At 46.8% G+C, this 1,015,623-nt stretch overlaps 1 protein-coding gene across 3 annotated transcripts; it reads left to right on the forward strand.

Moving 5' to 3' along the window:
* The first annotated feature begins 181,586 nt into the window (after window positions 1-181,586).
* On the forward strand, window positions 181,587-829,246 carry LOC144823224 (neurabin-1-like). Of its 3 annotated transcripts, XM_078681559.1 has the most exons (19): window positions 181,587-182,983; window positions 358,642-358,774; window positions 373,071-373,191; window positions 447,601-447,705; window positions 487,653-487,782; window positions 521,133-521,270; window positions 528,882-528,935; window positions 535,109-535,338; window positions 541,144-541,240; window positions 541,316-541,496; window positions 583,806-583,957; window positions 614,186-614,510; window positions 631,335-631,413; window positions 712,289-712,360; window positions 735,538-735,730; window positions 771,486-771,530; window positions 791,498-791,614; window positions 804,426-804,614; window positions 827,929-829,246. In XM_078681559.1, exons 1-19 carry the CDS (start codon window positions 181,781-181,783, stop codon window positions 828,088-828,090), a joined length of 3,726 nt encoding a protein of 1,241 aa, XP_078537685.1. In that variant the 5' UTR covers window positions 181,587-181,780; the 3' UTR covers window positions 828,091-829,246. The 3 variants fall into 3 exon arrangements, with proteins under 3 accessions (XP_078537685.1, XP_078537686.1, XP_078537687.1); XM_078681560.1 differs by lacking the exon at window positions 771,486-771,530 and having other exon boundaries at window positions 827,929-828,225; XM_078681561.1 differs by lacking the exons at window positions 771,486-771,530; window positions 791,498-791,614.
* The last annotated feature ends 186,377 nt before the right edge of the window (window positions 829,247-1,015,623 follow it).

A 1,015,623-nucleotide genomic window follows, 5' to 3' on the forward strand; every position in this document is an offset into this window, starting at 1 on the left:
GTCGGACCACTCTCCGGTCCTCCTGGACATTCAAACACCAGGCAAACGTATACCGCCCTTTACTTGGAGATTCCCACCAAACTCACTGCTTGATCCGGTATTTAAGGGAGAACTAGCCGAGGCCATAGATCTGTTTTTTGAAAAGAATATAGGTTCAGTTGATAGCTTCCAGGTTGTGTGGGACGCCTTTAAGGTGTATATTCGGGGAGTTGCAATGTCGAAACATTCGGGCATTCTTAAATCTATTAGACGGAGACTAGCGGTCCTGGAGGGGAGGCTCGAAGTGTTGGAGCGCAGGCAGTGCCTTGCTGCTGATGACGCAGTGATCCAGCGGGCATTAGGAAATATGTCATAAGCAACGCTACCCAACTCCACTATATACACCATCAATCAATAAACTCTCATAAGGCCCATAAATCTAACAAGACATATTATAACCAACTGGATCATGTGACCTAATTAACCTATTCACAAATTATATACATTTATATACAACCATGGTAAATGAATTCATCATACTATACAAACCTACAAGCTAATTAAGCCACTGTGGCGATAAGATCTAACTATGAATAACCTATACATATGAAAATAACAAGACCAGCTTGATTTCCAAAGTAAGATTTTTATTAGCTACTCATTTGGAAAATGTATTAGAGATTTTATTAAAGCATTTTTATTTGAATCATTGCAAATAGTTATGACAATTTTATTATGAATCAAAATTATTATTGTAAATGAGAATTATCAGTTTGGCATTTTTCAAAACCTAAGTCCCTAACTAAAACTAGCTATGAGGAAAATTTAAAGTAAAGTCTTTAAGGGCTCTTACGTGCTCCAAGAGAAGTCCAACAGCATAACGCCCTCATCAAAAGGTCTGCAAGGAGAAGCATAACTCTTCCACGGGGCAAGAGTTTTTATACCTTTCTACGCTAAGCTAATCTAAAATTGTATATTTTTCTCTGCTGAAATGGAGTCCCATTGGCTCAAAAGTGACAAGCGACATGTCACCAGATTTCAGAATTACAGTTCCGTCATCATTCTTAGAGACCATTGTCTCCGGCTTTCGAAAAACGCAGTTTCCTCCAGTTCGATACATTGGCAACAATTTAATGTTTTCAGCTTCCTCGGATGCATGAAAATTATAATCCTTTCGCCGGTTCCTGGCCTTGGCCTTGCTCGGCAAAGAGAATGTCATTTCATTGAAACAAACTTTTCAGACGGAAAGAACTGAAGTCATCACAGACTTATTCTGGCTCCAAGCAGATTTTTGCAAGCACGGAAAATTTTCACTAGGCCCAAAGCCTCTTTATTAACTAATGTATAAACAAACACAAGAAAATAATTAATGCGAGAAAAATAGTTTGTTCTGTTGCCATCCTTTATTGCTAATAACCAACCCATTAGTTTGAATTAACTAGCAGAAGCAAACAAATAAAGCAGCATTTTATATCTACCATTCTTCTCATTATTCAGCAATGTTCTTTAATGCACCTATAGAGAATAGAGTGACACCACATAGACAGGGAAGCAAAATAAGCACATGCCATTTATTCTAAACAGCTGCAGTTAATTTTTGACATGACAAATAAACACGATTAATTTATTATTTTCACAAACAAGGAAATGCAACATGATGCACGTTTATGAGCACAGATGTTAATATCCCACGTTTGTCAAGTGTAGATGCGACTTAAACTAGATTAAATTAATACATATACAATACAACTGTTAATTTTATTATTTTATTATGGAAGTATGACTTCACGAGTCGAAATGAAAAACATTTCTGAATCTCGCTCCATCAACTCCCTCATCTGGTGATTAACCAATCACCACCCCACACCCAAAAATTTGGTAAAATTTTTATCTCAAAAGAAAATGGTTCGATTTCATTCTGTTAGTATTTTCTAAAGACTAGTTTCAGCAAAATCTTTACAGCTCTCATATTGAGCTCTGCGCAACTCCTCAAGCTCTATTTCCTTTTCTTGCTCCTTTTTCATTTTGTAAATCCTTCTCTTTTCCCTCATGTGTTTCTTTCTCTTGTGTAACATACAACTGATCTTTGTCAAAACTATCAAGAAAATTATTACAAACAAAGGTGTTAGAATCTTGCCAAGAACTGATCCACCAATCTCTTGAAACCAGGTTTTGATTGCTTGGAATCTTTTTGAAAGTCGTTCTGAAAAATCATCTTCTTCTAAGGGGACTATTTCTGAATGCAACTCTGTGATGTTTCTAATGTACATTTCAATATTCTTACTCTCATCTGGAATGTAGGTACAGCAATGCTGTACATGTAAAATACCACAGACTCCTCCCTCTTTTGCCAGGAGTATGTCTAAAGCAAGACGATTTTGCATCGCCATTGATCTGACAGCAATGACCTCCACATCCACTAACTGAAAACCACCTGCTGTGTCAGTGGACAGTCTGTCAACAATTGTGGACAATTTTCTGATTCTTCCTGCATTCAGGGTTATACCTACTAAGGGTATCACCGCCTCAAAGATGTCTCCCAAAATTTCTGAGAAACTTTCTCTTCTATATCTGTTTGCATGGCCACTGATTTCAAAAGAACCTTCTGTCAACATGAAAAATCTTGGGGAACACAAGACCAACAAAACATGTCCCATACCAATGGTCCGGAAGATTATAATAAGCCTTATCTCCACAGACAAAATAAATCCCAGGAAAAATTGGATCTCTGCCACCTTTGAATCCCCAACCCCCCATGATTTGGTAAGTGTCCTCACAGTTGCTAGCTCCTACAAAATAATTATCAAACAGTGTATTGTCTCTCCTAATGCAAAGCTTGCCACTAATTGGTTTGTCTATGTGAATTGCAACATTATCAAAAGATTTGCCAATAAGCTTAGCATCCTCCTTCTGCCAAAACTTCGATTTGGTCTGTTTGACCATCTCATTTCTTTTATAAATTGCCCTTCTCTCCTCAACAAGGTTCAGGAAAGTCTTTTCCTCAGCTCTCAATTTGCAAGTTAAATTGTTTCTATAAGCATACTCGTAAGTCAACTCATTAGTTACTAAAAAGAAATCCCTCATCTGTTTAGCTTGTTTATGTTTATTTAAAGCATTCTCTATTTTCAGGTTAGCAAAAATCTCATCATAATTGGAATAATAATACTCCAACCGACCAGTCTGGTAAAATAAGCTAGCTATCACACTGCATGTTATGCCATAAGTAAGAGGAAGCATATTGTATGTCACTCCCTCAGAAACAGAAGCAGGCAACTTCACACAAATATAACAATCCTTGACACTCATGACCTTAACGTACTCTCCCAAAAGCCTTGAAAAAGTATTGCTAGAAAAATCACCAACAGACCTGTCCTGATGAATATCTGGTCTGTGATCAATAGCCTTGTTAGCTTTGTGTGTTGCACTATGTTTGTTTTGACTAACTGAAGCTTTGCTTGTCATATTGACCTTGTACCTCTCCTTATCGATCCCGAAAGGAAAGATGACAGCTAAAACTAACCAGAGCAGAATTAATATGAGCACACACACCAGAGTCATCTTACAACATTTCTTAAAAATGGAACATTTTAAAGTACTACGCGACAAGGCATCTCTTTTTTTTTTTTTTAAACTTATTTATAAAAGAGAAAACAAAAAATTTCAAAATTTTTCGCAACCTCACACCCCCCTTTTAATTTTTTTTTTTAAAACCCTCTAACAATTTTTCTTCGACCTTGCGTCACAAGTTGTTTTCCAACTAAATACAATTTCTTCGACCTTGTGTCACCTAACACAATTTCTTCAGCCTTATGCCAAAAACAGAAACCTAAACTTAATCCTAAATTTTAACACGTTAGTACTTCAATCATTGTCACTAATTTCCTCCACTTCTTCTTCCTGACTACTGCTATTTATTTCAATCACAGGTGGTATTATTATATAAGCCCATTCAGGAGACTTATACTTCTGATTCGGTTTCAAAATTCTCTTTGTCTTTCTAGAGATTACTTCTATTTTCTTTCCTTTTTCAGCTTTCCTTTCAGGATCTCCTTGACTACTTATCTCGTTCACCTGCTCCTTTGATCTTTTCACTAACCTGACTCGCAACCCTCCGTTTTCAGATGGCCAGGTCTCTCCTTTCCTCAGGATTTTTCTTTTTGGTTCAGACTCATTAGATTCTGTTTTCCATGATCTTTTCTTCACTCCTCCTTTTTGACATTCTACATCACTTTCTCCAGAGTCACTGTCAGAAATTTCAATCATTGTCCCAGAATCTTCTCTAATCGGCAACCTTACTCTGTTAGGAACAGCACTCCTTCTCCCATCACTGGTACTCGGTAATTCGTCTTCGTCCAATTCTTCAATCACCTTTAACTTCCCAGATTCGGAAATCTTGTTCCTGCTTTCAGAGCTCGTTATGTGCCTTTCGATACTCTTCTGGTCTTTCTTCTGAATTTGTTCAGACTCTTCTGGTCTCTCTTTTTCTTTTCTTGATTCTTTATCAAGCTCTCGCCCTTCACCTGCTTCTTTTTCTGTCACTTCTGCTGATTCATTATCTAATAGATTATTTTCATCTCCAGAATCCATTTCGATAATCTTTAATTCTTTTCCAATAAAATCTCCATTCACAGATGGTTTATCCAGATGTCGACCACTCTGTCGATCTTCAATATCTGGATTTCTTTCTACTTCTTCCTCAGAGTCTGAATCATCTGTCGTATCACTCTCTTCATCAGAGTTTTCAGGTGTAGGTACTGGAATAGTGTGACTTGGATGTATCCACCTCTTCAATCCTCTACACTTTACTGCATTTGTTGTAACAAGGATCACCTGTCTTGGTTTCTGCCACCTCGGGATCAAACAGTTCCTTCTTCGGTGAACTTTTGTTCTGACCCAATCTCCAGGTCTCAGATCATGTGTCTGCACTTTTTCTTTTGATTGTGCTTCAGTTCCCACCTGATTAGACACAGAAGTCACTACGTCAGATAGACGTTTGCAATACTCCAAAATAGCACTGTCATTAATGCTTAACAGTTTCCCTACAGGTACATAAGCTTGCCTCATCACTCTCCCCATAAGGATTTCGTGCGGACTCAGACCTGTCTTTTTATCTGGGGTACTTCTCAAAGTCATCATAACAAGTGGAAGAGCATCTGTCCACTTTACACCTGTATCAAGACACATTTTTCCAATTCTATTTTTTATTGTTCCATTAATCTGCTCTACTACTCCAGATGCCTCTGGTCTGTATGCACAATGTATTTTCTGCTCAATGTGTAATGCTTCACAGATCAATTTCATCAGTTTGTTATCAAAATGTCCCCCTCCATCACTCTCAAGAGTGACTGGGAAACCGTACCTTGGTATTATCTCTCTAAGAAGCAACTTTGCCACTGTAATCAAATCACAATGACGTGTTGGAAATGCTTCCACCCATCTTGAAAACAAGCACACAATCACCAAAACATATTTCAAACAGTTGTGTATTGGCATCTCAATGAAATCCATTTGTAATCTGGTAAAGGGACCACCCTCCCGACCAATGACTCCCGTTCCTACAACTGATTTCCTGTTTGGGTTCATTTGTTGGCAAGTCAAACACCTCTGACAAAGAGACTCTGCAATTGTCCTAAACTTGGTGTTAAACCATGTCTCTTTGAAAAGCCTGATCATAGAGTCTCTTCCAATATGGCCAGGACCATGATACATTCTGGCCATGTCAGCAATCATGCAATTTGGTAAGACTACTCTGCCATCTTTGTAGGTCCAAACACCATCCTCATCTCGTGGCCTACATTCTGCCGTCAACCATGAGTTTTTCTCTTCATCATCAGCTTCATCTTGTAAGTCCCTAATTTCTTCCCATGTCTCAACAACAGATGTTAGCATTACTGAAATTGAACCAAAATCTTTGTTTTTTCCCCTATTAAGTCCAAATTCTCTCTTTGCGCAGAATTTAGCCATTTCATCCGCATAATTATTGCCTCTGGTGATAAAATCTTCACCTTTTTGATGTGCTGCACATTTTACTACAGCAATTTCCTTCGGCAATTGAATGCCATCAATCAATCTCTTTATGAATACTGCATTTTTGATTGGCGAACCTGCTGATGTCATGTAGCCTCTCTGGGACCAAAGTTGTCCATAATCATGCACAACTCCGAACCCATACTGACTATCTGTTATTATTGTCACTCTCAAGTCTTTCGCTATTTCACAAGCACGAATTAAAGCAATTAATTCAGCCACCTGTGCTGAACGAATTCCTTCTAGACATGATGCTTCTTCAACATCTGCAACTGAGCAGACCGAGTATGCTGCTTTTAAAACACCTCCTTCTGATCTTAGACAGGAGCCATCCACAAAGAGGACAAGATCTGACTCAGGCAATGGTACATCTTTAATGTCCTGCCTTGGCTTGGTACAGTATTCCATGACATCTAAGCATTCATGCTCCACGTCGTTTTCATCAATATTCTCAGTGTCAGGTAACAGTGTGGAAGGATTTAAATTCACACACCTTGCAATTGACACATTATCAGATCCCAAAATGATTTTCTCATATTTGGTCAGTCTGCTGCTTGTCATGTAGAAACCACCGCAATGGAGCGCACACCGCTAGCCCCTCCTCTGGATCGCCCCTCGGGATTCTGGTACTTGTAGTTCAATAGTGGATCACCCAGGTGGGTGCAAGTCGGTACTTGTTGGACTGATGAATCTCTAGACCCGATACATGTCCCGGGTTTTTGGGTATCGCCCGAGACATGGCTCGGGTTTCGGGATAACTTCCCTCATCAGTAGAGAAATGGTTAGGGGTGGAGGAGAAGGCCGCCAAACAACCGTCAATGGCCTCGATGCCCGAACCGGCACGCAGGGCAGCATCCAGGAGCCCGTCGGCTCAAAGCTCAAGGGAGCCAATTAATAGAAACCACCGCAATGGAGCGCACACCGCTAGCCCCTCCTCTGGATCGCCCCTCGGGATGCTGGTACTTGTAGTTCAATAGTGGATCACCCAGGTGGGTGCAAGTCGGTACTTGTTGGACTGATGAATCTCTAGACCCGATACATGTCCCGGGTTTTTGGGTATCGCCCGAGACATGGCTCGGGTTTCGGGATAACTTCCCTCATCAGTAGAGAAATGGTTAGGGGTGGAGGAGAAGGCCGCCAAACAACCGTCAATGGCCTCGATGCCCGAACCGGCACGCAGGGCAGCATCCAGGAGCCCGTCGGCTCAAAGCTCCAGGGAGCCAATTAATAGAAACCACCGCAATGGAGCGCACACCGCTAGCCCCTCCTCTGGATCGCCCCTCGGGATTCTGGTACTTGTAGTTCAATAGTGGATCACCCAGGTGGGTGCAAGTCGGTACTTGTTGGACTGATGAATCTCTAGACCCGATACATGTCCCGGGTTTTTGGGTATCGCCCGAGACATGGCTCGGGTTTCGGGATAACTTCCCTCATCAGTAGAGAAATGGTTAGGGGTGGAGGAGAAGGCCGCCAAACAACCGTCAATGGCCTCGATGCCCGAACCGGCACGCAGGGCAGCATCCAGGAGCCCGTCGGCTCAAAGCTCAAGGGAGCCAATTAATAGAAACCACCGCAATGGAGCGCACACCGCTAGCCCCTCCTCTGGATCGCCCCTCGGGATTCTGGTAATTGTAGTTCAATAGTGGATCACCCAGGTGGGTGCAAGTCGGTACTTGTTGGACTGATGAATCTCTAGACCCGATACATGTCCCGGGTTTTTAGGTATCGCCCGAGACATGGCTCGGGTTTCGGGATAACTTCCCTCATCAGTAGAGAAATGGTTAGGGGTGGAGGAGAAGGCCGCCAAACAACCGTCAATGGCCTCGATGCCCGAACCGGCACGCAGGGCAGCATCCAGGAGCCCGTCGGCTCAAAGCTCAAGGGAGCCAATTAATAGAAACCACCGCAATGGAGCGCACACCGCTAGCCCCTCCTCTGGATCGCCCCTCGGGATTCTGGTACTTGTAGTTCAATAGTGGATCACCCAGGTGGGTGCAAGTCGGTACTTGTTGGACTGATGAATCTCTAGACCCGATACATGTCCCGGGTTTTTGGGTATCGCCCGAGACATGGCTCGGGTTTCGGGATAACTTCCCTCATCAGTAGAGAAATGGTTAGGGGTGGAGGAGAAGGCCGCCAAACAACCGTCAATGGCCTCGATGCCCGAACCGGCACGCAGGGCAGCATCCAGGAGCCCGTCGGCTCAAAGCTCAAGGGAGCCAATTAATAGAAACCACCGCAATGGAGCGCACACCGCTAGCCCCTCCTCTGGATCGCCCCTCGGGATTCTGGTACTTGTAGTTCAATAGTGGATCACCCAGGTGGGTGCAAGTCGGTACTTGTTGGACTGATGAATCTCTAGACCCGATACATGTCCCGGGTTTTTGGGTATCGCCCGAGACATGGCTCGGGTTTCGGGATAACTTCCCTCATCAGTAGAGAAATGGTTAGGGGTGGAGGAGAAGGCCGCCAAACAACCGTCAATGGCCTCGATGCCCGAACCGGCACGCAGGGCAGCATCCAGGAGCCCGTCGGCTCAAAGCTCAAGGGAGCCAATTAATAGAAACCACCGCAATGGAGCGCACACCGCTAGCCCCTCCTCTGGATCGCCCCTCGGGATGCTGGTACTTGTAGTTCAATAGTGGATCACCCAGGTGGGTGCAAGTCGGTACTTGTTGGACTGATGAATCTCTAGACCCGATACATGTCCCGGGTTTTTGGGTATCGCCCGAGACATGGCTCGGGTTTCGGGATAACTTCCCTCATCAGTAGAGAAATGGTTAGGGGTGGAGGAGAAGGCCGCCAAACAACCGTCAATGGCCTCGATGCCCGAACCGGCACGCAGGGCAGCATCCAGGAGCCCGTCGGCTCAAAGCTCAAGGGAGCCAATTAATAGAAACCACCGCAATGGAGCGCACACCGCTAGCCCCTCCTCTGGATCGCCCCTCGGGATTCTGGTACTTGTAGTTCAATAGTGGATCACCCAGGTGGGTGCAAGTCGGTACTTGTTGGACTGATGAATCTCTAGACCCGATACATGTCCCGGGTTTTTGGGTATCCCCCGAGACATGGCTCGGGTTTCGGGATAACTTCCCTCATCAGTAGAGAAATGGTTAGGGGTGGAGGAGAAGGCCGCCAAACAACCGTCAATGGCCTCGATGCCCGAACCGGCACGCAGGGCAGCATCCAGGAGCCCGTCGGCTCAAAGCTCAAGGGAGCCAATTAATAGAAACCACCGCAATGGAGCGCACACCGCTAGCCCCTCCTCTGGATCGCCCCTCGGGATTCTGGTAATTGTAGTTCAATAGTGGATCACCCAGGTGGGTGCAAGTCGGTACTTGTTGGACTGATGAATCTCTAGACCCGATACATGTCCCGGGTTTTTAGGTATCGCCCGAGACATGGCTCGGGTTTCGGGATAACTTCCCTCATCAGTAGAGAAATGGTTAGGGGTGGAGGAGAAGGCCGCCAAACAACCGTCAATGGCCTCGATGCCCGAACCGGCACGCAGGGCAGCATCCAGGAGCCCGTCGGCTCAAAGCTCAAGGGAGCCAATTAATAGAAACCACCGCAATGGAGCGCACACCGCTAGCCCCTCCTCTGGATCGCCCCTCGGGATTCTGGTACTTGTAGTTCAATAGTGGATCACCCAGGTGGGTGCAAGTCGGTACTTGTTGGACTGATGAATCTCTAGACCCGATACATGTCCCGGGTTTTTGGGTATCGCCCGAGACATGGCTCGGGTTTCGGGATAACTTCCCTCATCAGTAGAGAAATGGTTAGGGGTGGAGGAGAAGGCCGCCAAACAACCGTCAATGGCCTCGATGCCCGAACCGGCACGCAGGGCAGCATCCAGGAGCCCGTCGGCTCAAAGCTCAAGGGAGCCAATTAATAGAAACCACCGCAATGGAGAGCACACCGCTAGCCCCTCCTCTGGATCGCCCCTCGGGATTCTGGTACTTGTAGTTCAATAGTGGATCACCCAGGTGGGTGCAAGTCGGTACTTGTTGGACTGATGAATCTCTAGACCCGATACATGTCCCGGGTTTTTGGGTATCGCCCGAGACATGGCTCGGGTTTCGGGATAACTTCCCTCATCAGTAGAGAAATGGTTAGGGGTGGAGGAGAAGGCCGCCAAACAACCGTCAATGGCCTCGATGCCCGAACCGGCACGCAGGGCAGCATCCAGGAGCCCGTCGGCTCAAAGCTCAAGGGAGCCAATTAATAGAAACCACCGCAATGGAGCGCACACCGCTAGCCCCTCCTCTGGATCGCCCCTCGGGATTCTGGTACTTGTAGTTCAATAGTGGATCACCCAGGTGGGTGCAAGTCGGTACTTGTTGGACTGATGAATCTCTAGACCCGATACATGTCCCGGATTTTTGGGTATCGCCCGAGACATGGCTCGGGTTTCGGGATAACTTCCCTCATCAGTAGAGAAATGGTTAGGGGTGGAGGAGAAGGCCGCCAAACAACCGTCAATGGCCTTGATGCCCGAACCGGCACGCAGGGCAGCATCCAGGAGCCCGTCGGCTCAAAGCTCAAGGGAGCCAATTAATAGAAACCACCGCAATGGAGCGCACACCGCTAGCCCCTCCTCTGGATCGCCCCTCGGGATTCTGGTACTTGTAGTTCAATAGTGGATCACCCAGGTGGGTGCAAGTCGGTACTTGTTGGACTGATGAATCTCTAGACCCGATACATGTCCCGGGTTTTTGGGTATCGCCCGAGACATGGCTCGGGTTTCGGGATAACTTCCCTCATCAGTAGAGAAATGGTTAGGGGTGGAGGAGAAGGAGGGGCAAGCGGTGTGCGCTCCATTGCGGTGGTTTCTGTTAATTGCTGCTTGTCATGTGCTGCGTTTTACTTCTTGTAAGAAGAATTTCAACTGAATGAGGAACATAAACTTTTACAGGAAATCCCATTATTATTCCCTCACTTTGTTCCAGGCTAACACTTGTTGCTGCAACTGCTTTTAAACAACCTGGTAATGCCTTCGCAACCGGATCAAGAACTGCTGAGAAGTAAGCAATAGGCTTTCTCCTGTTACCATGTCTCTGAATTAACACAGACAAAGCACATCTTTCTCTTTCACTGCAGTATAGTTCAAAACCCTTCTCATAATCTGGCATACCCAGGGCTGGAGCTTCACATAAGCTTCTTTTTAGTTTCTCAAAAGCTTCCAACTCAATATCAGTAAGAACAATTGGATCTTTCACATCTGATTTTGTTAATCTCTGTAGTGGCTTTGCAATTACTGAAAATCCACTAATCCATTGCCGACAGTAACCAACCATTCCCAGGAACATTCTCACCTGTCTTTGTGTTTTTGGAGGTTGCATTCCCTGAATCATTTTTATTCTCTCGATTGTTACCTGCCTTATTCCTTTTGCAATTCTATGACCAAGATATTTTACTTCTTGTTTACAAACCTGCAACTTCGCAGGAGACACTTTGTGTCCTTCATCTGCCAAATGATTCAAAATTGTAATCGTGTCTGTCACACAATTATCTCTTGTCTTTGCAGCGATCAACAGATCGTCAATATACTGCACTAATGTAGATCTTCCTGGCAAACTCAAATCTTCCAAAGATCTCTTTAACAGTTCATTAAAGATAGAAGGACTTTCTGTATACCCCTGAGGAATTCTGCACCATGCGAGGGTCCTACTCTGGAACCGAAAAGCGAAGATTTCCTGGCTTTCTGGATGCAATGGGACAGTAAAGAACGCACTGCAAAGATCAATAACAGTATACCATTCTGCATCATGCGGAATCTGGTAAAGAATGACAGCAGGGTTTGGAACAACTGGGCAACAAGGAACGACAATCTGATTAATTTTCCTCAAATCCTGAACTATTCTGTACGTTCCATTTGGCTTTTTGATCCCCATAATCGGTGAGTTAGAAGGACTGCTCTCAATCTCTTTCAAAACACCTTGTTTGATGAATTTTTCAATTACAGGAATAACACCCTCAATTCTTTCTGCCTTCATTTTATATTGAGGAATGTTTGGGAAATCTACTCCCTGCTTCACTGTTATTTTGACTGGATCGACATGCTTCATTAGACCCATCTCATTTCCAGTCAAATCCCAAATCTCAGAATTAACTGTCTCTTTTAATTCCTCTGGTAAATTTTCTTTATCAAAGGTAGGAAACAATTTTTCTTTTTCTGCTTCAATCATCATCATAGTTAGTCTGTACAACCCATCTTCCTCCATTGTTTGTAACTCAATTCCACCAGGTGAACAATATATCCTGCAATTCATTTTGCACAATATATCTCTGCCTAATAAATTCACTGGACTGCTATTACAAACTACGAATCTGTGTTTATCTTTAAAATTGCCAATTTCCACATTCACAGGATCAGTAAGATCAGTCTTCATCTGTTGATTACTGACTCCGACTACTTGGATGGTATCCCCAGAGAGAGGTAGGTTTTCAATTTCCACTGATCTAACAGTAGAACGAGTCGCACCAGTGTCCACCAGGAAAGTGATCTCTACATCATTCACTTTTCCATTTACAAATGGACCAGACTGGTCAACCTCAAGAGTGGCTCCAATTACACACTCTTCCCCCTCTCTCGGGCACCGTCAGAAGCAATCTTCAGAATCACTTCCTTTGTTTCCTGTTAACAAAAATTGTCCTGATGCACTTTGCAAATTTGGTCTTTGATTTCTTATTACCTGATCACATCCGCTGAAACCAAGTTCTGGGTTGAATTTTTGACTCCCCCCGCAATTTGGGAAAGGGGGCAACGGAATTTGACTCTGCTGTTGGGTCAACTGCTGTTGTAGCTGTTGCTGAAGACTCAGTTCATTCATTTGACGCTGCAGCTGCAACTGTTGCTGCAGATCAACATCATTCTGCATCTGTGGGTTAAATGATGCATTTTTAAACTTTCTCGTGGGTTTTTACACTCGTTTCTCCAGTGTCCAATCTCCCCGCAGTTAAAGCAAGGCATCGTTTGTTTTAATTTTTCAATTTCTGGATTAAACTTTGGCTTATTTTGATTATTAAAATTACTTTTAAACTTTCCTTGACCCTGAATCTGGTTTTGCACGAAATTTCCATGTAGCACAAAATTTCCATTTTTATTTTCCAGGTTTGCTATTTGTTGTTCAGCTACTTTTACTTGTGCCCACATTGCCTTTTCCTTCAGCTTCTTCTGTTTTGCCTCTAACTCATCACTGCAGTATTTTGCTTTTCTCAAAATCTCATCAACTGAATTTGATTGCCATCCGACAATATTATTCCTGATCATTTCTCCTATTTCTGGTCTAAGACCATATACGAACCTGTAAATAAAATGGCTCATATCTTTTTCATCTAATTTTTCATAACCACTGTATTGTTTAAAAACCAATAATAATCTTTCATAGAACGAATGAACTGATTCTTTCGACTCCTGGTTTGTTCTGTCAATTTTAACCCAATCTACTTCTTGTGGGGCGATTTTTTGTTTTAACCAGTAAATCACTTTTTCATAGAATTCCATGACCTCAGGTGCTGGAGCACCTGTCTCCTTAACTCTTTCTGGTTCAGCTTTTGGCCAACTTATAGCAATTTTGCATTCTGTCCATAGATCTGATGGGACAACTATGTCAAAAAAGCCATCCAGATCAATCCACAGAACTTTTGGAACTTTAATGAACCTGTCTACCTGTCGGTACCATTCCACAGGTTTTCCCCTCAGCCGAGGAAAGTCATTAGTGAAAAGCAAAATGTCCTGTCTTGACCAGGGAACATGTACGTACCCTCCGCCTGCGATTTCTCTCATTGGAAATTGTTTAGACAGGTTATCCAACCTATCCAACCTTTCGTCTTCCTTCTTTTTAGTCAATTTCACTCTCCATTTACTCAAGTCATCTAATTTTTTGATGTAAACAATCAATTCTTTTATGTGCAAAATTCTTCCTCCTGTATTGAAATTTTCAATATCTTTTTCTGTAAAATTTAATCTGTAATGTTTTCCCAAGTTTTTCTGTTTGTTCAAATCAATTTCTAACTCATCTGCCAGTTCTTCCAGCTGATCATATTTATTCTTTATTTTCCAATGCATGCTTTTGCTGATGAACAGGAGTTCATCATCTCTGTAAAATTTTAAACTGTCAGGACCAATTGTGCCAATTATTAATTCCTCTAAATCTGCTTTTAATTTTGCAACATCAAGTTTTGAAGTCGTTTCTCTCTTCTCAGGTGACTCAGCATCTGACTCTGCACCCATTGGTGTCTGGTTAAAAGAACCTTGATTAAAAGTCAAATCAGGCATCCTTGATTTTTCGCGATTAATTTCAGATAAATCTGAATAAAATTTTTCAGCTACCTTTTGAATTTCTGCATTTAATGGAATTGTTAAACCTGGCTGTTTAATTTCCTTTTGATCGAAAACAGGCTGAACAGGACCAATTGTTACTGGAACTGTCACTGCTTCCATAGTCTTTGTTATCTGTTGAATTATTTTTCTTTTGATCGCAGGTATTCTGAAGAGTCTGTAACTTCCTCAATCCTGCCAGTTCTCATCACATTTCTAGGTGTTTCCCTTTCTACTGGAAAACTTCTGCTTTCATCATAGGCACTAGAATTAGTTCTTGTCTCAAACTGTTTTGGAGTTCCAAAAGATTCACTATTATTTGGGTACAATTTTGGAGAGTCATTTACTGGGGGTGCACTAGGAGTGGTTCCAGCAGAAACCGTTGGAGTGGACCAAGAACGAGGCTGTCTCAAAGGGGCATTTTTATTATTCGTTGTATAAATTTCTTCTAAAACTGGATCCTCTGTTTCATTATCCATGACTATATTATTTTTCTTTTCAGTTCTTTTTTCACCTGGAGACCCTAGAACCATTTCCCTAATTAAATAGAGACCATCACACATATCTCCCTGTCTCCACATACGCATTCTATCTTCATGCGTTTCTCGTCTGAAACTAGGTGTTTTTGGAGGTCTCTTAATCCCATTCGCTTCTCTCTGAAGTTGAAACATCTCATCCTCCCATTCAACTAAAGCTTCAAATTGCGTCGGTCTAGGCCGTGGAACTAGAGCTGACATTTTCTCTCTCAGATTTCTCAAAACCTTAACATTAAATGAACCATCATCCGGCCAAGCCAATATGCCGTCGTCCTTTGTGTAATTTTTCCAAACATCAAACCACAGGACAGTATGGTAACCATATTCACCTTCCATATACGCTGCAGGTGTCTTGTATTTATGAAGTAATTTACCACCTCGCGTTTCAATTTTCTTGTCAGGTGAAAATAAATTCTTACATTTTTGAAGTATCGAAGTCTTTTTCTCAACATGTTTAAAGTAATAAGTCATTTTTAAATCAAATCCGCTTAATCAGAAATGATCGTAAATGTTTTCCTGGTTGTTCCGTAACACCAGCCAATCCGTGCGCGAAACACACCAACGAGCCAATCAGGTTCGAGCTACGTCACCACCTTGCTCGACCAGTAAAAACAGAGCTTTCCACCAAAGCCAATCAGCGTTCAGCTCGACAAAATCACATGAGCCAATCAGAGCACAGCCTGTGACGTACCGTACCCAATCCCTGCGCGGACCCTGTGACGTACACAACCGCTGCGGTTTCTCGCGTCTCACTCTCAGCGCTCACCCCTCCTTCACAAAAACTTTTCACAGCGCCATTTTAAAGACGCTTTTCTTAATGAAATTCGATTAATCAACAACAAAAAGAACAAACCATTTGTCTGTTTCTCTAAATAAGATGACAGTTTTTCATACACACGAGAGATTCTTTGCGTGGAATAGACAACGCTATTCTCACAGAATATGCATTTGCCGATAAAGTAAACCTTTACTCTACCCTTCACGCACGTAATAACGAACTCGCTTCCCTCTGAATGCACATAAAGTAGCAATTCAAAGTTTGACTCGAACAGAATTACAAGATCATTTACGCACTTTCAAACGGAAAGTATCCCTAACCACACACACATGAAATCTTGGCGGGACTCTAACCCCCTCTGATAACATGAATCGTCAGTAAAATAAGCGACGTTATCCTACCCTTCATTCAAGTGGAATTAATTCTATTACTTTCTCCACAGAGAGGTTTACAATGGACACAATGTCCTTATACTGTAAGTTTCGATTTCTTAGAAAATCCTCACTAATCATACATTCTATCTTACACACCTATATCCCTAACACGTGCTGCGCGACGACAACACTTGTGATACACGACGATATCACAACAAACAGATCAAATGCACTGTGTGACTTGTGACTTTACACGCTGGTCACACTACTCTGTACCGGTACAACCAGGATTTTCCACGTCGGAAAAACCCTTTCGACTACACATAACACAATTGAACAAACTCAACATATGTTAATCATCGATCCTATGCAACTACCATGTAACATCTTGGTTACCATAGTAACCATCCAAATCTGCTACCAGAAAAATTGATCCAGCGGGCATTAGGAAATATGTCATAAGCAACGCTACCCAACTCCACTATATACACCATCAATCAATAAACTCTCATAAGGCCCATAAATCTAACATGACATATTATAACCAACTGGATCATGTGACCTAATTAACCTATTCACAAATTATATACATTTATATACAACCATGGTAAATGAATTCATCATACTATACAAACCTACAAGCTAATTAAGCCACTGTGGCGATAAGATCTAACTATGAATAACCTATACATATGAAAATAACAAGACCAGCTTGATTTCCAAAGTAAGATTTGTATTAGCTACTCATTTGGAAAATGTATTAGAGATTTTATTAAAGCATTTTTATTTGAATCATTGCAAATAGTTATGACAATTTTATTATGAATCAAAATTATTATTGTAAATGAGAATTATCAGTTTGGCATTTTTCAAAACCTAAGTCCCTAACTAAAACTAGCTATAAGGAAAATTTAAAGTAAAGTCTTTAAGGGCTCTTACGTGCTCCAAGAGAAGTCCAACAGCATAACGCCCTCATCAAAAGGTCTGCAAGGAGAAGCATAACTCTTCCACGGGGCAAGAGTTTTTATACCTTTCTACGCTAAGCTAATCTAAAATTGTATCTTTTTCTCTGCTGAAATGGAGTCCCATTGGCTCAAAAGTGACAAGCGACATGTCACCAGATTTCAGAATTACAGTTCCGTCATCATTCTTAGAGACCATTGTCTCCGGCTTTCGAAAAACGCAGTTTCCTCCAGTTCGATACATTGGCAACAATTTAATGTTTTCAGCTTCCTCGGATGCATGAAAATTATAATCCTTTCGCCGGTTCCTGGCCTTGGCCTTGCTCGGCAAAGAGAATGTCATTTCATTGAAACAAACTTTTCAGACGGAAAGAACTGAAGTCATCACAGACTTATTCTGGCTCCAAGCAGATTTTTGCAAGCACGGAAAATTTTCACTAGGCCCAAAGCCTCTTTATTAACTAATGTATAAACAAACACAAGAAAATAATTAATGCGAGAAAAATAGTTTGTTCTGTTGCCACCCTTTATTGCTAATAACCAACCCATTAGTTTGAATTAACTAGCAGAAGCAAACAAATAAAGCAGCATTTTATATCTACCATTCTTCTCATTATTCAGCAATGTTCTTTAATGCACCTATAGAGAATAGAGTGACACCACATAGACAGGGAAGCAAAATAAGCACATGCCATTTATTCTAAACAGCTGCAGTTAATTTTTGACATGACAAATAAACACGATTAATTTATTATTTTCACAAACAAGGAAATGCAACATGATGCACGTTTATGAGCACAGATGTTAATATCCCACGTTTGTCAAGTGTAGATGCGACTTAAACTAGATTAAATTAATACATATACAATACAACTGTTAATTTTATTATTTTATTATGGAAGTATGACTTCACGAGTCGAAATGAAAAACATTTCTGAATCTCGCTCCATCAGCAGTAGGCGCTGAAATAAAGACACTATTAGCGGAGTACCACGAGGAGGCGGACAGGGAGATCTGCCACATGAGCAAATATTCCACTGCTCGAGTATACGGGGAGGGAGAGCGCCCAAGCGCGGTATTGGCCAACCTTGTGAAAGGGACTCGGCGGCACCAACACATATCAATGGTCCACACTGCGGCGGGAACTCCTACCACAGATGAGAGAGAAATAGCTGAGACGTTCCAATCTTACTATTCAGACTTGTACTCCTCTAAAGTGGGGGACATGGACGAGGAAATCGATGACTATCTCGGTCATATAGATAGCCCCTCCCTGGCCAATCATGACAGGGAATTCCTTATGCAACCGATTGATAAAGACGAGATATTGGATGCACTAGCCAGCATGAAATCGGGCAGCGCACCAGGAGCTGACGGCCTAACGGCGGGCTTCTATAAAACCTTCAAAGATCAGCTATTGCCACAGCTATCGGCTCTCTTTGACGACATATGCGTTGAGGGTAGCATGCCACATTCAATGAGGGAGGCGCTTCTGGTCACCATCCTGAATCCAGGTAAACCCCAGGAAGAGTGCAGCTCGTATAGGCCCCTGTCGCTGCTTAATGTCGATGCTAAGCTGTTCGCGAAGGTGCTGGCCACTCGCTTGGCCCTACTCGTGGACGGCCTAGTCACCCCCGAACAGGCGGGGTTTGTCCCAGGTAGAAACTTGGTCTATAACATACGCACCATCTTTGGAGTGATCCAACATGTCAGGCCAGATGTGAAAGCGCTTGCTGTCTTCCTGGATATGGAGAAGGCCTTCGACTCTGTGGAGTGGCCCTTCATGCGTAAGGTGCTGCAGCGTATGGGTCTGGGACAGCCCTTTTTGCAAACGCTGGGAGCACTGTATCACGGTCTGAAAGCGCGGCTGCGCATGGGGGATCTGGTCATGGATCCATTTGTCATTAGCAGAGGCACCAGACAGGGATGCCCTCTCTCACCCCTCCTGTATGCGCTGGTGGCAGAGCCGCTGGCCTGCGCATTGCGGGAATACCACGGAAATGAAGGTATAGGCTTTCCAGGCTACAGGATCATAATATCAATGTACGCCGATGATACCTTGCTATATATTCGTGACCCAGACAACAACCTGTCATCTGTGCTCTGAGAGGTGGTGCGATTCGGAGCGCTTTCGGGGCTTCGGGTCAACTGGACCAAGTCGCTCGCTTTTCCGCTCACTCCGCTTACGCAACGCACGCAAATGGAATACCCTCTCCATTGGACCACGGATACGATTCGATATCTGGGGATACATTTATACACTGATTCGGAAATTCTCTTTAGAGCTAACTATGGTACGGCGGTGAGTAGATTGGAGGATGATGTGGTGAAGTGGAGCAAACTTCCACTATCTCTGATGGGGCGCATCTCCTTAATGAAAATGGTCGTACTCCCGAGGTTCTTGTTCCTTACCCTACCAATAGTCCTCCCCAAATCCTTCTTCGCACGCCTACAACAACAAATGACGAAACTGGCATGGGCAGGCGGCCAATCACGCGTCAAATGGACGACACTCATTATGCCATACGATATGGGCGGACTGGGAGCCCCAGACATGGGAGCGTACTATAGAGCAGCACAGGCGTCACACTTACACACATGGTTACACGGCGACAGAAACATACCTCATGTGCGGATGGAGGCCATTTTTGCAAGACCAGAGAGACTCCCTCATACTGTCTTCAGGGTTACGGATCGTAGAACTGGCATTCTTGATTCCCTGACGGCTACTAACCATGCTTGGCACAGCTTATTGCGGATGCAGGGCGGGGTATTATTGTACTCACCGATTATGCCGGTAGATTGGGCCAGGTGGCTTCCACCGCTCTTGGAGAGGGGAGTGATCGAAGCGCTGCGCTCGCTGAACATACACACAACGGGGGATTTATTTGTAGACGGGGTGGTTAAGACTTGGGAACAGGTATTGGGCTCTGGTGCACCTCCGCCGCTGCTGACGCGCATCCAGTTTCACAGGGTGCGCAGCGCTTTGGGCGACCTATGAGGCGGGGACATGGCTGAGCCCCCAGAGGTACTTGAGCTTACACATGTGCTCAAAACAGCGTCTCCTAGAGGGCTGCTGTCCAGTTTATACAAACTCACACAAACACCTACACGGTACCCATACACCAAGGCGCGGCTGGCGTGGAAAACCGACCTGGGCCTAGCTTTAGACGATGACACATGGCGCTACTGCTGCACAGTTACTAAGAAGATCTCCTTGAATGGCAGGCACAGATTAATACACTTTAAATTTCTAAACAGGGTATATTACACCCCGGTGCGGCTTTGCAAATATGGCCTGCGGGAATCAGCAAGTTGTGAAAGGTGCAGGGCCCCTGAGGCGGATTTCCTCCACCTCGCTTGGCAATGCCCGGGAGTCTGGGGCTACTGGGAGAAAATCTTTGCTGAAATAAATTCACTAACGGAGGTCGTGATTACACCTGATCCCCTGATGGCTGTATTGGGTTACACTAAAAAATTACCTAGAGCGATTAGGCGACTGGTTGATATGGGCCTCTTGATGGCCCGCAGAGTGCTGGCTTGCTGCTGGATGAGAGGCCCTTTACCGACACCCAAGCGCTGGGCTCACGACATGCTGTATTGTTGCACCCAATCCGAAAACTATAGGGAACTGCAGCCCCCCACCAGTAGGCCAAAGAATTTTTGGAGTCTCTACCACACATACCTGACGAGCAAGCGAGACGGGGATGCGCCCGCACCACCGCAGGGAGTGGGGTGATGTGATGTTTGGAGGGGCTGGGATGGCTACAGCAGTTGCATTTATGTTATAATTGTTTGCATGCTACGATCTCTCTTACCAACTGACCGAAACATAACCGTGAAAAAGCGCCGCCTGCCCTTGTTCAGGGTTGTTGGCTGTTTGGCTGTGTCTGTGGGCAACCTATCTAACGTAATAGCGATCAAAGTACAAAGGTTGAAGGCTATAGTCAGATGGGGGGGAGGAGGGTCTTTGTTGGGGATTGAAATTGCGCATTGCTGTAATCTTGTCGGAAAATGCAATAAAGAAATTTAAAAAAGAAAGAAAAAAAAAGAAATTGGCCAGACCCAGGAAACTTTGGATTTCCTTTATGCTCCGGGGTGCTGGCCATGAAAGAACCTAAGAACAAATAGGGTCGGCTCTTAATCAGCAAGGCTGAGCCCCAGTTCTATAACAACGAAGAAAAATTGCCTATACTGATGTTTGGTTAACAAAGGATTCGCCACCAGAGCAAAGAAAATTTATCAAAGCTGGGATGTGCTTATAAGTAGCCTTTTATTCGAATATCTGAGTCAAAAAAACAAGGGTATATTTGTATCAATCATATACAGTTTGAACAAAAGCAACATATTTTGAATACACTAAAGAAATTGTGGACAGAAAAACTCAATAGAATATTAACCACATCAATGCTGTGCATTTTCCCGCTGTGTGCTGGAAAATGCAAAAACACATGTACCATGACGAGCTGGGCTCGTCATCAGCGTAGCAGGAGGCTACCTCATGACGAGCCCAGCTCGTCATGAGCGTGGAAGGGGTTAAAATTCAACATACATTCTGAATCCAGTCATATCACAATCATACCTTATCAATCATACACAAAACACGTACAAAAACAAATACACCCACGGCTAGATAGAAATAAATAGTCGTGTGATGTATTAGGTCTGCTGCAGTCTATACAGTTATATATACACAATTATATTTACAGATGTAACTCAAAAAATAAATCAACAGAGTTAAATGTCAAATCAGAAACACTATATACATCAATTTTTTGTAAGCCAATAATGTGTCACTCTATTCACACTACAGGACAACACAAATGTGAAAGAAGCAGACACTGAACATGAGACGGCCATGAAAGAACGGCATCTACCTTAGCTGGATCCATGCTGAGGCCCCAAGGAGAGACAACATAACCCAAAAAAGGGACCTCCTGAGTATGAAAAGTGCACTTCTCCAACTTACAATACAAGCGATTATCCAGTAAACGCTCCAAAACGTTTCGGACGTGTCGCACATGTTTTGTCATATTAGGGGAAAAAATCAGGAGGTCATCGATGTACGCAATTACATACACATCGAGCATGTCCTTGAGCACCTCATTTATAAAAAAAATGAAACGCCGCAGTGGCATTACATAGCCCAAAGGGCATTACAAGATACTCAAAAAGACCGAATTTAGTACAAAAGGCAGTTTTCCATTCGTCCCCCTCCTTGACCCGCACAAGATGATAGGCACCACGCAGGTCTAACTTAGTGAAAAACTGAGCATTGCGCACTTTGTCAAGGAGGGAGGCGATGAGAGGCAAAGGATAACGATTCTTTATAGTGACCTCATTCAACTTCCTGTAGTCAATACAACAGCGGAGGCCCCCTTCTCGTTTAGGGATAAAAAATAAAGACGAAGAAGCAGGGGATCGAGAAGGCCGAATGAACCCTTTCTCAAGCATGACGTCCAAATAGTCTCTTAGATAGACATTCTCTTTTTCTGTGAGAGCATACACTCTACTACAGGGGATACTTGCCCCTGTCTCAAGATCAATCCGGCAATCGTAGACCCTATGTGGAGGAAGAAACTCAGCTTCCTTAGCGTCAAAGACGGTATGTAAATCCTGATAACAGTATGGTAAACTTGAGAGGATATCATTCTTCTCTATTATGTTAGGAACCTTTTCAACAGCCACCCCTAGGAGAAGTGGACAAGTAACCTGAGGAAACGTTACTGTAGATGTTTCCCAATCTATGTCAGGGTTATGAGACCGCAACCACGGGATGCCTAGGAGCACTGGAAACTGTGGAGAACAGATTAAGTCAAACTGTATGTCTTCTTGATGATCAGGTTCTATCCTCATATGCAACTGAACTGTCCGGTGTGTTACAGGTCCAGAGACCAGAGAACTGCCATCAATTGTGGTAACATTAGTGATCGTCTCCTTCCTAGTACAGGGTATCATGTTTTCCTTTGCCCACTCCGTGTCCATATAGTTCCCTGATGCACCGGAATATATCATCACTAAAACATGCAGTCCATTCTGTTCATGAGTAAGGTACGCTGACACATATAAATGATTAAGAGGTTTTATGGTGAAATCAGAGGAAGAGACTGTAAGACCGGAACTACCCGGGATCCTCGTCTCACAGGATCCCAGGCTTTCTAGTTTCCCGAGTGCTTTGATTGTGTGGGCTTAATGGGACATGTCTTAAGGAAATGGCCTGCTTTGCCACAATATAAGCAAAGTCTGAGTGTTCTTCTTCTCTGTCTCTCTTCGGGTGTGAGTGGACCTCTTACGATGTCTATCTGCATGGGCTCACTGTCTTTGTTTGTTTTTTCAGGAGTGCTCTTTTTCTCCTTAATAGTGACATACCTGGATTCAAACTTCCCTCTCTCTTTTTTCCTTTCCTGTATTCGGTGTTCTATTTTAACAACCAAATCAATAAGATCTGTACAGGATTCAGGCAGGTCGACTATTTGTGATAAGGCATCTTTCAGGTCGTCTCTCAAACCCCTGTAAAACAACGTACTGCGTTTCTCTTCAGGCCAGTTGGACTCAACCACCAACCTGCGGAATGATGTTATGTACGCAACAAGATCTTGATTCCCCTGTTTAAGGCCCAACAACTCAGTATCAGAGGAATGAGTATACATATGTCGATCAAACAATTTACGAAATTCCCTCTTAAATGCTGAAAAACTGTGCAACAGTGGATCGTCCCTGTCTACCAAAGGAATGGCCCAATCAGCCGCAGAACCACTCAGGTATGATATAACGAAAGCAACTCTGGCCTGGTCAGATGGAAAACATTGAGCTTTACAAGAAAAATGCATCTGGCATTGACTAAGAAAAGCTGCACACTGGGCCGCTTCTCCGGAAAACCTTTCAGGGGGTGCTAAAGGGATGGAGGGAGGAGTGATGGCTTGTACCACTGGGGGTCCTACACTCAATCCACCTCCCGAGGCTCCTGAAGTTTGCTGGCGCTGTAGAGTATCCACTCTAGTGGCTAAGGCTTGAGTTTCAGCTTGTAAATTCCCTATCATACTGGCGATATCCACCAGTGACACTGCTCCCAATTCCATGACGCTCAGGCAGAACACACCACTTGCGCTTTGCGTTCTGCAATGGTTTCCAGTCTGGTTCCGCAGGAGCATCAGGAATCCGGAGAATAATCCTCAGCTTTCCCCTGCGGCCCTTCGACTCTATCAGACTCTAGAGTACCGAATGGCTCGCCAGGGGAAAACAGGGAAACAAAACAAGGAAAGGTTGGGGAAGACAGTAGGTCTTGACTGTGGACTTCAGAGTGGACGCTTGGTGAAACACAGGCTGTAAAGGAAGGAGGATATTACCATCTACACTTGATAACGGTACAATGTAGTTGCACAAAGTATAATACATAATTAAGAACATCACCTACCACATCTAAACATCTGTACTGTTGGATATGATGGAAGGGTAGTAGAAGGTGTTCGTGTTTCTCTGCACAATAAGACAAAGATAATCAAAACTCTTTCCCACCTACTTATCGTGTGAAAAAGGAAATAGTGTAGAAATCTCACTTTGTTAGTTTCTAGATAAATCTGGAAGAACATTCAATTCTCCTCTCAGGGCTGGATACGTGAATATGAATCTTTACCTTCCAGTATGCACAAGGTTATCTGCCACATAAGAATCACAATCAGTTATCCAATCTTGTAACTCCCCCTTATATAGTGTAAAGAAAGCAGCGCCAGGCGCTGTTAATGTGTTTCTTGTAGACAAGTCCTGAAATCACACCACACTCTGGTCCACGCAAGTTCCCCAAAAGGATACCAAAAAGAGGGGTTAACGGTGTGTGGAAATACACGATGGGAGTCAGCTGGATCAGGGAATTTGAACACTATCGTTCGGCAGTGCCCGGCCGGATGGCGGAGATAGACCCGGCCACCGGGCGGAGCATCAGCAAAGGGGGCGAGAATGAGGTTGCTGTGCCCGGCCGGATGGCGGAGGCAAACCCGGCCACCGGGCGGAGCACCAGGAAAGGGGGAGAGGAAGGAGCGACTGTGCTCGGCCGGATGGCGGTGAATAGACCCGGACGCCGGGCCGAGCACGTAATACGAGAACTAATTGGAAAACAACAAACACGGATTGAAATAATCCGAGACAAGAGACAAAGACAAATAACACAACATAAAACTGACTGTGAAACGAGAAGGGACAGGGCGGTAAGGATTACAGAGGAAAAGCTGCAGTAAGCCGCCAAACGTAACCACCCTCACGGAGGAGGTGGCTGGGAACAAACAGGAACGAAGTAACAACGAGAAACCGGAAGTCAGGCAATCTGAATCGGGACAGAAGTCAGGCTAGACGCAAGAACGCAAAGCGGCGTTCCGATGATCTAGGCTTCTCATGCTTAAGGTTACAGTACAAGTGGGACATCGGGGCATGACACATAGACTGGATATCAAAATCATAGTTTTAAACGTATACGTATTAATGCTTGCTTATGTAGTGTTTATTACTAATGATGGTGTGGTTAACACTGATTGTTATTGCGCCTGGTTTAAAGGTGACTAATCACAAGAATAATACTAATGATGAGGGAAGTGAGACAATGGATTTTGTTACTAAAGAAAATTCAAACACTAATATAGAACAGATAGAAGATGATAGTATTTATCATCATGATAAATCAATTAATGATTTTTCGTTAAATGTTTTTCCTAAATTGTTCTATGAATATGTTAACACAATGAATGCAAGAGATTGTTATGTTTGTATGCAATTACCATTGTCTGTCTCAGAGGGGGTGACATATCATCCCCTACCTTTAACTTATTGTGTGTCTTGTAGTGATTTAACCAGTTTTTTTTACCAGAGGGAAGGATTAGAGTATTATTACTCTAATTTTGATTTAATATTTTCAGAAATTCCTATTAGGAGAGATTTAGAAATTGTTTATGGTCCTGTTTATGCAGCATACATGGGAGATTTTTTCATTAGTAACAAACCAATAGATACAATAGATGCACATAAAAATAATCTAACCTGTAAACTACGACATGAAAAAATAGAATGTATGACTATGGTAGAAGATAGAAGACGAGATTTCAAAGAGAAAGCTGCTGAGCAAAACGACTCATGTACCTCCACGGGCTTTCAGAGAGGGTGATTACAAAAAGGGTGATACTTACGCTGCCATGACTCTAGATTTTCAACATAGAGGAAAGCTTTGTGTGTTTAGAGTAAAGACTGAACTTAATAATTACTTCATTGGTTTTAGTGAATGTGAGCATACTTTCTTGATAAAAGGAAACTGGGGATTGAATGGAGGAACCGGGAATTTATTATATGTGTGGTAAGAATGTTTTTTATAGGTTACCTGCAGGTTGGTATGGATGTTGTTATTTAGGCATGGTGTTTCCTAAAGTATATCATATAGACAAGAATAATAGAATTAATGAAATGAAACAAGGACTAATTCATAATAATAGAGGAGCAAGTTATTCTGAAATAATGGGGGATATTTTTGGAGCACTGATGCGTTCAGTTGGAGTTATTCTGATTTCAAATAAAATTAGAAAATTATCCACAGTGGTTGATCGTTTATCAACAGATACTGCTGGTGGGTTCTTGATGATTGATATTGAAATGGTCGCGATTAGATCAATGGTTTTGCAAAATCGACTTGCCCTTGATATATTATGGTAAAAGAGGGTGGAGTCTGTAGCATGTTGAAAATACAACAATGAAGTACTTATAGCCCTGATAAGAGTAAAAATCTTGAGGGGTATATTAAAAATATTACAGAACTTCATGAAGATTTAACTGTATTGAAGGTTGATGGTGCATGGCAGAAACTTGGAAAGAGTTTTTCCTCAGAGGGAAATTGGTTTTCTACTTTAGGGAGTAGCCTATTAGGAAAAATATTAATACCTATTACTTCAATAGTTGCAGTAATATTAACGATTATCATGATTTATAAATGTTGCAAATGCAAATGAAGAAAGAAAGAGACATCTTAAACATAGAGCTAGAAAAAGAAAGAGAGAAGAGATAGAATTAGAGAAGATGAGAGGAAATTATAATGAGATTATGAAGCACTTAGATGGAAGAATGATAAAACGTGAAAAAAGTACAATATTTTAAATAAGTGGCAACTTGTATTTGTTTGGTATTTTTATGATGGCACAAAAACGCCATCAAAGGGGAGATTGATGGAGCAGGGTTTTGCGAAAATAAAACCTGCTCGGATTGAACCCTCAGTAACATTCAACATGTGCTGTGAAAAGAAAACTAAAATAAAGGGAAATAAATGGAAATGCTTTTACGCATGTGTGAACTAATGCATGAAACTAGGCCACAAATGCTAAAGCTCTTGGCTGTAAGAAAAATAAAAGACTAATGCTGCTTTTGTACACATTAATAATGATTGCTTGGAAAATAACATAGGTTGTGCATGGGTTGGTGCAATGCTGGGATGGTGTGCAATGAAATTACATTTAATGAAAATAATAATGTTATGTTTTTGTTCTCTGTAGATAAAACAGGCATGGGCCTACTTTTCTACATGCCAGTTTGGGGTTAACATTTGGTAGAGAAATTAAAATGACTAAAAGAGGGTTTCAAAATGAGAAGAGAACAGCAAAGGCATGAATATGACCTTCGTGGTGTGCTGTATGACTGCCAAGCTACGGAAAAGAAAATATGATATCAGTGGAAGCGAACAACTTCCTCACGAGATGGCAGAGGCAAACAAAGGAAGCACAGAGACTTGATACATAAAATGTGTTGAAGGAAATATGCACTACGATTGTGTTCAGAGTTATTTCCTGAGAAGAAGCTGTCGTAATGCAGAAAGTTTAAGACAAAAGGGCATTGAATACAATAGTCATGCTGAGAGTGGTGTGACAGTACCCCCCCATCTTTAGCCAATGAGAGATGGAGTTTATTCTCATATTGAAACAAATGTGGGTTGGACATTTAGGTTTTAGGGTATAATTGAAAGTCCCTGGTGGGTGTGGTTAGGTTCGGCTGGTGTTTAGGTAGCGGGAGATCGTCGCTCTTATTGGTTTGCTGTTTCCAGATAGAGGCCTACCTGTACCTGATTCCTGACCTAATCTTTGCTACTCAACTCTTCTTAAGGGGCCTTAGTGCCCTTTGTTCAGAGGGCAGATTTCCCTGATTCCTATTTGGGTTAGTATAGATAATATCCTGAATTTGCATAATCATTTGCAAATGTAGTTTGTCTCTGAAACTTTTCTCTCTTCACCTATACACTCCTTCAGTGCATTGTATATTTGAAATGAGTTTGTTTCTATACATTGCTAATACTTTTTGTCCGTGATAATCTATGATTTGCATCGTATGACTGTATTGGATGAGCATTTATTTCACATTATTTTCTCGATAAAATTTGCAAATTACATACTGAGTCTGTTAATATTTAGTAGTATTGATAAGTACATATTATTGCTATCAACTTCTCAACACTAAAAAGAATTGTCCCCAAAATGATATACATAGTGTAAGAAGATATGCAGGTTCTATTGTGTATTTGGTAAATTGGGTATAAACCTGCATTCACATTGACACCCAGTGTGAAGGGATTACTTGGGTAAAATAAATGGGCCTTTGTTTGTGTAAGAATTAGTGATTTCTGATCACTGGATCACCCTCAAGAGATGGAATAATAGCTCTTCAATTGAAGTGAAATGATTAGTGTGCTGCCTGAAAGATGTTATGCCTGCCCACTGAGCCTTTACCATGGCTACATTGGGTTTCTTCACAAAAACACCAAAATCTGACAGGGATCACAAGTTTAAGGCTGTAAGCCTCTTGAAGAGAAATTCTTCCAGTGTTTTGAATCGAATGCTCTAGTTGCAGGACTGCTATTCTCTTGAAAATCTGCAGCCACCCCTCCTAAACCTACCAGATTAACTAATACTAAACATTACATTTCTGTGTCTTTAGACTAAGCTGCATTAACACCTGATTAAGAAGGAATTGGTACTTCAAAATGCTGTGGCTTTCTGTTGAAAGATGTGTCAGTAGTCGAAACCAATGTCTCATTTGCCAGAAGAGAGCAATTAGAAGACCCTGAGCCCTCTCACTCTGACTCTTCCTGAGCACACTGGGAAGAAGGGAACTGAACAGAGTGCATAAAACCGGCCTTTCTGTAACTGGATACGCAATGCATCGAGTGCCCAAGATTGTACATATGAGGTCCTTGGACAAAAAACTGGAACCAACACATTGTCTTCTGATACAAAGAGGTCTATCCAAAACATACCCAATGCCCTTGTTATGCTTCTGGAAAGATGGGGATGGACTTGCAGATCCACTGGTGAAGGAAACTGATGACTTAGCTGATCTACCACTACATTCTCATCCCTTGGAAGTTAAGACACCTTCAGGGATAACAGTTTAATCTGTGTCCACTCACCAATCTCCTTTGTTTTTTAAGCTAGACCTCTACCTCTTATCCTGCCTTGCCGATTAATATAGGCTTAGCTACCTAATTAAAAACCAAAGGTGATGATGGACGGAGCGTTGACAATACAAACACTCACCCCCAGTCAACTGATCTGGGTTTAATCCATCACCGTTCTTTAGCTCACTCCGCCACCCCAGTTCAGACATGGCTATATGCAAATCAGTCTGACCCTGTGCCTTCTGGGAACAGTCCAGCCCGAACTGCCAAGCCATGTCTTCCCTGGACCGGAATCAAGCTTCCCAGGACCGGTTTCTGGCATTACAGCCGTCTTCAGCCGGGCTTGCTTGACTCCAGTGGCAAAGTGAGCAAGGGACTCACGTCTGAGCATACCCTGCCAACTTAGGGCGAACAAAGAAAAACCAAAGGTGATGATGGACGGAGCGTTGACAATACAAACACTCACCCCCAGTCAACTGATCTGGGTTTAATCCATCACCGTTCTTTAGCTCACTCCGCCACCCCAGTTCAGACATGGCTATATGCAAATCAGTCTGACCCTGTGCCTTCTGGGAACAGTCCAGCCCGAACTGCCAAGCCATGTCTTCCCTGGACCGGAATCAAGCTTCCCAGGACCGGTTTCTGGCATTACAGCCGTCTTCAGCCGGGCTTGCTTGACTCCAGTGGCAAAGTGAGCAAGGGACTCACGTCTGAGCATACCCTGCCAACTTAGGGCGAACAAAGAAAAACCAAAGGTGATGATGGACGGAGCGTTGACAATACAAACACTCACCCCCAGTCAACTGATCTGGGTTTAATCCATCACCGTTCTTTAGCTCACTCCGCCACCCCAGTTCAGACATGGCTATATGCAAATCAGTCTGACCCTGTGCCTTCTGGGAACAGTCCAGCCCGAACTGCCAAGCCATGTCTTCCCTGGACCGGAATCAAGCTTCCCAGGACCGGTTTCTGGCATTACAGCCGTCTTCAGCCGGGCTTGCTTGACTCCAGTGGCAAAGTGAGCAAGGGACTCACGTCTGAGCATACCCTGCCAACTTAGGGCGAACAAAGAAAAACCAAAGGTGATGATGGACGGAGCGTTGACAATACAAACACTCACCCCCAGTCAACTGATCTGGGTTTAATCCATCACCGTTCTTTAGCTCACTCCGCCACCCCAGTTCAGACATGGCTATATGCAAATCAGTCTGACCCTGTGCCTTCTGGGAACAGTCCAGCCCGAACTGCCAAGCCATGTCTTCCCTGGACCGGAATCAAGCTTCCCAGGACCGGTTTCTGGCATTACAGCCGTCTTCAGCCGGGCTTGCTTGACTCCAGTGGCAAAGTGAGCAAGGGACTCACGTCTGAGCATACCCTGCCAACTTAGGGCGAACAAAGAAAAACCAAAGGTGATGATGGACGGAGCGTTGACAATACAAACACTCACCCCCAGTCAACTGATCTGGGTTTAATCCATCACCGTTCTTTAGCTCACTCCGCCACCCCAGTTCAGACATGGCTATATGCAAATCAGTCTGACCCTGTGCCTTCTGGGAACAGTCCCAGTAGTCGAAACCAATGTCTCATTTGCCAGAAGAGAGCAATTAGAAGACCCTGAGCCCTCTCACTCTGACTCTTCCTGAGCACACTGGGAAGAAGGGAACTGAACAGAGTGCATAAAACCGGCCTTTCTGTAACTGGATACGCAATGCATCGAGTGCCCAAGATTGTACATATGAGGTCCTTGGACAAAAAACTGGAACCAACACATTGTCTTCTGATACAAAGAGGTCTATCCAAAACATACCCAATGCCCTTGTTATGCTTCTGGAAAGATGGGGATGGACTTGCAGATCCACTGGTGAAGGAAACTGATGACTTAGCTGATCTACCACTACATTCTCATCCCTTGGAAGTTAAGACACCTTCAGGGATAACAGTTTAATCTGTGTCCACTCACCAATCTCCTTTGTTTTTTAAGCTAGACCTCTACCTCTTATCCTGCCTTGCCGATTAATATAGGCTTAGCTACCTGATTGTCTACATATGCTAGCTGCACATGTTGGTCTGAATAATAAAGACACATTTCCTTAATGCTAGAAATATGGCTGACATGTCCCTTCATTTCAAAGGTTGCCTCCGTTTCTCTGGGGACCACTTGCGCTGAACTGTCTTGTTCTCAAAACCACACCCCAGTCTGTCACACTGGCATCTGTAGTTATTGAAGTAGGATCTGGAGAAACTGGAGGTGTGCCCCTGCTCAAATGATTCTTGATGAACCACCAAGCCATCTTTCTCTGTTCGTCCTATGACAGAGGGATGATAGATGTCATGTGTTGGATGGCTAGATTACCCAAACCTAACATATGCTGAACCAGTGACTTTAGATACAGTCTGGCCCAGATGTTTATTGGTGTTGCTGCTGACATGTATCCCTGAACTCAGGAGCTGTTCTGCTGTAGCAATGTCTTTGTTTAACAATGTGTGGAGTTAACCTTGAAGGGTCATCACCCTTTCCTCTGGAATGAAGACTATCAGTAGATCTGTTCGAAAACAGGCTGCTATAAACTCTGGTTCCTGTGCTGACTGTAACCGCAGATTCTTTTGTTTGAGTAGGAATTCAAACTCCAAAAGACTTCTGCCTATCCTGTTTATTTGATAAACTTCTAAATTTCGGAATATTTGTATGTGCGGCATCTCCAGAAAAGCTACAATTTGTGCAATACCTTTGTGAAGACGTTTGGCACTGCTGACAAGACAAATGATATAACTGTAAACTGAAAGTGTCCTTCCCTGGTGGTGACCAAATATATTTCTGGCATGAAGGATGAATAGGTACATAGAAATAAGAGTCTTGTAAGACACAAGTTGTTAAGTGTCCTAGGGACATCAAAAGGATTGTAGTTATTAGCAACACCTTCTCGAAGGTTATTGACACAAGGTACCAATTTACTTCCTTAAAGTCTGGAATTAGTCTTGCTTCCCTTGAAGGCTCCTCGCCTCTTCCTCCTTGTTTTTGAGGAATCGTCATTAGAGCATTCTTTTTTTGAGCATCTGTCTGCTCTTGGGTGTAATTTTTGGCAGAGAAGTAGCAGGCAGAGAAGTAGAAGGAAACCACAAACCTGGAGGTGTCTGCCTGAACTTCATTATGTACCCCTCAAAGACTACACGTGATGCCCATTGGTCCTCTAGTTCCTCCTTCCAATATTCTGAGAACCAGAATAGGTGACCTCCTGGGGAAGAGGAGAGTCTCAGGCATAGTCATGCGTTGGGTGGTTAAGGAGACAAGCTCTTTGTAGAGGGTCGGATTTTTGTATGCTGGGGAGCCCCGCCCTTGATTACGGCCGCCTATGAAAGTGAGTCCTCTGGAATTGCTGACTATTTGTTTTTTGCACCTGTTGCTTAAAAGGTCGTACCAGCTTTTTTTCCTCTGTGGATGTTTTGACTAACTCTGCCAGTTCTGTGCCAAAAAGCTCTTTCCCATTAAATGACTTTTGGAGAATGAGGACCTTTTGTGTTGCTTCAAATGTTCATGGTCTTAGCCAAATGTTTCTTCGTCCATCAGAAATCATGTTGTCCATTCCATGGATGCTAAAATGTCTGTACAATCTTCTAAATTTTTTAGCCCTTCATATATTACTGGGAGGGACTGGGAAGTCTTTTTTTTAATTGTTATGTATAGGCTTTTCAATGTAGGCATTACAGACGCATAGTATTGCAACCTTCGTATCATGCCATTAACAATAACAAAAGAGAAGCAACTTAATTTCCGCCACCTCCCAAGAACTCGTTATTTTTCAATAGCGCCTTCTGTTAATGCACAAAATAAACAAAAACATTCCACTACATTTTGCCAGTGTCAACTGCTTCCTATCAAATTTGATGTAGCCCAGCATTCAGATCACAGTGTTCCATGGATACAGGCAACATGGTCTCACTTCAGCCAAAAAAAAGTTTAAAAAAAGTAAATGTCATCTAACATTAATTATTATAAGGAATACACTGGAGAATACAAGTGGTACTATCCTCTTTGTTGTGTCGTTCCAACTTTATTATCAGATTTTGCCTCCACTGCCTGTCAAAACATTTCTGTGGGTACCAATCTGCCATCCCTTCTGCACAGGTGAGTATGTGTGAACAGCTCAGCTCGAGTCCATTTCGTGATATCGTGCAACCATTTCACCATACCTGGTTCCCTGCATGAATTCTACTCTTTGGCAATTATCAATAACATATCAATAAATCTGCATTCTTGTTTGGAAGTTTCTTTCTTTTTATTTCGTCCAATAGACATTGTAAGGGAACTAAGGCTTTTGATTGATTGATTGATTGATTTGTTTGCTATATATTTTATTGTGTCAAGAACTTACGTCCAATAATGTTGTTACCATAACATATGATAGAAATATGCACATCTGTAGGCATCTCAGGTAGGCAGCTGTTGCCCAGGGTACATCTTGGTTATCTTGTGTGGGGCTAGGTTTGATGTCAATAATTAAGCTGTTTAAATTTAAATCGGGGTTTGTGTTACCTTTTTTGTGTACTCCAAAATTCTCCCCTAATGTCTATCATTCATCTTGCCTAAATTTAGCTCCCATGTATCTTCTGTTTGCAGAGTTTTTATATAGCGCGAACTAGACCCGAACCGAATCAGGTATGAGAGCGCTTTACATAGCACCAGTTACGTTACACGAGGACACACTTTCATTTTAGGCACGGGGAGATTAAGTGATTTGCCCAGAATCAGGAGGTTTCTTGGCGTCGTTACCGAGACTCGAACCCAGATCCCCAGGTCCGAGGTCGAGCGCCTTAGCCCTCTCCCCTTAGGCCAACCCCTCTCCTGTTTGTGATATGTTAGTGTAGAAAGAATTGTGCTAATTGTGCGCATACTGCAGTGATTGCATGTCTGCAGTTCCCTAAAAGTGAGAATGTTTCAGAGTATGTCCGATTTCCTGGCTTCATTGTCCTCTTCCGTCCAAGCCACAGCCACTCTAGCTGCTCTGTCCAGCGGGCTGTGAACAATACATTATCTGGCTACAGTACTATCTCATAATCATCACTCATGGATTCAAAAGTGGGGCACATTAAACCAAAAAAAAAAAAAAAAGAAAACAATAAAAGAAATTTAAACCAAAAAAAGTGGGGCACACCCCTCTCGAATATAGGTCACCCACCATCAGGATCACAGCATTTATCCAGGGTCTTTTATCCTAAATGTTCACCCGTTCCCCGAATTTCGGGAGGCACCGCAGACGTATTTCTGGGGTATTTGCAGCCTTATTACCCAAGTTTCTAGTGTATCTTCGCCAGCATTTACCAGCAGTATATTGCAGCGTGAAGTGCACTAGAGTATACTTTTATTAGTCTCTGATTTTCTAGGGGTACTTCAATAATAAAGTCGCTACCAATAAGGCTTTTATTTCCTGACACTCCTCATCAGTTGGGATTCCTATCCAGCACATGAACCACACTCGGCGGCTAAGTGATACATTACACACCCCTCCTCTTACAGGCCCATCACGCTCCTCAATGCGGATTGTAAGATCTTGGGGAAAATACTAGCTGACCGCTACAGCCCACTCAGACCCACGATAATCGATCCCGATCAGTGCGGATTCGTGCCCAGGCGCAACACCTCCCATAATTTACGGAGACTTTTCCACATCCAAGACAGTGTGCGTGACAGGTACCCCAGGGCAGCGTACCTAATATTCGACATAGAAAAAGCGTTCGATACGCTGCTGTGGAAGCACTTGTTCGCGGTTCTTCAGACACTACAATATGGTCAGACTCTGTTAGCTTACACGCGGCTATTATACAAGGAGCTCACCGCTCGGGTGAGACTCGGAAAATTTATTTCGGACCCCTTCCCAATAGACCGAGGCACCAGGCAGGGTTGCCCACTCTCTCCCCTTCTATTTGCACTAGCGGTTGAACCATTGGCCATACGGCTACGTGGGGAGGGTGCAACCTGGGGGATACCAATCGCTGAGACGACGCACTGCGTCTCCCAGTATGCAGACGACCTGCTGATCTACGTCCGTGATGTCACGGAAGATCTTACCCCAATTTGGGACACCCTACAAGCCTTTGGCGCCATCTCTGGGCTCCAAGTCAATTGGGAAAAGTCGACAGTATACCCGCTACACCCCAATCTGGTGCCACATGAGGTAACGCTAGGCACACAGTCGCTCCACTGGAATAGAGCAGCCCCACGATACCTGGGAGTACGACTGTACCACTCCCCGATGGACCTATACGAGGGCAACCACCAGAAGGTACTAGCCAGTTTACGATCAGCAGTGGCCTTCTGGGGAACTTTACCCCTAGCGCCTGTTAAAGATCAATTCAAAATGGTCAGGCGATTTCAGTAGATGTTTCCTAAGTTAATTTTGCCCGGCGTAAAACGCCTCTAATACCATACAAAGTTATTCAATAAAGAGGCAGGCGCTGGAGACAGGAAGACAGGAAACAAGTTTTATTCCGACGGAGTAGAACACATCAGATCGGACAACAAGGTATCGTCTCGAGGTGCTCTCTCAACCTCTCTGAGACCTGGTCTTTTATACACTGGTTTAAGACATGTGAACGTTCTTTATTACAACAAGGGCATTGTGAAGTATGAGAACGACATCCCCGGCACCCCCCCAGTTCCGGCCCATTCCAACACATGACAACAGTAGAAGCCCTTTCCTCTCATATGATTGGGAGGGGGTTATCACGCAGCTGAGTGTTCTGCCGATTCCTTTGGAATGTGTGCGCCTGATCGAATCTCAGGGGGTGGGGAGGTCGTGATCAATAGTGGTCTCTTTCAGGAGAGGCGAGTGCATACAGTAGTGGGCAATAAACTGTATCCTCGGGCTAAGGGATGACCAGCGGTTCGTACAGGCAGTCGGGCTCAGAGGAAGGGGTCATCAAAGGAGGGGTATTCATGGACGGAAAGGAGGTGTTGGTCAGGCGCGGGGTGTGATTCCCTGAGACAGAGTCATGGGGGGGGGGGGTTTCATGACTTGTGCATGTGAGCGCGGGGGCAGCCAGGAGGCGCGGGGAAGGCTTGCAAGGTTCAGGGAAGTGTGCTGACGGGCGATCGTGAACAGGGAGACCATGGTACCTAAAATGGCTGTCGTGTATGCTCATACGTGAGTCTGCAAGATGGCGTAGATAATGTTTAGTACACGAACTAAAATTCCACAGTCCTCCCTTTAACATGTCTCGCCAGCTTGTCAGTTCGGATCGATCCCCATGAGACCTCGCACCTCTATCTCGTATAGGGGACTCATGTGCTCACTTTTAAAGTCCAAAGTCTTAGGGCACATACAGTTGGAAACGAGTGAACATAAAGATGGTAAACATTGAATACCTAAGCAACACCCACATAGCATCATGATTGGTATTAATATAAACGTAAACAATCTCCATCCCCAGTTCTTCAAAGTGTCCCAGAACCAGCCTCCAAGCGACCATCCTTCCTGCTCCTGGTGAACCTCTGAAGACAGTCTGTGGAGGTGTTCGATTGCTTTGTAGACTGAAGGTGAGTTATCTGGCACGTAGGTGCAACAGCTGGAGCCGATGATGCGGCATGCTCCTCCGCGGTCGGCCAGAACCACATCCAGAACAAGACGGTTTTGAAGAGCCACCAGGCGGACAGCCTGAAGCTCAGCCGTGTTGTTGGCGAGGATGCCAGCGGTGATGTTAATGGTTGTTTCTAATGCCTGAGTCAGGTGTCGGATAGCGCGGCTATTTGCCATTGGTCCCCACAGAGGAACAAGTCCCTTTGCTGCATCCAGGAACTGTGCTCCGGTGGAGTCGGCTTGTTCAACATCTCCGGCGCGCTTTTGCCGGTGGTGGTTGGCTGGAGCCACGTACGTGGGAGGAAGAATGAAGGCGATGTAGCACGTACCCCTCCAGCCTCTTGGGAGCCAAGTGTAAGCTTTGGTGCCACAAACAAAGTACATATTCGGGGAAGCAACAAAGGAGGGGGGGGGGTCAGCTGAGACCAATGTTTTGGTGATGCGACAAGAACTGTGACCCACCAGCTGCGTTCCTTGTCCTTCGAGGCATACGAGTCCTGTGACATTGATGACAGACAGGGCCACGGTCAGGGTGGCAGCCGTTTGTTTCCGCAGGTGGGAGAAGGTGGGTCTGGCTGGTTTGTGGAGCACTTGCATTTCGACCCTTTCTTTGGCAGGGATGTTCGTGAGGAAGGTTGAACCTGAAATTGCAGGACAAAAGGGCTTTCCTGTTTTGTTCAGCCAGAACCCATAGTAGAAGTGTGACACCGTTTGACCAGAAGTGGCGTTGTCCTTGTGGCTTTCCTGCATGAGGATCAACCAGGCGAGGCAGGAGCCGTGAACTGAGAAAGGAGAAGGGATGAAGGGGATGGAGTGTCCGGTAGCATGTGGGAGCAACCCACAGATCCAGCAGTTCGTGGCATTTGCAGCAAGGTTGTGCTGGTGCAACAGTTGTACGAAGGAATTGTTCCAGAACTCCCTACGCCTTTCTCGGAGCTGAGGTGAAAGGGTGATCAGGTGGTGTTCTTTCATGGTGATTGGCTGGACAGTGGTTGGCAACATCTGGTGAGCGGGTGTGCTTTCCTCCAAGATCCAGAAGGAAGTCATGAGGAGGAGGCAAAAGAGGAAGACAATGAAGAAAGCGATTGTCTTTGATTTGTGCAAATTGTCAGTCTTTGGATTCCTGTAGTGGGTATTTCCTGTTGCTTCCGACGTCTTCTTATCTGGCGCTTCCATCATCTTCTTATCTGGCGCTTCCATCGTCTTCATCTTCAAGGTGCTCGGTAGTGGGCAGAACCACAGACTTTGTTTAGCTTCTCTCCGGGTAACCCTTGGTTGCTTTGGGTCACCGTTCTGAGATTTTTAACTTAGTCAGTGGCCTACTTAGCCGAAGCTCCCTCCTTTCGACGCAGGAAATACCCTTCTCGAGATGGCACAGTGGGATCAGGGTGTTTAGCAAGTTCAAGTGCCTCGGTATCAGGATAGCAGTTCAGTGATGGTCGGTCTTTGTTCAGGAGCTCTTCTTGGGTGCTGACGTTGTTTGTCGTGGCCAGGGTCGAGGAAACCTTCTTGCAGTGGTGTGCATGCAGCCAGTTCTTCTTCCCCTCCACTCGAAGAGCCGTCCGAGTAGTGATCAGTACTTGCCAGGGGCCCGTCCACCGGGGTTCCAGACTCTTCGCTCGTTGACAGTTCCGGATTAGGATGTAGTCCCCCGGTTGGATATCGTGACCGGGACCCCTGGAAGCATCGGGGATGGCCTGCTGCACCTGTTGATGAATGACAGACAACGTTTTAGTTAATTTGCATAAATAATCTGACAGCAGGACGTCGGGGACGTCGTGAATGGAGGTCGGTTTGGGGGCAGTCCAGAGGTTCATAGGCCGCCCAAACACAACTTCGTAGGGGGTCAAGTGGTGCTTAGTGGGAGTGGAGCGCATCGATAGTAATGCCAGTGGAAGGGCATCTGGCCACTTAAGTCCTGTGGTGGCCACTATTTTTGACAGTTTCAGTTTCAGTGTAGCGTTGTGTCGTTCAACCAGGCCAGCAGATTGGGGGTGGAAGACTGCGTGGAATCTTTGTTTTACCCCCAACCCCTTCAGGATTAGTTGGATAACTTCAGCTACGAAGTGGGGGCCATTGTCGCTCCATAAAATTCGACAAAGGCCGTAGCGAGGGAAAAACTCTTTCAGTAGTACTTTGGCAGTAGTCATGGCAGTGTTATCACGGGTCGGATAGGCTTCCACCCATTTGCTGAAGGCACATACAATGACCAATACGTACTTCAAGCCTTGGCACCTCTCTAATTGGATGTAATCCATCTGGAGGACCTCAAAGGGGTGGTCGGGGATCCCAAACCCTCCCCGGGGCACCACAGTTCCTTTCCCGGGGTTGTGTTGTAGGCAGATAAGGCACTGCTGGACTAGGCGTTTGGCTGAGTCGGGGATCTTGTTGTTGTGCCAGACTTTAGAAATGAGTTCAATCATAGGGGCAGAGCCTATGTGTGCAGGGGAGTGTGCCATTGTCAGTATGGGGATCAAGTATGCATCAGGCAGCAACCATTTGTTCGTGTCTTTTGTCCGCCAGCAGTCCTCATCGCCCCTTAGACCCACCCGTGCCCACTCAGTCAGTTCGTGTGGTGTGCTGGCCGATTGGATGTCCCTGATTGTTTCCCTAGCGTCGGTCCATTTTTCTGCTTGTGACCTGGTCACATACATGCGTGTCGTTGCTCTATTCTCAGCGGAGGTTCGGGCAGTGATGTCGGCTAGTGCGTTTCCCTGTCCAACTAAATCTGTCACCTTCTTGTGTGCCTGGCATTTGATCACTGCTAATCGTTTGGGGAGAAGAACTGCTTCAATCAGGGCGGAGACTAAATCTCCGTGAAGGATGGGCGTACCGTGGGACGTCAGGAATCCCCTTTCCCTCCACAGGAGCCCAAAATGATGAACCACCCCGAAGGCGTACTGGCTGTCCGTGTAAATGTTTGCCGTGGTTCCTGCTGCTATGATACATGCTCGTGTGAGGGTAATCAGTTCTGCTGCCTGTGCGGATCGTTGTGTGATGCGAGCTGTTTCAACTACTGTTCGAGCTGTCGTCACCGCATAGGCAGCAGAAGTGGTGCCGTCTGGGAGTTTGATACAAGAGCCATCTACCCATAGTTCTCCATCAGGATCTGTAAAAGCAATGTCTCGGAGGTCAATTCTACTCCTAGTCTGTTCGTCCGTGAGGGTCACACAGTCGTGTATAGGGGGCACATCGGGGTCATTTTCGGGCAAGGGTAACAGTGTAGCAGGATTCAATGTTGTGCATCTCTTCAGGGTGATGTGGGGTGCAAGTAGAGTCAATTCGTACCCTGTCAGTCGTGCACTAGTCAGGTGTTGAGTCTTGGTCTGGCTCAAAAGGGTGTCAACTGCATGGGGCACTAATACCGTGAGAGAGTTCGAAAGCACAATTCCCTCACTCTGGCGGATAGAGACAGCAGCAGCGGCTACTGCTCGAAGGCAGGCAGGTAGAGCTCTGGCGACTGGATCAAGAGTGGCAGAGAAGTAGGCACAAGGGTGTTGTTTGGCGCCGATGGGCTGAGTTAGAACAGATAATGCGCATCCCTCCCTTTCGTGAGTGAAGAGGGAGAAGGGCTTGGAGTAATCTGGTGTTCCTAGAACGGGTGCCGAGCAGAGGGCATCCCGCAACTCCTTAAAGGATGCTTGGCATTCGGGAGTCCACGGGAGTGGGAACGGAACATCTTTGGCCAACAGGGAAAGTAGGGGTTTTATAATGAGACTAAAATTTGGTAACCATTGTCGGCAGAAAGAAGTAAGGCCCACTAATGAACGGACTTGCTTCTGCGTTTTTGGAATGGGGGTGTCTAGGATGGTTTGGATTCGGTCGGGCGTAAGTTTCCTCCCTTCTTTGGACAGGAGGTGGCCTAGGTATGTTACTTGGGGCTGACAGAACTGCAGTTTCTTTTTGGAGACTTTGTGGCCATTCTCCGCAAGAAAGTGCAAGAGTTGGATAGTGGCTGTGATTGCAAGTGGAGTGGTGTCGGCCGCCAAAAGGATATCGTCAACATATTGGATCAATACCACTCCATCTGGTAGCTGGACGGCGTCCAGCTGTCTTTTGAGGGCCTGGCTGTAAATGCTGGGACTTTCAGTGTAGCCCTGGGGAGCTCTACAAAATCGCTATGAACGGTTTTTTAAAGTGAAGCCGAAGAGATAACGGCTGTCTGGATGGATGGGGATAGAGAAAAATGCATTTTTAAGATCAATAACGGTGAAGGTGGTGGCAGTGGACGGGATGAGAGTCAGGATGGTGGCGATGTCTGAGACTACGGGGTACTGTGGTACCACCACTTTGTTGACTTCTCGCAGGTCGATGATGAAGCGGTACGCTTTCTCATCTCCCTCACCTTGCTTCTTAACAATGGGTAGGATAGGGCTATTTCAGACATTACTAACCACTTCCTCTACCACTCCTGCATCTACCAAGGACTGAATAATCGCTACCAATGCCTTCTCGCCTTCGGGCGATATCCGGTACTGTGGGAGTTTCGGGAGTATTGCATCTGGTCGAACAGTTATGTGTACAGGATCGATCATCATTCGTCCTACATCCGAGTCGTTTCTGGCCCATAGGTACAGGGGTAGGGTATCGAGCAAGGATAGGTCAGCATCTGCTATGGTGTACATATGTCGTGCGGGGTAGGGTCTGGACATGCTCGGGTTGTCGTACAGGATGACTCGGACTCCATCCGGGGAACACCTAATAGTAGCACGGAAATGTTTCAGTAAATCAATACCCATAATGGCGTCAGGGGAGTTGGAGGAGAGCAGAAACGTGGTGTCAGTGGGATTGTTTCCTAGGTCAAAGGAGATAGGTACAGACAGGGGATTAGTGGAGGGCGTTCCATCGAAACCTATCGAGGTAATGTGTGAGCCAGACAAGGGTGCCCTTGGAATCAGTCGTTTTGATAATACACTACGTGTCGCTCCAGTGTCTACCAAAAATGGAGACTTTGTACCCAGGACCTTAGCAGTGACGTAAGGACCTTGCTGGTCAACACAGAGCTCGACTGGATCCCTCCCTTGCCCCTGGCAGTCCTATGCAGAGTCGTGAGCATTGTTGCAGTCGGACTGTTGGCACTGATTCTGTCGGGGCGGTCAAATGTGTTTGGTCTGCCAGATCGGTCATTGGTGGTGTCGCGGGTCTGCCCTCGTCCCTGCCCTCCAGTTTTGGAGCCATTTGTCATGTCCCTTGTCTCTTTATTTTTAATCATTTCCCGAAGGGCCAGGCATTGAGACTTCCAATGCCCAAATTCTTTGCAAAATGCACACTGGTTCTCATCGAGGTCGGTTCGTGGAGCGCCAGGTGTGGAGTTGCGGTCTCTAGGGGCCGAATTTCTAGGGGCATTTGACTGGTAGTTTCCCCTATATCGTTCCCTTCCTGTAGTCACTTCATGCAATTGAGCAATCATCACTCGTTCCTTTAAGTCCTTTTTCTTTTTCTCATTCGCCCTCTCGTTCTCGTTCTTCTGGTGTTCATAATACTGAGCCATCTGAAGGATAGCTGCAGGTTTGGAGGCTCCCCAACTACTCTCACTCGTCTGTAACTTTTGGGAGACCTCTTGCGATAGCCCTTTTACGTAGTTTTGCACGAATAGGTGTTGTCCGGTTGCGGTGGTCATGTCTTGACCACTGTAGTCGGAGAACACTGTTTCAAATCGGGAGAAATATTCTGATACATCTTCCTGAGGTTTCTGACGACAAGCCGTGACTACCGACCAGTCTACCTTCTTTTCTGGGATCAACGTCTTTAGCTTCTGTACTATTTTGTCGGGGAGTTCCAGTATGTCTTTTACAGGTTTCTTTCCGGGCTCTCGCTGCCTATCTAGGTCATCGAGTTGTTTCCAGGTGTGTCCGAACAGGTCCGTGTGGTCGGCTTTCCGGATTTGCTTCCACACATCAGCCGGTAGACACAACCCGAAAAACAAATCAATGTCCGATAGAGTCATTATGGTTGAGCCCAAGGCTGTGCCTAGTTCTGTATAAAATGCTGTAGGGTTCTTTCGTAAATCGGGCAGGGTTTGTCTAAAAGTTAAAATATCTTGCCGATCCCATGGTTGGTAAACCCAGTTGTACACAACCCTCCCTTTTGCATCTGCGTGGTTGATATCATCGTTTGTTCCCTGACCTCTTGGGGGAACCCAATAGGGGGCGGCTTCTCTGATAGGCATCATAGTGTTGGCTGCTTCTAATGAGGGCTCAATCGTCTCAGGGACTGTGATCTTGACCTCTGGTTTCTGTTCCGCGAGGTGGCGGAAGACCTCAAGCGTTTGCATGAAGAGGTCCGTCACATCGCTCTCAGTTCCATCTCCAACATCGACCCTTCTATATAGAGCCGTCAATTTAGCAGGACCCTTATTCTGGTACCTATCCTCATATGCGTTCAGGGTGTGGTAGCTGAACCGTAAAATGAAATGCCGTCTGTGACTACCGGCATGTGAATTGTGCATATTCATCGTATATTCTTCGCTCTCCTTCCGTTCTACCAATGTTTTTGCTATCTTGTCGATTCCATCCCGCTCATCTTTGCTCAACCTATTTGGTCTGGCTGTTAGGTGCCTGCTAGTCTCATGTTCATCTGCTGTTGTTACCAATGCGGCTGGTGCGAAGGCCGTAAGAGCCGGGGCACTAGCGCTAGGGTCACCCACACCTGCACTTTGAACTGGTGAGTGTTGTGCTAGAGGCTGGCTGGGAGCATAAGGAGGAGGCATGTAGATAATTGGAGGACCGAGCAGTAACTCGTCATTTGCCCGCTGTTTGGAGGGCATCTCCGGGTAGAGCGCAGAGGTGGTCCTGACAGGGCATTGGCCTGCCAGTCCTGATTCTTGCGTTTGTTTAACTTCCTCTCTTCTTCTTATTTCTTCATCTAGTTCTTTTGCGGCCAGATGGGCGGCTTTTCGTAACTCTTTCACTATTTTCGCTTCCTCTCTTTTCCTGCGATGTTCTGCTTCTTTGCGCCACATGCCAATACTATCAAGCATAGTGGGCGTTGCCTTGTTTATTTTTACAGCTGCTTCTAGTGTTTTTATTTTATTTTCATCAAAAGAACCTATCAGTGGCCACTGACTTTCAGGATCCTTTTTTGTATATTTATGCCATAACTTACTATAAGCTATGGCGACTAGTCCTTGCTTAGTAAACATGTCCTTATTAGGGGTGCCTTCCAGTGGAGCTGGATGGTTCATCTCTAATAAGCGGTCCGGGTTGACCCAACTATTAACCAATGGGGAGAAGATAGGCATGACGGATTACAATGGGGGGCAAAAGCCTGCACTACCTGTCTTTTCACTACTTGCAAAGACTGGACAGAATATTCTATTCTACGCTATTTGCAAACAGAGAATACCTCCAGAAAGAACCAAGTCCAAACAGTCAATGTTTGGACAAACAATCAATCAATGAGGAATGAAATAGGCACGACGTGTTAAAGGCTTGCGTTGCCTACCCTTCACTATCTGCAAAGGGGGAGAGAATATTCCTATTCTTCCCCGTTTGTAGGCAGAGAAGATCCTTAAGAGAACCAACTTCGAACAATTCAATGCTCGATTCAATCAATCAATCAATGAGGAGAAAAGTAGGCACGACGTGTTAAAGGCTTGCGTTGCCTACCCTTCACTATCTGCAAAGACTAAACAGAGTATGGCGATTCTGTGCTTGTTTGCAAATAGAGAATTTCTCAGAAACAGTCAATAAGTAATACTAGTATTTTCAAACAATCAATCAATCAATTTCGCAATTTGTCGTATGTCACGACCTTACCCGGACCGCATGGACAGTTTCTCGTCTTCCGCTTCCAGCGCCCGATTGTCCTCTATTCTCTTGTTGCTATCGCGGCACTCCTGGTGGTTCCCAGTCAGGACCGTAGATCACTCGGGAGAGGTCTGCTCGGAATCAGTGAAGTTCAGATGATCGGCTGTCAGACGAGGGTCTATCGGACAGGAGCTCTCCCGATCGTTGCAGTTGTTCACTCTGTCGTCGGGACCTCTCCCACTGGATCCACGTGTCGCTGATGGGCCCCGCGTTTGGGACGCCAATTGTTAAAGATCAATTCAAAATGGTCAGGCGATTTCAGTAGATGTTTCCTAAGTTAATTTTGCCCGGCGTAAAACGCCTCTAATACCATACGAAGTTATTCAATAAAGAGGCAGGCGCTGGAGACAGGAAGACAGGAAACAAGTTTTATTCCGACGGAGTAGAACACATCAGATCGGACAACAAGGTATCGTCTCGAGGTGCTCTCTCAACCTCTCTGAGACCTGGTCTTTTATACACTGGTTTAAGACATGTGAACGTTCTTTATTACAACAAGGGCATTGTGAAGTATGAGAACGACATCCCCGGCACCCCCCCAGTTCCGGCCCATTCCAACACATGACAACAGTAGAAGCCCTTTCCTCTCATATGATTGGGAGGGGGTTATCACGCAGCTGAGTGTTCTGCCGATTCCTTTGGAATGTGTGCGCCTGATCGAATCTCAGGGGGTGGGGAGGTCGTGATCAATAGTGGTCTCTTTCAGGAGAGGCGAGTGCATACAGTAGTGGGCAATAAACTGTATCCTCGGGCTAAGGGATGACCAGCGGTTCGTACAGGCAGTCGGGCTCAGAGGAAGGGGTCATCAAAGGAGGGGTATTCATGGACGGAAAGGAGGTGTTGGTCAGGCGCGGGGTGTGATTCCCTGAGACAAAGTCATGGGGGGGGGGTTTCATGACTTGTGCATGTGAGCGCGGGGGCAGCCAGGAGGCGCGGGGAAGGCTTGCAACGTTCAGGGAAGTGTGCTGACGGGCGATCGTGAACAGGGAGACCATGGTACCTAAAATGGCTGTCGTGTATGCTCATACGTGAGTCTGCAAGATGGCGTAGATAATGTTTAGTACACGAACTAAAATTCCACACGCCTATAGGCCGATTGGCGTTAGCGAAAATGATAATGGTACCCAGACTGCTTTATCATTTTTCCAATCTCCCGGTGCTTCCTCCCAGATCCTTCTTCCGTGAACTGGACACACTGCTCACGAAACTCATATGGGGCAATGGCCGACATAGAGTGGCACTCAAAAAACTGCAGCTACCCACTACGGAGGGGGGCCTGGGCGCCCCGTCCTTCGAGTCATACTTTCTAGCGGCGCAACTACAATGGTTGTCCCACTGGTCGGCGGAGCGCCATATAGTGGAAACCACGACAGTCGCCGGAAAGATACCCCTACCGGTCATCAGATGTATGCTCTTACCGGGCACTAGACCGTCCCGTTCCCTCCCGCTCCAGGTGTCCGTGGCACGCAAATGTATGATGCGGATTCACCGCCTCTCCAAAGACGCACCGCTCTACTCCCCACAGTTGCCACTGGTGGGTCTCCTTCGCGGGGAACACCACTTCACTACCAGGAGCTTACAAACCTGGACCGATCATGACGTAACGGAGGTAGCGGAGCTGATCCAAGATGGACAACTGAGCACCTTTGAGCAAATGGTCGAATGGTATGACCTACCACGGGGCCAATTCCTCACATATAGATAATTCTTAGAGAATACTCGACAATGGTGGGATCTGAGAAATAGAGAGCCACGACACACCCGGTACTCCATACAATTCTTCAGATGGGGTCTGGACGACATCTGGTGACATGGCACTATAAAGCCATCAGGGAGCTGACCAACGTCTCATTAGACAGCCTGAGACAGACTTGGGAGGACGATATAGGCAGGGCATTCCATGACTCGGAATGGAAATGCGCCCTAGAATATACCAAAAAAGTCTCCAGAAATGCGAGATTTAAGAATATTCAGTTCAATATCCTAAACCGTGCTTATCTCACGCCAGATAAACTTCAACGCTCCTACACAGACACTCCGTTCCAGTGCCCACGATGCAGTTTGTTTGCAGCGCCCTTTAAACACATATTTTGAGATTGCCTCTCCCTCCGGCAATACTGGGCCACAATATATCAGACACTTTGCACGCTGGTCAAACTCCCACAAGTCAAATCCTGGGAGGTAACGGCGTTGGGCACCTATCACAGGAAAAAGACAGAGAAAGTGCAGTGGAAATTTGCATCCATTGCCCTTTTGCTAGCGAAAAGAGCCATTGCAATGCACTGGAGGGCCCCCCGCGGGGCCCCGGAGGCGGCCTGGATCGGAGCGGTGCAGAAATGAGGGGCGGCCGAGGAGGAACTACTGCGGGACGAGGAGGTCAGAGGAATGCGCAAGAACCCCATCTCACTAGAATGGGCACACCTACTCATACAGTTCCGGCACAAAACTACCCCGGAGGTTGTCCCTGATCCCTCTCCACCACACACTCTGGCCTCCCCGCGTCACCCCGGCCCAGTGCCTGACACCTGAGTACCCCGCACACACGAGACACACTGACTGTAGACCCCCCCTAGAGGACAGGCTGCACTGTCCCCGGCGACTCGCATCTCCCCATTTGCACGATGCCCATTGACCCCGACTAAGGTACCACAGGCGTTCCGCACAGTATACTACACTAGGAAAAGTTTCCCCCACAAATTGTTGTTTTCCTCATATTGCAAGCCGGCGGTTCCCGGACCGGCGTACATTTCCCTCACCAGTATTTATCACGGGACTGCAAACGGCACACTACAACGACACACACAGAGACAATACTCACACACACCCCCACCGGCACAGGAGGTCATAGGCACGGGGTCGTGGACCCTAGCGCAGGGCTACTAGGCCCCCGACGCATAGACTGTTGGCCCAGACATGTACGGAGAGCTGGAGAAGTTGTGACTATGTGGCACTAGTGGGCTACAACATGTATTACTGCTTATTGAAATGTAATTTTCTACTGTGTGCGATAATGTGTAATTCATTTTTCATTGTGCCTTACCCCCCCTTCTCCGGGCGTCGTGATATGTGAACATTTAATAAACACATTTAAACAATACTCATAAGAGATTAAATTACCTAATTGTTGTTACAACTTTCCTCAAGTTGCCTATAACTAAACTGATCATCACTTTGATAGATACAGACAACTAGAAATCTAAATGTGTCCTGGTTCCACTCCAGTAGCGTATCATGAAAATGCATGTGTGTCCAATACATGGTGTATTGGATACAGACACAATGTCCCCCAATTGGCCTGAATTCCTCATATGTCTTCAAAAGTCTTCAGGACATTAAGTATCTCCGGCGGATTTGTCTTTGGGTCTCTTAAGAACAGGAGTGCTTCTTCCCCATATAATGAGATAATGTGTGGATCCTATGCTAATGGGTGGGCCTCAATCATACGATCTACTGTGAAAAATACAGATTAGTGGCCAGCAACAGTAACGGTGAGAGGAGACGTCCTTGACATGTACCCTATAAATGTGCCATTCCTCAGAAAATACCTGTCCTGTCCTGACCCTGGGTTCTGGTTTCATGTACAGCAGTTTAATGCACTTTAAGTACACCTCTTTCCTCACTCTTTGCCAAACCATGAACAGGAACGTTCACAGTAGTGTACTGAAAGTGTTTTTGATATCCAAGGAAACCGCTGGAGGTACATTAAGCAGCCCTGGCGCCCTGTCCAGCACACAAACAAAAGAGGCATCTAAGATTTATCTGCATATTGATTCCAAGGATAAACCCATTCTGATCCGGATAGATCAGATCCTGAATAATGGTATCTATCTATTTGCAAGTAATTTCCCTAAATTCTTTTATTCAGTATGCAATGGGGATAGTAGTCTATCTGGCGTCAGATCTAATGGATCACATCCCATTTTAGGCAATACCATATTTGTGGCTACCCTGGTCGTAATTGAGAGCATTCGTTTTGTAAAAGCGTCATCATACATAAATAATAGTTTTGGGTCAGATTACTCTTATAACGTGTGTAAAATTAAATAGGTAAAATGCATTTTGCCTTTGGCAGTTGGTCTATCTCCATGTTAATTTCTTCTGTAGTTAACAGGGCCTTAAGAGTATCCTATTGACCAACATTTAGACCGGGCATGGGAATATTCTACAGGTATTGCTCAATATCATTTATTTCCGGTCCTTGCGGTGTTGAGTACAATGTTTCATAGAATGATTTAAAGGCCAAAACAATTTCTTGTTGCATGTGTACAAGTTCACAGAATGAGTCTTGATGGTACATATCTCTGTCTGTACCAGTCAGTCAGCTAGAAGACAAAACACATTATCCCCTTTACTAGGTTATCTGGCAAAATTTTCTCTATAGCGCACCCCCTTAATCTGTCAATCAGAGTTGCATGATATTTTATAATTTCTAGTTTTTTTAAGGCAATCTGAGTAAATTAAAGCTTTTACTTCCAGGATGTCTAATTCATTCTCTTTTGCATGTATCTGGTTGGTGATGGTCTATTTAATGCCTTTATTGATCTTCAAGCACAGGCCCCTTTAGTACCACCTCAAATGCAACCAATTCTATTGCTATATCAATTACCATTCCCGTATCCTCTCTGAAATAGTGATTACTGTGGTCCCCCACGTTTGAGCGAAATGCAACATCTACGGATTCTGTCTGTAATCGCCACATGGATATTGAGGGATGAAATCCTCCCCAAGTTAACCGTATCATTAGTAGGTTATGGTTGGATTCCATGAAGATTAAATATTCAGTGGACTGGATTTCCAGTTTGCTATCCAACTGCACAAGAACATGTCAAGCCTCAGTTAAAAAAAAATATATTTTGATTGAGTTTAAAACACCTCACTGTAATTAAAGTGGTTACAAACGAAAAGGAAAGAAGAAAACAATGGCCCAGCTAGAGGAAGCAAATGGTATACTGACATGGCAAATACATTACTTCTTGGTGGCGTCTGGCACAACTGAAAACAGTCACAGATTGCACTGTGTTACAGGCAAAACCCTCCATGATTTTAATCAGCTTTGTCAGAATAATGGGGTTTGGTTGGGCCCTGGTTTGGCTAATGGTGTGATTTGTCATTTGTGGGCCAACTTGTGGGAAAGTTCTAGGAATATGGCGGCCCAGTTGACAATGTCCTTTCCATTTGTGTCCTATATTTCAAGCGTCGACTCACAGCACCCTCTGTCTATACCCACTTGTGTATTTCTGCCTTCCATGGCACTATGTATGGAGCCTGTGGGGAATTCTATTTAAGTGGCATTGCCCTTTCATCTAACAATAAGGCCAGATCTACAAATTTACAATTAGATTTGCCTGACTTGGGTATGGCCATTAGGCTTAACAGGTATGTTTTAGGGTTGCTCAAGTTACTTTTCTGGGTCCATTTGCTAATATACTAAGTAATCAACACCCATTACATATGTAGCACTGAACAATGTCATGTGGTTGAAGGTGCATCTGTGACACGTGTATTGTGTTTGGGGGAACATGCTGTTTAAATATACTGGGATCAGGTATGTGCGATGTATATTTTTGAATAGGGTCCCTAGCGGCCCTTGCGGGGCAGCACCTGCAGCATGTGCTGCACTTATTCAAGCAGGGCATTTCACAGTCTGTTGCGAGTGTGCCACCTAAATTGCACCATGTTTTCTGCCAATGATGTATTTGGGTATAGTGACAAGAGGACATTATTTTTCCTTTCTAGGTGTATCTAGACACGTCTAACTGTTGCTGCTCGCTTTGTTCTGGTAAATAGCACCTTTTGCAGGTTTGCTGCTGAGATGCTCGCAATTGAGATCACTGCTTGTTCTCTCACCCACTGGGTTATTTAACACGATTGTGTGCAAGAAAAAATAAGATATCTGGGAATTACATTTTAGCTTGCATTTCACAACTCTACTCTATGGCACTATGACATAGGAAACCATTGTCAATTTTTTATTTTTTTAACCAGGGCCACTTTTTCAATGTAAGAAAACACACCAAGAGGGTTGAGGCAAAAAATCTCGCACCTAATACTATATGTGGCTAAGTAGTTTAGTGATGGTGCTTGACAGCCAGAAAGTGCACCCCTCTACACTTCCTATTGGGAAAAGTCCCAAAAACACATAAAAGAGAAAGGAATCAGCACCCATCAAATTAAAATATTTTTCATAATTCAAATAAGATCAGATTGTCCATAACGACTTGAAAAAGAATAGCTGGTCCAGATTGTTCTTTGTGATAAGAATTGTTGTATTTATTGAAAAATAGATGAAATCATTAGAATCCAATATTCACAAAATCCATGGCACCATTTAGCCAACGTGTTTCGTCTCCGAAGAGACTTCTTCAGGGCTCTCGATACTAACGATGTTTCGTATCTGAAAATCCAGTGGCAAGCGGATTTATAAAAGCATGTTTGTGGCTTAGAAATGTTAATCTCTAGGTAATAATGACGTATCATATCTGAAAATCCAGTGGTAAGTGAACTTATAAAAGCAAGTATGGTCCTTTGCGGCTTAGAAGTATTAATCTTAAAATGATGATAGTTAAGGTAGCAACATCAATAATCGGCAAGGTAGCCAGCGATAGTCGTCTACGCTCGTGTAGCAAGGAAAGTGCATTGTGGAGCTTGTAGTTTTGCTTTTACTTGTTTCATTATGGGCTCAAAATCCTAGCAAACAAAAGTGCTGTTGGCTAAAATGCCAGAATTGGCCACCAATCAGGTATATTTTTTAATTTAAGCTGCTTTAAAATTTTACAACGTCGTCTTGACAGCGGTTTTAAATTTGAAAAGTCGACTACTCCTTTAAAAAAAAAAATGTTTAGCGCATAAATCCAAAAGTAAAAGATTTATACAGAGCTTCACAACACAATAAAGGTACCACCGTTATCAGCAGCACAACCTTTTCGAACGCAAATAAGGTAAGGACAGGTGGTAGTAGCAGAAGGAACATAACATGCAATGGCGGCTGGCATGTACCGAGAGGGATTGGTGGGTGGGACAAAAATAAATAAGCAAAATAAATTAAATACACTTAGCTTCCTGGCGCGATGCCCTCCTCGCTCAGCGTCTTCTCGAAGTCGACTCCATCGCAGGATCCAGAAAATTGCACTAACAAATACTGGAGCATATCATGCTGCATGTGAAACACATCAAAATTGGAGGCAGCAGCCTCTCTCAGCACTCTTAAGAGCACTAGACCCCTGTGTTTTCTCTAACCCAGCTGTCTTAGACAGCTCTGTTGGAGAGGTTTAAAATGTGCATGTCTGGCTGGCCGTCTCAAGACTGCCGGCAAAAGCCACATATGCTTTTTGAACTTAAACTCACAGCTTCTTGCTGCCACTCAGCAGCAATGTCCCCACCACGTCCTGACACACAGTTCAGGATGGGTTGCTGAAAGATAAAATAGTAATAAATACATTTTATTCCCATTTTATTTTTCAGCTGTTTTTATTTTGTGGTGTGACGCTACTCCGCTCAAATGGAGGAGCTGCCCCTGATAACATGATCTCTACACAGACAAGACGGGTACAGCGCAGGTAGCTAACACACTAATGAGAGAAAGATGTTAAGCAACTGTTGTACAATTTCCATAAAAATTCAAGAAGGACAAAACTCCTTGAAGAAACAGCCAAACATCTTATGCAATGAAAATAAATTCATGTACTCATAGGATGATGAATAGTAATTTACCTAATTTGGTATGTTTCATCAGGGAGGTCCATAGCTTGGACTGGGAACCATTCAAGAACAGTACTGTTCACTGGCTGTACAGTATCCTAATTATGGGCTCCCTAGTTTGGATGCTGTTATGTCACCTATTTCGACTTTTATGTTCTCCCTTACTTAAACTTTCAGACCTATATTAAAATGGTATGTAGGTAAGGTAAACATTTTATTTACCGGTGACTCCCCACCACAAAATAAAAAACTGGGGGCTGAGCAACAGACCCTATTTCATTTTTCCATCAGCATGTTTCGGTGCTTGAATATTGCCCCTTGAAGGTCAGGCGTCAACCTCTGGAATATACGTATCGCAAATCAAATATTTAGAAATAGTCCTTGCTACTTAGTACATGTTCAGCACCCTCAGGAGGGAGGTTGGGTAAAAGTGGGGCGGGTGTTAATGGGCAGATTTCCTCAGACCTCACTGCTTGAAGAGGCTTGCTATTGGCTAGGTGACCCACACGTGCAGCATGTTTCACAGAGCAAGTCACTCTAATCGTAGCCTGTTCTATGCCCATGCTGCCAAGCTGCACTCACAGCTGACGGGGCATGGGAAGTGGGAGTGAGTAGGCCTTGAGATTGCAAATTATGCTGCCAACACCAAAGCATCTCCTGCTTCTCTACCAGTGGCAATATGGCAGTGGTAATAAGGTAGTGAGGGCTGTGACCCATAATTCTTCGCAGACTCGTCTTTGTTTCATCCTACCTGGAAAAGCAGAACCTTGGAGGCTGAGGAGAGCAGCTATTTGGTCATCCTGGTCCTCAGACCATGCTAACAGCGTCACTGACTGCCACTTATCGCTGAGCTTCAACCGTTTGCACAATAAAGTGATTTTTTGGGGATTGTTTCACTTTAGCACCTTTGGCTGCACTGAATGTCCTCTATTAGAATTAGTGAGTCATACCCTTTTCACTATTACAGTGTTTACTCAAGAGGCAAGTCAGTTGTCTTGCTTCTCCTATATAAGCCTTTATTTTTAGAGCTAGAGCAACATCATTGTCTATTAAACCATGCACAAAAGGGATTGTTGTACAGTGTGCAATTTGAACTGAATTATTAGAAGGTGCTCTTAAATATGATGACCATGGAAAAGTATGCAAACGGAAAAAAGTAATTGCCTAGGGTCACATTGTTTGGTCACATTTGGAAGCAAGAATTGAAATCAGGTTTCCTGTTTAGACATTACCCAATTCCAAACCTGGATAGGTATCACATAGGTTCTCCCTTCCACAGTACTGATAATTTTATTAGTGACCCCAGATGCAAATCAGTTATCCTGTGCCACCTATTCAAGGCCTTTATTGTTGTTACAGATGAAGCAATATTATGGTCTATTAAACCATTTGAGAGAGAGGTTTATATACAGTGCACATTGTGAATTGAATTATGTCACGTTGCCCTCAATTGTGATGATCAAATAAAAGGAAGCAGAGGGAAAAAAGTTAGTTGCCCAGAGTCAGAGCTGAGAGGCTCTAACTGAATTATACACACAAAGGGGTATACTGAAGATTTATGGGGCCGACAAATGCTTCATACCCCAAATACTATACAAAACACAAAGATGCACAGGGTCCATCAGATCAAAGAGAATTATTGAGTATGTGAGTATCTAGTCGCTGTAACTAACATAAAAATGTATCCTTTTTAGGACGAAGACCCTGACCCACCCTTAGGTGGCATGCTTCATCATTGTGTCCCTCCTCAAACCATGAATATAAGTACTATAATGTAAACTACAACTGCCTTTTCACAGTAAAAAAGAACAAGGGAGGAGCTCTTAGGAGTGTTTTTGGCAGAGGTAGTGTCCCTTTGAGGGCTATGTATGGGTAAGGTGTTCAAAGTGCAGATAGAATGTGCAAAGGAGATAAAACTACCTCCTGGTGGACTAATAAAAAAAACCTCTATTCACGGCCCCTAATAGGCAGATTAAAACTCAGAGAGCAGTGAATACCTTCAACCCAATCAACAATGACCTCGCCCTGTTGTTTTGCAACATTGGGGATCCTGGGAAAATATGGGCATTCCTGTGCCACTGTGAAAGCCATGCAAACGTATTAATTACTACAGCACTGTGAAAAATAGGACAAAAATCATTATTTTAGTAGCCTTGTGCAAAGGAGACAAAATGGACATTACTGTTGACTTGTACAAACAAGGCAAATATATGCATTCCTTCAGCAATGCAGAAACTGTCTTCAATTGTGCATAACTGTAGCAGTGGGGACACTGGACTCAACAGCTGCTTTACTGTGTCCAATAAGGACCCTTAGGTCAGCATTATGGGTTCAAGGAAAATGTCTCCATTGCCAGAGCAGTTTTGAGAATCAGGCAAATATGTCTGTTTCTGCAGCATTACTGAGGGAAATGTATTTACTGCCGCAGAGCAATGGGAAGTAGGCCAACAAGTGCATTACTGAGGGGTAGCATAGCATTGCAGAAACTGGGCAAATTGGTGCATTACCTGGCACTGAGCAAAAGGGTTTTGCATGTTTGCTGGTGCATTGTGGAAACATTGTAAATATGTGCAGTATAGCTACAGCTTCATGACGTTCTTGTGTAGGCTAAGTAATATATGGGCGGGCACAGGGGCATTATATTTTGGCAATTGGTCTAGTGTGTTACATTTTTTTGCAGACTGGAGTGTTATGCTAAAATAGCATTGAGGATAAGGCCCCAATCATAAAGGTACATTTGGCCATAAACATGATGCACCAGGCCCTGATACACTGTAGTGCACCAAACCACAGGATCTGTGTTAGCTATGCAAGGGCAATGTGAACGGGGTGGCACTACAGCACAGTGCCTCTGTCTTGGTGCAGAGCAAACCCTGCAACTCGTAGCCAAAAAGGAAGTGCACCTGTGCATGAAAATATGCTATGCCCCAGGTCCTTGCTGGCTCAGAGGATAGATCTGCTGTGTGTTTTCTTTTGACTGACATATGTCGCACTTTGCTGCTACTCAATCACTTCTCAGCCTGAGTGCCAAAGACAAGCACTTATGCAGAGACTGCCTGAGAGACTGTGAATGGTGCACGGCAGGGGGTGGGGAATATTCTGATAACCCAGAAAACAGGGGCCCATTAGCAGTTGTTCTCATATAAACATTAAATCATTAACATGTAATTTGAAAACACCTTAGTACAATTCGTATTGGTAAAACATTACTAAATAAAATGTAATTATAAAACCTCAAACCTGGTTCCCTATTACCAAAGTTGGCAGCTCTGGCTGTAACATCACATCCCTCTCCCCCCCCCAAATTCCATGATTAGGGGGAGAAAATTGGGGGTTGTCCCTTCGAGCCCCACCCCCTCCCCCACACCATCATGAAATGTGCACTTGCAGATTTCTCCACCATAAGTGTAGAGAATTTTTTAATTTTTTTAATCATTTTTTGGGGTTTTTATATGTGAAGAAAGCAGACATTCATAGTACAATTTTCCAACTGTTTCGGTTACACCCATTTTTGTTACATATACATTCAGGTCTACATGAATTCAAATTGTACATAATGTTTACATTGTTCATATCGAACACTATTTCATTGCGGTTCAGCCTGTGTGGCTCTGTGAGTCCCCATCTTTGTCGGGTGAGAATCGCTGGGGGGGTGCCTCATCAGTAGTTTGTTAGTGCGTGTGCTACGGGGAGGTGGGCAGTAACGTTCAGGACAACTTACTAGGACAATAATACATTTTCTGAACTGGTGCAGTTGTTCCCTTTCCCGGAGGTCTAGCCTGGGACCAGGGTTCAATTCCCCGCCTCGGCGGGTCTTGAGCTCAAAAATTCAACGGACCTGATAATTCTCGCCTCGGTGCCTATTCCAATCATGGAGTCGCACTCTGCAACTCTGGGCAATAGCTTGCTTAATCTCCACAACGGCCCCCACAACGCTAAGGATGCCTGGCCTCCACCTTGGGGGTGCCCAGGAGTGGACACCTCACAGGGAAATCCAGGATGGGTTCCACAGCGGTATTCGTACAAGCGCCTTGAGACCCTTGCGGGTGAGTAGTGCGCTATACAAGTATCAATTTACATTTTACATATATTTCAATGGGTGCATATTCCCCTCCCTATTGCAGTCTTGAAGCCACTAAAGAGATAGAAGAGATTACTACAAGTCTGCAAGTGAACAGTGCCAGGTCCATGTCTGGTGTTACCTGGCTGTGGGTCTCAACTTTTTGCCTCAGACATGGGTTTGTGTCATCTGGTTCTTGTTATGTGTTGGTTGGAGTGCTAGCATTTTATTTATTTATTTACTTTATTTGTAGAGCACACTGTCACCTAACAGGCATCCTGGCGCTAGCAGACTAAAAGTACGGTACAACGTGTGCCCGAAGCAGACAACCAACTAAATCTTGGGAAACAACCAGGTTTTTAATCTCCTTCTATCCTTCCATCTATGTCAGCAAATTGTCGTTGTAAGTCACATAAAATTGCGTCCCAGTGTGTTACAATTGGAGATTTACGTAGGCCTAGTATGTTCAACCCTGCGTAGTGCAACACTTTCCTCCTTGTCCCATACCTATAGGGAGCACTTCCAGGCCAGAGCCTTTGGTAGGTTCAGAGGACTTCCACCTTTTTGTGATCAGCCGTTTCGCCACTATTAGCCCTGGTGCGAGAGGTCACCTTTTGACTTTTGTTCCTATGATAGGTGTGTAGAATGCACTTTTCCCAATCTCGGGGAACCACGCGTTCCGTGCAACGGGTCAAGGTGTCACTTACTGCTATCCAGTATTCACCAAGTCGTGCACAGCTCCACAGCATGTGTAGTAAGTCTACGCCTATGGTGTGGCATCGCGGGCATCTTGCATCTGTGCGGGTGAAGTATTTATTCGTTTTGGCCGGAGTAAGATACGCTTTTTGCATTATGTAGTATTGTATCAATCGGAAGCGCATGTTTTGTGGTACGCTAATAAGACCTTCTAATGCAGTGGCTCATTCATTGTCTGTGAAGGAACGCTGAAGATCCCCCTCCCAACTCTGTCGCAAAGACGACAGTGCTGTCGCTGTGTGATATCTAAGGGATGTGGCAAACCATTTAGTGAGGTGTCGGCCTTGTCCCATAACATGCAGGTTATAAGTGTGGAGAAATCTGTACTAGTAAATCCTGTTCAAGGGGTGGGAAGTGAAATTTCCAAGGTATAATTTGCCTTGGATGTTTTTGACAAATGTCAATAAGGAAAAGAAGAAAAGTAATGGCCTGCAGGCAGCTCTACGGTACGTAGAGAAGCCCGAAGGTCATTACTTTTCTTCTTTTCCTATAGGACCAAGACTAATATAATTTACGATATATGTCTTGAGAAAGCCGTTGGCGGGATAGCCATATTGGTGAAACACGTGTCGGCTGTTCATTTCCTGCGCCATCCCAATCACTTGTTTAAAAAATACAAATATAAAATAAAATGATACATCTTTGTGCATCATTTCTGAAATCTTGAGAATTTATTCCAAGAACCTATATATAACCAGCAGGAGCTGTCTACTTATTGACATTTGTCTTCCAATTTTGGTGGACCTTGGGGCGTGACCACCAGACAGAATATCTTGCATTTGCATAGCGATTTAGGCTCTTGTCTAGTAGCATGTGAACCTTATCAGCTGTACACTAGGGCAAAACATTATTTGGATGTTTTTGCGCATCAACAAACATGTACATTATTGGGCACCCACAATGGAACAGTACACTCAGGTGGAGTCATACATCTCTGCCCATTATTTTCTGTTTCTTTTCATAAACAAGGATGTAAATGCTCATATTTGCATCTGCTATATGCTGAAGATGTAGGGCAATAACGCAAAAACACTGGGCCTATTATGTGCTGGTTTGGCCAATGTGAACATGTTTGACTTACATGTCTGCCATTGAGGGAAACTGGCACTGATATTAAAGCAATTACTGGATGACTGATGCTGATTGTCTGGCATGAGGTGCTGGTAATTAAATAACCAAGTTCTTGTGATCACTGGCTATGATTCTTAGATTCAATGTGTGGAACGGTCCTTGTGTGTACCAGCTACAAACATTATTTGCGTAGGTAGCTCAAGGTCTCCCGTGGCTACGACTTGAATCTCATCCAATTGTTAATTATGCTTTGGGCCAGATGCTCTTTTAATGCCACCTATGCTATTTCTTGAGGAAGGCTCCCTACCCAGAGGAGAGCGGGTAGCAGTGTGTGTTGCCCAATGATATTACCTGAATGTGGGCACTAATATCTACAATATTTACATAGATCTGCCTATTAAATTGTCTTTAACCCCAACCCAGTTCAGAACAATATTACTGGGCCTGTATTTTTATAAATGCACCATGTGTTGCAAATGTTCCCAAAACACACTTAGAATTTGTATCGTCCCCATCGATTCTGGAAAATTCTTTTTAAATCGTATGCAGTTTTAACCATTGTAAGTGATTTAAAGTGCACCATTTGTTTCAACATTTTAATCCAAATTCTTTTGGTGGGCTTAGAACATCGTCTGTCTCCCTTTTAAAAAAAAATATGTTTAAAGCCTGAAACGTTTTGCTCAGTTACTTATTCAGTGTGCTTTTATATATGCCATCTCCCGTACATGTTCCTAAAATGCCTTGGGAGAGTAACGCTTGTGGCTTAATGCATGGGTTTCAAATAACATTTGGCAGCAAAAGTACACAAAATGCGTCAATGGGGTTCCACCTAAAAAAAAAGGCATGGCGTGAAAAACTGGCAAAATGTATACATGCCAATAGACCCGATTCCGACGGGAGACTTCCGAATTTTTAAGACAAAAATGGCTTTATTTTGGCTGGGTGCCGCCTGAAATTGCTTCTCCTTCAGCTTCAGTAGAAGTCAATTGGAGAAATACATTTTCCCGATTACTTTTCTTAAACCTCCCACTTTCCTCTTCTAAAATGTTGTCATGGACACCTTTTTTATCTGCACTATTGTATGTTTGTGCCCAGTATGACCCACTTAGTCAAATATGCCTCTCACTTTGTACTTAACATAACGCAGTGACTTGTTATTCAACAAACCTATGGTCCAACGTGGTTGGTGATTGTTCATCAGCTGTTGTAAATACTGTTTGAGAGATTGACTTGAGTCACAGAGCACAGCTGCCTTTCACAGTATAACATTAGTCTGTCCCAGAGCCTCTCCTTGAAATAAAGATATATTGTAAGCACCTGTGCTGAGTTTTCACTTCTTCCTCGGGGCTCTGAAAGCACCCCTTGTGTAATTCATTTCTAGCTGACAGTCCGTAAAGCAAACAGCTTTTTTTTGTTGCGTTCATTTTCGCGTATTTTGTGAAAGTCTGTAGTTTGTCATGCACATCTTAACAAAATGGTTTTTGCCTCCATATGGATGACAGTGGGGACGGGAATGTCCCGTGTATGGTGTACAGTGGTGTTTCCCTGACCCGAGTGCCCAAAGTTAATCTCGTGTGTGTGAAGGCCTAGGCCTGTCCCTTGACAGGAGTGAAGTCTTGGACCTGGAAGGGCACACAGAGCAAGCCCTCATTTGTTTGATATTGGACTACCGTTCATGCCATTGATTTAGCATGTAGAGTGGTAGCGGCAGCGTGCCGTGTTTTGTGAATCAGTAGTCATGACTAGTCTGTTTCACTGGAGTGGAGACTTACTGGCCCGCTCATGTAAAGTTCGGCTGCATACATGCCAACATTTTAGAAGAGGAAATTGGGAAATTTCAAAAGAATAATCGGGACAATGTATTTCTCCCATTGACTTCTATTGAGGCCTGAATCGGCTTTATTGGTATGTATGGGCTCTGCAAGTGTGCTGCTGCAGGATCCGATATGAGAAATTCAAAATAAATGTTTTCCTTACCTGTCAGGAGCACGTTAAAAGCGCTATGGCACAGATAGCGTGAAAAACGTGTTGTGCACTTGCCTGCAGGAGTAGGTTACTGGCAGTGCATATTCCAAGTCTCACAGAACAAGTCACTGTTGGCTGAAGCAAGCAGAGGAATCAGGATTTTGCATGCAAGAATCAGGAGGCGGGAGATTGGCCTTGAAATCTGTAGTCTTCCGTCTCAATCAGGAGGGTTGGCATGTATGCCGCTGGTAACTGCTAACTCAGGTCCTAGCACTAACATCTCAGTGGAAGTTTGCCTGTATGTATGTGTGTGGCCTGCGTGGTGCACACATTGTGTGTATGAGTGAGCAAGAGTAATGGAGGCCTATGGGTCCCATTTTGGAAGGCCAGGGCCCATTCATGTGCACAAGATGAGGGTGATATTGTTTTCCCAGTGTATAGAGTATTATATTGCTGACATTCCTGAAGCTGCAGGGAAGATACCTAGGCAATCATTTCTTTTTTTTTAAATATTTTTATTTGGCAACACTTAAAAAATTGTACAATAAAGACTGACATATTATAAAAAAGATTATCACATAGGAAAACATATACATTTCATTTAAATACTTCAAGAGAATTAATGGATAAGCGATTCGTACTGAGAGGAGATACAAAAGATATAATACATCCAACGAGATTTTTTTTCTTTTTTTTTAAACAGTGCATGTAATTTTTAAAATCTTTAAAAATAGATTTCATAAATATTTAAAAAAAAGAAAAAACATACAAGTATTTATTTAGCAATCCCCAATATGCTATCTCATTATCAAGATCTATTACTATTATTCCAGATTTCGACCAGCTCCCAGATTTGGATTCCTTGAGCTCTAGCCTTCCTCCCTCTACATGCATAAATGGCCTTCTCTTGGTTAAAAATACCTAAAAACCGGGCCAACCAAATTTGGAAATTAGGGGGGTCTGCGTCCTTCCAACGAGCTGCGAGGATTATTCTATATACCGCAGTTCCCAAGAAAAGGCATGTTTCCTCTTCCTTAGTATGCATTAAAGTATTGTCATATCCCAAAATATATAAAGTAGGAGATTCCGCTACTGTATGCCCAAACACTTCTTGCCAGAAACCTGCTAACATTTGTCTAAAAGATGTTAATTTATCACACTCATAGAGCATATGGATCAAATGTGCAGGACTTATTCCACATCTTGGACAGTCTGCATTCGCACTTTTCCCCCAAGAATGTAGTTTGGCAGGTGTGTAATATAGGTTATAAACCGTTTTATATAACTGAGCTTTCAAGCTGGTGGAGACAAAAAGCTCAGTTAAAAGCCGTAATGACATATCGATATCGACGTTAGGATTATTAAATTTCCTTCCCCAGCCTGCTTCCGTAATCCCCGTGTCATCTTGCTGACTTTCTATTAATATATCATGAATGGTACCTATTCTGGTTGTCGGTTTTCCTATGCAATCCAGTAAGGGAATATTGACTAAAGGGATATCTGGAATTTTCAAATTGAGAATAGTATTAATTTCGATGAATTTAAAAGTATCTGTTCTCGGGACTGAGAAGTTGCTTTGCAAATATAGGAACCTAAACGCATAAGCAGGATGTAAAAAATCCCAAATAGTCATTAATCCCAGGTTTTCCAACCTCCTGGAGATATCGTCCTTAGCTTGTTCGGGTATCAAGGAAGAGTGCCATAATGATATATATTTATTAAATTTGGGAATATTAAGATGCCTCGCAGTTTTCTTCCAAATTCTCCAGGCGCTGGTTATTATCTTAAATTTAACTTTTTTTAAATATGATGGTTGTACTTGTTTTACTAAGAGGCCATTAGCCTTATTTCCTATTGCTAACTCAAAAATTGATGGTATATAATTGTCTACCGTAGTTGGATCTGTTGTTTTCATTCGAAATAACGGTGACATTTGTTGGAGCAGGGTAGCCCAGAGATAAAACGCTATATTAGGGATTGCTAGCCCCCCTCTAAGGAAAGGAAGGGATAAATAGCGCAAAGATCTCCTTACTTTCCCATAGTTCCATATGAATTTACTCATTTGGGTCTCGAGTGCCTTAATGATCTTATCTTCCACCATTAATGGAATGGTGCGAATCAAATACAGCACCCTAGGGAGAATATTCATTTTAAGAAAATTACCTCTCCCAATAATCGAAAGGTGAATACTATCGATCCTTTTTAAATCTTTCTTTATATTTTTAAGAAGGGGCTCGCAGTTTAACTCTATAATCTTACCAACCTTGGGGGATATGCACACTCCCAAGTACACTGCACTGTCTACCTTTTTAGGATCTTTGAAAAGAATATTCTCAGTACAGATACCAATCGTTTTATCGCGATTCAGGGAATACCCGGAGATCTGACCAAAAGCTTGGGTGATTTGTTCTATTTCTGGTATTGCCTCTGCAGGGTTAGGTGTTGTCACCGCCACATCATCGGCATATGCCAATATCTTGGTGTCATAGGGACCCACCGTAACAGGTTTAATCACATCACTAGCAAGTAATTTCAGAATCAGGGGGTTTATGTACAGGGCAAATAAAATCGGAGAGCAGGGGCATCCCTGCCTTGTGCCTCTCAATATGGATTCCTGGCCCATCACCAGTACCCTAGCTTTAGGAGAGTGGTACATTGCCCTAATTGACTTCCTGAGACAAGGTCCCAGATTGTTTTGGTCTAAAACTGCCCATAAAAATTCCCACGAAACTCGGTCGAAGGCCTTCTCGGCATCCAGGAGGATAAACGACATCTGGCCCCCCACCGCACCCATGACATCAAATAGCGTTACAACCCGACGGGTATGGTCCGTGGTAGATTTACCAGGGATAAAGCCATGTTGCCACGGGGAGGCCAAATGCTCGACGACCCTCCTGAGCCGATTAGCAAGAATCTTGGAATAGAGCTTCCAATCCAAGTTTATTAATGAGATTGGGCGATATGAAGAGGTTAATCTAGGGGGCTTATCTTTTTTCAGAAATATAACTATATTAGTTTCTCTCCATGAATCTGGGGGACTGCCACTCCGTTGAATCCCTACAAATAGACCTAAAATATAAGGTGTTATAATATTACCCAAAATGTTGTACAATTCAAGAGGCAATTTGCAGGCCCTGCGGCTTTGCCTGAAGCCAATTCTGCTAGGGCCAATTGTACTTCGATGTGAGTTATATTCTTTTCGAGGTCCTCCCGAGTGATGTCATCTATACATACATTTGATTCAAGCTCCGTGAGCCAATTAGTCAGGGCCTCTTTGATTGCTTCACAATCAAGCGTATCTTCATTTTGGTATAACTCTTGATAGTATCTTCTGAAAGTATCTAATATGTCCGCGGGTGTGGTGTATTCCTGGCCCTGCGCTTCAATAATAGATATTGAATTAAAAGACTGTTTCTGGCACGTGCGAAGAGCTAGCTGCTTCCCTACTTTCTCCCCGTCTTCATAAATCTTATTGCGGTTTGACTGATAGGTCTCAGCCGCCTTCTGGGAGAGTCTGCTATTCATCTTGGTTTTTAGAATAAGCATTTCTCTCAAGGTTGATCCCGCATCTTCCCCCTGCATTATTAGAATAGTATGTTTTTCCTCTATTCTGGCCAACTCTTGGAGCTGTAACTTGTTAGCCTTATCCGCATCCTTCCTCCGTTTGGCTACAAAACTAATTGTCTCACCGCGAATAGCAGCTTTAAAGCAATCCCAACCTATGCCCCTGAAAGCACTATAGCGGTTGCAGTCGAAAAAGCCCTGAGTCCATTTCTTAATATATTCGGTGTAATCCTTATTGACAAGTAGCTTTCTGTCAAAAGTCCATACTGATCCGGGTCTGTTCAAGTTAGCAGTATCTAATGTAAGAAATAGAAGATTGTGGTCAGAAATAATCTTTGGAAATTTACGGATTATTGCCTTATCAGAGCAATCTCTTGTTGCCCAAATGTAGTCAATCCGAACATATTTACCATGTGGATGCGAAAAATAGGTATAACCGGGGTCAGGATGTTTTTTAATATCCCAAATGTCAACTAGGCCTAAACTCTGTTTAAGCTGAGAGATGGCTCTATATACCTTTGGTTTACGACCGACATATGTATATTTATCCTGATATTGTCTTACCCCATTTTGCGTCAGTGAAATGTTAAAATCCCCACAGAAAATCAGTGTCTGGGACCAGGAGGCTGGTTCCATTTCAAGTTCAGTAAGTATAGAGGGGTCATCCTGGTTAGAGGCATAAATTGAACAGATTGTGATGCCAATCTTAAGCTCAGCGATGACCCACCTTCCCATAGGATCGGCGGCCTTACGTATAGCCGGTCTTAGAAAAGGTCTAGCGAATATAGCAACCCCTCTGGTTCTCGTGGTGTGTGTTGTGTTTACCAATAAATTAAATCCGGGGATCCTCATTACATCTCTTTCTGCCCAGGGGATATGGGTCTCTTGGAGACATATGATATCGAAAAGATTTTGGCTGAATATCCCACATAGCCGAGCCCTTTTCTCCCTGTCATTGAGCCCCGCCACATTCCAAGAACATATTTTCAACTTATCCATATTGCTTTTTTATTTTTTTTTTACTTGCTTTTAACACTAGTTCTACTATGTGAAAGTGCTTCATACCAACTCTGCAGTCTTTTTTAGTACAATTATGGTTGCCTTTTTTTTGTATTTTCTCCACCCTTATCCAGTCTCTTCCCTCCCCCTCCCCGACCTCTCCCTCCCCTCCCCCCTCCCTTTTCCCAAAAGTGAGGCATGCAGACTCCATTAGAGTCTGTTATGATGAAAGTGCAACCCCTGACCAGTGTTTTTTTTAACTAATTAAAGTTTTTCATCGTGCAGATCATATATATTTTTGAAACCTAATAGCCCCCTAATTTCTGTCCTCATTCTCAACAAATTATACTTTCTGATTACTACATAGCATTACTTTATTTTAACCAAAGAGAAATAGCTGAAAAGTGTATCATCTTGTCTCATTTAAGAGCATCCAAGTATTCTTTCGCTTTGATTTCAGACGTAAAGAATTTCGTTTGCCCCCCATTAATAACTTTTAGCCGAGCCGCATTATTCAGATACGCCTGTTCCTTCTTGTCTTGGAATGGTTTTATGAGTTGACGGAGACGCCACCTCCTTTCAACAGTTGTCGGACAAAGTATGTTATTGGTCCCCTGGTTCTTTTTGCCTCCGGCCTGGCTTTTTCCGTGATTGCCTGCCTTAAAAGAAAATTGCCGAAGTACACCAATAGCGCCCTCGGATGTCCCCCAGGCTTAGGTGGGTGTCTTAGAGTAAGGGGGGCACGGTGCGCTCGCTGCACTTCTATGTCCCAATTCCAGCTGGACAGTTCAGGGAGAGAGTCACGAAACAGCTGGATCACAAAAGCGCGAGCGTCTCCCCCTTCCACTTCCTCGGGAAGGCCCAAAACGCGTAGGTTATTCCTACATAGCCTATTTTCCATATCTTCGAGCTTCCATCTCACGTCTGAAAGTTCAGCCTCATGTGCGTTAATCTGTTCCTGATTCGCAACTGTCTCAGACTCATTCAATACCACTCTAGACTCTGTCTCAGTCATACGATCACTAAAGGACCCCACTTTTCTTGTTAGTTGACGCACCACTCCTTGAACTTTACGAAGCTCTGCTTGTGCTTTACGACCATCATGAGACGTCTCTTCCCTATGGGCCGCTATAGCTTGGAGTACAGTTTCAATCGTGGGTGGGGCTAAGTTTTGGTATGCGAGAGAGTCAGAGTGCTGAGATGCCTCAAGGGCGCTTGTCGAGGCTGTTGATACTAGGAGGTGGCTTGCAGGTGTATAATCCCAAGTTAGCTCTGCTGAGTCACGGTGGCTCTTTCTCTGCCTTAAACCGTTTTTTGGGCTGTTCTATTATCTTTGGCGCTCGTCTCATCATCACTCGAGTAGCTCACAGGGAAACCTGTATCATCAGACCACCCTAGTTCATCGGAGAATGAGTAAAAGTCACTAGGATCCTTATCCCTGTCTTTATCTCTTTCAGGGTCGCCCTCATAAGCTTTTTCATTGCTTTGGGCAATCGTGGCGCTTGTTTCCCCTATCTGGAGGAGATCGATTTGATTTATACTTCCTGGATCTTTACAAGGGTCATTTAGTGTCTGATCAACTATTGGAGTATTATCTGCAAAGAGCACACATGGGGCAGTGGTGGATTTTCCAGGCACATCCATGGAGATAGCATCGCTTTGTGTTTCCACCACCCCAGCCCCGTTACTACTTGCTTCAACCCCACCAGTACTGTCGCTCCGTACACTGCTTACTGTTTTTGTTTCAACAATTGTCCCGGTCATCCTAGGGGCATCTGCATCGTTGCTCGTCTGTAAGCCGCCCTCTCCTGTACCCTCTGCGGGTGCTGGTGTGTGTTGCACTGCCGGCTGACTCCTCCCGCCATGACCTGGAAGGAGTCCCGCCGGCGTCCTGCGCAGGAGGTCAACAACGGAAGGCGCAGTCTGGCTTGCTTTCCGTGTGGCGGGAGTCCCCTGTCTCGCCGCCTTAGCCGGTGTGTTCTCGGCCGCTCCTGCTCTGATCCCTGGGGGAGGCTCAGGACCCCCGCTCGACTGCTTAGACGACTCCGCAGCATCTCGGACTGCAAGTCTAGCCGCCCTTGCCTTTGCAGCCGCTACAGCCGCCGCCGCGTTCTTCGGCGCCATGTCGCCCTCACCGATGACCACAGCTCCAGCTAGGTACGTCTGATGACTACCTCCCTGCCATTTGCGACTGACGCTGCAGAAGTATCGAATTAGTGCAAAGCCGATTAAGATCCAAACGTTGCCGCTTGACTTCTTATTGGCGACTTATAGTTTTCGACAGCTCCGCTCCCTAGTGTCTCCATTAATCCATCTAGGTTTTCAAGAATTTCTTATGTATTTTCAGCTAGTAGATCCGCATAATCTTATCCCAGCACTGGTCAGTGTGCACCGCGGTCTTACACGACTGCCATCTTGTCTCCTGTTTTTTTTCAATTTTTCGATACCTAGGCAATCAAATGAGGAAAGAGGACATAGTATTCCTGTTAACAATCCGATTAGGTCATTTTGCTGCAAGGAGCTGCTGATATTTCTTCCTGGCCACTGCCATTTGGCAGATGGTACGGGTGAAGGGTGGAACTGTAGTCTCTGTTGTTCAATGTGTGATGGTTCCTTTACAGAAGGCCAGGCTTTTTTTCTCTTTTCCTGATTACTGGTCAGAGTGGCTATTGATAGACTGCTTCAGAAAGCTCACACCTCTTTGTGCCTTTGTTGTGGGAGCACCAAACTGGAGACACCCATCCTGGGAGAAGCTTCACTCTACTCAAAGGCTTTGTCTGGATTACAGCCTGGAAAGGACACATGAAAGAAGAACAAGCATTACCTGTACTGAGAGTGCAGGAAATTAATCCATATCCCCTGTCTGATCTATCTGTATAAACATGAGAGCTGCTGACTAACTTGTTCCAGTTCCAAATTCTCTTAGAACAAGGAAGGGGATCCTCCACAGAGTACCAAGAGGACTGCCATGCAACCGGAGCTGATGTCTCCCTGACAGCCAGCTTCCCAGAGGTGAAGGGACATCACCTGGAGTCTGACCTCCTGGAGGCTTACCATTCTGGGAAAAAGAGGGAAGGAGAGTGCGAACCCTGTGAGCAGATGCCGCTGACCCCAGAACTAATGGTCCTTTAATCCACGGAAGCTCATTAGAGTGACAGGCATGCTTCAAGACCAGAGAGTCAACTTGCCTGAAGTGACTGCATCCTGGCATTATTGAAGTGTGCCCGAACGACTGTGCATCTGTGACCCTGAAAGCAGCCTGCACTATGGCATTGTATTGAAGTGTGGCCAAAGTGAACTACACCAATGGGGCCCAGCAAGTGGTGTGTACAAGGGCTCTGTCGTCAAGTGTGCCTGAACAGACTGTGCTGCTGTGACCATGAATATTTGTACCCCAAAGTAGACCGTGTTGCTGCAAGTTAGGAAGTGTGGCCAAGCAGACTGCCCCTTCATGAAAACTGACCAGATGCAGGCAGACCAAGTCACAGTCCCATCGCTGTGAGTAATGTCAGAGCTGCACTGCAGCCTGAGAAATGCCTTTAGTGGCCTTGTGACCTCTAACCCTGCCCGACTTGTAATAGCATATCTTTTTCTGAGGTAGGGGAAAGTGGGGGGAAGTGGGCCATGAACCCTGGTTACAGTGGTCATACACAATTGGATCAATTAATATATCAATCAATCAAAGTGAATTTGTAGACCCCAACAGCTACCTCGAAGGAGGTGTCCCGGCTCTAGTGCAGACTGACAGCAACGATCAGCTTGGAGGTACTACATCTGTGAGAAGAGCAGAGGCATTAAGGTCTTCCTAAACTCTAGTTCTGACGTGATCAGGTGCATGTGGGGGGGCAAGGCTTTCCAGAGTTTGGCTACCCTGACCAAGAATGAAATCCGCCTTGACGTTCTTTGGCATATCATGGCACCCAAAGCAGACAAGAGTGTCTAGATCTCAAGACGCGATCCTGGTGCTACAGGCTAAGCCTCGGTTTAAGATAGCAGAGCCCATGCCCCTAATGGCTCTAAAGGTCAGCTTCAAAGCCTTGAATTCGATCCTCTTGCTCACCGGGAGCCAATGTAACCGTCTCAGGTGAGGGGAAATAGAATTTCAGAAAGGCACCCTGCAGATCAGCTTCGCTGCTTCATTCTGCACAATCTATAGTCTGTGAACCAGGTACGCCAGGAGCCCAATATACAGACTGTTTGCATAGTCCAGCTGGGAAGTAACCAGGGCATGTATGATGATCTTCCAGCTTTCCGCAGGCAGATATTGTATAACTTTTGTCAAGGACAGTAACTTCTAGAAGCATGTGGCCGAGACTTATCGGATGTGCGTCGTAAAAGAAAAAAGAAAAATCAGTATCAAACCTGATACGCACATTTCTCGCAGGCTCCTTAGGCATAGGAGGGGGGTTTAGTTCCTCCAGCCACCAGAGATTGGATGGTGGTGGTGAGCTCTGATTGAAGAACTAGTCCTCAGTCTTACCAGCATTCAATTTCAAGCAGTTATCAAACACCTACGTGGAAATCTGCTTCATGCAGTCTTTGAATTTATTAAAAGTCGCTGGGGAGTGCTCTTTGAAGGAAAAAACAGCTGTGTGTCTGTGTAGGAGATTACTTTCATGCCCCAGCATGAAATAATGGTGGCTAAGGGGGCCAGGTAAAGATGAAAAAGCAGTGGACTCAAACCCGAGCCCTGCGGTACTCCACTTGGATGTTTGTACCTGCATACTGCAGTGTGTTGTATTTAATTTGTGAGTGCATTAACGATCTTTCTTTTTATAAAAGACAAGCAGTGGGTTGGACAATAAATTATTGGGCTGCTGCATGATTGCTGAGTTCTGAGTTTGAAGCATCCCAACACTACCTCCATGAGAGGCCTTTGATTGCTCACCATCGCTACTACTGAGTGTCGTGCTGAAGTGGCTGCACTTGCCCAGTTTGTATATGCATAGTACACAGACAACAGGACACCAGAACCAAACAACCCCAGTCTCCACGTATGAGGCCCAGTAACCGGTTTGTCATACCCCATTGAGGGGACCACAGGACAAAGACAATAAAGACATGTAGGGGAAACACAAAAGTGATGGGTGGAGTGCTTGGAAAAGTCTCAGCCAATGGCGATCACTCTAGGCCACATTCCAGTCCATCTTGTTTTGCCTGCTTTGCTGCTTCAGACAGACACCAGCCATGTGAAAATTAACCTTGGCCTGCAGCAATTGGTACAGTCCAGACTGAATCTAGGCCAATCACCTTCTGAATGGAAATACAAGCATTGCCAGACAGATTTCAGTCTAGTTAGGCCTCAGCTTTAAAGTACAGCTTGAGTCCTGTGGATCAGAGAGCACAGGGTCCACATCTGGGCATACCAGTCAAAGTCAGGATGTTGAACTGAGGAACTCACAAAGGTTATGGTTGGAATTCTTGCAAAAGGCTCAGCCTCTGGCCATCCCTTGGGCTGCATTCCAACTCATTGGTTTTTCACTGACTATGCCACTCTAGGCAGAAACCTGGCATATGCAAAATCAGCCTTGATTCTGCTCCTGTGATAGCGGTCCACCCTGTACTGCCAAACAAGGTACACTCTGAAAATGTACCCACAAGAAACTAGATACTAGTTTCAGTCTAGGCCTCGTCAATGAGATATCGTTTTGAGTCCCATGGCACAGCAATCGTGGCCCTCATATTTTGCCATACCAGTCACAAGTAGGGCGTTAGACTGAGGAAAACCCAAAGATGATGGATGAGATGCTTGCAAAAGTCTCAGGCTCCGACAATGATTGGGCTTCACTCCAGCTCATTGTTTTTCACTCACTATGCCACTTCAGACTGAGACTAGCCATATGCAAGTGAACACTGGTCCTGCTCCAATCAAAGCAGTCAGTCCCAAAATGTCAGATCAGGTCCCCTCATAAGAGGAACACAAGCTACTCCACACTGGTTATGCCCTGATGTATGTCCCATGCCACTGTGCCAGATGAATCAAGTGCCATCCCACAGATGAGGCCCACATAGGGGCAACATAATTCACTTGCACATTGGATTAAGAAAGCGAGCCTCGGGTTATTATCATGCCAGACCCCTTTGGCTGGTGTGGAAGAGTGGACTGGGAAGCTCTGCTCCATGTGAAGGACCCTGAAGTTGAGAATATTATCATTCTGTGCCTTTTTTTAAACCTAATGAATCACTGTTGTATTTTGATATATAGAGTGATAATACATGTTGATGTGATTCAGGGCACGTGTCACACGTCTTAAAAAGAGCTTTCTGACATTTTGAAGTGTACACTTGCTGACGCTGTATTGTTCAGTGATTGTTACATATAATTTGCAATAGTCATCCTAGAATAAGAGGCACAAATGGAAATGTTAAAATAAAAGACAGTAAAATAACATTACAGCTGCGTCTTGTATGGTGCATGTATGCAACACTTAACATACAAGCACCCATGCTCATGCACTGCATATTTCTCTGCTAACATTGAGATGCACAGTAAAACATATTTGATCGTCCACAAATACAAAGAAATCCAAGTACAAGCAGCCACAAATACACACATAACAACAGATGTCCAGGAACTCATGCACGCACAAAGCACACCTTTAGCCCTCATTCGCACATTCAGGGACTGACAAAATATGAACACATCTCCTTCATTCTGATGGATCTCCACAGGGTCACCTTGCTGGGCTGCACCATCTTCAAAACCAGCAGCATCATGTAGAGAGCTATCACAGGCAGTCTGCTTTTCTTCCATAACAACCTCTCCATCTTCGGTGATCCTCAGAATACCCGTAAGAATAGAAAAGCAAAGAACAGGCACATCCCGTCTCCATCTATATACCCAGGATCTAGAATAACATCCATATTTCCACCAGGACCACCCTAAACATGCTCCAATACACTAAAGATCTGAAGATACATCTCTTGAAAGAACACTACGTCACGATGCAGCAAGTCGACTTCTGCTACTTCTCCAATCATTTGTTGACTGAATCTTTGCCTTTGACCCTGTACAGCACTCGGCTTCCTTTTGGTTATGTTTGTGCTATACATGTACCACATATATACATACATAATGACAAATATAGACACCTGAGCACACACAGCACATTTCCATATTCACATGCAGAGCTAAACGCACACCCACACACATCAACATACATGAAGGCACCATGGAGAAGTGTGGCTTAGGGGTTAGAGTGGAGAAGTGTGGCTCAGGGGTTAGAGGCAGCAGACCCGGAAGCTGAGATCGGTCCTGGACCAGGGTTCAATTCCCTGCCTCGGCGGGGTCTTGGGCTAAAAATTCCACGGACTCGATAATTCTCGCCCCGGTGCCTCCTCGACTCACGGGTTCACACTCTGCGACTCTGGGCAATAGCTTGCTTAATCTCCACAACGGCCCCTCGCGGTGGGATGCCTGACTTTCACCTTGTGGATACCCTGCTATTTCACAAGGGAATACCAGGAAGGGTTCCCTAAGCAAGCGCCGGGAAACCCACTGCGGGTAGCTGTGCGCTATATAAGCTCAACTACACATTTACACATGCACACAGAACAACGCATATCAAGGGGCATATGCACATGGAAGTACCAGTGGACACACCTACAAGCACTCAGATACACACAAACGTGTGAAAACATAATCTTGTATTCCTATTGTTTTAACACCAACGTTCCCTTGAACCCTTATATCACAATGTGCACTCATGCATTTTATACTCAAATATGGATGTTGGGTTTCATTTGAAGTGCCTTTTAGCCTCAATATACTTGTAAAGTTTTCTGACTCTAGTAGGCCTAGAAGCCCTTTTATTTGAGGTAGTGCATTTGCACATTTCCTACATATCATCATCAATCGCACTCTTGCTTTTGATATTGGCAACCAGAAGCGCAAATTTAAGAGATGAATTAAGCTAGGAGTGTGTTTGAGAATTCTTTCTTGGTTTCAAGGACATCGTATATTTTCTCCATGGAAAGATCATGTCAACTGTTCATTGGGTAAGTTTTGCTGAAAGTAAGACGTTTCAGTCATGTGTTTGCCCTCCAAAGACTTGTATTGAGGTAAAAAGTATACAAACTTCATATTTACATGCATGTTCGCTTTGCATTCTCCAAATCGCTGTTTTGGGTGCGAGCTCCGGTTCATTGAAATTACAATTGTCTCTTGATAATTTGCTGTGCTGTTCCCTACTTTGCATTAAAAGCATGTTAGATTTATGGCTTCCAGACGTATTGTATTTTATTTGAACAACAACAGGTATTGGATCCTGCACTCTGTGACAGTTGCAATAAAGTTCCAATGAGAATATTTGCAATGTATAAATATACTTGGGAACGTACACCGAGGTATCATCCCTTAGACCTGGGCGTATTGAAATCAATTCAGTTGCACTTCCCCATCAGGAAGTGTCCCTCTGAGTGCACTGCCAAATATCAGCCAGTCAGTCAGAATACTTTATTTTGATAAATCAATATCATAAAAAGACAATGGTACTATACAAAACATACATTATATACATTATTTACACACGGTAAAAGAAGAATATTAAACCATTTAAAATTTTCCAAAAAATGTCATAAGATTTTATAAAATCACAATAAGAAGAATAAAAGCATCAACCAATTTAATTGCCCTCACTATCATTTTTACAGTGCAAACATCGTTCTGATTTACATCCAAATTCATTTAGGTACAATTAATCACTTTCCTGTTCCTAATCCGGACAGCGCCCACTAGAAAACTAGCGACATGAAAGATGATCCGGGGGCTCTTTAATCAATCCACACGAATTTGATCAATGAAATCCAAATTTCAAATAAAGTTATTCAAGCACATCGTTTATTCTAAACGGTATGGATGTGATCTCATTTAATTCATGAGTAGTTCAACTGCTTCATTAAAGTATAAATCCATGATCAATAAGACAAACGTTGTTTGGGCTTGTGCTCCAACTGCTCAGCCTCCTTCCTAATTATTCCCCCAGAACACAGAATCACAGGTGAATGAGAAAGAGAACGATGACCCAAGGGAGGAGGATTTGATGAATATGTTACCCATGCCAGCCAAAGGGGCTGGGGTGGAGCTCCTGAGGCACCCACAAAGGAAGCAGCACCTGCAGGACCACCGACAACCGGAGAACAGGGAGGTAGCATAAGCGAGACCCGTGATACAACTTACTGGTGGTGATGTGCCCAATAGAGGGGTGTGAGCAGGCAGACAGGAGGCCGTTTGTACAACTGTGAATCAGTCCAGAGCCCTAATATGGTGCATCCTTGGGCATAGAGAATGGAGCCGTACTACTACCTTCAAAGGATTGAAGCAGACTGTCGCGGTGCGTCCATTGGGGCGTAGGGGCGTAGCCCCACTAAGCCCCATGGACCTACCGCGTTGTCACAAAGCAAAATACAGATATTTAAAAAAATCGCGCTATCTGCCGGCCGGGAAACCGGGAGACACCCGACTTTCCCGGAGTGCGGGGGGGGGGGGGGGGGCGGAGGGGGGGGGAGGATGGGCCTGCTGCAGCTGCGCAAGTGGCATTTTGGGCACACACATGCCCGCGCATGCGCAGATTGTTTTCCTGTGAATTTCCCCTTAGAGAGAGGACCAGGGGGCGGGCCGCAGCCCCCGGGGTTACACAGGGCGACTGGGCGAGGAGTCATGGTGCCCCCCCAGCCTATCCTGGCGCTGGATTGTCTGGTCAGTCAACTCCTGTCACTTCAACCACTCTGCTGCCAATGGCGTAGGGCACACGTGCCGTGTTTTATGTGGAAATGTGTTTGTGGCAAATATACTGAAAAGGTGGTTCAAAAAAGGCATTGAGTTATTACCACGGCGAGGTGGGGTGAGAGCGGAACACAAGTCCGGGAGCTCCGGACGCGCTCCTGAGCACTGTCTCTAGCAGACACATTGCGCTCACAAGTAACACTAGGTTGCACGGAGCTGTTTTCGATGCACTAACAAGTAATGTGACAGAAAAAAAAGTCGGCAAAGGAGCTGAGGTATAAATTAAATGTCTGTGTGACTGCAACACGATATATAGGTTTAATAAATTGCTAATGTGCATGCTAAATTTGAGTTCCTTGAATGAGTCATTTATATAGGTGTATGAAATTTGAAATTCCCCAGGTAAATACAATACTCATTTTTCATTCAGTGATATTTACTTAGGGAAGTGTTGTGTTTCACAGAAAATGTCTGCATCTACTGCTTTAGCATTGAAAATATACTTAACCCCTTGGGCACGGCCGCGATTCTTCGATGGGTGGATGGATGGATGGGGGTGGATGCATGTATGAATGATGGATGCAGGATGGATGCAGGATGGATGGGTGGATGGATGGATGGATGGATGGATGGGTGCATGAATGAATGATGGATGCAGGATGGATGGGTGGGTGGATGGATGGATGGGTGGGTGGATGGATGGGTGGATGAATGAATGAAGGATGCAGGATGGATGCAGGATGGATGGGTGGATGCATGAATGAATGATGGATGCAGGATGGATGGGTGGGTGGATGGATGGATGGGTGGGTGGATGGATGGGTGGATGAATGAATGATGGATGCAGGATGGATGCAGAATTGGTGGATGGATGGGTGGATGGATGGATGCATGAATGAATGAATGATGGATGCAGGATGGATGCAGGATGGATGCAGGATGGATGCATGAATGAATGATGGATGCAGGATGGATGGGTGGATGGATGGGTGGATGGATGCATGAATGAATGATGGATGCAGGATGGATGCAGGGTGGATGGATGGGTGCATGAATGAATGATGGATGCAGGATGGATGGGTGGATGGATGGGTGGGTGGATGGATGGGTGGGTGGGTGGATGGATGGGTGGATGCATGAATGAATGATGGATGCATAAATGAATGAATGATGGATGGATGGGTGGATGGATGGGTGGATGCATGAATGAAGGAATGAATGATGGATGCAGGATGGATGCAGAATTGATGGGTGGATGGATGCATGAATGAATGATGGATGCAGGATGGGTGGATGCATGATTGAATGATGGATGCAGGATGGGTGGGTGGATGCATGAATGAATGATGGATGCAGGATGGATGGGTGGGTGGATGGATGGGTTGATGCATGAATGGATGATGGATGCAGGATGGATGGATGGGTGGATGGGTGGATGCATGAATGGATGCAGGATGGATGGTGGATGGGTGGATGGGTGGATGGATGGGTGGATGGATGAATGATGTATGGATGCATGAATGAATGATGTATGGATGCAGGATGGGTGGGTGGGTGGATGGATGGGTGGATGCATGAATGATGTATGGATGGAAGGTGGTTCGGGCTCGCTCGCTGCGTTCGCTCGCTGCGGTGCAATATGCAAATTAGTTTACGCCCCGCCACTTTCAAATGTCACCAGCCGCCCCTGTGTCTAGGTAACATTTCCCTTCTCCCTACTCAGGTGACACTACTAACAAAGGCCCTTCCTCATCCACCCTTTTTCCCTAGAGGGGCTGCCCAGTTGCCAAGGGTAGATTTATGGTACAGGTCTCTTGTACCCCTTTTCATTTATTGAGTATTAAAAAACAGATCCCTAACATCAGAGAACAGGAGAGAAACTGCATAGTGTGTTTTAAGTATACAGATCTAATTGGGTGGCTGGGAATCAGTTACTGTAATTGGTGGAGCCGAGCACAGTAGAAGAATGATTAGTGGAGACGACGAAGTGGCTGAATGTTGACCCTGGTAACAGAGGAGAATAACATTGTTGATGTGATGTGTGTCTGGTGAAAACAATTGGACTAAGACCTCAAACTGTAAGCAAAATTAGGGTGAAGAACCGGTTGATTACTTAGAAAGACTTAAGGATGTATTTGAAAGATAGTCCAAATTATGGTGACGGTTTAGGATTGCTAAGGATGCTTTTGTGCAGGGATTGTTACGGAATGTTAGGAGTCAGTTAATGACCATTTGCATCTGTTGGCTGACTAAGAAGTTGGCTGAGTTAGTGACGGGTGCCAACCATTGAGTAAAATATGAAAAGAGAAAGAAAATTAATGTAGAATAGAAACTAATGTCACTGAAATTGCAGAATATGGAGAGAACAATCAAGGTTGCAGAACAGGGAGCCATTCAAAAGAAGGAATAATGTTGTGAGGGAAGTGAAGGAGTGGGAGCTGTATGAGGTAATGAAAGAATCCGGGAAGAGGCTCTGGGAGCTGAGGACCATGTTTTAATTGTGGACCATTAAATGGTGGCGTCCGGCACAGGTAAAAGCGGTGAGGCAGGGTTCAGGGAAGTCGACATACAACAGGATAAGTTGAATAAAATTTAAAGAAAAATAAACCAACTTACCTTGCGATCGTGATGCATCGAGTGCAAGGTAAGTGTTTTTTTTTTACGATTTAATGTAATTTATCCCGTCGTATGTCGACTTACCCGACCCCCACCACACCACACCCCGCCCCGCCTCCGCCCTGCCCCACAGTCCCACCGCTCTTACCTGTGCCGGCCGCAACTGCCGTTAAGGCAATGGAAACTGAACTGTCCCAACATTATGAATAGAGCACCAGCCCTCATGGATCAATCCCGATTTCGTCAGATTTCTTAAAATACCTATCCGAAATTTTAGGACAGCAAGAGAAGTTCTAACTGTGTCATGGATACCTTAATGCCAATAGATCAAAAGGGCCCCTATGTAGATTGTGTCATTAACGGTAAGCATACTGCTTGACTCATTAACACGGGCACTAGTCGCACAGCACTAAAACCCTCATAATTACCCATTTTGCCTCTCTCATATCTGTCCACAGACGCAGTCAGCATTTCTAATCACTGTATTGCTGACACGTGCCAATTTCCCTGGGACCTATTAGCAATAAGCATTCCTTTTTGCTAAGGCCAACTTCGCCAGACATTCTCTGCAAGCTAAACTGCACTTTACTTTGCACTCCGGGAGGTGTGTTCCTAAATATACTCCGCCAAGAAAAAAACAAAGTACTCTCTTTATTGTGTGAGCACACAAAACGTCCAAGTAATGCAAATGAAACTGCCAGGTCTCCCAATTTAACTGAATCCCTTTCGCAGGTACCACCATTTTGCAGAAATGTAGAAGAGACCATGATGGGGTGTGTAGAGATAGCAATGAGTGTGTGGTCGCACTGAAATTTCTACTATCCAACTTCACCAGGTAACATCATGGAGCAGCACATTTTGGTAGGTACAGCAAGGCATGTGCCACAGCAACCCATTGGTACTGGCCCTTCTTTGCTTCAATAGCCGAAAGTTACTGCCAGTTCTGTGCCATTTGCATGTCACACAATGCAGGAAAGTGTATTACGACAACCCCACCTTTCTACGTACAACTTGGGATCCCTTTGTGCACCTTCAGATGGACTTTATCCAGATGGCAAGATGTGCTAACTACTCCTTTGTCTTGATTACTGTGTGTGTATTTTCAGGATGGGTGGAGGAGTGTTCCGGGTGCCTGTATATATGTCATCACACTAGCTAAATGTTTACCCAGAGATTTTATCCCTCCGTTCAGAGTACTGTACCGGAGCGCAAGCGACCATAGAACACACTTTGTGTGAACAGTATTATAGGCAGTTTGAAAGGCATTAGGAAAAGACCAGCATTTCCATTGTTCTTATCATCCAGAGTCAGCAAGCAAGGCAGAGAGGAGCAACAGTACACTTAAGAACAAGATAGCTAATATATGTCCAAACACTCAACTAAAATGGCCTGATGTCATGCCGCTAGCATATGGTCCCTCAGAGCAGTTTTCAAAACTAACCCATATGACATAGTGATAAGACATTCCACAATCCTGCCCCCAAATCCCCCAGTCTCAGCTGCTAAATTAGACTTACAGGTCAATGATAACACAGTCTGCAGTATTGCCAAATGCTTACACAATGACCCTGGAGTTTAGTTTCCATTCTGAGGTTCACACAACTTTACCCAAGTATCTGATCAAAGCTTGCCACACCCTCCAGCCCAGTGACTGTGTATACACCAGAGGAATATCACACTGCATCCTCGCTGTTGTGAACCCTATCAGGTCCTGATCATCACTAAAACAGCTGTAAAATGTTGTGGTCTGGTGATGTTGATACACTCATCTCACTACAACTGAGATGCTCCTCCTAGAGATAACAGCATTCCTGCTGCTGGACCTCTACCTGGCCCAGAACCAAAATCCCCTGCCAGAACTGCCTCTGCTGCTATTTCTCACCTGTTGGTGAGACAAGTCCTCTGTGTTCACCAGCTTTGCCTGCTCCTTCACCACCACACAATTCTATCTCTCCAGCCTCTGTCCGAGGTAAGTGGAATGTTGTCTTCTTCATGGACTATTTTTTCACAAGCAACATCGCAGAGGGTTATGCATACTTCATTTGTGGATCCCTAAACTATCCATGGCTGACCTATATTGGACTAGGATCTGTTATCCGGGTTATATTATTATTGCTGTTGCTATAAGACACTTTGGTGGTCACCCTTTGCAGTGGAGGTGGGGAAGGCAGGCTGTCTCCACTACTTCTAGATCTGATTGCCTAAATCACAACGCTTAAAATAACAGTTGTCTTAGATGTACTAGAAGAAATGAAGAGATTATGCAAGGGATTGCTTACTGCACTGTGTTAGACACTCATGCTAATATGCTGATCCTGAATAGGAAGGTATTGGATTACATAATAGCAGCAAAGGGGAGGGTGTGTGGTACTGTAGGTTGTGATTGTGGAGCCAATCTTCCCAACACCTTAGCATACATGAGCAAATAGACCACACCAAGGATATTGCACAAGTTTCATATTAGGCTAGATTTTATTCTCAGTGGGATCTGCATCTGGTTAGGTGTAATTTTTGGACACTGGGAAATAAAAAGATTTAAAACAATCTTTGCAATTTTGGTTGGTCTGTATGTATTCACCCGTTGGCCGCAGGGGTAATTCCCCCGCTGTGCTGGGGGGCGCGCGAAGCGCCCCGGTGCTCGTGATGAGCTCAGCTCGTCATGAGCCAAGGTGGCCGTGTGCTCATGACGAGCTGAGCTCGTCACGGCCACACCCGTTTCTTAAGAACGTTCAGCACAGCAGGGGAATTAGCCCCGCGTGCGAGCGTTAGGACCGTTATGGAGAGCTCAGCTCGTCATGAGCACACGAGCACCGTGGCTCATGACGAGCTGAGCGCATCATGAGCGTCCAACGGGTTAATACAATTGATATTGTGAATCATCCATGCACTTTCACACAAAAAAGGCACTGGCAACACAAATTCTATTTCCTACAGTTGAGGATGATGATGATGATAGTGATAATGAAGTTGTGAAAGCAGATGTCTTTAACCTATCTGCAATTGAAATGTTGTAAAGAAATGTTGGTCCTGGCAAGAAAGGAGGGGAAGGGGTGCAAAACCCTAAGTTTGTATTCCTATTGCTTTAACACTAATGTCCCTTGCATCTGTACATTAATACATGCACTGGTATGGCTGTCATTTTTAATTTGAAGTGCCCTTGGTTGTAAATTTACACATTTCTTGCATCTCGTAGTAAAGTGTAGCCTCACTTTTGAAGAAATTAATGAAGTCAGGAGTGTGTTCATTAATTGTGTCTCGGTTTCAAGGACGTCTTGCATTTTTTCAGAGAGAAGATCCTGCCATCTGCTCAATAAATATGTTTCGCTGAAAGTAACAAGCTTCTGTCACGTTTGTCTTTCATAGTCTTGTACTGTGGAAAAATATATATAAACCGTTCAAACGTGCATGCATTTTAGCACTACGTGATGCAGCTGGTCGTTATGGGTGAGAGCTCTGGTCAGATGAAATGAAAAGTGTCTCTTGATTATTTGCTCCGCTGCTCGCTATTTTTGCATCAAACACGTTAGACTTTTGGCTTTTCAGCCCCCAAGAAAGGTGCAGCCAGCAGCCATCTATCCATGTGTCAGTGGCCCTTATCACATCACACATCACACAAAGGGGTTTGCCACAAGATACTAGGCCACCCTAAAGATCTTTCCATGTTTGTCTCTGCCAGGTGAATTCACAAACATTTCAGTCTGAGGTATCACCGGGGGCTGCACTGATGACTGTGGCGGTGTGTGGGTGGGGACTGGTTGATTTGGGACGGAGCTAAGATGGGCGGAATATGTTATGGTGGGGAGTTTGGTGGACAAAATCTACCCAGCCCCCCACCGTTCCAGCCTTCCAGGGAAACTCTGGATGCCCAGTACAGCCTGTTCGGCCTTGTAAGTATGACATATGTCACAACTCATCCCATACATGCAGGGGCATGTGATGGGTTCCAATCATGGGGATTGAGTGGAGTTTACATTGAGATGGTTGTAGAATTGTCTTCCAAAGATACATGTAAAAGGTCAATGTCCCTCACTGTAGTTGCATCAATGTACCTGTGGTGGTGATGGGGCAGGAGATAGCCTTTGTACCGGTTCGGGAAAGGAGTCAGATGCTTGTGCTCTGCTGGTGGAAAACATGGAGCTCCCTCAGGGGACTATATGATTGTTAATACACTGAGGGAAGATATTGGCCCGTAAAATGCAAAAGGAAGCATGTGAGATTTTAAGGAGACAAGAAAACGGCAGAACCATTTTCAGCGCCAGCTACAAATTGTGACAAAATGTTGAAATTGTACATCACAAGGCAGTTATAGCAAATGCAGAAACTCTATGAGTACAATTAGACCGTGAACTATGTGCAACTTCGCTTATGCAATAACAACATTGCACATTCCTTAATTTGACCTGGTGATTAGGAGCAAGGCTATCAATAGTGCAGCAAGTGCAGTGGCATCGAGCGTAGGGCACTAGGTATCCACTTCAACCAGGTTATGGATTATCCTACTATCTAATCCATGAACGGGCTCATCTTCATTGCTTGACGCAGGGCCAGTGTCCCCTTTGCTATTCCACTACAGCTGGTGTAGGGAGATATGTTTCCCTCTCATCTCGCCCTAGTTCAGTGAGAGATAATGCTCATGCTGCGTGTGATGATCCCAGCTCATGTTTACTTTCGAATAAAATGCCTACAATCTCACCAGAATCATTGTTCAACCTTTTCTGGGATTGTGACAAACAGTAGCATCACTTCCCATCAATGGAAAGCAGGGCAGCTGTGCTGGAAACAAGGCTCCTCTGAAGAAGTGTGCTGAAAATGTTTGACGGAGAAATATTTTCGGGGAGAATTGGGTAAGAGTCTACCTCCCACACCAACCTGTGCCATACAAGCCCGTCTAGCAACCAGATATGGTTTATTCTCACTTTGAGAAGTTTTATTTATTTATTTTTATTTAAAATTATTTTATTTTATTTTATTTATTTAAAACACTTGTAAAGCGCGACTGTCGCCTGGCAGGCATCCTGGTGCTGGGAGGCTTACTCCTGAATTAGAAGCAGTGGGAGTATATTAGGGGGGGTGGTAGTGGAAGGGGATCTAGGGGAAAAGCCAAGTCTTTATTAGTTTACGAAAAGGCAGGAGCTGTGAAGTATGACGAATGTCAGCGGGCAGGCCGTTCCAGAGCTTTGCAGCGGCCACTCGGAACGATCTTCCCCCGATCCTGGCTCTTTTGAATCTGGGTACTATTACAAGTCGGGCGGTCGCGGATCGCAGAGCTCTGGTTGGTGTGTACCAGGTAAACATCCGTTGTAGAGGTCTAGGTCCTAACCCGTGTAATGCCTTAAAGACCAGGCAGAGAGACTTAAAGGCAATACGTTGCTTCAAGGGAAGCCAGTGTAGCTCGGCCAAAGCAGCCGTGGTTGAGGATCTCCTGGTCCAACCAAGGGCCAGTTTGGCTGCTGCTGACTCGACACGTTGGAGTCTGTCCAGCAGTACCAGGGGAGAGTCAAGCAGGAGGGCATTGCAGTAGTCAAGGCGACTAAGAATAGTACACCTGACTATCTGTGCTCTTGCGGGTAGTGGAAGTAGTGGCAGGATTTTCCGTAGTGAGCGCATAAGGGCCGAGCAGGTGGCGACTGTTCTTGATACCTGTGTTTCCATGCTCAGTTTGTTATTCAGCATGACGCCCAAATTGCGAACACTGGCTACAGGTGGCGGATTGTCTGGATTTTCCGGAGGCCAGAAATCAGCAGGCAGAAGGCGAGGTATGCGGCTTGCTGGGCAGAACAGAACCTCGGTTTTGGAGGAATTGAGTTGGAGGGAGTTGTGGTGTAACCAGCCAGCGGTATCTCTCAGGCAGTCGTGGAAGGCTTCTAAAGTAATAGAGTCTTCACCCTCCCAGGAAAAAATTAGCTGGGTGTCGTCTGCGTAGTTTACTGTGGTCATGTTGTGGGATTTAATAAGAGTGACCAGTGGTAATAAGTAAACATTAAAGAGAATCGGACTGATAGAAGAACCCTGGGGTACACCGTGAGGGACTGGGGAGAAAGCAGATTGAAAAGGGGGGAGGGATACAGCCTGTTTCCTGCCTCTGAGAAAGGAGTGGAACCAGAGCAGGGCTGATCCATCAACCCCAGCCTCTCTCAACCTCTCTAGCAGGATCACGTGATTGACAGTATCGAATGCGGCAGACAGGTCCAAAAGGATCAAGGCCACCGCCTGGCCCCTGTCTGCACGCATTCGGAGTTCTTCCATGGCCATAAGTACAGCTGTTTCGGTGCCATGGACTGGACGAAATCCAAATTGGAAGTCGTCCAGAACGTGATTCTGTTCGAGGTGGGTTGACAGGCAGGCACCGACTCATCGCTCCACCACTTTCGCCGGAAAGGGCAGGAGCGATATGGGTCGGAAATTGGAGAGGCATTCTGGATTCAGGGATGTTTTTTTCAGAAGCGGGGTGATTAGAGCCCGCTTCCAAGGGTTGAGAACCACTCCACTGCGGAGAGATTGGTTGCAGATCCTCCGAAGGGTATGGAATAGCTCGTGACCGTGTGCTTTCCAGATTTTTGGAGGCAGTGGGTCAAGAGGGGACCCAGAGGTGATGCCCATTGCCAGTCTTTCAAATTCTGCTTCGGAAATCTGGGGGAAAGCCAGGAGACTTTCCCTGGGCGAACCGACTAGGCTGGGAGGACAGTTTGTGGGGCAGGTTGCCAGGGAGGTAGGCGGGTATTGGGATGATGAGATTGCCAGGTTATTGATGATAGTCATGATTTTATCCAGAAAGAACTGTGCGAGATTATCACAGAGGGTCTGGGATGGGGGGATAGTTTTCTTAGCACAGTCAGGGTGTATAAGATTCTCTAAGATCTGAAATATGCTTTTAGAGCTGTTAACTGCATTGACTATTGTGGAGCAGTAGTAGGCCGATTTGCTCACTCTGATAGCCGCTTTGTATTCAAGAAGTATATTTTTCCAAAGGGTTTTATTGATGTCACAGTAGTCGTGTCTCCACTTCCTCTCGGCCTGCTTACAAGCTGACTTGAGGGTTTTCAGAGAGTCAGTAAACCAGGGAGCAGACCCTCTCCCTTTAGGATTACCGTGTTTTAAAGGGGCAATGGAATCCGTGATGGATGTTATCCTGCTACTGAAGGCTCTGTAGTTGTTTTCCACTGAGCTTGTGGGGGAAACACTGTCCTTTATATCGAAGACTGGGGTGGCAGAGCTGAGCTTTTCTAGAGCTTTCCAGTTCCGGTACGTATACTCAACTGGACGACAGTTTTTGGGCTTGTTAGCAGTGGTGCTAATAATATACAGTTTGATGAGTGAATGGTCAGTCCAGCTCATAGGCAGGATGTCGCCCACTTGTGTTAGGTCTGAGCTCGAAAAAATAAGATCGAGTCGATTGCCTGCAGAGTGGGTGGGTTGCCTAACCAGTTGGTGAAGCCCCACACTGTCACAAGAAAGCAGGAGATTATCCAGTGCTGTGTCGAGGCTGCCATTTGGCCAAAGATTAAAATCTCCCACAATGATTAATTTATTATGGGAGGTTGCCATATTTGTGAAAGTGGTGAGGAGTGCTTGTTGTTGCGGAAAGGAGAAAACTCCTGGGGGCCGGTAGCAAATAATCACTGTAAGGATATCACCCAGGTGGCAATTTATGGCCAGACCGAGGAGCTCGACCCCAGGCACTGAGTCTATGTCTATAGTGTTTACAGTCCAGGAGGCACGGAAAATAATACCAACTCCGCCACCGCGACCTTTTGGTCTGGGGAGGTGCAGGATATTGAAGTTGGGTGGACATGCGGAAGCAAGATCAATATCACAGTCGGCCTGTGTCCAGGTCTCGGTTAGAAACAGGACATCAAGATAGTGTGTTTCTATAAGGAGGTTGATTTCAGTGGCGTGTTTAGGTAATGATCTAACATTCAATAGGCCTCCTGAAATCAGGCCTCTATGGGAGAAGTCAGCTAGGGGGAACGCAGTGTCCTCAAAGGTAAGCTTACCTTCGGGAGCGGATCCTTGTAAATAAAGCAATGCGTCTCGGGTATAGCGTGAGGCAAGCGAGTCGAAGTGACCAGAGGTGGCGGCGCTGGTCGCGTCCTCGTCGTTGACGAGCGCAGACGAGCTTGCCTTTAGCGCGCCTTCGGCGCGCAACCGGCGCGCCCGCTGCGCTCGTCCGCTGCGCTTCCGATATTGACACATGGTTTATGGTGGCGACTGATGACGTAGTAGGGGGCGTGGCCAGCAAATGTGGTCGTGGCTGAAGTTTCCCTCGGCGGGCCAATGGCGCCCAGAAAGCAGCGTTGTGGGGGACAGGCAGTGTCAGCTAGTGGTCAGCTGCACGGCGCGATCAGGGTAAGTGCCAGCAAGAATAAAGTGCAATTTACAGTTTTAAAATCACCAATACACAGTTTTTTAAAAATAAGCTCAAGACAGACTCCCGGCTTCCGCCTCAGGAGTAGCACAACAATGAAGCGACGCTGGTTCTCAGCGCGCTTTTAAAGATTCGGTGGAGGGGGCGTGGCCAGCAAATGTGGTCGTGGCTGAAGTCTCTCTCGGCGTGCCAATGGCGCCCAGAAAGCAGCGTTGTGGGGGACAGGCAGTGTCAGCTAGTGGTCAGCTGCACGGCGCGATCAGGGTAAGTGCCAGCAAGAATAAAGTGCAATTTACAGTTTTAAAATCACCAATACACAGTTTTTTAAAAATAAGCTCAAGACAGACTCCCGGCTTCCGCCTCAGGAGTAGCACAACAATGAAGCGACGCTGGTTCTCAGCGCGCTTTTAAAGATTCGGTGGAGGGGGCGTGGCCAGCAAATGTGGTCGTGGCTGAAGTCTCCCTCGGCGTGCCAATGGCGCCCAGAAAGCAGCGTTGTGGGGGACAGGCAGTGTCAGCTAGTGGTCAGCTGCACGGCGCGATCGGGATAAGTGCCAGCAAGAATAAAGTGCAATTTACAGTTTTAAAATCACCAATACACAGTTTTTTAAAAATAAGCTCAAGACAGACTCCCGGCTTCCGCCTCAGGAGTAGCACCTCCTGAAGTGGCTTTTATCTTTAACCAGGGGAACGGTGCAGCAAGAGCACCTAGTTTAATGTGCATTATTAATACTCATGGACAAGAGAAGGGCACGAGGACTGAAAGATATGCACTGACTGTACAGCACCACACCTCTGGCTGCCTCTGGCTGCCTCCCATCTCCTGCCAAGCGAGTGAAGTCACTGAGACGAAGGGGGACGGGGACACAGGTGAGCAGATAAGACACTGATGCTCCTTTGATCCTTTTTTATTTTTTTTACTGTGAAAGCGGTACCAGAGTAATGAACACCAGTAAGAATAAAGGCTGCTGACTGTGTCTGCTGTTGTTTTCCATGCAGGGCCGCATGAAAAAGGTCTGGCGGGCCCCAAGTGGCCCGCTGGCTGTACTTTGAGTACCTACAGTCAAGGTTACCAGCAAGCTGGTAGCAAGTGAAGGGAGAGTTGGTGCTTAGGGTGTAGAGAAGTCGCAAAGTGGTCCAGGATATACTGTCAAACTTGGTCTAATCCATGCGGTGGGAGTCTGGCAGCGGTTTGTGGAGAAGGTCTTGCGGCGGGCCCCCTTTCATAGGGAGCTGCCGGTGTGGATCTTGGCCCCAGTCTGCTCATGGAGGAGAATGTGTCCTTCCAGGAATGGCGGGACGGCGGGTGTGAGACTCTGGCAGACCTTTATCCGGATGACTCCTTCGTGTCTTTCGAGCGAGCCACGGACGCCTTTGACCTGAGCAGGGGACAGTACCTGCACTACAGGGGACTCCAGGAGATGGCAAGAGCAACCTGGCCCCAGTTCCCGGAGGCGCCTCCGCTGACACACACCCTCAACATCCTCCTCTCCTGCGGTAGAGGAAAGCGGCTGATCTCTCTATTGTGCTCAGCCATGCGACGGGATTCAGCCCCGCCGGTCGCGCCGTCCTGGGCGGCCTGGGAGGCGGACCTGGGGATGGCCATGGAGCCGGGACAGCACAAACGTATTGGGCTCCTTATCCGGAAAGTCTCGTGTAATGCACGGTTCAAGTTGATCCACTTTAATTTTGTGCATCGCACCTATATGACCCCGGTCTCCCTGAATCGCATCTCGGCAGATAGGCGGGACGACTGCCCTAGGTGTGGGGCGGAGAGAGCTGGATTCTTCCATTTGGCTTGGGAGTGCCCGCAGGTCGGTAGCTTTTGGAGGGAGGTGGTGGAGCATATTGGCCGTGTTACGGGCCTCCGGATTGCCCTGGCTCCGCTTCATTCAGCAAAACTGAGAGGTAAGCTCCTGAGGCGGAAAGCCGGGAGCGAGGTGCTATCGTTTTTATACCTAATATCACAGATTACTTGTGTGTGTAATTCTTACGGTGTCATTGCTTGTGTTTTTAAACTCTGCGCACAGATTACTTGTGTGTTAGAATTTTTACTGTTCTGTAAGGACCTGGTGTGACCAGGTCTGGCTGGGAGCTCAAACTGAGTCCAATTAAAGGTTTCAAGAGTTGTGTTAACCTAATTTATAAACACTTGTCCTATTCAACAACATTTGACATTCAAAAGTTCTGGTTCAAAAACAACGTAGTTTTTACTATATGTAATACATCTTATACATGTAGTTTCAGCAAATACAAAAATTTGGATGAGTCATACAATTTGACTAATACAATGTTAAATCACATCTGTATCTTTCATTCATTACATCTATTCAAAAAGTCCAATGATAAACACTCAAATGAAAAAATCAAAACATATCCCAATGCATTTCGGGTCAATATTGGACCCTTCTTCAGGGGTGGTCCTTTGTTCAAACGATTTAAATCCTTGGTATTCAGTGAATGTTCTGTGTATAGGCACTTCAAAGTAGTATTTCCAACACTGTAACGATAGTAATCGCCATGAAAATAATGTCAGTATTTACAAGTGGAAGTCTGCATGGTGTCTACAGTCGTGCAAATAAAGAATAAGTGAGTCATAAAGTTAGCAGCAGTGAAACTAAAAAATGGGAGGGAACTCGTCGGGGGAGTGAGTTGTGAGTGCTGAAGTGCAACCTTATTCAAAACACCCTATTATCGTGTGTGTGCCTGACACCAAACACCGCGTGGTCAAAAGTACGTGCAACTCAAATGCACTCAGTATCGAGATTCTCAACTTACCCGCCCAAAAATCACAATAGTGGACGGTTGCAAGGATTCAACTAGCGTATCCGACTCTGTGAATTAAATGAGTACTTCTGTCAATTAAAACGGTAAAAAACGTTATGCGAACACAGCCATCTCTCTAGCTCAGTGTTTGACTCACCAGCTTACCAAAAGAAAAGAATCACGAAGGTCGAACTCATGTCTCACGCGCTCTGTGGTACTTCATAAACCAGTTAGCCAAAGACTCCCTGTAAATACAAAGTGCGAGTGCATCAGTCTCTCGCCCGCGTTTTCCCATGTGATGTTATGTCATCAGCGCGGCAAGCGCTTCCATCATGCCTACCTTCTATGCCGTGGCGTCCTCTGACCCTCGACCTGGTAATTACTTCCGGAAACAACATCCGGTGCATCATAACGTGCTTTAAATAGTCGTGCGCCCTAACCTCAGCCTAGCGTCCGGTTCGTGATGCGTGTGCTCTCTTAAAGCGATAGGTGCTACTAATAACAAACACCTGGAAGATAGTGGGGTCTGCCATAATATAGACTACACAGTTTGTTGAAAAACGGTATCGCAATGTCTGGCCAAAGCCGTAAATAACATGAAAGCTCTAAAAAATGTCCATGTATCTAAGTACCATGAAGAGGTGTTTGATTGTGTTTATGACGTTCTGCGCTCGATGTGTTGTTATATGGGCTCAAAACAAAGTGCTAAGGGTGAAAAGAGTTTAAATGTACTATACAAAATTAGGATGTGCAGTCATGCAGTCGAAAACATGGAAAATTCTTGAAAATACTTTGTGCGCTCAGCTACGTCAGAACCTAAGTCTGACTATACAGATAATGTTCACATTTTTGCTTTATAACACTGGTATTGACAATTATCAAAGATATAGGCGATAAACACTATTCGTAACAATGTACATGCAAATACTGCATAGTATAAAAACAGCACATGATAAATCAATCAGTTAAACGCTAACTAGTGCATGATTCATCGCAAAAAGGCTTTGTGGTCTGAACACTTCTTGCCACGGATACAATGTAAGCCTAACGTAACATATATACATAGAATCCTAAACCAATGTGGATTGATCATGTAGCGAATCCTGTCAAAGGATAATCCAATGGTGATACCATCTGATTGTTGGACATAATTGACATCAGCCAGTTAAATCTATTCATAAGAAACATAACATCTCATATTGATCATTAAGCCCCCCCGGTGTGAGGGTGCCCAATTTTTTGATCCAAAATGTCTCTCTGCGAGACATGGCTACAGTATGGTCGATGCCTGAATGTTTTTCTACCACTTCTAATACTGTGTATCTCAATTGTGGTATGGTGTGTGATGCACTGGTCCAATGTGTCGCTAGACTGGAGGTGGTAGATTTGTTGCGTATTGTACTCTTATGCTCGATGATTCGGGTCTTAATTTTTCTTGATGTGCGTCCCACGTAGGTGAGACCACATGGGCATTGTATTGCGTAAATGACTCCTGCAGTGTTGCAATCAGCACTCAATTTCAAAATAATGTTTTTACCCGTTTGCGGATGTGAAAAAGTTTTGCTCACTATTGTATTGTTACACTGTCCGCAGTTGTGACACTTTCTCATCCCTTTAAAAATCACTGTCTGGTTTCTCTGGGGTTTTTTAAGTAACTCTCTTATGTTCTTAGCACGAGTGTATGCTATTATGGGGAAATTTTTGAATATGTGAGTGAAATCAGGTTCATTCGCTATCATTTCCCATCGCTTCCTCAGTATTTGTCTAATCCTGTGTGATTGAGTGGAATGTTTCATGACGAAAACGATGCGTTCATTTGGTGACTTCTCAGTTTTTCTCAACAAACTCTCACGGTCAATTGATCGGACACGTAGCTCTGAGTCTTCTAAGACCTGTTGAGGATACCCTCTGTCAGTATATCGCTTCAGTTGTTTTTTGATTGCTTCTTCACACTCCTCTCCATCCGATGAAATTCTTTTGATACGCATCAATTGGGATGTGGGCAAGTGGTTCTTCAGATCTCTTGGGTGTGCACTAGAATAGTGCAACGCATTATTGACATCCGTAGCTTTGCGGTAAACAGTAGTTGAAATCCCCTGTGATGATTTTTGTATTTCTATATCCAAGAAATGTATCTTTGAATCTTGTACATCATAGGTAAATTGGATACGTGGGTTGCGTACATTAAGTTCTTGAATCCTTTCAACCAATTCTTGTTTGGTACCCCGCCAGAGGACCAAAATGTCATCAATATACCTAAGAAAGAGTATCAGGTTATCCATCCATCTGTGATCTGAAAGTATGTACTGTTGTTCAAAATGTGCCAGAACATTCACTGAATACCAAGGATTTAAATCGTTTGAACAAAGGACCACCCCTGAAGAAGGGTCCAATATTGACCCGAAATGCATTGGGATATGTTTTGATTTTTTCATTTGAGTGTTTATCATTGGACTTTTTGAATAGATGTAATGAATGAAAGATACAGATGTGATTTAACATTGTATTAGTCAAATTGTATGACTCATCCAAATTTTTGTATTTGCTGAAACTACATGTATAAGATGTATTACATATAGTAAAAACTACGTTGTTTTTGAACCAGAACTTTTGAATGTCAAATGTTGTTGAATAGGACAAGTGTTTATAAATTAGGTTAACACAACTCTTGAAACCTTTAATTGGACTCAGTTTGAGCTCCCAGCCAGACCTGGTCACACCAGGTCCTTACAGAGCTGTTTGATTAAGAATTGTGGGCACAATTCCCACTGGGTTAGCTCCTAAAACAAGTATAATTCGTAGTTACACCAGATTAATTGGTTGAAACTTAGTAGGTGTGCAGGTTAGACCCATTACATTGCAGAATTTTTACTGTGTCATTGCTTGTGTTTTAAACTTTGCTCAATCACAGATCTACTTGTGCGGGTCATAACTCACCTTCCTAGACACAGGTGGTGGACACAGCGGAGCCAGCGCTGACGCTGCCCGCTGATCGAGTACTCCCCCTCGCGCCCTCCCGCCACGAGCAGAGACCACGCCCCTTTCTGGCCAAGCCCCTTTCTGGCCACGCCCCCAGCCTCTTTGCTTAAAGCCCACACTTCTCGGCTGACCTAGCAAAACTGAAAGGTAAGCTCCTGAGGCGGAAAGCCGGGAGCGAGGTGCTATAGTTTTTATACCTAATATCACAGATTACTTGTGTGTGTAATTCTTACGGTGTCATTGCTTGTGTTTTTAAACTCTGCGCACAGATTACTTGTGTGTTAGAATTTTTACTGTGTCATTGCTTGTGTTTTAAACTTTGCTCAATCACAGATCTACTTGTGCTGGTCATAACTCACCTTCCTAGACACAGGTGGTGGACACAGCGGAGCCAGCGCTGACGCTGCCCGCTGATCGAGTACTCCCCCTCGCGCCCTCGCGCCACGAGCGGAGGCCACGCCCCTTTCTGGCCAAGCCCCTTTCTGGCCACGCCCCCAGCCTCTTTGCTTAAAGCCCACACTTCTCGGCTGACCTAGCAAAACTGAGAGGTAAGCTCCTGAGGCGGAAAGCCGGGAGCGAGGATCTATCGTTTTTATACCTAATATCACAGATTACTTGTGTGTGTAATTCTTACGGTGTCATTGCTTGTGTTTTTAAACTCTGCGCACAGATTACTTGTGTGTTAGAATTTTTACTGTGTCATTGCTTGTGTTTTAAACTTTGCTCAATCACAGATCTACTTGTGCTGGTCATAACTCACCTTCCTAGACACAGGTGGTGGACACAGCGGAGCCAGCGCTTTCGCTGCCCGCTGATCGAGTACTCCCCCTCGCGCCCTCCCGCCACGAGCGGAGGCCACGCCCCTTTCTGGCCACGCCCCCAGTCTCTTTGCTTAAAGCCCACACTTCTCGGCTGACCTAGCAAAACTGAGAGGTAAGCTCCTGAGGCGGAAAGCCGGGAGCGAGGTGCTATCGTTTTTATACCTAATATCACAGATTACTTGTGTGTGTAATTCTTACGGTGTCATTGCTTGTGTTTTTAAACTCTGCGCACAGATTACTTGTGTGTTAGAATTCTACCGTGTCATTGCTTGTGTTTTAAACTTTGCTCAATCACAGATCTACTTGTGCTGGTCATAACTCACCTTCCTAGACACAGGTGGTGGACACAGCGGAGCCAGCGCTGACGCTGCCCGCTGATCGAGTACTCCCCCTCGCGCCCTCCCGCCACGAGCGGAGGCCACGCCCCTTTCTGGCCACGCCCCCAGCCTCTTTGCTTAAAGCCCACACTTCTCGGCTGACCTAGCAAAACTGAGAGGTAAGCTCCTGAGGCGGAAAGCCGGGAGCGAGGTGCTATCGTTTTTATACCTAATATCACATATTACTTGTGTGTGTAATTCTTACGGTGTCATTGCTTGTGTTTTTAAACTCTGCGCACAGATTACTTGTGTGTTAGAATTTTTACTGTGTCATTGCTTGTGTTTTAAACTTTGCTCAATCACAGATCTACTTGTGCTGGTCATAACTCACCTTCCTAGACACAGGTGGTGGACACAGCGGAGCCAGCGCTGATGCTGCCCGCTGATCGAGTACTCCCCCTCGCGCCCTCCCGCCATGAGCGGAGGCCACGCCCCTTTCTGGCCACACCCCCTTAGCCCACAGCCCGGATTAACATAAATTATGTGCTTCCATCGGTCGCGCAGCGGACGAGCGCAGCGGGCGCGCCGTTTGCGCACCGAAGGCGCGCCTAAGGCAAGCCCGTCTGCGCCCGTCCGCGGCCTGCCGCGGTCCAGGGCCCCAACCCCTGCCCTTTCTCCTATTGATCTGATAACATATACTGGGCAGGACCTCTGGAACCTAAGGCCACCGATTATTGAGTGCTGCAGGCACAAAATGGAGGCTGTAGCCTCTACCAAATGCCCCCATTGGCCGTTTAAAACCACTAAACAGACAGACTCTAAAGAACGGTCAAGGAACCTCAAAGGTGGCTTGTTAAATTGTCGATCCTTACCTAGACATGCCTTGCAAATTTGGGACCTGCTCTCTGATGAGAGGCTCGATTTGCTCTTTCTGACGGAGACTTGGCCGGGCGCTGCTTCTGACCCTGAGATCATCGAATCCCTTCTACCCAGCTATAACGTAGCCAGGGTGGATCGACTAGTAGGCCGTGGAGGTGGGATTGCAGTGATCAGCAAGGCCCCGTTGGTTTGCTCCCTTGAATCTCTTGCAATAGAGAACTGTGAAGCTGGAAAATTCGCACTGAAACTGGGCCCTCAGGACCACATCTCGGGTGTCCTTCTTTATCGACCTCCTGGGACCCTGGGAAACTTTAGGCAGAGCTTACAAGAACACCTGGCTCACCTTGCACTCAGACACAGGAAGGTTCTCCTTCTAGGTGATTTAAATATTCACTTTGACGATGTCCAGCAAAGGGAAGCCACGGAGTTGAGACAGGACTTACAACACTCGAATCTGTCCCTTATAAATTTAACCCCCACCCATACTCATGGCCACTTACTGGACCCGGTGTTTGCTAACTGGGAGGGCATAAAGACGGAATGTCCGAACCCTCTTCCCTGGACAGACCATTTTCTAGTCCCTTTTGAAATCTGCACTCTAGGTAAGCAGACACCCCTGCTGGATGGCAATAATAGCTACCCATACCGCAAATGGAAAAAAAATTCACAACATACTTTCAACGAGTTGCTAAGCGTAGGAGGGATGCCAGGAGGCACGGATAGCGAAAGCGCTAACCTAAACCTAGAAACCCGAATCCTTGAGGCCCTGAATAAGGTAGCCCCTATGTCCAGCCCCAAACAGGGAAACAGAGCTAGGAGATCAGCCCTATGGTATAATACAGATCTGCAGACTATAAGATCAGCATGTAAAAAACTAGAAAGTCTCTGGCGCAAGGATATGAATGAGTCCACTAAAAGTCAATATAGAACAGCAATGAGAAGCTACCAAAAGTAGGTCAGGGCTGCTAAAACCACCTTTTATAGGAACAGAATCTGTGAGGTGGACTGTTCATCTAGAGAACTCTTTAAAATATATAAAGAAATCTCTGTCGTCTCTAACTCCAATGTCCCGGAAGCAGACTCCATCATTGAATGCAATAAGGTGGCAGACTATTTTGCCAATAAAGTAAAAAATATTTACAGCTCCTTCTCCATTTGTCCTGCTAATGGAGAAACCTTCATAGAACTGAAGACAGAGGAACTGCTGAATTCAGAACAGAGGTTAGAGTGTTTTACTGTACCTTCCAGTAAAACACTTGAAACCATCTGTACTAGTATAAAATCAGGCTCTCCTAGAGACCCAGCTCCTCCTAGAGTGCTGGGTGCTAGCATAGCTGTTCTAGAACCTTATATCCGCCATGTCCTCACTACATCCTTTGACTCCCAGACCCTGCCGATAAATTGGAAAAAGGCGATTGTGCTACCTATTAGGAAAAAACCAAACGTAAGCCATGATGTTCTGGAAAATCTACGACCTATCTCTCTGCTACCATATACTGCGAAGATTGCAGAGAAAATTGCTAATATGCAACTGATGGCATTTGCGGAAAAGAATAATCTCCTGCACCCCTCTCAATCGGGGTTCCGAAGAGGTCTCTCTACTGAGACAGCCTTATTAAGAGCCACCGAAACTTTACGGTTAGGAGCTGACGCAGGCCTCACCATGGCACTTGTAATGCTTGACCTTAGCGCAGCGTTCAACACTGTAGCACATATCACCTTGCTACAGTGTCTGAACAGAGGTGGTGTGACTGGCAGAGCACTCGGATGGCTTAAATCGTTTCTGACATGCAGAAGCTTTCAGGTCCAACGGGGCTCTTTTCAGTCGGAGGAGAAGATCTTAGAACAGGGGGTGCCACAGGGCTCTGCTCTAAGTCCTACCCTTTTTAATCTATATATGACCCCCCTGGCTGAGCTAGTTCATTCGTTCGGCATAGAGATTGTTTCCTACGCCGACGATACGCAGCTCTTACTCACCCTCACCCAAACCTCGGCAGCGGGAGCAAATAATTTCCGAGCTTGTATGCAAGCATTGGCCACCGGGATGGGTAGTCACTGCCTTAAACTCAACAGCCCCAAGACTGAAGTCTTGGTAGTAGGTGGTGATCGGCGGCTCTGGACTTGTGATTGGTGGCCTAGTTGTCTAGGCGCTATGCCTATACCTTGTCCTGAAGCAAAGAACTTAGGGATATGGATGGATCCGACTCTCTCTTATGAGACTCACATCAATCGTCTAGTAGGCAAGTGCTATGGGGTCTTAAAGACTCCCAACAAAACCCTGGACCTCCTTCCTTTGGAGGCTCGGCGCACTATGACCCACGCATTGATCACTTCACGCCTGGACTATGGGAATGTCCTCTTCCTGGGAGCATCTAGTAAAAGCATTGGCCGACTCCAGATACTGCAAAATGCTGCAGCCCGCCTTGTGCTGAGACTCCCTAAAAGAGCCAACTCCGCATCCGCCTTGAAGACCCTCCACTAGCTCCCAGTGAAAAAAAGAATAATGTATAAAGCCCTCTTTACATGCCATCGAATCTTATGGCATAAAGCTCCTAGTTATCTGACAGGTCTGGCTACCTGGTACGAACCACGCAGATCGCTTAGATCGGGAGGCAAGGGCACACTTGTGACCCACCGATATAGGAGAGAAAAAATGGGAGGCCGTTCTTTCAAGGTTGTGGTGGCCATAGGTTGGAACAAACTCCCTATCAGCCTCCGCTTGGAGCAGGCAGAACCTATCTTCCGTCGAATGCTGAAAACCCATCTGTTCTCCTCATAGGTTTCTCTGTCTTTCCCTCGCTTTTTCCGACCACCCTCGGATGAGTCTTCTTTCCTCTCCTGTTTTAGCGCGGGGACACGCCGGGATGGCGTAATCCATGCGCTCTACAAATGTCCTTATTATTATTATTATTATTGTCTCTTGGCTCTGGTACCCAAGCCCAAAAAGAGGAATTTGTCCTACAAGTTTCTACAGTTGCTACTGGTGTTGGCAAGGCGGCGCGTGGCTATCACTTGGATGGGGCAGAGGGCCCCCGAGTTATCCCTGTAGCTTAGGGATGTTAGAGAGTGGTCCTTGGCTGAGGAAACACACATGCAGCGCACGCGCCGCGATGAAAGGCTTCAGGAGGACTTACTAGCTTGGAGGATGATGTGTGCTGAGGGGTTGCCTGATGATGACTCGGATGCCACTAGTGCCGAATTGTTCACCCCTGAGGGGTCTGGGTCCGAGGAGGATGGGGCGGGAGGCGAGGTGGAGGGACCTGTTTCAGAGTAATGCCCTGCTGGGCGCGCACTAATGTTCCCTATTGTATAACCCTGTGATTTGTCTTGACTCCCAGAGGATTGCTTATAACTGTGATGTCTGCACCCTATCGGGCCATGAGAAGGTAACCTGACTTTTGCACGTACTCTATTACTGATGCCACGTACGGGGTGGGGGGTTTGTTCTGTTGATATATGTTAGACTGTGTTTCTATTGGAAAACGTATCTATACAGACGGATGGGAGACGGGCTCCATGGAGGACATAGGAGGGGGAATAATTGAAAAACGGCGGATACTAGAAATGCACGTGTACTGTATGCAAACGATTATGATTATCTTTGTGGCACCTTCCAACTTTACGCCGCCCGGCCCCCGGGATGTGGGCCACGTGGCTGTGTACTATCCTGAATGTGGCCTTTGGTTAATTTTACCTCTCAGTGCCTACGAGTGGTTCTATTTGATTATGTCTTTTATGTTTTCCGCAATAAACATATTTTTCAACAAAAAAAAAACTTGGTCTAATGAAAGTCTTGCTACAGAGCTCTGGAAGAGGTATGTCTAGATATTTGGAAACCCTGAGTAGGAAAAGCCAGCTTGTGAACACAGTTGGATTTCTATATAATACTATCCAGTAGACTGGGTTTGTTTTCCCAGTACTTATCATCTTTGGCTGGAAATGAAAATTAAAGATTGGCAAATACTATTGCAATGTAAAGGAAGAAGAAGACTTCTGCCTGCAGTTTCCCAACATTGGTATGCTGAAAATTAATCGTTGTAGAACTGCTGACCTAGCACATCGCAGGAACAAGCAAAGAAGGCAAGAATGTGGAAGAGGGTCAGAATGGAGAGCTCATACATATGCAGTTTCAGTTAACTGCCAAACATGTCCATCCCCAAAACAACAAACACTGAACTTAAGTAAAAAAAGTGGACTTAACCAGTAGGTATAACGTCATTGTGAACATGAATGAACATATAATAAATCATTATATAGAACTACAACCATATCGCTAGTTGTAGGGGCTGAAGGATAACCATTAATAAACCATGCAGATGCCTATGCTTCAGAGTAATGAGGGAAGATACCCACTTTTGGTACAATCAGTCTTACGTGAACAATAAGGGATAGGTTCCTTCTCACACAAGGTTGAGTTTCTAAAATACAGTTTCAGAGGTTGCCTGGGTAAACGCAAACATAAAAATGTCTATTTCAAAAGGATAGTTTGCACATCATTGCAATTGTGAGTTGGAACTATTCCTTCTGTTCAAGGGACATGGAATCATCTGTGTGGGCATATCCATCTAAGAGTGTGAAACCAACTTCTGTGAACTGCAAACGTTGTATTGCAATCGTAAATGATACATTTATGTATGTAAGACAAACGTATCTCAGCGAATATATTTGTGAAAGAGACCCTGATTGTTAGTTAGAGCCTATAAAAAGAGAACTTTAGAAGCCATTTCCTACAGTTATTCATTTGTGCACAATGAATGGGTGAAACAATGATTACCTAGGGAGTTAGAGAACTTCCGTTTTATATTTCTATTCTCTATATTCGGGTAAATTATTACACCGTCAAATGTAAGCTGCATGTTACACTGTGATGAGCCATTCCTAGTAGGCAAAGAATGGTTGAATCCTGGCTTACACATTCCTGCTCCTGTTTAGCGAAGCGGCTTCTGCTAGCAGACTTTGCACTTCTTTAGCACACGTCCAGTAATGTCCATTGGATTAAAACACTTCTTTGTCATTTCTCCACTGTCAGTATGCTGAAGGCTTTACCAATTATTAAGTCTCAAAAGCTATTTTCATGGAGCTGTGTTATTTGGAGAGCAGATTTACCAACTACTTGGGTACGATTTTGATAGTAATGGGTACATGGTCAGTGTTAAATTGGTACAGGTGGAGGGCACTGGCCCTTATTTTTATGCACCAAGGCTTCTTTTTTATCATTAGACTTTGAGTGAAAGCAAGACAGAAAGGGCAGAAGAGGGAAAAGGAAGGCGGGAGAGAAATATAACTAAACGGTCGCAAAGGAAGAGGGCAGGAATGAAAAAGTACCTGCATGACAGACATAAAGAGACAGGAAGCGCAGGATGCGCAGGATGCTGGCGAAGACAGATATGGTAGTTGTGCAACCCCGACAGTAGGTAGAAAAATTGGTGGGTTCCTAAAAAACTACTCGTATTTATTTTGTTCGAATTGAGCTCTCTTGACAATTTATTTTAAAAAAAATCCCCATAAGTTCACTCCTCTAGGCTTCCCCAACGAGTAGACTGTGAGTTACTGGTAGCTCTCCAGCTACTTGGAAGTAGGTCTCATTTGTGTACCCCAGCCTACTAAACTGAAACCTTTTGTTCGGCTGAATATATATATCCGGTGATAATTCAATTATATGACAGTAGAACTGTAGGCAGTTTTGGATTTATCCAATGAGAATTATATGAAAATCAGTGTTTATTTTTTATATATCAATACTATGACATTTATGCACTTTACACGTTTTATAATTTTAATAACATGTGTATATATAAAGAGTGTATCATATGCTGCTATCCTGCCTACTGAGTATGGAACTACAAAACTATTTTTGTGGTACAGAAAGTCTGTTGTCTATACATATTACCATGTGACCTATGATGTCAGACAAGAGGAGTGGTTGTTTTTACTTTAAATGGTAGATGGTGTTTTCTCCATTTTTTACACGTGAACAAGGGCTTGCGGGCTTGAAACGCGTTGTGTGTTTGGGTCTCTCTAATAAACAAGATTTCTGCCCAGAAGAAACTACAGAGGTCTGTGTCTCTGTCCTCGCCTAAAACCGCCGTGTGTGGTATTGGGAAATGGCTCGAGTTTCCAGGATATATATATATATCTCTATAAGCGCATACTCCAGCACATGAGGGCTGTTAACAACAAGGATGAAACATACCCTGTGGCGAGACATGTTAACTCTTGCCACAAGGGGGATCTGGGGTGCCTCAGTTATTATGCTGTTGATATGGTGCCGCCACTCCGCAGAGGAGGAGACAGGGAAGCACGCCTGAGGTTACTAGAGACTCATTACATTCTTGAACTCAACACCAAGACACCGAATGGCCTCAATGCGACAGAGGACTTGTATACTTGCTTGTAGATTGAAACAGAAAATGAACTATACATGCACCAGTACAAGATAGTCCTTAGAGGAATACCTGCGAGATATGTCATCTAAACTGAACAAAACTGCTTTTTAAAGAATCAATTTATTTTATCTATCACTAGGGACAGTAATATTATTTACACGTATAGATGCACATGGTGTAACATGACCTTATGGGCAGTATAGATGCAGCTATCCACAAACAAATCCAGCCCACTTGGGCTTTTATTGAAAATCCTCCCCTTTGCACCTTGAACCCAGTAAAGTGAGACATCTGAACTGCATATCTTTGCACATTTAAAGCGGATTTTGCACATACTTTTATCAATCGATATTAATGAATTCAATGAAATTATTATTGGGATTTGTTTTTTGATAACAGTGTATATATGTAATGAAATATTTAGCCCTGATTTTATATTTGATATAGTGTTAAATGAAAAAGGCTTTATTTAATATTTATAATTATATATATTGATATTTATCTATTTATTGCGAAGTTTGCACAATATTCAATCTGGGTAATTACATTGGGGAGTATTATAAGCGAAAACAATGCAATGTATACATTTTAGCAAAGTTGCTGAATATACTCTTTGTCGCTTTGTACGTTATTCTATTGTGTAGTTTGTGGAGTAGGCAGTAGCCTGTTGTTCATATCTACAGGCCCAGGGTCAGGTGACCCATGTATGCACTTTAAAATCACGAGGTGTAATTGACCATGTCATGTGATCAAGGGCTTGAGGGCCCGAAACGCGTCATGGCGGACGAGAGGTTGCACGAATAAAAACTAGCAAATTCACCTGTTTGGGTCCGGTTCGTTCTTTATATCCAGTAAAATGATATGCGGACGAAGTTCCTGGCATATATATATATATATATATCTATACTACTATTATAAAGAGAGAACTTGCACCTTTAGGCAAGGTAAACTCGGGAACCACAGCGCCAATCTACACACCCGATACATCTATGAAAATGTCAGGGTGTGTAGATGGACATAGGCTATATAAATAAAAATAAAAAAAGTAAATTAAAAAAATTAATTTTGAAAACAAAGTAGTCCCCTGAAAGTAGCGCCGGCCGGGACCTAGCGCTGGCCGTGACGCGACGTGCGTGATGACCGGGACGGGACGTGCGTGATGACGAGGAAGGAGGAGAGGCGGTGCAGTGACCAGCGGTGGCACAGGTAAGGAAAGGGAAAGTTTACACGGAGCGCGGAAGTGAGTCGGGCGGGAGGGGGGCCTGGTCCGTGTCCGTGCATGGGCATGCACGGACAATGTCGGGGCGGACGGGGGCCTGGGCGGGCGGTTGGCCCTGAAGCCTCATTGCCCCCAGGCAACGCTGGGGCGGCTGCTAGTATATATATATATATATATATATATATATATATAGATTTCCACCTCGCACAGCGGATTGCTGTGCAAATGCACTCCCAAATCAGCCTCTCACAAAGATCATCGAAGAGAGCGTGCCTGCTTCAAGATTATTTATTTCATATTCGGTTCCAGCATAGTAACAACACGAATCATCAAAACAAAACCCAACGCGTTTCGGCGAACCACCGTCGCCTTGGTCACGGGTAACTTTTGAAACGAAATCGAACAATTTAAATAAAGTTACAATTCAAAGTGCTCATGTGACTTCCTCAGTGAAATAATAAACATAAACAAAGGACGTGGAACCTTTGGTAATGGCGGCCATATTGCAGTGGTGTTACTACAAAAAAACCAATGTTTTAACATTTCACTCTGTTACACTTTCCAAATTCATACAAAAACGCCTGTAACAAATATAATCCATAATTTATATTCTTCCAAGTGGAAAATCCTCCTCTCTACACGTTGGATATGTCGGCGGATTATACTAATAATTAATTCATTATTGTGATAGGCTTTCACATGTATAGTACATAATACATATTGAGTAATTATTATTTTAACTATTGAATAAATCCTCTTCTCAAGGTATTTATAGCGAAGATGAAAGTGTCCCTATTATATACATTAATTGTACGCCAGTGCGTTATTATTGCTGTATAGTTCATAATATTGAGTTGGGGCACTTAATCAGCTGGGATAATTTCACAACCTCCAAAAGACATCCTCTTAACTATCAGAGAATTGTCAGAGGAATTAGTCCTGTGTGTCCCCAGTGGGAAAATAAACACAAACTCATAAAATAACATGTGGTGCCGTCTCGTTGTGAGAATTTTTCTTGAAAATCCACCGGATTCCTGTATATATGTGAGAGAGAAAAGAGAAAGTGCAACCTGTCAGAGTTAGGCTTAAGTAACACTTACTTTAGTCAAACAAAACCAGTTCCTAAAAAAATGCTCCCACCCTAAAAAATATCAAAACCTTGTGAATTAATGTTCCAATTAAAAGAAACGATACTACGTATGTCTCGCATTTGCTCAGCTTATCTATTAATAATATCATGCTACAGACAGAATCACCTACTTAAAAAACACAATCATGATTGTTACAAAACCTACATTCAAAATGCAGGAAACGTCCAATTTATTATTCTCCCAGATGCCATACCATTTCTTCCTCCGAGTTAAGACCCCCCGGGATCAGTGTATCGAGATTGATAATGTATCTATTCTCTAACTGTCGCAGCTTACGAATCTTGTCACCCCCTCTTTTCATCACGGGTAGTTTGTCAATTACAAAGAATTTGAGGAGGTTGCGATTGCTTCCATGGTGTTCCTCAAAATGTCGGGCCACAGGGGAGTTTTGTTCTTTGTTTTGGATTGCCCTCATATGTTGTAAAATCCGGGTCTTTGCAGGGAACATTGTGCTCCCCACATATTTCTTCGGACATGGGCAAACCAAAACATATACACAATATTCCGATAGGCAGGTCAGGTGTTTTTCAATATTTCTATCCCTGTTTTCTATCGGATAGTGTACTTTCTTCACATTGGTGCTGAATTTACAGGCTTTGCATTTCATGCATGTGAAGAAGCCAAAGATGTTATTGGTACTCGGTCTCGGTTTGTTACAGACGTTTTTGTATGAATTTGGAAAGTGTAACAGAGTGAAATGTTAAAACATTGTTTTTTTTGTAGTAACACCACTGCAATATGGCCGCCATTACCAAAGGTTCCACGTCCTTTGTTTATGTTTATTATTTCACTGAGGAAGTCACATGAGCACTTTGAATTGTAACTTTATTTAAATTGTTCGATTTCGTTTCAAAAGTTACCCGTGACCAAGGCGACGGTGGTTCGCCGAAACGCGTTGGGTTTTGTTTTCATGATTCGTGTTGTTACTATGCTGGAACCGAATATGAAATAAATAATCTTGAAGCACACGCGCTCTCTTCGATGATCTTTGTGAGAGGCTGATTTGGGAGTGCATTTGCACAGCAATCTGCTGTGCGAGGTGGAAATCTATACAGGTTCCAGGGTAACCTCTATCCCTGGTGTTGCACCGCAGTTCTGTGGGTCCCGGTGGAATGGAGGAAGTGGACGTGAAGAATATATATATATATACCATATATATATACCACCTGTTACGAGAGATCAAATAGGATGACATACAAACGGGCAAAAGATGGCGTAAAAAAGTTGCTAATGTCATACAAAAGGAACAATTTGATTTCACAAGTTGAATTTGATTTCTTACATGTTGAACATCCGGTTATACCTATTTTATATCTGATTCCAAAAATACATAAGCAGAAAGTCCCTACGCCTGGTCGACCAATCATTGCAGCCATCAAAAGTGTAGGAGAAAACATTTCAAGTTATATTGACTTTTTCCTACAAGATAGTGTGCAAAGTTTGCCGAGTTTCATTAAGGACACTGGCGATTTTTTGAAAAAATTGTCTACTATTACGTGGCAAGAGAATTGGTGTTTAATTACTCTAGATATAGAGTCTTTATATACATCTATAGATCACACTAAGGGTTTAGAGGCTGTCAAGCATTACTTGGATCTACGAACCTGTGAATACTATGCTCACAACAAAATGTTATGTGAATTAATACATTGGTGTTTGCATAACAATTATTTTATGTTTGCTAAGAACATATGGAGACAAGTCCGTGGTGTGGCGATGGGATCATGCTTCTCCCCCAGCTACGCGTGTCTCCACGTGGGCTGGTGGGAGGAGCGTGGTCTAGTGGCCACACCAGGATTTAGGCATGTGAGATACTGGAAGCGGTTTATAGATGATGTCTTTTGTATTTGGGAGGGTGATGAGGCAAGTGCGCAGATATTTGTTGATGCACTTAATAACAATAATGAGAATCTTTTTTTCACCTCTCAAATCAGTAAAGTACATGCGGACTTTCTTGATGTACATATAAATATTGAAGACAACAGTATAAGCACATCGCTTTTTCGTAAACCGACTGCTGGTAACAGCATACTCCATGCTGGTAGTAGCCATCCACAACATGTCATCAATAATGTTCCATATGGAGAACTGGTGCGGGTGAAACGAATAAGTAGTACCCCTGAATTATTCGAACAAGAGGCTAAAAATACAATTGGTAGACTCAAAGCCAGAGGGTACAACGATAAGATTCTGAACAGTGCACTGAGACGCTGCCGTGAAAAACCCAGGGAGTCACTGTTCAGGTCTGAAACATCGTCAGTGACATCAGAGAACAATACTCCCCGCCTGATCCTGACTTATAGCAAGCAGGAAAAACAGATCAGGTCAATTGTAAGAAAACATTGGCCTGTTTTGATGACAGATGGCTTCTACAGTGAGATACTGCAGGGTTCTCCTACTATTACATACAAGAAATCGTTCAGCATGCATAACAGTTTGGTCAAAACTAGTCCTGAGTCAAGCAGTGGCAGTACTTGGCTCAAATACAAAGGTTTCTATAAGTGTTCCTCTTGCAGGGCGTGCAAGTTTGGTGTAAACACCACCCACTATAGCACGCCTTTTTGCCCCACCAGAAAGACTATCCGTGGCAATTACAACTGCCACAGTGAGTTTGCAATATATGTTCTGACTTGCACCTGCGGGCTGAGGTATGTCGGCAGCACCAAGTTGCAGGTGCATGTCAGAATACTGCAACACTTACGGGCAATAGTTAATAACGACAACACCTACCCGGTAGCACGCCACTTTAAATCAACCCACAACAATGATTTATCTCTGTTGACGTATTTTGTCATAGATGTGGTGGCTCCTTTAGTACGGGGAGGTGATAGAGAGGGACTCCTCAGAAAAAGAGAAACTGAATTTATAGTAGAACTGGACAGTAAATATCCAAATGGATTGAACACGACTGAAGACCTACACCATATGTTATAATTTTTCACATTAGCTTATTAAGGGCAGAGGTTCAAGTAATAACTTGAGGTAACATGAATTCAAGTACTAACTCGAGGTAACAGGAATTATATCCTTATGTGAATTTTTGTATATTTTTTTTATGTCTCAGTCTCTTGGGGTTCTCAGAATATATACACCGCGTATGATAAATATGAATACTATTTTGCATCAAAAGGCACCATGGGGGCAATGGGTGTGACATTACATCTACTATGAAAATGAATCTGATAACGAGCTAAGTGATTGTCGAAACTCTCTCCCAACAATCATGTAAAACAAAAAATTGTTGTATATAGTATATTCACTTTTTTAGTTACTTGCAATCACAAAGGGTGCCTATAGGCACTTTGTTGGTTTATTCAATTATTTAATATCACATAGTATTTTGTTGTCACTAAGGGTATGAAGATGGGCATTGGGGGATATGTAAATGTATTGAAATCTTGAATTTTTGATCTTATGTGCATACACGCTCATGACTTGTTCCATTTACGGTTGTGAACATCTAGGCATTCATGTCAGGAATGGTGGATTGTCCAAATTATAATGATATTATATATAGTTGTACAGTGATGTAATTATGTGTATATAGGAGAACACGTATATATTTTTATATAGATATATATACATTTTTTTATGTGTATATACATTGTTTGAGTAAGCACTATTATGATTAATTTTGAGATATAATTAAAATAGGACATCCTCAAATTTCAGCGTATATTAGCTTCAGTGAGGAATGCTTTAAAAGATCAATGGGGGTTTTTGCATTCATGCAGATATATTGTTTTCCCAGCCTTTTTAAATTAAGTGCAGTGATGGTGGGTGCCGAATTTAATAGCATAGAGAAATGTTTTTTCCATGTCTATGCACCATGTGATTGACTTAAGGGGTGGAGCACTGCAAAGTAAAAAAACGTATTTAAATGAATGCTGACCAGGTGCATGGTGTGTGATCAAGAGCACGAGTTGCTCGAAACGCGTCGCCTGAGAGGTGAATAAAATCTCCCTTACTGCAGCCTGGGGTCCGTGTCTTCTTTATGTAAAGGATTGAAGATTTGGTGTTTATATATATATATATATATATATATATATATATATATATATATATATATATATATATATATATATAATTATTTTATTTATTTATTTATATATATATATATATATTATACACCAAAGTCCCTCCACCAGGAAAATAACTGGAGCACTTTCACAGGTTCAGTGTTCATTTTATTTGCACTGGGCATGACACGTTTCGGCATCAAGCCTTTCTCAAATGCCCCTTATGAAAAAATTCATTTATGTGCAGGTGGTTAAATACTCTGATCGGGTTCCCTGCAGTGGAAAGAAAGAAAGGACCACCATTACACAATCGTCCTTCCAGATTGTATCGCCGCCATCATAGCATGTCATTGATCCAAGTATATTATAGTCATCGTACCGTTTTTACATCTCAGTGATGACAGGAAAAAGTTCCTCACTGTTCTTTAATCATGCGCTGATAGCATATCATCCCACTGTTCCTTTTTCTGGGAAGCATTAGAATAGCACAATAACCCATTCATCTTGTACAAAGACTGTAATTTACTTGGATCAATGACATGCTATAATGGTACACAATGAAGGAACAAACATTATGACAACTGACATTTAGGGTTGACCTATACCATGAATGTTGTGTGCATCAGTGAGTATCTTTACAAATTCACACCCATTTGTGTAAGGGCTTAAGGATGGAAACCGTACCATTCATGCCTCTGGAGAGCTAGTGCCCCTGTTCCTATATTCCCCATTGCAACTTCTATATTTTTTTTTTAACCTTTTAAACTCAGTACACACGACAAGCAGGTGTGTACTCTGCAGGTTTTATGTGAAGTGGAATGTGATCCAGAGTGGGGGTCTGTGATCTGGAGGCGCACACCATATATAACTCCTTCTACTTGAACCAGATTCCGATCTGGCTTGGAAAGCATGTCGACTGAATCAGTTCAGGAATGCTTTCTGTACGACTCGGATCGGGGGAGTCTGACCAAACGCGTACGAAGCATCCGTATACGATTCGGTCAGACTCCCATTGACTTCAATGGGAGCCTGTGTTCCGGACGAGAACACAGGCTCCCAATGAAAAGAGGGGTGGCTGCGCAAAACCTTGCTCCCTGTGAGTAAACTAGGGAAATGCATTTCTCATTGTTATGTTGTTTTGGAAGTCCATGTTTGGACAAATTGCTCCACCCCAAATTGGAGGATGTAGGTGAAATTTGGGGTGAATCTTTGGAATAGGGTTTTTTTGGTATAAAATATACAAAGGACAAAGAAGTTTTCAGTGGCTGCTGGACGGCTCCTTAGATTTAACCCCTTGCCTGCGGGGCTAATTCCCCCGCTGTGCTGGGGGGCAGGGGCACGCACAGCGCCCCGGGGCTCATGACGAGCTGAGCTCGTCACGGCCACACCCGTTTCTGTGGAACGTTCAGCACAGCGGGGGAATTAGCCCCACGTGCGAGCGTTGTGGCCGTTATGACGAGCTCAGCTCATCATGAGCACACGGCCACCGTGGCTCATGACGAGCTGAGCTTGTTCCCCGACGACTGGAAACACGCCGAGGTGAACCCCCTCCTAAAGAAACCCTCAGCGGACCCCACCGACCTCAAAAACTACAGACCCATCTCCCTGCTCCCGTTCCCAGCGAAAGTCATCGAGAAAGCCATCATGAGCACACGGCCACCGTGGCTCATGACGAGCTGAGCTCGTTCCCCGACGACTGGAAACACGCCGAGGTGAACCCCCTCCTAAAGAAACCCTCAGCGGACCCCACCGACCTCAAAAACTACAGACCCATCTCCCTGCTCCCGTTCCCAGCGAAAGTCATTGAGAAAGCCATCAACAGCCAACTCGCCACATTTATTGAAGAACACAACATCCTCGACTCCTCCCAATCCGGCTTCAGAAAAAACCACAGTACGGAAACCGCCCTCCTCGCCGCAACAGACGACATCCGCACCCTACTGGACAAAGGAGAAACAGTAGCCCTCATCCTCCTCGACCTATCAGCGGCGTTCGACACAGTCTGCCACCGCACCCTAATACGCAGACTCTATGACGCAGGAATCCAGGACAAGGCCCTCGACTGGATCTGCTCCTTCCTCTCCGGCAGGACGCAGCGGGTCAGACTCCCCCTTTCCTCTCGGACACCACATCTACCACCTGCGGAGTCCCCCAGGGCTCCTCCCTCAGCCCGACGCTCTTCAACGTCTACATGGCTCCACTTGCCCCCATCGTCAGAACCTACGGACTCAACATCGTGTCATACGCAGACGACACCCAGCTCATCCTCTCCCTATCCAACGAGCCCAACACCGCCAGACGCAACTTTCGAGAAGGCATGGAAGCCGTCGCCAAATGGATGAAAAACAGCTGCCTACAACTAAACACCAACAAAACAGAAGTACTCATCATGGGCCCAAACCTCGACGCCTGGAGCGACACCTGGTGGCCCACCGCCCTCGGAAACCCGCCAACCCCCACAGACCACGTACGCAACCTGGGAATCATCCTGGACTCCGAGCTCAAAATGGACCGCCAGATCAACTCTGTCTCATCTTCCTGCTTCCACACCCTCCGCCTCCTTTGTAAGACCTTCAAATGGATCCCCCTCGAACACCGAAAGACAGTCACTCACGCCCTGGTCACCAGCAGACTCGACTACGGCAACGCACTCTACGCCGGAATAAACAAAAACCTCATCCGCAAGCTACAGAACATCCAGAACGCCGCCGCAAGACTGGTCCTCAACCTGCCAAAACACTGCCACATCTCCCAGCACCTGCACACACTCCACTGGCTCCCCGTCGAGGCGAGGATCACCTTTAAGATGCTCACCCACGCACACAAGGCCCTCCACGGCACCAGACCAGCATACCTGAACAGCCGACTCAAATTCCACGCACCCCAAAGGACCCTACGATCAGCCCAGCTCTCCTACGCCGTGGTCCCCTGCACCAGAAAGACCAGATCGGGAGGCCGCTCCTTCTCCTTCCTCGCTGCCAAAGCATGGAACGCCCTTCCGCTCCACCTCAGACAGACAACATCGCTCCCCATCTTCGCAAGAAACCTCAAAACCTGGCTCTTCGACTGACCCCCTCCTTGATGGAATGGAACCTGCAACCCCCCACCCCTAGCGCCTTGAGACCCTTACGGGTGAGTAGTCGCGCTTTAACAAACCCCTGATTGATTGATTGATTGAGAGCTCGTCATGAGCATGGTAGGGGTTAAACAGAAATACAGTATTTATGTTTTTTAAGGAAAAAAAGAAGGTAGATAAATGAAAAAAAGGGTGAGACAGGCATTATGGGAAAGCTTTCGAAAAATGGGAAGAACATGCACCACATTAGCAGAGCTTGAAAAAAAGTGCACTCACAATGTCGAGCAAGATTTAATATGGGCGATCTATTTTAGGGATTACCGTAGCGAGTTGACAACGGGTGTTCTGCTCAATCAGCAAACTGAATAAGAAATAACAATGCTTTTAACCCCTTCGACGCTCATGACGAGCCCAGCTCGTCATGGAGTTTCCATTGGTTTCAATGGAAAGTCAATGGACCTACTCGCACACCCCTTAGCATCCAAGTGGTTAAATATTCTTATCTTGCAACGTTTGCTCAGCTTTCAGAAACAGAGGTCAAAAGGCAGGTTGTTTTTTGTGACTGAAGTTAAAGGATTTTGTAAAGTGAACTGGGTGACAATTGCACTGTGCAAAGCATGTGAAATGAAAGGCTGTAACATGCCAGGTTTCTTTCTTTTTCTCCAAAACAGCACTGAAATAGCTAATAAGTGAACGGTTCAAACATTTCAAATATGCTTCACCAATTATGAAGGCATACTTTTGTAAATTTGTGGTGAGAGAAAAGAATATTTTTATAGGATCAGAACAAATTAGAATGGTTTGGTTGGTGATGTGCAAATTTTAGGTATTTTTGCTGAATGCCGATTTCCAAACATTGTCTGTGCACTGTGTATCTTTATCAATAAGACTACACGTTAGCGGGAAACTTTTAGTGACCATTTCAATGGAGAATATGCTATCTGTAATGACAGTGTGCTCCTATATTATGCTTTGTTTTTCTAATATATTTGTGATAGGAGAGTTTTAGACATAAATTGGGAATTATTACTATTCTGCCCAGATGACAATGCTATTACCAAGTCAACCACCACAAGGTCCAGCCTGACGCACCCCTTGCTCAGGATGCACAAAACATTGTGCTCTAACAGGGATATGTGCAAATGCTAGCCCATTCAATTGGGCCCTTTGTTTCAGTGAAGGTGCATTCTGCCCCAAGTTCACAGTCTGTTCAAACAAGCTTTCTGGGGACCAGGGCACTCAGGGGTCACTATGCTCCAATTGCATCAACTGGAGTGTGCCCTACTCGTTTTGACTCTTAGGATAGCAAGACAGGGCAGTCCAAGGCTTACTCAAAGAGGTGAGGTGCGGTTAGACATTCAGAATACACCGCACACTGTACTGCCAGTTGATAAACTCAATGTCCAGTCAGTGCTTTACTTTTTATAAAGAAAAGCACTTTATTACATCAAAGAGAATTACATTGCACATAAAATTAGAATAAACAGTGAAAACGAGATGTCTCTACAACCCTCTAGGCCAGAGTTCTGACATCAGACAGTATTATAGTGCCTGGATGCTAAGAACTATAAAAACACAGTTAACATGAAAAAGTACAATTAGCATTGCCTTTTACAGACCATGTTTCACAGGGTTGTTCTCATTAGACATATTCTTATTATGAAAGCTATTTAAAAATTGAACAAAGAAAATTCTGATGAAGTGTTATTGCAACAGGTTTTTGTAGGGGAGACAGAAATGAATGGGAAATATGACAAAGAGGAGGAGGACAATGGAACAGGGGCTGGTCAACCTTTGCTGGATTTGACGCAGCAACGTAGTGGAGGATTAGGCCAAAATGAGTGTGCCTACTGCTTACAGGAAGGGTCATTGAAAGGTTGAATGCCCTAATTTACAGGGCCACACAACGGTGGCGAGAGGAAGGGGTAATTCATTCACAAGGAGCACAAGCAGAAGTGGTGCAAGTACACTTCTCAGACTAAGGCTTCGATGAAGAAATGAAGGAAGCAGAGTAGAGAACAGATGCAGTAGAGGAAAGGGCAGATTTTTATGAAATAGCAGAACACATTAAGAGGAAGCTGACAAAGGGAGGTAGATCTAGCTAGGACGAGGACAGATTAGATGTAGGCTAGGTGTTACATTTTTATTGAAAACACTAAGCTCTATGTATTGACAAACAGCTTTTGCCAAGGCGTATTTGCTTGGCCTTGGATTCAATGACAGAATCTAAAAAAAAAAAATCATTGATGTAGCTCTATGCTAATATCACTCTTTCTTTATTTATATTTACACGCTTTATAAGTTCTGATTGACATCATTTTTGCCGTATTTATTAGGATAGGTAATCTTTTCTTTATGGAGCGTACTTTGTGCAAATTATGCTGTTTTTTGCACTAACTTTCTTTTTCTATTATCAATTTCTGAGACCTGATTGATATCTGACTAATGAATAACTCCTTAACAAAAATACTCACAAACTCATTAGTAACTACAATATATATTTGCATTTGATTACTTGCCTGTGTTTATGAAGGAGCTTTTATGGTCAAAATATGGTAGCAAAGATTTCCGCACTATAAGCATACACACAGACAGAAGCTTCTACAATGATGACTACTGACATTTGATTATAATACCTTTGAATACCCACTATAGGGCAGTCTAGGAAGGACAGAAGAAGGTTCATGATATCAGTTAATAAAGCTGACCCCTATGTTACTGTACCACAAGGGGAGGGGCAGGGCATGAGTTCCTGGTGCATACCGGTGCTACTTGTACCTCTAGTTCATAAGCCCTTTCCTAGGTCTCCCCTCTCAGGTAAATGTAATACATCTGTGGGGTTTTCTGGCATCCCTGTTCAAAATACTATTTTATATGTCTATCTAAAAGAAATAATGTGTATGTATACTAATGTTTTTATTTCTAGATTCTTCAGAGTTTAAGAGAATAGTATTGAAACAAATTACATTGTAAGGTGGAATGTGCTAAAATGCATTCTAACTGCAGTGCATTTACCAGGGACTACTAAGGATGGATAATATTTAGTAGGATTAAATCTATGTATTGAGGTTTAGTAATGAGAATATGAGTATATGTAAATACAGAAGGACAGTGTGCATTGAATAACTGTGCTTCATATTATACTGTTTTGGGATACAGTGAGCATAGATCTAAAATGTCTCAGTATACAGGTGCAGTCTTTAAAGGTGTTTGCAATTGGATTTCAAGGTATAAAGGATTGGCACAGTTTGACAACTACAAGTATTTTGATTCCCAGAGGTGTTACTATGACAGAGATTTTCAACCTTTATACTGTTGGGGCGAGCTATAGTACAATGTTTTAATTCTTCTTTTGCTTTTGGAGATAATGGATTTCTTTTTAAACCAACAAATACAGCATGCATTAATAATAGCACAACTATTGCAAGGCCTGTTGCTACCAACGTTCCAATTTTAGAATGTGCTGCACACACCTCCTCCGAGGACTATGTTTCATGGTTGTGAGTACACAATGATTCAGGTTGCTTCTAATACACATGATATCATGATATAAATATAAAGGATGATGATATGTACTATGGCCCTAAGTATATTATTGAAAGGGCTGGGAGGAAGAAAGGGAAAAAGGGAACAGGGGAGGATGTAGGCAAACAGAAAAGGAATATGGATAGGCCCAAATGAAAAGATATGTTTACCAACGATAATGCTTGCTCCCATGGCCCTACTTTTTCATGGTTCATCACTTGTAAGATGTGATGGAATGATCAGACTGTTTTCCTAAATGTTGGTACAAAGTTTAAATTGGAAAGGGTACTTCCACTGTACCAGGCCACTTCTCTTCCCCACATTAAATGGACTTCCTCAACATGCCCCCTACTCAAACTACAAGTGCGTGTTGGTTATTGTGTGCATGTTCAGCACATGGACTGAGGCATACCGAGTCAAGAACTGCAATGTACGAACGATTGCCAAAGGTCTCCTGAAAGAATTCATACTGCGCTTTAAAGTACCGATGCTATTGGGTTCTGATAATGGACTGGCGTTCATCTCACATGTGATTGAGGGGTTTCGCAAGGGGCTAGGAGCTACACAGAAACTACATGTGTTCCACAGAAACTACCAAGTGAGAATGGTATCCCAAGCTCATCCTGAAGGGTTGCATGTGCTCCACACAGCAGAGAAAGGAAGAGTGTGTGTAAGCAGACCTCAAGCATACATCAACTAAGAACGTCTGGAAACATCAAAGCCCCAACCTCTCAGTCTACAAGTTGTGACAATGAGACATCTTTACCTTCTTCATCACTTTTGTTTTCTTCAAATTGAAAGTGCCTAAGTAATAGAAGTGTTAGTAACCTCTCAAATTACTTGAAGACAGGCACCAAAGGTTACTTTTTCTGTTTAAGGTTATGACCACTGAGGCTCTGCATTATTCCTCAGGAAACTTTTGAAAAGAGTAAAAGTACAGCAGAAGATAAGGCAGTCTTCCAACTAGTCACACTAGCCACACGTACCAACGATTGGAACAATGCCTCAAGACTCTCAGCTTCGCTCCTGTCAACAGGAGGGACTGTGGAAAATGTATTCTTTATCTTGACACTCAGCCATTTTGTACTCTGTGGAAAAGTATGTCTGTTATCTTGCCATTCGCTCCGCCATTTTGTGGATTCACCCTTCATCACTGACCTTCTCTCTGTATCATGAACGCTCTGGGGATTCATTCTTGACTTGCCTCATTCCTGCACAGACGCCCACACCTTGTTTGCTCCCCGGCCTGACCACAAACTGACCAACACATACTCAACCAGTCAGACAGGGAGTTTCCGAGATGCTTATCGTCTTCACCCTGCACACTACGCCCTGCAGGGACCCAACAGCTACCATCTGCGGACTTATCTGATTGACCTCTACTTGTTGTGTAATCATGCTTTTTGCCTACGCCCTGCAGGGGCCCCGCAGCTACCATCAGCAGACTTATCAGAATGACCTCTGATTGTTGTATAATAATGGTTTTCGCCTATGCCCTGCAGGGGCCCAACAGCTATCACCTGCTGATTTATCAGATTGTCCACTGCTTGTTGTGTAAATTATTGTTTTTTGTTTGCTCTCCTTGCACGCACTGGGTGGGGATGAAGGGTATATAAGATGCGGGTCCAAAGTACTCTGCAGATTGCCTCCTCAGACATCTATGGTGTATATTGCCGATGCTCTCTCTCTCATGAAATTGCAATAAATATCTTTTCTCTCCATGCTGCAGTGTTGGTTTCATTTTGTATTCCGGACCCGTGGACGATAGGGTGACCCTGCACCTTTGGGTGGTCTTCCAAGGAGACCCCAAATCCACACTACTTTCCAGAAGAGAACTTTGTTGGATGGAGAAATGCAAAATGATTACCTTGGGTCTCAATACCCTAGAGGATTGGAGACAATCAACCTTCATATGAACACTAGGATGTGATCATAGAGGAGATGAAGTCTGTCTTCTTTAAATGCAATTATTGTCTTAATTTTCCTATCATCCATTGCATGAGTAACTGTTCTGCAGTTTTCCAGTGAGTATTCCTCTGATCCTGGAGGGCGAGCGTTGTAATATATAATTCATGCTTTTACCTTTTCTAAATCTCCCTGTTACACATTTAGACCCACCTCCATCCATGACATAATGGAATGTACATCACACTGACTCTTACATAAAGAAAGGGCTTATTACAATTTTTGACCACAATATTTATTACATGTCCTTTTTGGCTTTTTCAATATTACCCAAATGAGAATTTCCTATGAATCAAACATTTCACTTGTTAGCATTTAAGGCTATATTTGAGCCAAGCGTTCGGTTTTTCAATATGCCGGCTCTTGCAATCACTGGTTGTATGCAGTCATGTGCACGTTATGATTTGCACATTGACTACAAAGGGGTTCCGTATTTCCCTGCTGCACGCTACACAGGAGACTGATGCTGCCAGCGCATCCCTGTTTAGAGTAAGTTTCTTTTGAGGTGCCAACAGAGACTGGAGAGTGCTGCCGGCACACTCTGCATAATGATGAACTGTTTCCCTCAGTATTTCGCCTTAGTGACTTTCCGTCAAGTGTTCCCGTCAACCAGGGTGAGTCTGCTGCTTAGGAGTCTTCAATTATATTTATTGTTTATACACCTAATTTAATGCAGTCCTCTCTTCATTACAGGGCTGCTGACACACTGCTCATAACGATTAACTGTTATTGTGCACATTTCGCCAGAGTGAACCTCCGTCAAGCGGTGTCTTTAATCGGGGTGAGTCCACTCTCTAGGAGTCTTTAATAACACTGGTTTCTAGATACCTATTTTAATGCAGTCTTGTCTGCATCACAGGACACCGGGTGCGAAAAGCAAGAATAATTGTTCTATAACCTGCAATCTTAGAAATAGTGGGTATTTATATCTTCTGGCTAATGTTGTAGTCGTAATCACTGGCACCCAAACGCAGTGTCTGCATTAATTTACCACCTTGCTTTCTTTGATAGTTTTTAACTATATCAAGTTTGACTCCTTTGCAAACGGAGAGAGTATCAAGATTTGTAGTCTGCTGCCAGTTATTTATGCCCTAAGAGAGCGCAGACCTTTTCAGTTTTATTGAGTTAGTAAACCACAATTGGGCTAATTTATTATGTGTTGCCCTTCATTCACACAGGACCTTAATAGTACCATCTCTGTTTCTTCTCATACAGCTATGGTTTCAAAATTTAGCAGTGCCATTTTTTTGCCCTGAGAGAGAATATATCTCTTTCTATTGCGTAAGTAAACCACATTTGTCGAAACACGGGGTTTGTTTACATCAAACTCGGTCGCATACTCTCATTCTCTTTTGCAAGCACAACGAGAGTTCAATTCCCCTCACCCCAAAGGGTTTGAGTACCGTACAAACCATTTTTGAGGTTGGTGGTTTCTCTGCTTGATATACATTACTGTATTTAGTTGAAGATACCTATTCCTCTTTAGCCCTCCTACTAAACACTAGAGGAAACCGTGAGGAAAGGATACTTAACACAGTCTAATGGTAGGCTATTAGCTGAAACATTTAGTATGTTTGTAGATACGATTAGGTCACAGCTGTTTCTAAATAAAGGGCAAAGAAAGAAGTTTATGCCTCACACACCTCTTTTTGACAAGTTTATCTGAATTCATTCTTTTATGGAGCAATCCACTGTTTTCAGTTCATATCATCAATTCTTATTGTTCCTTTGTTTGATTGTTCAAAACAAGTTGATTTCAATTTTCAAGTGCATGTATAATGCCCAATCGCCTTTAATACAGCATGTTAAAATCCCTTGTTTCAAAAAATGGATACGAGTATTTGACCCAGTGGTTCCCAAAGTGTGCGCCGCGGCGCCCCGGTGCGCCGTGATGAGAAGCCAGGGGCGCCGGGGCGCCGAGCAGGATGTTGGGGACTTGAAAGAAATGCACCGAAATATATTCTGTGGTACTGGGGAAAGGGGCTTCCGGGTCCGGAGAAGCAGCTATGACTAAACCCGTCTGTAAATTACCCTGGAAATTTAACGTCGATCCTGTCAGGGTGGCCGGCGGGAGGGAGGGGCAAGATGCATTTACGTTAAGGAGTACTCAATGCAGGAACTCGAGGTGTCAGACAACAGCCGTAATCCTGGCCTGAGATTTCCTTTGTAGCCCTCCACATGTGTGGGGGGTGGGGGTGATCATCATTAGCCCTCGGAAATGGAAGAACACAATCCCAGTGCAGGGCGCACATCGTTCCTGGGGCCTGGATGGCATGTGAGCAAGCCAGCCAGGCGGGTGCCTAGCGAGCACTTCCGATTCAGACAATCCAACAATTTACCAAAATAAAATAAAAAACAATTAAGAAGGTTTCTTGGAACTCGCAATTTTGCCATTCACTGTACTTCTTCCTCCCTTGCAGCTTTTGAGTTTGCTCCCCATGTGCCATGGGCATTTATTTTTTATGACTGGGTGAATCTTGGAGGCCTGGAGGAAAAAAAAAGTCACGGAATGTCTTATCTGAAAAAATCACGTTTGTTTGCTGGAGGCATGGCAACTAATAAAGACTAATGAATATGGCCTGGGATCACTAGATCACCAGGACTCTAGCGCGCACTTACTAAATGAAATTTTTCAAATTTTTCAAATTGACACATTTTAATACATATTCTTTGTTTTTTGATTCATTTCATGATCAACAAATAAAATATATCTCAATTCAATTTATACATGAATAGTACACAATTATTGTATTGTCATCATACACTTTTCACAAATCAATTGGTACAAAACACAGTTATATTTACAACCCAATGCATTTCGGGGTTTGAACCCCTTCGTCAGGGGCCTATGAAAGAAAAGAAAAGAAAGGGACATCTAATCAATTTGAAAAATTTGAAAAATTTCATTTAGTAAGTGCGCGCTAGAGTCCTGGTGATCTAGTGATCCCAGGCCATATTCATTGTTCTATTGGGGTTCAGCAGGCACCAATCTAGTGCAGCACACGTATCGTGCAAGTGGTTTAGTTTGATAGCAGAGTGCAATACCTCCAACCATTTATTCATTAACTAATAAAGACTGCCATTATTTCATAAGCACACTATTCCACCACTTCACATTCACTGGCATGTTTCACTATACTTATTCATCACTAATCCTCTATGGGTCTCGAAATAGCGCCTTGTGAGAGGTAGTAAGCGCTATACAAATGCAATTACAATTCCTTTTCATGCTCTGGCCAATTTAGGATAACAGTAAGTATTTCCACCATTTATTTTTGTTTCTGCAAGGGAACATTTGTAATGACATTTCAGATTATCAGTGGATTGATTAGTTTGTTATGACTATCTCAGCAGCCAGCAGAGAAAGACTTTTTGGCCTCAAATAGGAGACATTTACACCCTGACACTGAAAGACTACTTTGTGTGCGGGTGTGTTCCTTGTGAAGGAACAGAATGCTGTCACTCACAGTGGAATGAGCCAATAGCTGACGTGGACTATCACAGTGGTTCCCAAAGTGTGCGCCGCGGCACCCCGGTGCGCCATGATGAGAAGCCTGGGGTGCCGCGGCGCAGTGCGCTGCCTGACCCACCGGCAAAAAACATGGTGGGGAGCCACGACCAACCGCCAACCCAGTCAAGGGAGCCACGGGTCAAAAAAGTTTGGGAACCACTGATTTGACCCAATGCATTTCAAGCCGTTGCGGCTCTTCGTCAGGGGTTTGTATTCTTTCTTTTGGTCTGTTAATGCAATACTTCAATTTTATGCTTGGTTTTGTGCTTAGTTGACGTTTAAACGTAATTATCATTCTCCAATGATCCATGTTCTTTTCGGGTGCTGAGTCGGGTAGGATGAATATTCGACAATGAAAGAAGTTTATGCCTCGCACACCTCTTTTTGACAAGTTTATCTGAATTCGTTCTTTTATGGAGCAATCCTGGTGTACGCTTCATCCTTAAAGCGTCGGTAATATACGTTGAAGGAAAACAGTGATATACACAGTACTATCAGTCCCAGGATGCATCACACCATGTTGGATGATGAACTTCATCGTAAACCAAATTTAATCCACATTAATCCACTGTTTTCAGTTCATATCATCAATTTTTATTTTTCCTTTGTTTGATTGTTCAAAACAAGTTGATTTCAATTTTCTACTGCATGTATAATGCCCAATCGCCTTTAATACAGCATGTTAAAATCCCTCGTTTCAAAAAATGGATAAGAGTATTTGACCCAATGCATTTCAAGCCGTTGCGGCTCTTCGTCAGGGGTTCGTATTCTTTCTTTTGGTCTGTTAATGCAATACTTCAATTTTATGCTTGGTTTTGTGCTTAATTGACGTTTAAACGTAATTATCATTCTCCAATGATCCATGTTCTTTTCGGGTGCTGAGTCGGGTAGGATGAATATTCGACAATGAAAGAAGTTTATGCCTCGCACACCTCTTTTTGACAAGTTTATCTGAATTAATTCTTTTATGGAGCAATCCTGGTGTACGCTTCATCCTTAAAGCGTTGGTAATATACGTTGAAGGAAAACACTGATATACACAGTACTATCAGTCCCACAATGCATCACATCATGTTGGATGATGAACTTCATCGTAAACCAAATTCTATGTGAATTGCTTTGTAATGTGATGTGTGACACTCGTACTACAATCGCACTATTTAGTCACTTAACTCATTTTCACTGCACTGATAATCTACAAGAGCACCTTATTATTTATTCTTTAAAAAATGCAAAAAAGAAAAATATGAATGTTGTGCCATTTTGGCCTATAGTTTAAATAAACTGATGCACTTATTGCATAGTTGAAATAAAATCTGTTTAAACTTTTTTACATCACGATTGCCGTGGAAGTCCAAGGCTACACTTCCCCCATGGGGACCACTGTCCTGCACAAACAGAGGCACCCTCCAACAAGGAGAGGAGGATAGTGCCTTAAAGAGCATTTCTCTGGGCCATCTTTTAGTAAACCATGGTTCATGCATGATAATAGTTAAGCCAGGAAGCCATTCCTGAACCTAGCAAACTTTTATTAATTCTATTGTTCTATTATCGCATGAGCAGACACACATGCTTATATCTGCTCATGTGAAAATCTGCTCAGCAACTGCCAATTCATGTTCCCCACACCCCATCTTATTTCCTATCCTGCTAAAGGTTTTACTCCTGCCCTTAACACAAGAAAATGTTGAAACCTTCCAGTTTGGAAACAGATTGGAGAGGAATTGGCGAATACAGTAAAACATTTAAGTTTTGGGTGTGCACATGTTTACTTAGCATTCCAATCCGGGAATTACTCCTTTTGGCATTCTTCCAGCCACTGTATGTAGACTTGTAGAATGATGGCAAAATCAGAACCTTGCTAACATCCAAACCCTGATACAGGAGCCCTGGCATTAACTTAGAGGCTATTATCAGAGCTGTGATATAATGAAAACTCTTCCATAATTTGTCACGAAATGCGTGTTACCAGAAGATACAAGTGGATATTTTACAAGACAAGTACATTTGAGAAGCATCCAGTTCCTTGGACAGATAGATGGTTCTTAAAATTCAAATCAAATTCTACACCTGTGATGCACAATCTAGAAGATCCCATTGATATACTTGTTTATAGATTAGTGAAGCACATAATTGTGAATTGTGCTGCTTAACTGGAGATGCTTGCTTGACACTGTGCACTCACATTTATAATGCTTTGTGTGGGAAAATGTATAATCACCGATGCGTCTTAACGTAGCTCGTGTCAGCTTACTATAAATTCAATTTATTTATGCAGACACATCTATCATGCCTTCGTTTGTGAAATTTGCTTTTAAATATACAGGTATTTGGAAAAAAATGTTGGTCCACCATAATATATGATCACTGCTTTAAATTAGCCATAATCTGAAAATGGAGTTGGCATTAGACGAACACTGCTGCAGGTCACGACTGCATGCAAAATGAAGATTTGTGTGCTTGTACAGTGTTTTACACACAATTAACCTTGAATGATAATCTCTCTCAAAATTATCAGTTTCAGGCACCCAAGTTCTGTTACTTCATGTTGATTGCATCTGCATTCATTTTGTATTGATTCATTCATACACCATCCTCCTGTGCACAATATAAACGTAAATTCTCTTTGGTATCCAAATGCCCAAAGTCTATCTGTGAATATGAATGTGCCTAGGTAACTTCTCTATAACTCTGCCATCTCTTCATACTGGTGAAATGTGACGCTGTCACTCACAGTACTACAGCAGCTGCTACACCACTGGCAAAAACATATTGTTTACATATTCCACTGCGCTCTTAACAGGCCACTCGGGTGCATTTGTTCTGGATAAACTTGCCTTATAAGAAACAAAGGAATACCAATTTTCTATGTATAATTCCAATATAAACATACCACTTAAGGTCATTGATAAATACAGTCAGTCAGTATACATGTAATGATTTTAACTCACAGAACTCTAAAGTGCAGTTTTTATAATTTCCCCGATAGTGATATTTTTTTCTTTTCAAATTTGGATATTGTGCCAATTATTTGTGGCTCAAGAAAATACAAGCAATAAATAAAGGTGACTCTGAATTCTGTATTCATCGTGTCACATTTGCTGCACTTCAAGGACAGAGGTCAAACGTCAGGCTATGTCTTCTGACGAATTGTTTTTAACATTTGGATTAGTGTTTACAAACACCTCTCACTTTGTAGTCGGAGTAAGAAAAGTAAAGTGAATTATGTGACAATCTTGATGGGGTACAGTCGGAAATACCTACAAAAGTGTACAGATGCATCAGTTAGGAAAGCAAAAATTAAACAACGATTTAATAGGATCAAAACAATTCAAGGCACTTTGCTTGGTGATGCACAAATGATAAATAAGTACTGAACCCCGTTTTCGGCACATTATCATTTGTGTGCATTATAGTTTTATAAGAAAAACTGTTTGTCTGTGCCAATTTAATGGCAACATTGTCCAACATCATGTCAATTAAAGCTAGGTGAGTCACACAAATGTGTTGTTCTAAAAACTGGGTGGTAGTTCTAAAACGTTTTGGAACCACTGTTATAGGCCCACAACCTAAATAAATTGCATTTAAAGTGAACACTTGTGTTTCCCTTTTGGTCATATGAAGTAACATTTATATATCTGATTATTTATGGCTTTATTACTTTTCACATGCTTCTATTTAATGATTTTCACTGGCTGCTCAACTGAAAATGGCAGAAATCAATATGGATAGGCGTTTCCACGTTTTGATAGAGATCCTCACAATTTAGCGATTCCAAGTCCAGGATACGCCTGCGGATGTCCGCACAAGCAAAAGTCCCACTACGTCAAAATGGCGGAGTCATGCTGAGATAGGCTTCTACTGTTCTCAGTGGTCATTAGCAGTCCCCTGTTGTACAGCAGCTGCACTCAGCTGGTCACTGCTCAGCTTTCACTGTGGCCTCTGTAAAGGAGTGCATCAATTCAGGGGCAGCATTCCTTAACCCTTGCAAACAGTGATACTGAATTTGGATAAGCCACACCGCTGTAGAAGAACATACCTAAGCCTAGCTCTTGAAATGAAAATATAGAAGTGCAGATACTCAGTAACCCAGAGTACCAGTTTACTACTGAGACGTGCTGATACTCATTCATTAAAGGTATTGCACAATTCCTGAGATGCAGTGGCTCTAACCTGGTGGTCCAGGGCCCCTGTAAGACCCCAATGCCTACACAGGGGGTCCCCTACAGCTTAGAAAATAATATATTAATAAAGCAGCAAAACGAAACATTTTTACTTTAAAATGTTCTGTAAATGTGATGGAACTTGCATTGAAGGCTTAAAATGAAGTTGGCATCATCAGATTCGAGGGAGAAGTACAAATGCATCAAACAGAATATATTATGCACAATGGGTGGGCTCAATTGCATTTAGAAAAGCTCCAACCTTCCATTCAAATTTACTTTATTTCTCTTTGTTTATGAATTTAATAAACTATTTAATCATTTGTGAATTTGTTTAAGGAATAGTTGTTTCCATAATTCTGTGCATTGTTTTGCAGTTCATATCTTCGAAATTACATAAACAGGGGACCCTAGATTATAAGAAAGACTCTGTAGGGGTCCTAGCAATTACAATAATGATTCAGAGGAGCTCATAGACTTGACAAATGATTAAGTGGGGGTCCACAGAAATGAAAAGGTTAAGAACCACTGATTCAGAAGATGTGTTATCTAACCCTTGCAAGTACACGGTAGAAATTAGTATACAGTGCTCATTTGTACTTTACACAATGCCCCAGTATGATATATACTCACAATGCCAACTTAAGATGTCCTAATTCATTCGTTCATATTGTGACTGATACTACTGAAAAGGAAAGAGGTGTATTTATTGAGGTGCCATTACTTAGCTGTTGCAAGTACCAATTGGGACTATATAACAAACACAATTAAATATAACCATGGTGGTAGCCATGGGTTAACCTGATTACTTAAATGAAACTATCACTGTTGTACATGGGATGGGCGTGTCACGTTCGACCGCGGAACACACAAGCGACCATGATGTTTGTCTTCGTACTACGGATGCTTTGATTTACACCGAAGGGCAGGCTGAATACGCCACTCCCTGTGACCAAACACTACGGAACGAATCGGTTCAACGTCGCGTATATTAGGAGTTATATTTTTCCTCCATCAGCGAACACACTATTGGTGTGCAGCTCTACTGTGGTGTGGCCGCTACTAAGGCGTTGGTTACCACTTGACACACCTCTGATATTCAAGGATTTGACGCTCTATAGACCAGTGTTGTTCGCCACCAATTTTGCGGATACACGTGGGTACAGGATATCTGTTTTCATTTTATCTTGAAGAGTGGATTTGCACTAGTGGAATTACTGACCGATAATTTTTGTTTTTGGAATACTGATCGCACATAACCTCTTCTATGCAAATTTAAAGAAATTCCTTACCTTTCTGATTAAGACACCGTGAAATCACTCTAAGCCCTGACGAAGTTCCCGTGGCACTGGGGAACGAAACGTGGCGGCTGTGTGCCAGTTCTTTTCTGAAAAGAAATTCAATAAAAGAAGAATCTCGAAAAATATTATTTTGTCTGGACTTTAATGTTGTGCACCTTCCTTTTGGGTTCTCTCTAATTGTAAAAAGGCATCTTTCAGCAGCTGTAGTCGGAAGTTGTTGCACACCTCATCGAATTTTGAAACCAAAGGGGTGTAGGTGCTTGACCGTGGTCTGCTGCTGTGTTCTTATAACTAGTCAACTGTCAGCAACCAATCAGCTCAAGAAAATTAGGAGAAATAATTGAGGGGAGGGATCGGGGGAAAAAGGAATAAGAGGGAAGGGAAACAGAGGGGGTCACAGCTTCTCCCAACAGTCCTAATTCGCCCTTGGTTTATCTCCATCATTATAGATAATATCAGTCAGCACATAGTACACATCTCAATACATACAGCAAAAGAGCACAGGTCGCAATATTATTAGGTCGTGTGGACAGGCCTTGTCAGCTGTGATCAGTAAAGTAAAAGTAAAGTCCACATTTGTAAAGCGCACAATCACCCGTAAGGGTCTCTAGGCGCTGGGGGCCGTCGGGAAGATTAAGCGAGCTATTGCCCAGAGTCACATGGTGCTGGGCTAACCTGCCGCCGGAGCCGGGGATCGAACAGTGGTCCCCAGATTCCAGCGTCAGTCGCCCTGGCCGCGGCGCCACACCTCTCCCTTGGACTCAGTGGGTCAACGGAGTCACCAGACCCCGCCTCAGGACACAATGCAATTTGGAGGTCTGTCAGAATAGTATTCCAATTAGATGAGAAGGGGTTTCTATGAAGGCCCAGGGAGTCTTCCATGCAGGGAGGAACTTTCTCCGCCCTAGTCCAAGTGAGGATTAAGTGCAACTAGGTCTCCACTGACAGCGGCTTGCGGGATTTCCAATGCCTCGTGATCAGGCTCTTGACTACCATGACGCCATGGTCTAAAAAGCATGTATTGGCCCTATGTTTCTTATCTCTTGGAAATAAGCCTAGCAGGCAGACATCCCATGTGCCTGAGTTGCCTGGCAGTTCAGGTGAACAGATGGTGTGTAACCTAATCCCAGTAATGCTGCAGTGAGGGGCATGACCATAATATGTGTAGTATATCAGCGTTTAGCTGGTCACAGCGGGGACAAGCTGTGTCCGATATAAAATAACAATTAATTTTCTCAGGAGTGAGATATGCCCTTTGCATAATAAAGAACTGTATTAATTGGAACCTGGCGTTGCGGAGGATGTGAATGTGGCTTGCTAAAATGATGCTCCACTCTTTGGTGGTGCACAGGTGAGCCAAATCTACCTCCCAGTGCTGTCGTAGTGATGTCTATGCCGTGGCAACCTGCAGCCAAAGCGCTTCCGCAAACCATCAGGTGAGATGCAGCCTGCACTCCTAACATGAAGATATTGGATTGCAAAGGGAATTTGTGGTTCTTCTGAGATGTCGCCTCAGTGACATCGCAGGGTGTCTACCCATGAGGTATGGCTAATAAAGTATCCCAAGTCAGTCCTTCCTGTTGCGTTAGTGTCTCATATGGTAGGATACGCCACCTCTGTATAGGTCCCCGAGTGTATGCGTGCCACGCTGAAAGCTCAACCATCGCGGTCACCCTGTGACCCCTGAACATGCCTCGCAGTGGATTACGGTGTAATATGTTTAGCACGATACAGACTGTGGCTGAAGCAACGGTATGCCACCTGTAGTAGCATAGGACTAGGTCAAGGCGTCATGGAGCAGGGATTAAACAAATGAAGGAGAGTTTCCAAACTCCAAGCGGGGCTGCCCACTGCTTTATCCGTGAGGTGTAGCCCTGCGAGCCAGCGAGCAACCCATTCTAGTTGAGATGCCAAATAGTAATGTTCAAGATTAGGCACCGCTAGTCCTCCCTGGTCACATGGTAAGTATAATTTTGAAAGTGCCACTCTGCAGCGGGATCTGTAGCGGCAAATTAGTGAAATAATAAAGGAAACATGGGAGCACAACCATTTTCGAGAGAACAATTCCCCCGGCAGGCGTCTTCTAAAAAGATATCTGGGACGTCAAGAAAGTGACTTCTCATGTAAGGTTACCATCAATCAGGTCTTGATCTGCATGATGAACCCATTTAAAGAGTGTTGCCATACAGTATACGTTTTTCTGAATTAACCTTTGCCGCTGTGTCACATTTACTTGTTACCTCTTGTGTAATTTAGAGGACTTTTAACTCATCAAGCATGCAGTGATTTCAAAAGGTTTTTGTTTCATCTTTACCTCTACCCACCCCTAAACACTAAAGTCACCCTTGCCTCCCTTTAACTCTACCCACCACCAAGCCTTAAAACCACCTGTCCTTCCCTTTACTCACCCTGAAACTTAAATTCAGCCTTACTTCCTTTTACCTCTACCCTCCCCAATCCCTAAAATCACCTTACCTCTCTTTAACTCATCCACTCATGACCCCCAAAGTCAACCTTACCTCCGTTTACCTGTACACACCGCTGAACCCTCAAGTCACCCTCACCTCCCTTTACCTCTACACACTCCTGAAGCCTCAAATCCCCCTCACCCCCCTTCATCTCTACCCATCCCTGAACCCTAAAATCCCCCTGCCTCACGTTACCTGTACCCACCCTGAACCCTCAAGTGACCCTCACCTTCCTTTACCTCTATCCACTTTGAACTCTAAAGTCCCCCTCACTTCCCTTTAACTCTACCCAGCCCGAACCCTCAAGTTCCCCTCACCTCCCTTTACTTCAACCCTTTCCTTAACCCCTCAAGTTACCCTCACCAGTCACCCCTTCTTTCTTTACCTTTACCCACACCTGAACCTTCGAGTCACCCTCGCCTAAAGTTACCATCACCGTCCTGTACCCACCCTCACCCTCGTCGCTGTTGCCTACTATCTCTACCTACCCCTGAACTCTCGTCACACTCACCTTCATTTACCTCTACCTACCCATAAACCCCAAAGTCACCCTCACCTCCCTGAACCTCTACCACTCGGATCCCTCAAGTCACCCTCACCTCTCTTTACCTCTACCCACCCCATAACCTTAACGTCATGCTCCCCTCCCTTTATCTCTACCCACCCCATAACTCTCAAGTCACCGCCACCTCTCTTCCCTCTACTCACCCGAGCCCTCAAGTCACCCTCACCTCGCTGTACCTCAACCCATAACCCTCAAATCACCCTCATTCCCCATTACTTCTCCCAAACCCTGAGCCCTCAAGTCATCCTCACCTCCTTTTATCTCTACGCGCCCCGAACACTTGTCACCCTCATCTCCCTTAATCCACCCAAGCCCTCATGTCCCCCTACCCTCCCTTTACCTCTCCCTACCAGAGCCCTCAAGTCACCCTAACCTGCCTTTATCTGTACAAATCCCTAAAACATATAATCCCTTTTTAAAAATAATAAAAAAAGTATGTTATTTTAAAAAGAAATACTGGCATGTTACTTAACTGCTTGGTAACCGCTGCTTCCTCTCAGGGTAGGACATACCCTAGCCCCTTCCTTAAACACTCTCCTGCCATCTTATCTGTAGGGTGTTACTACCCCTTGTGAACTTTATTACTTAGTGTTCAAATTAATTGTGCGTGACTGTATTTTGTGCAAAACTCGTAGTCCCGATGATGGCCCAGTTCAACTTTACCGCTGGACTGAAACGTCGACCGTTTTCCAATTGAGATGTACTGCCATAATCTTACTATAAAACTGTCTATTTTAGATGTTTTGAGTTCTTGGATTCAACTATTTGTTCAGTACCGTTGTTGAATCATAGGCAGCCATCTGCTATGCATATGTTTTTATATCGGTACAAAAGGGGGTGGTGATGGACGGAGCATCTGAACCAATCAAACACTCACACCCAGTCAAAAGATCTGGGTTTGATTCATCACCGTTCTTTAGCCCACTCTGCCACCCCAGTTCAGACATGGCTATATGCAAAGTCAAAAGATCTGGGTTTGATTCATCACCGTTCTTTAGCCCACTCTGCCACCCCAGTTCAGACATGGCTATATGCAAATCAGTCTGACCCTGTGCCTCATGGGAACAGTCCAGCCCGAACTGCCAAGCCATGCCTTTTCTGGACCGGAAACAAGCTTCCGAGGACCGGTTTTTGTCATTACAGCCGTCTTCAGCCCTGCTTGCTAGAATCCAGTGGCAAAGTGAGCAAGGGACTCACGTCTGAGCATACCCTGCCACACTTATGGCGGCCAAAAGCGGTACAAAAGGGGGTGGTGATGGACGGAGCATCTGAACAAATATGTTTTTATATCAGCATCATATGTGTTGCTTTGCATTCTCTGTCTGTTGTGATTAAATTCACATATGTCAGATTTACTCAAGAGTTTGAGTTTGAAAAAATTGTGTGACCAAAATACAGAATTGGCCAGGACAAATTAATAAGAACAGTAAGCCACATGGATCCGTATGATTGTTGCTTAATGTGTATTTGCCCTGAGATAGGCTTTGAGAACTTTTTATTCTTGATGTACATGTTGGAATTTTTTGATATAGCGTGAATCAATTGGATCAGTGCTTTCCCAAGCGAACCATTGTCAATTACTAAAACATGTATTTACCCTGGTTCTTAGGGTTACTGGGTTGACTCTGTAGATTGTTACTAGCCTAAATGTTTTGGGGGCACTCTTGGTTGTCTTCTGCCCTTCAGTATGTTTGGTGGGCACCTTTGACAGTTTTCCCCCTCCATTCCCACCCCACCAAAACCGTATACTTTATGTCTTGCCTGAGACAGCACAAGCACTGTCACTTGCAAATCATTTTGTTTAGTTGCAGGGGCACTGTGTACCATTGGATGGCTTCATCGTTACTTTCATTTACTTGCTTTTCTTTGATCATCAAGTGCCGATCACTGCTTTTCATGTGTTTGTCCCTAACCTGGGCATGGTCCAAAAACTGCTTCACTTGCCCAGTGTCCTTCCACTGGTACTTTTATTCCTTTTACTTGTACCTGATCACACTCCACTCCCGCATGGTTGCTTGCCATGCATTCCCACCCTCTACCTGTATTGTTTCTTTTCTGATCCACACTCTCCATTGTTGCTTGTCCGGTCCACACCCATGGCCCAAAGTCTCCTTTGTTGCCTGCCTCCTGTCCCGCTAGAAATAAAATGCACCCAAAAGTCACGTCAACAAGTTTCAAGATGCTACAAAGATGAAGACAGAGCTGTGCTCCCTGCTCTGCATAGCCTTTTAGGTCTCGTCTATCCCATTCCGCAAGGAATGGATAGGGGAGAATTATAGGGTTGGATCAGCAAAGCTAAACCAGGCGGCGGATTTCGACGAGTGCATGTGTCCGTGCACGCGCTTCCATCTGCCTGCCTCGCATCATTGCCACCAGCAGCTTTACTTCGATCCGCTCCGCCCCCTGCTGAATTTCTATCTCCTGGCCCCTGCCCTACTTGCTAGCTTTGCCAGCAGGCAGACACAGCACACCTCCCCCACTTGTGATCCGGTTACTGCCTCGGGCGTGCTTCTTTTTTTACAACATTGCATGTTTTTTTCCCCCCAGCGTAGTAGTAGTAGCAAAGGTTGCCGTGCATGATATTTTCCAAGGGCGCCGCTTGCACCTTTTGCTTTATAAAACATTTTTGTTGGGCAGCGTGCCACGCTTTCAAAAATAGTGGCCGTGCTCTTTCCTTTTCCAAGTGCCCGCCTCCCCAACTTCAAATCAAATCAAATCAAATAAGCTTTATTCGGTTTTTAGTTTAAAACCATAAAAGCAACAAGAAAGAAAAATACATACATACAAAGGTAACTCATCAAATCATTAGCAGGATTAAAAAAAGTCAATGATAAAAATGAACAAGAAACAATTTAACTAATCAGATCAAAATACGTGAATAGTCAAGGATTAAAACAAAAAAGTAAAGAAGTAAGAAAAAAGTAAAAAATTAATGGCACAAGGTACCCGGAATCCCCTTTCACCAAGAATTATTGTTCAGTGACATTAGTCTTGGTAACGATTTGTACCGGGGGCTGGGATAAAAATCATGCAGATCCCAAATACAAATGGGACCATCCCCTTCTTTCGGGTGGGAGGAACGGAGGTAGGGGACAATGTTCCTATCCTTAAATTTAATTAAAATCAAGTCCCCCGAAATGTCTTTGGGCAGCGTACCTAGCCACCCCACCCTCCTGACACTCAGGATTCCACCGTCTAATGCAGGTGGCAACGGTCTGTTTTCTTTTAACCAAAAAATCGCTTTGTTAAGCAAATCCTGATGAGTTTCAATTTTGCCGTGACTCAATGCAGGGGCCCCAGAGAGAACAGTCACGAATGGAGCGGCTTCGGGGGGTAGATTGATGCAGTGCCTTCTGTCAGGTGTAGTCCTTGGTGCTCTATATGGTACGGGTACGGGGTTAAGGGTAACATTCTGGCCTCTTGGAATGAGTGTAACGAAGGGGGGTTCCAGAGTTTGATTTTTTCTGCATGCAGTGGGATTGGACTTTTCATAATTGATAGAGGGAGTAGGGCAAATAGGTGCATCAATTTTATCGGTTGATGAATAGTTCTTTTTTATTGTTTTTTCAATAAAAGTCAACCTGTCCCCTAGATCGTTGATTTTTATGATCAAAGGTGATAAAGCCGAGATTAACAGTTGCTCAATCTGAGCCAGTAAGTTCTTAGCCGGTGTTAGTGAAATTGAGTCAGAGGGGCACGATGGGGGGGCTAATGCACATTTTGTCCACCTCAACATTTGGTAGATTATCCTCGTTGACCTTATTTTTGACCTCAGCATGCTCCCTTTTGCTGGTTGATTCCCGGGACGTGGTGTTGGTTTGGGCATGAGTTTTATTGGGGGAGAAAGGTACATCAAATAGCGTGCAATTAAGTTGGTCAGCGTCTGTACCCAATTTAGGAGGGGTCAAAACTTCCGGTACATACTTTGTGCCACACAGGGCATTCAGCTCCTCCCAGATGGACATGACTAGTGGAAAACACTACTACATATGAGTCAATGAACAAATGGAATGGCAGAATTATAAGAAAATTAAAAAAAACATAGGTACCTCCTCGTCCAAAGAATCCAAGTGGGGTGGGCCGTCCCGTCCTCTGCTGGCCTCTGAGGGCCACAGAGGGCCCGCCCTTTGCCCGGGCTTAGCCCGGCGTCCGCGCGCGTCCGCGACGCGGAGGGAGCTTCCTCAATTTGAGCGCCTCCGGGCGCGCTGATCCGGTGGATGTGTGGGCGGGACCGGCACTTCACCCAAGGCTTGCTGGGAGCTGTAGTTCCCCCCAACTGCGTCCGTGGAGCTGGAAACTACGGCGGCAGGGGGAACGAGCAGCGTCAGGGCCCCAGCAGCAGGTGAGGGAAAGTGCGTGTGCCTGCTCCCCTCCTCAGCCCAACTTTGGAAAGAAAGACCCCCGCTCCTCCGTTGGAGCTTCCTCAATTTGAGCGCCTCCGGGCGCGCTGATCCGGTGGATGTGTGGGCGGGACCGGAACTTCACCCAAGGCTTGCTGGGAGCTGTAGTTCCCCCCAACTGCGTCCGTGGAGCTGGAAACTACGGCGGCAGGGGGAACGAGCAGCGTCAGGGCCCCAGCAGCAGGTGAGGGAAAGTGCGTGTGCCTGCTCCCCTCCTCAGCCCAATTTTGGAAAGAAAGACCCCCGCTCCTCCGTGGGAGCTTCCTCAATTTGAGCGCCTCCGGGCGCGCTGATCCGGTGGATGTGTGGGCGGGACCGGAACTTCACCCAAGGCTTGCTGGGAGCTGTAGTTCCCCCCAACTGCGTCCGTGGAGCTGGAAACTACGGCGGCAGGGGGAACGAGCAGCGTCAGGGCCCCAGCAGCAGGTGAGGGAAAGTGCGTGTGCCTGCTCCCCTCCTCAGCCCAATTTTGGAAAGAAAGACCCCCGCTCCTCCGTGGGAGCTTCCTCAATTTGAGCGCCTCCGGGCGCGCTGATCCGGTGGATGTGTGGGCGGGACCGGAACTTCACCCAAGGCTTGCTGGGAGCTGTAGTTCCCCCCAACTGCGTCCGTGGAGCTGGAAACTACGGCGGCAGGGGGAACGAGCAGCGTCAGGGCCCCAGCAGCAGGTGAGGGAAAGTGCGTGTGCCTGCTCCCCTCCTCAGCCCAATTTTGGAAAGAAAGACCCCCGCTCCTCCGTGGGAGCTTCCTCAATTTGAGCGCCTCCGGGCGCGCTGATCCGGTGGATGTGTGGGCGGGACCGGAACTTCACCCAAGGCTTGCTGGGAGCTGTAGTTCCCCCCAACTGCGTCCGTGGAGCTGGAAACTACGGCGGCAGGGGGAACGAGCAGCGTCAGGGCCCCAGCAGCAGGTGAGGGAAAGTGCGTGTGCCTGCTCCCCTCCTCAGCCCAATTTTGGAAAGAAAGACCCCCCAACTTGCAACTATGCTCATTCAAGGATGAAGCACGTGACGGGCTTGCTCTAACTATCCTGCCCGCGGTGTGATCGCACTGGCACTGTGACACCAATCCGTGCTATGGCGTCACTGGCACAGTCCACAGAACCTACTTAGCCTCCAATGTGCGGCCCCTCAGTGCTGTTTTGTGTTTTTGATGTCCTTCAGTACTGGATGAATTCAGTTATATACGACGCTCTCTTACATGGCTTTCTTTGGTTTTGTGTAAGTAATATTGATCGCCTCGAGTCCCTTCGACGGCCTCTCCAGTTCCGTATTTCTACATTCGGCAATTAAAGCACAACAACTTTATAAAACGTTTTTGTTGTGCAGCGTGGCACGCTTTCAAAAATAGTGGCCGTGCGCCTTTCTTTTCCAAGTGCCCGCCTCCACCCCTACCCCCACTCACATATCTTCCCCGTACCCCTTTCTCCCGCTGTGCTGCAGTCGCTGTTTTAGTACCCTATCGCCCCTTTACCTTCTGTTCCCACCCATCTATCTCTAACCCGATGTGGACACACATCAACACCCCCTGCCTAACCCAGTGAACTGGGGAAGTAGCGTGTTTAGAGACAAGTTACTGATCTGATGTAATCAGCTGGAGTCTGACCGGTGAAAAGCATCTGTTGTCACATTTTATTCACCAGCAGTAGCTAGGGAGGGGGGCAAATACCTTTCTGCCCTGGATGCTACTGGACCGAGGGCCTGCTGCTAGGACGACAGCGTGTTTGTTTATATCACAGCACGACTGCCTCGAGCTTTATGGAACTGTTTGCTGTCATAACTAGTTTTTTTGTTGCTTTTGCGATTGCTTGTTCTTGCCTTCTGCTCCCCTGATTGCACTCGTTTTTTTCTTGCCTTCTGCTCCCCTGATTGCCCTCGTTTTCTTGCCTTCTGCTTCCCTGATTGATTTTTTTTATTGTCTTGCTTTCTGCTCCCCTGATTGCCCTCGTTTTCTTGCCTTCTGCTTCCCTGATTGTACTCGTTTTTTCTTGCCTTCGGCTCCCCCACTCCATCCATCCATCCACCCCCCCCTCCATCCATCCATCCACCCCCCCACTCCATCCATCCCCCCACTCCATCCACCCCCCACTCCATCCATCCATCCCCCCACTCCATCCATCCTTCCCCCCACTCCATCCATCCATCCATCCCACTCCATCCATCCCCCCACTCCATCCATCCACCCCCCCACTTCATCCATCCCCCCACTCCATCCATCCCCCCACTCCATCCATCGATCCATCCCCCCACTCCATCCATCCTTCCCCCACTCCATCCATCCATCCATCCCACTCCATCCATCCATCCCACCACTCCATCCATCCCCCCCACTCCATCCATCCACCCCCCACTCCATCCATCCCCCCACTCCATCCATCCATCCCCTCACTCCATCCATCCATCCCCTCACTCCATCCATCCATCCCCCCCACTCCATCCATTCATCCCCCCACTCCATCTATCCTTCCCCCACTCCATCCATCCATCCATCCCACTCCATCCATCCCACTCAATCCATCCATCCATCCCCCCACTCCATCCATCCCCCCCACTCCATCCATCCGTCCCCCACTCCATCCATCCCCCCACTCCATCCATCCATACATCCCCCCACTCCATCCATCCATCCATCCCCCCACTCCATCCATCCCCCCCACTCCATCCATCCCCCCACTCCATCCATCCATCCCCCCACTCCATCCATCCATCCCCCCACTCCATCCATCCTTCCGCCCACTTCATCCATCCATCCATCCCACTCCATCCATCCATCCATCCCACTCCATCCATCCATCCACCCCCCACTCCATCCATCCATCCATAACCCCCACTCCATCCATCCATCTCACTCCATCCACCCATCCATCCATCCCCCACTCCATCCATCCATCCCCCCACTCCATCCATCCATCCCCCGCACTCCATCCATCCCCCCCACTCCATCCATCCATCCCCCCACTCCATCCAACCATCCCCCCCACTCCATCCATCCCTCCACTCCATCCATCCATCCCCCCACTCATCCATCCATCCCCCCCACTCCATCCATCCATCCCCCGCCCCACACTCCATCCCTCGCCCACACTCCATCCCTCACCCACACTCCATCCCTCGCCCTCTTGCCCTGCCTCTATCTCTCTCCCTGCTTCTATCTATCTTTCGCCCTCCCTCTATCTATCTATCGCCCTCACTATCCATCGCATCACCACAACATCACTCAGGGGCACCACAACATCACTATGCGTTACCACAGCATCACTGAACGCCACAGCATCACTCGTCGCCGCCACATCATTCAGAGCCACCACAGCATCAATCTGTGCAACCATTCAACAACAACTGATTCAAATATGTTCTCTCAATGTTTCAAACTTTATTACAAATGTCACAAAAAAAGTTAATATTTCACTTCTGTTCTTGTATTTTCATCACAATAAAATACACTAAACATAATCTTCCACAAAGTTATTTGCAAAAGTTTAAGCTATTGCCATTATAAATTACAATAACTTTTATTTAAGTATTAATTATTGAAAAAAATACAAGCCATTGTTATTTTTAATATTAATACATCTAAGTCATGTAAACACAACACATATTGCATTACAAATGCTATAGGTGTCACGTTTGCAAAAGTTAACACTATTGGCATTGTAAATCACAAAGTTATTAATTTCGCTATTTTCAACACAAAAACATAAATAATAAATTTGTCATTTACAATACTAATACCTCTAACTTTACTAATGCGAGACCTATTGCATTGCAAATGCTTGTGTCATTATCTTCATGTGGGGCCAACACAGTGACTTCAGTTTGCTCCTAAGATAAGTAAACGGATCTTTTGTGTCAAAGTGACCATTTGCCGCACTATTGTGCTTTATTTCATGACTAGAAGAAATTGCCAAAGCCAATAGCTCTCCTATGTGAGATTTATTGACTTTGCCAATGCTTGGTATAAGAGCTGTACTCTCATTCCTAAGCTAAGTTAAGGATGGTCATTATAGGTGCATGATACACTTTGAAGTGTCTCTTCTTTTTAACAACAATGATGGTAACTTTCTTCAATGGTTTCCACCTTCTTTTTTTCAGAACTTGTGACTCACAGTTGCAGATTAAGAAAGCAGAGGCTGTCTTTTCCCGAGCAGCAAGTGATGTTCTATAGGTTGCCTGGCAACATAATGGGCTTGCGATGAAAATCTATCCAACTAAAGTTATTGGCAGAACTACAGGCATACATGGTGTTAGATCATGCACCCACTGGCATTATTATGCCGTTAGTTTTTCTCTGCTTAATTATTATCTGACCGTATGAAGGTGATTGGTCCTTTAAAAGAAGCATGGGTATTTGTAGTGAAGAAGTACACAAATATGGTCCAGAATTTAATTTATTTCCTCGAGTGCACAAGCAGGAGTAACACGATCCTTCAAGTGAGGCTCCAATCAGCAACTGCTTATAGAAAACTCCCCGACATTCAGGAACACAGAACACATACAAATAATAACACTCCCGAGCCCATAACGCGAGCGTGTGTTAAAGAACACAAATCAAAACACGAGCCCACAACACTTCCCCTTCTCTTAAAAACAAAACTGGAAAAAAAGTAAATACAATGCTAATAAAACAATAGCGCACAACCCTCTTCTTAACACAGAAATAAAAACGAAAACATGAAAATTCCTGTTTACATCCTTCAACAATAAAATCCTTTAACCAGGAGGGTGGTGTCTTAACTCTCTTACTTGTCCTACCCTCATCCACATTAGAATGAGACACGTCCATATGCTGAAGTTCGTCAACACACTCTTGTGAGTCCTCCATGGCATCAGCATTGCAAAAAATCCATAGAACTGTTTTCAACTCCAAAAGAAGAACTGAAACCATTGATACCAGAACTCCTAGTAACTCAACGAAGGAGGAATAGATTTGATCCCAATCGCTGCATCCTCATGAATTTGAACGGCTTCCAAAATGTCATCCATACCATCATCCAAATTTCTAACATTAGCCATTCCATCACAGCTTGCATCCTTGTTGTACAACTCCACACAGCTGAGATTCCATACCTTGCCACTGCTTAAGCAAACAGCATTGTGCAAACCTTCAACCACCTCTTCAGGTTTATAGAATGTACTTTCTCCTTTTGATATAAACCCGGGTTTCAGTATGTGTACCCAATCACCAATCTTGACATTAACTTGTTTAATACTGTTCTTGATATCGTAATAGTTCTCGCTTTTTTGGTGCATACTGGTCATGGTATATCTAAATGTTTCCAAAGACCAGGGTTCTCTACACAGGAGTTAAATAACTAACCAGGGATGTTCTTTGTTCTTGGATTTAGGCCCCTCATAATCATAAATGCAGATAATCCAGTAGCTTTATTCCTGGTAACTCTGTATGCCCATACAGCCTTAACCAAATGAATTTCCCAATCTTTGTTAGTGGCACAAGCAGACTGGATTACCCCCTTAAAGACACGGTTGAATCTCTCAACCATGCCATTGCCACTTGGGTTATAAAGAGATGCGATTATAATGCAACTTCAATCCTGCTACAATATTGCTTAAATGCACAGGACTGAAACTCAAAATTGTCACTCGAAATTGAGGCGGGAATCCCTTCCAGACTAAATACCTTGTCCAAAAACAACAAAAGAGCCTTGATGTCTGCTTTCTGCACCACTTTGACTACTGGCTGTCTTGAAAAAAGATCAATTAACACAATGATGTACATCTGTAATGGGCCAATTGGTCCCATAATATCAATAGCAATGGATTATAATGGATTCTTTGGGAAAGTGCCCTCACTCATTGGAGGTCTTAAATTCTGTAGGGACTTGTCTGCTTTGGAACAATCTAAATACTCTCTCACTATGCGCTCACGGCCGAATCAAATCCCGGCCACCAAAACAACTTCTTGACCACAGATTTGGTATGTTCAATGCCAAAATGACCCTCACGACATAATTGCAAAATGTTATTGTGTAAGCCCAAAGGAGGAATAATTCTTTCTCCTTTTAACATCCTGCTTCCAACAACAGAAAGCTCTGACCAAATTTCCAGAATAGTCTGATACTAACAGGTAAGTTCCTTTTATTAGGCCATTGGCTACCAACAAATGAGGCAACCTCTTGAAAAAGGGCATCCTCTTTACACTCCTCTGTGTCCTCCTTCTTCACAGCAAGATAACCCACATCATGAACCAAAGCGATCTGGCAATCATTTCACTTCTCATATTCACTTTCCTCTAATGGCGTAGGCATATGGGATGAACAGTCAGCTACTACATTGACTTTTCCAGGCCTATACATGATCTTATATCTAAAATCCGGCATCTGCATGGAAATAAGAGCTATTCTGGCTGATGCATTTATGGTCACTTCTGTGGTTAGCAATTTGATCAACGGTTTATGATCACATTGTATCAAAACAGTTCTCCCACCGAATAAATGTCCAAAAATGTTCTAGTGCCCAAGCGCACTCTAAAGTCTCTTTTACAATTGGGTGATACTTTTCTTTTGTTCGGAGACAAGGGTCAAGAAGCAAAAGCTATTACGTGTTACACACCTTGTTTATCCATTTGGGACAGCATTGCACCAAAACTCTTACTGCTTGCATCAGTAGCAATAAGGGTCACAAGTCTGTAACCTGGAAGCTTTAGAAATGGCATCCTTAATGATTTTAAAGTTATTGTCACTCTGTTGTGACGATACAAATTTACACCCTTGTTTCTACAACTGTCGGATATAACTCCTTAACTGCGCCGAACTCCAAAGGTAGTGCACGCGACGGCCGTTGGCCGTCGGCAGCAGCGATGAGGATAATAACATTTCTTTGCAAATTTGGCACAATATTCAGCTAACCCAAGAAAAGATCATACATCATTCTTGGAATTAGGAGTAGCAGCATTCATACTGGCTTGAACCAATGATGGTTTGGGTTTAACTCCTGACTCATCAATTATATGATCTAAATACATCTATCAATATATCTCTTTTTTGCAAATTTGCATTTGTCAAACTCTACAGTAAGCCCCTTATTGGCAAGAATAGATAGAGCTTTCATTAACTTGGCATCATGTTCTTCTTTACTCCTTCCAAAGAACAAAATGTAGTCTTGGTAAAACATCATTTTTTTTTCCTTTCAGAGCAGATTAAACATCAAATGCTGGAACACAGCTGCAGCAGAAGCGAGCCCAAAAGGCATCTGCTTATATTGAAAACATCCATCTGGAGTAATGAAAGCAGTGTATTTCCTAGAATCAGGAGTCAAAGAAACCTGAGGCAAGCGGAGGATAACTCAATAGTAGAAAACCATAGAGCATCCTTGAGTAAAGTCACCATCTCGTTAATTTTTGGAAGTGGAAACTTATCAACAATAATATTGTTATTCAAATAGCGTAAATCCACAGATAATCTAATCTTTCCATTGTTACGCCTAGCAATAACAACCAGAGAAATCCACTCTGTTACTTCTACCAGTTCAATCACTCCAGTTTCGACCAACCTTTCTAACTCTCTTCATAGCTCCTCTTGTACTGCAATGGGTACGCTTCTAACTTTGTGGACAGGCAACTTCCTTCGCACGGATTCTATGTTCAAAATCCACTAATTTCCCCAAGGTTTTGCTAAATACCGCTGGGAATTCCTTCCGTACGTCATCACCCACAGACGTGCCATCATCAAAAATTAGGACTTGTTCTGTGTTATCAAAAATCTGGGAGTGGGGGCACTAGCGAGCCCAAGGCAAGATGGCCACACGGTCTTGAGGCTCTGCCGGTCAGTTGAATTAATCTGTCTTTAATCCTTCCATATACAACCATAAAGATACCGAAAGGGCAACGGAGTCTTGGGAAAACAATATACGGTCACTGGGACTCGTATTTTCCACAGTGGAATGCGACATCGCTGCTGAAATGGTCCAAGCACTATAAGCGTGTGGCCTGGGCTGGGAACACTCAGTATGCGGTGGTGGAGGGACCAGAGTGGGGGATTGAGGCAGCGGGACGCGGCGAGAGCTAAACACCAGACCTGAGGGCAGAAGCTGCGACTCAGCAGCTCCGTTCCTGAGGGCACGAATAGCACTGAGAGCATACGGAAAGACCGAGCTGCGCTGGCGAAGAAAGAGAGCATAAACGAGGCCGGTCGCGGCTAAGGGTAGCAGGCGGTGAGAGGCGGCCGAAGGGCGCTGTGGATCTGTGGCGCACATTGGGGTCCGGACGGCCAATGTGGAGGGGCTGCCCCCGGACAAGGCCGGCCTTGGAGGTGAGACAGCTACATGTAGCAGCGGAGCGAAGAGCAGGGCCAGAAGCTGCAAGTGAATGCAGAGATTCGCCTGGCGGGCTTGGGAACGACTGCAGCAGAGCACGAGTGGAGAATGGTGGATAAATAGTAAAGCAGCCCTCCAGAATTAAGGAAATCAAAGGGACATGGGTGAACGTGGAGAATACACACAGCCTGCCACGGCGCATGGGAGAGGCCAGCAAGGAGCAGCTATAGTGTGCTGAGGCCCCATGTGCACATTGGGAGCTGCTAAGACATCGAAGGACAGCTGCCCCTGGGATTAGGCTGGCCTGTGGAGGGAGGAGGACTGCAAAGATCTGCGCCGTGACACACGGGGCAGGAGGCTGCAGGTGGTTGCAGGAATGGGTCCCGACTGGATTGTAATACCCATAGTGGAACTCATGAGGCGAATGGCGGGAAGAGAGTAAACCTGACCACCAACTTGAAAGAATTCAGGTGAACAGTTCCGACCTCAAAGCAGAAGCGGGGGAAGAACAGTGAAATATCTCTGGCGCTGCTGGTGTAGCCCACCATCAGCACTGGAAAAAGCACAAGGCAACACCCATCGCTGAGCTAAAACGAGAGGGAAAGGCCAACACACTTGCTGCTATTGGAAAGGCAGACAGTGAACTAACAGTGAATAACTGGGCAAAAGTGACATAAGCATAAAGCAAGGATTACGGTGCATTACAACACAGGGACGCGAGATCGGGTACACCGCAGAGCACTACAGCAGTGGGGGTCCTACAATACAGCTGCCGTAATAAGCACGCCAAGCTGCGAGAGGTCTGCAGCGAGAGACCTATAAAGGCAGAAAGGGATAGCAGGTGGAAAAAGATTACTGAGGTGAAACAGGGAAGGCAGAGAAAAACCAGCCACGCCTTACATTTGAGACCAAACATAAAATGCAGATCAACCTTGACCACGACGCTGAACCGGGCGGAGCAACAGCGCTCGAGACCACGTTGCTAGCGATGCAGCATAGACTGCAATCTATTGATGGCAAGAACGATTCTCTGAACTTGAACATTTTCTATATGGCAGCTAAATTAATAAACAAACATCGAGATCTACAGAGGCTGAGCAAAGAAGCGCTACAATTGAAGATATGCTGCACACTGTAAATGAGAAATGCTCAGGCATGGAGAAAGTCTTACAGGTAATACAAGCAAAGAACGAAGACTAGGAGGCACGCTTGAAGCACTACAACCTGTGCATCACTGGTGTCCCAAAATTGGCCAAAACAGGGCTTCTGGAGCTATACATGGAACAAATGGTCTCTGATGGTAAGAGTCCCGCCGCAAGTAGCTTCGTGCCCTATAATCGCCAAATTACTCCTCTACCAAGATAGGGATGCTGTGCTATGATTGGCACATGAGAAGAAAGAGCTGAACTATCAGTGGTTCAAAGTATCCTTTCTTCCAGATTTTACTGTCACGGTGCAAGCAGCAAGAAGGGAGTTTCTACCTATAAAGAGCCAACTTCAAAAGGCTTGTATAGCATATGCCATGCTCAATCAGGCAAGGTTACGCATCGACCACGAAGGACAGCCAAGTATCTGCACAACTCCATCAGCAGCTAAGGATTACCTGAAAGCAATTACAAAAGAACAACATGCTCCCCAGACTGCGAACTACAACGATGAGAACATGGAATAACGTCCAGGGACTATACTTAGATCTATAAAAGAACCTTACACACTGAAGCATTCAACCATGCCGGTAGGCTGAGAGACAGTGCTCCCTGGACTCAAATGCGAACACTATCATCGGTTGCAAATGGACTATATTGCTGGCCTGACTACCTCCGTACAATTGGAGGGACACTGGGCCTCTGGCAGCCCCCGAAAGGATGCACCCGATTTATGCGCCATAAGTATGCAAAAAAATGTATTAATTTTGTCTGGTCGCGATTGCTATTGGTTGGAAAAGTTCAAGGGGCACTATATCTTTGGAATAATTGGGATGCTGAAGTGGGAGGAGGGAGGTATCTGTTTTATGTGGTTACAGCCACAGCATGTTCCTTGGGAACACAGAAAACCCACACAGCAGAAGCATCCGGACAGGTAGCGGTTCCGTACCCCACCACTACCAATAGGACAGGATCCCAGATAGCCAGTAAACTCTCTCCTTGACATGGAATGTAAGATGACTTAATAACCCCAGCAAAACACGACAGGTTATGGCTTACTTGGGCAGACATCATGTTCAGATCACGCTCCTTCAGGAGTCACACTTAACGAAGCGGTCCGATGTCAATGTGGGAAGACGTTGGGCAGGGGTACGACTATTTATCATATTCCTGGGTGGTACTGACTTTAATCAAAAAAAGGTGTCCCATTTACCATTGCACACTCAGCTACAGACGAACAGGGAAGATATGCCATCCTACAAGGTACTCTGTGTGGCACTTTAGTCACTATTGTGAGCATTTATGGGACAAACACAGACGACCCTGAATTTTACACATGTATCTGGAACTTACTGCGCACCTTACCGGCCTCTGAGATAATATGGGTGGCGATATAACATTTAGATCCGGTAAAAACAGATCGGTGCAAACAGGGGGTCAATGTAGGCTTGTGTCATATGGGAAGGGATGGAGGAGTTCAATATGGTAGACCTATGGAGAGTGAGAAACGCAGATAGATATGAAGGCACATACACATTAACAGAACTTACCTCCTGGTCTCGGTTAGACTATTGGCTGACTACCAATGGGGTGCACGTGTGGACGGTTGGGGTGAAACATATGGCGAGAACACTATCGGATCACAAGCCAATAATATTGGATATAACGGTGCTCAGACACATACAACAAGACAGTTCACATGGCGCTTAAGAGCAGAGGCCCTATTGGACCCAGTATATAAGAATACCATATACTGGATTACTCTGAGTTAAATGCAGGATCGGTCAGTGAGGCGGGCACCCCATGGGAAGGTTACAATGAGAGGCATATGTATAAGCACAAGTGCGGGAATACTGAAAGACATATGTATGCAATTAGATAACATAGACACGCCCATTGCAAAAACTAGAGAGGGACTATGAGTCCCGGCATGTGTATCCACACTAGCTGAGATACGGGCACAGGCCATGGAATGGAATTAGTTACTTACCTGTACACTATAGTTCTCCAGTATTATCTTTCATAGATTCACATGCTTGTATCTTCCCCGTCGTCATGGTGGGAGTCTCACGGTAACAGAATGACCATAGCAGTATCATAGAGAAGAAAAAACTGCATAGAAAAGCCCATAGGGACTGTAATATTTGGTAACCAGACCTCATTCTTGTTTGGTCCAAAAGTCAGCCAATCAGCATTGCTGCCCTGCCCTCACACTCCCCAGCAGAAGCTTCCTGCCTCAGATTTCCGGCCCCAAGTGAGAGACCTGGATAATACCGAGACAATAAGTTCTGCCTGAGAAACGGGGAGGCGGGCGGGCGCATGTGAATCTATGAAAGATAATACTGGAGAACTATAGTGTACAGGTAAGTAACTAATTCCTTCTCCAGTATTACATCTTTTATAGATTCACATGCTTGTATCAGAGTAGTAAGTAGTACCCACAAAGCTTGCAGCGTTTCCAGGATAGAACCCAGAAGGAAGTTCTGCAGCTGAAATATCGTTATAACATGATCTGAAAATAACTATGGTAAATAAGAATATAAAACCATGTATAAACAAATCAGATTCTTCTTCAAGATATAAAAATATATATATATACACATATACCTCTACACATTGTATAGAATATTAAATGAGCAACATAGAATACCTTATTGAAACAGACGTTTCAGAACTGCTTGGCCCACTGCCGTGTCCTCCTTCCACACAGTTTCGAGACAGTAGTGCTTGGTAAAAGAATGCACACTTTTCCAAGTTGCTGCTCTGCAGATGTCAGGTAGAGACACTCCTGAAAACAGGGCTATCGATGTAGCCATCTTTCTTGTGGAATGAGCAGACACTCTGGAGACAAGTGGTTTTCCGGCTTTCTCATGGCACTTAGTGATAGCCGATGATATCCATCTGGCGATACTCAGTCTTGACAGAGGTAGCCCTTTTCTCTGTCCTTCAAATGCAATGAATAATTGTTTTGATTTGCGGAAAGTCTTCGTTTGTTCGATGTAGAATTTCAAACATCTAGCAATGTCTAGAGAGTGCAGCGCTCTCTCTGCCTCAGATGAAGGATTGTTGAAGAAGGTAGGCAAAATAATAGGCTCATTCAAGTGAAAAGAAGTAGGGACCTTGGGTATGAACCTAGGATTTGTTCGTAGTATTACCCTGTCTTGTCGAAATTGCAGAAAAGGCTCTTCCACCGAAAAGGCTTGAATTTCGCTAACTCTCCTCGCCGAGGTTAGAGCCAGCAGCAGTGCTGTCTTCCAAGATAAGAATTGTAAGTCTGTCTTGTGTATAGGCTCAAATGGTGGTGCCCTAAGCTGCGTCAAGACTGTATTGAGATGCCAGGGTACTGGCGGACGTAAAATGGGTGGAAAGGCTCTAAAGAGACCTTTAACAAACTCCTTAATCAGTCTGTGAGACCCGAGGGACGGCTGACCAGGAATTCTTCTAAATCGTGAAATAGCTGCCAAATGCACCTTCAGAGAAGCATGAGATAGACCTGCTTTTGACAATAGGTAAGGAAGAATACCTTCTGGGGGTGCCGTCAACGGATGTAGGCTTTGACTGGTACACCAGTGACAGAAGCGTGTCCATTTGGCTGTGTATGTCTTGTTGGTTGACATAGCTCTGGATTGCGAAATATTTGTCTGCAGTCTTGTGGAATACTCAAGGCTTGAAATTCCCGCTCATGAGGTTCCATGCGGATAATTTTAGCGATGCTAGGTCCGGATGCAGGATTTGTCCGTTGCTCATTGTTATGAGACTCTGGAACGTTGGGAATTGCACCCTGTTGCCTTTCGACATCTGCAGTAGGTCTGAAAACCATGCCTGCCTCGGCCAAGCCGGTGCTATCAGGATGACGTGACATGGCTCTGATCTCATTTTGCGAATCACTCGTGGTATTAAAGGAAATGGCGGGAACGCGTAAGCGAACATTCCCGTCCAGTCCATGTGAAACGCGTCTCCCTTGGAATCGCGCTGAGGGTACCTGGACGCAAACTGAGCGAATTTCGAATTGTCCCGGGTTGCGAACAAATCGAACGTTGGTGTGCCCCATCTTTGTAATACTCTGCGCAGCTGAATGTCGTTCAACTCCCACTCGTGCAAGACACTCGTCGTGCGACTGAGACCATCTGCTCGTGTGTTGAGGATGCCCTGGATATGCTGCACATGAATAGAAATGTTGTGTTTTATCAGCCATTTCCAAATTCTTTGCGCCAGCGCAGAAAGGGGTTTGGATCTTGTTCCTCCTTGCTTCAGAAGATAAAACATAGTCATGGTGCTGTCTGTCTGAATGAGCACCGACGAGTTCTGGATTCTGGGTAGGAAAGCTTGAAGTCCCAAGAACACCGCTTTGAGTTCCAACATATTTATGTGAAGCTGTGCTTCCCACTCTGACCAGTGGCCCTGGATCTCCAGCGAAAAGTATTGCAAAGTCCCTACGTTAGAAAATAATCAAAGGACGGGGTACCTGCTGCGTAGGCCACCCACTAGGCAAATTCCTTTACTGGACACAACCACTAGAGTTCAGTTATCAGTGGGGGAGTACTCATAACACCAGGTTTTTATTTTAATCATGGACATGGACATATTAGCATATCACTGTATAAGGCATTTCATGTGACAAGAAGCAAAGTGAATCAAAAATTTGGTATGTATAAAATAGACATAAGTTTATTACACATTTATCTCAATTTGTTTAAAAAAGCAAATATATTGTACACAACAAATACAACAAATATATAAAAATATACACAAAAAATTGTTTAAAAATGTTCAAAGGAACACAGGTCCTGTGTTCCTTTGAACATTTTTAACCAATTTTTTGTTTATTTTGATTGCCTGCGTTGTATTGCTTATATCCCTGCTGGTTATAAGGCTGATATCTATTGGATGGAAATGAAGATCTCTGAGGAACCTGGCCCCTTCCACCTCGCTTACGAAAGGACTGGAACCTTCCTTGCTGAAGTGATCCTAGCGCCCTGGCGGTGTCCGTATCGGACTTGATGCCCTGCAGCGCCTCATCAACATGTTTGCCGAATAGATTTTCGCCATCGAAAGCCATGTCGATAATCTTCGCCTGTACCTCCGGACGGAATGATGTAGCCTTCAGCAACCCTGTCTTCGGAGAGAAACTGCTCCTGCCATCTGTCTGAAGGCCATAGAAGAAACATCCATGGCAACATCAATGGATTCCGTGGCCGATTTTGCCCCATCACGGAAAATAGCAGCCGCTTCCTCTTTTTTATCCTCTGGGAGTGCAGCCATAAGCGGTGCCAAATCCGACCACATTTGTCTGTTAAAACGGCTAATCAAGGACATCGCATTAGCTGCTTTAATAGTGGAGGCTGCCATGACTGCAAACCTCTTCCCGGCTCCATCCATTCTCCTTCCCTCTTTGTCTGGCGGCACCATAGAAGTAGCCACTGGGTTTTTGGAATTTCTTTGAGCCGCTTGTGTCACCACCGACTCCGGTCTCGGGTGACCTATCAGGCAGGCCGGAGAAGACTCTGGAGCTCTATACTTCTTTTCGATTCTAGGAACCGAAACTGCGATGGAAGCCGGCGTCTTCAAAATCTTTAGTCCTTCATCCCACAGGTGAGGAATGATCGGGATTGAGCGAGCAGACTTTCTGGCGTCATCCTTAAAATCATATAAGAAATATTCAGTTTCTTTGACCTCCATGTCCAGGTCAAACCTCTTAGCCGCTTTGTCCATAATGTCATGAAAACCTCCGATATCCTGAGGAGGAGAAGTGGTTGGCTGAGGAGTAGGTGAAGGATGAGACGGCAAAACGTATTCATGCCATTCCTGCCCTACTATAGGCTCTTGAAGGATTTCACCTTCCTCGGGTTGCTCATCCTCGTCAGTGTCCGTAAGGTCATCCCTGATCGTGACCACTGGAGGTGACCTCACAGGCTGAATGTGAGGAGTAGAATGGGCTCTTGGAGGCTGTGAAGCAGGCGCCTGTGTAGATGGTATAGGCTTATTCGCCTCTGGGAAACGACGATAATAGTCGTCAATCATGAACTTTAGGTCAGAAACCAAAGCCGTAGGAATAGAGATTGACTCTTCTCGCGACTCCTCTCGCGACTCCTCCTGCTGCTGCTCGTCCTCAGTATAGTCGCAAGTCTCCTGAAAGGATTCATATCTTGTAGATTGAGACTGAGCCCTCTCCTTAAAGGAAAACACCTCTTCATCATCTGTGTCCTGGCTCTTTATTTTAAGTTGCGAAGGACTGTAGGCCACTCCAGACGACTCCTCTCCTTCCGAATCCTGCTCCAGCAAGGAAGATGGAAGCAGAGGCGAAATCTGCGTCCACGACCTGAATTCTGCAGATTTGCTGATGGTTGCTGAACCTTTTGAAGACTGAAATGAGCAAAACGATATCAAAGTCTTCGATTGAGGTGATTTGAACGCATTTGCCGTTGAAAGTGCACTCGTCGTCGACGGAGACGTCGTCGACGGAGTCATCGTCGTCACTAAAACCATCGTCGGCGGGACCGTCGTCGACGGGATCCCCGATTTTGTCGTCGACGGTGTCATCGACAGATTCTTCGTCGTCAACGGATTCTTCGTCGTCGACGGATTCCTCGTCGCCGACGGATTCTTCGTCGTCGACGGATTCTTCGTCGACGGTAAGATCAAGCTCGTCGACGTAGTCGTCGTCGATACGGTCTTAGCTCCCGTCGTCGACGCAGCTGTCGTCGTCGAAATAGTCGTCGCCGTGAAGTTGTCGACGGAGCAGAAGTCTTTGCCACAGATTTTACAGCAGAAACCAGGGAACTGGTCGCAGGAGCAGACCCTGCCCCCTTCTGACCTGACAACTTCTTGATAGGAGTAGGGGGAAGAAAAGAGGTTTCCTTCACCTTAGCTTTAGCCTTTTTAGACTCCACCATTCCCTCAGAATGTGAGGCCTTTCTCTTTTTAGGTGTCAAAGGAGCAGAGTCCTCACCAGAGTCCGAATCTGATGCGGCCTTCTTCTTCTGAAGTCACAACAGTAGCCGAGCCTCTCTGTCCCTCAGAGTTTTAGCAGAAAAGGTTCTACAATATTTACAATCCTTAGCCACATGCTTTGGATGTAGGCAGTATAAGCAGTCCTTGTGAGGATCTTCAGAGAAAAGCCTGGCCTTTCCACAGGATCTGCAATGCCTGAAAAGCCTCTTTTTAGAGCTCTCAGCCATCACAAAGGTAATAGGTACACACAATACCTTAATCCAGAAGGTTAAACAGTTGAAAAACCAAAGGTCAATAGTTCACACTGGAACAGTAAACTGAGCAGAGCTCAGGGAGACTCCTTTCTCACACGAAGGCGGTTGAAAATCTGAGGCAGGAAGCTTCTGCTGGGGAGTGTGAGGGCAGGGCAGCAATGCTGATTGGCTGACTTTTGGACCAAACAAGAATGAGGTCTGGTTACCAAATATTACAGTCCCTATGGGCTTTTCTATGCAGTTTTTTCTTCTCTATGATACTGCTCTGGTCATTCTGTTACCGTGAGACTCCCACCATGACGACGGGGAAGATACAAGCATGTGAATCTATGAAAGATGTAATACTGGAGAAACAACGATACGGCACAGAGTGTAGTACATTAACTATCATGTAGACACACAGCCAGAGCGTACGGAACAGGCAGGAGACCAGGTTATACACTAGCCTCCAAGCTGGCCCCATACTGAGAGCAAACCTTAGTGCTAAAGATGACGGAGGAAGAGGGGACAGAGCACTACGAGCCGTAGGAGATACTAAAGTCCATCACATATTTTTATACAGAGTTATATGAATCTCGCGACCTATCAACGGAACAGGAGATAGACACACATCTCTTCAACATAGCGGTGCCATGGAGGGGTAGAGAGAATACGTTACACAACCCAAGGAGGAGGAGGAGCTAAAGGAGGCTATACAATCCCTGCGTAACGGTAAGGCATCCGTACAGGATGAAGTAAAGGGGACTTTTACAAGGAATACGTAGACAAACTGACGCCCCATCCCTGACATGCTGCGTGAAACCCTCATTATTGCCTTACTGAAACCTGATAAACAACATCAATTCTGTGGGTCATACCGCCTCCCTGTCCCTTATTAACATGGACGCTAAGATATTAGGGAGGATCTTGGCCACACGGCTGCAGACCCTGCTGCCAATCATGATACTATCAGATCAGTAGGGAGTCATACCGACTAGATCCACTACGAATAATCTATGCACAATATTTGCGTTTTGCGGAGTTGAGCTTAGATCTAAACGTGACAGCAGTCCTGCTGGATGCTACTAAAGCATTTGAGTAAATAGAGTAGCAGTACATGTTTAGCACATTGCGCCGGATGGGGTTTCCTGCACACTTTCTGAAGTGGATAAGCCTACTATACACAGAACCAAGAGCGAGAATATGCACAAATGAGAACACATTGGAGCCAATCTCCATACATAGAGGAACAAGGCAGGGGTCCCCTCTCCCAGATCTTATTTACTCTGACACTAGAACCGCTGGCCTGCATTGTTAAATGCAAAAAAACAATTGATGGACGGAATTCAGAACAATGTCATAAATTCACCCCAGTACAGAGGTCTGGGCCTAAATATATCGTTTTTTTGCTCACCAAGCCATTCCAGTTTGGACCCAGCCATATGCAAATCAGTCTTGAGCCTGCGCCCAATGGGAACAGTCCAGCCCGAACTGCCAGGCCAGGTCCTCTCTAGATTCTGGTGCAGCTTGCCTCCACATATTTAATAACTACCTTTAGAGTGTACTTGAGTGGAGAACAATTTACTAAATATTTTAGAAATATTTTAGGGAAGAACGCCAAGAGATAATAATTTTCCTTTAGGAATAATCCCATTGAAGACATGCAATATCGTGACTAATCAAGAACAAGACTGTTACGAAATTTGAAGTGACATTCTTGATTTGAAAATATTAACATCTCGTTTGCAGGTACTTGTCGCTGGCAGTGCACACGTGTAGGCATGGCTTCAGAACGTACTCACTACTTATGTGACAGTATTAAGTAGTATTAAAGACAACCTCTACCATTGCAGCGTCAAACAAATGTGATGTTAACTTAGACACTAAAGGTCTCTTTCTCAATGGGCATATTGGAGCACATACTAAAAAGTGTCACCCCTGGGCATCCTGTGCTTGACTATAATGGATTGGTTGCTTGCCCATTAGTACATTTATTTAAAGTTTTGTATAGCACGAACATGACCCAGGTGGGTATCAGAGCGCTTTACATAAGGTTTAGGTAGACAAAGGAAAATAGCTAGGGGAGAGAAATCAGGGAAACGGTGGGACAATATACAGCAGGTGCAAGATGAAATTGAGGTGGGTATAGGAAGCAGGTTGGGTAAGAATGACAAGTAGGGCAATATACATCACAGTGGGACAATATACAGCAGGTGCAAGATGAAATTGAGGTGCACATAGGAAGCAGGTTGTATGAGAACGACAAGTAGGGGAATATACATCAAGAGCAAACAAGACAGTATCCAGTAACGTAGAGGCAATAGGAGCATAGCATCTAGATCATGGGTACTCACAAACTTTCTCTCTAGGGCCAAATTTACACTGTGGTTTTTGTCCGAGGGCCACACCTGTGGGGGTGGAGTCAGTGGGGGATGGGGCGGGGCTAGAGCAAAAAAAAAAACTGACCATGAGGTTGATCACTGGTCCCTGCAGCGGACACCTTCGTCCACTGAGCCACCAGACCCGGCATACACACATCTCTCTCTCTCGCTCTCTTTCTCTGTCTCCCTCCCTCTCTCACTCTCCCTTACTCTGTCCCCTCCCTCTGTCTCCCTCATTCTGTCTCCTTTTCCCTCTCTCACTCTGTCACTCCCTTTCCCTCCCTTCCTTTCTCTCCCTCCCTTTCCCTCTCTCACTCCCTCACTCTGTCTTCCTTTCCCTCTCTCACTCCCTCAGTCTGACTCCCTTTCCCTCCCTCACTCTGTCACTATCTTTCTCTCCCTCCCTTTCCCACCATCCCTTACCCTCCCTCTCTTTCCCTGAATCCATTTCCCTCTCACTCCCTCACTCTGTCTCCCTTTCCCTCCCTAGCTGTCTCCCTTTCCCTCCCTTACTCCCTCACTCTGTCACTCCGTTTCCCTCCCTTCCTTTCCCTCCTTCCCTTTCCCTCTCTCACTCTGTCACTCTCTTTCCCTCCCTTCCTTTCTCTCCCTCCCTTTCCCTCTCTCACTCCCTAACTCTGTCTCCCTTTCCCTCTCTCACTCCCTCACTGTCTCCCTTTCCCTCTCTCACTCCCTCACTCTGTCTCCTTTTCCCTCTCTCACTCCCTCACTCTGACTCCCTTTCCCTCCCTCACTCCCTGACTCTGTCACTCCCTTTCTCTCCCTCCCTTTCCCTCCATCCCTTACCCTCCCACCCTTTCCCTGCATCCATTTCCCTCACTCTGTCTCCCATTCCCTCCCTCGCTCTGTCTCCCTTTCCCTCCCTTACTCTGTCACTCCCTTTCCCTCCCTCACTCTGTCTCCCTTTCCTCCCTCACTCTGTCTCCCTTTCCCTCCCTCACTCTGTCCCCCTTTCCCTCTCTCACTCCCTCACCCGGTCTCCCTTTCCCTCCCTCACTGTCACTCCCTTTCCCTCCCTCCCTACCCCCTCCCGTTCCCTTCCTCCCTCCCTTTCCCTCCTACCCTTTCCCTCTCTCACTCCTTCACCCGATCTCCCTTTCCCTCCATCACTGTCACTCCCTTTCCCTCCCTCAACCTCCCATTCTCTTCCTCCCTCCCTCCCTTTTCCTCCTTCCCTCTCTTACTCCCTCACCCAGTCTCCCTTTCCCTTCCTCACTTTGTCTCCCTTTCTTTCCCTCTCCCTCTGTCATCTCACCCTGCCTCTGTGTCAGCCCGGGCTGAGACAGCTTCGGAGCACACACACACACATATCTGCACCGAGCGCATTAACAGGTCTTTAAAAGACCATTAGAATGTTAATGAGGCTGAGTTGTTCACCTCTTAGCGCCCCTGCAGCTCCACTCTAACTATGGCAGAAATCGCCGGGCCGGCCCCCACAGAGCAGCAGAGTCTCGGAGTCGCGCTGCTGTAACTTAGTTGGCAGACAAAAAATTAAAACACTGGTATGATGTGTGCAAGGTCCGCGGACCGCCGGGTAAGGCTTGCCCGCCACTGGCCCGCGGGCCGTACTATGAGTACCCCTGATCTAGATCAACGCACTGTTCATTAGTAGGGATGATTTGACTTCCTTTTTGAAGGCAAGTATAGCGGGAATCAGTCTTGTTTCCACTTGAAGGGAGTTCCAGATTCTCTGGGCGATGCCAGAGAATGTACGATTGTAGGTTTTAAGCTTATTCAATTTCTTGGGCTTGAGAAGCACTGTGCCGGTGTTCCTTGTGGACCTGGAGCCACCCAAGAGTTTCAACTTGTTTGTCAGGTAGAGTGGGGTGTTGAAGTGTAGTGCTCTATGGGTCATACAAGCGATCTTTAGTTGTATCCTTGCTTCAAAGGGAAGCCAATTGAGTGATTTCAGGTCCGGTGAAATGTGGTTGGTCTTCTTGGAACCTGTGATGAGTCTAGTAGCAGCATTTAGAGATGCTTTGATAGGTGCTAAACTGAGTTTCTGCAGACCACAAAGAGTCGCACTGCAGTATTCTAGTCTGGAGATGACAAGTGCTTGAACCTCCAATTTATAGTCATCTTGGCGAAGGAAGGGTTTGAGTTTTCTTAGGATGCTAAGTTGTGACTCCTTTGGTCGATGATCTGATGTGGTCTTGCATGTTTAGGTTTTTGTTTAGCACAACTCCCAGTGATTTAGTGGAGTCCACGATGTGAGGTGTACAGTTGAGGGCGGTGAGGTTACAGAGAAATTTCACCACAGTGGGGAGTTGCCTAGCGGGTGTAATGAGGAGAAATTCCGTCTTGAGGTCGTTTAATTTGAGATGATTGGAGGTCTGCTAGTTGAGGGTTTTGAGAAGGGTTCCGTTGAGAGATTTGATGTCTTTGGGTGAGGAGATTTTCGTGTAGAGTTGGGTGTTGTCCACATACATGTGATATTGGATGTTGGAGGCTTTAAGAATTACAGTCAGTGGTTCCAAGAAAAGGTTGAAAAGTGTGGAGGAGAGTGAGGATCCTTGGGGGACACCAAGTGTGCAGGGACTCGGGTTGGAGAGAGACTGTTTGGATTTGACTCTTTGTGTTCTGTTGCTGAGGGAAGAGGAAAACCATTTAAGGACCGTGCCTGAGAGCTCCTTCCTGTGTTCCAAGAGGATGAGTAGATTGTCATGCTTGTTAGTGTCAAATGCCGATGAGAGATCGAGCAGAATTAAGAGGCAGGCTTCATTTTGGTTGAGTAAAGTGAGAGCGTTGTCCACAATGTGAGTGATGGACATTTCAGTGCTGTGTCCAGTGCGGAAGCCCGATTGAAATAGGTCGAGAAGCTGGAATTGCTCAATATGTTTGCGAAGTTGTTCATGAACACGTTTCTCCAGAAGTTTTGCCAGGGTGGGTATATTTGTGATTGGGCGGTTGTTGTTCAGGTCAACAGGGTCAGTCGAGGGTTTTTTGAGAATATGAAGTACTAGACTCGCCTTCAAGCAGTCTGGGATCTCACCTTGGAGAAGTGAGGCATTGATGATCTTAGACCAGAGTGGTGCTAGTGAACCTATCATTTTTTTAAAGAAGTTGGGAGGAGGAGGTTATTGAAGTGATTTGAGGTTTTAAGGGTCAAGAGAGTATTGAGGATGGTAATGTCATTAAGGGGAGTGAATTGACTCCATGAATCATTGTTTTTGAGTGAGAGACCAAGTGGCGAAGGCAGGGGTGTGGAGACCGAGGAGTCAGGAGAGGGTGAGAGAGTGAGTGCAGCAGACCTTAGATCTGATTCGATTTTTTTCGTCATTTCGAAGAATTCAGCAACCGCATCGCAGTTTGGTTGTGGGCGAGTCCGTGCTGAGATTGGGTAGAAGTGTTGTTGGATTGTGATTTAACAAGCTCAAAAAGTCATTTCGGGTGATTTTTGGCTTTGTCAAGTCGGTATTTGAAGAAGTAGGCTTTCGCCGTTCTATTGCGTTTGTTGTATCTACTTCTTTTGAATCTTAGAGTTTTTAGAAGATCCGTGGAGGGAGTGGATCTCTACTTGGGTTCAGCTAGTCTAAGGCTGCGTCTGTCATTATTTAGACTGTCATTGAAACACGGTTTGGAGTCTTTTATGGTAATTCTTTTTAGTTGAAGGGGAGCCTTATCATTCAAGGCAGAAAGTATGGTGTTGTTATAGTGGTCGGTGAGGTCCTGAACGTCAGACATGTGAGAGGGGGGTGAAAGGGAGAGATTGCATTGCTCTATGAGCTCATTAACGCTTGTGTTATGGAGCGGTCTTTTCCAGTGTTTTAGTTTCAGTGGTTTAGGAATTTTGTGGTTCCAACTTTCAAGTATCAGAAAGTTGATAAAGTGATGGACAGACCAGTCACAGGGTAGAATGGATTTGAGATGAATGGAGTTGGGGTTGGCGATGATGAGATACAGTGTCGAGCATATGTTGTGAGTGGGTCTGTTGCAGAATTGGGTCAGAGATAGGTTAGTTAAGTCGTTTTTGAGGGTTGTAACCGCCTGATCGTGCGGGTCATTCCAGTGGAGATTGAAGTCGCCGAGGAAAATCTGGGTGGAGTGTCCGCCTAGGTTGGAGGAGATGGTTTCCATAATCGATTAGATGGAGGTTATCACCTGGAGGGTGGTAGAAGATGTGAAGGGTGCTAGTGATATCCATCAATAGGTATTCACAGGAGGAGAGATTAGCTGAAGGGGACTGTTTTGCTGTGAGAGAATTGCGGATGATACAGGCTATGCCACCTCCCAATTCTTTAACTCGGTTGAGTCTGATAATGTTGTGACTAGGAGGGACTAATAGGTCAAGGATAGGGCCAGAGGAGTCGTTGAGCCAAGTTTCTGTGATGAGGAGGTCTAGATCTTGGGCAAAGATGAGATCAGCAAGGTCTGGGGCATGTTTCACCGCAGATCTACAGTTAAGTAACATGCTTTTCAGGTGTGATTTGTGCAGGGTGTCTTATTGATGTTTGTGGAATTGGCGTAGAGTCTGGGCACTTTATGGGGGTTGGGCGTGATGGTTTGGATGGGTTCCGCATTACCATGTTTAGGGAGTGTCGAGTTAGGTGCAATTAGTGGGGGTGTTTGTGAGGATTTAGCATGGACTGAGATGGCCGAAGGAGGAGTGGAGTACTCAAGGAGGAGGGAGAGGATATCAGCTTTTAAATATGGTTTTATGGATCTGGCAGGTCTAGACAGGGCTTTAGGGTAGGGAGTGGAGTTCAAAATTTGGGCAGGGGGTTTCGGAAGGCTCATATGTGGGATCTCATGGGTTGTCGTGGTGGAAGAGAGATGGGGGATATCAAATGTGGCCATGTTGGGAGAGAGATCAAGGGCTAGCTCTTCGGTGGCCTTAATGAGTTTAAGGATGATAGTTTTGAGAGTTAGCAGTTCACGGTTTATTTTCTTGAGCTTAGAAGCAGGATCAGAGTGTGAATTATGGGTCACATGGAGGGGGGGTTGGTCAATGGGGAGGGTGGAGGGGAGATCATTGCAGGTGAGCGGGAGGGGTGGGGGAAGTCCACTAATGGAGAGTTCCCTCTCTGATGTACGAGTGCGCAAGGCGAGTGGGCGATGTAAGGGAGGTTAGGGAAAGGATATTTGAATGAGTTCCTTTTGGAAAGTGGGCAAGTCGGCTGTCTAATGAGGGAGTTATGTAGGCATGGGCTAGTGGGAGCGGGGGTGGGGGACGGGTCGGAGAGGTGGTTGGAGCGAGGGATAACAAATGCACCGTGATTATTGGCCAAAGTCTGGTCATTTCGTGGCACTGTGAGTGAGTTAAGGGAGCCTGGGGTTGGAGAAGCTATGGTCCAGTGTGTGTTAATCGGGGTAGGTGAGGCAGTCCTCAGGCTGTGGTCCGTTAAAGAGAGAACAGGAACCTCAAGAGATGGGGTATGGGTAAGTTCGTACCTAGATTGAGTAGGGGAGTCGCTGGGGACCAGCGATCATTTAAAGAGTGCAAACCTGTCTTCAAAGATGTCCAGGCTGCGATCGGTGGCCTGAATGAGTATAGTCCAATTGTTGTAGATGGATATAATGACATTTGCTCTAAAAGTGGGAGATTTTATGACCAAAAGTTGCAGACCGTGAGGGAATTTTTTGTTTGAGGTGATTCCGAGTAGGGGGTGGAACGTAGATCTCCACTGAGCTGTTCTTTTAGTGTAGAAGATCAAGTCGCTCATAATAGTACCTTTTTTGGGCAGACGTAGGGGTCAGAGATAAAGGTTTCTGGATTGGCCTTGAGGAGTCTATGTTTCAGAGTTTTAGTCGCATTTTTGGAGAGGATGACTGGATAGTTAATTGTGTAGCTGTTAGATCCAGACTTTTCAAGTTTGGAGTCCATTCTGCACTGTGTAAGAGTGGATGTGTAGGAAAGAGCTTAGTATAAGTGGTTAGGCAGTGAGGTAGGAGTGTACAGGAGTTAATGCCTCCCACTTCACGACCCAGGGACATTTGGGAACCATTCATCACGTGGACCCGTGAAAGGCAGGGCTTAGAGGACACCTTGAGGGTTACAGGGTTGCATGAAGGGACGGTGTGAAATGCTGCCTCTAACTATATTTATAGTTACTCACCTGCAATGCCTGAGATGTGGGAGGATGTCCCGGATATGTGTCTAAAGTTTCCCATATGTTTATTTTTAATAGGTATTGCAATGTGGTGATAATTTTCATATCTTCGGTCTATTATCAATGGGACTGGCAAATGTTGTAAAATGCTTGGATTGTTTTGTTTGTGCAGCTCTACTCCTTGAATATGCAATTCTGGCATGCTAGCTAGTTGATTAGGATGTCTATTTTGTATTTGTTTTTTGAAAATGCAAATAAAAAAGAATCAAAACAAACAACAACAAAAAAGTGAAATCTTTACGAACGCCCCTCTAACATCCCCGAAGGAGAGTAGGGGGAAAGCAGAATGTTTTGGAAGCACATGACTCAGATTACATGAGGCTTCAAACTCCACAGCACCTGCATTCAAATGTATTTTTAGGTCTGGTTAGAGAAAGTGTTTGCTATCAGCCAGATATTTTGCTACAAACCAGAACAAATACAGAAGAGCAGCTTGGGATCAGAAGTGTGAGTGGCACTAAATTTACTAGGCATGAGTGTGTGGGGGAAAGTGTGTGGACAAACAATGGTGTTATGAGGTTAGTACTTACTCAACCAAAATTCCTATTGGCATTAGTATTTCAACCAGCAAATGCCTTCAAACATCAAAAATGCATAATCATTATTTAAAATAGCCGAAAATGGGCAAAACAATAGAAAAATCGTGGTAGCTTGCAAGGCACTCGTGGGGAAATCCATTACTACATGGATTCTAACATCTGTGATGGCATTGGTGAACAAAGCTTAGATTACGTGGATGCTAAGAGCAGTGGCACAATGTTTCTGGTAAGCTCAGATCCCACAACACTAAGAAGACATTATTAAATGCAGGTCACACTTCAGAGTTCTTACAACACTAGGAAGCAACTACTGTGGATCAATGGCAGGTCCTGGATCCTAAAACACAGAAAACATATTGGTAAAAGAAAGTGACAGTGCTTGCGCTCTACTTCTGGAAACAGCACACACTTCTGAAGCTAATCAGACACTAGGAATGCACTGACTGAGGATGCTGAAATACAGCAGAGAGGAGTCACTGGCGATACACAAGCCAGAACATCGCCAGAGCTATCACTTAGAAGACATTGCCTCATGAAGATGGCTAAATATGGGAGAACTGCTGTGGAAATTCATAATGCTGGATCCCTTTAGCACTGAGAAAGTACTGTTGGAGCTCTCCAACACTGAGAATATTGAGAAGATACTGTTGAGGCAAGCTGAAATTAGCCAGGGTCCAATCATTGCGAAGGCACTGAAAGATGAACTTTCGTCTGTTGGAGTCCTACAACACTTTGAAGGGACTGCTGGAAGAAGGCTATCTTGACGGGTTTCTCTAGATTTAGGAATGCACTGCTGGACTCCTTTCTCCCAAATAAGGCACTAGTGAAGCTTTATAGCACAAAGAAATTACTATTAAAGCAAATTGGCATTCGCTGAAATCCCGCAGCACAGAGAATTATCAAATTAAGCTGAAACTGCTGAACGCTGTAATATCAAGAGGGTACTGCTGGAGGAGAACTGTATTAGAGCCCTTTAGAACTGCAAGGTAATGCACTGCTATAACCCTCTACTACTGAGAAGCTCCTTTTGAGACAAGTTAGCACCCGCCAGACTACCAAAGCACTGAAAATAGAGAGGAAGACCACACTTCTGAGGTCCTCTAGTGCTGGGAAGATACTGCAAGACATTCACAGTACTGGAGTCCTCTATCAATTACACTCTTGTTTTCTATCTTTAAGATGCCTTACATGGCTGAGAACTTTGTGGGTTTACATGTATGCTTGTGGCACACTGATTCAGGCTAGTGATGCTTCCGCAACCTCCCATCCTCGAACTGCTGCGGTAATAGTGTGCCTTGCAAACAGGGGACCTGAAGCTGATAAATGTTCTCAATTGTACTCCTGGGCAAGAGTTATTTAGTGCAAGCTGATATCTTTGGAGCAGTTACCCATGCCTAGACTATCCACCAGCACTGCTGACAAAAGGCGGGCTGTTCACGTGCTATATCAAATCTTTTGGACATTCAAAACATAAAATACGAGGGGTCCCTCTTCCGTTAGCAGTCTCTCAATTATGCCAAGTAATACCACTTGCCAGCCTCATAACATCTATGAAGCCTTTCCATTTGTTCCAGGTAATGGGTTGTGCCACAGCTCCAATAGCTCTTTTCTTAAGCTGCGCCTTCGTTATGTGACAAAAAAAACAACCATTTTTGTCATGTACTTTTCACTTAAGTCCTTTCACATGTTATTCCAACTGGTAGTGGAAGACTGTTTCCTTGCCCACTCTCCTGGTCACAGGGCCATGACTCAACAGTATGTCCCTCTGGTTCCAGAAAATCCATTAGGGGAGCGGGAGGTGCCATGCTTTTGGTTTACCAATAATTCCCTGGTTGCAGGAACAGCAGAGGCTTCACCAATATATTGTGCGGGTGTTCCAGTCATTTGTAGGTATCCACTAGAGACAGCTTCAGCGGTCTGGCGAAACCTTGTATCATCATACACCACACCTCACACACATACAAACAGATCCATTTGGGGGGTTTGGCCGGGCCCCTTAAGCCATTGGCTACTATGGTTCAGCTGGCTTTAAGCAGTGGCATAGCAGTTTCATTAAGCATTATTACCAGTCCACTGAATTTCATGAATGTGAACCACTTACCCCATGCTTGCACCATGACCCTAATCCCACTCTCTCATGCTTGTCCACCCACACATTCAATAATCCTGTCATCAGGTGGCTCTTCTACGCTTAGTCGCCCAGCAAACAAATTTCTGTCCCCATGCATAGACACATTTTCTGATGCTGCTGACTCAGAGGGACACAACAAGCAAATTTTTTGACCCCCCTCACACCTTCCATTTGCCTCAAATGCTAACGTTGAGCTGCGCCTATACTCTCAGGCACCTGGCAGGGAACTTTCAGCCCAACACCTGATGCTACCGCTGGGTTTCTCCTATACTATCAAAATGCCCAGCAAGTCATTTTAAACCCCCGGACCACCCATCTTGATGCTGCCACTGGACCTTGCCCACTCCTCGTCCTCCCATGCATTCTCAAATGCTGCCACTATGCTGCTCCAGTATACTTAAAGGACCTGCTGAGCATATTTCTACCTCCATGCACCCACCCCTATGCTGGGTCGCTCCAATACTCCCAGGGCACACACAAGCAATTATCATCCCCTCTCTACATTCCCTAATGCTGCTGTCTGGCCACTCCTGCACTCTCAGAGTGGCCTGTGAGCAATTATCAGCCCCCTTGCACATTCCTGATGATGTCACGTTTAGGGATTCCTTGTGGGTTGCTAGTCGATCTACCTCATGAATAGTAAAGAGGTAGGTTGCAGTTTGCGACCCATTAGGAATAACAGCCATCACAGGGTCAGACCACCATGCCAGTGAATGCTTTTTAATAAAGCAATATTTTTTTTTAATGCAGCTCGTTTTGCTTAAAGGAAAATGGGGTGTGTATAAAGAAGATAGGAATGAAACCTTGAAGTTTCATTTTTTTAAATTAGGCAGTGGTCCATGGGACCACTTCCTACTCTTAAAAAAACATTATTTACATTATCAAAGGGACAGAGGTTCTTAGGGTGCCAGTTACCCTTTGCAAATGTGTTACCAACAGTTTTAAACCAGTGGTAAACTATTACTGTTTTGCGACTGGAATTCGGTTGCAAAACAGTAATACATACCATACCGAATCAGTTTCGGAAAGGTTTCTCTAAAAACGCCGCTTTCAAATACTGAATTGAAAATGCAAAATGCAATTCCGTAACAAGTTACCGAATTGCATTTTGCACATTTGAGAAAGTATTTTTCTGTTCGCAAACTACCTGATTCTGCAAATCTGGTTGTTTGCGACCAGAAAAATGCTTTGTACATCTGGCCCTTATAGGTCATATGTACCCTATATGCTGGATAAATTGTATTTAACATAGAGCAGTTGTTTAGTCTATTAAATCAAACATGAGTTTATTTTGTGCAGCAGACATGCTGAACTCACATATTTTAAGGTGCTCTAGTATGTCATAATGAAGAAAAGGAGACTTGATAAAATAAAAGAATTGCTTAGGATCACGCAGTTTGAGACGAGTTAATGGATCGAGAGCATTACAGTTAGGCCAAGTAGAGAATTCAAGTGGCTAGACCTGTACATCTGGTTAAACTTTTGTTATTTTTCGATGTGTGAATACATTGGCACTAGCCTGTTAAAGGTGACAACTATTGGCTTTACCAATTTATTTTTCTTGTGTCACTGTTCAACGTTGTGCCAGTTTGCAGGTGTAAGGTGTTGCCATATGATATAGCATTAAGGGCCAAATGTACGACCATTTACAGCGGTCGTAAACGGACTGCTAAAAGAGCTTACAGCATGTACCAACCCTAGTTTGCGAGTCGATAACCTATTACTGACTCACAAAGTTTGGTTTGCGAGTCAGTATTAGGAAAGGGTGAGCCGAAAGTGTCCCTTCCTACTAGTGAGTTGCAGGAGCATGTATGAATGTTGTGCGACTTAAATGCGGTTGCAAAACATTAATATTTTACTGACTCCGTGAAGGAGGTTCTAACACATTTGCAAACAGGAAGGGGCCCTTCCCCTTTGTGAACGTGGGCGCCAACATTCGTTACGAGCAGGCAGTGGTCCCACGGACGACTGCAAATCCAACACCTTCTGCCCCCTCCGCAAGTCGTTGTTCCGACTTGAGGAGTAATGGTATGCGTTGTTACAACGCGGTCATTGTAACAACTGCGTTGTAATTCCCTGTGGGGAAAAGGATTTGTGGTAAACGGTGTTTAGCATCTAGTAAAGTGTATTTCGTGAAAGGCTCTGCCTGCAGCACCCTTTTCACATTGGAAAGAGAAGAGTGAGACATGCTGCCATCCTTATAGTTAGGAAGAATTTGAAGTTCAGAGCTATCAATTGGCAATTGGCAGGCATTAGTAGATCATTCATTCAATTTTTTTGCATTTAAGTACCTTTAGGCCTACATTCATAATGGTGAAAAACAAAACTACTACCAGCAGAAATAAAAACAAGCATTGGCATAGCAAATAGGTCTCGCCTTTGGGTCTTTATAAGTGTTTAGTTATCTAGCACTCTGTTCTTGGTGCAACAACATCAACTACTGCATGGATAAACACTTATAACGTCCCAAAGGCGAGACCTATTGGCTATGCCAATGGTTGTTTTCTGGTTTAAAGTTTGGTCATGCTTGGAACTCCAGACTCCAGATTCCACAGTTGGAAAATTAGCAAACTGACTTGAATCATTTATTGTTGGCCGGGCGAACCACGTGATCATGTTAGAAAGGCCATTAACAAAATTGGACAATGTCTGGGGGGAATAGAATACCTGAGAAGAAGGGTCGATACCACTGGACAGTTTCACATTTGCTTCCGATGTGATGCCCACTACATGCTAGAGTATTTCAGACGTGCCTTGGAACAAGTAAGCTACTCCTGTTTTTTATCTCTCAAGATGTTCATCACATGGGTGGGAAGACCGGAAACCTTTTAGGCTATCCACGGTGATGGCTTCTGCGGGTCCAGAATCCAAACAAAGGGGTTTTCTGAACACAATAAACCCGTCATGTGACTTGTAGATTACGGATTAGAATAGACTCATGACTGCCTCTGCACTTCACTCTACCGCAAAAGCTTCAAAACCAGCAGCATGTAAAGACACAATTCTGCTCTTTTACAATTAAAGAATTTATAAAAAATTTAAATAAAACAGCAGCAAGGCTTACTTACGGGCGCTCGCCAGGCACTGAGAAGGTACGTGGCATCCAAGTGAATGCACTTTTATTATCGTCAATAGTGTCGGCTGTGACTCACTTCATAGCGTGCACGTGCAGCCAGCACGGTTTACCATTCCTGTAATTTATGGGCATCTGCATAATTGCAACCTTGGTTTATTAAGCCCAATTCAAAGTCTATCTTTTGGTCTCTGCTTGCACTTTCAGAGGATCCGTTCTCGATGGAGGAAATCCATGAGGTGGGTGCGAAGTAGACAAAAGAATAGCCTTTAAGAAATACCACTGACCCAAACATGAATGCTTAAACGGGAGTGGGGTGGGCCAGCGGGCAGAACCCTTCAGTAATGCTCCGCCTAGTGAAAGAGGACGCCTCACTGGGGCTGCAAATACAATGTGGTGAGACATGGGGGTTTTATAGGTAACCGGAAGTTAAGTTAGACACACAAATGGAGACGTACATGTGAACAGCAAATGAAGGTCCTACTGTCTGCCCATACCTCAGCCGGCTGGATAGGATTTGTTCTTACAGTGTTCTTCAAAAAGACAATACAATGTTTTCATACTCCTGAGGCACGAAATGGAGTCCACGAAATCCTGGTTTAAAAACACTCAAGTATGCGGGTCTTGATCAGAGAGCTACAAGTGCACACTTGCCCATGCGGATAACCAGAATGTGACTGGCATGTGCCACGAGAGTGAAATAAAGGGCCTGAGACGCAAGACCTAGATTTAGCAGGCTACGTGAACTCCGAGCTTTTAACGCTGAGTCCTTACAATCTGCAAGAGTATGGGGCATTACAAACAAGCACTCGTGCTTGTGTTGCCATGGACCTTGTGGCCGCAAAAGAACATATGGCTCCTGCGCGCCAGCGATGCTTGGTAAACAAGTGGGAGGGGTGTCGGGAGTGCAGGAGCAAGCGTTTCCCTTGCAGGAGCGAGCAGCGCCAGGAGCGATAATTGCTAACACATGGCGCCAAAGCTCGCTCCCGCAAGGGAATCGCCAAACGTGCACGCGTTGCCATTGAAAGCAATGCAGCGCGTGCACGTTTTTGCCTGCAAAGCTGTGTCGATTACAAAAGGTATTTTTTCTATGCCTATGCAGCACATGCGCGCTGCGTAGGCGAGACCTAAAAATGGGACAGGGTGAAATAGTTATACCTGGAATGAGGACATGGGAGATTAGCATTGCCTCCGTGTAAATGTATACATTTTCTTGTACAGTGCATGCTGCAAACTGATTTCCTTCTAGACACGATCTCCATTATGAACTCTGTGCACTCAGATGCACCCAAGGACCCCTGTCCCAACAACATCTTCACCCTCAGGAGCAAGACGATTGGCAACGAGCTCAAGAAAGTCCTGAACACCTCTATCACCTCGGCCTCCTTCCCCGAGGACTGGAATCACGCTGAAGTGATGCCCTTCCTGAAGAAACCTTCCGCCGACCCAGCAGAACCAAATAACTACTGACCCATCTCCCTGCTCCCCTTTCCAGCAAAGGTTATTGTGAAAGCAATCAACCAGCAACTCACTGAACACCTTGAATACAACATCCTCCAGGACCCCTCTCAATTCGGATTCTGAGCCAACCACAACCGAGACAGCCGTGATTGCAGGCACCTGATGACATCAGGGCCCTCCTGGGCCACGGCGAAATGGCAGCCCTCAACCTCTTGGACCTGTCAGCCTCCTTTGACACCGTCTCCCATCACATGTTGATCAACAGACTCTACCACATTGATAAATGGGGGGCACCCTCAAATGGATCACATCATACCTAAACGGAAGAATCCAGAAAATCAGTTTTCCACCATTCACCTCGGAACCCAAGAAGATCATCTGTGGCATTCCCCCCAAGGATCATCCCTCAGCCTAATCCTCTTCAACATATATAAAAAAAACCTAGACCAGCACAGTCATATCACACGGACTCAACATCCTCTCCTAAGCCGACGATACAAGCTCACCATCTTGCTGTCTGAAAACCCCTCCAACACCAGAGCTAACTTCCCCAGATGAATGATAAATGTTGCCAACAGGATGAAGGACAACTGTCTCAAGCTCATTACGGACAAGACGGAAGTCCTCATCTTTGGGAATAACACCTCTCTATGGAATGCCTCATTGTTGCCTGCTGAACTCAGCCCATTCCCCGCCATGACAGACCACGCCCACAACCTTGGCATCATCCTGGACAGCAATCTTTCCATGAAGAAACCGGTAATTGGGAAACAACCTTTACAACGCAGTCATTAAATTGCACTACACTTACAACGCAGTCATTACATCACAACATCCTTTACAGCCCATGTCACTACAACGCAGACATTACAACGCATACCATTACAGCGCATGACACTACGTCGCATGTCACTACAACGCAGGCATTACAATGCATACCATTACAACGCATAGTATCCCAACACTATCCAACACTTACCCTACTGTTGCACCCCCTGGAGTTATAATAGTAATTTTAACCCATACACTATCCAACACTTACCCTACTGTTGCACCCCCTGGAGTTAGAATAGTAATTTTTACCCCTACACTATCCAACACTTACCCTACTGCTGCACCCCCTCGAGTTAGAATAGTAGTTTTTACCCCATACTATCCAATACTTACCTTAAATGCAATGTAATTGTATGCGTTGTAAAGGTAGTATGCGAAGTAGTGGAATGCGTTGTAAAGGTAGTTTTTAGGTCTCGTGGCGATTACAGCGCGAACGCTGTCTCGCCAGAGATCTATTGTTACTGACTCTGCTTCCCAGGAGACAGCACCTGGCCGCGCGCATTTCCTCTCCGAGAAGGCGATCGGAGCGGGCCACGCGCAAGCGAACGCGCGCGCTGTGGCCAGCTGCTGTCTCCTGGACACACAGACACACACACGAGCGCCCATGCACGCAAGCACCTACATACAGAGACACACCCCCCGCACACATACACACACGCGCGCACACACACACACAAGTGCACCGAGCCCCCCCTGCCGTCGCACACATACATACACACACGAGCATACACACACACACACACACACACACACACAAGTGCACCGAGACCCCCCCAGCCCTTTTGAACTTACCGGGCCAATCTCGGTGGACTCCGCTCTTAGCATGCGGCAGGGGCAGGCACCGGGCATGTGCCTCGTGCCCCCTCCGCAAAGTTCACGCTGCGGCTTTTGCCAGCTCCTTTCCCGGGGCTCCCTCTTGGTCAAGGGAGCCCCGCAACACTTGCGCAACCTCCTGCTGGCGGCCCCGGGGCTCTCCACCGCTCACAGGAGCCCCGGGCCGCGAGACGCATTTACTCCGCCTGTCTCCTCTTCCGGTCCGGATGCGGCCCCGCCCCCGTCACAGGCGACCTTGCCTGACTTCCGGTGCGGCCGCGGCGGGATTCCGGGGGCATTTTCTGCCACACAAACCTTGCCAGAAAGCATAGCTGCCAAGGTTTGAGATTGCCATTTGTGACATTTTCATAATTTTACAGTAATTATGAGTGACATTTCAACGAATATGAGGGACACTGTCTAGCGAGCAAAATCAAGGAATGAAGACGAGGGAAACATAAATATCAGAAATTACCCCTATATGAGCAACGAAAAATCAAGTTAAACTGCTGCAAAGCGTAAGAAAAGTGAACGACTTCCATTCATCAGACTCTAGCCAAGATTGCACACAATAGTTAAGACAGATTACAAAGACCTTCATAATTTAATTATAATCATCTGAGTGACTCGTAGACTCACAACTGCTGCCAGAGACATGGGCTGTAAGCGCGGTTGCATTGGAAAGCTGAAAGTGGGAGACACGCTTTCAGGTGTGACCAATTAAATGGCACAGCTGTAATTTAGGGGGAAGGCACAGTGATTGATATGATCCACACGTTACATATACTAGTAGGTGAGAAGTCCAATTATGTTCATCACTGCACGTTTCCATTAGTTTAAATGGTCGAAATTCCCTGCATTTTAGGAAGCCACCCTAATAAATTGAAATTAATCTGTGCCATTTAATTGGACGCCGTGAATAAAACGGATACAGCCTACGCTATTGAACAAGACCCTCTAATAAATATGTGTTCCCTATGGGAGGGGGTTTACTGTGCTAGCTGATCTGACTGAGGGTTTCTGTATTGAGTACGTGAAGGATCAACATTCATGTGCTGCTTCTGATTTTTAATTTCCTCTGCTTTTGAGGAAGAGACGCCTGCCATTGTGGAGAAACAGGGTGAACTCCTTTAGCAAGAAATAAAACAGGCAACAAGCCGCTAGAGGCCCGCTCTCCCAAGGCTCCACCTAGGAGAGACACCCAAGACGCAGGACGCAGGGGTGACAACAATCTGAAAAAAACACTGACCTGACTCATAACACGAACGGCGGTAATTGGCGGGCCCAGTTGGCGGGCGGACACATGTAACAACTGTGCTGAGTTATTATTAAACTTGGCGCTATATAAAAATGCATAAATAAATAATAAATAAATTGGGCTGGCAATTAGTTGACAGAGAGAGTTTGAGTCTCCGCTCCTGCCTGCACTTCAGATTCCCCAGCCCACTTCCTCCAAGTCAGGACGTGACGCCAGTGTTCTAACAATCTGATCTTCCCCGTCGGTTTGGTCTCCCCCTAAGTCAGAGCCAGGGGAGATTACAAATACAGCATGAAGCTAACTAGCTCAGCTCCCCTGTGGGTTTGGTCTCCCCTAGCCATGAGTGCTTTGTTATTTTGCGCTCCCCCTTCAGGGCTCACAAATTCACCTATAACCTGCTTTGTTCGTGCCTGGGAGTATGTCTATGCCTCCCCTCACGGCTGGTGATTGACAGCAGTATCTCGTCTGCTGAAAGAGTGCAGTCCCTCCCTCCCCCTGCAGTGTGTGAGTAAACCCCGAGCCACCCGCGCCAAATTAAATTTCCAGGGCAGCACAGCAGGCAGCTGAGCCTGGGCAGAGTGCAGATACTTTGTAGCGCTCTCAGCCACTCCACAGAGGCTGAGAGCAATTAACTATTTACAAACTCGGGCTCAGACAGCAGCAAGTCTCGAGCAGCAGTCAGAACCCGGGCACAGGCGCCGCTGGTGGCGCGCCTGGCACTGGTGGCACAATGCGTGACAATGCATTTCAGTGCGGTGATGCGGATCACCGCACTGAAATGCGTGGGTGTCACACCTGTTGCGTGATGCTCGGTAGGACTGAGAAAGGGAGTGTTACACCACACACACAACCACACACACACAACCACACAACACACACACAACCACACACACACCCACACACCACCACACCACCACACACCACCACACCATCAGTGCACACTTTCACCAGACACAAACACCACCAGTCGTCAGTGTACGCTTTCACCGGGCACAAACACCACCAGCCATCAGTGCATGCTTCCACCAGGCACACACCACCAGACGTCAGTGCACACTTTCACCAGTCATCCACACACCACCAGCCGTCAGTGCACGCTTTCACCAAGCACACATACACCACCAGCCGTCAGTGCATGCTTTCACCAAGCACACACACACCACCAGCTGTCAGTGCACACTTTCACGAATCACACACACCACCAGCTGTCAGTGCACGCTCGCACCAGGCACACACACCACCAGCCACGCAGTGCACACTTCCACCAGGCACACACCACCAGCCATCAGTGCACAATTTCTACAGGCACACACACCACTAGCCATCACTGCACACATCAATTGTTAATGCATCCACAATTAACTATTGCAGCAATCGCAGTATGGCACACTTTACTTTTAAACATATTCATCTAAAGTGCAGCATGCCACCATTGCTACAAAAATAAATACACTTTAACTTTTGTTGCAATTAGTGTTGCAATATTTAGCAATGGCAAAAGCTCAAACTTAATTACTGCGAGACCTATTGCATTGCAAATGCTTGTTTAATATGTGATGTAGTGTCATGCGGTGTAATGAAATGAGTTGTAGTGGATGTTGCGATGCAAAACCTGCGTTGTAAGTGCATGCGTTGTAACGTCATACATTCCAGGAAAATACAGTCTCATCCTTCTTCTTCCACACACTACGCATGCCCTGCAAAATCTTAGGGTGGCTCCCAGTCAACACCAGAAGGACCATCACGCAGGCCCTCGTCACCAGCAGATTGGACTAAGGGAACGTACTATACGTAGTAATCACTGCATGCCTCTTGAAGAGACTAAAGGCATTACAAAACTCAGTAGCCAGACTCATCCTCGACCTCCCCAGATGATCCCACATCACACCCATCTCAAGAAGCTACACTGGCTCTCAATCCAGAAGAATTGCCAGTTCAAGATGTTGAGCCACACAAACTAAGTCCTGCACAATGAAGGACCAGCTTACATCAACAACCGCTTGACCTCCCACACCTGTGCTCCACTCCCCTCTTCCTTTGCAGACACCTCCCGGATCTGCTGATGCATCAGTGAGGGACGCTCCTTCTCAGACCTGAAGGCCAAAGCTTGGAGCAACCTTCCCTTTCACCCCAGGACTACCCAATCGCTCCAGCAATTTAGGAAAAGACTCAAACCCTGGCTTGAGACCTTCAGGGGTGATTTGCTGCACTTCACAAATCCTTGATTGATTTGACTTCACAGTACAGCAGACCAACTCCCTCCCTTTTAACCTGAGGCGCCTGGCACCTCAAAGTCAGCATTAACCTTTCAGGAACAGTTGTTTTTTTTAACAGAAATTAGAAATGAAATGGCATTTATAGAGTGCAAAACATTCACCCGAGGGTGTCAAGGCGCTTGCTCATTGAGAACAGGATTTAGACTAGGGAGTTCGCAGGCACTTTAAAGACTGAACAGCCAAGTGAATCTCTGACAGAATATCGAGGCTGAAAATATCGACAGACAAAATATCGACGCTGGAATATCGAAGGCAAGTATATCGACACTCTATCTACAACATGGTAAGTACAAAAATATCGAAACTAAAATATCGATGTTAAAAATATCGTAATTAAAAATATCGTTTTTTTCTGTTAAAAAAAAGGTAAAATTAAGTAAATAATACTTATATATAATTTAAACTTATGTTAAAATTTGTTATAATGTTTAAAATTAATAAATAATACATATTTACTATTAAACATTTAATTAAAATTAAAAATACAATATATAATATATACTTAATTAATTATAATATATACATAATTTTTTATAATTAAAAAATATTAACAAATACTACAAATTAAAAATACATCAACACTCAAAATAATAACATAAATAATAATAAATAATTATATTTAATAAATAACAACAATTAAATATACTTTCAATATTTTTAAAATTAATTAAATACAACATTATGTAACATCTTAAATACATAAATAAATATAAATAATATTGAATAGCATAAGGGTAAAAATTACTATTCAAACTCCAGAGGGTGCAACAGTAGATAAAGCGTTGGATAGCGTAAGGGTAAAAATTACTATTCCAAGTCCAGTGACTGCAACAGTAGAGAAAGCGTTGGATCGCGGGTATGTAAAAATGACTATTCCCACGCCAATGAGTACAACATTAGGGAAAGCGTTGGATAGCGTAAGAGTAAAAATTACTATTCCCACTCCAGAGAGTGCAACAGTAGGGAAAGCGTTGGATAGCGGGTGGGTAAAAATTACTATTCCAACTCCAGTGAGTGGAACAGTAGGGAATGCGTTGGATAGCGGGTATGTAAAAATGACTATTCCCACTCCAATGAGTGCAACATTAGGGAAAGCGTTGGATAGCGTAAGAGTCAAAATTACTATTCCCACTCCAGAGAGTGCAACAGTAGGGAAAACGTTGGATAGCGGGTGGGTAAAAATTACTATTCCAACTCCAGTGAGTGGAACAGTAGGGAAAGCGTTGGATAGCGGGTATGTAAAAATGACTATTCCCACTCCAATGAGTGCAACATTAGGGAAAGCGTTGGATTGCTAAGAGTAAAAATTACTATTCCAACTCCAGAGAGTGCAACAGTAGGGAAAACGTTGGATAGCGGGTGGGTAAAAATTACTATTCCCACTCCAGTGAGTGGAACAGTAGGGAAAGCGTTGGATAGCGTATGGGTAAAAATTACTATGCCAACTCCAAAGGGTGCAACAGTAAGAAAAGCGTTGGATAGCGTAAAAATAATAATGAATATTCCAACTCCAAAGGGTAAAGTAAAGTAAAGTCCACATTTGTAAAGCGCACAATCACCCATAAGGGTCTCTAGGCGCTGGGGGCCGTCGGGAAGATTAAGCGAGCTATTGCCCAGAGTCACATGGTGCTGGGCTAATCTGCCGCCGGAGCCGGGGATCGAACCGTGATCCCCAGATTCCAGCGTCAGTCGCCCTGGCCGCGGCGCCACACCTCTCCCTAAAGGGTGCAACAGTATGGAAAGCGTTGGATAGCGTAGGTTGGCAAATTACTATTCCAACTCCAGAGGGTGCAACAGTAGGGAAAACGTTGGATAGCGTAGGGGGGGGAAATTACTATTCCCACTCCAGAGAGTGCAACAGTAGGGAAAGCGTTGAATAGCGTAGGGAGAAAAATTACTATTCCCACTCCAATGAGTGCAACATTAGGGAAAGTGTTGGATAGCGTAAGGGTAAAAATTACTATTCCAACTCCAAAGGGTGCAACAGTAGGGAAAGCGTTGGATAGCGTAGGGGGAAAAATTACTATTCCCACTCCAGAGACTTCAACAGTAGGGAAAGCGTTGGATAGCGTAGGGGGAAAAATTACTATTCCCACTTCAGTGAGTGCTACAGTAGGGAAAGCGTTGGCTAGCGTACGGGTATAAATTACTATTCCAACTCCAGAGGGTGCAACAGTAATGAAAGCATTGGATAGCGTACGGTTGAAAATTACTATTCCAACTCCAGAGGGTGCAACAGTAGGGAAATCGTTGGATAGCCTAGAGGGAAAAATTACTATTCCAACTCCAAAAGAAGCAACAGTATGGATAGCGTTGGATAGCGTAGAGGGAAAAATGACTATTCCTACTCCAGAGAGTGCAATAGTAGGGAAAGCGTTGGATAGCGTAGAGTAAAAAATTACTATTCCCACTCCAGTGAGGGCAACAGTAGGGAAAGCGTTGGATCGCGGGTATGTAAAAATGACTATTCCCACTCCAATGACTGCAACATTAGGGAAAGCGTTGGATAGCGTAAGAGTAAAAATTACTATTCCCACTCCAGAGAGTGCAACAGTATGGAAAGCGTTGGATAGCGGGTGGGTAAAAATGACTATTCCCACTCCAGTGAGTGGAACAGTAGGGAAAGCGTTGGATAGCGTATGGGTAAAAATTACTATTCCAACTCCAAAGGGTGAAACAGTATTGAAAGCGTTGGATAGCGTAGGTGGGAAAATTACTATTCCAACTCCAGAGGGTGCAACAGTAGGGAAAACTTTGGATAGCGTTGGGGGAAAACTTACTATTCCCACTCCAGAGAGTGCAACAGTAGGGAAAGCGTTGGATAGCGTAGGAAGAAAAATTACTATTCCAACTCCAAAGGGTGCAACAGTAGGGAAAGCTTTTAATAGCGTAGGATTTTATTTTAACATGCTTATAAATATTGTTTTAATTTGAAATAATGTATAATTAATTTTTTTAATACATCAACATCTATAATAAAACATTAATAATTAATAAAACCAATTACATTTGAATAATTAATTGACAATAAATTAACAACAAACACAAATAAGTAATAATTATTAAATATTAGTCACCAAATAATAACTATAAAAAATAAACAATTCATCATAAAAACAATTTTTTTTGTAAATTTAAATCACAATTAAAATTTAAGAAACAATATACTAAATATTAAAAAAAATGTTAATTAATTAATGAATTTTTCGAGTTAATAAAAAATAACCGAATTAAAAATATTAATTGCCAATTAAAAAATGAATTATGTTTTAAATAAATTATTTGCAAATTAATAATTAATTAATACATTAATTATCCCTAACAAAAAATGTATAAATAATTAAATATTTACAATTAAATTACTTCCCACCCAATACCCCTATAAACCCACAACACGCTCCGGTACTAAAACATAACATTTAATAAAAATTAACATTAATTACCAATTAAATAATTAATTTATCAATTAAAATATTTAATTGCCAATTAATAAATATTTACTAAATATATTATACATAAAATGTTTTAATTATTTACAATTAAATTACTTCCCACCCTATTCCCCTATAAACCCACAACCCGCTCTGGTACTAAAACATAACATTTAATAAAGATTAACATTAATTACCAATTAAATAATTAATTTATCAATTAAAATAATTAATTGCCAATTAATAATTAAATAAAAAATTATTTAATTACAATTAAATTACTTCCCACCCTATTCCCCTATAAACCCACAACCCGCTCCGGTACTAAAACATATAATTTACTTAAAAATAAATGTATTAATATATAAAAATAATACACATTTAATATAAATTAATATAAATACTTAACAAAAACATATAACACATACATAATAAAAATCAAAAAAATAATACAAATATCGATATTAGTAACATCGAAATTAGTTACATCGATATATATGCTATCGATATTACTAACTTCGATATTACTTACATCGATATAAATGAATTCGATATTACTTACCTTACAGTCGATATTCTGTCCTACGATATTCTTGACATCGATATTCTGTACCTTCGAAATTTTAAACACGATATTTTGGTAGGTCGAAATTTTCAACTCGATATTTTGACTGTGTACCCAGCCAAGTATTTAGCGCTTTTCTAAAAGCTAACAGATATGTTTCCTGTTTCAATCTTATTGGAAGAGAATTCCACAACCTAGTTGCGACCACCCGAAAGCTTCTCCCCCCCGACCCCCCAGGAAATTTTTTTCACCCTGGGAATAATAAGATCATGGGCAGAGGATGAGAGGAGACAGCGGGCTGGAATGTAGGGTAGCAAATTCTGCTTAAGAAAGCCAGGTCCTATGTCCTGTGTGGTCTTAAAAACAATACATAGAGCCTTAAGCTCAATTTGTCTTTTTATTGGCAGCCAATGTAAATCCTTGAGCACCTTTGACACAGAATTGTGTCTTGGGATGTTCAACAAGAGCCGAGCCGCTGCATTCTGCACAACCTGCAATTTAGACAGGCACTTTTTCTAAAGGTTGATAACTATTTTGGTCAAAATAAAAAACACTACCCCCAAGAGATCCCTCCTACTGCAAGCAGTGAAGTGCTTTGATTTGTAGCTTGGAGACGGTTAACATCAGAACTCTAGATCTATCGGTAGGATGGATCCAACACCATCATCCACAGGGAGAGCTAACCTGAGGGGGTCTCAGCCTTCTTGCTGTCAGAGCTGTAGGTGGCCACTTTGGGCAGCAGTACTGTTGGAATTAGTCTCCACCTTGTAAAAGTATTGTTTCAGTACAGCAGGGTGATTTGTACTTCATTTAGCCTATGTATTCTGGTTCCTGGATATATTTTGTATGGCCCTTTCTGTCCCCTCTCCTGATTTGCTTGCTCTTGTAGCGACAGATTGTTTTGCCAGGGAAGTTTGTCGTATCTTGGTAATGGTACAGAAAGTGGGTGAGGGGTCACCTTGCACTATACTCAGAGGCTGCAGATAAATACTGCGAGGGGGTACACGGTTTATTACCAATTATATTAAGGGTGCAAGTACTACTGCCCTAGAGAAGACCATAGTGCAAATACTGAGTTAAAAGCTAGGTAATAGCCAGCCATGCATGAAGTATGCTGGGATAGCAAACTGCAAAGTCAAGTACAATTCTACAATTATTGAGCACATTGAAATAGGACAGGTATAGGAAGAGCAGGTAGATAACACATGGTCACATGCAATGTCAAAGAGTTTAACTTCCATCTTTTCTCTCTTCCTCATTTTAATCGCCTGCATTTTTCCCTTTTCCTCTTTAATCACAGAGAGTAGCAGACCCTCCCTTGATTCACCAAGTATTTACTAAGCCAGTGTGGCATGAATTCTCTGAACGCCCTCAGGAACCCTAGTTTAGCCTCTTTGAACCCTGGTACAATTAGAGGTGGTGACCACTTGGTGTTCAGAGAAGAAAACTAGTAATGAAATATCAATAATGTAGGATGGCACAGGCGGGTGGCGTGCATCTGACGTCTCCCACGATCCTAAGGGACAACCCAGTTTGTTACAACAAAAAGAAAAATGTGAATTCATGAGTCCCACAGAATGTCAGAAGATGTTTAAAAGTGTTGTCCTCAATTTCTACCAATTCTGGGCCAAGCAGTCACCCAAGGCAGCCATATACTATGATATAGGAGCATTTATGCTAAGAAAATATAGCGATAAGACGTACATTAAACCAGGTAGTAATGTAAACAAATCACTTGAGGGTCCGTGCCTTGAATACAATGTCTCAAAAGAGGGAATGTGCAAGCAGCGCTCATTGAACGAAGGGTCTAGTAATAGGAAGAGTAGTGACCCAGAAAAACCCTGTGTATGTTGGCCTATGACACTGCCTTCAAGTCTCATATAATGTGTGAGGGCATGTAATGAGAATCTAATTAAATATTCAGAAACTGTACATAATTCACCCATCTACTGGCTGGGCTCGGAGTAGTATCTTGTTTTTAATTAAAATTAAATAAAAGTGGATGTTGCCTATAAGCAGGCCTCTATTGGCTCACTGTGGCGTCAGGATGAAAGTAGCAATTTTCTACAACTTAGACACCATGTTCACCATGTTGTTTTATTTTAACCTACAGAGTGGTGTCAGAGGAAACCACCATGCATGAAAGAATGCTCTAGCATTGAAGCCACCAATGTGCAATTTTGGAGATTAGGGCTCTGCTAATCGCGTTATATGAGAATGCCAGTGCATATAACGTTTGCGTGTTTTTTCCACCTTTATAAGAATGGATGTCAACCAAAGACCCTGAAGTTTCAGCAGTGGTTCACATGTTTCATACCTCAGGGCCAAGACAACTTGTGAGGCTTTAAAAACTCTGGAGTTCTATTTGGGGCGACAGAAGATTTGTAGTGGCAACGGCTAAACTTTGGAACCTGCTCTCCTAACACTATTATCTTTTAGGAAACAAGTGCAAACTTGGCTATTCGAGCAATAAAAAGCCTTCCTGCTATCCTTACAGTCCATAGCGCCGAGACACCCTTGGGTATTTGCGCGCTCTATAAATTGTTAAAATAAATAAATGTATCCTTCCTTTCAGGTTGAAATTACAGGACCACACACACTCAAAGCATACAGTGTAGTTTTGTGTACCATTGTAATGGATAATTTAGAGGAAAATGTAAGTGGAATATGGAAAAGGATCACGGAGAACAGTTATACAAATCTCTCTTTTCCAGATAGCAGCGGTGAAAGTAGGAGAAACTTCACCACTTCTTTGTTGCTGTCCTACTACAACTGACTTTTTACATAATGTGCACCATGAATTGAAATGTCTCTTGGTTTTAAAATAATGGGTCTTTTCACTATCAAGTGAATTAGAACCCAATGTTTTGAAAGGCTGAGTTGGCCCTGTCAAGAGCCAGTCCCCTACCTGTAATTTGCACATAAGCATTTACATGGCTCAGATTTTGAGACTAGTTTAACAGTTATGCAGACTGCACTGGGCCACCAGTTTTACTCATGGGGGAAAGTTTTGCAGTCTGAAGTAAAGTATACCTGTTTGCATGTATTGTTTTTGCGTAGCATTCTGCATACTCCATGTGCCCTGAGAATCGCTTCATATTGTGCAATCGATCTAAAGAAGAGTTGGTTGGGAAGATGGCCTTCAAAGTCATAGTCATATGCCTGTCTCAGTGTTCGACTGACTTGGGTCTTTGTTTTTAAATCCATCCTTCTCTAGGCAGCCATGCAGAAGGGAGCTAGATAATCTCATAGCCCCCGTGAGTGAAAGGGTGAGATCTTGTAGAATTACTACATTTGTGGATGATCAGAAATGATCCTCATTCAATAAGGTCATGTGTGAGTCAAGAACATAAAGTTGAGAAAAGGTAAACCTGGAGACTGTAGTAGCGCGGTCTAGTGTATGCACGTCACATAAGCACGTGACGTGCCGGCGGCCATGTTAGGCTGCGCGCGCATCGCGTCTCAGGGGCGCGAAGAGCTGGTACGAGCAGGACAGGCTCGGCGCTCTTTAGGGAAGCTAATTACTGAAATAAATAGTTAACTGGCACAGTGGCTGCAGCGTTTTCATTGGGGGCACAGAGAACATTACAATGGCGACGAGGGTGGGATAGCAAGCCCCCCAACCCCCCACAGAGAGAAAACCACGCCGAGGGACACAGCAACACACCGGTGGGCAGGAGAAATCAATGCCAAGCAGCACCACAGAGAACCAGAGAGCCAAGAAGACCGACGGCTACCACACAGGTACCCTAAAGAGCGCGGCAGAGCCCAAGAGCACCCAAAGGGACAGGGCGGCCACCACAGGAAGGGACAGACCCCGGGAAAGCACAAGAAGCGCGCCAAATCTAGCCACCACCCCATAAACCAGGGGAACCGAGCTGGATATCTTACAAGAGAGCGAGGGGGCTGACGTTGGTAGTCCCCAGAGCCACGCAAGCAAGGAAGAACAAGACAGCACGCCGGGGAGCCCCAGGGGCCAAGCAAGCGCACAGCCCAAGGTCAAGAGCGAGAAGATGAGTGCGCAGGCTGGATATGCGATGGCGCCGGTGCAATTCCTACCCAGGCCCGGTGAACCACTGATGAAGTGGGAGGACTGGAGAGAGTACATAGACAATTTCATAGGAGTCTTAGAAGACGAAAATGAAGAGGTGTTCAAACCTTCGAGAAAGAAACGCATCTTGTTACTGAACTTAGGCCCCGAAGGGCTGAGAGTGTACAAAAGCTTAGTACCAAAGCAGAGAACAAGCACGGACGACGACGTATACGCCCATGCCATCGATGACCTCAACGAACATTTCAGGCCGGCGGTGTGCGTGTCAGTGGATAGATTCAACTTCCAACAAAGGAAGCAGCGCCCGGGAGAGACGGTAGAAGAATATGTGGCAGCACTGAAACGACTCGCGGCCACCTGCAAATACGACAACTGGGAGGAAGAGTTCATCAAGGACCAGGTGGTAATGCACACCACGTGCACATCAGAACAAGACAAGCTATGGGCCAGTGGAGACACCACCCTAAAAGACGTGATGGTCACCGTCAAAAGGGCAGAATTGGCAAGGAGGTGCGCAGATGCGACGAAGAGAGAGACTGCGTCCAGCACCATGGTAAATAAAGTGGACGACGAAGAGCCCTGTAAGGATCACCTGAACAAGAAGACTGCAGATAAGGGACATACCAGGTGGCAAAGCTACGGGGGTCCCCCGGGGAAACAGGCGGGAAGCAACAGGAAGCCATGTTACAGGTGCGGAAGCTGGTCGCATGAGGCCCACGATAGAAAATGCCCGGCGTTTTGCGCCAAATGCATGTACTGTGGAATAACAGGACATTATGAGAAGGTGTGCAGGAAAAAGGCCTCCAAGGGCACAGTAAGATACGTAGGCCAAGACAACGACGACCAAGAAGAAGCGACGGAGGAGGACGTGGTTACGGTACTGTGTATTTACGACCAGGTACTGGGCGTAGAGGGGCAAGTCCTAAGCATCGATGGCAAAAGAACAATGAAGCCCATCCTGGAAATGACAATAGGCGGCATCACGATCAGTGTGGTGGCCGACACAGGCTCACCATACACCATCGTCCAGAGAGCAGTATGGGAGGAGAAATTTGCACCACACCTAGGCCCGGAACTGGAAAAGCTAGACATCCGCCCGGTCACATACAACGGGGACCGAATACCAATGGCGGGGTTCAGACCGCTAAACTTTTGAGTTCCGTGGCCGATCAGCCTACTGCAAACTCTACGTGTCGGAGAAAGGCCCCTCGGTCCTGGGATGGTTGGACCAGGGCGACCTAGGTATCAAGCTAGACCCAGGAGGAAAAGAGCAGATACTACTGACGGAACCTGGAAACTGGCCAGACCTGGACAGGTGGAAAAGCGAATTCCCCAAGGTATTTGGAGGAACGGTGGGGAAGTTAGAAAAATTCCCACACAAGATAATTCTAAAAGACAATGCGGTGCCAGTAGCCCACAAGGCCAGGAACATCCCTTTGGCGGTTCGGGAAGCAGTCCGGGAAGATCTCCAGGACCTGGAGAGGAAAGGGATCATCGAGCCCATCACGTGCGCCGAGTGGCTGGCGCCCTTGGTAGTCGTCAAGAAACCCAGCGGCAAGGTCAGGCTGTGCGTCGACTTACGCGAACTGAACAAGAACATCGTGGTGGAAAAGTTTCCCCTACCCAGAATAGAGGAGATGCTGGCCAACACCAGGGGGATTAAATGGTATTCCACCATCGATTTGACCTCCGCCTACCACCAAATTGCCCTACACCCAGAAAGCCGCCACCTCACATCGTTTATCACCCCATTCGGATGCTATCAGTTCCGCCGCATGCCGTTTGGGCTGGCCTCGGCGGCAGCTGTCTTTCAGAAGTTGATGCACCAGCTCTTCCAGAAGGCCACCGGAGTCCAATACTTCCAGGACGACATCCTAGTGATGGGCCGAGATAAGCCGGACCACAACGCGAAACTGGGAGAGGTATTGAAGATCTTAGAAAGGAAAGGCCTCACGGCTGAATGGTCCAAATGCCGGATAGGAATGGAGTCGGTGACATACCTGGGGCACGAGATTGGAGTACGAGGAGTGACCCCAAAAGCAGAGAATGTGAAAGCAATATGTGAGGCACCCCCACCAGCCAACAAAGATGAAGTCAGATCTTTTATCGGCATGGCAGAGTACTACAGCAAATTTGTGCAGCACTTCGCCTCTAAGACACACTATATGAGGCAACTGACACGTGGTCAGAGGAGGCACAAGGAGAATTTGAGGTGGTCAAGAAAGAAATAGCAGAGGCCATCCCACTCCAAGGTTACGACCCCCAAGGGAGGACAGTGCTGACCACGGATGCTAGCGACAAAGGTCTAGGTGCCGTCCTCATGCAGGACCGGGGGCATGGACAGATGGATACGATAAGCTTCGCATCCCGCACGCTGAGCGACACGGAGAAGAAGTACAGCGTGATTGAAAAGGAGATGTTGGCGGTGGTATGGGCCACAACCAGATTCAGGCAGTTCTTGTGGGGCACACGGTTCCAATTAAGAACGGATCACAAGCCCTTGCTGAAAGTACTAACGTCGAGTGGGCATGCCGACGCAACGCCCCGGATCTCCAAGATGTCGCTGAAACTACTAGAGTTCAGGTACGACGTAGAGCACATCCCAGGAAGCAGGAACAGAGTGGCAGACTATCTGAGCAGGGCGGCTGCCATGGAACCGAGTGAGGAAGACAATGCAGGAACAGAAGAATGGGTGGCGCTTACAGAAGACCTAGAGACCACCATCAGCCTCCAGGAGTGGAGACAGGCGTATGAGGAGGACCAGACCCTAATGGCAGTGAAAGGGCATGTCACCCAAGGATGGCCGGAAAAGAGACTGACCAGCGGAGAACTCAAACCATATTTCGAGGTCAGGGAAGAGCTATCGATGGACGACCGGGGAATATTTGTGCACAGGGGGGAGAAGGTGATTCCTCTGACAAACCTCATCAACAAGCTGTTGGACATGCTCCACGAGGGGCACCTCGGAATATGCAAACTGAGATTGAGGGCCAGACAGGACTACTGGTGGCCAGGAATGGACATAAGAGCTGAAAGACATGTTAGAAACTGCACTCGATGCCAGGGAGCCGACAAAGCCCTCAAGCCCCTACGTCCAGCACTGGGACAATTTGACCACCCGAAGAACCCATGGGAGGAGTTGTCCGTGGACATCCTGGGTCCGATTCTGGACACACGGGGAATCCAAAAGTATGTTTGTGTCATGGTGGACAGGTACTCGAAGTGGCCAGAACTTAAGATAGAAGAAACCATGGACACGGAAACTATCGTAAAATTTCTGGCTGATACGTTTGTGAGGGAAGGAATTCCAAAAGCGATCCTCAGCGATAATGGGCCCCAATTCAGATCGGAGAAATGGAACAACTTCATGCATCGGAACGGCATCCTATCCAGACACACCTCCATATACCACCCCGCTGGGAACGGTCTAGTGGAGCGTTTTAATCGAGTAGTGATGGGGTCGATCCAAGCGGCCATATCCGACAACAAGGACTGGGAAGTAGAGATATGGCACATGGTGTGGGCATACAGGATTACCCCTACAAGCACGGGATATAGCCCATTCCAGATACTGAGGGGACGTGAGCCATTCACCCAAGACAACAGAGTGTGGAAGGAAAAAACGGTAATGAGTGAGTGGTCCCCAGCAGTAGTGCGAGCCAATCTGGAAAAGGCCCAAGCAGTTTACACCAAACACTACGACAACAGGAGGAATGTGAAGGACACTGGACTAGAGAAGGGTGAATGGGTACGAGTAAAGTTGGCCACGATGCAGAGGAAAGGAGAAAGTAAATATAGCAAGCCCATGCAGGTGAAAGAAGTTCTGGGCAGAGCGGCCTTGCTGAGCGACGGGAACGTATGGTCGCAGGACCGCATGGCGAGGTGCAACAAGATTCTAAGTTGGGACTAAAGTGTAACAGAATTAAATGACGAGGAAAACGAAACAGTCAAGGAGGAACATCCAGAGACAATACCTGATGAGAACGGAGAAGACCGACAAGGACAAAGGACTGAAACGAGTGACCGGGAGTAGAGGGCTGGAGAAGGTATGAATGAAGGAGATGGAGGTGCGGCCGCACCAGTAAGTAGAGGAAGAAGCGAAGGAGAGGACCCCAACACCCCGGTAAGACTGACCCGCAGGGGTAGAGTGGTAGTCAAGCCAGCCAGGTTCAGAGACTATGAGATGAACAGTGGACTATAAGTTATATTGTTTCTGTGTTGGGAAAAAAGGGAGATATGTAGTAGCGCGGTCTAGTGTATGCACGTCACGTAAGCACGTGACGTGCCGGCGGCCATGTTAGGCTGCGCGCGCATCGCGTCTCAGGGGCGCGAAGAGCTGGTACGAGCAGGACAGGCTCGGCGCTCTTTAGGGAAGCTAATTACTGAAATAAATAGTTAACTGGCACAGTGGCTGCAGCGTTTTCATTGGGGGCACAGAGAACATTACAGAGACCATGAATAAAAACTAAAAAATGAATTTTTGACCAACAGAGTGATTGATTACCAGTGGCCGAGAGTAATTCAAGCATTTCCTCCATCAATTGTAGTACACTTTACTGAAAAGAGTGAAGCATTGTAAATGGAGACAATTACTGCAAATACTATTTACCGGTAACAAAAGCGCGACGGTTGGAATTTCCATCACGTTATACAGCACTCTGACCTAGTTGCAGGTGCTGCTGCATAAGAAGCCTCGCTGATCAGTTACACAAAAAAACAACAGAGCAGCGTTGTAATTTTGTCCCGTCACTACCATTGCCCGTGTTGTGCCATGGAGCTGTAATAAACCTACACAAACTGATAGTCTCTGATTCGCTGAAAACTCAAGCCTGCGACAGGTCATTCAAAAGTCACTTTTGTAAATGTAGGAAAAGTGCGCCGATTCCAGGACCGGTAGCACACTCCCTGCGCAACAAGTGCAGACGAGAACACCTCGAAGAAACTCAACAAAATGGCGATCACGTCCGCGCAGGCGCAGTGACGTGACGCTGCCCCCAGACGCCGACGCGCTCCCGACTCCAGCGCCTGGCCGGGAGCGGCGCAACCTCGGGAAGCGTCTGTCTGCCACCTCGGGTGGACTCAAAGAGTTGTGGCTGGGGCGCGAGAGACCGCCAGACGCTGCCTGAAAAGTTGTTTTTAGAGATGCTGAAGGCCGAGGTGAAGGGGGAGCGCACCCTGAGGAGCGCCTCCCCGCACCGGAGCGCTTATAAGTCGGACTTTCACGCTATCAAATGTTCCTTCGACGGGATGAAAGCGGACAAAGTGCCCCGGCCAACGGGGCCGCCTCCCCGGCTGAGCGCAAACGGGGGTTCGGGCGAGCTCCCCCGGGGCCGGGCGAGCTATGGCAACCGGGTGCACAAGATCAAGAACCTGTTCATGCAGCTGAGCTCGCTGCCGGCGGAGGGTGCCGAGACGAAGTTAGCACGGGCTGAGGTCCCCCCGTCGCCCACCACCCCCGAGCCCCCGGCCGGCCCGGAGGAGCCCGAGCTGGACAAGGCGGCGCTGGCCGAGAAGTTCACGGAGACGCGTCGGCTCTTTGAGCGGACCAGTAGCCGGCATCAGAGCCTTTCCGAAAGCAAGTCCCCCTCCCCGGGCCGGGAGCCCGACTTGAGCCCGGGCAGCGCCTTCCCCCGGCTAGCGGGCTCTGAGCCAGCCGCCGCCCCCGAGGAGCCCCGGGCGCGGACAGCTCCCAATGCAGGCCCCATCTCCCGCAGGCTGGAGAGCTTCATGGGGGACAGCGATGGCGAGGAGGGTCGGACCCCGGCCGCTCGGACCAGCTCTAGCCAGCCCCCCGAGGGGCCCGCTCCAGCCAGCAGCCTCCCCGACAAGAAGCCGAGCACTGAACAAGCACCGGCCAGTGCCCAGCGCAGCCCCCCTCCGCCCCCGGCCGGCCCCCCGCAGCCACAGGTGGCCGTGGTCCGGGCCGAGATGGTGGTGCTGCTCAACGAGACCTCGGACAGCGAGGAGGAGCTGGACAACGATGTGTTCGAGCAGCAGGAGCGGGCCCTGTTAACCGAGAAGCCGTCGGTCGATACCACCGCAACTGCCACGGAGGGGCCCGCGGAGAAGGCGCCCCCCATGGCCGAGGCGGAGGAGAGCGACGAGGACAGCGATGCCGACGAGCCGCGCAGCTACTCCCCGTACTCTGCCGCCGTCGCCTGCGGGATCGAGAATGCGGCTTTCGAGGACTCCGAAAACCAAGGAGTTTACAGGAAAGGGCCCCCCGAGGGCGAGGATGACAGATACGCCAGTGATTGTTACGAGGAAGTGCAGGGATTGTCAGAGGAGGAGGATGATGAACTGGACCCCAAAAGGAAAGTCAAGTTCTCCACCGGTCCCATCAAGGTGAGTTTTTTGTTGTTGTCGACTTGGTTTCCTTTTTGTTAAGTTTATTTTTTTCTTTTCTTTTGTTTTATTTTTTACAGCTGATCCTAAACCGGTTTTATGTGCTACGTGCAATGATGCTTTGATCGTTTTCTTGTAGTGCGTTACTTTAACAACATGTAACCAACGGGGTGATTTGCATAAAACGTGATCTAAACAGCTACAAACACACTGACCTGATTTTCTGCATTCCGCACTAACGAGTAGACACGCTGCACCCAGGTTGAATCCGCGGTAATGGGTATTTTAGAGTTTTGCATGCCAGTCAATAAGTAATGTGCGGGTAACGTAATTCGTAAAAGTGTTTGAATCGTCAGCGTAGTTCTCAGGGGCCAACGCATGTTTGTCTTTGAGGTACCCCCAGTTACTGCCACACCTCCGTTACTTTGACGGACGCGTTAAACTGGCATCCAATTAATGAAATCACTCGGATCTGCTAAAATCATGTTTTTTTTAAAACAAGTTTTGAAACCTGTTACTGTTACTGATTGAATTTAGGTCAATGAAAACATTGTCTGAAGCATTATGCTAAGATGGTTATTTCTGTATAATATGTCTCTTTGTGAAGTTAGATGTTTTAGTGTTTTTTAAACAGGTAGTGTAATGTGGTTAATACTAAACTAATTAGCTTTCTTACAGAACAGACTTGTCTGCGTTTTGAGCAGCTTGTTCCTTATAAACTTGTTACATATTAATACGTTCTGGCGTTTTTTTTTCTAAACCAAATGCCCTTAGTGCTTTTACAGTTAAGTCCATAGGTCTGAGGGCAGCCAATTGGAGGCCACCTACGGTAGGCATCCTTTCGCCTCTTCCTCCTCCCCAAACCCAGTGCAAAACGCGGGATAATCCAGTGCATTAACTTGCCAATATAGGGAGAAAACTCCGCATGTCTCTTTAGCACTTTATGTAGAATTATTCGGTATTCGTATTTGCATGTATGTGGTATTTCCATAGACGCTATGTTATAACCAGGTCAGGAAAGGCAGGTCATCCAATCACATGAAGAAGAAACATGGAGGCAAAACCACCAAGGTGTTCTGAACCCAGACTATGAATCTGCACACTCTGTGGCCTTCATGATGGCCTGGAAAACTTTAAAAGGTTTGTGTTCTCCACAGGCCCCACAGCATTGTGAGAACTGGACTGTTTGACTCTCTCTTACCGATGTCGAGATACATTCTGGCAATGACCATGCGTCTCAGTGGCATCAGCTTGACTGTATGTTACTGAATGTGTATATTACTCGTTCTTTATTATTTCAACTCTTAAACTCCGTAGCGAGGTGAAAGCAGAAAAAGATGTTCACGCTAATCTACTTAGTTTCTCTCCTTATCTGTTATCTAGCTTTATAACCCTTGTTTGTCTCTAGCCTTCTTTAATTTTCATTATCATACACTTTTCATTGACATTTCCCGCAATTTAACATCTTGTGTATCTCCTATTCCTAGTCGTAGGGCAAAGTTTTTGGCAGGTGTCCTTCTGACCTATCAACACAGCTTACAAATACGGGCAAGTTCTCTTGGAAACGAGTATTGGTCTGGAAAAACAGCTAACTTGGTTCCTCTCTGACCAGCCCAGCATACTTGTCTCTCCTTCAGGTCATCAGTGTGTAAAATAAAACACTTAAAAAAGCGAAATACAAGCCATCTGGCACAGAAGTTGCTGACTTGTAATTGTGAGTAAGATTCTCAACTGCAGTCTCTGGTGGTAATGCATTATAGTGCACGAGGCCGCACTAGGCTTCATTATTCAATTGAAGAATAATAATTAAGAAATCCGTCCTTGCAACATGACCTATGTGGCTATGTTGGCTTTTTTCATTTAGTTGTGTTCTCTCTAGAAAACAAGATCGCCCCAACTTCACAGCTGTACAATAGCATGGCACTGGAGCATCTATAAGTACCTGTTGGCTGGGGCAGACGTTGATAACATTAACAGTTGATTAAAGCATGGAAGCCCTGGTGTAGGGGCTCACAACTCAAAGTAGACCTGTTGCCACCCAGGAATAACGGGTTTTGATATTTGCTTCAAAAGGTGTAGTTGTAGTCCCGTGGATGAATCGTGACTTTGGTGCATACTAAATAACTACCTGGAATGGGGCAGTTGGCTATGCTCATTGAGATATTGATGTTGTAATGGTATTGATTCATTTGGGAGGTGATACTTGGGGCGTTACTGCTTAGGGGAGCTCTTGTACTGTGTGATGGGTGCGAGAGCAGTAACTGTTATCAGTACGAGACTGAAAGCGTTGCACAGCCCCTTTCTCAATGGATTTTTTTCTCAATTGGACTGTGTACTCCTTGCAACAAGCAATGTTTTATGCAATCATGCTAACTGCATCAGAAGTCTAGAATTCAGTGTTTGTTAAATGTCATCAGCTTTTCCTTATGTTTCTTTTTATTGGTGTAAATGCACGAGGCAGCACAATCCAATCGGGTGTTAGGAGTGTATGTGAATCATTTCCAGGTACATTGTCCTCCAAGGCCGATCATTTGAACATATGTGCGCCTCAATTGCTCAAGTGAATTGACTTTAATTTAACATAAGGAATTCACGTTGGCATTTAACCATTGTGAGGAATGCAAACACTCATGTTGCACTCGGACTGTTACCTTTTCAAAGTGAGTGGTGTGTTTGAATGGTCATAAGGCAGCCATAGCTAGGCATTTTGCTTGAAGTCTATGGAATATCTTAGTATTTCAGACATTACTTTGTGTGTTCAGTGGAATTTGATTACTTTTGGAGATTATTCTCTCCCTCTCCTAAGGAGGCAGTTTTAGGGCTGGTTGGCCAGTCCTTTAGTTTTCAATTTTCTCCACTTATAGTTTTGCTTCAATTTTTATCCCTTTTCCTCTTTGTATTTTTCCTTAAGAGTATCCTTAAGAGTATACAACAGCTGTCAATGCTCGTCTAACTGGTCACTTGCTTCTCAATTCTTCAGCATCCTACATGGCAACTTCTCTAACCCAGGAAACTATTATGGAATGTTGTTGTCCAAAGTGTATCTTTGTTTTACCATTCTAAATTGGGCAGTCGTGATAAACTATGCACCATACCTCTGCAAAATGGACACTTGGTGCTGTATTTAGTTTATCATTACAAGAATATATCCACCATGTTTTTTTGGCAGCATGGTTTTCTTCTACTTCTATTCGTTTCATTTATTTTTCGTATGTTGCAGAGTGTGTGTTATATTGCAGTGTGTCAGAGGGCGAATGCAAGAATGAGTCAGTGGTTGGGTAAATACATGCATGAGTGCACAGATGAGTGACCGAGTGCACGTTAGATGACTTATTGAGCGACTAAACCCATCATCGACACACAAGACACTTTCAGTCATAAGCCAGACCTGTTGGCATCACCGCTGCTTGTTTGATACTTTCCCAGCTTTGGCAAAACCAGCAGCACTGGCTTCAAAGTGATTAAAACCATTTGGGCAGCAGCACATTTAAACAGCATTTGTTAATGCCTAGTTTTTACACATTTTGGCACGAAAAAGCCAAAACTATTGGCTTGTTAGTATATCTAGTTTAGAATGTACTTAGTTTCTGTGTCACATGGTCATTATGTGGCTCGATTTATGTTGTGCATTCTGTTTAATGTGGTCTATCAGCCACGTGTAACATTCTATTTCCGCTGTGAGAAAAACTGTTGGTTAAGTGTATTTAATTAAATGCAGATTCATTTTTTATGAATGGAAATTTGTCATTCAAAGTAAAAAGAATCTGCATATCAATAAATGAAAGTTGAAGCAATATCAATCTCCATTCCAGGTGTTTTTGATATTTTTGTTTTTTGTTTCTTTATTTATAATCCATTGCAAATATATTCACTAAAATTGTAATAGAAAAAGTGACTTCCAAGTTTCCGAAAACGAGTGCACCGAGCTTTTAAATTAAGCAAGACTGATTTGTTTGGGGAGGGGACTTTTGCATTTTTATTTCCTAGCTCCATTTGGGCTTTTGAATGGGTACTTCTTCTCTTTCCTTGCATGTGAGCTTGTCTCAATTGCATCTCACCACCAACATGCTACAGACATTCCTGGCATTCCCAACGAAGGTATTTAACTCATAACTGTCAAAAAACAAGCGCTCAAGTTCTTTTCAGTGCATCCACTGTAACTAAAGTTTTTTCGTGCATGGCTATTCTTTTTTGGCATAAAAAGTAAAGTGCAAACTTTAGGAGTGCCATTTATTTTTAGGCATGGACGGTAAACTCTGATCTGCCGGCAGAGTTCGCAGAGGTTTGTCCGCTCCACCTGCGACGCAGAGTTCTGGAAAAAATCCACCAAACACAACGTAGCTGAGTTTTTCTCAAGCATTGCTTGCCAGTGTTAAGTTGGAGAGCGAGAACATTGAGCACTAGGGCGAGTCCTGGAACAATTTCTCAATGCGGATGGTCACTACCGCTTGCATTGAAAAAGCTTCAGCCAAAGTAGAAAATCTACTCCAGCGGCAGGAAGAAGCAGCGTTCTCTTTTTAGAATAGCTTGCATATTCTATTTCCAAATTTAACTGTGGCGATATCTGCAATTTTATGATTTGTGACAAGCCTATAATAAGGATAAAGATATGATTTTCCTTGTGAAATATTATCTGTAAGTAAGAGCTATGGTGTTGGTCACACCCTCTGACGCATCCTGGGATAGAGGATTTTCACTTAGATAATCTGTGCTACCGTTTTAGGAGGGGATGTATATTGTTTTACCCAGCACCGTTTTTCCATTTTTCCAATATTGTGACTCTTTAATTGATGGGAGCATTGTGAGAAATGTTATGCTCAATATATCATATCCAATTTGGTTATTATTAAAGGCTGTGGGCCTGAAAGGTTCATTTGGGAAAAGTAAAGCAAGATGGTACATGTTTTCTCTTTTTATTGTGAAAACCTACAGCAAAGACAGTAGGATTAATTTATTAAAATCATAAATTAAAACCAATAGGCCTTTAAGGGTGAATTGTGTATTTACTGTGTTAATGCCTGTAGAAGGGTCTTGTGTTGCATGGAAGCTCACAGGTAACTTTAGTAGCCAAGGGTTTTGGTTATTCAGTTTGACAAACCTTATGATGGAAAATGTTCACAGTGGTAATGTTAGGAGGGACTGACTGGTTTAGTTGTCTGTCAGGCTCTTAAAAACAAATACCTGAAAAATATTTACACATACCAAGAAGACCCTCAGAGCAGTCCTATTCTACTGTTTGTCTATTAAAATGTGGTTCACTTTCGGCTTCTGCCTGTGGGAGCAAATGGCATGGGGCAATGGGTCAGAATATTTCAACTGTTGGCTCTGTTGCCCTGTGATAGTTGGCATTTTGCCTGACCGCATGCACATCCATCTGAAAATGAGTGTGCACAGTACCAAGTTTGGCAGGCCAATCCTTTAATTTTAAGTTTTGTTCTTTAATAGACCCCTTTTCATTTCTTTCTCTCTCCCATATTCAGTTTTGTTTTTTGGGTATCTTTTATGTTTGACTGCCCCACAGCTCCCAAGACAGTGCTCCCAGGCCGCTTGCTGTTCATTGCATCTGCAGTGTGCCATATCAAGTAGCTACTGCTTCTCATCTGGACACCCAGCTTCGAATGACTTGTCCATAGTGAATCATTGTTCTATGTTTCTAGGATGTCCATCAAGAAGCGTTATGTTGGCCCTCTTATATTGATACAACAACGATGCACTGTGCACAGTACCATTCCAAGATGGTTCGGTGTTTACTCAGGTCCATCTTGGAATGGTATTCAGCACACTGAATCATTGTTTTACCAACCCAAGATGAGTAACGTTTTGCTTCTGTACACCGCAGCTATAATGGAAATTTTAAACGGTGATACATAATGTACAGTGCCATTGGAAGTTGGTGGTCCGCTGCGATGTGTAATTAGGTCGAGCCTACGGTCAGCGTGCATGCGCTGCTCTCGGAGAGGACCTTTATAAATCGGTCTGCCCTTTTCAAGCACTCGTGCTTGTGCTGGCGTCCACCTTGCGGGAGCAAGCAGCGGTGCGCAGGGCCATCTGTTTGTAAATTAGCGTGGCAACGCGCGCTTGTTTTCTTTACCCGTCTTCTGCGTCTTTGATGTTCCCCTTCTGGGTTACTGTCGTATGAGTTTGATTGTGAGTTGGATTCCAAAGTTGTGTGCGACTTGAAATCTGCAATGTATTTGTGTGCATGGTTTTCTGCCCTTGTTCTGTACCCGGCTGTGTGTATTCAGTGCGCACTGCACGGTCCGTTTCCTCCCGCTCTGTGTCCAGCCCGCAGCACTTCTTGTGTCAAACATCTCTCCTCCTGGTCTCTGCATGCTTGTCGAGGAGAAGTGGATTTTACTGGTGAGGGTATGATATATTTCAGGATATTGTGACCTCCTGACCAACCTGCCTGCCCCAGTCCCTGCTCTCGGCCGCACTCCCCCCGCCCCTCCCACTTGTTTGTTTCGCAGGCCTGCACTCGCCTGCCACCATCACGGACATCGGGTCGGCGGTGTAGGGCACGCATGCTTCCTGCTCCCACTTTCTGCCCTGCCCGTTCTGATTTCTTCTTCCCCCGCACAGCGCCGCCGCCCACGGGTGCCCAGTCCCTGTCTCATGCTGCTCCAGCGCCTGCCGTTGCACAGTCCCCCCTCCGCCATGCACACGCTGCAGAAGGATACCACCATGACCAAGATCTTTGTTGGCGGCCTCCCCTACCACACTACCTAAGCGTCACTCAGGAATTACTTCGAGGTGTGCGAGGACATCTAGGAGGCCGTAGTCATCACCGACCGTCAGACCGGCAAGCCCCGGGGCTACAGCTTTGTAAGTGTTACTCGGATAGAGCGCTCTCTGCGTGGGTGCACTGACCAGTGGTTTTATTTAGGCACTGCTGAGCGTGTACTAGTGCAGGGACTTTGTCCTGGACTTTACGTTTATGTTCTTATGTGAGGGGGCCTGGATATAGCTCTCTTTGCACAAAAGTGGTCATATGTATATTGCAGATGGTAAGGTGACCTGTTCCTTTTATAGTTCATTTTAGAGTTTTTGGGTTATTTCCTTACCCTGGGTCTGGATCAAGCGCTCCGTTAGCCTCACTGTCTTACATGTAGGGAGTTGTTACAGATTTTCTTTTGGGTTTTTCCAAATATTCACACCTCGTATGCTCCGGTTTCCCCCAAATGCCTAATTGTCTTTCCCTCTCTGAGATGAGGCACCTGCCTGGCCTCCTTTGCAGCTGCCTCGCAGTCGACTTCCTGTCTAGTGTGGATCATCAACATCCCTCGCTGTACCCCAGCCCGGGTTTGTGACTGTAAATGTATAGTAATTGGATAAAGTGACAGGTGTGGGTGAAATACTAATCAGCAACGCTCCTGGTCCGCGCCCGACCTGCGCCTGCCTGCTTGAGGCGCTGTTTTCACTGCTTTGTGCCGCTTATGCCCTCCCCGTTCTCACCTTCTGTTGTCATTTTACTTTATTTGATGAGGAGCTAAGCACAGAAATGATAAGCTGGAGCAGGGCTGAACTGAATCTCATTTCATTGACAAGTGGCGCTATATGACCAGCATTGGCATAGCCAATAAGTCTCGCCTTTGGGACCTTTATAAGTATTTAATTATGCAGCACAATATCCTTGGTGCAACATCAACTGTTGCATGGCTAAACACTTATAATGTCCCAAAGGCGAGGCCTATGGGCTATGCCAATGCTTGTTTTTGTATTGCAAGCCTATGTCTGCCGCTCTTAGGCAGTGACATCGTTCCTTTTTTTGCTCTTTTATTCTTTCAGTTAATGTTGCGTATGCTTGTTGACTTGTATTTTTTTGTGGCTGGGTAAGTGGGTGAATGCAAGAATGAATAAGTGGATGGGTGAATACATAGATGGTTGACAGTGCATTTGTAATGACTTATTGGGTGCTTAAATTCACATGTGAATGAAGAGACACTCATTAATAAGTTAGACTATTTTGTGTGGCCAAGTCTTGTTTGCAGAAATCTTCTCCACTATTTGTGGGTTTAAAGTTCATGAAGTTGCCATGCCTGGCAAACTTTAAAAAATGAAATTTTGCAAAGATGCATTGGAAAATCATTCTTCTTTGCCTGCCCTCCCTATATATTATGGTGAACAGTTCTGCACTCTCTATTGCTAGATGTTTTGACTATTATTACCTTGTTGTTTGTCTCTGCAGTGGGGCTCCGTGTCCAGTCATCAGATTTAACCATCTTCTACATTTTCCTGTGATTGTATTTAATATATTGTGATTTGAGTTAATCAAAAGAATACGGAGTAGTTTTCTCAATCAATTTGACGATCTCACGCAGCACGTGCAATGTAATGATCAAGGTAGGCCCTCCCCTTGGGGACTAGGTCAGAAATCTGGTAAGCAAACATATCTCAATCAGGGTGCTGTCACATTATATGCCAAAGCACCATATGATTTAATTATCTATAAAAGCACATAGTCATTGAAAAATATGCTAAATTTTGTACCTACTTAAAGCCAAAACGTACTCTGTATTAGATGTTTGTCTATCATAGATTGTGATCGTGTGCTTGTAGAAAAAGCTGTCTGTTACTAGTAAGTCACTATGCAGAGTCAGTGACAAAACAGAAATGCAAAACAAAAAAACACACTTCAGTCTCCCACCAACCATGTGGGAACAAATAATATTGTCAGCGTGTTAGTATTTACAGTGGTGTATACAAAATTTCATATGTTTTATACAGAGTGTGGGGATCAGTTGATGGTGATTTCAAGAGGGGTTGAATGGGATAGAAAAATATGCTAGTCACCATAAGTAGGGCACCCCATAGTCCTTGATCTTTGTTAGGTACTCAAAACAACATTGCGAAAAATAATTGCTTCCATTGTTTAGCCACCCATAGGGCAGTAAAATCAACATGTCCACCGCAAGCCTGTGTGGTCTGTGCATTGATCCTGAAGTATTTGAGAAACGTGATCTAGAGGTAAGGCGAGCTGGATGTGTTGAATGCACAAAAGAAACAAAGAGGCAAAACAACCCACCTCCAAATATCTGTTTAAGGGAAAGTGGTGTACACCGAGAACAATAAGTAACTTAGCCACCTGAATCATACAGTATTTTGTACTGTGCCTCATGGAGACTTAGTGAATGGTTGTGTTTGTATATATCCCTCGAGTGCTTGCCAGTCCCTCTCTGAGATGCCATGGCCCAGGACTTGTTCCCAAAAAGCCATATGATGAGGTGGTTGTTGTGCGTAATTACATAGCATATGAGAAAGAGATAATGCCCTTAGTGCCTTAAGTCTTCTTCACAAAACTTTCTAGTTGGGTGAGTTCTCTCATGATTGCTCCTTTAGTCTCTGGTTGTAGTGCCCAGTGTCGTAATTGTTGGTAGTGGAAAGCTTCCTCTTTTGCCAGGTTGAAATCTCGTTGGCAGTTTTCAAAGGTAAGTATATCTGTGTTATGGAATAGGCGTGATAAAGTCAAACTCCCTCCCTTTCATCCAGGCGTCAAGTAGTCCTGCTTGCATTCTTGAGGGAACGCTGGGTTGTAGTGAATCGGTCGTAAAAGGAGAGGGGGAGGTTGTCCATATTGACTTCTTAAGAACCTCGTCCCAAACCTTCAGAACCATTCTAGTTGGAGTAGTAATATGAGCATTGGTAGGGCGAGCTATCTTTGGTTTCCATAGCAAGTCCCATATGACCTTGCCTGCTATTGCCCTGTCCATTTGTAGCCAGTGCTTGTCTGGCTCCCTTTGTGACCACTCTACTACTACCCTAAGCTGTACCACCTTTTAGTATAGGGTAAAGCATGGGAGACTCAATCCTCCCTCCGTTCTAAGTCGTCGGAGAAACTTGAAGGGGCGTCGAGCCCGCTTATTTTGCCAAATAAATTTGTTGAGGATGATAAGTTTTTCCAGATAACCGGATTCAAGTTCAATGGGCAGGCTTTGAAACAGATGGAGGAATCTGGGCAGCACTACCATTTTGATCACATGGATTCTGCCTAGCCAGGATAGGTATAATGGGGCCCATCGCTTTATATCTGACTTCAGAGTTTGCAGTAATGGTGGGTAGTTAGCCTGGAATAGTTGTGAGAGCTTTGGTGTCAACTTCATACCTAAGTAGGTAAGGTTTTTCTTGGCCCATTGGAAGGGTGTGGTGTGAGTGAGTCTCCATATCACCCTCAGGGATGGTTGGATTTAAAAGGAAGGATTTCGAGAGATTAATATGGAGGCCTGCCACTCCTTCAAAAAGTCTCAGTTCGTTTTGTAGGGCCGTCAGTAAATTGTGTGGGTCTGTCAGGGAGTGCAATATATAATATGCAAATATGGAAATTTAATGGTCTTCCACCCCAAAGGTAATCCATTTGACTGCTCGGTTTGCCCTTGTCGTTACTGCTAGGGGTTCGATGCTCAAGACAAAGAGAAGGTGAAAGTGGGCACCCCTGTCCCGTTCTTCTTTCCAAGCGTAATGGGTTCGCGCTCCTGCCATTTACTAGGACTCTTGAGCTTGGCGAAGCATAGTTTGCTCAAACCATGGTGATAAAGGCTTCGCTAAAACCAAAGCGTCCGAGGGTCGCCAATAGAAATGCCTAGTCTATCCGGTCAAATGCTTTCTTAGTGTCCAGACCAAGCTGAACCGCAGGGATTCCCTTTCGAGTTGCTTTTTCTATGAGTTGGAGTATGCATCTGACATAATCATGTGTTTGTTGCCCCTTAATGAACCCCAATTGGTCTCGATGGATTGACTCTGGCATTGGGCCTTCCAGTATTGTGGGTAATACTTTTCACTAAAGCTTGCCATCTAGGTTGAGGAGGGTAATGGGGTAGTAGGAGCTGCATAGATTTGGGTCCTTTCCGACTTTAGCGATATAGTTAAATAACACTGTCAGGTGGGGTGTTAGCACGCTGTTATAAAGCATATTGCACTGTACTGTCAGCCCGTCCGGTCCTGGGGATTTGAAGAGTCTTAGGGAGCTGATTGGTAGCCATACCTCCTCCTTGCTTATGGGTTCTATTAGCCTCTCGTTTTGTGTCCCCGCTTTGTTACCCTGTGTATATAATATTTGTTTCAACCTTAACAGTGTCAGTTCGGCCCTGTTTGCTTAGATTGTGTTTAAATTGTCCTTAGCTGTGGTGACTTTGGTTTGGAGGCTTGGATTGGGAGCTGTCTTGTGCGCCTGTTTGAGAGTGTGAAGCTCTGGCTCGAAGGTTTGACGTTCCAGTGCCCTTTGCCTATTTAGTTCCATCTTTGCTGCAATACCGTGGCCCCTCAGGACTGCTTTATAGGCATCCCAATTATTAGAGGGTGTTGTGTCTTGGAGATTGTTTAGTTGAAAGTATTTATTTATGGTTTTGCGGAAATCGTCCATCGTAAGTCTGTCACATAGTAAAGCCTGGGGAAAGAACAAGCGGACACATTTTGGTGTACGGTCTCGCCACTCGATGGAGCTAATTACCAGTGCTTGGTCTGAGATGATAATAGATTGAATGTCGGCAGAGCGTACTTTGCTCTTTAGTGTCTGACTCATAAAAATGTAGTTGAGCCTCGAGTATGTGTGGTGAAAAGAATGTGTAGTCCCTATCTGTCGGGTGGAGCTCTCTCCATATGTCAGAGTCCCAGCTCTTATATTGCATTTTTGCCCGCTTTCGAGAAACTATCTGTCTGGGTTCTGTGAGGGTGTGTGCTGTGTGACCCCGAGTGCCAAGTGAGATTGAAGTCCCCCATGAGAAGTATCTCCCCTTCTGCAAAACCTCTCATCATGGTCAGTGTCTTCGTTATGAAAGGCAGTTGATTAGTATTTGGGGCATAGATCGATGCCACTGTTCCCATTATCCCTCTTATGTGCCCCTTCACCAACGTTACTCTGCCCTCTTTGTCGGTATTGTAACCTTCCGGTTGGAATTTCAATGTCGAGTGGAATAGTAGTGGCACCCCGTTGTGCTTGGTGGGACTGGATGATTGATATATTACGGGATAACTTTTATGTCATAGCCTATGATCATCCGACCTTTTGACGTGCGTTTCTTGTAGGGCCCCTATATGGTAACGTTCATCTAATAGATACTTCCAAATTATGTGGCGTTTAGCCGGAGCATTTAACCCTCTCGCATTCCACGGAGACAGCTGATAGGGTTTGTAGTGATTACAGATATACAGGCGCTCTACCTAGAATTAACGTTACACTTCGTAAGGTCCGTCTTTGGAACACGGCGACCGGGAACACACAGAGGAGGGATTCCAAACCATAGTGCACTACTTGCATAAGGATAACGGTAACGAAATCCAGCCCTTAATTTTCATATTGGATCCCCTCCCGGTATTGTCAGACACTCACACGTGTCTAGTCTCTCTCTCTTTTTTGTACTAATGCGCCTCAGTGAGCGCCCACGTCAGAAGATTAGTCGTACATATAACTTTTAACCAGGGTTCTTTGGATCTTAAAGATATTGATTACCTGTTAATTTATATACAGGATTCTCCGCTCAACCACACCTACGTTTCGCATCGACCCATAGATGCCTGGGTCTATTTACCAGCCCTGAAGAGTCGTGTCGACTCCACTTTTTGAACACGACGAAACACGTGTCGGCTGAATGTGGATCCAATAAACATCTTTGAAAAGTTTAAAGAACATAAGATCTGCTGTTGTTTTCTACCTTATTGTTATTACTGTTTTGTATGTTTTTACACTGCTTTGTGGTTGCGAGAGCATTGCTCCTGTTCCTCTCGCATTCCACGTTAGAGCTTGGACTACCATTTCCCTGACTGAGGCTGTGTTTCTCTGTTCTATCCCAATGGTTAATTGTCATTGCATGTGTCCGTTGATAGTTGTCTTTCTGCCTGTTGAGTACCTAAAGGGGAAAAAATGAAAATAATCCGCCCCTCTCACCCAATCCCCCATGTTCTATGGTCTTCATGCGCTTTGTTAGTTATGGATGTTTGCGCCTCACAGATTATCGGTTTGCACGAGTTACAGGGCACCATTTCAAAGTTCTTAAACTGTGTCTCTCTTTGAGATTGGGTTTGAAAGATGAATCCTGTATTTTTTTTGTTTGAAAAATATTTCTATCAATTTCAAACTTTGTCACACTCATTAAGAAATATACAGTACAGCCATTTATAGAGTATTGTCCTAATATCAAGGAATGTACAGTTTTCAGTCACTGAGTTCCAAAGCGTGCGCCCTATAAAAGCTGTATTTCCATTTCCACAGTTGGGGAAATACACGACCCCTTCCTCCCCCTACACATTCCATTTACCCCATTTGTTGTCCCATTTCTTAGGGCAACCCCTCGATTAAAAAAAACTTCTTTCTCTGCAATCATGCACTCGTCTACTTCCATTGCCCATATCCTGTGTGATGGTCACTCTGCCACTTCTCACTTTTGAGCTATTTTACGTTTTACTAAGGTGAATCCCAACGTAGACATTTGTTGTTCCACCTCCGTGAGTTCAGTCACCTCCCATATGTTGAGGAGCCCGAGACGTGGTGTAAGGGTTAGTTCCTTCCCTAGTGCATCCTGTATATGTTTCATCGCCCGTCCCATATGGGTCGTACAATGGGACAGTCCCAGATAGTATGGAAATAGTTGCGTCCTGGCAGCAGCCCCGCAAGCACAGCGAGTCTGATCTCAAACCTATTTTCGCTAATGTGATCCCTGTTAGATACGTTCGGTGTAGGATTTTGAGTTGTATCAAACGGAAACGGAGAGCGATAGCCGCCTCCCTTGGGAACATCAGCGCCGCCTGCCAGTACTCCTCCTCGATGGGACCTAGATCGGTTGCCATTTTTCTCGGAGCGCCTGAAACGGGTCTAGCAGGTTATTACACAGTTTTTGGTATGTTAATGAGGTTGCTTTACTTAATATTGGCTCTGACAGCAGCCGATCTTCAAAAGGGGACGACTCTGGCAACATGCTCATGTCCGGGACTGCGGCAGCTAATGCATGCCGGTTCTGTAAGTATATCAAAACCTCCCGCTGAGCCAGGTCCTATTTCTCCCGTAGTTCCCTGAATTTAAGGATTTTTCCTGTATTTCATCAGATGCCCTACATTAGAAATTCGATAGTATCCCACTTGTCGAACCCAGGTTGATTGCATAGCAGTCCCAGTTTTTGGGAAGCCCATAGTGGTGTGGCCCGAGTCAGTACATTTGACCATCCAAGGCGTCAAGTTGCCTGGTGCCAAATCTCCACTGTATGGGCCGTTGGTCCGATATATCGTCCTTTCCGGATTTTCGTATAGAGAGCCCCAATGCATCCCTCACGACCCATCTGGTATCTGTCGAGCATGTAGGCCGGGTCCTCCGGGGACCGATATATCCAGGGGTGTACTGCCACTAATTGCGAGGCCCAGTAGTAAAGTCTCACGTCTGGGAGGGCGATTTCCCCTGTCATACCACCCCTTGGTCAATTTCCTCAACGCTATGCGGGGAAAACTGCCATTCCACAGTAACAGTTTAATGTTGCCCTCCACACTTGTAAAATAAGCGTCAGGAACCTTACTTGGACAGTTTTGAAGAATGTATAAAAAGTATGGAAGAGCTAGCATTTTGAATAGGGCTGCTCGGCCCAACAGAGAAAAGGACAGGTATCTCCAGTGCTTAACGTCATTACGCATTCTATCTAGGGGTGCCAGTATGTTCCGCTCATAAAAGAGTTCGGGATCTGGGGTTATGAAAACCCAGAGGTAACGAAACTCGTCTAGGGCAACCTCTACTTTGCAGCCCAGGGGGAGTTTGGGAACAGAACCCCGAAGGACCTGTATTACCGATTTTGCTCCAGTGAATCACATAGCCGGAATACGTCCCAAAGTTTGTAAAGATATTTAGTATTATATGTATTGATTTGTACGGGGACGCGAGACAGAGCAGGATATCACCAGCATAGAGCGATATCCTGTCCTCCCGCCCATTTCAACCCTCTAAGCATTACATCTCCTTATATCCAGGAAGCTAGTGGTTCCAGCATTTGAGCAAAAATTAAGGGGGACAGGGGGCAGCCCTGCCTGGTTCCTCTTCTCAGTTGGAATTTTCTGGACGTATGGTTATTAACCCGTACCTGGCCCCACAAATCCGTATACAGCAATTTTACCCAACCCAAATTTTTTGGGCCAAATCCCAGGTGTCTCAACACTTCAAAGAGATAGGGCCACTCTATATAGAATCGAACGCCATTGAGGCGTCTAGGGACAATATCACTGCATCTTCTATATATTTCTATCGCCCAAGAACATTGTGAAGGAGACGCATGTTCAACGCATATTCCTCCCTGGCATAAAGCCAGATAGGTCGGGGTGGACCAAAGAGGGGATCACCGAGACCAGGCGCGAGGCGAGAAGTTTAGCGAATATTTTTGCTTCAGCGCTGATTAAGGCAATCAGCCTGTAGGAGCCGCAATTCTCTGCGGGTTTCCCCGGCTTACGGATAACTGCTATAGAGGCCAACCGTTGGTCCGCTGGCAGGACTCCTTTCTCGTAGCTTTCCTTCATACATTTATTTTATTTATATTGTTTGTAGAGCGCATGAATCACCCCAACCGGGGTATATCCACACTGTAACATCCTTAGACAACCAAAAAGGGAAAAATCAGAACAGTGAAGTTTTTAACTGTTTCCTGAAGGTTAGGTAGGTGGATGGGCAGTGGGTTCCACACTGTTGGTGCCAAATGAGAGAAGGATTTGCCCCCCAACCTTGCCTGTTTTATTCGGGGTATGTGTAGGAGATCTTTGGACCCTGAGCGGAGAGTCCTGGAGAGAGTGTACCACAACCAGCTTGTGTATCAAATGCTTAGGCCCCATGTTGTTTAGTGCTTTAAATATCATACAGCAAATCTTGAATTTGATCCTCTTACGAATGTGTAGCCAGTGCAGTTTATGTAGATGGGGAAGTGAAGCAGATCTGGATGGGGCATTGGTTACTGGTTGGACTGCTGTATTCTGTACCACTTGTAGTCTGTTTAAGGACGATTCCTTGGCTGAGATCAACAGAGCATTACAGCAGTCCAGTCTGCTTAAGATTAAGGTTTGTATCAGGGTTTTTCTTGTGGATAATGGGAGTAGGGGGAAGACTCTCTGCGAAGAAGGCTTAATGTGTGGTAGCAGGTCCTAGTGGTTGAGGCAGCATGCTCCTCCAAGCTTAACGTCTGGTCGATTTGGACCCCTAGGTTCTTTACCACTTGTTTTGGGGACGGGCCCAGTTCTTCTGGCCACTAGTTTGGTGACCACCCTGTTACTGCATCTTTGAATAACATAATTTCATTTTTCCCAGCATTCAACTGAAGGAAGGTGTTGCTCATCCAATCAGTGATGGCTTTCATGCCCTCCGAGAAGATAATCTGAGTGCTTGTGTCTTTCTTGTCGAAGGAAAGAATCAGTTGTGTCGTCGGCATAGGAAATTGGCATGAACCCTAGGTTTCTTAGTAGGTGCGCAAGCGGTGTGACATAAATGTTAAATAAGGTAGGGCTCAAGCATGAGCCCCGGGGCACACCCTTAGTAACATTAGTGGTCTGTGATCTAAAAGGACCAAGGTTGATGGTTTGAGTTCTCTCCTCTAGAAAGTCAGTCAACCATTTAAGTGCATTTCTCTGAATGCCTATATCTCAAAGTCTCTCCAGCAAGATCTGGTGGGAGATGGTATTGAATGCTGTAGACAGGTCGAGCATTATAAGAATCACTGCCCGACTCTTGTCTGCTAGCATTCTGATGTTGTCTGTGACTGTCACCAGTGCTGATTCCGTACTGTGTTTAGGTCGGAATCCTGATTGTGAGTGGTCGAGACAGTTAGAGTTTTCTGTAAATCCGGACAGGTGTTTGTTTATGTGCTTCTCTAGTAGTTTGCTGTGCAGAGGAAGTAGTGAAACGGGGCGGTAGTTGATGACATCAGGGGGAAGCTTAGCATTTTTCCTAAGGGGCAAGATCTGAGCTGCTTTCCATTCCTTGGGGAGCCTGCCTTCCTTTAGTGAGCTATTTAATATGGAACAGATAGGGGCGGCGAGCTGTTGGCCGAGCGAGCCGTAGGTCTTTGCTGGGATTAAGTCTGAAGGAGAACCAGATTTGATCATTTTTCATAAAGATTCAATTTCCACAGGGGAGAGCAAGGGATATTCCTCAAGTTTATACTTGTTGGCCGAGGTAATGGAAGGTTCGTTTGTGCGGTTTAATCGGGAGCCATTGGCCGCAGTGATCTTGTTGTAGATGTTGTCTATTTTTAGTGTGAGATATTCTGCAATATTGTCACACAGAGTCTGGGATGACGCCTCTTCCGTGTTGCACGCTTTAGGGTTGGTGAATGATTTGAGGACCTGGAATAAAGCTTTGGGAGTTATCTGCCTGATCTAGTAGATTTGTAATGTATATTTTTCGGGCGGTTTTCAAACTGTTATGGTATTTGGTCTGAGCGAATTTGAATGTTTCTCAGTCGTGGGGATCATGTGTGTCTCGCCACTGTCTCTCTAATTTCTTGCACTGGCTTTTTAGGTTTCGCCTGGGGCACGGAGCGTTAGCTCCGCCCCCAGAGAAATCTCTAGTCTTCAGTAAGGGACTCTTGGAATACGCCCTCTGTTTCATTGGCTAGCTCCATAAATGGAGGCTAGCCATTGTAACAGAGATCTGTCCGTCAAGGCCGGACCAGATTCGGGGGCGTTCCCGAGATTTTTTCCCTCTCCACCCACTTCTGTTCGTCATCACGGTGGTGGGTGTGTGTTACGCAGGAAGCGCTTTATCTATACCCCCCTAGCGCTTGGAAGCGCTTTATATTCCTCACAGCGCCTGGCAGCACTTTTATTCCTGTAGCGCTGAGGAGCGCTTCATCTGTTACCGCCGGTGCCCACCCGGCATTGCCCGAGATTGTCCCCGTCGCCGCCCGGCCGAACCGGAAGTCAGGCAGGCCGGGAGCTGGACAGGAGGAAGTGCCAGGAAGTAGGAGGGTGGGAGCCTACCCCGCCTCCCACGAAGCGGCGCGGCTTTCTGGAGCACCGGAGCAGGCAGGAGCCTTCCCTGCGCCCCGGTGCCCTCGCCCCAGAAAGAGTGAGGAGGAGCCTTGGAGGCTTACGAGAAGACCGCCGTCGCCGCCTCTGTCCCTGCCGCCAGCCACCAGCCGGAGGAGAGAGAAGCTGGTAAGTGCTGGGGCGGGAGGAGAGTCTGGCGAGCAGTTTCCGAAGGCGAAACAGTTGCATTGTAAATGCAATACAATACAATTAACGTAACGAGAGATGGACACAATGCTGCATACTGTTTTAATTACACAACTGCTGAAGTTAAAGTTTGCAGAAGTGACGGGAAAGGCCCAGGTGCTGCCAGTAAAATATTCAACTGGGAAATACCCTGGCACGCAGCCATGTCGCCGCATTGCTCCGGTAGTGCAACCCCAGAAGAAAAATTGGAGTCCCACTTTGTTTTGTATTAATCAAGCGATTCCAAGAAGTGTTTTTCATGCTTGGAATATCAGTAACAAAAATAGTTCTGTTTTGTAAGCATAAAGAAAAATAAAATATAGGAAATGAAGTGCAACGAGCAAGTGATCTTGATTTGAACTTCACGCGGGCGTTTCATTCTGGTTCGACGAGGCAGTCCACTGCCACAACTCGTAACGGAGAGAGAACCGCAGGAGACTGTTAGCAAACCGGAGGTTACTAGGGCACCCATGTTTTCAAGGCACTCCGAGGGTTTTAGCTGAAAGGACGCTCTCTCTGTGGTCGCACTTTCATTTCTTTTCACCTATTGAACTTGTATAGTACTTTTGTCAAAGCGCGAACCCAATATTAATAACACCCGTATAAAACCAATGCAACATAAAGTTACAACTACTGAACAGAAAATATTGGCAAGAAGTGCATGACAGAGGAAATAAAAACAAGCATTTACAATGCAACGGTTTCGCCTTCGGAAACTGCTCGCCGGACTCTCCTCCCGCCCCAGCACTTACCAGCTTCTCTCTCCTCCGGCTGGTGGCTGGCGGCAGGGACAGAGGCGGCGACGGCGGTCTTCTCGGAGGAGAGAGAAGCTGGTAAGTGCTGGGGCGGGAGGAGAGTCCGGCGAGCAGTTTCCGAAGGCGAAACCGTTGCATTGTAAATGCTTGTTTCGGTCTGGAGATTAGGGGTGTTCCAAGAAGTCTGTGGGTGTTTAGAGGCCGCAGGGGATCTTTTCAGGGATACCAGCGTATCTAATGTGGTCTTTATGCTTGCTTCAAAGGCTATTAGACGTTTTTCTACCGTGTCACAATTGGAGTGCTTTGGTGGAACAAAGGTGTCTTGAAAGAGAGTGGGCGTCAGTTTGTGCCATTGTCTGTAGCTCCTAATACTTTGTATTTTGGGGGCTTTGTGCTCTGTAGGTCCCACAATACAGAATTTGATTTTAGAGTGGTCTGACCATATGAGGGGGCAGGTTGTTCCGCAAACAATGTTGGGCGAGTTTGAGAGGACTAAATCTAGCGTGTGCCCTGCTACATGAGAAGGTTCATTATTGATTTTAGTCAACTCAAGTGCGGATAGTTCTGTCAAAAGTAGGAAGCTATGATTCCAAAAAGGACAATGGGGCCAGTTTAAAGAGGTCCAACATATGTGCCCCAACTCATATGGTGCGCAGGAAGGGTACGAAGTGCCTCTAAGTGAAGAGAGGAGGAGCAGAGAGATACAGCAGAGAGTGTGGGTCACGCAACCTACACTGTAGATGAAGGGGGATTACCTTAGTTGGAACTAGGGCTCTCACACACCTAGCAAGCTAGGTGTCATGCTTCATCTTATGAGCCTGCCCCTCGTCAGGTCGGCGCTGCAATCTCTGACGGGCACCCAGTACGGGGCTGTTTGGCGGGGATCTTTTGTTCCTGCCGATGGGTGCAGTTGGGGGTAAGAGGCCTAGTGTGTGTGTATAGATGTGTTGGTAGATGTGTGGGGGGAAGCAGGTGAGTTAAAACAGGTCAGTCAGTCCTACAATATTTTAGTCAGAAGGTAGACTGCCTGAATAAAAATGTTTAGAGAGTGGCAGTGGGCTAGAGGCAATGTATCTAGCGGTCTGTAACCTACTCTCAGTGGATCAACATGTTTCGTGACCTGTGTGTCAGGATGATCGAGGCACTTTTTCAGGATCAACAACAAATGCTATCTACACAACGTAGTAGAGTACAACTTGCATACCACGTGTTCAGGTCAATAACCTGGGGGGAACAAAAATGATAAATATGTACAGTGATGCAATATATGCATAATGGGCGTATCTCATGGTCTTGATCTCAAAATGCCCGTGTGCAATATGTGCTTGGTGAACAAGTAAACTCGCACTTGCATACATGCCATATGGTGCCTTGTGAAGCTATAGTAGAGAGACTGTTTGCATGCTTATGCAGAGGGAGTCTAATCAAAAGGGTATTGTTAAAATTAACAGATTAAAATGGCTTGTGCACCATACCAACGGCCAAAGACCGAACCCCGACTCACCTAACTGTTGTTTAACGAATACTTGCAACAGTGTCCGGCGGTCATGAAAGGACACCAATTAGGGTCCCATGGAGTTGGATGAGAATAAAATATATACAAGACAATGAGTCAAGCAGTCGACCTCAATGTCACTGGCTACAGAAACAACTACCTGGCAAGACCCCTATTTGGGGGGGGGGAGTAGAGATGGGAGCACAGGTTCCGTAATACTATCCCCAACTTGGGGGCGCAACCAGGGCCCGTGTCTCCCGAGTGCACACCGGTGTCACTATCGGGTAGAGGTCACCGGGGGCTGGCTAGAAAATGAGTCCAGTACCCACCACGTGGTGCCCCAAATGACAGCGCCAGCCGGCGCGCTGCAGAGGAAACCCCAGGGATTGCTAGACGCCAGGGATGGGGAACACCGTTGTAACCAGTAGCCCAAAGCGCCCCAAAATAGCGACCCACTCCATAGAAGGTACAAACAGCTTGAGTGTCCAAACGGGATTAGTGAAGATCTACTCACCAGCGTTACTGTATGCTAATTCTACGACCTACGACCTACCCTGCCGCCGGTAATGGTACATGGCAGTGCAATGCTTCCTCTAAAGTAGCTGGGTCAGGCGGCTAAAGTAGGCAGGGTCACGTGAGGGCGTGAGTTATCATGAGTATTCAATAGCTAGGTTGTGGTTAGTTACTAGAGACCACTAAAGTCGCGGCCATCTTAGAATGCCTACTAATGCAGGCATTCTTAGTCAGATATATATAATAGTCTAAGCTTTAGATGTCAGTCTAAGTTGTATGGGGAACACTATGTGAGATAAATTTCTAGGTAACTTGTGTTCGAGTTTATTGTGAGAAAGGAGCTAATAGTATGGCGGCCATGTACTAGTGACTAAATGTAAAGGAATACAATGTCTATACTCGATGTCAATTCGAGTGGCAGCAATTGTCCCGGTTAGGCCTGATGCATTTTTAAAACCTCCATTATGGGGCCATCAATGTGCATCTAGGCTGTATTCGAAGGCGCGTCTGCGCAGAGGAGCTGTTAAGTGAGCCTCCATTTTAGAAGAGCTAGGCGGTAGGGGAATACTTTATATAGGTACCACAGGGAAAAAAAGCAGTAACTTCATGACTGGTGACTATTGGACAGATATCTGTTGGACAGGTATCTGGGAGTTGAAGGAATGCTTGTGACATAAGGAGCCCCGGTACAGTCCAGAATGGTACTAATGGAGTGGTACTAATAGAGTGGTTCAGTTTAAATTAATGAACTCCACGGAATTTCGTCATTAAGGCCATCAATATGGGTCACAAGTCTATGGACCCATCTCTGTTCGATTCTGAATAACGATAACTTGGATATCTGTGAGTGTGCCTCCAACACAGTCCAGTGTAGTGAGTCAGGGGGGTGTTGTGCCTCCCTGAAGTGTGTGTAGAGCCTAGTGGTTACTCTCTGCCATTGTATGTTGCTCTTGTGTTCGGTTATCCTAGTCTTGACCAATTCCATTGTCATCCCTATGTATTTTAAGCCGCATGGGCAAGTGATCCTGTATATGCAGTGGCTGGTGTTACAATCCGTGTGCTTCTTTAAAGTCCACTTAAAGTTAGCCGATAGGGATATCTCTTTGGTTGCGGTAGTTAGTTTACATACTGTGCAGGAACCACATGGGTAGTGTCCTGTCACTGCTGGTAGTCTCCACAGAGTCCTCTGTGTGTTCGGTGTATTCTGTATAGGCCTTGTGTGTATGAGGATATCTTTCAGGTTACGTGTCCTCTTGTATGCAAACCTGGGTTTAGGGATGCATAAGTCACCTGTGCCCAAAATACCCCAATGTTTTAGGATAATATTTTTGATTCTTGCTGAATCCGGGTTGAATTATGTTACACAGGTCAAAGTGTCGGTAGCAGGTTTTTGGTGTACTTCGAGAAGACTTTCTCTTGGGTTATTTCTTTTTTTTTGAAATTATTTTTATTGCAAAGTCATATATCAGTATCATCACAGCACAAAGAAGCACCTACAACCCTGAGGCTGGTTTACAGTATGAAAGAAGGATAAGCAAAACAGAGACCAAGTAGCCTTGTCGGGTTGCAGAGACGGCTTCTATCAACATAATGATCGATCACTCGAACCGAATGTGCTTTACAGGGAAAATATAATTTGCTTTTTATATTTTCTGCGATTGTTTCCATTTTGAACTTAAACCAATAAAAATTAAACAAAACAAAACTGCACACATGAATCAGTACGGTAATTGGTTAATCTTGGCCTGTCATCGAGTAGCAAAGGCGCCCTGCATGGGGCCAATCGTGCGAACCTTTCAAAGTCACATCCCGCCCGCGCCTCCCTCCTCCATCAAGTCCCACCGCTTTGTGATCAGCCCCTCCCTGCGCGTGTGTACTGTCCCCCACTGAACTCGACCCCTAATCAGTATCGTCCTCGTCATCAGAACCGTCAAGGTCCTCACCTTCCAATGGCTCACAAATATCTCCCCTGTACGAGTTCCAAGGCTGCCAAACTCCATTCCATTTGCGCGGGTTTTTTCTCATTTTATAGACTGCCCTTTCTGTCAACATAAGCATATCCATATTCTTGATCCACTGTGCCAGCGTGGGGAGTTCCGCCGTCCCCCATTTCTGTGCGATATCCCTTTTGGCGGTGATAAGTCCAATTGTGGTCCACACCCTCCCATAGAAAGTAAGATCTGTAGGCCCCCATATATTCAGTAAACATAACCTTGGGTCTAGTGTAAGTGAGGTGTGGAGCGTTTGTGCGATAGTGCGTAGTATTCGCTGCCAAAAACAAACAATGCGCGGGCAGGCCCAAAGCGTGTGTAGGAACGTGCCCTCTTCCCCGCAGCCCCTAAGACAATACGGATGGTCTGCTCTCAGCAGTTTGTGTAGTGTAGTGCGGGTGTAATAAATCCTATGTAAAATTTTAAGTTGCACTAGGCGGAATTTAGATGATATACCCGCCTCACGTGGAGACGCTATGGCTGCATTCCAGTCGGATTCATCAAGGTCTCCGACGTCGGTTTGCCATTTGTCTTTTAGCTTCTGCAGCGGGTCAGGTATATTATTGAGTATTTTACGGTATGTTAATGATGTTGCCCCTTCCTGCATGAAATCTGTGAGTAGACGGTCCTCTAGTGGGGAGGATTCAGGTAGAGATGTATCAGGTGGGATCGCCGCCTGCAGGGCATGCCTTATCTGTATGTATCTATATAATTCGCTGTCCCTCATGTCGTACTGTTCCTGAAGGGTCGCGAATGAGATCACTCCCTCTCCAGTCCACATATCTCCCACGGTCGATATCCCAATGTTGTCCCACTGAGTGAAGCCCCTAGTGCGTCGTAAGTGACCCAGCGCTTTGGTGTCCCACAGAGGCGTGAGCCTCGTGATGATCCCTCCCCATTGTAACTTCGCTTGTGCCTTGTACCACAGTTGAACGGTATGTTTAGTGGGCCCTATGAGTTTCGCCGCAATGCCTCGGTGATACAGAGGTGCCAGTAAGCTATTTGTACCCAGTTGTACCCTGTCTGCTTTGAATGCCGGGTCTTCCTGTGGGGCGTGCAGCCATTGGTTTAAGATCTTGAGTTGGGCCGCCCAATAATAGAATTGGATATTGGGCAGTGCAATGCCCCCATCGTACCAGCCCCTATTCAACTTCGCATGGGAAATTCGAGCTGGTCGGTTCCCCCATAACAAACTTGAGATCTGCGCTGTCACTTTCTGTAGGAAACCGGCAGGTATCAAATGGGGGGCATTTTCAAGGACGTATAAAAAACGCGGCAGGGCCATCATTTTAAATAACGCTGCCCTGCCCAGCAACGTCAATGGGAGTTCCTTCCAGTGTTGCACATCGCTTCCGATCCATCTCGAGTGATGTGGATGCCCAGATATTTAAAGGATGAGGGAGCTATTCTCAGTGGACAGGAGTCCGGCAGCGGCGGGAGTGGCCCCTTGAGCTCAAAAAGTATCGACTTCGCCCAATTGATGGTATAGCCTGACACTCGCCCATGGGAGTTGCAAATTGCTAGGAGATTGGGCAGACTGCGTTCTAGGTCTGTGAGGTATATTAGCATATCGTCCACGTAAAGGGACACCCTGTCTTCCCACTGCGAATCCCATCGTATCCCCCTCAGAAGTTGCGTAGTACGGATAGTGACTGCCAATGGTTCTAAGACCAGAGCAAAAAGGAGAGGTGAGAGTGGGCATCCCTGCCGCGTACCACGACCTAGACATATGGTCCGAGAAATGTGGCCATTCACCACTATCCTGGCCATAGGATCCTTATAAAGCATCCTTATCCATGAAATAAAGACGGGGCCAAAGCCCATCCGCGTCAGCACCGCGAAGAGGTAGCTCCACTCCACTAAGTCGAACGCCATTTTGGCGTCTAGCGACAGTATCGCTGCCGGTTCTTGCAACAGTGAGAGTCGTGCCACAACTCCGTGTACCCTGCAGAGGTTGAGAGCCGTGCTTCTATGCGGCATGAAGCCGGACTGATCTGGGTGGATCAGTTGACTTAAGCATGGCATAAGTCTGTTTGCCAGTACTTTCGCTATTATTTTGGCTTCCGGGTTCAAGAGGGAAATAGGCCTGTATGATTTACAGTCGTTGGGCGGCTTTCCCGGTTTCGGGATAGCGACGATAGTCGCCATCCGTTGGTCTGCAGGCAAGATTCCCTTCATCCTACTCTCTTCATACATTTGCAGAAGGGGCGTACTCAGGGATTCAGACATGGTTTTAAACCACTCAATAGGTACCCCATTGGGACCCAGAGCCTTACCCGAGTGGAGGGAGTCAATGGCCAATTTAAGTTCATCAGTCGTTAAGGGGGCATCGATATCCTTGGCCGCCTCAGCCGTCAAGGATGGAAGAGGCACATGCTCGAGGATGTCTCGGGCCTCGTCTTCTGTCACCACTATCGGTGGAGTGTACACTTCATGGAAGTGGTCAGCTAGGGCATCTACTATATCATCCGGTCGGGTGTGTACATTGCCACAAGAGTCCGTAATTTGCAATATGTTTCTACCCCCTCCTTGTGTCCTGTCCAGCCATGCCAGAAGTTTACTAGCTTTATCCCCTAAATCATAAACCCTGTGTTTCGTTGCGGCAATGTCTGCCATCGTCACTCGCCTCAGGTGGTCGCTGAGGCGGCGCTGGTGTATCTGCAAGTCATGAAGTGTGTCTTCCGATGGGTCTGCCATATGGGCAGCATTGGCCCTCTCGAGGCCCAACTCCAGTTCCAATGCCTCTTTCCTGTGTGCTTTCCTGTGGTTCGTTATCGCTGAAATAGCCTGACCCCTGAACACCGTTTTGTAGGCTTCCCATAATATTGAGGGGGAGTCCACCGAGGACTTGTTCTCCTCAAAGTAAAGTCGGGTCGCCGTCTTCAGGTCCTTAAGGACCAGTGGAGCTTTGAGATAACCCGGATAGATCGGAAATACTCTCTTGCGTTTGGCACTTGCACAAGTGACGGTCAGAGTGACTGGTGAGTGATCTGAGATACCTCTCGGCTGAATCGTCGCCTCGCTAATGCTGAGGAGACCGTTACTCAACGTGAAAAAGTAGTCTATCCTTGAAAGACTATTGTGGGTCGCTGAGTAGTAGGAGTATTGTTGCTGATCTGGGTGTGATGCACGCCATACATCCACCAAACCCTGTGCTTCAAGAAAGTTCTGCAGCCTGTTGGGGCCAGCTGCCTGCGGACGTGTGGGGAAACGATCGAGGGTGTCTGTGTCATGTTAAAGTCTCCGCCCACAAGCAAGTCCCCTTCAGGAAGTTCCAGCAGGAATTTGCCGAGGTCCGGCAGGGCCAGTGAATGTAACGCCGGCGGAATATAAACTGAGACCACATTTAGCGGTCTCCCCTCCCATTGACCATGTACTGCCGCAAAGCGGCCCTGATTATCTATTTTTGTGGATTTCACTATGTATTGGGAGGAGTTCCTCAGCAATATGCCTGTGCCCCGTGACCCTGAGGTAAAACCAGCGTGCATTATCATACGGTACCCTCTCCTATCCAATGCCCGTGTGGCCGCCCCCAGCAAGTGTGTCTCCTGTAGGAGAATCAAGGTGGGTCCCCGCCTCTTAATGCATTGCAGTACCAGGCCCCGCTTGATCTTGTCGCCCAATCCCCTAACATTCCAGGACATGATTTGCAGCGGGGTTGGTGTGGTGTGAGTATCAGTCCTGGCCATGGGAAGAGTCGGTGGTTGGGCCCGGGGGAGCCCGTTGGATAACCTCCCCTACCAATGCAACGGAGGGAGCACTGTAGACCGCAGGGCCTTCGCTCCGTGAGGGAGGTGTTATGTGGAGACGAGTGAGAGGCAGAAGTGACCCCTCCCAACCTCCCGCCATGTGACTGCCCAAGTGCCGCGTGACGCCTCCCATATGTTGAGTCCTACCAATGAATATGTGTGCGTACATAACTAAAACATACAGGACCAAGTGGTCCCAAACTTTAACCATTCTTACACCTCCACCCACCCCCCCTCCCTGCCCCCCTGCTACACGGACTCCAAACTGCCCGCCCCCCCAACTGAGCAGAGTGCATATCCCAACCCCAGAACAGTGTACTTGCGCGTTGGGGTGAGGGACTCTCCGCTGCCAGCGGCCTCTCAATCATACCCCCGGAGGTCCATCACCCAGTGTCCAATGGCGGGAAGAGCGTATTCAGCATCATAAGTCCAATAAAAGTTAGAAGCCAAGAGATTATTGGTCCTCATTTTCTTCTAGTCCGCCCTCTGCTCCCAGAGACACGCTACTTTCTGTGTCCCCTTCCGTCCTCTGGGATTCCGGATGGTTTCCCCCATTGCGGCCCTTTGGTGGTTGATTGGTCCGTCGAGGGTGGCGTCCCGGTCTCCACCCCTCCAGCCATTCCTGTACCGCCTCTGGACTGTCAAAGAACCAGGTTTTGTTTTCTGCTACTATCCGAAGCCTCGCAGGGAAGAGCATGGAGTACGGTAGTTCTCGTGACCTCAATTCCTTTTTCACCTCGAAGAAGGTGCGTCGCCTGCGTGCGACATCTGCCGTATAGTCAGGAAAAAAGGCAACGGTAGAGTTCTGAAGTTTGATAGGAGGGGATGTTCTTGCCGCCTGTAGGACGGCGTCCCGGTCACGGAAATTGAACAGGCGGGCTACAATGGGCCGTGGGGGCGCCCCAGGCTTTGGCTGGCCACCCGGCACGCGGTGGGCCCTTTCCACGGAGAAAAAGGTTGACAGTCCTTTCGGTTGAAGTTCTCCCGTGATTAAGCTCTCCACGAACAGGTCCATTGCTCTTACGCCCTCCGATTCCGGCACTCCAATAATACGGACGTTGTTCCGCCTGGAACGCCCTTCCTGTTCATCAAGCTTCCCACGAAGCAGTTTGTTGTCCTGCGCCAGCTTCCCCATTGCCTGTTGTAGTTCACAGACATCTTCCACTAGGGATTTTGTGACTACCTCCATGTCCTTGACCTTCTCCGACATTTTGTGGAGGTCGGCTCTGAGCAAATTGACATCCGTCGAGATTGACCCCACCGTCGTTTGTAGCATGGCCAGCGCCTGCATCACGTCTTCCAACGTCGCCCTCTTACCTCCCGGGACGTCTGCCGGTTTGCTCCCCGCGTCTCTCCCCGTCACTGGGGAGGGGGACGACTTTTCGGAGGTGTACCGCTCCATGCGGGTCTGTGTGGCACTGCCCTTAGAGCCTTTCCCCGCCATGCCTGTAGGTTTCTTGCTTTTCGGGCCTCTCAACTCCAGATTGTCCGGAGTGGTGCACCCACGGGGCCACAGAATGATGGTGGAGTCGTCCACGCGGGATCCCGGCCAAGGCGTCACCCAAGCGTCCACCGACAATAACTGGCTGTCTCTCCCCGTGTACCCAGGAGAACGTAGTGGGGCCCTGAACCAGGTGGGGACCTCCGCCGGGCACAGGCTCTCGACTCAGGCACCTGTGGGGTGTTTGCAGGGTGAAGCGTGCGGCGACGTCTCTGGCCCAAAAGATGGCGGCCGTCTCTCACCGTCCTAGGCTCCCCCTCAGCTGAGGCCGCCGGTCGGCCCACGCGCCGGAAGCACCGGCCAGTCTCTTCACTCCGGACTGCAAGCGGCGCTCAGTCCGGCCGCGTCACTCTCAGGTCGGTGGTCGACTTACTCGGCCCGCGGGCACTTCCGGTCCCGGGCCCCCGGATCAGCTGCACTTCCTGTCGGACCACTCGCCCAGGGAAGGTCCCGGCTCAAGCAAGCGATACAGGCCAAGCCGCAGCTGCGACGAGACTCGGTCTCCGGGCGTCGGATTTGAGCGCCGCTTCACGCTACTTGCTCCGCCCGGTCCTGGGTTCCGATATCCTCCTGCAGGGCTCGATAATTGTGGCGGATTAGTGGTCGGATAGTCGAAGAGGCCGCTTCAGCTGCGGAGCTCGTCCCTTATGCTGCTGCCATGATCGGCTGCTAGCCACGCCCCCCCTCTTGGGTTATTTCTGGCACTTTTCATGGAGTGCCTAACTTGTCTCCCTGGGTACCCTCTAGCCTTAAGGTTGGATGCCAAGGTGTCAGCTTCTTTATTGTAGTTTGTCACCAGTTTGCAATTGCGTCTAATACTCAAAAACTGACCAAAGGGTAAGTTGTCTTTCAATGCCCGAGGGTGGTGACTATTATATAGGAGCAAGCTGTTGCGGTCAGTGGGGTTCTTTATAAAGCGGTGTTGTGGGAACCATCGGTCAGTGAGATGTTCAAATCAAGGAATGGTACGGCAGTCTCTGAGCTAGTGTGGGAATATCTTAGGTAATCATTCTGATTGTTAAACTACTCCACAAATTGCTCATAAGTGGATCGTGTACTTTGCCAGAAGATGAGGATGTCGTCTACAAAACGCTTCCATAATTTCAAGTTGTTGTAGTATGGGTAGTTGTTTCAAAGGCTGCCATGTAGAGGCAGGCAATCTTGGGGCTAAAGTGCTCCCCATGGAAGTACCCTGGCTTTGATGAAACAGCTGTTGCTTGAATTCAAAGAAGTTCTCAGTCAAAGGCAGGGTAGCGCACTCCATGATGAACGATACAGGAGTAGGTGAGGACCACTCTAGGTCATTCAGTGCAGACTCCACGACTAACAAGGTGGCTCTCTGGGGAATATTGGTATAAAGAGCCTCCCCGTCAAGGGTGACGAGGAGGTCTTTGGTGTCCGTATTCGGCGTCTTCAATTATTCTGAGAATGTCAGTGGTGTCTCTCACGAACGAAGGAGTTTCTCTCACTATTAGTTGTAAAAAGTAATCACAAAATTTGGAGAGTGGTTCGAGAAGCGACCCAATCCCAGAGACTATCGGGCGGCCAGGAACCGGGGTAGTACCCTTGTGTATTTTTGGTAGAGTATAGAAGTACGGTATCCTCGGTTCCTTGGTGATCATGAAATCAGCTTCCTTACGGCTAATCCACCCATTAGACTCTGCTTCATACACCAGCGTAGAGATTGTGGTAGTTAGGCGTGCGGTAGGGTTGATTGTGATAGGGGTGTAGTATCTGTTGTCTGCAAGTTGACGCTGGCATTCTGCATTGTAATCTGCAGTGGAGTGGGCTACAGTTGCCCAACCCTTGTCAGCTTGTTTGATCGTTATGGTTGTGTCTTCTGAGAGTTCAGTCGCTATCCGCAATTCTGCATTAGTGAGGTTGTGGAAAGGAGCCGGACTGTGTGGTAGGGACAATTCTTTGAGGACTGCTTTCTCAAAGGTTAGTACCTCTACAGGGACCATGTAAATATTAGGTGTGAAAGAGGAGGGGTTTCTTAACCCATAGTCAGAATGCTCGTGCTGAGGTCTGTCGTGGAAGTAGGATTTAAGTCGTACCTTGCTGAACAGGTTCTGAACCTCACAATGGTCTCTGAATTTGTCCACTCTCGGAGTGGGAACAAAGCCTAAGCCCATCTGTAGTAGTGCTTTCTCTGAGTCTGTGAGGATGCGGTTAGAAAGGTTGACCACTAATTCCTCTTGCCCTGTGTTTTGCTCCGGGTGTCCATGACCATGGTCGGTTGATCTTGCCATTGGACCTGTTTCTGCATCCCTCTTCTGTTGCGCCCTCTTTTTCTGCCCCAACCTCTGCCTAAAAAAGGAGGGTTGCTGTTGTTGAAGCATTGTGGAGGACCGTGCTGGGATGGTGGAAACTGCCAGAAAGGAGGCGAGGGGCCCTGATAAACGGGAGGGCCCTGCAACAGTGGTATGTTGTAGTACTGATTAGGGCGAATTATGACTCTTTCCCCCCCCCCCCCCCCCCCCCCCACCCCTCAACTACCAGTACTGGAATTAATATCAGAAGAATTTCTCCTGTCCGAGTTGTCATCTGATGAATAGCCGGTTTTAGCTGATGTGAATTCAGCTTTGAGGTAGGGGTATACCTTTTTCTTTTTCGAATTTCTGAATGTCTTTTTGAAGCTTTGTTATTTTCTGCTTCATCAGGTAGTCCTTATTCTCAGAAATCTCTGAGTTGATTTCCGCGAGTTTGGTTTTGTAGGCTGTAATTTGTATAGTTGTCTTAAGGGCACCCTCAGCAATTTGAATCCTGATTAAGAGGGCATCTGCCAACCTTTTGGCTGTGTTAATAATGAACACGAGCCAGTCCCTAGTGCATTTCCACGCTACTAGGGACCATTCCTTTTTAAAGGTGGCATCCTCCAGAAACAGTCTTGGGAAGTTATTAAAAATCAGGCCAGAGGGGGCAATATTGGCCCGTAGATATTCCGTCATGTGCGCCGTGGAGGGTTATTTTAAGCCACTCCCTTTTTAATGTCAATGAATTCCAATATATATCCTATTATGAGCCAGAGGCAGAGCACCCATCAGTGCTCAACAGGGAAGGGGTTCTGTCTAAGATGTCCGAAACAGCCTCGTCGCCGAAGCTTAAGCCGTGGTGGTTATCCATGGGGACTGGATAATGTTCAAGAGAAAGTAAGAAGGGCCAGGCAAGATCCAATAGTGATCCGCTGGTAACCTATGCAATTGTCCCACGGGTGTGACCCGTGCAAACTATGATTCCAAAAAGGACAATGGGGCCAGTTTAAAGAGGTCCAACATACGTGCCCCAACTCATATGGTGCGCAGGAAGGGTATGAAGTGCCTCTAAGTGAAGAGAGGAGGAGCAGAGAGATACAGCAGAGAGTGTGGGTCACGCATAGACCTACACTGTAGATGAAGGGGGATTCCCTTAGTTGGAACTAGGGCTCTCACACACCTAGCAAGCTAATTGTCATGCTTCATCTTATGAGCCTGCCCCTCGTCAGGTCGGCGCTGCCCCTCGTCAGGTCGGCGCTGCAATCTCTGACGGGCACCCAGTCGGTGCTCTTTGGCGGGGATCTTTTGTTCTTGCCGATGGGTGCAGTGGGGGGTAAGAGGCCTAGTGTGTGTGTAGATGTGTTAAAACAGGTCAGTCAGTCCTAACAATATTTTATTCAGAAGGTAGACTGCCTGAATAAAATTTTGTAGAGAGTGGCAGTGGGCTAGAGGCAATCTATCTAGCTGTCTGCAACCTACTGTCAGTGGATCAACCGGTTTCATGCATGTGTGTCAGGAGGCACGAAACATGTTGGATCTCGGCACTTCTTTAGATTCAACAACTAATGCGATCTACACAACGTAGTAGAGCACAACTTACATACCAGGTGTTCAGGTCGATAACCTGGGACGAACAAAAATCACTAATCCCGTTTGGACACTTGAGCTGTTTGTACCTACTATGGAGGTGAGTTGCTATTGCGGGGCGCTTTGGGCTACTGGTTACAACTGTGTTCCCTATTCCTGGCGGCTAGAAATCCCTGAGGTTTCCTCTGCAGCGCGCCGGCTGGCTCTGTCTGAAAAAAGTTGCCACCGTTTTGAAAATCCTCCGTCTACATTGATATTGGGTTTGTGGTTGATATTTACTATTTTGTCTTTAGCTAGGTGCTGAGCAGTAGTAAATTGAGTGCCTGCTTGAAGGTTGTAGATTACCACTGAAGTAGTGCATTGCGGACTGCTGAAGGCTTTAAGTTTTACTTGACCATTATGCCCGGAACACCTTGTTCTCTTGAAACTGAGCATGTGCCCAGCTGGGCTAGACGCAGGCTCATGACTACTTTGTACTGCCCTCCCCTCTGGGTATCTCAAATGTTGTGATGGTTAGTCCCAAAGTATAGGTCTTTTGTTCATTCGATAAAGGGAACTTTGATCAGTGGAAATTAAGATTTTCTATTATTTAAAACATAGTTGTATCTGAAACGGCGGATGCAAGTTTTAAATTTCATTGGTTTTTTGTTTTATTTTCGACTATCTTGTTACGAGCATGAAAAAATAATACCTATTTAAAAAATATATTCGGATATTCCATATGAGGTAATTAAGTGGCTTCTTAAGAATACGTCTTAAGTATAATTTGCTTTATTCCATGGGCCAGCCCAGCCAGTGTAAAGGACAAACTGTGATTCCAAAGTGTGAGCCAAAGTTAAGTCAAATTATCAACTGGATGTTACCAATAAAGATTGAAATAGAAGCACTGCATGTTTTTCTATAATCTGTCAAGTATCTAAATCGGTGACTCGCACAGTTCTTAATGTTAATTTCTGTTTCGCCACTTTACACTGGTGGCACACAACTTGAGTAATAGCAAACAAATATAGGCATTTTCCATGGGAAAGCAAACTAGACTGCTGATTCAGGCCTTTTCCAACTACCTACTGTGGTCCTGCATTTCAAAAGTAAAATCCACTAGTCTTGAGGTACAACAAAAAAGTAGTTGTAATCCCTCCACCAACCAGCCTTTGCACCTTCACCAGCTTCTGAGAAGAATCCCTCCACCAGTATTTTCAGAATGACCACTTGCTGACTAAACAGCACGTACAACTGGCAATCTGACTCCCTCAGGCTTGGGGATTTGAGAGATTCACCCGAATTCATCAGATGTGCTGCCTCCTTACTTTTCTGGTCATTTATTGGTGACATTTGGACATGTGCAGGGATGTATGGCTGACACCTGAGGGGAGGAGATCTCCCTTTAAATGTATTTTGTGACTGTAGTCCCCGCCATTGCTGCAGACTGGTGCCAGTGATCAGAAAAGCCACTAACGTGTTACTGTGGGAGGCAACTGATGCTTGTTATTGGCCAGGGCGGTCGACTCTTGATGTATAAGTGATCGCTCACCTTATACTCTTTGTGGAATTATCTTTTCTGTGATTCGGATAGAGGGCATACTGAACATGCACATTATCATTCACATGCTGCATATCTTATGGTCTCCTCTTTTGAACATACAAGATTCAGAAGAGAGGGACTGATGCAAATGAGCATATGTTACATGTTCACGCTAGTGTACATGGTTCGCAAGACCTCTCTCTGAACACCAGGATGATTTGGTCTGTGCCAATGCCTGGGTTTTAAAGGGAGGGCCTGGTAAGATCAAAACAATTGTATTTGTAAGTGCTTGTTTATATTCTTCCTTCAGTGGGCAGATTAGTCAAAAACGTTCTTATTCTTTCCTTGTCACACCTCAGATATCACCCCAGTTAGTCCTATATTTACAGCCTTTTTTGTAAAGCAGGAAACATATTGTACTCTACAATAAATGAACTTTACTGTGCAATGCATTGCAGATTCGTTTTGCGTTCTAAATGTGTGTGGCTTTTTCTAGGGCAAATAGACCATGTGGGCATAACACTGCCTCAAGGAAAAAGTTTGACTAAGACTGTGCTGCTATTCATCATAGACCCACAAATCTAGCCTTTTCGTTGGAGGCAAATGTTGTTATCGAGTCTTGTGATTGAATGACTGTGTCACTGGTAAGTTTTATTTGGGAAATATGGTGTCCTGCTGAGGCAGCAGGGCGCAAGTGCGTCTACGTAGCTGCTGGATTGGATGATAGAACCACGGAATGGCGTGTGTCAAGGCGATGTGAGCCAAAAATAATTCATCTTTTCTTGGCCAAAACCTATGCATGTCTCCGGACACGCTACGGTGGATTCGAGTAGCGCCAATGCTGGAGAGTGGGAGAGAGGTTTCCTGGTGTGTTTCCTGCCGGGGCAGAGAGGGCAGAGTCAGTACAGTCTGCAGATGCGGAAGGGCTCTGACTAGAGTGGACACATACCCGGGGATTAAGCAGCCTGTTTGGATTTTGGGCCTGATTGCTCCCTGTCTTTTTTAGCCAAGGAGAGTGAAGAAGCATGAATAAAAACAGTGGGTATCAGTCAGATGGGGCAGTAGTAATAAAAAAATGTAATAATGAATGGCAAAAAAGCTAACATGCGGCCGCGTTCGGCACCGCAGATAAACTAAAGGCTAGGCCGCCACGTTCTATGGGAAAAAAATAGTGTTGAGCGAGTGCGTCCTGTTATTTTACAAAATAGTATTCAGAGGCTGTAATTAAAGCCTACAGTGTAACACATGTAACTGGGGGTGTTGCTATGGGAGGTTACAAAATGAGACCAGGCGGTACTAAGGAGGGACTACTATGCATATTGACAAATGAAAAGCCACAGTTACCAAAGGACAGTGACACAAGCCAATGAAAAATATGGGCGGAGCTTCAAGTCCATAAGCGAATACAGCATGCCTCACAGAGCATCGCATGCGCTTCCCAGGCTCGACCTGTAAAGGAGAGAGGATACACTAAGATTGGAGAAGGAAATTGAGCGACTTCAGAACCACCTGAATGTAGTAGACCTGGAAGAGATAGAGAAACGGCAATTCGCGCAAGATCTCCGTGTCATGCGAGAGGCTTTCATAACCTCTGAAGAAGCCTAAATCTAGAAGAGATGGGAGGTCAGTAAGGTACAAAGCATGAACCCACTGCCAGCTAGTCTTAGTCTTTTAAAAAAAAATTGATGAAAAAACCCCCACTTTTTTTTTGTGTAAAAGGACTAAGCAACGGAAAACATCTAGTGTTGAGTTGGTCGTGTTAGTTCTTTGTGTTTTGAAATAATGAGTACAGGGAAGACGGTAGACCTTTCCCCATCTATCTCTCTTGTTTGTTTCACAGGTCAGTAAGGTAGCCAATTTTGAATATGATGAAGTACATAAACTGTTGGCCTGTAAAGCAAGCTCTGAAAGGAGCAGGAACTATATAAAGGAGGTTAAAGGTGGTAACACTAACATTAATATTAATACCAGTCGCAAGTTAAAACAAGCATTTACAATGCAATGGTCTCGGCAATATTATAGGTAGAGCTATTGGAATTGCTCATTATTTTTTTATCTTTTTTGTATCCCTAAATAAATGGCATTGTCATTTATATTGGCATTAGCTTTGTATTTTGCATATGTGATACCTACTGCATTAGCAGAGAGAAAGTGAGGTAGTGAGAGAGAGTGAGGTAGTAAAGAGTGAGGTAGAGGGATGTTGTGAGGTAGTGAGATATAAGCATAGAGTGATGTTGTGATGTAGTGAGATAGAGAAAGAGGTAGTGAAAGAGAGTGAAAGTAAGTTAGTGAGATAGATTAGTGAGGTAGTGAGAGAGAGTGATTGAGGTAGTGAGTTAGAGAAAGAGCGTGACGTTGTGAGCTAGAGAGTGAGTGAGGTAGTGATGTTTTCAGAGAGAAGTTGTGAGATAGTGAGATAGAGTGGAATAGTGAGGTAGAGAGTTATGTAGTGAGAGATAGGTAGATAGAGAGTGAGGTAGTGAGAGACAGAGAAAGTGAGGTAGGGAAAGATTGAGGTAGAGGGATGTTCTGAGGTAGTGAGATAGAAACAGTGAGTGAGTTTGTGAGGTAGTGAGATAGAGAGTGAGGTAGTGAAAGAGAGTGAAAGTGACTTAGTGAGAGAAAGAGAGAGAGTGAGGTAGTGAGAGAGTGAGGAAGATAGAGTGAGGTAGTGAGACAGAGAGAGTGAGGTAGTGAAAGAGTGAGTTAGTGATGGAGAGTGATTTTTGGTGGTAGGGAGATAGAAACAATGAGTGATGTTGTGACGTAGTGAGAGAGCAGGATTGAGGTAGTGTAAGAGAGTGAAAGTGACTTAGTGAGATAGAAAGAGAGTTAGTGAGATAGAGAGTGACGTAGTGAGTTGGAGAGAGAGAGTGAACTTGTGAGCTAATGAGATAGAGAGTGAGTCAGCGAGAGAGTGTTGTAGTTATTTTTTGAGTGAGTGACTTGTGTTATAGTTAGGTAGTGAGAGTGATCGAAATAGAGTGATGTTATGGAGAGAGTTAGTGAGAGAGAGAGTGAGATAGTTTTATAGATATAATTTGAGTAGTGATGTAGTTATTTTTGTTTTGTGGGAGAGTGAAGTAGATATAGAGTGAGGTAGTGAGAGATAGAGAGAGTAAGGTAGTGAAAGAATGAGGTAGTGAGGGTGAGAGTTGTGCTGTATTGAGATAGAAACATGTTGTGAAGTAGTGAGCTAGAGAGAGAGTGAGGTAGTGTATGAGAGAGTGAAAGTGAGTTAGTGTATTTGAGAGAGAGAGAGAGAGTGCGGTAGTGAGATAGAGAGAGTGAAGTAGTGAGTTAGAGAGAGTGAAGTTGTGGGGTAGTGAGTGAGTGATGTAGTGAACTTTAGAGAGTGTGTTGTGATATAGTGAGAGAGATAGTGAGATAGAAATAGAGTGAGGTAGTATATAGAGAGAGTGAGGTAGTGAGAGAGAGAGTGAAGCAGTGAGTTAGAGAGAGTGAAGTTGTGAGGTAGTGAGAGTGTTGTAGTGAATTTGAGAGAGCGTGTCGTGATATAGTGAGGCAGTGAGAGTGAGATAGTGAGATAGTAATAGAGTGAGGTAGTGATGTAGGGAGTGAGGTAGTGAGATAGAGAGAGTGAAGTTGTGAAGTAGTGTGTTAGAGAGATAGTTACTGTGGTAGTGATATTGTGATGCTGTGAGAAAGAGAGTTGAGTAGTGAGGTAGAGATTGAGGTAGAGAGAGAGTGAATGAGAGATAGTGTAGTAGTGTGTGAGGTAGTGAGAGAGATAGTGAGTTAGTGAAAGAGAGTGAGGTAGTGAGAGAGAGAGAGAGGTAGTGAGAGAGAGAGTTCGAAGGGACGGTATAGTGGAGCCGAGGAGAGTGAAGGGATGGTGCAGTGAGATGCTGAGGAGAGTGCATCAGTGAAGGGACGGTACCGTAAGAGGCTGAGTAGAGAGTGCAGCAGTGAGTGATGGTGCAGTGGAGGAGTGAGGGCTGCAGCCTGGATGGGGGGCGGGGCTGAGCAGAGAGTGCAGCAATGAAGGGACAATGCAATGGGGGGCTGGGCAGAGAGTGCATCAGTGAAGGGATGGTGCAGGGAGAGGCTGAGGAGAGTGCAGCAGTGAAGGGACGATGCAATGGGGGGCTGAGCAGAGAGTGCAGCAGTGAAGGGACAGTGCAGTGGGACTGAGGAGAGAGTGTAGCAGTGAAGGGATAATGCAGTGAGAGGCTGAGGAGAGTGCAGCAGTGAGTGGCTGAGGAGAGTCCATCAGTGAAGGGACGGTACCGTAAGAGGCTGAGGAGAGAGTGCAGCAGTGAGTGATGGTGCAGTGGAGGAGTGAGGGCTGCAGCCTGGATGGGGGGGGCTGAGCAGAGAGTGCAGCAATGAAGGGACGATGCAATGGGGGGCTGAGCAGAGAGTGCGTCAGTAAAGGAATGGTGCAGGGAGAGGCTGAGGAGAGTGCAGCAGTGAAGGGACGATGCAATGGGGGGCTGAGCAGAGTGTGCATCAGTGAAGGGACAGTGCAGGGAGAGGCTGAGGAGAGAGTGCAGCAGTGAAGGGACAGTGCAGGGAGAGGCTGAGCAGAGTGCAGCAGTGAAGGGACGGTGCAGGGAGAGGCTGAGGAGAGTGCACCAATGAAGGGACGATGCAATGGGGGGCTGAGCAGAGATGTGAGATAGTAATAGATAGAGTGAGGTAGTGATGTAGAGAGAGTGAGGTAGTGATGTAGAGAGAGAGTGAAGTTGTGAAGTTGTGTGTTAGAGAGATAGTTACTGTGGTAGTGATATTGTGATGCTGTGAGAAAGAGTTGAGTAGTGAGGTAGAGATTGAGGTAGAGATTGAGGTAGAGATTGAGGTAGAGAGTGAATGAGAGATAGTGTAGTAGTGTGAGAGATAGTGAGGTAGTGAGAGAGATAGGGAGTTAGTGAGAGAAAGAGAGAGTGAGGTAGTGAGAGAGAGTGAGGTAGTGAGAGAGAGTGAGGTAGTGAGAGAGAGAGTGAGGTAGTGAGAGAGAGAGTTCGAAGGGACGGTTAGTGGAGCGGAGGAGAGAGTGAAGGGATGGTGCAGTGAGAGGCTGAGGAGAGTGCATCAGTGAAGGGACGGTACCGTAAGAGGCTGAGGAGAGAGTGCAGCAGTGAGTGATGGTGCAGTGGAGGAGTGAGGGCTGCAGCCTGGATGGGGGCGGGGCTGAGCAGAGAGTGCAGCAATGAAGGGACGATGCAATGGGGGGCTGAGCAGAGAGTGCGTCAGTGAAGAGATGGTGCAGGGAGAGGCTGTGGAGAGTGTAGCAGTGAAGGGATAATGCAGTGAGAGGCTGAAGAGAGTGCAGCAGTGAAGGGACGGTGCAGTGGGGATGAGGAGTGAGTGCAGCAGTGAAGTGACTGTGCAGTGAGAGGCTGAGGAGAGTGCAGCAGTGAAGGGACGGTGCAGGGAGAGGCTGAGGAGAGAGTGCATCAGTGAAGGGCCGGTGCAGGGAGAGGCTGACGAGAGAGTGCTGCAGTGAAGGGATGGTGCAGTGAGAGACTGAGGAGAGTGCACCAGTGAAGGAACGGTGCAGGGAGAGGCTGAGGAGAGTGCAGCAGTGAAGGGACGATGCAATGGTGGGCTGAGCAGAGAGTGCATGAGTGAAGGGACAGTGCAGGGAGAGGCTGAGGAGAGTGCAGCAGTGAAGGGACAGTGCAGGAAGAGGCTGAGGAGAGAGTGCATCAGTGAAGGGACAGTGCAGGGAGAGGCTGAGCAGAGAGTGCATCAGTGAAGGGACGGTGCAGGGAGAGGCTGAGGAGAGAGTGCATCAGTGAAGGGACAGTGCAGGGAGAGGCTGAGCAGAGAGTGCATCAGTGAAGGGACCGTGCAGGGAGAGGCTGAGCAGAGAGTGCATCAGTGAAGGGACGGTGCAGGGAGAGGCTGAGCATAGTGCATCAGTGAAGGGACGGTGCAGGGAGAGGCTGAGAAGAGTGCAGCAGTGAAGGGACGATGCAATGGTGGGCTGAGCAGAGAGTGCATGAGTGAAGGGACAGTGCAGGGAGAGGCTGAGGAGAGTGCAGCAGTGAAGGGACGATGCAATGGGAGGCTGAGCAGAGAGTGTATCAGTGAATGGACGGTGCAGGGAGAGGCTGAGCAGAGAGTGCAGCAGTGAAGGGAGGGTGCAGAGTGCAACAGTGAAGGGACGGTATAGTGGAGCTGAGGAGAGAGTGAAGGGATGGTGCAGTGAGTGGCTGAGGAGAGTGCATCAGTGAAGGGACGGTACCGTAAGAGGCTGAGGAGAGAGTGCAGCAGTGAGTGATGGTGCAGTGGAGGAGTGAGGGCTGCAGCCTGGATGGGGGGGCTGAGCAGAGAGTGCAGCAATGAAGGGACGATGCAATGGGGGGCTGAGCAGAGAGTGCGTCAGTAAAGGGATGGTGCAGGGAGAGGCTGAGCAGAGAGTGCATCAGTGAAGGGACAGTGCAGGGAGAGGCTAAGCAGAGTGCAGCAGTGAAGGGACAGTGCAGGGAGAGGCTGAGGAGAGTGCAGCAGTAAAAGGACGGTGCAGTGGGGGGCTGAGCAGAGTGCAGCAGTAAAAGGACGGTGCAGTGGGGGGCTGAGCAGAGAGTGAAGGGACGGTGCAGTGGGACTGAGGAGAGAGTGTAGCAGTGAAGGGATAATGCAGTGAGAGGCTGAAGAGAGTGCAGCAGTGAAGGGACGGTGCAGTGGGGATGAGGAGTGAGTGCAGCAGTGAAGTGACGGTGCAGTGAGAGGCTGAGGAGAGTGCAGCAGTGAAGGGACGGTGCAAGGAGAGGCTAAGGAGAGAGTGCAGCAATAAAGGGACGGTGCAGGGAGAGGCTGAGGAGAGAGTGCATCAGTGAAGGGATGGTGCCGGGAGAGGCTGAGGAGAGAGTGCAGCAATGAAGGGATGGTGCAGTGAGAGACTGAGGAGAGTGCACCAGTGAAGGGACGGTGCAGGGAGAGGCTGAGGAGAGTGCAGCAGTGAAGGGATGATGCAATGGGAGGCTGAGCAGAGAGTGCATCAGTGAATGAACGGTGCAGGGAGAGGCTGAGCAGAAAGTGCAGCAGTGAAGGGACGGTGCAGGGAGAGGCTGTGGAGAGAGTGCATCAGTGAAGAGACGGTGCAGGGAGAGGCTGAGGAGAGAGTGCAGCAGTGAAGGGATGGTGCAGTGAGACTGAGGAAAGTGCAGCAGTGAAGGGATAGTACCGTGAGAGGCTGAGAGAGAGTGCAGCAGTGAGTGATGGTGCAGTGGAGGAGTGAGGGCTACAGCCTGGATGGGGGGGCTGAGTAGAGAGTGCAGCAGTGAAGCGATGGCGCAGGGAGAGGCTGAGGAGAGAGTGCTGCAGTGAAGGGATGGTGCAGTGAGAGGCTGAGCAGAGTGCGTCAGTGAAGGGATGGTGCAGGGAGAGGCTGAGGAGAGTGCAGCAGTGAAGGGACGATGCAATGGGGGGCTGAGCAGAGAGTGCATCAGGTAAGGGACGGTGCAAGGAGAGGGTGAGTAGAGTGCATCAGTGAAGGGACAGTGCAGGGACAGTGCAGGGAGAGGCTGAGGAGAGAGTGCATCAGTGAAGGGACAGTGCAGGGAGAGGCTGAGCAGAGAGTGCAGCAGGAAGGGACGGTGCAGGGAGAGGCTGAGGGGAGTGCATCAGTGAAGGGACAGTGCAGGGAGAGGCTGAGCAGAGAGTGCATCAGTGAAGGGACAGTGCAGGGAGAGGCTGAGCAGAGAGTGAATCAGTGAAGGGACGGTGCAGGGAGAGGCTGAGCAGAGTGCAGCAGTGAAGGGACGGTGCAGGGAGAGGAGAGAGAGTGCATCAGTGAAAGGATGGTGCAGGGAGAGGCTGAGGAGAGAGTGCAGCAGTAAAAGGATGGTGCAGTGAGAGACTGAGGAGAGTGCAACAGTGAAGAGACGTATAGTGGAGCTGAGGAGAGAGTGAAGGGATGGTGCAGTAAGAGGCTGAGGAGAGTGCATCAGTGAAGCGATGGTACCGTGAGAGGCTGAGGAGAGAGTGCAGCAGTGAGTGATGGTGCAGTGGAGGAGTGAGGGATGCAGCCTGGATGGCAGGGGGGGCTGAGCAGAGAGTGCAGCAGTGAAGCGATGGCGCAGGGAGAAGCTAAGGAGAGAGTGCAGCAGTAAAAGGACAGTGCAGTGTAAAAATAAAAATATGCCTTACCTCTAACATAAACTAAAATCAACATACATACCTGCCTGAACAACTCCGTGCACAGCGGTGCACATCGCTGAAGGGAATCGCCACGGGCCATGTTGAACCTAGAAAAGAGAGAATAAAGATCTGAGAGTAGCCCCCCACTTACCTCCTCCATCACCAGCTTAGGAGAAGCCACACGGATAGCAATCCCCATGTCTGCAAGCTTGTCCAGCACATCCTGGAAGTCTAGGTTACGCCGGGACTTGGCTCGGGACAATTTTGGTACCCTCCATATGCCGACTTTGCATACCATACAGATTAAAGGGTCGGAAAAATCCATTTCAGTCATAACTGATAACCATCGGCTAAAGAAAAAAGTTAGACAGCATTTCACGTCACTACATAGAGGACGGGAACAGACAAATACTTTCAAATATTAACCAATAACGACCCTCAAAGAACAAAAAATCTGACAGCATTTCAACACCGCATACATAATAGAAGGTATATCGAGCAAATACACGTTCACGTGTTTTGGTGAATGTGGTTGCACCGGATGTAAAATTTGAACCTGTTGCAAGAAATGTTTTTTTAAAAATCGATGTGTTTGGAGAAGTAGATTTCGCGAGCAACATAAAGTGCGTTGATCAAATGTATGCCACTGATAATAGCAGGAGGCCTTTTTCCGGACGACAATGGCAGAAATGTGTACGGCGCGCCTTCTTCTGTTGGTTCAGTAGCTGCCCGGGAGGTCGCACAGCCCAACGGGGCTAAGGAAGCAAATCATCTCCTTGAAGGTTTTCCTCAGTTCTTGACTGCGGAGCGCGTAGATCAGGGGGTCGATGACCGAACTGCACATGATGAGGATGAGGTACACGTTGAAGTGCGACATGAAGCAGACGCAGTAAGGATTCTGTGGGCAGGAGATGTAGAAAATGAGATGGGGGAAGAAGGGTGCCCAGCACACCACGAACACCCCGAGCAGGATGGTCAACGTGTCGGCGCCCTTCATGTTGGCGTCCTGGCGGATGGTGCCGCTGCATAGCAAGATGGCAATGCGTTTCATGTGCAGCCGGGCCAGCATGAACATGTGCACGTAGAGGGACGTCATGAGCGTGAGCATGGTGAAGAACATGCCGATGAGACATATGATGACCACTGTGCTGTCCGAGTAGATGATGAACAAGATGCCTGAGACGGTGCACGCGGCCCAGATGCAAGAGATGAGGATGACCGCCCGGGTCCTTGTGTGGCAGCAGGAACCTTTCTACGGCTGCATAAGACCATGAGCATGCTGCACGCCTTCTGCATCCTAAAGTTCTGTCAAGCAGCACTCCTCTCCCCTTTACCAAAGCCAGAAGCCACAGTGTAGGAGTTCTTGCTACAGGGAACAAAAAGTATGTAGCTCATTGGGTAGTGGGTGTTGTATTAAAATTATCGAAATTTGACAGATGACAGCACCTAAATTATTAGGCCACTGAGACACTTAGTTGTGGGTATTGGCCGCTGCCATTCATTCACATTCTTGGCCTAGCCCTGCTTACTCATGACCCACCTAGATCAAAAACCATTTAGCCGGCCTGCCTATTGCGCCTCTACCTCAATACTGTCTGATACTTACACTAGCCCTGTATCTACTCACATCTTGTACTTAAAAGGTATGATTACTGTATTTTTGTACTCAATTAATCTCTGCAAAGCTCTCTACCACCCCTGGGTGCAGTATAGTCTACACTACACCAAGCTGCATAAATAAATCGTGCAACACAGCTTCGTCTGAACCCGTCATTATTAGATTGTATGTACTTTTGTAGCTTCAACATTGAAAGGTCCCTACCCTATACCAGGAGCCATTACAACAAAATACTCCTCATTTCTAACGGGTAATTATATCCGGCAGGAAAGAACATTGAGGAGCATACAACCTGCCCTGGTCAGAACGGGCTTAAATCATCAAAAGGTTTCAATCAGTACCGAAGGCCGGTCGGTGCAGTGCTGTACGTCAGTCATACCTTCAGGAGTGGGCGTAGTCCGTGTACTGAGCCACAGTGCGCGGGGGTGGAGGGGAGGAAATAAATCAATGAAGCCTTAGATGCACTCTAGTTGTTATCGGAAACGGATGATACTAAAATCTCGTTTGAGGGCGGAGTCGAGCTATGGTGATGGAGAGACAGCGTCGGTGCAGAGCTTTCAATTACCTCTCGGCGCTCCTATGGAAGACTGGGAAGTGCTACAGGCAATTTCCTGACCAGTGCACAACAGTGTCTAAAACCATCACCCAATGAACGCCTATTATTGGTTTTCTCAGCCAATTGCAAAGCAACACTTTGACTCACCCAATGAACAACAAACAATTATTCTGTCCCTAGCTGTAGTTTCTCAGCCAATCCAAAGCGACCTCGCTTTGCCACAACCAATAGAATGTGTATCCTCAGACCTGACTGTTTTGTGAACACCTGGGTGTGCAAATCTCCGATGTTGCTCCTCGTATATAGTACGGGGCAGAAGACGTCAGGTGAAGTATAAACGGACACCGTCAGGTAGTGATCAAACGTAGTAAGAAAGTTTTATATATTGTTCCCTGGTTTTACCTGTTTGTGTGGGTGAGGAACGAAAATTAGTTTTAAATCAGTTTGGCAACTATGCCCCTTCCGTTTCGCTTTTTGTCATGTTGCTTACTACTGTGCAGGTTAGGGCTAAACAAGTTTCATTCAGATTTTGCTATATTAGCTCTGAAGACTTCAGTTTGGATGCACCACTCTTCCCGGTGTGGGGCTGACGGAGGTCTCCTGCGCAGCCCGGTAAGCTGCAGGCAGGGAGCGGGGCTCTTATTACACAGGAGAGCCCCCGCTGGTGCTGATCTCTGGCCTGGTCCGCTCCTGAGACCGGAGCTGCGCAGCCTGACCGCAAGCTGGAGAAGAGCTTCCTACCGCCTGGGGAAGCGGAAATGGAGCCCACGAGGCTCTTCTTTGTCCCAGCCAGCCCCGCCCACCGTCAGGCACGGGCGCCGGCTCCTCTCTCCCTCTCTTCTTGCGCTGCAAGGCGGGTTTGGCACGACAATTGGCACAAGTGCGGCGTGTGCAGCCGCGATGAATGGAAGCTCTAGAGCAAACGAAAAATGACGATCCTCACCGGCAGACGACGAAAAAAAAATGGCTGCCCATAGCTCCAAAAAAATTTCGGATTCGGGGGCGTGTTTTGCTGTCCTGAGTGACAGACGACGTCACGAGCTAAAGAACAGCAAAACGTACGCCCCCGAATCCGAAAAAGACGGGGCTTGTTTGGAGTGACTCCCTTCTCTTCCAATGGCTGGCTTCCTTTTAGGAAGCCAGCCAATGGAAGCGAACGGAGCTGAGAGGCGTGTTTAAAGTGCCCTACTCAACAACATAAGATCTCCGGACTTCCGGTTCTGCCTTCGGCAGACCGGATGGTCCCTCGACCCAAAAAACATTTTGGGAGAACTTTTATAGAGATGAATCTGCCCCTGACATTCCTAAATTAAGGTCCAGGTTAAGGAAGAATAACATAAATAAGTTAGACAGAACAGCAAGAGGTGCTTTGCCTAGGAAATTAGTGAGCTGCTTGTTAGGGAGACCATTAACAAGACTAAGATTGGGAAGGCTCCAGGCCCCAATGGCATCCTTACGGAGCTTTATGCTAAACTAGTGGAAAATATAGTTCCTGTTTGGAAGATGTTGTTTAACAAGATCTTGGTAGGTGTCACTGAATGTCCACTTTCATGGTAGGAAGCGGTCATTTCTTTAATCCTGAAACTAGGTAAATCCCATGACTAATGTGATTCATACAGGCCAGTATTCCTATCAAACTTCAACTATAACATCTTTGCAGCAATTAGAGCTAAGTGTTTAGCCGACTATGTAAATTGTTAATTCATGACAATCAGAAGGGGTTTGAGCCGGGGCACTGTTTGCATGATTTGACATACACTCTGACCAGGTATTGAAAGGCATGGGATTAGGGACTGTCTTTTGTTATGTGATCAAGGAAATCTACATTAGCCGAAAGGATTCTGGTAAATCACAACCTGACTGAATGATGAGCAAGACCAGACAAGGGTGCCCCTCTCCCCCTCTATTTAATTTGTTTATTGATCCTTTTGCAAAAAGTCTAAGGTTGAATCAAATGAAAGTTCCTTTTGAGTTGAAGGGCTTTAGTAAGAAGTTGGCCCAGTTTGCAGATGATCTCATTATCTACACTGTAAATGTGAATGGCACTCTGTCCCAGCTGCATCAGGATTTTGCAACATTTGGGCAACTCTCTGGCAATCAAGTTAACTACGCTAAAACAGAAATAATGCCCTGGAATCAGGATTGGGAACTGGTGGAGAGAAAATATTTAAGGACATTGGTGGGAAGGACTTTGAGAAAATTCCAGAGGTAAACCTAAAAAGGGCAACAAGAGAAATTAAAGCAATATTTATGAAGTGGACTAACTTGCCCCTGAAGTTGTATAGTCAGGCTAACTTGGTCAAAGTGGTAATTCTGCCAAAGCTAACATTATTGGACAATGTCTCCATGAGCTTCGATGAGACTACATTATGGAAGCTACATGGAAACATTAGTAGCTTCATTTCGACCTCTGGAAGAGTTAGTGTCAATGAAGAAGTTAAGGAGAAAAGTAGGTAAGGGAAGTTTGGGTCTACCAGATGTACAGCTATATTGCTGGGCTGTCCAATAAAAAAACTGTAGGATGCTATTGGGAACTCCGGACTTGATTGGCAAAGTCTAAAAAAGTATGGTGGAAGATATTGCTAGTATGGGCTTTATGTACAAGTTTGGGTCACCTAAGTTCTTTTAAGAAAGTCAAATTGAAAATGTTGCAGGTAGCCACTAGGATGCAAATTCCACCCTACCATCCCCTTCGTAGCAATGGCATTTAGAGACAAAATAGCCAACTGTCTGGACAGGGCACAGTCTTCATGTTACTGAAGAGTTTGCTTGCTCACAAATTGTACATCGCCCAAATTCGACAAGAGTCTGAGTTAGCCTCGCAGCACTGAATACTAAAAGCAAAGTTTGTCGCCTTCTGCCTTCGAGCAGCTGAGAGCAGTAAATAGAGTTCAAGCGCTGTAGAATTCAATGATTGTCTGATCCCTTGTATGTGAGTTCTTCTTTGGGCACCACGAAAATGCAGGTAATGCATGTGGCGGCATGCTATTTGGAGAAACTCCTCTTTCAATCTGAGGAGGATTGATACTGTATTCTATGGTGTTGGTGCCACTTTCAGAGCTATGGGGACCAAACAAAAACTAGTAAGTTTTGCTTATCACCCATGTCTGTGTCTGGCCTGGTAGCCCCCGTAAAGAATTTAGGGGAAAATCACATGGGTATGAGGAGGGTTGTGTCGAGCGTTCTTAAAGGTTTGCTAGGTGTCAGTCTAATTCAGCTTTATGGGTGAGGCCAGCAACTCACAAACTTTGAGTAGCTTTCTGTGAATTTCAAAAGCAAACCAATCGAACCATTTTTCAACTTCTAAAACCCGCAAATCTTGTTGCATTTAGCCCAGAGTCATGTTTGTTAACACAGTTAACCGCAATGAGGCAAACATTTAAAAAACACTGTGATTTTCTGTAAATACATATTGCAGAGACGTTTTGTTCCATTGTGTAATTCCATCTTCTGTCTTAACAATTTAAAGTAGACCATTTAAAAAGGCTTGTGGGCAGTACAGTTGTGAATGATTTGTGTTTGTCCTCTTAAGTATACAGCAAAATTCTTCTTGTAGTCCTAAAATGCTAATTCTTTCCTGATTTACACGCTTACTTCTTTTAGTGTTATTTTTGTTCGAAATTAATTGCGTGTGTTTAGATCAATGGCACATGCTCATGATACACCCTGGCTATTGGTTTGGCACAAAGATAGTCTTCTGTTTTTAGTTAATCTCTTTTTAGGTCTCGGCCTAGCGTACACTGTGCAGCAGTGTCGTGCACCCAGAGTCCTTTTCTCGGGGGTTTTAAAAATAGACCTAGAAATTCCAAGCAGCTCGTGCGTGTTATTTCCTAGGTTCATTTTCATTGGCCTTTGTGTGCATGTATTTTTAAAACGGAACACGCAATAGGCCATGGGCGGTCGCGTAGCTCCGCCCATGGCCTATTGGTGTCTGTTACGTGCACCAAAGGCCATATGTCTTCAATTATCGCGGCCAGACGCGGCCGCCATAATTGAAGACATATGCTCGCAGTGGTGCGCCCGCCCGCAGTCTCCGACATGTCCGCTCCGCTCGCTGCCGTGCCCGACCCGCTGCAGCCTTTGTCTGCTGCTGTGGGCTGCTCCGGTGCTCGGTCTGCTAAAAAGCAACATACAGGCGAAAGCAGCAAGCAGCAGTACACACCTCATCAGCACGAAGATAGCTCGGCGCGAGGGACCATCACACTCACTGTGAAGGGAGCACTGGATGAAAAATAAAAATTCCAATAAACCCCAGACTTTTCGTGCTTGGATTATATAACCCTCTTTAACGTCGCGTTTTTGAGGCATTGAAGGGCAGGCAGGGAACAGACTACGACGGACGGTAATTCAGCCTTAAGAAATACATTGCAGAAGTTATTGTTTTATTATAATTTGACCTGCTCGCACAGTTATCCGCCATGGGCGAGGGGGGATGGTTTTCTGATGTCTTCAGTATATATCAGTTTGTTTTAATTTACAATGTTTTTTTTGAGATTTCGAATTCATTTCACCCCGCCAGAGGGCTGGAAAGGCACGCCTGACTGTAACCTTGCGATATTTCACCTACCTTCCCACCGCCTGTCTGAGAAGCGCAAACACCGATTACAAACCGCTCATTTGATTTTATCCTCTTCGATTTAAAACCTGCAGATTATTTCAAGCGTCTCCTCTACAGAACATTATATTGTAACTAAAACCAGGATTGCATACCTCGGGTGCAGGGGAGTGCGGAAACATCTTTATAAAAGCTGGAAACGTTTGTGAATACCATAGTATATTTTATTGGACAAATACATTTGTAAACAAAAAGATATATCCCTCGAAATGTTTGCATCGGCATTAATCCGAGTTTACGATTCATAATAACTTTTTAAAAAACAATCTAGGGGAGAGGGGTTGGCCTAACGGCTAAGGTGCTCGACCTCGGACCTGGGGAACTTGGTTCGAGTCTCGGTAACGACGCCAAAAACCCCCTGTGATTCTGGGCAAATCACTTAATCTCCCCGTGCCTAAAAAAAAAAATGAAAGTGTGTCCTCATGTAACGTAGCTGGTGCTATGTAAAGCGCTCTGATAACTGATTCGGTTCGGTTCAAGTTCGCGCTATATAAAACTAAAAAAAAAAAAAAAAAAATCTAGAAAGTTGAACGCAGAACGTTTCGGGTGAAAAAAAATGCGGGAAAGCAAAGCTTGATCATTATTTTTACGATAAACACCCGAAAAGCAACAGAAAAAAATATGCTTCAAACCTACTTACCGGGCACCAAACTGACAATAGGAGCACATCTTTGTTTTATAGGACAGGAGAATTTCGAAAAACTAAAAATATATATAATAAGCCTTTATTAACCGGCGAAAGACAACTCAAATATGTAAAAACACAATTTTAAAACAAACTGAATTCATAGACACAAGCAAACCCAGGAAAAATGCGCTAGGTGGCTATCCTCGTAGTACCATGGCATTCTAGGAGAGCTTTTATAAATTATTTTCAATCTAGTGCTTAAAGCCAGGAGCTGGAACAAGAACTATAAAATAGTATGCCAACGCTTGGATGAGTGAACCTTCTCACTGACCTGGTACATATTACTGAACTCTTGAGGCTACATTTAGGCTGTACCTGTATCCATATCGGACTATAATTCGCACATCAAATGCAATACGTATGATCTCACTATATTTATACAATTAAATAACAACACGAAGAACAAAATGTAATTAAACAACAAGACATAATTACACTATTAAATAATAGAACAAACCCACTTATCCCTCTAAAAGTGGTAAGGGCAATGCGATATGAAAACTCATCTATCTATACGTTGATTTATAACATTGCAGTTGCATTTGTTTTTATTAAGGATGAGGTGATGACCGTTGCATTTGGAGTGCAAGCCATGGTTTGCAAGGCTGTTGTGTGATTATGGATTGCGGTCATAACCATAACATGTGAATTTCAGTGGGTTTTTGGTTTTAATACTTAAATCGTACCTGCACTAGTACCATTTTTCAGGTGACTATTTGTATATGCTATGGCAGTGAAAATAAATGTGGCACAATAAGCCATGGTATTCTGAACAATAGTACTAGGAAACTCATATTCACACGGTTGATGCTATATAGTAAAAAGGCCAAATTCAAGTTCATTATCACAGTACAGCAAAATTGACTTCAGACAAACAGTTTTTGTTGCCTCCCCAAATGCATGCAACAATTACTCTAGAGATGTTAATAACTCTTGAGGATATCTCTTTAGTGTAGTGTTAACTAGATGCACAAATGTAAGCACTGACATCCAGGCTCTGGTTAAATACAGTGTGGAGTAGGGGTTTGGGCGTACCGGAAGAACAGGCGGGGAGGCCGGATGTAGTGCGCTATGATCAGCGAGATTTATTGACTTTGCAGGGTATGGAAGGAAAGTCTCAGGGAGAACAAATAATGTTCAGTAGGTCCCGGATGTCCTCCGCTGGGTGGGCGTCGTCTGGAGGGGGTTCTCTGCTGGGCTGGGGTCGTCGGGTGAGGGTCTCTGCTGGGCTGGGGTCGTCTTGTCCTGGGATGTGCACCGGTGTCCTTCGGAGGTATATACTAAGGAGAGAAAGTACAGGGCCGTTAGTCCTTTAGCGTAGGACCGTTTGAGTACTGTCACCGACACCGTGTTGTGAAGGTTCGGAAAACGAAATGTGGGGGGCGGGACGGTAAGGAGGGCTAAGAAGGGGAGGACAAGAAAGAGGAGGGGAAGAGGGTGATATCGTGAAGGGAAGGTGCAATGGCCTCTATAGAATATACAGTGCGAGTGGTAGGGTTATCTATAATATACAGTGGCTCAGTGGTCTATCAGGTGAGGTTCTAGTTACATTACTTTACAACTATCTACAATGGGAACACGGAGAATAGATCACAGCGTACTCACATGCCCCGCCGCAACTCTCCAGCGAGTTGCGGCCGCTCTCCAGCCACCTCCTGAGGACTCCACCAGTCTTCGGACCAGACGTCTTCTTCCTCGTCCTTGCCTCGGCTCTTCAACTCGCCTCCGCTCTCCGTCACTTGTTCTTTGCTTGCTGGCTCCTGCCACGGGTCTGCTGCTCGGAGCGCTCTCCCTTCCGGGTTGTCAGCTTTTCTGTGTTCCGGGGATGTACTTCCGGGGTCAGGGCGGACCGCTTCCGGTTCTCCGTGCGTCGCCACTGGTTCCTGTAGGGGGAGAGAGAGGGGAGGAGTCATGGTTGACAGGGACGCGTTATGGCCGGGCTCGGAGATCAGGGACCTCAGGCTCGGACGCCAGCCCGCAGAGGTAAGGGCGCTTCCTTTCCACATACAGTTTCTTAAAACAAATTCCCATGAAAAAACCTAAGTGCGTCTGGTAAGCCCAGACGTGGGTCCCAGGCTTACTGTGTCACTAGATTAAAGCTAGCCTGGCCGGTCCTTGGATGCTTGTTTCCGGTCAAGGGAGGAGCTAGCTTGGCAGTTCGGACTGGACTGTTCCCATGAGGATCATGAGTAAGACTGATTTGCCTATGTCTGGGTCTGAGATGTCAACTTGAGTGATGCTGTAGGCGTTGCGAGTTGAGTGGTGCTGTAGGCGTTGCGGGTTGAGTGGTGCTGTAGGCGTTGCGGGTTGAGTGGTGCTGTAGGCGTTGCGGGTTGAGTGGTGCTGTAGGCGTTGCGGGTTGAGTGGTGCTGTAGGCGTTGCGGGTTGAGTGGTGCTGTAGGCGTTGCGGGTTGAGTGGTGCTGTAGGCGGTGGGGATTGAGTGGTGTTGTAGGCGGTGCACGTTTTCAGCAGGCACACTCCTCCAGCCAAAAAACAAAAGGAGCTTAGAGGGTAAAGCTAGTCAATAGGTCGCCCTCCACTCAATATGCAACTACTACACAACAAGACCTAGACTATTGAAGCACTTGAAAAAATTCCCCCTTCTTTAGAATATTTCGTTTGTTGCTTTCTATTTGCAGACCTTGCTCCCCTTCCTAAGTATTAAATGGGGTAGCCGAAATACCTGAGGGTAGTGCTATATTTAAACAGTTGCCCGATTCTCATACACTAGTAAAATACAGTTGTGAGACCAATCATGCCACACTTAATCTCGTGTCCAACATATATAGTGCTAAACCGAAAAAAAGTGTGAAAGAGCGAGATGGCACCTCACGGGCGCACCACCAAACGGGGACCTGACTGGTACTCGCCAGGACAGCCCTGTTGTCATCATCGGTACCATCAAGCTCGAAACAGAGAATAGTGTCCAAATACACAAAAGATTTGTGAAAAAAAGTGCAGTGAACATAAAGCAAAAAAGTGAACAATACAGTGTCAGTCAAAACATTAAAACACTCATACCACAACGCAGACAGTACAATTTTATTCAGTTTCTTGTGTTGTGTATGGAAGAATAAAAAGAAAAAAGTAGATGTGGTTATCACCTATTTAACCACTCATACTTTTACTTGCCGACATGTTTCATTGCCTTTTGGGTTTTAGGCAATTTCATCAGGGCGTCATATGTATTAAAGCCACTGCAAATGGACCCACACGTCTTCACAACTGTAAAAACATAAAATCCACACCAATGTAGTTAACCCCAGCACTTAGCCCTTGTCCACTCAGTATACCACACAATTGACCTCCTGATAATTACCCTCATTTGGCCATTGGTGCTCCTACCAGCCGGATGGAACACGGTTGTTATTTAAAAAGGCCGGAAAATCGCCAAAAGTCGATTATTCACTCCTCCCCTTCGAACTACTAGAAACGATAAGGAAAGTGCACTCATTAGGCAATTGCAAAGATGCATACCTATACATGTTGCAACAATGTAAATGCGGGGCCCTACAAGTCAATAGAACGGACACTCAATACACACACCACCCGGTTTAACTACAATTAATGATTCCCAAAACTTGAGGGCGATTTTCTATATTTATTAACATGCTTAGTGTGTCTCTCACACCAAACTCGCGCTACGGACACCGCCTTCTGTCCCCTGCCACTTAGATAACCATATGCCTTACCGGACGGTAGAGAAGCGGCCGCCGTATCTCAGCCCATGTATTCTTGCCGTTTGGACCAAGGGAAGTAATTGTAGTCCCTTGCGTGGTCTCGCGTAAACACGCATCCGCCATCTTGGATTGGGCAGATTCCTATTTCCCTCAGTGTAGAGTGCTCGATGAGATCTAGATCACGCGAGAATTTCGCTCGTGATCTCGATCTCTCTTTTTCTGGGATCAAAACACTCAAAACTTTATGCACGTTTATGTGTGAAAACCAATCTCGTTTTTAGTTTTCAGAGGACAAATGTGCATGTAGGAATCACCTGTTAATTAAATAGTTATCCACACCTCGTAATCCCAACAATTTTTTCTCATTGATTTTTAAAAAAAAGGCTCAAAAGAAACCCTATTTTAGACCACATAAAATTAATATCTAGTGGATAGAATGAGGTTTTTGCCCGCTTTTAAGAATGAGTGAAACTCCATATATATATATATATATATATATATAAACACCACATTGAGGATGCTCCCCATGCATTTGAGGATCTCATGTTTGTATATATACTGGTTTAAACCTGTATACAGAAACCCACCGGGATTATAACATATCATATTTAGAGTATAGGTGTACCCTCATACGAATGCCAATGCAGACTCATTTCTGATGGAAGGTTCAATGTATCTTGTTCCACTCCAATAAATCGTTCAGCCCCACCATATCTGATTTCTCTTGAAAAATCCATTTTGCTTCTTTCCTAGCTAACAGACGTTCCACCGAATGTGTGTCTCCTGTCACTTTCTCCAGCACCAACCACTTGAATGCATGTTTATTCGTGTGACAATGTTGCACTAGTTTCGTTGTCAGCCTTCCAGATTTTATAGTGCTAAGGTGTTCTTGAATGCGTGTTTTTATTTTACGCGTCGTGAGGCCTATATACTGTAGACCGCATTCACAGTTAAGTTTGTACACCACATTTGTGGTGTTACAATTGCTGAATTGTCTTAGCTCCCATTCTCTGCCTGACTGTAAGGTGACATGCGTTGTTTTTTCTGTAAGGTGACACACAGAGCAAGTGCCACAGGGATGGTGACCTGTGAGGTGTGGTTTGCTGTTTGCTTTTGCTGTTTGTACCCGAGTATGTACCAATTTGTCTTTTAAATTGCTGGTACGTTTAAAAGCAAATGTAGGCTGTGGCATTTTGAAGTCTTTGTTGGAAAGAATCGCCCAGTGTTTCCGTATTGACTGTCTAATTTTGGAAGCCAATGGGTTGAAAGTCATGACTACCGGAAGGCAGTCCTTTCTTTCTTTTCTGTTGACTTCTAGCAGAGCACTACGAGGTGTATTTAGAGCTCTCTTTTTAGCAGTTTTAATTGTTCTTGTAGGGTATTGTCTTTGTAGAAGTTTCTCTCCCAGTATCTGCGACTGTTCCATAAAATTCTCTGTGGTAGAACAATTTCTCCTATATCGGAGGAACTGGCCCACCGGGAGATTATCCCTGAGGGCCCGTGGGTGGTAAGACTGGTAAGATAGTAGTGAATTCTTATCCGTGGGTTTTTGGTGAACGCTCGTGGTCAAAGTTTTGTCTTTCACTGTGATATCCAGATCTAAATACACAGCAGAATCCCTACTGTAGGACCAAGTGAATCTTAGGCTTTGATCTTGGCAATTAAGCCAATTCAGAAACTCCAACAGGGTAGTCTCCTCTCCAGTCCAAATACAGAGCACATCATCTATATATCTCCTCCAGAGACGCACATGGTCTCTGAAGGGATTGCTGGTGGGGTAGATGATGTGCTCTTCGAACTGGCCTACATATATGCAAGCCAGACTCGGTGCCATTGTAGCCCCCATGGAGGTCCCCGTGGTTTGTAGGTACATCTTGTCTTTATAACAAAAGAAATTGCGGGTGAGTGCTATTTCAATACATTGAAGCACAAATGTTTGTGGAGCATCGTAAAACCACTCCTGGTCCCTCAGGGCCCTTGCTGCTGCCACCAGCGTGGCGTCCTGAGGGATACAAGAGTAGAGGGATTCGATGTCGATGGTAACCAATATTTCGCGGGTGGGATCGAAGGTAATTTCCCCAATCACATTCAAGATGTCCATGGTGTCCTTCACAAATGACTTTTGAGTGATTACGGATTCACGTAAGAAGTAGTCTGCAAATTGAGACAAAGGCTCGAGGATAGATTGGATCCCGGACACAATAGGCCTGCCAGGCGGTGGCCGGGCAGGCTTATGAATTTTCGGCAGAATATAAAATGCAGGCATCCTGGGATTCGTGTTCACCAGGAATTCTGCCTCTTTGCTCGAAATCCATTTTTTCTCCTTGGCGTCTGCCACCAGTTTTTTAATTTGTTTCTGAAGATCTTGGGTGGGATCATGTACTAGCGGTTGGTAATTTGCCCTGACATTCAATAGTCGTAAAACTTCAGCCTCATAGTCCTGGGTATTCAGTATCACCACTGCTCCCCCCTTGTCAGCGCTTTTTATTGTTATAGTTGTGTTGTTTTGTAAGGACTTGATTGCTTCCCAATCAATTCTAGACATGTTCTTATATCCAGTGTATTGAATGTCAGGGCAAATTACCAACCGCTAGTACATGATCCCACCCAAGATCTTCAGAAACAAATAAAAAAACTGGTGGCAGACGCTAAGGAGAAAAAATGGATTTCGAGCAAAGAGGCAGAATTCCTGGTGAACACGAATCCCAGGATGCCTGCATTTTATATTCTGCCGAAAATTCATAAGCCTGCCCGGCCACCGTCTGGCAGGCCTATTGTGTCCGGGATCCAATCTATCCTCGAGCCTTTGTCTCAATTTGCAGACTACTTCTTACGAGAATCCGTAATCACTCAAAAGTCATTTGTGAAGGACACCATGGACATCTTGAATGTGATTGGGGAAATTACCTTCGATCCCACCCGCGAAATATTGGTTACCATCGACATCGAATCCCTCTACTCTTGTATCCCTCAGGACGCCACGCTGGTGGCAGCAGCAAGGGCCCTGAGGGACCAGGAGTGGTTTTACGATGCTCCACAAACATTTGTGCTTCAATGTATTGAAATAGCACTCACCCGCAATTTCTTTTGTTATAAAGACAAGATGTACCTACAAACCACGGGGACCTCCATGGGGGCTACAATGGCACCGAGTCTGGCTTGCATATATGTAGGCCAGTTCGAAGAGCACATCATCTACCCCACCAGCAATCCCTTCAGAGACCATGTGCGTCTCTGGAGGAGATATATAGATGATGTGCTCTGTATTTGGACTGGAGAGGAGACTACCCTGTTGGAGTTTCTGAATTGGCTTAATTGCCAAGATCAAAGCCTAAGATTCACTTGGTCCTACAGTAGGGATTCTGCTGTGTATTTAGATCTGGATATCACAGTGAAAGACAAAACTTTGACCACGAGCGTTCACCAAAAACCCACGGATAAGAATTCACTACTATCTTACCAGTCTTACCACCCACGGGCCCTCAGGGATAATCTCCCGGTGGGCCAGTTCCTCCGATATAGCAGAAATTGTTCTACCACAGAGAATTTTATGGAACAGTCGCAGGTACTGGGAGAGAAACTTCTACAAAGACAATACCCTACAAGAACAATTAAAACTGCTAAAAAGAGAGCTCTAAATACACCACGTAGTGCTCTGCTAGAAGTCAACAGAAAAGAAAGAAAGGACTGCCTTCCGGTAGTCATGACTTTCAACCCATTGGCTTCCAAAATTAGACAGTCAATACGGAAACACTGGGCGATTCTTTCCAACAAAGACTTCAAAATGCCACAGCCTACATTTGCTTTTAAACGTACCAGCAATTTAAAAGACAAATTGGTACATACTCGGGTACAAACAGCAAGAGCAAACAGCAAACCACACCTCACAGGTCACCATCCCTGTGGCACTTGCTCTGTGTGTCACCTTACAGAAAAAACAACGCATGTCACCTTACAGTCAGGCAGAGAATGGGAGCTAAGACAATTCAGCAATTGTAACACCACAAATGTGGTGTACAAACTTAACTGTGAATGCGGTCTACAGTATATAGGCCTCACGACGCGTAAAATAAAAACACGCATTCAAGAACACCTTAGCACTATAAAATCTGGAAGGCTGACAACGAAACTAGTGCAACATTGTCACACGAATAAACATGCATTCAAGTGGTTGGTGCTGGAGAAAGTGACAGGAGACACACATTCGGTGGAACGTCTGTTAGCTAGGAAAGAAGCAAAATGGATTTTTCAAGAGAAATCAGATAAGGTGGGGCTGAACGATTTATTGGAGTGGAACAAGATACATTGAACCTTCCATTAGAAATGAGTCTGCATTGGCATTTGTATGAGGGTACACCTATACTCTAAATATGATATGTTATAATCCCGGTGGGTTTCTGTATACAGGTTTAAACCAGTATATATACAAACATGAGATCCTCAAATGCATGGGGAGCATCCTCAATGTGGTGTTTATATATATATATGGAGTTTCACTCATTCTTAAAAGCGGGCAAAAACCTCATTCTATCCACTAGATATTAATTTTATGTGGTCTAAAATAGGGTTTCTTTTGAGCCTTTTTTTAAAAAATCAATGAGAAAAAATTGTTGGGATTACGAGGTGTGGATAACTATTTAATTAACAGGTGATTCCTACATGCACATTTGTCCTCTGAAAACTAAAAACGAGATTGGTTTTCACACATAAACGTGCATAAAGTTTTGAGTGTTTTGATCCCAGAAAAAGAGAGATCGAGATCACGAGCGAAATTCTCGCGTGATCTAGATCTCATCGAGCACTCTACACTGAGGGAAATAGGAATCTGCCCAATCCAAGATGGCGGATGCGTGCTTACGCGAGACCACGCAAGGGACTACAATTACTTCCCTTGGTCCAAACGGCAAGAATACATGGGCTGAGATACGGCGGCCGCTTCTCTACCGTCCGGTAAGGCATATGGTTATCTAAGTGGCAGGGGACAGAAGGCGGTGTCCGTAGCGCGAGTTTGGTGTGAGAGACACACTAAGCATGTTAATAAATATAGAAAATCGCCCTCAAGTTTTGGGAATCCTTAATTGTAGTTAAACCGGGTGGTGTGTGTATTGAGTGTCCGTTCTATTGACTTGTAGGGCCCCGCATTTACATTGTTGCAACATGTATAGGTATGCATCTTTGCAATTGCCTAATGAGTGCACTTTCCTTATCGTTTCTAGTAGTTCGAAGGGGAGGAGTGAATAATCGACTTTTGGCGATTTTCCGGCCTTTTTAAATAACAACCGTGTTCCATCCGGCTGGTAGGAGCACCAATGGCCAAATGAGGGTAATTATCAGGAGGTCAATTGTGTGGTATACTGAGTGGACAAGGGCTAAGTGCTGGGGTTAACTACATTGGTGTGGATTTTATGTTTTTACAGTTGTGAAGACGTGTGGGTCCATTTGCAGTGGCTTTAGTACATATGACGCCCTGATGAAATTGCCTAAAACCCAAAAGGCAATGAAACATGTCGGCAAGTAAAAGTATGAGTGGTTAAATAGGTGATAACCACATCTACTTTTTTCTCTTTATTCTTCCATACACAACACAAGAAACTGAATAAAATTGTACTGTCTGTGTTGTGGTATGAGTGTTTTAATGTTTTGACTGACACTGTATTGGTCACTTTTTTGCTTTATGTTCACTGCACTTTTTTTCACAAATCTTTTGTGTATTTGGACACTATTCTCTGTTTCGAGCTTGATGGTACCGATGATGACAACAGGGCCGTCCTGGCGAGTACCAGTCCGGTCCCCGTTTGGTGGTGCGCCCGTGAGGTGCCATCTCGCTCTTTCACACGTTTTTTCGGTTTAGCACTATATATGTTGGACACGAGATTAAGTGTGGCATGATTGGTCTCACAACTGTATTTTACTAGTGTATGAGAATCGGGCAACTGTTTAAATATAGCACTACCCTCAGGTATTTCGGCTACCCCATTTAATACTTAGGAAGGGGAGCAAGGTCTGCAAATAGAAAGCAACAAACGAAATATCCTAAAGAAGGGGGAATTTTTTCAAGTGCTTCAATAGTCTAGGTCTTGTCGTGTAGTAGTTACACTCCTCCAGCCGTCAGTGCACACTTTCACCAGGCACACACCACTATCCGTCACTGCACGCTTTAACCAGACATACACACCACCAGTTGTCAGTGCACGCTTTCACCGGGCACAAACATCACCAGCCGTCAGTGCACGCTTTCACCGGGCACACACACCACCACACGTCAGTGCAAGCTTCCACCGGGCACACACACACTACCAGCCGTCCGTGCACGCTTTCACCAGGCACACACATCACCAGCCGTAAGTGCACGCTTCCAACAGGCACACACACCCCCAGCCGGCAGTTCACAATTTCTACAGGCACACACACCACCAGCAATCAGTGCACACATCATTTGTTAACGCATCCACAATTAACTATTGTAGCACTATGGCGCACTTTACTTTTACAAATAAGATAAATGTGACTGCACACCTAATTATTGTCAATGTTAAACAAAATATAATACAAATTCTAAATGGTTTTGGGCTTGTGCGCGTGCTACCGTTATGATGAGAGAGATCAGACCCCTGTCACTCCCTATGTACTAATAAACAATTGAAAGAAGGCTGTGGTTCCCCACTGCCTGTAAGCGGAGCACAGCATAAGACAACGCTAGTCGTCTCAGTTAATTGTTCTTAAGAAATTAATATTCTTCACTCAAAAAAGCTCAAAAGGCTCTTACATTTAATGACACCATTGTTCATGTCATATTAATAACATCTTCATTTGAAACGTGATTCATGATTTATATTTCAAAACAAGATATTACACTGCACTATGTATTTCAGTGTCAAAATGTTTTCATAAATTAAACATGGTAATCAATGTTACATGATTATCTGATATACAATTCCAAAAAGAATTAAAAAAGATCCCGATGCATTTCGGGTTCCAACAAACGAACCCTTCTTCAGGGGATGTATCAGTTGATTGTCAAATGCAGGCGATATCCAAATTTTTTGTCCACAGGAATCTACAACACAATTTCATTCAATTGGTAACATGTTGATACAAAATATTGGATTTGTCAAAAAAGCTATACATGCGTTAACATAAAAGTCAATGCTAGTTTAGAATTTGCACTCTTAAAAGTTGGTCAGAAAAAAACGTGATTGTGAGACATGAAAACAATCGTGAATGTTTCGAGTCCAAAGCTCCCAACTATTCTTAACTATTACCACTGGGTGAAAAAAGAAGAAACCTCAGCTCCTTGTGTCGCAAAAAGTGATTAAGATGCTTGTTCTTTACTTTTAAACATTTCTAAAGCGCAGCATGCCACCATTGCTACAAAAATAAATACACATTTTTTTGGCCTACAATTTATAGACTTTTGTTGCAGTTGTTGTTGCTGCAATAATTAGAAATGCCAATAGCTCAAATGTAATTATCCCGAGACCCATTGCATTGTAAATGCTTGTTAACTGTTGCTTGAGATAGACATTGCATACAACAAGGAGCTTGCAATCCGCCTATTGCTTAGCATGTGTTTGCTTCATTTTCACTCTTATTTGTTGCCGACTAATTGGTGAGCGTGTGTTAGCTTTACTACTACTGTTTCTTTCAGCTGGTGCATGAACCATGTACTGATTGCTTTAGCTTGATTGCTGTCCATCCATTGATCACGCTGTGATTGAGGCACTAGTTTATCTTTTCTGTCGTCCTTGTTGAACCTCTTGCTATTTGTAACTATGTTTTACTGTGCCACATGCTCTTCAAAGAAGCCCTCTTTTCCTTTGAAATTGATTTTTTGGGGAAGTAGTAGATGTGTGCTTTTACTGTGCAACCGATGTTATCTGCTTCCTAATGTGTTCACTAAGACCTGGACACATACGCAATTGCTTTCTTTGTGATGGGATTTTTTTGCCTTATGTTGTGTATTTTCTTTCGTTTTTCACACGTTTGCTCAGAATGACAGGAGTTTTCTGCCAAGATCTAGTAAGCATTGGCAAAGCCAATAGGTCTCCCCTTTAAGACTATTGGCTCTGCCATTGCCTTTTGTTCATGGTGTGCAGCATGGGCATTGCAGAATTTGGCAATGATTTGTAGCCATGCTGTATAGAAGCATGGCTGCTGTGCAACATGGCCAAAAGTAATAAAAAATGGACTGTGATGCTCCCCGGGCCTATGCGTGTAAAAACAAAAGTGGATTAGCCCTGGCTGTGTCAGTGCTTTTTAAAACTACTTTTAGCCTCACTGCAAAGCATCCGCGCTTGTGCACAGCGTTACAAAACATTGCCAAAGGCAATAGCTCTCATAGGCAAGACCTATGACTTTGATGCTTGAACAAATAGCTTTTGAATTGATGCTGATATACAGACACTGCAAGGTGATGAGGCTGATAGACAAAACAATTACAATTCAAGTTCCAATATCCTGCTTAACATCCAAAATTAGGTTTACTTGTAACCTGGGTGTTCAAGATAAAGTTATGCCCTGGATCGCAGGCGGTTGGAATTCTCCCTCACCCATTTCTAAATTCTGTATTCTCTAAGATACAAAACTTTGTGGGCATATAAATCAGTTTATAATAAAAGTTGATTAGAAGGGATTTGTAATTGCTTCCTTTTCTACTTGTACAACTTAATAAAAATGTCCAATATGTTCAAACTCATGAACATGATTAAACGTCACATCACTAAAAAACAAAATATTCATGCTTTCCCTAAAACTTGATGAGGGCATATAAATATCCCCATAATATTTACAGAGAGGACAATCTGCTGTTTTAATTTAAGTAATCAAGTATTTGAGGAAAGAGTGTTTGAGAAGTGTCATCGTAGTAGGTGCGCATGCATGAAACACTCTTGCATTGCGCTCCAAAGACTGAGGGGCATAGGCAAATGAAGAGCTTAAACAGAAGGAACACCAGTATTATTCACAATAATTAGAATCCCTTAAAATAACCGAAATGTGTTAGGCATATTAGAATGTATTCATAGAAATAACTTTACTATCTTTGGTAAGTAAGAATCACCTGAGCTTAAAAAAAATTAGAAGCGGGGGAAGCGTTAGCGGCCTTAAACAGGAGTATATTTGTTGTATTGAGGCAGAGATTCCCGACCCGCCCCACTCTGCTCTTGGAATCTATTATTGAGTAATGCCTGACCGCCACCCACGCAACACGGACACCGGAGCTCTCTCATGGGCAGCTCACATCTCTCTATGGTATCTGCTTCCACCACCTCTTTCCATGCAACCAGTGAGTTGAATGGTGCCACTGAATTGCCTGGTATTTAATGTTGCTTGCATGTGACATACTGCGTCAGATACTCTTGTAGTTTTTAACTTCTCAATGAAGTTGGATGAAGAATGGAATTGTCGTTCAAGGGTAAACTTGAATTTTCTTCCTATTGCATCATGTATCGGTGTCTTTCATCAACCACTTCTCATGTATTGATTCTGTTCCAGTTTGCAATTATCCTAAATCATACCAATAATTAAAAAGACTACCAGTATTTTTTCATATCTAAACATCTCCATAAAAGACAGGTAGGATTTCAACTTTCATAAAATGTTGCGCTTGTCCAACCAGTGCTACTTCAACTCACTGGAATCCAGCAGCAGTGTATGAAGCTTTTAAAAAAAATATTTTCGAGTACCTATTATATTGGTCATCTTCAAATTGAGCATGTAGGGTAACATTAGGTTTGTTTATTACTGAGGATGCGTTAATATCATAATGGTACCTTGCCATCAGCATTTCATACCTTAAACGTTTACAAACGTTTTGGACTCTGTAAGCTTCTGGTTGTCAGTTTTATGGTCTGGCTGTGAGCATCACTACAGAGGGGCATTGCCCAACTCACATGTTGGGAGCCAGGAGTACATGTTTTGATTGGGCAGAAGTAGTGTGCTATCACAAAAAAAGTGTTTGCCCTCCACACAACTGATAATTGTATTTATTTTTCCAGCTGCTTTAACTTTCAGGGTCGCACACTTGGCCTAGTAATGCTTTTAAAGTGTATTAGATAACCTTATAATTTATGGTATTTTTCTTTGGTAGCACACAGATGGGAGGGGGGCAGTCATTAACCTACATGGAGTTAGAGGTTTGGCTTGAGAGTGCAGCTGTCACCTGACCTTTTAACGTAGACCAATATTTTCTTCAGTACTTTGCTTCCACACAAATACTTATCCTTTCTCATGCTGTCTACTAGTAATGCTTCACATGATCATAAAACCTTCTATTAAAGCCAGACCTATTGACATTGCCAATCCTTGTTGTGGTTGTCTGCTCCTGGATTCATTTATAAACTTCTGTCAAATATTATAGAGGGGCCATTCGTTCCTTATTTAGGTTGCTTCATAGATTGCATTTATCCTTTTTAATTTGGGACCCTGGGACCAGATTGCCCCTCGCATTTCAACTTTAAAGCCAGCTATGAAAATATTTGCTGATTTTGGTGCAGATTGCCACGTCTTGAGTAAAGTGGGGGAATGGGAGTTGGTCAGAGTGTGCCCTAGAATGGCCATTCAAGGACTAGAATTGTTTTTGTCTTTCAAAGCAAAATCGCGGCTGAATGAAAACCAAATTAGGCAGGGACCTTGAGCTTTCGTCCGTTCGGAGGCAGGTGGAAAACGATCACCCCACTATTGTGTAGTGTGGCTGTCTAGTGCACATGCGCCAATTAATATTTATCTTTAATAATGCACAAAGTAATATACCATTGACAGTAAATTGTTTGGACTTTTGTATAATGAACAGGTGTTTATATAATTGCAGTAGCGCATAGCACAGGCACAGCATGGGAAGCAGCAGTGCATGCTTAACTAACAAAGAAGTTTAACAGGACAGATGGCAGCAGTGTATGATGTATGTATGTATATGCAAGTATAGTGCCACTATCGTGTTGGGTATAATCGACTCAGTAGAGCCCTTGCATGCCTATGAGGGGCCAGTGAGTTGTGTTGGTTGGTTGGGGGAGAGGGGCAGCACATAAACAGATTGGAATCTATGTGCGCCTGAGAGAGACTGGACGAATAGATGGTGAATACATTGGCTAATTAGTGGTGATCCTTTGTCCACAAACTTACCAGGAAGCTCCTTCTAGTTCTTCATGAAATGTATTCTGCATCTTTGCCCCTGTGATCTTCAGCCTCTTGAAATCATGACCAAGTGTGATATTGCTTTTTATAGTTGGCCAAGATACATATCTTTTGTAATGTTTATTTTTAGTTTGCATCTACCAGACAATTGTCTGGATGTAAAAGACCTATTGTGGGCTTGCAGCCACCCATTGCTTCCCTTTTTTTGGCTTTATTGTCACACATTTTCTTGCTTCTTAATAGTTGTCCTTGTCCCAACTTGTCCATCTTGTTGTCCCTCCCCAGGACTGCCTCCTCTTTACAATCTGTCTCATTGGCTGTCTTCTATCCTTCCACTGCTCACTTAAAGGGAAATACTTTTTTTAAAGTTTTTGCTTGAGCACTTCATGTGTGCATGTGTTTTCTATCTCTCACTCGTCTGCTTCTCCCCTCTTAAAAAAGGACTTGGGTGCTATTTTTCTTCGTGTTTGACATTTTTAAAATTTTACTTTACCGATCCATCATGGATTACCAAATAAAAAAAAAGTGCATCAATTTGTAGGTCAGTGGTGTGGAATTTTATAAAGTATCTGCTTGTCTATCGGACTTGTCCCTTTGGTACCATGCGGTGTGGTGGCAGATTATGTCAGCGTTCTCATTATATCAGAAGTTAGATTATAGGCTGTCTAATTATGCAAGGGGTAGTATTATATCAGGGGTTGGACTCTGATTTTGCCACATTTATGTGAATATTCATACTGTGGCTAGTAGTTTCAGGGGTGGAATGCTCTTTGAGTCTGCGCGCACCTACAATTTGTTTTTCTCAGGGTTTTCGATACGTATTGGAGATGTATATAATGTATATATTATTTATATAACGCCACATTTTTGTCCGTTTTCAATGAAAATAATGCTCAAGCCCAATTCCATTCACGCAGTGTTTTATTTAAGCATGTGGCAAGCCAAACGCCCGTTTTGGTGCAGCCGCACCTTGGTCACGGGTCAAAGGACAGTTTGCGATAGTCAATTACATATAGTGCACTTCCACCAAAAATAAATGTAGGACTACATATCCCAAATGCTCCAATAGAGACAAAACCTGGTATCCATTTTGTTATGGTGAGTTTCAATACAATTTCACCTGTTAATCAAGGGTTACTTTGAAACACAGTAAACAAATACAATTCTTTTGTATGATAAATTCATAATACTGTGTTGTCAAATCACTTACAGCTCTATAGCCGATCAGTGCATCCACACAATAGAATGTTCACAATTCCGCTCTAGTGGGAAAACGCCTGATATCATAGCGCTATTTTTTGACTGATCTATCAACAATATTCACAATTATATACATATTTATATCCATATCTATAGCTCCCCACCACTCTATCCCTACCCAGCCCGTGACATTAAAAAAAAGGGGGAGCCCCTATTCCGAGCCTCTGACACACCATGGACCCTATACCATTGAGCTAAATCAAGAACCCCCGTCCCTGAGGGACCCATCCCCCGGGCCGAATTCTTTATTTAAAAAAAAAAAACTCATGCAACGCCCCCCCCGGCAGATTAAAGGCCCTGGGGACCCCAATCTCCGGGGCTACATTTCTTTAAAAAGGGGAGGGGTAAATGCTAATCCGCCCTTGGGACTCCGTCCCCACAGGCACAATACTTAAGTGTTGTGGGAAGCACAACCCCAGGACACTGTGATCCCCTGAGTTTGGGCATACCATGCCCTCTGTCTTCCGGGCGGGGGAACTCAACTTTGCTCCTGCCCGACGGATCAGTTACAAAATAATGTTCTCACCTGGGCGGGAGCAAAGAGAAATGCCAGGTTCCGCCAGCACCTAGTATGGTGCTGGCTGGTGAGCCGGCTGGGGCCGTTATGGCATTGGGGCTCCATCTGCAGCCCTCAACGACCCCTACATTGTGGGTGCCCTGGGTGGGCACCCACCAACTTACAATTTAGAAAATGGCTGGCTCCATTAAGGGGATGCGGCTGGGGCTGCGGGGACCTTGGGGCTACCCCACCAGTTGCTCCCAACAACCCCTGCAGTGTGGATGCCCTAGTTAGGTTTGGAGCCTAATCGAAGAAATATGTAGGTCCGGACCGCAGCGGAACACACCGGAGAAGTAAAGGATTCCTTAAGAGAGAATCCAGAATTATCGAAGCTAACGTATGCTTCCACGAAAGCTTATGGATATAAAAAACCTGAGAGCACACTCCAGCGATTACATCAGGTGGAGCTGCTCTTAACAGGAGAGTGGAATTTGTCCCTCGTGCTTGGAAAAGCCTCATTGGTCCCGAATCAGTTGGGACCAGATACATAGCAGGATGCAGCACTTCTACTGTATTAGTTTGGATTAAGAGCACCCCCATCCACCTCAGAGATTTCTTCGCAAATTATAAGGTCCTGATGAAGGTGGTAGCAATATTAACTCGCCAAAATGTGCGTTGACCGACCACAAGGGAAGCCCACATTTAACACACCTGTGGGTAATCCTTTGATTAAATCTTACCACTTAATCTTTGAGTGCTTGTCATCTTAAATAATAGGAGTCCCTTTCAATAATGCACTATGTCATGTGTAAGAATATGTTGCGTGTATGAGATGGTTATGGCTGTTTAGTATGCATGTTGGATGGGTGTGAATGGGGTCAATGGTAATGCATTTTATGTATTGTAATATGTATTGTAAAGTAATTGTTATATTGGTTTTGTTTGTCTGTTAACTTTGACACTTTGTTTTCTGAATGTTAATAGTATAGAACTATTGTATAATGTTTGTCTACATTATTTTTGATATGAATCTACAAAAAAAAGTTTTCACACATATAAAAACTACCTTAAATAATGTGGATACCTAAGAAACTAAAAATATATGAACATCTTTTGAATAAACCAGTTGTTCTTAGTGTTTTGTGGTGCACCTGCCTCTAGTATGAGCCTTAGGGTAAAGGAATATAGGTCAGACAAGAGTGTTTCTCATTGCTAATTGTTAATTGTCATTTCCCCCTTACTCTTGGACCTTAAATTTAACCCATCGGGTACCTTTTCCTATAGAGTGCCCTAGTTGGACACCCACCCAAAAGCTAAACCAAAAAAGAGCACCTTCGGCAAGGAGAGCCGGCGGGGGCCCATGGAACCAATCCCCTCCCCCCCCAAGCACCCAACTAAAAGTGTGAGTGCCCTAAAGTGGGATGGGACTTGGGGTTCATCCACATCCCCCAACTAGTATTAAACACGGGATACACAGAACAATTATGTTTTTAAAAAAGTTAATAATGAATGAGCTGCGAGGCCGCTCATTTTTTATTCACTGCTCTTTGAGGGAGCGCCCAATTGCTCTGAGTGGGGCTGATTTGTTTTTGTTTTTTTTAGCTTATGATGTCCCTAGAAGGGACAAGGGAACCAGACTGGATTTTTGTTTTAATGTTGTGAGGAGCTGCTGGGAGTGGAGCAGCCCCCAGGTAACCATTAAAAAAATAACAGTAAATCTCCATGACCCCAGGAGAGCTTACCGTATTTTTTTAAAGCACTCCTGCGCTTTATGCTCATTGGCTGGAGTGCATGGCCCTCTTGTGGTTGTTTTTGAGATTGCATTCTTTGGGCTGAAAAATGTTGAGAGACCCGGAGACAGATTGGTTTTATGCAAAAAAAATGTGTAGGAGTTTTGTTTTAAAAAAAAAAAGATTTTTATTCATTATCATTCCAACTAAGCAAGAAACCGTTCTCGTACAAAATAAAGCAGTGTAGCACAATACTTCATCACCATAATTACCAATTATTATTACAAAGTCACTAATTTGCCTTTCCTCAGTATCTGAAACCTGGCCCTGTAAAGCCACCCACAAATCATCACGTCTCATCCGAGTCTGTCTCATCTTCTTCTCTGTCCGGAGGTGGTTCACAAATATTACCCCAATATTTATTCCACGCCCCCCAGATTTTACTCCACTTTTTAGGACATCCTCTATTTCTGAACACCTCCCTCTAGGCAAACATGGCTGCATCCATGTCCCTTCCCCACGCTGCAAGAGACTGGATCTCCGCCCCTCTCCACTTTTGTGCAATGTTCCGTTTGGCAACTATAATTCCTAGTGTTACCCAGCTCTGCCCCAATTACGTGAGGTCATTCGGCTCCCATATATTTAGTAAACAGCGTCTTGGTTCTGGTACAAGCGATACCTCCTCCGATTGTGATATGGTTCTCATTACCTGCGCCCAGTATTCGGTTATTTTAGGACAATCCCATATGGTATGGAAGAAGGTTCCCTCTTCCCTGCAACCACGCATACAGTAGGGGTGTTCTGCCCTGCCCACCTTGTGTAGGGTGTGTCTAGTGTAGTACGACCTATGTAAGATGCGGAGCTGCACTAGTCTGAGGCGCGAGGGTATGCCCTCCTCTCTTGGGGATGCTAATGCTTCCTGCCACTCTGAATCATCCATATCACCAATATCTTGAGACCATTTTTCTCTCACAGGTCTCGTCTGGTCGGGCATATTATTCACTAATTTACGGTACGTAAGAGAGGTAGCCCTCTTTGGCATGTAACCAGTTAATAACCTATCCTCCATAGGGGATGCTTCCGGAACTTCTGTGCCGTGAGGCAGTATTGTCTTGAGGGCGTGTCGTATCTCCGTGTATCGGAACAATTCCGAGGGGAGCCAATTCGTATTACTGCTGAAGGCGCTCAAAGGAGACTCTCTCTCCTCCCTGCCACATATCCCCCACCGTGGATATCCCTATATCATCTCATCTATCGAATCCCTTACTGCTCCTAAGTTTTCCAAGCCGTTTCGTGTCCCATAGTGGAGATAGCTGGGTCAGTACCCCCGCCATCCTAGTTTTGCCTGTGCCGTATCCCATAACCCCAGCGTGTGACGCAGAGGACCCAACTTTGCTGAGGTCACTTTTTTGTCATATGGGGAGTAAGCATTTCTCTCATGCCCAGTTGCGCCCTGTCTGCCTTAAATGTCGGATCCTCCTGCGAGACATGCACCCATTTATAAATCACTTTCAGTTGCGTTGCCCAGTAATAAAGTTGTATGTTGGGGAGCGCTATCTCCCCATCGTACCATCTGCGCATTAACTTAGATTGCGCAATACGTGCAGGTTTATTACTCCATAAAAGATTAGAAACCTGTGTCGAAATCGCCCTGAAGTAGGCTGGCAGAACTGGGTATTGCGGATTCTCTAGAACGTATAAAAAACAGGGTATGGCCATCATTTAAAAAAGCACTGCCTTCCCCAACAAGATCAGTGGCAGCGTCCGCCAGTGACGCAGGTCCGGCTTGAGATGTTCCAGCGGTGGTTGCAAATTCTTACGAAAAAATTCCCCCGAGTCAGCAGTGACATAGATATTTATTTGTCCTCAATCTGAAGCGGGCAATTTTCAGGGAGATGTGGCGGTGGGCCATGCAACAGATACAGTAGGGATTTAGACCAATTTATGGTATAACCGGACGCCTTGCCATAAGCCGCACAAATATATTAAAGTGGCGCGCCAGCGTGCTTACTATTGTGTGTGGGTCAGTTGCTGCCTGTCCTCCCTCCGTGCAAAGCTGTGCAATCCACTTATCACTTTTTTTCCCGCCTATCTAGCCATGCCAGTAACTTCCCGGCCTTATCACCGATGTCATACACTTTATGGCGAGTGGCCTCCAGTTGCGGTCTTGTTAATTCTGTGAGGCGTCCCCTATGTTGTTGCTGTTTAAGGCGCAAGGCGCAAGATGTAGGATGTAATAGGAGTTGGGTCATTAGCATGTTGGATCTCTACAGTTTGTAGTTCGGACTCTAGATTCCTCAGTTCCCGTTGCCCCTCCCATTTATGTGCTGTGATGGAAGCAATTGCCTGTCCCCTAATGACTGTTTTGAATGCCTCCCAAAGGGTGGTCGCTGAGGCAACTGACCCTGCATTGCCCTGAAAGTAGTAGCTCGTTACCTTTTTGAGCGCCTTCCTGATCTTGGGATCTTGCAGATAGCCAGGGCGTATTGGGTAAATACGTCGTAGTTTCAGTTGATAATGAGTGTGTCGGAGCATCAGTGGGGAATGATCAGATATACCCCGGGGCCTAATTTCTATACTATCTATATTTTTAAGGCTACCCAGCGAACCTAGGAAATAATCTATTCTTGTTAAACTATTATGGATATGGATATGTGTAATAGCGTTCTGTTGGGTTGTGTCTCCTCCAGATATCTGTAAGACCCATTGCATCTATAAAGCTCCCTAGTCGCGATACTCCGGGGGTTCCCCCTCTCACAGGAAATCTAGCTAGGGATTCATTCAAGATAGCGTTGAAGTCCCCGCCAATAAGTAGCTCCCCCCCCCCCGGCAATCCAAGTAGGAACACATTGAGCTCCGGGAGGGTCACTGCATGCAACGCTGGTGGGATGTAAACCGACACTATATTTAGGGGCCAGCCCTCCCACTGTGTAACAATGGCGGCGAATCTCCCTGACCTATCCGTTTTAACATCTGAAATTAGCAATGGAAATTGCTTCTTAGCCAATATACCAACCACCCTGGATCCAGACATGAATTCGGAATGTACCACCATTTTATATCCCCATCTGTCTATCGCTTTACTGGAAGTACCTGTAAGATGTGTCTCTTGCAATACTACCACTGCCGGGCCACCCCTTTTGATGCATTGCAGCACGAGGCCACGTTTTATTTTATCTCCAAGGCCACGCACATTCCACGTGAGGAGGGAAAGAGTTGGTATCGTGTGGATGGGGCCTCCTGTTGACTGAACCTGTGTTGCTTCACCCTTTTCCATACTCAACGGACCCAGTTAAGCTAGTGACTTTTCCCGGCATTGAACTTGTGTGCCTCATCGTGTGCGCCATTACTGCAAAACTAACTGTGTACATAAATGTGAAAGAACCAGAATACCAAATATCTAGAAACAGTCCTGAGCCCCCTCCCTCCCTGCCATGCGGACCCAAAACTGCCCGCCACCCAAACTCAGCAGAGTGCTTGGAACCCCATCCCTGAAACTTTACTTGCATGTATGGGAGCGGGAAGTCCGGGGACGTCCGCATGTTCTCCTTGCCCCAGAGTCCTTAACCATCAGTTTATTCGTCGTTGTCATAGTGGGCCATAAAATATACCAGTTTGCACCCTCCTTACGTGGAGGTGGTTAGCCCCAGAAGAACTCCTTCTCCCGCATCCTTCTGTAATTGTTCCGCCTCTCCCCCACCTTGTTCAATGTCCTCATGATCTCCTTCTCTCCCAAGACGCCGTTGTCTCCTTTGCGTTCTGCGGGACCTCTCCGCCGTTCGCCACCCTTCAAGCCAGTCATGGGCCTCCTCCGGCATGTCGAAAAAACAGGTTTTCCCGTCAGCTACTACACGGAGTTTTGCCGGGAAGAGCATAGAATATGGTAGCTCACGGGCCCTTAGTGCCTTCTTGACCTCGAGGAAACTTCTGCGGCGTGCCGATACCGCCGCCGTATAGTCCGGGAAGAAACCGATTACAGAATTCTGCACTCAGATGGGCGGTGCCACTCAGGCCGTTTGAAGAATGGCATCCCTGTCTCGAAAGTTGAAGATATGGGCTCCAGGTTTCGGACTGCCACCCGGCACCCTATGTTCCCGTTCCACTGAAAAGAAGGCCAAGAGCCCTTTAGGCTGTAGACGTGATTTTATGAGGTCTTCAATGTAGAGCCCCATAGCGGGGCCCCCTTCCGTCTCCGTAAGCCCCGTAATTCGAACATTGTTATAGCGGGAGCGCCCTTCCTGGTCGTCCAGCTTTGCCGCCATACGCTTGTTATCCGCCTCTAATTGCGTCACCTTCTTGGTCAGGAGCGTAGAGTCTTTGGAGAGAGCCGTCGTTACCTGTTCCACCTCTGCAACTCTGGCAGACATTTTCGGAAAGTCCGCTCATAGGAACGTGACCTCCGTTGAGATGGAAATCATTGTGGTTTGCACATTGTGGAGGGCCGCCATGATATCTTCTAGTGTCACTTTGGGGCCACCATCCTCTTCTCAAATTTATCCAGCTTACCCTGCTGGTTCGCGCGGACCCCTTGCCACTCATTGTCCGTTTCGCCGTAGCACCTTTCCACCTGCTCAGAGTATGTGTCTATTGTGTTGGGGGCCATCAATCGGTATTACCTGGGATATCCCACACCTGACAAAGTGGGTTGCTATTGTGTATTTCACTGTCCTTCGTCACATCAGCACTGCCTTGGGGGTGGGGGGGGGGGGGCGGGAGGGGTGGGGTAGAATCACAAGATAGCTGTAGTAGTGCTCTGGCGCTGTTTTTTCCTCCACCAGTTGGATCTACTCCTCTGGTATGCCTAGCCGGGCTTCAGCTCGCGGTCATCCTGCATCTACGTGCCCTCCAAACACTGTTCACTCAACTTGGGGGCTAGCTTTATGTGACCTTAATTCCACCGCCGACTGCAGTGCCTTCCATTTCTTCGCCCCTGACTGCACCAGGACAGAGCCTGCTAGCCCCCCGACAGGAATCTTCAATACTAGGGCCTTCCGCCCAGCCAGGTCAAGTAAAGCGGTGTTCTTTAGCACCTTACCGGGTGTCCCACGTGTGTGCCAGCACTTGCGACGCTACCGGTGTTCAGGCCCCCACCGTCGTGTCTGCTCGGCTTTGTGGTGGCGACGCCTCCTTTTCAATTCCGCCCGTCCTCCACTCCTGATACGGGCCTCAATCCCTGACGACTCAGGGGGGATTCCGACGCCTGTCCGCCACAGGTACGTAGGCAGCAGGCAACGCCTCCACTACCTCAGTCTGCCGACAGTCTGTCCGCAGGTACTTGCCGTCACCACTCCGGCCCTCGCAGCCGGTCACGAGGCTATCGCGTGGGCCGGTCTCCAAAATGTTGTCCCCGGCTTCCACCCAGCAGGTAGGCCGCAATACGCCACTCCCTGTAACTCGTGCTGCCGCTCTTGGACCGTCACCAGCGCTGGATCGTTTTATTCCGCTCCGTCGTAGCCACCCGAATGTAGACTCTGGGTACAAATCAGATGACGGATAAATAGGCGGATTGCAGGGGAGACTATCTCACTCTCGGAGCCCCTTTAGGCTGCGGCCATCTTGCTCGGCTGCTCGCCATGCTCCCCGGATTATATTTTTTTAAAGATTTTTCAGCCCACAAAATTCATTTGCAAGCATTGGCAATGCCAATATGTCTGGCAGGGGCGTGGATTCCTATAGCTTGATTCCCTTAGCCCGATTCCCAGACATATTTTTGGGGGGTTCAAGGACAACAAGTTTTCATGTTTATTTTGTCCTTGGGACACGTATGTCCAACCCCCTGCAGCACAACCCCTTTGGCTACTAGTCTACAGTACCACTTTATGGATCAGGGAAGGGCATTGTCTGCAGGCCAGGTAATATTTGTGTCCATGTGATAATGCTGTTCAAACTGTTATTTATGGTTCATTAGTGCAAAGCCTTTATTAGCAGGAAGAGCGCTGTAAGGAAATGGAAGGTTGGATTGCCTTGCCGGCCATGGTCCCAGTATAAAAATGTTTACACATGTTTGCAAAGTTTAGCAAAATGAGGCGATGTATAATGCTCCCAGAATGTGTTTTGATTAGATGCACATATTTGCAGAAGCTTGAAAGCAAGATTGTTTTCAAATTAAATGTTAACAAAAAATGAACTAGGAATTTTATTTTTTACTAAACTATAGTGAAATTTTAGGTACCATTTCTTTGTGGCTTCATCTAGTAAAATGTGTTGCTGTGTGCTAGTATTCCCCAAGAATATTCATAATGGAAAATTAGTGCAACCAGTTTCAGTAAGATTTATGAAGCTTTCTTGTTGCGAGAGCTGCCAGGCCCTCACTGCTATAACAAACATTGGTAAAAAGCAATTATATTTTTTGGTTTCAGAAAGCACACATTGCCACAAGTTACTGGCACTGACGCTGAACTACATGGTGTGCCGATATGCTTCTTGTGAATGAGCAGAATGCTGTCATTCACAGGGAAGCCAGTTTGTAGATAAATAGAGACATAGAGACCGTATTTTAATAAAAACAATAAGTCTTGGTTAACACAATGCCAAATTACAGACCCAATTCCCAAAGTCACAAAAGCGCAACCATGGTATATGCCCTTATTTTAGTGCAGATATACAGCTTTCATGAATTCACAATGATTTCCAGAAGTAGACCAGGTAATAATACTTCTAGAAAATACTTATGAACTGCATTTTAGCACGAGCTAACTGCATGTGTAGATTTGCTCATTTGAAAATCTGTTGAGCGTTTAAAAGTTCACTCCCCCCTCCAGCCCCCCCCCCCCCCACTTTATTTTCCCAACCGTGGAAGAGGTTTTCCTTCTGCCCATGTAAAGAGTACATTTCAAACCTTTCTCAGTATGGGAAAAGATTAGAGAAGAGCTGATGGAAACCCCTAAAACATTCAAGTTAATAGGTTTGCACAGACTCAAATGTGCATTCCAAACCTGGAACTATTGCATACTGCTACCACCAGCATGTAGATCTGTCGAAAGGTGTCAAAATGCTGGAATTGCAAGAATTCAAACCCTACAATAGTGTGAGCCCTGACATAATCAGAGAGGCTATTATTAGAGTTCCTATATAATGAAGATTCCTACCATAGACTATGTGGCACCAATTGGTACAAGTTGGTTTTTTTACAGGACAACTAGATTTAAGAAGCAACTTGTCCCATGGACAAGTAGAAATTTTCTTAAATTCCACACCTCTGGTCTGGCTTCAAAGGAATGCTATATGGTAATATGAAGTATTACAAGTAAATAGCATGGGAATAGATATGTATTTGTGTGGAAGAAAAGAACTGTAGAGTAATATTGGTGTGTAGGTTAAAAGGTCAGGTAACATTTGCACTGCCAGACCTAAAATCAATGTAGTATGACTGCCCTCCTCTTATCTGTTCTGCTGCCGGAGGAAAAATATACATTATCTGAAAGAGACACGTTCGTGATAGATTCCTTACCTTAGAATATCCCCAGGCATCAGATTGGATCCGGAAAGTTTTGCTTAGCAGTACCCCTGCGCGTCAGTAGGTGGCGTCCTGCGGCTCCGCGTCCGTCACTTGCGTCGTCAGCGCCGAGATGACGTCACGGAGAGTACTTAGGCACCACCCATGCGTGCTGGCGTCAGTTATTTCTTTTTCTGCGCCAGTAAGCGAAGATCCGGATTGAGCACGTACTGTGGTCACGTTTTGAACGCTATTTTTGGACTTTTGTCTCCTCACTTTTTTTCTCCTGGTGCACGTGGGGCCTGTTGCCGAAATGTTGGTGGCGGACCCCCACGATGTTTGCCTCTACTGCCTGGAGACCGATCACAACACCCAGGACTGCTGTGACTGTCGTGCCATGGCCCCCAAGGCCTTGCGGGAGCGGCGCAGGAAGTTGCTGGAGGCCCAGCATTCGTCACGTCGCAGCTCCGGGTCTAGGGGCTGTTCCCGGGACTGCTCGCAGGTCCCGAGCCGTCGCTCCTCGGACTCAAAGTCTTAACATTCGGATTCCGGTAAGCGCCGCCATAAAAAGAAGTCGAAGAAGAGTGTTTGCTCTCTGACTCCCACCCTCCCCCTGTTGCTCCTCGGAGGTGGGCGAGGGGGACAGGGGCCTCACCCCTGCTGCCTTCGACCGTCTTTACAGGCCTCTGGCTCCCGCCGGCGCGCCTTCGGGCCCCGCTCTCCTGTGTCCAGATCCTGTTGGTCCGGAGGCTCCATCACCAGCTCCGGCGCCACAGGATCCTGCGCCGCTGGCTCCGGCCCCGGCCCCACAGGATCCTGCGTCACGAGGTTCGACGTTGCCGGCTCCGGCGCCACCCTCTGCTCCACCTCCGGCACCGCACTGGGTGCTGCTTATCCCACATTTGCCCCGGTTCCCGGACCCTTAAAACACACCTGTTTTCCTCCGCTTTCCCATCCTAATTGCTCCCAGGTCTCTTGCTTTGTTGGTACTGTCTCAATCTCCTAGCGCCAGGAAGCCATTTGGCCACAGAGCGCTATATAAATATTTTAAACTTCAAACTTCATTTTGTTCCGACCTGGGATCCAGATTGGGAGCCGGCGCCGGTCCCGCGCCGGTCCTGCCCCGGCCGACGCCGTTCCCGAATCCGTTCGTCCCCTCTCCGGCTCCGGCTCTACTGCCGCGACCGGCCTCCTCTACGCCAGAGGCGGACGACGACTGGGAAGGGTCCGAGGACCCGCTTGCTTGGCAATGTGACTCCGAGCAAGATTGGGTGGAGACTTGGAGGAGGCAGTCGACCTCGATGTCTCCTCTGACCTGGGGTCGCCTCTCTCCCGCCTTCGATGGAGGAGGTTGCCTCCTACACAATGGTGCTCCGTCGGGCTGCTGAGGCCCTCAACCTTGACCTCCCCACGGTGGCCCTCAAGACCAACCTCCTCACCGAGGTGCTCCAGTCAGTGTCTACTTCGTCAGAGCAGCTGCTTCCCTTTAATGACGCCCTTACATAGGTCCTCTTGGGCACTTGGTCGAGGCCATCCACGGGGGCCCTGGTGGATAAGAATGTCGCCAGACGCCAATGACCGGTGCCCGGTAACCCCGCTTTCTTGACCACTCACCCTACGTCTGAGAGCCTGGTCATTTAGGCCTCGACGTCTCAGGCTGCTTTTTCCCACGGCCCTGCCGGATAAGGACTCTAAAAGGCTGGACCAGTTGGGGAAGCGGTTGTTCTCTTCGGCCAGCCTCGGGCTGCGGTCGGTGAACACCCCCTGCTTGTTGGGCCGCTACTCCCACGCAGTGTGGGATGCCGTTGCTCAGGTGCTACCTCAGTGTCCTGAGGAGTTGCAGGCTGCCCTTTCTCGGGCGATTGCTGAGGGTAAGGATGTGGCTAAGTTCGCCATTCGGTGTGGGTTGAACACCGCCGACTCATTGGGCAGGGTGTTTTCTACGCCTGGTTGTGTTCGACTGGGTTCTCACCCGATGTCCAGAGCTCACTCATGGACTTGCCTTTTGATGGCACCCGCCTGTTTCGCGACAAGGCTGACAGTGCACTGGAGCGCTTTAAGGACTTGTGGGCTACAGCCAAGTCCTTGGGTCTTTCTACTAAGAACCTGGCCACTCCTGGTTTTCGTTCCTTTCATGGCCAGGGGAAAGGCACCCAGGCACGCCCTTCCACCAGGCCTGTGCAGAACCAGCCTCCGCGCCATCGCGGTTTCCGCAGGGGTGGGGAACCAACGTGCGGGCCCATCCATCTCCACCCCCGCTGCTTCCACCTCCAAAACTTCCTAATCTGAGATTCGGGGAGCACCCCACGCCGGTGGGTGGCAGGATCCACCACCACCACCACCTCCCCCAAGGTTACTCCCTTCCCTTTCATTCCTCCCCTCCAGCCATGCCACCTCAGTGCCACCGCATGTCGGGAGATCATTTGGTTCTTCCCCGACAGGAAGTCACGACCCTCCTGGCCAAGGGGGGCCATCGAGTGCGTTCCTGGGCCAGAAGTAGGGAGTGGTTGTTGTTCCTACTACTTTCTGGTCCCCAAGAAGCAAAAAGGGAGTCTGCGTCCTATCTTGGACCAACGGGACGTCAATCGCTTCCTCCGGAAAGAGAAGTTCAGGATGCTGATTCTGGCTCAGGTCTTGGCTGCCCTCGACCCTGAGACTGGATGGAGCGTTGGACTTGCAGGACGCATATTTTCACATCCCCGTCCTGCCGGCCCACTGGCGTTACATGCGGTTCATGGTAGGCCAGGAGCATATTCAGTTTACTGTGCTCCCCTTCGGCCTTCCCAGCGCCCCTCAGGTGTTCACGAAAGTGATGGAGGTGGTCGCAGCTCATTTGCGCAGGTCAGGGGTATCAGTCTTCCCCTACCTATACGACTGGTTGTGGAAGGCGGGCTCACCCCAGGCAGTCATCACCCACCTTCAGACTACAGCCGACCTCCTGCACTTGCTGGGGTTCTCAGTCAACGTGCCAAAGTCGCACCTGAGTCCCTCTCAGAAGCTCCCCTTCATCAGAGACGTTCTGGATTTGACTCAGTTTTGGGACTATCCTCCTCGGCAGCGAGTCCGGGATATTCAGGCTATGATTCCGATTTTTCAGCCTCTATCCCGAGTTTATCAGGATGGCCCTCCGGATGCAGGAGGCCATCATACCCAAGAGCCGGTTAGTGCAACATGCCAGATGGTATATGCGGGCTCTGCAGTGGGACCTGAAGTTCCAGTGGGCACAGCATCAGGGCAACCTGTCCGATCATGTCCAGATCTTGGAGGGCACTGCACAACACTTGCAGTGGTGGCTCACGAATCGCGATTGGGTCAATGACAGATCCCTCTCCCTTCCCCAACCGGAGCACACAGTAGTGACGGATGCGTCCCTCCTGGGATAGGGAGGCCACTTGGGAGAGGCGGAGATCAGAGGCCTCTGGTCTCCGGCGGAGTCCCGGCTCCATATCAATCAAGGCATTCTTTCCCCCTGTCCGGGGGAGTGTAGTGTAGGTGTTCACGAACAACACCACCGCCATGTGATATTGCAACAAACAGGGCGGGTGGGGTCCTGGATCCTTTGTCAGGAGGCTCTGCGCCTCTGGACATGGCTGGAACATCAAGGCATTACCTTGGTGGTTCAGCACCTGGCAAGTTCTCTGAACGCCAGGGCGGACAAACCCAGCCGCCAGTGCTTGATGGATCACGAATGGCGTCTGAATTCGAACGTGGCGCAAGGTCTCTTTCAGCAGTGTGGAGAACCTTGGTGTGATCTATTCGCCACCGAAGAGAATGCGCAATGTCATCAGTTCTGCGAGTTGGAATTTCCAAGGCGACACTCGCTCGACGATGCTTTTCATCTTGAGTGGAGTTACGGTCTGTTATACGCCTTTCCGCCTATACCACTTCTGCCCAGAGTGCTGAAGAAGATCAGGCTCGACCAGGCCCAAGTTATTCTTGTGGCTCCGGACTGGGCTCGAAGAGTTTGGTATCCCAAGCTACTCAGTATGAACATCGATCCCCCGATCCGTCTTCCTCTTTGGGAGGATCTTCTGTCGCAGCAGCAGGGGACGGTCTGCCACCCGAACCTGTCCAGCCTCCACCTCCATGCGTGGAGATTGAGCGGCGACAGTTGATGGCTTTCGACCTTCCTCTTGAAGTCTGAAGTATCATTCTGGCAGCCAGGCATCCCTCTACTAAAACAGTATACGCCTGCAGGTGGAACAAATTTGTGTCATGGTGCACAGCAAAGGCTGTGGACCCCCTTTCGGCCCCTCTTTCTGAGGTCCTTCTGTTCCTACTATCTTTGGCCCAGCAGGGCTCTGATCTGGGCACTATCAAAGGCTATCTTTCGTCCATCTCCGCCTTTCTGAGACTTCCTTTTTAAGTCTCCAGTTGTTAACCGTTTCCTCAAAGGCATTACACACGTTTCCTCCCGTGCCTTTCATAATGCCTCAGTGGGACTTGAATATTGCCTCAACTTACCTGCTGTGCGCTCCCTTTGAGCCCCTTCATAACTGTCCCTTACGACTTCTCACCGTAAAGACAGCTTTCCTGGTAGCTATCCCTTCTGCCCGAAGAGTGAGTTAACTCCAGGCTCTTTCTTCTAAACCTCCTTTCCTCTCTGTTCATCGTGTCAAGGTGGTTTTAAGGACCCATCCTTCTTTCTTGCCAAAGGTTGTCACGCCCTTCCACCATGGGTAGACCATCACTTTGCCCACCTTCTTTCCGCCTCCGCATCCTTCCAGGGAAGAGGAGAGGCTCCACCGTCTGGACCCAAAACGTGCGCTTGCTTTCTATCTGCAGCGTACACAACAGTTCTGGGTGGATGATCAACTCTTCGCTGGCTACGTGGGCGCCAAAAAAGGTCGGGCTGTGCTCAAACGGACCGTTTCACTGTGAATCTTTCTGTGCATTAAAGCATGCTACTCCTTGGCCAAGAAGGAGCCTCCTGTGGGGCTGCCTGCCCATTTGACCAGGGCAACTGTAGCCACTACTGCCTTGGGACGCGGCGTTCCCTTGCAGGACATTCGTCAGGCAGCCATGTTGGCCTCGCTGCACATGTTTACAAATCACTGCTGCCTTGACTGTCAGGTCCGGAGAGACTGCTTCTTTGGCCGTTCTGTGCTCCGTGACTTCCTGGTGTAATTTTGTTCGCAGACCCACCACCGGGGTTGGTATTGTTGGGGTATCTATTCTAAGGTAAGGAATCTATCACTAACGTGTCTCTTTCAGATGTTCAAGTTACTACTTGTGTAACGATATATCTGTAAGAGACATTAGTTAGTGATAGATTCCTTACCGCCCTACCCATCCTCCCCGTTCTGCAAACTGATTACTAGGGTTAAGGTCATCCCTTTTTAGGGCCCTAGTTTTATGCACCAATGGTCAGTATCTTGCAGGGCTCTGCGTTTTTGGCACGGAAAGGCGAGTACAGAACTGATGTCAGCACACATGGGTGGTGCCTAAGTACTCTCCGTGACGCCATCTCGGCCCTGACGACGCCACCTAATGACGTGCAGGGGTACTGCTAAGCAAAACTTTCCGGATCCAGTCAGACGCCTGGGGATATTCTAAGGTAAGGAATCTATCACTAACTAATGTCTCTTACAGATATATCGTTACACAAGTAGTAACTTGTGCATCTAGTTATCTAAGATACTTAAAAAATAAAATGTCATGCCTGTGCTCTTGAAAGTTCAAGTTTAGACCGCTGATAAACAAAATAATCACAGCTGTGTATCGCAATCACTTTTTTGTGGAAGCACGCAACTTCTGCCCAGTCAAAATATGACTCGTACTCCTGGCTCACAACATGTGGGCGGAGCCAAAGCCCCCTCTCTTGTGATGCTCACATAGTTGTCTGGCAAGAGCTGCGCTGTCAAAACAGACCATAATAATAACTATGTTAAAAGAAAGTTTCAGACATGTTGATTTTTCTTTTTTTTAAATGAATAATCATTAATAAATGGAATTCAACACATCACGGAAAGAGTGTTTAGATTGGTTCACACTGTTTTGACAAAATGTATGGGACAATTTGTTTCTTTGTCACACTGCTGGGGATCAGGTGGAAGGCTGCTATGATCAGAAAGGACATGGATACATGGATACACAGCTTAAGCATGAATTTGCAAATAAAGGGTATTTATCAAGAAGTCACAGAACATGTGTTGACTCTGGGTTGAGTTGTTTGATGCTGTTACTTTATGGACCATCTTGACTGGAGCCAGAGAACAAGACCTGCACTCTAAGCACTGTGAGAAGCTGTTGTAGGCCTTGGGTCAAGACTCCCAGATTATGACTTGCTACAAGATGCTGTGGTACTGCAACCAGAGGGGCTCTGCATTAGTCATTGTTTCTCGCCATGCCTTACAATTGTTGCAGGTAATGAATGAGTTCTTAGCATGTAAAACAGCTAGAGGTCACAGCCACTGCAGGGCCTTGCAGAGCCTGTTCGTGTTAACATCATGGGGGCAGGTACTACGCACAGAGTAAGACTAAAAGCCATATCACAAGCTCCTATCTCATTTCTGCTTTCCTTGTTCAGTGTGTTCTGTAGGCATGCCTACTGGAAATCAAACTATACCCACTATTGACTGCATAGAGTATGTTGTCGGAGAACCCATTATATTCGCTTACAAAACTAACTCAATGTAGACTTACAGAGCATAATGATACGTAACCACACAAAGCATGTGCCTTGTGAGGACTACAAACAGTGGCATAAATCCCTTGCCCTGTACTTTAACAGGTACTGTGTCCATGTTAGAACAGGAATGTCCCCTGCTTAGTGTACAGGCATGTTCTTATACCCTGGGTGTCCGACTGATTGTATATATGACAGACTGACTTTTGTTTTGGTCCTGATATCGCGCTTGTCTGATCCTGTGCACAGAAGCATATGCCTGTCCTGGACTCAGTGTCTGGGCGTGCCCTGTGACAGCATAAGTGCCCTCATTATTGACAGTGGCATACTGTCCCTGTTGTGGTTTCAGTGCATAGAGCTGTGGGGGCAACATAACATGGTTAAACGAACCAATTGTGCATCCAGTGTTTTTTATCTGGGTTTCTCGAGCTGAGACCTTGTGGACCACCTGTGTAAAGTTATGCTTCTACGTACTTGCTGAGACCCCTCCTCTAACATCCGAGTGTGTGTAAAGAGTGGATGTGTGTGTATCCAGTGTAGTACATGTATGATGTGTAAATGAGCCAGAGTATGAAGAACAGTGAGATCCATTATGTATACCCTGGCCTGGTCTAGCGCTAGAGGGAAGTTGAGGTCTGTACTGCCAAACGGTGGTAGTGCATTGCTTGCATTTCTTTTGCTGAAGGGAGGAGGCCCAGTGAGGGAAGTTAAAACAGGACTCGTTTTGTTCTGCGAGGCCTTTTGGTTAGCACAGATCTGCTGAGTATTCTTTTCTGAGCACTCCCACTAAGTGAATGAGAACAGATGAAGGGTGGGACTGCATACTATGGTGTGTATTGTGAAGAAGTCTCAAGGTGAGACCTGGTCAAAGGTCTGCTAAATAAGTGATTTTGCAGTGTTTTTAATCTTTTTCTAATCCTAAGTAATAGACCTTCAAAATAATAAAATAAATATGCCACAGTATAAAGAAAGTGCCTATATTGACCCTAATCTATCCTACGAGGGCCACATTCGTCGCCTAGTGGGGAAGTGTTTTGGGGTGTTAAAAACACTCAATCATACCTTAGATCTACTTCCTCTTGAAGCCAGACACACCTTGACACAGGCACTCGTGACGTCCCATATGGATTACGGGAACGTCCTGTTTTTAGGTGCCACAGAAAAAAGCTTGGGACGCTTACAAGTCCTTCAAAACTCGGCGGTTCGTCTAGTTCTGAGACTCCCGAAAAGAGCAGCGTCTAAACCTGCCCTTGCGGCTCTTCACTGGTTGCCAGTCAAAAAGAGAGTGATGTACAAATCTCTCCTTATATGTCATCGGATATTATGGCAGAATGCCCCCACCTAGCTCCTTGACCTGATACAAAGATACGAGCCAAGAAGAGCCTTACGCTCTGTAGGCACGGGCCAGCTGACGGTTCCCCGGGTAAATAGAGCCAAACTTGGGGGTAAATCCTTTAGAGTCTCAGCAGCACAAAATTGGAACAAACTTCCGATATGCCTCAGACTGGAAAGATCTGAGGTCAAGTTCAGAAGTCTCTTAAAAACTCACCTATTCAACTTATAAAGCTCTATGACGAGTGTGCTGGGTGCGTTTGCTGCTTGCCTTTCTCTCTCCACAGCGTGGGGACACGCCGAGATGGCACCACCAGGCGCTTTATAAACTACTTTATTATTATTATTATTATTATTATTATTATTAGCACAAAAAAGTTAGAAAAATTACATATTGCAAAACTAAATTAATAAAAAAACATGAAATTAATGTAGAGATTGGCTGATGAGCCTTAAAACTGAAATGAGCTTCTTTGCGCAAACACAATGCAATTCGTATTCAAGGGCCACTGGTTGTGTACGCTGACCCTTTACCCTATGCTTTAAGCTGTGGTGGGTGGAAGCAAGTTGTGAATGATGGTTAAATGGACCAGTGGATGGAGAGGTCTAATTGAAAGAAAGCCCTTTGTTGTATGTGAGACTGGTGCGAAAGCTAACGCTTTCTCATCACTAAAAATAAAAGGAAAGTGAAAAAACATGGAATCTTAAAAGAAAAAAACCTTCTGATTTAATATGTAAATTAATGACACGTACTCCAGAAAGGAAATGTGATTTGGATTGACTGCTTACTTCCTGTAGATCTCATGCATTGTTGCTCTTATTGGATTTATTTGTATACAGGTGACATTAGCAGTGAATTTAAAATTAATATCTGCTAATCAAGCAAGATCACTATCATTTTCTCTCTATAAGACATTACTGAATTTGTATATTTTTGAAAAGGCCCAAATAGAAAATATATTGTGTTTACAACAAAATAACACTCTGTTGTCAGAAAGTCACATCATACAGTTTAGAGTAAAAATTGCCTCTTTTGCTTTCCGTTCTTGATTCGATTCCTGAATTTACAGTTGAACAGTTCCTTAATTAAAGGAAAGGTTCTAATTTGGGTTCATTTGTGACAATCGCGGAATTTTTAAATAATATTGATGTGTATTTTCATAGGATTTGCAAAACGATCCGTGGGGGTCTAGTGTGGAAAGTATCACTGGTAAATTTATATTCCGATAGTTTCTGTAAACAGCCAGAAGTAGCAGCCATGGTAGGATACCACACTCTTTCAGGCTTTCTGATACCCCGACATGCTTTTAGAGAATACCAAAACCCCGTAAGTAAACAGTAACACCACAGACTATTGTACTAATCCATGCTTGCTTCTCAAAGAACACAGGAGTAGGCAAACAGCTTTCCTTTTATCAGTGGAAGGGTGGAGAATTGCATGATCCAAGGCAGCCATTTGTTAAATAATCTCAATAATATGTAAACTCCTAAAGGGGAACATAATGTATTTTCTTAAATTATTCTCTTGACACTCTTACATGACAAAAAAACAATGAAAAGCGTTGATTGATTTTGCAAAGGAAGACTTCTAATGCATTAACTAATAACTGAATAAATTGAGTACTTTTTTTCCCCTCCAATTTCTAAGAAGGGTGCCAAGTAATTTTGATTGCACAACCCTTAAGTAGGCAGTGGTTGTCTCAGGATGATGTCCTGTCAGGATTCTTCTTTTTTTTTTTTTTAAATCAAATATTATACTTTCTTTAAAGTTTTATTTTTTGGAACAAAACTACTACTACACTGGAGTAATTCCTTCCTTGATACCTTCCAGCAACTGTGTTGCTCTGACAACTGTATTTGCAAAATCCTGGTGAATTCTTTTCTAGTTTCAGAGTACTTCTGTGCCAGAGATGGGTCGCCTTTGCACTTACCATTCAACTGTATAACTGGCGAGGCTAGAATCTGTCAGATCAATGAGGGAGTAGGATCCTTGTAGGCAGAACCTGAACAATCACTTTTGGAGACGCATGGTAGGTGCATTTACCATAGCAAAAAGGGCAGTAAAACTTCACTGGGCCTTTAAATATTAGAAGAGGAGGCCACCCAGTATTAAATTTATTTAGATAATTTGTTAGTCATGTTCGATGTTTTTCTTTACTTGGCTGATTCCCCTTTACTTTTTAATTTAGCTTTCACTTCAGTCATGTGTAGGGTTACCATGAGCTCACCTTTCTTAAGCCTTTATTGTTGGCTTGCATTTTTTCCCTCTTGTTTGTTTTCTGCACTCTTACTGTATTCTAATGCTGTCTGGTTCGCTTTAGTCTAGTCAGTTTCTTTTTTTGCTCTGCAACCCTGCAGCTTGTTGCGGTTTAAAGGTAACCTTGTAGATGACTGGAAATGGTTGAAATGCTTCAAAGATTGAGTTGTTTGGTGATGACCCTCTCTAGCGGTTTCATAATCTGTGCCCATTGTCTGATCCAGCCACTTTACCATAAGATCACCCACAGATGTAGAGTATATTATCAAGTTGGACCTGTTCACTAAGTAAGTTCAGAGTTAGGCCTACATTTTTACACGCAGTTGTATTCTGATTGAAGAAGTGAACAGCATTGATCAGTTAAACATCCTTTATTTTGGCCTATTTTGTAAACAACTTGGTGGGCTCAAACTCGTTTTAACATATCGGCCAGAATTTAAATTTAGGTTGCATGCTGGGAAACGTATGCCTCTGGCCTTGCGTACTATAGGCTGGTCATAGTTAATGATCAGCAGATGAAGGCATTCCTAGGTGGACCAAATCTCAACATCTTTGATAGCTTTGTCTGTTGCTTGAGCTTAATAATGGATCAGTTGGGCCGGCCGCGTGACAAATTATTTATACGAAGGTCCAGGTATACACAGCGTTAAGCGGACAACCCTATTCAGGGCCGTGTAATGTATGAGGGTCTCCAAGATTTTGGAGAAGCATTGGCAAAGTATTTTAAACACAGCATGTCGCCTACAACCCTTGTTGGGCCGGCCGCGTGACAAATTATTTATAGCCGTACTGATCTATTGTGGGAAGTCTCAGGGTCTCTGATTTCTTCCAAAATAAAGCTGTAAGTTGTTTGGATAGCACTTCACATGCTCGAAGCTGCTAATCACTGCGGGTGAGTGCTTTTAGGTTGTCAGGCTTGAGGCTTGAAAGGACCGTGGCTGAGGACTCAGGCAGGGGGAACCTAATACCTCCTTAATATGACTTCTATCCAGAGCAGTCAGAAGTGGGCAAGCCCACCAAATATGAATGAAGTCTCCAGATGCAGTCGAGCACCTCCAGCACAGGGGGGACGTGGCAGGAAACATTTTGTGCAGTCGAGTGAGCGTGTAATACCATTGCGTCATGATCTTGTATGCATTTTCCCGCTGCGAGATACTACGATAGACCTTTGGAATGACACGCCATAGGCGATTCCACTGTGCGGGTATGATTTCCGTGGGGGATGTCAGTTGTCATTGGCGTTCATATGGATGGGTAGTTATTAACTGGGGATGTTGCAGGATCGGGTATGTCTGAGAGATAAGGCACTTCGATTCGTCAGCTGTTGCTCACAAGCAGATTCAGACACGCCGAGACAGCGAGGATGTGCCGGCTGATTTTTTTTCCAGCACACGCAGTGCATTTTTTGATCTTGAGGACTTTGGCATTCGCGTTTATTATATGGCATGAAGGAACACGAGTAGCGGGGGTATGAACCGATTGAGCGAGATATACTGCACCCAGGTCATTGTGATATCTTCCAGCTTAAGAGAGATCCTCACATCTGATTGATCTGCTGATTATAGTTTTAAACCCTGTCCTGAAGAGGCCGAAGAATACAAGGCTGAAACGTGGTTGCATCGACACTTCTTTGGAGGAGTTTGGGAATAACAGTGATTTGTTTTTAAATGCGTTGTGCCAAACTAGAGTTACGCTAACCAGGGGAATAGCCTGTTAATGTTACACCTTAGTGGTTCACCCAGAAGTATAGGGGGGACACTTGTGTTAATATTGTTTGTAGGGTTCATGTTATGTGTTCCATTATTTGTTTTATATTTTATGTTAAAACACATTGTGATTGATGTCAATTTTTTCACCTTGGTTGGGCGCCATTGCCCTGTGTGTGTGATATACTCATTTTGATATATTCGCTATGATTAATGCTCATTGCTGAGAGGGTGATTAAATGTGATGTACTCGAAAAAGTGTTTAATATAGTTTCCTTTTGTACCAACTTTTGATTGTATAAAACTCGATTCGTCAAAGGAACGGACCAATCGCTCAAAGGGAGTGAATGGCCGGACGGCTGCCTGTTGCATCTCCGGTGAGGACACCCAGTGTCGTAGCTGTGCGTACTGGATTTCTGCTCCCAGTGGAAGATTAAATTCCTCTCTGCACTGAGCAAACGTCTTAAGCGTTCCCCCTTCGTACAGATCACCGATCACTCTGCATCTCCCTTGTGACCATTTGGCGAACGTTTGCGGGCTAAGGGCCGGAGGGAATAGCGGATTGCCTGCAATGGGAGTAAGGGGGGAGGGAAAGGTCGTGAGTCCATTACGCAGGTTCTCCTTGTCCCATAATATCTAGAACCGTCTTTGTAGACACTGCAATATATGCTCTACGAGAGCGTGCAGTACGGTGGAGCCACGCGAGGTCCCAGATGATACGCCCTGTTACCATACGATACGCCCTGTTACCATACTGTCCATATGGAGCCAGATCTTTTCACTTTCGGTTGTTGTCCACTCCGAGACAATGCGAAGATGGGAGGCCCAATAGTATTCCAGGAGGTTGGGGCATGCTAGCACTCATCTATCCCGCTGGAGCTTGAGGATCTTGTGGGAGAAGCGTGGTCAATGCCCACCCCATATGAAGCTGATGAGGTAACTCTGAAGGCCCTGATTCTGGTGCTGTGGGATAGGGGTGGGAAGGCATTGTGGAGAAGTGTGGCTCAATGGTTAGAGCGGCAGACCCTAATGCAGAGGTCTAGCCCGGGACCAGGGTTCAATTCCCCGCCTCGGCGGGTCTTGAGCTAAAAAAATTCCACAGACCTGATAATTCTCGCCTCAGTGCCTATTCCAATCATGGAGTCCCACTCTGCAACTCTGGGCAATAGCTTGCTTAATCTCCACAACGGCCCCCACAACGTAAGGATGCCTGGCCTCTACCTTGGGGGTGCCCAGGAGTGGACACCTCACAGGGAAAGCCAGGATGGGTTCCACAGCGGTATTCGTACAAGCGCCTTGAGACCCTTTCGGATGAGTAGTGCGCTATACAAGTATCAATTTACATTGAAATAGATACAGGATTTTAGGGAGTATTGACATTTTAATAGCGTTAAGTCTGCCCAGCCAGGACAGGGTCCGAGATTTCCATCCTCTCAGATCCTCCAAAACAGTTCTGCATTCTCGCCAGTTTACTTGGGTACACGTGTCAAGGGAGGGAGTCAGTTGAAGCACTAAATATCGGAAGTGATTGGTGGCCCATTGATAAGGAGTGAGCTTTTTTAAGACTGGTATCTCCTCCTCAGGGATGGTATGGTTCAGAGTCCAGGATTTGCCATGATTAATTTTAAGGCCTGAGGCCCACTCAAATGACTGTAGCAGGGAGTGGAGCGCCCAGAGGGATGTGTGGACGCGATAATGTGAGGATAAGATCTGCGAAGAGCACTACCTTATTCTGCCGACCTCTGAGGGAGAGACCGTACATATCCGCAGCCTGCCTAATCATCTCTGCTAGAGGCTCTACCACGAGGGCAAAAAGCAGGGGTCCGTAAGCTGCCCATTGACCTGTACTCTAGCTTGTGGGGAGAGGTAGGGGACTATGATCATACAGATCATGTTCCGGCCCAGTCCGATTTTCTGCAACACCGCCCGGAGGAAAGCCCAGTCCACCTGGTCAAACGCCTTCTCCGCGTCAAGCGAGAGAAGGCAGGCCGGTATGCTCCATTGTCGTGCTTTCCCCACCAGGTGTGCGATTCTCCGCACATTATCCGCCCCTTGTTGGTGTCTAATGAAGCCAACCTGGTCCTGCTCCACAAGGTCAGGCATGTGTGGGTCTAGGCGTTTAGCGGGCATTTTAGTGTAGACTTTGAGGTCCATGTTCAACAAAGCTATGGGGCGATTAGGATGCACATAACGTGGGGTCTTTTCCCGGCTTGGGGATAAGGGCTTTTTCTGCCATATGCATGGAGGGCATCTGCCCTTCCGTGGCCGAACAAATTATATAGTCGCAAGAGGTGGGACTGGAGTTGCACCAGAAACATGCGGTAAAAGGTCAGCGGTAGGCCGTCTGGGCCCGGTGTCTTCCCAAGAGGGAGGTCTTTTAGCACTCCTGTCAGCTTCTCCACAGTTCCCTCCAGTTGTTTGGCATGTTTATACCACAAGGTTTGGGTGATCCCAGAGATGTCACTCTCTCAAGAACAGATGGGGGTAGGTAGGTCGTCTGCCGCTCTCGGGTTCATCTGGATGGGAGCTCTGGCGCCACCTACACTGCAGGCGGGGAGCTGGGGTGTTGTCCAGGTCATTTGAGCAACCATTGATCTCGGCAGGAGCGTGTTCCCAAGGCAACTCCTGTAGTCCACTGCAGGTACGAGTTCTATCTATCAGGGGGTTGGAGATCGCGAACCTCCCTCCGATTTGTCCCTTTCCAAGGATCTGATGTGTTCGATGATGTCCTGCTAAGCCTGTGAAGACGATTGTTCATCAAGGGGTGGCGAGCGTCTGCGATGGTGCACAGTAGACCAGGACGGTCTGGCAGGCACCCGTGTAGGAGGCGAGTGGGGCTGGCAGGTGGTGAAGAGGGAAGCCGAAGTAGTTGAGCCGCTTCTTTGTAGGACCGCATCACTTAACGTTTGGATTCCCACTGAAAGATGAGGCGAATGGGTGGCCTCACTGTTAGTAAATATCCATAGCCTCTTTTTCTGTGAAGAAGTGGACCCTAGTTAAAATGTCTGGGAGAAGGCCCGGTCTGCCCGATGTGCCCGGTCCAGGGAAGCATCCCCCGAGACCACGATTGAGGAGTTGTGCCACGTAGGTCATAATGTCCTTCCCTTCCGCCCCGAGGGGGACCCCCTGGATGCGAAGGTTATTCTGGCGGCTCCGATTCTCCAGGTCCTCCTGCTTCAGTTGCAATTCTATGTGTTGTTCTTCCAGAGTGGCCAGGTGTTGCCAGAGTTGATCCTGTTCCTCCGAGCGGGCGTCGACCGTCTTTTCCAGCCCATCTACTCTTTCGCCCAGGTCTGTAACCTCCTTCTTGAGTTCCCGAACACAGGAATTCCCTTCAGTGCGCAGGGAGCCTATTTCGGTCTTGAGTTCGGACATGAATGAGGCCATAAAAGCTTGCATTACCAGTGGCGAGTCCCCTCCAGTTTGCGGAGCTACCTCAGCGGGGGCTGACGAGCCCGCCTTGCCCCACATTGCCGCTACAGGGTTGTCCTTGGAGGTCGCCACCGAGGTGTTCGTGCCCCCTTTGGAACCTGTCATTCCTAATCTGTAGACGTCCTGCTGAGCGCCAGTCGTTAAGATCAGGGTGGGTCCATAGAATTGCCCGCAGGAACGTATGGTTGTCAAGGAAACTCGTTGCGAGTCAGATGGAGGGGGCCCAGGGAAGGCAACAGCGGCAAGGATGTTAGTCGTTGGCCCCCCTAACAGCCTGTCAAGCCCGTTCACGATGTGGCCATCAAGGTCCCGAACACCTTTTTCGAGACAGCATGAGCCGGGCCCAGTGTCAAAGGAGGTGGGGGCAGGTGAAGAAATCAGCAGTAGGGTTTGTCACAGTCTGCCCCTCCCCGTGTTTCCATGTGGTTGGCGTCCTCGCAGCAGGCTCCCCAAGGAAGGCACCAGAACCACTTCAGCAGGTCACCTGTGGGTACAGGCCCCGCACCAACTCCAAGGGGGTAGGGAGGCCCAAGGCAACAGGCCCAAGTGTGCAGGCGGCCGAGGCTGGACACAAGACTGCAACAATGCCTGTTCTCAGTGCCTCCCGCTAAGCCCACAGTGTTCCCTCAGGGCCCACGACACTCCCGCTGAGTCACGCGTTCAGCCCTCACAGGCTCAGGATGGTGATCGAGTCAGGCCCACCATCTGCCTCACTCTAGCTCCAAGGGGGCAGGTGAGACCCAAGACAATCGTCTGTCATGCGGGGACCAAGGCTCCACACAGGGGGTACTGCCGCTCAGGGCACACAGCGCTGTCCCTAGGCTGTGTGCTCACCAGTCACTGTCTCAAAGATGGCGGCCACAGCACCGAAGCGCTACCCGGGGTTGCAGAGATGTCCTCTTCAGGGACCCCCAAAAGCCCAGAGTATTCTTTCCAGGCAGCGGTGGTTGGCGTCCTCGCAGCAGGCTCCCCAAGGAAGGCACCAGAACCACTTCAGCAGGTCACCTGTGGGTACAGGCCCCGCACCAACTCCAAGGGGGTAGGGAGGCCCAAGGCAACAGGCCCAAGTGTGCAGGCGGCCGAGGCTGGACACAAGACTGCAACAATGCCTGTTCTCAGTGCCTCCCGCTAAGCCCACAGTGTTCCCTCAGGGCCCACGACACTCCCGCTGAGTCACGCGTTCAGCCCTCACAGGCTCAGGATGGTGATCGAGTCAGGCCCACCATCTGCCTCACTCTAGCTCCAAGGGGGCAGGTGAGACCCAAGACAATCGTCTGTCATGCGGGGACCAAGGCTCCACACAGGGGGTACTGCCGCTCAGGGCCCACAGCGCTGTCCCTAGGCTGTGTGCTCACCAGTCACTGTCTCAAAGATGGCGGCCACAGCACCGAAGCGCTACCCGGGGTTGCAGAGATGTCCTCTTCAGGGACCCCCAAAAGCCCAGAGTATTCTTTCCAGGCAGCGCGCTCACCAGGCTTAAGATGGCGGCCATCTGTACAGCAGGCTTTCCACGGTCAGAGGCTCGCACTCACCTGCAGGGTCTCCCCCGCCGTCCCCTACCGTGCTCAAAGCGCTGCCTCCTCCACTGGTCAGCTCCGGCGCGGTCAGGAGGGGTAACCTTGTCCTCCCGCAGGCAGTGACATTGCCCCCGCTCCACCTGTAGGACCGTTCGTGTGGCCCCGGTCTGCTGCTTCTGTCGTGGCTGTTGGGATCAGCGCCCCCGCCGCTCCACTGTCCAGGTCGGCGCCAAACGCAGCCATCGGGCTCTCCGGTGCACAGGGCCAAATGTCACCACACCTCGGGGGCGTCCACGCCTGGATATCTCAAGACGGCGGGCCCTCTATGCTGTATTTTACAGCCTACCGTTACCTTCAAGCTTTCTCCCGCTCCGCCGGGGTGGCCCTCAACAGTTGTCGATTCCGGTTGTTCTGCCCCACCGGGGTCTGTGCCTCAGTCGCCCGGTGGGGAGCAGCAGGAGGGGCTCCGTCAGGCCAAGGGGAAGCTGTCCGATTCCTCTCGCCCTGGGGGACACTCCTGACGCGGCCTGCAAGATGCCACCCGGAGCCCGCCCTCGATCCGGTCTGGGCCAGCCACTCACTTCCGTCTCCCTGGTATCTCCACCGCTGCGTTGCCTGACTGTACCGGAAAGATCCAGAGAGGATACCGGGGCACAGAGGACAGTCCCCGCCGCATCGCTGAAGGGCTCCACTGTAGCTGCCACAAAATGGCGGGCAGCTCTGCTCGCCGGCCTATTTACACGTGGCAGCTGCACCACTTCTTTCACCTCCAGGTAGCTCTCCGCTCTACAAGTTGTGCCCCACACCGACAGCTGTCCAACAGGATGGAACCATCCGAGTCAAGTGCCCATGGAAGTCCCTTGTATCTGCAGATTGTGTTTACCATTGAAGGTAAAATTGTTGAGTTTAAGGATATCTCTTGCAAAGTTGGTAATCACTTTGGTTAATGGCTTTTTCACACTTCTTTTATCTAGAGCGTTGGGTAATGCCATATGACTATCTTCGTGGGGTATATTGGTGTATAATGATGCAACATCAAATGTAGCCAAGAGAGTGTCTTCATCAAATGTGTAGATGTGGTTGAATTTTTCCGATTTCAATAAAATGGCATTCTGTCACGGGGTTAGCCAAAAGTAGTCTGTATGCAATGGTTACATCATGTACTTTATCGTAAGATATCTGTTTTAGCTAATCCCCGCTTACATTGACTTACTGGGAAATTTGTCAGAGGCTGATAGAAAGAGAGAGATGGAAAAGAAAGAGTTAAGAGGGAGATATGAGAGAGGTTCTGTAACCCTCAATAATTTGAAGGAAGTGACTGGTATCCTTAACACATAATGGAAGTTTCTGAACCATGGGCTGGTGGTGCAAGTCAACAAATAAAGATACTCTCTCGGTGATTGTATCATTGCCAGAGTTGGACAGCCAGGCTTGCTCATTTTGTGAAGTTTGGAAGTATAACATTTTTTCCATCTCTTGTTTAGGGTGAACTGGTAAAGTTACTGTTTTATCAATGGAATTTCAGTTCCTGTACTTTACAGCCATATTCTTAGTTTGTTTGTTTCGGTACACACCTTTTAGAATTACAGCAATAAATCCACCTTTAATAAAATGTATGTATCAATAACAGTATTTCTACCACTTTGGGGAATCAATGATTGGGAATGGCGGAACCTCTTAAATGGATCTGGAAGGTGGATTATCAGATCAACATCAGAATGATTCAGATATTCTGCAGGTATGCATCTTCTCTGAAAGGTGTTTAGATCTCACCATGTTGGCTGTATTATGGTTCTTAGATACAGCACAGAAATAGAGGCCTTTGCTCAAGAGGTTTATTTCACCTGGTGATAGGAGTCCTCCAGTTAAGTCAATAAATACTGTCTCTGATATCTGGGATGGTTATAGCTATGTAGTCTCTTCTGTCTTATAAATCCTCTGTTCTTTTATGCTGTTTACTCACTCACAACACTTAAAATGACTAGCAAATCTTCAAAATTAGAGTGAGTTATCAAGTGGTGAGGTGGAAGATGAGGTGTATGAAATCTTAACATGTTTCTTTAGTTTTGCAGATAATTTTTTAAGAATTCTCAACTGTCATCTTTTTGCTTCTGCAATCCTTTAGTATGTATGGTATTTCTAAGTCACTTTTTGTGTTCTTTAAAAGCTCCCGCTCTTTTTGTAGATTGGTTTTAAGCATTCAGGGATATGGTATTTCTATAGCTCAACACCCAGGACATATTGTTTGGGGTCAAGGGCAACAGGTTTTCATGTATTTTGTCCTTGGGACAAGTAGGCCCAACCCCCTGCAGCACAAACCCTTTGGCTGCCAGTTTGCACTACCACATGATGGATCATGGAAGGGCACTGTCTGCAGTTAAGGTAATATTTTTGTCCATATGTTAATGCTGTTCAAACTTGAGACCTATAGTCGTGAGTCTGCTTTCAAGGAGACAGGAGAAGGGCACGCGCATGCTGCAGGCCGGACTGGGGCACGCACGCATTCACCATGTGACACGCTGTGCACATCTCCTGTCTCCCTACAGGCTATGCAGCAAACGCATTTTCATGGTAATTGCATTTATATAGCGCTTAGAACCCCTGATGGGGCGTTGTAATGCGCTAGCCCTTACCCCACTAAATTTGTTGTTGTTGCCCAGGCATGTAAAGAAAACGGTTCCAACAATTAGACTAATTATGGGCATATATTTTGATGTAAATTCTGGGGCAAATACATCACGAAGGAAAGTGTGAAAAAAAAAATGCCATATCCTAAAATAGCTCCTGCAGGATTTAGACTTGAGTCCTTTGCATGCCTTCAACATGTGTATTGATGCAGCGGGCTTGTACCAGTTCATACACTTACTAAACTGAACCTTCTTTAAAAGCCTTTTGCTTGTTCGTGGGCGAATCCGTAAAGGTCATGTTTGTGACAATTCACTCATACCACTCCCATCAAATTCTGATTAGTGACCCGCCCTTTGATTATACACTCCGCTATTAGGGTCTGAAATAATTGAAAGACTGAACGTGTTTTAAACATAAATCCGCTCATGAAAAACAATTCCTTTAGCCTCAAACATTTTGGAGAATTGTCCTACAGGAAGTGGTTCAGGGCTATGTTTTGTAGCAGCTATCTGAGATGGTCTCTAAAGCAGACAAGCGCATTTAATAAATTGAAGAAGATAAATTGCTGCTTTCTTACCTTTCGCCGTATGTTTTTAGGTCGAGCTGACGTTAGCATTCATGCGAAGCATGAATGCTGTCAGCTCGACAACTAATGTGATCCGTTTTTAGGAGAGTGGACACCAAAGTGTTACGAGCGTTTTCAGTGCCGGATTTCACCTCGGGAGCGCGCAGCATTGTCTGCAGTGGCAGTGTCAGTTTCGCTTTTTTATTACTTTCGTTTTTCCCGAGGCTGGCTGAGGCTGGCTTGGAATGAACAGGCTTGCCCCCGCGCATGCGCAGAGTAACTCACAGCCCTTGTTTATATTTGTTTTAGTTCCGTGATGCTCCGATCTTTGCCCCTTCCGAGTGGAGCTTCCGAGTGGAGCTTCCGAGTGGAGCTTCCGAGTGGAGCTTCCGAGTGGAGCTTCCGAGTGGAGCTTCAGAGTGGAGCTTCAGAGTGGAGCTTCAGAGTGCAGAGTGGAGCTTCAGAGTGGAGCTTCAGAGTGCAGAGTGGAGCTTCAGAGTGGAGCTTCAGAGTGGAGCTTCAGAGTGGAGCTTCAGAGTGCAGAGTGGAGCTTCAGAGTGGAGCTTCAGAGTGGAGCTTCAGAGTGGAGCTTCAGAGTGGAGCTTCAGAGTGGAGCTTCAGAGTGCAGAGTGGAGCTTCAGAGTGGAGCTTCAGAGTGGAGCTTCAGAGTGGAGCTTCAGAGTGGAGCTTCAGAGTGGAGCTTCAGAGTGCAGAGTGGAGCTTCAGAGTGCAGAGTGGAGCTTCAGAGTGGAGCTTCAGAGTGGAGCTTCAGAGTGGAGCTTCAGAGTGGAGCTTCAGAGTGGAGCTTCAGAGTGGAGCTTCAGAGTGGAGCTTCAGAGTGGAGCTTCAGAGTGGAGCTTCAGAGTGCAGAGTGGAGCTTCAGAGTGGAGCTTCAGAGTGGAGCTTCAGAGTGGAGCTTCAGAGTGGAGCTTCAGAGTGGAGCTTCAGAGTGGAGCTTCAGAGTGCAGAGTGGAGCTTCAGAGTGCAGAGTGGAGCTTCAGAGTGCAGAGTGGAGCTTCAGAGTGCAGAGTGGAGCTTCAGAGTGGAGCTTCAGAGTGGAGCTTCAGAGTGGAGCTTCAGAGTGGAGCTTCAGAGTGGAGCTTCAGAGTGGAGCTTCAGAGTGGAGCTTCAGAGTGGAGCTTCAGAGTGGAGCTTCGGAGTGCAGATTCAGAGTGCAGATTCAGAGTGCAGATTCGGAGTGGAGCTTCGGAGTGGAGCTGAGCTTCAGAGTGGAGCTTCAGAGTGGAGAGTGGAGATTCAGAGTGGAGATTCAGAGTGGAGAGTGGAGCTTCAGAGTGGAGCTTCAGAGTGGAGCTTCAGAGTGGAGAGTGGAGCTTCAGAGTGGAGCTTCAGAGTGGAGCTTCAGAGTGGAGCTTCAGAGTGGAGAGTGGAGCTTCAGAGTGGAGCTTCAGAGTGGAGCTTCAGAGTGGAGCTTCAGAGTGGAGCTTCAGAGTGGAGCTTCAGAGTGCAGATTCAGAGTGCAGATTCAGAGTGCAGATTCGGAGTGGAGCTTCGGAGTGGAGCTGAGCTTCAGAGTGGAGCTTCAGAGTGCAGAGTGGAGCACTCTACAGCACCCCGCACTCTACAGCGCCCCGCGCTCTACAGCGCCCCACGCACTACAGCGCCCCGCAGCGCCCTGCACTCTACAGCGCCCCGGGCTCGACAGCGCCCCGCGCTCTACAACGCCCCGTGCTCTACAGCGCCCCACACTCTACAGCGCCCCGCACTCTACAGCGCCCCGCACTCTACAGCGCCCCGCACTCTACAGCGCCCCGCATTCTACAGCGCCCCGCATTCTACAGCGCCCCGCACTCGACAGCGCTCTACAGCGCCCCGCACTCTACAGCGCCCCGCACTCTACAGCGCCCCGCACTCTACAGCGCCCCGCACTCTACAGCGCTCCGCACTCTACACCGCGCTCTACAGCGCACTGCACTCTACAGCGCCCGCACCGCAGCCTACAGCGCACCACAGCGCCCCATACTCTACAGCGCCCCGCACTCTACAGGGCAACGCGCTCTACAGCGCAACACACTCTACAGCGCAACGCACTCTACAGCACTCTACAGCGCCCCGCACTCTACATCGCCCTGCACTCTACAGCGCCCTGCAGCGCCCCGCACTCTACAGCGCCCCGCACTCTACAGCGCCCCGCACTCTACAGCGCCCCGCACTCTACAGCGCCCCGCACTCTACAGCGCACCGCACTCTACAGCGCCCCGCACTCTACAGCGCCCCGCACTCTACAGCGCCCCGCAGCGCCCTGCACTCTACAGCGCCCCGGGCTCGACAGCGCCCCGCACTCTACAGCGCCCCGCAGCGCCCCGCAGCGCCCCGCACTCTACAGCGCCCCGCACTCTACAGCGCCCCGCACTCTACAGCGCCCCGCACTCTACAGCGCCCCGCACTCTACAGCGCCCCGCACTCTACAGCGCCCCGCACTCTACAGCGCCCCGCACTCTACAGCGCCCCGCACTCTACAGCGCCTCGCACTCGACAGCGCCCCGCATTCTACAGCGCCCCGCACTCGACAGCGCTCTACAGCGCCCCGCACTCTACAGCGCCCCGCACTCTACAGCGCCCCGCACTCTACAGCGCCCCGCACTCTACAGCGCCCCGCACTCTACAGCGCCCCGCACTCTACAGCGCTCCACACTCTACAGCGCTCCGCACTCTACACCGTGCTCTACAGCGCACTGCACTCTACAGCGCCCGCAGCGCACCGCAGCGCACTCTACAGCGCACCGCAGCGCCCCATACTCTACAGCGCCCCGCACTCTACAGCGCAACGCGCTCTACAGCGCAATGCACTCTACAGCACTCTACAGCGCCCCGCACTCTACAGCGCCCCACGCTCTGCAGCGCCCTGCACTCTACAGCGCCCCACAGCGCCCGCACTCTACAGCGCCCCGCACTCTACAGCGCACCGCACTCTACAGCGCACCGCACTCTACAGCGCACTCTACAGCGCACCGCACTCTACAGCGCACTCTACAGCGCCCCGCACTCTACAGCGCCCCGCACTCTACAGCGCCCCACACTCTACAGCGCCCCACACTCTACAGCGCCCCACACTCTACAGCGCCCCGCACTCTACAGCGCCCCGCACTCTACAGCGCCCCGCACTCTACAGCGCCCCGCACTCTACAGCGCCCCGCACTCTACAGCGCCCCGCACTCTACAGCGCCCGCACTCTACAGCGCCACGCACTCTACAGCGCCCCGCACTCTACAGCGCCCCGCACTCTACAGCGCCACGCACTGCGCCCCGCACTCTACAGCGCCCCGCACTCTACAGCGCCCCGCACTCTACAGCGCCCGCACTCTACAGCGCCCCGCATTCTACAGCGCCACGCACTCCACAGCGCCACGCAGCGCCCTGCACTCTACAGCGCCCCGCAGCGCCCTGCACTCTACAGCGCCCCGCAGCGCCCTGCACTCTACAGCGCCCCGCACTCTACAGCGCCCCGCACTCTACAGCGCCCCGCACTCTACAGCGCCCCGCACTCTACAGCGCCCCGCAGCTCACCGCACTCTACAGCGCACCGCAGCGCCCCATACTCTACAGCGCCCCGCACTCTACAGCGCCCTGCGCTCTACAGCGCACACACTCTACAGCGCACCACGCTCTCAGCGCCCCGCAGCGCCATGCACTCTACAGCGCCCCGCGCTCTACAGCGCCCCGCTGCGCCCCGCACTCTACAGCGCCACGCACTCTACAGCGCCCCGCACTCTACAGCGCCCCGCACTCTACAGCGCCCCGCACTCTACAGCGCACTCTACAGCGCCCTGCACTCTACAGCGCCCCGCACTCTACAGCGCCCCGCAGTGCCCCGCACTCTACAGCGCCCCGCACTCTACAGCGCACCGCAGCGTCCCGCACTCTACAGTGCAACGCAGCGCCCCGCACTCTACAGCGCCCCGCACTCTACAGCGCCCCGCGCGCAGAAACTTTTACAAATAATAGAAATCCCACCATCGACAGTAGTCAATTTATCCACGAAAGTATTGACAAGGGATGAGGAATCTGTCCTCAATCTAGGTTTAAAATGTGTTCCCAGTCAGCAAACATACAAGGCAGCTCCAATAATATCCTATTGGCGAGCTAGTCCTGACAATAGTGAAGAACGAAATTAGCAGTATTTCACTATCATGACATGTAATACATACCTACACATGTCCCACCTTTAACATACACTGCACCCTGCCCCTGGGAGTGTCTTGGGCCTACCTTAGGGGTGTCCAACATGTAGTAAAAGGGAGGCTTAGGGCCTGGCAAGAGACTGCACTTGCCAGGTCGACTTGGCAGTTTAAAACTGTACTCAAAGGCACTGCAATGGTAGGCTGGAGACACGTTTACAGGGGTGCTTATATGGTTGGCACAATCACTGCTGCAGGCGCACTAGATGCATTTGATTTACAGGCCTTGGGCACACACAGTGCACTTTACTAGGGACTTACCAGTAAATCAAATATGCAAATTATGGAGAACCCAGCAGAATTAAAAATGACAGAGGTAGCATTTGCACTTGAGCACTGATTAGCAGTGGTAAAGTGTACGGAGTACATAAAACAGCAAAAAAGAAGTCCAGCATAACATCAAAAATACAGGTGGTAGAGCAAAAAGACAGAGGAAAACACGTCAAGGATGCCAGGTCTTGCAACTGCTTAGAGATCTTTGAGTGATGACAGGTCACATTGCCTCTCTCTCATCGTCTCATGACCCCAAAAGACAGAGGTCAGTCGCAGGTGTCTAGGGATAATTGGTGCACCTGAGCCCACTACAAGAGAGCGCTTCGATCCACGAGAATCCACTGCAATAATCAATCTAAATTACACCGCGCTGTGTTTGTTTACACTTCCTCTCTCGGGTGGGTTCTTTTCAGATGTGATCCCATTTGTAGCTCAGCAGACAGCAGCTTACCCTGACAGAGCAAGAGAAGGATGATCCGCACTCTGCTGCTTTTGGTCCAGCTCTCTCATTTATGTGTATTTTGTTGCCTGCGAGTGTTGTTTTTGTTATCACAGGAGAGGGGCTTGGCCTGATTCTACTCCCCACTACGAGCAAGGAGCCACGTGAATATCACCTGTGTATGTCCATTACGAAGTGATGCTAGAACACGTTTTATTTTAAAAATGGATTAGGCCCCAGAAGGTGTTCAAACAATTTCGAGGCATGGTGCTCATCTTCTCAGCATGAGAAGGATGAAATGCTGAGCCGAACTTGCTTTGATTCCAAACTAGTGGCCATTAGGTTGCAGTTGCATCATTGTAACAGGTGCATCAACCAACTGAGCTAGCTTGAAAAATTCCGGAGTGCAAACATACTAGATTAATAATGTAAGGTTCCTTTTGTAACACCTGCTTAGGACAGCTGCTAATCACCAAACATCTGATGCAGAGACACGCATTTTTTCCTTGACTGAAGCAACTATAACGATGATGCATATGTCATAAGTACATAGAAAGCTCACGAAAGTAAGCATGTGATGCTGAACATTTAAAAACATGATGGAATAACAATCTAGTATTTTAGCTATTCATCTTAACAAGACCAATGCATTGAACACCGTTACGTTGGCTGATAAAAGCGCATTTTATTTACAGTACTCTAAAAGAGCAAAACTGCAGGAAAATGACAATAGCACTACTCTGCGCGCCGCCACTCCCGTGCACCATTTTAATTATGAAGACCCGGCCCGGCTCCAGTGCGTACCACTACCAACTATTTAATTAATTTTAAAAAGGCTCAGGCCAGGCCGGTAGGGCGTGCGCACCACGGCACCATAATTAATGTTTATAGGCCGGGGCCCGTTACCATCCGTCCCTGGCGTGCGTTGCGCACTGTAACTATTATAATATAGGCTTGCCTGCTTGCTTGCTTCAGCAGCAGCCGAGGGCAAATGGAGCAGGTGAGGAAGCAACAGGGGTTGGGGGGCTGGTTGAGTGCAAGGGCGAACCCAATATGGAGGGAAGCGGCACACAGGCAAGAACAGAGAGCAACACTGAGTGCGGCCCCGGGAGCAAAGAAGTACAGAAGCGAGAAAGCATGTTCTATAGGAGGGACAAACACGAGTGACAAGTTGGGACATAAATAAGAAGCAGGCAAATGCGCGACAGGAAAGCAACTAATTAGTGCACGCAGCAGGCCTGGAGGCAGGCAGCCAGCAGCAGCCCTGCCCCGCCAGTCGGTGGCGGAGACGGAGTGACAGACTCTGAGTGACTTACTTTGGTCTTCGGACTCGGATTCGGAAATCGGACAGGGCAGCTGAGCGTGGGCGGGCCTGGCCGCCTGGCTGCTTTGTCTTGGACTTGGAAGGCAGTTAAGTTCGTAGTTTTCGTTGTTCTTCTCTTGTCTTCTTCTTTGGCTATGCGCGCCGCCTGCCGCGCCCCATATGCCACGCACAGGGGCTTACTGCTTATTGGCCCGCATGATGTTGTGCGTGCCCTGGGGCTGCCTGGCATTGCTCACCACCACTCAGCAGCAGCCAGCCCTGCTGCCCACGCCCCCACGCACGCGGCACGCGCATACGCGGCGGCGGAAGTGCGGAACGGAAAGTGAAAGAAAAGGATAAAGGCCTGTCCCGCGTCCCGCCGCCATTTCATAGAATCAGGCGGGCTTAGACTAAGATAACAAAAAGTGCCTTACACACTGTGTAAGGCACGGTTTGTTATCATTGTCACTTTTGCCTCATGTAATGTAACGTTTGCCTTTGTATTTTGTTCACTAGTAATGTTCTCATGTACCAGTTCTGTTTCTATTGTGAATTCGCTCTGACACCTTCGGGTGAAGTCCGCACATCCCTTCTTACTCGGCTTGCGTAGCTGGCAGAATGGTGTTGCAGCGTTGGCTAGGAGTTTATTATAGTTGAGCTTTTTTCTTTCAGTCAAACAATAAAGTAACATTCATACAACCTAAATTCAGGATGCTGCCTCCCTGCCAATGTTTTAGTCATCTCTCTTTTTAAAGTCGGGAACATTCTGTTAAAACAGCTGCTTAGGATGCAAGGTATTACTTCTCACGAAACACACTGATTTTTGATAATGTCCTGAATGCAGCAAGGACCGTCTGAATCAATGTAAAGAATTGCAGTGTTCCTAATGTTCTATATGCGATTTGCCTTCAACTAGTAATTACCATTGGATCATTGTGTGCTGTCTCACTCTTAATGCCTGTTTAAAAAGAGTGCTCTTTATGCTGGACCCAAGTATGTTGCTATTTAAACAACACCAGCGATCAATGCACGCTTCCACCACACGCACACAGAACCAGACGTCGGTGCACGCTTTCACCAGGCGCACACACACACCACCAACCGTCAGTGCACACTTTCACCAGGCACACCCCATCAGCCGTCAATGCACGCTTTCACCGGGCACACACGCCACTAGCTGGCAGTGCACACTTCCACCAGGCACACACACCATTAGCCATCAGTGCACATTTTCTACAAGCACACACACACCACCAGCCATCAGTGCACGCATCAATGGTTAGCACATCCACAATTAACTATTGTAGCAATCGCAGTATGGCGCACTTTACTTCTAAACATGTCAGTGCACGCTTTTCCACCATGCACACACACCATCAGCCATCAGTGCACACTTTCAACAGGCACACACACACCACTAGCCATCAGTACATGGTTTCATCAGGCATACCCACCACCGGCCGTCAGTACACACTTTCAACAGGCACAGACACCATAAGTCATCAGTGCACGCTTTCACCAGGCACAAACACCACCAGCCGTCAGTGCACGCTTTCACCGGGCACAAACACCAACAGCCGCCAGTGCACCCTTTCACCAGGCACAAACACCAACAGCCGTCAGTGCACGCTTTCACCGGGCACAAACACCACCAGCCACCAGTGCACCCTTTCACCAGGCACAAACACCACCAGCCGTCAGTGCACACTTTCACCAGGCACAGACGCCATAAGTTGTTCGTGCACGCTTTCACCGGGCACAAACACCACCATCCGTCAGTGCACGCTTTCACCGGGCACAAACACCACCAGCCAATACAGAGTTTGGAAAAGAATTCATGCAACACATTGTCATATACAATGCCAATAACTCAAACTTGAATGCTGCGAGACCTATTGCATTGCAAATGCTTGTTTGACACGTGTACTCCGACATTTTTCCAAAGTTGGATTTTGTTAATTAAGTAAACAATTCCACCCTAAACTCACAAACAAAATGGTGCGGTTACTTGAGACAGACTATCCTCAGTAGCCAGATACTCCTAAAACAATATATACTCGTATCCTACTGGGCTTCAGGCACTCCCAAAGCCTACATGAACGATTGCACCATTCTAGCCATCGACGTGATGCCTCGATGAGGACTCACACAGGTCGTCGCAACTAGAGCATTGTGCCAACCGTCGCAAACATTGGGTTGCAGTGGAATGATGACCGCACTACTGACAGTTGTTCCAGTATAAAAACGTGTTCACATGTTTTTAAAGTTTGGCAATATGAGGCTATGTATAATGCTCCCAGAATGCCCTCTGATTTGTTGCAAATATTTGCAGAAGCTTGAAAGCAAGATTGATGATTATTTGCTTTCAAAATAAAATGTTCATTAAAAAAATGAAAGGAGTAAAAAAAAAACATTTAGCTAAAATACTGTAAACTTTCAGGTTCCATTTCTTTGCAACATCATTTAGTAACATGTTGCTGCATGCTAGTATTTCCCAAAGATATTAATTATGGAGAATCGGTGTAACCCGTTTCAATAAGATTATGGGGAACAAAAATAAATAAGCACTGTCAAAGCCAGTATGTCTGAAATTAGTGGTCAGTTTTGTCAAACATTGGCAAAAGCATAAATGCTTTTTGGTCTCAAAAAGCACACGCTGCCACAGTAGCTACTGGCACTGAACAAAACTACTTTGTGTGCTAAGATGCTCCTTGTGAAAGAGCGTAAAACTGTCACTCACAGTGAAGCCAGCCGATACACAGAGAGAGAGAGACAGTATTTTAATAAACCCAAATTGTCTCGGTCAATGCCAGACAAAATTAGGGGCCCAATTATTAAAGAAAGTCTAAAAAGTGCACCCATGGTATATGTCCCTGCATTAAGTGCAGCTATACAGCTTCCGTGAATTCCCAAGAATTTACAGAAGTAGGTCACAAAGTAGTACTCCTAGAAAATATTTGTGAACTGCATTTTAGCATGTGTAGATTTGCTCACACAAAAATCTTGAGTGTTCGCAAGTTCACTTTCCCTACAACCACTCTGGAACAAGGTTTACGTCTGCCATTGTCAGGAGCTAATTTTCAAAATTTCTCAGTATGGGAAAAGATTAAAGAAGAGTTGTTGAAAACTCTTAAAACATGCACGCTAGTAGGTTTGCACAGACTCAAATGGGAATTCTAACCCTGGAACTATTGCTCACTACTAACTTCAGCCCCAGTATTTAGATCTGTGGAAACATGGCCATCTAAGGGGACTGCAAGTATTCAAACACTATTATGGTATGAGCCCTGGCATAATTAGAGACGCATATCAGGGCTCTTATATAAGGAAATTGCGGCCATAATTTGTTGCTGCACTAAATGGCATAAAAGGGACAAGTGTATTTTGTTACAGGACAAGTAGATTTATGAAGCAACCTGCCCTATGGACATGTAGAAATTTTATTTAATTCCGAACCCCTGGCATTTTTTGAATGCTTACTTTAACAGATGCTCTTAGTAGTACCATTGATAAGTTATGCAAAAAAAATTCCACAAAGCAGACCATTTACAGTTCAAATGGTGGTTTAGATTTAATCTTTTTAGATGTGTAAGTTAACTGATGTGCTCCTGGATGAACAGTGCATGTCTGTATGTAGATTTGTTTTTGACCTGGTAGTTGATTTTGGATTGAGTGTCTGATCCAAAGAGGATACAGTTTGTAATCCCAAAAACAGTACACTTGAAATGGAAGGATCACAAGAAAACAGCCAGCCAGGGCAAAAATCTGTATCCCAAAAAATACGACCCACAAAGATATGTAAAATCCAAGAAACAAGTGACTCAAACAGATGAACTCACCAAAGAACAAAACCATAATTCCACTACAACGTTTAAGCTTCTGCCTTCCTTCGACGTAGAGTACAAGATTGTTCGCGCAGTGGCTGCACAGCATATTTCTTTATTTAGTTCTTGGAACCACGTACCTACTGGCCAGTTGATGTCTGTTTCTTGACTCGTCTCCCAGTAACTTTCTACTGGCTCTGTCGTTCTCTGCTTCATGCATTACTTGAAACTTGTTGCTGAGGGTGACAGAGTATTTAATCTGTTTCTGTGCATTTATAAGGAGGGTGGTGTTATATCGCTAGTGTCGGTTTATCGACTGTCCATACTTTTATTCAGCTTTAGCTTCAGCCTGGCCACGATAGGATTCTGATGCCATGTTCGCTCCTCTCTCTCACATCTTGCCGGGACCACTCAACCATCTTGGCAATGCAGACGTGGTCAATCTGATTCTCTGTTGAATGGTCTGGTGAACCCCACATTGCCTTGTGTATTTTTCTGTGTGGGAATACACTGCCGCCTATCACCAGACTGTTCTGGGTGTAGATATCTGCGGCCCCTTCCCCCAAGTTTTGGTGTTTGCTGCCGGATCACGGAATGGGGAGTTTGCGCCTTCTATCTCTGCACGACCAGCTGCATATCTTGGTCCCCACGACTGCTGCGCCGATATTGCTGACATTTTGTCCTTCCTCCTCGTCCACCTCAAAATGGCGATACCTGACCATTTCAACTCCAGCTCGGCGAGCAGCTAACCGAACCGACCTCGGGATCTGGTAACCCGATCCCCACATTAACGCAGCCTTTTACTATCCTGCCCCTGTGATCTCCTCGCTGCATCAGCCGCATTCCTCCGCCTTATTCACATCAAAATGGTGAAGACCCGATCATCTCTGTTAAGATCTCCAACGACTTAGAACTACCACTGTTCGAGCGGCTGGTGATCAGATCCACACAGTAACACTGCCTACATCCTAACATAGTGTAGAGCCTGCCGATCATATCTAACCCCTTTTCCCCATGCTCTGGCAATTAACGGATGCGGTCTGCCACAAGTTTCAGCCTAATCATCAACACAGATTTCCGTACCCTGCCTCCATGCTGCCAGTTGCCCTTTCCAGGTACTATTTTTTTTCTTTCAGCCCCTGTCGAATATACTTTGCCCGTGGCTCCACAAAATTGGCGGGTTCCTCATCCTCCCTGCTCTGTCTCAAATTAATTTATGCTCTCAGTTGCGGTCTAATCAATTTACTATGGAGTGTGCGACCTGCCTCTATTCCATCTATTAAATATCCTGGTCCAAACCTACCGCTCTGCCGCCACCGAGTATTCATCTCCACTTAATGGCAGTGCTCGCATCCCTTCAGCCTTGCCTCTAACTAAGCTTCAGCCTAATCACTGACACTGAGGTCCGCGCCCGGCCTCCAAGCCGCCCGTTGTTGATCCAGGTACTAGACTGCCTCCCAGCACCTTTCGAAGACACTCCACCCGTGGCTCCTCAAAATTTGCTTTACCTCTAATTATCGTGATCTCTTAGCTACTGCCTATTCATTGTCACTGTGGTTTGCTACCTGACTCTATTCCGCCTGCTGCACATCCTGGTCCTTGCCTGCCTCTCTGCTGCTACCGAGTACTCTCCTCATGATGCCCCACGAAATTACGGTGCTTGCATCCCCCAGCTTTGCCTCTAACTAACATTTGTCTGCCCAGCTAGGACCCTTGCAATACTAACCGCCACACTGTCTTTGACCTGGTGAACCATTCCTTACCTCAACACTGCTCGCATCCAAACCCTGCATCCTTGACCCCCACTTCACCCTGCTGTGGAAGACCCTTTGTAAAGGGTCCCCCCCCCCGGACTGAAACCTTAATCCTTGTACACACAACGGAGCCGGATCAACAGGGCCCATCCCCGGTTGAACTTTGATGGAACTTTAGATGGACCTTAAGCGATGCCCCTTGGGCTGATACCAATATAGTTTGCACTTACCTCGGTGCACAAGCAGCCTTGGCCGATGCCCGGTGAAGCTTTCATATGAAGCTATAGAGGAGTCTGGCCCAGGTTTTCACCCCTTTGGCCGTCACCATTTCCCCGTTGTGTTTCCTTCCTTCCCTCCCCCTCTCTCCTTGATTCTTTGATTTAATTGATGTAACTATGTAACCTGTAACTCGCTGATCCTATTGAAAAGCGCTCTGGTACCTCCCGGGTCTAGCCAGCTCTATATAAAACTTTTCAAATATTATTGTCTCGGATTTTGGCATTGAGTTCCCCCAGCTGTATTGTGATGTCTCTCTCAGAGCATTTCCAGGGTGGATTGGAGTCTGCTGTAAAACTGTTATTTTTCATCTTCTTTGCTGTAATTTGTAGCTGCATAGCACTGGAAGCATTCATGTCAATCCTGTGTTCCTTTTTTTATGGAAGCTCACTGTGGTGATTCTGAGACCATATGCTTCCCTTCCAATCAGAGCTCTGTTGGCTGCTGTTGATAGAATCAGTACTACTACCTTAGAGTGTGGAGTTTTCTCTTCCTCAGCTCCAAAATACATTTGCATCCCTCCAGGAGCCAATCTTTCTGTCTGTACTGTGTCCATCTGGTCTTGCTGATTCAAAGCAGGGTAATGTTGTCGTTCTTCATCTCTGCTGCCACCTAGGCTGTCTTGCCTTTCTTGTGCATGGTCCTCACGGTCCATGTCCTGTTGGTGATGGTCTTGGTTGAAAGCAGGTGGTTGACTTTATGGCTTCCCGGGATCTCTGGCTTTCACCACAAGGTGTCATAAATCTCTGACATTTACTAAAAGGGACCGTTTTCTGATGGATACATCTGCCTTTGGATTCCTCACGTTTTTAATTCTCCCCTGCGCCAGCATTCCACTGAATCTTTTTTTCTAGCTTTCCCACGTCGACGAGGACGTCATAATGCCACGGCTCTGCTCGCAACTCCATATGACGTCACCGGAGCTACAAGTAGACCTCGTCGGCGTGCTGACGTTGGTTCCCTTTTTTACGCACCGTAGACGTGTAACGATTTTCTGTGACTCTCCATTTTCTTTACAGCTACTTTATCTGCTGTTTCTCTTTGTGTTGCGGTGCGATGAGGACATCAATGATGCCTGGTTTCAAGCCCTGCAGTGTGGGGGTCACATGTCGATCACTGACCCTCATGAAGACTATTTGTGGTGTCTTTCTTCGGACCACGACCTGTTGTCGTTAGATGAATCCGAAGGCTATGATGGAGCATGAAGCAAAGCTCTTTATGGCGAGGGTGAGAATGGAGAAGAGCGGCCGAAAGAGGTCGAAGTCTAAATCTAAGTCATCGACTTTGCATACTACGAAGTCGAGATAGCATAAGAAAAAGAGATGGCACGGTTCCCTGCTTCGTTCATCGAAGGATAGAGCTTCGAGATCGCCTTCTCCGGCTTCACAATGTCGTTCTAAGGACTTCATCTCGGCGTTGCCTTCATCTTTAGTGACTCCGGCACACACACTGTCGCCGAGGGGTTCTCCGGTACAGTCGGTGACGCAGAGTGGTTCTCCGGCGCCGAGATACACCTAGGAGCCTAGGTCGTCTTCGACTGGCCTACGACCTCACCTGTTTTGGATCCGACTCAGCCTCGCTTGATTTCTGACTTGGTCTCTTATCCACCATTTCCTAGTCCTGGGTCTGATCCTTTGCAGTTTCTGAATGCGATGTATGTCATGTTTGCCAGAGCAGTCTACCCCACCGGTGCGCCGTCGGGCCCCGTGGGTCCGCTTGCTTTCAATTTGGGTGTCCCACAACAATATGCCCAGGCACACTTTGTGCCTTTTATGACGTTGGTGCCGGCTTGGCAGTTTCTGGCTTCGAGGTTCTCAACGCCGCTTTCTCAGTCTCCGGCGCCATCTGGTGGGCCTTCTTCCTCTTGGCTTCGATCGGAGCCGATGCCTTCATCGGAGGCTATTCCATAGACGCCGGTGTCTTCCCGGGCACGCTTGGCACCGCTGATACTGGTCCCGAATATGTGGTCTAGAAGAGAGGCTCAGAGCTTTTGGTAGAGGAGGAATTTCAGTGGGAGGAAGCTGAAGAAGGTGAAATTGATGACTGGATGAATTTTAGGGCCTTCAAGAGGCTAGTGGTCTGTACACCTCCCTAAAGTGGGAGCTTCCTTCTCCAAAGGCCTCTTTGGCGCCTTATCGCGCTGTGATCAGAAAGTCTGCTTAACTTTTAGACCTTCAGTTGCCCATGTCTGAGTTCAGGCCTAATATTCTTAGGGAAGTTTTGCATTCCCCATCCTCTGTGATTGAGCCTCTTTTGCCTTTTAATGAGGCTTTGACTGAGCCAATTCTTGAAGTGTGGCATAAGTATTTCTGCTCCTGCCATTGCAAGGTCGGTGGCAAGGAGGTACAGGCCTGCTCCTGGTGATCCTGCTTTTCTTTCTGCACATCTTACTCCGGAAAGTTTAGTTGTGCAAACTTCCTGTTCTAAACATTAAACTGGATCATTTCCTCAGGCTCCTGCAGACAGACTCTAAACAATTGGAACAGTCTGCCAAGAAGGTCTTCTCTTCCTCCAGTTTGGTGTGGATATCCACCAGTGCATGGCGAGATATATCCATGCCTTAATGGATTAGGCCACGCAGTTGGCTCCCAAATTGCCGAATGAATGAAATGAAAATTGCACTTATATAGCGCGTAACTACCCGGAGGCCTCGCAGCGCTTGGTTGTTGTGGTTCAGTTTTGGAGGTGCTGGCGGACATAGCCTAACTTGCTTTCCCCTACTGAATCTTCCCACCCTTGAATCACTAGCTCTTAGCATCAAATCAGGCTCGCCGGATGACCCTGCCCCTCCTGACATCCTAATGGCAGCATCCCGGATCACCCTGCCCGTCATTAGGGAGGTACTAAACGCATCTATCTCCTCCAGCACTGTGCCAACTGTCTGGAAGCAAGCCATGGTCAGGTCACTAATTAAGAAGCCCAATTTGTACCTGTCTGACCTAGCCAACTATCGTCCCATCTCCCTGCTCCCATGGGGTGAGCAAGGTACTTGAAAAATATATCAACCTACAGCTGGTGAACTTCTTGGAAGATCAACACATACTAGATCCCACTCAGACGGGGTTCAGACCAAGACACGGGACTGAGACCGCCCTCCTCATGGTCACCGAGGAAACTAGAAAAATCCTGGATCAAGGAGGATCCGTGGCAGTGATCCTCCTTGACCTAAGTGCGGCATTTGATACGGTCAGTCATGACACCTTACTGAACCGGCTGTCCTGTGCGGGGATCAAGGATAAGGCCTGGGCATGGTTTAAATCGTTCTTGGACAACAGATCCTTTAGGGTTTTTGATGGCGATTCCGTATCCTCCAGCAGACCCCTAAAATGTGGTGTCCCTCAGGGCTCCTCTCTAAGCCCCGCGCTTTTCAATCTGTATATGAGACCGCTGGCTGATGTCGTCCGCCCATTTGGAGTTAAGATCATCTCCTATGCGGACGACACCCAGCTAGTGGTCTCACTGGCGCAGGAGGCTAATCGAACTGCGCCAGGCGGACTTAGAGAGTGCCTGGAGGAGGTGAGGAACTGGATGTCATCATCATCCCTGAAGCTGAATGGGGACAAAACGGAGCTGATGCTCTTAGGCCCATCAGATCTGGCCCTCCCTCTCTGTGGCCCCCCTGTCTAGGCCCTCCCCCAACCCCCAAAAACACTATTAAAAGCCTCGGAGTGTGGCTGGACAGTTCACTATCTTTTAATGTCCAGGCCACTAAACTTTCAGCCACCTGTTTCGGCATCATGAGGGTGCTACATAAAATATTTCCCCTCTTGCCCATGGAAGCAAAACAGGTAGCCATTCAAGGTCTTATTCAATCACGCCTTGATTTCAACAATGTACTTTACCTTGGTGCCCCCAAATACACCCTACGCAGGCTGCAGATTGTACAGAATTGCGCAGCGCGCCTACTGCTCAAAATTCCCCGCAGACACTCAGTGAGGGCCGGACTGATTAGCCTTCACTGGCTTCCGATCCGGCAGAGAGGTCTGTTCAAAACATTATGCATAGCTCATCAAGCCTTCTGGGACATAGGACCCAGCATCACACGCGATCTGGTTACCCATTACACCCCAAACCGAAGTCTGCGCTCCAGCCAGACCTTCTTGGCTGTAGTACCAAGAATAAAAAGATCCAGATCTGGAGGAAGGACATTCACATATAACGCATCCAAGACCTGGAACACCCTCCCATTTCACCTCAGAGCGAACTCTAACCTAACGGAGTTCCGCAAGCAACTAAAGACCTTTTTGTTTGCATCCTCTTACTAACTGTCTGTCTCCCCTCCTTTTCCTTAGTAGGCTCTGGCTATCCTAGCGTTTGGACGCCTCCGGGCAACAATTCGCGCTTTATAAATTCACAAGTTTACAAGTTTACAAGTTTACGCAGGCTGTAGCTCGTCGTGTCATCCAATCTCGTTTGGATACTGCTGATTCGGTGGCCAGGGTGATGGGTTCCTCTATTGCAACCAGGAGACATTCTTGGCTCAGGTCTTTGGGATTTTCACCAGATGTACAGGCTACTCTCCCCGATCTGCCGTTTGATGGGTCCAAGCTGTTTGGAGAGAAAGCCGATTCTGCGCTGCAGAGGTTTAAAGACAGAAGAGCCACTGCACAATCTTTGGGTCTTCAGTCTCAAACCAGGGGTTTTAGATATAAAAGATACCGTGGTTTTGGTAAGGCGGCTTCCTTTCGTGACCGGCAGCAGCCTCGACAGCAACAGCATTTTCTGTACAGAGGAAAGGGCGGAGGTCGTCTGCAAGGAGCATCCCGTCAATTCTCCTCCTCCTCATATTACTCTCCTGCCCCCACCACTGGTACCACAGGAAAGCAGCTCTAGATCCCCTGTCTTGGCGTATGCTGGTCATGTAGGGGGTCGGGTGTCCCATTTTCTTCAAGATTGGAAATCTATCACTTTAGCCGCCTTTGTGTAAATATCCAGTTGTTATGAGGTTCATTAAGGGCCTCTCCAGTAGGTTTCCTCCTATTCCCTTCTTTATGCCTCATTGGGATTTAAATCTTGTACTCACTTTCATCTTTCATTATAGGTTTTCCGTTTGAGCCTCTTCATAGTTGTCAGTTGAGGCTTCTGTCTTTCAAAACAGTCTTTCTGGTCACTATTACCTCGCCAGGAGGATAAGTGAGCTTCAGGCCCTTAGTTCCAAACCTCCGTTTTTGACCATTCATGCAGAAAAGATGGTTCTCAGCACCAGGGCTGCTTTCCTGCCTAAGGTGGTTACTCCTTTCCATCTTGCCCAGTCCATACCTTACCTACCATCTAGCCTCACCCTTCCATGGAGGAGGAGAGACTTCATCACCTGGATCCTAAGAGAGCTGTCTGTTTCTATCTGGACAGAACCAAGGATCTGAGGCTGGACGATCAGCTCTTCGTGGGCTATGTTGGATGTATGATGGGCAGCGCTGTTCACAAGTGGACTCTCTCCAGGTGGATCGGCTTCTGCATCAGATCTGCTACGCCTTGGCCAAGAAGGAACCGCCTGAAGGTATTAGAGCTCATTCCACCAGAGCGAAGTCTTCTGCTTTGGCTAGAGGTGTTCCTGATATTTGTAAGGCAGCAACTTGGGCCTCCCTCAACACCTTTGTGAAGTATTACTACTTGGATTAGGAGGTTAGGAGGGATGGCTGTTTTGCACGCTCTGTGCTTCAGGATTTTTTGGTGTAGGTTGGTGGACACCCTCCTCCCGGAGTGGGACTGCTGTGGGGATTCAAATCAAAAGGTGAGGAATCCATAGGCATATGTATCCATCAGAAGAACAAGTTACTTAACTTTGTTAACACTTTTTCCGGCGGATACAGTAGCTGCCTTTGGATTCTCACTGACCCACCCACCTCCACCTTCGTATACCAAAGGAGTTCTTGTTGATTGCCTTGCTATTGGTTTATAGGAAATACTTTGTTTCTTTACCTTTTCCTATTTTTCTTTATACTGTCTATTTGTGTTTATATTGTATAGTGTGTATACTCCAATTATCGGTCCACCCCTTCGCCTCGGAGGCATGGAAAAAATGGGTGGAACTGACGTCAGCACGCCGACGAGGTCTACTTGAGGCTCTGGTGACGTCATACGGAGTCGCGAGCGGAGCCGTGCCATTATGATGTCCTCGTCGACGTGGGAGAACTAGAAAAAAGTTTCCGTGAGATGCTGGCGCAGGGGAGAATTCAAAAGGTGAGGAATCCACAGGCAGATACTGTATTCACCAGAAAAAGCGTTACCAAAGGTAAGTAACTTGTTCTTTAAATATGAACTTAAAACTACCCCCCAACATGGCTACAATGCCATTAGGGTATTAAGAGGCAAGTTATTAGCCACCCTATAATATATGTGGTGCAGATTCTTACATGGAGCAATATTATAGTCTATTTAAATCCAAATGAAGGGAGGTGTTGTATAGCACACCTTGAGCTCTGGTATTTCAACGTGCTCTCAAATGTAATATTTAACGACAAAGGAAGCACTGTGAAACAAAAAAGTTGCATCGGATCACTCAATTTGGTCAAGCGGGGAAGTCGAGAAATCCCAGGTTTTCTGGTTTCACATTGGGCCATTTAGTCACTGCCTGAATATCTCTTTCTGTCTCCATATGTACGGAGGATAGTGATTTTTGTTTAGTTCTTCGAACTTTAGGTTAGAGTGTAGGAGACCGGCAGAATCCATATGAGTGCTCGCCTCTTTTTGGGTCCCAGGCTCTAAGAGGATTTCGAGCTTTGAAAGAGCCAGGCATCTCGTTTGACCATTCAGTGGCTTTTCCACCACCTACCTAACGTTTAATTTATTGTTAATCTTTCGACTGCTCAGCAGCTAGTATTACTCCAAGCTGGAATTCTGTTTCGACTCTGCCCAAGAGTTAGGTGCTTGCCCTAATTTAGTGTTAAACTGTGGGCTCCTACATAACATTGATACACATTATGAAGCATCATAGTAGTTCTGTGCTGGTTGTAATGCCTTTAGTAGTTAGCTCTGTTTTTTTGTTTGTTTTTTAATGCCAACAGGGATTTGCATGCCCAGAATTTTAATTTTGTGCTTGCAGCAAGACAAAACAAGTCCCAGAACGCAAGCTGCTGTTCCCTAAATTTCCAGAACTGGCTGAAAGTGTCATACATGGCACTTCTTGGCAGTTCTATGGGGTGTAGGTTTAGTTTTGTATGCAAAATGAGTAGACCATTTTGCCTGGATTACTTTGTAACATTTAGGTTGAAATCTTTTTATTTGAAATCTGCACTTGGAAGACAAGTCAATCAGCGCAAACATTGCATCGTCAACAGCAATCCGAAACGTGTGGAAGGTAAGGAGTAGTCTTAGGAAAGTGAGCATAACAATCCAATACCTTCCTAACCCATAGCAGCGTTGATATACAAGGGATGTTACACAGTGCCAACCAGGTGGAAACCATCCTTCCCACCCCCCAAACTTCCCCTGCCCTTCCCTCCCCTCCCCTCGCCCCCAGTCCAGTGCTCGAGCCAGTCTCTCCCGGCTTCGTCTCGCCAGGTCTTGACGCTAAGTGCCCCTGTCCCTCCCTCATGAGGCCTCCCCCTCTGGTCCAGTGAGTCTCAACAAGCGGAGATACCGTGGGCATGTAAGTTCTCTGAATTCAGTAACCAGTAATGAGCGGAACGGCTGCCAAAGCTCATCATATTGATCCTTGTCCCCGGCTAAAGTAAGTGACATCTTCTCCATCCCCAACACACCCCACAATCGATGAAGCCAACCTGTAGTGGAGGGGACCGTAGTAGTGCGCCAGTGTATTAAGATATTTTGTATTGCAGAGCCTAGGGCAATAGCCATCTGGCGTCCCCTGCGTGAGCGTAGAGGATATGTCAGGGGGTTACGAAGCCCTAGTATGATGTAGGCAGGGAAGCGAGGCAGTTCGGTGTAAAAATGTGTGTCAATGTCGTCGATCACCTGTATCCAGGACTGTTGTATCAGGGGACAGTTCCACAAGATGTGTAGTAGTGTGCCTATGTGTCCACATCCCCTCCAGCAGTTTTTATCTTTACTGTGGTCCATCTCATTTATCCGTTCTGGTGTATAGTACCAGTATGTGGTTACCTTAGTTAGTGTCTCAGTAAGTCCGGAGTGGTATGCTGAGTGTCGTGCTCTGTAGGAGATTTGGTCCCATGCTTTGTGGCTCAGGGTCCTGCCTAGCTCCCTCTCCCAACGTTCTCTGCCTGGATTATGAAGCTGAGCTGGTTGTGGTTGAAGGAATTTGTAAAGATCAGATATTAATTTGGTGTCTGAGGTGCGAGTCAAGAGCCATCTCTCGTATGGCTGAAAGTGCCGATCGGCCGTCTCCCTCACCTGCGGCTGGAGTGCCCAGTGGCGGACTTGCAGGTAGCGCATCCGCTCCGGGGAAGTTGAATTCCTGTCGGAAGAGCGGGAAGGGGAGCACACCATCTGGGCCATAGATGTGACAAAGACAGCGACATCCCGCCGATCGCCAGTGGGCGTAAGTCCCCTTGGCCATGCCCGGAGTGAAGTCCGGGTTATCGACTAGGGGCGTAAGCGGCGAGGGAAAGGTAGCGAGGTCATGTACGGTATTAGTGGCATACCACACTTGTAGTGGAACCCGCGTGACGAATAAAGCGTAAAGATTAGCCGGTTGAGCGGCTTTGCTGAGGAAGGGGATTTCCTGAAGTGGGCGTCCCGCCACTGCCTGATCCTGGAATAGCCAGTGTTTTTCCGACTACCATTTGCTCCATTCCACCAGGTAGCGTAGCTGTGCGGCCTGGAAGTACTTGTGCAAGTCTGGTATTCCCAATCCCCCCGCTTCAGGAGCTAAAGTGGTCAGTGCCCTCCTCATTCTCGGCTTCCGACCTTGCCAAATAAAGCGAGCGAGGTCAGTCTGCGTTTGCCGGATCCATCCTGTGGGTGGCCGGAGCAGTAGTGCACGGAAGAGGTACAGAATTTGGGGTAAAATGGTCATTTTGACCGCTGCTATTCTGCCCAGCCAAGAGAGGGGGAGGCTTTTCCATCGGCCCAATTCATCGCGTATTTTCTTCTGGAGTGTATTATAACTGGCCGCTATCATGGTGGGTAGCATGCGGGTCAGCTGGATCCCCAGATAAGGCACTGCGTTTGCCGCCCATTGGAGGGGAAAGATGGTCCGAAGATATGCCCTGGTAGGGGGTCTTAGGGATAGGTCGAGGGCCAACGACTTGTCAGTATTCATTTTGAATCCGGCCACCGCTGTAAAGGCGTCTATTTCTGCCATGCATGCAGGCAGGGTCGTCTGTGGGTTGTCAAGTGTCCGCAAGACGTCGTCTGCGTAGAGGCTAATGGTGTGTGTATAGCCACCAAATTTTATCCCTGTCGCCGTTTTGTTTTGACGTATCCTCTGAGCGAACGGCTCCCTATATAAAGCAAAGAGCAGAGGCGACAGCGGGCATCCCTGCCTTGTGCCTCTGTCAATGTTAAAGATCCGTGAACTATAGCCGTTTACTCGGACCACTGCTGTAGGGAATTTGTAACAATTAAAGATGAGGGTGCAAAATTTCTCCCCGATGACTATTTTCTTCAGGACCATCTCTAGGTACGGCCAGTGAACTCGATCGAATGCCTTCTCGGCGTCAACCGCCAGCATCATACATTCTCCGGGGATTCGAGAAGTCTTTTCTATGAGGTGTGTAACTCTCTTGGTATGATCTACTGTTTGGCGGTCCAGTATGAATCCCGCCTGATCGGGGTCTATAAGGCCCGGTAGGTAGGGGCCCAGTCGGGCCGCTAGAATGCTCGTGTACAGTTTGAGGTCCACATTTAGTAACGAGATGGGCCTGTATTGTTTTGTCTTTCCCAGGTTTGGGGATGACTGAGAGGGATGCACGTGAAAAGTCCTGGGGGATGGCACCAGGTTCCGAGAAGGTATTAAAAAGACGGGTGAGAATCGGAGCTAATATTGTGCAGAATGTCTTGTAAAAAAGGGCAGTGAAGCCATCTGGCCCCGAGGCCTTTCCGGTCTTAAGTTTAGCTATGGCAGAGATCACTTCCTCTATGCGAATATCCCTGTCGAGGCACTCCGCCTGTGAGGGGGCCAGAGAGGGAAGCGCGACCAAGTCATGATAATTGGCCGCTGCCTGGCTGTCTAGATGGTCACTGGTATAGAGAGTTGCATAGAAGTCCTGAAACGTTTCCGCAATCTCTGCGTCTTCTGTGACCGTAGACCCGTCTGGTCAGGAGAGTTCTTTCACCATCTGTTGTTGGCGCATGACTCGGAGCCTGCTTGCCAACAGCCGGCCACATCTGTCTCCTCCCGTGTAATAGGCATGTCGCAGCCGTAGGGCTGCGTATTCCGCCCGATCCATATCTAGGGCTGACGAGAGGTGTCTGGCCACTTAAAGTTGTTTCCATATTCTAGGAGCCCCTGTTCGCTGATGGATTCGCTCCAATTACCGTACCTTCTGTGTAAGCTCGTCCCGTTTGCGTTGTCGGTCTTTATTCTCTGCCGAAGAGAGGGCTATAAATTCTCCTCGGATCACCGCTTTCATGGCTGCCCACTGCGTTGCCTGTGTCATGTCACAATTAGCGTTGTGTAATTGGTAGTCGTGACTAGTGTCCTGAATGTGTGTTACCACTTCTTTTCTATGTAGAAGAGTGTCCCGAAGACACCAGACCCTGGGGGGATTTGAGGTAGGTGGCAAAATGAGGGTGGTGGTGACCGGTGCATGGTATGAGAGCGAGAGTACCCCTATCTCCGTTGTGGTGGATAGAGCGCAGACCGGGCCAGAGACCAAGAGATGGTCTAGCCTAGTGTAGGTTTTATGTGCATTAGAATAATAAGAGTATTCTCTGTAGTTTGGGTGCGTGCGGCGCCAAAGATCGTGGAGGTCAAGCTCCGCCAATCGGTTTGTGCAGCTGGCAGAGAATGCTCCGGTTTGGGGAACACGTTGTGCTGACCTATCAATGACTGTGTCAAACACCATGTTGAGATCCCCCCCCCTAGTATGATGTGTCTATCCGGTGTGTGTTAGACGGGGACCCTGAGGGTCGGCCGGATACCGAGGGAGAGATCCCCGAGGGGGACCGTCTCCGGCGATCGTACAGACAAGTACCCTCCCTCCCCACAAACAGGCACCACACCAAGTCGAGTTCAAGGCTTTATATAAGGTTCTTAAGGCAAGGATATCAGCGATACAGGATAACTTGGACCCGGGGGTCCTCTCACTTCTAGTCTCTGTAGGGAAAGGGGGTAGCGGGACAGTCTTGGTACCGGATCGGTACAGGTAGTGGTAAAAGGCGAGCTCACAATCCTCGAGCTGGAGGGTCTGTGGATCGGGCCGCGGCAGCGCCAGCAGGCCAAGGTGATAGTCTCATAAAGCAGAGGGCCGCGGCAGCGCCAGCAGGCCAAGTCGATGGTTTCACGAGGCAGAGGGCCGCGGCAGCGCCAGCAGGCCAAGACGATGGTTTCACGAGGCAGAGGGCCGCGGCAGCGCCAGCAGGCCAAGACGATGGTTTCACGAGGCAGAGGGCCGCGGCAGCGCCAGCAGGCCAAGACGATGGTTTCACGAGGCAGAGGGCCGCGGCAGCGCCAGCAGGCCAAGACAATGGTTTCACGAGGCAGAGGGCCGCGGCAGCGCCAGCAGGCCAAGACGATGGTTTCACGAGGCAGAGGGCCGCGGCAGCGCCAGCAGGCCAAGTCACGGATGAGTTCTTCTCGGGTCTCTCGACTCCAGGATACAACTGCCTTCCTGGTCTGGCCCTGCCCCAGTTATAGGTCTGGTCCCCTTTGATGTCCGGACCCTCGCGCCTGGGGGCCGGGAGGTCCGGGATGAGGGAGTCCAGACACCCAGCAGGGGGGTGGAGCCAGCGCCCAGGCGGCCTGGGGTGATCGACACCTGGCGGAGGAGAGCCGTTGACGATTCCTTCTCCCATTGACTCGCCAAGTGGTCACTCTGCCTCCTGGGAGGATAGTGGGGCCTCGATGTCGGGGCCGGCCGGGCCCGGGGTTAGGGTCGAGTTGAGGCCACGCGGCCTCGTGCTGCAGTGCCCCAAGATGGCGGCTGGGTCGATGTCGTGGGGTAGATGGTGACCCGGGCCAGCTGGGTCCGGAGCTGGTGTCTTGTAGTGGAGGGATTGCAGGGTACTTCGGGTGGTCGTTTGTGGACTCTGGCTGGGGATGCAGGGAGAGCCAGGGTCCTGGTCCCATTGCGGGGAGGGGGGACAGCTCGAACATGCGGCCTGTCCAACATGCGTCCCCCCCAGCTGAAGGCGGGGAGAGTCAGCCATCTTCCTGGGGACTCTCCTCGCTGAGGCGGAAAAAGCGTGACAGGCCGTCGGCGTTGGCGTGGTCCTGGCCTGGACGATGTTCCACCGTGAAGTCCATCCCCTGCAGGGAGATGGACCAGCGCAACAGCTTCGGGTTCTCCCCCCGCATTTGCATCAGCCATTGCAGGGGTCGGTGGTCTGTTTGCACCCGGAAGTGGGTGCCGAAGAGGTATGGCCGGAGCTTCTTGAGTGCCCAGACTACGGCGAAGGCCTCCCTCTCAATGGTGCTCCAGCGCTGTTCTCGGGGCAAGAGGCGTCTGCTGATGAAGACCACCGGATGGTCGACCCCTTCGGTGTTGAGTTGGGAGAGGACGGCCCCCACACCATGATCGGAGGCGTCCGTCTGCACAATGAATTCCCGGCTGTAGTCGGGAGCTTGGAGCACGGGGGCCGTGCACATGGCGGTCTTTAGCTTCTCGAAGGCTGATTGGCAGTCCGGGGTCCAGTTGACGGTTTTGGGGCTCTTTTTGGAGGTGAGCTCTGTGAGGGGCCCCACGATGCTGCCATAGTCCTTCACGAACCGCCGGTAGTATCCGGTGAGCCCCAGGAAAGCCCGGACCTCCGTTTGGCTCGTAGGGGGTTGCCAGGCCTGGATGGCAGCAATCTTGAGTTGGAGAGGGGCCACCAGCCCGCTTCCCACTTGGTGTCCCAGGTAGGTCACGGACCCTTGGCCAACTTGGCACTTGCTGGCCTTGATGGTGAGCCCGGCTTGCTGGAGGGCGTGTAGAACCTCCCGCAGGTGGCGGAGGTGGTCGGTCCACTGGTGGCTGTACACAGCAATGTCGTCCAGGTAGGCGGCGCTGAAGTCTTCCAGGCCCGCCAGTACCTGGTTTACCAGCCGTTGGAACGTTGCCGGGGCGTTTTTCATGCCGAAGGGCATGACTTTAAAGTGGTAGTGCCCGTCTGGGGTAGAGAAGGCGGATCGTTCTTGGGCCCTAGGGGTGAGGCCGATCTGCCAGTAACCCGCTGTTAGGTCGAAGATGCTCAGGTAGCGGGCGGCCCCCATCCGGTCAATTAGCTCGTCTGCCCGGGGGATGGGATGAGCGTCGGTCCGGGTAACTGCATTCAGCCCTCGATAGTCCACGCAGAACCGGAGCTCAGGGGCAACGCCCGGGGCAGCTGCCTTGGGAACCAGGACGACCGGGCTCGCCCAGGGACTGTCTGAGGGTTCGATCACTCCTAGGGTCAGCATCTTGGACACCTCGGTCTGGATGCAGGCTCGTACCCGGTCTGGTACGCGGTATGCTCGGTGTCGAATAGGAGGGCTGTCCCCGGTGTCCACATCGTGGAGGCACCAGGGGGTGACTCCGGGGGTGAGGGAGAACAGGGAGGCGAACTGCCTCAGGAGCGTTTGGCAGTCTTGGCGTTGCTCCGGGGACAGGGCCTCGGAGAGCTGGACCCCTTCCACTGAGCCATCCTGCTCGAGGGCCCTCAGTAAGTCCGGAAGGGGTTCGGAGTCTTCTTCTGTCCCAGTATCGGTAGCCATCAGGAGGCTGAGTTCGGATCGCACAAAATGGGGTTTGAGCCTGTTGGCATGGAGGACCCGTAGGGGGTTCCGGGCAGTCTCCATGTCGATTAAATAGGTGACGGGCCCCTTGCGTTCGATTACCTTGAAGGGCCCGGACCATCTGTCTTGGAGGGCACAGGGCTCAACCGGGGACATCACCCAGACCTGTTGTCCAGGTTCGAACTCAATGGAGGACGTGTGCTGATCGTACCACCTCTTCATGTCCTCCTGACTGGCCTCGAGGTTGGCTTTGGCGGTGTCTCGGAACCGCCGGGTCTGGTTGCGGAGAGCCAGGAGATACCGGTAGATGTCCGGGGGAGTTTTCTGGGGAGGCTGCTCCCAACCTTCCTTGACTAGGCTGAGGGGGCCCCGGACGGGGTGCCCGTACAGTAGTTCAAAGGGGCTGAAGCCGAGGGACTTCTGCGGGACCTCCCGATAGGCAAACAGGAGGCATGGAAGCAGTACGTCCCACTGGCGTCGAAGGGGTTCTTCTAGACCCATAATCATCCCCTTGAGGGTGCGGTTGAATCTCTCGACCAGTCCGTTTCCTTGCGGGTGATAGGGGGTCGTGAATTTGTAGGTGACCCCGCATTGCTGCCAGAGGGACTTCATATATCTGGAGATAAAGTTCGTGCCCCTGTCACTGACGACCTCCCGGGGGAACCCCACCCGGGAGAAGATCCCCATCAGGGCCCGGCCCACCACGGGGGCCGTCACAGTCCGAAGAGGGATGGCCTCGGGATAGCGGGTGGCGTGGTCTACAAGGACCAGGATGAACCGGTGTCCTTGGGCTGTTCGAGGGTCGAGGGGCCCCACAATGTCTATTCCCACTCGTTCAAACGGGGTGGTGACGACAGGAAAGGGTTGTAATGGTGCTTTGATTTTTCGGCCACTTTTTCCGCTGGCCTGGCAGGCCTTGCAGTGGTTGGTGACATCCTTCCGCATGTGGGGCCAGAAAAAATGGGTCACCAGGTGGTCGTAGGTTTTATCCTGCCCCAGGTGTCCGGCAAGGGGGACATCGTGGGCTAAGTTCAGGAGGAAGTCTCGGAAGCGAAGGGGCACCACCAGCACCCGACTGGCCCCTAGTTCTGCAATTTTCTGCTCGCTGTAGAGCAGGTCTTGGTCCCAGTAGATCCAGTGGGCCCCCGAGGTATCCCCGGTGCTCTGGGCCAGGGCTTGCTGCCGGAGTCCTTCGAGAGAAGGACAGGTTTTTTGCTCGGCCCGGAATTGTTCCTGCGTGGGGCCTCCCTCCTGCCGCCATTGTGCCAGGTCAGGGACGTCCTGAAGCTGGTCGGGTCCTTCTTCGGTTTGGGTCAAGGGAATGGCTTCTGGGGCGGCCTCCTCTGGGATGAGCGCGGGAGGAGGTTCTGGCCACTCGGGCTCTTCTGGGCTGGGGACCGCGCGGGCGGTCATGGACCGGGTCGTGACGCAGACCCATTCGGGGAGGCCAAGCATCCCCAGGTGCTCCCTCCGTTCGACAGCTGCCCAGGGAGAGCTTTCAAGGTCGTTTCCTAGGAGGCAGTCCACGGGGGCATCATCGCGGACAGTTACTTTTAACATCCCTGTTACTCCTCCCCACTCGAAGGGGACGCAGGCCATGTGGCATAGGCTTTCGGAGTTGTCGGCTGATCGAACAGGGCAAAGAATGTTCGGCAAGATTTGGTCTGGAGTGACGAGGTGGCGTCGGACCGCCGTTACACTGGCCCCGGTGTCGCGGAGGGCTTCCGCCCGGCGACCATTGATGTTAACCCATTGACCGTACTTCTGTGTGTTGGCGGGAAGGGGGGCCCGCGGAATCATGTCTCTCTCCCCTAAGCAGACCAGTGCCATGGCGGCGGGTGCCCATTCCGCGGGATCGGTCTCGTACTCCTCTTGGTCTTCCGGGATTATTTCTTCCCCTAGGGCCGCCGCTGCAACTTGGCGGGGAGTCGTGTTCGGATTCTTTGGGCAGTTGGGATCACTGGCGTAGTGGCCGGGTCGCTGGCACCTGTGGCACGTAATGTTGGCCCGGAAACCGGCCCGGACGGCAGGGCTTCCCCGGCCAACCGGGGTCGAGGGGTTTCTGGGGGGTGACGAGGGGCCGGGGTCTCTCCCCCGACCCTGACTTCCTCCTCCCCCTCGGGGGCGATACGATCTGGATACTTCGCTGGGTGCGCTCCGGCCAACTCGGGTGCTTTCCCACCGGTCGGCTTCGGCGGCGAGTTGTCGAGGGTCGGTTAGCTTGCTGTCCAGGAGGTGTTGCCGGAGCTCCACGAAGCAGTTGTTCGACAGGTGTTCCCATACGATAAGGTCAAAGAGTTGTTCGTAGGTGGTTACTTTGTTGCCCCTGATCCACCCCTCGAAGGCTCGGCTAAAAAAGTTCACGTACTCCACCCAAGTTGTACCCGGAATCCGTTTGCAGTCGTGGAACCGTTGGCGGTACATCTCAGGTGTGAGCCCGTATCGAGTGAGGAGGGCGGCCTTCATGTGGTCGTAGGAGGTCATTAGCTGGTCCGGGAGTTGCAGCAGGGCGTCCCGCCCTTCGTTGACAAACCTCCCCCATAATCCGGCTCCCCAATCGCTTCGGGGAATCCGGTGGGAGGTCATTGCCACCTCATAGGCTTTAAACCACTGCTGGATATCATCGTTCTTGTGGTATTCCCGGATGACATCTTTGGGGATGTGAACCTTGGGCTCGGTCGAGGCAGACGGGGTCGGTCGTTCGGGGAGCCCGAGGTCTTTATTCTGTTTCTGAATCTCCAGTGCTTTGAGATTGCGCTCATGTTCGTACTCTAGTCTCTTTTCCTCTAGCTCCCTCTGTCTTTGCTTGTCTTCCCGCTCTTCCCTGAGCCGTAAGTGTTCCAGGGTTATTTTTTGTTCTGCCAGCTTGAGTTCCCCATCCAAGCGAAGTCGGGCAAGTTCTAATTCGTGGAGTCTGGTTTTTTCTCTTTCTCGGATCTCTTCCAGGGAGAGATCCGCTCTTTCTTTAGTTGGTGCGGGGCTCGTTTCGGTTGTTTGTGTTCGGGGTACGGCCGTACCCGTTTCTGCCCAAGCTTCTAGGGCTCGTTTGAAGTCTTCCTTTGTGCTAAGACCTGTGGTTGGAAGTCCAAGTTCTATGCAATATTGCTTCAGTTCCCGGTGGTTGTAGTCTTCCAATTTTTCCATCTGAAATTTTTCCGTTGTTCCGCTCTCTATTGACATGGTTGTTGTGTGTGGTGGGGCGAGTGACTTTCTGTACGATTATGCGTAGGTTCGGATCCCGTCGCTGGCCACCAATGTTAGACGGGGACCCTGAGGGTCGGCCGGATACCGAGGGAGAGATCCCCGAGGGGGACCGTCTCCGGCGATCGTACAGACAAGTACCCTCCCTCCCCACAAACAGGCACCACACCAAGTCGAGTTCAAGGCTTTATATAAGGTTCTTAAGGCAAGGATATCAGCGATACAGGATAACTTGGACCCGGGGGTCCTCTCACTTCTAGTCTCTGTAGGGAAAGGGGGTAGCGGGACAGTCTTGGTACCGGATCGGTACAGGTAGTGGTAAAAGGCGAGCTCACAATCCTCGAGCTGGAGGGTCTGTGGATCGGGCCGCGGCAGCGCCAGCAGGCCAAGGTGATAGTCTCATAAAGCAGAGGGCCGCGGCAGCGCCAGCAGGCCAAGTCGATGGTTTCACGAGGCAGAGGGCCGCGGCAGCGCCAGCAGGCCAAGACGATGGTTTCACGAGGCAGAGGGCCGCGGCAGCGCCAGCAGGCCAAGACGATGGTTTCACGAGGCAGAGGGCCGCGGCAGCGCCAGCAGGCCAAGACGATGGTTTCACGAGGCAGAGGGCCGCGGCAGCGCCAGCAGGCCAAGTCACGGATGAGTTCTTCTCGGGTCTCTCGACTCCAGGATACAACTGCCTTCCTGGTCTGGCCCTGCCCCAGTTATAGGTCTGGTCCCCTTTGATGTCCGGACCCTCGCGCCTGGGGGCCGGGAGGTCTGGGATGAGGGAGTCCAGACACCCAGCAGGGGGGTGGAGCCAGCGCCCAGGCGGCCTGGGGTGATCGACACCTGGCGGAGGAGAGCCGTTGACGATTCCTTCTCCCATTGACTCGCCAAGTGGTCACTCTGCCTCCTGGGAGGATGGTGGGGCCTCGATGTCGGGGCCGGCCGGGCCCGGGGTTAGGGTCGAGTTGAGGCCACGCGGCCTCGTGCTGCAGTGCCCCAAGATGGCGGCTGGGTCGATGTCGTGGGGTAGATGGTGACCCGGGCCAGCTGGGTCCGGAGCTGGTGTCTTGTAGTGGAGGGATTGCAGGGTACTTCGGGTGGTCGTTTGTGGACTCTGGCTGGGGATGCAGGGAGAGCCAGGGTCCTGGTCCCATTGCGGGGAGGGGGGACAGCTCGAACATGCGGCCTGTCCAACAGTGTGACTGTGACGTCAGTAAGAGCTGAGTGCAGAAAGCGTTCCTGGCCGTCGTTAGGACTGTAGATGGACCCGACTGTGAACAACAGGCCTCCCAGGGCAAAGCGGTACGCTAACAGCCTCCCCCTTTGTTCTGCACACTTATGTAGAACTTCCCTTTTAAATGTCTGTCCTACTAAGCTCGCTACCCCCCCGGTCTTGTTTGGGCCCGAAGAAAAGAGCTGAGTTGGGAACTTTCGAGAGCGGAGTCTGTGACAGTCGCGGGCCACTAGGTGGGTTTCTTGTAGTAGACACATGTCTGCTCGGGTGTTCTCTAGTAGGGACAAAATGGCACGCCGCTTAACAGGATTATTGAGACCTCGCACATTCAAGGTTAAGATCTTAAGGGTTGTTGGTGGCATGATGTCCATTGGAAACAGACTTGCTAGTCCGCACACCCGAAGGGATGCGGGACGCAGGGACGGGACCAAGACTATTGTGAATAGAACTGAGCACTGGACTACCCACCCACTCTCCCACCCTTTCCCCGACCAGCCCCCCCAACCCAACTTTTCCCACTCCCCTACCCCAACATCAACCAACTTCCCCCCAACCCCCACACCCTCCCACCAGTCCCCCCCCATAGCAACCCCGTAGAAAAATACTACTCATAGTCTCGGGCCTACTGGAACAAAGTTCAGGTCCGTAGAATGTCAATGTGAAGGGTAACGTGGCAGCGGCTGACTCAGCGGCCCCCCTGCCCTGCCCCCCAGACAAGGCTATAGCATGAAGGTATACCCCTTGATAACAACATCTTACAGTTTGGTCGCTGTGTTGTCGGCCACCTCCTGTACCGCCGCCTCCCGTTCGTGAGCGGCCGTGATGGGGTCAGGCCTGGGGGATTGTCGTCGTCGTCGTACAGTCTGCCACCCATCCCCGGGTCGTCGTATGGGCCCGTTCTGCGATCTACTCGGGGAGGCCTCCCGAGATCCTGCCTCCTCCGGCATGTCAATGCCCAGCAGCGCACATGTGTCTCGGAGTGATCGGAGTTGGTGTAGGGACCCCATCCACTTGAAAATGAGGCGAAACGGGTGACCCCAGGAGTATGGCACTCCGTTGTCTCACAAAAAGTTCATGGCGACCCTGAAGGCTTTTCGTTTCTGCAAGGTAATGGCAGAGAGGTCCTGGAAGAGGGCCACAGGATCCCCCCGGAAATGGATTGGTTGCTTCAATCGGGCCTCTCTCAAAATGCGTTCCTTCAGTGAAAAATCGGGGAGGAAAGCCAGTATGTCCGGAGGGGGTGGGGCGGGGGGGCAGCGGGGGGGGGGGGGCGGTGCTCTTCGTGCCAATCCGACTCTGTGCGCGGTCAATACGAATGTCAAACTCCCCGGACTCCCCAAGGATCTCCCGGAATAGCTCCTGCAGGTAGTTGACAACGCTGTTCCCCTCGGATTTCAACGGGACACCCCGGACCCGTATGTTCCTCCGAGAGCGGTTCTCGAGATCCTCAGAGTGTGCTTGTAGGTCCACCTGTTGGTCCTGAAGATGGAGGATCTCCTGTTGTAGCCGTTCCACCTCCATGCTGCGAGTCTGGTCTGTGTCCACCGCCGCCACGCGCTCCCCCAGGCCATCCACATCCCGGCGGAGCTCCCGCTGTTCCCCCGCTGTTATGCCTGAGCCACTGGGACTTTCGAGTATTCCTGTCCGTTGGTGAGGGCTGAGAACTGGTCCGCTCCGGTCCGGGACCGCTATGCTCCCACGTTCAAGGAGTGGAGGCAATGTCGGGGACAAGTCTCGTTAGCTCCGTGTATCCGTGTCGGAGTCCAAAAACTTGTTATGCCTGGGCCCCCGGGCCCTCTAGTAGTCCCTCCTGTTGCCTGGGCCCCCGGGCCCTCTAGTAGTCCCTCCTGTTCGTGAAGGCTGAGAGCTGGCCCGCCCCGGTCTAGGTCAGTTATGCCCCTTCGATCAAGGAGCAAATGCCCCGGCGTCCGCACCGAGGTCCAGGGTGCGGGATGTGGGAGCCCTCCGCTCGGGTCCGCAACCCCCGTGGCCGGCCCACCGAGGCGGATGCCGGGCCCGGAGGGGCCGCCGCTGCCGGGCCCGGAGGGGCCGCCGCTGCCGCGTCGAGTCCTCAAGGGAGTTCCGAATTTCCCCGGGGGCCCCCAGTGTGAATAGTAGCCGCTGGATGTCTCTCAGAGCGGGCCGTTGGTGTCCGGGCGGTGATCACTCCGGCTGGAATATGGCGCTGTATCGGCGGCCGCCGGGGTTCACGCCGATACCGAGACGCTTGAGTAAACTTAAAGATACCTGAACATCCGGGTGGGACAGATTGTCCACATTCACAATATGGAGACCTAACTAAAAATTGAGGCTTCCAGACATGGGCTGATAAAATATCAAGAACATTTTTGCAGAGTTCAACGCTGATATTAGAACTAACAATTGGGACAGATGGTACACATTTTTGGATGGTGTATACAGAGTGCGGAGGACACCTACCAGAATTGTAAAACAGGAGTCTACATTAAAAAAGTGGCCCGAGTCTGGAACAGTGGTCCCTTCAGATTATACAGAACCTCGTTTTTGAAGATTGAGCCCTGATTGAATCAAGTGGCTCTCGGTGTTTCTTGCTATTGCTCGCCATTCCACGTCTACTATCAACTCCGTGAGGAGTAACGTATTGGATTGAAACATCCCTGGGTATGTGGGAATAAGCACCACCCCCATCGTTGTGGAAGGGGTCATCCATGATCCCAAGTTACCCTTTTTATCTCTTTCGTCCTGAAGAAGACTCTCATGGCTCAGGCTCAAATAACCGTCAGGCCTTAAAGACGAGTCGAAACGTTGACGTATCTTATTATAAAAAACCTGGACCCCCCCCCTTTTTGTGTCCCCATATATTGATGTGCGGATAATTTTGACACTGAAGAGTCATGAATATTTGTTAAGATTTGAAAAGAAATGGTGTTTTTTGTGGCCAGGTTGAACAGCATGGTCAATTGATTTGTCGCCTGCTGTATAGTCAATAATTAATGAATATATTTTGTCACAAATTTTTTCTGTGAATTCCTTTCTCTCTTAAATTGCTCACACTTTCTCTACTTCTTTTTCTATTTTGCACACTCCATTGGGGTAACTTTTTAATGTATAATTCAAATTAATGTACGAAATGATGAATTTGTGGACCTTGGTTTATTAAATAATTGTCAAGGTTATTAAATATTTCTCAAGGTTAGATATTTTGTGTTGCTGCTGCCTTGCTTCTACTATTTGTTGTTATGAAAAATGAGAAACATTTATTTGAATAGAGCGGATCCTGAATGACGTGCTCCTAACTCTGTTGATTCCTAAAACCAACCGATTAATTGAGTCATTATAAAATATAGAGTTCTTGGACCATTTTTCTATATCGGGGCTCCCTCACAGTAGGCCTGAAGCCCGGGCCTCGAGTTTCAACACTCCGCCGGAGAGGACGAACAAGCTGGGGGCACGGGTGTCACCCCCTCCCTCTCGGGAGTAGTCACCAAGGCGGTAGTGCGTAGGGCCGGGCAATCACTGATGCGCTGCAACCCCGTCTGGCCCAGACCCCCGGACGGTTGTATCGGCCTCCTCGGGACTGGGGCTTGGTTCTGTGGCTCCGCCGCAGTCTATTCTGCTCACCTCTGCACGGGCCTAGTCTCTAGGCGACGGGACCAGCCGCTGTCCACTAGGCCGGGGGGTCCGATGTCCCCCTGGAGGGCCTGCACTTACTCCGGGTGTAGAAGCCGCTGCTCCGCGTCGCCTTCCTCGGAGGCCAGGCCCCAAGCTGGGGGCTCGGGTGGCTCAGCAGTCCGCTCAGCCGTCAACCAGCGCCACCACCGTCCGCTCCGGCTGTGTCGGCCTCGCGGAGCCCAGGCCGGCTGTCCGCCGCTCCGAGGGTGACGGCAGCCGCGTGTAGTCCTCCGAGCGCGCCGCACCGAACCCCGGGGCGCAGGAGTCACTCCAGGCAGCGAGCGCCCACGGCTGCCATTTCGGAGCGCCCGCCGTACGCCTCACAGCTCCGGTTGGCGACTTCAGGTAAAGAACACCGGGGCAAAGCACTGCACCTCCGGCCGTGAAATACGTGATTTTAAGGGGCAGATCACTCTATTAAAAGGGCGATTTGGGGTTCAGGGCCGGGGAGCCTCGCAAGACACGTCTGGTCAGGCCGCCGTCTTGGCCACGCCCCCCCACTTTGTAACATTTAAAAAACATTTTTTATCTGTTTGCTTTTTTAGATCTGGTATCAGCCAAGACATTTTATTTTTCAAAAAAAGTCTTTCATAATACTATGTGTGTGTGTATATTCGCCATTAGGTAGTTATAGTTGGGACCTTTTTCCATAGACAGTTTTTTTTTGTTTTTGCTAATAACTTTAAAACCAATTGACTAACCTTCACAACATTTTAAAACCGATTTTGCCACTCTCTTCAGCTGCTGTCTGGAAAGTAGTAAGTGATTCGTCAAGCGGGAGCAGAGAAACGTGGTGGGGGGGTCCCAAAACTTGTTTCTCCAAGGCAATTTCTAGTAGTGATTTTGAACAAGACTATAGCCGGACCCACCTGAAGGAATTTCACCAAATTAGGCAGAATGCTAGTTCTTGGTCCAGATAGGGCCATTTTTAGGTTTCACCTAGGGAACTCAGCGCATGCGTTGCTTCGCCTTGGCGAGACTATTTTTGTCGGTTTGGTGCGCGAAGGGGGACAAACCATGTGCATGCACGGACAGGCGATGTGCACGCTCATGGCGTCTCCTCTCTGGCTCACACGTGCCCACCGGCGGCTTGTTTAAGAGACATGCACACGTCTGGCGCACGGCCTGCTCACTTTTGTATTTGTTTATAACTAGGCACTTTTCTTTTTCAGGCTTGAGCATTGCTGGCGAGGGTCCTCTTTCACAACGGTTGATGGGTGTGGCTTTGACCGACAAAGGTACAAAGTCATCTTCAGGCATTAAGTTACTGATAAGTACAATATTTCTCCCAAGGTGACCCCCAATGTTGGCATCTATGATTAACTGATGTACCAAAATAAGGTGACACTCACCAAAAGAACCTAAATGGATCCAAATGTTTAAAACGGGACGAGGTACTCTTCTACCCTTTTCACTCCGCAATTTTCAAATTATCTTATAAAAGTATATATCACGTTTTCACGCATAGTTGACTGCTGCCTACAAAACGTAATGCAAGTGGGCTAAAAGGAAGGTTCTGTGGCGGAAATACAATAAAATGTAGGGGTTAGTATTACGAAATGAAGGCAACCCTGGGAAATAACCCCCAAGTTTGGAGCCTTAATTTCCTGTACTGTGTCAGGACGGAACCCCCGGACTCTGGTGTTTATACCTTCCACTTTGTACTGGGTAACTAAGTTACCGTATAAGCAAAGGCCCTGGTGTGTTCCTGCGCGAGCAGTCTCCGGACACTTGTAGTAGTCAGACCCGCAGAGGCGGCTCCACAGACTGCCAGGTAGAGCACCAGGAGCGCAGTGCCCACCCCGAGAGCCGCGACCTCCGCATCATGGTCCTCGGCGGGTCCTTCCTATCTTCTGCCCGGCACAGGTAGATAGAAGTGCTGCTGAATGGACCAAGTATCCCTTCAGAGAGTCACTAAGGAAAACCTCCAACGTCTGTTGTAACCTGCGAATGACTGGCCCCAGTGGGTGCCTCCTTCCAAACCCTAGGCCGACTCCGCCTTCCTCTTCCGGGCCTCAGGTAGCCTCCACCCGCCGCATACTCCAAAGTTTCAACAAACAGGTAGCTAGAAATCGTGCTGAGTGGCCGAAGTCTCCCTTCAGAGGGTCACTAAGGAAAACCTCCAGAGTCTGTTGTGGCCTGCGAATGACTGACCCCAGTGGGTGCCTCCTTCCCAAACCCAGGCTGACTCCGCCTCCCTCTTCCAGGCCTCAGGTAGCCTCCGCCCGCCGCATACTCCAAAGCTTCAACAGAAACCCTGAAGGTCCACCGCCGAAGCCCTGCCCTCTGACTGCAGGTGGGGCCCCAGGGCTTACGTCATGGGCGAGGCAGGCATTTGCACCACTTCACTGCTGCGAAGGGCCGTTCACAGAGGATCAGGTAACAATTGGAGGGTCATTAGCTTTTCCAATGACTCAAGCTGCGTTTCGGGGTAGCCATTTTACGCCAAAGGCCAGGCATTTGAGCCTAGGTAAGAGCGGGTTGAAACCATGTCGAGCCCAGGCTTGCCTGACTCTAGTTTGGTTTCGCAACTTGTGGATTTGTGAGGAGGAATTTGGGAAGGGGTCATGGTAATCGGATTGTCACCTATATGGTATTTTACTGGCCTGCATGTATGTATTGTATTAAGTCCTTGCAAACATTTTGCGAAATGCAGTAACATCCGGCAATTTTTATCTTTTGAAACCTCAACTAAAACAGCAAGCACATAAAGAAATAAGGAACGTTTTTTAGAACTGACTCGTTCCGGAATGGTTATGATCAAGGTTCCAGCCGAGGGCAGATGCGGGTGTATGGCTCCTCCACTATTTCTAAAAAGGTGATTGTCAACTTTAGCCCAACGCTGAGAGGTGTTGCTTAAGGAAGTTTCAATGTGAGAACTTGTATTTACATTTATACATACCTGCCATCTTACAAAATCAATGTGAGGAGGTGGCGTGGCCTGGGGCATAGAACTACCTAAGAGGCACTCTGCCCCTCACCAAGCCCCCACCCCTCCCCCACCCAAAAACCCCCAAAGAACTGGTTGCAGAGGCTGTCGCCGATGTCCTGGGGTGTTTTCACATCCTTCAGTAGACAGCGCTTGGTTACAGCCTCAGACAACCATTTTGCAATGCAATAGCTCTCGCATTTACCCGAGTTTAAGCTATTAGCATTGTAAATGACATTGCATTTTATTTAAGTTTTAAAAAACAAAACCTAAATAAAAGGCATTCTCATTTACAATGCCAATAGCTCAAATCTGCGTAAATGCAAGACCTATTGCATTGCAAATGCTTGTTGTAATTTTGTATAAATCCATTCAGGAGCTTTGGAATCATTAAAGAAAAAAGATTTTTAGATATCTGGGGACGTGAATCCTCAGCAAATCCGACAGATCTCGTAATGAGATCTGATTTGTTGCCAGCAAGTAGGAAGTGCTGGCAGCCATCCTGTGAATAAAAATATTTAAAAAAAGGCATGAGGGCAGGGTAGAAATACCCTGACCCTCTAGGCCTGGTGGTTGGGTCCCACCAGGATCCTGCCCGGAGCCAAAACATGAGCTCCCAAGCTTTTTTATATCCCCCCTGCCCCAATAGGTGGGTCAGGTCTCGGGGTGGGATGGAATTATTTATATATTTGCGAGAGGGTGTGTGGCCTCCTCCCCTGAGTCCTGGCCAAATACAAGAAAAGGGAGGGGGTCGCGTGCTCTCCCTCCCCCTGGCCGATCTCAGCTCCAGGGTCCGCCACCCCGATGCCCAGCTTTAAAGAAATAGGGGATTGGGGGGCCACAAATCGACGTATCTTCCCTCCCCTAAAATATGTGTGGGCCCTGAGGGATGGGGTGCCTGGGGGGCTCAATCGTCCACAAGCCCCACCTCTTTCCGGATTGGCTGCCCATAGGCCATGCGAGGCATGGAGTTGGCTGCATGTGTGGAGATGTCTGCAGGGCCTAGCCAACCTTAGAAATTCACTAAAAGAAATAAAGGTTACAGGGATCTTATAGTGCTGTTCACAATTTACACACAACCATAGAAATTTAGCAGTTATAGTAAGTTAGTTTCATGAAACTATAACTGGTGCCCTAAGGTAACTATAACTTGCGCCCTCTCCATTCACTGCTAATTGACCCACATATTACATCACTTATGGCCTCTTCTATGACATCATTGATGGTATCACGGTAACATTTGCTGTAAAATTATTGATGAGTAAACCGTGCATAACGGGGTCATGAGTTGTAGTCACCCTGGGGCACGGGTTATAGTCCCCCTGGGGCACAGGTTATCGTTTCTTGAGATAACTGTTACTGCTGAATTTCTATGGTTTTGTGTGCCTAAATTGAGAAACTAACTATAACGTCCCTAAAACCTTTAGTGTTTTGTTAGTGTGAATTTCCATGTTTTAAATGTTTCCATGTTTTTTTTAAATTCTATTTCTTAACTATAACGTCCCTGTTCATTTGTTAGTGTTGTGGTATATTTACATCATTTTGGTTCCACCTGACACAATATTAATCTATTGTAAATGGTATTTGTTGCGCTTACTACCCCATGCGAGGCATTGAAGCGTTTTGCGGTGAATATCACGCTACTCTGGGAACCAAGATTAAAGATTATTAATAGATTAGTAAAAACATTTTTGTACATTAGTTGTGTCCGGATTGTGCTCTTGGTTGCTTATGTGTTTAGTAGAGTTTAGAGTAGGGATAGGATGATGGGAATGGATTTGAGATGGAAGTTGTAAGTTGATTTTGTAAGTAGTGGTTGTCTGTATCTATTAGTTGGACGACATGACTTAAAAGAAGGGGGAAGTTAGAGAAGGATAGTTAGAGGTTAAAATCATTCAGAAAGTTTGGGATGATTTAGATAGGAGGGATGTGCGTAGAGATTGTAGTTCCTTCTGCTGTACTTCCAGTAGGGGGTCGCCTTTCTGAGGGCATGGAAGGCGAATCTAAGAGTAATCAAATGAAGCTGCATAGAGAAATGTAAGGGCGTGCAGTGAAAGCCAGGTACAGGTTGCATGCCAAATCAGAGAATGGATTTTCAAAAATGAGGACTCTACCAGGAGAGCAATGTCTACTGCTGTTGGGAAAATCGCCTGTGGTGAATGGAGAGGGAATAGCTGGGCTAGTGCGGGTGCAATATACATGGGTGAAGCAAGCTGACTTTCTATATATGGCACCAAAATGAGGTACACTGTGCAGAGGCTCCAGACAACCCTTATTGGTTTACAGTGGCCAAGTAACAATCCCAAATGCTCACTTTTGTGGTAGCGTGGGCAAGCAGTTTAGGCTTATCAAAGGATAGTGCTATGCATTTGTTTTACTCGCTGAGGCAATTAATGACACACGCTCAAGAATAAATCTGAGACCAATTTAGAAAAATAACTTATTTTTATATACATTTCAACACCAAGAACTTTGAGATTGATTTTCACAGATAAGTAAAATGTACACATAATTGTGTCTTTACTGTAATGTAATGCTTTCCTGTGGGGAAAAAGATTTCCAGGCGTCCCCTTCAGGACCTAGTGGCAGGGGGCCAAGGTCCCAAGAACCACCAGCAGTTAGCCTTTATTTGCCCTGGAGCATACGGGTGTAGAGGTGCTGATTGGTGTAGTATGCAAAGCTACCAACCCAAAGGAGAGATGGGGCCACCTAGAAACAGACTGCAGAGGGGGACTTGGGGACAAGTCCTGGAGCTCCCAACAAGGGGCTCTGTTTCTGAGGACTCCAGTAGCAAGGAAGCACATTGTTCTCGGGTGCTCTGGTGCAGTGGTTAGTTTGGCTGGGCTTGTGCATCATGGGAACTCACAGTTGTCGGGTTTGCTGGTTGAGGGGACAGAAACTAGGCAGCTGGGTCACTCTTAAAGTGGGTCTCTGCGTTGTTGAAGTCCTTCGATGGCTGCTAGGGGGGCAGTACCCCGGATATTGGTGCTTTGCTGCTCTTGTTGGTTGTGGCGTTTTCTCACTTGGTGGGGAGGTGAATCTGAGCTCCTGGAGCACAGTGGCTTCTTCCTGGGCGGCTGGTGCATCTGTGAGACTGCGAAGCGGCCGAACGGTGGACCAGACTTAGTTGTTTAGTTGCCTGCAAGATGCAGGGGAGTAGCTCCACTACTCTAAAGGAGATTGTTAGAAATGTGCGAAGTGCCGTCAGCCCACAGGGTTCTTAGCAAGATGCACAGCAGCAGGACAAGTTGGTTTGTCGAAGTTGTCTGGGCAGGTGCAGGCAGGGTTTGGCACCAAAAAATCAGCAGCTGGTCTTCAGTTCTTCCTTTCTTCCGTCTTCTTTGTATTCTTCCTGTCTGTCAAATAGAATTTCTTGGTGTCAGGGGTGCCACCTAAATGCTCAATTTAGGGGTGTTAAGGAAAGTGTAAGGTAGTAGCCAATGATCTACTTAGATGTCTATACCCCCTATATGACCACTTCCAGGCATAACTTTGACCCAGTGTTTATAGTTTAACCAAAAAACAAAATGGTGAAGTTCCTATTTTGTGTTCACTTAAGGTAGCACACCTTAGGGGTGTACCTAGCCTGATAGTGAATACGCTTCCTGACTAGCTCAATATCCCCCGCTTGTCCTGGTGCCAAATGAGCCCTGGGGGAGGGGTTTGGAGGGAGCGGCATTTACGCTGTCGGGGGGAAGCGGGGTTGCATATCAAAGACCGCAGAGGTCTCAGAAGCTTCTTACCTTGATATACTGATTACTAGCATCCTGCTTGGAGGAGACGACAACACCGCTGTTTGAAGCAGGCATTGTTTTTGTTGCCAGAGAGCATGGGCTCACACCTGCAGAGTGTCAGGAGCCGGTCTGTGATGGCAGGCTGGTCTACACCAGTCTGCTAGTACACTAGAGGTGGATAGGTTTCCGAGGGGTACCTCTAAGGTGCCCTCCCGGTGCATGTTTTAATAAATCCACTCTTTCTTGTTGCACCACTAGGTTGCCCATATAAGTGAGATTTCTTTCTAAGCAGATGTGTGGCAACACAGGGCGGTAAGAAATGTGTGGATCTCCACATATTCTGGACATCTCCCCAACAGTAAAATTAGAAAAACAAGTGTTTTAGTCAAAGCATGATGTCTTGAAAGGCTGTGGAGTAAGAAAACATCTAGATTTGGTAGGTTCCCCTGGGTGGTAGAGAAGCCCAGGCCTAAAATCCACAGCTGCCTGCATTGTAAAAGGGTATTGATTTTGCTGGGTATTATGTGATGTCTTCAGGTCACGCGTTGTTTTGTAGATGCTAGCACCAGGCACCCAAGTAGGATACAGATTTTTTCAAGAGATGTGTGAGAACACAGAATAGTAAAACCACTGTGCCTTCTACGAGGCCGGGTCACCCCTCCTGCTGCCAAGCGCCTTCCTTCCTGTCTGCCAGCCTACCTACGCGACCCAGCCGCCGCTGAGCCGCACGTCGCCTCCGCCGATTCCCGCCGCTGCCTCCCTGCGGCCCCGCCCACCTCCAGCCCATTGGACAACCTGCTACCCGCCTCCCAGCTGACCCGCCCTCCCGGCTACGGACTTAAGGAGAGCGCTGCTGACATCGCTGGAGTGACCACTGTGCCTTCTACGAGGCTGGGTCACCCCTCCTGCTGCCAAGCGCCTTCCTTCCTGTCTGCCAGCCTACCTACGCGACCCAGCCGCCGCTGAGCCGCACGTCGCCTCCGCCGATTCCCGCCGCTGCCTCCCTGCGGCCCCGCCCACCTCCAGCCCATTGGACAACCCGCTACCCGCCTCCCAGCTGACCCGCCCTCCCGGCTACGGACTTATGACGCCCCCCCAGCGACCGCGCAGCGGACGCGCGCAGCGGGAGCACCGAATGAGCGCCGAAGGTGCGCCAAAGGTAAGCCCGTCTGCGCCCGGACCGCGCCCAGTGCCAGGTCCCCTGGCCCCCGCAGACCCCAGCCCACCCGCCGGACGTACGACGCTGCCGCCCTCAACGCACTCAATGCCGGCCTAGCCCCGGGCTGCTACCGAGCCACCCCGAGGCGCACCCACGGACCCTTCTGCTGCAACGCCTGCAAGGTCACCTGCACCCCGACCCGCACCACTCCAGCAGTGCCCAAGACCTCGACGAACAACAGCAGCAGCCACCTGAGAGGCATCCTGCTCAACACCCGCTCCGTCCACAGGCACGCCGTCGAGCTCTGGAACCTGCTCGACACCACAGCCCCAGACGTCGCCTTCCTCACGGAAACCTGGATGTACGCCTCTTCAGCGCCCGACATCGCCATCCCAGACGGATACAAGATCATCCGAAGGGACCGCATCAACAACACCGGAGGAGGCATCGCCATCGTCCACAAGAACACCATCCGCATCACGACCAACACCGATGACACCCTCGCTACCGCCGAGCACCTGCACTTCCAAGTCCACATCAACCCCAAGACCACCCTCAGAGGCACCCTCATCTACAGACCCCCTGGACTACGCACACAATTCAGCGAAGACATCGCCGACTACATCAGCCCGCACGCCCTCTGCTCCGCTGACTACATCCTCCTCGGGGACCTCAACTTCCACCTGGAGAACAACAACGACCGCAACACCACCACCCTGCTGGACAACCTCGCCAACCTCGGACTCAAGCAACTGGTGACCACCCCCACCCACTACGCCGGACACACACTCGACCCCGTCTTCTCATCCAGCAAGGACATCGCCTTCAGCCACGCCACCGGACTCCACTGGACGGACCACAGTTGCGTCCACTTCAGCTTCGCAAGGACCACGATCCACCACCACCAGCAACAGGCTGCACGCAGAAGCTGGAACAAGATCACAGCCGACCAGCTCGCGTCCTCCCTGAGCACGAACCCCCCCACCAGCACAACGAACCCTAGCCAGGCGGCCACCAACCTCACGACGTGGATCAGCAACTGCGCAAACGAGCTCGCCCCCCTGAGGACCCAGCCCAGCAGACCCGGCAGCAAGAAAGCCCCATGGTTCACCGACGAACTCAAGAGCTCCAAGAAGAATTGCCGAGCCCTCGAGAGAACCTGGCGCAGAGACCCAACACCGGACAACATGACTGCCCTCAAGCTCGCCACCCGGAAACACCACCAACTCATCCGCGCCACCAAGAAAACTGCTTTCAAGGAACGACTGGACAACAACGCACACAACAGCAAAGAACTTTTCAACATCGTCAAAGAGCTCTCCAACCCCAACGCCGGAAACAACGACATCACCCCTTCGCAAGACCTCTGCAACTCCCTCGCCTCCTACTTCCACAACAAGATCGCGGACATACACAACAGCTTCAGCACTCAACCGATGAGCACCACGACCGAACCACCGCCCCCCACCACCACCCTCCGCGCCTGGACTCCGATCAGCACCGAAGACACCATCCGCACGATGAACTCCATCCACTCCGGATCTCCGACCGACCCCTGCCCTCACCACGTCTTCAACAAGGCCGACGCTATCATCGCACCCCACCTACGGGACATCATCAACACCTCCTTCGACACCGCCACCTTCCCGGAGAGCTGGAAGCACGCCGAACTCAGCGCTCTACTCAAGAAGCCATCGGCTGACCCCACCGACCTCAAGAACTACCGCCCCATCTCGCTGCTCCCGTTTCCTGCAAAAGTCATCGAGAAGAACGTCAACAAGCAACTGGCCGCCTTCCACGAGACGAACGGATCCCTCGACCCCTCGCAGTCCGGCTTCCGGGCCAACCACAGCACCGAGACCGCCCTGATCGCAGCCACCGATGACATCCGAGCGCTGTTCGACAACGGAAAAACAGCGGCCCTCATCCTCCTCGACCTCTCCGCGGCCTTCCACACTGTCTGCCATCGTACCCTAGTACAACGCCTCAGCAACGTCGGAGTCCAGGAGAAGGCACTGGAGTGGATCATCTCCTTCCTCGCTGGAAGAACACAGAGTCCGCCTCCCCCCGTTCAGATCTGAAGCCACCGAAGTCCTCTGTGGCGTCCCTCAAGGCTCCTCGCTCAGTCCGACCCTCTTCAACAACTACATGAGCCCCCTCGCAGACATCGCACGCCAGCACAACCTCAACATCATCTCCTACGCCGACCCAGCTGATCCTCTCCCTTACCAACGACCCCGCCACCGCCAGAGCCAACCTTCACGAAGGGATGAAAGAGGTAGCCGATTGGATGAAGAACAGCCGCCTGAAACTGAACTCGGACAAGACAGACGTCCTCATCCTGGGATCCTCACCCTCCGCCTGGGACGACTCCTGGTGGCCCCCCGCCCTAGGCAGCGCACCCAAACCAACAGACCACGCACGCAACCTGGGCTTCATCCTGGACTCCTCCCTCTCCATGACGAGACAAGTCAACGCCGTCTCCTCGTCATGCTTCAATATCCTGCGCATGCTACGTAAGATCTTCCGGTGGATCCCCACCGAGACCAGGAAGACGGTCACCCAGGCCCTCGTCACCAGCCGTCTGGACTACGGCAACACCCTCTACGCCGGAACCACCGCCAAACTCCAGAAGAGACTCCAGCGGATCCAGAACGCCTCAGCACGACTCATCCTGGACATCCCCCGTCGCAGCCACATCTCCGGACACCTGAGAGATCTACATTGGCTCCCGGTCAACAAGAGAATCACCTTCCGTCTCCTCACCCACGCACACAAAGCCCTACACAGCCAAGGACCAGGATACCTCAACAGCCGCCTCAACTTCTACGCTCCCAAACGCCAGCTCCGTTCGACCAGCCATGCCCTCGCCGCTGTCCCCCGCATCCGCAGAGCCACCACGGGGGGACGATCCTTCTCCTACCTCGCCGCCAAGACTTGGAACTCCCTCCCCACCCACCTCCGCCTGACCCAGGACCACCTCGCCTTCAGGAAGCAACTCAAGACCTGGTTGTTCGAGCAGTAGCAGATTTCCCCCCCCCCCCCCGCCCTCCCCCAGCGCCTTGAGACCCTCTGGGTGTGTAGTGCGCTATATAAATACGATGATTGATTGATTGACTTGTTGTTTCCAATTTGATTTCACAGCATTTGTTTTTTCCAAATGTAAGCTAGTGCGTAAGAAAGAAGGCATGTTGAAAAAAGCCCTTTGAATCAATCACACTATGGCCTGGTTAATCACAAATTCAGACGTATGCAAATAAACACCTTTCCTAAACTGTGTATATTATGTACATTTGAGAAATACATTGTGTTCCTTCATACACATTTTGCATTCATTGCGCTATACCATATGAATTGCTGTATAGCAGGTACACAAATGTAAAATTCATTCTAAAGTGCCCCTCAGTTGTTGGCTCCGGGCTTCAAATTTTTTTGGAGAACCTTCAAACCCTATATAGAAACAAGAAGGGTCTGTCTGATGTAACAGTATATTGCTTTGACAAATCTGCCATTGTGACTTAAAAATACAAATGAAAACCTGACAAATGGCTGTTTATTTTCTCTCATTATTTTGTATTTCAACTATTAATTTCTTTGGGAAAACCTTGAGGGGTCTACACAAATGACTCCTTACTGAATTCTAAAAGACTACTTTTAAGAAATGTATAGCTTTCCGTTATCACCTACAAATTGCAAGTAGGTTGAAACCACAAAAAATGGCAAAATTGGGTTACCTCTCCGGAAAAAAAGAAAAACCATGGCAACATGTTTTTGATACAGTTCTGCTTGTTCCTGAAAGCTGGGAAGATGATGAGAACAGCACAGAAACCCTTTTGTTGATACCATTTAAATAATAAAAACCTACACTTTCTTGCACTGCTCTATTTTCCCTTAAAAAAGAAGCTATATATTGGTTATGTTCTTTGTTCCTTCCAGGCGGAACTACAAACACAGGGTGGGGTTCGGTTGTAGATTTGGTTTATCCTTTTGTGGAAAATTAAGGTTTAAGCACAAACTACCTCAAGTATCCCAAAAAGATGGAGGTGTTTGGGATTGAATTCGCAGTCAGGCGGCTAATGCACCTGCCATTGGACTTTGTGGTCATGTTGGAGAATGGCCTTCTGAACATGGGGGCAAACTACGTTCCAAGATGGCTACTATGTTTACCTTCAGCCGTCAGTCCCTCTTCTCTTTGAAAGTTTGCACTAAGTGTGTCTGATGTCCACTGTGCGTGAGCAGACTCTGAAAGCATCTTTAACCCCCTTTGCTGCGGGGCATTTTCCCCTGCGGTGCGGGGGCCGTTTCCCCCCGCTGTGCGGGGGCAGGGGGGGCGCTCGTGACGAGCTCAGCTCGTCATGAGGCCCAGCGCAGCTGCACTCATGACGAGCAGAGCTCGTCACAACCACACCCGTTTTTCGAACGTTCAGCACAGCGGGGTAATTATCCCCGCGTGCAACGTTCCAACGGCCGTGATGAGCTCAGTTCGTCATGAGTGCAGCTGCACTGTGCCTCATGACAAGCTGAGCTCGTCATGAGCATAGAAGAGGTCAAGAACTTTCAATCTGTGTCTTTTGATTATAGAGGCTTTCTGACCAATGACATTCTGCCCTCTGTCATTCACATACAGCGAGGCTCGTAGTTCGTGTTAATGCCCTGCTTTTGTACACTTGGTGACCAGGCTTGCAGCAGTCTCCTGCGCCAAAGGCTCTTGCGTTGGTGCTGGAAAAATAGGATGCAGTGTGTCAGTTCACGTGTTTATCTCCCGGCAAGTCACTGGTTTCTCTGAAAAATTCTATGACTACTGTCCAATGAGCAGAATGATGAGCCAAATTTTAAGGTGGGAAAGCGCAAACAAAAGTTATGTGCAAGGGTAGGAGGTGATGGAATAATTTCTGAGGCTAAAAGTTTGCTTGACCAATAAAGGTCATCAAACAATCTCCTCCCGGAACATGATGCATGATTTTTTAAAAACTTTATTTATCCTTTTGTCATAAAGGTAAATTGTGCAAGTGTGTTCAATCACCTTCAGCAGATAAAAATAAGCATGTACAGACATATAGATAGATGTAATGGATACAGTCCTCAAGAAGGCCCAGTTTAGTGTCAAGGCAATAGCTCTCAAGGTACAATTCATATTGCCGTGTATGCGTATCCCCTCCTCGCTATATGGCGATCGTCTCAGCCGGTAACTCAGTATACACCAGCCGTAAATATGCAAATAATACCTTCAGTGAGATCTGGGTAACAAACATTGCTGAGGTTAGAATACATACTGGAACCAAGCTACCTAACCCCTGTGGGAACTATGCCGTGCTCCAGCTGCGAAGCTGAGTCTCTGCTCGGATGCGCGGTATGCTCTGAGAGGGCCCCAGATGTCTTTGGGGCAGGATAAAGAGGACACTGTGGTGGGGTCCACCTCACTTTTGGTGTTGCATGAAGCCAAGCTTCCCATCCAACTCTGTATTGTGGGAACTGTTCTGCGGCCCCAGTGGATAGCCACCTCCCTCTTGGCCAACAGGAAACTAAGCGCCACAACCTTCCGAATTTTTTGGGGAAAGTTCACCACATAGCCCAGCAGCACAGTTTCAGGTATAGGATCTAGGGGTAAATTGATCATATCGCTCAGTGTCTTATGTACCGCCTCCCAATATGGCTGCAAGTGTGGACAGGACCATGCGAGGTGAGCTAATTCGGCCTGGGGGGCCGCACAGTTGCGACAGGAGTGGGGTCTGGACTGATCAAGCCTGTGAACCCTGGCAGGTGTGATGTACATTCTGCGCAAAAACGTAAAGTGTAGCAGCATATGCCGGCTGTTGAGGGAGACCTCTTTTGTGACTATGCAGCATTGAGCCCATTGGTAGTCTGATATCGAGCTACCCATGTTGCCCTTCCAATCTCTACGTATCTTGTCATCATTGACACGGATGTTCCCTGAGCATGCTTTGTACAGCTGGGAGATAAGGTGTACTCCCTATTTGCTCTCAATCACCAGTGACAAAGGGGCAAACAAATCTGGCTCAAGGGGGAAACCGGGCAGTGTGGCGCGCATAGCCGAGTGAATCCGACTCAGCACAAAACTGTCCAGGAATGTGGCATTAGGGAAGCGAGTGTCATCTCCCAACGTGAAGGCATTGCCGTTTGGGTACAGGTCTCCTATTTTTGCGATATCCAATTTGGGCAAGGTGCGTTGCACCAGCTGCTCACCCGTAATTGCTAGCCAGCGGGCGTTGGGGAGTGGAAGGGCTGTTGAGTACAGGGTGGTCGTGTTGGAGACCCACCTAAGCTTCTCCCAGGCCCAACTAGTTGTGGAGACCGTATGGATGTCGTTTGGGTAAGCCCTTGGGCAATACCATGGACAATGGCTCTGGAAGTTTTAGGTCAGATTGTGGGCGAAGGAATGGGATGCTGGCATCAGGGTGATACCAAGCATGGGCGTAGCTGCATTGAACTACTAAATAATACAAACGTAGGTCTGGAACCCCGTATCCGCCCTATCGTAAGGATGTGTGAGCACCTGCCAGCGAACCCGGGCCCGTTTGCCACACCATACCAATCGAATCAAATGTGACCTGAGTGTCAAGAAGAAACTGTTAGGAAGGGATATTGGAATGTTGTTGAAAAGATATAAAAATTTGGGGAGGACGATCATCCTAATGATGGCCACCCGACCTGCAATGGACAGTGGTAACCTCAGCCATCTGTCAATTTGTGCCTCGAGGGTGCTTATTGCTTGCCCGTAATTGAGACGGACAATCTGATCTGTATCTAAATGGATGTGAATGCCTAAATAATTGACAGTCCGCACACCACTCCAGGGGGAATTCACACTCCCAGGGGGTTGTGCTGTATGTTAAAGGGAAAATCACGGACTTGTGCCAGTTAATGCCCAGCCCCGAAAGCTGTCCATAGCGGATTATCTCTCTTATGAGAGGCTCATGGTTAAACTGTGGCTCTCTAACTTATAGGATGGTGTTGTCCGCATAAAGCTAGACAAGAAGGGGGCCTGTGTTAAATTGCAGGCCTTGATGTAAATGCTTTTCTTGAAAATGTCTAATTAAATGGTCCATATCGAGAATGAACAAAAGGGGTGATAACGGGCAACCCTGTCTTGTGCCGCGATGAAGAGAGAAGGGCCGGGAGAGCGCACCATTCATTCGGAGTAGTGCCGTTGGGCAACAGTAGAGTAGCGCAGTAGTGGCCATAAAACCCATAGGCAGAAGGGCCACTCTAATGAGTCGAATGCCTTTTCCGTGTCAAACAGAATTGCGGCCGCAGGTACTTGCGGATTTACTCTGAAGGCCGGACAATGCAGGTCCTGAGATTTTTTTGTTTTGTTATTCTTTTTATAAACAGTAGGAATCAATGTCGCAAGGCATATCTCAGTAAATTCACATTTCTTATCATGACATAGTTCTATCCCAGATAATAGTGCACAAGTTTATAACAATCGGTAACGTGGATCTTATCTACAGTGATTCATCGAGAGCTGGCAGTAGTGGTGGAATACGGATGTTCCTTCTATACTCATTCCAGTCAGTCCAAATGCGGGATTATTTTTTGGGATATCCCCTGGCTACATATACATCCTTTTCCCTGAACATGCACCAATCCATATCCCTCTTCCATGCGGATACCGCAGGTGCTTGTGCTGCCCCCCATTTCTGAGCTATGTTATGTTTCGCTTTCGTCCACCCCAACGTAACCCAGGTGATTCGTGGATGGGTTAGATCCGTGCGTTGCCACACATTTAGGAGACATCTCTTAGCCTCAAGAGGGACTGCATGTATTAACACCTCACCCATCACTTCGTATATCTTTTTCCAATACCGCTGCACAAATGCGCATTCCCACAGTATGTGGAGGAACGTGCCTTCACTTCCACACCCCCTTCTACATTTACCATCCGCTGCTCTTCCATTTGCACCATACAGGGCCCTGTGATGTAGATTCGGTGCAAAATTTTAAGTTGCACTAGCCTCAGCCTTGCTGCAATGGCTACCACCCATGGTGAAGCTACCGCTATTACCAAGTCTTCATCGTCGAGTATTATACCATCCCTTTCCCACTTTTCCCGCAGTTTCAAGAGGGGATCTCCGGTGTGATTCACCAACTTTTTGTAGGTAAGTGATATGGCCTTCGTTGGTAGGTATCCATCAAGGAGTCTGTCCTCAAGGGGTGAGGAGTCTGGGGGGGGGGGAGGGATGTCTCCCCTCTGGAGACAAGATTGCAATGCGTGATGGACCTGCAAGTATCTGAAATATTCTGTCGGAGCAAGATCATATTCCTGTTGTAGGGCTGAAAATGACGACCTCACCCTTTATCCATAAGTCGCCTATTTTTGATATACCTATGAAGTCCCACTTGTCAAAAACTTTAGATGACCATAAATTCCCAGGCCGCTCCGAGTCCCATAATGGAGTAGCCAGAGTCACCTTACGGTCCCACCCATAATTTTGTTAGCCGCCTGCCAAACTTGCACCGAATGCTTGGTTGATCCGGCCAGGTGGTCCTTTCCGGCGCTTGAATAGAGTGCACGTTGGTAGTTCCCTCTGGGTCACTGTTACTCAAAGTACGGCCCGCGGGCCATTTGCGGCCCGCCAGACCTTTCCATGCGGCCCCCGGGAGGAAAACAAGCAGGCTCAACAGCCATTAGTTTGCTTCTTTTCGTTCCTCGGGGCTACATTCAAAGTCGAAAAAAAGTTGACAGCGCATGCAGCATGCGCAGAAATCAAATTAGTGTCTGTCTGCTAACCTGCCCTCCCCACCCTCATTCCTACGCAGTAATGTCACTTGCTTGCACCCGGCAGTGGAAGAGACATAAAATGGTATTCAGGTTTCTGGCTTTCCTTTCCAGCCCAGCCCAGCACACACGTCGCGTCTTACGTGTCCTCTGCCTTTCCTCGTCACCTTCATTTATCTTCATGGCTGTGTGTTTCTCGACACCAGCGCTGCCTCTCACCGGATCAACCCTGGGCTCCTCTGAAGCTAAGCTGCCTGCAGAGCACCGCATTGAGAAAGTACAATTTCCGCACCTCACCACGGATCTGCAGCCAGAGTTTCGTTTTTTAAAGTCAATCAGCTTGCCAGGAGATGGGAAGCACAGGAGAACAGTGAGGTGGGGGCAGGATGTGTTTGCTGATATAAGGGAGGGAGCTCCAAGAGGGTAGAGAAAGTGATTGTAAGGAGCCAGGTGCATGACTTCTAATATTAGTAATATAACATTCATATATTTGTAAAATTAGTAAAGGAATACATGTATTTACTTAACCCGTTTTCAATTGTACTTTTTGTAGCCACCCAATTCATTTTGGTTTTTGGTTGGGCTTTTTTCCAAAAGAGGTTCTACGTGTTGTAGGGACAGGGTTCATCCTGTGCTGTGGCTCTGCTGAAGCATGCAGCATTGAGATACTGATGTTTTTCTATTTGACCTCATGGATCATGGAAGTAGTTTACTTGTAAAAAGTGGCAAATGTATCTGTATTAGGCAGACCGATTTCTGATCTGGGACAGAAAGCAACAGAATCGCAGAAAGTTTTTGATACTTTAGAAATGGCTGTTTTGTTAATTTTAACATAGGAAAGGTTTCTTGAGAGAAATGCCTTTTTTATTTACTGTGTATTTTGTTGTGGAATGCATTAGTGGTATGAGTTTTAACATTGTATATTAAGACAATGTATTTCTTAATCTTGCTATGCCTGTGTATAGCTTACAGTAGAGCTGCAGCATCAACACAGCCTGTGTTGTCCTGCAATTTAGGAGCATTCCTGGCCTGTGGCTCAGTGATAGATTGGAGATGATCTTGACAGCACAGGGAAGGAATGAAGGATTTCTAATTCAGCAAAGCTGTTTCCTTAACCTGGTGCTTAACTATGGGCAGGGCAACTGGTACTATGCGATTGTGGGGTTGCGGTGATTTTGAGATAATTATAGATTTGCCAAAGTTGCCACATAATCATCTGCCACCTAAGCTGAAGATTTTAGCAGAAAAAAAATTGTTTCTAGCTCAAATGGTTCAAAAGTTACTAAAGATGCAGCAACATCTATTACAGTGCAATCAAAGGTCCTTTGCAAAGCTGGACTTGTCACCTTTTTTCATCCTTATTCCTAATGGTTACATTTCAAACCTATCCATCCACATGTTTATTTTAAAATGTGCATCCTCTCGATCTTTTGAACAGTTTATTTAAAGAAGTACTTTGTGAATGCCATGCATGGTTTTACTCCACGTGATAGAATATGTCTACCAGATTCCCCACAATGCTATGCCATGCCCTGCCCAAATTAGCCCCGCCCCCAAATCACCCAAGCCACACCCCTAACCCAGACACACCCCCATTCATCTGTGCGGCCCCCGGTCATACCCCAGACTATGCGTTTCGGCCCCCGAGGGAATGTTTGTGAGTACCCATGCTCTAGGTAGTACCCAACGATCCATCACATAGCCCGGATCACCCCCCTTTCTGTATGTGCCATGATTAATGGCTGTCAAATGGGCTGTCCAGTAATATTTTTTAAGATCAGGGAGGGCGATACCCCCATTGTACCAGGTGAGATTCAGTTTAGGAAGCGCTGTTCGCGGCTTCCCATTCCAGAGTAAGCGGCATTGTAGACTCTCGATTTCTTTAAAGTAGCTTGCGGGGACCAAATCCAGTGAGTTATGCAGGGCGTATAGGACCCGGGGTAAGGACATCATTTTGATTAAGGATGTTCTGCCCAGCATCGTGAGTGGAAGCATCATCCAACGCTCCGATTCCTTCTTCAATCTCTGTAAGGGAGGGAGTAGGTTCTTAGCAATTCTATCTGTGGGATCAGAAGTGATATAGATGCCAAGGTATTTGAAACCCTGTGTGGAGGTCTGTATCGGGCAATTTCTGGGAACGCCGGTGAGGGGCCCCTTGAGGATGTACAACACCGATTTGACCCAATTAATAGAGTACCCTGAGAATCTGCCAAAGATGGCGAAGATGTCGAGTACTGCTGTAAGAGAGGCCTTTGGGGATGTTAAAAACAATAGAATGTCGTCCGCATACAAGGAGATGCGGTCCTCCCACACGTCAGCCCATTTAAAGCCTCGAATCACTGGGTCCCTCCGCACCCAGGATGCCAGGGGTTCCAGGGCCAAGGCAAAAAAAGAGGGGAGAGAGTGGGCATCCCTGCCTGGTCCCTCTATGAAGTCCGAACATCTCAGAATTCTTGTTGTTTACAACTATCTGGGCTAGAGGTTTCGAGTAGAGGAGACTCACCCACTGGATGAATTGGGGTCCAAAACCCATTTTCTCAAGAACTGTGAATAAATACGACCATTCGAGCATATCGAATGCCATGGAGGTGTCCAGAGATACCAATACCGCCTCCTCCTGTATGGTTGCCGCCCTTCCCATCACCCCGTGTACCCTGCGAAGATTTAACGCAGTGTTGCGCTGAGGCATGAAGCCAGATTGATCCGGGTGTTCCAAATTATTAATGACTTTGACCAGTCTATTGGCAAGGAGTTTAGCTGTGATCTTAGGTTCGGCATTTAATAGGGAGATTGGCTTGTAGGAGGAACAGGCTGTCCTGATCTTATCTTCCTTGTGGATCATAACTAGGCGAGCTGCCCCGAGACCAAAGGATAGCCTCCTTTGGTCTCGGGGCAGCTCCCCGAGTTCTTTACTCTCGGAAAACATTTTACACAGGTACGGGGCAAGAATATCCGTCCCATTGGGCCCTGATGCCTACCCCGACCTGAGCCCCCAAAGAGCCTGTGCTACCTCATCTGCCGTGAGAGCTCCTTCTAGATACTCCAGCTCTGACGCTGAGAGTTTTGGTAGAGCAATGTCCCGTAGGAGATCGAGAGCGTCATGTGTTGTGTAGGGGTTCTGTGAGGAATAGATCTGTTCGAAGTGGGCGGCAATTGCGTTTGTGTCGTCCTGGGGGTCAGTGATCGTGTGTCCGGTTTAATCGATTCGTTCTGGCACTAGTCTTCTCACCAGCTTTTGTTTGTCTAACCATGGAATCGATTTCCCAGCCTTGTCCCCTTGATCATATATCCTACCTAGGGTTTCTCTTCCCATTTCCTTGGCTCTTTTCATCACTCAGGCCCTGTAAAACTATCCCTTTTCAACTGTAATACGTGTAAGGTGTCTAGGTTGGGTCCCTCCACCAGTTCCTCTTCCAATCGAAGTATCTCTGACTCTAATGCTTCCTGTTCCCTAACCTTTCCCTTCTTCACCCCTGCTATGTGGGAAAGGGCCTGGCCCCTGGCTACCGTCTTGAATGCTTCCCACAGTGTCTGATGAGAACTCGCCAATCCCACATTTTCTAGAAAGTATTGTTCAATTGCGGTGTGTAGGGCTTTACGAACTATCAGGTTACGGAGGTGCCAGGGGTTGATGGGAGCTACCCTTCCCACTCTCTGATGACCCACTACAAGGTGTACCCACAAGGAGGAATTATCAGATATACCCCTCGCCATGTGTCTAACCTCCCTTATGTGTGTCAAGTGGTCTGAGGGAGCTAAAAAGTAATCTATTCTTGACTGGCTATTATGGGCGCCCGAGTGGTAGGTATATTAGGTGGTGGCAGGGTGAAATGACCGCCATAAATCCTGCAACCCAATAGCCCCCAGAAAATCCGGTAGCCAGCTGTTGAGGGGGCGAAATTCTCTTGAAGGGCTTCTGTCTTGGGTGCCATTAACCACCGCTTTCAGGTCCCCTCCCACTATCAGGAGTCCCTCTGGCACCGTCAACAAGATGGCACCCAGTTCTTTAAAGGCTAGTTCCTGGAGGCCAAGTGGCACATAAACCGACATGAGGGTCAGTACCTTTCCTTCCCATCATCCAGTGATGCCCACGTATCTCCCTATAGTGTCTACCCAGGTGGACTTGACCTTCAGGGGAATGGAGTTCCTAAGTAATATTCCCGTTCCCCTTGACCCCGAAGTAAAGCCTGAATGTGCCACAAGGTGTATCCCCACCTGTTGAGGGCTTTGCACGTATTACCCATCAGATGTGTCTCCTTCAGTAGCACTACCTCGGGGCATGCCTCTTAATGTACTGTAGTACCACGGTTCCCTTCACTTTGTCCCCCAAACCATTTACACTCCAGCTCATCACTTTAAACTCTTTGTCCCATTGAGTACTTATGGGCATTCATGTGTTATCATTGTGCCTACGTTGCTGGAATGCGATGCCTTGAAGACTCCCGAAGACCATGCAACTGTGCTTGAACCCCTCCCAACTCCCCCCTCCCTACTCTCCTGCACTCTGGGCTCCGAACTGCCCATGATTACAACAATACTGAGTGCCTGTCGCTCTGAAGTTAAACTAAGTGAAGAAAATGGGGCTACACCCCCCTTTCCCCTCCCAATGTGCAATATAAATTGTTCTTTCTGAGTCAGTCGGCCTCATTTTTGTACGTATTGTCGCACACCCTACATAGTTTATTACAGAGAGTCTGTGTACGCCGGGGGCATCGCCAGTGCCCGAACACACAAATCAAATGGGGCCAGGGCCCCAGTACCTCCATCCGTCCAGCCAATCGCAGCATTCTCCAGAGCCTCAAAGAATCTGGTTTTCCCCTGGCCTCCACCCGAAGACGCGCCGGGAACAACATGGCATATTTAAGGCCTCTTATCTCTGTCGTTTTTTATCCCCCAAGAATGATCTGCGCTGCCTCTGAACTGCCTGGGTGAAGTCCGGAAAGAAGCTGACCTCCGAGTTTTCCAGTAGTATGGGTGGTGCAACTCTGGCCGTCTGCAATATAATGTCTCTGTCCTGATAGTTCAAGAGTCTGGCCAGTATAGGACGAGGAGGGACGCACCCCCGGCACCCGGTGGGCCCTCTCGACGAAGAAGATATTGGACAGTCCTTTAGGTTGGTGGTGGTTGGTGATTAGGCTTTCCACAAATAGGCCTGTCGCTTGCCCCTCTGCTTTTTCAGGTACACCAAGGATGCGTACATTGTTGCGTCTGCTGCTGCCTTCGTGGTCGTTCAGTTTTCCTTCAGCAAATTTTCTGAATGCCTGTAGCTCCCGCACCTAGATCTGCAACTGGTTAGTATCTTCTACAATACTTGTTGTGGTTACCTCGAGTTGTTTAACTTTCTCCCTGTTCGTGGCCAGGTCTGCCTTGATTAACATGAACTCCGAGGAAATCTTGCCCATTCTCTGCTCCAGAGATGTGCGGATCACACTGATTGTGTCCACATCTTTCAGGGTGTGTTCTGGGGCATCCACAGCCGGTCCTTCCATAGACTTTTCTTTGGGTGGCTGCTGTTCGACCAAGGCTGCCTTCGGGCATTTTTACCTGTCCAGTTTGTTGTTTTGGGTAGTCTTAGGGCCCCTCACATTCGACATATCAGCAGGGTTATTGTGGGCCAGCGTATTGCGTGTCTGGGAGCTGTCTCCCGGCGTCTGTAAGGCGATCACGGATTCCCAGGCACTGGTAGGCCTTGTCAGCCCGTATCCTCTATCCCTATGTATTATGGTTATTTACTGCGGGGTATTGTGCGAAGCAAGGAATTTCCAAGTGGCCTCCCTGAAACAGACGACTGATGTTGGGGCCAAGGAGGTGGTTTGATTGTGTCCTTGATCTAGCGCATCCCCTCGCTGTTAATGGGCCTCAGCCACCGGCCCCGCCGCAGGTCCACATGGGGCGCTGACGCCGTGGGGTCCTTTCTTGTGTCTGCAGTACGATTTCCCCCCTCCCTCCCCCATTAGCTATTGTGCTCTTCACTCGCCCAGTTTACTTTCGCTCCACCTTAAGCATATGGCAATTCATGGCTTTGAATGGAGTGGGTGATAATGCTCCTTTCATTGGGCCCCTCTGGGATCTGCAGGTCTGAAAATTACCCAAGTGGCGTAGTTCGTGCGCCCCCGCTGGTTGCAGCTCTCTGCACTAGAGGGGCCCGCAGTGACCCCAGTGCTATCCTCGCAGTGTCCGGGAGCTCCGTCTATTCCTCAAGCCCCCTCGGCCACACCAATGCCCATGGGGGTAATGTGCATGCAGGGCTCACCTCTTTGCACAGGGCCAAGGATCGAACTGCCTGGCGGTCCTCTCCGCTTGCTGACCCTGCCGGCCTCTGGGATATTTACTGGCCGCAGACTTAACGGCCGATCACGCTGTTGTACGCCGGTGGGTGGGGGGAGAGGGGGGTGCACAGCGCCACCAGCACTCGCAGCAGGGATTGCCTTCCCCTGCACTTGTCTGGGCGGCCGCTGATTCTCCTCCGAGATTCAGCCGATCTGGGTCCCCGGGCACCCCTCTGGGTGAATTGCCGGCCGCAGGCCGCTAGTCTGGCCTTGGTCCGGGGCACCCGATCACTCTGGGTCCTAGCTCACCGCAGGCCAATAATAGATGCAGTCGAATCTATGGCTTTACGGATCCGATTGCCCCGATCTTTAGGCATAGTGAGTTCCACCAGTCTTCCCACAGCCGATTCTGACCTCGGACCACGGATGTATAGGTCGGATATACGTGGGAGGGAAGGGTTGGCGTGGAGAGTCCTTAGCTTGTGGCCATCTTGCTTCGCCGCTAGGCCATGCCCCCCGCATGCCCTGAGATTCAACGATAAGGAACGGTGGAGAACAAAACCAGATTTTGCAGGCGAGATAATGAATTCCATCAATTGGTACAGGCGCTCAGCAATAATTTTTGCGAGGATTTTATAATCTGAGTTTAATAGCGACAGGGGCCCTTTATGATCAACATAATTGCGGATCTTTGCCGGGTTTAGGGAGAAGAATAATGACAGCCTTGCGGAGTGTGGGAGGTAAGATTTGTTTCTCAAGGGCCTCTGCATACACGTCGATAAGTTGCGGCACCAAATCTTTATAAGCCTTGTAGAAGTCGCCTGTGAAGCTGGCCAACCCAGGGGCCGAGGACGTCCGAAGGGTGTCGATAGACCTGAGGACATCCTTTTCAGAAATGGGTTCCGCTATGAAATCTTGCATGTTCTTTTCAGATATACTAACGCAGTCTCGGACAGATCTGATTCTAGGCCAGTGTGATAACCCCCCCATTTTGCATCTGTTTTGCTTGTGCGAGCGGCAGAATTCCTGGACCTCTGTGGGGCTGTCAAAAATGCGGGGGAAACACCAGTTACAACGGATATATCGCATCGCGCTGCCATTGCACCGCGGCTATTACATCGCGGTCGTCATCACATCGCATGTCATCAGGACGCATGCAAGTGCATCGCAATAACATATACATCGTGAACTATTACATCGTATTCAAGCACAATTGAATGGTATTCAAGCACAAGTGCATATTCAAGCAAAGCAGCGCGCATGATTACAGCAAAATTGAAAAGCAGAATTGTGTTTAAGCACCGCGTTAACGATTGCAATATGCGAGCAGAATTGTGTTTATAAAATGGGAAGCAGAAATGTTAGGCACACAATCATAACGCCCCGAATGAACTTTCATGGCCTCCATCCATGTTCAGAAAGACTATGGGTGAGATTAGTGCAGTATTGAAACGAAAGATTTGGACTTCATATTAGACACAACGTAGATCTGACAAAAAGATTGAAGAGACAAGAGGACTTATCATGTATAAGATGTAAGTGGTAGAAAATGTAACCTAATCATAGAATAAAGTATGGTTGGGTAAGTTTGTTTTATGCGTAATTTTAGGTAACAATTTACATGTGTGAATTAATAATTTTAGTGATGCATTTGGTACGTTACGCTTGCTTAATTCATCGGGAGGCGTTAGTGCTTCATTATTTTGAAAACAAAGTGGGCCGGTTTTAAAGTTGCACCAGCACCTATGAGGGCATTGTGAATTGTATGTGTGTACTCAAAGTTTCTTGGCTGGATTCCCGGTTTCGTAGAATTAGCGGCCACCTTGTTTTGATTATGTCTGATTACGTCTGATTCAGACCGCACAAACTACATCAATTGGCTGCTCCCAAAAAAGTTTTCTCTTCCTGATGATGACCTTATAAGTTATAAACTGAAAAGGTGGAAATGCTGTCAATGCTTTTCCTTGGCGCATATTAAAGAAGAAGCATTTATTGCAATTTCTGTTCCTGTTATCTATTGGGCCTGTTTTGTTTTATTTCTTTTCTCTGCCATTGTTTTCCTGCTTACACTGTAAGCTGAGTCAGAAGTGATGTTTATTGTGTAACCCTGTGAGCACCCTTTGTGTACAGTATATTTGTATTGGGGAAACACCAGTTACAACGGATATATCGCATCGCGCTGCCATTGCACCGCGGCTATTACATCGCGGTCGTCATCACATCGCATGTCATCAGGACGCATGCAAGTGCATCGCAATAACATATACATCGTGAACTATTACATCATGGATGGTGAGTGGATGGTTGTATGGATGCATGGATGTGTGGTGTATGGGTGTGTGGATGGATGCTGTGTGGTGGATGGATGGCTGATGGCTGGATGCATTGATGGGTGTATGGGTGGATGGATGATGGGTGAATGGATGGGTGGATGAAAGGATGGCTGCATGTGGATGAATGGATGGCGGATGGATGAAAGTGTATGGGTGGATGGACATCAAGGGCAGAAGGGCCACGAAAAACAAGGAGGGCAGAAGGGCACGAAAAACAAGGGGAAAACGAGTGAAACAGGGCAGAAGGCCACAAAAAACGAGGGAAACCGAGGGCTAAAGGGCACGAAAGAAGAGGGAAACAGAGGGCAGAAGGGCACGAAAAACAAGTGGGAAACAAGTGAAACACGATGATTTTATTAAAGCAGGACGTGTGGTCTGACGGCTAGCTCTGCCGACTTTGGGGGCCAATTATTTTTAAAAGGATGCGTAATCGTTAGCGATGCCAAAGTTTGGTGTGCAAGATTTAATAAACAGTAGCTATATAGCTTTTAAAACGATGCGTAATCGTGAACGTGATGTAAATATTCTTTAATTAATATTAACCAAATATTATTTAATTAATATTAATCTAATCAGAGGTGCCAAATCATATGTAAATATTAAGAAGAAACAGGTCCCGAGAAGCACGTGACAATATTTAAGAAACGACGATTCCATAAATCAGGACCTGTGGTCTGACGGCTAGCTCTGCCGACTTTGGTGCTGTCAACTAAGGTTCGAGCCTCCTATCAAGTCGCCACACTTACCATTATAACTTATCTTGTAATATCACTGTAAATACATAAAAAGTAAATATAGCGCTGAACTTCAGCGCTATATTTACCTTTTATGTATTTACAGTGATATTACAAGATAAGTTATAATGGCGCAGATGTAAATATTAATAAGAGACAGGTGAATATTAATTAATATTAATGAGAAGTGTCGACATGAGATGTGTCGACAAGAAATTGCTCAGCCTCGCAGATCGAAATATGTAAGAAGCAGGTGCCAAATCATATGTAAATATTAATAAGAAACCGGTGCCAAGAAGCAGGTGACAATATTTAATGATGATTTCATGAAAGCAGATGTAAACGCTGGCATATCTTCACCTACATAGGACAATGATTTCCTTTGAACAGAAAAATGATTATGCCTTGGCTGTCTTTTAATGACCCGAAGTCCTAAGTTGATGTGACCTGTGGTTCAACATTAAATGAACAAGTGTAGCAAGAAGTGTCAACTATGTTTAGCACAACAGGACTGGATCAAGGCTGCCCAGTCAACTGAAGGCCCTGTTAGGCCAATCTACACAGACGGTGAAGACTCGGGCTTTTAAATAGAGTATCACCCAAATATTATTGCAGCAGTTCTCTCATTGGCCTCAAGCCTCGTTGGACTGAAGGTAACAGTAGGAGTGCAACCAGAAAATATTCAGAGAACAATAGCGATAGACCTGCTGGCATGGCTGCAATATTGTATTGCTGCAGGTGCACTGGACCTTCACAGACCCATATCTCATAAAGCACTGGTTGCAGCCTTGCAGATGTAAATATGTAAGAAGCAGGTGACAATATTTAATCATGTCAACAATTAAGAAACAGATGGCAATATTAATAAGAAATAGGCCACAAAAAAACGAGAGAAACACGGGGCAAAAGGGCAAGGAAAACAAGGGGAAAACGAGTGAAATAGAGGGCAGCATCGCGTTGTCATGTCGCGCGATGTAAAGTCGCCGATGTGACACGCGATCCAATTACATTACCACATTTGCGGCGCAACTACTTGCGATGAGATAAAGGCCGGTGTGACGGCCAATGCGATGTAATGGCCGCGATTTAAAGTGCCGCGATGAGATTGAGCTCGACGGATCGTCATACAACCAAAATGCGGTTCCTGCCGTTGACTTACACACGCAGTCTGGCAGGATACAGCTTGCCGTATTTTAAGCTGAGGTTCCTTAGAGTGGCTTTAACTCCATTGTACTTGCGGCGGGCCTCCTGGACCATGATAGTGAAGTACGGGTAGAGCGATAACTTCGAGCCCTGCCACGTGGTCTTGCCTTGTTCTCTAGCGCGGCGCAGAGCAGTGTCCCGGACCTTAAAGTTCACAAGTGCATTGATGGGTCTTGGCAGGCAGCCAGGGTTGGGCTGTGAGCCCAGCTTGCGGTGGGCCCGCTCTATCACGAAGCCAGGAGTGAAGAAGTCCCTCCCAAACATGTCAGCCAGCAGTGTCTATCCAAAGATGTACTGGCGGCCCGTGGCGGTGAATTCCAGCACGCCAGAATGCGAATGCTGTTCCTCCGACTGCGCACCTCCAAGTCTTCATTCTTGACAGCCACGTCTTTGAGCATGTGTTCTACGCGCTCAAGTCTTTTAAGGGGTTGCGCTGCGCCATCTTCGATGTCGGAAATGCGGGCTTCTGCGACATTAAGGCGTCGGTCATGCACCTGGATTTTGGCACCAGATCTGCGAGGCTCCAGTCCAGAGCGCCAAATCGACTGTCGTGGGCTCTGAATGCCACTCCTCTCCTGCAGCAGCGAACCAGCCTGACCCGTGGGGTCGTTTAGCCTCTCCTTTTCTTGTCCCCCCCCTCCGCCATGCCCAAATCGCTCCCCGCGCTGGTTCGACGAGCTTCTCAAAGGGCAGGGTTCTCTGTTTAGGGTCCTTGCAGCCCATGCCGCACGCCAGTGCAAGAGATAAGCGCAGTAGGACAGCACAGGGCGAAACTGCAATCAGAGGGCAGGGACCAGAGAGCCACACCTCACAAAATGAACCAACACAGGAGGGAGAGACGCACCGGGTCCCCACCAAGTGAGCAAATGATGCAAGCTGTCTGTAGAAAATCCACTAGATGCCAGAGGAGGCCGGGGCGCCAAAGAGCGAGAGTGTACAATAGCAGTCCAGCAGGAGTAGTAGTGATGGGCCCCAATGGCGGTTGAAGCAACTGTGTGGGGCTAACAATAGTGATCCTTGTGGCTGCCGGTTAGAGACAGCGGGCGCGTGTGGCGTGACGCACCCACATTTGTGGGCACGCGGATTGCACAGACAGTAAGGAAAGGATATTGCGGCTGTAGCAGGAGTAAGTCCGTGTGTGAGATTCTCGGATGCTCAGGAGGCAGTGCAGTAATGGCCGTTGGTTCAGCCTTAGGCGCTGTAGTGACCGTGGGAGGGGGAGGCAACCGGGCACGGGCCGCAAGGCCACCCCAGCCAATCTCCTGCCGTGAGCCCGCGAGCGGCCCAAAGGCCGTCACACGGGGACGCCCACGGGCTCTGTCACCGTAGTGTCCAGGAAATGCAAAGGGGCTCCCAGCCAGACACGCGAGCAGGCAAACGGGCCACCACTCAGTCAGGGCAAAGATCTTGCAAAGAGAGGGCAGCGCAATGACAAGCCCCGCTTTCGTAACCATAGTAAGGGAAATATCAGTTTTGACACAGCTCCACTTCTGCAGTATTACAGAGGAATAGGAATAACCTGTTTGATGGCATGTCAGATATTTGTGCCTTCTAAGGTGTAGTGATCTTTACCCCTACACTGCAAGAGCATAATATTGTTTTATGCAAGGCATTGCAAAAACTTTAGTATGATTTAACACTTGACTGTCTTGAATGCATTTGAAGCTAAGTATGATTTGGAACAAACCTTTGTCTGTTCTATTGTTAAGTCACCATCACCAAGGAAGGAGAGTTCATGACTTTCCTTGAAATTAGTGAGTTTTGCTATATATTTATTAGGAATTAGACCAAAAAAATAAAAGCAATGAGGGTATGGGTAAAACCATGTGTGGACTTTGTTTAAGAATGAGTGTGATAATAGCCTGCTGGAAAACGAGAGAGAATTTCAGACAGACTGCTGTTTGCATTTTTCACTTTTGATACAAACCAAATTGGGCCAGGAGCCAAATTGGGGAGGTGGTGGGCATTAGACAGTTGCCGATGAAGAAAGTCTATAATTGAGAACTGTTGTATTTGCTAGTGCTCTATGTCTTCTTATTAGAACTTACCAAGTTACCATGGTGCCTTTGCCAAGGTTCCAATTCTGCTGGGTGTCAGTTGATGCCTCTCTGTGCCAGTGTATGGTGCGGTGGCTCGTTGCTCTGAAAATTAAACTCTCAAACCTAACACCTTGTTGTTACTGCGTTTCCTTGACATCCTACAACCCACAACATAATTTTGGCGACGAGGACCAGTGATTAACGAAGAAGAAAGCGAGCCACTGCTTCGAGTAAAATTTTAATGAAAGATATTTGAAAATCTTTTCAAAGAAAAGTAAAGAAGCAACTACGTTTCGAGTTTTTCACCCTGCTCCCTCCTCCAGCGGCTGTTATCCTCGATGGGAAATAATTTTCCCCAGCGGCAGCTTTATTCTACTCTATCTCAAGGTGAGGAGGTCGAGGTGTGGGTCAGTGCCCCAGTCACTGTGATTTATAACTCTTAACTGTACTCATTTGAGTCGTTTAACCTTCGTTGACTGTGTGCCCCGCCGTAACGATGCCGTTTACAGTAATTTTTACTGCGTGAAGTGTTTTCACTCCATATCCGGCAATCTACCAGCTTACCTCGGCAGGAGTGGCAGTTGCTCCGATTTCATTCCGGCGTGATCGTCTCCTCTCGACTCTTTCCTACAAGTGATGACGCATTGGAACGCACGGCAGGTATTGGTGATCTGACGGCGCGTCACTGAGGCTGTCAGCGAGTTCACGTTGCTTGATTCGACGCGTCTTCTGACTGACGTTTCAGGAAGCTCCCGACTCTTTGTTGTGAAGCGTCATTCCAGTCTCTTCATGATTTATGTATGACAGTTGTCATCACGCACCGCGACCCTTGTCCCTCGCTTAAGCGTTATCTGAGAGGCTGATACCACGAACAATTCTTCTATTATTTCCAGTGTCTGCAACATCGCCTGCGAGGAAGTGAGAGGATCTCCTCATTTCCTATTCTCTTCTAGTGTGTTTTCGCTTAAGTCACGTTTATTTCTGTAATAACGTTTTTAATTTTCAGAATAATATCGCATGGACAAATTTATCAATATGCAGCAGTAAGAGTCTGACATTTATAGCAATCGTAAACAGTTTTAGGCTCTGATTTGGTTGTTGTGAGTAAACGGATTTTTGTGTTTTCTTCCCTCCTTTGCATATTTGGGTAAAAAAATGCAAACTGTCAATCAACCTCCCCCTTTTCTAGAAAGTCCAGGTACCCCTCAAATTCAGTGGAGACAATGGTTTGATGGGTTTGAGACTTACATTGGTGCCATTGGCGCTTCCAGATACAGAGCTGAGAGGAAAAAGTTTTTACTTTTAAATTGTTTGGGATTTGAGGGTAGGGAGGTCTACAAACATTTGCCTGATTTGATTCTTACTGAGGGTGAGGTTATTGATGAATATCAAGAAACCATTAAGAAACTAGTCATCAAGTTCGATGTCCAACCAAGCTTAGTTGTACTAAGGCACAAGTTTTTTAAGAGAGCGCAATTACTGAGTGACGATGTTGATTCTTATCTGAGTGCTTTACGTAAGCTCTGTGCCGAATGCCAGTTTGGTGATTTTAAGGATCAATTAGTGAGGGATCAATTCATTGCTCACTGTAGCGACAAACACATCCAACAAAAACTACTCACCATGGACAATCCCTCGTTAGAGGAAATCATCAAAGTAGCAAAGAGTCTTGAGCTAGCTCAAACGTCAATTAAGGAGCTTGGGAAAACTGATATGCACAAGGAGAATGTGAATGCTGTTGTGTCTCCTTCCTCTAGGCCTAGTTTTCAAAAAAAAGAAAAATTTAATGAGCGAAATGTTTCCAAAAAGAACATGTGTTACAGGTGCGGTTATCCTATGCACTCTAAAGAAAATGGGTATTGTCCTGGAAAAAACGCTAAGTGTTACAAATGTGGGAAGTTTGGTCATTTGGCCAAAATTTGTCAAGCCAACCGTAGTAAACCTGAAAAGGTCAGTTGTGTGTTGGAGAATGAGCGTGATTCAGAAAGTGACTTGGTGAATGAATTTAAAGACATGATCGTTACTGTTACTGACGATGGCATAGTCACTGGAAATCCAGAGGAGTGTGTAGATCCTTATGTAGATATTTTTGTAGGTGAAGTTTGTTTAAAACTTCTTGTAGATTCTGGTGCCAGGATAACTATGATTTCTCTGGAATTGTTGTCTTGGGCTGACAGAGAGTTGTTTCCTCCAGACAGGGCACCTGTCTCCTATGAGGGTCGCAAGATAGTTTTAGAGGGTTTCATTGAAGACATCTTGCAGTTCAAAGACAGGAGGATACAGGGTAAGATTTATGTGGCTGTGCGTGGTTTAAACATTTTGGGGTGGTACCATCAGGGCCTCTTTGGTATGTTACTACGACCTGGAGCAAAAGAACAGGTACTTGTGGTGTTAGATATGCCTGATTCTTCATCTCTTGAGAAGGAGTTTCCCAGGGTGTTTTCAGATTCCCTTGGTGAAATTGTGGGATTCAAACATTGGATCAAGGTTAAGAGTGATGCCATTCCTGTGAAGCATAAGGTTAGGTCGGTGCCGTTTAGTTTGAGGGCCGATCTTAAAACTGAACTAGAGAGATTAGAGAAAAATGGCATTATAGAACCTATTGAGTCTAGTTTATGGCTTAGTCCCTTGGTGGTTGCACGCAAAAAAAATAATGAGATTCGTCTGTGTTGTGATCTCAGGAGCCTTAATAAGGAAATTTGGGTTGACGCCCATCCCCTTCCAAAAATTGGCGACTTGTTGGAGGAGTTGAGAGGTGCGCAGTGGTTTTCCAAAATTGATTTAGCGTCTGCGTACCATCAAATTGTTCTGGAGGAAGATTCAAGACATTACACAGCGTTCAATTCTCCCTTCGGTACTTTTCAGTTTTGCAGAATGCCTTTTGGGTTGGCCTCTGCAGCTTCGGTTTTTCAGAGGATCATGCAGAGTATTTTGAAAAATGTCGAAGGAGTTGTGATTTTTCAAGACGACGTTTTGATTTTTGACAAATTTTTAGATCAACATGATGTCATTCTTAAATCTGTGCTCAAGAAGTTTGACAGTAAGGGCATTGTGGTGAAGAAGAGCAAATGTGAATTCTGGAAGAGAGAGGTTGAATTTTTGGGCCATTTGGTGTCTGGTTTGGGTGTTTCCCCTAGGCCGGGGTTAGTAAAAGCTGTGGTGGATTGCCCGGTGCCTAAGAGTAAAGATGAGTTGAGGTCCTTTTTGGGTCTGTGTGAATTTTATTCACGTTTCATTCCTGACTATGCCAGTAAGGTGAAGTCTTTGTCAAGTATGCTCAGGTCTAGTATTCCTTTTGTCTGGGATGAAGTATGTCAGTCAACTTTTGACTTGGTTAAGTCTGAACTGTTGAATGCCAAGGTCTTGAAAGCGTATGACCCCAGTGTTAGTTGTACTATTACTGTTGATGCTAGCAGTTACGGATTAGGTGCTGTGCTCACCCAAGTCATTGATGGGAAGGAGGTAACTGTTAGCTATGCCTCGAGGGTGTTAAGAGATCCTGAAATAAATTATTCAGTGATCGAAAAGGAGTTACTTGCTTGCTATTGGGCATGTGAGAAGTTTCGCACTTATATTTGGGGAAGGAAGTTCATGATTCAGACTGATCATAAGCCTCTGGTCTTCATTCTGTCTGGAGATCGCCTAAAATATGCTACACCCCGCATAGCTCGTCTCACTACGAAATTGCTGCAATATCAATTTTCTGTTAGGCACATTCCTGGGAAGGAAAATTGTAAAGCTGACTTGCTTTCAAGGTTGCCTTTGAAGGAGTCTGATTTTGTAGATTTGGATGAAGACAAAGAAGAGTGTTTTATTGCCACTGTGGATGCTGTGGAGTGTGTTGGATGTTCTGAAAGGGAATGGCATGATGCCATGTCCTCTGATGCAACTTTGATAAGTGTCAAGGATTACATTGTGGCAGGTTGGCCTAGAGAAAGAAGTTATCCCATACACGTCCAACCTTTCTGGAAGGTTTCTGAAGAGCTCTCTATTGAGGATGGTGTTATCATGAGGGAGGACAGGTGTGTTCCGCCTCTGAATTTACGCGTGAAATTGATTGACAGTGCTCATGAGGGACACCTTGGGATCACAATGACCAAGAGACGTTTAAGACTGCACTATTGGTGGCCTTCTATGGACAGCGAAGTGGATGAGAGAGTGAGGCATTGTAGAGTATGTAGTACTGCTGAGAAAGGTTTGAAGGTTTCTGTTCCACCTTTGCAACCTATTCCTTTTCCTCCCAAACCTTGGTTAAAACTAGGCATTGATTTAGTGGGTCCCTTCAATTTCCTTCCTTCTCACCTTAGATTTGCCTTTGTGCTTATGGATTTTCACAGTAAATGGCCAGAAGTGAAGTTCTGCTCCAATCCCTCTGCCAGTTCTACCATTCTTTTCCTTAGGGAAATCTTTATGAGAGAAGGTCTCCCTGAGTCGCTCGTTTCAGACAATGGTGTCCAGTTTGTCAATGCTGAAATGCGCGACTTTTTATCTGAATCTGGGATTAAGCATCTGAGGAGTTCAGTGGGACATCCTCAAACCAATGGTCAAGTTGAGAGGATGAATCGTGTGCTTGTAGAATGCATCAAATGGGCCAAGGGGAACAATTTCGATGTAGAGAGTTCTGTGAGGTCCTTGATTTGGTTCTACCGCACCACCCCTCACTCTGTGACCAAAGTCGCTCCATTTGTTTCTCTTAGGGGTAGAATGCCCACGTCAGCTCTTTATCCTGCGTGGCTTTTGAAAACTGTTGCTCATAAGGTTCCTGCACAACCTGCTGCCGATGATGAGTTGCAGTTGCGTGTTAAAATGGCTCAAGACAAAATGGTCTCCAGGTTCAATGACAGGAAATCCACTAAAGTCACCAATATTTGCCCGGGGGATATGGTGCGTGTGAAAAATTATAGAACTGTCAAGAAAGGTTCAGACTCTTTTGGTGAACCTGTTCGTGTCGAAAAGGTGTGTGGTAATGCTGTCATGGTGGAGGGAGGTCATTGGTGGAATCTGTGTAAAGTGGTTAAGTTGGATAGGTGTGATGATGTCCAGGCGATTCAACCGGAGGCTACCTGTTCTCAGTGGAGACCTGCTCCGCCTCCTTTGAGTCTCAATGCTTATGTTCCCAATATGGGGGGTTCGTCTGTGAGGAGGTCTACTCGTGCAACCCGTCTTCCCTGGAAGCTTCGTTAGCTTATTGTAGTTCATTTGATTCAATTGCTCATTTTGTAATGTTGCTAACTGTAAAAGTTCTATTGATTCTATTTGTTCACCTTGTTTCCTTTTCTACCTTTTTTCTCCCTTTTTCTCTTTTTCTTTCTTTCTACTTTCCACCATGTGTTTTATTTTTCTTTCTTTATTTGGAAAAAAAAAGATAATGTTGTATTTGCTAGTGCTCTATGTCTTCTTATTAGAACTTACCAAGTTACCATGGTGCCTTTGCCAAGGTTCCAATTCTGCTGGGTGTCAGTTGATGCCTCTCTGTGCCAGTGTGTGGTGCGGTGGCTCGTTGCTCTGAGAATTAAACTCTCAAACCTAACACCTTGTTGTTACTGCGTTTCCTTGACATCCTACAACCCACAATAAGAACTAATTGATGGCTTGCGTTTGGGATGTAAACATGTAATTGTGGTGCTGGCCGTCCATGATTTATGTTGATCATAAGCCTGTCAGGTGGGGGGGGGGGGGGGTCGACAGGTAAGGTTTGGAAAAGGTGTTTACTGTAGAGCTCATTTTAGCAGGATTAAATGTGTCCGCTAGGACCAACACACAATACATTCGCAGACTAAAAGACCACACATGAATTCTAGGGATCATCCTAGACAAGCTCAACATGACGGCGCAAGCCAGCGCAGTCTGCACCTCCTGCTTCCACATCATATGCATGCTGCGAAAGATCTTCAAATGGTTGCCTCAGAACACCATGGACCGTCATGCAAGCACTCATCACCAGGAGCCTGGACTATGGCAACACTCTCCATTCCAGAACTCCTACACAGACTCCAGCTGATCCAGAATACTGCTGCAAGTCTTGTATTCTACCTCCTGTGCCTTAGTGATTAACCAGGAGCGTGGACGACGGTAAAACTCTCTACGCTGTAACACCTATACTGACTCCAGACCATCCTTAACACTGCTGCAATGCTCATTCTCGAGCTCCCATGCTGTACCCACATCACACCGCACCTCAGAAGCTTCACTGACTCTCTATTCCTAACTGCAGCCTATTCAAGCTTCTCACACACACACACACATATAAAGCCCTATACCACACAGGACCAGAATACCTAAAAAGCCCCATACACTTTCTCCAACTCACCTGACGCCTACCCTCTACCTCACTCACTCACATAAGCAAAAGCAAAACCGGAGGTCGATCATTCACCTACATCGCACCCAAGTCATTGAACAACCTCCATGACTTGGGTGTGAGAGCGGAGGAGGGACGACTTTAACCTAGTCTGGCACCTCGAACTTGACTGGACTACAGTGTCAACTTTCAGAACCTAGGTAGGGGAGGGAGACTTACTTAGTACGCCAGATGGCAGATATGTAAAGTAAAGCTCGAAAAATCCTAGAAATGGTACTAGACCTGCAGGTCTAGTACCTTGAGAAATCTCCTCGACCTAACGGCAACCTACTTGATATGTGTCTCTGAAAGCAGAGCAAATATGACAATATGATCAATAAAGGCAATGTTATTGCTCATTCACTTTGTGAGCAATAAAAATGCCTTTAAATCTTGTTATCTTGTCACATATGCTCTGCTTTCAGAGACTGAGGTCAGAAGGCATTTTATATTCCTATACGCCAGAAAGGGCGAGTAGGACCTAAAAATAACTCGTCCTCATTAAATTGGACTCGCAAATGCGAGCGGCCGAGTGGATTTTTCGAGCCCTGTAAAGGTGATTACAAATGGGTGAAAGAACATTTTTTTTCAGGCAGAGGCTCAAGGGAAGGGATTGCATTAGCAAAACCCTATGCTCAATGACATTTTACATTGAAGACGGTGTTAGCTGCAGAGCCATAGCTTCTCATTGTTAAAAGTAGGCATGATCGTTTTCTGTTAACCAGGTTTCGATTGGATTTATTGCCATTTTTGCTAGCTTATATTAGGGGCAGGAACAGGGGTCTCAAACTCTGCGACGGTAGGTCTCCACAGGGTACCCTGCATTTTACTGTGTTCTATGACATTTATGCAACGCCCTGGAAGGCGTATATTGTTCTCATTTTGAAAAGGGTAATTTCTCTCAAGTTAGATAAGCTCTTATGTTTTAACAGATGCTCTTGGGGGGGGGGGGGGCATAATTTTTTATGTACTCAGTTTCTTGAAAGTTGCTTTAAGGCTGGGGAACTGTAGTGATTAGGTATCCTAAACAATTTGAGGTGATAAGCACCTGTTAAAATTTATTGTATTAGCTGTGTTTGCACATCCAGAAGTGTTTTTATGTCTGCTTGCTTCTTTATGTATCTTTTTATCTCTATTTATGAATGTTGAATTTTATCTGATGTATTGTTTTATCATACATGCTTTTGTTTTTTTTTCTTCTTAAAACTGAATAAAGCTAACTTTAATTTGACAGCTCTACATCACAATATCAGGACATTAGGGTTATTTCTGGACAACTTCGTCTGGAGCTTACAGACGTGGGCTTGGTTGATGCATGACGCTATTTGCACCCGGATGTCCGATACTACACCTTTTATTCTCACGTTCACTGGACCTGCTCTCGCATTGATCACATATTTCTTACGCACTACTTCCTAAGGGGCTTTGATTGGCACAGAGCTCCGATATTTGTATCTTGTATCTTACCCATGTCTAACTCTTACTGACTTGGTGCGAGGCTTCGAGAATGGGCAAACATCTCTCACAGCGCTTACAAGGCTCGAAAAATCATAAAAAATGCACTGGACATGCAGGTCTAGTAATCTACAAAATCTCCTCGACCTAACTGAAATGCACTTGACCTCTGACTCTGAAAGCTGAGCAAATATGTAGAGTAACAAGATTTAAAATCATTTTTATTTCTCATTTACTTTGTGAGCAATAAAGATGCCTTTAAATCTTGCTATCTTGTCACATTCCCTCTGCTTTCAGAGGCAGAGGTCAAGTGTTGGTTTGTCTTCCTACTCGCCAGAAATGGCGAGTAGGACCTAAAAATAGCTCGTCCTGAATTAATCTGGCTAGCAAATGCGAGTGGTCGAGTGAATTTTTCGAGCCCTGGCTTATACCCTCAACTCCTGCGCGGACCAGTAGATATTGCTTCTGTAAAGGAGTCCATCACTGAATATCTTGGACTGAATGCCCTATCTTATATGCTCCCCCAACCCCACATTCTTTGGGACAGCTTCAAAGAAACCGGTGGGGGTGCATGTCCTGTATATCTATAACCAGGAACCGGGAGGCTCGCCTGTTTAAAGCCAACCTAACTGCAGAATTCCGCTCTCTGGAGCACTCAGATAAGCAGCATCCTACAGCCCATGTTGAACAGCAACTGGCAATACTTAGAGGCCAACTGAAAGCTCAGAGTCAATAAGGCAGAGAGGTCCTTATTAGCATTTTAACAAAAAAACTACGAGCGGGGTGACAAGGTGGACCCTCTCTTGGTCCACAGGCTCCGACTGCAACACACCTGCTGCCATACCTCTAAATTGCAGACCGGGAACTCCACATGGACTATTAAAGAGCCAAATAAACAATAAACATTTCAGGCCTTTAATTCAAGCCCCTGCACCAGTAAAGGGTACGGTCTGGTGGCCATTGTTTCTTACCGTCACAATTGCCCCTGGCCCCCCTTAGACCCGCGGATTGCTTGGGAACGTGAAACCCCATTCACAGCTGAGTTGTGCCCTTAACGGACTACATGTGGGAAAGACCCATGGCCAGGACGGTCTACCGGTCTCGTTTTACAAACTGTTCCTCCCCTCACTTAAAACAGCACCTGCTCGAGCTAAAACTTCTTTACAGGCAGCACCAACCTTACACCAGTGATGTCTGCAGTTAATATTACACTTCTCCCTAATCTGGGTAAGGTCCCCACTCTGCGCCTCTTATTGGCTGATTGATCTTATGAATGTGGATGCTAAGATTAACACCAAAATGCTGACCAACTGCCTGGAATCTGTTAGCGGGGCTTCTAAATCCTGTCCGGTCTGCTTTATGAAACAGACTGGACACAAACCTCACCAGGCTCCTTTACCCACCTGGTGTAGAAAGTTTGGGTTCATAACATCCCAGCCTTCTTTGTCTCAATTCAGGGAAGGTCTTTGACCAAATCAGCTAGGCCTTCCTATATCCAGTACTTCAGAAGATCGGTTTGGGCCCCACTATGATTGGGGAAATGATGGCCTCCTATATTGCACTCTCGGCTACCATCCGTGTGAATAGTGAGGCCACTCAGCCCTTCGCTATTCACAGGGGTATTCGCCAGGGGTGTCCCATCTTCCCCCTGCTTTTTGCCCTTGTAGTGGAACCTTAGGCACAATCAGATTATAACTGGTATACCCTTTGGAGGACAGCAACATATGGCCCTATTTTTAGGTCTCGCCTAAGCCGTCCCATTAGGGATGCTTGCGAGATTAAAGTAGGGGCTCTGAAAAAAGGACCCAAAGGCGGATTGCCTACAGTGCATGTGAGCCGGGCGCGTGCACATTACACATATTTGGCAGACTGTGAGCCTAGGCATCAGACTTCAAAGGAATCCGCTCCCCCGCAGGAGGTGGGGGAAACTGTGGAGAGCCTTTGACGCCACACAATGGGTTGTCCCTAGAGAACTCGTATGTTATCGCTTTTTATGTTCTAACCACAAGACTGCACAACAACCTCTTGTTTTTGTGTATGGGTGGCGCTGCTATAGATGGTACTGTAAATGCGACTTAGCTCCAAGATCTCTCTCCTCAAGCCCTTTTATTCTGTTTCGGCCTCTGCAAAAAGCCTTTTATGAAGGCACCAATCTAGATGTGATATGCTAACAAAGAAATTCGGTGGGCGAGTACCCGGCCAAAGCACTATATAATTCATATTCAAACCTGGCGTGTATGATTTAGCCATTCATCCTTTTGAGGTCGATAAAGAGTTCAACAGACAAGTAAAAATACCAACTGTTAATGATAAGCCCTGCAACCAGTACCTGTTTGTGGCCATTCACTATGTATCAAGCATTACCCTCTCCCTCTTGGAAGTTCTCTTCTGATGTGAGGGATCACCTAATGGATTATAGTCCGTTCCACCCTGTTCTCCTTATCTGAAACATTCCTTCTTTTGGCCGGCCACATCCTCCCCTCACCCTTCCTCCCCCCATTAACCATGTAACCAGACCTGTCGCTGCCTCTTCCTTAGCTGCATAAATTAGTGCCCCCCACTCCCACCCGCTCCCCCTGGCGCGCTTTTGTCTTCGTCTAACCTTAATCAGCATCTTATATCGGCCCGCTCCCTTACCTAATATTATATTTAACTCGATATATACATGCATTGGATATTTTCAAATATGTTCCTTTACAAGTAACACATTAAACACCATCAGCTGTCCTCTCCTCCCCCCCTTTCATTCATGAACCCCACTACCCCCCAAATGATCTCTTCCCCTGTAGATTTTCTGCTTGATCACTGCTGCGTAAAAGGAGGACCCCCATACCTTTTTGTCTTGGTTCCTAATTTCTCCCCTCCCAGTTGGCCTGTTGGCCCTCCAAACCCCACTGTCTGGGCATAGCTAAGTAAGACCCGCAACGCTTTCTTTAAGGCAAGCCCTAACTGCTAACCGTCGATGGTGTTTTGGGGTGGTGCAACACTATCTCATGGCCTGACTTTGGCATTTGCATCCTAGCCAACACACACACACACACACACACACATTTGTAGACTTCACAAAGTTTTCTGCCTTTTTCTCCAACTATGTTCATCCCTTCCCTCCCCCATTTGGCCCCTTGGCTGATGCTGGCTAAGACTATTACATATAGGTTGGAGGAGGGGGGTAGTCAGTTGTTAATGTGATTAAAATATTTAATCAGAGCTTGTTTATGCAGTGACGCCATTGTTGTACATATTTTTGCCAAGTTAACGAAAATGTACTGTTTGTCGAAAACCTAATTAACGGATTCTGAGTAGATTTCCAATTTTAGAATTCAATGGTGTCCTGTTTACTTTTCTTGCATGTTACCCAGTGATAGGTTTTGGCATTTGAGGTTTTCAGAAACCCCTCTAGAATTTATAAATGTAACGATTTTTCACGCTTTTTTAGGTCTCGGCTTAGAGATGCGTGAAGCGCGTTCTCGGCAGAGAACTATAGCAATCGTTTCAGCCGACAAAGGGAGACAAGAGCTGGGCACGCGCCCAGCATTCTGAATGGGAGAGGGAGCGACAAGAGCAGGCCACGCGCGGATTTAGTCGCATGCACGCTCACGGCGCCAGCGTCTCTGCCGCGTGCCGATGACTGCTCTCTTACTGGCCGGCTTCACGGAAGGCAGCATGCTTGTCTCTTGTTTGGCTTCGGCAGCCCCCGAGGATGTCTCCATGATGCCTGAGGTGTGGTCCCTCCCGCAGTGCACGAACGCCATGAGCCTCGGTGTCCTCCAGCACCTCCCGTGTTCCGCTCTCCCCTCCAGCGCCCCCGTCCATGCCGCTGAGCCCAGCCGGCGCAGCCGACATGGACAGCAGCACCATCAGCAAAGCCCAGCCCAGGGCCGGCTCGACCGGGCCCGCGGGGGAAACTAAACCCAAGAGCGGTGATTAGATACTTGGGCGTGTGTGTGTGGCTGGGTTGGGTGCTGGAGAATTCCTCTGGGCTGTGGGATTAGTGCATAAACATTGACGTGGGACACTCGCAGGACCTGGGTACTGGTGGGTGTGTTTGGATCGCAGGTAATATGGGTTGTGGGTCAGTGGATTGCAGATAATAGGTCTGTGGGTCAGTGGATCGCAGATAATAGGTCTGTGGGTCAGTGGATCGCAGATAATAGGTCTGTGGGTCAGTGGATCGCAGATAATAGCGGGTGTGGACCGCAGAGTATAGGGTATGAAGCCCCGCAGTGGTCGGGTGTAGTTTAGGCTGCTGAACGCTATCAAGAAGGGTACATGAGGCTTGTAGGGTTTGGGATGCACAGTAACTTTTTAGCTACAAGTTATACATACAATTATCTGAGCACTGATCATACCAAACACCCTGAAACACAAGCCTTTGCAATGCAGTAGGTCTCGCAATTGCAAGATTTTGAGCTATTGGCATGCTAAATGACAATGCCTTTTATTTATGTGTTTAAAAAAACCTGCAATAATAGAAGGTATTGTCATTTACAATACCAATAGGTCAAAGTTTCTAAAATGCAAGACCTATTGCATTGCAAATGCTTGTTTAAATTGTATTTACCATCCCGTTTCCAAACCGCAAACGCACACCCCCCTCCCCACACACCTCCACCCCCCACACACCTCCACCCCCCACACCTCCACCCCCATCATGCCAGCCACAACTGGTTGTTACTAATTCTAAGTATTACTTGCAAGGTGGAGTTGGTGTAGAAATAGTTGCCACTTGATTGGATCATAAACTTTATGATTGATGCCGATTATCACTGCTTGGGGTGGTGATGACGTATCGTAAACAGATTTCGCTGGAAAGTAAGAATCACATTGCATGCTGGGATATTGAGTACGGAACATCCACTGGGGATGAAAATGCTTAATTTAAATACACGATGCACTTTGTTTTACTGTGGGGCACGAGGAGGGCGTTGGTGCACGTTTTCGAGCCAGTCACATTGGGTGGCTTGGATTTATTTCTGACATTGCGCTTCAGGAAGGATGGGTACATGTCTACATTTTAATCACTTACACAGCTGTATTAATCTTTCCTTACATTGGCCTTTTGGGAGTGTCACTACTGTTTAACTGATTCGTCATCATGCTGAAAAAAAAAGTCTGAGAGAAGCGGCAGCCCGATTAGTTAGGTTCGAAAGGAAATAGGTTTCCTCGGATCTCGGCTGGGGTCTGCAGCCTCAGAGCAAGGTAGAAGTGCTGCTTGGCAATGCATCGTTGGTAAGCAGGAGGCGCAGGCAAGTAGCCGTCGGGGTGCCCACGAGCTCTATCCACAGGGCACTGCTTTGCGGGGGTTTCGGTGTATAGTACCGTGCCTACAATGGCTGGGCAGGGGTCTGTGGTTCTGCAACAGAAATCTTAGCGTATCAACTGTTTCCCTTCTCCCACAAGCACTCTCCCAGCTGGCCACTTGAAGTACAAACAAAGAGAGGGAGAAGCGACACTTAGAACTGAAGCACACTGCTCTCCAGTATACACACGAACTGTAAACAAACAAAATCCATAAACAGAATACCCCCATACAGTGGAAAACACACGCACACAAAATGCTCACAGCGTCTGCAGACAAAAAACGCATTGACACAGAAACTGAAGTTTTAACAAACTGTCACAAACAGTATGCACATAAATAAATTTGTGAACAAATATACACAGAATCGGTAACACTAACAGAAAGGAACAGCCACAAGGGCCATGAGGTACCAGAAGCCGAAGGCCAAGTTCTACAAAAAAACAAAGCGCTTGGCACACGGCGTGAAACTTCAGCAGGCAGACTGCAAGGAAGTGATCGAGTCGGTGAAGGTTTGGAGGGCGGGACCAGGCAGGATGGGAAATGCTACGATTGTTAAGAGTAAAATCGCACTGTAATGAGCTGAAACTAAAAAAAAACAAGCACTGTAAAAACAAACCAGCTTTGCTCATTTAACACTATAGTCCGGAAGCAACATGGAAGCTTTGAAGGGCGGGACTGGGTGGTATGGAGACGGCCGCTATTGTTAAAAGTGAAAGCGTTTAAAATGTTATCTGCTTATATTCACTGCTTATGTACTGACAAGAGGAAATAATAGCAGCTTTATGTGATTTCCCTCGTTTTGTACCGGCCAGGATATATACTGGTCATGCTGATTAAAAAAAAACAAGCAATGTCCTGAGCAAATGGTTGGGGCCTGAAGCAGTGGAGTGGGAGAGGTGAGGGGGGAGTCACGGGGAGATTAAGGGATAGAAGGCAAGCAGATTTGCAGACCTGATGAGCGAGGAGGGGGTGCGAGGGATGAGTGAGGATGGGGTAGCAGGGGAGGGAACACGGCCTGGGGGAAGCTGGCTGGGGAGGGGGAGGAGAAATCCAAGTAAGGCTGTGTGCGCGGAGAGAGAGGGGAGGTGCTGGAGCTGGGGAACAGATGGCCGTGAAAGTTTATGGCCCAAAAGTGCGTGCCTGTGGCCACGTGAACTCGAAGAAAACCGCACCACAAAACCCTTGGTTTGACGAGTATTTTGACCACTAGAATTCTCTCCATTTTCCATTCCTGCGGAATGGAAAAGGCGAGACCTAAAAAATGTCTGCTGAAGTTGTAAACTTTTTTTTGGGATAAGGTTCACCCGCTTCCCTGTATGTAAGGCGGTGGGAGTATGGGGGCGCTTGCCTTTCAACTTCTCGATTATGTAACACAGCCGTTGTTCCTTGAGCATTTGTTTTCATTTAACTTGAAAATGTATATTTGTAGGCTACTCGGACGATACTATGGAAGTGTTGTGGGAAATCCAATTTTGCATATATATTGACAATTACGTTTTTAAAATACGATTTGGTGAGATGTTATGAAGTTATTGCTGTTTTAGCACTTAAATGCATTATTGTATATTTATTTGTTAAATCGAAAATAAACATTTTATAATAAAAATAATTTGCAGTATTCCGACATATCTGAGGCTGACTTTACTTTACACCTATCTCCACTCACCAATTGCCAACACCACTTGAGCACACAACCTTCACACTTCACATTCCACAGCATTATCCTCTCATACACTTTAACACACGGCAGTTGAATTTAACATGTTTCATTCAATTTGAAACCAGCATCTGCAATGTAATCGGTCTTGCATTTACGTGAGTTTGAGCTATTGGCATTGTAAATGACAATGACTTTTATTTATATTCTGGTTTTTAAAAAATAAATAAGACAGCCATTTACAATGCCAATAGCTTAAACTAAAGGTAAACTAAAGGTTAGACTTTGACCCTTCTATGACGTTTACCAATCCCTTCAGAGATCAGTCCTCACTGCACTTTTAATCACATGAAATAATTTACAAAGTGTCTCTAAACCAAAACGCCAGTACTCCCCTGTAGAAGTAAAACTTAAACTAAGAACACAGGAAAGTGTCACACCCACCTTCTAGTTCTTTCAGTGTCCTATGACTTAAACACACTATTTAAAACGCTCTGCTGTTTTGATACAGAATACCGAGAAAACAATCGTGATTATTGCATACAAGCTCATGCATGAGTCTAAACAATTCAGTGTGGAACAACGCACTTGCATAGTAGGGCTGCTCTTTACACTGACACCCAACTGAATACAAAGAAACTATGTACCGTTAAACTGAAACAAACTGTATAGTAGCAGAGTTGTAACGTACTTGACGCTGCAATGCCCTCCTTTACCATTGTAAAATTCCGCATTAATGGATTCCCAGCCGGGACACTTTTAGTATCCCTCAGAGTCCTAAACGTAACTGCTCGTAGTCCTATGCTTTAGCTAGGCCTTTCTTTCTTACCAAGGACAGTTGTCCTTCACAGGGCGCACCAAAGTTCATATAGGCATTCACCAGTCCCACCACAGCACACCCGTCTCAGCAAGTGCTGGCTGCAGTGCATTCTCGGCTTCAGCTATCCACTGCCAGCATCGGCCTGGCACATAACCTCAAACTCCACTGTATCACTTTTTACACGGACAGCTCCCTAAACCTACGACGTAAACACTGTAACATGATCCCATCTGTCACTAAACCGTACACACCAGGAGGATCAGCCCAGGCATAACCTAGCCCTCTCCACACACTCAACACACACACTAGGCACGTGTACACAAAGGGCCCATTTAGGAAACCAGTCTTCCTTGTTTCCCTTTGGAAAGATCTCAATTTATATTCACTGAAACTACGACCCTCCCCCCCAGCCCCTTACTTGCAGGATTCTTAAAGGTAACACCCCATCATCCGTGCTATTTAACCCCGTGCATGACATCTGAGCTTTCACCTCACTGTCACCTCTCAGTGTTGTAGTTCACTATTTGTGTGGATTACACCCATCTGTTATTGATTGCCACTTTGCAGTCCTGCCTCACAAGAATGCGCCAGTGGATTCCTTCTGCTTTTCAGAAACTAGAATTCCCTCACTTAAACCATGGCTCATTCGTTCTTCTTCACTAGGCAGTGCACCACTTGCAAGCGCCCAAGCCACTCTAAATGTCAGCCTCCGTGTCCAGAGCGACATAATAAAGGTGCATTAAATATGCTTTTTGGAAAAAACAAGAAAGATTAATGTACTCATACCACAGAATAGGGTTTGTTTGCCATGTCATGCATGCATTAGTACTTTCAGACATTAGTGGGGACAGTACTACCATCTAATTATTTCACCTCTTATTTTGCTAAAAGGGCGTCGCACTTCATTATCATTAGGGAAAAGGAAATCTGACAGCGTTACCCTTTGGCTGGCCACATGCTTATCCCATGCCTACCAACGATGATCATATAATGTACTACCTATGCTGCACCACATTCAAACGACTCATATGCATATAAGAACATCTTAAAATAGCCCCTGGGTCCGCATTTAACTAAAGCAAATATGCTACCAGTAAAAATGAAATGAAAAAAAAGCAAGACCAATTTTTCACTCGATGCCTAGAACTTTTACTTACATTTAAGTGTGGGGTGGGGCACTCTTTACGGAGATGTATTGGCTAGGTTAAAACAGCGCATGTCTCTTCCCTCCCCTCACACTCACCCCGTCACCCTAACACCCCCTTACCCTAACACACGCTCACTCGCCCTTACACCCTCACACCCCTCACACCCCTCACACCCCTCACACCCCTCACACCCCTCACACCCCTCACACCCCTCACACCCCTCACACCCCTCACACCCCTCACACCCTCACAACCCTCTCACACCACATCACTCAGGCACACCACCACATCACTCAGGAACACCACCACATCACTCAGAGACACCACTCAGGGGGTACCACCACGTCACTCGGGGACACCACCACATCACTTGGGGACACCACCACGTCACTTGGGGACACCACCACGTCACTCGGGGACACCACCACGTCACTCGGGGACACCACCACGTCACTCGGGGACACCACCACGTCACTCGGGGACACCACCACGTCACTCGGGGACACCACCACGTCACTCGGGGACACCACCACTCATCACTCGGGGACACCACCACTCATCACTCGGGGACACCACCAATCGGGGACACCACCACTCATCACTCTGGGACACCACCACTCATCACTCTGGGACACCACCACTCATCACTCTGGGACACCACCACTCATCACTCTGGGACACCACCACTCATCACTCGGGGACACCACCACCACCACCCACCACATCACTCGGGGACACCACCACATCAGTTAACCATTCACAAACAATGTTTATATACCAATTGCAAATAAAAAAAATTAATGCAAAGCATTGTCATTTACAATGCCAGTAACTCAAACTTTAATGCTGCGAGACCTATTGCATTGTAAATGCTTGTATTTCATTGAAAAGGTATGTGGCAAATGGGAAAACACTAAATGTTAATTCTTTGTATTTAAAATTGTTTTTACGCCCTTTCTTAAAGGTGTTCACTACTTACTCAAATGAAGACTACGACAGACGTAATGATGAGGTCGATCCTGTGGCAGCCTCTGCGGAGTATGAGCTGGAGAAAAGAGTGGAAAAAATGGATGTCTTTACTGTGGAGATTGAGAAAGGTAAAAAAGCTGTATCTGTCAGTTAACATATTGATATTGAGAAGCTACCAAAATAAGATTAGCAAAAGTGTTCTTTTGACAACAATAATCCTGCTCTTGTTGCAAAAGTATAGCAGTTTTAACAAAAACTGGATGTAACTACTGATGACTGCAGACATGGACTGCCACCGGTCTTTATCTTTTTTATTGTTTTTAATGCTTTAAAGATCTGGTTCATGATTCTGTAGCTGATATTTGTTGCATTTGTTTTTTAACGGTCTAAAATACGGTCAGTTGACTCTGTATTTGCGGCGTGTGGCGATTTTGTTGGCGTTTAAAAAAAAATGTTAAAAAAAATGTTTTCTCATGCTTTGCTGCTATTGGCGAGTGCTTTGGCACGCTCTCCTCTTCCATACCCACTTTAACTCCAGGGGCACCATAATACTTATAGTTGGGGGAACTATGGTTTTCACATGAATCTGAAATAATTTACATTTTACGAGAGAGGAGCACCATTTGTACTCCGTCTCTCGTGCCTTGTAGATACGCTATATTGAGTCAGCGCTCTAGTGGTTGGGCTTTCTAGGTCCCTTTCAATTTAAGAGAGACTATTTTGCGGAAGCATCCTGCAGACGGGCCAACGGCAAGCCCGTCTGCACCAGAACGTGGCCAGTGCTATCCATGTTGTTCAATTTTCCGCCCCTCAAGTCAGTTAGTTTTCTAGAGATTTTCTTCTTGTCTTAAATGTCAATCCTGGTCACCCTCAGAATGCACTCTTTGTGTTGTGAGGTTCAGAGAATTTACTCTTGCGAGGTCTGCAGCATAAGTTTAAGAATTCATGGAATTGTTGAGACAGAGCAGAATTCCCATGAGGATTATGACCCCTCCCCACCTTTGCGTAGGGTTATTGACTAATCACAATACCCAGTGGGTTTGAAGGTATGTTTCATTAACTGTATGTAGATCGCTACCCCAACATAAGTCTGACATTTTCTTTCCTCCTTTTGGCTGACGACACTTAGGATTTTGTTTTTGTATTCCTAAATGAAACCTGGTTGAAGGATAGTTCCAGCCAGGACTTAGTTGTGGTGATTCCCCCAGGTTATTGTATTCTGTCTGCCAACTGATGTGGGGGACAAGGTGGGTGTTGGGGTGGCGGTTATTTTTAGAGATTCATTTGAAGCGTTCTCCTCACCTTTAGGCATGTGGAACTATATAAAGTCTTATAAAGTTTTATCTTCAGTATTAAACTGTCCCGCTCCTTCTCTTTATCTGGCCTCTTGGTATAAAGGCCTACAGTGTGCCTCAGCAGCTGTTATGCTGCACTGTTTGATATCATTGCACAGCTTTCCCTGCAGTACACCCATTTTTCAGTTTGGGAGATTTTGATGTTCATGCAGATGACCCTTATTGTGCCTATGCCACCCACCTTATTCAAACGCTGGCTGGTTTGAATCTTCTCCAACATTTCCGAGCCAGACACATGCTGGATTTGTATTTTTCCAATATTACCAGTATGCAGGTTAATCCCCTGAAGCATCTGGTCTGATCACTATGGCCTCTCCTTCACATTTCAGGGAGCAAGCCCTTCAAATAGCCCCATCCCACCCCAGGAAAATGGCAATCTTTCAGAAGAATCCTTTGCTCAGTACGTCAGCTCCTCTTCCTCAGATTCTTCCAGGACTCTGATATCACTTTGTTTAATGATTGGATCGGTAACTCTTTAAAACTCTTAGCCCCTTTAAAATAGCATGTGGCGAAAATATCTAGACCTTCAATCCCTGTCCTAAGGGCTGAGTAAAGCCTCTGCAAGAAACTGGAGCGTAAAGAAGGAAACTGTATGACCCCAATGTTAGGATCCTTTATAAAGCAGCAGTTTACGCAAGAATGGGAGCAACTCAATGAGCGAGTACTTTGCACTTCATATTGAGATGGCTTCAATTCTTCTAGGTAAATGTCCAAAATTGTGAAGTCTTGTGTCTCCCCTGAAGCAGCTAGAACTGCCATTATTCCTTCAGTCAAACTCTGATAAACTCTCTGTCTTCTTTAGTAAAAAAAAATCTGAATCTTTACATCACGTTTCCGTCAATATCTAAAGGGTACAGGGCTCCCATCATACAATGGAGTTATACTGTGATAGCAAGAATATTAGACGTGGGTTAAGGTACCTGAGAAGGACCAGTTGCACTCAGCCTAGTAGCTATGGACATCTGGGAAAGGTACCCAGATGCTCTGAAACTCATTCATCCTCACAGAATGGGATTTCTGCAGGAAGTTGGTATCAATGGGATGAAAGTTCCTGCCCTGATTGATACTGGTACCTTTTAGCACTATGGTTGAGAGAAAGTACCTTGAGTCTGAAAATATACAGCTTGGAACTAAAAATACAAGATTGGTAGCTCATGGATTGTGTATGCAGGATCCACTGGGCAGGTTTGAGAGTGAACTCAGTGCCAATACAGCTATTTTTGAAGTTTGGTAAGGAAAAAGCAAGTAACTAGATGTCTTTTGGGCAGTGATTTTATTTATTTATAGAGCTCAACATTCATCCATGAAAGATATCCCGGCTATAAGGAAAGCCCATCGTAGTGAGGAGTTCAGAGGGGGGAGAGGTTCCTAGATAACAGGTCAAGCCTTAGGGAAGAGATGCGTTTTTAATTTTTTTGTAAATGCCATGTGGTTGTCGATGAGCCGAAGTTCAAGTGGAAGTTCATTCCAAAGTGTTGCCGAAAGATTAGAGAAGGAACGATCCCCCCCAATTCCGGACATCCTGATACGTTTGGTTATCGCCCGTGACTGGAGGCGCAACCTCAGGTTCCCATTGGGTACATAGAATTTGACTCTGACTTGAAGGATTCTGGGCCCTGGTGATGTAGGACCTTATGTGCATGACTCAGCAATTTGAATTTGGCCCTTTGTCTCACTGGGATCCAGTAGAGTGTCCTCATACACTCAGATGCTGAGCTGTACTTGCTCTTGTTGCATACCAATTTGGCGTCCGGATTCTGGACCAGTGGTAGTCGAGAGAAGAGATAGTCCGCCATGCCTACAAAAAGAGCATTACCATAATCCAGCCTACTAATAAGTAGGGCTTGGAGAAGGGTTCTTCTTCACTCTGTAGGGATCCATTGAAATTGTCTTTTTAACAAATTTAGGTTCGCAATAGCTTTTCCCACAGAGTGCACATACGTGATCCTGCATGGTGAGTGCACTTTCAACAAGAATACCCAGATTTTTTGCAACTTGTTTAGGGGCAGGGGCCTTACCCAGTGAAGAGGGCCACCGAGTTGCATTCTAGACAAGATGTGCTAACCCAAACAGCAGAATCTCCGACTTGCTTCCATTTAACTTCAGACAGTGGTTGTACCATTTCTGAAAGTGCTGCCATTTCTGAAAGACAGCTAGTAAGTCTGATCCTAGTGTCTTCGTGTCCATCAAGAGCAAATATCAGTTGGGTTTTGTCTGCGTATGAGCTGAGACCTCATTTTTCACTGATTTTAGCTAGTGAGGACACGTAAACATTAAAGAGGGTAGGGCTCAATGAGGCTCCCTGTGGCACGCCATGCTTAATTGGTACTGGGGTTGAAGAAAAGGCACCTAACTGTATGGTTTGTGTTCGATTGTTCAAAAAGGAGTGGAGTCACTGAAGGGCTTTAGAGTGTTTGCCTTTATTCTACAGAGTTTAGAGCAGAAGGTTGTGTGAGACTGTATAGAAACCCGCCAACAAGTCTAATAGGATCAGGGCGGTGGCTCTGCCCTGTTAGACCACACACCTGATGTTGTCTAGCACTGCCAAAAGACTTGTTTTGGTGCTATTAGCTGGGAAGTCAGTTTGAGAGATGTCCAGGAGTTCATTTCACTCAAGGCAGTTAGTTAATTGCCTATTTACCTGTTGCCCCAGACTTGGTGCCAGGACAAGAAGGCGTTCTGGTGGGGACAACGTCAGATGTGTTAACCAGAGCACAGGCTGCACATCAGTCTTCAAGTAAGGCTGGGATCCTCTCTGATTTTCAGGGACCAGGACAAGGTAATTTGCGTGAAAGGGCAGACTTTGGGAATGCAGGAGCTGTGGAGGTCAAGCTCCCGGAGGGATCATATGCGGGAGTCTGGGTCGCTTCCAGAGCTGCAGGGTTTGTTAGCTGCTGGAGGCCCGTCCAGGAAGTTTCTGCAAGACACATGAGGAGTGATCTATGCTTCTGGGACTTAAGAAGGAAGGCCAGGAACAGGTCAACAAAGGAGTTATCGGAAACTGCTCGGGGGATGGTCTACTTTATAGTGAACCAGTAAATTCTGATCCAGGAACTAGCAAGAGGCTAGCTGTTCCATTAGTGCACAGGAACATCCTGTTGTCACTAGCCCAAAATTTACCCTTAATAGGGCACTTTGATTAGAAAACCAAGAATAGATTGGACTCTCGGTTCTACTGGCCGAGGATGCGCAGTAACACAGGTTCTGTAGAACATGTTCCACTTGCTAGTTGTGTTATAAGACAGGAGTGAGGACTAAAGCACCATTAGTGCCTCAACCAGTTGTAGGTCGTCCATTTGTGTGGGTAGCAGTAGACCTAGTTGGTCGATTTTACCCCCGTCGCGGTCGGGCAACAACCATATCTTTTGGTTGATCACTCCGCCAGGTACTCTGACGCTGTACCTTTGAGAAGCATCATTGTAAAGCTAGGCAGCTGGGGCTCTCCTTAGGGACTTTTTCCAGGGTTAGATTTCCAAAGAAAATATGATTATATAACCAGGCAAAAACCAACTAGGTGGGAGCGCAACTCTAGTCTCGGGCTATGTGAAGGTACAACAATAGTAGCAGTTGGTGCTCCAAAGGGAGAAAAGATTGGTTACCAATTCAATCCTATAATTCCTCTCATCCGAAGGGAAACAGTACACAATGAAGGTCTACACTTAAAGTAATCTTAATACTTTTATGCAGTTTGTGAAAGTCCAAAACACTTGACCCAGGTTCTGAATATTTATTCAGGTATCCAGTTTTCAAGGCGTAGCCAGATAATGCTTCAAAGACACAGCTTGATGTAAAATTATAATCACAGCAGAAGGGCAGAAAAATAGCCAACACGTGTTTCGTTGTGCGTTGTAACACACAATTGACTTCTTCATGGCTGCAATCCCAAGAAACACACAATTACTCAACCGTATTAAACAAAGAAGGTTACTATAAGTTAATCCAATATCCATGAACACTCAAGCGCATATCCATCCCCAGATTGTGAGAAAAATTATACAAAAGAAAGCAAGATTAACAATAACCAAATTCGTGAATAGAGGAGAGCAGAGAAGTGTCTCTTCAATTTAAATCACCTTTAAAAAGTTTTCCCAATTCTAAAAGTTTCAATCACTAGTCAATCATTTGTCACCTGAAAAAAGTATTTTGCCTGCTCAATACGATATGCTGTACAAAATGGCAAAGTCTTCAAAATCTGAATCCTGTAAGTACAAATGAAACCATAATTCGGATTCATCCCAATATAAATACATTTTGGGATGAATCCGAAACTGCATAGAATTATTAAGATTACTTTGTGTGCTCAGATTTCCAAGGACTGTAATTTCCAAAAGGGGAACAAATTTAATCTCTTCTAACATAAGAGATGTGGGAACAAGCTGGTTTAACATACCACTAATCCACGGTGCACCACCAATGGTTTGGTGGAGTGGTTTAAGAAAACACTGAGGAGCATGATGGGAACTCTGTCAGATAATCTCAGGAGAAAGTGGGATCTTCTACTGCCTTGTCTCTTGTTTATCTACAGAGAGATTCCGCAGAAGAGAAGAGGGTTTAGTCCATTTGAACGTCTGTTTGGACATCCAGTGTCTACTTAACTTAATAAGAGAAGGGTAGGAAGGAACCTTAGTCTCCACAGAAAGATGTTGTTGTGGACTATGTGAATGACCTCAGGAAGTTGACGGAGCACTACATCAGTCGGGCAAAGGAAAACCTTGAGGCCAGCCAAGCGCTGATGAAGGAATGGTGCGACCAGAAAGCTATGCTGACAGGGTATCAGGAAGGAACGGAGGTGTTTATGCTAAAGCCTATTTGTGCAAGGCATTTGAAAGATAAATGGTGTGGGTCTTGCAAAGTAGTTTAAAAGAAGTCTGAGGTAAACTACTTGGGGTGGGGGAACAGGTGCCACAGGGGAACCCAAGAGGATGTTCAATGTGAACAAGCTGAAGCCTTCCCTCCGAAGTAAATGTCATGGTTGTGGTAGAGGAAGTTGAGGAAGACGGTGAGCCTCTTCCTGACCTGATGCATACTGTCATGAAGGATGGCACAGTGGAAGGGTACAGTTAGCCCCCGAGTTAATGCCTGAGCAGCAGAGAGAGCAGAGACGTTTTGGTATGGCTTGCCAACCACTTGGGTAGACTCCTGTCTGTGTGCATGACAGCTATGGGTTACAGTCTTCCAGTGAAGGGCAGAATGTACAGAATGCCTGGCCAGAATCAGGGAAGAACCATGTTCTCACAAGACTGGAAGAGTTGTGTGGCCTTCTTGGATGTGTTCAGCAGTTCATTGGAGGAGCATGTGAGGCACTTTAGGCAGGGTTTGGCAAGAATATAAGAGGCTTCTTAGCTCATATTTGGAAACTTTAGGTGTGTGTGGTATTCGCCTCGGACCTGCACCACCGGCCTTCAGGATGCTCGCAACAAAACCACACTAAGGATTAGTATTGAGGATTGTCGAACACCCAAGTGTTACTTTGCCTGGGCTAGGAAGCCCCAACATCCAGTGAACTCTGAGCCGGGTCTTGCAGTGTTACCGTGAGTAGTATGGAATTCAATACAAAGCAGCAAGTGCTCTTCGTCAAATGACAGCAGCTTGGGAGAAGGTATGAAGCAAGCGCAGAGAAATGGGAGGCAGAGATTAGACATTAGTCTTGAATTGAACACACATCACGCAACTTTGAATTTATTTTCGTCATAATGAGACTGCCTGCCAAGATCGTAATGAATTATACAAATACATTTTCAAAATGTATTCTGCAAGTATGCTGTAAGAATGTGTATTTAAACATTTTAAAACAAAGACTGCTGCTTCAAGGTGCAATATCTTATTGTCCACGAATGTTGGCTGAGGAAACAAAATGACTGAGCCTTTAAATCAAGCTGAACAAGCATTGTCATAGCCAATAGGTCCCGCCTTTGGGACCTTACAAGTATTTAGTTATTCAGCACAATATCCTTACTGCCACAACGTTAACTGTTGCACGGCTAAACACTTATAAGGTCCCAAAGGCGAGACCTATTGGCTATGCCAATGGTTGTTTTATATATCTTTAACTTTTGTCAAAGATAAATTATTGATTTTTTTTTTTAAACAGATTTTATTGACAGAGTGCACATATGTTGCAGCACTCCGCACTCCGAAGTTAACTGCACATCAAATATAGAGCATCAAGAAATCGGCAATCCATACAGCATTTTGGGTGCAAATGATTCATCAAACTGAACAACTTCCCCCCCACCCCCCATCCCCCAACCCCCCTCCACCCCCCAACTTCCCCCGCCCGGATCCCACCCATCCAGGTCGCACAACATCATCTCTCAGGTCCTCCAACGCAAACTGCGGTCCAGCATAGCATGTATACCTTCCATGTGACCCTTCTATCCCATTTCCTGATCCATCTCTCGGTCCACTGGAGGCTCCAGCCAAAGGCCTCTATACTCTGCCCATCTCTTCCATATCTTGTAGTGCTTTCGTGGGCACCCGTGAGCTACAAATATTGGCTGTTCCAGCCCCATACAGAAATCTAGTCCCTTCTTCCACACCAAGACTGAGGGAGGCCGGGGGCTTTCCATGCCTTGGCCACATCCCTCTTGGCCAAGGTGAGACCCAGCAACAGGAGATGCCTTTTATATATGTTGCCCCCCCCCCCCCACCCCTTCCAGAACATGTAGCAAGCCTAATTGCGGTGTGGGATCACAGGGATCACACACAGGTTGCTCGGCCATCCTCGACGCAGGATTCTTCCTAGGAGGCTGCGGGGGCGCAGATGCTCACCCGGTCATCCCAGCCACCCTCCTCATAGGCCACAACCAGGCCTGCACCACAACAGGCCGCACAATGGCATCAAGCCAAGGCCAAGCACAAGGCACAGTCAGCGGTGTGCCGTAGAGCCACAAGTGATACCGGCCAGCCCCCTTGCCCAGAAGGTTCAAGGGCCAGGGCCAATCTTCAGCACCAGGCACCCGCCGGTCCCCAGTCCGAGAGGCAGCCAAAACGTCACTCCCCATCCCCGGACCAAGGCAAGGTGACCAGGGTGCCAGGCTCCAGTACTCCGCCGCCGATCACCACAGCTCTTCACTGATCAGCGCGGGAGGTTCCAAACCACCTGGCAGCAGGATCGTGTATATATCCCTGTAGTGGCAGGAATACACCGGGATGTTGATGGATTGTGGTCACACACATCACCATTTCAACAATGCCGGAGTAAGCCCCGTGACTCTGCTAGTCAGTCCAAATTTCAGAGTCCCTCTCTCATATTATCTCCTAATACCCAAGGCACCATCATTTTTAGGTCTAGCCTAGCACTGCTGGAGAGTGCACGGAAAACACGAGTGAAAGCCTACACAAACAGGCTGGCTGCTCAAAAAGTTGTGGCACAGAGACTCGTGAGGTCCCCTCGGAGCCTTCATCCGTGCAGGGGAAATGCCGTTGATTGCCCCCATCATGGGAGCCAGGGACATTCAGCAGCCACTCGTCCGCCCGCTACTTGTTCCCACGGAGACTGGTGTAATCCACTTTCTCTCCCCTCTTTTGATTGGAGACGCCATATACTCCTGGTGGGTCGAGGAATTTGCGGAGGGGCACAGCAGCTGCCATCAAAGGAGAATTAATCACCAGGTAAGTGGCCTATAGTCTATTGATCCCCCCCTTCTCATTACACTCTATTTAGAATTTGGACCCGCGGCGGTGAGAGAAATGCACTTGTTTTATTTAGAACCGACTGCGGGGACACCACACTCGGTTTGGCAGCCTCCCTGGGTGTATATATAGCAGACCTGTTCCGCAAGAGGCCTGCGAATAGTAGGGATGGCGCTCAGGAGGTCGGCACAGTGAGTACAGGCGAGAGGGGAGGACCTCGGTAGGCTGAGGGAGGGGTCGATGTTACCACCGTGCACTGGGGGTGGGGCTAGTGTCATAGGCCCTCTGGAGGCTCACAGTGAGTACAGGCGTGGGGGGGGGGTGGCTAGTTTCACAAGTGCTCATGACATCGACAGCGCAGCAGTACAATGGGTAAAGATGGGGGTACTTACAAGGGTGGGGGGTTGCGGATGTTACGACCGGGCAGTGGGGGGGGGGGGGTATAGTTTTAATAGGGCCAAGAAATCGCAGCGCCCATCAAACCGGCAGAGATATCTTGGAAGAGAACATTTCTATTTCGCCAGACGCCCAGTGTGCACAGCTCTACCATCTGTTACTTTTGGGGACCAAGAACAGCTGATCCTGCAACAGCTCAAAGAGTTGCTCAATGCCATGACGAAAAGCACATCAGGCTCCACCCACAAACTGGCAGGATCTTGATTCAGCCATCTCCAGAGCCTCAAAACCCAGTGGCTCTAAAAACAAAGTTTATTTTTGAGACAGCCCTCGATTTGACATGTGAACCACAAGCTAAAGTCAAGAGGCAACATGACCAAGGCATCAGTCCCCTGCCTCTTCAACATCTGCATCACTGCCTAACCTTTTGCCCCCCTCCCTTGCCTTCCTCTCCAACTCCTTCTCACCCATGCTACCTGCTGCTTCTTTGTTAGGGTCACCACAGGGCTCCCCACATTCTAGACTTGTAGGAGATAGTCCAGGCTCTCATCAAGACCCACAGGATCATCAATGAAATAATTTGAATAGATTCTTAACCCCACCCTTCATCCGGGGGCATGTTCCCAACCTGCCATCCCCGCCAGATTACACTACCTTCTTTCAAAAGGTTTTGCAGATGGCAGCCATTTGCCATAAGATGGAAATGCACAAAAGACAGGAGAATGAAAAGGGATGCTGTCCTCTACCCATGGCTCTATGCAATTTCTCCCAGTGTAACAGGAGATGTTAAAGACTGCTCCTAGAGTCTTCGAGAAGATGGTTAAAGCCAGGCTGACCACCCCAATGGTGGTCAAGAAATAAAAAGCTTCACCCTCATACCCTGCCTTCATTAGGGGAAACTTCCACCAGATTCACTGGTAGTATTTACAGTCTGTAAGCGCGCTCATACTCAAGGCACTGGAGATACACCACCTCCTGGCAAAGAGATCAGAAAGATAGATGCAACTGGTAAGCACGTCTCCGCTTATTCCGCATCACTCTGGTGCATTTTATAACTGTCAGCTTGCAAAAGAAAGGAACTGGTGCACTGGGACAAAATGGAGGAACTCATCCAGCATATCCTAGAGCAGTACTGGAAAAGAGGCCAAGGCATTGTACAAAGTGCAAAATAACATAGAGCACGGCTATTGGGGGCTCCCTCATTGCTGCAGACACTGCAGTGCGAGCCATACATTGAAGTGTCCTGCTCTGCTGTCAAGACTGGCTGTATATTCGTGCTTTAAGCCTGAAGTACAGCAGCATCTGCTTAACCTACAGTTTGTGGGATGAGTTCTACTTCAGTCAAACAACCTTGTGGTGGACTGCCTGCTGTACCTGGCTGCAAGACACAGAATTGGGTCAGACTGGCCAAGAGCCTCCACCGACATCCAGTAACTGTGTGCATCTAAGATTATGTCAGGTGCGTCCCTTGCTGCTGAATAGACATGTGCTGCAGGTACCTACTGGCTGCTGAAAGAAAACAAACTCTTCCTTTTGACTATACGAAGACTACCTTCTAGAAGGGGCAGGGCTTGCATACACATCTCCTGCAGTTCATATTGAAACCGATATCTCTGTTAGTGTGGAGGGCACATCATAAGAACCTCTCCACAAGCATACATTGGGCTCCCCAGTAGGAAACGCTCAGAACTCGGAGCAGGTCACACTAGTTCTGAAAGCCTTCCTACCGGGAATTAAGAAATCTGGTCAGAAAAGAAAGCATAAACATATTATTTTACATTTGGTAACAGGATAGGGAAGCAGGTTGGAAAAAATCACAGAAGCTTTGGCACTTGACGATATAACCCAACACCATTACAGTGAGCCACCTGCTAGGATCACACAACCACTGGACAGATGCCTGGAGCATGCAGGCACATTGTGTGGTATCCAGGAACACAGTTGAAGGGCACTTTTGATTTCTTGGTTTGAAATATTCGTTGAAGTCTTTCTTCTCAGTCCCTGGACCCTCTGAGTCCTCGCAAAACTAACAAGAAATCATGCAAGATAATGCTTGTAGCTTCTGCATTGGCTGGACAGCTGGTTCATGGATGTTTTTGATATATCAGACAAACCTAATTTAGTTCAAATCTAATGCCCATCTCCAAGCCTTAAAGTATAGGTGAGTGCTAGATAACCTGGCCTTTGTTCACCTAAAAGCTTGGTTACAAGTTACATTTTTGGACATACAGAAAGTCTGTGAGAAGGCTGTGAATGATAAAGTACACTCTCTGCACTCTTTAGATCTCAACTGTTGCTTCAATTGGTTTATCATGAGAGCCTCAGTCTAGCTTTGATTGCTTCAGCAATTCCAATAAAGGGCAACGCAGGCTGTATTACTCTGTCAAGCCAAGGTTGACAGGCTGCTGCGAAGTGAAGCACTCACTTATCCTCAGGGATGGTTGTGACAGCAGCTATTTTTACAGGCCTACCGCTTAGATATTTGTAAACCATCTACATAGTCCTCAACTTTTTTTTCAGAGAAGAAAGCAGTTACTTTCCTGTATTTACAGATCTCCAGCTTTGTCATCTTATATAGATATATTGCAACAGCCCCTGCCCCATTCTACAAGGCTAAAACACACAACCACTTGTTACAAGAGGTAGACTATCTAATAAAGAGGATAAGCTTGGCTTATCAATCAATCAGGATTTATAAAGCACGGCTGATCACCCGTTTTGGTATCCAGGCGCGTGCATGCCCCGGAGGTTTCTTTGAACATTCAGGTCTTGAGGGCCATTCGGATTTCCGGAAGTGAGGTGATGGTCTGGAGGTGCATGGGGAGGCTGTCCGAAGTCTTTGCTGTGATGTGGGAGAAAGAGCGTCCTCCACTTCTGCTTCAGTAGACGCGGGAGTATGGGAAAGTGAAAGGGAGGCAGAGCATAGTCTTACTGATGGTTAGTGCAGGCAGTGGTTTCTTGGTTGTGTAGAGCCTTGTGTGCGTGGGTCAGCAGATTGAATTAACATCTCTTAAGTACGGGAAGCCAGTGCCGTTTCCTGAGGTGGGCTGTGATGTGGGTTCTTCTGGGAAGAATGAGTCTGGCTGCAGCGTTCTGTATGGTCTGAAGTCTCTGTAGGAGGTGTGCGGCGATTCTTACGTAGGGAGCATTGCCGTAGTCCTGTCTGCTGGTGAGTGAGGGCTTGTGTCACGGGCCGTCTCGAGTAGCCGTAGCCACTTGGAGATCTTGCAGAGCATGTGCAGAGTGAGGAAGCAGGCGGTGTTGACGGCGTTGATCTGTGATTTCATGGTGAGTTTGTTGTCAAGATGATTCCGAGGTTCTGCTGTGGTTGGATGAAGTGGGTGCGGGTGCTAGGTCTGATGGCCACCAGAAGTCATTCCATGTGGTGCCAAAGCCCAGCACTTCCGTTGTGTCTGTGTTTAGCTGCAGGCAGTTATTTTTCCTCCAGTCGGTGACGCTTATCATGCATCTGTGGAAGTTGGAAGTTGCTTCTGTTGGGGTTGTTGATGAGGGAGAGGATGAGTTGGTTGTCTGCATAGTAAATTAAGTTGAGACCTTGGGATCTAATAATGTTGGCCAGTAGGTTCATATATGCGTTCAAGAGTGTGGGGCTGAGGGATGAGTCCGGGAGGACACCGCAGGTAACCTCCTTAGGTGCAGAGATGAAAGGTGGCAGGTGGATCCTCTGGTTTATTCCAGTGAGGAAGTGGGCGATCCATTGGGGCATGTCCCCTTGGAAGCCGATGTGGTGGAGTCTTTCAATCAGTGTGTGGTGGGATACGGTGTCAAAGGCTGCCGATAAATCGAGGAGGATCAAAGCTGCTGTTTCTCCTCGGTTGAGGAGGGTTTGGTTGTTGTCTGTGGCTGCATTCATGGCGGCTTTGGTGCTGTGATTGCTGTGGAAGTTGGATTGGGAAGCGTTTAAGAGCGGGTGCTGCTCCAGGTGTGTCACGAGTTGATTGTCAAAGATCTTTTCCAGTACCTTCACTGGGAATAGGAGTAGGGAGATTGGTTGATAGTTTTTGAGTTCGCTGGGGTCGACATAGGTTTTTTTTGAGTAGTGATCTGACTTAGGCTTGTTTTCAGGCATCAGGAAATGTTAAGATGGTGATAGAGGCTTATGAAATATTAAATGAATGTATTTTAACTCTGCTGTTTAAAAAATTTACTTTTGAGGATTTCTATATTGACAATAGGAATAATTCAAGCTTATGAATATATCAATGGTACCAAAGCTGGAGATCTGTAATTTGCGATAACTAACATTTTTCCTCTGATAAGTAACTCACTTGAGGAACAAAACTAAAGCTGATTCACCAGCGAAGCTGAATATGCTCAGTCGTTTGACATCATGCTGGAATTCCCCATCAATGGTCAGGATTTACAATTTACTGTTGACTCACTGCATATTGATAGGCAAGTGTGCATTTATATTCTCTGTTCCACAATATGATTTTCAATTTAGAGTCCTGTGGTAAGAACATATTTGGTGTTGAATACCAGTCGAATCTGAAACTTTTAAATACCCTAGAATAAAACTGAAGAAACTGAATGGAGCCAGTGGTTAATGGCTGAAGGACGTAATGAAGGAACGGCTAACACTGTCGCTCCCATTTAACCCAACTTTGAGCAGACCTCCCCAATTAAAATTATTGAACCATGCTACTGCCACACAAGAAACGTAAGGCTGAATAATAGAAACCTTTAGCAACATGCATATGCCTTGGTGTATGCACTATTAATGACTTAAAACTATGAACCTAACGATCTCTCCATCACCACCTGTAAATTATTTTTTTTAAATATAAATTAAATTGGAAAGGAGAAAAGTAAAGAAAATTTGCTCACGGAGGATAGGACAGGGAAAAAGAAGTATTAGGAGATGAGGAGATGGTGATGGACATTAAAAATGTAATGAAATGTACAAATAAAGCATTGTAAGCCCTGGGGTAAAAAAGATGTCTGTGTTTAAAACTGAGATTTATGTTATTTGCTAACACCACTTGTACAATAACTCACATCATTTTGTTTTCTCTAGGAGACTGTGGCCTTGGAATAAGTATCATTGGAATGGGTGTTGGTGCAGATCAAGGATTGGAGAAGCTGGGGATATTTGTGAAAACTATAACTGATGGTGGAGCAGCTCAAAGAGATGGACGGTAATGTCAGTCAAATGCCTGCCCTTGTTTGTGTTCACCACAATGTAGTGGTTCAAAAACATCCAGTCACTTTGATCTTCGAAGCAAAATGTGTCTGCTCAAACAAGTTAGTAACATAATAGTGTGTGAAAGGTGTTTTTGTAAGCTTCTTCAGAAGTCCCATATTTTAGAATTTTACATAGTACGATTTGGTTGTTTGGTATTATTTCTTTTAAATGCTGTATTTCCTGGAGGAAGGGCAGGAGGTTCTCAGGAACCTGAGATAAAAGTGGCTACTTTTGATTACTTTTTTTACCTGCGTTTATTTGCTTTAGATATGCAAAGCAAATTTGTGAGGGTTTGGCTTTATAGTATACATTGGTCACAGCTTAATTACTGAAGGTTTTTTAAATTGGGATCAGTTCAGTCTTAATACAGCCCATCCAGCGCGAATTGGTGTGAACATTAGTTAAGGATTTGTAATCCTTCCTAACATTTCATGCAATTAAATGGAAAGAAATTTCACTCAGTTGTATAGGGATGAAACGGAATTGCAGTGTTTAGCAGGTTGCAATGCCATAATTGTATTCCCCTGATCTGAAAGAAACAGGTTAGTGTTAGATTTCTTACCTTGGAATATCCCCAGGCGTCAGACTGGATCCGGAAAGATTTACGTAGCAGTACCCTTGCGCATCCGCGTCCGTCGTCGGTGTCGTGATCGGCGGGATGACGTTGTCAGAGCACCTAGACTCCGCCCTCGCAATCAAGCGCAGATCCGGGAAGAGCAGTACTCTTAGTCATTTTTTGACTAACTTTTTTATCTATTTTGGATCACTTCTCGAGTCGATCTTCAACTCGCGGTGCCGGTAGGGATGCCTGGTTTTAAACCTTGCGAGGATTGTCACCGCTTGATGTCGGTGACCGACTCCCACCGTCGGTGCCTTACTGTCTCGGGGCCGACCACGATGACAAGTCGTGCCCAGACTGCTGGGCCTTGACCTTGAAGGCTAGGCGGGAGCAGTCCCGTAAGCGAATTGAGCTCCGGCAGTCGACCCTGCGCCGCTCGAGGTCCAGGAGGAGGTCGAGAGACCGGTCGTGGGGCCGCAGTCATCGCCGCACCCCTCGTCAGGCTCCAAATCCTAAGGTAAGTCGAGGCAAACAAAAAAGAAGTTAAAGAAGCGTCATCGCTCTTCCGACTCCCCCTGACGCTCGGACGACCATGCCGGGGGTTCGGGCGGCACCGCCCACGTGGCTCCGCCGGAGCCGCAAGCGCCGCGTCCAGCTCCATACCAGTCGGTCCCAGCTCCATACCCGCCGGTCCCTGGGCTGCACGCGACACCAGAGGAGATTAGTGCTTTCCTCACGGCCATGAGGTCGCACTTCCCTCCGTCTGACCCTGCTGAGGCGCCTTCGGACCCCCCGGGTCAGTCTGGGAGCCCTAGCCGGCTGGCGGCTCCTGCGCCGTCGACGACTCTGGTCCCGACGCCGCAGGGCTCCTCAGGATACAGGCCTGGATCAGTGACGTCGCAAGTCGACCTTACGACCCCTCTGATGGCGCCGTCCCTAAGGGTGTCGCCCCCGATGACGTTGTCCCCGGTTCTAGCCCGGGTCCGGCGGCGGACTGGCGCCGTCTTCGCTGATCGGTGAGCCCTTCACTTTTTCCCCTGACTATCAGGAGATGGATGCGAGGAGGACTGGGAGAGGTCTGAGGACCTTCTGGCACTGCAGTGACAATTGAGCCAGGACTGGGCAGACGAGCTGGGGGAGGCCAGTGGTCTGGACACTTCGCCCAAAACTGGATTTGTCTCCCCGCCAATCGTGGCTACGCAGGAGGGGGCTGCTTACAGCGTGGTGTTGACTAGGGCAGCCAAGGCCTTGGCTCTCGAGCTCCGTGTCGCGGCCGTGAGGACTAACCTCCTCACTGAGATGCTCAAACCGCAGGCAAGCTCCTCTGAGCCTCTCCTGCCGTTTAACGAAGCCCTCACCGACGTTCTGGTGGGCACCCGGTCCAAGCCCTCTACAGGCCTCCCTGTAGATCAGATCGTGGCCTGACGCCACCGCATGGCTCCGGGCGACCCCAGCTTCCTGTCCGTTCACCCCACCCCGAGAGCCTGGTGATCCAGGCCTCTACATCCCAGACCGCATTCCCGACAGCTCCTCCGGATCGGGAATCCAAAAGTCCCCGAGTTTGGGGTTACGGTCTGTCAACCCCGCCTGCCTTTTGGGCCGTTACACCCACTCTCTGTGGGATACGGTTGCGAAAGTGCTGCCGCAGTGCCAGGTGGAGGTCCAGGCAAAGCTTAGCCAAAGCTTAGCCAAGCCCTAGCGGAGGGACGGGATGTAGCACGCTATTCGATACGGTGTGGACTTGATACCACAGACTCGCTGGGTAGGGCGATTGCAACGACAGTGGCGGTTCGCCGCCACTCCCGGCTGAGGTCCGCATAGATTTTTGGGGGTTGTCCAGGCCACCCTTATGGACATGCCTTTTGATGGCCGTCACCTCTTTGGCGACAAGGTGGACAGTGCGCTGGAGCGTTTGAAGGTTTCCGGGGCTACGGCCAAGTCCTTGGGCCTCTGCCAACGCCAGCAAACTTACGCTTTTCGCCCTTTTTGTGGCCAAGGAAGGGGCGCGCCCACACATCCAGCTAGCCACAGGCCGCAGAACCAACCATCAACGTGGACGTGGTAACCGCCGTGATTGTACCGGGTGACAACGGCAAGGTCAGTCCACATCCGCCCATGCAGCATCCGCCTCAAAGTCCTCCTAGTCCGAGCTTTCAGGCCCATTTGACACCAGTGGGGGGCAGGGTTCGCGATCACCTCCTCCACTGGCGCTCCATCACATCGGACAGGTGGGTGCTGCAAATCGTCTGAAGGGGCTACTCCCTCCCCTTCGAGGCGACCCCTCCAGCCATGCCACCGCAGGTCGGGGGATCACTTGCAACTTCTACAGGAGGAAGTTATGGCCCTCTTGGCCAAGGGGGCCGTCAAGTGCGTTCCTGGGTCAGAAGTAGGATGTGGTTGCTAGTCCCACTACTTTCTGGTACCCAAGAAGGGCAAAGGAGGCCTACGCCCTATCTTGGACCTCCGGAGCGTCAACGGCTTCCTCCGGAAGGAGAAGTTCAAGATGCTGACTTTAGCTCAGGTCCTAGCTGCCCTGGACCCTGGAGACCGGATGGTGGCGTTGGACTTGCAGGATGTACATTTCCATATTCCCGTGCTGCCGGCCAACCGTTGTTACCTGCGGTTCACAGTAGGTCACGGGCACTTTCAGTTTACCGTGCTCCCCTTTTTCGTCTTACAAGCGCCCCTCGGGTGTTCACGAATGTAATGGCGGTGGTCGCAGCTCATCTGCGCAGATTAGGGGTCTCAGTCTTCCCCTATCTCGACGACTGGTTGTTGAAGGAGGACTCGCCCCAGACAGTCGTCAGCCACCTCCAGACTACGGCCGACCTCCTGCACCTGCTGGGGTTCTCCATCAATGTGCCGAAGTCACACCTGTGCCCCTCTCAGAAGCTCCTCTTCATCGGAGCGGTTCTGGACTCGGCGCAGTTTCGGGTTAACCAATCGAACAGCGGGTTCGGGATATTCAGGCTCTGATTCCGACCTTTCATCCTTTATCCCGAGTCTGTCAGGTTGACGCTGCGGCTTCTGGGGCTGATGGCCTCCTGCATCCTTCTGGTGCATCACGCCAGGTGGTGGATGCGGGCTCTGCAGTGGGACCAGAAGTTTCAGTGGGCCCAGCACCAGGGCAACCTGGACACAGGATTTAATCGCCTTGAAGATTGGGCATCCCTCCTGTGATCAAATGAATCCTTGAACAATTTTATCGTAATCCTTACTTCCTTCAGGCCTACACAAATGTTTCTTGATTTTATTTTGTGTATCTTTGTAAATACGTAACCATGTAAATATTTTGCACAATATAAATGTCACTTAAACTCACCACTTACCCACACCAAAATGTCCCCCACACTGTCCGAAACCCACGCCAATATGGCCGCCGTGCTGACCATGCTGAGTCCCTTGTCTATTTCCAAACACCACTTTATCTTCACTTCACCCACGAGCACTCCAGCGATCCCCGCCCATCTGAGCCCAGAATTGCCATCGAGCAACCCAACCAGGAAGTAAGTACTCGCCAAAGCGTAGCTCTCTCGCCTCTTCCTGAAACTTTAAAACCCTTCAGTAGCTGTAACTGTAATATAAATTAATTTCAACTATTTTCCCTAGTGAGACACGATCGGTCCGGTCTCCTATGAAGAGGCTATCTTGCCCTGGCTTGGTAATTATATTGCATGTACTTATTATGCGACTCAAATTTCAGTTTAACCCTCGTACTTACCCCTCTCTACCCGCTTTTTGGCAGGAAAATGCTCAGATAATTGAGTACCCGACCATATTTCCCTTGATATTGGGCACCGCCCCCTGGAAATAAACAATGTTTGGACCTAAATCTGGTAATTAGTACGATAAGCATGTCATTTAACCGTCTGTTCACTACTGCGCAGCATGTTTATCTCACTCGAGACCTCACCGCGGAATCTTAACTAAGCTTGCCCGGGTGCCCGCCCCATCCGTGCACAGTGTCCAGAAAACAATGGCCCCAAATCCACCTGCACGTCACCTTTCATTTCAATGCAGTGAGACGTATTTGCGCATTACAGACCCGCCCGGCACTGACGGCATGAAACGCCGTGATCCTAAACCGCGTCATTTCACTTCACGTGCTTCTCTTGTATGTACTTAGGCACAGTAACTGTAAAATATTTTGTTCATTTTATTTCATGCAACGCCCCCACCAGTCTCCCCACTGCGCCGGAAATCGCATGGGACTTCACTTGATTTTAATTGCCATCTGTTGCACATGGAAAACACACTTTTGTTTTAGATGGTCAGATATGTTACATGCTAATGCTAGTACTTACCCTTGTTTTCATTTTTCCTCCCCCTTTTTTCCAAAAATTTGTATGAATATATATGTGTAGGTAAAAAATTGCCTAAAGATTTTCAAGACAAACCTTTTTATTCTCTGTCCTGAAGATGATGCCACTCATTTCACAATAGGCATCGAAACGTCGTCGACATTTTAGCGTCATATGTAAAATGAAAAGTATAAATTGTATACAATGATGCTTCTAAAATGTATTTTTGTCTGTTCACTGAACTACTAGTATACAGACTGACTTGTTCGTTCTAACCCCATCCCCTTGTTTTGTCTTGTCCCCTGTGGGCTGCTGGCTGCACCCACTGTGTAAAAAAATCCTCTTTATTCTTGCTTATCACTTTAATTAAAATTCCTGTCCGGCTGGACAAAGGTCATACATACTATTGAGCGTATGTCTATCATTTTTGCGAAAGATCCCTGAACTACTAGGGACCACTGTTTTTTGTAACCTGTCCGACCATGTCTGGATCTCGGAGGGCACTGTGAGACAGTTGCAGGTGTGGCTCACGGACCGCGATTGGGTCAGTGGCAGATCCCTCTCCCAACCGGAGCATGTAGTTGTGACGGATGCGTCTCTCCGGGGCTGGGGGGGGAGGCCACATTGGAGAGGCGGAGATCAGAGGCCTCTGGTCTCCAGCAGACTTTCGGCTCCACATCAAGCTTCTGGAGCTGCGGGCGATCCGACTTGCACTAAAAGCATTCCTTCCCTCTGTCCGGGGAAGTGTAGTGTAGGATGGCATGGACAACATCACCGCCATGTGGTACTGCGACAAACAGGGCGGGGTGGGGTCGTGGACCCTTTGTCAGGAGGCTCTGCGCCTCTGGCAATGGCTGGAACACCAGTGCGTCACCCTGGTGGTTTAACACCTGGCAGGTTCCCTGGATACCAGGGCGGACGAACTCAGCCCCCGGTGCATGATGGATCACGAATGGCTTCTGATCTCTGACGTGGCGCAAGGTCTCTTTCAGCAGTGGGGAGAGCCTTGGTTAGATCTATTCGCCACAGAAGAGAACGCGCAATGTCATCAGTTCAGCGCATTGGAATTTCCTCGGAGACGCTTTTCGACGCGAGTGGAGCTGCGGTCTTTTTTACGCCTTTCCACCTATACCACTTGCGACCGGGCCCAAGTCATTCTTGTGGCTCCGGACTGGGCACGAAGATATTGGTATCCCGAGCTACTCAGCATGTCAGTCGATCCCCCGATTCGTCTGCCTCTTCAGGAGGACCCTCTGTCACAGCAGCAGGCGACGGTCCTCCACCCGAACCTGTCCAGTCTCCAGCTACGTGCGTGGAGATTGAGCGGCGACAGTTGAGGCCATTTGACTTGCCTCCTGAAGTCTGTGATGTGGTTCTGGCAGCCAGGCGCTCCATAAAATTGGTATACGCCTGCAGGTGGAACAAATTTGTGGCATGGTGCACAGCAAAGGCTGTGGATCCACTCTCTACCCCCTTTCAGAGGTTCTCCTCTTTCTTCTTAGTCTTGCCCAGCAGGGCTCTGCTTTGGGCACTATCAAAGGCTACCTTTCTGCCATTTCAGCCATCTTGAGGCTTCCTGATCAGCCTTCTCTTTTCAAGTCCCCTATTGTAAATAGATTCTTGAAAGGCATCACGCACATGTTTCCTCCTGTTCCTTTTGTGATGTCTCAGTGGGACTTGATCCTTGTTCTAACCTATTTGATGTGCGCTCCTTTTGAGCCACTTCACAATTGCCCTCTTTGCCTTCTGACTCTTAAAACTGCATTCCTGGTTGCCATCACCTCTGCCAGGAGAGTGAGTGAGCTCCAGGCTCTATCTTCTAAACCTCCTTTCCTCTCTCTCCATCCGGACAAAGTTGTCTTGAGAACTCGTCCTTCTTTCCTGCCCAAGGTGGTTACAGCCTTTCATATCCGGCAGCCCATCACCTTGCCCACCTTCTTTTCACCTCCGCATCCCTCGAAAGAGGAAGAGAGGCTCCACCATCTGGACCCAAAACGTGCGCTCTCCTTTTATCTAGACCGCACACGCCAGCTCTTTGTTGATTACATAGGCGGTAAGAAGGGATGGGCGATGGACAAGCGGACCATCTCTCAGTGGGTCATTTTGTGCATCAAGGTCTGTTACTCTTTGGCCAAAAAGGAGCCTCCACTCGGGCCATGGCGACTACTACTGCCCTGGGTCGGAAAGTCCTCTTGCAGGACATCTGTCAGGCAGCTACGTTGGCCTCGCTACACACGCTTGCTAGACACTACTGCCTAGACATCCAAGACTGGAGAGATGGCTTTTTCGTCCGTTGCGTTCTGCAGGACTTTCTGGTGTTATCTTGGTTTGCAGACCCACCACCAGGGTTGGTATTGCTGGGGTATCTATTCTAAGGTAAGGAATCTAACACTAACCTGTTTGTTTCATATGCACAAGTTACTTACCTTCGGGAACGTTCCATCTGTAAAACTGTAGTTAGTGTTAGATTCCTTACTGCCCCACCCATCCTTCCGAGTCTGCGAACCGATATCTAGGGTTAAGATATCTCCCGTAGAGGGCCCTGGTTTCAATGCACCAGTGTCGGGCTCTGGCATGGCTCTGCGTTCCTGGCGCGGAAAGCTATGTACAAGAACTGACGTCAGCGCGTGAGGGCGGTGTCTAAGTGCTCCGACGTCATCCCGGCGATCACGACGACCGATGTGGAGCCGCAGACGATGCCTACCGACGCGCAAGGGTACTGCTACGCAAAATTTTCCAGATCCAGTCTTATGCCTGGGGATATTCTAAGGTACGGAATCTAACACTAACTACTGTTTCTTACAGATATATCGTTACCGTTACATCAAGCAGTAGTTTCAAGAAAGGCTGGAAAGATTGTTAGCAAGTGTTAAAAATGCATTTGTAAGTTTGCTTGCTTTAGTGTCCAGCTCCTCTCTATGCTTTGCAAATGATCGTTATTGACAGAGGCCCAGTTATTTATGAGTTTGCCACCACACTTGTTTTGTCGTTTATAAACCATCCACTCATTTCGATTTTCCAGCTCCCAAAGTGTAGTAAGTTTGATTTGTCATAGTTTATGGTAAAGTGGTTCATGGCACAGCAGTACATTTCAAAGCATGTCAATGTATGTTGAAGACCAACACTTGTTTGATCGAAAATGATGGTGTTGTCTGCACATATTAATAACTGAATTATACTACCCCTGATTATTTTGGGGAAGAGGGCCAGGCTCTTTAATTATGCGAGTTAGTTGTGATGTTGGTAACAAAGGGTAAACGCATTGGTGATAAAACGCAGCCTTGTTTGAGGCCCCTGGTATTCAAGAGGTACTTTTTGACCAGGGATTTGCCATCACCCAATTTCACTATGACCCCAGTGTTCATGTATAAGGCCTGAAAGGCCTGTAACACATTGGGGTCTAATCCCCGCCCATTTAATTTGCTCCAAAGTATATTTCATTAACAAAGAACAAGGGGGCCCTTATGGTCAAAAAGGGACCGAGGGGAATAGTGTTATTAGAATCAATGGTCCCTTGAAAGAGTGAATACAAAAGTATAGCCACAATGCTGAAATCAGAATTGAGTCTAGATACGTTCAATGCAAAAAATAGTACAATTTATTAACAAAAGTAAAACGTGACAGAGTAACTGGAAATCATCCGATTTCCTTACCTCAAGCATAAGGTGAACAGTGACTTAGTGATAAAAGTAAACAGTCAAATTAGTCACAACAACACAAAAAATACCTTATGCTCAGCTTAATATTATACTGTAGTCAGGAGTCAAGCTGTGGGTGTCGACGACGTTTCGATCCCCAACAAAGATTATGGGATCTTCCTCAGGACGGATCGAATGGGGAATGCCTGAGAAGTTGCCAGTGTCAGCTGGCTGGAAAGAATGGTCCATTGTGTAGTGGTTCCGGCAGTAAATATAGGGGCGAGATCACGGAGGCACCTTACCAGTGGCAGAGCGCTTACCGGTGGGCCGTCAAGGGGATCTGCAAGGTGATGGAAAGACACAATGGTCTGGTCAGTTGCCAGTGGTTCCAACCACATGCGAGTACATAGAACCAAAGGCAGTCAAGGTGATAAACTATCTTCAAAGGGATGATCTGGCACAATGGACAGGAGCCGATGGAACCACTTTCGAGGGAAGCTTTTACTCTTGTTAATAAATTGTACTATTTTTTGCATTGAACGTATCTAGACCCAATTCAGCGTTGAGGCTATACTTTTGTATTCGCTCTTTCAAGGGACCATTGTTTCTAATATCCCAAAGTATATTCCAGTCAAATGCATCGAACACCATGTTCAGGTCAATCAAACAGGCACAGAGAACGGACAATAGCATTGGGCGTTTCCTTGCAAGTGTTGAAGATGTCATTACCTCTGCCTCTCTGTTATGTTATGTTAAGACTATATTTCTTGAGCGCACGGCTACCCGGAGCGGGTGTCCCGGCGCTCTCTGAAGCCTGTTCGATGCCATGGAATCAGTACATATTTGTCCGTGCTTATCTTTAAATCTTTCAAAAGTAGTCTAGCAAATTGTTTGTCCTCCACATCCAGCTGTGGCTCCTTCTTGTGGCGAGGACAGAGGATGGCACCCCACCAAGATGGCCGATCCTGCCCTGTGAAATAGATGGCATCATATAGTAGATATGGCCATGATAGCCAGGTAAGTAGTGTATGATTTTAACAGGTTTGCCCGAAGGCCGTTTAGGCCAGGAGTTCAATCAGCTCTACTATCTTTGATAGTAACAAACACAACGTTTTAGGACACCATCTCTGGGTTGCACAAATGTCCTTCGTAGAACTATTAATACTATTTTCATCTGCCACCTTGTCCTTTGACTCACAATATGATATAATGTGCTCCTCCATTCTGCTACATGGAATGCCGTTTACTATCTTATTTGTGCTTGTGGGGTCTATTAAGTTTATAAATGCCGAAAACTCTCAACTACCCCCCCCCCCCCCCCCCCCAATGTCGAAGTTGTGTACTGATTAGTATTAGTTGGACGTGAGTTTAAACTCCCTTTGGCAATGTTTGAATGTGAGGATGTCCCAGTTGTGAAACAGATCAGAAATCGTGCGGCATCCTCCTTTTCATGCATCGAAAGGTCCTGGTGCGTATGTGGGCGGGAATGCTGGGTTATAGGGTGATGGGAATCTGGTCAAGGCATTTACCCTGTGTATATCATCCCACACCTTTAAGGGTGGTTTTGGTAGGTGTACTCAAGTAAACCTTAGGCAGACGCTCCACTTTGGATTTCCACAGTAGGTCCCATTTACTCCTGGCTGCCACGTCCCTGTCCATATGTAACTAATGTTTATCGGATATCCAGGATGACCATTCTGTAATCACTCTTTAGTTGGGCTACTTTGTAGTAGAGATTCATGTCTGGTAATGCTAGACACCCCCCCCTGTATTTGTGAAGCCGGAGTTGACGAAATGCCAATCTGTTCCCTCCACAGATAAAGCGGATGATCAACGATTTGAATGTAGCGAAGAACCCTTGTTCTATCTCAATCGGGAGGCCTTGGAAAAAATAAAAAGACTCTAGACAGTATCATCATCTTGATCGCCTGAATGCGACTCAACCATGAGAGATACAATGGAGCCCATTTACAGAGGTCTGCTTTCACTTTTTGAAGAAGTGGGGGGTAATTTGCCTTATAAAGGTCTTGTATCTTAGGAGTTATTTTAATTCCCAAGTATGTGATTTCTTTTTTTCCCATTGGAAGGGCGTAGCATCGACCAAAGCCATCATCTACTCCGTAGCATTGTGAGGTTCAGCAGGTAAGATTTAGTAAGGTTAATCCGTACCCAGCTACCAGTTCAAAACGCCTCAACTCTTCCATTACCCCTACTAATGAGGTTTCTCGAGCTGTGAGTGATGAGAGCATGTCGTCCACGAACAGAGAAATCTTATGTTCGTCTCCCTCAAATGGAATAACCTGTATCACAGGCGGCTTTTAGCAGCTAGGGGTTCTATGCTTAGGGCAAAAAGAAGTGGGGATAGAGGACATCCCTGGCAAGTTCCCCTCGTCAGTGGAAACACAGCTGATCTCATTGCATTGACCAGAACCCTGGCGCTGGGGCATGCATAGTTCGCTCTTATCATTGCAGTAAACCGGTCACAGAACCCGTAGTTTCTCAAGGCTCGAAAAAGTAAGGACCAGTCCACACGTTCAGAGGCTTTCTCGGCGTCTAGCGCCAGAAGAACTGCTGGAACTGATTTTTGTTCGCCTTTTCCACAAGATGGAAAACCCTTAGTAGATTGTCATGAGTTTGCCTGCCCTGAATGAACCCAGACTGGTCCAGGTGGATCAGTTCTGGCATTAGTGATTCTAGCCTACTTGCCAGTATCTTTTTGTATATTTTGGTGTCCAGATTGAGGAGCGCTATTGGGTGGTAGGAGCTACATAGTTGAGGATCCTTCCTGGGCTTAGGCAGCACCGAGATAAGGACCTCCCCATAGATGTCGTCCCACACACACCCCACACCCCGACTCCAGGGAGGAGTTATATAGATTTACCAATTGCAGGATTACCTCTTACCCAAATGTGTGGTTTTAAGTTAGCTATGGCACTGCTCACTTCCTCCGGGGTTATAGGTGCTCACAGTTCATCGTTCTGTGAAGCTGACACCTACGGTAGCTCCACCTCCCCCAGGTATCTTTCCTGGTCATTCAGCTCATAACTCTCTGCCTGATATAGATTGAAGATGTAGAATTGGCCAAAAGCAAAGGCCTTGTCTTGCGCTGCAGTCGCATTGACCTCTAAGTAGTGCCTTGAAGGCATCCCAATTAGTAGCTTGCTAGAATATGGAACTCGTTTTCTCCATTCATCAGAAAAATCTCTTCTACGCCTCTCTTCAAAAAGGAAGCAAAATAATTCCCAATGAGCGTCTTTTTATACCTTAAATCTGCACAACCGCGACACCAGTTGCTCAACCCCTCAACTACCTCTACTCTCGGGTTGCCGGACGCAAAATGAAGACCTACTCGAGCTTGATTTCTTTTACTGCTCAGAACATTTCTTCTCATTACGGCCACGAGAAGTGAAGACCTACACAAACTTGAATGGTCTTTTACTGCGCAGAACAATTATGCTCAATGCTGCTACTTTTTGCTATGTTCAGATTGTTTCTGTGTATGTAATGTTCCCCCCGTTGATTAAGATTACGGTCCGCCTTATGTAAAGCGCTCTGATACCCTAGCGTGGGTCTGGTTCGTGCTCTATAAAACTTTAAAAATAAATAAAAAGTTCTTGGGGTCATTTCTAAGGAAATATTCCTTGATGGTCTCCTGTAATTCGTTGCACAGTAATCAATACTTTGTGAGGGCCACCTGAAAAAAACACTTCTCGTATTTTGGAGAGGGCCATCGCAGGCCATTGGTGTGCATGGGGCATGGTCCAACACGGGGATAGGGTGTGTGGAAGTGGCCTGCAGTGCTGGGATTAACGTCTTACTTGCGAAGATGTAGTCAATCCTAGAGTAGGACCTGTGTGTATGGAAAAAGAAAGAGTAATCCCAATCTTGTGGGTTCATTATGCCCCATGTATCTACTAAGCCCAACAAATAGACATCTTCTTTTAAGGCTTTGGTAAAGAGGTTAGAGACTGCCCTTTGGGATTGCGTGCTGTCTGGGCCTACGTCTGTTAAATTGAAATCCCCTAATCGGAAAATGCCACCCTCAGCAATCCCCCCAGCCATAATAGGACCTTGGATATGAATGCAGTTTGATTGGTGTTAGGCGCATAAATAGAGGCATATGTGCAAAGTCGACCCTGCAGTTTCCCCCTTAACCATCACTATCCTGCCCTTCTTATCCATGTTGCTTCCTTCCGGCTGGAACTTCAGGGCTCTATGAAAGAGGAGCTCAACCCCGTTGTGCTTGGTCGTGGTTGAAGAACGGTAGATAATGGTATATGTCCTGTGTCTTTATCAATGTTACACAATTTCTGGGGTTTGCCAGGGGAGTTGAGCCCCTTCACATTCCATGTTAACAAGGTAAGTATCATTTATAGTAAATATTTGTGATACAGCGCCATCCTATATTATTGGGCTCTCCCTCCCTCTCTGCCATACCACTAGTGTTCTCCACAGCTGGTCCATGGTCCCCATCCCACCTGATTCTTATGAATGAAAAACCCTCTGTGCACCACTCACCATAATAACAAAAGAATTCTAAGTCCAAACTTTTGGGGTCAACTTAACGTAGTGTCGCGTCAGGAGAGATGGTAAACAGTATATTCCCCTTTCTATTTCTCTTCCAACCCATGAGCCATCACAACCCCACCCTCATTTATCAGTATATAAAGGAGACATCTAGTCTCCTTCAAGACCCAAGTCCATGGGGCTCCACAAGTGGTCTCCCGGAAATGGTCTGGTCCCTCATCAATATAGCAAGGCCAGGAGAAGGTATAGCCCCTTACCCTACGTCTGAGAGCTATTTCATCTCTCACCCCTGTCCATTAAAGTCAGAGTTGATTATCCGTGATCTCGCCCAAACCTCCAGGTTGTACCTGTAGCGTTGGCCTTTGTCCTTATACATTGCACTTGACAAAGTGTTCAGAAGTCAATCCATTCCACCTTTGTCAATCTCTACTCCCCCTTCGTAGTTATTTTCCTTTTAGGGATTTCGCCCTGCCATGGTCCATCTCTATTTTACTCCACCGCCTTTTTCTCTGTGTCGCTTTCCGAGGATCCTAGTCCCCGATCTTCAGGACTTACCAGGCCCAACAGTTTTGCCACTTCAACGTAGGAGGTATAGTGGTGTTGCTTCTTTAGTGAAAAAGCAATTCCAAAGATGTAGGCTCATCTATATTTTATTATCTATTTTATTATCTCGCCTTAGCCAGTCCGTGACTGGTCTAATTTGTTGCTGGTGCGCCGGTGTCGCTGGAGCCACATCCTGGTATAATTCACGCTCGAATCTTTGGAGGGATATGTCCTCTTTCGATCTTGCTGCCTGAAGAATCGCCTCTAATCTTGTGAGAGTGTAGTTCAGCCAGGATGTCTCGTGGTCTCTTATTCCCTCCAGAGAGTGGGGGGTCCACCCTATCAATGTTTATCTTTGAGCCTCCTGGTCCGAGAACTTCTTCAAATACTCCTTAAGACAAAGGCTATCAGGTCTGTCCCTTCCGCCCCCTCCTCCAGGTTCTTTAGGCAAACATTCTCTTTGAGCTCTGTCCTCGAGGTCCTCTCATTTTAGAATTGTGACTAGTAGCTGTTCCTGGAGCCCTTTCGTCATGTTTTCTATCTCCTCCATTTTATGCTCCATTTCTTGCACTTTAGATTCTACTTCCAACGTGCGACTGCGGACTGAGTTAACATCTTTCTGCAGCGATGGGAGCTTGCCCTGGATGTCAGAACGTAGGGCCTCAGGTGAGCCCTCTTGATCCGCCCTAAGTTCCACTCTGAATTCTTTCTTGGAGTCTCTTAGGGGGGCTAGCAGGTCGTCTTTAGTGAGCGCTATATCTCTCTCCTGCCTGGCTCCTGTTAGTTGCCCTCTCGTCTCCGTAGGAGTAAAATAGCTATTGGACTTGTGTCTTTGTGGGTGGCATAGAGCCCGTAGTATCTACTGGTCAGCCCCTCTGGACTGAGTAGTGTAGCTCCGTAGGCCGTTGCATCCTTGTTTGGGCAGTACCTCCTGGGACGGGGTTTCTGTGTCAGGCAGAGACCTTTATCAGATCACAAGCCTGTGTGAGCGATGGGGACTCATCACCCTCATGTGCCAGCTTGATTGATCACCTTAGATTCATCTTGTGTAGATAGCCCCATATCTTCTGAAGATAGTCTGATTAGAAGGGATTCCTTCCGCAGCTAGGGTTATGGAGGGTTGCACCAGGTCGCTCTCCTTTTGCTGGCCCACTAGCCTGGGTGGCCCCTGTAAGCTGAGACTCCTTCTTCAAGACCTCTCCTCCCTTGGATCTATCCTTGTGGGGGAACTCGTTGTCCTTCAGCTCCGTGTGGGGAATTACGTCATGTAGGCTCCCTAATTATGTAGCTTAATTTCCCCCCAAGGGTGCCACGACTGTAGATAGGTTTCAGTGTGCCTGGGATTGTTTCATGCCCTGGGTGCCGTGGCCATGTTGAAGTCCGGCACCCAGATACACTGATGTCCCACCTGCAGTGCCCCCAGATGTCTCCCATCGTCCAGGGTGAGCTGCTCACTAAGCCTCCTGCAGACACCACCAGCCCCACTGTACTTGCTCTAAAGGGGATCGTTTGTGGTTCGAACATCGCCATGTTGAAATTGGGTATTGGCCCCCACGTGTTTCCCCACAGCTTCTCCCTGCACCGGTGGGGATCCTCCACACTTCCTGCGATGATGCAGTCGGCCGTTTGGTAATCTATCGGACCAATTTTCAATCCCGGGCCAGCTGGACCCGCGAGGCCTTGAACAACACAGCCCAACGCTCCTATCTTACGGAGGCAGCACTTTTGTCGTCCCTTCCAGGAAAGGAAGGAAGCCCAATCTGTGGCAACTCACCCGATATATTGCATCGCGGCATTCCTCTCGTTTATCCCCTCCTCAAGGCCTTCCACTGCACCGCGGGCTTCTGCTGCCCCAACGATTCCGGTTCCTTTCCTGCAGCTATCCATTGAGTTTTCAGCACCACCTTACTCTCCGACTTCTTTGGGCTTTTTCCATGTCAGAGAGTCACCTTTGTTCACACTGTAAGGTGACTCTTCTCCTTTGCTCGCCACAGATCCTCAGCTCGCCACGCCCCTTGTTTTGTGTTTTTTTAAATTTGAGAATACATACTCCGATATGCCAACTATTGAGTCTTGAGCCTCAAGTTCATCATTACATGGACTGTCATCTAGTAGATTCGTATTAAAATTCCCAGTTATGGAGCGTTATAAACCGGAGTAGAATCAATAATATGTTTTTCCAGCTGGACTTCGAGTTCAGATTTTGCTTGCTGCTTAAGTTCTAGACGTGGATTGACAAAAATATTTATCATGACCACTGATGCATGCTCTGAAACGTTTTTCATGTACCTAATAAAGGACGTGTAAATATGGGTGGTCTGTTAAAATTGGTCTTACATTGAGATCAAATGAGATCCTTTCGATAGTGGCCAGACCACTAGTCGAGCTTCCTATTTATTCTTCTTTTAAAACTGGAGTGTGTATCAACTGGAAGCCATCAATTAGTATGACAGCAAAAACAATTGTTTTAATTTTTAGGGTTACAGGGATCTTTCTTTTACCCTAGGACGACCAGCCACATTCCAAGCTTTAGACTGAATCTTGTTTTGCCTGGTGCATTGATTTAAGATTTTTTTTTATTTTTTTACTAGGGACAGATCTTGGTAATAATGGTCAGTCGAGCTCATTTTATTGCTAACCGCACTGGTTCCTATTACTGAAGCTGTTAATTGTCAAGATGTGATTTATCCTACTTTCCAGTGGACTTGTATTCCAGATAGTGCTGGCGCCATGTAGTCCATTGTACCTTTTGCAGACTTCAGAAAAGAGGCCGGACTGCTCCCCAAATTTGGCTGCACATGAACACTGGATGTTGGGGGCAGAGGGTTGCTTCTCAACACTTCTACCTCAATTTGCAAAGGCACTTGTATGTGTATGAAACAGATTGGCATTCTCATGGCTGTGACAGGTGTGGTAAAACCAACTTTGTCAACGTCTTCTGAGTTTAAGAAGCATAATGCTGGGAGAACTTTGAAGACTTGTTATAAGTTCCCTCTGTTAAGGATATTGAAATGTCCTTTACATCTAAATGCGGGGGGAGGGGAGTGGGAATAAAACAGTAAGCTAGTTATGACTTTATTACTAGCATTATATTTTTGTACTCCTATGGTGTCATCAGGCAATTTTTCCTGTAACCAAAGACAAAAGGCACCCTAGGTGAGGGTTCCGTAGTCCTACTACGTACATCTTGGGATCCTGTTAGACTTCGAGTTGGTATCTTGGCCTAAGGCAGCACATCCTCCACACAAATTCCAAGCTTTGTTCCTGTGTTGAGTATAGTGGAAGTATAGTGGTAGCAATGTCCTTTTTAAGCCATTAATTTTTCCCTTGATAAGTTATCCTTTCCTCGATTTGTATTTTGCCTGGTGTTATGTGCAGTGCCGCTCTGTTATTGCCTCATTTTTATTACTATTTTGCACATTGTGTTGTGCTTTGCATATTATTTGTGTAATATTTTCCTGTGGTGATGTATCATACATTTCTTTTGCTTCCACACTATTTTCAGATTCCCAAAGTTCTTGGATATCCTTTCGTTTGATAACAGCTATACTGTATCCCATTAATTATTTGTTTAATTAATCTGTGTTGACAAACTAATTCCTCTTAGGGCAAAGCCAGGGGAAGATGGTGGGTTAAACTCACCGCTGAGAGCGCCTCCTCGTTTATCTGTTGCTTCCACCTGATGTTGGCTGCACCGTTCTGCAGTGCTCAGCTGAATTGAACTCCTCCTGTGATTACCAGACAGTCTACTGATCTGAGCTGGAGGCTCCTGCGTCATATGTGGCAACTCTAAGTGGGGGCAGCGCTGTTTTCTGGTATTTGTGCTAATAAGAAATGTTGCTGTTCTCTATCCTGTTTTTAGAGGGGGCCGGCCCATGAGACCTATTGAAATGGTGCCGCCACAAACAAGCACCTACCACGGCGGGTGGGGGGACAACTCTGCCAAAGCTCCGGCTAAGCAGAACAATGACTTCTCAGAAGGGGCGTCTCAGCAGTGCAGTGATATCGAAAAACTTTTTTTGGGCACCATACCTTAAAACTGCTAAAGTCTAGCTCTGCAACCTCCATTTTGCAGGCATCTGTCCTGGGGGATGAGTCTTTGCTTGTGATATATTAATGGCTGCTGCCCCATTAGGGACCATGGACTCGTTAAGGATTCCCATAGAGGGCAATACTGTTGCAGGAGCCCAGGAGGCAGTAACATCACTGATGCTACCATTCTTCTCCTCCTGTATAGGCTGCAGACGCTTCAACACATCACAGCCCATTGAGAGAGTTGCGAGTACAGAGGGGGATAATTGTTCAGCTGATGTAATGTTTTGAGCAGATGTAACTAGCTGTAATATGGGGGAAATCTGCGAAGGGCAGGGAAGTAGTTGCGCAACAGCTCCCTCACCAGAATTATCCTCAACTCAGATGGAAAGGTTCTTTCAGTCCTAGCCTCTGCCACAATTGCCTGATGTAAGCAGAATCATGCCTCGATACTCCGTATGCAGGTAGTAATGCTGATTAAATTTTGAGCACAACAGAAGAGACGGTGGCTTATTATTGTGCAGCTACGTCCGTAAAGCAATGCAAGCTGCCTTCTAAAAATGCATGAGGTTGTACTCAAGATGTTTCTAAAAACGTACAGGGTGGTAAATTAACTCTCCCTGTGGCAAAGGAGCCAGATATTGAGTAATACGGCCAAAGGCAACCCACTACAAGAATGGGTCATGTCAAAGGGAGAGGTGAAAGTATTAATTTCACATCTGTCTACTGCTCTGTTGGGATCTCAAAACCCTTCCAAGATGGGCAAGCAAAGGTCTGCTCAGCCATTTTCTTCACTCTCGAACAGCCTAGAAAGCTCCTCTCCCTCAGAGTCTAGCCTTTACTCACTAGGTGACACCATTCACAGCTGTTCTTCATCAGCAGCTTTATTTGACCTGTTCTCTGGGCACAATGAGCATGAACCATCACTGCTGGCTATACTGCAATTTTTGCAGGCTCTGGGCAGAAGCACAACATTATGTCCAAGTTGGAGCGGATAATGCAACTATTCAGCTCTCTGGCCAAAGTTACCAAGAAAGTGTCATCTCTTTCTACAGATGTTTCTGAACTTTCAGCAGCCTTTCTCGGACGTTGAAGACAGCTAAAAAGTTTTTTTTCAGGGTCATGAACGACACTTGGATTTAATACAATTTAAAATTGAGGGTTTGGAAAAACGACAGACTGAGCAACCTCCGTGTATTTGGAATACCTGAAGGGAAAGCAGGTGAGGATCCACACCAGTTTATGGTGCAGCTGTTTGGGAAAGCATTTCCAGAACTGTCTGACTGGAACTTGGACTCAAATCCGGAGGGCGCATGGGCTTCCTATTAACCACTCCAGCAAACTGAATGCTTCTAGTACCAGAGATAGGGCAGAGAATCATTTTCCTATCTTGATTGTTATTGGCAATTTTCTGCCAAGGCCGGCTATCTCTATTAAAAATTGCCCTTCAGTTCCGGTAATGATTGACTTCATGTCGGTATCAGTCTGTTCAGATCTTTGTCAATTTGCGATGGATAAACGTTGGAAAAGTTTGTCAATTTATTGATCCACTAAAGGCTGCCGGGGATCAAGTTGTCTTGCAAGAACCTGCAAGGCTCAAGGTCATCAAAGATGTTCAAATGTGATTATGCTTTACAGAACAGGATGAAGCACAGACCCTTTGTACTATGAAGTGGAGAATCTTGTAGCGCACTGGTTTTACTGTTCTCTTGTCTTTCTATACTGATATGTATACTTATTGTTCTCCTATATGGGTGGGTGTGGGGGGGGTTAGAGCTGACTTTATTGGTTCTTGATTTATTTTCTTTCAGTTCTTGATCTCCTCTTCCTCCACTCATCTTTTTCTCTTTCATTTTCTTGCTATGGGGGTGTGGTCCATGATGGGTGGCTGCAAAATGCACAGGGGAAATAGGGTAGGTTCTTTTGGGCTGTCATGTACATCGAGTGCTTCGGGTTAGGAATGATTCAGCCAGAGTCGGAAGGGGGGGGGGTGTGTCTGGTGGGTTGGTAGTTTGCTGTGTGGGTAGTGTGGTGGACTCTAATGGAGGATAAAATAAGTCCAATGCTATTATACTATTTGGTATTTTCTTCTTTCAAACTATGAGGTGAGGGGTCTCTTTGGCACCAGGATTGCTTTTTTAAATGGATGAAATTGTTGGGTCTTTTTAATGGGTACATTTAAATGTCTGTGTTGGAATGTTTCTGGCTTAAATGTATCCAGTAAATGCCAATTAGTCTGTGAGTAAATTAAAAAGTATAAGCCTCATTTAGTATCGCTAATAGAGACACACTTACCATACAAGGACAAATCACTACTTAAGCATCTTGGATACAATATTAGGGTTGTACACCCTGTGTGTATCCATTTTGGCTGATAAAACATTAGAATACAATGTATTAAAAACTGCCGTGGATCTCAGGGATCGATGAGTGATTGTACCGCTTACATTATATTGTACAAAATATGGGTTTTGCACAGTTTATGGGCCTACCGTGGATGAGCCGTAAATGGTAGATGGGCTGTCTCTTGAATTACTGACATGGTCTCGTGAACATTTAATCATGGGTGACTTTAATTGCGTTTTGGAGCAGAGTACTGACTCCACCAATCATTGGGCCTCTCCCCGAATGGTGAAAACTAGGACCTCTATTTTGTAACTGGCTTGCTTACATTGTTGAGTGCTGTATGGAGGGCACTGAACCCATCAGTGCCAGGATGCAAGTATTCGATCCTGCATAAACACTATTCCAGGATTCAAATGTTTTTTGTCAGTGGTATCTTATTGCCAGCCGCAAACATCGAAGCATGTACCAGAGTTAACTCTGATCATAATCCTTTATTATTACTTTGCCACTAACAGGCGGCAAGAAACCAGAGGCGCCTGTTTTCTTCCCTCACCATTTACTTTCAGATACAGAATATGTCCTATCCACTACAAAAAACTTGTCTTATTTTGTTCAAATTAATACTGGTACGGCATCTCCACCGGTTGTCCGGGATGCAATGAAGACTTTTATTAGGTGTATTACACAGCAGTACATTCTCCTCTAAAACAGATCAAAACTCATCAAGGTGCAGGCACTTTTTCCAGTCAGTTACACAATAAGAACATTCACATGCTAGTGAAATTGTAAAGGGGGGTCCAGGTAAACAGAAATTATATTCTTTGATTGAAAATCGATCAAAATTGAGGAAGGTATTGAAAGAGAAGATTGCTGCCAGTTAAGGTAGGCATCTGTCCCTTCAGTATGAGTATGGCAAGCAGGTTGGGCGTATGCTGGCACACCAAAATGCAGATAGGAAATCCAAGACCCTCATCCATTCCATCAAAGGCGATGATGGTCTGCTACACTCACATCCACAAGCAATTGTGGAGTAATTCTCAGTTTTTTCCCCATTGTATTTATATTCTGACTGATACATTTGATGAGACGGGTTTTGGGGGATATCTTCAGGGCTGCAGTTTGCCTTTTCTTGGTGAGAGACATATCTCTGCTCACCAGGCAGATATCACCCTTTTTGAAAATATGGCTTAATCTGTGTTATCCTCTGGTAAAGCATCAGGCGATGATGCGATACCGCTAGAATTTTATAAAAAACCTTCAAGTATATTATCGCTCCTCTTCTGATTAAAGTTATTCAATATGTTCGGACAAGTGGAGCGGTGCCCTGCTCTTGGAATATGACTAATATCGTGTTGGACCCGGCCTCATGGCGTGGTCCTACCCCTCCCGCATGGCGGGCCCAGGACGACATCAGCCCTCCTCCGGACCTAGGGCGGCCCCTTCGGCCCGACCCTGCACGCCCCAACACCACAGATCCGGCTACCATCCCGGATCCCCATCACCGGCCTGGCTCCAGCGTAGGCCCATCACGACCTACGCACGAGGCCGTGCCCGACTCCATCTTGGGTCCCCCACGTCACGACCACGTGGCCTCGGCCCAGGCCCCAGCGAAGCCCCGACATCGCGGCACCAAGATCCACCCAGGTGGTCGAGTGGCCACTCGCCAGATCCTGGAGGGAGAGGAGTTTCGATGGCCCTCCAGCCGTCCCCGGACGCCTGGTATCGATCGGCCTCCCTGGGCGCTGGCTCCACCCCCCTGCTGGGTGTCTGGACACCATCACCCCGGCCCCTCTGACCCCCAGGCGAAAGGGTCCGGACATCAAAGGACCTCCGTCCTATATCTGGGCCAGCCCCGGAGTAGGACGCCAGTTGTATCCTGGACTGGAAGCCCTGCTGACGCTGTCACGGCCGACACCAGACGAACTCATCTCCGGTAACCTGAACCATCTGAGAGCCTGCTGGCGCTGCCGCGGCCTACCTTGCTGAAACCATCTGAGAGCCTGCTGGCGCTGCCGCGGCCTACCTTGCTGAAACCATCGGAGAGCCTGCTGGCGCAGCCGCGGCCTACCTTGCTGAACCATCCTGAGAGCCTGCTGGCGCTGCCGCGGCCTACCTTGCTGAAACCATCTGAGAGCCTGCTGGCGCTGCCGCGGCCTACCTTGCTGAACCATCCTGAGAGCCTGCTGGCGCTGCCGCGGCTCGAACCTCTCGGAACCCCCCAGCTCGAGGATTGAGAGCTGTGCGCCGGGTATCCCCTCCTCCGCCCAGAAGCTAGACTGTCCCGCTACCTTACCCCCCTTTTCGAGACTTTACGGATCCCCTCGATCCGCCTGTATATGCTACCAAGAACCCGCAACCTTTATTACTTATAAAAGCTTGAGAACTTGACCTCCTGTGTGGTGTCCGTTTGTAGTGTGGTGATTACTCTGCTGTACGATCCTAGGAGAGGGCCCTCAGCCAGGAGGCCTCTCGGTAACGCTCGGCTACTTCTCAACGGAGAGGTGGACCTAGGGGTGGTCAGTCAGACATCTCCTGCCTCCCCCGGGGTCGCCTTTCTAACATTGGTGGCAAGCGCCGGGATCCGAGCCCACGCAGATCGTACAGAGAGTGATTCACTTGCTACCAAGAAAAACCCACTGCGACCATGAGCACAGACTTCCAGAAAGAGAAAATGGAAGACTACAGTCACAAGGAGCTAAAGCAATTCTGCAAAGAACTGGGCATCGCTACCACTGGCTTAAGCACCAAAGAAGACTTTAAATCTGCCCTACAGGCCTGGGTGGACGCCGGCGAGGCGCCACCTCCGAGTGAAGATAACCCAGGCCCGAACAGAGGCCCGGAGGCTGAGGTGAACCCAGCGGGAGGGAGACCCGCAACCCCAAACACGGGCCTCTCCCCCGAAGACGCCCGAGAACGAGAGAGGACCCGGCTCCACAAGTTGGATCTGGCTCGACTCCGACAAGAAGGAGAAATCCAACTGGCAGAAAGGAAGCTAGATCTCGAGGAGAAAAAACTCATGCTCGAGCGCGTCCTCAAAGAAATGGAACTTAAAGCCAAGGCAAACGAGTCTGCCGTCGCCGGGGGTAGGACCTCGCCCCCGCCGGTGGATACGAAGGTGCACATACCCAAGGATGTCGTCAAAGAGTACTATAAGAACGACGACATCCAACAATGGTTCAAAGCCTATGAAGTAGCCATGACCGCTCATCGAGTACCCCTCAAGGACTGGGGCGCCGGCCTGTAGGGGAAGTTTATCAACGAAGGGAGAGACGCCCTGCTGGAACTCCCTGATACCGAGATGACCTCGTACGAGCACATGAAGACCGCCCTCCTCACTCGCTACGGACTCACCCCCGAGATGTACCGGCAGCGATTCCGAGACTGCAAAAAAATCCCCGGTACCACTTGGGTGGAGTACGTGAACTTTTACAGCAGAGCCTTCGAGGGGTGGATCAGAGGCTGCCAGGTCACCACCTACCAGCAGTTGGTCGACCTCATTCTATGGGAACATATGTCCAATAACTGTTTCATCGAACTCCGGCAGCACCTCCTCGACAGCAAATTGACTGAGCCACAAACTCGCTGTCGAGGCGGATCGGTGGGCGAGCACCCGAGTTCCCCGGAGCACGATGGGAGACTACGGCCGGGGAACCACCGACCACGAGGCGGCAGAGTAGGCCAGAGCCGGGGACGGGACGCCCCCCAGGGGTCCTCCCCTACTTCCACGTCGCCATCCCTGGGCCGGAAAGGGGGCCCCCAGCCAGACCGGGGCCCCGCCCAAACATTACGTGTCATAGGTGCCAGCGACAAGGTCATTATGCGAATGACCCCCTCTGCCCGATGAACCAGCGACCCGGCACCACCGGGCCCCCAGCCCGCCAGATCGCGGCAGCTGCCCTGGGTGAAGAAAGAAGTGAGGAAGAGGACGACGACCACGAACAGGCCGAGTGGGAGCCCGCCGCCATGACCTTAGCATGCCTGGGTACCCACGACCTGATCCCTCGAGGTCCGATCCCCGGCAACACCCAGAAATACCGCCAGTGGGTCACCATCAATGGTCGCCGGACCGAAGCCCTCCGTGACACCGGAGCCAGCGTGACAGCGGTCCGCTGCCATCTGGTGACCCCCGAACAGATCCTTCCTAACGTCCTGTGCCCAGTCCGGTCCGCAGATAACTCAGAGACTTTGTGCCAGATGGCCCGCATCCCCTTCGAGTGGGGAGGAGTGTCTGGCATGCTGAAAGTGACTGTCCGCGACGATCCCCCGTGGACTGCCTCCTTGGGAACGACCTGGAAAGTTCCCCATGGGCTGGCGTCGAACGAAGAGAGCACCTGGGGATGCTAGGCCTGCCCGAATGGGTCTGTGCGACCACCCGCTCCATGTCCGCCCGAGCCTCCACCCCAGCGGGGGGAGCTCCGACCGAGGAACCAGAGTGGCCCGCACCTCCGCCACCCGTCGTCCCCGAGGACGCCGACCCCGAACACGGCCCCCAAGGGCCCGACCCAGAAGATCTCACTGAGCTCAACCACCTCCCAGAACTCGCTCAATGGCGCCAAGAAGGTGGCCCCACCCGCGAACAGTTCCGGCAGGAACAGAAAACCTGCCCCTCCCTCGATGGGATTCGACAGCAAGCCGCTACTCAAGCCGCTGGAGACCCCGCGGGGTCCCACTGGGTCTATTGAGACAACGACCTCCTCTACAGTGAGCAGAAGATTGCTGAGCTAGGGGCCGGCCGGGTACTGGTCGTACCCCTCCGATTCAGAGACTTCCTCCTGAACTTAGCACATGATGTGCCCCTCGCCGGGCACCTGGGGCAGGACAAAACTTACAGCCGCCTCGTGACCCATTTCTACTGGCCAAGAATGCGCACCGATGTGCATAACCACTGCCGAACCTGCCCGACCTGTCAAGCCAGCGGGAAGAGCGGGGGGAAAGTCAAAGCCCCGCTCCAGCCGTTCCCCGTGGTGACCACCCCCTTCGAGCGAGTAGGAATAGACATCGTAGGGCCCCTGGACCCTCGCACCTCGCAGGGACACCGCTTCATCCTAGTCCTGGTGGACCATGCCACCCGCTATCCGGAGGCCATCCCCCTCCGAACCATCACGGCCCCCGTGGTGGGCCGAGCCCTCATGAGCATCTTCTCCCGAGTTGGCTTCCCCCGAGAAGTCGTGAGTGATCGGGGCTCCAACTTTATCTCGAAGCATATGCGGTCCCTATGGCAACAGTGCGGGGTCGCCTATAAGTTCACCACCCCGTATCATCCCCAAGGAAATGGACTAGTGGAACGATTTAACAGGACACTGAAGGGGATGATCAAGGGCCTAGAAGAGCCCCTCCGGCGCAAATGGGATGTCCTGCTGCCCTGCCTCCTGTTCGCCTACCGAGAGGTACCCCAGAAATCCCTGGGGTTCAGCCCTTTTGAACTCTTGTACGGACACCCGGTTCGAGGCCCCCTCAGCCTGGTCAAGGAAGGCTGGGAGACAGCCGTTCGAGATGCCCCCCGGATGTCTACCGGTACCTCCTGACACTCCGCAATCAGACTCGGAAGTTCCGGGAACTTGCCAAGGCCAACCTGGAGGCTAGTCAAGAGGAGATGAAACGCTGGTATGACCAGAACGCCTCGTCCATCGAGTTCGAGCCGGGCCAGCAAGTCTGGGTCATGTCCCCGGTTGAACCGTGTGCCCTCCAGGACAAATGGACGGGGCCCTTCAAAGTGGTGGAGCGCAAGAGCCCCGTCACCTACCTGGTAGACATGGAGTCCCCCAGGAACCCCCTCCGGGTTCTACACGCTAACCGGCTCAAGCCGCACTTTGCACGCACCGAACTGAGTCTGCTGCTGGCGACCGATGATGGAGCTGAAGACGACTCCGAGCCACTACCAGATCTCCTCAGCACCACCGAGAAAGACGGCTCCTTCGAAGGGGTCCGGCTCTCCCCTACCCTGACCCCAGAGCAGCAACAAGACTGCCGGAAGCTGCTGGGGCAATTTGCGGATCTGTTTTCCCTCACGCCGGGGGTCACCCGGTGGTGTGTCCACGATGTGGACACCGGAGACAGCCCCCCTGTAAAACACCGAGCTTTTCGAGTGCCCGACCGGGTTCGGGCCTGCATCCAATCGGAAGTGGCCAAGATGTTAGCTCTGGGGGTAGTCAAACCCTCCAACAGTCCCTGGGCCAGTCCCGTTGTCCTGGTCCCTAAAGCCGCCTCCCCCGGAACCGCTCCCGAGCTCCGGTTCTGTGTTGACTACAGGGGACTGAATGCAGTCACCAGGACCGACGCCCATCCCATCCCCAGGGCGGATGAACTGATCGATCGCCTAGGGGCCGCCAAATACCTCAGCACCTTCGATCTCACGGCGGGGTATTGGCAGATCGGCCTTACCCCTGGGGCACAAGAGCGATCGGCCTTCTTGACTCCTGATGGCCACTATCACTTCAAAGTGATGCCCTTCGGCATGAAAAATGCGCCGGCCACCTTCCAGAGACTAGTGAACCAGGTGCTGGCCGGACTAGAGGAATACAGCGCCGCCTATCTAGATGACATTGCGGTGTACAGCCTTCAGTGGGATGCGCACCTGACCCACCTCTGGAAGGTCCTGACGGCCCTCCGGCAGGCCGGACTAACCATCAAAGCCAGCAAATGCCAGATAGGCCAAGGGTCAGTGACCTATCTGGGACACCAAGTGGGGAGCGGCCAAGTAGCTCCCCTCCAACCAAAGATAGACGCCATCCGGGCCTGGGAGCCCCCGGTCACCCAGACCGCCGTCCGAGCCTTCCGGGGGCTCACCGGATACTATCGGCGATTTATAAAAGACTACGGGAGCATTGTGGGGCCCCTCACAGAACTGACCTCAAAGAAATTACCCCAGAAGGTGCACTGGACCCCTGCGTGCCAAACAGCCTTTGAGACTTTAAAGACTGCCATGTGCACCGCCCCTGTGCTCCAGGCCCCCGACTACAGCAGGGAGTTTGTAGTCCAAACCGATGCCTCGGAGCACGGCATCGGGGCGGTCCTGTCCCAAGTTAACCCCGAAGGAATCGACCGGCCTGTGGCCTTCCTCAGCCGACGCCTCCTGGCCAGAGAACAGCGGTGGAGCACCATCGAGAGGGAAGCCTTTGCCGTGGTGTGGGCACTCAAGAAGCTCCGGCCCTACCTCTTCGGCACCCACTTCCGAGTCCAGACCGACCACCGGCCCCTGCGTTGGCTGATGCAGATGCGGGGAGAAAACCCGAAACTGCTGCGCTGGTCCATTTCTCTGCAGGGGATGGACTTCACTGTGGAGCATCGCCCCGGCAACGACCACGCCAATGCTGACGGCCTGTCCAGATTCTTCCGCCTCGGCGAGGAGAACCCCCAAGAAGATGGGTGACTCTCCCCTGCCTTCAGCTGGGGGGGACGCGTGTTGGACCCGGCCTCATGGCGTGGTCCTACCCCTCCCGCATGGCGGGCCCAGGACGACATCAGCCCTCCTCCGGACCTCGGGCGGCCCCTTCGGCCCGACCCTGCACGCCCCAACACCACAGATCCGGCTACCATCCCGGATCCCCATCACCGGCCTGGCTCCAGCGTAGGCCCATCACGACCTACGCACGAGGCCGTGCCCGACTCCATCTTGGGTCCCCCACGTCACGACCACGTGGCCTCGGCCCAGGCCCAGGCCCCAGCGAAGCCCCGACATCGCGGCACCAAGATCCACCCAGGTGGTCGAGTGGCCACTCGCCAGATCCCGGAGGGAGAGGAGTTTCGATGGCCCTCCAGCCGTCCCCGGACGCCTGGTATCGATCGGCCTCCCTGGGCGCTGGCTCCACCCCCCTGCTGGGTGTCTGGACACCATCACCCCGGCCCCTCTGACCCCCAGGCGAGAGGGTCCGGACATCAAAGGACCTCCGTCCTATATCTGGGCCAGCCCCGGAGTAGGACGCCAGTTGTATCCTGGACTGGAAGCCCTGCTGACGCTGTCACGGCCGACACCAGACGAACTCATCTCCGGTAACCTGAACCATCTGAGAGCCTGCTGGCGCTGCCGCGGCCTACCTTGCTGAAACCATCTGAGAGCCTGCTGGCGCTGCCGCGGCCTACCTTGCTGAAACCATCGGAGAGCCTGCTGGCGCTGCCGCGGCCTACCTTGCTGAAACCATCTGAGAGCCTGCTGGCGCAGCCGCGGCCTACCTTGCTGAACCATCCTGAGAGCCTGCTGGCGCTGCCGCGGCCTACCTTGCTGAAACCATCTGAGAGCCTGCTGGCGCTGCCGCGGCCTACCATGCTGAACCATCCTGAGAGCCTGCTGGTGCTGCCGCGGCTCGAACCTCTCGGAACCCCCCAGCTCGAGGATTGAGAGCTGTGCGCCGGGTATCCCCTCCTCCGCCCAGAAGCTAGACTGTCCCGCTACCTTACCCCCCTTTTCGAGACTTTACGGATCCCCTCGATCCGCCTGTATATGCTACCAAGAACCCGCAACCTTTATTACTTATAAAAGCTTGAGAACTTGACCTCCTGTGTGGTGTCCGTTTGTAGTGTGGTGATTACTCTGCTGTACGATCCTAGGAGAGGGCCCTCAGCCAGGAGGCCTCTCGGTAACGCTCGGCTACTTCTCAACGGAGAGGTGGACCTAGGGGTGGTCAGTCAGACATCTCCTGCCTCCCCCGGGGTCGCCTTTCTAACATATAGTCATTTTCATAAAGAAAGGCAAGCTTCCAGAGGAGCGTGGTTTGTACCGCCCTATATCTCATCAATGCCAATGCTAAAATATTTGCAAAGATTTTAGCAGCCCGTCTTACACCCCTCGTGTCTGGGCTAGTCTCGCACCAGCAGCATGGCTTTATTCCGGGGGGACACTACCTGTCATGTCAACACCACGGATGCTGCTTTCGATGTGGCAGAGAAATCCTGTTTTAACATGGGAATTATAGTAGGCAGAACAAAAATGTAAGTTAAATTATGAGCCTCTTATAATCGGTCATAAACAATATAAAATGTTGGAATAAGTTACCTATAAGCATTATTGGTCTGTAATATTATTAAAATGAATGTTTATATATATATATATATATATATATATATATATATATATATATATATATATATATATATATATATATATATATATATATATATTTTCCAGATATTCTCTACCACTGATGCATGGATATGGCTTTAGGGGATAACCCAATGCTCGCAGCTATATTTTGACTCTACCAGTAGAGCTTGGTTGAGCAATTAGAACATTAATATGACCTAAATGGGTTTCACATATTTGAAGGGTTGCAAACTTCCTATGATCTTCCTTATAATTTTTTCTTTAAGTATTTACAGATTAGGGATTATATGTGGGTAGACTGTAGGATTATGACTACCCGCAAGTCCTGGCCTACTTAACTGCCTTTACAGGGCATCTAAGAAGTCAGGAATTGGCACCACCTATCATAAGGAATGTTATATTGGGCGAATGATGGTCTTAAACTTGTTCCCTCTGAAATTATCGCTGCATTAGAGAGGATAGATGGTTCAGTACATTCTATTAATTTTAAAATTGCAACAATTTAAAACTATTTGTATGCTATATTATACAACTGAGGGAACAAAAATGAGGATAAGACCAAGTGTCCCAAATATGCTATTGGGCTGCAAATATTTTACATATCTTTTTACATATGTTTGCTATCTGCTCCGAATTTTGGGGATTTCTGGGGAAATGCGAATCAGCTCTCTCTATTATGCATTAGTTATGACACCGTTTACATGTAAAGAGATCGTTATATTAAAAGAGTGGAAGCAGACCTGGGATTAAAACAAATAATTCGAGGCATATGAGCTGCAGATAGTACACTTTGCTTTAGATCGCCATCTGGTCTTGGGCTTGGATGGTTGCACCTTGACAAATATTATCTATCGTTATTGTCAGCCTGGCTCTGCATTGCCAGAGCATGGATTTTCCTCATTGCCTCTTAGGGTAGCTGAGTGGTGGGCAATTATGAAGATCTATGAGCTGGAACTTGCATTGGCTAAATCAAGGAGGCCTCACTCAATTAAAACATTTGATCACATCTGGGCTAGCTTTAGCTGGGATCCACACCGTAATATAAATTCTGTTACTTCAGTTAATCTGCATGAACCATTGGTGTAACAGCATGTGATTGTTTGCGATTATTGTAAGGCTCTTGATTTGCCTTCCTTGGATAGCCGTTATATTGCTATTTTTGAATAATGTACTGTTTTGTGGCCAGGTGATTTTTTTGTAATCGTGTGTTTGGCTTTTTTTTTCTTTACTCGCTGCCCTGAACAATGAAAATGTCATTGTAAGGTGCTTTTAAAGTTACACTCTTCCTAAAGTACGGAATTAATTTATTAATTGGATTACGATTATTCATAATCATAATAGAGAAAAAGGGTGGCAGGGTGTTTATATAGGACGCGCTGAGTTGTGTAGAGTCACAGCAAACAAATCAGAATGCTCATAGGGTATATGTAACGGCCACCCGTTTTCACCAATTGTGTAGACAAAAGCCCACACGTATTGTCACAAAAAAGGGTTAATATCCTGAGCAATAAGTGTCCAAAGTAATTTGAACAGTCCACAATGGTAGTTGCCACAGAATTCTTCTTCTGTTCTTTATTTTCATTTGACACAGTCCAACATAGATGTAGATTCTAGCCAACACGTGTTTCCTCTATATGAAGTAAACCATAGACTTCTTGAGGGCTAGAAACATTAAATATGAAAAAAGGCCCAAGTTAATAATTGCTAAGTAACTTAAATCACAAAAAAATAAAAGGACAGTTAGTTTAGTGTAAGGGCCAGTGAGCAGAGACCCATAGTAATAAACACCCCCATGGTGTTGAGAAAAAGAAATAAAATGTCAAACGAGGTCACGTAATAATAAAGGCAAGCAATCTTCATGCTTGACCTAAAAAAGGGTTGTGAATGCTTTTACAGCCGCAACTGAATCGTGCAGAGATTGAGAAAAGGCTGAAGAAGTTAAACTACTTGAGAGTAAGTGATTAGTGAAGTTCAGTGAAAACACAAACCATGTGTTCCCCAGATAGTGTGGAAACGGTTTACAGCCACTAACCAAACTCCAATCAAGCTTGGTCTTAGTAGTAGGTTAAAAATCTCCAAGGTGCAGTATCCAAGTAGATAACTTCATTAACGTCGTAAAGCTCAATAATTCAGAGATCTATATCTGAAGGGTAAGATGAGAAATTAGTCATAGTAAATTACTAATCTGAACAAATTACTTAAATACTTACTACTTCAAAGTAGTTGTTTGTAGTAATGTTCTAAAACTAAGAATCATAGTCGCATCAGGAAAGTGAAAACTCTCCACTAGCAAGGTGCTAAGTTCTCAAGTTTCATTCATAAGTGAATGAACAATATCCATGAGTCTCCTAATGGTAATAAGAAGTGAACATTCGTGTCTAAAAACCTTCGTCCAGCATATAATACCGATAATAGTAATAGTCCAATAGACAAGCCCTACTCATATTTAAATAACTTACCAATGAGTTTGTATCCACCATAACTTATCTCCCAATACGACGTAAGTTAGCATATAGACAAATTGTAGCGAAAAAGTGTATAAACCCCAAGATTATAATAGTGCGGCATGACTGGCAAAAGTTTTAATGTGAAAACAGAAGGCACATGCGCATGGTCACACTGTAATTACAGGTGGCAATAAAGTTATCAACAACATTTTGTGAGGGAAATGGCCAAACCAAATGGTAAGAACAATTGCAATCCGACAATATAAATAGAGATTATTGCAAATGGTATACTCTTATTGCCCATATAATGGAAAACAACTAGTGAATACAAGAGTTAAAAATTACCACAGCCCAGTAAGTATCAGCCACTACTAACCTTATAGAACCTCAATGTAATTATGGAAATACATAAACATGCCATAATGATATGTGCGCGTTAAACCGGAAGAACAAGCATCAAATTATGCAAAGTCTACAATGTAACAAATGATCTGTACAACGAAAATTATCATAGTACATGTACGGGAGAGGACGTACTATTAAAGCAGTCTGCTCGTACTGAGCCACGCAAGTCGTACAACAGAAGAAAACAAGTATTAGCAATGCAATAGGTCTCGCATTAATTAAGTTTGAGCTATTGGCATTGCTAAATATTGCAACACCAATTTCAACGAAAGTCTATCAATTGTAGGCCAAATAAATATGAATTAAGCAATGGTGACATGCTGCGCTTTAGATGAATATGTTTAAAAGTAAAGTGCGCCAAACTGCGATTGCTACAATAGTTAATTGTGGATGCGTTAACAATTGAAAGCGTGCACTGGCGGCTGGTGGTGTGTGTGTGCCTGGTGAAAGCGTGCACTGACGTCTGGTGGTGTGTGCCTGGTGGAAGTGTGCACTGGTGGCCGGTGGTGTTAGTGCCCGGTGAAAGCGTGCACTGGCGGCCGGTGGTGTTTGTGCCTGGTGAAAGCGTGCACTGACGACTGGTGGTGTTTGTGCCCTGTGAAAGCATGCACTGACTGATGGTGTCTGTGCCTGGTGAAAGTGTGCACTGACGGTGTGGTTGTGTGGTTGGTTGTGTGGTTGGTTGTGTGTGTGGGGTTGGTTGGTTGTGTGTTTGTGTGGTTGGTTGTGTGTGTGTGTGTGGTTGGTTGTGTTGTTGGTTGTGTGTGTGGTTGGTTGTGTGTGTGGTTGGTTGTGTGTGTGGTTGGCTGTGTGTGTGGTTGGCTCTGTGTGGTTGGTTGTGTGTGTGGTTGGTTGTGTGTGTGTGGGGTTGGTTGTGTGTGTGTGGGGTTGGTTGTGTGTGTGTGGGGTTGGTTGTGTGTGGGGTTGGTTGTGTGTGGGGTTGGTTGTGTGTGTGGTTGGTTGTGTGTGTGGTTGGTTGTGTGTGTGTGGTTGGTTGTGTGTGTGTGGTTGGTTGTGTGTGTGTGGTTGGTTGTGCGTGTGTGTGATTGGTTGTGCGTGTGTGTGGTTGGTTGTGCGTGTGTGTGGTTGGTTGTGTGTGTGGTTGGTTGCGTGTGTGTGGTTGGTTGTGTGTGTGTGGTTGGTTGTGCGTGTGTGGTTGGTTGTGTGTGTGGTTGGTTGTGTGTGTGTGGTGTGTGTGTGTGGTGTGTGGTTGGTTGGTTGGTTGTGTGTGTGTGTGGTTGGTTGTGTGTGTGTGTGTGTGTGTGTGTGGTTGGTTGTGTGTGTGTGTGGTTGGATGTGTGTGTGGTTGGTTGTGTGTGTGTGTGGTTGGTGGTGTGTGTGGTTGGTGGTGTGTGTGTGGTTGGTGGTGTGTGTGTGTGGTTGGTGGTGTGTGTGTGTGGTTGGTGGTGTGTGTGTGTGGTTGGTTGTGTGTGTGTGTGGTTGGTTGTGTGTGTGTGTGGTTGGTTGTGTGTGTGTGTGGTTGGTTGTGTGTGTGTGTGGTTGGTTGTGTGTGTGTGTGTGGTTGGTGGTGTGTGTGTGTGGTTGGTTGTGTGTGTGTGTGGTTGGTTGTGTGTGTGTGTGGTTGGTTGTGTGTGTGGTTGGTTGTGTGTGTGGTTGGTTGTGTGTGTGGTTGGTTGTGTGTGTGGTTGTGTGTGTGTGTGGTTGTGTGTGTGTGTGGTTGGTTGTGTGTGTGTGGTTGGTTGTGTGTGTGTGGTTGGTTGGTTGTGTGGTTGGTTGTGTGGTTGGTTGTGTGGTTGGTTGTGTGGTTGGTTGTGTGGTTGGTTGTGTGGTTGGTTGTTTGGGTGGTTGTGTGTGTGGTTGGTTGTGTGTGTGGTTGGTTGTGTGTGTGGTTGGTTGTGTGTGTGGTTGGTTGTGTGTGTGTGGTTGGTTGTGTGTGTGTGGTTGGTTGCGTGTGTGGTTGGTTGTGTGGGTGGTTGTGTGGGTGGTTGTGTGGTTGTGTGGGTGGTTGTGTGGTTGTGTGGTTGTGTGGGTGGTTGTGTGGTTGTGTGGGTGGTTGTGTGGGTGGTTGTGGGTGTGTGGTTGGTTGTGTGTGTGTGGTTGGTTGTGTGTGGTTGGTTGTGTGTGTGCGTGTGGTTGGTTGTGTGTGTGTGTGGTTGGTTGTGTGTGTGTGGTTGGTTGTGTGTGTGTGGTTGGTTGTGTGTGTGTGGTTGGTTGCGTGTGTGGTTGGTTGTGTGGGTGGTTGTGTGGGTGGTTGTGTGGTTGTGTGGGTGGTTGTGTGGTTGTGTGGTTGTGTGGGTGGTTGTGTGGTTGTGTGGGTGGTTGTGTGGGTGGTTGTGGGTGTGTGGTTGGTTGTGTGTGTGTGGTTGGTTGTGTGTGGTTGGTTGTGTGTGTGTGTGTGGTTGGTTGTGTGTGTGTGCGGATGGTTGTGTGTGTGTGCGGATGGTTGTGTGTGTGTGCGGATGGTTGTGTGTGTGTGCGGATGGTTGTGTGTGTGTGCGGATGGTTGTGTGTGTGCGGATGGTTGTGTGTGTGTGCGGATGGTTGTGTGTGTGCGGATGGTTGTGTGTGTGTGGTTGGTTGTGTGTGTGTGGTTGTGTGTGTGCGGGTGGTTGTGTGTGTGTGTGTGTGGTTGTGTGTGTGGATGGTTGTGTGTGTGTGGATGGTTGGGTGTGTGTGTGGTTGGTTGGGTGTGTGTGTGGTTGGTTGGGTGTGTGGTTGGTTGTGTGTGTGTGTGTGGTTGGTTGTGTGTGTGTGTGTGGTTGGTTGTGTGTGTGTGTGTGTGTGGTTGGTTGTGTGTGTGTGTGGTTGGTTGTGTGTGTGTGTGGTTGGTTGTGTGTGTGTGTGGTTGGGGGTGGGTGTGTGGTTGGGGGTGGGTGTGTGGTTGGGGGTGGGTGTGTGGTTGTGGGTGGGTGTGTGGTTGGTTGTGTGTGGTTGGTTGTGTGTGGATGGTTGGGTGTGTGTGGATGGTTGGGTGTGTGTGGATGGTTGGGTGTGTGTGGATGTTTGGGTGTGTGTGGATGGTTGGGTGTGGTTGGTTGTGTGTGGATGGTTGGGTGTGTGTGGATGGTTGGGTGTGGATGGTTGGGTGTGTGTGGATGGTTGGGTGTGTGTGGATGGTTGGGTGTGTGTGGATGGTTGGGTGTGTGGCTGGTTGGGTGTGTGGCTGGTTGGGTGTGTGGCTGGTTGGGTGTGTGGCTGGTTGGGTGTGTGTGGCTGGTTGGGTGTGTGTGGCTGGTTGGGTGTGTGTGGCTGGTTGGGTGTGTGTGGCTGGTTGGGTGTGTGTGGCTGGTTGGGTGTGTGGTTGGGTGTGTGTGTGGTTGGTTGGGTGTGTGTGTGGTTGGTTGGGTGGGTGTGTGGTTGGTTGGGTGGGTGTGTGGTTGGGTGGGTGTGTGTGGTTGGGTGTGTGTGTGTGGTTGGGTGGGTGTGTGTGTGTGTGTGTGGTTGGGTGTGTGTGTGTGGTTGGGTGTGTGTGTGGTTGGGTGTGTGTGTGGTTGGGTGTGTGTGTGGTTGGGTGTGTGTGTGGTTGGGTGTGTGTGTGGTTGGGTGTGTGTGTGGTTGGGTGTGTGTGTGGTTGGGTGTGTGTGTGGATGGTTGGGTGTGGTTGGTTGTGTGTGGATGGTTGGGTGTGTGTGGATGGTTGGGTGTGGATGGTTGGGTGTGTGTGGATGGTTGGGTGTGTGGCTGGTTGGGTGTGTGTGGCTGGTTGGGTGTGTGGCTGGTTGGGTGTGTGGCTGGTTGGGTGTGTGGCTGGTTGGGTGTGTGTGGCTGGTTGGGTGTGTGTGGCTGGTTGGGTGTGTGTGGCTGGTTGGGTGTGTGTGGCTGGTTGTGTGTGTGGTTGGTTGGGTGTGTGTGTGGTTGGTTGGGTGGGTGTGTGGTTGGTTGGGTGGGTGTGTGGTTGGGTGGGTGTGTGTGGTTGGGTGTGTGTGTGTGGTTGGGTGGGTGTGTGTGTGTGTGTGTGGTTGGGTGTGTGTGTGTGGTTGGGTGTGTGTGTGTGGTTGGGTGTGTGTGTGGTTGGGTGTGTGTGTGGTTGGGTGTGTGTGTGGTTGGGTGTGTGTGTGGTTGGGTGTGTGTGTGGTTGGGTGTGTGTGTGGTTGGGTGTGTGTGTGGATGGTTGGGTGTGGTTGGTTGTGTGTGGATGGTTGGGTGTGTGTGGATGGTTGGGTGTGGATGGTTGGGTGTGTGTGGATGGTTGGGTGTGTGTGGATGGTTGGGTGTGTGTGGTTGGTTGTGTGTGGTTGGTTGTGTGTGGGTATGGTTGGTTGTGTGGTTGGTTGTGTGGTTGGTTGTGTGTGCGTGTGGTTGGTTGTGTGTGCGTGTGGTTGGTTGTGTGTGTGTGTGGTTGGTTGGGTGGGTGTGTGGTTGGTTGGGTGGGTGTGTGGTTGGTTGGGTGGGTGTGTGTGGTTGGGTGGGTGTGTGTGGTTGGGTGGGTGTGTGTGGTTGGGTGTGTGTGTGTGGTTGGGTGTGTGTGTGTGGTTGGGTGTGTGTGTGTGGTTGGGTGTGTGTGTGTGTGTGGTTGGGTGTGTGTGTGGTTGGGTGTGTGTGTGGTTGGGTGTGTGTGTGGTTGGGTGTGTGTGTGGTTGGGTGTGTGTGTGGTTGGGTGTGTGTGTGGTTGGGTGTGTGTGTGGTTGGGTGTGTGTGTGGTTGGGTGTGTGTGTGTGTGGTTGGGTGTGTGTGTGGTTGGTTGGTTGGGTGTGGTTGGTTGGTTGGTTGGGTGTGTGTGGTTGGTTGGTTGGGTGTGTGTGGTTGGTTGGTTGGGTGTGTGTGGTTGGTTGGTTGGTTGGGTGTGTGTGGTTGGTTGGTTGGTTGGGTGTGTGTGGTTGGTTGGGTGTGTGTGGTTGGTTGGGTGTGTGTGGTTGGTTGGGTGTGTGTGGTTGGTTGGGTGTGTGTGGTTGGTTGGGTGTGTGTGGTTGGTTGGGTGTGTGTGGTTGGTTGGGTGTGTGTGGTTGGATGGGTGTGTGTGGTCGGTTGGGTGTGTGTGGTCGGTTGGGTGTGTGTGGTCGGTTGGGTGTGTGTGGTCGGTTGGGTGTGTGTGGTCGGTTGGGTGTGTGTGGTCGGTTGGGTGTGTGTGTGGTTGGTTGTGTGTGTGTGCGGATGGTTGTGTGTGTGTGCGGATGGTTGTGTGTGTGTGCGGATGGTTGTGTGTGTGTGCGGATGGTTGTGTGTGTGTGCGGTTGGTTGTGTGTGTGTGTGGTTGGTTGTGTGTGTGTGTGGATGGTTGTGTGTGTGTGTGGATGGTTGTGTGTGTGTGTGGATGGTTGTGTGTGTGTGTGGATGGTTGTGTGTGTGTGTGGATGGTTGTGTGTGTGTGTGGATGGTTGTGTGTGTGTATGGTTGTGTGTGTGTGTGTGTGTGTGTGTGTGTGGATGGTTGGGTGTGTGTGTGGCTGGTTGGGTGTGTGTGTGGCTGGTTGGGTGTGTGGGGTTGGTTGGGTGGATGTGTGTGGTTGGGTGGGTGTGTGTGGTTGGGTGGGTGTGTGTGGTTGGGTGGGTGTGTGTGGTTGGTTGAGTGTGTGTGGTTGGGTGTGTGTGTGGTTGGGTGTGTGTGTGGTTGGGTGTGTGTGTGGTTGGGTGTGTGTGTGGTTGGTTGGGTGTGTGTGTGGTTGATTGGGTGTGTGTGTGGTTGATTGGGTGTGTGTGTGGTTGGTTGGGTGTGTGTAGATGGTTGTGTGTGTGTGTGGAGATGGATGGGTGTGTGTGGAGATGGATGGGTGTGTGTGGAGATGGATGGTTGTGTGTGTGTGGATGGTTGTGTGTGTGTGGATGGTTGTGTGTGTGTGGATGGTTGTGTGTGTGTGGATGGTTGTGTGTGTGTGGATGGTTGTGTGTGTGTGGATGGTTGTGTGTGTGTGGATGTTGTGTGGATGGTTGTGTGTGGATGGTGTGTGGTTGGGTGTGTGTGGTTGGTTGTGTGGTTGGGTGTGTGTGGTTGGGTGTGTGTGGTTGGGTGGGTGTGTGGGTTGTGTGTGTGGTTGGTTGTGTGTGTGGTTGGTTGGGTGTGTGGTTGGTTGGGTGTGTGGTTGGTTGGGTGTGTGGTTGGTTGGGTGTGTGGTTTGTTGGGTGTGTGTGGTTGGTTGGGTGTGTGTGTGGTTGGTTGGGTGTGTGGTTGGGTGTGTGGTTGGTTGTGTGTGTGTGGTTGGGTGTGTGTGTGTGGTGGTTGTGTGTGTGTGGTTGGTTGGTTGGTTGGTTGTGTGGTTGTGTGTGTGGGGTGTGTGGTTGGTTGTGTGGTTGTGGGTGGTTGGTTGGTTGGTTGGTTGTGTGTGGTTGGTTGGTTGTGTGTGGTTGGTTGGTTGTGTGTGGTTGGTTGGTTGGTTGTGTGTGGTTGGTTGGTTGTGTGTGGTTGGTTGGTTGTGTGTGGTTGGTTGGGTGTGTGTGGTTGGTTGGTTGTGTGTGGTTGGTTGGTTGTGTGTGGTTGGTTGGTTGTGTGTGTGGTTGGTTGGTTGTGGTTGTGTGGTTGGTTGTGTGTGTGGTTGGTTGGTTGGTTGGGTGTGTGTGGTTGTGTGGTTGGTTGTGTGGGTGTGGTTGGTTGTGGGGGTGTGGGTGGTTGGTTGTGGGGGTGTGGGTGTGGTTGGTTGTGGGGGTGTGGGTGTGGTTGGTTGTGGGGGTGTGGGTGTGGTTGGTTGTGGGGGTGTGGGTGTGGTTGGTTGTGGGGGTGTGGGTGTGGTTGGTTGTGGGGGTGTGGGTGTGGTTGGTTGTGGGGGTGTGGGTGTGGGTGTGGTTGGTTGTGTGTGGGTGTGGTTGGTTGTGTGGTTGGTTGTGTGTGGGTGTGGTTGGTTGTGTGGTTGGTTGTGTGTGGGTGTGGTTGGTTGTGTGGTTGGTTGTGTGTGCGTGTGGTTGGTTGTGTGTGCGTGTGGTTGGTTGTGTGTGTGTGTGTGGTTGGTTGTGTGTGCGTGTGGTTGGTTGTGGGTGTGGTTGGTTGTGTGTATGGGTGGTTGGTGTGGGTGTGGTTGGTTGTGGGTGGGTGTGGTTGGTTGTGGGTGTGTTGGTGTGGTTGGTTGTGGGTGTGTTGGTGTGGTTGGTTGTGGGTGTGTGTGGGTGTGTGTGTGCGTGTGGTTGGTTGTGTGTGCGTGTGGTTGGTTGTGTGTGCGTGTGGTTGGTTGTGTGTGTGTGGTTGGTTGTGTGTGTGTGTGTGGTTGGTTGTGGGTGTGGTTGGTTGTGTGTATGGGTGGTTGGTGTGGGTGGGTGGTTGGTGTGGGTGGGTGTGGTTGGTTGTGGGTGGGTGTGGTTGGTTGTGGGTGTGTTGGTGTGGTTGGTTGTGGGTGTGTTGGTGTGGTTGGTTGTGGGTGTGTTGGTGTGGGTGTGTGTGGGTGTGGGTGTGTGTGTGGGTGTGGTTGGTTGTGGGTGTGTGTGTGTGTGTGTGTGGTTGGTTGTGGGTGTGTGTGGTTGGTTGTGTGTGGTTGGTTGTGTGTGGGTATGGTTGGTTGTGTGGTTGGTTGTGTGTGCGTGTGGTTGGTTGTGTGTGCGTGTGGTTGGTTGTGTGTGCGTGTGGTTGGTTGTGTGTGTGTGTGGTTGGTTGTGTGTGTGTGGTTGGTTGTGTGTGTGTGGTTGGTTGTGTGTGTGTGGTTGGTTGTGTGTGTGGTTGGTTGTGTGTGTGTGGTTGGTTGTGGGGGTGGTTGGTTGTGTGTATGGGTGGTTGGTTGTGCATATGGGTGGGTGTGGTTGGTTGTGGGTGGGTGTGGTTGGTTGTGGGTGTGTTGGTGTGGTTGGTTGTGGGTGTGTGGGTGTGGTTGGTTGTGGGTGTGTGTGTGGTTGGTTGTGGGTGTGTGTGTGGGTGTGGTTGGTTGTGGGTGTGTGTGTGGTTGGTTGTGGGTGTGTGTGTGGGTGTGGTTGGTTGTGGGTGTGTGTGTGGGTGTGGTTGGTTGTGGGTGTGTGTGTGGGTGTGGTTGGTTGTGGGTGTGTGGGTGTGGTTGGTTGTGGGTGTGTGTGGTTGCTTGTGTGTGGTTGGTTGTGTGTGGTTGGTTGTGTGTGGTTGGTTGTGTGTGGTTGGTTGTGTGTGGTTGGTTGTGGTTGGTTGGTTGTGGTTGGTTGTGTGTGGTTGGTTGTGTGTGGTTGCTTGTGTGGTTGGTTGTGTGTGGTTGGTTGTGGTTGGTTATGTGGTTGTGTGTGGTTGGGTGTGTGGGTGGTTGGTTGTGTGCGTGCCTTGGTTGTGGGTGTGTGGTTGGTTGTGGGTGTGTGGTTGGTTGTGTGTATGGGTGGGTGTGGTTGGTTGTGGGTGTGGTTGATTGTGGGTGTGGTTGGTTGTGGGTGTGGTTGTGTGTGTGCTTGGTTGTGGGTGTGTGCTTGGTTGTGGGTGTGTGCTTGGTTGTGGGTGTGTGGTGGGTGTGGGTGTGGTTGGTTGGGTGTGGTTGGTTGTGTGTGGTTGTGTGTGGTTGTGTGTGGTTGGTTATGGGGGTGTGTGTGGTTGGTTGTGGGGGTGTGTGTGGTTGGTTGTGGGGGTGTGTGTGGTTGGTTGTGGGGGTGTGGGTGTGGTTGGTTGTGGGGGTGTGGGTGTGGTTGGTTGTGGGGGTGTGGGTGTGGTTGGTTGTGGGGGTGTGGGTGTGGTTGGTTGTGTGGGTGTGGTTGGTTGTGTGGGTGTGGTTGGTTGTGTGTGGGTGTGGTTGGTTGTGTGTGGGTGTGGTTGGTTGTGGGTGTGGTTGGTTATGTGTGGGTATGTGGTTGGTTATGTGTGGGTGTGTGGTTGGTTATGTGTGGGTGTGTGCTTGGTGGTGTGTGGTTGGTTGTGTGGGTGTGTGGTTGGTTGTGTGGGTGTGTGGTTGGTTGTGGGGGTGTGGTTGGTTGTGTGGGTGTGTGGGTGTGGTTGGTTGTGTGTATGGGTGGGTGTGGTTGGTTGTGTGTATGGGTGGGTGTGGTTGGTTGTGTGGGTGTGTGGTTGGTTGTGGGTGTGTGGTTGGTTGTGTGTATGGGTGTGGTTGGTTGTGTGGGTGTGGTTGGTTGTGTGGGTGTGGTTGGTTGTGTGGGTGTGGTTGGTTGTGTGTGTGTGGTTGGTTGTGTGTGTGTGGGTGGTTTCGTGGGTGGTTGTGTGGGTGGTTGTGTGGGTGTGGTTGGTTGGTTGTGGGTTTGGTTGTGGGTGTGTGGTTGGTTGTGGGTGTGTGGTTGGTTGTGTGTGGTTGTGTGGTTGGTTGTGTGTGGTTGTGTGGTTGGTTGTGTGTGGTTGTGTGGTTGGTTGTGTGTGGTTGGTTGTGTGGTTGGTTGTGTGTGGTTGTGTGGTTAGTTGTGTGTGGTTGGGTGTGTGGGTGGTTGGTTGTGTGCGTGCTTGGTTGTGGGTGTGTGGTTGGTTGTGGGTGTGTGGTTGGTTGTGGGTGTGGTTGGTTGTGGGTGTGGTTGGTTGTGGGTGTGGTTGGTTGTGGGTGTGGTTGGTTGTGGGTGTGTGCTTGGTTGTGGGTGTGTGCTTGGTTGTGGGTGTGTGGTGGGTGTGGGTGTGGTTGGTTGTGTGTGGTTGGTTGTGTGTGTGGTTGTGGGGGGTGTGTGGTTGGTTGTGGGGGGTGTGTGTGGTTGGTTGTGTGGGTGTGTGGGGGTGTGTGGTTGGTTGTGTGTATGGGTGGGTGTGGTTGGTTGTGTGGTTGGTTGTGGGTGGTTGTGTGGGTGGTTGTGTGGGCGGTTGTGTGGGCGGTTGTGTGGGCGGTTGTGTGGGTGGTTGTGTGGGTGAGGTTGGTTGTGTGGGTGTGGTTGGTTGTGTGGGTGTGGTTGGTTGTGTGGGTGTGGTTGGTTGTGTGGGTGTGGTTGGTTGTGTGGGTGTGGTTGGTTGTGTGGGTGTGGTTGGTTGTGTGGGTGTGGTTGGTTGTGGGTTTGGTTGTGGGTGTGTGGTTGGTTGTGGGTGTGTGGTTGGTTGTGTGGTTGGTTGTGTGGTTGGTTGTGTGGTTGGTTGTGTGGGTGGTTGTGTGGTTGGTTGTGTGGGTGGTTGGTTGGTTGTGTGGGTGGTTGGTTGCGTGCTTGGTTGTGGGTGTGTGGTTGGTTGTGTGGTTGGTTGTGTGGTTGGTTGTGTGGTTGGTTGTGTGGTTGGTTGTGTGGTTGGTTGTGTGGTTGGTTGTGTGTGGTTGTGTGGTTGGTTGTGTGTGGGTGTGGTTGGTTGTGGGGGTGTGCTTGGTTGTGGGTGTGGTTGGTTGTGTGTGGTTGGTTGTGTGTGTGTGGGTGTGGTTGGTTGTGGGGGTGTGTGTGTGTGGTTGGTTGTGGGGGTGTGTGTGTGGTTGGTTGTGGGGGTGTGTGTGTGGTTGGTTGTGGGGGTGTGTGTGTGGTTGGTTGTGTGTGGGTGTGGTTGGTTGTGTGTGGGTGTGGTTGGTTGTGTGTGGGTGTGTGGTTGGTGGTGGGTGTGGTTGGTGGTGGGTGTGGTTGGTGGTGGGTGTGGTTGGTGGTGGGTGTGGTTGGTGGTGTGGTTGGTGGTGTGTGGGTGTGGTTGGTGGTGTGTGGGGGTGTGGTTGGTTGTGGGTGTGTGGTTGGTTGTGGGGCTGTGGGTGTGGTTGGTTGTGGGGTTGTGGGGGGGTGGTTGGTTGTGGGGTTGTGGGGGTGGTTGGTTGTGGGGGTGTGGGTGTGGTTGGTTGTGTGGGTGTGGTTGGTTGTGGTTGGTTGTGGGTGTGGTTGGTTGTGGGGGTGTGGGTGTGGTTGGTTGTGGGGGTGTGGGTGTGGTTGGTTGTGGGGGTGTGGGTGTGGTTGGTTGTGGGGGTGTGGGTGTGGTTGGTTGTGTGGGGGTGTGGTTGGTTGTGTGGGGGTGTGGTTGGGTGTGTGGGGGTGTGGTTGGTGGTGTGGGGGTGTGGTTGGTGGTGTGGGGGTGTGGTTGGTGGTGTGTGGGTGTGGTTGGTTGTGGGTGGGTGTGGTTGGTTGTGGGTGGGTGTGGTTGGTTGTGTGGGTATATGGTTGGTTATGTGTGGGTGTGTGGTTGGTTATGTGTGGGTGTGTGGTTGGTTATGTGTGTGGGTGTGTGGTTGGTTATGTGTGTGGGTGTGTGGCTGGTTGTGTGTATGGGTGGGTGTGGTTGGTTGTGTGTGTGGGTGTGGGTGTGGGTGGTTGTGTGGGTGTGGGTGGTTGTGTGGGTGTGGGTGGTTGTGTGGGTGTGGGTGGTTGTGTGGGTGTGGTTGGTTGTGTGGGTGTGGTTGGTTGTGGGTGTGGTTGGTTGTGGGTGTGTGTGTGGTTGGTTATGTGTGGTTGGTTGTGTGTGTGTGTGGTTGGTTGTGTGTGGTTGGTTGTGTGTGTGTGTGGTTGGTGGTGTGTGTGTGGTTGGTGGTGTGTGTGTGGTTGGTGGTGTGTGTGTGGTTGGTGGTGTGGGTGTGGTTGGTGGTGTGGGTGTGTGGTTGGTTGTGTGGGTGTGTGGTTGGTTGTGTGTATGCGTGGGTGTGGTTGGTTGTGTGTATGGGTGTGTGTGGTTGGTTGTGGGTGTGGTTGGTTGTGGGTGTGGTTGGTTGTGTGGGTGTGGTTGGTTGTGGGTGTGGTTGGTTGTGTGGGTGTGGTTGGTTGTGTGGGTGTGGTTGGTTGTGGGTGTGGTTGGTTGTGTGGGTGTGGTTGGTTGTGTGGGTGTGGGTGTGGTTGGTTGTGTGTGTGTGGTTGGTTGTGTGTGGTTGGTTGGGTGTGTGGTTGGTTGTGTGTGTGGTTGGTTGTGTGGGTGTGTGGTTGGTGGTGTGGGTGTGTGGTTGGTGGTGTGGGTGTGTGGTTGGTGGTGTGGGTGTGTGGTTGGTGGTGTGGGTGTGGTTGGTGGTGTGGGTGTGTGGTTGGTGGTGTGGGTGTGTGGTTGGTGGTGTGGGTGTGTGGTTGGTGGTGTGGGTGTGTGGTTGGTGGTGTGGGTGTGTGGTTGGTGGTGTGGGTGTGTGGTTGGTTGTGGGTGTGTGGTTGGTTGTGGGTGTGTGGTTGGTTGTGGGTGTGGTTGGTTGTGTGGGTGTGGTTGGTTGTGTGTGTGTGGTTGGTTGTGTGTGTGTGGTTGGTTGTGTGTGTGTGTGTGGGTGTGGTTGGGTGTGTGGGTGTGGTTGGGTGTCTGGGTGTGGTTGGGTGTGTGGTTGGTTGTGTGGGTGTGTGGTTGGTTGTGTGGGTGTGTGGTTGGTTGTGTGGGTGTGGTTGGTTGGTTGTGTGGGTGTGGTTGGTTGTGTGGGTGTGGTTGGTTGTGTGGGTGTGGTTGGTTGTGTGTGGTTGTGGTTGGTTGTGTGTGGTTGTGGGTGTGTGTGGTTGGTTGTGTGGGTGTGGTTGGTTGTGTGGGTGTGGTTGGTTGTGTGTGGTTGTGGGTGTGGTGGTGTCTGTGGTTGGTTGTGTGTGGTTGTGTGTGTGGTGGTGTGTGTGTGTGGGTGTGGTTGGTTGTGTGTATGGGTGGGTGTGGTTGGTTGTGTGTATGGGTGGGTGTGGTTGGTTGTGTGTATGGGTGGGTGTGGTTGGTTGTGTGTATGGGTGGGTGTGGTTGGTTGTGGTTGGTTTTGTGTGTGTGGTTGGTTGTGGTTGGTTTTGTGTGTGTGGTTGGTTGTGGTTGGTTTTGTGTGTGGTTGGTTGTGGTTGGTTTTGTGTGTATGGGTGGGTGCGGTTGGTTTTGTGTGTGTGTGTGTGTGTGTGGTTGGTTGGTTGGTTGGTTGGTTGGGTGCGGTTGGTTGGTTGGTTGGTTGGTTGTGTGTGGTTGGTTGGTTGGTTATGTGTGGTTGGTTGGGTGTGGTTGGTTGGTTGTGTGGGTGTGGTTGGTTGGTTGGTTGGTTGGTTGGTTGTGTGGGTGGGTGTGGTTGGTTGTGTGGGTGGGTGTGGTTGGTTGTGTGGGTGGGTGTGGTTGGTTGTGTCTTGGTGGTTGTGTGTGGGTGTGGGTGGTGGGTGGTGGGTGGTGGGTGGTGGGTGGTGGGTGGGTGGTGGGTGGTGGGTGGTGGGTGGGTGGTGGGTGGTGGGTGGGTGGTGGGTGGTGGGTGGTTGGTTGTGGGTGGGGTGTGGGTGGGTGGTTGTGGGTGGGGGGTGGGCGGGTGGTTGTGGGTGGGGGGTGGGCGGGTGGTTGTGGGTGGGGGGTGGGCGGGTGGTTGGTTGGTTTTGTGTGTGGCTGTGGTTGTGTGTGGCTGTGGTTGTGTGTGGTTGTGTGGGTGGTTGTGGGTGGGTGGGTGGTTGTTTAAAGACTGTGATTCGCCCTTAGGGAGCCAAAGTCAAACATCAGAGCCCGTACAGTCAAAGCATGGCTGCCCTGTGCTAGTCAAGCAACAACGTTTTTAAAGCATTGTCATACTCATTAAAGTTTAGTTTAGGTTTTGAACACACAAACGGATGGCTACAATTACTCATACAGAGAATTTGCACACACAAAAAAACAGTAGGTCTCGCCTTTGGGACCTTATAAGTGTTTAGCCATGCAACAGTTGATGTTGTTGCATGAAGGATATTGTGCTGGATAACTAAACACTTATAAGGTCCCAAAGGCGAGACCTATTGGCTATGCCAATGCTTGTTATTTAAAGTACGGATGCCGGCATCTGAACGCTTACGAAGCTAATTAAGGAATGTATTTGCTACGTGTTGTATGTACTGGCAGGCGCGTCTTACAGAGCACGTTCCCAGCACCAGTGAGGATGGCAGCTGAAGCGGGTGTGCAGTTTGTGCCAAGAGGTACTCTGCTCCACCCCCCCCCCCTTCCCACACAGTGCCACCCCGCATTCTGAAAGGGAAACAAGTTTTTGGAGCCAGCCGGGGGGAGGGGGGGGGAGTTGTTAATTAGTGGCTGGATATTGCACGGTGCGAAGTCGGGCTGTTTCTCCATGTGTGTTGTCTTCAAGCTTTGATCAGTTAGGTGGCAAATTGACATGCAATGTAACTATGGCAACCAGAAGCTCTCCCGGCCTGTGCTTTAAGCCCAGGACAAGAAAGGGCAGTTGTTGAAAGAGGTTTTACCCTGAGTGTTCGTGTTAAGATACCACTTTATATTGGTGGTGCATTCTCATTAAAAGTACAATTTTACCAACATGCACGTGTCTGCTTTAACGCTGTCCAGACGTACACAAGTCCAAATATAAATTTATAAAGGTACCGGAAATGAAGGGAAAAAAAAGCATGTCCGTGCACTGTACCAAGGACTATGAAAAATGCGTCTGTACTTGTCCTCCACCTCCCAAAGAATGCGATTGAGTAGGCCCTAAAGAATACGTTTGCTAAGTCATAGATAGATACATTGATACTCCCATAAGAGAAACTTATTCTGCTTCCTGCCTGTAGGTGTCAGTGTTTGGCTGTGTATAATATCAGAGGATCTCACGAAGCTTGGGAAATTCAGCTCTTGGTAGGTAAATCACACCCCCTCGCTAATAGGTGCCGACTTGACCAGAGCTGGACTGTAAAATATTAAACTGCACGTGAAGCAGTCTGGACCGCATGTGTTCGTGTTTCTGAAATGGCATTGGCATGTGAATGTGCACCCTTGTTTCTGCGCGAGTCTTGGTGTTTAGTTTGACAATGTTTCTAACTTGTGTTTAAGACTGTGGTCAGTTCATACCTAGTCTGTTATACTGGAGTTACAAAGTTCTTCCAATGTGGAACACTATCCAGACAGCCAAGCTCCGAAAAGCGAAACAGCCTGTGACGCTGTGAACGCACTTATATTTACTGTGTCAGAGAGTCCACTGCAGCTTAGCTAGTATGAGCGCCACACACAAACAAGCTGGTTAGCCTTGAAGGAGAAAACAAAATTAAAACAGTGTAGAAAAAAGGAGCAAAAGAAAGAGGTAAAACACAAAAGGGAGTAAAAAAACGAAATGTCAAATGATGAAAATGGAAAAGGCATGGGGTTTGGTAAAAAAGTAATTATGAAGTAAGTGCAGGGAAAAGTGGGAGAAATGAAGGATGGCCTTCGGATGGCAAATGGTGATCATTTTCGCGGCCGCTTTGATGTTCTCACTGAGAACATATAAGCAGCCGCGAAAGTGATCACGCAGGCTGACAAATGGTGCGCGCACCCGGCGCACATGCACTGTACCTGATCCGCCTGCAGACTTTGGGAGCACTTTCAAAAGCCTCTTTACTAAATATCTTGCATATCATCGCTTATGCGATAGCTAGGCGAGACCTAAAAACAAGTTCAACAGAGTCAAGATACCAGAGAGAAATTACAGTCCATGTGGAGAGTGTTCCGGAGTACGGCGTCTTGCAGCGGCGACATCTTGGTCTGTCCATTTATAGTCGAAAAATAGTAAAAACGGAAGAGGGACAAAGCGTCCACCGTAAAAGCAGCATAGGAAAATGGCGGTAATGTTGAAGTATATTGTTAGTTAACCGAAGATGTGTGGCTGCAAAGACTGTATTGCCCACAGAAATAAAAGCCCACTTTCAATAGAATATGTAAGTGCCAATTTCTGTATAACATTTTCAGTAAATATCGCTCAAACAAAACCTAATCGCCGAACAAAAGAAAATTGGAAACCAATATAATTATGGTTACGCAATAATCAGAAACAGCAGCCCAAAGTGACTTAATATTAATTTAGGGTTTCCCCACCTATATACTTAACAGTAAAGGTCGCGCAGACCAAAAACAAACCAGAGAGCAAAACAAGTTCTAAACCTAAGTATCAGGAAGCAAGACAAGTACAAATAAACGACTAACATGAAAGTAAGGTTGTTATCAAATGACAGCATAGCCAAACATATTAAATGACTCAATAGTCATAATGATGAAAGCATTATGTATAAGCACACAGAGAACTGTGTCCCTCGTAGTAAAACTAATATAACTGTAGAAAACCGCTATATAGCGGAAATATGACTAATGTAGTACAAGAATAAGTAATAGCATATGCGCTCTAAATTCTAAAATCTGACTTATGACCTAGTGAAATTCAACAGTCTACAGCTCATAAATCCTCTCCCTGGCAAATTCCAGGTTTTTTGGTCTCTGGTTTTAAACCAATTCTTCCGTTCTTCTTAAATGTGAGCTCTTGAAACAGAAAGCTGTCCCTTATGCCAGCACCTATGATGGCAATAATACAACCAGCTACAGATATGCCTTCTTTTCTCAATCTTCTTGGTGTCACCCCACCAGTGGTGAAATGGGTGAACTTTTCACTCTGCTTGTCTGAGGCATAGAGGAGTGTTCATATTGCCTCCCCATCCAGCTTAGATTCGACCAGGTACACAATCTCTCTAAGTCTACCCCTCAGTCGAGCCATAGTTCAAAATCTGCACCGCTGTAGATATCAGACATCAGTGATGTAGTATGTGTGATCATAAGGAGTGCATCATAGCAGTGCAAGTTCTTATGTCACTTATGTAGAACTGGCACATATCTGAAAGAAACCGGTTAGTGTTAGATTCCTTACCTTAGAATATCCCCTGGCGTCAGACTGGATCTGGAAAGTTTTGCATAGCAGTACCCCTGCGCGTCGGTAGGTGGCGTCTGAGGCTCCGCGTCCTTCTTTGGCGCCGGGATTACGTTGTCGGAGTACTTAGACGCCACCCTCACGCACTGACGTCAGTTTTTCTTTTTTCAGCGCCAGCAAGCGCAGATCCGGAAAAAGCAGTACTACTTAGTCACTTTTTGACTAACTTTTTCGATCCCTTTTGGATCCTTTTTCGAGTCGGTTGACTCTCGGTGCCTGGGTTCAAACCCTGTGCCGATTGTAACCGCCTGAAGATCGGTTACCGACCCCCACCATCGGTGCCTTTATTTCCTTGGGGGCAACTGCCCCGACTGCTTGGCCTGGACGCCGAAGGCTAGGCGGGAGCGGTCCCGTAAGCGCCTCGAGCTCCGGCAGTCGGCCCGCGCCCTTCCCGGTCGAGGAGGAGGTCGCAGGGCCACAGTCGTCACAGCTCGGCGAGTCGACACCATTCGTCGGACTCCAAGTCCTCAGGTAAGATGCACAAGAAGTCAGAGAGGTCATCGCCGCCCCACCCCCTCTCCCCCCTCTCCCCCCCTCTCCCCCCTCTACCCCCCCTTCCCCCCCCTCTCCCCCCTCTCCCCCCCCTCCCCCCGTCCCCCCCCTGTCCCCCCCCCCCCCCGACCGGACCCAAGTCATCCTTGTGGCTCCGGACTGGGCACGAAGATATTGGTATCCCGAGCTACTCAGCATGTCAGTCGATCCCCCGATTCGTCTGCCTCTTCAGGAGGACATTCTGTCGCAGCAGCAGAGGACTGTCCTCCACCCGAACCTGTGCAGTCTCCACCTCCATGCGTGGAGATTGAGCGGCGACAGTTGAGGCCATTTGACTTGCCTCCTGAAGTCTGTGATGTCATTCTGGCAGCCAGGCGTCCCTCCACAAAATCGGTATACGCCTGCAGGTGGAACGAATTTGTGGCATGGTGCACAGCAAAGGCTGTGGATCCCCTTTCTACCCCCCTTTCAGAGGTTCTCCTCTTTCTTCTGCCCAGCAGGGCTCTGCTCTGGGCACTATCAAAGGCTACCTCTCTGCCGTTTCAGCCTTCTTAAGGCTTCCTGATCAGCCTTCTCTTTTCAAGTCCCCTGTTGTAAATAGATTCTTGAAGGGCGTCACTCACATGTTTCCTCCCGTTCCTTTCGTGATGCCTCAGTGGGACTTGAACCTTGTTCTGACTTATTTGATGTGCGCTCCCTTCGAGCCTCTTTACAATTGCCCTCTTTGTCTTCTTACTCTTAAGACTGCGTTCCTGGTTGCCATCACCTCTGCCAGGAGAGTGAGTGAGCTCCAGGCTCTATCTTCTCACCCTCCTTTCCTCTCTGTCCATGCGGACAAAGTTGTCTTGAGAACGCGTCCCTCTTTCCTGACCAAGGTAGTCACAGCATTCCACATCGGGCAGTCCATCACCTTACCCACCTTCTTTCTCCCTCCGCATCCCTCGAAGGAGGAAGAGAGGCTCCACCGTCTGGACCCAAAACGTGCGCGCTCATTCTAGCTGGACAGCACACGCTAGTTCCGGGTGGACGAACAGCTTTTTGCTGGTTACGTGGGCGCTAAGAAGGGACGGGCGGTGCACAAACGAACCATTTCTCGATGGGTCGTTTTGTGCATAAAGGCTTGTTATTCACTGGCTAAAAAGGAGTCTCCTGTGGGGCTGTGTGCCCATTCCACTCGGGCCACGACGGCTACTACTGCCCTGGGTCGGTGAGTCCCCTTGAAGGACATCTGTCAGGCAGCTACGTGGGCCTCGCTGCACACGTTCGCTAGACATTACTGCCTGGACAGCCAAGTCCGGAGAGATGGCTTTTTCGTCTGTTCTGTTCTCCAGGACTTTCTGGTGTGATCATTGGCTCGCAGACCCACCACCGGGATTGGTATTGCTGGGGTATCTATTCTAAGGTAAGGAATCTAACACTAACCTGTGTTCAAGGCATGTGGGCTGCTGAATTCGCATCTTATTCATAGATCGCCGCCTAGTGTTGGGTCCGGATGATTGCACATTGTTGTCCTGGAAGATTCTTCGAAGTATCACAAGATAGGTGGCTCCTCCCCTGGACTACAGTGCGCATGGGCATCCTCTCCATCCTCAGATTGTTTTTTTCCGCCATTGGGTTTGGATGTACTTTTCTTAACTCCAGTTCGGAAACTTTTCCACAAGGCCAAAAGGCCTTCGAGGTCGTCTGTATTGTTCTTTCGATCGGTGCCGAGTTCTTCTTCCAGTTTATTTCGAAGCAGGACGTCGAAGAGCGCCGCGTGGCCTTTTCGACACCAAAGGCCCGATCGTCGATGGAACGGAGCCCGTTCAAACTGTGCCCCCTTTGTAATTCAAAATACCCGCACATCGATGTACACCCGGTGTGCAACAAGTGCTTATCACCAGACCACAACGATGACAACTGTCTAGCTTGTGCTCGGTTCCGGTCGAAGAAGACGCTTAGGCTCCGACGTGCAGCAAGACAAACGATGCCGAAGCCAGCGCCCGACCGGGTGAATATCTTCGACGACGATGAGGTAGTCGAGACTGAGGATCCAGAACAGACGTCGGATCCAGGTTCAGACCACGACTCCACCTACTATGAAGAAGACGAGGAGCACGTCGTTGAAGATGAACCCGTCGAAGAGGTAAGGGACGACGTGTCCCCCATCGGAGCCGTCGATGACGACTCGAGTGATGAACCAGGCCCAACAGTGGGTACTGGGCCTAAACAAGACACTCTTAAATTTTCCAAGGCTCCGGTCGAGGCATCGCCGAAAGGCCTTAGCCAAGATCATATTAAGCATTCTATAGCCCCGCGTATCGGCCCGGCTAAGAATGTCACGGGAGCCATCGGTCGCCCAAACAAAAGCGAAACCGAAAGCCACTGAGGAACATTCGAAACCGAAACTGCTAAAGTCAGCCATCGGAGCGAAGAGTGTAAGCACATCGGAATCGACGTCGAAGACAAGTGTCGACGACCCTAAAAGGTCAACCGCAAAGGGTGTCGATCCGAAGATTGGTGCACTGAAGTCCTTCGCTAAAGCCAAATACGTCGAACCGACGAGGTCGGCGTCGACGGACAGCGACACAAACAAAGGACTCGACTCTCAGAAGGCCCTCGAATCGACGAAAAAGAGCGCACCTCAGACGCAAGCACCAAAGTCGACGCACAGTAAAATGCACGACGACAAGGCAAAGTCTGTCCGTCCCATATCGGCGCCAGGACAGCAACCGCCGATAAAATTCGGACTGCCCCCAACAGCACGGCCTAAGGCTACCGATCCGAAAAAAGGGATCGAGCACTCCAAAACTGTGACACTTGGAAAACGGAGTCATCCTCAAGAAACAAGCGTTGTGTATCAGGAGCCCTCCTAAAATGAACAGTCGAAGCTCCATATCGACGCCGACACTGGTACACTTACTATTTATCAACGAAAAATCAGGTCGGAAAATCCACTGGAATCCTATAAAATTCCACTAAAAAAGAAAAGGGACTCTTCCACATCGCCTGTCCTTTTTGAGTGTGTGCAGTACCATGACCAAGACACTTATGCATACTCACCCACACGCTCTACTGAGGAGCTAGGGTACAACTATGAAGAACAATATAGTTACCCTGCGGACAATGATCAAGATGACCAGGCTCAAACCTGGACAGGCACTGCTGACCAGGGGGAGTCACAACCTATCCCTGATACTCCCTCTTATCCTGTAAAAACTTCGCCCACAGAGGATACAGCGGTGTTTAGCGCGCTGACAGAGAGGGCAGCACATAATCATGATGTGGACATGCATGCTGACCCAATTGAGGAGGATTTCTTGTTTGACACTTTCTCCACTTCCGAGAAATCCGTTAAAACATTGCCAATGTTAAAAGGTGTCCTCAAACACGCAGGAGACATTTTTAAGGAGACCACCAGAGCAAGGGTTATTAACCCCCGAATTGAACGAAAATACAGACCGGCGCCTGTGCACCCTACATATATTAAGGGAAAGTTGCCGTTGGACTCTTTGGTAGTCTCCAATGCTCGTAAACGTGCCAACTCCCAAACTACTGGTGATGCTCCTCCTCCAGACAAAGAGTCTAAAGTGTTAGAAGCTTCTGGGAAAAGGGTGGCTGCACAGGCAGCTAATATCTGGAGAATTTCCAACACACACTCGTCCCTATACAAGAACTGGGTACAGGGGTGTACTCTCTGTACTTCTTAATCCCCAAAAAGGACGGGTCTCTCAGGCCAATACTAGACCTCAGGCCCCTAAACCAATACATCTTGTCAGAACATTTTCACATGCTCACTTGCTCACTTTACAGCAAGTTCTACCACTACTCAGTCAGGGAGACTTCCTCGCTACCCTAGACTTAAAGGATGCATATTTCCACATACCTATACATCCAGCACACAGGAAGTATCTCAGGTTTACCATCCAAAACCAGCACTACCAATTCAAGGTACTGCCTTTCGGGGTGAACACAGCCCCCAGGGTGTTTACCAAGTGCCTAGCGACGGTGGCTGCACACCTCCGGAGAAACCATGTTCACGTCTACCCCTATCTGGACGACTGACTCATTCAAGCGAAGTAAGCCCAGCAATGTGCCAGTCACGTGTCCCGCACTATTCACCTACACAGCCTCGGATTCTCATTAAACTACACAAAGTCTCATCTTCAGCCAGCCCACGTACAGCAGTACCTGGGAGCCACAATAGACACTCTGGCGGCAAAGGCGCAGCCAACCTCAGCCAGAATCAACAGCATTCGGTTACTCATTCAGAAATTCAGACCACAACACTCGCTCATGGCACGGGTGTTTATGCAGTTGATAGGCATGATGGCCTCCTGCATCTTCATAGTCCCTCACGCAAGACTACACATGCGTCCGCTCCAAGAGTGCTTAGCACGGCAGTGGAACCAGGCTCAGGGACAATTGAAGGACCTAGTGTTGGTGACCGGTCGAGCATACAACTCTCTGCATTTTTAGAAACCACAAAACCTTTGCAAGGGACGACCGTTCCAAGAGCCTGTACCACAAATAGTGCTGACAACGGACGCATCTCTCCTAGGATGGGGAGCGCATGTCCTCCATTACACAGTGCAGGGACTATGGACGACACAGCAGAGGCGGATGCACATCAACCTGCTGGAACTGAGGGCAATCTTTATGGCGCTAAAAGCTTTCAAAGTACACTTGTGCAACAAGGTCGTGTTTATCCGGACGGACAACATGACTGCCATGTACTACATACAGAAGCAGGGAGGGACACACTCTCCACAGTTGTCCCATCTAGCGCAAAGTATGTGGAAGTGGGCCATTCAGAGGAACATCTTCCTCATGGCGGAACACCTCCCAGGCAAGGACAACCAGATGGCGGACCTGCTCAGCAGACACAGCCACCAGATGCACGAGTGGGAGATACATCCCTCAGTGCTGCAGCCGTACTTCCAGCGGTGGGGTCACCCAGAAATAGACCTGTTTGCCACAAGGGAAAACGCAAAATGCCAAAGCTTCGCCGCCAGGTTTCCACACCCGCAGTCTCAGGGCAATGCGATATGGATGAACTGGTCAGGCAAGTTTGCGTATGCTTTTCCCCCAGCCCCGCTCATACCACTAGTGGCACGCAAACTGCGACAACACTCAATGACACTAATCCTAGTTGCTCCAACATGCGCAAGGCAACCATGGTACACCACGTTCCTAGAACTTTCCGTGGTTCCTCATCAAAGGCTGCAATTAACACCCAGCCTTCTAACGCAGAGCCATGGCGACATTCAGCACTCAGATCCGCAACAGTTGAACCTTGCGATCTGGCTCCTGAGGTCATAGAGTTTGGTTACCTAAACTTGCCTCCCGACTGTATGAATATTATCAAAGAGGCAAGGAGGCCTACCACCAGGGCATGCTATGCGGCGAAGTGGAAGCGATTTGTCATCTATTGTAAAAATAATGACATAAATCCGCTAGATGCATCTACTCAGAACATCATCTGTTACCTCCTACATTTACACAGATGCAATCTAGCTTACAGCTCCATTCGTATCCATTTAGCTGCAGTGGCAGCTTATCTTCAAAACAGGAAACACCTTTCCCTCTTCAGGGTACCTGCTATTAAAGCTTTCCTAGAGGGACTCAAACTAATCATTCCTCCAAGACACCCACCTTCACCTGTCTGGAACCTCAACGTGGTTCTTACCAGACTAAGGGGACCACCTTTTGAACCGCTACACTCCTGTGAGATACAATTCCTAACGTGGAAAGTGGCTTTCCTAGTTGCAATTACATCACTCAGAAGAGTTAGTGAGCTGCAAGCCCTAACTATTCAGTAGCCGTTCATACAAATTCACGATAATAGGGTAGTGCTGCAAACTAACCCTAAATTTATGCCAAAAGTGGTGTCCCAGTTTCACATCAATCAAGCTATAGAACTGCCAGTATTTTTCCCTAATCCAGATTCCGTGGCAGAACGAGCTCTACATACTCTTGACGTTAAAAGTAAGGGTGGGCGGCTAGCTACGCTCCGTGCACGGAGTGCACGGAGTGCCGTCTCCTACGCATTTTGCGTAGCGGGCGTAGCCAGGCGGCACTACGCGCGCTCCGCAGACGGTGCGTAGCCGGCCGCCACCCGCCTCCCTCCCGCCCTCCCTAAATACATCAATAAAAGTATGAAAAGCTATTAAAAACACTTACCTTGTCTGCCGCGTCCCCGGGGCTCCCTCTCGCCGTCCCGCGATTCTCGCCGCCATTTCGGGTCCTAATGCGCATGCGCGGGCGGCCGCGCATGCGCATTTTTCATGAGGAATGCGCATGCGCGGCCGCCCGCGCATGCGCATTAGTATCCGGGTCGGTGGCGGCGCGAATCGCGGGACGGCGAGAGGGAGCCCCGGGGACGCGGCAGACAAGGTAAGTGTTTTTAATAGCTTTTTATACTTTTATTGATGTATTTAGGGAGGGCGGGAGGGAGGCGGGCGGCGCGGAGTGGGGCTACGCGGAGTGCGCGGGTGGGCGTAGTTGTGTGCCCACTTCGCGTAGCTCCGCGGAGCCCCACTCCGCACACTACGCCCAGGGTTAGTTAAAAGAGCTCTCCTCTACTATATAGATAGAACAAAACTTTTCAGAAAGACTAAACAACTGTTTGTTGCATTTTCACCACAGCACAAAGGCAACCCCATTTCCAAATCGGGTATAGCCAGATGGATTGTTAAGTGCATACAAATTTGTTATCAAAAAGCTAAACCCACATTAACAGTTCCCCCAAGAGCGCATTCAACACGCAAGTTAGGGGCATCCATGGCTTTCTTAGGAAACATTCCTCTAAAAGACATATGTAAGGCAGCCACATGGACTACCATACATACATTTACCAAACACTACTGCATAGATGTACACTCCAAACAGCAGGCAGCTGTAGGGCAGGCTGTACTCAAAACTCTTTTTCAGACTGCTGCAGCTGGCACGGGCAACTGCCGCTAAGAGGGGACTGCTATACATTCTATGCATAAGATGTGAATTCAGCAGCCCACATGCCTCGAACGGAATTTGCTACTTACCAGTATGCATCTGTTCTTGGCATGTAGGGCTGCTGATATTCACATCGCCCTCCCTCTTCCCCGGTGCCTGTCGCAGCTGTAGCATTCACAATTAATCTCTAGCATGGACATCACTTACTGTATCATACTCCATCCCTGCCACAATGGCGAATAACAATCTGAGGATGGAGAGGATGCCCATGCACACTGTAGTCCAGGGGAGGAGCCACCTATCTCGTGATACTTCGAAGACTCTTCCAGGACAATAATGTGCAATCATCCGGACCCAACACTAGGCGGCGATCTATGCATAAGATGTGAATATCAGCAGCCCTACATGCCAAGAACAGATGCATACTGGTAAGTAGCATATTCCTTCTTTCATATGCACAAGTTACTTACCTTCAGTAACGATATATCTGTACGAAACAGTAGTTAGTGTTAGAATCCTTACCGCCCCACCCATCCTCCCCGTTCTGCGAACCGATATCTAGGGTTAAGGCTCTTCCCTTTGTGGGCCCTAGTTTCATGGCATCAGTGTCAGTTTTTATCATGGCTCTGCGTTTCTGGCTCGGAAAAGCTGTGTATAAAAACTGATGTCAGCGCGCGAGGGCGGCGTCTAAGTACTCCGGCATCATCCCGACGCCGACGACTGACGCGGAGCCGCAGACGACGCCTACCGACGCGCAGGGGTACTGCTACTCAAAACTTTCCGGATCCAGTCTGACGCCTGGGGATATTCTAAGGTAAGGAATCTAACACCAACTACTGTTTCTTACAGATATATCGTTACCGAAGGTAAGAAACTTGTGCTTTAGTGCTTTTTTGGGATTTTAACTGGTAGGGCTTTTTTGTGAATTTCCAAGTTAAAAAAAAAAAATTATTATTACAAATGCAAATCTTAATACCTTCCTCACATATAACTCTACTTTAATCTTATTATTACGATACATCTACGGCCAACCCCCCTACTGTATGCGGCTTTCAGCTGTGTGGAGCAGGAGGTTGGCCCCTAGGGCCTAGCCTCTAGTTGGGCTCTGCACCCAGTTCTTCGTAGGGCAGCAAAGCCCTTGTGCATGGCTGGCCAGAAGGCGTAACATACGGCAAGGCCCTGCACCCAAGCCCCTATGGGAGGTCAACCCCCTCCAACGCACTGCCTTTGAGGTACCTATTTGAGGGCCGCCATCCACGGATGGCCATATTACATTTTTTTATTTTATTTCTTTTTTTACAGATTTCAGGGGTTGCACTGGCTTCTGTGTATGGCAACGAGCTACCCATCTGATTGTGGGGGATCAGAACAAGGCTTTGACCAAGAGGTTATCCAGTAGGGCTGCCTTAAATGGTGTGAGAGGTCCAGGTCAGGTATCCATCAATACTTTCGTTTTGATCTCCATTGTAGGGAGCTGCAGGTTAAGGACCTCTGCAGTGTGCCTCATGACCATCGCAAAAGAGGCGCCTTCATTGTGATCATTATTATTGGAATCTGATACAGAGAGCTGATATTAGGTATGTGCCGTAATGCCTGATAATTGCAAGGTATCGGAGTCTAAAGAATTTTTATAGGCTATATCTCAGTAGTATCAAAGCATGGCCTCAGAGTTGAAGCCAGCTCTGAGTCAGTGACCACTATAGGTATCTGCTCCTCATCAGGCAATAGTGTAGATGAGAAAGGAATCTGTGCATTAAGTAGTCCCGGAACCTAAGTCTGCCCTCCCATGAATATTTCTGTGTAAGGAAAAGGGTGTGCATAGTACAGGTGTGGCCACCTAATGGGGCTTGGGTGTCTAGAAGTAGTTGGCCCTACATGTAGACTTCTGTTCAAGGTGAATGCTTTGCTTTGTAGATGACAGCGTGGACCCCATTTGATCTCGCAGTGTCCAGCAGGACTACATAGGGGTCCACGTTGGCTCCCACAGGAGCACCGTGCAGCAACCTTTTTGTGCCCAAGGGCTAAGTCCCTCTATGAACACCCTCTGCTGCATAAGTATGGCCCCCTACCATAACAGCTTATTTCCTATTTTCCTTTTATTAGGACACGGGGACCAACTCCTGTGCACTGTTATTTCATCCACATCTGTTTGGGTTGCAACCACCTAATCTGTTTGCTTGGTCCCGCAGGGCTGAGATGCTAGTCGGGGTAAAAAAAGCACTCTCTGCCGATCAGATTATTCTACTTTTGATTTTGCGGTACAGCAGGACTCCTGCAGGACCGACTGTCCAGATGTCATTAACACTAAATCACAAAAATCACACTTTCGGATTAAAGATCTAGTTTTCTGCCAAGTTTGGAATAACTCTGTTCATCTGATTTTTCTGTGTCACTGTCTAAAATTTTGATTGGAAATTGCATGGGGAAACCTGTTATAGGAGCCCCTGGGGTTTTCACGAAAATTATGGCGGTGGTCGCAGCACATCTTCAGAGGTCTAGTGTATCATTCTTCCCGTACTTGGTTACTGATTATTGAAGGCAGGCTTTCCCCAGGCAGTTGGGGACCACGTGCTGAGGACTGCAAGCCTCCTAACATCATTAGGGTTCACTGGCAACGTGCTGAAGTCATACTTGACTCATTCGCAGACAGTCCCATTCATTAGAGCTATCCTGGCTAAGTTGCAGTTTCATGCCTTGACCCTTGGAGTGGAGACTTCATGACATTCGGTCTATTGTGATGTGGAGGCTACTGGGGTGCTTGTCCTCCCTCATCCTGATTGTCCAACACTCTAAATGGTATATGTGGACTGTGCAGTGGGATCTCAAGCTTTAGTGGACACAGCACCAAGGGAACATATCTGATTTCCTCCAGGTTTCGTAGGAGACTTCAAAATATCTACAGTGGCTTCTATTAGACTGCTAGTGGGCCAGTGACAGACCCCTCTGCTTACGCAATCCAGAGTGGACGGTGGACACGGATACCTTACTACTGGGCAGGGGAGGCCTTCTGGGAAAGGTGCAGATCTGAGACTCTTGTCTATAACCTAAACCAGCCTCCCAATTATTTTGGTGGAGTTCCAAGTGAACCACTTGGAATTGAAAGCCTTCCTACCTTCCTTTTAAGGGAGGCGTGTACAGGTACTCACAGACAACACCACTGCCATGTGGTACGTTAGCAGGCAGGATTGGGTGTTGCCTTGGGTCCTTTGCCACGAGTCTCCATGCCTTTGGAAGTCACTGATTCACTAAGACAATTCTTTGCTGGTGAACCACTTGGTGGGATAGCTAAATGCCAGGGCTGCGAACTATGTCACTGACACCAAGTGGATCACGAATGGCAACTACACCTGGCTTGATCTTTTCGCCAACTCTGAGTATGTCCAGTGTTGCCAATTTTGCATGCTAGCGTTCACAAAAAGCTCTGTCTGTGAGACCCCTTCTACCTAGACTGGAGATGGGATTCCCAAATGTTTTTCTGCTTCTACCCCTTTTGTCTGGCACTCTCTCTTCAAAATCAATTGCTAAAACTCAAAAAAGAGCCCCTTATGATGGGGGAAAAACTCCTGTTATGCCTTAATTCCACTAGGAGCCTCCTTCTGACATATATGCACTTAACTGCTCTTTTTTTATCGGGTCACCTGGCTCTATTGGCATATACAAATGGTGCACACTGATGGTTTTATCAACTAATTTTTACACTAGTCATGTTGTACTGTACTGCACACTTCCAGGACTCTTGATTTTGCGGTCATACACTAACAGTACATATTGAATGTTTTTATTAGCCATTTTTTTTACTAACTACGTAAGCACTGCACTGCATTTTTATCTTGTTTACCAACGGTTCTATTGTTGAACAACAATGATTTTTATTGGTAGCTTTATAATGTTGCAATTGTTTTAAGTAACTATGCAAAAATAAATAAACTGGAAACCTTTTGTCTGGCATTCTGAAGATCGAGACCTGGCCAGGAATCTGTTATCCAGAACCCCTGGGCCTGAGCATCTGCTCCCCAATTGAACCGTCTCTTTGGGAGTATCTACTGTCGCAGCAATAGGGTATGAACCTGCTTTCGGGCCGCTGTAGCTGCTTTGATCTTACTACCGAAGTTGTTGATTCTGGCTGCTAAGCGTCCATCTACAAAATCGGTGTATGTTGGGCTCTGGGACAAGTTTGTGGCTTGTGTTGCCCCACTACCAGCCAACCTGTTTGAAGTGTTGTGTTGCTTTTGGCTTATCAAGGACTAGTGTTGGGCACTGCTGAAGGCTATTTGCTGGCTCTTTCGGCTTTTATGAGGTTGCTGGATCACCCGTATTTGTTTAAATCATCTATTGTGATGAGATTTCTTAAAGGTTTACAGTGCATGTTTCCACCAAAGCCCTTTGTGGTGCTTCAGTGGGACTTGAATTTGGTTTTCACTTTTCTAATGTGTACCCTTTTTGAGCCAATGCTTAGCTGCTCACTATGCCTCTTGGCCCAGAAAACAGTCTTTCTTCGCATGATCAGGCCAGGGTTGTTTCATGAGTGAGCTGCAGATACTTTCAGTCCAGCTGCTTTACATGACGTTCTTCCCAGACAAGCTGGTAATGAGATCTCGCAGCCGCATTCCTGCCGAAGGAACTTGCACCTTTCCACTTCGAACAGGCTGTCACTATAACTTTCTTTGCCCCACCTAACTGCTTGAAAGAGAAGGAGAGACTACCTCGTTTGGATTGCAACAGGGCCCTCACTTTCTACATCGATCATACCTTAGGACCACAGAGTGGATGATTAACTTTTTGTGGGCTTACCAGGAACAAAGAAGGGTAAGACTGCTGTAGAGAACAAACTACATGGGGATAGTTCCATGCATCAAATCTACTACGTGTTAGAAACAGTCACTTGAAGGATTGAGGGCTCAGTTCTGCTCAAGAGTGCCATTACATTGCTAGCATGCAGCTTGTCTGTCCTGGATATCTGTTTGGCTGTTACGTGGGAGTCAGTACACACGATCACAAAGGAGTAATGCATTGACTGTCAGGATGGGCGTTTTGTCCATTCGGTTATGCTGGAACGGGGGTGAGGAATCTTCTGTTAGAAGTATCCGTCAGAAGAACAATTTACTTAACCTTCGATAAGTCGATGGGTTGTTCTCTTAACTGCAAATTCTTCAGACTTTCCATCCTCTCTGTTCTGTTGGAATTCACCCTTTGCCCATTTAAAAAGATCCCAACCTAATATCTGTACACCGGTCACTCCTGTTTGCTGATGAGCTCTACCTTAAAAAAACTGATATCAGCACATTTTTGTTGCTCTTATACGCAACGTCTCTTGGCAGTTCTGATGTGGAATTACATCAGTGTGGAACCGCACAACGGCACCTGCCGGTGTACAGGAGTACTGCTTGTGAATTTCCTTATCAAAATTTAGTGCTTGGGTGAATTGTCAAAAGGGGAGTGAGTACTCGTGGTTAGTTTCCACCAGAAAAGGTATTACTGAAGGTAAGTTACTTGTTTGTTACATACATGGAGTCCTGATTCTTCATCATCGTCATGAATCAAAAGACTGAATGTGCAATGAAAAGAAGTTGTTTTCCTAAGTTAGCTGTTTAAATAAACTGAAGTGTGGACAGCCAGTGCATTGCATTGTGGTTTTCAGAAGATCTACTTGCCTTAAAGAGGCATGCGTTTTTATTACTTTAAACAATAGATGTATGTCTTTTTTATATTTTTACTTGTAGAGAAATCCGGTTTGGCAAATGGGCAAACTGCAGTGTTGCTTTAAAACAAAATAAGTAATTAAGATGTATGTGGTAAATTGAGATACATATGTAGGTGACTATTAATAGTGTATACATTGAGCAAAGAGGCTATGATGACTATCCAAGGTCACACATACATATTTTTTTCATTAATCATCATAAACTATTTTAAAGGGTTAGCCTTCACCTGCTAATATGTAGACGGCCAATAATGTAGGCTATGAAAACCTTTAGGAAAATGTTTTCACCATTCGAACTGTTAAAAAGTTGCATTTTTATTGTAGGTGTATCTAACATCACCTTTACATCTTCTAGAAAGGTCTGTGTGATTCAGACATTAACATATGATGAACCTTTTCCAAAGATTTCATTCATAGTGTGTTTTCAGAGCTCATCTGATGTTTGGTAGTTGGAAAATCTGGTGTTCATTCTATTCAGTAACCATTGTTAACTGCTTACTACTCGCAAAGCTACATTACTCTGTGGAAAGTTACATACTTTGGATCTAGTTAAGTGTGAGATATTGACTAGACCTTTTAAAAAATCACAAACAAACCTTGCCGAAACAGGGCATGGCAGATGGCTTGTTTCCCATAGAGTTTCAACTCATTCAGTGACTGTGGGAAGGACCAGATTGTAACCTTTGTGTTTTCTAGAATTCTTGAGTGCAAACATGCTTAATTTTGGTGAGCAAACATTTCAATGAAAGCTTGTCCTTTCCCTACTTAAGTGTGAGACCAGATTTACCATATTTCCCCTTATGTCATGTGAACATGGTACCACATATATAGGTCAGAACGAATAAAGGCAAAGGGATAAGGAAGGGAAGGAACAGAGGGATACCAAGTAATTTTTTTCCAAGCAGGAGTACAATTTAAGTGCCACCAGAGCAGCTTTTATGTTAACGTTACTGCCTCAATATTTGCCCATTTTGCAGAAACATGATGATTTCTCTTACTATAAGAAGCAAAATCCTTCAGAAGCAGATACATCTGGATTTCTGTCTGCCCTCCTGAGAGCTTAGGGTGCACTTGTTGAAAGGCAAGGAACCAGCCACTAATGCCTAAGTGCTAAATTGCAACTTAAGGGACGTGTATAGGATATTACATGATGGTAACACTCTTAAATAGCCATCAATCACCAGTTGTCTCTCTTACAGGATTGTTGTGCCATTTGTAAATCCAGTTTTCTCTTGTAAAATGGCATGCCTTGAAGAGACAATCAGTTCTTTAGCCTAGGTCCCATTTCCTTTTCTAATTAGATTTTATGGAACTACAAGAAGTAATTCTCATCTGGCACAGGTATCATTATTCGACCCTTCATTTTAATGCAGGTGTTCAAAGCAATTCAAAAAAGATTGGTTGCTGGGGATGAGAATGAAGTGAATGAGAATAGCAGGCCCCCCTAATCAGTGCAGAACATCAAACATTACATACAGCTCCGATTTTGATAATTGCCATACAGGTGCACACTTCAGTTTATACATTTTATATCAAGTAATCATTCCCATTTTTAGGTCTCGCGTTAGCGAAAGACCTATTGCTGCCTAGTTAGCGCTGAAGGGACCACAGACCGGGGCACGAGCGCCGATTGCACCTCGTGGACGCGCATGCCTAGCCCCCCCCCCCCGACCCCCCCCGCCGTGCATATCTTTTGCTCTACATTCCACAATCACAGCGTCAGCCTCTCTCATTCACGCGCGCACACACAGCTACACTCACAGAAGCACGCACACACACACACCCCCACGACTAAGCCCCACTTACCTTACCGCATCAGCAACCTCAGCGCCACTCCTGACTTCTGCTGCCACCGCTCCTCTGGGCCGGCCATCCACTCCGTGGGCGCATAAGACGGAAGTCCCGCCCCAAGACAGCCGTGAGCGTGCACATCTTGACACCGGAAGTTCGGGAGAGTGCACGCTCACGGCTTGTTCCTCCTGTTGAATTTATAATCACATTCTGTCCTCTTCACCCAATCAATACATCCTCATCAGCCGATGCCCACTGACATCAGACAGATCTCCACACTGTCAGAGAGTGGGCTTTGAGAACGGTAGTGACGTCACGGCATTCACTGACGGACCTTTTCACTGGGACTAGCACACGGGCACGCGCACACACTCACCTCCTGGTGGCGCGCTGCTCTCCTCTACTGAGGGTCGGCAAATCACTCATGGCCGCGCCGAAGGTGGACCTGAACAGCGGGAACAGAAAGCCCTGCAGCTGCCTCCTGCCTCGGGAAGTAAAAGCATAAAGAGGACAGCGGGGAGCGCCTCTTGGCGCCCAGCCCACTCACACAGGGAAGGTGAAATTCACAGGGTTGCGAGAGGGCGCTTTATTTGCAGACTTTGCCCAGCCCAGCCTGTTCTCTGCGAGAAATGGAAAAAAATCTCACTGCGAAGTGCCTCTTAAGGCCGGCTGCATTCCTTCAGCGCCAGGGCAAGGTCCGTCCTCGAGTAGGCCCCAGGCGCATCTCACCCCGCCACGGGCCCAGAGCAGCTCGAGAACCGACTGCGTTTTACTGAAAGTGCGTGACCTGAAGATTCCCATGTTCTCTTAGAATAGACACCATTTACGCTACCGAAGAGACGGCTGCCAGGACTGCCGAGCAAGGGCGTACCTACCGTTGGTGCAGTAGGTGCAGTGGCACCGGGCCCCTTGAACCCTGCCAGTGCGGTATTTTACTTTAAGAACAGTAGTTATAGTTGGAACAGTCTATGGGATCAGTTTCTGCTTTTTTGTGGTTTAATGACTGACCCGTGTACACTATACTTTAATGGTGCCACTGAGACTCTCCACTAGAGCCGCTGCAGTAAGGGAAGTATAACTCTCATCCACCTTACAATAACACCAGAACCTTCGTAGCTTTTTTTACGGACCTTGTATCTTTCCTCAAAGCACTAAAGTGCCTAGAGCACCTAGGTAGAACGTGCGCTCCATGCACATATTTTATATATCCTCTATTTCCCCGTGTAGCTGTGATTGTCTGCTGCTAAGGGGAACTTTCAGCTAATTCACGTTTTGTTCTCCAACATTACTTTGTGACCGGGGCTAAAAAGGATGTGCCATCTAAATCGCGTTGTTTCTTTTTAACCATTAAATCTGCATGTAACTTTGTAGGTTATTTTGCTTGCTGCAAATCAGTGTGTGTTTTATATATTTTTTTGTTTTGTGCATAGGTTTAAATAGTCTTTGGGATCAACTGGTTTAATGTGTGTAAAAGCTCTGGTAACAGCCCATAAACATCCTGTTGTTACTGGGGGCTTATTCTCGCGTTTCAGCTAGTTTTCACGGAGCCTTTGAGGAATACGCTTCCTCGAGATAAGCCCAACTCAGGAGGCGCTTTTGTTCAAAATTGTCTGCATATAGCTGCTAAAATTTGAGATTGCTATGTGTCTTTTTCTTAATTTTATTGTAATTATAACTTATATTTAACAACTGTAAGCAACACTTTCTCGCCAGCAAAAGCAATCAGTTCTAATGTTCAGTGCAATGCGTAAAGACTGTAAAAGGTTTTCCCCCTACCAACTGTGTGAATATCGGGTTATCATTTATATATATTTCCAGATGTTGCCTAGTTTTGGTCCGCTTGGTATTATTATTTTGGATTACATTTTATTTTTATGCTATGCTCTTTTTGTATTTTGCTAAGCGGGTGATGTTCATGAAATGCAAAAAGTTACGGCCCGTGCAGATCACTTGCATTCTAGGCCAAAAACACACTTTTTTTTTTAATTAGAGCTGTTTAGTGTGTGCTGGTCGTCTTTTAAGAGATTACATTTAAACTTGCTGCTTGGTATTAAAGCTGCACCCAGGTGCTCTTGATATTGTATGCTTTATATGCACACAAAAACAAATCACCTCAAAGGAGCTCCGTGGCTTTGTGTCCGTCTTTCTGGAGCCGCAGCTAAGTACTTCACAGGCTTTTAAAGTATAAACATTGTGTGAATTTACTCTCACATCAGTGCCGCAAGCCGGCAGAAAACAGTGACTAAATACCCTTTGCTTTGGATCAAGGTTATGCAGAGACTGCTGCACGACAAATAGCTCTGTGCTTCCTTAGCTCGGTTGTGCTTGAGTTGTCCCAAAACATGCAGCTCCCCTTTAAATGCACCCACCCTCTTGTGTGGTAGCGGTGTGAAGAATGCCCTTGGCAGTCACTCACTCCTGGGCTCTTAAATGCACATATTTTTATTGTCTATTATTTTGGGTTTGAACACTTTTATTTGTTGTTTGTTTTTATTTTGTAAATATTAATTAGCATATGCTGTAAAATGCCCATCTTTCCCCATAAAATAGCTATTGGTGCAGATATCTGAAGCTGCCCCATGTTAGATGCGAACACTTCATCCAGCCGTATCTTATATGCTAGGATACTTTAGAGTTACTGTACATGCTGCTAGAATGCCAGTGCATCTTAGCGTCACATGATTCAATACCGAAGGAGCCAGTATAGCCTTTCATCTTGTCCAGGTCGATAAGTAAAAACCATCCCACTGGAATCAAAAAGTAATTAAGTGGGCTCCATACATTTTACCGGCGCGGCAAGGTAAGTCTTCCCTTCCCAACCGGGAGCTGTAAATGGTCCTTCATTTACTCCTTTGGTGACCCTGCCGAGGCTGCTCTCTTCCTATGATACCAGCAGAGCCAGCATTGCTTGCTTTTTTTCAGGAAGCCCAATACGACGGACAAACCTGGCAACCGCAATGGCCTTTAAATTTTAGGCCCAAAGCACTGCCATTACCAGGCCCAAAGCAACACCATTATCAGGCCCAAAGCAACGCCATGTATTTTGCCCAAATGTTAATGTTAGTGCACACAAGCCTTGGTAGAGCAATAGCAGCGAACGCTCTCCTCAGTGTGGCACACTGTACTGTAGCGCACACTGTAAGCACACATTTTATATTTCATCATTATTATTATGAGGCTGTACCTGTTTTTCCCTGTGTAGCTGTGACTCCCTGCTGCTTAGGGACATTAATGTAGTTCAGGTTTTATCTTCCAACGTAACTGTGATAGGGGCTAGGAAAGCTTTGCCAGCTTGGGCTTGGTGTTAAGGCCGCACCAAAGTACTTTGCAGGTATTCTTAAAATCGTGTGCTTCACGGGCACAAAGAAACCAATAACTTCAAAGTAGCTGCGTGGCTTGACGTCAGTCTTCTTGGAGCCACAAGTAAGTACTTCACAGGTGTTTACAAATAGCATGCATATGTGTAAAAAGCTGTATTGTTTCTGTTAATTAGAGGGCTTGCATTTCCAATGTTTTACTTCACAAAACTCTCTCACCCCTGCTAGTCTTACTCCTGCTCCACCGTTTTTAGGTCGAGCAATTTATTGCTCTGAACCTATTACATGTGACCAAACTCTCTTAAACAAGCGGATTTCTCACAATGCATGTTAAGTATTGAAGCGTGACGCTTCACCAGCGCGCGCTTGGCCTCAGTCATTCCCTCCCACTTGCTGGCTCCCCTGCTCCCCCACCCAACTTGAAAGGAAGCCTCGCACTCCAACATTTGTCTCTCACACCACAGGCTGCTGCTCCCCCGCCCACCCAGCAATGCCGAGAGCTTGTTTCCCTAACATCCTGAAGTTCGTGCCATGGCGCTCTCGCATTCTACCTCTCGGACGCCCTTGCCTTTCACAAGCTGTCTCTTCACTTTTTAATAGTTTAAGCCCTTTCCAGGCCTCAAGGCGCTACACCCCACCCCCCCACCAGCACTATAGGCTTCAATTCATACATCCAATTGTGATATTAAATCCATAACTGGTTCCTTCATTTCCTGATTTACTTCCATCACTCTTTCTTCCCATCTCTACTCCTTCACCCTGCTAACTCTTTACACACTCTTCTTTCATTCACATGCTCATTCCTTGCCCCCCTATTTCCCTCATCCTTTTCCGTCTTTCCATAGTTGTATCTACCCTCATTTCCCCGACTTCCACTGAGCTCCACTTTCCCATATTCCCTCCTTCTACCAAGGTCTCTTTTCTCTCACCTCCTGCCATTTCTAATATCTTTTCCTCTGGAAACTTCCTTCTACCACCCTCTGTTCTGCGAGCCCTACTTTCTCTCTTCACTCATCTCTTACCTCCCGCCCCTCTCTCGCGTTGGCCTTTCACCCCAGCCCTTCTTGCCCTTTTCCCCACTCTACTCAACCCCCTTCCTTCTCTCTGTCTTGGGTTGTTTCCTTATTTCTAGATTATTCTCTCACTCGTCTTTTCACCTCGTTCTCTTTTCTCACCTCCCTAGCTTGACTCCGTCTTTCGCCGTTTCCTTCCTTCCTCCCACTGTTTCCTTCACTCCCAGTGCATTTCCTCACCTCCTTCCTTCTCTGTTGTTCACCTTTTATCCAAAGTCTTCGAGGTTTTCCTTCCCTTCTATATGTACTCTCTCGCTCTCCTCGCTTCTTTCCCTTTTGTTACTTTTTTCACCTCCCCGCTGCATTTTCCTTTCCCTTCCAACCTTCTACTTTTCCTCCTTTCCCACAAACCCGTTTTTCAAGTTCCGTGTTATTATTGAGCACAACAGTCGGGCTCTGTCCGTTATCTTGCCTCTCTCCTCTCAGGTTGTCCCTTTCCTCCTGCACACACTTACGCCCCCCCTCCCCCTCCCAATAACTCCCTTGCACATAACATATCACCACGGCTCGGACTAAACTGGTTATTGAATATAAGCACCGCATCACTACACACTGTATGATACCTATTAATGTGAGTATTGTGAGTGTCAGCGTTATTCCTGTTGTCACTGTCACCGTGATGCGAGTTACTTTCAAAGTTACAATTGAGTTCTATGTTGAGATGTTTACAGCGCCGTGCCGCCATTAGTGTGCATCGCAGAGCTGTCCTGCGTACTGTTTTATTATGGTCATTATTCGTATTACTAATTCCATTACTGTTCTCCTGTTCATGTGGTATACCATTATAATTAGTATACTGTAGTATAATATACTGAGTATTCTTTCAATATTTCTGTTAAGTTTTTGTTTCTAGCGCGAGTCGTAGTATCTTTCTGGGGAAGTATGTGTCCCTAAGTCCGTTGAGCTTGCCCGAATGATACATGTAGGCTAAAAGCAAGGCTACGGAAATTATACCATTGTGCGGTCGCGTGATTTTCGCATAATTATAGATTTTCCGCATTTACAACATCGTCTGCATATTTTAACAACAATATTTTTTGTTTCTAGCTCAAACGGTTCCAACAATACTAAAAATGCAGCTGCGTGGTGGAAGGCCCTTTTCAAAACTTGTTAACCGCGCTAACTCTTACATATTCACTTGTTCAGAGCACTGTGTTTTCACCGATCACTTTCGTTCACCCGTATTTAACTCATTAACCAGCAGGTTTAATGTGCGGCATCACTTGCACTGATTGCCGCGCTGTTTCTTGTTAGGCTAGGTTACATTTTACTAATGCTTGTTTCCACGTCCATAGGTAAACAGGACCATCTGCTCGTGAATGCTGGCATGCTTGCCTAGCTCCCTCACAGCGCTCGTGGCACATGCATTCTTTTGTGTCAAATTTTTTTTCCACGCTCGCGGCTCCCATTTCACGACTGCGTTTATGCTCTTAACGTTTCCCCACAACTCTCAATTTCTTCTTAGACGCCGCGGCAGCGCGTTGTCTGTTTTCTACTTCTTGTGACCCCGGGGCTGCATTCCGGGTCTTGGAGTACTTCTTGTAGTCACCACACCGCTAACTTCACTCCCAAAGGCGTTTACTAAACACCGACATGGTTGTCTTCGGCAATGTGAGCTTCAAGCACTAAGGTATGCCCGACGGCCATATTTCTCTGAACTTTTTAACCGCGCCAACTCTTACATATTCACTTGTTCAGAGCACTGTGTTTTCACCGATCACTTTCGGTCACCCGTATTTAACTCGGTAACCAGCAGGTTTAATGTGCGGTATCACTTGCACCGATTGCCGCGCTGTTTCTTGTTAGGCTAGGCTACATTTTAATAATGCTTGTTTCCACGTCCATAGGTCACTTTTTTTTGTCCGTGTCACACATCTAAAGACACATTTGCTTTTTTCAGCAAGATTCCTTCTCTTTGTTTTGAGCTCACTCACTGATTAGTGTCACAGATCCATTCAAGTTCTTAACCCTCACATTTGTGTGTCCTAAGCACATTTCTTTTTCTCCTGTTTTCCGCACATAAATGCCTCGGAACACGTGAATTCACTCGGGTATTTTTAGATTCAGTATTTTCACCCACACGCTTCGCGCAAAACGGGGCGCCCTACTCAGCACCTTCTCCTAGAGTCTTTTACTGCTGTAGTTTTGTTTCCTTCACCCCAGACGTAGCATTTTGCTACAGTTGAATGTTTTTGTCTTGCTCGCAATCTGTCTTTTTGGATTCAGACACGTATTTCAGTCGTTTTACTTCCCAGAAAATCCCCCCTGATGAAGAGCTTTTGCTAGTTTCAAAGTGTAATTAGCATCAACACATGTGATATGTCCTATGATTTAATCGGACTGTATTTACAAGGATTGAACATTTACGTTTCATATGAAGTAATAAGGAAAAATAAATCCACGAATAAACTATGGATATCTTTGAAAGATTATACCTGTCTCATTGACTTTCTGTAAAAGCGATTCTCATCGCCTCTGGAGTGCTTCAGATTTTAACCCTCCCACACCAACCACCACCACGTCGTCCACCACGTCCACCACGTCCACCACGTCCACCACCACCATGTCCACCACGTCCACCACCACCACATCCACTACTACGTCCACCAACACCACGTCACCACCACATCCACCACCACCATATCCACCACCACCATATCCACCACCACCACATCCACCACCACCATATCCACCACCACCATATCCACCACCACCATATCCACCACCACCATATCCACCACCACCATGTCCACCACCACCATGTCCACCACCACCATGTCCACCACCACCATGTCCACCACCACCATGTCCACCACCACCATGTCCACCACCACCACGTCCACCACCACCACGTCCACCACCACCACGTCCACCACCACCACGTCCACCACCACCACGTCCACCACCACCACGTCCACCACCACCACGTCCACCACCACCACGTCCACCACCACCACGTCCACCACCACCACGTCCACCACCACCACGTCCACCACCACCACGTCCACCACCACCACGTCCACCACCACATCCACCACCACGTCCACCACCACGTCCACCACCACATCCACCACTACGTCCACCACTACGTCCACCACTACGTCCACCACTACGTCCACCACTACGTCCACCACTATGTCCACCACTACGTCCACCACCACGTCCACCACCACCACATCCACCACCACCACGTCCACCACCACATCCACCACCATCCACCATCCACCACCATCACCATGTCCACCACCACCACCACCACTACGTCCATCACCATGTCCACAACTACCATGTCCACCACCACCATGTCCACCACCACCACCACACCCACCACGTCCACCACCATGTCCACCTCCACCACCATGTCCATCACCACCACCATGTCCATCACCACCACCTCCTCCACCACCACGTCCTTCACCATGTCCACAACCCCCACGCCCACCACCACCATGTCCACCACCACCACACCCACCACCACGTCCAGCGCCACATCCGCCCTCACACTATCTATCGCACTCACTATATCTATCACTCAGCACCACCACCACAGCATCACTCAGGGGCACCACAACATCACTATGCGCTACCACATCATCACTGAACGCCTCAGCATCACTCGTCGCCACCACAACATCACTCAGCGTCACCTCTGCATCAATCTGTGCAACCATTCAACAACAACTGGTTCAAATATGTTCTCTCAATGTTTCAAGCTTTATTACAAATGTCATAAAAAGATGTTAATATTTCACTTCTGTTCTTGGATTTTCGTCACAATAAAACACACTGAACATAATCTTCACAAAAGTTATTTACAAAAGTTTAAGCTATTGCCATCATAAATTACAATACATTTTATTTAAGTATTAATTATTAAAAAAATTCAAAGCCATTGTTATTTGTAATATCAATACATCCAAGTCACGTAAATACAAAACATGTTGCATTACAAATGTTATAGGTGTCACATTTGCAAAAATTAACAGTATTGGCATTGTAAATGACAAAGCTATTAATTTAGCTATTTACAAAACCAACACATAAATAAAAAATTTGTAATTTACAATACCAATAGCTCAAATTTTCCTAATGGGAGACCTATTGCATTGCAAATGCTTGTTATATCATGTATTCATTCCCATACTGAAGAGTGTACAACATTTTTAACTTTAATTTCTTCTGGCTAACCTTACAGAAAGTTAAAATAATCGAGGGTGAAACTTATGGTAGCTTCTGAAATGTTTTTGCGCACAGTTACGCCTTCAAATGTCCCCCTCTGGACACAAAGGTACCTTTCACTTCCTAGATGAAAGGTAGCTTAAAAAAAGCGCACACAAAGATTTATTTGATAATTACCATGTCAGTTTTTGCCTCATATAATATATATTTTTTTATATTTCTTTTTATTAATTAAGAACGCAGGAAAAATGACCAACGGGTGTCTTTCTTCATGGAATGAACAACAAGTATACATACATATGGCGGGAAACAGACGGGTAAACCCCAGGGTAGAGGCTGAAGCATGAAATAATACTGGAGTGCGGCCGTATAAAATGCAATAAGTTCAAATCCAGTCTAAACGACATTATTCAAAAGTCCACTACCCATAGGTAACAGGAGTATCGTATTTGAAACACTTTCGAGTGGCAGGAGAATTTAGTAAGAAGAGCAGTGGACAAAACGGCGACCGCACCCAGCTCGCAGCAATTAAGAGGCCAAGCATTGTAAGAACCATGTAAACATTACGACCCCAAGGGCCCGTCCGCCCACCGAGCAGGATAACCATTTTAGGAAGGCACCCATTGTCAGGATATGAGTAGGATTCAAAGACATAAAACGAAAACAAAGACAATACAATAAACCCCACCCTGCACCCCTGCATATGGCTATCGCCTAACCCCAGCTAGCAGTGTGTCGCCCCAACTAACTAATACTAAAAGTTGTAAAATGGAGAAGGAAATAGTTGTACAGGCTCCCGGACGCGCCGTCTCTCCCCACCCCCCCCCCCCCCACCCCCCGCCAGAAGAAACAACCCCTACAGTACAGTCGAAAAAACAATCAGGATACGCAGGCAAAACAAATAGGGGAAGTTACAGGCACCAACCAACCTCCCACAAGCAGTATGGTAGCAAATCCCGTGTCCATTGAAGTCATGATATCAGGTCGAAACAGTCAATCTCATCCTTGGCCCTTACGATCTTTCTTGCGAACTCCGTCTGGTAGAACCACCGCATTCTCAGGAGAATCAAAATTTGAAAAGAGTTCAAAAAAGTTCAGTCTGGAATGGGTCAAAAATAGCAAGTCTTTGAGAACCCCAACCGCACACATACTCTCCCTCACCAACCTCAGGTCGCAATGTTGTTTCCTCCATATACGTAGTGAGATTGCCCGGGAGGGAAAAGACAAGGTTGCAAACCACAGGTCGCTTCTCAAAGTCCCCAGGAATGGGGAAACCAGCAGTTCCACCTCAGACGACAGCAGTATCGGTGGTAGCGATCCATTCAAAGTTCCCAGTTCGCAAGTATGTGGCCGCGCACTGACCACGGGCGTCAATACGTCTTTCTGCACGGTGCCTCCATCCTCCGTCTCAATGTACTCCATGGAAAACTCAGCTTGTGCCGGGCCATGCAATGGATCTGAGTCCGGTCCCACTCGCCCCGTCTCAACTGCACCAGCGATCATTTTGCAGACAATGGCGTCCACATGCGAATGTAGTGCGCCGATGGCGACCAGTACAGTCTTCAGCGAAGGCTCACACTCCTTCTGGCCCATCTCCGCACACTCGGTTTCAAATATGGTCTCTTCCCCGGAGACCCGGGTTTCTCCGGGGGAACAAGCGAGAGCGGAGTGGACAGTTGCGGAGGGCGACCTAACTATTAAACTACAGCAATCTGTAATCCGCTACTGCGAGCGAGGACCCCAACCCACCGAATCCCGGGGGCAGCAAACCGGGACTCCGGGACGGGGACCCCTGCCCACAGCCTCCAACGTGTCCAGTCACCACTTGTACTATGTTAACCAGACCAAATGACCGCCATCAGTATTGGACAAGGATAACCTTCACTGCGGGGGACCGGACCCAAGTCGAGTCCCACGGCCGATGTTGTTCAACTGAAACCCGGCAGGGCCAGTATTGGAGGCTCCGGCTCACAAGCTGGACTAGGCCGGGAATTAGACCAAGGTATAACTTCGTCAATCAAGCCGTTAAAATTCTCGGGATTACACCTTTAAGCTCTGCAACTATTCATCCACACGGAGGTCGGGTGTAAAATCAGGATATGTGCCAGGATCATCCGGCTGAAAACTGAGGTCGGCGGAGGCGGGAGCTCACACGGCCATCTTGGTTGCAAGCGTAGCTCCTCGCCTCATATAATATTAATTGTGATATTTCCATATGGAGTTTTCTACCACAAATGGAAAAAAGAGACGAAAGTATAGGAGTAATAAAATTGCCCTATTGTGGGGACTCCATTATAGAAAATCCTACACTTTAGACCCATCCCCTTAACAATTGTTAATCTCCGACAAACTTCTTATAAGGAACAGAAACAAATCTCAGTGAATACGAGGGACATTCCAGCTTCAGAGAGCAGGACATTGTGTTGTACTTGTTGGGCACATCTGTAACTTAAGTGCTGAATTCTTTTTGTACTAGTGCAAGCTTCCACAATTTGGCAGTCGAAGATAGTGTAGGATTGAAAATATCAACATTTTTGCAAAGTACAATTTTCTGTGCTTCATAATTAAGTAGGTATGCTTTTCTTTATGTAGTTAACACTTTCCCTTTGACCTCCCTCCTTGAGTTGCTGGTAGATGGAAAGCTATCTTCATAAACATTTTGCTACTTAAGTGGAGCCTGTTCATTGGCAATGTGGGAACTAGTGTGTTTATCATCTGAATGTACTGGTTGGTAATTTATCAAGCTTCTCTATTGTCAAAATGCCTATTTCCAATCTCTTTTACAGGATTCAAGTTAATGACCAGATAGTTGAAGTCGATGGAACAAGTTTAGTTGGAGTAACTCAACTTTTTGCAGCCACTGTGCTAAAAAATACCAAAGGTACAGTCAGGTGGGTGAGAATTTTGGCTTTTCATAAAAAACAATTCAATTGCACTGTCAAAAGTTTTGTGTCTCAATATTTGAATGGCCGCTCTGAGCCTAGCATTATTACTAAAACCTAAACAAGCAATGTGTTCCCTTGCACTAGGATTCTTATTTTTTGATGCTGTACTGGAACTTAATGGTTATGTTGCAATGTCAATACATTTTCATTGTCACTGGGATAGCGTCTAACAATTTATTGTGCATAAGTCTACATATTTGTCTTTGCCACACTGACTTATACAAGCATCTTCCATCTTATCCTAGGCATAGGCCTAATCCTCTGCTACAAGTAAAATATTAAGGTTATTCTTTCATAACAACTATACACAGATTGTTGTATTCTCCTTTTTCTTTTGCGATTTGGCATCTTAAATAGTTGTGATGAGTTAAGTGAGGAACACCACTGTAGTATGCACAGAATGTTAGAATTTACTTTTCATGCCATTCAAGTTAAATTGGTTTATTCAATGCCATTTTTATTTACCTTAATTGTAAAGCTTAGTAGTGAGATTAAATCATGAAACCAAATCCTCGAATCTAGTTAAACCAATATTTCTAGTCTAAATATACTTTCATGCCCCTCTATTCTTTGTAGTTATTTCTATATCCTTATTAACAAGGTCCCAACAACGACTTGACTTATTTTAAGTCACCAACCCAATATAACCCCTAAAGAAAAAACCTACTTAGACAATACACCCAACCATATGTCTGTTAGAGTGGTGTTTCTAACCAATAGTAATCGCTCCCAAGCCTGGATTTATTTAAGGTAAGGACAAGGCTAAAATTTGGTAGCTAAAGATTCACCACAAATGTTTGTCCAAGCCATGACGTGATAGTGGCCAGCAAGCAGAGACATTTGCTAAGGTGTTCTAAAGTTCTTTTGAAATATGATCAGCAATTATCTAATGGGCCCAAGAAAATGCAGCATTCAACTGGTTTTTATTGTAATTACATCTGTTGACAGCCGATAGACCAAAACCCTCTATTTGGAAATTCCCAGTAAAATATTTTTTTGCCAGAAAGCCTAATCTGGGGTTTCTTTCTCTGGTTGGGTGGGTATTGTTGCTGGTTTCTTAATTGTTTGTCATTTAAAAAGCATTGATGACCATTCTGAGTTTTGGTGAATATCAGTAAATGGCCATTGTAGTGTAAAGTCAGTCTTTAAGAGGGCTGTATTTTGGAGAACCTAGGCTCTCATGAGAACTTTACAGAGCAAAGCAGCAGATGTGGTTAGCTCAAGAAGACTGAGTGTAAGAGATAATACACACCTTTTTCTCACACCAGATTTAATGGGCATCTGTGAATACCACGAGCAGTACCGGGGCTAGTTATCACAGCTCAGTTGTCCCTATGAGCTCTACACAAAATGGAAATTAGATGTAGCTGAAAAGACCAAGAGAACAGATTTCGCCTTAGTAATAAGAGACTAATCACTTTATAAACATTGGAGAAATTCAAAAATGCATATTAAAATGCAGCAAAGACTTACTAGCAGGGAATGTGAGTGCTGACGCATTGTACATCATGGAATCCCCTTTATCAAATGATGTCTTGATCGAGGAGTGTGAGGATTTGGGGGGATTTTATGCAAGACTCCATGTTTTCCATTTTTACAGATTTGTACAGATAAAAACAGATCGAGAATCATTTATTTTATTGTCTCCATTTATTTTTAAATGTGGATAAAACGGAATTTGGGTTGCTTTTGACTGATTCTAAATACCGTCTGCCATGACTACTAGGGTAATAGCTGTGTGGATTGAAAGGTTATGGGGGGTTACATTTTTTTAGTAAAGTTTGTCAACAGCAGTAGATTTACACAAGGGTGATATTGAAATTTGCATATTTTCATATAAGTGCATTGATTTATCTTCTGCTGGTGTTAATAGCATTGAAGCCTGGCAGGCATTCAAGCATGTGTGCATATTTATCAGTTAAATAAATATGGAAATATCCGAATTCCAGCTTCATTTTTTTACAAAACCAAAAATTAATATGAATAAATGCTAAGGGAAATGGTAAAAAAATAAATACCTTTAAAACCAGGATCCCTAATCATATGGTATGGTTGTGTGACCTTATTGTGTAATATACTTCCAAAAAACTGTCTCGGGTCCAGTCAGGCTCGTTTGCCAACCTTTAGCTCAACCCTGGGTAGCTCAGGCTTCGAGCAGTAAGGCTTAAACAAAGGAATTGGTGTAAGCATTTAGACGCACGAAACAACAAAATAATAAAGGCGCAAACACAAAAGAAATCAGACACCAATTTAACAAAAAAATAGTTTTTTAAAAAAACAAACAGATTTTATTTGTCCGGACACACATATATAATGCATAGCTCCGACCTCCGGAGTCTGCTGCAAGCATTAGTGTAGCAACAATAGTGTTTACAGACTTTTATGAGAAACAAACCCCCCCCCCATCCCTCGCCCACCAGTTACGCTGCTGCCAATATCCAAATACAATAAAACATCCATGAAAAAAGACATGCCAAGTCCATCTAGACACAGAGTTTTTTAATGAATTTTTAGAGTAGAAGATGATCTAAATCCACCAGAGGGTTCCAGAGATATAGAATTTTAAAGTAAATGTAATTCTCAGTACGTTTAGCCACAACCGCAAACAAGCTTTGGTAACTGTACATTTTGGAAAATTTTGGAAAGTCTGTAAGAACTGTTTTTGTCCACTCCGATAAGATTATGGCAGCCAAATCCAGCAGGAAGAAGGGTCAGAGGGTCCACTAAGGAGTATTTGGACAATCACCTGATCTCCAAAGCATTCTCCAGTCCACTACTGAACTTTAAAGCACAACCGTATAGACTTTAACAGAGTGGTCTTGATACTGGGGATACAGGAGACCAAGGATGGTCAAGGATGCTCTGGGAGCTATGTGCTCGATTGGGAGAGGGTGTAGGTGGAGGGGGGGGGGGTGGTGTCCTTGTTGTTACACCTCGGTCCACAGGTCAGGTGGGGCGACTTTAGCCACAGAGGTCAGGGACCCTCGAAGTCCTCTTTGAGCCAGTAGATGGCTACTGCTGTTCTAACCTTCTCTGTCCACAGCAGTCTCAGCGGTATCCTTTGGTGGATGCTAGTGTCCTTCTTGGGTGACCAGTCTAGACTCGGACATTCCTGGGTCTGGCAGGCTCAGGTGCAACTTTTGGCCTTCGAGAATCAGTCTCTTGGGGTGCCCAGCGACGATTCTCAAAGTGGTTACTGACTTTCCGAGTTGGGCTACCTCACCTTTGATGGCCCTGGTGCTGGTTCCAGGAGGCCAGCTTACTGACTGTTGGAGTCACTGTAGGAGAGTAGGATCTGCTTACTATGATTGCCCCCACTTTTTGCTGGTGTTTCACTTTTTTTCTTATTTAGTCTGCCTGGGGCCCTGCTAACCAGGACCCTAGCCTAGCTGCTTCCTCTCTAAATTGATTGCATGTACAGTAGGTACACTCCAGATTAGTTACTGGGTTACCCTTTTGGGTCTCTGGTATATTGTACCTTAGGTACTAAGGGCATAGGTACCCCAGAAGCCTACCAGGGGCTGAAGCATGTATTATGCCACCCCTGGGAAGCCTTCCAAAATGGCACCACAGGTCTGCTACTGCAGCCTGGGTAAGGTGGTGCATGCACCCCTTACTAAGATATGGGTTACCAATATCTACCTTTAATCACTGACACGTATACACCTATAAGTCACTCCTATGGCAGGCCTTATCAATCCTGAAGGCAGAGTGCTTAGTTTTGTGTGAGAGGGTGGCCATGCATAAGCAGAACCCCTCTGCAGCTTTCGGAATCTATTCTCTGTAGCTGTTCTGTGATGCAGCCAGACCATATACTCTTAAGTGCATTATAACCTCGCGGTTAATGCTAACTTTGAAATAGCTGCATGAAAACATGTCGAGTTTGGTGTCAAACACTTTGGAATCCTACCACCCTGCCAGTCCTGGCAGCAGGGGTAGAATTCCACCCTTCTAGAGGGAGAGACATGTACACACTGACCAAACCGGTAACAGTTTAAAAGAGCCCCAGCATCACAAAATGGATGCTACAGCCACAAACACAAGTCTGACCTCCTGCTGCTGGACAAAACTCCGGCACGGGAGGCCTGTAAAATAGGTTTCCTGTCACAGGGAGGTGTAACTACCTCCCAGACAGGATTTAGTGTATTGGGGCTGGGTGGGTGCATTCAGAGAATGCTTTTCAGACAGTGCTGGGGGCACACTTGGTGTCCCTGTGCATATCCCAGTTCAAACTGGTTGCAGGGGCACTCAGCCCCTTCTCTGGCATGAAACCGGACAAAGGGAAAGGGGTGTAGCCACCCCCTCCCTAGATACTCATAGGTCGGTCCCCAGAGTATGTCCAACCCCCTCTTAGTACAAGTATAAGAACCCAGTCCTTAGGACTTTAGATTACACCTGGACGAAACTCTGCAACATATATCCTGGAACTTCGGCATTCTATTTGGACTAGAAGACTGAAGAATCTCCCTTGGGGTCAAGGAGTGACTCCCCTGTTCAAACAGGCACCAAAGAAGCATCTTGCCAGTCTGCATTTCCAAGGCTCCTGTCGGATTTGCGACTCAGGACACGGACTTCCAGACTTCTCAGAGACCGAGACGAGATCCCAGCAAAGCTGAGACCCGCTGCCCTCAGAGTGACATGGGACCGGAACTCCTGAACACCGTGCACATTTGCAAGTGCATCGACTTCCCGAGTCTTCCCGAAGTTGTGCATTAGGCTACTTGTAGTCCAAGACCCGAGCACCGTTTGCACCGAAGATTGTGGGCCTACACTCCACGGGTGTTCCATGGGCCTGCTTCTAGCATTTCCGCTCGAGGTTCCTTTGTGATCCCTGGTCCGTCGACTAGTGGGTCCCCATGAAGGTAACTCTTCTGTTCCTTGGGCTTTCCTGGTTGCTCCAGATGTGCCCTGACTCCCCTCCAAAGGGTCAGGCCCTCAGACCCTGCTGGTCTGCCCCGAAGCCAATCTTTGCTTTCTGCGTGGGTTGCTGTTGCCAAGGCTAGTTGGGTCCCATCCGGAGTCCGACACCGCAGCACTCAACATCTTTCGTGGGACAGCTCGAGTGCAGCTCCTAGTCGTCCTCGACGCCTCCTGGTCCTCGTGGCTGAAGAGTCAAGCTTCACCTTCACCTGAAATCACCCGACATCGGTTGGCATCTTTTCATCGCCTTTCTGGTCGCTGGCTAGTGACTCAGACTCTGTCCCCTCTGCTTTCAGGTTCTTCAGATCTTCGATCCACCCTTGGATCCACCTGGACACTTTCTACTTGGTCACCAGCATCACTTTGCAGCAGATCGCCATTGAAAGCGACGATGAAACCAGACACCCAAAGACCCCTATGCACCAGGCTTCCCTGGGTAAGGTAACTCAAGTACTCCGGTGCTCCCATGGGTATTGACTCTAGAACTGCCTAGTTCTAAAGGGGTTTGCTCCAAGTCCTCTTCTAAGTGTCCTTTATCTGTAATTTTCCAACTACGACTTTCCCCATAGAAGTTAATGTGGATTCGCGGCTGTGTTTAGGTATTGCACACATCCCCCGTGGGTCCCCTGTGTCACTACCTTGGCTGGTTCCTGGTGGCCCCAGCGGTTCTACAGGCTCTAGGCCTTGTATCTATGACAGTCATGGTTCTTATACCCCTTTCTTAGTATATGGTTTGTGACGTCCCTAGGGCTAATCCAATTGTGCTAATTTACTGTGTGCTAAATACGTTTAATGAATGTACTTTTGCCTCTAGCCTCATAAAGAGACTAGAGGGATGTGTTTAGAATAAATACATATATTTTATATATACCTGGTGTGGTTCTCCTTTCATTTTATTTGGTCATTCATGAGATTATAGACTGGTAAAACAAGCTGCTTTACATTCCTTCAAGACTTAGCCTGAAGGCTGCTCTCCACAGCCACCACTAGGATAGCTTTCTATATAGGTTGTCTTTAAACCTACCATCAATAAGGGTCGTTTGGACTGGTGCAAGGTGCCCACTAGAATAGTGGGCAGCATATGCCAGGCCAACTTCTCAGTCACTTCTTTGGTTTGGGGCTTGGGAGAGACTTTTCCTAAAGCTAGGAGTTACAGGCCTCTCTTCGCTAGCCCAAAGTGTGGCAGGTGCAGACCAGCAAAGGATGTAGCCTGTCCTTGCCAAGTTCAGGGGTCAGCAGGGTAGTTCTTTCTCTTGTTACGTAGTGATCTGAGGTTCGGGTGCCATATTTATGCCCAGGAAGTGCCCCGGGGGGCTGATGCGGTCACCAGCCAATGGGCTACCAGGGTTACTCCCGCCCTGTAATGACTTCTTAATATGTGTGGCATCTAGCAGTCCCTGCGTACACTATTCTACCCACTCCCAAAATGTTTGAACCCTTCCTTGGATGCTAGGAGACTGTTGGCCCATCCTAGAAGTGTGGTTACCTGTGTCAATTTATGACGATGGATGGATGGATGGATTTTCAGCACAGGTATTGAATTTCCATGTTTCATTGAACATAATCGCATCAAATCCCTCCAAATACTCTAGACATTTGCCACAGTGTAAGTGTTTCCAAGGCCGCTGTATTCCAGAATAAAAGTTTCCCTAATTCTCTGGATGTTCAGTGGAATGTAAGAGCTTAACATGGTGGTGAAGTGCTACATTTATCCAATCCTTTTCAGTTCCTGTTCTTTCCTGCAGTATATATTTGGTTCGGTGTTGCATAGCTATTCTCTGCCTGTTACTTTTTTTGTTTTTGCAAACAGATTTTATTGAAGTGTGTCAATCTGCATTCAATAGATGTAGTAGAGCACAATGCAGGATACAGAAAGGGGGCACACACCTCATCACAGGGTATAACCAGTAACATAGTATGAAGCCCGAAATCCAATACAGTAGCACTCCGCATATATTGCCCTCTCCTCTCTCACTGAGCTAAAGAGCAAGCATTAAACTCATCACTGCAACTGAAAAAAGGCCACCCGCTCTCACAGAGCAGCTCAAACCACATCCCCCTACCCAAATCCTGTGGTGCCCTACCCTCTCGCTCCCCACCAACTACTGTGTCAGGACTGAATGGGCTGGTAACCTTCACAACCAAAAGGAGACCACCCTTGAATGCATCAGTTAATGCCTCTTCAGCCCGTGCAAAATCCATAGGCCTTCTGCCTTTGTGTGCTTCTCTGAGCAAGCCGCCTCCCCCACAGTCCACCCATTTAAGCAGATCAACTCTCCATCGCTCAACTCTGGTACCAGCAGCTTCCTTCCAGTGCATTGGTAAGCACAAGGCTCTAGTCCATGAACCTGGACGTTGCACAGTTTAGCTGGCCTGGGGGAGAGGTCCAGCGAGTGCTGTGTGGCCTCTGCTAGTAATTGCAGCACCTCGGACCGATAAGAGGCCAGATGCACACAGCTCTATAACATATGAAGTAGACAATCACCCTCCACCTGGGTCATTCATGAACAGTAGGCTGGAAGTCGGTGTTAAGCTTTTGAGGCATAAGATATACCCGATGAAGGATGAAATAGTGAAAACATTTAAAGCGAGCATTTCAGGGCACCCGAGGGGAAACCTCCCACATTTTGACCCAGATTCCATCCGTCAAGTACAACAAGTCACCCTCCCACTTCTCCCACAGTTGAGTTAGAGGTATGAGCATATCCGCACGGAGCGCCCCATAAAGGTCTGACACCAACGACCGAGTGTTAACAGTATTGCAACTAAATTGCCAACTGTGATTTGTCTGGATTTTGGTATTCCGCCTTCCCCAGATTCTTAATACAGCTGCAATTAGAGTAACATGCAGCAGAAATTGCCATGCCCAGAGGTCAAACTCTGCCCACAGATCCTCAAAGGAAAGCAGCCCTCTAACTGACTCTGTTACTTGCTCAGTCATTCGATTTCAAGATTATCCTCTGCTGATAAATACAGTCATTGTTGACCAAAACTTATATTCACAGACTCCCACGAAACAAAAAAAAGTGTTATCTGTGTAAAATGTGAAAACGTAAAACTTAAGTGATTAGGTTCCCACGTTTTTACTGTTCTAGTTTCCCGAAAAGCTGCGTTGTTTTTGGACATCACAAATTGGAGCTGCAAGCAGATCACTAATGTCCTCCACCGCTTGTATTTTCCAAAATGGCTTTGCGTGATTTGCTGATTCATACAGTGATTTTTTTAAAAATATTGTTTTCATTATGTCCTCATCTGCTTCTCCCATCCTTCACATCTAAACATATTACGCCTTTCCGATTAGGCTGTGGATAACCTTGCATAATTCTCAGCTCCTGAAACAATATGCTCGTCCTTGGGCTGAACATAATATAAATGGGATGGACATAAAATGCTCATTGCTTTAGTGTCACTAATTTCACAGACCACACCAATTAGTGGCCAAAACTTAGATTCCAAAAGAGCCCAATGTCCTTTTGAAACCCTGTCCAATAAGAAGTAAGGTACAACTTATGTTTTCTCCTTTATAATCTTTAGACTTGTAGCTCCAGTGCATTTCATTTCAAGGCTATTTTCAACTGTACTTTAATGAAGTTTCTATTGTCTTCACCTTCCACATCTTAAACCTTTGATATGTTTGCTAAAGTAGTCAGTTTGACATGAGACTTTGAAATATTGGGAGGATAAGGCATTTAATAGCCTTATTCTCTTGATCAGTTATAAAATTGTTAATAATTGAATTTCATGTAGCACCAAGTCACAGCAGTCTCAAATCTCTATCTCTATTGACTCCATAATGATAAAGAGGTGAGTAGTCCCTTCTCGATAGGATCCTGTCCCCTGAAGTCTGCAAACTGATCCTAAGTTGCACACATAGCTAATGTGTCTCTTTAGTCCTGGTCTTTGCAAGGTGATATTGTCAATTCATCATTGGCTATATATAATTAAAATGTTCATAAGAAGCTGTATTTTACATTAGAAGTTGTCCAATTAACATGGTTCTCAAGGTTGCTTATGATTTTAACTCATTCTTGATGAAAAATAATTGAAAGAGCTGTTGCGTTTTAATCCTTAAAACACATGGTAAATAACCTCTTAAAACCCGATTTCAATCAGATTTTCACTCCAATATTATTATAGAAACAACCACCATTCAAATAATGCACAATGTAATAAACATCGTTGATGATGTGGATGCTGGCCTAATATTTTTTTAGACTTGTCTGCAGTGTTTAATACGCGTCCTTGAAATTCGTTCCCGCAGAAACTCTACCCCAGAAAAGAATAGAGGGACTTGCGCTAAGCTGGGTTAAATCATTCCTCACTTAGGCATCCCGATTAATAAAAATCAGCTTATTTATATCTCCCTTACTTCCATTGAAATATGGTGACCCTGAATGATCCATCCATAATTACTTCAAGAAAAATCAGTTACATTCACCAACAGGCTCAGGACACCCATTTTTACCAGCTTGTTCTAATCTAATGAACATACCAGCCCTGAAGTACTTACTTTGTAATTTAGCAAACTGGATGTAATCACTTTCATTTTAAATTCAAATGAATGAAAGCCTTGTCTTCATCTGTGAGCAGTATGGTGTTGGCAGCATTGCCTGGCCCTGTTACTTCCTGGTACAAATAAAAGGACTGAAGTGAGACTTGAGGCCCATTGTCTAGTTAGGATTAACAAACTAACGGATAAAGAAAGAAAGTTTCAGAATATTGTTATTGCACCAGATTTACTCCGTTACATAAAAGGCACATGATTGTGTGGAATAAATAGATCTTAGATGCTCACTTCCACATTCCAATCAAAAAGAAGGTTCGTAAGATAGGGAAATATCCGTACCAATTAAAAGTTCTGCCTTTCGGGCTGAAGTCTGCTCCTTGCACGTTTTGGATGTGCTGCATGTCAGTAATGACTGCTTACCTACAAAGTTAAATGTCTTCATTTACTCAGAACTACATGATTGATTGATTAATTGAAGCAGCATCTCGGTCCTTGTGATGAAGAATTTTAGACCACCAGCGGTCATAGTTCAAAGTATGGGGTTAAGAATCCACTTTCAGAAGTCAACAATTGCTCCTGTGTAAAGGATTCTTTACTTTGGTGGTGTCGTTTTACACCAGAGCCGCTAACGTGTATCCTTTGGAGGCTAGACTTGTATCTATGCAACAGAAATGTCGTAGTCTGAAGTAAACAGTCATCCAACTGCTCTGCAGATTTTTACTCGGGTTGATAGTATAACTCAGAATGTCAGACTCCCTATGAGCCATTACAGCAATGCCTAGAAGTTTAATGGAACCAGCAATTGGGAAAGTGGGAGACCGGTTAATATTTTCTCAGAGTGCTCCAGTCCTTTCCTTAGTGGTGTCAAGCAGCCAGCCTCTTGAAGGGAACCTCTTTTAATCAGGACATTCCATTGCATAACATAGTGACCAATACACCACTACTAGGATGGTGTGCTGACATGGACCATAAACAGATGCAGACAACATGGGCGAGGCCCATCATATCAACCTTTTGGAGTTAAAAGCTGTCCATCCACTTCTGACATTATTCTTCCCATCGGTTTGGACGAGTGTCTTTCTTTTTTAGATGGATTCTACCACCACAATGTATTATCTGAACAATCAGTGACAGACACTCCCAATACCATTGTACCTGGAAGCTCAAAACATTTAGAAATGGCTACTGGTGAGAGATATAATATTACAGCAGTCCACCTGCTGGGAATACAAAATGGACAAGTGGACACCCTCTGTTGACAAATGCTAGAAAATCATAACTAGACGCTGCTAGGCGTCTTTGAAGACTGCATGTAGATTTATTTCCGCACCAAAAAATGGTGACATGTATCAAAATATTACAAGCCAGGTTCCACTGAAAATGACCTTATGGTCGACTGGTAAGGGAACCATCTCTATGCCTCCCCACCCCCGGCAGTCATTACCCCCTACCCCCACCCCAAATCTAGCTGATTCCAACAGCACTGATCAAGCTGCCGGGGTCCACGCACATGGGGGGGGGACTATTCACTAGATTATGACAATAACAGAGATAACCCCTACTGCAGAACTGGAGTTACAGGTAAGAAACTACTCCTTCTTACAGCCCAGGAATGGCCCCGTCTGTGGTAGTTCATAGATCTTCTTTTCATTTCAGAGAGCCCACACATGAAATTGTCCTGCAGATCGGATCTTCGCTACAAGTTTGGCGGCCAGATCCTACATCCCAATATACCATTGTTCAACTTAGCGGGTTGGCTCATGAATTCTTGCAGTATGAATGTTTAGATCTTTCGCTAGACAGTAGGGAGATCTTGAGAGACCTTCCACTAGAAAGTTAAATGGATGAGCTTCTGCATTTGGTGCACACAGAATAACTATAACCCTATTAAATGCCAAAGGGAGGTGGTTAATGCATATCTTTTTCATTTGGCAAGGTTGGGCTATCCTAAACATCTATAAATATACACCCTTTAGCAACCACTGCATATAGGAAATCTAATTTAAAATTCTTGTAGTAAAGGTTTCTTACAGGGCATCAAGAAGATTTCTTTTCTCCTATTTGGCCTCCTTCTCCACCATGGACATTGAATATTGTGCTATCAAATTTGATGGGTCTAGCGATCGAAACTATACACAGGGCGACTCTGCAACATTTATCACGGAGGACAACTTTTCTGGTGGCTACTACTTCTGCGCCTAATAGTGTTATCCAGGCCCTGTGTTCACGCAAGCTTTACATACTTTTTTCATTGAAGCAGAGTGGGAATGAGAATCCACCCTAGCTCCTCAGGGGAATCAAACTATTTACTTGCCAAGCTTTCTTTCTAAAACCTTCCAATCCGACTGAAAAGGCTCTTCACTCACAATGTGAAAAGGGTTCTCAAATTCTGTCTAGACCAAACAAATGATATGACAGTCTGACCTATTTGTAAATTATAGGCCAGTGTGGACTAGTCTTTCCACGTAAAAACAATCAATTTCTAGAAGGATAATAATCCTCCATTAGATTTTGTTAGTGAATAAGTCTCTGCCAAGTAAGCCTAGGGCACACTCAACTAGGGGAGAGACCGCTCTATTAAGACATGTGCTCATTTCAGGGACAAGTAACGCTGCTATGTGGAGATCCATACATATCTTTACCAGACATTATTGGTTGGATTCAGATTCGAGAGCAGACACCCAAGTCTGCAAAACCTCTTTGAGGTATCGGTCCGATAGAAACGTATTGCTGCAGATTCCTCTTCTTTTAAATAGTTCCCATGCATCAGACTGGATATTGAAACTTTTCAGCAGTACCTTAGTGGGCCGGCATGTGGCTCTGGACGGCTCCTCACAACTCAGTCTACGGACAAGCCCCACTAATATGTGCTGATGTCAGTTCCTTTCGCTCCACCAGACGCCGATCCGGAGCTCCATTTGTGCCTCTCCAAGACATTAAATCAACTTTTAAGGTTTTACCTGCAAGGCGCTTGCGCTGTGCTTGTGAAATCTATTGTATTTAATATAGATCCTAAAAGGGGCTTGCATACCGCCCTGACTCTTCATTATTTCGTGTGCTTGTCATTTACCTTTCCTCCATTCGTTACGTGTTCTTCTCATCCGTGTCCCTCGGCCGAAGTACTCCTGTTCATCCACTTCAAACTTCTTAGTTATTTTAATTACGAGCGAGCACGCCATTTGCTCTCCTGCCCTCCTACCAATCTCTTCTCTGTGACATTTCCTTTTTTCCCAGAATATTTACTCTGAAAGCCTCTGAGCGGCCCCATTACTCGCCCGCCTCACCAGTAGTGCAAGCTCAGTGCAAGATGAGACGTATGTGGAATTCCTCTGCATAAGACTTCAGCCCTTGAGAGCTTCATTCCTCTGTGTGCTTTGTTTACAGATTAGGCACTAGGTCTCCTTGGACGGACACATTCTCTATGTATTTCAGGTTGCAAAATGCATATTTTCAATCATTGGCAAATGGAGGCGGCTGAAGGCAGAGCTTCAACCCCCACTAGCGTGGTGTGTAATACGAAAGCTGGTGCTAGTGTGCCTCACGCGCTGTAATTTGCATTCGACAGTCCACTGATTGTTGTCTGAAACAGCAGAGAGCCAGATCCTCAGGCTTGATCATATGCATCCAATGAGCACTTTGCCTTGACCCCTTCACTTTCCATGGTTGTGCAGCTTTTCCAGGGTCCCACTCCCATGTTGTTCACTGTTCTCCTTTCATACCATTCATTGCCCGTGCCTTGCTTGTTTTTAATTAGTAAGGTTCTCTCAAACAGCGAGCATGGCAGCTGTTTTCCTTATAGCGCAGCAGTTGAGCTTGTGCGCTCAAATGCTTATCAACTTTCACTAAAGGACAAGAGTTACAAGGGCTTAACAACCTCTGCTCTGCAACTGGGTTCGAAAACGACCGCAAGGTTTAAAAAAAATTTTTAAAAGCCCACTCCAATTTGACCAGTGCTTTGGTCTGTGATCTGACCCTCAGTAATTTAGTGTGCTTCTGCCTACATTTAGATGGAAAAAAGCCTTATTTATAAACCTAATCCACCTGAGCATTTTCTTTCTCTCTGCCCCTGACGCTTCCAATCAAACCACAATCTTGGCAGCTGTTTTTCTTCCAGGGTAGCAGTTGAACTGTCTCGTGCGCCAACAGCCGTTTTTCTTGCTTCCGCAACTGGCTGGACTCTCTGATCTGACAAGGAATTGCATATGTGCTGGTCACCTACAGCAGCTGTTTAAGTAGCACGGATTGTGCTGGAACAGGCCGGCCCAGTCTTGGAGGCAGGCTGGCTGCCTTCTGCAACTTTCGAAGCAGTGTCAACTCCTGTGCAGAGAGAGAGTTCGGTCGGTTGCCAGCCTCCTGCAGTGGTCTACCTTCCAATAGTGCTTGATTAAATTAGTGCGATTTAGTTGCTTAATATTCACACTTGTTATTTAAAGCTCCAAGATACAATCTGAACGTGCCATACGCAGTAAAAGTAAGGCTAAGGGATGATTCCATCCCAAGGATGCAATATTTGTGCCATGGCGTCTTCTTTTACACATCATTGCGTTCATGAGTGCATCATTGGATCATTTGAAGTGACCAAGGACTAAAAGTTCCACAAGGCAACCATTGGTCACTTAGCAAATCCCAATTGAGGAAATAGGAGGTCATTAATGGTATTAGGACCTCTGGTAACCTTCCAGTTCGAGGCATGTGGGCTGCTGAATTCATGTCTTAGCATAGATCGCCGCCTAGCGTTGGGTCCGGATGTTTGCACCTTGTTGTCTTGGAAGAGTCTTCGAAGTATCACGAGATAGGTGACTCCTCCCCTGGACTACAGTGCGCATGGGCATCTTCTCCATCTTCAGATTGTTTTTTTTCCGCCATTGGGTTCGGATGCACTTCGACAGCTCCAACTTCGGGAACGAAGTTTTCCAACTTTTTAACGCTAAAACCTTTTACATTCGATGGTATTGTTTCCGCTCGGTATCCCTCGACTCGTCAAAACTTCCATTTCTCTCCGGTCGTCGTCGCGGGCCGTTGGGCCTTTTTGACGCCACGTAGACCTCCTGCTGATGGAAATGACCCAGTTTAAAAAATGCCCTGAGTGTGGAGCCAAATTTCCACACAGCGACAAACATAGAGTATGCAACAGGTGCCTATCTCCGGAGCACAACGAAGAACACTGTCCAGCTTGTGCTCTGTTCCGGTCCAAAAAGACTATCCGGAATCGAAGAGCTGCTCGACTAGAAATGCAGCGGCAGGCACCAGAACCGGAAAACATTTTCGACGACGTAAATGAACTCAGAGGGCTCTGAAGATCTCGAAATAGTCACCGTAGAGGACCAGTCTGACTCCGATGACCAGATCACACCGGGGCAAACTGTGAGTACCAAAGCCCCTACCCCGCCTCCACCTCCACACAAGGCTCCAGTCAAAGCATCGCCTAAAAGCCTTAGCCGCGACCGAAACACCGCTTCAGAAGCCCCACCTTCCGGCTCGGCTCAGAAGACCACGCCCAAGCCTTCCGGTACCCCGGGAACTAGCAAAGCCAGTCAACCCAAAAAGGTCGTCGACCCCAGTAAGGTCGTTGATCCGAACACTGCCGTCGAGCCGCAGGAGGCCATCGAGCCGAAAGAGGCCGTCGAGTCAAAGAAGGCTTCACATCATAAAGACGTCCAGCCTAAAGAGACACTTGACCCGAAAAAATCCCTTCAGCCGAAAAAGGCAAAATCTTTGGAGCCACAGATCCACAACAAAGACTATATATAGACCCTGAGTCAGGACGTATAGTCTACAATAAAAAGAAAAGAAGACTGGACACTGAAGCCCCTTCTGTTCCTCCTAAGAAAAAGGACTTTGGCACATCCCCTTCAAGACCTTACACACCACGTCCTTTCACTCCCAACATGCCTTACTTTCCATATTCTCCTTCACTTATAGATTATGATCAGGAAGAAGACATGGGGGAAGATCCTGAGGATGACTTTATACCACCTGACGATCGGGGGAACCCAGATGACACATGGAGTGACCACAATGATCCTGATGACACAGATTATACACAACCCATACCCGATCACACTACATACCCCACAAAGCCGTCTCCTACTGACGACACTGTCACTTTTAACCAACTAGTGAACAGAGCAGCTCAGTATCATGGTGTACACATGCACACTAACCCTATAGAGGAGGATTCCCTATTTAACACCTTCCCAACATCAGAGAAGAGTGTACTTGTACTCCCTATGCTAAAAGGGGTACTAAAGCACGCACCAGACATCTTTAAAGACCCATGTGTAAACAGAAAAGAGTTTAGAGGGAAAAGAAGAAAACTGGGCGCCCTCCACTCTATGAATAGCCAAACACAAATTGCCCTAGTTTTCAAGGCAGTTTTTATTTACTGATCTGTAGACATCACTGGTTGTATCACAATTACAACACACCTCTCCTTTTACAGAAAATGAAAGTAGGGGATGTCTCAGTCTGCTGCCAATATTAAAATAGCCCACCTCTGATTAACAAACATTTACACCAACATACAGCCCACATTCACCTAGACTGACAACAGGAAAAGGTGAGAAAGGCAGGATGGCACCTCACGGACGCACCATCAATGGGACCCCTGGTAGGTACTCACCAGGATGGCCCTATTATCATCATTGGTGCCATCAAGCCCAAACGGAAACGTGTCCTAAACCCAAAGAAATGACAGTGAATGGTGCAGTGAACAAAATTATATGTACAACACTTACAACATTTAACACTTAACATATAACCACTGAGCAACCAGGACGAAAACCTTTCCTAATGTTCCTTTTTGTTGCAAACAGTACACAAAACACTTATAAAAAGGAAGATGTGGATACTCCCTATCGATTCACACCTTACTACCAGCCGACATGTTTCATTGCCTTGGTCTTTATCAGGCAATTTCCTCAGGGCAAACCAATTTTTCAATGCCACTGCGAAGGACACTGGGCTGTGATAAGACATTAAAACATATAGAGGCGAGGTTACCTGCTGTCCCCCTGTTTAATTCATACTATATCGCAGTCAAATAGTGATGCTCTATGTAATGCTGACAGTACCCTTCAAACAGCTACGCCTCTCATACCAGCCGAGAGGAATAAAAACGGAATCCGCCCCCCGTGGGTGAGCACGGTCCAATCTCCCCTCGTTTCTGTTGATAAATTAAGTTTGGACAACAGAGACCAAGATTAAGTCTTAAAATCGTTAACAGAGTACCTGTAATTTGAAGTATCTCTCGAACTTGCATAGTGCCCCCAAAAAGGAAAAGTTACCGGTGGAGAGTAACTATTCGGCGTCTTCTCAGCACTCGAACGCCGGTGCCTAACAGCTGTTCTCTTTTCAAGCTGAGGAGCCGATTTTCGGGCCTCGTGATTGGTCAAAACTAGTCATGGGGTTTCGGCGGCCATATTGGAATAGTCACCGGCCGATGTAACATATAAATATCAAAATAAGCATCACCACATTGTCGCCGTATTGCTGACTACATAGTACTATTGATTTGGTTTGGAATTATCAACATTGCGTAGGTCATAATTTTACTAGCGAGTTCTACAGTCTCTCGAATTTTGATCGTTTCTACGATCTCCCCGCCTCCTATTGGTTATGGTGGTCACGTGTTCCCAGCTGCCATCTCTGAGCAGTCACCGGTCAATACACATTCTGAGATTCACGTAGGTATCGCGAGATTTCCGCGTTGTTTTTATTTTCTCAATATTTTGGCAGTCCAGTTTCCAAAGTATACGCTAACCCACATTAATCTCAGAATTTTACATATTCCAAAAGGACTGTCTACGTTACCACCTGATTACGGTGATCCCGTGTCGGTCCGGTTTTGCATTACATAACCTATCCCGATACAGTCTTATACAGGGTGGTTTATGAATATAACCTCGTCCAGTAATTATTTATGCCCAGTCAGAGGGGTTCCCTTACATCTGTCAATATATCTGCCAGCATAGATTTATACATATATGGTACATGATGTATATTGCCATCGGAACAGACATACCCTCTCCAGGACCACCCAGGTAAAGGTGACGGGAGATGCCCAAACAATAGAAAGACGTCTAATTACAAAAGAAGCAAGATGGATTTTTTCTGAAAAAAGCGAACAGAATGGTCTCAACGAACTTTTAGAGTGGAACAAATTGCGCTGAGATGTTGTTTTGTGTAGGTAACTACTGACCGGGGTATATGGCGTGTTCATCTGCCGAAGCTTGTATTATGGATATATATACATCATGTACCATATTTGTATAAATCTATGCTATGCAGGTGAAAGGAGTCAAAAGTTTTAGAAGCATCAGGGAAAAGTGGCCTCTCAGGCAGCAAATACCTGGAGGATTGCCAATACACAAGCTCTCCTAGCATGCTATGGCAGAGCACATTATGACGAACTGGAGGGATTATTACGACACCTACCAGAACCCTATAGGGCAAAAGCAAACGACCTAATACAAGAAGGGAAATTCATCACTAAAGCATCCATAAAATGCGCCCTTGATGTAGCTGATACAGCCGCTAGGTCTGTCAACACTAGTGTACTGCTACGCCGGCATGCCTGGCTTCGCATTTCAGGTTTTAAAAATGAAGTACAATCTACCATACACAATCAACCCATTAACCAAGATTTCTTATTTGGCCCTGCGGTGGATACCATCTTAGAAAAGATGAAAAAAGATACTGACACTGCTAAGTCCATGGGTGCACTTCAATTTCAACAGTCCAGACGCTCTTTTCGTCGCTCATCCTTTTGAGGCTCAGGCAGAGTCAACACATCACAAACATCTTCATCATTCAAAAGCACTACACAAGGCACCTTTAATAGAGGCTCCAATACAGGAGGTTATAGAGGAAACAATAAAAAGGGCAGAGGATGTGGTAATAATAACACCCGAGCCTCCAACGCCCCCAAACAGTGACTTTCTTACGCTCCCTCCAGACCACTTGAAACCAGTCGGAGGAAGACTAACACAATTCCTACCAGTCTGGAATGCCATTACTACAGACAGGTGGGTGAGACAAATTATCCATTATGGTTACTGCCTGGAACTCACTTCTACTCCACCCAACATACCACCCAAGCACCGTCCAATGTCCAAAGAACACATCACGCAGTTACAACAGGAGGTGAAATCCATGCTAGAAAAAAGTGCCATAGAGCCTGTCCAATTACAACATCAAGGGACAGGGGTATACTCTCTATACTTCCTCATTCCCAAAAAAGACGGCTCCCTCAGACCAATATTGGACCTCAGACCTCTGAACCAATATATTCAGTCAGATCATTTTCATATGATCACTCTACAACAGGTACTCCCACTACTCCAGCAAAACGACTTCCTCGCAACATTAGACCTCAAGGATGCATACTTTCACATACCCATACATCCAGCTCACAGGAAATACCTCAGGTTCATAATAGAAGGTCAGCACTATCAATTCAAAGTCCTCCCCTTCGGGGTAACCACAGCACCAAGGGTGTTTACAAAATGCCTAGCAGTAGTGGCAGCACACCTCAGAAGGCAACACATCCATGTGTTCCTCTACCTCGACGATTGGCTCATAAAAGCCAACTCATACGTGCAGTGTGCCAGACATACCTCTCAAACAATCCAGCTACTGCACAATCTAGGATTTTCAATAAATTACCCAAAATCACATCTGCAACCCTCCCACATACAGCAATATCTGGGAGCAACAATAGACACCTCAATAGCAAAGCCATATCCAAACCCTGCCAGGATAGCCAGCATACAATCTCTCATTCAAATCTTTCAGCTAGAACACTCCCTGCCAGCTCGAGTGTTCAAGCAGCTCATAGGTATGATGGCCTCCTGCATATTCATCGTCCCTCCTACTCGGCTTCAAATACGTCCCTTACAGGAATGCCTAGCACGCCAGTGAAACCAATCTCAAGGACAACTAAAATACCTAGTGTTGGTAGACAGTCGCACTTACTGCTCTCTGCATTGGTGGAACCCACAAAACCTTTCCAAGGGGCGACTGTTCCAAGAGCCGGTTCCACAGGTATTATTAACTGCGAACTCATCACTGACAGGTTTGGGAGCTCATCTCCTTCAATATACAGTCCAAGGTTTTTGGACAGCCAAACAAAAGACTCTACATATAAACCACATAGAGTTACTAGCAGAATTCCTAGCAATGAGAGCTTTTCAGGAATACTTGTGCAACAAGACTTTCTTAATCCGGACGGACAACATGACAGCCATGTACTACATCCAAAAACAGGGGGGCAAACACTCTGCAACTATCTCACCTAGCACAGAGCATATGGGAGTGGATAATTCCTCAGAACATTTAATCACCTGGCAGAACTCCTCCCAGGGATAGACAACCAGATAGCAGACCTACTAAGCCGACACAGTCAGCAAATACACGAATGGGAGAGTCATCCTCAAGTTCTCCAACCATTCTTCCAAAAATGAGGACATCCAGACATAGATCTGTTTGCCACAAACGAAAACTCAAAATGCCCGTCCTTCGCCGCCAGGTTCCCACACCCGTTGTCACAAGCCAATGCGATATGGATGAACTGGTCAGGCAGATTTGCGTACGCTTTTCAACCAACCCCAATGATTCTATTAGTGGCACGCAAGCTAAGGCAACAGTCACTCACAATGATCCTGGTTTCTCCTACATGGGCAAGACAGCCATGGTACACAACGCTCCTAGAACTCTCAGTAGTTCCTCACCAAAGACTGTGACTCTCGTCACAACTGCTAACGCAGAACCATGGAGAAATCGGGCACCCAGATGCCTATCAGATGAACCTAGCGATCTGACTCCTGAAGTCTTCGAGTTCGGATATCTTAACTTGCCTCCAGATTGTATGAACATTGTCAAAGAAGCAAGGCGTCCCACTACCAGAGCATGTTACGCAGCTAAATGGAAAAGATTTGTTATTTAATGTAATAATAACTAAATCAATGCATTGGATGCCTTCATCCAAAATTTTATATGTTACTTGCTACATCTTCAAAGATGTAACCTAGCATACTCCTCTATAAGGCTACACCTCGCTGCTATAGCAGCATATCTTCAAAACAGACAACACGTGTCCCTATTCAGAATCCCACCTATCAAAGCTTTTATGGAGGGACTTAAAAGAATTATCCCTCCAAAGCATCCACCTTCTCCAGTCTGGAACTTAAACATAGTACTTACCAGACTCATGGGACCACCCTTCGAACCACTTGATTCATGTGAACTACAATTCTTAACATGGAAGGTGGCATTTTTAATTGCGATTACCTCCCTCAGGCGAGTGAGTGAGCTACAGGCACTAACCATTCAGGAACCTTTCATGCAAATACACCACAATAAGGTAGTGCTTTGTGCAAGTGCTTCGTACAAACTCAAAATTTTTGCCAAAAGTTATATCCACTTTCCACATCAATCAGTCCATAGAATTGCCAGTTTTCTTTCAAAATCCGCAATACGTGGCTGAAAGAGCTCTGCACACACTAGACCAGAGATACTCAAAGCACGGCCCGGGGGGCGCATGCGGACCTCCTGACCTTTACATGCGGCCCCCCTGGGAAGCAGCAGCATTGGGCTGCTGTTTACTCGACTCGGCACTAACATGGAAAACATTTTTAAATATACAGTAAAGAGTTATTTAAAGGGAAGTAACTAGGCCCTTACCTTTAGAAACACCATCATTTTAAAGATCGCTACTAGATATACATGTTTTGCTTCCCTTACTCCCACTTTACACCCCCGCTGACATCAGTGTGGCCCTCAGTCACACCATAGACAAAACTTTGTGGCCCCCGGGAAAATGTTTGTGAGTACCCAAGCACTAGACGTTAAAAGAGCTCTGGTTCGAGGCATGTGGGCTGCTAAATTCATATCTATTGCATAGATCGCCGCCTAGTGTTGGGTCCGGATGATTGTACCTTGTTGTCCTGGAAGAGTCTTCGAAGTATCACGAGATAGGTGGCTCCTCCCCTGGACTACAGTGCGCATGGGCATCGACTCCATCCCCAGATTGTTTTTTTCCGCCATTGGGTTCGGATGTGGTTTCGACGTCTCCGTGTCGGAACCGAGTATATTTGTTCTTAAGGCCAAAAGGCCTTCGTTACCTGCGTCGGTATTGTTTGCGTACGGTCTCGAGCATCGTCCGGCTCTCTGAGTCGGATTTCTGCGGAGTCGAGGAACTCTTCAGACATCGAGGCCCTCTCGTCGCGGCAAGACCCCGACGTACTGAACATGGAGCGGAGCCCGTTCAAGTTCTGCCCCGTCTGTGGATCCAAATATCCACATATCGACGTGCATCCGGTCTGTAATAAATGCCTCTCGCCGGACCACAACGAGGATAACTGCATGGCCTGCTCTAAGTTCAGGTCAAAGAAGACGCTCAAGCATCGGCGCGCGGCGCGCCTCGAGGCCCAGCGAGCGACTCCGGCACCCGACAACATATTCGACGACCCTGCAGAAGAAGGCAGTAGCCATCATCTTCAGATTTCACCACCGTCGACGGAGGTGCAGGCCGATCCCGAAGAACACGTCGACGGACAGGCCCAAGACCTTGAATACGTCGAAGAGGTAGGGGACGACGAAGAAGTTTATGGGGCCGCGGAAGATAGCTCAGAGGAAGAGCTATGCCCCGAAAGCTACATGACTCAGGCTCAGGTCACGGGATCGCCACTCGGCCTTACCCACGACCCTGCACCGCTATCCCCGGCCCCGCCTTCTGGCCCGGCCACGGACACTCAAGCGGAGCCGCAATTGCCCGTATCGAAACCGAAACCTTCGGATTCGACGGCACCAAAGATGGCCGACGTCCAACCAAAAACGAAACCGAAACCATCGGATTCGACAACACCTAAGATGGCCGACGTCCAACAAAAAATATCGAAGCCTGCTCCTTCATCGACTCAGTCGCCCTCCGGCCCACAGAAGTCGAAGAAGGCTGTCGAGTCGACAGCGCCGCAAAAGGTGCCCAAGGAACCATCCTCTAAGAAGGCCGTCCATCAAGTGTCGAGCACGGTTGCTCCGGCGCGGACTTCCAAGACTGTTGACGCGCCTTCGGAATCCACTGCGGCGCCTACAAGTAAACGCACGGTCGAGTCAAAGTCGACTAAGGGCCACGACCCGAAGACCGGAGGCACTGCGCATCGGCACAAAGATGCCGGATCTGCAGCAACGGCATCGGTGCCAAAGGCTACAACGGAGACGCGACCCGTTAGAGCCGAAGATTCGTCCACGGAATACTCGTCGACACCGAGGGATTCCGACACTACCGAACATCGGTCGTCGGTTACAAAACCCTCTGCTTCCTTCACAAAGCAGGTCACCGACTCCCTCAAACGTATTCGGGAGAAGACTTTGTCGTCAACGGCTCCCACGCCGTCGGCTCCAACATCGGTGGACACACCTCCAAAGGCCTCGACCAAGCTTCTCTACACTCTGCCACCTAAGGTGGCACCGAAGGCGTTTGCACCCAGATTGGTGCCGAAAATCGCTGCCACGTCGGAACCTTCAATGCAAAAAAGCCGCTTGAATCGACATCAAGCCTCAGAAGACCAATCTGAGCATTACATCGATGCCCAAACGGGGAAATTGACCCTCTACAAGAGGAAAATCACTTCCCAACCACTGGAATCCTATGTCATTCCACTAAAAAAGAAAAGGCCGGCACAAGACATTCCTGCCCTTGTTGAACCTATTCTCACAACACCAAGAAGGAGTCCATCACCTTCCCCCAACCAATCAGGAGGAGAGGATGAGGGCCAAGATGACCAGTACAATTTCCCAGTTGACAATGACCCTGATGTTCAACAGGACTCATATGACGACACTGGGGACCAAGGTGGACATCAGGTGGTACAAGATCCACAGGGTTTTGGGGCACGTACATCACCAACAAAGGATTCTGCAGCATTTAATGCTTTGATAGAGCGGGCAGCTGCAAATCATGATGTGGACTTGCATGCTGACCCGGTGGAGGAAGATTTTTTGTTTGACACTTTCTCAGTTTCGGAAAGAACAGTTAAAATACTTCCTATGCTCAAAGGTGTCCTTAAACATGCCCCAGAGATCTTTAAGGAACCTACCAGGGCGAGAGTGGTGAACCCACGTATCGAGAAGAAATACAGGCCAGCACCAGGGGACCCTGCATATATTCGGGGACAGTTGCCCCTGCATTCGTTGGTGGTCGCCAATGCCCGCAAAAGGGCGAACTCCCAAACAACGGGTGAAGCTCCTCCCCCAGACAAGGAGTCGAAAGTGCTTGAGGCATCCGGCAAAAGGGTGGCTGCGCAGGCTGCCAATATCTGGCGTATAGCAAACACACAGGCACTATTGGCACGTTACGATAGGGCGCATTACGACACCCTAGAACAGCACCTTCAACACCTACCTGATGAATTTAAGGAAGCAGCCGAAATGCTCATACAAGAGGGAAAGCTCATCTCAAACGCTGCAATAAAGTGTGCACTTGATGTGGCTGATACAGCGGCTAGGGGAATTAACACTAGCGTCATGTTAAGGCGACAAGCATGGCTTCGCATATCTGGATTTAAACCCGACATTCAAACAACAATACTCAACCAGCCCGTCAATCCTGACAGACTGTTTGGTCCAGATGTTGACACCACCCTTGAAAAGATTAAAAAGGACAATGAGACTGCTAAGTCCATGGGGGCGCTTCAGTCTCAACAATTCAGGGGAAGCACTTTTCGTCGCTCAGGAGCACGTGGTGTTACCAGAGGACACTTGGGTCAACAAACACAATTCGCAAAAGGTGGTGCACAATCCTCGTACCCCAAGCAGGGTAGAGGGGGTTACAGAGGTAACAGTGCCAAGGGCAGGGGCAGAGGGAACAACAACTCTCGTTCCTCTGCCGCCAACAAACAGTGACTCTCTGTCACTGCCCCCCGACCATCCAACACCTGTCGGGGGGAGACTCCAACAGTTCCTGCCAGTCTGGACGTCCATCACCACACAGGTGGGTGAGAAAACTTATCCAGTACGGTTATTGTTTGGAGTTAACATCCACTCCTCCCAACATTCCCCCAAGACACCGTCCTATGTCGGCAGAGCACTTGCACTTATTGCAGCAGGAAGTTGTTGGGATGCTGCAAAAAGGCGCAATCGAACTCGTACCAGTGGAGGAGGAAGGAACAGGGGTCTATTCCCTGTACTTCCTCATCCCAAAAAAGGACGGATCCCTCAGACCCATTCTGGATCTACGCCCCCTCAACCTGTATATACTGTCAGAACACTTTCACATGCTCACACTGCAACAGATTCTTCCCCTGCTAAACCAAGGGGATTTCCTAGCAACCTTGGACCTCAAGGATGCTTACTTCCACATCCCACTCCACCCCTCCCACAGAAGGTACCTCAGGTTCACCATTCAAAACAGGCACTATCAGTTCAAAGTCCTACCCTTCGGGGTGACTACTGCCCCCAGAGTGTTCACAAAGTGTCTGGCGACAGTGGCGGCGCACCTCAGGAGGCAGAACATACATGTCTACCCCTACCTAGACGACTGGCTTGTTCAAGCAAAGTCGGCACAACAGTGCGCCGCGGACATGTCCCACACTATTCACCTCCTTCACAGTCTGGGGTTCTCGCTAAACTACCCGAAGTCGCACCTTCAACCAGCCCATGTGCGGCAGTATCTGGGCGCGACAATAAACACCCTGACTGCTATGGCTCAGCCAAACCCAGTCAGGATCGACAACATTCAATCGCTGATCCGGAGGTTCAGACCGCAACACTCCCTACCAGCGAGAGTGTTAATGCAGTTGATAGGCATGATGGCCTCCTGCATCTTCATAGTCCCGCACGCGAGGTTGCACATGCGTCCGCTCCAAGAATGCTTGGCAAATCAGTGGACACAGGCTCAAGGACAACTGACAGACCTAGTGTTGGTGACCGGTCGGGCTTACAACTCTCTGCATTGGTGGAATCCACACAACCTTTGCAAGGGACGACCGTTCCAAGAGCCAGTGCCACAGATTATCCTAACAACGGACGCATCTCTCCAAGGGTGGGGAGCTCATGTGCTCCACTACACTGTGCAGGGTCTCTGGTCCGCTCAGCAACAGAAGTTGCACATCAACTACCTATTGATGGCAATCTTCATGGTGCTAAAATCCTTCAAAGTACATCTGTGCAACAAAGTCGTGTTGATCCGGACGGACAACATGACAGCAATGTACTACATCCAAAAGCAGGGAGGTACTCACTCGCCACAGCTGTCTCATCTGGCTCAGAGCATGTGGAAGTGGGCAATTCAGAGGAACATTTTCCTCATGGCGGAACACCTCCCGGGCAAGGACAATCAGATGGCGGATCTGCTCAGCAGATACAGCCATCAAATGCATGAGTGGGAGATACATCCATCAGTACTCCACCCGTACTTCCAGCAGTGGGGTCATCCAGAGATAGACCTGTTTGCCACAAGGGAAAACGCAAAATGCCAAAGCTTTGCCGCCAGGTTCCCTCACCCGGAATCGCAAGGGAATGCGATATGGATGAACTGGTCCGGCAAATTTGCGTACGCTTTTCCCCCAGCGCCTCTCATTCCGCTGGTGGCAAGAAAGCTAAAGCAACACTAGATGACTCTCATCCTAGTTGCTCCAACATGGGCACGCCAACCATGGTACACCACGTTTCTAGAACTGTCCGTGGTACCGCATCAAAGGCTGCATCTCACATCCAGGCTCTTGCCGCAGAACCATGGCGACATTCAGCATCCGGATCCGCAACAGCTCAATCTGGCGATCTGGCTCCTGAGGTCTTAGAATTTGGCTACCTCAACCTGCCTCCAGAATGCATGGACATCATCCGGGAGGCAAGAAAGCCCACTACCAGAGCTTGCTATGCGGCAAAATGGAAGCGGTTTGTCATTTACTGTACAAACAACAATATCAACCCGCTAGATGCATCCATTCCTAACATCTGCTATTTGTTGCATCTTTACAAATGCAATCTGGCGTACGCTTCCATTCGGATACATTTATCCGCCGTAGCGGCTTATCTCCAGAATAGGCAGCATCTCTCTGTTTTCAGGGTGCCTGCCATTAAAGCCTTCCTAGAGGGACTGAAGCGAGTCATTCCTCCAAGAACACCACCAGCTCCAGTGTGGAACCTCAATGTGGTCCTCACTAGGCTGATGGGCCCACCTTTCGAGCCACTGCACTCCTGCGAAATTCAATTTCTAACATGGAAAGTGGCTTTTCTCATTGCTATTACATCGCTCAGACGCGTTAGTGAGCTGCAAGCGCTCACAATCCAAGAGCCATTCATCCAAATACATTCCAACAGGGTAGTGCTCCGCACTAACCCCAAATTCCTTCCTAAGGTGGTGTCAGTTTCATATCAACCAAACTATTGACCTACCCACATTCTTCCAAAACCCACAAACAGTAGCGGAAAGAATGCTTCATACATTGGACGTTAGGAGAGCGTTGATGTACTACATTGACAGAACACAACACTTTAGGAAAACACAACAACTTTTTGTTGCCTTCTCAGCACAGCACAAAGGCAACCCCATTTCCAAAGCAGGGATAGCCAGATGGATTGTTAAGTGCATTCAAATCTGTTATCAAAAGGCTAAGCGTACTTTAACAATACCCCCAAGGGCGCACTCCACACGCAAGTTGGGGGCCTCCATGGCTTTCCTGGGGAACATTCCTTTGGAAGACATTTGTAGAGCAGCCACATGGTCTACACCACACACATTTACCAAACATTACTGTGTCGATGTGCATTCCAAACAGCAAGCAGCTGTAGGACAGGCTGTTCTCAAGACACTTTTTCAAGCTTCTGCAGCTGGCACGGGCAACCGCCCTTAATGGAGGGACTGCTATGTATTCTATGCAATAGATATGAATTTAGCAGCCCACATGCCTCAAACTGAATATGCTACTTACCAGTATGCATCTGTTCTTGGCATGTAGGGCTGCTAACATTCATATCGCCCGCCCTCCTCCCCGGTGCCCGTAGCGGCTGCAGATACTCTCTTGCATTCATCACTAGCATGGACATCCTTTACACTATTTCACTCCATCTCTGCCACAATGGCTAAAAACAATCTGGGGATGGAGTCGATGCCCATGCGCACTGTAGTCCAGGGGAGGAGCCACCTATCTCGTGATACTTCGAAGACTCTTCCAGGACAACAAGGTGCAATCATCCGGACCCAACACTAGGCGGCGATCTATGCAATAGATATGAATGTTAGCAGCCCTACATGCCAAGAACAGATGCATACTGGTAAGTAGCATATTCATTATATTACGTTGACAGAACAAAATCATTCAGAAAGACAGAGCAACTATTCGTCGCATTTTCACCACAAGATGAGGGTAATCCCATTTCCAAGACAGGAATAGCCAGATGGATAGTTAAATGCATTCAAATATGCTATCAAAAGTCAAAGCGCACTTTAACAGTCCCCCCCCCCCCCAAAAGCCCACTCAACACGTAAAATGGGGGCATCCATGGCTTTCCTAGGAAATATTCCATTAGAAGACATATGTAGGCAGCTACATGGTCCACCATACACACTTTCACTAAACACTACTTTGTTGACGTGCAAGCTAAGCAACAAGCTGCTGTGGGCCAGGCTGTCCTTAGAACTCTTTTTCAAACTACTGCAGCTGATACAGGCGACCACCGCAGAAGAGAAACTGCTATACAGTCTATGCTAAGATATGAATTCAGCAGCCCACATGCCTCGAACAGCAAATGCTACTTACCAGTATGCATCTGTTCTTGGCATGTAGGGCTGCTGACATTCATATCGCCCACCCTCCTCCCCGGTGCCTGTCACAGCTGCATGGTTATCTTCTTTACATACATTTACATGGTCATCTCTTACTTTACTATACTCCATCTTTGCCACAATGGCGAAAAACTATCTGAAGATGGAGAAGATGCCCATGCGCACTGTAGTCCAGGGGAGGAGTCACCTATCTCGTGATACTTCGAAGCCTCTTCCAAGACAACAAGGTGCAAACATCCGGACCCAACACTAGACGGCAATCTATGCTAAGATATAAATGTCAGCAGCCCTACATGCCAAGAACAGATGCATGCTGCTAAGTAGCATTTGCCTATCAAGCTCTGTTGAACTGCTTTCCTTTTACTGGTTGTGTCAATTTACTCAGGTTTTTACTGTCATTTGCATATTTGATTTGAAGCCAGTGAAGTGATGTGATTTCACAGTGTGTACATGCCCGTAGCTACACAACTGACACAATGTCTCCAGAATTGTGTACACAGATTTGCTGGCTTGGAAGGAGCTTAACTCCACTCCAGTGGTAGTCACTGAAATTTGCCAAAGATACTTTCAAGTTACCTACAATGAAAATCGAAGCCTTTAAATGTTTTTTTTTTTAATTATTATTAAGGATTTTTTGGAAAGGAACCACCAGAATGAAACTTCTGTGCTGGCGATCTTATCTTCTATTCTTGCATTAAACTATGTTTCCAAACAGAGCTTCTGTTCAGACCTTGCACGTCTTACTTCTGCTTGAGTTTCTAAAGTGACACTCAGAGACCTGTTTTGTCTTGAGAGGCACTCTGGATTCCCGTATGCCTTTCTGCCAATAACACTCCTGTCCAAAGTTCTCAAGAAGCCCGATCAGAGAGGCTTAAGTCATCCTAGTGGTTATGGATAGGGCTTGGAGAGTGCGGTATCCAGAATTCCTGGGCTTGAGCATAGATCCTACGATCAGGCTGCCCCTCCTTGAGGAGCTGCTGATGCAGTAACAGGGTTCTGCACCTGGGCCTTTTCAATCTCCAACCTCTAGCTTGGACATTGAGTGGCGACAGCTGACACCTTCGACTTTCCTCCAGAGGTGATTGATATTTGGCTGCCAGTCGTCCCTTGACAAAAACTACGCCTGTCATTGGAACAAATTTGTTGCCTAGTGTGGCACGCGTCAAATTGACTCGCCCCAGGCCAAGAACTGCTTTGGGCACAGTTAAGGGTTATCTTTTGGCTGTTTTGTCCTACTTACGGTTGCCAGATCAGCCCTCCTTGTTTTAGCTGCCAGTTGTTATGAAATTTGTGAAAGGGCTATCACATGTTCCCCCTTCCCATTTTGTGCTGCCCCAATGGGACCTTAAGGTTCTCACTTATTTGATCTTCACTCTGTTCGAGCTGCTTCACTACTGTCCCTTACAGCTCCCTATCTTCAAGACAGTGTTCCTAGTTGCCATCACCTCAACATGCTGTGTAAGTCTGCTTAAGCCTCTGTTAATCCTCCATACACCACGTTTTTCCCAGAAAATAACAATTCAGTCAAATATGAAACCAACACCTTGCCGGTGTTCTTTGCACCGTCTCCTCCTTAGAGGGGTGAGAAGAGACTCCATGCTTGGACCCCACAAGAGTACTGAACTTCTACATGGATCATACCAAGGCACACTGGGTGGAAAATCCATTATTTGTTTACTGGAACGAAAAAAAGGCTGTGCAAAAGTTAACCATCTGCTGCAATGTGCTCTGCATTAGATCTGTTATTCAGTGGCTAAAAAGCAGCCTCTGGAAGGACTGCATGCTCACTGTACCAGGGCCAAAGTTGCTACCTATGCATTAGTCCCCGTCGTAGACTTATTGCAGGCAGCTACGAGGATATCCCTCAATACTTTCATAAAGCACTGTTGTCTGAACAGTCAGGTTTACTGAGAAGGGCATGTTGCTCTCTCTGTCCTGCTGAACTTTCTGGCTTCAGTACATCCTTAGGCCCACCATCGTATACGCACTGCTTTAGTATCTATTAAAAAGTTGATGATGAATCTGCTGCTTGAGGTCTATATGGGCCAAGATCTAACTTTCTGCCAAATTTGGTGGCATTCCTTTCAACCGTTTTTGCAGTATTACTGTTAAATCTTTCCTTGGAAGATTGCATGGGGTAAAACTGTGTTTTGGGACCCCCTTTTTCTTGCTCCCCGCTTGAAATATCACCACGAAACCTTCCAGTAAGTAGCGTAAGTGGATGAACTTTTTTTGGGGGGTCTGGGGGGGGGGGGGATGGAAGTCAAGCTCTGCCAAAGTTTATTAGCAAGCCAATAAAATACTTTTCCTATGTTCAAACAGTCTTGACCCCTGGAGCCGGACAAGGACTCATTTACACATCGCTGGGTCCAAGCTGAGGTGGCATGGTGGGTAGGGTAAGGATTGGTTGGAATGGTACCCTGGGACTATTACCAGTGGTTAGATTTATTACAGGCATTGCTCCCATTACCCTTTGCCTGTTTAACAGTGTAGCTGCACCAGCACCCATCAGTCAACCCAAGTTTGTTCCTGCACCCATCCGGGGTGAGTGCAAAGGTCTCTGGAGTTTAGTAGCAGAGTTGTGCTCTCCAGAGCGCACCATCTTGTTTTTATTTATTTAGATTCATGAAGGTAGTGTGAACACAGGTCTATGGTTGTCTCCAGGATCCCAAGAAAAAACACATTAGTGACTGATCCTTCTCAGGGTGGGTACCTCTCAGTGCCATTCTCTTGTGATCCGGATTGAGTGACCCTCTGGAGCCAAGGCCAGAAGACCTTTTTGGTCCACGCCTATGGCCTGTGAGCTGCAACTGTTTTAGTCCTTAACTGGTTTTAGTGCCAAGAGGCCTAATGGACATCCACGACTTATACACACCAAAAATAACATCTTAGATGTTCCAGTCACCAGTTCTACTAATTAAAATCAATACATCCAATTTCTAAGGACAGATATCTGGTTACGAAACAGCACAGCGGCACCAGATATGCACCTGGTGTTCAAATTTCACCGAGTCTGAGCAATAAGAAATCCCACAATTGCATGTTTTCTCCCGTACGCCTTAGCATGCTGTGGCGGGAAAGGGTAAATTAGTGATTAGAAACTGTACAGCAGCACCCGTGCCTGCCCTAACAATACTAGTACATGTGCCAAGATGGCCGACCGGTGAGGAGTTCCGGCCAGGAACTCCCAGCTAGGGATTGACTTATTGGCTTAAATCCCCCGATTTCTACCTCCTCCTTGGACCCTCTTACTCACCTGGGGTCCTGTTTGACTGCAGTCCTCGTCTTCTCCAATCTCCCGCATATCGGCTCGAGATCTTCAGAGGATTACGAGATCGATGTTTGAGACTCGAAGCCCGAGCAAACATGGCCGATGCCTAGTGGAGCTGCCTAGACAGCTATAGGGGAGATTGGCTCCGGTTTCACTGCATCTGTCGTCCCCTACCCAGCTGGATATCAGGCACAGTTCTCCTCACCTCTCCGATACGTCTCCCTCTTCCCCCGCCTTCCTGATGATACACCGGAGAAAAATTCTTCCTTCCTGGGTGGCTGTTGGGGAAATGGCGGGGGATCTCTTCTCCGGCGTCGCCTGCCTTCCTGATCGGAGACGTGGTTGCCTGGCATTCCGCTGCGCTGAAATGAGGATCCACGTGAACGCAGTAATGAGAATTACGCGACACTGCTGCCCTGCACCACTGAGCTTGCTTCCTTTTTTTCCTGAGTTGCTCGCCCTCCTGACCCACAGCTGCCTTTCCTCTTCCTAGGACTGCTGCCTGGGCGCCAGCGCTGACTTCCCCTGCCGTCCATGACACGGGAGAGATCAGCGACTTCCTACCTTACCTCGCTCCAGTACCATCTGCTGCCTTCGCCATTCAGTTCTGCTTTTGGGGTAAGTTGTAAATTCTGGATATTTTTATCTGACTTTTATCTACCCGTAATCCAGCCATCTTGTTTATGTAACTCTTGGCGTCCGTGTCCTTGGTTCCTCCATTTTGCGGTTTCGACTGTCCCCGCATTGTTCCTTGCCACTGGCCAGCTCCCTATGCCTCCGGAGTGATCATTGCCCCTCTGAATTCAACTTCACCCCTCTCTTCTTGTTCGGCTTGGTGAAGCACCCCTTCCATTTCTAACTCTCTACCCGACCCAGTAATGAAGTCCGGCACTGGTTGTTGTGGATCCCTGGACCCTCTCCGGTTTTATTCGACTTGCCTGCTCTGACGTTTAGTGTCCACGGAAGTTCTCTTCTCCATGACCGGTCGGCCTGTCTTTATATGTATTCCTATCCCTTTACTTTTCCCCCTCTAACATCTATGCTCCTTGTACTTGTTTTCTATGTTATTCTAATGCTCTAGCAACAGATGTGTTTTTGTAACACTGTCTTTTTCCATGCTATGTTATGCTCTAGAAAGTAATGTAACTATGTAACACTATTCTGTTGTAACTACTTCCTTATGTAAAGCGCTCTGATACCTCCGGGTCTAGCCAGCGCTATTTGTAGTTATAGTTAGGTCAGCTATTCCATTGAAGACATTGTTTGTGTTCTAATAACTTTGGCCCCATTTGATGAATCATTGCAAAAGTTTCCAAAAGGTGAAACTTTTGGACTAGTTTGTGCATGGAAAGTTTTGTGATGATCCGTCAAGCAGGGCCCGAGAAAAAACAAGAGTCCCAAAAAACAAAACCACCATCCATTTTGCTTACACTTTAAGAAGGGCTACTGCAAAACTGCTGAACGGAATGACATGAAATTTAGCAGGAAGCTAGATCTTGGTCTGTAGATTGTGCTTTGAATAGGCGGCCGGACCAGATTTATTCATTATAGGCCCCAGGGAGCCCACCCCCAAGGTGGTATTCAATAAGGGGAGGAGGGCCACGTGTGTTAGAACATGTCATGAATGATGTAATAGGAGAGGTCATAAACAGACCAGGCCGGGGGCACAAGTTATACTTGGCTCTGCTAACTATAACTGGTGATTTTGTTTATTTTTTAGTTTACGTTAAAGTTGTCTGTGTGTGTGTGTGTGTGCATATATATATATGTATGCATATATAGATGTATGCATATAGATGTATGCATATAGATGTATGCATATATATGTGTGTGTATATTTTAGAGACTTCTAGCGGCAGATTATCTACCTTAGAATTAAAGATTTCATCAGACTGGATCTGGAAGGTCTTTTGGGAGCAGTACCCCTGTGCACTGGTGTGTGACATTGATTGGCTGTGTTTGCGTCGTGCTCGCTGGAAATGGTGTTGCAGTACCTAAATAGGCACCCCCCGGGTGTGCTAATGTCCGTTTTTGTTTCCGTGCCAGCCAGCGCTGATCCCTAGAAGAGCTACTTTTTTTTTTTTACTGACTTTTTCTACATTTTTATTGGTTTTTTTTAGGAGGTTTACAATCTGGTGTGTCAAGGAATGTCTTTGGGCAAGCTGGCTTTTAAGCCATGCGTGCCTGTCACTGGCCGATTTCGGTGACTGACCTGCACCTCAATTGTCTGTGCTGTCTGAAGCTCGTCCACATAACCAAGGCGTGTTCCGATTGCAGGGAAATTGGCACTGAAGCCTTTGAGGGACCTGTCCCGGTAGATGCTAGCAGCCTGGCATGCGACTCCGAGGAAGTTGAGATCCTGGTCCTAGGGTAGGGTCCTGGGGTAGTTTGCAGAGCCCATAGTCCTCCTTGTCCCATTTGAGGTCCTCGGGTAAGAGGCACAGAAATAAGAGCAAAAACTTGAAGTGCTCTTTGACTTCTCCTCAGTTGGCGGACGAGACGAGGGAGCTTGGTGTTCTAGGCCTCGTTCCTCAGAACCTGGCCAGACTCCGAACCTTCCTTATTTTCTAAAGGCCGGAGCGCACCCGCACAATTAAAAGGGTTCTGTGAGGCCATGCGACTCATTTTGGGGCAGCCCGAGCCTGTTTAATTGTCTTCAGCCCAGTGCGGTCAGATGGACCCAGTCTGGTTCTGTGCCTCTGGCCCTGCCTGGGCCCCAGGGATCCATTCCTGGAGCCAGACTGATTCCGGTCGTGCCATCTCAACCTTCCTTCAGTCTCGGTTCCGATGCTCCTGCCGGCGCCCCCAATTAGCAAAACCCCCATTGTCATCCCCAACTCGGACACTGGCCTGGATGGGCATCACCCCACGCGGACTCAATTTTATTGCAAAAAGAACAATTAATGGACGGAATGCTGAAATATTGTCAAACATTCACCCCAGTACAGAGATCTGAGCCTAAATCAATCTTTTTTTTTTTTCACACCATCCCTCTCCAGTTTAGACCCAGCCATATGCAAATCAGTCCAGCCAGAACTGCCAGGACAGGTCCTCACTGGACTGGAAACAAGCATCCATGGGGAGCAGGGTCAAGAGTAGTTTGTGTGTGGCTGGGTTCAGTCTGGGCTGACGTGGCAAGCAAAATAACTACGGATTAAACCCAGATCTGTGACTCTGTCCATCCATTTTATTTTGTGATGTTGCTATTTGCGCCCTAAGTGGCTATGGTTATGCCCAGATGGGGGTCCCTTACTCATTGCTCCACTGGATTCAAGCTAGCCTTGCGGATATGCGGTGATACCCCAAAACCGTTCCCAGGATGCTCGTTTTCCTTCTAGGGAGGGCTTGGCTTAGCAGTCAGGCTGGACTGTTCCCATGGGGAGCAGGGTCTTGACTGATTTGCCTGTGACTGGGTCCAAACTGGGGTGACACCGCGAGCAAAATAACGATGGAGATGGATTGTTTAAAAAGTTTCAACAGTCCGCCCGTCATTTTTTGTGATGTTCCTTATTTTTATTTCCCAGGCTTCGTGAAGACTGGGAGGATTCATTGGACCCTTTAGAATACCAGCCGTATGTGGAAGAAAAGAGTGTGGACTGGTTTGAGGATTTGGGTGAGGCCAACGACCTGGATAGTCTCTAGATGCTGGTCTGCTTTCTCCCCCTACCATGCCTATTGAGGAGGCAGTTTCGTACACAGTGGTGGTGCAGAGGGCAGCTGAGGTCCGTGACCTTCAGCTACCCACTGTGGAGGTTAAGACTATTCTCCTGACAGAGGTGCTGTTAACCGGTAGTCTCCACGTCGGAATCATTACTCCCATTCAATGGCTCCCTCATTGACGTCCAGTTGGGACCTGGTCCAAACCCAGCGCAGGGGCTCCTGTGAATAGCACGATTGCCCACCATCATCGCCCCACTCCTGGGGACCGAAACTTCCTCACGCTAAACCCTCCATGTGAGAGCCTACACCTACCCAAGGCGCTTTACCTACCGCTCTGCCGTATAGGGAATCTAAGAGGCTGTACTCATTTGGGAAGATGTTTTCTTCTGCCAGCCTGGCATTGTGGTCCGCAAACACTGCATGCCTTTTGGTCTGTTATTCCCACACTTTGCGGGATATGGTAACACAAGTGCTGCCACAGGACCCAGAAGAGGCTGGGCTGTACTCGCCCAAGCTGTCACCGAAGTGAGAGATGCAGTTAAGTTCACTATTTAATGCAGACTCGACATGACCGACTCATTGGGCAGAGACGTTTCCATGACAGTGTCCTCTTAGGCATCCATGCTTGGCTGAAGACTACTTGCTTTTCAGGGGATGTCCAAGCTTACCTTATGGACATGCCCTTCCAATGCACCCGTCTCTTCAGAGACCTGACAGATTCGGCACTCAAGCGCTTTAAGGATTCTTGTGCTACGGCCAGGTCTGTAGTCCTCTCTGCTGCCCCACTTCCACCTCAATCTGCCTTTCGCTTCTTTTGTGACTACGAAAGGGGCCTCCAGCCGCGCCGATTCCCGCTCAGCCACTACACTGCCCGGGCTTCCCAGCCTCTGTGTGGCTGAGGGTGTGGTACCCAGAGGCCTCGTGGGTCAGGTGGCCAGTGGTTGGGTCAGTCCACCACCACCCGCTACAACAGCCTTCAAACCCTCCTAGTCTGCCCCTTTACCACCATGGGCACTCAGTTGGCCACAGGATTCACCTTCACCTGCCCCAATGGCAGTCCATACCATCGGAAAGGTGGATTTTGCAGTTTGTTTGAAGGGTCTACTCCCTCCCCTTCAAAACTACTCCTCCCACAGGCTGACTGATGATCATCACCGATCTCTGCGAGGAAGTCTTGGCTCTCTTGGCCAAGGGAACCATAGAGATGTTTTCAGTGCCAGAAGTAGGCTGTGGTTGCTGTTCCCGATACTTTCTTGTTAGCAAAAAGCACAAGGGTCTTCGCCCTGTCCTTGATCTCTGCACTCCGCCTTTTCCTCAAAAAGGAGAAATTCAAAATGCACATTTTAGCTCAGGTCTTGTCTACCCTGGACCCTGGAGACTGGATGTTAGCATTGGACTTGCAGGATGCTTATTTTCATGTTCCTGTCCTGCGTGCCCACTCGGGCTATCTGCACTTTACGGTAGGCCACGAGCACTTATAGTTCACCGTGCTTCCTGCTGGCCTTGGCCGCACGCCTCAGGTGTTCGCCATGGTGATGGCAGTGGTTGCGGCTCATCTACAGAGGTCAGGGGTGGCGTTCTTTCCCTGACTTGACGACTGGCTGCTGATGGTGGTCTTGCCCCAGGTAGTTGTCCACGTAAAGATTATGGCAAACCTACTTCATTCACTGGGCTTCATTAACAACATGCAGAAGTTACACCCGATGCCCTCTCAAATGCTCCTTTTCATCTGATCTGTTCTGGACATTGTGGTGTTTCAGTTTCATCCTCCCGAGCAGCAAGTCCAGCATATTTAGGCTATGATACCAATATCTCAAACTCTATCCTGGGTTTCGGCGAGACTGACTTGAAGGCAGCCGGGCCTCATGGCCTCCTGCATCCTGCTAGTGACACATGACCTCCTGCATCCTGCTAGTGACACATGGCCTCCTGTATCCTGCTAGTGACACATGCCAGATGGCATATGTGGGCTCTTGAATAGAACCTGAAGTTTCGATGGGTCCAGCATCCGAGGAGTCTCTCTGACCTGGTCCAGTTTGCGGAGGGAACTGCAAACTATCTGCAGTGTTGGCATCCAAACTGTGATTAGGTCAGAGATGGACCCCTCTCCCTTTCCCAAGCAGCTCACAACAGTGACCGATTAGTCACTCCTAAGATGAAGTGGCCGTCTGGGAGAGGTGAAGAACAGAGGACTCTGGTCTCCAGTGGAATCTGAACTCCACATCAACATGCTGGAACTCCGGGCGATCCGATGCATTGAAAGCCTTTCTACCCTCCATCAAGGGAAGGCTGGTACAAGTGTTAATGGACAACACCACCTCCATGTGGTACTTCAACTAAAAAGACCCGGTGCCTGTCGACATGGCTGGAACACCAGTGCATTTTTCTGGTGGTTCAACATCTGACAGGTTCCCTGAACACCAGGGCGGCAAACTCTGCCGAAGATGCCTGTTGGATCACGAGTGGCATCTCCATCCAGAGGTGGTGCAAGGTCTCTTTGGGCAGTGGGAGATCCTTGGTTAGACCTGTTCGCCACTGCAGAGTATGCACAGTGTCTGCCGTTTTGCACTCTAGTCTCTCAGGGCGGCACTCGTTAGAGTCTTTGTGCATCGAGTGGTGCTCAGGCCTCCTGTGTACCTTCCTACCCAGAGTTCTTAGGAAGATAAAGAATGACCGGGCACAAGTCATCCGTATGGCTCCGGACTGGGCATGGAGAGTCAGGTTTCCCGGGCTTCTGAGCATGGCTGTTAATCCTCCATTCAGACTGCCCCTTCAGGAGTATCTTATGTCGCAGCAGCAGTGGAGGGTTTTCCGCCCTAACCTGTCAACTCTCTGGCATCTTGCGTGGAAATTGAGCGGTGACAAGTGAAAGCTTGCAACCTTTCCCCTGAAGTCTGTTATGTAAACTTTGCAGCCAGGCGTTATGTCATCTTGGCAGCCAGGTACCTCCACCAAGATGATTTACAACTGCCATTGGAAAACAATTGTGGCATGGTATGCAGAAAAATCTATTGATCCCCTTTTTGCCCCTCTGTGTGAGGTTCTGCTTTTCATTCTTTCTCTTGCCCAGTTGGGCTCTGTTCTGGGCACTTTTAAGGGCTACCTCTCTACCATTTTTTACATTCATCCGGTTGGCTGATCAATCCTCTTTGTGCAAGTCCCCTATTGTACATAGTTTACACAAGGGTCTTGCTCATCTCTTCCCTCCTTCACAATTCATTATGCCTCAGTGGGACATTAACTTAGTTGTAACTTTTTTGATGTGCACTCCTTTTGAGCCTCTACACAATTGTCCCCTCCTTCTTTGTGGCAATCATATCTCCCTACAGAGTAAATGAACTGCAGGCCTTTTCATCTAAGCCGTCTTACAGTTCAGTCTATCTGACAAAGTGCTGCTTAGCACACAGGCCTCCTTTTTGTCAAAAATGGTCACCTTTTCATCATATAGGCCGATCTATCACCTTGCCTACCTTTTATGCTTTTCCATATCCCTCTAAAGAAGAGAATCAACTCCACTGTCTGGACCCAAAAAGACTTGTAGTTCTACCTTGACCACACACGAACGTTCTGTGTGGACGATCAACTCTTCATGGGTTATGCCGGATGCAAAGAAAGGTCGGGCTTTGCAGAAGTGGACCATCTCCTGATGGGTTGTGCTAAAGCGGCCACCACTGTTAGCACACTGAGTTCTAGTCCTGGATTTTTTTGCCAGGCAGTAACATGAGCCTCCCTGCACACATTCACCGAACATAACTGTCTGCACTGTGAGGTCCAGCAGGACTTTCTCATTTGAAATAGTTTTGCAGACCCTCCTGGGGATCGTATTGCTTGGGAATCTATTATAAGGTAATAAATCTGTGGCTAGAAGGCTCTATCAGATTAACAAGTTACTTAACTTTGATAGCACCTTATCTGGTAGAGACTATATCTAGCCGCAGATACCCTACCGACTCACCCATTTTCCGTGAACGGATTTCTAGCAACAGGGATGACCCCTTTCAGGGCCTTAGTTTTGACACATCAGTGGTCAGTGTTCTTCATGGCTCTGCGCTTCTGGCGTGGAAAGTCATGAAAAGTAATTGACTTCAGCGCGTATGTGTGATGCATATATAGGTACCATGACGTAATTTGTGTCACTGACAACAGACTGAGCCGATCAACGCCACCTACTGGCACGCAGGGGTACTGCTCACAGAAAATCTTATGGATCCAGTCTGACACCTGGGAAAATTCTAAGGCAAGGAATCTACTGCTAGATATATTCTCTACCAGAAAAGGCATTACCAAAGGCAAGTAACTTGTTCATATGTATGGCATGTATATTTATGTATTGATATGTTTTGCAATGTCCTTTTGGATCCCGCTTATGCTTATGATTTTGATAAGATGAGGTTTCCCTTGGAGGAGATCCAGGAGTACAAGTCAGAAGCTTTTCCATCTATTCATGCGTAGAGTAGAATATAACCTGATTTAGTCCATTATTATTCCTCTTAGTTTCATTGTAGCTGATCATAGTTGTTATATGTATCCTAGTTAAATGTAAAACCCTCTACAGCCCTGTGGCTATTTCTGTGGTATAATAAATTATTTAAATGGAAAAAAGAATGTTTCCCATGTACACCATTGAGCTGTATACAAGCATGAGAGAATAGTGTTTGAGAAGCAGTTGAAGCAGTACATGATATTCGCCACTGTTTGTCACTCCTTAATTCATTGGATACTTAGCTTGTCTGCTGTCGTTTCCTCTTTAGGTTTTTAATTGGAAGAGAAAAACCTGGAACTCAAAGTGAGGTAGCTCGCCTTATTAGTGAGACTTTGGAACAAGAACGATGTCAACAACAGATGTATGAACAACACTGCTCTGAAGGTAGTACAGGACAGGTAAGTGCCAGAATGAGTGCTCTCCATAATCCTCATAAATCGTAGCTTCTCAAGAAAACTGATTTACCGAACATAAACATATGTCATAAGAAAACAGTTTGTATCATCACAGTGCCCTTCTGGATGTAAATCTTCATAGTTCACGCTTTTTGTATTTTACATTATTTGCAGCCCATTTTTATTAGTTTATTGCTGATAAAACATTTTAGCGTAGCCTTTTTGTTGTCTTTATTGTTGCATTTCGGAATAACTTTTCCGCTAAAATTGATATGTCCTACATTCCTTTGTTAGAAATTGCTTTTTTGATTTAATTAAATTCCACAAGTGGCTTCTTTTTAAATTTGAGAGTGTTATCTCAGCGATTCAGGAGCAGAATAATACTTCTCCTTACCCAAGATCTCCATGTCCTCACTAAGTAAAATATTTAACACTGAAAATCAATAATATTAGAGGAATATCATGCCACAAGCTGAAACTAAAGTCCACCACTCCCTTTGCTTCTTCGTCCTGAGTGCCTTCCTATACTTAATTTCAAACCCTATTTGTTGTGTTCAGCACGGTTTCTCTAGCTGAAAATAGATGTAGGACACACATTGAACCAGTCTGCAGGTTGAGGTCTAAACTTTACGTTTCTATATGAATTGATGCACTGCATGTAGTTCAAAGATGCACCAATAGATTATACTCCTACTGCATTTCTTGTGTGCCACAAAGATAAGTGAACAACACCTCATACCATAGATTGCTTTCAGAAGTGAATTAGCCCTGTCCGAAGCTAAAATCCCCCCCACCCCCCAAAAAAAAGAGGCCATCTTGCGAACTAGAAGGAAATATAGAAATGCTAGTGTAAATTGGAAGGGAAAAAAATACTCTTTTGTACTTTCAGCCAAGTCACAATTCCATGAGGCAGACTGGTATTTATGCATTTACTGCTATGTACTATCTGAAAGAAACGGTTAATTATAGATTCCTTACCTTAAAATTACACCCAGACGTCAGACTGGATCCTGAATTTTTCGTCAGCAGTACCCCTGCGCGTCGAAAGGTGGCGTCGGTCGGCTCCACATTCGTCGTTGGCATCGTGGTCACCGGGATGATGATGCAGTAGCTACTTAGTTGATACCCTTGTGTAATAACGTCAGTTCTTTCTTTTTCCGCGCCAGCCAGCGCAGACCTGGAGAGTGTGGATTCAGAAAAAAGACTTGTTCTCAACTTTTGTCGACACAGTTTATGCTGAGTCTTCGACTCCTGGTGCACGAGGGATGCCCGGCTTCAAGGCTTGCGGTTCCTGTACCCGACTGATGTCAGTGACGTATTTGCACCGTGTGTGCCTGTTCTGCCTGGGGTCGTGCCTCGACTGCCGGACCATGAATCTTTGCGGGAGCCACCGTGAAAGCTTCTCGAGACCCGGCAGTCAGCTCTGCGCCATTCGAGGTCCCGGTCGCTTGGAGGTCAAGGGACCGGTCACGAAGCCGCGACCATCATTCTTCGTCCAAGTCTTTGCACTCGGGATCAGGTAAATCGAAGCACAAGAAGTCGCAGAAGAATCGCCTTGGATGCCAGCGTCTTCGGTCCCCTTGGATCCAGGCCTGGATCCGGATTGGCGCTGGTCGACCTTGGGGCACCTCCACCTGCGGCAACTCCACCGGCGCCACGTCCGCAACCAGCGTCTGCTGTATCCCCAGTTGATCTCGACCCCGGCCTCCACCTCGATGTAGACGCCGGACCGGCATCGACCAGCGCCGGCGGGTACTTTTGTGCCCTTGTTCTACCCTGGCTCTTTTAGACCAGAGGGTGAGGAGGACTGGGAGGGGTCTGGAGACCCTCTAACTGCCCAGTAAGGCTTTGAACTGGATTGGCAAGATGAACTTGGGGAAGTCAGTGGTCTGGCTACATCACCAGACCTTCGCATGTTGTCTCCTCCCAATGTGGCTACAGAGGAGGGAGCGTCTTACACAGTTGTGTTGTGTAGGGTGGTTGAGGTTCTTCACCTGGAGTTACCTAAGGTGGCAGTTAGGACTAACCTCCTGACAGAGGTGCTTCAACCGGCAGCAAGCTCTCCGGAGCCCCTGCTTCCGTTTATTAAAGCCCTCACTGACATCCTTTTGGGCACCAGGTCCGGGCTCCTGTGGATAGGATGACTGCCAGACGCCACCGACGGCTCTGGGCGACCCATCTTTCCTCTTCCAACAACCCACCCCATAGAGCTTGGTGGTCCAAGCCTCTACCTTCAAGGGCGCATTCCCTAATGCTCCACCTGATGGGGAATCCAAAAAGCTGGATCATCTTGGGAAGAGGTTGTTTTCTTCCTCCAGCTTGGGACCGCGGTCGGTAAACACCCCATGTCTGTTGGGCCGTTACTCCCACTCTGTGTGGGATACCGTTGCGCAAGTGCTTCCTCAGTGCCCGGAGGAGGCCCAGGTTGTACTCTCTCGCGCAGTTGCCGAAGGGAGAGACGCAGCAAAGTTTACCATCTGCGGTGGGCTGGATATTGCTGACTCACTAGGCAGGACGATTTCCACGTCTGTTGTCCTTAGACGCTACGCCTAGTTGAGGTCGACTGGTTTATCAGGGGATGTCCAATCAGCCCTTATGGACATGCCTTTTGATGACCGTCGCCTATTTGGCGACAAGGTAGACGACGCGCTTTGAGGACTCTAGGGCTACGGCTGGGTCCTTGGGCTCTCCACCACCCGCCCTGCGCAGTCTGCTTCTTGCCCCTTTTGTGGCTACGGAAGGGGTACCGCACCACGTCCTGCCCAGAGCCACTGGTCAGCGCAAGCTGTTCAGTCCCTGTGCGGCTGGGGGCGTGGTAACCACCGCCGTGGTTCTGGGGGCCAGCGGGTGGGCCAGTCCACCACAGCCCCCTCTGCAGCAGCCTCCAAACCCTCCTAGTCCAACCTTTCAGAGCCACCAAACGCCAGTGGGCGGAAGGATTCGCCATCACCTTCCCCACTGGTGCACCATCACGTCGATCAGATGGGTTTTGCAGGTAGTCCGAAGGGGCTACTCCCTCCCCTACGAGACTACCCTTCCATCCATGACACCTCAGTACCATCGCATGTTGGCGGATCTGGCCCTTCTCCAACAGGAAGTTTCGGCACTCTTGGCCAAGGGAGCCATCAAGCGCGATCCTGTCCCAGAAGTAGGTCGTGGTTGCTATTCCCACTACTTTCTGGTGCCCAAGAAGGACAAAGGCCTGCATCCCATCTTGGATCTCAGGTTTGTCAACCTTTTCCTCCGGAAGGAGAAGTTCAAGATGTTGACGCTTGCTCAGGTCCTGTCTGCCCTAGACCCTGGAGACTGGATGGTAGTGTTGGACTTGGATGCTTACCTGCGGTTCACAGTAGGCCACGAGCACTTTGTTTACCATGCTCTCCTTTGGCCTTACCAGCGCCACTCTAGTGTTCACGAAAGTGATGGCGATAGTCACAGCTCATCTGCGCAGATCAGGGGTTCCAGTTTTCCCCTATCTCAATGACTGGCTGTTGAAGGCGGGCTTGCCCCAGGCTGTCGTCTCCCACCTCTAGACTACGGCCGACCTCCTGCATTCACTGGGGTTCTCCATCAACGTGCCGAAGTTACACTTGACTCTCTCTCAGAAGCTCCTCTTCATCGGAGCGGTTCTCAACACAACTCCGTTTCGGGTCTATCCTCCTGAACAGCGAGTCTGGGATATTTGGGCTATGATTCAGATCTTTCAGCCTCTATCCCGGATTTCGGTCAGAATGACACTCCGGCTGCTGGGCCTGATGGCCTCCTGCTGTTGGACCACGCCAGATGGCAGATGCAGGCTCTGCAGTGGGTCCTGAAGTTCCAGTGGTCATAACATCAGGGGAATTAATCTGATTGCGTCCAGATCTCGGAGGGCACTGCACACCAATTGCAGTGGTGGCTCACGAACCAGGTTTGGGTCGACGGCAGATCCCTCTCCCTTCCCCAACCAGAGTTCACAGTGATGACTGATGCATCACTTTTGGGATGGGGCGGCCACATGGGAGAGGCGGAGATCAGAGTCCTCAAGTCTCCGGTGGAGTCCGGGCTCCACATCAACCTTCTGGAGCTTTGGGTGATCGTCTTGCACTCAAAGCATTCCTTCCCTCTGTCCGAGGAAGAGTAGTGCAGGTGTTCATGGACAGCACCACCGCCATGTGGTACTGCAACAAACAAGGCGGGGTGGGGTCGTGGACCCTATGTCGAGAGGCCCTCCCTCTGGACATGGCTGCAACATCAGGGCATATCCCTGGTGGTACACACCTGGCAGGTTCCTTGAACGCCAGGGCGGACTAACTGAGCCGCAGGGGCATGATGCTATCTTAACTCGGATGTGGTGCACGGAGTCTTTCTCAAGTGTTGAGAGACGTGGTTAGATATATTTGTCACCGAAGAGAACGTGCAATGTCAGTAATTCTGCACGTTGGAATTTCGAAGGCGGCACTCGCTCTGCGACGCTTTTCGTTGCAAGTGGAGTTGCGGTCTTCTATGCGCCTTTCTGCCCAGCGTGCAGAAGATGATCAAGCGCAACCGGACCCAAGTCATTCTTGTGGCTCCGGATTGGGCACGAAGTGCCTGGTAACCCGAGCTGCTACACATGTCCATTGATCCTCCGATCAGACTGCCTATTCAGGTGGATCTTCTGTCGCAGCAGCAGGGGACGGTCCTCCACCAGAACTTGTCCATCCTCCACCTCCTTGTGTGGAGATTGAGCGGCAGCAGTTGACGTTGTTTTACCTGACTCCCAACGTCTGGGATGTTATCTTGGCAGCTCGGCATCCCTCCACTAAGACAGTATACCCCTGTAGAAGGAACAAATTTGTAGCATGGTGCGCAGCAAAGGCTGTGGATCCCCTTTCTGCCCCTCTTGCTGAGGTTCTCTTGTTCCTCCTTTCTTTGGCTCAGGAGGGCTCCGCTCTGGGCACTATCAAGGGCTACCTCTCAGCCTTTTCAGCCTTTCTTAGGCTTCCTGATCAGCCTTGTCTTTTCAAGTCCCCTGTTGTAAATTGCGTCCTTAAGGGCATTACTCATTTTTTTTCCCTTTTCTTCCCTTCGTAATGCCCCAGTGGGACTTGAACTTTACCTATCTTACGTGCGCTCCATTTGAGAGGTTACATAACTGTACTCAGGCGTCTGACTTTGAAAACTGCCTTCCTGGTAGCCGGTTGTCCTTAAAACTCTCCCATCGGGGGGAGGAGCTACGCTTGCAACCAAGATGGCCGCGTGAGCTCCCGGCTTCGCCGACCTCCGTTTTCAGCCGGAGGATCCTGGCACATATCCTGATTTTACGCCCGACCTCCGTGTGGATGAATAGTTGCAGAGCTTGAAGGTGCAATCCCGAGAATTTTATCGGCCTGATTGACGGAGTTATACCGTGATCTAATTTCCAGCCTAGTCCAGCTTGGGAGCCGGGGCCTCCAGTACTGGCCCTGCTGGGTTTCAGTTGAACAACATCAGCTGTGGGACTCGACTTGGGTCCGGTCCTCCGCAGTGAAGGTTATCCTTGTCCGATACTGATGGCGGTCACTCGGTCTGGTTAACATCATACGAGTGGTGACTGGACACTTTGGAGGCTGTGGGCGGGGGTCCCCGTCCCGGTTTGCCGTCCTCCAGGATTCGGTGGGTTGGGGTCCTCGCTCGCGGTAGCGGAGTACAGATTGCTGTAGTTTCATCGTTAGGTCGCCCTCCACAACTGTCCGCTCCGCTCTCGCTTGTTCCCCCGGAGATACCCCGGTCTCCGGGGAAGAGACCATGTTTGTAACTGAAGGTGCGGAGACGGGCCAGACGGAGTGTGAACCGTCGCTGAAGACCGTACTGGCCGCCATCAACGCACTACACTCGCATGTGGACGCCATTGTCTGCAAAATGATCGCTGGTGCAGCTGAGACTGGGCAAGTGGGACCGGACACAGATTCATTGCATGGCCCGGCACGAGCTGATTTTTCCATGGTGTACATTGTGACGGAGGATGGAGGCACCGAGCAGAAGGACGTATTGATGCCCGTGGTCAGTGCGCGGCCACACACTTGCAAACTTGGAACTTTGAATCAATCGCTACAACCGATACTGCTGTCGTCTAAGGTGGAACCGCCTGTTTCCCCATTCCCGGGGACTTTGAGAAGCGACCTGCGGTTTGCACCTTGTCTTTTCCCTCCCGAGCATTCTTACTACGTCTGCAGAGGAAACATCATCGTGACTTGAGGTCGGTGAGGGAGAATATGTGTGTGGTTGGGGTTCTCCAGGACCTACTATTTTTGATTTATTCCAGACTGAACTTTTTTGAACTCTTTTCAAAATTTGGTTCTCATGAGAATGCGGTGGTTCTAACAGACTGAGTTCGCAAGCAAGATCGTAAGGGCCAAGGATGAGTGACTGTTTCGACCTGACATCATGACATCAATGGACACGGGATTTGCTACCATACTGCTTGTGGGAGGTTGGGCGGTGCCTGTAACTTCCCCTATTCGTTTTGCTTGTGTATCCTGAAGATTTATTTTTGACTGTATTGTAGGGGTTGTTTCCTTATGACGGGGGGAGGGGAGTCCGGGAGCCTGTATGACGATTTCATCCTCCATTTTATTACTTTTAATATTAGTTAGTTGGGGAGACAGGCACACTGCTAGTTGGGGTTAGGCGATAGCCATATGCAGGGGTGCAGGGTGGGGAGAGGGGTTTATTGTATTGTCTTTGTTTTTGTTTTATGTCTTTGAATCCTATTAATATCCTGACAATGGGTGCCTTCCTAAATGGTTATCCTGCTCGGTGGGTGGACGGGCCCTGGGGGTCGTAGTGTTTACACGATTTCTTACAATGCATGGCCTTTTCATTGCTGCGAGCTGGGTGCGGTCGTCACTTTGTCCACTGCTCTTCTTACTAACTTCTCCTGTCTCTCGAAAGTGCCTCAAACACGATAATCCTGGTACCTATGGGTGGTGGACTTCTGAACAATGTCGGTTAGACTGGATTTGAACTTATTGCATTTTATACGGCCGCACTCCAGTATTATTTCATGCTTTAGCCTATGTCTTGGGGATTACCCGTCTATTTCTCGCCAAATGTATGTAACTTGTAGTTCATTCCGTGAAGTATGACACCTGTTGTTGATTTTTCCTGTGTTCTTAATTAATAAAAAGAAATATTTTTTTTAAAAAACTCTCCCATCCTTTTTTCCCAAAGTGGTTACTCCTTTGCATATTGGACAGACCATCACTTTGCCCACCTTCTCTCCGCCTCCTACCAAAGACGTAGAGAGGCTCCACTGTCTGGATCTAAAACGTGCGCTTTCATTTTATTTGGATCGCACAAAGCAATTCTGGGTGGATGACCAGCTCTTTGTAGAATATGTGGGTGCTAAAAAAGGACAGGCCGTGCACAAATGGACCATCTCTAGATGGGTCGTTTTGTGGATCAAAATTTGCTATTCATTGGCTAAGGAGCCGCCAATGGGGCTACATGCCCATTCCACCAGGCGACTGCTGCTAGAACTGCTTTGGGACGTGGAGTCCCCCCTCAATGACATCTGTCAGGCAGCTACGTGGGCATCGCTGCACATGTTCACTAGACACTACTGCCTGGACAGTCAAGTCCGGAGAGACTGCTTCTTTGGCCGTTCTGTTCTCCAGGATTTTCTGGTGTGAACTTGGTTGCAGACCCACCTCCGGGGTTTGTATTGCAGGGGTATCTATTCTAAGGTAAGGAATCTATAACTGTTTCTTTCAGATGAACAAGTTACTTACCTTTGGTAATGATATATCTGTAAGAAACATAGGTTAGTTATAGATTCCTTACCGCCCCACCCATCCTCCCCATTTTTGCGAACTGACTTCTAGGGTTAAGGACTTCCTTTCAGGGCCCTAGTTTTGTGCACTAGTGGTCTGTGTCTTGCATGGCTCTGCGCTTCTGGCGTGGAAAGTCATGTGCAGAATTGACGTCTGCGCGCTAGGGCGGCGTCTTAGTAGCTACTGTGACGTCATCCCGGTGACCATGACGACAAAGACAAACGTGGAGCTGACCGAAGCTATCTTTCGATGCACAGGGGTACTTACTGCTGATGAAAAACTTTCGGGATCCAGTCTGACGCCTGGGGGTAATTCTAAGGTAAGGAATCTATAACTAACCTATGTTTGTTACAGATCTATTGTTACCGAAGGTAAGCAACTTGTTCATTAGCTGCATACGCCTCACCTTTGAACATTTCCCATGTGTCAGACTCGATCTGGAAACTTTTAAGCAGAACCTCTGTCAGACGGTAGGTGGCGCACTGCGGCCCATACTGATGCCGTTTTGTTTGGGAAATGAAGTTCGGAGCCTATATAGGGGTCCAAGGGGGCTTGGTTTCGCTAGCTGCAAGATGGCCGCACCTTGAGTGAGCTCTGTTGGCTGAGCGAACTATCCGCCATAATCCGGGGGGAAGACAATCTCCAGACGAACCACCAAGAGTGGCTGTATCAGCTGCAATCTCTGGGCATGCCCAGAACCCATTAAGAGCAGGCTGTGCACCATGAGACCGGAGATACTGAGGGCCTAGGCGACACAAGTGGAAGCGGTGAGGCGGCTGCGTAGGCCTTGAGAGACCCAGCCAAGATTGAGTGCAGTTTTTTGGTGCAAAAAAACAAGGACCCCCTGTTTTGGAATAAGAAATCCAGGCGACAGGGATAAACACTTTGTGAAACCAAATAGCTAACAGACAAGACAGCTGGGTAGGAAAATCAAATTACCTAATGTATAGACTCATCAGCATTCTATGTAATCACCAATAAATTCAAAACATTTCAAAATCAAAATATTAATTAATTGTATAGAATTCAATCAAACAACAGAATATTATAAAACGCAATAGAACAGAATTTAGTTTTCTGGCCACGTTTTATGTTCTTGTGAATATAGGTTTTTTCTACTTTAGGATTTAGAGAGAACTTTAGTTATTCACAGTTGAAAGTCTATTTTATTTGGCTATCTGTATATTTTAAATTTAAATCAATACAAGAAGGTTTTATGAATTGTGGTTCTTCACTTTTTTAATTATTGTGTCATAATAAAAATTTCTGTTGTGTTATATACATGTGTTCTTACTCCCTCTTTTTATTGCGTTTTATAATATTCTGTTTGATTGAATTCTATACAATTAATTAATATTTTGATTTTGAAATGTTTTGAATTTATTGGTGATTACATAGAATGCTGATGAGTCTATACATTAGGTAATTTGATTTTCCTACCCAGCTGTCTCGTCTGTTAGCTATTTGGTTTCACACAAAAAAAAAGATTGAGTGCAGTGCCTCCCAAGTCGCAGAATCTGGGTGGTGGACTACACGGTGGGTCTGCTGCCCACTCTGCAGTACCGGTGTGCTGACCCAACTCTGGCATCGGCGAAGGCCCAGGACCACACCCGTTGGAGACGCGTCTGACGATAAACCAGAAGTGAGGGCAGACTGACAACTCCACTTTTTTAAACCTGCTAAAGCGCATTGGGTCGCGCCTACCTTGCCTGGATTCTGTGTGGTCTCTGCTGACTTCTCCTGACACCTTGCAGCACCCGCTCCGCGGGTGCCGCTGCGCCATACCAACGTGAGGAGGAACAGTCCGGGAGACCGGGGAAACACTTTTTCGGCGTCGGCGGAGGGCTGCGAGCGTGACAGGGACTCCAATTCCCAGGAGTCCCTGACAGACCGTGGTCAACTTCCGGTCCGCTCTCCCTGCCGGCCCGCCCACCGCCCTTTTCCCTCCCTATAATTAGGGTTACTTCTCCCGCAGCGCGGGACGCAGCCCGGGACAAGACCGGGCTAAGAGCGGGCCGTTTGAGGCCGTTCGAGGACGGCAGAGGACGGCCCCGGCCCATATCCCCCTATCGGTTTTACCCAACATCCAAGGTAGGCGGGATAATTAACCGCTATTGACTTTTACTAAAAACTGATACTTCCCAACTGTTTGGATACAAGAAACATTTTAATCCCTGATAGGACTTTGATATCTGCATAGATTATTTGTGTAAATTACCGTGTTTAGTTGCGATCTCCCATAATTGTTCCACGTAGAAAATATGCCATTACGTTCAGGCAAAACACGCATTGTCCAAGTTCAGACCCCTAAAGGAGTGGTTTCGGGGCCATTGGATGTTTTTATTTCTCGTGCTACAGGTATATTGGAAAAAGAAATCGCTATGGTAGAGAAACGTCTTTCAATTGACCTACTTAGTGAAAAACGCTCTTCATTGGGTAGGCTGGCTATGATCCCTAGCCCTGTGACACAACCCCATGCAGCTTTTAATTGTATTCATTCAGCAACCATTGAGGCTCTAGTACATATAGATAGTGAAGGGGTTGACTTGCCCGTACATATGCCAGCCCATGTTGAACATAATCTAGATGATTCTGAGGCGAGTAGAGAAACTGCATCGCAGGTTAGTTTTGAATCAGACTATACCTCAGAAACGCACCAATCATCTCCCGAGCCCCCTAAAACAGTCTCCAAAAGGGTAATACAAATGAACACCGTCGGTGCTGATATGGAAACAAGGAAGAGAAAGCACGACACGAATTACCTAGAGGGGAGAGAACGAAAAATGCCCAAATTAAAAGTAAAAGAAACCGCAGTCAACTGCCATGGCAATCCAACATCATTAGCTATGGGTAAACCGGACGATAACAAACATTGTCCCAGTATTTTTCCTAATATCCCTTGCCCTTCCCTTATCTCGCTTGGATCCTCTGACCCCTGCCCCACCTGTCAAAATAGCGATGAATCACTGTTGGTTAAAATCGAGGCTTTGATGAAAAACCTTTTATTGCCTGTTCTAGAGCGGACCAGGTTAATGACCCAAAAAATTGAATCCCTGGAGGCAGTAGTAAACACTAATTCAGCCCTACTAGTATCACTAACTAGCTTGAGCCAAGGGGGGGCTAATCTATTACAACCAGCAAACAATGCTCAAATAAATACTTCCTCATCTTTTAATAATAAACCCCTTGGTCCCCCTTGGGTATTCAACCCAGTCTGAATACCCCTCGGTCTCTTTTCTCAGGGCCTCTAGCTAACCAAAAACGTAACACCTTAAAACCCCCGGTTGAAAAACATCATAGAAATACCAAGTCACGGGTTGATCTCCCTACCGAGGCTGCACTATACACAATAGTTTTGACTGGTGTAGCCCCCCTCCAACCCGGTAAGAGGGAGACTTTTGATGATCTACGAAATAAGGTGACCTTTTGGTTAAATAAAAACCGACCGTTACCCCCCTCACTGCCCACTGAAATTCTGTTTGTGAGAAGGGTGGACTGGGTGGGCCATGGTACAAAAGATCTGGAGGGCGATTGTATACTGATCTCGTTTAAGGATCCTTGGGTAGTGGAAATAATTGGTAGAAAAGCGAGGTTTGCCAGACAGGGGGATGTTCAAACATTGAGCCTATCATACTTTTACCCGCATAGGCAGAGTAGTACCCAGATGGGTCCTAGATTTGGCCAATCCAACATTAGGAGTTATCCAACCATGAGGACTCCCCAGCCTACCCTCTTCCCATTTCTTTCCAACCAATTCGGCCCATTATCTGGTCTTGAGGCCAACGACTGACTTCATTCTCGACCTGGCATAGTAAATCCAGGGTCTCTGCCAGCTAGGCCGTGTAATGAGCCTTCGCAGTTTGTAATTGCAGAGGTAGAGCAAATGGGGGCCCCAATAATAGCAAGTACTACTAGACTACCCTTAAGGGAAGTAGAAGCCTCCCGGAAGACAGGGAAAAATTGGAGCACCCCTGGGTGCACCATAAATGGGTGTGATGCTGAGAATAATTCGGATACTTTAGTAGCCCTGGACCCGGTGGTACACCCCGTGACCCACGCTCCAGAACTACTTACCATTGTCTCCTGGAATGTTGCAGGGGTTAAAAGTCTTATTCACTCAGATGACTGGCTGGAGTTTATAGATAAATATGATATCATCCTACTCCAGGAAACCTGGGCAACTGAACCAATATTTAGGCAGGGATATACTAACTTTTTTAAACTTGCAATTAGAAGTCCCAAAGGGAGAGCTTCAGGGGGCTTATTGATCTGGGTGAAACAATCCCTGGGATTTCACTCTACAGAAATAACATCACATAACCCCGACCTCCTTATAATTAAGTTGAGCAAGACTGGTTGTCGGGATATGATTCTGATTAATGTATATGCCCGAGGCTTGCCAGGAGGTCGCTCCCCTCTCCTGTTGGAAGCATTGGATCCCATTTTAGACGATCTTGATAGTGATCTTGTAACCCTCCTGGCTGGAGACCTAAACTGTACCTTTGAGCCATTGCTTGACTCAGGGGACAGTTGGGGCTACGCGGAGGATGCAGTATGGGGTATCCCTGAACTGATGCCCTGTAAATCAGTAATGGCAACGGAGGCAGCAGTGAATTGGACGGCTCTTTGCCTTAATAGGGGCTTTCGGGCTGTCAATGGCCGCGCCAAATCAGACCAGGAAGCAAATTTTACATTCGATAACGGGTTGAGAAAAAGCCGTATCGATTATATCCTATTAAAAGTAGGAGACTGGCCTCTTATGATGGACATGGAAGTTCTCCCCCGCCCAGAAAGTGACCATAACCCCTTGTCCTTAAAATTAAAGTTACCAGGTTTAGTGAGATCTGAGAACCCTGGTACTGCACAGACTGGGGATGCCTTCCTAACCAATGATAGGAAGAGATTAAAATGGTCCAAAATAGTGGAGGATGTTACTTTAAGGGATGAGGTAAATATAAAAGTCAGCAACACATATAGTGAAATGCTGGCATATGATCATCTGGGGGATAATCACGAAATGCCCAACCATATTGTTAACCTCCACAATCGTTGTTTTGCTGACCTCAAATCTCTGCTTTCAAAACCACGGCCTAAGGCAAACCCCAAAATGCCGATCTGTCCCAAGAAATGGTATAATACTAAATGTAGGGAAGCCCATACCAAACTTATAAGGGCAGTTAAGTCCAGAGTTATGATCTCAGTGAAAGAAGCTAGATCAAACTATAAGAAAACGCAGTGGGAAGCTAAGCGGGTGTGGGAGGATAAGCATTGGTCGGATTTATTGGAGGCTACCACTTCAAACAATCCCATTAAGTTCTGGGAAATAGTTAAGTGGGGGAAAGATCCCGATGCATGCATCCCCGTAAATCATGTGTCCCCTGTGGAATGGGTAATGTTTTATTCGACCCAGTTTTGTGCCGAAAACCCTAATCCCCCCAGCATTATGGCGATGGTATCCAAGCCACCCTTGCAAACTAGGATTATTACCTTTTCGGAAAAAGAGGTCGAACTGGCTATAGGTCTTACAATGCGAGGGAAAGCACCGGGCATGGATCTCATACCAGCCGACCTGTTTAAAACCGACCCCGCTTTATGGATACCCTACCTTACTAAAGTGGCTAATTCAATAGCCGCTGGTGCAAGTATACCAAAATCCTGGAAGGGGGCTGAGATATTACCCATCTACAAAAAGGGCAGTAGGTCAATCCCGGGTAACTACCGCCCAATCAGCCTCATTGATACAACCCAGAAACTTATTGCACGTATGATTTTAGGTAGGGTCCAAGGATGGATCGAACTAGAGGACATTCTATCTCCAATGCAGGCGGGCTTCAGATCGGGAACGAGCACCATTGACCAGGTGTTCAGATTTTGTCTGATCTACTGGAAGGTGGTTCAGCTTGGCGGTGGTACAATCTACGCAGCGTTTCTTGATCTGAAGTCCGCGTTCGATCTTGTCCCTAGGGATAAATTGTGGGGAGTTTTGAGGAGCTTGGGAATGCCCGAGGAGCTATTAGTCTTAATAGTCAAATTGCACGAAGACAATTTTGCGAGGGTGAGATGGGGTGGCCAGGGGCAGGTGACGGAACACTTCCCAGTAACCAGGGGTGTCCGCCAGGGGTGTGTTTTGGCACCTACCCTTTTTTTATTGTTTATTGACCAAGTGGTCAAATTTTTTAAGGATACCCCAACAGACGCCCCGATGCTTGCAGGTCAGCGTTTCCCGATGCTCATCTTTGCTGATGACACCCTTCTCCTTTCCCGGACACGCTCTGGTCTTCAGCGGGCTTTGGATCGGTTTGGGGAGTTTTGTGCCATCAGTGACCTTAAGGTGAACGTCGGGAAAACCAAGCTTATGGTATTAACAAGGAATCGCCCTGTCCGGTGCGCAGTTAACATGGGTGGTGTTAAACTGGACCAAGTGGAGAATATGGTGTATCTAGGGGTCACCCTAGACAGTCGTCTGGGATGGAAAGCACAAGTTGAAGCTCAACAACTAAAGCTTGCCCGCCTTACCGGCTGCCTACTAAGTGAACAAAAAAGATCTATCACTAAGCGGGTTTGTCCGGTTCTCAAGATCTATGATGCTAAAATTAACCCAGCAATTTTATATGGTGCAGATTTGTGGGGTTATATGGATCTTATGGGTTTGTACAAAATACAATGCAAATTCCTGCGTAACCTAGTGGGTTTGCCACAGTCGACCCCCTCTATCCCTCTTTGCTTGGACATGGGTTGCCCCCCAATTAATGAGATGGCTAAATTTAGATTGGTTGCTTTTTGGAGGCGTTTGTGGACAACCCCTGAACTTACCCTATTTGCTACTGAGGTAGCCGAAGTTAGGTCACTCGGGGGTTCAGGTAAAATTAAATGGTTTAAAATGGTAAAATCTATCCTGACGGATATGGGGCTAGAGCAACTTTGGACATCCCCTTCTACCAGCACTTTTCCATCTAAATTAGCTTTCAAGGAACTGTACTGGGCCACGCTCCGTCAGAATAGAGTCAATGCCTCAAGCTCTACCAATCTTACGGGTAGGTTCCTGTCATTTAAGTTGGACTTGTCCCGTGAACTCTATTGGGATTCAATCTCCAAAACACTGGACAGGAAACTCTACCATCAGTTTCGGGTGGGTGCATTACCATTGAATATATTCACTAATAGCTGGAAAAAGAGTACTGTGGACCATTGCAGATGGTGCCCAGGCCACAAGGAAACAATAGGACATTTCTTGTTTGCTTGCCCTAGATATCTAGCACCCAGAGCCAAATGGTTAAAGCCATTGTTTCAGCGTATGCCCATAAGAAAATCTGAAGAGGCTATTCGTGTATTAACAACGAACACCTCTGAGTTCATTTCAGTGTGCCTGGCTAAATACCTGGGGTGGGCCTGGATACTGAGGTTGAAACCGTAGTATAACTACTGCATTGACCATGATAATGCTCCCCCATGATGTACTGAGCTCTATCAAAACAGGCTGCTCATTTCTGCTTATGTTATCGCAAACTGCTTGGAATTTAATTGTAAACTTTTGTGCTTTTATTCCTGAGCTTAATCTTAGTATTTTATTTTTTCCCCAGGTTTGTCTTTTTTGTCATTTAATACTAGTTTTATGAATCTAAAGATTATGTATTTTTTTTAAATAAGCCATGTTTGTCAAATGTTTGTTAAATGTTTGTCTTTTATGATTTTTTATGAATCGAAATAAAGACTTTAAAACCTGAAAAACCTGACAACTCCAGGCAGCTTCAGATAACAAGCTGATCCTGACGACCGGGGACCCGCCTTGTGCATCATAGTGCGTAGAGCTGGGTCCAGCGCACTGTCACGGAAATAGTACTGCAAACTGCCCTCACCCAAAATTGTAAAGTAAGGAGAAGGGATGGGCAGGTGGGAGAATAGAACAATAGAGTTTTCGTCGGCATACATCAAGGTTCCCCCTCCCCTCCCCCCCCTCCTTCCCCCCTCCTGCCCCTTCCCCTGTCCTACAGGCCATCTGATTCTACGTGAAGAGCTGGGACGAAGGGCCTACAAGACATAGAGGCCTACCACAGCAGTATTTAAGTCCTGTTGCGTCTATAATCGCACTGTGGTGACACAACTAGTACCAAAGTGCGGCTCCTGCTGCATAAGAGGTACCGATCCAACCAAGGAGATTGGCGGCCCAGAGGTGTCCCTCGATACCTGTGCCCACCACCGAGTTGAACTGGGTGAAGCGGAATAGAGCAGCTGGTTTACTCCGGACTGGGAAGCCCCCACTGACCATAGCAACACTGTGCAGAAAGTCAGTAGGCTCAAGGGACAGCGCAGCAGAGGCCAACACGTAGTAGTAAGGAGATGGGAAAAGCGGGCAGGGGAGGAAGACAACAGCAGTGTAGGGATTCCACCATCACACACCCGAGGCCCCCCTCCCCTGAACTATCTGTCATCAGATCCTGCGCGTGGTATCAATCCCATGTGACATAATGGCCCAACGTGACAGTAACTAAGGCCTAGTTGTAAACCCAGCCAGAACTGGGTGGGAAGGTGCACCTCGCGTGCTCCCCCCGCTGCACACGGAATATTAAGCAGTCGTAAACTCCCCGCTCCCCCTTACAGCACAGTTTTTTTTTTTTCTAAAGGCAGCGCTTCGACCTGATCGCACTAACGTGGGCAGGCCGGCAGTCAAGAGTAGCCTATGAAACCCTTCCGTTACCCCCTGGTGCGTGGAGGCCTGAGTGCCCTGGCCTTAAACCTTTACGCCCTTTGCCCCTAAGCAAACTTCCTACAATTCTGATTGCACCCTACACAGTTTCAACTGCACTTGACAGTAGAGGGTGACAGCATCCTCATGGCCGCTAAAAACTGCACTGTTTAAGCCGTACAGAGTACCCAAAGATGAAATCAACATGGTGGAGTATGTGCACTGGGCGTGGGAGGGTATCTGCAGATGAACAGGCACTGCCAAACTATATGCGCCATCTGCTGCATTTGCAGCAAACCACTCCTTCTCCCCCTTTGCACAACACTGGTGCGCCACAACGTGGTGGGACATTGGGTATCAAAATGTTCGCTGACTTTTACCCGGATGGCAAATACCTTCCCCCCCAGTCACTAACAACACTGAAGGCGAAGTTGCACCACAAGACACACTATTATATTATTATCAGTGGAGCTGTGCTCATAACGAGCTGGGCTCGTCATAACGGCCGGGGCACTCCCACGCGCAATTGATTCCCTGCCTGTGCGGGAGAATCAATCAGCGGGCGGAGTCGTGACGAGCCCAGCGGCGACGCCCCCTCGCGCCTCCCCTCCGCCCCCCCGCGCCTCCTCCCCTCCGCCCCACTCCCTCCCCCCCCCCTATCACCGCGCCCCCCCCCCCCCCGCCGTGGGGGAAATACCCCGCGGCGAAGGGTTTAAGGCAGCCTATCAGCCTATTGCTATAGATACATGTGAGGCTCTGTTTTATAATCTTACTCTTTCCCATCATTACACCTTTAAGTGATGTTTATTGTATAGGCCGCCTGGATTGAGAAACCCCTTTTTAGCATCTCTCGGAAATTTACTGGAAGAGGGTGTTTTCTCAGAGGCCTATACAATTATGGGAGATTTTAACTTCCATTTGGAAGTATTAGCTGAAACTGCCACATGATTTTAAATGATCTGATGCTAAGCGCTGCCCTGAAACAGCGGGTAGTTGGTCCTACGCATGTGGCAGGTCATACCCTGGATGGGATTTTCTCTACTCACCCGAGCCTTCAATTCGTGGGCTTTCTACCCCTGGTGTGGTCCGACCACGCTGCCGTTCAATTAGAGATAAAACTGGTTGAGAAAAACATGAGGGGCTTAGGCCCTAAGGGGCAAATAACAGCCAGAGCTTGGAATAAAATTGAGGAAACTAATCTGAATGAGCTTCTCACCTCCACAGCTTCCCAATTGCCGTTAGAAGTGGAAGAGGCGAGCCAGGCATATACAGAATGGCTGGAGCAGGCATGTGACATAACAGCTCATACTAAAACCCTTCGTCCTAGAAAGACACATCCTTCCACTCCATGGTATACAGAGGAGCTAAAAAACCAAAAACTCATCTGTAAACAGTCCGAGCGGAACTGGAGGAGAAGCTATAGGGAATCTGGGAAAAAGTCCTACAAAATCTGCCAGCAGAACTATAAACAAGTTATTTTTACGGTCAAACAAAAATTCTATGCAACTTGTATTGAAGGAACAAAGAACTCCGTTAAAGAATTGTTCAAAACTGTTGCCACCTTGACCTCACCAATGCTGGCCATAGTTCAACCAAGCCAGGAACTATTTGAAGAAATTGCAAATTTCTTTTTGTCAAAAGTGGAATCTATTTTCTCGGCCTTTAGTGGGGCAAGTAACGTTAGGACGGATATATTCTGGGAGGAACCCGAGACAGCGAGGGTTTTATCCCCCACGTTTGAGAAATTGCTTCCAGTGTCCCCGGAGGACACACAAAAGATCCTCGTGATGTAAACTCAGGCTCACCTTACGACCCTTGTCCAGTTACGGTGATCAAACTGGCCTCAAGTCCAATCGTAGCTTCACGGTGGTAAGTGGGCAGTGGCAGTGTCCCTACCGCTTCTCTACTGTAGCGCTTGTCAGTGCGTGGGTGATTGCTACCTGTGCGCTGCGTGCTAACTTGGCGTGTGAACCTTTTAAACTTGTAATTTTTAAAACTGCATTTTCCTGACCTGGCATTGCGGTGAGACAGCGCGTTCAAGCCTCACTGCGCTCTATGCTGATCCCGCCATCTTTATTCTGCTCGGCTGAGCTTCACTAGCGGAGACGCTTCTACCGCCACCTAGCAACGGAGTGCTGGACTCGCCCCTCCCTCCCGCCTCGTTCTGACGCCGGTGACTAGCACCGTTCGAGCAGAGGGCGTGGAGGGTCCGAGCCAGACACTTCCGGAAGCTGCCTGCAGCGCTCTAGCTGTTGGGACGCTGGGGGGGATATAAGGCACTGGAGCCTGTTCCCTCGCGTGGTAAGTGGGCAGTGGCAGTGTCCCTACCGCTTCTCTACTGTAGCGCTTGTCAGTGCGTGGGTGATTGCTACCTGTGCGCTGCGTGCTAACTTGGCGTGTGAACCTTTTAAACTTGTAATTTTTAAAACTGCATTTTCCTGACCTGGCATTGCGGTGAGACAGCGCGTTCAAGCCTCACTGCGCTCTATGCTGATCCCACCATCTTTATTCTGCTCGGCTGAGCTTCACTAGCGGAGACGCTTCTACCGCCACCTAGCAACGGAGTGCTGGACTCGCCCCTCCCTCCCGCCTCGTTCTGACGCCGGTGACTAGCACCGTTCGAGCAGAGGGCGTGGAGGGTCCGAGCCAGACACTTCCGGAAGCTGCCTGCAGCGCTCTAGCTGTTGGGACGCTGGGGGGGATATAAGGCGGATGTGTTGCAGGCAGCACAGCGGACGAGCGCAGCGGGCGCGACGAAGGCGCGCCGGAGTTGCGCCTGAGTTAAGCCCGTCTGCGCCCGTCCGCGGCCGATTGCGGCCCAGGGTCAGAATCCCTGGCCGTCCTGCAGCACATATTCGCTGGAGTCGAGATGACCTTCTTCTCCTCCGCCATGGCCACCTGGGACCATGCTTACACAGCATGGAGGCGGATAAGAGCGTGGGCTGCAATTTTTGCAGCTTCACCTTCTGCTCAGGGCAAACCAACACTAGCGCCCACCATCCCCTGATGTGCGGCCTGCTGAATGTTCGCTCCCTACGAAAGCACAGCCTTGATATCCATGACCTCCTTGTTGGGAAGCGATGGGACCTACTCTTCCTTACGGAGACATGGTTGGACTTGGACTCCATGCCGGAAATCATCGAGGCCATCCCAGAGGGCTACTGTCTTCAAAGACTTGATAGACTAAGAGGGAGAGGTGGGGGCATAGCCATAGTGGCGAAACAGGAATATCAATGCCAGCTGGAACGCACCAACATTGAGGGTAGTGAAGCAGGTGCCTTCTCCATTACGCTTAATGGCAAGTCCACCCTAAAAGGCCTCTTAATTTACCGCCCACCGGGTCCCCCCACAGCTTTCATTGAGAAACTAGTGGAGGATGTCACCGAAGCTGCCCTGAGTACTGATAAATATCTAGTCCTAGGTGATCTGAACCTACATCTAGATACCCTAACAGATAAGACAGCTAATGATCTCTGTCTCACAATGGCTCACTTGCAGTTTGAGCAGAAAGTGCAACATCCCACCCACAACTTGGGCCATCTTCTTGACCCAATTTTCGCTAATTGGAATCAAGTGGAAGCATGCACTCCGGTCCCCATCCCATGGTCAGACCATCACCTTATTCCATTTACCATTGGGAGTCAGGAACCTGCTCCGATTGACCCTCCTGCCGATAAACACCCCAGGCGGAGATGGGCAGCATTCTCCCAAACCGCATTTAATCAGGCATTAACTGCTAAAGGTCATCCAGGTGGAATAGGTGTGGTAGATATCAACTCCAACCTAGACCAACGTATTACAGAGGCCCTGGATTTGGTGGCTCCACTTGGTGCGGCCAAATTGGGGGGCCGAGTACAGAGATCTGCTCCCTGGTTTAATGATGACATGCGGGTGGCGAAAGCGGCGTGCAAAAGGGCTGAAAGGCAATGGAGGGTAGCATATTCCGCCTCCGCTAAAGCTGAGTACACTGACTGCAGGCGTAGCTATCATAAATTGCTACGAAAGGGCAAATCAGCGTACTTCTGCGCTAGGATTGAAGAAGCTGAGCAGTCCACCAAGGAACTCTTCTCAATTTACAAGTCCATTGCTATAGGGAAGTCTGCTGCATGGCCCACGAAACTCTGCACTGTGGAGGGCTGTGACCGTATTGCAGAATTTTTTGCTAATAAAGTCACTAACCTCTACAATTCCTTTCCTCAGCAGGCAAATAATGCTCCCACATGGGGGGAGGGTGTCAAGAATATAGGAGAACGACAGCTCATCTCCTTTTCCACCCCGCCTACAGAAGAGCTAATCCGTATCTGCGGGTCAATTAAATCTGGCTCCCCAAGAGACCCGACGACTCCCAGCCGACTCAAGGGTAGTTTGCAAGTGCTTGAACCTTATGTTCGCAATCTACTCGACTCCTCTTTTATGTCCCAGATTGTCCCCAAGGCTTGGAAGCAGGCAATTGTACTCCCCCTGCAAAAAAAGGCTAATGTGAATTTTGAGAAATTTGACAACCTCCGCCCCATCTCCCTTCTGCCCTACATGGCTAAAATAGCGGAGAAAATTGCCAACACGCAATTGATGCAGTTCGTGGAGGAGGCATCGTTACTCCACGACTCACAATTTGGCTTCCGTCCCCGTCATTCGACGGAATCGGCACTTCTTGCGGCGGTGGAGGCACTGCGACAGGGCGTGGATGAGGGCCAGACTATGGCTCTGATCCTACTCGACTTAAGTGCAGCATTCGACACTGTAGCACATGCCATCTTGCTACAGTGTCTGAGTGAAGGTGGGGTTACAGGTGCTGCGCTTGGCTGGATCAAGTCCTTCCTGTCTGACAGGTGTTTTCGGGTCAGGATGGGAGAATGCTACTCGAGGGAGATCGAGTTGGGCCAGGGCGTACCGCAGGGTTCGTCCCTGAGCCCAACCTTATTCAATATCTACGTCTCCCCTTTAGCAGCCATCGCGGAGGGCCACGGTCTCCACTTGGTGTCCTACGCCGACGACACGCAGTTGGTCGTCTCCCTATCGCGTGCCCCCGGTCTTGCAGCGGACATCTTCAGGAACTGCATGCAAGATCTTGCAGCCTGGATGTCCGCAAACTGTTTAAAGCTGAACGGTAGAAAGACCGAGGTGCTCGTGGTGGGGGGCGGGCCTTCTGCGTGGTCGCCTAAGTGGTGGCCACCCTGTCTGGGCGAGGTCCCCACTCCCTGTCTGGAGGCCAAGAATTTGGGTATGTGGCTGGACAAAGACCTTGCCTTTGGTCCTCAGGTTGGCCGGGTGACGGGGGTGTGTTTCGGTGTCCTGAGAGCTCTGAGGAAGGTTTTAGATCTGCTTCACATCTCTGCTCGTAGGACCCTGGTGCACGCCCTGGTCACCTCGCGCTTAGACTATGGGAACCTGCTCTATCTGGGGGCCTCAGGCAAGGTCATGGGTCGCCTCCAGGTGCTTCAAAATGCCGCTGCACGGCTCGTGCTTAGACTCCCTAGGAGGTCACCCTCTAAACCCGCCCTCCAAGCCCTCCATTGGCTCCCGATGGTGAAGAGAGTTGAGTTTAAGGCCCTCTCAACGTGCCATCGCATTCTGAGCGGCAAAGCCCCTGTGCCACTCCAGAGTCTGGTGTCCCACTATGAGCCTACCCGCAATCTACGGTCCTCTCAGACGGGACTACTAGTGGTACCCAGAGTTAGGAGGGCACGAATGGGAGGGAGATCTTTTAGACATCTTGCTCCCAGATGCTGGAATGTCTTACCTCCAGAACTGCGTCTCGAACCATCAGAAATCCTGTTCAGAAAAAAACTGAAAACTCACCTTTTTAGAAGGTAGCTCCTGAGGGAGGGGGGGGACGGCATCTGCTCACTTATCATAGCGCGGGGACACGCCATTAGGCGTCACCAGGCGCTTTACAAATGCCCTAAACTAAACTAAACTAAACTGACATCCATATTTAATATGATGTTCACAACAGGGCATCTCCCTATACGATGGAAACTGGCATCCATTTTGTCCCTTCTAAAAAATCCCAGTTTGGATCCTAAAGACTCTAACAATTTTCGCCCGATTTCCAGACTCGCACTACCAGTAAAACTGATCGAGAAAATCATGAATAGACAACTAAGCCTCTTCCTAGCAGAAACACAAGTGCTGGATCCATCTCAATATGGGTTTAGTGCGGGACACAGCACAGAGTCCGCACTCATTAAAGCTACGGAGGAGATTAGGGAAGCTGAAGATGAGGGAGGCAGGGCAGCACTGATCTTGTTGGATCTGTCCGCTGCTTTTGATATTGTGCATCATGTAATACTAATGAACCGTCTAAAAGCATGTGGCATTCGTGGGAAAGCTTGGGATCTTTTAAGATACTTCCTTCCAGACAGAAGACAAATTGTGGCACTGGGGGACTACCAGTCCGAATCCTTTACACTACCTTGTGGGGTCCCTCAGGCATCCTCCCTGTCCAACGTTTTTTAATGTCTATGTCAGCGCCTTGGCTCCCGTCATAAGTGCATTTGGATTTAGCCTCACCTCTTATGCGGACGATACTCAAATTGTGGTATCGCTGACTCCCAGCAAAGAGGTAGGTATTGAAGGACAGTCCCAAGACTGTATGCTATCAGTGGGTAGGTGAATGGCAGAGAACTGCCTCAAGCTTAGTTTGGGTAAAACAGAGGGTTATATTCGGCAACACCGCCAACTTTGGGCACCCTTCCAGTTACCACTAAAAAGGTCAAAAACCTGGGCGTAATACTGGACGAGAGACTTAACTTCGAGCCCCAAGTAAATGCGATGGTATCAAAAACTATGTTTGTTATTAGAATGCTTAAGAAAATATTGCCATTCTTGCCCCTGGAAAGCAGGCAAACAGTGGTCACGACTCTTGCAATGGCTAGGCTGGACTACTGCAATGGGCTTCACCTAAACGTTTAGCAAAGATCCCTGAATAAACAGCAGACGTTGCAGAATGCAGCAGCTAGATTGCTCATCGGAACGTCGATTTTCCTCTGTATCTAAAGACTTAAAGAAACTGCATTTGCTTCAAGTTAAGAGTTGAGTACTCTTTAAGGCTCTATGCCTGGTTTTTAATGCTCTCCAAGGCACAGGACCGGATTATCTAAATGGCAGACTGCAATGGTATACTCCTGAAAGAACATTGTGGTCAAAAGTGCCGCGTATAAAAAAAAGCCAGATGAGGTGGTAAAAGCTTTGGTCACTGTGCAGCAGCAAAAGCATGGAATGATTTGCCATTTCAGTTAAGAAACACTTTGGATCTTTTGTTCTTTAGAAAAGGGCTAAAAACTTGGCTCTTTTCACAATGAGTCGGTCCTTAGAATCTCGTTGTTTCAGCCGGCAGTTTCAGAGGATCTAGTAAGCGTCAGGACAACTCTGGGTAATTGACACGCTTTATAAATGTAATTATTATTATAATTATTATTATTCAACCCAGATCTGTGACTGGGGTGTTTGATTGACAATGGTCAACGTTTCGTCCATCATCTTTTTGTGTTGCATTTTCACTGTAAGTGGGAAGGGTATGCCCAGACGTGGGTCCCGTGCTCATTACGCCACTGGAGTCAAGCTATCCTGGCTGATGAGGGCTGAACGCCCTAAACCGGTCTTAGGATGCTTGATTCCTGTCCAGGGAAGACATGGCCTAGCAGTTTGGTCTGGACTGTTCCCAATGAGGCACAGGGTCAAGACTGATTTGCATATGGCTATGTCTGAACTGGGGAGGCTTGGTGAGCAAAATAACGATGGATTAAACCCAGGTCTGTGACTGGGGGTGAATGATGGACAATGTTCAACATTCCGTCCATCATCTTTTTGTATTGCGTTAACATGATGTCGCCAACTCGTGAAGGTGGAATGTTCCCTAAAAATGTATGCCTCTCTTGAACTGCGATAAAGTTTAAAACTTTTTTTTTTTTTTTAAGTGTCAAACGGAAATGCAGCCTCCCAAAACAACAGGTTGGAAACAAATGTCTGTGACATACCCTCATTAGATTTACCTGTGGTCGAGTCACTACTCGAATTAATGCCTGCAGTAATTGTGTCGATAAACTCGAAGACCATGCGAGACTGCCAGACGAAACTCTGCATTGCCAAGCACCGGAAGACTCGGTGACTGAACTGCTCCAAGTCAAAAGTTCAATCCCAGTCTCGTTCCAGATCCAGAAGTCACAGGGGTAGAGGTTGGGCTTAGCCTCCATCAGTCATCCGGTAAGTCAAAGAATAAACACAGAGAAACCTAAGTGGGACTCTTCGCCTTCCCATCACTCTCACACTCCGGAGGCGGCGGTGGTGTCACACTTCTCAGTCTCACTCCCGAAGTCGATCGACGTCTGAGTCTATCCTGCAACTTGCTTCAACACAACCAGAGTGTTTCTAAGGCCGTTTGCCACTCCAAAACAGATCAGAGAGTTCCACAAGGCTATTCTCTGACCAATTCGGATACGTGCTGGCACCCTCTGATGGTGCCCCCCTCTTCTCCATCCAACAGGGCTGCCAAACCCACAGGACCGCCTTCAGTTTCAACTCCTCCTCTGGTGCTAGGGTCCACTCTGGTACCAGGTACTTCAATGCTGATGACAACTCAATCACCTCAGGAACACGTGGTACCAATTGTACTCTGCCACTGACGAGTGCTTCATATGCCATGGTAATGTAAAGAGTGGCTGAAATACTAGACCTTGGAGGTCAAGACAGATGTTTACACAGAAATTCTTCAGCATCCCCATAGCCCCTCTTACCTTTTAACAAGGCCCTAACAGATACTTTGTTGGAAGGTATGGGACAAACTTTGCTCTGCTGACCCTGCCCCCCCTTCCCGGTCAACCTCCATCTTGCACAACGGAAGGGGACCTTAATATAGAAGTCCTACTTCTGTCACCAGCATCATTTTGGATAGGCCAAGGTCAACTCCTGCAGTATGCTAAGAAAGCCCAAACTACAAGAAAAATCTGCCACCCTTTTTCTGAGGAACCAGAAACCACAAACCTCACATACTGTAGCAATAATACAAACATTGGCGTGATGTTGAGAAAATCCGTCGTGGGCCGTCACGCCTTGTCAAACCTTTGAAGCACGTGTGTCTCAGCAGCTTATCAGGGACTGCACACACGTCGCTTGGTGTTACGACAACCTCTGATATCAATACTATTTATTATGATAGCTTTGTGAAAAACCTGACGGACCCTGACGCACTGGATACCCTATTTCTATTTGGAATATCTGCACTAGTACTTATACCATTATACTGGCCAGTTCATCTTCTTTTTACAAATTCGACTGCACAACTGTGAGAAAAACCACCTAGTTTATATGCCCTGACGAAGCTCCCATGGTTGGGGAGCGAAACGCGTTGGCTGTCCTGTGCACTTTCAAAATTCGAAAATAAAAAGAAAAATATATTTTTGGATAAAAAAACTTTGGTCGTGTTGATTTACTTCAATTTGGTGCTGCCTCCACTATTTTTTAAACATTGGCGTGATGTTAAAGTCTGGTGGGCAACATTTTCAGGGTATTGAGACAGGATAGAGAAGTGAACATAGCAGTGGCATACAAAACAAGCATTTACAATGCAATGGTCTTGTCTTTGTTAAAGTTAGAGCTATTGGCATTGCTCATGACATTATTATTGTTTTTAAAACATATAAATAAATGGCATTGTCATTTACAATGCCAATAGCTTAATCTCTCGCAAATGTGAGACCTATTGCATTTGCACCCACACACAGAGCCACACACAGAGCCACACACACACACAGCCACACACACACAGAGCCACACACAGAGACACACACACACACACACACACACACACACACACACACACACACACACAGCGACACACACACACACACAGAGACACACACACACACACACAGAGACACACACACACACACAGAGCCACACACACACAGAGCCACACACACAGAGCCACACACACACACAGAGCCACACACACACACACAGCCACACACACACACAGAGCCACACACACACACAGAGCCACACACACACACAGAGCCACACACACACAGAGCCACACACACACACAGAGCCACACAGACAGAGCCACACACACACAGAGAGAGCCACACACACACAGAGAGAGCCACACACACACAGAGAGAGCCACACACACACACACACAGAGCCACACACACACACAGACAGAGCCACACACACACACACACAGACAGAGCCACACACACACAGACAGAGCCACACACACACACAGACAGAGCCACACACACACAGACAGAGCCACACACACACAGACAGAGCCACACACACACAGACAGAGCCACACACACACAGACAGAGCCACACACACAGACAGAGCCACACAGACAGAGCCACACACACACAGCCACACACACAGACAGAGCCACACACACAGACAGAGCCACACACACAGAGCCACACACACACACACAGACCGAGCCACACACACACACAGACCGAGCCACACACACAGACCGAGCCACACACACACACACACACACAGACCGAGCCACACACACACACACAGACCGAGCCACACACACAGACCGAGCCACACACACAGACCGAGCCACACACACAGACCGAGCCACACACACAGACCGAGCCACACACACAGACCGAGCCACACACACAGACCGAGCCACACACACAGACCGAGCCACACACACAGACCGAGCCACACACACAGACCGAGCCACACACACAGACCGAGCCACACACACAGACCGAGCCACACACACAGACCGAGCCACACACACAGACCGAGCCACACACACAGACCGAGCCACACACACAGACCGAGCCACACACACAGACCGAGCCACACACACAGACCGAGCCACACACACAGACCGAGCCACACACACAGACCGAGCCACACACACAGACCGAGCCACACACACAGACCGAGCCACACACACAGACCGAGCCACACACACACAGACCGAGCCACACACACACAGACCGAGCCACACACACACAGACCGAGCCACACACACAGACCGAGCCACACACAGACCGAGCCACACACACAGACCGAGCCACACACACAGACCGAGCCACACACACAGACCGAGCCACACACACAGACCGAGCCACACACACAGACCGAGCCACACACACAGACCGAGCCACACACACAGACTGAGCCACACACACAGACTGAGCCACACACACAGACTGAGCCACACACACAGACTGAGCCACACACACAGACTGAGCCACACACACAGACTGAGCCACACACAGACAGAGCCAAACACACTCCTTCCCCCGAAAACAAGTCACTCTGTACACCACACCCCTTTATGCGCCCTGTCGTTCCCCAGGTAGCCCACAAATAGCCTCTGGTACTATGGAGGCAGTAAGTGCTGTATAGCTCCACGACTGCACAGGGCAGCTATTGCTGGTTCGTATTTTACTGTTAAAAGCAGCGTCACAACTCTGTTCGGGAACTTGGTACGGCGCCAATGACCTCCTTGCACCTGCCCCACCACCACCACCCCACCGATCACGCTCCACACCTAAAATAAATATTCGGAGACTCACCTCGCGGACCCGCTTCTTTTCAGTGCTTTCCACAGCAAAGACATGCTCACCGGCTGCGGGCAGCTCCATTCTTGCGGAGCCCGCTACCCAGCTGGAGTCGCTCGGGCCAAGGAATGTCGCCGCCGCTGTCCTCCTACGCGTCCCGGGGGCAGCGCCTCGTGCAGCGTCTCCTGGCTGTAATCCGCTGCCTCCCGCTGCCCATCAGTCCAGCGCGCCTGCCGACTCGAACAGATAAGAAGAAGCTAACAAGCAAAATGGTGGCAGCAGCTGCGGATAAGCCCCGTTCTTTTCAGACTGGAGGGCGTGTTTTTCGTTGAGTGACTGAAGACGTCACAGAGGGACTCCACATGAGACCGTTCCAGGAATTTATACAGCAGCAATGGTCACAGGCAACAGGGAGTTGGCAAGATCTAGAGGTTGTCACACATACAGTGCATCAGAAAATAGCGTGGTGAAACCAGGAAAACATATCACAGGGGAAACCATTCACACAACCAACTCCAAACAGTGACCATTACAACAGACGCCTCCCAGATGGGGTGGGGCGTGCACATGAGCAAACTCAAGGTGAGGGGGTTAAGGGTTATGGTCGCAGCATGATATGATCAAGCAAGTGTTCCTAGCCTTAAAAGCCTTTCAGAAGGAGCTGTACGGAAACAGAGTGTTGATCCAAATGGACAACACATCCACCATGTTGTACTTCAACAAACAAGGTGGAACACAATCTGTAGCATTATCAGGGCTAGCACAGGAAATATGGACATGGGCCATTCCACTAAAAGTAGACCTACTAGCAATAAATCACCCAGGGAAGGACCATGTGGAAGCAGACATCACAACGGAAGGGGACCTTAATATAGGAGTCCTTCTTCTGTCACTAGCATTGTTTTGGATAGGCCAAGGTCAACTCCTGCAGTATACTAAGAAAGCCCAAGCTACAAGAAAAATCTGCCACACTTTTTCTGAGGAACCAGAAACCACGCAGACTGTGGCAATAATGCTAACATTGGCGTGATGTTAAAGACTGGTGGGCAACATTTTCAGGGTATTGAGACAAGATAGAGAAGCGAACATTGCAGTGGCATACAAAAAAATGGATGTCTGACTCAGATGAACCACTTACTGAGACTGAATTTGGAAAAGCATACCATTGGCTTAAGAGTATTGCAAAATATCCAATTCAAACTAGTCCAATACAACTTTCTGCACAAGACCTACTTAACACGATGTAAACTGAGCACAATTTGCCTTGGATGCTGCCTAACTATCCCTTAATGTTTAGCTGGCATGACAGATTTCATACATATGATTTGGCAGTGTTTTGCAATCAAGAAATTCTGGTCAGAAGTAAAGAACACCGACTACAACAATCCACAATGGGACTACCAAGAAATGCTTGGGGAACTAACCCACCCACCAGACACTAGGCCGCCATGAGCACCACAAGGGTTAAAAGTGAACCCTAGTGCTTATGGAGACATTTTAAAATAAATGAACTACAGGATAGAACACACTGTAATTGTGTTATCTGAAGAATTGGAAGGGTCAGAATCAGTAGTGTATTAGATACATGGTTTTAATGTTATATTATGGGAATTTGTAGAGCACATGATGCACTTGGAGAATCCTCACGGTAAAAAGCAGGAGCGGTGTGGGCTGAAACCAATGTTTAGACTAGATGAAGAGCCATGTCTTTACTTTTTTTTTTTTATTCAAGAACAGAAGTGGTAGTTCTGACATGTAAATCATACCAGGCTTTGGGAGAGAGGTAGGAGGAGGCCTGGCTCCTGAATCTGATTCTGCGTATACAGGGGATGTGTGCAAATAGGAGTCTGGTTGGGCAGAAGTGTGTGCTAGGTATGTGTAAGTTAATGTGATTGTTGGGGTAGATGGGGCCTTTGTTATGTAAGGCTTTGTAGGTTTGTGTGAGAAGTTTGAAGAGTACCCGTTTGTGGTTGGGGAGCCATTGGAGGTCTTTTAGGTGTCGCTGATAGCTGAATCTTGTCTGGTGTGGAGTCTTCTGGTCAGTTGTGCATTGGTTGCTATGTAGAGTGCGTTACTGTAGTCCAGCTTGCTGGCTATTTGGACCTGGGTGACTATTTTGAGGGTGTTGAAGGGAAGAAGCCACTTGAAAATCTTCTTGAGCATCTTCCATGTGTGCTAATCGGATGTAGAGACTGCATTCATTTGGCCTGTCATAGTGAGCTAGTTGTCGACTAATATTCTGTGGTGCTTCACATGGGTGGCTAGGTTAGGTTAGATTGGGGTGGTTGTGGTTCCGAGATCAGCATGTCAGAAGATGGAGTACCATAGCGAGGTGTCTTCAGAGAAGATGACTACTTCCGTCTGTCAGTGTTGAGCTTGACAGTTGGTTTTCATCGATCTGGTGACTTCGGACAAGCAGGCGGAGAAGTTGGTTCAGCTGTTTGATATTTTGTCTGAGAAGGAGAGGATGAGCTAGGTGTCGTTGGCGTAGGATATAACGTTGATTTTGTGGGCGTGAATGATGCTGGTGAGTGGGACCATGTATGCATTGAATAGCTTGGGACTGATCAAGAATCCTTGTGGGACTCGATGAGTTTTGCGCAAATAGGCTGACTGACCGGGTGCAGCCTGTGAGGAAAGAGAAAATCCTTTTGGAAAGCTGGTCCCTGATTGCCAGCATTGTGTAGGGGTTGGATGAGGATAGGGTAGGAGAGTGAAGGTGGTGGATAGAACCAGAAGGTTGAGAACAGCTGTGTCTCCTCTGTTTATGATCAGTCGTTTGTCATCTATGGCGGCGATGAAGGTGGTTTCAGTGCTGTGGTTGGTTCCGAAGACTGATTTGGTGGTGTCATGAAGGTGGTTATCGTTGAGATGGATGGCTAAATGTTTGTTCATGATCTTCTCCATGACTTTTGCCAGATTGTATGGTGGATATGGTTGCTGTAGTTTATTGAATGATGGCACGCCAGGTGGTCAGGGTCGTCCTTTGGTTATTGTAAGCCATGGGAAGGGCGGTTGCGAGGATGGAGGGGGGGAAGAGAGGGTTTTCTTAGGGCTCGAGTTCTCGTAGATGCTGTAGATCTTGCTGCTGAAGAAGAGGGATAGCTCGGGACAGAGGTCTTGTGAAGAAATGACCTTAGTGGAGCGTGCTGTCGGAGAAGTGAAATCTTTCACAATGTAAAGGTTTCTTTGGTGCAGTTGCTGCTGTTTTAAATATGCCTAGTGAAGGTGAATTGTTTGGTGGCACTGATGTGTTGATGGTAATATTTGAGGGCTGATTTGTATTTGCTCCTGTCTGTGTCTCCTTGCTTTGTCTCCTTCATTCTAGCTGTTTGCAGTGGTGCCTGGTGATTTTCAACTGTTCCATGTACCAGCATGCTTGCAGTCTGGTTCTGATGTCCTCGGTGGTCTTGAGTAGGGCCATGATGTCTGCGCAGGAGGTGATCTAGGTATTGAAGCTGGAGATGCATCTGAGGAGGTCGTTGAGGTATTGCTGTCAGTGGTGTGGCCGCTCTGAAGTCCAGGATTCTTCAGATATCTTGTTCCAATGATATCGTGAGGTTTGGTGATGGCATTTCTCCAGTGCAGTGTTTGAATGGATGAGGGCATGGTTGGACCAAATGATGGGTATGGGCTTGTCCACTGTCATGTCATTGAAGCTCGTGAAGATGGGGTTTGGTTGCTGTCTGGTGAGTGTGTAGGGCCTTCGATTTGCTAGGCAAGTCCAAGAATTGTCAAGTCCTCCTGGTCCTGGTAGCTGGCTGTGTTCGGGTCAATGATGTCCTCCGGGTGGAAGTTGAGGTCGCCAAGGACGATAAGGTATGTTGTGTGGGTGAAGTGATGGTGGAGAAGTGGCAGGTGGAGCAGGAAAAGAAACCTGTGATGGGCAGCAGCACCGTGAGGTGCGTTCAGAGGGAAGCGGGGAAGTGGCGGTGGTGCGCAGGACCAAAACCAGTGGTCCTGGCACTGGGTGCGGGTGGGCAAGGGCTCATCAGCGGCATGTATGTGCTGTGGCAGCCATTAATTTGGAGGAGGAGCTTTGGGACAGTGGGTGGGGCTAATCAAACAGGAAGGGAGCATGATGCGGGAGAGGAGGCAGAACAGCCCATTCTCGACCCAGAAGGGCATAAAGGAGAGCACAACAGGGGGGAAAAAGGAAGGAGAAGAGGAGGTAAGAACACGAGTGTGAAACTTGAAATAATAAAGGGCTGAGACTAAATGAGGCCAAATGGGGGCAAACATTGAAAAAGGCAGAGAGAAATGTTAAAGGATGAAAGGCAAAAGCACAGTTGATTGGAAGAGTATGAATGGAAAGAGTGCTAGATGCAAAGAAAAGCGGCAGAAAAAGAATGAGAAAAGCACCAAAAAGTGTCCGAGGGAGAATGAGAAATGCATAAATAAGTGACAAAGAACGAATGAGAAATGCACAGAGAAGCGGCAAGGAATGAATGAGAATGAGTGATGCACAGAAAAAGAAACTGAGAAATACTCAAGAAAACAGCAAAGTTTAAAGGAGGAAAAAAACTGAAAGCTGAAAAGGAGGTCAAAGGCAAAGAGACTGAGAAAGTGGTGAACCAAGAGAGAGCAGGCGAATGAGAGAGAAGTAGGAGGTCATGAAGAGCGAGATGAGGTCAAGGCAGGGAGAATTATAACACTGGAGCTGGGCCAAAAGAGCTGACCTAGTCAGAGGACTGGGTCACAGTGGCCAAGCATCTGAGGGTGTGTAAGGAGTAAGGAAAGAAACGGATGGTGAGCATTGATGACGCTTACTTGTGGCTCCGTTAGACATTTCCAGGGCCAAAGAAGTCGGGTCAGAACTGCACGACGCCACCTACCTGCGAGCAGGTGCAATGCTGTTAAAGCTTCTTGAAGCAGTCTGGCGCCTGGGGATATTTTAACATTGAGGACTCTGCAGATAGAGTATACATCAGAGAAAGTGTAACCAAAGGTAATATTATGTGCTTGAACCAAAAAAACATTTATTACCTGCTGGAAGATATACTGAAACAGGAAATTATAGAGCTTGTGGGGTAGTTAACCTTGTCACAGTTTAAAGTCCGGGAATAAAATGTGAACTGGAAAGAGAGAACGATGTCAGCGATTCAAGACTCTTAGGTAAGATCAGCAGGCCCACCACCTAAAATTCAAATCTTCTCAACCCTTACAAATATTATCAACTCTTATACATCAGAAACTGCAAGCAATTTGTGTTTTCTGAAAAAGTCCCATTAATTAAGTGCATGCATTCTTAATTCCCATGCAAATCACTGAGCGATAAAATGCCATTTTGTGGTGTTGAGTGCCTGTTTCTAGAATGACAATTGTATTTCTGATTTTTTTAACAGTTGTTTTAATATATTTATTAGGATGATGATTTTGATGATGATGAAGATGCTCTTGAAAATGGTGAAAACTCGGTTGAAGTTTTTTATCTTTCTGAAAATGAAGATCTGCAAATGCCACAGGATATGGACTCTGCCCAATTTGCTCTCAAATTTAAAGAGGTAATTTTTTTTACTAGAACAAATCCACAAATTGGTGCCTTTGGCAAAAGAACTCCTACCTAAAGATGAACAAAGTAGAAACGAATCCTTACACTTCTCCCTCCCTGGGCCTTTATTAAATTGGTTTACATTTATTGTGGTGATATTAACTAATCATACTTTGTGGCTGACAAGCACCACAAGTAATCGGCTTCAAGATCTTATCCCATACTTATGTGGGTTGAACATAGTGTTTGTGGTGATTATTGAATGGTTCAGTGCACAAGTCATTTGGTAGTGAAGTGCAAGTGTGTTTTGCACAATGGTAACTTCCAGGTGGTTTTCTCTGACAAAACCTATCTATCTCCTTTTCCAGACCTTCACTTAGCACCACATAAAAAGTTTGTCCGAAGGCTGAGAGAAAGATTGTTTTTCATCTGTATGAACAGCCTCCTCATTGTTTATTTCTGTATAGTCTTACTTGTGTTTTAAAAAAAAAATTCTCCACTTGCATTTTTAATTAAACTAGAACAGGTTTGGGGTTTTATTTATTTAATCTTTTGATATAGTGCTGCTTTACCAAACCAACCAGTTATAGCAGGATTCGTCAACGAGTTTGTGATCTACTGGTAGCTCTCCAGCTACCTGTAAGTGGCTCTTTTGTGCAGCCCAGTCTACTAAATTAGAAGGTTTAGCTTGGTTGCATTAATATATGTATATCAAAACTCGTAAGCATGTATTCAAGAAACAAATGTGTATTTTCAGAACTAATGCTGACATTTTGGGGAAAATAGTTTAATTTTCAAGATATATGTAAAGCTGAAATTTTTTGTGAGCAGTCTTGTGACATGATGAGGCATATTACTCATATTATTAGATTGCTGCCAGGGGCATTGCAACTACAGTTGTCCGTTTTCACAGTATTGCTGGAAATTCTTCCAGAGGCACAGAAGTAATCATTGCTGACAATCTTGCATAGGGTGTCCACTAATGTAGTCTTGTCTGATGCTGTCTCCATTACAATACTATTATTGGTAACTCGATGATTTTCATTTAACTTAAGTAGCTCTTAATACAAAAAAGGTTGGAGATCACGGAGCAATAGAATGTCAGAATAACTTGCACAGTATCAGTTAATATTAAGAGTACTCCGTTTATAGAAACTTGAAGAGAATTTTGCCTTAACAGTATGAAACAAAGCTCTTTCATTCCCAACAAAATGAGAGCCTACTGCAACAAGCAAAGAGGAAAAAAGCTTCCCCAAAAGATGCTTTGTGTTTGAAGGACTTTAAGGAACTCCAGCCTAAAATGTGTCTGCATACCAGAGCCCTGTCTCCATCCTTAAGTCACCAAAGGTTCATGCTCAGTAAACTGATTATTCTGCCCATCACTGATGTGGCGCAAATCAGCGTTCAGCTTGTGCTTCCAGTTTTAGGTATTCCCTTTTCTCCAGTGTTGGATCTTTCATAGATTCACATGCTTGAATCATCCCCGTTGTCGTAGTGGGAGTCCCACGGTATACATATAAAAGCTGTAGATATTACCGTAGGCTATCATGCAATGAACAGTCTGTGCAATAGCCCATCTACCTTCTTCTGTAAACAAGAACCAAATTCAACTAACAGCCATTCAGGCGACTGCACCCTCTAGAACAATCCCAAGAGGCTAGGTTCCTCAGATTTTCTACCGCATGTCGTGTGAAAGGGAGTCTCCCTGAGCTCTGCTCTCTCTGGATTTCAAGTTTTCTAACAGAATTTTTTCTTCAAAAATGTCTGAATCTTCAAAGAAAGGTCTCTTCAGGTCGTGTGCATCATGTGGGAAAAAGAGACTACATGCTGAGATCCGCATAAGAGCTGCATCTACTGCCTGTATCCTCAACACAAGGTAAAAGACTGTAAAATCTGTAGAAACTTCTCTACAAAGACCCTCAAAGACAGAGGTTAGATTATTGATGTGGCTACAAAAACTTAGGTCAAAATCTGATGTTTCTTCTGAGGATACAGAGAGCTCAACCTCACTGGCCTCAAAGGAAACACCTAAAAGGAGGGAGAGATCTCTTGAATCTCCCGAGGTTTCGGCGGTCTCGATCCCGGTTCAGGTGTCAGTCGAGAGTAAGGGCTGAGCACCGTTCCGGCGAATCAAAAGTCCTTTTCATCGAAGTCAGGTAAGAGGTACCACAAAAAGAACACTGCGAGACGAGCGGGTAAAGTCGAAGCACGCTTAGACTTTACCCACCCGTCTCGCAATGCGTTGGAGGAACCTCTGGGTTCGAGGCCCAGCTCTGCGGAGCTGGTTCCTAGGTCGGCTCCACATTTCCCTCCCTTTCTGAGTCTGGGAGCGACCCCCGTCCCAGCTTAAAGAGTTTTTCGATGCCATATGCGCCATATTTGGGTGGTCTGACCCTGCCGGCGCACCTTCGGGCCCCGCAGGCTCAGATAATGGAGTACCCATGGATTCCGCACCTACGGCTCCAGCCCTGGCACCACAGCCACCAACTGGACCCGTTCCTGGACCCGCGCCGATTGCACCTCCACAGCTACGTTTCCCAGCATCGCAGTCCTCGTCGTCACCAGCGCCTCTCCATTCGTCATACCCGATGACACAGCTGGGCGCCGAAGGAGCCGTACGGCACCAATGTCGTTCAACCTACTCTTTTCTGAAGGGTTGGGGATGGATGAAGAGGATTGGGAGGGGCAGCAGGATCTAGCAGCCCCAAGAGATGAACTGGTATGAGTAACTGGGTGATGCCAGTGGTTTGGACACCTCCCCAGACTCTAGCATACTGTCTCCACCTACCCCAGCTACGGAGGAGGGATTATCATTTACTATGGTGGTGTGTAGAGCTGCGGAGGTCCTGGACCTACAGCTCCCTACGGTGGCAGTCAAGACTAACCTCTTGACTGAGGTCTTGCAGCTGGGGTCTCCAGCTCGGAACCCTTGATGCCTTTTAATGAGACCTTGACGGACGTCCTCCTGGGTACCTGGTTCAAACCCAGCACAGGGGCTCCTGTGAATAGGAGGATTGCCTGCCACCATTGCCCTGCTCCACTTTTCCTCACCACCCACCCCACCCCACGAAGTTTGGTGGTCCAAGCTTTCACTTCATGTGGCGCATTTTCTTCTGCAGAAGTGGGCTGTGGTTGTTATTCCTGCTACTTTCTGGTCCCATATAAGGATAGAGGCCTTCGTCCTATACTAGACCTCAGTGTCCTCAACTACTTTATCAAAAAAGTTCAAGATGCTCACCCTAGCTCCGGCCCTCTCTGCTTTGGACCCAGGAGAATGTACGGTGGGATTGGACTTGCAATACGCCTATTTTCATATTCCCGTCCTGCCTGCCCATCGTCGCTACCTGCGGTTTATAGTGGCCACAAGCATTTTCAATTTGTAGTGCTCCACTACGTCCTCACCAGCGCCCCTTGGGTGTTCACACATGTGATGGCTGTGGTCGCAGCCCATCTGCGGAGATCAGGTGTTCCAGTCTTCCCCTATCTCGACGACTGGTTGTTGAAGGCGGGCTCTCCCCAAACAGTTGTCTCCCACCTCCAGACTAGGACGAACCTCCTGCGTTCGCGGGGGTTCACCATCAACTTGTCGAAGTCACACCTGACCCCCTCTCAAATGCTCCCTTTCATTAGAGCATTCCTGGACACAGTGCAGTTTCAGGCCTATCCTCCAGAACAGTGAGTCCAGGATATTTAGGCTATGATACCAATGTTTCGGCCTCTATCCTGGATTTTGGTGAGAAGGACTCAGAGGCTGTTGGGCCTCATGCATCCTGCTAGTGACCCATGCACAGTGGCACATGCGGGCTCTGCAGTGGGACCTGAAGTTCCAATGGGCACAACATCAACAAAATCTCACCGACCTGGTTCAGATTTCAAAGGGCACTGCGAGAGACCTGCAGTGGTGGCTAACAGACCGCAATTGGTTCAAGGCCAGACCCCACTCCCTTCCCCACCCAGATCTCACAGTAGTGAAGGATGTGTCCCTTCTGGGATTGGTTGGCCATCTGAGGGGAGGTGGAGATCAGAGGATTGTGGTCTCAGGCAGAAGCAAAGTTCCATATTTGGCACTGAAAGCCTTTTTGCCGTCAATAAAGGGAAGGCTCGTACAGGTGTTCAGGGACAACACTACTGCCATGTGGTACTGCAGCAAACAGGCAGAGCCAAACACACTCCTTCCCCCGAAAACAAGTCACTCTGTACACCACACCCCTTTATGCGCCCTGTCGTTCCCCAGGTAGCCCACAAATAGCCTCTGGTACTATGGAGGCAGTAAGTGCTGTATAGCTCCACGACTGCACAGGGCAGCTATTGCTGGTTCGTATTTTACTGTTAAAAGCAGCGTCACAACTCTGTTCGGGAACTTGGTACGGCGCCAATGACCTCCTTGCACCTGCCCCACCACCACCACCCCACCGATCACGCTCCACACCTAAAATAAATATTCGGAGACTCACCTCGCGGACCCGCTTCTTTTCAGTGCTTTCCACAGCAAAGACATGCTCACCGGCTGCGGGCAGCTCCATTCTTGCGGAGCCCGCTACCCAGCTGGAGTCGCTCGGGCCAAGGAATGTCGCCGCCGCTGTCCTCCTACGCGTCCCGGGGGCAGCGCCTCGTGCAGCGTCTCCTGGCTGTAATCCGCTGCCTCCCGCTGCCCATCAGTCCAGCGCGCCTGCCGACTCGAACAGATAAGAAGAAGCTAACAAGCAAAATGGTGGCAGCAGCTGCGGATAAGCCCCGTTCTTTTCAGACTGGAGGGCGTGTTTTTCGTTGAGTGACTGAAGACGTCACAGAGGGACTCCACATGAGACCGTTCCAGGAATTTATACAGCAGCAATGGTCACAGGCAACAGGGAGTTGGCAAGATCTAGAGGTTGTCACACATACAGTGCATCAGAAAATAGCGTGGTGAAACCAGGAAAACATATCACAGGGGAAACCATTCACACAACCAACTCCAAACAGTGACCATTACAACAGACGCCTCCCAGATGGGGTGGGGCGTGCACATGAGCAAACTCAAGGTGAGGGGGTTAAGGGTTATGGTCGCAGCATGATATGATCAAGCAAGTGTTCCTAGCCTTAAAAGCCTTTCAGAAGGAGCTGTACGGAAACAGAGTGTTGATCCAAATGGACAACACATCCACCATGTTGTACTTCAACAAACAAGGTGGAACACAATCTGTAGCATTATCAGGGCTAGCACAGGAAATATGGACATGGGCCATTCCACTAAAAGTAGACCTACTAGCAATAAATCACCCAGGGAAGGACCATGTGGAAGCAGACATCACAACGGAAGGGGACCTTAATATAGGAGTCCTTCTTCTGTCACTAGCATTGTTTTGGATAGGCCAAGGTCAACTCCTGCAGTATACTAAGAAAGCCCAAGCTACAAGAAAAATCTGCCACACTTTTTCTGAGGAACCAGCGGGTGGGGTTGTGGACTCTGTCAAGAGGCCCTGCCGCTCTGGACTTGGCTGGAACAATAGGGCATTTCTGCTGGTGATTCAACAACTGGCCGGTTCTCTGAACGCCAGGGTGGACTAGCTCAGCCGAAGGTTCCTCGCGGATCATGAATGGCGTCTCCATCCGGAGGTGGCACAAGGTCTCTTTCAGTGGTAGGCAGAGCCCCGGTTAGATCTGTTCTCCTCCGAAGAGAACGAGCAATATCCGCAGTTTTGCAGGTTGGAGTTTCCAAGGCGGCTCTTGCTCCGTGGCGTTTTTCGCCGCGAGTGGTGCTAAGGCCTCCTACACGCCTTTCCGCCAATACCACTCCTGCCCAGTGTGCTCAAAAAATCGGGAGCGACTGGGCACAATTTATTCTTGTGGCTCCGGACTAGGCATGGAGAGTTTGGTATCCCAAGCTTCTAGACATGAGCATCGATCCTCCGATCAGGTTGCCCCTTCGAAAGGATCTTCTGTCGCAGCAGCAAGGGAGTATTCTCCACCCGAACCTGTCCACTCTCCGCCTCCTTACGTGGCAACAGCTTACAGCTTTCGAACTCCCTCCTGAAGTCTGTGGGTTTATTTTGGCAGCCAGGTTAACCTCCACAAAATCTGTATACGCCTGCCAATGGAACACATTTTGTACATATTGTACAAACTGGTCTATTGACCCCCTAGCTGCTCCTTTATCTGAAACCCTTCTGTTTACACTTTCCTTGGCCCAGCAGGGCTCTGCTCTGGGCACATTGAAGGGCTATCTTTTGGCACTTTCCTCTTTTCTTTGATTGCCTGATCAATCCTCTCTTTTCAAATCACCTCTAGTGCAGAGATTCTTGAAGGGGTTAACCCACTTGTTTCTTCCTTCACCTTTTATTATCCCACAGTGGGACCTTGGTTTGATTCTCAAATTTGTGATGTGTGCTCCGTTTGAGCACCTGCCCAACTGCTGCCTGCGATTGCTCACCATCAAAACTGTTTTTTTGGTGGCAATAACCTCTTGTCAGGAGAGTAAGTGAACTGCAAGCACAGTCTTCACAGTCTCTTTACCTGATGGTCTTTCCAGACAAAGTGGTGCTCCACACAAGAACATCTTTTCTGCTTAAGGTGGTAACACCTTTTCATATGGGACAGTCGGTTACTTTACCCACCTTCTATGCACCGCCGCACCCTTCCAAGAAAGAGGAGCATCTCCATCGTCTGGACCCAAAAAGAGCGTTATCATTCTACCTCGATCAAACCAGAGAGTTCCAGGTGGATGAACAACTCTTTATAGGGTACGTGGGTGCAAAGAAAGGGCGCACTGTCCAAAAGAGGACTATTTCCAGCTGGGTTATCCTCTGTATAAAAATCTTACGCCTTAGCGAAGAAAGAGCCCCCTAAAGAGCTTAGAACCCATTCCACTAGGGCAAAAGCGCCCACTACGGCTCTTCAGCATGGTGTTCCCGTTTCTGATATCTGGCTAGCAGCCATGTGGGCATCACTGCACACGTTCACCAGACACTGCTGTCTGGACTCCCAGGTCCGCAGAGAAGGCCTGTTGGGTTGCTCTGTTTTGCAGGATTTTCTGGTTGAAACCTTTCCGCAGTCACTCCTCTGGGGATGGTATTGCTTGGGTATCTATTCAAAGGTAAGGAATCTCTATCAGATAGACAAGTCCCTTGCCTTCAGTAACGCCTTATCTGGTAGATATGATCATTCCGCAGATTACTTACCAAAGCACCCATCCTCACTACAATGCAAGGTTATTTTTTAAAGATCAAGGATGTTCCCTGTCAGAGCCCTAGCTGTTAATTTCTTAACACACCATGGTCAGTCACATTATGGCTTTGTGTTTCTGGCAAAGTTGTGAAAAGTACTGATGTCAACGCGCCAGAGTGGATATTATATTGACCACACTGACGTCACGACAATGTAGAACATCACGCCGACAACGTCCCGCGTGGTCGACCGACGCCACCTACCAGCGCGCAACGATACTGCTAAGAAAAATCTTCCGGATCTAGCCTGATGCCTGGAAGTTCAAAGGTAAGAAATGCTGTCTCTACCAGATAGTGTTACCGAAGGTAAGTAACTTGTTAATCTGTATCCTAGGCAACTGATTCTTAGATGTGAATATTTATATGAAAAGACAGCTTTTTGAATACCTGTTCTTCTTTTTTTTTTTTTTTTTTTTTTTTAGCTTCAGCTTAAGCATGCTGTAACCGTAGCAGAAGTGAACCAGCTGAAGGAGAGAGTAAGTTCTGATTTAGAATGTTTGTATTGTTATCAGATTTGGATGGTTTAAATTAAATAGTGAATATACTTGTTTAGAAGGAGCAGATACGTCTTCCATGTTGAAAGTTGCTTCAAAAAAAGTTGATAGAGCTTCACTTTAATCAACATTGGATCTCCAATAGTTACATGCGTGAAATGTCACCTGGATTTAGGGGCATGAAGGAACTCTAATCTTTTCTCAAAGTGGTGTATATTTATTGTTATTAGTTTTTGTTATTTAGGGTACTTTTATATATAAAGCTATCAAAGATGCTGATCTGTTACGTGAGATGTTCAGCTTGAAGCATATTCTTTTATTACTGTCTTTTAAAAGTTGAGGCCTTTGTCTCATAGCTTCCCCAAATCCTACTTCTGCTTTTTTTTCTTTTCTTGGATTCTAGCTGCCTCAGTGGGTTGGATATGTGTAGTTTGTGATGTGTATGCTGATTTTGTATTTAAAGACCTTCAGAAGTCAAACCAACTATTAGTATCCTGCACACATCACATCTGGGCAAATCCATTTTAAGGGCAGGATTGTCTTTTGGATTGTGAGTTGTGTGTAAATATTACGGTTGTACTAAAGACATTAAGTGTGAGGCCTCTAACATATTCTACACACAAGAAGCTACCATGGGTTATGTGGGAAATATTCTCTTCACCGACTGTTTTTAAGCCCCTCTACAGGGTCAGCAAGTGAAGACCATGCTTAATTTGTAAAACAAAAAGTGATGAGGCCCAATGTTTCACCAAGAATCCAGTGGCCAAAGCTATGGAATGTCCGAGATGGTGAATACCGAGTAGTCTGAATTCCATCCCATGCCCCTTCCAGCCACCACCAGACGCTGCCTGCTCCTTTATTGTAGTCTTACAGGTTTTTTCATCCCTGCTTTATTTCCCCTCTTTTTCTCTTCCTTCCTTCCCATTCTTGTATTATTCTCCCTCTTGCTCCTCCCAGTTTGAAGAATACAAATAAGTGTCCCCAAAATTGACTGCCTGTCGGCCCCACCTGCAACAACCAGCTCAAATTAAGCACCGTGGGTATACCTTCTCAAAACATAGTTGCTATCCACATAAGAAATGAAGCTCAATTGGGTTAGATTGTGTAAAAAGGTTATTTACTGCCCCCACTACTACTTTGTATAACCCATAGTCTTAGAGCTGGAAGATGCTTCTTTACAGTCTGTCCATTTCATGTGCTCAAGGCAAGTCATGCAAACAAAAAATTGTGACCTATAGCACACTGTTTGGTGCTTGTGGTGTTGTCAATTCATATTTGGACTATCCCACTTCACCATTGATTGAAAAGAAGTATTGGGAGTTTAACACACTTACCATTTTCACACACAAACACAGATCATGTCATTCTACACACTCTGAAACAAAGACTTTGAAGGAAAACAAACTGTGTTATTCCAAAACCTACCACTTGATGGCAGAAGAACGCACAACAGTTGATCTCCAACATTACAAACACCAAAACCTTTTTATCATAGAGATTACTGGACTATTTTTGTCATACAGAGTGTCAAATTATAGACATATACTCGAGTAGGTGATAGCAGGATAATTCCCTTACGAATATTCAAAAGTGTTGTAACTGTCAAACATGTCCTTGTTTAGACCACAGTGGTATGAAGGGTACAAGAGGCTCCGAGATTATCAGTTTGACTTCCCTTTCTATGGAACCAAGTGGGTTACTTGTGTTGTGAGATGACTTACACCTCTTTTGCTTAACAGCTCCTGGCACATACTCCTCCTTGATTTTTAGGTCGCAGCGAGAGACCTCTTGTACAGGGTTTGGACCTAGGAATCGCACACACTCGTGCGTGTGCTTTCCCTTTTGGCCCATGCTGTTGGGCCTTTGCGTGCGTCTTTTTATGAAAGACAGCCCATAGCCTATTGGTATCTATTACGCGCACCGGCTGTCATGTGGTTTCAATTATCATGCCCAGACACGGGCGCGATAATTGAAACCACATTTCTCATTGTGGCACGTGCTCATCATTTGCGGGATTGTTCTTTTTTGGATCCATTTCAGAGGGAAGCAACCAAATGGAAGAAGGAAAGAGAGGTGGGCATATATATTTTTAATTTCTAGTTCATATTTTGTGACGTGATAATTTGATATTCGTCGCAACGCGCACTCAACTCTACTGTATTAAAAACAGGCTGTATATGTTCTTGGTTAAAAATGTCTGTTTTGTGACAACGTTTTTTGTTGTTTTTTTGGGTATGATCTTGTTAGAAGGCGCTTTAAAAACACTGCATTCCGCCGCTTGTGTGCACATATAAACACTACTATCGCTAGTACACATACAACATATGCATATATCATACATGGAGCCTGGCAGCCCCAGGCTGCTTCCAGGGATCGCTGAAGGCTGGCGTGGGCTGGCGCAGCTTTTCTGCACCGGGCTGCCCTGGCATGGGCTGGCGCTGTGCTGCACCTGGTTTTCCTGGCATGGGCTGGCGCTGTGCTGCCCTTGGATGGGCTGGCGCTGTGCTGCCCTGGCACGAGCTGGCGCTGTGCTGCCCCGCTCTACCCTGGCGGGGCAGCAGCTCCAGAGGGCCTTTTGAAATCTCGCAGGACGAGTTCCTTAGAGGGTGGGTGCATTCTTTGGCAGTGTTTAAAAGGGAGGTTTTCGGCATGTACTGGGGGCCCCTGCGGGTGCGGGCATCGCCCACAGGCAGCAACAGCACAGGAATTTCATGGACTTGGCTTCAGTGAAGGGGGCATTCCTGCGCCAGGGTTGTGGTGCCAGCCAAGGTCAGTGATTGGCTGTGCCTGTGCGCAGTGGTGCCAGCCGAGAGACCCCTGCCTGTGCCTGGACACACACTGCGGGGCCCCATGCTGTGGTGCCAGCCGAGACCACCCATGTCTGGACACACACTGCTTGACCCCATGCTGTGGTGCCAGCTTAGACCTCTAACCCTGCCTGTACTTGGGCACACACTGAGGGACCTCAGTCTGTGGTGCCAGCGGAGACCACTAACCCTTCCTGTGCCTGGCACACACTGAGGGACCTCAGAAAGTCTGTGGTGCCAGCAGGGCTCACTCACTGACACTGTGCCCCTGCTCGGGGACCGACTGCGGGACCTCAGGCTGTGGCATCTGTAGAAACAGCTACAAATGTGCGACAAAAGCTATACTTTCCCAGACTGTGGCACCAACAGGGGAGGCAGATCATCGCCATGTTTGCGCACAAGCTCAGGCCTTTGTGCTGTGGTGGCAGGAGAGAGAGCCCCGTGCCCCTGTGTCAGGACTGTCAGAACTGTTTGTTCTCATAGTGCGGGGATGAGCAAAAGGACAGTAAACTATCCCTAGGGCCCCTCATACTATGGTGCCACCAGAGGTAGATTAAACTCTCAGCATGGGCACAGACTGCTGCTGATCATGCTGTGGTACAACCAGAGGTAGATTAAACTCTGTTTGGGTACAGGACGCAGCTGATCATGCTGTGGTACCAGCAGAAGGACAGTACTCTCTCAGCATGGGCACAGGCTGCAGCTCCTCTTGCTGTGGTACCCGCGGATGGACAGTATTCTCTCAGCATAGGCACAGACTGCAACTCCTCATGCTGTGGTGCCACCAGGGGGACAACAAACTCTAAGCATGGGCACAGACTGCAGCTCCTCATGCTGTTGTGCTAGGAGAGGTAGAGTAATCTCTCCTCTTTGGCACAGAGTTAGGCTTCTCATGCTGTGGTATCAGTGCTTTAAGTGTAAATATAGATGAGGCATTCACTATCCACAGTGCCTGTTTGCTCTTTAGAAGTGCCAGTACTCTTCAGTTAAATGTATTGCACTCGGGCTGAGAAGTGCAGGTACTCTCCCCTTCAAGTGAAAAAATTAAATTTGTTGCCGCTAATGCACGTATTTGGCACGCTAAAGACATTTACTGTGAGGTCTATATTTCAAATATATATAATATTTCTTAAGGAGTGCCGAAAAGTATCTTAGTGGGTGAAACGCGCAGTATTGAGGGGTGATCGTGCAAGGTTGATTTGTGTGTTACATTGTATTGCGCTACAACCAAGGAACTGGCATTCAAGGCTTGCTCGCTGCCAACATACCTAGTAGTTTAAACAATGCTCGCTGGCTTTTAATCTTCTCCGTTCCTTTCCTTCAAACATACTGTTAACATCTCTAGCACTCAGAAGCAGTCAGTCCACGGAGTATTAGGCAATACCGATAAATACATGTGAATGCAGCCTTTGGGTCTCTAGACCGAATCATGGAAGTGTCAGGTTTCTTTTTTTCTGAGATCTTTAACGCCCTCACCCTCCATGAACAGATGCATCTTAACTCTGCGGCAGTGCCACTGCTCACTGCCTTTAAGATAACTTGTAAGAGACTCGTTCTAGTTCTTTCACAGTCTCATAATTTGAAAATGGAAGCATTTTCAATATTCTCTTTGCAACGAAGCCATAGTTGCTGCTTATTTATCTTATGCAGCTAACAACCATTGGCAAAGCCAATAGTCCTGGCTTTTTGTAGGTGTAATGTTACTTGCTGTAGTATATATCTGGATGCAAGGATAGAAACCGCAAAATGCCCGACGGGCGGCACACTATGATAAGCACAGATTTTTTGCGTGGGTATGTTTAAGCCACGCCCTTAATTACATCGGCCACGCCACAGAGACCCTCAACAGTTTTTTCATCCCACTTAAAGCACTTTGTAAAGCTCTCCAATACTTTCGGGTCGAGTTCACGCTATGTAAAACTGCAACAAAAAAAAGAATTGTGCCTATACACTGCTTGCTGACAAGGCCTGGCTTCTAAGAGCTGTAGTAGCAGATGCTGCATCTGAGATGCGGCTATTTACATAAATCATTTGTACGGTGGAAGTGAAAGGTTGAGCCAGCCGTGGCAGATCCTGAGGCCTGTACTATAAGCGCACAGCACTGCAGCATGTGCACAAACCCTCTGAAGGTCCTTACTCCATGTCAGTATGGGGCTAAAAAAAAAAGCATTTGCAATGCAATAGGTCTCGCATTACTGAATGTTTGAGCTATTGGTGTTACATTATTATTAGCAATGCCAATAGCTCAAATTTTAATAATGCGAGACCTATTGCATTGCAAATGCTTGTTTTGATTGCTCTCAACACTGTAGTTTAAACATCCTTCCTCTATCATGAATACAGAGTTTGAAAGGCTTGCATTGATTGGTTTTCTTTCCCACCGGAAGCATAAGTAGACTTTTAATCCCCTCTTTGTACACCTTGAGAACCATGGCTTGGTGTACAGCAAAGGATCTCCATTGTCACCCCCATGATTATAACTTCAAAGTTAATACTCTTGCAATTTTCTACAGTAACATCCCCAGTTGTATAGTGAGGGCTTGCAAATTGGCCTTCCTTTGTCGCATACCTCTGGCAGCGTTTTTGCTATCTTGCAAGTCTTTTCTTTGAGGCATTAACACTCAATAGAATACCAGAAGGAACTAATGCTGAACATGGATAAAAAAGTCTGATTTGAGGATGTTGCTTTCCTTTAACTGCAAGTTTAACTTTTTACTCTGCTTCCTCTCTCACCCCAACACTTACCAGGTAACTCCTTTGTTTTAGTAGAAGAGATCTACAACCTAAGACATTATAATGGCCAATGTGTATCTCCTGAGTTTATTGATGTGGTCAAATCAACTCTTGTTCAAATGAGATTTATTTATTTGATACTTAAGATAAATGCAAATCACTTTCCAGTAAATTGTGCCTTAGTTTACTACCTATCGGGCCATCTAGACATGTTCTCACTAGCATCATACAGTCCCTGATCTTTCTCAGGTTCCAGGCATATGTTGTGTAATATCTCCAATATGAAAGATCAACAATAATTTGTGATTCATGCTTGTACATTGAAGCCTATAGATTTGTTTTGGAATGGTGTAGACTCGTGCTACTATCTTAAGGCACTATCCTTTTGAAAACCATGTTCCTGAAAACTGTAACTGAAGGTCTATTAAAATATACATGGTGGCTGCAGAAAGAAAAGAACAAATGGGGAAGAATACACTGGATAGGTAAATTAGCAGTCTGCCTTATACCATTTTCACCAACATGGTTCATGAACTAGTAGTAATGGCAATTGGTAAAAATGTATAAATCCATACATCAATGCAACAATATAGTGTTTATTTTTCCTTTTTTCAGTTAAAGGCTACTGAGTCTGAAAAAATGAACTGGGAGTCAAACAGGTTACAGCTTCTACAAGCGGTTGATGAGAACAAAGACAAAATTGGAAAATTAGAGACTTATTGGCTGGAGGCACAAAGCCTGTGCAAAACTGTAAATGAACATTTAAAAGAAACCCAGGAGCAATATGATGCACTTGAAAAGAAGTACAACAAGGCCAAGAAATTGCTTAAAGATTTTCAGCAAAAGTAAGATTTGTCATTTTATAGTTAGTATCCGCTTAGGGAATTGTATTCTCTTAAGGTCATTCATATTTTAACAGTGTTGTTCAAGAGCTCTTTATTTGAAGTATGTCCTATATTTCCCACATTTTCAATTGCTGAGTTTTCATAACCTGTTGTATTTCACCCTCACATCCCCAACGTGGGTGATGACAATGAGGTAGGAAACTCAACTTTGAAGATGTAATATTGTTGAGGGAAAGAAATATTTGCATGTACACCCATTACAAATAGCCCCTTCGGTGCTCTAAAAGCTATCAGAAGTACATTACCCAGGAAACTTATTTCCCTTCCACGCCCATTGAAAAAGTATTACTTTACTTGATGTATATCAGGATTATTAGAATTCATAAATTGCCTGTGGTAGCAGCAAGAAAAACGTATGCTTACAGATAATAGTAAAGGACAACTCTGCAAATGTGTTACAACACTCACCAAACAATTCACATCCTTCCTAATGTAAAGAAATCCCAGTTAGACTCAATGAGGCTTTAGAGTGTACTGAAATTTCTCCAAGTCATGAGTGTGTAACCATTTGTAAAGGTGCTTCCCCTTCATCAGACGTCTCTTCCTCTGACATTGAGGAAGGTAATAAAGATGTTGATAATGATATGTTGTTTTATTACCAAATGCATGCACACAGATGTGCTTAACAGAGGAATTTCCAGCTTGACAATGGGCATGGAAAGAGCGATTGTTGGTCAAGCCCATGCTGAAGCATAAATTGCAATGGTGGAATAGCACAGACTTATTGATAGGCAGATTATTTTTAAGTACGCAGCCTCAGGTGATCTTTATAACAGATCTGTTACTCACACAGTCAGCACGCATATGCCCGACTTATTAGTACAAGGTCTGCGGACACACAGAGGCAGTGTCACATCATTGAATTAGATTTATAAGTGGTTCAGTTAGACCTACGAATGTTTAAAAAGATGATTTCCCAATGTAGCACTGAGTAGAGCAGACAATATGACTACTGCTTAGGAGTTACACTTAACAAGTCCACATTCTGGCAGAGTACCTTCTAGGGCTGGATAGCAACTCTGCAAATCTTCTGAGCAGGCATCAGAGTTTCACGAATGGGAAGTAACACTCACATTATACAGCGTTACATCAGCAGTCATTTGAGGCCTCTATATGTGGATTTGTTCGCAACTCAATAATAAATGGCAAACGTATGACACCAGATATTTACAACTGCAGTCTCTAGGGATAACCCTGTGGTTCGACTGGAAAGTGGTCTTGTATGTATTTCCCCTCAGGTTCTTTTGCCTTATTTTCTGTACCACATATGTTAAGTGTCAATGGTAAATATCCCCATTGCTCAGACTCTACTAGAAATATCAATTTGTTAATTTCAAAACCTTATCTGCCACACCTTCTTTCTCAGCAAAATAACAGTTTCAGCGACCCCAATGTAGCTGTTGGCAACCTGAAGTCTTAGAATGTGGGGCAACCTGAAGTCTTAGAATGTGGTTATCTTCAGTCTCTGAATTACTGTAAGTTGTCAGAGAAACAAGACACCCTACTGCCAGGGTATGTTTTGCCACATAATGGAAGAAATGTATGGGTTGCTGCGAAGAACAGAAAATAGATCAGCAGATGTGTATAATATTGTCCAGTAGCTGTTAGAAATATCAGTGTTTGCATATACTTCCATTAGAGTGAATTTAGCAGCAGTGGCAGCATATTTGCAATACAAATATCCTTTGTTTTTAAAAAAAAGTCCAGTTACAAATGCCTTTATGGAGGGATTGAAAAGAATTTCTACCACTAAACATCATTCTTGTCCCTACTTGGGAGCTAAACATACTACCTGCTCTTCTGATGGCACCTCTATTTCAGACATTTTATTAGTTTCTCCTAAGATACCTTTCTTGAAAAGTGTTATTTGGTAGATGTTATAACTATATGCACAGTTAGTGAGGTACAAGTGCTATCTTTTGAGGACAAATGTTTTCAAGTCCATAAAGACAAGGTAATTCTATGGACTCACCCAGACATTCTATCATTCCTTATCAGTCTACTGAAGTTCCATCCTTTTTTTTGTAATATTGAGTGTTCGCTACACTCCTTAGATATTACTAGCGCACTTTTGTTTTGGGTTGTGCATGCTTGCGCAGTGAAAAAGAAAGTGTTCTTTCCTCTGCCTTGCTCCAGCAGTGTATTCCCTGCTCTTTGAAAAATCTTTCAATTAATTTTGAAACCTGAGAAGACTGTATGAATCTGATTGACCATCTGTCTCACTCAGTATTCCATTGAATGTGTTAATCCGTATTAGCACATATAATGCACCATTCTATCCTGGGCAGTAATTAGATTCAATTGAGGATTGTCAGTTAGTCAAAAATCTTATCTGCATACCATAGGTGTACTTAAAAGCAGATCAAGCAATACTACAAATAAAATAGTAAATACAATTTTCTTCTCATAATTCATAAAACTACATAAAATATACTGCAGTGCATTTAATTACCATGCTTCTCCTAGAATTTACAACCAACCAACTTTGCAAGAACCGAAGGTAAAATCTGCATTGGACATAAATAATGCCATCTATCGGGTGGTGAAACGATATACTTCGCAAAAATCAACTACAATACAGCGAAGAAAATGAAATGAAGCAGAATTAGCTTTGCAAGATGGTAACCAGGGCAGGCTTCAAAATTCTCTGCATTATTAAAGCCCAGTGGAAAGCAGAGCAAGTGGTTCACTGCAGCTGCCCTGAAACAAAACCGAAATGACTGTTCCCATCTTCCTATTTTACATGTGAGATAGGGCTCCAGTCCAGAATCTGCTTTTAAATTAAGTTAAATACTGAGGGCTTGGCATTCCATGCTTTCTCTAGACACTTCAGACTTAAATATAAATATTTGACAGCCACTTTGTCTCCCTAGATGAATACGGATGGTGAGTGGAATAATTCTGAGCAGCCGAGGTATTTCAAAGAGGACTCGAAATTTGCTGGCCAGGGAATGCATACACCTTTGTCTAGCTGAAGACAGTCTTTAGTAATATCTCTGTTTAATGACACTTCTGGATTTGTCCATTTCAAGACCCATCCATTATAGAACAGGAGATAATTTAATACTGTCCTCTAGATACGGTAGGCCTAGCTCACCATGGGAGATAAAGTAGAAACTAGAGGGAGGCTGGTTCAGTATTTGCCTACAGATACCATTCTCCTCGATCTGTAGTGGGTTTACTTTTGCATACCTTAATGCTCCTGCACCATTACGGGCGATGGATGCACATTAAGACTTTTAGTCGGAAATGAGCAGTGACAAGGTCTTGCACCGTGTTGCCAGTGAAGGCTCTGGAGTGCACCTGCAACCCTGAAAAGCTTAAAGACACCGGCTGAAATATGTGAGCAACAAAACCAATTAGACCTGATCATCTAGGGCGATAATTTCTTAACTTTGAGTGGGAGTTCATTTTCTACCCCAACAGCAACCCTTCATATTCCTTAGGTATTGTCCCTACTCATACTAGCCCTGTTTTCTCATTAAAAGATTCTGGGACCGAGACCACGCTCGTCCGGTTGGAGAGGCAAACTGTGACAATACAAATGTCCTTCAAGCGATAACAGGGCTTACAATATAATAGAGTTCCTGTGTGACATGGTGGATAGGTGGTATGAGGGGCCTTGGCTACTACTGGTCACTGTGTATATCAAACAAGGGTCCAGAAAAGGTGAATTAAGACCTCATGCCCTGAAGAAATTGCTGCTACTGTTTACAGGCAATGAAGCATGTCACCCATCATTATTACGTGGTCTGCAAGCATGCAGTTTGTTTCTACTTTGAAAAAACCCACGAGTTGAGAATAAAAGTGGTTTGGTGACGGTGTGGCTTATCTCAATTTTAATTTCATAGGGTCTATTTTTGTTGGCAGCACATATATATATGCATTTTTTTCACTGGTCTTCTGGACACCAATGTATATAATTTTTGCGAGATAGCGACCAATGATGAAAATAGTCGGCACAACTGGTGATGATTAACAAGTTAGCTCCTCTGGTGTTGCGCACGTAAGGCGCTATCTCGTTTTTTCACAATTTTATTTTTTAAAGAAATTTCTTTCACAAAACCTGGTTCACATTTGTGTGTTCTATATACCTGTTAAAGTGGAGGGTATTGGTGAAGTACACAGTGACTGTAAATTCAGAGGATGGTTCTTTTAATGAGAAGAGAGGGCCAATACCTAAGGAATATGAAGGGTTGTTGTTGGGGTAGAAAATGAACTCCCACTCAAAGTTAAAAGAAATTATCGCCAAAGATGATCAGGTCTAATTGGTTTTGTTGTTTGCTTTGAGTGGAGGGCGACCTGATTTATTTTTCCCTCTATAGCTCCTTTGTGTGTTTGAAATATGTGAGACCCAGGTCCCCCAGCTATCAACCCTTACACCCAGGTAGGGAAAACTGTGCACTCTATCCAAGTGCTGCCCCCATGTGCTATGATGGAAACCTTAGGTTTGTTGTGGCCGCAAGCCATAATATGTGACTAACTAAACTTAGTGTTGAACTCCAGCTTACCCTTAAAATCCAAAAATGAGTCCACCAACCTGCGCAGAGTGATGGGTGTGTGTGCCACCAGAACTGCATCATCGGCTTTACCGGGAAGGCCACACTGGCTATCTTGGGGACATCCTTACTGCTGCGTAGTGTTGCACAATAAAAAGGGGATTACATTAGGAATGCATACAGTGAACATTGGTGCCATTACACATCCTTGATGGACATGCCCCGGCTTAGAAACTACAGTGAGTACCCCATCTGGGCCAAAGTGAACACTAGCCCCCAGATTCTGTGTTTGTGCAAAGGGTGCACTAGGGCAGCACCCAGACCCAACAGCATTCGCCATAGTTTAGGGCGGTTCACACTGTCAAAAGCAGTGGATAAGTCCATTATTGCTAGGTACAGCGGGCAGTGCCTTGCAGTAGTGTATTTATAAATTATAATGTTGTGGTGGTACTACGCTGTACCCAGCTGTTCTTTAAACTTGTACCAGCCAAAATTAAGTATATTATTCTCCCAAGTCCATTCATGTATCCGATTACAAATTATCATACCAATAATTTTGACTGAGGTCTCAATAATCAAAATAGGGAGGTAGTATCTTCGCTCCAACCTATTTCCCTTCTTAAATATTGGAACAATTGTAGTAAGGGACCAGGGCCTCTGTAAATTACTAGAGGCCAGGTTATTAAAAACGTTAGTAAGGAGAAGGAGTTGATGATTCAACTCAGCAGATGAGACTATGAAGAACAGATGGACCCAAACTAAATTTGTTTGCCAGTAAGTAATTAATAGATCACACAACATGCTTCTAGGGCCTGATTTCAAAGCCCTTCAAGATGTCAAGTCCATGTTTGAAAAGTGGAATGGTAAATTATTCAAATGCTTCATTCAACTGTTTCTGGAATACAGTTTCTGAATTAAGCCAAATGTCTTCCCTCCCTTGGCTGTCTGGTTGCCACTACCTTCTGTTTGAGTGAGAACTGATTAAAAGCTATTGGACAAGACTGTGGCATTCTAGGATGACCCTAATGGGAATGTTTGCTTAATTTTAATGTGAGCTTTAACAAATAATAAACCATTCTTCCTCTCTGAGGGAATAATATGACAGTGTACCCTTTTTTGAATTACACATTATTACAAGGGAAGATTACTTATTGTTAAAACCTGTTTCACGTTCTGAAAGTAAGCAGTGTGCAGTAAATGTTTGACATGTTGGCATAAAATGAGTTAAAATTGCAAATCTTTTTAGAGAAATAGAGTTTATGAAGAAGGAAGAAGAACATAAAGTGATGCTTGAAGCAAAGGACCAGATGCACACAGAGCAACTTAAGATATTGCAAACCAAAGTAAGCCTCTTTTATTAATATTTCTGTGTTTTCAGGAATTTGTATGCAATTTTATAAATATTTTCCTATTTTCAGATTGAAGAACTTGAGAACAAACTACAGTTACAGTTGCAAATTAAAGCGGCACAAGGAATTTCTATTTCTCTTCAAGATATGGAAAGGAACGGCAAGCAGTCTGTACAACACGAGAAATTCAATGAATTGCAAGAAGTAGAAAGCCTGACTAAGTTATCAGAGCAGGCAGACAGTCCGTGTGGTAAAGTATCAGTTATTTGCGTTAAACAAGTGCAATAGTTTGCAGATATGTTTGTTCTGAAGTGCCTGCATCTCATTCTGCATACAGCAATTCAGAAATGAGATGCATAGAGTGCAACAGGTTTCTGTAACTTTCCTAAAGTATTTCAGTAAATTGATGAATTGACCCTCAGACTACCTGTATTTACTATACAGTGAAGAAATGCAGGTAAATTAATGGAATACATGCTAAACTTTACATCTTCAGTCCCTTCTTATGTATACCTGGATCTTTTTCATCACTGGGTTACCTAGCATTGCCAGAGAGCTTTGTCAGCTCTTCTTATGTCGAAGCCCTGAATCTGGTATCCTTCCTATAGTGCATTAGCATCTGATATCCATGTTAGCCAAAAATCACATAGTTACTCCTAGATGTCCCTAGGAGTTGCAGCATTTCCACATACATTTCTAATTGTGATTACTATATGTGTGACCCAGTGTCCTTTGAGTTGGCACCTGTACAAGGCACCAGTATTTTGCTTCCTCGCAATCAACTTCGTCATGGCAAAAAATGTTGTTTGCTTTAAGATTAATTTTACCCATCCCAGCAGTGGCACCAAGGACTCAAGCTTTGTAGAAATGCCAGCCATTTTAGAGATGGTGTCGCCCACTTCAAACCAGCAGTTCTGTATTCGGGGATATGACCAGTGCCGCTGCAGAAAGACTGATTTTAGTGCTCCACATCCCCTGCACCTAGCTAGAGTCTTGACTAAGACCACACTTCCACATACTCAGAGGTGTGTAGTAAACTGTGGAGTTAAACTTGTTTATGCATACTTTACTATTCAGTGAAAGAGCACTGGTTTGTGAGCAGCAGTACTTGCACTCTTTTGAATTATTTCATCATTCTTTATTCAGCTAGTTGTTAGACATAAAAATTAAATTTACAAAAAAATGGGTAAAAATTCCAGAATCCATGCATTCAGAATATATTCAGACTGGAGACCAATACCTCTTTCTGGTAACCATGGCACAACTAATACAATTTATAATGGCTGTACAAACGCAGACATTACTTAATTGTTGCAAAAAAAAAATACAGCCAGCTTGTATTTGGTTAGATTAACCAAACTCAAAATTGGAACCAAAAACCTTTTTACAGTGGTAAAAGTAGAAGCCCCAGAAAAGCATGAAGTGCAAAGTGCTTTGTTTGGAAGGGTTATCACATGGGTAGGTTGGAAGAGAAGAAAAACATGTACTTTTCATATAATATTACAGGGGAATAGCAAAGGCATTATCAAGCAAAAGGCAATATGACAAAATCTCCCCTGAGAAGCCTGCTTTTAGGCTGCTCCAGATCCTTACTAATAACCGAGAATCTATATTAATGTTAACTACCAGATTATCCAACCCAGCTTCAAAGTGACACAAAAAACGTGGTAAGTAAGGATTATGGTATAGCCAACAGTCTCCTCAGAAATGTATTTCCTACTTGTAATAGTTTTGCATCATCATAGCCCCCTACAGGTAATAATATACATTGTACCGCTGTCTGGAAAGTATCAATTCACCCTTTTTTTTCAGGTTGCCAAAAAGCATCCATGGTCTCTCGCATACCAGTCCAGACTTGGGTCACTCATTTTTCAAACATTTTCTGTCCACTTCTGGGGGAGATGTGTATTATGATTCAAAAGTAGCCATACAGCTTAACTTGAACTTGGAGTTGAGGGACGTAATTAACGCTATTAATTCAAAGGCTCTGATCCTATGGATCTGTTCAAAGAGAATAGTGCGATCAGGGCCCCTCTGTTAACTGTTGTGATAAGGGCTGCTATTATTGGGTAATCTGTAGCCTGTTGGAAGAAGGCAATAGTAGTACTAGTCTTTAAACAAGCACTGGCATAGCCAATAGTTCTCGCCTTTGGGACCTTGTAGGTTTTTAGCTATGCAGCACATTATCCTGGGTGCTACAACAGCTACTGTTCTTTAACATGGAACCTTTGACACTAAATGGCAAATTCTTAGAACTGCATTAAGACATACCTAAAGTATTTGTTTGTTCTACTATTAGCTGTACTACTGTACTACTATTGTCTGTGCTGTCAAGGTGTGGTAACTCAGTTGTGTAATGCCATCATTGGAGAGATTTGTTTAACTTGTAAGTTGGAGGTCAGATTTTGCGAGACTAGCTCGACCTTTCATAGTTTTAAAGTTGATAACATGAGTAGAACTATACAGGGTGAAAAAACATGTTACAGCCCATCAAGTACAAAGCGATGGGATAGTAAGCAGTATGTAAAGGACTAGCCTTTCTAAAGAAAAATCACCTCTAATTAAATGCCATTCGATATTATGAAAATAAAACAGATGGAGTAAGCACATCTGAAGCAAACAAGGTTTCAATATACAAGCACACCAGCAGGAGACAACACAACATGACTCTGGCAAGGGACCTGCCAGTCCAGCTCAAACTGCATTCTGGTCAATGTAGTTTTTTACCTACCAGGTTTTCACAGATGTACAAAGTACACCTCTTCAACTTACCCTCCGTTGCTGCCTCCAAAAACCAAGATGAGCTTCTTGATGGCCCCTGCGCAATGTCCGTGCTGGGCACCAGCCCACCACACGGTTCCAGCGAGGCTGAGGTCCCTTGAAAGGAGGCGGGGCTGCAGTATGGGGGTAGTGGCAGCTTTTGCTGATCAGAAGAATAAACTACAAATGGGTGACAGAAAACGTACAGAACCACGTTTAAACTGGGGGCTGCTCTTTGCTGGGGAGCTTCATGAAAGCACCAGAGGGGCTGGTTTACATGCCAGACATGGAGACTGTGGGAGCCACCAGCTTAGGAGAGAAGAAGAGCTGCAGCTGCTTCCTCTTCCTCGCCGCCTCCGCTTGTCTGTTAGCAACATAGGCATTGCGGACAACAGGACGGTGCGGGAGCAAAGGCAACACGCCAGACAACGGTATCACTCACACATGCAAATAGGCGCAGCAAGATATACCTAAAGGCATACACACATACCAGTCAAAGGGCTTGCATGCGAGCGGGGAGGAAACAACCTATTCAAGAGCTCACATGCAAGCGGTGCATGTCCAACTACCCATCACACTGACCCACACACATTAACAAGCACATGTTAGAAAAGCTTTACTACACAGAACAAAAGCAGACACTTTAAACGCCGGCTGAAACTAAACTAAACTATGTAGGTGGAGAACACGGACAACAGGAGTGGCAGGCGCATAGGCAACATGGGCGGCGCTTGGAGACAGGAACAGATCAGACACCTGCACAGGAAATGAGGAACCGCGGGCAAGCAAGAAACGTTGTGGAACCACTAAAAAAAAAGTGCTTAGAAGGAACAATAAATAAATCAAAAGTAAGGGCATATGTAATAGGGGCAGTTGCCAGAAAAGTGAAAACCCACCCAAAAGCGGGACAAAAAGCAGTGTCCCACCAATACAATGAAAGCAATTTAGAACAGCACATAAAAGAACAAGGGAAAAGCATTGGGAGTGGTCTAACTCAGAGGAATTACAGCATGCCTCGCAGAGCATGCGCGATGCCTCCATGCTAGACTTAAAAAGGAAACGGGCACTCCCCCAGCTGCTGCCATCCATTTTCTCTTCTATATAGCTTGCTTAAAGTCTTGAGTAGAGCTCAAGCTTCTAAGTTAGAGGGTTGGCTAGACAAAAAGTAGAATGTATCTAAGGCACAGTAAGGCTTTCAGCCAGGCTAGGTACCATGAAAAATATGTCCAGGCTGAGAGGGTCCGTTCATTTCGCTTTCATGGACCGCTCTTGTGCCTTTGACTCGAATAAGAATCGAACAAGTTTAATTAGATCTTCTGCGCAAGATGCATTGGGATACTCTGACAACGATTCGCTCTGGGGTTAATGGCAAACACTTCCCCCAGGATTAAATCCACTCTGGCAGTACAAGAAGGCTGTGTGAAGGCCCCTTTACTATTTATAATATATTAAACTGTCCTGGAAAAACTTCTTGTGCCAGTCAAGGAGGGACGTGCCACAAGTAGGTCACAGTGCAGTACCTGTCCTCAGACAACACAGTTCTAATCTCCAGAACCACAAATTGCCTTTAATTACTCCTGGGTTCTTTTTCCACTTTTATGGATGATTTCGGCCTTAAGACCAATATTAACAACTCCTACATTATGAAAATTGGCCAAAAACACCAAGTCCAAGAAATTTTATTTAAGTTGGGTTGAGCTTCCCAATGTGACAAATCTCATACATTTGGGTCTCTGCCTTCACAATCAGCAAAATCGCGTATCTTTACTCAATTCCACGTTTAACCAACTTCAGAGAGCCATTGAATCTGTGTTAAATTGTGTGCATTTATTGGGGCATCAGCCAGTGACAAAGATTGCCAGCATTTACAGCAAATGTATAGCCATAGCTACTTATAGGGCAGGGTTATGCGACTATAACTCTGCGAAACTACAAAAATAAAATGGGAAAAACAATACTTCCACTCACTAGTACCTGCAGCTCGGTCTTCCATTTGACTGTGGAGGTAGGTTTGTGGATTGGATCATCTCTTGTAATAACTATAGAGGGTTGTTGTTAGCCTTTTAGGTGACTTAGCTGCTAGTACAGCTCCAGAGAGCAGTTGCTTGGTTGAGGAATGCACACGTGTATAATTTGGAACAGCCTATCACTTTAGGAGAGATCATGGTGACTGTCAAAGGGTTGCCTATGGGTAATGCGCCTGCATACATTTTATAAAGAATGAAAAATTACCTAGTTATCATAACAGAGTTTAAATTCTGTTAAGGACATGATGGCGAAGATTATGTTGTATAGGTCCTTCACTTTATTGCCCAAATTTTAAACAGCAGCCTTTAGTACAACAGCTTGGCAATAAAGAACAAAGTAATATTCCCATGAAATCCTGGGAATCCAACAGTCTCAACCAATCGGGTATGGGCAGTCAACATAAAGTCTTCCTTTGTTTTTTTTGCTGCCTCTTTCTTCATGCGAAACACCCAACATTCCTTTAATCAAGCGTCCTGTTTGGATCCATCATTCCCTAGGAATTAGAGAAAAGCACAGATTACATGCAATCTCTACAGAATTTTTACTTGCAAGAAAACATGCATTATTGACCTTGAAAGAACATTAAGGGCATCATTATAAATGGTAAGAACATCATTATAATATGTAGAATAATAGTACTTACCGGTCACTGGGAGGAAAAGGACCTCAGAATTTTCACGCCGGGTGCAATAATACTCGCCTCAGCATCCTTAATAGAATTTAAACTTTCTGTAACGATAGCTAGGACATTTTTTATTGCACTTGTGGGCTGGAGGCAAGGATTATGCTAGTTTAAAATTTGCTCACTACCAGATGAGCCACAACCAGCACCGACTTGAAACGTGAAATCTGAGGACCAGTCTGCTACATTGATAATGTCCTTCAAATGACCATTGCCCCACTTGCTGAATGCGCTCCAAACATAGCAACATTTGCCTGCCTTCTGCATAACCCACTGGGCCCAACAGACAATCGTGGGTGAAGAAATCACTTTGAATGGTTTCTACAGGGCAATGAGAAGTTGCCTTTCACCTGTCATCTCTTCATAGGCCTACAGGCATTGTACCACACATAGATTGGCAGAATTGGCAAATGCTATGTAAGATACCACCCTAGTATTGTACTTGATCCATCTCCTGACAGTACACAAGAACATTTGAGGAAATTACTCTAGCTGTAATTTGGAGGGCTCTTACAACCAAGACCCTCGTGCAAGGACACCAGACACAATAACACGTCGAATTTTGCAGAAATCTCCTTGCGGGATAGAAATCGATTGAGTTGCCAGTAAAGGAAAAGTTTAAGAACTTGGTTCACGTCCAAAAGACCCGAATACTGAGGCTCCAGTGGGAGGCAGTTGGATATCCCGCAATAACCTTCACACAAAGGGGTGCTCACCCACTAGGAACTCGTCAATTGGGGCAAGACCTGCTGAGATAGCAGCGTGAAAGGCATTAATGGGACGATAGTCCAACCCGTTGAAAGCCTGCTCTGCCATAAAATTGGATCCTGTGGGCACAGACACCATTGCAGACACCAACCCATCCATCTCCTCCGTGCAATCCGCCCAGGCTTTGGACAAGAGGACCTCAGTCTGCGCTAAAGTCCCGGGATTTGCCAGTGTGTCCTGTAATCCACCACGCCAATAGGCACAATGATCCTTCTGTCACCAGCCGGTGCTGAGCTTGGTCTGGATTCAGGAGAAGAGAGGGAGAGTGTGAGAAGGATTGGAGAAACTCAAGAAAGTTCCATCAGAACTGGAAACCAAACTTTGAACCTCCAAAAGGGCATCACTAGGACCACCTCCGCCAGTTCTCTCCACACGTGGGGCGAAACTCGCATAATTGAGAATGGGGGGAAGGCATAACCCCTCTTGTGCAAACAATCCTGCAAGATTGCATTTGTTGCTTCCCCTAGGAGTTCCGACCTCCAGCTGAAGAAGGTGATCAACTGGTGATACACGCAGGAGGCAAACAGATCTGTCGAAAACAGACCCCTCTGGTCTGAGATCAGGGTGAAAACTCCCTGGTCCAGCTTCTACAGGCTGGAGTCATGGAGATGACAGCTTGCTATTCAACCTGATTCGCGTGGCATGGAAGATGTTCACCCGAGACTGATACATTGTCTAGGCAGTACTGACAAAGACCTGTCCCTGTAGGGCCTTGGATTTTATTCCTCCCAGATGGTTGATATAACATATGGCTGATTACATTGTCCATCTTGGGAGGAGACAAGTTTGAATCCTGTCCCTGCTCCGACAGCAAACTGAAAAGGGCTTCCTCAGGTGGTAAGTCGTGAGGCATTACAACGCCCTGTAGTGCATGGCACCCGGAAAGACGGCTTGTATGGAAGATAACAGAAGACCCACCAGGTGAGTAATGTGCTGGAAAGAAGTGTGTTGTCAAGAGGGCGACCTCCGCTTCTCGTGCCAGATTTTTGCTATCTTCTATGATGACAGAATCCGAGAGGCTGCCATGCCATCCCGAAGCCATGGTAAGTCGTGGACTGGGAGGGGGTCAAGAGGCGTTTTTTCTCATTGATAACACCTGACGTGGAGACCCTTAAAATTTGATCTGAAAGACCCTGACTGTCTGCATGCTCCCACACATCTGACGTGAGGGCTGCACAGTTGTGGAAAACAATTGGACGGATTGCCCCTTACTTTGAGAAGGAAAGAAGGATGAACACTCACCGGAAGAGGAGGAGTGGGAAGCTTGACCTCTGAAGGCACCACAGCCTCGGAACCGCTGGCCTCTGGTCAGCTAGTAATTGGAGAAGAAGGGTTGGACCTGCCATTGTCCATGCTTGGAGCAGTGCTTAATTTGAAAAAAAGTAAGTGCCAGGGCCCCCTTCAGGAGGCCACTGCAGCTTGAACCACACACTGCCTGTGCCAGCGCTGTCAATGACAGTAACTGTGTTTAGGTTTGAAGATTCAGGATACTTGAGGCTCCCGAAACTATCAAAATGGCTTGAGCGACATGTATTGGTTGTTTTTATTGTCTGTTGAATTAATCAATAACTGTTCTGCTCATCTCTAAATAAGACAGTGCCCCATTTGTCAACTGTCCTAATTGCCACTGTTGACAATTAAGTGCTGGTGCCGAGCACCAGAAACCACCAGCTCTAATTAAGCAATGTCTTGCAGCCTTGTCCCCCGACAGGGATTTGAGAAGAGAAACAGCCAGCAGTGCGGCCCCTACTACTGCTGGCCCCTTGGAAAACCCTAGGGTTGAAGATACTCTTGATGAAGATTTGGGCCTTATCCAGGGAGGAGAATGTATTCATAAACGTTCCCTGTTCTTTGATAAAGGATTCACCAAGCAGCTCACCTTAGGCCCGCACTCTGGCTTCGGTGGACGTGAGTTTACCCAGCTTTGGCCCCACATTAATTAACAAAGAGCTGCATAGTACAGTCGACAGCGCACAGTTAGCGTTTCCTAGAAATATTATTACGTACTGCGCCCATCCAGAAAGGACCTCGGGGGGACGGGGGGATAAGGGAGCCTGCCAACTTGGCCTCTTCCAACATCTAGAATTTTGGTCATGGGATCCTCTACACTAAGGAGTTTCTTGATAGTAATGCTAACGCCGATCTATCTCTTTTTTAGGGTCTTCGATTAATTTTCCCAGGAACGTAGCCATCCCGGTGCTGATATCTGTCGTGAGGGCAACCTTTCCTTCTAAAGAGGGCAGGCACATTCTGTCCGGAGGCAGCTGCGTCCCTCCTTCTCCGATACCTTACGCTGATAGCCTGCCACATACTTTGCTATTTTATCTGCTGGGGTCCATTCCGATGACCATCGGTGAATGATGTCATCGGGGTCGAACATGTCCGCCACCGAGTCAAAAGGAGGATGCTCGGGATGAGTGACTGATGGTGAATGCCAAGGTCTGGAGGGACCCACTTGATCATCCGAATCCTCTTGGAATTCTTTGCCCTTCACCAGATGTGAGTACAGGGTGGAGGGGGTGCTCCTACAACCCTTCTATTGACCCAATGCCTCACCTGAGGGCTTAGTCTGAGCAAGAAACAACCTTTTGTGGCACTCGAAGGCATCTCAAACCATGCCAATGCCCCGTTTTCCATTCAGGACAATGGACCCTTGGGTTCATGAGGCTGGGGTACCATAGCACATTGTTCTGCAATCTGGTGAGCCAGGCATTGTTCTAGGGGGGCATAGCCTCTTACAGTGCCCTGTAAATAGAGACTTCTGCTGCCTCATAGAGATCGTCCTCCTAAGGGAGGAAAGCCAGTGCTTCATCCTCAACATAGGTCTGCATGACCATAGTCTGAGGTTACAGAGCAGCAACACAGCACTGGTTCATGTGGTACCCCGTGGGGTTGAGGCGGTTGGATTTGGAGAGACAATCTCAAGATTAAAGGGTCTTAGCCCAGGGCACTGCTCCCTCCTATGTACACTTAGAACATTCTGCCCTTGATGTTGCAGTTGGGTGTATTTGCCAGAGCAAGGAAAGAAATAACATGGGACTATCACCACCAGTGCTTACACAGACCTGAAATCAATGATGGACGCCACATGTCTATTTCCACAGTACAAACCCGTGCAGGCGTCTGCTCAACTGCTAGTGCAGTGAGAACACTGAGGGAAATATTAAATGGCCCCTCTAGGCGAACCTACAGGCTGTCAAGGCTCTGGTGCGGCAGGCTCCAATGCTGCCGGGGCGCATGTCTCCTGAATCACCGCAGTGAAATTGACATACGCATGTCGCGGGGCCAGAACCTGTCAAAATGTGCGCTTACAGTGCCACCTAGCAGACGGAGAACTGCACTTGTGGTCCGACGCTTTGCAACTAGCAGCCGCATAAGAGCATTGTTGCGGCACTATGGCCAGCCTCGAACCGTGACGGGACGAGGAGGGCCCTTTGCCAGCCCCTGTGGCACCGCCAGAGCCAGCAGCCGGAGGTGTCGCCTCAGACAAGGCCACCGCCTGTCCCGAGGGGGGCTCGGGGATACGACCCGGGTCCCGGCAACCTCCCGCGACACCACAGGGACTCCGGGAGGAGTTTGCTGCGAAGCAGAGGCGCCGTGGTCCAAAAGAGGGACCCCCGAAGGGCTGCACCCCAACGGTACCACATCCTCCGAGCCAGTCGGGGCCGGAGCCACCGGCGACGCTGCGGAGGGCCCCGCACACGGCAAGGGATCCGCAGACGTCCCAGGAGGGGATGGAGGAGGAGGAGGAGGAGCCAGCGATGCCTGCAAGGCCGCCGCATATGTCTATCTGGGCTCTAGACGCTAGACGCCCCCACACCGGGAAACGGCAGATAGGGGGACGACACGAGGGGCCGCACCACCCACAGAGAGCCCACGCCCCCAACAGGCAGGGAACCAGCCCTCGGGGACAAACTGCGACACTTACCGAGAGGTGAGCGACGCTCTTGCGGCCTGGGAGAAGGGCAATGTCGAAGACGGAAGCGGCTATTACTGAAACCCTCCGCAGGGGCCAGGCGTGGAGACTACGCCAACTTGGACATGCGGGCTGACAGAAGTTTCATCCGGCGCTCCCGCCGGAACTTCGGTTTCATCTGCTGGCACGCATCACAATCAGTAGAGTCGTGGTGTTCTCCAAAACACATGCAGATGGTGTGAGGACCCATCGCCGACATCTAGCACGCACAAGACGAGCAGGTCTTAAAGCCCGAAGGCATTCGCACACTGTACACACACACACACTGTACACACACTGTACACACACTGTACACACACTGTACACACACTGTACACACACACACACACACACACACACACACCCCCACACACACACACACACACACACCCCACACACACACACACACACACACACACACACACACACACACACACACACACACACACACACACACACACACACACACACACACACACACACGTACACACACACACACATCTCCTTGTGGGGACTATGTGTGAATACCAGCCTTGTGGGGACTAACCTTTCCCAATGTTTTTAAAATACACTAATAACAGAAAAATGTTAAGAAAAAATTCATTATACAGGATCCTGCTTCAAATTTGCAAATATATTGTTATTTAATCGTGCGCACAGCACCATCCTTGTGGGGACTTGAACACGTGCTACCATCCTTGTGGGGACCTAGTCCGTAATACTATTTGTGATTGAATACAGTCAAAGGTACATGGCTAAATGTTTATTTTATCAACAATATACACAAACAACATTATAATCTATTCATATATGAATTGCTACTATGTACTAGGGGTATACATTAAAGACAGATTCTGTTAATGTGGCAGAAAATATCATATCACGCTTAAAGAAAGACCCTTAAAGCTGTATTTAACCTATTTATTAGTGCTTAAAATCTTTGGAGATAAGGGAACAAACACATAAAGAAATTCACATATGGAACTAAGGAATATGGTCAAGTGGAACCCAGAGCTTGATTAGTTGCTAAATGTTTTGCCAAAATAGATGTTCAAGTCCCCACAGAGATAGTGGGTGAAGATCATTGTGTTTAAGTCTCCTTAGCAATAGTGGGCACATTCAAAGCTTAAATCCCATTATAAAGAGTGTGATGCTAAGGATGTTCAAGTCCACACAGAGGTTGTGTGTATTTATAGGAATGCTCAAGTCCCCACAGAGATGGCATGGTAGTACAGCGATGTGTAAGTCCCCACAGAGATAGTGTGTTATCATAGAGATGTTCAAGTCCCCACAGGGATGGTGTGTTGTTACAGTGTTGTTTAAGTCCCCACAAATATAGTGTGCCTTTATACGATGTTTAAGTTCCCACAGAGATAGTGCATGCAGGTGATTGTGTTTAAGTCCTCATTAAAATAGGGCCCAATTCACAAAGGTAAACTTAACAGTCTAACTTTACTACTTTTCAGTGTTCACAGAGGTAAATTTAGACCAAAAGTCTAACTTTACTACATTTCAATATTCACAATGCCCCATACAGAGAATGTGAACCTGATGATGTTCATGTCGAAGCAAACACAAGGAGATGATGGACAGAGTGCTGAAACCTTTCAGTCACTTACCCCCGTCACAGATCTGGGTTGAAACCATCATCGTTCTTTAGCTTACTTCGTCACCCCAGTTCAGACCCAGCTATACCCCAATCAGTCTTGACCCTGTGCCTCATGGCAACAGTCCAGCCTGAACTGCGAAGCCAGTTCTTGCCTGGACCGGAAACAAGCATCCTGGGACAGGTTTCAGGTAACACCCCCTCATCAGCAAGGCTAGCTTGAATCCAGTGGCAGAGTGAGCAAGGGACCCACGTCTGGGCATACCCTGCCAATTTAGGGCAAACAAAGCAAACACAAGGAGATGATGGACGGAGTGCTGAAACTTTTCAGTCACTTACCCCCAGTCACAAATCTGGGCTGAAACCATCATCGTTCTTTAGCTTACTTCGTCACCCCAGTTCAGACCCAGCTAAATGCGAATCAGCCTTGATCCTGTGCCTCGTGGCACTCCCTGGTGTTTCCTGTCGAAACAGAGCTTGCATTTAATTACAGGAATGCTCGAGTCCCCACAGAGATTATATGTTTTTATAGTGATGTTCAAGCCCCCAAAAAGATAGTGTTTTATTATCGTTTTTTGTGTTTCAGTCCTCATTAAAATAGGGCCTGATTCACAAAGGTAAAGTTAAACACAAAATCTAACTTTTCTACTTTTCAGTTTCACAAATGTAAACTTAGACCAAAAGTCTAACTTTACTACTTTTCAGTATTTCAAAGCCCCATACAGAGAATGCAAAGCTGATGATGCTCAAGCCAAAACAGAGCTTGCGTTTAATTACAGGAATGCTCAAGTCCACACAGAGATGTTGTGTGACTATAATATTACCACAGTCGCCAAAGAGAATGTATGTGATTATAGACATGCCCAGGTCCCCACAGAGATAGTGTGTTATTTAGACATGCCCAGGTCCCCACAGAGATAGTGTGTGATTATAGAGATATCCAGGTCCCCACAGAGATAGTGTGTGATTATACACCTGCCCAGGTCACCACAGATATAGGGGCCGATTATGATGGCGGACGGACCTGAGTCCGTCCGCCACCATAGAGTAGGAGGGACCGTCCGCAGGGGCAGCGGTGGTCCCTCCGTGCAAATTAGGATGTGACCGCCACCCTGGCGGTCACATCCTGTATTTTTAACATTGCGGCGGGTGCTGCTTGAAGCAGCACCCGCCGCAATGTTAAAAATGTAAGTTGTGCATTTGCATGCACAAAGCGGCAGGCACCGCGCGGTGCCTGCTGCTTTGTTCACGCAAATGCAGGGGGTTACCATAGGTACCCCCCATGTGCATACCCCACGCCCCCTTCACCCAGGGGGCCCGCAACGGGCCCCCCGAAGTGAAGTTACAAATGCTTTTCCACGGCGGAAAACACGCCGCGCAAAAGCATTTTTTTAAACCCATCCTAATATGGCTGACGGTGTCTGAGAGACACCGCCACCATATTAGAGCTTTTCCGCCGCGGATGTAAGCCAACTGCGGCGGAAAAGCTGTGGACGGAAACCAGGACCCACCAGCCATCCTAATGTGGCGGTGGGTCTTTGGTGGGTCCGCTGCGGTTTTTCCGCATCCTCCGGGCAGGCGGTGGCTTCCGCCGGCCAGGAGGATGCGGAAAAAACGCAATCGTAATAGGCCCCATAGTGTGTGATTATAGACATGCCCAGGTCCCCACAGAGATGGTGTGTGATTATAGACATGCCCAGGTCCCCACAGATATGGTGTGTGATTATAGACATGCCCAGGTCCCCACAGAGATGGTGTGTGATTATAGAGATATCCAGGTCCCCACAGAGATAGTGTGTGATTATACACATGCCCAGGTCCCCACAGATATAGTGTGTGATTATAGACATGCCCAGGTCCCCACAGAGATGGTGTGTGATTATAGACATGCCCAGGTCCCCACAGAGATGGTGTGTGATTACAGACATGCCCAGGTCCCCACAGAGATAGTGTGTGATTATAGAGATGTCAAGGTCCCCACAGAGATAGTGTGTGATTATAGACATGCCCAGGTCCCCACAGAGATAGTGTGTGATTATAGAGATGTCGCGGTCCCACAGAGATAGTGTGTGATTATAGACATGCCCAGGTCCCCACAGAGATAGTGTGTGATTATAGAGATGTCAAGGTCCCCACAGAGATGGTGTGTGACTATAGTATTATAATGGTTGACAAAGAGAATGTATGTGATCATAGACATTTTGAGAAATACATATTCATGCTGAATCATTGGAAATTAGGTGGAAGAATTGTGTAACGTTGGGCCAAGGAAGTTAAGACAGAGGCAGGTTCAGATTAATGCTTTGTCGAAGACAAATGTGCCATTATCTTTGTCCCAAATACTCAAAGTCCATTTTTACCCTTTTAAGATTTACTCCACTCATGGATATTCTCCTGGTATGATTTTTGAAGATTGATGGTTATATAATCTGTTTTGGAGGAGTTTGTCCCCAGTCTACTCTCTATGCAGATCAGCAAAAAGTATTTAATTAAAAGTTGTAACCCTCTACTGGTTTTTGAGGCAAGCAGTATATCTTTCGCAAACAATAACAGAGAGTCTTTGCTATCTGCATGTATTGGAGATGCATTAGCACGAACTATGCAACTAGATCATATAACTAAAAGGAAAATATTGGAGTAAGCATGTATCCCTGCCGCACCCCTTTATTCATGGTGATGCAGTCTGCCAGTTAACCCTGACTAGCCCTCCACACCTGGACATAACTGTCATTGAGCAAGCAGATTAATGTTGATATGTTACTAGGGACCCCCATCCTCTCCAAAACTGACCAGAGTTTTGTTCATGGGACTAGCTCAAGTGCAGGTTTATGGTTCACAAACGCTACACCCCCCTATTATTCTCTGCAACACATCACTCCACAATACAACACGCTTCTCTACACTATGACATTTTACCCGTGTCCACAACACTCTACTCCACTGCTACACTTTTCCACTCTATGCCACTCTACGGCACTCTACTCCACTCTATGCCACTCTACAACACTCTACTCCACTCTATATGCCACTATACAAAACTATACTCCCTTCTACAACACTCTGTACAACTCTAGCTAGGCCACTCCACACCACTTTACTCCACTGTACTCAATGAAACACTACTGCACTCTACTTCATTGTACTTCACTACTTTACTCTACACGACTATATGCCACTCCACTCGACGACACTCTATGCCACTTTACTCTACCACAATGTACAACACTCTACTCCACTGTAGCCACTCCACTCTACAGTACTCTCCTCCATTGTATGCTACTCCACTCTACTCCACACAAAAACACTATACAGCACTCCACTCTACAGCACCACACTTTGTCAGTACACTCTCCTGCACTCTACACAACACTACTCTACACCACTCCACTCTATGCCACTTCACTTTATGCCCTACACCGTATGCTATGCCACTCTATAACACACCACTCAACTCTACTATATGGCATACCACTCTACTCTACGCAGCTCCACTCTACTCTGACACACCAATGTACTGTACTCCACTTCGCTCTACTCTACAACACACCCCTCCACTCAATTTACTCCACTCTATGCCACCTCACTGTACACTATTCCAGTCTACGCCACTCCACTCTAGTCCACACTACCACACTGTACGACACTTCATTCCACAGCACTCTACAACAGTCCACTGTATGACACTCTCCTCTTGTCTACTCCATGCCACAACACTGTACGACACGTAACTCTATGGCGCAACACTCCACTCTAATGTACGACATGCCACTCCACTCTTCTCTACGGCATGACACTCTACACCACTCCACTGCACTCTAAACCTCTACGTTACATGCCACTCCACTCTACCCCATTCCACTGTATGCCACACCACTGTATGCCACTCCACTCTACCCCATTCCACTGTATGCCACACCACTGTATGCCACTCCACTCTACCCCATTCCACTGTATGCCACACCACTGTATGCCACTCCACTCTACCCCACTCCACTCTATGCCACACCACTGTATGCCGCTCCACTCTATGCCATTCCACTCTGTAACACTCTACTCCACTGCATGCCACTCCACTCTACAACGCCCCACTCTAGGACACTCCATTGTACGATACTCCACTGTATAACACACTCCTCCAATCTACTCTACGCCACAGTGGCAACAGAGATGAAAGAGGTGTAAATCTCCCTGCAGTCTAGTCCAAGTCCCAAAATCGAGCATAAGGAAGCAGCTATGATTAGTGCAGCAGGTACGGTGGTACTGGGAAGGGTGAAGAGCCAATGAAAGCCTGATCTTGACATTAGGAATTAGGCGCTGCTACTGTATCGTATTGTACAGTGATTCATGTGGGGTGCTGAAGCACATTTTTGGACAGGTAGAATGCTAACCCATGAGGGAGTGTGGGGCTGGCAGAGAATGTATTTATTATCATTCAATATGGGAAGTGTTTTGATTTCATGGATGAGTGACCAGCGAGCTGCCCTTTTCTTGTCTTGAGGCATAGTGCGTATGAACGGAGCAGGATCCGTGAGAGATCGGCATGCAAATTATAATATGTTTGGAACTAAACTAAATAGGCAGCACTCACCTATTCAGATGGACGATGTGTGATGCGTGCAGATACACTATAGGGATAACGAAAGAAGGCCTAGTAATCCTTTTGGCAATGTCGGCAAGCCAGACATCCTGTCAAGTGTGTAAAATGATGCCTGGGCCAATCTTCCGCTCTCCCTAGCGGGGGGAATAGCAATTGCCAAAATGGTGATCCTACCAAAACTGCTCTACCTGTTTGTCAATATCCTGATTCAGCTCACACAATTTTTTTTTAATTCAGTTTGCTAATTACTGATCTCTATAATATGGGCTGGCAGACAGGCGTGTATCTCATGGGAACTACTAACACTGCCCCTGTCTCAGGGTGGGATGGGTGCACCGGACCCCCTTCCAGCATCATACTGCTGTGGAGCTGGACGTGGCAGCGCCGATCCAACTTTTGGTGGCATTATATCAGTCAGGTAGACGCCTTCATGGGGAAATAGACACGGTGGAGACATTGAGGTGGGCATGAGACAATCTACGGGTCAGAGAGCACCTTAAACTCCTGTATGCCCCATCTATTCCCCTAGCACATGACCTGATGTTACCAACCATGGGAGATGGTACAAGTAGGGCACTAGCTCTACGATTGGACTGCGCACTTTTGCGGACCTATACCCAGGGGAGACATTTAGAGCTCCTCCTGAGCTAGAGGAGGAACGTCCGGTCCGATTTTCGGAACAATTCTTCTATCACAAACTTAAGGCCATGTGCAGAGAATTACACAACACATTCCCAAGTCCACCCCACACTGCTAGTGCTTGAAAATGTTCTTAAGGTTGACACACCTCATATACTCATCACCAGACTCTACAATAACATGCAAAACACGGCCCCTTCGTTATTGCCCAAAGCCCTGCAAGCATGGAATGCGGACCTTCCCACTGAGCTATCTGAGGAACAATGGTAATGTTGTTGCAATCAGCTTACGGCACTGTTCCCGAACTATAAGCTACGCCTTATTAATTTCAAATGTATACATCGATTCTATAGAACTCCTGCTCAACTTCACAGCTTGGGACTTCGGGACGATGCCGGCTGCTGGAGATGTGGATTCGCTCTGGCAACATTTTTGCACATGGCATGGCTCTGCCCCAAACTGGATGACTTTTGGACCTCCGTTTTTAAAATTATACATGACCTACTGGGCACAGCAAATGACCTAGACCCCCTGTTGGGCTTATTGGGATATGTAAAGGTGACACCACAGGGACTCCGGAAATGACACGCTCTTTTGTTATTACTGGCCAAGCATAGAGTTACTATACCTTGGGGGAGGAGAGGGTCCCCAACTGTGGACGATTGGATTTGTGATGTAACATTTAGTCAGGAACAGTTATCAACCTTCTGGAAGCTGATGCCATCAGCATCCCGGCCGCGTGTCATATGGGACCCCTTTGTGAAGTGGGCCAGCACATAACAAAAGGCAGAACTGGACCACCCAAACACACCGACGCACAACCCTTCAGCACACTATAACAGGGCGTTTGCCGCTAGCACTGTAAGCAGGAAATGTTTTTGTACATACCAGGGGAAGAATGCATTCACAATGTGTAACGTGCTTTGGCTGGATTTACAGGGAAAGTTTCAAGACAAACTGGGTAATAAGCTTGTAAAGTTATACCATGTTAATTGCACAATGATACTTCATGGGGTGATGTGGAGCAACAGACCTCCAAAATGTTTTGTATGTTTGTTATTATGCAAATGTCAATGAAAAAATAATTTTAAAAAGTTTGTAAATGATAGCGTGTACACTATTTGCTTAGTTTGTTTTTCTTTAATTATGCAAACGTTCAGGAAAATTATGCGAAATCATAAAATTAGACAAATGCAAAATACAATATGTAGTGCTATATTTGGGCACAAAATGAGTTTGGCAATTTTGCAGTAAAAACATAGCACGAAAAAACATAAGTGGCATAATGAAAAAGCTCTCATGTTCTGGACATTTGTATTAGTTCCATGAATTTGCGATAAACTTTTGCCACAAATGCCTTATAGCTATGTGAGGTGGCGCTGGAATTTTTATAACAAGTGTAGCATGAAATTCTAGAAATTGCATGACTCAAGCAGCTTAATTAAAATTTTAACTGGGTCTCAATATTATGCCAAATGGTAATGATGGGAGTTGGTACTATGAGAAGTAGCCATCCACCTTTTTTTTTTTTAAAGGCAGCAATATGTTGGAGTGGTGTGGCTCACTGGTTAGAGGCGGCAGACCCGGAAGCAGAGAACGGCCCGAGACCAAGGTTCAATTCCTGACGCGGCAGTGTCTTGGACCAGGGTCAGCGGACTCGATAATTCTTGCCTCGGTGCCTACTCTAACCAGGGATCACACTCGGCAACTCTGGGCATTAGCTTGCCTCATCTCTACAACGCCCCCCCAAATTCGCCGGGGATGCCTGGTTTCACCTTGGCGATACCCAGTAGGGACCATCTCACAGGGATAGCCAGGACGGGTTCCCCAGCGGTGTACAGCGCCACGACGCCTCAGGGCAGCAGTGCGCTTTACAAGACACATACATACACATACATACTTCCTACTAATGTACAATTATATGTCATTGACGATAGAGAAGAACACCATGAGATATAAAAAAAACGTGTTATGGGTTTTGGGTTGTGAGGTTTAGGGTGGGTATGTGTTACTGAATGGCAAGGGAATTTCTGGGGATTAGGGTGGGTATGGGTTGTTGGTGGTAAGGTTTTTTTAGTGTTTAGGGTAAGTATAGGTTTTTAGGTTATAATGGCTTTTTTAGGGTTTAGGGTGGGTATAGCTTTTCGGGTGGCACATGAATTTGAAAGTTTTAGGGTGGGGATGGGTTTTTGGGTGATAAGGGATTTTCTAGTGTTAATGCTGGGTATGGGTTTTTGGGTGGCAAGGGAATTTTTAGAATTTAGGGCGGGTATGGGTTTTTGGGTGGCAAGATAATTTTTCAGGTTTAGAATGGGTATGGGTTTTTGGGGGGCAAGGGAAATTTTATGGTTTAGGTTGAGTATGGATTTTTCAATGATAAGGAATTTTAAGGGTTTAGGGTGGTTATGGGTTGTGAGGTTTATCTTAGGGTTTAGGGTGGTTATGGGTTTTTGGGTGGCAATGGAACGTCTAGGGTTTAGGGTGGGTATGGGTTTTTGGTGGTAAGGTCTTTTTTAGGGTTTAGGGTGAGTACTTTTTTAGGTGATAAGGGCATTTTTTAGAGTTGAAGGTGGGTATGGGTTTTAGTGTGGTAGGGTTTTTCTTATGTTTTAGGGTGGGTTGGGTATTTAGGTTATATGGGATTTCTTAGGGTTTACGGTGGGTATAGGTTTTTGGGTGGCAAAGGAATTTGGGGGGTTTAGGTTGGGTATGGGTTTTTGGGCGGCATAAGAATCTTTCGGGTTCAGGGTGGGTGTGGATTTTTGGGTGGTAAGGTATTGTTTAGGGTGGGGTTTTTAGGTGGCACCTGTATTTTTTAGATTTAGGGTGGTTATGGGTATTTGGGCGGAAAGGGATTTTTAGGTTTAGGGTGGGTATGGGTTTTTTGGGTGGCAATGGTATTTTTATCGTTTGGGATGGGTGTGGGATTTTTGGTGGGAACGAATTGTGTAGGGTTTACAGTGTGTATAGCAAATTAGGTGGCAAGAGAATTTTTTAAGTTCAAGAAAATTTTATTTGATAACAAAAACAAAAAGGCAAGGCGTCAATACAAAGTACAATGGAAATATAAAACATGGTGAGTTATAGCAAGAGAATTTTTAACGTTTAGGCTGGGTGTGGGTTTTTGGGGGGCAAGGGAAATGTTATGGTTTAGGGTGGGTATGGGTTTTTGGGTGATAAGGAATTTTTAGGGTTTAGGGTGGTTATTGGTTTTTGGTTGTGAGGTTTAGGGTGGGTATGTGTTTTTGGGGGTCAATGGAATTTCTGGGGTTTAGGGTGGGTATAGGTTTTTGGTGGTAAGGAATATTTTAGCGTTTAGGGTGAGTATAGGTTTTTAGGTGATATGGGCTTTTATAGGGTTTAGGGTGGGTATGGCTTTTTGGGCGCACATGAATTTGTAGGGTTTAGGGTGGGGATGGGTTTTTGGGTGGTAAGGGATTTTTTAGGTTTTAGGTAGGATATGGGTTTTCAGGTGATATGGGCTTTTTTTTAGATTTTAGGGTGCATATGGGTTTTTGGGTGGCAAGGGACTTTCTAGGGTTTATGGTGGGTATGGGTTTTTGGATGGTATGGTATTTTTTTGAGTTTAGGGTGGATATAGGATTTTAGGTGATAAGGTTATTTTTTAGGGTTTAGGGTGGGTATGGGTTTTTCGGTGGCAAGGGAATTTTTAGCATTTAGGGTAGGTATGGGTTTTTGTGTTGCAAGATAATTTTTCAGGTTCAGAGTGGGTGTGGGTTTTTGGAAGGCACAAGAGAGCCAATGAATGATGGCGACTGAACCTTTACCCCATGCACTTCACTTTCATGAATGGAAGCAGAGTGCAAATGAGACTCAGACAGACCAATGCAATGACAGAAGACAGCTGGCCCAAATGCCCTCTATGTATTTATATGGATGTAAATGTACGAATAGACTAGATCTATGGCATTTGACATAATATTTCCATATCGAACCCAGTCCTAAAGTTTTGAGCATCAGCTTTTCCGCAAGGCAACTATCGGAAACAGCCATAAAGTTAGGCAGGGGTCAAAATTACAGTTGGCTTATCAAAATACCTACAGCCTAACAAGGATTCTGACAGAGAATACCTTCTATATCTATGGTTTGTCACACTGGGCGGCCAACATAAAAATATATTGCCCACTATGGTAATATGTGAAATTCCATCTAACAAAATGCCTAGCTGTAGGTTTTAAGATAGAATAATCAAGATCCACACTTAAATGCCTATTGCTGTTCTCATATGCTTTTTACAAAAATACGTCAGGTCTAGTGGCTTTATCATAACATTCAATAACAAATATATCAGGCGCATAGCCATGATCATTATCACTGGCTTGACACCATAACCAACTCAGTTCTACTGTAATGAGCACATATTTTGCCTCAAGCTAAAAAGTGCAATTCCAACAGTGTTTGTAGCAGTAGCACACAAATTCATCCCTGTAAATTGCTGTACTAAGGCAAAGCTACATGTGAGTGTATCCTAAATCTCTCTCTCTCTCTCTCTCTCTCTCTCTCAGTAGGACTGTGAAAGCTCTATTCTGTTGATCACATCAGGTCCGGCAATGGGTGCACTGCCAAGCCAGTCTTAAAATTTGATCTAGGTTAGTGTGGCCTTAAACACAAAACTGCACTCTGAAATTTAAAACATCTTCTTTTAGCATAAAATGGATCAAGGTGTAATTAGCATAAATTGAATAGCCAACCTGGTCTAAGTCTATAAAGCTGGTCAAAAGTGCCATGTGGATAAAGAAAAGTGCTGAAGTTAAAGTTAAGGCACAAGTTACTCTCCATGTGATGTTGGCAGTATCTGAGAGCAAATGAGGGAGATTAATTAAATGAGTATCATTTGGAAGAACTGATGCAAAGCAGAACAGTACAGTTCAACACCACCAGCTCTTTCTGACATTGTTTTTTGAAGCACTTGATGGTCAACAGTAAAAAATGCAGCCAAGAGATCCATTTAGAATCTGAGCACAGGGATGCTTTGAACAGGACTATTCTTCCCTCACGTTTATAAGAAGTGTCATATGCTCCTTCAACAGCATCGATAATATTTAATTCACAGTTTTACAATTTCAGAATGTAAACATTTCCGATGTTAATTATTTATTACAAATTATTGCTGGTACTCATTTATCTTAAACAACTAACAACCATTGACAAAGAAAATAGTACTGGCCGGTTTTAGGTGTATGTCAGTTGTTGTGTTCTATATAAGGATACTGTAACATCTCATAAAGAAACCAAAATGCTGGTCGAGTAACACACTATTGAAAAGAGAAATGTAATTTACATTTACCTTTTTAGAGACTTTTTTCATCCCACTTTCAAACCTGTCTGCACATATTTCCATATGACTGATTGCAGCCAGCAGGTGTGGGTGCTTCCCAAAACCTAGTTAGAGCATTTTCTTCCAAGTTGATACTGCATGTGATGCAAGGCGCTTGGCCTAAAGTTGTAGCGCTGTACAATTTTCACATTACAAGCACTGTTGAGCATGTTAATGCAGTTAGATACGGGGACATTTTCCATTTCTTTAATATTTTAAGACTATACGTTTCCACTGCTTTATAAACCTTGCTTTCTCACTAAATTGGTTTGCGCCATTTGCTAATTGTTTTCTTTTTTATTCTCGGGAGGAGGATCTCCCAAACTTCATGTTTGTCAATTAAGCTTGCTGACTTCGCTCCCTACATAAAAATCATAGCCAACGTTTACAAAATGCTACTTTTAAATGTCACCAACCATCACTGGCCGAGTACACGCAACACATACTCTCCCTCTCAGACAAGAGACCCAACAGAGTTAAGTTGACCGCCTGCACGACCAAAGTTGCTAAATGAATGAGAGTAAACTGTCTCAATCTTAACACTGATAAGATAGAACTAGTGATTTTCGTCAAGAACACTTTTTTTTGCAGAGTTTTATATAGCGCAAACTTGGCCCGAATCGGGTATCAGAGCGCTTTACATAGCACCAGTTACGTTACATGAGGACACACATTCATTTTTGTTTGGTTAGGCATGGGGAGATTAAGTGATTTGCCCAGAATCACAGGATGTACAGCGTCGTTGCTGAGACCCCAACCCAGTTCCCCAGATTCAAGGTTGACCGCCCTAGCCGTTAGGCCAACTCCTCTCCCCCCACTTCTCCATAAACTTCGTCATAGGACTCCAACTGGTGACAAGCTCGGACCCACAACCACACCCAGCACCTATACCAGGCACCTCAAAATCTTCAGCAGCAAACTGGACATAAATGCACAAGTCAGCACCATCACCACACTCTGGAAATGCTGAGGAGGATCTTCAAAATTGCTCCTAATCAACACTAGAAAATTGGTCACTAGCAAGTTAGGCTACCGGAACAGCCTCTACTCTGATCACAAAGCGACCCAATAGAAGACTAGAAACCATTCAGAACTCAGCAGTCTTACTCATCCACAACATCCCACATAGTCCTCACATCACTCCACACCTCAGGAAGCTCCACTGACTCCTGATACACAAACACACTAATTTCAAACACCTCACACACTCAATGAAGGCACTAGACAACTTAGACACTAGGGGCCTGATTCACAGAATGAACTTAAGACTAAACTTACTACTATTTGGTATTCACAGAATGCACTTACTACTTTCGGGATTCACAGAGTGAACTTACTACTTTCGGGATTCACAGAATAAACGTACTACTTTCGGTATTCACAGAATAGATTTAAGACTACTAACTCTAAGTCCGAACTCGGGCCGTAAATTCCGGCTCGGAGGCGGAGCTTCCGGCTTGGGGGCGGAGCTTGCGGCCCGGAGGCGGAGCTTCCGGCCCAGAGGCGGGGCTTGGAGGCGGAGCTTCCGGATCGGAGGTGGGGATTTTTGCCAATGTGAAATCTCCAACTCTGGGCCGCAAGCTCCGACTCCGGGCCGGAAGCTCCGCCTCTGGGCCGCAAGCTCCGCCTCCGGGCCGCAAGCTCCGCCCGCAAGCCGGAAACTCTGCCTCCGGGCCGGAATTTGCTCAGGTTCCCACAGATATAATGTGTGTTTATAGGGTTGTCCAGGTCCCCACAGAGATAGTGTGTGATTATAGTCATGCTCAAGTCTCCACTTTGATGTGTTATGATAGGTAAGTTGAAGGATCCATATGGATTATTTTAGTCTGGTGGCTTATTAAACTAATGAATCCTCTTGTGGGATATGTGTTGCACCTCTCTCTCACATGTTTGAATCCTTGTGCTTCTACTCAGTCTTCCATACTTGAAAGGTACATATAATAATTACCATTTACTTGGATAACAATAAACATATGGTACTCAATACCAAGATACCCGTAGGTGTGAATGTGTACTTTATATATGCACATGAGATGATGTGATAATAGTGGTGCTTAAGCCAACACCAGAGATAGACTGGAATTATTCCATATCTATTAATCCCAACTAAAACGAAGCATTAACTGATTTAAACTGTGTCCCTTCAGGAAGATTCACACTTCCTTAAAAATCCAAATATCTGAGTGCTCATTCTCTTTTCTAGCCACCATCTTATGAAATCTAGTCTCCATCAGGAAGATAAAACTGTAATTCTGATTGCAACAAACTCCCCATGCTGATTCGATCTGACCTTTTAGGATCATTACAATAGAGAAATAGAGAAATAGATTTAGGAACTGGCACATCTTTATAATTTCGTCTCAATAATTCAAGAATGTAATGGTACTTCCTTCATAAAGCTCCCATTTCTCTCAATTATTTATCCTACCTGCTCTTGGGGCTCTTTCTAGCTACCCAGGCTCACACTCTACCTATATATATGTACATAAATACCTATATATGTACATGAACCTTATTTAACAAACTAAAAACTTTTTTTGTGCTTGGAAGCACAAATTCTGTACGTGGTTTTTCCAGAATGGGGCTAGCTGTCCTTTGCGCAAATGTAGAAAAAAATCTCACCTCTGCAAAAATATAGTGGAAAAGAATATCAAAAGTGAGAATGTAGGTTTTATTGAATACAATATTGTTAGGAAGAAAAGTGTTGTAATTAATATTCTGTACTTTGATATAGGTGTAATAAACATTGGTTTTAATTAAATAAATATGTATATACTAATAATATTAGTATTATATTGTCAAATTTTTAAATGTAGTTTGTAATTTTCATCGATTAATTAATTTTTTCTAATGTAATTAGTTGTTTATAATTTACTAGCAGGACTTTGGGTTTGTAGGGGAATGTGGTGGGAAGTTAGATATGTTTTACAGAATTGTTTTTTAATGTTAAGGGATATAAAGTAAATTAAATATTTTATTGCTTATTATGTAAATGTTAAAAATATTTAATTTTTCTTTCATTTTAGGGGGTTTAAATGTGGAAATTACTTAACTTAAAATAGTTTTCTTTATTTTTTAGATTATGTAAATATTAAAATGTATAAATCATTATATAATCATTTCCTTGATTATTTAATATGGAAAATGTTGTTTTACTTAGACTTGGGGGCCTATTACGATGTCGGTCGGAGTTTCCTCCGCGTGACACATGGTGGAAAGTGGACCGATCAGGACCGTCTAATTATGATGCGATTGCACATGGTGTGGTCTCATTCTTCGATTCCACTATGGGAGCTAGTGTTATGGGCATACACTGGTCGTAACACAAGCCCCCATAGATAAATGGGAGATTGTGTTAATCCCTACATCCCGGGGCAGGCACCTCAAGGTGCCTGTCATGTTGTGCAGGGATTATCAGTGGGGCACCATATCTGCCCCCTCGGCCCACAACCGGAGGCAGCAAGGGAAAGCAGGCCTGCTAGAGGACCCCAAATAGGCTTTCCAACAGGGTTTCTATTTGGGAAAGGTTGGCTTGGAAACTGAGCTGTAAACCTTGCATTGTAATCCAGGTGGCTTAAACCTCCATCCATATGCATTAAAGGACGGTTCCAAGTGGCCGACAGGCTCCTTGAGTCCGTTGAAAGCCAGCCAGAATGACTGGCAGGTTTTGATTCTGACCGATTATCGGAATCAGCCGACCGGACTTGAAACCAACGATGTCGGCCGTAAATCCACCGACCTAACTTCAGAGGCTTTATGAGCAACATCGTAATCAGCCCACATGTGAGAAATAATTAGTAATATTTATAAACATAGTGCATATTTTATTTATCATTTATTATTTTTATGTTTCTTTTTATTTATTTTAATTTACATTTTATTATTTTAATATTTATAATTCAATTTATATATTTTTTTTCAGTAGTAGCTAGAGAAGCGAATTCTGTTTATTTCAATATTTCATTTGTTCATACATTTTTTGTATATTTATGATACATTTAGCATCTCATTTAAATTGATACAAAATATTTTTTTTACTTTAAATATGGTTAATCCTTTTATGTTTTTAGATATTTAATGACTGTAGGATTGGTATATGTAACCTTCCTGAAGTCCAACACTTTCCCTAATGTTGCACAGATTGGAGTGGGAATAGTATATTTAGCCAATCCAATTCCAATGCTTTCCTTATTGTTGCTGAATTAGAGCGGGGATAGTAAAATTAACCCTTTCAAAGTCCAACGCTTTTTATACTGATACTTAGGATGGAGTGAGAGTATTAAATCTAACCCTTTAAAGACCAATGCTTTTCCTTCTGTTATATATATATATATATATATAGGGATGGGACTAGTAAATCTAATTCCTCTGAAGTCCAACACTTTCCCAGCTTTGCTTACATTGCAGTGGGAATAGTAATCTAACCCCTCCAAAATTTAACAGTTTTCCTACTTTTGCTTAGGGTGGAATGGGAGCAGTAGATTTGACTGCTCTGAAGTTCAACACCTTCCCTACTGGTGCTTGGACTGAAGTAGAAATAGTAAACGGAACCGCTCTGCAGTCTAAGACTTTCCCTACTGTCACTTAAATAGAAGTGGGAGTAGCAAATCTGGCCTGTCCAAGTCCAACACTTTCCCTACAGTTGCTTAGACTGGAGTGGAAAGAGTAACTCTACTGTTGCCTAGATCAGAGTTGGGATACTAATTCCAACCCTTCTGACGTCCAATACTTTCCATACTGCTGCTTAGATTGCAGAGAAATAGTAAATGTAGCCTCCCTGAGGTCCAATATTTTTCCTTGTGCTGCTTAAATAAGAGTAGGAATAGGAAGTCTAACCTTTGCGAATTCCAAACCTTTCTGTACTGTTGCTCAGACTGGAGTCTGAAGTCTAATATTTTCAATGAGTTTGTTTATGTTGAGTAGGAGCAGTAAATATAATATCTTTCAAGTGTAACACTTTCCGTACTTTTATTTTATTTGGAGTTATAATGCTTCAGTTGGACCGCAGCAATCGATGCGGTTTGGACCGCAACCGACAAGCAGTTGGTTGCGGCTGAACCTCATTGTAATAAGGCTCTTACGGCCTTATTTATGAAGGACTTGCGCCGCCGGTGCGTCACTTTTAACATGGGAAAAAGTCACGCACCGGTGGCGCAAGGCTTTCTTAAATAAGGCCCTTAATTTCTAAAATATTTACTAACTCATGCGTTTCAGGCCCTGAATTTACATCTTGGTCTACAAATCGAGGGATGAATCTTCATTCCTTGTAGTACTATCTAGGAAGTAAGATTCCGTGATGCAGGACTGCAACCTAACCTCAGCCTCCTACTCATCCTCTTTGAATGAATCTTGGCATAAGAGAATGTTCCTGATGTCTGTAATTGCATCTTTTTTATTTTACTCTAGGCCTTGGTGAAATTTTCAGTTCGCTGGTGTAATTTACCATATTTTTGGGAATTTCAAGTTATACTTATGTGAAATTCATGTCTGAAATTACTTCATAATACCACACCATGTAATTATACCCCTTTCATACCAAAATCATATTATGTGAACATGGGAGCTTGTCAAACAACTAGAGCGCCAGCAGTTGTTGTTCGGGGAACTTTTATTTTTTGCACGAAGAAGCATTTTGCACTAAAATATAATGCTAAATGATGGATTTGCATATTGTATAATTATGTGTAGTTTCAGGAAAACCAATTACACAACTTTTACGTACACCAAATTTGATCGGGACATCTGTGAGGGTATATTCAGTTACAAGGAGAAGAATGTCAGTGAAACCACCCCATGATCTGCCATGCAAACTTTCAATGATAATCTAATCAATCAATCAATCAATCAATGCATTTCTAAAGTGCGCTACATTCCCGTGGGGGTCTTAAGGCGCTGGTGGGGGAGGGGGCGCTACTGATCGAAGACCCAGGTTTTGAGAGGTCTTCTGAAGGTCAGCAGGTCCTGAGTCTGTCGTAGGCTGATAGGGAGAGTGTTCCTAGGTCTTGGCGGCGAGGTAGGAGAAGGATCGGCCGCCGGCTGTGGTTTTTCGGATACGAGGACCTGTGGCGAGGGCGAGGCTGGCTGAGCGGAGGCTTTGGTTGGGGATGTGGAAGCTGAGTCGGTTGTTGAGGTATGTAGGTCCGGTGTTGTGTAGTGCTTTGTGTGCGTGGATGAGGAGTTTGAAGGTGAATCTCTTGTTGACGGGGAGCCAGTGCAGGCCTCTCAGGTGGGGTGTGATGTGGCTGCGTCGGGGGACGTCGAGGATCAGACGTGCCGAGGTGTTCTGGATTCGTTGTAGTCGTCTCAGGAGCTTGGTTGTTGTTCCTGAGTAGAGGGCGTTCCCGTAGTCGAGTCTGCTGGTGAGGAGGGCCTGGGTGACGGTTTTTCTCGTGTCGGGAGGGATCCATTTGAAGATCCTGCAGAGCATTCGGAGGGTGTTGAAGCAGGATGCAGAGACAGCGTTGACTTGCCTGGTCATGGAGAAGGTGGAGTCGAGGATGACCCCCAGGTTGCGTGCGTGGTCTGTGGGTTCCGGGGCAGTGCCTAGTGATGTGGGCCACCAAGAGTCGTCCCAGGCTGATGGGGTGGGTCCGAGAATGAGGACTTGTCTGAATTCAGCTTCAGTCTGCTGTCCTTCATCCAGTCGGCTACGGCCTTCATTCCTCTGTGGAGGTTGGCTTTGGCGGTGTGGGGGTCTTCGGTGAGGGATATGATCAGCTGGGTGTCGTCGGCGTAGGAGATGATGTTGAGGTTATGTTGTCGTGCGACGTGGACGAGCGGTGCCATGTAGATATTGAACAGCGTTGGGCTGAGGGAGGATCCCTGTGGGACGCAGCAGATGATCTCGGTGGTTTTTGAGCGGAAGGTTGGGATGCGGACGCTCTGGGTTCTGCCGGAGAGGAAGGATGTGGTCCAGGTCAGGGCCTTCTCTTGAATTCCGGCGTCATGGAGGTGTGCTGATAGGGTGCGGTGGCAGACTGTGTCAAAGGCTGCTGATGGGTCCAGGAGGATGAGGGTGGCTGTTTCTCCTTTGTCCATCAGGATCCTGATGTCATCAGTGGCGGCGATGAGGGCGGTCTCGGTGCTGTGGTTGCTGCGAAAACTGGATTGGAAAGGGTCCAGGATGTTGTTGTCTTCTAGGTAGCGGGTTAGCTGTTTGTTGACAATCTTCTCTGTAACTTTCGCCGGGAACGGGAGCAGAGAGATGGGCCGGAAGTTCTTGAGGTCCTTGGGGTCCGCCTTGGGCTTCTTCAGAAGGGCGTTGATCTCTGCATGCTTGCAGCTTTCCGCGAAGGTTGCTGTCTCGAAGTAATTGTTGATTGTTTTCCGGAGGTGGGGCGCGATGGTTGTGCTGGCTTTGTTGAAGACGTGGTGAGGGCAGGGGTCGGATGGGGATCCGGAGTGGATGGAGTTCATGGTTTTGATGGTGTCTTCGTCACTGACGTTAGACCAGGCGGGCAGGCGGCTGTTGCGGGTAGTGGTCACGGGGGTGGTGGACTTGGTGGTGGGTCTCGGAGTTGAAGCTGTCATGGATGTCGGTGATCTTGTGGTGAAAGAAGATGGCCAGGGAGTCACAGGTCTTGTGATGGTGGTATGTCGTTGGTGTTGGAGCTGGGGTTGGAGAGTTCTTTCACGATGCTGAAGAGCTCTTTGGTGTTGTGTGCGTTGTTGTCTAGGCGGTCCTTGAAGGCGGTCCTCTTGGTGGTCCTGATGAGTTGGTGGTGTCTGCGGGTGGCGTTTTTGTGGGCTGTGTGGCTGTCTGGTTTTCGGTCTTGGAGCCATTTCTTCTCCAGTTTCCGGCAGGTGCATTTGGATGTCCGGAGGTCTTCGGTGAACCAGGCGGCTTTCTTGTTGGTGTGGTTGGTTGTGGAGGTCTTGAGAGGGGCGAGGGTGTTGGCGCAGTCATTGATCCACTGTTTGAGGTTGGTCGCGGCGGTGTCTGTGTCGGTGGGATCGGCGGGTGGTCTCAGGGTGAAGGTGGTAGTCAGTTGGTCCTTGGTGACCTTGCCCCAGCAGCGGCGTGGCAGCTGTTGGGTGCGGTGGTGTGTGGTGGGTTTCCTGAAGGTGAAGTGGATGCATCTGTGGTCGGTCCAGTGGGGTTCGGTGGTGTGGTTGAAGGAGACTTGGGGGCTTGTGGAGAAGATGGGGTCCAGCGTATGTCCGGCGGCGTGGGTGGGTGTTGTCACGAGCTGTTTGAGTCCGAGGTTGTCTATCAGGGCGGTGGAGTTGGCGTTGTTGTTATTCTCGAGGTGAAAGTTCAGGTCCCCGAGGAGGATGTAGTCCGTGGACGCGAGGGCGTGGGTGATGACTAGGTCGGCGATGGTGTCGCTGAACTGTGGTCTTGGCCTGGGTGGTCTGTAGACGAGTGTTCCTCGGAGGGTCGTGTTGGGGTCGGTGTGGATCTGGAAGTGCATGTGCTCGGCAGTGGTGAGGGTGTCGTCGGTGTTGGTCAAGACTCTAAGGGTGTCCTTGTGGATGATGGCGATTCCCCCTCCAACTCTGTTGGTGCGGTCTCTGCGGGTGATCTTGTAGCACTGTGGGATGGCTATGGCGATGTCTGGTACCGAGGTGGCGTTCAGCCAGGTCTCTGTCAAGAAGGCCACTTTGGGGCGGTAGAGTCTAGGAGGTCCCAGAGTTCAATGGCGTGCTTGCGAGCGGAGCGGGTGTTGAGGAGGATGTAGCAGAGGTGGTTGGGTTCTCTGGTTGGTGGTCTGGTGGTCTGGATGCTGGTGAATCTGCAGTTCCGGCAGGCAAAGGGCCCTTGGGTGCGCTTCGGATGGCCCGGTAGCAGGGGTGGTCTCATCCGGTGTTGAGTGCGTGGAGGGTGTTGGAGTCGTAGTGCAGTCTGGCGTTGCGGGGGGCGCGGCGTCCAGGGGTTCTGGCGCTGGGTGCGGTCCAGGCGTGGACAGGCGCAGACGGGCTTGCCTTTGGCGCGCCTTCGGCGCGACCGCTGCGCGGTTTCCATATGAGGGTCAGAGGGAGGGAGGAGCAGCTGGGAGGTGGGAGCGGGGTGGCCAATAGGGGACAGGGGGGCGGGGCCACAGGGACGCAGCGGCGGAAAAAACGGCGGGGGAAAAAGGAGAGGGGAACAGGGGCAGCGGGCACAGGGGTACAGAAAACAAGGATGGGCACTTAAAGAAACAAACCAAAAACAGCAGCAGAAACTGACTCAGCCGCGATGTAGGCGGGCCGGCACAAGCGGATCACAGGTCACACAGGAGGGCTGCGTTGCGGTGAGGGGAGCGACCTGTCTGGTGACAGGGTCAGAGGTCGCTAATGGTGACTGATGTAAAAGCAATACCCAAACACCACTTTTCTTAAACTCAGTTCATCTGTGAGATAGGGATTGAGGAGGTTAAGTGGCACCAGGGCTCAGATGTTTGACAATTGTGGAGGAGGTTAAGTGGCACCAGGGCTCAGATGTTTAGGGATTGAGGAGGTTAAGTGGCACCAGGGCTCAGATGTTTAGGGATTGAGGAGGTTAAGTGGCACCAGGGCTCAGATGTTTGACAAACCTTTTACAGACTGCTCCCAGCACGAGAATGCAGCTTGCATGGAGTCACATTAGGGTGTATGGGTGTGAAGAGCCCAAAGCAACCTACTACCAGGGCCCAGAAAAATGAGTATCAGAGAGCAAACTGCTCCGAGGACAGAGTAGAGGGGTACATATGTCATTACTGCAGCAGGAACTGTGGCACCTGAGCTCAAGGAGGTGAATAGCCCACTGCATTGTAGCTAAAGTCCAAGTATGGAGCATAAGGACACAGCTATCACTACTGGAGCAGGTACAGTGGTGCCAGGCAGATTCAGGATGAAATGGCAACAACAGTTTGCTACTGACATTAGGGATTTGGGTGCTGCTATTGTATTGTACAGTGATTCACGTGGGGTGCCACACAGGGCACAAGTCCTAAAAAAAAAGAAGTGGGGGTACGCTGACATCACAACAGGAAGTGATGTCACGAAAGGTGGCTTGCACTCAGTTGCAGTTTGTAGTTATCAAGTTCCCGGGAAAATAAGTGGGGGACGCCGTCCACCCGCGTGTTACACCGACTCGAGCCCTGGTGCCAGAGCACCTTTTTGGACACGTAACATGCTACACCATAAGGGCGTGTGTGGCTGTCAGAGTGTTGTATTTATAATCATTCTATACGGAAGTGTTTTGACTTCATGGATAAGTAACCAGAGAGATGCTCTTATCTTGTCTTGGGGTGCAGTCCTATGAGTGTAGCAGTAGCTGTGAGAGATAGGCACTCAAATTATAATATAGTTATGACTAAAGCATATAGGCAGTACACAGCCCAAGCCTTATCAGAGGAACGGTCGGGTGATATGTGTATATATACTAAAAAAGAGGGGGAAACAGAGAAGGCTTGGGAATCAATCTGGCAACATCTACAAGAAAGGATGATGTAAAATGTGTAAAATTATAGTGTGTGAAATTTGCATAATTTGTGCGGAATCATGCAAATGTCAGGGAAATTAGGTGAAATAAGGTGTAAGGATGATACAGCAAATCCATTATTTACTGCTGTATGTGAGCACGAAAAGAGTTTTTGCGGTAAAAACATAGCACAAAAATACATTAGTGGCACAAGCAACAGAAGGTACGTTCTGGACATTCACATTATTCCCATGCCCTTGTGGTCAATGTTTACGACAAATCGCACGTAGTTATTTGAAATGGCACAATTTCTGGAATTCAGCATAACAAGTGTACCATGAAATTCTATAAATTACGCAGCTTAATTTAAATTTCAAAAAGGCCTAAAAATTACATCAAACGGTAATGATGGGAGCTGGTACTACAAGAAGTAGCTATGCACCATTTATTTCAAAGGCAGGGATACTGCCTGATAATGTACAATGATATGTCATTTACTTTGGAGAAGAACACCATGAGATGTGGAGAGATCAGTCCCCTGGAAGACTTTTAACCAGGCCCACTGGAATTATTTGGCAGGGGAGGGCCAAATTTTGCGGCAGGTTTGAGGTAATTATGCGGCATAAATAGGCAAATTATGTTGCATGATGTGGCACACCTTGTATTAATTCATTAGCATTTAATTTTTAAACTTGTTCGCACTGCCTGTGCATTAGTTTAATACTCGAACATAGCAACAAGCAACAGAAAGGGGACCAGTCAACCTTTGCAAAGGGCCTTCCACTATGGGCAACACGTTTCGCTGCATTTTTAGTAAAGTTTGAACCGACTGATCTAGAAACAATTTTTTTGCTTAGTTCAGCAGATTGTGTGGCAGGTGAAGGATTAAGTGGCAAATGCAGCAAATCCACTATAACCATATAACTATGCGGAAATTGCAGTGGCCGCACAATCACACAATTCTAATATCCCTGTTTGTAACTAAAAGAAATGATGCGCAAGCAGTGATCTTATAAAGGGCAGGGTTTTTTGTGAGAAAAAAAACACCATTAGACTGTGAAGGACCCGCCTATGAAAACACACAGACATAAGCATGCAGTCAACATTTGTATCTAAATGTATATTTAGGTCAAAGCTATAGGTTTTCCTACTAGTTCTGGAAAAAAGTAATGATTTCGAATTGTAATATAAATGTGTTTTAATGGGCATTTGCTGCTGTGTCCCGGCTCTTTCACAATAGTTAAAGAACGTGAAATAGTTCTTCAACCGATTAAAGACTTCAGAAGCCCACTTCGGCTCTTTTAGTGGGGTTGCTTTATTTTACAACACACTTGAGTGCCGGGATTGTAACTACTGAAAATAAGACAATAGAAATTGTACTCTGTCGTGCAGTTTGTGAAACAGTAATCTGGAACTATGAACAACACTGATGGATTTTTGTGTATAATTAATAAAATTGCAATGAAGACAAAAAACGAAAGTTAAAAGGCTGCAGCTTTGAAAATGTTTATTTTTCACTGAAAGATTTACCTTGCTTTAAGCCTGTCTGCATGTAAGTCTCTGTGAAGTGAGTGCAGTTCTCAAAAATCTACAGACATTGGTGGCAGGGGGTCAAAGCCACTTGGCTGGGGCTGGGAGTGTCAGGCTAGGTCCTTTGTCCTGCGAGAGCGTTTCTTCGCACCTCGTTTGCATCCCCTGAATGACAAAGCAAGCCCTCGCCTCGCATCAGCAGGAGGGGGAAGGGACTGTCTCAAAGGATGCAGGTGAATCGCGCTTTCCTCGTTGAAAGTTTAAAGGTCTGCCCGCGCAGTAACCGGAAGGGAGTTTCCATTCTTAAGCCCGGGAGAAGGTGAAATTCAACATATTTACCAGTCAATTAGGTCACAGAGGGTCAGGATCTGGCAATGGCACAGACCGGCAAGGTAGAAGTTCAGCAGCTGCTTGACACTTTCATGTGCTGTATCTACATTTATTTGTAAACTAAAAGAAATATTCCCGGTTTTATTTTGGCTTAAACAATCAGTTCATTTATCCTGATTCTGGTTCTTTTCCTTCTTATGAAAAGTAAACATGACCTGGAGAATGCGAGGACAGCGGAGGCCTTTTAACCGAGCTTCCTCTGCTGAGCAGCCACGTTTAAAAGTGTAAATGCATGCTAACGCACTCACTTTTAATGTGGTGTTTCAACCTCTACGGCCAAGGCCCCTCTTTTCACTTCCTGGACAAGCTCCCTTGTGCTGTAATCTTTGAATACATGACACAGGCTTAAATCCATTAAAACATGTAAAACCAAGAAACCAATGCATCACACTTTCATGGTTGATAGAAACAGCCATTTTTGTTATTGTTATTAAAAAACATGGATCACGTACTTTTATGATAAGCACTTTAAACAGAGCTTTTGGGAATGTGTTTTGTATCCTTCTAGTTCATTTAATTAACTATTGGTGACCGAAAGACTGTGTTGAGAAAATAAACGTGCAACCTGCAGAGGTGAGAGTTTAATCCACCGAGTTAGATTGAAACGCAGTGCTAACAATGATATAGGGACACAAAGAAAACGTTTGATTATTGTGGCACAGTAAAATCAAAAACATTTTCACAGATTTCACTAAAGCACAAGATAGCAATGGCATGCGCAGGAATAGTGGAAGCCTCCTTAACACCTTGCATGCTGATGACGAGCTCAGCTGGTCATGCAGCACGGTGGCCGTGTGCTGGTGACAAACTGAGCTCGTCATGGCCTCCGCGGAACGCCCACGCAGGGATAATTTCCCCGCTGTGCTGGCCGTTCCATTGAGCGGGCGTGGCCATGACGAGCCGAGCTCGTCATCAGCACCGCGGCGCCGTGTGCGGCCCCCCTCCCCCCGCGCTGCGTGGGAATTAGCCCCAAGGCGATGGGGTTAGGACAAGGGGCAGGTACTATACAAGTTGCAAGTGAAACATGTAGATGCAAAAGACACAATGTTCCTCAATGCTGTCTTCTTGGATTGGATCGTAACAATTTACACACAGATTTAGGTAACAGATAGAGGTCTCATCAGCTATTCTATTGAGATTTAACATGTCACCATGCTGATCTCAGCATGAGCTATTACTAACATCCCTCCTTCTCTCAGAACTGAGCGTGCGGTGATGCCTGGCAGTAGAACAGAGCATCACAGGAGCACTCGATCTCAGTAATATCAATATCAGTGCAGAGTTTACATCAACCCATGCCAATGTCTCACTTTTTTCTTTGTCAATGTCTCACTTATTGGATGCCATTGCTTGATGTATCTTCGGATAAAGGTGCAATGCAATTCTTGAGTAGGAGTGTTCCATGTTCAAGACTTCATAACTTTGGGAATTCAATATTTTAACTTCAAAAGTTTTGCTAAGCAAAGAGCTTACTAAGTTTTAAAAAACGGCGGGCGGCGGAAACACCCTCTGTAGCAGTGGGACTGTCCCAACTGCCATTTTGGGTATGTCAACTTTACAATGCATCCTTCACCACGTAGCACCTTTGCCAGGTAGTGTTTACTGTGCAGGAAAGTACCACGAAGCAGGACTTAACCATGCAGGTAAGTTATGTTTTTTTAATTACATAAGCACATATATAGTTCAGTGTAATTATGTGAAATATGACAAAATTACATTACATTAATTTCAATCACATGAAATAGAAATCCGTCATTTTGCATTACATTTTAGCACAAAATGCATCCCTGCATTAGTTTTTGGCACAATGACATGTTAAATAAAAGCACTGTGAACACAGTCATTTGCATTTGGTTGTTCCTGTGTTTTTGTGGCAAGTTTTTTTACAGTGAATTACACCATTCACTGTAAATTGTTACCACAATGGGCACATAAATTGGCATAATGGCTTAATTTTTCTGAAATTATACAAATTAAGCCTGCGTAATTTACATTTTCCAAAAATGTTAGGATATCTGGACCATTGGATCCTGCAGGACTTCTATGGAAGTCCAGCTGAGCCCAAAATGTTAAAACTGCTTGAATCACATTGGCTGATTGAGCCTTTTCTCCTGACACCCAATGGAGCCCAACAATTACCCTGGACTGTACTGCAGGCCCTCACACTCACATCACAGTAACATTTTGCAGGTGCAATTACTGGACTCGGGCTCAGTACCAAAGTCCTTGAAAAAAGATGATCTCAGAATAAAGGCGCATTGTAGGCACCCCTTGGCTATCAGGCTTCTTGCACAAATAATCATAACAGTGACATCAGACAAGATTTAAATTAGCGACCATTACATGCAGGATTACTAGCAATGACCACCACTATACATCTGGCAAGTTCACTAACATTGTCCTAAGAAAATGTATTCTCATTATTTGATTTGGAATGCATTTAGATGCCCCACAATAATGCATTTCTTTGGGTCCAATGTACGGAACTACTCTAATGAGACCAAACAAGGCCCTCCTGTGAGGTTTGTCTGTACTCCTGTGGGAGTCTGTACAAGTGTCTGCCTTATGATACCTCTTAACTGTGCAAGCTTCCTTGGGAGTGCCACAGTACTAGAAAGTAATTACCAAGTACTGAAAGCTGGGGTTGGTCAAACATGGGGTTGTGTGCAGGGCCCTCTGGTCATCCGTAACAGCACATGACCAAAGTTCAAGTGCAGAAGGAGTGGCTGCATGCAAGGGGTTGGATGGTGGTCCAATTTAGAATTTGATTAAAAAAATCTATGTATGTTTGGTTAGATTAGGTTCTTACACCTTAACATTTGTTTTAAAATAAAACAGAAATTCACTGAAAAAAACAAGGGTTGATGTTACCTTATTATTAGGCGGCGGAAGGTGAGAAAAAGCATTTTTTTAAAACCTAAAAAACACTGAAATACACAAGTTATATTTAAGTCAACTTCCTATATCTGGCAGCTTCATCATGCACTTCCTATGACCTCACAAATGAAGTAACTTATCAATCAATCAATCAGGGAATTGTTATGTGCACTACTCACCAGGCAGGGTCCCAAGGTGCTGGGGAGGGGGGGTGATGGTGAGCAGCTCCGGTCAGTTGAAGAGCCAGATCTTGAGGGTCTTTCTGAAGATGTGCAGAGAGGGGCGCATCTGATTTGCACTTGGAGATCCCTCCAGGACTTTGCTTTCGATGTAGGAGAAGGATCTTCCCCCCCGTTCTGGCTCTGCGGATGCGCAGGGTTTGGGCAAGGTTGGCGGATCAGAGGTTTCTCTTGGGTATGTGGAAGAATATTCTTTCTTTGAGGTATTGGGGTCCGGTGTTGTAGAAGCATTTGTAGGTGTTGGTGGGTATCTCGAAGGTTACTCTCTTCTTGACGGGGAGCAGGTGTTGGGTGATGTGTTCTTGTCGAGGGATGCCGAGGGCGAGTCTGGCTGCGGTGTTCTGTATGGTCTGAAGTTTGCGTAGCAGGGACTTGTTGATTCCAGCGTAGAGGGTGTTTCCGTTGTCCAGTCTGCCGGTTATGAGTGAGTGGGTCTTTCTTGATTCGGTGGGGGGGATCCATTTGAAGGTCTTGCACAGGCTACTGTGGTTGTTGAAGCAGGGGTCATGAGAAGGGAATAGTCGAGTATGATGCTGAGGTCAGTGGGGGTGGGCAGGCTGCCGAGGGCTTTGGGCCACCAAGTGTTGTCCCATGCGGTGGGAGAAGGTCTGAGGACGAGGGCCTCCATCTTCTCTAAGTTGAGCTTCAGGCAGCTGCTGCTCATCCAGGATACAACGTCCTTCATTCCTTCCTGGAAGCTGAGTCGGTGGTGGTAGGATCCTTGGTGAGGGAGAGGATGAGCTGGGTGTCATTGGCACATGAGACTATGTTCAGTCTGTGCTGTCTGGTGATGGCAGCTAGTGGGGCCATGTAGATGTTGAAGAGCGTCGGGCTGAGAGAAGATCCTTGAGGTACTACGCAGTTGATCTCTACATGTTCAGAGAGGACGGTTGGCAGCCTGATTCTGTGGGTTCTGCCGGCGAGGAAGGAGCGGAGCCATTTGAGGGCGGTTTCCTGTATGTTAGCATCATGGAGTCTGGCGGAGAGAGTGCGGTGGGAGAAGGTGTAGAAGGCTGCGGAGAAGTCTAGTAGGATCAGGGCCATGGTGTGTCCTTGGTCAAGGAGTTTGCAGATGCTGTCTGTGGAGGCCAGTACGGCGGTCTCGGTGCTGTGGTTGCTTCGGAATTCGGACTGGGAGGGGTCGAGAATGAAGTTCTCTTCAATGAACTTCGTTAGTTAGGCGTTGAGGGTCTTCTTGGTGACTTTGGCTGTGAAGGGGAGGAGGGAGATGGGTCGGTAGTTCTTGGGGTCTGAAGGATCTGCCGAGGGCTTCTTGAGAAGGGGTTTGACCTCTGCGCGTTTCCAGTCATCAGGAAAAATTCCAGTTTCGAAGGAGGTGTTGATGCTGCATCATAGTTCCATTGCAATGGCAGAGCCAGCTCTGTGGAAGATGTGGGAAGGGCAGGGGTCTGTGGATGCTCCTGAGTGGATGCTTTTCATGGTTGATTTAGTCTCTTCTGTGGTGGCTGGGGTCCAGGCGGAGATGGTGGGTTAACAGTCGTCGGTGGTGGGGGTGAGTGGTTTAGTCGTCCCGTGTCAGTTTGTTGAAGTTGTCATAGAGGGACTTGATTTTTAGATGGAAGAAGGTGCTGAGTTTGTTGCGGACGTCCTGGGAGAGGGTGATGTCTATGGCTTCGCTGGGGGGTTTAGGGAATGATTTCACTCACAATAACCAGTCTTTCTTCATCCCTGATTACATCAATGGTGCATGGCTCTCTGTAGACCTGGTGGTTTAATTCTTAACCTTTTAGCACAGTTCAGGATCGTGATTATTTTATACAACACTGTGCCATGCAGTAGCAGCCTGTATAGGGCGTGCTGCCGGGCGCTGACGTGGGGTGGGTGAGTGGCAGGGTGGGGAGTAGTAAAATGTGCAATACTGCCGATTTCAGGTAAGTAAACAAAAAATAAATAAAATGAATTTCGTTGCGCAAGCTGCATCGCCAATTGTGATGCAGCACGTGCAACAAAGTTCTTTTTATTTATGTATTTATTGTATATATTTAGCAGAAGCTAAAAGAGCATTTGGAAACAACAATGTAGGTAATATTTGCACATGCCAGAGTGAATTAAGTCAGCCCTGAGAAATCATAAAAAAATTAGTTGATGACGTTTCCCTATTAAGAGCATACTTGGGGACACTCACTGTTAAAATAAAGACAATAAAGTCATATGGAAAATGTAAAGAGGCACTTAGTTTTCAAGGAAATAGGAGATCACAGACTGTCAGGAGTTCAGAAAACACTGGGATACTCTGAGCATTTTGCACATGGCTAAAACTATTGCCAAAGACAAACGTCCCTCCAATGCTTGTTTAAAAATAGCTGATGCTTTTTGCAAACAGGGGGTTGATTAATTTTCCGGAGCGCATCCCACCTCCACATGACTCAAAGAGAAGATGATGATGACTGAAACGTTCAAGGAAAACATAATGATTAGCAGCCAAAATAAGAATTTAAAGGGGGTTTCCTTAATAAAACAAAACAAGCATTAAACTTTCTGTGCTTGTGCCGATGAAGTCACTCTGCTGTTCTGTTTAATATGTGCAGTGGTACAAGGTGCTTAGCTCTCATTAACTTGTGAGGTTGCCTTGGCTATAGTGCAAACCTGACCAAAGGGCTTTACATCAGTGCGCTGTTTTTCTTTTCTAAAGCAGAGTGAGAGAAAGTGATTTCCCCAGATTTTATGTAAGGCATAACTTCCGAAATCAGCTGCTCTGGCCAGCATAGGAATAATGCTGCTCTGCATTTGCTGTACTTAAAAACGATACTTTTTTGAAGTTCTAGCTGTGAGCAGAGTCTCAAAGACGCTCTGTCAGATCTTCAGCCTTCAGCCTTTCCGGCGAGTCACACCTGCTGCTGTTTACTCCTGGCTTCCAAGGTGTGTGCCTTAGGAAGCAGGAGAGCCCATCCCCCCTGACTCGAACAGCCACGGCCTGGAGCTGTCATCACCAAGGCTGGCTACTTGGAGCCTTGTTATGCAGATACCTGCATTTGCACTTCTTTGGCTGGCAGTGGAAATGTCCGAGCGCCCTTTTATTTTGCTTCCCACAGGATAGGAACACTGCCCAGTGCCTCAGAGATTCTTTTAAAAAGAATCAAAAGAACCATGTCATTTTAAACTAAAGGTTAGCACAGATGAAATAACATAATATATTTAGAGGCACTGGTCAGTCATTTACACGGAATGATAAATAAGCTGCACAATAAGGGCCTGCTTTTTTTAAACCTTTGTCAGTCTAAGTTACAGTTGCTCGATAAGTAGTTTCTTTTTTCTATAGGTCTTTTTTAACTATGCTTTTGTTTCGAACGTGTTTTGAGAATGAATGAATTTGCAAAAATAAATACAGAGAGGAAACATCTTTTTTTGTCTGTATTTATCTGCAAAAAAACAGTAAAAGCGGAAAACTGGGAGCCTTAAAATCCTTTAAGCAATGTTTACAAAACAACTAATAATTTTCAGAAACAATTAATTTAAATTCAACAGCTTAAAATAGGTTTTAACATTGGGTTATGCATGTTTTCATTCGAAATATGTGTGCTTTCTGCTGCTAGCATCTGTTCCTAATGAGCAAAGTGTGTTTAAATGCAAAGTGTGTTTAAGACTGCAGTACCGCCTCCTGTCTACAGGGGCAGAGAGAGCAAAAATATAAACACACTTTACAAAACACAGGTCCCCACAAGGCAATTTTTTAAAAAGTTGTAAAAATTTACACAAATGTTCCTGAAGTAATTTTCTATCATTTAGAAGACATTGCCTTGTGGGGACCTGGGTTCAGGTCCCCACAGCGCAATCAAGTCCCCACAGCGTGAGTGTGTTATCACACCCAAGTCCCCACAAGGATAGTAACACAAACCCACACACACACACACACACACACACACACAGCAAGCAAAAGGGAAAGGCCCGAGGCACGGACCCGAGGCACACACACGCAGAAAAGGAAAAACCTGTCGTAGGCGCGCCGGGGTGGGACTTATGTGACCTCGCTGACGTCACTTACGCGGACAACGCCAGGGCGAAGTCGCGTGATGCCATCACCACGGCGCGCAGGGATGCTGTGGCAAAAAAAATTCTGGATCCAGTCTCACGCCTCGAGATAATTCTACGTTAAGGAATCTGCGGCTAGAATAGTCTCTACCAGATACATTGTTACCGAAGCTTATGTTTCTACAGCCAAAAATGCTACGTTTGGAATATGTTATTTATCCTGTAAGCATTTGTTTTTAGTGTGTTGTGCTGTTGATTCACATGCGCTCACCCACCTCCCCGGAAGCCTTTGGTTGTTAGATATTCAGTTCTTTACTTACATACTTATGCTCTTTTTGTATGAATTCTTGCATCATCACCAAACTGTCCTATCTACTGCTTCATCTCTACACTCACCCGCTGTGTGGAAAGCAATCTAACAATGGAGTAGGTGTCCATGCGCATGATCAACTAAGGGAGGAGTCACTTTGTCATCACTCCGAAGACTTATTTGAATGAAAAGAAGTTACAAATTCAAAGCTAGCTGCAGAGCATTTGAATCTACAGCACTACGCACTACAAGGAAATGATTACAAGGTCACACTTTCCTTTCTATATGTGTAGTATTAAATGCTGTTTTAGAGATGGCTTTCTGCAATAGTCATAATTCTGATTTAACATGATGCAATGTTTTAAACTTCTGAATGATGAGCTCTTTAAATAAATTGCACAGTGTTCTAGTTATTCTGTATGTGCTACTACTAAAGGCATTGTTAACCTTTTTTTTTTCTCTCCAGATTTCGATACATCTGTAGGGGAAACTGAACGGTTAGATACCAGTGCTCATAAAGCAAAAGCTCAACTTGCCCTTAAAGTAAAACGTCAACGACCATCTCGAGTGAAACGAAAAGAATCCCTTGGAAGTGAAGAACATATTTTGAGTAAAGAGGTATGGCTAATGTAAACATGGAATACATCTTTATGATGACATTTCTGCTTGTTCGTGGCATAGAGACCTCACCCATGCAATATTGTATTTAACAGTGTGAGCTTGTGGAAAACGTTTATAGTAATCTATTACCATAAGGTGTAAATCTTTAACCAAAGCCCATGGTATATTCATCTTGTGTTGATGTTGCATAGCTTGTTCTGAATCTTCCATAACACATTCTTCCTCAGGTTATACCAAAGATTGGCAGATGTGTTACCCTTTATTCAGAGAGTCTCCTCATTCTCCTCATTATGTTCGTCAGAGGCGTGATATTTTATATTTAACTGAGTTGGACTATACGCTGGACCACAAGGACCGTCATCTGACTCTTCATTGTAAAAAAATGAGCTGTGGTGGATAAAGAGACAACTTGTTAGGGGAAGTATTTTGTGGATTTAAGGTACCTGCGATACCTGCATCAGAAATCAAAGTTATTCTGGAACCCTTTGGAGTTCACAATATTTCCGGTTTCAATTGTTATTGTCTTTGTTGATGGTGCTGTGCCATTAAACTCTGTTCTTGTCATAGTCATGCAATATGTATTGAAGATTTGATATCTGCAGCCATCGTTAATGGTATTTTCGACTAAAGCGTTGATGTTCTCTTGGTCAACAATGTTCAAGTTGATGTCTTTGTCGTCACCGTCAACCTTTTTGAAAATACTACCGTCAACGATATTTTCACTGAATATCTCATAGATGGCGTAGTCGTTGATTCAGTTGTCGATGGTGCTCCCGTCAACACTGCTCCCGTCAACTGAGATTTTGTCATCGATGATGACTTTTTTCATGGATGAGGTTGTTGACTGCGCTTTCGCGGACAACAATGATGTTGACAGTGATGATGATTCTGTCTTTGACGCTGGCAAAGATGATGATTGCTTTGATGGTTGGTGGTTCCATAGTCTGCTTCCTTTTCGTAGGATATAGAGGTTCAGATGATATTTGTTGCCGATTTTCTGACAGGATTCTTTTAGTCTTGGCTGCGAATCCTGAGGAAGTAGCCTCCTCTCTTGAAGATTTTCTATGCACTTTTCTGTGAGGTTCTCCGTCAGATTGTTCCTTTGAAGAACGCCCAGGGTTGGCAATAAGTTCTTTTAAAAGATTTTGAAGAGATTTGCTCCTCTTTCTCTGAGGTATAAATATCTTCTGATTTTGACTTTTGCATTCACAATAACAATGTTGCCTCTTAATCCTTCAGTGTTTTTGTAGAAAATATTCCTCAAATCTTACTTTCTTAGGCTTTGAGCCAGATAAAGACAATATATGCACTCTTTATGCAGCCCTTCAAAGTGAAGTTTCTTTTTACCTCAAACTCCCACATGGCCTTTTAAGGCTTTATTGGTTCACCTTAAACTTAGTCTGATCCGGAGATGTTATAGAATTCTAAATAAAAATTTACAGAAATATTAATTTGTCTGACTGAGTAAGCAGTGCTCAAAGAAACTCCCTTCACACATGATATGCAGTAGACATCTGAATTTGCTATCCTAAGTGTGGAGAGGTGAGTAAGGTGCTTGTTTCTGATTGACTGAGTTTGTGTGTTTTATGATGATGTTGATATGCTGCTTCTGTGGCTATGGTAAAGCTAGTGGTGTATATTTAACATTGTACTGCTTATTATATATGTATAATGGGGGACTACCAACTCGATGACTGTGATGGTTCAATCTTTCTAATCTATGAAAATACCAATACTATAGAACTTCAGTTACAGGTAAGTAACTTTTTTCTTCTGTCAGTACTTTTGTCTCTAAAGAGATAGTGCACAGCACGGAGCAAACTCTCCGCAGCTAAAATTAGACAGTCTCCCAGTGGTGTATTATTTTCTTCACTTTTTTACTGATGTATCCAGTTGGCTTTTTCCGGAAACAGGGAAGCTAATAAAGAAAATCCCCCCACCATCCGTAGAACCTTTTTTTTCTAGTGTTCTCCATCTGTGGATCTAGTTCTGTCTGTAAATCTATCATTTGTAGGACAAATGGTTGACCTTTTCCACTGCTGAGTCACCCATATTAGACTGTATAATCCACAGAGTTGAGGTATTACCAGTAGCCAATGAGAACCACAAAGGTTATGAGATGGGTGCTTGAATTAATCTCTGCCAGTGAGATTTACTCTGTGCTTCGTTGCATTTCAGTCTTTGGGTATTTGTTTCCCTGTTTGACACTGCCAGGCTTTCCCTGGCAGTCCGAACAGGAAAAAGTACCAGTAACCCAATATCCCCCATGATGCGAGTCAATGTTTTCCACCTGCAGAGTTATTGGAGGCTCTGCCTGTAAAAAATGGACATTCCTGCTTAAAGAGTGCTATGGAACAGTCAATTTGGCAAACTGGGGATTGTCTTGTGTGGCAAAATTCCTTTTACACTAAACTCCACATGAGACCCATTGTTTTACACATAATCATCATAGGCGATGAATGATAACATAGTGCCTAGCATGGGACTCTAGGAGAGTTTAAAGTTGTTAAGCTATTACATGTCAATAGCTAGTTTCTAGTACTGTACACTCAAAGGTTACAAACTTTAACCCATCTAGTCCACTATGGGTGTTTTATTGGTCAGGACAGTCTGTGGCCTGATATAGTGGCTGGAATTCTCCAAGATACAAGCTGCACAGGGTTTTTGTGTACAGTGTGGGTTTTGTAGGGGGTTTCAGCATGGGTCAATCAAGGAAACAACCATGGGACTTCTGGACAGGCAAGGAGAATGAAGGGGCAGGTGTGATGCAGTGAAGACTTGGGCTGTTGTGAAACTGGCAGACCACATTCTGCTGTGATTGACATTCGAAATTACTAATTTTATAAGCTTCCCACATTGTGAAGGTAGCAGTTAAAAAAAATAAAAAGAGAAGTTGCAAATTGATTGACTTCATAACTTGTACAAACACAAAAGGAATCTAGTGGTCAAGAAAGTATAGTGAAGGAGAGTGAAGTGCAAAATCTGTATCCAAAGTCACTGTAAAAGTGTCATTCCTAATTACTACTCCTAGACATAGATTCATTGCGTCATAGTAGAAAAACTATAGGATTTCCATCAACTGCCCTTCGTGGTCAGTGTCATCATCTGGAATTCCTGCATGTCTGCCACTGCACCTCATAACCAAGAAAGGTGCCACCATGGACAAGATAACTAACTAGTCAGACAGCAGTAACCAAATTAGTCCAAACAGACTAAGAAAACCTACTACCATGCGTTTAAAGTAGTCAATGGAAGAGAAAAAAGTGCAGTGCGAAAAAAGTGAGGTTAAAAGGGATATGGAAACAAACAAACACTTTTATTAACGTATTGTTTCCAAACCTACTAAAAGGAGTGCAGGAACGGCTTCTACCAAATATGCCGCTGTTCTATATGGTCTACTAGTTTCAGCCGTGAAGGGCCATTTGCCCCGGCTTTCTTCAGGACCTTATCTTTGTTTAAGCTACTGCCAATTGTGTGAATAAAAATAAAATCAGTGAACTCGATTCAACAAATACCTCTGTACAGGCAGGGTGATCTTCACACCTGTGGAGATAAACGACACATAAGAAATACAGTGAATAATAATAAAACACAGATGATGCATTTCTCAGCTACAACCATATTCAGGACGGATACTCACCTGTCCTTAAAGATGTATTGGCCTCACCTCACCTGGTAACCACTCAGGTATATAGGAGGCCCCGCCCTGTAAAAAAAAGTAACTTTTCTTAATCAGAGGACCCATTGTTATTACAGGAAACATGTGTGTCATTGTACCAAACTAGGTGCAATGCATATTAAAAATATTCTTCTAGAAAGCCACAGTAAAAATCGAACCCTACTGGGAACCCCAAAGTATGCACAAGCCACACTCTTAAGTACATTAACCATAGATTTATTTTTTTATTTTTTTTGAGTTTTATATAGCGCTGGCTAGACCCGGAGGTATCAGAGCGCTTTACATAAGGTTCCACAAAATGACATCAGTTACAAATTACATCAGTTACAAGAAAACATTTCAAGAGCGTCAGTCATCAGAAGTATCTAGGACAACATGAATCACATACTTGCCTGCGTCTCGTCCGCAATGATTCATCTGAACAAGAGGTCCTAAGGTTTTCCAGGACCCACAGTAAGATTCCAATGGCCATGTCCCAGAGAACATGAGTGTAGCGACCTTATAAACAAACAACATTGACTGATATCAATGCCTGGCTAGCAGAAGATAACGTATGTTTTCGGAGAGCTGCTTTCATCTCAGACTCCCAATTCTCCCAGTCCAGAGGAGTTGTAGGGAATGAAATACGATTCTTCTTGCTGACTGAAGCCTCTCCTCAGGAGTAGTACGTTTAGTGGAAAAACAAATCAGGATTGTCAGGAACTGGTCTGTGATGCCTGGACACCTCCCTATCTACCTGTGAGCAGAAACAGGGCTTTGACCAAGTGCCCATCAAAAACATCCGCATCATCATCTTCCTCTTGGGGCACGAATGAGAGCCAAAAAAGATAATGAAGCCTGTGGTGTTGCGTCGCCTTGGTACATACACTGGTTCAGAGTCAAGCTGTATGAAGAGCTCTTTTGAAATCTTAAATTGTGACATCGGTGGAATCGAACTGGAATCAGTACAGTGTTTGACATCAGAAATAGCACCAGATTCTCTCCCGACGCTGGCCACAAAGGCACCAGAGTCCTTCATGATAGCCCGGTGCAGGTCTTGGAGAAGGATTTGATGTTTTTAATAAAGTTAGTACGTGACCTGACTTGGCTCCCAACATGTCAGTTGCTGCTGAAGACAAATCTGCTGACTGTAACCCAACTGGAGGCTCCTGATGTTCCTTGGGGTCTGAATGCATGCCAAACAGAGGGTGCCAAAAATCTGCAGCATAGCCTTCTTTAAGGCATCAATTTGTTGAGGCATTATCGATAGCCCAGAAAACTCGGGGCGCTTCGGAATCAGCTGGGGAATCGGCTTCACGACCAAGGTCCTTAAGGTAGACTGACTTGACATTGACGCGCCCATGTGCCTTCTCTTTGAACAGTGGTGTGGTAGGTTTGAGTCCTACTTTGTGGATTGTTTTTGCATTTGGACTTTACATTTGTTGTCTATACCTGTGTGGTTCATGAAGCTAGGATATTGTCAGAAGCTTCAGTAACAATCCAAGCCGGCACTTTAATGGATGCCTGAGACAACTAGTAATTGCCACCGCCAACAGTCATGTAAGTTGGAAAACAGGCTAATTACCATCCTTCGCGACTAGGCTCAAGAGCACCCCGCCTTTAGAGCCAAACAACCAACTGCTAAAAAAGTCAACTGCTAGAAAAGTCATCTTTCAGCAACCCGCGCTGTCCACTTACAGCACATGCAGATGACGATAACTTTAGGCTGAATTAAGATATTCAAAATGAGGCTATCAAACATATTGCCGCTATGTCATGCTGACTGTTAAAGTAGCGTACAGTCCCTTGATCCGGGCGTGGGTCTGCCCCTTGTGTGAAAAAACGCTTGCTTCCAGATAGTCCTTCACACGCACAGTCAAAACGCTATAGTGTCTGTGTGCTGCTCAGTTTAAATCAGCTCGATAAATGAAGAGCGCTGAGCAACGAAAGCCACCCAGCGCCGTGATTTGCAGTAATTATATAGATACCGCGCCGCCCTACTCGCCTCGGTCCTGACCCAAGTTCGTGGAAGGTACAGAGGCATCGGAAAAAGGCGTATTTGCAAGGCGGATCCTTGGAACTCCTCGACCGCCATTGGTTTACAGAGTATCACATGTTGGCAGTGCTGGGCTGACTCATATTCCTCCGGTGTACTACAAAATGACGTAGTGTAGTTCGGGACCTGTGTAGTTCACAATCACAAGGGATGGACAGTGACAGCGAAACAACTTAAAGCACCACAAAACTGCCCTGTGTATTTTTGGTATACTACAGAATGAAGTGGTGCCCGAAAACTATTTAGTTCTCAATCACCCGAGGTGTGCATTCACCGTGAGCCCCCCCTCATCATAGAAGCGACCGAGACTACAGAATGATGTCACAACGCGACATATTGTAGTTCATAATACGACGGCGAGGACTCTAGTTTACTGACAGTCTTAGAAGGCTTCTTTCTCAACCTAATGATTGAGCTACAATGAGCCGACCGCAACCATATTTACAGTCCGGATGATACCGGGCCAGAGAAGCCCAATTCCTGTTGATCTATTATAAGCAGATGTATGAGTTTGCTCTAATTGGTTATACATATTGCCACTGACTACCCAGTCAGTGGCAATGCTTAACAAATTCATAACCTGCATTAAGAGGGGTACTATTCAGTTATAGCAGCCACATCTAATAGGAAAGGGTGATTCTCACAGCGCTGTCCAAGAAATGGCGTTGTTCAACCCCAATGTGTCGCTATGCAACTTGAATACACATTTTTGTTCTTTAAGAAACAAAAATTTGGCTTTGTCTTTAACCTGAGGTGGTATATATGGTTTTTCTAATACTGTCCAAAAGAACTCGTTTAAGTGGTTCACTTCGGTATAGTGTCTTGTAAGCTTGGGGTTGCTTTTCTTACATTGAAAAGTGCTTTTATGTTCTAACATGCGCAAACGCACTTTGCGAGTAGTCATGCCAACATATCGGTGCCCACAGGGACATTCAATTCGATAAATCAGGTTCTCGCTATTGCAGTTCGAGAAACTCTATTGTCTCCATGGTCTTGCTGTTCCAATGTCAACTTCTTTTGTATGTTTAGTCTGGGGGCAGATCGAGCAGCCCCCGCATGGAAAATGACCTTGAACAGGAGGCAAATCCCACAGTGTTAGTCCTAACGGGGTCTATTTGTCGTGGCCGTGTATGCACTAGATTATCCCGAATGTTTCGCCCTCTTTTAAAGGCAAACAGTGACATGGGTAATTTGTCTTCCTTAGTATTCAGAAAGCGCCAGTTTTTGCGAATGCACTTCCGTATGCTGTTACTAAGAGTGCTGAAAGTGTTGACAAAGGTCAACCTACCCAAAGGAGGGTTCTCCACTCTGGGTTCAAGTAACGACTCTCTGTGATTGTTAGAGGCCCGTTTACACGCTTGCTTCACCAATTTGCATGGATACATTTTGTCGAGTAGTTGGTTTGACAGATTACTCGCATGCTGTTTATATTTGTCCATAGTGGAACAATTCCGTCTCAGCCGCAAAAACTGGACAAAAGGCACGTAGTCTCTAAGCGACTTGGGGTGTTGACTGTCTTATCGCAGGAGAGAGTTGCATGCCATAGGTTTACGGAATAATTCAATAGCTAGTCCAGTGGGCGTCACATAGATCGATAGATATAGAAAAGAAATCCTGGACTTATTAAGCTCCAACGTGAATCTAAGGTAGTCATTACAGTTGTTTAATCATGTATGAAACAATTTGACTGATTCCACGTCCCCACACCACACCACCAGGATGTCATCAATGTAGCGTTTCCATAGTCTAATAAACTTATGGAAGGGGTTCTGGTTTGACAGTACATGTTTCTGCTCATAATTATGCACGTATAGGTTCGCCAAGCTGGGCGCATATACATTTCCCATACTAGTTACGGACACTTGCAAGTAATACGTATCCTCCAACTGGAAAAAGTTCTCCTTCATAGCCAGATATGCCAACGTCCCAATGAAATTTACTGGAGTGATGGTATTCAACTCCGCATTGTGAAGGACCTCTGAGATTGTTTCCAGAGTTTCATCCTGAGGTATGGATGTATATAGAGATTCCACTTCCAGTAAGACCAAAAGGCCGCACTCTGGATCAAAATCAACTGTTGGCAGTAGTCTTAATACATCCTTAGTATCCTGCAAGTAAGTTGGCATCTTTTGGACAATTGGCCTCAGAAAAAAATCTACAAAAGTAGATAGTGGCTCTAGGCAAGAACCTATACCCGATATGATTGGTCTCCCTGGTGGCGGCCTCTGTGCTTTATGCACCTTTGGTAGCATGTAGAAGTAGGGCATCACTGGGTGTGTCGTCTGTAGGTATCTAGATTCTTGATGTTATCCATCCCTCCCTGAGGGCTTCTTCCACTGCTTCCATGATGACCTTATTGAGTCTGGCGGTAGGATCCTCTTTCAACAGGCGCTACTTCTCCGACCACTTAGTTGGCGTATACATTCAGCACGGTACACTTCTGTGTCTAAAATGACTGCTGCACCGCCTTTGTCAGCGGGCTTGATTGTGATGGACTGATCTTCCATTAATGCTTTTAAGGCATTTTGCTCCCTTTTAGGCAAATTCTGATAGTGGCTCTCCTTGTTAGCACAGAGGGTCGTAATTTCTTGTTGCACTGCCCTCTCAAAGGCCAAAACCTGTGGAGGTATACTGTGCGGTGGAGGATTGAAAGTTGAACGGTTCCTGAGCCCAGTGTTGATAGTGTTTGACTGGCTCTCAGGAGGGTCCTTATCTTAAAAAAAAAAAATTATGGAGACGGACCTTCCTGAAAAATTGGGCTAGTTCACATTGAACTGTAAACCCATCTCCATTCGATGTCACCACAAAACACCTATTCAGTACAGCAACCTTGTCTTCAGTCAGAACCTTGTTGCTTAAGTTGACTATCAAGTCCCGTCTTGATGTGCCCTCTGCTCCTGATTCTGATTCTGTTTGGTCTTGGAGCGGGTGCCTATTTGGATGGGTACTGGCAAAGGCTGGTTCCAGTGTACCTGGGGCCGATCATTTCTGCGTCGGCCTCTTGAGTCTTCTTGGGCCTACCCCTAAAAAAGACTGATTAGAAAAGTCTGTGTGATATGGTTGGAATGGCCCTGGTTGTTGGAAATGTGCTTGAGGGAAACCCCATGGCGTAGGTGGCCACTATTTTTGTAAGGATGGTCCTGTATGCCCTCTGACCACATTCTGCTGTGGTTGACATTCGAAATTACTAATTTGATAAGCTTCCCACACTGTGAAGGTAGCAGTTAAAAAAATAAAAAGAGAAGTTGCAAATTGATTGACTTCATAACTTCACACACCTCCAACTTTCGACATGAGCAGCTGCAGTCATGCACTGCTCAAGGCTCTCTTCCTCCTCTTCTGTGACTGCTTTCCCTCCATTTGTTGTTTACCCCAAGGAGTGGGGCATGGCTGCTTCTGTAGCCTCTGGTGCCTTTTGTAGCAGCTCTTGACTGCAACCTTTGCATCACCCCCCTCCCCACTTCCACCCCCGTTACCACGCCATTCCCCCTCCCCAATTGTGGGGACCTCGGTGGTCCCCCTGTACGCAGCCGCTCTGGACCACAAGAGTTAAAGTTCATTGCAACACTCCCAACTTGAAGCCTTGCCTCATATAACTCTCCTGTTGCACTGCACCACACCTGACCTTCAGTTAGGCAGCCTGACCTTGAGCATGGCGGCTGTGCAATCCGTTATGAAAAGAAACGACATGCCAGCATGTGCTGGTAAAAGAATGAAAACTAGTCAGCTGATCCATTTGACTTACTGCACAAACCAAAAACATGAAAATGTTTAGGGAGCCTCCTATCTTGGTTGCCCTTCTACTAGGTGCATGTAAATGTCTCGTTGCAAACCAAGGCAATTAAATTGGTCATACTTCCTTTGCAGTTGAGTCAACAAAGAATGTTGAAGAGAAATATCCTTAAATAAACAATTGACCTGAATGCTTTTTTTCTTTTTACTAAAAGATATGATTTAACAATATGTTCGAGGCATATGAGCTGCAGATCACACACTATGCATAGATCGCCATCTGGTGTTGGGCCTGGATGTTTGTACTTGTTTTTGACTTGGAGAAGTCTTTGGAAGTCACGAAATAGGTGAATCCTCCTTTGGATGATAGTGCGCATGGCCATCGGCTCCATCGTCACATAGTTTTTTCCGCCATCGCGCTCGGATTTGTTTCTCGCGCTCCAGTTCGGTGCTGTTACCAAGTTAACTTTCGACGCGCTATACTTCACCCTTTCTACGGTATTGTTTTCGATCGCGAACCAACTCGTCGCACATCTCTCCAACGTCGAAGTCCTCAATTCCGATCGTCGGCGAGGGCCTTCGGGCCTACTTGGGCCTTAGCATCTGGCTCATGGAACGGACTCCATTCAAGAAGTGTCCTCGATGTGGGTCGAAGTTTCCCCACACCGATCTGCATGAGGTGTGTAACCTTTGCCTTTCACCGAAGCACGAGGCCAGAGACTGTGCAGCTTGTGCCTCCTTCAGCTCCAAGAAGACCATTCGAGATCGTCGAGCTCGAAGAACAATGGCTGCACGTCAACCTCTATTCCCGACAACATCTTCCAAGAGGGCGTCAACGTTCAGAACAGGAGTGGGTCGAAGAACACAGCGCTGCCGAGGACTCCGACATCGAAGACCTCACTCCGGCGCAACAGGTCATAAGTAAGAACGTCGACCCCCTCCGATACATCATCCAAAAAGGCTTCGGTCATACCTTCGGGCCCATGTGCACACCGAGAGACTGCTTCCCATGCCACGCCCTTGTGCTCGGCTAAGAACCGTATTAAGCCTTGAGGCCACTCAGGCTCGAGTCAGCCTTCTGTCGGTACCGAAACTCATTCACCGGCACCGAAAAAGAAAACGCCCTCCTCCTCCACGCCGAACACTGCCTCTACATCGAAGCACTCTGCACCGAAACCAACAACCACCGACCCTTCGACTCAGAAAAAACAAAAAGCCGCTCCCTAAAGGTTCGGAACCAAAAAAACATTCGGAACCCAAGAAAACATTGGTTCCACATACAGAGACTGTAAAACCTCACAGTTCGAAGCCAAAAGACAAACTAGTTCCAGAGACAGTGCCCCGTAAGGCAGACAAACCTAAAAAGTCGGCGCCGAAAGACCAGCATCCATCAAAAGAGCTTTTTATGCCAGATCCTAAACAAAAGACTCTAAATCTGGTCAGCTCATCCTCAGCTCAAAGAAGAGACCACTGGATACGCCTACACAGTCTCCACCACCAAAGAAACGGGACATTGCCACTTCACCACTTAGAATTCCTTCTCCATCACCTCCTCCTCCTCCTCCTCCTCCTCCTCCTCCACCACACCATTCCCCTACACCAACCCCCCACCAAGGGACGATGATGATAGTTCCGATGACACAGGGTAGGGTGCAGGTGAAAAGCCACCAGGAGACCTTAGTCAACCTTCTTCCCCTGACCCCTGGGGCGATTACAACACTCCAGATGTCCCCAATGTGCCACAGGAGGATGTATACCCCTCTAGACCTTCACCCCCAGAGGACACAACACGGTTCAATCAGCTACTCTACAGAGCGGCACAATACCATGGTGTTAACTTACACACAGACCCAGTGGAAGAGGATTTCCTAATGGATACTTATGACACGTCACAAAGGACCGCCTCTATCTTGCCTATGCTAAAAGGGGTCATCAAGCATGCACCTGAGGTTTTTAAAGATCCTGTTAGGGCTAGAGTTATCAACCCAGGATCAAAAAGAAATACAAAGCTGCCCCTACAGACCCAGCTTATATTAAAGGCCCGTACCCTTAGATTCATTAGTGGTCTCCTACGCTGGGAAAAGAGCCAATTCTCAGACATCAGGTGATGCCCCACCCCCTGATAAAGAGTCCAAACTCTTGGACGCTGCTGGCAAATGAACGTTAGCCAGGTACGATAGGGCACATTATGATGCGTTAGAGACCCTATTACAGCGCCTTCCAGATAAATATAAAAACAGGGCCAATGACCTTATACAAGAGGGAAAAGTGATCACGAACACTTCCATTCGCTGTGCTCTCGACGCAGCAGACACCGCTTCTAGAGCAGTCAACACAAGTGTCCTTCTACGTAGACATTTCTGGGTTTAAGCCTGAAGTTCAAACTTCTATTTTAAACCAACCATTCCATCAGGAACACTTATTTGGACCTAACGTAGATTCATGACTAGAAAAAATGAAAAAGGACACGGGCTCAACCAAATCCATGGGAGCATTGCATGTCGCTCCTTCTACAAGGGTACCTCCAGAGGCTACTCCCCTGACAACCCTTCCACTTCTTACAAGGCTCCCACCCAGTCTATATTCACCAGAGGTTACCAGAGAGGCGGGTACAGATGCAACAATAACAAAGGTAGAGGCAACACCAATAATATCAAATCTGCCTCCACACCTACCCAATGACTTCCCTCCACTCCCCCAGACCATTCCACTCCGGTCAGCGGAGGAATACAGCATTTCCTTCCTGTCTGGAACAACATTACCACAGACAGGTGGGTGAGACAAATCGTTCAGTCAGGTTACTGTCTAGAGCTTACCTCTACCCCACGCCCCCACCATACCACACAGACAGCGTCCAATGCTGTTAAAACATCTATCGCTGCTCAAGCAGGAAGTCATCTCAATCCTGCAGAAGGGTGAAATAGAATCAGTTCCACTGCATCAACTAAACACAGGAGTTTACTCTGTATTTTCTCATACCAAAAAAGGACGGCTCTCTAAGACCTATTCTAGACCTGAGACCCCTAAACCTGTACTCCAGAGGCTACTCCCCTGACAACCCTTCCACTTCTTACAAGGCTCCCACCCAGTCTACATTCACCAGAGGTTACCAGAGAGGCGGGTACAGATGCAACAATAACAAAGGTAGAGGCAACACCAATAATATCAAATCTACCTCCACACCTACCCAATGACTTCCCTCCACTCCCCCCAGACCATTCCACTCCGGTCAGCGGAGGAATACAGCATTTCCTTCCTGTCTGGAACAACATTACCACAGACAGGTGGGTGAGACAAATCGTTCAGTCAGGTTACTGTCTAGAGCTTACCTCTACCCCACGCCCCCTCCATACCACACAGACAGCGTCCAATGCTGTTAAAACATCTATCGCTGCTCAATCAGGAAGTCATCTCAATCCTGCAGAAGGGTGAAATAGAATCAGTTCCACTGCATCAACTAAACACAGGAGTTTACTCTGTATTTTCTCATACCAAAAAAGGACGGCTCTCTAAGACCTATTCTAGACCTGAGACCCCTAAACCTGTACATACAATCAGACCATTTCCACATGGTCACACTTCAACAGGTTCTTCCTCTCCTTTCAAAAGGCGACTTCCTTGCCACTCTAGATCTCAAGGACGCCTACTTTCATATTCCCATTCACGCATCTCACAGGAGATACCCCAGGTTCGTAGTAGACGGGCAACACTACCATTTCAAAGTACTCCCATTTGGAGTCACCACAGCACCTCGAATATTCAAGTGCCTTGCGGTAGTTGCAGCTCATCTCCGAAGACAACACATTCATGTCTTCCCATATCTAGACGACTGGCTAATAAAAGCCAGCTCATACAGTCAGTGTGTACATCACACTCACGCTACTATTCAACTACTCACCAACTTAGGGTTCACAGTAAATCATGCAAAGTCTCATCTGCAACCGTCCCACGTACAATACCTAGGTGCCCCAATAGATCCTTCAAAAGTACTATGTTCGGGGCATGTGAGCTGCAGATTGTACACTTCGCATTAGATCGCCACCTGGTGTTGGGCTCGGATGATTGCAGGTTGTTGTCTTGGAAGAAGTATTCGTTAAGCATGGGCGGATTTTGCGAATTGGCAATCCGCGAACTTGCGTATTTACGGATTCGCAATCCGCGAACTCTCGCGAATTTGCGGATTTTTAAATTTATTTTTTTGTGTGTTCGCAAGGATTTCTGCCAGTTCGCGAGGGTTCTGTTCCAGTTCGCAATTGCGAACTTACTTGTTGGCTCGCAACGGCCGCAACTATGTTGTTTCTACATCTGGTTCATCATCACAGGTTCACAGCACCCTCTGTTTCACCACTGCCACTGTCTGGTACACCCATGCCACCCTCTGGTACATCACTGCCACCCTCTGGTTGGTTTATCACTGTAGATTATGGGGGTGAAAAAAAGCAAGCACACCTGCCCTGCTTCAACTGACATGAATTAATTTGGGGTTGATTAATGTGTCACTGAATTTAAACTTCCAGTCTGGCTGGCACCTGCTTCCTTATCTGTAATTTGCTTTCTGTTGCAGTGCACTTTTTTTCACAGGACCTTTGTGGCCTATAGTTGCAAGTAGGCAACTGAACTCTGAAGGGGCCCCTCAGGTAGCACGACAGGGAATGGTTACTAATGATAACATTGAACTTTTGCACCTGCTGAGTGCTTTCAGTTTTGTCTGTAATTGCTTTCTGTTGCAGTGTAATTTTTTTAACAGGACTTTTGTTGTATACTTGTAGCTATTCTCTGAGCCCGCTGTGAGGGTCAGAGCAGGGTCATAGAATAGTTGCAAGTAGGCAAATGAACTCTGGAGGGGCCCCTCAGGAAGCACTACAGGGAATGGTTACTAATGATAAGATTGAACTTTTGCACCTGCTGAGTGCTTTCAGTTTTGCAAAAATCCAAATATCCAGCAGCATCCACAAAACGTAATCCTTCCAGGTCAAGATCCAAATCAAAGTGACCAGCACATGAAGAAAGCACTGGGAGGAGCCTGGTGGACAGGAACAGGAAGTTGGAAACTGTGGGGCACTTCCTTCCTCCCACCCCCACCCCCCAAAATGGACTCCTTGCAAAGAAAAAGTGCAGGCAAATGTCAACCTGAGGAGTTATTCTGATAAAAATCATAATTTTCAAGGTTTTGCTGCCTGCTGGTGGATTTCTTGTGCGAAATTGCAAATTTTGCAATGTCGCAATTGCGAGATTGTCGCTGCCCGCCGCATCTACGTGTTCGCAAGTGTTTACTCCCGCGAAATTGTATAGTATTCTAGTTGGCAAGTGCGACCAAGCAAAAAATCCGCTTCGCACGGATTTTACGAATTTTCGGCAAGTTCGCGAGAGTTCGCGGATTGCGAATTTACCGAAAATCCACGAGCGGAACGGATTTTACGCCCATGCTTAGTCTTCGTAGTCACGAGATAGGTGACTCCTCCCTTGGACAATACTGTGCATGGGCATCGGCTCCATCCTTAGATTGTTTTTTTCCGCCACTGGGTTCGAATGAAAGTTTCTCTGCTCCGGCTAGAAAAACACTTTTTCAAGCACATCGAAGTGCAAAACTTCCTCAAACTTCAAAAAATACCTTCGATATCGACTACAATAGTTTCAACGCCATCAGTTCCTTTCCGGTCATCGACGCGGGCTGTTGGGCCTATCGACGCCGTGCGGCCTACACCTTATTGACAGAACTCCGTTCAAAAGATGCCCGGTATGTCGAGCAAAGTTTCCACTTAGCGATCACCACGAGGTCTGCAACCCCTGTCTATCGCCAGAACACGACGAATCGACCTGCACAGCTTGTGCATCCTTCCGATCAAAGAAAACCGTCCGGGATCGGAGGGCCCGCCGACACAAAATGAGGAGATCAGCTCCGGAACCGGAAGATATCTTCGATGAAGAGGTCCCGCTCGTTCCCGAAGAAGATTCGCCTGATCTCCAGATCGTATCATAGGCAGACGACTCAGATGACTCCATTCCATCGGGTCAGCGTGTGAGTACTACTGCCCCTGCACCACATACAGTTCCCAAATCGAAGCCAAAGGTCAGTCGAGACCGAACATCCGCTTCGAAAGCCACGCCTTCGAGCCCGGCTCCGAAGAAAACTAAGCCTTCTAGTGCCTCGGCACCGAGCAAGCCGCACGTGCCGATTCCACCTCTTCCATCGGCACCGAAACCAAAGGATGGCTCGGCACCGAAACAGAAAGACCTCTCGGCACCGAAGCTGTCCACTTCTAAACCTAAAAGTGTGAAGCCATCGTCCGACACCTCGAAGCCGATGACACCAGCTCCCACACCGAGAACACCTTCTTCAGGACCGATGCCCGTAAGGCCCGATTCCGATGTGCCGAGCCCTCGAACCTGCCTACCAAGCCGAAAACAAAACCTTTGGCACTGAAAACTACGCCAAAGGACGTTTCAACACCTCCCAAGTCTAAAGACACAAAATAACCTCGGCTGGAACCGAAAAAATCGACGCCCAAGAAGGTTGTACATGAGGAGGAACTTTTCTTGCCAGATACTCGACAAAAGATCTATATCGACCCAAAAACAGGCCATGTAGAAGCTACACCTCACAAGAAAAGACCAGCAGATGCACCGCTCACACCTGTGGTTCCTGCCAAGAAAAAGGACTGTGCAACATCCCCTATGCACTTTTCCTTTCCTATACCTTCTCCTTCTCCTCCTGTTCCTCCTCGCATATCACCTCAAATCTCTCTAGCACATTCTCTACTTTTATCATCACATTCACCTCAACATGATGATGATGATGAATATAGTCTGGGTGGAGGGGAGGATACAGATGAGCCTTTCCCATACCACATGGATGACGTTAGTTGGGACTTGCCAAACCCACAAAATGAGCCTGACATTCCTGACCCGCAGCTATACCCTTCAAAACCTTCCCCTCCAGAGGATAACATTGGTTTTGGTCATTTATTAAACAGAGCTGATGCTTACCACAAAGTCACCATACATTCTGATGAGACTGAGGAGGATTTTCTCTTAGATACCTTTGAACAGTCTCAATGGTCTGTTCAAATTCTTCCCATGATTTAAAGGGGTCATCAAACATGCTCCAGAGGTATTTAAAGACCCGGTATGCACTAGAATTTTGAACTCCAGAATTGAGACAAAATATAGGCCTGCACCCACAAATCCAGTCTACATTAAAGGACACCTACCATTAGATTCTTTAGTTGTGTCCAATACTAGGAAAAGGGCAAATTATCAAACTTCTGACGAAGCACCCGCACCTGACAAAGAATCCAAAGTAATTGATGCGTCAGGTAAAAGAATAGCTGCACAAGCCACTAACATATGGTGTATAGTTAATACACAAGCCCTCCTCTCTCGTTACGATAGGGCTCATTATGATCAATTAGAAAAACTACTTGAGCATCTACCAGATCAGTATAAAGCTCAGGCAACTGACCTTATACAGGAAGGCAAGTTAATTTCAAATGCCTCAATAAAATGTGCTCTAGATGCTGCAGACACCGCATCTAGAGCTGTGAATACCAGTGTCATACTTTTTTTTAATTTTATTTTTTATTGCCATTTAAAGTCATACATAACCGAACAAAAGAACTTACAATGCCAGTACATAAATATGAGCAATAAGTCCAAAAAAGTGTGCAGACACATTCCACAGTGTAAAACACTAGTTACATCAGAGTGTTACGCCGTCGACCGGAAAGATATCTTACGTCCTCCAATGGCTGTAGAGATTGATAGTCTGCCCCTCAAACGACCTGTAGGTCATAGGGTAGAACCATAGCTAATACATGGTGATAAATTGATAACATTACACAACAATCCCACAGGCCCCCTCAGCTTCGCCTACCCTCCAGGAATCCCTCCCGGCACATCACATATTGAGCAATATCTCATGTCTGAAGGAGCGCTCAGCTATTCGCCCACTTCGCTAGCATTGTCGGCTTCCCCCTACATTGTCTTTCTGCCAATGCAAGAATGGTTCCCATATGTCTTGTGGCCTGGAGGCCGCAGGCATCGGCTCCCAAAAGGTGCCCAGTTGTGTGTGACCATAAGTGACATCAGCAAGCCAAGTTTTGATTGTGGGCACCCTCCTTCTTCCCCAGTTTACTGCCACCTGTCGTTTGGCGTATAACAGCTGCATAGCATGCAATTTTTGGGACTTGGACGGGGTGTGTTGGACATATCCCAGTATTGCTAATTCAGGGGACGGAGTGTCAGCACGACCTAGCACGCTGTTAATGGTGTCCACCGAGGACCAGTCGTCCGCTAATCGCTCTCACGACCGTGCCATGTGTAAAAATGAGGCTGGGGAGTATCTACATCTCCAGCAACTGTCTTCCTCGTAGAGACCCATCCTATGCAAGCTGATCGGAGTCCTATAAAAGCGATGCAGGTACTTAAAATGTGTCAGCCGCAGCCTGTAGTTTGGGGACAGTTCAGTCAGTTGCCCGCAGCAGAATGACCACTGTTCCTCCGTGAGCGGGGGGTCGAGCTCGGCATTCCACATTTCCAAGGCTGTGAGCTGCACTTGAGGCGCCGCTGTCTGCATCTGCCGGTATATCCTGGTGATCAATTTGCGCGGAGATGGGGAGCCCACCACCGCCTCCAGCGCATGAAACACTGGGGGAGCTCGTGGAAATTCACTGCATAACACCCGGCAGGCAGACTTCAGTCTATGATACAAGAACATGTCCGAAAGTCGGACCACGGTTCCCTCCTCAGCAACAGGGGGGTCAATGAACTTGTCAGTAAACAGGTCTCCGTGCGTATGGAGATTCAGCCTTTGCTGTACTTCCCTGCCAATCCCACCTTCAATGCAAGGCAATAGGGGATTTTGGGCTAGGGACAACGACGGTGCATACAGGAGTGGAACACCCGCCCTCTTCCGCAACTCCTCCCAGATCCACTTGAGCATCTCAGCAGTGTCCGTCTTCTCTAGGTCGTTTTGTCTTTGCACATATGGCCACTTCTAGCGGGGTAGGTGCCATGCCATCTCGCTCCACAGCCACATGCGGTTGAAATGGAGTTGGGTGCACCCAAAAATGTAAGTATTGTGCTTGGGCGCATAGTGCGTGCAGTCGCATGTCTGGGGCCCCCAGTCCGCCCTGTCGCAATGGCAGCGACAGCACGTCCCAAGCTGCTCTTGCCTGTCCTCCCGCCCACACCAGGGAGGTGAGGAGGGATTTTAGGGTGGCAAAGAAATGCGTTGTCAGAGGGATTGGGATAAATAACAGAGGTACAAGAATTTCGGTAGCACTATCATCTTGACCAGGGCGATCCGTCCAGTAAGGGACAGTGGCAGTTTCGCTCATAATTTTACCTTCCCCTCAAGCCACATCATGGCCCGTCCATAATTCAAATTCCATATCTCCTGGAGGTTTCGACTGATCCAGACACCGAGGTACTTCACCTCTCTATCCTCCCATCGCAATGGGAATTCAGAGTTTACCTTTGGAGTACCATCCGTCTGAGGGAATATTACCGACTTTGACCAGTTTATGCCTACACCTGCTAACCCGCCGAATCAGATAAATTCTCGCAACACCGGGTCTAGGTTGACCTCAGGATCTACCAAATACAGCGTCACGTCGTCCGCGTATAAGGAGATTAACAAGCTGCGTGAAGTGAAGCTGATCCCCCGCGCCGTGTGGTGCTGTCTTACTCGTGCCGCCAACGGCTCCATGGCTATGGCGAATAAGAGTGGAGATAGGGGGCAGCCCTGGCGCGTGCCCCTTGTTATTGAGAAAGGTTCCGATGTCACCCCGTTGACCTGGATCCTGGCACAAGGGGACGTGTACAGCAGGCGAATTTTACTAATAAATAAAGCACTGAATCCCATGTTAGTCAGAATTGCGAACATATATGGCCATTCCAACGTGTCAAATGCTTTCGTAGCATCTAGAAACACCACCGCTGCATGCACACTTGGGTGTAGGTAGTGAAGTGTGGAGAAAATGGTACACAAATTATGTGACGTGGCTCTGCCAGGAATAAATCCCGATTGATCGGGACGGGCGATGAGTTGCATCAGGGGCTGCATGCGATCCGCCAGTAACTTGGCAAAGATCTTGGTGTCGATGTTGATCAACGAAAGGGGTCTATAAGAGTCAAGCTCGTCTTCTGGTTTACCTGGTTTCAGTATCGTGACGATCAAGGCCTCTCATTGAATCCGGCAGTCTACCTCTCTCCAACGCGTCTTTGTAGACTGCCAGTAACCTGGGAGCGAGCACATCCACGTAGGTTTTGTAAAAGGCCGTCGTCAGTCCATTGGGACCTGGCGCTTTGTGCGGGGGCATGCTTTTTATTACCTTTGCTATACCTTCCGCAGTTATCGGGAAGTCCATATACTCTCGATACGCGTCGTTGAACCAGGCCAGTTCAATAGATTCCAGAAAGGACCGTAGCCCCTCCGGGCAGCCGGCAGTGGTGGCCGAATACAAGGTGGTGTAAAAGTCAGAGAACGTTTTCAATATCTTGTCTTGTCCCCTTACTACTTCCCAATCCGTGTCTTTCATCTCGTGTATGTGAGTCGCAGATCTGGAAGGCCTTACCATGTTTGCCAGAGTGCGCCCCGGCCTGTCCCCCTCCCCGTATCGCCTTGCCTCTGCGTATTTTCCCAGGAATTTGACCTCGCGTTGCGCCTCGTCACCAAAGTCTAACAGTTTAGCTTTAAGTTGCACTGATATCTCCTGGGTCTAGTGGTCGTAATACTGTGACTCAAACACCTTTATTTCAGCTTCCAGTGTGGCCAAGGAGCCTCTTTGCTTTAAGCACCCCCGTCTGTCTGGCGATGCACTGTCCCCGGATTACCACCTTAAAGGCCTCCCACAGTCCTCCCTCTGTATCAACTGAGCCGTCATTGTTCCGGAAGTAATCCTCTATATCATTACCAATGTCTGTCTTAAATGCCTCATCAAGTAAGGCGTGTGGCGGCAGCCTCCAAGTGAAGGCTCGGCTATTCATCTTGGGCAGTGTCAGCTGCAGCAGGCACGGGGCGTGGTCGGACAGGGAGCGGGCAAGGTGTTTACTAGCTACTATGTATGCCGCTACAACACGGGACACTAGCCAGAAATCAATCCTAGACCAGGCACTGCGATGGTCTGTGATGCAAGTACCCTCTTGTGCCCCAGTGTGTCTGTCTCCAAATGTCCACCAAGTTACCCTCTCCTATCATTTCCCTCAGGGCTTCACTTGCAAGTGGGTGCAGAGGGCGGGCAGTGCCCCGCCTGTCTAACTGGTCGTCAAGAATTGCATTAAAGTTTCCGCCCCAAATTATAGTGTCTCACCCAGTGGCTTTGATTTTGGACCAAATTGAATGGAAGAATTCTGGTGAGTCCGTAGTCTGACCATAGACATTCACAATAAGAACTGCCGTATCGCAAAGAAGTCCCTGCACCAATACATAGCGCCCCTCCGGGTCCATCTGTGTCCTGCTCTCCCGTCAATCCAAGCCGCGGCGCAGCAGCACCGCCACTCCCCTAGCATAATTAGAGTAGATCGCAGAGTAGGCAGTGCCCCACCTATTGCTCAACCTGCTCGATGGCGTACTATTCAGATGTGTTTCTTGCAATAAACATAAATCTATGTTGTGCCGATTCGGGTATGCATACACCAGCCGGGCCTTTCTACCATTAAGGCCGCGGACATTCCAAGTGAGACAGTTGATCATATTAGACGCAGCCATATATTAATACAACAAAGCCTTCACCTGCATTTCCAATCGACATGCGTAACTTTGGCGATACATGTAGGAAACCCGCACTTCAACGTTAATTGACTGGTATTGCATAACCAAACAACCTTCCCCCACCACCCACTCCAACCCCCCAATCAGGTTGTAGCTTAACTCACCCTGTATACCGCAGGTCGCCTTGCAATGTAAAGAACATCAAATAATGGGAACTTTCCCTCGGAGGCGTGGCAGTACCGGCTAACTACCTTGCATCATGCAAGGTGGTCGGAATTAAAGGGAGGCCTCAGCGTCCCCCGTAGCAGGACTACATATGACAGTTACCAAATGACCTGTGTGTTAGTGACTTCAGGTCGGACCGGACAGTTCAGCCACATCACCAATGTCCGCAGGGCGTAAGAGGAGAAAGGTAAAATAAAAAGGAGAAGCAATACACATCCCACAGAGAACATACGATACCAGTTCAGTCATTGTCGCGTAGGGCACCTCCTGCCGCTTCTGCTCCTAGTTGTGTCTTCTTGGATTGTGACCCTTCTAAGTGTTTTGCGAACTTGAGGGCCGATTTGGCATCTGTGAAGAAGTGCGGCTGCCCGTCTACTGACACCTTCAGCTTTGCAGGATATAGTAGAAAGTACAGTATCTGTGCCTGTAGCAAAATGTGCTTGTACTGCTGGGGTAAAATCCGGATAGAAAGACAAGTTGTTCCCTTTGTGCGTGATCTTGCCCTTTGCTCCTGCCAGTCGCAATATAATGTCCCGGTCTTGATAATTCAGGATCTTGGCGATTATGGGCCTCGGAGCGGTTCCTACTGGGGGTTTGGGGCCAAGTGACCTGTGTGCTCTCTCAACCACGAATACAGCCGAAAGATGTGGGTCAAATAACTCGTGCAGGAGGTCCATGATGTACTTCTCCATCTTGTCAATTGCCATCGTCTCTGGTATTCCCGTGACACATATGGAGCAGCTGCTCCTTGGTCTCAACTTGGAATTCATGGCACTCCGTGTGGCGATTTTGTAGGGTGTCCAATCACGTCGCGTGGGTTGATACTAGCGCTTTCACCAAGTCCAATTGCGATGTTAGATTGTCGAGTTTGGCGTCGATAATGCGCAGGCTGGAACGCATATCCAGCAGATGCTCTGTGTTCACTGCTGCACGCAGCCGTTGATATCCGCGCTTCCTATGTGGACCTCCACGCGCTCCCATCAGTGTGCTTGTGTAGCGCGGTCAGACAGACATGGCAGGTGTCGCAGCAATGATCAATACATGCACCATAGGGCTCCACAGCGCTTCCGACCCCCAGGTGACAAAATGGCTGCCACTCTTTGGTGCTCTCGGGGGCAGATCGGTGTAGGTGGTTGTGGAGGGCCCCGCCGGGTCCGTAGCGTGGTCAGCTCTTGTTCTCGCGTCCTGGGCACGTTCGGCAATGGCACCTCTCCACTCCGGCTTCAGTGCACCTCGTCCGTCTTAGCCGCCAACTCTCCGCCTCACAGTGCCAGGCTCAGGGCAGGGCTGCACAAAATGCGGTTTCCGGATCCCTTCGCGCTAGTAGTGGACTGCGCCCCCCTCATCTGGTCTTTAGCGCTTCCCTGGGTCTTATGCCACCGGTGAGTGTCTCCAGGGAGGGCCGCAGGCGGGTATCGTTTATTTGCCCCCTCGAGGCGGTCCCCCGCTGTCACTCCCCAATTGTGGTCCGCAACTGTCTTGGGCCTCTCCCCGCAGCCCCAGCGTCTCCCGTGGCCGGGACCGACGTCCAGGCTCGCCCGGCAGGCTCGGCGTGTGTCCCCGAGGGAAGCCGGACCCCATCTATTCCGCCCAGTCCACGGCCCCCCCGCAGAAGCAGAGCAAGGCCCACAAAGCCGCGGGCTCAGTTCGTCCAGATGGCCGGACCGGGAGCTCCACTCTCGTCCCTTCGAAGCTCGGCTCGGCAGTCGTCTGCCTCCGGTTCCGGATCTGCGGCTCTCCGAGACCAGAGAATCAGCTCAGGCAGTTTCGATCCTTACCACCACCACCACAGATGTTTTGGGGTTCGCGAGGGCTCTCCCAGTGCAGGATTTTAGCAGGATTTAGTTCCGACCGGCGGAGCACGCTTAAAGTGCGGCCGTTCCGCTGCTCGGCAGGCCACGCCCCCACCAGTGTCATACTTAGGAGACATGCTTGGCTACGCATATCCGGGTTTAAACAGGAAGTGCAAACTACCATTTTAAACCAACCATTTAATCAGGACCAATTATTTGGCCCAGAAGTGGACACTGCACTCGAAAAGATGAAGAAAGATACGGACACCGCCAAGTCTATGGGGGCTTTACAGTCCACACCAGCTAGAGGTTCCTTTCGTCGCTCCTTCTACAGAGGGGGCTCCAAGCAAACTGGAGCAGACACCACAACATCTTTCAAATCTCACACACAAACATCCTCTAACAAGGGATATTTTAGAGGATACAGAGGCAATAATAACAAAGGAAGAGGTTGCGGTAACGACAACAATCAATCCTCTTCCGCCACAAGACAGTGACTTCCCTCTGCTCCCCCAACAGCATTCCACTCCTGCAGGGGGCAGATTAACACAGTTCCTGCCTGTCTGGAACTCCATCACAACAGACAAGTGGGTGAGACAGATTATCCAACATGGCTACGGCCTAGAACTTACAGCAACCCCTCCACACATACCTCCCAGGCAGCGCCCAATGTCTACAGACCACCTGACTCTGCCTCAACAAGAAGTTCTGTCACTTTTACAAAAGGATGCCATTCAATTAGTTCCTTTAGAAGAACAGGGAACAGGGGTTTATTCGCTGTATTTTCTAATTCCCAAAAAGGACGGGACACTAAGACCAATTCTCGACCTCCGGCCCCTCAATCAGTACATATAATCAGATCATTTTCATATGATCACTCTGCAACAAGTGCTCCCACTACTGCAACAAGGCGATTTCCTTTCAACACTAGACCTAAAGGACGCCTACTTTCACATTCCTATACTCCCTGCTCACAGGAAGTACCTAAGGTTTGTAATACAAGGACAACACTATCAGTTCAAAGTCCTTCCATTTGGGGTAACAACAGCACCACGCGAGTTCACAAAGTGCTTAGCAGTAGTAGTAGCAGCACATCTCAGAAGGCAGCAAATACATGTCTTCTCTTATCTGGACGACTGACTCATAAAAGCCAAGTCATTCAATCAATGTGTCCAACACACACATCAAACAGTTCAAACGTTGCACAACTTGGGGTTCACAATCAACTACACCAAGTCGCACCTGCAGCCTTCTCATGTACACCAGTATCTAGAGGCTACAATAAACACATCTACAGCTCTAACGTATCCCAGTCCAGCAAGGATACAGAGCATTCAAGCCTTAGTCACAGTCTTCCAACAACAACAATCTCTGCAAGCCAGAGTGTTCATGAGACTAATAGGCATGATGGCATCTTGCATCTTCATAGTACCACACGCAAGATTGCAAATGCGCCCGTTACAAGAGTGCCTAGCACAACAGTAGAACAAGGCTCAAGGTCAACTAACAGACCTGGTGTTGGTGGACAGCCGCACGCATCGCTCTCTGCAGTGGTAGAACACCAAAAACTTGACAAAGGGGCGGCCGTTCCTCGAACCTGTCCCACAGTTAGTGCTCACAACAGATGCATCTCTCACAGGATGGGGAGCCCATCTCTTACATCATACAACTCGAGGTCAATGGAACCATCAACAAAAACTGTTTCATGTCAACCTGCTAGCCATATTCTAAGCACTCAAGACTTTTCAACTACAAGTACAAAACAAAGCTGTCTTAATACAGACGGACAATATGACCGCTATGTACTATAACAAAAACAGGGGGATACACACTCTCTGCAACTGTCCCAGCTCGCACAGAACATTTGGAGGTGGGCCATTCCTCAAAATATACATCTGCTGGCAGAACATCTTCCAGGAGTTCACAATCAGATAGATCTGTTAAGTCGGCAGTCACAACAGATTCATGAATGGGAACTACATCCACAAGTTCTTCAGCCATTCTTCCAGAGGTGGGGTCATCCACATATAGATCTGTTTGCCACCCACGAAAATGCAAAATGCCCAACCTTCGCCGCCAGGTTTCCACACCTATTGTCCAAGGGCAATGCGATATGGATGAACTGGTCAGGCAGATTTTCATACGCTTTTCTGCCTTTCCCACTGATTCCATTAGTAGTGCGCAAGGTCAGACAACAGTCTCTCAAACTCATCCTGGTAGCTCCCACATGGGCACGCCACCACACTGCTGGATCTTTCTCTGGTTCCACATCAAAACTTACAGCTCACACCCTCCCTGTTAACACAGAACCATGGAGAAACCAGACACCCAGACTCAAAACAACTGAATTTAGCAATCTGGCTCCTGAAGTCTTAGAGTTTGGTTATCTAAACCTACCACCAGACTGTATGAACATCATTAAACAGGCTAGGAAACCCACTACCAGAGCGTGTTATGCCGCTAAATGGAAAAGATTTGCAATATATTGCAGAAACAATCAAATTGATCCCCTGGATGCTTCCATCCAGAATATCATTTGTTACCTTTTACATCTACAAAGATCTAATTTAGCATATTCTTCCATACGCTTGCACGTTGCAGCGTATTTACTAAAGACAGCATCTGTCTCTCTTGAGAGTGCCTGAAATCAAAGCATTCATGGAAGGATTAAAAAGAATAATCCCACCAGGTTGCCACCTTCTCCTGTATGGAACCTTAATATTGTCCTTACAAGACTCATGGGGCCCCCGTTCGAGCCTCTACATAAATGTGAACTGCAATTCCTAACATGGAGAGCAGCTTTCCTTGCTGCAATTACCTTTCTTAGAAGAGTAAGTGAGATACAAGCTTTCACTATACAAGAACCATTTTTTCAAATGCATCCTCACAAAGTGGTTCTTAGATCTAATCCAACATTTCTTCCAAAGGTCATCACTCCTTTTCACTTAAATCAATCCGTAGAGTTACCTGTGTTTTTCCAAAACCCAGACTCTGTAGCGGAAAGGGCTTTACACACTCTAGATGTTAAAAGAGCTCTTCTATACTATATAGATAGAACTAAATCTTTTAGAAAAACAAAACAACTGTATATTTCTCTCCTCCACACAAAGGCAATCCCATTTCTAAAGGTGGGATCGCAAGGTGGATTGTAAAGTGTATACAAATATGCTATCTAAAGGCTAAACGTACATTAATAGTTCCTCATAGAGCGCACTCCACTCGCAAGCTAGGAGCCTCTATGGCTTTCTTAGGAAACATACCCCTAGAGGACATATGGAAGGCAGCAACATGGTCTACACCATACACCTTCACTAAACACTATTGTGTTGATATGCAAGCCAAGCAGCAAGCTGCAGTAGGCCAGGCTGTCCTTAAAACTCTCTTTCAAACCACTGCAACGGATACAATCAACCACCGCTAGGGGAGACACTGCTGTACAATCAATGCTAAGTGTACAATTTGCAGCTCATATGCCTCGAACAGAAAATGCTACTTACCAGTATGCATCTGTTCTTGGCATGTAGAGCTGCAAGGTTGTACACGCCCTCCCGCCTCCCCGGGACTTGTATCCGTTCCAGTTTTTCATCTTACTTAGATGCACACGCATGGACATCCTTTTTTCTTTACTTATACTAACTCCATCATTTCCCATCATGGCGAAAAACAATCTAAGGATGGAGCTGATGCCCATGCGCAGTATTGTCCAAGGAAGGAGTCACCTATCTCGTGACTACAAAGACTTCTTCCAAGACAACAACCTGCAATCATCCGAGCCCAACACCAGGTGGCGATCTAATGCTAAGTGTACAACTCTGCAGCTCTACATGCCAAGAACAGATGCATACTGGTAAGTAGCATTTTCCTTTATCCAAGTCCAGCCAGGATAGCAAGCATGCAAACCCTAATAACCAAATTTCAGCCTCAACACACTTCCAGCTCGAGTGTTCATGCAGCTCATAGGGATGATGGGCTCTTGCATATTCATAGTGCCTCAGGCAAGACTCTTAATGCGTCCTCTACAAGAGTGTCTAGCACGACAATGGAAACAGGCTCAAGGTCAGCTAACAGAGCTGGTGTTGGTAGACGGTCGCACTCATCGATCTCTGCAGTGGTGGAATACCAAAAACCTTTCCAAAGGGCGACTGTTCATGGAGCCAGTTCCACAGATAGTCATCACAGCGGACGCATCGCTCTCCGGCTGGGGAGCTCATCCGCAACAAAAATTACTCATCAACCATCTGGAGTTATTAGCCATATTTCTAACCTTAAAAGCATTTCAAAAACAAATATCATGCAAAGCTGTCCTAGTTCGAACAGACAACATGACGGCAATGTAGTACATACAGAAGCAAGGCGGGACACACTCCCTACAACTCTCCCAACTAGCACAAGAGATATGGAGATGGGCTATTCCCCAAAACATTTTTCTCCTAGCACATGTTCCAGGAGTCCAGAACAATATAGCAGATCTGTTAAGTCGTCAAACACAACAGATTCACGAGTGGGAACTTCATCCGCAAGTTCTTCAAACGTTTTTCCACATGTGGGGACCACCAGACCTAGACCTCTTCGCCACACACGAAAATGCCCAAGCTTCCCCGCCAGATATCCACACCCATTGTCCAAAGGCAATGCAATATGGATGAATTGGTCAGGCAGATTTGCGTTTTCTGCCTCTCCCACTCATTCCACTGGTGGAGCGCAAAACTGCAGCAACACTCACGGACTCTTATCCTAGTTGCTCCAACATGGGCCAGACAACCGTGGTACACAATATTGCTGGAACTATCAGTACTCCCGCACCAAAAACTACAACTCTACCCACGCCTCTTAACCCAGAACCGTGGAGAGATCAGACACCCAGACCACGCACAATTTACCCTAGAGATCTGGCTCCTGAGGTCTTAGTTTGGTTACCTTAACCTTTCCCTGAGTCTATGAACGTTATCAAGGAAGCTAGACGGCCCACCACTAGAGCCTGCTACGCAGCCAAGTGGAAAAGATCTGTTATATACTGTATTCTGTATGTCTATTCAACACATCATATGCTATCTATTACATCTTCTAAGGTCTAACCTAGCATACACTTCTATTAGGTTACATCTCGCTGCCATTGCAGCCTACTTACAAAATAGGCAACTCTTATCGTTATTCAGAATACCTGCCATCAAAGCATTTATGGAAGGTCTCAAAAGAATTCCCCCCAGAGTACCACCCTCACCTGTATGGAATTTGAATATTGTTCTCACAAGACTAATGGGCCCCCATTCGTACCTCTACATAAATGTGAGTTACAATTTCTTACGTGGAAAGTCGCGTTCCTTGTCGCCATTACTTCCCTTAGAAGAGTTAGTGAGATACAAGCACCCACTGTTCAAGAACCATTTTTACAACTCCATCGTAACAAAGTGGTTCTTAAAACCAATCCAAAATTCCTTCCTAAGGTAATTTCTCCCTTTCACCTCAATCAGTCTGTGGAATTGCCAGTTTTCTTCTCGCAACCACAAACAGTCGCAGAAAGAGCTCTACATACTCTTGATGTAAAAAGAGCATTCCTTTAATACATTGAAAGAACAAAACCTTTTCGTAAAACAAAACAACTTTTTGTATCTATCTCATCACCACATAAAGGCAACCCCATATCCAAATCAGGAATTGCAAGGTGGATTGTCAAATGTCTACAAACTTGTTATCACAAAGCAAAACGCACATTATCTGTTCCTCCTAAAGCCAACTCTACCCGCAAAATAGGGGCTTCAATGGTATTCTTAGGGAACATTCCCTTAGATGACATCTGCAGAGCAGCCACGTCGTCTACACCGCACACATTCACAAAACACTATTGTGTAGATGTGCAAGCAAAACAGCAAGCTGCTGTAGGCCAAGCGGTACTCAAAACATTATTTCAAACTGCTGCAACAGATGCGGGTGGTCGCCACAAACGATGGGTACTGCTATACAATCTATGCATAGTGTGTGATCTGCAGCTTATATGCCTCGAACGGAAAATGCTACTTACCAGTATGCATCTGTTCTTGCCATGTACAGCTGCAGATTCACACAGGCCCACCCGCCTCCACGGCTACCTTTATCTGTTCCGGTATTATCTTAATTGGATACAGCGTACATGGGCATCTTTTCTGTTTCTTACAAAACTCCATCATTTCCCTGCTGGAAAAAAATAATCTGAAGATGGAGCTGATGCCCATGCGCACTATCACCCAAAGGAGGAGTCGCCTATCTCGTGACTTCCAAAGACTTCTCCAAGCCAAAAACAAGTGCAAACATCCAGGCCCAACACCAGATGGCGATCTATCCATAGTGTGTGAATCTGCATCTCTACATGCCAAGAACAGATGCATACTGGTAAGCAGCATTGTCCTTTGCATTGCACCGGATTGTGCCGAGTGCTGACTCTACCTAAGATATTACTCCACACCAACCTTCAGGAGTAAGCCAAGGCCATTCAGCCTTGCTACACCCATAAAGTCAAAGCCTAAAAAGGATAGACATGCCAATTTAATAAGCTTGCTGTGGTATCTGGTTTCTCTGGTTGTCGGGACAACCAGCAATACTTGCCACAGCCTGTAGAACTCTGCCATCATGTCTTGTGTGAGGTTTGTATGCCATTGAATTATTTCAAACAGCATTTTAGCACTAACCTAAAATAAATTAAATGGCACTGATTGTGGCATTCAGCACATTCTGATATATTTCTGTAATTTGATTGTTTTTTCTTTTAATGGCATCCTTGTGTTTCTTAATATTTTCTCCTTACAAGCTATTCTGTATGCTTGCCAATAATTAGCAGTCATCTTTTTGTTCTCTAAAATACTGTCCTTGACTGGCTTTTATAGGCTAGAATTTGGGCAACTCTGTGAACATACTGTTGGTAAGAGTTAGGGTTTTATTGTCCATGATCACAATTAAAATAAATTCTTCTGCAGCCAGTCGTTAATGGAGAGTCTACATGAGGATACAATATGATAATTAAGAGAAATAGCCTATCTAGTAGTATTTTTAATCTAAAATAAATTTATTTTCGCAGGATGAAGGTGCTGATGATATTGCACAAAAGGTTGACCTCTGCACGTCATATGAAGTGCAGACTCTAGAGCAATCAGAAGATCCTTGTGACTCTACCTTCCATGAAGCAGATAATCAAAGCATTGAAATGACTGAACCCTCTGGAAGCTTAGGAAGCTTGTTGGATTCCAGTCCTTCTGCTTCTGTTCAGTCATCTCCTATTCACAAATCTGAGGTTGAAAACAGCACAAGTACGGTTCAGTCTCCAAGTGTAACCATAAGCTCTTCTGCCATATCTACAAATATCAAACCGAGCGAATCAAAAGGCAAAGTAAAAGAAAAGCATGGTTAGTGCTGCTCATATTTATTTTTGTTTTGCATTAAAAAAAAATGTACAACTTATTTTAAACAAAAAAGCAACTTTGTTTAGTAGCACCTTCCCTAATGGTTTTGTTGTCGAGAACAAAGGTAGGCTGGTTATTTTTACTCGTAATCCCTTTTATTAACAACTTGTGGAAGCACCATAGTCTTGTGGCTAGCAGTGAAACCGAACAGAGAATGTTCTGCCATTTTACCCATTGTTTCATTGTTTTTTTCTTTTTTGCTCAGTTGACTCAACCAACTCAATGTGTTTTTATTGGCTGGATTGTCGGTGCAACTGTCGCCCGAGAATTATATGCTCCTCACTAGAGAGGTGCTTTGGTTGTGCCCACATGTTGGGTAGACAAAAGAGTATGTGTTTTGATCTGGCAGAAGTTGTGTACTTCCACAAAAAGTGCTCACACTCCACACAGCTGTGATCTTATTCATCTGTCCACCTGAGTTTGAGCTTTCCAGGACGCACACATGACATTGGAATGCTATTCAACTGTTGTGGATGACCAGAAAATGTGTTATTCTGGTGTAGCACATACATGGGAGAAGGGAAGTCATGAACCTATATAGATCTTTAGGTCTGGTTTGACAGTGTAACTGTTGCCTGACCTTTTAACGAACACCAATGTTATTCTACAGTTCTTTGCTTCCTTGCAAATGCATATCAATTCCCATGCAACTTACTTCCAATCCTTCACATTACCATAAAACATTCCTTTAAAGCCCTACCTATGGGTATTGCCAATACTTGTTAGCTTCATCTTAGTTAACAGGTAAGGGACATGGATGTAGTTTGCCTTTTACTATGCACTTTTTGTTTCATTCGGTTTGGTGCTTTAAAATGTATTTGCACGTGTGTATATATTTGTGTGTGTGTGTATATATACGTGTCTGTGTATATGAATGTATGTGTATATGAATGTATGTGTATATGTGTGTGTATGGATGTATATGTATATATATATATATGTGTGTGTGTATGTATGTGTGTATGTGTATGTATGTATATATGTGTGTGTGTGTGTATGTATGTGTATGTATGTGTATATATATGTGTATGTATGTGTATATATATGTGTATGTATGTATATATATGTGTATGTATATGTATGTGTATGTATGTGTATGTATGTATATATGTGTATGTATGAATATATGTGTATGTATGTGTGTATGTATATATGTGTGTATGTATATATGTGTGTATTAATATATATGTGTGTGTATGTATATATATATGTGTGTATGTATGTATATATATGTATGTATGTATATATGTGTATGTATGTATGTATATATGTGTGTGTATGTATATATATATGTGTATGTATGTATATATATATGTGTATGTATACGTGTATGTGTATGTGTATATATATATATCTGGACCTCTCAGGACCCATTTAGAGTGACGCGCATGCCGGAGGAGATAGCAGACTGACCAAGCCACTTCGTGTGGTGAAACGCGTTGTGATTAAAACATCCATTAACAGTTCCTTGGATCTTCTGTGTCCTTTTTCCTGAGAGCGCGCTGGATATATTGAAATTTGGAATGTGTGTGTGTGTATATATATATATATATATATATATATATATATATATATATATATATATTTATATATATATTATGTGTGTGTATGTATGTATTACCTACTGACAGTCGCCAGTAGATAGTAATAGTTAGGATCTTCTTTCTATTAAAAAAAAAAAAATTCTTTTGCCAATATCTTTGGCGCCCTTTGATGAATCTTAGCGAAATTTTCAAAACTAATGGTCCGCTCAATTCATCTGCTGTGTTGAAAGTTTTGAGATGATTTGTTAAGAAGGGGCAGAGAAAAAGGGGTTTTCCCAAAACACGTTTTCTCCATGTTAATTTTCATAGGAAACTTTAGACACGGCTACAGCCCAAAGTGCTGAACAGAATTACACCAAATTTAGGGAAAAATTAGCTCTTGGTCCACAAAGCGCTCTTTTTTGTTAAATGGTGTAAATCTGTACAGTAGTTCCTTAGAAATTTCAATATTTCCAGAAGACCTCTTCGATGAAGGCCCCGACGTTCCAGAGGCAGAGGATTCGGAGGAGCTCGACATAGTGTCTGAAGCTGATTACTACGACTCCGATGACCACATCACTACAGTTCAACAAGTGAGTACAACTGCCCCTGCCTCTACCTCACCCGAGAAAAAGAAGGCTCAGGTCAAAACTTTGCCTGAAGGACTTAGTCGCGACCGAAAGAAAACTTCAGAAGCCTTGGCTCCGGAGACAAAGGAAAAGCCTTCCGGCAGCTCGGGAGCGAGCAAGCCGCATATCGGTGCCTAAAAAACACTGTCTGTACCGAAATCGGGATCCAAAAAAGCCTCGGCATCGAGCTCTTCGGCACCAAAAAACCAGAAGGCCTCGGATCCGAACAAACCCTGAAAATCTTAGGATCCGAAAAAGATTACCAACTAAACATCGAAGCTGAAGGAGCAAAAAAACCCTTTTAAGGCTCCAGAGCAGAAATCGAAACCACGTTCTGAACTGAAAAAATCGGCACTGAAAGGAAACGCCAACCAGGAAGATCTGTTTCAACCAGATCCTATCGATCCTAAAACAAAAAACATTGCATGTGCACCCTAAAACAGGCCATCTTGTCAGTCTCCCCACAAACAAGAGGACATTTGACACCTTATCCTCTCCTTAGGTGTCTGTGAAGAAAAGAGACTTTGCAACTTCACCCCTACAACCCTCTTCTCCTGTTCTTCCTATTAAGCCTTTATTTCCTGAAAAGTCTCCCATACACTTCTCCTAGACTCTCTCCACACATCACCACCACAGGATGATGATGACCTAGGGGCCGGGGGTGGACATAATGACCCTTTAGATTACCCTGATGATGACACTACTGTAACACAGGACACATGGGCAGATTACAATGATCCTGCAGATCCTCCAGACCTTCCTGATCCAGAGACATACCCAACACAGCCATCTCCCCCAGATGACAGCTTATTATTAGGGCTGCCCAATATCATGGCGTACAAATACATTCAGACTCGATGGAGGAAGACTTCCTGGTAGATACTTTTGCCCAGTCACAAACGACAATACAAACATTGCCCATGCTCAAAGGTGTCATTAAACAAGCACCAGATATCTTCAAGGACCCTATCGGGACCAGAATTCGTAATCCTCGCATTGATATAAAGTAAAAACCCGCCCCAGATGATACCACCTACATTAAAGGACAACTCCCTCTAGATTCTTTGGTAGTGTCCAATGCAAGGAAACTTGCCAACTCTCAAACCTCCGGTTATGCTCCACCTCCAGACAGAGTCCAAGCTACTAGACGCTTCAGGCAAACGAGTTGCCTCCCAAGCGGCTAATCACTGGAGGATAGCTAATGCACAAGCACTGCTTGCCAGGTATGATGGGGCTCACTACGATGAGCTTGAGAACCTAATTCAGTATTTGCCTGACCAATACAAGGCCAAAACCCATGATCTAGTCCAGGAGGGCAAGTTAGTTACAAATGTATCCATTAAATGTGCCCTTGATGCAGCAGACACCGCATCTAGATCTGTCAACACCAGTGTCTTACTATGCAGACATGCATGGTTGCGCATTTCTGGTTTTAAACAAGAAGTGCAAACTACCATCTTGAATCAGCCGTTCGACCAAGAACACCTGTTTGGCCCAGCTGTAGACACAGCTTTAGAAAAAATGAAGACACAGACACTGCAAAATCTATGGGAGCATTGCAGTCTCCTTAAACACAAGTCTTCTTTTGTCGCTTTTTTATAGGGCGGCATCTAAAAACATCAGCACAGACACTGCTTCCTCTTCCTACAAAAGCCCCACACAAACATCTCCCAACAGGGGATATTTCAGAGGTGGGTACAAGGGAAATAATAACAAAGGGAGAGGCCGAGGTAACAACAATTGTACCTCCCCCACTACCAAACAATGACTTCCCTCTGCTCCCCCCAGATCATTCCACTCCTGTCGCGGAAGAGTCTCACAGGTCCTACCTGTCTGGAACTTCATCTCAACAGACAAGTGGGTAAGACCAGTTATCCAGTATGGTTACTGCCTGGAACTTACCGCAACTCCCCCAAACATACAGCCCCAACAGCGTCCCATGTCCTCGGAATATCTAACGTTCCTCAAACAGGAAGTTCCCTCACTGCTTCAAAAGCATGCAGTAGAACCAGTTCTCCCACAGCATCAAGGGACAGCGGTGTACACCCTGAACTTTCTAATCCCCAAAAAGGACGGGACTCTCAGACCAATACTGGACCTCAGACCTTTCAATTTCTACATACGCTCAGATCACTTTCACATGATCACCCTTCAACAAATCTTTCCACTACTTCAACAAGGCGACTTCCTTGCCACTTTAGATCTCAAGGACGCTTACTTCCATATTCCTATGCACCCTGCTCACAGAAAATATCTAAGGCTTACAGTGGACGGCCAACACTATCATTTCAAGGTTCTCCCATTCGGAGTAACCACAGCACCCAGGGTCTTCACAAAATGTCTTGCGGTAGTAGCCACACACTTGCAGAGATAACAGATTCATGTGTTTCCATACCTGGACGACTGGCTCATACAAGCCAAGTCACACAGCCAGTGTGTTAACCACACGAACAAAATAATTCAGCTGCTCCATGACCTGGGGTTCACATTAAACCTCACCAAGTCTCATCTACAGCCCTCCTACCTACATCAGTATATAGGGGCCACAATAGACACTTCCAAAGCACTTGCATGCCTCAATCCAGTCAGGATAGCCAGCATGCAGACCCTCATCACAAAATTCCAACCCCAACACTTCCTACCAGCTCGAGTGTTTATGAATGAATAGCATTTTTATACCGCGCAAAACTTAGCCCCAAGGGGCATCAAGGCGCCAGACAGACAAACAAAAGATCCACATTACCAGATAGATGAACAAGGAAGCCAGCAAAGGCGCAGTCCCTAATATGCCTGGGAGAAAAGCCAGGTCTTCAGGTGTTTTTTGAAGACCACTAAAGAGGATTGGTTAGTGAGTTCCAAAGGGAGAGAGTTCCAAAGTTTAGGAGCTAAAACAGAAAAAGCTCTGCCTCCCCACTTTGCCTTTGTGAACTTGGGGACCACAAGCAAATTCTTGGAGGAAGACCGGAGGGTTCTACTGGGGGAATACACGCACAGAAGGGCCCTGATACCTTCTGAGCCTGTGCCGTAAAAAGCACCATGGGCTAAGCACAGGAGTTTAAAGGTAATCCTAGAGGGAATAAAGGTAATCCTGGAGAGCAAGCAAGATGGCCGCTACATAGGAGCTCCGGTGAGAGCTCCTGGGTCAAGGATAACTATTTTTAGTTTAAATCCTTGTAAACCCAACCAAAAAAGTCATCCTTGCCCCCTCCCAACGCCCCCACAACACAAGGAATAAGTAAATAAGCGTCAACATACCTTGGGTTGACTGGTGGGGAGAGACGAGTGTCCACCACGATTGACCCCTGCTGGACCGGACCACCATCGCTGAGACTCGACTGCCTGGACGATCGACCAGACTGCCTGACGGAGGATCGACGGCCCGGAGGACCGAATGCGGCGCTTCCATGCCCGGTGACTCGTGAGGGGAAGTGGACAGAGGGGCACTGACCGACCCCTACGCTGGAGCGGTGGTCACGAGGGAGGCAACGCCCATGGCGCCCTAGCTGCGCGATGTCCCCAGAGGTGGTCGAGAGAAGAGGGTCACTGGCGCCGACGACAGAGCGCCACTGGTATCGGAGGCCTGGGACCGGGGACTGGCTGAGGTGCGAGGCGGTGAGGAGCGGTGACAAGTGAGCACTGTCGGTGCGGCTTGAGACGCGAGTGAGGAGCGGGAGCCGGGAGCGAAGGAAGAACGAGGACAGGAAGCGGAGAGAGACAGCGGGTGAGCGGCACTACGGGAGGACAAAGGGAAAGAACTGTGACTAAGAAAACTAACGCGGGAGCATTCAAAAGCGGCGCGCCTGACCTTAAAATGGCGGCCGCTTGAGACATCGAACCCTGCCCCCACAGAAGGAAGTAAACAAACTGAAAACAAGAAACTGAAAAAGGACAAAAAGAACAAAGAAACACCAAATAACACTGAGACATCGAACCTTGCCCACTCAGAAGGAAGGAAACAATCAATAACACAAGAAATTGAAAAAGGACTAAGAATCACCAAACAACACAGAGAAAGTAACCTGCAGTGTCACCAGAAACTACAACAATCAAGGCGCAAGAAATGTTTTGGAAGTGTTTTGGAAGTGGAAGTATCAGCACTGACACATTGAACTAACTAAAGTCAAATAAAGCCAATTATATCGTGGATGTGGAAGTATCAGCACTGACACATTGAATTAACTAAAGTTAAATAAAGCCAATTATATGGTCACACTGAAATAACGAATGGGAAATGAAAGTATCATCACTGCCATATACATGGCACGAAAATAACGACCTCATTAACTCAAAGAGGTAATACAGAAGTATGCGTTACTATATACAAAACGGGAATAGTGCTTATACAAGGAACTAACAAAGAACTTGAGAAATTTGAGATAACTTTCCAAGCCTTAAAGGAATCCATAGTAGGACCAAATCGCCTGCAAAATACAGTGAGACTTAGTCATCAACAAAACGTGACCCCTCCTGAGACCACACCTGACAACAACTACCCAGTCATTAGAGATGTCAATTTAACTGACAACCAAACATCTAACGCCGGAGATTTACCTGGAAGTGTGATGACAATACCGGAGAATGAAAATGAAAGGATAACGGTAGATAATATCATTGGAAACGAAGAGAAGAACTTGACAGTCCTAGAAGGACCGCTGATACCATCACACGTGGCCACTTCAACGGCAGAGGACAACTCAGATCAGAGCGAGCCCCTCTACGACGAGAACTACGAAAGGAACATAGTAGAGAATATTTACCTTCCCCTACACCCTTCGAATACGAGACTAGAGGCCCACGGATCCTCACCCACAAAAACACCCCCTAAACTTAACAATATAGAAAATGATGTCACCCTTAATAGAATCCAGAATCACAACCAAATTAAGGATACAACGATAAACTATGGGACACTGAGAACAGATCGATCACGGAGGAGAGCCAAATACAGAACGCAAACTGCCAGACCTACCTCATTTAAGAAGCTACCCCGAACACAGAAAGAAATGAAGGAGCTTAGAAAACTAATAAGCTACATGGCACAAGACTCAATAAAAGTCTCACAGACAATTGAGAAAATTTGGGCGATGACGATAAACACGAACTCCAAGATCACACACATCCAGAATATTATACTTCGACCCAACCGACCAAACAGGACCAACCCCATTCCAAACGAAGAAGCTCAGGCCCTACTTCGATCTTATGAACAACAGGCCCCGAAAAAGGAAGAGATTATCGAAGTTGTACCTATTGACCCTAATAGAACGGCCCCAACAAAGGATAGGAAAGCAATCCTCCACAACCTACAACCCATCCAGATAAATTCAACCGAAGCTGAAAACGGAAACAACTTCAACTCACTGAAAACACTGAAGTGCCTACTACTTAACTGTCGATCAGCTAATAAACATGCATCCGACATAGCCGCTCTAATACTCAACAAAGAAATCGACCTGGCCATCCTCACGGAAACTTGGCTTAATGAATCATCTTCCCCAACCATGGATCTTCTAGTACCACCACAATATAACATTATCAGGTTAGACAGACCAAGGAAAGTGGGAGGAGGTATAGCGTGCATTCATCGCTCAGAGATAAAGGTTAACCAATTCCAATCAGACCCTATAGAATCATGTGAATACCTTGGCCTTAATATAAGATCACCAAATAATCAGAGCTACAACCTACATGCGGTCTACCACCCACCTGGAGATAATGCAAAGTTCACAGAGCATCGCATGGAGATCATAACTGCTAATTCTAACCCAGACGCTAACAACATATTCCTAGGTGACTTTAACCTCCACTGGGACGATGGCAATGACAAAATGGTTAAATCGATCAAAGACTTCCTGAACGAGCTAAACCTCACTCAAATATGCACCCAGCCCACTCACTCACAAGGAGCGACTTTAGATTGGATAATTTCTAGAAACAAAGAAATTCTAATTACCGCTATAGACCCATGTGACTGGTCTGATCATCACGCTATAACTTTCATGATACCTACAATGAAAAAGGGCAGGAACATACAACCGCACAGGGTCAAAAAATTGATACGTGATACTAAAGAAGCTAATATTGAAAGGTTGGTTGAAAGATGTGAGAAAGACCTCAAGCCTCCTAACAACTGGCAGAATGTGAATGAGCTGACTGACCACTACATAACTTCAATCGGTAATATTGTCAATGACACCTTGCCTCAAAAACTGAAAAGAGTCTCGGAAAAACCCAAAAATCCTTGGTTTAATGAGGCTCTGAACGAGGACAGGCGAAAATTGAGAATGGCTGAAAGGAAATGGAGACAACATCCCGCCTCCCCCGAATTGAAGGACCTCAGAAAAACGAGGAAACAATATAATTTAAAGATAACCAACGCCAAAAAAGAATTTATAAGGGCTGAACTGGACAATGCCACAAACAGACCCCGAAAACTCTTCGAGATCCTAAAACAACAGTCAAACAAACTAACTAAAACCGCCCAAGAGAACCCAAAAAACCCTATAAGCTGTGAGAAATTCTCCTCATTTTTCACGAACAAATCTAAATTGCTAGAAGCTGAGCTCACAAAATCAGCGGCTAACATCACGACCCCGCCCCCTTCAAAAAAGGAGACGAATGCGCCATCGATGGATTTTTTCTCAAAAAACAAGGCAAGCTGGGACACATTTGAACTATACACCCAGGAAATGATCGCCAAAACGCTAGCGAAACTTAAACCTAACAACCACTACCAAAACCCGCTACCCGCAAAATGTGTAAGAGAAATCAGTCACACTCTAGTTCCAATCTGGACGGAGATAATAAATGCTTCACTAATACAAGGGACCCTGCCTGACTGCCTAAAAACGGGGCAGGTAGCTCCCATTATCAAAAAACCGACAGCTGATGCAACAGACCCGAACAATTATCGACCAGTGACCAACATCCCTCTACTGGCCAAACTTCTTGAGAAATGTGTACAAGGTCAACTGAGTCAACATATCGCTAAGTTCTCACTACTAGACGATTGCCAATCAGGTTTCAGAACAGGACACAGCACGGAAACTGCGATATTACACATTGTTGATGACGCTTTACAAGCCCTTGACCAAAATCATGCGTGCCTACTGATACTACTGGACTTATCATCGGCATTCGACACGGTAAATCATGCGATTCTGATGACCAGACTACAAGACAGGATGGGTTTATCTGGTAACGTTCTGAAGTGGTTTAACTCCTTCCTGCAGAACAGGACTCAGCTATTCAGGGTCAACGAAGCAACCTCTTCCCCCTGCCCTAACACAATAGGGGTCCCTCAAGGCTCAACGCTATCCCCAGATCTATTCAACTTGTATGTAGAACCTCTCACAGAGATTCTTCGGACCTCACAGATATCTTATCACATGTACGCAGACGACACCCAAATATACATGAAGATTGCCTGCAGTGAAGACATTGATCTTATGAATGAAACTCTAAAAAGAGCATTGCAGTGGCTTACAGCCAATCACCTGAAACTGAATGCCAATAAAACTGAATTCCTGTTAATCTCACCGACAAGGAGTTACACAGAGGCAAAGGAATGGGCGAAATTGGTGACTGCGCTGAACTGCACCCCGACCCTAGTTAATTCAGCCAAATCATTAGGAATTACACTAGACAAGAACCTAGACATGAAAGAACACATCAACTTGATGGCCAAGGGCGCCCGCTTCCATTTAAACTATCTAAGGAAACTGAAGCCCTTTATCTCCGAAGCAGACCTAAAACTTGCCATCCAATCGTTAGTTATCTCGAGGATCGAATATGGCTGTACCACATTAGCTGGCCTACCAAAAACATCCACTGCACCACTAAAAGCTTGTCTCAACGCAGCGGCAAGACTCATCACAGGAACTAGGAAATTCGACCACATATCTCCTCACCTGAAGGCCCTAAACTGGTTACCTTATGATGCTAGAATTAAAATGAAGATGGCCTGCATCACACATAAAGCGGTCCACTACAACACGCCGAGATATCTCGCCAAGAAAATTAAGATATCGGGAGGTAACAGAACAACAAGAAGCTCCAAAGAGCTGCTATTGCGGCCGGCATTCTTCCAGAAAAAAAAGACTTATGACCAAGCTTTTTCAGGAGCGGCCCCCAGAGTCTGGAATTCACTCCCTCCTTACATCAGGAGGATTCAAAATATCGTAGCTTTTAAAAGGGAACTGAAAAGCCACATGATGAGTAAATACCCTATATAGAGATGACCACAGACTTGCGATACGAACATTTCTGCCAAAAAGGACTGGAGTCACCACGAACTCTTGGAAGACCAATTAGACAAACGACTGACGCCACTCAAGCATCGGCTTTACAATCTATTGCTACCTCATTATTAGGTGATATCTATTCCATACCACTCACCGGAAGATATCACCCATACCTGAACCTGTTAATATTTATGTTTGATGCACCCAACGATACCCATACTACTCTTATGGCTTATTACGCCGATATTGACTTGTTAATAATATACTATACTACCTCATAGAACTTGACTGCATGACTAGGACACTACCTAAACATAGGCACACCCTAATACTAACAACTTAGGCCTTAGGAATATATCTTACCTTAATCACCGTAGACAGCACACTACCTCCCACACCTGATTTGTTTTTGCTGCTATAATTGCTATTATAATGTCAACTGTTTAATTCTTCTATGTCTTTAGGTAATCCCTTTTCTAAGCATACTGCCCTACCCCTATATATGTCTTGCTGTTATAAATGTTATCACTATGTCAATCTGTTTTTCCATATGTTAAGCGCTCTGATACCCACGGGTCATGTCCGCGCTATATAAAACACTATAAATAAAATAAAATAAATGAATAGGGAGCCAGTGAAGGTCCTTTCTTGCCATAGTGGCAGAAGATCGCCTGGGGAGAGTTAAAACCATTCTGGCCGCAGCATTCTGTACCATTTGGAGACGATAAATGGAGGCTTTGCTAATGCCACCATATAGGGCATTGCAGTAATCAAGCCTCTATAAAACCAAGGCAGCTGTAGCTGGTTTCCGAGCTGCCAAGGATAAGTAGGGGGCTAACTTCTTAAGAATTCTGATGATGCCGCATCAAGTTGACACCGTCCTGTTTACCTGAGAGTCAAAAGATAAGGCCGGGTCAATTTGGACACCCAGGTTCCTAGCAACAGAAGTAGGGCAAGGACAAACTCCCAGGGACAGAGGCCACCATTCCTTAGACCAAAGATCCTGGCTACCACCAAAGACCATAATTTCGGTCTTGTCGCCGTTTAGTTTAAAAAAATTACGAACCATCCAGTTTGCCACTGCTTCCATTCAGGCTCTAAACGTAGGGGCAATCTCACTGGCCTGCTGGGTGGTAGATACCAGGATCTGGGTGTCATCGGCATACGATAACACATCCAGCCCAAAGGATCTTATAACCTTGGCAAGTGGGGTGACGTAGATGTTAAATAATAAAGGGCTCAATGAAGAGCCCTGAGGGACCCCACATTGCACTTCTTGAGAATCGGAGAGGAAGTTGCCCATTTTAACTCTCTGCTCCCTATGATGGAGAAAGGAAGAGAGTAAACTGAGGGCCAAGCCCCCAACTCCGATATCCCTGAGCCTCGAGATCAGTATTGACGGGGACAAGGTGTCAAATGCTGCTGTGAGATTCAATAACACTAGCAGCGATGGGTGTCCCCTGTCAACCTCAGCTCGGATGGTATTAATCACAACCGTGAGTGCCGACTCAGTGCTATGAGATGATCGAAACCCATGCTGAGAGATGTCTAATAGGTTGGAACTATCGATGAAAACAGATAGATGACGGTTTATATGGGACTCCAGGATCTTAGCTGGAGCCGGAAGTAAAGAGATGGGACGATAATCTTATAGTATTCCAGGGTCCAGGGAAGGCTTTTTTAGCAAAGGTCTGACAACGGCAATCTTCCAGGGGGATGGAAAAATCCCTTCACGAATTCCAAGGTTCATAACCTCTAATAAAGGAGGGAGAACCGAGCCTCTGCAGGACTTCAGAGTTTTTAAAAGGCATGGGTCGAGCGGCGAGCAAGCCTTGGTAGCATCAAGAAGAAGATTGAGGTCTTCTAAAGATAGAAGGGGAAAACCTAAGAGCTGCTGTTTCACCGGAACATCAGCTTTCTCAACAGTACAAGGAGTTGAAGAGGGGGAGCCCTACCCCATTAGCATCAAGTTCTTGGTTATTGATTTCAAGAGCCCTATAAATATCGGCAATCTTAGAGTGGAAGAAACTTGCTATGTTGTTACACAGTTCCTGGGTTTCAATAGTAGGATCAACTGATCTAGGTGTTGATAGAGAGTCAAGGATGTTAAAAAGATCTCTGGGGGATTTAAGAGAGGATGTAAGGTTGGTGAAATAAACCATTTTGCCCTAAAATCGCCTTCTTATAGTCTCTGAGCAGAGATTTATGCCGGGCTTTCCCCAGTAGATCCGGATGAGCAGTCTAAGACCTCTCTTGTTTCCTACATTGCTGACGCAAAGATCTTAAGTGGTCAGAGAACCATGGTTGCGAAGGGCTCTTGCGAGCTGAGTGATAACGTTTTGCTGGCGCCAGAGAATCTATAGCACAGACTAGGGCATTTGAAAGGTCAAGGGCAGCCCTATTGGGATCACCCTGGAGCTGACAACTAAGGGCATTCAGAAATGGTGACATAACATCATTGATTGCCTTATAGTTCCTTCTAATTTCCCAATCACTGCTCTTAGGGTTATTGGAAAAAGAGGAATTAACATTAAGATGGAAAGGGACTGCCAAATGGTCAGACCATGACAAAGGAATGGGAGTTCCGTCAAAAGTCTTTAATCATTTGAAAAGATACCATCCAGCGTATGGCCGGCCAAATGTGTAGGGCCAATGACCAGTTGACCCAAACCACAAGCTGCTAGACCATCTACAAGTACTGCCGTATCCTTCAATTCTAAGGCTTCTAAATGAAATGAAATGCAGCTCATAAGAATGATGGCCTCTTGCATTTTCATTGTACCTCATGTAAGACTTGAGATGTGCCCTTTACAGGAATGCTTAGCACGTCAGTGGATGCAGGCTCAAGGTCAAAGTTCAGATCCGGTGTTGGTGGATAACCGCACACATCGCTCTCTACAGTGGTCGAACACACAAAACCTTTCCAAAGGACAGCCGTTCCTAGACCCAGTTCCACAAATATCGCTAACAGTGGACACATCAATCACTGGCTGGGAGCCCATCTCCTAAACCACACAATTCAGGGCTGGTGAACCACTCAACAGAAAGTGCTCCACATCAATCACCTAGAATTACTGGCAATTTTTCTAGCATTAAAATCATTCCAACTACATCTCAGCAACAAGACTTTCCTTGTCTGCACTAACAATATGACAGCAATGCATTATATACCGAAACAAGGAGGAACACATTCTTTGCAACTCTCTCAACTAGCGCAAAGCATAGGGAGATGGGCCATTCCACAAAACAATACTTCTGGTAGAACATCTCCCAGAAGTACACAATCAGATTGTGAATCTGCTAAGTCGTCATACACAGCAAATACAGGAATGGGAACTTCATCCTCAAGTTCTTCAACCATTTTACAAAATGTGGGGCCACCCAGACATAGATCTGTTCGCCACACCCGCAAACGCAAAATGCCCAACCTTCGCCGCCAGGTTTCCACACCTGTTGTCCAAGGGCAATGCGATATGGATGAACTGGTGAGGCAGATTTGCGTACGCTTTTCCGCCACTCCCACTCATTCCGCTAGTAAGTACACAAGCTCAAACAGTCTCTCAGAATGATCCTAGTTGCTCCAACAGGGGCTCAGCAACCATGATTCACAACACTCCTGGAACTCTCAATAGTTCCACACCAAAAACTACAGCTCTCCCCAAACCTGCTTACGCAGAACCATGGAGAGATACAGCATCCAGATCCAAATCAGCAGAACCTAGCAATCTGGCTCCTGAAGTCCTAGAGTTTGGTTACCTTAACCTCCCACCAGACTGTATGAACATTATTAGAAAATCCAGACGCCCTACTACTAGAGCTTGCTATGCAACCAAATGGAAAAGATTTACCATTAACTGCAATAACAACAAAATTGACCCACTAAATGCTTCAATTCAGAAAATTATTTGCTATTTGCTGTATCTACAAAGATGTAATCTGGCATACACATCTATACAATTACATCTTGCTGCCATGGCCACTTACCTGCAAAACAGACATTTGTCATTGTTTAGGGTACCCGCTGTCACAGCGTTCATGGAAGGCCTTAAAAGAATAATTCCTCCCACGATACCACCCTCTCCGGTGTGGAATTTAAACATTGTCTTTACTAGGCTCATGGGTCCTCCACTTGAACCTCCATACAATGGCGAACTCAGTTCCTTACATGGAAAGTAGCTTTGCTTGTCACAATCACCTCTCTCAGGAGAGTAAGTGAGATCCTGGCTTTAACCATACAATAACCATTCTTACAAATACATCATAACAAGGTGGTTCTTAGAACAAATCCAAAATTCCTTCCCAAAGTAATCTCTGCTTTTCATCTTAATCAATCTGTAGAGTTACCCGTTTTTTCCCAAACCCAAATTCTGTAGCATAGAGAGCTCTTCACACACTTGATCTTAAAAGAACTATACTTTATTACATTGAAAGAACTAAACCTTTTAGGAAAACAAACCAACAGTTTGTAGCTTTCTCTCCACCTAATAAAGGAAAACTCATTTCCAAAGCTGGTATTGCCGGTGGATAGGTAAATGCATTCAAATATGCTACCAGAAGGCAAAATGCACATTACCAATTCCCCCTAGAGGGCACTCAACACGCAAACTAGGGGCTTCAATGGCATTCTTAGGGAACATTGCCATAGATGACGTTTGTAAGGCAGCAACATGGGCTACGCCACACACCTTCACCAAACACTATTGTGTAGACGTGCAGGCAAAACAACCGGCTTCTGTAGGCCAGGCTGTTCTTAAAACACTTTTTCAAACCACTGCAACAGATACAGGTGACCACCGCTAAGGGAGAGCACTGCTATACAGTCCATGCAAAAGTATGAATTCTGCAGCTCATTTGCCTTGAATGGAAAATGCTACTTACCAGTATGCATCTGTTCTTGGCATGTAGAGCTGCCGAATATAATACACCCACCCGAAACCTTTATCTGTTCCAGTGCTATCTTTGATTCACTTACATGGACATTTTTCTATTTCTACCAAACTCCATCCTTTCTCATCATGACGAAAAACAATCTGAGGATGGAGTCTATGCCCATGCGCACTATCGTCCAAGGGAGGAGTCACCTAACTCGTGACTTCAAAGACTTCTTCCGAAACAACAACAAACTGCAATCATCCGAGCCCAATACCAGATGACGATCTATGCAAAAGTATGATATTCTGCAGCTCTACATGCCAAGAACAGATGCATTCTGGTAAGTAGCATTTTCCTTTTGGGCTGTCGTGGCTGGAGCTTCAGCGCCGTGCGGCCATCTTGGATGCCAGCGTGGTCACACACCCCTAATTTCTCTGTTTAGTTGTTGTCTTTCCACTACTCCGCATACTCTGGTTACTTTACAAGTCCACTTTCCACATTAACATTTTCCACTACTGTTTTTCAAATTTTCGTTTCCTGGCGGAATTTGTTTATCAAAGGAGTACTCCAAATTGTAAGAGCAGCTTTGGTGAAATGCTGTTATTCTGTAATTTATTTGAGCTGTGGTGTTCCTTTTGAAATGCGAACTTGCCAATATTACATGGCCACTTTTTCATAACAAGTGCATTTTAAGTTTCACCAGTATTGTTTCTTCTACTGGTGACAGTACAGCCGCATATCCACCTGCTGTTGGTGTAAGGACATAGGTGGTTATACAGTCCTTTGTACGTTTTTTACAATTTTACCCATCTATTCTCCCACTTTGCTTCCTTTACCTTGTTTCAGAATTGCAGCCATGGCATGCTGATGTGCTTGGTTGCAAATGTGCTAAACCTCAAAATGACCACATTCATATGAACCCTCTAGTGCCCCCTCCACATGTTTCCATACCACCCAGTATTATTTTCCGGTTGTGGTACACATTCCCATCTGTCTCTGCATTCTCCTTTCTGGCAGAACTTCTCCTTTTTAATCCACCCACCTTACAGGCCATCTGATAAACAATTTTTTCTGGTGCTTCTGTACACCTTGTACTACGGTATGGCTGAGAAGGAACTGCAAAGTGCAGCTTTCAGCAGCAGGCCATGTGTACCAGCGAGATTATCTGGCACAGATTACTTCCTGGGAGGCTGCTTCTTTTTGGTTCCACTATCTGTTAAGTCCAAGTCCAGTTAAACTTCCCTAATTTTTGCCAGCTGCTGATTGCTGTTGTTAAAACATAATGTGAAGGGTTTCTTGCTAGTGACCCATTGCCCATCAGTTGCTGGAGAGGTTTTAACATTGCTAAGATTGCCTGATAGTATTACAGTGTACATTTAGAGGTACATCCAATCGATTTTCTTGTTAACTGAGTACGTATGTCATTGAATGACTAGCTTTTAAATTGCTTCCATTACTTAGACAACCCATGTTTCATCAATTTACTATCTGTTTTCTCAGATGAAAAAAGGAATGAAGAAAAATCTTTGGAAACAATTGAAACATCGGGAAAGCACAAAAGACGATTTCCTGATTTTGGGTAAGATCTTTTTGGTTAACAAAACTTAAATGCATCAATCTATGAATTCGAAAAAAGTATAAATGTCATGATTTAGTATGCAGTTCAATAGGCGAAAAGCATAGATCATTTAATATCTACAGTGTTGAGAGAAACAACAACTTTTGTTATACACTGTCCGTTGTGGTGGGAATGTCTGCATGATAAAGGGGCATTCATACCTGCCCTGACAGACCTTACTACATGTGAAACTGATGTCGTGACATTTTGTTGGCCCAGCTGCTGAGGGTATTTCCAAGGTCCTGAACCTCTCTGTGACGTGAAACACAGTGTGTACTCTTTTTATCTGAAAGAAACAGGTTAGTATTAGATTCCTTACCTTAGAATATCCCCAGGCGTCAGACTGGATCCGGAAAATTTTGCGTAGCAGTACCCCTGCGCGTCGGTAGGCGTTGTCTGTGGCTCTGCGTCCGTCATTGACGCTGGGATGACGTCGGCGGAGTACTTAGACGCCGCCCTCGCGTGCTGATGTCAGTTCTTCTTTTTTCCTTGCCAGCAAGCGCAGGTCCGGAGAAAGTGGTACCCTTTAGTCACTTTTTGACTAAGCTTTTTCGATCCTTTTTGGATCCGTTTCGAGTCTACGACTCCATCGGTGCCGGTAGGGATGCCCGGGTTCAAGCCCTGTGCCGACTGCAACCGACTGATGTCTGTTACCAACCCCCACCGGCGCTGCCTACATTGCCTGGGGCCCGACCACGATGACAAGTCGTGCCCCGACTGCCGGGCCTTGACGTCGAAGGCTAGGCGGGAGCGGTTCCGCAAGCGCCTCGAGCTCCGGCAGTCGGCCCCGCGCCGCTCGAGGTCCCGGTCCGGAAGGAGGTCGAGGGACCGGTGGCGGGCCGGAGTCATCACAGCTCGGCGAGTCGACACCACTCGTCGGGCTCCAAGTCCTCAGGTAAGAGGCACAAGAAGTCAAAAAGGCGACATCGCTCTTCTAACTCCCCCCGACGCGGCCGGGGGTTCGGGTGACACAGCCCACGCGGCTCCGCCGCAGGCGTCGCGGCCTGCTCCATACCCGCCGGTCCCTGGACAGAACGCGACGCCGGAGATCAATGCCTTTCCCATGGCCATGAGGTCGCCCTCTCCGTCGGGTTCCGAGGCGCCTTCGGGCCCAGCGGACCCGACTGTGAGCCCAAGCGGGCCGGGTGCTTCGGCCCAGGCGCCGTCCGGTGCTTCGGCCCCCGCGCCGTCGGCGGATCCGGGCCGGCGCTGGTCGACCTTACGACCCCGCCGGCATCGACCCCACCGGCGTCGACCCCGGGGGTGTCACCCCGGGCGCAGTCCTCAGGCGACGCCGTCCCTGGTCCAAACCTCGGTTCGGATCCGGCGTCGGAGCGGCGTCACTCGACGCCGCATTCAGCGCCGGCCGAAGAGCAATTCTTCGGTCCATCCTTTATCCCTGAATTTCAGGACATGGACGACGAGGGAGGCTGGGGGGGGTCTGAGGACCCCGTGACACGTGAGTGCCAGTCTTATGAGGACTGGACACAGGAACTAAGGGAAGCCAGTGGCCTGGATACCTCCCCAGACACTGGTTTTGTCTCCCCTCCTACCGTGGCTACGGAGGAGGGGGTAGCTTATAGTGTGGTGCTGATCAGGGCAGCCAAGGCCTTGGCTTTTGAGCTCCCTGTCGCAACAGTGAGGTCCAACATCCTCACACAGGTCCTTAAACGGCAGGTAAGCTCCCCAGAGCCTCTACTGCCGTTTAATGAGGCTCTCACAGACGTCCTATTGGGCACTTGGTCCAGGCCCACTACAGGCCCTCCTGTAGATAGGAACATCGCTAGGCGGCACCGCCCAGCTCCGGGCGACACTAGTTACTTGTCCACCCACCCCACCCCCGAGAGTCTGGTTATCCAAGCCTCTACCTCCCAATCTGCATTCCCGACTGCACCACCAGATCTGGAATCCAAGAGGTATGAACAGTTCGGAAAGAAGATGTTCTCCTCACTTAGTTTGGGGTTGCGGTCAGTCAACACCGCACGCCTCTTGGGCCGTTACACCCACTCTCTGTGGGATACGGTTGTGGCCGTGCTGCCTGAGTGCCCGGAGGGAAGGGACACAGCACGGTACTCTATCAGATGTGGACTGGATACCACGGACTCGCTAGGAAGAGCGATTTCAATGTCTGTGGCGGTTCGCCACCACGCCTGGCTGAGGTCCGCCAACTTTTCGGCCGATGTCCAAAACACCCTTATGGACATGCCGTTCGATGGCAGCCACCTCTTCGGTGGCAAGGCAGATCCTGCGCTGGAACGCTTTAAGGACTCCAGGGCTATGGCCAAGTCCTTGGGCCTGTCTGCCCCGCACCAGCAATCTTCTGCCCAGCGCTTCTTTCGTGGACACGGAAGGGGTGCTCCCACACGTCCTGCCAGCCACAGGCCGCAGACTAACATTCAGCGCGGTGGCGGACGAGGTTACTGTCGCGGCGGTAACAGGGGACAACGGCGCGGCCAGTCCACATCCACCCGTGCAGCATCCGCCTCAAAGCCTTCCTAGTCTGAGCTTTCAGGCCCATTTGACGCCAGTGGGGGGCAGGGTTCGCCATCACCTCCTCCTCTGGCGCTCCATCACATCGGACAGGTGGGTGCTGCAAATCGTCCTAAGGGGCTACTCCCTCCCCTTCAAGGCGACCCCTCCAGCCATGCCACCGCAGTACCACCGCGTGTCGGGGATCACTTGCAACTTCTGCAAGAGGAAGTTACGGCCCTGTTGGCCAAGGGGGCCATCGAGCGCGTTCCTGGCCCAGAAGTAGGGTGTGGTTGTTACTCCCACTACTTTCTGGTTCCCAAGAAGGGAAAAGGGGCCTACACCCTATCTTGGACCTCCGGAACGTCAACGGCTTTCTCCGGAAGGAGAAGTTCAAGATGCTGACTTTGGCTCAGGTCTTAGCTGCCCTAGACCCAGGAGACTGGATGGTAGCGTTGGACTTGCAGGACGTCAATTTCCACATCCCCGTCCTGCCGGCCCACCGGCGTTACCTGCGGTTCACGGTAGGCCACAAGCACTTTCAGTTTACTGTGCTCCCCTTCGGCCTTACCAGCACCCCACGGGTGTTCACAAAAGTGATGGTGGTGGTCGCAGCTCATCTGCACAGGTTAGGGGTTTTAGTCTTCCCCTACCTCGACGACTGGTTGTTAAAGGCAGGCTTGCTCCAGACAGTCGTCAGCCACCTCCAGACTATGGCTGACCTCCTGCACCTGCTGGGGTTCTCCATCAATGTGCCGAAGTCGCACCAGTGTCCCTCTCAGAAGCTTCTCTTCATCGGAGCGGTTCTAGATTCGGCGCAGTTTCGGGTTTATCCTCCCGAACAGCGGGTTTGGGATATTCAGGCTCTGATTCCGATCTTTCAGCCTTTATCCCGAGTCTCGGTCAGGTTGACGCTGCGGCTTTTGGGGCTGATGGCCTCCTGCATCCTTTTGGTGCATCACACCAGGTGGCTGATGCGGGCTCTGCAGTGGGACCTGAAGTTTCAGTGGGCCCAGCATCAGGGCAACTTGACCGACCATGTCATGATCTCGGAGGGCACTGCAAGACCGTTGCAGTGGTGGCTCACGGACCGCGATTAGGTCAGCGGCAGATCCCTCTCCCTACCCCAACCGGAGCACGTAGTTGTGACGGACGCGTCCCTCCAGGGCTGGGGGGGCCACATGGGATAGGCGGAGATCAGAGGCCTCTGGTCTCCGGCGGAGTCCCGGCTCCACATCAACCTTCTGGAGCTGAGGTCGATCCGGCTTGCACTGAAGGCATTTCTCCCCTCTGTCCGGGGGAGTGTAGTGCAGGTGTTCACGGACAACACCACCGCCATGTGGTACTGCAACAAACAGGGCGGGGTTGGGTCGTGGACCCTTTGCCAGGAGGCTTTGCGCCCCTGGCAGTGGCTGATACATCAGGGCGTGACCCTAGTGGTTCAACACCTGGCAGGTTCCCTGAACGCCAGGGCGGACTAACTCAGCCGTCGGTGCATGATGGATCACGAATGGCGTCTGAACTCTGACGTGGCGCAAGGCCTCTTTCAGCAGTGGGGAGAGCCTTGGTTAGATCTATTCGCCACAGAAGCGAACGCGCAATGTCATCAGTTCTGCGCGTTGGAATTTTCAAGGCGGCACTCGCTTGTAGACGCTTTTCGTCGCGAGTGGAGTTGCGGTCTGTTGTACGCCTATACCCTATACCACTTCTGCCCAGAGTGGTGAAGATCAGGCGCGACCGGGCCCAAGTCATCCTTGTGGTTCCGGACTGGGAACGAAGATACTGGTATCCCGAGCTACTCAGCATGTCAGTCGATCCCCCGATTCGTCTGCCTCTTCAGGAGGACATTCTGTCGCAGCAGCAGGGGGCGGTCCTCCACCCGAACCTGTCCAGTCTCCACTTACATGCGTGGAGATTGAGCGGCGGCAGTTGAGGCCATTTGACTTGCCTCCTGAAGTCTGTAATGTGATTCTGGCAGCCAGGCTTCCCTCCACAAAATCGGTATACGCCTGCAGGTGGAACACATTTTTTGCATGGTGCACAGCAAAGGCTGTGTATCCCCTTAATGCCCCTCTTTCAGAGGTTCTCCTCTTTCTTCTTTCTCTTGCCCAGCAGGGCTCTGCTCTGGGCACTCTAAAGGGCTACCTCTCTGCCTTTTCCGCCTTCATAAGGCTCCCTGATCAGCCCTCTTTGTTCAAGTCCCCGGTTGTAAATAGGTTTTTGAAGGGCATCACTCATATGTTTCCTCCTGTTCCTTTAGTGATGCCTCAGTGGGACTTGAACCTTGTTCTGACTTATATGAGGTGCGCTCCGTTCGAGCCACTGCATAACTGTCCTCTTCGTCTCCTTACTCTTAAGACTGCATTCCTGGTTGCCATCACCTCTGCCAGGAGAGTGAGTGAGCTCCAGGCTCTTTCTTCTCAACCTCCCTTCCTATCTGTCCATCCGGACAATGTTGTGTTGCGCCTCTCCCCTCTTGCCCTTCCCACTGCCCTTGATGGAGGTTGCTCCTCCCACTACTTCATACTCCAGTAAAGTTCCTCACCCTCAGATCCTTTGATCCACATACACTGTATGGTGGTATATCATGGGAAGGACTGCTCCCCGTTGAGTTCGATTTCTGGTTGTTCTTTCATTAAAAATTGAAAATGAAGCTTCAATAACTTCTTGCATGTATACAATATGTCTCTACCCTGTAGATATGCCAGTTGTACTACCTGACTAGGCCACTTTTCCATCGCGGCCGGCCCAATGGGTTGTAGGCGGCATGCTGTGTTTAAGTAATATTGTCGTGCCCCCTAGTTTTTACTTATGAACCTGCTCAGGGCTCTATTCTATATAGCGGCCGGCCTGCGACTGCAGGTTGTAGGCGTGAAGCTGTGTACTGCCTATCACCTTTATCATCAATAAAGGTTTAAAAAAAAAAATTGTGTTGCGGACGCGACCCTCTTTCCTGCCCAAGGTAGTCACAGCCTTCCACATCGGGCAGTCCATCACCTTGCCCACCTTCTTTCTGCCTCTGCATCCCTCGAAAGAGGAAGAGAGGCTCCACCGCCTGGACCCAAAACGTGTGCTCTCATATTATCTGGATCGCACACGCCAGTTCCGGGTCGTCTTGTGCATCAAGGCTTGTTGCTCTCTGGCTATAAAGGAGCCTCCTGTGGGGCTACGTGCCCATTCCACTCGGGCCATGGCAGCTACTACTGCCCTGGGTCGGGGAGTCCCCTTGCAGGACATCTGTCAGGCAGCTACGTGGGCCTCGCTGCACACGTTCGCAAGACACTACTGCTTGGACAGCCAAGTCCGGAGAGATGGCTATTTCGGCCGTTCCGTTCTCCAGGACTTTCTGGTGTGATCATTGGTTCGCAGACCCACCACCGGGGTTGGTATTGTTGGGTTATCTATTCTAAGGTAAGGAATCTAATACTAACCTGTTTCTTTCAAATGCACAAGTTACTTACCTTCGGTAACAATATATCTGTAAGAAACAGTAGTTAGTATTAGATTCCTTACCGCCCCACCCATCCTCCCCGTTCTGCGAACCGATATCTAGGGTTAAGGTCATCCCCTTTCAGGGCCCTAGTTTTTATGGCACCAGTGTTGGTTTTTATCATGGCTCTGCGTTTCTGGCGCGGAAAGCTGTGTATAAGAACTGACGTCCGCGCGCGAGGGCGGCGTCTAAGTACTCCGACGTCATCCCGGCGCTGACGACGGACGCGGAGCCGCAGACGACTCCTACAGACGCGCAGGGGTACTGCTACGCAAAATTTTCCAGATGCAGTCTGACGCCTGGGGATATTCTAAGGTAAGGAATCTAATACTAACTACTGTTTCTTACAGATATATCCATACCGAAGGTAAGTAACTTGTGCATTTGATTTAAGACAACTATCCATGTTCTGGATTGTTGTCATGAAGCACAGGTGACAGAATACCAATGTTCAATGGCATTTGTAGCTGTAAATGCTCTGCCTACTCATGCCATCTAGTGTTGGGTCCGAAGTTGTGCAAGTTGCTTTTCTTCGAGTGACTCCTCCTCTCGATGGTAATGCGCATGGGCATCGGCTCCTATCTTATATTGTTTTTTCTCCGCCGTCTAGTTTGGACGTGTGAAACTCCGCTCCATGTTTCGCCTCCGTTTTGGTTTGATTCTCCAGTTCCTTTCTCGATCTTCAACGGTATTATCATTCACGTTTCTCCATCTGCGACTCCTACAAAAGCTCTGCCAGTTATAAGTCTTCCCACACATGCTCCTCTGGTAATGTAACACACACCCTTTCGGTTCTGCCCGCGTTGCCACACAAATTATCCTCACACAGATCAACACTTTGATCAATAGGAGCTTTCAAGTCCAAAGAGGGACTTCCCTCTCAGACAGGGTGCTGCTTGAACAGGGGGTACCTCAGGGCTCGGCCCTGAGTCCCACCCTGTTCAATCTGTACATGGCCCCCCTGGCAGAGGTGGTGCAATCGTTCGGCGTGGAGCTTGTCTCTTACGCCGACGATACGCAACTTTTTATATCTCTGACCCAAGCCCCGTCCATGGAAGCTGATAACTTTAATGCCTGCATGACTAAGCTGGCTACTTGGATGACAGAGCATTGTTTAAAACTGAACGGTACAAAAACGGAGGTCCTCATCATTGGAGGCAATGAGGCCAAATGGACAGCAGAATGGTGGCCCAGTTGCTTGGGTCCTCTGCCTCCTCCTAACCGAGAGGCGAAGAATCTAGGCGTCTGGGTTGACAACAAGCTGTCCTTTGATAGCCACATAAAGAAAACTGTAGGCAAATGCTTTGGGGTGATGAAAACGCTCAATCGCACCCTTGACCTGTTACCTCTTAACTCCAGACGTACCATGATGCAGGCATTAATAACTTCCCGCATTGATTACGGGAATGTACTGCTCCTGGGTACATCGGAGAAAAACATCAAGAAACTACAGGTTCTACAAAATTCGGCAGCACGCCTGGTGTTAAGGCTTCCCCGCAGAGCCCCCTCACGACCCTCTCTGGCAGCCCTCCATTGGCTACCTATTAGTAAGAGGATTGTTTTTAAAGCTATGCTATGGTGCCATAGGATAATCCATCACAGAGCACCGGCCTATATGTTGGATCTGGCATCCTTGTATGAACCCAACAGACCACTCAGATCCAAAGGAATGGGTCTGCTCAGAACTGCCTGCCCCAAAAAAGCTAGAATGGGAGGTAGATCATTCCGCACTTTAGCGGCTAGGCACTGGAACCTCCTGCCTCTGGATATCAGGCTAGAGATTAATGAGTCCTCTTTTAGAAAGAAGTTGAAAACTTGCCTCTTCACTTTGTGATTGTGCTCTCTCTGTCCCTCTAATATGCTCTCTCCACAGCGCGGGGACACGCCGGGAGGCGTCACCAGGCGCTTTACAAACTCCTTTAAATTAAATTAAAAACACTCTGTATGCAACTTGTGCTTGTTCCCTGAGCCCAAGGAAGCGGTCTGCGCCGCCTGCAAGTCATTCCATTCCAAAAAGGCCCTTCGGGATTGTAGAGCTTTTCACCTTGAGGTATCCTACAGAGCCACTGACAACATTCCGGACATATTCAGTGAGGAGCACACCCATGAGCAGCCATTGAGCGACGAGGAGGGGGCCTTCTCTGTTGATTAAAGTTCCGGCTCCGAGCTCGAGGGGGACTTTGAAATAGAGGGCACGCCAGCTCAAAAATCTGCGAGTAGGGCTCCCCCTGCACATGTCCACCAGCCCAATACTTACCATAAACATTTGGCAATTCTGGTCTCCGAATCCCAGGTCTCTTGGCGCCATTGCTGTCTAGCTATGGTCAACAGTGAAAAAATGCTTGCCCCTAAAAGAATGTGTGAATCCGAAACCATTTGCTTCGGCTTCCTTGGACCAAGACCACCAACAGGCATGCAGTCTGTCTTCGGTGCTGAGCTGACAGGTGCCATCATCCAACTCGGCAGCGAGCGCTCAGTTAGTCCACCTCCAAGCCGAAAGATTCATAGCCGAAGCAGTCGAAGCCGACCTCCAAGCTTGGTCCAGAAACATAGGTGGAACCAGTGCTGCATGAATTACAGGAGAAGTTGGACACACGCCAGATGAAAATTCCTAACCAGGCACATATGGGACATATCTTGGCCACAGCTTCCTCTGCTTTACCTAAAAGGAAGCTTACCTTTGAAGAGGCTTTAGACTTGCCAGTCCCTCCTAAGAGAAAGAGAATGGACAAGGCTACCAGCCCTCCACCCCTTCCCAGAGACTTTTTAGGAAGTGTTCTCTGGCCCAAGCCCCAGCCTTTCATGGGGCCCCTTGATAGAGCCAGCTCTGTTCTGCAGAGAGTCTTGCCCTGAAGACCTCGAATAATTCTTAAATAGATTGTTTTAAATACCGTTATTCCCTTAATTTATTTTTAATGTGGGTGGTGTGTGAATCTATTTTACAGAGAAATGTGTTTTTCATGCGACATCCATAAAAAAAGTTTAGGTCCCTAGGTTCCCTAGAGGGTCGCTGAACCTCGGGCCAAAGACGCAGGTGACCCCCTTGCAAAACCAGGTCGTTTTTTGTGATACATAACTTTGATGTCTCCTCAATTTGTTTTGGGCCCTTGCCTGCCGCGGGAACTTGGGCCACCCACATGAGTGAGGTACCATTTTTATTGAGAGACCTGGGGGATCGCTGGGTGGTAGGAAATGTCAGTCCGGTGATCCCACAACTTTCCCACGCAGAAACCTAAGAAAAAAGTGTTTTTTTCCTGCTAAATTTGAGGTCAGCCCGGTGAGCGCACAACTTTCCCACACACAAATTGGCGAAAAGTGTTTTTTTCCCGCTAAATTTGAGGTTTGCTCGGGATTCTGTGTAGTTAAACGTTGGTGGGTCCACGCAACCCTCCCTGGACTCCCCCAGGTGTCTTTTTTTCAGAAATGTGTGGGTTTCGTAGGTTTCCTTAGATGGCCACTGAGCCCAAGACCAAATACACAGGTGACCCCCTTGAAAAATCAGGTCGTTTTGTGATAGGTTGGTGGGCTCCTGTGTTTTTGGTCCTGGGTTTGCAGACATCTAGGCGAACCTAAAAAAAACAGACATTTCTAAAAAGTAGATTCCCGTGGGAATCCAGGGAGGTGTGGCTTGCGTTGAACCCCAACATTTACCTTCCAAAAATCTGCTGCAAACCTCATTGGCTAAAAAGTTACTTGTGTGGATGGGCCAAGTGCCTATGACATCGAAGGGCCAAAAACGTATAGAAATTGAGGGGGGCCCAAAGCAGATATAAAAGGGCAGTTGGTTTATACGTTTTTTGGCTGACGCTTCTTTGGGTATCCATACAAGTGAGGTATCATTTTTCTCAGGAGACCAAGGGGAATGCTGGGTAGTAGGAATTTGGACCTGCACAGTGATCCTACAACTTACCCGCACAGAAATGTGAGGAAAATGTGACTTTTTAAGTAAATTTGAGGTTTGCGGAGGATTCTGGGTAAGAAAACGCTGGGAGATTAATGCAAGCCACACCACCAGCCAAGAGTCAGTACACGCACACAACTATCCTCACACCACCATCCAAGCCCCATCCACTCACACCAAGAGCCATGCGCCCCTCCGTATAAATAAACCCAGAATCCCTAGCTCCTAGTGAGCTATCTGCCCCCCCCTCCCCCCGGGGAGGGTGTGGGGAGCAGATTAAGGGCATTGCCCCATCTGCCCACAGGGGGCAGAAAGACTGTGGGATTTTTTTGGGGGGCTGGCATTTGCATGCCCATCTTGGGCAGCCCCGAACCCTAATTGCAGTGGAAAAAAATTCCCAGGTATCTTGTGAGCTCCTCCTTCCCGAGGCAGATTGGGGGCTACAGCCAGAAAGACTGTTATTTTGCTGGGAGGTGGCATTGGCATGACCATATTAGACAGCCCCCACCCCTAATTCAAAATGCCAAAAATCCCTGTATCTGTTGGGCTTTCTGCCCCCCTCCCCACCCCCTGGGGGGGCAGAAAGACTGAATGTACCCAATGTTAAATGGGGAGAGCAAAGGCCCTTGACCAAGGGGGCGCTCCCCCTCCCTGGTGGCTAGAGGGTGGATTCCCTGCTTGGGGATCACCCTCCTGGAGGGCGATCCCTAAGCAGGGATCTACTAGAGAGGAGTACCATTGGAAAGATTTTCCCCTTTCCAACAATACCTCTCCTGGCTTTCTACGTGCTCAGGGGGCTGAGATAGCCCCCTGAGCACGTAGAAAGTGAAACTGAAATGAGCCTATTGGCTCATTTCAATTTCGGTTTCAATGAAATGACATCAGCGCAATGTCTGCGCTGATCGTCATTTCATAGAAACCAAAATACAGCCTCGGGAGCTGGGCAAGCTCTTCCCCAGCTCCTGAGACTGATGTGGGGTAAAAGGGAATCCCTCTGGTGCCTGCACCAGAGGTATTCCCTGTGCCATGGCGTCTGATGCGTGGGAGCCATATGACTCACATGAGCACTTTTGCATCGGACGGCTCCAGCACATCCAAATCATGGAAGGGGTTAAACGTGCCCTTTGAAAAAGAACATCTTTTTGATCCTCAAGGGGATTCTGCATTAGAAAAAATAAATAAGCATTATAAATGCAATAGGTCTCACCCTCTACCAAGCCAATGCCACTTGCTTTGCTATACAATACCATTAGCAAAGCAAATGGCTTGAACTCAATCAAAGGCGAGACCCATTGCATCTTCAATGCTTTTCTTTTAATGCATCGGTTCTCCAGCTCCTCTGGATTAGTTGCTCTTTGGGATGCTGCTCACCAGTGAAATGAAACCTGCACAGACTCAATAAGTGCAGCTTGCAGTGTCACTTATTTATGACTTATCAGCTTGCTCGTATGAAATGTTCAAATAGTAAAAAACGAAGTTTCTTTCAGCCATACAAATAATATAATTATAAAATAAACAGTTATAATTACATTGTTTAAAACAATAACAAGGTTATAAACTAGATTACATATTTTTATAAGAAGGGAGCTTTCGCAATAAGCACTGGCAAAGCCAACAGGTCTTGCCTTCTAGACTCTGGATTCTCTATGCCATTGTTTCTTTGCCAATGCTGTATAGCATCAGCAAAAAAATAAAACCGGCATTATGACGCAATCTATGTTTCAGGAGAGGGACTAACCTAAGAAGAAGCGGGCCAAACAGAAGATGTACAAGGAAAGTTATCAATTAAGAAAAAAAGGAACAAATGAAAGACAGGCAACCAATGGTAAGTAATGGGTGGGAGCAAAGCCCACTTTGAGTTTTTGATATATTCCACAAAAGGCTTTCACCTACAGTGCATGGTGGGCATTGACAGATAGTGACCTACCAAAAGTACAGGCTTTTCAAACCTCTGTGACAACCGCGGTCTGATGCTCTACCATCATTCGGGCTATTCCTTCAATGCTTTTGGGCCACTGAACAACACAACACCAACAAGGTGAAAGGAAAATAACTAACATGCATTGAGGCTTTCAAGAGTACTTCCATTCGAGATACCCTCACAACACAATTGCCCAGTAAAATAAGATAAAGTGCAATGCAAAAGACCACTGAACCATCTACCTACCGATAGATGGAGACAGGGCTGTCAAAAGTATTCCACTGGAAATAGGCACAGAACCCAATACACTCTTGATATCACGTTAAAGGGAAAACATGCGAAACAGATGGCAAGTCACACTAGAAGACCACACTGTCGTTTATTTCGACCGACAAAGCCCTTGTTATGCAACCTGTTGCCTTTGTAAACAAGGCAGGACGTGTCTATGAGCATCTTAGAGGAACATTTTCCTTTAACTAGTAACCCTAAAATGACACTCAAACTGTATGGATTGTGCTTGCACATTTTTTCATTTTTACCCTGTAGGACATATACAGATTGAAAATACTGTAAAATATTTGTATGAACATACCCTGGGAGTGCACAGGGGCTAAATATCGCTATTTAATTGATATACCAAATCACTGAGGCCATTAACGCTATTCAAAGGCACACAATAATTGAGCCAGCTAAGCGTTACAAATACATTGCAAATTTGCAGCTACTAAAAGGTGCACATAAATCCCAAAAGAACAAATCGAAGAGCGTTTGCAATGCAATACAATCGGTTTCACCTTTGGAACTTAAGTATTTAGCCATGCAGCAAACTGTCGCTCTTTCAGTCAAAGTGTAAAGCAGCAGCTGCACCCTAGTGCTAGAATACACTACTATTGTCTGTGAGAGCGGATGACGCACTACGGGCAAGTTTCAGTACTATAAGAGATTAATGTACTTGAAGGAGGCTGCTGCTCAACTCCGGTAAATACATGATTCCTACAACTCTGGAGTCTATTGTGGGGGAATGGTACTCAGTGCCTGTACAGCAAGGTCTCATCTACACATCGTAATTGATACCTTTTCTGCAGCTTTATACAGCACAAACCCAACCTGCCAGCACCAAAGCGCTCCACACCAGAAGCACATCTCCCACATGAATTCTTACCTTCATGCCTCCGCAGCACAGGAAGGTCAAATCCCAGCGCCGGGTCAACTTCCTGTGATTCTGGATAAATCACGTAATCCTCCTGTGCCACAAAAACAGAAAAATATGCTCTCAAGTGCAAAACCTATGCCTTGCGCACAAAGCGCCGCAAAGCTCCCGGCCAAGTCTGTGCTTTATAAAGCCGCAAAACACATACCAAGTATGCATGCGCTTTATATAGTAGAATATAATGCAGATTTAAATGTGTTTATCACAGCTATGCCATCAAAGCAAATGCTATTTGTTATATTATAAATAACATACAACTATCTGTCTGTGTAAAATGAAGGATAGGTGGTAACCCTGTCTCTAAACTACTTAACATGACATGTTAAGTAGCTTAACAAAACATGCCAAGCTTTCCAGCTTTTCACATAGAAGGCAGTACTGCTGCTGGTGTTCCTTCGTCAACACGGTAAGCAAGCATTAAAACACTTTACATGAGAAACACGTCGTCTACACAAAAGCATACCTTTCTGCCTCCCCCGCATGGAAAAGGTCAATCCCAGCGCAGGGTGAACTTCCTGTGATTCTGGGCAAATCACTTAATCCCCCTGTTACATTCTATTTATATCTATTTATATTTCCCTCTTAATTATACATTGCCCTTTTAATTGTACTGTGTATATTTGATTATGGCACATGCATTGCAGTTGTCATTACATCACATAGAATGGTTAGTCTGGGATTCTTTGCCTGAACTTTGACATCAGCAGTGATGTGCTCATCTTATTAAACTGGATCTTATTCTTCCTTGGATTTCAAGTCTATTTCTTCTGGAATTTTACACCCTGTGCCACAAAAACAGAAAAAACATGCCCTCAAGTGTTAAACCTCCGCCTCGTGTAAAGCACTATAGAAACACGTCTTCTACACAAAAGCATACCTTTTGGCCTCATGGCCTCAATCCCAGCGCCGGGTGAACTTTGTGATTCTGGGCAAATCACTTAATCCCCCCCCCCCCCCCCCGTGCCACAAACTGAAAAACATGCCCTCAAGTGTTAAACTCCCTCTAATGTGTAAAGCACTTTAATGTTCTCAGTCTAAGTTTGCGCTGTAAAGCTGCAAAACACATACTAACTACGTACTCGCTTTACATGGTAGAAGAAAATAACATCTTCTACACAAAAGCATACCTATGTTCCTCCCCCACATGGGAGAGGTCAATCCCAGTGCCAGGTCTACGTCCTGTGATTCTGGGCAAATCACTCAATCCCCCCACCCCCCCAGGCCACAAAAACAGAAAAAACATGCCCTCAAGTTTTAAACCTTCACCTCATGTGTAAAGCACTTTAGAAACATGTCTTCTACAGAAAAGCATACCTTTCGGCCTCCCTTTCATGGGAAAGGTCAATCCCAGCGCCGGTTGAACTATCCGTGATTCTGGGCAAATCACTTAATCCACCCCCCCCCCTCAGCCCGTGCCAGAAAAACATACCCTCAAGTGTTCAATCTCCGCCTCATGTGTAAAGCACTTTAGAAACACGTCTTCTACAAAAGCATGCCTTTGTTCTTTCCCTGCGTAGGAGAGGTTAATCCCAGTGCCGGGTCAATTTACTGTGATTCTGGGCAAATCACTTAATCCCCCCCCCCCCCGGCCACAAAAATAGATAAATATGCCCTCAAGTGTTAAACCTCCTTCTCATGTGTAAAGCCCTTTGGAAACACGTCTTTTACACAAAAGCATACCTTTCGGCCTCGCCCGCATGGGAAAGTTCACTCCCAGCGCGCCGGGTGAACTTCCTGTGATTCTGGGCACATCACTTAATGTCCCCCCACTCCCTCCCCCCCCCCCCCCCCCTCGCCCCCCCAAACTGAAGAACATTCCCTCAAGTGTTAAACCCCTGCCTCATGTGTAAAGCACTTTAATGCTCTCGGTCTGAGTTTGAACTGTAAAGCTGCAAAACACATACTGACTACGTACGCGCTTTACATGGTACAAGAAAATAACGTCTTCTACACAAAAGCTTACCTTTGTTCCTCCCCTGCATGGGAGAGGTCAATCCCAGTGCCGGGGCAACTTCCTGTGATTTTGGGCAAATCGCTTAATCCACCTCCCACTCCAACCCCCACCCCCCAGCCACAAAAACAGAAAAACATGCTCTCAAGTGTTAAACGTCCGCCTCATGTGTAAAGCACTTTAATGCTCTCGGTCTAAGTTTGTGCTGTAATGCTGCAAAACACATACTAACTACGTATGCGCTTTACATGGTAGAAGAAAATAACACTTTAAATGTCTATCTCACAGCCGCGCTGTTTGTCTGTCCAAGTGAAACTAAGAATAGATGGTCATCACTGCAAAGCGCCCGGTAAAGTCTGCACTATTTAAAGCAGCAAGTACGCATGCGCTTTATATGGTAGTATAAAATGCCTTCTCGGTTGAAAAATGTAAAGTAAAGTTGCTATTAAGAAAATAGATACTGTTTTTTTTTTTCACAGGTGGGCTAAATGAAAGCTTTCGTTAATGCTGTCTGTACTTAGTCAGGCGAATTGCATTGTGGAGTTTGTATTCCCAGATATTTCGAAATGTCACACGCCATTGTAAGTAGCTAGCTCGCCCTTAGTTCCGTACTGATTGATACCTGAAGCCTCATTGGGGCAGAGGAGGAGAGGTCGTAGTGTGGGGAGGTGGTGAGCGCACAAGATTGCACTAATGGACCAGGGTTTATTCTGGCAGGGCTCATGTAATCTGGGAAAGTTCCAGTCTTCCTGTTGCAAACCCATTAGTCCTCCCATTGTAGTCTTGTGTTTATTGTACAGCATTTTTAAACAAGCTCTCGGCTTTGGCAATGGCAGCCGTTTGTTTATAATTGCATCACGCTTTCACTGTCAGTGAAAGCGTGATGCAAAAATAAACATGCGGCTGGCTTTGACAAAGCCGAATGATAAAGTGCAGAGGCGGCTAATTAGGAGGCACTATCTCCCGCCGCCAGTAAAAGATACAATCCCGGTGGGCGGGGCCAAAAGGAGATAGGGTGGTAACCAGGAGGGACTAAAAACCCTCCTGGGCAATCAGAACACCCGGTTTTGCATAATTGGTGACGTGAAATGGCGCGCACTAATGCAAAACATGGGGGGAGCAGAAAGCGAGCTTCTGGAATCGTATCGATTCCAAGAAGCCCTCGTAACGAGAGCAGCGCATGCGCTGCTTTCGTCAGGCCAAGATCTAAAAAGGATACTGAGATGACCAAAGCTATAGTAGCACTCCAGACGACACCTACCTGTGTTTTTTTCGTCTCTTTAATTACTGTGGAGCCTCCAAATCCACCTCACCGGGGGCTTCCACCTCCCATCAAAAACAGCAAGTTCAGGGCTCCTACTCTGAGCGCTTCTATCGAGGTTTCTATAAAGGTAACAATGGCAGAACACCAAACAGTGACTACCCTATCCTTCCACACGATCACATCACACCTGTCGGGGGCAGAATTCACAATTTCCTACCCAATTGGCAATTGGTCACAGAAAAGAGGGTAAAATCCATTATCCAACATGGCTATTGTTTAGAGCTCATTACTACACCACCCAACCCTTCACCTCATGTTCACAGGCTGTCAGACGAGCATCAAACATTACTCCCAAAAAAAAGTTCAAGCTCTTCTCCTCAGAAGTGCTATAGAGTCCGCCCCTCTTAAACATCCGGGTTCAGGGGTATACCCCCTGTACTTCCTAATCCCACAAAGGACGAGTCTTTAAGGCCAATCTAAGATCTCAGGCCCTTAAACAAACACATCCTATCAGAACACTTCCACATGGTTACCTTTCAGGGTGTCATTCCACTTCTTCAACATGGTGACTTTATGGCAATACTAGACTTAAAGCTCGCCACGTACCAATACATCCAGCTCATCCCAAATACTTAAGATTGGCCATAGCGGGCAAACATTACCAGTTGAAGGTTTTGCCATTCGGGTTAACCACCGCACCTCGAGTGTTCACCAGATGCTTAGCAGTGGTTGCAGTGTCTGCACAGATAAAATTTCCAAGTATTCCCTTACCTGGGCAACTGGATTATCAAAGCCAGCACTCTTCATCAGTGCCAACAGCAAACTCAAATGACAATAGATCTTCTCCACAGTTTGGAGTATACTATTAACATACCTAAATCTCACCTACAACCATTACAGGTTCAACCATACTTAGGGAGCAATCCTAAACACACACAGATTAGTTGACCCCAATTCCGTAAGAATTAAAAACTTTCAGACAATACTGCCCCACTTTCAAACAAACTAACAATCACTCTGCACCCGGCCACAGCTGAGGGTGCATGTTAGGTGTTGCATCATTGCCCCCAACCCTCAGGGCTGGTCCTAACCCCTGACATTGACCTGTAGATTGTATACTGATGCTTAGATCGCCATCTGGTGTTGGGCTCAGATGTTTGCACTTTGTTTTTGTCTCCGAAGATGTCTTTTGTAGTCACGAGGTAGGTGACTCCTCCTTAGGACGATAGTGCGCACGGGCATCGAATCCACCTCCAGATTGTTTTTTCCGCCATAGAGTTCGGATGTTATTTGCTGCGCTCCGGGTCGGTGTCTGTTTCGAACCCCCCTTCTCGCAATCCCTCTACACTCGACGGTATTGTTTCGAACGCGTTTCCCTTTCGACGGTCACCTTCAAAAAGAAACTCCTCGATCTTCGATGTGGGCTATTGGGCCTATCCGCCCCAACTGCACTTGCAGTCAATGGAAAGGACTCCTTTCAAAAAATACCTGTGTGTGGTGCTAAGTTCCCACACACGGACTTGCACAACGTTTGTAACCTCTACCTCTCCCCGGATCACACAGACAAGAACTGCGAGGACTGTTTATCTTTCAGGTCGAAGAAAACTATCAATGATTATCGGGCTCGACGTCACAAAAAGCCTTGCGGAAGCAGATCGATTCCGGACATCTTTGGAGCAGATCCCAATGTCCAGCCGTAACAACAAGGTGATGATGAAGAATACTTCTCCACCTCCTAGGCCGACTTCTCCGACGTCGAAGAGGAGACACTCACCCCTGCTTAGCAGTCTGTGAGTACCGAAGCCCCTCTTCCAAAAAACAAACCTAAGGTTCCGGTAACACCCTCGCCGTGACACCGGAAACATGTCTCAGGCGCCCCTCCCTCAGGCCCGGCTATGAAACCTAAAGAGATGCCTTCAGGCTCCAGCCAACCCCATTCCGGTGCCAAAAAGTCACCTTCGCCACCGAAACACAAAACCAAAGATGTGCCACGCCCTTCTTTGTCAGCACTGAAGATAGCCTCAACGCCGAAGTCCTCGACGTCGAAACATACCAAGGACAAACATTCAGACCCGAAAAAATCTTCAGATCCGAAAAAATCGTCGGATCAAAAAGTCTCGGACTCGCAAACTCCTATAGCAAAACCTAAGGAGACCAAAACCCCACAGAAAGCCTCAGAAACTCGGTCCAAAGAACATTCAGATTCAGAATCTTCGGCACCGAAAAAACACTTTACCCACACAACAGGTACCTGATTTTTCAGATCCAAAACAAGACTCTCTTTATTGACCCAGAGACTGGCAAAGTCTTCGCCAAGCCTCCAAAATAGAGGAAACTGGACACTTAAGAGAAGTCTGAAATACCCTTGAAGCGAAAGGAGACGAGTACTTACACCTCCCCGCCTGCTTCTCCTCCTCCAGTTGATCCAAATCTTTTGATTTCTCCACCTCACTCCCCACAACATACTTTTTCACCTCAAACATCGGACACTGAGGATGATCATACTGACGGGAGGGAATGTAGATCCACATGGGAATGATGATGGACAAACCATCCCACATGACGTAGACCCTTGGGATGATTACAACACAGATCCCGACCTTCACAATGACCCGCACCTCTATCCATCCAGGCCATCACCACCAGCTGACAATATTGGGTTCGCCGAATTAATAAATAGGGTTCCCAAAGCCACGGGGTACAATTACATTCTGATCCTTTAGAGGAAGACTTTTTACTTGAAACCTTTGCACCCTCGCAGAAGTCTACACCCACACCCTGCCAATGTTAAAAGGCATGCTTGAACATGCCCCAGAAGTTTTTAAAGACTCTGTCAGAGCCAGGATTCTCAACACCAGAATAGATTAAAAAAATATAAGGCAGCTCCCAATGACCCAATTTGCATTAAAGGTCAAATCCCTTTGCATTCTCTTGTGGTGTCTAATGCACGCAAAAGGGCAAACTCAGAGTACAGTCAACACTCCCCCTCCTGATAAGGGGTCAAAATTAATAGACTCATCTGGTAAACGGATTGCGCCACAGGCTGCAAATCATTGGCGGATAGCCAATGCCCAAGCTTTACTGGCCAGATCCGTCGGGGCCCACTATGACGAGCTTGAAAAGCTCATGCAACACCTTCCTGACCAGTACAAACAAAAGGCCAACGACTTTATTCAAGAGGGGAAATTAATAACAAACACCTCAATTAAATGTGCGCTCAACGTGGCTGATACTGCATCCCATGCCATTAGCGTTTTGTTGCGCAGGCACGCTTGGCTCCGCGTCTCCGGATTTAAACAGTAGGTGCAATCTGCTATCCTAAATCAGCCCTTTGATCAAGAGCATCTTTTCGGGCCTTCAGTTGACACATCTTTAGAATATATGAAAAAAGATACAGAAACTGCTAAGTCCATGGGGACCTTACAATTCCCTTCCCCTAGAGGCTCGTTTTGCCGCTCCTTTTACAGAGCTGGCTCCACGACCATTAGCTCAGAACATCCCTCTTCCTCCTACAAGAGCCCCACTCAAACGTCCTCCAAAGGATACTTTCATGGAGGCAACAATGATAAAGGAAGAGGTCGCAGCAACAATAACCGCACCTCCCCTACCACCAAACAGTGACTTCCCTACACTTCCCCCCGATCATCCCACTCCTGTCGGGGGACATCTTTCACAGTTCCTACCTGTCTGGAATTCAATCACAACAGACAGGTGGGTAAGACAAATGATCCAGTATGGTTACTGCCCGGAACTCACATCCACCGCCCCAAACATTCCTCCCAGACAACGTCCAATGTCCTCGGAACATCTGACACTTCTCAAACAAGAGGTGCTCTCTCTATTACAAAAAAATGCAATAGAATCAGTCCCCTTGCCTTACCAGTTAGTTGTCGCATCGAGCGGAAGCTTCACGCATCGTGGAGAAGAGTGTCATGACTGGAGCTGTTGCCATCGCATCGTAAGGATGTCGCCGCTGCAGTCCACGCATCGAACCGAGAGTTTCTCCCATCCCCGAGAAGCGTGCCACATCTGTAAGATCTTTACATCTTTATTTCTTTGCACCTGACTTTGCCGCATTTCCCATCGCTGCGACATTGCTTATCGTGGAAGTGCAACGCAACCTAAGGTACATTGACTCAGAGTGTCTCATCTAAGAACTGAACTAAACTAAACTTAAATCTACCATCTTAAAGTAATCATAGTGTGTATTTTTGTCGTTTATGGTCTTGTGGTAACTCTATGAAGTCTACTTATTTTTTATATAAAACCTGTGTGGTGTCCATTTGTAGTGTTGTCACTGGGTTACTGTATGTGGTCACAACTGCTTAACTTACAACGCCTCTGAAATAAGCCTTGACTGCTCTCGCCACGCAGCCTAGAGGATGAGCAGGGGTTATTTTAGGATGGTAATCCCCTTGTCCTGACTAGAGGAGAGGGTCCCTATTTGTCACAAGTACCTACCTGTGCCAACTAGAGACCCCCAAATCTATCAATCACCTGTTACCTTTTGCATCTACAACAATGTAACCTAGCGTATACATCCATTAGACTACATCTTGCGGCAATAGCAGCCTATCTCCAAAGCAGACATTTGTCTTTGTTTAGGGTACCAGCTATCAAGGCATTTATGGAAGGACTTAAAAGAATAATTCCGCCTAGAGTTCCACACTCTCCAGTATGGAATTTAACTGTGGTACTTACCAGGCTCATGGTCCCCCAATTGAACCTATGCATAAATGCGAATTACAATTTCTCACCTAAAAAGTAGCTTTTCTGGTTGCCATCACCTCTCTCAGAAGAGTCCGTGAACTCCAGGCATTAACTATATAAGAATCATTTCTACAAATCCATCCTAACAAAGTGGTGCTTGGTACTAACCTAAAATTTCTACCTAAAGTTGTTTCCACCTTAACCAGTCTGTAGAACTTCCAGTTTTTTTCCCTCTACCAGACTCCATAGCAGAACGGGCTCTTTACACGCTGGACGTAAAAAGAGCAATACCTTACTACATTGAAAGAACAAAATCCTATAGAAACTCTAAACAACTTTTTGTGGCTTTCTCCCCACCTCATAAAGGCAATCCTATCTCTAAAACAGGGATTGCTAAGTGGATTGTTAAATGCATCCAAATATGCTGTGCTAAAGCCAAACGCACCTTAACAATTCGCCCTAGAGCTCACTCTACACGTAAACTAGGGGCAGCCATGGTATTTTTAGGGAACATTCCCCTAGATGACCTCTGCAAAGCAGCAACTTGGTCTGCACCACACACGTTCACAAAACGCTATTGCGTAGACGTGCAAGCAAAGGAACAAGCTAGTGTGGGCCAGGCTGTATTAAGAACACTTTTTCAAACCACTGCAACAGATACAAGTAGCCACAGCTAAGGAGGTAACTGCTGTGTAGTCTATGCACAAGTATACGATCTACAGCTCATATGCCTCGAACGGAAAATGCTGCTTACCAGTGTGCATCTGTTCATGCCATGTAGAGCTGTGGATTCGTATACGCCCACCCGCATCCTCGGATACCTCTATTTGTTCCAGTACTATCTTACTTAGATACATTACACATGGACATCCTTTTCTATTTCTTACTAACTCCATCATAACCCTCCATGGCAAACCAGTCTGGATTTGGAGTCGATGTCCATGCTCACTATTGTCCTAAGGAGGAGTCCCCTACCTTGTGGCTACAAAAGACTTCTTCCAAGAAAAAAACAAAGTGCAAACATCTGAGCCCAACACCAGATGGCGATCTATGCACAAGTATACGAATCTACCGCTCTACATGCCAAGAACAGATGAATACTGGTAAGTAGCATTTTCCTTTTCCTCCATAGGTTAACATTGAACAGTTTGAGAAATGCAGTATCCACATTTCTACTTAAAATCTGTGATTTTACATAACATATTTTACTGCAACAATGTATCTTTGCTTCTAAGTAATAAACATTCAAAGTAATATTTTTATGAACAATTGGTCTCTGATTTAGTCTTTGAGTGTGTGTAATAATTTGTTGCCTGAGTTTGTACAACAAATGCTTAAAAAAAACCTCTGATAAGCCTAACTGCTCGATGGCACTACCACAAAAGAGAGCATTTAGTATTATCTACTTTAGCCTCTGGGTATCCTCTGGACTCTGCACACACTATACTTTACTTTGTTCTAGTGTATACAGAGCCATCTTCCTACAATGATGGAAGACTACACATGCGTCCATTACAGGAATATCTGGCTCGTCAGTGGTCTCAGTAGCAGCGCCAGTTGACAGATCTAGTGTTGGTAGCCCGTCAGACTCACAGTTCTCTGAAACTGGTTGAACACCAACAACTTGTTGAAGGGGCGGCCTTTTCTCGACCTGGTTTCCCACATTACTCTCATGACCGTGGCATCACAGACTGAATGGGTTGGTTACCTGCTAGACCTCACAGTGCACAACCTATAGGATGCCAAGCACCAGTATCTACATCAGCTACCTAGAGCTACAAGCGGTTCACCTAGCATTAAAAGCATTTCTACCTCACCTGACTCACAAGGTTGTCCTAGTCAGGACGAACAGTATAACAGCTATGTATTATCTTCAGAAACAGGGGGGAAGAGGGGGACGTAGTGTATACAAGTCTTACACCTGTGTCAGACTATCTGGAAATGGGCTCTACATCACCATATTCACCTGTCAGCGGAATACCTTCCGGGAACAGCCAACGACTTTGCAGACCTGCTTGGCAGGATGCAGCAACCAGTCCACGAATGGGAACTCCACCCATATCCTCCTAACCTACTTCCAAAAGAGGGGCTTCCCTCCAACTTTTTTGCCACAGCAGAAATTGCAAAATGCCCAAACTTCCCCTCATGTTGCCACACCCACTATCCATGGGTGATGCAATATGAAAGGAGTTGATCAAAGATATTTGCCTATACTTTTCCACCTCAGTCTAATTCCAATTCTGGTTCGGAACCTCAAAGCTTCTCTTACAATGATCCTAGTAGCTCCCACCTGGGCTTGTCAGCCTTGGTTCACAATATTACTAGACCTTTCAGTAGTTCGCACGAGAAGCTCCCCAACAGGCTGGACCTTCTCACTCCAAATCAAAATTAACCAGATCCCAAAATTCTCAACCTGGCAATCTGGTTCCTGAGCTTATAGAATTTGGTTAGTTTATCTTGCCAGCAGGTTTTATGGACATTCTTAAAGATGCATGTAGACCTACCAAAGGGGCCTGCTATGCAGCAAAATGGAAACGTTTTGTTTGCTATTGCCACTCAAAACAAATTGACCCTTTCACAGCTACAGTACTAAACGTTATCTGTTATCTACTTCACTTACAAAAGGCCAGTTTAGCATTCACTTCTATATGCTTACATCTCACTGTCATGGCCGCCTGTCTTCAAAATAGACAACACCTTTTTCTCTTCAAAATCTCAGTCATTAAAGCCTTCATGGAAGGGCTTAAATACATTATTCCACCCAGGATTCCTTCTGCACGTTAATAGAAACTTAATACAGTACTCACAAGACTCATGGGACCCCCTTTTGAGCCCCTACACTCATGCCCTCTTCAATTCCTATCTTGGAAGGTGGCATATTTATTCGCCATAACTTCACTCAGACGTGTTGATGAGCTGCAGGCGCAAACCTTAGAATAGCAGTTCTTCTAAATACTCTTAAGACAAGGTGGTTCTCCGCACCAACCCTAAATTCCTACCAAAGATAGTTTCACCTCAACCAATCTATTGAGTTGCCAGTTTTTTCCTCAACATAATAGTGTTGCAGAAAGAGCTCTTCATTCATTAGATGTGAAAACGAAACTTTCAAAATGTCTAAGCAACTTTTCGTTGCTTTTTCACCACCACATAAAGGCAACCCTCTATCCAATTCAGGCATAGCCTGATGTATAGTAAAATGCATTCAGCCATGCAATGCTAATGCCAAAAGATCTTTATCTGTTCCTCCCAGAGTACACTCTGCTCGCAAAAAGGGAGCAACCATGGTGTTTTTGGGAAATATTCCCCTAACTGACCCATGTAAAGCAGCTACATGGTTCAGTCCACATACTTTCACTAAACATTGTGTGGTTGCTCTAGGACACCAACAAGCCAGTGTAGGACAGGCAGTGCTACGTACCTGTTTTCAAACCACTGCAACACCCACAGGTTAGCCGCCGCTTATAAGGAGGGACTGCTTTACAGTTTGCAGCGGAGCACATGTGTGTATTTACAGCCTCACATGCCACTGAATGGAATGTTACTTACCCTGTAAGCATCTGTTTGTGGCATGTGCTGTAGATTCACATGCGCCCGCTCTCCTCCCTGTGGCAATTAGTTTTTTCCATTTACTAATTTTCACTATTTATACATTTAACATGGTCATCGCATTACTTACATATACTTTACGCTCCTTTCTCACCCGCCGAGTGAAAACAATATAACAATGGATTCAAAGCCCATGTGAATTACCGCATAGAGAAGGAGTCACTCGACCTTGTGACTCGAAAGACTTCTTTGAAGAAAAACAACTTGCACAACTCTGGACCCAACACTAGATGACAGGAGTATGCAGAGCATGTGTATCTACATCTACAAATGCCATTGAACATTTGTATTCTGTCATCTGTGCTTCATGACAACAGCACTGCATGCCACGAACGGATGCTTACATTATTATTATTATTATTACTACTTAACATTTCTAAAGTGCGTAGCTACCCAGAGGCATCCCAGCGCTGGCGGAAGTAGAAGAGTGGAGGGAGGGTCAAGAGCCTAACAATTTGAGAATAGCCATGTTTTCAGATGCTTCCAGAAAGTGAGGAGGTGAGACTCAGATGGTAAGTAACCTATACCTCTTGTTGATTGGTAAAACAGAACAGACTTGTTATTAATTTTTTTACTAGTTCCAGTGGGGTGAGCAACTTTGGGGCCCCATTTCTGGTAAGTTCCACAAGAATATAACACCCAAACCCTAGCTCTAACATCCCATGTGCATATTGTGTGTGTGAGATAAGTATGTTGGCATGGCGTTGGGTTTTGCTGAGAGTATGATGCTGCAACTGGCTCTGTTGTTGGATGCCCCAGAATTTACATGGCTCAATTGAAGGATGGAAAAGAGCTTCCCCAGATAATGGAAGTGGAATGCCTGCATTCCTTAAGTTAAAGGGCAGAGCAGGAGACACTGAAGTGAGGGGGAATGGAGACCGGGTCTACCTTAGAACTTCTATGAGGACCTTGTAGCAAGAATTGCTGATAAGTTCTTCCTGCTCACTGTAATTTGATAAATCGTAGAGAAATGAGGGTGAGTCAGCAGTCCGTTTTGTTAAAACTAATGAAGTGTCTAGGCAGGGCCTTATCTTTGCCTTTCCTTGGATGTTACTTCATAGAGACTGATGACGACAAGGCCCAGAGTTTTCACTGTTCATTGTGCTAATGTTTTAGGGAACTCTTAGTTGGAGCCATGAACATCGCTACCTGTTGAGAGAGTTATCACCTTGCTCAAAGACTGTCTGCACTGTGACCAGAAAACAGAAACTGTAATATTATTTTTTAAACTTTAACTATTTCTGCAACCAGTGCCATAAAACGTTTGTGCAGCATACATTAAATGCACCGGAATAGCAATAAAATACATACAACAATAATTAAAAAAATTCTTACTAAGAGCAATAAAACAGCAAGACACTGGAAAGTTATAAAGTCAATTGTGCATCAATAAGACAAAGTCGAACAAGAGTATAAAGGTTTTTGCCACATCTTTCGTCTAAAAACAGCTAGTAAACTATATTCTGATGGATACATCTGCCTGTGGATTCCTCACCTTATGAATATCCCCTGTGCCAGCAGTCCGCGAAAAGTTTTCCCTAGCTCTCCGCGCCGACGAGGTAGTCACAATGCTATGGCTTTGCACAATGTCACTGGAGCCATAAGAGGACCACGTCGGCGTGATGACGTCAGTTCTCTTTTTTCCACGCTGTTGACGCAAAAGTTTTTTTCTGATTTGTTTGGATACTTTGTCATTTCGATTGTATCTCTTTCTCTTTTGACATGTCTGCCCAAGGAAGTCAGGTTTTAAGCCCTGCAGGGAGTGCGGTGGACATATGTCAATTACTGACCCGCATGAAGATTGCATTTGGTGTTTACCTTCAGACCACAACGTCGAGGGATGTTCTTTGTGCAAGAAGATGAATCCTAAAGCTTTGAAGGGGTGCGAAGCCAAGCTTTATATGGCCAAGGCAAGAAAAGAGAAAAGGGGTCGGAAAAGGTCAAAGTCCAAGTCTTCGATGTCGCACGACTCCAAGAGGAAGCATAAGAAGAAGAGACCTGCTTCTCGGCGCCGGTCCTCAAAGTAGTCTTCTCCTGCTAAACGTCGAGAAAAGGACTTGGTTTCTCATTCAGTATCTCCTCATGTGACTCCGGCTCAATCTCCTTCATATAAGGAGACTCCAGAGCAGGCGACGCCACCAAGGTTTTCACCGACTCCAGAGGGTGTGTCTAATCCGGCTGACCCAGAGATTCCTTCGGCTCTGTCTGTTCCACCTGTGGCTCCAGCAGCTCAGACTCCAGAGGTACCTCTTTCGGATTTTGAACCGGCTTCATACCCTCAGTTTCCAACGCCGGGTTCAGATCCGTCGCATTTTCTGAATGCGATGTATGGCGTGTTCGCCAGGGCCTCGTACCCCTCTGGTGCACCTTCAGGTCCCATGGGTCCTATGGCATTTAGTTTGGGTGTGCCTCAGCAGTATCCTCTGGTCCCCTTTGTGCCATTCATGCCAGCGACACCGTCCTGGCACTTTCCAGCTCTGAGGATGTCGATGCCGTATGGTCAGTCCCCGGCTCCTTCCCTGAAGCTTCTCGAATTCAATCGGCGCCGGCTATGGTAGTGGATCCACCTTTGACGCCGCTCCTGGAGACGTTTACGACGCGTGTGGCGCCGCTGATGCCGCAACTGAAGATGCGCTCGAGGAGAGAGGCGCCGAGGTTATTGGAAGAGGAGCAGTACCAGGCTGAAGAGGGGGAGGAAAGAGGTGTGTGACACAGAGGATGTGTTTGGAGACTTGTGTGAGGCAAGTGGGCTTGACACTTCTCTCGAGAGGGACTTTGCTTCTCAAAAGGCTTCTCCCTCGAAGGATGTTGCTTCTTATCATACAGTTATTAGGAAGGCTGTGAAACCTTTGGATTTGTGGCTTCCTGTGGCAGAGTATAAGCCAAATCTTTTCACAGAAGTGCTTCTTTCTCCATCTTCGGTGGTTGAACCACTTTTGCCATTTAATGATGCACTAACTGAGCCAATCCTCGATGTGTGGCGCAACCCTCTTTCGGCTCCGGTGGTTTCGAGGTCAGTCTCAAAAAGGTATAGACCTGCCCCTGGAGATCCGGTTTTCCTTTCTTCTCACCCCTCTACTGAAAGTCTGGTTGTGCAGGCTTCTTGTTCGAAGCAATCTACAGGGGTGTTTTCGCAAGCTCCTGCAGACTGGGATTCCTAGAAGTTGGAGCAATCTGCGAAAAAGGTCTTTTCATCGGCCAGAATGGCACTGAAGTCTACCAACGCTACTTGTCTCTTGGGCAGATATATTCATGCCCTAATGGACTCTGGAAAACAGCTTCTTCCTAAATTGTCTGAGGAGGACAGGGGGAATTTGAGTAAGGTGTGAGCTGCGACTCGCCAGGTTATCCAGTTTGGGCTGGATACGGCAGATTCTGTTGCCAGAGTAATGGGTTCATCCATTGCGACAAGGAGGCACCCATTGTTAATATCTTCTCGGTTCTCTCCTGACTTGCAGGCTGCTCCTATTGATTTGCCATTTGATGGGTCCAAGCTTTTTGGTGAAAAGGCGGACTCTGCCCTGCAAGGATTTAAGGACTGAACGGTAACGGCAAGGTCTTTGGGTCTGCAGACTCAGTCAAGAGGCTACGTATAGAAACAATACCGTGACTTTGGGAAGTCTTCCTTTCGTGGGTCCAGACAGCCTCAGCAACAGCAGCAGAACTCCTTGTATAAGAGCTACAGGGGTAAAGGCAGTGGTCGCCTTCGTGGAACTGGACGTCAACCTTCTTCCTCCTCCTCCTCCTCTACCTCCCCAACCCCTCCTGGTAATGCAGGAAAGCAGACCTAGATCCGCCATCCTGGATCATGTAGGTCCTGGGGTTGCTACTCCCGGTATTTCCTGATCCCCAAGAAGGATGGAAGGTTACGATCTATCCTGGACCTCAGAATCTTGAATCTGTTTCTCAAGCAGGAGATGTTCCAGATGTTCACTCTACCGCAGGTTCTTCAGGCGCTGGAACAAGAGGACTTCTTGTGTCCATCAACTTGCAGGATGTGTATTTCCACATCCCTATACTGAAGTCGCACAGGAAGTATCTCCATTTTACAGTTGGGTCGCAACACTACCAGTTTGCGGTTCTTCCGTTTGGTCTTACTACCACACCTCGAGTCTTCACCAAGGTGATAGCAGTGGTGGCTGCCCATCTCAGGAGGTCGAGGATTCCAGTTTTCCCCACCTGGACGACTAGCTGTTGAAGGCAGAGTCTCCAGAGATGGTGAGTCATCATCTACAGGTTACAATCCAGTTGTTGTACAAGTTGGGTTTTTCGATGAATGTACCCAAGTCTCACCTGGTGCCCTCTCAGCGCAACCTGTTCATAGGGGCAGAACTGGATACCACTGTGTGTCAGGCATTCCCTCCTCCGCAAAGGATTCTCGACATTCAGGATATGATTCCCTTGCTTTACAATGGAGCGGTTGTTCCAGTTCTGAAGGTCCTTCGCCTGCTCGGTCTGTTTGCTTCCTGCATCCTGTTGGTCAACCATGCACGCTGGCACATGAGGGCGCTCCAGTGGTGTCTCGGCAGGCAGTGGTACCAACACAACGGAGATCTCAGGGAGTCAGTCAGGATCTCCAGAGAAGCTGCAGCAGATCTGTCTAGGTGGAGTGTGGAGGGCAATCTGTCTCAAGGAAAGCCCTTTCATCTTCTTTCATCGGTGGCCACAGTGATAACTGATGCCTCTACCCTAGGGTGGGATGCTCATCTGGGGGATCTGGAGATCACGTGTCTTTGGTCTCCAGAGTACAGATTGCTTCATATCAATCTTCTGGAATTGCGGGTGATACATTTTGCATTCAAGGCCTTTCTCCCTTCTCTTCGCGGTCAGTCAGTTCAAGTCCGGACGAACAACACTACCGCGATGTGGTATGTCAACAAACAAGCAGGGAGGAGTAGGGTTGTACCGTCTCGGCAGAGAGGCTTTGCGGCTCTGGTCCTGGGCTCAGGATCATCGGATTTGCTTAATAGCAAATTATCTGTCCGGGGTGTTGAACGTTTATGCGGATTGTCTGTAGTTCTCCGCCGACCACGAGTGGAGGCTTCATCCAGAGGTATTTTGTCACATCTTCCGGACATGGGGGACTCCTCGGGTGGACCTGTTTGCCACTCTCGAACATGCACTGCCCGTCATTCTGCAGTCTCCCGTTTCCGAGGCAGGGAGCGTTGGGGGACGTGTTTCAGTTGAGTTGGAGTTCACAACTCCTTTACGCGTTTCCTCCCATACCCTTGATTCCTCGGGGGAAGATTCGTCAAGACCAGGCCCACGTTATATTGATTGCTCCGGATTGGCTAAGAAGGGTGTGGTACATGGACCTACTTCACCTCTTATTGCACCCTCCGCTCCGTCTCCCTTTCAGGGCAGACCTCCTCTCTCAGATGGAGGGGCAGGTTCTACACCCCCACCTCCAGAGCCTGCACCTTCATGCCTGGAGATTGAACGGGGCAATCTGAATTCTTTTTCTCTCCCGTGGGACGTGATGGATGTTATTTTATCGGCCAGGCAACACTCCCCCAAGTCTGTCTACTCCTACAGGTGGTCGAAATGTGTTAGTTGGTGTGGAGAGAAATCTATTGATCCTCTGACAGCGCATCTTTCTGATGTTCTAGGTTTTTCACTTCATTTGGCTCAGCAGGGTTGTGCTGTGGCCAGTGTTAAAGGATATTTGTCAGCTTTGTCGGCATTTCTTTGTTTGCCCGATAAGCCTTCTATTTTTAAGTCTCCTATAGTCGTAAGGTTCATTAAGGGGCTTACAAACATGTTTCCGCCCACTTCTTTTATTATGCCCAAGTGGGATTTGAATCTGGTGTTAACTTTTTTAATGGGTTCCACGTTTGAACCTATGCATAGTTGTCCTTTGAGACTACTGACATTCAAAACGGTCTTTCTAGTAGCTATCACCTCAGCTAGGAGGGTGAGTGAACTTCAGGCTTTGAGTTCAAATCCTCCTTTTCTGACCATACATGCTGAAAGAATGGTACTCGGGACCAGGGCTGCTTTTCTGCCTAAGGTGCTAACTCCCTTCCATCTAGGACAGTCCATTACCCTCCCTACTTTCTATCCTCCCCCTCACCCTTCCAAGGAGGAGGAGAGGCTTCATAGTTTGGATCCAAAGAGGGCGATTTGTTTCTCTTTGGATAGAACAAAGGACTTCTGTCAAGATGATCAGCTCTTTGTTGGATATGCTGGTCGTATGAAGGGCAAGGCGGTGCAAGCTCCTTGTTATACCAAGAGTGACATTTTCTTTGCATTCACTGGGGGTTGGGTATGGGCGATGTAAAGTGCAGTGGTGTCAGATCAAAAAGGTGATTATAAATATCTATGGCAGCAAAGGGGCAATCCGTAGCTTGCAGGCCCTCCAATGCTGTTGTTGTTTTTTTTTTTTTTAATAGATCGAAGTGAATTAGTTCTAGAGTATCCTCCTGCACAGGTAAATGTTGCCACTTAAGTCGCCGTTTGTCATTGGATAGAATGCCTTCCTGGGTCAGCTGGTACAAACGTGAATAATTAGGCTTGCTGATCCACAGGGGCAGCAAAGTGAGACATAAAGGATTGTAGTCACTCAAACTGTTTCCTGATTTCCATGTCGTCAACATTGCGCAAGAGCCTCACATCTATCAAAATGTAGTCAATATGACTCTTGCTGTTGGTTTTGTTTAATGTGGGTGCCTCTTTGTCGGATTTCATTCTGCCTTTACCTGCCCTTAGCCCAAAGTCCAGGGTCAGAGCCTTCAACTGGAGTGCGACTTGAGTCCACATTTTAACTGGTGCTAGATCCAGACATGGAATGGCCCACTGGTCATCTTCTTCAATTGCAAAGCCCACATCATCTTTTTCCGTGGTTTCAAAGGTGTCATTCAAGTCACCTGCCACGTTCAAATGATCCCTTTTATCCAGATGTTCCTTGAGTAGCTGCAAGGTTTCTAATTGTTTACCACCTTTGGTGCCTCTTGTGTAAATGTTAGAAACCTCTATGAAAATACTCGACTGTCCCTTGATTCAGAGTTGTAACATGTCTAGGGAAAGGATGGGCAGTTGTCTGATTGTACAATTAAGGGGCATTTTTACCCAGATCAGTACCGCCAGCAAGACTACCTTGCCGATTGGAGGTAGCAGACACACTGAAACTAGTGTACTATGCACAGGCTTGGTGCTCCAAGTTTCTTGGAATATACACATGTCGAAATCAAACTCATTCCAGTAGGTCTGGGAAAGTTTTGATTTTAAAGCAGCCACATTCCATGATACAACTAGGATCTTAGAGGGTGCTTCAGGTAGTGGGTAAAAGTGGCACACAGGTTTCCTAAAATCAGGGACGAGGGGCAGCCGTCTTCACTGAAAGACCGCAGGATCTATAATGATGGCAGAAAATTACATTTGAAAGGGATTCACCTTGAACCATTTCCAGGACTTTGGATCAACATCCCTGGTCTGGAAAACTCATATATAGGTGGGACCCAAAGTGCCCTGCTTTGTTCCAGTCCCACAGTCTTTTTTACCAATAAAGGGCGTGGTTCACGGAGTACGCAAAGTGCTGCTGTGGATCCAGGAGTGGTCTCAGTCTGACTGCCAGTTTCCCGCAGCTGAAGGGACATCACCTGAAGTCTGCACAGCTTGCCGGTGAGCCGAAGGTCTTCTAGCATCTGGAAAACTACATGTCTGCTCTGAGAGGGAGAAGGAGAGTGCCTGACTGTGCAATTGGAGAGACTTTCCAGGAGTTCATCTCAGCTGTGCTTCTGATGTGTAGAGCACCAAGCAGGGCAGACTTGTTGGGAGTGTGACCAGCGCCGACCTCAACTGTGAGCAGTCTCTTGGCCTCCCTGTGTGGTTCATGTGACAACTGCGTGATGTAACAACCACCTGAGTGACCATACCCATCTACCATGCCTGCAAAAACCCAGTAGACCTGTTCTGCTGCTGCTTTGACGTACTGTGGACAAGGATGCCGACACAGATTATTTTATTTTTATTTTTATCGCCGTTAGGTCTGGATACTTAGTTCGAGGCTCCCCCAACACGAGGAAGAAAAATGTTTGTGAGCAACTCGCTGAAAGATTGGATGAATGTCAGAGAACATCAATGAAGATTTACCGGAGGAGACTACTAGTGTAAGGGAGACTATTACCTCGACTATTTCAAGAATGCCCGGACAGGGTCCTCCCTGTTTAGCGCCATGGAGAAAATTCCATTCCAGTTCTGCCCGAATTGTCACCACAAATTATCACAGGAGGCCCATCGCACAGTCTGCAACCTCTGCTTGTCTATCAATCACCGAAGCGACTATTGCAATGCCTGTGCTGGGTTCCAGTCGAAGAGGCTGAGAGTGAAAGGGTAGCAGAGTCAGGCACACTACACTGTGCAGGGACAGAAACCAATACCATCCCTGAGAGACCTGGGTCTGTCTTGCGACAAGGAGGAAAGCATTGCCAGGGGTCCTGAGGGAGAAACATCTGACACCGACCAGAGAATCATCGACGTAGAAGCCCAAGCGATTACGGTAGACTAAAGACTGCAGGCAAGATACATCTACCCTGAAAATAATTGTCTGAGACTCTTAAAACAGACTAAAAGGTGTCATAGGGGAGCTTTGTCGTCGTTACGCTTGCCAACCAAAGGCAGGCTCCGAGACAGATTCCCTCAAAGGACACTGCAGGAGGAAAGTCTCCAGAAAAACACACCAGTCCAAAGACGGATGAGGAAAAAACGCTTCAAAGTCGAAGAAAGAGGTCTCGCTAAGAAGCTCGGTTACCAATAGGTCGTCAGAGGAATCTTCAAAGAGGATATCAAAATCGACCCTTAACTCAGAGTAAAACTCGACGAAGATCGATAGAAAGAGGAAACGCCTCAAGGTCGAATGGGTGCGTTCCTTCAGAAGAAGAAAGACTTTGACGCAGCATTGAAAGAATTTTGAATTCCTACGAAAAATTTGACACCAAAAAACCAGGGCGAGAAGGACGTTGAAGAAATCTAAGCTCTTTTAACACCTGAACCACAGGAGGAAGAGGAGCTCTCCTATGAGGAAGAAGAGCAACAAGAAGGACTGGCCTTGTTTCAGGGCTCGGAAGAGCCTAAGTACATTGATTCTCAGTGGCATGAGCTGGAGACTGACTCCCAAGAGGAGGGAGTAAACTGTTATCAGTAGAGGCCTTCGCATCACATTGGCATGTACAACCAGGTCTTCAAAAATCCTGCTGATAAATATGGAGCACAGCTTGAGGAGGAAAAAACAGTCTTGTTACCTCATGGAAACTTTGTTGCCATCCCAAACCAGGAACCAATTTCTTCTGATGCTGCCTAGTGTCCTGGACCAAGGAAGGGAGGCATTTAAGGAACCCGCCGTGTGTCGAGGAGAGACTCCAACGGCGGAGAAAAAATATAAAAGTATTCCTCTAAAGACCCAGCTTACATCAAGGGTATAGTACCGGCGGATTCAATTATCACCTCTACAGGACAGAAAAGGGCAAACATACCTTCAACTTCGGTTCACCTCCTGACAAGAAGATTAGAAGGATGAACCTCATGGGAAGAAAATGTGATCACAGCTCAGCCAATCAATGGCCCATTGCAAATTCCAGTGCCCTCCTGAACAGACTTGCTAATCAGCTCTTGGGGGAGATGGCTAAGCTGATGAAGCACTTGTCAGAACAATACAAAAAAGAGAGCTGCACACCTGGCAGAAGATGGAAAGAACATTGCCAGCACCTGCCTTAAATTGCCATGGAATGCTGCAGAAACGGCAAGCAGGCAAATGACCATATCACACTATGCCGTCACTCTTGGAGACTGTCTTGGTTCAAACTGCAGGTACAGCAAATATCTTAAACACCCTGTTCAAAGGAGAACTGTTGTTTGGGAGCCTAGTTGACTGCACTCCTAAAGAAACTTAAGGAGAACCAGACAGCCAAGTCCATTAAGGTGCTACACTTTAGAGGAAACAACACCAACATGCAGATTTACTGGGAGAGGCAGCTTCCAAATTAGCACATCACATCAAGGTTTCCTGGGAAGCAGCCAATCTTCACCCCAGCAGCACTGCAGTACCAGCAGCAGGGACAGCAGTCCTTTTGAGGATGAAACCTAGGGAAGGGGACAGCCTCACAGGGGAGGGTGAACCCCCACCAGCAAGTGACTTCCCAAACACACACATCCTCGCTCAAACAACACCAGTGGGAGGCAGAATACAAGACTTCCTTCAGGAGTGGTGGAAAATAACAGACAAATGGATCTTAAATGTAATAGAGTTTGGTTATTGCATAGAATTGGACAAAATATCTCCAGCAAGGGGACCAAAAAAGATGGTCCACTCAAAGAATAGAACAGAGCATTTATCGAGGTTGAGGCATTGCTGAAGATAAAAGCAATAGAGAAAGGATCCAAAGCAGACCACTTCAGAGGAAACTACTCAATATACTTCTTAATACCAAAGGTAGACGGGTCTCTACGCCCAGTTTTAGACCTCCGATTTATAAACAAGTTTATCAAAGCAAAGATTCAAAATGGCAGCCTTACAGGAAGTCATCACAAAATTGCAAAAAAGAGATTTCATGGCAACTGTAGCTCTACTTGCACATCCCAATGAATGCAAAGCACTAGAAATACCTGAGATTTGTGATGAACAGGACTCACTATCAATTCACATTACTGGCATTTGGAATAAAAGCAGTGCCAAGAGTCTTTGCAGAGTGTATAGCAGCTCACTTAAGAAGATAAGGCATACATGTCTATTCTTACCTGAACGACTGGTTAGTAAGAGCAAACTTCCACAAGTGTAAAGCTCATATACAGGAGGTAATAAGGACACTATCCACATTGTGCTTCTATTAACATAGAGAAATCATCACCAATGTTAGAGCAAGAAATGTTTCTTGGAGCAAGGGCCAACTCAATCCAGGGAAAAGTATATCCCAGCCAAAAGAGAATTCAGTCAATATTGCAGGAAACTCACCTTTACCAGAAGAGGCAAGCTCTGACAGTGAAGAAAATGGTATCATGCAGCCCCTTAATTCCATATGTGAAATTACACATGAAAGCAATTCATGAATGGCTACAAGACCAATGGACACAATCAACAGGGAGTTGGGAAGATCTAGTGGTTGTCGTGCAGAGACTACGGGAGGAACTGAAGTGGTGGAACAGCGTGCATATATCAAATGGTAGGAAATTTGCACAGCTAACTCCAACAGTAAACATTACAACAGATTCCTGTCATATGAGCTGGGGAGTTCACATGGCTTGCTCAAATTACGAGGAGTCTAGAAGGAACAAGATGCAGTACACCATATCAATATCTTGGAACTGAAAACAGTGTTCCTAGCCTTAAAAGCCTTTTAGAGAGGGTTTTTAGGAAAGACAATATTGATCCAAACAGACCACAGAACTACAATGTTTTACATCAATAAACAAGGGGGGAACTTAATCCCTTGCCTTATCAAGACTAGCCCTCAAAATATGGAAGTAGGGAATACGTGGAATGAAAATGACAGCAGTTCATCTTCCAGGCAGACAACGTAGAAGCAGACTGACGGAGCAAATAAGCTTCATGCTCTCACAAATAGGTCATAAATCAAAAAGTACTCCAGAAGATTTTTGGGAGTTTGGGAACACCAGCAATAGATCTATTCGCAACCACAGTGAATGCAAAATTCCAATTATTTGACTCGACAGCTATACCACCAATCCCATGGGAATGCAGTGTCGATAGACTGGTCAGGTATATTTGCATAAGCTTTTTCACTCCCAATTCCAGTGTTGCTCAAGGTGATCAGCAAATGCATGAAAAGCAAAATTACTCTTAATACACATTTCCCCCAACAGTGGGCAAGGCAGACATTGTTTTCAGAACTTCTAGAAATAGCACAAGGGAACATTCTGAAATTACCAATGGAAGATGGAAGGGTACTTCACCCAGAACCAGAGTCTTTGAGCCCGGCTGGATAGCTCCTGAAGACTTAAAATGTGGTCATCTAAGGCTACCAGAGAACATACTGGCTGTTCTAAGAGAAGCAAGAAAGCCAACAACAAGGAAGTGATAGATTGCGAAATGGAAGAGATACTCTCTATGGTGTCTTGAAAGAGTACTATTAAAAAAACACAAAAAAGCAACTGTGTTAAAGCATCGAACACACCTATTTGGCTGTTGGCTCTTTAAAAGTACTCTTAGCAGCAATAGTGCCCAACACAAGCGGTCACATAGGAAGAAGTTTCTTCACAGCTGCAGTAATAAAAAGGTTCTTGAAAGGGGCAAATAGAATTACGCCTCCAAGGAAAGTACCTGAAACCATATGGAATCTAAATGCGGTACGTGCACAACTAATGAAGGCCCCCTTTGAACTGTTGCACAAGGCCAAATTTAAAATGCTCACCCTAGAAACAGCATGTCTGGTGGCCCTAACATCTCTACGCAGGGTGATTGAAATTCAAGCCCTCTTGATTCAAGAACTATACTTTGTTTCACAAGGACAATATAGTCCTAAGTACAGACCCATAGTTCTTACCTAAAGTAGTCTCCTATTTCCACAAAAACCAAATAAAACACATTCCAAGTTTTTTCCCAAAAACCTAAGAATCATGCAGAGCGCATTACACTCACTGGATGCATTACGCATCATAATGTACAACATTGAAAAGACAAATATTTGTCGTCTATGCAGATAACAATTTGGGAAAACCTTTAACTAAGGGTACATTTGCCAGATGGATCTCACAAACTATTTAACTTTACCACAAAAATGCAGGAGAGAAACTAATCTCAACCCCAAAGACACACTCAACAAGGAAAAAAAGGAGCAACCATTGCTTTTCTAGCAAATAAACCCTTACAAGAGATATGTCTGGCAGCAAAATGGTCATCTAGTCAAATGTTCACAAAACAGTTCTGCATAGACATTCAAATGAACAAGGAAGCACAAGTGGGACAGAAATTCTTACTTCTGTAGTAGGGGATCTCTGTGTATAGTCAATCTAGTGAATAGTCACGCTCATGAGCGTGGCCCCCGGAGCAATCAAAAATAATCTCTTAAGCTGTCTAAAAATGCAGACCTGCAAAGACACTTAAGATAGAACTTAAAGACATATAATTCAGCCTATATCCACAGGCTACACTGTTCAACTAGACATTCCACATTCCACCAAAACCTCAACCAGCCCAGCTTGCCATGTTTTCTTCACAGAGAAAACTTCACCTTTTACCAATAAAGCCTCAGAAATGATAGAGAGGAAGGGGAGGACAGACAAGCCCCATAGGCTGGGATACCGTGCCTTTAAGAAAACTTTCTAGAACTTTCTCAGTAGCCCAGAATGTCCTGCAGGTCCCATTTACTTTCAGTTCTTTTTTCCGGCTCCTGCTAGCAGGACCCTGGAGCATTGAGCTCTCCCTTTTTGGGTTTATTATAGAAAAGTATGCACTTTTAAAGTGTGTGAGTGTTTACACTCGACATATTTTGGTGCCCTCTTCCTCTTCTAGTGTTCTGTGCCGTTCTATTTATCAAAAATGCCTGCATTATTTGATAAATGCCCAGAGCGCTCGAGGAAGAAGGACCCACACTCTGTGTGTATCCTGTGCCTTTCTTCTATTTATCTCCCTGAGAAGTGTGAGATTTGCCACACCTTCTCCTCCAGGACCCTGAGAGACAGAAAGAAGATCAGGCTCCAAGGACTGGAAGAAAGAAGGCTGCAGAGTCAAGGTGGGTCTCGGCAGGCTGGATCTGCTTCCTCTGCCCATGCTGAGGCCTCTGGGGGGCTCCCCAGCGTCAAGAAGGCCAGAAAGCATCGACGTTCTCAGTCGACGTCGATACCATCGACGACGGCGTTGAGAGGCATGACGGCGATCTGCTCCCCTTCTCCCAGGGCTCTGGGTCGAGGCAACGTCGACGTTCGGCATCGAAGGGGACTGACGAGACAGCCGTCGAGGTCGCCGCCGAAGAAGTCATCCAGACGGCGTCGGCGCTCGCCGTCGAGGCGACAGCGCCGTTCACCCTCGACGTCGACTCGGCGATCAGCGTCGAGAAGGATGCGTTCGACGTCGAGGCGCAGATCTTCAGCGTCAAGGCGGCGAAGCCCACCGTCGAGGCATAGGTCTTCGACGTCGAGACGACGTTCGTCGGCGTCAAGGAGACGAAGGGGCGTTCGACGCCGAGGAGGAAGAGATCACCCTCCAGGAGGCGTTCTGGAGCCAGGAGTCCTTCCAGGTCCTCAGGGGCGCGACGTCGGTCACCGACAAGGGGCGCTACACTGGGGAAGAAGATGAGGGAGTCACTGGGCTCGGTGTACTGTGTGGTGTACTCTCCTCCCAAGCCGAAGTCACTTACTCCTCCTCCTCCATTGCCGAAGGAGCCGCCTCCGCGCACTCCTACGCCACCTCCTCCTCCTGTGCCTCCACATGCACATGCACCTCCACGCCCTCCAAGGTCGGTCTCACTGACGCACTTCCCTACGCCGCCTAAGGGGGCACCTCGGCCGAGGTCAGGCCACCACCGCAGGTTCCGCCGCAGGCACCCGCAAAGCCGCAGGTGCCGCCGCAAGCACCTGCTGAGCGTCCAAGGCCTAGGAAGCCCAGATCTCGCTCCGGACGGAGAGGGAGATCCAGGAGTCGCCATAGTTCATCGACGAGATCCAGACGATGCCATAGGAGGGGTCGTTCTCGGTTTCGCATGCTGTCCTTACACCAGATTTACCCTCAACTGCAAAGGGGAGACTGGCTGTGCCCGATAGACCTGCAATATGCATACTTCCACGTGCCCATTGCACAGAAACACCGGAAGTTCCTGCAATTCCAAGTCGGCACCAATCACTATCAGTACACAGTGTTGCCGTTCGGGTTGAAGTCAGCGCCCGGGACCTTTTCCAAATGCATGGCAGTGGTAGCGGCACACCTGAGAAAGAACAAGGTGTTTGTCTACCCGTACCTGGATGATTGGTTGATCAAGGCATCCTCCTTCGCGGAAGCGCAAGCGCACTTCCAGAAGACGTCCGTTCTCTTGAACAAGCTGGGGTTGCACATCAACATGTCCAAGTCATTCCCGACTCCGGTCCAATGCCTACAGTACTTGGGAGCATCCATCAATCCGCTGTCTGCAAGCGTGTCTCCTTTGGAGGAAAGACGTTTATCACTCCTTCGGAAGGCTCAGGATCTTATGACCGCTCCATCTACGATAGCGAGGACGGTGTCTTCTCTACTGGGGTCGATGGCCTCCTGTATCTTCCTCACACCACACGCGCGGCTACACATGAGACCGCTGCAGGAGTGTCTGGAGGATCAATGGGACCAGAGGAGAGGAAACTGGGACGACAAGATACGACTGTCTCTGCATGCTCTACAGTCTCTGAAATGGTGGTGTTCAGCGGAGAATCTCCTCAAGGGGGTTCCCTTCCACAAGGACATTCCCACTCAGACCATCGTGACGGATGCCTCTCTCCGCGGCTGGGGAGCGCATTCCGGAGAGTTAAAGATACAAGGGACGTGGTCTCCGACAGAGTCCACGTATCATATCAATTTCCTGGAACTCAGAGCGGTTCACTTGGCACTGAAGGCCTTTCATCCGTCCTTCCAGACCAACTCTCTGCTTGTACAGAAGGACAATACGACCACGATGTATTACCTCCACAAGCAGGGGGGCTCGAGATTTGCGCATCCTGTCGTAGGAGGCGCAGGCGATCTGGCACTGGCTTCTTGCCAGAAGACTGACGATAACGGCTACTCATCTGCCAGATGCGCAGAATGTTCAGGCGGACGCACTGAGCAGGCTGATCCAGGAAAACCACGAATGGGTCATAAACGACGAAGTACTCTGAGACGTCTTCGACAGGTGGGGCGCTCCAGACGTGGATATGTTCGCCACTGCCGAAGACAGCAAATGCCGAAACTTCGCATCCAGGTACTTCCAGCAGGGAACGCTGGGGAATGCGCTATGGATCGACTGGTCAAACAGCTTTATGTACGCTTTTCCACCCATTCCCCTGATTCCGGCGGTGCTCATCAAACTAGCCCAGTCCGGGGCGCGGATGATCTTGATTGCCCCGGAATGGCCCAGGCAGTGGTGGTTCACGGACCGGCTTCACCGGTCTCTCCTTCCTCACATTCAGCTGCCGTGCCGGCAGGACCTTCTCACGAAGTTCGGGGGGCTGATGGTGCACCCCAACCTCTCGGCTTTGAGTTTGGCGGCATGGCTCCTGAGATAGTGCAATATGGCCATTTAAATCTGCCTGCAGATTGTATGGACATACTGAAGGAGGCCAAGAGACCCTCCACTAGGACCTCTTATGCTTACAAGTGGAAGTGATTTTGCATCTGGTGCAAGTCCAAGAACTATGATCCGACGACATGTAAGGAAGATGTAATCCTTCCATTCCTTTTACATTTGGCGCAGGCTGGCCTTAACTGTCATTCCATTAAGGTTCATCTTGCCGCACTTACTGCCTACAGGAAATGCCCTTCACAGACCTCCTTCTTCCAGATCCCTGTGGTCAAAGACTTTTTGGAAGGCTTGAAGAAAGTGTTTCCTCCTGTCCGGCATCCTTCACCTTCATGGGAATTGAATGTGGTGCTGTACAGATTAATAAAGGAACCTTTTGAACCTATTCATAAGGCTTCGCTGCAGCACCTGTCCTGGAAGGCGGCGTTCCTCGTGGCCATTACATCGGCCCGCAGGGTGAGTGAAATTCAGGCGTTGTGTTGCCAAGAACCTTATACTGTATTTCATGCTGCTACGGTTGTTATGCGTACTCACCCTAAATTTCTTCCTAAGGTTATTTCTGATTTCCATGTTAACCAGACCATAACTTTGCCTACGTTTTTTCAGAATACTTCTTCTCCAGCGGAAAGGTCTCTACATTCCCTGGATGTCAGGAGGGTGTTGAAATTTTATCTGGATAAAACCAAGGATATTCGTAGGTCGGACCAATTGTTTATCAACTATGGGTCAGTCAGGACAGGTCTTGGTACCTCTAAACAGTCCATTTCGAGGTGGATTGTGTCCTGTATTCAATTGTGTTATCAAAAGGCTAATAAGACCTTAGGAGGTAAACCTAAGGCTCATTCCACCAGGGGCAAAGCTGCCACGACTGCTTTGCTACGTAATGTTCCCATTGCAGAAATCTGCAGGGCCGCCACGTGGAAGTCGGTCCATACCTTTGCTAAGCATTACTGTCTGGACTCTGATGCCAGGGCAGATGCTCAGGTTGGGCAGGCTTTGCTGCGAAATCTGTTTGCACAGTAGTGGTGTTGTACTCTTTCTCTCCACCGCCGCTTTAGGGTGGGAATGGGCTTGCCATTCTATTCACTAGATTATGACTATACACATAGATCCCCTACTACAGAAGGAGTAGTTTCTGTCCTGTAGCTCCAGTTCTGTAGTAGGGGTATCTCTGTTATAGTCATAAGCGCCCGCCCTCCTCCCCGGTGGAGACAGATGTTTTTGTTCGGAATGCTACAGGTCTGGCGTTATACGCCTTCAAAAAGAACTGAAAGTAAATGGGACCTGCAGGGCATTCTGGGATACTGAGAAAGTTCTAGAAAGTTTTCTTAAAGGCACGGTATTCCTTTTTGAGCCACATAATAGCAGTCTATGGGGCTTGTCTGTCCCCCCTTCCTCTCTATCATTCCTGAGGCTTTATTGGTAAAAGGGGAAGTTGTCTCTGTGAAGAAAACTTGGCAAGCTGGGCTGGTTGTGTGGAATGTGGAATGTCTAGTTTAAGTGCTGGACAGTGTAGCCTGTGGATATAGGCGGCAGTATATGTCTTTAAATTCTCTCAAGTGTCTTTGCAGGTCTGCATTTTTAGACAGCTTAAGAGATTATCTTTGATTGCTCCGGGGTCCACGCTCATGACCAGGACAATTCACTAGATTATGACTATAACAGAGATACCCCTACTACAGAACTGGAGTTACAGGACAGAAACAACTCCATCTGCGTACAAATCTAAACTGTAGTTTTGCAGCTTGAAGAATTTTCTGGATTCACAGTCAACCTACCCACCTCCACCAAGAAGATAGGAGAGAAAAGAAGGAAAAAAATAGAATCTGAAGATGAGAACCAAAGGTGGTAGCCTCCAGCGGAGCGCATATGATGTCACAGGAAGCACAAAAAAATGTGAATCCAGAAGATTCTTCAAGCTCAAATTACACCTACAGGTATGAAACGATACATTCGCTCACACCCTGGTGTTGCCATGATTGTGCTGGATGAAAATATGAGGACCTGAAGCCAAGGACTAAAGCGTCCTGTCAGCCATCCTGCCAGGCCAACTCCCCCGTTACCCCTCCCCTTCCCCACCCCCCTTCCACTGAAAGTCTGGCGGTGCAAGCCTGCACATGCCGGTCTTCCCCCAACACTTTCCCTACCACTCCCACCCAACAGGGAATCTAAGCGAGTAGAGACATTTAGAAAACAGGTGGTTTCCGTCACCAGTCTGGCACTCTGATTGATCGGTTAACACAAGCTGCTTGTAAGGAAGATATTCCCATGTCCTTTGGGACACAGTGGCACAAGGCCTCCCTGATGTGCGTGAAGATCTCCCACTATTTCTTTATCAGACCCTTCAAGACGGTCGTGGTTCAGCCAAGTTCACAATTTGTTGTGACTTGGACACCACTGAATTCATCAGATGGACAATCTATGCCAGTATTGCCATACACCGCCATGCATGGCGGCGATCAGCTGGGGTCTACTTTGATGTCCATTGCTTCCTAATGGACATGCCCTTTTACGGGTGTTGGCAGTTTAGGGAGAAGGCTGATTTTGCTCTAGAGCATTTTAAACAGAGCAGAGCTACCTCTTACTCTTAGACTGTCTGCCCCACCACACCAGCTGCAACACACCTTCACAGGTAACCTAGCAGTTTTGCAGTTGATGCAGTGGTGCCCACCGCCTTCACTGCTGAGGTCGGAGGGCCACTCGTTATAACAAACCCTCCCCTTGCCGCCCCACCTGCCAAACCTCTTTAGCGTGCCCTTACAGGAGCACAGTCACCCAGTAGGAGGCAGAATCTACAGATTTGTACCAAGTTTGCAGGCATAATATCAGACAGGTGGGTCCTACAGATCATTTGCAGGGACTTGGCCTTACCCTTCCTTTCTTCCCCGTCGCACCTTCCACTATCATCTCAGTGACTGACAGAGTACCATCTCCCCTTTTTCTGTCAGGAAATGAAAGCCCTATTGGCCAAAGAGGCCATTGAGAGGTTGGCAGTGAACAAGTAGGACATGGTTGTTAGTCGAGTTACTTTCTGGTACCCAAGAAGGATGGAGGCCTTCGTCCAATTCTAGACCTGTGCCCTCTCAATGCCTTTCTACAGAAGGAGAATTTGCAGATTCTCATCCTTTCCCAGGTTTGGTCTGCCCTCAACCCTGGAGACTGGATGTGTTGCTGGACCTAGAGGACTCTTATTTCCATATACCCGTCCTGACAGCCTTCCGATGCTGCCTGTGGTTTGTAGTGGGAAAGGAGTATTTTCAGTTTGCTGTGCTCCCTTTTGGGCTCACCAGCACCTTGCTGGTGTTTATGTAAGTGATGACGGTGGTCGCAGCATACCTTTGGAGTCAGGGTTGTCATTTTCCCCACTCCCTCAACACCTGGCTGTTCAAGGAGGGTTTGTCCTGGGCAGCAGTCGCCACCTCCAGATGAAGTCTACTGAGTCTGCTACTACTATGGCCTCTTAACTCCTGCTGGTTGAGCATGATAGGTGGAATACGCAAAGCTCTGCAGTGGGACCTGAAGTCTCAGTAGACTCAACATCAAGGGGACCTCTTCAACCATGTTCAAATTTTAGAGAAGACTGCAAAAGACCAACAATGGTGGTCACTGGACCGTGATTGGGTCAGCGGTGGACCCCTCTCCCCACCCAGAGCTGACAGTGGTGACTGACACATTACTTCTGAGTTTGGGGCGGCCTTCCAGGAGAGGTGGTCTTCGGCAGAGTCTCTGCTCCATAACAACATTCTTGAGCTGAGGGTCATCCACTTGCCATTGAAAGCCTGCCTTCCTTCCATCCATCAAGGAGAGGCTAGTACAAGTGCTCACTGAACACCCCACCGCCATATTGTTCTGCAACAATTCGGGCAGGTTTGGGTCATGGACCATGTGACAGGACACTCTGACCCTACGGGCATGGCTAGACCACCAAGGGATCTTCTTGATGGTGAACCACCTGGCTGGCTCTTTAACTGCCATGACGGATGGATCCAGTTGAAGATGCTTAGCGTATCAATAGTGGCAGTGCACCTAGAGGTGGAGTATGGTCTCTTCCGCGAATAGGGAAAAGCTTGGCTCCATCTGTTTGTCCACACCAACAACACCATGTCAGCACTTCTGCATGTTGGAATTTCCCATTCATCTCTCGCTCTGAGACATATTTCCGATGATACAACTTCTGTCCCGAGTTCTGAAGATCAGCAACAAGGCAGGGCTCTACACTGGTGCCATTGCGGTCTCCACCTTCATGCTTGAAAATGGAGCGGCGACAGCTGAACACCTTCGACCTTCCTCTGTATGTAGTTTATGTCATCTTGACAGCAAGGCATCCCTTGACAAAAACTGTATACCCCGGTCGTTGGGACATATTTGTGGTTTGGTGCATCACACATCAGATTGACCCGAGTTAACTTATGTTCTGTTGTTTTCGGTAAGGCTTTGCTTTAGGCACAATCAAGGGTTATCTTTCTGGGTCCTTACCTTTGTCATATCAGCCCTTGTTGTTTAGGTCATTATTTGTGATGCCATTTTTGAAAGGGCTACAATGTGTTTCTCCTAATTCCTTGGCCATGTCATAATGGGACCCTAATGCCGTCCTCCCTTAATTGATGGGCACTCCATCCGAGCTGCTTGACAGCTGCCCCTTTGGGCTCCTTACAATCAAAGTGTTCCTTGTCATCAACTCGACACAGCATGAGTAAGCTTCAGGATCTTTGTGTCAATTCACCACCTTCTTCCCAGACAAACTGGTTCTGTGGATGCGAGCATCGTTTCTACCAAAAGTTGTGACTTCAGTCAAACTATCACCCTACTGGCGTTCAGTGCTCCACCTCACCCTTCTAAGTTGTAGGCGAGTCTCCATCGCTTGGACCCTGAATAAGTGCTCGGCCTTTCCATTGTTCTTACCAAGAATCACCAAACCATTTCCCGTTAGATCGTGCTCTACATTAAGATCTGATACGCACTAAGGACTTTGTGCTCATTGTACCAGAGACAAAGCTGCCACCCCTTCTTTAGCATGCGGAGTTCCTGTTTCCAGAGCGTAATGATGTCAATGCGGAGCCACACTAGTACCAGACGGGGTGCCGAGGTACTTCTGAAATGTTTCCAGATCCAAACTGACACCTGGGGAATATTCGGAGGGAATCTGCTGCTAGATAGTCTCTAACAGAAAGAGCGTAGGCTTAAGTCACCAATGTCTCCTCTCTCAGGCACTTTGCTCTGGTTACCTTCAAGCAGGCCAACTGTAGAACACTAATTGTGATGAGGTCGTATATTTTGCAAAGTTCACAACGCTGAGACTGAAGCTTCCTTTGAGACGATAACACATTTTCCGCCTGACAACCACAGTAACCAACCATCCCAATAAGAGCATGACTCAAAAAATAATGCAATCAAATATATAGAAAGGAAATGTTAAGAATATCTTGAACCCTAAACCTATACTAAAATTTGGTACGTTAAAAATAATAGTAGAAAGGTTCGTATTTTAGCAACACCCAAAAGTGTGTGGAGAGCGTCATCCTTATACACAATCACATTGTAAATCATATGGGAGGATTACAGTTGTCACTATTACTCTTCCCTTACTTGCTGACCACATCTCTGACACATTCTCTTGTTGGAGTACACCCCACCTCCTTGGACTCATTCTGAGATCCAACACCACCAGAACGATTCTCCCTTGAACCATGAACTCCATTGTTTCTTCTTGGCAATGTCTCCAATGGTACTTCTGGTGGATTTGTTTATATGAGCAATCCACAATTTCTTTTTTTCAACCTTTCTCGCTCCACTTTATGTTTGTGTTTTGTCCTGCATGAGAGAACAAGTGGGGTATGGGGGATCCAGAATTTGGTTTCCTACTTCTGAAAAGTCCAAATAGTACATTTCCTGTTGTGACGTGGCAAAAGTCTGTATATCCCTAGTGCATTGCATCTTTCTACACTTGGTTACATGTTTCAGCCACGTCCTTTGTTTCTAGGTGGCACAAAGCACATTTTTAAAGCATTATGTCTCTTTTCTGGAGAAATTCTTGATTCTCTGCTGACACATGTTGAGCCCCATTGTCTTTTAAGAGTGTTGAAATTACCTTCACTGCCAAAACCCTCCATCAAAAACTGTTATATGTTTTGTTTCTATCCCTCTTGTGATACATCTTTCTAGCCACATCTTGAACATATCAATCGACACTCTAACCTAGTGTTGACTATTCTCGTTTCTCATTTTCATCCGGACCCAAAATGCCAAGAGCCACATCTACTTACTGGAGATGGGTTGCACCCTGGGCTTAAAACCTTTTTCACTGCACAAACACTCTGTACAGTCTTTCACTGGTCTCTCTGTTTGGATATCCAACCCAGGCCACAATATTATTGCTTTAATTTCTCCTTTGTCCCAGGTTATACTGCAGACTGCTCAGCAGCTTCTTGGCGTCTTAGTCTTGTGCATCCTTCTTGTCAATTACACAAGGGACACATGAGAGCCCAGAAGTAGAAACTGGCACAACTTCAAGGTTGCATTTCCAACGTCATGCAAGTCTCGTCAGAAACGGCCCACAATCTGTAGTGGTGGCTGACTGGTCAAAATGTGTCATTTGGCAGGCCACTCTCCCTAGTCCACCCAGAGCTCACAGTGGGGTTAAACTCATCATTGTTTGGTTTGGGAGACATGGGGGGGGGGGGGGGGGTCATCTGAGGGAAATGCAGATCAGAGGCCTATGGTCTTCAGTGGATGGCCGGCTCCACATCAAATTGTTGGAGCCATAGGCCATTTATCTGGAAAGGAATGCCTTCCCACCGTCCAACGGTGTCTTGTGCAGGTTCTCACAGACAGCACCCACTGCTATGTGGTAATACAGCAAACTCTATGGTGTGTGGTCCTGGGTCCGGTGCCAAGAGGGGTTTCATCTCTGGAGGTGGCTAGAGTCGTGACATCTTACTGCTCGTCAACTACCAAAGTCTTTGAATGTCGGAACAGACTTAGTAGATGTCGTTTGGTAGATCACGAGTGCTGTCTACATTACAAGGTGGTGCAGGCGTCTTCCACCAAAGAGGAGAACCTTGGTAATACTTTTTTGCCACCACCGAACATGCAGGGTGAGAAACTATGTGTTGGAGTTTCCGCAAGAATGCTTGTTTCAAGATGTGTTCTGGCTGGAATGGAGCAGGGGACTCCTGTATGCCTTCCTGCCACGATCTCTACTGCCTTGAGGTTAAAGGAGATGAAAGGCAAGTAATCCTAGTGCTTTTGGGTTAGACTAAGAGTGGTACCCAAACTCCTGAGTAGGATGCAACTATCTTCTGATCAAACCACTACTTTGGGAGAACCAGCTGTCTTAGCAGCTGGGCAGAGATCTCCATTCAAATCTCTGCAACTTACACCTCCATGCTTGGAGATTGAGTGGTAGCAATTGACTGCATTAGATTTGCCACCAGAATTGATGGATATTATCCTCGCCATCAGATGGCCCTCCACAAAATCCATTTAGGCAGAGCACTGGAACTAATTTGTAGTCTACTATGGTGCCTGAGGCACTAACTCCTTGCATGCAGAGCTGTTGGATGTCCTTTTGTTTACTTTGTCCTTAGCCCAGCAAAGCCTTGCAAAGGCCACTGTAAAAGGTTATTTGTCTACCGGTTCAGCCTTTCAATGTTTGCAGGACCAACCACCTTTATTTATATAACTATTGTGATTCGATTTATTAAAGTTTTCACAAACGTTTCCTCCCGTACAGTTTGTGAGGCCACAGTGGGACCTTAACTTGGTCTTGACATTCTTCATGTGAATGCCTTTTGAGCCCAATGCATAGCTGCTTGCTGCATCACTTGACCTTGTGCAATTACGCTAGCTCGTCACTTCAGGCAGTTATAGTGCAGCCACCCCACACAAGTCTTTTTCTGGATAACTTGGTGCTGATAACTTGGACAGCCTTCTTATTGAAAGTCGTGCCTCTTTTAATTATTGCGCAATCAATCACTCTGCTTAGACCCCAAAAGGGCCTTGAGATTTTACAATCATTTTAACCAGGATAAGGCACCAACCCATTAAGCTGGTCCTCAAAATGGTGGCCCACTGAACTGGGCTAATGCCCCACACCAGTACCCAAGGTCAAAAACTAGGGGTGATGTTCAACTGACCATCGACAACCTGATCAATTGCCTTACGGCCAGCTTTTGGGCCATACTAAAACTGATTAGGAAGATTCGATCTTTTATTCCCCCTGATGCCCTGAAAACCGTGGTAACAGCCTTTGCCATTTCCAGGCTGGACTATGGGAATGCATTGTATCTAAGGATCCAATCACAGTATCTGAGTAAGCTCCAACGTCTGCAGAACGCAGCTGCCAGATTGATCTTGAACATTCCTAAGCATGAACCAGTGTCCCAGCGGCTAGCAGCACTTCATTGGCTGCCGGTCCAGAAAAGAATAATCTTTGTCACTTTGAATTACATTTAAAGCTCTCCAGGGAAGGGGTTCTTCCTACTTGACGTCTAGAATAAAGTACTTTGTGCCTTCTAGGAACCTTAGATCTGCGCAACTGAAATTACTTCAAGTCTCCAGGTTCAAGCAGGCACGTTGGGGAGGTAGAAGCTTCCTGCTAAGATCTGCCAAACTTTGGAATCTTCTGCCTTTCACAATTCAGAACAGTCCTAATCTCATTTCATTCAGGAAATCTCTAAAGACCTGGCTGTTCCGAGTAGACTTTTAACTCCTTCTTGCACCTATTCTAGTCTCGACCCTCAGTCCTCAGCACCAAGACGCCTCCTGGCATTCGCTGCGCTTTATAAATTAAAAATCAATCAATCCGCTTCTGTCAGAGAAAGGGAAGGCTGTGCAGAAGAGGACCTAGCCAAGTGGATAGTTCTCTTCATTTAGATACAGCTATGTACTGGTGAAGAAGCTACCAACAGAAGTTCACAGTGCCTATCCTGCCAAGGCAGCTACCAGTGTGTTGGCTTGAGGGGCTTGCATCCTTGACGTCTGCCAGGCTGCGAAATGGGCATTGGTGCTTATGTTCACAATGCACTACTCCCTTGACAGCCAGGTCCAGCTTGAAGGAGATTTCACCCATTTTGTTCTTTGAGACTTTTCAGTCTGAGCCAACTGCACAGACCCTCCACTTTGGAGAGGTACTGATTTGGTATTGTGGCTCAGAGGAGAAATGGACAGACCCAGAATTGAGAACCAAGGTTATTTTATTGAAGGTTTCACAGTTTGTATATGATGACTGAGAAAAAATTAACCGTTCCGGCGGGAGGGGGCCTGGGGGGAGGCAACAAGGGTGGTCCTCTTCTTTGGACCCTTGTCACTCGTCTTCTCTTTTGGTCTCAGATTGTAGATTCAGGTGGTGCGCCAGGGTCAAACCAAAAAAAAGAAAATAAGAAAAAGGAAGGTAAGACTTTGTTTTGTGCCCTTTTTGTGTGATCAGGGAAAAGGTGTGGGGGACTAGTCACCTGATACCGTCACCCGTGTTTGCGTGTCTTTAGCGCTAGTATTTATCCAGTATTATGGGTGTCTTTCATAGATTCACATGCCTGAATCATTCCCAGTCGTCGAGACGGGAGTCTCCGGTACATAGAAAAGTAATGACCTATAGACATACATAGAGAATAGTAGGCCTAAAGGCCTCACCTTAGTAACATATCCATGTCCTTTTGTAAAAAGGACCAAACTCTAAACAAGAGCCAATCGGCTATCACCTCCCTCTAGAACCTTCCTGACCGGATCCTCAGTCCCTCAGATTTTCTACCGCACGTTGTGCTAAGGGGGTCTCCTCTGAGCTCTGCTCAGATTCTGTGTTTTTTCACTTCAATAAATAACTTTGCTTTTCTACTATGGATTATCTTCAAATACATTCTTTAAAGAAGGTCTGGTAAGGAGAAGAAAGAATTTTATTTTAGAGCCTGTGCTTCTTGTTCCAAGAGGTTGCTCTGCTCTGTTCCTCACACTGACCGCATTTACTGTCTATACCGCAGGCCAAAGACTGCAAGGTATGTCACACTTTCTCAAGTAAGTTTTTTGAGAGGTCGTGAAGGGCGACTTTTAATATGGTTAAGTCCAGAAAGGAGGTTTTTTATTTTCTCCAGTTACTGTGATGAGGCGTTGCCCTCCACGTCTAGGAGACCTCAAAAGAGAAGAGAATCTCCTCAGACTCATTCCTCAGGGGAACGTTCTGAAAAGGCCCTCAAAAAGACCACTCATGGGTCTTCTGGGCGCAGTCCTTCAAAATCTCCTCACTCTGTGGAAAAGGAGAGTAAAGGACTTGCTTTTAGAGAAAAATCTTATAAAAAAAGATGACTTCTGAGCCGTCAAAATCACCTCCTCTGGTCATGGGACCCTTCAGAAAGGCGTCTTCTATACCTCCTGAGGTAAAGACTTAGAAGCCAACATCGTCAACAGGATCGTCGACGAAAAAACCCTCATCATTGCCTATTACAGCCTCTTCGTCTACGATGGCCTCGTCTACGATGGCCTCGTCTTCGAGGCCTCATCTACGACTACTCGTCTACGACCGCCTGTCTACGGCGTCTACGATGGCCTCGTCTACGATGGCTCGTCTACAATGGCTCGCCAAGACTGCTTCGACGACGAGGAAAGCGTCGACGGCCTCGTCTATGACTGCTAGTCTATGACTGCTTGTCTATGACGGCCTGTCTAGGGCATCGGCGATGGCCTCGTCTACGATGGCCTCGTCTACGAAGGCTCATCTTCGATGGCTCGTCTATGACGGCCTATCTACGGCGTCGACAAGGGCCTACTCTACGATGGCCTCGTCTACGATGGCCTCGTCTATGATGGCCTCGTCTACAAAGGCTAGTCTACGACGGCGTCGGCGGCCTTGTCTACGACGGATCATGTATGGCGTCGTCTACGACGGCCTCATCTATGACTGCTCGTCTACGGCGGCATAGTCTATGACGGGAAAATCCGCCAATTCTGAAATCTCTTATAATGTGGTAGAGAGGGCTGCTCAACGTTTTAAGATCTCAAGGACCTCTCAAGAACAGGCCTGCTTCTTGTATGACTTCAAAGAACCTCTCAAGAAGGCAGTAAGGTCAATACCGATTATCGATTACCTATAGTCAGAAGGGGTAAGGGTCATGCAGAACCCCTCCTCTGTATCACCAGTGATCCCTCAGTTGGATAAGAAGTATAGGGCGCCAGATACAGCACCGGCGTGTTTAACAGGAAATCCTAAGCCGGACTCCGTAGTGACACAGGCAGCCCAGAAGAACTCCAGGAATCCTTCGGCCCCTTTGTTGCTTTCTCCTGATAAGGAGGGAAAAAGAGTGGATAACATTGGGAACAGGTTTTCCTCAATGTCGGCAATGACGGTAAAGGCCGTGAACGCTCTTGCGCTCTTGGGACACGATCATGGACAATTGTGGACACACATAGCCCCATACCTGTCGGAATTGCCAGATTCATCCAAAGAGGAAGTAAAGAGGATTCTGCTAGATGGTGAAGTATCGGCGTCAGAAACTATAGACTGCGCGATGGATATCGCTATGACAGGGTTCCGCCAGTTGGCTGGAGCAGCAGTCTTGCGGCACCAAGGATGGCTAAAGGCAACCTCTTTCAGTCCTGAGGTGCAAACAAAGATTTTGGACATGCCATATGATAGCCAGTTACTATTTGGCACAAAGAATTGACGAAGCAGACACTGCGAGAGCTTTGGGCACTCTTCAGTATAAGAACCAGTCCTTTAGTAGAAATAGAGGAAGAGGACAGTCTTCCTACAGAGGAAATTATCAATACAAGTCTTCCTGCTCTTCAGGCCAGAGTAGACCGCAATACCAACAGCGCCAACAACAGCAAAACAAGCAATCCTCTTTTAGGAGGTCATCCTTTCAAGGTAAAGGACAGCGGAAATGACAAAAATCTACGGCTGCTTCTATGACAGATCTTGATTATACTGCAGATAGGAGCAATAGAGAGAGTACCTCCATCTCGGAGGGGAAAAGGGTTTTATCCCCGCTTCTTTTGATCCATAATAAAGACAAGAAGTGGAGACCAATCTTGGACCTCAGGGCCCTCAACAAATTCCTAAGAAGATGTCGTTTCGCATGGTAACGATCTAGGAGGTCTTGCAACTACTGTAAGAGCAGGATTTTAGGGCGTCCGTAGACATACAGGATACTTACTTCCATATCCCAATTCACAGGAATCACAAAAAGGTACTCGCGATTTGCACTAGCGGGCAGACACTTGCATTTTTGCGTTCTGCCCTTCGGGCCCAAGTCTGCACCGCGCATATTCACGAAATGTCGTACCACGGTGGCGGCATATCTCAGACAGTGCCATCACCAAGTCTTTCCGTATCTGAATGACTGGCTGGTCAAGGCTTCATCCTTAGAAGACGCGTCTAGGTCTTCCAACGCCTGTTTAAAGCTTTTCGATTGCTTGGGTCTCACCCTCAATCAGGAAAAATCGGTCCTACAATCTTCTCAGTGCATCAGTTTCCTAGGTGCAACCCTGGACACACGGTCAGCAGAAGCTTTCCCATCCAGAGTGAGGATGAACAAGCCCCTTGCACTAGCTGCTATAGTAGCCTCGAAGAAAGTCTTGACAGTCCGCCTCTTCAAATCCCTCCTGGGGATGATGTCAGCGTGTATCCTCCTGATTCCTCACTGTCGACTACGAATGAGGAATCTACAGGAGGCACTCTCAAAGCAGTGGGTCCAATGCACAGGGTCATTCGAAGGCCACATAAAAGTACATCCTCAGATGGTCGGAGCCCTGCAATGGTGGATGTCATCTCAAAACCTGTCTCAAGGCTTGTCATTCCTTCTCCCGGCTGCTCCTCATATTGTCACAACAGGCGCCTCCTTGGAAGGCTGGGGTGCTTTTCTGCAAGAGCTACAGATAAGCGGGTAGTGGTCTCCTATGGAGAAGAAACTACATATCAATCTGCTTGAATTGCGGGCGGTCTTCCTGGCCCTTAATGTTTTCCTGCCAAGAATCAAACATTCCCTGGTGCTCGTCCGGACAGACAACACCACAACTATGCACTGCCTCAACAAACAGGGAGGGACACGCTCGCTGACACTCTCGCGAGTCGCAAAAAAATCTGGAATTGGCTCATACTCCACAATGTAACCCTATGGGCGGAATATGTCCCAGGCGCGGACAATGTTCTCGCCGACGCATTGAGCAGGCAGAAAACATCGTCACACAAGTGGGAGCTAGATCAACAAATTATCGACCAAATCTTCTCTAGATGGGACACGCCACAAATCGATCTCTTTGTGACGAGAATGAACGCCAAATGCCCACATTTCGCAAGTTGGCATCCCCAGTCAGGGTCTCTAGGGAATGCATTTTCCATCGCATGGCGCAACGTCTTTGCGTACGCCTTTCCGCCATTCCCGAGGCTTCCCAGAGTCCTCAGGAAAATTTCGGTGGAGCCTTGTACTCTAATTTTAATAGCCCCAACTTGGCCGAGGCAACATTAGTTCAGAGCTCCACCGTCTATCCCTGGAGCCGCCGATCCACCTGCGGCAGTATCCATCTCTGCTCACAATGAACAACATCCGAATCTGAAGTCTCTCAGGTTAGCTTCCGGGCTCCTGAGTTCCTAGAGTTCCACAATCTGAATATTCCACAAGACTGTAGGGACATTCTTGCCAGAGCAAGGGCGGATAGAACGACCAAAACGTATTCCTTGAAATAGAAGCGCTTTTGTGTTTGGTGTGCAGATCAAAGCCTTCCGCTTTTCTCCTCACCGGAGCAAATCTTACCTTATCTATTACATCTGGCACAGTAGGGCCTAACCCACTCCTCCATTAAAGTACACTTAGCAGCAATATCTTGTTATAAAAGAACTTCAACGAGTCAATCTCTCTGGTCAAGCAGGTTGATTAAGCAATTTCTAAAAGGATTATACAGACCTTTCCCGCCAGTAAATGTGTTGCCACCTGCCTGGCATCTCAATGCGGTTCTTAACCAGCTCATGAAACATCCGTTCGAACCAGTACACAGAGCTGACCTGAAGCATGTCTTGTGGACAACAGCACTCCTTCTGGCGCTCACGTCTGCAAGGAGGGTCAGTGAGGTACAGGCGTTTTCAATCCAGGATCCTTTTCTACAGTTTCCTAGGTTTATCCCAAAAGTCCCGTCGGACTTCCACCTAAATGAACCTGTGGTTCTGCGTTCCTTCTTTCCAAACCCAAGCATGGCAACTGAAAGATCGCTGCATTCTTTGGATCTCAACAGTGCTTGAAGTTTTACATTGGCAAAACTAAAACATTCAGGAAATCTAACCAGCTATTCCTAGCTTACAGCAGACCTAGGAAAGGTCTACCACTTACCAAGCAGAGCATCTTCAGATGGATTTCTGCAGCCATTGCTTTGTCATGACCAAGCTGGACAGGCATTGCATTCCAAAGTGAGAGCGCACTCCACGAGAGCTATGTCCACTTCTATGGCTCTCTTTGCAGGGGCGCCAGTCATTGGCATTTGCAGGGTGGCAACATGGTAGTCGCCGCATACATTCACTAGGCACTACTGCCTGGATACGGAGCTAATGAATGATGCAGCAGTGGGACAAGCAGTGTTCAGCTATATATTTCAGTAAGGTGAGCCTTCCTCCGTCCCTCCATCCTACTCTGGTATGCACATTTCTTTACTAATACTTAAGGGATGTCTAATGGTTCATGCTCGCATGATGTGTACTATCTAAGGAATAGTATATGCTGTCCCATCAGAAATGTGCACTCTGCTTTGCTTGCTACTCTGATTCAGCCATGTGAATCTATGAAAGACACCCATAATACTGGATAAGAAATGTGTTACTTACCTGTAACTGCAGTTATCCAGTATTGGTGTCTTTCATAGATTTACATGCAACCCTCCCGCCTCCCCTGGAAGGACTCACCTAACTCTCTGTGTCACACCTACTTAGCTTAGTGCGTCCGAAAATCTGAGGGACTGAGGCTCCTGCCAGGAAGGTTCTAGAGGGAGGTGATAGCCGATTGGCTCTTGTTTAGAGTTTGGTCCTTTTTACAAAAGGACATGGATATGTTACTAAGGTGAGGCCTTTAGGCCTACTATTCTCTATGTATGTCTATAGGACATTACTTTTCTATGTACCGGAGACTCCCGTCTCGACGACGGGGAATGATTCAGGCATGTGAATCTATGAAAGACACCAATACTGGATAACTGCAGTTACAGGTAAGTAACGCATTTCTTTATGCGCTTACTCTCGCTGTACAGCAAGCGCTAGGTATGCTGGCGTTAGGTGCCCCCACCGCCCTGCCCTAATGGGGTATTACTCCCCAGACTGTCCCGCGCCTAGCCCGTACCTTGGAAAGCCACGCCCCTCCTGGGACGTGGCTGGTGTCTGCATTGTACCGGACAGGAACCAGGTCCTTAACTCGCTCCTCTGCTGTGGGCGTCTGCACGTCTTCGGGATCCGGTGTTACTTCCCTGGATCCTCATACTTCGGGCGTCACAACGAAGGTCTGTATTCTCTCCTGCTTTTCTCGTAGCTCGCCTTCCTCTGTGCGTCCTTCCTCTGTGCGTCTTCCCAGTGTTCCACCTGCACTTCCTTCCGTGTCTCCTTTCATTCGGCTGTCGGTACCACGTGGTATTGTCAGCTGATCGGAGCGCGGATCTCAGTGCTTGAAGCTCTTAAAGGCACAGTCTTCTTCATCCGAGCAGGACGGCTGAAAACAGAGGAGAGGAAAGGTAAGGGGGGGAAAGTGTCCAGGCTAGGATCCTGGTCCTCTGTCTGTTGTGGTGACTGGTCGCCACATACCCCCATCCCAGCCTGTTCTCGGTCGGGTAGCAGGGAAACATGTGATAGGAAATCCGCGTTCCTGTTATCAGAGCCTCTACGATGTCGACCCTCAAAGGAGAAAGGCTGAAGAGAAAGGAACATTTGTAGAACTCCCGGTATTAATTCCCTTGTTATGACTCATCCAGAGTATGAACGCATGATCTGTGTACAATATATAATGGGAGCCCTCTAAGTAATATCTGAGCTTATCGCCTGCCCACTTAATTGCGAGACATTCTTTCCCGATGATGGGATATCGCCGCTCTCGTGGAAGTAGTTTGCGGCTAATAAAACTAATTTCGTAGCGCCCACTGCATTGCATTTTGCGATGCAAGGCGCACTACGAAATTCGTTTTATTAATTAAATTGTTTACTTACCTGCAATTATCCATATGCCAGTTTTTAGCAACCTCCACCCTGCCCCTCCCCTCCCCGCCCCACCATAACTCTCCACGGGCCGCGGCTGCTCCCAAGTCAAGCATTTTCTCAATCTCCTGTTGGATTGCATTCCTTGCTTGATGATTTTCCCTGACTGGGTGGGGATAGAGTGTTCCAGGAGGGTGGTTTTCCCCTATAGGTCAGAAAACAGAGAAGCAAAAGGGAGCAGGGTATCGTTTAAGTGTTGTTTCTGTTCGGAAAGGTCATTGTTGACCACCAACTGAGAGATAGTTGTGTTGGGTGTAGGGGAAGGGATAGTGAGGTGGACGTACATGGGTAGTGGTCCTGCCATTTCTTTAATAGATTAATGTGATACACCTGAGTTCTTTATGGTGCTATTTGCAGACTGTAGAATGTTATACCTATCTTTTCTATGATTTTGTATGGTCCCTTCCACTCAGACCTAACCTTCGATAGTGCGGAGGGCATGAGGAGTAAGACCCACTCCCCCGTCTGCAACTGCCTCCATTTTTTTCCTTTGTTATAGAACGTTTGTTATTTATTCTGGGCCCGCTCTAAGTTGGTATCAGCAAGTTCTCTAAGCTTATGTAACCAAGTGCACAGGGCTCGGGTATAGTCGAGTAATGACTGTCTCTTCTTTTTGTCCTTGTTCCCAGGCCTCTTTGGTTATCTCCAGTAAGCTACGTGGCTCTCTACCAGAGTGTGAACGGGGAGCATCCTAGGCTAGACTGGTTGACTCCTGATAACATATAAGGCTAAAGAGAGGAGCATGTCCCATTCCTTGCCTTCCACCGCCAACATCTTTTTCAAGGTTAGCTTAAGCGTAGCGTTATATTGTTCACACAAACCATCGGTTTGCGGGTGATATACGGATTTTTTGATATGACTTATGTCAAGAGAGGAGCAGATCTGTGCCATGAGTTTAGAAACAAACGAAGTACCCTGATTCATGATGATTTCACAGGGAAAACTGACCCGGGAGAACATCCTTAGTATCCGGCCGCTAATATTGGTGGTATGGGAAAGGCCTCAGGATATCGGGTAGTGTAATCAACCACCTCGAGGGCATAGAGATAACCATTCTTTGTTCGTGGTAGGGGGCCGATAAGGTCCATGCCTATCCTTTCGAATGGTTTTCCGTTAATGGAAAGTGGCTGTAGGGGAACAGGTGGTGGTTTTTCCTTTGACACACCTCACACTCTTGACAGTTTCTGGTGATAGTTGCAAGATGGCCTCGGTGGTCTTTTGCGCCCCTCTAAGTCCTGCCAGGAGGTGCGAGTGGGTAAAGAAAAGGACTTGTTCCCTGAAGGCTTGAGGTAATACCAGCTGAAGGGGGCTTTCAGGTTTTCCCTGTCTATATAGTTAGTCGTTTTTAATCAGGAAACGAGGATATGAAGGGTTTTGTACTGAAGTAACCTCAGTAGCATGGTCCCAGGCGTGTTGTAGGGTAGGGGAGGGTCGGGTCATGGGCCTGGGTGTATCTAAAACTCCCATCGGAAAGCCAAGGGGCCTGGGTAAGCAGGGTTTGCTGGATTGGAGTATGGATTCCTAAAGACGGGATGCTTTGCCTAAGGAGAGACAGAGACATCGGGTTGTCTAGTCCTATGATTAACTGCTCCGGAACAAATGGCAAAAGCCCAAGCTTAACAGGCAGAACCTGACCGTCTGGCAAAGTGACAGGTAATCGTACTAGGGGATAGCTGCGTACGTCACAGTGTACACGCCTAATGGGTATGGTTTCCCCTGTGGGAGTGGCCATTGGGCCTAACAGCTCCTGGAGAATAACGGATTGTTTACAGCCGGAATCTAACAAAGCCCTGACAGTCAGTGTTCCCAACTAGAGACTCCCGTAAAAACAAGGACCCGTTTCGGCTGCGTAGAGGATGGAGTGGGACACACAGCTAATTTCCATTGGTTCTTCCTGGGATTTCTTCTTAGGACAAGCTCTGGCAATGTGGCCCCATTTCCCACATTCAAAGCACTGGGGTCCTTTAGCGGGTAAGGGAGTGGGGCGGGGAATGCGAGGCTTCTCAGCTACAGGGATGAGTTTGGGTATTTTTTTTTTCATTTTTATTGTTGGTAGGCCCGGTGGACCGTGTAGGCTTTTCAGACTCTCAAGGCAAGGAGCGGGGTTGGGCCCGATGAAAAGTGGTGGCCATCTTCATGCTTGTTCAACCGTTAGGTGGGTGTGCTGTTTAAGCCACCTCTGTGTGGGGAAAGTCAATGCCTCGAGGTATTGCTCTAAGTATATAGATGACATGATTTCTTCCTTGGTTCTCCCCTGAGGCCTTCAGCACTTATACCCTGCAGTCTTCAATTTGAAGAACAGGGTCTTAGGATTGTCGCCCGGGGTCCCGTGTTCTTTTCTAAACCGGTCCCTGTAGGCTTTGGTGTCCATCCCCAGGTGGTCTAGAACAATGTCTTTTATTTCTTTATAAGGTGTATCCCCGTTGGCGTTTGTCACTTGGTAAGCGACCTGTGCTTCTCCAGTGAGGAGAGGAGCCAAAAAAAAAGGCCACTTTGCTTCCGTCCAATCGGATGCCTTGGCTACTCTTTCAAAATTCAATATATTTCGGTAGGACCACGTTCGGTCCAGTCCCTGATCATGCCTGGAGTTGGGTGGTTAACTGCAGTTGGTCTACTGCCACTTTTTGGTTACAGTCCTCTTGGTTGCTCAGTGAGGTTTTAAATAAGTCTGTCTGATTGGGGGGGCGGAGCTTGCTTGCGACTAAGATGACCGCTTGAGCCTTGAGCTCCTAATCGCCGACACACAATCCTGGACTTATGCGACAGCCTTCTTAGGCATAACAACTTTCAGGCGGAAACTCTGCACCTGAACTCACCTGCGACACGAGGATCGAGTCCCGACCCTTCTCACCCACTCCGATCCGGAGATATCGACGCTAGTAACGTGCGCCCCGCTAGGCCTGAAATCCCCGGCCTATAGTAGTGTGTGAGGCGGGGCTGAGTCAGCATACGTGCCGCGGACGATTGTGAGCCCAGACTGGCGTTTTGATGCGACCTTGAACATCCGACATCTACTGCCACAAGATATCCGGTCTTGGATACCGCAGAGGCGCTGTGGAGGCCACCGCACACACACGCCAGATCCATCGAGAAATGCCGGCGGTCAGAAGCCCTACGCCGAGGGACGACACTGCGACCCCCGACCAGTGAGCAGGTGTCAGAGCGGAGGAATTTGTGGCCGCGTGGAAGGAGCTGCACACGATCGTAAGCTCAGGGAATCCCTGTTGAGATGGGGACTCCACGACAGCAGTCTACTGCGGAGCGCCTCAATAGCCTGGGTACCCGCCACTTTGTGGAGCGGTACCTGCCCCCGGACTCCCACGGCAGGCGGACGCCACATCAGGGAAGGCAGTGCCTGGAGCCAGACACTGTAGTACACAGAGTGCAACGCGCAACACTGCGAAAGTAAGCTCCCTGGTGAATGGCCCATATTTGGTGAACCTGGAACCTCAAGAATCCCACATGAGCACGCTGAGTGGGCTGCACCTGCGCAACTCTGCTCAGGAGCCAGTACTTGGGAAGCACCTTTGGCCGTGGGGACAGGAGGACTGACCAGGCACAATGACTCACAAAGCCAGAGACGCGCCGAGTGCAACCTGCGGAGTGTGACCCTGGTGAAGTACTGCGGGGAAGAGCTTGAGGAGTGGCTGGAAGCACCACCACACAGTTGGACGGTTGGGGGCACCTGTGTAGCCTAGAGACCGGAGAAGACTACACTGGCGGCGGCCGAGGTACCTGGCCCCTAGACCAGTTGCTCTATTCAGCCCCAGGGCGCAACTTACCTGATCACCGCTGAGTACGAAGCTGGGGACAGCCGGAGTGCACAGTTTCTGCCTGGCCCATGCTAGCACAGGACCCAGAGAGGGCAAAGCGCAGACCCTAGTGGACCAGTTTCGCCCAGAGGAGATCATGGGCAGAACAGACAGAACGCAGCCTAAGCTCACCTTCGAGCAGAAACGTTCTAACTCGCACGATGCCATGACTCAAGAAGCCCCTAGGACGCCAACTTTTGCGGAAGGCGACCCAGATATCCGGAGCATGCTCCTATTGATGGAAAAAAGTTTGCCGAATGGAATCACCTCCCTAGGCACAAAAATAGACGCCCTCTCATACCGGATGGACAGAATGGTGGAACGACTGGACAAGCACGCGGAGAGGTTGGATATGTCAGAACGGAGACTCACGGAGGTGGAAGAGGCGCAGACTACTCTGGACTCAGACCACAAACAACTCTGGAGGGTCTTACGATTTCTGCAAGATAAGACGCAGGTCTTGGAAGCTCGCTCGTGACATTGCAACCTAAGAATCACTGACCTTCTGGAGACCACTCCTACCGGAAATATGGAACACTTTGTTGAGAAGCTATTAGTGAACATTCTGGGGGACAGTGCCTTCTCCAATATGTTCGTGGTGGAGATAGCGCACCGCTCTCTGGGACCTCACCCGCCACCGGGTTCTCCGCCGTGCCCAATCATAGCAAAACTGCTCAACTACCGGGACAGAGATGCCCCTCTGCAACTGGTGCGGGAAAAACAAGAATTGCCATTCGAGGGCTCAAAGACTTCGATCTTTCCGGATTTCACCGCCCGTGTGCAGGAAGCACGCAGGCAGTTTTTACCCATGAAAAAGCAACTGCGTGATCTGGGCCTTGACTATGCCATGCTGTATCCTGCAAAACTTAGGGTAAACAAGCAAGGTCGCTCCCACATCTTCACTGTCCGAAAGTATTACAGAAGGAACTGAAAGGCTGGTCAAAAGAGCAGCACCAGAGTCTGGAGCGACAACTACTGGACGAAGCGGTGGGAGGATTGCTTGAGGAGCAGGACTGAGAGCGCTGCACTCACTTCCAGCTGATAAGTATTCTGGGAACACGGCGGAAGTGGTGGGAAAGGGGGTGGCAATGGGGGTAACACACTGGTGGTCTGCTGAATTCAGGCCTGGTACATTATGGGAAGCCCATTCTGGATGTTCTTTTAGGGCAGTGCTGTGACAGCATATACGGCGCATGCAATACTGTCACTTACGGACTGATGTATGTGTATAGCTGAGTTGCAGAGGACCGCGTAACAGAGTACAACCTAGGCAGGTACCAGACATAGTGGGGCTATCTAGGTTTAGATGAGTGTAACAGGAGCCTCCCCCTTAAATTGCAGACTAAAGGCCAGGAAAGCAGAACAGATTCTGTGTCATCGCTCCGATCTAATTAGCCTCCGAGTGCATTAATATGGGGGCGGTGTAACCACAAGTCGGCCAGCGGAGGCTGAGACGAGAGATCATCTTCATTTGACAGTTTATCGCTCACAGTGACCTCCGCCCACGTGTGACACACACCAGTACTGTGAACTAAGCACAAGGAGGGGAGGTAGGGAAGGAAATACGGGGGATGCTGCGCGACTGAGTTGCGGGTGGTCTGCTGTGAGAGGGAGGCTGTCTGGCGAAGGGCTACGGTTATGTTGTTTTTTTGTATTGATGTTAGTTGGGTTTTTGTATGGTACACACATTACGCACATGTTCAGGATGAATTACCAGATTAGAAATGCAGTATGGCTACACCTAGCGGGGCTGCGGCTCCGAGGGCAATAGACTCCCTCTGTGTGCTGTCGTGGAATATTAGAGGGCTTAATGACTATTGCAAATTGCGAAAAGTACTACATCTTTTAACAAGACATAATATTGATGTTGCCCTGCTATAGGAGACTCATCTCCCGCTACATAGTGCGATGCTACGAAGCAGGGGACTGTTGGGTAATGTTAGCACCTCGGGCTTCACTTCACATGAACTTGGGGTATTGACCTGAGTTAACGCTAGATCTGATTACACGATAGACCAGCTGTTGGTGAGGGCCGTTATGTGATCTCCAGATGCCGAGGTAGGGGATTATGTTTGCTGATAGTGAATGCGTGTGGCCCGAATTAAGATTGCCCAGAGTTCTTTACTACGCTGGCAAACACGATAAACGGATGTGAGCACGCACATATTCTCTGGGGGAGAGACTTTAATCTGGTCAGAAACCCTGAATTGGACAGATCCGGAGGCCCGATGAGGAGACCGGCCGCGGCGGCTAGAACCCTAGAAAGTGTCATGATTAGTAGAGACCTTAGCGATGTATGGAGAGAGCGTCATCCGGAGAAGGGAGGTTTCACACATTATTCCGCCTACTATAATCTGCACACACGCACAGATTGCTGGCTTACCTCGACATCCCTCATGGGCCAGATCCACTCTTGTCAGATACTACCACGCACCCTGTCCGATCACTCACCCACCATTTACCTGGCGCTTTCCCCCTTATTCATTACTTGACCCCTCTTCAAAGAGGAGCTGGCAGAAGCAATAGACACATTCTTTTTTTTTATTTATAACTTTCTTTTTCTTTTTCTGTAGCAATAAAAAACAAAGCATACAGATGGGAAAAGAAATCAACACACAAGATACGATCAATAATGGGCATGGAGTTACATTAATGGACACTAAACATTGCTGGAGATTACTCCCCCCCCCCCCCCCCCCCCCCAAACACGCATACTTTCGCATCGGCAGTGACAATCCAATAAATATACAAGCCAAGACCTTACAGAATTCCAATCTCAAACTGATGATGGGGAAATCTTTCTCATGGTCCAGGTGCAGATCCGGTATGTGACAATGTAAGGGCTCCTCTCTCTGCATCAAGTTCCAGTTCATAATATTTCAACCACGGGGACCAAATTTTCCGAAATTTACGCGAGCAGCCCCGTGCCTTATAAACCACTCTCTCAGCCGCCATGTAGAGATCCATATTGGACTTCCATTCCATAAGTGTAGGAAGGTGATGCGCACCCCAGTACTTGCTATATCCCTTTTAGCCACCACTAACCCCTGGTTGGCCAGTAGGAGCCCATAGCGTGGCAGGTCAACATCCTTGGGAATTCCTAGGAGTAAGAATTTCACGTCCATCGCCATGTTTGCCCCGAGTATTTTGTTTGATTCCTCCACTATTGTGCGCCAGTAGGGCTGGATGTAGCTGCATTACCTAAGAGTGTGAATATACGTGCCGTGTTCTGCCCGGCATCTGAGACGTGTAGGATTATCCACCCTCCCCATTCTGTGTAGCCGCTCCCTATCATAGTAGACTCTATGAAGGATCTTTGATTGAATAAGGCGCAATCCTAATTTGATTGCTCTCTCTCGTGGGTGCATGAGGGCTGCCTTCCCAGTCTGTCTTCGAGTGGCCCTGTGGTGAGTTCCCGTTTTGCGCGAAGTGGGCCAAGATTGTCCGGCATATTGTTAATTTGCGTCCTATATGTCAGAGATATCGCCTGAGCCGGGATCGCCTCTTGTAGGAGTCTGCCCTCAAGAGGGGCATATTCCGGCAGCATCACACCGTCTAGTCCCTCCGCCTGCCAGGCATGTCGAAGTCTAAGGTAAGCGTAGGCTTGGGAAAAAGGCAGTTGGTATTTGGATTGAAGGAAAGAGAAAGAAGCCAGAGAGCCTCTCTCCAGGAGGTCTCCAATCTTCGAAATGCCAATAAGGTCCCATTTCTTGAAGCAATACACATTCTTCGCCACAAATATAGGATCGGTGGAAAGCTTCCAAACGGTATGGGAGGGTTTTAAAGTGTATATTAGGGAGGTGGCCATGACTAAACACTCTGGGGTTCTCTGCTCCATACGTCGGAGGGTGGAAGCCCTGGAACAACAGCTGAGGGAGCAAGAGGCGCATCAGTCGGTTGGAGAGAACAGAGAGGTTACAGGAGCAATTCAGGACTTGCTTGCTGAAAATCAGGAAGCGGCAGATAGCGAAGCGAGACACTTGGGCAAGTATGCCACAGCGCGTACCTACGGGGTAGGGTGACAGGCCCGGATCGGTCCTAGCACACATTTTGAAAACTAAACGTAGTAAAACCCTGATTACTGAACTCCGATCGGAAGAGCGTGAAATATTGACTAAAGAAGTAGACATTGCAAACAGGTAAAAAAAAATATTACTCGGAATTACACGCTTCCCGCTCCTCAGACATGGACAACGAAATCCTAGACTATTTAATACATATTAAGCTGCCTTTCCTATCCGACACCCACAGAGAGTTTCTTATGCTCCCCATTGAAAAAGACGAGATTGTTGAGTCACTTGCAGGCATGAGAGCATCTAGCGCTCCGGGGATGGATGGCCTCACCGTGGGCTTCTACAAGGCCTTTATTGAACTGTTGCTTCCCCACATCTCAGCACTGTTCATGATCTATGTGTAACGGGCAAGATGCCTCAAACCATGAGGGAAGCTATCATAGTTGCTATCCCTAAACCGGGAAAACCCCCTGAGGAATGCGGCTCTTATCGACCGCTTTCGTTGTTAAATGTGGACACCAAGTTGTTCGCCAAAATTCTGACTAACCGCTTGACACTGCTGACCCCAGAGCTAGTGGCTTTGGAACAGGCATGGTTTACACCGGATAGGAATGCCCCTTGTCTCCGTTATACGCCTTAGTCGCCGAACCACTGGCATGTGCGCTTAGAGAATATCACGGACATAGAGGTGTCCGTTTCCCTACCTACGATATTGTGGTGTCTGCGTACGCGGACGACACATTGTTGTACTTGAGAGAACCTGAAAACAACCTCTCCCCGGTCCTCAGAGAGGTGGTTCACTTCGGAGCACTTTCTGGCCTGAAAGTCAATTGGGCAAAATCAATAGTCTTCCCGCTCACTCAGGTCACGACACAATTTTAGATGGATTACCCCCTGCAATGGTCCATAGGCTCGATTCGATACCTTGGTATCGGACTACACACTGACTCGTAGATTGTATTCCTGGAGAATTACGGCACTGCAGTCGCTAAATTGGAAGATGACATTGAAACTTGGATCAAATTGCCACTGTCTTTAATTGGTAGGGTCTCCGTAATGAAAATGGTGATACTGCCTAGATTCCTGTTCTTGTTCGCGAACGTTCCTATAGTACTGCTGCACTACTTCGCCAGAGTTAATTCATCATTGACACGACTGGCGTGGGCAGGCAAGCAGGTGCGAGTACAATTGCGGGTACTCACTTTGCCATATCACCTGGGGGGATTGGGCCCGCCAGATCTTCAGTTATATTATAGAGCGGCGCAAGGAGCGCACGCTCATAGTTGGATCCATGGAGCGGCAGACATAACGTTTCTCCGCATTGAAAAGCTCTTTATTGATCCTCTCCCAGCCACGATTTTTGAACCGGTGGATCGCAGAATGGGAATTTTGGACTCCCTCGACACGCTTGGCACTGCCTGCTATAACTGCAAGCTGGGGCTCTGCTATATTCCCCAAAAATGCCAATTGAAAGGATGGTCTGGTTGGCCCCCTGCAAATACAAATGGGTCATACGAGCACTGCACGAGTTAAACATCACTAAGGCGGGGGACCTGTTTACTGGCGGAGTTGCAAAGTCGTGGGAAGAGATCACGGACACTGCAGAAGTTGTTACCTTACTGCAACGCTTTCAGTTTCTTAGAATGCGTAGGGCGCTACATCAGCACTTGGGGGTCGACATGAGCGAACCTCCTGAGGTGCAAGAACTGTCGTACATCATTAAAACTCGAAAGATCGTCTCCAACATTTACAAGCTGGCGATGTCTCCCAGAGCAAACCAGTGTAATAAGGCTAGGCTAGCCTGGCAGAGAGACCTGGAAGTGACAATTGATGAAGCGATGTGGTATTACTCTTGCACCAACACGAGACGCATCTCACTACACGGTAAACATAGGCTTATTCATTTCAAATACATCAACAGAGTATACTACACGCCGGAAAGATTGCATAGATACAGGTTAAGGGAGGACGCAACCTGCGACAGGTGTCACTCACCAACAGCAGACTTCATGCACCTGGCGTGGAGATGCCCAGGGATTTCCAATTTTTGGGGAAAGTTCTTTCACCAGTTAAGTACCATAGTTGACTTGGAGATGACAACAGATCCAGCGTGGCACTTCTGGTTTATTCTAAGCCACTGCCCAAGGCGATACGCAGACTAGCGGACATGGGGCTTCTATTGGCAAAGTGCAGAGTAGCAATGTGCTGGATGAGGGGCTCCCTCCCTACGATAAAACAGTGGTCACATGATGTGCTATACTGCTGCACGCAATCTGAGAACTTCAGCGAACTGCTTCCTCCCAGGAGCAGGCCGAAGTATTTCTGGGGGTGATATACTACATATCTACTTACTAAGCGGGAGGGTTCGTCTAATGAGACGGCGACAGAGCCAGGAGACAACGCAAATATCCCAGCTCGGTAGGGGGAAATTTGTGATTCTACCAGACAGGAACCGGGTCCTTCACTCGCTCCTCTGCAGTGGACGTCTGCACGTCTTCGGGCTCCGGCATTCCTTCCCTGGATCCTCGGACTTCGGGCATCACAACGAAGGTCCGGTCTCTCGCCTGCTTCTCTCATAGCTCGCTTTCCTCCGTGCGTTCTTCCCAGTGTTCCACCTGCACTTCCTTCCGTGTCTCCTTTCATTCGACTGTCGGTACCATGTGGTATTGTCAGTTGATCGGAGTGGTCCCAGTGGCACATTCTTCTTCATCCAGCCAGGACGGCTGAAAACAGAGGAGGGGAAAAGGAAAAAGGTAAGGGGGGGAAGTGTCCAGGGTAGTATCCGGGTTCTCTGTCTGAGGTGGTGACGGGTCGCCACAGGTATCTATTCTAAAGTGAGCAGTCTGTGGTTAAAATAATAATCAGAATAGTATGTCACTTACCTTTGGTAGCACTGTTGGTAGCATAAGTTGCTGTAGATATGTATACTTCTACGATCTAGCGTTGGGCTCGGGCGTTTGCAAGTCCTTTTTCTTAGACGAAGTCTTTTGAGTGACGAGGTATATACTGACTCCTCCCTTAGCTGTCAATGCACATAGGCATCAACTCCATGCTAGTTTTTTTCCCCCATCATCTTGTATAGCCAAGGACCCAAGTTTGATGCGTTTCTTTTCTTCTGTTTGGGCCCAGCTGGTCTAGTCCCAGACTTTGATATTTGGAAATTACTTTTGTTGCCTTTTCTTCAACTGTCATCTTCTGAAGACCAATCTGCATCAAATCCTACATTGAAGGGCCTTGTGTTCTTTCCGTGGCCTTGTCTTTGACAGATTTTAACGTCTCTGGTGAAGAATGTATTCATATACAAGGGGATCTAACTGGCACAATTTGAAAACTGTCCTCAGTGTCACCCAAAGTTCCCCTGAAGAGGCTGGCCTCTCTGACATTCCATTCCCCCTACTCAGAAGCCATCTGCTCCTCTAAATCTGAGCACAAAGACAAGCAAGCTGTCATGGACTTCCAAGCTCTCTGCAATCGAGTGAATACCTTGGCGCAGATCGTGAGTATGGCTGAAGATGAGGCACACTCCGGGTCTTACAAATATCTTGAGTCGAGTCAGAAACACTGCCAGTGGGTAGTTAGGCTTTGAACCCTTTGACAAAGACTCAGCCGTCTGGGGCACCACTGACTCTTGGCACTGATGGACCCAAACCCTCGGAACCGACAACACCCCTGTCCATGAGCAATTCCCCCGTCAAGCCATACGGTGCACCAAAGGCTAAATATCCTCTTGAAACTAGCCTCAAAGCCAAACTCTGATTCAAAGCTGCTGTCGACCCTGATGATACCATTGGTGTCCAAAGCACTTTCCGATCCAAAAAGCCACTTGGTGTCAAACCATCGGTGAGAAAGACACTGTTTGGTCTGAGGTCCTCATCAGCACCAAAGGTGCCATCTGTGGAGGGCTTCGACAGCTTTTCCTTTACCGCCTTTAGGAGGAACTGAAAGTGATACAAAAAAATCTCTTAATCCATCTCAACACCGGCAAGATTTCCAAAAGAGTGCTTCCCAAGAAGGTTGAGACTGCCTCTGAAGTGAAAGCCCACCTTTTGAGGCGGAACTTCCCATAGAGCCTCCTGTGGTTTCAAAACACAAAAAAACACAAGAACAAGGGCACAAGGCCTACCCTATTTGTGCCTTCACTTTCTTCACCACCACCTCACACTTCACCACTTCAATACTGACTAGAGATTTCCCCCTCACTTTTCTACGGGCAGGGCAGCCCCTTTCATCCTGATGACTGACGACCCATCTTCCCCTACCTAGACAAAAGACTGATCTAGTGCTCCAGCAAGCCCCAGTTCTTATTGCATATCCAGGCTACCATCTCCCTCCTCCACAGCCTCTGGTTCACCCTCACTGCCACCAAATTCCACTAGTTAGCCTTACAGAGGCAACCCTTCCTAGAGTCAACACTAAACTAAATCATAGGCAAGCCCTACCACAGCCTGTAAAGAGTTTTGGATTTCCAGTCGCTAGTGCTTCTTTTACAGCCAAATCTTATCCGTACAGTCAGAATTTTTATGCACCTTCTCGCATTATGGCCTCATGCATCACCATAGTGCCCCAAGTCCTACTACATATGAGTCCGTTACAACGGAGCCTCTCTGCACAATGGTCACAAGCGGAGGGACTAATGGAGGATCAAGTGTTAGTAAAGGCCAGCTCACATTGTTCTCAGCAGTGGTGGAACAGCAACAATCTGTTGCAAGGTAGGCCTTTCATAGACCCCATCACTCAAGTCCCCATTCCCACGAACACCTCTCAAGCTGACTGGGAAGCATGGAATGAGGGATCCGCATCAACAGGGGCACCAGATCAACAAGAGAAGTTAACTGAAAAGTAAAGAGTGCGCATGTTGCCTAGGTGCGGAGGTCTGGCTTGCCTTCTTACAACGCTCCGGACTGTCAGCAGGTAGAGAGGAACTCCAGAAGTAAATAAACAACCCCACTGACATTTTGCTAAAATCCTTTATGGTGTTCTCACGTGCTGCCTCCGCTCCCAACACACACATCCATCTTATTTCCGACTCGCTCGCAACGTAACACTCATCCACAACTTTTACACCTCACCACTTTCAAATGTCACCAGCCGCCACATGGGGGTTACTAGTTAGGACGGACAACGTGACCGCCATGTACTACCTTCAAAAACAGAGTGGTGCTCACTCTCTGCCCCTCTTCTTCTGTATCAGAACGTTTGGCATTGAGCACTCCATTACCGCATTCAACTCATGGCAGAGTACATTCCATGGGTGGACAACAACCTCGTACACTTGCTCAGCAGGACGTCTTCTCCACCCCTGAAAATGTAAAATGACTAAACTTCACAATCCGGTAACCACAGCCCATGGGTAACGCACTATTGATAAACTGATCAGGGATATTTGCTTATGCTTTTCTGCCTTTCCCACTCCTTCCATTTAGGATGCGGTAAATTTGACAGACATCTCACACACGTCCTCGAAGCACCCACCTGGGCCAGACAACCCTGGCATTCAGCACTCTTCTAAATATTAGTGAGTCCCCACAGGAAGCTCCCCAACAGGCCAGGCCTTCGCACCAGGAACAAAGACCAGATCAGGCATTCAGACCCAAAGCAACTCAATGTAGCAATCTGGTGCCTGAAGTCATAGTTTGGTTACCTAGGTCTCCCACAAGAATGCATGGACATCGTGCAAAAGTCCTGCAGAGCCTTTACACTGGCATGATACCAAGCCAAGTGAAAGGATTTGTCCACTGCTGCATTCCTAAACGTCTAACCCCCCCTTAACATCTGGTGTTTGTCTTCAGAGATTGGGCTTATCCTATGCTTCTATATGACTATAAGTAGCTGCCCTAGCGGCTTACATACAAATTAGAGAACGCTCGTCCCTCTTCTGCGTACCAGTGGTTAATGCTTTCATACAGGGCCTCAAAAGGTAATTCTTCACCCCATGTTTCTCCTGCCCAAGTGGGGAATCTCAACATAGTCCTCACCAGCCACATGAGGCCCATTCTCAAAACCATCCACTCTTGCCCTCTCCAGTACCTCTTCTGGAAAGTGGCTTTTCTTGATGCAGTAACTTCTCACAGATGTATTAGTGAATTGCAAGCACTTGCATTACAAGACCCTTTCATTCAAGTTCATAATGATATGGTAGTACTGAGAACTAGCCCTAATTTGCTGCCTTGGGTGGTTTTGTTTTATTAAAAAAAGTCAATGTCAGTATGTATACATTCATGTATAAAAAAACGTAATTGCATCTTTATTGACTAATTCGCCTGTGGTGAACTCTATTTCAACTCCGACTCAGAAATTCGTAGTTAGGCAGGCCCTGAGACCCAGGTCAAAGGTCACTGATTGACATGTCGTAGGTGAGGTGGCACGTATTTATTTATTTAGTGTTTTATAGAGTGCGAACCAGACCCGTGAGGGTATCAGAGCGCTTTACAGTAGTATCAGGTGGGATACAGAACAAAGGGATGGGTAGAGTCTAGGGATAAGGAAACAAATAGTAACAGTATATGGTAAAACAAAGTCATAATATTCGACTACTATAAGGGATAGGAGCAAAAAGGATGCAATAAACTAGAAAAGCGGTCTCTTCACCCTGAAGGATTGTTCAAAGTGCAGGGTGGGTAACATAGGGGAATGCAGCCAAGGAATAATGCATTGATGATAGGTAAAGTCAGGTTAAGGGGGTGATTGTAGCGTGAGCTTTAGGAGAGGAATTTGCCCATTAAGGAAAGATTTGGTATCCTTTTTGAAGTGGGCTAGAGACGATATTCTTCTAATGGCGGGTGGGAGTGAGTTCCATATTCTTGGGGCGGCCCCAGAGAAAGCCCGATTGTATGTTGTTGTTTTTTTTTTTAAGCGTGCGGGTTGGAGCAAAAGGGTTTTGACGGACCGGGACTTTGATTCCTCCGGAAAATACACGTTTCTGTGCGAGAAAAGCAGGGGACTTGGAATAGAGAGCCTTGTGGGTGATGCAAGCCAGTTTGAACTTGATTCTGGCCTCAAGAGGAAGCCAGTTCAGAGCTTTAAGGTGGGACGAGATGTGGTCAAACTTCTTGGAGCCAGTTAGAAGTCAGCAGACAGTCGTGCAAATAGGAAATCCCAGATCAGTCCCACAAATAGGCACTGCAATGGTCGAGGGAGATTGGCCCTAACAAAGCACACAGGGCTGGAGGGGTGCACGTGTTCCCAAAACACCATAAAGTCAGATGTCACATGAAGTAAGGAACACATAGCCAATCAGTACGCAGTATAGGCAGTGATCAAGCGCTCCCCATGCCAGATATCTGGACAAGTTACCCATTGAGCCATGCATTCTTCATACAATACATTAATTTATGGCTCCAAAGACAGAGGTTCACATTCCTTACCAAAAAAGGATCCCAAGAACTATTAATTGCGTTCAATGAATTGTGTAGAGACCCATGTTCGACCGATAGTAAATTGTGAAAGTCCTCAGACCCTATGCCTGTGACTTTGCTCCCGTATACATTGTTTAATTAAACAAACTGTTCCTTTTTTGCCAAACGCCTCTTGTCTTTTTTTCAAGGTATTTCCTGTTTAAGCAACAGTTTCCCTATTCCATCTTAACCAGACAATCAAACTCCCAGTCTTTTTCCCCCAACCATACCACCTAGAAGAGAGGAGAGCCCTACACACTCTAGATATTAAACAATATTTCATGTATTGCAGTGACAGGACTAAGCTCTTCAATAGATCAGACCAACTGTTTGTAGCCTTCACGAAGCTTGGCAGTGTTCCGCCAAATCCACAGCAGATATCGCTAGATGTATAGTTAAACACATTCAGACCTGCTATTACATGGCCAGAAGAGCCATCCCTATAACACCCAGGGAACACTACATGGAAGAAGGCAGCAACTATGGTTTTCCTAGGGAACATTCCCCTGACTGACCTATGTAAAGCAGCCACTTGGTCAACCCCACCCACATTCACCAAACACTACTGTGTGGACTTCTTTGGCAGACAAGAGATGATGGCTGGCCAGGTGGTCTTAGGGACATTTTACAGATATCTGCATCATACACACACTAGCCACCACTTGTAGTAGGGTAGTCCTTTACACTCTTTGCAAGGCATGTTTATCTGCAGCAACTCATGGTACAAACTCAAAATGTTACTTTCACTGTAAGCATCAGTATGTACCATGTAGTGCTGTAGGTGCCTCCCCAGAAGCATGTAGCTCTGATCACGGATGTCCTCTCTTTACTAGTTTCAGCTCTTTTTACAGTACACTTGCACTTACACGGTCTACTCTCCACTCATATTGCCAGCTAAGGGAGGAGTCACCTTGTGACATGAAATTCTTCTTTGAAAAAACTGCCCTCACCCATAAAAATGTGTGGCATGCTTCATCATTGGGCTGCTAGACACACCTCCGCGCAGACCAACGCATGAGGTGGAGTAATAGGATGGGGAGACAGTACAAACATATAGACAAAGTCGGGCTCATAAAGAGAATAAGTGCAGATAAACTAATTAAAACTAACTCCGGGATATCCCACTATCTATTTTATTCATGGATTTCCTGATCAGGGCTAAAAGGTATCTCAATTCCAGTGGATGGTGGTGAAGCGGGTGGATTATGCACTATACACCCCTCCACTCTGCAGAGGAGTTGACACGTTTCAGCCGGGTATTGTCATCTGCGGCTTTCTTCAGGACTGTTAGCTCCTGTTTCTTACTCCTTTTCTTATTTACCTCAGTCAGTATATTGATTACAAGACCTTGAATTTTAAGTAGGTCCTGTAACCACACTCCATATAGTATCTATGAGAGAACAAATATGCAAGAGTGAAAAGAAAACTGAAAGCCATCACAATTATAATACATCATGTGCCTTAACATGAATAAAGAATCTTGTACTTTGTCTACTCAACCTGGGCGCCTGAAATACCATTAGATGCATGAGATGTAAACTATGAAAGGGTGAAAACTGTTATAGATGTGTCTCTCTCTCTCTCTATCTATCTGTACTTTACCCGCATTTGTAATCAGAGTGTGACTACAGGGGGTTGCCCTCATTCCTGCGCCAGTTTGAGCAGGTCCTACAGTGATACTCAGTAAGATTAACCGAGTTAAAGACTTAATGCCCATTATTTTTTCATGAATGGTACATATGCATGCAGATGGTTTCCTCTGAATAGTGATTTGCTTGACACACACAATCTTTCAAAACATAGGATCGTAGACTTTACGTTCTATGAAGGGCATTGCCCTGGTAAGCGGCAATTAAAATAGAAAGATCGATAAGTCGCATCGCACCTAACAGGTTAAGAGAGCTAAGTACAAAATTCGTTATTCACGTTAAGGCATATGATGTATTTTAATTGTAATGGCTTTCAGTTTTCTTTTCACTCTTGCATTTTATTTCTCAGAGATACTATATGGAGTGTGATTACAGGACCTACTTAAAATTACCGGTGTAGTAATCAATATACTAACTGAGGTAAATAAGAAAGGGAGTAAGAAACCAGATCTAACAGTCCTGAAGAAAGCCGGGGAAGATACAATATCCGGCTGAAACACGTTGACTCCTCTGCAGAATTGAGGGGTGTATGGTGCATATTCTACCCGTTTCACCACCATCCACTGGTATTGCGATACCTTTTAGCCCTGACTTCGGAATCAATTAATAAAATAGACAGTGGGATATCCCCAAGTTCGTTTTAATCAGTTTGCCTGCACTTATTTTCTTTATGATCCGACCTTTTCTATATGTTTGTACTGTCTCCCCCTCCCTATTGCTCCACCTCATGCGTTAGTCTGTGCGTAGATGTGTCTAGCAGCCCAATGATGAAGCATGCCACAACTGTTTGTGGGTGAGGGCAGTCTTTTCAAAGAATTGTACTTTGCCAGTTTTGCCTCTCTTAAAAAGCAACCTATACTCACTTCTCAGTGCGACTAGTTCTACTCATTGGAGGTCGAAGTAGGAGATCTCCTCCTCCCCATTTTTTGTGTGTGGTTCATTTTAAATATGACCATCCCCTGCCCTCATAGAAGAAGTGTGAATAAGCAAAGAGTCAAATTAGTGTACCACCGAGAGTACTTTAGTCCAGCGAAATGAGATGTCATCAAAAGCGAAAAAGGATGTAAAAAAATGGTGTCACGCACAGGGACTTCGCAGTTATACGTCTGACATCATATGGGGATGGACATGTTCACCAAATAGTTGATTACTCTAGAAGGAAAAAAGGAGGACAAAAACCCAATTCAGGGATCAACCTTTAGGAGGCAGAATGATGCATTGCCTGTGAATTAAGAAAAGTTTTCAAGTTAAATTAATCTTTTCGTTTTACTGTGTTTTAGCATTGTACAGAGGGTTGAGTGGAGAATAGGATATAGTGACTTGTGATTTTACTGCCTAGAAATCTGAACCATCAATGTGTTTCACTACAAAGAGGTTTATAGGTAGGATTTGGTTGTCTGTCTTTACCAACTCCTGGATGAGAAAGAAAAGAAATTCCCACCGAGTCACAAGAACTTTCAGGTTTGCTTTTCATGCCAAAGATTGAGAGATGATCAAGAAGGGATTATGTTGGTTTATACTCTGGAACCAGGAGAAAGAAAGGACATACAAAGCATGGTGTGTACTGAAGCTTGGAAGGTAACGAAATAGCCAAACCATGGTGACTACATGTTACTTGAATATGAATGTGCAGTGTGAGGTCTGAAAGTAAGCCCATCCATAAGTTTCAGTGTACGGGCTAACTGTTGATAGATCCTTTCTGAAAAAAAAAGTAGAAGTTACATATTCCCAAACACCATGTGATCGGTGCAGTAAATGATACTGTCATTTTGCATTATACATTTTGAGAAATTCACTATATTTGTGTCTGAATCCTTCTTCTTTTTAACATTGTTGTTCATCCTGGCTTTATCTGGTGTCTTCTGACTTTCAGGTGAAACGAAACAAGGTTGGATAAGGCAGGTCCTTGCCAGGCCTATAGAAAGGACTATTTTGAGAATTTGATTTATTTTCATTTTAGGGAAAACTTGATTAAGTATATTAGAAAAAATGTATGCGCATTTAATCCAAGGCGCATATCTGAGCCATTCATATCCAAACATATCAGAGTAAAATGACTTCAGTATGGTACTAAACTTCACAGGCAGTTTCTTCACCTTCATGTCTTCAGCATTTATTCCTAGTCAAGCAAAACCCATTCACACAATGTCAGATATATTTCACGCAAGAACTGTCACGTCATTTTTGGTTCTAGGTCTTTGCATGTTTTTGGTAATTAATTAATTCTTTTAACTGTTGTACCCTTCCTTGTTATTTTCTCCCACTGGCTCAAATAGAAAATGTCTTATGGAAACTGATGTGTGCTATGGTGACAAGACGGTTTCTGCTCAATTGAGGTCCCTGCTGGTATCTTGGAGCATGTTTGTCTGAGTTGTGCCTTCATGTACAGTGTTCACACAAGCCACCAGTATGGTGCCTTCTATAATGTTGACTAAGAAAGGCAGGTTGAGTGGGTACAAAGAGGGTTTAGGAGTCATACTCCATTTACAGTACTTCATGTCCATACTAGCTAGTTCCAGTATCTTTCAGTTTCCCTGTCTTGGCTCCTGAGCTAAATGCAGCTTAATATCTGGCTGCTTCCTTGTTTTTCTCTTAGGCAGAATTTCCCCTCTCTGCAGTACAGAACGACAAATAATCATGTATCTCATGAGTCTGTTGACCTCCCCCCAACAGACAGTGATATATATATATATATAAGAATGTTCACAGCCACCATGGCTCCCTTTCCAGACTCTGCCCTCTGCCAATCGATTATGAAAGTTTTTTCTTCACCTCTTTCTGCCTATGGCAACCTTGATGGGATTATTTAGGTTTGTATTGGCCATAATCTTTATCTCCTTTGTATAGTGACCCCTACTGCTGAATAAGAAGTTTAAGTGTGAGGAGGACTTGGTAGCCACCTCAGCTGCCATGGATTCAAACCACCTCATGAATCCCTCCACTTCAGCCGAGTGCTTGACATGCAGTGAATTGCAGACTCCCTAGACCTCCCAAGAACACTGCCATCCCAACTGCAGAAGTCCCCAGTGTGAGAACATGGTCCAGGAAACGCTCCGGTGGTATTTACACTGTTTCTTTGGCATCAGTTTTCTTGGAGTTGCTTACACTTTAGCTCTCTGTGCCCTTTGGAGGATACGTACCCTGCTTGTCAGCACCTCTGGCATATAAGTAAATGCTCCTTTGGCTGTAGCCTCTCTGTTCACAATAATTCCCCCAGGCTGTGGTGCACAACTGGTGGATAAAAGCATGCCCTTGGGTAAGGATAGCTCTTCTCTAATGTGACCAAAATAAGTAGCTAGGTGCATTGTGCCTCATAGAGGTAATTTTTGCAGATATGGCAGAGTGCTCCTCTCATCCAGACCATTGCTTTGCTTCCCATCAGCCTCTCGATTCTCTGGTCCCTTATTTCGATTCTGCCTGTCTCTTCAATATGTGAAATCTAAATTCCACCAATATATCCCTCAGACATTATAGATGATCAGCTGTCAGTAACACTTTACTATCATTGCCAGAATCGTTTGCTAAAAACTCAAACTGCGAGGTTTCTTCAGCACCAGTGGAGTGTTTCATCTCTTTGGCAGGGTGTACACTAGATTTATTAATTTTACCTGTTAGGGTAATTTTAGCCATGACCACTGTATTACCTTAGTTCTGTCTCATGAAAAACATGGTCTTCCATTTCTGACACACTATACATGCTGCTAAGTTGGTGTGATGCATCTTGTGTAAAAGGCCTCTCCTTAGAACTTATAAGTGAGTTGGCCTACAGTGATCTTTTAAATAAATATCCTAAGAGCGTGCAGAGAACAATTCCCATTGCGTGTCCGTGTGTCTTGCCTCAGATCAGTTTCCCATTAGCACAATTCTGTACAATATGCACCACTTCTAACATCCAATACAATGTACATGTATATTTCCAACACTTGCTAAGAGAAATTGCTTTACCTGTATGTATGTATGTATGTATGTATGTATAACTACCACAAGCTGAGGAAAATACAACTCTATAGCATCACAAATAGTCCTCTTCAATACTTTGTTCAGAAACAAAAGGAATCCATTCCAAATATAAATGGTGCTTTTTGTTCAAATATCGTGGTTAAGAAAGTTCAAATAAGAATGTTGATGAAAAGTAAATTGTTGGGTAGAGCTGGGGGAGCAAGTAAAATATGGAGACTGAGAGAAGACCGTAAAATCTGCGGAGGGTGAACTAATAGTGGCAGTTGATATTAACTTTGGCATGGGCAAGATCAGTGACGTGAACCCAACACATTTGGTCCAGGGGACTATTTCTTCAGAAGGCAAGCTCTGGTTGGCGTTAGTGGGCCTCCTGGATATCTGGCAGGTAACTAACCCAGCTGAGACCGACTACACCTTTATTCAGCATTTCACATAGTGTACATAAAGCTCAACCATTTGCTGATTAGTCACTTAAGGCATAGGGAGGGTTCCGCCATTCCCCAGCATTGGACCGTTCATTTATTCACAATGAGAAGCAACCCTAACCTCACGTGGTTCCGGAAACAACTCAAAATCCTCTTCTTCCAGTAACCTAGAGCTTCTTGTTTCTAGAGGGCTTTTCTGAGAGTCATAGCGCCTGGACGCCTGAGGGCAATTGTAGCGCTCTATAAATGTTATTTTCATTTCATTTCATTTCAATTAAATAACTCCCCATTATCAGGCTGGCAATCCCCGCTAAATTTAAAGAGTAAACAGTGTTGAAATGTCAATGGGTCTCAATGACCGTGTTTCTTTAGAAGCACATCCACCTCATTTGGAACAACCTAAAACACAGGCAATTATGTGGAAGTGCTGTGTTCTTGGGCTCCCTCTAGAGGCCACCATTGCTCAGATTTCAAAACAAAAGCATGGGAAGAGTATATAATAGAACTGAGCATCTGACTACTGAAAAAAAGAGAATTGTCTGAATATATGAAAGATATCCATTCTGAAGAACTGCAGTTACAGATAAGCAACCAATTTCTTCTCAAGCATCGGATCTTTCATGTGTGCACATGCTTGAATGAGAACAGCAAGCACTATATAGCATAATAAAGCTGGAAGTAAGGGTCACTTTTAATGAAACTAGGTGTGGTGGACTGCCTGTCCCATTTCTTCTGCTAGCTGCCTGCTTTTCCATGTGGCTACATGGCAGATATCTTGAGAGGGTAGGCTGACCTAGATTGCAGCTGTTGGTGCTACGTTTCTGGTGAAATGTCACCTAACTCTGCCATGAACTAGATGCTTCGCCATGTTTTGATGGTGATGCAGTCTGACAACCAATGTGCTTATCCCGGTTTGGACAGGTGTTGACCTCTTCCCTGATGGCTAAAGGACACAAAGCTTGCAACTCTGCTTGGCGATCGAAGTGCAAACAAAAGTGTTGTTTTCCAGGAAAGGAATGTTTAAATGAACTTTATTGGTTGGCACAAATGGACGCAGCATGTCCAGCTCCCAAAACACTTGAGGATGTATTGGAGGGTAGCCCCAAAATATCCCTTTCATAAACTATTTTACAATCTTCTATGAGAACAAGGATGCTGAACTGTTAACTTTACCACTCTTATGAATGTTGACATATCACCTCTTGTTGAAGAGTGGTTAAAGCCACTACTGTATTGTTGCAGTAGTTATAAAGGGATTTGATAGGGCTGTATGGAGATGGGTGGAAGCCCCGGTCTTTACACCATGTGCAGTAAACATTCTACATTGCACTCTAGGTCTCTATGGTTGATGGTGTATATGCCTGTGCCAGAATGTTTCTGCAATCAGGTGGATTGTCCAAGTAGCCAAACTCTAGGTGATCAGGAACAAAGCTATCAGGCTGAGGGAACTTACATTTTGGTGCAATGTAGATGGCTGAAATATGAATGTGTATATTTTAGATACAGCTTGGAAATACTCCTCTCTCCACCCACCACCATTCTACTCCCTCCAACATCCTAACATCTTCAGACAAATCCTCCCGCTGGAGTGATGTTATGCTAGATCACTCGAGGGCTTCCTACTCGAAAGTCATGAAGTCTAAATTTCTTTGTGTTCTTTTGTTTATCGTTGTTTTCAGGCAAGGATAATGGACAATTGAAGAAAAACATGGAATACAAATGTCAAGTGGGTGGGAAGAGGATTTCTATTTTAATTTTGCTTTATCTTATGTCTTTCTTTTTAATCTATACTCTTTCACAATACCAGCATATTTTTCCATTTGTGACCCAATTATCATTTCAGTATTTTTAACTGCAACTGGAGGCCCATGGCTTGCAAACCACTGCTATTTATGTCCATTGAAATTGTATGTTGGTGGTTCTGTTGGACATCTTGGAGCTTTTCTGTAAATCTGTGTACTGGATGATTTGAACACCATAAATCATGATGTGCTCTTATGAAGTTTTTCTATACATTTGAAGTGTAAGCACGTTTAGTAATGCAAGTGGATTCTACTTGGCAGGCTGTTTTGCATGGCACTTGCATTCTATACTCCACAACAGGACAGTTAGTCTTGTGTTGGTACTAAGCTTTTGTAATGAAGCTAGGTCCAAGTTAAATAGGTTGAGGCGGTCTAGTTTGTGGATGTTATGACCTGAAGGTTTGCCTGAACAGTGTGCTATTCAGGTGCTACTTGAATAACACAGTCGAATTCAGAGTTCAACTATCTTTCATTCTGCCTTTTAGACTGTGGTCTTCATTCTTCCTGCATGTACCTTGGTATTTGCGCTATTTGAATGTATATTGTCTGATGGAGGAAAAATTGATGGATCTTGAATTTCTACATGCATTGCACTGCTGTGATAGGTTCTGGAAAAATGTGGGTCTAACTTAGTAAACTTCACACATGAGGCCTTAAGGAGTTTGATCCTGATCCTCAAATGGGCATCAGCGTATCACCTTCAAAGTGGCATTTCTTCAAGCCTAAACTGATAGTAATTATCTAGTTCCCATTTCTTAAAAAGAATGTACTGTTCCATACTTGATATTTAGTACTTTCTATCCAGATTACACTGGGAGTCTTAAAATTGTGTTTATATTCATAAATATTTTTTCTATTCTAGTGGTTTGCGGAAATCTGGTGGTAAGAGCAAAAAGCAAGAAAAAGAAAACCACAGGGGATCCTTCGAAAGCAGGTAATGTGTTCCTGTTAAAATTCCATTACATAGTTACCATTACGAGCCCTATTTTTGTGTAAAAGGAAAACATATGGTTTCACTGAGCAGTGAATGGCATGACTTGGAAAAATAAATTCAGTATAGAAGCTCAATTAATAATATTATTGAGCTATATCAAATATTTTTCTACTCTTAAATCCTATTCAGAAATAGAATAGTGTCTCACAGAATCAATTCCTCAGTCGAACAGCTTAAATCAGCTTTTTTCAAAATTAGCTTTCTTTCAACGTATGGAACCTCTATGCATTGTATCCGTCATCCTTCTGAACTGGCGCACAGACATTTTGTGTGCTGGTTAGTTCCAAATTGCAACACTCCACTGCTGTAGATGTCCTTCTCTCAGACTCCAAACTTTACCTATTTCAGAAGTTCATAAGACTCATCATTGTCCTTTTTACTGTGTAGTAGCTGTACAAGGCAAATGTTAGCACTATATACATAATTAGTGAGCCTTTTCTTTGGAATGTGGTCCTGTTTTTAATTAGGATGTAAATACAGTCATTTTGGTAGTACCTCCTGCACCTCACTACTGTTGGTTTGGGAAACCCCATCATTAAGCCACTTGATTCTGAAGTGTATGTGTCCAGCTATTTAATAACTCCGAGGATGTTCTGCCTGGGCATCCTGGGAAAGACCACATAAGGTTAAGGGAAGCTTCTCTTATCTTTTGGCTTTTTTCTACCACGCTTTTACTTTAATAATCCATAACCAGCAATGTGAATCTACCGAGACCTGTGACATGATCACAATTCACTTCGAATCCTGTATTTGTTTAAAAATTAAGAAGTACTGAAATCACTGCACCCACCCACTTCTTCTGGCAAGCAACCCAGGTCCACCTGTGTTGTACCCTGATGTTTTGGGTTATGTTCCTCGGTTTTCTGTTTCTCCTTCATCTGTGCTTTTATTTTTAATGTCACACATCAGTGAACCCCCACATTTGTTTTCCTATTCTGTGCTCGAACTACAAACTTGTTCCCCTATAAATGTTTTCTTATTTCTCCTCTTAATTATGCTCCTATGTTCCATTGATGTGGTGTTATTCAATTTGTTCTCCTGGCAACACTGTTTACTTTTTTCTGAACTTAGTTTCTAACGTGGTTTTGTAGATACACATGCTCTGCATACTCCTGCCATCTAGCGTTGGACTCAGACATTTCCAAGTTGATATTCTTCAAAAATGTTTGTCGAGTCACAAGGTATATAGTGACTCCTATTTTAGTCCGGAACACTCATGAGCACCAACGTCATGTTAGGTTGTTTTTCTCCACCATCGGGCTCAGACTTATACCGACTATGGTCTATGTTCAGCAACTTAGTTTGCTTTCCTTACTAAGTGAAAAATGTACCTAGTTCTCTGGATGGTACTCCACAGACTTTGGTCTCCAGTCATCACTTAACTGCTAGGACCTTGGACCTAAACGGGGCTGCACACCCCTGACCTCTAGGACTCTGTTCTGGAGAATGCGCATAGAACAATGTACTCCTCTCCAGTACTGTCACCGTACACTGACCACCACCAGGTTTCCAATATTTACCTTTCCCCAGAACACGATGAGTCCTGCCTCACCTCATGGTCGAAGAAGACTCTTTGATAGCTCCACAAACAAAGGTGGGCACATCGAAGAATGCAGAAGCAGGAGTCAGGCGACACCCTTGACATCTTCAGGGGAACGCAATATCTAGGAAGGTGAAGACCACCGGCCTTTAATGGGATCAGCCCTTCCAGTCATCTCGCAGTCTGAAGGTGGTCTACTCTTCCAAATCTCTGGGGGAAGAACACGAGGCCTCCTACGCCTCAGCCATCTGATTACCAGCTGAAGATTTCCACTGTAAATCATGAGTATAGTCAGCACTGAAATACCTGTTAGGCCGCACAGAAGTCCTCGAGGGTGTCTGGCATTGAACCATTCCACTAAGTCTCATCCCTTTGGGCCCTCACCGCCTTGGGATTCTAGTTGGCACTGACAAAAAGCTTTGTAGTCAACAATGTTTCTACAAGCTGTCACTGATCAATCTAGTCTGTCGAGCCTGAAAAAATTGCACAATGCTCGGGCACATTGGGCGCTAAAGGTGACACAATCACCGAACCCACTCCCGACATAGAGGACTCCTTTGGCTCCCAGAATGCATTCAGCGCCTTTCACAGCCAACTGTGTGGAATGCGAGCTACCCACACTCCAGCGTCTACAGAAGGAATCGAAAGGCAAACAAAAGCGTGTATTTATCCAGAAACAGGCAACATTTTGACTAAAGTGCCTTCTACTCTAGCAATTACTTTGCCTCTGAAGAGGAAGCTTACTTTCTAGGGGAATCTTGTTATGGAGCCCCCCCTTAGCATAAATTAGAGGGACACTAGCCAACTACACCTCCCCTGTTCCTCCTTCACCACCTCTCCCATCACCATACACCCACATTTTGCTTATTTACCTTTTACGGGGAAGGCAGCCCACTACAACCTTCCAACCCCTGTGACTCACTGTTCGACACAGTGCCCTCTCTTGACCACCTAGGATTATTACATGGTCTATCCTCATGGTGATTCTGACTCAGGTGCCTACCCAGCTAGACCCTTAGATGATTCCACAACAAAACATGGAGCCATACAGAGGGCAACCACTTTTCATAAAATGGGCATGCACTTCCTCCATGAAGTTGATTACTTCCTTGTGGAGACGCTGTCCAAAGCGCAACACACAACAGTGCCTTCCCATGTTGAAGGGTGTGTTAAAATGTACCTTCAAGGAACCTTAAAAGCCATGGAAGTAACTCCTTGTGAGGACAAGAAATATAAACTACCCCCCAGTGACCCTCCCTCCCCCTCCCCCGCCTCGCTAAGAGTCGATATTGTAAGTAAGCAAGCAAATGCCCAGGTCACAGGCAGTGCTCCCCCACCAGACCAGGAGAGTAAGACAATAGACTCTGCTGGGAAAAGAGTAACGGTGCAAGTGGCCAGTCAGTGGAAGTTCGCCAACCCTGTTGACCTGCTATCCCATTACAATAGGGTTCTTTGATATAAAATGGAACAGCTAATCAAGTATCTCCCAGACAAACATAGGCAAAGTAGGGAGAAGTTTGTAGCAGAGGCTAAGGACATCTCTAATGCCACCATTCGCTGCATCCTGGATGCGACCAACACCGCCGCCCAAGGGGTGAATGAATGGATTTGTGACTTATAAAGCGCATAGCTACTCCACTAAGGAGTGTCCCAGCGCTAAGGGATCAGTACCAATATTCTGGTGAAATGTCACGTCTAGTTCCGTGTCGCAGGTTTTAGACCAAGTCCTGCAGTATCTGCATTCCATGCCCTTCGATAGCGACCACCTCTTTGGCCCGCAGGTTGATCATATACTGCAACTGCAATTGGTGCCCCTAAAACATCTGTATCTAGGGTCTCCTTTTGGGCGCACCAATACAGGGCAGGCTCCAAGACCACATTCTCCCTTGTGCTAGAGGCAGCAGCAAGGCTACCACCAACAGTCACCAGGTGGGTACACCAGGGGGTGCCTCCAGAGGCAACAGCAGGGGCAAATGTTTTGGCAAGGGAGCCTCCACCTACTAACACTCACTCCTCTTGCCATCACTGCCCTCCCCTCCCGCTCCCAGCCTATCTCCTTGACCACACAACACCTGTTGGGGGCAGGCTTCAAGATTTCCTCCCCGCTGGCAGAAAATCACAACAGACAAGTGGAAGTGGATCTTAGGAGGGCTACGTCTCGTCTACTGCCTAGAACTTGTCCCACTCTCATCCAACATCCCACCGCGCAGACTAACTCTCAGTGTAGAAAATCTCGGTCTTCTAGAGGAAGAGTTACAAACACCAGCAAGCCTGTGCACCGTCACCAGCAGGGCAAGGGAGTATGCTGCCTTTACCTCCTCCTTACAAAAAAAAACTGCTCCCTAAGGCCCTTCAAAAGATTCTTCCTTGCCAAACATTTTCACATGGTGACGCTGCAGGATGTGTTCCCACTGCTCCCAACACAGAAACGACATGGCTGTGTTTGACCTAAACTACTCAGTCTTCAACATCTCTAGTCATCCTGTCCACCAATGCTACAAGTGATTCGTGGTAAGTGGCTGTCAATTTCCAGTTTAAAATACTTCCCTTCGGTGTCATCACTGACCTGGGATTCTTCACCAAGTGGCAGTGGTCACCACCCACTTATGGAGAAGGGGCATCCATGTCTACCCTACCTCGATAACTGCATGATTAAGAGTGCAAGCGGGCAACAATGTGTTGAGCACCCAAGTACCCATCTTCCTTCGCCACAGCCTTAGGGTTCACCATAAACGTAGCCATGTCCCATCTACAACCTCTCCAAATTCGGCCCTTGCTCAGGTGTTGTTGAACTTGGTTACTGGCACAGCCTACCCCAATCCCTTAAGAGTCCCAGCCTTACAACAGCTTGTACCTCTTTTTCAGCCACACTGTCATCTCACAGAACAGTGATGCGCTTGCTGAGCATGTCTGCTATGTGCATCGCAATTGTGCTCCATACCTGGTTATTCATAGTTGCAACAGTGCCTTGCAGCACAGTGCTCAGAAGCAGATGCTCTAGAGTTGCTAAAGGCCAGCATGCATCACTCAACAGTGGTGAAACAGCAAAAACCTGGTGAGAAACAGGCCTTTTTGCAGCGTGAATCTTTCTGGATTCACTATGCTGTGCATTATTCCGCGGTCTTGTGGTTGGGTCCGGATTCGTAGTCTTTTCTTTGTTTTTTTGGTTTTTTTCGAAGCCCAGGTGGGCGTCGGCGTCACACCTCCTTGGGTGCATTTCCGGTGACGTCGGCATGCTTCCTGCGGAAGCTCCCACTCTTGGGCGCCATCTTCAGATTCTTTTTTTCCGCGGTCGGGTCTGGATTGTTCCCGTTTGGGCTCCAGACATTTTTGTAGAAAGAAGAAGGAAAATACAGAAATTGGAAAGAAAAATCATCAGAAGACTCCAGGAGACTTCATCGACCTAGAACCAGCAAAGGAGAAGGAGAATTCATCGAGATCTTCGACGAACACGCGACCAGGGAGGCCCTGAGCGCTCGATGATGGACAACACGCAGTTCAAGTTCTGCCGTAACTGCCACCACAAGTACGCGCAGAACGACCAGCACCCGGTTTGCAACCTTTGCCTACCGGTAAATCACGGAAGCGAGGACTGCAACGCCTGCTCCGCCTTCACCCCGAAGACCCTTCGTGTGAGAGAGAGACAGAGGGTAGCGCACGCCACCCTGCAGGGGAAGGCCCCGACTCCATCCCTCCACGAGCTGGGGATGTCCTCTGAGGAAGAGGACAACGATGCCGCCGAAGACGACAGCTACACGGTCGTAGAGACCGATTACACCAAGACTTCTGATAAGGTAGGAGACTCTCCGGCCCCCAAGAACCCCAGAGACTCTGAGTCTCGAAAAAGCGAGGGCAAGGCCCCGAAAGCGCCGGCGCCAAAACACCTGGCGCCCGCGACTACTCACAGGCCCAGCGGATCCTCTGAGAAGGAGTCCCTTGCGCCGAGAGCTGTTGAACAGCAAAAGTCGTCGAAAATCGTCCCCTGAAAAGGACCGATCGACGCCGAGGGAGAAGGACCCTAAAGCACCGACGCCGGCCAGAGACCCGAAACCCGGTTCGACGTCGAAGCCTCCGGCACCGAAAAGCACGGCGCCGAGCCAACCGCCAAAAAGAGCGGCCGAACCATCCGACGCGGAACACGCAGCCGAGATGGAGAAAAAGAGAAGGCGCCTCGAGGCCGAAATGGAAAACATCTTGCAGCGGAAGAAAGAATTCGACGCAAAGATGAAAACCTTCACGATTCCACACAAGACCAAGCCACCAGTGGTGGAGGTGGTCGAGGAGGAAGACGAGGTCGCCGAGGAACAAGATCGAGGTGGTTGACGACCAGGAAGAGGGCGACAGTCCCTACTATAGTTACAACTATGGGGAGGAAGAGGACAGCAGGACGGACGCCGAGTCGGCCCCCTCGGACTTACAGGAGGTGGATTACCTAGATGTCGACACCGACAGCCCAGAGGAGGCGGTCGACACATATCCCTCGAGGCCCTCGCCGCCGGACGACATCGGGGCCTACAACTCGGTGATAAAGTCTGCCGCAGCAGCTTTCAAACTTAAGCTCGACGAAGAGAAGCAGAAAGCATACTTCCTTCTAGAGACATTGCTCCCCACACAAACAAGGAGCCAGTACCTACCAATGCTCGACAGCGTCTTGGTTCAGGGGAAGGAGGCATTCAGGGAACCCGCAACATGCAAGGCTGTAACTCCCAGAACAGAAAAGAAATACAAACATTCCTCAAAAGACCCACCCTACATTCAGGGCACGGTCTCCGCAGACTCCATTATCACAGCCACAGCAAGAAAGAGGGCTAACGTGCCCACTATTTCTGGACCACCACCGGATAAGGCGAGTAAGAGGATGGATCTGGTGGGCAGAAGGATCGAACGGAATGCCGCGACCCACTGGCGCATGGCTAATTCCAACGCCCTGATAAACAGGCACATGTACCAGATCATGGAGGAGCTGGGGCAGTTGGTGAAGGACCTGCCCCAGGATGCCAGGCAGAAGGCCGAAAAACTGGTTGAAGAAGGGAAGAACGCGGCAAATGCTTGCCTCAAGACGGCCCTGGATGGAGCAGACACCTCCAGCAGGCTCATGATGATGGGTGTCACTGAAAGAAGACACGCCAGGCTCAGGATCTCAGGTTTCAAACCTGAGGTGCAACACAGCATCCTGAACACACCGTTCAACGGCGAAATGCTTTTCGGATCAACAGTTGATGAGAAGCTGAGTCAACTAAAAAAGGATAACGAAACAGCAAGGTCCATGGGAGCATTGCAGTTCAGAGGCAACAAAAGGGGCACCCCGTCGCGGAGGCCTGGCGGGAGAGGTGGAAACCAACCAGGTACATCACACCAGGCTTTCCAACAAACGCACCAGGCAGACTCGCAGGCTCAGCAGGGTCAGCAGAAGCAGTCCTGGCAGTACCAACAAAGAGGCCAGTCCTTTCGAGGGAGAGGAAACTGACGTGGACAGAATAGAAGAGGGGGACAGCAGCCCGCCTCTAAGTGACTTCAAAAAACTCTGTGTGCCTGCCCACAGAAAAGATCCCAGGGGGCAGCACGTACAGAGGGGTCAAGACAAGCTACACATCTACGACCACATAACACCAGTGGGAGGAAGATTAAGATTTTACCTCCAAGAATGGAGAGAAATCACATCAGACAAATGGATCCTCAACATCATCCAATTCGGATACTGCATAGAGTTGGAGGGGAGGCCAACAAGCAGAAAACCAAAAAGAAAACCACTAGCAGGCAAGCAGCTAGAGTGTCTTCAGGAAGAAGCAAAGGAACTCCTGCGGAAGCAGGCCATAGAACGGGTACCCTTCAAGGAAAGAAACAAAGGAATATACTCAACGTACTTCCTGGTACCAAAAGTAGACGAGACAATGAGACCCATTCTGGACCTAAGGTTCCTGAACAAATTCATAAGAACGCAAAAATTCAAAATGACCTCCCTGCAAGAGGTGCTCCCGCAATTGCAGATCGGCGACTTCATGGTCACGATAGACCTCAAGGATGCCTACCTGCACATCCCAATGAACAGAAAGCACAAGCATATGCTCAGGTTCACCATCGGAGAAAGCCACTACCAGTTCACGACACTAGCCTTCGGGCTAAAATCAGCACCAAGGGTCTTCACAAAGTGCCTCGTAGCAGTCGCAGCGCACCTACGAAGGCAGGGAATACACGTATACCCCTACCTGGACGACTGGCTGGTGAAAGCAAACTCATACCAGAAATGCAAGCAGCACGCACACACAGTGACAAGCACGCGCATAAGCCTGGGGTTCTCCATCCATTGGAAGAAATCATCAATGGAGCCGGAACAAGTGAAAATCTTCCAGGGAGCACAGATCAACACCTTACAGGGCAAGGTGTTCCCCAGCGAGAAGAGGGCGAGGGCGCTGGTGAAGGAAACTCGCCTCTACCGGAAGGGACAAGCTCGGACAGTGAGGACTGCGAGCAAGATCATGGGGATGATGGCATCATGCATCCACCTGGTACCGATTGTACGTCTCCACATGAGACCCATTCAAGAATGGCTACAGGAGCAATGGTCACAAGCCACAGGCAGTTCGGAGGATCTAGTGGTTGTAACGCACGCAGTGCAGAAGGAGATGACCTGGTGGACCATGGAGAACATAACAAGGGGAAAGCCTCTAACGGCCCCAACGCCAACAGTGACCATCACCACAGACGCATCCCTGAAGGGATGGGGCGCTCACATGGAGGAGCTCAAGGTGAGGGGACTGTGGACGCCAGTAGATGCAACAAAGCACATCAATTACCTAGAATTGAAGACAATCTTCCTTGCACTGAAAGCTTTCCAAACAAGACTGTACAAGCACAAGGTGTTGCTACAAACAGACAACACCACCGCGATGTTCTACATCAACAAGCAGGGGGGCACACAGTCAGTCCTGATTTCAATGCTGGCACAGGAGATATGGAGATGGGCCATCCCTCTCAAGATAGACCTGCTAGCCATACACCTACCAGGGAAGGACAACATACAAGCAGATTGGCTCAGCAGACGGACATCGGCATCCCGCGAGTGGGAGCTCAATGCTCAAGAGACAAGGTGGCTGTTCGACAGATGGGGAACACCATCAGTGGACCTGTTTGCCACACGCCGGAATGCAAAATGCCAAAACTTCGCATCCAGACAGCCGAGGAGGGGTCACTGGGGAATGCCCTATGGATAGATTGGTCCGGGACATTTGCTTACGCCTTTCCCCCGATACCACTGATGCACAGAGGCACGGAGGCCCAGCACTCGGAAGTGCTACGTTGCGAAATGGAAAAGATTCACAATGTGGTGCAGAAAAGAAGGACTTCACACTAAAATGAAGGACTCCACACTAAAATGAAGGACTCCACAGTGCTAAAGTACCTGACACACTTGCTGGAGAAGAACCTTAGCTCATCCTCGTTAAGAGTTCACTCGGCAGCGATAGTCGCCTACACAAGGGGAGAAACGTGCAGGAGTTTCTTCACATCACAGGTGGTGAAGAGATTCCTAGAAGGAGCGAAAAGGATCGCACCACCCAAGCGTGTGCCGCCACCTGCATGGAACTTGAACATAGTCCTAACGGAACTCATGAAAGAGCCCTTTGAACCACTTCACAAGGCCTCCCTAAAGATGCTAACTATGAAAACAGCTTTCCTGGTTGCAATAACGTCCTTACGCAGAGTAAGCGAGCTTCAGGCGCTGACGCTACAAGAACCCTACATACAAATACACAATGATAGGGTTGTGATGAGGACTGACCCACACTTCATGCCGAGGGTGGTATCCAAATTCCACATGAACCAGTCTATACAGATACCAAGTTTTTTCCAAAAACCAACAACTAGCGCAGAGCGAGCTCTGCACACCCTGGACGCCAGAAGGGCAGTCATGCACTACATTGAGAGGACGAAGGGACACAGGAAAACAAAACAGTTCTTTGTGTCCTTTGCCAACAATTTCATGCGAAAGGCAGTAACCAAAAAGACTATTGCACGATGGATCGCACAGACAATTCAACTCTGCCACAAACGTGCAGGACAAGAGCTAGCAGAGGGGACACGTGCCCACTCCACTAGGAAAAAGGGTGCTACAATAGCTTTCCTGGCTAAAACACCCATACAGGACATATGCCTGGCGGCAACATGGGCTTCGGTGCACACGTTCACGAACCACTACTGTGTGGATATACAGATGAACAAGGAAGCACAAGTCGGACAAAAGGTGCTCCAGCACATATTCAATAACCAACGCTCATCTTCCACCCAGCCGCCACAGAGATGAGAAACTGCGACAAAATCTATGCACAGCATAGTGAATCCAGAAAGATTCACGCTGCAAAATGAATAGTTTTCTTACCTGTCGGTGTAGTTTTGCAGCTTGAAGATCTTTCTGGATTCACTAGCGAACCCACCCACCTCTGCCAGAAAGATGAGGCTGGAGAGAGAAGAGGTGGATATAAAAAAAAAGGTTTTAAAAAAGGACTTATAAGTACAGAGCGGTAAAATATCACCTAAATAGAATATTGCCATTACTTCGGAAACGAAAGAAACACGGAAAAAAAGAACCCGAAGATGGCACCCAAGAGTGGGAGCTTCCGCAGGAAGCATGCCGACGTCACCGGAAATGCACCCAAGGAGGTGTGACGCCGACGCCCACCTGGGCTACGAAAAAAAACAAAGAAAAGACTACGAATCCGGACCCAACCACAAGACCACGGAATAATGCACAGCATAGTGAATCCAGAAAGATCTACAAGCTGCAAAACTACACCGACAGGTAGGAAAACTATTCGTTTCAGGACCCCATTCCAACAGTTACCATTACCACAGATGCTTCCTGTTGGAAATGGGGGTTGCCCAAGTCTCAAAGGGGGTAGCATGGCATCAAGCGGGCAGGCCAAACTTGGAGGACATGTGAAGCACTCACGCAGTACACACAGACGACCCACCAATCACACCACAAAAGAGTCACGACACCACCTTTGGTTGGAAAAAGATTAAATTTAGTTATGTCTCCAACCTGCAAGGTAAAAAGAAATAGAATAGTGGTAGTCACAACAAGGCGCCAACTGGCACCAGAGCCAAGTACTTCATAGAGGGATTATTTACATGGGACCAAAAAGGGGTTGAGTCCAAAGTCCATGCTGTAAGGGAAAAGGTTAGTTAAATGACCAGTAGCCCTAGAATCAATCTGGCGGGGCCAACTCGGGCTCTCATCCTTAGGGGGTTGGCTGAAATTGTAAGTTGCAACCTTAGCGTAAGTACACCTCATGTGTGACAACACCAACCCAACCCCTGTAAGGGAAAAACATCATATAACACCAGACAGGAACACCTGTACTGGATCAGCGCAGCTGGCTCCTTAACATGGGGCATACACATTTCATCAGGGTAACCGCAATTACTTTACACCTTGTTCATGAATCTCAAATCACACTTCAATACTTTTCCCGGTTAGATTATAAGAATCAAAGGTACATTTGTGGTCAGTTGCTGTTCAGGTCACAATACACTTCATTACTATAAGATTACAGAAAGGAAAGTGCAGTCTACAATGTCAATATGTCTTTCAACAACTCATAAACAAGTACATTACCCCACAGCTCTTGAGTATCTGCTCAACTCAACAGACCTCTACTGGATGTAAATCTTCACAGCATAACCCACCAGTTATGTAGCTAAAAGGAAGACACAGTAGAATTAGCAAGGCTCCCCTCTAGTTAATTTACAGGCTGCACCTTTCTGGTAGAGAATCTACTCCCTCAATTAACATTAGTCTGTAAGGGTTTTTACTCAGGAACCCTGTAGTTCCCTGCACACCTTTCTCCCCTCTCCTCTGAGTTAATTATCGGATATTTTAATATGGGCTGGGCAGTTCACTAGCCCACTTCCTCGAGTCAGACTTCCTTGGTCTGTTCAGTTAGTCGTTTGGGGCGTAGCCCCACTGTTCCGCTTTCTAGGCACTCGGTGCTGCCGCCTCCCGCTCCCACACTACCCGGCTTACTTGGGGTTTGTAGGCGTGTCAGCGGGTGTGTCCTCTTCGCGCGATGGAGCCTGGAAGCAGTCGGGCAGACGGGGGAAGACAGGAAAGGCTTTCCTTGCCCGAGGTTCCCTACCACGACGTCCGCTGTGGCGCTTCTGCCTCCTCCGAGGGGTCCGATGACTGGAGCTCCGACGCGGCGCTCCTCTGGTGACGCGACCGGCTCTCTTCAGGCGGCACACTTCACCACCGGGCATGCGCGGAAGCGCTCACTCTTCTCCCGCCTCTGCACGGCCGCTCACAGGAAGGACGCTGCTCACCTCGGGGTCGCTGCTCTTCTGGGCCTGCCCGACCCTAGGCCCCTCCTGCCTCCACGATAGTGTTCCCGCTGAGGACATGCGCGGAAGCGCTTTCTTCTGCGATTAACGCGGCTGGTGCCCCCGGGGTCCCACAGCCGATCGGAGCAGCGCCACTGCTCTTCCCCAGTCACTTCCCTCACCGGTTTCACAGGAAGGAGGTTTTCAAGCAGCGCTCACGCTCTTTAGGTCTTCTAAGGCTTCACAGACCCACAGCTTCCCCAGGGCACGACAAGGAACTTCAGCCGCGTCACGGGGCTCACAGCTGTTCTTCCACGCTGGTAGGTGAAATTGGAAGTGTGGGAAATCCTCTTTTAAGAGCTCCCTGACAGGGTTCACGGGGGCTCAGATTAAGAAGGGTCTTCCTTCACACGCAGGTTGCTTTTCTTCTTAATAGTTGATGTATGGGGAGGGATTGGTCAGAGGCTGAAGGGGGAACGTCTCTCTGAAGTGACTGTCTGCCTCCAAGACAAACTAGCTGCTCTCAGTGCGTCCACCTCCTCTCACCACTGCCTCACTCCTCCACTCTTGGGTCAGCTACCATATGTACAGCGCCTCATAACTTCACAGCGCTTCGCAGAGGCACCCAAGATAGCGCTAAGAGACACTAATACAGCGCTTCTCTTCCCACAGTGCTGGGTAGTCAGTCCAGGACTTCTAAGGACACGCAGCTCCTCCTAATCCAGCGCTTAAGGCAATGCAACAGCAGCACTTCCAAAGGGGGCCACAGCTTCCTGGGGGCACCATCCTCCCCAAACAGCGTCTGACAGGCGCACTTCACGGAGGGGGCGAACAGTTCCACAGCCAGCTCCAGGGGCACACTCCTCACCTCCTGGGGGGTTCAAGCCCACAGCATTCCTCCTCATGTGGGCACCTCTTTCCCTCAGCGCTGGCGTAGTTCAAGGTCCCACAGCGTCAGTGTCCTGGGTAGGGGCCCTCCCTTGTCAGGGGCCCATGGGGACAGCAGCGGGGGGGTTTATAGGGGTGCAGGGCCCAGCTCACAGGCCCATGTGGCGGTAGCACCTCACAACAGGTCCCCTTCCTTCCTTGTCCCAGCGCTGACTGACTCTCTGGTGACACTTCTCCCTATTTATACCCTCCTCCCAGGCAGTGCCAGGACCTTCTAGAATGTTGGCACATCTAGCCTAAACTGGTTCTAGGGGAGGGGGTGAGCACCCTGGGTGCCAGGCTTTCCCTCCAAAAGCTAGGGGTAGCTGGGTAATATTATCTAGACCGCTGACCTATGTCAGTCCAGTGGCAAAACCCATGGCCATGGCATCCATTTTAAAAGCAATACATTTCAGTCAGGTGCAGTTTTAAAATGGGGGTGCAGTTTTAAAATGGGGGATTTTACAAGTGCTCACATTATGTCAGGTAATTACATTTTCACAAGGTGTCTCACACCACTCATGGCCTATACAGGTTTAATCCCATGGGGGAGACAATCCAGATAAGGGGGTCAAAAGCGAAAAATGTTGGGGGGAAAAGGCCAAGTCCAACACGACTCCCCCCCAGCCAAAAGCCAGGGTAGACATATCAATGCCTTGATGGGCTTCCCTGCTTGGGGCGGAAAAAGGTGGACGCAGGCCTGCAACTACAGGAGCACCTGCAGTCTCTCCTCCACTCTGGAACCCAATGGTTCTCTCTCGCATCCCTCCTTTCACCAACAAAACCACCCCACTGGTGTTCCCTAGTGGGATGTTTCTCCTTCCTAGAGTGGGAGGCTCTAGCCTCAGGCTTGTAATTCTCTTGGACCACTCTCTTCTCTCCAAATTGCCACTGGTCCACCCATCTGGGGTCTACACCCTCAGACTGACCAGCCCTTAGGGGCGAGGCTCTCCTCCCCCTACTTCTCCTCCTAGGGTTCCTCCATCTCCTACGCTGGGGGACACCCTCACACAACTCTCTCCCCAACCTGGAGCCGAAACCCACAGGCTGAACTGGTGACAGGGGCGAGTCCTCCCTCTCCCTGCACCCCCTCCCAGAGTTCCGCACCCTCCTAACTGGAGTAGTACCCCTGAGAGTCAACTTTGGGGGGACCCTGATTACAGAGGTCCCTCCCACCAGGGCAGGCAAGCCCTGTCCCTGGCCACCCAACCCAGGATCTGCGCCCTGTGGCTGAGCTGGTGACAAAGAAGAGACCTTCCTCCCTCTGCACCCCCTCCCAGAGTTCCGCACCCTCCCACTGGGAGTAGTACCCCTGGGAGTCAAATTGGTAGGGACCTGAATTACAGGTACCCCACCCTCCAGGTCAGGCAACCCCTTAACCTGGAACCCCAGTCCAGGATCTAAACCCTGTGACTGGTCAAACCCCCGAACCCCTGGAGCTCTGATTAATGATGCTCCGGGTCCTCCTGACATGAGGGGATCCCTTCCTCTGGATGACACATCGGGACAGCCTAGACTCCCAGCCTGGGGTTCTCTAAAAGAACTCTCCAGGCCCTGTGACTGCAGTTGGGGCATCTCGGGACACCTCCCCGTCTCACTCCCTCCTTTAGATGGGATGTGAGGCCCTACAACCCGCTCACTATCCTGGGACCTAGCTGGGCTTCTCACCTCTCCCGCCACGCTGGGTCGGAAATTCCCTGCACCACTCCTTTCTGGATCACTCCCCAATGTCTTCCCAGACGCTCTGGCACTTACCCAGAGGTCTGCTCCCGTGCAAGTTCCCTGGGGTCTGAGAACCCGCACCGCAACAGATGGTGACGCAGTCTTGGGAAACAACTTCTCAGCATGTGCTCCCGGATAACGGCATGGCACAGCCCTTCCCAATCCTCCACTGCTCTCCTCACCACCCAATCCTCCAGTACAGTCCAACACTCCTCCTCGAACTCTCCCCAGGACTGATGGAACAGCTTTCCCCTGCCCCTAAACACTAACCCGTCCTCCTCTTCCGGGGAATCAGGCACAGTCTCTTGGGTCTCGGGAGTGGGACTCCTTGCACTGGACCTACACTCGCTGCCACCACTGGATCCCACCCTCTTCGGTGAATCCAGACTCCTAAAACCACTCTCAGGGGACAACCTACCCACCTGAGATGATCTCTCTCTGGTGAAGGCCCTCTCCGCCTCCGCCATCCTCTCCAGCGCTAGGACTTTTTCAGTCTCTAGTCGCTGCTCTTCTACCCTCAGCTTCGCTAAGCCCTCGGCATGCCTGAGCTTTGCCAGCGCCAGCTGATACTCCCTTACTTCTCTCCTATCTACCCACTCTTCTGGGGACAGGGAAAGGGATGGGGCAGTGCCCCCGGGACTGGACCCAGTGCGAGACTCCCTATCTCCGGTGTCCTCCACAGCTACTGGCGTCTCTGCCCTGCTAAACTCTTCCTCCTCCTCATCGGAGCAATTACCTCCCAGGGTTCTGGATGGAGAGCCCTCTCTCTGGTCTCTAACCCACTGACCCTTCAAAACTTCGGGGGGGTAGTCAGACAAGTCCCCATCAATCTCTAAGGGCTCTCCCCTCTTGAGGGCCTCATAGAGAAACAAATTCCTCCTAATGTTCCCTACTGGGGGTATCCCTCTCTCCAGGAGGAAGTCTATCACCTCCTGTTCGGTGTACTCCATCAGTTCCACTTCCTGGTAAATCAACCCCATCGTGGCGAGATACACCCGGGACACACCCTCCCAGTGGAACAAGGGGACACAATTGTCAAACACTTTCAGGAGGAAGCAATTTGGCAAACAATCTTCCAAACAATAATCCCCACCACAAGGCTCTACTTGTGGTGTAACCTGTGGCCGCTGTGGTACTGCGCAAACACAAGTCCTATCCCACCGCTCTGCCACCAAATGTTGGAAATGGGGGTTGCCCAAGTCTCAAAGGGGGTAGCATGGCATCAAGCGGGCAGGCCAAACTTGGAGGACATGTGAAGCACTCACGCAGTACACACAGACGACCCACCAATCACACCACAAAAGAGTCACGACACCACCTTTGGTTGGAAAAAGATTAAATTTAGTTATGTCTCCAACCTGCAAGGTAAAAAGAAATAGAATAGTGGTAGTCACAACAAGGCGCCAACTGGCACCAGAGCCAAGTACTTCATAGAGGGATTATTTACATGGGACCAAAAAGGGGTTGAGTCCAAAGTCCATGCTGTAAGGGAAAAGGTTAGTTAAATGACCAGTAGCCCTAGAATCAATCTGGCGGGGCCAACTCGGGCTCTCATCCTTAGGGGGTTGGCTGAAATTGTAAGTTGCAACCTTAGCGTAAGTACACCTCATGTGTGACAACACCAACCCAACCCCTGTAAGGGAAAAACATCATATAACACCAGACAGGAACACCTGTACTGGATCAGCGCAGCTGGCTCCTTAACATGGGGCATACACATTTCATCAGGGTAACCGCAATTACTTTACACCTTGTTCATGAATCTCAAATCACACTTCAATACTTTTCCCGGTTAGATTATAAGAATCAAAGGTACATTTGTGGTCAGTTGCTGTTCAGGTCACAATACACTTCATTACTATAAGATTACAGAAAGGAAAGTGCAGTCTACAATGTCAATATGTCTTTCAACAACTCATAAACAAGTACATTACCCCACAGCTCTTGAGTATCTGCTCAACTCAACAGACCTCTACTGGATGTAAATCTTCACAGCATAACCCACCAGTTATGTAGCTAAAAGGAAGACACAGTAGAATTAGCAAGGCTCCCCTCTAGTTAATTTACAGGCTGCACCTTTCTGGTAGAGAATCTACTCCCTCAATTAACATTAGTCTGTAAGGGTTTTTACTCAGGAACCCTGTAGTTCCCTGCACACCTTTCTCCCCTCTCCTCTGAGTTAATTATCGGATATTTTAATATGGGCTGGGCAGTTCACTAGCCCACTTCCTCGAGTCAGACTTCCTTGGTCTGTTCAGTTAGTCGTTTGGGGCGTAGCCCCACTGTTCCGCTTTCTAGGCACTCGGTGCTGCCGCCTCCCGCTCCCACACTACCTGGCTTACTTGGGGTTTGTAGGCGTGTCAGCGGGTGTGTCCTCTTCGCGCGATGGAGCCTGGAAGCAGTCGGGCAGACGGGGGAAGACAGGAAAGGCTTTCCTTGCCCGAGGTTCCCTACCACGACGTCCGCTGTGGCGCTTCTGCCTCCTCCGAGGGGTCCGATGACTGGAGCTCCGACGCGGCGCTCCTCTGGTGACGCGACCGGCTCTCTTCAGGCGGCACACTTCACCACCGGGCATGCGCGGAAGCGCTCACTCTTCTCCCGCCTCTGCACGGCCGCTCACAGGAAGGACGCTGCTCACCTCGGGGTCGCTGCTCTTCTGGGCCTGCCCGACCCTAGGCCCCTCCTGCCTCCACGATAGTGTTCCCGCTGAGGACATGCGCGGAAGCGCTTTCTTCTGCGATTAACGCGGCTGGTGCCCCCGGGGTCCCACAGCCGATCGGAGCAGCGCCACTGCTCTTCCCCAGTCACTTCCCTCACCGGTTTCACAGGAAGGAGGTTTTCAAGCAGCGCTCACGCTCTTTAGGTCTTCTAAGGCTTCACAGACCCACAGCTTCCCCAGGGCACGACAAGGAACTTCAGCCGCGTCACGGGGCTCACAGCTGTTCTTCCACGCTGGTAGGTGAAATTGGAAGTGTGGGAAATCCTCTTTTAAGAGCTCCCTGACAGGGTTCACGGGGGCTCAGATTAAGAAGGGTCTTCCTTCACACGCAGGTTGCTTTTCTTCTTAATAGTTGATGTATGGGGAGGGATTGGTCAGAGGCTGAAGGGGGAACGTCTCTCTGAAGTGACTGTCTGCCTCCAAGACAAACTAGCTGCTCTCAGTGCGTCCACCTCCTCTCACCACTGCCTCACTCCTCCACTCTTGGGTCAGCTACCATATGTACAGCGCCTCATAACTTCACAGCGCTTCGCAGAGGCACCCAAGATAGCGCTAAGAGACACTAATACAGCGCTTCTCTTCCCACAGTGCTGGGTAGTCAGTCCAGGACTTCTAAGGACACGCAGCTCCTCCTAATCCAGCGCTTAAGGCAATGCAACAGCAGCACTTCCAAAGGGGGCCACAGCTTCCTGGGGGCACCATCCTCCCCAAACAGCGTCTGACAGGCGCACTTCACGGAGGGGGCGAACAGTTCCACAGCCAGCTCCAGGGGCACACTCCTCACCTCCTGGGGGGTTCAAGCCCACAGCATTCCTCCTCATGTGGGCACCTCTTTCCCTCAGCGCTGGCGTAGTTCAAGGTCCCACAGCGTCAGTGTCCTGGGTAGGGGCCCTCCCTTGTCAGGGGCCCATGGGGACAGCAGCGGGGGGGTTTATAGGGGTGCAGGGCCCAGCTCACAGGCCCATGTGGCGGTAGCACCTCACAACAGGTCCCCTTCCTTCCTTGTCCCAGCGCTGACTGACTCTCTGGTGACACTTCTCCCTATTTATACCCTCCTCCCAGGCAGTGCCAGGACCTTCTAGAATGTTGGCACATCTAGCCTAAACTGGTTCTAGGGGAGGGGGTGAGCACCCTGGGTGCCAGGCTTTCCCTCCAAAAGCTAGGGGTAGCTGGGTAATATTATCTAGACCGCTGACCTATGTCAGTCCAGTGGCAAAACCCATGGCCATGGCATCCATTTTAAAAGCAATACATTTCAGTCAGGTGCAGTTTTAAAATGGGGGTGCAGTTTTAAAATGGGGGATTTTACAAGTGCTCACATTATGTCAGGTAATTACATTTTCACAAGGTGTCTCACACCACTCATGGCCTATACAGGTTTAATCCCATGGGGGAGACAATCCAGATAAGGGGGTCAAAAGCGAAAAATTTTGGGGGGAAAAGGCCAAGTCCAACACTTCCCAAAGCAGAAGAGGGGGCAGGGGATCATCTCAATCACATCACAGTACAGGGTGTGTGGACCACCCTGCAGCAGAGCCACCACTTCAATCACCTTAAGCTTCTGGTTGTCTGCTTCGCTCTCAAAGCCTTCATCCCACTCATCTGGGGCATAGTCCTCCTAGTCAGGACAGACAAAACAACCTTGTACTACCTTCTAAAGCAGGGATCACTCATTATCCCTTTCCTTGCTGGCACAGACCATTTGTTATTTAAATGCACCTTATCTAGGAATAACTTCTGGGGGGTGGACAGCAAACTGACAGACCTGCTCATCAGGACGCCTCAACTTGTCCACGAGTGGGAGCCACATCCACAGGTTCTTTACCACTGTTTCTGATGCTGAGGCACAGCAGACTTGGATCTCTTTACCACCTCTGAAAAAGCAAAATGCAAAAATGTTGCTTCCAAGTACCCACACCCACAGTTAATGGTCAATGCACTATGGATGAACTTGCCTTGGATCTTTGCTTCCGCTTCTTCTTCCCTTTGTGGAGCAGAAGACTCGGCAAACCAACCAGAACATCATTTATTTTCATAACCTCCACCTGTGCCAGGCAGCTCTGGTACTAGGATATACTCCAGATGTCAGTCAACACACAAGATGCTCCCCAACAGACTGGACCTTCTCACCAGGAACAAAGGACATATCGGCATCCAGATACCAAAGAGCTCAAGCTAGCGATCTAACACCTGACGACCTAGACCTAGAGTTCGGTCACCTGTGTATCCTGTAGGAGTACATGGACATCATGCGGAAGAACCGTAGAACTAACTCACATTTCTGATGTGCAGCGAAGTGGATGAGGTTGTTCCACTATTGTATCAAAGGTTAGATCCTCTAAAACCTGTAATCTAGGATATCTGCTACCTTATTAATCTGCAAAACTCAGGCCTAACGTACACCTTAATATGGCTCCATGTAGCCACCAGAACAGCCTACATGCAAAATTGGGAACACTCCTTCCTCTTCAGCATACCTGTGGTAAGAGCATTCATGGAAGGTCTTAAAAGGGTAGTTTCTTCCACAGTGTCACTGCCACCTTTATGGAATCTAAAGATCGTCCTCAACGCCCTCATTTCAGCCCTTGCACTTCTGCCCTCTCCAGTATCTCTCGTGGACAGGGGCCTTATTAGTTGCAATAACTTCCCTACGCCGCATTACTAATATGCAAGTCCTCACATTGCAGAGACCTTTTACTCAGGTTCACAAAGACAGAGTAGAGCTCTGAAGAAGTCCTAAGTACCTCCCCAATGAGCTCAGTCTTTTTCTGCCAACCAGTCCCTGTGGCAAAGTGAGCACTCCGCACCCAAGATGTCAAAAGCACGGTCATGTATTACATAGACGGAAGCTAGTATTTTTGCAGTGCGACCTGCTTTTTGTTGCCTTTGCTAAACCTCACAAGGGCCAGCTTATACCAAAGGCAGGCATTACCAGGCAGATATTCAAGTGTATCTAAACTTGCAATCTTAAAGCCAAGATGACCTTCCTTGTCACACCCAGGGTGCACTCAACCCGGAAGAAGGCCAGAACTATGGCCTTTCTTGGGAATATCCCCCTAGCTGAAATATTTAAGGTGGCTATGTGGTCAATCTCATACATGTTTACTAAACACTATTGTGCGGATATTGTAGCCAGATGACAGGCTATTGTAGGACATAGTCTTAAAGACCTTATTTCAGACATCTGCATCATCAACATGCTAGTTACAGCGTCTAGCGGCGAAGGCTACTGCGCCGGTTCCGATAGTTGTAAAATCGTCACTGCATCGGTTTTTTATTGTGTTTTTTAATTATTATTTTTGGGGGTGGAGGCAGTGGTTGGATTTTTTTTTTCTTGTATGAAAACAGCTGCAGAGCCCACTTTTAAAGCCCAGGACTGTATTGACACCTCTTGGCATGGCAGAACTCTCAGTTGGCAGAGTTACATGGACAGGTCCATCAGAGACTGCCTGGACAACACTAGAGTGCTAGCCTTAGGAGGGCGGTGTACATTGTTTTTGTCGGTCATATTTCACGGTGTTCATATATAAATGCTGGTTTTGTCTTAAGTGCGCATCCCCTATCTCCCTTCCAAGAAGCCTTGGACTGCTCGACTCATGTTACCACTGAGAGTTAAGTGCTGAAGGGTTAGTACTTGACCCAGTTGCTCAGGACCCATAGTAGGATTGGCCCCAGGGCATCAAGAGTAATGGCATCTACCCCCACTGTTGGGCCCAGTAGTTCTTCCTGGCCACACAGCCCTCTAAACAGGGTTCTGACACTGTTTCTAATGAATACTTCGACCTGCAGATCCCTTAATTTTTAACATCCCAGGTGCCAGTCTTGATCCGGAAAACATCTGTCATAACTCTTCGTCAGTAGGTGGTGCAGACTCTGGTGTTCACCAAGGTGATGGTGGTAGTTGCAGCTCATATGCAGAGATCTGGGGGTGCCAGTCTTGGCCCTATCTCGATGACTGGCTGTTGAAGGCTGAATTGCCCAGGCTGTCGCCTTCCACCTCAAAACTACAGCGGACCTCTTGCATTCATTGGGGTTCACTATCAAATGTGCTGAAGCCACACCTGATTTGCTCTCAGATGCACCGTTTCATCTGAGCTGTTCTGGACATGGTGCAGTTTCAGGCCTATCCTCCCGAACGGCGAGTCCAGGTATTCCGGCTATGATACTGATGTTTCAGCCTCTATCCAGGATTTGGGTGAGACTGACTCGGAGGCTGTTGAGCCTCTTGCTTGTGACACATACCCTCTGGCATATGCTGGCTACGCTGTGAGACCTGAAGTTCCAGTGGGCGCAGTATCAGGGAAATCTCTTGGACATGGTATCAAGGGAGGGCTATTTCAGGTGTCCACGGACAACACCACCGCCATGTGCTACTACAACAAACGGCGGGTGGGGCTGTGGACCCTTTGTCAAGAGGCCCTGCGTCTCTGGACATGGCTGCATCTTCATTTCCCTGGTGATTCAACATCTGGTGGGCTGTCTGAACACCATAGAAGGCAAACTCAACCAAAGGTGGCTAGCGGATCACAAATGACATCTCCATATGGAGGTGGTGCAAAGTCTCTTTCAGCAGTGTGGAGAGCCTTGCCACCACAGAGAGCCAATGTCAGCAGTTCTGTGCGCTAGAGCTTCCAAGGTGGCTCTCGCTCAGAGAACCTTTTGTCTCGAGTGACGCTCAGGCCTCCTGTATGCCTTCCAAAAGCCTTTCTGCCCATACCACTCCTACCCTGCCCAGAGTTCTCAAGAAGATCAGGAATGACGGGCCAAAGTCATTCTTGTGGCTCCCGACTGGGCACGGAGAAAGACATCGCTCCCTTTCCTGCCCCTCTTTCTCAGGTTCTCCTTTTCATTCTCCCTCTGCCCAGTAGGGCTCTGCTTTGGGCACTCTCAAAGTCTGTATTTCTTCTATTACTTTTCTGCTGATTTTTCAAATCCCCTATTTAGGTTGAGCCTAGACAGTGCTTGTGCTGGCTGGAAGATCTTTTGTATGTACTTTGTGGGCTCCCAAGATCAGCCCCAGGACTTGTCTGGTTCCGCTTTTGCTTAGGGACTTTTGGTTCTCTGTTCACCTGCCTCTATTTAACTGTCTTGATACAAAACACCCAGTAAAGGTAAGTAAAATACCAGAATTGCTTTCTGCTTAAGGACTTTTTATTTTATTTATCTGGCAACTGCCTCTATTTAACTTTCCTGATAGAAAACGAGCAGCAAAGGTCAGTAAAATACCAAAATCACTTTAGCATTCCCTAGATTTCAGGCCATAGAAACTTGTCTTCCACGAACACCCGTAGACAATATTTTTTTCAAATCTTGTATTTTCAGTGTTCTGACCACTGAAGGCCCTGATTTTATATTAAAAACAGAGCTTTGGACAATACCATTTCCTGCTGATAGGCAGTATTTCTCTCCATGTGTTCCCATACCTGACGTGTTCCACAGTTTGGTGCTTACTTTCCCTCCATGTAAAAGAACAGTAGATCATTCAGCACCCAGGCTAATGCGCTGCATAGCTAAATACATATAAGGTCCCAAAGACGAGACCAATTGCAGTGCAAATGCTTGTTTTAATAGGTTAGTAACATTTGTTCCCACCTTCTCTTATGCCCCAGTGGGACATCAATCTCGTCCTCACTTTCCTTGTATGTGCTCCTTTCGAGTCCCTGCACAATTGTCTACTCCTGCTCCTTACCATCTTCGTACAAGAGCTTCCTTTCTTCCGAAAGTAGTTGCTCCCTTTCATGTAGACCAATCCATCACTCTGCCTACTTTTTTTTTTTACACGATCTGCCACAAAAGAAAAAAAAACATGTATATGAACTACTCCAAAATAGCGCTCAAATAGTAGTGATGCTTTTTCCCAATTGATTTGTATCAGTGAGTTGCTCTTTATTTCAGAGGTTCACGAGAGATGTTGGATGATTCTGGAAATAATCCATCTCTGTCCGACTCTGATTCTCCAGTACCTACTTGCATGCCATTCTCATGGTTTGGTGATAGTCACAAAGAATATCCAGTAAGCAACACAAGTCTGAACCAGAGTGGACATGACATTTCACTTGAACTCGGTCAAGAAAAGAACAGAAATCAGGTACGATTTAAGAGCGGTCAAATGTATTTATATGAAAAGAAATTGTACACATCAATTTACATATTTAAAAAATGCATATTATTAACCAAACCATCCAATGCAAAAAAATGTTTAGGCAAGACGGAGGTTTGAAGGTATTTCATTGGTAAAAGAGCTGTGAAGACAAAAAGACAAAAGGTTCTAAGGGGCATATTACTGTGTGACACCATAGTGAAAAAGTGAAAAGTAGGGTGCTTTCAGGGTTCCGAATGGTGCAGAGGGTGAGAGCATATGAATTATCTTTTGGGAGTAAGGCAACGCATTATGTTCATTATTTTGATTCGGATTCGTCAGGTGTAATGTCTGTTAAGAAATGGGATAGAGTGTCCCTTTACAAAATAGCACTTGCTCTTCAGCTGCACAACCAGTACAGACAAATGGAAGGATGTTATTCAAGATTGCCAGAACGAAGGACACTTGTGCAAAAAAAATGTATATTCATCTCCAAACTAGGTAACAAAACTAGGTTTGGAAGGGGTTAACTGAGAATGTGTCTTGATTAAGCTTGTGAAATATAGTTATCTTGGAATTCAAAGCAAATTCATTCTTTGCCTACAATTTCATTCTAGGCAAAGGGAATGGAGTGGATGATCAAAAAATACATATTGGCGTGGAAGATAGTGAATTGATTGTCTGTAAATGCTCTATCAAAATTACATTCATTTAGAATTGTTGAGCTTCTGTTTGATATCCCATGTGTACCCATCCAGTGTATACAGGTCTTTGGTCATACTGAAAATGTGGCTTCAGAGTGCCTTAAACACAGATTCATAGAAAATTGGTTAATGAGTGTTCGCTTATTTGGTACTCTGTGATTGGCAGAATGTAAACCTTGAGAAGCAGTGTGAACAGTGGCATGTTTTGGAAGAGTTTCACTTCTGCAAATGCTTCTTCGTTTGATAAATATTAACACTGTTACATCTATCATAAGGAAAAACTAGTGCACCACGGAAGGGAGATAATTGAGATGGGAAGGTAAAATTGAAAAATGCTAATGTGGTAGTGTCTACCGAGGGTTAATGGTTGGTATATGCAATGCCCAATAAAGAGTGTTAAAGTTTTTTGCGATCACTTGGGTTTTCTATTGTATTCATAAACAATGGATGCCTGCACATATACACCGGATTACAGATTTGTTTTTTATAGTGATATAAAAAAAATATGCTTAGCTAAAGGGCGTAATTTTCTTTCTTTTTTTCCTTTTCATTTATGCATTTCTAAGTATCCATAACCCCTTAGGAATGCCTCTAAAAGCATTTTGAGAATTAGTGCACATTTCTTCTCCCTGCTGACAGCACATCTCCACAAACCTACTCCGGTCAGCGATGAACCCAGAATCGTTAGAAAGTCATGCTAGATTACCAAAAGCACAGCAATAATGCACTATCTTAGTTGATTTTTCTTAATTTAAAACCTATTTTGTGATGTGCTGAACAATTATTTTCCTTTCTCTTTATCCCAGCCACTGGAGACCCGTTTTCTAAATTAAATCTGACAAGAGTGGCAGTGGTGAAATTAATCTTAATTTCTTCCTTTATTTACCACTTAAAGGGATTGTTTTATTTTTTAGTAAGCGTTTTTCCTCATTGAGACTGTGGCTAGTATGGGTAACTTGTTGATACCCATTCCTATTGTAATGAATCAAAGGCCCTGAAATAAATTACTGAAGGTGCAGGTCTGTTGAAGGAATGTCTTTATTGCAAAGCTGAGGTGCTGACATATTGAGCAATAAATAGCGAACTGTTGCAAATTATCCACCCTGAGGAAAACAATAGTGTGACGGGTAGAATGCTTGAATGAATCTAATACACAGCTAGTCAATGTTAGAAATTTGGTTTCTGGTTAGCAGAGGTATGCACCCTGTCCAAGCAGGAACCAGAATCCTAGTTGTGGTAAATCATAACACACTCAAAATTATCCTGGTTTCACCCGCTGGCAGCTTGGCAAGGAGCACTCGAGCTTAACTTAAGGGGTAATGTGTAATGTATTTGTGCAACACTTCAAACAGTAGCAAGGTGAAAACACCACAAAACGACTCCACATCAGGTTATAAAAATAGAGAATATTTTATAAATAAAACAAGACCCAAAATTCCCACAATTAGAAGTCGTGATATTAGTATTTAAAGAATAAATGTAAATTAGCACTTAGAAGCAATAAACACTGAAAAAAGATTTATGGCCGCGCTGGACCGGGGCTAAGTCAAAAGTTCAGGCCAACTGCGATTGAGCGGCCAGACAAAGGGACCCACTTTGGCCTGCTGAACCAAAGTACCTTGAGCCGGGATGCGTTGATGAAGATGCGAGGTGCAGCCGAAGTGATGCGTCCATGTCGAGCCTCGCAGTGGATGAGATGTGTCAATTTAATCCACGCAACTGTGGTGAGGTGTCGGTTCTAAGTTTGAGGCGCTGGTTTTGAACGTGAGGCGCTGGTTATGAACGCGATCTGCGGCTGCTGCTCCCGCATTAGGCGATTCATCGATTCTGAAGGCGATGCACTGGTTCTGAAATCAATGCACTAGATCCGCTCCACACAAACTCAAGGATGCGCTGATTCCGACCCGTGCAAAGGCAAAGCTGCACTGGTTCTGATGATGATGCGCAGATTCTAGTTGTAACTGCACATAATACCCAGTTTCAAGGGCCCAGGACAGTGTTGGTACCGCTAGGCAGGGCAAGACTTGCATCAAGCAAAGTCCAAGTGCTGTAGCATGTTAAGTTGAAGTATTTGATGTCGCTGAGACTTAAAACATGAGGCAAGCCCTTGGAGTCACTCTGGGTTCAAGTGATGCAGGTCCAGTTGTTCTCACCCAAGCATGAGAACAGCCGGCAGCAGGGCACCTTAGCAAGGCAACAGTCCAGCAAAGCAACAGTCCAGCAGAGTGGCAGTTCTTCTTCCTGGCAGAGTCTTCACAGTTCCAGAAGTGTACTAAAATCATGGTGTCAAGGGTCCAATCCAAAGCCCCCAGATGTACATTTGAAGTGGGGGATACTTCAAAGAAAGCTTTGAAGTGTACAGAGGTCCTTCCTGCCCTGACTTCAGCCTCACTACAGGGGGATATGCAGCCCTTTGTGTGTAGAGAGGACACAACCTGTTCAGGTGTAATTGTGGGCTGTGCCCTTCTCCTCCCTCCCATCATCGAAGGTGGCCCATAAAGACACAGCTAAATGTCCTTTGTGAGTGACTGTCTAGAGGGAATACACACAGCACAGCTGTCACCCAGCCCAGACTGAACAGACAGGCAGCAGGCACTAAATGGCTGAAGTAAGTAAATGCCAGTTTTCTAAAAGTTTACAAAACCAATGTTCCTGGAGGATTTATTTCCACTCCACTTACAGCACATATTTCCTCACAAAATCTTTTGGATCACTCACAATATGGGTTTCGGGAAGGACACGGAACGGAGACAGCTTTGGTTATGGCAGGAGAAGAACTTAAGACAATACTACACTCAGGGGGCAAGGCTTCCTTAATTTTATTAGATCTATCGGCGGCCTTTGACATAGTGAACCATGAAATATTAGCCGTAGACTTGCGGAATTGGGGATCCAGGATTCTGCCCTCTCACTGTTACTGTCCTATCTTGCCAACAGAACCTTCTCTGTTGAATTGGGAGCCTTCGCATCCAAATCCTTCAATCTGCCTAGTGGGGTGCCTCAGGGCTTGTCTCTGAGCCCTACGTTATTTAATGTATATGTGGCTCCCCTCCCTTCAAATAGGCAGTCTGGGTTTTCTGTTGTCTCTTATGCAGGCGACGCACAGCTGGTGGTGCCAGTCTCAAGGAATGTGGAGGAGACCGCCAACCGATTTAAGGGCTGTATGTCACAAGTCAACCAATGGATGCAGTCCAACTGCTTAAAATTGAACAGCGGAAAGACTGAGGTCCTGCTGCTGGGTGCCAATACAATCTTCTGATCGCCCAAGTGGTGGCCTGCAAATCTGGGAGATTGTCCTACCCCAGTGTCCAACGTTAAAAACCTTGGAGTCATCTTCTATGACAAATTAACAGTAATCAGATTAACAAGCTCTCCTTCACTATCTGGTTCATTCTAAAAATGATTAGAAAAAGCCACCCATTTATTTCTCCCGATGCAATTAAAACCTTGGTCACAGCATTGACCCTTTCGAGATTGGACTATGGGAATGCATTATACCTGGGAGTTTAATCCCAGCATCTAATAAAACTGCAAAGTTTGCAGAACGCTGCTGCAAGATTGGTACTAGACATCCCTAGGTTTCAATCAGTTTCTCACGGTTTAAGAACCCTTCATTGGCTCACGATGAAAAAACGGATTGAGTTTAAATCTCCATGTCTAGCCTTCAAAGCTTTACATGGTATAGGGCCGCACTTTCTGAGGGCGCATCTGAAATGGTATGTGCCGAGCAGAAGCCTGAGATCAGCCCATATTAAACTTATGCAGACACCTAAATGTAAAACTGCCCGATGGGGTGGCGGAAGCTTCATGTTAGGGACAGTTAAGATTTGGAGCCAGCTTCCACAAAGAGAAGCCCATGACTCTGGTCTTTCAGAAGGGCTCTGAAAATCTGGCTCTTTAACAACTGAGCTTGATATTCCTGGTTTCCTGTCAAAACCTAGCAAACTACCATCCTAGCACCACCAAGACGCCCACAGCATTCATTGCGTTCTACAAATACATAAATCAAATCAACTTAACCTTTATGCTGATCAAACAAATGATCCAATATCAGCACAACATTCATGTTTAAAAGCCAGTGACGCAATGATAAACACATATATATTTTTGAAAATTACTTCCATAGAACATCATATCCATTATACATGATTGCAGTCCAAATAAAAAAAATGTGATGGAGCAGTACAAACCCACACTGACCCCACTTTATGATCCTTATATACACATTAATTAGTATTTTAGGATCTAAGGAAGTGCAAGGATGCTCCTAAAAATATAGATCTAAGACACACCAGTCCTTGAGATATAAATGATCACATTTCAATTCTGAATGAAAGACTCTGAGCACCATGCGGTGTGATAAATGTTGTTAGAGATGGCAAATTATCGACATTTCGGTCTCAAGAGGCACATCAGGTCGTCGAGACCAATCTCAGGACCCAGTGTTGCGAAGGAATGAAGCCTATCAGTACTGCCACAATAACCAAAGAAGACACTTCAATAAAACAAACTAGTATTAAGTCATAGTACGCGTCGCTTGCCCACAATACTTCACCAAAGTAACAGGATTCAGAAACCATCTATTATTGACCCAGTGTAATAAAAATTCTCCACCTGGAACAAAGTGCAATACAACACCCAGCCACTCGCTAAGAACATTAAAAAGATCTAAAAATGTGTGACTATATTGAAACCCATTTCACTGCCAAAGAGGTGCAACATCTCGCAATGCCTGATAAAGGATATATTTAAACACTGTACCAAAGAATACTTTGCTGACAAATCAGGTCCACATATGAATGAAGATCTCGACAGAACTCCTGTACATCACAATGTTTCAGCTAAAGATGAACATAATTCGATTAGAAACAGTGCTCCATATGAACGTACCTGAAAGTCACAGCGTATGGTGGAAACAAAAATTCTTACCCATACGTGGCTTACGGAATTCAGGAACTTTAATCTAAAAATGTAACATGTCCATCAGAAATACCTTACAAGACTCTACAAACACGCATTGACTGGAATCCAACCAAAAACTTACATACTTGCATCACTGGCTTATCAGCTCAAACACAGCTGTTCCCATAATGCGTACACACTCCGGAACGAACAGGTTACTTTTGAAAGTAAAAGCCTGGTCACGTAATCGCGATGCGGTCATAATGAAACTAATCCAAAGTTCAGTAGCCATCTTTTAATAGCCACAGGAGCTATATGTACAAAAGGAAACTCCTAATTAACTGAGTAACCCACAGATTGCGGGATGTAAATGTGTCAAACTTCATTGCCTTAAGAAAATTATGGGTATTATAGTGGTGCACCATAATACACCCTCAGTATACCCTACACAAACTATTTGGATTGTCTTTATTTACCGCACTAGAATATCAGTGTGTTCACAGTGACACTGTCAAAAAATAACACTCATTCGATCTGATTAGGTCTAGAACTATCGGACCCTAAAGGTAGCAAGAAAAAGTTCTTTCCTAAACTATCAAGTAATCCCATGTACAATCCAGCAGGCGACCATTTTAAGAGTATTGTACGAACTCACAAACTCCAAGGCACGCACCATCAAACCAACAAAGAAGAATATCCCACTATATCAATCTTCATCACCAGGGAGCAATCATCGAATAGTCAACAAATGACAGTCTAACCTGGAGGCATATTTACCCACGATGGAACAGTTTCAGAGTAATAGAAATGGGGGTCTCTAGTTGGCAATGGTTTGAACCATTGTCCAAGTAGGGACCCTTCTTCCTAGTCAGGGTGAGGGGGATACACTTCTAAAATAACCCTTGCGCACCCCCTTGGTAGTTTGGCGCAAGCACAGGCTAATCTCAGAGGCAGTGTGTAAAGCATTTGTGCACACATATAGTAATACAATGAAAACACTACACATGGACACCACACCAGTTTAGAAAAATAAGTAATCTTTGCCTAAATCAAACAAGACCAAAACGATAAAAATCCCCAATACAGTAATTAAAATGTACTACTTAAAAGGTAAAATCAGTTCTGCCCATAGCAAACTATAGATGCAACCCTTTCAACCTAAAGTACCTTCGATGTGTCAAAATCATAAACAAAAAAACAGCCGCAGGGAAGGTGATGCGTCAGTTCCTTACTGCCACGCAGGGGAGGTGTTGCGTCAGTTCCTTTCTGACGGTGAGGTGACGCGTCAGTTTCTTACTGTTCATGGAGGTGATGTTGCCCCAGTGTCCTTGGAGACTTAGCTTCACGGTTCGATGCGAAAGGATCGGGGATGCGTTGGTTCTTGATGCGGCGGCAGCAACGGCACTGCGTTGATCTCTCCAACAGCGGTCCCACAATGCATTGGTTCTTAAAGTCGTACAGCAGGGCCTGCGTTGGAATCGGTGCAGTGATCGCTTCGTAGATCGGTGCACTCGATGCTGCTTGCAGCGATTTCTCCAGCCGCTGTCAGGCGCTGCGTCGGTTTCAGAAACGGGTGCGGATGCGCCACGCTTCTTGTAGTTGCATCTCTTTTCCAGCTCCCAACAGCAAGTACAACCTCCAGAGGCCCAATTCAGCAACATGCACTTCCTGGCAGGTCAGAACTCCCAGCAAGGAAGTTCAGGGAAACTGGTGGTGAAGTCTTTGTTTCCCTGACACTTCAGAACAGGAGGCAAGCTCTACTTTAAACCCTTGGAGATCTTCCTCAAGCAGGGGACACAGCACACAGAAAAGTCCTTGTCCTTTCCTTGGCAGAAACAGCCACTGCGGGCCAACCCTAGACGGCACACAGCAAAAGGGCAGTGCTTCTCCTTCAGTTTCTCCAATTCTTCTCCTTGGCAAATGTTCCTCTTGAATTCCAGAAGTGATCTAAAGTTCACCCCAACATTTATAGTCCATTTATTTTTATTCTCTGGTGTCAGGGAGGCTCTGTGCTCAAACCAGTTCTGTCCTCTCAGGTGCAGCTTCCCGGCAGGAAGTAAAGACAGCATTGTGTAAGGCAGATCAGACCTATTCAGGTGGAAGGAAATCTCCTCCCCCTACTCTAAATGCAGCCCAGGTCTAATCAGCCTCGCCCTGACAAATCACATCCATTAAAGGCAGGACATGGCACAACCCCCCACCTCCGACCATCCACACCCCCTGTGTCTGTACACTATGATTGCACATCCCCAACCCGTCACTCCAAAGTCAGACAGACCATACACAAACCAACAGAGGCACAAAGAATGGTAAGCAAGAAAATACTTACTTTCTAAAAGTGTTATTTTCAAACCCAGAATGTAAAACTCCTCTTTACTGAAATATGCATCTTTATATTCTAAGTTCAGGCATACTTAACTTTACCTTCCCATCTTGTCCTAATGGGAGGTTATATTTATAAGATTTTATAAATAAACTCCCATTCTATCCTACGGGACATATAGCCTTTCACTGGTGAAAAATGAAATTCTCTACAATTCACTATCAGGACATGTTGTTCACACCAAAACATGTCCTACCTTTCATAGACACTGCACCCTTCCCTCAGGGTTACCTTGGGCCTACCTTAGGGGTGACTCACATGTAAGAAAAGGGAAGGTTAGGGCCCATCAAGTGGGTGCACTTGCCAGGTCGACATGGCAGTAGCAAACTGTGCACATGCACTGCAATCACAGGTCTGAGAACCTTTTGCAAGGCTGCTTGTGTGGGTGGCACTATCAGTGCTGCAGGTCCACTATCAGCATTTGACTTTCAGGCCTGGACGTCCTAGTCCCTCCTATCTACAATATCATATGGCTAGACAGACAATCTAACAAGAAAGGAGGAGGCATCGCCTGCATCTACCGCTCTAACCTTCTGGTCACGGAACTTCTGGCAGACACCACTGAATCCTGCGAATACCTCGCCCTTGCTATTCTCAGCAACTCCACTCCACTGTGCAACCTGCACATCTTTTACCACCCCCCAGGCATGAACAACTCCTTCACTGACCACCTCATGGAGATCATCACAGCTAAGAGTTCCAATAATGCCAATGATATTTTCCTCTGTGACTTTAACCTGCACTGGAACAATCCAAAGGATTCACATGTCAACGCCATCAAGGACCTCCTGGCCGATCAAGCCCTGACCCAAGCCTGCTCATTACCAACTCACGCAAAAGGGGCCACTCTTGACTGGATTATCTCCAAAGAATCAACAGTCAAGCTTATCTCTATAGACCCATGCGACTGGTCTAACCACCACGCCATCACCTTTGTCCTACCTGACACTCACAAGACATGGGCACCGCAACCGGTGATTCCAAAACGCTGGATCAGAGACACTAAGAATCTGGACCGCAGGGAACTCGAGGCTTGCTGCAAATCAGTCCAAGCACTTGTCATATCTAGACTGGAGTATAGCTGTTCTACCCTCTCAGGTCTACCCAAGATCTCCCTGGCACCTCTAAAAGCCTGCCTCAATGCAGCTGCCAGACTTCTCACCGGCCCGAGGAAATACGACCATATTTCCCCGCACTTGAAAGCTCTCAACTGACTTCTCCTGGAGGCAAGAATACAGCTCAAAGTATCATGCATCAAGCACAAAACCTTATATTCCAACTCCCCTGCATATCTGAGGCAGAAACTTGTGATCACCGGAGGAATCAGAAACTCCCGAACTGCCAGAGACCTCCTGCTCCAACCTTCACGCTTTCGGGAAAAAAAACTTACAACCAAGCTTTCTCCGGGGCTGCTCCAAGAATATGAAACTCTCTCCCTCCTGACATCAGAAGAATCCCCTCTCTGTCTTGCTGTAAAAAGGTTGCCAAAACATTCCTTATGGGCAAATTTCTCGTTTAAACTTTGCCTCTACCACCACTACAGCCCTGATCTACGGCCATCTATTGCCTCCTTTTGGATTATCTACCTCCCCCCTTCAAAAACTTGGGGCCTTGTCACGAACATTGATTAACGCAATCTATAAATATGTTCTCTCGTCTTGAGTACTTGGATATTTAATCTGTAAATACTATCTCTTATGTATCCTGCACCCTGCCCTTGTTCATTCAATCTGTAACTGGATGATGTTATGCCTATTCTGTATATGCCTATGTTTCTCTGTAAAGCGCTCTGATACCCTAAGGGGTCAAGTTCGCGCTCTATAAAACACATAAAATAAAATAAATAAAAACTTGGTAGTGAGTCAAACAAGCCACTCATAGAACCACCAATCCATTGTCGCAATTTACAGAGGGAGCACTTGCTCTTTGGCACTGATCAGCAGTGGCAAAGTGCCCAAAGCATCTAGACCAGCAAAAACTGAGTCCAACAGACAGCAAAAACACAGGAGGCAGATGCAAAAATTCAGGGGAAATCCATGCCAAGGATTCCAGGTCTAACACAGAGGACAATAGAAAGTCCTTAACCACATAAATCACTGTTAAGAATCACAGGCAGAGGAGCCAAGATGGCGATCGGAACGGTCGCATAAACGCCTCGCTCCGAGATCCCTTCCTCCCCGCCACCTATCCTGTCTTTAATCCTGTTCGGGGCGTTCCGAATTCGGTTACTAAGGAAGAGCCTTCACTTACCGTCTGTTTCCGGGGCTCCGGCGTGCAGTGGCTTCTGAGTTCTGCCCTTGTTGTCTTGCCGGCCTTCCCGGCCCTGGCGCCGGGGCCTCGAGTGCAGTGCCTGCCCGGAGGTGTTCGGAGTGCCGACGGTCCGGAACCGGTGGAGAGACCCGATGGTGGGAGCCTGAGAGCCGCGAGCCGGTGGCACTGGAGCGGGCCCACCCCCGATAGTGATCCGCCCCACATGCCCGATTGCCTGCCGGACCAGAGAGAGAAGCCGCGTTGTCCGACACCCCTCGGGTGTGATGCCCACTCCTGTTGATTGTCCCGCCTGGGATCCGGTGCAGGGCTCCCCGAGAGTTGTGGGGAGCACGCCTGTTCTTCTGGTGACTCTCCTTTCTCCGCCAGGCGCCATCCGCCGCGGCTCGGCTGTGTGTCTTGGGGCCTCCGGCACTCATGGTGGACTTGGTGGCGGACGAGACAATGGCGGCGGGCGATTTGTTCAAGATGGCGGATGGCCCCTCGGAGTGTCTTCCTCCTGGAGACAGGGACGTTGCTGCATTTGCTCTCCCCGGACCTCGTTTGCTTTGGGCGGCCCCTACACGAAGTGATGTCTCGCTTGCCCTGGCTGCTCTGCGGATCGACCTGTCCTTGAAATGCCGGGCCTTGGAGTTGCGGATCGCCGCCATGGTTGCTCCGCCATTTTGTGACGCTGTGTCGTCTCCCCGAGTTGGTATTGTTGAGACTCCTCCAGCTGCTGTGCTGGGATCTACAGACGGGTGTTCGATTCTATGGGATCAAGTGGACCCGGTGCCGATGCTGCAGTGTTTCCTACATCCTGATTTCTTTGCTTCGTGCTGGACAGCCCAGATTTTGTGCTTGGCCACATGGATATTCGGTGTACTTTTGCATTCTGACTGCTGCCGAGTTTTCCTGGTTGCTTCTTGGTGGCCGGGACGGTGTTCCGCGAAGATTCCACTTGCTTTCCCTGACTGGTATGATCCCACTATATCGTACTGTTTCTTGGCTATGCCGGGGTCTGGCAGTTCTACGCTTCATAGAAGTGGACAGGGGTGATTGTGCCTGGGGGACTTTCGTTTTGTTACTGGCATCTCCGGGCCTCGTTATTTGGACAGTTCCTGTTTCCATCCTTTGTGTAGGCTTTTCTCAGTATCCTCTTTGACCTCGATTATTGATCCTTTGTTGCGGGTGGGGAGGTGTTCTGTATTTCGATCGCCGGCTCCTCTCCTCTCTCTCTCCTTTTTCCTCTTCTTCTCTCCTTTTCACCTTATTCTTTCTCCGTTATTTCTCCCTTTCTCTCTCTTCTATATTTCGGGTGACTCTGGGGCGACAGGCACGCTGTTTAGTGGGGTAGGCCATAGCCATTACAGTGATGTAGGGTGGGGGGGGTGTTTGTTATTTTAGCTTATTTTGTTCTATGGTCCCTTTTTGCTTCCTTTCTAGGGGGTGGGCTATGTCCCTTTGTTCTTTCTCCTTCGATTCGCAAGTGTCTGCACTTTCTCCTTTTTCGGGGCGGGTGGGCTGTCTATGTGGCGTCCTATTCAATTGTCTGCTATAACTTGTCCTTTATTTTTGACCCTTTGATGGGCATGGGATGTCGTTGGGCCTTGCCCTACTATGGTTACCTGATTGCGTGGGGGGCTATATCCCTCCCGTCCCCCCCCTTTTTTTTTTTCTGTGTATGTTGCATGACGCCCTGGTAGATATGGCTACTGCCTCCTCTATAAAGCATAAAATGGAACCTTTCTTATCCTGGCGCTTACTGTGTAGCGACTTTATTCCACGTCTATGCTGTATTCATTTTGCCGTACACGTTGATGTTGCTCCTTTTTGGCTCTCCTGATTTTGCGGCCGGCCCCTGTGGTTGTAGGCCTGCGCTTGTACTGATACACATATCTCAATAAAGGTTTTAAAAAAAAAAAAAGAATCACAGGCAGGTCACAAGATACTTCTAAGAATGGAATATCATTTAAAGTGTTGCCAAAGTCTGCGATTCCACATGGTGGTTCAGATCCCGATGCATGGTGTAAGCCCTCTAAATCCATCAGTTTTCTTTGATTTTGAACAAGCGATCCACATCATGGTTAAGTTTGGTACTCTTCACCACTTAAAGAATGAGTGGTTGGCTGTAGTATTGCACTTGGTTCCAGGTGGAGAATATTTATTACGTGGGGTCGATAGTAGGTGGTTTCAGGATCCTGTTATTTTGGTGATGGATTGTGGGCAAGCGATGCATACCATGACATAATACTAGTTTGTTTTATTGAAGTGTTTTTTTGGTATTTGTGGCAGTACCAATAGGCTTCATTCTTTCACTACACTGGGTCCTAAGGATGGTCTTGTGGACCTGATGTGCCTTATGAGACCGAAACTTCGACAATTTGTCTTCTCTAACAACATTTATAACACTGCTTTGTGCTGAGTCCATCACTCAAAGTTGAAATGTGGTGATTTATATCTCAACCTTTATAGTTTTGAACATCCTTGCACTTCCTTAGATCCTCAAGTTTTAGTGAATGTGTATATGAGGATCATAAGGTGGCGTCAGTGTGGGTTTGTTGTTGTACTGCTGTATCAAAAAATGTTATTGGACGACCAGTATGATGGACACAATGTTGTATTGGTGTATTTTTCAAAAATATATATTGGCATTTTCATCTTTACGTCAGTGGTTTTTATACATTAATGTTGTGCTGATGTTATTGGATCATTTGTTTGGCCAGCATAAAGATTAAGTTGAGTGGAAATATATCCTCCAGTAACATATTGGTTTGGTAGATTACAGTACCCAGTCCCTTGGGGGGCAGAGGGGGGTATACTGAGTTGCCCTGTCCTAATAGATAACTTTCTAAAAGTGTGGGGCGTGGCTTGGAGCTCGGCAAGATGGCTGCACTGTAGTGCTGCTCTGCCGGACGCCGAATAAAATCCTGCAGGTATCCTGTCACCACCGGGCCATCCGAGGCAGAACGTGGTGGGAATCGGCTGTGCATCTAACAGACCACAGGATGAGGTGGTTTTCTGGCCTGTAAAGCAGCTGTGAGGTGGCCGACTGCATGAAAGTATCCCCGGCCTGGTGAAAATGGCGGAGATGTGACTGGGGGAGAATGGCTTGGCTGGGCTCCACACTCACCCCGAGCTCAGCTATTACGGACCTCCGGGGCGCGCTGGTGATAGGCTGCGCTCGCCGGCTGTGAAGAGGAGCCTGGGTGCGTCTGGACCGACGGACTGAGGCCGGGAACATAATAGCAGCAGGTACGAGGGTGAGCGGCGCTGCACTCTGGGACACTGCGAGAACTCGAGCGCCCGGCTCTAAACTAATATACAGGCCGAGTGAAGGCCGCGACATTCAACGCTGCGCTGCCGCCGCTCGGCTGCCCTGGGGCCCGCCCGTTATTGTATAACCAACACCCGCCTACCAAGTACGCTATATTGTGTCTTTAGCGGGGACTTACTTTGCCTCACGTCGTCTGGAGGATCCTGCAGCGAGGTTCCGTTTGTACCGGGAGCGACGCTATATCGGAGGCGGGGGCCTAGCGAGATTTGATGCGCTGTGGGCGTCCGATCCTGCGGACTGCTGGTGGAGCCTGGCACTGCCGGAAGAGTTGCACGTTGTGATGTGTGCGCCTGCGGACCGCTAAGAAGGATCTGCCGCAAGTAAGGTGGACCTGCGGCGAGGAGGCGCATGGGGCTGGAGAAAAGTGCGCTTTCCTCACGCTTGCCCCTGGGGGACTCGTCTACTGCAGCCTCTGCAACTGCACGCTAACCTGCTGGATGTACCGGACAGTCTGTTGATGAGTGCCAGGATTTACGTGGCTGGCACATATCACGGGTGCTCCCTATCTATCTTAGGAGCCCCCAGACACAGCCCACATGTGAGTGGATAAGCTGCCATTTTGTGTGCTCAGAACTGTCACTGTGCTTCATAGCGTGCTGGGCCTTGACTTTGTAGATCACGGGGATCAACCAAGTTACGCACCACAACATTGTTGAGCCACATCTAGATAGGTGAAGATGCATGCTATAGGCAGCACACACTTTTGATTGACTGATTGCTGCGATAGGGCGCTATGAGGAAGCCGGAAAAGAACCAACCGTGCCTGAACAGCGAAAAGGCGGCAAATCGTCGCCGACTGCGGCTTCTGATTCAGAACTGGAGGCGTCATCACAGGGGCCTAAAGCATTGGAAAAATCACTGGCTGCCATACAAGCTAGTTTACAGGCCATAGATGGGAAGATAGAAGCCCTTAATAGTAGGAGGGATCATTTCTCAGCGAAGTTTGACAAACAGGCTGCAAGGCTTGGAGATGCAGAACAACTCATCACGGACGCAGAAGATGGATTGCAGCACGTAGCGTCTAAGACGGAGGACATCACAAAGATACTTGCAGTAATACAAGCCAAGAATGAGGACATCGAAGGGTGCTCTAGGCGCAACATCATCCGCCTTTTGGGCCTTCCCGAGTCGACAAATGTGGGGCGCCTGGAGGATTACATGAAGGCAATGCTGCGCGACATTTGTGGCCGCGGAGAACTATCGCCTCTATTTGCAGTTGAACTTGCTCACTGCTCCCTAGCGGCCCGGCCGCCGCCCGGCTCCCCGCCGAGGCCTATCATTACGCGACTATTTAACTTTTGTGATCGGGACACCATCCTGCGTGTGACACGACAGCGAGGCACCATAATCTATCAAAACAATGTACTATCGTTTTACCCGGATTTCACAGCAACAGTCCAAGCGGCTAGAAAGGAGTTCCAAAATGTCAAGAAAGCCTTGATCAAGGAGCAGATCCCATATGCCATGCTCTATCCTGCGCGGCTGCGCATAGGTGATGTGGAAGGCGGTAAAATACTCACAACTCCCAAGCAGGCGATGGAACATGTAAAGTCTCTTGGACGGCGACGGAAATCACCGGACCATACATCTGACATTGACGACTAAACAGTAAGGGGGTGGAGAACTCCAGACATATGCCTGTATGCACCCCTGTGTTGAGATTAGCGGGTGGACCGGAAGTGGCTGTAGTGCTGCCACAGAGGGTAGAATGTATGGTATATTTCTCCTCACTGTATATGAATGACACCTACATCCACTACCTATTAAGTGTGCAAGATTTGCTGGCGGATATGGGGACTATTCCCCTTTTCTCATCTGTGCGTTTTACAGATGTCGATTGATGCCTTTCATTTAACTCATGCAATGGAGTGGGTGGCTCTACCGGTGGGGTGGGGTTAATATGCTGGCGGCCCCCTCCCTAGTTGATCTGGGAGTGGATTTGTGCCACTACGTTCCCCCATGGGTATTCCCCACCAGATGTATTTTCCTATTTTATTATGGTTGGGAGGGGTATTGTTTCAGGGTCAGGTCTTTGGCAATGTTGGGCTGCAGAAGTGGGTGGGGGGAGGTTGGGGTTGGTTTTCTTTTGGCTATAGACACAGGTACTGCAGTGGTTGGTGTGCTGCTAACACACAATGGAATACATGCATGTCTCAATGTACTAAGATAGTAGCCTGTACAATATGTCCTATACCTGTTACAAATGAAGGGGACAATGTATAAATGCATAGCCTGGAATGTCCGTGGGCTAAACTCACCTAAAAAGACGAGGCAGGTACTGGCTCAGCTGGATCCTCATGGGGTGCAGATTGCCCTGCTGCAAGAGACGCATCTGAGCAAATTCACAGAGGGAAGCATATCGCGCAGGTAGTCGACCTACGCTAAGGGGGTCCTCATTCTTATTAAGGGGGGGGGTTTCTTTTCAGCCCATTGAGACATGTGTGGACACAGAAGGCAGATGGGCCATGGTACATGGCAGGCTGGGACTTGTGAAGGTAACAATAGTGAATATTTACGGCCCTGTGGTCGATGACTCAGTGCCTTTTCTGCATCTGTTTAATGTGTTGCGCACATGGCCCGAGGCTGAGATCATTTGTGGGGGCGATCTAAACACATGCCTAGATCCTCTAGTGGATAAGTCCAATCCTGCTGGGGCGCTCATGGTTAAGGTGGCACAGTGTATACGAGACTTCATGCTGGAGGTGGGGCTCATTGATATCTGGAGGACCCGTAACGTAGATGTTTCGGAAGTCACACACATCACACCTGCCTTTAACAGTTGGTCCAGACTTGACTACTGGCTCCTAAGCAGGAAAGCAAATGGGTGGGTGGAGAGAGTACAGACGCTTCCGTGCACCTTATCGGATCATAACCCAGTGGTCCTTGACCTAGTCCTCCCTGCTAACCCACATCGTCCTTTCACATGGCGCTTTAGGGCTGACGCCTTATCGGACCCGGTCTACACTGAGACAATTCGCACTGCTATCTGCCAATACTTTGAGTTGAATATAGGCTCAGTTGATAGTCAGTTGACCCTATGGGAGGCTTTTAATGTCGCAATCAGGGGGGTGTATATCAGTACCTCGGCGGGAATTCTCAGGGACCTCAGGGGGCAACTGAGCAAGCTTGAGGGGCAGATAAGGGATCTAGAAAGCCAATATGACAGGGCACTCTCGCTTACCTTGCATGCACGCATTCAGGAATACGTGGCGTAATATAATACCGTGGCGGCCTCAGAGGTAAAATACATGTCTCGCAGATATGTAGCTAGAGCCTATGGAGAGGGCGGCCGCCCGGGCAAGATGTTAGCTACTAGACTACGGGACACAGCTGATAGCCCTCTGATAGAGCAGATAACCGATGACTCTGGTGCGGTTCACCAGACCCAACATGATATTGTGGAACAGTTTCGAACCTTCTATGAAACTCTATACACGTCCCGGGGGGGAATGCCGGAGGCGGCTATGGGCGAATACCTGGAAGATATAGCCTGTGCATGGTTATCGGACGTACACCGGAAATACTTGGACATGCCTATAACGGTAGAGGACGTTAGGGAGGCCATTTTATCCCTACAGAAACAACAAAGCTCCGGGCCCAGACGGCTTGACGTCTGAGTTTTATAAAGAGTTTGCTGATATTCTAATACCGCATATATTGGAAATGTATGCGGAGGCCCATGATACGGGTTGTCTGCCCCCGTCTTTGCGCCAAATGCTGATAATTACCTTGTTGAAGGACAAAACCCCTTCTAGATGTGATTCATATCGCCCATTATCGCTGATTTGGATGCAAAAATACTAGCGAAAATCCTCGCCACTAAATTGCAGCCCTTGATGCCACTGCTCGTGCTCCCGGATCAGTCCGGCTTTATTCCGGAGCGCTCTACCTCCCTTAACCTCCGCACGATCTTTGCAATGTTTCATGTGCTTAACCCAACCTTACCGGCCACTGCAGTTTTTTTAGACGCTGCAAAAGCATTAGACTCTGTTGAATGGAAATACATGTTCTACATCTTGGGGAGAATGGGATTCCCTCCAGTTTTTATCCGTTGGATTCAGGTGCTATATATGGATGCTTCTGCAAGAGTGTGGGTGGGGGAGTCTGACTTCTGAACCGTTTGCCATAACTCGAGGGATTCGTCGGGGCTGTCCCCTTTTCTTTTTACCATAATGCTCGAGCCATTAGCGTGCAAGATCAAGACAGTCTCACAGAGCCGCTGCCCTGAACTTTCATAATCGGCCAGTGGGCATCTCTACGTGGACGACATGGTACTCTATGTCCGCAAACCACAGCGTTTTCTATCCCCGATCATACGGGAGTACATTAAATTTGGCCTCTTCTCTGGGCTCCAGATCAACTGGGAAAAATCTGTACTTATCCCGCTGACAACTGCCACACCCCCACCTCAGGTGGAGTATCCGCAGACCTGGTTAAGTATCTTGGTGTTTGGACACACAGGGACCCTGAGGTGGTAGTTGGTGAAAATGACGCGCATATTCAGCACTGGTGCAACAGATAGATCGGTGGGTCTCATTGCCCCTCAAACTTGCAGATAGAATTGCAGTAATCAAGATGGTGGTCCTTCCAAAGTTTTTATACTTATTTTGCAACATTCCCATAAAACTGACGAAATACTTTTTCAGGACCATCCAGACGCAACTGTTGCGACTTGTGTGGGGAACAAACAGCCAAGGATTAGTTGGGCAATGCTAACAATGGTATATGAGAAGGGAGGATTCAATGCGCCTGATTTCTATGTATATCTATGTGGGCATGCCCAGTATGCATATTTTTGGTTCCGTCTCATGATTTCATTCCACATGTGGCAGTGGAGGAAGGGGATGCGTACCCGGTTCAGCTGCGAAGTATACTAGTAGGCACACTCCCAGATCAGAAAATAATCCACTGGACACCACCATACAGGCATGGCAGGAAATCGGGAGGAGGGCACATAAGCTTCCTATATATGCACCGGCTCTGCCCATTGAGGGGCATGCTGCACTGTCAGTGGCTGGAGAATCGGGTCCTGTCAAGGCCCTTAGAGAGGCTGGTCTTCTACTTATGGGCGACTTATACCTGGAAGGGAAATATATTTCGGGGGTTGATTTGAACTACATACAAAATCCCACGCCACTCTTTAATTTCACCTGCTACAGGCTCCAACGGGCTGTGAGGGATCATTACCTTAGTTTTCCTGAGGAGCCGGAGTCCCTGCGCTCGCTACCGATGCTGCTTGTAGCTCTTTCTAGGAAGAAGCTGCTGACACGGTTATTTATACAAGACAGTGCAGGAGGAAACAGTACATAGGGCGAATGGCAGTAGAGATCGCTGGAGTGCGATATTGGATATACAGATCACAGACGACATGTGGGAGCAAATATGCACTCTAACGGGTAGACTGACATCCAATAGTAACTTGAGAATCATCCATCTGAAATACTTACACCAGGTCTATCACACCTCAGATAAGCTACACAAAATGGGTTTGAGAGAGTCAGGTAGATGTAGGTGGTGTGGTCACAGCGGGGCAGATTTTTTCCACCTTGCATGGAACTGTAGGATGGTGGAACAATATTGGGTGGAGGTCGTAAATCGACTACAATTAATGACGGGCCTGACACTCACCTGCACGCCATTAGAATGTTTACTAGGATATGTACCGAGGTTAAAAGCTACAGTGGGTCGATTGGTAAGAGTGGCTATGTTACTGGCAAAGCGGCGACTCCTGTTTACGTGGGGACGGTAAGTTACACCCAAAACCTGATTTGTGGATTAAGGACATGGTGTATTGCTGGGAGCAACTGGAACTTTATGCTGAAGAACTTCCTCTACCCTCTCGCCCAAGGGATATCTGGGTACCCATGAGGGAATATTTACTGGCCACTGTCGAACAATCAGATGAGTAATCCCATGATAACCTGGCGTACAGTGTTTCACTATAATTGGACACTGGAGGTATAGGATGGGATGACACTGTGCTTTAGAAATGTACATGCCACTATAACTGTAGAGTACCTGTGCTCTTTCTCTTATTGTTTCTGTGTTATTGGAGGACATGGGTGTTTCTCCTTTTTTTTAATTTTTATTTTTTTTGCTGTTCTAGTTATTGCAATGTTTGGCAGATTCCGGAATACTGCTGGTCAAAGTAGATTGCTGTGTATGATTTGTGATATGAAATACTCAATAATTTTTTATTTTATTTTTTAACGTTCTAAAAGGGGCATTTGCTAAAGTCTAACTGAAACACCAACATCACCATAAGTTTCGATTTTAAATTGCGAGACCACTGACACCAAACTTATTAAAAAAAAAAGTCTACCTGTTCACAATTGGGAATTACATTTAAGAGGTACTACGGTAATCCCAGTGTTCTCTTATGGGCGAGATAGGCTTTGCAGTAGTGAAAAACGAAATTGAGTTTTTCACTACTAAGGCAAGTTAAACTGAAAAGTACATATCCTGCCTTATAAATATATTGCACCCTGCCCTGTGGGTCATACAGGGCCAACCTTAGGGTTGACTTACATCTATAAAAAGGGAAGGTTTAGGCCTGTCAAGAGGTTTATTTTGTCAGGTAGAAGTAGCAGTGTGAACTGCACATACAGCCTCTGCAATGGCAGGGCTGAGTCATGGCTAGAGGGCAACTTTACGTGGGTGGTACAATGACTGCTGCAGGCCCACTAATAACATTTAATTTACAGGCCGAAGGCACATGTAGTGCACTTTACTAGTGACTTATAAGTAAATTAAATATCCCAAATGGGGTTCAGCCAATTTTACCATGTTTAGAGGATAGATTACTAGCACTTTAGCACTGGTCAGCAGTGATCATGAGCACAGCGTCCTAAAACCAGCAAAAACGAGGTCAGAAAAATGGAGGAAGGCAAGCTAAAAGTTGGGAGGTAGACCACCCTAAGGCTGTCCAGTCTATAGCCACTCTAGGCCGCATTCTCTTACATCATTTATTTTGCTGCCTCCTCAGGTGCTACCATCCTACAAACCCGAATTGGTCCTCCAAGAGAAACAGCCTGTCTTGAAATGTTGGGTCAGGTCCCCTGTGGACAGGAAACAACCCCAGATTGGTTTTGACCTATTTGCACCTCCTCAGCGAGGTGCACCATAATTCCTGCGGCACAGTGTGTGGGGCCCACATCATGGTACATCTGGCATGCTTAGGGCGCTGTACTGAAGAAAAGCAAAGGTTATTTTTGGAATGTTTGAAATGTATCTCAGCCATTAATAATTACACAATGCGCTGCATTCTAGTTCATGTTTTGCCCACAATCTGGCTGTGACAAATAAATTGCAGTCTCAAACTTCCAGACTGTCCTCTTAGAGCAACAGAAAAGGAAACGTTCTTACAGTTCTCACAAGAAATTTCCTTTTCCTTCTGCAATCTTGACCTGTTTAACTGAATCAAGTAGCATGTGGAACACCACCACTCCCAGAATATTCTGAATGTAGGATCTCTGTGTGTTGATCATAAAATACTAAAGCTGTGTTGCCTGCCCTCACTAGGTCACCTCCGATAAGTTCACTGGGGTAGAGGAGTCGGATGTGCAGGTCAAGGACACTGCGGACCAGGCTCTGCTGCCAGGGTCAGGGCCCAGAATGAAGACAACACCAAAAGCTTGAATGCAATTGACCCACTGCTTTTAAATAAAGTCCTATATAAACCTCCACTTCAACGTCACTGTGCACCACAGCCCTCCGACTCGACACTGAGAGCGATCCTCGGAGCTGAGACACCACAAGAATGTTCTTGAACAGGCATCAAGGCTTAAGGGAAGGCATGGAGCAGACATCGATGGTGAACACCCATCGACCTCTGCAGACACATCGACATGAACAAAAGACTAGCTTCATGAACACTCCAACTCTGACAAAGGAGCATGGTCACTCTTCGACCTTGACTCAGACACCACAAAAGACAATAATGCCTTCTTCACAACAACAGTGCTAGAGAAACAAGCAAACACACTGCAAAAATCAATACTGCAGGAGGAGGGAAAAGGTAATGTTTTTGAAGGCCTTCATGAATTCATGCTGAAGCTGCGTCTTAAGGAGATTTCAAAGAGATAAGTCAGAACTTGAATTTTCCACAGCCACTACCAAAAAGAGTGTCGACAGAGCATAGGGCCTCAAGCCACATGCCATTAAGTAGACCATTATCACCACACACAAGGTCACCCTCACCCACTAAGGAAGTGGAGGAAGGAGAAAACTCTGAGCATGATAGGGCCTCAAGCCACATGCCATTAAGTAGACCATTATCACCACACACAAGGTCACCCTCACCCACTAAGGAAGTGGAGGAAGGAGAAAACTCTGAGCATGAGACTTACTACTCTGACAGAGGCACACAACACCCAGACCCGCGGGATGACTGATTTGATCCTTTCAGACACTGACATAGAACCGCCTATCCCAGCTAAAGCATCTCCACCTGATACCTCCTCGTAGTGTGATGCAAAGGGCAGCAGAATAGAACAAATTGCTAATCTAGACTACAGAGGAGGAAACAGGTTTTCTAGTGGAAACACTAGTCAGAACGGAATGCACAATTCGGTATGTACCAATATTAGGCGCAATGCTGAAAGTATCTAAAGAAATTTTTAAGGACAAGTCAAATCAAGTGTATTGCGCGCAGAATTGAAAGGCAGTACAGGCCTTCACCTTCGGACCATCTCTGCATCAGAGTTCACCCTACTGCAGTCTCCTTAGTTGTGACTACAGCAGGTAAAAGAGCAGTGTTAAAGCACTGGGGGTGCTTCACCTCCTCACAAGGAGAGTAAGCGCATTGACGTTGCATGGAAAAGGGTTGCAACAGGGCATGCCAATTACTGGTGAATTGCAAATTCCTTGGACCTCCTGTCACGCTATAATAGAGCTGCATGGGATCAGATGGTGGAACTATAACAGCGTCTCCCTGATCATTTTAAGAAACAAGCATTACCATAGCCAATAGGTCTCGACTTTGGGACCTTCTAAGTGTTTAGCCATGCAGCACATTATCCTTTACATTACATTAGCCATTTAATACATCAAAGTTCGTGGTAAACTACTGCCACGGGGCACCCAATGAGGTATGAAGCTACCTTGTAAAAACGATGTCTCAAACAGCATTGTTAAATGCAGAATCGCACGAGCGTTAATAAATAAGACCCCAATAGCTCGCCATGAAGATAGCCTGAGTAGCCCAAATACCTTAAGTGAATTGTGCAAACTAGCTGTGACTTATTGCCAGTATACCTTGGGAGCAGCTGTATGTATATAATAACTACATCGTGAAAGGAAGAAAAAGGCACCCAGCATGCTGTACATGGCAAAATGAAGCAAATCATTACTTACACAAGCTGTAACAACGTTGCTGGGCTCGTGGCGTTAAGATTAATAAAAGTACGGCAGTCTGAGACGCCTGGCACATCCTCCCAAGATAGGTAAATTGAGTACAAATGATTGTGTAAAAGTCACTACTTAGAAATAGCAGAAGTGCAGTAGTTATTTTTTTTTGTAACTTTTTATTATATAAAACAAAAGGAAACAACACATCAAACATACAATCAAGACAATACAGTAATAATACAGCCATTAGGTCTGCGCTCAAGGAGGACGGGAGATACATAATCACAGGAGAAAGGATTCTTTGAATACAGATGAGGGGAGGGCGCCAAAGGTAGAATTGCATATGAACAGCACAATATACCACAGCTAGAAGGAATGTAGGTCAGGGCGACTGGGAAGGACTAGGAATAGCAGTGAGTGGGGGCGTACAGATATCTCCACGGTATGGGTTCCACGGGTTCCAAATCTTCCCCCATTTTTTGGGCCTGCCTCTTGCCATATACACTGTCTTCTCTCTGAACATGCACCAGTCCAGACTCTCCTTCCAAGCAGTCACTGTAGGCGGCCTCGGGGACCCCCACAACTGTGCAATATCCCTCTTCGCAACCATATTGGCCAGAGTCACCCACCGAAGCTGCGACACGTCATAATCATTCGGACCCCACACATTCAATAAACATTGTCGGGCTTCCGGCATCATCACAACACCCGTTACTTCATCCATCACCTCATGTATACGTTTCCAAAATCGCACCACCTCAGGGCATTCCCATATGATATGGAGATAGGTGCCAAGGAGACCACACCCACACCCACGCCTACACATGCCATCCGTGGAATAGCCCATATGGATCAGACGGGGACCGGTGACATAGATTCTGTGGAGGATCTTGAGTTGGACCAGACGGAGGCGGGCCGGAATCGCCACCTCCCTGGGAGAGGAGATCGCGGACTGCCAGTCCTTATCATCCAGTTCAATACCATCAGCAATCCAGGCTTCACGAAGGCGATCGAGCAGACTCGATCGGTCATTAATCATTTTCTTATAGAACAGCGAGATAGTACTGTCTGGCACATAACCGTCTAGTATACGATCTTCGAGGGGGGAGGAATCCGGAATATCATTACCCACTGGCAACACAGAGTTCAGAGCATGGCGCACCTGGACATAACGAAATTTTACCCTGTCACTCAGCTTATACTCTATTTGCAGATCCGAGAAGGTCTTCACCCCTCCTTTTACCTAGAGATCACGCACTTTACTAATACCGATCGTGTCCCATTTATCAAATCCCTTCGTCTTCCATAGGCCACCCAACTTCGCAGAGGCATAGAGCGGAGTTGCACCAGTTAATTTATCACTCCAGCCCATAGCCGCCGTTGCGCTATGCCATACCCGCACGGCTATAGCGGTAGGTCCTGAGAGTTGTGAACGGGAGGGACCCGAATAAAGCGCCCTGTAGTAATCACCACCCGGTAGCAGCCACTTATCCATTTCAAATGCTGAATTAAACGCCGGGCCATACATCCCGTGGTTGATGGCGGCAAGGTGGGAGGCCCAATAATACCTACGAATATCCGGGAGCGCTATACCGCCATCATACCAGGGAAGTGTCAATTTTGGAAGAGCGATACGTGAACGTCCGTCCCATATTAATTGCCTCTGCAACGATTCTACTTCCCGAAAATATTTCAACGGGATGACATCAAAACTATTCTGAAGTGCGTATAGGAACCGCGGTAAGGACATCATTTTAAAAAGGGCCGCACGCCCTAGGGGAGATAACGGTAATTTACGCCAACGCGCTACATCGGAGCGCAACCTTTGGAGTGGGGGGAGTAAATTTCGTTCATAGCGAACCGCCGGATCCAACGAGATAAACACACCCAAGTACTTAAGGCCAGACTGCGACAACTGGATGGGACAGCCCCGCGGCAAACGAGGGACATCCCCCGCAACTACATAAACGTAGGATTTCGACCAATTAATGATAACGCCCGAGTTCTTCCCGAAGAAGTTAAGTATGTCAAACAATACGTTGAGCGATTTTTGGGGAGATGTAAGGTATAATAAAATATCATCCGCGTATAAGGAAATGCTATCTTCGAATTCCGGCGTCCAGCGTATCCCCTTTATCGAAGGTTCCCACCGTAGCCAAGCGGCGAGTGGCTCCAACGCCAAAGCAAAGAGGAGCGGGGACAACAGACAACCCTGCCGCGTGCCCCTCCCAAGAGTAAAAGGCACGGAGACACGGCCATTAACCACCACCTGTGCCAGTGGCGTTTCATACAGGAGTTTGACCCAACCAATAGAACCAGCGCAGAATCCGAATTTGGCGAGTACCGCCCAAAGATAAGACCATTCGATTGTATCAAAGGCCATCGTGGCGTCCAAGGACGCCAAGATGGCCGGTTCACGCAGCGTCGGGGCCCTCGTGAGAACACCATGCAAACGTCGCAGATTTAATGCCGTGTTACGGTGCGGGATAAAACCCGATTGATCCGGATGAATCAGGTCGCTAATGACCGTAATCAAACGATTAGCAAGCAGTTTGGCGAGGATCTTGGGCTCCGCATTTAAAAGCGAAATAGGTCTATAAGACGAGCAGCGATCCCGTGGTTTACCCTCCTTATGGATCACCACAATAGTCGCAAGACGCTGATCTCTGGGGAGCCACTGTTTCGCGCAGCCAAAAACATATCACGGAGATAGGGAGCAAGAGTATCAGGGCGTAATTTATACAGTTCAACAGGAAGGCCATTGGGACCCAGAGCCTTGCCGGAACGAATGGAGCGTAGCGCGAGAGCCTCCTCATCCACCGAGGGCGTGGCATCCAAACAGTCACGATCCGATTCCGACAAACATGGAAGGGCTATATCTCGAAGCAACAACTGCGTATCCTGTCGGACACCGAGGTATAGACCTCTCGAAAATAATCAGCAAAGCATTCAACAATTTCAACAGGGTCCGTTACACGCACACCACCACATGTCTCAATCACCGGAACCACTCGACTCGCTCTCTCCCTTCTGTCCAGCCAGGCAATCAATTTTCCTGCTATATCACCCACATCATATAGCCGTCCCTGCTGTTCCCTACTCATCGTCTTTGCCGCATCAGTAACCAAAGGTTTATATTCTAATTGTTTAAGGCGGAGGACATGTAATGCTCCTCGAGACGCCCCTCGTTCCAATGCAGTCTCCAGGTCTGTGATTTCAGTCTCGAGCTGAACAATTGCCTCATTCTTACATTTCTTAGCACACCCCACCAAAGACAATGCCTGTCCCCTGATCAGTCTTAAAAGCTTCCCATAACGAAACAGGCGAGGATACAGAACCAGCATTCTCAGTAAAATACAGATCAAATGATTTAATCAATTCAGTGCGAGTCTTAGGATTAAGAAGATACCAGGGGTTAATCGGGGCTACCCTCCCTTCGGCGCCGATGCTAAGATTAAAATGAAACCAAATAGGGGAATGGTCTGATATACCCCGGGCCAAGTGTCTAATCTCTCCAATCGAGGGGGACAGGGCAGCCGGTATCAGGATATAATCCAATCTAGAAAGACTACCATGAACTCCCGAATGGAAAGTAAACTGTGTTTGCTCTGGATGCATTAGTCTCCAACAATCTATAAGTCCCAATGTTTCCAGGAAGTCTCCCAACCAGGCTTGCGCAGCAGGAAGATCTCGGGGCAGATATCGGTCTATTCTGCCAGAAATGACGGAGGTAAAATCACCACCCAATATTAAAATACCCTCCGGGAGACCCAGAACCATCCGCCCCAGGTCCGTAAATGTCGTGGATTGTAAGCCCAGGGGGACATACACCGACACCAACTAAATTGGTTTTCCCCTCCCACCGCCCAACAAGTGCAACATTTCGACCCCTGGCATCAAGGATCACATCATCAATCTCGAGGGGGAGGGAAACCCTAAGCAAAATACCCACTCCTCTAGAACTAGATGTAAATCCGGAATGAGCAGCAAGACGATAACCCCGTCTATTAAGAGCGTGACAAGTATTTCCTATTAAGTGAGTCTCTTGTAGCAAAACGACATCGGGCGAAAGGTGCCGCAACAGCTGCATAACCACCCCTCTCTTTATCCGATCACCCAACCCATTCACATTCCAGCATAATACCCTCAACCCTCTACCCCCCATCCAGATCCACAATGAACTCCCATCACAAAACGAGCATCACACCAATGTCAAAGATTATGAAAGTACCTTGCCTTGAAAAAGAAAAGACAAACAATCCCAAAACATGTCCCTCCCCCTCCCCCCAAGGTTCCCAACACAACTCCCCGCCCACCCTGCACCGACTCAAAAGCCACCCCAATTTGCAGTGTGCCTGTCGCCCTAACACTTACAAACAAAGAACTAATCTACACAAAGAAAACCCCAGAGGAGGAAAGGGTCCTGCCAGCCCCGCTACCCCCCAAGATACGAATGGAATGATCAAAGAAGTCAGTGAGCCTCAGCTGGTCACGTGGAATAGTGTTCCGGACACAGGCACCATAATCATTCTTGGTCCATCAGTCCCCCCTCAGCACCACCAGCATGTTCCTGGCCAGCACGGCGAGCCGGCAAAGTGTCCAACCAATCACTCGCTTCCTCAGGTCTGACAAAGAAGAATGTTCGATTGTCATATTCAACACGCAGCCGGGCCGGGAATAACATAGTGTATTTTAGTTCCATGTCTCTTAGTCGCCGTTTCACCCCTTGAAATCCCATTCGTTGTTTCTGGACCGATTCAGAAAAGTCTGGATAAAAGTTCACAGGAGCGCTCTCGAACTGCGTAGGGCCGCTCGTCCGTGCCACCTGCAAAATGGCGTCGCGATCTCTAAAGTTGAAGATCCGTGCAATAATCGGACGGGGAGGAAAACCGGGCTTTGCCTGTCCCCCTGGCACTCTGTGTGCACGTTCGATGGCAAAGAATTTGCTCAGGCCTTTGGGTGCAAGATGATTAAGAATGAGGTCCTCCACTCGAAGATCAGTGGCGAGTGAACTAGAATCTTCCGGAACCCCAATAATACGCACGTTGTTGCGCCGTGCACGGCCTTCAAAATCCTCCAAGCGACGAGCAAAAAAGTCATTAGCAGATCTAAGGTTGCGCACTTCTGTTAGCAAGTCGGACACATCCGTGGTAAGGCTGGATGTCTTTAGGTCCAATGACTTCACCTTCTCGTTCGTCTTGGCCAAATCAGTTCGAATGAGGTTAACATCAATAGCCACCGTGTCCAACTTCAGAGCCAAGGCTTCATACTGTTGGCCAATAGAAGACTGAATACCAGCAATGGCGCCCATCACGTCCTGTAACGTTAATTCCGCCAAAACAGCAGGATCGTCGACAGCCTCCTCCCGGGTCTGAGGCGCGCCACCAGGGATCCTTTAGAAAGTGTGTAGCGATCCATGACATTAGTCTGGGTTGAACCTCCACGGGTGGTGGTCTTGACTTTCCGTTTCTCACTCTCAGGCTTGCCCGTCATGGCGAGCCGGGTACCCCGGAGGGAGGCTTGGGATCTGGTCCAAATGGCTCCTTAAAATTTACACACAAGAATACAGGAGACGAAGTTGAGCCAATTTGAGTCCACAGCCAAACAGTCGCTAGCTCGAAGCTCAATGAGCTGGCATCGGAGCTCGTCCGATCCACAGACACACCGCAGATAGGATACAGTGCGCTGGAGAAACGAAACCGAAAGTGAAGTGAGGCTGTGGTCTGATCCCCTCAGGCCGTTGTTAAATTACGACCTGGGCACTGCTACAACTCAAGGTCCAGGCTGTTCCATGGAGAAGGCCGCAAAGTTCAGGACGGCAAAACTCGGGGACCCTGTGTCCGATTCCGACCCAAAAACCTGCTAGTACATCAGCCGGGTTGTGTCTTCAAAGACCTTCCATCAAATCAGGATATTATCCAGGATAAATGCGGGAGGCAGCGAGGGACCTCGGGAGCCCTGTGCCCACGCGGCCATCTCGGATGCGCGCGAAGCTCCTCCTCTCAGAAGTGCAGTAGTTAATGCTATGAAAAGAAACCTACTACTAAAAATAATTTGACATAGTTATAAATAATTTAATAAAGCCATTTCAAAATGTAGCAGGTGGAGTTTCACTCTGTGTCCATAGTATATATTCTGTCTTCGATTTCTCTCCCTGACATTTAACAGAACGCTTCACTCCATTTCTCATTCCCTCCCTGTCACCTGTAATTCTCTATAAGTAACCTCCCTAGGAAGGGACCTCATCATCTGAGAACAGTCAAATTGATTTATTGATCTCTTCCCCAGCATTCTGTGGTACCCTGTAGCCTTGCTAGGATGTGACTTTTTTATTTTAAAAAATCCAAACAATCTTATCTGTACTCCCAGTGCTCAATGATGCCATTTGCCCAAATCAAGGCACTAGATGGATGCCTGCACTGTTCAGTGTTTACCACTAATGCCATGAACGTGTTGGTGACTCAGATTCCAAGATCATGCACGCTCTACACAGCGTTGTCTACATTTTCTGCTGCCTTGTTTGGTGCAAGTAAGAAAAGAAAACAAACAGTAAAAAAGAAAATCACTTTCCTTCTCCTGCTTGCAGAAAAGCAAAGCTGTGCAAGCTGGCTGTAAACATCCAATCATTTTGCAAAAGAATCAGCGCTGCATCTTGCATCCTACATCTTAAAACATAAACAGTTGCAGGAGCTCCAGCGATCGGAAGGCTGAAAGCCGTATCATAGGTTGCTTGTCTTCGTTGGGTTGCTCGAGTGCAGAGGAGTGGTCAATAATTCCTCCATGCATGTGCCTTTAAAAGCGCCTTGACAGCAGAACAGCCCTGCCACACGGAAATTACTACAAGCACGCCTGGATGGAAAGACAACTCGCAGAGCACCTTTAACTGTTTCCAGACAACAGAAGAGAAGACACGCTCACATTACAACACTACATAACCAACGCAACCGCGAAAGTGAAAGCGACCGCACTGTGTTTCATTAGTAACATGACCCACAACAACATGGGAGGAATGCAGCTGCCACAATGCGCGCCGCTGCTCACTCCCAACACCAAAACGCTATGGGCGTGAACATTTAGAGGAAAGTTGGGACATACACTCGCCTTTGGCCATTTGCGGGATTTCATTATTGAAAGCCACACGCAAAGGCCAATGGAATGTGTGAGAGTTGCCAAACCCACACGGAGAAGTTTCGGGGAAGTTTGGAGTGCTCACAAGAAGCCTCCCATAGAGCAGCGCATGTGCGCTGCGCTAGGCTCAACCTAAAAAGGGGATGATCTGGTTGCGGAAGGAAGGCAAATATCTAACGCAGCAATACGATGCGCTCTAGATAATGCCTCTTGCAGCTGAATCTGCACTAATTCCTCGGTGATGCTACTTCTGCATGTATGACTACACTTATCAGAGTTTAAACCAGAAGTGCAACAGAACATTTTAATCACACCATTTGATGGTGAGCATCTGTTTGGTCCAGAAGCTGGTAAGCAACTTGCAAAAAATCAAAAAGGACAGAGACCACACAATCAATAGGAGCCTTGCAGTCCACTATGCAAAAACACCAGCCCTTTTGGTGATACCAAGGAAGAGGGGCCTCGAAGACCCCAACTTACAATGACTGCAGCAACAATACCACCAGCAATCAGGGAAAGGATATTACAGAGGTGGTTTTAAATCAAAAGGCAAAGGTAGAGGTACACCCACAATGGGAGATTCTACCTCAAAACTGTGACTTATCAAGTTCCTCCAGCCTCCACAACCCCCTCCCACCGCCCAATCCGATTAAAAATCACCTGTCAGGGGAAGGCTACAACAATTCCATCGGTTGTGGCTGGAATTAACATCAGACCAGTAGGTGTTAGAGAACATTAGTCAGGGATATTGCCTAGAGCTGACAACTCAACCACCAAATATACCACAGAGAAAAAACACCCTCAGTTCTCATTATCTACACCTGCTTGAAGAAGTAAAAGCATTACTACAAAAAAGAGGCCATAAAACCTGTCCCATTCAACCATCAAGGGAAAGGATTATATGCCCTTTACTTCCTAATACCCGAAAAGGATGGAATGCTCCGTCACATACTGGGCCTACTCAATCAGCACATCAATCAGCACATTCTATCCGAACACTTTGACATGGTGACACTCCAGGACGTGATACCCCTAATGCAGAAAGGCGACTTTATGACAGCATGAGGTCTGTAGGACACGTACTTTCATTTACCAATCCATCCGGCACATTGCCGGCACCTCCTGTTTGTGCTAAATGGATGTCACCATCAGTTCAAGGTACTACTATTTGGTGTATCAGCCGCCCCACATTTGTTCACAAAATGTCTAGCTGTAGTAACATCTGAGAGGAGAACATCCATGTCTTCCCAAACCTGGATAATTAGCTGATCAAGAGTTCCAGCAATCAGAAATGTCTACAGGTCACCTAAACCGCTATCACTACACCGATGGCAATTTACAACAACTGCAACAAAATCCCATTTGCTCATTCTCTAAATAAAACATTATCTGGCAGCCTTACTTCGATCACAGAGAAAGCGTATCCAAATCCACAGAGGGGTTCCAATCTCCAGAACCAACTGGCTCTTTTTTTCAGCCACCCTGTCACCTCTCAGTGAAAATGGTGCAGTCTTCTAGGTGTTTTTTGCTTCTTGCATAGCAATAATTCCACTTGCAAGACTACATATGCGACCCAGCTTCTCAGTGGTCACAAGCTGGGGGCAGTATAGAGGATCTAGTGTTTCATCCAAGGTCCATTGGGCACTACAAAGGCAGAAGACACAAAACACACTAAAGGAAAGAGCCTTCAAGGACCCAATCCCGCAAGTGATAATTACTACAGATGCATCACTCATGGGTTGGGGTGCTCACTTGGAGGACATTACAGTAGAGGGTCCCTGGTCTGCACAACAGACATTTTACATCTGTGTTCTAGAACTACTTGCTATACAAATAGTTTTCAAAGCATTTCTACCCAACATAAAGGGGAAGTATGTTTTTCCTGTGCATAGACAATATGACTACATCCAGAAACAGTCAGGGACCCATTCATTGCAGCTGTCTCAACTAGCACAACTCATATGGAATAGGGCCATCAGGCTCAAAATCCACCTCCTGGCACAGCACATAAAAGGGGTGGACAACTCTCTTAGCAGATCTACTAAGCAGAGCGCAACAATAAGTCAACGAATGGGAAGTTCTCACTCAAGTCCTACAAGCATACCTCCAATGGTTGGGACACCAACAATAGATCTCTTCGCCATTTCAGCAAAACGCCAAATCCAAATATTTGCATGCAGGCACCCACATCAATGATTCAAAGGCAATGTTCTATAGTTGAACTGGTAAGGGATATTTGCATATGCTTTTCCACCTCTCCTACTCATTCCTTATCTGGTCAGGAAACTCAAAAAGATATCATTAAAAATTATGCTTATAGCTCCAACATATGCACATCAACCGTGGAACACAACACTACCGGAGCTATCCCTAGTACATCACAAGAAGCTTCCCAACATTCCAGATCTTCAAACTCACAGCAAGGACAGTTAGGCACCCAAATGCCCAACAACTCAACCTTTCATTCAGGCTCCTGAGATCGTTGAATTTGGGTTCTTACAATTGCCACCAGAATGTATGGGCATTCTAAAAGAAGCCAGGAGACCAACCACCAGGGCATGTTTTGTAGCAGAATAGAAACACTTTGCTCTGTATTGTTCTGCACCAATAAATACCCTTGCTCTCCATCTGAACAGCAACTGGTATGTTACCTGTTACATCATCAAAAATCACATCTAGCATACACTTCTATAAGACTGCATTTAGCAGCAGTCGCTGCATGTTTGCAAAACAGAAGGCATCAGTCTCTTTTTCGCTTACCAGTAATAAAAGCATTAATGGAGAGACTCAAAAGAGTAATTCCACCACATATACCTCCTGTACCATCATGGAACCTAAACATTGTGTTAACACAATTGATGTCCACACCATTAGAACATATGCATAAATGCAAATTGCAGTTTCTAACATGGAAAGTGACTTTCCTTGTAACAATTACATCCCTAAGAGGAGTTAGCAAAATACATGCACTAACTATTGAGTAACCTTATGTTCAATGGCATTTGTGGCTGTAGATACACATGCTCTGCGTACTCCTGCCATCAGAGTTGTGTGACTTGTTTTTCTTCATAGAAGTATTATGAGTCACGAGGTACAGTGACTCCTACTCTCAGTTTCTCTCAGTCTGATTCAGATGTGTGTGCCTCTCCTACCTGTTCAAATCCGTTCAGTACGAGTCTTCGATCCTAGCCTGTCTTTGACAGTCTAGTGTATCTCGATTGCGCTATTCTAATCCGCTGCTGCTCGATTATGGTCATCTGGTCGGACATCAGTCGATCACTCTTCGGGGCGCTGCCTGTCTCAGACCTATCCTACCACATGCACTGTTGGTACAGAATATGTTTTCCTGATAGAATTAACACCTTTTCGGTATTGCCTACAGTGTCACACCAAATATCCACAAACTGATCAAAATCAGGTGTGTAACCTCTGCCTGTCGCCAGACCACAGAGAGGCTGACTGCGAAGCCTGCAAGTCTTTTCTATCCAAGAAGACACTTCACAATCGGTGGGTGCGTTGACTGTAAATGTTTCCCCATACTGGGGACGATACTCCCAACATCTTCTGTGAGGAGCACGCCCAGGAAGAGCCAGCGAGTGAGGGGAGGAAGGGCATTTCTCCATCAAAGATCTTCGGCTCCAGTGTGGATCAAGAACTCAAATACACCCTGCTTCTCGGTCATGAGTACTGTTGCCCCAGACCCTGCTCCAACTAAAGAGTTTCGAACACTAGCCCCTTGCACTTCTAGAGTGAAGTATCTTTTAGAGTCAAACCATGGCCATCTGGCCATGGTTGCATTCTAAAACATACTTCGGGCGCAATGCCTTTGGGCCCAGCACTGAATACTTCAGTTAAAGCTAAGCCTTTGGCTCCGGCACCAACCTCCTCGGATCTAGCTCATTCTTCTGTCACCGCCATGGCTAATCTTTCAGTGCCAGAAAAGAAATCATCCAAAGACTCGATAATGAAATCAACTGAAACCAAACCCCCAAAGAATTCTTTGGTCTTTGTCCCCAGTCAAGCCAGTTCTTGAAAAGGATATAAAACAGAAAAATCCAAATTGAAGACGGACAGCGCAAATAATAGGCTCTCCTCCTTCTAAGAGACAGTTAACACTTCAGGAGGACTTGGACATTCCTGTACCTTCCAAATAGAGAGAAAAATACAAAGCTACCAGCCCTGCACATCATCCTACACCACCTCCTCCACCATTTTGTTCCACATCAGGACCATCTAAATAATACACCTCCAGGTTCACCTACAGGGGGTTTAGGAGAACCGTTGGGGGACCCAGATCTATGGGACATTCGACACGGACCCCGTGACTCCTAACAACTCAAATCTTTACCCAGCGTGCCCTTCCCCACCTGAAGATCGTAGTGCTTACCAATAAGCAGTTGCCAGGGCAACTATCTATCATGGTGTACAACTTCATTGAAAGTCTCTAGAACAGAACTTCCTCTTTGACACGCTGTTATCCACTCATAGGGACTCACGGTTTCTGCCCATGCTTCCAGCCGTGTGACCGCACATGGATGACCTATTTAAAGAGCCAATATGTGCCAGAGTTTACCAAGTCAAAGTTTGACTATGCACAGACCCTAAGATTCTGCCAAACATTATATCAGCTTTCCACTTACACCAGACATTAGATTTACTGTTTTCTTCCCGAAATAATTGCCGAAAGGGCACTAGATAAACTGGATCTTAAAGGAGCCCTTAGGTACTATGTGGAAAGAACTAGAATATTTCAATAAACACAACTATTTGAGGCTTTTTCAAACCCAATGAACAGTAATTCCATCTCAAAAACAGGAGTTGCTAGATGGGCTGTTAAATGCATGTAAATGTGCTACATTGAAGCAAAAAGAACACTACCCCCAACACCAATGGCTCATGCCACAAGAAAAAAGGGTGCCTCAGAGGCCTTCTTGGATAATATCCCCCAACAGATATTTGTGAAGCAGCAACATGGGCAAACCGACACACTTTTACCAAACACCATTCTGTGGATGTGTATGGCAGACAACAAGCTCTAGACTAGTGGGTCAAACAGTTCTACGCACATTATTCCAAGCAAGTGCACCATCTGATGCCTAAAACCACTGTGAGACGAGTACTGTTTTACAGTCTATGCATAGTATGTGTATCTGTAGGCAACACATGCTGTAAATGGTGTATGTTACTTACTCTGTAAGCATCTATTTGTAGCATGTAGTGCTGTAGATTCACTTTCACCCTCACTGGCAGGTATTAGATGGTGTCAAATATACATAAAAATGTAAACATGTTCAACAGTAAACGCCTATTTAGCAGACTATATACTCACTTCCCGCAAGGCAGGGAAAAATCATTAAAGTCTAACAAAGGAGCTGTTAAACATGTGCATTGCCTCAAGGAGGAGATACGAATCATGACGTCAACCATAAAAGACTTTGAGAAAAATAAATAGTCTGGGCATAACACTAGATGGCAGGAGTGTGCATAGCATTTGAATCTGCAGCACTACACACTATGAATAGATTCTTACAGGGTAAGTAACATACTCCAGAGTTTTCCTAATTTGGAAAGGGCATACATTGTGTAGCATAACATCTAGTGTGTTTCAAATTGCACATAACTTAGAATGCATAGATATTACTGTTAGTGTTTGCACATGGAGCCATTTGTGCGTGTTCATCAACCATTTTCTTTACTTTGTATTTTTGTGCACAGAGCTTTCTTACCTGGCCATCTTTATTCAGGCATTCTTTGAAATTGGTATGTTATACCATTCTTTTATCATCAGTTGATTAATAGACTTTAATTAGACCCCTCCCTTGCAATTGTACCGTATGACTAGTTAACCTAAAACAAAATTAATGTGTAGCTAAAGATACCCTAATATTAGTATATTTGAAATCAATGTTGCCATAGAATCCTTTGATTGTCCCTGTTGATGGAAAATTTGACAAATGATTATATATTTAGACCTTTATAAATGGAATGCATTGCATCGGTCTAGGTAGGCTCAGAATGGCAGCTACTTAAACACCTGATGCTTCATGTAGAGATTCAGATTGAATGATCCAAAAATTATCCACAGCTTTTATATTTTTACATTCTATTCACACCATGAATCTTTGACTGTGTGCATTGTTCTCTCATTTCTTTTCTTTCTGCCAATCTGGGTGCTTTTCAACGTCTTTATAGTCTACAACCTTTTTAGCATCTGAAGAGCTTTGTTTCATGCTTAGTCTTAGAGCTGTCTTCCATGCAGTGCATTTCCAACCATTGAAAAGTTGATATCTGCTTACATCTTGACATAAAGTATCCGGGCAGGTTTAGAAAAGCAAGAAAAAGCTGATAAGGGAGCATCTACTTTCCAGTAAGTATCTGTTCTTGGCGTGTAGAGCTGTAAATTCACATGTGCCCTCCCACCTCCCTGGACACCTGTAGTTGTTGCTGTTCTCATTATTTACATTACCTACGCATGGACATCTCTTTACTACACTCACTCCATTCTCACCTTCTTGCGAGAAAACAATCTAACAATGGAGTCGATGCCCATGCGCACTATCAACGAAAGGATGAGTCACCTTACCTTGTGACTGGAAAAACTTCTTTGAAGAAAAACAACTTGCAATCATCCGGACCCAACCCTAGATGGCAGGAGTATGCAAAGAATGTGAATCTACAGCCCTACATGCCAAGAACAGATGCTTACTGTGTAAGTAACCTATTCCTTCTTCACGTGACCAGTCATTAAGTGGTTCCTAGAAGGAGCAAAAAGAATAGGATCTCCAAAAAAGGTACAATGCACACACATGGAATTTTAATATTGTGCTCACACAACTGATAGTCACTATTTGAACCGTACACAAGGCCACATTACAAATGCTCACACTCACTAAAGACTACCCTTTTAGTGGACATAATATCTCCATGCAGAGTTGGTGAATTACAAGCGCTCCCCTTACAGAAGCCTTATTTCCAAGTATACAGACAGAATTGTCATGAGAACTGATCAGCAGTACATGCCAATGGTTTATTTACAGGTCCACATGAACCAAAGTATATAGATACCAAGTTTCTTTCAAAGAATAAAAAGGCACGCAGAGAGGACATTACAGACTCTGGATGCAAGACGTGTGGTAATGTATTGCATCGAAAGAACAAAGGCAGGACAACGAAACAGCTCTTTGTATCATTTGCAAATAGTTTTCTAGGAAGACCAGTTACAAGATAGAAAGCACAAACTAATCAGTTGTGTCACAGGAATGCACAAGGGACATTACAAAACACTCCTTGTGCACAATCAATCAAAGAAAGAAGGGAGCAACCTTTGCTTTCTTAGCAAATACAACATTGCAAGACATTTTTATGGCAGCAACATGGTCATCAACACATGTTTACAAGTCATTATTGTGTAGATATTCAGATAAATAAGGTAGCACAAGTAGGGCAAAATGTCTTAAAACATGTGTTTTCAAATCAATGCTCATTTTCAACCCAATCACCACTGTAGTAACAAACCACTACAAAATCAATGCAAAGCATGTGAATCCAGACATAATTCATGCTGACAAATGTATAGTTTCTTACCTGTCGATGTAGTTTTGCAGCTTGAAGAATTTTCTTAATTCACAAGCGAATCCAGCTACCTCTGCCAAGAAAATTAAAGGAGGGAACAGCATATAAAAAGGACAAAAAAAGAATCCGAAGATGGCAACCAAAGGTGGGAGCTTTTGGGGGAAGCATGACAATGTCACAAGGGGACACATAATGGAGGTCCGTCAACGCTACCAACAACAATAAAAAGAGTAGAAGGACAAGGTTTGTTAGGGAGAATTCCAGATCCAACCACAAAGTGGTGGAATAATGCACAGCAGGTGAATTATGAAAATTCTTCACGCTGCAAAACTACACCGACTGGTAAGAAACTATATGTTCATTACTGAGTCCCTCTGGCATACCTCTGGGTCCCAAGGAGCCGAGAGGGTATTCACATGGAATACTGCTGGTGAATTCGCCCACAGCGCCATTTGGTACCTCTGAGTCACTCTTGCTTCTGGCTCCTGTTCATATGCCACTCCCTGCATCCAAAACTACGCCGGCCCTGGGTTTGCTGATGCCAACCTCACTGCCCGAAGAGTTGGCCCAATTGTGCTCTCCATCGCCAGTAGACTTTGACATTGCACCCAAATCCAACTGAGCCACCTATTTCTGCTCTCGACTTACCATAAGGTAGGCAACAATTTCTGCATCCACTTTTTGCAACAGACTCTGATAACTAATGTGATATGGGTGATGAGTACGCCTAATCCATCACCCATACCCAGGATGATAACTGGTTTAGAACTTGCAGGAGACTAATAAGTTAGACACAACCTCTCTCCTACTGGACCAGCTACAAAAGAATGCATTCTAAGCCATGGTCATGCACATGGTTTGTAAGTCCCTGATCATCAGCTCCCCACCCTTGAGGTAAAAACGAATGTTCTTACTGATGTCCTGATGGACGCACTTTTAGGAGTTTGGGCGAAGGCTTGCTCTGACCAGCCAGTTAATAAACAAATTGCCAGGCACTATCACCATGCTATAGGCCACCCACCTTTCTTGTCCCAGCACCCCTCTCCAGAAATTCTTGTGGTGCAGATTTCCACCAGCTGTTACAATCGAAATACTTTTCGGTCGCACAAGTCTTCCTTGGTATGCCCGTAAGTTCTTTGCTTTGTACTGTCTCAGATGTGCAATAGGCACCACCTTTGCCATCCACCACCATGCCTGGCTGCACTCGACTAGGTTCTCTTGCAATGTCCAGTCTTCCTTGATGGACATGCCATTTGATGGGGCTTGGTTGTTCCAGTGGAAGGATGACTGTGCCCTCAAACTCTTTAAGGAGAGTAGGATCACCACTTGCTCTATGGGCCTTTTCGCCCTGCCTTGCCAATCGCACCATATCCAGTGATCCTTTTGTGGCTTTGGCAGAAGCATCCACTACTGTTTACCTGTCATGCCCCCCTCAAGGGACCAAGCAGTTTCACAGGAGAGGCAGAGGTGCCCACAGCCCCCCAGACACGGTCAGCATGTCTGCCAAACTTCTTTAGTGTACCCTTAAAGGGCTGTAAGGATACAATCTTTAATGTAACCATGCAGCCACCCGGAGGGAGACAATCCACCAATTCTATCAGGCTCATAAACAATCATGTCAGACAGATAGGTTCTATAAATTGTTTGCAAATGCTACAACTTACCCTTCCTTTTCTCCCTGCAGCACCTTCCACCTTCCATCTAATGTCTGAAGAACGACCATCTCTAATTTTTTTGTCCGGAAGCGCAAGAGTATGCCAGTGGCAGAAGTAGGCGTTGGATATTTCTGCTACATTCCTGTGCCCAAGAAGACCAGAGGTCTTTGCCTATTCTAGGATCTTAGCAGTCTGATGGCCTTCCTCTAGAAGGAGAAATTCAAAATGCTCGCCCTGGCCCTGTCTGACCTCGACCCTGGAGACTGAATGATAGTGTTGGAACTGCAGGATGCTTATTTTCATATTCCCAGCCTGCCAACCCATTGGCGTTACTTGTGGTGGGAGAGGAGCATTTTCTTTTTTTTGTGTGTTTTTTTTGTTTTTTTTTGTTTGAAAACCTTTATTGAGACAAAAAACAGAAGATACATGCGCAAGCCCACAACCATCACGGCCGGCCGCAAAGATAGGCGAGAAATAACAGGAGAACAGTATATCAGTATACCATCAGGATATTGCAAAATACGCCAGAAGCGACAATGGGGCGCGCTACACAGGAGAGGAGGTTTTCATTTTTAAGTCAGAAGGAAGCGAGGGGCTGCAACAGGAAGAATTGTACACCTTACATTAAGGGACACAAAGAAACGCGACAAGAGGGGCGTACCCCATTTACAAGGGAAAGTGGGCTATACATACAGCAACTATATAGGCTAAGCATCCGCAACAATAAACCAAGCAATAGGCAGCAATACACAAAATAACGATTCCAAGCGGAATCCCAGAAAGCCCACCCCCAGAACAGAAAACAAAGATTCGTTAAAACACAAGGAGAAAAAAGGTGCGAAACCCCGAAGCAGCCAACCCCACGAAGAGGAAAGAACCCTCCCAAAGCCGGAAAAGAGCGATAGGGACCATAGAACAAAACAAACTAAAAGAACAAACCCCCCCCCACACCCACCACCCCGCACCCCTGTAATGGCTACGGCCAAATCCACTAACAGCGTGCCTGTCGCCCTGGAACTGCCCCACAGTAGGGAAAGATATAAAAAGAGTGGAGGAGGAGAGAAACAGACCCGCTCCGGGGTGCAATATTCGGGCCGCCCATCCCTAGACCCCGCCATCGATACAAAATAAATGTGGAACATCCCCGGCTATCCATCAACATCCCAGCAGTAAGAACAACAACAAGCTTAACATGGGAGGGGACACCCTCCACCCCGCCTCCCGCAGCCCGGCGTAACGACAAAGTCCAGCTTTATAGTACCGTCCATCAATTCTAATCCCAACAGTATACGGTACACAGTGCTTGATAGGGGGAGCTCAACCCTGGCCCCTGCGATCAAGAACATCGACGTGGTCCAGCTGCACAGTAGCCATCTTGAATGGGACAAACAAACCGTGTGACCCCAGCAGATCAGAACGCCGTCTAACAAAGTCTGTCCAATCAAATGTCAAGTGTGCAACCGCGATAGAAGTGCAGACATCGCACTGGAACAGCCCCCCCGGCCCGGGCAGTAGTAGCAACCGCAGAATAACGTAGGAAGCGTCTCCGTAGATCAACAACGGAGTGTCCAAACATGGCGTCCGAGGACGAGACCCCACACATTGAACCAGCATACAGACATCAGACCGCTGCATCTCCGTCGCAGACAGCATCACGGGGATATCGGGAGCACATACCAACAGCACCTCCGGGCACATCCGGGCAGGCAGTCTACAGAAGTCGGGCACAGGATGAGGCTCAGCTTCACGCAGTCGTAAATGTGCTTGGTCAGGCAGGGGCACAACAGATAGAACAGCATCCAGGCTGTGCCCTAGGTCACAGGCATTGGCACAAAAAGCAGTACGAAGAGTATCCAGGGCTCTCATAATGTCCACAATCCGCACTGGTGCCTTAGGAGAGAAGGATGCATCGGATCCATGCACACGGGGCTCAGAAACTCGGTGCAGCCCACAAGACTGGCCATCCACGTTATCATCACCAAGCTGAGCACCACGCCGGCGCGCTGTAGAGCCCCACCGGGCCGGGGGCACAAAGGGAGCACCGACCATATTGCACCAAGCAGGCATAAGCGTTGTGACCGCCGCAGCCTTGTCACCAGTTGCAGCCCGGGATCGTGAAAAACGAGCTCCGCTGGCTCTGTCACCAAGATGGCTCCCACCTCATCACAGAGCGAAAGAAGACGCAAACAAATGCATACAGGAGCACGGGCGGTGAAACATTGTTGCATTCGCAGCCAATATGCCCCCCTCGTAGAGAGGAGTAGAGCGGACAGAGGGGAAACACAGAATTCAGCCGCAGCACTCCGTCGGCCGGTCCGGCGCCGTCCACAGCGGCCGCTGTTGTCGTGGGCGAAGGCAGCCGCCCCCGGAGAACAAAGACCCGTCAGCGTCGGGCAGCGTCCGGGAGGAGGCGAGGACGTCCCAGCGTTTCCACCGCAGGGAGCACCGAATAAGACACACCAATGGAGTCGGGGTCACCTCCCGAGCCCGAAAACACCGCTTAGGATCAGGATCGATGCCAGGATAGGTCGCGGGACGGGAGGGAAGCGAAAAGGTCGGCTGAGCCGAAGGATTAGGCAGCCATCATGGTCGCAGGCTAGGCTCCTCCCCCCGAGAGGAGCATTTTCCATTCGCTGGGCTCCCCTTTGGTCTCATCAGCGCCCTTTGGGTTTTTGTGAAAGTTATGAGGTGGTGGTATCGCACCTTCGGAGGTAAGGGGTGCCACTCTTTCCCTACTTCGATATTTTCGCTGTTGATGGCTGGCTCATCCTAGGTTGTCATCAACCACTTCAAGACTATGCCACATCTCCTGTCATCTTTGGGGTTTGTTATAAATATGCCAAACTCACACCTTACTCTTTCTCAGATGCTCACCTTCTGTACACTGTTCGAATTCATTTCCCCCAGGGAAGAGAGTCCAGGACATTCATGCTGTGATCCTGATGTTTGAGCCTCTGTCCTGCATTTCAGTAAGGTAGACTCAGATTGCTAGGACTGATGGCCTCCTGCATCCTGCTAGTCAAGCACACCAGTTGGCACATGAAGGAGCTGCAGTGAGATTTGAGGTCCCAGTGGGCCCAACATTGAAGGGACCTTGGCAACCAGGTTCAGATTTCGCAGGATACTGCAAAACATTCTCAGTGGTGGTTAATGGACTGTGATTGGGTCAATGGCAGAGCCCTCTCCACCCAGAGCTGAGAGTGGTGGCTGATGCATTACTACTGGTGTTGGGAGTGTTGTATAGGATTTTAGGACCCTAGTGTAATTTTCCCAATTCATGCCCTTATATAGGTATAAATCACCCTATCCTTATATAGGCATAACCATATTTAGACCTAGCTCATGCAGTCCAAATACGGCATGGCTACTTCCAAGAGTTTCGAAAATCCACAACGATTTCTTGGAAAACTCGCCTTCAGCAGTCCGGGACTTCCCCTTGCTTGAATATTGATTTGTCCAAGAACTCATGGAGTTTTCAAAGAACTGAGACTCTTTGATGACATTATTATGTCCAACCTTACGTCAAACTCGACACCTTCAAGGTATAAATATGCCCAAACTTGCCCTAGCAAACACACGGTGGTTTGGAGCAGTTCGACTATCTACTTGCCTGACGCAGCTCGCTACAGCAGGTGCCGAAGGAAGCCGACCCTCCAGCAGACGCACTGAGAGAGACGCTGTCTTTTCTCCTGCCGAGAAATCCAGCTCCAGTGTTTCCAAGCTACCCTTGTGGGTAGCTGTGAAATAGAGTCCTGAGACAGAGAGATACCAGACCTCCTTCATTCTAAACCAAGGTACAGAGCTGATTAGACCCTAAGAGAAATCTTGGATCGATTCTTGGCAAAAAAGAATACTAAACCTATGCTACATCACACTTACTTCTTCCCTCGTATTGACCTAGGTTAGGTACATTGGGGTAGGCGAATTTTAGAAGCACCAGTTGAGTACTTTTAGTCTTTATTTATTCATGTATGTATTCTATATATCTTATGGCTTAGAAACCATACCATGCTTTTACAGTATTATTTTATAATACTCTTCTTGCTGTACATGTTATACTTTGCAGCCAGTATTACGATTGTAGCAGTTCATTACTTCTGCATGAGAAAGAAGACTGTTCAATAAATACCTTTTATTGAAAACGCCCGTCTCTCTATTTCTCTGCACCTCTGGTGAAACGAAGCATGCACGATTGACTGAGTAAAATATCTATCTATTGTTTCCACGACTCTGAAGATACGTTTTTTCTTGGGGGAACAAAGTTGTCATGTTTATGCGGTTGTCAGAAACAAATCCCTTCTTGTTTATTCGAGAAAGTTTCTAGTGACCTCTGAGCTAGCTGGCACTCACAATTAAGTCTAATATATTCAATAGAGACCTAGTCGACCTCAGTCTTGCGTCTAATCTATAGGATAAATTTTTGCAATGCGCAGAGCCTATTGGGAATATAGGAACTACACTACAGGAGGACATCTGGGAAAACTGGACATCGGAGGCCTCAGGTCCCTAGAAGAGTCCTGGCTTCCCATCAGCCTTCTGGAGCTGAGGGCTACCCGCTTGGCGTTGAAAGCCTTCTTTTTGTTTACCAAGAGGAGGCTGTTGCAGGTGCTCATGGAGAAGACCACCACCATGTAGTACTGTAACTTAGCAGGGTGGGGTGGGGTCACGGCCAGTGTGCCAAGAGGCATTGCACTTCTGGAAGTGGCTAGACCGCTAAGGAATCTGACAAATGTGAACCACCGAGCAGGTTCATTGAATGTCAGGGCAGACCAGCTCAGCTGTAGGCGCCATGCGGATAACAAATAGCAGTCACATCTGGAGGTGGCACGAGGTCTCTTCCGCAAGTGGGGAGAACCTTGGCTTGATCTATTAGCCACCGCAAAGAACGTGCAGACTGCGCTTTGAAGTTTCCAAGGCATATCTCGCTCTGAGATGTGTTCCATTCCAAGTGAAACTTGGCTCTCCTATATTCTTTTCTGCCAATTCTACTACTGCCCTGATTTCTCAAGAAGATCAGGACAGACCCAGCTCAAGTCATGCTAGTTGTTCCGGATTGGCTACAGAGAGTATCTAGAACTCCTGGGCTTGAGCAGCAACAGGGCACAGTTCTGCACCAGGGACTTTGCAACCTCTCCTTCATGCGTGGAGATTGAACAGCATCAACTTATTCAAAGCTCGAAGGTCCACACAGAGACGAATCTCATTATTGGGTTTTCTCGCAACAACAATGGGGGCCAACCATTCAGTCGCTTCTACTGCTTCAATCACCCCAGTTTTTAGTAATTTATCAATTTCATTCTTAACAGAATCTTGCATGTAAATTGGCACACGCCTAACTTTTGCTGCAACAGGGTTTGCACCAGTTTTCAACTTGATTTTGTGTTTGTAACCTCTCAAACATCCTAGTTTTTCACTGAACAAATCTTTAAAGTTCCTCACCACTTCTTCGCTATCAACTTCCACAGCTTGCACTTGAATTGATGGATTTGCATTTGGATTGAGCACCACACCCAAATTTGCTTGATGTGACCAGCTTAAGCTATCACCTTTTTCCGCAACATACATTTTCCCTACAACATATCTCTCATTGTATTCAATATTCTCTATGAAGTAACCTAACATCTTTATTGGGTTTTTTCCATAACCTGTTGGTTTCACATCTGATTTCTTTAGCTCAAATATTCCTTTAAAATATTTTAAATCTTCTTTTGAAATAAGTTAAGTGTGAACAGGAATCAAACTTCATCTTAATCTTAACCCCAACTACACTAACCCAGTCAGATGGATGTTCTATGATGTCATCATTAATTTCAAATGTATCTTCTTTAGTTTCAACTCTGGTGTCTCTTCTAAATCTTAGTCGACAATTCTTGCCTAAATGACCTTTCTTCTCACACACTTTGCAGACAGCTTTCAAAATTGGACAATTTTTATCATTAGTATAAACAAAAGGATTCTATCAATGTGTGATGGTGACTATTTTTATATATTTTGATTTCCAATATATAGTGTGATACTAGGCTCTCTCTTAGATCTGAAAAGATGAGGGCACTATGTGCTTTTAAAATACCCCTCGCACACTAAAAAGTCCTTTAGTGTCATGCTTCATCATGGGGGTCTTCCCGTCCAGCTACGGGGCGGGGCGGGGCGTGCTACGATCGCATAACATCCAATGCGATCGCTACGGTGCTCATTTCTTTTGTCAACCATTTACTGCGTACCAGTGTCCTGGTAGAAGGATTTACAGGAGAGGCCCAGGTCGGGTGCAACGAGCTTTTCAAATGGAACTAACTGGAGAAACATTTCCCTGATGAAGGCGGGTAATCCTGCTGAAATGCATTGGATGTTATAAATTGGGAACAGTCAATATATGGACTCTAATAATGGAAAAGTGCCAATAAAGAAACTCATGAATGAACTTTAAAAAATTCTCTTAGAACACTTATTTTTAAAAAACTTTTTGGGAGCTGAAGAATCAGCAAAAACTTGTGCTCAGGGTGACAGCTATACTATTTTAGTACTGCTGCTACATGGAGGGCTTTACAAGTCGGCATAACATAACAAACTTTCCAACTCTATGAAATCAAATAGTCTCACATAAATAATAATTGGTGAAAGTGATCTTTGGATTGGGGCCTCTTACCCGTATCTCTATATCAAAATTACCCTGCCCCTTAACCTGAATCTTGTGGTCATGAGCATATCCTCCCCCATCCTTCAGGCATGTCAGCCTTTCTGCTCCTCTGGGGCAAATAGGTGTGTTGCCCCCAATCTGCCCTCAACCCAGTAGACCCCAGGGAAAAATAGAGAAAAATTGCATGGTTGGAATGGCCTGCCCAGACATCGGGCTAGCCGTCGGCCCAGAACGGGCTCCGCATTCTGTTTTCCTGTGACGTGGAGCATCCCTATTTCCATAGCTAGCAAGAAAAAGTTTGGATTCAAGCAAATTAGTGTGACTGATGTGCATCTCACAACATTTTCATACCCCCCATTGCCCTTAAGGTTTTGACAAAAAAGTGTTTACCCCAGTATTGGAACTTTCATAGATTCCCATGCTTTGTATCATTCCCCGTCGTCGGAATGGGAGCCTCGGTAAATAAAATATATCATAACCATAGAAACAAGAGAAACCAGGCCTAGGCCTCATCTCATTTTGTAACATATCACCCTCTTTGTGTAAAAGAGCCCAAACTTTTCTCAACAACCAATCAGAACAGCCTCACCACATAGAACCTTCCTGAGAGAGCCTCCGATTTTCTACCGCACGTTGTGCTAGGGAGTCTCCACTGAGCTCTGCTCAGTTTTCTTTCTTCAACTTCAATTCTTCTTCAACTTTTCTTCAGGAACTTATTATGTCGGACAACGAAAAAAGGCTTTGTTCAGGGCCTGTGCTACCTGTGCAAAAAAGAGGCTTTTTGTGGAGGACAAGCATGAAGACTGTATCTACTGCTTGTATCCAGACCCCAAGGCCACAGATTGTAAGATCTGTAGGACTTTTTCGACAAAGACATTGAGAGACAGGGAGGGCCGATTACTAACTTGGCTACAAAAGATGAAGTCTCGGAAGGAAGTACTGTCTTCGGACGAGGAAGACTCTTCATCTGCTTCATCTTCCAGGAGGTCCAGAAAGAGGGGTAGGTCACCTCCCTCTACTTCTGCGGAGATCCCTGTCAAAGCCCAGCAAAAGATCTCTGATAGGTCTGAGAGGGCTGGTCCCATTAAATCTCCTCACCGAGGTGAAAAGGAGAGGCTGGGACAGGCTGCTACGGTGGACACAGCCAAAAAGATAGAGGGATGCTTCTGTTCCTTCACAACCAATTTTAAAGGTGAAGGACAGCAAGAAATTGGCTGCTGATTCACAGGATGGGAAGCCGGATAAAAAGCAGCGTCCGTCGACGACAAAATCAGCAGGTACGACGTCTTCTCAAAAAGCCTTGATTTCTGTGGTGGCTCCGTCGACGGTAGCTCTGTCGACGTCGACTCCATTGGGACCATTGTCGACGTTTAAGGTGCCTTCGTGCTTGTCGACTGTAGCTGTGTTCTCGACGTCGACGATCATGACGACGAGAGTAGTGTTGGCGGCTTCAACGGCAATGGTGATGCCGCCGACACCGTCTACGGTTGGTCCACCGTCGACTATGAAAGCTCAGTCGACGATGAAAGCTCCGTCGACGACGACCACTTCTCCGTCGACGGTTCCATCGACGTTTCTGTCGACGAGGTAGTCGACGATTCAAAAGATGCATTTTTCCATGCACAAGCAGCAGATAATGCCGGAGATGACGTCTCCTAGAAGAGTTTCATCCTTACCTCCAACTATGTTGTTTGATGAGGAGTCTGATGACGAGGAGGAGGAGAATCCATATAGGGATGCTTACAGTCCCTCGGACTTGAACGTAAAGTGTCAAGATACGGACGCGGAGGAATATTATGAACAGCAATATGTCCCACAAAGCACACCTCCTCCAACTTTAGGACAAGACATGGTAGCCATGCCATCGTCACTAATATCGGACTTACAACTAATGCTGCAGGATTGCAGGAGCAGGTTTCCCACTCCACCTGTTCCGCAGCAGGAGCGCCCTCCTTCGCCAGTTAGACCTCCGGCTCCAGCAATCATAGTGACGACGCTGGTTCCAGGGGCTGTGCAGCCGGATCCCATAGAGGAAGTCCACGACATAGTGGATGATGTCTCTTCTGATGATGGTGTCCAAGAGGAACCTGCGCATGATCCAGATCTAGAGTATGATGATAGTGGTGCGCACGATCCAGATGTGGCGGGGCAGGATACTGCTACTTCTCCGCCTGCTGACATTGGGGGATTCCACAACCTCATGGAGAGGGCAGCTGTCAGATTTGGTCTGCCAATAACAACTGTGCAGTCAGACTGCTTCCTATATGATTTTAAAGAACCATTCAAGAAGTCGGTCCGATCTATTCCTATCATCGAACATGTATGGTCGGAGGGAGTTAAAATTATGCAAAACCTGGCGACAGTCATTCCTGTTCTTCCCAGGCTTGAGAAGAAATACAAGGCGCCGGATGGCAGTCCAGCTTGTCTTCTAGGTCAACCAAAGCCGGATTCTGTAATCTCTCAAGCAGCGCAGAGCAAATCAAAGAATCCTTCCACGCCCCTGACAACACCTCCGGATAAAGAGGGACGGCGATTGGACAATGTGGGTAAAAGATTCTCCTCTATGGCCAGTCTTCTTGTCCGTGCTGCTAATGCCCTTGCCATTCTTGGCAGGTATGATCGCCAGATGTGATGCGACCTGTCCCCGTTTGTGGAACAGCTCCCGGAATCTACAAGGGATGAGGCCAAGAAGGTTTTGGTGGAAGGAGAGAGGTCTTCATCGGAAGTGATAGATTGCGCTATGGACATCGCATCCACTGCCTTTCGTGCGCTGGCGCTGGCTGGATCAGCTGTGCTGCGGCGTCAGGGCTGGTTGCGGGCGACCTGGTTTCGCCAGGAAGTCCAGAACAAAATCTTGAACTTACCATTTGACGGAAAGATGCTTTTCGGGAAGCATGTGGATGAGGCCCTTCAAAGCATCAAAAAAGATACGGACACGGCAAAGTCTTTGGGTTCGTTGAACTACCGTAAAGTTCCTTTTAGAGGAGCGAGAGGAAGAGGCTTCTCCTCTAAAAGAGGTGGCAACCAACAAAGATATTCATCCCAGTCTTACCAGTCTTACAAGCCTCGATACTCTAATCAACGTCAGGGCCAGTCGGCGTCTTACTCTCGTCAATCGCAGAGAGGCCGCCAGAATCGTCAATGGCGTGACAACTCCAAGAGGAAATAGCGGCCTCGCGGCTCTTACTACTGTTCCTCCTCCTCCAATTACATCAGTGGGGGCAGGATATCTCTTTGTCTCGACAGCTGGAAACTTATAACATCAGACCAGTGGGTCTTAAATATCATCAAGTGGCCATACCTCCAACCAGAGCTCCAGGCGCCTGTCAATCGAAACATCTGGGACTGTTACGTCTCGAGGCCCACCAGCTTTTTATCAAGGGGGCAATAGAACCTGTACCTCTCTCACAGAGGGGTAAAGGGTTTTATTCCAGGTTCTTCCTGGTTCGAAAGACGACAGAAACTTGGCACCCCATATTAGATCTACGGGAGCTCAACGCCTATCTCATCAAACTGTCGTTCAGGATGGTCACTCTCCAAGATATTCTTCGTCTTTTGAATCCGGGCGATTACATGGCGACCCTGGATTTAGATACTTCCATGTGCTGATCCACCCAGCTCACAGGCAATACTTGCGCTTCACAGTAGGCAAGAGCCATTTCCAATTCAAAGTACTTCCTTTTGGCCTACGGTCTGCTCCGAGGATATTTACGAAGGTGTTGGCCCCAGTGGCTGCGTTCCTAAGGAAACAATCTCTAGAGGTTTTTCCTTAACTGGACGACTGGCTAGTCAAAGCTCCAACTTTCCAGGAACCTTCCGAGGCTGTGGCCGCCTGAAGTCAGGTGTTCAATGTCCTGGGCCTTCAGTTCAACAAGAACAAATCAGTCCTCCGACCGTCCAGGTCAGCAAAGTTTCTGGGTTCCGTTCTCGACACAAAAAATTGCACGGCTCACCCTTCAGTCGATCGTCAAGACAAATTAATGCTCTTGGCTCGCCGATTGCTCAAGAGGAAGTCTGTCAGTCCGCCTCTACAAGTCCCTTCTAGGGTCGATCTCATCCTGCATACCATTAATTCCGCATTGCAGGCTGCGGATGAGACCTCTACAAGAGCAGCTCGACAGACAATGGTACCAAGCAGAGGGCTCTTTCGACGACAAGATTTCAATTACGCCAGAAATGAGAAGAGCCTGCGACTGGTGGGTCGTAAGGAGCAACATAGCAAAGGGCTTGTCTTTCATGCTCCCTCCGTCTCCCATGGTTATCACCACGGACGCCTCGTTAGAAGGTTGGGGAGCGGTCCTCCAAGACTTACAAGTCAGTGGTCACTGGAATCCAAGTCAACGCCAGTGCCACATCAACCTGTTGGAGCTCAAGGCCATCCGATTAGCTCTACAGGCTTTTCTACCGCGAATACAGAATCAATCAGTGCTGGTCCGCACAGACAACCAGTCTGCCATGCACTATATCAACAAGCAGGGGGGAACAAAATCTCAAACTCTGTCCAAGGAAGCTCAATTGATTTGGGATTGGGCAATCCTTCACACGATTGCTTTGACTGCAGAACACCTGGCGGGTTCGCTCAACATCACTGCGGACACCCTGAGTCGCCAGAAATCGACCACACACGAATGGGAGTTGGATCAGGCCATTCTGGAAGAAGTGTTTTCGGTCTGGGGGACCCCGACCATAGACCTGTTTGCGACTCCGGAGAACACCAAATGCCGGTTCTATGCAAGCAGGGGATCCCCATCCGGGATCCTTGGGGAACGCGCTTTCGATTGCCTGGTACGGCGCATTCTGTTACGCTTTTCCACCAATACCCCTCAATCCGAGGATACTCAGGAAGGCCAAAGCGGAGCCGTGCAAAATTATCTTGATTGCACCAGCGTGGCCCCGGCAGTTCTGGTACACGGAACTCCTATTGCTCTCCCAGGCTCCTCCGATTCCCCTGCAACTGATTCTGTCCCTGCTGTTGAGGTCTCAGGGTCAGATACTCCATCTGGATCCGGGCTCGCTTCACTTGACAGCATGGCTCCTGAATACAGGGAGTTCCGACATCTGAATCTCCCCACGGAGTGTAGGGAGGTGTTGTCTCAGGCTCGGGCACCAAGTACTAACAAGAAGTATAAGGCAAAGTGGAAGAGGTTCTTCCTATGGTGTCAGAAGCAACGTCTCCATCCGTATACTTCAGCTCCTCATAAAATTTTACCATACATCCTGTTACTGGCTAAATCTGGACTAGCACATTCTTCTGTGAAAGTGCATCTGGCAGCCATCTCAAGGTTCAGACGGACGTCTTCCGGCCCTTCACTTTGGTCGGCTAGAATTGTCAAGCAATTTATGAAAGGCCTGTTTCGGATGTACCCCCCCAGTCCATCCTCCACCTACGATTTGGCAACTTAATTTGGTGTTAGCTCAGCTAATGAAAGCTCCGTTTGACCCCATCCACAAGGCGGACCTTCAATACCTTTCATGGAAACTGGCTCTTCTGTTGGCTCTGACATCGGCCAGGAGAGTTAGTGAGCTGCAAGCTCTCTCCATAGTTGAACCTTTTCTTCAGTTCAAACGGGATGTTCTAATCCTTAGGACTAATCCAAAATTCATCCCTAAGGTTCCATCTGAATTTCATCTGAATGAACCTTTGATCTTGAAGTCTTTCTTTCCACGACCTACGACTCCAGCAGAAAGATCCTTGCATTCATTGGACGTTCAAAGGTGTTTAAAGTTCTATTTGGAGCGCACAAAATCTTTTAGAAGAACTTCACAATTGTTTGTATCTTACAGTGCTCCGCGGAAGGGGCTTCCGCTAACCAAGTGCAGCAAGCCACTTGCATCCAGAGTCCGTGCTCACTCCACAGGTCGATGGCATCTTCAGTAGCTCTGTTTGCTGGGGTTCCTGTCAAGGACATCTGCAGAGCAGCAACGTGGAGCAGTACACATACCTTCACGAAGCACTACTGCTTAGAGTCTACCGTGAAGGATGACGCTGCTGTGGGACAGGAAGTCCTCAGAAACCTTTTTCAATGAGAGGTGAGCTTTCCCTACATCCCTCCTTCCTGTATAGCACATTTTATATTTTGTTCCTATAAGGGTACCTATATTGTCATGTCATGTGATGCAGGTAACAAAATGTGCTTTTATGGCTTACTGCTAACTACTCTGATACAAAGCATGGGAATCTATGAAAGTTCCAATACTGGGGTAAGAAAACAAGTTACTTACCTGTAACTTTGGTTCCCCAGTATTGGTAACTTTCATAGATTCCCATGCGCCCACCCGCCTCCCCTGGGAAAGCTCAGCCTGTTTTTACAGAGATAGTGGCTGTTGCACAACGGCTACGAAAATCTGAGGCTCTGAGGCTCTCTCAGGAAGGTTCTATGTGGTGAGGCTGTTCTGATTGGTTGTTGAGAAATGTTTGGGCTCTTTTACACAAAGAGGGTGATATGTTACTAAATGAGATGAGACCTAGGCCTGGTTTCTCTTTTGTTTCTATGGTTATGGTATATTTTATTTACCGAGGCTCCCATTCCGACGACGGGGAATGATACAAAGCATGGGTATCTATGAAAATAACCAATACTGGGGAACCAAAGTTACAGGTAAGTAACTTGTTTTCTTACTTCTCATTTCCGAGGGGGAAAATTTCAGAATCTGTGGGGCTCCACAAATGTCTCACTACCTACCTTTGCAGATAAAAACGCTGTGCCATTTGTGTTGCTTGCCTAGCACCTATCACATAAAAGGCCCCAAAACGCACAGCAGAGACAACGGCAATTAGGCTAGTGTCAGATCGGTCGGAATGTGTTGCTGAACCGAACACCATTAAACAATGATCATGAACTACTTGTTGGGGGAGCAGCATGGACCGACTCACACCCACTCCGCCACCACTGGATAGGATATATGCAGTGGTGTCAGGATAAGCACATGGGGAAGGTTTCTGGAACAAACAAACCAAAACTATTCACTAAAATAAATTGAAACAGCTGTCTAAAATAAGAAGGTTCTCCTTGTGATTTCCCACCAAGTAGCCTCAATTACGCTGGACTCACAGCACATCACACCGTCACATGAATAGGTGGGTTATTGAGTTTCAAGTAACACATATGTGGCAAGACAGCGTTGCACTCAAGTCGGACGCTGTGGCCTACTACCGTACTGTGGTTGGTAGCACCAGGTTACCCCATGGAACAAAAGGGCCACGTGTTGGTACATCACACTTTCCTTAACATAGGTAGACCCAAGTTACAGCACCTGGAACAAAGGACATACATATATCATACACCACACAGGTATGGCTGTGCTAACGGATGAGTAGTCTCTCTGAGCCCACATCCAAACATCACACAATTGACTTATATCACTGGTTAATACAGAAGAACAATCCAAATCACTTTGGTATAGCAGCTCTAATCAGAGAGTTGTCACCAAAAGGCCCTAACAATGATCATAGTTCGTAGGGCAGAAAACGTAGCACCTTACTCCCCCTTAGGGCTAGCAGAGAATATCAGCAGCACTTATCGCTAAAGTCATTTAGGCCGATAAGGAATTATGTCAGGGAAATTCTCAGGAGCGCTCCACAGGCTGAACCATCATCCAGAAGGGTTCAAGAAACCTGGATGTATACAGCTGGGAAATCATAGTTGGCTGTCGAGACTGGAAGTCTTGCGAGGGTTCGTTTTAAGGCCGTCATTGTGATCAGTGGGCTCATCCTCACTTCGGATGGGTCCAGGGTTCTGATAGGCGGAGTTAAGTGATGGACCACAGCTCTTCACACAACCCGTCAACCTTTCCCTCATAACATGCTCACAGGACCACTTCTACCTTTCATTGGGCCTACCCTTAAGTTGCCTCCTGCCAGTATTACCTTGGAGGAGAATGTAAAGGAAATCATGAGTGCAGTTCATGACAATATCAGTGGGAGGTGTATGGCACTGCATCTAGAGGAGAGTCTTGGAAAACTGGAGGCTGATCATACCATTGCTCCCCATCCCACATTAAATCCTTCACTCCCTTCTTGTTAAAGATAATGTGTAGTAAATGTGAAGGCTGTACTATAAAAAAGCAAATCCGCTCACAACTTTTAATTTATTGACAACACATTCTCTTTATACAGTTGCTTTAGAAATTATGGGTAATATGTAGATTGATGCCTGCTCTTCCTGCATTCGTCACCAGTAAGTCACTGAACACTTTACCTAATAATGCTATCTCTGTGGCTGTTCAGAAAAGAAATATTAAAAGTATTGTTAATTTTTTAGGTTTTTTGTTCAGCATCTACTTTTGACGGTGTTTGCTGGTTCTGGAAGTCGTCATTGTGATGTATCAACTCCACTGTGATAACCTATTAAAATAGAGCTGTTATGCCATTTTGTTGTTAAAAGCAAACTGCAGTTAAAAAGAAAAAAATAATGTTTATATACATGGATTGTAGGTTTTAATAAATCCTATAATTATCATAATCTCAGATACATGCATTAAATCCTTGTTTATAAAGCACAGAAAACCCATATAACCGATACAATTCGGAACGATAAGAGTTATTCAAATAGGTAACTCTTCAGCATCATCTTTAACTGAAGGAGTTGTTCAATATGTATGTCTGCGCTATTTTATAGCTCAAACCTAGCCAAAAGATGGCAGAGCAATGTACAGGTTCAAAGACGGGCATGAGGTCACTAAATGGTAGTTGAGGTAGCTTGATTGTGGACATTGTGATGTAGTTTTGTTTAAAGAGGTTTGTCTTCGCCTTTTTCAGAAATTGGAACAGGTTTGGGTCAATCCTGATGGATATGGGGATGTTGTTCCAAATCCTGGATGCAGAGATGAAAAAGGCCTGTGCCCTTATTTTTTCTTCGTACACTTCTTGGTCTGCCCACTGATGGTGTCTTGGCTGCAGGTTTTCTGAGTACCACCAGAGATAGTGAGCTTGTGTGCAAGATACTGTTCGTGATGGCTTTGTAAATGGTAAGCTGGTTTTGAAGATGGTGCTTGCCAACAAAGGGAGCCAACGGGGTTCTATCAGGATGATTGTGATGTGATATGCAGTCCGGTAGCGAGTTCCCCATTGTGCTCACAATAGCCAGAAACTGCTTTCTCCTGGTCTTCTTCCTAATACTCTTAGGTGGAACTAGAAGCTATTTCCCTGTAGAACTTGCAGCTGTCTTGAGACAGTTGGTACTAAAACTCTGTTTCAAATAGCCTGGAATATTCCTAATGAAAGATTTGAGCATGGATGTAGGTGAATGCTTTATTCTGCATAGTATGCCTGAAAGCCCTTCACAGTGTAATCTACTTTTACAAATGTGAAGCTTCCCCATATTCTTAAAATTCTTACCAATTTGCATCATTTCTCACCTAGACATACTTTGCCCTCCATTAATAGAAACAAAATACACAAATAAAGAACACAAATTAAAATAGCTTAGAATTCTTGGAAATGTTTTTGTGTACTAATTTACTATCAGTTTATACATTTGCTTTTTTTAATGTAATTTATTGAGTTAATGTAATTTAATTTTAATTTAGAATTTAAATTTCGTCAGAATTTAAAAATATTTGTTTTGGCATATTACTGGTAGTCACTGCCTTTATCGTAAATAAATAGGCATATTTAATGAACATTTGAGATGTAATAACCTCATTTGGACAAATACCTGGTATGTCACACGTCTGCTAAGGTACATTTTAGAAATAAAATCACTGAAGTCTAATGCCTTACTTTTTTTAAACTTAGTGTTCAAGTTGCCCCATTATGTAATGGTTTGAGTAATGTTTTTTTAAAGATGTTATTTAATAATCAGTCTCCTTCTATATATTATTTCAAGGGGAAAGTATAATCAAACAATATTTTCACTTGTTTTCAGAGTAGAGTTGTCATTGATGATTCTTACCATGACAGCTTAAGGTCTGGTCTGTCAGGGTTAGTGACTGAGCCTAATCTTTCAGGCCGTTCACACACTTTGACCTTCTCTTCGAATGAGGTGAGTTTCAAAGTGTGGATTTTGTGTTCGTCTTGTCACCCTTCCATCACTCATTTAACTCCTGATTTAAACCTCTAATTACATGTTCGTATTCATAGCATATTTGGTTTCCTAATTCAATACAATGCTGCTTGAAATGTACACACTAAATTGCTAATGTAGGCAAATTTGACTTTTCAATGTACATGTTAAATCTATAAGTAATGATTGTTCTTTTAAGCCATTACCAAGACTCCTTTGGTCATGGTTTATATTAATATGTAGCTCTTTAATTTGTTTGGGAATTAGAAAAGGAAAACTATTCTTGACCTTGACTGCTAGTTCTGATTCAACAGTATATTTCTTGACTAGTTATGGCACTTGATGTAACCGGGAGATATACTGCCACTGCTTTTGAGAACTGATGGGCCTCAGTGTACACAGCTGCAGTCCTGGCCTGTTCTGCAGCACCTTAGTCATTGTGGCTCCCTTTCAGAGGTTTCATCCGCGTTCACTGGGTTCTTTGCTGCTTCTGTAACAATGCATGTTTCCTGGTGACAGTTATTTGGAGAAAAGAAAATCATTTAACATGGGCAATATTTCCTGTATTACTGTAAATCTGCATTGATCTTAAACCTTTAAAGAAAGTAGAGTTTTTTTTCACCAGTCAGGATATTCTCCTGTAAACTTTTCAGAAAAAGTAACTGGTCATAAAATTACTAGAAAGGGTCCTTTATTCCTGAATTCAGGAATGTGTTGCCTTTACAAAACTCAATTTTTAACCCTGTTTGGCATTCTTAATTTTACACCATACTTATTTCATTACTCCAAATCAAGTGATTCACTTCTCAGAAGAGCTTTTATCAAACATCTCACACATTGGGTTTTAATCACCTCCCTTATTGTTGAATTAAAGTTTTTTGCATTGCTTTTTGAGCTTTAAAATTTTTATAGTAAGCAAATCAACTTGTCTGCATTTTTCCTAAGCTTGATAGAACCCATAATAATTTATCATGAAATCCTATTCATTCGCACCATACTAGTCACATGACCAAACAACTCACTGAATCACAGAACACTTTTGTTATAATTTTGTATGTCTATCTACAAATGTATTATGAATTATGTTAGATGAGATGTTAAGGTTCGATATGAGCGTGATAAGGCATGAAATTAAATTCATGACTGGGACTAATGAGGGCAGTGTTGCAAATTTTATTAGACCTTTAGAAAAATAATTTGATATGCAGATTCCAACAGCATTTTAATTAGAACAAAATTGAAATGAAAACCTGCAGGAAAAAGTAGTCTAAATGTGAATTTGGAGCTTGGAATGGTTGAGAGAACTAAAATCTTAACTCGCTACCGAAATTTCCCATTGACAAATGTAGCACCTTGTAAACTCAACAAATTTGATAGAACCAGTCAAGAGACTGGTGAGCTGCAACCTCCGTAATTTTGATTTTTCTATATTCTGTTACTATCCTATCAGTGGCGGCTGATGACATTTGAAAGTGGTGAGTCGTAAAATTGTCGTACTGCACTACGGCTAGCGAGCAAGCCTTAACAACCTACAGGACAGAGGACCACACAGAGATGTTGAGTGTGGCAGAAAAAAAGTATTGTAACCAACAGCAAGATAGTGTGGAAGAGAGAGCTCTCCTGTGCTAACTACTTTTTATCTTCTCGGTGTCTCGTATTCCCCAAAGATGGAGCTTGGGCGGCTGAGGCCACATTTGGAAGAGGATACTCACCTGCCCTCCAGGATCATTCGCTTTTATATCAGTTAAATTATAAAATTAAAATATGCTTTTAAAGTAACCAGTGACAGTACTAGGCAACTGATGTGGAGCAGGGGCTTATATTTATAAATTTATTTAAACCAAATGTTCGACCCATACAAAATAGTAAACTGCTGCCCCTTGCAGTCACACCCCTCAGTCTGCCCCAGCCCCTCCGATTGCTCATACAGTTCCTCTGCCACAGCAGGCCTGATTCAAAACAGAGTGGTCATCTCTGCTGTGTAAATAATGCTAGAACCTTCCCGCTCCAAGGAGCAGTGAACACATTCCAGTGAGCGGGCCAAGCATAGTGCAGAGATATTGCCACTCCATGATGCAGTGAAAGCATTCAGGGGAACTCGCCACACCAGGTGTAGTGAACACATTCCAGTGAACACACCATACATGTTGCTGTGAACATGCTAAGCATGGTATGGTGAACTTACCCTGAGAGTTAAGGAGACAAGGCAGGCCTACTTTAGTTCCAGATTAAATCCCAATGTACTGCTTAGTGGGGCACAATGCCTCTCTCGTCTCTGTTACTAAGGTAGCGCCAGAGACTCTAAGGTTTAGGGGGAATCATGATTCTCAGCACACAGATTGTCATGCCTTTTCAAATGAGGATTTGTAACACCAGGTAAAGATGCTGTATTTTCATTGTATTCACGTTTTACTAGGCCACTGATTGATTACCGTGAGCAGAGACGGTGCAAGGGCATTCCCCCCGATTCTGCTAGACTCGAAGCTGGTACCCCAGCTTCAAATCAGCCCCCTGAGCCCACCCAGCATCAAGGTATTACTCTTGTCAACGCCATTTGTGTTCTTGCGTGGACTTCTCGGAGTTGACTAGAAGAGAAATACGTTGTGTGGGATAGACAAACCACATGCCCACATTTCAGTAAATGATGACCATTAGCAGGGCTGGCACGGCTCTGCCTGATGCGAGCCGCAGCGACTGATGTCTGCGGAGTGTGGCCTGCTGCATCAGACATCTGTATCGCTGGCCCGGAGGTTAAACTCATTACACTGCTGCGGGGACGTCTGGACTCTGTCAATAGATCCCCAGGCTCTGTCACTTGTCCTCTGTCAACAAATGGCTGTCTGTCTCTGTTGGCCTTTGTGTACATCTCGCGCTAGTTGTCTGTTTGTGCCTTCATCAGAAGTGCTCTTCGTCTTGCAGTGACTGAGCCCTTTCCTTCCGGCCACCTCGACCTCTGTATGATTTATTCCCCTTATCGGTTGCTCCTGTGTCTCGAGCTCCTGTCTAATGGTCTCAACCTCTATTGAGCCCTCATCCCCGCAGAATAGTAACTATTAAAAGTGTTCGCTTCCCCCTTTCTGTCATCCACACAGCCGCGGTCGGCATGCTCGTGGGAGGGGGGGGGAAGCACACGGGTGTTCGTGGGTGGGGAGTAATACCAATAAAAAAATTAAACCTACCTTACCGTAGGTGCCACCTCCGCTCCTGATAGTGCAGCCGAGTCCTCTGTGCAGGAATAGGAAGCAGCCAGCAGGCAGCCTCCTTCCACGGCCGTCCCTACGTCAATCACAACGCTGCAATGGCAGCGTTGTGATTGGTGAGACACAGGGCAGAGCGCTCCAGCTGGGTCATTTTCTCCAAGTAGACTGCATGCAGCGTACATAGAGAAAAAAAAGGGGGAGTGTGCATGACAGCTTTGTTTGGCCCTGGGGCCGGCCAAACAGTCAGTACCCACACAACAGTGGGCAAGCCACTCCCCCCTGTCCTCGAGCAGGACCGCCCACCCACAACCAGGCACTCCAGGCACTTCTGCTTTCTTGTAGTGCGAGAAGCAGAAACATAAAATGGTAGTTTTATCATTTTATGTTTCTACTTCTCGCACTGCGAGAAAGCAGTGGGCGATGCCCCTACGGAGGCCTCTGTATCCTATTGCCCTTGGACATATTGGAAGTGGACATTGTAAGGAAAAGCTGAATCCTTAAATCTTGGCCTCATGTTTTGTATAAATTTTCCATAAAGATTCTACATAAAATTTGTTTGTGTATCATGTTCACTATATTGGGGCATCACTGGAGGTATTTGGGATTGTGACCCAAACAAGATTTAAAATATATTACCTGGATATTTGCAGTAAAGATTAAACAGAACAAGTATAGGGAATTTGTCAGCAGTTGCTGGTGATTATCTTGTTTTGAATTTTTATTAATGAGGGCCTAACGGTCTCCAGTTTGAGTGTTTTCAATTTTTTGGGGATGTCTACATTTTACAATGATTTTATTATTTAACAAATTGTATAGCGTACAATTATGCAGAAATGTTCTAGTGCTACAATCTCTGGTGGTGAGCTCATGTAAATTTAGGATTACAAATCAGAATAACCAGATTGTAAAAGCTGTTTTTTTTTTAATGATTTACGAAAGGCAACACTATAGTTGAGAGCTCAAATATGTTTAGGCAAAGAATTCGAGTGTCTAGAAGCCAGAACTGAAAATGCCTGACTGCCCATACCTGTGGCGAAATGAAGGACTGTTTAACACCCTGGTACAGAAGGAGCAAAGTGCAAGCACAGGACTTTAATGTGTGAATTTAGATTGAAGATAGTGGGGACTGGTGAAAAACTCCATTCACAATGATTTATGTCAATTGAAGATACAGTTTTACGGATTTCCTAAAGAAGGTAAAAAATAACTTTACTTGGGGCCTGATTTATATCTTGGTGGAAAGGGTACTCTGTCGCCACGGTGACGGAGTACCCATCCCACCAACAGAATGGTCCGCCTGCCAAATTCAAAAGCAGATGAACCATAGTTTGATGACATTGGCTACTACTCAGACGGAGTAAGGGCTGTCGGAGAATTGGCTGTATGTCTGAATGCCCAAATTAGATGGGCTGACGTATAGCCTTTTTTTTTGTTGTTGCTGTCCGTAGCTGACGGGAATACCGTGGTGGTAAAAACTTCAAAATGTCATTGTCACCATTGGAGGAAACTCTTATGGTGAGGGGGCATTGGTGTTTTTTTAGTTTTAAAAACAAAATCCCGCTTTGGGGTTTTGTTTTTTAAAATGAAACAATGTGTCTTTGCGGTACAATGCATTGATAGGAATCGCCTTGACTTGGCTACCATCCTGATGTGAAAACAAATGTTCGAGGCATGTGGGCTGCTAAATTCATATCTTAGCATTAGATCGCCGCCTAGTGTTGGACTCGGATGATTGCACATTGTTGTCCTGGAAGAGTCTTCGAAGTATCCTGAGATAGGTGGCTCCTCCCCTGGACTACAGTGCGCATGGGCATCGGCTCCATCCCCAGATTGTTTTTTTCCGCCATTGGGTTCGGATGTGGTCTCGACGTCTTACTGTCGGAACCAAGTAAAACTACCTTTTAGCGGCCAAAAGGCCTCGATTTTCTTGCGTCGGTATTGTCTGCGCACGGTCTCGAGTCTTCCGTCTCTTGGAGCCGGAATAAGCGGAGTTTTCTTCGCTCTCTGAACTTTGAGGCCTTCTCATCGCGACACGACTGCAAGCCTTTACGGACATGGAGCGGAGCCCGTTTAAGTACTGCCCGCTCTGTGGGTCCAAGTACCCACACATCGATCTACACCCCGTGTGTAACAAGTGCCTTTCGCCGGACCACGACGACGGCAAGTGCAAGGCCTGTGCACAGTTCCGCTCCAAGAAAACTCTCAAGCTTCGGCGCGCGGTGCGCTTGGAAGCTAGGCAAGCGGCCCCGGATCCGGAGAACATCTTCGGCGACCAGGAAGAAGAGGTCCAGGGTCACCATCTACAAATCTCCCCATCACAGACGGAGGTCGAGGCGGATCCGGGAGACGACGACGGAGTCGCGGGTCAAGTCCTCGAATACGTCGAAGAGGTAGGAGACGACGATGAGATTTATGGGGCCGCGGCAGACAGCTCGGGGGACGAGCTCTGCCCTGAAGGTTACGAAGATACCGACCGGGACACGGGATCGCCTGTCGGCCTTACCCAGGACCCGTTGCCGCAAGCCACAGCCCCGCCTTCAGGCCCGGCTACGGACTCACTTGCTGGGCACGCTGTTTCGAAACCGAAACTGAAACCATCGGGGTCGTCAACACCTAAAATGGCCGACCCGAAATCGAAACTGAAACCTAAGGACTCGAGTGTCCCTAAGATGGCTGCCGTGCCAGTGAAGAAATCGGTGCCCGTCGCCCCATCGGCTCCGTCGACCTCCGGTCCGCAGAAGCCGAGGAAGTCTGTCGATTCCGATGCTCCAAAATCGAAACCGACGCCCGAGGAAGGGGCCTCCAAGAAAGATGGTCGGCACGGATCAGCGGCTACGGCGCCGTCCAAGCCCGCCAAGGTCGGCTCCAAAGAGGCTACGCACAAGAAGTCTGCGCCCCGGCCTCAGGAATCGGAGGTGCCGAAGACGGTTTCCGCGCCCAAAACGCACAAGGCCCACGAAGAAGTCGGATCCGAGGGACCGCTCAAAGCATCCTTGTCGGCGACGAAACCCACTGGCAGTGTACCGTCCCCCATTGCGGAGTCACTGCAGTGGATCAGGGAGAAAGCCTTTGCTCCATCGGCTCCGATGCCATCACCGCAGCCGCAAAAGGACACTCCGGCAAAGCCTTCTGGAAAACTCCTCTTTCTCTTGCCACCTAAGGAGGCGCCGAAAGCGTTTTCGACGAAATCGGCTCCGAAACAGGGTTCCTCGCTGGCTGACCCTCTTCCACGTCGTGTACTCGAATCGGAAGACGATTCAGAGCGTTTCATCGATGCTGCCACCGGCAAGCTGACACTCTATAAAAGGAAGATCACTTCTGAGCCGGTGGACTCCTACATCATCCCACTGAAGAAAAAGAGGGTGCCCCTTGACGCCTCAGGCCTCACGGAACCGATCCAGCCTCCTCCAAGACGGAGCCCCACTCCCTCCCCAGAACACTCTGTGGGTGAGGGGTATGATGAGGATGAGCAGTACAATTTCCCTATCGATGAACCTGATGTACAACCGGATTCATACGATGACACTGGTGACCAGAACACCCAAGGTGTGGGCCAAGACCCGCAGACCTTTAATGCACGTGCATCCCCGACTGAGGACTCAGCAGGATTTCATGCACTAATTGAAAGGGCGGCGGCCAATCATGATGTGGACATGCATGCCGACCCGGTTGAGGAAGACTTCCTTTTCGACACCTTTGCAATATCTGAAAGGACAGTAAAAACACTTCCTATGCTGAAAGGTGTCCTCAAACATGCTGGGGACATTTTTAAGGAGCCTACGAGGGCGAGAGTGGTCAACCCTCGCATTGAAAAGAAGTACAGGCCTGCACCTGCGGACCCCGCCTACATCCGGGGACAATTGCCACTGGACTCTCTTGTGGTTGCCAATGCCAGGAAACGTGCCAACTCCCAGACAACGGGTGAAGCTCCTCCCCCGGATAAGGAGTCCAAAGTGCTAGAGGCAGGAGGCAAAAGAGTGGCTGCACAGGCAGCAAACTTTTGGCGCATCGCCAATACACAGGCGCTCCTGGCGCGTTACGATAGGGCGCACTACGACACCCTAGAACAGGTTATACAACACCTGCCCCCACAGTTCCAAGAAGGCACCAAAATGCTTATTGAGGAAGGAAAGCTAATATCAAACGCAGCCATCAAGTGTGCACTTGACGCTGCGGACACAGCTGCTAGGGCTATCAACACTAGCGTTATGCTGAGAAGACAAGCGTGGCTCCGCATCTCAGGGTTTAAGCAGGATATTCAGACAACAATTCTTAATCAGCCAGTCAATCCTGATAGTCTGTTTGGTCCGGATGTTGACACCACCCTAGAGAAAATAAAGAAAGACACAGAAACTGCTAAGTCTAGGGGGGCCCTACAGTCCCAACAGTTTCGTGGCAGCAATTTTCGTCGCTCAGGTGCACGTGGCGTCACCAGAGGACAGATGGGTCAACAATCCCAGTTCTCCAAAGGCGGGGCGCAATCCTCGTTCACTAAACAGAACAAGGGAGGTTACAGGAATAACAGCAACAGAGGTCGCGGCAGAGGAAACAACAGCTCCCGCACCTCTACTCCAAGCAAACAGTGACTCTCTGTCACTGCCCCCCGACCACCTAACACCTGTCGGGGGGAGACTGCAGCAGTTCCTGCCCGTCTGGAGAAACATCACCACAGACAGGTGGGTGCGACAACTAGTCCAGTATGGTTATTGCCTAGAGTTGAAATCCACTCCACCCAACATCCCACCAAGGCAAAGGCCTATGTCCGCAGAGCACTTGCACTTATTGCAGCAGGAAGTGGTGGCGATGCTGCAAAAAGGCGCAATCGAGCTCGTGCCGGTGGGGGAGGAAGGCACAGGGGTATATTCCCTGTACTTCCTTATTCCAAAGAAGGACGGTTCTCTCAGGCCCATTCTCGATCTACGTCCCCTCAACCTGTACATACTATCGGAACATTTCCACATGCTTACACTGCAGCAGATTCTTCCCTTGCTAAACCAGGGAGACTTCTTAGCAACCTTAGATCTCAAGGATGCTTATTTCCACATTCCTCTACACCCGTCACACAGGAAATACCTCAGGTTCACTATTCAAGGCAGGCACTACCAGTTCAAAGTCCTACCCTTCGGAGTCACAACAGCCCCGAGGGTGTTCACCAAGTGTCTAGCGACAGTGGCGGCGCACCTCAGGAGGCAGAATATCCATGTCTACCCCTACCTAGACGACTGGCTCGTACAAGCCAAGTCAGAGCAACAGTGCGCCGCAGACATGTCGACTACAATTCGCCTGCTTCACGATCTGGGTTTCTCCCTGAACTACCCAAAATCGCATCTTCAGCCGGCACATGTCCGGCAGTTCCTGGGTGCTACGATCAACACCCTGACAGCCATGGCTCAGCCAAACCAAGTCAGAATCAACAGCATTCAGTCGCTGATCCAACGATTCAGACCACGACACTCCCTGCCAGCGAGAGTGTTCATGCAGTTGATAGGCATGATGGCCTCCTGCATCTTCATAGTCCCTCACGCACGGTTGCATATGCGCCCGCTCCAGGAGTGCTTAGCGAATCAGTGGACACAGGCTCGTGGGCAATTGACAGACCTAGTGTTGGTTACCAGTCGGGCATACGACTCTCTGCATTGGTGGACTCCACACAACCTTTGCAAGGGCCGACTGTTCCAAGAGCCTGTGCCGCAGATTATCCTGACAACGGACGCATCTCTCCAGGGATGGGGAGCTCATGTGCTCACTTACACAGTGCAGGGACTATGGACGACGCAGCAACAGAAGATGCACATCAACTATCTGGAACTGATGGCGATCTTCATGGCGCTCAAGTCCTTCATTGTACATCTGAGCAACAAGGTCGTGCTAGTCCGGACGGACAACATGACCGCGATGTACTACATTCAAAAGCAGGGAGGCACCCACTCGCCACAGCTGTCTCATCTGGCTCAGAGCATGTGGAAGTGGGCCATTCAGAGGAACATTTTCCTCATGGCAGAACACCTCCCAGGAAAGGACAATCAGATGGCGGATCTGCTCAGCAGATACAGCCATCAGATGCACGAGTGGGAGATACACCCTTCTGTTCTCCACCCGTACTTCCAGCAGTGGGGTCATCCGGAGATAGACCTGTTTGCCACAAAGGAGAACGCAAAATGCCGACTCTTTGCCGCCAGGTTCCCTCACCCACAGTCGCAGGGGAATGCGATATGGATGAACTGGTCAGGCAAATTTGCGTACGCTTTTCCGCCAGCCCCTCTAATACCGCTGGTCGCAAGAAAGCTAAGGCAGCACTCCATGACTCTCATCCTGGTTGCTCCAACGTGGGCACGCCAGGCTTGGTACACCACGTTCCTCGAACTCTCAGTGGTGCCGCATCAAAGACTGCGCCTCACGCCCAGTCTTTTGACGCAGAACCATGGAGACATTCAGCATCCAGATCCACAACAGCTCAACCTGGCGATCTGGCTCCTGAAGTCCTAGAGTTTGGATACCTTAACCTACCTCCAGAATGCATGAGTATCATCAAGGAGGCGAGGAAACCAACTACTAGAGCATGCTATGCTGCTAAGTGGAAGCGTTTTGTCATCTACTGTACGTCCAATGACATCAACCCACTAGATGCATCTATCCCCAACATCATCTGCTATCTGCTACATCTCTACAAGTGCAATCTGGCGTACACTTCCATTAGGATACATCTATCAGCCATAGCGGCTTATCTTCAGAACAGGCAGCACCTCTCTGTCTTCAGAGTGCCCGCCATTAAAGCCTTCCTTGAAGGTCTGAAGAGAGTCATTCCCCCAAGGACACCACCAGCTCCGGTGTGGAACCTCAACGTCGTTCTCACCAGACTGATGGGACCACCATTTGAGCCACTGCACTCGTGTGAGCTCCAATTCCTTACGTGGAAAGTGGCCTTTCTTATAGCTATTACGTCTCTGAGGCGTGTCAGTGAGCTGCAAGCGCTCACAATACAAGAGCCATTCATTCAAATTCACCCAAATAGGGTAGTGCTACGCACTAACCCTAAATTCCTTCCTAAGGTGGTGTCACAGTTTCATCTAAATCAGACCATTGACTTACCAGCATTCTTTCAAAACCCGCAAACGGTGGCGGAAAGGATGCTCCATACCTTAGATGTACGAAGGGCGTTGATGTACTACATAGACAGGACACAACACTTTCGAAAGACAAAGCAACTCTTTGTTGCCTTCGCACCACAACACAAAGGCAACCCAATCTCCAAGGCAGGGATAGCCAGGTGGATTGTTAAGTGCATCCAGATATGTTATCAGAAAGCGAAGCGCACTTTAACAATACCCCCCAGGGCGCACTCCACGCGCAAACTGGGGGCATCCATGGCTTTCCTGGGGAACATTCCTTTGGAGGACATTTGCAGAGCAGCCACGTGGGTCACACCACACACCTTCACAAAACACTACTGTGTTGATGTGCATTCCAAACAGCAAGCTGCTGTAGGACAGGCTGTTCTCAAAACACTTTTTCAGGTTTCTGCAGCTGGCACGGGCAACCGCCGCTGATGGAGGGACTGCTATGTATTCTATGCTAAGATATGAATTTAGCAGCCCACATGCCTCGAACTGAATATGCTACTTACCAGTATGCATCTGTTCTTGGCATGTAGGGCTGCTAACATTCATATCGCCCGCCCTCCTCCCCGGTGCCTGTCGCAGCTGCAGATATACTATTGTATTTATTCATTAGCATGGACATCCTTTACACTTTCACTCCATCTTCTGCCACAATGGCGAAAAACAATCTGGGGATGGAGCCGATGCCCATGCGCACTGTAGTCCAGGGGAGGAGCCACCTTTCTCAGGATACTTCGAAGACTCTTCCAGGACAACAATGTGCAATCATCCGAGCCCAACACTAGGCGGCGATCTAATGCTAAGATATGAATGTTAGCAGCCCTACATGCCAAGAACAGATGCATACTGGTAAGTAGCATATTCATTATGCTGTAAATGAAGTGCACTTATTTTAATGGTATTGGGCGGCTAATGAAGGAGTCATGAGTGCTTGTCTAATACATGAGCTTGGGATACATTATTTTACTTTAAAAACAACTGCTGGTGTTCTTATTACAGTGCGTTCTGATGTCGTAATGCATTTTAAAGAAAAAGATGGAGTCACTTGTAATAAATGATTCTAGCGGCATCACAATGAAAGATAGACTGAATATATTTAGTGTATATAGATTAAGATGAGCTCCTTTTTCGTGTGACCCTGTAGAAAGTGCAGCGTGCGTCCATCATCTCCTGCCTTACAATCAATCTGAGGCAGGGACTGGTGGGGTTCAAAGCGAAAGCAGCCTCTCAGCATCAGTAACAGATGCGGTAGGCCAAGGTGTGGACTGATATGGGAAGAGCAAAGACAGCTGCTTTCACCCCTACATTTTTTCTCTTCTTTTAAATGCCATGTTCAGGTGGCTGGAGATAGATGTTTGGTGTCAGTTTAGATCATGTTATGAATTTCGAGTGAGATACCTCGAGTCTCTGCAACAGAAAGGCATTTCAGTTTAGTGTTTCTCGGTTTGTTATTCTAACGTTCGGTCTGCCGGGGGAATTTGTAACAGAATTAGTATCGGATAGGCAGGGACAGCCTGGTGCCATAGTTGGTGAGATAGGAAGACGAACAGCATTATAGATTTCAGAAGTCAAATGGTTGGGAGATGTAACAGCCCCAAATAAACCAAATATTGTGGTACTTGTTATACTTAGTACAATTATATAATGCCTTTGATGTACTCCTGCTCCCTTTTACCACAATGTATGGATCCCATGCTAACCTCAACCCTAGCCCACACATCGTGAGAGATAATTTACCCCCTAGTGTGTATTTCTAGTAGGATGTTGGGGGGCAGTTTGAGAGTGTCTCATGTCTCCTTGTGGCCAGAGACGTTTTTTGTGATTAGCAATATTCTTATAATGTAGAACATATTAATTAATAGCTCCTCATTTTTTTAATTCTTTATTTAATCTTAAATTCTTTATTTAATGTTAACAAATGCTCTTTGTGTGCATTCTCGAACATGCCATAGTGGCATGAGGGCCTAGAGAGCTACGTTGTAAATGATCCCCCATGATAGTTCACCATTATTTGAAGCCACTCTTTCTGTACTTCAGTGAGATGTCAGAGTAAGTTAATTGTAAATGCTGGTATGAAAAGGTCACGTTTTGGGTTTAAATATGTTTTTATTCACATTTTGTGTCAAACAATGCTACAACCTCCTTCTCTATTTTCACGCTCTATTTTCCTTTACTGGATGTAGATGCTGTCAATGAGTTTTACTTTTCAATACTGTTTAATATATATATATATATATATATATATATATATATATATATATATATATATATATATATATATATATATAACATACCAATTCATTATAGTCCTTCTCGAAGTAGAGTATTTTAGAAGTGCTGGTCCTATGTATGTAGTAAGAAGTTAAGTAGATCTTTCAGAATTTTTCAGTACATTGCTTTGGAAACTTTCCATTAAGCCCTTTAGACAAAACATTTAATAAATTGTTTTATACCTTAATTTCTCGATTTCAGGCACTAGATGACGACTTTGTTACTTCAGGGAAACAGAATCAGTGGCATAACAGGCCTATTTCCGATTGGTCAACTCAGCAGGTATGCCACTGGTTAATAGGAATGAACATGGAGCAGTATATTGCAGAGTTTACAGCAAAGAATATTGATGGACAACAACTGATGCTGCTAGATAGCGAGAAACTGAAGGTCTGTACATTTCAGAAAAGTTTTTGTTAAATTATATTGTCACTTTATAGCCGACACAGCTTTAAATGCGTATCATATTGTTTCATCATTGCTATGCTCTTTTAGTTTCAAACTGTAAAGTCTGATCATGAACGATAAAGTGGCAAACATTATCAATGTTGTTAACCAATTAGAACACCTGTGTATGATGCTGTAAGAGCTGTTTAACAGCCTTCCTTTTTAGCAATTTACTGGCATACCAGTAGCTACTGTATACATATGCTAGAAAGTAACAAATAAGAAAGTGCAACTATCCTTTTCACTAAGTAGTACATTTCCCTTTTACATTGTGTGGAAGACTGTCATCTTCTACCCCTCACCGCAAGTAAAACTCTTGGTAAGATGCTTCAGATTCATTGAACACATCATAATTATCCAGCACAAAAAACTCCTTTCTTTGGTATATCTGTATCAGAAAGGGCATTTCCTTTCCAGTTTTGCAATCAAAACCTCCCTCTTCTGAGCTAAGCAAATCCATTGACCATGGATATTGGAGGGGCATTGATATTTTATCCCCTAACAGATCTGTCTACCTTTCTGTCATTGTTAGGAGACAAATGTAGGTAAATTGACCACAACGCTTTTATTACAGTGTGATGCCATGTTCCATCCTCTCTTCTCTAATGTACACTATCAAAGGATCAGTAAAAACGTTGTAGGAGCAAAGGTTTCATTGTAGTTGTTTTATTGGTCTGTGCTTATCATTGCTATTTAGAGGACAACTATTTGTGGAAGGTGAAACATCATAGGGTTCTGCAGACATGTCACTTCTGACCTTCAGTTGGATCATTTTGCTCTTATTTTCTGTCATATTTTTGGGCAACATACGGCAACTAGACCTAAGAGTCGGGATCAGATTTTAGAAGTACTGAGCTCTATTTAGCTCCTGGTTTGCACGTTTTGTGGGTGTGAAAGATTTCCACTGCGATTACCTGATGCTACAACCAGCACTTAAAGCAAAGAATTGTTTATTTGTTCAGAGACGACCATCTGGAGGCTGAAGTTTCTCTAATTTGTTTAATTTCGCAGAATGAAAGCCTTTATCCATACATTAGACAAACCTTTTAAAATGTATTTCATTATATATGAACTATTGGATATTACTGAAACTTCAAAAGTTATTGTTTATTAAAATAACTGCCACACTTCTCGAGTTGCAAAAGACACTCAAATGATGGACAGAATGCGGAACAAAGCAAACATTCACCCCCATTTAAGAGATCTGGGTTATATCCATTGTTCTTTTGCTCACCATGCCACCCCAGTTTAGACCCAGCCATAGCAAATCAGTCTTGACCCTGCTCCTCATGGGAACAGTCCGGCTCAATTTGCTAAGCCAGGACCTCTCTGGACCAGAAACTGGATCCTGGCACCACTTTCGGGATATCACCTCATCAGCCAGGTAGCTTGAATCCAGTGACTCAGTGAGCCCGGGACCCACATCTGTGCATACTCTGTGCACTTAGGTCGAGAAAACAAAGGGCACTCAAATGATGGAACAAACAAAAATTCACCCCCCAATCAAGACATCTGGGTTAAATCCATTGTTCTTTTGCTCACCATGCTACCCCAGTTAGTTTATACCCAGCTATATGCAAACCAATCTTGACCCTGCTCCTCATGGGTACAGTCCATCCCGAACTGCCAAGTCCTCTTCTTGACTTCTGTACTGTGATGAGCGCAAGAATATCAATATATGTATGTATGTGTGTATATATATATATATATATATATATCTGAAAGACACGTTAGTGATAGATTCCTTTCCTTAGAATATCCCCAGGCATCAGACAGGATCCGGAAAATTTTGCGTAGCAATACCCCTGCGTCGTCCGCGGCTCTGCGTCCGTCATCGGTGTCGTTAGCGCCCGAATGACGTCGTCGGAGTACTTAGACGCCGCCCATGCGCGCTGACGTCAGTTCTTGTTTTTTCAGCGCCAGCTAGCGCAGATCCGGAGAAGCTCTACCCCTTAGTCATGTTTTGACTAAACTTTTTTGATCTTTTGATAATTTCTCTACTCGAGTCTTCGACTCAGACGGTGCCGGTAGGGATGCCTGGGTTTAAGCCCTGCTTCAAGTGCGACCGACTGATGTCGGTTACTGACCCCCATCGCCGGTGCCTCAAGTGTTTAGGCCTCGACCACGACGACCGCACCTGCTCCGACTGCCGGGCCCTGACGTCTAAAGCTAGGCGGGAGCGGTCCCGCAAGCGGCTCGAGCTCCGGCAGTCGTCCCTGCGCCGCTCCAGGTCCCGGTACCACAGGAGGTCGAGGGACCGGTCGCGGGGTCGGAGTCCTTGCAGCTCCGGGAGTGGACATCGGTCGTCAGGATCCAAGTCCTCAGGTAAGAGGCATGAGAGGTCGGAGAGACGTCATCGTTCCTCCGACCCACCCCGACGCTCGCACAATGCGGCAGGGGGTTCGGGTGACACCACCCACGCGGCTCCGACTGAGTCGCAGGCGTCGCCGCCTGCCCCACACCTTCGGGTCCCTGGGCATGACGCGACACCAGAGGAGTTCGAGCGGTACCTCATGGCCATGAGGTCCCTCCCTTCTCAGCCGGGTCCCGTGGCACCTCTGGGCCTAACGGCCCCGACTGGAGGCCCTAGCGGGTTGGGTGCTTCGGCCCCGGCGCCGTCGGGTGCTTCGGCCCCGGTGCCGCAGGACCTCACTGGATCCGCTTCCGGATCCGGGTCGTTGCCGGTCGACCTCACCGGCGCCGGCCCTGCGGGTGTCGCCCCCGGCGCCCACTGTGGGCGCCGTCCCTAATCCTACCCCCCGTCCGGCTCTGGCGCCGGAGCGGCCTTCGGAGATTTCTATTTCCATGAACCGGCCCCGTCTGTTGACCCTGATCTGCAGGAGATAGGTGACGAGGGTGATTGGGAGGGGTCTGCGGACCCTCTGGCACAAGAGTGCCAGTCTCAATAGGACTGAACATATGAGCTTGGGGAGGCCAGTGGACTTGACACTTCGCCAGACACTGGATTTGTCTCCCCTCCCACCGTGGCTATGGAGGAGGGGGCTGCTTACAGTGTGGTGTTGACGCAGGCGGCCAAGGCCTTACACCTTGAGCTCCCCGTCGCGGCCGTGAGGACTAACCTCCTCACTGAGGTCCTTAAACCGCAGGCAAGCTCCACTGAGCCTCTGCTGCCGTTTAATGAGGCCTTGTGTGACGTTCTTGTGGGCACTTGGTCCAAGCCTGCCACAGGTCCGCCTGTGGATAGCAACATGGCCAGACGCTACCGCCCGGCCCCGGGCGACCCTTGCTTTTTGTCCACCCATCCCACCCCTGAGAGCCTGGTCATTCAGGCCTCTACTTCCCAGACCGCGTTCCCGACGGCTCTGCCCGATCGGGAATCCAAGAGGTACGAACAGTTCGGGAAGAAGGTGTTCTCGTCCCTGAGTTTGGGACTGCGGTTTGTCAATACCGCATGCCTCTTGGGCCGCTACACCCACACCCTGCACGTCCGGTCGGGGACGTACTGCCACAATGTCCGGAGGAGGTCCGGGCTAAACTCGCCCAAGCCCTTGCGGAGGGTCGAGATGCAGCTCAATATTTAATCCGGTGTGGACTGGATACCACGGACTCACTGGGCAGGGCGATGGCAACGACGGTGGCGGTACGACGCCACGCCTGGTTGAGGTCTGCCAACTTTTCGGCGGATGTCCAGGCCACTCTTCTGGACATGCCGTTCGATGGCCGTCGCCTCTTTGGCGACAAGGCAGACCATGCACTTGAGCGTTTTAAGGACTCCAGGGCTACGGCCAAGTCCTTGGGCCTCTCGGCCACACGCCAGCAATCTGGTGCCTTTCGCTCCTTTTGTGGCCACGGAAGGGGCGCCCCCACATGTGCTGCCAGCCACGCACCGCAGAATGTTCCCCAGCGCGGTGGCCGCCGTGGAAACCGCCGTGGTGGCGGTCGGGGACAACAGCGAGGCCAGTCCACACCTCCCCCCGCAGCACCTGCCTCAAAACCTTCCTAGTCCGTGTTTTCAGGCCCGTGTGACGCCAGTGGGAGGCAGGGTTCGCCATCACCTCTTCCACTGGCGCACTGTCACGTCGGACATGTGGGTGCTGCAAATTGTCCGAAGGGGCTACTCCCTCCCCTTCGAGGCGACCCCTCCAGCCATGCCACCGCAATTCCACCGCGTGTCGGGGGATCAGTTGCATCTGCCAGATGGACCAAGGCCCGTACCCATACAGCTAGCCCCTGGTATAATTCCGAACTAGCAACCCTGAAAAAGGAATGTAAAAAGGCGGAGAGGGGTTGGAGAAAAAATTTCGATGCTAATCTCAAACAGGATTATGTCCTGCTTCAAAAAACCTATCACCGTAAGGTTTGCAGAACAAGAGCGGCATATTATGCCAACGAAATCAGCAACAGCTCCAATACTTCGAAAGCTGTATTTAAAATTTTGAAAAACCTCTCTGCAAAAAAAACCATTACTACTACCATTTCTCCTGACCTCTGTAATATTATGGCTAATTTTTTCACCAATAAGATCAAGAAAATCTATGACACCTTCCCAAAATGCCCGCAGTCATCGGCCATCTTTGACTCTACTAGGCCCTCTCTCTCCTCCCTTCCTACACTTGAGTGAGAGAGCTTCCTTAAAATCTGCAGAAAGATTAAATCTGGCTCCCCGGAAGATCCCCTAAAACCGGATACCTTCTGTGAAGCCCATGAATTTATCACAGAACACATCCGAGACATCATCAATCTGTCTCTTTCCACCGCCAGAGTTCCCTCCAAATGGAAGCAGGCTTGGGAGGCTTGGGTTTCCCCCATCTTAAAAAAACCCACCTTAGACCCCTCGCTTCCTGAGAACTTCAGGCCCATCTCCTTGCTTCCCTGGCCTGCCAAAATCATCGAGGCTTATGTTAACAACATTCTGTCCGATTTCCTCCGTACCAATAACATCCTGGATGACTCCCAACACGGGTTTAGAGCTGGTCATAGCACCGAGACAGCCTTGCTCAGTGTTTCAGAGGACCTCCGTACCATTCTTGACACCGGCGGAACGGCAGCACTAGTCCTGTTGGACCTCAGTGCTGCCTTCGATACGGTGTCTCATGAGGTCCTCTTGACGAGATTGGAGGAAATTGGAGTTACAGGGATAGCCTTGGGATGGTTTAGAGACTTTCTTTCCAACAGGTCTTTCAGAGTCTCTACCCCCCCTTACATCTCTAAGGAGCATAACATTGGACAGGGAGTGCCGCAGGGCTCTTCCCTGAGCCCCACCCTGTTCAATGTTTATGTCCGCCCTTTGGCGGAGGTGGCTAGAAGAAACGGACTTGCACTGGTATCCTACGCAGATGATACCCAGTTGGTGGTGGCTCTTAATAACAGTGGTCTGGAGGCTCATCACTTTAAACAGACACTCACTGACATTACCAACTGGATGACGGCGAACTTCCTTCAATTAAATGCTGGGAAAACAGAGATACTGCTCCTGGGGAAAAACACCTCGTCTTGGGGAGACAACTGGTGGCCTGATGTCTTAGGCCCTCCTCCCATGCCAAAGGAATGCGTCAAAAATCTGGGAGTCTGGGTGGACTCTGCTCTAAAGTTCACTCACCACACTAAAAAAGTAGCTGCCACGTGCTTTGGCATCTTACGTAACATCAGACCCATTTTGAAGTTCTTTGATTGCCATACTCGCCAGTTAATTGTCCAGGCGACCATCCTTTCTAGACTGGACTATGCCAGCTCTCTTTTGTTGGGGGCAAATCTGGCGGAAATCACCAGATTGCAGAGAGTTCAGAATGCGGCAGCCAGGGCTCTGGTAGGTCTCCCCCGCCATTCTTCGGTATCTGGAGCCTTGAAAAAACGGCACTGGCTCCCGGTGGGCAAAAGGATCCAGTTTAAGGCACTGTGCTTAGCCTTTAAGATCCTTAAAACCGCCTCTCCCCCTATGCTGCGCCCGCTCCTGTCAGAGTACATCCCTAGGAGACCGCTCCGCTCAGAGGGACAACATCTTGCGATCATTCCCCGCACTAGACTGGCCAGAGTAGGCGGCCGATCCTTTAGCTTCCTGGCTGCCAAGTTATGGAATAGTCTGCCCGAAGCTATTCGTGGCATACAGGATCTTTTAGCCTTCAGAAAGGCTGTCAAAACCCATCTCTTTCAATAACTGTTTTTTTTCTGCGCCTCTATCTCGCTGTAACTGTCTGTTCGCAGCGCCGGGACGCCCCTTGGCTGGGGCAGCCGTGCGCTATATAAATCACCATAACATTAACATTAACATTAACATCTTCTGCAAGAGGAAGTCACGGCCCTCTTGGCCAAGGGGGCCATCGAGCGCGTTCTTGGGCCAGAAGTAGGGTGTGGTTATTACTCCCACTACTTTCTGGTGCCCAAGAAGGGCAAAGGGGGCCTACACCCTATCTTGGACCTACGGAACGTCAACGGCTTCCTCCGGAAGGAGAAGTTCAAGATGCTGACTTTGGCTCAAGTCTTAGCTGCCCTGGACCCCGGAGACTGGATGCTAGCGTTGGACTTGCAGGACGCTTATTTTCACATCCCCGTCCTGCCGGCCCACCGGCGTTACCTGCGGTTCACAGTAGGCCACGAGCACTTTCAGTTTACTGTGCTCCCCTTGGGCCTTACCAGCGCCCCACGGGTGTTCACGAAAGTGATGGCGGTGGTCGCAACTCATCTGCGCAGGTTAGGGGTGTCAGTCTTCCCCTACCTCGACGACGGGTTGTTGAAGGCGTGCTCGCCCCAGACAGTCGTCAGCCACCTCCAGACTACGGCCCACCTCCTGCACTTGCTGGGGTTCTCCATCAACGTGCCGAAGTCACACCTGTGTCCCTCTCAGAAGCTCCTCTTCATCGGAGCGGTTCTAGACTCTGCGCAGTTTCGGATTTATCCTCCGGAACAGTGGGTTCGGGATATTCAGGCTCCGATTCCGATCTTTCAGCTTTTATCCCGAGTCTCGGTCAGGTTGACGCTGCGGCTTCTGGGGCTGATGGCCTCCTGCGTCCTTCTGGTGCATCACGCCCGGTGGCGGATGCGGGCTCTGCAGTGGGACCTGAAGTATCAGTGGGCCCATGTTGGACCCGGGGATAACCGGTCCACCTTGGGTAGCCTGGCTCAAGTGGAAAGACCTATCTCTGAGGCAACTTGTTGCGCTTGCGTCACACTCGATACAGCATTCATAGAAAAATTGCGCCTTGAGGTATTATTTTATCTCATTGAGTCTTTTTATCACATGTCATATATATGTACACTAACTCCAAAGAACATCAGAAAACGTGGTATTTCAATTCAGAACTTTTATATCATATCTGAAATCAATATATTTATTTAGGTTCTTTATAAGTAAGGCAACACAAAAACACTACTACATTCAGTAAATTCCTAGTAGTGTGTTACACCGTTGGTATAATATGTACAAACCATATATACACATAGAATGCTACTGAAAATACAGTCAGCTCAGTCCATCACTCTCTTTTTTACAAATCCTGTTGTTGGTGATTCCTAACCCAAAACGGTGCCTGGGCGTCGACGTTTCGGTCTCTACTGTATAAATCACACCAAGACCATCATCAGGACTACTGTTGCACAAAATATCTACAAAGAAATATATACAATATGTACAATCAGTCTCTTTATTTCCACATTCCAATGTCCAATATATTTAATCGTCTGCTGACATTAAACCATCACCTCACCCGGTGTGACAGAATATATAAAAAAACCACTACCTGGCTTAATACTCACTGAAAAAATATATCCTCTCAAAAATATTCTCTCTGAAGTATTCAGATTCCGCTGTGGTTTTACCACTATTGTAAATTTAGTCCAACTATCGCCCTAAAACCGGTGTAATAAAAACATGAAACAACCAATCAATAGAACCACAGGCCACATCTATTCCACTTATATGGCATCCACCTCGGCTCCCTGCTTACCTTAATTTCAATCTAAGAGCGTACTTGAAAACGCGAGTCCACAATTCGACTCCGTGTGCAAAAAGTATTACCTAAAAGACACAAGCAAGGAGGGCTACCGTCACACTCCTATCTCGTTTACTCTGGGCATCTTCTGTTAACTGAAAGACAGCTGAAAGACAGCGTTTGTACTCACTCGTATGCACCACCATTGACGGGACCCATCCTCGTCACTTTCACTTCGCGTCTGCTCACAAACGCGCAGGCTAGGATAACAATCTTTCCGTGAAGTGCGCGCATGCGCATACGCTCAAAAAACGCTAGAAACTGCAGTGGCCATTTTAGAAGGGGCAATGTTGCCTACTGATTCGTACAACTTTCTATGTATCAAGTGTTCCATCACCACACCAAAACTAAAACAACAATTACTAAAAACATACAGGAATTCTCTCATCTTAATTTCATAAACCTGCTATTAACATGCTAATAGGCAAGCGTTCCTCACCTAGAGGGACCACTGTTAAACACTATGTACAAAACACTGATCTAAGTTACATCACGTGCGTAGGCAACACAACTGAGACTCAAAGGGTTGCAAGATTGTGCCATTCCACAAATTGATTCAGTCCGTGTTCCACTGTTCTACTCATCCATATCCATTTGTTCTCTTTTAATGTCAGCAGACGATCCACATTGGTCCTTCTTTTTGAACCCTTTACCACTTCCAGCACAAACCACTTCATGTCTTTGGGACCATGTGACTTCTGAATGTAATGCTCTACCAATGGTGCCGTCAGTACCTTACACCTAATTCGTGATTGGTGTTGTGATATTCTCTTCCTAATTTCCTGTGTGGTCTTTCCAATATACATCAGGCCACACGGGCATTCGATACAGTAAATGACATTCCTTGTCATACAATTTGAATGATGTTGTAGCATTACTTGTTTGCCATTCAGAATGCAGGATTTTGTCCTGGCAGTGGTATCACATACAGCACATTGTCCACAAGGGTAATGTCCCACAATGGGGGCCAAACCCCATTGGTTCTGGATAGTATTCACACATGGTTCCCTGTATGTTTTAACCAAATGATCCCGTAAATTCCTGCCTCTCTTAAAAGCAAAACGGGGAAAGCTCAATTGTGGTTCCAATTTCTGTATTAGATGCCAGTTCTTGGATATAATTCTTTTGATTTGGCTAGACTCTGTCCCAAAGGTAGTGACACACGCTATTGTGTTTTCAGCCTTCTCTTTGGCTGTATTCTCAGTCAATAGTGCTCCACGGTCATAATACCAAGCCCGCTTAAGGGCCCGTTTCACCATTCTGTATGGATATTCTCTGGCGCCTAATTTCAATTGGAGGATTTTAGCTTCTCTGAAATAATCCTCTTTTCGTGTACAATTACGTTTAATTCTTAAAAATTGGCCAAAGGGGAGATTGTCCCTTAAATTCCTGGGGTGATGACTAGAGTATTTCAACAGAGTGTTGCGAGATGTAGGCTTCGTGTACAGATTAACCACTAGACTACCGTTGTCATTGATTACTTGTAAATCTAGAAAATTTATCCGCTCATTGCTATACTCAATCGTAAATTGTAAGTTATTTTGTTCATTGAGCCAAGCATGAAATGATAATAGGTGATCCTCAGAGCCTTCCCAAATCAAACACACATCGTCAATATACCTTAAGTATCGTTTGATATGAGTCTCGAAGGGATTATTATTGTGGATAATTTTTTCCTCAAAATCTGCCACGTATAGGTTCGCTATGTCCGGGGCAAAAATTGCCCCCATTGCCACTCCTTTACGTTGGCCAAAGAAGTCTTCCTTAAATAAGAAGTAATTACGCTCAAGGGCTATTTTGGCACATTTAATGACAAATTCCACTGGTACCTGTGTGGGACGTGTCTGGGTTTCTAACACTTTCTCAAGAACTTTTAAAGCCTCATTCTGAGGGATATTAGAGTATAAACTCTCAATATCCATGGTAACTAGGATATTCTTGTCCGGATCAAATGGCATCCCTTCCAGGGCATTTATTACACTGATACTATCTTTAGTGTAAGATTTAGTCAGTGGCACAAAGGGTTTTATAAAATGGTCTACATACTCCGCCAAAGGTTGCAAAATCGACCCACACCCCGCCACAATGGGTCTTCCTGGGGGGTGTGTAGAGTTCTTATGAATTTTGGGGAGTATGTAGAATGCCGGAATAGTGAACTCATTCTTGTTTAGATATTCAAATTCTTTCTGGCTTAGCCACATTCCCTCCAGGCCCTCTTTACTTGTAGCAAGTATTTCTTTCCTTATCATTTCTGTGGGATCTCCTCTTAGTCTGGTGTAATGTAAGTCATTGTTTAGTTGGCGTAAAGCCTCCCTCTCATAATCTGCCTTATCCTGTACTATTATGCTGCCCCCTTTATCAGCGGGTTTAATATAGATGTCATCACGTTTAGACAATGCCTGTAGTATCTCATGTTGTTCCCTACTGAAGTTATACTTTACAAACCTCCTCTTATTATTGAAAAGTTGGTCCAGCTCAACCAGAACTGTATTTTCAAACGTTAGTAGCGCTTTAGGCATTAGGTTGTTCGAGGGGTAAAACGTTGAAGGACACCGTAGACCCGTCACATTATGGGACTCATTAATAGTCAAAGTTTTGCTGAAGAAATGTTTCAAGCGTAACGTACGGAAAAACCTGTGTATTTCCATCTGTGTTGTAAAATGGTCATTCCTATTGGTGGGCACATATGATAAACCATGGCTCAAGAGTTCTAATTCTTGTCTCGTAAGTTCATGACTAGAGAGATTAAAAATAGGCACCACCTCCAGCATAGGATTCTCAACCTCGTCTGCTACAGTTGTATCCATCTCTCTCACCACTCGTAATAATTGTTCCTGGTTCGTCGGAACCCCGGGGTATATTGATTCCTGTATTGACCCCTGCGTCCTCCCCGTGCTCGTCCCCGTGGTGGTGTCTGGCCCCTCCCTAAAAAACGGCCTCGACCTTGTCCTCTATTGTAGCCCTGGTTAGAACCCCCTGCTCGGTTAGTGCTGTCGTCTGAATTTGACGAAGCTGTATCCGAAAATGTTAATTGTTTAGGAGCCCAATGTGTCTGACCTTGTTGAAAGAACTCTTTCTTGAGGTAGGGGTAGGTGCGTTCCTTTGAATAGTACTTTAAATCTTTTTGTAATTTCTCTGTTTTTTTTAGAATGTTATTTTTTAAGAAATCAGCTATCTGCAACTCTAATTTCTTTAGGAACTCCTCAGCATCAGTAACAGTTTGGTCTTCCCTAACTTGTTTTTCCAAATCTGTTATTTCTTGTTTGAGTTTATCAATGTGCTTTAGCGCAGTTTCAATTCCCAGCACCATCCAACTGCGCGAGCACTTGTTGGATACAAAACTAAAACCCAATTTGAAATCCTCGTCTTCCGTAAATATAGCCGGAATATTCCGTACCTGCAAACCCACAGGAATGATATTATTATTTAAGCAATCCGTAAGAAATTTTGCGTGTAACTCTTTTCTAATTAGTTTCTTCCGCAGTCTTTCTAGATTGTTGCGAATTGTGGTCTGTTGTATGTTATGTGTACTTGTGGTATTCTGAGGTCCCAGTAGGGATGGTCCGCTCGCTATTTTAGCAATGTATTCATCGCTATAAGTGAGAGTCTCTTGTTCTGACATTTACAATTTTAAATGTTCAAATGTCATATACAAAACACAGTAAAATACAATATTAATTACTGAAATCATACAAAAATATTTACAAATTTTTTACATACACATAATTAAAGAAAACAGTGCAAGCAGACAAACCCAAATATTTGATACAACCACTTTCAAAGAAGGGCCCTTGCAGAACTTGTCTGCGCCAATACAGTTGCTAGAAGAGGGCAACCCAATACTCCCCAAGGAACTGGGTAATTAACATTCATAGAAAAATTGCGCCTTGAGGTATTATTTTATCTCATTGAGTCTTTTTATCACATGTCATATATATGTACACTAACTCCAAAGAACATCAGAAAACGTGGTATTTCAATTCAGAACTTTTATATCATATCTGAATCAATATATTTATTTAGGTTCTTTATAAGTTTACAACACAGATGGAAATACACAGGTTTTTCCGTACGTTACGCTTGAAACATTTCTTCAGCAAAACTTTGACTATTAATGAGTCCCATAATGTGACGGGTCTACGGTGTCCTTCAACGTTTTACCCCTCGAACAACCTAATGCCTAAAGAGCTACTAACGTTTGAAAATACAGTTCTGGTTGAGCTGGACCAACTTTTCAATAATAAGAGGAGGTTTGTAAAGTATAACTTCAGTAGGGAACAACATGAGATACTACAGGCATTGTCTAAACGTGATGACATCTATATTAAACCCGCTGATAAAGGGGGCAGCATAATAGTACAGGATAAGGCAGATTATGAGAGGGAGGCTTTACGCCAACTAAACAATGACTTACATTACACCAGACTAAGAGGAGATCCCACAGAAATGATAAGGAAAGAAATACTTGCTACAAGTAAAGAGGGCCTGGAGGGAATGTGGCTAAGCCAGAAAGAATTTGAATATCTAAACAAGAATGAGTTCACTATTCCGGCATTCTACATACTCCCCAAAATTCATAAGAACTCTACACACCCCCCAGGAAGACCCATTGTGGCGGGGTGTGGGTCGATTTTGCAACCTTTGGCGGAGTATGTAGACCATTTTATAAAACCCTTTGTGCCACTGACTAAATCTTACACTAAAGATAGTATCAGTGTAATAAATGCCCTGGAAGGGATGCCATTTGATCCGGACAAGAATATCCTAGTTACCATGGATATTGAGAGTTTATACTCTAATATCCCTCAGAATGAGGCTTTAAAAGTTCTTGAGAAAGTGTTAGAAACCCAGACACGTCCCACACAGGTACCAGTGGAATTTGTCATTAAATGTGCCAAAATAGCCCTTGAGCGTAATTACTTCTTATTTAAGGAAGACTTCTTTGGCCAACGTAAAGGAGTGGCAATGGGGGCAATTTTTGCCCCGGACATAGCGAACCTATACGTGGCAGATTTTGAGGAAAAAATTATCCACAATAATAATCCCTTCGAGACTCATATCAAACGATACTTAAGGTATATTGACGATGTGTGTTTGATTTGGGAAGGCTCTGAGGATCACCTATTATCATTTCATGCTTGGCTCAATGAACAAAATAACTTACAATTTACGATTGAGTATAGCAATGAGCGGATAAATTTTCTAGATTTACAAGTAATCAATGACAACGGTAGTCTAGTGGTTAATCTGTACACGAAGCCTACATCTCGCAACACTCTGTTGAAATACTCTAGTCATCACCCCAGGAATTTAAGGGACAATCTCCCCTTTGGCCAATTTTTAAGAATTAAACGTAATTGTACACGAAAAGAGGATTATTTCAGAGAAGCTAAAATCCTCCAATTGAAATTAGGCGCCAGAGAATATCCATACAGAATGGTGAAACGGGCCCTTAAGCGGGCTTGGTATTATGACCGTGGAGCACTATTGACTGAGAATACAGCCAAAGAGAAGGCTGAAAACACAATAGCGTGTGTCACTACCTTTGGGACAGAGTCTAGCCAAATCAAAAGAATTATATCCAAGAACTGGCATCTAATACAGAAATTGGAACCACAATTGAGCTTTCCCCGTTTTGCTTTTAAGAGAGGCAGGAATTTACGGGATCATTTGGTTAAAACATACAGGGAACCATGTGTGAATACTATCCAGAACCAATGGGGTTTGGCCCCCATTGTGGGACATTACCCTTGTGGACAATGTGCTGTATGTGATACCACTGCCAGGACAAAATCCTGCATTCTGAATGGCAAACAAGTAATGCTACAACATCATTCAAATTGTATGACAAGGAATGTCATTTACTGTATCGAATGCCCGTGTGGCCTGATGTATATTGGAAAGACCACACAGGAAATTAGGAAGAGAATATCACAACACCAATCACGAATTAGGTGTAAGGTACTGACGGCACCATTGGTAGAGCATTACATTCAGAAGTCACATGGTCCCAAAGACATGAAGTGGTTTGTGCTGGAAGTGGTAAAGGGTTCAAAAAGAAGGACCAATGTGGATCGTCTGCTGACATTAAAAGAGAACAAATGGATATGGATGAGTAGAACAGTGGAACACGGACTGAATCAATTTGTGGAATGGCACAATCTTGCAACCCTTTGAGTCTCAGTTGTGTTGCCTACGCACGTGATGTAACTTAGATCAGTGTTTTGTACATAGTGTTTAACAGTGGTCCCTCTAGGTAGGAACGCTTGCCTATTAGCATGTTAATAGCAGGTTTATGAAATTAAGATGAGAGAATTCCTGTATGTTTTTAGTAATTGTTGTTTTAGTTTTGGTGTGGTGATGGAACACTTGATACATAGAAAGTTGTACGAATCAGTAGGCAACATTGCCCCTTCTAAAATGGCCACTGCAGTTTCTAGCGTTTTTTGAGCGTATGCGCATGCGCGCACTTCACGGAAAGATTGTTATCCTAGCCTGCGCGTTTGTGAGCAGACGCGAAGTGAAAGTGACGAGGATGGGTCCCGTCAATGGTGGTGCATACGAGTGAGTACAAACGCTGTCTTTCAGCTGTCTTTCAGTTAACAGAAGATGCCCAGAGTAAACGAGATAGGAGTGTGACGGTAGCCCTCCTTGCTTGTGTCTTTTAGGTAATACTTTTTGCACACGGAGTCGAATTGTGGACTCGCGTTTTCAAGTACGCTCTTAGATTGAAATTAAGGTAAGCAGGGAGCCGAGGTGGATGCCATATAAGTGGAATAGATGTGGCCTGTGGTTCTATTGATTGGTTGTTTCATGTTTTTATTACACCGGTTTTAGGGCGATAGTTGGACTAAATTTACAATAGTGGTAAAACCACAGCGGAATCTGAATACTTCAGAGAGAATATTTTTGAGAGGATATATTTTTTCAGTGAGTATTAAGCCAGGTAGTGGTTTTTTTATATATTCTGTCACACCGGGTGAGGTGATGGTTTAATGTCAGCAGACGATTAAATATATTGGACATTGGAATGTGGAAATAAAGAGACTGATTGTACATATTGTATATATTTCTTTGTAGATATTTTGTGCAACAGTAGTCCTGATGATGGTCTTGGTGTGATTTATACAGTAGAGACCGAAACGTCGACGCCCAGGCACCGTTTTGGGTTAGGAATCACCAACAACAGGATTTGTAAAAAAGAGAGTGATGGACTGAGCTGACTGTATTTTCAGTAGCATTCTATGTGTATATATGGTTTGTACATATTAAACCAACGGTGTAACACACTACTAGGAATTTACTGAATGTAGTAGTGTTTTTGTGTTGCCTTACTTATAAAGAACCTAAATAAATATATTGATTTCAGATATGATATAAAAGTTCTGAATTGAAATACCACGTTTTCTGATGTTCTTTGGAGTTAGTGTACATATATATGACATGTGATAAAAAGACTCAATGAGATAAAATAATACCTCAAGGCGCAATTTTTCTATGAATGTTAATTACCCAGTTCCTTGGGGAGTATTGGGTTGCCCTCTTCTAGCAACAACACTCGATACAGCAGCACAATGTACTTCCACTCAAAAAGGACACTACACCGTATTTATAAAAAGTTAGAAAAGCTTCATCTTTTCTTCAAATTTTTCTTAGTTGCATCCGCAGTAACATGTCATCTTTACATATATTTCACCATTAGTATTCCTATCTCATATTTTCCAGTTAGTGCATTAGCTCCAATCACACTAGTGAATCTTACTTATTCACAGCACCAACAGTAGTTTAAAATTGTACAATCATTGAAACATTAGGAGCGAGTACCGGAGACAAAACGACAAAACAGCAGAACACCTCTTAGTTTGAGTCAAGCATTTGGTTATATCAACTGACTATCAAAGCAGTGCCTAAAAATGCAGTAGATTACGTTAATTCATTAGTGCAAAGTGTCCATGCAAAAGGTTTCAGTTAGCACAGTCAGAGCATTCTTTTACTTTAGAAGAACAAAAGAACTCCTGTTTTAAACCCAGTAAGAGTACACATTAATTGTGGAAGGAAGGCTTGTCACCTAGAGATTATTTGGCCATGCTCCGTTCCTTTGAATAACCTCAATTGCAATGGAAAGAAAATAAAGCACCTCACATTTGGCCAGCATCTGCCATTGGAGTCATGCGTCTTTTCCCCCCCCTCCCTTCTCCTCGGCTACTCCTTGCTCCCTCCTGCTGGGAAACCACAGCGCGCTGATTAAACACAGGCCAAGAGAAGGGGTTAAGTTCCTCAGTCACCAGTCACTGGAAGCAAGCCCCCGGTGGTTAACTCTTCACCTGACACAGGGCGCTCCCACGCAGCAACTTCCCTTCCTAATTTGGCACAATTCGCTCCGCGCCCTCTCAGAAGCGAAGCGACATGCCGGAAACTCCAGCGCGTCTCTACCTCGGTTCCTCCCTCAAGGCAGGACGCACCTCCTCTCGGCCTGCCCCGCTCCTCCTCCTTACGTCAGGGCAGGACGCTACTCCGGTCTCCGCATCCTGGCAACCACCTCAATGACGCCGCGAACACCCTGCCAGTGCCGGCCCTTTCCACAATTTCGATAGCGGGGAAGTCTCTTTCCCTGAAGCCCCGGCCTCTCCTTGGACCCCGGGGAACTAGACACCAGAATCCCCGCCGGCGCTTATCTTGCAGGACTCGCGCTCCCACCTCAGGAAATCTGTCGGAATAGTGGCGAGAATAACACCAAGGCGGGGAAATCCAGGTCAGTTCGGCTGCACCAACTGACGGGCTCAGGCGGGTCACAGCAGGGCAACGAGGTAACGGGTAGTGCTGGGCATAGGGAGATGACTAACCCACGGGACTTTTATCAGGGCTACAACTGGTAGCATTAGTGGAATTGTGGCTTCAATTGCCAATGTCTTCGTGAGTTCAGATCAATGGGCTTGGGGTAGCATCACAGGAAGGGGTAGCAGCCTCTGAAGGCAGTCAAGCCCCCTCACTTCACAGTGCCAACCTCCTCACTCCACAGCCTGGACTCCCGCAAGATTCTCTCTCCTCTGCTTTCACTCCACACGACACAAAATGGCTGCCCAACATTCAACCTTATATAGGCTGTCCCTAGAGTGTCCAGAGAGGTCCAGAAAGTTCTGGAAGCCCTCATAGTGTCCTATGGCCCGAGACCCTGAAGTAACCAGACAGGTGGCAGTTGTAAGCCACCATTTTGTGGGTCCTGTGGATTCAGTCAGAAAGGCACCTAGGCCTCAGAAAAATAATCCTTAAGGATAAAATGGCACCCAGCCCTAAAAAGGCAACACTAAAAATTCCAGTGGACATGAAAAAAAAAAGGTTAGGAGGCAGAAAGGGAACAAAAATAAATAATAGGAGGGACCACCCAGAGGGCTGACAGGTCTAACAGCACACCATCAGGGCAACTTTTCCCATCATGTCTTGATCTCGGAGGGCACTGCAAGACAGTTGCAGTGGTGGCTCACGGACCGCGATTGGGTCAGTGGCAGATCCCTTTCCCTACCCCACCCCGGAGCACCTGGTTGTGAAGAACACATCCCTCCAGGGCTGGGGAGGCCACATGGGAGAGGCGGAGATCAGAGGCCTCTGTTCTCCGGTGGAGTCCCGGCTCCATATCAACCTTTTGGAGCTGCGGGCGATCCGACTAGCACTGAAGGCGATCCGACTATCACTGAAGGCATTCCTCCCCTCTGTCCGGGGGAGTGTAGTGCAGGTGTTCACGGACAACCCCACCGCCATGTGGTACTGCAACAAACAGGGCGGGGTGGGGTCAGGGACCCTATGCCAGGAGGCTCTGCGCCTCTGGCAGTGGCTGGAACATCAGGGCGTGACCCTGGTGGTTCAACACCTGGCAGGTTCTCTGAATGCCAGGGCGGACGAACTCAGCTGTCGGTGCATGATGGATCACGAATGGCGTCTGAACTCTGACGTGGCGCAAGGCCTCTTTCAGCAGTGGGGAGAGCCTTGGTTAGATCTATTCGCCACAGAAGAGAACGCGCAATGTCATCAGTTCTGCGCCTTGGAATTTCTAAGGCGGCACTCGCTCGGAGACGCTTTTCGTCGCGAGTGGAGTTGCTGTCTATTGTATGCCTTTCCGCCTATACCACTTCTGCCCAGAGTGCTGAAGAAGATCAGGCGCGACCGGGCCCAGGTTATACTTGTGGCTCTGGACTGGGCACGAAGATACTGGTATCCCGAGCTACTCAGCATGTCAGTCGATCCCCCGATTCGTCTGCCTCTTCGGGAGGACCTTCTGTCGCAGCAGCAGGGGACGGTCCTTCACCCGAACCTGTCCAGTCTCCACCTACAAGCTTGGAGATTGAGCGGCGGCAGTTGAGGCCATTTGACTTGCCTCCTGAAGTCTGTCATGTCATTCTGGCAGCCAGGCGTCCCTCCACAAAGTCGGTATACGCCTGCAGTTGGAACAGATTTGTGGCATGATGCACAGCAAAGGCTGTGGATCCACTCTCTGCACCCCTTTCTGAGGTTCTCCTCTTCCTTCCTTCTTTCTCTTGCCCAGCAGGGCTCTGCTCTGGGCACTATCAAGGGGTACCTTTCTGCCCTTTCCGCCTTCTTAAGGCTACCTGATCAGCCTTCTTTGTTCAAGTCCCCTATTGTAAATAGGTTTTTGAAGGGCATCACACACATGTTCCCTCCTGTTCCTTTTGTGATGCCCCAGTGGGACTTGAACCTTGTTCTTACTTACCTAATGTGTGCTCCTTTTGAGCCGCTCCATAACTGTCCTCTCCGTCTTCTTACTTTGAAGACTGCTTTCCTGGTTGCCATCACCTCTGCCAGGAGAGTGAGTGAGCTCCAGGCTCTTTCTTCCACACCTCCTTTCCTCTCTGTTCATGCCCAAGGTTGTCACGGCCTTCCACATCGGGCAGTCCATTACCTTGCCCACCTTCTTTCCGCCTCCGCATCCCTCGAAAGAGGAAGAGAGACTCCTCCGTCTGGACCCAAAACGTGCGCTCTCTTACTATCTGGATCGTACACGCCAGTTCCTGGTGGATGACCAACTCTTTGTTGGTTACGTGGGCGCTAAGTAGAGAAAGGCGGTGCACAAGCAGACCATCTCTCGGTGGATCATCTTGTGTATCCAGGCATGTTACTCCTTGGCTAAGAAGGAGCCCCCTGTTGGATTGAGGGCTCATTCCACTCCGGCCACGGCGACCACCACTGCCCTGGGCTGGGGAGTGCCCTTGCAGGACATTTGCCAGGCAGCTACGTGGGCCTCGCTGCACACGTTTGCAAGAAAATATTGCCTGGACAGTCAAGTCCGGAGGGATGGCTTCTTTGGCCGTTCCGTCGTCCAAGACTTTCTGGTGTGATTATTGGTTCGCAGACCCACCACCAGGGTTGGTATTGCTGGGGTATCTATTCTAAGGTAAGGAATCTATCACGAACGTGTCTCTTTCAGATGCACAAGTTACTACTTGTGTAACGATATATCTGTAAGAGACATTAGTTAGTGATAGATTTCTTACCGACCCACCCATCCTCCCCGTTTTGCGAACCGATATCTAGGGTTACGGTCATCCCCTTTTAGGGCCCTAGTTTCATGGCACCAGTGTTGGTTCTATCATGGCTCTGCGTATCTGGCGCGGAAAAGCTGTGTATCAGAACTGACGCCAGCGCGCATGGGCGGCGTCTAAGTACTCCGACGCATTCCGGTGCCGACGACGCCTGCCGGCGCGCAGGGGTATTGCTACGCAAAATTTTCCGGATCCTGTCTGACGCCTGGGGATATTCTAAGGTAAGGAATCTATCACTAACTAATGTCTCTTACAGATATATAAGAACTTTAGACACCACTACACCCTAAACTGCTAAACGGATGCTGATTTTGGCACCAGTGTAATTTTCAGTGGAAAGGAGAAGGTGCCCCCCTCCCCCTTTCAGCCCAGGGGCTAGCATTTGTTTTAAGGGAAGAGCGACTTTACCGCCCCACTCACCCAACCAATTGATGGTCCCGGGGACCCATCCCCCGGGGCCGGCTCACAAGCAATGTCCCAGCGAGCCCACCCCGGAACATATGTTGCCTGGACCCTGCAGGCAGGGAAACCTGTGTTTGCTCTTGCTTGGCAGGAGTATTTTCAAAGCTCCCGCCTGCTGGTATCAGACTATTGATCGGTTTCACTGCCCGCACTGTTGCAAGGGAAACAAATCCAAATATTGCTCCACCTGCCCCGTGAGCGAGAAGCATTTGTAGCTCCCTCTAGGTGCGGGCAATGCCTGCTCCCGCTGCCGGTGGGGAGCCGACAGGGGCCTTGGTGATCCCCCTGCAGCCCTCAGTAAGAGTAAGATGGGTGCCCTGGGTGTGTATCAGGGCACCCACCCTTTAAGTGTGAGAGCCTGGGATCCCTGGGGAAGATAGCAGCTTGGGGAGGGGGGGTGCTGCGTGGCCCCCCTCCCCTTTATTTAAAGGAGTGGCCCTGGGGGATAGGTCCCCAGGGCCTAACTAGGCAGAGAGAGGAACATGCGCCCCTCTCCCATTAAAAAAAAAAAAAAGGGCCCTGGGGTCCTCCGGGGCAAGCCTTGTGGCCAAACCCCCTACCTACTGCCCTCCCTGGCCGCACTGTGGCAGTTTGGCCGCAGGGCCAATGTTTGTGCACAGCAGGGGTTTGAATTTACGTATGGTTAATCAAATATTCCTTTACACTATAAAACCCTACAAATTTACTAAAAATAACACGGGTGAAAGTAACATTCTTGTTAGGTGAAATGTTCAGTAACAACATAGCATTTTACAATCTAAAAGCAGAGAAATGTATCTGTTCTATTTATCTCAAGTAACTATAACTCGTGCTGTTACCTAACTACAACTCGTGCCCTCGCCATGCACTGCTAATTTCCCCAGATATTACATCACTCATGACATCTTCAATGACATTGATACTAAATTATTGATGAGACAACTGTGCATTGGTAGGCGCGAGTTATAGTTAGGTTAATTGAGATAACTATAACTGGTGAATTTCTGATTTGTTTTTTAGTTTTAAAATTAATTTATTACTGAATATTTCAACTAATTAGAACGTTAATGTACCCTTTGTTTTATTCAGCTAATATGTATATATTTAATATCTCCTGAAGAAAGCTTGGCTGTCCACCAGGACTGATATTGTAATAAGATGCTTGAGTGCTATGTTTGATTTAATGCAGCTGTACCTTTACTCAGCACTTAGTGTCGTACAAACCAAACCCATAGAATAAAGAAAACAGCAGATTTTAAATAGCAAAAACTACCCTGTTAAAGGTGAATTGTGCTTTAGAATGGGGATGATCAGGTTCTGTCATTGTTTATAACGTAACCTGTACAGGAATTATTTTTAAGGAGCACCTGCTTTTCAGTTTAGTTTTCTCCCATGGCCCAGCTAAGTAAAGTGGTCATTTACCGTAATGAAGACAGTTGGTTAAATAAATATCATGCCTTTTAATTTGAATATAGACAAAAAGAAGGGACCCTGTAGAGTGAAGAAAAATTATTAAAAGACTTCATAAAGGTGGACAGATTAGATTCTGGTGCATGTAGATGCAGTATCCCGGGGCATGTGGTTGTGCATTCATTTCCGAGTAATTGTGTACCAGCTTTGGAAATATGAGTTACAGCATTGCAGAAGGCTACTTTTAGCATTAGAGACTTCTCCTTTATGATAAGACCTTTCTGCCTAGTCTGACATGTGTAAACTTAAGTGTCAGATCCCAGTAGCCCGTTTTAGCTACTGTTATGCAACCCTCTGTTTAAATATCTTTAGTAGTAAGATAAGGTTCACTTTCTGTTTATGTATTTATATGCTCATATGTTGGTAGAGGCCACCTTCAGTCCAATCATCCTCTCTAACATCACAGTCTTCTCTCTAACATCACATTCTTTTTACACACCAGCGATCTATGTATTTTTTGGGTGTTGCATTTAGCTTTTTTCTTAGCACCAGGATACCTTGTAGGTTACAGTGCACTCTACAAGTATTATAAACATCTGTATAGCCTAGTGACTATGCAGTCATCTTCTATACCGTGCATGCAGTAGATATTTCTATATATGGACTTATTTCATGCCTGATTGTGCTATAAAGAGGAAGGCTAATAGCGGGAAGACCATACAGGAATATATTGTGATTGCTTCTTTTGACATATTACTCAGTATCTAGTCGCCTGACTGAATATTATACTACTGCAGCTTCCCTTGAGGATTAGTAATCCACATTTGTGCTGCAACATGTTTTCCAAGAGCTAGTCCTTGGTATTAGGTGGCGTGGTTACTTGGTTTATTTCTTATTTTCAACTAATTAGCTTTTTTCTTGATCTCGTCAAAATCTGGCTGTTTACAGCACAAGTAGGCAGATAATGAAATAATATCACAAGACAATACCAGTTATAATAAAGTATAATGTTATATTATTTCTACTCTTTATTATACCTTTATCCCTCCCAGATACTTTTCTAATTGTGTTCCTGCCCTCCCTTTAGGTTTATCTTGGCTGTTCCAGTCACTCCAGCGATAAGTGTATATTTGTAAAAGGGTGTTTTTTGCACAGGTTGTATCTGATTCAAAATGGGAATTCATTGCTTTTCATGAAGGCAGTTACATGTGGAATGTGTGGGTAGGATGTAAAATGCCTACTAACCTTCAGTGGGAAAAGAAGCACACTGAAAAACACAGACATGACTGTCTATATGCAGGTAGAAAATGCTGAACAGGGTAAAGATTTTCAGTTTTGCCTTATGTACCACTAAACTGAACTATTGTAAGCACTAATCAGTACTTAAACCCTGCAGATTTACAGCAAATTAGACCCTTGCCTATAATATTCTAAATTCCAAAAAAGGAACAGTTTGTGTAGCACTCCTGTACCACACACAGTATTAGTGTTTTGCAAAGGACGTACTGAGATTACAATCAGATGTAAAGTAGCATTAAGTTCCTGACACTCATTTTGTTAGTATATTTAGAATTAGTGCATTGAGTGTGTAGTCTAGAAAACAGATTCGGCAAGAGGAAGAAGTCAAAAGAAGAAATGGAGAATACTTGTTTTTAGTCATTTTCTAAACAAAAGTAGAATGGGTTTTGTTCTTAAGAAAATAGGCAAGGAGTTGCAGGTGTTAATTGTAGGCATGTTGTATTGTTCCTAATATGTGTGAAAGCTGTAAAGTAATTGATTACGGGTGGTATATTACTTGCTATTATATATTGTTATGAAGCCTGCTATAAATATTTGTGGTGTTTTTCATGGTAGACTATGCATTTTAGGTATTTGTGCTTTAACTGACTCAATACATTTCTTTTTAAGGCTTTGGGTGTTTCCAGCCAAAATGACCGTTCTACAATTAAGAAAAAAATTAAAGAAATTAAAAAATCCCATGAAAAACTGGAAAAGAGAGTTCAAAAGAAAGAAAAAGACGTCCAACGGAGGAGTGGCAAAGTCATAGTCACTGTAGAATCAAACTGTTAAATGTATTTAGTGATATTTTTATTTGTCTTCAGCTTTTAGGGGTACAAACGAATTGTATATGTATATAATTGTACAATGAAATCAAACATCTTAATTTGTTTTTATTTGTTGATTTCTTCAGTTGTTAGAATGAAATTATTTGGTTTTAGTTTTGTTCATATTTGTGTATTAATTATGTTGTGTATTTATTAATTCTTCTCCTTCAGCCTCCAGTTTGTTGTGGTCTCAAGACTGTAAAAACACTACGTCTATTCAAGACTCTAATGTGTTAAAGTGGGACTTAACATTAAATGCCTTGTGTTGAAGAAGTAGCTGTTACTTCATCTATTGTCAGATTGAGTATGGTACTGAAATGGTAGCTTATACTACTTGGTTTCAAACACTATCCCTGGTACTTATTTTGACACTTATAAATGTGCACAATAGATATTTTTGACAGCTTAACTCAATCCCGTTTTAATGATTAACATGTTTTAATGTAATGGAACTTTATTAATAATATAGTTGTCTTATTCCCTGGGTAATTTACAATTGTAATGCAAACTCATTTTCTAGAACTTTCTATGCTGTAGCAAATAATTATTGTGGTTTATAACTTTTGCTGCGCAAAAAGCACTACGTTGTTTCTGTAAGCTACACTCTACATAGGATCTCAGACCATGAGTTAAATATATAAATATATAATTTTAGTTTTATACATATTTTGCCTGAGAATACTTTTTATACAATTATTTTCTACTGATGAAAGAAAACATTTTTTGGAAACCAAAATATTTTTTTACTAGTTTGTAATTAGTTTGTCTGGACTGATCATTTATCTCTGATGGGGATTTATGGGAGTGTCACTAAAGCACTGGTTTGGCACATTGTGCTTTGTTCTAGTTTCTGAACTAATCCTTACAAGAAAGTACTTAATTTTTAATTAGGTTTTTATAACATCTTGCCATGCTGCAAAAAATAGTGATGAAATGCTGGGAAAAATAGTGATGACTGCCTACAATAAAATCTTATGTTTTAATACTTCTTGATGGAGTCCTTTTAGTCTTAAAACTCTAATTTTCATCGTGCCACTTTACTAATTGGACCAACCTATTTTAAGTATATGGTGTAACAAAGATTTGTTTTTTGATTAAACGAGTGATTGTTTCAACAATGACATGTCGACAGTGTGAATTATTGTTTAATAAATCTGAGAACTGCCTTTTTGATTACTTTTCCTTAGCTCAATTTCTCTTTGTAGTAGATCTTACATAACATGATATTTGTAATCAACATGGTCAATGTTTTATACTTGGAGAAATCTTACATTTTAACTCCAATCCCACATTTTTTGCTAAGTTAATCTAAATTGTATTTTATCATCCACTTTGGAGATACGTTTGCGTAAGGAATTTGGGGCAAGTATTGAGCACGGCAAACTTGTACCTCTGTGAGCTGCAGCTTTGTTAGCTCTAAATAATTAAGGTCGTAGTCAATCGTTTTGCCCCTTTGTACTCACGATTTCCCTCTCATAGCTCATCTTCTGTTGCCTTTTGGGTACTGTATTTCCTGCAGGGTGCTGTGCGTTTGCTCCAAGGCTGTGTGCCACATCAATGGGCAGGCCCTCTGCTTTGTCAACTGCTGCCGAAACATACAGCATTGCAGGTTCACGGTTGAGGCATTGTGTCAAAAGTACTGAATAATGAGCACTAGTCAGTCCACTCCAGGATTGCAATGCATGCTCACACTGCATGCCTGGGAGAAAGAGTTCTCTGAGAACTCCAACACTTTAGCCACAGGAAAGCCAAGGGCATATTTAGGTACTGCCAGGTGATTTTGGATTTAAGGGTAGTTTGAGCCAGGCTACAGCTAGCTTATTTTCCTCAAATCCAGTATCTCAAACAAACTCTGGGGCTAGCATTATTTTTGAGCAATCTGAATTGCATTGTTTAGGATGTTTACTGGGGTTCTCTATTGTCGAGCTCATGGTCTCCAAGACAATGTCTCAAAAATATTACTTATGCTGCTTTAAGTTATGAGGTTTGCTTTTGCAGTTTTATTCTTTCCTGTAAATTAAAAATTAATGGATCAAACCATACAAGCTGACTTTATATAAGAAAGAGGCAATTAAAGAGGAATGCATTCACTGTTTACATTTTTGTCCTGCTACAAACACAGCTACTGCCCGTGCTGCATTAACTACAGGCATAGCATATCAAAGTTATGCAAAAAATGCTAGAGGAGTTTCATAGAGGCTTGAACAGTTCGGGACTCCTCTCCATCTCGAAAATGTGCAAATCTATGAAACCTCTCTTTCGAGCTGGCCTAAACAGGGAACAAAATAGGCCACCAGCAGGTAGAGTAAAACAAGATAGAATAAGCACATATAGAACCTGTAGAAACCGAAGGAAATATGCCAGAAATCCTGCCCAGAGGAGCAGCCCCTGGAAGTCCATGCGTACAGGCAATGATTTTTGATGATCTCCTGAACAAATCTTTCATGATGACTGGAAGAGTTGCCTTTCTATTAAATACCTAAAAGATGTAAGACTAGAAAAATGAAGTGACTGTGAAATTTGAATAGTTTTGAATAAAATAACCTTTAAGAAAGCAGTCTTGTAAGAAAATGCCTCTTTTTGGATTATCACCCTTAGCGTTTTGGACTGATACTGCTGGTTTTTCAACTCAAAGTGCACTGAGGCCTGTAAGCCAGACCTCCGTGTTCTAACATATTACAAAATGTATGTTGAATTGTCTACCCCCATTTGGCATAAGCTGACATTCAAGTGTCTAATTTAGGGTAGGAAGGGTACCCACGACATGTGAGTTCGTTTCACCCTGCTTGACAAAGATATATATATGCCTCGCTAAGGAAGCCCTATTGAGCCCTAAGGCAGGGAGCTATATATTAACTGAAACATATACCTTAATATGTCCCAGCAGCGAAACCCTCAAATGGTCATATCTGCTGTGGACAAGTTAGTAGACCCTTTGGCTAGTACTGAGTTACTAGCTGCCCTCTCAGTCTGGCTTACTTCTGAATGGGGCTACTTAAATGGGCACTTCAATGTATCAAAGTAATTGGGCATGAAACCAGACTTTATGCCAAAGTTGAATTTAATGTCACTTTAGGTGAAAGACAACTTTTAGAAAGTTTCCACTCTGTTGCCCAGTTTATCCGGTGGCCTTCACAGTTGCTGCCCACCAGACCGCTTTCTACACTCTTGGAGTAGTGTGAACAACTTCCAGGCTCGGTAACAATAGAGACCTGCTACAGAGGGAAGTGTTTCCTCACCCTTGCAGGAAGTCAAACAGGTTGTTTGCCCAAAAGGCGAGCTCCAACAGAGAAGCCAACTTTGGTGGGCAAATGGTGATCACACTCCTGTAGCGCTGTACCTTTGTTCAGGTAATCTGATAGAGACCTCTAGCCTCAGATTCCTTACCTTCCAAAATCCCAGGCATCAGGCTAGATCCTGACACTTTTGCTCGAACAATACGCTTGCTCGCCGGTAGGTGGCGTTGGTTGGCTCTGCATGATATCAGCGTCTGATGTGTCAGAAGTGATATCTGCTTCACTTATATAGTGCCATACTTGGTACGCTGACATACATTTTTTTCTTTCTGCGCCAGCTAGTGCTTATCCATGAAGTGGTGGTATTATCCTGCATGTCGAAAAAGACTTCTAGATTCAAGCATTGTGGTGCCTGCCACTGCTCCCAAGTCGGTGACATATCCACGCTTAATTTGTCTCTTGTTTCTGGAGCACGACCATGACTCGACATTACCGGGCCATGGCTCCAAAGGCTTTGAGGGAGCGACCTGGCATTCGACGACTCGACGCTCGCACCGGAGGTCTCGTTCCCAGTTGAGAGGAAGGTCCGGGTTGCACTCAAATAGTCCTTGGGCCTTGTCCCCCTGCTCAAAGTAATCGAGTCAGTCAGGTAAGAGGCATAGGAAACGTAAGAAGATGAAGCATGCTTCCTCTTCTCCTCGGCCGATGCAACGGAAGAGCCTCAATGCTCTAGACCTCATTCTGCAGAATATGCACCTGGGTCGGCTCCGCACGTCCCTGCATTTCCAGAAGCTGAAGTGACTCCCACCCAACGATTTCTATGATGCCATGTGCCTCGTTTGAGCGTCATGACCCTCCCGGTACTACTTAGGACCCCGGAGGATCAGGAGGGGCTCCATCAGGTTCTGTGGCGTGGTCCCCAGTGGATCTGGATCGGTGTATCCCTAAAACCTTCTGCTGCAGCGGCCCCTGCACCACCTGTGGCATCAGTCCCAAGTTTATCCTTGACGAAGCCAGTCACATCCCTATCCCAGACTACCTGGAGCCAGATCAGCGCCTATTGACACAGATTGCGGCACAGACGGTCCTAGGTTGGTTCCTCTGCCTTATTTTGAGGGGCTAGGAATGGTCAAGGATTAGGACGGGTCACTGGAACCTTTACAAGACCAGCCTGAGCACGACATGGACTGTTATGAAGAAGAGGCCAGTGGCCTAATACCTCCACGGATTCTGGCCTGATTTCTCGTCCTTCCGTGGTTACGGAGGAGGGAGCTTCATATGCTATGGTGGTGGGAAGGGCAGACCTTCAGTTCCCTTTGGTGGACGTCAAGATGAACATCTTGACGGAGGTCCTGCAGGCTTGAGTCTCCTTCTCAGAACCCCTCCTGCCTTTTCAACAAGGCCTTAACTGAGCACCTGCTCCAACTGCAGCACTGGGGCTCCTGGGAAAAGGATCATAGCCCTCCGCCATCGCCCTGCACCGGGTGACCTGAAATTACTCACTAATAACCCTATCCCTGAGAGCGTGGTGGTCCAAGCCTCTCCCTCACAAGGTGTGTTCCCTTCTGGTCCCCTAGGCAGGGAATCTAAGAGACTGGTTAGTTGTGGCAAGAAATTATTTTCTTAGGATAGCTTTGCATTATGGTCCGTGAATACTGCATTCGTCTTAGGCCATTACACCCATTCTTTGTGGGAAAAGGTTGTACAGCGGCTGCCACAGGTTCCGGAGGAGATCTGGGCCTTTCTCTCCCAAGTGGTATCAGAAGGGCAAGATGCTTGCAAGTTAACCATTTGTTGTGGGCTTGATTTCGCTGACTCACTAGACAGAGCATTAATGTCAACTGTGGCTAATCAATGCCACAGCTGGCTAAAGACTTCTGGCTTTTCTGGAGATGTCCAGGATGCCCCTGTGGACCTGCGATTTGATGGTACCTGCCTCTTCAGAGACCAGGCCGACATGGCCCTGGAACGCTTTTAGAACTCGTGGGCTAAGAACAATGACCACCTGTCTCCCACCTGCTCTCTGTCCCTTTTGCGGCCAATGAAGAGGCTTTCAGCCGTTCAGGCCATATTGCGGCCATAAGTCCGTGCAATTTTATCAAACTCTGCAATGCTCCTTTCAACCCAGTGGATCAGGCGTCCAGAGGTCCAATCAGTGCCCCTGCCTCTAAACCTTCCTGGCCTTGCCCTTCAGTATCATGGACAGCCAGTTGGTGGCAGGATCAGCCATCATTTCCACAACTGGGCAAAGCATCACATTGGACAAGTGGGTTCTTCAGATAGTCCAGAAAGTCTACTCCCTACCTTTCCAGCCAACTCTCCCTCCATGCCTCCAACTTACGACCAGCTGACGAAGGACAATCTGACCTTGCTTCAGCAGGAAGTCTGGCAATGGAGCCTTGGAGAGGGTTCCGATGGCAGAAATAGGCTGTAGTTGCTATTCCTGCAACTTCCTGGTCCCGAAAAGGGATATGGACCTTAGTCCTATCTCAGATCTATGAGCACTCAACTACTTCCTCTAAAAGGAAAAGTTAGGGGGGCGTGGCCAAGATGCCGGCGAGGTAGGAAGCTTTGCCCCTGCCCGCCGCCGGCCCGTAGTAGCATCCTAGCTGAATCCACACATCGAGGCGAACGTGGACCGCCCAGAATTTGTACCCCGTTGACTCTGGCAAAAGCAGAGCAGCCCAGGAGTGCTCCCTGAAATCAAGCGGAGCTGGTGCTTGACATCGGAGTCCAGCTCCCCCTCCCGCATCCTCCCCAGGTGAAGAGAATTGATGGGTGGATTGAAGAGGCCGGGTTATCTGCTTGCTTCTTGGCTTTGAGACTCGCAGTGCTGCACAGCTGAGGGTCTAATAGCGAGTGGCCCCCCGGGGGAGGGGCCCCTCCTCCAGTTGCGGCAGATAGAGAGCAGGGTCACGCCTGGCGCCTACACTTGGGCCTTGGAACTTGAGCGGTCAGAGGAGGGAAGGCAGACTGGAGCGAGGCCAGTGCACACCCACACCCTGTGACAGCCGACGCCGAGAGAGGCGCCACGAATGGGGGACAAACACATGCCTTAAAGAACTTAATTCAGGCCTTCGTTGACAGCCACCCACCCCCCACCCACCCCACCTCTGCACAACCCCCCTCCCCCCCCCCCCTCCGGCTGACGTGTTTTGAAGAACACAGACCATCTCTAGCAGCAAATGCCAGATCAAAGTAGGAACTCCCCCCATTGACTGGGGCGCCAGGGATGTGCCGAAGCCCTGGAGGCCCCATTGAGGTCCCTACTGCTTCTAAGGGCACACAGACAATCAGGGATGTCTGGAGGGGTGCATGGACCCCACACTGGCCCCCAACTCTGCGGCCACTAACTAGCCTGTGATGCTATGCCCTCAGGGAGAGGGGGTACTTAGCCGGGGCCCGGCAGCAGCACCCTGTGGGGCGATTTCTAAACCCAGGGGCCCTGAAAACTGGGCGCCTGGAGCACCGAGTGTAAGACGTCCGAGGGCTAGGTATCTTCGTGCGGACGTGATGAGACCCAGAAACCTAGCGCTAGCTCACACAGAAGGTTACAGCTCAAGAGTACGAGCATGGCGGCTTGGTGCCAAGACCCTCGGAGCAGTGAAGAAACCGAGCCACGTCCACCAGTCGGGTAAAGAAGGACCGGTCGCTTAGACATGCTCGCGTGACCTCCAAGCAGCGGCACGGGGACAGCTCCACGTCCGGACAGTCCAAAAGCCCAACAGAAGAACCAGTAACACATGCATTCTTGCAGTTGCTCTTCACAGCGCTTTGTGAGCTCTTCCAGACAGTTAAGAAAGACCTCACGCAAGAGATGTAAGAGACCTGAAGAGATGTAGATGCTCTCTGGGAAAGAGTTTTCATCCCTGGAAGACAGAGGGGATAGTCGAGACATGGAGGCCCTACAGCAGGAGGTCCTCTGACTCCAAGATCAACATACAGACTTGCAGTCCCATCTGGAGGACCTTGAAAACCGGTCACGCAGGAAGAACATTAGGATATGAGGCATTGCGGCCAAAGAGTGCGGAGACATCTTCAGCTTCGTGAGGGATCTCTTCAATCATGTGCTCGGTAACTCTCTTGGTCCAGAAATTAAACTGGACATAGCACACAGTGGGCCTGCCTCCCTCTGTCAAGGCCTCCCCAGCAGACATTTAATCTGTGTGCACAACTTCCAAACCAAAGAGGGGATACTGCGCAAAGCTCGGACACTACATCTTATCACATTCAGAGACCAAACCCCGACACTATATCAAGACCTTGCCTCGCTCACACTACAAAAACTAAGGGAGTTCCGTCCAGTCACTACACATCTCCGGAAACAAAATATTGCTTATTCCTGGGGCCACCTCTTCAGGCTCATTTTTCGTTGGGGTGGCAAGCTCCAACAGATACACTCTGAGGCCTGCTGGCTGGTGGGCCTAGAGCTGTCGGAGGGAAACCGAGACGGAAGGGCCCCACCCTCCGGCCACAGTGAGCAGCAATCTTGATGGCAAAGACAGTGCTCCATTTGAACGCCGAGAAGGCCTGACCGGGCAGAGATCGTGAAGGGCCAACACGAGGCACTTGAGTCTATCCGAGAGGCATTGAGAAAGACTGAGCATATCTAAGCTTAACAAGAGGGCTGATGACCCTCAGAGAGGCGGGCGGCGGGATGCTCGTTCTATTAGTTCATCTAGTTGTTTTTAGTATGGGGTTTTCAAGGATTACTTTTGAGGTCCTCCTTTCACTTAATATTTTCACCACAGGGCAAGATTTAGGGGCTCAGAGTACCACCCCCCTACAGAGCTAGAGAACTGCCTGGGCAACCAGTTCCCGGGATCACCTCAACAAACATACTGTCTATCCTAAGTAATGCATCCTACTAATCTTAGCATTCTCACCCTCAATGTCAGGGGACTGAATAATCCAGTAAAACGCAGAGCAATAACATCCTATTTAGAAAGCACGAAAGCACTCGTATGTCTCTTGCAGGAAACCCGCCTCCTGGCCAGAGATTGCCACAGGCTCAGGGCTCATGCGTTCACATTCAATTGTTCTCCTCATGCTCTACCAAATCAGCAGGCTGACCATTTTGGTGTCCCGCACCTTCAGGGGTAAAGTGGTACAGCAAGAGGCTGAAATTAAAGGACGACTCCTCACCTACAGATTCACATGGGTGGGGAAGGGATTCCGTCGGAGTTGACTGATGGTAGGGAACCAGGAAGGCCCAGGGGTGGATTGTCATACCCCAGCAATTCCCTAAAATTACCACCAGAAACCACGCCTTTTACTGTCATACTTTTAACGATCCAACACACCACATAGGCTCTGAGGAACATTGGTCAGCTCTCAAAAATAAGGCCCTTCATTTAATAAATATCAGAACAGGGATGGGCACACATCTCTTTCAGGATTTTAAAATGATCCGTAGGACCTCCTGGGTAGGTACTTCGCCCAAAGTATGCAGTGGTGATTGTGTGGTCCTGAATTTCGGAACTTCCGCAACTTGTAAGAACAATTTTGGAAATGGCAGGCACAAGACACCTGAGTAGGGACGGTATTGCCACTTGGGTTTTTCTATCGTAATACCATTTCGCACACTCCCAGAAGGGGCTGTCATTGGAACGGGTCTCAGGCACAGAATCGCTATGATTATAATGTACCCGTTCACAATAGATTTGAGCTATTTGCAAGTCTGGAGGACATAAATTGACTGAGTTGTACACCCCTTATTCATACGATCCCTCCTATACTGGCAGATCTGGGAAGTGGTGTAGCATTACAAGGCCGAAATCCAAGTGCTGCTTCCCCTTTGCATGCCCATAGAACGCCAACTCTGGGTATACACTTATCCCCCTCCGGATCCATAGAGGCATCCCCCTGTTTCCGTGACCCCGCAGAGACTGGCCTAGGCAAAGAGATTAATTATTCTGTACTTGGGTGTGGCCAAGGTCCCCTAGTAAGCAATATTGATTCCCACAATGATACCACTGGCCCAAAATTGGTCTCCTGGAATATAGCTGGACTTGCCAGTAAACAAGTTTCCAGTGAATGGTCTACATTTATCGAAGCACAGGATATTGTTTTTTTCCAGGAGACCTGGGCCGTGGAAAAGGTTTTCCGCCCAGGATATTTCAACTTTTCCAGAGTTGCTGAACAGGAATTGCGTGGCCGACCCAAAGGGGGGCTGATTACATGGGTAAGGCAGAACCATTGATTTAAGCTTGAGGAGATTTACATTGACTGCAGGGACATCCTTATTAAGTTACACAAGGGAAGTCTCCCAGGCATGTTACTCAATGTCTATTCCAGGGGCAAACAAGGTGGCAAGGCTTCGGAAACTGTTGCAATTTTAGGTTCTTTCTTATCTAATAACCAAGGGCAAGATAAGATTCTAATAGCCGGCGACTTTAACTGCACATTGGAACCCCTGGATATCTGACACATTTTAGTACAGAAGAGAACGAATCTTGGTCCATCCCCATACTGGATCTCCCCGTCATTAAAAAATGGTCTAGGGCTGCATTACAACTGAATGTTTTCTGCCTGGAACAAGGGGTGAGAGCAGCAAATGGGCGTACCAACTCGGATAAAACTGGGATGCCAACCTTCACTAGTGGGCAACGTGCTATTCGCATAGACTTTTTCTTGCTCAGTAAAGAGCTCTGGTCGAGCTTAGTGAACATGAAGTTACATGTCCGTCCCGAAAGCGACCACAACACTTTGCTACTCTTTGTTATTCTAATTCTACTTATGCAGAGGGATTGGTAGTTAGCTCAGACTATGTAGAGGCACACATGACCAATGATACACGTCATCTCAAATGGTTGAAGGTGGCACGTAAAGCGGAGTGTGAATTACATGAATAGGTTGGCATCTAGTGCCATAGTTACATTACAAAGCGGTACAAAACGGGGTGGTGATGGACGGAGCATCTGAACCAATCAAACACCATCACCAACCCCTTTTGTACTGCTTTGTTCGCCATAAGTTGGCAGGGTATGCTCAGACGTGAGTCCCTTGCTCACTTTGCCACTGGATTCAAGCAAGCCTGGCTGAAGACGGCTGAAATGCCAGAAACCGGTCCTAGGAAGCTTGTTTCCGGTCCAGGGAAGGCATGGCTTGGCAGTTCGGGCTGGACTGTTCCCATGAGGCAGAGGGTCAGACTGATTTCCATATGGCCATGTCTGAACTGGGGTGGCAGAGTGTTCTAAAGAACGGTAATGGGTTAAACCCAGATCTGTTGACTGGGTGTGAGTGTTTGATAGGTTCAGATGTTCCGTCCATCACCACCCCCTTTTGTAACGCATAGATACATTACAGGCAGAGGCAGCGCAGGAAGAATCTAGCAACAGAGCAGTTGATGTTCACGAGCACCTTTTTACTGAACTTAAAATGTTTTTGACTACTAAATGTAATGAACCGATTAAACCCGTCCGTCAGAAAGCAGCCGAATGGTATAACTCGTCTTGTCGGATAGCTTACAGATCTGTTGCAGCTGCTATTAGGAGTAAAGACAGGGCACTGATAAGTAAAAGCAGGTCAGATTACAAGGCTGCCCAGTTAATGGCCAAAAGAGAATGGTATGAAGAGCATTGGTTGCTCTCCTGGAGGCTTGTCCTAGGAGAGACATGATTGCGTTTTGGCACATGGTGATGTGGGGTAGTGGCATACCAGCCAATCTACCCATACACCATGTGGAGCCCAGCAATGGGTTTCCCATTTCAAAGGTCAATTTACTTGTGACACTGTAGCAAGTGTTTTCATAGAGATGCCGACAGTAACCCCAATTCTTTATATAACAAAGCTAGAAGTAGAAAAGGCTCTACTCCGGGTTCCAAAGGGCAGGGTCCCGGGGGATAGACTGCATCCCCGCTGATCTGTTCCTTCAAGATACAGGATTGTGGGCTGTATACATCCAGCTCCTAGCTAATGCCATTGCTAAGGGAGCTCGCATACCCTGTACTTGGGCAGGAGCAGTAATTCTTACCATCTTTAAAAAAGGGGTTCGGTCGATTCAGGCCAACTACAGGCCCATTAGCCTAATAGACTGCATTCAAAAAGTTATTGCAAGGATGGTGCTAGGCAGAATTCAGGCATGGTTGGAGGAACATGCTATCCTCTCAAACCTCCAGGCAGGGTTCCGGCAAAGCACTAGTTCTGTAGACCAGGTTATGAGGTTTATTCTGATATATATGCACACTGTAACCATAGGGAGGGGCACCATCTTTGCAGCTTTCGTGGACTTCATGTCAGCTTTTGACTTGGTCCCGCGCATCAAGCTGTGGTGCACACTAAAAAGGCTAGGTATGCCGGCAGACCTGTTGGCTTTTGTGGTGAAATTATATACTGATAAATTTGACCAGGTTAGATAGGATGCAAGGGGCAATACCACACAAAAATTTCCGGTTGAAAGGGGGTGAGACAAGGGTGTGTCCTTGCTCCCACTCTTTTCAATATACATAAATGGGGTTGTACAATACTTCAAGGATTTCCCTACCGATGCTCCAAACTTAGCGGGGACCAGGATCCCGCTACTCATGTTCGCGGACGACACCCTTATTCTTTCTAAAACCAGACAGGGCCTTCAGTGTGCCCTGTCCAGATTTGAGGAGTTCTGTCAGGACCATGATCTTGTTGTCAATGTCGACAAGACCAAGCACATGGTCCTGATTAACTGCCCAAAGGCTATTGGTGTTGTCCGAATGAATGAGGGAATTCTCGAACAAACAGACTTTTTCTTATCTGGGCGTTTTAATCGACAGAAGGGTAAGTTGGAAGCCGCAGGTAGACTGCCAAGCTGTTAGGCATGCCCAACTTGCGGGGGTTTTGCTGAAGGAGCATAGACTGTCTCATACAAAACCTATAGCACCGGTGCGCCAACTCTATAACTCTACAATTAGTGCCTCGTTACTTCATGGGGCTGAGTTGTGGGGCTATGCGAATTTGGACTGTCTAGTCTCGGCTCAGAACAAATTCCTACGATCAATAATTGGTCTTCCCCAATCTACCCCTTTAGTACCCCTGTTATTGGATCTAGGGTGCCATTCAATCAGGGATATGGCACACTACAGGTTGGTTGCCTATTGGAGAAGACTATGGGTGACCCCAGAACTCGCACATTACGCCCTGACTTTGGTGGAAGTCAGGGATTTGGACATAAACAGGAAACTGGGGTGGTTCAGGAGTGTTAAAATATACTTTCAGATATGGGGTTGAGCCACTTGTGGACTTCCCCAGCAGAAAGTATATTTCCATCCAAATCTGAGTTTTAAGCCGCCTATTGGACCATGGTTAATATGAAGTGTATATTGTGCCCTCCCCTAGCCCTTCCCTGTCCGGTGTTTTTCTGGACTTCAAGCAGGAGCCAAACTATGAGGGGTACTGGATATAATTTCATCAACCCGCAATGGGAAGCTATTCCATCAGTTCAGGGTGGGAACTCTCCCCATTAATAATTTTACAGCTAAGTGGGGCAACTAACATTCCAGCAACTGCCCATTTTGTTTGGACATGACAGAAACACTAGGTCACATCTTTTTCGTCCGTCCCGCTTACAGCAAACCCAGATCTAGATGGCTGAAACCCACCTGTGCCAATATGGGTATTAGGTCCAGCCTTGAGGCTCTTCGAATCCTCAAAACATCAGTGGCTGGACCGGTTGTGGTTGCAGTAGCCAAGTATCTAGGCTAGGTATGTGTGCTTCGCTGGAAAGAGAAGAGGCAGAGGCATCGGTCCACCCCTAATAGGCCTCCTTATATTTTGAAACACCTATTATGTATTATCCCCCATAGACAAGACTTGTTCACTGTAAATGCAGAGCACCAATTTTAGGCCATCTGTTTTAATGTTGTAATGTTTTTATACATATTTATAAATACTTTTTAATGGATATATAAGGTGCTTGAATGGATATTTTGTATTAACTGTTCTGTCTCTTGATAACTACAATGAGTTGCTCCACTATTTTTATACTATGTAGTTGTTTTAACTTTTGTGATTTAATGCAAATCGAAATAAAGTTATGTATGACTGAGTATGTCTAAGCTTAACAAGAGGGCTGATGCCCCTCAGAGAGGCGGGCGGCGGGATGCTCGTTCTATTAGTTCATCTAGTTGTTTTTGTTATGGGGTTTTCAAGGATTACTTTTGAGGTCCTCCATTAACCTAATATTTTCACCACAGGGCAAGACTTAGGGGCTAAGTGTACCACCCCCCCACAGAGCTAGAGAACTGCTTGGGCAACCATTTCTCGCGATCACCTCAACAAACATACTGTCTATCCTAAGTAATGCATCCTACTAATCTTAGCATTCTCACCCTCAATGTCAGGGGACTGAATATTTCAGTAAAAAGCAGAGCAATAACATATTTAGAAAGCACGAAGGCACTCATATGTCTCTTGCAGGAAACCCACCTCCTGGCCAGAGATTGCCACAGGCTCAGGGCTCATGCGTTCCACATTCAATTGTTCTCCTCATGCTCTACCAACTCAGCAGGGTGACCTTTTGGGGTCCCGCACCTTCAGGGGTAAAGTGGTACAGAAAGAGGCCGAAATTAAAGGACGACTCCTCACTTACAGATTCACAGGGGGGGGGGTGGAGGGGTCACACACTGATTATAGGGTCGATATATGCACCGAATGAGAGGCAAGAAAAATTCCTCCTGATGGCACTTTCGGAGGCAATGGCCAGGGATGAACATAAAATCCTATAGGGGGGGTGGGGGGATCTCAATTTGGTTTTCAACAATACCCTAGACAGGTCTGCACAACGACATGGGCAAGCTGGTGCCTTGTCCACACAAGGCCAAACCCAACACTGGACAGAGAATATTCCTTTTTCTCAAATGCACATAAAACATATGCCAGTCTCTTCTATCTCATAGGCACTAAATACCTCCATACACTTGCAACGGACACCGAGATACATCCACGCTCTCTGACCACGCTCCGGTGGCGGTTACGCTGTTGTTTTCCCTTATGTACGCCCTTTCCGACAGTGGAGCCTAAGGGATACGCTTCTACAACGCCCAGAGGTTGTGACACAAATCAACCGCATACTAGGGGACTATCTCCTACACAATGACACCCCAGAAATACGCACGGCAACCCTGAGGGAGGCACTTACAACGGTTATTCAGGGCAAATTCATTGCGATATCTGCTGCGGATAACGCACTCCGGAAGGAGAAAAGAGAGGGCCTTTCCCAATAGATAAGAGAACTGGAGCACATTAACCAGAGGACGGGAGCACCCAGAATATGGCATCATCTCTCGGCGTTGCGATCACAGCAACAATTGATCTAAATTGAGCTGAGTACGCAGCTCTTTGTCTCGGTCACTCATTTTATGTGGGGGGATAGGTGTGGCCGCCTTCTGCCACACAAACTATGTGAGAACCGGAAGAGGCAAGGTGTCCAGGCGATACACGACCAGGACGGGGGACTAGTGTAGGAAGACACTGAAATAGTTAAAGCCTTTCAAGATCATTGTGCACGCCTCTATCTGGGCCAAACACTTGTGAGTGCAGAGAGCGACCGGTACCTGCTAGACATGCAGTCGCCCACATTGACCCTGGAGCAAACCAAGCACCCTCAACGGTGAGATCTGAATTGAAGAGGTGATCTCTGCAATCTCCCGGTTAAAACTAGGAAAATCCCCAGGCCAGCTGGCTTTACCTCCGCATTTTACTAAACATTTTGCCCGGTAGTGGCACTGCTCCTGTTCAACACGATCTCAGAGCCAGGTGTGATCCCAACCTCAATGTTTGAGGCCGCAATCATTGTTATCCCGAAACCAGGGAAAGACAAAACCTAATGTCGTTTGTTCCGGCCCATCTCACTGCTAAATGTAATTCTGAATTTATTTACAGAAATATTGCCCAACAGGCTGAGCTCACACATACCTAGTGGCACTGCTCCTGACGCGGCTGTTCAACACGATCTCAGAGCCAGAGCCAGGTGTGATCCCAACCTCAATGTTTGAGGCCGCAATCATTGTTATCCCGAAACCAGGGAAAGACAAAACCTAATGTCGTTTGTTCCGGCCCATCTCACTGCTAAATGTAATTCCGAATTTATTTACAGAAATATTGCCCAAACAGGCTGAGCTCACACATACCTGCCCTGATTGACCCCGACCAGGCAGGCTTCATCCCTCAGAGGCAGACTAGTGACAGCACCAAAAGGATTCTCCATATAATAGAGAAGGCTTCCAGATCCTTGAGCAAATACATGCCTAGGTGCCGAAAAGGCCTTCAATAGGGTACACTGGCCTTATCTTGAACAGATACTGATACACTTCGGCTTGGGGGAGAGGATAAGGACTCTAAATTGTTATTGTCTTCCCACAGAGACAGAGTTAATGGCCACACATCAGTTCTGTTTCAGATAGGGAGGGGTACGAGGCAGGGGTGTCCCCATCACCCCTCCTGTTTGCGCTATATATGGAACCACTAGCTCAGAAAATCCGCATGCACCCAGGCATCTCTGCGATGCCATTCGGGAGGGGGGGGGGGATAGACACACCATAAGTCTCTATGCAGATGACGTCCTGGCGACGCTTGACAACCCGGACCCCTCCCTGGGCACATTTCTTGAGGAGCTGGATTCCTTTGGCAGGACCTCATGCTTCAAAATAATTATAGAGTAATCTGTGGCACTCCGCCTCTCCCTCCCACCCCCAATGGTGGAACAGCTTCGGAAATAGCACCCTTCACAGTGGTCCCATAGTACCATACCCTATTAGGGAATCCAGCTTCCCTCAACCACACTAGCCACTCTCGACATTAACTATCGCAAACTCCACAGGCAAATTCGTGCTGATATCCAAAGGTGGAAACATCCCCGATCTCGTGGCTGGGCAGAATAGCTGCTATTAAAATGATGATTCTATCAAAGATACTGTACTTATTCCAGACCCTACACCTGCAGCCACTTCCCGTCATGATCCATAGGATGCCGACAGTAATTCAGCAGTTCATCTGGCCATTAGTTTCCTCCCGCCTAGCTGTACTTGTACCCTGCGCAGCTGAGGTACCTAGTGGAATGGAACAGTGTTGAATTGGAGGAGCACTGACTGTTCCAGGGCAGTGGCCGGAACATCACTTCAGAAGGTCCCCTTCCTCAAGAAACCACACAGACCCCGATACCTGTATCTCTCTCCCGTTACGCAAACTATAATGGTGGCATGGGATCAGACCAGCACAAGGCACAACCTGACAACTTTGCCCTCCTCTTATTCCACTATTTGACAATCCAGAGTTCGAGCCGGGGGGTGGGAGAGGCCAAGCTTACACAATGGTGCAGCTCTGAGTGCGGCACTCTGGGTCATGTTTTTGACGTTGAAGCGGTGTGCCCTTTCTTGTGAGTCAAAGCTGACTATGGGATTCCAAAGTCGGAGTGGCTAAGCTATTTGCAACTCCGACACTGGGCACTACAGCCACAAAATAGGCCCAACGCTCACAGACACCTTACTCAATATGAGAAATGGCTTCTGTCCAAGTCCTCAAGAAATAAATCTCAGACCTTTACTCCCTGCTGAACACGTGAAAAACAACCATGTGCACAACTCAGGATGGGCCAGGTGGGAAAATTATATAGGGAGGGCACTGAGTGACAAAGAATGGGAAGGGATGTACTATAGAGCCAGGCACACAGCTACGAACACTGCCCTGAAAGAAATGCTAACAAAATAACCATTTACTGGTATTACACCCCTGCGAGGATGCACAAGATCAACCCAGCATGGAGCGCAGGCTGCTGGCGGGGTTGTGGGAAACGGTGAACGCTGGCGCATTTATTATGAGACTGTTAGCGACTACAGCACTGCTGGACTCAAGTGCTGAACACAATCGACTTTCACCTGGACACCCAACTACCAACGTTCCCTGCATATATACTCTTGGCGGCACCTAACACCCGTACGTACTCCTTGAAATCTAGAAAGGGGTGTCTGATTGGACTTGCCTTGGGGACGGCAAGGCAGAATACGGAATACGGACTCCATATCAACTTGCTGCAGCTCCAAGAGATTCGCTTGGTATTGAAAGCTTTTCTTCCTTCCATCAAGGAAAACTGATTCAGGTGTTCACCGACAACACCACCGTCATGTGGTACTGCAACAAACAGGGTGGGGTAGGGTCAAGGATCCTTTCTCAGGAGATCCTGCATCTCCGGACATGGATCAAGCAGCAGGGTATATCCCTGGTGGTTTGAAACCTGGCAGGTTCCTTGAGCTCCAGGGTGGACAAACTCGCCGTCAATGCCAAGCGAATCTGAAAAGGCCTCTCCATCCGGAGCTGGTGCATGGTCTCTTTCAGAAATGGATAGAGCCTTGGTTAGATCTGTTTGCCTCTGCTGAGAACGTGCAATGTCAGCAGGTTTGTACGCTAGAGTTTCCAAGGCGGCACTCGCGCTGTGATGCTTTTTTGCCTATGCCACTCCTGTCCAGAGTGCTCAAGAAGATAAGGAGCGACCGGGCCAAAGTCATTTTTGTGGCTTCAGACTGGGCACGGAGAGACTGGTATCCCAAGCTTCTCCAACTGAGCATCGATCCTCTCCTTTGATCAGCCTGACGCTTCGGTAGTAACTTCTGTTGCAGCTGCAAGGGAGGGTCCTACACCCAAACCTATCAACTCTGTCTAAGTGCGTGGAATTGAGCGACTGCAGTTAATAGCATTCGACCTTAGTTCTGAAGTCTGCAATGTTATTTTATCAGCATGGGTTCCCTCTACCAAGACCATGTATGCCTGCTGGTGACAAAAACTTTTAAAATATTGTACAGATTCTTTCTGCTTCTTTCTCTCAAATCTTTCTCTTTAATTTGACCCTTGCAGGGCTCTGCTCTGGACACTCTTAAAGGGTATCTTTCAGCCCTGCGTGCTTTCTTAAGGCTGCCAGGCCAACCCTCTTTATTGAAATCCCCTATTGTAAATAGATTTCTTAAAGGCTTGTACATATGTTTGCACGCCTCAATGGGACCTTAATTTGGTTCTCACCTTCCTCATGTGTGCTCCGTTCAAACCTCTGCACAACTGCCCCCTCCGGCTGCTTACCACTAAAACAGCCTTTTTGGTGGCTAAAACATCTGCTAGAAGGGTGAGCAAATTGCAGGCTGTCATCCAGGCCCCCTTATCTGACCATCTTCCCTCATAAGTTGGTGCTTCACACTAGGGCCTCTTTCTCACCGAAAATAGTAACACCATTCTACATGGGGCAATCCGTCACCTTGATCACTTTCAAAGCTCCTCTGCACCCCTCTAAGGAAGAGGAGTGATTCCACTACCTTGACTGCACGTTCACTGTGAACAACCAACTCTTTGTGGGGTAAGTTGGATCCGAGAAAGGTTGTGTGGTGCAGAAGAGGACTATCTCATAATGGGTCATCCTCTACATCAAAATTAGCTGCGCTCTGGCCAAGAAGCAGCCTCCTGAAGGCTTATGAGCTCTCTGTCCTGCAGGACCTCCTGGTCTAAACATATCCGCAGTTCGACCACCCCCCCTCGCCCCCATCCCCTTCCCTGACTGGGATGGTTTTGCTGGAGTATCTATTCTAACTCTATCAGATAGACAATTTACTTACTTTCAGTAATGCCTTATCTGATAGAGTAATCTAGCCGTAGATTACTTACTAACCCAACCCTCTCTCTGCTCTGCGGAGAGATGTTTAGGGTCAAGGCTGATCCCTTTCAGGGGCCTGGATGTTTAATGCACACCACTGTCGGTGCACTTCATGGCTCTGCTCTCCTGATGTGGAAAATTGTGAAAAGTAACATCAGTGCGCCGAGGTGGCACCTATATCGGTGATGCAGATGCAACTTCGGTTGCGGACGACACCAACTACGTCATGCGGAGCCAAACAAAACCACATACCGGAGCGCAAGGGTATTGCTCGAGCAAAAGTTTCCCAATCCAGCCTGTCACTAGGGATATTCTAATGTAAGGAATCTGCGGCTAGATTGGATCTACCAGATAAGGCATTATCGAAGGTAAGTAACTTGTCTGAAGGGTTGGCGGCGAGAACTGAGAGGGAAAACCAGTGACCAAATCGGTATTCCTCTAGGGTGCGCTACCAAGCCGCTAACATCCAAGGAAGGGTTCACATCTTGAGAGTGGGCAGAATAGTGCACCCTGAGATTGCTAGATGCCACACGTATCTGGAAGTCGGCACAGGGCGAAAGGGATCCTGGTAACCCATTGACTAGCGAATGAATCATCCCCAGGGTACTTTCTGGGCATAAATATGGCAGTATGTAACTCAGATCACATCTGGACTGGAGATTGGACCAATAGCTGAGTCTACCATACGGGGATAGGGGAGAAGCCTGTGCCTCAGTCCTCTTCTCTTCTCCTTGGCAGCAGGATCCAGGAAGTAAACCACCTCCCAGACTTCCCTGACAAATCAATCGCAACGCTGCTGTGATTGGTCTGAGCGCTGTAGTTTGGCGCTCGGGCAGGGGATAGGATGCTGTGCATGTTCGCCACCCATGCTGTAATGCAGGCTGGGTGGAGAACATGCAAAGTGCGCACTTAGGAAGTTCCCCTGCTCTGCCTCTCCCCCCGAACAACTGAGCAGTACGGTTAATTAAAATGATAATAACATTGAGTTATTATCATTTGATTTTTCCGTTTTGATTATCTCAGTGAGGCGACGCTCCTCCGCCTTCTCGTAGGAGCCGCCACTGAAAAGGACCAAAGGGGGACTGCCCTGCTTGAGGTGGCAAGGGGGACTTCACCAACGGCTGACTGCATCTGCTACTCCCTGTGTCTGGGAGGCCTTGTTCGAGAAAAAGTTGGTCCTGAGCCCCAGAATGAAGTTGTGACTCCAAGGTTAAGTCTATTGATCCCCTATTCTAGCACCAGTACCATTAAAGCTGAATGAAACACCCATACCGATCAGACCGTAGCCACTCGCAAGAAATCACCATTGACCGCTGATGTGCAGCCAACAAGACCTCCATTCCAGAATCAAAAGTTGCGCCCATGTCTATCAGACCCTGGAGACAGTGTATTGGTCACCAAGGATGACACTAGCACTCACTAAAGAATATCTTTTGTCCTTCTGTAGCAAAGGATTGGTAGCCCAGCCACAGATGGACTTCTACTGCTCAAAGATGACTTTGAGGGGACGCACTGTACACCACTTTTCTGACGCCGTGAGGGGAACGGATTGTTTCATTCCTGCATTCCTGCATATTGCCTCACCTGTTTCTTTCTGCAGCACTGTCGTGAGGGGAACGGCTCATCCGTTTGCTTTTGCCTGGACCTCATATCCCAGTGGGCAGTGCGCGACGCACGAAGAGGGCATCATCAAAGGGCGCCAGAGGCCCTTTAAAACCTTCAAGGCCCTCCCGCAGCGCGTCTGTGCCCGGATGAGGCTGGGCTGGGCTGGGCCTATTCTCTTGGTTTCCATATGGATCAAGCGGACTAAGATTACCAGTAAGGACTTGACCTTTCTGATTAAGTAACTTTTTCTTCTTGACTATCAATTTTGGCTTTTCCTGTAAATTTGGTTTTGTAGTGACAGGTGGGAAAGACGCACACCACTGTTCTATTACTCTACTTGTTTGTAGGATTTGTCACAGTTGAAAAGGAAAAAAGAAAAAGAGCGTTGGTCACACTAAGATTATACTTAGTAGGATGTAGCCGGACCTAATTAAAGGTGTTTCATTTCATTTCGTAACCAGCAACCAACAATGGGTAAAAGAAAGTTACCATGTTCTAAGCTCTGTACAGTAAAAAGAACCCCAAGTGAGGCGCAGCAAACTCTATTGAGATATCTCACAGGGGTTATGGGGGCTCTGGACAAACAGATATCCTCTGTAGAAGAGTCGTTGGAGGCAGGAACATCACGCACTATCCCTGAACCAGAGAAAGTTGATGCATTAGATTCTTTGGGGACCAGGCCAAAGTCTAATGCATCTTCTAATGGTTATATTCAATATATCTCGAAGGAAATTTTATTGAGCGACTCAGACTCCTCCCTACAACCCCCCCAGAAAAAACAAATAATCCAACTCCCAGAGATAAACCGAGTGCTGAGCCGGAGGGGGGCGACGTTTATAAAAAGTCATCTAAGACCCCAGTACCCATTGCGATAAAACAGGGCAAGCAAGGGAAAACAAGCGCAGGGTCACCAAAAGGATCTTGTAAAGATGAGGCCCATAGAAGGTCTGCTTCACATGGTCATGACCTAAAGAGCCTAACGACTTTGGTTGAAAGGCTGGATCTCTACCTGCGAATCACGCTAGACCAAATGGGCACTAGACTAACCCTTATCGAAGCTACTGTGAGTAATTATACTAACCAGGGAAATAGCATGCAACCGATATACACTGACCCCAGAAAGTAGAACAAAGGTAATAATGTCCAAAGTAGGCAACCAAGTGTGATAACAGTAAACTCTCACCCGACCCATAATGATGAAGTTGTAATACCCAGTCTGGTCAACCCTAAAGAGAGTGCAAAATCCATGAGGAAAGATTCTCCCCCACAGAACATGACGGGTAAACCAGCGAACAGTCTATAGAATGGGGATAGGAAGAGTGGCACCATGTAGACACTAGACTTAACCACCCTTCTCGAGCGCTGCAGGTCCTTTCAACAATCAGGGACATTTTCCTTAGATTAAAACCAAGACAAATTTGGAATAGACCAACACCTTGGCCTACCACCCGAGGCAACCCCCTACATAATTACCCTGGCAAATGTACCAAAACTGGGGCCATCAGAAAGAGAAACTTGGGAAACGTTGAGAAACCAATCACTCCACTGGTTAGGCAGGAGAATAGGGTCAACTGAACAACTTTTCGCAGAGTTTAAGATGGCGAGAAGGGTTCAGTGAGTTGGTAATCGCGGGAAAACGCTCCCAGGGGACTCTGTTGTCCTAACGTTTAAAACACCTTCACTCGCGAATAAAATCCTATGGATGGAAGGAAACAAGCCGATAGTAACAGAAGGGATCAATGTACTACCCCTCGGTTTCTTCTACCCACCTCCTCATGGGGTCAGGAGAGAAAAGAAGTCTAGAAATGGTGAAGAAATGCATAGTCACGCTATAACCTTCTGACTTTCAATAGGTTTAATATGCTTTCAGGCCTAGAAAAGATAGATTGACTGGTCCAGTTAAATTCTAAACATTTTAGAACTCAGGCAGAACTTATTATGCCGGGAAAATCTTGCTCGAACCCCACTCCAAATTCACGCCTATGGGCTTTAAATACGGAAACCAGTCATCAATTTATACCCAGATTATTAATCATGTCAGCCAGTCAGATAGAACCGTCTTAGTATTACATACAAATACAGAGACCAAACAGGGAACACCAGGGCACACGATGAATGCGGAGTCTCAACTAGGGCTCTTTGTACATGACACCACACGGACAGGAATTTTTAAGGAACCCATTTTTATATCGTATATTGGAACATTGCAGGCCTGCAATCTAAAATCACTAATGACTTTGTTGGTAAATTTGATGTGCTCTGCCTACAAGAGACCTGGGCTACCACTACACATAGAGGGTTATAAGACTTATTTTTCGCCTGCGATTCCCTCTACTTCGGGGAGGGCCAAGGGAGGATTGACCGTGTTTATTTCCAATCTCTTGGGGATTAGGGAAATACCTCTTTTTCAAATCTGAACCCAACTATCAACTTATAACCCTTAACATGAACATACATGACCAGTACATACTGGTTCATTTTTATAATAACATGCATAAGGACCAGTTGATTACAACTTTAAAAGAAATCTGTTTTGTCCCGCAGGAAATTCAAAATAAGTCTACTAAAAATGTTTTTGTTATATCGGGGGGTGACTTCAATCTAACGCCATGTGGACACAATAGCAACTTAATATGCGGCCTAACTGATGAGAATAGAATTAAATTAACGCGTTTCCCTCATACAACAAGTGGTGAATGTCTGAATGAGACACTATTTGTTTTTGGAACTGGGTTTAGCTAACTAACTGGTGTCACCCCCAGTCCCACTCACTCAGACTTTTAATGGCAGAGGAGCTACCACCATCATAGATTTTATTTTTGTATCCAACAGGTTTGCGTCCCATTTGTTGAATTTTAAAACTCCCGATAATGCCACTAGCGATCTTTTCCCAAACAGTGTTACAATACTATGCCCACACAAACCCGATAGAAGTAAACATGAGAGAAAGTATGGGCAAAAAAACCTGACTATGGACAGAATAAACGGATATTCTCTCAAATGGGACAAAGTTGACCCTTTGGAGACTACAAAAGTGGTAGTAAAGAATTCCCTTAATTCCATAATGAAATGCTTGGACATCTCAACCTCACATCAAGAGGTTTTAAGTAGTTTTATGGAAATAACAAAGGTAGTAAAGGAAACTGAGGGTTCAACAAAAACAAGAGAAAGGTAAGAGTAAAGGATGGTTCAACAAGACCTGTACAAAAGCATATGCTGACCTAAAATTTTCCCTACACAAAGCAGAAAGGGATAGACAAGAAATTAGTCATCTTAGAAACGCGTATAATCAGGCAATAAAATTAAGAAAAGCCAAACTAAAAAAAGAAACCTGGGAAGAATTACATAAAAGCTGTCGGAATAAGGACGCTACTGCTTTTTGGAAGGTTATTAAATCTCCCTTTGTTTTGGAACCCAGGGACAAGCTAAAAATTGAACATGCTGTAGATGAAACACACTTGGTAGAACATTTCTCCCAGATATTTGGAATAAATATTAAGGAGAACCCTTTGTTAGAAGATAATGTTAAGATAAGTCCTTATATTAACCCTGTAGTTTTTCCCATAGCCATTTATATCACTGCGACGGACGTCGAGCAGGCTTTAAATGCCAGTAAAGGGGGAAAGGCGCCAGGCCCTGACGGGGTTCCAGTGGACCTTTTTAAATACAACATGGACCTATGGACCCCAATACTGACCAGAGTCCTAGAAGCCACGTGTACTGTGGAGCTTATTGACTCATGGTCTGAATCAATCCTGGTCCCGATATTTAAGAAAGGAGATCGCCAGAATCCGGCCTGCTACCGCCCTATTTCTTTACTAGACTCTTTGGACAAAGTGGCAGGACGTTTCGTCCTCAACCGCTTACAGCAATGGGCAGACGATAATAAAATACTGTCTTATCTCAGGTTCAGCGAAGGTCTGGGCACCACGGAGCAAACTCTAAACTTGACTTTTAATGGGGAAATATGTGAACGCAAAGTGGGGGGGGGGGGGGGGGGGAGTTGTACATGGCTTATGTAGACCTAACCGCCGCATTCGATTGTGGAAGTCATCCCAAACTCTGGAGTACTTTATTAGGGATGGGTGTAGAGATCTCCCTGGTAAATTTCCTAAGAGAACTATATGCGAATGCCACGGCCAGGGTGTGGTTTGGTATAGGTGGGGAGCTTACTGCATTGTTCAAAGTGGAGAGGGGGGGGTAGGCAGGGCTGTGTCCTGGCACCCTTCCTGTTTACACTCTACACGAATGGCCTTGAACTGGCCATGTAGGAGGGGGTTCCGGGACTTACCTCAGCTACACAAGCGCCCAATACCCGCCCTACTCTAGGCGGACGCCACCGTAATTATAGCGCAAACTCACATAGAATTACAACGCGCACTCAACAGGTATAAGTTAATGGCCAACCTAGACTTAAAAATAAATATCAAAAAAACATTTGTGATCAGCTGTGGGATAGGGAGAAAGAAACAGAAGGACATTTTAATTGAAAATGTAAAGTTAGGGGAGGAGCCAAGCTCGCGTCCGAGATGGCCGCGTTTTAGCTCGGCTCCGATCACTCTCCTGTCTGCAACAAATATCCTGTACTTTATCCTGCCCCGGGAAGTATTCCACGATGTGCAGTGGAACGACGATAACTCACAGGCACTTACCGTTTGCTCCGGTGATTCCTGGGTGTCACGGATCCTGAGTTACGCCCCTGTCTGCTTCGGGGCCTCCGGAGCGGCCGGGCCTGGCACTCCTTGGCGGCGCCCGGGCTGGACGGGGCGCGGTGGCCGGCCCTTGGTGGTGGTGTGGAGTCGGTCGGAGGGGCCGATGTGCTAACAGACCGATTGCGGCCTCCCGGGCCTGGTCCGGCGGTCCTGCGGCCTGGTGTTGGGGAGCTGACTTCCATGGACGGGGTTAACCGTACATCTGGCTTGTCTCCCCTTTGTTCTCCGGCCCGGCCATTTTGAGTTCCTCCGCCCGGACTCGGAGAACGGTGCCGGCGGCGTGTGGGGTGCCGGCGCATCGCCTTCTTCTGGTGGCTCCCCTTCCTGCCCTGGTGGCACTTCCGCTGGTGGTTGCCAGTGTCCTGTTTTGCCCCGCTGATATCCGGGCGGGGGTCGGTGTTTGCAGCGGCCCCGCCGGGCTTCTAAGATGGCGGCCGGCCCCATGATTCTCGGCCTTGCGGGGACCGGCGATGCGAGTCCGCCGCGCGGCACGTTTGCTGAATACTGTAAAGGTGAGCCTACGCTCCGCGACATCCTCACCGCCCTGCGCTCCTGGGGGGCACCCATGACCGCACCGACCGCTATCCTGGAGGGGGGTCCCTTTGTTGGGCCTGCCGGACCCCCCTCGGTTTGTGCGGCTTCATCTCTGTTGTGTGCTGCTGGAACTTTCCTTGGGGTCGTGGACCTGGAGGCTGCTGATGGTGTGGATGTGCGGGGGTCCGCTGCCCTTCTTCGTCCTGTGCCTCCTTCTGCTCCGGAGGTTCCCCGGCTGGATCCCGTCTGGACCGACCTCGATGGGTCTCCTTTTCCTCTTTTGCCTCACATGGCCGTACAAAGATCCTGTGACGGTGCCGCTGGACCGGCTTTCTCCGTATTCTCATCGGAACTTTGCCTGCTTTGCCTGAAGTGGTTACTGTACTTTCTGGATCATCCGGGTCACGATCGCTACAACTTGAGTGTATTTTTGATTCGATTCCCTGTTATTCACCTCCTGTTTTATGTGATCTGGTTCCTGGTGCGCTGGACGATTACAGTTCGCGAAAAACGAGGACAGGGTTGAGCTGATCTTGCCTCTATGGACTGTTATTTTGTGGTATGGTTGGGTGATCCGTTCATAATTGTATGATTATGTTTGATACGTCTTTACGTTCCTGGAGCTTATCCGTGTGTTTATTATCTTCCCGTGGGCTCCGAGTATTTTCGGGCGGGGGGTGGGAGCTGAAGGGGTTTTGATTATGTGGCTCCTCTCCCGCTGTTTTTTCCCTGTTTCCCCTTCCCCCCCTTTTTAATCTAAGTGATTCTTTCTTTCTTATATTTCTCTATATTTCGGGTTCTCATTAGGGCGACAGGCACGCTGCTGGGGGGTAGGCCGTAGCCTTCTGCAGGGGTGCAGGGTGGGCTGTGCGGGGTGGTGGGGGGGTCTGTTTATTGTATCTTTCCCTGTTCCTCTTTTTGGTTCTATGGCTCTTATGTATCCCCTAATTTCGTGGCGCTGTGTCGGCACGTAGCCCCCCGGGGTGTTTGTGCTGGCATGGCCCTTTTGGTATGTCTGCTGTCACGGTTTACTACGCATTCATTTCTCCTGTTGCCACTAGTTCCATGTGCCGAATTAGTATTGGGTGCTTTGTTAGCCGTGGGGGGCGTGCACTGACGCTGCGCCCTCACTTTCCCCCTCCCCTTTTTTTGATGTCCTCTTCCTCCCCTTTTTTCCTTTTCCCCACCCCATTTTCTTTTCCTCCCTTGGGGTGTTGTAACGGAGGGCTTTTCGTTTTGTAAACGTATTTTTCGCTGTTTTATTATTATGTGCCCTGATAGTGGTGGGTGGGTGCTGAGCAGCGATTGTGATTGTTCTTGATGTGGGACTCACGTTCTGCCTTTGCCAAAATGTATTGTTCTGTTGGTCTTTTCCTGTATTCGAGACTTCGGCTTGCTCACGGCCCACCACGGCCCTCTGGACTTTACAGATTGACATTATCCTGTGACACCCTTTTTTCTATTATAAAATTAACCTACTTTTATCCTGTCCGTGATGGCGACTCAAAGACTTGTTGCCTTTGCCTTTCATATGAGCTATTTAGAAATCCTGTTGTCTCTCCTGTATTGCCTCGTATGTTTCTTTATTGTGGTGGCCGGCCCGGTGGGTTGTAGGCCCGTATCTGTGCGCGCCTTCTGTACAATAAAGGTTTTAAAAAAAATAAATAAAAAAAAGAAAATGTAAAGTTAGAGCACACTATCACATATCCTTATCTAGGTATTTTAATCGACGACAAGGGTTCGTGGAGACGAGCAATAAACGCCAGGAAATTGCTCTTTATGAGGACCATCACGGCATTAGTAAATTTTGCACAGAGGCTAGGTAAAAGGCCACCGGCGGAGATGCTCCAAATATACCAAGCTAAATGTATCAGCACGGCGATCTATGGGGCTGGAATGTGGGGTTATGGAAGGGTTGATGCCCTCCAGGAAGTCGAATGCCTTTCTAAGGTACCTACTGGCAGTCCCAAGAGGCACCTTTTATTTTCCATATAGAACTAGTCATACCGTATATCACTGACATAGTAAAATTACAACAGATCTTGCTATGGCATCGTATATGGTCATCCCCTAAAACAATATATATATATATATATATATTTTATTTTTTATTGACATTTGCAAATCTTGAAGGCAACAATTACATCATGAGATCAAGTAGAATGTACAGTAGGCAAGTGTAATGTGGCGATGTTGCTCGGTTATACAATAAGGATACAATTTTCTTTTTTTAAAACATTATTAACAATAACATAGGTGTTAGTCAGTGTGACCAATGATGAAATCAATCCTAGCAGCATTAGTGTGAGAAAACATAAATACAGCATTGCGCTCTGTCGGGTCTAGAGTGGCAATCAGGCAGGGCTGCGGCACGATGACACCAGTCTGAGGGGGGATTGTAAGTCGGATCGTGTAGCGACCATAGGTGCCGCAGGGTTGAGCACCAGACAACACGATAACCCCGGCATCTATACAAATTGTGTCATTGTCTGGCAGACATTTTAAAGCATTGACAAAAGCGTAAAAACAGGTTAGGAGTGCACAGCCGGGCTCCCAGGAGCAGACACGGGTGGAGTCGGTCTGTCGCGTGACCATTGCAGGAAGGGTTCCCAAATGTCTCTCGGGCGTGCATTGGACGGCATTAGTTCCCAGTAGGAGCCCAGCTGTGCATGTCCGTATGTCACATCAGACATCCAGTCGTTGAACTTCGGTTTAGTTCTACGCCCCCAGACAATGGCGACCCTCCTCTTGGCATACAGCAGCAGCAGTGCATGGAGTTTTCGGCTCCTAGGTGCAGTGTCCGCGACCCAGCCCAGAATCCCCAGAAGTGGCGACGGGGCATCAGCCCTTCCAAGGATTTGATTAATAGCATCAAATATTTCATTCCAGTACTCAGAGAGCACCGGGCAGTGCCAGGCCACGTGTAAAAATGAAGCCCCTTCAGCCCCACATTTCCAACACTTGTCATCTTCCCTGAGGCCCATGCGGTGAAGAGAGGTCGGGGTGCGGTAGAATCTATGTAGGAACTTGAAGTGTACAAGTCTAAGTTTATAGTTCGTGGAGAGCGCCAGCAGATGCTCACAGCAGAACGACCACTGCTCGTCCGTCAGTGGCTCCTCTAGCTTGCTACTCCATAGTTGCTGCGACTTGGGCACCACTAAGGGGGACTGTTCCTGCATAGAGTTGTATAGCCTGGACACCAGTTTTTTGCGGGACGCTCTGGCTAGTATGTTTTGCAGTGCCAGTAACTGTGGTGGTTCCTCAGGGAAGCGATCCCAGAGTGCCCTGCATGCAGCTTTGAGCTTGTGGTGTGTAAACTTGTCAGCAAAAGACACCGGGTTTTCTACTGTCTCAGTGGGCAACTCAAGGAATGTACCCTCTGGGTATATGTCTGCAAATGTGCGCAATGTGGTGCCTGCCCCTAAAACAATATTCAATCAGGAACTCCTGAATGACTGTCTTGGCCTCGAAAATGCACATAAAATTGAGTGGTTCTCATATGTGAAAAATGTTCTGTATGACTTGGGTTTGATAAAGTATTACTATGATCCCCTACAGATCTCAGAGATCTCCAGAAAAAGGTTAAAAACACAGTACTTGAGTCATTTGGAAGGGCTCAGATTAGCTATGGAGGCCAACAAACACTCAGTCCAATACATCTTAATGATTCAAACCACTTTAACTATACAGCCATATCTAACGTATAATTTGAGTCGATATGATAGGTTTGTCTTGATACGATTTAGAATGAATATATTCCATCATCTGATAACCTCCCCGAAAACAAATGACTGGCCTAAAACGTTATCATTCTGCCTCTGCGATGATGTATCAATGCAAACAACAATGCATGTGGTTTTGTTTTGTAAATTTTATAAAGAACTGAGGAAACAATGTGTAATACCCACATTAAAAATATTGGGCTTGAGACAATGTCGCCCAGCATATCTCGCTTTGCAATTCCTGGACGCAGAGTGCTTTGCAAAAAACACAGCCCAAATTCTGAAGCTCTGTGTTAGACACAGGACAAACCTAGAGTAGGATTGGCACTGTACATTTTATGTAAGAATAAGCTGTTCTCTGTTTGCACTTTAACTATGCATTAGACGTCTTCTAACACTGACCTCGTATTTTAGCATTTAACATTGTACTGTATTTCATTGATTGAGTTTGTAAAGCTTTTTAACTATTTATTATAAGTAGAGGATGTAACTTTAATTAATTTTTATCAACGTTTTTAAAATTGTACTTTTATGGTTTTTGTATTCCATGAAAACTGAATTAAGGAATATTGACTTCGAGGGACTTCGACTCTTGTGGCCAAAGTCTCCCCCCACCCCCACTACCTTACCTGTGGACCTAAGAATGACCCCAGAAATATACCCAATCGATCGCACAGCACCCAGAGCATAACTCCGCATTCCTCATCCCCAGCATCAGGACCACTCTATTGAAGTCTATGGCAGGCTTGATGTAAAGTGTGGAACTGGACTTAAGACTGCTTTGGTGATCAGGTAACTGTCCAAGTACTCCTCATTGGCTCCCTAACCTTCTCCCTGTTGGAACTGGCTGCCCAACTCGGGCTAAAGTAGCCAAACACAACCTTCAAACTTTTCAAAAGTTTGTAAACTTCATGGTTGCCAATGTTTGTTTACGCTTTAGTCCAAAAAAGCTGAGATTTAAATTTTACTTAAAAATATTTTTCTCAGGAACCCTTCGGTGGCTTTTGCTCATCTTGGTGTCTAAAAATACATAACAATACAATCACATTTGTATACATTGATGTTGGATTTATTTTGTGTTACATGGCTTTCTTATTTTGTTGCTTGGTGCTTCTAAATGCTCTACACTAGCTCCTTTGTTTAAGCCTTGCTGCTCAAAGCCATAGCTACCCTGGGTTGATCTAGAGGCTTTACAAATCAGCCCGAATGGATCCAAGGCGGTGAGTGTATTATATTACAAGGTAGGATCGCACAACTACCATGTAATACACCACAATCTTCACAAGTCTGCTTAGTGAAGTAGGAATAAAATGACTGAGTGGATTGATTTGTTTGAGGCTAATAAATCTAAAAACTCTTAAATATTTTAGAATCGTCTAAACCAATGGGAATATTTTACTCTGGGCCAAGCTATTTTTAAATGTCACTTTGCTGAATGTGAGCTATCTATAGCTAATCTTTATACAAGACTTCATACTGCACAGTATCTTCCAAAGGGGAATGTTCACTTGGTGCACATAATGTTCCTGGGGGGACTTTCATAAATCTGTAGAGGAGACTTTGTCCCCTCACAGCATCTGGGCCTGATGGAGTCCCAGTGGACGCTGCCAGATGGAGACACCAAGTGTTATTTTGAAATGTCTTGACATTGAGGCATGGTCAGGTCGTGCACCAAGATGGCCGCTCGTCTGTGAAGCTCCGGACCCGCCTCAATACTGCCAAAACCTTTACCCCGCTCACCGGTGTCCCCGCAACAGTTTTCGGGTTGGGAGATGACTCCTGACTCCCGGAGGACCACAGGGAGCATACGTTGGACAGGGCACACGTATGGAGACTTGGTGGCCTGCACGATCGGTGGCCTGGCGCGGCCCTCGGAGGCCAGCAGCGACAGCGGCCGCAGGTGTGCCTGAGGGCGGGGCTGCTAGCGTGCAGGGCCACGGTCCTGCAATTGAGGTCAGGCTGTTTTGCAGCCCTGCAACAAGGTGGCGCATGGCCCGCACTATTTACAGTTCTGCTGTTAACCCCATCGATGCTCATGACGGAACATTTTGAGGCAACATCGACATTGCCTATCAAAACATTTTTGGGCCCTTGCCTGTCACGGGTACTTGGGCCTCCCACACAATTGAGGCACCATTTTTATCGGGAGACCTGGGGGAACGCTGGTTGGTCGGAAATTTGTGTGAGCCCGGTGATGCCACACTTTCCCATACAAAAATGTGTGAAAAAACTGATTTTCTCAGGTAAAATTGAGGTTTGCAATGGATTCTGGGTAAGGGGACGTTGGGGGATCCACGCAAGCAATACCTCCTTGGAAGGTCCTGGGTGTCTACTTTTCAGAAATGTGTGGGCTTGGTAGGTTTCCCTAGATGGCCGTCGAGCACGGGGCCAAAAACCCAGGTGACCCCCTTGCAAAAGCAGGTGGTTTTGAGATGGGCAATTTTGATGTCGCCTCACTACGTTTTGGGCCCTTGCCTGTCGCGGGTACTTGCGCCTCCCACACAAGTGAGGCGCCATTTTTATCGGGAGACCTGGGGGAACACTGGGTGGTAGGAAATTTGTGTGAGCCTGGTGATGCCACACTTTCCCACACAAAAATATGTGAAAAAATGATTTTTTCAGCTAAAATTGAGGTTTGCAAGGGATTCTGGGTAAGGGGACGTTGGGGTATCCATTGGAGCCATACCTCCTTAGAAGCCCCAGGGTATCTACTTTTCAGAAATGTGTGGGCTTGGTAGGTTTCCCTAGGTGCCGGCAGAGCTAGGGTTCACAAACTACAGCTAGGCACTTTGCCAGAAAAGGGTCATTTTTCACGGTGAAATAGAGATATGACCACGTTGTGTTTTGCACAGTTTCCTGTCGCAGGCACTAGGCCGACCCACACAAGTGAGGTTCCATTTTTCTCAGAAGACTTTGGGGAACGCGGGGTGGGTGGAAATTTGCAGATCCACGCAGATTTCAGAACTTTCCACCACAGAAAAGTGGAGAAAATGTGTTTTTTTGTCAATTGTTTAGGTTTGCAAGGGTTTCTGGGTAACATAATCTGGTGGGAGGCAGTCAAGTCACCCCATCCTGGATTCCCCTGGGTGTCTAGTTTTCAAAAATGTATAGGTTTGCTAGGTTTCCCTAGGTGCCGGCACAGCTAGGATTCACAAACTACAGCTAGGCACTTTGCCAGAAAAGGGTCATTTTTCACAGTGAAATTGAGGTATGACCACGTTGCGTTTTGCACAGTTTCCTGTCGCAGGCACTAGGCCGACCCACACAAGTGAGGTTCCATTTTTCTCAGAAGACTTTGGGGAACGCCGGGTGGGTGGAAAGTTGTGAATCCACGCAGATTCCAGAACTTTCCACCACTGAAATGTTGAGAAAATGTGGGGGGGGGGTTTGGACTATTTTTAAGGTTTGCAAGGGTTTCTGGATAACAGAACCTGGTGGGAGCCAGTCAAGTCACCCTATCCTGGATTCCCCTGGGTGTCTAGTTTTCAGAAATGTATAGGTTTGCTAGGTTTCCCTAGGTGCCGGCAGAGCTAGGGTACAAAAACTACAGCTATGAACTTTGCCAAAAAAGGGTCATTTTTCACTGCGAGATTGAGGTGTGACCACGTCGCGTTTTGCGCCGTTTCCTGTCACGGGCACTAGGCCAACCCACACAAGTGAGGTACTGTTTTTCTCGTAAGACTTTGGGGAACGCAGGGTGGGTAGAAATGTGTAGATCCACGCAGATTCCAAAACTTTTCATCACAGAAATGTGGGGAAAATGTGGCTTTCTTGACATTTGTTTAGGTTTGCAAGGGATTCTGGGTAACAGAACATGGTGGCAGGCAGTCAAATCACCCCATCTTGGATTCCGCTAGGTGTCTAGTTTTCAAAAATGTATGGGTTTGCTAGGTTTCCCTAGGTGCCGGCAGAGCTTGGGTTAAAAAACGACAGCTACACACTTTGCAAAAAAAGGGTACATTTTCATTGTGAAAATGTGGTGTGTTCACGTTGGGTTTTGAGCCCTTTCCGGTCGTGGGCACTATGCCTATCCACACAAGTGAGGTACCATTTTTATCGGGAGACTTAGGGAAATTCAGATTTGTAAAGCAACTTGTTAGAACCGGGGGTCTCTAGTTGGCAGAGGTAAGTACCTTAGACCAAGTAGGGACCCTTGATTCTAGTCAGGGTGAAGGAATAACCCTCTGAGATAACCCCCGCTCACCCTCTTGGTAGCATGGCGCGAGCAGTCTAGGCTAAACAGAGGCAATGTGGATAACATTTGCACTTAACACAACAATAATCCCCAATCCACCACAAACTGAGACCACACAGGTAAGTATATTTTATAAAAATATATAGCTTTATCTAGTTTCAGCATGTAAATGAAGCAGTTGCATGATAATCACTTCTTTAGCAAACGTAGCATTTTATCTTAAGGGTTGCACTTAATTCTTAATGGTTGCACTGGTTAATAGGCAGTTCTCAGAACCAAAAACAAAACAGTCTCAAGTCTCTCAAATCAATAATTTCAGAATAAGCAACACTGACTGTTCTTGACAGAATATGCTCTCAAAGCGAGCATTAAAAATACTGCCCCCGTGTCATCTTACTTGGGGGCTCCAAGCGCTGCCAATGCGCTTCTTTGTGAGGCTCGGGGACTATTTCTGGGACTATTTCTGTTCCCGGGTGTAGCCTCGCTCCTTCTGAGACAGGCGCCCCGGGCCGTGCAGAGCGCACGCGTCCCCCGCCCCGGCCGGTCCCCTGTCCTCTCCCGCCCGCTCTCGACAATCCAACGAGCGGCGGGGGAGGCGGTGAGGCTCACCTTGTGGGGGGACGGCTGGCATGGGGTGCGGGACGCCTCCGAGTCCCTCGGCGGGGTCAGGTCACTTCTTCCCGGGCCCGGCGGTGATCGCGGTGATTCTTCGGCTCCTTCAGCCGCCTCCGCCCAGGCAGCCAATCCCGTCGCGGCTCTCCAGACGAGCCCCCCTTACACCCGGGAGTCAGCCACTGGCAGTGCGGCTCACGGGACGGCTTGTCGTGACGCTTCCGCTTCCCAGCCAATCACGGCACAAGGACGCTGTGAAGGACGCTGGTGACGCCGCGCCGCACGGGCCAATCCCGTCGCGGCGTTGGTGAGGGGGCTCGGCTCCTTTGACCAATGGGAGCGCGGCGGCTTCGGTCTTCGGCCCCGCAGCTCCTGGTCACGAACGGCTGCTTCTAGGGGTGATCCTGGCCCCGGGCCACAAGGGTGACTTGGCGGCAAAGGGTTTTCAAGGGCGCTGGTCACGGATAGACCCCCCTCTCGACCTCCCACCACGTTGGAGCGGATTCCACGAGGGGAGGCGCCACAGGCCTCCGACCCTCCCTGGTAATGTGCCGATGAGCACACCGATCCCTTCCTCACGCTCCGCAGTCAAGTACCACACGCCTCGGGTCACAACAGCACGATTTTGCAACTGTTTTCTGGCAAAGCTTTAGGAACCTTTAGCCCTGGGTTCCCAACAGGAGGCCAGCTCTTCTCAGGCCCTTGCAGATTCAGTTGTAGACACAGCACACAGCACACAGCAGAGTCTTGGCAGTTTCAAGTAGGCAGGGTCACAGCACACAGCCAAGTCCCTTTCTCCTCCTCAGCTTCCAGTTAGACAGCAGAACAGGTCAGCCCTTAGAGCACACAGCAAGGCAATCTTCCTTTAGTTCTCTAGCTGTCCTCCTTCCAGCCGAGGTTCCTTCTTGATTGTAGAATTTCAGAATCTAAACTTCTGTAGTCAGGGGTCCTTTCCTTATACCCCTCAATGTCTTTGAAGTCCTTTGAAGTCTTTGTGCAAGGGGGCCCTGGGTCCAGTCTAAACCAGTTCTGGGGGTTGCGGAGCACTGAGGTGTCTCTGGTTTTCTTCTTCCTGTCAGCTTCAGGGTCAGAGGTGTCAGTTGACCGGCAGGAGGGAGCTAGCATGGGGAGGCAGGCAGGCACAGCCCAGCACTTATCAGGCGTTTCTTCCTCCCACCTCCCGGGCAGGCAGATGTGCCCTTTCATCCCCGGGCTGGCTCCGACCCTCTCCTCTGGGGGCTCTGCAACCCCCCTGTCACATCCAGACCAGACAGGCATTCCACAAACCCAGGCACACAGAAAGGTTTAGACAAGAGAACAGCCACTTTCTAAAAGTGCTATTCTCCAACACAGGATTTAAAAACACCCTTCACTAAAAGATGTGTCATTAAATTCTGAGTTCAGGGATATCTTTCACTTATGTCCCATCTTGTTCCTATGGGAAGATAGGCTGGTATCACATGGGCCCAGCCTCCTCCATGTTACTCTATGGAGCAAGATAGCCTTACAGCAGTGAGCACATAAAATGGCTGCAGCCCACTACCAGAGCATGTGACCTGCACTAGTACATGCTCTACCTTATCCATACACTGCACCCTGCCCAGGGGGGTACCTTGAGCCTTCCATAGGGGTGACTGATGTGCACAGACAGGGAAGGGTTAGGCCCAGCCAGTGGAGACACTGGCCAGGGGGACAGGCAGTCTCTGACTGCACACAGGCCCCGCGCTGGCAGGCCTGAGTCACCATTTTAAAGCTACTCATGTGGGTGGCGCAATCTGCGCTGCAGGCCCACTAGTAGCATCTGTCATCATCAGCCCTGGCACACACAGTGCACTTTCCTTGGGACTCCATGGTGATACAAATATGCCAATCAGGTATATTCAATTAATATGGCAACTTACAGAGGGAGCACTTACACTCTGACACTGATCAGCAGTGGCAGAGTGTCCAAAGCATCTAAATCAGCAAAAACGAAATCCAGCACAGCATCAAAACACAGGAGTCAGAGGCAAAAAGATGGGGGAAGAACCACGCCAAAAGGTGTCAGGTCTAACACGTGTCCCCTCCAGCTGAAAGTGGGGAAACCTACCCAACCTCTTGGGAGTCCTCATCACTAAGGCGGAAGAATCTGGACAGACCGTCAGCATTGGCGTGTTCTGTACCAGGGCGGTGCTCCACCGTAAAGTCCATCCCCTGTAGGGAAATGGACCACCTCAACAATTTTGGATTCTCACCCCTCATCTGCATTAACCATCTGAGGGGCCTGTGGTCGGTCTGAACACGGAAGTGAGTCCCAAACAGGTAGGGCCTCAGCTTCTTTAGAGCCCAGACCACAGCGAAAGCTTCTCTTTCAATGGCACTCCATTTCTGTTCCCTGGGGATTAGCCTCCGGCTAATGAAAGCCACTGGTTGATCTCCTCCCTCCTCATTGACCTGTGAGAGTACTGCTCACACGCCTTGCTCTGAAGCGCCAGTTTGCACAATGAACTCACTGGAAAAGTCAGGTGCCTTAAGCACCGGTGCTGTACACATGGCAGTTTTGAGGGTGTCAAAAGCAGTTTGACAGGCCTCAGTCCAATTCACTTTTCTGGGCTGATTCCTAGATGTCAGCTCTGTCAAAGGGGCCACAATGGTGCCATAACCTTTGACAAACCGTCTGTAATACCCGGTGAGACCTAGAAAGGCTCTCACCTCAGTCTGGGTCTTGGGGGGTTCCCAAGCCAGAATGGTATCAATCTTGGCCTGTAGGGGCGCCACCTTGCCGCTCCCCACCTGGTGTCCCAAGTACACCACAGATCCCTGCCCTATCTGGCATTTACTGGCCTTGATAGTGAGGCCTGCCTTCTGCAGTGGAGCTGAACACAGCAATGTCATCCAGGTAGGCTGCGCTGAATTGCTCCAGCCCCGCCAGTACCTGGTTGACCAATCTCTGAAATGTGGCGGGGGCATTTTTCAACCCAAAGGGCATGACACGGAACTGGAAGTGCCCCTCGGGTGTGGAAAATGCTGACCTCTCTTTTGCCCCGTCAGTTAAGGCAATCTGCCAGTACCCTGAAGTCAAATCAAAAGTACTCAGGTACTGGGCAGCTCCCAACCGATCCACCAGCTCATCAGCTCTGGGGATGGGGTGCGCGTCAGTCTTGGTGACCGCATTGAGCCCACGGTAGTCCACGCAGAACCGAAGTTCTGGGGTGCCACCTGGGGTAGCAGCTTTCTTAGGCACTAAGACCACTGGGCTAGCCCAGGGGCTGCTGGAGGGCTCAATAACCCCTAGCGTCAACATCTTGGAAACTTCTTCCTTGATGCTGGCTTTGACCTTGTCAGCCACTCTGTAAAACTTCTGTTTCACAGGCAGACTGTCTCCAGTGTCCACATCGTGGACGCACCACTTGGTGACACCTGGGGTCAGGGAGAACAGGGGGGCGAACTGACCCAAGACTTGGCGACAGTCCTCCTGCTGTTCTGGGGTCAGGGTGGGGGAGAGGACCACACCATCCACTGACCCATCTTGCTCCTTGACGACCAGGAGGTCAGGGAGAGGATCACTATCCTCCTCCCCTCCAGCATCTGTAGCCATGAGCATAGTCACTTCAGTCCTTTCAAAGTGGGGCTTGAGGCGGTTCACATGTAGCACTCTCAGGGGCTGCCTGGGAGTCTTCAGGTTAACCAAATAGGTAACCTCGCTCTTGCGCTCCACCACCTCATATGGACCAGACCATTTGTCACGGAGCGCACAAGGCTCCACTGGCGCCATCACCCACACTTTCTGACCAGGGCGGAACTCCACCAGAGAAGTGTTCTGGTCATACCACCTCTTCATTTCCTCCTGGCTAGCCTCCAGGTTCTCTTGAGCGAGCTTCCTGAAGCGCCTGGTCTGGTTGCGAATGGCCAGCACATAGCTGAACACATACTGAGGGGTTTTCCCACAGGATTTCTCCCACCCCTCCTTCACCAGAGTAAGAGGCCCTCTGACAGGGTGGCCATACAGCAACTCAAAGGGACTGAACCCTAAGGATTTCTGAGGCACCTCCCTGTAGGCAAACAACAGGCATGGTAACAAGACGTCCCAGTTCCGCCTCATGGGCTCTTCCAGGCCCATAATCATGCCCTTCAATGTGCGGTTGAATCTCTCAACCAACCCATTTCCTTGAGGGTGGTAAGGAGTGGTGAATTTGTATGTTTCCCCACACTCACTCCACAGGGACTTCATATACCTAGAAATTAAGTTTGTCCCTCTGTCTGAGACCACCTCCCTGGGAAATCCCACACGGGAAAAGATCCCCATCAGGGCACGGCCCACCACTGGGGCGGTGACTGTCCTGAGCGGGATGGCTTCCGGGTACCGAGTGGCATAGTCCACCAAGACCAGGATAAACCTGTTGCCTAGGGCTGTCTTGGGATCCAGGGGCCCCACGATGTCAATGCCCACCCGCTCAAAAGGGGTGCTCACCACCGGAAAGGGTTGGAGGGGGGCCACGCGCTTCCCTCCGCTCTTGCCACTGGCCTGACAAGTCTGGCAAGATTTACAAAAGGCAGAGACGTGCGTCTTCATCTGGGGCCAGTAGAAATGGGTGACAAGCCTGTGATAGGTCTTGTCTTGCCCCATATGTCCTGCGAGAGGCACGTCATGAGCCAGACCCAGTAGGAAGTTCCTGAAGCGCTCCGGTACTACCAGCACACGGGCTGCACCGGGCTCAGCGAACTTAGGCTCACTATAAAGTAAGTCATCCTCCCAGTAGATCAAATGCTCCTTGGACCCCAGGCCTGCTGCCTGGTCTGTAGCCTGCTGCCGCACACCAATGAGAGAAGGGCACTCCTTCTGAGCCTGACAGAATTCCTCCCTGGAGGGACCACCCTCTTGCTGCCACTGGGACAGCTCAGGCAATTCCCCTAGTTCGGCCACCTGCTCCCCTGTAGGTTCGAGGGCATCCCCCTCAGGGTCTGCTTCCTCCTGGACCGTGGGAACAGGGGGGGGGGCTGGTTTCCCGCGCCCTCTACACCTTCCTCTCTTGGCAGGTTCCTGGGCCATGGTTCCAGGCTCCAGTTCTGCTAGACCGCCCTCTCTGGCTGTCGTTGCTCGGGTGGACACACAGATCCACGCCGGCAAACCCAACATCTCCAAGTGAGTCCGGTGCTCCACCTCTTTCCATGGGGAGCTCTCCAGGTCATTACCTAATAGACAATCTACAGGCAAGGCATCACTTACAACAATTTCCAAAATACCGGAGACTCCTCCCCATTCAAATGGAACCTTTGCCAGCTTGCAGTAGCGCACTGAACTGTCAGATGACACCACAGGCCGGAGTACCTTGGGAACAATTTGCTCTTCAGTCACCCACCGACACCTGACAGATGTCACGCTGGCCCCTGTGTCTCTCAGAGCCTCCACCTCCTGTCCATTGATGGTCACCTTCTGCCCGTATTTCTTAGTGTTTTGGGGCAGCAAGGTTTCCGGGGCCATCTCTTGGTCTCCTAGAGAGACAAGGGTCATCAATGCTAACCCCTTCTCCCCACTAGAAATCAAATCCCCTCCCAAAGCTACACTGGCTAACGCCGGAGCTGGAGCTGGAGCACCAGTGGGTGCTGATTTCTTCTTTGGACATTTGGGGGCAATGTGCCCCACCTCTCTACATGAATAGCAAGTAAGTGGGGCCCTTCTGTCCTGCGTGCCCTTTGGGGGCCAGGACTTCTTAGGCTGGGGGGGTTGAGACACCTTCTCCTGGGAACTATTTTGGGGCCCTTTAGAAGACTCCTTGTGATTACCCATGTCCCCCCCACTCTTCTGCTGGGGACCCTGTCCACCTTTGGCTGGGGTACTTACCACCCCCTTGTGGACCCTGGTGCTAGTCCACCGGTCCGCCTCTTTAGCAAGCTCACTGGGATCAGTTAACTTGCTATCCAACAGATGCTGGCGCAGCTCTGGGACACATAAACTACTTAAGTGCTCCCTACTAATCAAGTGACACAACCCCACATAATCAGTAACTTTGCTGCCCTTTATCCAACCTTCCAGTGCACGCGTGTACATACTCACACACTCCACCCAAGTACTTGAATCAAGCTTCTTGAAGTTCCTAAACTTCTGGTGGTACTGTTCTGCAGTGAGCCCATACCTGAGGCACAAAGCCTCCTTCATGGCGGAGTAGGATAAAGCATCCTCTGCTTCTAAGGGTGCCAAAACATCCCTCCCAGAGGCCTCAAAATGCTTCCACAATCCTGCTCCCCAATTCTTCTCAGGCACTTCATTCATCTTTAAGGCAAGTTCATACACTCTGAACCACGCATAAATATCCTCACCCCTCTGATAATTCTGTACCAGATCCTTTGGTATGTATACTTTACCCGCCTGTACTGGTTGTGCGCTGCCACCATTAGAACTGGACACCCCCTCTTTAAATTTGAGGGCCAATTCCTTCATGCTCAACTCATGAGCCAATTGGAGTTTCCTCTCCTCCAAAGCGAAAGCGGTTCTTCTATCCTCCGCCTCTGCTTGTGCTTTGAGCTTAAAAAGCTCAATCTCATGGGCGCTAGCTCTCTGATTTTCCTCCACTTCCTCTGAAGAAATAACCCTACCAGAGTGGTTGCTGCCGGGCCTAGGCGCTGGCCTCACCACTGGCAATTCACTGGACAAAAACCCATTCTCCTGTGTGCCTCCCTCTCCAGTAGCAGCTTCTGGGTCACCATGTTTGGCCTCCCACCAGGCCCTCAGAGCTTTCCTTAGCTCCTCCTTGTTTGCGCTGCTCCTTACTGAGCATTCAAGCCGTTTGCAGAATTTTCTCAGTTGCTCCTTTTTATAGAGGAACAACGCCTGGATTTCAAATTCCACTTCCACTTCTGTACTCACGCTTGGCGCTTTCTGAGACATGATGCTTCCTAACCTTTTCACCTAAAAAGGTTTCACCAAAAAGAAAAAATCTTGCGCAACCTGTTCTGCTAAACTAGACTAGTGATGTACAAGAAATCACTGCCGGTCAAGTGCAATTATTAGTTCAAAATCAGCACCGCTGTCCAACAATGTTAGAACCGGGGGTCTCTAGTTGGCAGAGGTAAGTACCTTAGACCAAGTAGGGATCCTTGATTCTAGTCAGGGTGAAGGAATAACCCTCTGAGATAACCCCCGCTCACCCTCTAGGTAGCATGGCGCGAGCAGTCTAGGCTAAACAGAGGCAATGTGGATAACATTTGCACTTAACACAACAATAATCCCCAATCCACCACAAACTGAGACCACACAGGTAAGTATATTTTATAAAAATATATAGCTTTATCTAGTTTCAGCATGTAAATGAAGCAGTTGCATGATAATCACTTCTTTAGCAAACGTAGCATTTTATCTTAAGGGTTGCACTTAATTCTTAATGGTTGCACTGGTTAATAGGCAGTTCTCAGAACCAAAAACAAAACAGTCTCAAGTCTCTCAAATCAATAATCTCAGAATAAGCAACACTGACTGTTCTTGACAGAATATGCTCTCAAAGCTAGCATTAAAAATACTGCCCCCGTGTCATCTTACTTGGGGGCTCCAAGCGCTGCCAATGCGCTTCTTTGTGAGGCTCGGGGACTATTTCTGGGACTATTTCTGTTCCCGGGTGTAGCCTCGCTCCTTCTGAGACAGGCGCCCCGGGCCGTGCAGATCGCACGCGTCCCCCGCCCCGGCCGGTCCCCTGTCCTCTCCCGCCCGCTCTCGACAATCCAACGAGCGGCGGGGGAGGCGGTGAGGCTCACCTTGTGGGGGGACGGCTGGCCAGGGGTGCGGGACGCCTCCGAGTCCCTCGGCGGGGTCAGGTCACTTCTTCCCGGGCCCGGCGGTGATCGCGGTGATTCTTCGGCTCCTTCAGCCGCCTCCGCCCAGGCTGCCAATCCCGTCGCGGCTCTCCAGACGAGCCCCCCTTACACCCGGGAGTCAGCCACTGGCAGTGCGGCTCACGGGACGGCTTGTCGTGACGCTTCCGCTTCCCAGCCAATCACGGCACAAGGACGCTGGTGACGCCGCGCCGCACGGGCCAATCCCGTCGCGGCGTTGGTGAGGGGGCTCGGCTCCTTCCACCAATGGGAGCGCGGCGGCTTCGGTCTTCGGCCCCGCAGCTCCTGGTCACGAACGGCAGCTTCTAGGGGTGATCCTGGCCCCGGGCCACGAGGGTGACTTGGCGGCAAAGGGTTTTCAAGGGCGCTGGTCACGGATAGACCCCCCTCTCGACCTCCCCACCCCGTTGGAGCGGATTCCACGAGGGGAGGCGCCACAGGCCTCCGACCCTCCCTGGTAATGTGCCGATGAGCACACCGATCCCTTCCTCACGCTCCGCAGTCAAGTACCACACGCCTCGGGTCACAACAGCACGATTTTGCAGCTGTTTTCTGGCAAAGCTTTAGGAACCTTTAGCCCTGGGTTCCCAACAGGAGGCCAGCTCTTCTCAGGCCCTTGGAGATTCAGTTGTAGACACAGCACACAGCAGAGTCTTGGCAGTTTCAAGTAGGCAGGGTCACAGCACACAGCAAAGTCCCTTTCTCCTCCTCAGCTTCCAGTTAGACAGCAGAACAGGTCAGCCCTTAGAGCACACAGCAAGGCAATCTTCCTTTAGTTCTCTAGCTGTCCTCCTTCCAGCCGAGGTTCCTTCTTGATTGTAGAATTTCAGAATCTAAACTTCTGTAGTCAGGGGTCCTTTCCTTATACCCCTCAATGTCTTTGAAGTCCTTTGAAGTCTTTGTGCAAGGGGGCCCTGGGTCCAGTCTAAACCAGTTCTGGGGGTTGCGGAGCACTGAGGTGTCTCTGGTTTTCTTCTTCCTGTCAGCTTCAGGGTCAGAGGTGTCAGTTGACCGGCAGGAGGGAGCTAGCATGGGGAGGCAGGCAGGCACAGCCCAGCACTTATCAGGCGTTTCTTCCTCCCACCTCCCGGGCAGGCAGATGTGCCCTTTCATCCCCGGGCTGGCTCCGACCCTCTCCTCTGGGGGCTCTGCAACCACCCTGTCACATCCAGACCAGACAGGCATTCCACAAACCCAGGCACACAGAAAGGTTTAGACAAGAGAACAGCCACTTTCTAAAAGTGCTATTCTCCAACACAGGATTTAAAAACACCCTTCACTAAAAGATGTGTCATTAAATTCTGAGTTCAGGGATATCTTTCACTTATGTCCCATCTTGTTCCTATGGGAAGATAGGCTGGTATCACATGGGCCCAGCCTCCTCCATGTTACTCTATGGAGCAAGATAGCCTTACAGCAGTGAGCACATAAAATGGCTGCAGCCCACTACCAGAGCATGTGACCTGCACTAGTACATGCTCTACCTTATCCATACACTGCACCCTGCCCAGGGGGGTACCTTGAGCCTTCCATAGGGGTGACTGATGTGCACAGACAGGGAAGGGTTAGGCCCAGCCAGTGGAGACACTAGCCAGGGGGACAGGCAGTCTCTGACTGCACACAGGCCCCGCGCTGGCAGGCCTGAGTCACCATTTTAAAGCTACTCATGTGGGTGGCGCAATCTGCGCTGCAGGCCCACTAGTAGCATCTGTCATCACCAGCCCTGGCACACACAGTGCACTTTACTAGGGACTCCATGGTGATACAAATATGCCAATCAGGTATATTCAATTAATATGGCAATTTACAGAGGGAGCACTTACACTCTGACCAGCAGTGGCAGAGTATCCAAAGCATTTAAATCAGCAAAAACGAAATCCAGCACAGCAGTAAAACACATGAGTCAGAGGCAAAAAGATGGGGGAAGAACCACGCCAAAAGGTGTCAGGTCTAACACAACTGTTATTACCTGTTGAATTTTGATGCATTTCTGCCTTCCAAATGAAAGACATTGTGTAAAAAAGAAGTCATTTTGAAAAATGACCAATAATTCTCATGCGTGTGAGTATTCCCGATTTTGAAAATGTGCAAATATGTACTGTTTCTAAACTCTATAATTTGTACCCATTTCAGAAATACATAGGTGTCTTTTATACCGATTTTTCCATGTATACATTTTCGCACAATAATTGCTATATACCCGGTACATAATAAAAAGCCATTTCAAATTGCTACTCAGTTTTTGACTCTGGGTTCGTCTGCTTCTTGGTGAACCTACAAGTCCTATATATCCCCACAATTAGGAAGGTCCAGCGGATGTAACGGTATATTGCTTTTAAAGAGCTGTCATAATTACAAGAAGTTACAGGTGAAAACGTTGACACAAAAGGCTGTTTTTTCAAATAATTTTCAATTTTTCCAATATTTAACTGTTAGTTTCTATAAAGAAACCTTTGTGGATCTACACAAATGACCCCTTTCTGAATTCAGAATTTGGTCTACTTTATTAAAATGTATAGCTTTCCAGGATCCATTATTTCTTTCATACTCATTATTACCATTAACTGGAAGGAGGTTGAAAGCACTAAAAATAGCAAAAATAGGCTGTGTCCCAGAAAAATGCCGAAACTGTGTACAAAATGTTGGTTCTCTGACAATAGACTGTCATTCCCTAAAAAGCTGGGAAAATGGTGATTTCAGCCCCACAAACCCTTTTTTGATAACATTTGCAGGGAAAAACCCAGTGGCTTTCATTTGTAGCCCGTTATTCTGAAAAAAACCAAAATGTTACTGTATTTTGGCTAATTTCTGGGACCCCTCCAAGGAAATCCACAAACCCTGGGTACCTTTTGAATCCCCATGATAGAAGAAAAGGACGCAAAATTGGCGTGGATACCTTATGTGGTCAAAAAGTTACAGGGGCCTAAGCGCACACTACCCCAAATAGCCCAAAAAAGGCTTAGCACAGGAGGAGAAAAGGCCTAGCAGCAAAGGGGTTAAAAACAGGCTGCGGTGGTGAGTACCTTCATTTGTTAAGTGCCGCTGCTGTTCTTTGCCTCGTAAGTAATGCGGCCTGCAGTGATCGGGTGATACGGTACACCCAGCAGTGGGCCCTCTCCCCAGCTGATCTTGCTAACAAAGCATACATATTGAGATGGGGGGCAACCGACTGTATCAATCAATACCGCAACTGCCTGTGACCGCTCCCACCTACCACCAGGGTGGTTTGGGCGTCCTGACGAAAGGGGCAGCTAAGAGGGAACTTCTGGTGCTGGCACTGGGGCATTTTTCTAGTGACCTTTGCAGACTGCTACACAAGCGTACACTTTATTGGATCCCTCTTTGGTACTGGCCCCTGGGCCACACTTTAGTCCCACTTTGGATCACCTGTTGCTACCCGTGTGGCTATATTGTTCTCCTCTCCCTGCGTGGGGTGCCTGTGCTCCTTCATCGAGGTGCAGCACTCCCCTGCCAAACGATGGGGTGCAGTGACCCTAAATAACACTAGCTTTCTTTTGACGCAGCTAAAACGCCTCGGTGTGAAGACAGTGACAGCCCTCCATATGGAGACCCTCCTGGGCATGCTGAGTCAGTCCCCCCCACCCCTCCTCAGGATGATGCCACGGCCATTATGGCATAAGTGCGAGCTGGTTCTAAACCCATTGATGCACGATTCGACACACTGGCTGCCCAGCTGGAAGACATGCGCGGAATCATAGACCAACATGGCACTCTCATCGAGGCTGCTGAGCAGTGACTATCTGAGATAGAAGATACTCAACCTGCAGTTGTCAAGCAGTTAGAGCGCACTGAGCGACTTCTCAAAATGATAGCTACCAAAGCAGAGAATTTGGAGGCACGATCTCCCCGGAACAATATTAGCATAGCCGGAGTTGTGGAATTCAACAACACAGGGCCCATGAGTACATATGTTGAGCGACTGTTGAAAGAGCGGTTTGGTTATGACGCTCATCAACATTTGCAGTGGAGCGTGCCCACCGATCTCTAGCCCCTGGTGCCCCTCCATGTTTAATCAACCAGCTCCTCAACTACCATGACCGCAATGTCACTCTTTGCCTGGCTCAGGATAGAGGAACTACTCAATATTGGGGCATGTCACACGCATTCTTCCATGACTTCACCCCCTTGGTGCAGGAGCCCTGCCGCAAATTTCTGGACATAAAGCGAACACTACAAAAGGTGGACATCCGATATGCGATTCTTTACCCAGTGCGGGTGCACATTCATCTAAATGGCAGAGCCCATGTTTTTGATTCAACCTCTGAGGCGACCAACTTCTGGAAACAGCATCGACCTGGCTCCGCTTCCCCTACTAACGGAGGAGCGGCTGTCTCCCCACTTTCACTTCCAACAGGACTGTGAACTTTAAACAGCGTTGTGACCATATTTGTATTGTAATTTCATACTATTCCTATCGCTAAATTGGTTACCCCCTTTTTTCCTTCAGTTTAACGGATCGCTGACTGTTATTGTGTCCTCATGCTGTATAAGTTTGTGCCATGCACCATATGTTTTTTTCTTTGATTATATTGATACATTTGGCTGTATATGTTTTCCTCAAACCCATGAGTGATTTCTGGCTGTCTCCTTTGAGTGTTACCTCCCCCCAGGAGATCTCCTACTGTTTGAAGGGAAATGTTTAGATTCACTGGACACTGATTGGTTTACATGTTTATGTTTGATGATTATTCTTTACATGGCATTGATTATGCTACAGGCTATCTTAAGGCCCCTTTGTACATTGTTATATATTCATACATATATCCATGGTCTTGATGACATTGCCAGCTAAGAGTCCTGGAGCATTAGGGTTGAAATGTATGTCATGGAATGTGCGATATCTGTTCAACCCTCTGAAGGGAAGACAGGTGCTATCCTACCTTTCCTGGCATGATGTCCAAGTGGCATTTTTTTTTTTAACAAGAGACTCACAATGCCCTGAACTCCACTAATCGCTTTACATCCAATTGGGGTGGCAACAGTTTCTTCGAGGACTATAGTACTTATTCAAGAGGGGTGTGCATCCTAGTCCACAAAGTAGTGCCATTCCAAGCGCATAAATTAGTTGCGGACCCCAAAGCCCAATACCTACTAGTGGCCGGCACTCTAGGGCCAGAAACTCTGCTCCTGGTGAACATTTACACCCCCAATGTAGACACACCAGATTTTTTTCCTAGTATATCTACACACATCTCCCAACTGCCCATTGACACTATTTTAATGGGTTGGGACTTCAACCTTACATTAAATCCAACTTTGGACACAACGGGCTCTGGACTAATCACCAAGACCCGCTCTGTGCAGGCACTCGCTGCCCTTTTACAATCTTTTCTCCTCGCGGATGTATGGTGCACCCACAATTCCCTGGGTAAAGGATTCTCTTTTTATTCAGCCCCACACAGGACCTGGTCACATACAGATCTTTGGTTTCTTTCTACTAACCTTTCACGGACTGTCCTATTTATTAAGCATCTTCCTCGCAATCTGTTTCCATTCCAAAGCTGTATGTGCACCCTGGCGGTTCCCGGCAGAAGTTTTACACGACACCGTATACAGAAGTAAGATGAGGGACTCCATAGTTTGCATCTGGGGAACTTGTATCGCTAAACAGTTTGGGGTGCTTTGTTCTATCCGCCTGGACCTTGAGATTACTGAAAATGCAGTGAAACTCCTTGACACGCAGACCTCAATAGAAGACCCCCTCCTCCATTACACTGCAGGGCGAAGCTTCTTGTAGGGTTCCAAGAACTCGCTGCTCGTGAGGCCAGTTATCTTGGTAAATATGCTTGGGCGTGGGTATATGGTGAAAGTGAGAGACTGGGCCGAATATAGCCAGAGTATTACATTCCCAATATAAATCTTCATTTATTACATAGATTCAACTAGAAGACGGTACAATGATTACAAGTAGCGCTGACATTACCACCACTTTTTTTCTCCTATTACTCTCGTTTATATACCACCCGCTCTCCCCACTGCTGATGAAGCCCTTGACTATTATTTGTCAGAAGTGGCCATGGTCTGGCTTGAAGACGGTCAACAGCAATTTGTGGCCTCCCCAATTACAGTGGATGAGGGCTCTCATGCCATAAAAGATCTCAGCGGGACCCGTGGCCCTGGTACCGATGGGCTATCCAGGATATTTTATAAAACATATGAACTATTACTAATCCACCAACTGTTAGTTTATGCAGAATCTTCAGAGAACAGATTACTCTCTCTTATGATGTAAGAGGCCATCATCTCTCTGGTCCTTAAGCAGGGCAAACCTCCTTAATGCTTTTCTTCTTACAGACCCCTCTCTTTGCTAAATCAAGATTATAAAATCTTAGCTAAGATCCTTGTGGCTCGTATCTCTCTCCTGGTGGGCAAAATATCTCAGTTTCAAACTGGGTTTGTCCCAAATCATTCCACATGTTTATATCTTTGCCCAGTCTTTGCAATTTGCAATTCAATTACTCCTGCACTTCTGGCCGCAGCGATATTGCTCGACGCTGAAAAAGAGTTTGATTCCCTGAAATGATTCTACCTGCATGCCACATTATGAAAATTGGGAATCCCCACAAATTTCTCTGATCTTATTCGCCACCTATATACGAATCCAGTGGCTCGACTCCATGTAGATGGCAGACTCATGGTTCAATTCACGCGGAGAACCCAACAGGACTGTCCTTTGTTGCCATTACTGTTTATCATTGCAATGGACCCCCTTGTATGTCACCTGCAGGAGCGTCATTTACAGCGTGGACTCAGATTTCACCGAGCACCCCTATTGACTTCACTATATGTAGACTACGTCCTGCTGTTTTTCAGGGACCCTGAGACTAATCTCCCTCCCCTTCTCCGCAAAATTGTACAATTAGGTTTTTTTTCAGGACTGGTCATCAATTGGCCCAAATCTGAAATATTCCCGCTACCAGACGCCACAGCCCCTTTTACACTTGATTTCCCCTTTCACTGGTGTGACGACCCCCTCTCCCCCCAGATACCTGGGTATTTTTTTGCACCACAATGCAGCTGAGGTTATTCAGCTCAATTATGGACCTGCAATTGATTATTGATTCAAATTGACCGAGGATCACACTCCCCCTATCAATTGTCAGAAGAATTGCCAGCATAAAAATGGTGGTACTTCCCCGCTTTTTATATCTTTTTCTCAACATTCCCATTCCACTCACTTCTAAATTCTTAGACACTCTGCGAGGCATGCTTATTAGACTAGTCTGGGCCGATGGGCAGCCCGCGCATTTGTTGGCAGACATTGACAAAGCCTTATCAGCGTGGACGATTTGGCGGCCCAGACTTTTATTTATATTATGTAGTTGCGCAGGTGCAATTTGCGTACCCGGAGTGGACACAGGCTTGTCCTCATTCTCTCTCAGCTATTATACCTCACAAACTACCTAGCATGCCCACAGAAAGATACTCTTCAGATGACATACTGGGCTTGGACTAAACTAAGTAGTTACCTGCATGCTGACCTCCTCTACTCCCCACACACACCGCTCTTAGACAACCCATGGCTGTCCCCGACCATGGAAACATTAACCAAACGAATCCTAACCCGAAGCCGAACAAAGTGAAGAGTCGACATGGCACACATCCCTGTGTGCCATGCCTACAACCCACTGCCCTGGCATAGATCAGTCACCCCTCTAGCTGGGTGCCCTATACCAGTGGTGAGGGTACAGGGGCATGAGCCCTGTACCCCTACAGTGTCTAAGTCCATTATTAGACAGCGTACGTGCAGTGCTGCCATTAGGAGTATATGGTGCTGGGAGCTTGTCATTATGAACTCCACAGTACCATATTGGCTATGCTGAATACTGAGAAGTTTAGTATCAACCTTCTCAGCACATTAAACCCACACTGATGCCAGTGTGGTATTTAATGAAAAATGCACATAGATGGCATCTTAGAGATTTGCATATGGCCATGTCTCAACTGGGGTGGCGGAGTGAGCTAAAGAACGGTGATGGATTAAACCCAGATCAGTTGACTGGGGGTGAGTGTTTGTACTGTCAACGCTCCGTCCATCATCACCTTTGGTTTTTGTTTGTTCGCCCTAAGTTGGCAGGGTATGCTCAGACGTGAGTCCCTTGCTCACTTTGCCACTGGAGTCAAGCAAGCCCGGCTGAAGACGGCTGTAATGCCAGAAACCGGTCCTGGGAAGCTTGATTCCGGTCCAGGGAAGACGTGGCTTGGCAGTTCGGGCTGGACTGTTCCCATGAGGCACAGGGTCAGACTGATTTGCATATGGCCATGTCTGAACTGGGGTGGCGGAGTGAGCTAAAGAATGGTGATGGATTAAACCCAGATCAGTTGACTGGGGGTGAGTGTTTGTATTGTCAACGCTCCGTCCATCAACACCTTTGGTTTATCTTAGAGATGCCCCCTGAAAAACGACCGGCCACTGGTGGGTTCCCTGACTAGTGCACACCAGCCTGCCACCACCATGTTTCTGGACCCCTAGGGTGGGAACCTTTGCTCCCTGAGCCCACAAACAAAGCCTTTCATGGGCAGAGGTGTTCACACCTCCCCCAGGCCAGGAAGAGCCAACTGTGGCAGGGGAGCTTCAAAGGTATTGCAGCCTTTGTAATGCGACCCCCAGCCTCTCCTGCTATCAGGAGCAAGCCCCCTTCCTGTCTCCCCTCTTTTTCAGCGGGAAGACAGGAGAGAAAAACTAGCCAGCCCAGAAGGCGTGCCCACCTCTGCCAACTCCACCCCTCAGGTGGGGGAGGCGAGGTGAAGTCCTGTCTTCAGGGCCCACCATCATGCAGATGGCAGGCACTCCCCAATCAGGATTATGGATTGTGCTCACTCCCCCACATTGGGTGAGCACACCAAGGGTGTAGTCACCCTAAGGTCAGTAGCCCATTGGCAACTCCTCGAGACCCCTAAAATGCCCCCTAAATACAGTATTTAGGGGGCAGCCCTGAACCAAGAATACAGATTCCCAACTAATGTCACTCCGACCTATTCATCATGTGGACTGGGCGCTGACCGGGGCTCATGGACTTTAACCCCCTGAGCTTTCTTTATTGTTCTTTCAATAGGGAGACAGGCACTCTGCAGTTTTCAATGGGCAGTTTTAAGCCATGGTATCTGCGTGATCCCAAAATCCACAGAGAACTTGTTAAGGCGCTGGATAGCTACTTTGCTGAAAACGAGGGGTCGGTGTCTTCGTCAGTGTCAGTGTCCCTTTGGGAGGCCTTTAAGACTGTCATTAGGGGCCAAGCCATGTCACTGATAGCGGGTTTGTCGACAGGTTTGCCGCTCACTTTCAGGCAGTTTAAAACTCGGTCTCTGTCCGGTCAGAAGATGACTCATCTTTTACTACGAGACATACAGCTCCCGTGTCTCCTCTGAAGACCCGGACTTCATGGACAGCGCTTTTACAGTTGATGAGATTGTCCAAGCTATTCTATAAGCTCAGACCAGACAAATTTGCGCCCTACCTCAAAGAGATGTTTGTTGCATCCTGTGATCGGGGGGTTCTCCCTAGGGACCAGAGACTAGCATCCATTGTGGTAATTCACAAGGAGGGTAAGAGCAAAACAAATTGTGCCTCCTATAGGCCTATCTCCCTTTAGAACGCCGAGCCGAAGATATTGGCCAAACTCCTGTCGAACACGCTGGTAAAGGTGGTGGGAGGCCTGGTTCACCCAGATCAATCGGGCTTTATGCCCCACAGGAATATGGCATTAAATTTGCGCAGACTGCATCGAGTACTAGCCAGAGCCCACACTCTTCGGGAGCCAGTCGTGATTGCTTCACTGGATGTGACCATGGCTTTTGACACCGTTGAATGGCACTGGTCCTGAATTTATCAGGTGGGTGCGCCTGCTTTATGCCAAACCACTTGCTCAAATAGTTGTACACAACAGGGTGTTGGTGCCATTCTTATTCGGTCGGGGCACCCGACAGGGCTGCCCCCTGTCCCCCTCCTTTTTTCGTTGGCCCTTGAGCCACTTGCTGCCTGGTTTAGATGGGAACCATCTATCCGTGGCTTGAGGTGGTCTCCGGAACGGGAGGATCGTGTATCCCTATATGCGGATGATATTCTGCTTTATCTCACCTCTCCTAGGAGGTCCCTTAATGTGGTCTGCGATGTCCTGGCATCATTTGGGAGGAATTCAGGGCTTTCCATTAATTGAGAATGCTGAATGGTGAACCCCCGGTCTCTCCTCCGTATTGTCCCTTACAAATTAATACAGTGGGGTTCCAGTATCTGGGGATTTACATTTCCCTTGATCCGGTGGCTAGGTATGACCATAAACTTCTTCCCCCCTGCAGAGACTTCGGAGTGACATTGCACATTGGAAGAAGCTCTCCCTATCTTTGTTAGGGCGGGCGGCCCTCTTTAAAATGATGGCGCTGCCCCGCTTCCTCTATGCTCTTCAGAACACTCTTGATGTGGTGCCAGCAGGCTATTTCTGCGAGATCGAAGTGCTACAGCGTGGCCTGCTGTGGGATGGCAGACCACGTATTGCATTGGCTAAGCTCACACTTCCTTGGTATGATGGGGGTATTGCTCTCCCTGATATCAAACGATACTACTGGGCTTCTCAGCCGGCGGCTATCAATCATGGCACATATGGTCCGGTCGCAGACCCGGGCTATGCCATGGATAGATGGCTTCTTCCCGGGGGAGGTTCCACAGGGCACTGTACTCTAGGCCGGCAAGACTGGGTTTGACAGGGCCTACCAAGCATGCTGTTCGGATCTGGCATGATCTCACTAACTTCCTGGGTTGGAGGGGGACAGTTACTAGGGCCACCCCGCTCTTTGACTCGGAGAAACTAGGCCAGCTTTGGAAGTCAAAAGGATTCGATAAATGGGAGCTTATAGGGATTTCCACAGTTGGAGATGTGTGGGGCAATGGGAAAATCAAAACATTTGAGGGACTGCAGGTGGAATATGACTTGACGGGTTCTGAATACTTCCGCTATGCGCAAATCCGCCATTCACTCCGGGCGACACTGCATGGAGATTTGGACCCCCCCAGAGGCTTCACCTCTTGAGGACAGAATTCTGGATGGTCACCTCCCCGAAAAAACAATCTCCCTAATATACAATAAATTGATTAATCATAGGGCTGATCCCCTTACGGAGTTGAGGACCAGGTGGGTCCAAGACTGGATAGAACTAGATGGTGAGGACTGGCAGTCGGCTGTGTCCTCCCCAAAGGAGGTTGCTATCCCAGCTAGGCTGAAGCTTGTTCAACTTAAGTTATTACACAGGATTTACATCACGGGCCCCCGGCTGATACACATGGGGCTGTCAACCTCGGTAATATGCAGACGGCAGTGTGGTCAGCTTGGCACTTTCTTACACATGATCTGGGAATGTGTATATATTACAACATACTGGTGCAAAATACATGGCATCATACCCAGGGTATTAGGGGTTGCCTTGATGCCGGAGGCAAGGAGGTGCCTCCTTAACATATGGTAGCCCACAGACTTAAACTCAGCACAGACGCAGTGGGCTACACTGGGTTTCATGCTAGCGAAAAGAAACATTGCCCAGTTATGGGGCGCTGAGCAGCCACCCACATTGGAAGTATGGAGAAATAACTTGGACTGGTGCATGTTCAGGGAAAAAACTGTGTACCTTGCAAGGGGGCGCCCTCGTAAATAGTCGTTGGTATGGGGACCCTGGAACCGGTACAGGGGAGAGATTTGTGCACCACCCAGAACTGCTGTACTTGATGAACCCCCTTCCCCTTGAATTTCTTCATCATGTGTATACTTGGACTCCCTGTGCCCCCTCTGTGTTATTTATGCTATGACACTACCTCTGTAATGTGATTTTGGCTGATGCTTACTTAATAAAAAGAATTGTTAAAATAAAAAAAGAATGCAGATTCCTGCAAGCTAAGAAGAAAAAGGACGAAAGAAGATGCCCAGCAGAGAAGACTGCAGAGAAGAACTAACTTGGCCCCAGCCTTACCAGCCCGTCTGCAGTTTCCGGTGATCCTGCACAAAAAAATCATCTTGTCCTGCAGCCAGCAACCTCCACGACCCCTGGGAGGACTGACTGCCTTCAACAAAGACCGGATCTCATGTGAACAGCAGCCCTGTTCAAAAGAAACTCTTAAAGCAGACTCTGAGCCTGCTGAGAACAAAGAAACCCGACGCCTGGAACTACCTTTCCACCCATCGCCCAGGCCCAAGTTAGAGTGGCCCACTGGTCCCAGCAAGGTCCCCCAGAGCTCCAGAGTCCGATTCCACTGTGGGTTGCCCCCTCCAGGACTCCCCGACGTCGCCTGCAGCCTCTGCATGAAGACACCTCTCCCCCCCAAACCGCGAGTGGCCCAGTAAGGTGAAATCCGACCTCAAAAGACACCCCTGCATCCAGCCGCCCTGCGCCCTGGAGAAAAGAACCTGAGGTGCACCTACGTCCCCGAGCCCTCCAACTTACCTGCCCAGCTGTTGGTTCCTCCCGGAAGTCTTACTGAACCCAGCCTGCAGCTAAAAACCAAAAACGAAAATCCCCATTGAAAACAACAGGGCACCCAATGCCAAAACAGCACCCTGCACCCAGCCGCCGCTGCGGGTACACTTTTTGTGTTAAACCCGGATTTCCCTTTACCCTGAGCCTAACACCAGGAGCTTGGCTACCACAACCAAGTGGCCTGCTCGTCAGCAGTCACCAACCGGAGGCCCCCTATTCCCTATTGGATAACATTGGGCCTCAACGTTATGCCACCGGCCGCCCTAGTCCCGCTGAGGGTGTAATGAGAGTGCATCACTGTGCCTGGGAAACCCCTGAGTCTACCCCCAGAACTTCAACTCTCACTACCAAATACTTTCCTCAAAACCGATAACCATATTTTCCTCCATAAGATACCATGACTGTTTTTCTTGGAAAAGTTTCAAAGTGTGGAGTTTGAAAACCTAAAGAAATTCTTTAAAATTACACTGTATATATAACAAAAACGATTTGGCTTACCTATTTGCAGGGAATGTCCGAGAGTAGTATCCAGGCATACTACTCTGAGTAAGAAAAGTAATCCATAAAGTAACGTATCTGGTATTTTACTGAAAATCCCATTCAAGTCTATGTACTGTATTAACAAATCATTGCATTTCTCTGAAACAATACTGTAAGTCAAATAAAAGTACATTTACTATTGCAATGCAAACTGTTTACAAACTGCATTACTACTGTAAAGTATTTATTGCTTACCTATGCCAGGCTTGCTTGGTTCAAGAAAATAAAATAACAAAAAGAATATTTTTATACAAAAACAATTGGTCTGAAGTTCAGTCTTTGAGTGTGTGAATCCATTTGCTGATTGAGTGTGTACAACAAATGCTTAACACTGTCCTCTGATACTGCCTTACTGCTCGACCACACTACAACAAATAGAGAGCAAGGTTCTATTTAACTTTACCTCTGCTTACCTTTGGGGTTCCACTGGGCTCTGTGCACACTATACCTCACTTTGGTATAGTATATACAGAGCCAGCTTCCTACAGTGACCTGTTCTGTAACGCCCAACTGCGATCCGTTATGGATCTCACAAAAGGCCATGACGTGTCCGAGATGGGCAGGTTTCTTCTACACAGGGCACACACCTCTATGACTGCTGCACTTCAAGCGTCTACAACGGAACTGGCGGATTTTCCCTGCCCTCCTTTGTTGTTACATCTGCTAATAGTGCCCACCTGTTTTCCCGACTCTATCATTTAGCCCTTACACTCCGGCCACAGGTGGGTATGGGGGACCATGCAGGGATCTTGGACACTCCTTGCCAGATAAGACATGGGCCTATTGCTGCGAGCAAATCTGACTCATCTCTTGCAACCATTGCAACAAGCTCTTACATCTTAAATAAATGCGTAGAGCATATATTACGCCTAAGCTTTGGAAGGATGGATCCCACTAAATACCACGGTTGCCCTAGATATGCGACGGAATCTGCAGACTTCTCTCATTTAGCGTGGAAATGCGCGCCAATATTAACATATTGTGGAGAAGTCGTTTGTCATCTCGCCTTGATGATTGACTCTGAGCTGATCCCTTCCCCATTGATGGCTTTGTTAGGCTAGGCTATGTTGAACCACTGGATGCTGGAGTGCGTAGATTTTCTATCATCGCTTTGCCAAACAACAAGTTTCTAAACTCTGGGGTGGCCCGCAAACCCAACAGTTAAGGCCTGGATGAGAGATTCAATATATTGTGAGACTAGTGACATTTATGCTACCCTACAACCACCCACCTCCAGACCTGAAAACATCTGGCAGCCATTTCGCTCTAACTCCCTCGCCCTGAGGAGACAGAATGAATATATGCTTGTTTATATGCTGTCCCGGATGCATACAGATTAATGGTAATGACGTGATGCTCTCTTGGTATTTTCCAACTGTGAAGAGTACGGTTTATACTGCATGATGTGACAATCTTGCCTGGACATGCACTTTTCCCTTGAGCCATGCTTCTTGATATACCCTCACCTCTTGACTGTAATCGAACAGCGCCTATGTTGACCATGCTCAGAGTTGTACTCAAAATGATGCTACTACTGTCGCTCTAATATGTCATTCTGAATATCCCTGCGTGGTTGCTTTTCCTCTCTCTCTCTCTCTTTTGTTAATTTCTGACCTGTTATGCCTTGAAAAATGCAACAAATGAGTTAAAAAAAAAAGTCTTGACATTGGGCCCTAAGGCTCAATATTGAACAATATCCCTAATGAAGGGACCGCAGATCCAATAAATACTCTATTACTGGATGCAGGAAACAAGCTGTTTACATCAATGTTAACCAGAACAGAGCAGAGGGCAGCTGAAAAAAGTGACCTTTACTAAAGCAGGTTTACGTAAATACTGGTCCTCTGAAGAAAATGTATTTGCTCTTTCCTTCCTTACTCCTAAAGCTCAAGAGAGAATATGTTATAACTTTTAGATACAGTATAGTCTATGGCAGTGGTTCTTAACCCTTTAACTTCTGCTAACCTCTCTTAATCGTTACCGAAACCCGGGGACTCCCACTGAATGCATAAGCATTTTTGATGATTTGAACAAAAAAACAATACACAGAAAATACAGACACATGCATTCATCAAACAAATACATAAATGTTGAAATATTTTATTTAATTCACCAACAAATATTAAAAATATCACACTTTTAATGAGATAATTGGAGTCCTTCTAAATTCAGTTGGGGACATACTATATTTTTTTCGCACTTTCACTGCTCCCACACTCACTCGAAGGATACCAACTCAATTTTTCGCCTGCCATTTAAAAATCCTTCAAATTTACAGAATGTTGAAAAATATTCAATTCTACATTTTTCATCTTTATTATACACATTAATTTGTTAGTTACATTTTCAAAGCATTTGTCGACCCCCTGAGTAGATACTCAGGCCACTGGTCTACGACGTTTGATTGCATCAAATGCCGCATGCTGTGGAGAGAACAGGTAGCCGCCAAAGTATCCATGAGGGTGTCATTAAATAGAAGAAAGGACTCTGTTGCTGCTGGCTCAGGCTGCAAAAGTTCTGTCAAAACATTTGTCTTGGTCTCAGTGGAGGGCAGTGATAATTCAAGGATGTTATTTTATTTTATAGCAATTTATTGAGCGCAAACAAATACCCAGAGGTGTCAAGGCACTAGTTCGGAGAGTAAAAGATGGGAGCCCAAGTCATTCAGATTGTCAGAGTTATACTCTTATGAAAAGAGGTAGTACCTAGTACTTTTACTTAGCAAACAGACAGATTTTTGGTGCTTTCCTGAACATGAGCAGGTGTGAGATATTCCTGTATTCCTGATTGGGTTGGGGGGGGGGGGGGGGGTAGATTTTATTCATTCAATCAATCAATCAATCATAACATTTGTAAAGCGCACTACTTACCCGCAAGGGTCTCAAGGCGCTGGGGGTGCTGTTGCCGCTCAAAGAGCCAGGTCTTGAGGAGTATTCTGAAGGTCAGCAGGTCTTGGGTCTGCCATAGGTGGGTGGGGAGGGTGTTCCAGGTCCTGGCAGCAAGGTGGGAGAAGGATCTGCCATCGGAAGTCGTTCTTTGGATGCAGGGGACTGCGTCGAGGGCTAGGCCAAAGGAGTGGAGCTGGCGGGTGGGGGTTTAGAAGCGGAGTCGTCTGTTGAGTTATGCTGGTCCGGTACTGTGGAGCGCTTTGTGTGCGTGGGTGAGGAGCTTGAAGGTTATCCTCTTGTTGAAGCGAAGCCAGTGTAGATCTCTCAGGTGGGGTGTGATGTGGCTGCGGCGAGGGATGTCAAGGATCAGACGTGCAGAGGCGTTCTGGATGTGCTGCAGCCGTCTCAGTAGTTTGGCCAAGGTTCCTACATAATGGGCATTTCCGTAGTCCAACCTGCTGCTGACAAGGGCCTGGGTGACCGTCAGGTGTATGCCCGCCCTCTATCAAATCAAGTTTTTAGAGGGCAAGGACTGGTCAATGATGAAGCATGACACCCGGTGGTGTGTGAGACCAGTCCTTCACTTTTTGTGAGATGCCTGCACTCACAATATAACACTTCACTTACATTAGCAACACTAAGACTGGTAGCGGTTTATTGTGGTACACATTTCCGTAGTCCAACCTGCTGCTGACAAGGGCCTGGGTGACCGTTCTTGTTAATTCGGTGGGGATCCACTTGTAGATCCTGCGGAGCATGCGGAGGTTGTTGAAGCAGGAGGAGGAGACAACGTTGACCTGCTTAGTCATGGAGAGGGTGGAGTCGAGGATGACCCCTAGATGGCATGCGTGATAGTGGGTTTTGGGCTGTTCCCAGAGTGGTCGGCCACCAGTTGTCGTCCCAGGCTGAAGGGGTGAATGCGAGGATGAGGGCCTCTATCTTGTCCGAGTTCAGCTTCAGTCAGCTGTTTCTCATCCATTCGGAAAAACGGCCTTCATTCCTTCGTGGAGGTTGGTTTTGGTGGTGTGAGGGTCTTTGGTGAGGGAGAGGATCAGCTGGGTGTCACCGGCATAGGAGATGATGTTGAGGTTGTGCTGTCGGGCGATGTGGGCGAGAGGTGCCATGTAGATGTTGAACAGCGTTGGGCTGAGGGATGAGCTCTGGGGTACGCCGCAGATGATCTCGGTGGCTTCGGAGCGGAAGGGGGGGAGGCGGACGCTCTGTGTTATGCCGGAGAGAAAGGATGTGGTCCAGTCCAGGGCCTTCTCTTGGATACTGGCGTCGTGAAGGCATGCTCATAGGGTGCGGTGGCAGACCGTGTCGAAGGTGGCTGACAGGTCCAGGAGGATGAGGGCCGCTGTAGCTCCATTGTCTAGCAGGATCTTGATGTCATCGGTGGCGGCGATGAGGGCGGTTTCGGTGCTGTGGTTTCTGTGGAACCCGGACTGGGACGGGTCCAGGATGCTGTTCTCCTCGAGGTAGCGGGTCAGGTGTTTGTTGACGGTTTTCTTGATGACCTTCGCTGGGAACGGGAGCAGGGAGATGGTCCGGAAGTTCTTGAGGTCCTTGGGGTCTGCCTTGGGTTTCTTGAGTAAGGCGTTGATCTCGGCGTGCTTCCAGCTCTCCGGGAAGGTTGCTGTCTCGAAGGAGATGTTGTTGACTTTCCTGAGATGGGGTGCGATGGCTGTGCTGGCTTTGTTCAAGATGTGGTGTGGGCATGGGTCTAACGGTGATCCGGAGTGGATGGTGTTCATGATCTTGCTGGTGTCTTTGTCATTGATGTTGGTCCAGGCGAGCAGGCGGTTGGTGCGGGAGGTGGTCGTGGGGACGGAGGTCTCAGCAGTGGTCGGGGTGGTCGTGATGTTGAAGCTGTCGTGGATGTCGGCAATCTTGCGGTGGAAGAAGGTGGCCAGCGAGTCGCATAGGTCTTGTGAAGGTGGGATATCGTTGGTTTTGGAGCTGGGGTTGGAGAGTTCCTTCACGATGTTGAAGAGCTCTTTGCTGTCATGTGCGTTGTTATCTAGGTGGTCTTTGAATGAGGCCCTTTTTGGCAGATCTGATGAGGTAATGGTGTCTGCGGGTGGCGTTCATGTGGGCTGCGTAGCTGTTCGGAGTTCGTTCGCGGAGCCAGGTCTTCTTCAGTTTTCGGCATGTTCGTTTGGAGGGCTGGAGGTCTTCGGTGAACCAGGTGGCTTTCTTGCTGGTGTGGCTGTTGGAGGGTTTCTTGAGCGGGGGGAGGGTATTGGTGCAGTCGTTGATCCACTGTCTGAAGTTGCGGGCAGCGGTGTTGGGGTCGGTGGGGTCGGTGGGTGGGCTCTGGGCAAGGGTGGTGGTTAGCTGGTCTTTGGTGACTTTGCTCCAGCACCGGCGAGGCATCAGTTGGGTATGGTGGTGCGTGGTGGGCTTCCTGAAGATGAAGTGGATGCAGCGATGGTCGGTCCAGTGGAGTTCGGTGGTGTGGTTGAAGGAGACGTGGGAGCTTGCGGAGAAGATGGGGTCAAGCGTGTGGCCGGCAGCGTAGGTGGGTGTTGTGATGAGCTCTTTGAGTCCAAGGTTGTCGATCAGGGTGGTGGAGTTGGTGTCGTTGTTCTCGAGGTGGAAGTTCAGGTCCTCGAGGAGGATGTAGTCCATGGAGGCGAGGGAGTGTGTGCTGATGAAGTCGACGATGGAGTCGCTGAACTGTGGTGTGGGTCCGGGGGGTCTGTAGACGAGGGTTCCTCTGAGGGTGGTCATTATCAATCTTATAAACAAACCCCCTACCTCCCCAATAAGTATGTTTGAACCTTTGGGACTCCAGTTTCCGGGTGCGTGTGGACCTCCGTGTTCTTCCTGGATTATACCATCTGAAGGATTGTTTCAAGAACTCTGGGCCTGCTCCATGAAGAGCCTTATGAGCAAGGCAGAGAGCTTTTAAGTTAATTTGCTGCTTAACTGGCAACCAGTGAAGATGTTTAATAGCCTGTTCAACTGACTTGTGCTTGGGAATCCCTGTCAAAAGTCTAGCAGGCACAGTCTGTAGGACCTGTAGTTTGTTTAGGTGTGGATGCTGCATATTAAGGTACATGGCATTACAATCGTCTTTTTTGGCCATGACTAATGCCAGGATAACTGTCTTTTTGCAGTTGTTTGGGATGAAAGGAAAGCACTTTCTAAGTATCATGAGAGTGTAAACAAATGGAGGAGGTAACTGCTTTGGCATGCAGCCAAAAGGTCAGTTTACTACCCATTACCATGCCCAGGTACCTGACTTTACTCACTGGGGTGGGTAGCGCCCCCAATTCCATTGACCACCAAGTTGGAGTCCAAAGGGAAAGATTGTTTCCCAAAAAAATGACCTCCGTCTTCCCTCAAGCCTGAAAGATTCATCAATTTGCCAGTTGTTGCCATACAATTGTAGAAATTGGCACCTGCTGAGTTACTGGGAGAGGACATTGCAACCACAATTTGTGTGTCATCGGCATATAAGGTAAAAGCCAGCCAAAATGATCCTATCAATGTGGCCAGAGATTTTACATAGACATTAAATAGGGTTGGGCAAACCCCATATGGCAGACTAAATGTTTTTGACAAATAAGGTTCCTTGCCACCAATTTTTTTCTATCAGAAAGGAAGGATTTTAAAAATTTCAGGGCTTTCCCCTCGAAACCGACCACCTGGAGTCAGTCACCCAAGATCTTTTGGTCAATCGTATCAAAGTCTGCTGATAGGTCGAGGAGTACAAGCGCCACACTGCCACCCTCTTCAACTATTGCTCTGATCTCTTCAGTAGATTTGATCAGGGCTGTTTCAGTACTATGACAACGTCTGAACTCAAATTGTGTAGTATCTGGCAGCTGGATGTCAGACCGAAATTGAGCTATTTACTGGTTCATCACCTTTCTATTGCCGTAGCAGGGAGGGGTCGATGCGAAATGATTAAATAGTTGTTTGGGTGTTTTGCATTTAGGTTAAACTTTTTCAGTAGGGGAGGATACATGCTTCCTTCCAAAGTATGGGAAAGTGGCCTGATTCCAGCTTGGAATTGAAAATGGTGGTCAGGCCGATCGCCACAGTATCAGTGGCCAAATGATTCTTGGAGAAAGACGCTGGTAAATTTGGGGCAGTCCTCAGATGAAGTTGATTGGGGGTACCTTTCTCAAATCGTTTGCCACCTTTCGGTCAAACTTGTTAAAGATCTTGGCAACTTTTTCCAAGAAAAAGTTAGCCGCTAATTTATGAGTATAATAGGTGCTCTTTTCTCTAACCATAACTGTTTTATATTCGTTCAGACAGAACTTGTATTTCTCTTTATCCATTTTATTGCCATTTTTACTCCACCATCTCTTTTGCCTTCTACAAGCTTGCTTCTGGAGCTTTAGATTTTCAGTGAACCATGGGGCAAAGGGCTTTCCTCTCCTCAAGTTTAGAGTTTTAAGAGGCGCAGAGATTGATATGGCTGCATTGATCCATTCAGTATAACTGACAGGAGTCGTCGTCCAGGTTTTCAGAGAAAGGGGGCATTGTGTCTAATAGTGTTTTATTACGAACATCTGTCTGTATTTTATTCTAGGCCATCCCTTTAACGACCTGATTTCAAGTTTTATCAAGGGCGGATTTCTGTTTCCACTTAATATCAAACCTGACCACATGATGATTGGTCCATGTTAGAGCCAGTGAGTCATTCATAATTTCTTGATGGTTATTGGAGAACATCTCATCAATAGTGTGTCCTGCAATGTGGGTGGGATTTTTTAGTAATTGAGCCAGGCCAAAGCCCTCCCGAGTCTCAATAAGTGCCAGTGTATCATTTTCTTTGATGTGTTCTAAGTGGAAATTAAAATCACTAAGCATGGCGATGTCCTCTGTCCTCCTAGCCACCACCGCAAAGGAGGCCCTTTCTTCCTTTGATGGCAAATGTAATGAGTCAAGCTTAGTCCCAGGGGAGGTGTTATACCCACTAGCGTTATGTAAATTGCGGCAAAAGGCATCATCAGTATAATGTGGTAAGAGCAAGCACCTTCATCAGCATCCTACGGCGCACCTTATTCTGCCACAGGATCAGAACCAAAAAGAAAATGGAGTCTCTGCTGGTAGTTGCTTCACGGTAGAAGCACTGGACTAGAGTTCAGCTGTTTGGAAAATGACTGCACTTTTGTAATTTTATAGTATCATCTCAATTCAGCTTGGGCGGACATCAGTTTGGGTTTCGACATGTGCGTCCTCACCGACTCATCAGCCAGCACTGTGGAGTCCATATTGACTTCTGGGCCTGGTGTGGATTTTTAGACAGGAGTAGACATCTAAAACGGAGCCAGAGGGAGACTGAAGCACACTAAATCGTTTAGGAGTGACGTCAGTGAAGACCTCAATCTGCTATGGGATCGTGGACTGCTCAGGCAACTGTAGAATTGGGCTCAGATGAATGGCACCAAAAGAAGTGGGAGACACTACTTCAAAATATTTTTTTGCCAGCACTGCTTCTTGGATTAATTTTGACATAGCAGGAGGAGGGAACCTGATCAGAGGCCATGTTGGCATAGCTTTGGCCCCTAATAAGTACAAGTCATTGACTCTGAACTGCAGCAGAAGCATTAGTGATATTACAGTCATTCCATCCCTGGACACTGCATAATGAAACGTAGGATCAGCTTGGGCAGGGAAAGTGCTGAGGGTTGAAGGTACCATCTTCCCTTACAATTTATTAACGCAAAGAAATTCCACATTACCATATTATTCTTTGTTATGCTAAAACCATCAGTATTGATGAGTTGTGCTTCTTATTTTTATCTAATCGAGGAATCATTAACTTCTATTGTCAATAAATTCATCCTGAGATTGTATATGTTAGTTTCTGGATCTCTCTTTCTGCTACTGCTTATTTAAGTAGGTACCTTGGCCAATGTAGATGGCATGGGGATCTTAAGAGATTCTGTTAGGTAGTGGTGTGCTGCTCAGTCAGTTCTGTCTTGCCCCAGAGGCGACGTTGAGGCCACAATATAACAACCCCCGCCCCCCACATGTGAGTCGATGTCCGTTCCTTTATGTGCCTCCTGACATGGATCCGGCGCTCACTCTCAATCTATCACCTGACAGATTTAATTTCTTAAACTTTTACCAGGGTGCAAGGGACAGGTTTTAAACCCTGCAAGGATTGCCACAAGCAGATGTCAGTGACAGACCCCCACAAGGTCTATGTGAGTCTTGAAATTGTGCATCCACTGTGTCCAGATGAAGGCCACCCTGGACCGAGAGGCCAAGCTCTGTCGCTAAGCACCGTAGGAAGGCTCGAAGGCTGAGTCAAAGTCATGAACATGTTGCCATTCCCAAGAGAACTTGTCCTCAGGTAAGTCGAAGAAAAGAAGAACACGAAGACAAAACATGGCTCCCCTCCTTCCTGTCACTCTCGCCAGGGGAAGTCATGCAGACGTGGGGGTACCTCGAGGTCCCAGTCTGTTTCGTATCTTGAAACTGATCCATGGCCTAGTCCCGGTCCAGGTGTATTTCCAGGTCCATCGGCGGCAGCGCAGCAGATTCAGGCCTTCATTGAAACCATGCCACATAAATTCTGTAGCTTACCCGTCCCTCTGGAACTCCTTCGGGCCCTATGGATTCACAGAGGCCTCTGATTGGGTTACCACCAGCGGATGCATCCCAGATTCGGCTCCCACCCTTGACTTACTTCGGGGCCCACCCCGATAGGGACACCGTCTCCTCAGATTTCTCTATGACAGAGGAAGAGCCCGTAGTAGTTTCATACTCTGAAGCGAAGCACAGGTGACTTCAATCAAAGTTGTGTCCACATTGATCCCTCCCACAACTTCAGTCTGATTAAAACACACTTCCCTTGAATCATAGATTCTTTGACCCAGACCCACAAGACTATGACTGTGAAGACAATTATAAGATGAAGAAAATATATTTCTTGTCCTGCAAGAGGTCAGTTGCCTTGATACATCACCAAACACTGCCTTAAATTCTCTACCTACAGAAGATTACACCTCATTTGCCATGGTTATCTGACGAACAGTTGAAGTACTTTGCCTCCAACTCTCCTCTGTGGAAGTAAAAACAAACATGCTCACAGAGGTACTCCGAAAAACCAAAGGTGGTAATGGACGGAGCGTTGACAATACAAACACTCACCCCCAGTCAACTGATCTGGGTTTAATCCATCACCGTTCTTTAGCTCACTCCGCTACCCCAGTTCAGACATGGCCATATGCAAATCAGTCTGACCCTGTGCCTCATGGGAACAGTCCAGCCCGAACTGCCAAGCCATGTCTTCCCTGGACCGGAATCAAGCTTCCCAGGACCGGTTTCTGGCATTACAGCCGTCTTCAGCCAGGCTTGCTTGACTCCAGTGGCAAAGTGAGCAAGGGACTCACGTCTGAGCATACCCTGCCAACTTAGGGCGAACAAAGAAAAACCAAAGGTGGTGATGGACGGAGCGTTGACAATACAAACACTCACCCCCAGTCAACTGATCTGGGTTTAATCCATCACCGTTCTTTAGCTCACTCCGCCACCCCAGTTCAGACATGGCCATATGCAAATCAGTCTGACCCTGTGCCTCATGGGAACAGTCCAGCCCGAACTGCCAAGCCATGTCTTCCCTGGACCGGAATCAAGCTTCCGAGGACCGGTTTCTGGCATTGCAGCCGTCTTCAGCCAGGCTTGCTTGACTCCAGTTGCAAAGTGAGCAAGGGACTCACGTCTGAGCATACCCTGCCAACTTAGGGCGTACAAAGAAAAACCAAAGGTGGTGATTTGGACGGAGCGTTGACAATACAAACACTCACCCCCAGTCAACTGATCTGGGTTTAATCCATCACCGTTCTTTAGCTCACTCCGCCACCCCAGTTCAGACATGGCCATATGCAAATCAGTCTGACCGAGGTACTCCAGCAGGGCAGACCGCTCTACAACACTTCTTCTATTCATTGAGGCACTGACTGATGCTCTTTTGGGCACCTGGGAGAAGCAAGGATCTTGCCTTACAGCCAAATAGCTGGAGACATACACCAGCTCTGGGGCAACTATCTGTCCTCGTGCAGCACACAACACCTGAGAGCCTTGTAATTCAGAACTCTGCCAGCCAACTGAAAGCATTTCCGACAAGAGTTAAAACACCTTTGGGAAACAAAACAACTGTTCTCTTCTACTACTATCCCTCCTGGGGCATTATTTGCATGCATTATCGGACATGGTGGGTGACATCTTACCAGCGGTCCCGGATAACTTTGGGCCAATCTTTAGCCGATCATTCAAGATGGCCAGGAGGCAGCAAAATAGCTTATCAAATCTGGCCTGGATACCACTTACCGAGTACAGCAGTTGGTACAAGCTTAGTGCTTCATTGGCACACATGCAGACGCTAAACAGGCTTCTCAAGTGACATCCAACTGTCACTCATGGACATGCCCTTTGACACCACCAGCCTCTTCGGAGAATAGGCAGACTGGAGGTTTTAGTGCTTCAAAGGAAGCAAGGCAACAGCACTCTCCCTCAGCCTGCCCCCCCCCCCCCAGCCCAGCAGTTTCCCAGCAGTATTGTCCGTTTGAGTTTTTGGAATGGACTTCCAACTGAGGTCTCCTCAGCAACAACAGACCTCCCAAGCCTTTCGAGGCAGAAGTCTAGGATCGGGCCCCAGGGCAAATGAAGTAACCAGTCCCCCACTACCACACATAACCCCACCTTCCCCGCGAAACCCCTTTAGTTTGCCCTCGACTATGCACTGCCACTCGGTCAGAGGCCAGATAAGTTATCACCATGAGTGACAAGGCATCACATTGGAGAGATGTATGCTGCAGATTATCCCACATGGTTACACTCTACCCTTCCTCTCTAAACCTTCAAACAAGCCACCTATACCACAACAGCTTTCAAAGGACCACTTGTTCTGGCTCCAAAAAGAAGTTCAAGCGCTCTTGGACAAGGGATTTATAGAGAGGGTGCCAGCATCAGAAGTGGTGCTGGCATCAGAAGTCTGGGCTGTTTGTTACTCCCATTATTTCCTGTTTCCAAAGAAGGAAGGAGGAATTTGTCCTATTTTAGATCTCTGCCCCTGATCTTCTTCCTCAGGAAAGACATGTTCAAGATGTTCACTGTGGCATAAGTTCTATATGCCCTGGGGAAACAGCGTTTGCAACGCTGTCTCCACAACGCAATGCCATTACAACGCGGTTGTTACAACTACAGCGTTGTTACTATGCAATACCATTGCATCGCAAGTCATTACAATGACTTGCTGTAGGGGGCGCTTTGGTATTTGATTTAAAATCCAACACTTTCCCTGCTGTTGCGAAAACTGGAGTAGGAATAGTAAATAATACTATTCCTAAGCCCAGCAAGCCCCCTACTGCAAGTCGTTGTTATGATTGCAATGTAATGGTATTGCATACTACCAACGCGGTTGTTGTAACAACCGCGTTGTAATGGCATGCAATCAAACTGCATGCGTTGCAAGGACCTATATTTATGCCCTGGGTGCAGGACACTAGATGATGGCATTGGACCTACTAGACCTGTTTCCACATCCCTATCCTGCAGTCCCACAGACGTTACATGTGGTTCAAAGTAGGCTATGAGCACTTTCAGTTCTCTAAGTGCTTCCCTTCGACCTTACCTTGAACCCCTCAGGTGTGCGCGAAAATGATGGTGGCGGTCTACCCATCTTCGGAGGTTCGCAATACGAATTTTCCCATACCTTCACGACTGGTTGCTGAAAGTGGCCCGCTTCAAACATTTGTGGACCACCTCTAGACAACAGCTGGTCTCTTAACATCACTAGAGCTTTCCATGAATGTACTGAAATCACACCTGACTCCTTCGCAGAGGCTCCCTTTAATTTGAGCCATCCTGGGCACAGTCCTATTTTATTTAATATGAGCCATCCTGGGCACAGTCCTATTTTGAGCCTTCTCTCCACGAGTCTAGAACATTTGAGTGACGATCTCGATACTTCAGCCCTTAACCTTGGTCTTAGTGAGGGTGGGTTTAAGGCTTTTTGGCCTCCTGTATTCTGCTGGTGGACCACAACAGGTTGCACCTGTGGGCTCTGAAGTCTCAGTGGACTCAGCACCAAGGTAACTGCTCCGATTTCATCCAGGTGTCTGGAGACTGAGAAAGATCTGCAGTGGTGGTTACTGGACCACAATTGGAACGGCAGCAGACCCCTTTTGCTGCTTGACCCAGATCTAACTTTTGTGACGGATGCATCATAGCGGGTTGGGGATGCCATCTTGAACAGGTGGAGATTAGAGTACTCTGATCTCTGGCGGAAACCTGTCTCCACATCAACCTGTTGGAGTTGTTTGCGATTCGCTTGGCGATTAAAGCTTTCCTCCTTTCCATCAAGACTGATTGGTTCTTAAGGACAACAGCCCTGCCATGTAGTACTGCAACAAGCAGCATGGTCTGGGGTTGTGTGTCCTATGCCAAGAACCTCTACACCTGTGGATCTGGCTGAGTGATCATGGCATCTCCCTGGTACTACAACACCTGGCAGCATCTTTAAATGCCGGGGGTTGGGTGGTGAACTCAGTCAGCTTTGCCTAGCAGATCGCAAATGGCAGCTACTTTCAGAGGTGGTACAGGGCATCTTCCAGGAGTAGGGAGAACCCTGTCTCTTTCTATTTGCCACCACTGAGTGTGTGCAGTGTCCAAACCTGCATATTCTCCCTCAGAGATGCTCTTCGGTTGGACAGGAGCTTGGGACTCCTGGATACCTTTCCACTTCTACCTCATTCGCCCAATTTTCTAAAGACAATCAGGAACAACTGGTTTAAAGTCGTCCTATTGGCACATGATTCGGCCAGGCGAGTGTGCCACCCAGAACTACATGTCATGAGCATCTGTCTTCCGATCCGGCTGCCTCTTTTGGATTATCTTCTCTTACAGCAGCAGGGCTGGGTCCTGCACCTAAGAATGCACAACTTACATCTCCATGCTTGGAGATTGAGTGGTTACAGCTGACTGCTTTTCAAATCAAATCAAATTATTTTATTATGATTTTGGCTCTCGTAAGAGGGCCACATAAAAGTGTACACATTTCCAGACATATCGGTTACATAAACACAAGAACCACATGAAAGTGTACATATTTCCAAACATATCGGTTACATAAACACAGAAAGCTAATAACAAGAGTAGAACATGTACCATTTACAAACCCTAGAATAAATGCAATACTAATTACGGAACCATGGGGAAAATACAGTGCTAACATGTGCCATAGAAAATATACAGAATCAACCCCACAAAACCACCTCCCAGAACTCAATTAATAAATAACAAGGAAGCCCTTAAAAAAATTAAAAATATAAAAACAAAACATTTCGTTGGGAGGGCAATAAAGTGCAGAAAGGAAAGCATTCAGTGTAAGTATACCCAAACGAAGACAGATAGGTTTTAGCCATCTGCCACGCAATTTACGAAGTGCAGGGCAGATCAATAACACATGCATGCAGTCCTGATTGTTTACTTTACATAGGTTGCACAGAGGAGATGAACCATTCCATTTAGATAACAATTGGTTAAGAGGTATTAAATCATAGCGTAGGAGAAACCAGAACCTACGTATGCCATGAGGAAGGGACCATGAAACATAGGGTTGAGGTCGTCTCAACTGATACGAATCAAGGAGGTGAACGACATGGCTTTTCCCACAAATTAATTTTAAATCAGAGCGAAAACATAGATCCCATGAAGCAGCTTTCAGCACTGATTTCAACTGTGATGGTGAATACAGAAAAAGCGTGGTTTCATCTAAATTTAGCAAAGATACAGCTTTTCTAAAATTACAGACAAGTTGAGAAAACTCCTTAAGATTACCCAACAATTCAGTTCTGACGAGGGCTCTCATTGTACCTACTTCAGCTCTAGCAAGGCAAGCCACCCATCTTACCAGGGCACATACTCCCTGGGCCCAACTACTCCTAAGTCCAAAATCGAGTCTACAGGCTGCCAGCGAGCACGCAGTATTTAAGGAAGAGAGAGATCTTAGGAGCTTCCCCTCGATCTTATGGCAAAAGTCCCATTTTCCCATATCAATTAGTTCAATACCATATAATATTGTAGCGGGGATTTTGGATCTAAATACTTCCAATAAAATAGGAAAGTGCCGTTTCCCCGTTACATGGTACAGGGCATTCAAACCTTTGCCATGGGCCAGAGCTTTGCGTGTACACTGCTCAATATGGAGTTTCTCACTCAAGTTAGCTGTAACAATTTTCCCTAGAAAAGTGTAAAACTTTACCACCTCCAGTTTTTGATCCCCAATGAACCAACCATAATCAACAGAACGGCATCTCTTCCTGCCAGCTATGCACATGACTTTACTTTTACTAATGTTGATCTTCATCGCATGGGCTACCGCAAACGAATGCAAAGCATGAAGCCGATTTGCCAAACCTTTAGGTGTTAGGTCAAGGATGAGAACGTCATCGGCATACATCATGCATGAAATTGGTGCCCCCCCAATCACCGGGGGAAAGCCCTCTCCGGCGGCCAGGGCAGCCGGAAGGTCTGCCGTGTATAGGGAGAACAAAAGGGGAGCCAGTAAACAGCCTTGTTTAAGGCCATTCAAAGTTTTTATTGTACCGGATAACCCCCTTTCGCCCCCCATCAAAACCTTGCACCAGGTCTCTGTATGTAGCGCCTTCACCAACTCCAACAAATAGTGTGGGAGCCTGAACGCTGCCAATTTTCTCCACAGCGTTCCACGATCAACTCTGTCGAACGCCGTGGAGAAATCAATAAAGGCAGCGTACACAACGCCACCTCTCACCTGCACGTATTTATTTGTTACCACCTGAAGGGCTGTAAGATTGTCCAGCGTGCCGTGATTCCTGCGGAAACCAGTCTGTTCTAATGGCAAAATATTGTTCTCCTCGGCCCAGTCGGAGAGGGATGTCAAGATACATTTCGCAAATACCTTTCCGACGGAGTCGAGAAGTGCTATCAGACGATAGTTACCAGGACTATCTCTGGAACCCTTCTTAAAGATAGGGACCAGGATACTTCCCCTCCACGAGGGTGGTACTGTTTTAGACAAAAAACACGCCCTAAAAAGTGGATACAGGATTTTACTCCACCTTACAGGATCGGATTTTAGGACCGTCATGGGTAGTTCATCAGGGCCCATTGCCCCAGAGACACGCATAGTTTTTATCGCCAACTCAATTTCTTTTTCAGCGGGGCAAATACAAAGGCCCAAAGAAGAGACACCACTGTCGGAGTCATTACAGATGGGGGCACCCTTTGTAATATCCATAATTAAGCTCCCATTCCCTGAATAAAGGTCTTGAATATAGGCGGTCCAAGCTTTTTCCGCAATAGCGATAGGGGAAGGGCTTATATGAGAGCCACACCCCCTACCGATTATTGCCCAAAACTCTCTGATCCTGCCATGCAGAACTGCCTCCCTCAGACTAATCCATACTTTATCCTCCCCTTCCTTTTTTATTTTTTGCCGAAGTCTACTTCTCTTTCTTTTTAACCTAGAAATTTCTTTTCCCCGGTCTCTAAGTCTATCAAGATATTGTTCACGGACCAGTTTGTTTATTTCCACATTCAAGCTACGCAAAACGCTAGGCACTACTTCTCCATTTTTGGGACAGGGCATTTTCTTTCTTTTAGCATACGAGGTAATTTTACGCATAAATTCCGCAAAGTTAGCCATTTCATTACCGCGCCACTCATCTAGAGATAATAGTGTATAGGCTAGGAAATCCTGCACCTCATTAATGGCAGAAGGATTCCAAAAACATCTTCCAGAAGAAGCGTGGAAAGCCACATCCCTACCGTGCATAGACCACGGTGCGGTAGTCACAGGTTTTAAGGAGAAAGTTACCAGCAATATGCTATGATTACTTAAAGGAGTATCTATAACTTTAAGGTCCAGAATGGAAGGGAACAAACCATAGTCCGTGACTACATAATCCAGAATAGAAGACCCAAAGGGAGACTTATGAGTAAATTTAGCAGGCACATCCGATGGTAATCTCCCATTTAATATGAGCCCGTCGACGGCCGCTAATTCATTCAACAAAATCTTCCCACGTTTATTTGTCACTAATTTATCAGGGAACAGTGACTGAGGAATAAAATAAGCCTCTTCCCTAGGTATATTCCTAAAGAGTTCCAAACTAACATTGGAGATTTTGGAATTCAAGTCCCCCACCAGCAAAATTTCCGGAGGAGACGGAACATTTTTAATCAAAACTATATATTGAAAAACCTGCAATAAAATCTTATTAAAACTCTCATCAGGAGGGATATAAACATTCAAAATCACAATGGGGGATTTTATACCATTGTTCGACAAATTATCAATGGTTATAGCATGGAACAAATTGCTTGGATCAATATAGTGAGAGAATCTCCATTGCCATTTATTTAAAAGTAAACAAGCAATGCCCCCCCTAGCATGGCCTTTCTTAGAAGGGACCGCGGGCACTTCCAGGGCATAATAGTCCTTTGAAATCTTCAACGTATTAATACACCACGTTTCCTGTAGGCAGATCACATCAGCACCCAGGGAATATAAAAACTCCAGTTTCTCTGGGCTATTGTGGATCCCTGCCGCATTCCAGGAAATAATATTAAATGAGGTGTTAAAGATGTTGAAACAACCTGGGGTTATCTTTGGTTCTTGTAGATAGGGCGCTTTGTAGCCAGTTCCACCGATTATTGTCCTCAGACATAAAAGAATTCTGGGACAGCGGAAGAGGCTTTACTTGGGAGACCGCACGTTTACCCTTAGATACCCAAATCCTCAGGTCTGTAAAGGCGGAATCCGCACCACTTATCTCTGCTCCTCTAAATAACTCCCCAGAAAGCAGGTTTGTATTTTCACGATTAAAAATCGGAAGAATATCAATACCTGAACGTTGAAAATACTCAGCTTGCCCTAATATCAAATTTACAATGATGGGTGAATAAAATTTGCCCCTAATACTTGTTACCTTTACTTCACCAAAAAGAGTGACTAGCTCTATATCTCTAGTTTGGATATGACGGAGACTTTCTATCTCAAAAAAACGTTTGAGGAGCCAAGACCTATTTAAGGGCAAGTCCCCGTCAAAAAGAGGTAAGAAGTCTAACTCAAGAGTTTCCACAGGAGTTTTTACGGCTATTACCGGACAATTAGGACCAAGGCGCTCTCCCCTCTCAGCGACTACTAAGAAAGGAGAGGCCAGAGGATTCAAAGCCCCCGATGGATGTTGTGTGGAACCAACGATCCCAGTCGAGAGTGACAAGCTGGGAGGTAGAGTCCCCCTTTGTGGAAAATCATCCAAGGATGTTAATGGACACATTTCACCTTCCACATTATAAGAGGTAGAAATAGGGGGGTTCGCTTCCATCTCAACCTTCACATTCGTGGGTAGAAAAGATGGATCCACAACAAACACTTCTTTCTCCGGGGTAGTCAGAGAATTTCGAAAAATTATCCGACGTTGCCTTTTCTTCTTGTATTTCCTCAACGGTTTCTTTTTATTCCCCTTATTCTTTCTAAAATTGCCGGTTTTAGGCTTTATCTCTTGACCGTCACTATTAGATTCTTTATTATTTTCAGGCATAAAAATAGGAAAGAGCTCTGGAGGAGCTTTAGGGCCAGATGTGGATATATCTTCCTCCACAATCTCAAGAACTGAGTTGTTAATACAGTTGGGCACTGCAGTTTGAGGCATAGTAACAAGATGTGATGTCATGACCAATGTCCCCACATTCTTTTCAAGATCCACTGGAGGGACGATCCGTTCCCCCAATGAACCATGTTCCATCCTAGTCGGGGGGGCACTTCCAGTTACCGATGCCTTTTGTAGCAGGGCCTTCAGTATTTGGGTGACAGACTCCAAAATACAATCCGAGTTACCCACAAATTTCCCCAAAAGAGATAAAATAGAAGCAAGCAATTGTTCCAAGGCTATCATCGATTCAGAGATTGGTTTTTCACATGCAGCGCCTGGCCCTCCAATACCTGATAAGTCAAGTCCTGGAGTGCCAGAAGCTATTAACAAATCAGACAAATCCTGACCATTTGGCGAGGGGGTACTACTATACAGCAACAACCCAGACGGGGTAGCACCCCCAGAAGATTTACCTGGGGCTAGAGGCTCCACCCTCCCTGTACTAACATATCGACCGCAGAGATCAAAGTAAATGGAGAGAGCCGATGACTCGCCCACCGAATGCCCCTTCAGCGGGGTTTGGGACACGGGTGGCAGGCTAGATTGAGCAAGCATAAGTTCCCCATCAGTTATTGGGAAGGCGGGCACACTCTCACCAATCCCCTCCGAGTAAACGCGGGGGGGAGATGCCCCCGACGCAAGCTGTTGCTGTAAAGGCTGCCCAGAAGAGAGCGACCCTGACACATTTGCTTGGCAAGGGCCCCCTCGAGTTAAAACCCCTGCACCTTTAGTTGTGGATAAATTAACGGACTTGGGGGAGGCTAAATCCCAAAACTCAAACAGTTGGCATTGTCCTTTCAAGGGGGGGTTATTTACTGATTTATTTCTGGTACGGTTAATATCTTTGGTCACCATAGGAATACCACCCACTTCCCTACCAGACCTTAATTTTTTAGACATGTTCCAAACCGGTATATTCACAAAAGAATGTTGTAATAAAAAAATTATTCCTGATGACAATATAACACGGAATAAAAATGGGCTTTCAAGATAATAAAATAATAGTCTAGGAGATGCAAATAAACACACAGGCGATAAAAGCCAGATAGATATGGAGTATCACAATAAAACAGCTTTCTTCAACAAACAAGCCTCAAACAAAATCACATGTACTTGCTGACGATGAAAATAACTGGGCACCAGCCCAGCCAACTTCGGCCACTGAGGGCCACAGAGGGCCCGCCCTTGTCCCGGGCTTCTCCCGGGCGCTACCCGCGCGCTACCGCGCAGCGGTGTACTGACACGCTATTTGTAGATTGCTGATGAAGGGGGGTGTGGCCTACAGGGAGAGCGTCACCAGGTGGGATCGGTGATGGAAACTGCTGGGACTCTTGGAAGTTGGAGTCCAGCAGTATGCTCGCTCGCAGCCCTGTAAGCCAGAGACCCTTAGTGGAGTGAGGTCAAATAATTGCAAGGCTCTGCTCCGTGAAGCGGGACCCGCGGAGCGGGTCCGGCGAAAGGTAGCGCCTTACAAAGCGCTTCTGTTGAACCTCGGCGCACCACCACAGTCCTCCAGCGCCAAACACGGTCTCCAAACAGCAAGTAACAAATGAATAATGTTATCCGCAGCTGTTTCTGATCCGGAGCTTTTTCACAGAGGAGCGGGGGGCGTGGCCTACAGGGAGAGCGTCACCAGGTGGGATCGGTGATGGAAACTGCTGGGACTCTTGGAAGTTGGAGTCCAGCAGTATGCTCGCTCGCAGCCCTGTAAGCCAGAGACCCTTAGTGGAGTGAGGTCAAATAATTGCAAGGCTCTGCTCCGTGAAGCGGGACCCGCGGAGCGGGTCCGGCGAAAGGTAGCGCCTTACAAAGCGCTTCTGTTGAACCTCGGCGCACCACCACAGTCCTCCAGCGCCAAACACGGTCTCCAAACGGCAAGTAGCAAATGAATAATGTTATCCGCAGCTGTTTCTGATCCGGAGCTTTTTCACAGAGGAGCGGGGGGCGTGGCCTACAGGGAGAGCGTCACCAGGTGGGATCGGTGATGGAAACTGCTGGGACTCTTGGAAGTTGGAGTCCAGCAGTATACTCGCTCGCAGCCCTGTAAGCCAGAGACCCTTAGTGGAGTGAGGTCAAATAATTGCAAGGCTCTGCTCCGTGAAGCGGGACCCGCGGAGCGGGTCCGGCGAAAGGTAGCGCCTTACAAAGCGCTTCTGTTGAACCTCGGCGCACCACCACAGTCCTCCAGCGCCAAACACGGTCTCCAAACGGCAAGTAGCAAATGAATAATGTTATCCCATAATACAATTACAATGCCAACACTCCCATTTAAAGTTGAGGCTCGGGGAACTGTATCCCAAAGGTGTCATTTACTCTTCCTTTCGCCCTTGTAATTCCCCCCAATTCCTTGCAAATTAAATGGAAAATTAAATTCGCCAGATTATTTTCCTACAGGTCACTCTAATCACTCCAAACCCTTGGTCGGTACACATAGAAGAAAATATAAGAATAACTTGCCACTCAAACAATTTGACTGCTTTTCACATCCCTCACAAGGTATTAAATGTCATTCAAGCGGCCATGCAGTCTTACACCAAATGTATCTATGTTAAACATTGGGAGAAGTTTGTTGTGTGATATGCTTCTAGGCATCTATCGTTTAGACCATAAGACAGCTCTTAGCTGCTACTTTGATCGCATCAGGGACCATCAGGCAGACGATCAACTCTTCATTAAACCGAAAGGCATTACAGAAACAGGCCATCACCAAACGAATTGCCCTTTGTAGTAAGATCTGCTACAGATTGGAGGAATGAGCCCACAGACTTTCTAGAGGCTGTATGTTATCCAGAGCCAAAGCTGCTAGCACTTTGCTGGCACTCGGACAGCCTCCTTTAAACATCTGCCAGGTTCACAAGTTCATGAAGCACTAATGCCTGGTTAGCCAGGTCAAGCTTAAAAGGCACCTTGCCCGTTCAGTCCTGCAGGATGTCTTGGCCTAAGCCATTCCACAGACCCACCACTGGGAGTTAGTGCTTCGGTATTTTTTCGCAAGGTAACAAATCTGCAGTTAGAAGTGTCCATCAGCAGAAGAACAAGTTACCTACAGTAAGTCTTTTTTTGCGGAATACTCCAACTGCAGATTCCTCACAGCCCCACCCTTCTCCCAGTTGCTGCCGAATGGGCTCCTTTGGTGCTTACTAAAAAAAATCTGTTACATATCTGCACACTGGCACAATCTGTTTACGGAGGGCTCTGCATCTAATGGCATGGACAGATATCACAAAGAAATTAATGTTGATGTGAACAGGTGGCGATTCTTTTGAGGCTCTGATATCACTTGTGGGGCAGGATGGAGCTGGACAATGCCACCTACCAGCACATGAGGGAATTGCTGAGAAATTCTCCAGATCCAGTCTGGTGGCTAGTGGGCCTGATTTTGATGTTGGCGGTCCTTGGACCGCTGTATTGGTGGATGGTGGTCCCACTGCTGCAATCGCGTTGGCCCTCCTGCCCGTTCACGATGGTGGTGGTGTGACTGCCACAAGAATGCTACCACCTCCAGGATCCTGTGGGGGTGAGTAAAGCAGGTGGGAATTGTGGTGGTTCCGATACCAGCACAGACAAGCATATTCTGACCTGACCTGCCTTTCCTCCAAGCATTTCATAGCTGGGACCCACCATTAAATGCTTGCTGGAAAAGCATATAAAAGAGCCCCCTACAGGACCCCAGGGCACATTTGCCAATGAGGATGTGTGCGCAGGGGGAGGGCACGTGAGGTGCCTGCCTAAAAGTGCAGAGTTGGGCATGCACTGTGTGGCATGCATGATGGGGAGCATGCCACACTGTGCACGGATGTGGAGGAAGGTGTTGTCACGTTGACTGGATGCTATTTAGGCTCTTCTATAAGCGAAACATTCCTGCCGCCGTCCCTCCCTCCCCCCTCCACTACCCCCCCGTATTACTGTTGTAATTTGGCAGGCAGGACTGCAGACTGCATGGCGGTCTTCCCTGAACCACCACAGCAGCGGTCCAGTGGGAACACCAACAAAATCAAAATCCGGCCCAGAGTAGCCACTAAAAAAGAGCACTACCAAAGGTAGGTTACATGTTCATCACTTGGCAAGTTGAAAGAAAAGTCAATATACTCTGGCTGTCATGTCTAAATGGTTGCTATCTTTACTTGTGATTATTAAAGGTCTGTCAAAGAATTCATGCTAAGGTCTCTGAATTTAATTTTAGTGTTGAGAAACCATCACTGGTGTTATGTTTCATGTAGGTACCCTAATATAGGCCCGGGTAACATCATACCCTTTCACCTACATCACCTCCCCTACACTACACAGTAACGAGCCTTTTAGGATTGAACCTTTACCTAGTTCTAGTCCTGGGCGCAGAAGGAGGGTTGCCCTGAACAATGGCATTCTATTACTTAATCTTTAGACTGACACAGTAAGAATGACTATTCATAAGGGTTCTTGGAAACCAGGCAGGATGCATCCCATACATCATCCTCAAACCCAACAATGGCTAATACAAGAAACAAGGGACAAAGGAACCCTAGATACTTTTCTATATGAATACAGTACCTCTTGCTAGTATTATTTAGAGGGAACCGAGACTTCCAGGCCGACACACTGACCAGAGACGTTGAGGCTCCTGCATGCAGACGCTCCAGCTGACAGTGGTCTAAACATCCCTTGCGGGGTGTCCAACTCGATACCAAGACGGGGTCCTACACTTTCTTGTAATGAGGTTAGACTAAACCTAGAGGGATTCTTGGCTTCACACCTACTCACATGCTAGGTACACTTAGGTACATCTAGATAGGCATTGTAGGAGTAAGCGCACTTTCTTTTATCATGCATTTTATATCCATGTATGTGTTCATGACTATTGCAAAATGGTAGAACTGTACTATCCTTTTATATTCACTGTACTGCTGATCATATATCTATACTACTGTCTAACGGTTGTCACATCACATATATTTTACATTAGAGGAACAACTGTGCAATAAATACTTATTGTAATACGCCCAACTGTTTCCTCTGTGTAACACTACCTGAGACGAAGTAAGTGAGCAAAAGTGACCGAGCAAAAGGTAGTACATTGTTTCCGCGATCCTGGGGGATCAGGGCTGTCATGTTCTAAGGTTCCCAGAAACTATTCTCTCCCCGATAAAAGGAGATTATAGTGGTACTGTGAGCTTGCTAATGCAAACAGGCTAACATACTCGGCGGGGGTTCTCAGAGTTAGTCTACCACCAATCCTAAAGTGTATGCTATCCAAACGTGCAGGTCCTGTATGGGTAAAATAGGAACTACACTACATAGCACCACCAATGTTGGTTTGGTACTTATTTAACAGTAGAATCTGAGTAGTTATGTCGTTTTTATTCTCAGAGACCTATACTCACAAAACGCCAGAGACGTCTGGAGTGGGTGGGTTCAAACTCCGCCACAGCTGAGTAGCCAAAATATCCTATTTATTGGCTGTTGGTTAATCAAGCTTGACACGACACAGTGTTCCTAAAATTGTGCCTGAAAACCTTATCTTAGTACCCTTGAACAAACTTCTTCGTTTCAAAATGACTGAGGGTGAAGATAACGCAGTAGTGAACCTGCACCTCTCAATAGGAGAAGATTTTAACGGAATTGCACCTAAATACAGACGTACAATCACCCTTAAACTATTAGAAAATGGTTTACAAGCTAGTGGTGGCGTAGTAGCTTTCATGATCGAGGCAAACAAATCAAACAAAATAGAGGTATTCTACTCGTGGGTTACATTCCCAGCAGCAGATGCACGAACACAGATATTTCACTACTATACAGATAGAGATGCACCATGTGGAATATTGCCCATTCGAGGACATAGAGATTCCACTCACCAGGAACACCAATACTGGTTTAAAGGCGCCCTACCCCACTTAAGAGGAGGACTAAGTGTCTTTGTTCGTTAGGAAGACCAGGAGCAACATGGCTGATATTAGCAGCCTACACACCTCATTCTGACATTGAAACATTGCCACAGCCAGAATTACTCACTCAACTCAAAGAATTATTAAAATCTACAGAAACCTGACACAATTCGTCATGAGGACTTTCACAATCCAACCAGCAGCAGTTGCAAAAAATGGAACACAATCTCAGGGTACAGCAACTAAAATTACTCCACAAACATTACACGCAGTAATGGGCAAAACACCCACAAAATGTGAACAAATGCCATTCTGGGTAGTTCCGAAAATAACTCCGCTTGAGGCAGTATTCCCAGATACTAAACCATTTGAAAAACACAGAATGTTAACAATCTGTTTACCCATGGGGATAACACCACAGTTAGAGGGTTGTACCACTTGGGGTACAGTCTTTGATTCCATTTATACCAGAACTCATGGTATTCCTTCATTAGCGGTGATACCGGATGTATTAAGACAAATACAGAACGAGTACGGAGCAGAGCCTGCTCTGAACTTAGAGATGAATTACTAGATACCTATGACCAGGTATCAGCCATAATACCAGCTAATATTAAAGGGGAAGCAGCTTCAGTGGCAATCCGCCAACCCCTAAGGTAGCTCAGTCTGTTAGACCAACCACATGAACTACCTAAAATAATTGAAACTGCGTATACAGAATTAGGCAGAGACAGTTTGGGTTGGAAAGCTTTAAAAACCACATTTGATGGGCAGTCCTGAAAAGGACATTTCTAAGCACACACATAATTCTTCTAAAAAGAAGTGGGATAATAAAAACCAACAAAACTATACAGAAAAAAAATCTCAGTCCTGAGGTAGATCTCCTTCACAGGAGCACTCTGAAAAGAGCTACAACCTTAGGAATGGGGATAATATTACACGTTCCTTTTGTTCATTTCAGGGTTCATCGAAAAACTCAGAGAGAGAAGGACGGTCAGAACACATAGAAGAGCGTACCAAGTCCAGAGACAAACAGCATGCTCAAGACTATTCTTCCAAAAAAGAAGAAAAGCCAAAATCAAAACCTCAGTTTAAAAAGAAGGTTGCAGGCCCCGAAAATCAGACATGCCCTGAATTTTGAGGTCATAACTTCTGAACGGGGAATGGCCTCTGAGTATGATAGACAGTGCGGCAGAAGTAACAATTGCTCACCAGAACCTGAAGGAATGTCTGGTGACAGCGAACTTGAATGATTACATTACGGTGGAAACACCAGATAAAAGGGTGAGCGTCCCACATTAGTTACATGAAATAACACTCCGGATGGAGGGGGACAAGCCCAGAAAAATAAAAAGTCTCTTTTGGAAGACACTGTCATCTGGTTATGATATCATGTTAGCTGAACAAGATTAGCCGCCAGCATTCGTTATGGAGTGCCCTAGGGGAGAAGATATCATTTTTCCAGCCTTCTCTGACCTCTTTCCCATTCATCTTAAACACACATATGCACGGGAGTGAGCAGTAGCCCAAGCTCCAGCATTATACAAAAATCATGCCGGAATTCAGCCCACCACGTGATCCCGTTAAAAGTTTCACCAAAGGCAATATCCAATAAAGCAAGAAGTTAAAAACAGGTCAGGGAGATCTTAGATAAACTTGAATATCAAGGGGTTATTGAAACATGCAGCTCACCAATGAACAATCCTTTGTTTCCCGTATCAAAACCGGACAATACATATTATCTGGTTTTAGATTACAGACATTTAAACACTTGCACTAAGACATTTGCAGTTCAAAATGCACACAGTGCTGCATTCATGAATAACATTGTGTGGAAAAAATACAAAACAACACTTGATATCTCAAATGGATTTTTCTGCCAAAATATAGTGCCTGCAAGCAGGTACTTGACCACATTCTCAGTGTTGGGATCCCAGTGACAATTTTGTCGTCTCCCTCCGGGGTATAAGAACAGCCCTGGGGTATTTTCACCAAGGGTAACTGAGTTACTCCAAACATTTGATGAGGAAGCATTGTCCTATGTGGATGATATTTATATGACAGACGATGATTTAGAGAGGCACTTGACCAGGGTGAGCACCATCATTATGGAATTCGCCTCTCAGGGCTATGAATTTAACTTTAAAAAATCTAAAATAACCCACCTCAATGTCCTATTTTTGGGATATGAGCTGTTAAGTGAAGGAAAAAGTCTAGCAGCTAACTTTTTAGAAAAGTGTGCGCTGCTCCAACCTCCAAAAACATTTAAAAATCTACAATCAGGGGGCGTGGTCAAGATGGCGGTGCGGTAGGACTTGTGATTCCGTCCCTCTGGCTCCGCCGTATTTTTCCAGTGTTATTGACCCATCCCCTGGCCTATTTTTAGCAGAGCACAAGTGGTAAACAGCTTGGGCACCCTCCGGTGCAGTCGAGGAGGGGTTGCTCAGCTGCATTGGTGCTCCGGACTGGAGATCGCTGAGGGAGAACCGCAGCGGAGGACGGGACTCGGCAGACGCAGCGGCGTTCCTGATGGGACCGCCACAAGCTCTGTGGCGGCACAGCGTCAGCATGCCGTGGGCTCCCTTCGACCCTGAAACCAGCACAGAGACCCAACCACAGATCACAGGGGCTCAGCGGCGGGCAAGCTGCACAGATGGAGTAGCGGCTCGAGAGAGGTACGTGGCACTCCCACCATCTTTCTTCCCGGCCTGTCCCAGGGGCGTCTCCTTCTCACCGCCAGCTTTGATCAGCACCTGGGGGCCATGTTGATAAGAGCTTAGTGCACGTGCAACTGATCCTCCAGTTTGGCCAGGAGTAGGGGCTCTACCACCCCACACGCTACGAGCACTGCACCTCTGAAGGGCGGGCCTGCTGTGTGTCCACCATTTTGCAAGTGGGCCTACACTCTCTGGGACACGCACCCGCCGACGCTGCGGCCTGCAGGTGGTAGTCCCCACCAGATAGCCACCCGATAGGAGAGGCCGCTTTAGCGCAAAGGCACCTCCGGGTATTCGTGCGCTTTTATAAATCCCGTTAACATTAACATTAACTCTAACTCTGGGAGACCCTGCCTGGTGCCTGTTAGACAACATGGCGCCGGCTCCCTGGATCGGACGTGCCGCTCTCTCCCCCCGGGTCTCCGCTTCCATCCTGTATAACTGGCGGTGGAGCGACGCCTGCTCATAGCGCAGGATTGGCGCCCCACTTCTCTTCCTAATGGCACTAGACGCTCTGGTTGGAATGCTGCCTAGCCTGACCGCGCACCAGCATTCGTGCCCAACGGAGCGGCGATCACCTGGCGCATTCTTTACAACTTAGCTGCCGAGGGCCGACCTCGGCAGGTACAATTTTGCTCCAAGGGGCCTCGCAAGAGGACGTATAATCTTGCCTGGGAGAGACCGTCACAAATCCTCTTCATGGCTGTACGAATGGGCCCCACAGACACTTATGTCCATTCCTCCTGATGGGCTGAAGACTAGAACCGCCACAGGCTTCTTCAAGCGCCGCTTCGCAAGCTGGGAGCGAAGACATCAGTGGTCCAGAGGCCAGGCTGAACAATACTGAGAAGAGGACGGGAGGGTAGCCTGGTGATACTCCACTGCACCTTCCAGCACCGGCAAGCAGAGCATCAGCCTCTCTGCATCGGTAGGGAACTTCTGCCTCAGAGCAGGGGTAGCACCAACCACACTACGCCTACAGAGCTTTGGACCCACGGCCCTCCCTGGTCTCCACCTTTAGACTTGTGCAGATCCAGAAGAAGTAGCAAAAGAACATGAGGAGGTGATCTCCACCCTCTCCCAGTCTCAAGAACGCTCATGTTCTCCTTGAACATTCCAGCAAAGACCTTGGGCGATGGATGTCATAGAGCGCAGCCGGAGGGGCACACAAGATGACCACCTCTCCCGATCCAACTGGGTGCCTCTCCCCAGCTCTTGGTTCTCCAGGTATCCTGCACTATGGTCTTTCTCAGGACTATGATCCCCTTAGGCTATGCCTATCAGACAAACTGTAGTCTACGGTTTCTTGCTGGGGATTGAGTTTTTATGGGTTGTTTTCCCTTCTGTATTTGTCGCCTTTTCTTTAGGGGTCCCTGTACCAGTCCCTGCACTCACACCCTTCACTCGAGAGCATGCACTCCCTCCCGCCCCCATACGGTGCTACACACCCTGCATCCATGATGGGCCATCTCCTTTTCATTCCCACCTGTTATGATTGGACACCTAAAGATAGTCAGCCTCAATGTGAGGGGCCTTAATCACCCTACAAAACGAACAGCGATTCTCTCCTTATTAAAACAGTCAGATGGAGACATATGTCTCCATCAGGACACCCACCTACTGGCAAAGGACAGTCCCCGTTTGTGTTCACGCGCTTACCCTGTCAGTATTGGTCTCTGATTCCACAAAGAAAAACGGGGTAGCTATCCTGCTGGAGGCTAAATTTGAGGGTAAAGTGCTGTCTATTCTGTACGAGCTCAAAGGAAGAGTCCTAGCGCTCCGGGTTCAATGGGGATCTACTATTTTCACACCACTCAACATTTATGCACCTAATCTCCACCAGGAGGCTTTCCTTCGCCACCATATTTCAGAGGTTCTTTCCTCCCCAGACGCTGCTTTAGTGAGAGGCGGAGATTTCAATTTGTTCATGGATAGTGACTGGGACCGCTCAGGCCAGCGATACTCTCAGGTGGGAGCTCTCTCTCCAGAAGGCAAACAATGGATGGCTGATAATGGCCTTCATCATATATGGGGCGTCCAACATACATATTTCCGTGATTACACATACTATTCTGCAGGACATAAATCCTTTGCACGCTTAGATATGTTTTGGGTCTCTCCTGCGCTCCTCTCTAGGGTCAGTGATTCCACAATTGCTCCCCGCTCTCTGTCTGATCATGCACACATCTCCATTTCTGTGAGTCCTGAAGGGGTCGAACGTATTCCTGCCCACTGGCGTCTGTGCCTAGGCCTCTTGCATTCCCGTCACATAGTAAAAGGCGTGCGCACCAAGCTTTTAGATTATCTCCAACACAACGACAATGGGGAAACTCCCCTGACTACCGTTTGGGAAACTCTCAAAGCGGTGATCCGCTGGGAATTCTTTGCCATCTCCTCTGCGGATAATCGGAAACGTCGAGAAGCCTGCTCAGACCTTGAGAATGAAGTAGCAGAACTAGAAGCGATACATAAACGCACTGGGGCTCAGAGAGCGTGGTGTTCCTTAGAAAAGAAGCAGCTGCTTCTCAAACGGCTGGACTTGGATAAAGCGGAGTTTGCGCTGCTGCACCTCTGACACAGATTTTATATGGAAAGTGACAAGTGTGGGAAAATGTTAGCTCAAAAACTACGTGCCAAACCAATAGCGGGGAATATCTGACGCAGTTCAATGGTGAGGAGTCTATAGTCTGCTTTCTATTTCTCCAGGCGAGCATAAAGGCAGGCAAATTGATCAGCTCGCACTCCTCAGCCCGCTACACTTGCCGCAACGCTTTTCATTTGCAGCTCTCACTCGTGATTTTCAGCTTGTGATTTTAATCTTCCCATTTTGTCTGTTAATTTGTATCTTTGTTTTGGGCACCTTCCCCCTGTTTTTAAAGCCTGGCCACGCATACCCCCACTGCTGCCACCTTACCTGCACCCTAATTTGGAAAGTCACCGCATTTGGCGGGTCCTCGGCACTTGTCTTGTCGGCGGCCATCTTAGGTGAGGGGCACTGATCGCGCGCTATAGTCTGCTTTCTATTTCTCCAGGCGAACATAAAGGCAGCCATGTCTGCGCGCAGCGGTAACGCGCAGCGGGGACGCCTGACCGACGCCGGAGTTACGCCAGAGTTCAGCCCGTCTGCGCCCGTCCGCGCTGAGTACGGGCTGCAGGGCGGGCTGGACTCTGCTCTTACTCCTTCCCCTCCTGATGGGATAACCAGGCTATATTCAAGGTCAGAAATCCTCTCACTTAGACCTGCCTCCCAGCCCTGTCTTCATCGTTATTCGCCTGAGGGGATATTACACTATTACAGCTGTTCGGCCTGCACGGCCCCTTTTGATTTCTCCTGCAATGGCTCTGTAACATCTCCTCTCCCGCCCAAACATTCTGATATGCCTTTGAGATCTGGCTTTTTGATTAACGCTCGTTCGCTCATTAAGCATAACGTCGCCTTTCACGATTTCGTGGATGAGCGACAGCCGGATTGGGTGTTTATTACGGAGACCTGGGCTTCTGATACCTCAGGACATGACCTGATTATGGCCATCCCTGATGGTTACTCTCTCTATAGACAGGATAGATCTGTGCGTAGAGGAGGAGGCATCGCCATTCTTCTTAAATCCTCCCTCTCTTGCATGACTAAATCTTTATCGATGACTTCAGATCGGTTCGAGGCGCTGTTCTTTTGTATTACCCTTTCTCCTTCGGTTTCTTTCACTGGGATTCTGATATACAGGCCTCCCGGTCCTAGGGCCAGTTTCCCTTCAGAACTATTGACTCTCTTGGAACCCTATTTTGGAAAAGCGGCTTTTACCATTTTGGGTGATTTTAATTTTCATTTTGATGAGGTCAATTCAAAGGACACAATATCGCTTGTCGATTCACTAGGCGCGTGTGATCTCGCCCAGCTTGTGAATAGTCCCACCCATAAGGCTGGGCACATACTCGATGGAGTATTCTCTAACGACACTAGGATCTCCACTGGCCTTCCGCTACCGTTGGTTTGGACTGATCACTATGCAGTGCCATTGGAATTTTCCTTTCCTGCCTCATGTACTATCAACATGGGAACCACTCCATTTACTCTTAGGAGAAATCTTAGGAAGATATCCGATGAGGCCCTTGCCCCTCTTGTCTCCACTCCCGAATCTTTATTATCTAAAGATGTAGCTGTGGCAGCTCAAGACCTGATGGATTCTATCTCTAGGGCAGTGGAACAACTTGCCCCCTCATCTCTGCGCTATGTAGCACGCCGAAAGCCTACGGCACCCTGGTTTTCTGACCAATTGCGACTCTTGAGGCAGAGATGTAGGAGTAGTGAGAGAAACTGGAGGAAATCTTGGGACTCCAATGATCGAGAGGCCCACAAGTCCGCACTGCGGGAATATAAACGGAGAGTGGTGACAGTGAAGCAGGAGTACTTCTCCAACCTCACTAGCTCCCTCTCCTCTTCTAGGGAGCTCTTTAAAATTGCTGACACCTTATGCTCCCTGCAACTCCCAGATCCCGTAGTCAGTTCTCGGGAACTTTGTAACAATATCTCTGACTTCTTTCACAATAAAATTCTGGACATACATGTCTCCCTGGAAGCTCATCGCCATGCTTTGGATCAAAGCGTATTGCCTGTCATTGCTAGTCTTGATTCTTTAGGTACAGAACCTTCCTGTTCTCTCATGGAATTTCCATCCTTATCCTTGGAAGGACTGAACCTGTTGCTTGACAGGACTAAATCTGCTTCCCCCCTTGACCCCCTACCTCTGAAAAAACTGAAAGAGTGTAGAAATAGCCTTCTTCCTCCTATGCTTGAGGTAATGAATAAGGCTATCATCCAGGGTTCTTTTCCTTCTGTGTGGAAGAAGGCGACTGTGAAACCGCTCCTTAAGAAGCCGTCCCTCGATCCGGCCTTGTTGAAAAACTTCAGGCCGATCTCCCTTCTCCCTGCCCCCGCTAAGATGCTTGAGGCGCATCTGAATTTCCATCTGTCCTCTTTCCTTGAATCATCCGGATACCTTGATAACACGCAACATGGTTTTAGAAAGCACCATAGCACTGAGTCCGCTCTCACTTGTGTGGTCAATAACATCCGACGCAAAGTGGACTCGGGCCAAACCACGGTTTTGGTTCTGTTGGACCTCACAGCCGCATTTGACACCCTATCCCCGGCCATTCTTACATCTCGGCTCGGGGAAGCTGGTGTCAAGGGACCGGCCTTGAGCCTTCTTAACTCCTTTCTGTTGGAAAGGGAGCAGAGAGTGATGCTTGGGAACCACCTCTCCCCTGCCAAGTCATTGCAGTGTGGGGTGCCACAAGGGTCGGCTTTAAGTCCGACCCTGTTTAACATCTACGTGGCTCCCCTGGCAAGACTAGTAAGATCGCAGGGGATGGAGGTGGTGTCCTATGCAGATGACACCCAGATTATGGTCTCACTGGCTCACTCCTCTGTCAGGACTTCTGCCATCTGTTTCAGGGTATGCATGCAGTATGTGGCAGACTGGATGACTATAAATTCCCTGAAGCTTAACGGCGAAAAGACGGAGGTGTTGATTTTTGGGAAGGACCAGGATGCTTGGTCAAGTGAGTAGTGGCCACCTTCCCTTGGCATCTGCCCCACCCCTTCCCAATCTGCCAGGAACCTTGGTGTTATTTTCGATACCTCGCTCTCCCTTTCCCTGCAAGTCAACAGGACCGTGGCCACTTGCTGGGGTGTGATCAGGATACTCAATAAGATCCGAGGGTATCTTTCCCCCCAGGCACGTAAACAGGTCGCAGTTGCCCTGGTAGGATCGAGGTTAGATTATTGTAATTCTCTCTATATGGAAGCCAATAAAAGCCTTTTACATCGACTGCAGGTTGTGCAGAATGCTGCAGCTCGCTTTGTTTTGGCCCTTCCTAAAACCTCTTCTGCTACGGCAGCCAGGAAAGAACTTCATTGGCTACCTGTCCAGCACAGAATTTGTTTTAAAATTCTGTGTTTGGCCTACAGAGCTGTGACAGAAGGCTCCTCTAGTGCTATTGGCTCTCTTCTTACGCGCTACGTTCCTGCAAGAGGCCTTCGGTTGTTCCTCGTTTCAAACTAGCCAGATGGGGAGCCAGAGCTTTCTCTGTGGTGGCCCCTCAGCTCTGGAATTCGATCCCTATCGAAATAAAAACCCTGCCCACAATTGAATCATTTAAAAAGGCTCTTAAAACCTGCCTTTTTAAGAGGGCCTATTAATGAGAGAACGCTGTGGAAGTGTACTGTACGGGGGCTTAGCTGTTTTTTGATTTAGGCGCCTTGACGCCCGTTGGGCAAAGTTGCGCAAGATAAGATCTGTTTCATTCATTCATTTCATTCAGGAGGTCCATTTGGATTCCCAGATCGTAGAGGAATTCTGCAGTTTCTACCAGTCTCTACAGCGCAGAGCTGTACGAATCCCCTGAAGCACAGGCATACCTCGAGTCCATCAACTTCACTCGCCTCCCTCCCACGCACGCAGACCATCTAGAAGACCACATTAGGCTGGACTAAGTGATTTCTGCCATTGCTCGGCGGAAACCTGACAAATCGCCCGGTCCCAATGGCTTTCCTGCCCTGTTTTACAAAACATTTTGTCATGAAGTTGCTCCCCTCTTAACACGCCTTTACAATTCCTTTTTAGATTATGGGGCTGTGACGGATTCTATGTCAGAAGTCGCGATCTCTGTAATCCTCATGCCCAATAAAGATCCTCTGCAGTGCAGCTCCTATCGCTCGATTTCGCTGCTCAATGTTGACTTGAAGCTCTTTACAGGGATACTCACAGCCCTGATGGCGGGTTTGATAGACCCGGACCAGGCGGGTTTCATCCCCATGCGCCAAGGTAGTGACAACATCAAACGCCTCCTCCACCTAATTGATTGTGTCCACCGCTCCCAAAACGCCTTTGTGGTTGATGCCGAAAAGGCATTCGACAGAGTTTGCTGGACATACCTCTTCGACGTTCTGCGTAGCTTCGGATTTGGCCCCCTTTTTATGCAATGGGTACAGTGCATTTACTGTGCTCCCCGGGCTTTTGTCGGTGTCAACGGAATGTCCTCATCTTCTTTTGCGATAGCCCGAGGCAAGGGTGCCCACTCTCGCCTCTTTTATTTGCACTTTATATGGAACCCCTCGCACAGAACATTTACGATCATCCTGACTTCCATGGCATCAGATTTAGAGGTGATATACATACAATAAGCCTTTACGTGGACAATGTCATCCTCCCCCTTGCTCAGCCCCCCCTTGCTCCCTGCACTAGTGGATGAACTAGAATTATTTGAGCGGATTTCGGGCTTTAAGGTAAACCTGGGCAAATCCTAGGTCCTTAATCTATCTCTACCACACGCCCATGCGGAAACCCTTAAACAGTCCCTCCCTTTACATTGGTCCAATGACCCGGTGCCTTAATTAGGCATCCTCCTGACCCCCTCGATCCCACGCATATTGGAACTCAACTACTCATACATGTCAAAATGACAATCTTACCGCGCATACTCTACCTCTTTCAGACCCTCACGCTGAAGCTTAAATCCCTGCGCCACATTCAGCTTGCTTTAAACAAATTCATCTGGGGTAATAAGAAGGAGCATCTATCTATAGCACAATTATCCCATTTAAAAATGATGGGGGGGGTAAATCTACAGATGATCCCCCAGATACCTCCAGGTCGCACATTTATGGTATACGTTGGAATGGAATCGACCCCTTTCGGAGAAACACTGGACCTTCACGGACCAGGCCGGAGCTGGAGTGAACATCCGGCGTGAACTGTGGCTACTCCACCGTGCCTGTTCCTGGGGCCTTTTCTCTTCTCCAGTCACTGCAGCAACAATGAAAGTTTGGGATGCAGTGGCACAGTTGAAGGGCCTGATGACGTTTCCCTCTCCCATGACGCCGCTGGTGGACAACCCAGATTCCCCCCTGGGTTGTAAGCGCGCCATTGCTCAGCACTGGAGAGAAGCTGGATGCAAGTGCCTAGGCCACCTGTTTGATCTTGAGGGCATTATCCCATTTGACCGCGTTCGTCTGGACCTTTCCCTACCCCAGACAGATGAGTTCTTCTACCTCCAGCTCCGCCATTGGGCTACTTCCCGGCCCTCCTTCCCCACGCCTCACGTAAACTCACCCCATTCGAGAAATAAATAACACACAAGACAGGTGACAAACACCTCATCTCAGAACTCTATACCTTTCTCGGTCCACGCGCGAAAGGGAGGCACTCCCGTGGACAAGCTAGAGGGGAAGCAGAATTAGGACAGGCCATTACAGATAAGGAGCGGGACAACATTTACTATAGTGCTCACCACACAGCTTATAATACTGCGGGAACTGAATCTGCATTCAAGGTGGCATCGTACTGGTACCTCAAGCCAGCAAGGATACACCAATGGGACAAGAACCACACTGAGGAATGTTGGCGGGGCTGTGGCCTGACGGGCTCCCTTTCACACCTTTTATGGCAATGTCCACGTTTGAAAAGGTATTGAGACCAGGTGCTTAACGACATTGACGCTGCATTCAACACCGAGATCCCCCGCTTCCTGGCCTGCACTTTGCTAGGATTGTCCAATCCAATCAGCTTCCCGCTACGATCACTTAGAGGCAGACAGATAACACAGGCTTTGCTTGCAGTGCGCCAGGCGATCCTCATCCACTGGGGTACCGGTATGGTACCGGGCCATTCGGCCTGGTTGCGTAGGGTCTGGATGATTTTGGCCATGGAACGGCTAACGTTGAGTCATGATCACGAATACCAGAAATATGTCGAACTTTGGACCCCCTTTATGACAATGCTCACGAAAGACTTGCGCGAGGTCACCTGCCATAAACTCCTACAGGTGCTGCAACTCATTCCTCCTTCTCCAGATCTAGCGGGCCCAACATGAGGGTGTAGTAAGGCTTGGGTGGTTTCCAATGGGCTCTGCGGGATATCACACCCTACTTTTGTGCAATTGGTACGGTTTCCCCCTTCCCTTTCCTTTTATGTTCTATTATAGGGTCTTTTTTCTCATCTACAGTTTACGTATTATGGCAGGATGGCACGCTATAGCCAATATTGTTCAATGTTCAGTTCTCCCTGCCCGATGTACTTCACCTTTGGAACCGCCTGCCTACTATTTGTTGGACAGCAAGCAGTACTGAGATACATATCTATATGGCAGTGTTTCTTAGCCGCCGGCCCCTGTGGTTGAAGGCAAATGGCTGTGTTCAGGTCTAACAGCACCTTTCGATTAAATCAATAAAAAGATTTGTTCCATAAAAATCTACAATCAATACGGGCATTCCTAAAATTCGTCAAAGCAGACATTTTGAATTACCCAGAAAGAGTAAAACCTTTCTGCGCCTTAATAAAACCTGACTTTTCAGTTAGTCATTGGACACAGGCGAATTTATCAAAAAAGATGGACAAGGCTGTACCTAGTAAGGGTTAGTGTACTGGTCACAAGGAAGAGGGAGCGTGGTGGTTGGCGTGTGAAGGCCTACCACTGGGTATCCATTTTGTTGGATATAGTTGCCTCACACACCTTTGCAGGTGTCATGCTTCATCATAGGCAGTGCTCCTCGTCGGGTAGGCGGTGCAATCCCCGACGGGCTCACCTCAAAGAGGGGCTCTTTGGCGGAGATCTTTTAATCCAACTGCCTATTGGTGAAGTGCGGGTGTGGGGCCAGGAGGTTGTAGACAGAATGGTGAATTAAAATGGAGCAAAGGGTACCAGAGACAACTTTATTCGGGCGGTCCCTTGCTTCAATTAAAAGTGAAGGCTAGTCTGGGTATGCTGGAATTTAATGATTCCTGGCTCTAGACTAGACTAGGAAGTGTTAAAAGATCGGTCAACATGTTTCTCGCTATGGTACATTGACACGTGATTCATCAGGACCTATATTGTTGAGTCTATAAACAATGATGCCTATGTTAAAATCATATGCTCATTACCAGTTGTGGAAATGTTGTACCTCTGTTGCACTGTTCCTTGCCTAAGGGTCAAGATTTACATGCAACATCAATGCCCGGTGGGTCGTACATCAGGGATGAGGCCTCTGCATATAAGGCTAAAGTCTCCTGTGTAGTAGGTATTTGTCCTACCCCTCTCCGCCGGGATCGGGTACGACCCGCCGGGCATTGATGTTGCATGTAAATCTTGACCTGTAGGCAAGGAACAGTGCAACAGAGGTACAACATTTCCACAACTGGTAATGAGCATATGATTTTAACATAGGCATCATTGTTTGTAGACTCAACAATATAGGTCCTGATGAATCGCGTGTCAATGTACCATAGCGAGAAACATGTTGACCGATCTTTTAACACTTCCTAGTCTAGTCTAGAGCCAGGAATCATTAAATTCCAGCATACCCAGACTAGCCTTCACTTTTAATTGAAGCAAGGGACCGCCCGAATAAAGTTGTCTCTGGTACCCTTTGCTCCATTTTAATTCACCATTCTGTCTACAACCTCGTGGCCCCACACCCGCACTTCACCAATAGGCAGTTGGATAAAAGATCTCCGCCAAAGAGCCCCTCTTTGAGGTGAACCCGTCGGGGATTACACCGCCTACCCGACGAGGAGCACTGCCTATGATGAAGCATGACACCTGCAAAGGTGTGTGAGGCAACTATATCCAACAAAATGGATACCCAGTGGTAGGCCTTCACACGCCAACCACCACGCTCCTTCTTCCTTGTGACCAGTACACTAACCCTTACTAGGAACAGCCTTGTCCATCTTTTTTGATAAATACTCTCGTAGGGCACGGACCGAGGCTGGACCTTCCACTCCTTTTGAGTGGTACTTCTGCCCTTCTGATCCAATTGGATCACCGCCCCCCTGTTGTTGTATACATTGGACACAGTAGCACACAAATATTCTCTTTTCCGTACAATAAGACATGATAGCTTCCAAACACTTACAAAAACTAGTAAATGTACGCTACTTGGTTATCCGTGTAATACCGGGTCAATGCAAGTACACCTACTTAACCATTAATAAAGGTAAAACGGTACCAATCGCATACAAATCACACCTGTATAGAAACGCAGAAATGCGTTTCACTTCAACAGAGAAAATCCTGACAGCACTTCAGAACGCTGTAGCAAGAGAAAGAGCACTGGCTCAGGGGAAACGCATAATTGTTGTAACCCCAGTACCGGCTTTAGAAGCCGTTACAAAGGCTAGCATGCCAAATGCAAAAGCCTTACATCCGAGATGGATACAACGGGCTAATTCTCTTACTGCAACGGACGTTGAATACAGATTTGATCCATGTCTAAAAACAAGCATTCCTGCAATACGAAGAAGAATATCCTCTACCAAATGAAATCTTGCCTCTCGATCAGTATGAATATATCATTTACACTGACAGATCTGCTCAACTGGCCATAGGGAGTAAGCAACAATACAGCGCAGCATGTCCTATTGTTAAAGGACGCATGCGGGATGGAAAGTTCCATCCAAGTTGAACCAAGACGCAATCTCTAGGAGACTGCATGGCTCAGTTGACAGAGTTAAAAGCATTAATACTGGCACGAGTGAATACGGAACACAAATTCCCCACACTAGTCGTGTGATTCCTTTTACTGTGTGCACTCGTACAATGAATATTTATATAATTGGGAGCAAAACGGGTTCAAAGATGCAAAAGGTGGCACAATTAAGCATAAAATGCTTCGGGAACAGATAGTAGAGTTGAAAAACGATCTATCAAGGACTCACATGATTTATACATTGAGTTATCAGCGTGATGGCGTTCATGTTGAAGGGAATTCATTGGCTGATGAAGCCGCCAAGGGGGCTGTAGGCATGGCTTCCGTAGCTGCAATCACTCGTTCAAAAATGGCGATAGACGGTGAGATTATGGTTGCTGTCATTGCTTCGCGCAAAGGCAGCACAGCAGTACCAAAGAAATTTCCACACAAGTACTCCTACAAGTTAGATGCAAGCAACATTCCATATGCTCAGATTCCTGGTGAGGGGGATAGACTAATACCAAATATGGATCGCAGACAAGGTTTGATTGTTTCAGCACACAAGGGTTTGGGCACTGCGCACACCGGCATTACAGCGACTATTTCATTATTGAAACAGCACTATTGGTGGTCAGGTCTAACGAAACAAACTACGGTCTATGTCTGTGACATCCCCCAGCAGATGAAAGGATCCACCATAACACGCCGGCACAGACACCATTATTAAAATCAGACAAACCTCTCGCAAGTGTGTATTTGGACCACTGCGGCCCCTTGCAATCTCATGGGGCTTACAAGTATATCTTGGTGGCAGTAGATTCATGCTCAAGATTCCTATGGGTCTGGCCTAAGCGCTCGCCTAATGCTCGAACTGTTATCAAAGATTTGCGAGTCTTTATAGGGACATGCACATTTGACACGTTACATTCTGACCGTGGCCCGCCGTTTAGCTCTCGGGCTTACAAAGAGGCCATGGAAAGTATGGGTGTAGCATTGCGGTACTCCTCTGTGTACCATCCTGAGGGAAATTCGGTTGTGGAGAGGAAAAGCCGGGACTTAAAGCAAACTTTAACAGCTAGGGTATTAGGCAAGGCCGGTAGTTGGGTCCATCACTTATATGGGGTACAGAGAGCCCTCAACAACCAGCCAGGAAATTCTCTAGGGGGTGTCACTCCATACGTGGTCCTATTTGGGATGGGAACAGTGACGGCTGGTGACATTTGAAAGTAGTGAGGCGTAAAATTATTGTCGAACTGTACTACGGCGTGCGCCCATAGCGTGCGAGCCTGAACAACTAAAGGGGAGTTCGGGGGGATTCTTCCCCCCCCAAGAAAATTTTGAAAAGGTTGACATGTATACACACTATTAGCCTGTTCACAAAGTCATGGTAGAAAATCAGAAATCTACTTTCATGTCTTCTCTTACATTTGCAGGATTTTTCTACCCTTTTCAGCATTCACAAACATACCTTGTTTACTTTCACTGACAAACGTGTAGTGATTGATACCAGGCGCTGACAACTAGCTGCTAAAACAAGCAAAAACGACAGACATTCTTGTGTTTGAAGGACCTCATTTTGGATGGTTAAACACATGCGCTGGCCGAACAGTCCCCAAGTGTAGACAGCAGTTAGATGGGGTGCACGTTACTACCCTTCCCTACCTAGACATCAATCACGTCAATAGACCTGGTCTGAAATCTTCCCAGACAAGTATGTCTGCCTTGGCTGACCCGTACTTCATGAGTCTGGGGAGCGTGTTATGATGGCACAAAAACATATGAAATGTAGATGCAATATGCGCTAATTGCAATTAACATTTTATTTTCACAGCTAAAAGCTCTGTAGAAATTATCTACAGTGATGGGGAAGTGCTAAGCAGCCTGTGCACCCCACCCCACTGCTGACCCCTCCTGGAGGTACACACAGCCTACCTGTTGTTTCACTTGCACTGGCGTCTGTTGCTGTAGGCGCGGGTACAGGAAACCGGAGCAGGAATCATAAATGTTACAGACCCACTAATTGGGATGTAGGTAACGGCTCAAGTAAGGTGGGGCAGCCAGCAGTGCAAGTCTCCCACAAAGAAGGAAACGTGAAACTCTTGCACTTCTTCCCAGCTAAGAACGCGAAGTGGTGCAGGGTTTCAATAATTCATTTGTTCTTGTGAAGCATCGAGGCCTGGTCCATTAACCTTCACTGACCAAGGGTCCTTGTGGGCTGCACCATGTGTGCAAAGAATCTAGAGTAAGGCCTGGGATATATTAGCAAGGGCCAAACGGAGGCAATCTGCTGAGCCTGTAAGAAGTGTGTAACTTGGGAGATAGCTCTGCTATAGAAACCGGGAAAATCTTTACAACCCTAGGGTAGCTCTGCTGCGCAAAGCCTGTAAGAGCAGCGCCACCTGAGCATTCATCTGCTGTGGTAGGCCGAGGACTGTAAGATCGATATAACCAGAGAGACAACTCTGCTTTCTAAGGTACGAACCGGTAAAAAGTGTATAAAGGATTGCCTTAATCTGATTTAAAAACTGGAGGTCCTGGCAGAGACAGGAGCTTCTCTGCACGCTGTGTAAATAGTAGAGAAGAGGCAACCTCTGGCTCTGCAGTTTTAATTGCATGTACGTTAGAGGAGCATTATCACAGTGTCTACACGGCTTAATGCCAGGCAGCGCGCTACATTTTCGGGTCGCTTGTCCGAGTCATCGGCAAGTTGAATCATGAGGCGCTTTCTGAAAGAACTCATGCATAGCTTCTATTTTCAAAATGATTTAAAGTGGGTGTGATTTTCATTTTAGAGTGATTTCAATCTGTCCAAATACTGCTCAAAAGATGTCAATCACACGGTGCCAAAAGTCAGCTAAGGTCATTGCACACTGTATTGGAGTACTCCAGAGACACCTCGCTCTGTGTATTGTAAAGCATGCTCCCCTCCGCTCGCCCCAGGAACAGCCTGGCCAACATAAATGTGGAATGCATTAAAATCATTTGAAACAAATGGCAAAACACCAGTGGTGGTCGTTGAGAAACAAGGCAAGGAGCACTTGTACTCACCGGTTTCAGCTTGGTCACGGACACAGTGTTTCTCCAAGAGGTGTCTCACGGGCCCAATTGCAGCTCGTTGAAGGAAGGAGGGAAATAGTAACCCAGCACAGACTGAAGGAAGCAATGCTGGAAGTCCCGCCTCCTATTCTTATAGGCTGACAGTAACAAGGGTCAGCCAGTCACATGATTAGGTGGGATCCTAGAAGGATGTTATGGGCTACGTCATAGATCCGGTTGAGTTGAGTATTCGACCAAAGTACGGGCAAAACTACTACTCTAAGTAGCGCCTGCTTGCCCTCACCACTGCCTTACAGACACACAATGCACATGCGGGATTTTGGCAGTATTGAAGTTGTCCACCTCGCATGCGCAGCGTGTGTTTATACATGGCTGTGCTGCACTGCTACCAGAATGGACAATGTAAGTGCCGCAGCCTCAGACCAGTCCAATCACCTTCTCTGTCCTCTTGAGACTGGTGGGGCTCCGCCCCCTATGCCCTCATGCAGGAAACACCAATGGACGGGAATGTGGGTACCTGATCTTGATTGTTAAGGAGCAGAGGCTGATGAGAAACCATTTGATGTCCATGATTGTTTGACTGTTTTACAGGATCTAAATGAATCCAGAACACAACAAAGTAACGTTCACAAAAAACAGACTACCACTGGGGAAATCCAGGCAATCACGGCAAGACTTTTGTGGATCACAAAAGTCGGGTATCTGGTCAGAGAGAAAATAACGGACAAAAGAATTTGGACCATCCTACAGAAAATCTGTACCTGTTCTAGCAATTCAAGGAACAAGAACTGTACTTTTGCCACCTCTTGCCGGGAAAAAGGAGAAAAGATTTGTCTCAATCGACTTAATCAAACCACACTATGTGGCCGATACTAAGCAGTAGGCCTCGTGGACTCCACAGTAGCAGACGCACTCCTCTCGCTACAATCCAAGAAGTTCAAACAGAAAGACTCATCACGTTTGAAGAGCCTCCTGTACGGAATGCAACACTGCTATGGAACACGTTCTTCTTGAACCTGAAGTTCAACTTCAAAATCAAACTCAAAATAACAACCAGGTTGCTATTGGACCTAATACAGATGTGTGTGTGGACATGCCTCGACGAGAGCAAAATGCGATTTCAACAAATCCCGATGCAGTTCCAACAATTGATCAAACTGCTTCTGGCTACTTCATGAACTTTGATACATTTTCCTTGGATCCAAGTAAACTAGAAATGACGCCAGCCCAACAAACATGCAAGCTACAAATCAAGAACTTTCTACGCTTTCTTCAAAAGATATACCTGGTATCGCCTTGCGTAGAACTCTGGCTAATTACTGGGATACTGGTTTTTCTTTTCTGGCTAGGCTTAGTTATAACTTTTAGCATGCTTATTAATGGAAGATACCTTCAACAAAGCTCTACAGCCCAAAAGGTCAACTTGATTCTGAAGCCACATCAGTCATCACATCTTTAACAAAGAGACTTGTCATCAGTGAACATCACAGCAGTTCCAAACCAGACGGTATAGTCTGGGACAAGCTTGATTTCAACATATTCGGCCTGACAGAACTTTAAGAAATTTCTCATGTATTTAAATTTCCTTAAGTGATAGCATTACCTCCAGTACATTTTCTGATGATTGGGACACTGAAACTGTTAATAACATGTTGTCTTATTTAGAGAAAACTGCTGCATTTCCTAGTACTGAAATGTTAGAAGGTACTTCAGACAATGACACATTGTACTGCACATATCTATAACACCTAGAAATGCTTTTGAGTACCATCAATGGGAACATTGCCCTACACCACAAAAAAGTAGTTTGCAAACATTTGCACAGGAATTTTCACATTTTTCAGGGTTTAACACCACTGACCCGATCTCATATTATTATAAGGTTACACCGACATCGGCACTGAAAATTATGCTGACTAACACCAAACAGATTTACTCTGCTTCCTTTATTTCCCATTTGTCTGAACAGGGGTTTGACCAATGGAAGGACACAAAAGACTTCAAATCAGTCTGGGGATCTAGGGACTGGCAAGTCCATGGAACAGAAAAGCTATTTAGAGCATGCCTCATTCAACAGCAGATGATAGTTCTAAATGACACTGTGCAACAGACATCCTGTCTTGGATTAGCCAAGAACAAGGACTTTAACACACCTCGGTTTCCAACACCATCAAAGGGGTGGCAAAATTCAACTACAAAGGTAGAGGCAACAGTGGAGGGCATTTTACAGTACAATAGAACAGACCCTAATTGGAAAGAATGGTTGGTTTGCCCCTTAGACACAAATAAATGTCATAAAAGTTTTTTGGGTATCACTGAAGGGTACAGTATCCACGGGGCAGACCTAAAATATGTACAAAGAGACCAACCAGGAGTAGTGACATCCTATAGTGTTGGGAAGTTGGCCTAGATTGGTTAGAAACCTCAACACTCACAGAAGTGAAACAACACTTATCTTTACTGACACAAGAGATGGATATTAGGGATTTTTTATTAGATCCCAGAAAACACTTCAGAAACGTTTTATATATGCTGGTATTTATGCTGCCTATAATGAAATTTGGAAAATATCCCAACAAGAGGCTGCAGAGAGAATACAGGAAATAGACCGTATTAACTTAGAAAAATCGTTAGCTGTGGTAGACAATGGGTTAACAACTTTGACCTCCCGGATATATTCTTTAGGCAACATTGTGTCTTCTGCTATAGACATTCTAGAACAAGATTTGGCCATATTACACCAAGGGCAATCTCAGATAGGTTCTATTATGTTATTAAGCTGGATGCTGCAATCTTTACGGGAAGGCTATGTGCCTTGGTGTTTCATCAACAATACGTCTCTGTTTTTGAATATAATCTAACAGATAAACAGGTAGAAATGGCACAAAGGGGAGCTAAATATACAATGCTGCATATGGAAAAACTGGATAGATTGCCATTTACAGTGGTGGAATCACCATCTACTGAATGGCTAATCCACAGCCACATAACTCTACTGGTCACTACTTTTCAGTTTCAATATTGCCTTGAGCAAAGGCAGGCAGGCAGGCAAATTTGAAACATTGGGTAAGGAATACATTAAGGAATCCTGGGAATTACCACATAGATTTTGATGCCGGAGTGGGGATCAAGAAGTATTTCTAAGTGGTACAAACTGCAAGAACGCCTTAAGCGGTTCTCTTATGTGCCAGGACATTTCATTGCATGGAGCATGTATTGGTTCAGTAGTAAATTTATCTTGCCACATGAAAGGGACTCCAGCTGCCAAGATTAAACCGGTATTCAAGCTGCACTTGAATGAGAGTTACTTGATGCTGAAAGATCTAGGTTGCTGTGGGATGCTTCCAGGCATTGCCTATCTGGTCACTGTGAACTCCAAGGTTACTTGCTGTATGCAAGTATTGTTTCCCCCAACAGGTACAGTCAGGGAGGTGCCGTTATGGACTTTGTTGAATGTTTCTTTTATACAATTTGATACTTTGAGCAGACTGAAAGCCATGCTTTTACAGCAAACCGTACCCTTAACCACTGCTCGTGAGACCTTTGATCTTCAAGTCGCAAGGAACTCGACCGAGATACAGGCACTTATACGTACAAACTGCCCCTTTCATTTCGTAGAAATGGCGAGTCGTATCTTTAACATGTCTGATACGAGTGGTATTGTACAACTATTTAAGACCATAGGGTCAGGATTTCTAAGCACCTTTCAGACGATCCTCGGAGTTAGCCCAATTTTTATACACTCTGTATTTGGAAGCATTTTTGGAGGTCTACCTCTGATCCTGCTCTCAATAGCTGGAATCCTGATTGTAATTTATCTGCTACGCAATGGATGTCCCAATCACCAAGGAGATGGCAAAAGCTCTCCTGGAGCGGAAATACCATGAACGCATGGTACAACATCAGGGCACACCTCGCCTAAGGGAACTGAGCACCTCTTGGTTCATATTGTTAAGACCAGTCTGGATGGACTACATCTTACCTGTTCTTCAATGCCTGTTTTGCGGAGAAGAATGCGTGTTGGACCTCTGTCTGACACTCGCAAAGGACCTGCATGCGGACTTAAACACCCAGCTGGAACCCTTGAGGTCCCATGCTTGGCAATGTCCCCAGCATATTCCTATCCTGTTGGCTGCATTCCTCGAGAACCCGCAGTTGCCTTTTGCTACAACTGGGTTGAGCATCAGCTCTTCAACTAGCACTACCACCACTAGCACCCAGGTATCGACTACAGCCCCAGCTGCCTCTACACCAGCTATTGGCAATGCTGAATATCATCTGTGCTCCATTGATGTACTTTGCGAGGTGTTACAAGGTCCGTCCCCTGTGGCAGCAAGCAACGCCGATGTTGCGTCTCCCAGCCAGGACACTTAATCTATAATTGGCTAATAGTGTGCTGGGAAAGCATTCGGATTTTCCATTTTGACTCAAACTCAAATAAAATTGGAACATTTCCTAAAATTGACACTTTTGCTAGTAAAGCATGGCCTTCTAAATGCTTGTAGTTCGACTTATATAAACAGACTCATCTAGGACTTTTGCTTAAATTAACAATTCCGAAACTAATTTTCAGAGGATCTTTTCTCCTTCTCTGTTTTAATTTTTTTTTTATGTTTTAAAAATGTTTTTACGTGGCTCACTGATAATTTTATGCGCTGCTAACTAGTAAAAATTTGTAGTTCACTAGCATTTTATTATTGTTGACTATTCGGAAGAGGAGTGGTTGTTATGTTTCATATAGGTACCGTAATATAAGCCTGTGTAACATCATACCCTTTCACCTACATCACCTATCCTACACTACACAGTAACAAGCCTTTTAGGATTGAACCTTTACCTAGTTCTAGTCCTGGGCGCAGAAGGAGGGTTTCCCCGAACAATGGCGTTCTATGACTTCATCTTTGACACAGTATGAATGACTATTCATAAGGGTTCTTGGAAAACAGGCTGGGGCTACATCCACCTGCATAATTTCTACGTACATGGTTCATCCCATACATCAACCTCAAACCCAACAATGGAATGGGAGCAACGAGATGGGTCTGTAGTTTGCTGGACAGGTGGTATCCAAAGTGTCCTTTTTCAGGAGAGGGGAGACCACCGCCAGTTTCCAACAGTCCAGAACCCGTGCCGACTCAAAGGACTGACAGCAGATAGAGAAGAGGGGAGGGAAGACCTCTTCCCGGAATAGTTTCCACATTTTAGGTGGAAGGGGGTCCGATGGCGAGCCCGAAGATATCCCGTCTGCCAGTACACAAAAATCTTCAAAGGACGGCGGGGGAAAACTATTCAATTGGGCCAGACTGGCATCTTTCTCAGAAGCAGACGTAGTGGTACAATGGCCCAGAATGTGAGAGGCAGAGCCTGGCGGCGTAACAAGGTTGTTCAAAATCGTTGTGATCTTATCCTCAAAGGCCTGTGCCAATGAGTCACATAAAGTTTGAGAGGCAGGAGTGTTCTTTGCAGTACAAGCGGGGGATGGCAAATCTTTGACGATCTTAAATAGGACCTGGGACTTATTCACCGCTGACAGCAATGATTCCTCCAAAAAACTAGCCTTGGCCTGTTTAATCTGGGCTTTATACGTCGCCAGTGCCTGTTTAAAAAAGGCTCTGTCTGCCTCGAGGTACCGCTTTCTCCAGTTCCGCTCAGCCCGTTTACACCGGAGTTTGAGCTGATGGAGTTCTTCTGGTAACCACGGCATTGCATGTGTTGTTCTGACTCTAGTTTTTCGCAGAGGGGCTAGCGAATCCAATGACACTAGGATTCGCTGGCTAAGAGTCTCATAGCTCGTGTCTACATTGTCACTCAGAGAGAAACCGTCTGGAAGCAGAGTGGGGAGAGAAGAGTGTTTTAGAAGCTTAGACCATTGTCTGCCCGCCTAGCCCCTAAGCTGCCTTTCTTAGTTAGTGAGGCGGGAAGTGAGAGATCAAAATGGACGAGTGCATGGTCCGTTCAGCACTGAGGGAGAATGTTTCGTACGATCACTTGACCAGCGTCTGCAAAGATAAGATCAAGTGCGTGACCTTTTTCGTGGGTCGGAGCAAGTACTAGCGGCTGTAGCTGAATATTACAGTTGGCTTGGATCAACTCTTTAAAGGCTAAATCGGTCGAGCCATCCGGCCATAAATTAAAATCTCCTAACACTATTAGTCTTGTGTGCGAATTAGAAAGATCATAAATAATATCAATGAGCTCTGTTACCGCGGATAGGGCGCACGCCGGGGGTCTATAACACAACAGACCTGAATAGAGTGCGCTCCCCTGACCAATAATTGAGAAGCCCATTAATTCACAGCCTGGGATTGTCCTAATGTCAAGCTGGGAGAGAACTATTGTCTCTCTAAAGATCATCCCTACTCCTCCTCCTCTGGCCCCTACCGAGGCATGTGTCTAATCTTATAGCCCGACGGGCACGCTAGTCCTAACTCCACCATGCTATTAGCATTAGTCCAGGTCTCTGTCATGAAGAGTACATCTAGCTCATGAAACTCAATGAGTAGCGTAATATCTTCAGAATGTTTACTAAGAGATCTTACATTTAGTAAACCGCAGGACAGTGAATCTCTCTGTGTGCTGATGGTAGAAAGCTGGTGTCTAGGAATGTTGCTAGAGTTGAGTTTTAAAAGATCGTCATGAGAATAGATGGGAGCAGAGCGGCACGAAGAGTAATCCCTACTGGTGCCTGGCGCGTCCTGTGCGCGAACGGGCGCAAACGGGCTTACCTCTGGCGCACCACCGGCGTGCTCCCGCTGCGCGCTGACTGCCTGTCCATCTTAAATAGCCTTAGACGTGGGAGGAGTGTAAGGGAAGCAACTAGTCCCCCAACAATGATGGCGCCCGTAACTCGGCAGCCTCAGATGCCCTCTCCCAAGATGGCGGCCTAAAACGCCGCGAGGCGAAGAATGTCGGTGCCTAGCTGCCCTAAGTCCTGCAAAATGCAGGGTGAGCCCAACAATTATCGTTCAAGTAAGAGCTATTACTCTGATGTTGCCCCAGACAGTCCTATGAATTACAACAAGCGCAAGTATGCAGCGCGATCTAATTAAAATATAGCGTGGGTATACGGCACAATTAAATGTATAACGTTTTTAAAAATATAGCAAGCAACAACAAGCGCGCTGCGGTATGCAAGTCTTATTACAGACGCGGGCGCAGAGTCAAAAAAACCCGCAGAAGGTCCACTGACAGTGCGCCTTTTCAAGGTGGTACACTGTCAGTGGGCTCCTGAGAGCAGCCCTCTGCAGGGAGTAAAGGGGGTCCCATGGACCCCCCAAACATCCCCTTGCAGGCGGGTGAAGTCAGTGACTGCACCCGCCTGCAAGGGGACCTCTAAACCCCTTTGAAAGTGCAGGTGGGTGCCGCCTGCACTGTGAAAACATGGAGCACCTGCTCCATGTTTTCACATGTATGCACTGCCCCTAGGGCAGCACAAGTTTGCGGCTGCCCTGGGGGCAGGGCATACATCATAATAGGGTGCATTGTGATTGTTCGCTTTTAAAAGGTGCGCCGGGTGCAAACAATCACAATGCATAATGCGGCTCCTAGCATTTCAGCATAGATTGTATGGTACCAGCAATAAATCCGGTAGGCTGCTGGCATGTTTCAGACAAAAGGGGCATAACAGAAGCTGGGTACCTGAATTGCAGACCCTCCAGAAGCAGGTGGTAAGGGATGACAGAGAAATGGCAGAAATATTCACTGACTACTATAAGCATATCTATACAACCACTGAAATGGCAAAGGAGGTCATCGAGGATTTGCTCAAAGACATTTGGCTCCCCAGACTGGCAGCGAAGTACTGCACGATCCTGGAAACTGAAATATAGGCTGATGAGATAGCTACCATCAGGGAATGACATTAGAGGAAGGCTGCTGGTCCAAATGGTATTCCAATAGAATTATATGAGCATGACTAGCAAACTCCTGTTCCATGTCTAAAATGTTTCTCCAGCCATGTGAGCAGAGATGACTTCCCCATGAGCAGCTATTGGCTACCTTAGTGGTTGTGTTAAAGGATGGTAAAGCTGCAAGACAGGTGCACCTCAGTTAGTGCTATATCACTGCTCAGTAATTAAATTGTTGCCAAAGTGCAGGTGTCCAGGCTGAGACAAGTGATCACTAACCTGGTTCATCCAGACCAGTCAAGCTTTTTGCCTAACAGGGGGATAAGATTGAAACTACAAAGGTTGTACAGGAGTATCGGATCTATCAGTAAAGTTTGGGAGCTCGCTCTGGTGAGTCCATTAGATACTGGAAGGGGTTTACATGTTTGCTTAGATAGATTCGATTTGGACCCAAAAACGGACAATGGATTGAGCTCTATACAGTGAACCAGTGGCTAGAGTGCGAGTAAATGAAATCATGTTGCTGTATGGTTCATACTATATCAGTAAGACTATGCATTTGGACAACATAAACGTCAAAACTGTGCGAGACTGAGTACACGCGCGCCATCAGGATATGTTGGCCTTAGTCCCAATTAGCTCATGGTGCACCATCTGGACCTTTAAACCTTACAGGTACCAGACTGTATGTCTAACCTCAGAACATTACAATTATGACTACTCATGGAAATTGTGGACACAGATCAGTCACTTTCGTTAGTAACTCATGCATGCCCAAAGGGATGAAGAAATACTCAAATTGGCATTTCAAACTTTTTTGAAGCAATAAGATGCATTTTTAAAAACTTTTTATTAACATTTTAATAAAGACAAGTACAAGCATGAAATGGTGCACTGATAATTTCGTAATCATCAGGTAGGGAGGAGGATTTCTGGTCCATTCAGTTCCCCAATTCAATATGTCAGATAATCAAAAAAGGAGAATGGACACTTGTAACTATGTGACCGTAGGTTCAGTTGAATCACCCTCATAAACGCTATGTAATTTTTGCGATGTATATAGTTTTTCCGCCCCACATAAGCGTTACGGCATTATCATTGGGTGTCCAATTATGTCCAATTATGTGCTCTATGCCAGCCTCAACCTGAGGCAACCTCTGGTATTTGTAGTAATGTCCAGAGATACGGGGGCACCCCCAATGAGAGAGAAAATTGAAAAGTTATCTCTAAAAAACAAAAACTTCACCGTAAAAGAGCTTTAATATGGAGATGGTGAGGTTTTGTTGTTAAAAAAGATTGGATATAACGCGAGATCATGTGACTGGATCTCTTTATAACACTAAATTGACAAGGTCTACATGTTTCTGCTCCATTCCGCCCAGCCGGGTCTACGGAGCATTCGTCAGGACAAACAAAACAAACAACAAATCGATTACTTACACAACTTATTCAATGGTGTTAGTCTTAACACTCTGTTTCTAACTTGCTCAAGATTCCTGCAATGAAAGCAAAAGAAACAAAAACATACATATGTACAGGGGGGTGCAAATTACGCACTATTTTATACTCTCCTTTTGAGGTGTTATTAGAAAAGACGTGCAAATATTGTGCACTACATTCAGAGTGGTAGTCCCAGGAAAGACCACCGTGGTCAATGCTACTCTCAGAAGCGAAATCTCTACTTTGTAAAAAGGCATATTGAACTCGTGGTCTTAAAGAGTCCTATCATGTGTTTCTGTCTCTTGTACCTAAAGATTAGACTACGTATTGTAAGAGAAGTTATGAGGCAACCTAGTATTACTAGGTTGCCTGTACTTTGTAAAAAGGCATATGGAACTCGTGGTCTTAAAGAGTCCTATCATGTGTTTCTGTCTCTTGTACCTAAAGATTAGACTAGGTATTGTAAGAGAAGTTATGAGGCAACCTAGTAATACTAGTAAGAGAAGTTATGAGGCAACCTAGTAATACTACGTTGCCTCATAACTTCTCTTACAATACCTAGTCTAATCTTTAGGTACAAGAGACAGAAACACATGATAGGACTCTTTAAGACCACAAGTTCCATATGCCTTTTTACAAAGTACAGATTTCGCTTGTGAGAGTAGCATTGACCACGGTGGTCTTTCCTGGGACTACCACTCTGAATGTAGTGCACAATATTTGCACGTCTTTTCTAAAAACACCTCAAAAGGAGAGTTTAAAATAGTGCGTAATTTGCACCCCCCTGTACCTATGTATGTTTTTGTTTCTTTTGCTTTCATTGCAGGAATCTTGAGCAAGTTAGAAACAGAGTGTTAAGACTAACACCATTGAATACTTCACAAGTTGTGTAAGTAATCGATTTGTTGTTTGTTTTGTTTGTCCTGATGAATGCTCCGTAGACCCAGTTGGGCGGAATGGAGCAGAAACATGTGGACCTTGTCAATTTAGTGTTATAAAGAGATCCAGTCGCACGATCTCGCGTTATATCCAATCTTTTTTAACAACAAAACCTCACCATCTCCATATTAAAGCCCTTTTGCGGTGAAGTTTTTGTTTTTTTAGAGATAACTTTTCAATTTTCTCTCTCATTGGGGGTGCCCCCGTATCTCTGGACACTACTACAAATACCAGAGGTTGCCTCAGGTTGAGGCTGGCATAGAGCACATAATTTGACACCCAATGATAATGCCGTAACGCTTATGTGGGGCGGAAAAACGATATACACCGCACAAATTACATAGCGTTTATGAGGGTGATTCAACTGAACCTACAGTCACGTAGTTACAAGTGTCCATTCCTTTTTTTTTGATTATCTGACGCACTGATAATTTCACTGACATTCTCGGCATTGCGACGTCTAACCTGAAGTTCTTTCCCCGCCACCCCTCCCCTATACTGGCCAACAACAATTTGAGTTTGGACCACATAGGAAGCTATTACCCCACAGCAACAGGGGTCAGATAATCACATATATTACCTCTGTAACCATTCCAGTGTACCCAAATCTTTGCCCATTTTTAGGGGCATCCACTACCTTCATATACTTCCCTCTTGGCCAGCATACATCCATCCATGTCACACTCCAACTGTGGCACTCCATCCGCGCCCCACATTCTTGCCACATTCCTTTTTGCCATTACCAACCCTAGGGTGATCCATATACACTGCATACAGAGCACATCAGTATCCTTACAAATATTTAGAAGACACCCCTTTGCTGAAGCAGTAAATGATTCCCCACACACTTGATCCCATTCATGTAACTACTGAAACCCAGAAACACTGAAGTAGCAGACCGTTCCTTATCATATGATAGAAGTTACAAATATGACCACAGCCTCAATGTCAACTCTCACTCATTGCTCTCCTCATCCTAACCAGTGTGATCTGAGCATAATGAAGGATCTTCAATTGAACTAAGCAGCAACCTGCTCTAATAGCTACCTCCCTGGGGGGCACCAGGGCCTCCTCCCATTCATCGTCTTCCAGGCAGTCTTAAGTCACTGACCCAGGACTCATAATTTCCTGAGGGTGTCGGTGTGTTATTGACTAGCTCATTATACGTTGGGGACGTGGCTTTATGTGGTATGTATTAATCGAGCAGCCGGTATTCCAGTTGCAAGGTCTCTGGGAGGCCGCTCCCTGTGGCAGTACTGCCCTCAATGCATGGTGAATGTCTATGTAGAGATACTTTTTGGATGTTGCCAGCTGATATTCCCGTTGGAGGTCAGCCAAGGGATGACATCTTCCTGCATCTATAAATTATATACGCGTGAGAGACCAATAAACAGCAGCGGCTCCATTGTGGGACTGCCGGGGCATTGCCCCCCTATGTTCTTCCAGCCTCCGTTTGGTGCAAATAGAATTATGATTTGGATATTCGTTTTCCGGCCGCGGGTTGTTTGTTTTTTGGGTACCACGAACTGCCGGAGCCGGGTTGCTTGATGATGAGTGGGTGGGGCTTAGAAATTCAGTACAGGTTCATCTCAACCCAAACTTGCACTTCAAAGTGCGCATGTCAGGTGGCTCGACTGCCATTCTGTGGCCAGCCTGACATGTACACTGGAGGCCCATCACCGTATGTGCATACTGAGAAGGGGGTGGGCAGTTGTTGCTCCCTGCACTCAAAATGAATGCTGGGTTCATCTGCTCAATCCAATACTTGTGCTGCTCTCAGCAAGAGAGCAGTGTCTGGATTGGCCAGGACTTGCAGAGCTGATAATTTTTGTATGGTGCTCTGTTTTACCACCAACCCAAAGACAAGCCCGTCTGCACCCGTCCACGCCTGGACGTCCACAGGAGACAGGACCTCTGGCCCTTTTAGGGACATAAATATAAGTACCCATCATTCTCGGTACTCAGCAGCTACCTTACACCAACTGAGAGCGCGATCCTCGGAGTTAGCCCAATTTTTATACACTCTGTATTTGGAAGCATTTTTGGAGGTCTACCTCTGATCCTGCTCTCAATAGCTGGAATCCTGATTGTAATTTATCTGCTACGCAATGGATGTCCCAATCACCAAGGAGATGGCAAAAGCTCTCCTGGAGCGGAAATACCATGAACGCATGGTACAACATCAGGGCACACCTCGCCTAAGGGAACTGAGCACCTCTTGGTTCATATTGTTAAGACCAGTCTGGATGGACTACATCTTACCTGTTCTTCAATGCCTGTTTTGCGGAGAAGAATGCGTGTTGGACCTCTGTCTGACACTCGCAAAGGACCTGCATGCGGACTTAAACACCCAGCTGGAACCCTTGAGGTCCCATGCTTGGCAATGTCCCCAGCATATTCCTATCCTGTTGGCTGCATTCCTCGAGAACCCGCAGTTGCCTTTTGCTACAACTGGGTTGAGCATCAGCTCTTCAACTAGCACTACCACCACTAGCACCCAGGTATCGACTACAGCCCCAGCTGCCTCTACACCAGCTATTGGCAATGCTGAATATCATCTGTGCTCCATTGATGTACTTTGCGAGGTGTTACAAGGTCCGTCCCCTGTGGCAGCAAGCAACGCCGATGTTGCGTCTCCCAGCCAGGACACTTAATCTATAATTGGCTAATAGTGTGCTGGGAAAGCATTCGGATTTTCCATTTTGACTCAAACTCAAATAAAATTGGAACATTTCCTAAAATTGACACTTTTGCTAGTAAAGCATGGCCTTCTAAATGCTTGTAGTTCGACTTATATAAACAGACTCATCTAGGACTTTTGCTTAAATTAACAATTCCGAAACTAATTTTCAGAGGATCTTTTCTCCTTCTCTGTTTTAAATTTTTTTTTATGTTTTAAAAATGTTTTTACGTGGCTCACTGATAATTTTATGCGCTGCTAACTAGTAAAAATTTGTAGTTCACTAGCATTTTATTATTGTTGACTATTCGGAAGAGGAGTGGTTGTTATGTTTCATATAGGTACCGTAATATAAGCCTGTGTAACATCATACCCTTTCACCTACATCACCTATCCTACACTACACAGTAACAAGCCTTTTAGGATTGAACCTTTACCTAGTTCTAGTCCTGGGCGCAGAAGGAGGGTTTCCCCGAACAATGGCGTTCTATGACTTCATCTTTGACACAGTATGAATGACTATTCATAAGGGTTCTTGGAAAACAGGCTGGGGCTACATCCACCTGCATAATTTCTACGTACATGGTTCATCCCATACATCAACCTCAAACCCAACAATGGAATGGGAGCAACGAGATGGGTCTGTAGTTTGCTGGACAGGTGGTATCCAAAGTGTCCTTTTTCAGGAGAGGGGAGACCACCGCCAGTTTCCAACAGTCCAGAACCCGTGCCGACTCAAAGGACTGACAGCAGATAGAGAAGAGGGGAGGGAAGACCTCTTCCCGGAATAGTTTCCACATTTTAGGTGGAAGGGGGTCTGATGGCGAGCCCGAAGATATCCCGTCTGCCAGTACACAAAAATCTTCAAAGGACGGCGGGGGAAAACTATTCAATTGGGCCAGACTGGCATCTTTCTCAGAAGCAGACGTAGTGGTACAATGGCCCAGAATGTGAGAGGCAGAGCCTGGCGGCGTAACAAGGTTGTTCAAAATCGTTGTGATCTTATCCTCAAAGGCCTGTGCCAATGAGTCACATAAAGTTTGAGAGGCAGGAGTGTTCTTTGCAGTACAAGCGGGGGATGGCAAATCTTTGACGATCTTAAATAGGACCTGGGACTTATTCACCGCTGACAGCAATGATTCCTCCAAAAAACTAGCCTTGGCCTGTTTAATCTGGGCTTTATACGTCGCCAGTGCCTGTTTAAAAAAGGCTCTGTCTGCCTCGAGGTACCGCTTTCTCCAGTTCCGCTCAGCCCGTTTACACCGGAGTTTGAGCTGATGGAGTTCTTCTGGTAACCACGGCATTGCATGTGTTGTTCTGACTCTAGTTTTTCGCAGAGGGTTCATCTGCTCAATCCAATACTTGTGCTGCTCTCAGCAAGAGAGCAGTGTCTGGATTGGCCAGGACTTGCAGAGCTGATAATTTTTGTATGGTGCTCTGTTTTACCACCAACCCAAAGACAAGCCCGTCTGCACCCGTCCACGCCTGGACGTCCACAGGAGACAGGACCTCTGGCCCTTTTAGGGACATAAATATAAGTACCCATCATTCTCGGTACTCAGCAGCTACCTTACACCAACTGAGAGCGCAGAATAATGCCAGTGCATTACAACAACCCCTAGGTACTAATTCTTATCACCACACCCTGGAGGGCCCGGTGGCCTGGCGTAATTGTCATCTTCAAAGCAATATTGATTCTGAGAATTCTTTGGGGAATGACCTCTGCCCCTCCCAGATCAAGGATGACCTAAAATGTCTTCTCTGCAATGTAAGGTCATTAGCTACGCACGCGACTGAGATATGGGATTTAATCACTTCCCAGGCTCTAGACATCTGCTTCCTGACAGAAACATGGTTACATCCCTCAAATCCTACAACCATTGCACTAGCTATTCCGGACAACTATAATCTAATTAAACTTGATAGAGGAGTAAAAATGGGTGAACGTATCACCATAGTTTTTAAAAACACAATCAATGTGACATAGATCACAACTATCATTGCTGACTCTATGGAGTTAGGTATCTTTAAGATAAAACTTTCCGAAACCAATAGCTGGAACGGAGATCTGATCTATCACCCCCCAGGCCCCCTGAGGCCAATTTCAGTCAACAGCTGGTGAAGCAAATAGCCACGCATGTCTTAGCCTCAAATACATTTCTTCTCCTAGGCGATTTTAACTTCCATGGGGAACATCACACCAATTTGGAAGTGAAGAAGTTACTAATGGACCTAGAAACACTAGGACTCTCCCAAAGAGTCAGAGGCCCTACACACACAGCAGGTCATTCACTTGATCTACTATTCTCGAACACCGAACTTTTGGACTGTAAGGCACTACTTCCACGGACCATTTTTTAATCACTTTTTACATTCAGTCCCTTCATCCCTCTACTATGAAAAGGAACAGCTGATCGCCACTCGATGCATATAGACCATGGCATAAACTTTCTCCTGAAGCTTTCAAGGAAGCTTTCACTCCGGCTTGTCGCAAAGCAATCCTAAGGTCTCCGACCAATTGGAGTCTTTAAACTCTGCTCTAACGGTAAAACTGGACTCAACTGTCCCATATAAAAATTATTGTTCCCCCCAATCACCGACCTTCTGGGAACAGAGATTACCACCTCTGAAGCAGATCGATTAAAGGTTACTCCTTACATATTAGACAGCTTGGCACCCTTTACTATGGAGGAAATCCATAGTTCTCTGATGTCAGCAAAGTCTGGCTCTCCTCTGGACATTTGCCCACCTAAAATAATGTCTTTACTAGTCAATTTGTGTGCCCAGGTGATTCTAGAGATTTTGAATTGTTTGGTCAAAACAGGCACTATCCCGCTTGAGTGGAAGGCGGCTTGTCCCATTTAAAAAACACAAAAAACAATTTGGACCAAAATTCCCTGGGTAGTTACCGCCCTATATCCTTGTTACCGCTCATAGGCAAACAGCTCGAAAGTCTAATTAATAAACAATTGGGTACCTACCTCTTATGCAACCAAACTCTTGATACCTCCCAAACGGGTTTCCGCCCATGCCATATCCTAGGCCACAGCACAGAAACAGCTCTTCTGGCCATGACAAACTGCCTGCGCCTGGAATTGGATGCAGGCTACCCAGTTCTGCTGGTATTATTAGACCTCTCTTCAGCCTTTACACAATCTCTCATTCGAGGATGATAGAAAGGCTACAAGCAATCGACATACAGGGCCTGGCACCCAAATGCCTACCCCACTTTTTGACAGATAGACATCAAATTGTCATCCTGGGCCCTTACTCTTCACACAAGACAACCTTAGACAGGGGTGTTCCACAGGGCTCGTGCATGAGCCCCACTTTGTTCAATATCTATATGGCTCCTTTGTCCGTGACTGCGGAGCGCTTTGGGTTTGAAATAGTTTCATACGCGGATGACACCTAGCTGTGGTTTACATTTGATCATGACCTGATAGTGACTAAAAAGCGCTGTGCCTTAGGCATGTTAGCTATTTCCGACTGGATGAATGAGAACTATCTCCAATTGAATGCAGATAAGACGGAGATCATGTCGCTTGTGAAAGCCTTCTCTATCTCGACGGATGATTGGTGCCTCACCAACTGGGTGCCACTCCAGTGCCCAAACAAGTAAAGAAGAATGTAGGGATGAAATTGGACCATGACTTAATGATGAAAGAAAACATCTTGGCTACCACTGGAATATGCTATTACAACCTGCGCCTTTATCGCAGAATATTTCCCTGTCTTCCTACCTCAGCCCGTAGAACCCTGGTCCAAGCTTTAGTAATAAGTAGACTGGACTATGGTAACGCCCTTTTGGCAGATGCTAATGAAACTTTAGTTGCCAAACTTAAGTTAGTTCAAAATACTGCAGCCAGGCTCGTTCTTAATCACCCTTCTGGTACTTCCTTTGCCCCCCTGCTGAAAGAACGACACTGGCTGCCAGGGAAGAAACATTCTTATTTTAAGATCTGCTGCCTTACATATAATGCCTTAAAAGAAAAAGGCCCATTATATCTTTACAAAAAAAAAACAATACACACCTGGCTGCAATCTAAGATCTTGGGACAAAGCCTTACTGTCTGTTCCCGCATTCATCTAACCTGCGGTGGTGGAAAGGCTTTTTCCCACCTCGCTCCCATGTACTGGAATAAGCTCACCTTTCACATCCGCTCATGTCCAAACTACTCTAAATTCAAGAAACTACTCAAATCATATCTTTTCTGAAACATCTCTCCCTTCCCCCGATCCTGTTTCCGCGACAGCACAGAGATGCCCTTGGGTTATTTCGCGCTTTATTACATCGAATTAACATAACATAACCGCGGATTCCAGTGGTTGCTTGTCAAGATTGGCAGTGCAATGGTTTGGGCACCTACAGGCAGTTCACCTGCTTTCACTTTGTTGTTGTTTTTGTAACATGTAGGGTTTGAGCTCAATTTCTACTCCTACAAAGAATACTACCATATTTTAAGCCAGAGCTGCTCGTTCCTATGGTGATGCAAGGAGGACCCAGGTCAGTTATAGCATAATCCTGTTGAGCCAGCTGGCACTTGCGAAACTGAATGGATCTAGGATCGCATAATGCCAGTCCAAGTTGATTATGACCAGCACTAGGGCTAAAGCATACTCTAATGCCATTAAAGATAGACTGTGTGAGCTGTGCTGTAATATATTTTACCCGACAGTCTAATTCTTATGTCACTCTTGGAGCGATCAAAGTATAGATCAGCCCTGCTGCCAGCAACAATTAGAATCGGTACCCAGTGTACAATTCACCAAATTAAGTGTTTAATTTGAACCTCTCAGTCAGGGCACAAGTCCTAAATAAAGAAGTTGGGGGACTGACCAGTATGCAAGCGACATCATGACGCGTGCCATCATAGCACATGACATCATGATGCGTGACATTCCACATGGTATCACAGTAAGTGTCCTCACTGAAAGTGATATCAGAAGAAGTGACATCAGGTACTAAGATCTCATACATATGTTTATCAGGTAAATGATGATGACATGTAGGCGCATTATGATATTTAACAAGTTAGATTTGGCATTGGGGTTGTGCCAAAAAAGTTGTCAAATCATGACGGAAAATCTGGGCCTCAACTAAAAAATTATTTTTTAAAAACCCTGCACAAAGAAATCACCAACAAGGAAAAGCATGGTAGTAGATCTGTTCTGCTAAATTGGTTGAAAAGTCTGTATTTATAAATATTTTATGGGGTTAAAGCATCTGCTTCAGATGGTGCCCAGTAATGGTGTGCATCTTATACAATGTTGTGAGCATAAATGTACCACTTAATTATGCAATAGTGCTCTTATATGTGTATGTTATAATATGCCAACTGAAAATGCAGAAAAATATGTTTTTTTTAAAGGAGGTTGTCTCCTGCAAAGCACATCATGTAACATGCAGATCATAGATTTTAATTTTATTTAGATAATTGGATTACACAGAGATCCATCATTTTGTTACTTGCATTTCATAAATTGTAATACTTCTAGTAGACCAGTGAGTTATGAAAGGCGTTTGACTTTTACACCTTGTAACCCTGACTGTCTCATATAATACATCTTGTACGTTGATTTGCACACTTACTTGATTTATTTTGAATGGATAATGTTTATGTAAAACTCATTAACACTGCATTAGGATGAGTAGCACTACAAAAGAAATAAAATAGTGCTATTTAAATTGTTATATGTGTAAATACGGGGACAGACAAACTCATCTGACATTCTTACAGTGCATGCACTTATATACCGGGACTGAACAAAGTAAAAAGCATGCATCTCTTACGTACCTGTGTTTAGATAACAAGCTGTTAGAAAGTGGATTGTTGGTAGGGGCAAATGTAGGTCTGACAATGCCAATAAGGCCACTAACACAGTATAGGGCTCAGAATAGGTCTTTGAAAATTGTTCCTATGCTCAACCCTTGGTAATGTGGCTGCGAGCAGGCAGGCTTAACTTCAGAGGAAGGTATGTAAAGCATTTAAAAACACCAATTCAGTAAATTATTAAGGCACAACACAAAATAAAAATCCAACACCAATTTATAAACATAGGAAATATTTGTATCTTTGAAATGACACCAAAACGAAAAAAAATCCACTGTAGGGAACCAGAGTTATGAGTTTTTAAAGATTAGTCACTCTCTAGTGCTTAGAAACCAACAGTGCCCCTTTTAGTCATTTTGTTTGCTCTGACAGGGACACATTCACTTTTAGCAATTGTTCTGGAGGATCTCTCACCACTCTTGTGCAGCCTCCTACAGCAGGCTGGGTCCAGTTAGAACTCCTTCCTGAAGTTCTTCTTGTGGGTCCCAAATTATCCAACACACAATCCAAGGTTCTGGTATCTCCAAGAGGGTCCTTGAAAGTGTGAGACTTCAATTCCCGCAATCCACTTGAACAAAACCCTTACAAATCCACTGGTAGTACTCCAGGCTGGGTATTCTTTCTGGTGGTGTCCAGGTGAGCTCTGTAACCTGTAGCTTGCAGGGTGTCCACTCTTTAGTCCTTTTGAAGCAGGTTTGATCCTCAGGGCTTTAGTTTCAAATGGTGCAAAAAGGCGCTATCTTCAGAGTTCAGGCCTTTGGAAATGCACTTCAAACTCTTCAGCACAGACCCTTCTGATTCTCTTAAGTTTCAAGAAGCAGATCTGATTGCTTCAGTGGACTCTGGTGTACAGAGTCATGCGTCTATTGTGCAAATTGACGAATAAAGATTGTTTTTTAAAAAAAGAAGCAGATCTGAGGGGCTCTGCCCTTCTCAGATACTTATTCAGTTTTCTCTGGGGTCAAGCAGGAGGGCACTCCTGTCCAATGAGCTGCAGGGTTCCACCCAAAGGTCTGACTACTTCCTGCAGAGTGTGGCAAAATGCTAACCCAGAAACCACTATTCTTCCAAAATTCAATATGTCAGAATTTTCAGCAGGCAGAGAAGACCTTGTTTAACACACCCCTAGGATGGCTATTCTCCATAGTCCCCCCCCTTGCATCTGCTCATTTCTTCCTTAATCCTAGCATCTGGCTAGAGGTGAACCGGGGTCCTCCTCTTCGCTTGAAGTCCATGGTTTACGACTCCTCCCCCTGCTCTGGCATTTCTATGCCCAGCAACCTCTTCTCCCCGAGAGGCTTCATAACCCCAGGGGTCATTTATCACCTCTTCAAAGCAGCCAGGCTCACTCACTTATCTTTGACCAATCAGGACAGAGCAGTACAGCATTGAATTTTGGCTTCCAGACAAAAACTTTTTATAACTTCTTGTCGGTACCTTTTACAATAAATTCAACAATACCATATTGTTGGATTTATCATTACCAGTCCTTTAATCCTAGTTCTATGGCTTTTCTTTCTCCAGTCATTAATTAATAACCTTTTCCAATGCTATGGCATGGGATTAGCAATGGAAAATGTGACTTGGGCCATTTTTCCAGCCCCAGGGCTTAAAAAAACATCTTTTTATAAGTATGCTGCATATATCTACAGGACCCACACCCCAGGAACACCTAGGTGAGACTTTAGGGGTTCTGAATATGTAAAAATATTGCAGATCCTCCCTTCACAGTGCTCCTACCAACAAAGTCGATTTAGGGCAGCACTTTATCACAATGTGTGGAGTGAAATGTGCAATTTCATTTTACCCAGGGCATATAAAACTTATTTTATAAGGGTCTACCTTATAGATAACTGACTCCCCACCCCTGGGACACCTAGGGGAGACCCTGGGGGTACCTAATATGCCCAAACATTGTAGGTTAGCCATTGTAAGTGCCCTAAACACCAAAAGTCGAGTTTGGGTGCAATTTACTTTTTAAAAGCAGTACTGCCACACAGAGCCACTTTTAAAAATACCTCAGGCTTCAGCAGTGCACACATGCAAGTGCAGAAATGTCTGCTGGCCTCGAAACTGCCATGCCCTATTATTTACTAGGGACTGATAGGTAGTTTCAACCCCCCTGCCCTAATATATACTAGGGCCCTATAGGGTAAAAGGTATTTTCACTGTATTCTAAGTGTTTTCAGCAGAGCACTGGCTCTTGGCCTGGTTAGGCAGAGCCCAGGGTCAGTCAGAGTCAGTTACCATTATTACCAGTCAGCAAAAGGTTGGGAGGTGCCCACAGCACAGGATGACTTTGCAACATAAGCTGTGTGCTTTTGTTTCCTCTCAGTTGCATTTGCATGCAAGTGTGAGGTTCCAGGCCTCCCCCAGTCCGTGCGATACTAGATCAAAAGAAGGCCTGATGAGCCCCTTAATTTCTGCCTTAATCTTAGGCCCAGTTGGAGGTGAAAAAGAAGCCCCCTTGCAGCCTTCACGTTGCTGCTTTGAATGGAAAGCAGACAACGTGCAGGAGCTGCTGAACGTGTCCCAGTGTCTGAAAATTACACAGGGACAAGTTCACCATATTTCTGTGGGGCCCAACCTCTTGGCAGGGTGAACGGCGTCCACCCCCTGAAAATAGTGGGTGGACTCTGTGTACCCTTGTGTACCCCCAATTCGTGTCCTGCTCTCGGTGAGCAAATACCTCTATGCGCTTCATTGAGACTTTGAGGAACCTAAAGTCGGATGCGAAAAATAAAAATTGTCTCCTTGAAGCTGTGCAAGAGGTGTCTTAGGTAAATTGATTATTTTATGGCGCTACATGTGTTGCTGGAGACGCCGCTTCAGGGCGCTCTTTTCTAGACACTACTCACAAGTCGGAAAAGAATAAACAGGTCACAGGGGTATGGAGAAAGTCGGAAATGGAATCGGATATAGTGGGAGGGGCAATCCTGCTAAAATGTGGAGCCTTTCGTGAAACATCACAATACCGGCCTTTCAGTTCTCATTGTACAGGCTATTGTTCTATATAAACATATGAAGTGAGTTTGGACTCTCAAGCTGGCTCCACTCGTGTGTTGTACCTGTGTGAATGTTTGTGCACCAGACAAGTGAACGGTTCTGCACATCCAGAAATGAGCTGCCTGTATATTCTGGTGAGGAGAAGAACCACTGGGTGGATGATCAGGCCTCTACCTCTTTCTCTTACTCTCTCCCCTTCTCCCTCCCTGCTACTGTGCTCTATTCTTTTGTCTACAAAGCTAACAAGCATTGTAAATACAATAGGTCTCGCATTTGCCTGAGTTAGAGCTATTGGCATTGTAAATAGCAATGTGTTTAACCCATGTGTTATGGAGTGTATGTATGTGGTGTGCAGTTCAATTATGTGGGTTGGATTTGAATGAGCTGTGTGGCGTGGAATTGTGTGGAGTGGAGTGGATTTGTGTAGTGGAAATATGTGGCCCGGTGTGCAGTGAAGTTATCTGGCTAGTAATTATGTGGTCCTGAGTGTATTGAACGTTTGTGAAGTGTAATTGTGTGTTCTGGAGTGTAATTATTTTGTGTTGTGGAGTGTTATGTAGTGTATTTTAATTCTGGGCTATGCTGTTGAATTTTGGGTGCTGTGCCGATAGGGATTGACGAGTCATACAATTGCTACACACTAGATTATGCAGTCTGATTCAGGAATACATGTTTGTGTCTGGAAACATTTATGATAAAGAAAACATGTAGATTGTGCACTCCTAGTTATTTGTACTGTTTATGGCTCCTAGGGAACAAAGAGAGCGATTAGTGTGCTACGCCTTCTGGGTGCTACCTAGCACACGGTGTGTATGAAAAAGAAGGCCAACAAGTTCCATCAAGCAATTTGGTAAGTAATTTACGTGCCTACAATTTTCCCCTGAAGAAGAGACCTTCAGTCCTGAAATGCATTGGTCAGACATTCTGAATTTGGTTTTGAATAATCTATGGATTGTTATGATTTTAATTCCTTGTATACAGAGTGCTCATTGAATTGAATTTGAACACTGTCCATTGCCAAAAAGCAGACATATAAATAATATGTGAATCACTGGTTGAAATAAAGGTTATTTATAGGTTTAACCATTGTATGAAATATTGTTAAATCGTCCATTTATTGTTTGCAAGTGGTGCATGCATTTTCCAAGTTGCTTGTTGGAACTTGGCCTTCTTTTTGGAAACATTTATAGACTCATTTGAAGACGTTTTAACACACAGACAGAAAGACAAGTGCCTCTATGCAAGTGAACAGCACTAAAACATTTCATGTGTGGCTATGTTGAAGCTGTGTTCTTGATAACTGTGACAAAAAAATGTAGCATTCATCACTACCCCTATTCTCCATGTTATTTTATGACAATAATGTACTGTTTGTAATAAATAAACATGTTTTATGAAACTCTACGTTGTACTCCTTTTAGTATTGTAACGAAAGAATAATTATGGGGCACAAGGGAGCAAAATCGTATCCTAAGGAGGTTTGATGAACTAGTGACTTTATAAATACCCAGATTCCTTGCAGCATTTCCAGGCAATCATTTTGACACAGACACCGATTTAATGAATGAGGCAATAAAACTCCTTTTTTTTTTTTATATTTCTTTTTAATAATACAAGGCATCCAAAAAAAGTGCATAGAACATAGGGAGGACCTTTCCACATATCATTACAACAAATCATATATACTTGTGGGGACATAAAAGGGAAGGAGGATAGGGGAGGGCGATATATCGTTACAAACAGGGTTCACGGGGATGCGGGCATATCCAAAGGAGGGTCAATCTGTGGCACACAAATCTCACCCCTGTATTGATTCCACCGCCCCCAAACAGTCACCCACTTACGGGGTCGGCCTTTGGCCAGGAATACGGTCTTTTCACGGAACATACACCAATCCATGCTTTCTTTCCATTCCTCAAGCGTAGGTGGTCTCCCGGAGCCCCATTTCTGTGCTATATTCCTTTTCACTACCATTGCCCCGAGAGTGGCCCACTTGATCTGTGCTGTATTTAGGTCTGTGGGTTCCCAAATATTAAGGATACATCTCCTCGCCTCTGGCAACAATGGCACCCCCAACACCTCTCGCATAACATCATGTATTGCACTCCAGTAATCCACCATATAGCGACATTCCCAGATGATATGAAGGAACGCGCCCACCTGCCCACATCCTCGCCTGCACAAATCGTCATCTGAAAGCCTCATCCGGACCAAACGCGGACCTGTGACATATACTCTATGTAATATCTTCAATTGGACAAGCCTTAAACGCGCCGGAATTGCTACCTCCTTCGGAGATGACACGGCTGTTTGCCAGTCCTCATCGTCCAGTTCAATACCATCTCCCATCCATTTGTTCCTCGACTCTACAAGGAGATCTGCTCTGTGATTGATCAATTTTTTATAGATGAGGGAGATAGTTCTATCGGGCAAATGCCCATCTAATATCCTATCTTCTAACGGCGAGGACTCGGGCAGTTCCTCTCCTGTCGATACCACCGCCTGCAGCGCATGCCGGACTTGCGCGTAGCGGAAACACTCTGCTCCATTCAACCTGAACTCAGTTTGTAATTCGGCGAACGTCTTAATCCTGCCCTTAACCCAAACATCTCCAATTGTAGTGATTCCAATCAGGTCCCATCTGGCAAAGCCTTTTGTGTTCCAAAGCTTCCCTAGTTTGTCCGAGTCAAATAGCGGAGTAGCACGCGTTAAGCGGTCTCTCCACCCCAAGCAACCAGTAGCGTCATGCCATATCTGCACCGCCACCATGGTAGGACCCGTCAAACTTTTCCCTGCCGATTTGGCATATAAAGCTCTACTATAATTTCCACCCGGGAGTAGCCATCTATCCATAGCGTAACCAGGGTTTAAGCCCGGCCCAGAAGTACCGTGGTTTATAGCTGCCAGCTGAGAAGCCCAGTAATACCGTCTGATGTCGGGGAGGGCAATACCACCGTCATACCACGGCAACGTCAATTTGGCTAAGGCAATACGAGGCCTACCGTCCCACAATAAATTACGTTGTATCCCCTCCACCTCTCGGAAATAACTGGCAGGGACCAGGTCTAAGGTGTTCTGAAGGGCGTAGAGGAAGCGAGGTAGGGACATCATCTTGAAAAGGGCCGCCCTCCCTAACGGGGAAAGAGGAAGCTTCCTCCAACTATTCGCATCACTTCTCAACCTAACCAAAGGGGGGGAGGAGGTTTCTCTCGTATCTAACTACAGGATCTAATGAAATAAAAATTCCCAGATATGTAAACCCATCCGCGGCGACCTGAATCGGGCAGTAAAACTCCTTTGTTAAGGAGTTTCAAACAGTTTTCTGTGGAAAAAAGCTAATGTGGCTGCACACAGATACCAGCCTACATAATTACAGATCGGTTGGACTGACGAGTCTCCCTATCTCGCCATAAGCAAGTCAGTGATGTGGCGACTTGGTCAGGCGTTTATAAGTCTCAAAATGACAGAGCCTTTCTTGTGTCCTTCTTTCACCCCTTTCTCTTCTGCTTTTTTTTAGCATCTTTTTTCTTGTTCTCACTAAACCACGTCAGGTGAGGTTAGCTAAGCATATGTTTCCAAGTGACTCTTAACACTGTTGTACAAACTACGATTGGCTAACCTTGTAACAGAAATGCTAATGTCTTGACTATAAAAAATTAATAAAATACTTTGAAATTTAAAAAAAAAGTACTTGAGAAGCCTACGCTTGTTTTAAGTGGTTCTTAGAGAAAAATAGACTCAGACTTCACTAAAAGGGAAATGCAGCTTTTATTCAGAAAGACAGCGAGAGCTAAGTAATAACCAGCTCTGTTTGTTGAATACTTTGTCAAACACTTTTGAGCAACTTCTTTAATGAGCTGAATGGCACATACTTTTAATACTGTGACACGAAATTAAAATATTTTGCACTGTTTACATTGTTTCAAGTGGCTTCGCTGGAAGGTTAGGGTTATTAGCACTGCAAATCATGGTATACATTATTTATGGGTATACATGCGTTAACATTATAAAAAGGCTACGGAGCTTGTGTTGGTCGGAGAAGCAAGGAGAAGCAGCCTCCGGCTACCTGTTTTACTTAGCAGTCGGCTGTAGTGAGTAGTGACTGGAGAAGTAAAGCAAGCAGCAACAGGAAGTGGTGGTGTGGGGAGGGCAGCACGAGACGTGAGCTGGTCTGCAGGGACGGGCAGAAAGCGAAAGAAAGTGGTGGTTCTGGGGAGGGCAGCGCGAGACGTGAACTGGTCTGCAGCAATGGTCAGAAAGCAAAAATTCTTCAAAAAAGATTCTTCAAAAAACACAGATAAAGAATGAAAACATATGGAGTCTGTAATTGGCTGGTGCTACTCCGCCTTGAACGGAAGTGAGCTATCGGCTGCCAGAACCAATCAGGATGCAGCAAGTAAGAGGGGGGCACTGGAGTACTATCCAAAGCAGCGGTGGGAATAACATTGTGCAAAGTGATTACAAAAGGTCTTGCAGCCAACGCATGCAGGCTGTAGGCTTGACCTAAAAATGTGCTAAATGCGGTTTCCTCCTTTCAAGTTAGCGCTATCCAGTGCTTCCCTAGTTCACACATAAATATTGCACCCATAAAACATAAAGGTAGCATCTTATTTAGGGGGGGGGGTCACCCCAGGATAGGAAGCCTGAGAAATCTAAGTTACAAGGAAGTACCAGGGATAAAGGTGTCCATAAGGTAACTCTAAAGTCAAATTGTCAAGTGGTGGTGCTGAAGTAACGGTGCAGGGCCAGTCACATGTACCTGAATCAGGGCCACAGGGCTGCTGCAGAGACAGCCACACCAGGAGGTGGCTGACCTGGCCCCATTACTGCAGGCCTTAAAGAAACACCAGCCCTACCTAGGCCAGCTCTACATTGCAAGTAAATCGCAGCTCTGCAAACCCAAGCCATATGTGTAAGTGCCCTCAGCCCCATGAGACCACCACACCACTCTCTTTCCCCAACCCCTGTAACTCCCCATGCTCGACAGTTGTGCCTGGAAGCAAAATGTCAAGGAAAAACAATTACATTTTAATTCCCGGTGCTGGAGAATTGACTTCTCTGTAAACAGAGTCTCTGATTCATATCCATACACGGTTGTGGCATGTAGTGCAAGGATTAAAGTTTGGGAACATGGCGAATGGGATCCTTCCACTGAGCAGCACTCATTGAAGCACTGTCATTGTGTGATACTGGTTGCACAAAGGAGGACTGCTCTGATCCTTTATAAAAAGGAGGCACCCTGATGCGATCTGTACATTAAATTCAGTTTTGGGTATCTGCCTGCATGTGTTTCTCCTCCCAATGTTTTCTAGGGAGGAGGACCCCACCTGGACCCCATGTTTGTCGATTACGCTTGATCGCGTTGTTTGCTCCATAACTCATTGCCAGCTTTTACGCCCTTCCACTTTCAAAAATCACCAGCGGCCCCTGCCAATAAGGTCCCATTTTTCAAATCTCGGTAACCGTCCCAGGGTACCCAATGCTTCTGCATCCCATAGGTTGGGAACCCGTGTGATCCTACCTTTCCAGCCCAGAGGCTGCGAGCATGTGTGCCAGAGGCCTATAACAGTCCCTATCACTTCAGCAATGTTGATGGGTCTCAGGTTACCTTAAAGAGCCTGTAGGCATCCCTAGGTTGCAACATCAGTTGATCGATCTGGAAGGCAAGCTCCTCTGAGGAGTGGAAGACGCACCCATTAATGGGGTTAGTTGCACTGACCAGTAGTATTTACCCATTTCAGACAGGCCGATCTGAAGCAATAAGATTCTAGTGTTAAATATGTACGCTGGAGTGATTAATAGAAGGAAACAGAACAGAGTAATCAACAATACAAGAATGGTAAAGAAGGTCAACAATTCAACCATTGTGCTGTTACATTGACTATATGCAAACATGTATAATCATATCTATACTCCTATCTATACTAAACTAGTGGGTTTAGGGGGTATGAATCTGCCAAAATACCTAAGGGTTATCTAATTCCCCAGTTACCCTGGGGATATGTTTCCTCTGGGAGCCCGTTCTTGTGCAGAGCAGGCCATCGTCCTTCTCAGGAAGGTAAACAGGATTCAGCTGGACTGGAATTCTGGCATGGGCGGACCTGGACAGTGACAGCAAAATGCTGTATATAATAAACTTCACCCACGTTACCATACCTGAGCTCTAGTCAGGCTGTCATTATTGATTCTACCCTTGCAGAGCTGTTGCAGAGCGGACAACAACAGACAAACAACACTTAAGCCTGGTACAAAATGTTCAAGGCCCTGATAATATGCTTATGAAGAAGTGTAAATGTAAGCAAATCCATTTCAGAAAATATTATCCTATATGTGCAAGCATGCAAATATGTGGCAAGAGTCAATGTTTAAGAAAGATGTTCACTTTAAAGGTGAACATGTACAATGGTGGTGTTCCCTGTCCGAGGCCTATGTAACCACATGACAATGTCAGGTTCTTTCCAGTTAAGCAGGGTTGCCCCATCACCCATGAATTTCATGCTAGCACTTGAATACCCGTAGTGACGTGGGCAAGAGTGGACCCCCTTGTTAGAGGGACGAGTTGGGGACGATATTGGGGAGTACCAAACCTTGTTTGCAGATAATGTGCCATTTTATGTTATTTATCCTGAACAACCCCTTACCAGACTGTTGCATGTGTTTGAGATCTTCAGGAAGTATACTCTGGGTATAAAATATATTGTGGAAAGTTGCACATTTATATATTACTTTTGTATCTAAATATCTACAGACAGAAAAGTCTTACTTAACAAACATCTCTATGCCCTATTGGAAGGGTTCAGGTTCTATACAGGCAACAATATCCAGTGGTGTTGCCCCCCCACAGGCAGACGGTAGTGAAGGTGTGTGCCACGTTCTCCACCTCAGGAAACACGCCAGAGTCAGGTCAGTTTCTGTACATGCTTTATTATTTATCTTTGCTATAGCTGCTGCTGCTCACATGTGCCTCCGTCTTCCTGCCCTCGTTGTTTCTGAATACCCTCACCACTCCCCTGACAGAAGTGGTGTTCGGTTCCTGTCCCCTCCCCACCAGTCGGGTACAGGGTCCTAGTGCCCCTTTACCCAGGTCACGACATCGTGGAAAGAAGCAACAAGATTTCTGCAGTGGAATGGGACCCCACCCCCTCTGGGACAGCGATATGCTATCAGAACTTGGTGACTCCCTCGGTGTTAACATCTCGACTGAGGGAGATAGGGGTGGAGGGGTCAGCGCTTAGTTTGCTGGCCTCTTTCCTGGACCAGAGGAAACAGAGAGTTAAGCTGGGGGAGTTCCTATCTCCATCCCTTCCTGTGCATTGTGGGGTCCCTCAGGGGTCGGCATTAAGTCCGACCCTTTTTTTTTTTTCAAAACCGTATTTATTAAAAGTTCAAGCAGATCAAGTGTACAGCACCCCAAGAGCAGGGGAACACGACAATATGCAAAGTACAGTAGAAAATACGTATGGCTCAAACTTTCGATTAACCCCTACCCGCCCCTGTATCCCCCCCCACAATCAAAGCAGGAGTTATCCCACAGGGTCTTCAGATAAAAAACATCCCTGGTTTATTTGTCCACTTAAAGCACTTTCTTGAACGTTGGTCCCTTATTTCTAACAGATGCTCGAGGGACCACATGATGCTTATAGTGGAAACGGTCAGAGAGGTCCTAGATGAATTAGCGAAAGAAATTTCAGAGCTGGAAGATAAGAGTTCTATTCAACCGCATTGCCTTCATCGATTATTCCAACGACTGAATATCTCGTATATCACTGGGTTTATTTGTTGTTTTTTGTAATTGTGGATATGTAATTTTTTCTGTTTTCACTTATTCTCGGTATATGTCTTTAGTTGTAAATAATTGATTCTTTGCCTTAGTTTGAACATTTTGTATTATATATAAATGTTTTTTAAATGAGAAAAATGAAATGAACAAGTAAATGAAATGTAAACAAAAGACAAAAATAATAAGAAAACATACAATAATCAAAATAAAAAGATTGAAGAATTTTGATATAAATTCACTGTTTCAGCACACGTTTATTTGAATGTTGTAGAGGGTCTAGCACTTTGTTTAGATTTTGATTTAGGGAATATTGATGCCCTTGAAGTTTGCTACATTTTCTTTCTCTACATAGTTTACCTTCCCTACGAGTAGCTAACTTAGTACATTGTAGGGGCCCCCCTTTTTCCATTGAATTTATACTCATGGCCAGTCCATGAGGGGTCTTGTCCTTCATATCATTCCTTAGTTTTGTCACAGTATATAAGTATCTGTTTTGTGTGTAACAATAGGACACCAAATAGTGTTTACCACAGTCTCTTTTTGCCAGATCTAGTTATATAATTCACTCATCCTTAATACTTTGATGGTGGTCTGGGGTATTCTAGCCAGCAGTTCCGTTCTTTATATACCTGTATCTTTCTTTTTATCTTTCTGTTGTTGGTTTTTTCACCCTTTGTTTTCTCATCGTTCTATTGATACTAAATCTAGTTATCGTATCTATCATGGCCACACTTAAATCTCATGGCTTTAGTGACGAAGAATTTGCCTCCATGGTAGGTTCTTCGGTAAGTTTTGATACCAGAAACACATCTAATAATGAGCAATGTGAAGATCTATTAAAACTATTGGCCCTTAAAAAGAAAAGTAAAAGAACTGAGTTACATGGAAAATTTATTCTGGACTATTTAAAAGCAGGAGTTATCCCACAGGGTCTTCAGATAAAAAACATCCCTGGTTTATTTGTCCACTTAAAGCACTTTCTTGAACGTTGGTCCCTTATTTCTAACAGATGCTCGAGGGACCACATGATGCTTATAGTGGAAACGGTCAGAGAGGTCCTAGATGAATTAGCGAAAGAAATTTCAGAGCTGGAAGATAAGAGTTCTATTCAACCGCATTGCCTTCATCGATTATTCCAACGACTGAATATCTCGTATATCACTGGGTTTATTTGTTGTTTTTTGTAATTGTGGATATGTAATTTTTTCTGTTTTCACTTATTCTCGGTATATGTCTGTAGTTGTAAATAATTGATTCTTTGCCTTAGTTTGAACATTTTGTATTATATATAAATGTTTTTTAAATGAGAAAAATGAAATGAACAAGTAAATGAAATGTAAACAAAAGACAAAAATAATAAGAAAACATACAATAATCAAAATAAAAAGATTGAAGAATTTTGATATAAATTCACTGTTTCAGCACACGTTTATTTGAATGTTGTAGAGGGTCTAGCACTTTGTTTAGATTTTGATTTAGGGAATATTGATGCCCTTGAAGTTTGCTACATTTTCTTTCTCTACATAGTTTACCTTCCCTACGAGTAGCTAACTTAGTACATTGTAGGGGCCCCCCTTTTTCCATTGAATTTATACTCATGGCCAGTCCATGAGGGGTCTTGTCCTTCATATCATTCCTTAGTTTTGTCACAGTATATAAGTATCTGTTTTGTGTGTAACAATAGGACACCAAATAGTGTTTACCACAGTCTCTTTTTGCCAGATCTAGTTATATAATTCACTCATCCTTAATACTTTGATGGTGGTCTGGGGTATTCTAGCCAGCAGTTCCGTTCTTTATATACCTGTATCTTTCTTTTTATCTTTCTGTTGTTGGTTTTTTCACCCTTTGTTTTCTCATCGTTCTATTGATACTAAATCTAGTTATCGTATCTATCATGGCCACACTTAAATCTCATGGCTTTAGTGACGAAGAATTTGCCTCCATGGTAGGTTCTTCGGTAAGTTTTGATACCAGAAACACATCTAATAATGAGCAATGTGAAGATCTATTAAAACTATTGGCCCTTAAAAAGAAAAGTAAAAGAACTGAGTTACATGGAAAATTTATTCTGGACTATTTAAAAGCAGGAGTTATCCCACAGGGTCTTCAGATAAAAAACATCCCTGGTTTATTTGTCCACTTAAAGCACTTTCTTGAACGTTGGTCCCTTATTTCTAACAGATGCTCGAGGGACCACATGATGCTTATAGTGGAAACGGTCAGAGAGGTCCTAGATGAATTAGCGAAAGAAATTTCAGAGCTGGAAGATAAGAGTTCTATTCAACCGCATTGCCTTCATCGATTATTCCAACGACTGAATATCTCGTATATCACTGGGTTTATTTGTTGTTTTTTGTAATTGTGGATATGTAATTTTTTCTGTTTTCACTTATTCTCGGTATATGTCTTTAGTTGTAAATAATTGATTCTTTGCCTTAGTTTGAACATTTTGTATTATATATAAATGTTTTTTAAATGAGAAAAATGAAATGAACAAGTAAATGAAATGTAAACAAAAGACAAAAATAATAAGAAAACATACAATAATCAAAATAAAAAGATTGAAGAATTTTGATATAAATTCACTGTTTCAGCACACGTTTATTTGAATGTTGTAGAGGGTCTAGCACTTTGTTTAGATTTTGATTTAGGGAATATTGATGCCCTTGAAGTTTGCTACATTTTCTTTCTCTACATAGTCCCCCCCACAATCCCAACAGTACCAACTACCCACCCCTTATCCCACCCTAACCCGATGCACGTGATCACAATTAGCTGCAGAAGACAAGAGAAAACACACTAAGTGTCTTGGAGCTATCCGGGCCCCGAGGCTTCAATCATCAGACAGACCATCATCCGTTACAATGGGAGGATCTAATGTCAGGTCTCTGTAGTCCGCCCACCGCTTCCAGATCTTGTAATGTTTCCTAGGGCAGCCCCTGGCCTCAAACACCGGCTTTTCCAGCCCCATGAGGAAGTCTAAGCCCGCCTTCCAGGCGCCAAGTGGGGGGGCACGGTCCCCCTTCCAGGCCCTCGCCAGGTCTCTCTTGGCCACAACAAGGCCCAACAGCAGGAGATGGCGCTTATAGACGTTACCACCCACTTGATCTAGGACATGAAGAAGACCCAACCTAGGTGTACGAGGTAGCTCCCACCCCAGCACCTCCGACAGGCAGTCCCACACCCCACCCCAGAACCGGACCAGGCCCACACATGACCACACAGTATGCACTAATGTGCCCCTCTCGGCCCCACAGCGCAGGCAATCTGGGGAAGCAATAAGGCCCGCCCTCCACAGTCTCTCCCTGGTGTAATAGGCCCGATGTAGGTATTTAAATTGTATGAATCTCAACCGTACTGCAATAGCCGCACCCCGGGGGGATTCCAGCGCCTCTCTCCAGTCATCCTCATCCAGCGGTCCAACATCCACCTCCCAAGCGGCCTTCAACGACACCAGGGAAGAGGAGCAGTGAGTGACCAACGATTGGTAGATTTTCGAGACTTTTTTATCCCCAAGGTCTCCCATGAACAGCTTAGCCTCAACGGGGCTGAAGTCTGGAAGCTGGTCCAGCTCCACTAGGCTCGGCGCCAGCGCATGACGAAGCTGTAGGTACTTAAAAAACGGGGTCTTGGGCATCGCAAACTCACCGCTGAGCACTTCAAAGGACTTAAGGGTAGTCCCGGTAAGTACATGACCAAGCGACGAGATCCCTATGGAGTCCCAGCCACCAAACCCTTGCAAAGAAGCCAGCGCCGGGAGTCGCCCGTTGTGCCACAGCGGAGTTTCGGCCGTCAGCCGTCCCCACCAACCCATTCGACGTAGTGCCTGCCTCCAAATCAGGAAGACCACTTGTGTCGCATGTGGCAGCGACTTCCGCCGCCCCGCTGAATACAAGAGGGTATGGAGCGTGGCATCTCCCATCAGAAAATGTTCCAGGGCATACGCCGGGTCGTCGCGGCCCCCGTACCAAGTCCGACCCTTTTTAACATCTATGTGACTCCACTTACCAGGCTTATTAGATCATATGGGATGGAGGTAGTCTCCTATGCCGATGACACTCAGATTCTGGTGTCTCTCGCTCAACCTGTCATCTCTGCTGCCTCCAATTTTAGACACTGTATGGAGGCAGTCGCTCAATGGGTGATCTGCAATTCATTGAAGCTTAATGGCGAGAAGACAGAAATTCTGGTGTTTGGAGGAAAGGAGGACATTTGGTCTGCGGAATGGTGGCCTACATCTTTGGGAGTCTGTCCTGTACCCACCGCCCTGGCAAGGAACTTAGGAGTCATGATTGACCCTACCTTGGGGATGGGTCAGCAAGTTAACAGGACTATCTCCACATGTTGGGGTATAATAAATATCTTGCGGAAGATTAAGCACTATCTGTCCCCACAAGCCAGAAAGCAAGTTGTAGTAGCACTAATAGGTTCCAGACTTGACTATTGCAATGCCTTATATTTAGGTATAAACAAGGGTCTGTTACTGTGACTTCAAATGGTGCAGAACGCTGCGGCCAAGTTTGTACTGGATTTACCTAAGTGTGCCTCAGCCACTGCTGCGAGAAAGACATTACATTGGCTTCCGATTGAGGCCAGGATCTCCTTCAAGTCCCTATGTTTGATCTATGGGGCTCTGGCTACAAACAGGTCTGGAGGCATAAGAGACCTGCTGGTCCCTTATACCCCTTCCAGAACTCTGCGCTCTGCCAATAAATCTCTGCTATCAGTCCCCCGCGTCCGTAGAGCCAAGTGGGGTGGCAGAGCTTTTTCGAGCCTTGCTCCGAAGTTGTGGAACACTTTGCCGGCTGAAATTAAGTCCCTACCCTCAATGCAAGCTTTTAGGAGGGCTCTTAAGACCTTGCTATTTGCCAAAGCCTACCCTTAGCTCTGGATTTTACCTTTTTATGATTCCCTTTTTGGTTAGGCGCCTTGATGCCTTCGGGCTTAGTAGCGTGTTTATAAGTTGCATTTTCATTTCATTCACATTGAACGATTTAAGGGATGGGACAAAATAGCAATAAGTAAACTGAGATTCAAGGCAATATTGTCTGGTGATGGTGTAGATAGTTTACTATGTATCCTTCCAGCAAATGTCTATCACTGGAACACTCTGGCTAAGGAAAGATGTAGTGGTTCTGAAAAAATGAGCCCAAAGGCCCTAGGGAGGATCCTTTTTGGCCAAGGCATATCAGATTGTTAATCATTATTAGGAAGACAGTATTAAGGGTCATTAACATCTAAGATAGATGTTCATAAGCTTGAAAGGTGTGCACCTTAAGAAGGTAAGAACCGCATTACGCTCGCTGTGAGGCATATCAAATGGCAGGGGGCACATATATGTAAGCCCTTTCAAAAAACACATCACAACAGGTGACACAAACAGAGAGGACAGATCTGGCAAATGCAGAAAGGTCAAAAGGGCCAACAAATAAACTTTAACAGTGTCCACAGCAAGATCTTAGAAGGCCAAAGACAGGAAAAACAGGAGAACATCTGAAAGTTTATCCGGTGGGACAAATTTTGTCCAACGTCCAGACTAGACTGACTTCATTGATGGGCAGTGAGTAGCCAGGATTACATCTACTACTTACTTGGGCAGATCAAATCTGTTCAGCTCAGTCACTGTGCATGGAGGAGTAGGTTGTGGATGTTCAGGTGTAGAACCCAACAGTATCTTCTCTGGAAGAGTTGGGCAGGGGCAGATGCTCATACCAATCCAGGGCTATTGAAATGAGCTGAGTCTAGGAATGCATGAAGGAAACCAGAGTCCCCCAGTATGCAAAACATGCCTCCCAGGGCGCTTTAAGGCAGAAAAGTATCAAAAATCTTGATAATGAGTGTTTTAAGAGGTGTTGGAAAGATCTACCTCAGGCACAACCCACTTTATGAATACCCCCAACACACTTCTGGAATCAGCAAGATGGCAGCTGCTGAAATCATTTGGTCTGGCATTCAAGAACCATACCAGATGGGTGACAGTCAAGGAAATCCTGTGATGGCCCAGTCAGCTCCTCCCGGCACAGCTGTGTATGACTCCACTCATCCTTATTTATTGCAGTCCCACATTGTCTGACAAATTAATGTTATCTTAGTGACTCTCCCAGGGTTGAGTCCATTGAAGACTGAGGTTCCACTGCAGAGCCTGGATGATCCAGCGGGCTCTGGCACCAGCAGAATACACAAGGCCAGGTGCCCAAGTAGTCTCAGTACTGACCTGACCAGAACACAGGACAAGATCCAAAACATCGAGATGATGTCTCGTTCTCGCTACAAGGTGGCAAATGCTTTGGACAGCACTATTTCCAGGATCTCCCCTATAAAGAGAATCCTGTGCATTGGCCGCAAATGGGATTTTGACTCATTTATGGAGGACGCTAGAGAAGACACAAGCAATATGTTCATCAATATGAAATAACTATGACAAGCTGAACTTCAACAGCCAATCGCTGGGGTACAGGAAAATGTGCATACCTGACCTGTGAAGTTGGCCTGTAACCATGGTCATCACCTTCATAAACACCCTTTGGGCTGAGGTGATTCGTAAGGGCACGACAAACTGAAAATGTTCCTTTCTTTCAACGAAGCAGTGGAACTGCCTATGGGGCTGCAGGACAGAAGGTGTCCCAGAGGTCCAAGAACAACATTCAAACTGCAATATCTAGGATAGAGATGGCCTGGACTTGAGACAGCAACTTGAATTAGTTTCTTGGAATGAAGGTGTTCAAGAAACAAAGATCCAAAATTGGTCTGTCGCCCACGGTCCTTTTTTGGCACCCAGAAGTAATGGGGGGAGTGAACGCTGCTTCTCTCCTTTTCAGGGATTCTCTAAATTGCTTCTTTGTCTCACAATGACTGAACCTCTTTAGGACCGAGGCATGTTCTACAAGGTCTGAGCAAATACAGGAGGAACTGTAGGAAGGTAAAGACGTAAAAATGACTGACAACCTGCATGACCCATTGGTCAGAAGTAAAAGCAAACCAATTAGCAGGTAAAAACATATTCTGCCCACCTCTAGTGACTCCTAAAGGGGGAATTAGAATGGTTTGGCTGCTGCGGCTGTTGGAGAGGAGGAAGGCGAGGACTGACTCTGTTGATGGTGGCCTTGTCCTGTGTCCCACCATGCACCCTTGGCCACAAAAGGGCTGTTCGGCCTGCTACCAGGGGTGAGATTGCTGTTTCTGTTAGTAAAATATGCTCTGTGAGCAAATCCTGAACTTCCGGTATTGTTGAGGAAAGTAGTGGACTGAAGAGAGGAAGTCCAAGGATTGGGCCATGGCGGAGCCTTCTTTAATCTGTCTTGTCACCAAACAACAGTGATCCTTCAAGGGGCATATCAATGAAGGATGCCTGCACATTCCTCGAGACACTTGTGATACGTATCCAGGCTTGGCAATGAATCACACCACCAGTGCCCATCGCCCGACATAGACACTCTATGGTATCCAGCCCAGCTCACAAAATGTATTTGCCCGTGTCTTGTGCGTCATGGACTGTATGTGCATAGAAGTTCTAAAAGGGCAGACAAGATCTTCCTTGCTATATCCCAAAGTGCATTATGAAGCCAGATCTGTCATCAGTGCTGTAAAAAGAGCTGAATGTTATCCTGCATTATCACTTTACAAGACTGCACCTTTTCAGGGTTCAACACAGATGGTGGAAGGGAAGAGCATGAGAGGGTGCGGTCGAGTACTAAATGTAGTGAAATAAAAAATGAACAGACAAAGGTACAATAGCTTAAAAAAACAGAACTAAAAGCCCAGAAAGGTAAAAGCAGGCTATGAAGAATTACTAAGAGGGGAAAATCCAATTGAAACTTGTACTAGGTATAAATACATATGAAGGACGTGTTGACTAGGGTTGAGATGGACATTGTCCCCTAAATACTGTATAGTCATGTTCCCCTGCCCTTAGTCACCAGCTGTGTGGATGTGCACAAAGGCCAAGGCCTGTTCCTGGACTCTTAGGTCATTGACCTGTCCTGTGACTGAAGGAGTGCACCAAGCGTGACCTCATTGGACTGACAGTGGACTACTGTTCCTGTCATGGGTTTAGTACATAGAGTGGTGGTGGCAGCTTACCGTTTTTTGTGAATCCATAGTTGTGGCCAGACTTTTTTATCTGTATCCTTGGAGTGGAGGCCTGCTGGTCCATTCTTATAAAGTTCTTCTTCTATGCACTAACCCAGATCCCAGCACTAACATCCCAAGTGTCCGTTGTGCATGTCTGAGGTATACATGATACATGCATTGTATGTATGTATGTATGTATAGGCATTTATATAGCGCACTACTTACCCGTAGGGTCCCAAGGCGCTTCGACCGCTGCGAAACCCTTCCTGGCTTCCCTGAGAGATGGTCCCTTAATGGGTATCTCCAGGGTGAGACCAGGCATCCCCGGCGGTCTGGTGGGGCCGTTAGTGAAGATGAGGCAAGCTAATGCCCAGAGTTGCCGAGTGTGAACGCTGATCAGAGTGGGCACCGAGGCGAGAGAATTATCGAGTCCGCTGACCCTGGTCCAGAAACCTGCCGCGCCGGGAATCGAACCCTGGTCCCGGGCCGTCCTCTGCTCTCGTGTCTGCCGCGTGTCTGCCGCCTCTAACCAGTGAGCCACACTACTTCATTGTGTGTAAGAGTGAACCATAGGACTGGAGGCCTGTGGGATCCAGCTGGATGCCTCTGACCCATTCTTATGTACAGGATAGAGATGAGGTTTTCCCAAATTGCGGAAGTTTATTGCTGACATTCCTGATGATGGAGGGAGGAGATCAAGACAGTGGAGTGTGGAGAGAGCAGACAAAGCTTTTTCAATAATCCTATTAGGCTTTTAGCCGAGAGTGCTGCTGATCAGGGGGGCTCCACCACTATGGCGGAGGAGTGTCGCCCCACTGCTTTTAAGCAGTGCACTGCAAAGGAAACGTAAAATGATAATAACTTTGAGTTATCATTTTATGTTTCCTGTTGCTTTGCAGGCCAGCGGGTGGGCAGGGCTGCTCTGCTCTCGCAGCAGGCAGGGGAGGAGTGAGTGGTTTTCCCACTCCTAAGTGGGCAATGATTGTTTGGTCGGCCCTCTCGGGCCACCCAAACCAGTCATGCACATCTTCTCCATTCTCCATGCAGGCTGCATTACAGCCTGTGTGGAGAATAAGCCCATACCCCCATTCCCTGGTTGAGCAACGACCCAGGATGCTCCAAACCAATCACAACGCTGCATTGCAGCGTTGTGATTGGTCAGGGGAGCCTGGGTGCTAACCTATCACAACCCTGCAATGCAGCGTTGTGATTGGTATGGGGAGCCTGGGTGCTAACCAATCACAACCCTGCAATGCAGCATTGTGATTGTTTAGGGGAGCCTTTTCTGTGCTTCCTGTGCCTCAGAGAGCAGGAGCAGGGACACAGGACTGGTGCGGCAAGGCATGTTTTTCTTTTCTTTTTTTTTTTCACCACACCCTACGTGCCCCCACCTACCCCGCCATTGGCAAACCATGCCGGCTGTCACTGCTGCTGATTAGTCTTCCAGTAGCACTGTCATTTGACAGATGGTGGGGATGAAGCATGGAACTGGAGTCTGTGTTGTTCAAAGTGAGAGGAACCTCTTAGGTGAGGCCAACTTTTTGTGTATACCCAGATCAGTTTTCACTGTGGCTGATAACAGGGATCACTGACATAACATTGACATTCAAAATATCGAACTACAAAATTATAGACACACAAATATTGATAACATAAATATCGATACTCTATTCTCATTGAAAAAAAGACACAAATATCGACACAAAATTATTTCAAACGTTAACATTGATATCACTAATATCGATCAAAAAAACATAACTAATATTGAAAACATTACATAAACATACAAAATAACACAAGTATCGATAACAAAAATATAGATCACATTATCGCCCAAAAATAAATATCGACACCTTAAAAATTGTTTTAATAACACAATATATAACAACAATAATATAAACAATATCACAAGCACACACAGCATAATAAATACATAATTTTAACATTAAATACATTATAATTCAATAAAATAACTTTAACAGCATTAAACTCACAAAATGTATTATACTTACAAACACTATATATAAAATAACTATTTTTTAATATACTTGCAATGCAAACTAAAATACGAATAAAATACTATTACACTTTTAAATAAAGTAAGAATAAAAAAAAGTTAAACTGAACATTAATTAGGGTTTCCTATATATGGAAAAAACTGCCAAATCAATTGAGAACATTAGTAACAACCAATGGAAAATATAAACTAAATAACGCAATAAGATTTAAAGCACAATTAAACAAACACTATATAAACGAAAGAAAATGTAACAATATGTTATGCTCCAACAACAGAACCAAGAATAATGGGAATCTCTGCCGGATTGCCTCTGCAACACTGGACTTCATCATTGAAAGCTCTGAATATAACTTCAAAAAAGTAAGTAAAATATCTATTTAATGTTACAACTGCATAAAATAATCGTAAAGCACTTTTTATAATAATTGTGGGGACGGTTACGATGGCAGAGGGTCTGCCACCGCCAGCCGTGCGGTGGCAGGCCCTCTGCCATCGGACAGCAATATCCCCCCGCCATATCACGATGGCGGTGGAAATCGTTCAGGTAAGGTGGTGGTCGCAAAGACCGTCCACCATGGTTCCTCCACAGTCAATCGTTCTAATTGCCTGGCGGACCGGCCTGCATGTGGAAAATGGTGGCGTACCTAGCAGGCACTGTCAGCCAAATTACAATGCAGGCTCAAGCCAGCCTTTTTATGGCGGTGAAACCACCATGGAAAGGCTGGCAGGGATTGACTTTGGAGGCCCATTGCGGGCCCCCCTTGTGTTATGGGGTGGTGCACTGAGGGGGTACCCTGGGTACCCCCACTACATTTCCCTGCACTAAGTGGCAGTCACCGCATGGTGCCTACCATGTAATGCAGGGAAAAGCACAACACTCATGCACAAAACAGGCACATCCTCTCATGTACACCACTCATTCCAGTCCCAGCCACATATAACATACACTACAGATTACAACGGGGAAAGAGCTCCAATTTCTGCCTTTGTGGTGTTGTGGACTGGGATCTCTCAACCAGGACAGTCAATGCACGTTTTGGTGGGTATAAAGTAATGACAATCCACCTTCTTCATGACCACACCATAAGTCCATATACTGTGGTGAGCCAATAGGGCGTGATCTGTGTCTCACGTTGTGGCTACATCCCACTCATCAATTGTGTAGCACAGTGTGTTCAGTCAAAAAAAAAAACTGGATGTGTCAGTGGCTGTATGGCTGAGTGAGTGGGGGTATGGGTGGGTGTGTGAGTGATTGTATGGTTGAGGAGTGGGTGTCTGAATGGCTGTATGAGTGAGTGACGATGTGTAAGTTGGTGTATGGGTGAGTGGCTCAGTAAGTGTTTGGTCAAGTGAGTTGGTGTGTGAGTGGCTGTATTGGAGCGTGAGTGTCCATGTGAATGGCTATATGGGTGAGTGAGCGGATGTAGGCGTGTTTGTATAGAAGTGTGAATGGGTATGCAAGTGGTTTTGTGTGTTTTTGAATGTGAGTGCTAGTATGGTTGAGTGAGTGTATAGGTGAATACGTGAGTGTGTGAGTAGCTGTATGGATGTGTGGCTGAGTGAGTATGAGTGAGTGAGTGGCTGAATTGGTGACTGAATGGTTGTATGAGTAAGTGGGTGTGTGATGCGTCTTTGGAGGAGTGCGTGGCTGTGTGAGTACTTGTATGGGTCTGTGAATGGTTGTGTGTGTATGAGAGGTAGTATAAGGGTGTGAGTGGGTTGAGTAGTTCTGTGGATGATGTCATTTGACATCTCATCAGTGACGTCACTGACTATGTCCCAGTAACCTTTGATTTTGTTTTAGTGAATTTCTGTTTTTTTAATGTTATTTCTTAACTACAATGTCACTGTAACTTGTTTTTTTCAGTGAATTTCAAAGGTTTTTAAACACTTTATTTTATAACTGTAACTAGTAACCTTTGACAGTGAGTGTGTGCACAAGTGTTAAGAGCTCCTAGTGCTTGGGATCCCATTTTTGGAATTTATCCCTGTTAGCACCCACTACCTCGAGGAACGCAAATCGCACAAGTAACTGGATCGCAACCTTAACACTCCTACCCGATTTGCGGATGGCTGGAGCTCACCGTGCTCGTGATCGGTGGTCGCCTGGGAGGCGGTGGACACCAGAGGAGTACGAGTCGGCTGGGGGCTCCCACGCTTTCACCGGACCATCGGCAGAGACGGATGTCTAGAGCCTGTTACAGAACTTGCGGCCACCGAGGAGACTGGCATCCCTGGGCACGAGACCCGTGACTGGAGTCCATCGGGAAAGCTGGGCTGCCCACTGAAGGTCTCCGAACCGCCTACAGTCTTCCCCATCATCACCGGATCGGTCCTAGGATTGGGACTCGCTCCAGGAGTATCGCCACCGAGGAGACTTGCATCGCTGGGCACGAGACTCGTGACTGGAGTCCACCGGGAGAGCTGGGCTGCCCACTGGAGGTCTCCGAACCACCAACAGTCTTCCCCATCATCACCGGATCGGTCCTAGGGACGGGACTCGCTCCGGGAGTATCGCGCCTATGCCCAGGCGGATCTAACGGAGGGCAAACCTGGAGGCAATGTGGTCGGGACTGGGGATGCACACGGCATCGATGACTGAGGCGGGCTGAGATGCTTCACGGCCCGACTGTGACGATGGTCTACACCCTCGTCCTGCACCGTCGCACGCTCCCGCACTAGCGAGTATGGCAACTCGAGGCGCCTCCCCTGTGCCCGGCATGCGAGATCGAGCAGCTTCAGTGCAGCCTGCTCTCTGAGTGCCTGAATTGCAGCGCGGGGCTGCCTGCTGCCCAGACCTACAGATCGACTCTTTACCGGTGCCCGGCATGCGTGATCGAGCAGCCTCAGTGCAGCCTGCTCTCTAAATGCCTGAATTGCAGCGCGGGGCTGCCTGCTGCCCAGACCTACAGTTCGGCGCCTCACCTTGGTTCCCACTCCCCGCACCCCCTCTGCTGCCGCCGGGACCTACCATAAACTGAACTGCAGACCGTGCAGGGGGTGGATACGCGCGTCTGCTGACGACCACTATGTCCTGAATTTTAAAAAGGTATCTGCACTCAATTATTATCTTGGACTTTCTTGTCGTTCTTTCCATTGTCTGTCCGGAATCTTAAAAGGTATCTGCACTCAAATTACTATCTTGGACATTCATGTCGGTCTTCCATTGTCTAAAATGGCTGGGGCCATAAACTGGAGCAATAAATCGCCTCCACTGCCCCCAGATGACCACGAGGCTGCACAACAACTCGGCCAGGGGTCACCAAAACAGAGATAAGACTTTTTCATCCCCACCAAGCAACCTAGAAGCTGGACTAACTCGACTTGCCCAGATCAGAAAGGGAAACTAAACTCTCTAAACCCTAACAACAACAGACAGAGGACTACTATTCTTGTCTCTCTCTATCCTATTTGGCAGCCATCTTAGAATAGTCCTCCATCCTGGTGGCCATCTTAGACTAGTCATCCTCATTAACTGAACATAGTCTTTTCGCAATTTTTCTTTTTCTTTTTCTTTTCATTCTTATAGCCCTGTAACTTCACCCACCCACACATTTTAATTCTTATAGCCCTGTAACTTCACCCACCACACACACCCCCCTCATCTACCCCTTCTTCATCTACCTACACAATCTCATTCTCAATTTTTATTTTTATTTTTCTTTTCATTCTTATAGCCCTGTAACTTCACCCACACACACACACCCCCCCTCATCTACCCCCTCATCTACCAACACCATCTCTCCCAAAATGGAACGCATGGGCAAGCACACATACAAAATTAACTACCCACCCGAGCTCACCAAAAAAAACGCCAAACGCTTCAAACACAACTTCCTGAAGGCCCACCCTGAAACCACGTTTGTGGACACCTACTTCTCACTGATCAATGGAGCCACGAGCACCGATATCATCTTCTACACTATACGTAGAGCACAATGGAGAAAAGCGCTCCTCTCCTTTCTCACTATCTCCACCACCAGAAAATCCGCTCATGGTCTAACACTTTCTATCACACCATCCCAACTCTTCACAGGCAGAGCCACCATCACTATCTACAACAACGGGATCATCCTATTTCAATCCACAGACAGGAACCTTGACCTACTCGACAACCTGTTCCCCACCTTCATAGAACATATCTCCAACCGTCGTACCCCCACACCTAACACCCAAGACTACACAACACCCTCCACCTCCTATCGTCTATCTAACACTCCTAACCTAACACAGCATCTGAACGACACGCACCTCTCCCCTCCCCCCAGCGCTCTAGTCAGTCACCCACCCGCTGTAACTTCGTCACACCCCTCAATCACAGGCGTAGATCACTCCCCTTCATACACCCTCCACACCCCCACACCCCTACCCCCTACCTCACACCTCCTACGAGTCTCGCAGAACCCACCACCTCCCTGAACTTATCTCCTCCTCCCTGCGGCAGGACCATCTCCCACTCTATCTCCCCCCACTCTCACTCCCCTTTACCCCACTATCCCAACTAGTCTCTCAGAACACGCCACCTCCCTTACCTTATCCCCTCCTCCTCTCTCCCCCCCATTCTCAGCCCCCACTACCTTACCTGCACTCCCACCATCTCCAGCCTACACTCATCCCCCAACTCACCTTCACCGCCTCCCACCAACACCCTCACCTATGCCACCAACCTCCCCCTTCCTCATCCACACCCCGCACGCCCAAACTCTCTTACCTGCCGAATGCCATCCCACTTACTATTACCGCAGAGCCCTGCACTTACACTAGCGCACCCCTCCCCCCCCCACTCTAGTTCCCTGTTCAACCAGCCCACGGCTGTCATCCCCAACACCATACCCAATCCAACTCTGGACATGATTATGTCCACCCTCCTCCAAGTCAAAGAAGATCTTCACACCATCAAAGAACTTCTCTTCATACACCCCAGACACCCCCTACCCACCACCACTTCCTCGCCCAACAAGTCCCCCACCCTCCCCACAGACCCTTTCACTCAATACTCCCCGCATTGGCCCTCTATCCCCGCTCGCAATCACACCAACCACCCCCGACGCGCCCTTAATCCCCTTTCGGACCACGACATACACACCCTCCTCCGCTCATATGTCCCAGGTCCCCTAAACCACTCAACCACCACACACCTCCCCATGCCCACGATTCTCTCAAATCCCCTTAGGCCCCCCCCACAAAGCAACAGAAGTTCTGTCCCCAATAACCTCAGAAAAGTCCCCCTCTCTCTAGAACACTCGACCACCCCTCTCACCCCCAGACTCAAATGCATCCTACTCAACTGCAGATCGGCCCCTAGACATTCCTCCGACATCGCGGATCTCATCATAACAATGGACCTTGACCTAGCCATTCTGACTGAAACCTGGCTAACTGAATCCTCTACACCTATAATGGACATTCTAGTCCCCCCCAACTACCACATCATTAGACTCGACAGGACCGGCAAGACGGGCGGGGTAATCGCATGCATTTTTAGGAGCAACCTCTCTGTTACTAAAGTCACCTCCCCCTCCCTCACTTCCTGTGAACTCATCTGCCTCGATATCACCAGCGAGGGCAAACCTGTATGCTCTTTACATGTCATCTACCACTCGCCCGGGGACAACCTCACCTTCACCCAACAACTCATGGACACAATTTCATCCAATGCCGGACGGCAGAACACTCAAATCTACCTGGGTGACTTCAATCTCCACTGGAACGATCAGAATGACGCAGTGGTGAATAGTCTTGAAACTTTCCTTAATGCGCTTGACCTCACCCAAATCTGCAACAGCCCGACACATGACAAAGGCTCTATCCTCGACCTTATCATCGCCAAAGAGGACTCTACCCAACTGGGGGCAATACAACCCTGTGACTGGTCAGACCACCACATTATCACATTCTTCATCAACGAAAAAGTTAAACTTAACCCGGCACAACCCACCAAATCCAAGATCTGGAAAAGGGACCTGAAGAAACTTATCCCCAACTCCTTGCCTTCCCACACCTGCAGTCTCCTCCTTCCCCCTTCGGGCGCATCTGACGTACAATTTCTGACCGACCTCTACCTCGACTCTATGACCTCAATAATCAACGAAGCCGCCCCCCTGCAACGGAAGAGAGTCTCCACCAAGAACTCGAACCCATGGTATGATAGTAGACTCAATGAAGACAGACTTGCCATGCGAATGGCAGAGCGCACCTGGAGATCAGACCCCTCAGCACTGCACCTTAAAACTCTTAAGAATAAGATAAATGCCTAATTTAGGAAAATCAAGCGCTCGAAATCTGACTTCTTCAGCCTCCAGCTCGACCAAGCAAAAAACCGACCAGGAAAACTGTTTGAACTAGTCAAAACTCAAACCAAGGAACAACCTCTACAATCAAACAGCACAACAAGCGATATACCATCCTGTGAAGACTTCTCTGCTTTCTTTAAGCTAAAGACTGATAATATAAGAAGTGATCTCCTCAATGATGTAAGCCGATACCCCAGCCACATCAGCATAACTACCACTCAACCTAAAAACAACGCGGCATGGTCGTCCTTCGACACCTACTCTGAAGAAGCAATTAACAAACTGCTTGGCACCTTGAAACCCTCTAATCACTTCACAGACCCCTTACCTGCTAATGCTGTAAAATACTTCACCCCCCTGCTCCTCCCACTCTGGACTAAAATCATTAACAGTTCCCTGCAACAAGGACTCATCCCGGACTCCCTCAAGGTGGGGCAAGTCACGCCGATACTCAAGAAACCTACAGCTGACCCTGCTGACCTAAACAATTACCGCCCTATCACCAATATCCCCACCCTGGCGAAACTGCTGGAAAAATGCGTACAACTCCAACTGACAAAACACATTGATCAGTTTGACCTCCTCAACCCTCATCAATCAGGCTTCCGAGCAAGACATAGTACGGAAACGGCTATGACGCACATAATTGATGACGCCCTCCAAATCCTTGATCACAACGATTCCTGCCTCCTCATCCTACTTGATCTCTCCTCAGCATTTGACACTGTCAAACATGAGAATCTGCTGGAGCTGTTAAACACCAGAATGTGTTTATCCGGAACTGTTCTCAAATGGTTCACTTCCTTCCTACATAACCGGTCTCAGAAGTTCAAGATCAACAACGTGCTGTCCTCATCTGTGCCTGTAACATTAGGCGTTCCACAAGGATCTTCCCTTTCCCCCACATTGTTCAACCTAGTCATGGAACCACTCACCACCTTGCTTCAAGCATCTAATGTACACTTTCACATGTACGCCGTCGACACTCAACTCTACCTCAAACTACAATCCCCGGAAGACATCTAACTTCTGAACTCCACGCTCAGAAACACCCAATCATGGTTGGCCGACAACCACCTCAAACTAAATGCTCTGAAAACTGAGTTCCTTCTGATCTCACCTCCTGCGAAAATCGCCATCACCCAAACCTGGCTCAAGCACCTAACTGCACTCAATGTCCAACCCACCATCGTGGACTCCGCAAAATCCTTAGGCATCACACTTGACGCCAATCTCAACATGCAGCAGCAGATTAGCAAAGGAACCAAAGGAGCTAATTCAACACTTTGAGGAAACTTAAACCCTTCTTCCCAGCTAAGGACTTCCAAACTGCTGTACAATCCCTAGTCATCCCACGCATAGACTACGGAATTGTGGCTCTCAGCGGACTCCCCCTATCAGCAACCGCACCCCTAAGAGCCTCCTTGAACGCTGCAGCGAGACTTATCACTGGATCAAGGAAATATTCGCATATATCCCCTGACTTAAAGTCCCTGAACTGGCTGCCGTTTGAAGCCAGAATACAGCTGAAAATCGCCTGTATGACACACTTGGCCGTACACCACAAGTCACCCGACTACCTCACTCAAAAGCTGACTATATCAGGAGGCTCGAGATCCAATAGAAGCACAAAAAATCTCCTCCTGAAACCTCGAAGATTCCGGAAGGAAAAAACATACAAACGCTCCTTCTCGGGAATGGCACCCAGGATCTGGAATGCATTCCCTCCTGAAACCAGGCTTATCTCCTCGACTGCATTTTTTAAGAAAGAGGTAAAAGCCATCCTTATGGCTAAATTCACCTGAACTTTATTTTTATTGGATTGAAGACTCTGCACCATTCTTGTATTATTGGTTTTCTGATTGCCTTTTTGTATTATGTTTTTATCTGATTGCTATCTTATTTTGCTATTCACTTACTACCGACTACTATATTGTACCCAATAGTTTGTTTAATCACCCTCTTGTTTCCCCCAGCCCTTGTTTTCTGTAAAGCGCTCTGATATCTGCAATGTTCGCGCTATATAAAACTTTGAAAATAAATAAATAAAGTGTCTCAGTAGGTCATTGAGTGGGTGTGAGAGTATCTGAATGGGTCTGTCAGTGGGTCTGTAAGTGTCTGAGTGGATCTCAGCGTGTCTGCATAACTGTCTCACTGGGTATGTGGGGGGCCATGAGTGTTTGAGTGGGTCTGTAAGTGGAAGTGTTAGACTCTGAGTGAGCCTGAGTGGGTGTGTGTCTGTGAGTGGGTCTGTGAGTGCATGAGTATCTGGGTCTGTGAGTGGGTGCGCAAGTGTCTAAGTGGGTCTGTGAGTGGGTGCATGAGTCTCTGATTGGATCTGTGAGTGAGTGCATGAGTCTCTGAATGGGTTTGGAGGGGCGTGGCTAGCAGCCGATGAGGACGGTCGCAGCCTAGCGAGGCTCCCGACCCTTTGCCCATCATCCGTCACTAATCCTGCCTTAGACCCGGGATCCCCGTGGAAATCGGGTAGATCCCGGAGCCAACTTCTAGGTCCGTCCCGGTTGGGGACACGCGCCGCAGAAATAAACGCAAAGGGCGCTGGAGGACGCGGAGCATCCGCGAAGACCGGGAACAAGATGGCGGTGTCCTGCCTGGCGGCCGCCGACGTCTAGCGACGAACCTGCCCCTAAAGACCTGCTGCCACTGAGAGGGGAGCCATGCAGCGCTGAACCGCAGGAGAGCGGCTGAGGATACCCGGAGCGCCGGCGGACCCTGAGGTCAGTGCGGGATCCGAGCGGGAGCGGCGCGCTGGCGGAGCTCCGCCCACAGCCGCGAGGAGCTAACTCTGGACCCCGGCTTTGCGGCCTGCGATCCCTTGTGAGTGCTACCGGGCCCTGAATCCCAGCGAAGCGCTTGTGTGGCCTCGCACTGGGAGATCCCCACGGAGGTACCGGGAGTGGAGATTGCCCTGGGGAGGCCCAGCCCCGCCCGGACGTTTTACTCGGTGGCCTGGTGTCGAGACCTGCGTTCCGGTTGGGTGGCCGGCTGGCCCTGGCCGGACACGTGTTGGGGCGTCATCACTGCAGGGGGCCCAGAGGCGCATTGAGTCTGGCCACAGTACCGTCCCTCTGGACCCGTGGGACACGGGGGTGAAGAACCAGGATCAAGAGGTGAAGTGCGCCCGCTGTGGCATTGCGCGCCCTACACTCCCCACTGCTGCACGTTGAGGTGGGCTTGAGAGAGTACTGATCAGGAGGAGGGGCGGCGGGGCCGGCCTGGCGGACCCCGGAGCGGACCCCTGACGCCCGGTTACCGGAGACGCTGCGGAGCCCTAACAGGCCACTGGTGCCGCTCTCGATCCCCACAGCACTACCCCAAAGACTCGACTCACCACCGGACGGCGGTTGGCGGCAGGACCACCCTCAGGCGGCCGCGCTGCCTATAGTGAGAGACACCGTCGCCACCGGTTCAATCCAGGGGATCCGGGATTGCTCAGAGGTGCAGGATGGGAAAGCCTAAAGGTCCCAGGGGGGAAGGGAGCCCGGCCGCGGAAACACCTGACGACTCCCCGCAACCCCCCACGGAGCTCCAACTGATGCAGGACCGGATTCTAGACGCCATTGCTGCCACAAAGGAGGCGCTGCAACACGATATTGGCCAAGTGGCGACGGGGCTTGGACACTTACGAGCAGATCACGCGAAGCTGCAGGACAGAGTCAAGGCCACTGAAGCTGCCCTGCAGGATGTCGTGCCAGCCCAAAAATCAATGGCGGGACAGCTCACGGACGCATTGGTGCGGATACAGGCCCTAGAGAAGAGGGCAGAGGAAGCTGAAAACCGCAGTCGGCGGAATAACGTACGCCTGGTGGGCCTGCCGGAAAAAATCGAGGGTACGGACATGGTGGGCTACCTGACCGGCTGGCTACAGACTGTGGTTGCCCCGGAGGGTCTATCTCCCTTCTTCACCCTGGAGCGGGCGCACCGCGTGCCTTCCCGACCCCCGCGCCTGGGTCTTCCACCGCGCCCGGTGATCATCAAATTGCTCCACTATAAGGACAGAGACTGGCTCCTCCAGCGGGCCAGGGATGCGGGCCCTTTTCAGGTGGACAATAGTAAAGTCACACTATTCCCGGACTACACGTTCGACACCCAGAAGCAGAGAGCTTCCTTCCTTCCTATCAAAAAAGAGCTGCGTACCGAGGGATTGCAATACTCCCTGCTGTTCCCAGCCAGGCTGCGAGTGATAGTGGACGACAAGGCACTGTTCTTTGAAACTCCAGCGGACGCATGGACCTGGTGGGACACCTACAAGGCGGGCACGGATGGAGCTCGATTCAGAGCCGAGGAGGAGCGCCAGACCCATGCGATCAGGCGATCGAGAAGGCTCCGAGGGCGCAACCGGGGATCCAAGAAGCCGTCCACATCGCAAACAGAAGAGGAACGGAGAGCGGCGCTCCAAGCAGTTAAAGAGGTGTCGGGATCGGCGCCGGTCCAATCGGCAAGGGAATCAGCGTCGGAGGCCCTGGCCACGGGCTCAGACACTGACTTCTCGGGGCTGGATGGGGCTAGGGGCCCGAAGGTCACCCCTCAGACTTCGGGGGAAATCCTTGAGGCCTAACAGCTGCCCGCGGTACCTGAGAGATAAGAACCTGAAGGCGGCGCCTCCATGAACACAGGAACGGACTACTGTGAGACTTTTCTTTTATGAGTCGCATTGTGTATTGTGGGGCGGGGGGGCATGGGGACAAGGCTTGAAAGGTTTAGTAGCCAACCCACGCGCCACAGGGCCCATAAGGCCTCCGTGGAGAATACTACGGACTAAAGGTTACGTGAGCACGTTTGCTCGCTAGTTTGGATGGGAGCCACTACTTTGCAGTTGGGTCCTGTTCTGGGGGAGGGGGGACCTGGAGAAGTTGGGGAGACTCGAGGTACAATTGGGGATGGGGAGTTGGGGGGGATGTTGGGGGGGGAGGTGGTGGGAAGGTGTCTGGTGTCCGGAAGCATATGGTTGTTGACTTAATTTGCACTTATTGGGGTGATGGCTAATACGGGTTCGTTGAAATGTGTGTCCTGGAACGTGCGGGGACTAAATTCCATGGCAAGAAGGCATAAGGTACACGCCTACCTTGTCCGCAGAGGCATTCACATTGCCTTCCTACAGGAAACCCATTTAACTAAAAAGGAGGGCGCCGCACTACAGAGGAGGTGGAGGGGTCACCTGTTCCATACCACATACTCAGCATTTGCCAGGGGAACATTGATTTGGATCCGGGCGGGGGTTCCCTTCCAGGTCGCTAGGCACACTGTGGACCCAGAGGGGAGGTATGTGGCTGTTGAGGGTTTGCTCAGGGGTCGTCAGTTGGCACTTTGCAGCGTTTATGCGCCAAATGTAGAACAGGCATCATACTTCACTAGACTGACCAAACAATTAGCTTCTTATTTGACGGGACCGGTGCTGCTGGGGGGGGATTTCAACTCAGTGGAAGACGCAATTCTCGATAGGTCGCACCCACCTCTACACGCATCTCCGGTTCACAGACTAGCAAAACACAGATCACAATGGCAGGGGATGTGGGACCTGACGGATGCCTGGCGCATCCAACACCCAACTGACAGGGATTATTCCTTCTACTCGGGCATGCATGACCTCCACGTCCGCATAGACGCTTTCCTGTGCTCCCAGTCGGTGGTGCCAATGGTTGCCCGAACTGAGTACCTGGCACGCACGATCTCGGACCACAACCCCTTACTTCTTACATTAGCCTGGATGAACGAAATTTCGCCAATCCCAACCTGGCGGCTTCACCCGGACACATTGGACGACCCGCCGTTCAGCGGAGCATTGGAAGATAGAATATCCCAATACTTCGCCGAAAATGAGGGTACTGCCTCTTCGAGGGCTATGGAATGGGACGCGTTCAAGGTAGTGGTGAGGGGGCACTGTATAGGGAAGTTCGCGGGCGTGCGGCGAACGATCGTAGACGACGTGACCAAGGCCGAGCAGGCCCTGAGGGAGGTGGAGATACGCCGACCCAATCGTCCCGACTTGCAGGATAGGGTGTGTTCAGCGCGGGAAGCAGTGGCGGTGGAAGTGGAGCGCCTACGCTGTTTTGATCACAAGACATACTTAACCAAGGCACTTGCTGAGGGAGATAAGACGGGGACGCTCTTGGCCTGGTTAGCGAACCCCGGTAGGGGGGCTGCCTCAATACTATCCCTGACCGACACGGAAGGTGATACGTATAACACCCAGCCGGACATATTGCAATGCTTTAAAGCGTATTACGAGCGGCTATATAGGGGAGGTCCAGAGGATCAAACCGAGAGGTTGGAGGCCTTGTTGTCCGAGATACAATTGCCATGCCTAGAGCAGGACCAAGCAGAGGCCCTCGGGGGCCCGATTGACGTAGCGGAAGTTAGGGGGGCCGTAAAGAGAATGGCGCGCAGGAAAACACCGGGGGTAGACGGGCTGCCCGTCGAATTTTACAGTAAATACATAGATATACTTGCCCCACGACTCCAAATACTATACAATGAAGCGAAGGAGAAGGGGGAGCTGCCCTGTTCAATGCGTGAGGCGCTCATGATTCCCTTACTTAAACCGCGTAGGAACAGCTCTGACCCGGCATCGTATAGACCATTATCGATGCTCACGACAGATTATAAAATCTTGAGCACTATCCTGGCCACTAGGCTGGTGGCCCATATGCAATACTTGATCCACAGGGATCAGTCGGGCTTTATACCCACTAGAAATACGTCACATAACATTCGCAGGTTGCTGAGGCTGGTAGCGGACCCTCCGCCGTCCGCCAGAGCCCCTATGGTGATGGCGATTGATATAGAGAAGGCCTTCGACAGCCTGGGTTGGAGTTACTTATCCAGGGTGCTGCGGGGTTTTGGCATCGGGGATGACTATGTGCGATGGACGGAGGTACTGTATGCATCGGCGGGCGCTAGGGTGCGAGTGGGAGCGTTGATATCGGGTAGGTATGCAGTGCATAGGGGTACTAGACAAGGGTGTGCACTCTCTCCCTTGCTATTTGCCCTTGCGATTGAGCCATTGGCAGCACTGGCTAGGAAGGGTGACGCCTACCAAGGGCTGGAGGTAGGCGGGATTCATCACCACATATCGTTATATGCGGACGACCTCCTGCTGTTCTTGGATAATGCTGAGGAGGCGGTGGAGGGAGCGGAAACCCTACTGGCACGTTTCGGAGATGTTTCGGGACTGAAAGTGAATTGGGCGAAGACCTGCCTTTTTCCCCTCCGGAGGGCGGAGAGGTGCCCCATGACCCGTCCCGAACTCCGCTGGGAACCGTCCTGTTTGCCCTACCTGGGGGTATATATTTACCACGATCCCGCAGACCTGCTAGAAGGCAACATAAACCGTTGTATCCGAACGTTGCAGGGTAACATGACCTTTTGGGCCACCCTCCCTTTGTCCATGACAGGCCGAGTGTCCCTGCTTAAAATGATCGCACTGCCGCGATTATTGTACTTCTTCCGGACCCTGCCTGTGTGGGTACCGAGTGCCGTATTTCGACGACTAAAGTCTCAAGTGGTGTCCTTTCTGTGGGGAACTGGTAGACGGAGAATAGCTTTGGCGACCCTGATCCGCCCGAAGAACGAGGGCGGACTCGCAGTCCCTGACTTCGAGCTTTATTACTTGGCTGCCCAGCTGCAATTCCTCACACAAGAAGTGGCTAGGGTATACCGGGGCCCAGAGCAGGAGAGGGACGTTGGCACCCCCCGCCATGTGCTGGCATATATCACCCTGCAGCAGAGGCTAGCACTCAGGGATCTGTCTCAGGAGGAACGAACACTGAGGCTATGCTGGAACCGCGTGCAAAAGCGTGCTGGTCCCGGACACCCGTACGCACCCGAAATCCCGTTGGGTATGCTTACTGCGTTACCGCATGGCGGCGACTGGTCGAATCTCCAAGGTTGGGAGGAGGCTGGCCTGCAGGTGGTGGGGGACCTCTACACTGACGGAGTGCTCTCGCCGTACCAGTCCTTACGGGAACAATACGACCTCCCGAGAGGGGACTACCTACTGCACGCAGCTGTGGTTCGAGTGATTCAGGCGCACTGGGGTGAGGGACTACTTGAGCCTGCGACGTCGCCTCCGTGTCAGTACGTGATGATGGCCGCAGGAACGGTCAAGGCTGTCACGTGCCTGCACTCCAGCATCCTTACGAGCACCTTGCTGCCCCTAGCGCGCCTAAAGGCCCAATGGGAGACTGACCTGCAGCGAGAGATCCCGGATACGACATGGGCCCAATTGGTTCGGAGGCCCAGGAAGAGCACTAGAAACGCCCGATTCCAATTAATACAGCTCTATATCCTACACAGAGCCTACCTTACCCCGAATAAAATAGCACGATACTTTGGAGCAGTTGACGCAGCGTGTCCTAGATGCGCGCAGGTAGAGGCGGACTTGCTACACATGCTGAGGGACTGCCCGCACTTGCAGGACTTCTGGAGAGAAGTGGGTGACACCCTGAACGAGGTCACGGACAGGGAACTACATTACGATGGCGCAACTACACTCTTACACTGGTTTCCACACACAAGTAAGACTACCCTGACAAGCAAATTCATAGACATGGGTCTACTCCTTGCGAAGAGGGAACTCACCAGGGGATGGAAATCTAAGGTAGCGCCGACACACCGGAAATGGCTAGCTGAGTTTCAGAAATGGGCGGCAGCAGAGAGCACGATCAGGTATCAGCTGGCACGACGGAGACCTGACGGGAAGGCTCAGGAAGCGGCACTAGCATGGGAAATACTAGTCCAGGCACTCAGGGATAGTACAGTGGAGAGTGAAGAGGAGGGGGACGCAGAAGACCCGGGGGTACCTGAGGTAACGGTGCCAATCCCAGCGCCTACCACGGACACACACACTCTTGACCACCTACAGACTCCGCAGGTCACCAACACACTTTGGCATACTGCAAACCGGGCACGGGACGCCATAGAACACCAGAGGGGTGGGGGGGGGTGTTGGGAGGGGGGGGGGGGAGTGCGGCATCCCATCGACATTGTATTACGCAGATCACCCTGGCCGGAGGCTGGATGGGGGGGTGTGGGGGGGAAAAAAAAATTAAAAGCAGACGGCGGTAGATCACTGGATACGCCATCGAGTAATGGCGGTTACGTTACACTATGTGAGACAATTGCCACCCGGCCCCAGGGATGCGGGTAATAAGGCTGTGTGAATAGTTGGTAGCAGGAGTGTGAGACATTGGGATCCCGCATATACGTACTTGTATACTAACTGTACTGCTTAACTTGGAATCTGCAATAAAAATTGTTTTACAAAAAAAAAATGAGTCTCTGAATGGGTTTGTGAGTGAGTGCATGAGTCTCTGAGTGGGTCTGTGAGTGAGAACATGAGTCTGTGAGTAGGTGTGTGAGTGTCTAAGTGGGTCTGTAAGTGGGTGCATGAGTCAATCAATCAATCAATAATCCTTTATTCGGTATTTAAAAAACACCATAAAAGTACATATTTATACAGATAAAAAACAATTAAAATATAATTCATGAACATCACCTGCCTGCAACAAAGTTGATTAGGAATAATTGGTGGAAAATTCATTCAGCACAACCCTCTTGTATTCCTTAGCCTTAAAGCAACCTTAATAAAATTCATAATACAAAACAACGTTCGAGAATCATTGGCCCTTTGCAAGAATAATAGGGCGACCTTAGCATATCTGAACTTGGCCTGTTTTAAAATATCTACTAAAAAACTGCGCCTGGGTAATACATAAAATGGGCATAATAATAAAAAATGAAGGGTGTCCTGCGGAGACCGATTGTCGCAGCCGCAGGCACCCTTCTGCTCAACAGTACCTACTCTTGAGGAATCCACCTTAAGCTTACCTAGCGCCTGATCTAAATTATTAATATACAAGGAGAACAGAAAAGGGCCAGAATACATCCCTGTCTGACTCCGCTAGTGCAGGGGAAAGGTTCCGTCGTGCCCCCCTCCAGATTGAAACGCACTTTGGCGGTGGTGTTCCAGTGCAATGCTCTAAGAATATTTACCAAACCCTGATCAACCCCCAATCTGTTCATCAGGGCCCACATCTTCTCTCTGTTAACATGATCAAACACTGCGGTGAGATCCATGAACCCTATATATACCGCTTCATTACTAGCTATAGTATATTTGGCCACCAATAAATAAAGGTTCAGACACTGGTCCGTCGTCGACCTCCCTGCCCTGAACCCATACTGGGCATCAGTAATAATTTGGTGTTCGTCGGCCCAGTCCTTGAGGCATGAGGGTGCATGAGTCTCTAAGTGGGTCTGTGTGTGAGAATCTCTGAGTGGGTCTGTGAGTGAGTGTGTGAGTCTCTGAGTGGGTCAGTGAGTGAGTGCATGAGTCTCTGGATGGGTCTGTGAGTGGGTGTGTGAGTCTGTGAGTGGGTCTGTGAGTGGATGCGTGAGTCTAAGTGGATCTGTGAGTAGGTGCATGAGTCTCTGAGTGGGTGGGTAAGTGTCTAAGTGGGTCTGAGTGAGTGTGTGAGTGCGTCTGTGATTGGCTGCATAAGCCTCTGAGTGGGTGTATGAGTGGGTATATAAGTGTCTCAGTGGATCTGTGAGTGGGTGCGTGGGTCTGTTACTAGGTGTGCGAGTGTCTCAGTACACTCTGTTTTGCCCTCTTCTGCTCTGTTTTGCATTTCCTGCTTGTTTTTCTGCCTCGGTTTTGCCTTTCTTGCTCATTTTTCTGCCCTCTGTATTGCCTTTTCTGCACATTTTTCTGCCCTTTGTTGTGTCATTTTCTGCTGTTTTTCCTTTTCTGGTAATTTTCTGGCCTCTTTTTTCCCGTCTTCTTGCAATGGAGAGGGGAGCTGCATGGCCCCCATTCCCCAGGACCAAGCCAAACTGTATTGGTGGAAGGGGGCTGCACGACCTCCCTTCCAGGTCCTGGCCACAATTCAGTGGGAGAGTGGGCCATGCACCCCCTCACAGCTTATTTCCAACCCAGGGACACCATTCCCCACGTCCCGGCCTTAACTGAATGGGGAGGGGAGCCGTGTTACCCCCCTACTCCCTGGGCCGATTTCAGCCCAGGACCTCATCCTCCAGGGCACAGCAATGTGACCCTGGGTGCCCTGGTCCCAGCCAGGGCACCCGTTGTGCAGGATGGGGACCACAGAGGGATCTTCAAGGCTTCCACAGTCCCAGCCAGGTCCCCGCCTCCTACGGGAGACAGCATTGCTCTGGCATGCAGGGAGCTCCTGGAAATGCAGCTCCCTGTGAGCAAGAGCAATCTTTCATCTTTTTCCCTGCTGACATATCTGCCGGCAGGTAAAGAGATGAAACTTCTGCTTCCAGCAAGCGGGAGTACTTTGACAGCTCATGCTTGCTGGAACAGGAGTGATTGCTTTTGCTTCGTGGGAGCTATCTGCTCGAGCCAAGCAAAAGCAAACAGCTATGTCCCAGTGGACACCCAAGGACATAGCAGAGTGGCGGTCCCCGTTAATACTTACCTATAATATTAACTAAGTTTAATAATTATCTATTATAGATGTGGTATCATGTGATCAAGACCCATGTGGGTCGAAACACAGTATACTGGATTGTCCGCTGGAATAAAATATGTGTTACAGAATATCGGCTGGTGTGGCTCATTTTCACTCTCAAGATAATAGGAGCGTTTTTCATTGGATATATATATATATATATATATATATTGGCACAAACAAGGCTTAATAGATGACCATGAACTGAAATATTTGGACAACAAAAATCCCACGCTGCCAACCTTCTACCATTTGCCAAAGGTTCACAAAAACAAACAAAAACCACCTGGCAGACCTATAGTTTCTACAAAAAACTAATTAATGGAGCCCATCTCAAATTATATTGATCGATTTTTGGCGCCGCTTGTAAAAGAACTACCATCTTATCTTAAAGATACGACAGACTTATTGAAAAAATTAGAAACTGTCGAATGGTCACCAGATTACAAACTGATTACGATGGATGCAGTGTCCCTGTACACAAGCATAGAACATCAAGTGGGAACAGAAGCATGTAATTACTACCTTGGCAAAAGACACATGAAATATAGGGATCACAATAAGATGCTAAACGTCATGATATCGTGGTGTCTAAATAACAACATCTTCCTGTTTGACAAAAATATCTATTGACAAACGAGAGGTTGTGCGATGGGTTTCTCGTTTTCACCGAACTACGCCAATTTAACCATGAGGTGGTTTGAACAATATTTGACATGGCACACCACCAATTACCAATGGCGTGAAAAAATTGTTTTATGGTCACGCTTCATATATGACTTGCTAATAATTTGGAATGGCACAACTGAGGATTCTCTATACTTTGACAAACTGAACAATACAGAAACGAATCTGAAGTTCACAATGGAAATCAGTTCCGAAAGAGTAACCTTCTTAGACACAGAAATCTACATTGCTAATGGGGTTCTACAAACAACGTTACACAGAAAGGAAACGGCGACGAACGCGGTGAAAGCTTTCATAACAATAAATTGAAATGGAGTATCCCATATGGAGAATTTCTGCGATTAAGACGCAACTGTTCAGATAACCGTGAATTTCAACGACACAGCAAGAATGCAACAAATAGATTTCTAATAAGAGGCTACCCAAGAAAGGTGGTGGAAAAAAGTCTAAATAGAGTGTTACAACAGGATCGAAAAGATATCTTACACAAAAAGAAAGAAGAAGATCAAAGTAACGCTGACAAAATCAGACTGATAACCACACACAGTGCAGAGAATAACAAATTATCCAAAATCATTCAAAAACATTGGCCAATCCTCAAAGCAGATCCGACCCTATCAAAAATCATAGGTGACCATCCTAATATAACTTACAGGCAAGCAAGAAATCTAGGGGACAAATTGGTACACAGCCACTTTGAAGAGAAACCCAAAAACAACTGGCTACAACGTGGAGGTTTTTTCCCGTGCAGGCATTGCAAAGTGTGCAAAATTGCTTTAACAACAAAAGAGATTGAGATACGGAAAGGCACAAAGTGGAAAATACATCAACACTTAACCTGCAAAAGTGCTTTCGTGATCTATATGGTGGAGTGTCCCTGCCAGAAGAAGTACATAGGCAGCACAACATTTGAAGCCAAAAAAAGAATTCTAGAGCACACCCGAGCAACAAAAAACAAAGATCGCTCTAATGCAATTGCAAGACACATGGAACAATTTCACGATAGCCAATGGGAAACTCTAAGATTTTGTGCCTTAGAACAGGTACCACAAACAGAAAGAGGAGGAGACCGCCTAAAAACACTGAGAAGAAAAGAATCCAAACACATCATCAACTTCAGGACCCTCGAACCAAGAGGGCTTAACCTTACGGAAGAACTGTATGTACATTTATGAGGGAAGATCCAAAAGAGGAATATGAACCAAAAATGGAAAGCAGTGCCTTAACCCACCAGAGGGGTACATGAAATAGTAAATGACACTGCCACATTGTCGGAAAATGCAAAAAAACAACAGATAACGCAAGAACTATCTCACCAGCGAGACATCAAAAATTAACAAACTCACCAAAGAGAAGCAAAAGAAGCGATCCGTAAAGAGCACTCTCCTTCATTAATGGTTTTAAAATTGTGAATCAAGGACAAACTTGTGATGAAATTGTAGTGGACACTACATTAACCAGAATGCACCCTGACGTTAACACAGGAGACTTCCTGTGTAACACACATAAAAGAAGGACTTAGTCAGTAGCTCAACATCCCGTGAGCAAGCTTCGTGAGAGGCGAAACGCGTTGGGTTAAAGTTGAAATAAAGCCACTGTAATAACTTACATGACGAGTGAGTGCGTTTCATTTTCCCCTCTGGGAACTGGTACGTATATATATATATATAGATAGATATATATCTATATATATATATATTCTCCATTGCTGGTTCCTTTTTGCCACTCATGCAGCGCTCGGAATGGGTGCGGCGCCCTGCAGCTGAACCACGCTGCTAATTTATTTGCATTACAAATACCTTGTTCACGATCGTGAACAAGGTATTTGTAATACCGAAACGCGTAGGTCTTAACATCTGCCTGAGTTTGTGGAATATGAAAAAATAAAAATTGCAAAATTGGCCCGTGGAGTGCGACCCATTTTGTCCCTTTGAGAGGGAACAGTGGCAAATATATATATATATATATATATATATACACACACACTCATGCATCCATACATAGAATATTCTTACCTGTGAAATACTTACATTTTTTGTTGTAAAGTCGTTTATAGTAAAGGCATATTTGTGTTGAAAAAAGTACTGGACAGACGCATTTGTTGTTCAGGCATTATCGTAAAGGCATGTTGTTGTTCCATCGTTGTAAATGAATGTTATTGTTCATTCGTCGTCGTAATGGCTGTTTCCCGTCCACAAATGCTTGCATGTATCCGATATAGACATCTAGCCGCAGATTCTGTACCTTTGAATTTCGTAGGTGTCAGACTGGATCCGTAAGATTTTTCTTCAATCAATACCCCTGCCTGCCGGCAGGTGGCATCTGTTAGCTCCGCGTGACATTCGGTGTCATCTGCGCCATAGTGACATCTGCGTCACCTATATATAGGCACCAACTCTGACGTCAGATCTTTTCTTTCTGCAACAGTCAACCACTGATCTGTGAAGAGAGCTACCTTCTCTTACTTTTTGAGAGGCTTTTTTCATTGTTTTGTCGACCCCTTTTTTTGTGTATAGACTTTTTTCCATCATGTCTAGGAAGACTTCTGGATTCAAACCATGTGGACACATATCACAGCGCCATGTCAGTGACGGATCCACAGCTGGTTTGCATCTGGTGCGTGGAGCCAGACCACAACTCAAAGTAGTTTATCGACTGCATGGCTCCGAAAGCTTTGAGGGACCGGTCTCTAAAGCAACTTGTGTCCCTGCACTCGGCACCGCTCGCATGACTCCTAAGAGTTCTCATTCTTGGTCCCGGTCGAGAGGAAGGTCCGGGCAACACTCTGGGAGTCCCAAGTCCTCGTCCTCCCACTCATGAGTCATAAAGTAGGTCAGGTAAGAGGCATGAAAATCAAATACTGTCCCCATCTGTCAGCAGAAGCGACAAAGTATCCTCAGTGTTCTAGGCCTCATTCTGTAGAACCTCGCCCTGGGTCTGCTTTGCGCTTCTCCACCTTTCCGGGAGCCTGAGAAATCCCAGCCCAACTTAAAGAATTTTATGACGCCATGGGGCTCATATTTTGAGGGCCTGACTCCACTGGCATGCCTTCGGGCCACATAGGCTCAAAGGGGGCTTCATGGGGTTCTGCGCTGGTGGCTTCAGCCCCGGCACCGATGTTCCCCCATGGATCTGGGAATGGATCCCGTCCAGCGCCGGTTGTGCCACTGAGACCTTCCCTATCCCCGGCCCTGACACCTATGCTACCGGCACCGCTGATGCCCCCAGCGGTACCAGCCCTGTTCTGCTTCATGATGACCCAGAGCCGGTACCACGTCGACTGACCCCAATATGGCGTCGACTGAACCTCCTGGTCCTAGGTTGTTTCCTGAGGTCTATTCTGAAGGGCTAGGAGTAGAAGAAGATTGGGAGGGGTCACTGGACTTTTTAGAAGACCAGCCATATCACGAAATGGATTGGTGTGAGGAGTTGGGTGAGGCCAGTGCATTGGACACCTCTCCAGAGTCTGGCATGCTTTCTCCCCCTACCATGGCTACAGAGGAGGAAACGTCATTTGCTATTGTGGTGTGAAGTCCGGCTAAGGTGCTGGACCTTCAGCTACCTTCGGTGGTGGTCAGCACTAATATGTTGATGGCGGTCTTGCAGCCAGGTGTCTCCTCTTTGGAACCATTGCTACCCTTTAATGAGGCCCTTACAGATGGGTACCTGGTCCAAACCCAGCAGAGGGGCTCCTGGGAATAGGATAATCGCTCGCCACCACAGCCATGCTCAGGGTGACCAAAGCTTCCTCACCACCCACCCTACCCCAGAGAGCTTGGTGGTCCAAGCATCTACCTCCCATGGGGCATTCCCTTCCATTCTTCCGGACAGGGAATCCAAGAAGCTGGAGAGTTGGGGTAAGAAAATGTTTTCTTCCACTAGCCTTGCATTACGTTCACTAAACACTGCATGCTAATTGGGATGTCATTCCCACTCCAAGTAGAAAACGGTTGCACGAGTGGCACCACAAGTCCCGGAGGAGACCGTGGCCTTCGTCTCCCAAGTGGTATCAGACGGGAGAGATGCAGCAAAGTTAGTCAACCTATTGTGGTCTTGACACGACCGATTCTCTGGACAGAGCCATTTCATTGACGTGGCTGTTTGAAACTACGTCCTGTTAAGGACGTCTGGCTTTTCAGGGGATGTCCATGCCTCTCTCATAGACATGCCCTTTGATGGCACTTGTCTTCGGAAGCAAGGCAGACATGACGCTGGAGCGCTTTAAGGACTCAGAGGCTACGGCCAAGTCCTTGGACCTCCTAGTGGCCACTCGTCTCCAGTCTACCTTTTACCCCTTTCGTGCCTACGGAAGTGGCTTTCAGCCATGCCAGCCCTATCCTAGCCACAAGACTGCGCAGGTTCAGCAACTTCAGTGCGGTCGAGGGCCCGGCTTGGTCCAACCCTGTGGATCAGGAGTCCAGAGGTTTGGTCGGTCTACCAGAGCCCTCCAGCCCCAGCCTCCAAACCCTCCTAGTCTCGCCCTTCAAGATCATGGCAGCCAGTTGGTGGAAGGGTCTGCCATCACCTCCACCGCTGGCTCTGTATCACATCGGACAGGTGGGTCTTCCAGATAGTCCGAAGAGGTTACTCCCTCCCCTTTAAGACCACATCTCCCTCCATTTCTCTATTTTGCAACCGGTTGATATAGGGTCATCTTATTTTGCTTGAAGAGGAAGTCATGACTCTCTTGGCTAGGGGAGCCATAGGAAGGGTTCCGGCACCAGAAGTATGCTGTGGTTGCTATTCCCACTACTTTCTGCTCCAGAAAAAGGACAAAGGCCTTCATCCTATGCTAGATCTATGAACCCTCAACTATTTCCCAAAAAAGGAAAAGTTCAAGATGCTCACATTAGATCAGGTCCTTTCTGCCCTGGACCCAGGAGACTGGATGGTAGCACTGGATTTGCAGTAAGCCTACTTCCATATTCCCGTTCTGCCGGCTCGGCTGTGCTACCCACAGTTTACTGTAGGCCATGAGCATTTTCAGTTCATATGTGCTCCCCTTTGGCCTTACCAGCACCCCCCGGGTGTTCACCAAGGTGATGGTGGTGGTCACAGCTCATTCATGCCGATCACTGGTGTGAGTCTTCCCCTATCTTGATGACTGGCTGTTAAAAGGGGGTTCACCCCAGGCTGTTGTCTCCCACCTCCAGACTACGCTGGACTGTCTGCATTTGCTGGGGTTTAATATCAACATGCCTGACTTCCTCTCAGATGCTCCCTTTCATCAGAGTTGTTTTGAACACAGTGCAATTTCGGACCTATCCTCCCGAGCGGTGAGTCCAGGATATTCAAGCTATGATACCGATGTTTTAGCCTCTATCCAGGATTACTCCAAGGCTGCTGGGTCTCATGGCCTCCTGGATCCTGCTAGTGACACAATACCAGATGGCATATGCGGGCTCTGCAGTAGGACCTGAAGTTTCAGTTGACGAAGCATCAGGGGAACCTCTCCAATATGGTCCAGATCCCGGAGGGAACTGCACAGGATTTGCAGTGGTGGCTGACAAACACAAATGGGACACAGACAGACCCCTCTTCCCTCCCCAAACAGAACTCACATTTGTGACAGATGCGTCGCTCCTAATATGGGCCAGCCACCTGGGAGAGGTGGAAATCAGAGGACTCTGTTCTCCAGTAGACTCCGGACTCCACATCAACCTGCTGGAGCTTCAAGCAATTTGTTTGGCATTGAAAGCCTTTCTTCTTTTCATCAAGGGGCGGCTAGTACAAATGTTCACAGACACCGCCGCCATGTGCTACTGCAACAAAAAGAGTGTGGTGGGGTCGTGGACCCTTTGTCAAGAAGCTCAGCATCTCTGGACTTGGCTGGAACACCAGGAATATCCCGGGAGGTTAAACACCTGGTAGGTTCACTAAAAGCCAGAGCAGACTAACTCAGCCGTCGATGCCTAGCGGGTCACAAATGGTGGCTCCTTCCGGAGGTGAAGCAAGGTCTCGTTCAACAGTAGGGAGAGCTTTGGTTAGATCCGTTTGCCTCTGCCGAGAACGCGCAATGTCAGCAGTTTTGCATGCTGGAGTTTCCAGGGCGGCTCTCGCTCTGAGGCGCTTTTTGTCTCCAGGGGAGCACAGGCCTCCTGTATACCTTTCCGCCCATACCACTCCTGTCCAGAGTTCTCAAGAAGATCAGAACTGACCGGGTACAAGTCATCCTTGTGGTTCTGGACTGGGCATGGAGAGTCTGGAATCCTGAGCATCTCCAACTGAGCATCAATCCTCAAATCAGGTTGCCCCTCAGGGAGGATCTTCTGTTGCAGCAGCAGGGGAAAGTTCTCCACCTGAACTTGCCAATTCTACTCCTTCTTGCATGGAAATTGAGCGGTGAGAGTTGACATCAGTCTGTAATATTATTTTGGCAGCCAGGCTTCCCTTTACTAAGTCGTGTACGTCTGCCGATGGAACAAGTGTGTAATATACTGTACAGAGAAGTCTATTGACCCTCTTTCTGCTTCCCTATCTGATATTTTACTTTTTATTTTAACCCTTGCCCAGCAGAGCTCTGCTCTGGGCACTCTAAAAGAGTACCTTTCAACCTGTCTGCCTTTCTGCGGCTGCCAGACCAGCCCTCTTTATTTAAATCTCTAATTGTAAATAGATTTCTCAAAGGCCTAGTATATACTTTCCGACCTTCCACTTTCATCACGCCTCAGTGGGATCTTAATTTGTTTCCCCCCTTCCAAATGTGCGCTCCCTATGAACCTCTGCATAACTGCGCCCTCTGGCTGCTTACCATCAAGACAGACGTTTTAGTGGCAATCGCACCTGCCAGGAAGATGAGCAAATTGCAGGCTTTGTCATCCAAGCCTCCTTACCTGACAATATTCCCTGACAAGTTGGTGCTTCGGACTAGGGCTACTTTCCTACCAAAAGTGGTAACATCCTTCCATGTGGGGCAATCTGTCAACTTGCTCCTCTGCACTCCTCCAAGGTAGAGAAGCAACTCCGCCATCTAGATCGAAAAAGAGCATTTTTGTCCTACCTTGACCACAATAAAGAATTCCGGGTCGATGACCAACTCTAAGTGGGGTATGTGGGAGCTAAGAAAGGTTGTGCTATGCATATGATGACTCCGTCATGATGGGTCGCCTCTTCATCAAGATTTCCTACGCTCTGTCAAAAAAGCAGCCTCCTGTAGGCCTAAGCTCTCATTCCACCTGAGCTAAAACTGCTACCACGCCATTACAACATGAAGTTCCAGTCCTTGACATTTGTCAGAAACATGGGCGTCCCTACACACATTCACCAAGCACTACTTCCTGGACAGTGAACTCCGCAGGTACGGCCTTTTTGGCTGCTCTGTCCTGTAAGACTTCCTGGTCTAAACTTGTCTGCAGTCCCTCCTCCGGGGATGGTATTGCTTAGGTATCTATTCAAAGGTAAGGAATCTGCGGCTAGATGTCTCTATCAAATGGACGAGTTACTTACCTTTGGTAACGCCTTATCTGGTAAAGACATGATCTAGCCTCAGGTTCCTTACCAACCCACCCATTCTCCCTGCACTAAGGACAGGTTTTTAGGGTCAGGGCTGATCCATTTCAGGGCACTAGTTGTTCATAACACACCAATGTCAGTACACTTAATGGCTCTTTGCTTCTAGTGTGGATAGTCGTGAAAAGTAATTGATGTCAGCACGCCGAGGTGATGCCTAAAAGGTGATGTGGACATTACTACGGTGCAGACGATGGCGACAATGTCAAGGGACACTAGATACAGGCGCGCAGGGGTATTGCTCAAAGAAAAATCTTCCGGATCCAGTCTGACACCTAGGAAATTCAAAGGTAGATGAGGCTAGATCATGGTATTCACGGGCGGTCTAGTTGTTGACCGGGGTAGATAAAAAGGAACGCTGGCGCGAGCGCGCCTAAGGCAAGCCCGTCTGCGCCCGTCAGCGCCCCGGAGGCGACCGGCGCCGGAAACTCTGCTGTATGCCTACCAGGTAACGTGCATCATAAAGATGATCATTTAAGATATAGTAGGGAAAGTTTCTTTGCCATAGGAAAGTGTGTGAGCTGCCGCTCCCACTCTCCTCTTTCAGTTGACATGACCGATCTTGCATGCAAATATTGTACCTGGGCGGCCTGCCCCTCCTTTGTCACCAAGGATATAGGAATAAGAGGGAATCCCAATGTGCAGATAAGCCCTATTCCGACTGCTAGTACAAGTAATAATTTGAATCCTAAACATAAGATCGATGAAAAAACATGAACTGCAGCTGATTCACAGCTCGATATTATGTTTGTAACTGAAACCTGGCCGAATGCCAGTTCTACCCCACTATTGCTAACACTATGTTAATCAGGGTGGATAGGCCAGTCGGTAGAGGCGGGGGTTAGCTATAATCTTTAGAGATATTTTTTCCTGTGTACCACTTTCCATTGCTGAAGTAGTGGGGGCCGGGTCTATCGGCTTCCTTCTAACAGTGTCAGCTCATGAGTCCATTTCAGGTGTATAAATATATAGATCACCAGGGCCAGCAGGTGCGTTTCTAGAGTAATTAGGACACGCCGTTACCCCAGTCGTGGCCAAGTACAGTGATTGCATGGTACTTGGCGATTTTAACATCCACATGGACCAACTCCCGAATCCATGAGGCTGTACGAATCCCTAACCATCTTAAATTTGAATCCCTATGTCGCGCTCCCCACTCATGACAAGGGCCACATCCTCGACCAGATCTTTTCGACAGCTAAGATTAAAATAGATGTACCCCACCCCATTATTTGGTCTGATAATTTTTTACTGACTTTTAAAATTGATAAGGAATTAGGAAGGTCTCAATCATATGGTAAGCCGTGGGTGAGCTGTTCCAGGGCTTTTGAACAGCTCACCCCGGAGGCATTATCAGCCTCACTTAGGCAACATCCCTGTTAGTGAAAATATAGATAACGACATACGCTCTTTAGATAACTGGCACCTGGAGCGCTCCATGGAACCAGCCCCTCCAAAAACAAGAGTGGCTAAATCTTGTAGACCCTCAGCACCGTGGTTTACGGAGGCTCTTAGAAAAAGTAGAAGTGCATGTAAGCAGCTTCAGAGGGTATGGAGAAAGAATTTTAACCCCACAAATAAAATTACTGATAAATTAGCGTTAAAAGCTCACTACGCCAAAGTCCGTGAGCAAAAACATTCTTCCTATCAACTAAAATTGAACAGGCCGGAAACAGAAGTAAAGAACTCTTTCAAATTGTAAAAGATTTTGCTAGCCCGAACGCTATCAATAGCCGTTTTACTCCCACTCAGGAATGGATTACCCCGATCGCGAAACATTTTCGCAATAAAATTATAACGATTCAAGATTCTTTCGGGGAGCGACACCATCATTCGATTGGTGATTCAGGTTTGTCCCCTCCTGAAGCCCCTGATACCACTATTTCAGAAGGGTCTCTTTTACAGTTTCCCTCCATCTCGTTGGCTAAATCATTAAAAATTATGAGATCACTTAAATGTGGCTCCCTCGCTGACCCCTGCCCTGCGAAAGTTCTGGCATCTATAGCTGAGGTGATCAACCCCGTGGTCAACTCGATTTGAACCTTTCACTGGCCGAGGGTACGATGCCCATTAGCTGGAAAGGTGGGAAAATGTTACCGCTTCTAAATAAACCCTCTGCAGATCCTACTGTAGCTAGCAATTACAGGCCGATATCGCTGCTACCTTTTTTGTCAAAGGCTTTGGAGAAATATGTAAATAATTTCATAACCGATTTTATAGAGGCCAATCATGTTTTACACCCAAGTTAATCAGGGTTCAGAGCCAACTTCAGTACGGTGACAGCGCTACTTGAAATCTCGGAAACGATAAAAAGCACGCTCGATAGAGGTGGTAAAGCCGTATTGATACTATTAGATCTCTCTGCGGCTTTTGATACCGTGCCCCATGATCTACTTCTGCACAGACTTAGGGCCTGTGGCATTGGAGGCATGGTACTTCGGTGGCTTACTTCATAGTTGGAAGACCGTCATCAAACAGTATGGGCCCCCCTTTTTCAGCCCTCATACCTTCTATGAAAGTAGGAGTTCCACAGGGACCTATTCTGAGCCCTTACCTGTTTAATGCGTATATGGCACCCCTGGGACTTCTGGCAGAGGAATGCGGTGCAAAAGTAATATCCTACACCGACAACACTCAGCTGCTGTTCACGTGTGAGAAAGATAGTATGCTGAGGGAAAGCGAGATAAAGGCTTGCCTGTCGAAGGTGTTTGCCTGGTTCAGACAGAACCAGTTGATGTGCAACTCCGAAAAGTCGGAAATCATCTTCTTCGGGCATAGTCCGGATGAGAAATGGCGCCAGTGGTGGCCTCAGCATATGTCCCCTCCAGTCAGCGCAGTCATCATGGTAAAAAATCTTGGAGTAAAATTAGATGCGGACATGTCCATGAAATCTCAGGTCCAAACTGTGGCCGGGACATGCTTTGGGCTACTCAAAATGTTGAAGAACTTTCTTCCTCTTTTCCAGTTTCTCACAGGAAAACTGTAGTCCAGGCCTTAATAACATTCAGACTGAGCTATGTCAATGTTTTGTACCTTGGCCTCCCAGACTACCTATTAGGCCGCCTTCAGGTGGTACAAAACGCAGTGGCAAGGGCCATACTCATGGTAGGCCCTAGGACACATATGACCCCTCACCTGATATCCTTGCACTGGCTTCCGGTGCGAAAGAGGATACATTTTAAAGCCCTAGTTCTGGCTTTTAAGGCTCTTCATAAAATGGGGGCCCCGTGCATTAGGAACAGAATTCAACATTATGCTCCCCTTAGAACCCTGAGATCCTCCACTCAGCGACTGTTGACGGTGCCAAAATCTGCTCGCTTTCGCATAGGGGGCCGCTCCTTTCAGGTGGTGGCCTCACAGCTGGGGAACAGCCTGCCGCCTTCCTTAAGACAGGTTCAGGATCTCCTCAGCTTTCGAAAAAATCTTAAAACTTGGCTTTTCCAACGCCAAGTAGAGTTCTCCATGTGTTCACTGTCTCGGTCTCTGGGTCCTTTCTTAGCGCCGGGATATTCTTTGTAGTAGCCATGTACTTTACAAGTACAAGTACCAAGTAAAATAACATAAGTTAATACAGTTGACATAAGATTCCTAATCAACGGCAACCTATCGTCACCATCGCCGGTCACGGTTGGAGTCCCTCAAGGTTTAACCCTGTCTCCCACCCTTTTCAACCTTTACCTAGAACCACTTGCCGAAGTATTACGCACAGCCAATATCTCTTATCATATGTACGTTGATGACACCCAGATCTACATCAAAACCTCGTCTCTTGAAGAAATTCTCTCCCTGAACGAAGCCCTGAAACTCACCGTCCAATGGCTCGCATCCGATCAACTTAAACTCAATGCAAAGAAAACAGAATTTTCCCTGATCTCCCCGCCCAATACCATCCTCAAGATTCAATCACGGATTAAGGCTATCACAGCCTTAAATTGCCCATCGACCATTTATCTTAGACTTCACAGACTTATCACAGACTTAAATCGACCATTGTGAACTCAGCTAAATCCCTGGGAATTACCCTTGACAGCAACCTGAACATGCGGTACCACATCAATTTGATGGCCAAAACAGCCAGATTCCGCCTGACCTACCACAGGAAATTGAAACCCTTCCTCGATGCTCCCGACCTACAAATGGCAGTCCAAGCACTCATCATCTCTAGACTGGAATACGGCTGTTCAACCCTCTCTGGTTTACTTAAGATCTCCCTCACACCTCTTATAGCGTGCCTCAATGTGGACGCCAGACTACTTACCGGATCACGGAAATACGATCATATTTCCCCACACCTGAAAGCCCTCAACTGGCTTCCCCTGGAGGCAAGAATACAACTCAAACTAGCATGCATCACACACAAAGCCTTACACTTTAACTCCCCTACTTATCTGACACCGAAACTTGTGATCTCCAGAGGAACCAGAAACTCCAGATCCTCCAGAGACCTCTTGCTCCAACCTGCACGCTTCCGGAAAAAAACAACTTACAATCGGGCCTTCTCAGGGGCTGCTCCAAGAATATGGAACTCTCTCCCATTTGACATCAGAAGAATCCCTTCGCTGACTCGCTTAAAAAAGGATGACAAAACCTTCCTTATGGGCAAATTCCTCGGCTAAATCTTGCCTCAACCAACACTATGGCCTGACCTATGGCCGCCCACTACCTCCCTTCGGACTACTTTGTCACCCCTTCAGAAACTTGGGGCCTGGTTTGAATAATTGTAAACGTAATCTGTAAATATGGCATCTCGTCTGAGTAACGGGTTATGCAAACTGTAAATACATGGTCTTCTTTCCCTTATGTATCCGGCACCCCTCACCCTTACTACTCGAGCTGCTACAGGTTAATTCTAAGTTCTGTATGTATATTGCTTTGCTCTCCTGTAAAGCGCTCTGATACCCTAAGGGGTCAAGTTTGCGCTCTATAAAACACATAAATAAAAAAATAAAACAAAAACATAACAGTGTGAATGATGTCTACATCTGAGGCACCGCATCATCAATAAGCGCTTCCAGAATGGGTAATATGGGAATGGCCTACTTGTTGGTAAGCAAATCTGAAGTACATAACCCCCCTAATAACACTTAGAAATGTATGACATAATACCCATCTATGTGTCTGTTGAGGGAGGTAGGGGCATATGTATGAGGGGTGTGCCAAATTCAGGCACCATGCATCATGGTACACGTGTAATGCGAACCCCCCAAGTCACACAGGTTAAGACACGCAAAGCCACTTTGTGTGCCTTTGAATGGCCTAAATGTGCAGAGCAAAACAATGCTGCGCAAAATGTAGTGTATAATCACTGTGTGCAAGGGTGGGGTTTCATGGGCGTTGTGGGGGGTGACTCCAGGCAACTTCCATGGTTAATGAGGCATGTCATGTATCCCACACCAGGTGAACTTAAAAATGTGACAAATCAATTGTTCTCCCCAGGTGATGTGCAACAAGGAAATAACAACTTAGGTAATCCAAGTCTGTCCCGCTTCCTATGTGTGCAGCGTTCTTTGGCACATATACATAGACGATGAGGCCTATGAGGGTGCATCATGTGCAGGAAGGTGTTCTCTCCTGTAGAAACACAATCCTGCAAGGAATGCAGGCACACAAGCACCATGGTGCAAGTGTGGTCGTGTTTCTTCTAGGCATCAGATCGTGTACCAGTGTAGGGTGAAAGCTCAGAACTATGTTGTATGGCCTAAGTACTGTGCACAACTTCTGTTTCTCAGTGATGCAGGTTAGTCAAGACAGTTGACTTGCTGCACAACACAGTGCCACTTTCCAAAATATCTGGGCAATTGTATCATGTGCACATAGTGAGGAACAAAGCAGTTCAACATGTAGATAATGGTGTACCACATTAACATGCACATACTAAACTCTCAATGGCAGTAGCAATAGAATGCCAGTGAGTGGCAATGCCTCCTTTCACTCTGTGTGGATGGATGGACCCACACTAACTGCACTGTGTAAAGATTCACCAATTAAACTATGTGGCATGACAGACAAGCCAATTTTAGTACAAAGGCAACACAAGATATAAGTGTGAGATGAGTTTCTCCTCAATGGTGTACCTATTATTTGTATCAGTCAAAGGTCAGCAAGGTCAGTGCTATGAAAACAAGTTTTCTGGAAACAAGCAAGTGTGTCATACATGGCAGTATACTTGTATGTTGTCCAAAGTTTCAGAGCAACACATGAAGAAGTATGTGGAAAGTCCATGTGTGGCATGCCCTGTCAGTGTAGGCCCCAGACATGTAAAAATGCCATCACTGAAAACCATTGTGACACCAACAGTACTAAACATACATAGGTCTTAGCAATTCTGACAGTCTACGTACACACATAAATGTAGGTTGACAGCCACAATGACTGATGTAACCAATGTTATGGCTCACCTGTCTTGTGGAGTACATATCTCAAATAAAAAGCACATGAATCCAGCAATGTGAAACTCACAAAGTCAAACACAATGCTTGCAAACATGTTGTACATCAGTCATCCATATATAATAAAATCCAACCTGGACAAGGAACCTCAGTGTACTCAGAATACCTGTCTCCCCATTCAGGTGCCACAGCAATGAGTAAAAAGATCAAGGCCTAGAAGTACACAATCCCCTACAAGTTAGAGTCATACACTTACATGTGGACAACCAATGTATTGTGTCTACTTTTGTAGTAGATAGCTATTTGAAAATATATCAGTATGTCCCACTTAAAGCTGGCCCACATTACAATACATATTTGACAATTAAAGAGAGGATCAATTAGCTTAAGATCTATAATCCATCACTTCACACATGTAGTGGGTGCACATAACATAGAGTGATCTGAAATATCTCTAAATATCCCTGAGAGGGAGCTATTTGATAACATGAAAGTCAGGATGTAGAAGTGTTTAACGTACCAGACCCTGCTAATCATTTCCCGTTAAACACAGAACTGGAACAGACATATGTAAACCTATGGCCAACTTAGTAACACATATTGTAAAATAATATAAGAAAAATGATTGAGTAAATCAGTAGACATAACATACACACACAGGAATGTAGCTGTAACAGAGAGCAAAATTATTGACAGTTGTAACTTCTATGTAAGTTTCAACTGACCGATGATCTGGTCTCCAGCCCTGGGTCATGGCCCCAATTGCACATCCCCACACTGAGCCAGAATGATAGTACAACAGTACAACCAGGTACTAGTCGAGACCAGGAACATTGCAGAGAGAACTCTTGGTGATTTCTATACTCTCCCCCTATAGTCTGCAAGATCATCCTTGTATGTGCCATTCTCCACATAATCTGCGTACAGACAAATGCCCCGTGGGACATGGACAATGATAAGCAGGACCCAATGGAGGAGGAGGATGCAGGAGAGAACACACAGAGGCTGGTGACGCAATCACATTGTGCAAAGTTTCTGTGCTTAAAATACATGTTCTTTGATGGACAGAATGTCAGAACGTAAGCGAAAGGCACAACATTGAAATAAATGTTTGGATCCCTTGATTGTGTTGGCTTCTATGTCACAGTCACAGTAAACATCAACTCACCCACATCTTGTTAACTAGAACTAGGCCTCAAATTGTAATAATCATGTCATCAAACCGGTTGAGCAACATGGAGCCATGCCTCTCATCTATCAAATACACATTTGCAGAAATGCAATGGGAAGCAGTGTACTGCATAAAAGGGACAGGCCAGGCATCCCACAATTCCAATTCGGAATAAATTATTACTTACACTTGGCACTTGAGCAGTGCAGAGCTGTACAGCAAGCAGTCTTGTTGTGTTGTGTTGCAGAAACATTTATAACATATGGAACTGAGTGAAGTATGGAACACAAACCACCACCTATCATCCCTGAGATAAACCTCACATTGTAGTGTGTCTCACCAATGAGTTACCACTGACAATGAATGCCTTTAGCTGGAACTAATGCTGTTGCAGAAACTATCATAGATAATTAGTGACACTAGTCATGGGCAAAGGCCTAGAGTCATGTGGACATGTAGGAGCTGTCACATGTAAAGTAAGCATACATGCAGGTGTGGCTTTACACCAAACACAGAACATGTGATCTGTGTCCTGGCTACAATGTCACATATACCACATCTTGCTACAGTACATATAAGACATGTATCCCATGTATTGCACCGCACTGCAATGAGGAACAAAGGTTTGTAAAAATACAATATGAGCAGTTGACATTGTGCAGTGAGTACATAGCCAAAGAAGTATGACATTGGATATGTAACATGCAAACATCTAAACACCTGAAGAATTCTGAGATGTCAAGAGTGTGATTTCTATTGTACCAAAATCTGTAAAAACTTTGCGTGCATACACACTAACTTATTGTACATGGTCAGATGGAGGGTTTACCTTTGCATGACGAGTTGTTTACCTCTGACCTGAGTGTACAAGTGCATAGTTGAGCAGCTCACAAATCTTGTATCATCCATAATAGGAAATGTACATTGAGTTTTTTCCATTAAATATGCCTGTGTCAGAGAATGCTGTAGCTTTGGACCAGGAAGCACACATAGGCCTGTGCTCAGAATAGATGTACTGCTACTAACATTGACAGGAGTAAAAGATAATTTGTGAAAGGTCGCATTATGTTACATGAACATCACCTGTTAAAATGAATATTTGACCATGTCGAACTACACTGATGCATAATGGCTCACTCACCTATTCCAAAGGTCTGTTGCTGTGCGAAACACTTATCCCACACCTACATCCAGGCCCGGACTGGCCTTAGCGGGCACCGGGCAATCCCCCAGTGCGCCGCAAGGGTGGGGACCGGTTTTGGGCCCCTGTGGGCTAGTTTTGTTACAGAGCCGTTTTTGCAGCATAATCGGCCCTGTAACAAAAGCGGCCGAAAAGCGGCCCCGGCAAAGAGCTCGGTTGCACCTCCCCTCACCAATGGGGAGGGGTGGAAGAGGGGGAGGGCAGCCGAGCACTTTGCCAGGGCCGGTTTTGGTTCCCAGTCCGGCCCTGCCTACATCATGTTTTCAGAAATATGTGTCCATGATAACAATGTGCAGAACATGTGTGCCTGTGCAAAACATACACAACCTGAAGTTTACAAGGTGTAACAAGGTGTACATGCTGAGATTCTGTGTGCTGCTACAGTGTATTTAGCTACAGACCCTCTGCCACATTCCAAAGGGAGTGTAGTATCCAACATTGCGCGATGACAGAGTATGTCCTGCACTCAATGATGTTTGTTACCATCGAACATAAGTGGATCACGGTACACTCTACATAATCTCCTGTGTGTGCAAACAGAGGGGCAAATAATGAACATAGCCGCACAGTGCAGGATATATGGTCTCTACATCACAGCTATCTTTGCAAGCACACTGCAAAAACTTTACTGTATCTCAAAAAATACTTACAAATGTGGCCACTTGCCCTGCGCCGGTGCTGGATTTGTTACCTAGGACCAACGCAGGCACATTTGCATCATGATGCAAGGATGCAACTGTTACATGCAGTAATTTTATGTGACTGTGATGGTGCATCTAACGGATAACCAATATTCGCTGTGAGCAGATCACCATGAAGCAGCTACCATTTCCAGCCCCTTTAAAAACTCACGGCTGAACTGACTCACTTTATTAATCATTGATTGATTGATTGAACCATAGTGCACCATCTATGTGTGCTGCTGTACACCAGACACAAAGAAAAATCAAGTTATAAGATGTTAAGCTCTAACTCCATGTAATGTCACTCCTGTGGAGATCCTACTTACTGACATATTGACAGGTTTGCCTGGTGTCAGGTTTGTAAAAGCACATACTACCATCTGATGTGAATTGCTACCCACACACAAAGCTCAATGAACCTCTCTCTGGTGCAGACTAAGGCAATGCAGTGAATTGCTATATGCAGTAGCACTCTGGAATAATGACATTAGTCTGGGCTACTCAAGATGTACTTGTAATGCTCTGATGATAGGCGAACAGATGTGCTAAACACATTAACCAGGGTGCATTGTCACTTTGTGAGACGTTCCCGTGGCAATAGGAGCTTTGCCTTATTTACAAGGTAGCATTAAGCCATTTGAGGTGGCTTAACGGTGCCTTGTAAATAAGGCACCTTTTCACGCTATGCTTAGCGTGAAAGGGGTGGGCAGTGGGTGTTGCGGTGGGCGTTCCACCGCTACACCCATTGATTTTAACACTGCCCCCTATTTACAAGGGCAGCGTAAATAGGAGGCAGCGGCAAAATTAAGACCAGGGAATACCTGGTCTTAAGTTGGCAAAACGAGGAGAAATAATTTATTTCTCCTCGTTTATGCTTTTTCCATATGTGCTGCCTTGTGCGGCACACATTAAAAAAGAAAAACGCCTTAGATTGTTTATGTTCAGGAAGGTCCCCCTTCCTGCACATAAACAATCTTAAAAAAAAACATTTTGTGACTTCCATGTGTGCTGCATTAAGCAGCACACATAGAAGTGACAAAAGGGCATTTAAAGAAGGGGGACCTTCCTGTACATAAACAATCTTTCCCCTGCACCATAGTACAAGGGTGCCTGCGTTACACTTAGCAGTGTAGCGCCAGCACTGGGGAAAACGCAAGGCTGCATCATATTCTTGTACAGATGGTGCAGCCTTGCGTTTCTGAACTGGCGGAGTGAGGTGTTAAGCCATGACGGCTAATGCCTCACTCCACCACTTCAGTTGTAAATATCCCCCATTGTTTCACGCATAAATCCCAGACTGCAGAAGTGTCTGGACCACAACATTTCATGGTTGAAGTTGTCTAGTTTAGAGTGCCAAGCAATGTCTGCTGGTCAATCACAGGAGTCATATAGAGCTCACACCATACCTATCATATCTATCCAGTTAATCAGTAAGCTGGATGCCACACACACTGTGCATTGATTGAATCGGCCATTCTCAGGGCTTCCCTGAATGTGTATTGCATCCTTAACACATCTTATACCAGGATTCCAGACTGATGGTGGGATTGTAGATATTGTGCATGATAGGTAATTAATGGTGTTGCTCATAACACTAGATATTAGGCCCAAATATGACTACTTTGCACATATCTATGTTCACCCAAGTACACTACAAACTGCTAAAGGAAATTGGAAATTTCTCTACATATCAAAATGTTTTCCAAATAAATATATTGTAACTCGATTTGTCATTACTGAGAAGGCTAAAACACACACATAGGCACAATATGACCACTGAAATATCACACTTCTGAAAATATTAAATCTGTAAGGTAAGAAAGAGAGTAGAAAGGAAAGTGAGCCCAATGTGTGCTTTCCTGCATTGCCCAATTCACTACAGTATAACCCAGACAATAGGCCAGTTGCGTGACCCGTTAGCGTGTCGCATTGCACCCGTTGCGAGCATCGACGCCAATGCGTTTAAACCATGCCTTGTGGCAAATGCGTTGCGCATTAATCACACATTAGCTGTTTGAGTACAGATATGTTAAAACCAGACGCATTTGTAAAGAAAAACGTGTAAAATACACCTAGGAAGTGACGCCATGAGTGTGGCACGCTGTAACCTAGGAAGTGTGGAGGTACTTTCACTTGTTCTTACTCTCTGTTAGTTTGTGCTTAGTGTTGGAGGTGTTTGGATAGTGTGTAATAGTTATGTGAGCGTTGTGGTTTTGTCAGTGTGTGTTATGTCCATATTTTGTCTCCATCTAAAACTTAATTGATCCTGTCTCATTGTTGTAATTGTACTGCTGTGTGTAAGTCATTTTGGGGTTTGTCTGGAGCAGGTTCACTGGCACCATGAGTAAACATTCATGATAGCCCCAACAACTCACCAGATGAGGCACCGATGGGCAGACGTTATGGCATGGAAAGTTGATTCATCAACTTCCTTGGACTTGAGATTGGTGGTCCTGTGGGTATACATTTTTGTTCCGTCTGAATTTTGTGAGGTACCTTCATCAGTAATAAAGAACAAACATGGATTTGAATTCTTCTGTGATTGTATTCAATATTGCAACGTGTAAGATGTGTATCTGGATAATGTAAGTTAAGAAATTGATGTAAAGTAAGGGAACTGAGGGCCTCATTAATTCTGATTTCCCATAGGGCCTTGCAGCAAATCACCTTACTGCTCTGCCCTACACCAAAGTGTAAGGGCTGGATCGCACAGTATTGTTCCAATATTGTACATTCCTGTCCTTTCACCCTGCACTGGCGCCATTTAGGCCGCCTAGCCCCAACGCAGGCACCCTTGCACCATGGTGCAAGGGTGGCTGTGTTGTCAGGAGTGTTGTATTAGTGCTGGAAGAGGCACCTTCCTGGGCAAAAACATTCCTGGTAGCCTTTTACCTCTGTCAGTGTGCTGCAGTATATAGCACACATGGAAAGAGGAAATGATGAGGAGAAATAAAGTTATTAATCCTCGTAGCACCTCCCCTGGAAAAGCCGTAAGGTTTAGGAGCATCACCAGGTATACATGTTTTTGTACGTCTGGGCAAGTGTCAGAATCCACGTGTGTTGCATGGGAACAACTACTGCAAAACCCATGGAATGGTTCCCTATTGCAGAGTAAGGCAACTTGTCGATTTGCACTGCCTTGCATTACTCCATAATTCAAAGTCATGCAAAGTGGCTTTGCAATACCTCATTAATATGATTGTGTAATATGCGGAGCGGGAGCATCACAAAAATGTATGCTTTGGCTGGGCAAGGGGCTCATGACTATGTCCCTTAGTTACTCCTGGGGTAAATCATGTCACCCACGTGTCATGATACACTGGAATCTGCCAATATGCTGCCGAGCATTACTCAATCCACATTCTTCAGCTTCAGGCATGCCATTATAGGTACATCTGCAGTTGAGCTTGCAGCCACGTCAGGCCTGCAAGGAGATTAGATGCATGCAGTAAGTTGGGCATAGTGCATTTGTCGGTTTAAGCAGTTGTTTACTGTTGATATACTAGGATCTCATATTTTGGATTTCAAAAATGTACACGTGTGAAAGCAATAATTACATAGATATTTCCACATTCGTGTATCCTAGATGGACATCTTCCATTCACAAGGGAAGAGGTGGAATCCTTCCAGGTCCCCAATGCCACCAGTAATTTTAGAAGTACATTTATGTACAAATGTAGATGTCAGTGTGCGATCTATGTGAAATGTTCAATTGTGATGTGGGGTGGGAGGTAACACTCCGCTAACATCAATGATCTGTCAGTCTGTGAATCCGAACAGAATCTGCAGACAGATTATTTAGGATTGAAAACGGATTAACATATTTGAGACTGTAAGGTGTATGTAAGCAGGTCCAATGGTAGTAAACATCTTTGCATATGTTCTTATAGTGGCACCTATTTATCCATGTTGCTTTGGGCACAGTGAGCATCATCTGGCAGGCACTCTGCATGTGTTCCACAGAAACATATTATCTCGCACAACAAATGGCACAGACACCAAAATCTGGAGTCATGGTATGTTGCAGCACAGTGATTTCTGTGTTGCTAGGTGTGGGCAGGGATTAGCAGTAAATCTCTGATTTTGTGCATGGCGCGGGGCAGAAAATGAGCAATATATATACTCAGGCACGGTTACCAAGCATGGACAGGATAGGTATCATGGACTCTGATTAACACACACTGTGTGATTATACAACATGTGTTCCAACGCAATACAGCATAATGGGTGCAGACATGCTGCATGTTCTAGCGCTCTCCATATAAGAAATGCCAGTTATGTCATAAGGGTGGGCTAACATGCCTGCTGTGTTGGACATGTAATGTTTGTAGAAAACAGCACTTTCCCTGTAGCAGTAGTCCAAAATGTAAGCAAAATTATGTAAACGTAGGTCAGTGGACTCTGGGTTTCCATCACAATCTAAAACAAATTTTAATATAATAGTTGTGATGGAGCAAGGATTCAAGAAAACAAAACTTGCTCGGAGAAATCCCTCATTAACTTTTACAAACCGTTAAAAACTGTAGATGAGACTAAACATATACACCATACACGGACACGTGGGAGAAAAGCTTTACGCATGCTTAATTAACGTTGAATAAAAGCAATGCGATTAAAACTTGGAAAAATGCTTTGCGCATGTGCAAACCTGAACTACGTAGAAGTAACGTGACTAACTCGCTTTGAAAGGGAAAAACTCTCACGCATGCGCAAGAAGGACCAGCATGCGGTCTTGAGGCACCGCATGCCCGGCATCTGCTTGCTTGAACTCAAAAGAAAGCTGCTATTGTTAATGCTTTTGCTCAAGAGAATACTAATAACATGGGATGGAGTAGAAGTGGGTGGTGAACAATGAGAACTATATATTTGAGAAATTAACATCTGTTTATGATTCCTTTATTGATAGTGTGCATTTGGGCCTGCTATCGCACATGACCGAAAGAAAATGGCGCTGGATGAAAAAGGAGCCTCACATGCTCAGTGGATTCGCAATGTGACCTAATGACCACCAAGCTGTATAGCTGCCAAAGCGCAAGGACATAAGACGTGAGAAGTCCATGGAGCCTGTATTAAATGTTAATAAATATTGCAACAATACATGTATGAGAATTAAAAATTGTGAATGAGCTAAAGGGGAAGGGTTTGCAAGACAATAAGGACTTTAATAAAAATAAATATGACAGAGTGGTGTGATGAAAACTCTCCTGGCCCAACCCAATCATATTCAGTATTCCATCAATATTTGCAATATGAGGGTGCGACATGTGGAAATAAAGACTATAACTAGAGTGACTTAAGTTAGTAAGACGCACAGATCAGATCAATGCTGAGAGAGAAAGAGGCGAGAGCTGCTAGAAGAAAAGAAGAGGGCAGACTGGGAAGATTCAGATCCAAATGACAGCCTGATTAGGTTCGAAGATTCCCGAAGAACATCGAGGATGGAGAGAGTGTAAGAGAGGGATGCGCCCTGGTGCATTGGATTTATAGAGAAGTCTAGTAAGTATCTGTCATGTCCTGATCTTGTCCTATAGTCTTTGTCTCCTGAACCAAATTCAGGGGACCCCCACCAGTCCCTTGGCCAGAGTGGTGGTTTTCAGTATTCCTTTAGGTAATTAACATTCAGTCTTAAATGTGCATATTTCTTTGCAAATGTATTGTATTATATGCCTCTTGTCTCTACATCTATCCACTCTTTTTGCATTTGATTTTGTTGAATGAATCCTGTGTTAATGAATGTTCTTGCTAAATAAATGTTTCTCTCCCATGTGAGGTATGATTGAGTTTGCACAGTGAATCTGTAATAATGAGTGTTTAATTTATGACTGAAATCTTAGATAAAGCTTATGAATCTTACCCAGAGGCTGTGGTTATTTCACTGAGATGTGTGGATTAGTTAATAGTTGTTAATATCACCATCAACTAACTCAACTAATGGTCCATCGACCAGAGGAAAGAGTGTTGATTTGTGAAGATTAGTTAGGCATTGAATTGTTAATTTAAACTGAATCTAATCAGAACTTAAGTGAATTATAAAACTTGATCCCCAGCGGATTGGCCAGAGAGTGTGAATGAACACTTGGGTAAATGTGTATGGGCCCCATTGAAATAACTGGTATGGTGAACTGTTCAAACGAGGCCTTCCGCTGGATCAGTTGCAGCACGTCTTTGGTGATGGGCCTACATCTCCATTAGGAATTTATTAGGGCTATGACAGACAACAAATGACATGCCTTCGTGTGTGTCTGTTCATGTGTTAGTTCATTATTGGATAGACACATAGATGTTCGATATGGTAGTCTACCACAAGGTGTGTCTGTTGTAATGTTGTCCCAATGGTACTTGAGCCTCCCTCAGAGTTATGTTGCAAGGCTCCATGCATCATATAAAATACATTTTAAGGCCAGATGAGTAGTCAGACAGACAGGCATACACACACTACTTTCATGCTTTTTTAATTTGTGATGTATGGCTCTGAAAGCAGCCTTGGGATGATGTGTGTTCATAAGCATGTTTAAGTGTGACTCAGTCAGTCAGTCAAATTAACTTTATTCGATTTGATAAAATCATACAAAGTACATAAAAACAGAATTTTTTACAATTAAAAATAGATTAAACAGTTACTTTGTAAACAAGTTAATTTGGCATAATTTTCCATTAAAATCTTTAAAAGCGAGTTATATACACTGGTTTGGCAAATTCATAAGTCTTCTAGATCTGGATGCCGCCACTAGGAAATTGGCCATGGCAAAAGTAATGCATATATTTCCTAGGGATTTTAAATATAGCATGGCTGGTCTCATCTGGGAGAAGCCAGCTTCTCTTAAGACTGGTAGCAGATGTTTTTTCCTTTGTGCAGAGAAGAAATCACAAAACATAACAAAATGCATGGTGTCCTGAACTGAAAAATTGTCACAAGTGCAGGGGGAAGCTAACTCAGGTTTCATCCACGTATTAAAATTACCCAAATAAAAATGAATAAGGTTAAATCTAAATTTAGTTAACAAAAATCTATGAAAGGGGTTTGTGACAAAACATAGATAAGGTTCAATTGCTAATGACTGAATTGACAAATAATGCATTCTAACAGCCGGCTTTGATAATTCTGATTCTTCTCGCAACAGGCGTGCCCTAGACATAAACTGTTTTTTTGTGGAAATCACATCCTGCTTTGTGATGCCAGGAGGGAAGGTGAATAGGTCTGGGCGTCCCAGGTCAGTAAAAGATTTTTTCAAATACGCCAACCAAGGAATCGTATGACTATTCTCCTGACTCATCACGTCCCTCATGATCATGTGATTTAACATTAATTCGGGGTTTAGCCAAGTCTTAAGCCAATATATTAGTGGTGCCAATCTTAGTTTATCCTGAACATAATCCAAACCGAGTTCTGTATGAATAGAAAAAACCGGAGAGGATTGGGGGAGGGACAAAACGGATTGTAAGAATCTATTCTCTGCTACCTGGATATTATCCAGGCGCACATAGCCCCATAGAGATGCACCATATAAGGCCACAGGGAGGGATTTGCTATTATATACATTGATGATGGCCTTCATAGGTCTGTGACCCAATCTTTTTGCAAAACCTAAGATGGCCATAGATGTCCTTGTGACCGCTAGGCTTTTGGAACGTATCTGGGGCCCCCAGGTGCCCCTACTATCAAAAAGAACTCCCAGGTAGGGGAACACAGGGACTCCCGAGACTACCTCTCCTTTACAAAAGAAGGTTTTCGTCTTCGTCTTAGCCTTTTTCCCCTGTGGGCCTACGACCATGGTGTGGGATTTAGAGGCAATAACCCTCAGGTCAAGCCGATCCATAAAGATCCCAAATGCATCTAGCAGTTTTTGGAGGCATACCCCTGTGCGTGCGATGAGTACAGCATCGTCCGCGTATAGGAGAGCAGGGATCTTAACTTCTCCTACACGCGGTACGTCACTTGCTGCCCCAAGTAAATGCTTGCCTAGGTCATTTATATATATGGTGAATAACAGGGGGGCTAGTATGCAGCCTTGCCTTACTCCCCGCAGCGAGCTGAAGCGTGAAGTGCATCTGCCCTCTTTGGTAACCCTTACAGCGGCAAATAGGTCCCGGTGCAGGGATGCTATGAACGCCACCAAATCTGCATCAATCCCCATCTTCAATAAGATTTCCCATAACTTGGATCTATTGACCAAGTCGAAGGCTGAGGAGAGGTCCATAAATGCTAAATACAAGGACCCCTCCCTGGCCACCGTATACTTGGCAATCAAAAGATGCAAGTTCGAGCACTGTTCTATCGTGCCTCTTTTTTCCCTAAAACCATATTGTATATCGGCCAAACCCCCGCACCCCTCCACACTATCTCTTAACCTGGCCAACAGGACTCTGCCCAAGATTTTAATAACAGAGTCCAGAAGGGATATAGGGTGATAGCACCCTGGGTCATCCCTTTGACCCTTTTTAAATATAGGGACTATTGTGGAGGTGGCCCATGATTTTGGGGGGGGGCGAACTATTTGCGGCTGTAAACACGTTAGCCAGAATGCCAGCCCATAGTTTGGGTGAGTGTATGTAAAAGTCGTCTGGTACCCCGTCTGGGCCAGGAGCTTTATTCTTTGTAGTAGCGCAAATTGCCTTTTCCACCTCACCGCTGTTAAAGTGTAGAGGTATGACCACCCTGCCTACAAAGTTTTGTAAATGAGAGGGGTCGGGGCTTTGGCTCACCCCTACCCCTTGGAACCATGAGGTTATCAGACACAATGTGGCATATTGATTGGAAAGCCACCATGATGTCGTAGCCTGGTAAGGTCCGATCTTGGCAGATCCTAATCTGATCTTCAATCTGTGGAGCAGTGTCGGTGTAAAAGTCGTCTGGTACCACATTCCCCCACTTCAGCCGCCTACCTTGGTCTGTTGGGCGAAGGGTAGGTCCATGTTTGATCTGCCCTGGCCTAGGACCCATAGAGTCCCCCCCACCGGATGAACAAAAGGACAGGATTGTGATCACTGAAGGGAGATAGCACAGTGCTGTAGGAAATAATACACTCGCGGATAGCAAAGGTCACGAAAATATAATCAATAACAGTCCCCGGGGATGAGCCCTTAAACGTCGGAATTCTATGGACCCCCTCCCCTGCTGGAAATTCAAGGAGGTTAAAGTTGGCCAGGAGGTCCTCCAATTCCTCGCCAGCCCTAGTATGTTCAAAGTGCGGGTCCTCCTGTTCCCAGGACTCCGAACCTCCGCTTGTAAGACAACCAAGATAACAAGGGTGGATGTTAAAGTCCCCCATTAACACAAAATCATAACTGGTAAGGGAATTTTGGCTAAGAACATTTAAAAAGGCATTCAATTTTGCGATGTTATCACCACCAAACTCCTTGTTGACGGAATTGTAAACATTGATAGAGTACTTTTTGACGGGCAGGTTTGCCTTTCTACAATTAAGCAGTTTGGAGAGTCATATTTGATCTGTTTTAGGGATCCAGTGAGGTCAAGAGAAAAAAGGGTCAAGAGGCCTCCCCTCGCTCTGCCTGCAGGACTAGGGCAAGCCGCGACTGAAAAACCTACAAAACCATCCAACCAAAAGCCAGAAGTCGTGTCCCATGTTTCTTGCAAGGCAATAACATTATGGTCTGAAACAAAAGCAACCCATTCATTATCACTCATTTTTGAGCTAATTCCAGAAATGTTCCAGCTGATAATTTTACAACCTTCTTCCTTGGTGACTGCCCTAGGGGCCCTTACATCCTCACTAGGCGTTGTTGGGTCTTCTGTTGTTAGTCAGTCCATATCATCCAGGCCAGACAAGGGAGAGAAATGATTACTTATGCTCAAGCTTATCCCATCTACCAAGGCTGGTGCCTGAATGTCATGATGTATCGCAGAGGGTGGGTTAGATAAGATAGTTACTGGGTGCCTTGTGGTGGACTCATGTATGTTTCTTCGTGCCGCTGCTAACCTTTTACCCTGCCATCTAGCCTGGTAATTTATATATGGCTTATAAAAAGATGTAGGTTGGTAAAAAAAAAACAAGGGGACAGGTCTAAGGCGATCCCTGATCGAGATTGCTGAGCCATCCCAGAACAGTCTATCTGCCACCTCCGCCCTGCAGAAATTAACAACCTAAGCATGTTTAAGTGTGACTCCTTGTGATTGTCCCTACAAGTCTGAGGCAGGAGATTATACTTACATTTCCGTACGATTGCCTGATGATAAATGTTGCTTAGTTTCCCCAATCATAGCTTACAGGAGCAACATGACAACTCCCTATCCATTTACTGGCAAACTGTCACAGAGTAAGTGAGGGCAGCAATGTGTGCAGCCTTGTGATACCCCAGATAGGGTATGCAAAGCAAATCCGCAATGCCGGTACTGTTTCACCTTACCTACTTACATTTACGTTAATGATCAATGATCAGCACATTTGCATGAGGCAACTCATAATCCTAAATTAGGGTAAGCTGGACCATGTGTTCAATATTAGTTCAGGACTTCTTCAGGAGTGTGAACTTTTGTCTTGTATGATATGGTATCTGTCACATTGTGACTACTGATACATTTTGTGCACTCACACAGATGGCACTGACTCCATTTTCCTGGTTGAAGTAGGGGATGTATATGTAGTTACAACATATTGTCCATATATCCCACTCTAATGCTGGTATTGGTCTGGTCAGAGACATGATTGTGTTTCAATGTCAGACTATTTATCACAGACACCATTTACATGCACTGCATGCGCTATTTTTCCTTTATCACTCTGTACTACATGACAGCTGATGAGACACGTACTTATGAGATGCTCCATGATCGTTACCACCATGAGAAGAACATCTGCAAGGCATATCGAAAGATGCACAAGTACCTGCATTGGCACCATGGTGCAAGGGTACCTGCATTGGCACAAGGCTGCCAAACCGTTGCAAGGCCAGAGGGGAAAGGACAGGAATGCACCATATTAGATAAATACAGTGCATTCCTGCCCTTTCACTTTGGCAAAGGGCAGCGCAGCAAGGTGACTTTCTACGCTGCCCAATGCCAAGTCCCCAATAATGAGAGCCTCATGTTCTACACTCCACTACAAGTCCCAGAATAAAAAGGATAACAAGGACTGGTGGTTCACATTACACATGTACTGGACATACTTGATGGAGGTGGACTGGGCTGTACAACATGCAATTGTGCAGTATGACTTACAGTTATGCGATGTATGAATTGTCCCGAGCAGCCACTTATCCTGTAGATCTCCCTGGTCCTCTAAGACAGCACTATCCTGTCCAGCAACTTCTCCCACCAACTCTGCTGGTATGACTGATGCCACCTACTCCTCCAGGGGGTACAGCTCCTCCTGCTCTTCAGGTCCTCCTCCTCCAGTGCGTATGGCTGCCTTCAAGTTGTTGGACAGTTTCTCCATGGTCCTGAGCTTATAATCATGCCAGTGCTTCTTGCACTCTGCCACTGTCCTTTAAGTTTGCTCTACATCGTTAATCTTCTTCACTATGGACTACCAAATGCCTTCTTTCTTCCCTAATGGCAATTTTGAGGTGACAAAGAGCTGATGTTCATGCTTCGTCACCTCTGTTACTAAAATTCAATTCTCCTCACTAAAATTACTCTTCCTCTTACCCTGTGGTTCTGGTTGAACATCCTGACTGGTGTTAGGGGTTACCCTGACTGCTGCCTCCTGCTCCATGTCAGTTTTGTGAGGTCTTGGAAATCATTTTTTCCCAATGCGTCACTTTTTAAGGTGTTTTGGACGCATGACGCGCTCCAATGTGGCACAAAGCTGGTTTGTGATACGTAAGCGTTGCTTTAGGACCCGCAAAGCAGCCTAGCATGACTTAGGCTGCACATGCATCACTTTTCGCTGCGGCATCCATCCCACGATGCATCAAATTTCTGGACGCACCATAGGACCCGACAACATAAATGTGGCACACCCATGGATTTTAGAACTGTTGCAGCGAAACGTTTTCTGATACATTGTTGCCTCGCAGTGGTGATGTGTCAGTTCTCATAAATGAGGGCCTTGTTTACATCCAAGAAATATGATCATGTGATATTGAAGGCATTGCCATTCACACACTCTTCATGAGTTGGACATCAAAGAATGTTCACTTAAAGGCTTATTCCCAATTGGTTGATGACCAGTGCAAATAACAGATCTGTACAAGTTGACAGTCTTATAAGCTAGACTTAATCTACCCAGTTCTGCCAGAAATTCTGCTGTGTGTACTATATCTATTGCCACTGGATCAAAATCCTGTTCAGCGCACAAACCAGACAACTGTTCCAGGTCGATTGACATCTCTTTTTGGTACCATGGCGCTTCTAGAAAGAAGTTTCTGTTGAAAATCATAGATGCGCCCATTGTCGCTCTATGTTTTCCAAACCCTCAAATAAAGTTGTTTGGACAGTGTATTCATTACCTTATCCCTGTGAGTTCTGCAGTAAGAGAGGAAGAGATAAAATCTGGACCAGAAGAGCTATTGGCCGATTTTACAATATTGGAAACCAAACTTGTGCACGTCATAATGGCGTGATCAAGGTAAGGTCTGCTAGTTGCCACTTGACCTGTGAAACGACTCAAATAATCATTACAAATGATGCAAATGCATACTGCAGATTGCTTGATCCTAAAGAAATGCATCCGTACTAGAGCTTCTGGGTCCTGATGCCAGCTGCTGAACATTGGTAGCTGAATATTCAACCTGGATATAAATAGGTTTATCTTTCATGGTGGGTTCAGTCTTCAGAGCCTAGAGTGCTCCAGCAATCTGGAGTTCTCCTTGGCCACTAGTCTCCCCTTCCCCAGAAAGCATTCTGCTATCATCTTGTCGAGGCAGTAGCGGCAAAGGTATTTGACAAACTTTGTTAACAGTTTGGAGCCTGTACTGCCCAGCTTGCTTATGTACATGGCTGCCAGAATATTGCCTGTCTTTAAGTGGACACAGCTGTTCTTGTTCTGCTTGGTCATGATCTGACTGTGCAGGATCTGCTAACAACTCTAGATGGTTGATGTTGGAAGTTCATTTCATCTTCAAACCATTCCCCTTCGGTGCAGAAGAACACGCATAAAGCTCCATAGCCTGATTGATATGATCAGATTTGGGAAAGCTCTGAAAATTGACTTGTCATTCCAGACTTCCATGTGGGTTGATCACTAGAGGAATTTCTGTTTGGCATCCATATACAGAGTGCCAGGTTTCCATATGACAGACCTCTCCTGAGGTGCAACATTTTATGTTGCTGGAAGACTCTCTAATGCAGGGATCTTGCTCCAATGATGATACAGGCCTATGACTCTAACAAGTATCAATATAGTTCTGAGACCCAGTATTTCACAGTTTTCATTGATGCACTTCACTTTTATCGCTAGCACTTGGAGGGATGTTGAAACAGTCTATTTTCTGAAGCTCACCATTTCTACCTTTTTCATTGGGATTAGTTCCTACTTCAGGCCACTGATGAGAAATTATAGATTCTGAAGTAGATTCACTGCCAGACTATATTGCTGGAGGAGTGCAGCATGATCTTGTGTTATCAGAAGTATGTTGTACAGATGTTTTATAAATCTCACCCTCAGAGATCTTAGATACTACAGGGTCAGCCTCCTAAGCTTTGTGGAACACTGTTAAGCAAAAGAGAGCCTGAGGGAAGCAGATGAGAGCCCAAAGGGCTGAAAACTTTACATTTTGACTTTGAATTTTATAAGGAGTGTAATTACCTTAGGGTATCCCGGTGCTAATCACAACCAAAAGGGTCACAGATGGATCTAGAGTTAAAAAAGACCGGGGACCACTTTTTAACCAAGACCCTAACTGCCAGGAGCTATCGTCAGGAGGTGAACTTGCCTGTCTCTGTCACCGGCCTTTGGACCTCGCCGCACCCGCTCCGCGGGTGCCGCATTGCCTGGGTGCGAGAGGGGCTGCACGTCGGACCTCGAGGGAGGAAAGGAACGTTGGAACTGGGTTGAGGTACACAGCGGGGCTGCGAGCGTTGCAGGGACTCCATTTCCCAGGAGTCCCTGCGTGACCGATTGCCAGCTTCCGGTCCGCTCTCCCTGTTGTCCCGCCCACCGCCTACTGGAGGCTTTTTAAATTCCTAAATCTCCCTTTTACTGTGGGACCACTTTTTAACCAAGACCCTAACTGCCAGGAGCTATCGTCAGGAGGTGAACTTGCCTGTCTCTGTCACCGGCCTTTGGACCTCACCGCACCCGCTCCGCGGGTGCTGCATCGCCTGGGTGTGAGAGGGGCTGCACGTCGGACCTCGAGGGAGGAAAGGAACGTTGGAACTGGGTTGAGGTACACAGCGGGGCTGCGAGCGTTGCAGGGACTCCATTTCCCAGGAGTCCCTGCGTGACCGATTGCCAGCTTCCGGTCCGCTCTCCCTGTTGTCCCGCCCACCGCCTGTAACACCCCCTACATCTAAGGTCTAATCTCCCGCAGCGCGGGACGCAGTTCGGGGCGAAGACCGGGCTAAGAGCGGGCCGTTTGAGGCCGTTCGAGGACTGAGAGGACTGGACTGGGCCACCCCCTTGTTTAATTCCTGCCTCACTCATATTTTGTAAATTAGTTCTGTCCTACTATCCATCATGTGCACACGGGGTAGTCGTAGCAAAACTGCTAAGGGAGGGCTAAAGCTCAACGGGACCCTTGATGACTTCATTATCAAGACTAATACGGCCATTGATTTTGAAATCAGCAAAATGCAACATAGAGTATCAATAGAGTTAGAAGCAGCACGAAGATTATCCCAGGATTTAGCCTTTTCTAAAAAATCATCTTTAGGTAATATTGCCTCTGCAAAAACTCCCGAGCGCCTGTCTGGTCCCCGGCCATTGATAATAAAGGCGGATATTCATCACCTTCCATCAACCCCACCCTCGGAGCAACCACTTATTCCATTGTCGACACCTCCAAAGCCCATTCAGATTTTGTTGTCAAAAACCCCGGGTCTAGACTTGGGTATTCCCAAAAAACTTGAGATGTCAAAGCAAGTAGTAGGTGTTAATAAAAGAGATGCTGTCCATAAAAGGAAATGCCTTGCCAGATCAGCTTATGCCCGGAAAAAGGCCAAAATAGCGAGGGCACATTTCTTTAATAATCGTCGACCCCTGGTTTTGAAAAGGGTAGGTACCGATGTTCACCAGGCAAATACCAGCTTAAATGGCGAGGAAACTGGTACCATTATAGATAGTGTTGTATTAGATACAACAACGGGGGAAACCCTTCTAAATTCTGATGAGGGGGTTATTGAGGGACCGTTAGGTGAATCAGGGAAGCAACAGGGGGGTGACGAAGATTTCCTCAAAATTGTATGGGATACACTGAAAAAGCTTTTATCCCCCTTGGAACTTAGACTCTCCCGTATTGAAAACAACCTGCTAGAAATGGATAAGACAATAGTTACTCTAGCTAGTCTTAGCCTAAAACAAATGGAAGCAAACATCTTACAGGGTGATGAGAGCATCCCACAGGCCCCAGCGCTAGTTACACCGGTCCTGCCCCCGCCTAATCCTAAACCTATACCCAAACCCCGCACAAAGGATTGTAACCCTATAGTTATTATCCCACAAACTACTGTCCCAATCCATTGCCCCCCACAAGGCACAGCACCAACAAAACTGGGGTCTCAGGTTAAAGTCCAACAACCTAACAAGACTATGAATCCACGTACATATTTCCAGGGACCTAGAAATGGAAATCGACATAACTTTCGTGGGGGGTTTATAGATCTACCTCCAGATGCCAGGCCATATGTTGTAGTGTTAGCTG

Source organism: Lissotriton helveticus, chromosome 3_1, assembly GCF_964261635.1.
Source record: "Lissotriton helveticus chromosome 3_1, aLisHel1.1, whole genome shotgun sequence".
Classification (NCBI taxonomy): domain Eukaryota; kingdom Metazoa; phylum Chordata; class Amphibia; order Caudata; family Salamandridae; genus Lissotriton; species Lissotriton helveticus.

What these genes read in the sequence shown, in the direction of transcription:
- LOC144823224 (XM_078681559.1), top strand. Translation starts at nt 181,781, where the DNA reads ATGCTGAAGGCCGAGGTGAAGGGGGAGCGCACCCTGAGGAGCGCCTCC. An exon ending in TACTGTGGAGATTGAGAAAG is followed by an intron (nt 358,775 to 373,070) that starts GTAAAAAAGCTG and finishes TGTTTTCTCTAG; the next exon opens with GAGACTGTGGCCTTGGAATA. An exon ending in TGACCTTCTCTTCGAATGAG is followed by an intron (nt 791,615 to 804,425) that starts GTGAGTTTCAAA and finishes TCTCGATTTCAG; the next exon opens with GCACTAGATGACGACTTTGT.